Source organism: Anabrus simplex, chromosome 1 (genome assembly GCF_040414725.1).
Source record: "Anabrus simplex isolate iqAnaSimp1 chromosome 1, ASM4041472v1, whole genome shotgun sequence".
In the NCBI taxonomy this organism is placed as follows: Eukaryota; Metazoa; Arthropoda; class Insecta; order Orthoptera; family Tettigoniidae; genus Anabrus; species Anabrus simplex.
In genome coordinates, this window is record NC_090265.1 from 1,248,267,650 (window position 1) to 1,249,334,888 (window position 1,067,239).

The following is a 1,067,239-nucleotide window of genomic DNA, read 5'->3' on the forward strand; positions in this document are numbered from 1 at the left end:
TCACTAACAGTTCAGCAAAGATGAAGAAAATAATTTTCCTCTTTACGGAGTTTGTCAACAGACACAATTGTATGTACTGGGACAATAAAATCCCCTCATACTCAGTTCTCTGAGAACATCAATCCGTGTGACTTGGATTCTTGGAGATGATATCGTTGGACCGAATGTGAATGAAGGAAACCTTACTGGAGATTTGTATCTGAACATATTACGAGATTTAATTGATCCTTTACCTTCCTGGTGGATATTATCGTTAAGACGTCATATCTCTGTGGTCTGACACCGTGGTTGTCCGGTTCGAGTTCCGCTGGTTAAAAATTATTCACCATCAGAATGCTGGCCAGCAGGGTAGAAGAGATGGTGGTATACAACTCCTAACCCAGAGGTGCTCAGCTGGGCGCCCGTTGAGGCTAGCCCAGTGCGGCCCGGCTGGCCTGACGTAAATGCGGGCAGCTTAGGTAGCAAGCATACGTCACAGTGAAGCGAGCGTGTGAAGCGTCACAGGTAAGCATGATTGGTTTGTTGGTGAGTTTATCAGATGTACCGGGCGAGTTGACCGTGCGGTCTGGGGCGCGCAGCTGTTAGCTTGCATCCGGGAGATAGTGGGTTCGAACCTCACTATCGGCAGTCCTGAAAATGATTTCCGTGGTTTCCCATTTTCACACCAGGCAAATGCTGGGGCTGTACCTTAATTAACGTCACGGCCATTTCCTTCCAACTCCTAGGCCTTTCCTATCCCATCGTCGCCATAAGACATACCTGTGTCGATGCGACGTAAAGCCACCAGCAAAAAAAGAGTACGCCTATATCAGATCATTTAAAGCCAAACAACTACAAGCCACAGCGAATCCACCTAAACTCATTACTATATTAGAAATGTTTCTAAAGCACCTCTGTAATTCATTACGTATATTTTTAAAAAATATTTGCAGTTGTAGGCCTAACTCTTGAATCCGGTCAAAACACATAAATTGCAATGAAAGTACATTGAAAATGACGTGGATTTCTGCCCTCTTTCTTTCATTATTTTCTGCCTCCGTCTCAAACTCGGCTATCGCCTCAGTGATCGAGAGCGACTGGGAGAACTTCGCCCAGCATTCACGGCCTCCGACGTAGCCATGTCACTGTCGTTGAACAACGTACGCTGTGCTCGTCGCCTGCCGGTCCGCTCACTTTCTTAGGCCGCGTGCACACCGAGCGCGCTTCGCATAGTGTATCGCGTGTAGCGTGAAATGCTATGCATAGCGCAAGGCGTGCTTGCTGTTCACACCGAAAACTCGACGCCGTGCTCTCCGCTTAGTTTGGTGCGAGGCGTTTTAGCGTGGTCACAAACTAATGCCGTTATCCAAGTACACTAGAAACAGTTTACTGATGGATAACAGTTACCTACAATTGAAAATTAGGAAAAAGAATCGAAAGTGGGTTCATTAATTTAATGAAGAACGAATTACTTTCAGAGAATTCCATCGTTTGCACAGAGATGCAAGACTTTATCGTGATAAATTTTATGATTACTTAAGAATGACAAAAAATGCCTTTGACCTTCCAAACCCTGCAACTGAAATGTGGCGTCAAGTAGCAGAGAAGTTTTGGGAGAAATTCAATTTTCCGAATTATCTAGGAGCACCGTGCAGCAAACACGTGGAAATTAAATTTCCGGCTAAATCACCCTCTTTATATAATAATTATAAATAGTATTTTGCAATATTGTTACAATTAGCATACGCAATTAATCCTCGTAACAAAAGTGGGGTAAATGTGTGACAAATATAATTAATAAACAGAAATATATACTTCCAAGCCCACTACTAGCCTGCAGATTGATATTCTTCATGTTACCACTCTCCATTGGCAAAATTATAAACCGATATGACAGAGTCTGGGAGATTCTATGCACTTTTTCACAAAGTGTCCGGCTACAAGGCTAAAATGGTTACCATACTGGCCTTTGGTCACAGAGTCCCGGGTTCGATTCCCGGCAGAGTAGGGAATTGTAATCATAATTAGTAAATTGCATTGGCACGGGGGGTGGGTGTATATGTGTATTTATAATCATTTCATCCTCATCATGATGCAGGTCATCTACGGACGTCAATTCAAAAGACCTGCACCTGGCAAGCCGAACTTCTCCTCGGACACTTCCGACACTAAAATCCATACCCAATTTCATCCTGTCACAATGTTAAGCCCAGTAAAGTGTGACAGTAGAAGTAATATTAATGTATATGTTTACTGTAGGAATGAGATACAACTGTTGTAGATACTTAAGTCCACTTATTTTGCAAAACAGTTACATTTTTATAGTTTTCGTGTCTTGGGTTCCATATTTCTTCTCTTTGAAACACTGCATGAATAATTTCTTCTTCCATAGATTCAGAACCAGCTAGGTAACGCTAAGCAATTAACCAACACTGCGCGTTGTCTGGCGCTTCGCTTAGCTGTAAGATAGGCGTTCAGCGCAGCAGAGCGCGGACGGTGTGAACACCTGGATTACGAACAAAGCACTGGTTTTGCTTAGCGTGACGCTTAGCGTTGAGCAACACGCGACACACTATGCGAAGCGCGCTCGGTGTGCACGCGGCCTTACAGTGCTGGGCGCCCGCAGGACGGAATGCCCAGCTTGAGCACCTCTGTCCTGACAGCTATATTGCGTGACAAACGCCTGGTTTCAATTCCAAACTTCTCCGCAGCGCTCATATGGACTAAGAGCAGGTGACGCTGTTGATGCCGATCTCTCGCCCCCTCTTGTAACCTACTGAACCACACATCACACTATTACTAAAAAGCCAAATCAATGAAGAAGGGAATGTTGTCAGGATGAACAAAATGGCGCTTATCCATACTACGCACTACACGAGCGACATTATGTGGATACAAGATTTCCTGGAAAATTGATTGGTACAAGTGGGTGTTCTAGAATGGCCAGCAAGATCACCAGACCTAACACCTCTCGATCTCTTCTTATGGGGTCATTTGAAATCAATATTCAATAACTAAAAATGTTGGTGGATTAGTCAAACACTCCAAACCTCCCGAACATTGTCGTAATGGAATGTGTTACTGTCCAGCAAACAATGGAGCACACTTGGAATATTTAATTTAGTAAATTGAAATTATTACATGCAGGAAGTTTCCTAAAATAAAGCTTTTCATCCAAATGACTTACTCATTCTTTGTCAAAATTCAAACGGTCCCAGGTTGCTAAAAAAGAAGGAATACAAACTACGTGAGAAAAAAGAATGATACAGTTACTAATGAATGCTCTTTAAAAAGTATCGAAGTATAGGGGTGTAATTTGAAACTTTCTCGGAGAGGGTGGCTGGAGATGAGGGGGTGAAATATAAAATTCAATTAACCCTGCTTTTGAACTTTCACTTCAATATTTAATTCGACGTAGTTTTTAAAATGAAATTTAAGGTTATAGTTATTTAAACTGGAAAGTTTCAAATGAAAACTCTGTGTATATATTATCAAGATTTCGTTCTGTATAATATTTTAGCCGTCATTATAAACAATACGAAGTATTATTACTCTTATATTTTATATATATGTATATTCATATATTTTACGTGTTAGTAAAGTCGATATTTTTTTATAGTTAGCTCTAAGTCGCACCGACACAGATAGGTCTTATGGCGACGATGGGATGGGAAAGGGCTAGGAGTGGGAAGGAAGCAGCCGTGACATTAATTAAAGTATAATCCCAGCATTTAGCTGGTGTGAAAATAGGAAACGACGGAAAACAATCTTCAGAACTGCCGACAGTCGGGTTCGAACCCACTGTCTCCCGAATGCAAGTTTGTAGAGGATGTTCGTGTTGTCATATTTTCATTTTACGTATTACTGTAATTGTATTATGTCATTTTAAAGAGGTCTATCGGATATTTCTCTAGGGCATATATAAAGTCACTACGTCATCGTCACCTAACTGCTCTGAACCGCCCAGCAATTCTTCATCAATTAGTTATAACACTACTGTTGATTTTACGGCAAAATGATTACCGCCTTTAAAATTATGGCATGTTAATTGGTCATCCACCGGGCGAGTTAACCGTGTGGTTAGGGCCGCGCAGCTGTGAGCTTGCATCCAGGAGATAGTGGGTTCGAACCCCACTGTCGGCAGCCCTGTAGATGGTTTTCCGTGGTTTCCCATATTCACACCAGGCAAATGCTGGGGCTGTACCTTAATTAAGGCCACGGCCGCTTTATTCCAACTCCTAGGCCTTTCCTCTCCCATCGTCGCCATAAGACCTATCTGTGTCGGTGCGACGTAAAGCAACTAGCAAAAAAATGAAACATTGGTCATCCTACCAAATTTCAGTGACATACCTCTGTTGCAACCAGTTCACTTGTAAGTTGTGATTACGCAATTTGGAACTGGTACACTCATCATGCTCTATTGGCATGTATGTGTGTGCTTGGAAATGATGTCCCTTGTCGCCTGTGTATTTAAAGGTCACAATAGGTAGTAAGTAATACCTGTTTTCTTACCTTCCCTCGTAGGTAGCACTATAGGAAGCCAGAGTACGGGCCTGTTAAAGACTCTCCTCTCAACGACATAATGATCTCCAGTTATTCACTAGAAGCAAAGCAACTCCGGAGATAACATTCAATTAAATAAAGTGGAGTTTATAAATAATGAACGACGAGCGATAGCAGGCCAAGTGCTCCGTGGCGACCTCTAAGGCGTGGGCGAATCTGGCTCTGATCAAAAGGTCATTAGACAGACAGGGAGTGAAAAGCTGTGGGCAAAACAGTACCTTTTATGGGCTACCTTTGTTATTGTGAGCAGGTCAAAGCCCCACTCCGATAGGCCACCAGTGCGGCACCGACTTCCTGACCGTGGAACCACGACTAACCAATGGCGCACACGACACCGAGAGAAATCTGGCCTGATTACCACGATCTAGCTCACAGATACGTGTCGCTGTCCACTTTGTTACTACATGCAGCTTACTTTCGTGTGTATAGTAGTTATCCTTTTTTATTATCACAAAGTGAAACACGGGTGGGAGAGGTGCTTACTCAGCACGAACTATCAAGATCATTGGTTCCCTTCTAACAGAGCATGATAACCCGGTAACATTGTCATTAGCCTATCTTTAAGACGGCCAATGATCAATGTAAGTGCTTTTTATTTTTGTGGTAAGTTTTACCACGGTTGCTTTAATTTCACATAAAACTGAAGTCCTTGGCTTTGATCACGACATCAGCAATCAGAGAAAGCTACAATATTCCTTACTTATTTTGGGATACAGTGCTAGATATAATAAAATAATGATAGTGATCTTTTTCTTCTTATTTTCTTTATTTCTTAATCTGCTTACCCTTCAGGGTTGGTTTTTCCCTCGGACTCAGCGAGGGATCCCACCTCTACCGCCTCAAGGGCAGTGTCCTGGAGCTTGAGACATTGGGTCGGGGATACAACTGGGGAGAATGACCAGTACCTCGCCCAGGCGGCCTCACCTGCTATGTTGAACAGGGGCCTTGGTGGGGAGGGGCAAGATTGGAAGGGATAGATAAGGATGAGGGAAGGAAGCGGCCGTAGCCTTAAGTTAGGTACCATCCCGGCATTTGCCAGGAGGAGAAGTGGGGAAACCACGGAAAACTTCTTTTAGGATGGTTGAGGCGGGAATCGAACCCACCTCTACTCAGTTGACCTCCCGAGGTTGGGTGGACCCCGTTCCAGCACTCGTACTACTTTTCAAATTTCGTGGCAGAGCCGGGAATCGAACCCGGGCCTCCGATGGTGGCAGATAATCACATTGACCACTACATCACAGAGACGGACGACTCTTGTTATTTTATCGGCATTTATCCTCCAGGTTTGGCCCATCTTGACGAACTAAGTGAGGGATCTCACCTCAGAACCATTATTTGGCAGTTTCATGGAAATGGGCACACTCAGTTTTGCCTATCACATGGGACGGTGAAGTGACCATATACGCAGGCACTTGCGTCGTCGTCATATCGAGGAGAGGCCATTCAGGGATGGGAACTAGGAATGGGGCAAGAAGTTGGAAGCAGATGACAAAGACCCTGAAGTTGAAACTTATTTTCTTCTCCTTTTTCCATCGCTTTTTTAATGTACTGAATGGATCGCGGGTACAAACCGTCTCTCACATGTGGCCAGGATCGTATTCTACGGCCAGATGCCCTTCCTGACGCCAAACATATGAGAAAGAATATATTAACTACTGCATGTTTCTGTGGTGGTTGGTATTGTGGTTAGTTATGTGAATATGAAGAGGAGTGTACTGAGATACTCAGTCCTCAAGTAAGAGGGTTTAACCGGACGCAATTAAAGTACCTCGACCTGGCCGGGAATTGAACCCGGAATTCCCTGAGCCGAAGGCCTCAATCCTGTCCATGCAGCTACGGAGCCAGACTTTAAGTTGAATACCGTCCCAGGATTTGGCTGAAGCACCGAGCGAGCTGGCCGTGTGGTAAGAGTCGCGTAGCTGTAAGCCTGAATTCCGGAGGTAGTGGGTTCGAACCCCACTATCGGCTGCCCTAAAGATGGTTTTCCGTGGTTTACCATTTTTCATAGCAGGCAAATTCTAGGGCTGTACCTTAATTAAGGCCACGGTCGCTTTCTTCCCACACTCCTAACCCTTTCCTGCCCCATAGTCGGCATAAAACCTATCTCTGTCGGTGTGACGTAGAGAATCATTGCAAAAAAAACTGAATGCGGAAAACCAGGGAATACCACTTCGTTATAGGCTGAGAATTATGAATATTACCCATCTCTATTCATTTCCTCTCCTGACATTTAGTGCACGCCATCCTACCCTCGTAACAGCTTTACATTTCTCACAGAGCCAGTAATTGAACCTCGAACTCAGTAAGCTGCTAATATTGCCTTCTTCGACTCCTTAAAGGCATTTCTGATTTACACCTGCCTCACAACGTAAACACCGGATGATGACTAACGCTCACGAAGTGTACAGCGGGTATTCAATAAACTTGCTCTGCAAGGCCATAGTGGCGCTACTGTCACCACTCTTTGTCGACTAGCGTCCAAATCTAATTAGACGTCTTTTTTTCTTGCTAGTTGCTTTACGTCGTACCGACACAGATAGGTCTTACGGCGACGATGGGACAGGAAAGGCCTAGGAATGGGATGGAAGCGACCATGACCGTAATAAAGGTACAGCCCCAGCATTTGCCTGGTTTGAAAATGGGAAACCACGGAAAACCATTTTAGGTATGCCGACAGTAGGGTTCGAACCCACTATCTCCCGGATGCGAGCTCACAGCAGCGCGCTCCTAACCGCATGACCAACTCGCCCGATGACGTAATCTTTCAGATGTGTAAACATGTCTCCCGAATTTCGTTTATCTACCACAACCCCTTCCTGATGTTGGGATTTCATTTTCCGCCAGTGTATATCTGACAATGAATAATTTGTTTTGGGAGTACTCTCAGCCCTGAAATAAAGTTAATTTATCGTTTATATTGTGAATAAAGAAGATTTTTTTTTCTCATTCTCACTGTATATCTTCTTAGGAAATTATCAGAGCTTTATTTAACAAATGGATAATTTAAGTTTAGAAAGCTAATCACCCTCTGGACATGAGCTGCAGAATGCGTGAACCGATTCGGCTAGAACAATCCACGTCCGAAGAGGCACACTTTCAATTCCTTCTTGAGGAGCTCTCTGCTACTGTTTTCTGCTTGACAATGCCACCACATTCCGTCTGCCTAAGTCTGAAATTCGATTTAGTATTCTATTTAAAGAACCTTAATTATACAGTACTGCTAAGATCGTTATTATAAAAGATGTAAAATTAGAATCGATTTCGCCGGGCTGAGTGGCTCAGACGGTTGAGGCGCTGGCCTTCTGACCCCAACTTGGCAGGTTCGATCCTGGCTCAGTCCGGTGGTATTTGAAGGTGTTCAAATACGACAGCCTCGTGTCGGCAGATTTACTGGCACGTAAAAGAACTCCTGCGGGACCAAATTCCGGCACCTCGGCGTCTCCGAAAACCGTAAGAGTAGTTAGCGAGACGTAAAACAAATAACATTATTATTTATAGAATCGATTTGAATATATCGTGTTTATCGTTGTGTTCAGACCTGATAATGGAAATTTTTAAATTCTTACGTCTCAAGCCTCTCCTCCTTTGTCATCTCGTATGTTGGTTAACAGAAATGTTTTGAAAATACCTAGTTAGTGCTTGAGGCATTTACCCAGAGAATGACAGTTTTAGAATGTTGTAACACGGTTACCCAGGGAACCAATAAAAAATTCTTGTGGGCGTTTCTAGCCTGGTTTAGCCTTTGTAAGGCAGATCCTCCGACAAGGCTGGGTGGCATCTGCCGTGTATGGGATACTGCGTGTTGTTGTGGTGGAGTATGTTGTTGTATGTGGTGTGCGGGTTGCAGGGATGTTGGGGACAGTGAAAATACCCTCCACCTGGAATCGAACACGGGGCCCTGTGAACCTAAGAACCTGCGCTGAACGTTTAGCCACGAAGCCCGACATGGTAACCTATGACGTTAAATGACTCAAGCTTCTAGCACGACTGTACAACAGCTTAGTTCATTCAAACGTATAGTCGGTGTCTGGTAAATAAAGCGAGAGCTGTGATGGTGACGTATATTTGTGAGTGTCCCTGTAGCACACTATACTGCTAATAATAAGAGTTGGTATCTGACATTTCTTAGAGGGAGGTCCGTTAACTGCCTGCCGAGGCGGGATAAAGGGAGTGGCTGTGTGGTTGCCATGGAAACGAGGGTGGGGCGACTGCGGTTGCCATGGAGATAACACTTCAGGGCAGCTCGTCTTGCTGGGAGTTGCCAAACCTGTCACTGTCACTGATAAGAACCTGCTTGTTTGTATAAGAGTGATCGCAAATGGGACGACACCGCCTGGCCAGGTAGTCTACAAGAGATCACAGCGGTCAGAATGAAGGAGGGAACAAGTGAGCCGGAAGCGAGGGGTAAGAGTATGTAGAAAGGAATGATGGAATGTGGCAACATCGTGAAATGGCACGTGCTGTGCTCCTCCTTCCAACCTTACCTGTCAGACGCCAACTCTTATTATTAGCAGTATAGCTCCATTCTCCTATCAGCTGATGTAGTAACGGTGCAACTGCTACCTACTGTACATATGTTACTTGCCACAGACCTGACTCTTTATAGCCTGCTACAGGTTTTTTAAAAAAAGTAAAAGTATGAAATTTCCTGCAATTGTATGGAAATATACCCGGAGTTCGAAATTTGGTGTGGCACAACAGGAATCGTAATACGGGAGATGTCTACTGAGAACGCATGTCAAATTGGTTGTTTAGTAGTGTTGAGATTAGAGACAAGATTTTAATGAACCTTCACAGATCAAACTCTGCACAGAGGAATTAATTTTGAGGACAGATTGTACAATTGATTTTCACTAGAAGGTCAGCATCAGAACGCTTATTGGACCGGATGCGTGAAGAACTTGGCTGGGCCTTCCATACAGAAGGTTTGCCTATCGAATCCCGGCGCAGTCAACAAGCTTCAAGAGCGTTTAAATGTCAGAGATCCTTGCCAGAAGGTTTATGGCCTGTTAAAGTACCTCTTTTCAGGGTAAAATTACGGTACAATTAGAGCCTGTCTGTTAAAAGTCATCAGCCCGGAGCTTTAATACTCAAATAACACAACCGCAAAAGCCGATGTTTGTGCTGTAATAAGGTGTATTAGACTGAGGTAGTTTGCTGTATCGTTTCTCACTGCGATAGAAAGTGCTTCTGGAGCACAATTTACCCTAACATCTAGATGCACTAAATGCCATTATAAGTTATTATTCAATACCACCCATATATTAGCAGTTTTTATACTGAGAAATTACATTTTCCTTTCGATGATTCCAAGATAAGGCTGCAAAAACATTGCAGCCATCACGAAATAGCAATACCGTATTGCCGTAATTAAAATCTATAACAATGCAACGGGCGTTAAAAATATAGTATACCGAGCTCGATAGCTGCAGTCGCTTAATTGCGGCCAGTGTCCAGTATTCGGGCGATAGTAGGTTCGAACCCCACTATCGGCAGCCCTGAAAATGGTTTTCCGTGGTTTCCCATTTTCACACCAGGCAAATGCTGGGGCTGTACTTTAATTAATGCCACGGCCGATTCCTTCCCACTCCTAGCCATTTCCTGTCCCATCGTCGCCATAAGACCTATCTGAGTCGGTGCGACGTAAAGCAACTAGCAAAAAAAAATATATATATATATATATAGTATAGGAATTATTGGACAAAATTCTAGAGGGAAATTTATCGTAGTACATGTTGCTGTTGTTGTTGTCGTTTGCGTCATCAGTCCATAGACTGGATTGATACAGCTGTCCATAACACCCTATCCTGTGATAAACTTTTCATTTCTACGTAACTGCTGCATCCTACATCTGCTCTAACCTGCTTGTCATATTTATACCTTGGTCTACCCCTACCGTTCTTACTCACTACACTTCCCTCAAAAACCAGCTCTGCAAGTCCTGAGTGTCTCAAGATGTGTCCTATCATTCTATCTCTTCTTCTCGTCAAATTTAGCCGAATCGATCTCTTCTCACAAATTCGATTCAGTATCTCTTCATTCGTTATTCGATCTATCCATCTCACCTTCAGCATTCTTCTTTAACACCACATTTCAAAAGCTTCTATTCTCTTTCTTTCAGAGCTAATTACTTTCTATGTTTCACTTCCACACTCTAGACACAAGTTTTCAAAAACATCCTTCTAATTCCGATATCAATGTTCGAAGTTACCACATTTCTTTCTTTAAGAAAGACCTTCCTTGCTTGTGCTAGTCTGCATTTTATGTCCTCCTTACTTCTACCATCATTAGTTATATTACTACCCAAGACTCCATTTCCTAATCTAATATTTCCTGCGTCACCTCGAACCCCACTGTCGGCAGCCCTGAAAATGTTTTCCCGCGGTTTCCCATTTTCACACCAGGCAAATGCTGGGGCTGTGCCTTAATTAAGGCCACCGATGCTTCCTTCCCATTCCTAGTCCTTTCCTCTCCCATCGTCGCCATAAGACCTATCTGTGTCGGTGCGACGTAAAACAAATAGCAAAGAGATAAATTTTATACATAATAAAATAAATCTCTTTGCTAAACTAATGGTGCGCTAGATTTCACATTTGTCAGCACCGGATTTCTTGGGAATATGCATAACAACATTCTGCCTAAAATCGGACGGCACTTCCCCTACACATATGACACACTAAACGTCAAACCTCACCATGCTGGTTTCACGTAAGGCAGTCGGTAAGAGTATGTCATAATTTCCCGTTGCCTTTTTCCTACTTAGGTCTCTCAAAGCCCTGTCGAATTCTAACCTCAAAATTGGCTCTTCCATGTCATCATCATCGACAGTCTCTTCTTGTTCCAGAACGCTATCATCAACTTCCTTACCTTGAAACAACTGTTGGATATTTTTATGCCATCTTTCTGCCTTGTATTCTTTCCCTAGAAGTGATTTTCCATCTGAACTCTTAATATTCATACACCTAGTTTTCCTTTCTCCAAAGGTTTCTTTGATTTTCTGTATGCGGCATCTACCTTTCCTACGATCATACAACCTTCAACATCCTAGCACTTCTTTTTCAGTCATTCGTCCTTAGCTGTCTTGCACTTCCTATCTACTTTATTCACCTGTATTATTTTCTGCCCCCCTGTTTTTTTGTATTCTTGTACTTTCGTCGTTGGTAAGTCAGGTCTAGTATCCTCTGACTTATGCATTGATTTTCAGTTGATCTTTTCTTTCCTCCTAACTTTTCTTCAGTAGCCTTACTGATCTTATTCTACACAACTGCCCATCCTTCATCTACTGTGTTTTCTTCGGCCTTTTCATTTAGTCCATGTGACTCATGTTCCTTGAAACAATCCCTCACATTTTCTTTCAATTTGTCTACATCTCCTTGTATTCATTCTCTTCTTCAATTTTTTCAACTTCAGGGGGCATTTCATGAGCAACAGGTTGAGGTTAAGAATTCACGCCTGCTCCTGGGAAAGTCTTGCAATCCAACCCCTTGTTTCTGAATCTCTGCCTAAGCATAATGAAGTCTATTTGATACGGAGTGTCTCCAGGTCTCACCCATGTATACAGCCGTCATTTGTGGTGTTTGAACCAAGTATTAGCAAGGACTAAATCATGATCGATGCAGAATTCAACCAGTCGGCTTCCTCTTTCATTCTCCTTTGTCCCAATATGAATTCTACTGTATTACCATCTCTTCCTTGGCCTACCACTGCATTCCAGTCCCCCATCACAATTAGATTATCATCACCTTTCACAGATTGTATTAAATTGTCCACCTATTTTGTTGATTTCTTCATCATCCGCTGAACTAGTAGCCACATAGACCTGCACTATTGTGGTGAGCATTAGCTTGGTGTCTATCTTGGCAACAATACTCCTTTCACTATGCTGCTCGTAGTATCAATTGTATGCATAAGTCTTTTCCGGTTTCACTAAGATACGGCGGCAACGAACAGTACGCAGCGTATGAATTTGACACATACGTCAATTTGTTGGTGTTGAATCCGCCAAACTCTAGCGTCTGTGTAGTATCGTTCAGTGATCATGTCGCCGTTTGTGCCTGATAAAGAACATTTGCTGCACGCATTGCTTTTCTTATTTAATCAAAAGAAAATGACTGTATAAAGTCACAGTTTGCTGGTGCCGGGCTGAGTGGCTCAGACGGTTGAGGCAGGTTCGATCCTGGCTCAGTCCGGTGGTATTTGAAGGTGCTCAAATACGACAGCCTCGTGTCGGTAGATTTACAGGCACGTAAAAGATCTCCTGCGGGACTAAATTCCGGCACCTCGGCGTCTCCGAAAACCGTAAATGTAGTTAGAGGGACGTAAATCAAATAACATTAAGTTTGCTGGTAGAAACATATGGTGAACACGCTCCATTGGTTAGAACATGTGAGACATGGTTTCGACAATTTCAACGTGATGATTTCAATGGGAGAGGCAGTGCGCGCTCTTGTAGATCACAACAATGCGAAGACGAGCAATTGCACGCGTTACTGGACGATGACCCAACTCAAACTTAATGGCAATTAGCACAAGCATTAGATATGTCACAAGAAACAATCAGCAAACCTTAAGAGCAATGGGGAAGATCAATAAACTCGGTAAATGGGTCCCACACGATTTGAATGAACGGCAAATGGAAAATCGCAAAGTCACTTGTAAAACGCTGCTGAAATGCTACGAAAGAAAATAATTTCTGTACCGAATTTGAAGGGTGACGAAAAAATGTATTTATTTTGAAAATCCGAAAGGGAGAAAATCGTGGCTGTCATCTGGCGGAGCCTGTCCTTCAACACCAAGACCAAATCGCTTCGGCAAATAGACCATGCATTATATTTGGTGGGACCAGATCGGTATTGTGTATTATGAACTCTTGAAGCCTGGCGAAACCGTTAATGCACAACGCTATCGCCAACAGATGATTAATTTAAGTCACGCATTGATCGATAGACGACCGGAATGGGCCTGAAAACATGTTAAAGTGATTTTGTTACATGACAATGCGCCGTCTAACACAGCAAAACCAGTGAAAGACACCTTGAAATCCCTTAGATGGGACATCCTTCTGCACCCACCGTACTGCCCCGACCTGGCGCAATCTATCACCTCTTCGCATCAATGGGGCACGCACTCGCAGAACAGCACTTCAGCAATTTCGAGGAAGTTAGGAAATGGCTCGACGAATGGTTTGCTGCAAAGACAAGCAGTTTTCTGGCATGGTATTCGTAACTTACCTGAAAGATGGGCGAAGTGTTTAGAATCCGATGGACCGGGCGAGTTGGCCATGCGCGTAGACGCGCGCGGCTGTGAGCTTGCATCCGGGAGATAGTAGGTTCGAATCCCACTATCGGCAGCCCTGAAAATGGTTTTCCGTGGTTTCCCATTTTCACACCAGGCACATGCTGGGGCTGTACCTTAATTAAGGCCACGGCCGCTTCCTTCCAACTCCTAGGCCTTTCCTGCCCCATCGTCGCCATAAGACCTATCTGTGTCGGCGCGACGTAAAGCCCCTAGCAAAAAAAAAAAGAATCCGATGGCCAAAATACAATTTAAAAAAAATGAATTTCCCTTGAAAAATACGTGTTTCCTTTACGACAAAAACCGGCACAAACTTATGCATACATCTGGCAACTTACCCGCTGCCCTATTTTCTTATTCATTCTTAAACAATTTTCTACATTTCCCCTGTTTGATTTTGTGTTGATAATTCTGTAGTCGCCTGACCAAAAATCCTGCTCTTCGTGTCAACGTACTTCTCTTATACCAACTAAATCTAACATTAGTCTATCCATTTCCCTTTTCAGGTTCTCTAACCTATCACACCGATTCTAAAATTCCACTCTCCGACTCGTAGAATGCCTGTATCCATCTTCTTGATGATTTCCTCCTCTCGTGTACTCCCCACCGGGAAATCCGAACGAGGTACTAATTTACCTCCGAAATATTTTACCCGGGAGGTAGCCATCATCAGTTCAACATTCGTACAGAGAGAGCTGCATGTCCTTGGGAGTTAGTTACGGCTGTAGTTTCCCGTTGCTTTCAACCTTGTAGCAGCACCAACACAGCTAATTCACGCTACGTATTATTACAAGGCCAAATCAGTCAAACATCTAGATTGCCGCCCTTGCAACTTACGAAAGTCTGCTACCCCCCTTTCGATGAACCATTCGTTACTATCGTCGCTCAACAGATATTCGATATGGTTGCACCCAGGGCTCGGCTACCTGTTTCACTGAGACACGCAAGCCTCCCCACGATGACAAGATCACATGGTTCACAGGGAAAGTTATTTATTAACAAACATATCCCCTCGTCATCGACGTAAACCCTCAGTGAAAGATGCAGTGCGCCTTCTAGTCTTCATCTTCTTCTTTTCTTCTGATGCTATCTCCTCACAGAAGTTTCGCGAATATCTTGGGGTAAGTTTCCTTATTTTGCGCTTCCCCATCAGAGTTACGGAGTCGTGGATGTCGAACCTCTGTCGGAGATTCCGTGCCCAGCAAATCTTTCTCCATGTTTCCGTTCTGTCGTGCATTCTATGATGAGTTGTATCAGGCTCCATTTGTCACTTCGCACGATGTGATCCAAATAGGATGCTATCCTCAGTTATGCGAGGGATAAGACTCCACGTGATTTCCTGGCACGACGGGGTACTCCTTGTTGTGACGTGGTCTACCCATGGGACCTCAGCATCCTGGGACACATTGACATTTCAAAAGCCTGCAGTCGATTAAGTGATGAAAATGTCTCAACAGTGAACTTGGAGGCGCGGCAGGTGCGCTTAAATTGGCAACAACGGCCCAGGAAAACGTACCTCGTTTAGGTACGATCCTCGGACTGAATATCTTTCCAGCTAAGTGTGGAAATTGTGCTCTTAACAAGTGGCTGTGCTTTTGAAGTCAATAAGTTTACGATTGAAATGAGAGTGCTTTTAGAGTAGTACGTTTTCCGTTTTAGGAAAATGTAAAACTTACATTTCGTAAAAGTTTTCCATATTCGGTATATCCTAGCCGTGATCAGTGAGAAATGTAAATAAATTTCGTGAAACGGAATATGTATATTATGCTGCGAGAAGCAGTAGCCATAAAAACTGAACGGAATTGCTAATATTGTTACGTGCCAGCCCTATCGTAGGCCCCTCCGGTATTTCTTGGAAGAGATGTCTAAGCCAGGCCGGGGACAACCCCTGCCGGCCTGAGGACATGTCGCGGCCTCTCCTCGTCTAGTTTCCCCACGCACCATCTCGGAAGTGCGAAGAGAATGTTCCGTCTCTTGCCGAGCCCCGTATATTCTAGTACTCCACCGCCGGGATATGAAAAGGAGGCTAGCACGAACAATTGGACTAGTTGGACTGGGGCGGCAGTAGTGCTTGCTGTCGTCAGTGTCCAACTAGTCAGAGTATCATCGCTTACTGAGCGGAGTACTGTCTGTGTACTGTCATGGAGTACGGTTTGTGTACAACCGTAGACTGTACCCAATTTGGATTGTGATTGTGTGGAATTGTTGGTGTGAGTAGAGTGATGCAGTTACGTTTTTGTGAAGAATGTTTTAGTGCTGGTTAGCACTGCCCAACTGTTGTGTTTGGTTGTCGGTTTCAAGGAGTGAAGTGACGACGTGAATTGTCTGTGTTGTCTGTGAGGGGCGGATTTTATCTGGAGTCGAGCCAAGGACAGTCGTCGTGTGTTGTGGTGTCCAGAAGCCCTGCATTCTGTTCTGTGCGTAGCTACTGGCGGGATGGCTCTGGACTTGCGAGACTAAAGAGAAAATAAGGTGGGTTGTCAGTCAGGATTACCGCTTTCCAGATAATACCGGACTACCTACTGTGAAGAGGACAGAGACTTCCTGAATAGACAACAATTAAGGGAGTGTGGTCATTCATGGTTTGTATATAATTCTATATGTGTGTACTAATTGGGTCATTCTGAATTAGATTGATGAAACAGTGTTTTATTCCTTACGATATAATATTGAGGAGCCCCACCATATCAGTGTGGGAAATAGCAATATTTCTTATGCGGTCAACACGTACTTCCGTACGTAAAATTTAAATTGCATTTCCAGTATCCCCTTCATCTTCTTATTCTTTATCGCAGCCTTTTCCACGTCACGTAGGGTCACAGTTATTTTGGGGAATTCTTGTCTATATTAATGAAATCGTAACGACCATGTGTCTGCACGTTGACAATTTTGGCGAAATTTCCGTACAGTTATCCGTTTCAGGTGTAATAATGACCATCTGCATATTATTTAGCTTTGGTGTTTGTCTGTTTGTCTGTTTGTCTGTTTGTCTGTTTGTCTGTCTGAGTTCTTATAACGTGAAAACTACTGGACATATTTCTACCAAACTCCATGTTTAGAATCCACCTATCCTTGGGTAGGTTTTAGGGCGAATATTATTTCTGAACACCTAAATTTACCGGGAGTTTATCCGAAACCAAGACCATGATTTTTCACTCCCAGAAAATATTCACATCTAAAATTAATGGAAATCAATTTCTAAAACGTTTTTCTCATGTGCATCATTTCTATAGGAGGATTAATAAGAGAGATATCATTAACGGACGATTTTTAAACACAAGTGACATCGGACTTAACTCAAAAGCGGGTGCGTGTAAAGCGGACGTATATCTTTATAACTTGAAAACTACTGAAGATATTTCAACCAAACTTTATATTTAGCATCCATCTGTGCAAAGGTAGGTTTTAAGCTCCGTACTGTTTCAAATTCCCGGAAGAGACTGGGATTTTATAGGGAAAAGGAACAGTGATTTTACTCTCCCACAATATGTACAGGACCAACCTGCCTGAAAATCAACCAACCGTGATGGAAATCCGTTTCTAAAACTTTTTTTTTGCTAGTTGTTTTACGTCGCACCGACACAGATAGGTCTTACGGCGACGATGGGACAGGAAAGGGCTAGGAGTGGGAAGGAAGCGGCCCTGGCCTTAATTAAGGTACAGCCCCAGCATTTGCCTGGTGTGAAAATGGGAAACCACGGAAAACCATTTTCAGGTTTGCCGACAGTGGGGTTCGAACCTACTATCTCCCGAATACTGGATACTGGCCGCACTTAAGCGACTGCAGCTATCGAGCTCGGTAAAACTTTTTTCTCCTGTGTATCCTTTTTCACAGGGAGATTAATAAGGCAGGTATCATGAACGGTCTGTTTTGCAGGCTAAGTCCAACGGACGATGTTGTACGTGGAGCAAATTCCTTACCTATCTATATAAATAAAATCATAACGCCCGTGTGTCTGTACGATGACTACTTTTGCGAAATCTTCGTACAGGTATCCATCTGCATACTTTTCAGCTTTAGTTTCCTGAAAGTCCTAATTTTTACCCCCTCCCCCAAAATCAAGATGGCGGCAAAGCTAGAAAATTAAAATTTGGCAAAATTATACGTTTTACCCTGTATCCGACGGAGAACTTCCAAGATATTTAAATATCGAAATATGAAGGCAATTTTAATAACGGTTCAGACCTTCGTTTCGAGGTATTTCGTGGCTAAACGGTAAGTCCTATCACAAAACGGATGGCATAATATCTGTTCAGTTTGGAGTGATCTCGATTTGACTTGCAGAAAGCAAGGGAGCATGCAGTTTTGTTCAAAACTCCCCTAGCCGATTCTGTTTGGCTGCAGGCAAGGGTGCTCGCCATTATAAACAAATATATATATACAAATACAAATATATACAAATATATACAAATATATACATCTAAAATGTGACTGGCATTAGGCAGAGTGGCCTACTATTTTAATGGTAACTCTCCAAGTCGGTGTGACTGGCAGTAAGCTGGCTGGCAGTAGGTAAAGGGGCCTGTCATTATGATAACAGCACAACTCAATATTGACTTGCAGTAGGGAAGTTGCCTGCCAATATATTAAATGCTCCTCAACTGTAATCTGTCTGGAAGTAGGAAAGGGGGCCTGCCGTTGTAACGAAAACTCCCCAAATCGACTGTGACGTCGCAGTAGGCAATGGGGCCTGCCATAATGTAAACTTCCCAACTCGATAGTGAATGGCAGTAGACAAGTGAGGCTGCCGTTTCTCGGATAACGCTAAGAGACATGCAATTTAAAAATCTTATCCATTGCATGTACAGGAATTTACTTCGATATCCGTATACAATGTAGAATACCGTAGCGAAGCACAGGTACATTCGGTAATCTTTCATAAATGTCCATCCATTGCCTCTTCCCTCTCACAGCCTTTTCTCTTAGATCCCCTTCCTCCTAGTCTTTCCACCTCATTTTTTGTTCTTCCTCGCTTCCTTGTCTCTTCAATTTCCAGATTTCCAACTCTTTTCCCCCACATAGTCCTCACCTCTTCTCTGGACATGCCCATACCATCTTAGTCTACTTTCTTGAACCTTCTTTCCTATGGGTCCCACTTTCACTGTTCCTCTGATGTAATAATCCCTTATTCTATTCTTTCTTGTAATTCCACTCATCTATCTGAACGTTTTCATTTCTGTCACTTCCATCTTTCCTGCATCCTCCGTCACAATGGTAATTCCGCTCAGTTTAATTTAGTACTTCTTCATTTCCAATAATATAAATGTGGCTAAGTATATCGGGATTCATTGCCAAAGCAACCAAGTGAAACTGAGTGTGCTAACGTACTCATCTCGCTGCAGAGACAGATTTGCCGCGCACTGAACTGAACTGCTTACAGCAACTAATTCGGTTTTGATTTCTTCATCTGGATCGCATTCTTGTGTTAGCTAGCATCCTTCGTACCTGAAATGTTACTCCCTTTCAATGGTGTTGTCCACCAGGTGATCAGCTTGATGATTACCATGTATGTCATTTCCTGTTTATTTAAAGCCGAACTCCCTTATTACTTCGATGATGCCCTTCAAAAGGAATTGATGGTCTTCAAAATTGTCAGCAACCAACTAGCATTACATAATGAAATAATGTAACACCTTCGATTCTGGCCAGAACTGATCTTGTTTCCACACTCTGTACAGCCCTATTCGTGAAACTAGTCCTCATATTTTGTGCAGCCATAGTTGTGCGCTAGATTTCACGACGGCCTGTGGTGGCTCCAGTGAGATGGTAGACTAAATATTTAAATGTATGTACAAAGTAGGCGGAGCAGGTGGGTATTTATGGACTCATAGATGAGCCTTGTCTACTAGCTCCTTATATAATTTAATAAGCAATTAAGAACAGGTTACTGCTCAGCAGGTAGTAGATTTTTACAAGAAATTAATTCCCCTTCTCATCCGCTATGATGTTGTAGCTTAGTTCACCAAACGTGAACTTAGCTAAAAGGAAAATTAGTTCATTCCGAGAGAACTTAGCAAAATATACACTCCATAATTTAATCCAACTACCAGCTAATGATGGTGTTAATGTCCTTTTTACAATTCCACTTCATCCTCTATACGCTCCACAGGAAAAGAATAATTCAAACAATAACACGAGGTGCAGAACAGATTTACTCCTCCTTTGTTTATCAACTTCATTAATATTAATGTTATTTGTTTTGCGTCCCACTAACTACTCTTTTACGGTTTTCGGAGACGCCGAGGTGCCGGAATTTAGTCCCGCAGGAGTTCTTTTACGTGCCAGTAAATCTACCGACACGAGGCTGTCGTATTTGAGCACCTTCAAATACCACCGGACTGAGCCAGGATCGAACCTGCCAAGTTGGGGTTAGAAGGCCAGCGCCTTAACCGTCTGAGCCACTCATCAACTTCATTAGCAAATCAAAAGAGAGGTCCTAAAAGCCCCTGGAGGAGTGGAAAGAAAAACCATTTCCTTTCTAGTGGTTCAATGGCGCACCAACACAGGAGGTTTCCGACTCGGGGCTGGGTGTGTGTACCGCCTTCAGCGTTTATAGGTCTCCATCATAGACGCGTAGGTCGCCTATAAGGGGTCAGCTCGAAAGACCTGGACCAGGCCACATGCCATTATTATTATTATTATTATTATTATTATTATTATTATTATTATTATTATTATGAAACGCGTGTTAACTCAGCACTAAATGGTTAGCTTGCTGGCCTTTGGCCACAGGCGTCCCGGGTTCGATTCCCAGTCGGGTCGGGAATTTTAACCATCATTGGTTAATTTCGCTGGCACGAGGGCCGGGTGTATGTGTAGTCTTCATCATCATTTCATCTTCATCACGACGCGCAGGTCGCCTACGGGTGTCAAATCGAAAGACCTGCACCTGGCGAGCCGAACATGTCCTCGGACACTCCCGGCACTAAAAGCCGTACGCTATTTCATCACGTAAGTACATTTCATATCTTGGTCGCTATTAGTTGCCTAAGTTTGTGATTAGTGTTACTGAGGAAGCAAGTGTTCCACGCCAAAGAAAAAGAGAAAATACTGCGCAGAAACTGGACACAAAAAAGGGAAACAGAATTAGAATAAATTTCGTAAATTTCCAAGTATGCTACGGCTACATGAAACCGAAACTTGTCTTCCCGTCGAGTGTGAATTAATTTATTTATTAATTAATTTCACCGGATAAACTTGAAATGTACGAATGTATAGTATCCAGTATATCGTCAGACTCGTTGGCTGAATGTTCAGCGTACTGGCCTTCGCTTCAGAGGGTCCCGGGTTTGATTCCCGCCCGGGTCGGGGATTTTAATCGCTTCTGATTAATTCTTCTGAATCGGGGACTGGGTGTATATGTCCGTCCCAACACTCTCCTCATTATATTCGGACAACTTACCACACCACAGAAACACACAATAGTGATTACATCCTTCCATATAGGGTTGCCGTCAAGAAGAGCATCCACCCGTAAAACAGGGCCAAATCCACATGTGTGACGCAGTTCGCACCCGCGACGCCACAGGTGTGGGAAAAGCGGTGGGAAAAGAGGAAGTATCCAGTATATAATTAGAGATAACTTTAAAACAGTTGCTACAGCAGCATTGCCGACTAGTCAGTGATTTGTGATGCGCGCTGCCAGTAAACTATCATCCCCTGCTCCATTGTATTCTCACTACCAAAGAGATCCGATTTCATCGTGGAGCGTAAGTTGTGTTTATTCTTTTTTTTCTCGATTTTGCAAGTTCATTAGAATGATTACTTGCGTAGCACTATTTTATATAACCAGTAGCACTCTTTGTCTTTCAGAGTTGGCAGCACTGGTTGACGGGCCCTTGTGAGAAGAGAAAGAATGCTGTCGATGGTACATAACACCGTTGTTGTTGTTATTATTAAAGCTCTGTTGGTTTCTGACTTTCAAGTTGGAAATTACTGTGTTCAAGATTTCGAATTCATGTCACGGATTGTGAAGTATTGGCGCGGCGCCTCTAGAGAGGAGAAAGCAGGAAGTTCGCTGCTGTGGCGTCTAGACTAAACAGAAAATAACGCGAAATGGTCGCCTCACGTTATTGGAATTGTAGGAATGGTACTTGATGTTTACTAGCATTTTGACTGCACTCCGCGCACTACAGCAACAAACAGACTCATTTCAGAGCTGCCAAGTTATTACAATGGAACAAATAACTAGCCTGTACGTAGAGTTATAAATGTTCCTCAATGCTCCATAAATAAATAGCGTTTCCAAAGTTACGACTGTTTCACACAAAACAAGCCTGGGGAATGGTTGCCAATCCTGAAGCATATAACCTCAACAGGTACCGTAGCTTGCAACCAGACATGCAACATTCGTACAACTCCTTACTGAAACTGTTTTATAATTTATTGATGTCGATAATGATGATGATGATGATGATGATGATGATGATGATGATGATGATGATGATGACGTAAAAATCTAAACTCGTATCTCCGCCCGAAGGTGGTACAGTCATTTTAAGCACACCCCCTATGGAAGTTCCAACGGCCGTAGCCATGTTGAAACACCGGATCCCGTGAGATCTCCGAAGTTAAGCAACATTGGGCGTGTTCAATATTTGGATGGGTTACCACGCGCTGTTAGTGGGGGGAAGGGGAATGGAGGAGCGGAACGGAACTGGCCACCCTACCGTACGTAAACTCCGACTCAGGCACACCTTTGCGCAGTTTCGGACCTGCCTTCGGGCAGAATACACCCTTACCTTACCCTATGGAGCTTACACCAAAAATGAGTACCAGGTTAATTCCTGGGGGCAAAGGCGGCCGGGCGTAGAGCTAACCACCCTACTCCATCAAGTGCCGAGGTTACGGGTAGTGGAAGCCTTTACCTTCCACCCCTCCAAGGGCCTTCATGGCCTGTATGGAGATGACTTTGCTTTGCTTTGCTTTGCTTACCCTATGGAAGTGAGCTGCGTGTCCACCTCTTTAACCACATACTTGCCCTCGTACCAATTTTCAATTTCTGGCAATACCGGGAACCGAACTCAGGCATCCAAGGACGGAACTAATAGCGCTAACCGTTACACTACGGAGTTGGACATCATGTTGATGATGATTTTACCACAAGACGTCCGGCTCCATGGCTAAATGGTTAGCGTGCTGGCCTTTGGTCACAGGGATCCCGGGTTCTATTCCCGGTAGGGTCGGGAATTTTAATCATAATTGGTTAATTCCGCTGGCAGGGGGACTGGGTGTATGTGTCGTCTTCATCATTGTTTCACCCTCATCAAGACGCACAGGTCGCCTACGGGCGACAAATCAAAAGACCTGCACCTGGCGAGCCGAACATGTCCTCGGACACTCCCGGCACTACAAGCCACACGCCATTTCATTTACCACAAGACATACAGAGTGCGTACGAAGTCCGTATACCCCTACTCATTATATATTTATTTATATTGTCAGATACCATTGTTATCGACTTCGATTGTAGACAGCACTTAGTGCCAATATTGAAAGAATGGCTGATACAAGTGATTATACGATTGAGGAACGTTTGCTGGCCACTCTGTCGATTCATGAGCGTAAAATCTGTGGCAAATCAATTAATTGTGTGAGGGATGATTTCGTTGCGTGATTTGTGAAAGCAGCACCGACAAAAAAAATGAAAAGAAAAAGCCCTTGTAAAGGGGCAGTGTTGCCGACGCGCCGAGAACTGGAAGAACACCCACTAGACTTGAACTTCGTGCTGACGTGGAAAAATCTATCGAACAATCTCCATTCAAATCCGTATGGAAACGTGCGTCAAGGTTGGGGATAGCGGAATCAACCATGAGGAAACTGAACGTGTATCTGAAAATGAGGGGTTAACATCCACTGAGTGCCATTGAATTATCAGATGATGATTTGGAGAGACGTGTTGGTGCTTGTGGTCGGATGCTGCAACAATTCCAAACAATGGCTCAGAAGGCAGAAGTCATGTTCACTGCCGAATGTGCAATTTACCGCAACTCCCGTAGTCACAATGTTTACTTTTGGGGAAAAGATAATCCAATTTTTTTTTTCAACAAATCGGGGTTATTTAAAAGGAAATGTTTAATGTGGTACACAAATATGTAAAAAGTAGATTTTACTAACGTAAGAATTTAATAATTAGCTCTTAATTATCAATAAGGATACAAAATTATAGAGGTTAAGTAAATTAATTTTAGTGATTTTTAGAAATATATGTAAAAATGATTTTATGTACATGATTCTGTAAATTATATAAAGCTGTTGTATAATATGGTTTGGCATAATAGCAGGCTTCATAGCCTGAGCCCCGCCATATAAGAAAGGCAATAAACTGAACTAAACTAAACTAACGTCATGATCTGGGCCGGAATGACACAAATGCATCTGTCTGGCCGCTATTTTTCGATCGTTCTGTTAATCAGATGTAAGTAGAAATAAATAATGAATAATATACAGTACGTACTTTTATATCACGTCAGTTTGAGTTTAATTTACAGTAATATAGGGGTATACGGACTTTGTGCGCATTCTGTACAGTACCGGTCAGAGTTTTAAGATAAATGACTGAAATTCTTCATGGCCCTTTTAACATTTTATTTGGTCGGAACTTGATGTGAAATTGGCTCAGTTTTCCGGCCGTATGCCCTTTCTGACGCTGACCCTATATGGAGGGATGTAACCACTATTGCGTGGTTCTGTGGTACTTGGTAGCGTTGTGTGTACGAAAGGAAATGCATCCAAACGAACCCACTTTCCGAGCCGAAGGAAATGCGTTGTTAAAATCCTAGGCGTGCCTGGAAATCGAATCCGTGGCCCTATGTACCGAATGTCGCGTCAGTACGCTGACTATTCATCCAGGGAGCCGGACGAATGACAGAAATTATATTTACACATAACTTAATGCCAACATACCCTCATCAACTTATTTTTATAAATAAACTAACGTAAATAAATGGTGCTCTCATTAAAGATCACGACAATGGTACAAACTTAGAAACGAATAAGTTAGTTTGTAGCTTTTATAGGCAGGAAAAGCATAATCTATATATATAAAATAACTTGTCCTGACTGACTGACTGACTGACTGACTGACTGATTCATCATCGCCGAGCCAAAACTACTGGACATAAAGAGATGAAATTTTGGAGATATATTCATATTAAGACGTAGGGGCTCGCTAAGAGAGGATTTTTGGATATTCCTTCGCTAAGGGGGTGAAAACGGGGGTGAAATTTGAAAATGAGTTGCTCTATATCTCAAAACTTTAAAAGTTTACAGATGTAAAAATTGGTATTTAGAATCTTCTTTAAAAATAAGGAAACACGTATTTTTTTGTTTTCAGAAAATCCCAATAGGAGGGGTGAAAAAGGGTGAAAATGGGGAAAAATGGGTTGAATGCCTTTAATCAGGATACCGGTACCTATATCTCAGAAACTGAAGATATTACAGACCTGAAAATTGGTACTTTTGATCTCTTTTAAAAATAAAGAAACACGTATTTTTTTGATTTTGGAAAATCCAATTAATGGGAGGGTGAAAAGGGGGTGAATTTTTAAAATGAGTGAATCTATATCTCCAAACTTTTAAAGTTTGCAGATGTAAAAATTGGTATTTAGAACCTTCATTAAAAATAAAGGAACACGTATTTTTTTGTTTTCGGAAAATCGCAATAGGAGGAGTGAAAAGGGGCTAAAAAGTGGTTGAATGCCTTTAATGAGGCTACTTATATATCAGAAACTGAAGATATTACAGACCTGAAAATTGGTGTTTGGGATCTCCGTTCAAAATAAACACGTATTTTTTTGTTTCTGGAAAATCCAATTTAGGGGGGGGGGGTGAAAAGGAGTAATATTTTAAAATGAGTGTATCTATCTCAAAATTTTTAAAGGTTATAGATGTGAAAATTGGTATTTAGAATCTCCTTTAAAAATAAATAAACACACGTATTTTTTCGTTTTTGGAAAATCCAAATATTGGGGGGTAAAAAGGGGGGAGGGTAAATTTTTTAAAATGAGTGTGTATACATCTTAAAACTTTAAAATTTACAGATGTAAAAATTGGTAGTTAGAATCTCCTCTAAAAATAAAGGAAAACGTATTTTTTGTTTCCTGCAAATCCCAATAGGAGGGGTGTAAAAGGGTGAAAAATTGGTAGAACGCCTTTAATGAGGATACATATATCTCAGAAACGAAAGATATTACAGAACTGAAAATTTGTATATGGGATCCCCTTTAAAAATAAAGAAACACGTATTTTTTAGTTTAGGAAAATCCAATTAATGGCGGTTAAATAGGAGTGAAAAATTGGGTGAATTCTTGAAAGACTATATCTACAGAATATCTTGGAAACGTAAAATGTTACAGACATAAAAAGTGGGTGTTTGCAATCTCCTGCAAATCTAAAGAAACATAGGTGATTTGTGTTTGGAAACTCCACTTAAGGGGAACTCAAAAGGGATGAAATTTTAAAATGAGAATTTTTACAGTTTATCTCAAAAAACTTAACATGTTACAGAAGTGAAAAATGGTATTTTTTATCTCTATTAAACATAAAGAAACGTGTATTTTTAGCTTTCGGAAATACCACTTGGGTGGAGGGGGGGGGTAATAGTGACTGAAAATGGTGTTGAATTCTTTAAATTAGGCTACTGATATCTCAAAAATGAAGATGTTACAGACGTGAAATTTGATATTTGCAATCTGCTTTAAAAATAAAGAAACACGTATTCTCGGAAAATCCAATGAAGGGGGGGGGGGTGAAAGAATTGAAAAATTAATTGAATTAATTGAATGAGAATACATACATCTAATAAAAACTAAAGTTGTTACAGACGTGAAAATTCGTATTTGGATCTCCTTTAAAAACAAAGAAAAACGCGTTTTGGGGGGAAACCATCTTGGAGGGTGGGAGTGTAAAGGAGTTGAATTCCTTTCATGAGGACACATAAATCAAAAACTGAAGAAGTTAGAGTCGTGATAATTGGTATTTAGAAGATCTTTTACTATTAAAGAAACAAGTATTTTTGCGGGAAAATTCACTTAGGGGGGGGGGGAAGTAGTGTGAAATGAAGTGAAAAAAGTAAATTATTTTTATGGGGATACTTATATCTCAAAACTGAAGGTAATAGACGTGAACATTGGTGTTTGAAATCTTCTTTAAACATAAGAAACAAGCCTTCTTTTAATTTTTTTTTGGGGGGGGGGGGTGCCGGTAAATAAACTTAACGGCGGTGGGGTGTAGAAGGAGGTGAGACCAATTGATTTTACTGTTCTTAATGTACTTATAAGGATCCTAGGCAGCGCGCCGGCCTCTCACAGCTGGGTTCCGTAGTTCAAATCCCGTTCACTCCATGTGACATTCGTGCTGGACAAAACGGAGGCGGGACAGGTTTTTCTCCGGATACTCCGGTTTTCCTGTCATCATCCATTCCAGCAACACATAATAATAATAATAATAATAATAATAATAATAATAATAATAATAATAATAATAATAATAATAATAATAATAATAATAATAATAATAATAATGTTCCGGACCGTCGTCAAATGTGCGGACCGCGCTGGAAACGGCTCCTGGACGGGTAATGACTAAGAATGCAGTCCGGCCGCGGGTTCAGTGCCTTCCAGGCACCCAATATGACACCACGCCGGATCTCCTGAAGGATTTTATCCATATTAAAAATGATTATAGGAAAAGATGGCAAAGATTTACGGACCCAACTGACCGGGAGGAATACCTGAGCCTAGCCCGGGAAGTACGAAATCGATTGCTGGAAAAGAAGATTGGAAAATGGGAGGAAACATACCGTAATCTAATAGAAAACGAGTCAGACCGCGAATTTCGGCGGATTATATATCTAAAACAATAAACATTCAATTATAAATTTCAGTATAATACCGTAGCGAAGCACGGGTATCTTGCTAGTAAGCAAATAAAGGTCGAATTCAAGAGGACAAAATGAGGTAAATATTCATCTATAGAAGAGGAATTAGCGGGTGGGATAACTGATCAGATCTTCGAAATCATTTGAATCGGTTATTTGGAAAATCGCCTATTTCTACTAGTTTTGAGGAAAATGGAAAAAAGTCCTTACATGTTTGTAATGTTTGGAATTAGTGCCTGGTTTTATAAAACCAAACCAAACCCCATGGCACTACAGCCCTTGAAGGGCCTTGGCCTACCAAGCGACCGCTACTCAGCCCGAAGGACTGCAGATTACGAGGTGTCATGTGGTCAGCACGACGAATCCTCTCGGCCGTTATTCTTGGCTTTCTAGACCGGGGCCGCTATCTCACCGTCAGATAGCTCCTCAATTCTAATCACGTAGGCTGAGTGGACCTCGAACCAGCCCTCAGGTCCAGGTAAAAATCCCTGACCTGGCCGGGAACCGAACCCGGGGCCTCCGGGTAAGAGGCAGGCACGCTACCCCTACACCACGGGGGCCGGCGCCTGGTTTTATACCAATTAGTTATCAGATATTTTGTAATAATCCTGATCAATTTTTAAGAAGTTTTCAAAAGAGAGATATGGAGACTGAAAGTTACTGTACATGTGTGATTTCTCAAATATATAAAATCTTGAAAGTAAAAATGAGGAATTCCTAACACTTGATACAATCACATTTCACTACCGTGTTACCCCGCTGTGAGACTATTGCACTTCTTACTCCCAACAATGATTTGGCAACCTGATGGATTCTTTTCCCCTTGACAAACTTATGAGTTTCTTGTTGTCTTGCCATGTTGACATCCGACTAATCTAGAGACCAACACAATTGCTAGACCGGGCGAGTTGGCCGTGCGCGTAGAGGCACGCGGCTGTGAGCTTGCATCCGGGAGATAGTAGGTTCGAATCCCACTATCGGCAGCCCTGAAAATGGTTTTCCGTGGGTTCCTATTTTCACACCAGGCAAATGCTGGGGCTGTACCTTAATTAAGGCCACGGCCGCTTCCTTCCAACTCCTAGGCCTTTCCCATCCCATCGTCGCCATAAGACATATCTGTGTCGGTGCGACGTAAAGCCCCTAGCAAAAAAAAAAAAAAAAACAATTGCTAGAGATACAAGTTTTGTCCTACCTTCAGAGTAAAGTTTGACCTACACATACATAAGAAGCCGACTCCAACAACTTTCTCAGTGATCTCATGGTTAATGTTACAAAGACAAGGGGAAGTATTTCATTTCATCTAAACTTTGAAACTTTTAAAAGCACAAGGAAAATACTGTCCAACATTTTATTTTATTTTATTTTATTTTATTTTATTTTATTTTATTTTATTTTATTTTAATTTTATTTTATTTTAATTTGATATAATTTAATTTAATTTAATTTGATTTAATTTAATTTAATTTAATTTGATTTTAAATTAAATTAAATTTTATTTTATTTTTATTTTTGTTTTTGTTTTTGTTTTTGGTTTTGGTTTTGGTTTTGGTTTTGGTTTTGGTTTTGGTTTTGGTTTTGGTTTTGGTTTTGGTTTTGGTTTTGGTTTTGGTTTTGGTTTTGTTTTTGTTTTATTTTATTTTAGAGATAGGATCATTAATTCGAAATGTGTCTTGGAGGCAATTCTTACAACGGCTTGCTGCATGGAATATTAATTACTTCTCTAAAATAGGCGATAGTTTGTGAATGGTTTTCTGATATTTAAACACTGATAACTCCGTTAATACCTGACCAAATTCAATGGAATCCCGTGAAATATAGTTTATATAATTAGCGACCAGGGTTCACAGATAAAATTCACTTGGTTTCTATAGCAGATGTTTAGGTTCTAGGTAACATTTCATGGATATTGTATGTAATCTTAAACTTTTGACTGGTAATGTAAAAATAATACTTCTTCTAACCTTGATACTACGAGTTTTGGCTTGACTTTTAGGACGTTCTTCTCGTTCACACGCGTAGTGAACAAGCATGGAACTGTACTGTAACAAGCGCTGAAATATGGTCTTCTGTTTGCCTTTAATTTGAGTTACGATATCCATATACCTTCTAGCTACAAATTTATTTCCTGACTGAAAACCAAGTTTCATGTACCGAAGTCAACATGGATGAAAATCCCCCCCATTCTAGAATTTTTTTGTGTGTTTTCAGGTAATTATCTAGCACATTCCGAACTGTTCCTTTCAACCCCCTTTCCATAGTACAGCCTTGTTTCCGGACTTCGGAATTTACTTCCAGGTGATGTCAGAAGTTCCAAAACAACCTCAAAATTTAAGACTGCTGAATACCGCCCATTATTTCGTGTGACCGATGACGTATGGTAGGATGGGAATGTACGTTAGTAACATTGCTGGTTCATAATTAAAATGCGTTAAGAAAAAGAAGAAGAAAAAGTCTATAGCCTTGGCAATCTTGTGCAGGCGTTTCAAGAGTCCGTAAAAAATCTTAGGATTTTCATAAGTGACACATTAGACTGGAGTGAGCACATAAGAAGCGTCTGTAGGAAAATTCACTCATCGCTTCATCCTCTCAAATCTCTCAATTTCTTCTAACACACAGAATGAAAATTAAACTTATCCAGACTCTCATATTTCCCGAACTTAATTACTGGTATGTTTTAATGGTCGATGCCAAGATGGAACAAACACTGAAGTTACAGAAGGCAATGAACTGAAGACTCCACTTCCAACATTGCTTCCTTTCACTTAAAAAATGAAGTAATGGGATTTTCAGTCCCTCAGCATACTCTTTTAACAAGCCTGTTACCCATTTCATGGCTAAATTGCTCTCTCTCCCCCTGCGTAACTTAGCTTCAAAGATGATGTAATTTTTCAAAACTTTCTCCTTTCACCATGTATACTGCTCCAAAACTATTTCTTTCCCTATATTAATTACTTTCAGATCTTCTTCAAACCATAAGTAAGATTACTGCTATTTGATTTCTGGGTTCCAAAACTCCCTCTCCACCCTTCTTTCCATTTTTGCTACAAAGTAAGTTTAAGTTCATATTTTCAACAATTACTAACACTGCATAAGCTAAATTGCTATCACCTCCTGGTAGAGGACAAAAGAAACCGAATGATTCGTTAAAATGAAGGAAAAATCAAGAGAAATATTACAGGTGAGGGTACCTAGAATGTTTAATTCCGAGGATGCGATTCCTAATACTTTAAACAATTTCGTGTGAGTTGAATAGTTGGCATAAATAATACAAAATAAGATCAGTATTGATTTTTATTTTTTCTATTAAAGTACAGGCCTACTTCTCTCGCTAATCTTCCAGGATGTAATCAAAAACAGTGTGTTTATGGTTGTAATTTGGCAATGCAGGATATACGAACAATTTTTGCAGCCTTTTATGCCATCTATTCAAAAATAGACCATGATAAATTCGGGACCGATTGGGGAAATATGAATGATTTTTCATTGTATAAAGATGGTATGTAGGATAATTCAGACTCAAATGAAGACTACGAGGAATTACATCATCCCCCTGAAGAGGACGATGACCTGAGGATTTGAACTGTTAATTTTGATTTAATGTTCAAACATTTTCCATAGCAAAGGAAAAAAATGTGTATGATCTCACTAAGAAACGCGTGCTTAATATTATCAACATGGTTTGAGTTTCAGAAAGCTAGCCAGTGTAATATGTTTATGTTAATGGTAATAGTATTTCAAGTTTATGATTTCAGCTTGCTGAAATTTACATAATTATAATTTATTACTTTAATCTAAATGATAAAGTCATTTTTCAAAACTCTCTCATTCCAGTGTACAATTCCAAAACTTTCTGCATCCAACCAACCAACCAAAAATCTTTGATAACTTCGCAAATATCGAGCCTTGATTTTCATAAGTATGACTATAATAAATGTGTGTTCATCTAACGAGGGAACGGTACGAAGTCGGACGGCGAATTTCCATTTGATTTTTGCATATTCGTGAAGGTCTTTTTAAGCTGAAACAGGTAGTGGAAGTCTAATTTTTCGCTGGTCTTTTTTAAGGGAGCATTTGGGAGCTCAAAGCTGGCGGTGCGCGCCCTGAATTGTACAGTATATGCTGGCACGCGTCAGCGCTCACGGTCAGCGGCTGCCCTGCCTCAACTTCCCTCTCCACTCCTCCGGTTCTCCTCCACATACGGCTGCCAACAGTTGTGTATATGAGACGGCGTGTCCTATTCTATTCGGTCAAGTTCTCCACCACTGATGGCTATTCCATATACAGGAGATCGCATTGGATTCTTTACTTTGTAATGGCCGCTTGCAACATTATTGCAGCTCTTATTTTGCCTACGGTGTTAATATTCAGGAAGCTACAGAGCTTTCTGATGAAGAGCAAATCACGTATATGCAAATAAAGACAACGTTTGATGCAATTTTGGAGGGAAAATGCGAATTTATTCAGGAGGAGGAAGCCGTTTTCGTTGATTCAGAAGACGAAGATGGCGTTGAGGAGGGGACAACAACACCGAAAAAAAAAAAGCAAACACGGGGATGAGTTTTTTTTTTGCTAGTTGCTTTACGTTGCACCGACACAGATAGGTCTTATGGCGACGATGGGAGAGGAAAGGCCTAGGAATGGGAAGGAAGCGGCCGTGGCCTTAATTAAGGTACAGCCCCAGCATTTGCCTGGTGTGAAAATGGAAACCACGGAAAACCATCTTCAGGGCTGCTGACAGTGGGGTTCGAACCCACAATCTCCCGGATGCGAGCTCACAGCTGCGCGCTCCTAACCTCACGGCCAACTCGCCCGGTGGAGGTGAGTTTAACGAAGATAACAAGTCTTGTGATGGCCGAGGAAGACCCTGTAAAAGATTATGATTCCAAATCATTGTTGGACATGTATAAAAAAATAATGGAACAAGGACCTATGTACGCCGTACGGAAGTGTAAGAAGACTCGGAGACAAATTTATGGAATCGTCAACCACGTTGAACACAATGGAGAAATTAGGAAATGTTCAATGGTTCGAGCGTATGTGAAAGAAGAGTTCACCAAAGCAAGGATGCGTTATGTATATGCCACAAAATCTGACATTGAGCGTTGGGTTGGTGAGGGTAGAGAGTTGTATTGCCCCAAACACTCTCTCAAAAGCGAAACATACTTAACAAACCTTAAAAAGCGTTTGAAAATTCGGTTCCGAAAAGTAACCAAGCTAGTCATTAAAACGTTTAAAACAGACGAAGAAGTACGACACGAAGTGGCTAAAAAGTTTGTAACATCCATTAATGAATTACAAGAAAAGAAAGAGATCCCGGATGCCAATATCTGGAATTCGCACCAGTCCCGATTTGAGTACGAAAAGGCAACACAGAGAAGTTATGATTTTCGTGGTGTGAAAGACGTTCTTGCTACGCTTGTTTGCCAAAATCGTTTTACGCACTACCACACTGTGCAATATCACATTTCTAAAGCCGGAGAAATGGGACATTTGTTCTTCATCGTTTTCCAAGGATTAATGGAAAGTTTGGACCTAGAGTACAAGAAAGTATCAAAGCCTACATTGATACCTTTAAATATGTCGTAATTGATTGTTCATCTTCCGGGAAAATGGGGAAAGGGCATGTACGTGACTAGTTTCAAAACGTTTTCCATGCGCAATTACAGGAAGACGGAAGAAATCTTCTTCTCGTAGTTTCATTCAGTAGCCAGGGCAAAAATGCACAACTTGAATCCCTGACGAACAAACATTTACAAATTGAATACATACCGAAAGTAACTACGTATCTTTGCCAGCCGTGTGATCTTGGACTTTTCCGGCAACTAAAATGCTTAGTCCGTCGAATGGAAAACATTTGCCGGGTAAGAAATTTATATGGCCATTCAAAATTAAACCCAAAAAAAGACTTTTCATTATAAGTAGTCAAATACTAGCGCATAACCAATTACAAGCTGATTGTTTTGTACCAATGCTGAAATATGGTTGGAAAGCGGATGACAATATAACACAATTTCATACTGTCTCGCAAACGAATTTTCATGATTTGACTGATAAAAAGTGTGCTGGAATTGATTGTACCAATTTTTCATTTATAAGGTGCGCACATTGTTGTCTTGTGTTTTGTTATTCACATTTTGTGTTAGATTTTCACTATCACGCCATGAACAATCGACCAATGCCAGACTGTGTTTAAAGTCATTTCTTGAACACTTTGAATGTCATGATGATGCAGATGATATTCGATTATGTATTATTTGTATGTTAAGTAGTGATTTGTAAACCATTTTATTGTTTATTTCTTCCATAATGAATCCATCTTTGTAAATAAAATGTCCCAACTAACGTCAGTCTTCACCCGCAATCCCGTGTACTAGCCGTATGGGGACAGAGGAGAACCGAAGGAGTGGAGAGGGAAGGCGAGGCAAGACAGCGCTTGGCTGTGAGCGCTGACGTGTGCCGGCATGTACTGTACAATTCATTGCGCTCAGCGCCAACTTTGAGCTCCCAAATGGCCCTTAAAAAGGATCAGCGAAAAATTAGACTTCCACTACCTGTTTCAGCTTAAAAAGACCTTCACGAATATGTAAAAATGAAATCGAAATTCGCCGTCCGACTTCGTACCGTTCCCTCGTAAGTATAAAACTGAAAAAAGTTGGTCACTGTCAGCATACTGAAAGGAGTTATTAGTTTTCGGCGATGTTTACAAAATCGCTTATGAAGGATGTAGACAGTTTTTGAAGTGGAGTCTTCAACTCATGTATTAGGTTCATCTCTTCAATTACATTTTCAAATCCATTTTCCCTATGTTAAAATACATTTCCGGTTAAAAATCGACAAACTACGATATCTTCATATTGTCACTCACATATTTCGATCGTTTAATGAATTTAAACGAATTTAAACGCCAGTATCTCTCTTCAAAGTTTAGTTTCCACTCCTCTCATGAACATAACATAGGATTGACTTCTGCCTGTGCTGCGTTCATCAACATACAGTAGCCTATCACCGCTCCTTTCAGGGATCTGTTACAAGACTATGGAATTCCCTTCCAGTTAGGAATTGTATCTCTTTAGTCATTTTAACCGGTCTGGCCGAGATTACCTATTACATATAAAACCAGCTTGCGTGAATGTATGAATACGAGAACGAATACTGAACTTTCGGATACTTACTTATTATCATGTTTTCTGAAGGTTATAATCATTATTAACTTACGTGTTTACGTGTAAGAGTGGGCCGTGAGCCCTAACTTCCCCATTCACGAAAGCATGAAATAAATAAACAAACAAAGAAATAAGTAAAATAAATGCAATTCGTCCGCTTCTATGGTGTAGTGGTTTATGTGATTAGCTGCCATCCCGGAGGTCCGGGTTCGATTCCCGGCTCTGCCACGAAATTTCAAAATGGTACGAGGACTGGAACGGAGTCCACTCAGCCTCGGGAGATCACATGGGTAGAGGGGGCTCAATTAACACCTCATGTATTCTCGAAGTAGCTTTCCAAGGTTTCCAACTTCTTCGCTATGCAAATGCCGGTATGGTACCTAACTTAAGATCACGGCCGCTTCCTTCCCTTTTCCTTGTCTATTCCTTCCAATTTTCCAATACAATGCCTCTGTTTAGCATAGTAGGTGAGACCGCCTGGGCGAGGTACTTGTCCTCCTACGCAGTTTTATCCCCGACCAAATGTCTCACGTTCCGGGTCACTGCCCTTGAGGCGTCAGAGGTGGAATCGATCACTAAATCCCACGGAAAAATAAAGCCTGGATGGTAAACGGATTAAATAATAATAATAATAATAATAATAATAATAATAATAATAATAATAATAATAATAATAATAATAATAATAATAATAATAATAATAACCTTCCGCGGCTATTTAAACTATGCGCCTTCTCCGATATGGCCATCTCTGGCAGTGAGTGAGAACTTTTAAGACTTTCTCGCCGGGCTGAGTGGCTCAGACGGTTAAGGCGCTGGCCTTCTAACCCCAACTTGGCAGGTTCGATCCTGGCTCAGTCCGGTGGTATTTGAAGGTGCTCAAATACGACAACCCCGTGTCGGTAGATTTACTGGCACGTAAAAGAACTCCTGCGGGACTAAATTCCGGCACCTCGGCGTCTCCGAAGACCTTAAAAAGTAGTTAGTGGGACGTTAAACAAATACCATTATTATTATTATTATTATTATTATTATTATTATTATTATTATTATTATTATTATTATTATTATTATTATTATTATTATTATTATTATTATTATTAAAACTTTCTTCTCCGATGATTAGATGGCTCTGGCATCTATCTCCCACCGAGCTAAACCCAAATCAGTTTACGACGAAATTCAATTTGTCGTAGTTGGTAAACCTTTTTACCGTTTTTTATATGACGAAGTTGTCAGTACTTCACCTGGTTCCTCCTCTAATGTAATCTGCCTATCACATGCCTGTAACTATGTTCTTTAACAAATCAGAACTCAGGGGAGTGTATGGAAGTTTAGCCTATCAGAGCTCTGGATTCTAATATAGTCTACAACTTCATCCGGCGGAGCTAATTAACGTGAGCGCTTTAGGATGGTCTCGCCTGTTTCCTCCGATGACTGAGAGTGCGACTTGACGGAGGTTAGAGGAGGCAGGAGGCAGAGAGTGCCCGGCTTGAATAAGGTCCAGCGCTGATAGGTAATGGCAGAATTTACCTAAATATGTGATTGCGCTGGCGTGTGTTTCGAGGGGAAGATTTAAGCAGTTTTGCTTAAAATCTAACATGTAATCTTTTCACTTTTTGCTTAAACATGGACCTTTTCCGCAGTCTGCGGACTCGATTTACTGTATATTCCCTACTAGGAAGATATTTAGGGAAAATATTCATGTAAGTGAGCACAAGTGGTGACCCTCGGAACTCTCCCCTTCTACTTTTGAGCTCTTAATTTTGGAAATTAGTCTCGGCCTTTAAACGTTTACCTGTAGTCGCCCTTTTTTAGTATGGGCCTCTGTTTCTTTGGGCCTTGAGCCCACTTAGGTTCTTGTTGTTCCCGAATTTTCTCTTAAGAAGTGCTAGTGTTTCGTCTCCTTTCCTTTTGTTAATGGCATACTTTTGCAGTAACCGGTTTTTTTCTGTCTTTAGGCCACGTAGGATGGGCAATATACCCCCGTATACTCTTTATGGTTTTGCGGGTAACCGTGTCTACATTTAGGCTCCCTTGGGGAACACTACTTAACCAGGTTGTGAAATTTTTTAATTGATAAGCCCACCATGGCGCAACCTGTGCATGAACACTATGAAGTGGAATCACCCAGTTGTTTAATTGTGTAATTAAGAATAACACTTTGTTGAGGCTAGCCTCTATGTTTATGGAGCACTGACTCTATAATGTGTACCTGTTAAGAGCAACTAAGCTCTTTCATAATTTTGAACCTGTCAGGAGCAATTATGCTCCTTCATACGTAGGTTAACAACTGGGAGTTTCTCCCAATTAATCTTGTACCTGATTAAGGACTAAGTTCACTGTATTGTTTGAGTTGACGAGCTCGTTGTTAAGTGTTAATATTCTCAAGTAATTTTCATACTACTTCTTGTTAAATCAGATTACTCTATTAGGGTTTTAAGATAGGAAAGAAATAAAATTTCCAATTTCTGTTAAAGTAAATTTTTGCTCTAAATGATCCCCTCTCCAGCCATTTACCCCACGCAATTCCTTACTTCCACGACAAATCTCTGTAAATAATAATAATAATAATAATAATAATAATAATAATAATAATAATAATAATAATAATAATGAAAACCTACAACCTGTTTTCCAGTCATTGACCGGGACAGGGATGTAATGAATGAATCATATATAGGCTATTATTACGATGGGGTCGCCACTCCCAAAGTGATATATTAATGAATGATAGATGCTACGAAATGAGAATGGAGAGTGTTGCTGGAATGAAAGATGACAGGGAAAACCGGAGTACCCGGAGAAAAACCTGTCCCGCCTCCGCTTTGTCCAGCACAAATCTCACATGGAATGACCGGAATTTGAACCACGGTATCCAGCGGTGAGAGGCCGACGCGCTGCCGTCTGAGCCACGGAGGCTCAATAATAATATTAATATTAATAATAATAATAATAATAATAATAATAATAAACACATTTCAATTTAGTGCCATTCAGTCTGCCTGCACGTCATGTTCGACATTTCATTTTACTTTAGAACTCTCTTGGGCTGTCTATGAAAATGAAAATCAACAACCTGTTTCCAGTAATTCGACCGGATCAGGAATGGAATGAATGAAGCCCCATCTAGCGACGAGGATAGGAATCGTGCCGGCTGCCGAAGCCTGTCGCACTCTTCTGGGACAATGATTAAAGAATGACAGATGAAATGAAATGATACTGAATTGTGTTGCTGGAATGAAATGTGACAGAGAAAACCAGAGTACCCGGAGAAAAACCTGTCCCGCCTCTGCTTTGTCCAGCATAAATCTCACATGGAGTGACCGGGATTTGCATCACGGAACCCAGCGGTGAGAGGCCGGCGCGCTGCCGCCTGAGCCACGCAGGCTCCGGGCTATCTATGGCTGAGATTTAATTAATTTAGTCGTGTAAAGGCCACATATTTTTTATATGATAACACCGTACGATATGGTACGCCAAATTAACTTTATTTCATCCCTTGAAAACAAACTACCTCTGCCAGGTTTGAACCCCGCAGCCAACATTTTACCACTTACTTACAGAGGAAACTTATATACTGTGAACAGATTAAGCACTGGATTAGCCTTCAATAGTTTTTCTAGTTGTTTTCATTATATGTTGTTATTTCTTTTTAGTATTGTGCTTACCGAGCGAATGGCTGAGTGGTTTGGGGCACTTGGCTGTCAGCTTGCATCGGCAGATATTGGATTCGAACCTCACTGTAGGCAGCCCTGAAAATGGTTTTCCGTTGTTTCCCATTTTCACATCAGGCAAATTATTATTACTATTATTAATATTTATTTACCACAAATCATACAGATTATATGGATGGTCTAGCGAAAAGGAGCAAGCCCCATGTAGTAGCCGTAGTAACCGGATTGATAAGAGGTGGTGCGGGCAAATGGAGGGACAAGATTAACGCCTCTGCAGACAAAGCGAAAGGATACGGAAAGGCGGCGAAACGCGACAAGGTTAATGGAGCCGGCGAGGGATTTTCTTATGGAAGCGGTAAGTTATTAGCCTTTCCGCCCGATTCTGTATTTTCCGAAGTGTGTTTTGAATTGTGACTGGTGGGACTCCAGGCAGGAAAGCCATAAGTTAGTACGGGTCTTACCATACTGAGGTAGGCTGTTCGTATTCTAACGGTATCGATAATACATATAATTAATTAGCAATTGTTGAGGGAATGGGGACAATTTTCGAGCTTTTTTGTCTATGTGGAAGTCAGGTTGCATCTGATTGCACAACACATCCGACTTGGTGGCGCCGACTCAATTGTGTTATAACTTGAAAAATCTCCAGAGAGAGAGAGCGCTAGCTGAGAAAAGGACAAGGAGCGAAGGAACATTCTGATAACTCCGCCCAATAAAAATGGCCGAAAGACGGTAATGCCAACGTGCGAGTTTGATTTGATACATGATATTTATAGTTAAGCGCACTAATTTTTTACGAAAACCTCGGCATGTCATATGTTCACATAGTAGACCTCCACCAAAATTGTAAATGAATATAGAATTTCAACGTGTGTAAAATTGCGTCGCGAGAGGGTGAGGTAAGCGTCAGTAGCGTACTCGCGCTAGCTGGGAGCTCAGACTCCGGACGAGGAATCCATGAAGAAGCATCGTATTTCATTGTAAATATCAGATAAATCGCCGATCGATTTGTTTTCCGAGCAAGGCCAAATTACAAAGAATTCTCAGCTACAGGTTTGACCGCATCGCCGATGTCGCGGGAGTCGTAGAACGGGTCATATGCAAAATGTGGTGGGGACCGCTCGCCATCCGTTCTCCGAGTCGGGGTGAAATTATATAAGAGGCCACCCTGTTGAGGAAGGAATGACTTGCCGTGAATTATTAGAGGCAGACACACGGTCCGGTGTTGTCTCAGACATTTCTTTAAGCGGGAGTGCAAGTTTGTATTCTGTCGGTACACTGTAGTGAAGACTAATTTTCCCATGACATACAGACAGTCATATTTTGTTTATTGTTTATTTTTATGCTTTTCCAATGGAGTTTAGTAATGCGTGTATATTTTATTTTGTATGTTGTTCTTTGAGGATTATTTTATTTTGTATGTCAAATTCGAGTGCGGGTTCTGCCCCGTGGTTTTGGTCCTCGTTTTCATTACGATGTGGATTCGATTCCGGACCCTACATGTGTTTAATTTTGTTGTTTGTTGTGTCATGTCTACTAGGGCTGGTTTTATTTTTATTTGTCAATTAGAAGTGTAGTTAATTGATTAATGAGGCGACCACTCAAAGTTGTCTCCGATTTTGGGGAAGTATTGTATTTCCTCCGATAGTGAAGAAAGATAGTGATGAAAAATCATCGCATTTACAAAGATATTCCTGTATTAATGTATATTTCAAATTAGTGTGTTTTTAAAAGATATCGATGTACTTATCGTCGAGTCATGAAAGAAAAGAACGATCAAATCAGCATTAAAATGTTAAATGAACGGAGTGATATCTCCAAGAATATGTATTCAGTCCATCTGACTTTGTACAGTTTTGTTTTCATTTTATTGCTATTCAGGGTTAGAATTGTGTGTTTTACGAAGAGATATTAAATTGTGTTAAACATTTTTCTGCTTATCATTTGCCGTACTTAAATGCATCCTAGTTTCCTCCGTTCTTCTATGCCTCTAAGGTAGTTTTAGTATTTTATTTGATAATATGCCTGAGAGTCGGGATACCAGTTGCTATGGAATGGGAGTGGGCATCTCAGACATATTCTGAGTCGTGGCCCTCCTTGTGCTCAGGCGGCTAGGACTATACAATTCACCAGTGGTCCATAACCCGTTAGAGGAGAGATCCTCACTTGGACTATGTGCAAGTAGGGCAGCATCCTGCTTCATGAATTTACCGAGCTCAGAACACTTTAAGCAAGCCTCGGACCTATGGGAGTAATGGAGTCCCACTCCCATTTGACAGGCGAGGGACTCCTTGGAAACAACTTGGCGAACGAAATGGAATTCGATGGGGAGCTATCAATATTAATGGGGCTTATGGAAGAAAGAAGGTAGAACTGGCTGAGTCAGCAAAGAGGATGCATCTGCATGTGCTAAGAGTAAGTGATATTCGGGTAAGGGGAGATGATGAGGGAGAGATAGGAGATTATAAAGTGTACTTGCGGGTGTTAGAAAGGGAAGGGCAGAGTCAGGGGTAGGGCTCTTTATCAGGAATACCATTGCACGCAACAGTTTCTGTTAGGCACGTAAATGAGCGAATAATGTGGGTAGATTTGTTAGTTGGAGGAATTAGGACAAGAATTGTGTCCGTGTATTCACATTGTGAGGGTGCAGATGAGGATGAAGTTGACAAGTTTTATGAAGCATTGAGTGACATCGTGGTCAGGGTCAACAGCAAGGATAGAATAGTGCTAATGGGCGATTTCAATGCGAGAGTTGGGAATAGAACTGAAGGATACGAAAGGGTGATTGGTAAATGTGGGGAAGATATGGAAGCTAATGGGAATGGGAAGCGTTTGCTCGACTTCTGTGCTAGTATGGATTTAGCTGTTACGAATACATTCTTCAAGCATAAGGCTATTCACCGCTACACATGGGAGGTTAGGGGTACCAGATCCATAATAGACTATATCTTAACAGACTTTGAATTCAGGAAATCTGTTAAGAATGTACGAGTTTTTCGCGGATTTTTCGATGATACAGACCACTATCTGATCTGTAGTGAACTAAGTATCTCTAGGCCTAGGGTAGAGAAAGTTAAATCTGTCTGCAAACGAATAAGGGTAGAAAATCTCCAGGACGAGGAAATTAGACAGAAGTACATGGATATGATTAGTGAGAAGTTTCGAACAGTAGAGAGTAAGCAGGTTCAGGATATAGAAAGTGAATGGGTGGCATACAGGAATGCTGTAGTAGAAACAGCCAGGGAATGCCTAAGAAAAACTGTGTGTAAAGATGTGAAAAGGCGAACATCTTGGTGGAATGATGAAGTGAGAGCAGCCTGTAAACGTAAAAAGAAGGCTTATCAGAAATGGCTCCAAACAAGTGCCGAGGCAGACAAGGATTGGTACGTAGATAAAAGAAACAGAGCGAAACAAATAGTTGTTGAATCCAAAAAGAAGTCATGGGAAGATTTTGGTAATAACCTGGAAAGGCTAGGTCAAGCAGCAGGGAAACCTTTCTGGACAGTAATAAAGAATCTTAGGAAGGGAGGGAAAAAGGAAATGAACAGTGTTTTGAGTAATTCAGGTGAACTCATAATAGATCCCAGGGAATCACTGGAGAGGTGGAGGGAATATTTTGAACATCTTCTCAATGTAAAAGGAAATCATCGTGGTGGTGTTGCAAACAGCCAAGCCCATGGGGAGGAGGAAAACGATGTTGGTGAAATTATGCTTGAGGAAGTGGAAAGGATAGTAAATAAACTCCATTGTCATAAGGCAGCAGGAATAGATGAAATTAGACCTGAAATGGTAAAGTATAGTGGGAAGGCAGGGATGAAATGGCTTCATAGAGTAGTCAAATTAGCGTGGAGTGTTGGTAAGGTAACTTCAGATTGGACAAAAGCAGTAATTGCACCTATCTATAAGCAAGGGAACAGGAAGGATTGCAACAACTATCGAGGTATCTCATTGATTAGTATACCAGGCAAAGTATTCACTGGCATCTTGGAAGGGAGGGTGCGATCAATCGTTGAGAGGAAGTTGGATGAAACCAGTGTGGTTTCAGACCACAGAGAGGCTGTCAGGATCAGATTTTCAGTATGCGCCAGGTAATTGAAAAATGCTACGAGAGGAATAGGCAGTTGTGTTTATGTTTCGTAGATCTAGAGAAAGCATATGAAGGGTACCGAGGGAAAAGATGTTCGCCATACTGGGGGACTATGGAATTAAAGGTAGATTATTAAAATCAATCAAAGGCATTTATGTTGACAATTGGGCTTCAGTGAGAATTGATGGTAGAATGAGTTCTTGGTTCAGGGTACTTACAGTAGTTAGACAAGGCTGTAATCTTTCACCTTTGCTGTTCGTAGTTTACATGGATCATCGCTGAAAGGTATAAAATGTCAGGGAGGGATTCAGTTAGGTGGAAATGTAGTAAGCAGTTTGGCCTATGCTGACGACTTGGTCTTAATGGCAGACTGTGCCGAAAGCCTGCAGTCTAATATCTTGGAACTTGAAAATAGGTGCAATGAGTATGGTATGAAAATTAGCCTCTCGAAGACTAAATTGATGTCAGTAGGTAAGAAATTCAACAGAATTGAATGTCAGATTGGTGATACAAAGCTAGAACAGGTCGATAATTTCAAGTATTTAGGTTGTGTGTTCTCCCAGGATGGCAATATAGTAAGTGAGATTGAATCAAGGTGTAGTAAAGCTAATGCAGTGAGCTCGCAGCTGCGATCAGCAGTATTCTGTAACAAGGAAGTCAGCTCCCTGACGAAACTATCTTTACATCGGTCTGTTTTCAGACCAACTTTGCTTTACGGGAGCGAAAGCTGGGTGGACTCAGTATATCTTATTCATAAGTTAGAAGTAACAGACATGAAAGTAGCAAGAATGATTGTTGGTACAAACAGGTGGGAACAATGGCAGGAGGGTACTCGGAATGAGGAGATAACGGCTAATTTAGGAATGAACTCGATGGATGAAGTTGTACGCATAAACCGGCTTCGGTGGTGGGGTCATGTGAGGCGAATGGAGGAGGATAGGTTACCTAGGAGAATAATGGACTCTGTTATGGAGGGTAAGAGAAGTACAGGGAGACCAAGACGACGATGGTCAGACTCGGTTTCTAACGATTTAAAGATAAGAGGTATAGAACTAAATGAGGCCACAACACTAGTTGCAAATCGAGGATTATGGCGACGTTTAGTAAATTTTCAGAGGCTTGCAGACTGAACGCTGTAAGGCATAACAGTCTATAATGATAATGTATGTATGTATGTATGTATGTATGTATGTATGTATGTATGTATGTATGTATGTATGTATGTATGTATGTATGTATGTATGTATGTATGTATGTATGTATGTATGTAATATGCCGCGTACGTAGTACGGCTCTGGGAGGCCGGTTGTCGTGTTATCGGAACGGAGGGATGTGCGGTCGAACCTCGCACGGTCGGAAGAGCATTTGTTCACCCATCAGTATGGGTTATATTTTTAGGTGGCATTTAACTCTAGAGTGAAAAGGTCCCATACTATCATGTGCTTTGGCGTATGGTCCGAAATGACTATAGTCCAGTTTAGGACAATTTTGTTGTCGTATGGTTCCATGGGGCAATGGTGTTGATGGGATGTTTCTAGTATGACACCTGATTTGAAGCCTTTTAGATTCTTGCTGAGAAATCCCATGACTTTCATCGCTTTTCGCCCTGCCTCCTCCGTCTGCAGGTTCCATTTCAAATCTCTCGAAATAATTAATCCTAAAAGTTTGATATTTGCACACTGCGGTATTACCTTCTTATTTAATTCATATGTGTTCTCTATGCAGTTTCATGATCTACTTATCCTAATATATTTGCATTTATTTACATTTATGCTGGGACTGTAACTTGATCAAGGCCACGGTCGCTTCATTCCCACCATCACCATGAGACCTAACTTTGTCGGTGCGATTTAAAGCAAATTGTAACCAAAATAAGTTATGTTTCATATTTCTTCTTGTTTTCTTGCACATCGGTTTCTTTTCATATTCTGTATTCTACAATTTACTACGGAGTATAGTTACCTTTTATTTTGTAATTGCCTAGGTACCCTTTCAGTCGCTCACAAACCTGCATTTCATTTACTACTCTATACAGTATATCATCTGCAAATAGCTTTATCTGTCATTCCAGTCCTTTACTCATATCATTTTTATGTGTAAGGAAATGCAAAGGTCCAATAATACTGCACTGCTGGACACCCCTCTTTATCATTACAGGATCGGATAACACGTCACCTACTCTAATTCTCTGAGTCACCCAGTCAACCGATATTTTGTCTGGTCTAACAGCTCTTATTTTCGTCAGTAATCTTCCATGATGCACCCTATCAAAAGCCTTGGATAGGTCAATAGCGATTCAGTCCATTTGGCATTCTGAACCTAAAATATCCTATAAGTTGAGCTTCAGTGGAATAAACTTTCCTAACCCCGCACTGCCTTCTATCAAACCAGTAAGTAATTTCGCAAACGTCTCTCTTATCACCTGAAAGAATGCTTTCTCAGAGCTTACAAACAATACGGCAAACTGATTGACAGTTTTATGTTTAGCACCCTACCCTTGTTCATTGGGGCTACTATTGGAACTCTCCATTCATTTGGCATCGCTGCTTCCTGCGTACAGTAATCAAATAAGTACTTTAGACATGGCCTATATCCCATCACATAGTCTTTAATATATCCCTAGAAATTTTATCAATCCCAGCTACCTTTCTAGCTTTCAACTTATATTATCGTAGGTAAATTTCAGTAATTCGCAAGTGTTAGTCGCCTCCTCCATCGGGATATTATCCTTATATCCAACTACCTTTACATACAACTAACCGAATACTTCTGCCTCCTGTAAGTCCTCATATATACACTCCCCTTGTTCATTCTTTTGTTTTTAATTGCATATTAATATTCCTTTTTATTAGGTACCTTGTAATTTACGTGATTGTGTAATACAGGCCTACGAGCCCTAACTTCACCACTGGCAATGACATAAAATAAACGAGCAAATAATTACTTCTGATCCCTGGTTGTGGAGTTCAATCCCGATTCAGTACAGTGATGTCATAAGGAGCAGAAATACCTCAGCCCCGTGTCAGTAGACTTATTGGCACATAAGGGAACTCCTGCACCTCAGTCAACGAAAACTGTAGAAGCAACCAGTGAGATGTAAAAGCAAAAACATTATTATTAATCGGAGTTAGTATGCTCCAAAATAGGTTTTATTTTATTTTGATTTGATTTGATTTGATTTGATTTGATTTGAATTTAATTTAATTTAATTTAATTTAATTTAATTTAATTTAATTTAATTTAATTTAATTTAATTTAATAGTTCAAGTGTCGGAGTGAGGAGCAGCATGTTATCACTGGATGCCTGAAGTTAGGATCTGGAGGTCTTCCACAAAGTAAATTGCAAATGATATACCTTCAATCTCTATATACACTTAGCCAATACCACGAAAGCTATGTCTGCCATTCGTGTTATGATGTAATGTTCCTGTTAACAAGTTTATTAGCAAGCCAGTACCTGAACAGACGCTCTCTTATATTAACGTGAATTGCTTTATCACTGTTAATGATTTTCTAGTGAGTTGTTCTTATGATACTTTACGACAGCAAGCACAAAATATCTTAACAATTTTCTTCCATAACAAGGTAAAATAAATGGACATCCTGACTTTAGAGTTCCATCAAAACAATATAAATTTATTTCACAGTATATTTCATCATGTTCGTCGTATATTTTTATGGAAGATAAGTATATCTTTACTGCATCACTACCTCTAACTAAAGGTAATCTCATCATTTCCTTGTTAACTTTTTATATATTGTAGTAAATTTGTACCTACGTACAGTTTGCTTAGCGTACACTACACGTTTAAACGACGGTTTGTTTGGTATGTTGCTTGCTTGCTCGCTTGTAGCATTGGTGCACCTGTTATTAATGTTTCATGTTAAGAACACCGTAGTCTGGTAAATTTTCTGATAATAAACTGTGAAGCAGCGGCGTACGCAGCGGTGTGTACATTTGTAATTAATGGGACTAAGATTAGAAAGGAAGTTACCGTGGCTTACAACGGCATATTGCAGTTAATTTGATGTGGGGAATCCATGTCGTATCACTTCCAGAATTCCAGGGAAATTAACCCAATTCTCTTTCCTGTTCTATATTTGGAGCCAAATACGTCCCATTCAATCAAGTTCTAAAACTATGAGAGAACCGGGAATTTATCCCGAGGTACTAGGCCAAGAAATTTACCTTTCTCTTTAATACCCTGGAATTTCTTACAGGGTTTTAATTTCATAACGTACTAGTCTAAACAACTAATTTAATTTTAATTTAAGAAAAGCAAGTCAATTTATGTATTGATGAGGAAATTTAAAACCAGTTTTTATTTTTTTAAACCCTCTCACAGACTCTTTCATATTTCAAATGGCACACCTGTGTTTACTGCTGATACTTATTTTCTTATGATCATTCATTTATTACATTCAGTTAATATATTATTTCCTTCTTCTATCGTCTAGGCTACCTGGAACCATTTGTATTTGATCAGACAACGAGTAAATCAGCAGGATGAAAATATGGTTTAATTTGGGAAGTTTCCTGCATATAATTCATTGAATTTATTAAAATGAATGTTCAAAATATGCTCCGTTGTTTGTTGGACAGTAATACAGCCTATATTGGAAACTTTCGCATACCTTCTGGAATGTTTCTTGATTAATCCGCCGACATTACAGAGTTATTCTATTTTTCACTTCTTGAATATTTTCAGGTGGAAGAGAGTATAAACAACTTATTTCAAATGACCCGATAGGAGCAAGTCGAGAGGTGTCATGTCTGGTGTTCTTGTTGGCCTAGAAAACCTCTCCTATTAATCCATCTTTCAAGAAATCTTGCATCCAGCCACTGTCCACAGGTACTGCAATGCGAGGAGGGGTGGCATCTTCTTGAAAATGCGAGCTTACTTCTTCCAACCTACATTTCCTTCTTCACAGACTTGGTTTCCTAGTGATATTGTGATAAGTGGATCAATTATATATCGTAAGATGTTTATATATAATTCTGCAGCCGGGTTTACTTCAATAAAACTCGGTCTCACAATGGCATATCCTTAGTTCACACATTGATTTTTCAGGGAACCGAGAATAAGATGGGAATTTTTATTGACCCAATGCGTGCAATTGTGTCTGCTCACAAAGACATTTCACGAAACGAGTTGCTTCTTCACCGAAAAAATTAGTATTTTGTGTCAAATTGCTCATCTTTAATTTTCTAAGACACTAGCTCCCAAAATTCTATTCAATCAATATCATCTTCGCTGAACTGTTAGTGAGTTTGTATTTTGTAGGGTGGAATCATTTCTTCACTTTTAGCACTTTACGTATCGAACTACCTGAACTGTTCCAGCATATCTCTGAATCATACGAACTCCTTTGTTGATGTAGAATTATTGTTATGTGTTACTGCAGCTACTTTGTTTGTTTCATTACTTGGATGAGCTGTGTTCCATAGCGAAATATCCTATCTGTGTAGTTTCATCTACTTTTCTAGTTTTAATTTACATTTTGCAAACAGAGCCAGTTTCTTCAATTTTACGTACTAGATCTATCACATACTGGTGACCTACGCTTTTCTTAGGATGCCTCTCTTTGAAATCAGAATCAGTTTTACGAGCACAACTATTTTGAGCTCCATTCATAAATATTATATATTCTTTCTTGGGGAGTACAAACCATTTTCAAATAATTAACTACCCAAACACAAGTATTCTATTAACATTTGCTTAATAGACTATGGTTTCATTCTATTGGGCTCTGATCAACAGAAACAGTAATCTAGGTTGCCAATACGATAGAAACCAAAAGATATGAGGACATGTGAATGAGACGTACTAACAAATGAATGCTCATTACAAATATCATCATCTGTTTACCCTCCAGGTTCGGCTTTTCCCTCGGACTCAGCGAGGGATCCCACCTCTACCGCCCCAATGGCAGTGTCCTGGAGCTTCAGACTCTTGGTCGGGGATACAACTGGGGAGAATGACCAGTAACTCGCCCAAGCGGCCTCACCTGCTATGCTGAACAGGGGCCTTGTGGAGGGATGGGAAGAGTGGAAGGGATAGACAAGGAAGAGGAAAGGAAGCGGCCGTGGCCTTAAGTTAGGTACCATCCCGGCATTCGCTTGGAGGAGAAGTGGGAAACCACGGAAAACCACTTCCAGGATGGCTGAGGTGGGAATGGAACCCACCTCTACTCAGTTGACCTCCCGAGGCTGAGTGGACCCCGTTCCAGCCCTCGTACCACTTTTCAAATTTCGTGGCAGAGCCGGGAATCGAACCCAGACCTCCGGGGGTGGCAGCTAATCACGCTAACCACTACACCACAGAGGCGGACCATTAAAAATATAAGTTTTAAAATATAGGGGAGTCCTTTGAAATTTCAAATAAGGCGTGACTGGGGGTGAGGGGATAAATGATAAAATGTAATTAACCCTGGTTTTAAACTTAACCCTACAATATCTAAATTTACGTGTCTGCTGTTTAAATTAGATTCAAATTAAATACAGTTCTCTAGGCTGGCAAATGTTGAAATATCCGACTCGTTGGCTGAATAGTCAGCGTACTGGCCTTCGGTTTAGAGGATCCCGGGTTCGATTCCCGGCCGGGTCGGGGATTTTAACCTTCATTGGTTAATTCCAGTGACCCGGGGCTGGGTGTTTGTGCTGTCCCCAACATCCCTGCAACTCACACACCACACATAACATTATCCTTCACCACAATAACACGCAGTTACCTACTGTACTCATGGCAGATGCCGCCCAACCTCATCGGAGTGTTGCCTTACAAGGACTGCATTCGGCTAGAAATAGCCACACGAAATTATTATTATTAATGTTGAAATAAAGACTCTGTGAGAGTATTTATTTATTTTCTCGCTCTGCTCGGGTACCTTTCTGAATGTTTACTTTTAGGATATCTATTATCTGTTTGAAGTTATTTTCTTGTGACATTCATTGATATTTTGCGTTCTCTTTTATAAATTTATAGTTATTGTTGTGTCTTATAATAATTATAAGTTTTTTGTTTGAGATTAGCTTTGTCCTTGTGGCAGCCCAGATTGTCTGGGAAATTGTTGATCGTTTCAAATAAATAATAAAATAGAAATTAAATGTAATTTATAACTTTATGTATGTCTCAATGTGACTGTCATCAATTCCTAGCGACCCCCAAAACTATGGATTCGACAGTAATATCGGTCGTTTCCGATCACTTTTACATGTCACCTCTTTCCTAGTGGGGCTCGGAATGTCTTACCCCCACAGTTTTTTTTTTTTCAGAAAATAAGTCATATGTGTACCAATGCTGGAACATGCATACATAATCTCGGCCATTTTGGACATTCCTATTCATCTCTTCTCAGAACGTGGACTTTTTTTTTTTTTTTGCTACTTGCTTTACGTCGCACCGACACAGATAGGTTTTATGGCGACGATGGGACAGGAAAAGCCTAGGAGTGGGAAGGAAGCGGCCGTGGCCTTAATTAAGGTACAGCCCCAGCATTTGCCTGGTGTGAAAATGGGAAACCACGGAAAACCATTTTCAGGGCTGCCGACAGGGGGGTTCGAACCTACTATCTCCCGAATACTGGATACTGGCCGCACTTAAGCGACTGCAGCTCGGTGAACGTGGACTTAAACGGCATTCCGAATTTCACAATTCATCTCGGTAACCCAGATAAACAATGAATTCGTCACGAACATTGGAGATTCTCGATTATGTTTTATGTCACCCTCTCCTCTACCCCACCCCTGGGGGTGTTAGAGCCCCACAGCGCTCGTCTCCGAATAGTAAGTCATAGGTGTATCAAGTTTGATTGAAATTGCTTCAGTTGTTTCGGAGGAGACGTTGAATATACACACATACATCCATATTTATTTATTTATTTATTTATTTATTTATTTATTTATTTATTTATTTATTTATTTATTTATTTATTTATTTATTTCGAAACACGGATTCAAAGAGTATAGGTCATAGGAGTGCGTGACGTAGATAAAATAACGAAAATCAATCTTCAAGCTTCAGGTGAATATTAAATGATGTAGCCGTAATCGTTAGACATAGGTGTAGCCTTATAGGCTAACTGGTCAATCAGTATTGAAGATATTTTCTAAATATTTTGTCGGACATTTCCTCGGGAGGGACTAGTATAATTGTTGCTCTATGATTTATAATGTTAGGGCCTACTGGGTTTACGTCGCACTAAACATTTTTACAGTCTTCGGAGACACGGAGGTGCCGGAATTTTGTCTTGTAGAAGATCATTTACATACTAGTAAATCTACCGAAAAAAGGCTGACGTATTTCGGCACTTTCAGATACTACTGGACAGAGCCAAGATTCAACCTCAAGTTGGACTCAGAAAGCCAAGCTCTACCGTCTTAGCAACTCAGACCGGCTTGATGCAGATGTTTTCTGTCTGAGAGATAAATTTGGGGCCATACAAAAAAAAAATTACTTGCAAAATCTAGCTCACCTTATAAATTCAATTTAAGTTAAGTGTTTCTGACAACCTGCATGAGATCAGCGTGGCGCCTGCTCCAGAACTGACCATGACCTCACACGCCGACTGGCTGCAATGATTTACTGTACGCTCTTCTTGGCCACCAATTACCACACCACTACTAATTTATTAGACGTTCGGGACAAACTAGAATCATACCGTACTTCTCCGCATTAGTAACATTCACAGAAAATTTAATTCAGACATTCTTGTGCCTTCTTAAGAGTTATGTATAACCTAGTTACTAATAGATACTTACTGTATATTTAAAACAATTAAGAATTAAAAGTCTGTGAGCTTGCATTCGGGAGATAGTGGGTTCGAATCCCACTGTCCGCATCCCTGAAGATGGTTTTCCGTGGTTTCCCATTTCCACACCAAGCAAATGCTGGGGCTGTACCTTAATAAAGGCCACGGCCGCTTTCTTCCCGCTCTTGGCCCTTTCCCGTTCTATCGTCACCATGAAAATGCCTGTGTCGGTGCGACGTTAAGCAAAATGCAAAAGAAGAGAAAAAAAGAGTTTAAAGATAGGTGGATAAGAAGGAAATGTAGAGTATTTAAATCATAACATAGAGAAAAAGATAAGGTAAGATTAGAATAGAACAGGAAAGTGTGACTTTTTACGGACACTTTGGAAGAATGAATGAGAGTGACCATTAAGAATGTGGAATTGGAAACTACTCAACTGCTAGCTTCAAGTAATGAAATAGCGTATGGCTTTTAGTGCCGGGAGTGTCCGAGGACATGTTCGGCTCACCAGGTGCAGGTCTTTCGACTTGACTCCCGTAGGCGACCTGCGCGTCGTGATGAGGATGAAATGATGATGAAGATAACGCATACACCCATCCCCCGTGCCAGTGAAATTAACCAAATTTGGTTAAAATTCCCGACTCTACCGGGAATCGAACCCGGAACCCCTGTGACCAAAGCCAAAACGCTAACTATTTAGCCATGGAGCTTCAAGTAATTACAGGTGTACATACTATCACAAGCAATATCCACGAATAGTGACAACACTGTTGTCCGTTAACCGACGTCAACTATCCAAAGCATTAATGAAAAACACAAGTTTCAGCTTTATGTCTGTATACACGGCTTATATTTCATTAAATGTGTTAATGTGATCGCTTAATCAATAATCCAGTCCCGTCAGTTCATCAAGCAATATAGATAGATAAATGGGTAGTGAACAAAATTTTGTACTCTGGCGTTTCGAAAATCAGTATCGAAATAATTACAATAATTACACAGCTTAGAATCAATTTTAGAGGCAATATCCTCTTCAACAGAAAGTACTTCCACGAAACTTTCAGTGATACTTTGGCTTCCTAGTGCTGAATCGGTAGGACTCGGTTATCCTCCTGATACAGACTACCGGCAACTTCTAACAGTGATTGAAGTGGTGATTACTGTTTTCTGAGAACAACCTCTAACACCTAAATCAAATCGATTATGCATCGTGTACCGAGCGAGTTGGTCTTGCAGTTAGGGCCGCGTAGCTGTGAGCTTGCATTCGGAAGATAGTGGGTTCGAATTCCACCGTCGGCAGCCCTGAAGATCGTTTCTCATTTATTCCTATTTTCATACCGGGTAAATGCTGGTGGATGTACCTTTATTAAGGCAATGGTCGATATCTACATAATACTAGCCCTTTCCCCGTCTTTGCATCGCCAAAACCTTCGATGTGTTAGTGGGACGTTAAACCACTAGCAAATATACAGTAAATATCTATGTAACGTGTGACGGTTTATAGTTCTATTAAAACTACCTGCGTGTTCTGATGCTCTCAGCAGGTGACACCGAGGAAAGGTGCAGGAGCTCTGTGTTGCCTCATGTTCCGACTGGTGTTTCCACAGTCAACCCCTCTCGCTCTGCGCTAAGCGCTGTGGAAAGTAATATCTATGTACAGGAATCATGAAAGCGTTAGCGTAATACTAAATATTGTTCATATTGGTCCAAGGTGGCACAGTAGTAATATTATCGGTTCAAATATCCTAAGTCATATTCCTCATTCCTGTCCTTCCTAGGCTTTTATCAGTCTATCACCGGACGACCGGTTTCAATTCTTAGGCAGATTTCAGCAACCGAATGGCACATTTGAAAACAGTACCTGTATTTATATTATCGTGGAAATATCCGTTGACATCATCGCCAATAACAGACTGGCTTCTTCAATATTCTGGGTTCATATCCGGTGAGAATGGGAGAAATATCTAATAGTGTGCTTTTCTTTAGACAAAGAAATAAAATCACTCGGATGAAGCCCGAGGCAGAAAAAACACTAATGTATTTTAACCACAGGACGTGATCCTTAATTTCTAAAATCGCACATACGTTATCAAAAATCCAAAAATCGAAGCCCATCCGCCTTAATCAGTATTTCAGTAAATAACAACGATTAAGTTTAAAATAACGCTAACTACAAGATACCAAAATTGTATACACGGTCTTGATAACGATACACTTATTAACAAAAACACAATTGCACTGTAATTACTTCGCTGATTTCAAAAATACATAAAACAGCTCTTAGCCATGGCCATGTGCTATATTATATTAATTGGCAACATGGATCTCGCTCCACCCGCCTCAGGGAACTATAAGACAGAGAGTGAAGGGAAAGGGAATGCGCGCATCTGCCTGGGATTGGTTTAAACGAGAGGCGTGTACTGGTTGCCATAGTAACTGCCATCTGAAACTACGACGCTGCGAGCTGTCAGAACATGCAAGTTTTTATAAATAGAACTACAATAGCAAACTTTGAATGTTATTTATACTTCTTATTCTTTTTGGTCGTATGTGTGCCCACAATGGACATTCCCAAGTATTACTCAGGTTCGGTACTTCTGACCCGTAGAGAGTATTCCCTGCGGTTGGATGTCTCAGCCACTGAAATACCGTTCCCATTCAAGGCCTTTTTGCCTATACGCCATGTTGTCCTCAGACTCGCGTCCTCTCTTTGGTTGCATGAATGCAAGAGCTCTTTTAACGGGATGATCTTCATATCGACGTTGTACGTGTCCGTATCAGCGCAACTGCCGCTCTTCCAATTTCTCACTGACAGGGGCCGTACTAAATGATCCTCGTATATGCGCACTCGGTCCAAGAGAGTGAACCCGCTCAACATCCGCATTTCCCTTACATGTATTTGCTGATCATGCTTCTTTTGCCTTGTCCAACACTCGGAGCCGAAAGTGAGGGCAGGTCTAACAACAGTCTTTTATATCTTGCCTTTGAGCTTTATAGGCATCCGCCTGTCACACAAGACGCCCGTCAGCAAACGCTCTTTGGTCCATCCAATGTTGATGCGATGCTTCACGTCGTCATCAATCGTCGTATCGGTGGTAATAATTGAGGTCAGGTACTAGAAACTATTCACCCGCTAAGAAAATTGTATTGAGTGGACCTTGAACTATCAGTGGTAAAGTTACAGAACATATACTTCTTACGGCTTATTCTGAGTCCATTTGTCTCCAAAGCTTTTCTCCAGAGTCATAAGGTACCTCGACCTCTTCATGTGTTTCACCAACTAGGACGATGTCGTCTGCGTATAGAAGGGTCCATGGTAGTTGTGTCATCAGTTGTTCCTGTGAGATAGTTAATAACTATATTGAATAAGATTGGGCTCAAAGATGAACGTTGATGAACACCAACCTCAACTGGGAAACTCCCAGAGATACCAGAACTAGACTTCACTTTTGTAAAAGGATGGACGTACATGTCCTGGATCAGCCTCACATACTCCTCCGGAACATTTTAGTGTCGCAGTGAAAGCCAAACGATTTCTCTAAGTACGCGGTCAAACTTTTTTTTAATCTATGAAAACCATGTGGAGATCTTCGTGAAGTGCGCAATGTTTTTCCATCAGTATTCGAAGAGTCTGAATCGCGTCACTAGTTCAGACTCCATTTGTAAAGCCGCACTGCTTCTATGGATGTTTATAATTTTCTTGATGCGATTGATAATGACACGTTCCCAAACGTTTAGTGTGTGTGAGGCGAGTTTAATGCCTTTATAGCTCCTTAATTCTCTAAAATCTCCCTTCTGCTTGAAGATAGGCACAAGGTAGCTTTGAAGAAATTGCTCCTGTATGGATGCACCAGCGAGGATCTTATTGAACTTCTTAGAAAGCCAATCAATTCCTTAAATACCCAGAACCTTCCACAGCTCAGATGGAATGTCATTAGGTCCTACTGATTTGCCTTCTTCATTTTTGACACAGCTGTCTGAACATTGGCAGGGGTGAACATAGGCACACGACATTGAGGAACCGCTGTTTTTCATTTTGCAACACTCTGAAATATTCCTGCCAACGGTTTTTGACCTGTTTCTTTTGTGATAAGGTTGTATATTCTGTCTTTGATATATTTCGTATCAATGCTATCTCTGGAACGCTTTTCACGCTGGGCAGAAATCTTTCAGATTTGGCTCACGCCTTCTGGAGCATCTAGGCCTTCATAGAATCCTTGAGGAGCCTCTTGTTTAGCTTTGGCCACAATCAGTTTTGCAGATTTCTTAGTCGAATTATAAATCAACTTGAGCTGCAACTCTTCTAGGCTGTTCCTGGACCTTCACCACTCTTCGAAAACAACTTTCTTTCTCCTTTATTGCTTCCTGGACTTCTTCTTTCCACCGCCACGTCTCCTTGTTGATCTTCAGTCTCCCTTTTGAGACTCCCAGAAGTTGTCTAGCTGCCATCGTGCAGTGATTTTGAAATATTTCCCATTGTTAATTTGCACTGATGCCGTCTTCTCTATCTTGGGTAATGTAGGCCTTGATGTCATCAAGAAAACGTTGAGATGTTTCAGTCTCTTGTAGCTTGAACCATTTGGTCTTATGTAGACATAACTTTGGTACGAAGCGTAAATTTACGTCTGAGCTTTATCTCACGACAAGAAGCCTATGCTGTGATGCGAGAAGCTCTCCTGGGATGACTTTAGAGTCAACGCTTTGTTTCAGCAAGACATAGGTGCAAAGGACATGATGAATCTGTATGCCAACTCCTTTGTCAATGTGTTTGAGTTTTCTATATAATAAGTTCGTCGCTATTCTGGAAACAAGCATTGACTATTGCCAGATTATACGCCGAAAACAGCTGAATAATCGTCTCTCCTTGGTCGTTTTTTCCTCCTAGTCCAAAACCTGATGCCATTCAAGAAATTCTTTGGCAGTGTGTCCAACGTGGCCATTGAGGTCACCCGAAGCGATTATAAGCTCGTCTGGCGGCAGCTGTTGCATAATATGCTTATAGTTCTCCCAAAATTCCTGCTTGGAGTTCTTATCGCAACCAGCTTCAGGCGCGTAAGCAGAGATTATATTCAGACAGAAATCGTCATCCATCGCAAGTTTTATTGAGATCAGGCGATCGCTTACCCTGTTGAATGATATCAATCTGGTTGTTAGTTGTTGAGAAAAGGATTACGGCGACTCTATTTCGTATGTTATTCACACCATTAAACAGGAACTTGTATCCACGACCAATATTTCTATATTTACTTCCTCTTCACTTTGTCTCTTGCAGATATAAGATGTCCAATCAGCGTCGCTCCATAACATCAGTCAGCTCAGAAGTCTTGCTAGTAACTTTGCTGACATTTCATGAACCAATTCTCATTTTCGGTCATTCTCTCACCATCTTACCTGTTTTCGGGGCACCTGTCATGACTTTTACCTCACTTTTGCGGGGAGGTGACCTATCCTCAGCCTCACTTTTACGGGGCGGCAACCTATTATCGCCGTCACTTTTGCGGGGAGGTGACCTATCCGTTACCCTTATTTCCACAGAGCGCACTCTCATGATCAGTTGTAGTTTGGCAAATGTTTTACAGCCGGTTGCCCCCTGACGCCAAGCCAGATTGATCGCTGAATGAGACCCAGACGCTGCCGTTGACTCCTCTGTTAAGTTCATCCGCCACCTGTCCTACTGCTGATACTGGCAAGTCATCAGAGTTTCTGTAGAACTCTTCTCCTATAATTTTAAAGCAGCCCTGCTGAAACCATTCATAACCCTAGTATATTTGTGACCCCTGGAGAGAGGGTGTCCCAGCATTTTAAAGCCTGTTGGTCCACGGCTCGTATTGGATATTTCAATCAGCCCTACTGGATGTAAGGTCTCCCTATTCGCCACCAGGGGACGCGCCTTCTAGGGGTTATAGTTTCCCCCAAGTATTATAATGTTATGTATACATTAAGGTAAAAATGGAAGTGTTAAAAACATTTCTACGGGTGAATAAATTCCGGGTATATAACAGGTACAGCTTAGATACAATAACTGAGTGAGTTTCATAGAACATTGTAGTTTTCTTTCACCTGGTGTAAATAGGTTACACTACAGTACGCTTAACTACGATGATTCGTTGAAACAGGTGCCATTTCCAGACCTCGGATAAGCATACAGACTGGCCACTAAACATGGCATGAAGATGACGGCGAAAGTGGTGAAATAGGAGGAGAGCATGTCGAACATATCACCGCTTCAATACAGCTTTCAGTTCCATTTGCTTGGCAGTACTGGCGATTAAGGTCCCTCCTGGTCTCTAACCCCTGTAAAAAAATAGTGTCAATAAAATGTTCGCGGAAAGCAGTTACAGAATGAAAACCACAAAGCACCAACCTTCAATTTTTTACTATGAAGTACATACTCAAGAACTATAAGGAATAAGAATTACAGGTAAGAACTATATTTAAGTGTTACTCAGGAGTATATAACTCAGACAACAAATACCAGCACCAGCACAAAGCACCTTCTATTATATACGTATTATGTATGCAATCATATCTGCAAAGAATTAGAAATAAAAATCAGGAATTTAGTGGATGTCAGTAATGCAAAGAAAAATGAATGTAGAATATAGAGTGGAAGAGGTGGATTTAATTTTCTTAGCAGAATTTACGAAACATGTCACGCCAATTGTTTTCTTTCGCACGAATGTGGTATTTTGTCCGCCTCTGTGGTGCAGTGGTTAGTGTGATTAGCTGCCATCCCCAGAGGTCCGGGTTCGATTCCCGGCTCTGCCACGAAATTTGAAAAGTGGTACGAGGGCTGGAACGGGGTCCACTCAGCATCTGGAGGTCAACTGAGTAGAGGTGGGTTCGATTCCTACCTCAGCCATCCTGGAAGTGGTTTTCCGTAGTTTCCCACTTCTCCCCCAGGCAAATACAGGGATGGTACCTAACTTAAGGCCACGGCCGCTTCCTTCCCTCTTCCTCGTCTATACTTTGCAAATTTCCCATTACCCCACAAGGCCCCTGTTCAGCATAGCAGGTGAGGCCGCCTGGGCGAGGTACTGGTCATCCTCCCCAGTTGTATCCCCCGACCCAGAGTCTGAAGCTCCAGGACACTGCCCTTGAGGCGGTAGATGTGGGATCCCTCGCTGAGTCCGAGGGAGAAACCGACCCTGGAGGGAAAACAGATTACGAACGAACGAATGTGGCATTTACGAGACAAATGGAAATGTACCGATGGAAGTGGGGAGCGTAAGGGGCTGTGGAATCTACGAATAACGACAAGTACGTTTACCAAGTGTAGGGTAATAATAATTATTGCGAGTGCTAGGTAAAGAGGGTCTGCCTGGCCGAGGCGGTAAAGGCGTGCTCGGTTCGCCCGGAAGGACGTAGGTTCGAATCCCAGTCAGGAAGTCGTAAAATTTAAGAAACGAGATTTTCACTTCCGGAGGTGCACATGGCCCTGAGGTTCACTTAGCCTACACCAAAAATGAGTACCAGGTTAATGCCTGGGGGCAAAGGCGGCCGGACGTAGAGCTAACCACTCTACCCCCATCAAGTGCCGAGGTTAACAACGGTGGAAGCCTTTACATTCCACTCCTCCAAGGGCCTTCATGGCCTGTACGGAGGTGACTTTGCTTTTGCTAGGTAAAGACTTCCACTGCCGGTAAACTCGCCTTTGCCTCCAGGAATTAACCTGGTACCTATACCTCATGCAGGCAGAGCGAACCTTGGGGCAGGGTGCCATTCCAGAAGTGGTAGTCTTATTTGATTTCTTGACAAGAAATTGAACCCGCGTACTTCCGGGCGAAACGAACTCCTTCCCCGCCTCGGCGACTCACCTTCAAATTTGTATCTACAAGCTCAAAAAATGTATACTTTGTTAAAACCAAGTAAACTTCGTTTTAATATCCAAGTCACGCAAGGTAGTGGTGCAAGGAAATGTTAAAGATGGAGGCGATGTGCGTAATTCCTGAGTGTTCGCAGAAGTTGAGGAGAGTAAATAAATTATCGGGAATGTTGTGAATGCTTACTGTTGCAGAAGCTCAACGTCATCTACACTGAAATAGGAACGTAAACATTTTTTTCAATCACATGTACGAAATACTTGACCTCATGACCTAAAATTAAGCTTTGGCGTTTAAATTATTTCATAGAGACTGGAGACTGGCCTCGAGAGCAGACAGCATATTGCTGTCGCGCGTCCAGGCTCGGAGTTGCTGTTTCTATTTATTTTCGGATGTATGCCAAACGATGACGCATATCCGTCCATGGAAGCGCAAAATACGTTCCTATCTTATGTAATATCACTAATGATAAAGTAAACGAGAGTAAAGAAAGATATTTCCATGCTCCAAACCTGTGTTTATGTCATAAGCAAGCTGAGTTATTTTGAACAATGAACTATCATTTACCTCCGTCAGGGATTATCAAAATTGAAAAAAAAGCAAGAAAGGTTGCAGTTTTACTGGGTCGTTGTTATAGTGATCATAGTCGTGGAAACTCCGGTTTTACGTATAATCCAAACCTCAGGGACGTGACTGTTCAGTTTGAAAAATCCACATGCATTTTCTGGTATCCGTACCAGGGCAGTATTGGTGAGAAGACAATGACGATACCAGTCGACTATCACTTCCCCTGTATCAAAATTAATGATTAATGAATATCCTAATTAACAACAATATTAATGATTAATACACATCTCCATTATAGACGTGTGCCTTTCAGCGTTCAACCTACAGGCCTCCGTGACTTAACTAAGCTCCTCCACAATATTCTATGCCCTCTATGCCTCTATGCCTTAATCTACACTCCTTACCTTGAAATCATATAAAACTGAATCTATCAATCGTCACCTTGCTCTGCCTTTGTTTCTCTTACCTTCCATGACCCAGTCTATTATACTTCTCCGTTTATCTCACTTGAACTCACTACCAAAGCGGTTCACACACACACAGCTTGATCCATCGAGTTCATTCCTGACTTAGCCCGTATCTCCTCATTGTGAGAGCCCTCCTAGCATTGTTCCCACAAGTTTGTACCAGCATTTTCACCACTTTAATGTTTGTTACTCCCAGCTTACAGTCAGTGTAAAATGGAGTACTTCGTACTTTATCTGAGTAATACTAAATAAACAAAAGAAAACAGGACAGAGTCCATCCAGCTTCCACTGCCATACAGCAAATTCGGCATAAAAACAGAACCATGAAAGAATAATTGTCTATGTCTCACGTCTTTCTTGCAGAACTCTGAGTTCACTGTATTAGTTAGGTTCAATATCACTTGCTATACAGCATTCCTGAGGGGAATACACCTCTTAAGTACTTGAAGTGGTTCTTCCATTAATTACCATAACATAAATTAAATGAACCTACAGTATAACAGTTAATACTGTTACGTGCTCATGCGACTGCCAACTCTTTGGAAGACCCCTCTGGTAGTTCCTGGAAGGGGTGAGTGAGTCAGACTGGGGAGTTCCTGGCCTGTCTGAGGGCATGTAACGGCCTTTGCTTCTATTGTGCTTTTCGTCCGGTGTCTCCGAGGATTTTCTGGAAGGGGAAACTAGAACGTTCCTATTCTGGCCGCACCCGGAAGATATTAGAACATCACCAGCAATATAAAAGCAGGCTATCGCGAACAAGCACTACTGTAGTGCTGGTCGGGTTTTGAGTATATTGGTTGTCGTAGTACAGTTGTGTTGTTTTGTCGAGTGATGTGTGTTGAGTAGTCCTGTGTATGGAGCAGTCACGTGAGTTGATTGTGCTAGTTATCGGCCTTGTCTAGATTCGGGTGGAGTATACAGTAGTCGTGCGTTGTCATAGCCTTAGATCGTATGTTCGAATTTGACTGCATGGAGGTGCTGAGCAAAGTGACTGGTGTGTGCGAAGCAAAGTAGGAGACTTAGATAGCCACTAATTAGTGAAGTGATGTAATTGATTTTCAAGTATGATTATGTGTGTGTACTGACTGGGTCATCCTATATTAAATTAGTCCAATAAAAGAGTCCATGTTTATTCGTAATAATATTAATGCAGTTTTAATCAATATTAAGATTGTAGTTGTTAATATTTCGTTACACATTTATAAGTCCGTCCCCTTGGCTAAATAGTTAACGTATTGGCCTTCGGTTCACAGGGTCCCACGTTTCATTCCAGGCCACTCCAGGAATTTTAACCGTCTCTAGTTATTTCCTCTGCTTCGGGAGCTGGGTGTTCTTCTTCATCTTAATACTTATCTGTATTTACATACAACATACCACACTACAAATCTGTCCGACTCATTGGCTGAATGGTCAGCGCTGAGGCCTTCGGTTCTGAGGGTCCCGGGTTTGATTCCCGGCCTGATCGGGGAATTTAATCTCCTCAGATTAATTCTTCTGGCCCAGAGACTGGGTGTTTGTGTTTGTCCCAACACTTTTCTCTTCATATTAACAACACACTACACTACCAACCACCACAGAAACATGCAATAGTGATTACATCCCTCCATATAGGGTTGACGTCAGGAAGGGCATCCGGCCGTAAAACAGGGCCAAATCCACATGTGCGACACAGTTCGCACCCGCGACCCCACAGGTGTTGGAAAAGGCGGTAGAAAAAGAAGAAAAGACGAAGATACCACACTACAAACCACAACAGAAACACGTAACAGTGAATACCTCCCACAATCCCAGGGGTTGCGTCAGTAAAGGCATCCAGCCGTAAAACTGTGCTTAATCCATATCCCAGGTAAATGTGAGAAAGGACAGGAAGAATAAATTATACTTTCATAGGTTGCTGGTCGGTTGTTGGTCAGGTGCTCGCCATGCGTTCAAGGTAGTCGGTAGGTATTCCAAAGCATTTAAATGTAACAGTTCTGTATGCATGGATGTACTGACTTCGAGCGACGATGGAATGGGAAAGGATTGAGAGAGAAATCATAGAAAAACATTTTCAAGACTCCTGTCGGTAGGGTTCGATCCTATCACCTCTCGAATGCAAACTTACAGTAACACGACCCATACCGTACAGGCAATTCATTTGTTACTTGGGGTACTAAATGAACCCGTATTCAGAACATGATCCCTGTGCTCCATTATCTCCTAAAACTAAATAAATCAAACACGAAACAACAAACAAACCCATGGCATACGCAGTCCGTTAAAGGCATTGACCTATCAAGATGTCTGCTGTCCAGCCAGATAGCCTGCTGGTACTGGTGATGCGTGATAAGCATGACGACTTCCTGAACCAAATTGCTTGATCGGATCCACTGCTTCTCATATCAGACATCTCCTCAGTTCGTGTCGTCTCAAAACTCAAGAGTCCCGAAACTAGCGAATTCCAGGAAGAGGATTGGTAAGAGTAGGTTTCTTTACCTGGGCCAGTCTCAAAACTCACGAGAAGGGACAGTTCTTCTTTGAATGGATAAATGTCCCCCTAACTAGTGATGGGATAATGGAATACGTTTAATAATCGAATAACTTCCATCCGATTATTTAAATAATCGAACGAATATTCAAGTCAAATAATCGAATGAGTTTCAAATATCATTCAGTTATATCGCGCAGAATAATCGGACGCGTCATAAATACATTTTTCGGTTTAAGTGTGTCGGGTACATAATCGATTGAAATAATTGAATAGATGAACGCTTACGAAAAATAGAAATACGCTTTTTCCAAATGAATCTCCAAATGTTGAAACTAAACGAATGAATTGACTGTCTTGATCTCTAATATCTCTAAATAAAATTCCTTCTTCGAGTACAAAGAGCACTAGGAAAGTTTTGCAATACGCAAAAACGGTTGGCTGGACACCCCTGGTATGATGAGGGGTGAAAACAGGTCTAGAAGACAGCAAGGCGCGACCTTCACACCATTTGTTACCAAGCGGTGGGATAGAAAGCAAGTTAAGATGTCAGTGTGGTCCAAAGGTGAATGTTGCGCAATTATCCGCTACAATTTTTCTCGTGGATTAACTGTTGACCAGTGCCTGGAGGAAACGACTCCTGTGCTGGGGAAAGACTGTCCACATCGGACAACTATTTTCCACTGGTACAAAGAGTTCCAGAGGGGAAATTTCGGGGTTGAAGACGATCCTCGTTGTGGGCGAACGTCTGAACCAGTGACTGAGAATGAAGCTGTGAGGAAAATGTTGCAGCAAGAGAGGCGGTTGACATATCGGCAGGAAGAAGAGACCCTCCACATCCCTGCACCAGCTATTCATTCAATTCTACATGACCATCTCCATGTTAGAAAGGTATGTTCCCTTTGGGTGCCCCATTCACTTTCAGAGGAACAAAGGGCACATCGAGTGAAATGGTGCTGAAAAAAATGCTAAAACAGTTTGAAAATGGGACTTCGCGTAACGTCAATAGGTGACGAAACTTGGCTTCATTATTACGATGTCCCAACAAAACCCAGATCAAGGTGTGGCTGTTTGAAGATGAGGGTACTCCTGTGACTGAGAAAGTTGAGGTCAGTGAAGAAAAGGATGATTGCAGTATTCTTCACTAAACGAGGCATCCTGACTCGGGTAGTGCTAGAAACACAAAGGACAGTTACTGCGAAGTGGTACAGTGAGACTTGTCTGCCTCGGGTCATCCAGGCTCACATGCAGCTCCGTCCAAGGTCACGGCTCAACACTTGGGTCTTGCATCACGACAATGCTCCAGCACATCATGTTAATGTAACAATGGATTTTCTTGCCAGATCATCGTTGAATGTGCTTGATCACCCTCCATACAGTCCTGATCTTGCCCCATGTGACTTCGACTCCTCCCAGAAGTGAAGATGAAGCTGATAGGGCAGTGTTTTGCATCAGACGAGGAGCTTCTGGCAGCATGGGATCAAGAGTGTGAAAATGTAACCAAAGAAAAGTGGTAGAGTTGGTTCAGTGACTGGTTTCGACGTATGGAGAAGTGTATTGAGTATGGTGGAAATTATTTTGAAAAAGTCTAAAGCGTTCACTCGCATTGCAACACTTTCCTAGTGCCCTTTGTAAATGCCGCCTTCTGGCCGCATAATAACTAAGCCCCAGTACTAACAACTGACAGTTTCTTTTAACTAGCAGCGGGCAATATACCTACTTTAATTTGATGTCGTCCGGCTGCATGCATAAATGCTGGCCTTTGGTCCAAGGGGTCCAGGGGGTTCCGGGTTCGGTTTCCGGTCGGGTCGGAGATTATAATTTTCATGAGTTAATTCCTATGGCCCAGGGACTGGGCATTCGTGTCGTCTTCAGCATTAGACTTCATCTTAGGTAGGGCCTCGTCCTCACAGACGTTAATATACGGTCTCAACTGTAAAGACCTGCACCAGACCTCTTCGGAGGCCACACGCCATTACTACAAATTTATGCGAAAGGGAAAAAATACATTAGATTAGCTTTAAGAAAACAGCATAATATTTTTAAAATAATGAAAATAATACACCTCGGTCTCTTTCATTCACCAACCATTATTTTTCCCCTATGGGTTGGGTTGGCAGAATAACATTCACAGTATCCCCTGCCTGTCGTAAGAGGCGACTAAAAAGGGGTCCCAGGAGCTCCTAAATTATTTAACAAAAGACTAGATATACAACTGATAGGCAATCTGCTACGTGGGTGACTGCCGTAGGTCGGTTGAAAAACATGGGTTGAAGGGAAGCGCTCTGAGTCACGGTGCACCTCATCCCTCATGCAGTCCAGATTCGTGAATTTTGAGACTCATTAGAATGTTTACTTTAGGTAACAGTTTGTAGTCGTGAGTTTTGATACTATTTATTACTAATTATAGCCCATGAGTTACGAGACTCGTGAGTTTTGAGACGTAACCCCTCAGTTTACTTGACGAGGCTAAGTGAACTCTGTTCCAGTTCCCCCTAGTCCAAGATTAAAATCCTCGGATATGATGGGGATCTAACCTGGCCCACAAGTCAAGAGGTAGACATGTTACCCTTGCATCACAGGGATGAAACATGGCCCATTATTATTATTATTATTATTATTATTATTATTATTATTATTATTTTTATTTGCTTTACGTCTCACTAACTACTTTTTACGGTTTTCGGAGTCGCCGAGGTGCTGAAATTTAGTCCCGCAGGAGTTCTTTTACGTGCCAGTAAATTTATCGACACGAGGCTGGCATATTTGAGCACCTTCAGATACCACCGGACTGAGCCAGGATCGAACCTGCCAAGTTGGGGTCAGAAGGCTAGCGCCTCAACCGCCTGAGCTACTCAGCCCGGCATTATTATTATTATTATTATTATTATTATTATTATTATTATTATTATTATTATTATAAAAATGAGTGCAGCGGAGGCAATGTTGACTATCTACTTTTCTCTTTGAAACAACAATTAAAACCAGTGTATAGCGCGTCACGGTTGAAGGTCATGTGATATTTGAACACTTAAGGTAGGGCCTCTCAGGGTGCATGCACCAGTGCATTGCACGGTCCACGGTGCAAAGACGACTTCGCTTGGTTGACCAGAGAGCAGACCTCCACTCCTCGATTTAGAGCAATAGCGCTGTTTCTCTCTTTCTCCACACCTGTCTCGCTCGCTCTGCCTGTCTCCCGTTTCATCGCTTGCTCGGTAGCGCTCCAAATCCGAGCCGAGTTGAGCCGAGCTTAGCCGAGTAGCCCAGAGACGAAGCGTTGGTCCGAGCAGAGCCGAGTGGGACCGATGCACTGGGCACAGGAACTCTATGCCTCAGTTTGCACGCGTGAGATTTTGGGCGTTTGGGAGGCCCTGACTTAAGGTAAGGTAAGAGTTGTAGTACTGTATGAGCCATGTATCAGTGCTAACGGAGGGCATTTTAAACACTTAAGGTAAGGGAAGAGTTGTAGTACTGTATGAGCCATGTATCAATGCTAACGGAGGGGATTTTGAACACTCGAGGTAAGGGAAGTAGTACTGTATGAGCCATGTATCAATGCTAACGGAGGGCATTTTGAACACTCGAGGTAAGGGAAGTAGTACTGTATTGTGCCCTTTTCAAGGCAATAAATGCGGTGAACTTCTTCCTTCTTCTGTGCGCCGGCTGCTCCTGTAATAAATGACATTCAAATGATACTCACCGCTGCATGTAGACTCTTCTACCTCAGTCGGTAGAGCATGAGACTCTTAATCTCAGGGTCGTGAGTTCGTGCCCCACGTTGGGCGCCACGCTTTTCACTCCTCACCCCGGCCCCTGTGCCCTTTTCAAGGCAATAAATGCGGTGAACTTCTTCCTTCTTCTGTGCGCCGGCTGCTCCTGTAATAAATGACATTCAAATGATACTCACCGCTGCATGTAGACTCTTCTTCCTCAGTCGCGGACCGTCCGATGACATCCCCGAAGATAGGCCACACGTCGATCAGGGAGTGAGGAAATGAAAAGTTGGGGTAAACTAACTATAAATGACGGTACCCAAAGACTGAATTAAAATTCAATTAACGAACTGATTGATTGAATAAAGTGCAAAGTGCCAAAAATTGAAAATAAACTGGTGAAAAATGTAAACAAAGTGTAATGAAATAGAAATTTTAAAAAAAAGATTGAAGATCTGCCTTACAGTAACTCAAATATCTGCCTAATAAAACTGTCTGAAAGTCAATCAAATTAATAATATTCCAGATTATGTTGACACTGTCTTCAGGACGATGACGTGAATAAATACAAAACTCTGGTCAGAAATACCACCTCATTTGAAATACAGAATTGTACTACGTAGAAAAATATCTCTCAAAATAAATTAATGTAGTTGAATAATTAATTAATTAGTTACGTCATCAAATCAACACTGACTTAGAGGTGTTTATCAAATATTAACACATGTGGCTTAGTTGGGAAACACCCAACTTTAAAATAATCGTGGACTGCACTAACCATGTGTAACAAAACATAAAACAAAATTCAAGGAAACAGCCATGAACATCGTACTTCGTTTTACCACATAACCACTGTCACATTCAAACGACTGGTGATTAAACAAAAGAAATTATTGAAACATGAACCTGAGTGTTACAATCACTCATTTAATTGTTTAAACTTCACCTGCATGACTGTGATAGCCTGGACTTCTTTTAAATATAAAGTAATTAGGCCAAGTGCCTCATGTTTTCACTTCAAATGACAGCGATCCTTGTACATTAAAATTTTACTTAATTTGCCGCTGACTGTATTTCATTACGAACTCATAATTTGTGGTGCCACCACTAGATGGAGGCAGACCTCATCTTATTTACCTCATTCATTGCGGCTGTTATTATACAACTGGTTTATTAAAGATCGCTTCATTTCCTAATTAAAATGTAGTGGATTTTTAAAAGGTTTGGTAATTACTGAATGCCTGGTATGAGCATACCACTACTACTCTGAACTAATCGATGATCTCTAATCCTAACACATGAAATCATATTTACATAATTAAATCTGTTAATGGAGAAACACTGCTCCAACAAAAGAAAATACAGAAATCAAAACTAGCCTAACTACACCTATCTATTTACATCAAATCAAATGCAAATAATTCACGTGCGATCACATCCCACAAATCAACGGTAATAAAAGGTACACTCAGAAAGAATAACAAATAAACAAAACTAGATCCCAACATCGCTGCCTGCTGAAAATTAATAAGGATGAAATGCGCAAAATATCGGAGTCTACAGAAAAATTTACCCCGCTACGAGTAGCAAAATATTGTGAATTTGACGGCAATCTCTAACCTCAGACGACAAATGTCTGGCCATGACACTATTTAACCTTTATGGACAATAATTACTGCTATTCCATGTCATCCATGACTCTACATGACTATCGAAAATACACATTGATTCGTCGCTCTGCTCACATGTACTACGGCTAGCATAAACAGGCCTATTTGCCGAGCATCTACTTTCCCTGGAACTATTTGAAACAAAATACAGGCTTCTGCCTACAATCATAACCCATGTCGTAACATATTTAACACTCTTGGTTAAATTATTCATCTCTCAATTCTATTTACTCATCATTATTCTCGACGTTGTACCTCATAATACGGCCTCGCTCGTATCCGGCGGACGAAATATCTGTCGTGCACATCTCTATTTCTTACGACAGTTCATGACATGGTCCAAATATCACATTTCCATTATCAACGTAGATCGTCAGGGATATTATTCATTTAGCTCGATCTCTAGATCATTCTCTGCTTCACATATCACAAAATATCAGAGCTGACTCATCAATGGCTTCCTGTCACTAACTGTTTACTAAAAAAAATGACGAGATTGCCTCTCAAAACACAGCTATTGAAAAATGTGTAACCGCAACTCCACAGAAATAAATACTCGCGTCCACGAAACATCGTCGCAAAACACACGGTATAACGACTACCGGAAACGGTCATCTGAATGATGATTCCACAACATAAAACAAGCTGAATGCGCAAACCTCCAAATAAGCATTAAAATCAACAAGACGGCGTCTACAAGATCACAACTCCAACAGAAATATCGCTCAAAACTAAAGTTATAATAACATGAAGATTATTATTATTATTATTATTATTATTATTATTATTATTATTATTATTATTATTATTATTATTATTATTATTATTATAAATCGGCATTACACTCATATAATATAGCATCCTAAATTGTCAAAGTGACTTACTACAAATGATCCATAATAATACGCAAACACATCTACGTAAAGGAAATGCACAAATAACCCTAGCTGAAAGCGCAAAAATTATTATTATTATTATTATTATTATTATTATTATTATTATTATTATTATTATTATTATTATTGTTACCGTGTTTTTGTGGTAGTTAGAGGTGAAAGAAGGTGCGGGGTGGTGAACAGGTCTCAAGCTACGAAAGTAAAATTAATTTAAAATTTAACAAGGTTATATTTTCTTTTCAAACTCAGAAATAACAAGAATGGCAGGTACAGAGTAGCAAGGCAACAAAGAGCAACAATAGTATTTACAGGTTTTGGGCTTCGGGCCCCGAACTTCCAATTCTCGAGCAGTTAGCCCGAATTTACATGTACATATGGTTTAGCAAAGGGGCAGAAAACCCCAATCATGCCCAGGAGCACTTGCTCCGAATTACACAGTAATACCTCCTAGAGGCACGCAGAAACAAATTGCAAAAGAGCGATCCGCTCTCAAAGCCTATCACAAGGCCACACCTAACTCTACTTTCAAGCTGTCCTCTAAGGACGTAAGCACAGGGGTAAAATACCCAACCTACTGAGGTCTATTAAGCGATAAAAGGATAATTACATGACCTCTAAAATACCAAGTTGAGAGGAGGCGAACTGCACTCCTAATACATTTGCTTTTAAAACCTAATCTGGCTCTAGGCCACAAATGCAGGGGCTAATCCCATACTAAAGAGGTGACTTTAGAAAGAAACAAATTTACATAATGTTAAGGAAGAATAGGTTGAGAAAATAAGTTCACCTCAAAACAATATGAGTGGGTGCTCGAGAGGGTTAAGCACTCTCTATCCCAATATGTAGTTTAAAAGATAGAATAGATACAAGTTTCTTTACATTTTAAGGAAGGTTACATAATGGAAAATCTTCGGACCCGCCCCGAGAGTTAAACTGCTGAGCAAGCAAGAAAAGAAGTAATTAATCGGCCATTACCTGGTTGTTGACTGCCGCCGAAGAAAGAGGCGCTTCCCGCCCCCTGCAATGTACTTTACACACGGAAAGATGGAACAGAAGTGACGCAGAGACCCTAAAATCAGCAGTTTATATACTCTCGCGGAACGTTCGAGGCGTTTTAGGAAGGAAAACACCCGCCCACAATCTTTTTATTGGTGGTTAAAGAAAACCCCTACACAAGATGAAGAAGAAACACATCATTGGTGGAAAATTAATTTAAGAAATTCGGGATTGGCTAAATTCAAAACAAGGGGAAAGAAAGGGTTAATATTGCCAACTTAAACAATGACTGAAAGAAATTTAGCAAAGAACAAACTTTTGAAATTAAATTTTCTCCAAAGAAAACAGTTCTTTCACTCCGCACTAGGGTGCACTATAGTTGATCTTCAGTAGTGTCCTCTAGAAGAGAAAGTTCACACTTCTTACTACAAGCAAAACAAAAATACGTCGAAAATGACACAGTTCAAAAACTCCAAAATTTCCAGGTAGTGACATCTTCTGAGAAAGTAGAAAATTAATACCGTAGATAAAGTTCAGACTTCCTCCAGCAGAGGAGTTTCAACTGGCGCAAATTTTAAATAAGCGGCGTGCAGGTGTACCGCCCGGTACAATTATTATTATTATTATTATTATTATTATTATTATTATTATTATTATTAAAATGTGAATTATTTACAATCCTACCTAACAGTCTAAGCTACATTTGATCATCGATTAGCTCACAATCCTACATATTTATTTATACATTATTTTTTGATGCTCATACCTGGGGGCTGGAGGCATGTTGGATCACCCTCCGGGCTCCGTCATGGTGAATTAGAATTCCATCTTGAAGCTGATGTGGTATTCCGAATTTTCACACACGCAAACTTGATACATTTTTATCATGGCGTTACACACGCTTACATTAACATAAACACTCGCATTTTCTCGCACTCCAGTGAAGATTATACAATCGCACTGCATAGACTCCTGTCGTGAAGTCGAAAGTTTCCTCTCCGCTACCTGCCTGAAAAACACCTGCTGGTCTCAGTCTGTTTACCTAGTGGCTTACCGGTTGCTCACCTCTTCGGAACATAACAGTTTGCTCAAGGTCTTTAACATTGCAGCCTTTCATTATTGAAAAGACATTCTGCTCCCTGTCTGCTTTAACTAGTTTCTCCCCGAAAACATCTCGCTTGCCATAAAAGTTTATTGTAAGTGGTAAAAGCAAGCTAAAGTACAGTTTCCAATGACGTGGAGAAATTTATGCTGATCGTCCTCCAAAAATGAAGAATAAAATAGCTTTCCAACAAATGTCAAACTACACGTGGATTAGTAAGGTTTTATGCAGCTACGCTGAAACATGGACTTGTCCCTCTCGATTAGTAATGTGAGTTCATTTAAGGCAAGTGTTGAAAGTGTAGCTATTGCCTGTTACCTCTGCATAAATTCAAAGTGAAGTAAAAGTTTGTTATAATGTTCATTTCTCCTGAAATATTACTCTCCCAAGTAAAATTCATGGCTCACTCGGATGCCATCAAGTGTCTCTGATCGCTTTCTTACCAGACAAAAGTAAGCTGACTAACTGAATTAGCTGACACACTCTAAACACACTGAAGATTCACCTAACCCAAGAACACAGGATACACTGAAGAAACACACAGCCACTGAAGATTCACCACTCTGCTCGCTGGTTTTGTAATGAGTTCTCCCCCCACCTTGAAAATAGTTCTGTGGAAGGGATGTGGCGTAGTGATCTAGCACTTGGGAGCGCTTTATCATACATCCGTAGGTTAAAGTTTCAAAAATTATGTACAAAATCTTCCTAATTTCGGTCTGACTTACTTGTTATATTGCGCCGTGGGAAATGATCACAGGATAATCCACACGACGGCGCGCGTCACTGGCGTTATATTCTTCCAGCGAATGGCTTCTTCCCGCCATGACAGTTCAATTCCTGGGCGATACTACTCCTCCGTGTGAAGTTAAAATTTTATTAATTAGGCAATAATTAACCACACCTTCGCACCGATAAATTTTCAAATATTATTAGGAAGTCAGGACACTGTTTTACACAACTCTTCCGGGCTCCAAGTAGCGAAATACTGACTGCAAATTCCCGCTATGACAGGACATTCAAATTTGGAATTTTGTGATTGGCTGAGACTTTCGCGCTCTTAGCAGCGTGGATGCTTCCATTTTCTCCCAAGGGTTGGTGGGTGCTATCGTTGTCTCCGTTGTCCTGCTAAGTAGGTCAGGCCTCAACGCGTGATTTTCTCGTGAGAACCAAGTAGAAAGTTGCCACTCCTAGGCGGTACCATAAAATTTATTGGATGCAGTACTCAGGGCGGTTTACAAGTTGCTCGTGCTCTAAGAAGAGTTTCGACGATTTCCTTGCCGACTGACTGGTGCCAGAATGTTCCTTTGTGACTGCTAGATTCACAGCCTACTGTAGTATTCGATATGCGAAATATTCAACTTTTAATTCATAAATTAATTACGTAAATTCGCTTATGGGTGCAGTATGAGCCATGTATCAAGGCTAACGGAGGGCATTTTGAACACTTGAGGTAAGGGAAGTAGTACTGTATGAGCCATGTATCAAGGCTAACGGAGGGCATTTTGAACACTTGAGGTAAGGGAAGAGTTGTAGTACTGTATGAACCATGTATCAATGCTAACGGTGGACATTTTGAACACTTGAGGTAAGGGAAGAGTTGCAGTACTGTTTGAGCCATGTATCAATGCTAACGGAGGGAATTTTGAACACTTTAGGTAAGGAAAGATTTGTAGTACTGTATGAGCGATGTATCAATGCTAACGGAGGGCATTTTGAACACTTGAGGTAAGGGAAGTGTTGTAGAATATGAGCCATGTATCAATGCTAAAGGAGGGCATTTTGAACACTTTAGGTAAGGGAAGAGTTGTAGTACTGTATGAGCCATGTGTCAATGCTAATGGAGGGCATTTTGAACACATGAGATAAGGGAAGAGTTGTAGTACTGTATGAGCCATGTATCAGTGCTAACGGAGGGCATTTTCAACACTTGAAGTAAGGGAAGAGTTGTAGTACTGTATGAGCCATGTATCAGTGCTAACGGAGGGCATTTTGAACACTTGAAGTAAGGGAAGAGTTGTAGTACTGTATGAGCCATGTATCAGTGCTAACGGAGGGCATTTTGAACACTTGAAGTAAGGGAAGAGTTGTAGTACTGTATGAGCCATGTATCAATGCTAACGGAGGGAATTTTGAACACTTGAGGTAAGGGAAGAGTTGTAGTACTGTATGAGCCATGTATCAATGCTAACGGAGGGAATTTTGAACACTTGAGGTAAAGGAAGAGTTGTAGTACTGTATGAGCCATGTATCAATGCTAACGGAGGGAATTTTGAACACTTGAGGTAAGGGAAGAGTTGTAGTACCGTATGAGCCATGTATCAGTGCTAACGGAGGGCATTTTGAACACTTGTGGTAAGGGAAGAGTTGTAGTACTGTATGAGCCATGTATCAAAGCTAACGGAGGGCATTTTGAACATTTCATGTAACAAAGTGTTGCATATGTTTTGCTAGTACGTTCTGTTCCTCTGTGTGTCCCACGATTACCGTACTATGTAGAGTTGTAGACAATGAGTTGTAACATTTCCCTACCTATGTCTAGAAACATAATTTCTTCTCCTACGTGTGAAGAATGTTTGGCCGTGCCTTATTTTTACGCCTGGTAAATGTACCTGGGGTAAATTTTGAACGGAGCTGTGTTGGGGTCAAGGCCGCAAGTTTTAACGCAAAAGAGCACCACGTGATAGGTATTGTCGAATGAAAGGACCTAGTCAAAAGAGGTTTGAAGCTGCCTCTATGGATCATTGGCAGAGTGTCTGCCTCCGGATCCCAAGATAGCGGGTTCAAACCCGGCAGAGGTAGTCGGATGTTTGAAGGGCGGAGAAATGGTCAATTCGACACTCCATGTCGTACGATGTCGGCATATTAAAGATCTCTGGTGACACATTTGGTCTTTACCCGACAAAATTCATTAAATCTCAGCCATGGACGCCTAAGAGAGTTTCGGTTTGCTCGGTCTGCCATCTAGTGGGCCTAGAGGAAAACGGAACGTCGAAATTGACGAGCAAACAGCCAGATGTCGTCAAATTGAAATGTCTACAGACGGTAGCTAAGGCCATACGATTATGATTAGTAGTTTGTAGCAGTAGTAGAGGTTTGAATATTTTTGACACTATTTCCTAAATGTAAACACCGGACTGGATGGCCGTGCGGTTAGGGGCGCGCAGCTGTAAGCTTGCATCCGAGAGATAGTGGGCTGGAACCCCACTGCAGCCCTGAACATAGTTTTCCGTGGTTTTCCATTTTCACACCAGGCAAATGCTGGGGCTGTACCTTAATGAAGGCCACGATAGCTTCCTTCCCACTCCTATAGGTGGGCCGGCGTAAGGTTGCACATGACAGCTGCGCACAATATTGGTCACACTGCAATGGCGGACGAAGCGATGTTGCCGCTGTAACAACAGCTGATTGCACGACACATGTGTTTTTAAAAACATGGGAGAAATGTTTTTAATGTCATCGCGATGATACACAATACAAATGAAATCTGCCGACAAAAATTGAACTTTCAACTCGCCGATTATTCATCACACAAAATTATACGAGATAAATATACTACGAAGTTCTTATTGTCGCGATGTTAGAAAACACGGAAGAAATCGGCCGACAAGGATCTCACTTCATATACACCTTCACCAATAAATGTTAGAATAATATACACCGGTGCTAACACAAAATGTTTCAAGTAAATTCTATAAAATTTACGAAATTTCAGAAACCTTATTTTCATACCTGATTCACAAAGGCAGAGGCTCGATACCCTCCAGTTCACTGCCATCACTACCGTCGCCTTCGTTGTCACTGTCATCATCGTCTAGGCAGATCATCAACTCCTGAGAGTCACTGATGATGCCATGTATTGCCATTGCCGAATTAATGAATGCTGCGACATGGCTAAATTTCTTCTTGCACAAAGCCGCATCCATTGGAGCAATACTCTCCCGGAACAGTCCTTCCACTTCAGTAACTGTGAAGGACGTGTTATAAGTGCGTACGTAATGTTTTACTTCACCCCATACCGTACCAACTCAATGAGGTTGAAGTGACAGTGGTACGGCGGCAACCTAATAACCTCGTGACCTTGTTCCTTCGCTACCTCGTCGACTTTTTTTTTTTTGCTATTTGCTTTACATCGCACCGACACAGATAGGTTTTATAGCGACGATGGGACAGGAAAGGCCTAGGAATGGGAAGGAAGCGACCGTTGTCTTAATTAAGGTACACCCCCAGCATTCGCCTGGAGTGAAAATGGGAAACCACGGAAAACCATCTTCAGGGCTGTCGACAGTGGAATTCGAACCATCTATCTCCCGGATGCGAGCTCACAGCTGCGCGCCCCTAACCGCACGGCCAACTCGCCCGGTGTCGACTAATTTAGTCGTACACATATGCGCTGGGATATTTCTTTACTGCAGCCATTCCACTTACAGTTCTTTACGGGCGCTCGAAGAAGGGGTCTTGTCCATTATTACGGAGTGGTAACGTGCATTGTCCATAACAATGACAGATGGGACTTTGAGCTGTAAAAATCGTACTCGTGTCTTCGTATTGCATCAGCCTGGAAAGAATTAATTCCTATTACAGGAGATAGCTTAATTCGTTTCTTTCCCGGAGTGCTGTGAAACAAGTCCCTACTATCAGCCCCGTTTTCGCTATTGCTATGTACCCCAGTCACTTTTTCCTTCTGTTCTTGGAGGCGAACACCTGTTTGAATGACAGTACGCTTTGAAAACCCTAATGTTTTGAGATATGCGATCCACAACATGATCTACAGGAACGGAGAGACGGCTATACAAGCGTACGAATTTCGTCTCCCTCCCGTAAAACTCACGAGTTCTCCGCACTAATTCTAATGCCTGACTATTAAGGGACACTCCGCGGCTCAAAGGATTATCACTTCGCGCTTCATGACTATGTTGTCATTTCCGAGACATCGCACTGCATTCGTTAAAATAAAATTTCACAGTTATCTCAAAATGAAAACAAAACTTTCATAAACGCGCGAATCACACCCGACCACGTGCTAGCGGCGACAGACAAAACGGCAACACTTCAATACAGTAGTCAAGCTACTTATAGATGTCACCACTATACTACTTATATTACCAACAACAATCAACTGAAAATAGTTCGTATTTGTTTTGTAGCTCGTTTAAACCTTATAATATATTTTAAATGCTCATATTTGTGTAGGCAAATAAAATATTATGAACACTATACGGAATTAAATACGAATTAACATGAATAAAATGCGCAACTGTATCTGACATAAAAAGTTGTGGATTGGTGATTCTGACTGACGGGTGACGTTCTTCATTTCACTTTTGTAGTGGTGCCAACATGACTTACAACTGTCAAGTGCAACCTTATGCCGGCCCACCTATAGACCTATCCCATCGTCGCCATATGACCTGTTTGTGTTGGTGCGACGTAAAGCAGATAAAAATAATAATAAAATGTAAACAAATTTCAAATCTTAAAGACCATGAGTTCGAAATCGTTTTCCACCACTAAGACAGAATATGTGTTCTGCTGGGGCTCAAGCAGCACGAACCTCGTCTCACGACGTTCGGCTACCTTAATTTTGAGACGCTCTCGATAAGTCTGTTGACGCTTGACTCGTTTGTTATCATTTTATCATGTTATCGATCATTTTGAACCCATTTACTGTCTGTATTTTACGAAAGAACGGACTTTTCTCACTTTTCGCACCACAATGATTTGATTCTTTGATGTGAAACCCACTGATATGAATCTACCACCCACAACGTACTACAACGCCGGAGTGTAAATCTATTGGTAGACGCGCGGCACGGCGATTTTAGTATCTCAATATCAGCCGATGACGTCACATCAAGATCAGATTGTCCTTGCTAGATACATTGGTCCTTCATCTTTATAATGAGATACTGAACACTGTCGTCGCATATCTTATCTAGAATGGTCATTATTTTGATTTTAAAACTGTCGTGTTTGTTTTTTTTTTGTTTTTTTTTTCTACGGGCTTTACGTCGCACCGACACAGATAGGTCTTATGGCGACGATGGGATAGGAAGGGCATAGGAGTTGGAAGGAAGCGGCCGTGGCCTTAATTAAGGTACAGCCCCGGCATTTGCCTGGTGTGAAAATGGGAAACCACGGAAAACCATCTTCAGGGCTGCCGATAGTGGGATTCGAACCTACTATTTCCCGGATGCAAGCTCACAGCCGCGCGCCTCTACGCGCACGGCCAACTCGCCCGGTTGTCATGCTTTTGTAACACTCGCCAGCCCAAGGACGGTTCCGAAACCATAAACATATTCTATGTCAATAAATACGCTCTTTTTAACCCTTTGGTTCTCTGTTGGTGGTTTCAAATTAATTCTTGCGGCGAATTTTGTAATGGCATTAACATTGAAATTTGCTGGGTGAAGGGTTACTTCGTTACACAGGAAGTATTGGGGACTGTTGCGGGGAGTCAGCGAACACATTGCATTTTCTCATTGTGGATTTTATAAACTTGTTTCATTCGCATATTCTCGTTTTAACTTGACTGTATGACTCTTCCGTATCCATGATAAGTAATAACTACGCAAATTTCACCTTCCACCACAATCGTCCAAATACGGTGACGGGAGACTAACTGTGGGTGTGAGTAGAGGATGCAGTGTGGCAGGAGATCTGTGTGACTCCTGGAGCCACTCACAGCGTTCTGACTCTTTCTTGCCTTTGACGGGCTTTGCCCTACACTATCGTCACCAACAACTAATAATATCTCAAGGAGGTGAGGCTATAGAATACATTCACCGTATCCCTTAACTGTCGTGAGAGGTGACTAAACGGGGAAATCCAAGTGGTTATCAACTTGGGAGCTTGAGTTGGTGACCACCGGGTCTCTAGTGGAGTCTGGTATTGCCTTCAGTTACTTGTTTCAGGCTTCTCAATTTCATTTCTCCATACCAACCTCCCTTGGTCACACCTTATTATTCTCTTCCGACCGCGACGGTATTAGATATGTGAAGCCCAGAAAGTATTTCATCCGGGAGATAGTAGTTTCGAGCCCCACTGTCGGTAGCCCTGAAGATAGTTTTCCGTGGTTTCCCGTTCTCACACCAGGCAAAAGCTGGGGCTGTTCCTTAATTAAGGCCACGGCCTCTTCCTTCCCACTCCTAGGCCTTTCCTTCCCATTGCCGCCATAAGACCTATCTGTGTCGGTGCGACATAAAGCAAATTGTAAAAATAAAAAAATAAAAAAGATTCATTCCGAGCGAATTGGACGTGCGGTTAGCCCTGAAGATGGTTTTCCGTTGTTTCCCATGTTCATATCAGGCAAATTCTGGGGTTGTACATTAATTAAGGCCACGGCCGCTACCTTCCCAATCCTAGCCCTTTCCATCATTCCGTTGCTGGAAACCTTTGATGTGTTACTGCGACGTTAGACCAGTGGCAACAAAAAAGGAACTTTAATTTTCATCCCCTTCGTGACCTTTTCCTTTCTTTGACCCTTACCCTCATATTTCGAAACGTCGAAACTTCCATTTCCCCCCTGATTGGTGTTATTGGGAGATGGATGTACTCCGTCTTGAACAATATGCACCACCACCTACACTTCTCTTGATCAACACTCTCTTCCGATACCACTGAATTTGCTAAGCCCTGGGTGTCTTTGATTTTTTTTTTTGCAAGTTTCTTTACGTCGCACCGACACAGATAGGTCTTACGGCGACGATGGACAGGAAATGGCTAGGAGTGGGAAGGAAGCTGCCGTGGCCTTAACTAAGGTACAGCCCCAGCATTTTCCTGGTGTGAAATGGGAAACCACGGAAAACCATCTTCAGGGCTGCCGACAGTGGGATTTGTGGGATTTGAACCCACTATCTCCCTAATACTGGATACTGGCCGCAATTAAACGACTGCAGCTATCGAGCTCGGTATCTTTCATTTCCTCTGCCTTTGTGAGCATTCGCATATTTTTCGTATAACTTCATTCTTCGAAGAGTCAGACGTCTCTCAGTTTTTCTCAGATTAGTGGTAAATGAGGATGGTTGCTTAGTTGTACTTCCTCTTAACAATAGGCCTACTCATCACCACTACCACCTTAATTTTTAATTAATCTCGCAACCAGGTTAGCTAATTATTATTATTATTATTATTATTATTATTATTATTATTATTATTATTATTATTATTATTATTTTAAGGGCTAAGAAGGTCATCAGCCCCTGTTGAAAGGATACTGGCACAAAATGACGACAACACTACAACTATACTGCAGAATATAATTTACTTCCCCTATTCTAAGTGTTATATCACCTTTTTGATCCTCACTTTAGGTGAACTAGGATGACTAGTTCTACTGAATGTGGGTCCCGGTATTATCCATCGATCGACTCAACATCGGAGACCACCGCTTGAGTCACTCACCTGCCAGCCTTGACTCTCTCCAACCTACACTCTTTAACTTCGGTTTTAATTAATGTCTTGAGCTTCCTTTTACTCTCAGAGTGTTTACTGGTAAAGAACAGTAAAGATAAGTTACAGGAGACCTGCAATGTGAGGTCCTCTGAACTTGTGAACATTACTTAGAGTCTAAATGGTCGTCTAAATACAAAACTTGAAACCAATTGGAAACGATGAGAACAATTCTACGTTTAATATGTGCAGTTAAATGTAATACGAGGGGTATTCAATAAATAAGATAACAAGATATCCCACTCCCTATATTAACGGTAAATCATGACAACCATTTCGATATAGAAAAAATCAGGATCAAGTGCCTGAACTTCACCGTCGTTTTTTTAATCTTCTTCAAGTTAACTATTAAGGATTTCTATTTGCCTTGCCATAAGTACTGCGATTTTATGCGCTATCTTAAGTGACACTAGCATGCAATATTTACATAATTCTGTTAATTTAAATGATTACATTTCTACCAGCGATTACTGCACTTAGCCCCACTGTGCGCTGGTACACCGTTGTGACAGGACTGCAACCCTGTGATAGCACAATGCAATAGCAACGCCTGGCTCGATGAGGAAAGCAACGGGAAACTACTCACTCTTCAGTGTTGCCTAGGCTATCTGGTACACCGTTGTGACGGCACTGCAATCCTGTGATAGCACAATGCATAGCAACGCCTGGCTCGATGAGGAATGCAACGGGAAACTACTCACTCTTCAGTGATGCCTAGGCTATCTGGTAGGCCTACACCGTTGTGACAGCACTGCAATCCTCCTGTGGTAGCACAATGCAATGGCAATACTAATTGAAGCATGTTAGGTACGGACTCTTAGTTAACACATGTTTTAGTAGATTATCTGCCAACGGCTGCAGCCGTGTTGAAACACCGGATCCCGTGAGATCTCCGAAGCTAAGCAACATTGGGCGTGGTCAATATTTGAATGGGTTGCCACGCGCTGTTGGTGGGGGTAAGGGAATGGAGGAGCGGAAAAGAACGGGCCACCCTACCGTACATAAACTCCGGCTCAGGCACACCACTACTGAGCTCGATAGCTTCAGTCGCTTAAGTGCGGCCAGTATCCAGTAATCGGGAGATAGTGGGTTCGAGCCCCACTGTCGGCAGCCCTGAAGATGGTTTTCCGTGGTTTCCCATTTTCACACCAGGCAAATGTTGGGCTGTACCTTAATTAAGGCCACGGCCGCTTCCTTCCACTTCCTAGGCCTTTCCTTGCCCATCGTCGCCATAAGACCTATCTGTGTCGGTGCGACGTAAAACAAAATAGCAAAAAAAAAAAGGCACACCTCTGCGGAGGTTCGGACCTGCCTTCGGGCAGAATACACCCTTCCCTTACCTTAGCAGATTATCTAGTCACTTCAGTCTGATAAATTAAAGACCTTAAGGTCGCTGATTTTCTGGTATTCTTTGTCAATGACGAACACATCCAAGTAACAACATTTTTTTTAATTTGAACTGTTTGTATAACCAATAAAGGATGGCGAGATGTAGTATTTACAGTGCACTATGTCATCTGGTAAGGGACAGAATAAATTTGTTGAAAAATGAAATTTCGTATGGCGTTTAGTGCCGGGATATCCCAGGACGGGTTCGGATCGCCAGGTGCAGGTCTTTTTATTTGACACCCGTAGGTGACCTGCGCGTCGTGATGAGGATGAAATGATGATGAAGACAACACATACACCCAACCCCCGTGCCAGTGGAATTAACCAATTAAGGTTAAAATCCCCGACCCGGCCGGGAATCGAACCCGGGATCCTCTGAACCGAAGGCCAGTACGCTGACCGTTCAGCCAACGAGTCGGATAATAAATATGTTACTTTCATTTATCTATCTCAGTTAAATCCTTGGCTTTGACAATGTGAACGTGACGAGGGTATGAGGAGTGCTAGTATTGCCATTGCTTATGCAGCCAGTCCCTGCTATGAATGGTGTGAAAATGTCGCTCGTAGGGTCGATTGGTGCATGCATTCCAGTGGGTTTGGCAGAACGTCATGCAATAGCAACTCCTGGCTCGATGAGGAAAGCAACGGAAAACTACTCACTCTTCAGTGATGCCTAGGCCATCTATGACAGCTGTTGGAGGAACTGTTGAGGACCAAAACAGCCTTCGGGCTGAATACCCAAACAACATATAAAAGCTTGTTTAAAATTGCACAAAACTTACAGTAATACTATATTGTGCATGCCAAAGCAATGTGATATAAAGACGAATAGATAAACAAGATTCCCTTCATGAATGAAATACCAATGAGGCCACAGTTATCTCGCAACATAATACGAATGGTCATGCCCGTGGCCGGTAACATGAGCATGAGCCAGTCACGAATTCGGAGTGCATCAGCGAGTAGTGGAACAGACGGCTACGCGGACACTGCGCTGCGAGAGGCCGTGTTGGAGAGCGGAATGTAAAATTCAAACGTGACTGCATTTATAAATATATGTATAAATATATATGTATATAGTAGTATAGTAGTACACAATAGTTTAATCAATTAGTAGATAGTGAAAATAGGCTACCTCTCTGACAAGTGATTTTATAACCCCGATAATCCGCCATACCACTTTAGAATTATGGAATATGATATAAAACGTCCCATTAGAACAGTATGTTGACTGACAGCTTGGTTGGTCTTTCTATACTAGGTGGTCCCTTTTTTTGAGAGAGATGAAGTATAGACTCACCACTCGTAATTACTGAATACGTACAACTTGCAAATTAACAAAATTGTGCCTTTTAATACCAATACACAAATCAATAAACTAAAAATTGTCTTTAAATACACGTAATTTATAACTGCTACGTTCTTTGTATGTTCTGTCAGTCAGCGCTTCCGCTGGTGGGATCCTCAACAGCTCTGCCATCAGCTGTCATAGATGGCCTAGGCATCACTGAAGAGGGGTACTAGGGAAATGAGGAGTGAGGTAGTTTCCCGTTGCATTCCTCACCGAGTCAGAGTTGCTATTACATATCAGTCTGCCAAGCCCACTGAAATGCACCAACCGACCCTATGAGCAACATTCTCACACCATTCATAGCAGGGACTGGCTGCATAGGGAATGGCATTACTAGCATCGCTCATACCTCAGTCACTTTCACATAGTCAAAGCCGAGAATAAGACAGAGACAGATCTATGAAAGTAACAAAATTGCTCTAGCCTATACCAGAAGACATAGTGCACTGTAAACACTAGGTCCTGCCAGCAAAGGCATTCCTAGCGTATGAAAAAAAAATAGAAACTACCTGAAAAAGAAAATATGATAAATTAAATATAGGCCTACATGAAAAGGAACTACTTAATTGAAAACAGAATGACATGTTTCGTTCTTAAAGAACATCATCAGCTTCTATCAAATCCCACTCTAAAATATTTAGAAATATATAACCATTTACGTTTAACATCTATTTAAATCCTTAAATACTTGAAATTTAATTATCTTAATGAAATCGCCCTGCCTGCTGTCATTTCTTGATGGATACAGTACTTTTGCATCCATTTCTTGGCACAGGCCAGAGCAAAGTGTAGCTTCCACCGAAGTCCCAGTCTCATCCATGGCTGTGACAATATGGAAGCTGCTGGGATATGGGTGGTGCTGAGTAATGACACTCAGAGCACAACCAGTGTGTCTGAGTGTCATGAAAGGTGTTGCTCATAGAGTTAGTTGCGCTACAATAGCACTGTCTGGCCCAGTGAGGAAAGCAATGGCAAACTACCTCACTCCTCATCTTGCCTAGTACGCCTCATTTTGGTACTGCCGTTGGTTTTTGTGGTTTCCCTATAAATGCATAGCCTTTGGTGATGCTATTTGAGGATCCAACCAGCCTCTGGGCTGATGACCTAACAGACAGACACAGACAATGAAGTCGTCACTAACTTCTTTCCACTCTATGCCAGATTCTGATGATGTTCTTGCAAGAGAGAAACATGTTATTCTATTTTTAATTAATTAGTTTCGTTTTAAGGTATAATTCTGTTAACATATGTTTTCTTTTTCAGGTACCGGTAGTTTATAAATTTATTCATTCAAAATTAGTTCCGTCGCACTGAAGAACCTTTCTTTATTCCTTCGTTAATTCGTTTACCCTCCAGGCTTGATTTTTCCCACGGACTCAGCGAGGGATTCCACCTCTACCGCCTCAAGGGCAGTGTCGTGGAGCGTGAGATTTTGAGCATGAGATACAACTTGAGAGGAGGACCAGTACCTCGCCCAGGTGGTCTCACCTGCAATGCTGAACAAGTGCCTTGCGGAGGGGTGGAGGTGAGATTGGAAGGGATAGACAAGGAAGAAGGAAGAAAGCGGCCGTGGCCTTAAGTTAGGTACCATCCTGGCATTTTCCAGGTAAAGTGGGAAACCACGGAAAACCACTTAGAGGATGCCTGAGGTGGGAATCGAACCCCTTCAACTCAGTTGACCTCCCGAGGCTGAGTGGACACCGTTCCAGCAGTCGTACCACTTTTCAAATTTCGTGGCAGAGCCGGGAATCGAACCCGGACCTCCGGGGGTGGCAGCTAATCACACTAACCACTAAACCACAGAGGCGGACTCTGAAACACCTAACAGTTCTAAATTAACTGAGTCGAAACCGAAAAGAAATGGCTTCAGAATCACAACAAGAAATACTTCCACGTAGGTACTTCACACTAAAGATGCTCAAATACGTCATCCTCGTGACATTAGATTTACGGGCACATAAAAGAACTCCTGTGGTACAGAATCCTGGCACCTATGCGTCTTCGAAAGCCATCAGAAGTAGTTAGTGGGACGTGAAGCCAATAACATTATTATTAAATTAATATTTTATATCGAAATAATTTTTAGAGAGTATGTGTGACGACAGTGTTCAATACATCATCTTAAAGACGAAGGACCAGTGTATCTATTAACAAGAGCCTAACCCCAGTATGACGTCATCGGACGTTGCGGTAGTGCTGCCATCTTGAGCTACTAAAATCGCAGTGCTGCGCAGCTAACAATTAGTGTATCTGCGGACTCCGGCGTAGGGTTGAGGTTTCATTTGATTCGTGTCAGTAGATTCTGCATGTATGCAGCAAAAACAGTATTAATAGTGAACATCTGAAGAAATATTGGTGCGAAAAGATGAGATTTTTTTTAATGCCTTGGCTTATGGGCAATGCATGGCTTCGAAATTAATTAAAACGCATTCGAGAGAATAGAACAAATTGTCGAACTTTCAAAAAGTCAGAAGTAAACCAATGTCGAACGACAGAAGGCTTATTCGAAGGGTTTCAAAGTTAATGTGGCCAAACTTCATTAGGAGAGTTCCGCGCTGCTGGAGTTCCAGTCGAGCAAATTATTTAGAGCTCATGGCCTTGAAGTTACACTTCTTTGATTAGAATTATGAAATGAAATGTCAACAATAACATTTCAAACCTTCTTGTGCATTTTTTGTCATTTTGCTTTCCTTCCCACCGGTCACAGCTTAGTTTTAGGCTCGGCCTCTGTTAGTAGTTGAGCCCCAGTAGGATGTCTTCAAATTACTTGTGTTTGTGGGATTTCCTATAATTTTGAATCCTTGCTTCTAGTTACTTTTCGGCCTTATTTTTGAGGAAATTTTCTTGTTGGCCCGTTTTATATCGTGAGATTATCTCTTGTTTTCTTGGATGGATATATCCAACTACATTAGAAAGCTGATGGGAACAAGCAGGAAAAGAAAATATAGTAATAGGCTGTGTAATTATTGGATCTCACGGTGTACGGTTCGAAATAATTATACCACTGCGAAAAGGGTTGAAAATAACCTGCTTCATTTCCGAGCTGTTCTGTGAACTAGGAAAGATTGGCAACACTGTATTTGAACATGCAATTTGAGCAAGGGCTGGATTATAGACAACACGTTACTTAATTGTACCGTGGTCTAGAGTTACGTGCTTGACGAACTGTGCTAATACGTCTGGAACACGAATTCGCATAGCTCCTTGACCCATTGGCCCAGGTCAAATCAGCCAATGAACCTAATTTCGCTTACCTCTACACATGTGTGCACGATAGCAATTCGCACTCTAGATGGTAGCAGCAAAGAGAAAGTGCTGCAAGCGTGAAAATGTTTGTAGAACAGGACAACGACCGAAAAGGATCGCGTCACGATATTTAACGTTCTTCGAATGAAATTTCGAAATGACACGAGAATTTCCCTCTTGCCAAACCTTACAGATAGGAGAACGAGGGATCACTGAAGACCACGTTCGGTAAAAAGCTGGTCATTGAGCTGTTTCCAATGCCCTAAGCGCTATATCGGGTGGAAGTGAAAGAAATTCTACGCATTGAATAAACATCTACGAGGCTGATTTAATAAATATGGTAAGGAGATCCCTCACTGCGTAAATTTTCACCTCTTTTGTATTGTTGAGTCCTCAGTCCAAAGGCTCTGGTGAGAGTTTTTTTTTTCCTTACTTATTTAGTGTATTTAATTTAGTAAAATTAATAAAAATCCGCCTCTGTGGTGTAGTGGTTAGCGTGATTAGCTCCCACCCCCGGAGGCTCGGTTTCGATTCCCGGCTCTTCCACGAAATTTTAAAAGTGGTACCAGGGCTGAAACGGGTCCAACTCAGCGTTGAGAGGTCAACTGAGTAGAGGTGGGTTCGATTCCCACCTCAGGCATCCTCGAAGTGGTTTTCCGTGTTTCCCACCTCCTCCAGGCAAATGCCGGGATGGTACCTAACTTAAGGCCACGGCCGCTTCCTTCCCTCTTCCTTGCTATCCCTTCCAATCTTCCCATCCCTCCACAAGGCTCCCGTTCAGCATAGCAGGTGAGAACGCCTGGGATAGGTTCTGGTCATCCTCCCTAGTTGTATCCCCCGACCCAGAGTCTGAAGCTCCAGGACACTGCTCTTGAAGCGGTAGAGGTGGGATCCTTTGCTGGGTCTGAGGGGAAAAAAACCCGACCCTGGAGGGTAAACAGATAGGAGAAGAAGAAGAAAATTAATAGAATCCCAGCAACTCCACCAGTTTCTGTCACAGATAGTCTAAGCGTCATAGAAGAGGAACACAAGGGAAATTAGTCGTTGTAGTAGTATAATTAATATTAAAGGTGGACAATTACTAGCAAAGAAATAAAGGGACTTGGAGATTTAGAAATGTGGTATTACAGAAGAATGATGAAGGTGAGATGGGTAGATAGAATCACGAATAACGAGATTCTGAATCGAATCGGCGAGAGGAGAATGATTTGGCGAAAATTGGCTAGAAGAAGAAATAGAATGATAGGTCACATCTTAAGACACCGAGGTCTTGTTCAGTTGGTTTTTGAAGAGAGTGTCGGCAGTGAACGGTAGTAATAGACGAAGGTATGAACATGGCAAACAGATTAGAGTCCATGTAGGATTGAAAGTTATCTAGAAATAACAAAGTAGCACAATTTAGGGAGGCATGGAGGACTGCAGCAAACTTGTGCATACACTAATGCTACAAACAACATTATTATTACAATTGACTTTTGTCGCACCGACCCTGATAGGTCTTATGGGGAGGATGGGATAGGAGGACTAGGAGTTGGAAGAAAGCGACCATGGCCTTAATTACAGTACAGCCCCAGAATGTGTCTGGTGGGAAAATGGGAAACCACGGAAATCCATATTCAGGGATGCCGATAGTGGGGTTCGAACCCACTATCTCCCGAATGTAAACTCACAGCTGCACGCCCCCAACCGTACGGCCAACTCGCTCGGTGTTATTATTATTATTATTATTATTATTATTATTATTATTATTATTATTATTATTATTATTATTATTATTGCTGTTTTCACAGCATTATTATCTAGGTTACTGGATCACTAGGGAAGTGAATGAGGTACTTTCCCGCTGTTTTCCCCGCTGTAGTGTACATTTCTTCTGTCTGTCGACCCCACTGAAATCTTACCCCTACCGACCCCATAAGTGACACTTCTCGACTATGCCAATCTGTTCAGTGTCCCCAGCCAAATCATGTTGTTACAGATCTAATAGCTGGAATTCGCTTCCCTTAGGCTTGTTTCACACCTACCCGGCTGCCGGGTAACCGGTGCCGTGTACACGGTTTTCAGGGCGAGAAGTGTACGAGACGTTTCACACTTGCCCGGTAAAAGTCGTTGCCGTATAAACGGCACCCGGCTGCCGTGCTATTGTAGTAGGAAGCCGGCAGCTCCCACTGTACGGGCCGGCTGCCGGGCGAACAAAACAAGATTGGGAGCGTAATGGGGGCTGTGAGTCAGTGGAAGTTGACACAACTAGCCAGCACGGCAGCTGTCTACAGTCTTCTCGAGTGTTGTGTTTCCTTGTTTTTACGCTCTAGTGTATTATGTATTTGTTCTTATGGCGGAAATTGACACAGAAAGTTTCTACACTCATCCTAAAATAGTTGAAAAATTTGTCGCTGTCATTTCTTAAGTCTTCAAAAAGTATAAAGAATGCCCCAACCTCGTCTCTTCTCATATTGACTGGATGCACCCATAGCAGTCTATTTTTTTCTCCTTTTCTTCAAACGCCTATACAAGACTATAAACGCTAGTAATTTACTGCGATCCATTCCAACCCGCGATGTGTACACAACTGCTGCCGTGTTCTTGCCGGGTATATGTGAAAAGGATTCCCATTCTTGCCGGAGCCGGCTACTGGTTACCCGGCAGCCGGGAGGTGTGAAACAAGCCTTAGGGTTGGTATATCCTTTATCCGGCTCCTTGTCTGAATGATCAGCGTAGTGAGCTTCGGTTCTGAAGGCCACGGGTTGCTTGTATCTCGGTAACTTCCATATTGCCGTCTGACTCGTTGGCTGTGTGGTCAGCGTACTGGCCTTCGGTTCAGAGGGTCCCGGGTTCGATTCCCGGCCAGGTCGGGGATTTTAACCTTCATTGGTTAATTTCATTCGCCCCGGGGGCTGGGTGTTTGTGCCGTCTCCAACATCCCTGTAACTCACACACCACACATAACACTATCCTGTTCACTAGGGAAGTGAATGAGGTACTTTCCCGCTGTTTTCCCCGCTGGAGTGTACATTTCTTCTGTCTGTCTACCCCACTGAAATCTTACCCCTACCGACCCCATGAGTGACACTTGATTGATTATTGTTTGGTCGAGATAGAAAATCGTACACACTTATCAGACATAACGGCACTTCCAGGAGAAGCTTTCGATGGAGATCATTGAGTAGTAGTAGTGAGAATTAAAGTGGGGAAAATCTCTAAAGATAAGAAAAGTACAGGACATTTTTCAGGGTATCCTGAAATATAACATATTAGACACAAAACTGGGAAGTGTAGAAGAATGGAGTAGAAACTTTCAATGAGAGGGTTGAACAGAAAAGGCTAAGATTGTTTGGGCATAGGAAAATGAACACAACAAAAATTGTTCTGATGGGCTGCATATCAATATGTGGCTGGGAGGCGTGACCAGTCTTAAGGAAAATAATGGGTAGAAAGAACATTGCCAGATACGAGGTTTTAGAAGTAAGCCGTCGATATGCCGTTTCCCGCGACATTCTGCACATAAAATCCGGTGAAAAATCGAACCCGTGGCAAGCTCACAGCTCTTCTCCTTGTATGCGTATAGAAGCTGTTTGGATCCAATATAAGCTGCTGGTGATTCTCAAATCGGTATATCTCATATCGAATTCCCTCAGTATATTGATCAGCTTGTCATGTCTATATCAAATGCCTCCATGTAGCCAATAAAGCATACATAGATATCGTTGTTGACATGCCGGGGTCTTTGAAATAGAAACAAGGCTGCTCTTGTACATAGCACATTACGAAGGCGGATATACAGGCAGTTAAAATCGTCGCCTTGGACGGGAACCAAACTAGGGGCTACTAGAACTGAAGGCCAGAACGTTGACAATTCGGTCAAGAAACTGGACTCATTTTACCAGATAACGAAGATGTTAGATAGGCCTATTTGATTTACGTCGCACCAATTCAAACGGGTTGGGTTTTTTGTTTCTTCTTTTCTTATAATTTGCTTTACGTCGCACCGACACAGATAGGTCATACGGCGACGATGGGACAGGAAAGGTCTAGGAGTGGGAAGGAAGCGTCTGTGGCCTTAATTAAGGTACAGCCCCAACATTTGCTTGGTGTGAAAATGGGAAACCACGGAAAACCATCTTCAGGGCTGCCGACAGTGGGGTTCGAACCCACTATCCCCACGAATACTGGATACTGGCCGCACTTAAGCGACTGCAGCTATCGAGCTCGGTTTTCCTTAATTAAGGTAGAGCACCCTCCCCTACACCCGTTGTAACTAGTCAGGTGAGACAATATGAAACAATGGAAAAATATTTTCAGCGTTGCTAACGGTGGGGCTGGAGCGCACTATTCCCCGAATGTAGGTATATAGCTACGTGACCCGAGTCGCGTAGCCAAGTCACTCGGTTTTATGAAGATCTAATAGACTAATAATATAAAATATGCTGACCTCGCCAATAAAACTTCAAAATATGAAACTGTATTATCTCATATTATACGTTAACTTCTAATAGTAAAAATTGGAGCAGAGATTAATTAGATGGGGGCTTCTGTAAGGGCAGCTACTTCTGGGAAGAGCGTGTAATGTAATCTAGGACAGGGGTGCAGAAATTTTCTCTGAATTGAGGAGCCACCTCAAACGTTCAGGCGCCAGCATGAATTCCATCAACCTGATACCTTATAAATAATCGAGTTGCGCTGCTTAGCGTTGACCTCGGTATATAGTGTTACAAGTTGTAGGCTACTGCTAATACTCAAACGTTTTCATTCCTCCCCTGAAGGGGGAGGCGGGCCTCTTAGACGGCAACGCCGTCCCTTAGGCAGAGATTTGTTTCGGTGAAGGATATGCACGGAGAAGGCGAGGGATTTGGCGGCCGTGGCCTATACTGGGAACTATCCCGGCATTCGCCTTAGTGCAGGAGAATGGAAAAGCACGGAAAACCATTCTCAGGACAGCCAACGGGTGGGGCCAGCCGTGTCCTGTCTCCCGAATGCAGAGGCGTAGAGCCACGGTTGACCCGCGGCCACCCCTCCTCTGCTCGGTTGGCTGGTTGGTCGGAGTGCACAGCTATTGGACCACGGACGAGCCGTGGCCACTTAAGGTGCCCGTACACTTGAGCTCCTCTCCGAACTCCGAAGTATCACGATTCACTCATCCCGAACTTTTTTTCTCGGCCGGGTGGCCCTCATCTCTACTCGCAGTCTAGCCGAGCTCAATACAGCAAAAATAGGCAGACGCCTAGTTGGCAGTCGCCTCCCCACTACCACCAAATATGCCTTATGTACTCATCCCATAGCTAGATCTCGCTATCCCAGAGATAGAATTATACCAAGCACTGAAAATGCAAAATGCCCATGTTATGAATTCTTTCCGAGTAATAGATGGCCGTACGAAGAAACCCTCAGAACACCTACTAGTGGAAGTCATGACTGATGAAGATGTGAGCCAACTACTTAAGGACGGAGCCAACATAAGGAACTACAGCTACGTCGTGATACCGCCGCCGCAGTCCATCCTAGACCAACTTCAAGCTAAACCCGAGTATATTCCCTTCCTCCATGAGCCCCCAATAAAAACAAGACCACTCCCACTTTCTCCCCTTACCACAACTACCACCACAACCATCACAACTACAGCCAGCACCCATTTCACAACTATAACCACCACCAGTACAACCTGCCATTCCTCCCCGGTCATGACAGCAACCCTCCCCCCCCCCCTCCCATCTACCAACCTCCCAGCCCCCAGCAGGCAACGTCTGAAATAACCCTACAAGACTACACCGCTGACCACGCAACGCCGACCGAGCAAGATTACACTGCTGACCACGCAACGCCGACCGAGCAGCCACCATCTTCCACGTCCACTTACAGCTGTGTCCTACGAGGCATCACCCCGGACATCGCTATAAGGGAAATCATCCACGAACTCCGCACCGCAGGCGTCCCTGTGAAGAGGGCCATAAGGATACGTAACAACTATGGCCCTACATATATGGTCCGGCTCCAACTACCAACGGAACGAGACGTCCAACTGCTTATCACCACAGGAGCCCAAATCTTCGGAGAACATCACCGAGTGGAACCCTCCCATTCACCACCCCCATCCACCCGCCACCCATCAGTCACTACGCACCCTCGCCCCCGGCCACCCCCCACTCCAATCCCACCGTATCGACAAGCTCTCCCACCTCTCCCTCATTCCAACCCCTACCACCCGCCCACACCCACATTGGATCTCCTCCACCTCCTCATCACTTCCCTTCACAACTGTACAGCCACCTTACAACTCCTAACCTCACACCTACTCCCAACCATTGTCATCCCACCATACCCACAGCCCAGTCTTATTCAAAACCATGTGTATTAACAACTGTAACCCTAATGTAAGCACAAATAATTGTAACCCAAATGTAAAAACTGTAAGCATGTAACAACTATGTAATTAAACCAATAAAAAGCACAAGAACAGACACTGCACCCTTAGCCAAGAGGTCAAACACCCCCACATCACCAAATTCAAAGCTCCCTCCTTTTATCAACAAACCACACCAAATCCCCGAACCCCGCCAAATCTCCTGGCCAGAGAGAAGGCGTAACCTTCTAGGTGGCCCGCCCCTTCCCTAGAACCTCTCGATAGCAGTTACTCGCCAATGGACACAGTGCCGAGAGCAACTATCGGAAATTACCTCGCAACTCTCCGAGAGCTAACTTGTCTCAACGTGCTCGCTAGTCGACACGTACTCCCCGGCCCTCTCGGAGATTAGCTCTCCAGATACGAACTGTGTGCGAATTGTGGCGAAGCTATCGAGAGCTTGGTTCTATTTTCAATTGCAAGATGGCTAAAACTTGGTCACCGGAGGAAACAAAACTGTTAACTGAAATGTATGAAAGTCGAGAAATTTTGTGGAATGTGAAATGTACCGATTACCGTGACAGAGTGAGGAAACAGAAAACTTCGGAGGAAATAGGAGTGAAGTTTTCGTGTTCCGGACTGAAGTTCAAAGGAAACTTCACAACTTTAGGAATCAGGTAAGACTGTTTAATAAAGCTGAATTAAGAGTAAATGGTTAGTTTATATTTTATTATAATCATATCGATTTTCATGAAAATAAATATAATGTTTGTAGCCTGGTCATTATTATAATAACAAGTATATAATATATATAACATTTGAATTAATCAATAAAGTGATTTTCTCTATCGTATAAGGTATCTCAAGAATTGAAGAAAATGAAAAACAGAAAAAGCGGTAGCGGGACAGATGATAATTACCAAAGTAGTTGGCCTTATTTCAATGCTCTGAAGTTCGTCATCCCTGGATTTATTCCCTGTTCAACACAATCAAATTTGGTAAGTTCATATTTAAGTTCCCTGTTCAACACAAGTTTCTTATTCTCTGTTGTGGGTTGCGATGTGTCTATACTGCCAGTCCACTTCACCCTCAGTAGTCATAAAATAGTTTTAGAATTCATCTCTCACATCATTTTGTGAAGTTGTATAGTTATTTCTTTTGCCTCGTTCCAGCGGAAAAAGAGTATTTCCAGGGTTATCTTCATCACGCCGAAGTCCAGATATCACATCTCGACTTACCGCATCTTCTGAATCAATCATTCCATTTCCTAAATAGGCTGACTCATTTGCGTTCAGTAGGAAATTATGAAGGACACATATTGACGACACAACGTCTTTAACTGTATTCGGATTCAAGAGCATAGGTCTTCTTAGTACTCGAAATCTGTTTGCTAAAATCCCGAAACTGTTTTCCACAGTTCTACGAGCCCTTGACAGGCGATAATTAATAATTCGGTTGAGTGTTGGTTGGTAACGAAAAGTATAAGGTTTCGAAGGATATATTTTCATTGCAAATGCATCATCACCAACAAGAGAGTATGGCACTGGCATATTTCTTCCTGGAAGTGCTTCAGGACAGGGTAAAGGTAGTGCCTTTTGTTCCAGTTTATCGAACAAACTGCTGTTAGAAAGTACACCTCCATCAGAAATTCGGCCATTACAACCAATGTCTACGTAAATAAATTTATAATTAGCATCTGCGATTGCCAACAAAACAATACTGTGCGTTCCTTTGTAGTTGTAAAACAGGCTTCCACTGTTATTAGGAGCTTGTATAACTACATGCTTCCCGTCCAAGGCAGCCAGGCAATGAGGGAAATTCCATCGTCTTTCAAAATCTTCTGCTATTTTAAGCCATTCATACGTGTTTTGTGGAAACTGTAATGATAAAATAATAATCTGAATATATTACTGTTATAATATTATGATAAAAGTAAATAATAGTAATAAAACAACAATAAAAATAAACAATAATAGTTGATTTTATTGTTTTCTGATTGGATTTGTTTTTAATTTGGTAATTTGGTACTTAATTGTAGGCGGATAGTTCTTCAAATTCCGACAGAAACATACCAAAGGATGGAAAATTTTTTGAAACTTCGGAAAAGCCCTTCGAAAACGAGGAGACTACTCTAAATGTAGCAAAAACGAAAACAACTTCAAAGTCGTCTAAAAGGAAATGTGAGGAAGAAGATGACATTGCAATAAAAAACTGCATTAGACGTACTGGCGAAAGGAGCACCAGACGAATACGATAAATTCGGGGAATGTGTTGCTTTAGAACTACGCACTCTTCGAAATGAGTATGTTAGAAGGAAGTTGAAAAATGAAATAAGAAAAGCCATAGTTCGGGTGGCAGATGAGGACGAAGAAGCAACGTATTCATACTCTTCAGTGAGTGCCACCAACAGCACTTCACCAGGATACAATGATTTTCTCTCATCTCCTCCTGCATTACCACAGACTTCGGAGTCGAATTCGGCAAGAGATTATATTAATACTTTTAATTTGGCAGATCTGTAATGCAAAATTTTGTACACAATATTTCTTTCCTTCCTCTATGAAGTAAAAACTTATGTACAGTATGCCTAAAATTGTACTTTTCGGTTTCTTTACCTTGAATTATCAGTTGTTTTCACTAAAACTCGTGTTATTGCATTCACGAATAAATAAGATTACATAAGGATATTATTTCATAATTGATTTCTTTACCTGTTAGTATTTTCCTTTGAGGGCATTGTAGATAGAAGGAGCAACTTCTTTTACTATTCTTCCTATCGTACATACAGGGATACGGAAAAGATACTGAAGACTGCTAAACGAATCACCTGAAAAGAATTGCGTTGTATACAGTAAACAATTAGCATGAATAGAATGAACCTCACTATAAATTAAAATAATTCAAATAAACTTACCTGTGGCAATTTTTTTTTAGAGTAACATCACTCTATCACGCACTGATATAGCTTTTCTCATTTTAGTGTCCTTCTTGAGGATTACGGGTCCCACAGATTCTATAACAAACTCAACTTCAGAGCTCGTCAATCTACAAAAATTTCGAAACTGCTGTGCGTCTTCCTTTTGTAATTCCCGAATTAGCATATGACCGGCACCTAGAGCACTTCTCCTGTTAATCCATGGCTTAACCCAGCACCTGTTTCCTTTAGATTTTTTACATAGAATAATCACTTCTGCTGCGACTTGTCTGCAGTAGTGTGATGACATTTCGGCTACTCTCCACTCTCTACAGGTCGATAAGTGGACAGGGTGTGGCGAGAACTCGTGAAAGCTATCTTGGCGAGGGACTCGCCGGGTACTCTCGATAGTTATTCCGGCCGAAATTTACTCTCAAATGGACAATAACCTGAGAGCGGATATCGAGAGTTACTCTCCCAGTTAATCTCAAATGGAAACCCACCCTTATGGGCCGAGACCCACTCTGCATCTACTGACGACACGTAAACAAAGTATCACAGATTCATTGTACTTTTGACTGCAGGTGACTATGAAGTAAATCGTTCTCGATTCTTTCAACAAGGGCGCTGCTGCTGTAACAGGTAAGGGCCAACTGCATGATGCACTTGAAATATCTACTATCGGTAGTGCAAAGTCTCCGTTCTTGGATAGGCATCTAAGATCATGTGAGGAGAAAAATGCACTGTATATCTTATCTTTGGTCTCGCAGTAAGTTATTTTCGAGAAGATCTTGGCGTGATTTTAAGCATGTTCACTGACGTCACGTCGTATGTCACGGGGCTTTTGTTGAAAATTGATTGGTAGTAGAAGAAAGAAAGTATGAAAAAACGAAAAACAGACTTTTTCGGGGGAGGGGGGAAAGGCGAAACTTAGGCGCCAGTAGCAAAACACAAAGTCGCCCCGGTGACTTGGCGCCCGAGATTTATGCACCCCTACTGTAGGATTAGCCGGCCCCGTAGTGTAGGTGTAGCGTGCCTGCCTCTTACCCGGAGGCCCCGGGTTCGATTCCCGACCAGGTCACGGATATTTACCTGGACCTGAGGGTTGGTTCGAGATTCACTCAGCCTACGTGATTAGAATTGAGGAGCTATCTGACGGTGAGATAGCGGCCCCGGTCTAGAAAGCCAAGAATAACGGCCGAGAGGATTCGTTGTGCTGATTACATGATACTGCACCCTTGCAGAGCGTTGCAATACCTCGCAAGCTGCAGGCCTTCAGGCTGAACAGCGGTCGCTTGGTAGGCCAAGGCCCTTCTAAGGCTGTAGTGCTATGAGGGTTGGGGCGGGGGTACGGTAGGATTAAGTTATCAGAATTAAACTAAGCAGCAATAAAGTGAAATTGCTATTATTCTAACTCATACTCCGTAAGAAGTCACCGCATGGAGTTGGACCCGTATATAATTCCCTAAATTACAGGACACGTTCTAGTAAACAACCAGAGGGAAGGTGGTAGCCGATTGGCATTGTCACTCTCTTTACATCAAGACGGCCGTGGCTCGAATCCCGACCAATGCACCAATGCACATGAAATGTTTGAAATGAACAAGTCACGTCCCTCTGGTTAAGATTCCAGTGGCTATGATCACGATATTAATAATCAAGTAAAATTATAAGGTTCATTTTAGTATAGAGCCCATGTAGTTTCTACACTCGTAAGTACAGGAAGCCAATCATTAATGACTTCACAAGCGGACACATCTTATCAGTAAGCTATTCAAATGTTCAAATTTCCTATCAATTAAAGACTGTGAAGAGACAAGAAATTTCAGTGAAAGACTTGCAGGAAAGAAAGATTCGTGTGGAATTCAAAATAAATATAAATTATCCTTTTAAGTTATTGTCCAATAATTCTGTGGAATGTTCAGCATCACCACCTTCAGTTCAGAGCTTTCTGAGTTAGATTCTCAACCGGGTGAAAGATTTTTTTTTTTTTTTTTGCTAGGGGCTTTACGTCGCACCGACACAGATAGGTCTTATGGCGACGATGGGATAGGAAAGGCCTAGGAGTTGGAAGGAAGCGGCCGTGGCCTTAATTAAGGTACAGCCCCAGCATTTGCCTGGTGTGAAAATGGGAAACCACGGAAAACCATCTTCAGGGCTGCCGATAGTGGGATTCGAACCTACTATCTCCCGGATGCAAGCTCACAGCCGCGCGCCTCTACGCGCACGGCCAACTCGCCCGGTGTGAAAGATTTTTGGTGCGTCTGGTTCATTCCGGAACTGACTGACAGTGTTTGTTACAACACCACAGTACTACATAGGACAGAAACTCGTTATACTGACAACATCCTTTCATATAAAGTTGGCGTCAGAAAGGGCATCCGGCCCCAAAGAGGGTCAAGTTCACACACCCGCGACTCTACCAGGTTTGTAGGAAAAGCGGCAGAAGAATAAGAACTCTTCTTAAGTTAGTAAACACGAACAAACCGGGGTTAACTTATCGTTAGACGATTAGAGAAATGTGTGATGGAGGTGCGATTGCTCCAAAGGCTTAACTGCTACCTTTCCAACTAGATGACCGAGTTTCGAACACCAGTGAATCCTTGGGTGGCAATTTCACCTGAGAAATCACGTGACGTTAAGGAGGACATCCAGTCTTAACCACTCGACCAGAAATCGTAATGACCGGGCGAGTTGGCCGTGCGCGTAGAGGCGCGCGGCTGTGAGCTTGCATCCGGGAGATAGTAGGTTCGAATCCCACTATCGGCAGCCCTGAAGATGGTTTTCCGTGGTTTCCCATTTTCACGCCAGGCAAATGCTGGGGCTGTACCTTAATTAAGGCCACGGCCGCTTCCTTCCAACACCTAGGCCTTTCCTATCCCATCGTCGCCATAAGACCTATCTGTGTCGGTGCGGCGTAAAACCCGTAGCAAAAAAATCGTAATGAGCCAGTGTCACCCAGAAATAAGTAAGATAAAGTGTTTTGCATTTTATTTTCTTTTGAATGATCCCCAGAAAATAATAATGATAGAAGAAAGTTTAATCACAGTAATAAAGAAAAGGAAATGGAAGGAAAGTGAGAGATGCTTGTACTAAATAGTGAGGATAAGAATGAGAAGGTTTCATCGACTCTATAACTTGGATGAAATCAAGGAAATGTGTCTGTCTGTTAGGTCAACAGCCAGAGGCTGGTTGGATCCTCAAGGCTATTCAGTTATAGGAAAACCACAAAAACGAATGGCAGCACCAAAACGAGGCGTGCTAGGCAAGACGAGGAGTGAGACAGTTTGCCATTGCTTTCCTCACTGGGCCAGAATGTTCTATTGCAGCACGACTGACCCTATGAGAACACCTTTCATAACACTCAGACACACTAGTCGTGCTCTGATTGTCATTACTCAACACCATCCGTAGCCCCGCAGATTCTATATTGTCACAGCCATGGATGAGACTGGGACTTGTGTGGAAGCTATACTGTGCTCTGGCCTATGCCAAGAAATGGATACAAGAGTACTGTATCCATCAAGGAAATATTTCATAAAATATTTTATAAAATAATGGTTAATTTTAGGAAAGTTTTTTGGGATGTATGAACATGAATCACTGTTTGATTATGTAATTTTAACATTTATTGTTTTATTCGGAATAACTTTTCGTATTTAAAATGAAAAACTATAAATTGCAGGTATAAGTGAATACTCTCTCCGTAGTTACTGATCATCTGTGTTTAGTAGGGAGACCGAGCTGGACGGCACAGTCCAAGCTGGCGAGTTCGATACAGGCTCGTCTGTCGATATTGGAAGGTGTTCAGATACCACTGTCCAGTCTCAATAGATTTGTCGGCACGTATAATAACTTCTGTGCAAAAATGTTCCAGCACTTTGGCATCTCCGAAAACCGTAAAAGGCTCGTATGTTGATATTGGAAAGTGCTCAAGTACGCTAACCTCGCGTCGATAGATTTAGATTGTGAGCGACTCCAAAATGACCTCGACAATATTGTGAGATGGAGAGCAGACAATGATATGATGATAGACGGGATGAAAAGTTGGGTCGTTTCACGAAGAAGAAAAATCCTTCCAGTATTAATTACTGTGTTGATGCTTTGATAGCACCTCACGGGGATTACTTCAAGTACCGGAAGCTAGGTGTTAATATATGGAAAGATCATTGGGGTAATCACAAAAACTAGGTTGTAATTAACAAAGGTCTTTGTGGATCAGTGACAGAGTGTCGGCCTCCGAATCCCAAGATAGCAGGTTCCAAACCAGCAGAGGTAGTACCGGGCGAGTTGGTCGTGCGGGTAGGGGCACGCAGCTGTGATCTTGTATCCGGGAGGTCGTGGGTTCGAACTCCAATGTTGGCAGCCCTGAAAATGGTTTTCCGTGGTTTCCCATTTTCACGGCCACGGCCGCTTCCTTCCCATTCCTAGACTTCTCCTATCTCATCGTCGCCATAAGACCTATCTGTGTCGATGCGACGTAAAGCAAATGGCAGAGGTAGTCGGATTCTTGAAGAACGGAAAAAAGTCTATTCGACACTCCATGTCGTACGGTATCGGCATGTAAAAGATCTCTGGTGACACATTTGGTGTTCACCCGGCAGAATTCATTAAATCTCAGCACAAGAAAGAATCGATTTATTCTGCCTGCCATCCAGTAGGCCTAGAGTAAAACGAAATGTCAATATTGACGGTCAAGCAGACAGATGGCGTCAATTATTTAAATTTCTGCACACGGTAGCTGAGGCCATACGATTATTATTATTATTATTTTATTATTATTATTATTATTATTATTATTATTATTATTAAAATATATACCCGTGCTTCGCTACGGTATTCTACACTGTATACGGATATCGAAGTAAATTACTGTAGCCTACATGCAGTGATTAAGATTTTTTAAATTGCATTTCTCTTAACATTATCCGAGAAACAGCATGGGCTGGTCCCCAGACGTTGCTTCCAATGTAAAGTGTGAGTTGCGGAGTTGTGATGATAACGGCAGTTTACAATACAACGGCAGGCCCCATTGCCTACTGCGTGGTCGCAATCAATTTGTAGAGTTTTCATTAAAACTCTATTTTCTACTTTTGGACAGATTACAGGTGAGGAGATTTTATTATAATGGCAGGCATTTTCCTCTACTGCCAGTCAAAATTTAGTTGTGCTGGTATCATTATAATGACAGGCACTTTTCCTACTGCCAGCCAGCTTACTGCCAGTCACGCCGAGTTGGTGAGTTTCCACTAAAATAGCAGACCACTATGCTTAATGCCAGTCACATTTTAAATGAAAACATTTGTTTATAATGGGGGGCACCCTTGCCCTACAGCCAAAAATTATCGGCTAGGGGAGTTTTGAACAAAATGGCATGCTCCTTGCCTTCTCCAAATCAAATCGAGAAGGGAATTATTCATTAAAATGGTAGGCTCTCCTTACTAATGCCAGTTACAGAGAAATTGGAGATGGACCCCATTCCTACTGCCAATGAAAGTCGATGTGGGGAGTATTGATTACGATAGCAGACAAACCCTTTCTCGATCGCTACACATCGATATCAATGAATGCATATATAGATCGACATACGACGGTATATGCATGACAGTACTGCAGACCTTCATTTACATATTAACTGCTGCTAAACGGTACGTCATATCGACAAACGGATTGTATCATAAGACGCCGTATTTGAAGGTCTAATTGGTTTGTCCTTTTATATTTTTTCGTATCTCATCTATTCATGGGTCATATTGAGTTAGAAAGATTGAATAGGGTGAAATTTTAGGAAGATTGTCTCACAGTGCATTACATTTAGCATAATTATGTCACAGCTACAAACATAGCATTTGGCTCACATGTGGCTAGTGGATGGGCCAATGTTCGTGTAGAATTAATGATTCTGCCTTTCCTATAAGTGATTCAATGGATTATGCGTGTAAAAAGAGAAAATTTACTTAAAATCGAGAAATAGAGGCAACTCTAACGTATAAAGAATAGAGATACAAAAAAAGACATAGGGTCGGTCTGAGAGGCTCAGGCGGTTGAGGCGCTGGCCTTCTGACCCCAACTTGGCAGGTTCGATCCTGGCTCAGTCCGGTGGTATTTGAAGGTGCTCAAATACGTCAGCCTCGTGTCGGTAGTGTGCCCTTTTAAAGGCTTATGGGTGCAGTAGATTTACTGCCACGTAGACAACTCCTGCGGAACTAAATTCCGGCACCTCGGCGTCTCCAAAACCGTAAAAGTAGTTAGTAGAACGTACAGCAAATAGCATTATTATTACTAAAAGACATAGGACCAAAGTTGTAGATCACTTCAAACTGAACTAAAATAGTTCCATCCGTTCTGTGATAGGACTTACCGTTTACCCACGAAACACGTTGAAACGGAGATCTGTACCGTCATTAAAATTACCTCGATATTACGATATTCTTCGGGGATAAAAAGGGGAAAATTTTAAGATCTTGGAAGTTTTCCGTCGGTTACAGGCTAAAGCGTATAATTTTGCAAAATTTCAATTTTCTAGCTCGTCTGACTGATTGTGCCGCAAACTTGATTTCGGGGGAGGGGGGTTAAAAATTAGGACTTTCTGGAAACTAAAGCTAAAAAATATGCCGATGTTCATTGTTACCCCTTAAACGGATAGCTGTAACAAAATTTCGCAAATATAGTAATGTACGGACACACGGGCGTTACGATTTTATTTATAGAGACAGATAAGGAATATGCTCCACACCTTTTGGCTATGTCCGCTGGACTTAGCCTGCGAAACCGACCGTTCATGATGTCTCCCTTATTAATCTTCCTGTCGACAAAATGTACATGAGAAACAAGTTTTAGAAATGGATTTCCATTAGGGGTGGTATATTTCCATTAATTTTGGATGTGCATATTTTGTGGGAGTACAAATTCATAGTTTCGGTTTCGGAGAAACTCCCAGTAAATGTAGGTATTAAGAAATAATATTGGCCCTAAAAGCTTCCCAAGGACAGATGGATTCTAAATATCAAGTTGAAATATATCTAGTAGTTTTCAAGTTATAATAATTCAAACAGACAGACACCAAAGCTAAAAAATAACTTTTCGGAAATGATGCCAAAATTGTCAATGCATAGACACACGGTCGTTACGATTTTATTTACTTACATTATTATTAACAAGTATGACATATCTCTTCATATGGTTATACGAGTATTTAGGAATTTTAGTAACGATGTCAAGGAGAGGCCGTATAAGTCTCTGGTAAGACCCCAAATAGAGTAATATTCCAGTGTATTGGACCTACGCCAGGATTACTTAATACGAGAACTAAAAAAGATCCAAATGAAAGTAGCTCGACTTGTTCTGGGTGATTTCCGACAAAAGGATAGTGTTACAAAAATGTTACATACTTTCTGCTGGGATGACTTGGGTGTGTGGAGACGAGTTTCTAGGATATGGGGTATGCACCGAGCCGTCAGTGGAGAAATGGGGTGGAATGACACTGGTAAACAAATAAACTTGAGTGAGGCTTTTAAAATCAGTAAAGATCATAATATTAAGATATAGTTGGAATTCAAGAGATCGAATTCGTGCAAATATTAATTTAGGCCTGTAGGAAGAAGAATAAGTCCGCCTCTGTGGTGTAGTGGTTAGTGTGATTAGCTGCCACCCCCGGATGCTCGGGTTCGATTCCCGGCTCTGCCACGAAATTTGAAAAGTGGTACGAGGGCTAGAACGGGGTCCACTCAGCCTCGGGAGGTCAACTGAGTAGAGGGGTGTTCGATTCCCACCTTAGCCATCCTCGCAGTGGTTTTCCACTTCTCCTCCAGGCAAATGCCGGGATAGTACCTAAGGCCACAGCCGCTTCCTTCCCTCTTCCTTGTCCATCCCTTCCAGTCTTCCCATCCCCCGCAAGGCCCCTGTTCAGCATAGCAGGTGAGGCCGCCTGGGCGAGGCACTGGTCATCCTCCCCAGTTGTATCCACCTACCCAGAGTCTGAAGCTCCAAGACACTGCCCTTGAGGCGGTAGAGGTGGGGCCCCTCCCTGAGTCCGAGGGAAAAACCGACCCTGGAGGGTAAACAGATTAAGGAGGAGGAGGAAGAGGAGGAGGAGGAGGAGAAGAAGAAGAAGCAGAAGAATAGAGATTGGAATAATTATATCAAGGGCAATGTTTGATAAAATTCCAAGTTCTTTTAAATACTTGCGAAAAGACTAGGGACACAATTGACATGGAATCTACCACCTGGACGACAGCTCTAAACGCAGACCAGTGATGATTGATCATGATTTACTAGTACGTAAATGAACTCCTGTGAGACAAAATTCCAGCACTTCGGCGTCACCGAAAATCTTGAAAAGTGTTCGTTTGAATAAGGCCAATAAATCTATTGTATTATCATATTATATTTTTTAGTATATTCTATTTTCCCAGTACAACTGAAATATAGTGTACTGTAATATTGTTTCACATGGGGAACTTAAACAGCCGAATTAGAGCTCCACATTCACGTATGAAGAGTGTAAGAGTGTGTGTACTGAGGTAAGGTGAAGATGCGACTACCCTGCGTGGGGCCCCTGTCACTGGAACCCGTCCCCCGCCGTCTAGAGGCTCCCTGCACCCACTGACCCTCATCTTACCGTTAAAACACACAGCTTCCCACTCGCCTTGTCACCCTGCAAGCCGGAAGTCTGCATTACAGGTTCAACTACGATCAAGACTGACCTGGGGCTCACGTTGTCCAAGAAGAAAGCATATCGCAGTTTATAAAAATCTCTGTCTGGAACTACTCTTTGACTAAGAATGACAATAGATTTACAGGTAAAAGAACCCCTGTGGGACAAAATTCCAGTACTTTGACGTCTCCCGAAACCGTAAAACTGCTAGAGGGAACAGATGACCAAAGACATTACTGTATTATCATATCGACACTAGCCAGATGTCCCAACATTCCATTTCTGTAACTAATAATAATAATAATAATAATAATAATAATAATAATAATAATAATAATAGTAAAGGTGTGTGGCCTCCGTAGAGGCCTGGTGCACGTTTTTCAAGTTGACCCTTCATAGGCGACCTTCACGTCTGAGAGGATGGTGTCCTAGGTATGACGAATTCTAATGCTGAAGACGCCAAGACACTGAAATTAACGATTGAAGGTTGAAATCCCAGATCCGGCCAAGGATCGAACCCGGTAGCCCTTGGACCAAACGGCAACAGGCTTACCATTTAGCTATGGAACAGGACATTTCATTAAGTCATTTAATAGGATTGGAAAGTAAAACTGGGCTGAGTCATTTTCGGTAAACTGTAACAAACACATTGCAATATATAATTTTGGGGATGTTAGGTCGAGTGATGCTTATATTATGCTGACGTGTTTTGTACCTGCGACCAGGATCGTCTTCAGAACAATAACAAACTGTCTCTCCACATTAACCAGACTCAAGATAGAGAAATGCAGTTCATTCCAGGACCTCCAGAGTCAAAGAGAAAGATGTTAATGAGTTAACTATGGAGGGTACCCTTGATCGACCTTTGTTAAAATTATTCGGGCGTTTAGCGATTTCCTCCGCCTCACGAATGATTCTATGTATAAAATATTTCTCTTTACAAATGACAGAAGTTGCGTCAAAGATGATTTGATGGCAATATGTATGGCATGTTCTGCCACAGCAGACTTCTCCGGCTGGCAATGACATACTGTAAGTGCCTGCGATGTTCCTTAACCCTCGTTGCTACATGTTTGGTCAACATAAACCGATCCACAGGAGCAAGTAGTCATATATTCCAGCACAGTTTAAAACAATAGTGTTGTTAACAGATCTCAAGTATTTGCCTATGATGATTTAGGCTTACAGATGGTCTTGATATTGTGCCTTCTGAGAATATTGCGAATCCTATCCGTGACAGATTGTACGTATGGCACGAGGGCCAGAGTCAAAGGACGAGAATCGCGTGACAATCTGTCTTTCGGCTTAGGATGTAGCACTTCGTCCATCTGTTTCCTTGAGCAGCCTTTGCTCAGGAATGTTCTGGTTAGGAACTCAAGTTCACCGTTTAATTTATCCTTCTCACAAACCGCCCTTGCTCATTTGATAAGGGTGTTAAGCATAGCACGCTTTTGGTAAGAGTGGTGATGAGAGGACTCATGAAGATACCTATTAGTATGGGTAGGTTTACAGAAGTGCCGGCCCCGTGGTGTAGGGGTAGCGTGCCTGCCTCCGTAGTGCCATGGGGTTTGGTTTTTGGTTTAGGTTTACGGAAAATGACCTAAAGTTCCATCTGATATCCTAGAAAACCAAAACATTCAAAAATGGAAAACACAGTTTACCAAACTGTAGAAATTCTAATATACGGACATCTTCTAGCAGTGCATTTAAACACGAGCCAACGTCTAGGTTTAATCAGCTATATCACGAAGACTTGTGAATGCCTCTCTTGGGTCGATATAAGCCTATGGTCCTAATTATCATTTTGATACTGCTGGTCTTCGTAGCTCACTAGTCAGGAACTTGACCTTGGGTCATCTGGGTCCCAGGTTCTATTCTCATTCAGGTTGTAGGATTTTAGTCATGAACGGTTAATTTCCTTGGTTCGAGGACTGTTTGTGCTGTCCGTATTATTCCTACAACGGAAAAACACTACTCCCAGTTTCGTATACTGATACGGAGGGAGTACATGACATGTGCACCAACTGATATTAATAAATACATACATCTCCATTCTAGAATGTTATCCCTTACAGCTTCAATCTGCAAGCCTCTGTGAATTAATTGTCTCCACAATCCTTCACTTGAGCCCTTATTTTATGTCATTAGTGTTTGGAGTGGTTTCTTTGGCTGTATGGCCAACATGAGGCCTTCGACTCAGATGTTTCCGCGTTCGATTTCCGGCCGGGTCGTGTCTGATTATCTCTTCTGGCTCGGGGATTCTTGTGTTTGTGTTGTCCCAAAACTCTCCTCTTCATATTCAGACAACACACCACATTACCAACCACTATAGAAACACGCAACAGTGATTACATCCCTCCACATGTCCGGCTCAATGGCTAAATGGTTAGCGTGCTGGCCTTTGGTCACAGGGGTTCCAGGTTCGCTTCCCGGCAGGGTCGAGAATTTTAACCATAATTGGTAAATTTCACTGGCACAGGGGCTGGGTGTATTTGACGTCTTCATCATTTCATCCTCATCACGACGCGCGGGTCACCTACGGGTGTCAAATCAAAAGTTCTGTATTTGGCGAGCCGAACTTGTCCTCGGATACTCCCGGCACTAAAAGCCATATGCCATTTCATTTATCCCTCCACATAGAGTTGGCATCAGGAAGGACATCCGACCGTAAAACAGAGCCAAATCCATATTGTGTTATACAGTTCGCACCCGCGACCCCACAGGTGTGAGAAAAGTGGTAGAAGAGAAGTGTTTGGAGTGGTCTGATGCAGTTCTCCCATTCATCTCGCCTTACTATATCCCACCTCCTCTTAACCACCTCTGTACTGTAAGGCCATCTACACACGGAGCTACTCATTAGCAATTGATTGGTAACTGAAGTTTCCAGCCGATTACTTGAGTGTCACTTCCCATGTATTTCAATGGAAAGCCACACACGGCGCTACCAGTTAGTAATCGGTTAGTAACTAGTTTGTAATCAGTTCCAGGTGACTCGCGGAGCCAGTCACCAGCGAGTTTAGTTTCTCAGTTCCCAGTGATCGAGTGCCTTTTTACGATGGCGAGCGAACAAGTTTTCAACATAAAGTAAGTGGGAGAAATTGAAAAACACCCCGTATTGTACAGTTGTACGCTGAAGGATTACGCAAGAAAGGACATTACGGAGAAAGCTTGGAATTATTTTCTAAGCTTTTATTTATTATTATTTCTTTTTTTGTAAAAATAAAGTTCACTTTTCTTACCTGAAAGTTATTAGCACACTTTCCTCATCACTCACACATTCCCTCATATTTGTATTTCGCTGTCGAATGGCAGGCGCAATAAGCTGCACCACCGGGCGAGTTGGCCGTGCGGTTAGAGTCGCGCAACTGTGAGCTTGCATCCGGGAGATAGTGGGTTCGAATCCCACTGTCGGCAGTCCTGAAGATGGTTTTCCGTGGTATACCATTTTCACACCAGGCAAATGCTGCGGCTGTACCTTAATTAAGGCCATGGCCGCTTCCTTCGCACTCCTAGGCCTTCCCTATCCCGGCGTCGCCATAAGACCTATCTGTGTCGGTGCGACGTAAAGCACATAGCAAAAAAAAAGTAAGCTGCACCAAGCCAATATACGATAAAAAGAAATTTAGCACCCGTTTGTTCGAACTCCTTTGCTGCTCTGAATAATCTGCAGTGGATGTTCTTTTCAAGATACGAGTGAACCCAATACCTTCTTCTATTTTTTTTCTCCTGAAATAATGAAACACAGTCATGTCTTCTTCCTCACTTGAGTCAGTGGTTGACATTCTAGCTAAGTTAAGAAGCGATCTAGCAAGTCCGCACCCAACTTTACAAATGGCTAATCAGGAAGAATGTCTTTGCTGGCAGGACCTAGTGTTTACAGTGCACTATGTCTTCTGGTATAGGCTAGAGCAATTTTGTTACTTTCATAGATCTGTCTCTGTCTTATCCTTGGCTTTGACAATGTGAAAGTGACTGAGGTATGAGCGATGCTAGTAATGCCGATCCTTATGCAGCCAGTCCCTGTGAAAATGTTGCTCACAGGGTCGGTTGGTGTATACATTTCAGAGGGCTTGGCAGACTGATATGTAATAGCAACTCTGGCTTGGTGAGGAAAGCAACGGGAAACTACCTCACTCCTCATTTCCCTAGTACGCCTCTTCAGTGATGCCTAGGCCATCTATGACAGCTGATGGCAGAGCTGTTGAGGATCCCACCAGCGGCATCGCTGACGGACTGAACATACATACAATCAGGAAGAATCCGTCACCGTACAGTAGCTTCGTGTGTGGAGCCGAGGCACTATTCAGTTACTAACAAGTTTGTGACCCCGGTTACAAACCAGTCACGTTTCTAATGAGTAGCTCCGTGTTTAAAGGGCCTAACTATTTCCGTTATTAGCTGCCATCCTCGGAGGTACAGATTCAATTCCGGGTACTGCCATAAATTCAAGTTTGATGGGAGGCCTGGTATGTGGTTAGATATGTACTTGGGCAAGAATTTCCACCCTTATCGGAGGGTCTGCCTTATTATTATTATTATTATTATTATTATTATTATTATTATTATTATTATTATTATTATTATTATTATTACTATTTATTTATTTATTTATTTATTTATTTATTTATTTATTTATTTATTTATTTATTTATTTATTTATTTATTTATTTATTACATTTCTTTTCCGATTAATCTACTCACTCTCCTACTACAGACCACTCAGTCGTCCAGATTTGACAGTTTCTCCGTGCTCGCATAGGTCTTGACGCAATCACGCGTAGCTCCTCTGCATGACTTACATCGCTGCCGGCCTTCTGAGGAGATACTGTGAACGTGGCTGGCCTGGTTTGATATAGTTACCTTATATTGTTAAAAAGGATACACCCTGTATATTTATGTTTATACCGAGCTCGATAGCTGCAGTCGCTTAAGTGCGGCCAGTATCCAGTAATCGGGAGATCGTGGGTTCGAGCCCCACTGTCGGCAGCCCTGAAGATGGTTTTCCGTGGTTTCCCATTTTCACACCAGGCAAATGCCGGGGCTGTACCTTAATTAAGGCCACGGCCGCTTCCTTCCACTTCCTAGGCCTTTCCCATCCCATCGTCGCCATAAGACATATCTGTGTCGGCGCGACGTAAAACAAATAGCAAAAACAAAAAACAAAATTTATGTTTATGATGAGTAGATGTGCCTTTCTTATGAAGGTTTCCTTTGCCAATACCAACCTACACTTTAGGCCATCTTACTTCTTCCACAATTGGTTATTTTACTTCCTATGTAACACAATTCCTTACTTCCTTGATGATTTCATTTCCTAGCCTTATATCATAGAAAGGTATATGCTCAAATTTATAAGAAATGACAGAAAGCGGACTGATGTTATAAGAGCAGTCACAAAGGTTAGTGACATCATCAACAGAGTGCCCACCTTGAAATAATGGCTGTGGGCAGGGCATGTAGCCCGAAGAAAGGACGATGGATGGACCAAGGTTGTTCTTGAATGGAGCCCAAGAAACAGACAGTGACCAATAGGAAGGTCACCAGATCGTTGGAATAAGGACATTCGAAAGATCGCCGGAGAAAACTGGCAAAACACTGCTCAAGATCACTGTGTGTGGGAAAGACTGCTAAACACTATTATGAGCTGCAGACTTTGATAAGAGATCACATCATTCACTGGGAGAACTGGCTGAGTGTGATTATGATTGTGATTGTGATATGACGTGATTCGCCTGACTTTACTCTCATACTTTCCATCACTATTGTTTAGGATTTGTTTACTATAATATTTTACCTGTATCCATTCCATTTAACATTTCTCTTACAAGAAATTCTATTTAGGTTTACGCCCAACTTGCATTCCTTTTACGGATCTCGGAGGCTCCAAGATAACGAATTTTGTTCCCCTGGTGTTCTTTCATATACCAGTAAATCTACAGTCACGGGGCTGACGTATATGAACAGTTTCAAAGGTCACTGGAGTGAGGCGGAATCGAACCCGACAACTTGACCACTGGAAATGCGAGAGTTGCACAACCTGAGATACTCGTCCTGGCAATAAATTATATGTTCATAGAAGAAGACTTTAAAAAAATTATTTACTTTACACCCCACTAACTACTTTTACAGTTTTCGGAGACGCTAGGATGCCGGAACTTTGTCCCGCAGGAGTTCTTTTACATGCAGGAAGACTTGAACATCTTGATCATCCGCCCCGTTCAATAGTGTATTTAAAGTATTGTCTGATAACCTGTGTCTGATTTGGTATGTGTATATTGCGGGTAATTGAAATTAACTGGGGCAGGTGACGCCAGCCGCGTGATCTAGGGGTACTGAGGTTACTTCGTACCCGGAGACCCCGCGTTCGATTCTCGGTCTAGTGAGCGTTGTTTTTATCTGCATGTGAGGGCTATTTCGAGGTCCACTCAGCCTACGTGGGAACAATTGAAGAGCTATCTGACGGCGAGATGACAGCCCCGGTCAAGAAAGCCAAGAATAACGACCGAGAATATTCGTTGCGCTGACCAAGCGTCACCTCGTAATCTGCGGACCTTCGATCTTGGTGATTTGGTGATTATTGGTCTGGTTGCTTGGATGAATGGTCTGCGTTCGGGTTCGATTCCCGGCCGGGTCGGAGATTTTAATTGCGTGTGCGGTTAATTCCCCTAGTTCGGAGGCTGGATTGTCTTCATTTACCTACAACACACCACACTACAAACTACCACAGTGGATACATGTACTACCTTCACCTAGGTTTGGCGTCAAGAAGCGCATCGGTCGTTAAACTAGGCCAAATCCTCATTAGCGTCTACCTCAAATCATTGAGAAAATTCCAAGAAGAAGAAGAAGAAGAAGGTGATATCAATTATTACCCGGCTCCTTGGTTGAAAGGCTAGTGTCACGGCCGTCGTTTCACCAGTGGATTCTGGATTTGATTACCTGCCAGATTGGAGATGTTAGCCATGTCTGATCAATTCCTTTAACTCGAGGACTGGAACCTTTTGTTTTTATGAACACATTGTTTTCGTATACACTGCCAACCATCACAGACACATACAATAGGGAATACACAGGGTTTGAGCACCCGGCCACAAAGCAGAACCAAGTTCACAAATGGGATGCAGTTCACATTCGCTACCCCACAGGAGTGTAAGAAAAGTGGCCGAAGAAGAAGTGATGTTGATTACTGTTCGGAAATATAACGTGATAACCATCTTTCTCAAATATTATTAAGGGATTGGGGGTGGGGGAGAAAGATATTAGTGTCCTCGAAGAACGGAATTATCGGCGGAAAGAAAAGGGAGTGGCTATGAAGGGGTTGACAGTGAAAGACACCCATGGTTTCTTAAATCCAATATCGACGGGGTTGATACTGAACAAAAGTTGAGTAACGGAACTCGAATTAAAAAGATGAAAATAATGTGCCTAGTGCAAGTGAGCGTAAGCTATGTGAGATTCTCTGGGTAGGACTGGGAAGAAAGCGGTCGGCATTCGCCAGGAGTCACTCAGTGACAAGAAACTATGGTAAAACACTTCTAGGATGTCTCAGAATGACGGTAGGAATACTGTAATGACCAGATGTATGATATCGATCCTTAATGTGTAGTATTTTTATTGTCTAGTTGTATTCAATATCATTGGTATGTATAATTTAAGGGCATAAGGGCGTAAAAAGATGCCATGCAATTTCATCTTACCTAATCCTCGACCCCGTATCAGGGAAGGGGACTAGGGGGTAGACATACATACATTCGTATGTATAAGTTATTTGTAACATCCATGTTGTGTTTCTGTATTATGGTACTGCTACTGAGATTGATGTAATGTAGCTTGAAGTGCAGTAAGTAGGCAGGAAATGTTGTTGGAGCGTGTAACAGATACAGCCTGCCTTCGTGGAACTGTTTTGGTTTTATCTAAGCATGGCTTGGGCGGACTTCTTACAAAACTGTGTTGGCATGGCTTGGGTTGTGAAAGTAACCCCTAGCTTGTCCGGCCCCGCGATGTAGGGGGCAACGCGTCCACCTGTCACCCGACAGCCCTGGGTTCGATTCCCGGCCGGGTCAGGGGTTTTTAATTGTAAATGATTAGTGTCCCTGGTCCGGGGACTGGGTGTTTGTGTCGTCCTTAACGCTCCTTTCCTCACATTCAACACTATACACTGCCGCAATTCGACTTACACGCAGGTACATATCATATGGTGAAAGTAGTGGTAAAAGATCTACAGAGATCGACGCTATGAACAAATATCTTTTTTTTTTCTTTTTTTTTTTTTTTTTGCTACTTGCTTTACGTCGCACCGACACAGATAGGTCTTATGGCGACGATGGGACAGGAGAGGGCTAGGAGTGGGAAGGAAGCGGCCGTGGCCTTAATTAAGGTACAGCCCCAGCATTTGCCTGGTGTGAAAATGGGAAACCACGGAAAACCATTTTCAGGGCTGCCGACAGTGGGGTTCGAACCTACTATCTCCCGAATACTGGACACTGGCCGCACTTAAGCGACTGCAGCTATCGAGCTCGGTTCTTCTTTTTTAACCTAGCTTGCTTACATCCTGTAGTTCGCAAGTGACTTGAAGTCTTGTGTACGCTAGTCTTATCTAGTTCTCGTCCTCTCAAGGCTCGTCTTCTTGCCTGGCAACATACTTTGGGCAGTGACCAAATTCCTTATTACCTGGAAAACTCGGAGTAGGAATTATAAAACTTAGCGATTGTGGAAGATAAGTGGGGAGCTTATCTTCAAAATGATACGTATGCTACTATTTGCAAGTTGAAATTTCAATTCAACACTTTGAATAACGAAATCGTCGAATTACAGCAGATGTGAGTCAAGCTCCAGTTATGTTGGGTATCAATATATCGCTATTAAGAAAGTAAATGTGTATGAACTTATATAAAATATCAAAACTAACTTTATTGTAATATTATTTATTGTGAATAGGTTATATGATTTAGTTTCTAATGTCGTTTTATAAATGGTAGATTCCGCATATCACTGCCTCGATCTGCATAGTTAACAGTTTACCTATCCTCAAACTCACGTTCCTATATGTGGATGAGGTAAGGCCTGCCCTTGTAATTGAATTCCCGAAACTCTGGACACGATTAGGAGTCTCATTAGCTCATTAGTGATCCATCTATTTCTTATATTTATTTATATTTGAATGTATATCTTTGTAGAGCCCGACGCATATTTTATGTCATATTTTGAACGGTCACAATACATTCCACTTTAAACTTCTACTAAAAGCCTAAAACAAACCAAAGTAGCTCCAGCGAAATCCCCTTTTTTATATTTTCCCCCTTCCTTCCTTTCGTCTATTTCCTTCCTTTCTTCCTTCTCTTTATCTTACATTCTCCTTTTCCTTCCCTTCTTCTTCTCCGTCCACCCCTCCACCCTTCTTTTTCACACTTCCTGTCATCATTTCTTTTATATTTTCTTTTTTTAATTTACTCTTACCCTTTCCTTCTTGTTCATTTATTATCTTTCTTTGCTACTTTAATTTCTTCAGCTCCCATTCAGTTCCTTCTTCGTTACTAGCGCTTCATTTCTTCTCTTTTCCCCTTCATTCTCTTTTCATCCATTTTGCTAACCTTCTTCCTCCTTACCGTCCTTTTTCTTTCTTTCTTCCTTTTCCTTGATCCTTTCCTTCTTAATTTAGCTACTGCTTCCCTTTTCTTCATGTTCACTTCTTATGGTTCTTTTCTACGTCACTTTTTTATGTTTAGCCCTTGATCAGATTTAAAGTTTTTACACTCTTCCATTTTTCACTTATTCGCTTATTCTTTCTTTTTTTTTACGACGCATTGACTTAGACAGGTCTTATGGCGACGATGAGATAAGACAGGGCTAGGACTAAGAAGGAAGCGACTATAGCATTAGTTAATTCACTGCCCCATCAATTACCTGGTGTGAAATTGGGGAACTAAAGAAACCAAGATTGAAGTTCTGTCATAATGTGAACACCTTATTCAGTCTCAGAGAACCTAGACTAGTTATCGAAAATATTTTCTTCACATATCCTGTCATTGCTGAATGTGAGGTTGCAACCCACTACCTCCCGAATACAAGTAACACATACGTGACTCCCGAACCTCGCAGCCAACTCTCACTCGCTCTTCCCATTCTTCGTTCCATCCATCCAACCATCCATATATTCTTCCATCTGTCACTCATCCCACCTTTCCCTTCACTCGTGACGTAGGAGGTCATTATAAAATTCAATCATTTCTTCAATTCCGATACGATTCAGAAACAAAATACTCTATAAAACACATGGAATGCAATGACAGAATATGTGAAGAAAATATTCTCGAGCAATAATGCATGACTACTCTAGGTTGATTGAGACTGAATAAGGTGTTCACATTATGACGGAACTTCATTCTTGCTGGCACATGAACAAAGGAAGGTCAGAGGGTGTTATAGCAGGTAACGGTACGCCCTAACGGTGCACACACGACCTCAAGGTACAACCCCCACATGAAGAACCACTTACTATACCCTTCCTCTCGCATGTGGATTTTGCAACCTCTGTGCTTCTGCAGTCCAGAAAGAAATTAGACTCCGCTATTAAAAAACTACTATACAACTGTTTTTATACTATGAGACTTTAAACACTAATATAAATGTAGCATAAGTACATTTTCTTGCCGTAAATTAATGAATTGGTGAAAACTGTTTATTCCAAAAATAGCAACTAATGAGTTCTGGCTTCTTGGTCAAAGGTCAGAGGTCGCAGCTTTCGATTCAGACGGTCCTGACTTCACTTCCCAATTGGGTCGCTGATTTTATCCACGGCACAACGGGTTAATTCCTCTGGTTGTTGGGTAAAATATTTTTGTCTCAACATACAAATCTTCATGTACATACGACACACCACAATAAACACAGTAGATAGAAAGTGTTACCAGGAACCAACTTCAGAAGCTGAACCTTGGACGAGAATCATCCTGCAAAGTATCCTTCCTCATAGTAAAGAAAAATTCCTCACGGTACCAAACGCCCGACCCGAATTAATTAAATAAGTTGAAACTCTCTCTCTCTCTCTCTCTCTCTCTCTCTCTCTCTCTCTCTCTCTCTCTCTCTCTCTCTCTCTCTCTTTCTCTCCCTCTTATCTTTCCCTAAATTCTGAGGATCGTGATCTCCACGAGGCTAACTCGTGTGGTCCTCGGACAGACGTGCTGTACCAAAGATGTTCTACCCAGTTATACTCTTGATAATGTTCGACCATCGAGTGAGAACTCGTCCACGATCTCTCTAGCCGGGAACATTTCCAAGAATGATCAGTTTTTCTTTGCTATCATTCCCATGAAGCATAATGTGTCTGAAGAATGGTAAAACTCTTTGGTTATGGGATTGAGCTGGTTTATAATGGAATCATTGGTGCGAAATGCCGCCCAAGGTATGCGTAACATTCTCCGCCGGCACCACATTTCAAAAGAATCGATTTTCTTCAGGTCTGTAGCACGAAGAGTCCTTGTCTCGGCTCCATAGAGGAAAACTGAAAATACCAGACTGGATACTACTCTCATTTTCAGCGATCCTTCCATTAAGGGGACAAATTTGTCATTACATTTTTGGCAATAGCTGTACTTCTCTTAATCCCAGTTGAACGAAAAAAAGACAAGTCGCCTCCGTACAGGCCATGAAGGCCCTTGGAGAAGTAGAAGGTAAAGGCTTCCACCATTGTTAACCGCGGCACGTGATGGGGTAGAGTGGTTAGCTCTACGCCCGGCCGCCTTTGCCCCCAGGAATTAACTTGGTACTCATTTTTGTTTTAGGCTGAGTGAACTTCCGGGCCATATGCACCTCCGGAAGTGGAAATCTTGTTTCTTAAATTTTACGACTTCCTGACGGTGATTCGAACCCACGTCCTTCCGGGCGAACCGAGCTCGCCTTTACCGCCTCGGCCAGGCAGCCCCTCCAGTTGAACAGTAAGCCTTTATTAACTGGGTCAGTAGATATAAGAAGACAACCTCCAGTATGAATTTTGAATCCTTAGCACGAAGGCTGCTTGGAAATTCAACTGACCCTCTATTGGCTGTCACACTGGCGTACAAGGAAAACGAGAAGTGCGATAGGTTCCCATCGCTTTCCCCACCGAACTGCAAGGTGATGTTACAAATCAGTTTAGCAAGCCCACTGAAATCCGCATACATCAGCTGACCCTATTAGTATACCGTTCATCCCAGGAACTGGTTGCAGAAGGAATGGTGTCAATACAAGCAGCATTGCTCATGCATACTTCTGCTGCTTTCATGTTTCAAATTCCAGGATGTGTCTCGGAAAAATACAGTAAATTAAGTAACAAACTTGATGTAGACCATGCCAAAAGATACTGTACAGTGTACTCTATACATCTCACCGGAGATGCACCTGGGCAATTACTGTCTTCCGTAAACGAAAGATTTGAAATTACGATATTCTTAACGAGAAATAGAACTATACATAATTAAGTATAAATAGCACATCATCGCTCGGCTCCATGGCTCAATCGTCAGCGTAATTCCGTTCGGTTCAGAGGGCCCCGGTTTTGATTCCCGGTTGGGTCGGGGATTTTAATTTTAAACGGTTTGAACCCAGGACAGACATGCTCTCCGAGGATCGAACCTAAATAAAGGAATGCAGGATGAATAGTGTCACTGACTTCGAAAAGTGTGCATGGGGAAATAAGACAACTGAATACGTATTCTGTAGCTGAGAGCTGAACCAACGTTAGTCACGTTTTAGTCATTGTATGAAACTTGGAACCATATAAAGGTAAGTCCAATGTCATTTTATTTTATCATACTACTGTAGATATTATAAATAGTACACAATTAAATTGTATAGAGGAATAATCCATCTTCTTCCACGCGTAGATGGATCTTCCAGGCCAAGGATACGTCCCAAACCGTTCAGGAAGCCAACAATGTGAAGAGTTGTAAACAAGAGTCTTCGGTCCCTGTCTAGGTCTCGACAGATTAATTCCCTTCGCTCAGCTGGTGGCAAAATAACACGCAGTTTCCCCATCCACGGCACATGCCACCCACACTCGTCGGAGGATCTGCCTTACAAGGGCTGCAACAGGCTAGCAATAGCCACACAAAATTATTACTTGCATATTGTGTGTGTATGTACGTATGTTCAGTCTTCAGCCCTAAGGCTGGTTGGATCCTCAACAGCTCTGCCATCAGCTGTCATAGATAGCCTAGGCATCACTGAAGAGGCGTACTAGGGAAATGAGGAGTGAGGTAGTTTCCCGTTGCTTTCCTCACCGAGCCAGAAGTTGCTATTACATATCAGTCTGCCAAGCCCACTGAAATGCATGCACCAACTGACCCTATGAGCAACATTTTCACACCATTCATAGCAGGGACTGGCTGCAGAAGGAATGGCATTACTAGCATCGCTCATACCTCAGTCACTTTCATCTTGTCAAAGCCAAGGATAAGACAGAGACAGATCAATGAAAGTAACAAAATTGCTCTAGCCCATACCAGAAGACATAGTGCACTGTAAACACTAGGTCCTGTCAGCAAAGGCTTTATCTCACACATTGTCAGCATCAGACAATTCATAATCCACTTGTTCTAATATCGTGTTCCGTATCTGAACTTCAGCCCTCTTAAGTTTCTTCCGAAATTACATCACTTTAGTCTTCGAAATGTTAATTTTCTTATCGCACTCGCTGTAAGCCTATATTTTCTTAACGAGTTCCAAGATATAGACAGCATGTTTTTAGCGCAGTCTGCCATTAAGACCAAGTCACTGTAAAAGGCTAAATTGTGTTTTTTTTCTTTTTTTTTATGAATACTGTATTTGTTCTATGGGAGAATAATTCATCAGGAAAATGTAAGGAATGAAACTACAATCATTTATGCACTGAATCCTTTCCAGCCATTCAATAGATGTTTCATGCAAACTGTGAATTAATTGTTGAATCAGGTACAACAAACGCTGTTGACTCACTCCCCTTAGCATGTTTCCAAAAGTATGATTCAGTTTTCTTCTTAGGACTGAAAATCTGATATATAGAACCATTCCTCGAATATTTCCTCTTATTTCTTAATCACAGCATGTTCTCAGTTTGTCCCCACCGCGGAAACTGTACAGAGTAATACCCAGAATAACGTGGATAGAAACCTTAATCAAAGGCACGGAGAGAATACACCCTAATTAATAAGTTTGTCAGAATGAAAAGTACATTTCAAACAAGGATTACTTCAATATTTTTTCAATTGTTCCACTTTCTTTTTCAACACAAGATTTCTCTGAGGATTCGTATACTGATAACAGTACTCTGCTCTACCAGAAATGATGTGCTAAACATCCAGAGCTCTTCATTCAGTTATGGAAAGTAAATTACCGGTGGAGGAAAAAGAAATAAACTAACTTTATAATGACGGGTTGCATGAAATAAGACCTGTGAAATCTCAACTTCTCGCTCTCATTTCATCGTGGGCACTCATGATCCGCCCAGACTCTGGCGTGTCTGAATCGAACCCACTTTTATAACCTGGCCTGGTCGGCTAAATCACCACCTTAATGAATAATGTCTAGTTCACATTTCTTGTCAATCAAAGAGAAAGGTCAGCATTGTGTCATTTTCTATTCTCAAGGCGGGCAATTTCCCTTCAATACAGTATCTGCTCTGTGGGAGCAAAATGTAAGGAATAAAACTACAGTTATCGACCAAACTCATTTCGAAAAAAGCCAGGACGTTCAAACACTTGGGAATAAGTAAAAATGATAGATGTGCTTGTGATAAACTAAATGATTGTTCAATGAATTTTAATTCGAATATTCATCCGTTAGTTACCAAAGGGAACACTGTTGGATTCAAGAGTATGGATACTCGAGTTTAAAGGTTGATAAAATGAACGGATGGACAAATCTCAAATCCAATTACATCAAATTACAGTTGCATTCCTTCTAGGTTTTTCCTTGTCTTAGATATTTTACATGGAAGGAGAAAAGAGCCATTTTTACGGTTCTCTACCTCCAAATTTCCATATTAAAGTTCTGTAAAATGAAAACACACCATTCGATCATATAGCCGTAAGGGTTTTTAGCAGGTTTTCAAAATTTCAGATTTTTAGTCGTTATTGTGTAAAATATTATCATTTTAATGTGGAATAGGTTTTTTCAGTACTACAAAGTCGGGCGAAGTTATACTTAAGAACTTTACTAACGTCACAATGATTTCATAAGAAATATTTAAAAGTAAACTACCGAGGTTTCGTGGATATAAAAAGTCATCGAAAAACAGCTAGACTTAAGCCACATTCAGAGCGAGTGCACACCCAGATAATTCGGAAAAGCCCAGCATGATGATGAATTATACTGATGTAATTTATTTGGAAGTTCACTGACATACCCTTGGCTTGTGAAACATTCTATTACTATTGCTAGTAGTTTAACGTCGCACTAATACATTGAATGTTTTCGGCGACGCAAGGATGGGAAAGGGCTAGGATTGGAGAGGTACAGCCCAGCATTTGCATGGTATGAAAATGGGAAACCGGAAAATCATCTACAGGACTGCTGACGGTGGGATTCGACACCACCGTCTCCCGAACACAAGCTCACAGCATGGCTAACTCGCTCGGTATCTTTTCTTACTCTACCCTGTACGGAAACTTCGAAGTTCTTTGTTATAGTATCCAGATATGTTAGCATTGTAATGACACTATATTCCGTATTTGTAATTAACATGTATCTGATATCTACACAATTAATTCATAGTAATAATTAATATAATATATAGGTAGCATGTAGCCTATATGTAGTGACATGATAAGGATGTGTAGGCTGTGAAGGGCAAGGACCGAGAGCCTGCTAGTGTTGGAAGTAACGAGTGAAAGTAGTTGAAATGTGTATCATGTCATCTGAGGAAATGGAGTGTATTGACATTTCATGAAATTTTGTGTGGAACATGTGGTGCGTTGCTTTTCAATAAACTCTAGGAGGGTATGACGTCTTATTAAATACATTCATGTTTATAAAAAACAGAACAGCTTGAAAGACTAGAGATAGGAAGTTTATATTCACAGGGCATGCTCATTAGTATGTTCTGCAGAGACGATTCGCATTTCAGTCATCTAGGTTCGGCATGTGTCCTGTTGCCTAGTAGGCACTGAGTCCTCCATGGGCACTGATAACTTGTTCAATGCGTGATGGCATTGATGCGTATAAGGCGCGAATGGCGTCCTGGGGTATAGTCATCCATGCTGCATTCACCTGGTTCCACACTTCTTCTTTGGTGGTTTGGCATTAGGTCACAGCGCCGCACCCGTCGTTTCACTCTATCCCACACATTTTCTATTGGCGACAAGTCCGGTGATCGGGTGGACCAGGGCAACAGTCTGACATCCTGTGACAACAAGAAGGCACGTGTTCATGCAGCAACATGCGGTCATGTATTGTTCTGCTGAAATGTGACGTCTGGGGTGTCATGCAGAAAGGGTATGGCTACGGGTTGCAGTATGTCATTCACGTAAGTCGGACTGGTCACAGTGCCCTGGACACGCACCAACTATGATTTGTCGTTGTACCCAGCACCCCACATCACAAGGCCTTGAGTTGGCGCTGTATGTCTTGTGCGAATGTAGTCAATGTGATGCCTCTGCCCCTGTCTGCGGCGAACCAAAATGCGGTCATGATTTTCAAACAAACTGAACCCGGATTCGTCCGAAAAGACTACCTGCTGCCATTCCTGTCCCCAGTGATGTCGTTCCATACACCATTGCAGTGTAGCATATTTATGCACATTAGTGAAAGGTAGCCGGAGAAGTCGACGACGCGCCGGTAACCCAGACCGTAATAAACGGCGATGGACTGCCACTCCTGATAGTGTACGATGTGTCACACTGTTCCACTGCTGCGCCAGAGCCGAGGAGGACGTAGATCTGTCCTGTAATGCCATTCGGATGAGGTGTCGATTTTCTTGGGTGGGGGGGGGGGGGCGTGTAACCAGACCCATCTCGTCGTGATCTACGCCCTTCTGTGAACCATTCTGTACACACCCGTTGCACTGCCGATACACTTTGTCCCATACGAGCAACAATTTCACGTTTGCTCATGCCAAAAATGCACCCTCTTTCAAACTAACTCATGTGACGGTACGGTTCTCACATTCGTCTGCGAAGCATCCTGCACGTATGCTCAAGTCAGACTGATCCATTACCTTCCGTTTATAGTGACAACGAGAGTCGCAGGCACATTTTACCAGTCGGTGGTGGTGATCCGAGATATCGATGTGGACCTTGAACCCGAGGGCTGACATGGTTTAAATGCTATTCATTTCTTCAGAACATACTAGTGCACATGGCCTGTGAATATGACTTCCTATATCTAGTCTTTCAAGGTGTTGTGGTTTTTATGAACATGATTGTATTATAAGGAGTTATTGCGAGTAACGTCGTCCCTCCGGTTACACCGGCATCTTGTCCTCATGACGACATCTAGAAGAACATCGCCATAGTTACTTGACTGGAGTATAGTCCTGTAAATTAATTTATCTCTCCTGGGAAGATCCAAGTAAGTGATTAAACCAGTTCAGCTCTCATTTGAAGTACATGGTAATATTTCTATTCTACCCAAATTTTAGCTTGTTAACATTGTGTGTGTGCTGTGTTAAAAGGCACAAGGTTACGAATTAAGAGCCTGTACACATCCAATAATTGCATGTACTGAACGTAGCACTATTCCTCTATCGTCCAGTCGAGTCGGATCCTTACAGCCCTGTTGATTATGTGCTATTGAAAGTTTTCACTCCCCTCGTTCAGCGGTTGGGACGGACCACCTAAAGAGAAACACCCTCGCTCTGGCCAGGAAATTTGGGAGCGTTATCGATGTGGTGATGATAGAGAGAGATGGTTAAAATAAGGACAGAGAATGTAAAGTTGGAATACGGCGAAGGCGGGGAATCCCCTTGCACAGCGATGAAATTTCTCCATCGTTGTCTGTCTTCTGCAATCCATAAATCGTTGCTAAATGTTCGCCGCACATTTGTAGCATAATACTATCAATCAGCGAATAGTGTATTCTTATTTATTTCTTTTATAAACTGGATATCAGGTATTTCCGCTGTTTTTGTCTGGGATTTATTTTTTAGTTACCTGGTTACCTCTCCTCAAAAGCACGTTTCAGGTGTGTGTGTGTGTGTGTGTGTGTGTGTGTGTGTGTGTGTGTGTGTGTGTGTGTGTGTGTGTGTGTGTGTGTGTGTGTGTGTGGTAAGAAATTGGATTCCTGAATCATCGGACATGACCTGAAATCTATTAGCTTCAGTTGTAACGTATTTTGTTTTATTTTTGAATGTATATTTATTTGTCCTGGCGCCCAACAGTTATTTTTTCTTTTGCGCTGTTCCAGTATCGAAACTTATCCCTGCTGTCACATTCACAAGAAAACAAAGCGTAGGATAGAAACTAATTATGTCATTTAGTGTTCTTGATAAACGAACTAAAATTATCATGATATGCAAGTAATACAAGTGTCTCGATGTATGAAGATGACAAAATTCTCGCTAAGACAAGATGTAGACGATGTTAGATTGAAGTAGTCAATGGATAAACTATTATTTGTTGCCATTTTAAATTTTACATCATAATAATGATGTTAAGGAATGAATAAATAAATAATAGATAAGCTAATTAGGTCCCAAAAGATCGAAACTGTATATCGACTAACCCAAAATATCTACATGTATAACAAAAATGTGTCTCCAAGCACACAAAACTAAGACATTACAATACTATCATTAAACCAGAATGTCTTTATGGATCAGAAATGCTAATTTTGAACAAGAAAACAGACATTGAAAACACTGAGAAAAGGGAACGCACAATCATAAGAAAAATTTGAGGCCCAAACCTCACTGACGGACAATACCAACCAGAAATCAAACAATACAAAAATATTCACAGTGAAATTAGAAAACGCAGACTAAAATTCTATGGTCATATTAAAATACTGCATCTAGACAGATTTACCAAACAAATAGTCGAATTTTATGAAAACAGGAGTAAAGCTAAAATAGACACAATGAAATGGATTGGTGATATCAAAAAAAAATTGAAACAGGCAGGAATTACACCAGCAGATGTCCAAAACAGAGTAATCTTCAGATCCAAAGTTCACAAATGGCAAGCTGACCAAGAGGAAAGACCAATGATGAAGACTGGAACAATCTGGTCAGAAAGGAAGCCAATAGTAACAGAATGATAAAAAGTATGTGCGCAAAGGAAGGCAAATGCACGTCTCTAAGTACTTTGCGTACTCCTCATGGGCTTATTCGCATACATATATAGATAATCTAATAATAATCACGTAACTTTCCCAATCAAATTGCTAACTAATTGGCCCGTATGAGTAAACTTTGTTCTAGATCCCAAACTAGTAGGTCTATTCATTTAGTGGCTGAGTTGGGGATTGAACTTGTAACCTCATCGACAAAAGCTTTAAATTCCAACGTGTAAACTATTGATGCAGAAACTCCTCTAGTAAGTTATTACTTATTGGCTGTTATTCAAAACCAATATATACCAGTCATCGAAAGGATATAAAATTACTCTTGAGATACACCTAGATAGTTGATGCCTTCCTTCATTCGAAGGGAGTTCTACACAATAGTGTATCAAATGCGGATTGCCTGACCTAGTGATCTCCTAGCCTGGTAAACTCCATCTGTTATACCGTACACTGCATCTTTGAATAGAAGATGAAGAATCTCTGGGAAGCGGTGTGCTTGTTATTTAACTATAGTTAAAATTGAATTTTCTTCACTATCGATGAATCGTAATAATAATAATAATAATAATAATAATAATAATAATAATAATAATAATAATAATATCGAACGAGGTGGCCGTGCGGTTAAGGGGAGCTGTGAGCTTACATTCGGGAGGTAGTGGGTTCGAACCATACTGTCGGCAGCCCTGAAGATGGTTTTACACGGTTTCCTATTTTCACACTAGGCAAATGCTGGAACTGTACCTTAGTTAAGGCCAAGGCTGCTTCCTTCTCACTCCTAACCCTTTACTATCCCATCGTCGCCATAAGACCTATCTGTGTCTGTGTGACGTAAACCAACTTGTGATGATAATAATAATTATAATAATAAAAATTGTATTCGTCTCACGACGCATTGCCTACTTTTACGGTTTATAGATGCGCCAAAGTGTCGGAATTTTGTCGCGCAGGATTTCCTTTACGTGCCAGTAAACGTGCCAACACGAATCTGGCGTGTGTGAGCACCATCAAATACCATTGCAGAGAGCCGAGTTCAAATGTACCAACCTGGGCTCAGAAAGCCAACTTTCTACCGTCTGAGTCACTCATCCCGATCACCCTGTGCCTAAATAAAATATCTTCTAATTAACCTGTGAATTTCCGCTGATCTGTAAATGTCTTGAAATTAATTCACTTTATATTATATCGTGCTTTAAAAATGTATGTTTATTGAAGGTATTCAACAGTCGGAGATTTAATAACAGTATTCTGTCTGTCCTCAGATTCTTAATACTTCTCGCGTAAACATCGAAACATCTTTTGAATGTGCAACAAATGGATCACGGATCTAGCCAAAATATTCAACTCTTTCTCTCAAATAATTCTCGAACTTCCGTTGAATGACTCCTAATATTCTCTAATGCTGCAATGTTGCTGGGAATTTTTCTATCGTGGAATGGTCTTGAAATGTCTGATTCTACAATCATGTGTAATGTAGGTTAACCAGATCTCGATCTAACGTAAGCCTATTCCTAGATTCCGCTGTATCCTCCTATCATTTTCCGAACATTACGTTTCTCATATTTAAGAGAATGTCGCCTATAAAACAGTACTACGTTTCTAACTAATTTTCGTCATATCTTTCATTATTGGTGCTGAAACATAATATGCTGAACATGAAGTTAAACCGATCTGATTAATAATCGGTACTAAACTACTTCAAGTTGAAATCGATTGTGGGATTCTGATGAGAGACTTTACATTCGTCGTAAACTTGCTGATTAATCAGAAATTTGAAGTATCTTGGCCTAAAAAAACATAAAAATACATGGAATCTGAATGGTAAGGCCACTAAGGCCATTGCTACTTTAACTGAAAATCTCCCATGAGTAAATCGGGATTCGATCCATTACAGAAAGAATTAAGTGTAGAAATCAACTATCAATCGTCTGTTTAACAACAGTTCTAACTGTTTTGGCAGACGTAAAATGACACAATTTTGCTCCGCGGAAGTTCTTCCATATTCTCGAAGCAAACGACACATGGTTATTGCACGATTATTATTATTATTATTATTATTTTTATTATTATTTTCACTTCTGTAGTGTAACGGTTAGCATTATTAGCTGCCATCCTCCATGACTCGGGTTCGATTCCTGTTTACTGCTTAAATTGTTACGAGGACATGGATTTATATTATTGTTATATTATTATTATTATTATCGCGTGACGTCAGCTACGGTATATCAAACATTTTTATTTGATGCCTGTTGGCTCCTAGCACGCCAATTTCAACGTTCCATTTTACTCTACCAGATGGCAGAGGAATCGGAATTTTCATGGGCGATCTCTAAGTTTTAATAATATTTTTGTCGGGTTAACTCCGAATGCACCACGAGACATTTTTTTAAACACCGACATCGTACGACATTGAGTATCGTATGGACATTTTTTCACCCTTAAAAAATTCCACTACCACTGGTGGATTCAAACCCACGGTCTCGCGGACCAGAGCTGGATACTCATCCACTCATCCACAGATAGAGCTATAATCGAATTTAAACTTGTTAATAGTTTCTACCTCAGGTAAGGTAAAACTCACTCTAATGAGTAGAGGGTCAACGACTGCATCACTAAGCTCGGCACCAGTGGGAGATCTCCACATATCACTGAAACTAAGAGGCAGCAGTAGCCTCGAACGCAGTCCGATAAGGAACGAAACTTTTCACAGAACTTGCGATGTTAAATTTCCTCTCCGCCGTGATCAGTTACGGTTATTGACTACGCCACCGTGACTGTTGCTTCACCTTCTAACCTTAAAGTATCACAGCCACAATCTGAAGTCTTATGTTCGAGACCCTTGACGTGATTTTCTTCGCAAGTGTTCGGCCTGTAGGGGGCCGGCAATCTTCTACCTTATATAGGCACACAAAAATGAGAAGGACGCTGAGTTGAAGGAACTCGGCTGTGTGTGTACTGTGATAAGCTCGCATTACACTGACAATGATGAGCGGCTCGGGTCAATAGCTTCGCGGCCACATAGCAGTGGCGCCGGTCACATCACAAACACTACGAGGTCTGAGTTCTCTGCTTCCATTCTTGGCCTTCCCAGTCATCTTCACCTGGATATCTGAATCTAGCTGCCCCTTTATTTCAGTGGTAGTGTATCGGCCTCTGGACCTATAGATCGCAGATTCAAACTCGGTGGAGGAAGTTGAATGTAATGGTGTTAGAAATAAGTGAATACGCAGGTTTAGAATTCATTTTTTTTTCTTTGGGAATGATGTCAAATCACACTATTTCCGAACTTCATCGGTTCGATTACATCTTTTTGAGTGTCTTCGAGCATATCTACGTGCCGTAGGGATTCGCAACTTGGGAGCATAGGTTGACGACCATGTGGTTCTTACCTGAGTCCTAGCATTGCTTCCACACACTTGTGCCAGACTCTTCATTTTCATCTATCCTATCCAACTTCCCTTTATGATTTCCTTTTTTTCCGACTCCGAAGGTATTGCAGCATTCGAGGCCTAGGCAGTTTTTAATTCTCATGCCATCGTGGCCCTTGTGTTCATTTTTCGAAGTGCCGTATCCCTTCAATTTTTTCCCTCTTATTAAGAGAGGTTGGTTGCATACTTTGTAGGTCCCCTTAAAACTGCTGTGCATAGCAGAATTGAACCGAGCTCGATAGCTGCAGTCGCTCAAGTGCGGCCAGTATCCAGTATTCGGGAGATAGTGGGTTCGAACCCCACTGTCGGCAGCCCTGAAGATGGTTTTCCGTGGAATCCCATTTTCACACCAGGCAAATGCTGGGGCTGTACCTTAATAAAGGCCACGGCCGCTTCCTTCCCACTCCTAGCCCTTTCCTGTCCCGTCGTCGCCATAAGACCTGTCTGTGTCGATGCGACGTAAAGCAACTAGCAGCAGAATTGAAATTTCGGAGCAGAGAGCAGACTGCACGTAGCAGCATGCTAAAACGTATCAGAATTTCATATCTAAAATCCAACCGTAGAAAACCATATGTTAAATCTCGTATTTTCATTTATTTACATTCCGGAGCGTCGTATTTTTAATAAACCTTCCTCAAAAATTCACTTTTAAAGGAAAGCTTTACCCTACTTTTATTTACTTTCCATGCCTACTGTTAAACAGCACCCAACAGCACCCACCGCTCGTCTCGGGTCTTATTGCTCACTGAAGGGATTACAACGATCTATGAACAGTGTGCGCATATCTGGAGACTACGAGATGAGAATCCAAGGGGAGATCGTTCCGCAGATTTGGTGAGCGATTTTTTTATATTTTGTTGTTTTAAAATAACCAAACTGATCATTCTTCTGGCATAGTAAATACCAATAGACCTCACTAACCGCGAAAGTACATGAATGCAAAAATTAAGAAAGGCAGATAAGAACACAGAAGATTAAAGAATGAAGTAGATATTAAGTGCAAGATAGCTAAAGACGAATGGCTGAGAGAAAAGTGCTGGGATGTTGAAGGTTGTATGGTTGTGGGAAAGGTAGATGCTGCGTATAGGAAACTCAAAGATACCTTTGCAGAAAGGAAAACTGGGTGTTATGAATATTAAATCTCAGGTGGAAAACCACTTCTAGGGAAAGAAGACAAGGTAGAAGGCCGCAAAATTTTTGCTAGTTGCTTTACGTCGCATCGACACAGATAGGTCTTATGGCGACGATGGGACAAGGAAGGGCTAGGAGTTGGAAGGAAGCGGCCGTGGCCTTAATTAAGGTACAGCCCCAGCATTTGCCTGGTGTGAAAATGGGAAACCACGGAAAACCATTTTTAGGGCTGCTGACAGTGGGGTTCGAACCTACTATCTCCCGAATACTGGATACTGGCCGCACTTAAGCGACTGCAGCTATCGAGCTCGGTAAGGCCGCAAAATATCCAACAATTGTATCAAGAGAAAGAAGTAGATGGTTAAAATGAAATGGCGTATGGCTTTTAGTGCCGGGAGTGTCCGAGGACAAGTTCGGCTCGCCAAATTCAGGTCTTTGGATTTGACTCCCGCAGGCGACCTGCGCATTGTGATGAGGATGAACTGATGATGACGTCACATACACCCAGCCCCCGTGCCATCGAAATTACCCAATTATGGTTAAAATTCCCGACCCTGCCGGGAATCGAACCCGGGACTCGTGTGACCCAATGCCAGCACGCTAACCATTCAGTCATGGAGCCGGACAAGTAGATGGAACTGGAAGAGTCTGTTGACGCTGATGAAATGGGAGACCCAATTTTGAGGTGAGAAGTCGAGAGAGCTTTGAAAGATCTAAAATTGTAACAAGGCAACGGGACAGGGCGAGTTGGCCGTGCGGTTAGGGGCGTGGAGTTGTGAGCTTGCATCCGGAGGATAGTGGGTTCGATCACCGTTGTCGGCAGCCCTGAAGATGGTTTTGCATGTGGTTTCCCATTTTCACGCCAAGGAAATTCTGGGGCTGTACCTTAATTAAGGCCACGGCCACTCCTTGCCCTTTCCTATCCCATCGTCGCCATAAGACCTATCTGTGTCGGTGTGACGTAAAGCATTTTCTCAAAGGCAACTGGAAAGACATACCCGCAGAGTTACTGAGAGCATGGTGAGGTTATTCTATTTAGTGGGTAAGACATGTGATACAGAAGAAGTGTCATCCTATTTTAGACAGAATGTTGTTATTTTTATTCCCAAGAAAGCAAGTGCTGACAAAGTGTGACGACTACTGCACTCGTAGTTTAGTATCTCAGGCTTGTAAAATTTCAACACGCCTTATTTACAGGAAAGTGGACAGATAAATTGAAGCTTAGTTGGGAGAAGATCAGTTTGGCTTCGGAAGAAATGTGAGAACACGTTAAGCAATCCAGCCTTTAGCCTTTAGAGCCTTTGAACCACAAGCCCACGTATATAGTGAACCCATGACCTTTGTGCCCTAAGAACATTATGCATAAATTGACAATTTAATTAGAAGTTCGATTCTTGATAGCATGGATTTGACACGTGACGAGGGGGTGATTACCTTCGGTCCCACGCTCTGGGATACGTGACGTCGCACGTGTCAACGGCGGAAGAATCTTAAGTCATTTTTGTGAACTATTTCAAAGCGCGTGTATATGGCGTGCCCCAAGCCAAGTCAAAAATATAGTGCCTATCAAAGGAGGTCATTTATCCCACAAATCGAACACGTTTACATTTTAAATGTCCATGAACACTACTGCTGGAAATGTAGCGAATATGTAGTCACCTTCAAAATTTTTGTAATTACAGTTTAGTTAAGTCAGAAAATTTATAGATATTTTCTTGGTGGCAAAGGGAGATGCCCGAGGAGAGGGGGTAACTGCTATAAATATGAAGGGACGCCATGACGAAGTCTCCTTCTCCTGCATTTTGGGTTACGAAGCGGACGATAAAGTGTTGAGCTGCTCTGTGAAATCAAACAACAAAAGTAGACTAAGTTCCACAGCAGATTTTTAGCCATTGTGGCTGGGGTCTTGACTCCATGTGGAGATAGTTTTCTTGAGTGGAAATAATTGTACCAGATAGGACGGTCAAAGTACCGAATAAAATTTTAGGTGATAGAGAAAGTAATTCGTGTGCGGAAATAAATACAATCTACCGTATGCACTCAACAAAAACAAGTGAAGGGTATTTTCTTTTTTTTATGCTTTATTCCAGGAAACCTGAAAAATATATAATGATCTGTAAAGCCACGAATGTAAAAATGGCTAAATAAAAATGCCAGGGTCGCCGGTGAGCCCTATGACGAATACTGGCGTGACTACATAAGGTATGTGACTTTCCATCTTACTACCTATTATATCTTCTTTCATGATCTCTAAATGTGTATTTGAATGGGTATATACGACGCAGTGGTCACCCCTATGTGGTTTTGTAAATGTCAGAATGCGACTAAAAAAAGGAGTCATTTGTTTTATTTTCCACTTGGATAAAATTTTTGAAGTCTTGCAAGTGCCGTATGATGTAAAAAGTTATTGAATAGGGTTTCTAAGTGATATCACGTCCAATATAGGTCGTCATTTCCGTGTGTTTACTGCCTATATTTTGTGATGTCAAATTATGATGTTCATTCGACGTAATTTTTTTTCTGTCTGAAATTTTGACGTAAATAATATAAAAATCCATGGTTACTCATTTTCAATCGAGTGGAAGCGCGCTGTCGGGTGAGAGTATAGTGGGATGAATTTGGTCACGGAGTGAAACGTTTCTCTAGGCCCATTTTAAACTATGTCTGACTGACAATAAAAAAGATCTAGTAGAAAGTTTCAGTCATTTTTCGTAAAAATCAAGTTATTAAAAACACGATATCATGTTATGCGAAGTTGTTCATTATTAATGCATTGTGCGTATTAGACGTCATGAATTCTAGTAAGGATTTTATTCCAGTTCTTTGTCGGTGATAGTTGCGAGTTGGGAAACAGAGGATACTTGTCGTGTGAGTTGAGATGGGATTTGTGAATCAGGTTAGAGACCTGTCAAATGAAACCGGGACATGGAAGCACGAGGAATATTTTATAATGTTGGGAATGGAAAGCAATATATATAGGAATCCATGGCGGTATTAATTTGAGACGCGTATAATTACTGTGGGCATCTTGAAGCATAATCTGTGCATTTTGTTGGTTAGAATATCGTATTTGTTTAATTATGTCGGCAGAGTTTAAAAATTTAAAGAGAGAGGCCAGTTAGGTAGAACGACAGATGTTTCGTGTAACTGCCAAGCGAACTTGGGGGCGAGAGGCCGGCAGCTGATAGGGACTCACCGCAAGATAACGGGACACGCGTGGAATTGAGATTGTATTTCTCGGCCGGGGAGAACGTTAAATGTTGGATTTAGTTGAAATTTTCATCCGGTAATAACCTGAGTGTTATTAGATACTGTAAAATTTGTTTAATTGGGGACGTAATGTGCATTTGATACGGCGGACTTAGAGTATAATGAACAGCACAAGCCAAATTCAAGGTTGTCCAAAATATAGAGCGACGGTAGTGATGATTGATTGTCTGTGAGGGGTGCGCAGACTTTATAAAATGTTATGATGAGATATGACATCGTAATTATATGGCGAGTTGCTTTTGTTTTGTGCGTAGATTATTAGGGTATCCAAGTGTTAATAATGGCTAGGGTTAGATTAGATTTAAAGTGTGAGATATATAAACTGGACATGAATGATGTAGTTCTTTTCCAGACAATAGGAAGCAACAAATAAACATCGATAGGATTTAAAAATTATGAGAACACAATTGCGTAGGAATTTGTGAAGAAACCACAGTCCGCGGAGATAGAATTTGTTGTCCTTTAAGATTTCATTAAATCATTTTAACTTATTTAATTATTAAATTCAGTGAACCCGCATTTTGAAAAACTTTAAATCAAGCCAATAACTTGGAGATGCATTCTGGAAATCTTAGTTTGTTTTCTGGGGAATATGTAAATGGTAACGTAACGATTAAGGGGACATATCCGAAGGAAATGGATTTTAGTGCCACAAAGTTTGTGAGCATTGCTATTGTATTATTTAACTTTGATTGATTGAGCAGTGAATAAGCTGGGGATAGTAAAGTGGAAACTTTGGTCATCAACCCATGTAACTTAATTGTGTTTAGCCTTCAGCTTAGAAACTTGGATGGTCAGGGGGTCATCAACCTCAGTGACTTAGATTAGGGCCATATGCCACTGTAGCATAATTTTCCTTGCGGTCATCATCCACAATGACCTTAAAGTAACTTAGAAGTTTAGATGTCGGTCCATGACATAGACGCAGGTCACATCGATTCAATTAAGGGTCCATGCCGTAGAACCACTGTGTGGCACACACCGATTGGACTGCCTTAATTATACCCAGAGTCCAGAGTTCGTGTTACGAGGGCTGGACCATAACGAATCACTATGATGGTACATGTGGTCTCACATGGAAGCCGAATTTAAGGATTTCCAGACTTTCCTTTCTTTAATAAAAATGAGACAATGGTTTCTAGTAAGAATGCCCATCAGGCAGACACGTCAAAAGCTCACCAGTGTTCTAAACTTCTATGTAATAAAATGATTGTGGTGTCCAGAGGACACGATTGATTTCAGTGATACCCTTGACATATCAGAATGCTTCCTGAATAAATAGGAATCTTTTAAACAGACCTTTCATTCAAGTAGACAGATTAGAATTACTGAACCCTACCTTTACCTCAGCAAGTGGCGAAGAACCCGATACGACCCAAGAGATAGATCTCATGAACTTCGCTGATAGGTAAGAAAGGTAGGTATCCCTAAATATGGACCCAAAGGGTTCAATAGTATTTGTAGAATTAGAACAGACCATGTTGATTGGACTAAGCTATTTGAGATAGCGCATACAGCACATTTAAACGACCTCTGTTAAAACAATAAGGAAGTGTTATACACAAGGAGAAGCCTCCGTAGCTCAGACGGCAGCGCGTCGGCCTCTCACCGCTGGATACAGTTGTTCAAATCCCGGTCACTCCATGTGAGATTTGTGCTGGACAAGGCTGAGGCGGGACAGGTTTTTCTCCGGGTACTCCGATTTTCCCTGTCATGTTCATTCCAGCAACACTCTCCATTCTCATTTCATAGCATCTATCAGTCATTAATATATATCACTTTCGGAGTGGCGACCCGTTGTACGAGCAGCCTATAATTGCTTCATTCATTACATCCCTGACCCGGTCAATGACTGGAAAACAGGTTGTAGGTTTTCATTTTCATATACACAAGTTCAATCAATAAATCAATACTGATCTGCATTTAGGGCAGCCGCCCAGGTGGCAGATTCCCTATCTGTTGCTTTCCTAGCCTTTTCCTAAATGATTTCAAAGAAATTGGAAATTTATTGAACATCTCCCTTGGTAAGTTATTCCAATCCCTAACTCCCCTTCCTATAAATGAATATTTGCCCCAGTTTGTCCTCTTACTTTTATAGACGCCATTCAAACCTATTCGTCTACTAATGCCATTCCACGCCATCTCTCCGCTGACAGCTCGGAACATACCACTTAGTCGAGCAGGTCTTCTTCTTTCTCTCAATTCTTCCCAACCCAAACATTGCAACATTTTTGTAACGCTACTCTTTTGTCGGAAATCACCCAGAACGAATCGAGCTGCTTTTCTTTGGATTTTTTCCAGTTCTTGAATCAGGTAATCCTGGTGAGGGTCCCATACACTGGAACCATACTGTAGTTGGGGTCTTACCAGAGACTTATATGCACTTTACATCCTTACTACAACCCCTAAACACCCTCATAATCATGTGCAGAGATCGGTACCCTTTATTTACAATCCCATTTATGTGATTACCCCAATGAAGATCTTTCCTTATATTAACACCTAGATACTTACAAAGATCCCCAAAAGGAACTTTCACCCCATCAACGCAGTAATTAAAACTGAGAGGACTTTTCCTATTTGTGAAACTCGCAACCTGACTTTTAACCCCGTTTATGAACATACCATTGCCTGCTGTCCATCTCACAACATGTTCGAGGTCACATTGCAGTTGCTCACAATCTTGTAACTTATTTATCACTCTATAGAGAATAACAACATCCGCAAAAAGCCTTACCTCCGATTCCACTCCTTTACTCATATCATTTATATATATAAGAAAACATAAAGGTCCGATAACACTGCCCTGAGGAACTCCCCTCTCAACTATTACAGGGTCAGAGAAAGCTTCACCTACTCTAACTCTCTGAGATCTATTTTCTAGAAATATAGCAACCCATTCAGTCACTCTTTTGTCTAGTCTAATTGCACTCATTTTTGCCAGTAGTCGCCCATGATCCACCCTATCAAATGCTTTAGACAGGTCAATCGCGATACAAGGAATAATTCTGAAGTTTTAAATAATATTATCAAACCCATTGATCTATAACATCAGTGAAATTTAATTTTTCCTTGCTTTCCTTCCTTTTTAGACATTTTTTTTCGGTGTTGTATTCTCTGAAATTCGGCCTCTAGGATACCTTTATCGCAACTTCAAGTGTGGAACAGCGTTTAATTTCATCTCGGGATGAACTTAAGTGGGCCTTAGTCTGTCTTTACATTTCGATGATAATCTTCATCTCCGAACTGTTCGGAGCAAACCCTTGCAGTATTTGCTGGAAACGAATCACGTTTTTCACAAGTATTTTATTTAGGTCAGTGTCCTTAGGAAATCAATGAAATTACATGTTTCGTTCCTTTGCGAGTCTGCTATGAATTGTCCAGCCTACGATGGCGATTGAAAGCTGCACACTATTACTGCTTTCTACGTTTCATCACATGAAATGAACATAAGTTTTATTTTACACAACAGATATGCTACCGTCCTCTGCCATTAGCTGCTTCCACAACTTTTCTTACTCCAACTCCCTCTACCTGGTTCAGCGTGTGGGTCCCGCATGACGTCACCGCTTCGCTTTGCTACTGCACATCTTTCCCATGATACCTACCTCCTATTCTACGTACCTTGGGATGTACGTTGCGCTATTTAGTGAATGCAGGCTATTTTTCTGCTCCTTATTTGAATTTTAAGGCTATGAGTACGCATAAAATTAGACTGAATTCATTTATTATTACATATACATTGTTATTTACCACATGTTCAATCACTTTTTCTTCGGCAGGCAGTCAACACTGAATAGTGTCAACCTCCATAGGCTAGGAAAAGCAATAGATGTACTCGGTTGCGGCTTGTGGCGCTCGGCCGCCTTGTTTTCTTACCTTGTGCACAGCCTCAGATATTTGGGGCTTGTTTGATTCCTTTACTTTCTTCTTGTTTCCGTTTTAAGTAGTCTTGGGAAAAGTAAAGTCATCTCCGTACAGGGCATGGAAGCCTTGAGAGGCGTGGAAGGTAAAGGCTTCCACTATCCGTAACCTCGGCGCTTGGTGGGGTAGAGTGGTTAGCTCTACACCCGGCCGCAATTGCCCCCAGGAATTAACCTGGTAATCATTTTTGGTGTAGGCTGAGTTAACCTTAGGGCATGTACACCTCCAGAAGTGGAAATCGACTTCCTGACGGGCAATAGAACCCACGTTCTTCCCGGTGAACCAAGCACGCTTTTATCGCCTTAATCAGGAAGCCCCTGGAGACGCTGAAGTGTCTAGATTTTGTCTCGTAGGAGTTCTTTTACGTGCCAGTAAATCTACCACCGGACTCAGTCAGAATCGAACATGCCAAGATGGGCTCAGAAGGCCAGCGCTCTACCCTCTGAACTACACAGCCCATTTTTATTATTATTTATTATTATTGATTATTATTATTATTATTATTAACTTAGAGAATGAAAAGACATGCGGCGACTGTTATATGAAATTTAGTATTTTTCAAAACTAAAGTAATACCATACTATAAACTGGGAAGAAACCTACGTAGACGGAATGCCAGGTTCAGAATACGAAAATGAAAACGGTGGACATTTCAGGTATTTAGGATGTTTCTTGGTAGTGTAGCAAGTGATATAGAACAACTAATGCAGTGAAATCGCCGTAAATGGATGTGGCTGTGGACTAACATGTGCCAAGACATCACACAAATAATAATAATAATAATAATAATAATAATAATAATAATAATAATAATAATAATAATAATAATAATAATAATAATAATAATAATAATAATAATAATAGAATACTCTCCTTGGACGAGATAGCCGAGTGATATTGTCTCCAGCTTCTCACCAAGACGAGTGTAAAGTGTAGTTCGAACCCTGGATGATGCAAGTCGGATTTATAAAAAATGAAAAGCCATGTCTCTATTGCTCAGATATCATTTCATTGTTGAGGTGTCGTAGCTGTGATTTCTTACCCAAAAGTACAATAATATTCCTTCAGCAAAGGTTCAGTGACAACTAGAACTAAAGAACGAAACTATACGGCGCCACGAGTGAGAACGACCATTATCGGGACTCACTAATTACGTCTCCATCGGTGGGAAGGAGCAGTTGATGAATGACCCTTACAGTCTCATCGACTTGCTTTTTAAGGTTTCAGCCTAGTTCGTAAATCGCTTGACTTTCTCTGGCAGTTTAAAAAGTGGTCTATAACTTAAAATGACACGTCGCTTGCTCTGAAAACAACACAGAGAGTTGGTCGTGAGGTGCGATGAATACCTCCGCGCGCGAGCCGTTAGCTGTCGACGTCCACCATTATGCTTTCTCTTCTTCAGAACATGTAAACAAGCTGAGCAGATGTTATTGCTTCATCATAGCTTTATCTTAACTTTTATATTTTAGCAAGCAAGTGAATACCAATCATTTTCCAGACTTCAGCCTCTAATAGTTCATACTGTAGAATCTTTCTACTGCCCCCGTCCCCATCCGTGCTCAAATTATGTTTCTTCTGTCACGCTTATAGACAATTATCATGAACAAACCTCCATTGGGTTATTTACTTGTGTGATAAAAAGAAAAATAAGAAGACAATAAGACTCTAAGAACTGGCTAAAGAACAACGTCCAGATGTTTGAGGTATGCTTCAGATTCGGTATTTGAACCTCTGTGAAAACTCCTTGGACTGGTCTGATAGGACATTCATTGAACTAAGAGATGTCGGCTATTTAAAATTTAATTCTTTCTCTTTTGTAGCCAGTCCTAGAATGTTTAGTAACAGCTCTACAGGCTTCTTGATCCTCCGTATGTTCTTCTTCTGTATTTTGTACGTGTGGCATCCGGAATCTTTCAGGTGCTTTAATTGTGATCATTCTCTGGCGTTTTTTTTTTTCAATTCACCTACCAGAATTTTGTTAATAATCGTGTCGTGTATGATATGCCAGACTCAGACATTCCTCCTCTTCGTTATCGCATCCCTCAGTCATGACTTCTACTCCTCAGTATTCAGCAGTACTTCATCATTGAACATACAGTCCACCAACTGATTTTTCAACTTCCGGTGGTAGCACCACAATTCAAACGCCATTATCCTCTTCTTCTCTGCATCCCTGAGTATCCATATGCCGATTCCGTACAATAATACGGCTCCATAAGCATGTCTTAAGTAGACATTTCTTGAAGTGTTTGTCGATTGAAAGTGCTCCATTTTTTTTTAATTCAAGACGACTTTGCCTAATTGATAAGACAAAAAATTTCAGTTTTTGTCTTCCCTGTGCTGTACACTTGCTCCCCACTGTAATGAACCACTATTTCATGGTACGCTACTCCTTGTCCGGCCCCGCGGTATAGGGGGGCAACGCGTCCACCTGGCACCCGGCGGCCCCAGGTTCGATTCCCGACCGGGTCAGGGGCTTTTAATTGTAATTGTAACCGTGTTTTTGCGGTAGTTATGCGTGAAAGAAGGTGCGGGGTGGTGAATAGGTCTCAAGCTACGAAAGTAAAATTAATTTAAAATTTAACAAGGTTATATTTTTCTTTCAAAATAAAGAAATAACAAGCATGGCAGGTACAGAGTAGCAAGTCAAAAGGTAGTTACAATATTTACAGGATTTGGGCTTCGAGCCCCGAATTCACATTTCTAGGGCAATTAGCCCAACCTTACTCCAAAATAAGTTTTACCAGAGGGGCCGAAAACCCCATTCATGTCCCAGAGCACTTGCTCCAAATTACACAGAAAAGCCTCCTCGAGGCATACAACACTCAATTTTCGAAAAGAGCCACTCGCTCTCAACTTTAAGCCTCTCAAAGGCCACACCAAACTCCACCTTCAAGTTGTCCTCTCGGGACATAGACACAGGGGTAAAATACCCAACCTACTGAGGTCTATTAAATGAAAAAGGGTAATTACATGACCTCTAAAATAACAATTTGAGAGGAGGCGATCTTGCGCTCCTAATACGCTTTGTTTAAAACCTACTTGGCACTAGGCCGTTAATACAAGGGCTAATACCATACTAAAGAGGTGACTTAATAAGGAAATAATTTACATTAAGTCGAAGAAGAATAGGTTGAGAAAAATATAAGTTCACCTCAAAAAATATGAGTGGGAGCTCGAGAGGGTTATGCACACTCTATCCCAATATGTAGTTTAAAAGATAGAATAGATAGAAGTTTCTTTACATTTTAAGGAAGGTTACATAATGGAAAAACTTCGGACCCGCCCCGAGAGTTAAACTGCTGAGCAAGCAAGAAAAGAAGTAATTAGTCGGCCATTACCTGGTTGTTGACTGTCGCCGAAGAAAGAGGCGCTTCCCGCCCTCTGCTATGTACTTTACACACTGAAAGATGGAACAGAAGTGGCCCGGAGACCCAAAAATCAGCAGTTTATATCCTCTCGCGGAAGGTTCGAGGCGTTAGGGGAATGAGAACACCCTCCCACAAAAACTTTTATTGGGTAGGATACCGCAACATATTCCAGTTGGGGGAAGCTACATTCAATTGGTCAGAAATAAATTAAAGAAATTCGGGATAGGCTAAATACAAAACAAGGGGAAAGAGAGGAGTATACAGCCAACTTAAGCAATAACAGAAAGAAATTTAACAAGAAACAAACTTTTGAAATAAAAATTTCTCCAAAAAAAAAAAAGTTCTTTCACTCCGCACTAGGGTGCACTATTGTTGATCTTCAGTAGTGTCCTCTAGAAGAGAAAGTTCACACTTCTTACTACAAGCAAAACAAAAATACGTCGAAAATGACATAGTTCAAAAACTCCAAATTTTCCACGTAGTGACATCTTCTGAGAAACTTGAAAATTAATACCATCAATAAAGTTCAGACTTCCTCCAGCAGAGGAGTTTCAATTGGCGCACATTTTAAATTAGCGGCGTGGAGGTGTACCGCCCGGTACAGACCTCCCCCCCCCCCCAAAAAGTTCCTCCAGGGGTGACACATGAAATTTGTTTGCAAACAAGGTCCAAGTTTTGATGTAGATATGGAGATTAATTGCCGAAGAATTTATAAGATTTTCTTAATGTGGTTTGATTCAGTTTCAAAATTTTTGTTGTAACAGGAGAAGTAAAGTTTTTATGGTTGTAGAAGTTGAATTCAGAAGATAAACTTTTAATACTTGAAAGTGAAGAAAAATTTTGCAAGGTCCACCAAATATTGCTGTTGAATTCCCAAGTGCAGTAATTGCTGATAGTAATAGTTCATGTAGTTAATGTTGATTAAGTTAGATGGCCAGACCGGCCGTTGCAGCTTGCGTCCAGAGGAGGCCGCTCGGACCCCTCAAGTACCCTGAGATACCGCTCGCCCGCACTATGAGGGGAGCAGTGGTGTTGAAGCACGCCGCACCCGCGGTGAACATATACAGGCTGCGGTCCAGTAGCAGGTCGTGCGCCGCACATCAGCCTTAGCCGGGAGGAGAGCTCCGGCTCGCCGTGCCCATGTGGTCCTCGCTGGGGAAGAGGGGGCCCTTCCTCTGACCCAGTCGCAGCACGGCGCCGCGCGGCTGCGGGGGCACTGAAACATTAAAGCTAGGCGGCAGAATTGTTGGACCATCATCTTTTTTTGAGGGCACAGGCTTGGTGGAGAGGTTGAGGGGCCAGCGGCGTGCAGAAATCCATGGCCTTAATTAAGCCACTGTGTAGAGTGGAGCAGGAGGCGGGAGCGTGGTAATGGCCGTGGCAAGGACAGGATGGCAGTTTAACCGTGCGGGAGGAGTTTACAAAAACTTACATATGAAACAAAATATTATAGAAGGGGCAGAATGCCTTAAAAGTGAAAACTCAAAAAAAAATATAACCTTCATATTCCTTTCACGATTATAGGAAGCAAGTTAACCCAGAAATTACACCGGTTTCACCTGTGACAGGTGAACCCTAAATATCTTCTCGGTAGCTGGATTACTTAATAATAACGTAACCGGCGTCAGGAAATCGAGAATGACACATGGCCCATGAAATCTGGGGGCAAGCTTGCCCGCGGGAACAAAATTCTTGACCATCACTTGGTCGCCTACCTTCAAATTGGTGGGTCTCCGTCCACGATCATACCTTTCCCTAACCTTTTCATGAGACACTATAAGATTGGCTTTAGCCTTCTTCCAAAGATCATTAATGTTGTCCGGATCTATTGTCTCAGGTATAATGTCACTCAGAGACCAGAGGTTAGAGAGCGGGGTGTTGGGAACAAACTTGAACATCAAAGAGGCTGGAGTAAATTTATGTGATTCATGAACCGCCGAATTCAAAGCAAAAGCTAACCAATGCAGGGACGTGTCCCACCTGGAATGATCTTCATGGTGATAGGCAATAAGCGCGGACCTGAGATTACGGTTAACCCGTTCAGCCAGAGATGGTTGAGGGTAATAAGCAGAAGTTGTCACATGAGAGATAGACAGGTCAAAGCAGAACTTACGAAATAGATTAGATGTAAAAGCCTTAGCATTATCAGATACAATATATTGGCACGGACCGAAAGAAGCAAAAATAGAATTTAGGCAAGTAATGGTGGACTGAGCGGTAGCCAGCTTAGTCGGAAATAACCAGGAAAATCTAGTAAAGCCATCTACGCATACAAAGATGAACTTGTTGGCATTTCCCTTTGACTGGGGGAAGGGTCCTACATAATCGATATACAGGCGTTCCATGGGACGCGACGCTTGATGCGAAGACAAAAGGCCTACCTTGGTGGACATGGTGGGTTTACTGAGCAAACAAGATTTACAAGATTTTACTAGTTCACGGATTTCACCGTCCATACCCTTCCAGATGAACATTTCACGAATCTTCTCACGAGTTTTAAAGATTCCAAGATGCCCTCCTAATGGGGTCTCATGATAGTATTTGAAGATCATAGGCACAAGAACAGCTGGAACGACAACCTTCATCATCTTATCATGCCTCGAAGGGCAACATAGAACACCATTCCTCAGAACATAAGGGACAACATGTTCCCCAGAAGAAAGGGTTTCCATTATCGGAGCCAGCGTCGGATCTTCACGTTGGTATTTCTCGATATCCCTAAAGAGCATGGGAGCATCAGTTAAGATGGCATTGACACCAGATTGTATGGACTCGGGAGGTGATGAACTGTCGGCCGGTTTGTGGGTCTCGACGTCGTTGGAAAACATACGGCTGAGTCCATCAGCGACAACATTTTCGGTACCTCTGATATGCCGGTCATCGAATTGGAAGGCAGAAATACGGATGGCCCAACGGGCTATACGACCAGTACGACGCGGCCTACCTAAGACCCAGCTTAAGGCTTGATTATCTGTCTCCAGGTCGAATTTGACATGTTCCAGATAGAGACGGAACTTCTCTAAGGCAAATAAGACTGCCAACCCTTCGAGCTCATAGATAGAATACTTGGCTTCTTGAGCCGATAGAGTCCTAGATGCATAGGCGATGGGTCGCCTCCCTAGTTCAGTCTCTTGAAGAAGGACTGCAGCTACTGCTGACGACGACGCATCGGTTTGGACGATGAATTTCTTCGAGAAATCAGGCATAGCAAGGACAGGGGCATTACAGAGAGCTAATTTAAGATCTTCAAAAGCGGCTTGTTGAGAAGGTCCCCACTCGAATTTGATGCCTTTCCTACGAAGAAGGTTCAAGGGCGCCGCTCTATTAGCAAAGTTAGGAATGAACTTCCTGAAGAAATTCACCATACCAATAAACCTGGCGATACCTTTAATGTCATTGGGAGGTTTAAAATCACGGATGGCCTGTGTTCTAGAATGATCGACCGCTACACCATCAGGTGACACAATATGCCCTAGGAACGACATAGAGGGCTTAGCAAAGGCAACCTTGGACAACTTGACAGTTAACCCAGCCTTACGAAGGCGATCGAGAACTTCTCGCAGATGATCTAGATGTTCTTCAAAAGTCTCTGAAAATACGACGACATCATCCAAGTAATGATATAAGTACTCAAATTTGATGTCGGAGAAGACCCTATCTAGTAGCCTAGTGAGTACAGCTGCTCCCGTGGGGAGCCCGAAAGGCACGCGGTTGTATTCGTATAAGTTCCAGTCCGTGGCAAACGCTGTAAGATGTTTAGACTCTTCGGCAAGGGGAATCTGATTATAGGCCTGATTCAAGTCCAAGATAGTAAAGAACTTGGCCTTACGGAACCATGAAAAACAAGAATGAAGGTCGGGAAGGGGCACAGATTGTAACACCACCTTCCGATTGAGAGCCCTATAATCAATGACAGGCCTGAAGCCTCCTTGGGGTTTCGGGACTAGAAAAATAGGTGACGAATACGCCGACTTAGAGGGCCTAATAATACCATCCTTCAACATCTGATCAATGATTTCTTTCAGTGCCTTCATTTTAGGTGGAGATAGCCTATATGGTGGAAAACGGACAGGAATCGAATCCATGACCTCAATTTTGTATTCAATAAGGTCAGTAACACCAAGAGTATCAGAGAACACCTCTGGAAATGACTGACATAATTTACGAATACTATCAGCCTGCTCCTCAGGTAGATGTCTAAGGTCTAACAACATCTCATCCTGGGTAGGCGAAATAGATGAACATGATACAGAATTACACTTTAGCAAGGGAATTTTACAATTGGACGCAAATTTGAACGTGCACGACTTACTCTGAAGATCGAGCACAAGACCAGTGCGAGAAATGAAGTCCGCTCCCAGTATGATGGGGCAAGACAAGTGCTTAGCCACAAACAGTTTGGTTTTCCATGTGAATTTAAAAATACGAATTTTGACCTGTACAGAACCTAAAATTTCTAATGGAGATGAATTAGCCGAAACATATTGAACGGTAGATGAGCCATAGTCATGTAATTTACAAACAGACTTCAATTTTGAATACCATTGGTCCGAAATAATTGAGCAAACACTGCCTGAATCTAATAGAGCTGTTATAGGCTCGTTATTTAACTCAATCTTAAGAAAAGGAACAGGTGCGGGGGTATCCGCCGCAATCCTAAGACACTCTTTGGGGCATTCGAAAGATGGATTTGCAAATTGAACGTTCCCTGAATTCACGACCTTTTTGCCAGGGGCTGAGCCTTGAGAAGCCGATTGAGTCGACTCAGCCGAAGCCGCTAGTCACATTTTATTATTGGCATTGGTGGAATTTGCACCAGAAGTTGAGCAGGAGGGGGTGCTATTTGAGTTTGGGCTATTCTTGACGATATGTGAGAAAGCCCCACATTTAAAACAGCCTTGTGATGAACCAGCTCCATTATTTGCCCTACTAGACTTGATCAGTGGACACTTATTGCGAAGATGGTCAGGCGACCCGCAAGCATAACATTTACGAGGTGTGACTGATCGGCGAGGTGGAGGCCGAGTATTACTAAAAGAAGGCGGGGGTTCTTTCGCGACACGCAAGGAATCAGCGTATCTCACTCTTTCCGCTGAGACGGCCAACGCTTCAAGTTTGGAGAAAGTTTGCGGGCACGCCGCGAACCACAAATATGACCTATAGGGAGGTGAAATTCCTTCTGCAATAGCCTGTACAATTTGATCTTCAGGAAAATGAAGGGCAAACACCCTAGTATAGAATTTAATATCTTGGATAAAGTCAGCCAAGTTTTCATCCAAACGCTGTACACGATAATAGTACTTCTGAATAAGGGAGGACCTGGCCCTAGCCGGGATGAAGTTAGCTGGCAAGTGGGCGTGGAAATCCTCAATAGATGATTGCTCGGCAATGGCTCTTACTATTTTATCAGAGAGAATACCAATTGCATAGGGATAGATAATTTGCAAAATTTGACATGGAGAAAGAGAAAACACAAGGGCATGATCCTGAAATTCAACTAAAAATCTTAAAAAGGAAATTACTTCACTAGTGGTATTAACGGAAAACTTAGAAATACCTCTGAGCAACATTGCCAATGGATGAGGCAAACTGCTGAACCCGGGTGACATAGTAGGTAAAGGTTTCAATGGCAAGGAAGTTAATTCCGAACGTATATTATTCAACGATGCACGGCGTCCAGACTCGTTGTCCAATGGGGCAGAGATAGTTTGAGCAGCAACGGTTATCCTATTAACTTCTCCCTTAGGAGGCTCTTCCTCGGAACCTGCATTCATCGTGGTGGGTTGATCAATTTTTGGAGGAATTTCCCCAGGTAACAATTGAGTGACCTTGCTAGATAACTCAGAAATATTTTCAAGTAGCGTACTAGCTTCCTTCTTCTGAACGTCATTCAACTTCAGAGACAACAGATCGTTAACTCTATTTGAAAAATGAAACAGCCTGGCTTGCACACGCTTAATTTGATTAGGAGAAGGATCATTTTCATCAAAAAAAATTAACTACAGAGTCTAGCCCAGTAATATTCTCGACGATCGTGGAAAGAGCGTCGTCAATTTCTTTCTCTCCCAAGGTGGGGATGGAAATTGGTAATTCAAGGGACTCTCTAAGCTTGTTTGTGTCTACCGCAACCGTGCCTCCAGATTGCACATTTCTAATAGTCAATTCATAGATCAACTCCTCCTTGCGCAAGTAGTTAAGATGGAGAACATCGCGAGGGCCGGGCATGAAGACAGAACAATTTTGAAAAACTCAAAAAATTCCAGCAACTGAGAAAATGGTTAGAGTTCGGATCAAAACAATGTTTAGCCGTCAAAAGGGGCTAAAATGAGACCCATTCAACCACGCTCTGCTACCACTTGTTACCGTGTTTTTGCGGTAGTTATGCGTGAAAGAAGGTGCGGGGTGGTGAATAGGTCTCAAGCTACGAAAGTAAAATTAATTTAAAATTTAACAAGGTTATATTTTTCTTTCAAAATAAAGAAATAACAAGCATGGCAGGTACAGAGTAGCAAGTCAAAAGGTAGTTACAATATTTACAGGATTTGGGCTTCGAGCCCCGAATTCACATTTCTAGGGCAATTAGCCCAACCTTACTCCAAAATAAGTTTTACCAGAGGGGCCGAAAACCCCATTCATGTCCCAGAGCACTTGCTCCAAATTACACAGAAAAGCCTCCTCGAGGCATACAACACTCAATTTTCGAAAAGAGCCACTCGCTCTCAACTTTAAGCCTCTCAAAGGCCACACCAAACTCCACCTTCAAGTTGTCCTCTCGGGACATAGACACAGGGGTAAAATACCCAACCTACTGAGGTCTATTAACACGTTGAGTGCCAGACCGATTTTCATAGGATTGCCGTCTAGTGCCGTGAGCTAATAACATCGAGTTACTCCCTGGTGCCAAAACGTTCACAGGCTTAACCAAGCAAATGATCGCTGAAATGAGGATGTATTTATGATATATTAGGTTAAATTATTATGTATATTAGCTAAAATATTGCGACCCCATATGGGGTCGTATTGGTCATTACGAACTGTACACGTACACGCGCCCCCATATGGGGTCGTACTTATACAGTAGTTACTGACACGAACCTGGGTAATATTTACCTTTTCCTTTGCAGGGACGCATTAAGTGCTGTTGATGTGTTAGCTTGTTCATACTGGAGCCGTAAAAATGTACGATTCCCAATTTTAGGTGAGGAATTGTTTGTAAATGACGATCTTCCGATTTTAGGTTAGGAAATTTGCGTATAGAATATAGTTATATAAAGTAATGAAAATCATGTGAATTTGGTAAATTAGGATGTAACAGAATAATATTATAAGAAGAATTAGTAGTTAACTAATACAGAACAAGTATATAATTTAGTCTGTATAAATTTTGAGTAAGAGAACCTAGCAGTGATGATTGTGCAACATGGGAAACCAGTGACTATATTGTTGAAGACGATCATAATTTTTGCTACAGCTGGCTTAGAAACCCGGATTACAATGGGGATACGTATGCTGAAGACAGTAACATCAATGTGGATGAACGTGCGAGATCGCTATTTGCTCTGTACTGGGTTCAAAATCACTGTAACTATATACTTCGTCTACATCATCATTGTCCGACTTGTTCGATATATCGTCCAGACTATCTGCACTAAATCTTTTACTGTTCGATTTACTCGTAACGACTTAAAAAGAAAAGGAAACCCACAGCACTGCACACTTACATAAACAATCCGTGCGCGAGATAGACAATGACTTTGTCATCCTACAAAGCACTTTGAAGTACTCATATGGGGTCGCGCCAAAACAGGAATTGAGGAATGGAAGGTGGACTATGCACGCACTTAAATAGACGACCAGCAGATGGCAGGAAGAGACTTTACAGAGCTTCGAAACACATACTTACTGCGCACCCAAATGGGTTCGCACAGTTCTCGAGTTAGAACGAACGTACGACCCCATATGGGGACGTGAAGTTCAAAAACTTTACTACTCTCACGTACCCAAATGGGGTCGCATGGCACTCAACGTGTTAAATGAAAAAGGGTAATTACATGACCTCTAAAATAACAATTTGAGAGGAGGCGATCTTGCGCTCCTAATACGCTTTGTTTAAAACCTACTTGGCACTAGGCCGTTAATACAAGGGCTAATACCATACTAAAGAGGTGACTTAATAAGGAAATAATTTACATTAAGTCGAAGAAGAATAGGTTGAGAAAAATATAAGTTCACCTCAAAAAATATGAGTGGGAGCTCGAGAGGGTTATGCACTCTCTATCCCAATATGTAGTTTAAAAGATAGAATAGATAGAAGTTTCTTTACATTTTAAGGAAGGTTACATAATGGAAAAACTTCGGACCCGCCCCGAGAGTTAAACTGCTGAGCAAGCAAGAAAAGAAGTAATTAATCGGCCATTACCTGGTTGTTGGCTGTCGCCGAAGAAAGAGGCGCTTCCCGCCCTCTGCTATGTACTTTACACACTGAAAGATGGAACAGAAGTGGCCCGGAGACCCAAAAATCAGCAGTTTATATCCTCTCGCGGAAGGTTCGAGGCGTTAGGGGAATGAGAACACCCTCCCACAAAAACTTTTATTGGGTAGGATACCGCAACATATTCCAGTTGGGGGAAGCTACATTCAATTGGTCAGAAATAAATTAAAGAAATTCGGGATAGGCTAAATACAAAACAAGGGGAAAGAGAGGGGTATACAGCCAACTTAAGCAATAACAGAAAGAAATTTAACAAGAAACAAACTTTTGAAATAAAAATTTCTCCAAAAAAAAAAAAGTTCTTTCACTCCGCACTAGGGTGCACTATTGTTGATCTTCAGTAGTGTCCTCTAGAAGAGAAAGTTCACACTTCTTACTACAAGCAAAACAAAAATACGTCGAAAATGACATAGTTCAAAAACTCCAAATTTTCCACGTAGTGACATCTTCTGAGAAACTTGAAAATTAATACCATCAATAAAGTTCAGACTTCCTCCAGCAGAGGAGTTTCAATTGGCGCACATTTTAAATTAGCGGCGTGGAGGTGTACCGCCCGGTACAGTAATGATGAATATCCCTGGCCTGGGGACTGGGTGTTTGTGACGTCCTTAATCTTCCCTTCCTCACACACAACATTTCACACTACCGCCATTCCAATTACACGCAGGTTCATACAATATGGTGCTAGAAGGGGCAAAAGATCCACATGGGTCGACGCCCCGAACACATAGCATTTTTTTTAAGGCTACGCCTTAACATATATCATATGTATCTATATACTAATTAGGGTTGTGTTAATTCACACTAAACCAAGATGCGACCTTTATGTTGCATTCGAGAGACAATGGGGTTGAGTTCTGAAGGTGGCTTTCCAAGTTTCCCTACGGATGTTGAAGAATCGTTTCACTGGGTGAATTCGGCCCTGTTAAATCCGTTTCTAGTCCGTTTTGTCAGTGAAAAATAATATGATGTTCGATTCAGAATAGAAACTCTCCGAAGCCTTTGCACAAATCTGGCGGGACAAAACTATGCCAGGGGACGCTGGGAGGTATTTCTGCGGAGCTGCGAAGGACGCTCACCGTGCAACTTCAAATTCCACTCGCCATAGCTACTGTAAACTGAGGCCTCACGCACCTCTCGCTTCGCAAGTGTCGAGTATTAAAGAGAAACTAAGCCTTACGAAGAGCTGTCGTGAGTAAGTTCAACCCCAATCACGCCGGCACGCTAAGATGCGCTTGAGATTTTCATCACATCAAAAATGTTGAAAATGTTCTAGTTTTTAGGCCTTTTCAGTCGTGAAATTTTGCTCCTCTGTGGCAGTGGCTAGTGAGTTGGATTGCTACACCTTTCCAAGACGCTGGCGGCTAGTGCGTCGTTGAGACACCACCGCAAGCCTGCTTTGGATCTTTCTCGAGTTCTCAAATCAAGTAATACTAGTGAGAGTCCAACACACTGGAACCATTCTTTAATTGGGGTCTTACCAGTGATTTACACGCCCTCTCCTTTATATACTTACTACAATCCCTTCGTAACCATATGAAGAGACCGTTATTTACAATCCTGTTAATGTGATAACCCAATATAAGTTATTTCCTTATTTTAACACATACAGTGATCCCCAATAGTGTCCGACTCGTTGGCTGAACGGCCAGCGTACTGGCCTTCACTTCAGAGGGTCCCGGGTTCGATTCCCGTCCGGGTCGTTGATTTTAACCTTAATTGGTTAATTCCAACGGCACGGGAGCTGGGTGTATGTGTTGTCTTCATCATCATTTCATCCTCATCACGACGCGAAGGTCGCCTACGGGCGTCAAATAGAAAGACCTGCACCTGGCGAGCCGAACCCGTCCTGGGATATCCCGGCACTAAAAGCCATACGACATTTCATTTTCATCCCCAATAGTTACTTTCACTCTATCAACACAGTAATTAAAACTTTCGCCCTACTCGCTGACAATATTCATTATGTCATGCGATGCCATTCTGTTACTGATTTTTTTTATTATTACTCCCTTGCTAAGTCTTATTCGGGTAAAATGCATTAAGTGACTTAGTGAATTTAACTGAACGCAATTGCGATCTGAGTAGTATTAGTTAGAGTTTGTGTGCTTTTCCTGCTAACGTTCATTTGTCTTTGTGACTTATTCGCGTTATTGATTACTTTATTAGCATTCGAAATCTGAGTTGATTTCGTGCAGTGAGAAGCTTTCTTGTTTGAACTTACGTAAACATTTCTAGTAAATGCTGTTGTTGTCAATTGCTGTGCCTTTCGTATTATTATTTGCATTCATTTGTATAAATTGAATTTATATTTAAAAGTGTAGGCTAAATCACCTCCAGAATTAGCTAACAAGTTTTTTCGTAATTGCTGCATGCAGTGAATAATGTACTTAGTGTACATTTTACTTATGGGAGCAAAAATACATACAGTCTGTGGCAAGTTTGATAAATTACTGATTTAAACTTGGTTCGCTAAGAAAAGTCACAAGCTGGAATTTCATTCGGTCAGGTGCTGCATGGAGTAGTTCACCCGTGGTTTTCCATCTTGTCAAAACTTTTATATTTTTTAGCCAAGGCATTTCTTCCTGCACTTCTTATGCCAATTAACGTGCTTTGAATAATTAGTTGGAGTTTTATATTTGGGGTTTCTCATTATATGACCGAAATAATCTTTTTCTTTGCTTAATATGGAGGGAGTCCGCCTCTGTGGTGTAGTGGTTAGCGTGATTAGCTGCCACCCCCGGAGGCCCGGGTTCGATTCCCGGCTCTGCCACGAAATTTGAAAAGTGGTCTCGGGAGGTCAACTGAGTAGAGGTGGGTTCGATTCCCACCTCAGCCATCCTGGAAGTGGTTTTCCGTGGTTTCCCACTTCTCCTCCAGGCGAATGCCGGGATGGTACCTAACTTAAGGCCACGGCCGCTTCCTTCCCTCTTCCTTACCTATCCCTTCCAATCTTCCCATCCCTCCACAAGGCCCCTGTTCAGCATAGCAGGTGAGGCCGCCTGGGCGAGGTACTGGTCATACTCCCCAGTTGTATCCTCCGACCAAGAGTCTGAAGCTCCAGGACACTGCCCTTGAGGCGGTAGAGGTGGGATCCCTCGCTAAGTCCGGGGGAAAAACCGAACCTGGAGGATAAACAGATGATGATGATAATATGGAGGGATGTAATCACCATTGCATGTTTCTGTGGTGGTTGGTAGTGTAGTGTGTTGTCTGAATATGAAGTGGAGAGTGTTGGGGCAAACACAAACACCCAGTCCCCGTACCATAAGAATTAATCAGAGGCGATTAAAATCCCCGACCCGGCCTGGAATCGAACCTGGGACCCTCTGAACCCAAGGCCTCTACGCTGACCATTCAGCCAATGAGACGCACATCATTTCTTTTCATCTGTCAGTCATTAATCATTGCCCCAGGGGAGTACGATAGGCTTCGGCAGCCGGCACAACTCCTATCCTCGCCGCTAGATGGGACTTCATGCATTCCATTCCTGACCCGGTCGAATGACTGAAAACAGGCTGTGGATTTTCATTCTTCATGGAGGATAATCTCGGGAACTAAAACCAAATTGAAACCCCATGGTACAGCAGCCCCTAAGGCCCACGGCCAACCCAGTGACCGCTGCTCAGCCCGAACACCTGTAGAGCTATCGGAATTAACTAAAGAGCGTTAAAATCCCCTAACAGCCAGGAATCGAATGTTGTAAACAAGGTTGGGTTTACAAAAACACAACTTCTTTATTTACTTCACATGTAAAATTACAATATTTATACTAACAAAACTGAAAGTTATCTCGAAGCAAATTGAACTATGAATTTGGAAAAAGAGTCTGTCTTTGTACACTATATACATGTTGGAGTATTCACGTTCACTACTATTTCGGAAAGATAGTCCTTGTGACATGAAAAGTTCTTGATAGTCGAAAACTATCAGAAGCACTGACGTAAATATCTCAGAGAGTCCTTCCTTGTTGAAGTGTCTGAGTTCATTAACGTAAGTTCAATGACTGAAGAGTTCCTACTTAGCAAAACTAAGTTGATAATGGGGGCTTGCATTAGCTAGGGAATGATAGTGGCATATAATGGTAAGACTGGGCATGGACAGCGGAATAGACAAGAGGAGCGGTGACCCGAGGTGAGACCTCTTACTGCCAGAAATTCAGTCCACCTGGCCGAAGCACATTTTCAAGAGGAGTAGCCTCCGTGCTCGACGTAGGGTGTATTCTGGAGCTGGACACCGGGGTCAGTGGGCGTCCGGACAGACTAGGAGCTCATTTTTATAGCACACACGACGTTCCAGGCACGCGCACTGAGAGCTGCGCGTCGAGGCTCGAAGAATAACACAGTGGGACGCGTGTAGCTGGCTGGCGGATCGAGAAGGGAGCGACGGACATACAACACCCTCCCCTCCTAAATACGCCGGTACGGCGTGAAACGGCGGCGGCGCTGGCGGCGGCTGCGATGCTGGGCCGGAGCTGCTGATGTCTCTGTTGTATTGTCCGGAGCTGGGACTGGGCGGAGTGGCGCTGCCTCGTCCTGAAAGGAACCCATGGTTATTAAATGGTCTAAAGCTCGTTCAGCAATAGATTTATCTGGCTTAGCAATGGTATCAATAGCTGGACATGGGCGGTAGCGGAGACGTATCTGGTCTTGATGGCGACAGATACGTTTCTCCGTAGTCTGTATCTCGTAGAGACGATGACCCAACGATCTGCAGATGACTCCAGGTATCCAGAGTGGGGTGGACTTGAATGTCCTGGTGTAGACCTTGTCGTTGACGGAGAACTTCTGTGGTGAGGTCTGAGGCTGGGCCGGAAGAGGCTGCAACAGAGAAAGTAAAGTTCTGTGAGGTCGTCCGTGGAGCTTCTGTGCAGGAGTGATATTATCAGCGCCGGGCAGAGTTCTGTAGTTGCTTAAGAGTTGGAGCAATGCTTGGTCTTTAGTTAAGCCTGAAGAGATAGCTTTTTTCATACTTCTCTTAAATGTTTGTACAAAGCGTTCAGCTTCACCATTAGATTGAGGGTGAAAAGGCGGTGCTAGGATATGACGAATGCCATTATATGTACAAAAGTTCTTAAAAGCAGTAGCTGTAAATTGAGGTCCGTTGTCCGAAATGAGTACTTGAGGTAAACCTTCTGTAGTAAATATTTTCTGAAGAGCACGAATGGTAGCTTCTGTCGTAGTAGTTGAATGCATATCCACTACATATGGAAAGTGCGATAGTGAATCGATGACTATTAACCACATGGAACTGAGGAAAGGACCTGCGAAATCGATGTGAACTCGTTCCCATGGAGTAGTAGCAGGAGGCCATGAAGCTAGATCAGAAGACGGGGCGTTCTGATTCATTTGACATTGTTCACAATGACGGATGAGTTTTTCGATGGCGGCATCAATACCGGGCCAGTAGCAGTGTTGACGTGCTAGTTGCTTTGTTCTGGATATACCCCAATGGCTTTGGTGTAATAATTCGAGAACTTGTTTCTGTAGGCTAAGTGGGATAACCACTCGGAAGATGGTGCTTGTTTCTAGGAGTACGACTCCAGCACGAGTCGTGAGACGGTGCTGCAGACGATGATAAGGTGCAAGGTTGGCAGGAAGCTTGCTCTGAAGAGGCCAACCGTTGCGGATGTAAGTACGCACAGTAGCAAGTGTACTGTCCCTATCCGTAGCTTTAGCTATGCAGGTAGCATCAATAGGAAAACTGGATACAGTATCTTCAAGTTCTATGTCCAACTGAAGACATTCAGATTCTTGAGAATCGAAGGCGGTATCAGGACCAACTGGTAAGCGTGAGAGGGCATCAGCATTACAATGCTGGGATGTGGCTCGATAGACAATCTGATAGGAATAATCAGAAAGGAACATGGACCATCTTTGAAGCTTTCGGATGGAATTCTCAGGGATCTTATTACCAGGGTGGAATAAGTGTACGAGAGGCTTATGATCAGTAATGATCAGGAAATGGTTGCCATAGAGATATTCATTGAAACGGCGAATACCAAAGATGATGGCTAAAGCTTCTTTCTCTATCTGTGAGTATCGACGTTGATGGTCATTAAGTGTTTTCGAAGCGAAGGCGATGGGGCGTTCCTGTCCATGACGATCCTTCTGGGAGAGAACGGCACCGACACCGTAGTCTGAAGCGTCAGTAGCTAGCGTGATGAGCTTGTCGGGTTGAAAATGAGTGAGTTGTATAGCTTGAATTAAGGCGTTGTTGATGGTTTTCCATGCCTGTTGGCATTGCGGAGTCCACTGAAATTTAACACCTTTTTTACGTAGAGCGTTTAATGGAGCGGCCACTGTAGCGAAGCGGGGAATGAACTTATTATAGTAGTTCGCTTTGCCTATGAATGACTGGAGCTGCTGGAGGTTCTGAGGTGCCGGCATGTTTACGATAGCTGAGACATTCTGTGCACTAGGGCGAATTCCAGTCTTATCAAGTATATGTCCTAGGTAGTGAACTTGAGGCTGAAAGAATGTACATTTAGCGAGATTCGCTCGTAGGCCATTGTCTTTCAATTTCTGGAGAAGGAGGCGTAGATTGGTTAGATGTTCCTGATGATCTTTTCCAGTAACAATAATATCATCCAGGTAGTTAGCACAACCGGGAATGGAGGCGGTGAGTTGAGCTAAATAGCGCTGAAAAATAGCCGCTGACGATGAAACACCGAATGGGAGCCGCTGGAGCTGGAGCAGTCCGAGAGGAGTGTTGAGTGTTAGAAATTTCTTAGATTCTTCGTCTAAAAGTAGCTGAAGATATGCTTCTTTAAGATCAACACGAGAGAAGAATTGTCCACCAGAAAGACGACGGAATAAGTCTTCTGGACGTGGAATAGGAAAGATATCTGTGTCGATGTGTGCGTTGACGGTAGATCGAAAATCTCCACAAAGTCGAACATTACCATCAGGTTTCTTGATGACCACTAGTGGAGTAGCCCATTGACTAGAAGTAACTGGTACCACCATTCCAGTTTGTATCCATCTGTCTAATTCTTTCGTGACCTGGTCTTGAAGTGCTAGGGGTACTGGACGTGCTTTGAGGAAGCGAGGCTTAGCTCCGGATTTCAGCTGTATGTGAGCTGTATAGTCGTTTGCTGTTCCGAGCTGAGAGTCGAAGACTTCAGGAAACTGCTCTAGGAGAGCGGTAACGTCAGAAGTAGGATGCAATGTAGATACGACGTTAATGTTGTCATGTATCTGGAAACCAAATAAGTTAAATAGATCCATGCCCATAATGTTGGAGGCAGTGTAGTTGTTAACTACGAGAAGAGGAATGGCCTTCTGAATTCCTTTATAACTAGCCTGAAGCTTGATTTGACCTTTAATGTCAATTTTCCTTTTGTTAAATGTCACGAGCTGGATGTCAGCTGGAGAGCATGAAGGTGAACCTAAGTCGTGGTATGTAGCCAGGTTAATAATAGAGACAGGTGATCCAGTGTCTAATTGAAAATCGACAGATCGATCAGAGAATGAGAGAGGAACGATGATCTTGTGAGAATTCTTTGTGGGAAGAATAAGATTGATCTGATCAACTTCCATGTCTTGGCGGGGCTGTATATGCTTCCGGCGTGCTGCAGGAGTCTTAGCAGGGCGGAGCGAACTCTGACATACCGTCTTAATGTGTCCAAGTTTATTACATCGTTCACAAGTGGCTTTGAAAAAACGACAGTCACGACGTTCATGATGCTTGAAACAGCCTCGGCAGGAAGGCAGGAGTTTCGAGTTGTTTTTAGAATTGGGCTTCCTTGTAAAATTACGAGAGGGACCCGTGCGAGAATGTTTGGGAGAGAGCGCCTTGTCTGCGCGGTTCACTGTAGCAGAGGACTTGCGGGCCTGAGGCGAGACTTGAGCAACTTCGTGTGGAGAAGCGATGGCTGCGGCAGTCTTGGTAGTAAGCTCATAAACCGTAGCAATACGCTGGACGTCTTCTAAAGAAGGGTTACTCTTCTTGACAGCGTCAAAACGTATTTTGTCCTCAGGAGTATGTAAAATTACCATGTCCCGAATGAGAGAATCAGTGTAGGGTGAACCACAACCGTCCTTGGAGCATATGAACTGGCAGGGTTTAGCTAGACCACGCAATTCAGTTATCCATTCAGTATGTGTCTGATGGGGTTGCTTTCTGCTCTGAAAAAATTTATAGCGAGCAGCCACTATGTGAGGAGCTTTGGCATAGTGTTCAGTGAGACGGGCCAAGAGCAGTGCGAATGGGACCTCAGAGAGGTTTTCTTCTGGACTTAATTTACGTAGTAATTCACACGTAGCATTGCCAACCGAACTAAGAAATAGTGCTCGGCGGCGTTGATCATCTGTGACAGAATGGCAGATGAAATGCTGTTGTAAGCGGGCTAAATAAACTGACCATTCTTCCTTAGCCGGATCAAAAGCAGAGAACGGAGGAATAGCTGATGGCTGTGGAGAGACAGAAATAGCTTGAATAGCCTGAATTAATGCTGTCTGTTGTTGTTGCATAAACTGTTGTTGTTGCTGCTGTAAGGCCTGGAATACTGTAGCGAGTTGCTCAGCTGTAGCCATTGCGAGATGCGTGCAATAAAGAGCAAGTATAGCTTTATGTCAGAACTGGTTGTAGGCGAGACCTTGACCGGTATAGCGGGGAGTGAGAGAGAGAGAGCAAGCAAACACGCTGGAGCGGGCCACACAGGTGGAGCGTACGACAGAGAGCTGTGGAATGTCGCCTGACGTTCCGGAGTGTGAAGAAGTCGAATAGCTTCACTTGAGAAAAGCGAACTGTTGTGATAGGTCGTACGGGCGCCAATGTGGAATGATGATAGTTACGTAGTATAATGTCACTGTGCCCATGAGTGGACAATATCCCGCAAGAGTTTGTTGGTCTGTTGCAAATGAGTTGATAAGCGAATGGACACAGGCTTGCACTTTGTTTCGACCGAGTGGGCGACACACTGAGCACTGATTGACTTCGTCGCCAAGGTATAAGTGTCTGAGGGCACGGAGTTTGCTGTATCTCGGTGTGAATGAGTGGATGACGGGGCCTATAAAGTTCGTGCTGTGTCCCGTCACCACTGAGTGTCGATTGGGGCAGATGAATTGCAAGTTTGTTATCCCGTCGCCCCAGAGTTGGCGACTGGGGCCGATGAATTGTAGTTTTTTTTACCTCGTCGCCACAGAGTTGTGTTGTAAACAAGGTTGGGTTTACAAAAACACAACTTCTTTTTTTACTTCACATGTAAAATTACAATATTTATACTAACAAAACTGAAAGTTATCTCGAAGCAAATTGAACTATGAATTTGGAAAAAGAGTCTGTCTTTGTACACTATATACATGTTGGAGTATTCACGTTCACTACTATTTCAGAAAGATAGTCCTTGTGACATGAAAAGTTCTTGATAGTCGAAAACTATCAGAAGCACTGACGTAAATATCTCAGAGAGTCCTTCCTTGTTGAAGTGTCTGAGTTCATTAACGTAAGTTCAATGACTGAAGAGTTCCTACTTAGCAAAACTAAGTTGATAATGGGGGCTTGCATTAGCTAGGGAATGATAGTGGCATATAATGGTAAGACTGGGCATGGACAGCGGAATAGACAAGAGGAGCGGTGACCCGAGGTGAGACCTCTTACTGCCAGAAATTCAGTCCACCTGGCCGAAGCACATTTTCAAGAGGAGTAGCCTCCGTGCTCGACGTAGGGTGTATTCTGGAGCTGGACACCGGGGTCAGTGGGCGTCTGGACAGACTAGGAGCTCCTTTTTATAGCACACACGACGTTCCAGGCACGCGCACTGAGAGCTGCGCGTCGAGGCTCGAAGAATAACACACTGGCACGCGTGTAGCTGGCTGGCGGATCGAGAAAGGAGCGACGGACATACAACATCGAACGCGGGTCCTCTTCGATCAAAGGCCAGCACACTAACCATTTATCCATCGTGCGGGATGCCGAATTTTTTCATTCTTCCGCCATTTGAAGATTATATCTTACAGATGATCATATGAGCTTACATTCAGAAAGTGGTAATTTCGAATCTCACCGTTGGCAGGCCTGAAGATGGTTTTCCACGATTTCCCATTTCCATACCACGCCGCTATCGTCCCATCTCCCCGTCGCCGAAGCCTTTCGATGTTTTAGTGCGACTTTACGCCACTAGCAAGAAAAAGTAGGGAAAGTCTGAAAAAGTGTGCGTCCGGCACCCTAGAAACTCGTCTCACGATGCTCGGTTGTCTTAACTTTCAGACGCTCCCGATAAGTATTTTGACCTTCAACATTAGTGATTTTGGACCTTTGGAAATCCTGACCAACCGTTCCACTCTCTCGAATGCTTTTTTTAAAATAATTCTGAAACCACTGATTGTCCACATGTCATGACATTTTACGAAAGTAATATATTTTTCGCACTTCTTCGCAAAACAGCATTCTCAAATTTCCAGTATTTTACTTCGTTCTGACTGTATACATGGAGAAGCTACCGAGACAAATCAAATGCAATCTCACAAGATATGCTACCACGCCGGAGTCAGAGCTACACTAATTGTTAGCTGCACGGTACGACGATTTTAGCACCTCATGATGGCGACACCATCGCGTCGCTCAATGACGTCAATCAGAGGTTAGGCTCTTCTTACTAGGTTGATTTTGAAATGTTCATGTTTTTGTATCGTATCACCAGTTCACGGCCCAATTAGCATCGTTTCATATAACCAGTTTATTTAAATATAGCACCATGCAGAGACCGAAATCCGTACCCTAGCAGGAGGCGACTCCGTAGCGCAAGTTCTATTCCGTGCGATTTCTTGTGAAGACCGCGGACGGGAAGGAAGCTTTATTTAAATTTTATTGATAAAGACCGCGGAGAGAGAGAAAAGAGATCGCGCGAGGGTGACAGAGAGATTTGAATTTGTCACGTGGAGCGAATAGTGCCAACAACGCGTAGCCAAATATGAGCACTTCAGGCCTGACAGCAAGTTATTATATCAAGCTATTTCCACACGAGCGCCAATTATATCATTAATTAGACACTAGAAAGTGTTAATTTAATTTATGGAAGCCTACTTGCACCATTACGGTGAGAAGCTAGCCACTTTAGGGTTTCTTCGCTCAAATTCAAACGATCTTTGACGGCAAACGGCCAGTACACAAAGACAGGCTGTAGAGAGGATGGGAAAGTACCACCCGTAACGGAAACAGATCTTTTCTACAAAGGAGAGTCAGCAGAGGGGACCAGCCCTTGTGATAGACAGAGCAGTGCGAAGTGCGTATCGCTCGCGTGTAACCTCGAGACAACTTGCCTAAGTTACAGTGCCTTAAACAAAGTGACAGTAGATTTGTTAATAGGATGTAAACTAGCTCTCCCGAGCATGCACTGTGAATCGAGGATAGCTGAACTAGATCAACTTCGTCATTTTTTTGTGCGATTCGCTGAATGTTATCTGCCCAATGAACTCGTTGTGACCGGTTTCTTACCGTAATAGGTTCTACTTGTGGCAGGACTAACTCACAGGTTGGAGATTAGCCAAACGATCTTGCCTAGGACACAGCACTGTGCGCATATACGTGAAAGGCAGTAACGAAGAGTATTTACTTGCAGCAGCCAGTTTCCAGGACGTGCAGAGAAGAGAAGAAAGAAGCAGATGGCAACAGCGATGGCGTTCCCAGGAGTCGAGTGACAGGCTTCCATATTTAACGTCCGCAGCTCCAGGATGGCTTATTTCTACCATGAGGCCCGGACGGTGGCCAGAGGCAAATAGCGGAGGATATCAGATGAGTAAAACTGCATTTTTAAGCATGATGTACAATTGTTGACTTAATTCAAGCCCTTTTTCTTTATTAATCATGTAAATATTTAATTACGTAAGTTCAATGCCTTAAGCATAGTCATTTCAAGTTTACGTTAATTAATTTGACTTGGAGCGGCCGATACGCGCCAGCTATGTGTTTTATTAACTTTGTTTAAGAAGCTATGAGGGTAATGTTAGTTTGGCGGTTGTAATGTGTTTGATGTGCAGTTTATTTAAGCGACATTTTTGGGTGCTAGGTTTTTTATGTCATTGTCTTCAGTTATATTTGGAGTTAAGATCACCTGCAGCGTTCCGCACTGGAAACCCGGTAACGAATACCATGTAGTTAGTGTCAGGATGTGCAAGAGTTTCATGAAGCATGTTTTTCAGCTCGGAGCCAGTAAAATAATTTCCACCGTTGTTATGAGCGGGAATCTTTTAGATTTATATGCAACACACCGATCCGTAGCCGAGCGTGAGATACGAACCCAGAGGGGGTAGATGAGAGGCCGGAATGAGCCCAGATATTGATGTGTACTACCGCCACGAGACAATAGTGGAACTAGCCGCGTTAAGGCTTAGTTAACAGGCCGAGAGTGAGCCGAGATGTTAATGAGATTAGCCGAGAGAAGGCTTAGATAAAAGACCGAGAGAGAGCCAAGAGTAAAGCCTGTATTCGAGATGCGAGACGCCAGAAGTGCTAATGATGAGTATATGTGTGAATTACGGGTTACTGTGAGCTCTGACGTGGCGTTTATTGTGACGCATATGTTGGAATGCGAAAAGGGTTTATTTGTGTCGATTTTCTGCCGATGCGGTAGTTGAAGCTCATTTCTGTAAGCCACAAAGATAAATATTTGTGAGGAATTCAGATAGTTTCAATGTCAACGACTCGAGACGGGGTAAATGAATGAGTGTACACACGGTACAGTTATATTTCTGACCAAGGCCAAGGATTGTCCGTCTGCATTTAAACGTCCATTGCGTTGCTCGATCATATTCACTGCTCAGCTAGTCATGCTAGCATAATCGACCGAACCTGTCATCTGTGTGCAGGATACAGCTGGTGATATCTCGAGTTCGCTACTAGGATATCAGACGACGATATCAAGTGTATTTATGTGTTTTCTTTTTTCTGGATGTGTTTCATTGTGTATTTTATTTGTTTGTGTGGGCATTTCATTATGTTCTTTGTTATTTATGTGCAGCGTTGTATAATGGGATTCTAGCACGTGCTGGATTTGTGGTTCCGGGGTTCTGTTTTCTCCAGTTGTCCGGGCGGACCCCGTGATATTAAATTCAGTGCTCTTTTTGGGGGAATGTGTCAGTTCCAAGACAGTTCTTTTTTATATATGTATACCGACTGGATCGTATTTGTTAAACTGGGGCGAGATGAGCGAGTTTATAATTGTATGTTAGATGCAGTGTATAGTTAATTTGAGGCTTCGTGCCATCTGTGGATTAAACTCATCTGTACACTCCGCAAAAATGCAATGATACCACCGTAATTTCCACTCACGATGTTTTTGATTCGGGTTCGAGACCCGTGCTTCGACTCACACTTGTGACATCGAATTTTCGTGTATAATTTGTAAATTTGATATTGTTAGTTGTTTTTATCTTGCAAAGTAATCGTATTGTCTCAAGCGTTTTTCGATAATAAATTGGTCCACTATTTATTTCACGACTTCTCATTTACTAAAATACGTATTCCAGATCCTGTTCTATTGATTCGAGTTAATTTTAGATATATTTTCAGACCCACTTTACAACCGAACGCTCCACGCAGCTTCTCCGCTGAGCTAGGCCAAAACTTAGAATACAGGGTACGATACACTACCTAACTCCACAGTTTGGCAGAAAATTACACTTTGATATATTTTAGAAACATTCCCAGCATGATGACCAGGGTATTCACATGTTAGCGCAGCACAACTGCAAGATTTAGTGTGAAAGTCGCTATAATAGATTAGGAAATGGAGTTTTAAAAGAAGTAGGTAAATATTGTTATTTGGGTAGTAGAATAACTTTATTTATTTATTTCTTAATCTGCTTATCCTCCGGACTCAGAGAGGGATCCCACTTCTACCGCCTCCAGGGCAGTGTCCTGGAGATTCAGACTCTGGGTCGGGGGATACAAATGGGGAGGATGTCCAGTACCTCGCCCAGGCGGCCTCACCTGCTATGCTGAACAGGGGCCTTGTGGGGGGAAAGGATAGACAAGGAAGAGGGAAGGAAGCGGCCGTGGCCTTAAGTTAGATACCATCCCGGCATTTGCCTGGTGGAGAAGTGGGAAACCACGGGAAACCACTACACCACAGAGGCGGACTAGAATAACTAACGATGCCATAAGTAAAGTAAGGTAAGGATAAGGGTGTATTCTGCCGGAAGGCAGGTCAGAACCTCTACAGATGTGTGCCTGAGCCGGAGTTTGCGTACGGCAGGGTGACCAGTTCCTTTCTGCTCCTCCATTCCCTTACCCCCCACCAATAGCGCATGGCAACCCATCCAAGTCTTGACCACGCTCAATGTTGCTTAACTTCGGAGATCTCACGGGATCCGGACATCAAATGCAGACTAGCAGAAGCAGGGAAGGCCTTTCTTTAGAAAAGAAATGTGCTCATTTCGAACACTGATATAGGAATTAGAAAGACGCTTTTGAAGAATTTCTTCTGGAGCTTCGCGTTGCATGGAATTGAAACATGGACGATAAGTAGCTTAGAAAGTAAGACAATAGAAACTTTTGAAATGTGGTATTACAGAATAATGCTGAAAGGAGATGGTAGATCGAATCCCGAATCAAGAGGTAATGAACCTAATTGGTGAGAAGAGAACGATTTGGTGAAATTTGACCAGAACAAGAAACAGAGTTCGCCTCTGTGGTGTAGTGGTTAGCGTGATTAGCTGTCACCCGCGGAGATCCGGGTTCGATTGCCGGCTCTGCCACGAAATTTGGAAAGTGGTACGAGGGCTGGAACGGGGTCCACTCAGCCTTGGGAGGTCAACTGAGTAGAGGTGGCTTCGATTCCCATCTCAACCATCCTGAAAGTGGTTTTCCTTGGTTCCCCACTTCTCCTCTAAGCAAATGTCGGGATGGTACCTAACTTAAGGCCACGGCCGCTCCCTTCCCTCTCCCTTGCCTGTCCCATCCAATCTTCCCACCCCTCCACAAGGCTCCTGTTCCGCATAGCAGGTGAGGCCGCCTGGGCGAGATACTGGTCATTCTCTCCAGTTGTATCCCGCGGCCCAAAGTCTGAAGCTCCAGGACACTGCCCTTGAGGCGTTATAGGTGGGATCCCTCGCTGAGTCCGATGGAAAAACCGATCCTGGAGGTTAAACAGATTAAGGAGAAGAAGAAACAGAATGATAGTACACACCTTAAGACAAGCAGGTATTGTTAATTTGTTTTTTGAGGGACATGTAGGCGGTAAACACGGCAGGGGTATACCGAGGTATGAATATGAAAAACGGATTAGAGTGGATGTAGGACGTAGTAGTTACGTGGAAATGAAAATATCAGCACACGATAGGATGACAGGGAGTGCTGCATCAAACCATGGACTGATGATCCACGTCCAACCAATCGTTATACTTCTTCACTCTGTGAGAGTGATTCAGGAAGAAGGCTGGCATGGTGTGGGGTCAATGATAGAAGATGTGGACCAAGCCAACGGAAATGTAGGCCTACGTCGGGAATCTGGAATGTACGTCCCAAACTGTTAGAGGTATAAGTTTTGGAAAAAGTAACGACCCCTGGCTACGTTGTTGGACACTTCTTCTTTTACTTCGTCAGCCTGGGGACGTCCACTGCTGGAAATAGGTCCCATCCAGTCTTTTCCATGTCGTTCTTCCCTGGGCAGTCTGCAACCAGTGTGCTGGGGCATCGTACACTCCTTGAGTATGCTCTAGGACACCGGCATAGGAGGTGCTTGGTCCACTTCTCCTCTGAGTTTCTGGCCACATGCTCCATCACCTCCATTATCAGTGTTGCCACCCGCTTTACAACTCCCCACACACCTCTCTTTCATTGTTGCTGCCCGTTTTATTATGTCTGCCACTCTTATTCTGCTTCTCACTGCATCGTTTCTCAAACAATTCCTAAAGTTGAAACCTAACATTGCCCTTTCCAATGCTCTGACACGTAGTTTCTCAGTTTCTAGGCACTGTTTCGGGACAGCGTGACGTTTTCAAAACCGTAAGTCGCTACTGGCAGTAACAGTGTCTCGCAAATCTTACGCTTCGAGTTGACTGGAAATTTAGAGCTTTTCAGAATGTGGCTAGTTTACCACAGGCTGCCCAACTCAAACCAGTTTTGCGTTTGATTTCCACTGCTTGATTTTGTCGACCCAGCTTCGTAGTGTATCGCAAGTAAACGTATTCTTCCAGGTTACCGTTCGCAATAATACGGATATGGCCTGTGCCAATTACTTGTTTTTCGTAAGAATTACACACAGTCCAATAGATGTTGACACTGTGCTGCGTTCAGGAAGCATTCTTGATAGTTCTTTTGGATCACTGCTTGTCATCAACTAAACGTAAGGGATTTAGGTAATCTCCATCGAGTACTATTCCTTTCGACCGCCACGAAAGATTCTTGGAGGCTCATTCAGGGACTAGGGTGAACAGTTTAGGAGAAATTGTATCTCCATGCCCGACACCTCTTTTCATGTGCATCTTTTTCGTACTTCTCAGATTTAAAGAGTCGCATTTTCATACAGTTTTCTGGCGAGCTGTGTGTAAATGGAGTCGATTCCTGTCTGCCGTTAACACTGTTTATGTCTCAACTGAATAGAGTGCTTTGTGATGGTCGACATAAATTAGACACATAGTGGAATATTGTACACAGTGTCAGTAAGTGTATGGATGTTCTGGAGGTTGCCAGTGGTGTCAGATTCTTTTCTAACAGTCTCTTCTGCTGGTTGCTGGAAGTCAAATTTGTTCGTCGAGCATTTGGAGATAATTTTGGACAGCAGATTATAAATAATAGTGAGAAGACTGAGTTGACGGTAGTTCTCTATGCAGGCAAGATCACCTTTTCTACATTTCGGCATTTTGTCGAGTTTTTAGCAGCACACAGAGCGCATCCTCGTTTCAGCATTTTGGTATTCACCCGGTATTCTCCAAGACTCCTCCGGTTTTTCACTTCTTTTAGTGCCACTCTCAGCTCACATTGCATTATATCAGGGATGTCTTTTGAGTCATCATTTGTAATTGTTTTTAGTCCTTGTGCGTAGCTATCAAGGTGCACGTACTCACTCATTGTACACATCTTGATAGAATTTATGGATTATCGATATGTTTACTTCTTTCATCGAGCTCGATAGCTGCAGTCGCTTAAGTGCGGCCAGTGTCCAGTATTCGGGAGATAGTGGGTTCGAACCCCACTGTCGGCAGCCCTGAGAATGGTTTTCCGTGGTTTCCCATTTTCACACCAGGCAAATGCTGGGGCTTTACCTTAATTAAGGCCACGGCCGCTTACTTCCCACTCCTAGCCCTTTCCTATCCCATCGTCGCCATAAGACCTATCTGTGTCGGTGCGACGTAAAACAACTAGCAAGAAAAATACTTTTTTCTCGTATCCGGCCACACTCTTAACATCTTTCGTGCGGCTAATTCTATATCTTCCTTTGGCCAGACTAGAGCGTAATACTTTCATGTTCATAATCTCATCTATTGCTAACTGGATTTGCCTCCCATCTTCCAAACGGCCTTCTTAACTAATGTTGATCTCATTATAATGCGACGAGTATTCTTCCCCTGCTAAGTCAGTCTCTCCGTCCCAGCCGTGAGCTTGTGGTCTCTGTGAATGTTGAGAGCACACACTTTTTTTAATGGCATCGTAAACAATTGTGATCATTGAGACTCATTTGAATAAGTTCCTGTTTTTGATCAACATTATTTTTGATCTTACTTCGATAATTCTCTTCTTTCTCCAGAAGCTCATTTTTGCTTGTTCGCAAGGACACCCTAATTGATATAGCGACCGAAGGGAGAGATAAAACGTGACAGAGATGTTCAAGAGAGCTACGTCATGTATTATTGGACTGTTTGCTATTGTAACAAACAATGCACAAAACTAATATTGAATTCAACGCTGGTGGAGCCGTCAAGTCTTCCATGAAAGTTTAGTATATAAAATACTTTACAAAAGACCGTTGACGAATTTCTCCGATAGTGTGATACCAACCACAGATTAAATCATTTTTGTATCATTCGTTCGTTCGTAATCTGTTTTCCCTCCAGGGTCGGTTTTTTCCCTCGGACTCAGGGAGAGATCCCACCTCTACCGCCTCAAGGGCAGTGTCCTGGAGCTTCAGACTGTGGGTCTGGGGATACAACAGGGGAGAATGACCAGTACCTCGCCCAGGCGGCCTCACCGGCTATGCTGAACAGGGCCTTGTGGAGGGATGGGAAGTGTGGAAGGGATAGACAAGGATGAGGGAAGGAAGGGGCCGTGCCCTTAAGTTAGGTACCATCCCGGCATTTGCCTGGAGAAATGGCAAACCACGAAAAACCACTTTCAGTATGGCTGAGGAGGGAATTGAACCCCCCCCCCCCCACTCTACTCAGTTGACCTCCCGAGGCTGAGTTAACCCCGTTCCAGCCCTCGTACCACTTTTCAAATTTCGTGGCAGAGCCGGGAATCGAACCCGGGCCTCCGGGGGTGACAGCTAATCACACTAACTACTACACCACAGAGGCGGACATTTTTGTATCATACCGGTTGTAATTGCATGGACATGGAACTCGTTCATCGCCTGGATTCGAAGCGGGTGCTGCTCCGTTAAAAACATGACGAAAATGCTAGCTGGCTTGGACCTCGGGGCCACTCGTGAGGCGCCACCTTCAGCTCATAACCTTGTGATTCGCATTCAAATTAGTCTGGAACCATCACGGATGAGAATGGTTTACTGCCCTCACACATCAGATAAGGTAACCAGCCACTGGAAACAAATCTGTCACTTCTAAATTTATTGCCCAGAGATTCTTAAATGTTGCCAGCGAACCTCACAGATGTAAATCCACATTCTCTGAGACAGTGCCCTAGATGTTCTGTCCACTAGTCTGTGGATCAAACTTAGAGCCTGGATTTATATTTTATCTAGGTCCATTTACTAAAAGGTAGCTGCTCCAAGGGAGCAGAGATCAGATTTCTAGCACATGATCCTGATCCAACGGTCCTGTTAACAAATTTTAAGAGCTGTTAAAAAAAGTCTTGTCTCTCCATGCCATGATTCATTGTCAGCATGCTAAAGACCTCTCGAGATTCAACAAGTGGTTGCAAAGGCTGCCTTGTAGCACACAACCTGTTACCTAATTATAATTATTGTAAGTATTATTATAAATACCCGACTCTTTGGCTGAATGGTCAGCGTTGAGACCTTCTGTTCAGAGGGACGCGGGTTCGATTCCCGGCCGGCTCGGGGATTTTAATCGCTTCTGATTAATTCTTCTGGCTCGGGGACTAGGTGTTTGTGTTTGTCCCAACACTTTCATCTGCATATTCGACAATACACCACACTACTTACCACAACAGAAACAGGATATAGTGATTACATCCCTCCAAAGGGACGGCGTCAGGAAGCGCACCCGGCCGTAAAAAAGGACCAAGTCTACATGTGCTACACAGTTCACACCCGTGACACCACAGGTGTGGGAAGAAGCAATATAAGAAGAAGATGAGCATTATCACAAATATAATTCAAATTACACCATAATGAACAGAGATCGATTTAGACCAGTGGCGGTTTCTGGTATAGCGCAATGGAGCAATGAACCTCCAGTTTATATCAAATTGTACTCAACTACGTAACTCCCTTGTCAATTTCGAAGCTCTTGCTAAGTCCCTCTATCCGTAATATACTCGTACTGGCTTTCAATTCATGTGAACTGCCCAAGGTCTGTGGCTGGATACTTGTCTGGAATGAACCCCCTTGCAAAGGCGATCTCTTCGTCCGTACATAGGCGAAGGGAGTGGCGAGGTGCGGGGGGACGAAAGCCAGCACTAGGCAAGACCAGGATATCGCAGAAACGGATCTCTGTTCTTTACGCATGCGCAATAGGCCACTGTCTCAAGACTAGTTAGTCGTGTTGTTGGGGTTGGGGTATGTGCCTGCCATCTGTTGGCCTTACGGGAATTTGACTAGGCAACAGAGAATAGTGCACGTAACTAGCGCTAGTGTTGAAAAGCATCGTTACTACCAAAAGTCACATTAAACTGTCAAATTCCAATTAATATGTTGTCCCAAATATATCATTACTTACTAAACATCTATTCATTTGCCTTCTTTGGAATAATTACCTTTTGGAGAGAAACTTAACTCAAAAATCATTGAGGCAAAGAATAGCGGCAAGGTAATACCAATGAAAACTTTTAAATATAGTTGTTACTATTCCCATGACATCGGAAGCAGAAAGGTGTTTCTCTACCCTGAAGAAAATAAAGACTTTCTAGCGCAGCACAATGACCGAGGATAGACTTATTGCTCTTGCTATGTTGTCAATTGAAAGGAACTTTGTTCGAGACTCTGCGGACTTCAATGAAGCAGTTATTTCTTATTTTGCATGTGGTGAAACTCGGCATGTAGGCCTGCCGTATTTTCTGCTCCTCTCGTATTTGATCACATTTATAGAACTTATGTCATCTTAGTTTAGGAGGTTACGGCCCACGATGGAAGAGAAGCTGGCAGAGAGGGGGGGAGGAGAGGTTGGAAGGGGGAAGGCAATTTTTTCTTCTTTTGAACCCCCAGTGATGAAAGTCACGCGCCGCCACTGATTTAGACAACTCGCCAATAAGTTCCGCTGTCCTTAGAAGAAGAGGGAGACACTGGTGAAAGCAGGGAGATGCTATACAGACGAAAGAAGGGAGAAAAATGATAAAACGATACTAGCAGAGAGTGAAGGCAGAGAAGGCCAAAATTAATGCGAAGGTTGTTAGACGTCGTCTATGGATGGCCGAAACATTAGCAATATATATATATATAAGGTTTGCAGGCGACATTACACTTTTGGCCAACGATATCGATGAACTACAAACTCTAACACAAGATCTTGTCTCAGCCTATCAAAAAGTGTGACTGTCCATGAACCTTTCTAAAACCAAAGTAATTCTCAACAAATGGACCCCAGCAGGAAAGCTACACGTGAGAAACTCCACACTAGAACAGTTCAATGAGTATGTCTATCTTGGCCAACTTGTAAACATGAAAGGGGACTTAAGACAGGAAATCTTCCTACGTATCAAACTACGATGGCAAGTCTACGGAAGAAATTCTTCAATCTTCAAATCCAACATGCCAACTCACTTATATAAGATAGTCTTTGACTACAGTGTTCTCCCTGTACTGACTTACGGTTGTGAAACCTGGACATTCAGCGAGTTTGTTAAGCAAAAACTCAGAACAGCCCAATGAGATATGTAACGGTTTTTTCTGGCTTCACGAACAAATACAGGAAGATAGTAGATTACATCAGGTCAGGCACAAAGGTCAGTGACATTTTAGAAAGGGTGGCTATCCTAAAATGGCAGTGGGCAGGGCATGTTGCTCGGAGAACTGATGGTAGGTAGACAAAGCTTGTGCTTGAGTGGAATCCGAAAGATCATCTGAGACCAGGGAAGACCACCGGACAGATGGGATAAAGACATCCTGGAGATTACCGGGATCAATTGGCAGAACACCGCTCAAGACCATCCCAGATGGAGAGACCTCACGAAAACCTACCTTGCTTCGGACTTAAAAAGGCCACATCGCAAAAATGATTGAATATGGCTGATAGTGATATATATATATATAATGTATATGGGCCTTTTTCCGCATCAATTTATGAAATATTTGTGTGTAATTAGCATTTTATTCCCTGTCCGGGACGCTGAGCGAGTTCGGAGACAGGAGCCCTAATTACGTGTAAGGAGATTGATGAGAAGCTATAAGTACCACGTGACCTTGGTATTACCCTCTCTGTAGTGCAAGGGAGCTAGCGATATGACGCTAGACTTAAAATGCTGCCTGTGACAGAAGTCGTGGTTAATTTACACCGTTTCAAATTAAGAACTGTATATTACCATCACTTCCCTGCGTATTTCCTGGATACCAATCCACAAATTTCGCGGGCTCGCTAATAATAATAATAATAATAATAATAATAATAATAATAATAATAATAATAATAATAATAATAATAATAATAATAATAATAATTCGTCACAAGCCCAAGAAAACTACATAAAATGGATCAGTGAACTCCGCATATTTTGTAGTAGGCCCTATTTAATTATGTAAAAAATATTATTTACTTCTCGACCCTTTCTTAATGACGCCACTTGAGACAGCATCGCAGTGACGAAGATCAGATGGCCTTTAGGGGTTTTCTTAACGCAGAGCGGGGAGTCCCCATTACCCACACCCAGCGCTCCTAAAAATCCAAAGGACGCATGCGTAATTACCAATAAACCTGCGGTCCGATCTGAATGAACATAGTTCAGTAGATAGAGGGTGTAAAGTGCTACATTTAAGTATCCATTCGACTATGGAAGATGACTATTAGAGGAGCGAATATTGCAAAGTAGGAGGAGCGTTCCCTTTCCCTAGCGAAATTCACTAGTCGACTACATAAGGCGCTTCACCCTGCACATCTCATCTTGTTATATATCGTCCCTGTTTCGCCAAAACGGCGAATGTGACAATGCTCTTGCTATCCATTATTTCCCTTAAGACTGGTAACGCCTTCCAGCCATATACTGATATACAGTCCATCAGAACAATTTTCGTTGAGTTCATTTTCCTGTGCGGGTGTGTAAAGGAAAATGAACCTTAAATACATCACACTCAAGGAGTGGGTAATTGTCATGCAAACATACATTCCTTCGGTATGGTACAGTAAAGTTCATTTTCCTTTACACACGCGCGTAGGAAAATGAACTGATCGAAAATTGTTCTGATGGACCGAATATCAATATGTGCCTGGAAGGCGTGACCAGTCTTAAGGGAAATAATGGATGGGAAGAGCATTGTCACATTCGCCGTTTTGGCATAACAGGGACGATATCATTCTTCGTGTGGTTCACGTCACAGTGCCAACTAAATGTTTCTTTCTACAGTCATTGTGTGATAGGTGTATGATACATCAGTACTGTGATCAGTACTACTCTCGTGATAGAGTGAATAGAAGACATTATTGTGATATTCTATACAGGCTAAATAAATGTTTTCATTTAGAGACCGGGTCAAGCTATCTGTAATCGTCAGTGTACAGTAAGACAGCGAGTACGGAGAGATAAATATCAGTGTGCTATAGTTAGCCCGTGTGAAAATATCAGTTGTTATAAACGCTACCAAATTAATGTAGTCATATTAGCCAAGAATGAGTAATTGAAGAGTGACGCTCAGCTTGGAGGATAGGATAATTCTCAAATATTGCTATCTGTAATGAACGGGGCGCGAGTGGCGATCTTCAGGTACATTAATCGCTACTTGTGGTAGTCCATCTCGAGCCTAGGAGTGGTCACTACCATTATTGCACTTATCTCGAAGTCAGATAAACAGTACTACAAATAACTTGACTCACATCTGTGTTCGTTTGTATGTGAATAGCCCGTGAACCCAGTACTTACAGATACTAGATCGTGCGTATGTGCCAGCGGTATTCCTGAGTAGGACGACAGCGTGGGATTTCAACGGCTTGGAGGAAACAGTTTCCAGAACATCAGGAGTCAACGTGAGCCAGGTGAACCCAGAACCTTCTACCAGCGAGATAGATTACACACCGAAATGACAAGTACATTCCAATGATATCTTAGAATGAAAATCCGTCAAAGGTCGCATTGATATGATAATTTAACTTTGTAGATAAATTCAGCAGCATGCATTTTGATTTCATGTATAGTGTGTAGATAGCGAGATATACGATTATCAAAGTGGTACAGTTATTATTATCTTTATTTTTCTTGTCTGCTAGGTGATTAGTGGTTAATCACCGATGTTATCCCCGGGTATATACATGAATTAGTGTACTGCCCTACAAGTTTTTTTAATGTATGTTTAGCGAAGCACTCGTAGATGGGTGGATTTAAATTATTCAGGCTGACTTCTATGTATTTCCATTTTATTTTTTATTTTTTATTTTTTGCTAGTTGTTTTACGTCGCACCGACACAGATAGGTCTTACGGCGACGATGGGACAGGAAAGGGCTAGGAGTGGGAAGGAAGCGGCCGTGGCCTTAATTAAGGTACAGCCCCAGCATTTGCCTGGTGTGGAAACGGGAAACAACGGAAAACCATTTTCAGGGCTGCCGACAGAGTATTTCCATTTTAAATCAGCTGGTAGGATCTTCTTAAGTTCCGATTACTAACTACCCAGATGCTTCACAAATTAAAATCTTGCATGGTTATAGCCATCCTCCCTTAGTTTAAGGATGCTGGTAAGTGAAGAAGTAAAACGTCGACTCGAGGTGCAAACTAATGATTTAGAAAGATACGCGAGTGTGTGAAGTGTAATTCCCTGTCGGTAAAATATATTCTAGAAAGTATTTTAATAGTGTGGATATTAAGTACATGTGTTTGAAATTGAAGGTGATAGAGAAAATATGTGACCGAGCTCGATAGCTGCAGTCGCTTAAGTGCATCCGGTATCCAGTATTCGGGAGATAGTAGGTTCGAACCCCACTGTCGGCAGCCCTAAAGATGGTTTTCCGTGGTTTCTCATTTTCACACCAGGCAAATGCAGGGGGTGTACCTTAATTAATGCCACGGCCGCTTCTCTCCCACTCCTAGACCTTCCCTGTCCCATCGTCGCCATAAGACCTATCCGTGTCGGTGCGACGTAAAGCAAATAGCAAAAAAAAAAAGTGAAGATGTGCAGGACATGTGAAATAATGATAATAATGTAAGCCAGTAGCGCAATTCACTGAGGCATTGGAAGAAAGTGAATGATATGTGAATAATGCCTGTGGAGGTTAGTGTGCCTGGAAAACACGTGGCAGATGAATTAATAATTAATCGTTTATTTTGGATGGAATTGTGTATATCCACTCAGCTGTTTCTGGCCAGGGCGTGTTTTTATTAGGCGAGTAATTTATGGCCTCAGAGTAGAGGGGTGAAGAAAAGGAGATGAGGCTCCAGACCAGGGCTTTGTCCCTAAGCATGTGTTGCTTCTGATCTGCAGAGGTAGTCTCGCTCATTTTAAAACACAGTATTTAAATATTCGCTTGCGAATAATTGGTCTTTACTATCCGAAGGCTTTGTGTTTAATAAGCCGGTAGTAGATGCACTCCTCCAAGTAGGGTATTAAAATAAAGTCGTAGTTAGGGAATTTCAGGTAGCACCTCGGAATGAAGAAGGCGTGGTTCGATACCCGACTGCGATCGAAGTCCTTGGATCGATCCCAGATGACCTGTGTGGGATCACAGATTTTGGAAGCATTGGAGTGTATTTATTGTCTTGTTTACAGAGATAATGCTCCACCATATTATGCATTTTATTGTTTGTGCTTTGTGTAATTGCAAGATGATTCATATTTTCATTACAGGCTTACCAGCGTTGTAATGTTGTAAATATTAGTAATAAGTGTGTTACCCCTGAGAGACACGTACATTCAGTAGCGTGGTAATGTGCAATGTGATCTTATAGGAACCAATCATGATAGCCGACGGCTGGATTTTCATGACTAGGAAATTTGTTGATGCAATAAGGAATGTACTGATCTGATCACTCTCAAAATCCATGACTTAAGAAAAGAAAACATTTGATATGCCACCGTCTTCATGTAATTTATGTGTTCTCTCACAATACAAAGGATATCCAAATGATACCATTAAAATGAAAGGGAAAAGTCTCCAATAAGTGGTAGTGAATTTGTAATATGTGCAGTGTTAAGTGGCTTCGGCTTGGGAATGTCAGAATGCAATTTAAGAATGTATTGTACCCTATAGGGCACAAACAACACTGCATAATCGATCTTACCTTCTTACCTGTTATCTGATGAATGCGCCAGCTCAACTGCAGTCGGCAGGAAAGGTCGTTTACTGGGTTCTTGTGAACGAGAGTAGGGAGATAAAAAAATTGTTCTATACGTATGCTTACGAAATGAGGAACACAAACGCATTTACTAACATTTTGAGCCAAAGTTGTATATTCTTAAACCAATATTTACTTTTCTTTTATTTTACAATTGATTGCACTAATAGTGCTAAAATGGATGCCCCAAAGGCTCCCATCATAAATCCAAAGATAAACATAAAAAAATATACAATAGCTGGCTGATGTCGAGCGGGAGACGATAAGTGAACCAAAGAAATAAATGTGTCCTTGCACGGAACAGCATCGCTGTACCTACAAATAGAGTATATGATGCCAGGGTGAGAAATTGTCCTGCAGAAATAAAGCCACAAAAAGGTCCCCATACATAATTTTGGGAAATACACACAACAAAATAGTAAGTTTGAACCTACAACTACAGGCATATCTATTCCGTCTCGCATGAAATAATATTTTATGGATGTGAACCAAAGTCCATTAAACAAACGTTATATTTACAAAATGCACTGATTAAGCTAGTTTCCTTAGTGCCCAGTTCCTACCTATCTCAATTAACAAAAAAAAATAGAAAGAAAGAAAGAAAGAAAGAACGAAAGAAAAAGAAATAAAGAATGAATGAATGAAACTGCCGTGGCAGCTTGTCTCGCCTGCAAGAGAGAAATCCATACACGACCGTGAAACACCCTCACAACAAAAAGAAGATAAAACGTAGCCTAGTTTCCAAGCATGCAAAGACCTTTGCCCCTGCTCCTACCCTCTTCTACACATGACGAAAATAGCCATATAAATGAGTGAGGAATCATCTACATTTTTCTAACTGTCCAACACCCGTGACAGATCGCCCTGGGTCTCAATTATAACATATGAAGTATAACATTCCGTTATTCTCATCAACCTCGCCGTCAACACATGCGACGAGTTCCAGCTACCCTCAAGTCTAGGGTTCAGCCCCTTACTTGGAAGAATATGAGGGGTCGCAAATATTCGTGACATAGCCTACGGTGTAGTTTCATTACACTCACAGTTAATCAAACTCAATACAAACACGAAGTAAACAATTCAATCCAGGCCGCATGCGTGCTCTACATTATTCAGACAGATTCCCTTCCCAATATAAAGAAATGGTACACTCTCATTAATAACCCATAATTACAAGCAGATATCGTCTGATGCCAGGCACTAAGAAACATTGACCTAAGCTCGTAATTAAGCTCCCCTACGATTATGTACACAGCAACACTATCACCTAAGCTACCTTGATCCTTGCTTTCTATGAAATAGAATAACATGTATATGCCTTACCCTAAAATATATAAAGAAAATACCTCAATAAATGGCCTAATGGGCCGTAATCATATTCCCTACTATATTTACAAATTAATTACCGTATTTCTGCATAACAACCCCCCGACCCTACACATATATATTAATTATAGTTCACTTATCTATCATCTTGGAGACCTCTTCCTCACCGTCCGGGTTGACTGCGAATGCTTAAGCAGTCATGGCGGCAGCGTTGTCCCAGATCGATCCCTTAGGTCCAGTCTTCCAGTGTACCACGTTCATGATGTCTTCTTCCGCCTGGGTGGCCCGTTGGTCGTCTTCTTGGGGTCGTGGACGGCAGTTCGTAACACCAGTCTCCCGCACACCTCACCGCTCTTCACTAAAATGAAATACTCAGTTTATTCACAGCACACCACCTCCCGATCTATTTATTCCCTTTGACATGGGAAACAGTCCTGGATATCTGGAATCTCGAAACTGACTTTACTATTCCCGCTCCCCTAACCTAGTCTTCTACATCTGACCGGAATAATACCAACTATCCTAGCTTATTGTTATTCTTTCGCCCGTCGCCACTCCTCTCTCATCGCCTCATAATGAAAGTCTACACAGGTAGCACTCTTTGCGTCAAATACTTAAACACTCGCGGTCTCACTGCACACGTCTACATATTGTCATTTACTTAAATTGCTACCGGGAATTTTACAAATCTCGAAGCTACTGAATCAAATTATCGCCACAACACTTATTAGTCACAATCTTTGTCTTAGACAAAGGTTTCTGGCGCGAATATCAGCAGAGACGCGACGCGCACGGACAGCGATCTTATCATGGACTGAATACCTCCTTCCACCTTTCTCTGCTCTTATAGAATCCAGGAACCCACGCGACGCGTTGGGAAGTCCCGGGAAACAACTTGAGATTGGCATGTGGCCTCGAAATATTTTCTCATGGTAGTCGGCCTCCCACGTAGTTATTTATTCGATTATATATTAATAGACTTTGATGTACCTATGGCTTCGTAAAATTCTGGCACTGATTTCCATCCTTTTACTTTCCTGTAAAACCTTAAAATATAGGACTTACGACTCAATTTCCGTAATGTGGTGAGCCTGTCTGTTCCCGCTGAAAATCTCTGTTAAGATGGCAGGTCTCTCCCCCAGACAAAATCCCATCTCTCTTTCTTTCTTCCTCACATATTCTTTCTTCGTCACACATGACCACGCCTTGCCTCGGAAATCCCCTTCAGTTCCCGCGCTTGGTATAGCATCACGCCTTTGCAGGTAGCGTCCTGCTGCGCATTATTTTATCACCGTTAAATATCCATTCTTATAATTGACAGAATGGTACAGTATAATGAACCCGTAAAGACATTAAATGGTATTACCCATGCGATAAGTCAAGTGTAGTAGATCTTAAAAATTGCCATGTGTGTATAGAAGTTGTACCTCATGATCTCTCAGTGAATAACATTGTGTATTGTATTTGGTAAAATCCATTCCTATAATTTCTTATACCATTCTATTCTTCTTACTATAGTGCCATACTTTAAAGATATTTATGTTAGATGTCCACTTTAGTTTTACCCGACAGAACCATGACCCATATGCTCTCGAGCGTAGCCGCTGCTCTGAATTAAAGTAGTGAGGATGGGACTTCGATGCCCGGATTTGATTCTCCGAAGTTCCTCATCCATGATATCTCCATCCGTGACATATTTGTGAAGCAGGATTTTATACTTAGAACCTCGATGCCCGGGACAAGTATTATATATATTACTGCAGTCTGTAGACCTGAGGATGGGTTTCCGTGGTTTCCCAGTTTCACATCGGACAATTACTGAGGCTGTAGCCTAATTAAGGCCACAGCCGCTTCCTTTCCGATAAGTATGAATGAATTAATGGAATACTCTTCTCTTCCATTTACAGATTACCACCAGCTAGAGGGGAGAGGGCTTTTAGTTTCTGTAATCATAATTAATACAAAACATTAAGGACTCTACTAAAAAAATGTTACGCAAATAAAATGTAATATACTAGTATATTATGTGCATCGCATGAATACTTGTCTGTAAATTTAAGGGTTATATAAACTTATTTCCTAGACATTAACTAAGGCATAGACTCTAGGAGACCTCATCATTCACATAGGCTACTTACAACTAGTTACATGTATCTTCTCTGCTTTGCCTTCTATACATTTCTTTTCCTACATTTCTCAGTTAGTATTACACAGTTATGCTGTTTCCTCCATTCTCTGTTTAATAGCTTAACAAGAGGGTAAAGTTCAGGTTCATTTTTAATTTCACCTGTCTCCTTCCCATCTATCTTCTTTGATTATTATTGTTTCTTTATAGTATTTTAGTAGTTGTGCTACTTCCATACCTTGATTGCATAAAATGCATTGATTTCTGTTGCGTTCCCAAGAACTACGAAAGTTTCATTCTATCAATTGAATTCCAGCCGTCCAGCATTGTTAGAGCAGTCGCAGTCGTGGTCGGTCGAGTTTCCCTTTCTGGGGACGCGGAGCGGAGTTTTAGTGAAACGTCAAATTACCCTGTGGTTTACCTTTTCTTTTTACAATTGGATTTACGTCGCACCTACACAGATGTCTTATGGCGACGATGGGGCAGGGAAGGCCTAGGAATGGGAAGGAAGCGGCCGTGGCCTTAATTAAGGTACAGCCCCAGCATTTGCCTGGTGTGAAAATAGGAAACCACGGAAATCCATTTTATGGCTGCCGAGAGTGGGGTTCGAACCCACTATCTCCCGGATGCAAGCTCACAACTGCGTGGCCCTAACCGCACGGTCAACTAGCCCTGTGGTTTATCTTTTCTACACAACATAAACCCAAAATATACCATGTCTGTTAATCTCGGCTGTTAAATCCCCAGTCTAAACATTAATTTCGGTTACGTGAAAGTTAATGCATACTTCCATATGAATTCATTTAAAATAAATTTTACCGGGCGAGTTGGCCGTGCGCGTAGAGGCGCGCGGCTGTGAGCTTGCATCCGGGAGATAGGGGGTTCGAATCCCACTGTCGGCAGCCCTGAAGATGGTTTTCCGTGGTTTCCCATTTTCACACCAGGCAAATGCTGGGGCTGTACCTTAATTAAGGCCACGGCCGCTTCCTTCCAACTCCTAGGCCATTCCTATCCTATCGTCGCCATAAGACCTATCTGTGTCGGTGCGACGTAAAGCCCCTAGCAAAAAAAAAAAATTATATTAAAACATTGTACCGAGTGCTTCAAATACATTCTACCTCTGGTAGGCACATTCGTATGGAGGGGAAAGTGAAAGGTAACTAACAATTCATCACAACTGATGTTCAAATTAGCCCCTTCCCTGTTCTACAGCCAACGGCCGTAGCCGTGCTGAAACACCGGATCCAGTGAGATCTCCGAAGTTAAGCAACATTGGGCGTGGTCAAGATTTGGATGGATTGCCACGCGCTGTTGGTGGGGGGTAAGGGAATGAAGGAGCGGAAAGGAACTGGCCACCCTACCGTACGTAAACTCCGGCTCAGGCACAGCTCTGCGGAGGTTCGGACCTGCCATCGGGCAGATTACCCCTTACCTTACATGTTCCACATATGCACACACACACACAATAATGATCTTCTTGTAGCCTAGAGCAATGCACCGGGTCTTCACGAGGCGTTGCAGCAAATTGAGGTTTCAGTTAGTCCGTACCCCTGTAATATTCGGCAACTTTTCGACATTACCTTGTTGCAGGTAGCTCTTTCGGCCGGCCCCGTGGTGTAGGGGTAGCGTGCCTGCCTCTCGGCTTCGATTCCCGGCCAGGCCAGGGATTTTTCTCTCGACCTGAGGCCGAACCGAGGTCCACTCAGCCTACGTGATTAGAATTGAGGAGCTATCTGACGGTGAGATGGCGGCCCCGGTCTCGAAAGCCCAGAATAACAGCCGAGAGGATGCGTCGTGCTGACCACACGACCCCTCGCAATCTGCAGGCCTTCGGGCTGAGCAGCGGTCGCTGGACAGGCCAAGGCCCTTACAAGGGCGTTAAGTGCCGTGGGGTTTGGTTTTGGTTTGGTTTTTGGGTAGCCCTTTCATGCATCACGATTAAAGGCCCTAGAAAAGGCAACGCAGGCCACCCACTCTACTGCGGAGTAAGTATATGTAGCACCCAGTTCATGTACTACAAGCAATAAAAGTCGTTTGCATGGAATGGTTGAATGAGGTCTAGAGAATTTATTTAATTGAAAACCGGAATTGATCAAGCGGTTGCAGGTTTTCCTGATACGGTAGGGGGTGTAGATCCCCTTCAGAGCATATTTCCATTTCATTTTTCCAAAGTAATTTCTATTATTTTATGACTTTCTTATTATTATTTCTTAGTTCTTTAGCTCTTAGTCACCTAATATGTTATGTCGCACGCCCTGGCCTTCGTGATGCTCACTTCCACTACTAACTGCTAACAGAGGGAGCGCTTTAAATAGCTTTCTGCAAATCAGCCATTATCATTCAATATATTTTAGAAAAATATGCAGTAAATTTTACGGAATATACGTTCTGACAAATAGCAACTCTAGTTTTCTGTCGGCTGATCAACTGAAAAAAGCCCCATCTAGATATCTTTCCACCGGGCGAATTGGCCGTGCGGTTAGGGGCGCGCAGCTGTGAGCTTGCATCCAGGAGATAGTGGGTTCAAACCCCACTGTCAGCAACCCTGAAAATGGTTTTCCGTGGATTCCCATTTCCAGACAAGGCAAATGCTGGGGCTGTACCTTAATTGAGGCCAAGGCCGCTTCCTTTCCACTCCTAGCCCTTTCCTATCCCATCGTTGCCTAAGACGTGAAGCAAATTGTCAAAATAAAAAAATAACAAAAGAAATCTGTCCGGTTAAGGAGTTAAGAGATTTTTTCCCCCTGAGTTTTCAAATGACATTGAAGTTGTCCCTGAAGAACTCTGCAAATCGGCGTTACCGTACGTAGCCTTCGCCTTTTACATATATTGATGATGATGGTGATGATGATGACCACTATTCAATATTATTTATTAATACCTTAAAATAGTTATATTCATTCCTTTACTGTGGTTAAATGGAATAAACGATAGTCCCCTGTGTCTTGCGTACGTTAGCCGTCCTAGAGCTGGGCTAGCATCCATCCTGGTTCATAAAAATAGATTGCATTGTTTTGAAAATTATACCGCATTGCACGTAGGTACGATCAGCATCCTCACCAGAATATTTCCAACGCAAAAACTGGGACTTGGCGCTCCTGTGTGGGTGCATTTAATCAAAACTGAACGAACCATTGCGAGAAAACAGTCTTGGTCACAGCTTAATTAACCGAACGATTATTTCTCCGGCTTCCCTCACCTGCTTCTAAATGAGTCGCGAAGGTGCAAACTCCTTAGTAATTGTTCCACTTCGTTACCTCTCCGAAGTGGAGTCTAAACCAGTGTGGGTTGACTGATGTGTGCGGGACCGTAAATAACCAAACAGAAAAATCTTGACTCACCTTGTGTCTGGCATTCAGAGTCCGGTCTCGTATCCCCAAACCAAGTGGCGTCTACGATTCTCATGGAAGAAATGCATTACATTTTCAAAAAATTGCTACAACTTTAGTGTAATACCAATCTCTGAGTGCATCAAGCTGCGAGAAACTACATCAACAACCTCTTAAGACTTCTCAACCGAAAAATGTCTGCTCTAAGAGAATAGTCGATATTTATGTTTCTATTTTGATATTTGCCTTTATATTTTATTTTATCACTAATTGGACTTAATTTATATAGTTTTTTCAAGACCCTGGGAAAGGGAATTGCCTGGAATAAGAAGGAAGTGGCTATGGCCTTACTAAGGAACAGATCCGACGTTTATTTGATGTGAAAATCGGAAACGATTGAAAATTATCACCAGGGTTGCTAACAGTGAAGCTGGATCCTATAATCTAACGAAAACAAGCTTACACCCATTTGACCAGTACCGCTTAGCCAATTTACTGGGTCACTAAAAGGACACCATTCCCACCCGAAGAGTGGGCCATCTAGTGGCTTACGCGTCCTCTCTATTCAAGAATAGCAGTGCAGATAAAAGAAAAGCTGAAGATGGAAAGGTCGGCCCCGTGGTGTAGGGGTAGCGTGCCTGCCTCTCACCCGGAGGCCCCGGGTTCGATTCCCGGCCAGGCCAGGGATTTTTACCTGGACCTGAGGGCTGGTTCGAGGTCCACTCAGCCTACGTGATTAGAATTGAGGAGCTATCTGACGGTGAGATGGCGGTCCCGGTGTAGAGAGCCAAGAATAACGGCCGAGAGGATTCGTCGTGCTGACCACACGATATCTCGTAATCTGCAGGCCTTCGGCTGAGCAGCGGTCGCTTGGTAGTCCAAGGCCCTTCAAGGGCAGCAGCGCCGTTTGGTTTGGTTTGGAAGATGGAAAGAGATAAAAGGAAGATGTGGAGTACAGTGGTAGGTTGAGAATCAATCTCTCTTGGCTATGGACTGTTCCTTTTCTTTTCCCCTTCGTTTCTCTCTCTATCAACATACACAATCATATAATGTCTTTGTATTCAGGACATAATGGCCGAGGCGGTAAAGGCGTGCTCGGTTCGCCCGGAAGGACTTGGATTCGAATCCCCGTCAGGAAGTCGAAAAATTCAACAAGCGAGATTTCCACTTCCGGAGGTGCTAATGGCTCTGAGTTTCACTCAGCCTACACCAAAAATGAGTACCAGGTTAATTCCTGGGGGCAAAGGCGGCCGGGCATAGAGCTAACCACTCCACCCCATCAAGTGCCGAGGTTTCGGATAGTGGAAGCCTTTACCTTTCACCTCTCCAAGGCCTTCATGGCCTGTACGGGGATGACTTTGCTTTTTGCTTTTTATTCGGGAGATGAAGGTTTCGAACACAATCGTCGGCAGGCCTCAAGATGGAATTCCGTGGTTTTCCATTTTCCCACCATTGAAATACCGGGAGTGTACCTCCACTAAGACAACGAATGCTACCACCCCAATCCTCTCACTTCCCCTTCCTTGAGTCGCCGAAAATCTTCTATAAATTAGTGCGACGTTAAAAAAACTCAAAAGAGTTTTTAAAATAAGAATTCACCAGTATAGCGTACTCAAATATCTTCATAAATACAATCACGTTTCGGCGACACAAGGATGAGGAAGTGAGAGGATTGGAATGATAGCGTCCGTGGCCTTAGGTAGGTAAGGGTTATTCTGCAGGAAGGCAGGTCCGAACCTCCGCAGAGGTGTTCCTGAGCCAGAGTTTACGTCCGGTAGGGTGGCCAGTTCCTTTCCGCTCCTCCATTCCCTTACCCCCCACCAACATCGCGTTGCAACCCATCCAACTCCTGACCACGCCCAATGTTGCTTAACTTCGGAGATCTCACGGGATCCGGTGTTTCAACACGGCTACGGCCGTTGGCACAATAATCAGTAGTTGAATAGTTGAAGTTAGTACCATTCTTAGGCCGGGTTGATCACTGGAACTATGAACTAAACAGTCACCATAAATACAAACAAACAAACAAACCCCATGGCACTACAGCCCTTGAAGGGCCTTGGCCTACCAAGCGACCGCTGCTCAGCCCGAAGGCCTGCAGATTACGCCATAAATGCCTTTACAAAATATAATTCTCCACATTCACACTGTCACACATCCAAGCATTATAATATACCATATGTAATAGCCATAACACAGACAACACGCACGAATAAGAGAGGATAATAATTGGATATTCGCTTTGTCGTAGGTTTAGTGCGTCAGCCAGCCTGTAGCCTGGGCTACGGAACAGTAGCAATTAACGGGAAAGGCGATGTACAGGAGGGATTTGGATAGGATTTGGAAGAGCTCGGTAATGATTGGAATGTGGAGGGTTAGACACCGTTGAAGGGAGAGTTGATAGAAGATCAAGCTTGGGAAATGGGAAGTGACAATTAAGATCGGCGAAGGACGCTCTACACCATGCAAAGAATGAAGTGTGTAGATGGTCGGAAGGTACACATCCCTACAGCCCGTGTACTACGATTTACGTGAGAGGGTAGTCCTGTCAGAGAGAGTCACTTAATACGTATGGTACACATACAGGTCGATATTCCCGACACGGGACGGGATACAGCAGTAGCAAAACAGGGATAATTAAATCCTGCTGATCGTCAACCTTCGTGGAGGAGAAAAGAGAGAAAGAAGAAACACTTAGGTCTGCATTACGTCATGAGTAACAACAGGCTGTCTAGCAGAGACCGTTGAGGCAACTCGATTCAACTTCAAGGATATGAGTTCGAATCCATGTCAGGGAGTCGACAAAATTTTGAAATAAGCCAGGGAGTTGTACTGTACCTGCACTGTATACTTCACACCAGAAAAAGTGGATGACACGAGCAAAATGTACGCATTTAACACGCCTGATTTAGAAACCTCTATTTGATACAATAGGCACATCAGTGACTTCTTTTGTGAAATTTCTAACCTTATGGAAATGTCATGCACCAGTTGTTCCGTAAGGACACTACTGGTCTTCATCAATAAATTCAATTAGGTATGGAGAGTCTGAAACTGGACTGATGAAATCAGCTTGTCTCACTTCGTCCACGAGCCATAAATCAGTGCATTGAGAAAGGAATGATGCAGACTGACCGGTAATTTATATGCTTACGTGTGTTCTGACGTAACTTGACATTCCAAAGTAGAAAGCTTCATATTGTTATAAACGTGGGCCTGTCTGTTTTTCTAAACGGTATAAGAGAGCTTTAGAATTATTATTATTATTATTATTATTATTATTATTATTATTATTATTATTATTATTATTCAAATGGGCAAACTAAGGACCACGAGATTAAACTTTCCTGCTCGGAGAGGGACTTGGTATTTGTCCAATACTCGCGCATTCTCTGGCTATGCTTCTCTCTTCTTTCCTTTGTCCAATGGGCGCCTCTTCTTTTACATGATGGTCTGCCCTGAAAACTCTTTTGTTTAATTATTCTTCTGAGAGGTGCTCGGTTCCTGATGTCGTTTTCAGTTACTCCCGGTTCCTGCAAGTCTTTCTTCACTTCTGTTAGCCATGGTTGAGGAACCGGTAGGTCATCCTAGTTGGGTTCATCCTCGTGACATTTCCATAGGTCAGACGCCTTTTCCTGGCTACGTCTGTGTTTTTTTCAGTAGAACTGTATATCTGCTCCTGGTTTGGTCGCCTTCTGCACTCGCCAATTACTTTGATCGGTGCAGTATCTTTCTCAAGATCTTCCTCTCCTCGACCTCCAGTTTATCCAACAATCCTTTCCTGTACAGCATCCTGCAATAATATGTGGCATTTAGGGCTTCTGGGCGGAAAACTGTCTGGTAGTGCCTCAATTTGGTGTTACGAGAGAGACATTTCTTGTTATAAATATTCTTGGTCAGTCGATGTGCTAACTCTAGTTTGTTAATCCGAGTTGTTAGTGCTACCCCTTCTGATATATTGGGTTCCAGCCATTCTCCCAGGTACTTAAATCTGTTGACTTTCTCAATGTGGCCCTGTTCCAACTGTGGTTTGCTGGGAGTATCACTGATATTGATGAAGTATTTTGTCTTTTCTAGAGATACCTGTAATCCCACCTTGGCAGCCTGGTGTTTAAGTGCATTGAGTTGCTTCAATGCTACTTCTACAGAGTTCGCCAGAAGTGCCAGGTTATCTGTGAACGCCAGTCAACTAGTAGCCCTTTTCTGTTTGTGTCCCAGGTAAATACCAATTGGTATCTTTTGTTCTTCCAGTTCTTTCCGCCATTCTCTGGTGACCTTGTCCAATGAACAGTTGAAAAGAAGGGGGAAAGTCAGTCTCCCTGTCTAACTCCTGTTTTTATTTCAAAACTTTCCGAAGGTGTTCCTCTGAACTTCACTCGTGATCGCGTATTACTCAGGGTCTTTTGGATGAGGCTGTGGGTCTTCTGGTCCAGGCCATTTCCTGCAGAATTATCCTGAGGGTAGTCCTGTCTACTGAGTCGTATACTTTCTTTAAGTCAGCGAAGGTGACTACATACTTCTTGCCTGCTAGTTTAACTTGCGTTAGTACCCACTTCAAGTTGAGGATCTGTTCAGCACAAGAACGTCCTTTTCTGAAACCACCTTGGTATTCCCCCAATTGAGGTTCGGCTCTGTTCAATAAGGCCTTAGATAATATCTTGTAGGTAACTGGTATCTATGAGGTCCCTCTATAGACAGTCAAGTCACCCTTCTTGTGTAACGGGTGGATCAGAGCAGATGTCCAGTCATCTGGTAGCCTCTCAGTTTCCCAGATGTTCCACAGGATCTCTGTCAACTTGCTGATTGCTTTGTCCCCGGCCTGTTTCCATATTTCGGCAACTATTGCGTCTTCTCTCGGTGCTTTATTATTTTTCAGAGATTGGATGATGTTTGTTACTTCTTCTTCTGTTGGAGGAAGAGACTTTTGTTGTCTGGGTCTGTCTTGATAGACAAAGGAAGTCTTAGGGGCTCGCAGTTGAGATTCTCAAACTATAATAATAATAATAATGTTATTTGTTTTACGTCCCACTAACTACTTTTTAAGGTCTTCGGAGACGCCGAGGTGCCGGAATTTAGTCCCGCAGGAGTTCTTTTACGTGCCAGTAAATCTACCGACACGGGGCTGTCGTATTTGAGCACCTTCAAATACCACCGGACTGAGCCAGGATCGAACCTGCCAAATTGGGGTTAGAAGGCCAGCGCCTTAACCGTCTGAGCCACTCAGCCCGGCTCTCAAACTATTTAGCCAATAGGTGACACTTGTCTTTGTCATTATAGGCTAAGTACCCATCTAGTCCCATGAAGTGTAGGCTGAGTGGGGTATAGTGCCTGAGGTTTTGTTTGAAGGTCTTGTAGAAGTTTCTGGGCATAATTATTGTTAATTATTGTTCTTGGGTGTATTGACGCTTAACCTGTCTGATGATTCTGGCAGTTAGTCGACGTTGCTCTATGAACTCTATTTGCTTGAGACTTTTGTGAGTTCCATCATACCCAAGCTACCTGTCTCTGTGCGATCGCTTGGTCGCAGGTACTGGTCCACCAGGTGTGTTTCTTCTGTTTCATTGACGGGGCGACTTCTCTGGCAACTAAGACTAAGTTGTCCCGTAGACGGTCCCAGTTGTAACTCTCGTATTCTAGCGCTTGCATTTCCTCTGTAATCATGTTGCTTGATTTCAGTTTCTCCAGGTCAAACGTAGTGAGTTATCGTGTTTCTGGGTAAGAACCGAAATTTTATTTTGGAGAGGTAGTGATCTGAGTCCAGATTTGCCCCTCTTAGTACCGTACCCTGACGTTTTTTATTTCTCTGCAGAACTTCCTTGAAATTGCCACATAGTCTATCTGAAATTCTCCAAGGAGTATTATTATTATTATTATTATTATTATTATTATTATTATTATTATTATTATTATTATTATTATTATTATTATTATTATTATTATTATTATTATTTGGTAACTTGTATGAGTGTTGTCTCTTGGAAACATCGAAGCTCAAATAATTTTGTCAGATGATGTTTCATGTAAGGTATTGGGATATCGTAGTCTACAGCTCTGTGTCGCTGTCTAATAACGTGTCTTCTGTTGTGTCTATAATCTGTATGCCAATGGATGACTGGGTCTATATTTGAGCAGGAAGCGCCCTTTTTACATTTTACGCCTACCATTTCAACGTTCACCCGGAATTTACGTGAGAATCCAGTTCCGTTTTATTCCAGGGTTGTTGTTGTTGTTGTTTGAGTCATCAGTCCATAGACTGGTTTGATGCAGCTCTCCATGCCACCCTATCCTGTGCTAACCTTTTCATTTCGACGTAACTATTGCATCCTACATCTACTCTAATTTGCTTGTCATATTCATACCTTGGTCTACCCCTATCGTTCTTACCGCCTACACTTCCTTCAAAAACCTACTAAACAAGTCCTGGTGTGTGTTAAGATGTGTCCTATCATTCTACAGTATCCCTTCTTCTCGTCAAATTTAGCCAAATCGATCTCCTCTCACCGATTCGATTCAGTATCTCTTCATTCGTGATTCGATCTATCCATCTCATCTTCAGCATTCTTCTTTAACACCACATTTCAAAGGCTTCTATTCTCTTTCTTTCCGAGCTAGTTATCGTCCATGTTTCACTTCCATACAATGCCAAGCTCCAGATGAAAATCTTCAGAAACATCTTTCTAATCCCTATATCAATGTTTGAAGTGATCAAATTTCTTTTCTTAAGAAAAGTCTTCCTTACTTGTGCTAGTTTGCATTTCATGTCCTCCTTACTTCTGCCATCGTTAGTTATTTTACTACCCAAATAACAATATTCATCTACTTCCTTTAACACTTCATTTCCTAATCTAATATTTCCTGCATCACCTGCCTTCGTTCGACTGCAATCCATTACTTTTGTTTTGGACTTATTTATTTTAATCTTGTACTCCTTACCCAAGACTTCGTCCATACCATTCAGCAGCTTCTCGAGATCTTCCGCAGTCTGATATAAAATAACATTATCATCGGAAAATCTCAAGGTTTTGATTTCCTCTCCTTGTATTGTGATTTCCAAATTCCACTTTGACTTCCTTTACTGCCTGTTCTATGTAAACATTGAAAAGGACGGGGGGACAAACTGCAGCCTTGCCTCACTCCTTTCCGGATTGCTGCTTCTTTTTCAAAGCCCTCGATTCTTATGACGTCAGACTTATTTTAATACAGATTGTAGATAATTCTTCGTTCTCAGTATCTGATCCCAATCATCTTCAGAATCTTAAATAGCTTGGTCCAATCAACATTATCGAATGCCTTTTCTAGATCTGCGAATGCCATGTACGTGGGCTTGATCTTCTTAATTCGATCCTCTAGGATCAGACGTAAAGTCAGGATTGCTTCACGCGAACCTACATTTTTTCTGAAGCCAAATTGATCTTCTCCCAACTCAGTTCCAGCTTGTCTTTCCATTCTTCTGTAAATAATACGTGTTAAAATTTTGCAGGCATGAGATACTAAACTAATGGTGCAATAGTTTTCATACTTGTCAGCACCGGCTTTCTTGGGAATATATATAACAACATTCTGCCGAAAATCGGATGGCACTTCTCCTGTCTCATGCATCTTACACACTAATTGGAATAACCTTGCCATGCTGGTTCTCCTAAGGCAGTCAGTAATTCAGAGGGAATGTCATCAATTCCAGGTGCCTTGTTCCTATTTAGGTCTCTCACAGCTCTGTCAAACTTTGACCTCAAAATTGGGTCTCCCATTTCATCAGCATCAACGCCCTATTTTCGTTCCAGAACCAAATAACCAAATTATCTACATCTTTACCTTGATACAACTGTTGGATTGTACTGATCCTGTGTTCGATAATTTCACTAAATAAACAAATCTTTACTCCTACAGGCTGTAAATTCTTTGAACACATCAAAGGAGGAAATGGAACAATTTATAGGTGTCCATGCCTTATCTGGAATCGTTCGAATGCCGCGATACAAAATGTACGGTTCTGAAGGGACACGATACCCACCGATGCAATGAGAAAAAATCGGTTCTACAATCTAAGAACATATTTTCATACCAATAAAATATTCAAGGCATTAGCGCATGATAAACCTTAACATCCTGATGCTCAGTGTGATCCACTGGGCCAATGGCCCGAGCATGTGCAGATTCTTCGTACCCTTTGTCTGTTGAAGAGACAGACTTTCAGGCATGCATATTTTTCTGGGTGGTTTTCTTTTGCCTTCCGCGTAGCAGCATGATAGTCTTTATTGATCCAGCTCCACGAATCACCAGTCGAGCTGAGACCCAGCAAAAAGAGCTCATCTCTCAAAACCGTTGACGTTCATAGGCAGTCAGGTGCAAGGGACTGTTTGACCTTTACAAAATGAATACATTTTTGCTAAAGTATCCTATATTTTCTATTACAAAGTAATGAACTGCGTCTGTATTTTGTTTTATTTCGACAACTGGCGAAAATTACTGATATTGTTGATTATGTAGGGTGGAATATTTTCATAAGACAGAAACGCTTCAGCTTATATCAACATTGTTAAGTTTTCACGTATGCGAGACACTCTGGCACTGGAAACACCAATACTTTATAATATGAGATAATATCAGATGGATGTCGACAATCGGGAGGGTGCTTTGTTTGACCATTCGATGTGATGGCGTTTTGTCCATGACATTCTGAACAACAGCATGGATACGAGTCTGAAATAGGATTGTAAATAAAGGGCACAGATCTCTGCACATGGTTATGAGGGTGTTAGGGGTTGTAGTAAGGATGTAAAGGAGAGGGCATATAAGTCTCTGGTAGGACCCCAACTAGAGTATGGTTCCACTGTACGGGACCCTCACCAGGATTACTTGATTCAAGAACTGGAAAAATTCCAAAGAAAAGCAGCAGATTGATTGATTGATTGATTGATTGATTGATTGATTGGTTGATTTATTTATTTATTTATTTATTTATTTATTTATTTATTTATTTATTTATTTATTTATTTATTTATTTATTTATTTATTTATTTATTTATTTATTTTATTTATTTATTTATTTATTTATTTATTTATTTATTTATTTATTTATTTATTTAGGTTAGGCTAGGTCAAGCAGCAGGGAAACCTTTCTGGACAGTAATAAAAGATCTTAGGAAGGGTGGGAAAAAGGAAATGAACAGTGTTTTGAGTAATTCAGGTGAACTCTTTATAGACCCCAGGGAATCACTGGAGAGGTGGAGGGAATATTTTGAACATCTTCTCAATGTAAAAGGAAATCATCATGGTGGTGTTGCAAACAGCCAAGCTCATGGGGAGGAGGAAAATGATGTAGGTGAAATTATGCTTGAGGAAGTGGACAGGATAGTAAATAAACTCCATTGTCATAAGGCAGCAGGAATAGGTGAAATTAGACCTGAAATGGTGAAGTATAGTGGGAAGGCAGGGATGAAATGGCTTCATAGACTAGTAAAATTAGCGTGGAGTGTTGGTAATGTACCCGATGCATTTACTGGACTTATTAAAAATGGCGCCTACGGAAGGTAGAGGCCAGCCAAGGCAAAGAAATGTGTAATAATGTATCGATATTGATGTATGCTAGAAGGCCATGACTAACTTAAACCTACCACTATGAAGGCGGTGTACAATGGTGTAGAATCGATAGAATTGTTTTTAAAAAAATAAGAAGGATCAAACAGATTATTATAAAAACTGACTTAAAAAATTGACGTGGTAAGGACAAGATATCCCGAACATCGCTCTCAAAAATAAGCAAGATTTGCAATATCTAACGTGAAATTTTAAGCTGAGAGGACGGAAATATTGAACGAAACGAACAGATAAACGCTGAAATACCGTAAAGAGGGAATAAAATCCAGAAGCTTTGAAAAGTCCATCCAAATACTTAGACGCAAAGTCGTTTGGAAACAAGAAGTTGACTGAGACGTGAGAGCTCGAGGTTGAGCTATATTTAGTGGAAATAATTGCAAGGACAGCCTAAATAAAGAAGCAATCACTATAAAAATATATATATACTACGCAGAACCATGATGAATTCATATTTTCCAGAATCGACGCATATTGTCTACTGTGTTCCTGAACAGATGATGGCTTGCTAAATCGGCATAGACCAACCTGGAGGGAGATGTCATTCTGGCTGTTAAAACCACCCGACCCGTGTGGAGGAGGTCACTCTACCTGAGATACCAGTGGTGGAGATCCTTCCCAGTTCCCGATCCAAGGCTTGCGACCAGACCGAAGAGCAACTAAGGCCCGAGATATTGAATGGCGAGCTAAGTAATAGTATTAAGTAGTATAATTTCTTATGTAGAGTATTACCAGTATATGCAATAGATCTGAATAGCCTAAGCGTGAGATAATTAAGTGTGCTGTGAATATAAGAAAGTGCAGTGTGAAATATTTAAGACGATATCTCGTGACAGAATGGTAACGTGTTTACTACATTATTTTATCCAAGGATGAAGGAATACGATTTAAAAATGTGACATACTGTAACAGCTGTTTTCAAAGAATCCCGGTTAGTTAGAAAGATCCATGAGTGATATAATACCAGTCAAACCCAGTTACGTCACAGAGGGATGCATGTTTGAATTGGTTAAGTTAAATTATCATACTCTTTGCTGTGTGAATATATTGAAAGAATAGATACTGAATTTGGGGTATATGTTGGATTGTATGACAAAATGCGTTTTGAGGAACGAATTCTGCGCTATTGAAGAGATACGTATCGTTGTGTTTAATTAATATTGGAGGTTAAACGCGGTAATTATAGATGTTAAATGAATTAAATATGGGTTGAATTGAAGGTTAATAGTGAGATAATAGAAGTGTATATGGTATTTTAAATGATATATTGCGCAGATTAACAGGGAGTAAAACGTATGTGATATATCTAATGTGCGATGTAGGAGCACATGTAAAGCGACTACGGAATATAAGTATGCCCCAGGAAGGAACTATAGCAAGGTATGGACTATAAAATTACGCATATTTTAATGAAGTGTGAAAGTGGTTTGACAATAATAACAACCGGTGATGGGTAAATGAATACATGATTGTATCATATTCTGAATGAATGGTAATTGCGTGGAAGATCAAACTTGTATGCAACTAGTATGATAATGTAGTGTTGAAATATCTTTGTGTGGGTATTTGCACATCTATATATGAAAAATGCTTATTGGCTATGTGTATATTGAACTGGAATACGTTACATAAGAAATTATCTAGCTAGAGTAGGGAAATTATTTGAGATTTACGTAAGATATCATCGATGTTTTGTTAATCTGAAATATTATTAGAGCGAATATTTAGTTAGGAGCCGTAATTTAAGTGGCAATCGGACCGAGAAACTTAGTGCGTCATTCAATATTTCATTTTCTTCACTATAGTCTGCACCAACGAACTCAGATAATTTTCAATGTAACTTAGGTCACTGATATTTGTATTCAGGACACTTTATTCAAATTCAGTTCATTTCCGCGATAACTTGAACAATGTTATGGTTGTATTTTTTGATGAGGGTGTATAATTAACACCGTGAATGATGGAATAACTTATTGGTATACCAAATTTTGACCATGGTCTGAAGACTGCGATGTAATATACTTAAGTGACCAGATGTAAATTTTAATAGGAAGATGAAACAAAGCAACAATTCATTTCAGGAATACGCGACCCAAAATGTTAAGATATGTAAACTTAGTTTAGGAGTAAGGCAGCGCTGACCTAGAATATTTGATTCAGTAATGAAAATATTTATTTATTAGGTTGATAATTGGAAGATTATGAGCAATATTTGACATTAACCATTTCTTTCGCGAATCTTGATAGTTTAATAAATGTGTTTCTTGATTAATTTTTATAGAATGGAATGAGTTTTCATTTATAATGGTAGTCAGTAATTGTACTTAGTGAGTAAGGTTCTCGTTATGCGGATATGTTTTTTTTTTTTTTTGAAAGGTTGACTGAAGTTTACGTTCACAAAATCTACTACTGAGCGTTGAATTACGTAATTCTGAACCGCGTATGATACCGTTACTTTCTCTTTGAACACACGTTAAACCAAAACATAGAAAAATTAACCATTTTTCTGGAGGCATGAATACCCTGAGATATATAACTGACTAGTTGGGAAATACTGTGGTTACCCTGACCCGTAGGGTGCAGTAAGGTACCTTCAGATTGGACAAAAGCAGTAATTGCACCTATCTACAAGCAAGGAAACAGGAAGGATTGCAACAACTATCGAGGTATCTCATTGATTAGTATACCAGGCAAAGTATTCACTGGCATTTGGAAGGGAGGGTGCGATCAGTCGTTGAGAGGAAGTTGGATGAAAACCAGTGTGGTTTCAGACCACAAAGAAGCTGTCGGGATCAGATTTTCAGTATGCGCCAGGTAATTGAAAAATGCTACGAGAGGAATAGGCAGTTGTGTTTATGTTTCGTAGATCTAGAGAAAGCATATGACAGGGTACCGAGGGAAAAGATGTTCGCCATACTGGGGGACTATGGAATTAAAGGTAGATTATTAAAATCAATCAAAGGCATTTATGTTGACAATTGGGCTTCAGTGAGAATTGATGGTAGAATGAGTTCTTGGTTCAGGGTACTTACAGGAGTTAGACAAGGCTGTAATCTTTCACCTTTGCTGTTCGTAGTTTTCATGGATCATCTGCTGAAAGGAATAAAATGGCAGGGAGGGATTCAGTTAGGTGGAAATGTAGTAAGCAGTTTGGCCTATGCTGACGACTTGGTCTTAATGGCAGACTGTTCCGAAAGCCTGCAGTCTAATATCTTGGAACTTGAAAATAGGTGCAATGAGTATGGTATGAAAATTAGCCTCTCGAAGACTAAATTGATGTCAGTAGGTAAGAAATTCAACAGAATTGAATGTCAGATTGGTGATACAAAGCTAGAACAGGTCGATAATTTCAACTATTTAGGTTGTGTGTTCTCCCAGGATGGTAATATAGTAAGTGAGATTGAATCAAGGTGTAGTAAAGCTAATGCAGTGAGCTCGCAGTTGCAATCAACAGTATTCTGTAAGAAGGAAGTCAGCTCCCAGACGAAACTATCTTTACATCGGTCTGTTTTCAGACCAACTTTGCTTTATGAGAGCGAAAGCTGGGTGGACTCAAGATATCTTATTCATAAGTTAGAAGTAACAGACATGAAAGTAGCAAGAATGATTGCTGGTACAAACAGGTGGGAACAATGGCAGGAGGGCACTCGAAATGAGGAGATAAAGGCTAATTTAGGAATGAACTCGATGGATGAAACTGTACGCATAAACCGGCTTCGGTGGTGGGATCATGTGAGACGAATGGAGGAGGATAGGTTACTAGGATAATAATAGACTCTGTTATGGAGGGTAAGAGAAGTAGAGGGAGACCAAGACGACGATGGTTAGACTCGATTTCTAACGATTTAAAGATAAGAGGTATAGAACTAAGTGAGGCCACAACACTAGTTGCAAATCGAGGATTGTGGCGACGTTTAGTAAATTCCCAGAGGCTTGCAGACTGAACGCTGAAAGGCATAACAGTCTATAATGATAATGTATGTATGTATTTATTTATTTATTTATTTATTTATTTATTTATTTATTTATTTATTTATTTATTTATTTATTTATTTATAAAAGAGAACGTAGAGTAGGGTGGAAAAATCAGAGAATGAATGACAACCAATTCCTACCAAAACAAGAAGTATTGTGAGAGACCTTGTGATTTTGGAATTGGTTTCTTCAGCCGTCTAAGAATCCGTATTCAGCGACTACGATGCTCCTAAGGAACATGTTTTGTTAATGGTTTTTACGTCGCACGAACTCATGAAAGGTTTCGGGCAACGGAAGGATGGGAAAGGCCTAGGACTGGAACATTATTATACTCACGAGGGCGTGAATGTCCATGATGATGATGATGATGATGATGATGATGATGATGATGACGACGACGATGACTTTCTCCCTTCCCTTGGGCTAGTTATTACCTTAGTATCCAGTATTCGGCAGATAGTGGGTTCGAACTCCACTGTCGGCAACCCTGAAGATTGTTCTCCGTGATTTCGCATTTTCGCACCAGGCAAAATGCTTAATGAAGGCCATGGCAGCTTCCTTCCCACTCCTATTCCTCTCCTGCCCCATCGTCGCCATAAGACCTCTCTGTGTCGGTGCGACGTAAAACAACTTGTACCAAAGTTGTTACCTTTATAAATTACGCTCGTGCATGGAACATTAGCTAGGAAAAACTTTAACCATTTATAAAAAGAGGAAAAGTAAATGCTATTACAGAATACTTTGTCTCAGATGCACTTCTTAGAGAGCACTGAATGTAATACACTTGGGTTACATAGCAGGAAGGGGCACGTTACAGGTACTGTACATTCTCACAGAAAGAAAGTTGAACAACACTGAGAAAAAGGGACAAGTCCCTAACAAGGCAATAAAATAATAACGGACGGGGAAAGTGTTAGTAATCCTTGAGTTTGAAGGAAAAGCACGTACACAAACCACGCGGCATATCACAAACAGGCGGCATCTCATTTAAGTCGGTGGAGCGGGAAATACTAACATATAAAAACTGTAATTAGGAGTGAATAATTTACTATGCTTCTTTTTACGACAGGTGGGACACTGGATGCGGACCAATAATCTATTCAGAACTTAGGCATTGGTTACACGCGCTGTCAAGGCACACAGTCGAGATGAATATTGTACGATGAAGACTTCTTCTTCTTCTTCTTCTTCTTCTTCTTCTTCTTCGTCGTCGTCGTCGTCGTCGTCGTCGTCGTCGTGTCCTTTTCTCAGTTACTTGAAGTCAGCACTAGATGTGCATTAAGCCCAGTTTTACGGCTGAACGCCTACCGCGGTGCCACTACAACGTTATTCTGTGGTAACTGGCGGCATGGTGTAATATGGTGTGTAAATAAAGGTGTATTCAAACAAACTAACACACCTCGGCCCGAGCCAAAAGAATTAAGTAGACGTAGTAACTAAAATCTCCGGCCCGGGCAGAAATCGAGCCCGGAGCCCTCTGAACCGAAGATCAGTTCGTTGAACAGATAGCAAAGGAGCCGGATATTCTTCGACAAGGTATAGATCATAAAATTTGAAAAGAGACCATTCCATGGGTCAGTTAGTTGCCTCAAGTACGACATACATACATGGAATGCTTTCATTTATCATCCTGAAGGGGTGGGGTGGGCCTTCTTAAGAGTAACGCCCTCTCTCTGGCCATAGTCCGGCAACAAAATAATGTCAGCATAATTCTCCCTAAAGTCAGGTGGTGATACACAGTAATATTACTGTTTTTTTGTTGCACTGATATGGTGTGGGAGTAGCGTCGCTGCCTGTAAGTCAGAGGAGCTATGTTCGATCACTGGCCAGTCCAGGCTACACCCAGCTTCGTGAACCCAATTGAGGAGCTGTCTGACACCAGAGGTCAAGAAAGCCAAGCAAGACAGTCGAGTGTGTCTTTACGCTGGCCACGTAGCATTCCACTATCTGCAGGGTATCTGGATGGACAGCAGTCGTCTTGATAGGCCAATGGGTTGTTGCATCACGGGTATGGGGTTTAACACTGATAAACTCTCGACATCCCTGGTATGGAAGAGGGCTATATCTACTCTAGGAAGGTAGCAGCCTTAGCCTTCATTTAGGTACAGCCCCAGTATTTGTCAACTATGAAAATAAGAAATCACGGAAAATTACATCTTCAGTGTTTCTGGCTATGCAGTTCGAACCTACTATCTCCGTAACGCGTACCAAGTTCGCTCCGTGAAATGCTCACCACTCATTGGGCTAATATATTATGTAATCTCAATTTGACTATTGTGAGACAAGCTCTAAATCAGAGGTGCTCAGCTGGGCGCCCGTTGAGGCTAGTCCAGTGCGGCCAGGCTGGTGTGACGTAGACGCGGGCAGCTTACGTCACAAGCATACGTCACAGTGAAGCGAAAGAGCAAACACACTTTCCAGAGAAGGGAGGGAGCATTGACGCTCACTTGTGATTAAGATGATGATGATGATGATAATGTTTGTTGTTTAAAGGGGCCTAACAGCTAGGTCATCGGCCTAAAATGGTACGAAATGAAAACTAAAACTTCGAAATGTATCCACTGACTAGAATCTAAAACGAATGGTGATGAGAAAATGACCATGAGACAAAAACAATCACTGGATCCAATTCACAATGTCTTAATTACTGGAATGATGCTTATTATCTAAAGGGGTCCAAAATCCAGATCACCGGCTCCTCACAATGGTACAAATCACTAGTAAAACAGAACCATGGTGTTCCTCCTACAGAATCACAGGTAACGTAGACCCATGGTGTTTCTAGCATGGTGGTACTAATCACAGGTAATGTAAACCCACGGTATGTTACAATGGCACCACTCGCAGGTAGCACAAACCCATGACGTTTCGCACATAAGGGCACCACCAACAAGCAACGCAGACCCATGATGCTTCTCACCTATGTGTACTAATCGCGAGCGCCGGTATTCCCGTGGTGTTCCTCACTTGGTGGACCTAATCACAGGCCACACAATCCCATGGTGTTCCGCACATAATAATACTACTCTCGGGCAACGCATACCAATGGTTTTCCTCAATTAGTGGTACTAATCACGGGCGTGAGCCCTAAACCGTAGTGTTTCTCACATAGTAGTACTAAGCGCAGGCAACGTAGACCCATGGCGTTGTACATAAAGTGGTGCTAATCATAGGTAAGGCAGACCATACTGAACTCAATGGAATACACATGATGATCTCTTTCACAAGCAACACTCAGACCCATAATGTTCCGCACAGATACTGCTGCTAAATAACGTAGACGCTCGCAAGGTGGTACTAGTCGCATGGTGTTCCGCACGTAATGGTACTAAACACAAGTAATCTCATGGTTCTAATGCCATCATCCCTTGGTCACCCTTATGACAGGCAGGGGATGCCGTGGGTGTAGTCTACATATGCGTCCCCCACCCACAGGGGGTACTTGTGATTACGAAGCTCTCCTCGACTACTCAGCGAAATGCTGTGTGGGGTGCAGTATTTAAAACAAAGCGCTATAATAGCAAAAAACAAAACAAAAACCGACCTTTTCAAGATATTTCAGATTTATACTGCGCTCGATATAAATGAAAATGAAAACCTACAACCTGTTTTCCAGTCTTTGACCGGGTCAGGGAAGTAATGAATGAATCAGATATAGGCTGTTATTACGTTGGGGTCGCCACTCCCAAAGTGATTTATGTTAATGAGTGACAGATGCTATGAAATGAGAATGGAGAGTGTTGCTGGAATGAAAGAAGACAGGAAAAACCGGAGTACCCGGAGAAAAACCTGTCCCGCCTCCGCTTTGTCCAGCACAAATCTCACATAGAGTGACCGGGATTTGAACCACAGTATCCAGCGGTGAGAGGCCGACGCGCTGCCGTCTGAGCCAAGGAGGCCCCTCGATATAAATAATCAGTTTTATTTTCTTATATTTATTCATTCAAAGAAAACGTTAGATTTTTTTTACAATCCACAAGCTACGATTTACAATTCCTTGGATGGACATGACAGTATTTCAATTTTAAACAAAAGTAAAATTCATGTTATTCATTAAACAAAATATATATATTTGCATAATTCAACAAGTTTACTGCTTGATTTTTCACAGTGTTGTAGTGATGTGTGACTTTCTCTGTTCGCTGAATTTATGAAAATACTATTTAAAATTTAACAGGCGGGTAATGACAATAGCTAGCCTCTAAATGGGGAGAGGGAGTTTCACCACGCGTGAGGATATAGATATTTACCGAAAAATGAAAACCTACAACCTGTTTTCCAGTCATTGACCGGGTCAGGAATGAAATGAATGAATCATATATAAGTTATTAGTACGATGGGGTCGCCACTCCCAAAGTGATTTTATTAATGAGTGATAGATGCTATGAAATGAGAATGGAGAGTGTTGCTGGAATGAAAGATGACAGGGAAAACCGGAGTACCCGGAGAAAAACCTGTCCCGCCTCCGCTTTGTCCAGCACAAATCTCAAATGGAGTGACCGGGATTTGAACCACGGTATCCAGCGGTGAGAGGCCGACGCGCTGCCGTCTGAGCCACGGACGCTCCATAGATATTTACTATCCAAGATTAAAGTACAACAATGTAAATAAAGATAGATATACAGTACTTATCTTCTTCTTATCCTACCTCTTTTCCCACACCTGTGAGTTCGCGAGTGCGAACTGCATCGCACATGTGAATTTGGCCTTGTTTTACGGCCGGATGCCCTTCCTGACGCCAACCGTATATGGAAGAATGTAATCACTCTCGCGTGTTTCTGTGGTGGTTGGTAGTGTAGTGTATTGTGTGAATATGAAGAGGAGAATGTTGGGACGGACACAAACACCTCGTCCCCGAACCAGAGGAATTAATCAGAAGCGATTAAAATCCCCGACCCCGCCGGGAATCGAACTCGGGACACTCCGAACCGAAGGCCAGTACGCTGACCATTCAGCCAACGAGTCGGATATATTATACAGTACTGTATGCCTTCAAATAAATAACATGTTATTCCCGGTAAGCATGATTGGATTGTTGGTGAGTTTATCAAATAATTTAAACCCAAACCACCACTAGCCACAGCTTATCCACCTTAGCAAAGCAAAGTCACCTCCGTACAGGCTATGAAGGTCCTTGGAGGAGTAGAAGGTAAAGGCTTCCACCATTGTTAACTACAGGCACGTGATGGGGTAGAGTGGTTAGCTCTACGCCCGGCCGCCTTTGCCCCCAGGAATTAATCTGGTACTCATTGGTGTAGGCTGAGTGAACCTCAGGGCCATATGCACCCCCGGAAGTGGAAATCTCGTTTCTTAAAATTTACAACTTCCTGGCGGGGATTCGAACCCACGTCCTTTCGGGCGAACCGTGCACGCCTTTACCGCCTCGGCCAGGCAGCCCCTCTTATCCGCCTTAACTCAGTATTATATTAGAAATGTTTCTAAAGCACCTCTTAAAGTTTAATAGTGAAAATTATAATTCATTATGTACATTATAAAAATATTTGGGGTCGTAGGCCTAACTCTTTGTTGTATCCGGTCAAAATGCATAAACTGAAATGAATGTAAATAAGTTATTTCTTACAACCTAAATTGAAAATGACGTAGATTTCTGCCCTCTTTCTTTCATTGTTTTCTGCCTCCGTTTCAAACTCGGGTATCGCCGCAGTGATGAAGAGCGACTGGGAGAACTTCGCCCAGTATTCACGGCCTCTGACGTAGCCATGTCACTGTGGCTCAACAGCAAACGCTGCGCTCGTCGCCTGCCGGTCCGCCCACTTACAGTGCTGGGCGCCCGCGGCACGGAATGCCCAGCTTGAGCACCTCTGGTCTAAATCTAGGCATAATTCTTTCAAGTTTGACTAGAAGAGTATAACCACCGGCCACGCGGTCTGGGGGTAATATGCCTGCCTCTTACCTAGAGGCCTCTGTTTTAACTCCCGGTTATGTCAGCGATTATTACCTTGACCTGAGGGCTGGATGAAGGCCGATTCAGCTTACATGATTACTATTGGGGAGTTATTTGGCGGTGAGGTAGTGGTCGGGAGGATCCGTGAGGCTGAGCACGTAACACCTCCTAATCTGCAGGCCTTCAGACTGAGCAGCGTTAGGCCAACATCAATCAGGGCTGTTGTGACAAGGGGTTCTTTGGTTGGGAGAGTAATAATAATAATAATAATAATAATAATAATAATAATAATAATAATAATAATAATAATAATAAGTTCGTGTGGCTATTTCTAGCTAAGTGCAGCCCCTGTAAGGCAGACCCTCCGATAAAGGTGGGTTGCATCTGCCATGTGTAGGTAACTGCGTGTTATTGTAGTGGAGGATAGTGTTATGTATGGTGTGTAAGTTGCAGGGATGTTGGGGACAGTACAAACTCCCAGTCCTCGAGTCACTGGAATTAACCAATGAAGGGTAAAATCGCCGACCCGGCCGCGAATCAAATCCGGGACCCTCTGAGCCGAAGGCCATTACGCTGACCATTCAGCCAACGAGTCGGAGAGTAATAATAATAATAATAATAATAATAATAATAATAATAAGAATAATAATAATAATAATAATAATAATAATAATAATCATAATCATAATAATAATAATCAAGACAACGAGGAATATAGACGTCGGCATAACCATAAGCTGTAAATTTATGCCCGTAAGATCTCTGATCTCATGCGGAGAAAAAAATTGCATTTTATGGCCACTTGCTAAGAATGAAACCAACACGAATTTGGAACCAGATCTTTACCTATTTTAAAGGAAGATCCGGCCAACTAGGTTCGAGGAGGTGGGAAGGGACCTACAGGATATATGGGGACCATTTATGAAGATATACAAGAACGCAATCCACTGAGGAGGAAACTAAAAGACCACCAGGGTTTTCAAGAGAGGCCAAAGTTGACGGCGAAAAAGAAGTGGACGGAGGAAAGAAAGAGCAAAAACGGCAATGAATGAAGGAGCACCGGGCGAAGATCAAAGCCCAGAGAAGACAGCTGAAATAGCAGCGTGGTCATTAGTAGGTCGATACGAACATAATAATAATAATAATAATAATAATAATAATAATAATAATAATAATAATAATAATAATAATAATAATAATAATATACATTTTAAGTCTCACTAAGAAATATAACAGATTTAGGAGCCCCCAGAAGACATTTACGGTAACTCTACCAGCGCAGTATTTGACATATTTGAGCACCCTCAAGTACCACTGGACTAGCTGGGATCGAATCCGTCAACTTCGGCTCAGAAATCCTGCATGATACCCTCTAAAGCACTTAACCCTGATTACTGAAGAGTAACTAGTGAAGTACGTTTTAACGAGCCGTAGTTATCCAAATATGCAACGAGATAAAAATACGAGATTTTGGGCGTGGAAAGCAAAACCATCTCCATAGAAGGCACATGGAGGAGTGGAAAGTAAATTCTTCCACTATTCGTAACCTCGGCACTAAATGGGGTAGGGTGTCTAACTCCATGCCCGGCTGACTTTGCCCCACGCTCCTCCCCATCCCTGTCACAAGAGTGTTGTGAGACGGACAGCAGTGGTAAGACGGCAACAGGATGAAAAATCAGATAGTGAGTTTCACCAAGAGGGAGTCCGCCTCGTTGGCTGGATGGTCAGCTTTCGTTTCAGAGTGCTCCGCGTATGATTCCCGACCGGGTCGGAGATTTCAACCTTAAATGGATATCTCCCTTGGCTCGGGGACTGGGTGTTTCAGCTGTCCCCAACACCCCTCCGATTCATACGCTACAAATAACACTATTCTCCACTAAAATTACTCGCAGTCCCCTACACAAGGTAGACGTCGCCCACCCACCTGGTGGGTCTGCCTGACAAGGGCTGCACCCGGCTAGAAATAGCCACACGAAATTATTATTATTGTTATTATTATCATTGTTGTTATTATTGTTACGGTGATATCCGTGGTAGTTAGAGGTGAAAGAAGGTGCGGGCTGGAATAGGTCTCAACTATGAAATTAAAGTTAATTTAAAACTTTAACAAAGGTTATATTTTCTTTTCAAAATCAACAAATAACAGATAACAACATTCAACAATTTCCACTAGGTGAAATAACAATGAAAGGCAGGTACAAAATAAATTTTCCCGTTCAGGGGTTTTTTACCAGGTTTTGGGCTTCGAGCCCCACAATCACAATCCTTGAGCGATTAGCCCAACTTTACCAAGGTACAAAATTGAACAAAGGGGCAGAAAACCCCATCATGCCAAGGAGCACTTGCTCCTAATTACAATGTTAAGGAAAAGAGCAGACCCGGTCTCAATTTTACAAGCCCATCAAAGGCCACAACAAACTTCACTTCTATCTGCCCTCAAGGCACACAAGGAAACAGGGGTTATTAATACCCAACCTACGGGGCCTTCGCATGAAGAAAACAAAACATCAGGTTAAGTTACTGGCCCAAAGCAAAGGGGATGGAGGCGTAAATTTGCACTCCTAACTCTACATATTAAAACCTAGGTGGCTCTAGGCCGATATACAGGGGCTAGTCCAAAGCTAAGGAGGTGACTCGTCTGAAAGATTTAAACACTTTAAGGAAGAGTAAAAACGGTTAGAAAAGCGTAGTCACCTTAATTTCAAAATGAAGCGGAGTTCGAGAGGGTGAAGCACTCTCTATCCACGAATTACAGTTCAAGAAATAGTAGTTTTTACATAGATAGAAAAAGGGATTTACATTTTAAGGAGATGGATTACATATTAAAGGTTTCGAACCTTCTCCGAGAGTTAAACTGCTGAGCTAGCAAAAAAATTAAGTTAAAAGGCCATTACCTTGTAGAAGAGTCGCTGCCCGAAGAACGAGGCGCTTCCCGCCCCCTGCTACATATTCACACACACAGAGTAGATGTTATACTAGTGGCCCCGAGACAAGAGAATCAGCAGTTTTTATACCCTCGTGGAAAATTCGAGACCTTTCAAGAATGAGTACACACACCCACCCAACGTTATTGGTAGACTAAGCATTACACATGGAAATTTGAAGAAGAAAGCTATGATTGGTGGAAAATTATTTACAGAAATTCGGGATTGGCTGAGTTCAAAACTGGCGGAAAGAAAGGATTAATATTGGAAACCCACAAACCATAAAACAAAATTTAGTAGAGGCAAAACTTAAGCATACAAAATTTCTGCAAGGGAGTTCATTCCATTGCACCAGAGTGCGTTATCATAGTTTTTGGTAGAGACATCTGTTAGAGAATGTCCAAACTTCTTGATACGGAGCAAACAAACACAAATCGAAATAGACACAGTTCAGAACACTTCAAAATTACAAAATTTACAGTAGTGACATCTTCTGAATAACCGTTGAGTTAATACAGATTTTCAAGTTCAGAGTTTCTCCTGTAGAGGAGTTTCAATTGGCGCAAGATTTGAACTCGCGTCGCGGAGGTGTACCGCCCGGTACAATTATTATTATTATTATTATTATTATTATTATTATTATTATTATTATTATTATTATTATTATTATTATTATTATTATTATTTCGTCCGACTCGTTGACTGAATTGTTAATGTACTGGCCTTCGGTTCAGAGGGTCTCGGGTTCGATTCCCGGCCGGGTCAGAGATTTTAACCTTCAGTGGTTAATTCCAGTGGTTCGGGGGGCTGGGTGTTTGTGCTCCCCAACATCCCTGGAACTCACACACCACACATAACACTATCCTCCACCACAACAACACGCAATTACCTACACATGGCAGATGCCGCCTTACAAGGGCTGCATCCGGCTACAAATAGCCACACGAAATTAAATTTATTTCACAATTTGCTTTGCGTTTCACCGACACAAATAGGTCTTATGGCGACAATGGGATAGGAAAGGCCTAAGAGTGGGAAGGAAGCGGCCGTGGCCTTAAGTGAGGTACAGCATCTGCCTGGTGTGAAAGTGGGAAACTACGAAAAACCATCTTCAAGACTGCCGACAATTGAGTTCGAACCCACTATCTCCCGGATGCAAGCTCACAGCAGCGCGTCCCCTAACCGCATGACCAACTCACCCGGTGTTATTATACCAGGAGGAAGAATTCCTCTCAGTTTTAATTACTGCGTTGATGGCGTGGAAGTACCTCATGGGGATCGCTAAAGTGCTATTTCTGTGCCTGAATGAGAATCTACTCGTAATAACAGGATGCCTGCGAGGTGTGCCCCGAGTGACCGAAGTGGCGCCGGCTGATGGCTCTCCTTTCCGTCAATGTCCTACGCGCCACACTTGACCATTCCCACCTCGTGCAGGTTTCACTTTATGCCGGGATGAATATTGAACGCTGCATCCGGGAACAGGACAACAGTGAATTCAGAATAATAAAACTGTCGAACGAGATTCACTGCAGACACCTCACCGAGTACATCACTGTCACCAGGATGGATGGCTCACAGAAGTTACACTTTAAATAGCTCATGAAGACCTTGAGGCACTCTTCGTTCTCCATAACATTGCAGACACCCACGTGGATACTGGCTGACACTAGGATGTGATTGCACTGTCATTATTACCTTCACAGTTTGCCCCGGAAGACCTGTCCATGCCTCCGGGCCTTCACTTTCCCGCCCTTGACGACGTTGAATGCAATTAAAAATTACACTCCAAGCCATCGGAGTAAGATCATTTTTTCTCCGGAAGCTGTACCTTACTTCCACAATCCCCATTAATATAAAGGGCTATTCAGCAAGGATGTCCACTTCGAATCATCTTATGCAACCTCCTCTTTAAACAGAGTAAAATGTAAGACTCAAAATTTTGGAAATAGTCCGTTCATTTCCATACTTAGGTATTATTCCGGATACAACTTTATTCTGGAAAGGACACATTTCTCTTGTAGAACACATGATTACTGCTGTTATTTTTTTCTTTTTTACAATCTGCTTTATCTATGTCACACCGACAAGTATAGGTCGTATGGCAACGATGGGATACGAAAGGGTTAGAAGTGGGAAGGGCGCGTCCGTGGCCTTAATTAAGGTATATCCCCAAACTTTTCTTGGTGTTAAAAAAGGGGAAAACACTCAAAACCATCTTCAGGGGTTCGAACGCACTATCTCCCGAATTCAAGTTGATAGCTAGGTGACCCTAACCTCACAGCCTCTTGCTCGTTACTGCTGTTCTAGAAGTGCTGAAAAGGTTACAGGACAAGTATCAACTACACAGCACCTTAGAAGCATTTATACACTCGCATCTACTTTACTTGAACGTAATTTGGGCATCATGTAATAGAGAAGAAATAAAAGAACTTGAAATGTATGTAAATACAGTTTTAGGGGGTCCGCTGTCTGTAATTTCGTTTATTTTGCCAATTTTTCAGATGAAAAATGAAATGTCGTATGGCTGTTAGTGCCGGGATATCCCAGGACGGGTTCGACTCGCTAGGTGCAGGTCTTTCTATTTGACTCCTGTAGGCGACCTGCGCGTCGTGATGAGGATGAAATGATGATGAAGACAACACATAAACCCAGCCCCCGGGCCATTGGAATTAACCAATTAAGGTTAAAATCCCCGATCCGGCCGGGAATCGAACCCGGAACCCTCTGAACCGAAGGCCAGTACGCTGACCATTCAGCCAACGAGTCGGACATTTTTCAGATAATTATCCGTTTTAGATCAACTCAAGACAGTATCAGTGGTTTTTAGCTTTCACTTCTGTCTGTCTGTCTGTCTGTCTGTCTGTCTGTCTGTCTGTCTGTCTGTCTGTCTGTCTGTCTGTCTGTCTGTCTGTCTGTCTGTCTGTCTGTCTGTCTGTCTGTCTGTCTGTCTGTCTGTCTGTTCCACCATCACGGCGAAACGGCTGGGTAGACCTCGACCAAACATATTTTGTGTATACTCATCCAGGAGCAGGTTTAGATATGCGTATGATTCACTGAATAGACTGGAGGTTTATAGGAAAACCACAAGAGATTTTTGATTTTCTTTAAAATCCGTAGACTCTATATGAAACGTCCCTTCATTTTAAACGTTTTTATGTACATAATTTCGCTTACCCTTCAAATGACCGAGAAAATTACAATTTTGTGCAGGTTTCATGCTCTGCATTGAGTGATGGACACCCGCGTAGAGCGGCAACAAACCTAATGGTTACCATTGCAACTTATCTGCCTGCTTGCCAGCAGGCAAATACTGTAATGCCATTTTCGTCATCATTCTGTAAACTCGTGGTTGTTCGTCGGGTAGAAGGTGAGAGAGACGTCAAGCTGCCATTCCGCGTGGTATGTACGGAATACTGTTAGAGGTTACAATCGTCCTCGAATAGCACTGTGGGTAGCTGCTAATGTTTCAAAAGTACGGCGGAGTGTAGCCCATTGTGTCACACCTTAAGGTGTTTTATGGTAATTGCTACAATTTTTACTGTATTTCTCTTCTACTTCAGTTTTCTTCTTTAATTTCTTGCCTGTCTTGCCTCTTTAGACTTAAGTATTAACACCATAATTCATCGTCTTATCTGATTACCTAAGAATCCCTGCGCAAGAATTTCTCCTCTTTTACCGCTTTCTTAAATGCTTAACTCATATCATCACAATTTAGTGAGGGACATTTCATTTTTCCAATACATCCACTTGGTCTTTACATATTTGTCCTATCCGGATGTCCTCAGTTATTATCCTGTCTTCAATTTATGTCAACTTTCCTTAATTTCTCCGTGTGTATGCGAGTGCTAATCCCGAAAACCGGACTCTCCTTCCTTTGAGGAAAAATTCCAAGATGTTCAACTGTGTAACTTTGGGCCCCGAAAAATACAGAAATATGGAGACAATCTTAATGACGGTGCAGACCTTTGTTTCGGGGTAATTGGTGACTAAACGGTAAGTTGTATCACAAAACATATACACTACAATCGTCGCTCAATTTGGAGAGATCTACACCTTCGGTGCTATGACTTTCTGTCGTATCTCTATTCCTGATACGTTAGATAGATCTGCATTTCTCGATTATAATCAAATCTCCCCAACTCGATTGCGGCGGGCATTAGGAAGAGGGACCTCTCTTTATAATGAAATCTCTTTCTTCATTGTGAATAGCAGTAGGCAAGTGAACCTGCCGTTATAGTAGAAACTCCCGAACTCGATTGTGAATGGCAGTGAGAAACGTGGCCTACCGGTATCATCAAAACTCCCGAACGTCTACCTTACATCAGAACGTATGAGACGTGCAATTTAATATAATCTTACTCACTGCGTGTGCAGTAACTTACGTAGAAATCCGTACACAATGTAGAATACCGCAGCGAAGCACGGGTACATTTGCTAGTACTTCATAAAAAGGGTCTTAAGATTAATTTATAAATACAATTTTCCGAAACGTTCCGGTGAGATATACAGAGACGTGAATATTTTCACTTGTCAGAATCTCTACTCATGTACAAAAAATGGCATGATCTCTTTAAATACAGAAATTACTGTAAGTACAGGAAAGACATTCATGTCTCTCAAACTAGGTCAGTAGATCAAATATACACTTGTCATGTATCATCTTCTAGGTATGGAATAAAAAGGAACTACAGCATATTCTGCCTCAGCATCATACAACAAATTGCCGACTGAATTATGGAGTATTAAAAATCTCAGTATTTACGGTTTGTTTTTAGATATTTATTACAAAAAATGTATAGAAATATATTCATTATTACAATATTTAAATACAATTGTTGATTATCTCGAGTTTAAAACCAATATTGTTGTGATCAACATATTTCGTTGTAACTTCTTTTTCTTTCGTTTTATCGAACTATGGACCAAGAAAATTCGAATTCAGCTTCATCTGTTTCTGGGCTTTAATCCTCGGCCAGTAATACTTCATCCTTTCACTCTGCAATCTCCTTTCTCCTGTCTATGGCTACGGGATCTAACTCTTTCTTGCAATCTCTTCGTGGCCTTGACCCTCGATTTGTTAGCATTCCTGTTGCTGATTTCCGTTCCTTGTATTCCCCTTTCTTCCAGATCCTTCTTCACCTCCTAGTACCAGCGCACTGTAGTTTTCCTGGTCTCAAAAAATCTTATCTGAATGGTCAGTCTTCCCGGGTTCATTCTGTAGATATGTCCGAAGAACATGGCTCTCCTCCTTCGGATGGTATCTACGATCTTTTCCATCTTGAGATATAATTCCTGGTTTCCTTTATTTCTGTATGACCCATCATCTGTTCTTCGGGGTCCGAGGATCTTCCTCAGAAGGTTTCTCTCCACTAGTTCCAACTTCTTGACCAATTCTGTTTTTATCAGGTTCAAACTTGCAGCTTCATGTAAAGCCTCCGTTGTATAATATAATTGTAATGTCGTCACTGTTAAGGCAGTCCCTCCCTGGAGCTAATAGCTCATTTGGACAGTATTCAGAATAAATAAATAAATAAAAATAATATCCTCCTAAAATATTCAAGATATTGACATTCTGTTTTCCACTTTCAGTAATGGCACTGAGTGACTCATTATTGAACTCGCAGTACGTTTCCAGGGCGTCAATATCTGCTGAGACAGAGGTACTGATTTTAATGGAACTACATTAATTTTATACCTAGCCTTAAAATTATGGACATTGCGAATGGTATGTACCCAAACATGTTTCATTTCCAAGCCGGGATCGGTTCTGTCGATTCACACTGAACATGAAACAGAGTCCCCTCATCTTCTTTTTCTGACCCCCCCCCCCTTACACTGTTTTTCTTTTTAATGTTTATTCATGCCTCTTCTTTCTCTGCAACATTTTCCCACGTGCTGCTGATAACGCGGGTGCGATCTGTGTCACACATGTGAATTTCGCTCAGCTTTACGACTGGATGTCCTTCCTGACGTAAACCATATATGAATTTCTTATTTGCTAGTGTTATAATGTCGAGCTCTTTCGGATAGGATTTCGGCGACGATGGGATAGGAAAGGGCTGGGATTGAGAAGGTAGTGGCCGTAGTTTTAATTAACGTACAAATCCAGCATTTGGCTGCTTGAAAGAATAGGAAACCGCGGACAACCATCTTCAGGGCAGCTCGTACTTCACAGCCGACTTGCTCGGTCTTGAATAAACCTGGCTTAATGTCGCGTTAGGATAATAATTTTATCCCTTGAACAAGATGAACGGTGTTAAATCATACAATTTATCATGGTGTATTTATCGGCATAGGCCTTTGTTGGCAAGGTGTAGTGTTTACAGTGCACTATATCTTCTCGTATGGGCTACAATGAATTTGTTACTTTCATTGACCTGTCTCAGTCTTATCCTTGGCTTTGACAATATGAAAGTGACTGAGGTATAAGTGACGCTAGTAATGCCATTCCTTATGCAGCCAGTCCCTGCTATTAATGATGTGAAAATGTCGCTCATAGGGCCGGTTGGTGCACGCATTTCAGTGGGCTTGGCAGACTGATGTGCAACAGCAACTTCTGGCTCAGTGAGGAAATCAATGGGAAACTACCTCACTCATCATTTCCCTAGTACGCCTCTTCACTAACACCTAGACCATCTATGACAGCTAATGGTGAACCTATTGAGGATCCAACCAGCCTTCGGGCTGAATACCCAACATACATTTATCGGTATATTAGAGTGAATATCTATCACAAGAATATGAAGAAATTCTGTATGTCAACAGCTCATGTTTCATATGCAGCGCGAATCGAACAGGACAGCCCCCGGCTAACGAATAAATCACGTTTGAATCCACACCATTTTCTCGAGAAGTAGGACTATTTGATCGGCTTTCAAAATAATAATCACCGCTCTGAAAATGCAATGTCCGTCTGTTTACGCATAGGTATAGAAAACTGCGCAGTTCCAATAAAAATCAACGTTACTAACGATATATCAGCAGTACTTCAAGTTCTATTATGAATTCCCTTACTATCATTACTGAAAGTGAAAACAGAATATCGATAACTTGAACGGTGCACGAGTTATTTGAGGTGGACGTCTTAGATGAATAACCCTGTGAATATTATTTTAACGCCGCATTAACCGAAATAGGTTTTCTGTAACATTGGTATCTACTGTATAGGAAAAGGGATAGTACTGGGAAAGAAGTGACAGTAGCCTTAATAAAGGTGCAGCCCCGAAATTTTCCAGACGTGATACTGAAAACCACGAAAACCTTATCTCAGGGCTGCCAATGGTGAGGTTCGGTACTTGCCACCTCCCAAATGCAAGGTATACCGTGTACCACTCAATGGGCTCATTCCGTTATAAAAATTCCACGCCCAGTTCTTTGGCTGAATAATCACCGTAGCGGTTATTAGTTACGACGGTTCTAATGTTGGTTCCCGGCCGGGTTGGAGATTTTAACCGCGTCAACTTAATTACTCTGGCTCGGGAATTAGGTGTCTGTGTGTATCTCAACACACACCTTCACCCTTAGACTTGTACACAGTTTGTGTAACCTACGGAAATTGAGACACAAATTTTTGTAATGGCGCTCACTCTTTCTTCACCTTCCATCCTTGAATTATAAATTGGACTACAATTTTTAGGGGGGAAATGTTGATCAACATAGCAACGTTAATTTGAATTTAAAACGTTCGTCCTCATTAGTCGTGGTCTGTCGTGGTTAGCTCCTGAGGAAGCAGAGCAAAGTCTTCGTGTACGTTTCCCTGTAGTTCCCTTCTTACGCATGGCATGAATATAGAATGTATGGCTCTTTGTCTGGGCCGTGAAACCATCAATCTAAACACATGTATTAAGTTATCATTGTCTTTTCAGACAGTCTAAATGACGGAAAGAATTTCAAGCTGCCACTTTTCTCACCAAGCTCAGGTAGCCGGGGACTATTCCACTAACTAGATATTTAGTCACGGTAGTCGATAAGGTGTCCATTATTGAGTAATCCGCGGGCTACATCTTTTCAATTTCTCAGTTCATTTCTGAGACTCCAAACTCAGACTAAACGCCTGGCACCAGCTAAAAGAGCAAACAGCACGCAGAACTAGTTCTCAGCCTCAGGAAACTTTACGGTTTGTAACATATCCTGCCATTATGCACGCGTATCAGACGGTAATTACTGCTATCTGGATTCAACCAATTCGTTATACCGTGCGTAAAGGCTCACAGATTTGATCATGCTGAAAGGTAAGTATTTTGTATTCTACACTTAACAAGCCTATTCACCAACAATTCCAGTTGCTCTGGTTGCATCTTTTAAGGGGCTGTACTGGCACACAGCAACGCTGTCTACTTACGAATGTAGTAATGGATTGCCTCATATCCTGTGCACAATAATACAGTAACTTACTGGCGTACAGATTCGATTGTAGGTTGGTTTTCTTACGATACATGGGCCGAAATTGAAGCTGTATGCATGTGAGGCCGGTATTTTCAAACGAATACGTGAACATGTAACATACAGTATTACCGAGCTCGATAGCTGCAGTCACTTAAGTACGGCCAGATCCAGTAATCGGGAGATAGTGGGTTCGAGCCCTCGGGGCTGTACCTTAATTAAGGCCACGGCCGCTTCCTTCCACTTCCTAGGCCTTTCCTATTCCATCGTCGCCAAAAGACCTATCTGTGTCGGTGCGACGTAAAACAAATAGCAAAGAAAATATACAATATTTTATTTTATACTACTACATGATGAATTTCGTTACATTTATTTAAATAATATAAACACAAAATGCTCAGTTCAAGGCTCACTATTCAAGCAGTCGATATCATTCATGAAAAAATCGACTTACTTAGTTTTATTGTATGTTTAAATGAATCCTTGTATGCGATGTATCATTATAATATTTAAGTATTAATCTTAAATTATATGAAAGATTCATAGAAGGGAAAAAAAAGAAAATAATAATAGCAAACTTGTTTATATTCTTCATGTGTAAACATACGGTTGTTAATTTTAGTAAATATGTACATACTCACCTTCGTTTATGTACACTACTTTTATTTTGGAAGTTATTAGTGGTTTAACGAACTTTTGTTTGAAAATGTTAATCGTCCTTTAAACTTCCCTTTGTAAAAATACTAGGAAAACATCAATGAATTATATGTTAGTTGCCACCTAAAAATATATTCCCCTCCTTCCTGTTCCTCATTTCTCTTCATTCACCTCCACAATAACGTTGAAGGCGATAATTCAGTGTCTTCTAGAAATGTGATCTTAACGTTCATTTTCTTAGTAAATTATATTAGATTAGCCTCATTATTACCCTTTACGTAGTTACTTCAGTCAGGAGTGGGATTAGAACTCCACCCCCACCCCCATGGAATTATTTCAAAAGGAAGTAAACAACAACTGATAATAAACAGGTGAAAATGGATCCAAAGGGTTGGTTGTTTTGAACATTCACAGAGAGAAAATTTCAAAACCAACAGATATCTTGAACCTATTTTCTAAGAAGCCTCGGAAGTTGTATTTTAGATTGTAATCTGAACATACCATTCGCCATACAACTATTTACTTCGATCATATTGTTCTTGTTCTGTATTTTAATGTAAGATTTTGTAGTGTACCGGTACTGCAGTCTGAATATCAACGTAATTCACTTGTATCAGTGTCCTCATGACACTCATTCACGCGCGCACCACCCATGCACAAGCAACTTCATTATGTTTCCCATCATTTTGTAACCATAAACCCCCTTCTCCCCCCCCCCACTTGGTCGATCCTGCCTACGCTATTGACTTCAGTGTTTTTATATAACTTACACAGTGCGTTTTTATTACTAATTAACTTGTCAATATTATCCTATTATTATCATATGTATATTACCTACCATTATGATGAGCAAGTACAAAAGTGGAAGATGCGTCTTGAAGAATTTGGGATAAAATTAAATCTAAAGAAGACGGAGTACTTGGAATGCGGTGACCAAACTGATGGCACGATCACTGTGGATGGAGTTCAACCAACACCTCCTATATACAAGGCCTTTGCATGAATCTGAGAATGTTGAAGATTGCGGGTGCACGTAGGCAATAGCCCAAAATAACCTAGAAAATTATTTGTGTTGTATGGTTGTGTTCGTGTAAGGTATGGTGATCTTAATGTGTTTATAATATTCTGTAAGATATGGTTTACAAGAGCTGTGTACTCAATTGTAGGGTAAAGTACGATACAGGAATTAAAGTATATGATTTTAAGTTCCTGGAAGAAAACATACTGAAGATCCGGTGAATATGTGCAATAAAACGTGACAATTTCATCCCTACAAAATATTCGGTGGTAAATAGAGCTTGCTTCATCCCTCGATAAATTATACAATCCATAAACTGTATCTCTTTTGAAATGTTGGAACTGGATAAATCTGGAATCAGAAAACAGGATGGTCTAACCTTCAAACTGTCAGTTTTATCATGTGCATTGAATGGTATGCCTTGAAATTTACCAAAAATGCACGCTTTACTGGTGTTGTATAATTTAAGTGAGTACAATAAAATGTTCCAAATTTCAATCAGATTATAAGCTATATTTATGACAATGTGATGTAGGTTGTGTTGGGTTCAGTGTAGGTATTCTAATAGATTTCTTTCCATCTAGGCCCCTTCTTCAGTTTTGCGAAATATATTTTAACCCTGAGAGTATTAGATGGTGTACATCTCTCTACTGCGAGGATGGACAAGAAATACATCTACCTTTGAAGGTGCCAAGACTTCAACCTGGTGCTGCGCCCTCACTTCTACCCAATTGTCCAGGGTATTTGACCACTGTTAACGATGTAAGTGTACATAGTGACGATGATAGTGATATTGAAAATGAAAGTGTCTTGCCAGTGAAGCGTCAACGTACACGAGAAGACTGGAAATGGGACAAAGTGGATGATTCACACACCGCACAAGAAATTCCATTTACTGGAACATGTGGAGTTGTAAGCCAGGTACAGTGCGTTTCAGAAGCACTTACACTATTTTTCGATAATTAGATATTGCATAAAATTCAAATCGCTATGCCAATGACTTTTTGAATTCAAAGAATTATGACCTTACGCTGCTCTCCAGAGTTCGTGACTGGAAAAACGTGGATATTGATGAACTGTATGTTTATTCTGGATTACAGATGCTCATGGGAATTATTCAGAAGCCTTCCATAAAATCACATTTTAGTAAAAATCCTAGTCTGACACGCCTATATTCTACAATGCAATGACACAGGACAGGTTTGAACTGATAACTAGATTTTCACATTTTGTTAATAATTCACAACTTGAAAACTATGAAGGCAACACAAAGTTGTTTAAGGTATCACCTATCATTACACATCTAAACTAAAAATACTCTTCACTCTGTAACATGAATGAAAATATTTGCTTAGGTGAATCACTGATTTTATGGAAGGGCACCCTTGGGATGAAAACATGATGTCCCCGTGAAAATTGGCGATTTTACGAATATTTTAACAAGTGGAAAGCAAAGATTTTATTGTCTGCTTGAAGCCGCAACACATCACTTGGGAACTTGTGGCGAGCCGTGAACGAGTTTTTTTTGTCGTTCAGAGGGGTGCGATACGTCACCGGCAGGACTGTGTCAAGGTTATAGCTAACCACGTGACTACCTTCGCACGCGCGACTCAGCCTGTTTCTAGAATAGTCTGCGCAAATTAAAGGTGATCATCAGCCAATTACCGTACTTGCTGAAGAACACGCCTCCCTGGGCTAATTATAAAAGGCCTTGCTTCGGGTGAATCGCTCTCTTAATGCTTAATGCTCTGCTCTTTACGCTCTTCTTAATGCTTGTTTGCTCACCGGACCACGTGGAAGGAGAAATTTCAAGACAAGTCGACGCCCGTTCTACCAGAATTTAGTCTGATAATTAGTGAATTCTGTGAAATAAAAACGTCTAGGAGCCAAGTTAAGTGTGACAGTGTAGACGAGCTGTTTATATTCTGCGTGTGCTTGTGCAAAATACTAAATTTTGTCATCTCAGTTACAGCTTGTGACCAGCAATCGACGAAGACGTCTTGGAATTGAAGATCTCAAGATGAAGAATTCCGTAACTACCAACATCGTTTCATCGAGGGACATCCATCACAGAGCCTCCATGGAGCTGTAAAAATGTAAGGCGTCTCTGGTAATTGGAAGAAGACTGGCCGGAGTATGCTGAAATAACTGACTGTCGACGGGAATCGAACTCTACAAAAACTTGAGTACCTTTTTAATTTAATTTATCTGTCCTATCTTCTGTACAACTAGAGATCTTTCTTCTTAAGTCGTAGATCTATCAGTTTGCTGTAGTTAGAAATGTGTCATTTTCCTACTTCTTAAGGTGTCATGGTAGACTAGGTACGTGTGAATGAGATTTTGAAATCTATTAGAGTAGACGTAGGTTGTCTTTGACTGACTTCCCATGCTTAAGGAGCTTAAGTTTAATAATCACTGACCACACGATAAATCTACTTTATTTGTAATATTGAAAGTTACCGGACGGAAAATTTGCGTGTACATTTTGAGTGAATAGGGTCGAACCTAGTGTCTTTTAAAATCACTTGTTGTCTTTCATGATGAAGTCATCTAATTTTACGACATTCCAGGAGAATCAGTAGATGTAATAATCACTTAAATAATAATAATATTGATTAAAGATCGGGTAAAACAGAAGTAAACGCTCGTGAGCCATAAAACTACTGTAAAGTTCCTAAATGTGAGATAGAATGTGCTCTGTTCATGAAGGGTCTGGAATATGGCCTATCCTGAGGGATATTTGTTGCATAATTGAGTAAATGATGAATTAGTGGTGATATTGATTTATTCTTGTGTATTTGGAGCGCAAGATAGATTATAATTTGTGGAGCACGTGTTTGTGAGTGTATTTCACAGGTAGGAAGTAAAAATAATGCGAGTAAGGCTCACGCGTGCGGTAAATTCAACCTGTAGCCCACATGATGGTAGTGCTTATGGATTTTACTAAAATCTTCCATTATAATCTCATGAATTAGATGAACTTGCGCTGATATGTAAAATGTATTTCTACCAAGTGATACTCATGACTTCGATCACTAGCCACCATTAATGTAAGAGAATTCCTGTGCACGAATTATTTTTGTGAGACATTACGCGTCCCGACCATCGATAAAAATCATAACTAAAATTGCCAAGTCAGGATTCGTTGTAAATAGTGTACATAAAACGTGTTTCCCCAGTGTGAATGTGTGTGTAAATGTGTATATTTCTCTTGTGCCATGTTTATTTCATTTAATTCTGATCTGGTTGCGCACTCGCCGTGACGCGGATCACATTCATCGTTGTGTGTTGCCTTAAGAAATAATTTCATGCCCTTAAGGGAAAGTTTAATTAAATTAAGTCAAGGAAGACTAGGAAGGAATTTAATTTTTTTTCTTATTTGCGAGATTTAAAAGGAAAGATCATCTCGTTACTTTGTAAAGGCACTCGATTTGTAAGAAAATTTATTTAACTAGCTCACACGTTGGCAATGTAAATTTCTAAAAATCTGAAATACTTTAAGATTAATTTGAATAGAGATGAAATGCAAAGACTAAAGGTAGAAACTTTGTCAGCCGCATGATTGCTTTGAAACATTGTAAAAATAAGTCATTAATAATTAATCAAAAATCATTACTCTGAAATATTAATGATGAACATTAGATAAATGATGCGGTGGAGAATTGATAAGAACACGATCGTGTTACAATGAAACAGGTTAATTGAATAATAATAATAATAATAATCGAGATAATAATTAATTAATTTAAGAATTTTGGAAACAGTTTTTCTTTGCTACTGAAGTTCACGTTAGTGTCATTAACCATTATTAAATATTGTAAATGACTAATTCAGTTGTGTACATTGTAAAGACCACGTGTTGAGGCAACTTTAAATTGGTGAAACTTTGAACACATGTTTATTTAGTTCTTTCAGTCAAATGTTTGGTTTAAAAGGGCAAGTGGCCTAATTACTTCTTTGGTTTCATTTACAGCACTGTAGAGCTGGAGATATGAACACAAGTCACTCTAAATCGAGGAAGAAACCTGATATTATGAAAGCTCTGTTATGTAAAAAGGAAATATTAGCAAGAATATTTTGTTGTTTAATTGCTTATGTGAATAAATGTCAGAGTGTTGTTTTAATATTTCTTTTTATCCTGCTTGGTCATCAATCCTTACAACCCTTAAATGCCTCTAGAAAGTGATAGCCAACGATCGAACGGTCCACCTTGGGACTCATCGCTCGATGGCTGGGCTTAGCTCGGGAAAAATGGGGGCAATACATCCCACTAAAGGCTGCCAAATTTGGTATAAAGTCCTATGAGGTCTGTGAATCGTCCACGGGGTACTTGTGGCAATTCTTATTTTCTTCTTTCCTTCGATACAGCCAACTTTGGGCTACAAATACACCAGCTACCTGCCACGTTTCTTCCTAAAGGTAATACCCTTCTCTTTACATTCTCTCCAAAGGTCCTTTAACCTTTGTCTCCTCCTTTGCCGTTCTTCCACCGAGATGTTCCGTGGTTTAGCAGGTCGTTTCTCTGGATTATCCCTCTGTTCCGCAACTTTTTGCCTGAAGATATTTCTAGTTTGAATTTCTGTGGGCGTCATACCTCCTTCGTTGAATCTTTATGCACTTCGTTCAACCAACGGGGATGCGTTTTCCATTTTTCTTGAAGAATAATTAATTTATATGCCAGTATGGCTGGGCTCATTCTCTTCAAATGTCCATAAAATTCCAATCTCCTCCTCCTCATTTTGGTGGTTATCTTCTCAATCCTCTCATACACTTCCTTATTGGACCTCAGATGGAAGGCAAATCCTTCAGCAATTTTCTTTGGTCTTAAGATCTTCCTGAGGAACTTTCTTTCTTTTTTTCTCAGTTAAGGGAAATTCATTATATGGTACATACAACTTTTCAGACGATTATTCAACACATCAATTCACAATTCATTGTCATCTACAATGCATCCCGGAATGTGAAAAAGATCAGTCACCTCGATTACAGAATTCAGTTAGTGCAGGAACTCATTGAAATCCATGGAAAGACTGCAGATTTCTGTAAACCTGGTAGACCTTCCAAAACACCTCTTCCACAGAGACTTACTGCTCGACATTTCATTGAAAGGCTCCCTCCCACAGAGAAGAAAGCTAAACCTTACGAAAGGTGTGTGGTGTGTATTCAAAAAACTGGAAAACGGAAGGAAAAACCATTCTGGTGCAAGGAATGCAGCGTTGGGATCTGTGTATATGGATGTTTCAAAGTTTATCACACTGAAGCCACCTTTCAGGTGAGATTAAATTCTTCTTTTACCTTCTTGTAACAAAGTGTCTATTGTGGTGTGTATCTCCTCAAAATTTGGGTTATTTATATGCAAACGTTGTCGACATGTTTATTTGATGTACTGTAACACAGCTGCTGCTTGGCCATTTAAATTACCGCCAGTAGGCTCTGGCGAGAGAATTTTATTCCCGGCTTGAAGGGTTAAGTCTTACAGAGAAGTTCCTGAAGAAAATAAAAGGAGGCGAGAGAATGAAAATTTACATTCAGCAATCCAGGAAAGTGAAGCAGAATTTAACCTGCAAAAGGAAAAAAATATCCTTTTCTAACTTTGCGGAACTGAAAAACAAATTATCATTGATTAGTGTGGGTGGATCATGGGATGTACTTTGTAAAGGTCAGTGTGTAGTATTTCCTAAGATTATGTTCAGCCCAGCTCCCAAACTACATTGTTCGCTGGTGGTTCAAAAATCTCTGGAGATGAAGACACTAAATAAGACATTGTTGGTGACTTTGTTTTCGCATAGGCTACTCTGTTCAGAATACTGAAGAAATAGCTAGCATACTTGAAAAATTGAACTCATTAACCTGTACAAAGGCTCATAAAGGAAATTGTTCTGACATTGTTAGACATAGCCTCAAATCTCTCGAAACGTGCTAGTGTTATAGATCTTAAGTTACGTGGACGAGTTGATTATACGGTTGAGCAAATTGCACTTTGGTCACATCAGAACAAAACTTACAGACCTTCCTTTCTATTTTTTTTCTTCTATGTTGTATTCCATATCATCTCATAGCTATGCATATCTGAGACACCTTAACCTAATAATTCTGCTCATCCATGCACTATTAGGAGACTATATTCCTCACTTAAGTTAGACCCAGGATGATAATTTTTAAGTATATAATGGATCACTTTTAAGGCAAAGATAGTGATAAATACATAGTCCTCATGATGGATGAAATTTATGTGGCTGGGTCACGACTTTGGAATTCACTCCCAGCTGCAGTCAGGAACTCAGACTCAATATCGAAATTGAAGATTGCACGTAGAGATTACCTGTTGAATACCGCTGACTGTTTCGTGTGATTGTGATGATGATGATTATTATTATTATTATTATTATTATTATTATTATTATTATTTTAGTGTAATGTACATAATATTTAGCTTCTTACTCATGTACATAGATCACTTTTATTGCCATACGTATATTTCCATTTACTTTATTACTTATTGTGTTCTCTTTATGTATTGCTTATTTTTTCAGTTTGTATCTTACATTTTCATTGTGACTTTGTCTCTTTCTCATTATCTATACGCTCCGAATTTTATTCTATTTTATTTGTAGAACTCTGCTTTCTTTCTTCATTATATACTATGTTGTCCAAATCTGTAATTTTTAGCTTATCTTTGATTTTATGATAGAATAGTACATTTCTTTTATATATGTATTATCGGTAGATCAATTATGTGGTTAAGTGTAAGAGAGGGCCCCGAGCCCTAACTTCGCCACTGCTAAAGTCAATAAATAAATAAATAAATAAATAAATAAATAAATAAATAAATAAATAAATAATGGATTACAAGGGAGGTAATGTTGTTGGCAAAGCATTTCATAATGAACAGCTGGCATCAAGTGCTTATTGCTTTCTGGTTGCTAGCCTGTTGTCGCATTTTAAGGGTATTGCACATGTATTGCCTGTTAAATCAATATCAGGAGAACAGTTGTACTGTGTGTTAAGGAAAGTAATTGTAGGTTTAGAGGATGCTGGATTTCATGTTGTGTGTTATGAGTGACAATAGTATTGTTAATAGGAAATACATGCAATTCTTTTCACCAAACAGGGAACTGAAATGTGTTTATCCACATCCTGCTGATGAAGCCAGACCACTATTCATTGTCTTTGATAGCGTTCACTTACTATAGAGTATACGCAATTATTGGATTAATAAGAATGATGAGAACATGTGTATGAATTTTCCTCATATTTACTCAGCTGATAACAGTGTTCAAAGTGCCTCATTACTTACCACTAGAAGATTGTATGATCTGTAGCATGATAAGTCCATGAATAATATGGTTATGGTTTGTCTCTGAATGCTCTAAGTCCTAGCTTTACAAATTTTTAATGAGGATTTTGTCGAAGGTTTAAAAGTTCTAAGTGAGAAACCTAACATAGTCCACTGCAGAGAAACTGCATGTAATTCAATTAATATTAAAGTGGTGGACTGTTGTCAATATTAAAACACCAGATAAAGGAGCAAAGCTAAGAATTACTGTTTTGGAACTGGCATTCAAAGGGTTTTTAATGTTACAGGAGTATTGCTTGTCAGAATTTAAATTTCCGTATAACCTGCTAGGGAATTTCCATACAGACCAATTAGAGGACAGGTTTTTATCATATTTTTATTACAGTTAATTATTTTGCATGTCTCCTGTGACATTAACATTAATAAATCTGATCTTATTAGCAGTATTTCAGGTTTTATTTACCTTTATTATATTTTATTTTTGATAATTGCCAGAAAAATGTTATTAAAAATAAATTTTGCTTCTGTAACGGCGTTATGTGTTATTGTGTTTCCCATATCATAAGTTTCAGAATAATGTGTTGAGTATTCTGTATCCAGAAATGTTTGTTGTCAATATCATTTTGCATAATTATTTATTACTAACAAAATTATGTAGCAATTGGGAAGCAGAGTTTCTCGAAGTGGACATTCATAGGGAAGCTGTATGTAACATCACTATGAAAATTCTAAGGATTTTTTTGTGGAGGATAGATTCTTGCAAAAATGCACATACCCCAGAATATATTGTGTGTAGGGAATCAGTGTGAACTTCAATAAACATCATGCTGAACAATTGTTGTAAGAGAAAAAGTGCTTTGTCAAAGACTCGAGTCGACAAGAAAGCAGAGCATTTTTCAACAACACTGAAATTTCTCAACTCTGATCAATTAGGTGCATATAGATAGTGACATAGGCAGAATTTTGGGTGGGGGATAGTTTGAAAAATTGTTTCTATTATCGGTATTTCAAATGATTATTATTAATGTTACGTTTATTATTACGCTATTATTAATAAGACATTTACGTAAATAGCCTTCGAAATATAGTTCCTATTGAACCATATTAACTATTTAAATCTGTACCGGTATTTGGAATACTGCAGTATGCAGATAATGATAGAAATGTTCTGCTTCTCCTTTTGTGTCCCAGGAATAATTCAGATATTATTCTTGATTACATGTGTTGCTTGATTGAGGGGCTTGTGGACATCTAAGGTCATCAGCCCATAGTTTAGGTACATGTTGAAACGTGTCTGACAACCGGTGTTAATGTGGGGGACTGTAGAGGTATGTGTTATTGTACTTTTGGAGAAGGGGGTTTGAGAAGGTGCCTCAGGGCTTGAATAAGGTACTATCCCAGTATTTTCCTGAAGGGAATGTGAGGGGGGAAAACAGGGAATGACTGAACGGGAATCGAACCTACTTGTCTCCCGAATCCGCAATCACAACAAGCGCCCTTACGCCCTCGGCTAAACAGCTAGGTGTCATTATTTTTGTCGTAGACAATGTTACTTTCACTGTGAAACTTAAGACGGAGAAAATTATGAAGTATGTAAGTAATGCCCACATCCAAATATGTGCATTATAATTTTAAAATTTTCAATGAGTGGTTTATAAATTCAAAACGGGTATTTAAACACGGTAATCCTTCCCTCCCGCTTTTCGTATGCCACCATCCGTAGCTATAATTGTCTTACTTTATTACTACAGTTAGCATGTCTCAAATTAATAAATCTGGCCTTATCAGCAGTATTTCAGGTTTTATATACCTCAAGTATATTTTATTTTTTATAATTGCCAGAAAAAATGTAATTAAAAATCAATTTTGCTTCTGTAATTAGCTGAAAAATGAACACATCGCCTATTCATGTGTATTACTCATTGCATTTGTCAAGGTAAGGTGAGTATCGGCAATATTATTGATGGAAATAATTCTGAAGGTACTTACAGCTCGGCCTATTGCGGCCTTTTTGTCTTACTGCCCAAGCCTTGTCTCTACGAGGTGTTGGTTTAACTTAATAAAGTGACCCAGTTCAAATGCCTAGGGTCATGTATCACCTCGGACTGCGGTACAATCCCTGATGTCAAGACAAGAGTCAGCGCCTTATGGATGAAATGGCTCCAAGTTACTGGAGTCCTATGTGATAAGAAAATTCCATTGCAGCTGAAATCGAAAGCCTACCGCACAGTCATTAGACCGGTGGCTCTTTACGGTGCTGAGTACTGACCTACAACATCGAAGCATGAAGAGGCACTTCATGCAATGGAAATGAAGATGCCGCAGTGGTCCAATGGTTGAATCGACTAGAACATATCAGGAACGAGGCTGTGCGGAGCAAATTCAAGGTTGTCCCAGTCCAGGAGAAAATGAGTAAATCACGTCTGCGATGGTATGGACATGTACTCTGTAGCAGTGAAACGTCAGTTGCAAAGACTGCCCTTCAACTGAACATGGAGAGTCGCCGACCTCGAGGGCGACCTCAAACACGCTGGCTGGATAGCGTGAGAGGATGATATGCGGTTCACCAAATTCAGCCCTCGGAACGCGATGGATCGACTGAAGTGGGGGAAACACTGCAAGAAGGCAGATCCCAAATAAATGGGAAAATGCAAAGAAGATTATTATAATTATCATTATGATAGGTTTCTATTGTAAACGTCAATCGATTAGATTATTTTATAAATGTGATTACAATTAGGTCTATTCATGTTGTCCTATCCTTCTTGTTGACGTTTCGGCAAGCTATGGACCGTGTTAATCCAAGTGATTTCTTCCCTGAGCTTTAACATTCGCCCACTAACGTCTCATTCGTTCTGGATAATGTTGCATCTTATCTTCAGTCCACGTCTTCCCTGTTATTATTATTAATAACATGTAGGCCACTTGTATGTTAAATTTCGACTTTCTGCTTTACTCTATCAGATAACAGAAGAACTGAAACTTTATCGGGTGACCTATTGCTGAATTTTAATTAATTTTGGCACATAAACAGCGAATGATCCACCACAGATCATTTACTCTAGTTGTACGACATGGAGTGCCAAATGAAAATTTTCCCACCTTTCAGAAAACCACCTTCTTCTGCCAGTTTTGAACCTATAATCACCGGGCGAGTTGGCCGAGCCGCTAGAGGCGCGCGGCTGTGAGCTTGCATCCGGGAGACAGTGGGTTCGAATACCACTGTCGGCAGCCCTGGAGATGGTTTTCCGTGGTTTCCCATTTTCACACCAGGCAAATGCTGGGGCTATACCTTAATTAAATACACGCCCGCTTCCTTCCAGCTCCTAGGCCTTTCCTATCCCATCGTCCCCATTAATACCTATCTGTGTCGGTGCGTCGTAAAGCCACTAGCAAAAAAATCTATGATTTTGGGATCGTAACCACTCATCCACAAAATAATACAGTAGTTAACATATTAATTATCTTTAGTGTAAGTGTAATAACATTCAAAAAATTTACTGCTGGTTTTGTGACGCAATATTTTGTGGTATTTGGAGACTAAATTTTTATTCCGTAAGAGTTCGTATACTTGTCGGTAAATCTACTGATTCGACGCCAGTGAACACATTCAAATACCACCAGATTGAGCCGGAATCGAGCCACTAGCTATGGATCAGAAGGTTACCACTCTAATGTCTAATCCGGAGAGGTAGAGAATCGACGCAAAGTTATTAAATAATTCGTATGTCAAAATATATGAGAAACTTTTCCCATTGAGCAAATCTCTCCCAGATGTGTAACGAGCAACACCTCGGGCCTTCAAAATCCGTAAAACGATAGTTAGTGGGACGTAGAACCAATAATAATTTCGTGTGGCTATTTCTAGCCGGGTGCAGCCTTTGTAAAGCAGACCCTCCGATGAGGGTGGGCGGCATCTGCCATGTATAAGTAACTGCGTGTTATTGTGGTGGAGGATAGTGTTGTATGTAGTGTGTGAGTTGCAGGGATGTTGGGGACAGCACAAACACCCCGCGCCCGGGCCATTGGAATTAACCAATGAAGGCTAAATCCCCGACCCGGCCGGGAATCGAAACCGGGACCCTCTGAACCGAAGGCCAGTACGCTGGCCATTCAGCCAACGAGTCGGACGTAGAACCAGTAAAGTTATATTAATGAAGGTGCACATACGCAACAGAACTCCTGCGGGACAAAATTCTAGCACCTTCTCATCTGCGAAAAATTTTAGATGATAGTGCGACATACAATGTAAAACCAGTAACATTGTTACAGGAAATAAATACGTGAGAGGATTATTAGCAATATATTCTTGCAGAATTGGCCGTTAAATGAGGTTTTACACTTCTGCTGGACCCCATCTCATGGCACGCCGAGGTATTTACACAGCAAGCCATCCGGTATGGCTCGGAAATTCTCTCTTCACTAAGCACGTAATCTGTTATCCGACATACATGGAGTGTGATAAATCTTCTTTTCAACGTCCGTCACTGGCGAACCCTTGTAATCCCTTCAAGAAGCCTGAGAAGGTGTCCCAGCCATTCAGTTGGGTGCCACAGACACAGGGAGCGAACGACAATGGCGAGGGAGTTTATGATGAGTTCATACCTAGGAATGTCAAGAAAGTAGACAAAGATGGCCAAGTGCAGAAGGCATGTTATGCGTTTTGGGTGTGTCAATGGAAGACCTAACAGGCATATAGTTTGTATCCGGGAGATAGAGGATTCGAATCCCACTGTCGGCAGCCCTGAAGATGATTTTCCGTGGTTTCCCATCTTCACACCTCGCAAATGCTGGGGCTGTACTTTAATTTCTTTCCAACTCCTAGACCTTTCCTATCCCACCGTCGCCATGAGAACTACTGTATCTGCGTCGGTGCGATGAAGCCAATAGCAAAAAGAAAACACTATAGCTCAACCGGTAGAGCATTCGACGCGAAATAGGGCGGTTGTAGTTTGGGATCTCACTGGTATCCGGTTGGCCATTTCTGCTCTCTACTTAACATCTCTTACTATTTCCATTTTCTGCACAGACGATACACTTAGTAGCTATATTTCGTCCTCCTAGATAGCTTCTATGAGCGTAAAAATTGGGTGGAATTACGTTCGAATATATAAGAAACATCCACAACTATAGACGGACATTCAATTGCTGACATTGTGCGAGAGTAAAAGAGCCGAGCTAAATTGCAAGAACGAACCAGCTAACTTCAGAGCTGTTGTTATAGTATGCTGGTCCACAACTTAAGTATATTTTAATTGCAGTTGTTGTTGTTGCACCATCAATCCATTGAATGGTTTGATGCTACTGTCTACGTAACCCTATCATCATCCAACTTCTTCATCTCTTCGTAGACCTAACAATTTCATCCTGCATCTGCTCCGATTTGTTTGTTATTTCCTGTCTAGACCTCCTATCAAACAAACGAACAAGCGCTACAGCCTTTCAAGTGATCGCTGCTCAGCCTGAAGGCCTGCAGATTACGAGGTGACGCGTGGTCAGCACGACGAATTCTCTTGATCGTTACCCTTGCCTTTTTAGATCGGGCCACTATCTCACTGCCAGATAGCTTCTTAACTGCTCTCACGCAGGCTGAGTGAACCTCAAAAGCCAGCCCACAGGTCCAGGCAAAAATCACTGACATTTTCGGGAATCGAACCCCGGGCTTCTGAGTAAGAGGCACAGTCCCTACCCCCTAGACCACGACTTAGACCTCCTATGTTATTGATCGTACGGCCTACTAATCACATACTCGGTCCCTGTCATACCTTCTACTCTAACCTCCAAAACGAATCTTAAAAGTCCTTCCTTCTGCTGGTCAAACTTCATCAAAGTATTCTACTCTGAATACCATGGCTCTCTAATTGTAGTCATTCACACAGGATGAAATTATCTGTAGCAGCACAATGTCTCCACTTTCCAGACGCATCGCCATAGCGGAACGGACACCATGGAATGGGCTGTTACATCATGTTCGATCATTCAACGTGGCAGTTCTGCGGCGACTGTCTGGTCGACATCACGTCTACTGCTGGTCGGTGCAGATTTCTTCACGTGCAGTAGAGTATTGTGATTCAATTCCGTAGAAAGTATGGATATCGGAAAAGTTGTTCTCACGTTTCTAGAGAGTCTTGTAGTTTACATGGTTGATATCGTGTTTATAGCTACGGGTCCTCTAGGTTTACTGGAAATACAAACCACAGGAATGTGGTGTAGGAGACTATAACAATGGTCCTTGGCTATCATGCCCATGGCTTGAGAAAATGCCATCCATTTGAAACAATCGAAATGACATGATGTAGCTAGTTCCTTGTCTGTATGCTCTCTCTCCAAGACATCTTTCAGAATATGGCACAGTTCATCCAGCTATTCATTTTCCGTGGCTTCCACTTACTTGGGTCAGGTTCCTCACATTCATATTTCCTGTCTGACTTCCCTTGGTCACCACTTGTTCTCATCAGACCCCGGCAGTGTTAGCTTTGCAAGCTCCGTTCTTTTGCCGATACCTTCATTCTTCTACCGTTTGCCCCTCTGCTTAGTGTTAAGAGAGCATGGTTGCCTAGTCGCACTTCCTCCTTAAACAACAATAATCACCACAACTCTTCTGTCAGGGATATCGTACATTAGCCAATACGGTGCAGGTTTAAGCCACTTTCATTCATCCTCCAACGGTCAGACTACATAGCTCGGCGGTCAGTATATTGGCCTTCTCTCCTCGGCGCCTAGATTTGATTCCTAACTGGGTCGTGGGATTTTTACCGCATGGCTCGGGGATGGGTTGCTTATGTTGTCCCCAACATGAATGCACCTCATACATAACAGTGTTTTTTTATTATTATTATTATTAGGGTTGTTTATAGTCTCTTTAACTCCAAGGTCTTATCGCGACTCTTACATATGATTACAGAATAATAGTAATAATAATAATAATATTGTAATTATAAAATGTAAAGAAAAAAATAAGTATAATGTAATTACATTTTGGAGCGCAAGTCAGTGTCTTTGAGGAAGTTGATGACTTGATGACTCAGTGCTGGAGAAGACAGTGTCAGTTCCATTTCCTTAGGTATGTTGTGGTGTTGGCGCCAATGGTCATACAGTTGACATTCTGAGATGATATGCTTGACAGTGAGAGAGCAGTTACATTTGCTGCAGGTGGGAGGTTGTTTCTTTTCTAGGAGATAGTTGTGGGTGATCTTCGTATGTCCTATCCTTAGACGGGAGATTAACACTTGTTCATGTCTGGTGAGGTTTTGGAGAGGATATGTTCTCGTAGATATCATTTTAATTTTTTGGAAGTTGCTAGTGGAAGTTTTAAGCCAGTTCATTTTCCATTGTTCGTGTAGTTTGATTTTGATATAAGCGATGATATCAGAATGTGGCGTAGCAATTTGACGGTCGTTAATTGGAAGACTAGTAGCTTCTTTTGCTGCTTGATCAGCTGATTCGTTGCCTGGTATTCCTCTGTGAGATGGTATCCACATAAAAATAACATTTTTTCCTGCAATCTTGATCTTGTGGTACAGCATTTGAATTTCTTTAACAAGGAGGTGTGTTGTTGATGGATTTTGTATTGAAGTTAATGCACTTTTGGAATCAGAGAATATTATGAATGAGTTATTGTAGCTTGCTTTTGAAATATGAATCATGGCCTGTTTAAGAGCATACAGTTCACTTGTAAAAACTGTGAAAAGATCTGGTAATCTGTATAGCTTACTATAGTCTTTATATTTCATTGCACAACCATTTCTCTCATTGAATTTTGATCCATAAGTATAAATTGCACTATATGATGAGTATCTATTACAAATTTCATTAAATAACTGTTGGAATTTTGCTGTGTCAGTTTGAGCTTTAAGATTGTTGTTCAATTCCCAGTTGACTGGAGGCAAATGAGTTTTCCATGGAGGGGTATCTAGTGAGTTGTGTGGAAATAAAATGGGTGGAAGGCTGAGGTTTATTTCTTTGAGAAGATTGGATATTCTGATGTTAAAGGGTTGGGGTTGAGATCCAGTTAGTTTTCCTTTATGTCTCTTTGAAATTAGGTGTTTTTTCAAGTGTTGGTTACTTGTACCAGCTATCTTGAGTGCGTATGTCAAACTCAGCTGTTTACGTCTGATTTCAAGTGGTGGTTCGTTGGCTTCAATCTCTATACTAGCTATGGGGCTGGTGCGGTGGGCTCCTAGGGCAATTCGAAGAGCTGAAGACTGGATGGTATCAAGGATCTTAAGAGTAGATGGTCAGGCAGAACAATATACTATACTGTCATAATCCAGTTTGGCTCCGATTGTGGCACTGTATGTGTTCATTAGGACATGGTAGTCTGCTCCCCAGTTTTTTGCTGAGAGAATTTTCATGATATTCATTCTTATTTGACACTCGTCTTTAAGATTTTTAAGGTATGGGGTCCAGGTGAGCTTGTTATCAAATAGAAGTCCTAGGATTTTAATAGTTTTAAGTGATTCACTTTTATGGTCTTCCATATATAATTCAGGGTTAGCGATGGTACGTTTATTTTTGGAGAAGAGAATACATTTGGTTTTAGTTTTAGAAAATTTGAATCCTGTGGTTTTAGTCCAGTTTTGAATATTTACAATTGGTTCTTGTAATAGGAGTTGAGTCGTCGTAATGTTTTTCCCTGGACAGAAGATTATCAAATCGTCAGCAAAAAGGCAACACTTAACTGGTGAGTGGATGTTAGAGACTATACCATTAATTGCCACAAGAAACAGTGTTACACTGATAACTGATCCTTGTGGGACTCCATTGTTGATTACTACTTCCTTTGACAGCATTCCATTTACTCCTACTCGAATTCAGCGCATTTGGAGAAAATTATAAATGAAATATAGGATATTTCCAGATATATTATATGTCATTAGTACTTTGATTACATAGTCTTTCCATACCATGTCATATGCCTTATTAATATCTAAACTGACTGCTGTTAGGTGTTGGTTATTGAGGAACGCTTCCTGTATTTCAGATTCCAGACTTATCAAAGTGTCTGTTGTGGAGTGTGCTTTACGGAACCCGTTTTGCACATTACTGAAGAAATTTATGTGCTCGAGATACCAGCGTAATCTTTTGTTGACTATTTTCTCCATGAGTTTACACATCGCATTACTTAAAGCAATAGGGCGATAATTTTCTGCAATTGAGTTGTCTTTCCCTGGTTTGGGTATTGGAACTCCAATGGCATTTCGCCACTGGTCAGGAAATGTCTTAGAGCTCCAATGTGGTTGAAAATGGCCAGAAGATAATTCATTGCACTTAGTGGAAGCTGTTTTAGAAATTCATAAGGGACCGTATCTGGGCCAGGACTATATTTGCCACATTTGTCAAGTTCAGTAATTATTTCCTGTAGTTGAAAAGCATCGTTTAGATTATAGTTGGGTTCAGAGATGGATTTCCTTAGATCAACGGGTTCACTGGATTTCTTTGTATGGAGAAATTCGGGATCATAATTTTTGTCACTAGAGATCTCGGCAAATGTGTCAGCTAATTTATCAGCGATGTTTTGAGGTTTGTTTATGAAGGTTCCATCAACAGAGTTTCTGAGGGAAGTAATGTAGAAGTGATTATATTTGCCATTTATTCTTTGAAGTTTATTCCGCATTTCCTTTTGTGGGGTTTGGGAACTTAGCGAGGAGACAAAAGATAGCCATGAATTCTTTTTGCTGAGTTTAATTTATTTTCGAGCGATTGCTCTATATTTCTGAAATTGGGCTTTGTTTTCAGGTGTGGGTTTTCTTTTGTAGAGGTAGAAAGCATGATTCTTATTCTTAATAGCCTCCTTACAAGTGTCATTCCACCAAGGTACTGTTTTCTTAAAGGAATTTGAGATTACTTTTGCAACACTCATGTCCGCAGATTTAACAGGAACTTCTGTGAAATCTTGAACAATGGTACTTATGTGCTTAGAAGGGAAATCATTTGGAGGGGTTAAGTCTTTTAAGTGATTATTGACTCTCTGCCTAAATTTCGTCCAATCTGCCTTATTTCAGTTCCATTTAGAGTTGTTAATAAATGAGGAGTTGACAGAAGAATTTTCATTATTGATTAGTATCGGGAAGTGGTCACTATTTCCTTGGAGTTTTGAATAAACAGACCAGTTGAAAAGGGTTGCTACGTCCGGTGTGCAGATGGTTAGGTCTATACTACTACAGGTGCCGTGGGCTATGACAAAGCGAGTTGGAGCAGTAGAGTTCATTAGAATTAAATCAAATTCATCAAGTATCTTTTCTATCTCTTTTCCTCTTGCATCAGAACTATGGCTACCCCACAACGTGTTGTGGCTGTTGAAGTCTCCTACTAGGATGAATGGTTTAGGTAGTTGGTGGATAAGGTTTCGTAGATCGTCACCTTGAAACAAATAACTGTTTGGAATATAAACATTGCAGATACATAGAGAAGGTGGTAGATGGACTGAAATTGCTACAGCTTCCAAATTAGTGTTAACAGTAATTTCTTTGGCATAGATATTGTTTTTTATATAAGTAGCTACTCCTCCACTCGCATGATTCACATTAGTTCTATTTTTGTGGTAGACACTGTAGAGTCTTAGATTGGCAGCAAAGTCGTTCTGAAAGTTTGTTTCTTGGAGACAGATAACAGATGGTCGGTGTTTGTTTATTAGGAGTTGTAGATATTCTAACTGTGATCGATAACTGTTACGATTCCATTGGAGTAATGTTGCCATAATAATGATCAAAAGCAGAACGAGGTTTATCTCCATTGTTATACTGGGAAGGAATTGTCGTCACTGGAATAGTCTGGCGTTACATTGATATGCGTCGGGTCTTCACTTTCACTGGCGGATTTCAGTAGTTTTTTTTTTTTTTTTTTTTACTATTCGAGTGCTTTTGTTTTTTATGCTTTTATCGGTATAGTAAGGATAGAGTTTTTGAAGGGCTTTATCAAGACCTTCTATGTCTTGTGTGTAGTTTGAAGCAATTTCTGATATGTCCTTGGCACCAACTGTATTTTCAAAGAAGGACTGGTGCTGTAGGTAGCTGAGGGGGAATATTGATGGGTCGGCTTCCAGAACTTGTTTTACTGGCAGGAGCATATCACTTATTGATTTTTGCGTGTCTGTCTTGGGATTCTTGGAAGTGTGATTTGTCTTACGGTTTTCGATTTGTTCAGGAGAGACCAGTATGGACTTGTTGCTATCAGGAGGATTTGGATTAGTTGTTTCACTGCTAGCTAGTGAAATTGGCCTTTTACATCCAGGAAAATTCACTGTTGTAGGGGTGGCGTGTGTTTTCATAGGTGCTGCAATTTCTCTCTCAATTTGATGTCGACCACAATATCACGCATCTTCCTTACAGGAGCGGCATTCGGCTCTAATAGCTACGATTATTATTATTCAATAAGTACGACTCCTTGGCTGAATTAGTCAGCGTTCAGGCCTTCGGTTCAGAGAATACCGGGTTCGATTCCAGGACCGGGTCGGGGGTTTTAATCACGACCGATTAACACTTCTGACTCGGGGACTGGGTTTTCTTGTTAGTTTCAACGCTCTCCTCTTCATATGTAGACAACATACAACACTACCCACCAAAACAAAAACACGCAATAGTGATTACATTCATCCACATAGGGTTGGCGTCAGAAAGGGCATCCGGTCGTAAAACAGGCGAAAATTCACATGTTCGACACAGTTCGCAACCCACTGGTGTGGAAAAATTGGAAGAACAAGAAGATTACCTTTTAGTGGGGTAGGATTTGCTGATTACAATGACAGATGGACTGTCAACTAAAGCTTTTCTTAAGTTTTAACTATTGCACTTACTCGGTCTTAGTGCACCCCTGCCCCCTCAAGATTCAGTAACCAGCCGTTCGACTACTCCCTTATCCGGCCTTGAAACCGATACTAGGTTATTCGAGTCATTCCTAGAGGCGGAGAAAGAATAAAATTGTTTACACACACACACACACACACACACACACACACACACACACACACACACATACAAAAAGACAAGTTGGAGAGATTACGTTAAGAATTAAGAATAGGCCTAATACAATAACAAAGCTTGCCCTTGATCATCATCCTGTTGGAAAAGCCATTCTCGACCTATGGTTTGAATCTGAGGTCGGTATAACCTTAGTAGCTTATCCATAAGGAGGATGTCAGTGAATAAGTAACCGAGCTCGATAACTGCAGTCGCTTAAGTGCGGCCAGTATCCAGTATTCGGGAGATAGTAGGTTCGACCCCCACTGTCGGCAGCCCTGAAAATGGTTTTCCGTGGTTTCCCATTTTCGCACCAGGCAAATGCTGGGGCTGTACCTTAATTAAGGCCAAGGCTGCTTCCATGCCACTCCTAGCCCTTTCCTGTCCCATCGTCGCCGTAAGACCTATCTGTGTCGGTGCAACGTAAAACAACTAGCAAAAAAATAGTGAATAAGTAAGTAACATAGTTGATCAAATCTTGAAAACTACATTCTGAAGTAACAAAAATAACTATTGTTTTTATGGAGCTCTTTGAACAGCACATACCGGACGAGTTGGTCGTGCGATTAGGGGCGCGAAGCTGTGAGCTTGCATCCAGGAGATAGTGGGTTCGAGCCCCACTGTCGGCAGCCCTGAAGATGGTTTTCCGTGGTTTCCCATTTTCACACCAGTAAAATACTAGAGCTGTACCTTAATTAAGGCCACGGCCGCTTCCTTCCCACTCCTAGGTCTTTTCTATCCCATCGTCGCCATAAGACCTATCTGTGTCGGTGCGACGTAATGCAAGTTGTAAAAAAATATTAATAGCACGTAAAATGTTAAGCATGGAAGTTTCGCAGTTTTTATATGACTGTCGATAACATGACCTACAGTTTTTACCTGGAACTTGAATCACAATGACGTTGACTTTAATTTTAAAAATCCCAATGCTGTCGCCACGGTGAGATGTCGGTGATTATGCTACTCAGTTATCACGCTCCCTACAAAATGTACCTCGTAATAAACGATTACTCACTGTTCACCGTGTCCAGCTCCGTGGCTAACTGGTTAGCATGCTGGCCTTTGGTCCAAGGGGTCCTGGCTTCGATTCACGGCCGGATGGGGATCTTAACCCAGATTAGACTCTGCGTGTTTGTGCCGCCTTCAAAATTCGATTCCATCCAAGATACCTACGGCCCCATGTTCACAAACGCGCAGCTCGCCTATGAGCATCAACTCTAAAAATCTACACACGCTATCGCCATCATAATAATAATAATAATAATAATAATAATAATAATAATAATAATAATAATAATAATAATAATAATAATAATAATAATAATAATATTTATTCATATTTATTTTTTCTTAATTCGTTTACCCTCCAGGGTTGACTTTTCCCTCAGACTCAGCGAGGGATCCCAACTCTACCACCTCAAGGGCACTGTGCTGGAGCGTGAGACTTTGGGTTGGGGATACAACTGGAGAAGAGAACCAGTACCTCTCCCAGGCAGCCTCATCTGATATGCTGAGCAGGGGCCTTCTGGGGGATGGGAAGATTGGAAAGGATAGACACGGAAGAGGGAAGGAAGCGGGCATGGCCTTAAATTAGGTACAATCGCGACATTAGACTGGAGAAGTGTTAAACCACGGAAAACCACTTCGAAGATGGCTGAGGTGTGAATCGGACCCCTCTATACTCAGTTGACCTCCCGAGGCTGAGTGGACCCCGTTCCAGCCTTCGTAGCACTTTTCAAATTTCGTGGCAGCGCCGGGAATCGAACCCTGGCCTCCGGGGATGGCAGCTAATCACACTAACCATTACACCATGGAAATATTTATTTATTTATTTATTTATTTATTTATTTATTTATTTATTTATTTATTTATTTATTTATTTATTTATTTATTTATTTATTTATTTATTTATTTATTTATTTATTTATTTATTTATTTATTTATTTATTTATTATTCGCTAATCGGCCAACTAGGGACCATGATAAGACTCAATATATATTCTGGCGTTTATTCAATTTTCGATTGATCCAGTAGTTTTTAAATACCTAGGTCGCTGTGTCAAACATGGCGTTCATCCAACCACTTTGCACCAGTTGTCCATTTCTTATCCCGGTAAGTCCGAAAAGTCACGATATTCGTTTCATTTGTGCGCGTCATCTGGTCGTAGGCCCATTTCTTCGAGATATTATTATTATTATTATTATTATTATTATTATTATTATTATTATTATTATTATTATTATTATTATTATTATTATTATTATTATTATTCACCATTTACTTCCGTGCTTCCTTTCCAGTAAAATTCACTGAGAAAGCTGACATTTCAGTACGGGTCTTGTAGGTTAAGTCCCGTTGAAATTGCGGCGCTGCACCTTAACCAAGTTCACCGTCGCACCTTAGCCAAGTTCACGGTCACTGTCATCTGATTTCTTGTTATTTCTCACCCGGTTGTCGCTCAGACTTACAGAGAGTGATACTTATTTGATTATCCAATGGAAATTATGGGTGTGTCAGGGCTTCGCCCCAGAGAAATCAGGAACTTTTCTCTTTGCTATTAAAGCTGGGACCGTTTGAGCCATGTTGTCTTTCGATCTCGTCAGTCCAGCAGTAGAGTGTGTTAGTAGAGGAGGTAGCGGATGGCTTGTCTCGCCCATCTCCGGAAGGTCCACCAGCTCAAAGTAATGGCAGCCGCATTTTAATCATGTAATAGACTCAGAAAGTTAACTCGAGGGGAAGGTTTCAAATTATTTCTTAATGTAATCCGACAATGTAAATTCTACATCTGGTTTAAGATCTTAATTTAGCTTAGGGAATAAAGTGTGGGGACCCTCTTATATTTCCCCTTCAACTTGGTCTTGAGGTGACTATGATTTCGTAAACGTTAAATTTATCTTTTCCTTATAATTTAAACTTTCTCTCCATCTAGTCACCTCCGTAACTTACGGCCATGTGTCCAAATATGGTTTTAGGTATTTTTCAAGTGTATTTCAGAGGAGTGCATTTCTTCGCCTCCTAACACTTTGATTTTCGGACGATAACTTTAAACTTTTCTAACTAAGGCCACCTGGAATGGGTACTTGTTACCCCTGTTAAATTTAATTTTCACTACTCATGTCCAACTAAATGTACCCTAACTGTTGAGCTGACAAGACAGTGAATACTGTTTGGTTTTGGTCAAATGTAGATTGTGCCTTTAAGAGGCCTGAACTTGTAAAATTTGGAGAATTAGAGTATTGTGTGGAGCAAAGACGCTCTACTGTTGTAAATTTTGGAGCTCAATCTCCCTTCAGGGAGCAGGAGTGCTTTTGTTGAAGTTGTAACGGGGGAACTTCAGCCTCATGTTGTTAAGTTATGTTGTCTGTTCTAGACTTTTCTAGAGTTTATGAGCTAAACTTTTTTACCTGAATATTTGTTATTGCTTAGCAAAGTGTAAAAACTGAAAAGAAAAGGGAAAAATCTAGGAAAGAAATATACCCAGATTTTTAAAGTTTTAAATTACTATTTAATATTATCTATATCCACCCATCATGCCCACACCTTCTTTCACCTGTGCGTTCCACAGAATACCCGGAACAACAACAACAATAATAATAATAATTTTACCGGTTGGTACACCTACACGCCGCACATTTGAATTTTCCGCCGTAAAGTACTCCTCTACAGCTGAAACTCTGAACTTTAACACTGAATTAATTCAACCGTTTACCAGAAGATATCACTGTGTTAATTTCGAATTGTATTTGTTTACTAATTATCAAGAACTGTGGACATTCTCTCACAGATGTCTCTACCAAAAACTATGATCATGCACCCTGGTGCGAAGTGAAGAAACTTTTCTTGAAGATATTTTGTATTCATAAGTTTGTTCTTTACTAAATATTGTTCTTTCATTTGTGGGTTGGCAATATTAATCTTTCTTTCCGCCAGTTTTGGAATTAGCCAATCGTAAATTCCTGTCATTAATTTTCGGCCAATGGCGTCTTTCTTTCCCATTGTTGATGTGTAACTCTAAGCTACCCAATAAACGACTGTGGGTGTGTCTTAATCATTCATGAAAGGTCTCGAATCTTCCCCGAGAGTATAAAAACTGCTGATTTTCCTGGCTCTCAGCCACTCGTACAACATCTAGCTTCATCCGCCAGCAGCTCTTCTACAAGGTAATGGCCGTTTAACATCTTTACTTTTTGCTAGCTCAGCAGTTTAGCCCTCGGGGAAGGTCCGAATCCTTTTCAATGTAACTTACCTTTCGAAAAATGTAACTTAGTGCCGGCTTATATAAAACTGTCTTATTATCTAACTGTAAATCGGGGATAGAGAGTGCCTTACCCTCTCGAGCTCAACTTCATTTTGAGTTGAGGTGACTACGTTTTCATAACCGATTTTCTTCTCTTAATGTATTAAAATTTTCTTATACGAGTCACCTCCCTAGTTTGGGAATAGCCCCTGTATCATCGACCTACTGCCCCTTAGGTTTTATAAGGTTTCATGTAGGAGCGCAAGCAACGCCTCCATTCATATTGGTATTTTGGGCCATATAATTAACCTATTATTTTTCTTTTAAGGCCCTGTAGGCTGGGTACGAGATACCCCTGTTTAATTCTTGTAAGTTGCGCCTCGATGGCAAGTGATTGTAAAGCATCGCATTGCCTTTAATAGGCTTGAAAGATTGAGAGCGGGTCAGATCGTTATGGTGTTTTGAAAGGTGCCCCTAGGAGGCTTGACATTACTAGGCGGGAGCAAGTGGTCCATGTAATTAGGGGTTTTCTGCCCTTTGGTAATTTGTGGTTGTGAGCTGAGAGCTCAAGGATTGTGAAATTGGGGCTCGAAGCCCAGGATTTGTAAGGACCCCTTACCTTGGGCTTTCTTTTGTAAAGTTGTACCTGATTTTTTCATTGTTATTTCACCTAGTGAAAATTTGTTAAATCTTGTTGTCTATTGAAAATATAACCTTTATTTAAATTTTAATTCATCTTTCAGACTTGTAGTTAGACCCATTCCAGCCCGCACCTTCTTTCACCTCTGCCTTCCACGGATAACTCCGTAACAATAATAATTAATAGTAATACTAACAATAATAATTGTTACCGTGTTTTGGTGGATCAGCAGACGTGAAAGAAGGTGCGGGCTGGAATTGGTCTAACTACAAGTTCGAAAGATGAATTAAAATTTCAACAAAGGGTATATTTTCAAAACTTAACAATGGTAACATAGAATTTTGAGCGTACAACAAATAACACAGTTAAATCAGATACACAGCAACTTTACAATTCTGGGCTACAAGCCCCAAAGTCTGAGCTCCCAGCTCACACCCACAATTCAACAAAGGGCAGAAAACCCCTTCAGTACCTGGAGCTCTTGCTCCCGCTTAACAATGTCAGGCCTCCTAGAGGCATTTTCCAAAATACCAGAAAGAGCTGACCTGCTCTGGTTTTTTTTTTTTTTTGTTCTTTTACCAGCCTTATCAAAGGCCACAACAACCCTTACTCCTAACTGCCCTCAAGGCACACATACAGTGAAACAGGGGTATCTAATACCCAACCTACAGGGCCTTTGCATGAAAAAAAAAACATCAGGATGAGTTACTGGCCCAAAGTACAGAAGGAACTGGAGGCGTGAACTTGCACTCCAAAATACACCTTTAAAACCTACGTGGCTCTAGGCCGGTACATAGAGGCTAATCCCAAGCTAGGGAGGTGACCCGTATGAGAACTTTAATACACAAAGGAAGAGAAGAAACGGTTATGAAAACGTAGTCACCTCAGTTTCAAAATGAAGGGGAGTTCGAGAGGGAAAAGCACTCTCTATCCCCGCTTTACAGTGAAAGAAATTTGTAGATTTTACATAGACAGAAAAGGAATTTACATTTTAAAAGGTAGGTTACATACGAAAGGTTTCGAACCCTCCCGAGAGTTAAACTGTTGAGCTAGCAAGAAATGAAGATGTTAAAAGGCCATTACCTTGTAGAAGAACTGCTGCTAGAAGAAAGAGGCGCTTCCAGCCCCCTGCTACATATCCACACACTGAATTAGATGTTATACTAGTGGCACCGAGACAAGAAAATCAGCAGTTTTTATACCCTCGTGGAAAATTCGAGACCTTTCAGGAATGAGTAGACACACCCTTTCGCTTTTATTGGATAGCTTAGAGCAACATATGTATGCCAAAGAAGACATACATGATTGTTGGAAATAAATTAAAGAAATTTAGGATTGGCTAAATTCAAAACAGGCGGATAGAAAGGATTAATGTTGCCAACCCAAAGATAACAGAACAAAATTTAGTAAAAACAAAACTTATGAATACTAAATTTCTTCAGGAAAGTTCATTCCATTACATCAGAGTGTGTTACCATAGTTTTTTGTAGAGACATCTGTGAGAGAATGTCCACGCTTCTTGATCCATGAAAAACAATAGTAAATCACAAACACTCAGTGACATCTTCTGATAAACCGTAGAACTAGTTCAGTTGTATAGGTCAGAGCTTCTCCTGTAGAGGAGTTTCAATTGGCGCAAGATTTAAACTTGCGTCGTGGAGGTGTACCGCCCGGTACAATAATAATAATAATAATAATAATAATAATAATAATAATAATAATAATAATAATAATAATAATAATAATAATAATAATAATAATAATAATAATAATAATAATCTGGTGATTTGCTATCTAGATTTTTGTTTCTTTTGGTTTACCAGCTGCCATGTTATGTAGAGGTGATTGAAGTCAGGACTACTGGTGCGAAAGTTGAAAACCTTCCCGTGGGTTGCGAGAGCTCTATTGAATTGAGAAATAAGAAATGAAATGCGGACCACCTCATTGAATTGAGTGTTTTGATTATGTGATGTGAATGAAAGTCAGGGTCGACTAATTTGAGCGTTTGGAAAGTGATATTTAAAGGGACGAGATGATCTCCTCGTGACAGCAAAACGTTGTGTGTTCGCCACGCTTATCTGCGAGACGGGGTATGGATGAACAGCCTTCCCAGGGGAAGCTCTGTTATTTTCTCTCGTATCCCACACGACGAAAGAATTCACTTTTATCAGACACAAGTAACAGGTTTTCAGAATTGTTCCAGTGTGGAATGTTAACTGATTAATTTTCCCTCAGCTAACCTAATTAAAGACAGGAGTGACCCTTTCTTTCCCCTTTATTTGTGTTTAGTTTACTTGAAAGTATCTAGCAGGGTTTCCAGTCCATCTGCAAGCGTCTAAGGGTCTGTATTCGGATCTTGATAACACCGCATGTCGCGGGGGTTTTCCACTGAAACCAGTTGTTTTGTTTTGTATGCATATTTTTGTGTGTAAAGGTGTATTTTGTTTTTTGTTTTTTGCTTTTACATGGTAGTTGTACGCATTCAGGGGTGACGTTGGTTTTTACCCGACGGTGCAATTGTTGCCGCATATTTTTGGTCGTGGGATCAATCCGGACCTATTGCATTTATGACGGTGTTGGTTTATGTTATGGCCGATGACCTTCGATGTTAGGCCCCTTAAAACAACAAGCAACAACAACACAAGGTTTATGTTATGCAGTTTATTCCATCGGTAATAGGTTAGGTCTACGTTAGAATTCACTCAGACTTGTTTGTATTTGTGTGTAACGTCTTCCCAGACATTTGAAATAGTTTGAATGAGTTTATACGTCACTTTCCCATACACGCGAGGTCATGCTAAACACAATTATGGTTATATTCGGTCTTGTCCTCAATAAATCCGAAAAATTCTCAACGAAACAAATAATTAACATTGTAATTATTTATTTGTATTCACCATTGTTTATTCGCGCCATTTCCCATCTTTTTTTTGCTAGGGGCTTTACGTCGCGCCGACACAGATAGGTCTTATGGCGACGATGGGATAGGAAAGGCCTAGGAGTTGGAAGGAAGCGGCCGTGGCCTTAATTAAGGTTAATTGCCTGGTGTGAAAATGGGAAACCACGGAAAACCATATTCAGGGCTGCCGATAGTGGGATTCGAACCTACTATCTTCCGGATGCAAGCTCACAGCCGCGCGCCTCTACGCGCACGGCCAACTCACCCGGTCCCATTATCAGGAGTCTAATAAATCCCTTTTTTTTACACTCTTAAAATAACATTCTCATGCATTTTTAGTTAGATGACAGCCCTCAAGAGAGTTTTCCGTGGTTTCCTCTTTTCACTCCAGGCAAATGCTGGGTCTGTACCTTAATTAAGGCCACGGCCGCTTCCTTCCCACTCCTAGCCCTTTCCTGTCCCATCGTCGCCATAAGACATATCTGTGTCGGTGCGACGTAAAACATCTTTTAAATAATTATAATAATCTTTCGAGGGATCCCACCTCTACCGCCTCAAGGGCACTGTCATGGATCGTCAGAGTTTTGGGTCGGGGATACAACTGGGGAGGTGCCCAGTTGCTTTGCTGAACAGGGGCCTTGTGTGGGATGAGAAGGTCGGATGGAATAGATAAGGAAGAGGGAAGGAAGCGGCCGTGGCCTTTAGTTAGGTACCATCCCGGCATTTGCCTGGAGGAAAGGTCGGAAACCACTGAATATCACTTCGAGCATGGCTGAGGTGGAAATCGAACACCTCCACCTCTACTCAGTTGACCTTACGAGGCTGAGTGGACCCCGTTCCAGTCCTCGTAGCACTTTTCAAATATCATGGCAGAGCCGCGAATCGAACCCGGAACTTCTGGAGTGACAGCTAATCGTACTAACCACTTCACCACAGAGGCGGACAATTATAATTATAATGATAATCATCATCATCATCATCATCATCATCATCATCAAATGTCTGACTCCTTGACTGAAACTTTGAGCGCTGAGCGCTGAAGCGCTGAGGCCTTCGGTTTAGATAGTCGATTCGATTCCCGGCCGGTTCGATGATTTTAATCTCGTCTAACTAATTATTCTGGCTCGGGGACTGGTGTTTTTCCCAACACTCCCCTCTTCATATTCACACAACACACCACACAGCCAACCACCGCAGAAATACGAAATAGTGATTACATCCCTCCACATATGGTTGGCGTCAGGAATGACATCCGACCTAAAACAGGGCCAAATTTACATGACGTATTTGAGCACCTTCAAATACCACCGGGCTAAGCCTGGATCGAACCTGCGCCTCAACCATTTGAGATACTAGTAGCTAATGGGGCGTGGCAGTGAAATGTTTAAGGAACCTCTGCGGAGAAGCTTCATGACACGACCATGCGAGACATGGGGCTGTTCAAGCCAGCCTCTCCTTCTTCAGCTAATAGCACTATCGAGAACTCGTTGAGCAATCGTTGCCAATGATAGATGGTACCCTCACAAATCGTCGCGTCCTCTGAGTAACGACGTCCTCTCCCAACCACTTAGTATTAAAAGTGTTTCCATTATGTTTATATGGGTCATATGTTAATAATATTAATGGATGCAGTGAAGTGGTTTAGCCCTTCTAATCCTCTGGATTGACGTATAAATCATGAATTCCAATTACAAGACTTTTGTGTAACTTCCAAGGTGCCAGGTCCCATGCTGAGGTGCTCACAAAAACGAATTTGTAGAGTAGCGAAATTTGTCTACTTTGTGGGACCCATTTGTTATGCCTTGCCCACGTAGAGTAGGGTTATAAATAATGTGGAAGAGCTCACCAAACAAACCTTAAATAGGCTTGGCGTGGGCGGAGCGGTAACGTGAAGGTGTGGTACCAGCACTTAGCCTTAGGCTGGTCATTCTTGGCGCCATCTGAATACCGCGAGCTGATGTTCAATGGAGCACCAGGACACTCAATGGCCATACATAAACATGTGTAGATCTGGATAATACTGAGTACTGAGCCATAATAAGCCATGAAAAACTCCATTTTATGTCCGACTCTTTGGCTGAATAGTCAACGTAGTGCTCTTCGGTTCAGATAGCCCCTGTTCGATTCCCGGCCGGGTCGGAGGTTTTAACCTTAAAATAATTGATTCCATTGGGCCGGTAACTGGGTGTTTTTAGTGTCCCCAATATCCCTCAACTCGCACACCACACACAACACTATCCACCCTCCAGAAACATGCAGTATCCCATGCAAGGCAGATGCCGCCTACCATCGTCGGAGTGTCTGCCTTACAAGGGTTGCACCAGGCTAGAATTAGTCACGCGAAATAATAATAATAATAATAATAATAATAATAATAATAATAATAATAATAATAATAATAACAGAAAACCTACAACGTGTTTTTCAGTCAGTGACCGGGTCAGGGATGGAATGAATGAATGAATGAATGAATGAAGCCCCCATCTTGCGGCGAGGATACGAATGGACTGATAGATGAAATGAAATGAAATGATAGTGGAGAGTGTTGCTGAACGAAAGATGACAGGGAAAAGCGGAGTACCCGGAGGAAAACCTGTCCCTTCACCGCTTTGCCCAGCACAAATCTCACATGTAGTGACCGGGATTTGAACCACGGAACCCAGCGGTGAGAGGCCGACGCGCTGTCGCCTAAGCCACGGAGACTCCAAATAATAATAATAATAATAATAATAATAATAATAATAATAATAATAATAATAATAATAATAATAATAATAATAATAATAATTGTACCGGGTGGTACACCTCCACGCGGCTTATTTAAAATTTGCGCCAATTGAAACTCCTCTGCTGGAGGAAGTCTGAACTTTATCTACGGTATTAATTTTCAAGTTTCTCAGAAGATGTCACTACTTGGAAATTTTGGAGTTTTTGAACTGGGTCATTTTTTATGTACTTTTGTTTTACCTGTAGTAAGAAGTGTGAACTTTCTCTTCTAGAGGACACTACTGAAAAACTACAATGGTGCACCCTAGTGCGAAGTGAAAGAACTGTTTTTTTGGAGAAATTTTTATTTCAAAAGTTTGTTTCTTGTTAAATTTCTTTCTGTTATTGTTTAAGTTGGCTGTATACCCCTTTCTTTCCCCTTGTTTTGAATTTAGCCAATCCTGAATTTCTCGAATTAATTTTCCACCAATAATATGTTTCTTCTTTGTATTGTGTAGGGGTTTTCTTGGTGAACCAATAAAATCCTTGTGGGAGGGTGTACTCATTTCAAAAACGCCTCGAACTTTCCGCGAGAGTATATAAACTGCTGATTTTCGGGTCTCGGTGCCACTTCAGTACTATCTTTCAGTGTGTAAAGTACATAGCAGGGGGCGGGAAGCGCCTCTTTCTTCGGGCAACAGTTCAACAACCAGGTAATGGCCATTTAATAACTTCTTTTCTTGCTAGCTCAGCAGTTTAACTCTCGGGGCGTGTCCGAAGCGTGTCCACCATGTAACTTTCCCTAAAATGTAAAAACACTTTGTATTTATTCTATCTTTTAAGCTACATATTGGGATAGAGAGTTCTTAACCCTCTCGAGCTCCCACTCATATTGTTTTGAGGTGAACTTATTTCTCACAACCGATTCTTCCTTAATGTAATGTAAATTGTTATTTTCTAAAGTCACCTCTGTAGTATGGGATTAGCCCTTGCATTAGTGGCCTAGAGCCAGATTAGGTTTTAAAACAAATGCATTAGGAGTGCAGATCGCCTCCTCTCAAGTTGGTATTTTAGAGGCCATATAATTAACCTTTTCTCACTCAATAGGCCTCAGTAGGTTGGGTATTTTACCCCTGTGTTTATGTCCTTAGAGGACAGCTTGAAGGTGGAATTAGGTGTGGCCTTTGACAGGCTTAAAATTTGAGAGCAGGTTGCTCTTTCTTGAATATTTTGTTTTCTGCGCGCCTCAAGCAGGCTTTACTGTGTAATTTGGAGCAAGTGCTCCTGGGTATGAATGGGGTTTTCCGCCCCTCTGTTGAAACTTGTGTTGGGGTAAAACTGGGCTAATTGCTCAAGAATTGTGAGGTCGGGGCTCGAAGCCCAAATCCTGTAAATATTGTAATTGTACTTTTATTGCCTTACTACTCTGTACCTGTCTTTCGTGTTATTTCTGAATTTTGGAAAGAGAATATAACCTTCTTAAATTTTACATTAACTTTAATTTCGTAGTTTGAGACCCGTTCACACCCGCACCTTCTTTCACCTCTACCTACCACAAAAATACGGTAACAAGTGGTAGCAGAGCGTGGTTGAATGGTCTCAATTTAGCCCCTTTTGACGGCTAAACATTGTTTTGATTCGAACTTTAACAATTTTCTCAGTTGCTGGAATTTTTAAATTTTCCTTTTTCAAAATTGCTCTGTCATCATGCCCGGCCCTCGCGATGTTCTCCATCTTAACTATTTGCGCAAGGAGGAGTTGATCTATGAATTGACTATTAGAAATGTGCAATCTGGAGGCACGGTTGCGGTAGACACAAACAAGCTTAGAGAGTCCCTTGATTTGCCCATTTCCATCCCCACTTTGGGAGAGAAAGAAATTGACGACTCTCTTTCCACGATCATCGAGAATATTACTGGGCTAGCATCTGTAGTTAGTTTTTTTGATGAAAATGATCCTTCTCCTAATCAAATTAAGCGTGTGCAAGCCAGGCTATTTCATTTTTCAAATAGAGTTAACGATCTGTTGTCTCTAAAGTTGAATGACGTTCAGAGGAAGGAAGCTAGTACGGCGCTTGAAAATATTTCTGAATTATCTAGTAAGGTCACTCAATTGTTAACTGGGGAAGTTCCTCCCAAAACTGATCTACCCGCTACGGTGAATGTAGGTAGCGAGGAAGAGCCTCCTAAGGGAGAAGTCAATAGGAAATCCGTTGGAGCTCAAACTATCTCTACCCCATTGGACAACGAGTCTGAATGCCGTACGTCGTTGAATAATGTACGTTCTGAACTAACTTCTTTGCCACTGAAACCTTTACCTACTATGTCACCTGGGTTCAGCAGCCTGCCTCATCCATTAGCTATGTTGCTCAGAGGTATCTCTAAGTTTTCTGTTAATACCACCAGTGACGTTATTTCATTCTTAAGGTTTATAGTTGAATTTCAAGATCATGCCCTTGTTTTTTCTCTTTCTCCGTGTCAAATTTTACAGATAATTTATCCTTATGCAATTGGTATTCTCTCAGATAAAATAGTAAGAGCCATTGCCGAACAGTCATCTATTGAAGATTTTCATGCTCATCTGCTTGCAAATTTTATTCCTGCTCGCGCGAGGTCATCTCTGATTCAGAAGTACTATTATAGAGTACAGAGATTGGATGAAAATCTGGCTGATTTCATACAAGACATTAAATTCTATACTAGGGTGTTTGCTCTTCACTTCCCTGAGGATCAGATTGTACAAGCTATAGTGGAAGGTATTTCACCATCGTATAGGTCATATTTGTGTTTCGCGGCGTGCCCGCAAACTTTCTCTGAACTCGAAGCATTGGCCGTCTCAGCGGAAGGAGTTAGATACGCCGATTCCTTGCGTGTCGCGAAAGAACCCCCTCCTTCGTTTAGTAATACTCGGCCTCCACCTCGCCGACCAGTCACACCCCGTAAATGTTATGCTTGCGGGTCGCCTGACCACCTTCGCAATAAGTGTCCATCAATCAAGTCTAGTGGGACAAGGAATGGAGCCGGTTCATCACAAGGCTGTTTTAAATGTGGGGCTTTCTCACATATCGCCAAGAATTGCCCAAATTCAAATAGCACCCCCCTCCTGCTCAACTTCTGGTGCAAATTCCACCAATGCCAATAATAAAAAATGACTAGTGGTTTCGGCTGAGTCGACTAATCCATCTTTCCGAGGCTCAGCCCCTGGTAAACAGATCGAAACGTTCAATCTGCAAATCCATCTTTTGAATGCCCCAAAGAGTGTCTTAGGATTGCGGCGGATACCCCCGCACCGGTCCCCTTTCTCAAAATTGAGTTAAATAATGAGCCTATAACAGCCCTATTAGATTCAGGCAGTGTTTGTTCTATTATTTCGGCTGAATGGTATGCAAAATTGAAATCTGTTTGTAAACTTCCTGACTATTGTTCCTCTTCGATCCAATATGTTTCGGCTAATTCATCTCCCTTAGAAATTCTAGGTTCCTTACAGGTCAAAATTCGTATTTTTAAATTTACATGGAAAATCAAACTGTCTGTGGCTAAGCACCTGTCTTGCCCCATCATATTGGGAGCGGACTTCATTTCTCACACTGGTCTTGTGCTCGATCTTCAGAGTAAGTCGTGCACATTCAAATTTGCTTCCAATTGTAAAATCCCCTTGTTAAAATGTAATTCTGCATCATGTTCATCTATTTCGCCTACCCAGGATGAGATGTTGTTAGACCTTAGACATCTACCTGAGGAGCAGGCTGATAGTATTCGTAAGTTGTGTCAGTCGTTTCCAGAGGTGTTCTCTGATACTCTTGGTGTTACTGACCTTATTGAATACAAAATTGAGGTCACGGATTCGATTCCTGTCCGTTTTCCACCATATAGGCTATCTCCACCTAAAATGAAGGCTCTGAAAGAAATCATCGATCAGATGTTGAAGGATGGTATTATTAGGCCCTCTAAGTCGGCGTATTCTTCGCCTATTTTTCTAGTCCCGAAACCCCAAGGTGGCTTCAGGCCTGTCATTGATTATAGGGCTCTCAATCGGAAGGTGGTGTTACAATCTGTGTCCCTACCTGACCTTCATTCTTGTTTTTCATGGTTTCGTAAGGCCAAGTTCTTTACTATCTTGGACTTGATCAGGCCTATAATCAAATTCCCCTAGCGGAAGAGTCTAAACATCTTACAGCATTTGCCACGGATTGGAATTTGTATGAATACAACCGCGTGCCTTTCGTGCTCCCCACGGGAGCAGCTGTACTCACTAGGCTGCTAGATAGGGTCTTCTCCGACATCAAATCTGAGTACTTGTATCACTACTTGGATGATGTCGTCGTATTTTCGGAGACCTTTGAAGAACATCTAGATCATCTGCGAGAAGTTCTCAATCGCCTTCGTAAGGCGGGGTTAACTGTCAAGTTGTCCAAGGTTGCCTTTGCTAAGCCCTCTATGTCATTCCTAGGGCATATTGTGTCACCTGATGGTGTTGCCGTCGATCATTCTAGAACACAGGCCATCCGTGATTTTAAACCTCCCAAGGACATTAAAGGTATCGCCAGGTTCATTGGTATGGTGAATTTCTTCAGGAAGTTTATTCCTAACTTCGCTAATAGAGCGGCGCCCTTGAACCTTCTTCGTAGGAAAGGCATCAAATTTGAGTGGGGACCTTCTCAACAAGCCGCTTTTGAAGATCTTAAATTAGCTCTCTGTAATGCCCCTGTCCTTGCTATGCCTGATTTCTCAAAGAAATTCATCGTCCAAACTGACGCGTCGTCGTCAGCAGTAGCTGCAGTCCTTCCTCAAAAGACTGAACTAGGGAGGCGACCCATCGCCTATGCATCTAGGACTCTATCGGCTCAAGAAGCAAAATATTCCATATATGAGCTCGAAGGTTTGGCAGTCTTATTTGCCTTAGAAAAGTTCCGTCTCTATCTGGAACATGTCAAATTCGACCTGGAGACAGATAATCAAGCCTTAAGCTGGGTCTTAGGTAGGCCGCGTCGTACTGGTCGTATAGCCCGTTGGGCCATCCGAATCTCTGCCTTCCAATTCGATGTCAGGCATATCAGAGGTACCGAAAATGTTGTCGCTGATGGACTCAGCCGTATGTTTTCCAACGACGTTGAGAACCATGAACCGGTCGATAGTTCATCTCCTCCCGAGTCCATGCTATCTGATGTTAATGCCATCTTAACAGATGCTCCCATGCTCTTTAGGGATATCGAGAAATACCAACGTGAAGATCCGACACTGGCTCCGATAATGGAAACCCTTTCTTCTGGGGAACATGTCATCCCTTATGTTTTGAGGAATGGTGTTTTATGTTGCCCATCGAGGCATGATAAGATGATTAAAGTTGTCGTTCCAGCTGTTCTTGTACCTATGATCTTCAAGTATTATCATTAGACCCCATTAGGAGGGCATCTAGGCATCTTTAAAACTCGTGAGAAGATTCGTGAAATGTTCATCTGGAAGGGTATGGACGGTGAAATCCGTGAACTAGTAAAGGCTTGTAAATCCTGTTTGCTTAGTAAACCAACCATCTCCACCAAGGTAGGCCTTTTGTCTTCTCATCAAGCGTCGCGCCCCATGGAACGCCTGTATATTGATTATGTACGACCCTTCCCCCAGTCGAAGGGAAATGCCAACAAGTTCATCTTTGTATGCGTAGATGGTTTTACAAGATTTTCCTGGTTATTTCCGACTAAGCTGGCTACCGCTCAGTCCACCATTACTTGTCTAAATTCTATCTTTGCTTCTTTTGGTCCGTGTCAATAAATTGTATCTGATAATGCTAAGGCTTTCACATCTAATTTATTTCGTAAATTCTGCTTTGACCTGTCCATATCTCATGTGACAACTTCTGCTTATTACCCTCAACCATCTCTGGCTGAACGGGTTAATCGTAATCTCAGGTCCGCGCTTATTGCCTATCATCATGAAGATCATTCTAGGTGGGACACGTCCCTGCATTGGTTAGCTTTTGCTTTGAATTCGGCGGTTCATGAATCACATAAATTTACTCCAGCGTCTTTGATGTTCAAGTTTGTTCCCAACACGCCGCTCTCTAACCTCTGGTCACTGAGTGACATTCTACCCGAGACAATAGACCCGGACAATATTAAAGATCTTTGGAAGAAGGCTAAAGCCAATCTTAAAGTGTCTCATGAAAAGGTTAGGGAAAGATACGATCGTGGACGGAGACCCAGCAATTTGAAGGTAGGCGACCAAGTGATGGTCAAGAATTTTGTTCCCGCGGGCAAGCTTGCCCCCAGATTTCATGGGCCGTGCATAATTCTCGATTTCCTTACGCCGGTTACGTTGTTATTAAGTAATCCAGCCACCGAGAGGATATTTAGGGTTCACCTGTCCCAGGTGAAACCGATGTAAATTTTGTGTTAACTTGCTTCATATAATTTGAAAGGAATACGAAGGTTATATTTTTTTGAAGGTTTTCACTTTTAAGGCTTTCTGCCCCTTCTATAATATTTTGTTTTATATGTAAGCATTTTTGTAAAACCTGCCCCGAACCGTTAAACTGCCATCCTGTCGTTTCTACGGCCATTACCACGCTCCCGTCTCCTGCTCCACTACACCCAGTGGCTTGTACGTGAAATGAATTTCTCCACGCCGCTGGCCCCTCAACCTCACCACAATGAATGTACCTTATTATCATTCTGGTCCAACAAAAATTCTGCCGTCGAGCTTTAATGTTTCAGTGCCCCCGCAGCAGCACGGCGCCGTACCGCTCCTGAGGCAGGGTACGGGCCCGCCCTTCCCCAGTGAGGCCAACCTGTGTACGGCGAGCCGGAGTCCTCCTCCCGGCCAAGGCTGATGTGCGGCGCACAACCTGTAACTGGCCCGCAGCCTGTATATGTTCGCCGCGGGCGCGGCGTGCTTCAACACCACTACCCCTCTCATAGTGCGGGCAAGCGGTATCTCAGGGTACTTGAGGGGTCCGAGCGGCCTCCTCTGGACACAAGCCGCAGCGGCCGCTCTGGCCATCCAACTTAATCAACCTTGATAATATTTAATCATCTATATGGACCTTCCAGTTCAACATTACTACCTTTCCTTGGATTTACTGCAATACCTGGTGGACTTAGAAATTTTTTTCCACAACTTTAAAAACTAAAGATTTCCTTCTGAATTTAACTTCTACAAACATAAAGACATTACGTCAGCAGTTACTACGAGGATTTTTGAAACTGGATCAAATCAAATTTCAACAATTTTAATAAATGCTTCTGCAATTAATCTCCATATCAACATCATAACTTGGACCTGGTTTTCAAACAAAAGTTTATGTTCTTCTGTGTTACCCCCTTGGAGGAACTTTTTTTGGGGGGGAGGTCTGTACCGGGTGGTACACCTCCACGCCGCTTATTTAAAATTTGCGCCAATTGAAACTCCTCTGCTGGAGGAAGTCTGAACTTTATCTACGGTATTAATTTTCAAGTTTCTCAGAAATGGAAATTTTGGAGTTTTTGAACTGGGTCATTTTTTATGTACTTTTGTTTTACCTGTAGTAAGAAGTGTGAACTTTCTCTTCTAGAGGACACTACTGAAAAACTATAATGGTGCACCCTAGTGCGAAGTGAAAGAACTGTTTTTTTGGAGAAATTTTTATTTCAAAAGTTTGTTTCTTGTTAAATTTCTTTCTGTTATTGTTTAAGTTGGCTGTATACCCCTTTCTTTCCCCTTGTTTTGAATTTAGCCAATCCTGAATTTCTCGAATTAATTTTCCACCAATAATATGTTTCTTCTTTGTATTGTGTAGGGGTTTTCTTGGTGAACCAATAAAATCCTTGTGGGAGGGTGTACTCATTTCAAAAACGCCTCGAACTTTCCGCGAGAGTATATAAACTGCTGATTTTCGGGTCTCGGTGCCACTTCAGTACTATCTTTCAGTGTGTAAAGTACATAGCAGGGGGCGGGAAGCGCCTCTTTCTTCGGGCAGCAGTTCAACAACCAGGTAATGGCCATTTAATAACTTCTTTTCTTGCTAGCTCAGCAGTTTAACTCTCGGGGCGTGTCCGAAGCGTGTCCACCATGTAACTTTCCCTAAAATGTAAAAACACTTTGTATTTATTCTATCTTTTAAGCTACATATTGGGATAGAGAGTGCTTAACCTCTCGAGCTCCCACTCATATTGTTTTGAGGTGAACTTATTTCTCACAACCGATTCTTCCTTAATGTAATGTAAATTGTTCTTTTCTAAAGTCACCTCTGTAGTATGGGATTAGCCCTTGCATTAGTGGCCTAGAGCCAGATTAGGTTTTAAAACAAATGCATTAGGAGTGCAGATCGCCTCCTCTCAAGTTGGTATTTTAGAGGCCATATAATTAACCTTTTCTCACTCAATAGGCCTCAGTAGGTTGGGTATTTTACCCCTGTGTTTATGTCCTTAGAGGACAGCTTGAAGGTGGAATTAGGTGTGGCCTTTGACAGGCTTAAAATTTGAGAGCAGGTTGCTCTTTCTTGAATATTTTGTTTTCTGCGCGCCTCAAGCAGGCTTTACTGTGTAATTTGGAGCAAGTGCTCCTGGGTATGAATGGGGTTTTCCGCCCCTCTGTTGAAACTTGTGTTGGGGTAAAACTGGGCTAATTGCTCAAGAATTGTGAGGTCGGGGCTCGAAGCCCAAATCCTGTAAATATTGTAATTGTACTTTTATTGCCTTACTACTCTGTACCTGTCTTTCGTGTTATTTCTGAATTTTGGAAAGAGAATATAACCTTCTTAAATTTTACATTAACTTTAATTTCGTAGTTTGAGACCCGTTCACACCCGCACCTTCTTTCACCTCTACCTACCACAAAAATACGGTAACAAGTGGTAGCAGAGCGTGGTTGAATGGTCTCAATTTAGCCCCTTTTGACGGCTAAACATTGTTTTGATTCGAACTTTAACAATTTTCTCAGTTGCTGGAATTTTTAAATTTTCCTTTTTCAAAATTGCTCTGTCATCATGCCCGGCCCTCGCGATGTTCTCCATCTTAACTATTTGCGCAAGGAGGAGTTGATCTATGAATTGACTATTAGAAATGTGCAATCTGGAGGCACGGTTGCGGTAGACACAAACAAGCTTAGAGAGTCCCTTGATTTGCCCATTTCCATCCCCACTTTGGGAGAGAAAGAAATTGACGACTCTCTTTCCACGATCATCGAGAATATTACTGGGCTAGCATCTGTAGTTAGTTTTTTTGATGAAAATGATCCTTCTCCTAATCAAATTAAGCGTGTGCAAGCCAGGCTATTTCATTTTTCAAATAGAGTTAACGATCTGTTGTCTCTAAAGTTGAATGACGTTCAGAGGAAGGAAGCTAGTACGGCGCTTGAAAATATTTCTGAATTATCTAGTAAGGTCACTCAATTGTTAACTGGGGAAGTTCCTCCCAAAACTGATCTACCCGCTACGGTGAATGTAGGTAGCGAGGAAGAGCCTCCTAAGGGAGAAGTCAATAGGAAATCCGTTGGAGCTCAAACTATCTCTACCCCATTGGACAACGAGTCTGAATGCCGTACGTCGTTGAATAATGTACGTTCTGAACTAACTTCTTTGCCACTGAAACCTTTACCTACTATGTCACCTGGGTTCAGCAGCCTGCCTCATCCATTAGCTATGTTGCTCAGAGGTATCTCTAAGTTTTCTGTTAATACCACCAGTGACGTTATTTCATTCTTAAGGTTTATAGTTGAATTTCAAGATCATGCCCTTGTTTTTTCTCTTTCTCCGTGTCAAATTTTACAGATAATTTATCCTTATGCAATTGGTATTCTCTCAGATAAAATAGTAAGAGCCATTGCCGAACAGTCATCTATTGAAGATTTTCATGCTCATCTGCTTGCAAATTTTATTCCTGCTCGCGCGAGGTCATCTCTGATTCAGAAGTACTATTATAGAGTACAGAGATTGGATGAAAATCTGGCTGATTTCATACAAGACATTAAATTCTATACTAGGGTGTTTGCTCTTCACTTCCCTGAGGATCAGATTGTACAAGCTATAGTGGAAGGTATTTCACCATCGTATAGGTCATATTTGTGTTTCGCGGCGTGCCCGCAAACTTTCTCTGAACTCGAAGCATTGGCCGTCTCAGCGGAAGGAGTTAGATACGCCGATTCCTTGCGTGTCGCGAAAGAACCCCCTCCTTCGTTTAGTAATACTCGGCCTCCACCTCGCCGACCAGTCACACCCCGTAAATGTTATGCTTGCGGGTCGCCTGACCACCTTCGCAATAAGTGTCCATCAATCAAGTCTAGTGGGACAAGGAATGGAGCCGGTTCATCACAAGGCTGTTTTAAATGTGGGGCTTTCTCACATATCGCCAAGAATTGCCCAAATTCAAATAGCACCCCCCTCCTGCTCAACTTCTGGTGCAAATTCCACCAATGCCAATAATAAAAAATGACTAGTGGTTTCGGCTGAGTCGACTAATCCATCTTTCCGAGGCTCAGCCCCTGGTAAACAGATCGAAACGTTCAATCTGCAAATCCATCTTTTGAATGCCCCAAAGAGTGTCTTAGGATTGCGGCGGATACCCCCGCACCGGTCCCCTTTCTCAAAATTGAGTTAAATAATGAGCCTATAACAGCCCTATTAGATTCAGGCAGTGTTTGTTCTATTATTTCGGCTGAATGGTATGCAAAATTGAAATCTGTTTGTAAACTTCCTGACTATTGTTCCTCTTCGATCCAATATGTTTCGGCTAATTCATCTCCCTTAGAAATTCTAGGTTCCTTACAGGTCAAAATTCGTATTTTTAAATTTACATGGAAAATCAAACTGTCTGTGGCTAAGCACCTGTCTTGCCCCATCATATTGGGAGCGGACTTCATTTCTCACACTGGTCTTGTGCTCGATCTTCAGAGTAAGTCGTGCACATTCAAATTTGCTTCCAATTGTAAAATCCCCTTGTTAAAATGTAATTCTGCATCATGTTCATCTATTTCGCCTACCCAGGATGAGATGTTGTTAGACCTTAGACATCTACCTGAGGAGCAGGCTGATAGTATTCGTAAGTTGTGTCAGTCGTTTCCAGAGGTGTTCTCTGATACTCTTGGTGTTACTGACCTTATTGAATACAAAATTGAGGTCACGGATTCGATTCCTGTCCGTTTTCCACCATATAGGCTATCTCCACCTAAAATGAAGGCTCTGAAAGAAATCATCGATCAGATGTTGAAGGATGGTATTATTAGGCCCTCTAAGTCGGCGTATTCTTCGCCTATTTTTCTAGTCCCGAAACCCCAAGGTGGCTTCAGGCCTGTCATTGATTATAGGGCTCTCAATCGGAAGGTGGTGTTACAATCTGTGTCCCTACCTGACCTTCATTCTTGTTTTTCATGGTTTCGTAAGGCCAAGTTCTTTACTATCTTGGACTTGATCAGGCCTATAATCAAATTCCCCTAGCGGAAGAGTCTAAACATCTTACAGCATTTGCCACGGATTGGAATTTGTATGAATACAACCGCGTGCCTTTCGTGCTCCCCACGGGAGCAGCTGTACTCACTAGGCTGCTAGATAGGGTCTTCTCCGACATCAAATCTGAGTACTTGTATCACTACTTGGATGATGTCGTCGTATTTTCGGAGACCTTTGAAGAACATCTAGATCATCTGCGAGAAGTTCTCAATCGCCTTCGTAAGGCGGGGTTAACTGTCAAGTTGTCCAAGGTTGCCTTTGCTAAGCCCTCTATGTCATTCCTAGGGCATATTGTGTCACCTGATGGTGTTGCCGTCGATCATTCTAGAACACAGGCCATCCGTGATTTTAAACCTCCCAAGGACATTAAAGGTATCGCCAGGTTCATTGGTATGGTGAATTTCTTCAGGAAGTTTATTCCTAACTTCGCTAATAGAGCGGCGCCCTTGAACCTTCTTCGTAGGAAAGGCATCAAATTTGAGTGGGGACCTTCTCAACAAGCCGCTTTTGAAGATCTTAAATTAGCTCTCTGTAATGCCCCTGTCCTTGCTATGCCTGATTTCTCAAAGAAATTCATCGTCCAAACTGACGCGTCGTCGTCAGCAGTAGCTGCAGTCCTTCCTCAAAAGACTGAACTAGGGAGGCGACCCATCGCCTATGCATCTAGGACTCTATCGGCTCAAGAAGCAAAATATTCCATATATGAGCTCGAAGGTTTGGCAGTCTTATTTGCCTTAGAAAAGTTCCGTCTCTATCTGGAACATGTCAAATTCGACCTGGAGACAGATAATCAAGCCTTAAGCTGGGTCTTAGGTAGGCCGCGTCGTACTGGTCGTATAGCCCGTTGGGCCATCCGAATCTCTGCCTTCCAATTCGATGTCAGGCATATCAGAGGTACCGAAAATGTTGTCGCTGATGGACTCAGCCGTATGTTTTCCAACGACGTTGAGAACCATGAACCGGTCGATAGTTCATCTCCTCCCGAGTCCATGCTATCTGATGTTAATGCCATCTTAACAGATGCTCCCATGCTCTTTAGGGATATCGAGAAATACCAACGTGAAGATCTGACACTGGCTCCGATAATGGAAACCCTTTCTTCTGGGGAACATGTCATCCCTTATGTTTTGAGGAATGGTGTTTTATGTTGCCCATCGAGGCATGATAAGATGATTAAAGTTGTCGTTCCAGCTGTTCTTGTACCTATGATCTTCAAGTATTATCATTAGACCCCATTAGGAGGGCATCTAGGCATCTTTAAAACTCGTGAGAAGATTCGTGAAATGTTCATCTGGAAGGGTATGGACGGTGAAATCCGTGAACTAGTAAAGGCTTGTAAATCCTGTTTGCTTAGTAAACCAACCATCTCCACCAAGGTAGGCCTTTTGTCTTCTCATCAAGCGTCGCGCCCCATGGAACGCCTGTATATTGATTATGTACGACCCTTCCCCCAGTCGAAGGGAAATGCCAACAAGTTCATCTTTGTATGCGTAGATGGTTTTACAAGATTTTCCTGGTTATTTCCGACTAATCTGGCTACCGCTCAGTCCACCATTACTTGTCTAAATTCTATCTTTGCTTCTTTTGGTCCGTGTCAATAAATTGTATCTGATAATGCTAAGGCTTTCACATCTAATTTATTTCGTAAATTCTGCTTTGACCTGTCCATATCTCATGTGACAACTTCTGCTTATTACCCTCAACCATCTCTGGCTGAACGGGTTAATCGTAATCTCAGGTCCGCGCTTATTGCCTATCATCATGAAGATCATTCTAGGTGGGACACGTCCCTGCATTGGTTAGCTTTTGCTTTGAATTCGGCGGTTCATGAATCACATAAATTTACTCCAGCGTCTTTGATGTTCAAGTTTGTTCCCAACACGCCGCTCTCTAACCTCTGGTCACTGAGTGACATTCTACCCGAGACAATAGACCCGGACAATATTAAAGATCTTTGGAAGAAGGCTAAAGCCAATCTTAAAGTGTCTCATGAAAAGGTTAGGGAAAGATACGATCGTGGACGGAGACCCAGCAATTTGAAGGTAGGCGACCAAGTGATGGTCAAGAATTTTGTTCCCGCGGGCAAGCTTGCCCCCAGATTTCATGGGCCGTGCATAATTCTCGATTTCCTTACGCCGGTTACGTTGTTATTAAGTAATCCAGCCACCGAGAGGATATTTAGGGTTCACCTGTCCCAGGTGAAACCGATGTAAATTTTGTGTTAACTTGCTTCATATAATTTGAAAGGAATACGAAGGTTATATTTTTTTGAAGGTTTTCACTTTTAAGGCTTTCTGCCCCTTCTATAATATTTTGTTTTATATGTAAGCATTTTTGTAAAACCTGCCCCGAACCGTTAAACTGCCATCCTGTCGTTGCTACGGCCATTACCACGCTCCCGTCTCCTGCTCCACTACACCCAGTGGCTTGTACGTGAAATGAATTTCTCCACGCCGCTGGCCCCTCAACCTCACCACAATGAATGTACCCTATTATCATTCTGGTCCAACAAAAATTCTGCCGTCGAGCTTTAATGTTTCAGTGCCCCCGCAGCAGCACGGCGCCGTACCGCTCCTGAGGCAGGGTACGGGCCCGCCCTTCCCCAGTGAGGCCAACCTGTGTACGGCGAGCCGGAGTCCTCCTCCCGGCCAAGGCTGATGTGCGGCGCACAACCTGTAACTGGCCCGCAGCCTGTATATGTTCGCCGCGGGCGCGGCGTGCTTCAACACCACTACCCCTCTCATAGTGCGGGCAAGCGGTATCTCAGGGTACTTGAGGGGTCCGAGCGGCCTCCTCTGGACACAAGCCGCAGCGGCCGCTCTGGCCATCCAACTTAATCAACCTTGATAATATTTAATCATCTATATGGACCTTCCAGTTCAACATTACTACCTTTCCTTGGATTTACTGCAATACCTGGTGGACTTAGAAATTTTTTTCCACAACTTTAAAAACTAAAGATTTCCTTCTGAATTTAACTTCTACAAACATAAAGACATTACGTCAGCAGTTACTAAGAGGATTTTTGAAACTGGATCAAATCAAATTTCAACAATTTTAATAAATGCTTCTGCAATTAATCTCCATATCAACATCATAACTTGGACCTGGTTTTCAAACAAAAGTTTATGTTCTTCTGTGTTACCCCCTTGGAGGAACTTTTTTTGGGGGGGAGGTCTGTACCGGGTGGTACACCTCCACGCCGCTTATTTAAAATTTGCGCCAATTGAAACTCCTCTGCTGGAGGAAGTCTGAACTTTATCTACGGTATTAATTTTCAAGTTTCTCAGAAATGGAAATTTTGGAGTTTTTGAACTGGGTCATTTTTTATGTACTTTTGTTTTACCTGTAGTAAGAAGTGTGAACTTTCTCTTCTAGAGGACACTACTGAAAAACTATAATGGTGCACCCTAGTGCGAAGTGAAAGAACTGTTTTTTTGGAGAAATTTTTATTTCAAAAGTTTGTTTCTTGTTAAATTTCTTTCTGTTATTGTTTAAGTTGGCTGTATACCCCTTTCTTTCCCCTTGTTTTGAATTTAGCCAATCCTGAATTTCTCGAATTAATTTTCCACCAATAATATGTTTCTTCTTTGTATTGTGTAGGGGTTTTCTTGGTGAACCAATAAAATCCTTGTGGGAGGGTGTACTCATTTCAAAAACGCCTCGAACTTTCCGCGAGAGTATATAAACTGCTGATTTTCGGGTCTCGGTGCCACTTCAGTACTATCTTTCAGTGTGTAAAGTACATAGCAGGGGGCGGGAAGCGCCTCTTTCTTCGGGCAGCAGTTCAACAACCAGGTAATGGCCATTTAATAACTTCTTTTCTTGCTAGCTCAGCAGTTTAACTCTCGGGGCGTGTCCGAAGCGTGTCCACCATGTAACTTTCCCTAAAATGTAAAAACACTTTGTATTTATTCTATCTTTTAAGCTACATATTGGGATAGAGAGTGCTTAACCTCTCGAGCTCCCACTCATATTGTTTTGAGGTGAACTTATTTCTCACAACCGATTCTTCCTTAATGTAATGTAAATTGTTCTTTTCTAAAGTCACCTCTGTAGTATGGGATTAGCCCTTGCATTAGTGGCCTAGAGCCAGATTAGGTTTTAAAACAAATGCATTAGGAGTGCAGATCGCCTCCTCTCAAGTTGGTATTTTAGAGGCCATATAATTAACCTTTTCTCACTCAATAGGCCTCAGTAGGTTGGGTATTTTACCCCTGTGTTTATGTCCTTAGAGGACAGCTTGAAGGTGGAATTAGGTGTGGCCTTTGACAGGCTTAAAATTTGAGAGCAGGTTGCTCTTTCTTGAATATTTTGTTTTCTGCGCGCCTCAAGCAGGCTTTACTGTGTAATTTGGAGCAAGTGCTCCTGGGTATGAATGGGGTTTTCCGCCCCTCTGTTGAAACTTGTGTTGGGGTAAAACTGGGCTAATTGCTCAAGAATTGTGAGGTCGGGGCTCGAAGCCCAAATCCTGTAAATATTGTAATTGTACTTTTATTGCCTTACTACTCTGTACCTGTCTTTCGTGTTATTTCTGAATTTTGGAAAGAGAATATAACCTTCTTAAATTTTACATTAACTTTAATTTCGTAGTTTGAGACCCGTTCACACCCGCACCTTCTTTCACCTCTACCTACCACAAAAATACGGTAACAATAATAATAATAATAATAATAATAATAATAATAATAATAATAATAATAATAATAATAATAATAATAATAATAATTGTACCCGGCGGTACACCTCCACGCCGCTAATTCAAAAGGTGCGCCAGTTGAAACTCCTCTGCTGGAGGAAGTCTGAACTTGATTGACGGTATTAATTTTCTACTTTCTCAGAAGATGTCACTACCTGTAAATTTTGGAGTTTTAGAACTGTGTCATTTTTGATGTGTTTTTGTTTTGCTTGAAGTAAGAAGTGTGAACTTTCTCTTCTAGAGGACACTACTGAAGAACTACAATAGTACACCCTAGTGCGAAGAAAAAGAACTGTTCTTTGGAGAAAATTTTATTTCAAAAGTTTGTTCTTTGTTAAATTTCTTTCAGTCATTGGTTAAGTTGGCAATATTACCCCTTTCTTTCCCCTTGTTTTAAATCTAGCCAATCCCGAATTTCTGAAATTAATTTTCCACCAATAATGTGTTTCTTCTTCATCTTGTGTAGGGGTTTCTCTTTTTTCTCCAATAAAGTGATTGTGGGCGGGTGTTTTCATTCCCCTAACGCCTAGAACCTTCCGCGAGAGTATATAAACTGCTGATTTTAGGGTCTCTGGGCCACTTCTGTTCCATCTTTCAGTGTGTAAAGTACATAGCAGGGGGCGGGTAGCGCCTCTTTCTTCGGCGGCGGTCAACGACAAGGTAATGGCCGATTAATTACTTATTTTCTTGCTTGCTCAGCAGTTTAACTCTCGGGGCGGGTCCGAAGCTTTTTCCATTATGTAACCCTCCTTAAAATGTAAAGAAACTTGTATCTACTTCATCTTTTGAACTGCATATCGGGATAGAGAGTGCTTAAACCTCTCGAGCTCCCAATCATAATGTTTTGAGGTGAACTTATTTTTCTCAACCTGTTCTTCGTTAATATAATGTAAATTGTTCTTTTCTGAAGTCACCTCTGTAGTATGGGATTAGCCCTTGCATTAATGGCCTAGTGCCAAGTAGGTTTTAAAAACAAAGTGTATTAGGAGTGCAGATCGCCTCCTCTCAAATTGTTATTTTGGAGGTCATGTAATCAACCTTCTTTTCATTTAATAGACCTCAGTAGGTTGGGTATTTTACCCCTGTGTCTATGTCCAGTGAGGGCAACTTGAAGGTGGAGTTTGGTGTGGCATGGGAGAGGCTTAGAGTTGAGAGCGAGTGGCTTTTTTTTGAAAATTGAGTGTTGTATGCCTCGTGGAGGCTTTTCAGTGTAATTTGGAACAAGGGCTCCTAGGCATGAATGGGGTTTTCTGCCCCTCTGTTGAAACTTGTGTTTGGGGTAAAACTGAGCTGATTGCCCAAGCATTGTGAAGTCAGGGCGCGAAGCCCAAATCCTGTAAATATTGTAACTACCCTTTTGACTTGCTACTTTGTACCTGCCATGCTTGTTATCTCCTTATTTTGAAAAGAAAATATAACCTTGTTAAATTTTAAATTAATTTTAATTCCGTAGTTTGAGACCCATTCACGCCCGCACCTTCTTTCACCTCTACCTACCACGGAAAGCTCCGTAACAATAATAATAAGTGGATTGACGTATAAATCATGAATTCAAATTATAGACCTTTGTGTAACTTCCAAGGTGCCAGGTCCCATGCTGAGGTGCTCACAAAAGCGAATTTGTAGATTAGCGAAATTTGTCTACTTTGTGGGACCCATTTGTTATGCCTTGTCCACGTAGAGTAGGGTTATAAATAAATTATTATTATTATTATTAAAAGTATTATTATTAATATTATTATTAATAATGATGATGTTTGTTGTTGACAGGGGTCTAACAGCTTCGTCATCGACCCCTAGTGATACGAGGTGCAATGAAAAGAAACGATAATTAAAACTTCTAAACATATCCACTGACTAGAATCTAAAATGAATGATTTTTTATTTTTTATTTTTTTTATTTTACAAGTTGCTTTACGTTTCACCGACTCAGATAGGTCTTATGGCGACGATGTGACAGGAAAGGGCTAGGAGTGGGAAGGAAGGAAGCGACCGTGGCCTTAACTGAGGTACAGCCCCAGCATTTGCCTGGTGAGAAAAAGGGAAATCACGGAAACCATCTTCAGGGATGCCAACAATAGGGTTCGAACCCACTAATTTCCCGAATTATGATGAAAAAATGACCATGAATCCAAAACAGTTAGTGGATCCGAGATTCACAATGCCTTATTTTCTGGGATAATGCTTGTTGTCCAAAGGGGTCCTAAATCCAGGTCATCGGGCCTTCGTAATACTGTAGTACTAATCACTGGTAAAGCAGAACCATGATGTTTCTCCTATAGTAGCACTAATCACAGACAACGAAGAATCATGGTGTTCCTCGCAATTTGATACTAACCACAGTAATGTAAACCTACGGTGTGTCACACATTATGGCACTACCCACACGCAACAAGACCCATGGTATTCTTCATAAATAGTATTACTCCCACAGTAATCCTCCCCCGACGATACTAATCAGTAGCAGTACGAGTTCCTCGGGTAGCACAACCAGACAAATGTAGTAGAACCAATCGCAAATAAATTCGACTGTTCATCGCGTAATGGTACTAATCCCAGATTGTGTCATGGTTCCAAAAGTATCATCCTTTGGTCGCCCCTTTTATTCGCCTCTTACGACAGGCAGGGGATACCGTGGATGTATTCTTCATCCGCGTCCCCCCCCACCGGGCGTTTATTACTATGATAATGATAATAATGATGATGATGATTATTATTATTATTATTATTATTATTGTTGTTGTTCCGGGGTATTTGCGGAACGCAGAGATGGTAAAAGAAGGTACGGCCTCGAATGGGTCTAACTACAATATCGAGAATTGAATTAAAAATTTAACAAAGTTTATATTTCTTTAGAATTTCAAAAATTAACATTTTCTTTTTTTTTTTTTTTTTTTTTTTTTGCTATTGGCTTTACGTCGCACCGACATAGATAGGTCTTACGGCGACGATGGGACAGGAAAGAGCTAGGGCTGGGGACGAAGCGGCAGTGGCCTTAATTAAGGTACAGCCCCGGCATTTGCCTGGTTTGAAAATGGGAAACCACGGAAAACCATCTTCAGGGCTGCCGACAGTGGGGTTCGAACCCACTATCTCCCGAATACTGGATACTGGCCGTCTTGAAACAAGACTTGGAGAAATCCAAGATTCAGAACTTTAACGATTTTGGACTTCAAGCCCCTAGTTTTACAATTCCTGAACAAAGAGCTCAGCTTGACCAAATTTTAATTCAAAATGAGGAACAATATAGTCAAGGGCAGAATTCCCCTAATTCAAGAGCGCTTGCTCCCTAAATTACAATATTTAGCCTTCCAGAGGTACTCTTTACTGTTACAAAACTTTGAAAAAGAGCTAACAGGCTCTCAGTTCCTTTTGTGCCTACTCAAGGCAATATTACATCAAAATCTTACAATCTCTGGCCTTTTAAGGCACGAATTACAAATGGGAATAATCTTACACAGGGGTATCTAATACCCAACCTACTGGGCCTTTGCGAAAAAAGAATAGATAGAATAGATTAAATAAACGGCCCGAACACAAGCTGAATGGAGGCGAACACTGCGCTTCAGGAAATGAAAAATTAAAACCTACAGGGCTCTCAGCCAATGAAACAGGGGCTATTCCCAAACTACTGAGGTGGCTCGCGTGGAAATTACCTTAATACATTACAGAAAGGCAACGTAGTCACCTGAAACCAAAGTGAAGGGGAGCTCGAGAGGGTAACTCACTCTCTATCCCCGATTTACAGTTAAAGACTTTATGAAATCTTTACATTAGCCGAAAGAAGATTTACAGTTTAGAATAGTTTGTTACTTAATTAAAGATTCGGACCTTACCCTCGGATTACTTGGCGGATACGGCAAGAAAGATAGAAGTTATGTGGCCATTACCTTGTAGATGTTCTGCTGGCCGAAGAAAGAGGCGCCCCGCCTCCTGCTTTAACATACACACTCAGAAAGACGACGATCAGATCGCAAAGTAGCTCGAAAAGCCGCAATTTATATACCCTCAGGGAAGGTTCGAGAGAATTCAGGACTAATCAGGATTCAAATTGGTAGATTGAAAAATGAACATGAAATGCGGGATTGGTTGAAAATTAATTACAAAAATTTATGATTGGTCCTTTCAAAACTGGCGGGAAGAAAAAAGTGTTGCCAATCCAAAAATAAATGAACATAGATTAAGTTATAAAAACCTAGAAATACGAAACTTCTTTAAGTTGTAAGTTCTTTCACCGTGCACTAGAGTGCATGACCATAGTTTTCGTAATGTCATCTGTGGAAAAATGTCCAAACTTCTTGATGAATGTCGAACAAAACAAGGAGAAATTCAATCAGTTTAGGAAACTTCACAATAACACTATTCCTTAATTTTTCAGTGGTGACATCTTCCGGTTAAAGTTCCAAGTTCAGGTATTATCAGTTTCACCTTTTGATCGATAGGGGAGTTTATAAAGGCGCTTATTTTGAATGAGTGGAATCGAGGTGTAATTATTATTATTATTATTATTATTATTATTATTATTATTATTATTATTATTATTATTATTATTACCTCTGTTTGATCACACACAAATTTTAAATTAAATGATCAAGATTGAACCCGTAGAGCAACGACAACTAACATCTCACCAACGCAACGGTTTCATGAGGAGACGCAACAAAGCCACAATATCTCTGGAGGAAGAGATGATGTACATTGTGCGATGGAGGGTGATCCTGAACTTCGACAAATTTAATTACGCCTTCTTGTTAAACGTACATACATACATACATACATACATACATACATACATACATACATACATACATACATACATACATACATACATACAACGTTAACCGGGTATAGGAGCATAAGAGCTTTGGTCATACTGATAAAGAATTTTAAAAGAATAGGCTAATCTAATATCTAGCGCCGTCATCATTTTGTCAGCTACCGAAGTTAGCCAGTCAGATCTCTTCGCGGGTGAAGCAAGACGGTGTTGCTAATCTGCAGCAACTCATAAAATGACGACGGTGGTAGATTTCAGATTAATCTTTTGACATTATTTATCAGTTGTCCGCTTCTGTGATCTAGTGATTAGCCTGATTAACTGTCACCCCCGAAGTACCGGGTTTGATTCACGGCTCTGCCACGAAATTTGAAAAGTAGTACGAGGGCTATAACTGGGTCAACTCAGCTTCGGGAGCAACTGAATAGAGGTGGGTGCAATTCCCACCTCAGCCATCCTCAAAATGGTTTTCCGTGGTTTCCCCAGTTCTCCTCCAGGAAAATGCCGAGATGGTACCTAAGTTAAGGCCACGGTCACTTCCTTCCCTCTTCCTTGTCTATCCTTTTCAATCTTCCCATCCTCCCACAAGGCCCTTATTCAGCATAGCACGAGAGGGCGCCTGGGCGAGCTACTGGCCCTCCTCCCCAGTTATATCCCTCGACCCGAAAGTCTGACGCTCCAGAACACTGCCCTACAGGCGGGATCCCTCGACGAGTGCGATGAAAACACCAACCCTGGAATGTACACAGATTAAGAAAAATTATTATTACTACTATACTTTTATTATTATTATTATTATTATTATTATTATTCATGTCGTATCGGCCAACTTTAGACTACGTCATTTCAACTGGCTACTTCTGGCTTTGATATATTGTACCTGTCCGGGGCTTGGCAGAGTGCTGAGTCTAAAATTTAATTTCACAAATAAATATTTGGATGAAATATTCTGGATGAGGAACTTCAGAAATCAATCCCCGGCATCGAAGTCCCATCCTCCCTACTTTCACTGGCACAACGGCTACGCTCGAGAGCATACGGGTCAATGGTATGTTCGCACGTAAAGTGAGCACTTAATCTAAATATACTGAAAGTAGGCTGCTATATAATACGAGAGGAATACGCTATATCTGAATAAGAAGAATGGTTTGTTCCCAATTCAAAACATAATTGTAATAAACTTACATAAACAATTGATACACATGAGAAAATGCCATATTCTCAACACAAACAATCAAATATATGGGAAGTTTAATGTCCATATCAGTCTTTTTATCTTCTCTTTATCATTTTCGCATTCACAAATCAAAATATTAACACTGGACACATATATCTTGCACTTATCAATCAATAGGGATCTGTCCCTTCGTCTACATCGGTACCCGCAGGTATCCGCTATTAATACCTAACGACACATAAATTATACAAAAATAAAATATGGCATTCCCGTGAGAAAAACAATATTTTTTGACAAATCGTATTATCAAGTTATTTAATAAAATACATTTCCACGCATTTACCCAGTCATGAAAACCATGTCGTCACTTGTCGCTAATAAAACCTACTTCTTCATATTAATTGCACATCATATTACCACATATACGCATTTCTCCGGGGGGCACTATCCTGTTCTACTATATTACAAAGCGGACACACACAACGTGGGTTTTCTTTAAGTCACCATGTAAGTCACCGTAACATAACCTAACCCCATGGCACTACAGCCCTGAAGGGCTTTGGCATACCAAGCGACCACTGCTCAGCTCGAAGGCCTGCAGATTACCGGCTTTCTATACCGGGATAAATCACAATACAGTGATATAATACATAATATAAACGCATGAAGAATGAAGCAATCACTCGTAAATACATCAACACAAAATATAATTCATACACTTTAATCCTTCTAAAATTGTGACCCTTTACAGGTCTCGTGGTGTCGATCCTAGGACGTCGACACCAAGCGGGTATTGAACCATGTTGGACTGACTTAGAGGTGCACGCTGAAATACCTATTCTGATCTCCTATTAATATAAAACTGGGAGGATTACTTCACCTATCGGATCATGAAATATACAACGTTGATAGTACAAGTTATTGGCACGTGAATATTTAATGCAGTGCTAAAGTGAGGGAAACATCTGATGTGATTTTTTTTCGAGCATTGTGACACACATAACGGGCCAGCCTCAAAGGCTCGGTCGCTCTACCCTCTTGTCCTATATTCTGAAGGCCATAAACATCTCTCTATGAATCAATCAATCACTACTGATATGCATTTAGGGCAGTCGACCAGGTGGCAGACTCCCTATCCGTTGTTTTCCTAACCTTTTCTTAAATGATTGTAAAGAAATTGAAATTTTATCGAACATCTCCCTTGGGAAGTTATTTCAATCCCTAACTCCCCTTCCTATAAACGAATATGTGCCCCAATTTTTCCTCTTCAATTCCGACTTGATATTCACATTGTGATCTTTCCTACTTTTAAGGACACCACTCAAACGTATTCGTCTACCGATATCCTCCCACGCCATCTCTCCACTGACAGCTCGGAACATACCACTTAGTCGAGCAGCTCGTCTCCTTTCTCCCAACTTTTCCCAGCCCAAACTTTGCAACATTTTTGTAACGCTACTCTTTTGTCGGAAATCGCCCAGAACAAATCGAGCTGCTATTCTTTGGATTTTGTCCAGTTCTTGAATCAAGTGATCCTGTGTGGGTCACATACAATGGAACCATATTCTAGTTGTGTCTTACCAGATACTTATATGTCCTCTCCTTTACATCCTTACTACAACCCCTAAATGCCCTCATAACCATGTGCAGAGATCTGTACCCTTGACTTACAAGCATATTTATGTGATTACCCCAATGAAGATCTTTCCTTATATTAAGACCTAGGTACTTACAATGATCCCCAAAGGGAACTTTCACCCCATCAACGCAGTAATTGAAACTGAGAGGACTTTTCCTATTTGTGAAACTCACAACCTGACTTTTAACCTCGTTTATCATCGTACCATTGCCTGCTGTCCACCTCACAACATTATTGATGTCATTTTTCAGTTGCTCACAATCTTGTAACTTATTTATTACTCTGTAGAGACTAACATCATCTGCAAAAAGCCTTATATCTGATTCCACTTCTTTTTTTTTGCCAGTGGCTTTACGTCGCACGGACACAGATAGGTCTTATGGCGACGATGGGATAGAAAAGGCATAGGAGTTGGAAGGAAGCGGCCGTGGCCTTAATTAAGGTACAGCCCCAGCATTTGCCTGGTGTGAAAATGGGAAACCACCGAAAACCATCTTCAGGGCTGCCGACAGTGGAATTCTGGAATTAAACCCACAAGGGTAAACCGAGCACACCTTTAACGCCTCAGCCAGGCAGCCCCAACAATTAAAATGATGTGAAGTGGTTGAAAATGTAATATTGTTTTGTAATAGTAAATGGCAGTAAGTAACAGTAAATAACAATAAGTAAGAGTTGTTACAGTGTAAAAATATTTTTTTGAAGACCGTTCTCAAAATGCGTCATATTCCAACGTTTGATTAATACAGTACGGTACTTCGGATTTAGTAGAATCTCCCATACAAATTACATAGAAAAGGGGATTTTTTTGCAAGTTGATTTACGTCGCACCTGCACAGATAAGTCTTAGACCATAATAACCTGCTTAACGTCGCGCCAACACAGATAGGTCTTGTGGCGACGATGAGATAGGAAAGGCGTAGGAGTGGGAAAGAAGTGGCCGTGGCCTGAATCAAGGTACAGTCCCAGCATTTATCTGATGTAAAAAAGGGGAGCCACGGAAAACTATCTTGAAGGCTGCCGACTGTGAGGTTCGAACCCACTATTTTCCGAATGCAAGTTCACAGCTGGTAACAGCTAACCGCACGGCCAACTCGCTAATTGCAAAAGATGATACAAGACTGAAACTTAATTGAAAATTAAGGCATTACATTATACTATAAACCAGAAGAATGTAGGCCTACAAGGGAACGAGCAAGTGGCTGACACGGTTTGGGTCACGTAGCTACCGGCTTGCATTCAGGAGTTAGTGGGTTCGATCCCCACTATCCCCAGCCCTGAAGATAGTTTCCCATGGTTTCCCATTTTTCTGCCTTAAATAAGGCCATTTTTGCTTCCTTCCCATTCCTAGCCCTTTCCTATCCCATCGACGGCATAAGAACTATCTGTGTCGGTGCGACGTAAGGCAAACTGAAAAATAAGGGGGAAAAAAAGAAACAGGAGTATGAGATCAGCTGCGCTGTAACATCAGGAAACCTACTCTTCAACAGAGATCAGCTTTAAAGAACACACTTAAAGTTCACATTATAGTCCTAAGTAAATAAGAAAGTTATTTTAATGGAGCTATACGTATTCTTATATTCAAACACTTCATGATGTAATAGTACCGTAATGAATATTACTATTCCTGATTATCATTCAATATGTGTCATTATATACTAACTTCATTTACACTTGCCTGTAGTTTGTATAATTATGATGTATGTGTATTATAGTCTACGACTAAATGCAAACACTGTGGTACACTCGCAATTACGTGTAATTGTATGACGTTATGTAAAATTACCAGTGATGTGCGCCTCAGATATTGCGCAGACTTAAACAATTGGAATTGCTGGCTTGTCCCGTCACGAACTACAGACTTCCTGCATGTTAAATCATAGAGTGGCTCGTGTGAAGAAAATATAGAAAATACCTGTTTTAAGGTTAAATAAAGTGGAGAAACATACTGCATCATCGGTGCTAAATGTGCTTCGAGAAATTAGAATGAGCCAAACAAAAATAATCGACATATTTATTTACGTCTTCGTTGGTGTTAGGGCTCTTGGCTCTCTTACATGGAACTTCTAGTTTTAAATTAAATCCGAACCAGAGTGACGTGCCATTCAACTTCAAAAATCCCATATGAACTGGCCTAGATTCGAACCACGGCCTCCTTGGTGAGAAGCCACTGTCAATGTCACTCGGTTCGCACAGATCCAGGAATCAGTTACCCAAGCAACGTGATAGTTAAGCGGCATCCTTACTGACTTTTCACAGAGATGGTCGTGATTCGAATACGTCTAACGCATGTGGAACTTTAAATGCGATTACGGGGTGGTACATTACTGAAAGTACGCACCTTAAATTTAAACCTAATTTATAAGGTGTTCGGCTCCTTGGCTGAGTGATCAGTAGAGACGAGAATTATAGGCACTAAAAACAGTCAAAATCGGCAGGCATATAGGCTCTTAAATTAGCCAAAATAGGCATGTAAATAGGTACTAACGTGTAAAATAGGCAACAAAATAGGCATGAAAAATACTTATAATTTAATAACACACTCAATTATTATAAAAGGAATTTACAACAAGCAAGTTTTCAATGTTTTGCCGTAACAATCTTGTTCTCCTGTCGGGCAGAATGTTTTGTACTGAGAGAAAGATCACTCAACATTACAGGAAGTGACTGGACAAAACTTCAGTGAAGCCACTTCATCTGGTTTTAGTTCAACTGCTTCATCTACTTCACCTCATAGCACCCTGGCTAGGCCCTACTTTTACCGTCGTTTTTCATCATGGAACTTCTTGCTGACAGCGTCTACCTTCCCAGAGGTTCGGTCAAAACTTCTCCTGACTTCTTCCACAACCCTAAATGACTCCACCAGGGGAAAGCCACTCTTCTCCAACTCAGTGATTGTTCGCGGCAGCTTGTTGAAGTTTGAAGATGCTCCATTTTATGCAGGGGGATATTAGCTCCCACCATTGCAGTGCACAGATCTATAGAAAATTGTTGTTGGTCGCTTTTCACAGTGGACTGGTAGAAAAGTTGCGATGGCAACGCTTTCTGTACTTGTGTCAAATGTATCGCAGTATTTCTATGTTGATATATATGGTATCTTTTCACATTTGATCTGAAAAATAAAAAAACATTGATTTAAATTACGATGTTCCTATAACTTAAATTTCTACAGCTGGGCCATTGGCAATAATGCTTAGTATAAACATGCATTATTGTTTCATATAAAAGAGAAAGGCTATTAGAGGCGATGTTTCTAGAAGTACAAACTTTAAAGTAGGAACAAGAGAATTCGTAATTTACATGGAAATATGTAATAAAAATGTTCAGTTATAATCAGGCGGTTTCCTGTCGAGTTTACCGGATGAAAAAATAATAAAAAATGACATGAAACGATACCCGAGTAGCGTAGAGGAGAGATCCTTCCTATATGCTTGCCAGGGACTCGCCAAACTGCCCCTGGCAGTATTCTTACTTATATAGAAGAATTAAAACTTAGTCACTAGAATTCTCAGATTTGTGAACATTTTATATGTTGCTATTCGCCGGCTTTGGTCAGCCGAGCCAGCTGTCATGAAGATTTTTTTCTGTTGCATGCAACAGATCTTGCATCATGTGTGCCCACAAGGCTGCCACCCTCGTTGAAAATCAGGAAACCGCGTGATTTGAAAATGTCGCGGCATGTGCCAATAACCTTACTTCTTTTCACAATTTAGCAAAGACTCTAGATGGGATGCTAGAGCTTACGCACCCCATATTCTCTTCGCTTCCCCCCCCCCCTTTCAGCACAACGGTTACTAACCTGACCTCACCAATCCAGACCAACTGTCTTTTCACTGGCCTGGTCTTGTAAAGATAGTCTTTACAGCCTTGTAAAGATAGTCTCTATAGCCTTGTAAAACATGCTGTGACATCGTCCAAGCCATGCCATCTTGTATGTCTAGCCTCTGTGACATCGTCCTAGCTGCACCACATTCGATCTTCAATCTATGTTTCGCGAAGGCTTAGCGGAAGCGTAATAGAGTTTGCTAGAGCCGACACATAGCGCTGGTGAAAGTTACTCACGATTTTAAAAATTACATTTCAGTTGTAGTCCGTTTCTGTGGTGTAGTACTTAGCGTGATTAGCTGCCACCTACGGAGGCACGGGTTCGATTCCCATCTCTGCCACGAAATTTGAAAAGTGGCACGAGGGCTGGAACGGGTCCACTCAGCCTTGGGATGTCAACTAAGTAGAGGTGAATTCGATTCCCATCTCACCCATCCTCGAAGTGGTTTTCTGTGATTTCCCACTTCACCAGGAAAATATCGGGATGGTACCTAACTTAAGGACGCGGCCACTTCCTCCCCTCTTGTTTTCCTGTCCCTTCCAATCTTCCCATGCCTTCACAATGCCCCTATTTAGCATAGAAGGTGAGGCTGTCTGGGCGAGGTACTAGTCCTCCTTCCTAGTTGTATTCCCCGACTAAAAGTCTCACGTTCCAATACATTGCCCTTGAGACGGTAGAGGGGGGATCCTTCGCCGAGACGTAGGGAAAACTAACCTAGAGGATAAACCGATTAAGAAAGAAAGAAAGAAACAAACAAACAAACAAACAAACAAAGAAAAATATTTTCACAGGAAATGAATCGGAGTTCAAAATACCGCTTTTTAATTTTCATCCACCGGCGTTCCAAATCCTCGTGCAGTAATTAAATGGTTATTTACATTTTAGCAATATAAATTATTATTGAAATTTCACGACTAATACAACATTGCAACAAAACAACTTTCCACAATACGTAAATTAACAGGCCTATAAATGCTACAATGCAATGCGATCGTTGTTCAGTCACAAAAAAAAAAAAAAAAAAAAAAAAAAAAAGATAAAAGAAACAAACGAACTTACCTCCTTGCAGCAAGCTTGGCAGAAGTCTAACCCTCCATCCGTAGTGAAACTGGGATCCCCTGCGATCCACCGCTTCAGCCAGTAGGACGACTATTTTATTTGCAATTACAATTTTTTTACGTCACGCCGACAAAGATAGGTTTTATAGTGACGATGGGGTGGGAAATGCCTAACAGTGGGAAGAAAGCGACCGTGGCCGATTAAGAAAATGGGAAACCACGGAAAACCATCTTCAGGGCTGCCGACAGTGGGGCTCGAATCCACTATTTCCCGGATGCAAGCTCACAGCTACGCGCCCCTAAGCGCACAGCCAACTCGCCCGGTGATTTTTTTGGGGGGTGGGGGCATTGCCACAGACACACTTCTTCTTCACAATAAATCACAACACGCTCTGAAGATAAATCGCACGCGTACAACAGTTCACATTGAGAAGGAGGTATAAGGGATATGCGTTGTGCTTGATTGGCTCTCGCATATGTCTTAGAAGGTTGGAGGGGTTGAAGGTTTAGATGTCAAATTGTTCCTTGTTCTTTCTGACGGAAATTTCCCAAGAACTAACTATTTCTGGTGACTTCCGAGAATTCCCATTTTTGTTCGTGGGGTAAACAGATCTTGAGAAATGAGAAAATACTGTCGAGCACATCATTTACAATTTAACGCACTGGAAGAAAATCGGCTTCTTTAAAATAGATTCAAAATATATCAAATAGGCAATTATACTCCAAATAGGCACAAACCCCTGAAATAGGCATTTATAGGCACAATAAAACCAATGAAATCTAGCTTAAAGGACCCTAAAACGGATGTATATCTCAAAAGCCTACGTTTCTGAACACAGGAATAAAATAGGCAAATAGGCAAATTCCCGTCTCTAGTGATCAGCGTCGCTGCATTCGATTTGGAGGATCCTGGGTTCGATTCCTGGCCGGACCCTGGATTTCAATCCTGTCCGGTTTTCCTCGAACAGCTAGGACTGTGTATTCGTATTCTCAATACACTCCTCCTTACACATGCACACACAACACACCACACTACCAAGCACCAGAGGAATAAGCAATAGTGAACACTCCCTCCATATGGGGTTGGCCTGGAAATGTATTCGGCTCTAAAACAGAGCCAAGTCCACATCCATGGCACAGTTTACAGCCCCAACCCCACCAAAATACGGGAAAAGTGGTCGAATGAGGAAAAGGAGAAGAAGAATGCCAATATTAACTTATGGGTTTAAGATATGAACTTCATTTAAGGTGAAAATAGTCTTCGAATATTTTAGAGAAATCTGTTAAGAAAGATATTTGGACTAAATTTTTGTAAGGAAAGCTTTAGAATGTTATACAATCATAAAACAGAACCACTTTGTAGAATGCAAACCTGCCGCTGTTTCTTGATGGATGCAGTATTTTTCCGTGTCATTTGGCACAGGTCAGAACAAAACGTAGCTTCAACTTACTGTCTGCCTCATTTATGGCTGTAACTCTACGGAAGATGCTGAAGTACGGGTGATGCTGAGTAATCCATTTAGACCACGACCAGTGCGCATCGATAGTGTGAAAGTTGCTACTCATAGGGCCAGTCAAGCTGCAATAGCAATTTCTAGACCTGCGGGGAAAGCAATGCCAAACAATTTCACTTGTCATTATGCATCATACTCCTCATAATGACGTCACCATCGGATTTTGAAGTAAATATTATGTTTTAAGGTTGGGGTTCTTCTGAAAATTTGCGCTACGCATGTCAGCCGTGAGTAAGGCATGTGCAGTGATAGGAGACGTTCATTCTAACCAGTAAAAGTTCTTAGATTAGCCAGGAACTGCTACCTAAGTGAACAAGTGACGCTCACGTAGGAATAAGTACCAGTAATTGTGCCACTTTATAACAAAGGGGATTCGAGTAGTGATCTTTAGAGACTGCAACTGCTACTCGGGTAGTCCATTCAAGCCTATGAGTGGGTCTAGCCACATTATGTTATTTGAAGGATGACGTGCAGGCTATGACGTAAAGAATGGATGGATGACCAGAAAATGTTACCTTGCAACCGTGCAGGCTATGATGTAAAGTATGGATGGATGACCAGACAAAGTTACCTAGCAACCGTGCAGGTTACGATGTAAAGTATGGATGGATGACCAGACAACGTAAAGTTGCAACCGTGCAGGCTATGATATAAAGTATGGATGCATGACCAGACAATGTTACATTGCAACCGTGCAGGTTATGATGTAAAGTATGGATGGATGACCAGACAACGTTACCTAGCAACCGTGCAGGTTATGATGTAAAGTATGGATGGATGACCAGACAAAGTTACCTAGCAACAGTGCAGGCTGTGATATAAAGTATGTATGGATGACCAGACAACGTTAGCTAGCAACAGTGCAGGCTATGATGTAAAGTATAGATGGATAACCAGACAACTTTACCTTGCAACCGTGCAGGTTATGATGTAAAGTATGGATGGATGACCAGACAACGTTAATTTGCAACCGTGCAGGCTATGATATAAAGTATGGATGGATGACCACACAATGTTACATTGCAACCGTGCAGGCTATGATGTAAAGTATGTATGGATGACCAGACAACGTTACCTAGCAGCAGTGCAGGCTATGATACAAAGTATGTATGGATGACTAGACAATGTTACCTAGCAACAGTGCAGGCTATGATATAAAGTATGGATGCATGACCAGACAATGTTACATTGCAACCGTGCAGGTTATGATGTAAAGTATGTATGGATGACCAGACAACGTTACCTAGCAGCAGTGCAGGCTATGATATAAAGTATGTATGGATGACCTGACAATGTTACCTAGCAACCGTGCAGGTTATGATGTAAAGTATGGATGGATGACCAGACAATGTTACATTGCAACCGTGCAGGCTATGATATAAAGTATGGATGGATGACTAGACAACGTTACATTGCAACCGTGCAGGTTATGATGTAAAGTATGGATGGATGACCAGACAACGTTACATTGCAACCGTGCAGGTTATGATGTAAAGTATGGATGGATGACCAGACAACGTTACATTGCAACCGTGCAGGCTATGTCATCCCCTCCCATTCCCCACCCCGAGCGGGGGTTGGGGTGTTTCATCTCCATAGTATGCCTTTCCCAGAAGGTCATATGTGTACCAAGTTTCGTTGAGAGCTATTCTGGAACATACCCACAAGCATCCGTATTCTAGACTATTTTTACCATTATATTCACCCCTTCTTAACATCCATTCTGTTTGCGGCGAATGAATGACTTAACCATCCAGAGTGTCACAGTTCAACTCAGTTACCACGTAAACAATGTATTCGAAATTAATATAAGTAATTTTCGTTTATTTCTATATTTCACCACCTTCCCTAAGGGTGCTAAGGGTCTTTTACCCCAACAGTATTTTTTTCAGATAGTAAGTCATATGTGTACAAATTTTGTATGAGGACTACGCTGGAAGGAACACACACACATCCGTAATTTCGGTCATTTTGGACATTTTTTCACCCCTTCACATCTCAGTGCCGAGGAAGCTCCCCCTCCCCCCCCCCCCCCCACCATCAGGACACAAAGGGAGCTGAACTTAGACTCATAAAAATCTGGAGTGTCACTACTCATCTCAGTGACGCCGAAAGGTATGGATTCGATACTTTTTTCGATTTTTTATGTATCTTACTCTCTCTCGCCCCCACACCAAAGGTGGTTGAACTTTGACTTTAAAAATTCCAGTGTGTCACTATTCATCTCTGTGACCTTGAAATCTATGGAACCGACACTATTTTTTATTATTTCAATATCTCAGCCCCCCCCTCTCTTCTCCCTCCCCTAAGGGATAAAATTTCGGAGTGTCACTATCAATCAGTCAATCAATCACTACTGATCTGCATTTAGGGCATTCACCCATGTGACAGTCGCCCATGTGGCAAATTCCCTGTCTGTTGTTTTCCTAGCCTTTTCTTAAATGATTGCAAAGAAATTAGAAATTTATTGAACATCTCCCTTGGTAATTTATTCCAATGCCTAACTCCCCTTTCTACAAACGAATATTTGTCCCAACTTTTAAAGACACCACTCAAACTTATTCGTCTACTGATGTCATTCCACGCCATCTCTCCACTGACAGCTCGGAATATACCACTTACCGGTAGCCGAGCAGCTCGTCTCCTTTCTCCGAAGTCTTCCCAGCCCAAACTTTGCAACATTTTTGTAACGCTACTCTTTTGACTGAAATCACCCAGAACAAATGGAGCTGGTTTCCTTTGGATTTTTTCCTGTTCTTGAATCAAGTAATCCTGGTGAGGGTCTCATACACTGGAACCATACTCTAGTTGGGATCTTACCAGAGACGTATATGCCATCTCCTTTACATCCTTACTAAAACCCCTAAATACCCTCATAACCATGTGCAGAGATCTGTACCCTTTATTTACAATCATATTTATGTGATTACCCCAATGTACATCTTTCCTTATATTAATACCTAGGTACTTACAATTATCTCCAAAAGGAAGTTTCAACCCATCAACGCAGAAATTAAAACTAAGAGGACTTTTCTTATTTGTCAACCCGGGACCCCCGAACTGAAGGCCAGTACGCTGACCATTCAGCCAACGAGTCGGATACTCTTAGCACTAGCGGCTCCAGACAACAACCTTATTTGACAAATTAGAAATGTGTTCAGCTATAGAAGCATGATCGTCCTTCAGTGTCAGAGATAATAGGTCCCTAGCCCTATTGAAAAATGGAACAATCCACCTTGAACACGCTTGAGTTGATTTCCATAGGGTTCGCCTACTTCAAAAAAGCATAAAACACAGGCAAGCTCAACAGTATTTTCTGTGATGGTGGACAGAGCCTCATCAATTTCCTTGTCCCCATACACTGGAGTACAGATGGGAAACACTTAGCTGCGTCTATCGCAACCGTGCCACCAGACTGGACTTTTCTAATCAAACGTTCTAAAATAAGCTCTTCCTTGCGCAGATACCACGGTGCAAGGACTTCCCTATGACCAGGCATAGTGAAGGAAAAGTAACAAAATTTAGAAAATTCAGAAACGGAAAAAATTTTATGAGTTCAATTTCACATTCTTTGACCAGCCGACAAAAGAGGCTGTGTCCAAACTCATTCAACCACGCTTTTCTACCACTTATTCCGGGCATTCAGTGGAACTCAGAGGTGTAAGAAGGTGCGGGCATGAATGGGTGGACAGAGAAAAGAACAAATCTGAACTTAAAACTCTAAAATTTGAATTTTTATTTCTTTCCTTGTTTTTTCTTTCTAAATGAAACTTAGATTAAGGTTGAGCTCCTTAGATCTAGTAACAATGATTATTATTTGACAACCCTAAAATAAGCAGGTACATAATAAATTACAGAGTGAACTTGAAGCTCCAACGTTACAACTCTTCCGGAGAGCGTCTTCGCTCCACACCATTGACTTTCTAGGAGACTATTCTCCAAAACATATTCCATTCTAGCCTCTCCAAGGCACAATGTCAATTTTACATTACGTCAAATACAGACAGTTTTCACTGTCTTACTCACTCGACAGTCTAAGTTACATTTAAATATGAAGTTAAATAAGAAGAGTTAACTTTAATGGAGGCAGAGAGTGCCCATTCTACATGGCCTTACTGGAAAAAAAGGAACGGTTAAAAGTTATTGGCCGTAAATCAAAATGCTAGGAAGCGAATACTTACACTCCTTTGAAATTCACTTGAAAATCCTTAAAACCCTATTTGGGCTTAACGCCAGAAGTTAAGGAGGCTAAGCCTATACTACGGAGGTGACTAGATGGAGAGAAATTTTTAAATTACAAAAGGAAAAGACAAATTTTAACCTTTACGAAGTCCTGGTCACCCCAAGAACAAGTTGAATGGGAAGTGAAAGAGGGTTAACACTCTTTAAACGCTAAGTTAGATTAAAATCTTAGACTTGTTTGAAAGTTTACATTGAAAGATTGAGTTTTACATTAAGAAAGAACTTTGAAACCTTCCCCTCAAGTTAGTTTTCTGAGACTACTACATGATTACAAGATGTCTGCCATTACCTTGAGCTGGTAGCCCTTCCGGAGTTGGGCAAGTATTGCCCCCTGCCTCCTCTACGATCACACTCTAAACCTCTTGACTAAAGCGATCGAAGTACAACATGCCCCGAAAGGTCCCAGCTTTTATAGCGGAGAGGAAGGTTCCAGAACTCTCTGGCGCGAAACCCTGTACACATCCACATTTTCTAGTGGTTAATTATGTAAATATCAAAAATTCCTGATTGGCTGAAATTTTAAGAAGGCGGGAAGAGATCGAAGTGCTAGTAACCTTAGAACACCAAAAACAATCCACAAACAATTCAGTTTAGAATACTTATGAACACCAAAATTCTCTCGAAAATTGATTGTCCGTCCTCCCGTCAGAGGGGGCACATAGTCGACAGTAGAGACATCTGACGATAAACGTTCAAACTTCTTCCAAAACGCAGTTTGAGGTACACGATACAGATAGGCCTATCCTTCTAAAAAGGGCGCCCAGTTTAAATGCACGGAGAGTGTTTACCTCCGGTACAATTTTTATATCTCACTCCACCCTCGCTCCCCACCACAAAGGTAGCTGAACTTGGAGTTCAAAAATTCCGGAGTGTCACTGTTCATCTTACCGAACCCCGAAAACTATGGATTCGACACTATTTTCGAATTTTTTAGATCTCACTCCCTATCGCCCCCACAACAAAGTGGGCTGAACTTTGACTTATAAAAATCCGGAGTGTCGCTGTTCATTTCAGCGATCCCGAAAAGTATGGATTCGACACTACTTTCGATTATTTTATACCTCACCCCCCCGCCCCTAAGTGTGCTTGGCGTGTGGTTTAGGATATGTAGGATATGTAGTACAAACCCGCACACTACTCACATACATACAATGATTTGTATATATATAGTTTATTATATAGACTCGCCTTTGCTTATTGGGAATCCCCATTTGCTCTTCGTTAGGAGTGGTTAATAACTCGTGGCATTCCACTGTTAATATTCTATATTTTCACGGTGCCTTAAATATTTTATCACTTCTAATAGACAGATACATTTTTCAAACTGGGCAGACCTACCAAAGTTGGTCATCATCATCATCTGTTTACCCTCCAGGTTCGGTTTTTCCCTCGGACTTAGCGAGGGATCCCACCTCTACCGCCTCAAGGGCAGTGTCCTGGAGCTTCAGACTCTTGGTCGGGGGATACAACTGGGGAGTATGACCAGTACCTCGCCCAGGCGGCCTCACCTGCCATGCTGAACAGGGGCCTTGTGGAGGGATGGGAAGATTGGAAGGGATAGGGAAGGAAGCGGCCGTGGCCTTAAGTTAGGTACCATCCCGGCATTCGCCTGGAGGAGAAGTGGGAAACCACGGAAAACCACTTCCAGGATGGCTGAGGTGGGAATCGAACCCACCTCTACTCAGTTGACCTCCCGAGGCTGAGTGGACCCCGTTCCAGCCCTCGTACCACTTTTCAAATTTCGTGGCAGAGCCGGGAATCGAACCCGGGCCTCCGGGGGTGGCAGCTAATCACGCTAACCACTACACCACAGAGGCGGTCCAAAGTCCTATGACATAAAAGTACATCTCGTTCCCGGCATGTTGAATTGCTATTTCCAAATAACAGGCACGGTCATGAACCTCTTAGCAAGACGGCATGTTCCAAAAATGTATCTCACAAAAGTTCGTCCTGCGAGTATATCCGGCAGAAAAGGAACATTGAAGAGTGGCAATCTGGCAATACTGTAACCACATGTAGGGTAACTACCTCTGTCAGGACATACTAGGCGTACTGTACAGTTGGTGCAGTGGCTAAAGTATTGGGTTAGCATACAGGATCTCGAGGGTTCGATCCTGGGTTGAGGCGCACTTTCATATTTGCTAATTTCCATCGGACACTACATACTGTAATACTGTAAGACAACGTTTCATAGGTCACATGTATCCTACATTTACAAAATTTTGTAACGCTGAACACGTTGTAACGCATCTAGTAGATGAAGAGGTGCGAACAAATTCACGCCCACGACGTGGAAAGGGCGTCTTTCAGAGCTGACCAAAGAAAACAATTGTTCGTCCATTTCTAGGATCGTAGTATGTAAGTGCAAATGGTTTCTAGAGGACCCACTGCAATCGCTGTTGACGATTAAGATGCCAGATACCATACCACCTGGACTACATTTACGAAATAAAAAACATACACTTCAAACCAGCCGCGAACCCCTCGACCTCCTGCATGCTAATCCAGAATTCTATCCACTGCACCAACTGTACAGCGCGACTGTTGGGTGCTGACAGAGGTAGTTACCCTACATGTGGTTACACTGTTGCCAGATTGCCACTCTTCAACGTCCTTTTTCTCCCGGATATACTCACCGGACGAACTTTTGTGAGAGACATTTTTTTTTTTATTGCTGGCATGTGAGAAGTCGCGCCGCGACGCCCGAGTGCGCGAATTTCGCTTCACCCTGTATACAGCATTCCTTACCGGACTATGATGATATAACGTAAGCTGCTGTCGCCTAGAGACAATCGACCATCAAGTCGATCCAATCTCGGTGCGGCTTTGCAAATAAATTAATTATATAAAATAACTCATCATAAAAAACTACCGCCGCCTCTGTGGTGTAGTGGTTAGCGTGATTAGCTGCCACCCCCGGAGGTCCGGGTTCGATTCCCGGCTCTGCCACGACATTTGAAAAGTGGTACGAGGGCTGGAACGGGGTCCACTCAGCCTCGGCAGATCAACTGAGTAGAGGTGGGTTCGATTCCCACCTCAGCCATCCTCGAAGTGGTTTTCCGTGGTTTCCCACTTCACCTCCAGGCGAATGCCGGGATGGTACTTAACTTAAGGCCACGGCCGCTTCCTTTTCTCATCCTTGCCTATCCCTTCCAATCTTCCCATCCCCCTACAAGGCCCCTGTTCACCATAGCAGGTGAGGCAGCCTGGGCGAGGTACTGGTCATACACCCCAGTTGTATCCTCCGACCAAGAGTCTGAAGCTCCAGGACACTGCCCTTGAGGCGGTTGAGGTGGGATCCCTCGCTGAGTCCGAGGGAAAAGCCGAACCTGGAGGGTAAACAGATGATGATGATGACGATAAAAAACTACCCATCGAATTTCATCCAAACCACTTTCTAAACCGTCCCAGGAGTAATAAGAACAAATTGTGAAATTTTCTGCCTTATCGGTCCATTCGAGACATACAAACAAACATTTATATATATACTAGCTGTTGCACGGATAGTTTTTTTAATGTTTACCTTTAATACTTTTATTACCAGTTAGTTATGTGTGAAGTGTGTTTTTATAGAATTCCTTTTCGAGATGTTGATTGGTATTTTACGATCTATTATGTAGTTTTAGAGTTATTTAGATGTGTTTGATTTCAAGTTTTTAATTATTTAATTTTTGAGTAATACTTTGTCCTTGTGGAACCTTGAATTGACCGGGAAGTGTTTGATTCTTTCAAACAAGTAACACGTGATAACTCTATGCAGGCCTATTTACCCGCCACGCTTTTGATATGATGTTCACGATTTCAACTGTCATTGAGACTGTCACCACTCAGCCTTTCGACCCCAAAAGCAGTGGATTCAGCACTAATCTCGGTCATTTTAGACTACTGACTTTTAAGCCCCTCTCAGCCCCCCGTCTCAATGGAGGCTGAACGTGGACTTAAACGGTATCCAAAGCGTCACAGTTCGTCTCAGCGGCACTTGAACAATGCACTCGGCATTAATAAAGGTTATTTTCCATTGTTTTCACATGTCAGCCCATCCCGTTTCCCACCTCGAGCAGTGATTGGGATTCTTTTTCCAGATGGTAGGCCCTAAGTCACATGTGTACCGAGTTTCGTAGAGAGCTATTCTGAAACATACACACATACATCAATATTCTCGGTTATTTCTGCATTCATTTTCAATCCTAATGAACCTCCATACTGATTGCGGTTGAAGTGTGACTTAACCACCCAGAGTGTCACAGTTCAACTCAGTGACCTCATAAACAATGTTTCCGACATTAATATCAGTCATTTTCGTTTATTTTCATATTTCACCACTTTCCCTCGCCCTCCGCCACAAAAGGGGTTGAAGGTACACTTATAAAATCCTGGAGTGTCACTACCCATCCAAGTGACCACGAAGTCCGACTCGTTGGCTGAATGGTCAGCGTACTGGTCTTCGGTTCAGAGGGTCCCGGGTTCGATTTCCGGCCGGGTCGGGGATTTTAACCTTCATTGGTTAATTCCATTGACCCGGGGGCTGGGTGTTTGTGCTGTCCCCAACATCCCTGCAACTCAAACACCACACATAACACTATCCTCCACCACAATAACACGCAGTTTCCTGCACATGGCAGATGCCGCCCTCATCGGAGGGTCTGCTTACAAGGGCTGCACTCGGTTAGAAATAGTCACACGAAATTAAAAAATAAAAGTGAGCACGAAAAGTATGGATTCGGCACTATTTTCGATTAGTTTTATATCTCACTCCCCCCTCCCCCCCAACCCAAATGGGACTAAACTTTGACCTTGAAAATTCCAGAGTGTCACTATTCATCTCAGTGACGTCAAAAAACTATGGATTCGACACTTTTTACTATTTATTTTTTACTCCTCCTCCCCCCAACCACAAACGAGACTGAACTTGGACTTATAAAAATTCTGAAGTGTCACTATCCATTCTAGCCACCCAGAAAACTATAGATTCGACAATATTTTCGATTTTTTATATATCACACATCCCTCGCCTCCCACCGCAAAGGGGGCTGAAGCTGAACTTGGACTCTTAAATAATCCACAGCGTCACTATTCATCTCAGCGACCCCAAAAAGTATGGTTTCGACACTATTTTCGATTATTTTTATATCTTAACTCCCGCCCCCCACTCCTTATTGTGCTTGGCGTGTCTTACCACCACGCGGTTTGTCTCCTGATATTAAGTCAGATGTGTATCAAGTTTGGTTGAAATCGCTCCAGTAGTTTAAGAGGAGATATGGTACAAACTCTCATATAGCCTATATAGATTATTTTGGTATAGACTTGCCTTTGCTCGTTGGGAATCCCCAGTTGCTCTATGTTAGGAGTGGGTAATAATTTGTGTCATTTTACTGTTAATTTACATTTATTACACAGCTACATTCTCCAAACTGGGCAGACGTATCAAAGTTTGTCCTATGCCATAAAAGTACATCTAGATCACGGTATGTTGGATCGCCATTTCCAAATAACATGCACGGTCAGAAAGGTGCTTTATAAAACATGGCGGCGTGTTCCCATCCTCCTATATCCAGCACTTCTTACCGGACTATGTCGCCTAGCGACAATCTGTCCATCAAGTAGATGCAATTTTGGTGCGGCTTTGTAATTAAGTTAATTACATAAAGTTATTCATTATAAAATACCCATCAGACTTATTTTTGGTGTATACTAGATTGAGAAAATTCCAGGGCCACGTATGGAAAACTGTTTTATAATTTTCTGGTTTCCTAACGAAGAATTAACCCACGTCCTTTCGCGTGTACAAATCTTGCTTTTACTACCATGACTAGATGGATGACCTTCAGCAGCCTACTTAAAAGAAAGCAAAGCGAAAGGAAAACTCGTCCTCCTATATGCCATGACGGTTCCTGAAAGAGTGTAAGATCAAGGTTTCCATCTCCGTACACCTTTCCCATAACGAGCCTATTCAGAGGCGGAAATTCATATTTAATTGCTTCCTGACAAGGAAACGAACCAACATATTTCCGGGAATTTAATTACATTTTTTTACAATCAAATTATTGTCCACTCAGAAAGCTATTTACATTGTTTCAATTTTTAAATTCCATTTCAACCCTCATTTCGGTGCATCAATGGCTCGTCCGCTGGATCCTAAGTTCACGAGTTCAGCCCCGGCAGAAGTTATTGGATTTTTGAAGGGAGGGGAGAAAAGTCCATTCGGCATCCCAAGTCGTACGATCTCGGTATATAAGAGATCGCTTTGGTATCTACCCGTCAATATTAATTCTAGTTCTAGTTTCTCTGCCATTTCTTATAGAATTAAACGGACCGTAGGAAGTAGCATACAGGCAGCCAAGTGCCTATACACGGTAGCTAAGCCCATACGATTATTATTAATGCTAATTTTAACAGTAGAAACGAAATTCAACATGTATTTGAAATAAATAAAATACACAACCAAACAAGATGGCGGCGCGGTAAGGGGCGCGTAGCCCTGAGCTTGAATTCGGGAGATGGTGGGTTCGAATCCCACCATCCGCAGCTCTGAAGATGCTTTTCAGTGGTTTTCCATTTTCACACCAGACAAATGCTGGGACTGTACCTTAATTAAGACCATGGCCGCTACCTTCCCATCATTTCCTCGCCGAAAACCTTCGATGTGATAGTGTGACGTCAAATCGATAATAAAAAAAGAACAAGAAGAAAATACGCACACATGTCTTAGATCGAACTCAAACCAGTAGCCTCAGTTAAAAAGCCTTATCATGTGATCTACACTGACTGGCTCTTCCGCCCAATCTCATGTCGGCAGATTTACCGGTACGTAATGGAACTCCACGGGACAAAATGCCTGCACATCGGCGTCTGGGAAAAATCGTTAAGGTACTCCGTGGGACGTAAAATTATTATTGTTGTTATTAATAATAATATTATATAGGCAAAAGACTGGTGTCCATTTGCGAAAATCACAACCTGCAGGTCATGTCGACCCACATTCGCCATTTACCCAGAAAGCAAATGACTTGGCGTTCTCCCGTCCAAGCTCTCGGAGAGTTCCAAATTGATCATGTTGCAATATCCAGGAGAAACAGCCATGAGATTATGAATGTCAAAGTAAAGAAAGGCATCAATGTGGCCTCAGATCATTATATGTCTCTTATCAAATTCAAAACAATTCCCGCAAACACAAGGAAGACAACCAAACAGATCACACGCTTCGACAATGATAAACTTCGGCAAAGGGTCGAGGAGTTCCAGGAGAAGGCTAGACCAAATGACTGTGACTTTAACAACGCTAAAAGTCTCCTTGTTGAGGCCGTCAAAGACGTTGCAGAAATCAAGGGAAGCAAAAAGCATGCCTGGTGGAATAGTACCAGCGAATCAGTCCTCCAAGAAAGACTCAATGCGTGGAAACAGTACTACTCTACGAAATCAGAAAATGATTGGGAAACCTACAAAACCCAACGTGCCCAAGCAGCTAGGGTGTTCAGAACTGAGAAACGTAAATACGAAAAATCTCTCATTGAAAAGATAGAACAAAACTTTAGGAAGAATGAAAGCAGAGAGTAGTACAGAGCCTTCAAACACAAACTCACTGGCTATAAACCACTATCTCTATGCTTTGAGCGAAAGGACGGCACACTGGCGACGTCAAATGAAGAAAATTGCAGCATTCTGGCAGATTACTTCAAGAATTTACTTAATTGCTCTAAACCGCAAAGCGCCATTGAGACCAAGAAACCCTTACTCAGCTACCCAGATTCCAGACCACCCGACAGAGATGAAATCAAGCGCCACATAGCCCGTCTCAAAAATAACAAAGCGCCGGGGGAAGACTCAGTAGTAGCAGAACTATAGAAATATGCCCCAGAGGAATCACTTGATATATTGCAAAAGCAAACAGAAGAAATTTGGAACAAGGAGACCCTACCCGAAGATTGGAAAATAGCTTTGTTCCATCCATTACACAAAAAAGGCAGCATGAAGAACATCAACAACTACAGAGGAATATCTTTGTTACCCGTGACTTACAAAATTCTATCACTTGCCATCCTGGAGCGTTTGGAAGCACAAGTCGAACATCAAATAGGTGAATACCAAGGAGGGTTCAGAAAAGGTCGCTCAACAGCTGAACAGATCCAAAATCTCAAAACGATCATCAGATATTGTACACTAAGGTCCAAGCAGTATGTGTCTGTCTTTGTGGACTTTAAGAAAGCGTACGACTCCATTGACCGGGAAGTCCTGCTAAACATCTTAAATGAATTTGGAGTTGATTTGAAACTGCTGGCATTAATTAGAGCCACCCTGACCGATACAAAATCCAAGGTGAAGTTCCACGAATGTCTCTCGCATTCCTTTGACATCAAAACAGGAGTCCGACAAGGTGATGGGCTATCCCCGATACTCTTCAACTGTGTTCTTGAAAAGATCATCAGAACCTGGCGGGTGAGATTACAGGAAACCAACTACAGTCCATTGAGAATAGGAACCAAATCCAAGGGGATCGCAACAGACTGCTTAGCATTTGCCGATTATATTGCTGTCCTCTCAAACGACATAGAAACCGCTAGAGCTCAAGTTGAAATTTTAAAGGAAATTGCCGAACAAACTGGTTTGCAGATAACGTTTGAGAAAACAGAAGTAATGACTAACATCAAAGAGGCTCCACCAAAACTCCATACAAAATACGGGGACATCACCCGAGTAGACAAATTCAAATACCTGGGTGAGATCATCATGAAAAATGGACTGGACAAAGAAGCACTTCAGGAGCGAGTACGCAAACTGGAAATAGCCTATCAAACATCCCGCACAATCTACAACAAAAAATGCCTTTCCCAAAACACCAAGATACGTCACTATGAAACAGTTCTGAAGCCAGTAGTTCTATATGCAGCCGAAACCCTGTCTTTAAATGCCAACAAAGGACTCCTTGAAGAACTGGAGAAAAGAGAACGCAAAATTGTGAGAGGAATCTTGGGATCAAAGTACAGAAATGGAATCCATCAAAAGAGATCCAACAAGGAAGTCTACAGCAAAATAGAGAAAATTACCGACACAATCAGAAAAAGACGGGCACGATTTTACGGTCATCTGAAAAGAATGGACGGAAGAAAGTTAACTAAAGAAATCTTTCACTTTTTTGATTCAAACCCCAAAACCACAATTCCCTGGTTTAGAAATACCAAAGAAGACCTGCAAATTCTACATATCTCAGCTGAAGACGCCCTTAACAGAGATCTCTTCCACAAGAAAATATTGACGAACGGGCTAAACCGACAAGAGCAACCGAAGAGAAGACACGGTGCTCCTTGGACAGAGGAGCGTAAGCAGGCCCACTCACAAAGAATGAGGGAAATTTGGGCTCTAAAGAAGGCCAAGTTCAGTGTCAAATGCAACAAGACTTAACGTGGTCCTTGATGGCCCCAGCGAATTATATATATATACTAGCAAGATACCCGTGCTTCGCTACGGTATTATACTGAAATTTATGATTGAATACTTATTGTTTTATATATATAATCCTCCGAAATTCGCGATCTGACTCGTTTTCTGCGAGAATCCACCAAAATTCCCGATCTGACTCGTTTTCTATTATTTTACGGCACGTTTCCTCCCATTTTTCAATCTTCCTTTTCAGCAATCGATTTCGTACTTCCCGGGTTAGGCTCAGGTATTCCTCCCGGTCAGTTGGGTCCGTAAATCTGTGCCATCTTTTTCTATAATCATTTTTAATATGGATAAAATCCTTCAGGAGATCCGGCGTGGTGTCATACTGCGTACCTTGGCGGCACTGAACCCGCGGCCGGGCTGCATTCTTAGTCATTACCCGTCCAGGAGCCCTTTCCAGCGCGGTCCGCACATTTGACGACGGTCGGGAACATTATTATTATTATTATTATTATTATTATTATTATTATTATTATTATGTGTTGCTGGAATGGCTGATGACAGGGATAACCGGAGTATCCGGAGAAAAACCTGTCCCGCCTCCGTTTTGTCCAGCACGAATGACACATGGAGTGACCGGGATTTGAACCACGGAACCCAGCTGTGAGAGGCCGGCGCGCTGCCGCCTGAGCAACGGAGGATCCTTATAAGTACATTAATAACAGTAAAATCAATTGGTCTCACCTCCTTCTACACCCCACCGCCGTTAAGTTTATTTACCGCCACCCCCCCCCCCCCCCTCCAAGAGAAATTAAACGAAGGCTTGTTTCTTTATGTTTAAGGGAGATTCCAAACACCAATGTTCACGTCTGTTACCTTCAGCTTTGAGATATAAGTATCCCCATAAAAATAATTTACTTTTTGCACTTCATTTCACACTACTTCCCCCCTCCCCAAGTGAATTTTCCCGCAAAAAATACTTGTTTCTTTAATAGTAAAGGATCTTCTAAATATCAATTATCACGACTCAAAATTCTTCAGTTTTTGATTTATGTGTCCTCATGAAAGGAATTCAATTCCTTTACACCCCCGCCCTCCAAGATGGCTTCCCCCCCCCCCCCCCAAAGAACGCTTTTTTTTGTTTTTAAAGGAGATCCAAATACGAATTATCACGTATGTAACAACTTTAGTTTTATTAGATGTATGTATTCTCATACAATTATGTCAATTAATTTTTCAATTCTTTCACCCGCCCCTTTCATTGGATTTTCCGACAATATGTGTTTCTTTACTTTTAAAGCAAATTCCAAATATCAAATTTCACGTCTGTAACATATTCATTTTTGATATATCAGTAGCCTAATTAAAAGAATTCAACACCATTATCAGTCACTTTTACCCCCCCCCCCCCCCGGCTCCAGCCAAGTGGTATTTCCGAAAACTAAAAATACACGTTTCTTTATGTTAAATAGAGATAAAAAATACCATTTTTCACTTCTGTAACATGTTAAGTTTTTGAGATATACTGTAAAAATTCTCATTTTAAAATTTCACCCCTTTTGAGTTTCCCTTAAGTGGAGTTTCCCAAAACAAATCACCCATGTTTCTTTACATTTACAGGAGATTCCAAACACCCACTTTTTACGTCTGTAACACTTTACATTTCCAAGATATTCTGTATATATAGTCTTTCAAAAAATTCACCCCATTTTGTCACTCCTGTTTAACTGCCATTAATTGGATTTTCCAAAAAATTAAAAAAATACGTGTTTCTCTACTTTTAAAGGAGATCCCATATACAAATTTTCAGTTCTGTAATATCTTTCGTTTCTGAGATATATGCATCCTCATTAAAGGCATTCAACCCATTTTTCACCCTTTTAAACCCTTCCTGTTGGGATTTAAGGAAACCAAAAAATACGTGTTCCTTTATTTTTAGAGGAGATTCTAAGTACCAATTTTACATCTGTAAATTTTAAAGTTTTAAGATGTAGACACACTCATTTTAAAAAATTCACCCCCTTTCCACCCCCCAATATTTGGATTTTCCAAGAAACGAAAAAATACGTGTTTCTTTACTTTTAAAGTAGATTTCAAATACCAATTTTCAGGTCTGTTATATCTTCAGGTTCTGAAATATAAGTAGCCTCATTAAAGGCATTCAACCCATTACTCACCCTTTTACACCCTTTCTATTGGGATTTTCCGAAAACAAAAAATACGTGTTTCTTTATTTTTAAAGGAGATTCTAAATACCAATTTTTACGTCTTAAACTATAAAGTTTTGAGATAGAGATACACTCATTTTAAAAAATCACCCCTTTCCACCCCCCCATTAATTGGATTTTCCAAAAACAAAAAAATACGTGTTTCTTTATTTTTAAAAGAGATCCCATACACCAATTTTCAGGTCTGTAATATCTTTAGGTTTTGAAATATAAGTAGACTCATGAAAGGCATTCGACCCCCTTTTCAACCTTTTCCACCCTTCCTATTAGGATTTTCTGAAAACAAAATATATGTGTTTCTTTATTTTAAAGGATACTCTAAATACCAATTTTCACATCTATAACCTTTAAAAGTTTTGAGATATGGATACACTCATTTTAAAATGTTACCCACTTTTCACCCCCTCTTAATTGGATTTTCCAGAAACAAAAAATACGTGTTTCTTCACTTTTAAAGGTGATCCCAAACACCAATTTTCAGGTCTGTAATATCTTCATTTTCTGAGATATAAGTAGCCTCATTAAAGGCATTCAACCGCTTTTTCACCCCTTTTCACTCCTCCTATTGCGATTTTCCGAAAACAAAAAAATACGTGTTTCTTAATTTTTAATGAAGATTCTAAATACCAATTTTTACATCTGCAAACTTTAAAAGTTTGGAGATATAGATACACTCATTTTAAAAATTCACCCCCTTTTTACCGTCCGATTAATTGGATTTTCCAAAAACCAAAAATACGTGTTTCTTTATTTTTAAAGGACATTCTAAATACCAATGTTTACATCTATAAACTTTAAAAGTTTTGTGGTATAGATACACTCATATTAAGAAATTATCCCCCTTTTACTCCCACCATTAATTGGATTTTCTAAAAACAAAAAATACGCGTTTCTTTATTTTTAAAGGAGATCCCAAACACAAATTGTTAGGTCTGTAATATCATCAGTTTCTAAGATATAAGTATTCTCTTTAAAAGCATTCTACACATTTTTCACCCCTTTTCTCCCCTCTTATTGGGATTTTCCGAAAACAAAAAATTACGTGTTCCTTTATTATTAATGAAGATTCTAAATACCAATTTTTACATCTCTAAAGTTTAAAACTTTTGAGATATAGATGCACTCATTTTAAAAATTCAACCCCCTTTTCACCCTCGCATTAATTGGATTTTCCAAAAACAAAAAAAAAAATATGTGTTTCTTTATTTTTAAAATAGATCAAAAGTACCAATTTTGAGGTCTGTAATATCTTCAGTTTCTGAGATATAAGTACCGGTATCCTCATTAAAGGCATTTAACCACTTTTTCACCCTTTTTCACCCCTCCTATTGGGATTTTCTGAAAACAAAAAAATACGTGTTTCCTTATTTTTAAAGAAGATTCTAAATACCAATTTTCACATGTGTAAACTTTTAAAGTTTTGAGATATAGACACACTCATTTTAAAATTTCACCCCCCTTTTCACCCCCTTAGCGACGGAATATCCAAAAATCCTCTCTTAGCGAGCACCTACATCTTAGTATGAATATATCCCCAAAATGTCATTTCTTTATGTCCAGTAGTCTTGGCTCGGCGATGATGAATCAGTCAGTCAGTCAGTCAGTCAGTCAGGATGAGAGTTTTGTCTGTACGTTGCTCAGGATTTAAAAACTATGGTATTTCTTTATCGGACGTGTCAACAGTAACAAAAAATGCACTTTTTAATTTTCCGTCATGTCTGTCTGTCTGTCTGTCTGTCTGTCTGTCTGGCTGGCTGGCTGGCTGCCTGCCTGTCTGTCTGTCTGTCTGTCTGTCTGTCTGTCTGTCTGTCTGTCTGTCTGTCTGTCTTATGTATGCACGCGCATCACGAGAAAATGGCTGAAGATAATTAAAATCGGTATGTAAAGTCGGGGAACGATCCACTACAATCTAGGCTATAAATTGTTTTATTCACGCTGAGTGAAATGGTAGTTTAGGGGAAACCTAAAATTGATTTCTCAAATATTTATGTTATTAGTGGTCCTATCGATATACTACATAACGACACTTTATATAATTACATTTTCCTTCATTTTTTACTCTACCGGCTATGATAACAGAGATATTCATAAATTTCTATTTTTGTTGCTAAGTCCACATCAACGCCCGGCCACAAGAAAATCGGTAAACAGAATTTAATGGAAATCGGCGTGTAGAGGCGGGGAATAATTAACTACAGTCTACGCTAGGCATCCTGGATGAAATGGTAGTTAGGGGAAGGCGCCTAAAATTTAAGTTTTAAATACGTATGTTATTGATCCTATCGAGAAGTACTACATAATAAAAGTTATGGAGAATACAATTTCAAATCATTTATGTTTTATTCACTTCTACCGTACCAATTATGATAAGAGTGGTATTCAGAGCCGGAAGAAAACTAAATTTGAAGGTCTACAACATCGAAAGCTCATAAAATTGATTTTTTTTTTTTTTTTGCTACTTGCTTTACGTCGCACCGATACAGATAGGTCTTATGGCGACGATGGGACAGGAAAGGCCTAGGAGTGGGAAGGAAGCGGCCGTGGCCTTAATTAAGGTACAGCCCCAGCATTTGCCTGGTGTAAAAATGGGAAACCACGGAAAACCATATAAAATTGATCAACAATAACATTACATTGACCATTGTTTGTTGTGATGTTCTTTGTCTCTTATGCTGCCACTTATCTTCGATAGATGGGATTTCCGCTGTTTACCGAGTATAACAGCTTGTCTGATTATTAGTGGGAAATAGCTGCGGAGTTAAATAACTTTCTTCTTTAGCACACCATTCCTCTGGTTCATACAATTTCTGATACTGCGGGTACGTAATACAGTAGTTCATCATAGTATTCCAGCTATTCGATCCCTACTCTGAGACTGGAATGAGCAGTGTGCACACTTAACGCAGTAATGGCAGAGGTGTGTTCACGGCTCACGGCTGTCTCCGTCCTGGTCATTCCAGCTCTGGAAGTTTGGACTGTATGATACACTTGAGAAAATGTGTGGTTTTCCATTTGATCGAATATTTCAGATGATAGCATTTCTTTCAATTGCGACACTCCTACTGACGTCATTGTAATTACCTATGTTGATTTCAGTTGGGAAAACTACTAAGACAGTCTTTCGGAGGATGTAAAAAGGCAGGTGTAGAATGTGAGTCTGCTATTATAATGAAAACTCCCTAACTTGATTGTGACTGATCTTAGGCAAGAGTGCCTACCATTACAGTGAACATTTCCTAACCCAGTCTTCACATGAGAAAAGATGTATGGTGACTACCCTGTCGCGTTTCTGGGGTAACTTTAAGAGCTATGGAATTTAATACAATCTTACTCACAACGTGTACACTACTTAACCTAGAATTCCTTATACAATGTAGAATTCCCTAGCGAAGCGCGGGTATATCAGGTAGTTATTATTTATTTATTTATTTATTTATTTATTTTATTTATTTATTTATTTATTTATTTATTTATTTATTTATTTATTTATTTATTTATTTATTTATTTATTTATTTATTTATTTATTTATTTTGCTTTACGTCGCGCCGACACAGATGGCGACGATGTGATAGGGAAGGCCTAGGAATGGGAAAGAAGCGGCCGTGGCCTTAATTAAGGTACAGCCCCAGCATTTGCCTGGTGTGAAAATGGGAAAGCACGGAAAACCATCTTCAAGGCTGGCGACAGTGGAATTCGAACCCACTATCTCCCGATTACTGGATACTGGCCGCACTTAAGTGACTGCAGCTATCGAGCTCGGCATTACTACTACTATTATTAGTATTAGTATTAGTATTAGTATTAGTATTAGTATTAGTATTAGTATTATTAGTATTATTATTGAAAACTACAACCTGTTTTCTAGTCATTGACCGGAATGCATAAAGTCCCCCTCTTGCGGCGAGGATAGGAATTGTGCCAGCTGCCGAAGCCTGTCGCACTCCTCTGGGGCAATGATTAATGACTGACAGATGAAATGATATTGGAAAGTGTTGCTGGAATGAAAGATGACAGGGTAAACCGGACTACCCGGAGAAAAACCTGTCTCGCCTCCCTTTTGTCCAGCACAAATCTCACATGGAATGACCGGGATTTGAACCACGGAACCCAGCGGTGAGAGGCCGGTGCGCTGCCACCTGAGCCACGGAGGTTATTATTATTATTATTATTATTATTATTATTATTATTATTATTATTATTATTATTATTATTATTATTATTATTATTTCTGATTCCATGACTAAATGGTTAGCGTGCTGGCCTTTGGTGCATGGTGTTCAAGATTCACGGCCCGATCGGGGATGTTAACCTTCACTGGTTAATTCTGATATCTCGGGGGCTGGGCATGTGTGCTATCTTCATCATTAGAATTTGTCATAGGTAGGGTCCCATCCTCATAGACGCGCAGGAAGCCTGCACGGCGTTAATTCAAAGAACTTTACCGGGCGAGTTGGCCGTGCGGTTAGAGGCACGCTGCTGTAAGCTTGCATCCGGGAGCTAGTGGGTTCGAATCCCATTGTCGGCAGCCCTGAAGATGGTTTTCCGTGGTTTCCCATTTTCGCAGCAGGCAAATGCTGGGGCTGTACCTTAATTAGGCCACGTTCGCTTCCTGCCCATTCATAGTATTTCCTGTCCTATCGTCGCCATAAGACCTATCTGTGTCGGTGCGACGTAAAGCAAGTTAGCAAAATTCTGAGGACCTGCATAGGCCTCTTCGGTGGCCACACGCTATTTATTATTATTATTATTATTATTATTATTATTATTATTATTATTATTATTATTATTATTATCTTCCGGGTCAACTAAGCACGCCTTTACCACTTCGACAAGGCAGCCTCCTACTTCAAAGAAGGTTCGGGGAAATTTAAATTTTCAATCGCTTACAGTAACATACTTATGAATGAGGAAGAGGCAAAAATGATCTCACACTTAAGAGAGGATGACACGAGGTAGTCTGTAACGGCCAGAAATTAATTGGCTGCTAGAGAGGAGTAGTGAGGGTGACTGTCCTCTCTAAGCAGTAAAAGTAATAAATAACGGGGAAACGGGCAGTGGTAGTCAAACACGCCTGTCTTTGATCAGTTTATTCTAACGAGCCTCGATTAGCTGTTTTATTTGTCTGTGTTTGGTCGTGTCATCGGGTGGCGCCTGCCCGCACCATATTTAGCCTCCGACTTTCTACACACAGCAGTTTTACAATGTCTGTCATTAAGAAAGGTCAAATTCGCTCATTCATTTGTCTGCTAAGAGGATCCTTCTCTCACTCATTGCGCGGAAGTCGCTGAGGCAATTAGTATCACTCGGATGAACAACTTACTGTTAAGTCCTATATGAGAAGGAAACATAATAAATTGCAGTGCAAGAGTTCCTAATTGTCTTCCTTGTATGGCTCTTACGAAGAGAGATTTATTTTTTCCATACAGTTGGTAGTGTGTGTCGCTTTGAAAGTAAACTAACTGAACATACACTATGGCCGGAATTACACCTACCGAGTACTGGGCCGAGTCACTCACTTTGTTACTCGGCCGAGTAACTTATTGAGGAGTAGATGTGATTACACGAGGAAGAGACAGTGGCCGAGTCAGCGCACTGAAACGTTTGAAGGGTGCTGGTTATGCGAAGTAGGAAAATGAGGAAAATGAAGAGAGTTTTTAAACACTATTGCAACTTGGTCATGCCTGCCATAATAGAGGAAATCGAAGATGGCATTAGCAACAACAGAAAACGATTATAGACAAGACCCTGGCTATTAAGAAGAGATCAAGGAGGAACTGGAACCCTTTTAAGGGAATTTGAAACTGAAGATCTCAAAGAATATAGTTTTATGAGATTGGGGTTATATCGGTTTGTACTCTTGAACGAATTTTAACGTTGTTTCACTACTCCATTTAGCCATTATCATTGAAAAAATCAAATCACAGCGCGCCAGACAACACAAGAACACTCCACAATTGACTTGACTGGTTACACTGACCGAGTGGAGAGCGAGTGAAGCGCCATGGTGAGTGGGCGGGTGGTGGGGGTACTCATTCGGCCGAGCAGTTGGGCCACGTTTCTATCAAATACAGTAGAGACAATACGCGACACTTACGGATTTAGCCTTGTTAAAATGGGAGACAATTCGACGGTGGCGCTCCTAGTGACTTGACCTGAAAAGTCGCGCTAAATTCAAATATCAATGGAAATGCATATACGAAAATGGATAAATAAATTACGTCTAGAAAGAAAGTATTATTGAGATATTAACTTCGAAGTTGCTAAAGCAATTCTGGATAAATGAATGAAGAATTATTTAAAAGGTTATTATTTAAAGACTGAAATTAGACATACAAACAAGATATGAAATGGACTGCTGTGATATGGGTTGATCTTTCATTTATGCATTACTTTTTTTTTTTTTTTTTTTTTTGCTTTAGCATTCCTGCCTGAACTTTTACGGTTAGATTTGTCTTTTTTCTCATTTAAAAAACATTGTATCATCACATTAAGACACTTGTCAATAAAAATATCGGCACATTCCTTACACGCATGACGCAATGAATTAACGTTTAAAAGCTGGACAATTTTCCTCTTAACATGAAGCCTACTAACAGAAAGAAAATCTATAAAATCCCGGATTTAATCTGAGAAGAGGAATAAAAGAAAGAAAAGTATGAAAATGTTGTCGATAGTGATGCTTTGAGGAATACTTACGTACAATTAGAGTAAGAATGTAACATACCCTTGGCTTATAGTCGAGGATTTTTAAAGTAGCTGGCCTGGAAATGATCTGAACAGATCTTATAATTCTTATAAGCGTAACGTCCCTTCTTTCTTGTACACCTTATCCAAATCACTTCTGTGACATTTCAAAACCCACACATCCACCTACAACAACACATCAGTATTGAAGGTTAACTGCTGCACTATACAATAAAATATGCGTATTATATTTTAAGCCAGTTAAAATATGGGTCGATCAGGTCAGAAGATTATGAAGTACTATAAAAATCTCTTTGTCACTGGAAGAATATATACGCAAACACAATATTACTTACATTTTCTTGTCACGAGGATAGCGAAAGAAAGACTGCGCATTCTTCTCTACTTCACAGTTACTGCAGCCAAACACAGCACATACGTTTCCCCTCATGTTGAGAGGAGATATCAAGGAATGACACACGCTACTATTCAATTATGTCAACTCACTGAAAACGCATAAATAACACCAAAAACTTCACACACAAATTCACGTGCCATATTAGCTGTCACTGATGAATGAAGCCTTTGAGATGGGGATCATGTTTGCCAACAAATTTCTTCAGCTAGAAACGATTACGACTATTTTCTCTCAAAAATATAAAATAAATGTTATCATTAATTGTGGGCTGCATCATAAACGGTTCGCATATCCTCCACTCAGCTCCGACGAATAAGTTTTATAACATCCTAAATGGCTCTGTAGGGGGCTGCCTGGCCGATGCGGTAAAGGCGTGCTCGGTTCGCCCGGAAGGACGTAGGGTCGAATCCCCGTCAGGAAGTCGTAAAATTTAAGAAATGAGATTTCCACTTCCGGAGGTGCACATGGCCCTGAGGTTCACTCAGCCTACACCAAACGTGAGTACCAGGTTAATCCCCGGGGGCAGAGGCAGCTGTGCGTAGAGCTAACCACTCTAGCCCATCAAGTGCCGAGGTTAGGGGTAGTGGAAGCCTTTACCTTCCACCCCTCCAAAGGCCTCCATGGCCTGTACGGAGATGACTTTGCTTTTTCAAAGGGCTCTGTCCTTGACCACTTCCAATTTTGCAAATTTATGACAGCCTACTGGAAGTCGCTAGGAATGGTTAAAAATGGTGATGTTATGGTTCATCAGATGCATGAGTCATCATACGAGGGCTGTAAATAAAGTAGTGGCAATATTGATAGAACTCAATATTTAATGAACTAACAAATACAATTCCATTGCATTCCTTCAATGTAGTCATCCGCAAAGTCTATTACCTTTTGCCAAATGTCGGGAAGTCGTTGGGGACCGCTGGCAAGGCGGTTTTTGTTTATGACAGCGACGGAGCGCCCTACTGCGCGGAGTACAGATGCCACGCCACGAAAACTGCGACCTCGGAGTGGTTCCTTCAACTTCGGAAACAGGTCGCAGTCACAAGGACTCATGTCTGGTGAGTGAGGAGGGTGCAATAAGAGCTTGCCATTGTTTGCGACATGACAACGTGCGTTGTCATGCAACACGATAGAGCTATCGTCTCGCAATGAACGTGGATGTTTGCGCCGCTTAGCCGGATGCAGTTGTCTCTCCAGAAATTGGCAACAGTAGTAGTCACCTGTTGAAGGTTTGTGCCCCAGGCACAGTATGCGTACCGAGCTCGATAACTGCAGTCGCTTAAGTGCGGCCAGTATCCAGTATTCGGGAGATAGTAGGTTCGAACCCCACTGTCGGCAGCCCTGAAAATGGTTTTCCGTGGTTTCCCATTTTCACACCAGGCAAATGCTGGGGCTGTACCTTAATTAAGGCCCGGCCGCTTCCTTCCCACTCCTAGCCCTTTCCTGTCCCGTCGTCGCCATAAGACCTATCTGTGTCGGTGCGACGTAAACCAACTAGAAAAAAACAGTATGCGTAAGAATAACACACTTGTAGTCGTATGCCATAATCAGCGTAAGCTTCACCCGCTTGGGATCCTGTCGAATTTTCTGCTGACTTGGCGAACCTGGTTGACGCCATTCATTCGATTGACATTTTAATTCAAGCTCGTAGGCTCGTGCCTACGTCTCATCAATGGAGACAATACGCTGCAGAAATGCGTCTCCTTCGTTGCGGTATGTGTCCAAGTGGATGCCAGCGAGTGCATACCGGTACCATTTCAGTACATCGGTGAGTTAATGTGGAACCCAGTGAGACGCAATTTTCCTCATGTTAAGACATTTCGTCAGTATGTGCCAGACCGTTTGATGTCCGAGACCAACCAGCGGACAGTCCATCGATGGTCTAGGGAAACGAAACCACTCACGATGTCAATCTCATCTTGAAGAATGGACGGCCGACCCGTGCGGTGCAAACCAGCAGTCTCATTCCGACCCGCACGAAACGCTTTGACCGATCGTGAAACCGTCCTATACGGTAATGCATTCTCGCAACAGGCTTCACGTAATCCTCGATAACATACTGATGCATTTTTGCCACGGGCAACCGCGGGTTTAATCCACGAACGCTGATCACCTTCTGAAAACATGCTTTAGAGCACTTCAACGCCACACAGCAACAACACTCCCAACTGGATGCCCGTCAAGCGCACACTACACATTGACAACAGCGCCACCTGACCGCTCCCATATCGTATTTGCGCATGCTCGACCTGCTGCGAGTGTCTAGACTACGTTGCCATCACTTTATTTACAGCCCTCGTAAGGAAGCGGTCTCATACACCTTTCGTCATGAAACTGCTAAACAGGTATACAATTTTAGGCAAATACATTTTACGAAGTTGGGTCTCGTAATGCCACTAATATTCGACTGATTGGTAAGGTCCTCAACAAACTTCTGTACTTTTCATGGTTTCAATCTGTAGTCTTCCTCTGCCTGCGAGCTTTTATTTATATTTCCATTTGAATTTCTTTTAATGCATTCACAACGTGAAAAAAGTTGGAATGGGCAGTATTAAACTCTTTATTGAGCTTGCTATGAAACGCTTCACATTCTTTCCTGGTAAGAGAAGTGAAGAGGAACATTCGGCTTATATTTCGGAAGAGAAACGTCAATCATCTTCTACGTTATTTTCAAACACATAGATAAAAACTTTGTCATTGATGTCACTGATAGGTTTGATAGCCATTAAATCTTCATCCCTCCTTTACTCCAGCGTAAGTCCAGCTCCATGGCTAAATGGTTAGCGTGCTGGCCTTTGATCACAGGAGTCCCGGGTTCCATTCCCGCCAGGGTCGGGAATTGTGACCATAATTGGTTAATTCCGCTGACACGGGGGCTGGGTGTAGGCCTATGTGTCGTCTTCATCATCATTTCATCCTCATCACGACGCGCAGGTCGCCTACGGGTGTCAACTTAAAAACCTGCATCTGGCGAGCCGAACATGTCCTCGGACACTCCCGGCATAAAAGCCGTACGCCATTTATTTTCATCACTGCAGCGTATCTGACCTCTGGATATCCGTGAGGCGCACTTTCAGTTTAAAATCCAGTAAGTACCTTATCCAAATTTCAACGTTCGCGACCTAGTGTTTTTCCCCACCTAGTACGGGCCACTGATTAGGTTTCCTGAGATGGGATAAATATAAAGCAAATGAAATACATCGGTATTCTAGGTATTCATAATCAATGCGGAGAATAAACCTTTCAGCATAGAAATATGCTGTTTTATTTTTGCATTTAATCTCTTTGCCCTGCAGTCTACGAATATATCGGCTGTTGGCTTCATTAGAATAACAGTTATCGAAATTTATTACTGAAGCACGATACGATAGCAAAGAAAATAGACAAAAAGTTGTTTCAGTGCGCTATTCTGATGAATGTATATAAAAACAAATGTACGCAGGTGCGATGATACGAAAACGATTATACTTTGGCAAAAGACAGTCTGTTGTTGGTTGGTTAAGTTGCTGATAGTCTTAAAGTGAATTGGTCACTGGAGTCGTGAGCTAAAATACTTCTATAATCATCCAGTACTGTTTTCTTAAAACCATAATCCGAAATTGTGACCTATTTCACATATAATAATAATAATAATAATAATAATAATAATAATAATAATAATAATAATAATAATAATAATAATAATGATAAGAAGTGGGGGCGATTATTGTTTTAAGAGGAAATATAACTAGGTAACCATCCACCCTTAAAAGTAATTAGAGGAGAAAAAGGAAGATATCCGATATTGGATATCGGCAAAAGAAAGAGGAGGGACACAAAGGGCGTGCAAATTCAAAGTCTCCAAGGCCTCGTAAAAATTCATACCGTCGGGGTCGGAGGAGCACAAAAGACGAAAGTGAGGAGCCTGGCACAGGTAAGTGGAAGAAATGCCAGACTCGACTAGGACAGGACGCCGCCCCACACTCCCAGTTAGGAACCATCGGGGACCCCCTTTTAGTCGCATCTTACGACAGATGGGACATACCGTGGGTGTGTTCTATCGCCCCCTCCCGCAGGGGTAATAATAATAATAATAATAATAATAATAATAATAATAATAAATAATTAATAATAATAATTTCATGTGACCAGTAATCTGGATATATCCCTTCTTTAACAGACTCCGCCGAAGGTGGGTAGGGTTTATCATGTGAGGTATTGCCTGCAGTTGAAGTGGATAAATATGCTGTATATTAAGTGTAAGTTGCAGAGAAGTGTGGAGATGGCACAACAGCGTGTCCCTGGGTCTTTATAATTAAACCTAGACCCCCTGGGATCGAAGGTTAGCGCGCTTTTACTCAGCCATATATAAATAGGTTAAATATCAATAAATATATCTAATCCATAAAGACAGTAAAAACCTTTACAACCAGGAAATGTGTAAATTCCGAGAGCAACACCATATTTCAAATGGCCAGCGATTGTTCCAGAATTCGAACCCTAGTTTTTCAAACGCTGCTACTCGTCACTGAGTCATTCTAAGAGGTTACAGAACAAAAGTATTTAATAAGAGACAAGTCATATATTTAAACGAGTTTCGATGTAGGCCTATAGGCCTATATCATTCCGTTAAACCCACATTTCTTCTGCAATAAAAATACAGTATGTATTTACGTAATACCCTCAATTATCAAGACCATGGATATTTTAATAACTGCATCATTCACAGACCAGAAGAATGTGATACCGGAATACAAAGAAAGTAAGTAGATTGTCACAGCACTTGGTTGACGAAAGACAGCTGTTTCCTGGAACTTTGGAAGGTCACCATTCTAAAACCGTCCAGAAATTCCTGTGGGCCGCAGGGGTTCCTTAAGCTATAGATTATAGCTGATGTGCCAAGTTAATTCAGTGTGGTGCGGAGGTCTCTTTGAGCAGGTACTAACTGGACAAGAAAGAAGTACTTAAAGGCCTTTCACCTCACCAGTGTTCAGTTGTTGTTGCTTCATGAGAAGAATTTCGGACTCTTGGCAGGAACCTATAAAATGACACAAGAGTCCTCAAAAAAATGACATAAAATGAGAGAGACAATGAACCAAAAAATATGAAAGAAGTATATTTTCCCAAAATAATAAATATATGCACTGTCCAGATTGTCTTTAACTTGTAATGGAGTGAATACAGTTAGTGTCATCAAATAATGATAACAATAATTATTTACTGATTTATTTATTTATTTATTTATTTATTTATTTATTTATTTATTCATCATCATCATCATTATCTGTTTATCCTCCAGGTTCGGTTTTTCCCTCGGACTAAGCGAGGGATCCCACCTCTACCGCCTCAAGGGCAGTGTCCTGGAGCTTCAGACTCTTGGTCGGGGGATACAACTGGGGAGTATGACCAGTACCTCGCCCAGGCTGCCTCACCTGCTATGCTGAACAGGGGCCTTGTGGAGGGATGGAAAGATTGGAAGGGATAGGCAAGGAAGAGGGAAGGAAGCGGCCGTGGCCTTAGTTAGGTACCATCCCGGCATTCGCCTGGAGAAGAAGTGGGAAACCACGGAAAACCACCTCCAGGATGGCTGAGGTGGGAATCGAACCCACCTCTACTCACTTGACCTCCCGAGGCTGAGTGGACCCCGTTCCAGCCCTCGTACCACTTTTCAAATGTCGTGGCAGAGCCGGGAATCGAACCCGGGCCTCCGGGGGTGGCAGCTAATCACGCTAACCACTACACCACAGAGGCGGACTTATTTATTTATTTATTTATTTATTTATACTTCCTTCAATGACAGGTTGCCTATATGTGACAAAGTATGCTACATCATCATCATCATCATCATCTGTTTACCCTCCAGGGTCGGTTTTTCCCTCGGACTTAGCGAGGGATCCCACCTCTACCGCCTCAAGGGCAGTGTCCTGGAGCTTCAGACTCTTGGTCGGGGGATACAACTGGGGAGTATGACCAGTACCTCGCCCAGGCGGCCTCACCTGCTATGCTGAACAGGGGCCTTGTGGAGGGATGGGAAGATTGGAAGGGATAGCCAAGGAAGAGGGAAGGAAGCGGCCGTGGCCTTAAGTTAGGTACCATCCCGGCATTCGCCTGGAGGAGAAGTGGGAAACCACGGAAAACCACTTCCAGGATGGCTGAGGTGGGAATCGAACCCACCTCTACTCAGTTGACCTCCCGAGGCTGAGTGGACCCCGTTCCAGCCCTCGTACCACTTTTCAAATTTCGTGGCAGAGCCGGGAATCGAACCCGGGCCTCCGGGGGTGGCAGCTAATCACGCTAACCACTACACCACAGAGGCGGACAAGTATGCTACAACACGTAAATATTGAATGCATGTTTGACTATGGAGGGATTTCTGGAGTTAGTCCTTCCCTTATTCAGTACTATAAAGGTGAGTTCTAACAATGTGGACGGAGCCTTTAACGGCCAAGACGGCTAAATTACAATATAGAGTTTTGGGAGTGAAAACTCAACTTAGAAGTTTGATATGGTTCCTCTTGCACCGATGAAAAATCCTACAACCCTCATACTAGCGATGTATGATTCTATTAAATACTGAATTCATTTCTTGGAGAGCTGCCTCTGTGGATCCGTGGTAGAGTGTCGGCCTCCGGATCCCAATATAGCGGGTTCAAACCTGGCAGAGGTAGTCGGATTTTTGAAGGGCGGAAAAAAGTCCATTCGATACTTCATGTCGTACGATGTCGGCATGTAAAAGATCTCTGGTGACACAATTGGTGTTTACCCGACAAAATTCATTAAATCTCAGCCATAGACGCCCAAGAGAGATCCGGTTTACTCTGCCATCTAGTGGGCCTAGAGTAAAATGGAACGTCGAAATTGACGAGCAGATGGCGTTAAATCGAAATGTGTGCATACGGTAGCTGAGGCCATACGATTATTATTATTATTATTATTATTATTATTATTATTTCTTGGAGAACCAGATATCTTAAAAACCGACTAATAGTTGATTACAAATTTGTTATTCTTGATAATCATATTACATTAACCAACATAACAAATTAGCTCTTTTAAATTCGGGAAAAATAAATCTCTATGATGGTTAGTTCATAGAAGGCTCACTTCTGCGCGTCTTTGTACCTGTGCTAGTTGACTGGAGTCGACCTCACGTCTAATAATATTCTTCGGCTGATTCCGCCGTCAGCAACACCTGCCATTTCTTCATGAAATCATAAAGAATAAGGATCTTAGTGGTAAACAAATATATATTGCTGATGAGACAGGATTATTGTGGAAATGTCTTCGTGCAGCTCTCGTCTGTGAAAATGAAACATTACTTAAGGCAGGAGTATTCGAATTTATTTGCGGGTGGGCTGATGACGTATTTCTTAACGATTTTTTTTTCTATTTGTTTTACGTCGCACCGACACAGATAGGTCTTATTGCGACGATAGGATAGGAAAGGCCTAGGAATAAGAAGGAAGCGGCCGTGGCCTTAATTAAGGTACAGCCCCACCATTTTCCTGGTGTGAAAATGGAAAACCACGGAAAACCACCTTCAGAGCTGCTGAGAGTGGGGTTCGAACCCACTATCTCCTGGATGCAAGCTCATAGCAGCACGGCCCTAACCGCATGGCTAACTCGCCCGGGCTTAACGAATTGCGGGCCATATTATTCCTGATTTCACCTCTCCTTCCCACTAACATATAAAAACAGTACAGTACATTGACACGATCCAAGCATTGAGAACCAGTAAAACCTGGTCAGAAGATAGCAAGCAAAGCCACAGTGAGAAGATGACAGACTGACTAAAGGTGACAAGAGAGATTTTGGGAGAAAAAGGCGACATCAGCCAAATAAGGTCAATTGCGCTTTTTAGTCGGGCAAAACAAAAGAAAGGAATATTAATGATGATAATAATAATAATAATAATAATAATAATAATAATAATAATAATAATAATAGGTTTTGAACCACCTAAAGTAATAATATTTTAGAAAATGCAGTTCCTACTTGCAAAAAAAACTGAGAATCTATATATACTATCAGCATTTTAAGATTTTAAGCAATACACCGATATCAGTTGTTTGTTGCGACCCACATGTCGCTGAATGGTAAATCTTTTATCTGCTACCCCTTTCACTTCGCATAATTTTCGTAAGACCGGGCGAGTTGGCTGTGCGGTTAGGGGCGCGCAGCAGTGAGCTCGCATCCGGGAGATAGTCGTTTCCCATTTTCATACCAGGCAAATGCTGGGGCTGTACCTTAATTAAGGCCAGGGCCGCTTCCTTTCCATTCCTAGGCCTTCCCTATCCCATCGTCACCATACGATCTATCTGTGTCGGTGCGACGTAAAACAAATACCAATTTTTTTCTCGTAAGGATATCTGAGCATCTCCAGAAAAAATATCCTTGTCGAATTCATTTTCCTTCAATGCACAGCTTTAGACGGCTTTCATCTTTGGCATTCTAACACTTGAATTGAATCACACACTAATAAATAAACCTCGCACTGTGTAAAAAGAAACTAACAAGCACGTGTGTGTGTTAGTATTCAGGAACTTCAACACCTTACTGAAATGTGAATTTGTACCTACCAACAGTGATAATACCTCCCCGTCTCATCGCAAGTCTATCCAGGATAGGACCAATATCTCTTCGCACTTTAGGGATGTGGATTTCCAGAGAGTACGGATAACAGTTGTAGAAGGTTACTTTATTTCACAAGTCCGCACTGGACCTTTTGATGTTTCTGAGTGTTCTCGTTTATTGAAAGCTCGGATGATTATTGAGATAATATGTTCATTACCCAACGTAATCAATTGGTGTATACATTTCAGTAAGTTTGGTATGAAATGGCGTATGGCTTTTAGTGCCGGGAGTGTCCGAGGACATGTTCGGCTCGCCAGGTGCAGCTCTTTTGATTTGACACCCGTAGGCGACCTGCGCGTCGTGATGAGGATGAAATTATGATGAAGACGACACATACACCCAGTCCCCGTGCCGGCGAAATTAACCAATGATGGTTAAAATACCCGACCCTGCCTGGAATCGAACCCGGGACCCCTAAGACCAAAGGCCAGCTCGCTAACCATTCAGCCATGGAGCCGGACAATAAGTTTGGTAGATTTATATGGAGTATCTCAGGGAGGAAAGTGACGGGAAGTGATCTCACTCCCGAATCACCTAGTAGCCTACTCCCCTGGAGAAAGGTCTACGACAGTTAATGGCGGGCCATTTGTCGATCAAACCACTTTCTGACTAAGAAGTCAACAAAGAAAATAGCCCCCCGGGTTGAGTGGCTCAGATGGTAGAACACTGGTTTTCTGACCCCAAGGTGGCGGGTTCTATCTCGTATCAGTCCGGTGGTATTTGAAGATGCTCAAATATGATGGCCTCATGTCTGCAGATTTACTGGCAGGTGAGAAAACTCCTCGGCGTCTGCAGAAAAACCGTATAATTAATTAGTGGAACGTAAAATCAACAACACAGTTGTTAGTTTATTGAGAGTGATAGCCTATAAAGGAAATAGGAATGGATGAAATTATAATACACGTACAGTAACTCCCCAAATTGTATACTGTAGACTCTAGAACAGCTGGAAGATGTGTGACGCAACCCGCTTCTCACAATTATGCATTGCTGGATAACTGGATATTCTTGTTCGGTTATGAAAGGATATTTTTATATTTGAGTAAACAATGCGTAGGCTCCGCTGGCGTGTTTTACAAGGAAATAAACGACAAGGAATGGATAGGAAGATGGAGCCAAACTATGGAGGAGCTCACTAATGATAAGTATGAACATTCGCCACACGAATTATCATCATTATTATCGGCATAAGAGACATTTTAAACATTGTGATTATTGCAATCTGTATTAAATTTAATTTTAAATAGTAGGTGGCCAAACATTCTTACTGTGTGAACCACTTCAGACAGTGACAATCTTTTGCAGTAGACCATAGTTCTTGCATTAGTATCAATTTTTATCAATAAGAACAAATTTAATCCCAAATACGTACGCATGCATGTGTTAAAAGTAGAAATATTTGCAGATAAACAATTAAATATTGTAGTCCTCCTCTATGGTGTAGTGGTTAGTGTGATTAGCTGCCACCCCCCCGGAGGCCCGGGTTCGACTCCCGGCTCTGCCACGAAATTCGAAAAGTGGTACGAAGACTGGAAAGGGGTCAACTTAGCCTCTATAGGTCAACTCAGTAGAGAGGGTTTCGATTTCCACCTCAGCCATCCTCGAAGTAGTTTTCCGTGGTTTCCCTCTTCTCCAGGCAAATGCCAGGATGGTACCTAACTTAAGGCCATGGCCTCTTCCTTCCTCCTTCTTTGTCTATCCGTTCCGATTTCCCCATCCTCCCCCCTCCCCCCACACACACACAATGCCTCTGTTCCGCATAACAGGTGAGGCCACGTGGGTGAGATACTGGTCCTCCTCTCCACTTGTATTACCGAGCCAAAGTCTTACGCTCCAGTACACTGCCGTTGAGGCGGTAGAGGTGGGATACCTCGCTGAGTTCGAGGAAAAAAGCAGCCCTGGAGGGTAAACGGATTGAGAAAGAAAATAAATTATTCAAGTTATAAAATGTTATGAATACTTCTTATTTGCATGAATATTAAGAATTATATTTTGATTAATGTTTAATTTTTCACGAAATAAAGATTACGGACTACCCAAAAGGCAGTCGCGATCGACTCTTTGGCCGGTCTTGCTTTCACCTGCGCGTATAAAATGTAAAGTAGATATAGCCTACATAGGACGTAATAATAATATTATTATTATCCCGTAGTGTGGGAGTAGCGTGTCTGCCTGTTACTTAGACACACAAGTTTCAAATCTCGGCTCGGCGAAGTATTTTAATCCTGCAGTGAAGGCTGTAACGGGTTTCACTCAGCCTCCCGAGACCAACAGAGGAGCTATTTAATGTGAAAGTCTGCGAATTCTGTCAAGAAGAACTGATCGAAGCGGTCGGGAAAGTCTTCGGTACTGGCCACGTGACACTTCAATATCTGCAGGCTATTTGGCTTCTTGCAATATCTGCTAGGCAATTTCCTCGCGACTGGCTGGGAGTTACGCCTTACAGTTTAACTGGTAAAAGGTCTAGCTGTGGCTTGCATGTGTATTTAAAATGGATTACCTACGCGAGTAGTGAAAATGGATCAAATTGTTCGGTACACGATCGAAAGGTCACCTTGTAAATGACTCTACAATCGCATATTCAGCAGGCAGGGAGCTTCAGTCCGTTTTCTTATTCGTACCTTGAAATCTGTCCGCCTCTGTGGTGTAGTGATTAGTGTGATTAGCTGCCACCCCCAGAGGCCCGGATTCGATTCCTGGCTCTGCCACGAAATTTGAAAAGTGGTACGAGGGCTGGAACGGGCTCCACTCAGCCTCGGGAGGTCAACTGAGCAGAGGGGAGTTCGATTACCTCAACAGCCATCCTGGAAGTGGTTTTCCGTGGTTTCCCACTTCTCCTCCAGGCAAATGCCGGGATGGTACCTACTTAAGGCCACGACCGCTTCCTTCCCTCTCCCTTGTCTATCCCTTCCAAACTTCTCATCCCTCCACAAGGCCCCTGTTCAGCATAGCAGGTGAGGCCGCCTGGGCGAGGTACTGGTCATACTGCCCAGTTGTATCCCCCGACCCAGAGTCTGAAGCTCCAGGACACTGCCGTTGAGGCGGTAGAGGTGGAATCCCTCGCTGAGTCCGAAGGAAAAACCAACCCTGGAAGGTAAACAGATTACGAAGAACGAACCTTCAAATCTTCAAATACAGATACTGGTATTTCCCTCCTAGACTTGTATCTCTTTCTATACCCCCTAAACCATCATCACGTTAGTTTATGATCTGCTAATTCAAGCGCATTACATTTATTCCACCATATGATTCTGTTTTATCCACAAATTGTCAATCACTTTGTTGATTCCTAATTTTAAATATTGACCCATACTGACGTTTTCTTGCAGTCCGACTCCTTAGCTGAATGGTCAGCGTTGAGACCTTCGGTTCAGCGGATTCTGGGTTTGATTCCCAGCCGGGTCGGAGATTTTTATTGCGTTTTCATTTCGCCTTGGGGATGGGGAGTCTGTGTTTGTCCCAACACTTTCCTCTTCATATTCAGACAACACACCATACTACCAAGCAGCACAGAAACACGCAATACTGAACACAGCCCTCTATATAGTGTTGGCTTCAGGAAGGACATCCGTCCGTAAAACAGGGCCAAATCCACTTATAAGACTGAGTTCGCAACCGCGACCCCATAGGTGAGGGAAAAGCGGAAGAGGAGGAAGAAGAAGAAGACTGGCGTTTTCTTTCACCTATTCTATTCTTTTAAGCAGATATTGTTTCTACTTTGTGGTGTCAGCCTGCAACATATGAACAAAATGTTCTCATCCGTCCTTTTGTTTAGGGATTAACTCAATTGATGTTGGTTCAGTTCCTCTCTCTGTAACAATACAATGTGTTTTTACATCGCACCGACAAAGATAAGCCTAACGGCGGCGATAGGATAGGAAAGAGCAAGGAGTGGGAAGGAAGCAGCTGTGGCCTTAATTAAGGCACAGCTCCAACATTTGTATGATGTGAAAATGGGTAAACACGGAAAGTCATCTTCAGGGCTGCCGACAGAGGGGTTAGAACCCACTATCTCGCGAATGCAAGCTGACAGCTGCGCGCCCTTAACCGCACGGCTTCTTGCACGGTCTCTGTATAAAAATGTAATCCTTAATTGCACGGTGAACTATAGTTGATGAGTTTGTCCATGGAAGTAATTTTGTGAATCGCTGCGTGTTCTGCATGTGTTGCGTGATGTTCGTAGAATATCTTTGACATTGGCTGCCCAATGGTGAGCTGTGCTGCTGATTTGGCCTTTGGGTCAGAGAGCCTTGCGTTCGATTCTCGGCCGGCCGAGGATTTTAATCGCGACTGGTCAATTCCTCTACCTTGAGGGAAGGCTGGATATTTTTGTATTAAGACATACACATCTTCAAATACGTCACACTGAAAACCACCCCAGAAAAGCGCAATAGAAAATACTTCCCTACGTATCGGGTTGGTGTCAGGACAGCCATCCGGTCGTAAAACTAGTATAAATCCACTCAAAGAGCCCATTGCAGGTAACTGAGGAAAAGCTGGGAGGACGAGAACATAATCTCCTGTTGAGAAGACTAGGGCCATACCGTCTAGGAGTGAGTAGAAGATTTTAATCATTATGGCAAGCTAAGATAGGAAGAAAAATCCTTGCTCCACTTACATAGCCCATTTCCATAGTCGGTGGTAATGAAAGTACAATCTTCCAGAACACAGAGCGGTGATATAAAGGAACTACTTCTATACGTTTCGTCTCTAACAGTAGCAAACAGTTTCTATGAACACCGATCTTGTTATTAAATTAGACACAATTCTCCAATTTGTAGGGTCCTCGTGGCTCAGACGGCAGCGCGTCGGCCTCTCATCGCTGGATACCGTGGTTTAAATCCCGGTCACTCCATCTGAGATTTGTGCTGGACAAAGCGGATGTGGGATAGGTTTCTCTCCGGGTACTCCGGTTTTTCCTGTCTTCTTTCATTCCAGCAAGACTCTCCATTATCATTCCATAGCATTTCTCAGGCATTAATAATCACCTTGGGAGTGGCGACCCATTGTAAGAATAGTATAAATATGGTTCATTCATTACATCTCTGACCCGGTAAAAGACTGGAAAACAGGTTGTAGGTTTTCATTTTATCCAATTTGTTATCTTTATGGTACAAAATAATCTTCAGTAGAAACTAACATGGTATCAAATATATATGTTACGTTCCAGGTGAAACGTCTAGGAGGAGTTTCTATGAACCATAGTCTACAGCCAAGAAGGCCGTACGTTAATGAGGAGAAACACGATTGACTCTGGTTTTTTATTCACAACTAGCAAATGTACCCGTGCTTCGCTACGGTATTCTGCATTGTATACGAATATTGAAGTAAATACTGTACATGCAGTAAATAAGATTGTTTTAAAATAGCATGTCTCTTAGCGTTATCCGAGAAACAATATGCAGAGGTCCCCATACGTTGTTTCCAGTGTAAAGTGCTTGTTACGGATTTGTGATGATAACGACAGGCTCACTTCCCTACTGCGATTCACAATCGAGTTGGGAAGTTTACATTATAATTGCAGGCCCCATTGCCTACTGCGCGGTCACAATCTATTTGGGGAGTTTCCGTTACAATTGCAGGCCCCCTTTCCTACCTCCAGACATATTACAAATTGAAGAGTTTTTATTATAATGGCAGGAAACTTCCCTACAACCAGTCAAAATTGAGTTGTGCAGTTATCATTATAATGATAGGCCCCTTTTCCAACTGCCAGCCAGCTTCCTGCCAGTCACACCAAGTTGATGAGTTTCCATCAAAATAGCAGGCCAGTATGCCTAATGCCAGTCACATTTTAGATGGGTACATCTGTTTATAACTGCGGGAACGCTTGCCTACAGCCAAAGACTGTATGCTGCATGCTCCCTTGCCTTCTGAAAGTCAAATCGAGAAGTGAATTATTCATTACAATGGTAGGCCTGCCTCATTAATGCCAGTTACACAGGAATTGGAGAAGGACTCCATTCCTACTGCCAGTCATAGTCGGTGTGCGGAGTACTGATTACAATAGCAGACACACCCTTTCTCGATCGCTACAAAATCGACATCAGTGAATATATATAGTTCGACATACGAAAGTATGTGCTTGTTTACAATATTGCAGACCTTCATTTACAGATTAACTGCTTCTAAACGGTACATCATATCGAGAAAAGATTGTACCATAAGACGCCTGATTTAGCGGCCTAAATTGCTGGTCATATGATATCTCATCTATTCATGGGTCAGATTGAGTTAGAAACGTGGAATAAGGTAAAATTTGTGTAAGATTATCTCACATTGCATTGCTTTTCGGATAATTAAGTGACAGCTACATACATAGCATTTGGCTCACATATGGCTACTGGGTGGACCAATTTTCGTGTAGAGTATGATGATTCTATCTTTCCTCTAAGTGATGGAAGGTATGAATTATGTATGTGAAAAGTACTACTTTACTTAAGATCGAGAAATAGAGAAAAGTCAAACGTAAAATGGATATAAATACGACAAAAAGTCGTACGACCAAGGTTGTAGATCACTCCAAATTGAACGGGGATTGTGCCATCCGTTATGTGATGATACTTCCCGAAGGTCTGCACCATCATTAAAATTGCCTCCATATTTCGATATTCTTCGGGATAGAAAGGGAAAAATTTAAAGCTCTTGGAAGTTTTCCGCCCGTTACAGGCTAAGTCGTAAAATTTTGCCAAATTTCAGTTTTCTTTCTCGACTGGCAGATTATGCCGCAATCTGGGTTTTCAGTGAGAAGTGTAAAAAGTAGAACTTTCAAGATACTAAACCAAAAAATATGCAGATGATCATTATTACCCCTTAAGCGTGTAGCTGTACGAAAATTTCGACAAAATAGTCTATGTACAGGCACACAGTAGTTACGATTTTATTTACATAGATAAATAAGGAACCTGCTCCACGTACAACACCTTTTGGGCTATATCCGCTGGACTTAACCGGAAAAACGGACCGTTTATGATATCTCCCTTATTAATCCTCCTGTCGAAAAAATGCACATGAAAAAAAGTTTTAGAGATGGAATTCCATCATGTTTGGTCGATTTCCAGTCAGGTTGGTCTTGTACTGTATATATTCTGGAAGAGTAAAATCACCATTTCGGTTCCCTATAAACCGCCAGTCCATTCCGGGAACATGAAATGTTATTGACGATTAACACCTACCGTTGGACAGGTGGATGTTAATATAAAGTTTGACTCAAATATCTTCAGTAGTTTTCAAGTTGTAAAACATACGCTTTACACGCACCCGCTCTTGAGTTAAGTTCGGTGGGACTTGTACCGGAAAACGGTCCGTTAATGATATCTCCCTTATTAATCCTCGTATTGAAATGATGCACATGAGGAAAAAGGCCTAGAAATGAATTTCCATTACGGCAGCTAAATTTACATTAAGTTTGGTTGCAAAATGACGGTTTCGGTTTCGTATAATCCCCCAGTCAATTCAGGGATTCAGAAACAATACTTGCCCTAAAACCTACCAAAGGACAGATGGATTCTAAATATCAAGTTTGGTGGAAATATATCCAGTAGTTTCCAAGTGTTAGACAAACAGACAAACAAACAAACAGACAGACACCAAAACAGAATATATGCAGATGGTCATTATTACACCTGAAACGGATAACTGTACGGAAATTTCGCCAAAATTGTCAATGTACAGACATACTCTAGAAGTGTAGACCTTTATTTCGATAGTTACTGCTTTGCAACTGTACGACGTATCTACAAACGGACTTCACCATCAGACGCCCCTTTCAGTGCTCTACATGGTTGGTCCTGTGACATCTTCTCGTATCTCCTTTATTTATGGGTTAGATTGAGTTAGAGTCATTGAATGGGGTGAAATCTTGTACAGTTTTTGAATGCTACTTTATATTTTTGATTCTCATGTGACAGCTAGAATCATAAAATTTGGCTATAACATTGCCAATGGTCATGTCAATGTGCGTGCCGAATGTCATGATTCTACCTTTCCTATAAGTGCGCCAAATGATAACATATACGTGTAAAAGTACAAAATCAACTTGTGTTTAATGTATTAGGGATAGAAATACGACGAAAAGTCACAGGACAAAAGTTGTAGATCTCTCCAAAATGAAACGCAATTTGCTTTGTGACTTTTGATACGACTTACTGATTAGCCACCAATTACCCCGAAACGAAGGTCTGCACCGCCGTTAAAATTGCATCCATATTTCGGAATTTTCCTGGGCCAGAAGTTATACATTTGCATAGCTTAGAATATTTCCTCAAAGGAAAGAGTGTACAGCATTCGGGATTAGCACTCGCATACATACGTGGTAATTAAGGAAGAAAGTAATACAGTTTAGTAAGTTGAAATTAATAGAAAATAGATTATAACAGAGGACATCCGGATGACGACAAATATATAAATACCAAGTGAATGTATTGGAAAATCAAATGCTCCTCAATAAATTATGCCGGAGTGAGTTATGGATATAAGAAAGCGGTAATCGGAGAGAAATTTAGGCGCAGGGATTCTTAGGTAATCAGATAAGAAGATGAATATTTGTGTTATTACTTATGCTATTCGAGGACGGTTATAACCTCCAATGATATTCCGGCAATATCCCGCAGAATGGCCGATTGACGACTCTCTTGCTTTCTACCCAAGGAACAACCACGAATTTAAAGGAATGATGAGGAAAATGACAATACGTTACTTCCCTGCTGGCAAGCAGTCAGAGACGTTGCCATGGTAACCCATATATTCGTTATCGCTCTGTCGGTCCCTCAATGCCGAGCATGGTATCGGCAGAAAATAGTAAATTTCTCCGTCATTTGAAGAGTAAGGTAAATTATGAACACAACGAAAGTTGTTTGTGATGAAGAGACCTTTCACATACGGTCCACAGAGTTTGCAGAAAATCAATAGTATAAGAGAAAATGGAGGAAGACCGTTGTGGTTTTCCTATAGACCCCCGTCTTTTCAAAGATTTTAAAATGATATGCATATCGAAACCTTCCCCGGGGTGAGTATACTCTAAATATGAAGTTTGGTTGAGATCTATCCAGCCCTTTCGACGTGATGGTGGAACAAACAAACATTTTTATTCTTTTTATTTTGCTAGTTGCTTTACGTCGCACCGACACAGATAGGTCTTATGGCGACGATGGGACAGGGAAGGGATAGGAGTTGGAAGGAATCGGCCGTGGCCTTAATTAAGGTACAGCCCCAGCATTTGCCTGGTGTGAAAATGGGAAACCACGGAAAACCATTTTCAGAGCTGCCGACAGTGGGGTTCGAACCTACTATCTCCCGAATACTGGATATTGGCCGCACTTAAGCCAAACAAACAAACAAACAAACAAACAAACAAACAAACAAACAAACAAACAAACAAACAAACAAACAAACAGACAAACAGAAACGAACAACTTTATTTATAAGATTATTTTTATACCACTCCCCTCGCCCCCTGCCAAAAGGGTGCTAGGGGTGTCTTACCCTCACGCGGTTTGTCTCCTGATACTAATTGATAAGTGTACCACGTTTGGTGAAATTGCTCCAGTGGTTTAGGAGGAGATGTGTCATATACACACCCACACCCACACACCCACGCACACACATACATCAATTTTTATATATAGTAAGAAGAAGAAGATAATATTTTTATATGTAGTTTTTCGATTAATTTTATATCTCACCCCCTTCGCTCCCCACTTGGATTTGCAAAAAATCCGGAGTAATACTATTCATCTCAGAGACCCTGAAATCTATGGATTCGAAACTGTTTTTAATTATTTCTATATCTCACCCCACCCCCCCACCCTTTGCTCCCAACCTAAAAGGGGGCTGGATTTAAAAAAAATTCTAGAGTATCACTTTTCAACTCAGCGACCCCGAAAACTATGAATTCGACACTATTCTCGATTATTATTGTAACTACCACCCCCCTGACCCTCTCCCTTAAGGGCGCTAGGGATGGCTTACCCCCCACAGTGATCGTCTCCCGATAGTAAGTGATTCGTGTACCAAGTTTGGTTGAAATTGCTCCAGTGGTTTAGTTGGAGATGTGTCATTTACACACACACTTCCATTTCTATATATAGTAAGATTTTTACACTCGTTCTTCACCCCCTTTCCATCCCCGCCCAAAGGAGTCCTATGAGTGCCTTACACAACAGTATATTTTTTTCCCAGATATTAAGTCTTATTTGTACCTATTTTGGTTGACAGCTATGCCCAAACGTACATGCATAATCTCACTGCTCTAGAATCCTGGAGCTGACGTTGCCATGGTTACGGCAGTTCATTTCTTTATCCGATTCCTAGAGCAGGGGTAGTGTGGTGCCAATATCTCCGTAACGGTTGGTTTTAGGGCCTTAAAACATGGTTTTCGGGCCCGTAGGGCTTACCGAGTTTTGTTCTTTGCGTCAAGAGGATTAAATTGAGCTTTGTCTCGTCCTTATACGACAAATTCGATATTTTGCCTATAATAGTATAAGAGAAAATGGAGGAAAACCGTTTTTCCTATAAAACCCCCGTCTTTTCAAAGATTTTAAAATGATATGCATATCGAAACCTTCCCCGGGGTCAGTATACTCTAAATATGAAGTTTGGTTGAGATCTATCCAGCCGTTTCGACGTGATGGTGGAACAGACAAACAGACAGACAAACAGACAAACAGAAACAATTTTATTTATATAGATGCAGTAAATATGCTTCATACAATGTCACTTTTAAAATTTCCGACGTATTTATTTCTCACCCTTTCTTTTCATAATCCTTCCAGTGAACAATAAATTTAATTTAAATTCTATTATATTTTATTATTACAAATAAATAATCATTCTTTGCCTGGATTCAGAACAACTGGGACGTGAATTCTCATTTAAAATGTACAACATAAACTGGTCGGGAACTCGAACCGTGACTGTTTTGGCAAGAACGAAGTGACAATATCATTCGGCTATCACGAACAGACTTTCTTTGAGTTTTTCCTGATGATTTTATACCACATGCTCTTCCTGATACCGCATGACTTTAAAGTGAAAATATCAACCCAAGACACACCAGGAATAGAACTTCGGTTATCTGGGTGGAATTCCAGCAGTCATATTCGTGTGGAAACGCCGAATTACGAGAAATATCATCCCGCAATTCTTTTACGTGCTGTGAAATCTAAAAGACAAGGACGTTCTCCCTAGAAATCAATCAGTTACTTAAATGGAGGGATAAGTACTGTATATTCAACGGAGGTGCAGAAAATCTTCGAAGCCCAATCGACTTTGACTTTCCAGTCTTCTCTTAAATGTGCCCAGTACTTGTAATGAGAAGGCTGGTCATTCTTTCGAAATACTTCACTAGGAATCTCGATGTTTCTATATTGGTAGGTTCATTAAAGTGTCGGCTTGTGGAACAAGAGCTTGGAATTACCCAAAACATGCCGAAGACAATGTAATTAAGCTATACTGGTATGAAAACTATTAACTGATGATGTAGAGGCCTCGTGTGATCTATTCTTACAGATAAACTGGACCGAAGGGAGAAAGGAAAGCGGGTGTTGGGCAGAGATGTACTATAATTAGAAAGTAGGCCTACTCAAAGGGAGAGAACTTTTAACCCAGAAAGGGTAGCCAGTTAAATCTCAACTCATTTTAGGTGATTACAAGTTGTTCTATGTACCGAGCGGAGTGACCGCGCGTGTTTCATGCACTACGGCAATGAGGCCAAGCTCTACATTTGGGAGAGTCCTGGTTTCGAGCCCCACCGTCGGCTGTCCTGAAAATGGTTTTCTGTGATTTTCTATATTTACTTCCCGGCAAATGCCGGGAAAGTTCGTATTTATAGGCCACAGCCGACTCCGTCCACCCCCTTACTCAGTTTCATCCACACTATACCCCGCCTTTTATAAGAGGCGACTAAAAGGGGTCCCAGGGCCACTGAACTTGGAAGCGTGGGTTGGCAATCACGAGGCCCTCAGCTGAGTCCTGCTATTGATTCCAATTACTCGTACCGGGCTCCTCACTTTTATCTATCCTATCCGACCTCCCTTGGACAACTGTTGGTCTTTTCCGACCCCGACGATATTAGAGCATTCTATGCATTCTTTTATTTTCACGCCCTTCGCGGCCCTTGTCTTTCTTTGGCCGAGATCTTCATTTTTTGGAGTGTTGGACCCATTACATGTTTCCCCTTTGATTTGTGTTAATAGAGGATGGTTGCCCAGTTGTACTTCCTCTTAAAACAATCAATCTGCTCGGGCACTTTCTCTGAATGTTTAATTTTAGCATTTGAAGTTATTTTTTGTATATGTCTTTATTGTGACGTTGACTGATAGTTTACAAAATCTTTTGTGAATTTAAAGTTACTGTTTTTTAATTTTAAGTTTCAGTTGAGATTTTAATTTTGCGTTAAATTATTTCCCTGTTGCAGCCCAGATTGTCAGGGAAGTAGTTGATCGTTTCAAACAAATAACATAAGTTATAACTGTATGTATTTATGCCCCGCGCAATAGATATGATGTACACGATTCCAACTGATACTGGAATTGTCACCAATCAGGAAAGGAAAACAGGAAACTGTGAAGACAACACAAATATCGGTATTTTGTACAGTACATATTCTCTTTCACTCCTTCTCAATCCCAATGCAGACGGTGGATGAACTTTTAAAAGACATCGAGAGTGTCACTATTCATCTCAGCGACCCCGGAAACTATAGACTATGAAAATATCGGTAGCTTTCTATTATTTTTTAACGGCTGTAGACGTGTTGAAACACCGGATCCCGTGAGATCTCCGAAGTTAAGCAACATTGGGCGTGGTCAGGAGTTGGATGGGTTGCCACACGCTGTTGGTGGGGGGTAAGGGATGGAGGATTGGAAAGGAACTGGCCACCCAACCGCACGTAAACTCCGGCTCAGGAACACCTCTGCGCAGGTTCGGACCTGCCTTCGGGCAGAATAACCCTTACCTTACCTATTATTTTTATAATTTCACTCCTGACCACTCAAGTATTTATCTTCAGATAGTGAGTCGTCTGTGTACTAAGTTTGGTTGAGAACTATGCTGGAACATACATACATAATCTCGACCATTTTGACATACTTTTAAATCTCTTCTCAACCCTCCTGCCGAAAGGGACTAAACTTGGGCTTAAATGGCTTCCCAAGTGTCACTATATATCTCAGCAACCCATAAAAGTATGGATTCGATATTAACATTGGCCGTTGTCGATAATTTTTACATGTCACCCCTCCTCACCCCTCGCCCCAAGAGATTCTAGGGGTGTATCAACCCAAAACCATTTTGTTTCAGATAGTAAGTCATATTTGTATACCAAGTTCGTTTAAGAGGTAGCCTATACTGGAACATACACACATACGTACAACCATAATCTTGGTCATTTTGGACATTCTCTTTCAACACTTCTCAACCTCCATGTCGACTGTGGCTGAACTATGACTTAAAAGACATCCAGAGTGTCACAGTCCACCTAAGAGGCCCCGATAACTATGGATTCGACACTGATATCGGTCATTTTCGATTATTTTCATATTTTACTCCCTCCCCTAGGGATGCTGGGGGTGCCTTGACCCCCACAGTATATTTTTCTCCAGATAGTAGGTCATATTTGTACCAAGTTTTGTTGAGAGCTATACTGGAACATACACACATACGTCCATAATCTCGATCACTTTTGGACATGTTCTTCTCACCCCTATGCCGATGGGGGCTGAACTTTGGCTTAAACGGCATTCAGAATGTCACTGTTCATTTCAGTGACCCCGAAAACTACGGAATCTACACTATTTCCGATTATTCTTATATGTCAACCCCCTCCCAGTCCTACTCCTAGGGCCGCTAGGGATGGCTTACCCCCCACAGTAAGTGTCGGGCTGACTGGCTCAAACGGTTGAGGCGCCAACTTGTCAACTTGGCAGGTTTGATCCTGGTTCAGTCCGGTGGTATTTGAAGGTGCTCAAATACGTCAGCCTCGTGTCGGTAGATTTACCGGTATGTCAAAGAACTCCTGCGGGACTAAATTCCGGCAGCTCGGCGTCTCCGAAAACCGTAAAAGTAGTTGGTGGGACCTAAAGCAAATAGCATTATTATTATTATTATTATTATTATTATTATTATTATTATTATTATTATTATTATTATTATTATTATTATTAAGACAGAAGTCGTGAGTCTACCAAGTTTGGTTGAAATTGCTCCAGTGGTTTAGTAGAAGATGTGGAAAGGTACTTCATAAAACATGGCGGCGTGTTCCCATCCTCCTATATACAGCATTTCTTGCCGGGCTGTCCTGATACAGAGTAAGTCGTTGTCTGTGCATCAAGTCGATTCAATCTTACATAGTGTCCGACTCGTTGGCTGAATGGTTAGCGTACTGGCCTTTGGTTCAGAGGGTCCCGGGTTCGATTCCCGGCCGGGTCGGGGATTTTAACCTTCATTGGTTAATTCCAATGGCCCGGGGGCTGGGTGTTTGTGTTGTCCCCAACATCCCTGCAACTCACACACCACACATAACACTATCCTCCACCACAATAACACGCAGTTACCTACAAATGGCAGATGCCGCCTACCCTCATCGGAGGGTCTGCCTTACAAGGGCTGCACTCGGCTAGAAATAGCCACACGAAATTAAAATTAAAATCTTACATAGTGCGACTTTGCAATTAAATTGATAACGTAAAATTAATCATAGTAAAAATTACCCATCGGATTTCGTTCAAACCACCTCCTAAACCCTCTCAGAAGTAATAAGGAGAAATTGTGAAATTTTCAACGAAATCGGTCAAATAGTTTTTGAGTCCAGTCGAGACGAACAAACAAATATTCATTTTTATATATTAGAAGATATAACAAACAAGTGGCTGTCGGGCTACCAGAGGAAACTCTCTTTACATGGTTGTTTTCAGAGCGATGTTGCTGTATGGGAGTGAAAGCTGGGTGAACTCAGTAAATCATAAGTAGCAGACATGAAAGCAACGAGAATGATGGCTGGTACAAAGAGGTGGGAAAAATGGCAGGAGGGTACTCAAACTGAGGAGAAAATCGCTTAGGAATAAACTCGATGGATGAAGCTGTACGTATCAATCAGCTTCGGCGGAAGGGTCATCTGAGGCTAATAAGGGAGGATAGGTTACCTAAGAGGAAAATGGACTGGGCCTTGGATGGGCTAGAGAAGAAGAGGGATATTACTCTTCTTTTCTTTTTTTTTTTTTTTTGCTATTGCTTTACGTCGCACCGACACATATAGGTCTTATGGCGATGATGGGACAGGAAAGGCCTAGGAATGGGAAGGAAGTGGCCGTGGCCTTGATTAAGGTGCAGCTCCAGCATTTGCCTGGTGTGAAAATGGGAAACCACAGATCAGGACAGCCGACGGTAGGTTTCGAACCCACTCGTTCGTCTTCCGAATATAGAGTTGCAGCATAACGATCTGCTCAATGAGAAGTTCCTTCTGCGCCAGTTGATATGTTGTTCTTGAGATTTCGAATGGCTAGTTGAACTTCATGAACAAAAGGAAGTTGAAACAAAAAGAAGGCAATGTTCGTGAAGACCGCCGGAAGTGAACCCCACAGCTGCCGCATTAGTGACAAAATAATCGAATTAAATTGTTTCGGTGTTCAACTGATAAAACTATATCCTCATTCGTCACCAGGTGACTCACTATAGACGAATTAGTAGCTCGTATTGCAATATTTGCACGGAGCTGTCTTCAGTGAGTTAGGCAAAGAGGAACAAGTAAGGTCCTCAGCGTGATAAATAAGCTGAGTATTTCTTAAAATACAAAATCAAGGGCTTGTATCAGCTTGTGGAACAAGAGCTTTGAATTACCCACAACATGCCGAAGACGATGTAATTAAGCTAATTTTTTTATAAATGATATCTGTTCGTGGCGTAGACCTCTAGATATCTTTTGCCACTATTTGCACCATATGATATGAACCTGCGTGTAATTGGAATTGCAGAAGTGTAAAATGTTTAATGTGAGGAAAGGAGCGTTAACGACGACACAAACACCACCCAGTCCCCAGGCCAGGGATATTGATCATTTACAGTACAACTAAAAAAAACCCTGACCCAGCCGGGAATTGAACCCGGGGCCGCCGGGTGACAGGCTTGCCCCCTACACCGCGGGGACGGACGTAATTAAGCTCTAATAGTATTAACACTGCTAGCTGATGATGGAGAAGCCTCATGTGACAAATTCTAACAAATAAACCGGGCCGAAGAAAGAAAGGAAAACGGGTGTTCGGCAGAGATTTACAATAATTAGGCCAGGCTGAGTGGCTCAGAAGGTTGAGTCGCTGGCCTTCTGACCTCAGTTTGGCAGGTTCGATCCTAGCTCTGTCCGGTGGTATTTGAAGGTGCTCAAATACACTACTTGCTTTACGTCGCACCGATACAGATATGTCTTATGGCGACGATGGGATAGGAAAGGCCTAGGAAGTGGAAGGAAGCTGGCGTGGCCTTAATTAAGGTACAGTCCCGGCATTTGCCTGGTGTGAAAATGGGAAACCATGGAAAACCATCTTCAGGGCTGCCGACAGTGGGGCTCGAGCCCACTATCTCCCGATCACTGGATACTGGCCGCACTTAAGCGACTGCAGCTATCGAGCTCAGTGCTCAAATACGTCAGCCTCGTGTCAGCAAATTCACTGGCACGTAAAAGAACTCATGCGGAACAAAATTCCGGCACCTCAGTGTCTCCGAAAACCGACAAACGTAGTTAGTATGACCTAAAATATAAAAATATTTTTATTCGTTTTTATCATATATAACTCACTATTTTAAAATTGGGTTTGAGCTTCTTCGGTACAATGTACATGGATGTAGTACTATTTAGTACATACACACATATGCTTCATACATATCGGTATATACTTACATTGTTGACAGATAAATTTGACAGATATTTACTATACATAAATAGTCAAATTTATTAGTGGACGATTTTCATTAGTCCTCTGTATATGGTGGATGGTTCATGCCAATAAACTTCCTTACTATATGGCAAGTGGCCAGGATTGCTGCTTTTTGTAATTCTCTGATGAGAGGGTGGAGATTAAGAGCTTCAATGCTCCTGTGTAGTGTCTTTGGTATAATACCACTACATCCAATCACTACTGGAATGATAATAACATTGTTGAATTTCCACATGGCTTTTCTCTCTGTGGTCAGATCTGTGTATTTGGAAATCATCTCTGTATGTGTTTATTGGAGGTTGTGAGTATTAGGGCAGGCTATGTCAATTATGAAGCAGATTTTCTTGTTTTTTATTTACAAAAGTTATATCTGGTGTATTTCAGGTAATAGTTTTATCAGTGATGATACTTCTATCCCAGTAAAGTATGTAATTTTCACTTTCCAAGACTGATTGGGCTTTGTACTTCCAATATGCTCTGGTACAATGGATTAGGTTATTTTGTCGGGCTAATTTCTGGTGAACGATTTTTGCAGTTTGATCATGTCTCTACTTGTAGTCTGTGTTTGCCATTAATAGACAACCTGAGGTTATGTGCTGGATGGTTTCTGGAGATGTATTACATCGTCGGCACAGATCTGAATAGACAGACGGATCATGCAGTAGGCCCTATATGCTTTATGTACTTCCTTGTGGCAATGAGTTGATCTTATATTGCGAACATGAAACCCTCTGCTTCTGGGTATATATCCGAGTGTCACTTACTCATGCGACGCTTGTTTGTCGATATATCGCTGATTTAACTCATTTGTATACCGCCCATGAAGAGGTTGTTGTTTTTTTTTTTTTTTTTTTTTTTTTTTTACAGAGCGATCTTTTTCTCATTTGTGGAGAATGAAATTGTAAGTGAAGCCGGGGTGTTCAGATTGATGGGTGTAAAACTGTTATCTGCTACAACCATTGCATTATGTAGGGCAGAGGTTTCTGATTTATGTTTGAAGTAGCACGTTAGTGATGCAATTTGTTCATTGTGTAATTTCTCAAGGTCTATCAGTCCACGACCACCATCAGAACGAGGCAGAGTGAGTCTTTCTGGGGCTGATTTTGGATGATGCCTGTGGTGTTTTGTCAGTAACACATTCACTTTCGTTTGAAGATCTTCCAACTGAGTTGTAGTCCACTTTATGACTCCAAATGAGTATGTGAGAACAGGTATAGCAAACGTGTTGATGGCCTTAACGATGTTTTTTCCTGTGAGCTTTGAACGCACGATTCGTCTTACTCGTTCAATCTATGTCAGCCGCAATGCCTGTTTTGTATCCTTGTGTTGAATCCTTGCTGATTGGTTATATCCAAGATATCGATAGTTTCATTTGTTGTCAGTGGTGAGATATATGTTGCTTCAGAGTGGATGCCTTTTGCCGAGAAAGAGCCCCTCCTAATTGTCTGCGTACCACATTTATCCAGTCCAAATTTCATGCAGATGTCTGTGGAGAAATTGTGGATAATTGAAACACGGTGTTCAAGTTGTCTGTGTGATGCGGCATACAGTTTCAGATCATCCATATACAGTAGATGTGAAATGTTGTAGATTGTCCTTTGCTGGTTTTTGATAGTGAATCCATAAGTCTGAAAATGGGTTCAGTGAAAGACAAAACCATAGCGGACTGAGAAAATCCCCTTGAAAAATGCCTCTCTTAATCGGTATGAGGTAAGTTATCACACATTATTCTCCATTGTGGAGGTTAAAGGTAGTTTTCCAAGTCTGCATGGTAGTTGCTAGGAATGTCACTATTTTAGGATCAACTTTATATACTCTAAGGACCTCAACAAGCCAGGAATGTGGCACTGAGTCAAATGCCTTTCTGTAATCTATGAAACAAGTGTGAAAATTTCGATTATTAGATATGTTTGTTCAATGATTATAGGTACTATCAATTATTAATTGTCTTTACAGCCTTTCGTGAACCGTTTGCAGGTCTTTTGTTCCTGAGCGATGATGTCATTGACCTTGCAATGCTTCTGGATTATATTTACTACAAGTGATGTTATAATTTTGTATAGAGTTGGTAGGCATGAGATTGGCCGGTAGTTAGCAGGATTTGTCGTGTTGTTATTTTTAAATTTTAGGTACCTGATTCCTATAGTGAGAAAGTGTGGGAGGGCATCTGGTTTACTGATGAAAATTTGTATGTGGTAGGTGAGTAATCTGTGAACACTGGTAAATTTCTTATAGTAGTAATTGTGTATACGGTCTATTCCTGGGGTCTTCCAATTGTGTAAATTGTTAATAGCTGTTATAACCTCCTCTAATGTGAAATATGCTTGGGTCATGCTTTCAATATTCTCAGCGTTTTTCTTGATAGTTTTAAGCCACTGTGCCTTTACAATATGTTCTATGGATGTATCCCATATAGTTGACCAGTATTCTCTTATGTTCTTCGCAGTTGGTAACCCATTGCTATTCTGCATGTTAGTTGCCTCAGGTGTCCTAAGTTTGTTGTAAAATAGTTCCTCATTCCCATTAAAAAGAGAGTTTTGTGTCTTTCTTTCTGTTCCCGTAATATAGCGCTTGAGACGTTTAGCAACGACAATTATTATTATTATTATTATTATTATTATTATTATTATTATTATTATTATTATTATTATTATTATTATTATTATTATTAGAGCCTCCGTGGCTCAGGTGGCAGCGCGCCAGCCTCTCACCGCTGGGTTCCGTGGTTCAATCCCGGTCACTCCATGTGAGATTTATGCTGGGCAAAGCGGAGCCGGGACAGGTTGTTCTCCGGGTACTTCAGTTTTCCCTGTCATAATTAATTCCAGCAACACTCTCCAATATAACATCATTTCATCTGTCATTCATTAATCATTGCTCCAGAGGAGTGCGACAGGCTTCGGCAGCCGGCACAATTCTTATCCTAGCCGCTAGATGGGGGCTTCATACATTTCATTCCTGACCCTGTCGAATGACTGGAAACAGGCTGTGGATTTTCATTATTATTATTATTATTATTATTATTATTATTATTATTATTATTATTATTATTATTATTATTATCTATATAAATAAAATTGTAGGGGGTCCGCTGTCTGTAAATTCTTTTGTTTTGCCAATTTTTCAGATATTTATCAGTTTTAGGTCAACTCAAGACCGAATCGGTGGTTTTTACTTTTCGTGTCTGTTTGTCTGTTTGTCTGTTAAACCATCACGTCGAAACGGCTGGATAGATCTCAACCAAACTTCATATTTAGAATATACTCATCCCGGGGAAGGTTTCGATATGCATATCATTTTAAAATCTTTGAATAGACGGGGGGTTTATAGGAAAACAAGAATGGTTTTCCTCCATTTTCTCTTATACTATTGATTTTCTGTAAACTACATTTACCGTACGTGAACTGCCTCTTCATTATAAATAACTTTCGTTTTGTTCATAATTTACCTTACTCTTCACCTGACGGAGAAATTTACTATTTTCTGCTGGTATCATGCTCTGCATTGAGTGACCGACAGACCGACAACGAACCTACAGGTTACCATGGCAACGTCTCTGACTGTATGCCAGCAGAGAAGTAACGCATTGCCATTTTCCTCATCATGCTTTTAAATTCATAGTTGTTCCTTGGGTAGAAGGCAAGAGAGGCGTCAATCGGCCTATCTGCGGGATATTGGCGGAATAACCGCCCTCGAATAGATTAATAACACCATTAGTCATCTTCTCATTTGTTTACCTAAGAATCACTGGACCTAAATTTCTCCTCTGTTACCGCTTTATTACATCCATAACTCACACCAGCATAATTTATTGAGGAGCATTTGATTTTCCAATACATTCACTTGGCATTTACATATTTGTCGTTATCCGGCTGTCCTCAGTTATAATCCATTTTTTTATTAATTTCAACTTTCTTAACTGTATTATTTTCATCCTTAATTACGCCGTATGTACGCGAGTGCTAGAAACTACTGGATGTATTTCCATCAAGCTTCATACTTAGAATCCACCTGTCCATGATAGGTTTTAGGGCAAATCTTGTTTCTAAATCCCTGAACTGGCAGGGGGTTTATACGAAACCGAAATATTTATTTTGCACTTGCACAAAATATACACAACCAAACTTAATGGAAATCTACCTACCTTGATGGAAATTAACTTCTAAACCCTTTTTCTCATGTGCATCATTTCGATACGACGATTAATAAGGGAGATATCATTAACGGACCGTTTTTCGGTACAAGTCCCATCGGACTTAACTCACGAGCGGGTGCGTGTAAAGCTTATTCCTTACAACTTGAAAACTACTGAAGATATTTGAACCAAAATTTATATTTAGCATCCACCTGTCCAAAAGTAGGTTGTAAAGGTGAATAACATTTCATGTTCCGGAATGGACTGGTGGTTTATAGGGAACCGAAATGGTGATTTTACTCTTCCACAATATATACAAAACAAGACCAACCTGACTGGAAATCGACCAAACGTGATGGAATTCCACCTCTAAACCTTTTTTTTTCATGAGCATTTTTTCGTCAGGAGGATTAATAAGGGAGATATCATGAATGGTCACTTTTGCAGGTTAAGTCCAGCGGACAGAGCCCAAAAGGTGTTGTACAAGGAGCAGATTCCTTATCTATATAAATCAAATCGTAACGACTGTGTGCCTCTACACCGACTATTTTGGCGAAATTTTCGTACAGCTTTCCGTTTAAGGGGCAATAATGACCATCTCCATAATTTTTGGTTTAGTTTCCTGAAAGTCCTAATTTTTACCCGCCTTGCCCAAAATCCACATCGCGGTATAATCTGCCAGAAGAAAAAGAAGATAATTGAATTTGACAAAATTATACGTTTTAGCCTGTAACGGACTGAAAACTTGCACGATCATTTAATTTTTCACTTTTTATCCCCGAAGAATATCGAAAGATGCAGGCAATTTTAATGATGGTGCAGACCTTCGGAAAGTCCTATCACATAACGAATTGCACAATCTCCGTTCAATTTGGAATGATCTACAACCTTGGTCTTATGACTTTTTGCCTTATCTGTATCCCTTTCACGTTTGATTTTCCTCTATTAATCGATGTTAAGTAAATTTGGACTTTTCACATGCATAATTCCTACTTTCAATTATATGAAATACAGAATCATCAAACTCTTCACGAAAATTGGCCCACCCAGTAGCCATATGTGAGCCAAATACTATGTATGTAGCTGTCACATAATTATCCGAAAAGTAATGCAATGTGAGATAATCTTACAAAAACTTTACCCTGTTCCACGTTTCTAACTCAATCTGACCCAAGAATAGATGAGATATCATAGGACCAGCCATTTAGGCCACTAAATCCGGCGTCTTATGGTATAATCCTTTCTCGATATGACGTACGTTTAGCACCAGTTAATCTGTAAATGAAGGCCTGCAATATTGTAAACACGCATATACTTTCGTTTGTCGATCTATATATATTCACTGATGTCGATTTGTAGCGATCGAGAAAGGGGGTGTCTGCTATTGTAATCAGTTCTCCCCACACCGACTTTGACTGGCAGTAGGAAAGGGGTCCTTCTCCAACTCCTGTGTAACTGTCATTAGTAAGGAAGACCTACCATTGTAATAATTAGTTCACTTCTCTATTTGACATGCAGAAGGCAAGGGAGCATGCAGTTTTGTTTAAAACTCCCCTACCCGATTGTGTTTGGCTGTAGGCAAGGGTGCCCGCCATTATAAAGAAATGTCCTCATCTAAAATGTGACTGGCATTAGGCATAGTGGCCTGCTATTTTGATGGAAACTCATCAGCTTGGTGTGACTGGCAGTAAGCTGGTTGGCAGTAGGAAAATGGGCCTGACATTATAATGATAACTGCACAACTCAATTTCGAGTGATAGTCATTATAATAAAAACACCTCAACTGTAATCTGTCTGGAAGTAGGAAAGGGGGCTGCCATTTTAACGAAAAGTCTCCAAATCAATTACGTCCTCGCAGTAGGCAATGGGGCCTGCAATTATAGTTTAAACTTCCCAACTCGATTGTGAATGCCAGTAGGCAAGTGAGCCTGCCGTTATATCACAAATCCGTAACAAACACTTTACATTGGAAACAACGTACGGGGACCTCCCCATGCTCTTTCTCGGATAACGCTAAGAGACATGCAATTTTAAAACAATCTTATTTTCTGCATGTACACTATTTACTTCGATATTCGAATACAATGTAGAATACCGTAGCGAAGCACGGGTACATTCGCTAGTCTTATAAATAAAGTTGTAGGGGGTCCGCTGTCTGTAATTCCTTTTGTTTTGCCAAATTTTCAAATATCTATCCGTTTTTGGTTTACTCAGGACCGAATCGGTGGTTTTTACTTTTCGTGTCTGTTTGTCTGTCTGTCTGTTTGTCTGTTCCACCATCACGTCGAAACGGCTGGATAGATCTCAACCAAACTTCATATTTAGAGTATACTCATCCCGGGGAAGGTTCCGATATCCATATCATTTTAAAATCTTTGAAAAGACGGGGGTCTATAGGAAAACCTTTTCTCTTATACTATTGATTTTCCGTCAACTCTGTGGGCCGTATGTGAAAGGTCTCTTCATTATAAATAACTTTTGTTATGTTCATAATTTACCTTACTCTTCAAATGACGGAGAAATTTACTATTTTCTGCCGATACCATGCTCTGCATTGTGTGACCGACAGACCGACAACGAATATATGGGTTACCATGGCAACGTCTCTGACTGCTTGCCAGCAGGGAAGTAACGTATTGCCATATTCCTGATCATTCCTTTAAATTTGTGGTTGTTCCTTGGGTAGAAAGCAAGAGAGTCGTCAATCGGACATTCTGCGGGATATTGGCGGAATATCATTGGAGGTTATAACCGTCCTCGAATAGCTTAAGTAATAACACAAATATTCATCTTCTTATCTGATTATCTAAGAATCCCTGCGCCTACATTTCTCTCCGATTACCGCTTTCTTATATCCATAACTCACACCGGCATAATTTATTGAGGAGCATTTGATTTCCCAATACATTCACTTGGTATATACATATTTGTCGTCATCCGGATGTCCTCAGTTATAATCCTAATTTCAACTTACTAAACTGTATTATTTTCTTCCTTAATTACCACGTATGTATGCGAGTACTAATCCCGAAAGCTGGACACTCTTTTCTTTGAGGAAATATTCTAAGCTATGCAAATGTATAACTTTTGGCCCAGGAAATTTTCGAAATATGGATGCAATTTTAACGACGGTGCAGACCTTCATTTCGGGGTAATAGGTGGCTAATCAGTAAGTCGTATCACAAGTCAGAAAGCAAATGGCGTTTCATTTTGGAGAGATCTACAACTTTTGTCCTATGACTTTTCGTCGTATTTATATTCCTAATGCGTTAAATACAGCTGTATTTCTCGATTTCAAGTTGATTTTGTACTTTTACACGTATATGTTATCATTTGGCACACTTATAGGAAAGGTAGAATCATGTCATTCGGCAAGCACATTGACATGACCATTGGCCATGTTATAGCCAAATTTTATGATTCTAGCTGTCACATGAGTATCAAAAATATAAAGTAGTATTTGAAAACTGTACAAAATTTCACCCCATTCAATGACTCTAACTCAATCTAACACATAAATATAGGAGATACGAGAAGATGTCATAGGACCAACCATGTAGAGCACTGAAAGGGGCGTCTGATGGTGAAGTCCGTTTGTAGATACGTCGTACAGTTTCAAAGCAGTAACTATCGAAATAAAGGTCTGCACTTCTAGAGTGTGTCTGTACATTAACAATTTTGGCGAAATTTCCGTACAGTTATCCGTTTTAGGTGTAATAATGACCATCTGCATATATTCAGTTTTGGTGTCTGTCTGTTTGTTTGTCTGTTTGTCTATAACTTGGAAACTACTGGATATATTTCCACCAAACTTGATATTTAGAATCCGCCTGTCCTTTGGTAGGTTTTAGGGCAAATATTGTTTCTAAATCCCTGAATTGACTGGGGGATTATACGAAACCGAAACCGTGATTTAGCATTCCCACAAAATATATACAACCAAACTTAATTTAAATTTACCTGCCTTAATGGAAATTAATTTCTAAGCCTTTTTCCTCATGTGCATCATTTCAATACGAGGATTAATAAGGGATATATCATTAACGGACCGTTTTCCGGTACAAGTCCCACCGGACTTAACTCAAGAGCGGGTGCGTGTAAAGTGTATTTTTTACAACTTGAAAACTACTGAAGATATTTGAGTCAAACTTTACATTAACATCCACCTGTCCAACGGTAGGTGTTAATCGTCAATAACATTTCATGTTCCCGGAATGGACTGGCGGTTTGTATGGAACCGAAATGGTGATTTTACTCTTACACAATATATACAGTACAAGACCGACCTGACTGGAAATCGACCAAACGTGATGGAATTCCATCTCTAAAACTTTTTTCATGTGCATTTTTTCGACAGGAGGATTAATAAGGGAGATATCAGGTTAAGCCCAGCGGATATAGCCCAAAAGGTGTTGTACGTGGAGCAGGTTCCTTATCTATCTATGTAAATAAAATCGTAACGACTGTGTGCCTGTACATTGACTATTTTGGCGAAATGTTCGTACAGCTACACGTTTAAGGGGTAATAATGTCCATCTGCATATTTTTTGGTTTAGTTTTTTGAAAGTCCTAATTTTTTCACTCCTCACCGAAAACCCAGATTGGGGCATAATCTGCCAGTCGAAGAAAGATATTGAAATTTGGCAAAATTATACGTTTTAGCCTGTAACGGACGGAAAACTTCCAAGAACTTTAAATTTTTCCTTTTTATCCCGAAGAATACCGGTATCGAAATATGGAGGCAACTTTAATGATGGTGTAGACCTTCGGGAAGTATTATTACATAACGGATGGCACAATCCCCGTTCAATTTGGAGTGATGTACAACCTTGGTCTTACGACATTTCGTCGTATTTCTATCCCTTTTACGTTTGATTTTTCTCTATTTCTCGATGTTAAGTAAATTTGGACTTTTCACATACATATTCATACCTTCCATCACTTATAGGAAAGATAGAATCATCAAACTCTACACGAAAATTGGTCCACCCAGTAGCCATATATGAGCCAAATGCTATGTATGTAGCTGTCACTTAATTATCCGAAAAGCAATGCAATGTGAGATAATCTTACACAAATTTTACCCTATTCCACGTTTCTAACTCAATCTGACCCATGAATAGATGAGATATCATAAAACCAGCAATTAAGGCCGCTAAATCCGGCGTCTTATGGTACAATCTTTTCTCGATATGATGTACCGTTTAGCAGCAGTTAATCTGTAAATGAAGGTCTGCAATATTGTAAACAAGCACATACTTTCGTATGTCGAACTACATATATTCAATGATGTCGATTTTGTAGCGATCGAGAAAGGTTGTGTCTGCTATTGTAATCAGTACTCCCCACACCGACTTTGACTGGCAGTAGGAATGGGGTCCTTCTCCAATTCCTGTGTAACTGGCATTTGACTTGCAGGAGGCAATGGAGCATACAGTTTTGTTCAAAAATCCCCTTACCCGATTGTGTTTGGCTGTAGGCAAGCGTTCCCGCAGTTATAAACAGATGTACCCATTTAAATGTGACTGGCATTAGGCATACTGGCCTGCTATTTTGATGGAAACTCACCAACTTGGTGTGACTGGCAGTAAGCTGGCTGGGAGTTGGAAAAGTGGCCTGTCATTATAATGATAACTGCACAACTCAATTTTGACTGGTTGTAGGGAAGTTTCCTGCCATTATAATAAAAACTCCTCAATTTGTAATATGTCTGGAAGTAAGAAAGGAGGGCTGCCATTGTAAGGGAAACTCCCCAAATCGATTGTGACCGCGCAGTAGGCAATGGGGCCTGCAATTATAATGTAAACTTCCCAACTCGATTGTGAATGGCAGTAGGCAAGTGAGCCTGTCGTTATCATCACAAATCCGTAACAAGCACTTAACATTGGAAACAACGTACGGGGATCTCCCCATGCTCTTTCTCGGATAACGCTAAGAGACATGCTATTTTAAAACAATCTTATTTACTGCATGTACAGTATTTACTTCAATATTCGTATACAATGCAGAATACCGTAGCGAAGCACGGGTACATTTGCTAGTCTTCATTATTTCTTCAGTTGAGGTTCGTGTCAAGAAGGGCATCTGGTCGTGAAAACATGCTATATAAATTCCTCCGTATCAAGAGACGGGACTAAGGAGTAGACATACTTGTTGTTACTAAATTCTACACGGAAGTTCTTGATTTAGGATGGAACCGTTTCATTAATTTGTACATACAGGGATAGTCAAGTGTTTGTATTTACTATGTATAATTGAAGAATGGCAGCACTGATGTCTGGAATATGGAAATGCAAAATACAAATTCGAATAATTGCCGGCATAATTTATTATATAAACATGTCGATTTCTAAAGAAGCTGCCGGGTTGGACAGGCGGACAAGAATTTAACTAAAGCATAAGTTACACAATACATTTTGAAATTTTATGTATTTCCCTTTTTTAGCTTAAAATTGGACAGATACAAAATTTAGAAAAAATAACAAACCAAAAACTCCACGGCACGTAACGCCCTTGAAAGGGCCTTGGCCTGCCCAGCGACCGCTGCTCAGCCCGAAGGTCTGCAGATTACGAGGGGTCGTGTGGTCAGCACGACGCATCCTCTCGGCCGTTATTCTGGGCTTTCGAGATCGGGGCCGCCATCTCACCGTCTGATAGCTCCTCAATTCTAATCACGTAGGCTGAGTGGACTTCGAACCAGACCTCAGGTCGAGAGAAAAATCCCTAACCTGGCCGGGAATCGAACCCGGGGCCTCCAGGCAAGAGGCAGGCAGGCTACCCCTACACCACGGGGACGGCCCAGAAAAAATAACAGTTAAATAGAAAATAATGATCTCATCAGCTCCAACAACAATGACTTAAAGTCAAAAAATCAGGTACTACCGGTACTTGAGAAAATTACAAATACTAATTTCCACAGAAAAGAGCTGGATTGCTTTTGGCAGGTACAACATTTACAAGATCACTATTTGCTCCTATCCTTCACACTACAAGGGAGTCTGGCTCCATCTATATCATAGTTCAGCCTCGCAGAAGCATCATCTTTTAATAGCGCACTTACACTTGTTCTTAATTAGAGTATTTACAAATCGTTGCCCTGATGTGGGCTTATTTATCGCTCAACAGTTTGTTACACACTGGTCCATAAACAATTACCGAATAAACAAGGGCAATGAAGTCCCATACTAAATGGCCTTAATGAAAAAAGAAAAAATTTAACATGATTGGGCATGAACAAAATGCTAGAAGGCGAAACACTTTTAAAACACTATGTGGGCTTATTGTCCGAAGATACAGAGGCTAAGCCTATTCTACACCGGGGTGACTAAATGAGAAACATTAAATTCCGAAAGAGTGGTAATAATTTTAAATTATTAGAAACTTTAGTCACCCCATATCAAGTTGAATGGGAATCAACAGAGGGTAATCACTTTTTGTTTCCAAAGGGAAATGGAACAGAATCCTCAGAACGGCCGAAAATTCTACTTTTAAACCATCAAGTTTAGAAATTTACATAAAATAAAAGAGACTTGAAACCTTCCCCTTAAGATATCTGCCGGAGCTAGCACATGTTATGAAAATTCTGCCATTACCTTGAGTTGCTGGGCCTTTCGAACGCCGACCGCGGCCCCTACCCCCGAAGAACAAGCCACACTCACTACACTGGAGTGATGAAAATTACAATAATGCCCCAAAGTGCCCAGCTTTTACGGTATTTCAAGGGGAAGTTTCCATAACTCTTTACAGAGAGACCGGATTCCTGTACACACACCCAATTTTAATTGGCTAGTGAAAATATTTACAAATTTGTGATTGGTTGATCTATTGAAGAAGGAAGCAGCAGAAGTGTAGACAACATTGATACATGAACAAAACAATCTTCAAAACTTAAGGTTTGCCACCTGTGAAAATACACATTTCTTAATAAATTAATTACAGTTCGACCCACTAGGGGGAGCAATTAAACCGATGATAGAGACATCTAACGGTAGAAAACCAAACTGTCTTGTACTACATCAGTTCAAATTAGATTAAATAGATGGCCTTATAGAAGGCACGCAATTTAACTGGTCAGAGAAGGTTTACCTCTGGTACACTAATAATAAAAGTAACACGTTTTAAATGAATGATTTTGCGAATAGTTTATTTTATTTATAATAATTGGTATAAGCGCCTTTTGGGCGATACATCCCCAATATACCCCCTATCTACGCCACTGTCCTGCTATTCCCAAGATAGCAGATTCGATTCCGTCAGTTTTCGTTGGTTACTGACACATTAAGGAATTCAAGCGAGGCAAAATTCCGGCATCTGGCGTCTCTTACAACCTATAGTTAACTGAAAGTACATTAAAGAAATAACATTTTACTGTGGCTTGGTTCTAAAAGGGCCAATGCCATATTTTATCGAAATTGAGATATTAACTGATACAAACGCGTTTTATCCTGGCTTGCAACATGTTAAAAGGGCCAATGACTCTGTTAAGTACCAAACGAACAGTTAACGTTTAATTAAATAACCCCTTGCCAATAATGTTAGATTACCAATAAGGATTAGAGACCTGGCAATTTTTAAAGAATACGATAGAAAAAATTAGCGTTTAATAAGATGACTTCCACAAAGAAAGTATAAAGTTATTTAAAGTTAGTTGTTGAAAAAATAATTGGAAAACTATAAGGAAAACTTCAAATGCTCATAGCTCAAAAACAGGGTTTTTGACATTGGCCCTTTTAAAACCAAGCCACTGAATCATGATAAATTGTATATGCAGATTTTGTCACAAAACTTAAGTCTCTGAATTGTGGTAATTTGTGATAACATTACTTTTAAAACTTAGCATAATGAGTAAATATCACAACATCTCTGCCACGACCATTATTATCATCATCGTCATCACCATCTCCACATCACCCATAGATAAGTGGTAGACTACATATTACGACCGGTGTATGGTAATGATCGCAATGTTCTATATCGATGTATTTGTAATTTTCGATAAGTTTCGGTAGCTTATAGAAAAATCTAACAGAAGGTGAGCCTGTTATTGTTATGGGAAATAAAAGGTAATTGCCTCTGAAAGTTTTATTTAGCATTTAGTTTATCTTTAAAAAGGAGTTACGAAATCAACTGTGACTTGCTTGCTCAAGGAACGAACAGTAAATACTCTAGTGTTCCGAAGAATGAACAGTATTTCCAAACACAAGGCATCATTGTTTGTAGTAGCTTTGTCGTTACGGTCTGTAAAGTCTAGCTATGCGTCTTCAGTAAATTCGGAACGCACGTAAATACACTCCTCTTTTTGTGGCTTGGCTATTTTCTGGATCCACCACTTAGTACCTGATGTGCATGCGAGTGATCTGTATTAAAATACACAAGTCAAATTCGTTTTCTAAAGGTAAACAAAATGTTATCGCAATAATTAATGAACTCTTAGACAGATTACTCAGAATTTGCTTTACAGGTAGTGTTTTACATACATATGTACCGTGATGGGATATCAGAGTCTTTGAAAGTAAAATTGTTGCACAAAGAAGTAGCGTGTTTTACTACACGCTAAACTACTGTATACAGAAATTCACTACCGTTTCTGTTTCCCACACAACATAGATTTTACTCACGATCTCTTCGTACATAAAGTATAGCCCAGTAGTGCATCGAACTCCTGCTCTCCAACATGGGCCCTCCCAGCACATAATGGGTTCTAGAGCAGTTAACCTTACAACTAACAAGCAGCACTGAATTCCGCGTTGCCGTCCGACATTCTAACTTCACACTGAAATGACTCGTCACGGACTTTTGACCATCTCGCAGTTGCATGCTTTCTCTAGCGACTGACTCTCTGAGACTGACACACACTCGCCGAATTCGCGTTTTGTATCCCGATGTCAGAAGTGAACTATTGTAAGTGCAAAAACGACGATTTTCAGACTTTTATCTATGTGACTTGTTTTGGTCGTCGTGTATCTAATGGGTACACTATTGTATGCTTCACAGGAATGAAGATAACTATGTGATACTACCGTATGTGCAAGGAGAATTCAGCGATAAATAATGGAAAGTGATCACACAACATTTCTGCCTTACACCGTCCGCCGTTCTCCTTATCGTATTGGCTCTTACGATAGTTTACCACGATCAGAATTGTCGATTCGACATGCTTTAAAGGTTGAAAAATATACGCCTCAGCAGCTTCTTTCTGCTCTCGTGTAAAGTTAGTGAAATATCACTTACGATAGTTTACCTCTGACGTCCAGGTATAGTCCAGAGGGGGATTCTGGTAGTTTCCAATTCCAGATCATTCTGAGCGCCCTTGCAATTGTTAATCAGGTTCCAGCTTCTCAACAGTTCTTTGGTGCTATTGTTTTGTTCCGAGCTGCCCGCCCACTTTGTCGCTGTTCTACAGCATTGTCGCCTCTCAAGAACGTCACCCCCGTCGATATCTTGGTTTTCATTGCCACAATGTTCCTTTTTTTAAAGCTCACCCCCTTTAGTTTCACGATAAGGCGCCAATTGTTCTAAGTAGACGACTACAGTTTCCCCGCGGGAAGGCCGCTGGATCCTTTAGAGCGTAGACTACGTTCTTAATTCTCGTGATAATGGTGTGGGGATCCTTCCACGTCGACTGGTACTCCAACGACTTCCCTTCATCCGTACGAGTCGGTGTAGCCATGCTCGGTCACCTTACTGGAATCCTGCCAAGTACACCTGCTGGTCGTAACAGACCTTCATCCGAACGCTAGCCACCCTCAGGTGTAGTCGGGCATACTCATAAATGTTGCTGAGCGGGGCAAACAATTCCTAAACGTAGTCTGTCACCTATTGTTCTTGTTCCTGGGCCGTCCAGAACATTACGTTGCATGGCAAGGAAGCTACCTTCCGAAGACCATGTCATCTTGTGAGGGGATACGGGATAGATCTTGAAATAGGGCATCTTTTCGTGCCAGTCCCAGAGCCACGCCGACAATACCTTCCTCAGATGCTTCTCGGAGGTATTCAGGAATCACTCCACCAAGCCACTTGAGTGTGGGAGGAGAGATATCGTTCGCATCTCGCGTGCACCGAGATGCTACGGAACTTCCTTCAACGGTGTAGATTCGAAGTTCCTGCCCTGACCGCTGTGCAGCTTCCTTGGGACTAACAGAAGAAGTTCTTCATCAGAGCATCGACCACTGTTGAAGCAGCAGTACAACGTAGGAACGTTGATCCCAAGATGGCCTGCAGTGGTGTCTTCGTGTAGCTCACCCACCACCGACACCCATATATCATTTATCCTGGACAGGGAGACAGTATTTCGTACCTTAGCGGTGTTCGCCATTAGGGCCTACTGTTCTACCTCAAAGGAGAATTCCTCCAGCGATCCATCTGCGTGCTGCGTGCTGTGCCCCCTTCTTCAGTTGGATGCGGTAGTTTGCTGCCAGTAGATGGTCGCCGTAGTAGCCTATCCGTCGAGCGGCCCCACAATCTCTTCGCACGCTGTGTAGCACCTCCGTCCCTCTTCCCTGCAACACGGCGGTGAGTTGTACGATCTTCTCCACCAGCATCCACTCACTGTAGTTCTATGTGGTAAAACATATCCTTCCGCATATGTTAGTAGGCGATTGATTTCCCCACAAAACTAGGTGCGGAGGTTTATAGATGGAACTCTTGCATGAGTGAGCATCTTCAAGGATGTAATCTCAATGTCCAACAAGGTACTTCAGGAATTTGTCGTTCTTCAGAAGCTGTGGTTTAAAGAAAAATTGGGCCATTAATGGAATTATACAGGTGAAATGCATGAAATGCAGGAAGATTTTTCCGTGTGAAATATGTCTTAGATATCACATATTAGAATACTGAGATAAAGCGCAGTCATTGAGAGCTGGTGGTCTTCCCATGACATAAGAAGCACGCCACTAGGCAAGTTAAGTGGCATAGTGGAGGAAATTAGCCTGGGTAACGCCGAAGGCATTTCAGGCAATTAAAATAAATTGTAAATTATTCTGAAAGTAGAGACATGATGGCCTGAATTTTTGAATTATTTCGAGTATAAACTCAAACAGGCAGCATGGTTTACTGTCCACGAAATCTATTGAACTACTACAGTGCGAGTCCTGCTAGAGTTGCCGTCCTTCCTAAATGTCGCATGTCGGTAAACTAGAGAGCGGCCGCCGTCAAACCGTTCCCTTACGACCGTAGAAAACCCATCAACTTCCCTGAAGGGATAATAAGATAGAAACACAATAAAACTTGCCCCATTACAGGTGTTGACTCACGGTTAGTTAACCAAGTTCCAAATTCCTCTTCTTGGTCTTTTCCCAATTATTTGAGTTCGGCATTGATATTATTTTGGCCCAGTTTTACGGCTGGATGTCCTTCCTGGCACTAGCCCTCCGTGGAGGGATGCATTCAGCACTGGGTGTCTTTGCGGTGGTTGGATGGTGGTATTACGGCACTGTATGTTGTGTGTGCGTGTGAAGAGATGAGTATTATGACGAAGAAAAACACCTAGTTCTGCGAGCCATACGAATTAAACACAGACGACCAAAATCACCAGCCCAATCTGGAATCGAAGCTACGACTTCCTGAACTTAAAGCTACTACGCTGACTATTGATAAAAAAGTGTGGGACGAAATAACTGCAATAATGATTTGAAATGCATTATATCAGCGAAGAACTCCTCTTTTTCATCTCTGTTTGATAACAACACATATTATGCCCTTTTTCTACTAATTATCAGACCTTCCTAAGATACTTACAATAATAATTTAGTAGACACTCAGTTAACCGCTTTGTGGATAGAGCGCGGTAGTCTAGAATAAACGTAAGGGAAAAAAATCAAGGTAAGTTCTAAGAACTAAAGCTTATTGGAGTTGAATGAACATAACACTAAACCAGAGACTCTTACCCCTCAAACAGTTGAGAGTTTCTCACTAATATCAGCTTGATATTTTCAAATTCAGTTCAGTTCAATAACCTAGTTTCTACAGTACAAAGTACTATTCACTGGTTTCCGTTGTTACCGAGCAATGTCCAAAAAGTTTGAAGAAGGTAGTTCTACAGAACACCTTCTTTGAGTTACGGCATGGGTAAAACAATAATCCAGGATAACCAGAGAAACGAAGACGATAACATCTTTGCGAGCAGCTCTAACTTATCCAGAGGTTTGACAAAGCAGAATGCAATTAAAATTTATAATATGTAAAAATGGTCAAAGTAATGGTTTCAATATAAAGAAGCAGAAAGCACGTAAGTAGGGCCTATCTGGTAAAAGAAGTCCAACTTTTATTTCAAAGTCTTAGAGATTGAAAACACATTTAGTGTATCGTCTGGTAGAATAGGATTAGCCTCTGTGTCTTCGGGCCATAAGCCCACTTAGGGTTTTAAAATATTCTAGGAAGTGTGCAAGTGTTTCGTCTCCTAGCATTTTCTTCATGCCCAAACACGTTAAACCTTTTTCTTTTTACATTAAGGCCATTTAGTATGGGCACTCTTTGCCCTTGTTTATTCGGCAATTGTTTATGGACCAGTGTGTAACAAACTGTTGAGCGATAAATAAGCCCACATCCAGGGCAACGATGTGTAAATACTCTAATTAAGAACAAGTGTAAGTGCGCTAATAAGAGACGATACTTCTGCGAGGCTGGACTATGATATAGATGGAGCCAGACTCCCTTGTAGTGTGAAGGATTGGAGCAAATAGTAATTCTTGTACATTTTGTACCTGCCAAGAGCAATACAGCACTTTTCTGTGGAAGTTAGTATTTGTAATTCTCTCAAGTTATACGCGATAATGTTTTGGAATTTAATTCATTGCTGTTGGAGCTGATGAACTCATTGTTTTCCTATTTAACTGTAATTTTTCCTAAATTTCCTATCTGTCCAAATTTAAACTAAAAAAGAGAGATATAATATTTCAAAATTTATTGTGTTAATTTATGCTCTAGTTAATTCCTTGTCCGCCCATTCAACGCGTCAGCTTCTTTAGAAATGGACATGTCCATATAACAAATTATATCTGCTATTATTCGAATTTGTATTTTACATTTCCATATTCCAGACATCAGTGCTGCCATTCTTCAATTATACGTAGTATATACAAACTGTTGACTAGCCCTGTGTGTAGAAAGTAATGAAACGGTTCCGTCGTAAATCAAGAACTTCTATAACAACATGTATGTCTACTCCTTAGTCTTGATACGGAGGAATTTATATAGCATGTTTTTACGACCAGATGCCCTTCTTGACACGAACCTCAACTGAGGAAATAATGAAGATGGCAAGTGATATTGGGTAAGGAGGTGGAAGTATCGGCTGTGGCCTATGGATTGGAGATGTCCAGGCATTTGTTTGGAAGTGAAAATCGGAAACCATTCTCAGGACAACCGACGGTGGGGTTCGAAACCAGTCGTCTCCAGCATCCAGAACTTGCCTCCAGAGCCGTAGCGCGATAACACGCGCGGCCACTCCGCTCGATAGATAGAACATCTTGTAATCACCGAAAATGAGTTGAAATTTAACTGGCTACCACTTCTGGGTTGAAAGTCCTCTCCCTTTGAATAGGCATACTTCCTATGATGATGATGATGATGATGATTATTATTATTATTATTATTATTATTATTATTATTATTATTATTATTATTATTATTTTGTGGTGGAGGACAGTGTTATGTCTAGTGTGTGAGTTACAGGGAGGGGCAGCGTACTGGCCTTCGTTTCAGCGGGTCCCGGGTTCGATTCCCAGCCGGGTCGGGGATTGTAACCTTCATTGGTTAATTCTAATGGCTCGGAGGCTGGGTGTTTGTGCTGTCCCCAACCTCCCTGTAACTCACACACTAGATATAATACTGTCCTCCCCCACAAAAAATAATTATTATTAATAATAATTATTATTTTTATTATTATTATTATTATTATTATTATTATTATTATTATTATTATTATTATTATTATTATTATTATTATTATTATTATTATTATTATTATTATTATTATTATTATTATGACAATAACTAAGTGTTCTTGTTAAACGTCTCAAGCGCTATTCTACGGCAACAGAAAGAAAGGCACAAAACTCTCTTTTTAATGGGAAGGAGAAACTATTTTACAACAAACTTAGGACACCTAAAACAGCTAACATGCAGAATAGCAATGGGATACCAACTGCGAAAAGCATAAGAGAATACTGGTCAACTGTATGGGATGCGTCCATAGAACATATTGTAGAGGCACAGTGGCTTAAAACTATCAAGAGAAACGCTGAGAATATTGAGGCGTGATCCAAGCATATTTCACATTAGAGAAGGTTGTAACAGCTATTAACAATTTACACGTTTGGAAGACCCCAGGAATAGACCGTATACACAATTACTACTATAAGAAATCTACCAGTGTTCACAGATTAATCACCTAGCACATACAAATTTTCATCGGTAAACCAGATGCTCTCCCACACTTTCTCACTACATTAATCACGTACCTAAAATCTAAAAATAACAACACGACAAATCCTGCTAACTACTGGCCAATCACATGCCTACCAACTCTATACAAAATTAAAACATCACTTGTAGTAAATATAATCCAGAAGTATTGCAAGGTCAATGACTTCATCGCTCAGGAACAAAAGGGCTGCAAACGGTTCACAAAAGACTGTAAAGAACAATTAATAATTGATAGTATAATCATGGAACAAGCATATCATAAAAATCGAAATGTTCACACTTATTTCATAGATTACAGAAAGGCATTTGACTCAGTGCCACATTCCTGGCTTGTTGAGGTCCTTAGAGTATATAAAGAGTAGGCCTATATGAAGTTGATCCTAACTGTTATTCGGAACATAGTAGGCCCTACTTTTCCGGAACAGGAACAACCAGAACTGTTCCAGTAATGAACAACTTCACCCATCTCTGCTGTCCGACTCGTTGGCTGAAGGGGCAGCGTACTTGCCTTCGTTTCAGCGGGTCCCGGGTTCGACTCCCGGCCGGGTCGGGGATTGTAACCTTCATTGCTTAATTCCAGTGGCTCGGGGGCTGGGTGTTTGTGCTGTCCCCAACATCCCTGTAACTCACACACTATACATAACACTGACCTACACCACAAAAACACTCAGTTACCTAAAGATGGCAGATGCCGCCGACCCTCATCGGAGGGTCTACCTTAGAAGGGCTGCACCCGGCTAGAAATAGCCACACGAAATTAATTATTGCCTATCTCTCCTACTCACTGTCAATGCATGAAATTAACTACATATTAAAATGGAACAAAGAGAATTTACCTACAAATAAAATGTTAAGAATATGAATTACTGAAAATAATACAATGATGTGAGATTGAAAATAATGGCCTAAAAATAAAAAAGTGTTAAAGACTGACGAAATATGACTGAATAATTACATATTTCTATAGTCTGAGGAGCATGATCACGATTTACGTATCAGCTTGCAAAATATATGATGCACCATTTAAAAGTTGACGCGTCATCAAAATCCTAGCCCAGCCCGATAGCGAGGATAATAATAATAATAATAAGAAGAAGAATATAATATCAATAATAATATTAAAGGTACATTAATAGTGTGAGATTTTAAAAAAACGTATCAACAGCGACAGCAGATACGTTACTGAGACAGAATATACAACGAATCAATGTTGTATACCCCTTGTAAGATAATACCGACCCAGTTCTATTCTATAACTTCCCGCTTCTCAGTTAGAAAGCACTATAAAGGGCTCGGCCACCTTCGTGACGAGGGTAAGTGACAGGATAACAATATCTCCAACGACTAGCGGTAGATTCAGCTTCTGTGCCGCCATTTCACTCCAGTAACCGATTCCTTTATAAAGAGGCTCCCATTAAATAAGCAGATATCTTTCCTTCCCTTGATATAGATCAAAAGTATCGTGTTGTCTCAAAATCTCTGATCGTTTCTATAAGTTTAATAATAAAATGTCTTTCATCAAAATATTCAATATGTTTTTAATCTACTTTTCCGGTAATTTCGAAACCACGCCAAGTAAAACTGGATTAGTTAGGAGACGAACAAGGAGACCCTGTTCGGATCATCGATTTAATAGATATTTCGTGTGTTAATAGCAGATGTTAGGTATAACGAAATGTTGAATGAATAAAGCGTACCTGTCTATCATCCGCAAGAAACTAATAAACACAATTGGCGAAGAATATGGTCATCGTCAGTAGTTTAGTGGTAGCGTTCTTGCCTGCAAACTAGGAGTTTTGCTGCACTGTATCGCATCCTGGTTGTGAAATAAACGTTTGCTTACAATTCCGTCATTTTCTTGTACTTACACAGGTCATTACTGTTCTTTACTGCATTATATTGAAGCACATAGCTTCATGAAATAAACATAATATCCTAGATTTTCTAACGAAAATGTATTGTATTTATAGAGTTGTTTGAATTTGTATTCTTATATATTTCTTTCTTTCTTAATGTGTTTAATCTTCAGGGTTGGTTTTTCCCTTGGACTCACCAAGAGATCCCACCTCCGCCGCCTCAAGGGCAGTGTCTTGGAGCGTGAAACTTTGGGTCGGGGATACAACTGGGGAGGAGAACCAGTATATCGCCCAGGCTGTCTCACCTGCTGAACTGAACAGTGAACTTGTGGGGGAATGGGAAGATTCGAAGGGATAGACAAGGAAGATGGAAGGAAGCGGCCGTGGCCTTAAGTTAGGTACCATCCCAGCATTTGCCCGGAGGAGAAGTGGGAAACGATGGAAAACCCTACAGGATGGATGAGGTGGGAATCGAACCTCCAGAGGCTGAGTGAAACCCGTTCTATCCCTCGTACAACTTTTCAAATTTCGTGGGAGAGCCGGGAATCGAACCCGAACCTCCAGGGATGGCAGCTAATCATGCTAACCACTACACCACAAAGGCGGACAGTCTTACATATTAATAACACAATAAACCGCGCGGAGTGGCTGCGCTGCGGCTGTGGAGCCAAGCTCTGCATCCGGAAGATGAGTTGGTTCGATCCCCACCGTCGGCTGTCCTGAGAAAGGCTTTCTGGGGTTTCCCATTTTCACTTCCAGGAAAATGAAGATTCCTTCCACCTTCTCATTCACTTTCTTTCACCATCATTCATTTGATCTTCATTAGCTCGACTGTGGCTTTGTTTAGGAAGTGTATCCGGCCGTAAAAACATGCTATATAGTTTCGTCTCACCATATCCCAGACCCAGCAACAGGAAATGGGACTAAGGCGTAGACTTACAATAGCACAATAAAAATGTATTTACTGATACAAAACGTTAATCATGTAGAAATGTATAGACAAATCCGAGGCCAGGATTCAAACCAGTCACCCCAGCAAGAAATTCTAACGTTACGCCAGCGTGCATTTTGTGCGAGTACTATGAATAAATCATACAACAGGTATAGTATTATGTATATGTATTATTTGAATTAGAATAGCTATTTTCTCATGAACGGTTGAGAGGCACGCTTCATTTTTTAAGTGGTGTGTGTGTGTGATACTTCTTTCTCTATATAGGATGTTTTAAAAAGATCGGTGTTTCAAACGTACGAGGGTCTTGTTGTAGGAAGTTGACAATGTTCTTGATAGCATTGAAAGGACCAAACGTTTTCCATTCAAGTTAAAGTTGAATGGTACCATATTCGGCCAAGATGGTCCGGGAACACATCCCAGGCTCTCATTCAATCTCCTACCACTTTTGGTGGTGAGACAGCGGTGAAGTATTGGAAAAAAATTCAACCGTTGAAGAAAAATATTCCATATACTGTATATGAATAAGATTAAATAGCGTAAATTCCCGGCTCTATGACAGAAAAGTCAGTGTAGGAACCTTCCCTTCAGAAGGCCACAGGTTTGATTGTATAATTCCCGGCCGGGCTGGGGATTTTAGCCGCGACTCTAGCTCAAAGCCTGGTGTTTTAGTTCGTCTTAATATACAGCTCTTCATTCAAGCATTATAACACATAATAACAAAATACAGAAATATTGACAGCGGGAAGGACATTCGAACGTATAACATGGTCAACGACCACATGCCGAGCCGATCGTAAATAACTGGGAGAGCCTGAGTTAAAAGTGCATCAGTCTTGAGGTGCAGTGTTGGTGTCCCTGCCTCGTACCCGGAGGCCGTGGCTTGATTCCCAGGGATTCACTCAACCTCGTGAGACCTACTGAGGATCTGTATGACATAAGAGACAGCGGACCTGGTCTCGAAAGCCGTGCAATATGAACGATGATGTCTTTTTTTTTTTTTTTTTGCTTTACGTCGCACCGACACAGATATGTCTTACGGCGACGATGGGATAGGAAAGGCCTAGGAAATGGAAGGAAGCGGCCGTGGTCTTAATTAAGGTACAGCCCTGGCATTTGCCTGGTGTGAAAATGGGAAACCACGGAAAACCATCTTCAGGGCTGCCGACAGTGGGGCTCGAACCCACTATCTCCCGATTACTGGATACTGGCCGCACTTAAGCGACTGCAGCTATCGAGCTCGGTGAACGATGATGTCATCACGCTGACCATCACGCTTGCACTCTTGTATCTGCAGGCTATCTCACTGGGCAGCAGCCATCTTGGCAGACCAAATTCCTGAATGGGATTTGCAGATACTGTATTTTAACATTCTCAATAGTGTAGCGAATAATGTTCATTAACAATTAAGTTGAGGTTCGAAATCTCAATAATACATAGGCCAGATTGCCATGCATAACAACATTATCCATATTCTTTATATACAGGGTTATTCACCTAAGATGTTACCCGGAAATGACGTCTAAATCATTAAAAATCTGTATTCTGTATTAACCGAGATATTGGTGCTAACTCCATATTTTTCAATGGAATGGCACAAATACATACAGCTGGCCTAAAAGTTGAACTGCGTACAAGTTCAAATATGTAAGTATTTTCAAAATCGGACAGTTGCATTTTTGAGATATCAATAAAAACATCATTTGGGCTTTTACGTGCCGCATCAGACAGCTTGCGGTCGGCCAAGGACGTATTGGCACGCAAGCTGTTTACTGGCATTGATTCCAGCCACAGATCGGATACCAGGCATGAACTGTACTATCGAACACATAATGTGATGTACCGTAGCATACCCTGGGTGTGCAACGTTACTGCCGAACACACAACTGGGAAGAGAGGTTAAAGTTTTTTGGTTTTGTTTTGAAATCCATGTGTAACAGTTTGCGCTAGTTCGGCGGCTTCCCCCACGGATGACAATGGGAAGGATTTGGAAAGGACTATTACACTGACGAGACGTTGTTATGTTCCAGTGCCCACGCCCTTAGGATCATTTAATAAATAATATTGTTATTTGCGTTACGTCCCACTAACTACTTTTACGGTCTTCGGAGACGCCGAGGTGCCGGAATTTAGTCCCGCAAGAGTTCTTTTACGTGCCAGTAAATCTACCGACACGAGGCTGTCGTATTTGAGCACCTTCAAATACCACCGGACTGAGCCAGGATCGAACCTGCCAAGTTGGGGTTAGAAGACCAGCGCCTTAACCGTCTGAGCCACTCAGTCCGGCTTTGGATCATTTACAATTAAGTCTACCTCGGATATTATTTATGTTCTTTTTTAGAAGGAGCTCTTCAGGTGTCCTGTATTATGTTTATTTCTCGATTAATACAGTAGTATGTACTGTACACTCAAACCAGTGACAATTATAGCTTTCGTTATGTTCCTTCGAAGTCAAACTAGGCCTACTTATTTCATTCCTTTTAAAAACATCAACCCTCCCTGTCCTGTCATACACACTTTGCAAACCATGCTTACACGCCTCGTATCCATTCTGTGGCTGGAATCACACCCAGGAAACTGCTTGCGCGTTAATATATCCTTGCCCGACTGCACGCTGTCTGATGCGGCATGCAAAACCGCGCGTGCTGCTCTTATTGATATTTCAAAAAGTAACTGTGCGATTTTGAAAATACTTACATATTTGAACTTGTACGCAGTTGAACTTTTCGACCAGCTGTACGAATTTGTGCCATTCCATTTAAAAACATGGAGTTAGTACCATTATCTCGGTTATTTGTCACCCCATAAGAATACGTAGCACATAATTTTACAAGCCGCTGGATATCATTTACGATCAATACCGATATCGTTAATGGTTTAAATGTTATTTCCGTGTTACATCTTAGGTGAATAACCCTGAATAGCCTACTGTACTATGCACACACCACTACATTTTTGTAAGAGTAGGGAAATTATTATGCTGTATCCGACTCCTTGGCTGAATGGTCAGCGTTGAAGGTGCCGGGTTCGATTCCCGTCCGGCTCGGGTATTTTCATTGCGCCTTATTAAATTCTTCTGGCTGGGGGACGAGTTTTTGTGTTTATTCCAACACTTTCCTCTTCATGTTCAGACAACACACTAACTACCAAAAAAACCAAACCAAACCCCATGGTACAACAGCCCCGAAGGGCCATGGCCTACCAAGCAACCGCTGCTCAGCCTGGAGGCCTGCAGATTATGAGGTGGCACTAACTACCAACCAACTCAAAAACGCGCAGTAGTGATTACATCCCTCCATACAGAGTTGGCGTCACGAAGAGCATCCGGCCGTAAAAGAGGGCCAAATTCACGTGTGCGACACAGTTCGCACCCGCGTCCCCACAGGTGTGGAAAAAACTATAGAAGAAGAAGAAGAAGAAGAATTGTGCTGTACTTTTCTACTTTCTTTGTTAGGTGAGAAAATATTTTTAGGCTGACCTTTCTAATATTTTAAGATGGAAGACACTTCAATGTGTTTAATAAACATAAACGCCTGTAATATGGGGTTATACACTTATGTGTATTTTTTATTTATATAGATTAAAATTTTATTATAAAATAGTTAAAAACGTTTTTCTGTTGATATAAGGTCTGTTCAGTCTGATAGTTTTCTTTGTTTGTGGTTTTTCCTTCGAATTTCGTCGAAGCTGCACTGCAGAGCTGAAGTACCTCTCCATGCTAAAAGCTTTCACTGTTCCTGTAAATAACAGGACATAGACCCTGCATGTGGATAGAATTCCATTAGGCTATATGTATCATTTTGTTCATTATAACTTAACAATTAGCAACCTTGCGTTTGATTTTGGAGTTCTTGACACTTACAAGGGATCTGTTTTGGTTGGATCAGACCGCCTGGAATGAAACTTGATAACTTGATTAATTAGGACACCATAAACTTAATGTAACTTGTCAATCCACCATGACATAATATTTATACACCTGCTGTCCAGATTGTTTTAGTGTATTTATGTTTTTCCTTTTCCATCCTTTGCTCCCATCACAAGAAAGTAGTTTGAAACAATTCAACAAAAAAGTTTTCAGGTGAGAAAGGACTACAGTTTACAATGAGATGATCTTTAAGAATCGTGAAATATAACTTAACCCTGTCGGTCACAATTTATTTCCTGACATGGAAAAATTCTAAAATTTCCACATCGAAAAGAAATTTCAGAGAGTTTAGTATGATGTCCTCAATTGAGGACAAAGTGATCGAAAGGGTTTTAACGCAGATAAATTGGAATATCCCTTCAGAAAGATGAGTAACATTAAAAGAGGATTTCATTATCTTGTGTCATATTCACTTACTGTCGGCAGCATTTAATGTTTAAATGTAATACATAACGAACGAAGCCTGTGTCGAAGTCACATCCTCAAGTTTTGACACAGAATTTATTTATTTTTCTAGTATTTACAAGGGTCGAGTCATAAGTCATGGCAATTTTTTTTTTTCCTCGCAAACAGGAGACAACACGGAAAAGCGGTAGAAGAAGAAAATATTTCCAAATTGCTTACGCTTGTGTATTATCGGCACACTTTATCTTGGTGCATTTGTGTACGGGGGTGAGGAGTAAGGAGGGAGCTGTCTCGGTTCCGATAGTGCTGCCAACTGAATGAAAATGAAATCTAAATTGAATCGAGAATATGATCGATCGATATGAAGTTTCTAAATCGTTATTATCTTAAGCCAACAACTGTGTCACATACAAATTATATAGTATTTCTCGATGCGAATCTTGTTCCTAGCATGAATTCTATAGTTTGGCTTTGCTGTGTAAACAACAACAGTACTAGTACGTTAAGTGTACGCCAGATGTCGCATAACGATGCTTAAGCGATTCATAGTTTGTGTTTCATAAGTTGCCAGTACGAATCTCGAAGATTGCCGAGGTCGACCGATTCAGCACTAGGGTGTAAATGCACCAAGAAAAAGTGTGCCGATAATACTTATGCTGTTTTCCTTCTGCGCACCAATTTCAGTTCTCCGCAGCCACCTAGGGCAGTTTTCGGAATGTTTAAATTTTCTAGGGATCTTGGAGGTACCAAGTTCTTTAGTATCTCACCAATTCATGTCTACCTTTATTTTATACCTTCCTTTAGAGATCACTACTTTTCGAATTCATCTCATTAATACAGATTTCATTTATAGAATTTTTTTCTGCTGGTTTAACGCCGCACTAACACATTGAAGGTTTTCGGCGACGTAAGGATGGGAAAAGGATAGGATTGGGAAGGTAGCAGCAATGGCCTTAATTCAGGTACAGTCCCAATATTTACATGGAGTGAAAATGGGTCACGGATTTAAAAAATCTTCAAGGCTGCCGACGGTGGGACTCAAAGTCGCCATCTCTCGAATGTAAGCACAGAGCTACGCGTCCCTAACCGAGTGGCCAACTCCTTCTGTGGTAATGAAATAAGTCACTGTTCAGTGTCCCCGGCCATCATATCTTCCTTCAGCTTTGCAGTACTGAAGTGTATTATTTATCGCAGGAACAGTTCAACACCGCTGCATGGGTAGCGTAAAGAACAAGCTCCACACATGAATGGTAGCGAGAAGAAAAGAACTGGACGGGCAGGCGCCACACGGAACAATGTACTATATCTGAACAGTTGGTTCTCGCCAACCTCTGACAGCTGTCGTACCATTGGGTGCCCCAGGCTATCCCAATCTAGGGAGGTACGCTGCTAATGTTATGATTCTCCCGACCACAGCTTAGTTCTATGGTTACACCGCTCCCTTTGTCAAGACATATTCATACGCACGTTCAATCTTTGTCTATTGCTATTCCTTGAGGGCGGTGACATTCTGTTAACAAACCAGATTCTGTACTCAACTGACAGCGAGTCTAACCTCGTCCCAAATAGAACCATACGTGGTTTCCGTATACTGTAAGTTCTACGTCCTTCTTAACCTGCTACTTCCAGTGTTTTACCAGTTATATAATTATAATTTCGTGTGGCTATTTCTAGCCGAGTGCAGCCCTTGTAAGGCAGACCCTCCGATGAGGGTGGGCGGCATCTGCCATATGTAGGTAACTGCGTGTTATTGTGGTGGAGGATAGTGTTATGTGTGGTGTGTGAGTTGCAGGGATGTTGGGGACAGCACAAACATCCAGCCCCCGGGCCATTGGAATTAACCAATGAAGGTTAAAATCCCCGACCCGGCCGGGAATCGAACCCGGGACCCTCTGAACCGAAGGCCAGTACGCTGACCATTCAGCCAACGAGTCGGACGTTTTACCAGTTCATACAGTGGTAGACCTACGTAGAGCCATTAGCTTATTCACAATTGAAGAGCTTATTTCCAAAGTGACGTAAATCCAGAATTGATTATTTTTAATTTTTAGTGTACAGGTTTTCTCATCGTAAATCGAAGGTTTAAGTATCAATACGTCATATATTCCTTGTTAATAGAAATCTGAAAATTTCATGGATCATCTTTACCGGGAATTTCCATTGCAGGCGGTATCGTCACTGAACCGCTCTCAATTGCTAATCATCCAGCCAGTCATTTCGCGGATGTGCCTGGCTCCAGGAATTACCACCGTGATTTCCTCACTCTGAAGCGGGAAGCAAAATGTCATCATCTCAGTTTTGCTGCTCAAGCTTCAGAGGACTATAACGTGCCCTTTGGCGCTTTGCAAGGACACGTCTCCCTGACCAGACAATGTCCATAACCAGATCTTGAAACACCTTAGTGAGGATAGTCTGTTATATTTCCTTCGTGTATTCAACCGAATCTGGATAGAGGGTGAGTTTCCGTCTCAGTGGCGAGAGGGCATAGTATTTCATGTTCTCAAGTTTGACAAAAATCCTAAGTATGCAGGAAGTTACAGACCTATTTAACTTACTAACTGTTTGTGTAAGCTATTTGAGAGGACGGTAAATCGCCGACTTTTGTGGTGTCTGGAGAAGCAAGGACTTTTGTCCGAGTACCGATGTTGTTTTCGAGCCGAACGCTCGACAACTGACCACTTGGTACGCCTGGAGAGTTCTATCCAGGGCGCTTTTTTCCGAAAACAGCATTTGGTGGATGTTTTCTTTGACTTAAAAAAGTGCCCTATGACACCACATGGCGATATGGTATCCTTTCAGTCCTACATCGGTGGAGATTCCGAGGTAACTTGTCGGTATTTATTGCGAATGTTTTGTCTCTACATCTATTCCGTGTCCGAGTAGGGAGGACATATTCTCAATGCCACGTGCAGGAAAATGGAGTCCCATAGGGATCGGTTCTTAGTGTCACTCTGTTTTCGATTGCCATAAAAGGTATTGTCGCTGTTGCTGGTTCAACAGTAATACCGTCGCTACATGTTGACGATTTTGTTCTCCATTATAGTTCGCACACTATGGCAGTCGCAGAGCGACAATTACTGCAAGCTATTAGGATATTGGAACAGTTGACTTTAGAACATGGCTTTCGGTTTTCAACCGCAAAGACCTCTATTGTACACTTTTGCCGGAAGCGCACTCTCCAGTCCAATCCTGAGATTTTCTTAGGGAATGTTGCTCTTCCTGTAGTTGACACCGATTTCCTGGACTCCTTTTTGATAGCAAATTATCGTAAGAACCACACGTGCGGCAGTTAAAAGTGCAATGCACTAAGAAGTTGAATATTTTGAAGTTTCTTAGCGGCACTACTTGGGGGGGGGGGGGTGACCGCACGGTGCTCCTACGATTTTATATGGCACATATTTTATCCAGGTTAGACTACGGCACTGCAGCAAATGGATCAGCAAGGCAAAGCGTCCTTGCGAAACTGATAGCATCCACCACAGCGGGGTTAGGTTGGCAACGGGAGCTTTTCGTACAAACGCCATTGCTAGCCTGCTCGCTGAATCTGGTATGCCGCCTTTACACCTGAGGCGCCAGCAAATGCTTTTGTCCTATGCTGCAAATTTGCGACAGATGCCGCGTCACCCAAGCTATCCTTGCGTATTCCACAATGGAACCCATCGGCTGTAAGCTGCTTATCCTCGAGCGACGCGGCCGGTTGGAATACGCTTGGATAGCAGTCACAGATTATTTGATGTACGTTCGGTTCCCTACCTTGTCAGACAACCAAGTGAGGTACCTCCGTGGATAATACGACGACCTGAAATAATTCTGGATTTGCACACTGGCCCAAAAGAAAACACGGTCCCCTCGATTTATCGGAGGCTCTTTCTGTCCCTTGTTGGCCGGTGTCCAGATTCAGTCGACATTTACACGGATGGTTCGAGTGCAGAAACGGAAGTGGGCTGTGCGTTCGTTGTCAACAATGATAGGTTTATGCTTGCTCTCCCGAAAACCTGTAGTGTGTACATGGCAGAGCTCTGTGCTATCTGTGAAGCTCTGCGGTACGCGCTGTCCGATGAGCGCCGACACTTTCTGCTGTGTACCGACTCCTTGAGCTCGCTACAGTCTATTGATACATGTTTCCCTCGGCACCCTCTGGTGCAGCGGATCCAGGACCTGCTGGCTAGATGTTCGGATTCCGGCACCAAAATCACGTTTATGTGGCTCCCAAGCCACATGGGTGTAGAGGGAAACGAGTTAGCTGATAAGGCTGCCAAGGAGGCTGTTACATTGGCTCCGTTGCCTTACAAGGTTACAGCAAGTGGTTTTTTTTTTCTAGTTGCTTTACGTCGCACCGACACAGATAGGTCTTACGGCGACGATGGGACAGGGAAGGACTAGGAGTGGGAAGAAAGCGAGCGGCCGTAGCTTTAATTAAAGTACAGCCCCAGCATTTGACTGGTGTAAAAATGGGAAACCACGGAAAACCATTTTCAGGGCTGCCGACAGTGAGGTTCGAACCTACTATCACCCGAATACTTGATACTTGCCGCACTTAAGCGACTGCAGCTATCGAGCTCGGTGCATGTGATATTCGCTCTCAGCTGAGACATTCGGTTATGTTTCATTGGGAGATGGAGCGGCGCACTTCCAAATAAGCTGAAAGTGATAAAAGGAACAACGAAGGTATGGAGGACTTCCCTTCGGGATTCTCGAAGGGAAGCAGTGGTATTATGTCGTCTTCGGATCGGCCACGGTTTAGTAACGCACTCCTATTTACTAAAAGGAGAACCCCCTCCGGTGTGTACTTGCGGCGATCATCTTACCGTGGTACACATCATTACGGAGTGCGTGGACCTGGTCGATCTGCGCAGTAGTCTAAAACTCCCGAGTACCATCTGCCTCATACTGCGAGATGACGAGCAGTCAGCAGACCTCGTCATCCGTTTTGTGAGCGATAGTGGTTTGTTTTATCGCATATAAACGTAGTGTTTCGTATTAGTCTTTGTGTTATTGTTCACTGCGTTTTATTAATTTCACTGTTTTAGTTTGTGTTCGCGTTTTTTAAAATAGTAATTTGCATGATGTGTTATTGCATTTGAATGCAATGTATTATTCTAACATATTCTATCATCTATCATTTAACCGAAAATAAGGCATTGCGAATTGGATCCACTGATTATTTTAAACTCACAATCATTGTTCATCGTCATTTGTTTTAAATTCTAGTCAGTGGATACATTTTAAAATTTTAATTATCATAACATGTCGTCCATCTCGTACCATTAGGGGCCGATGATCTTAGATGTTAGGCTCTTTTAAACAACAAGCATCATCATTATCACAAATCTGAAAACTGCGTTTATTTGCAGAGTGACGTAACTCCAACGTGTATTTATTTCCAATGTGTCTCATGTCCGTTTTTACCAATTTGCTGGCTAAGAGTATAACTTTTATTTACGCCATTTCATTTCATTTTATTATCTCAAAGTTGAAATCTATTTAACTAAGAGCAAACCAAGTGTTCTGCAAATCTACATTTTCAGGGCTGTCAGGATGTTTTCACACATTGTTGAAGAGAGGTAAAAAAAAATGGTCGTCTATCAAGCCCACACAAGAACAGTTAGGCCACCCAATAAAACAGGAGCTGGGTTGAGTGGCACAGACAGTTAAGGCGCTGGTCTTCTGATCCCAGCTTGGCAGGTTCGATCCTGGCTCAGTCCGGTGGTATGTGAAGGTCAGCCTCGTGTCGGTAGATTTAATGGCACGTAAAAGAACTCCTGAGGGACTAAATTCCAGTACCTCGGCGTCTCCGAAAATCATACAAGTATTTAGTGGGACGTAAAAAACAAATAACATTACTATTAGTAGTAAAACAGGAGAAAATAAAAGACGTAAAATGCATCTAAATAAACCCGACATAACGGACGATCATGCTGCAATGCCATTTTATCAACATTTCTTTTCCTCTAGCTAGCAATATTCATAATGATAATGACAGTGATGGCTAAAGAACGTCACTCTACTAACCACCACAGAATGCATTCCTCCCCAACATTGGGTTTGCGTCATGAGGGCATCAGGCGTAAAACATGCCACACATGTGTCAACCCCAATAAATTGAAGAATGGCCAAGAAGAAGAAGAAGTCCATATTCCATAGGACATCGGTGACCTTTTTCAAGTTTTGTATGTTTCTTCTCTCAGTTTATAATTGGCACGTCTTTTTTTTTTTTTTTTTTTTTTGACAGGGTCTTTACGTCGCACCGACACAGATAGGTCTTTTGGCGACGATGGGATAGGAAAGGGCTAGGAGTGGGAAGGAAGCGTCCGTGGCCTTAATTAAGGTACAGCCCCAGCCTTTGCCTGGTGTGTAAATGAGAAACCACGGAAAACCATCTTCAGGGCTGCCAGCAGTGGGAGTCAAACCCACTATCTCCCGGATGCAAGCTCACAGCCACGCGCCTCTACCCGCACGGCCAACTCGCCCGGTAATTGACACGTTTATCGTTAGCCAATCTAGATACTATGTTGAAGTTGAACGACCCTAACTGTCCATCCGAGGTGGTAAATGAGTGGTTGGTTCACTTGGTAGAATGAAGGTTTGATTCCCCACCAGGAAGTTGAAAACAAGTAGAAATGGGACTTTTTCTTCTTCTTCTTCTTCTTCTTCTTCTTCAGGAGAGACATCCTTGGGTTAATTTAATCTATACCAGAAATGAATACTGGGTTAATTCTCAATGCAAAGGCAGTCGAGGTAATAAACAGTGCAAGCTTTTACCTTCCACTCCTATAGAGCTCTTGTGACTTTTATGGAAATAGTTTCTTCCTTTTTAACCCTAAGTGTACCAAATTCCACTTCTTCAACTTCAGCAGCAAGCTGGATGGTTCATCACTTTATCAATTGGTGGCATCTGCATATTATCCAACATCACGCCTGGCTCCTCAGCTCCGAGGATCTTGAAATCTTATCGTGGCTTATCTTTATCTCTCAACCCTCAAATTTGCTTCCCCTTTCTTCACGTCATGTTCCTCCTTTATTATTCTTATCCCGTAGAATATGCAAAAATCATTATCTCTCTTCTGATAGGTCCACTCAATACAAGTAGTCATCTTCAGACTCAAGAGAAAATGCTTGGCAATCGAAAAATATTGTCCTCCTTCCACCACCACCCCGACCCCAGCACTATCCCGTAATGGAGACAAGGTGCATAGAGGCTAAGCATTATTGCAGACGGTATTGATACACTAGGTAGGTACCGTACCTCTCTTCGACAGGTCGGCCATGTAGATGTTTCAGGTAAATGATGGAAAGCAATCTCATTGGCGGTTGGAGTGAAAATATGATCGAAAATCTTGTGGTTAAGAGCAATGCTAGCTAACATATCAAGTGCTCAATGGAAATGCACAGATTCTCACCTTTCACGAACAGCAGCCTACTACTGTCCGCTTGCGATGCTGGAATAACCTGACCACAGAGAACGCTTAAGACTGCTCTGCTGTGCTCCGTTCAGTAGGTATATAATATAAACTCTTTATACCTATCAGCGCCTCCATATCATGAACTAGATGGCTCTAATATTATGATGGATCAGTGTGTCAATTCTTACCCAAAAAAAACTAAACCACAAACAAATCCCCACGGTGCTACAAATCTGATGGGCCTTGGCCTACCAAGCGACAGCTGATCATAAAGAAGGCTTGCAGATAACGAGGTGCTGTGTGTTCGGACGTTATTCTTGGCTTTCTAGACCGGGGCCGCTATCTCAGCGTCAGACAACTCCTAGATCGTAAACACGTAGGCTGAGTGCACTTCGAACCTGGTTCAAATACATACCGGTAGTTATCAGAATACGTATGATCCAGACGAATCGCAAGATAGGAAAAGGGAATTTATCTAACTGCCCAGCTCCTCCCTACCAATATTCACAGAGGCTGTTCCGCACGGCGAAGTAACTCCTCTAAATAACTCCCGCTTTGGGACAGACATACATTCAAGTATAGTGACCGGTAACTTTTATGCTACAAAGGATCTTTCTGTAGGATTAATATTAACCATAGTAGGATCATCATCATCATCATCTGTTTACCCTCCAGGTTCGGCTTTTCTCTCGGACTCAGCGAGGGATCCCACCTCTACCGCCTCAAGGGCAGTGTCCTGGAGTTTCAAACTCTTGGTCGGGGATACAACTGGGGGAATGACCAGTACCTCGCCCAGGCTGCCTCACCTGCTATGCTGAACAGGGGCCTTATGGAGGGATGGGAAGATTGGAAGCGATAGACAAGGAAGAGGGAAGGAAGCGGCCGTGGCCTTAAGTTAGGTACCATCCCGGCATTCGCCTGGAGGAGAAGTGGAAAACCACGGAAAACCACTTCGAGGATGGCTGAGTTGGGAATCGAACCCACCTCTACTCAGTTGACCTCCCGAGGCTGAGTGGACCCCGTTCCAGCCCTCGTACCACTTTTCAAATTTTCGTGGCAGAGCCGGGAATCGAACCCGGACCTCCGGGGGTGGCAGCTAATCACGCTAACCACTACACCACAGAGGCGGACTCATAGTAGGATACTGAAAATAAATAACATTTAAGGAATGTAAACTATATCCTCATGCGGAGGTGGCGTAGCTCGTTTAAAACACACACACCAGCCCTCCTACCATTCCTAAATCTGTAGCAGTACCGACAGTCGAACCCGGACCCCGGAGGACGGCGGGTACTGTTAATTTACGGAGGCGGATAGTAAATAAATGAAACATATAATGTCGTAAACATTTCGATCATCATCCGTCGTAGGATGAATGTATAATAGTTTAAGACTGGAAGTTTTCTTTTTGTTCTTTTTTAAAATGTAATTAACGTCGCATGTGCCCGGTGTGAAAATGGTACACCACGGAAAACCATCTTCAGGTTTGCCAACAGTGGGGTTCGAACTCACTATCTCCCGAATGGAAGTTTTGTTTTCTTAAACTTTTGTTATTAACGTTTATCGATAGGACCAGTATTAATAGGGATATTTGAGAATTAGTGTTTATATTTCCCCTTCTGCTGTTCATCATGCCATCCGTACAGTATAAGTCCTCCCATGTGCATATCCAGAGGGGGTGAATTTAGACACGCAGATTACTTTATTCAGGTATGCCACTTTTTTTTCCTCCCGTGCTATTGAGTCACTTTCCCTCAAGTATTCCCATAACATATCGATTCCATATGTAATTATAGGAACGATCTTAGCGTTGAACAGTTTGTTGGCTACATCCAAGGACAGCGCGTTGAGCATTCCTATGTAATTCATAGCTTAGAAGATTGTAGCCCGTTCTGCTGGACTGTAACTGTATTCACAGATATTTGCAGGCGTTGACGAACTTACCCTCTGCGTAGTTTATGTGATCCTTGCTGATGCCCTTTCCTGGAGACCATCTTTACTTTTCTTGCTCTTATCTTTTGTCCATTGTGTGTGGTGAAAGGCCTCGTGGAAGTCTTCCTTGCTATTTCTCCTAATAGCCATCTCATCTGCGTGCATGTATTGCAGCCAGAACAGTAGATTATACAGCAACGCAAAATCATCTCCGTATAGGCCATGAAGGCCCTTACAGGTGTGGAACGTAAAGGCTTCTGCTATCCGTAACCTTTTGTGTAAGCTGAGTGAACTTCAGGATCACTTGCACCTCCGGAAGCGGAAATCTTGTTTCTTAAAATGTTGACTTCCTGACGTAAAATCGAACACGCGTTCTCCGGGCGAACTGAGCACGCCTTTATTGCTTATTCAAAACAGTGAAGTAGAGCGTGATTACTATCTGATGGCACTATACTTTAATTGCGCACTAAGTGAGTTTTGAATGCGGGCGAGTGTGCGTGGTGCAGCTTGAGTGACAGGGGAGGAACGTTCACTTCATTAGTTGCTACCGAAGTGTTCACAACAGCTCCTGGTAATTGAATGTCCTTGTCCGCGCTTCTCCTTCTGCTGTCAACAAGCCAGCTGGTGACTACTGTGAAAAGGCTTTATTTCGCTTCCAGTAGGACACCAGTACAGTAGTTACCACCTCCATTACCTCCCTTACCCTCCTTTCCTCTCTAAGCTAGTGACTTCGCGCAAGTTTGTGCCACCAGATATAACCATAATATTAAAAGAAGCATTTTGACAAATAGGTCTGGAGGGAGGAGCACTGCATGTTCCATTGCACGGTGTTGCCACATTCTTGCATTCCTTTCTCCATCCGCTCGCTTCCGGCTCACTTGTTCGTTCGTTCACGCCGTTGTGTTCTGTTGTACGTAACTCTGAAGTGAAAGGTTTGGCAATTCCAACTAACACGAGCCGGCCAGCAGGCTTATTTCCATGGCTACCGCAGTGGGTCCGCCCATGTTTCCATGGCAATTATTCCCCCTACTCCCTTCTCCCCACCAAGGCAGGCAGTAAACGGACCTCCCTCTAAGAACTGTTAGAACACATCTTTCAATATCACGACTCTAGTAATCCCACTCTACTAGATAATATTTCAATCTACTCTGCGGAACTTCAGTAAACAACAGGTGAGTGCAACGTTCCTCACTGTATATTAAGTTTACCTGTGCTCAAAAAAACCTGCTTGAAACGAAAAATAAATGTGGTGCCGAACGATGCCCTTGTGTACAGGTTTCACTTTATTTGTTTCTTATATTTAGAATATATCAAATTTTATTAAAACGATTATATTATATCTTTTCTGTTCATCAACTGAAGTTTTGCTAACCGTCAATAAAACTAACCCTACAAGACATCTGGTGTTGGCTAATGGAGTCCAGATGGACACGTCAAGAATATTATTCTTCACTGAGGTGTATTGTCCTTGGGGTACCTCCTGAAGTTTATGGTAGTCTGTAAACAACGGCTTTCTTCAGTTCTGGAACATTTCTGTGCCTGGAAATGAGTCAATGGCCTTGGTGTGGTATTTTGGAAACCCACCTAGTTTATTTCAAATTACTTTTATTTGAGATTTAGCACAAACGTGAATTTCTGTTCTATATAGTAACTTCTCAGTTACTCGGAATGACGAAGGGAAGGATATACACGAAAAACACGGACAATACAATTCAATGAAAAAGGTGTAGGTGACATAGTGGAGTATATTGGAATATAGCAAGGAAGAGTTTATTTTGCGCAATAGGCTACTCTGTAATATTTCATCACGACGCTACGTATCTTCTTTGCAGTCAAAATATAATAACAATTTCTTGTGGCTATTGATAGTCTGGTACAACCCTTGTAATACAAACCCTCCGACGAGAGTGGGCGCCATCTGCCATGTGGGGGAGGAAACACTGTGTTATTGTAGTGCAGGATAGTGTTTCTTATGGTGTACGAGTCGCAGGGATGCTAGGGGCAGTACAAATACCCAGACCACGAACAAAGTACGTTAACCATTTAAGATTAAGATCACCGACCGGCCGGGAATCGAACTCCGGGCCCTTTAAACCCACACTACGCTGACCATTCAGCCAAGGCATCGAACACCATAGCTTATTACACTGACTGACAGAGCAAATGCAACACCAAGAAGGAGTGGTCAGAACTTTATGCCAATTGCAGGGTAGACTGACGTCACTGAGGTATGCTCATGATGTGAAATGCGCCGCTGTGCTGCGCACGTAGCGAACGATAAATGGGACACGGCGTTGGCGAATGGCCCACTTCGTACCGTGATTTCTCAGCCGACAGTCATTGTAGAACGTGTTGTCGTGTGCCACAGGACACGTGTATAGCTAAGAATGCCAGGCCGCCGTCAACGGAGGCATTTCCAGCAGACAGACGACTTTACGAGGGGTATGGTGATCGGGCTGAGAAGGGCAGGTTGGTCGCTTCGTCAAATCGCAGCCGATACCCATAGGGATGTGTCCACGGTGCAGCGCCTGTGGCGAAGATGGTTGGCGCAGGGACATGTGGCACGTGCGAGGGGTCCAGGCGCAACCCGAGTGACGTCAGCACGCGAGGATCGGCGCATCCGCCGCCAAGCGGTGGCAGCCCCGCACGCCACGTCAACCGCCATTCTTCAGCATGTGCAAGACACCCTGGCTGTTCCAATATCGACCAGAACAATTTAACAATTTCCCGTCGATTGGTTGAAGGAGGCCTGCACTCCCGGCGTCCGCTCAGAAGACTACCATTGACTCCACAGCATAGACGTGCACGCCTGGCATGGTGCCGGGCTAGAGCGACTTGGATGAGGGAATGGCGGAACGTCGTGTTCTCCGATGAGTCACGCTTCTGTTCTGTCAGTGATAGTCACCTGCAGACGAGTGTGGCGTCGGCGTGGAGAAAGGTCAAATCCGGCAGTAACTGTGGAGCGCCCTACCGCTAGACAACGCGGCATCATGGTTTGGGGCGCTATTGCGTATGATTCCACGTCACCTCTAGTACGTATTCAAGGCACGTTAAATGCCCACCGCTACGTGCAGCATGTGCTGTGGCCGGTGGTACTCCCGTACCTTCAGGGGCTGCCCAATGCTCTGTTTCAGCAGGATAATGCCCGCCCGCACACTGCTCGCATCTCCCAACAGGCTCTACGAGGTGTACAGATGCTTCCGTGGCCAGCGTACTCTCCGGATCTCTCACCAATCAAACACGTGTGGGATCTCATTGGACGCCGTTTGCAAACTCTGCCCCAGCCTCGTACGGACGACCAACTGTGGCAAATGGTTGACAGAGAATGGAGAACCATCCCTCAGGACACCACCCGCACTCTTATTGACTCTGTACCTCGACGTGTTTCTGCGTGCATCGCCGCTCGCGGTGGTCCTACATCCTACTAAGTCGATGCCGTGCGCATTGTGTAACCTGCATATCGGTTTGAAATAAACATCAATTATTCGTCCGTGCCGTCTCTGTTTTTTCCCCAACTTTCATCCCTTTCGAACCACTCCTCCTTGGTGTTGCATTTGCTCTGTCATTCAGTGTATAATGAAAGTTTTCTTGACCTATATTCTTACGCAACGTATCGCAACACTACAAGGCGGTGCTATTGGTCACAGGCACAGTGCGGCCATTATTGACATAGAAATAATGTGGGACCAGCTGGAATATCAACTACGGCGATCCTAGAATCTGTCTCCAATAGAAATTGGAAATCCGTCAGATGAGATGCCTTCGTCAGATTCTCGCTTTTCTCTGCGTGATCACATCTGCAATGAAACTGCGTTGATGGCGTGAAAGTTCCTTTTGGGGATCATTGTAAGTATCTAGGTGTTAATATAAGGAAAGATCTTCATTGGGGTAATCACATAAATGGGATTGTAAATAAAGGGTACAGATCTCTGCACATGGCTATGAGGGTGTTTAGGGGTTGTAGTAAGGATGTAAAGGAGAGGGCATATAAGTCTCTGGTAAGACCCCAACTAGAGTATGGTTCCAGTGTATGGGACCCTCACCAGGATTACCTGATTCAAGAACTGGAAAAAATCCAAAGAAAAGCAGCTCGATTTGTTCTGGGTGATTTCCGACAAAAGAGTAGCGTTACAAAAATGTTGCAATGTTTGGGTTGGGAAGAACTGAGAGAAAGAAGAAGAGCTGCTCGACTCAGTGGTATGTTCCGAGCCGTCAGCGGAGAGATGGCATGGAATGACATTAGTAGACGAATAAGTTTGAATGGCGTTTATAAAAGTAGGAAAGATCACAATATTGCACCCGTCCCTACACATATTGGCTCCGGCATGATATCTACAGGGCGTTAACGGGTTGGAATAAAAACAAATAGGCGCTTAACTAGACTTAGCTTAAAGGCATACAGGGTAGGAGACGGATCATACCTAATTACAATGAGAACACATTCGGTTTAAAGTTTAGATTAATACAAGTGGTTTATTAGGCCTTAATGATGATGATGGTAATGACGCATTTATATACAAATGAATTACATGGATTATTATCAATTGTTGTTGTTTGTTATCGACTTTTAGTCGTATGTGATGGATCCGAGTATTATCTATCGCAGAGCGATCCATTATGACGAGATTCGAACGGAAAAACACTTATCATAGACACTGAGGCTATGTGATATCATTGACCAATAGGATTAACATGCATGCAACGAATCTGAGCAATCCCTATACTAAACACACAACCATTCCCCAACGAAGTACCAAGAAGGAACTCATAAAATGTGGAACAAACGCCCGGGTTTGAACCGACCCTCACTTGTAAAAAATTCACCACCCCGATGGTCAGCACCATCGGCAACACAATTATAATCACAACAAGATATATAAACACTCAGAGAACACAAATTATATACAGTAAACACGTGAGACATCCAGCCTTCGGTTGAGCATTGGGGTACCAATGCCGCTGTCGGGAACTGAACTGACACCCCTTGGGATGGAGGTGGGACTCTGAAAACCCTAAGCTACATTATACTCAAGTGTGTAATGACAGTAAACTAACAAGTACTATTAACAATCGCCGTGTCATTTATTAGCGACTACATCATCCTGGCGTGTTGAATATTCCATTATTAGGCGATTCTTCCGGCCCTCGTTCTCTTTAACTCAAGGCTCCCCCTTATACGAGCGGACGAGCATACAAAAAAAACCAACACTTCTCCTCACTAGGTCAACTGCCCCAGCCCCTGCACGGCGGGTGGTCAATGGCCTCGGCCTTCACAGGCATAACGCCCTTTCTTAACAAAACACCCCATCTCGGGGATCGTTCACTAATAAACTGAGCTTCATTGTTCATTAAACAAAATTACATCGGCTCTCAATACTTCACTTCAATTCAACACACACATTCGTTTACAATATCATGATCCCGCGACGCGACATCGGTTTCTATGATACCAATACTTGCATGATTACCATAACTACAATTTATTATTATTATTATTATTATTATTATTATTATTATTATTATTATTATTATTGGGTTCATCATTACACTATCTCCCTACACGACTTACCTGGAAATTAGACCATACTGCGTGATCATAATTAACTTCCTTGTAATAACGGTGTAATTAATCCATATCTAAATTGTGATTTCTGATAAAATCGTCACACGGTAATACAATTATGAATTAAATATTCCTCAATTTGCACTTAAATTGTGATAAGCCTGCCAATTAAAATCGTACACTTCCTATCTAAATATACGTCAGTGGAGGCCTATGGTGTCAGTTCCGAAGTCATATCTCGTAGTTCTGGGTGCTCACGGAATAAAATTACACTATTTACCAGCCATGCATTATCAACGCTGGACTAACTACAGCCTAACTTGAATTACTCTGAATTACTAAAAATTGGTTTCCTGACGCATCAATAATTACAAGTTTCCCCAAATAAAATGATTAAGTCAATCTACTACTGCATGCAAACTTATCGTATTACCCCTTTATTTACAATTGATTGCTCAGACGTGTTACTAATTAAATAAAGTAAATTGAAGCTACGTGTATCATGGTAGCACATCTACATCTAGAGTTACAATCTCTAACATTATAGCGTCAGGTAATGATAACTGTTCCCCGCCCAATCTGATTACGTCATATTAAATATGATTGATACTCATCTCCATCACTCGATGACCCGTTGTCAGCTCAGGAAGTCCATTGCTGGTTTAGTGCTGACCCATAGGCACCAAAGCAGTTACTGGAGGCACCATTCTTCTTTCCAACCGGGAGTCCATTGTTCTAGGTTGACGAAACCGCTGGCAGTATTCCTGAGGCACACAATACGTCACTATTTATTCCAAGATTTGTTTAGTTACATTCAGTGTGAACGTCCAGCCACGATATCGGACCTCACTCCGCAATCCGCGGTTCAGTATCGGATTCCGCGTACCTTTGTTACTACTCGACACAGTAGCGCCGTAGTAATAATAATAATAATATTATTACAAATTATATTTAATGTTCGCGACACGTCCCTGATCTTTAAAGTTTAGACACTAGCATCGCGTCTATCCAATCTCTGCAATATTTACGCACAGTACGCGATTTCACTTGTAAATTAAATTTAAATTCACTCAAACAAAAGATCGCTGGAAGCTCGAATGCACATAGCTTCGCCGTCTGTAAGCCACCAGTCCAGACTGACTCTTGTCCCTTCCTGCAGTAGTTTTTACTAGGGAGCGATACCCCTTCCACTAATTTGCGTAGCGCCTATTCCCGGCGTACTCGAGGTAAAACAGTGCGGGTGACCGGTGACCAGTATCTAGTTGTTGCGATTGAGACATAACCACTCAATTATCCTTCGGTGAATCTCTTTAAATTAATTAAAATATGTTCTGCTTCCCCTACCACACGGGGTGAAGTCCCTCCGTCGAGGACGTGTCATGACACTAACCAGATGGCCTCAGTACTTTTCCACGCAGAAACAACACAGTATTCTTTCTTCTGCTGAAAGTTATCACGGAAGAGGACATTAAACACTCTAAATAAATGTCCCAGTAACATTTATCCCTTTTAAATCGGGAGATGAGCCCCTAATTCGAGTTTTATTAATTTTCTACCTCGTAGGTAATTAAGTTGGCCAGTCCGATTCCAAGATGGCTTCTATATTCCGTTTCGAAAAAGTTAGTTTCCCCTCATTCTGTGAGTCTTGAGGAGGGATGTCTTCTCTCGAGTGATGTCACAGGGAATCCCCATTCGTAACCCCTCCCGGGTCTAAGTTGGCTTGGCTTCATCTGCAGGGCCCCCGCTACACAAAGGATAATACTGCGCAATAAGTCGCAGACAAAGAAATCTCGTAGAATAATTTTAAAATACACAATTTATCCATCTCAATGGTATGAATATTAATTAGTTTCGGTATGACCTCTATTAATGATATGAATATTAATCATTTTCTGCGTTCTTTCCCTTTAATAGCATTGCGTGCGTAATTACGGAGATCGATATCAACCTAAGGTCCTTGGATCATGCCCCTGTCGGGTTCAATATGAAGATAAAGTTGGAATTCAAGAGGACAAACTGGGGCAAATATTAATTTATAGGAAGGGGAGTTAGGGACTGGAATAACTTACCAAGGGAGATGTTCAATAAATTTCCAATTTCTTTGAAATCATTTAGGAAAAGGCTAGGAAAGCAACAGATAGGGAATCTGCCACCTGGGTGACTGCCCTAAATGCAGATCAGTATTGATTGTATTGTATTGTATTGTACCATCTGGTAACAACGTGTTAACTTAACCACCAACTTTCGGAGGGATCCAGGTGAGGAGACGGATGGTTTAGCCATATCTGCCGTATGGACGAAAACAGGATACCATACAGACTTCTTTGGAAGGACGGACCAGCACACTCTAAGGTTCAACCGACAGCGCACGCAAGATGATATGGGCTATAGAAGTAGAGCCAGACCTGAGGAAAGATTTTCATTTTTATTTATTTATTTATTTATTTATTTATTTATTTATTTATTTATTTATTTATTTATTTATTTATTTATTTATTTATTTATTTATTTATTCTTCTTTACCTGTTTACCCTCCAGGGTCGGTTTTTACCTCGGACTCAGCGAGGGACCCACCTCTACCGCCTCAAGGGCAGTGTCCTGGAGCCTCAGACTCTGGGTAGGGGATACAACTGGGGAGGATGACCAGTACCTCGACCAGGCGGCCTCACCTGCTATCCTGAACAGGGGCCTTGCGGGGGGATGTGCAGATTGAAAGGGATACATAAGGAAGAGGGAAGGAAGCAGCCGTGGCCTTAAGTTAGGTACCGTCCCAGCATTTGCATGGAGGAGAATTGGGGAAACCACGGAAAATCACTTCCAAGATGGCTGAGGTGGGAATGGAACCCACCTCTACTCAGTTGACATCCCGAGGCTGAGTGGACCCCGTTCCAGCCCTCGTACCACTTCAAAAATTTCGTGACAGAGCCAGGAATCGAACCCGGGCCTCTGGGGGTGGCAGCTAATCACACTAACCACTACACCACAGAGGCGGACACATTTATTTATTTATTTATTTATTTATTTATTTATTTATTTATTTATTTATTTATTTATTTATTTATTTATTTATTTTGATAGCGATTTAACGTCGCATCACCACATCGAAGGTTTTCTGTGACGCAACGGTGGAAAAGGGCGGCCGTGATCTTAATGAAGGTACAGACTCAGTATTTGCCTGTTGCGAAAGTGGAAAACCACGGAAAACCATATTCAGGGTACCAACGGTGGGATTCGAACCCACCGTCTCTTTATTGCTAGATATTTAGTTTTATTGAAGCTCTCGTCACTGCTAAAAACCGTAAAATATACAGAAACAAGTCCAAAAGAACTAATGACAGCCACAGCAGCGTGGCAGCTTCATAGCAGATCCCGATCTGTCACCTGCTAGGGAACAAGGAAGAAATCTCCAATAGAGACCATGTGGCACCAGCTGGGGCGTCAGGCATGCCCATAATCGAATATTTAGAATTAATGCGTGAAAAGAACTAACTGTGGCAGATTTGGCTCAAGAGCGGATATGAAACCTGATGAAGTTATTTCCAGACCAAACATACGAATGCCAACAAGGAAAATTGGTGCCTCTCTTATATCTCTGAACACTGGAGAGTCAACAGGCTGGAGGATATTCAAGTGATGGGTCTTACGATCAGTGCCAGGGGACGATAGGCCTAGGCAAAAAAGTGGTGGAAATCATGAGAGTCTTCGGAATCAGCACTGATGAACTCGTGGACTGGGAGCTAAAAGCTCTCAGGGAGTCTATCCTCATTTTGTGACATCACCTGTACTCATCGGATTAAGATTAACTGACCTCAACTCCGAATCGCACTTTTTTTTTTGTATGAATTATTTATCAAGTCGTTCTTTAAACTTTTCAAGCGTCTTAAATTTTTTGTAGCTTTAAATTTAATTTTTAATTAATTTTAATTTTAATGAATTTGTTTTTCAATATTGTTTAGATTTGTAGGCCTAACTTCACATTCATTTCTCATTTTAATAGTTATTTATAAACTATTTAATTTTTAATCAATATTCACTGTAGTGTTCTTTGTCTTCGGGCAGCCTCTAGGTGGAGGAAGAATGTAAAATAAAATATATTTGCACTGTCATTCCACTTTCAAATCTACCTCCACACATGGACAAAATTGAATTCCATGCGGCTTCGTGTAGTTATTAATGTGTTCTTTCACGCTACGAAAACAAATTGTGCCACACCATGTTGTTTTCCCAGTATAAATGAGACTTGAAAAGTGACCGTCGTTTTAAATTGTATGTTATTTTGTTCTCCGAAATGACTGGAGCCAACCGTGTTATGAACACCATATTTCTTCAACGTTGGGTACAATGGAAGTTCGTCGATTTCTTATGTTGTATATTTTGCATCCGGGAGATAGTGGGTTCGAACCCCACTGTCGGCACCGAGCTCGATAGCTGCAGTCGCTTAAGTGCGGCCAGTATCCAGTATTCGGGAGATAGTAGGTTCCAACCCCACTGTCGGCAGCCCTGAAGATGGTTTTCCATGGTTTCCCACTTTCACACCAGGCAAATGCTGGGACTGTACCTTAATTAAGGCCACGGCCACTTCCTTCCCACTCCTAAGCCTTTCCCATCCCATCGTGACCATAATTAAAGCGATTCAATGCAATTGTAAAAAAATCCTTTTACCACATCGTTCGTAACAAATTGCATTATTGACAAATTTGACCATTATTGGTCCTTAATTGGTCCGTATTGATTCAAAACAATAATGAACAACGGGTGATTGTTTAGTCCGTCCTGTCAATATAGTATCAATATTTGATTTTTACAATGTCCGTAAAACTGTTTCGTAAAACTCAATTCTTCATTTATTTTATTTATTTATTTATTTATTTATTTATTTATTTTTTCATTTTCCGTCTTTCCTGAGTGCATGATAACGTAGAACGACTAAACTTGTCTTCGTGGCTTCTTGCCTGGTTTGGTTATAATAAGCTTGTCTCTTGTAAAATTTCGTTCATTGCACAAACACGTCTACTAGTATGCACTGAACTATATAGTTCATCAGTTTACAAGAACATGAATCTTCATAGTGGCCTACAGCATTCAGGGAAAGCGATAGTTTTTAATTATTGACATGTTATCACGAACTGCTGTCCATTAGACCTACTAGCAACAGTACACAGACACCCACAAGTGCTGTCGCCCCAGGCTTGTTTTTATCTGGCAATGTTCTTTAACCCGAGGGATTTACACACAACATATGTCGAGTGAAGAGCAGTTGGCCAGCAGTCTGTATTTGTTATTGTTCCACATCCGCGTGGTCCAGCTTCTTGAGCGATTGTGCTTTACATCAATTTTCGAGGGCGAGGCAAGTAGACTGTAGTTCCCACACCGCGATCGTCTCAAGTGGGCAAGGTCGCTGAACTGCTGGGGCAGACCTCACAGCCGGAAACTGAAGGAATCAGAACTCACTGAGATGCACAGCAAGATATTCGTTGTACAGTATACTGTTTATTTCATATTTTGAAGTGGAGATTAAACTCGCCACTCTGCGAGAGATAACCACCAGAAACCGGGCAAGAGAGAGGCACCCTTCAGCTCACCATGGTAACAGCTGTATGTAGAGCATTTAGATATTATCGAGATATTGCCACTTGGTCGGCCAGTGTTGCCAGCATGGTTAACAGGGGACAAGTACTTACGTATTACACTATATTCATAGATCATTCACTGATTCACGGATGATATAATGAAAAGAAATCAGACGAAAGAGGTAATGTTTCTTCAAAAAAGGATTGCATTTCGGTGAGGCTACACTAGTGTTTTAATTGTGGTGAGTAGGGGACAGCGGGGCGAGCAGCGGGCAATCGGTGGACTAGAATAATGTGTGAGTGCTACAAATGCAAAAGAAATAGGAAGAATTCAGAATGGAACGTGGCTTGATCGTTCAGGGGCCAGCAATTAGACTGAATTAAGAATCAAGAAAGAAACCATTCCATCGTCAGTGACTGACCGACTCACTGTAGTCGTGGATTTAGCGCGCTTTGTACCTGTTAACAGAGCAGTAGTCCCTGGCATGGCCGAGTACAATTGTAATTTAAATAAATAAGTAAAAATTCATGTCCGCCTCTGTGGTGTAGTGGTTAGTGTGATTAGCTGCCACCCCCGGTGGTCCGGGTTCGATTCCCGGCTCTGCCACGAAATTTGAAAAGTGGTACGAAGGCTGGAACGGGGTCCACTCAGCCTCGGGAGGTCAACTGAGTAGAGGTGGGTTCGATTCCCACCTCAGCCATCCTGGAAGTGGTTTTCCGTGGTTTCCCACTTCTCCCCCAGGCAAATGCCGGGATGGTACCTAACTTAAGGCCACGACCGCTTCCTTCCCTCTTCCTTGCCTGCCCCATCCAATCTCCCCTTCCCTCCACAAGGCCCCTGTTCAGCATAGCAGGTGAGGCCGCCTGGGCGAGGTAATGGTCATTCTCCCCAGTTGTATCCCCGACCCAAAGTCTGAATCTCCAGGACACTGCTCTTGAGGCGGTAGAGGTGGGATCCCTCGCTGAGTCCGAGGGAAAAACCGACCCTGGAGGGTAAACAGATTACGAACGAACGAAGGAAAAATTCATGTGGTTCTCCCCAAATGCTCAGTGAATCACTTCTACACTGACATAGTAGTTTCCGTTCTGGCCTGAGGTCAATTTTCAGCTCTATCAGGAGTTAAGACATCTAATGTAGGTGTGGGTAAAACATGCATTCTAACTTGTTCTTTCTTTATAGAATGTAATCTCCTGCTAATTTAACACAATTATCTCCACTGTTTCAAAGGATATGTTTGAAAATGCCCATGTCCCATTCTGCCACATTGTGGGTTCACAATCAAAATTAAGTTTTTTTTTTTTTTTTTTTTTTTTTTTTTTTTTTTTTTTTTTTTACTTTATTACACTGTTCTATGTGAGTTTTTCGGGCTACTCGCTAGAGATATCCATTAATTCGTATGAGGTCATATTTCATTTCTTGCTGTCTCAAGAGATGAATAGGCTACATTAATACAGTTTCTGTTACACAGCACTATTCTAGATACTCTAATAAACCTATTATATAATTTTAAAATATTGTCATTGTGAAGCAGTACATGCAATGAAAGACTCAGAAATGACTTTTGACAACATGTTTTGCTATTAAACCCATGATATATTTGTTGCTCACTTTCATAATTTCCATGTTTACACTGTAGTGCTTTTCTAAAATGAAAACTTTCCTTCTTTATTTCTTTCTTTCTTAATCCGTCTACCCTCCAGGGTTGGTTTTTCCCTCGGACTCAGTGAGAGATTCCACCTCTGCTGCCTCAAAGGCTGTGTTCTGGAGCGCGAGACTTTGGGTCGGGGGATACAACTGGAGAGAAGGACCAGTACCTCGCCCAGGCTGCCTCGCCTGTAACGCTGAACAGGGGTCTTGTGAGGAGATGGGAAGATAGACCAAGAAAGAGGGAAGGAAGCGGCCGTGATCTTAAGTTAGGTACCATCCCGCCATTTAGAGAAGTGGTAAACCACGGAAAACCACTTCGAGGATGGCTGAGGTGGAAATCGAACCCATGCCTTCGGGGGTGGCACCTGATCGCACTAACCACTTCACCGCACAGGCGGACGCAATTGAAAAATAACTGAAGATATTTGCGTGACATTTTTCAGGTAGTTCATTTATGGAAACAGCATGCTCTAGGTTTCTTCCTTTCATACAGTAATTTAAACGGTCCGGCTCCATGGCTAAATGGTTAGCGTGCTGGCCTTTGGTCACAGGCGTCCCGGGTTCGATTCCCGGCAGGGCCTGGAATTTTAACCATAATAATTGGTTAATTCCCCTGGCACGGGGACTGGGTGTATGTGTCGTCTTCATCATCATTTCATCCTCATCACGACGCGCAGGTCGCCTACGGAGGTCAAATCAAAAGACCTGCACCTGGCAAGCCGAAGTCCTCGGACACATCCCGGCACTAAGAGCCATACGCCATTTCATAATTTAAACTGAGCAAGTGCCTGCGCGACTTCTGTCATGCTGCTATCTGCTTGCATTCGGGAGGTAGTGGATTCGAACCCCACTGTCGACAGGCCTAAAGATGGTTATCCGTGGCTTCTCATTTTCACACCAAGCAAATACAGCGGCTGTACCTTAATTAAGGCCACGGTCGCTTCCTTCCCACCCATAGCCCTTTCCAATCCCATCGTCGCCGTAAAACCTAACTGTGTCGGTGCGACATAAAGCAAATTGTAAAATACACAAAAATTTAGAAAATAGTAATAAAAACTTCGAACGGAGCTGTGTCGGGATCACGGCTGGAAGTTTTGACGTACGATGCGAAGGTTATGTTGAAATAAAGCGTGGGTTTGAAATGTTATTTTTGATATCTTTTTATTAATTCTTAATTAAATTACATATCTTCTAGGGAAACTACATGTGCAACGGATTTATTACACGAGAAACAGCATACGCATGGAAAGAGATCAACGTGAATATTATGGGCGAAAGTTAAATCTCTATTTGCACCACCAAAGTAGTGGGAGTCTTGATGGGCGCACCGGAGCCTTTTTATCATCATTCGGGTGATCTACATCTTCATCTATGTTTCATATAATTTTCCACCACCAACGCAGTGTCAACGGGCGTAGCCGTGTTGAAACACCGGATCCCGTGAGATCTCCGAAGTTAAGCAACATTGTGTGTGGTCAGGATTTGGATGGGTTGCCACGCGCTGTTGGTAGGGCTAACGGAATGGAGGACCGGACAGGAACTGGCCACCCTACCGTACGTAAACTCCGGCTCAGACACACCCCTGCGGAGGTTCGGACCTGCCTTCGGGCAGTATACACCCTTACCTTACCTTACTAAGGCAGTAGGTGTGAACGGCTGGAACTGGGACCACAGTCGTGCGGAACTCGTCTCACGATGCCCAGCCGCCTTAATTTTCAGACGCTCCCGATAAGACTTCTTTTGGAATTCCGACAAGCTTTAACTTCTCGAAGTTGACCCCACGGTGTAGGGATAGCGTGAGTGCATCTTACTCAGGTCTAGGTTCGATTCCTGGCCAGATCACTGATTTTTACCTAGATCTGAGGGCTGGTTCGAGGTCCACTCAGCCTGCGTGATTACAATTCAGGAAATATCTGACGGTGAGATGGCGGCCTCAGTCTTGAAACCCAAGAATAACGGCCGAAATTATTCGTCGTGCTAAGCACACGACACCTCGTAATCTACGGACTGAGCAGTGGATGCTTGGTACTCTACGGGCTTTCAGGGCTGTTTCGCCATGAGATTTTATCTTCTTGAATATTTATTCAATCATTTTGAAGCCATTTATTCTCCATAAGTTTCGACATTTTACGAAAAAGAATTTTTCCGCAACTCTTCACACCACAATGTTCTCAAGTGTTCACTGTTTAATTATTTTTTTTCGTATACGGTACTCTAGAACCACTGAGACAAACTGAACGACTCCTCACACGACTGCTACCACGCCGGAATCCATCCAGAGCTACACTAATTGTTAACAGCCTGGCATGGCGATTTTAGTACCTCAAGATGGCGTTATTATTTCATCACGTGGTGAGGTCAGATTCTTCTTGCTAGATTCATTGGTCCTCCTTTAAAAACCGAGCTCGATAGCTGCAGTCGCATAAGTGCGGCCAGTATCCAGTATTCGGGAGATAGTAGGTTCGAACCCCACTGTCGGCAGCCCTGAAGATGGTTTTCCGTGGTTTCCCATTTTCACACCAGGCAAATGCTGGAGCTGTACCGTAATTAAGGCCACGGCCGCTTCCTTCCCACTCCTAGCCCTTCCCTGTCCCATCGTCGCTATAAGACCTATCTGTGTCGGTGCGACGTAAAAGCAACTAGCAAAATAAAAAAATCCTTAAAAATGAGATTTTGAACACAGTCCCCGCACGTGTTTTCTAGAAAATATTTCGATTTTAGAACTTGCTTTTTTTTTTTTTTTTTTTTTTTTTTTTTTTTTTGTAACACTCATCGTTCCTAGTACAAGTCCGAAAATAACAGACGTATTGTACGCCAAAATAAGAAAAAATGCTTTGAACGTTTTCTGGAGGAATATCTTAAAGATTCTCGATTTGTTGCTGATATATCATATAACCATGAAACATATAAATATTCTATGAATTATAGTATCAACATGCAAAATCCTATTTAGCTACAGAAGACTGATATAGCCTACTTGCACATTTGGTTTCCTGGATGGCAATGTTTGTATGTTAAGTTTGCAAAATTTCATTTCACTGTCATTTGCAGTTGCTGAAAGGTAACTATCAGTTAGCTCATCGAAACCCACCTTGAAATTTTGCTAAAATTATCTACGTCCTATAGGAAGCTGACTTGCCAAAAAGTAGCTGCGAGTTTTAAGTGGAAGGTTCTGAAATCGAAAGTAGAATCCGAAAAACATAGTAGTACTGCATGAGACTTTGTGCAGTCCTTGATTACTGGCAGAACAAGTGCAAGCGCGCGCTCCGCTACTCACTCGAATGTTTGGAACTGTTCAGGAATGTCCAGCTGCTGCCTACTCAGTGCTTTCATACGAGAGGTATTCAAGTTCTGATTTCGGAACCATTCATGTGGATTTTACTCAGTTTTACGCATGAATGCCCTATATGGAGGTATGACTTCACTATTGTATGTTTCTCTGGCGGTTGATAGTTTGTTGTGTTGTATGTAAATGAAGAGAAGTTTATTAAGAACCCCACAAAATCCCAGTCCCCAGCTAGAGGAATTAACCATACGCAGTTAAATTTCCCAGCCCGGCCGAGAATCGAAATCGTGGCCTTCTGACCTAAGGTCATTATGCTGACCATTCAGCCAAGGAGATGGATTTATTAATTTCAATCGAAAAATTATAAAACCTTTAAGTTACCACACGTTTCATATGTGAATAAAGTTGTAGGGGGTCCGCAGTCTGTAATTTCGTTTATTTTGCAAATTTTTAAGATATTTATCCTTTTTTTGGTCAACTCAAGACCGTGTCAGTGGTTTTTAGCTTTCTTTTCTGTCTGTCTGTCTGTCTGTCTGTCTGTCTGTCTGTCTGTCTGTCTGTCTGTCTGTCTGTCTGTCTGTCTGTCTGTCTGTCTGTCTGTCTGTCTGTCTGTCTGTCTGTCTGTCTGTCTGTCTGTCTGTCTGTCTGTTCCACCATCACGGTGAAACGGCTGGATAGATCTCGACCAAACTTCATATTTAGAGTATACCCATCGAGGAGTAGGCTTAGATATGCATATGATTTAAGAATCATTGAATAGACTGAAGATCAAAACAGGGTTTTTCAACTTTCTCTTATACTATTGATTTTCTTTAAAATCCGTAGACTATTATGTGAAACGTCCCTTCATTTTAAACATCCTTAGTTATGTGCATAATTTCGCTTCTCTTCAAATGACGGATAAAATTACTACTTTCTGCGGGCTTCGTGCTCTCCATTGAGTGACGGATACCCGTGCAAACGAACCTGCCGGTTACCAGGGCAACGTCTCTGGATGCTTGCCAGCAAGGAAATAATGCAATGCCATCCTCGTCATTACTCCCATAACATCGTGGTTGTTCGTCAGGTATGAGGCGAGAGAGATGTCAAGTTGTCATTCTGCGGGATATTTGTGGAATACCGTTGGAGGTTACAATCGTCTTCGAATAGCAGTAAGGGTGGCTGTTAATATTTCAACAGTACGCGGAATGTAACCCATTAATTCACACCGTAAGATGTTTTATGGCATTTGCCACAATTTTTACTGTAACTTATTTCTCTTATACTTCCTTTCCTGTTTTAATTTTTTGCCTCTGCCTTGCCTATTTAGGCACCATAACACCATAAGTCATCTTCTTCAGACATTTCATTTTCCAGTACATCCACTTGGTATTTACATAACTGTCCTATGCGACTGTCCTCAGTTATTATCCTATCTTCAAGCAATGTCAACTTTCTTAACTGTATTATTTTCTTCCTTATTTTCTTCGTATGTATGCGAGTGCTGATCCCGAAAACTGGACTCTCCCCCTGCTCTGAGGAAACATTCCAAGATGTTCAATTGTGTAAATTTTTGGCCCAGAAAACTATCGAAATATGGAGGCAATTTTAATGACGGTGCAGACTTTCCTTTCGGGGTAATTGGTGGCTAAACGATAAGTCGTATCGGAAAACATAACACAATCTCTGCTCACTATGGAGAGATCTACAGCTTTGGTCCTATGACTTTTTGGCGTATATCGAAAACGTATACGTTAGATAGAGCTGTATTCTCGTTTGTAACCAAATCCCCCCAACTCGATTGTGATTGGCATTAGGAAAAGGGGCCTGTCCGTATAATGAAAACTAAACACCTCCATTGTAAATGCAAGTAGGCATGCGAGCCTGCCGTTATAGGAGAACCTCCCAAACTCGATTGTGAAGTGTGAATGACAGTAGGAAACGTGGCGTGCCATTGTCAATGCGCACCATACATCGGAAACAACGTATTGGGTTCTCCCCGTGATGTTTCTCGGATAATGCTAAGAGGCATGAAATTTAATATAATCTTACTCAATGCGTATACAGTAATTTACGTAAAAATCCGTATTCAATGTAGAATACCGTAGTGATGCAAGGGTACATTTGATAGTAGGCCCATATAATAGTGCAACCGTTCACTACTAACTACTATGCCAATAGGCATGTTATGAGGTACTACAAGTAATGTATGCCGTTTTCCGCTTCATTCTACGACATATATGGTCGTAATGAGCATTTTTCGCCCAGTCCGGGATACGAGTTGCGTTAACTCGGAGGGTGCAGGTCTAGTTACGCGTACAGAATGAGAGAGCTCATTGCAGCGGAACCTTGAAATGGTGCTATTTGCCGAGAGAGAAGGAAATAGCAAGCCAAGCGCAGAGAATATCTATGTCAAAGGGCGGAGTTTGTTTTGACACTGTCTTAACCTAAGGACTGGAGATTCTCAGCGATTTTCCTGTACATTCATAAGTGCCGACTCACAATTCAGGCGCGTAAATAATGATAATAACATTTTTGATACAAGCTTGTGAAATTTACGAGTAAGGACTAATTGGAGTCGGCGTAATTTATACTATTTAATGATGTCAGAAGATGTCCTACTTGATGAATGTATCAGTAATGACACACCTTAGATAGATGTGCCTAATGGAAAACAGATGTTGAACGCCCGTAGCCTGGCGGAGCGAGGGAGTTCCCACTTGATAGTGGCTAGCGCGCGAATTTATAGGAGAAATCTTGTAAGATTACAAGAGCTGCAGCGATGCGTTTACATGAAATTGGATCAGTTTAAGGTAGAATTCAAGAGCTACAAAATGACTATAACACGACTATGACATATCATTGCTAACGGAGTGATTTTTCGCTTGTGGGCGGGGCCTACCCTCTCTCCAGTCAGCATGCCGAATTCACTATTGAAGAAACACCGAATTAGCCCTTGTATCCATTCTGATCTATTCTACCGCAGTCTTTACACGTTCATTGTGAAACTTTGTCGGTCATTTTGTACCATTGTGCTCAGTTACTGTAATTCAGTGCTACTGAAGAATATTGTGTGTTATTCAGTGTTGAATAAATGTATCAGATCGATACACGTCTAACGTAATCAGACCTTACGGTGTGGAATAATTATTGTGGTGTTTGAATAGAAGTGTTTTAAATTCCCATATATATTTATTAAGGGAATGCATATTCGTGAAATCAGTGACGGCTCATAGGAATAATATTTAAGGAGTGGGTAAACTCCTGATAATCGCTCAGACGTAGTGAGACGCTGAATATATTATTATAATAATTAGTGGCCGAAATTAAGGCAGATGCAGTAGTGGGAGACGTAATTCAGCTAATAGAAAGGTGCTAGATTATCCAGGGAGTAATGTCTGATTGAACGAGTGTCACTCACATTAAAATATACGGCAATCATCAATTGTGTCGTGTGACAACAAAGGGAAATAAGTAGCGATCTCCAGAGACTTAACCGCTACTCGGGTAGTCCATTCGAGTTCATGAGTGGATCTAGCCACAGTATGTTATTTGAAGACGCATAGAAGTACTTCATTAACCATTTTCCCATTTGTCCATCTGTATGTGAGTGATCATCGAACCCAGGATTGGTATCGAGCAGAACGCGCCATTGTGCCAGCATTTGCAGAGAGGAATCGACCAGAAACGCGCCAGTATGACTGCAATCTTCTCTTCAGGGAATGTCCAGAACTTCCGATCACAGGAGACCACAGCTCTAGACACCATGTACGTGACCCAGAAGAAGATGAACCAAGGACTATCAACTAACGAGTCGCCCGTAATGGAGGCTTAAACATGTAGGTGTACCCCCGGATGACATCAAGACTACACGCAGTAACGTTAAGTGCACTCCATTTTCTATGCATGACAATCATGTAAAGGAGCCACAAATATTAAATTTGTATGTATAATTTTCCAGCATGTAATTTCCATAATGTGTAGGTAATGCAGTATGCGTGTTTCAGTTGGGTAAAGATTTTCTTGGTTTGATTTGTATGTGGGTTTTATCCGTAATTGTTTGTAATCACGACTTTATTCCGTGAGATTTTCTTGCATGAATTATTTTGTAAGGCCCCATAGTGCATGTGTGGGCGTGAAGCATTTTAAAAGTTGGAATTAAAACTTCATTAGACTTCACAGTTCAGTCCAATTTCCATGTAGCCGATATGGGTCTTCACAATATCTCAATATATATCTTATTCAAATGCTTCACGATTAATGCATGTGCCCGAGTATTTCCCTTTAATATTAAGGATGTGACCATTGGAAGAAGACGGAGATAATGACACGAGATGCAAACCATGATTTATATAGTTACGTGGGTGAAGCGGGGTTAATTAAATTACGTGTTGAATTAGAATATTCCTCATGCATAAATAATGTGGGTTTGAAATGCACGTGTGTAGGAGAGGAACGTGTGACTGTTTAAGATGACAAGAAATGAGAACGAGAATAATTATAATCAGAGCAATGTGATGAATAAGGCTGAATATGGCCGGAACATTGAGAAATGATATTTGGTAGTCATGAATAATTATGTGCTTGGATGAGGCGAGAGAGAATTGAAAAATGATTTTTGTACGTATGTTGGGAGGACGAAGTGAAAGTAATTGTTGCAGCTGGCGGATACAGGTTACTGTTCAGAGAAAGATTTTTTACTTAACGGGAAGAAGGCCAGGCCCTTGCGGTTGGTTCGCTCGTCTGTCAGTGCTTGTAACACTCATATAAGAAGTCCGCCTCGCCTGAACACTGTATCGATTATTCACATGCTAATAATGTATTACCGCCAGCGTTTATAGGTTCTATGATTCGATAGATGAAGTGACCCTCCCAATTTTATTATTCACATGAGGCCGAACTAGGGTTTTCAGCTCGCACCTCGAGGTCAAATAACACGGGTTCGATACCGTGCGCATCGACGTCCTTGGATCAACACCAGGAGACCTCAAAGGGTCACAGTCTTTGAAGTCATTTAGTATGTTTGAATGATATTTTATGTGTTTACAGGAGGGATTTCTTCTCCATGTGTTTATATTATTGTATCCTATTGTTGCATGGTGGTTTACAGAATACCAGTTTTGAATGGGTCCGCATTGTGATATAGTAGGGTAAGATATTACCCCGGAGTAACACAGATAAGCGATAATGTAATATATAATTAGTGTAATTAAGTAAACATTATGTGCGGTAAGCAGCGACATGATTTTCATAGTTAGGAATGTGTGCGAAACTGTAACGAACGTCTCAAAACCATGAGTGTTATTAATTAATAGTGTTCTTCACGAGATGCCATCCGTGTGTTTATAATTATGTGTTGTTGTGGAATAATTTAACGGATACCTGCGGGTGTGTCGATAGCAAGTAACTGGGCCATATCTCTGGTAATTACAAAGTGCGATATACAAGTATGCGTGTTATCAACTTGATGTGGGAGTACCAAAATGATAATTCAGAAGTAATAGGACTGAAATGGACATAGAGGCATTTCCCATATAATTGCTCTTCCTTTTCTGTATGCAATGACATGGTATTTCTCGTGTACATTGATCTCTTGTGACTCTATCAGTTTTATTAAAGTTATATTTTGAATTGGGAACAAGCATTCTTCTCATTCCAGTAGTATAGCGTATTCCTCTCAGAGTATAGAACACCCTACTTTCAACATAATTAATTTAAGTGCCCACTTAAATTTCGAACAGTCCATTGACCCGTATGCTCTTGAGCTTAGCCGTTATGACAATGAAATTAGGGAGGATGGGGCTTCGATGCCCGGGGGTAATTTCCGAAGTTCCTCATCCAGAAGGTCTCCATTGAGATCTTTATTTGTGAAACTCAGTTGTTTAAATTATGCCCTGCAGAGCCCGGGACAGGTGTAACAGGTACTTTGGAATACATAAGTAGAAATAATTCGGGAACGTTTAAAATACACGCACGTTTAAAATTACATCTTCAATTTGTATATTTTTTATTTTTTATTATGTTTTTTTTTTTTTTTTTTTTTTTTTTTGCTAGTTGCTTTACGTCGCACTGACACAGATAGGTCTTACGGCGACGATGGAACAGGAAAGTGCTAGGAGTGGGAAGGAAGCGGCCGTGGCCTTAATTAAGGTACAGCCCCAGCATTTGCCTGGTGTGAAAATGGGAAACCACGGAAAACCATCTTCAGGGCTGCCGACAGTGGGGTTCGAATCTACTGTCTCCCAAATACTGGATACTGGCCGCACTTAAGCGACTGCAGCTATCGAGCTCGGTAATTTATATTTATGAACAAATACAAGAGATATCTGCCTGCTGTCATTTCTTGATGGGTACAGTACTTTTGCATCCATCTCTTGGCACAGGCCAGAGTAAAGTGTAGCTTCCACCGAAGACCCAGTCAACATCCATGGCTGTGACAATATGGAAGTTGCTGGGGTTTGGGTAGTGCTGAATAATGACATTCAGAGCATGACTAGTGCATCTGAATGTTATGAAAGGTGCTGCTCATAGGGTCAGTCGTGCTGCAATAGTACTTTCTTACCCAGTGAGGAAAGCAATGGCAAATTACCTCACTCCTCATCTTGCCTAGTACGCCTCATTTTGGTGCTGCCATTGGTTTTTGGGGTTTCCTTATAACCGCATGACCTTTGGTGGTGCTATTTGAGGATCCAACCAGCCTCTGGGCTGATGACCTAACAGACAGACAGACAGACAGACAGACAGACAGACAGACAGACAAGAGATATATTGATAGGATACACCTTGAGACACTCAGGACTCGTCCACTTAGTTTGTGAGGGAAGTGTAGGAAATGATATCTATCAGAGTACATCAAAACACACATACAACAGATTAGAGTATTGTAGATGTTGGATGCAGTAAAAATTAAATGGTTAGCACAGAGTAGTGTGCCCTCATATTGAATTGAAATATGAGTGGTAACTGGTAAAGAGATGTAGTCTTTCTTTTTTCATTACTTTTCCCACGCGCTGCTGGGGTCGCAGGTGTTATCAGTACCGATCAAGTGGGCTTGGGCCAGTTTTACGATCAGATACCCTTTCTAACGAAACACTTACGTGGAGAGACTGTTGGATTGCTGTGCTGCGTGCAAGTGAAGAGGTGTGAATTAGGACCGAACCCAGGACCATCTGAACCGAACGCCATTTTACTGATCATCCAGCTAAGTTCTTAAAACTTTAAAATGTAGTAGTACAGAATAATATTGAAATTTCAAATTGGTAGTTGGTTCTCTAATGAAAGGAGGGTGAATGCAATTGGTGAGAAGAGACCAGATAAAAGGAAATTGACCAGAAAAAGGGAAATGGGATCATAAAATACTTCTTGGGGTATTTGGAGTGGCGGGAGGGAGTAAAATAACAGTAACAATGATACTTGCTTACCGTCTCACTAACTACCGTACTTTTACGGTTTTTCGGAGACGCTGAGGTGCCGGAATTTAGTCCCGCAGGAGTTGTTTTACGTGCCAGTAAATCTACCAACACGAGTCTGACGTATTTGAGCGCCTTCAAATACCAGCGGACTGAGCCAGGATGGAACCTGCGAAGCTGGGGTCAGAAGGCCAGCGCCACAACCGTCTGAGCCACTCAGCCTGAGAGGGAGGGGGTGTTACACGACATTAAGGAAAGGCCAATGCAGGAATATGGCAATTAGATTAAAATAGGTAGGTTTTGATTTTGTATAACCCTTCGGCAGAAGAGGATGGTTGCCCAGTTGTACTTCCTCTTAAAACAATAATCACCACAACCACCACCACCTTCGGCAGAAATGCATATCTCAATGGAGTACACAATTGTTGTACTGAATCCCTCCAACCCTCTAAACAGGGGTACTGGGTGGTATTGTATGTGCGGAAAGGAGACTGCCACTAGTTACGGTTCACTGACCAAGCTAGGAAGCTGTCGCACACTAAGTAGATTTGGATCTACTGGACTTAAAACCTGGGAGCGGAGGAATGCAGATGGTGTAGTTTGACTTTACATAACCGCACACTTGTTAAGGGAATTCCAAAGCTACGCGATTAGAGGAGGTATGCAGCCAAGAGCTACCGGTAGGTCAGGATCTTGGCCTAAAAATGTTCTGGTTGTTCCCAGAATTATGCTAGAAAAAGCCTGTCATGTCAGGGCCATGAACACAAGAGACTGCATAATAAATGTAAAGGGAAGAAATCAAACAACATATCTTATGTCACTCCAGGTGAAACCGGTGCACTCAGACCAGTCATTTGCTTCAAAGAATAAAGAAACCGGTAAAGGTGGTATTTGTAAAATATTGAATAAAGTTAATTTCTGTAAAATACTGCATTATAACATATTACAGTCGTCCTTTTCCTCTCTTTCCAACAATTTTTCCCTCGAAGATGCCGCAAAAGAAGGCATCGTGCAGTGGTGGCTCGTGAAGTTTCATATGGGAGGGTCACGTTATGGTTTAAAAACAGACATGGATAATACAAGTCTAAATTACACGCACGTGCAAGTATAAACTTTCAAGGTCAATAAGTCAGGACATACCGAGCTCGATAGCTGCAGTCGCTTAAGTGCGGCCAGTATCCAGTATTCGGGAGATAGTAGGTTCGAACCCCACTGCCGGCAGCCCTGAAAATGGTTTTCTGTGGTTTCCCATTTTCACACCAGGCAAATGCTGGGGCTGTACCTTAATTAAGGCCACGGCGGCTTCCTTCCCATTCCTAGTCCTTTCCTGTCCCATCGTCGCCGTAAGACCTATCTGTGTCGGTGCGACGTAAAACAACTAGCAAAAAAAAGTCAGGACATACCTGGGATTACCTTATCATTAATGCTTTTGCCTGTTTCTCCCTTCTTTCTTTAGCTGCAGCAAATATCTCAATCTCTTACCTGTTGAAATCTTGAATTCCATGGATCATCTTTTTTTATGGAAAATATAGCCAGCGCATTTTTACCTCGCAGTTGCCATTGAACTTTTCAGGAATGTTTTTGAACCACTTGAGGCAGAGAAACATCTTTCTCTTTATATAGTAGTGCTTTGTATGGTTATACAATTTGTTTCAACAATGGCACATTCGGAAATACAAGTCAGTAATGAACTGTGCACCTTTCTACCTGCTACCCTTCTCAGTCACAATTAGCAACATTTCGGGATTATGTACTTTCAACGTCTGCTGTGCGGCCACATTGGGTTTGTGACCGGGAGCTGACATAGGCGGAACCCAGCGGTGAGAGGCCGACGCGCTGCCGCCTGAGCCATGGAGGCTCTATATATGATGTATTAAGAAACTAAAATTAAAATGTTTATGTTTAGCGAGGGGACGTGACCCTGTGACCTAACGTACCGGCCGATACTGCCGTAGTGTCTAAAAATGTGTCCCAGAGTCTTTGCCTTCCTTCTTTCAATCCCTTTACGAGGCTCCTTTCTTCGCCTATTTCTCGGAGAAGCTGGGCGTTGCTTTTCTTCTGTGTCCATCTTGTACGAGTCATTCTTCTCCGCATCCACATGTCCGTCGCTTCCATTCGCGTTTCCCCAGTGTCCAGCTTTCACATCCAAACGTAAGTAAACTCAAGACAAAGCTCTTCACAAATGCCTTCCTTGTTTTTATGTGTATGTACTTACTGCTTAGCAGTGATGTTTATTGCATTGGAAGGGTTATTTTTTTCTTCTGTTATTTTTTTCACCTTATTAATAGTTCTGTTGTCACTGGGGACAGTGGTTGTGTACTTATTAAAAATGAAACCAGAACAGAAAGGAAGGCGTTTATGGGTTAAACCATGGATTGTAAGACGTGAGAGGAAAGTCATCCGCCAGAAGAGATCTACTAAAAGAACTTCAGTACAAAGACCTCAAAATTTACGTATAAATTACTTGACAACGGATTAAGATACATCACCGTCTATCGCTAAGCAAAATATTCTCATGGGCAATGATCTAGATGTTAGGCTCCGTAAAGCAATAATAATCATCAAAATACCTATGGAATTATATATGCTGAAGATCGCCTTTTCTAGCCATTTCTAGCAATCGGAGAAATTCAAGTCTGCAAAACAGTACTCGAATTCCTCAATGCACTCTCTCCCTAGCATTATTCCAGACATTTGTGGCTATTAATTGGTCAACGAAAGATGACATTTGAAAGATAATATTTGACAACGAAGGACGACAGTCCAGGGGGCGGGGGACTACAGTGGTGAAAATGTGTACGGGGAGAATCAAAACAATACGCCGGCGACTTGTTTTGGCTCATAGGAAGCTCCTTAGAAAAAGCTGGATTGTGGCCACTGTTAGCAGAAACTACGAGACCTTCCGCGAGAGTCTGGAGTCAGTCTTGAATCAGTCTCGAGGGATTTTCACTGACGAATCATTCGGGAGTGCGCGAGAAGAAAGTAAGACGGTCTTGATTATACGAAGTGCAGCGAGCCGTACTTCTCTGTGAATGCGACTGTGCTGTGAGAGGCCGTGTTGGAGAACATGAGTTCGATGCACCTGAGGCCTGTGTGTTCGTTTACGATTGTGGCTACAAATTACGTCGAGTGGAAAACTCAAACGCGAGTGAACTTGTAAACTTATTTATTTATTTATCGATAAAAAAAACAGAGATGTAGCGATTTTTAGTTTTAAGGGCCCTAATATTCAGCCACAATTTGTTCTCTCTTTCTTCTTTCTTAATCTGTTTACCCTCTAGAGTTGGTTTTTCCCTCGGACTAAGCGAAGGATCCCACCTCTACCGCCTCAAGGGCAGTGTCCTGGAGCGTGAGACTGTGGCTCAGGAAGGATACAGCTGGAGAGAATGACCAGTACCTCGCCCAGCGAGCTATGCTCTGCTGAACAGGGGCCTTGTGGGCTGATAGGAAGATTAAAAGGGATAGACATCGAAGAAGGAAGGAAGGAAGGAAGGAAGGAAGTGGCCGTGGCTTTAAGTTAGGTACCATCCCGGCATTCTCCTGGAGGAGAAGTAGGAAATCACGGAAAACCACTTCGGGGATGGCTGAGGTGGGAACCGAACCCCCTCTACTCAGTTGACCTCCCGAGGCTGAGTGGACCCCATTCCAGTCCTCGTACCAATTTTCAAATTTCGTGGCAAAGCCGAGAATCGAACCCGGGCCTCCGGGGGTGGCAGCTAATCACACTAACCACTACACCACAGAGACGGACCACAATTTATTTATTTATTTATTTATTTATTTATTTATTTATTTATTTATTTATTTATTTATTTATTTATTTATTTATTTATTTATTTGTCTTTTTTCCTTGAAGTGGTGCCGCCCTTTTCAGGCACATCCCGAATGGAGGTGAGTTACATGTGCCTTTTTGTCCACATATCTCTATAGTATCGGGAATTAAACCTGGCCCTCTGAGAATGACAGTTAATAGTACTTAAGTTGCCGAATAGCCGAGCGAGTTGGCCATGCGGTGATTGTCCCGCAGCTGTGAGCTTGCATTTGGGAGGTAGTGGATTCGAATCCTAACATCGGCAGCCCTGAAGATTGTTTTCCGTGTCTTCCTCTTTTCACACCAAGATAAAACCTTAATGAAGGCTACGGCCGATACCTTTCCAGTCCTAGTCGTTTCCCATCATTCCGTCGCCGAAAACCCTCGATGTGTTCATGCAACGTTAAACAAATGGCATCAAAAGAAACCTTCCATATATGATGTAAAATAATGCTGAGTAGCCTACAAGAAGTCCAAAGTTCTGCTGTAGAGAGGTGGTATGTCTTCCCTGCGTTCGATTCCTAGCTCATCGAAGGGTTTTAATTCTAGGCGTAGGACTGGAACCAGGCCCAGTCGGGTTCGTGATGAGCTGTTGATATGGGTGGCAGCAGAACGGGTCAGGAAAGTCAAGCAACATGAATCGAGAACGTCATCATGCCGACCACGTGACACTCCAATATCTTCAGGCCATCTGGTTGGGCAGCAGTCACCATGGCAGGTGAGGGACCTTAATTGCCTGTATGTACCACAGTTTTTATTTATTTATTTATTTATTTATTTATTTATTTATTTATTTATTTATTTATTTATTTATTTATTTATTTATTTATTTATTTATTTATTTATTTATTTATTTATTTATTTATTTATTTGGAAGTGACTAATTTATGTTTCTCACGCTTCACCAAATTACATTTGTTGCTTGCATCATCAATTCATGAACTGTATGATACAGTGTTTCATACCACCGGTACCTGCTCTTTTCATTTCTCATAACTAATGTATTCTGCATCCACTCTGAGCTTTCGTCTCTCTCTCACCTGGCGTCACGAAATGTATACACCAGGGGATTCTTTAAGACTCTTGGCACCACTCGAAAATAGGCTAGGTATTCAAGCACCGTGAAATTAAAAATCTTTTAAATATGTACATAAATGTATATATTTTTATTTGTTTATAAAACACCACAAGTTTAATGCAATTCTTAAGCTTACGTGTTAGTCAGAATTTCAGTGATGCTCAGTGAGAAGTCGGCTGTAGCAACACAGAAACAGTCTTGCAAACATGGATCGATTATTCGTACATCCGCGGTGCCTCTTAACCGCCGGCCCCGGGTTCGATTCCCGGCCACGTCAGCGATTTTTACCTGGATCTGAGGCTGGTTAGAGGTCCACTCAGCCTAAGTGATTACAATTGATTAGCTATCTGACGGTGAGATAGCGGCCCCGGTCTACCATGCAAACCACACGGCACCTCGAAATCTGCCGTTCTTCGGGCTGAGCAGCGGTCACTTGGTAGGCCAAGGCCCTTCGGGGCTGTTGCGCCATGGGGTTTGGTTTTCTTAATCGTAATCGTGCTTTGTTCTTGAGGTATTTCATAAGTGAAAATTTTCTCGCAAAGTTTTTTTTTTTTTTTTTTTTTTGAAGTTGCTTTAACGTCGCACCGACACAGATAGGTCTTATGGCTACAATGGGACAGGAAAGGGCTAGGAGTGGGAAGGAAGCGTGCATGGCCTTAATTAAGGTATAGCCCCAGTTGTATCCCCCCGATCCAAAGGATCACGCTCCAGGACACTGCCCTTGAGGCGGTAGAGGTGGGATCCCTAGCTGAGTCTGAGGGAAAACCAGCCCTGAAGGGTAAACAGATTAAGAAAGAAAGTATGATTTGGCAAAACTATTGCTTGAGAAGTACAATGCCTTTCTACCTAGATTTCTAGGGTTGTCTGAGTTTTGATTTTGATTATAATTCTACCAATTACTGTAGCATCAGCCAGAAATATCATTTTCGACTTTGAAGAGAATAAAAACTTTCCGCGGAGTTCCATGGGGGAGCTTAAATTATGAACATGCGTCCGCTTTGGATAAAGAGGGATTGATAAGTGAATTTGCAAGAATGCAATCAAGAAAGGCGTTTTAAGCAGAAATTATCGAATGGACTTGAAAAGGACTGTAGTTTCCCCTAGAAGATATATAGGCCTAATAATTGCTGTTTTTTGTTATTGTTGGTAGATATTTGTTAATGTTCTCTAATTTTTAAAGGAATCCTGAAGTAAGATTAAAATGTTAACATCACTGAATAATTAAGATCAAGCTTATTTTGTGTTTCCATTATTTGATATCAGAAAATTAATAATTATTATAATTATTAATTATGGCAGCAGGTCCCAAATATTCACTGATGAGAACGCCTTGTGTAGATCCTTAGCTAAGGAGAGAAGGCTGCTAAAATTAGGGAAGATAAACATGCTATCAAAAGGGAAATGCTCCCATGTGTGATGTATCCCCCAATGTGGTAATTTGCGAAGTGTGGCGGGAAGAGCGGGGCGGCCGGCGCGGTGTGGAAGGGGCAGAGGCGGAGCCTCAGTTGACAAGGCGGCCCGTACTACAACACGTAGTAAGTAGTAGTTGAGTTGCTGGCTTGACGGCCTGCTGCTCGTTCCATATAAATCGAGGAGCAACTATCGTGTGCCCAGTGTCAGCCCGGCTGCGAGACTGTGCGTTTTCCGTCGTGTTTTTAACTAACGACCCCCATCCGTAAAATCTTGTAGCCAAAGTGTACCACATGCAAGCTATTTATTTCCACGTTTTGAGAGTAGACAATTTCTCATAATTAGATTTCATTTGTAATCAACATTGATTTTCAGTTAAGCGTGAAAAAATAGACTTTATTAAAAAAAATTAAGTGTTTAATTGCTTTTTTTTCAGAATACAACTTTTAATCTGGTTAAAAGCGTGACTGAAGAACTGTTTCCATAAATATTTATTTAATGACACTTGCTTATAAGCGGTGTTCGAGAACATTACTAAAAAGGTCTATATTCTATTTCGTGTTCACATTTTCTCGGAAAAAGTCTTAAACATTGTTTAAAATGTTGTGACAGTGTTGAATAGTTTCCACCAGAGTGTAAATTACAGCATTCTGTCATTCAAAGGGCTGAGCTGTATAACATAAGTGAGCCGTGAGTTTATAAACAGATAAGAGGAGGGACGGACAGGTAGCAGTTTCTGTGTGTATGTGGAACAAACAACATGCAGTATCTTCATATGTTGCTTCTGCTTGTGTTCGTGCTGGAGACGTTCGCCCGCAGACAGGCACCCATCGTCGGCGAAGACGCTGGGAGACGTCCTTCAAGAAGTTCAGGTAGGACATGCCACATACTACCTTGCATAGACATGAATTGTCATTATATGAATAAGCTTCAATCCGTCCAATGTCGTTAAACGCTAATGAATAATAATAATAATAATAATAATAATAATAATAATAATAATTAATAATAATAATAATAACGTCATTTGCTTTACGTCCCACTAACTACTTTTCGGAGACACCGAGATGCCGGAATTTAGTCCCAAAGTTCTTTTACGTGCCAGTAAATGTACCGACACGAGGCTGACGTATTTGAGCACCTTCAAGTACCACCGGACTGAGCCAGGATCGAACCTGCCAAGTAGAGGTCAGAAGGCCAGCGCCTCAGCCGTCTGAGGCACTCAGCACGGCTTAAACACTAATTAAAGATATGGCCAATTTATTAGAATGAATTGGAACTCAACGTCGTAGGCATTATCCGTGAAAATCTTATAGGTAACATTTTACTCGTTTAATTTATTTGCTACAGGAGTATGAGGAATAATAAGAACAATCTAAGCAAAATACGATAAATGTAATCAATGACAATTTTTTTGCCAGCAGTAATCTATGTGTTATTGACACTTTTTCGCATCCTTCCTGGTCGTTGTTTTATAAGGTAACAACATTCTGAAAACATCCCCAGGTTCGGAGTCGAGACTCCGTGTGGAGTTAACATAATTGCAGCTAAGTTTGGTATTGACTCCATTTACTTCTGGTGTACTCCTCTCATTCACACTGAGCTCGATAGCTGCAGTCGTTTAAGTGCGGCCAGTATCCAGTAATCGGGAGATAGTGGGGTCGAGCCCCACTGTCGGCAGCCCTGAAGATGGTTTCCCGTAGTTTCCCATTTTCACACCAGGCAAATACCGGGGCTGTACCTTAATTAAGGCCACGGCCGCTTCCTTCCAATTCCTAGGCCTTTTCTTCCCATCGTCGCCGTAAGACATATCTATGTCGGAGCGACGTAAAGCAAATAGCAACCTCTCATTCACCTTTCATTTTCTTCCCGACCTCTCATGGTCTGGTCGTGTTTTCTTTCTACTCCGATGTTGTTAAGTTTGCGAGACCTATGTCTCCCTTCGTTCGCCGATGCTATCGTTGTTGAAAGGTTGCCGGCTGAGTGAGCTCTAGGCCCAAGTTGGCGGGTTCGATCCCAGCTCAGCCCTGTTGTATTTGAAGGTAATCAAATACGCCAACCTTGTGTAGTATATTTATCGGCACGTAAAGGAACTCCTGGGGAACAACATTTCCGGTATTAAGATGCCTCAGAAAATCGCAGAAGTAGCTAGCGAGACGTAGAAACCGATAACGTTATTATCTTCAAAGGTCATATCTGCTTCTCCTGTAACCAGTGTCAAAGGGGCTGATACTGTTACTGTTTTTAAAACAACCACTTTAGATAAGCCTCGACAATAGGTTGACATGGTGAAACCCTTCATTGAATGACGACAGTGTTTTAAACCGTGCAAATTGGCCGTGTGATTAGGGATGACCAGCTGTGAGCTTGCATTCGGGAGATAGTGTGTTCGAACCTCACTGTCGGCAGCCCTGAAGATGGTTTTTCGTGGTTTCCCATTTTCACAACAGGCAAAATTCCGGGGCTGTACCTTAATTAAGGCCACGGCAGCTTCCTTCCAACTCCTAGCCTCTCCCCATCCTATCGTCGCCATAAGACCTATTTGCGTCTATGCGACAAACGTCAAGTTGTAATTAAATACATTATTGACAACAAGGTAAAAATGTGAGTGCGATTTGCGTCACACATGTGACCTTGGTATTGTTTTACGATTGAACGTATTGATCTATGAGGAGGAATATATTCAACTATCACATGTTTTTGTCTTGAGTAAGAGAATCGCGTTAGCCTAATGAGAGGCGGCTAAAATTCCCGACTTGGCCGGCAATTGAACCCAGGACCCTCGGAATTGAAGGCCGCTACGCTGACCAAAAGCCAAGGTTTCAGATATAACATAAAATATCATCAAAACTGAAAATATCCTAGATATCTGTGAACAGAGGAAGACTTACAATAAACGCAACATGTTAGTACGGTAATTAATAAGTTGGACACGTCCGTTATATTTCATCTTTAGTTTGCACTGTTTAGAAATATTGTTTCAATATTAACTCATTTTACGTAAATATGTTTTAGTAATATCTTGGATACTACAATTTTACTACCTGTAATATGAACTTTAATATCTTCGATCTCGGTTGTGAATGTCTTAGCCCTTGTGGAGGTAAGTAATTCATTTTCTACTTTGCCCTACCTTGAATAAGAATGTCGACAGTTCTAAGCACTTATGATGTAATAATAATAGCGTGTTATTAATCAGAAGCAAATTTACATCGTCATATGGTTGTTAATATTTAAGAATAATGTCTGACCATAAAGTAGTAGGTAGAATAAACCCCACAAAATCTTAACTTGTGCTTTAGGATGATCAATTCCGAGAACTTTATTCAATTGAAACTTTTACTTTTTGGAAATTCCTTGTTTCAGAGATCGTTTAGAGAACTAATGGACTAACTGAATTAAATATTGAATGAAAGTTTAAATTTAACTCCTGTCTCCACTTATTTCTTTGTCAGCCACGTTTTGTATCGATGTTCTACATGCAAAGGTCATTGAGAAGGACTAGAAAATTGCGTTTGAAAAACTAGCGTTTTGGATACTTTATTCACTGTGGTAGTTACTTTGTCATTTGATATTCACCAGTAAATAGCATTTATTAATGCACTGCGTAGGGTACAGATGGAGATAATCCTGTAGTACTCAATACTAAACCGAAGAGAAGACGTTTCAAAAACTAAGTATGTTGTCACTTCAGGTAGGGAATATGAAAGTGGATAGGTAGGCTAGATCGTTTCAAGAATTTATGACATGTATTATCCCATGATGGTGGCACAGTAAGTGAAATCGAATCAAAGTGTTGCAAACTTAAAGTATTAAGCTTGGAGTTGTGATCAACGGCGTTCTGTAAGGACTTTGCGGTATGGGAGTGAAAGTTGAGTGTACTCACGGTATTTTATTCTTAATCTGGTAGTAACAGACATGAAAGTAGTGAGAGCGATTACCGGTACAAACAGATAGGAGCAACGACAGAAGGGCGTCCGTGATGAAGAGATAAAGGCTAAGGAATGAACTCTGTGGAAGAACGAACGCTTAGAACAAGGTTCAGTGATTGGATCATGTGAGGTGAATGGAGGAAGAAGATATGCTACCATGGAGAATAATGGACTCGGTTATGGGAGAAATAGAAGCAGAGGGAAACAAGGGACGATATTTATACTCGATTTGAAATATTCTAAGGATAGGAGGTGTGGAACTTAACAAGATCACAAACAGAGCGATATGAAGGCGTTCACTTCATTTAAATATAGTCTATAAGGAAGATGAATGGATTTATTTATTATTTTACTAAAATTCGGGCACTGTTCATGTATTTATATATAGTTGGTTCCTTTAGCAGTGTCGTAATTGTTCCTCTACTAAGGTTATAGCCTACACGAGAAACATTTCCTACGTTTACATGGGGAATGAGATCGATTTGAGTACACTTACCGTATTGAATACGATCCCCGTTTACATGTAGTACGGTATGTTATTTGAGTATCGTATTGAATCCGCCAGACAACATCGACGTATACGAACGATGAAGAATTGTAGTGAAATCGATATCACCTCTTAGAATTTAAAAACGCCAAATGCAGTAGAAGCCCAGGAGATAACTTTCAGTTTTAAAAGTATGTGTGGTATTCTAAATGTAACTGGTGCAATAGATGGAACGCACATTCCAATTTTACCCCCAACAGAATATTATCGTGATTTTGTTAATCGCAAGGGCTGGCCGTCTTATAACATGATTGCAGTTGCTGATCATTTATACAGATAAATATATTTACTGGCTTATTATATTTGTTATTTCGACAGAACTTTGATGATGATGATTTCACATGGAATGTGTGCACAGTCGTTTTCAATACGATCTCAGTACGATCCGCGTTTACATGGAACTCAATTCGGACCGAGTACGATACGATCCCAGATTTTACCGTATCGACCTTGAGACTCAATACGAACTGAGTCCCCGTTTACATGGCGTTTTCAATACGAGAAGTGTACTCAGATCGATCTGAATCCTGTATGTAACCCTACTCTATGATTCGTATCAGACTGAACTCGATAGCTGCAGTCGCTTAAGTGTGGCCAGTATCCAGTATTCAGGAGATAGTGGGTTCGAACCCCACTGTCGGCAAATGCTGGGGCTGTACCTTAATTAAGGCCACGGCTGCTTCCTTCCCACTCCTAGCCCTTTCCTGTCCCATCGTCGCCGTAAGACTTATCTGTGTCGGTGCGACGTAAAGCAACTTGTAAGAAAAATATATGTATCAACATGCATCAAGTAATTTTATTTTTGAATGCTTATAACCATCTTGCATTCTGTGCAAGGTGATCAATCTATTTTCTATTATCTTATCGATAATACGTTGTAATATGTATGGTCGATCCCCGCGAATTATCCCATCTCTTATCAACTTTCTTTGCTAAAAGCAGCTGCTGAATTGACCGACGTATCCTGCTACCGGTTCTTAATTAGTCATAAAGTTGATTTCAGTGACACACAATACCAACTTTCTTTCAGTGAACAGTGTGTGTTGCAGAATAATTCATTAGTTTCGTGAGCGTATGCGGGAAATACTTCTCCGTGGCAGGAATGAATTCTGATTTAGCAAGACGGTGGGAATCCCCTCTATCCTGGAGTCAGTTTCAAACATGTTAGGAACTACAAGCTTGGATAGACTGACAACCAAGACTGCATGCGTTTGAGAATATCATCGCTGCGTAATTCTCTCGTCACATTTACGTAATATTTATTCGTACTCATTTAACCTTGGTACTGTTGTAAGATCACTCCTCTTACAGTATTTTGATCGTTGCCGTGTCAACCTGCCAGAACATATTCGTTTTTCTTTCCTTTCTCTTCCAATTATTTTCCTAATAATTACTTTCCGTGAGTGCTTGCGGATGGGGACCAGCTCCTTGGATGAATAGTCAGCATAGTGACCTTCGGATCAGAGGACCCAGGGTTCGATTCCTGGTCGGGCTTGGGGTATTAATCACTTGCTTTAGCTCTACTTCCAGGTGTTTGTGTTTGTTTCAATGCACAGTACATGACACTAAGAAACACTCAATGGTCAATAAATCCCTCCACGTGCGGTTGGCGGGAATTCCTCAAGGCAGTGTTATTGGACCTTTATGTTTTCTTATATATATATCAATTATATGTGTAAAGAAGTGGAATCAGAGATAAGGCTGTTTGCAGATGATGTTATTCTGTACAGAGTAATAAATAAGTTATAAGACTGAGCAGCTGCAGGGTGATCTCGATAGTGTTGTGAGATGGACGGTGGGCAATGGTATCAGGTTGTGAGTTTCACAAATTGGAAATTGGAAAAGTCCTCTCAGTTTTAATCACTGCGTTGATGGGGAGAAAGTTCCTTTTGGGGATCGTTTTTTTTCTTTTTTTTTTTTTGCTAGTTGTTTTACGTCGCACCGACACAGATAGGTCTTACGGCGACGATGGGACAGGAAAGGGCTAGGAGTGGGAAGGAAGCGGCCGTGGCCTTAATTAAGGTACAGCCCCAGCATTTGCCTGGTGTGAAAATGGGAAACCAATTTCAGGGCTGCCGACAGTGGGGTTCGAACCTACTATCTCCCGAATACTGGATACTGGCCGCACTTAAGCGACTGCAGCTATCGAGCTCGGTTTGGGGATCATTGTAAGTGCCTAGGTGTTAATATAAGAAAAGACCTTCATTGGGGTAATCACATAAATATGATTGTAAATAAAGGGTACATATCTCTGCACATGGTTATGAGGGTATTTAGGGGTTGTAGTAAGGATGTAAAGGAGAGGGCATATAAGTCTCTCGTAAGATCTCAATTAGAGTATGATTCCAGTGTATGGGACCCTCACCAGGATTACTTGATTCAAGAACTGGAAAAATCCAAAGAAAAGCAGCTCGATTTGTTCTGGGTGATTTCCGATAAAAGAGTAGCGTTACAAAAATGTTGCAAAGTTTGGGCTGGGAAGACTTGGAAGAAAGGAGACGAGCTGCTCGATTAAGTGGTATGTTCTGAGCTGTCAGTGGAGAGATGGCGTGAGAGGACATCAGTAGACGAATACGTTTGAATGGTGTCTTTAAAAGTAGGAAAGAGCACAATATGAAGATAAAGTTGGAATTGAAGAGGACAAATTGGGGCAAATATTCGTTTATAGGAAAGGGAGTTAGGGATTGGAATAACTTACCAAGGGAAATGTTCAATAATTTTCCGATTTCTTTGCGATCATTTAAGAAAAGGCTAGGAAAACAACAGATAGGGAATCTGCCACCTGGGCGACTGCCCTGAATGCAGATCAGTAGTGATTGATTGATTGATTGATTGATTGATTGATTGATTGATTGATTGATTGATTGATTGATTGATTGATTGATTGATTGATTGATTGATTGATTGATTGATTGATTGATTGATGGTGGAAACGGTTTAGTTGAGAATGCTATGTGTTTTACGTCGCACCGACACAAACAGGTCTTATGACGACGACGGGATAGCACTGGGAGGGAAGCGAATGTACCCTTAATTAAGGTACAGTCTCAGTATTTGCCTGGTGTGAAAATGGGACACCACGGAAAACCATCTTCATCATTATCTCCCGAATGAAAGCTTGTAGATATGTGACCCAACTCGCTCGGTGAGTTTTAAAAGGAGCATTTATTGCTCATTGGCGATGCCCCTCCCTAATCCAGCGCGCTCTGTCAGCAAGTGTCCGAACCCCATTTAGGCTCGCCAGTCACCGTGATTCTATCCCTGACCACCAGGGTAGCTGACTCTGAGCTATCACCACATCTAAACTCTTGCCTAAATGGTTCACTTAGACCTAATACCGGAGTTAAACAGCTACTCGTATTATTCTTACCCATTATCCTATGTGAAGAGTACCTCTTGATCGTGCAATGTTATAATATCGTATATTTATCTAAGTATAATAATTTAGTACTTTTCTCTTTCAATAACTCTAATATTAATTATATTTATTATGTTGATTTTATATAAGGAATTTTGCCTACCAGGAGTTGTTTTACGTGCTGGCAAATCTACCGACATGAGGCAGGTGTATTTGAGTACTTCAAATATCACCGGACTGAGCTAGTTTTAAAACCGCATTGGGAAGGAAGCGAATGTGCCCTTAATTAAGGTACAGTCCCAGCATTTGCCTGGTGTGAGAATGGGACACCACGGAAAACCATCTTCATCATTATCTCCCGAATGAAAGCTTGTAGATATGTGACCCAACTCGCAATATAAGCTTTGTATTAGTGGAATTACTTCGGGCAACTAGACCCTCACTACCAAGAGCACTTTTCCATCAAATGGCCCAGGATTCCAACTTCCAGTATTCGCAGGAGGCTTGCTGCAGAACCCGATATGGTTCGTACTGTAAACCAGCTAGACAGAGGATGATATATATATATATTATTACTATTTATATATATATATATATATATATATATATATTTTTTTTTTTTTTGCAATTTGCTTTACGTCGCACCGACACAGATAGGTCTTATGGCGACGATGGGAGAGGAAAGGGCTAGGAGTGGGAAGGAAGCGGCCGTCATTTATTTGCCTGATAGGAAAGTAGGAAACCACAGAAAATCATCTTCAGGGGTGCCGACAGTGGGGTTCGAACCCACGATCTCCCGTATACTGGATACTGTCCGCACTTAAGCGACTGCAGCTATCGAGCTCGGTAAACGGTGGATGAGGAAAGCTCGATAAATTCAAGACTCTCTGATATCATAGCCTACCTCAGTTGGCTGCATAACTTACATCGAGGAGGAAGAAACTTCTAAATAGGAGAAAGGCACTGGCGCCATTTCCTTATCTCTTACTGTCCTTGGCTTCTGTATGCTGGAATACAGAGGCGCTTGATTTCGGAAGAAACTTGCGTTTTAATGGAAAATTCTCCCTAAGCGTATGTGATTTTTTCTAATCCATTAACTGTTATTATGCAGAATTAAAGGCACCGTCCAAATTGTTAGAAACATACGAGAAGGATTAACTCTGGAAAACTCTTCATGTTTAAACTTACATTGAGTATTTAAGTGTTAGTCCGCCTCTGTGGTGTAGTGGTTAGCGTGCTTAGCTGCCACCCCCCGGAGGCCCGGGTTCGATTCCCGGCTTTGCCACGAAATTTGAAAAGTGGTACGAGGGCTGGAACGGGGTCCATTCAGCCTCGGGAGGTCAACTGAGTAGAGGTGGGTTCGATTCCCACCTCAGCCATCCTGGAAGTGGTTTTCCGTGGTTTCCCACTTCTCCAGGCGAATGCCGGCCACGGCCGCTTCCTCCCCTCTTCCTTGCCTATCCCTTCCAATCTTCCCATCCCCCCCCCACAAGGCCCCTGTTCAGCATAGCAGGTGAGGCCGCCTGGGCGAGGTACTGGTCATTCTCCCCAGTTGTATCCCCCGACCCAGAGTCTGAAGCTCCAGGACACTGCCCTTGAGGCGGTAGAGGTGGGATCCCTCGCTGAGTCCGAGGGAAAAACCGAACCTGGAGGGTAAACAGATGATGATGATGATGATGATGATGATGATGATGATGATGATGATGATGATTTAAGTGTTAGGGTATACTTTGTCAGATATAGGCAGCCTGTCATTGTAGGAAGTACATATAAATAAATAATAGAAGACTGAAGCGTCCAACCTGCCTACGTAAACGCTGGTTTTCACATGAATCAGAAGGGCTGCATTAACCTCCTGAGGCCCAGAACATATCTCATAAAAATTGGAAAAGTAGAAAGAAGAATCATGTCGTCTTAATTTATTTTTAACGTCGCACCGGCAATGATAGGTCTTATGGCGACAATCGGATAGGACAGAGCTAGGATTAGGAAGGAGGTGACCATTGTCTCAATTAAGCTCCAGCACTTATTCTCTTAAAACTGAAAGCTCTGGAAATGCCCATCGAAAAATAGTCTGCAGAGTTTTAAATATGTCTGTATCTTGAATTGTTTTCCAGGAAGCTCATATTGAAAAAAAAATTAACCCTAATGTAAACCCGCGGCATGCAGTGAATTGTGATAATTTTCACCGAAACTTAACTTTGTAGCACCTTAAAGTAAACGAAACAGTTTTGTTATTCTGCGAACAGAAGTTTGCTTCCAGAGGCACAGCAAACTTTAGTGGATTTTTATTTATTTATTTATTTATTTATTTATTTATTTATTTATTTATTTATTTATTTATATATTTATTTATTTATTTATTTATTTAAGTCAACCTCATTGTTTGATAGAATGTAAATATCGTATTCGAAATGCTGCTCTAGAATGGCTGTACGATGTAGTGCTGTAGTTCATATACTGTATTTTATACTGTGGACTCCCTTATAGATCTGTTCTCCGCCAAGGCTGCGAAGAACGCACGCAAGAGGCATCAGTAGAACGGATTTTAAAGTTAGATTCCTCGTATTCGTGGGTCTAGACTGATTGGAAAACTAGAAAACCTTGTGCTGCCGGTCTTCGCCTTGTATTTAAACCGCCTGTGGGCATCTTTGTGTGAAATTCCCTTTAAAACGTTAAGCGTCTTTATAGCTTTTTATTACAAGCTTGCCAGACCAGGCAATTTAATTTCTAATAAGAGAGCCATCAGTTATGTTTGATATCCGTCGTGACAGAGGATTCAAAATATCTTGCTACGGCTGCTAGTTCTCACTCAGTGCAAATCAGGTACTGCCAGTTAAATTTATCACACTATCGACATAGAAGTTTGGCGTCACATCACGCTAATGACACGGATATGCAGTGGCAATGGAAATTATATCTGTCTCCCACTAGACCAGGAAACTGAAGTTGCGAATCGTCTCAAGGAGATTCCCATTATCAGTTTGCAAATCCAATTGAAAGAACCCTAGCTGATTGGTACAGAAATAGACAAGGACCGTATTGCTTTATTTAATAACAAGCTCCCTGTGTAGATTAGTGGTAGGGTGTTGACCGGGGATTCAAACCTCATAGAGGTAGCTAGAATTTTTGAAGGGCAGAAGTCTATTCCGCACTCCATGTGCTTGATAATAATAATAATAATAATAATAATAATAATAATAATAATAATAATAATAAGCCTCTGTTGTGTAGTGGTTAGTGTGATTAGCTACCACCCCCAGAAGCCCCGGTTCGATTCCCGGCTCTGCCACGAAATTTGAAAAGTGTTACGAGGGCTGGGACGGGTTCCACTCAGCCTCGGGAGGTCAACTGAGTAGAGGGGTGTTCGATTCCCTCCTCAGCCATCCTGGAAGTGGTTTTCTGTGGTTTCCCACTTCTCCTCCAGGCAAATGCCGGGATGGTACGTAATTTAAGGCCACGGCGCTTTCTTCCCTCTTCCTTGTCTATCCCTTCCAAACTTCCCCCCCTCCCACAAGGCCCCTGTTCAGCATAGCAGGTAGGGCCGCCTGGGCGAGGTACTGGTCATCCTCCCCTGTTGTATCCCCCGACCCAGAGTCTGAAGCTCCAGGATATAGCCCTTGAGGCGGTAGATGTGGGATCTCTCGCTGAGTCCGAGGGAAAAACGGACCCTGGAGATTATGAACAAATAATAATAATAATAATAATAATAATAATAATAATAATAATAATAATAATAATAATAATAATAATAATAATAATAATAATAATAATAATAATAATAATTTGTGGTCGGCATAATACACAAATTTTGCCTTCCGGAGTATTAAGCTGTGATCGTATTTTGAAGAGTGTCGTGTGTCACCTACTATAGAAACAGGAAACCTTATCAAGGTAGTCTAGTGGTCAGATGAAATTTATCTTACATCGGTAGAGACGTGAACGTTTACTGTATAGTTCGCAGTTCTGAGGAAATAATACTGTGACTGAGTTACTGTCTCTCTTTCTGAGTACTGGGGTAACCTCCCTGACGCCACCTGAATTTTCAAGTGAAACTTTCACCATAGGATTCACCGGGACTCAAACCGCGACTGTCAGGGTGGAAAGTCGTAAGACAATGCACTAAACACGTCGCCGAATTTCCAATCTGTGAGATAATGCTGACTGCTCCTTGTAATGATCTCGCGTAGCGCTCATTAACACTTCTATAGTTCTTATCTCCCAAACATAAACGTGTTGACCGAGCGAGTTTGTTACGTGGTTCAGGTCACGTAGTTGTGTGTATTAATTCCGAAGATGATGGGCTCGAATCCCACTGTCACTAGCCACTGTTTTCCGTTGTTTCCTATTTACACACCAGGCAAATGACCTTAATTAAGTCCACGATCCCTTCTTTCCCAGTCTTCCCCCTGTCCTATCCCATCGTCGCCGGAAAACCTGTTTGTGTCGATGCGACGTAAAGCTAATAGGAAAAATGAAAAATAAACAATACAAAATGGAAAATGAACGTGTATGTGTGTTTGTAGACCTACTGGATTTTAAGTGGAAGCCCTGAAAATGGCTTTCGGCGTCACGCAAATACCGGGGCAGTACTTTCCCAGACCTAAGCTATCCCTGTCTCGAAGTCGCCAACATCTTTCCAAGTTCCTGGTGTGACTGTAAACAACTAGAAATGATTTCGCAATGAAATATGGTAAAGGGAGGTATGTTTGTGATATAGGTAATCCCCTAACCCCATGGCACTAAAGCCTGAAGGGCCTTGGCCTACCAAGCGACCGCTGCTCAGTCCGAAGGCTTGCGGATTACGAGGCGTCGTGTGGTCAGCACGACGAATCCTCTCGGCCGTTATTCTTCGCTTTCTAGTACTATATATCCGCTAGAGGGATGAAGACCAATGAAAGTGTCTATTGATATCTCAGGAAACTAGTAGTAATGTTGAAATGCTTAGTCTGCAATAGGGAAGAGCATGATACGTATTCAAAGATTTATCACGAAATTACCTGTATCATGAATATGCCTCCCTTTACTCTGCTACTTTAGGGTGGCTGAGTTTGGGAGCCTGCTTCTCAGTTCCCCTACTCTGTTGAGAGCATATGGTCGAATTCGTATTTCTAAAAACCCGTGATGCATCAGCCCATGCCTGACAATACTACTATATCCTGCAGATACTGGAGTGCCACCTGATCAGTGTGACGACATCCTCGGCCGTATTGCTTGGCTTTCTTGACCGAGTCTCTCATATCATACAGCTCCGCGGTTGCTTCACGGAGCTGAGTATACCCTGTCACAGCTCTCAGTCCACTGGTCGCGCACGAAGAGACTGGCTAGACTGATACAATATTTCATTGCTAGAATCCCAATATTGAGCACTTGATCAATCGGGTGGAAAGCTAATACATTAGCTTCTAGAAAGCAGCGAGTGTGTTTGTACACACAAGTAAACTGAAAAGTCATATGACTCGTTGAATAGTATAGAATATAAAGATGACAATAATAATAATTTCGTGTGGCTGTTTCTAGCCAAGTGCAGCCCTTGTAAGGCAGACCCTCCGATGATCGTGGGCGGCGTCTGCCACGTATAGGTAACTGCGTGTTATTGTGGCGGAGGATAGTGTTACGTGTGGTGTGTGAGTTGCAGGGATGTTGGGGACAACACAAACGCCCAGCCCCCGAGCCATAGGAATTAACCAATGAGGGTTAAATTCCCTGACCCGGCCTGGAATCGAACCTGGGACCCTCTGAACCGAAGGCCAGCACGCTGACCGTTCAGCCAACGAGTCGGGCAAGATGAGAATGATGAACTCATATTGAAAATATGAAACTTATTATTAGGCCTAGTATAGTCTACAATTCCTCTACGTCGCACCAAGTCATATAGGTCTTCTGGCGACGATGGGATAGGAAAGAACTAAGAGGGGGAAGAAAGCGACTGTTGCCTTAATTAAGGTACAGCCCCAACATTTGCCTTGTGTGAAAATGGGAAACCAAAGAAAATCATCTTCAGGGCTAACGACAATGGTGTTCGAACCCACTATCTCCCGAATACTGGATACTGGCCGCACTTAAGCGACTGCAGCTGTCGAGCTCGGTCGCAGTCATACTTAACAAGTGATCACTTTTTTTAATGTTAGCCTACCTTGCGGAGCGGCTTTGGTGTTCTTGCCTTGTGCCCTATTCGTAGAATAGGGGGAAATATTATTTAACTCAAGCCGCGCCGTTGAGAGCCCTGCTGTATCCAACGGAAACCTGATAATGATAGATGACAATTTCTTGTCAACTCCGCGTGGAGTGACGCGCTGGGTTGCATATATCTTGTCGTCTTGTTTCGTATTGTGCTAGCTCGCTTGAGAACCTGGGTAGTGTTATTATTAGAAAAGAAAGCTTAAAAAATGGACAACTCCGCTTTACCTCTTCCCGTCTCACTCACTTCTAGGCAGTCCTTTGAGGTGCCGGTTGTTAACCCATAGAGAAGCACAATAATAACTTGTCACCGCACCGCTTCATGGTTAATCCCTTGAATGAACTCGGAGCAATCACTAGATCACTCACATTCAGAATCAGAAAAGTTAGTAACCTTTTAATATGAATCCTTTTGCATCCATTTAAAATCCTACACCTCTAACGCAAGCAAGCTTGTTATCACAACCACGGGACATACAGTTTTACATGGAATTCGAACAATAGGGTTGGGAGTTTTCATTTCAAAAATCTCACAAGAATTGGTTGAAGCGTGGCCAACGTGTTGAGAAACTAAAGACGATGTTACAAAGCGATCACGTCCCTCCCTACATCTCTACGAAAAGTAAGTAAGGTAAGGGTGTATTCTGCCCGAAGGCAGGTCCGAACCTCTGCAGAGGTGTGCCTGAGCCGGAGTTTACGCACGGTAGGGTGGCCAGTTCCTTTCCGCTTTCCTTAGCCCTACCAACAGCGCGTGGCAACCCATCCAAATCTTGACCACGTCCAATGTTGCTTAACTTCGGAGATCTTACGGGATCCGGTGTTTCAACACGGCTACGGCCGTTGGCTCTACGAAAAGTAATCAATACAAATACTTCCTTTTTAACTTCTTCTTTCCTGATTCCTTTTCCGGTTCCCTGGTGTCGTCACTAATGTTATTTCGTGTGGTTTTACAGCGGGATGCCCTTCCTGACCGTAACTCTATGTAGGGGAAGATATATTCACTATTGCGTGTTTTCTGTGGTGGTTTGTAGTGTCATATGTTTTGTGTAAGTAAAGACGTGTGTTAGGACAATCACACGCACTGTAATCCAGCCGCCAAGCTAGACAAATTAACCAAACGTGGTTAAAATCCCCCATCCAGCTGAAATTGAACCCGGAGCCCTATTAACCGACGGCCAGTATCCTGAACTTTTAGTCAAGAAATTGGACTCCTCACCCCTTCCCCACTACATACCAGTGCCTAACGGATCTTCCTTTAGGAGGCAAAGACTTAGATATTAGGCCCCTTAAGACAACAATCATCATCATCATTAGACCTTTCTTTCAACATTTTAGAAAATTTTTGGTCAGGTTAATGGTGGTAGACCTATCTTTGTAAACTATAATTAATGCAGCTAATTTGCAGATACAAAGTCACGAGATCAACCCTCAGAAGTTGCTAAAAGAGCATTGAAAATATCCCTATCTATCAAATATTTCAACGAGATGAGATTACCAGTACAGCATATCGACAAAAGACTTAAACATTCTGATTTCAAATTCCCTTCATCTTGTATCTTAATTCACCGTACCTCAAGGCAGCTGCAGAGTTGTCTGTAGTATCATAGTTCAAAGAATAGGCCTACTGTAATATTTTGTGCTGGATGTTGCCAACTTTGGAGGCAGGGAGGATCCAGACGCCTGTGTTTTAAATACTATCCTGAGATAAGTTTGCCATGATCACTCGTTTCAGACCGCTGTTTGTAATTCTAATTTATCAGCAGACGGAGTCGATGAGCCTTATAGATAGACTGTCATTAACGGGAGCACTTCGTCCCTGAACCTGGTACTCCACCCAGGATGTTCACACTTGGTAGATTGTCATTTGATAGGAGATGAGTACAGTGCTACACAGTGGCTCCGACTACTTCCAGTTCACTGGGCTTGAACCTGAGCAACAACACACAAAGCTGTTACAATAAAACATTGAACGTTTCACCCAGTCAGGTATTTTATTTCCAATGATGCACAGAACATAAGGTATAAGGGTAGCGAGCCTGCCTCTTGCCTGGAGGACACAGGCTCGATTCACGGTCAGGTCAGAGACTTAAAAAAAAAATGGATCTGAGGATTGGTTCGAGATCCATTCAGCCTGCATGAGAACATCTGAGGAGCCTTTTGACAGTAAGGTAGCGGCCCGTGTCTAGAAAGCCAAGAATAACGGCCGAGAGGTTTCATAACGCTGACCACTCGACACCTCGTAATCTGCAGGCCTTAACAGTAGGTCAGTGCCCATCAGGGCTGTGACGCCATGGGAGGAGCGGGATGCACAGATCACTGTAGTCTGAAGACTGCTCAGAGTTTAACTACTGTAAAGGCAAAAAGGGATCCTGTTATTACTGAGATTCTAGCATACAGTGGTTGATTTTCCTCCCATACAGCTTTGTGAGTGACTGTTACACATGCCCTTCGTTTGATAGAATTAGATTTGCGAGACGCCATTTTCATTTTCACTCCCAAGTGTCGGAACTCCTTCACTTTTTCGTCTGACTACTGTTAAGAGAGGATGGTTGCCCTATGGCACTTCCCCTTACAACAATAATTACGCCGGACTGAGTGGCTCAGACGGTTCAGGCACTGGCCTTTTGACCCTAACTTGGCCAACTGGCCCAGTTGAATGCGCTCAAATACGTCGGACTCGCGTCGGTTGATTTACTGGCACGAAAAATAACTTCTAGGAGACTAAATTCCGGCACCTCGGCGTCTCCCCAAACCGTGAAAGTGGTTAGTGGGACACGAAGCCAGTAACATTATTAAAATATGCTGCTTGATTCACCTAACCGTAAGCTTGCATTCGAGAGATAGTGGGTTCGAACCACTCTGTCGGCAGCCCTGAAGACGGATTTCCGCGCTTTGCCATCTTCACACTAGACAGTGATCACCACCATCGCCATTAGCCGTAGGACATATGTTCATAGAGACTTTTTGTGTTATTTTTGGGTGTACTATCCCCGCCCCAATGCTGTAATTCCAACACGTTTTGGGAACATCCTATGTATGTTCTCAGTACTGCAGCAATGCAAACATCACCGTGCAGCCTTCTCAGCCCTATTTGGATAGATCGCCGCTGTATAGGGACCTACTCTAAGTAGCATTCAAATATTAGGCAATTTCTCTATTGCGAATGATTCTTCTTTTTTTCCCTAAACTTCAGTGTCGTTGCTCAGATTATTTCACTCTAGCAGTTGATCTACCGAGCGAATTGCCTACGCGGTTTAGGTCATGAAGCTTTGAGCTTGCATTCGGGACAGAGTGGATTCGAACCCCATTGTCGACAGCACTGAAGACGAATTTCCGTAGTTTCCCACCTTCACACCAGATAAATGATGGGGCTGTACCTTATATAAGGCCACGGTACGCTTCCTTCACAGTACCAGCCCTGTCCGATTCCATCATCGGTGTAAATTCAGTCTGTGTCGTAGCGACGTAAAACAAATAATAGGCTGTAGACTTTATAAATGCTCACTTGTTAACAAGCATAGCTTATTAAATGCACGTCTTGAGATCTGTCGCATTCTACTTGATCACACTCCCTCCTTATCAGAACCTGTCTCTCTTAAATAAGAACTGTACGCACTAGTGATGCTCGCTCCTTACTCAACACTGGCTTATTACAGCGATCTTCTACACGTATGATGAACTGGCCACTATTTTTTATGGGTTCATTGCAGGATAACTAGTAGTACTACACTAAAATTTTATTTTTGTACTAATCAAATTAGTATCTTGTGCAACCTCATTAACATCCTTGGACTAAAAACAGCCACACCAAGTTACGGTTTATTACAGAATTCTGTTTGCAGTGAATATTTCTTTCGTAGTCCGACTCCATGGCTAATTAATAGTGTGCTGGCCTGTGGTCACAGGGATCTCGGGTTCGATTACCGGCAGGGTCGGGAATTTTAACCATCATTGGTTAATTTCCCTGGCACAGGGGCTGGGTGTATGTGCTGTCTTCATCATCATTTCATCCTCATCACGACGCGCAGGTCGCCTACGGGAGTCAAATAAAAAGACCTGCACGTGGCGAGCCGAACCCGTCCTGGGATCTCCCGGCACTAAAAGCCATACGATATTATATTTGATTTCATCTCTTTCGTAATCTTAAATGCCTTAGCTCATATATCTAAATTAATTAAACGATATTTAATTGCAGTTCATAGCGAATATCAGTAAATAAGTACAAATAAATAAATAAATAAATAAATAAATAAATAAATAAATAAATAAAATAATTGTTTGCTAGAGCACTTTTCTATAAATATGAGGAAACGGCTATTACGGATCACCGGTTAGTTGTAAGATAAGCAGCAGTGCGTTATTGGAACTTCCTCTTTCTTCTTTTTGGACTGTTCTTTCCAATTTCTTGTAGACGGCGCCTCGTGGAGACTTCGCCCAGTGTATGGACGTATCCCTTCCTGTCGGCTAACTTATGAAAAAGAATGTAATCAGTAATGCTTGTTTCTGTGGTGGTTGGAAGTGTGATGTGTTGTTTGTAGAGGAAGAGATTTTTATTGACACCAATGCTATCACCCAGCAGTGAGCCAGGGGATTTAACCATGCGCAGTTAAAATCGCCAGCCCGGCCGGGAGTCGAACTCGGGACTCTTTTAACCCAGGATTCCTATGCTCACTATTCAGCCAAGGAGACGGATATTGAAACATCCTCTTCACAGTAATCCAATTAGTATCTTGTAAACTACAACCTACTTCACCTTCTTGGATTAGTAGCATCAGTACGAAGATCATGTTTACACAGTCATGGACAAACGTGCGGTTGTTCTTGATTCTATTTAGATCGAAGGTTACCTTGGCTTATGATCTTTCACGTATGTCGCGGCTGTTCAGAGAAATTAGCAGCCACGCATGCAAACTTTGTTCTACAACCGTATAATCTAATCAAGTATTCCCTGAGTCATGTAGCATTAATGGTCCACGAACAACTGTTTGATGTTTATCATCATATCGTAAGATATTATCTGTTAGAATCTGTCAGATATGGAACACCTCGTATCGTGGAACAGGCCATACTGTATGTAACATTCTTCACATCCAGTATTCGTAATCTTCATCACTAAACGTGTAGCATGGAAGCATCGGTAAACGAAGTCAGCAGTACTGCGCGGTACCAGAGAGCGATGTAGCCGTAAATTTGCATTCAAGAGATGTTGAGTTCGAATACCACTGTTAGTAGTCTTGAAAATGGACTGTCGAACCTTCCTCCATGAACAGGTTAGAGGCGTCTGAAATGTGGTTACATAGAAGAATGCTCAGAATAGCCTGGACGGACTTTGTAACAAATGAAATGACATGGCTTATGACTTTTAGTGCCGGGAGTGTCCGAGGACAATCGGCTCTCCATATGCAGGTCTTTTGATTTGACTCCCGTAGACGACCTGCGCATCGTGATGAGGATGAAATGATAATGAAGACGACACATACACCCAGCCCCCGTGCCAGCGAAATTAACCAATTAAGGTTAAAATTCTCGACCCTACCGGGAAACGAACTCGGGACCCCTGTGACCAAAGGCCATCACGCTAACCATTTAGCCATGGAGCCGGACGTGTAACAAATAATGAAGTGTTAAAGGAGAGCTAGAGTTGAGCGTGAACTGGGAAACATCATCAGGGCCATGAAAACAGCTTATCTAGGCCATGTTCTACGAGGTAGAAAGCACGAGCTTCTACATCTCATATTACAAAGAAAGATATGAGGCAAACGAGGAGCTGGTAGACCACCGATGTCATGGTTCCAAAACATAAAAGACTGGAGTTGCATCAACAGCATCGAACAACTCTTCAAGTTGGGCAAAGAAAGGGGTGCTTTCTCCAGGGTGATCGCCACCGTCTGGGGGACCAGACATGGCACTTGAAAAATAAAATGACACAAGGAAAGTGAGGAAAACAACGGAAAACTAATTCACTCCTCATCTTGCATAGTACACCCCATTTTGGCGCCTCCATCGGTTTTTGCTGTTTCCCTATAACAAACAGACAGGCGACATACAGACAGAGACGAAGAATATGCCGTGGTTGTACCTTAATTAAAGTCAAAACCGCTTCCTTCCCACTCTTAACCATTTCCCACATCATCATAGCCGAAATGCTGTTGGATTAGTGTGGTGTTTAACCATTAGCTCAAGAAAGGTTTGGCGGGACGTTGTTATTATTATTATTAATAATAATAATAATAATAATAATAATAATAATTTACCTTCCCAGATATCGAAATGGAAGTCTTCTGATTCAACGCCAGCAAAGTGACTTGCTTATCCAACTCAATGTTGTGTTATCATGCGTTTATTTATTTATTTATTTATTTATTTATTTATTTATTTATTTATTTATTTACAATACGGCAGCGACATATAAACTGCGATTAACTTCCATCACTTTCTCAATTTACTTTCTCTTTCGTCAGTATACATTCAGTCTGGCTCACTCGTGCTTGTTCTTCCTAGAATACCATTTTTGATCCACATGGTTGCTCTTCGGACAGATCGTTCATCGCCTACAATTCTGCTTCCCGTATCTTCTGTCTAGTCCCTAATGCACTTCTTTTGCCCATGAGACTTGCGTCTTTCAATTCTCCTGGAAAGTGGACACCTTCATTGCGATTATTATTATTATTATTATTATTATTATTATTATTATTATTATTATTATTATTATTGGAGCCTCCGTGGCTCAGGCGGCAGCGCGCCGGCCTCTCACCGCTGGGTTCCGTGGTTCAAATCCCGGTCACTCCATATGAGATTTGTGCTGGACAAAGCGGAGGCGGGACAGGTTCTTCTCCGGATACTCCGGTTTTCCCTGTCATCTTTCGTTCCAGCAACACTCCCCAGTATCATTTCATTTCGTCTGTCATTCATTAATCATTGCCCCAGAGGAGTGCGACAGGCCTTGGCAGCCGGCACAATTCCTATCCTCGTCGCTAGATGGGGGCTTCATTCCTCCCAATCCATCCTGACCCGGTCATTGACTGGTAACAGGCTGTGGATTTTCATTATTGTTATTATTATTATTATTATTATTATTATTATTATTATTATTATTATTATTATTCCAGGATGGTAGTATAGTAAGTGAGACTAAATCGAGGCGTAGCAAATTTAATACAGTGAGCTCGCTGTTGCGATCAGGGATATTCTGTAAGAAAGAAGTCAGCTCCCGGGCGGAAGTATCTTTACACGGGCGGTTTTCGGACTGGGGAGTGAAAGCTGGGTGGATTCAGGATATCTTATTCATAAGTTAGAAGTAACAGACATGAAATTACAAATAGGTGAAAACAATGACAGGAGGGTACTCGAAATGCGGATATAAAGGCCACCGATGGATGAAGCAGTACGCATAAACCTGTATGAATTTATGTGTGTATGTATGTTATTTATTTTTACTCCTTCTTATATGCAGTTAGGTTCATCAACTATAAACCCGTAACTAATTGATCTGTAGGAGAATGAGATAAAAACATTAAATGAAAGATGGATAAAAGATATAATACAGTGATGGATTTATTTAGCTGTAACAATTTCTTGTCATTGAGTCGCAGACAGAAAGGAATAATTGATCCCGGAAACGACACTGGTACGCAGTTGAGAATAACTTGTATTTGCGTAACCTTCCAAGGTCGATCTCCTGGAATTAGCGACTTGATTTCTTGGAGGCTATACGTGGGAATAGTTTTTTTTTATCCCTAAGAAAATATAGTCACTTTATTGAGTATAACGTAATGGAATAACTCTTCTCTGCCAATCATGGATGATCAGCAACTGAGAGAGGGAATTTATTTTTCTGCTCTCCGCCTGACGTTAGCTATTTTAGATGAACACAAAGAATATTCAAATAAAACAAATTTTAGTTATAAAATATTATTTTTATATACTGCACTTGCATGCCGGCTCCTTGGATGAATGGACAGCGAAACTGCCTTCCGTTCAAAGCGCCCCGGGTTCGATTCCCGGCTAAATGATAAAGCTGAATGTCTAAGCTTTCGACCCAGTTCAGTGCATCCACGATTTGTGACAGGAAATAACCATCATCATCATCATCATCATCTGTTTACCCTCCAGGTTCGGTTTTTCCCTCGGACTTAGCGAGGGATCCCACCTCTACCGCCTCAAGGGCAGTGTCCTGGAGCTTCAGACTCTTGGTTGGGGGATACAACTGGGGAGTATGACCAGTACCTCGCCCAGGCGGCCTCACCTGCTATGCTGAACAGGGACCTTGTGGAGGGATGGGGAGATTGGAAGGGATAGGCAAGGAAGAGGGAAGGAAGCGGCCGTGGCCTTAAGTTAGGTACCATCCCGGCATTCGCCTGGAGGAGAAGTGGGAAACCACGGAAAACCACTTCCAGGATGGCTGAGGTGGGAATCGAACCCACCTCTACTCAGTTGACCTCCCGAGGCTGAGTGGACCCCGTTCCAGCCCTCGTACCACTTTTCAAATTTCGTGGCAGAGCCGGGAATCGAACCCGGGCCTCCGGGGGTGGCAGCTAATCACGCTAACCACTACACCACAGAGGCGGACACAGGAAATAACCACCCCAATAAATCCATAGTATGCAGCTTCTGACAATATAGGAAATGGCTTGACGCAGAGTTTTATAGTCATTTTCTTGTTATGTTCCACTTATAGAGTGGGTCTCTGAGACCCTACTGTAATTCTGTTTAGAAACCTCCACTGCCACAATTCTTTAAAGGTCGCTCTGTATTCACTTTTTACTGATTTTGTAGTCCGGCTCCAGGGATAAATGGTTAGCGTGCTGGCCTCTGGTCACAGGGGTCCGGGTTCGATTCCCGGCAGGGTCGGGAATTTTAAACTTAATTGGTTAATTTCGCTGGCACGGGGGCTGGGTGTATGCGTCGTCTTCAGCATCATTTCATCTTCATCATGATGCACAGGTCGCCTACGGGAGTCAAATCAAAAGACCTGCATCTAGCGAGCCGAACTTGTCCTCCGACACACATGGCACTAAAAGCCATACGCCATTTCATTTCACTGATTTTATACCTCCTCGCTTAGATCCCTGTAGACTTATTTCAGCTAGCAAGGATGAAGTTTCTATTTTTCCTGAAGAGTAAGTATTTTATGAGTCAGATTTTCCGGGTTCATTTTCTTCAGGACTAAAGCTCACTTCCTCCCCCCCCCCTCCCCTGGTGGTTAAACTTTTTTCATCATCATCATCGTTACTATTAGCGGTAGTAGTAATATTATCAAGTTTTCTTAAGCATATGGGCTTGGCCAATTTTATAGAGAGTTACCGAACATGAGGCCGCATGGTTTCGGTCACATAACCATCAGCTTGCATTCGGGAGATACTTGTTTCGAACCCCACTGTCGGCTCTCCTGAAGATGGATTTCCATGGTTTCCCATTTTCACACCAGGCAAATACCTGTACCTTAATTAAGGCCACGATCGCCTCCTTCCCATTCCTAGAACTTTCGTATCCCATCATCGACATAAGACCAATCTCTGACGGTGCAATGTAAAGAAAATTGTATTTTTTATAGAGGCCGACCTAATTTTGAAATTTCGAGTAGGCCTAAGTAGGCAACTAGCTATGAGCTTGCATTGGGGTCCACCGTCTGCAGAAATGCAGATAGTTTTCCGTGGTTACCAGTTTTCAGACCACGCAAATATTGGTGCTATGAACGTTGTCTTCCCACACTTAAGCCTTCCCCACCCCACCGTCGCGAAAAGCCTGAAAATGTTAATTCCATGTTAAAACCCTAGCAAAAAATGTAAAAAAAAATATACTAAACTTTGGCATTTAAATTATAATTAAATGCTCGGGTACACAATTGTCATATTTTACAGTTAAGTATACATCAGTACACTAGGTTTTAGTACTACCACCCTTTGCTTTCCCAGCAGTGCCCATACCTACTAAAATTGTTGACCTAATCAACACGTGTCAACGTAACAAAATTAGCTGAATCGTACTATGTGTCAGGTTTCTCAGACGACACACAATGCTGCAGTTTTCGGTCTAGTGCTGAAGCGTCAGCAGCCCGACCTCGTACGAGCTGTGCAGTAGTTTAGCTTACAAAGACGATATACGAGTCTTCCTGGCTCCACAGTGAATCGTCTGTCTGACGTCAAGCACGAGGAGCAAGTCACTCGTTAATGTAGGCCTATCCTTGATTTACATTTTTGACCTTTATCCAAGTTCGTTCTTTTGTCATTTGAGTATAGTACGCCGCCTTTGTGATGTAGTGGTTAGTATGATAAGCTGCCACCCCCGGAGGCCCGGGTTCGATTCTCGGCTCTGCACCGAAATTTGAAAAGTGGTACGACGGCTGGAAGGGGGTCCACTCAGCCTCGGGAGGTCAACTGAGTAGATGTGGGTTCGATTCGCACCTCAGCCATCCTGGAAGTGGTTTTCCGTGGTTTCTCACTTCTCCTCCAGGCAAATGCCGGGATGGTACCTAACTTAAGGCCACGGACGCTTCCTTCCCTCTTCCTTGTATATCCCTTCCAGTCTTCCCATCCCCCCACAAGGCCCCTGTTCATCACAGCAGGTGAGGCAACCTGGGCGAGGTACTGGTCATCCTCCCCAGTAGTATCCCCGACCCAAAGTCTGAAGCTCCAGTACACTGCCCTTGAGGCGGTAGAGGTGGGATCCCTCGCCGAGTCCGAGGGAAAAACCGACCCTGGAGGGTAAACAGATTAAGAAAGAAAGAAAGTATAGTACTACCTACTTCAGACAGAGAATAATGTGCCTGAAACCAAAACCAAAATCCAGAGAATTATCAGTCTGTTGATCGACAGATATCATCCTTGGATCAGGAGTGGGTAATGTGTGGTGGTGGTGGTGATGGTGGTGGTAGTGGTGGTGGTGGTGATTATTGCTTTAAGAGGAACTACAACTAGGCAACCATCCTCGGTAACGTGTGGTAAAAACGGTGGACGTCACCTCTGCTAAATGCCAGTTTGTAAGTTACGTGACTTCCCAATAGTCTTCAGCATATTTAATGTGCCAGTTCCACACCTTCGAAGAAGTCCTTAAATTCATAACACGGATAAAAAGCTAACCTAATCTTCCCGGATATGGTGGTGGTGGTGACGGTGATCGTTTTTTAAAAAGCAAGTATAACTCGGCATCCAACCTCTCGTAATGAGTTTCTTGTTCTTCTTCCTCTTCGCCGTATTCCCAGTTGATTGGAATATGGCCAGTTTTACGGCCGGATGCCCTTCCTGGCACGAACCCTACGTGGGGCTATATATTCACTATTGCGTGTTTGTGTGGTGGTTGGGGTGTGGTGTAACTGTGTGTTTGTATGTATTAAGATGGCCGCAAATATCCAGTCCCAGAACCACAGGAATTTACAATCTTTCTTTCTTTCTTTCTTTCTTTCTTTCTTTCTTTCTTTCTTTCTTAATCTGTTAACTCAGCGAGGGATCCCACCTCTATCGCCTCAAGGGCAGTGTCCAGGAGCGTTGACCTCCCGAGGCTGAGTGGACCCCCAGCCCTCATACCACTTTTCAATATTTTTTTTGGCAGAGCCTGGAATCGAACCCGGGACTCCGGGGTTAGCAGCTAATTACGTTAACCTCTACACCACAGAGGAGGAATTAACAATACGGAGCAAAAATCCTCGGCCCGGCCGGGAATCGACCCTCTGAACCGAAGACCATTACGCTGACAATTCAGCCTAGAAGCCGTACGATCCTTTATTAACCCTAATCAGAGGGGAAATGTAGGAGATCCGACCCTTCGAAGAATGAGGGTGTCGGTGAAGGAATGGAGAGGGTCATGAAGGGTCTGAAAGACACCCTCGGCCTCGAGGGAGGCTGGAAATGAGGATACTGACACGAGTAAGCGGAGCAACTTGCAATGCTAACCAGGGAGGTAGTACGACTAGTTCCACAGTAACTGAAATATAACGTTACCGCAGTGCAAGGAGAAAGTCTGATCAGTTTACTGCGTTCTCTAAACATCCTGTCATCCAATGGTTGTTCCGGCTCCATGGCTAAATGTTTAGCGTGCTGGCCTTTGGTCACAGGATTTCCGGGTTCGATTCCCGACAGGTTCTGGAATTTTCACCATCATTGGTTAATTTCGCTGGCACGGGGGCTGAGTGTACGTGTTGTCTTCATCATTTCATCCTTATCACGACGCGCAGGTCGCCTACGGGTGTCAAATCGAAAGACCTGCATCGACGAGCCGAACATGTCCTTGGACACTTCCGGCACAAAAAGCCATACCACTCCTGTGGTAAAGGTTATGTATTCTGCTGTGGGTCATTTTAATGGCAGCATCAGGAAACTTCAGTACTTATCTCGCTCTCTGTGTTAGGAGTATTTCTTCTGCTTCTTCTTCTTTATCTGTTTATCCTCAAGGGGCGGTTTTTCCCTCTGACTCAGCGAGGGATCCCACCTCTACCGCCTCAAGGGCAGTGTCCTGGAGCTTCAGACCCTGGATCGGAGATACAACCGGGTAGGATGACCAGTACCTCGCCCTGGCGGCCTCACCTGATATGTTGAATAGGGGGTTTGAAGGGGAATGGGAGATTGGAAGGATAAACAAGGAAGAGGGAAGGAAGCGGCCATGGCCTTAAGTTAGGTACCATCCCGATATTTACCTGGAGGAGAAGTGGGAAACCACGGAAAACCATTTCCAGGATGGCTGAGGTGGGAATCGAACCCACCTCTACTCAGTTGACCTCCCGAGGCTGAATGGACCCCGTTCCAGCTCTCGTACCACTTTTCTAATTTCGTGGCAAAGCCGGGAATCGAACCCGGGCCTCCGGGAGTGGCAGTTAATCACACTAACCACTACACCACAGAGGCGGGCCCGAAGAATTACAGTTGCAATTAAAGTCCAGCTCCTTCGCTCAATGGTCAGCGTCGCAGCCTTTGATTCAGAAGGTCCCAGATTCGGTTCCCAGCTTGATCGGAGATTCTTTCCGGGTCTAGTTAATTTCTCTGGCTCGAGGACTGAGTGTCTGTCTTTGTCTTAGTATATACATATACTGTATCTCCATGTTCACATAACACACCACACAACCGTCCAACTCGTTGGCTGAACGGTCAGCGTACTGGCCTTCGGTTCAGAGGGCCCCGGGTTCGATTCCCGGCCGGGTCGGGGATTTTAACCTTAATTGGTTAATTCCTACGGCACGAGGGTTGGGTGTATGTGTTGTCTTCATCATCATTTCATCCCCATCACGACACGCAGGTCGCCTACGGGAGTCACATAGAAAGACCTGCACCTGGCGAGCCGAACCCGTCCTGGGATATCCCGGCACTAAAAGCCATACGACTTTTTTACCACACAACCAATCACCAAAGAGGTACGCAATAGCGAATTCATCTCTCCACATAGTGTGTGCATCGCGAATGACATCAGACTGTAAAACATGACCTAGTCAATATGTGCGACCGGTAATCCCAGCAGGGTGTAGCAAATGCAGCAGCAGAATAAGAAGAAGCTGAAGAAGACTAGAGCATTGCCGATGTAGTACAGTATTTCAGCTCAGTGAGCAGAGCATCCACAAACCACCCTGTTTCTCATATTCTCTGCCTCAGTTCAGCATTTTACTGTGCTTCTGGGCGGTTTTTCTACAGCGGCTGTCTGCTCGTCAATTTCGACGTTCCGTTTTACTCTAAATGAAATGAAATGACGTATGGCTTTTAGTGCCGGGAGTGTCCGAGGACATTTTCGGCACGCCAGGTGCAGGTCTTTTGATTTGACCCCCGTAGGCGACCTGCGAGTCGTGATGGGGATGCAATGATGATGAAGACAACACACACACCCAGCCCCCGTGCCAGAAAAATTAACCAATGATAGTTAAAATTCCCGACCCTGTCGGGAATCGAACGCGGGACCCCTGTGACCAAAGGCCAGCACGCTAACCATTTAGCCATGGAGCCGGACTCCATTTTACTGTAGGCGTGCTAGATGGAAGAAAAGTAAACCAAATCTGTCTTGGATGTCAATGGCTGAGCTTTAATTAATTTTGTCAGATAAACATCAAATGTGTTACCAGATATCCTGTAGCCTACATGCAGACATCGTATAACATGAAGTACCGGACGAGATGGCCGTGCGGTTAGTGGCACACAGCTGTGAGCTTGCGTCCGGAAGATAGTGGGTTCGAACGCCACTGTCGGCAGCCCTGAAGATGGTTTTCCGTGCTTTCCCATTTTCACACCAGGCAAATGCTGGGGCTGTACCTTAATTAAGGCCACGGCCGCTTCCTTCCCACTCCTAGCCCCTTCCTATCCCATTATCGCCATAGGAACTATCTACGTCGGTGTGACGTAAAGCATATTGTTAAAAAAAAGACATGGAGTGCCAAATGGACCTTTACCACCCTTCAAGAATCTGACTACCTCTGCTGGGTTTGAACCCGCTATCGTGGGATCCGGAGGCAGACACTTTATCACTGACCCAGCTTAAAATGATAATTTCAGTTGCAGTCTTTTCTGCGAAACTAACCTAGTTGGTTCGGTGCTTGCCTCTAATGGCTGTGGCATCGATAACCAACACAGTCGAATGGCATTCAAGATCGCTTAAATGCAAAAGATCTTTGTCAATGGCTTTCCTGGCACGTCGAAAACCGCCCTTTCACTATATACAACGGCTATCTGATAGCTCGTAAAGCCTATATTACCTGTAACCCTGTATTTTAACGTACTTCTCGTATTGATGGGTCTTGGCGAACCACACGTGTATCGCACAGATACAGCACTAGTTGCCTGTCGTGCCGCACTTTTGAAGCAGAGCCTGAAGGTGTTTGAAGTGAGCTTTATGCATATTAACTCTAGCGTATCGCTTTGTGATAGCAAGTTTCACTTAGCAATAGACATTAAACCAGTTTATATTTTAGATTAGCATCGCAGTGAAAATTATAGTGGCTTTCGTTTGAAGTGTTATGCCGCATAGGGCGAGGGCATTGCCTGCCTACTCCCGTATGTCACCGGACCCTCAGGCAATCTCTCTGCTTCCCACCTCCATAACCGAGCAGTTAAGTCTGCTGTACGATAACACTGAGAAGCTCCACCGCACAGATATTAGAGATCCGTTACAAGAGCTGGTATCCCAAGGTGTGCGATTCCTCCTTTCTGTCCTTACACTCGTTCCAGAAAATCACAGTAGTAGTAGTAGTAGTAGTAGTAGTAGTAGTAGACCTACGTTACAAGGTCGTGGCCAGACAGCCCGTTCGTCTGTTCTTGTTGACACACTATCGATCCCACAGTGACACATGTAATCAGACTGTGTCAACACTTAGAGGTGTCTGTCTCCGTCGTTGAATCGTCAGCGTCCTGTTCTTTGGACCTCAGGATTCTGAAATTGATTTCCGGCTGCGCATGGGTTTATTCTGTCCCTAATATTAGTGCTAGTCGCATATTGCGCTGACCCATAATTCACTTACCATGATAGATGCTGCCCACCTTCACAGGGGAGGCTATAAATTAATATTGTTGCTGTCTGGCTCCGTAACCAACAGCTTAGCATACTGGCCCTTTGTCTAAGTGGACCCGGGTTCGATTCCCGGTCTATTTAGGGATTTTAACTTTCATTGGTTATTTACTATGGCTCGGGGACTGTGTAATTGTAACAAATTCAACATTACATTACTTTCTACGTAGGACCCTATCCTCCCAGACACGAATGTCATCAACTTCAAAGACCTGCACCAGGCCTCACCGGAAGCCACACGCTGTTGTTATTATTATTATTATTATTATTATTATTATTATTATTATTATTATTATTATTATTATTATTATTATTATTATTATTTCAGGTGCCTATTACAGCCGGATGCAGCCCTTGTAAAATAGACTCTTCGACGAGGGTGGGTGGCATTTGCCGTGTAACGGAAGCTAATGGTGTGTGCGTTGTAGGAGTGTTGGAGACAGCGTAAGCGCACAGCTCCAGAGCCAAAGGAAATAAACGCCTATGATTACAAATCCCACAGCTTAGACGGGAATCGAACCCGGTACATGGAGATACCAAGGGCAAGACACTGACCACTCAAACATGAAGTCGGATATTATTATTATTATGATTATTATTATTACTATTATTATGATTATTATTATTATTATTGTTGCACAACGTGGTGTTTCAATAAGCGTTCTTCAAGAGTGGTTACACATCTGTTCGTCTACTTTGCACTGAAAAATAGTTTACTTCGCACTGCAGACACCGTCTACCCTCTATCGCACACGTGGACTTCGTCCAGTTTTATGGCTGCATGCCCTTCCTGTTTTTTTTTTTTTTTTTTTTGCTTTACGTCGCACCGACACAGATAGGTCTTATGGCGACGATGCGATAGGAAAGGCCTAGGAATTGGAAGGAAGCGGCCCTGGCCTTAATTAAGGTACAGCCCCGGCATTTGCCTGGTCTGAAAATGGGAAACCACGGAAAACCATCTTCTGGGCTGCGGACAGTGGGGCTCGAACCCACTATCTCACGATTACTGGATACTGGCCGCACTTAAGCGACTGCAGCTATCTAGCTCGGTCATGCCCTTCCTGAGCCAAACGTATATGGAGAGATTTATTCACTATTGCGTGTTTATGTTGTGTTTGGTGGTATGGTCTTTTGTATGGATATATAGTGTGTGTGCTGAGACAGACACAAACACAGGTGGTGGTGGTGGTGGTGGTGGTGGTGGTGGTGGTGGTGGTGTTGACTGTTTTAAGAGAAAGTACAACTAGGCAACCATCCTCTATGTAACACTGATCAGTGAAAAGGAACGGAAAGGATCCGAGACTTCGAAAAATGAAGGTATCGGCAAAAGAAAGACGAGGGTCACGAAGGGCGTGAAAGTGAAACACTCCCTAGCGTTCGGAAACCTAATAGCGTCGGAATCGGAAAAGAACAAAAGCTGACCAAGGCAGGTCGGATAGGATAGATGAAAGTGAGGAGCCCGGCACAAGTAAGTGGAAGCAATGCCAGGACTCGGCTAAGAGACCCGTGGTCTCCGACCCACGTTCCCTAGTTGAGAGCCCATGGGGACGCTTTTAGACGCCTCATACAACAGGCAGGGAATAGCGTGGGTGTTATTCTGCCATCCCCACCCACAGGGGGGCACAAGCACAGAAACAAAGGAAATAAATAGATCCGGCAAAAGCTTCCAAGCCTGGCCAGAATCGAACACGGGACCCCCTGAACCGAAGATGGTTATGCTGACCACTCAACCAAGGAGCTGGGCCATTATTATTTAATAATAATAATAATAATAATAATAATAATAATAATAATAATAATAATAATAATAATAATAATAATAATAATAATAATAATAATAATAATAATAATAATATTGGCGAGCGTAGGTCAGTTGTAACTGAACTTGTACCTGGCTACAAGTTTCAGTTTACCCTAGGGCAGGGCCTCTCAGGGTGCATGCGCCTGGTGCATGCACTATGCACGGTGCAAAAGACGAGTTCGGTTGGTTGCCCAGAGTGCAGACCCCCACTCCCCACTCCTCGATTTGGAGCAATAGCGCTGTCTCTCTCTTTCATCACGCCTGTCTCGCTCGCGCCTCCTGTCTCCCTCTTCCTCTCTTGCGCCGTAGCGCTCCAAATCCGAGCTGAGTTTAGCCGATTAGCCCAGAGACGAAGCGTTGGTCCGAGCCGAGCGGGACCGATGCACTGTGCACAGGAACTCTGCGCCGCTGTCAGCACGCGTGAGATTTTGGGCGTTTGAGAGGCACTGCCCTAGGGCACGGATGCGTGTTTTGTTGTTACTCGTAGTTACATGTCAAATATGATGTATTGATAAAATCAGTTGTAGTGACAGTGATCCTCTTACATGCATACGAATCTCCTAATATGAGTTGCAATGGAAGATCAAATTTAGATAATTAACTGGCTAAGTGGGGCATCGACCTGACCACTGATATGATATGTGATGATATCGCACTGACAGAGTGAGGAGTGTGTAAGGCTCCCTGGCTAAATGCTCATCATGCTGGCCTTTGGTTCAAGGTATCCCGGGTTCAGTTCCCGGCCGGATCAGGGATTTTAACCTTAATTGTTTAATTCCTCTGCCTTGAGAAATGGGTTTGTGTGTGGCGTCTTCAACATCATCATTATACATCATCCATCCATCCATCCATCCATCCATCCATCCATCCATCCATCCATCCATCCATCCATCCATCCATCCATCCATCCATCCATCCATCCATCACACACAGGTGACCTATAGGCGTCAATTCGAAAGACCTGCACCAGCCCTGCCTGGAGGTCATACACCTTTATTATTATTATTATTATTATTATTATTATTATTATTATTATTATTATTATTATTATTATTACGCAGTTATCCATGGAAGGCAGAGGTGAAAGAAGATGCGGGCTGGAATGGGTCTAACTACAAGTTCGAAAGATAAATTAAAATTTCAACAAAGGTTATATTTTCAAAACTTAACAATGGTGACATAGAATTTGAAAACTTAACAAGTCAACAACAAGCCAAAATCAGATACAAAGAAATTACAAGTGTTAGGGGATTATTACAAGGTCTGGGCTTCGAGCCCCACAAACACAAACCTTGAGCTATTAGCCCAACTTTACCAAGGTACAAAATTGAACAAAGGGGCAGAAAACCCCATCATGCCAAGGAGCACTTGCTCCGAATTACAATGTTAAGCCTCCTAGAGGCACACGGAGATCAAATTTAGGAAAGAGCCGACCCGCTCTCAAAGTTCAAGCCTATCAGGAGGCCATAAGCAGACTTCACACTAACTGCCCTCAAGGCACACATATAATGGTACAGGGGTACCTCGTACCCAATCTACTGGGCCTTCTCAGGAAGGAAAACAAAACGAGTTAAATAAATGGCCCAAAATACAAAACTGAATGGAGGCGATTACTTGCACTCCTACACTAAAGTTTTTTTTTCCTTTCTTAAAACCTAGGTGGCGCTAGGCCGATAATACAGGGGCTAATCCCAAGCTAGGGAGGTGACTCGTATGAGAAAACTTTAACACATTAATGAAGAGAAGAAACGGTTACAAAAACTTAGTCACCTCAATTTCAAAATGAAGGGGAGGTCGAGAGGGAAAAGCACTCTCTATCCCCGCTTTACAATAAAAGAGATTTGTAGATTTTACATAGACAGAAGAGGAATTTACGTTTTAAAAGTGGTAGGTTACATATTAAAGGTTTCGAACCTTCCCCGAGAGTTAAACTGCTGAGCTAGCAAGAAATAAAGATGTTAAAAGGCCATTACCTTGTTGAAGATCTGCTGACTGAAGAACGAGGCGCTTCCCGCCCCCTGCTACATATTCACACACTGAGTTAGATGTTATACTAGTGGCACCGAGACAAGAAAATCAGCAGTTTTTATACTCTCGTGGAAAATTCGAGACCTTTCAGGAATGAGTAGACACACCCCCCAATTTTATTGGTAGACAAATAATTACACATGGAAATTCGAAGAAGAAAGCAATGATTGGAGGAAAATTAATTACAGAAATTAGTGATTGGTTAAATTCAAAACAGGCGGAAAGAAAGGATTAATGTTGCCAACCCACAAACCACAGAACAAAATTTAGTAAAAACAAAACTCAGGAATACAAAATTCCTTCAGGAGAGTACATTCCGTTACACCAGAGTGTATTACCATAGTTTTTGGAAGAGACATCTGTTAGAGAATGTCCACGCTTCTTGATCAATGATAAACAAAATCACATCAAAATTCACACAGAGCCATCTTCGGAGAAACTGTTGAGTTAATACAGTTTTTCAAGGTTCAGGCTTTCTCCTGTAGAGGAGTTTCAATTGGCGCAATATTTGAACAAGCGGCGTGGAGGTGTACCGCCCGGTACAATTATTATTTGGTGGCGATGAGAGAGGGAAAGGCTAGGATTGGGAATTAAGCTGTCATAGCTTTAAGGTATAGCTCCAGCCTTAGCATGCTGTAGAACTGGGAAACCACGGAAAACCATCTTCAAGGCTGCCGACCGTGGGGTTTGAACTCACCATCTACTGAAAGCAAGCTCATAGCTACGTGAATTGAACCACGCAGCCAATTTCCTCGGTCAATTTGAAAAGAAAAAAAAAGGAGTGGAGATGTCACTCTGCTATCTGATGTATAAAGGAATCATTTTTATTTTTTATAATCCTTGTTCTTCATGGGTACAGTTGTGGATTCACACAGTGCCTCGGTGTACAGTATGTTCACTGCTCTCTATAAAGTAAGTACAATTTCTAAACAGTTGTCCTGTTTCTTTCTTAATCTGTTTACCCTCCAAGGTTGGTTTCTTCCTCGGACTCGGCGAGGGATCCCACCACTACCGCCTCAAGGGCAGTGTTCTGGAGCATGAGACTTTGGGTCGGTGATACAACTGGGCGGCCTCACCTGCTATACCAAATAGGGGCCCTGTGGGGCTTTGAGAGGATTGGAAGGGATAGACAAGGAAGAGGGAAGGAAGCGGCCGTGGCCTTAAGTTAGGTACCATCTCGGCATTTGCCTGGAGGAGAAGTGGGAAACCACGGAAAACCACTTCGAGGATGGCTGAGATGGGAATCAAATCCCCCTTTGCTCAGTTGACCTGCCGCGACTGAATGGATCCCGTTCCCGTTCCAGTCCTCGTACCACTTTTCAATTTTCGTGGCAGAGCCGGGAATCGAACCCGGGTCTCCGGGGATTGCATCTAATCACACTAACCACTACACCACAGAGGCGGACAACAGTTGTCCTTGCCAGGATAAATGTTGATAATTTGCGATACTGAGACAATAGTTTTATTTTTTTTACAATGAAAGGGACAAGTGTTCACGGTTGTGTTGGAGAATAACACGAGTGCGAGCTACGGACAATGGCCATGATAAATGATGAGAATAAAAATGGAACACCGGTTGGATGACAATGCAGAGGAGGAAGCAGGAAACCTGTCTTGACCATTACAAGTTTCTTCTCATGTCAAAGCAATCATTCACGAGTTACTGAGTGGAGTGACAGCGATCACTAAATTATAACTACTAGCCAGACTTTGTCGACCTGCTGGTACTCTGTTCCTCCCATCTGAATGGCACAGCACCTTGTATGTAACAACTGAAGGTTTCTGTAGGCATGGGAAAGGATGGGACCAGGACTGGAAGATAGAAGCCTTGGGCTTAATTAACCTGAAACTTGAATATTTAAGGCCCATTTTCTAGGTTCATAACTGAAATGAAATGGCGTACGACTTTTAGTGCCGGGATATCCCAGGACGGGTTCGGCTCGCCAGGTGCAGGTCTTTTGATTTGACCCCCGTAGGCGACCTGCGCATCGTGATGATGATGATGATGATGATGATGATGAAGACAACACATACACCCAGCCCCCGTGCCAGGGAAATTAACCAATGATGGTTAAAATTCCCGACCCTGCCGGGAATCGAACCCGGGACCCCTGTGACCGAAGGCCAGCACGCTAACCATTTATCCATGGAAAACTACGAAACCATTAGCTTCAAGACTACCAAACTGAGCTCATCTTTTAATACCAATCAGTCCGGCTCCTTGGATGAGTAGTCAGCGTGCTGGCTTTGGGAGAAAAGGGCTCCAGATTCGAATCCCGGCAAGGCTGAGGAGTTTAACTTCGTATAAATAATTCTGCTGGTTCGGGGACTGCGTGTTATGATCGTCTTCATCATCTGGGTTCGGCTCTAATGTGGATTGAGCCTAGTTTTTTATGGCCCGATGCCCTTCCTAAAGGTTCCTGCTCTTCCTTTCTGTGGTGGTTGGTAGTATGATGACTCTGATTGTTCTAGTTCTGGCGGTTTCTGACAAGAAATGTGTACCTAGAACTTAAAAAAATATCCGTTTCGGAAATGGAATTGTAGCTGACAGCTTACGGCGACTGGCAGTGGTGCCACAGTAGATAAACAGCTATATTTTAAACACACTTCTGTTGCAGGAACATACACGTATTATATATTTTTTGTATTCAAGAAAGGAGAAACTAGAATGTCCAGGCATTTATCTCGTGTAAAAATAGTTAACCATGGAGAAGCATTTTCTGTGTTGCCGATGCTTGCGTAAAGCTGAAAGCAAGGTTACGGCTCGCACGATCCCTACCGCCAAACTATCACGCTCAGAAAATCGTAAACATTGAGCGCCAAGGAACTTGCCCATCAGACACAAGAGAGTAAAAAGGAGTAGATTTTTGCTATTTGCTTTACGTCGCACTGACATAGAAAGGTCTTATGGCGACGATGGGACAGGAAAGGCCTGGGAATGCGAAGGAAGTGTCCGTGGCCTTAATTAAGGTACAGCCCCAGCATTTTAAAAGGAGTAGAATCTACAGGAGGGAAAACGGTTATTATTTCTCGTTTTCTGCACGGATCCTTTGACTATGGAAATTTCAGTTTAAGGCCGACCATTGCTGTTTTCTTCCCAGTCCTAGACTAAATTACAAAAGCATTAATACACACACAACAAGGGTTCAACTAACTAACTAACTAACTAACTAACTAACTAACTAACTAAGCTTTCATTCCTCCCCTGACGGGGGAGGCGGGCCACCTAGTAGGGAACACCTACTCTCTGGCCAAGAGAGTTGCAAGGGTTCAAGTGTCAGACGTACTAAGTACTGTAAATGCAAGTAAATGGCTTTGTTTTTCAGTATTCCATTACTGTTCCGCTTTTGCGATACCCTAAACATATTTTCCAGGAACAGTACATAACTTTAAAGACCCGTTACAATTTTTGCTATTAATACTAATTTGTTCTTTGGCAAACAGAGTATTATTAAGATCATACATTGAGGAGTCACAAGAATCTTTTCTGTTAAAGTTAGACTTTCAGTGTCCGAGAGCGAGCCAGCTAACATGAACTTCTCACTATAAACCTCATTACGTCCCGACTATAGTACTTTCTCTGCATGATACTTTCTAAAGGGAAACACATTTTAACTTCCTCCGTATGAGTCATGCCAATAGACGCTGGAGCGGTTATCGGATCCACGGTTAGAAGAATATCAAAAAAGCGCTTTCATCAGGCCCAAAAAAGGAGTTGTGTGGTGAGGGGAGGACAATTAAATCCACTCAAATTGTCAAGACTACCACCCACAGTAAATACACCCAGCACTACTTAAATAAAGCGGAGCTGTATACAGGGAATGCGGTCAGTACTTCTAGTACTGTACATCACAAATTGCATGCATGTCTATGCTTGCAAATTTGGAATTCTTCAGATTATTGAAATAGTTAAAGAAAGCAAAACCATCTCGGTAAAGCCCTTAGAAGATTTTTCACCATTTGCTTTACGTCGCACCGATACAGATAGGTCTAATGGTGACGATGGGTGGGAAGGAAGCGACCGTGGCCTTAATGAACGTACAGCCCCATATTTGCCTGGTGGGGGAAATGGGAAACCACGGAAACCCATCTTCAGTGCTGGGTTCGAACCCAATATCTCCCGAATGCAAGGTGACAGCTACGTGCCCCAAACCACGCAGCCACTCGCTCAGTTTTCCACTAAGCGGAATACAGACTCTATGCCCGGTCACGTTTGCCCCCCAGGAATTAACGTGGTACTCATTTCTAGGATAGGCAGCGTGAAATTCAGGGCCATGTGCTTCCCCAGAAGTAAGTCTAGTTGCTATTTTCTCTACTTCATGAAATCGAACCCATGACCTTCAACAACCACTGAGAACGCCTTCACCGGTTTAAAAATCCTCTTCTTTTTCCTGGCCTTTGTCCTATTTTCTTGGAGTCAGCACGTGTCGATTGGCTTAGTTTGGCAGCAGAATGCCTTTCTCGGCGCCAATCCCATGTGTAGATATATAATCACTATTGCGTATTTGGTTAGTAGTGTCGTGCGTTGTGTGGAGATGAAGATGCGTATTGAGACGAACACAAATATCTAGTCTCCGAGTCAGATGAATTAACCGTACGCAGTTAAAATCACCGACCTGGCCGGATATCGAACCATAGCCCTTTGAACCTAAAGTCGCTACTTGACCATTCAGTCCAGGAGCTGGATGTACGTGTGATATATTATTCCTCCTAAATACCATGCAATGTAAAACTTAATGCAGAATATTGATATTATGTAAGGACATGGAATCAAAAAATTAAAAGCAAATGCATCAACCATCCCATTAAAGCGCATGGAGTAGCTGAATATAAAGTCACTCAACGTTATTAAACCTCGGTAAATAGTGCGATTGTCCGCCTCTGTGGTGTAGCGGTTAGTGTGATTAGCTGCCATCCCCGGAGGCCCGGGTTCCATTCCCGACTCTGCCATGAGATCTGAAGTGGTGCGAGGGCTGGAACGGGGTCCACTCCTCCTCAGGAGGTTAACTCAGTAAAGGGGGGTCAATTCCCACCTCAGCCATCATAGAAGTGGTTTTCCATGGTTTCCAATTCTTGCCTATTCTTACCTAAGGCCACGGCCGCTTCCCTCTTCCTCGCCTTTCCTCTTCAATCTTCCCCGCCCTCACAAGGCCCTGTTCAGCACAGCAGTTGAGGCTGCCTTGGCCAGGTACTGGTCCTCCTCCCCAGTTGTATCCCCGACCAAATGTCTCACGCTCCAGGACACTGCCCTTGAGGCGGTAGAGGTGAGATTCCTCGCTGAGTCCGAGGGAAAATCAACCCTAGACGCTAAACGGACTAAGAAAGAAAGAAAGAAAGGATCGAAGATAGTGCAGTTAACTCTATATTTGGCCAAATTTCGCTCCAGGAGTTAACCTAGAGCCTATTTCTGCAATATAATGAATGAATCTCAGGATCAAATACAAGGTATTCCGAAACATATGAACAGTGATCAGGGGATGGAAATTATACACCAAAAAATACGAAAGATTCATATACGCATATGCCCTACGGTCGATCGTTTACGAGCTAAGCTGTTTTATTTATTAGGTAGAATGGAGGGGAGGGATAGTTCGTATTTATGAGTACGTTTAGAGTTACGCATTACAGTACTTCGCCAGTGTGTGAAACAAGGTTGCCATCGAATATGTGCAATGCCTGGAGTGTTCGGAGGTGACGTGGTCAGGCGGATATTTTAAGTTGTTATTGTATTATAATGCAGTATCTCTGCCGGTACACCAGCATGGCGACAGCTACTGTACTGGACATGGCATGCGCCAGGTGAGACTATTTACCAATACTTCCCGTACAAAGATGGAAAGCCGAGCTGAGTGGCTCAGACGGTTGAGGCGCTGGCCCTCTTACCCCAACTTGGCGGGCTCGATCCTGGCTCAGTCCAGTGGTATTTGATGATACTCAGATACGTCAGCCTCGTGTCGATACATTTACTGGCACGTAAAAGAACTCCTGCGGGGCGAAATTTCGGCACCTCGACTTCTCCAAAATCCGTCAAAAAAGTAGTTAGTGGGACGTAAAATCAATAACATTAAAAATTAATTATTAAATTTGGAAAGTTTGTTACTCATAAACGATGTAAGTAGAGCATATGTTCATTGGGCATGTACTATCCACCCCACCCCACCCCACATTATTTCCCACACGTTTGGGAACACTCTGTATTTCTCCGGAAGTGCTACTCACGATTCTAAATTGTACAGCTAGGGAGCGGGCGGGATCCATGTCCTTTCGAGTGAAAAGAGCAAGCCTTTACCACTGCGGATCGGCGTAAGTAAAGTAAAATACATTGCGTCTATTTTCGGCTGTGTCCGACTAGTTGGCTGAATGGTCAGCGTACTGGTCTTCGGTTCAGAGGGTCCCGGGTTCGATTCCCGGCCCGGTCAGGGATTTTAATCTTCATTGATTAATTCCAATGGCTCGGGGGCTGGGTGTTTTTGCTGTCCCCAACATCCCTGCAAATCACACACCACACATAACAATATCCTCCACCACAATAACACGCAGTTACCTACACATGGCAGATGCCTCCCACCCTCATCGGAGGGTCTGCCCTACAAGGGCTGCACTCAGATAGAAACAGCCACACGAAATGATGATGATGATGATGATTATTATTATTATTATTATTATTATTATTATTATTATTATTATCATCATCATCATCGGTAGTGCAATAGACCTATGTCGGAACTAGCAGTAATCGTGTAATAACCAATAAGATTATTATTATTATTATTATTATTATTATTATTATTATTATTATTATTATTATTATTATTAGACCTATTATTAATAATCTGTTTACCCTCCAGGATTGCTTTTTCCCTTCGAACTCAGCGAGGGATCCCACCCCTACCAGTAAATCGACCGAAAAAATATAGACCACCCAGTAAAAGTGCGAGGCAACCATCATATTTGCATATTCATATAAGGCTACGTAAACACAACGTGACTACAAGTTCAGTATTTGTCTGTGGCTGTGGACATAAAACTGCGGAAACTCCTTCCACATGCATTAAAGAATCAAACCTATTGTTTTAGCAACCCGGATGGAAGGACGTCAACGAAGTTTGTGAGAAACAATGGGAAGCATTATTATTTTACGAAAGCGTTTTCCATTCACATAAAAGAAGCTGGCCACATTTTGGTACATCCCCTCATTCTTGCACAACAAAGCACGTATTGATAAGTTGAGTTTACCTTCCTTCTCTTCTGAAACCTATTGTTTCAAGAGGCTTGTCCGGTCAGGAGCACAGTACCTCTTCCCAAATTTGAAATCCGCGATATCTTTATAAAGGGACGTTAGGTTTACACAGAGAAAAATAAAAAAGCTGCGAGTACAGTTGTCCACTGTGGAGCCATGACTCCCGGGACACCACTCTTCTGAGAACTGCTTTTATGCGAACCAAAAATAGCGCAGCGCTGCTTTTCTGCCATGTAAGGCGTCCCTCCCTACCTGACAAGCGTCGCCAATGCGTTGCCCGCATTCTGCTTGAGCGAGGCTGACGATGTCGTTAGCAAGCTCATCGTTGTGAGATTTTTCTTTTCATAATACTCGTCATTCCAGAGTATATTTAATCATAATGAGATGGCTTTTAGTGTTTTCTGTTGAATAAACGAGAATTAATCACCAAGGAGGCTTGACTATTGCCCGGGTATCCGTGTTGCAGCCAACAACATGAATTTACTTTCATGGTCATTCATTCAAGTATTAATGCCACTCTTGCTTCTTATTTTCGGAGAACGAACCGAATACAGTGTTTCAAACCGGCTATGCCCTTCACAATCAGAAGGTGCAGAATGTTACTGTGTAACTTAACATACAGGACGACATTAAAAATTTGTGTGATGTCAAAGACAAGAATATTAAACAGAAATAAAATTAAGTTACCGTAAATAAATAGCTTATCTTCTTGGATTCGATTCAGACGGTCCCGGTTTCGATTCCCAGCCGGGTCGGAGATTTTATCGCGTCTGATTAATTCCTCTAGATCTGGGACTTGTCTTTATACATTCTTCTTCACTCACACATAACATAGCGTCACCATGGACACACGTAATAGGCAAGGGTATCCGGTCGTAAAACAGGGCCAAGCAGAGAAATTAAGAAAGTAAGAAAGAAAGAAAGAGGAAAGAAAAAGTGGCGTAGTTACGGCTGCGCGCACGACGAACGATGATTGATGATTTTCCATGGTAGTGGTGGTGGTGGTGGTAATTGTGCTAAGGAAGAAAATCGCACGATTACAACACCGAAGGTGATGATCCAGCTTTAACTTCATGAACGTCGAGCATATCATCAAGCAGGAGTTATTATTATTATTATTATTATCTATATATATAAAAGCAAGTCGGGCTGGAGCGATGTATATATAAATATTTAAAAATGAAAAAAGACGTGAATTAATGAGGCACTTCCAGAAATCTCAGAAATTTGAAACTTGGTACGAGGGAAACTGATGACCCCAGGATCCCTAGAAAAATCGGAAATTCTCAAAATTCCCTGAAGGGGGCACGCTGGGGGGGCTCAAATTTTGGGCTCAGTATAAGAACACAGTCGTATAGGATATCCAAAACGATAACCTATAGGTTTCGTGGGCTTAAAAATTTTCGGGAATTTCCTCATTTTTATCCCCATCCCCCCAAATCAAGATGGCGGCACAACCTGCGAGACGAGGTAGACAATTGAAATTTGGTGAAATTATAGCTTTTGGTCCCTAACCGACGGAAAAATTCCAAGATGTTCAAATTTTTCACTTTTTACCCCCAAAGATATCGAAATATGGAGGCAATTTTAATGACTGTGCAGACATTCCTTTTGAGCTATTTTTTTGGCTAAACGGTAAGTCGTATCACAAAACGGATGGCACAATATCCCTTCAATTCGGAGTGATCTACAACTTTGGTCCTGTGACATTTTGTCGTATCTCTCTCCCTTATACGTTAAATTTGGCCGTATTTCTGGATTGTTCGTAAATTTGGTGATTTTTACAAGTATATTTTATTGTTTGACACACTTATAAGAATGATAGGATCATCACGTTGTGTGCGCACATTGGCACGATTAAGGGACATATGTGTACCAAATTTTATGATTCTAGCTTATACATAAGTAGGCAAAATGTAATGTAAAATGTTAAAAATGCACCCAAATTTCACCCTATTCAAACTTTAAACTCAATTTACCCCCTTAATATGGGAGATACGAGGAAATGGTTTAGAAACAAACATGTAGAGCGATAAATGAGGCGTCTGCTGGCGCAAACCGTTTCTTAATATCATAAATCGTTTAGGAGATATGAATCTCGAAGTGGAAGTCTGCACTTTTCAACGTGCTCATGCTTATCCGTCATCTATATATATAAAAGCAAGTCGGGCTGGAGCGATGTATATATAAATATTTAAAAATGAAAAAAGACGTGAATTAATGAGGCACTTCCAGAAATCTCAGAAATTTGAAACTTGGTACGAGGGAAACTGATGACCCCAGGATCCCTAGAAAAATCGGAAATTCTCAAAATTCCCTGAAGGGGGCACGCTGGGGGGGCTCAAATTTTGGGCTCAGTATAAGAACACAGTCGTATAGGATATCCAAAACGATAACCTATAGGTTTCGTGGGCTTAAAAATTTTCGGGAATTTCCTCATTTTTATCCCCCATCCCCCCAAATCAAGATGGCGGCACAACCTGCGAGACGAGGTAGACAATTGAAATTTGGTGAAATTATAGCTTTTGGTCCCTAACCGACGGAAAAATTCCAAGATGTTCAAATTTTTCACTTTTTACCCCCAAAGATATCGAAATATGGAGGCAATTTTAATGACTGTGCAGACATTCCTTTTGAGCTATTTTTTTGGCTAAACGGTAAGTCGTATCACAAAACGGATGGCACAATATCCCTTCAATTCGGAGTGATCTACAACTTTGGTCCTGTGACATTTTGTCGTATCTCTCTCCCTTATACGTTAAATTTGGCCGTATTTCTGGATTGTTCGTAAATTTGGTGATTTTTACAAGTATATTTTATTGTTTGACACACTTATAAGAATGATAGGATCATCACGTTGTGTGCGCACATTGGCACGATTAAGGGACATATGTGTACCAAATTTTATGATTCTAGCTTATACATAAGTAGGCAAAATGTAATGTAAAATGTTAAAAATGCACCCAAATTTCACCCTATTCAAAATTTAAACTCAATTTACCCCCTTAATATGGGAGATACGAGGAAATGGTTTAGAAACAAACATGTAGAGCGATAAATGAGGCGTCTGCTGGCGCAAACCGTTTCTTAATATCATAAATCGTTTAGGAGATATGAATCTCGAAGTGGAAGTCTGCACTTTTCAACGTGCTCATGCTTATCCGTCATCTATATATATAAAAGCAAGTCGGGCTGGAGCGATGTATATATAAATATTTAAAAATGAAAAAAGACGTGAATTAATGAGGCACTTCCAGAAATCTCAGAAATTTGAAACTTGGTACGAGGGAAACTGATGACCCCAGGATCCCTAGAAAAATCGGAAATTCTCAAAATTCCCTGAAGGGGGCACGCTGGGGGGGCTCAAATTTTGGGCTCAGTATAAGAACACAGTCGTATAGGATATCCAAAACGATAACCTATAGGTTTCGTGGGCTTAAAATTTTTCGGGAATTTCCTCATTTTTATCCCCCATCCCCCCAAATCAAGATGGCGGCACAACCTGCGAGACGAGGTAGACAATTGAAATTTGGTGAAATTATAGCTTTTGGTCCCTAACCGACGGAAAAATTCCAAGATGTTCAAATTTTTCACTTTTTACCCCCAAAGATATCGAAATATGGAGGCAATTTTAATGACTGTGCAGACATTCCTTTTGAGCTATTTTTTTGGCTAAACGGTAAGTCGTATCACAAAACGGATGGCACAATATCTCTTCAATTCGGAGTGATCTACAACTTTGGTCCTGTGACATTTTGTCGTATCTCTCTCCCTTATACGTTAAATTTGGCCGTATTTCTGGATTGTTCGTAAATTTGGTGATTTTTACAAGTATATTTTATTGTTTGACACACTTATAAGAATGATAGGATCATCACGTTGTGTGCGCACATTGGCACGATTAAGGGACATATGTGTACCAAATTTTATGATTCTAGCTTATACATAAGTAGGCAAAATGTAATGTAAAATGTTAAAAATGCACCCAAATTTCACCCTATTCAAAATTTAAACTCAATTTACCCCCTTAATATGGGAGATACGAGGAAATGGTTTAGAAACAAACATGTAGAGCGATAAATGAGGCGTCTGCTGGCGCAAACCGTTTCTTAATATCATAAATCGTTTAGGAGATATGAATCTCGAAGTGGAAGTCTGCACTTTTCAACGTGCTCATGCTTATCCGTCATCTATATATATAAAAGCAAGTCGGGCTGGAGCGATGTATATATAAATATTTAAAAATGAAAAAAGACGTGAATGAATGAGGCACTTCCAGAAATCTCAGAAATTTGAAACTTGGTACGAGGGAAACTGATGACCCCAGGATCCCTAGAAAAATCGGAAATTCTCAAAATTCCCTGAAGGGGGCACGCTGGGGGGGCTCAAATTTTGGGCTCAGTATAAGAACACAGTCGTATAGGATATCCAAAACGATAACCTATAGGTTTCGTGGGCTTAAAATTTTTCGGGAATTTCCTCATTTTTATCCCCCATCCCCCCAAATCAAGATGGCGGCACAACCTGCGAGACGAGGTAGACAATTGAAATTTGGTGAAATTATAGCTTTTGGTCCCTAACCGACGGAAAAATTCCAAGATGTTCAAATTTTTCACTTTTTACCCCCAAAGATATCGAAATATGGAGGCAATTTTAATGACTGTGCAGACATTCCTTTTGAGCTATTTTTTTGGCTAAACGGTAAGTCGTATCACAAAACGGATGGCACAATGTCCCTTCAATTCGGAGTGATCTACAACTTTGGTCCTGTGACATTTTGTCGTATCTCTCTCCCTTATACGTTAAATTTGGCCGTATTTCTGGATTGTTCGTAAATTTGGTGATTTTTACAAGTATATTTTATTGTTTGACACACTTATAAGAATGATAGGATCATCACGTTGTGTGCGCACATTGGCACGATTAAGGGACATATGTGTACCAAATTTTATGATTCTAGCTTATACATAAGTAGGCAAAATGTAATGTAAAATGTTAAAAATGCACCCAAATTTCACCCTATTCAAAATTTAAACTCAATTTACCCCCTTAATATGGGAGATACGAGGAAATGGTTTAGAAACAAACATGTAGAGCGATAAATGAGGCGTCTGCTGGCGCAAACCGTTTCTTAATATCATAAATCGTTTAGGAGATATGAATCTCGAAGTGGAAGTCTGCACTTTTCAACGTGCTCATGCTTATCCGTCATCTATATATATAAAAGCAAGTCGGGCTGGAGCGATGTATATATAAATATTTAAAAATGAAAAAAGACGTGAATGAATGAGGCACTTCCAGAAATCTCAGAAATTTGAAACTTGGTACGAGGGAAACTGATGACCCCAGGATCCCTAGAAAAATCGGAAATTCTCAAAATTCCCTGAAGGGGGCACGCTGGGGGGGCTCAAATTTTGGGCTCAGTATAAGAACACAGTCGTATAGGATATCCAAAACGATAACCTATAGGTTTCGTGGGCTTAAAATTTTTCGGGAATTTCCTCATTTTTATCCCCCATCCCCCCAAATCAAGATGGCGGCACAACCTGCGAGACGAGGTAGACAATTGAAATTTGGTGAAATTATAGCTTTTGGTCCCTAACCGACGGAAAAATTCCAAGATGTTCAAATTTTTCACTTTTTACCCCCAAAGATATCGAAATATGGAGGCAATTTTAATGACTGTGCAGACATTCCTTTTGAGCTATTTTTTTGGCTAAACGGTAAGTCGTATCACAAAACGGATGGCACAATATCCCTTCAATTCGGAGTGATCTACAACTTTGGTCCTGTGACATTTTGTCGTATCTCTCTCCCTTATACGTTAAATTTGGCCGTATTTCTGGATTGTTCGTAAATTTGGTGATTTTTACAAGTATATTTTATTGTTTGACACACTTATAAGAATGATAGGATCATCACGTTGTGTGCGCACATTGGCACGATTAAGGGACATATGTGTACCAAATTTTATGATTCTAGCTTATACATAAGTAGGCAAAATGTAATGTAAAATGTTAAAAATGCACCCAAATTTCACCCTATTCAAAATTTAAACTCAATTTACCCCCTTAATATGGGAGATACGAGGAAATGGTTTAGAAACAAACATGTAGAGCGATAAATGAGGCGTCTGCTGGCGCAAACCGTTTCTTAATATCATAAATCGTTTAGGAGATATGAATCTCGAAGTGGAAGTCTGCACTTTTCAACGTGCTCATGCTTATCCGTCATCTATATATATAAAAGCAAGTCGGGCTGGAGCGATGTATATATAAATATTTAAAAATGAAAAAAGACGTGAATTAATGAGGCACTTCCAGAAATCTCAGAAATTTGAAACTTGGTACGAGGGAAACTGATGACCCCAGGATCCCTAGAAAAATCGGAAATTCTCAAAATTCCCTGAAGGGGGCACGCTGGGGGGGCTCAAATTTTGGGCTCAGTATAAGAACACAGTCGTATAGGATATCCAAAACGATAACCTATAGGTTTCGTGGGCTTAAAATTTTTCGGGAATTTCCTCATTTTTATCCCCCATCCCCCCAAATCAAGATGGCGGCACAACCTGCGAGACGAGGTAGACAATTGAAATTTGGTGAAATTATAGCTTTTGGTCCCTAACCGACGGAAAAATTCCAAGATGTTCAAATTTTTCACTTTTTACCCCCAAAGATATCGAAATATGGAGGCAATTTTAATGACTGTGCAGACATTCCTTTTGAGCTATTTTTTTGGCTAAACGGTAAGTCGTATCACAAAACGGATGGCACAATGTCCCTTCAATTCGGAGTGATCTACAACTTTGGTCCTGTGACATTTTGTCGTATCTCTCTCCCTTATACGTTAAATTTGGCCGTATTTCTGGATTGTTCGTAAATTTGGTGATTTTTACAAGTATATTTTATTGTTTGACACACTTATAAGAATGATAGGATCATCACGTTGTGTGCGCACATTGGCACGATTAAGGGACATATGTGTACCAAATTTTATGATTCTAGCTTATACATAAGTAGGCAAAATGTAATGTAAAATGTTAAAAATGCACCCAAATTTCACCCTATTCAAAATTTAAACTCAATTTACCCCCTTAATATGGGAGATACGAGGAAATGGTTTAGAAACAAACATGTAGAGCGATAAATGAGGCGTCTGCTGGCGCAAACCGTTTCTTAATATCATAAATCGTTTAGGAGATATGAATCTCGAAGTGGAAGTCTGCACTTTTCAACGTGCTCATGCTTATCCGTCATCTATATATATAAAAGCAAGTCGGGCTGGAGCGATGTATATATAAATATTTAAAAATGAAAAAAGACGTGAATTAATGAGGCACTTCCAGAAATCTCAGAAATTTGAAACTTGGTACGAGGGAAACTGATGACCCCAGGATCCCTAGAAAAATCGGAAATTCTCAAAATTCCCTGAAGGGGGCACGCTGGGGGGGGGGCTCAAATTTTGGGCTCAGTATAAGAACACAGTCGTATAGGATATCCAAAACGATAACCTATAGGTTTCGTGGGCTTAAAAATTTTCGGGAATTTCCTCATTTTTATCCCCCATCCCCCCAAATCAAGATGGCGGCACAACCTGCGAGACGAGGTAGACAATTGAAATTTGGTGAAATTATAGCTTTTGGTCCCTAACCGACGGAAAAATTCCAAGATGTTCAAATTTTTCACTTTTTACCCCCAAAGATATCGAAATATGGAGGCAATTTTAATGACTGTGCAGACATTCCTTTTGAGCTATTTTTTTGGCTAAACGGTAAGTCGTATCACAAAACGGATGGCACAATATCCCTTCAATTCGGAGTGATCTACAACTTTGGTCCTGTGACATTTTGTCGTATCTCTCTCCCTTATACGTTAAATTTGGCCGTATTTCTGGATTGTTCGTAAATTTGGTGATTTTTACAAGTATATTTTATTGTTTGACACACTTATAAGAATGATAGGATCATCACGTTGTGTGCGCACATTGGCACGATTAAGGGACATATGTGTACCAAATTTTATGATTCTAGCTTATACATAAGTAGGCAAAATGTAATGTAAAATGTTAAAAATGCACCCAAATTTCACCCTATTCAAAATTTAAACTCAATTTACCCCCTTAATATGGGAGATACGAGGAAATGGTTTAGAAACAAACATGTAGAGCGATAAATGAGGCGTCTGCTGGCGCAAACCGTTTCTTAATATCATAAATCGTTTAGGAGATATGAATCTCGAAGTGGAAGTCTGCACTTTTCAACGTGCTCATGCTTATCCGTCATCTATATATATAAAAGCAAGTCGGGCTGGAGCGATGTATATATAAATATTTAAAAATGAAAAAAGACGTGAATTAATGAGGCACTTCCAGAAATCTCAGAAATTTGAAACTTGGTACGAGGGAAACTGATGACCCCAGGATCCCTAGAAAAATCGGAAATTCTCAAAATTCCCTGAAGGGGGCACGCTGGGGGGGGGCTCAAATTTTGGGCTCAGTATAAGAACACAGTCGTATAGGATATCCAAAACGATAACCTATAGGTTTCGTGGGCTTAAAAATTTTCGGGAATTTCCTCATTTTTATCCCCCATCCCCCCAAATCAAGATGGCGGCACAACCTGCGAGACGAGGTAGACAATTGAAATTTGGTGAAATTATAGCTTTTGGTCCCTAACCGACGGAAAAATTCCAAGATGTTCAAATTTTTCACTTTTTACCCCCAAAGATATCGAAATATGGAGGCAATTTTAATGACTGTGCAGACATTCCTTTTGAGCTATTTTTTTGGCTAAACGGTAAGTCGTATCACAAAACGGATGGCACAATATCCCTTCAATTCGGAGTGATCTACAACTTTGGTCCTGTGACATTTTGTCGTATCTCTCTCCCTTATACGTTAAATTTGGCCGTATTTCTGGATTGTTCGTAAATTTGGTGATTTTTACAAGTATATTTTATTGTTTGACACACTTATAAGAATGATAGGATCATCACGTTGTGTGCGCACATTGGCACGATTAAGGGACATATGTGTACCAAATTTTATGATTCTAGCTTATACATAAGTAGGCAAAATGTAATGTAAAATGTTAAAAATGCACCCAAATTTCACCCTATTCAAAATTTAAACTCAATTTACCCCCTTAATATGGGAGATACGAGGAAATGGTTTAGAAACAAACATGTAGAGCGATAAATGAGGCGTCTGCTGGCGCAAACCGTTTCTTAATATCATAAATCGTTTAGGAGATATGAATCTCGAAGTGGAAGTCTGCACTTTTCAACGTGCTCATGCTTATCCGTCATCTATATATATAAAAGCAAGTCGGGCTGGAGCGATGTATATATAAATATTTAAAAATGAAAAAAGACGTGAATTAATGAGGCACTTCCAGAAATCTCAGAAATTTGAAACTTGGTACGAGGGAAACTGATGACCCCAGGATCCCTAGAAAAATCGGAAATTCTCAAAATTCCCTGAAGGGGGCACGCTGGGGGGGTTCAAATTTTGGGCTCAGTATAAGAACACAGTCGTATAGGATATCCAAAACGATAACCTATAGGTTTCGTGGGCTTAAAAATTTTCGGGAATTTCCTCATTTTTATCCCCCATCCCCCCAAATCAAGATGGCGGCACAACCTGCGAGACGAGGTAGACAATTGAAATTTGGTGAAATTATAGCTTTTGGTCCCTAACCGACGGAAAAATTCCAAGATGTTCAAATTTTTCACTTTTTACCCCCAAAGATATCGAAATATGGAGGCAATTTTAATGACTGTGCAGACATTCCTTTTGAGCTATTTTTTTGGCTAAACGGTAAGTCGTATCACAAAACGGATGGCACAATATCCCTTCAATTCGGAGTGATCTACAACTTTGGTCCTGTGACATTTTGTCGTATCTCTCTCCCTTATACGTTAAATTTGGCCGTATTTCTGGATTGTTCGTAAATTTGGTGATTTTTACAAGTATATTTTATTGTTTGACACACTTATAAGAATGATAGGATCATCACGTTGTGTGCGCACATTGGCACGATTAAGGGACATATGTGTACCAAATTTCATGATTCTAGCTTATACATAAGTAGGCAAAATGTAATGTAAAATATTAAAAATGCACCCAAATTTCACCCTATTCAAAATTTGAACTCAATCTACCCCCTTAATATGGGAGATACGAGGAAATGGTTTAGAAACAAACATGTAGAGCGATAAATGAGGCGTCTGATGGCGCAAACCGTTTCTTAATATCATAAACCGTTTAGGAGATATGAATCTCGAAGTGGAAGTCTGCACTTTTCAACGTGCTCATGCTTATCCGTCATCTATATAAATAAAATCGTAACGACCGTGTGTCTGTACATTGATTATTTTGGCGAAATTTCCGTACAGTTATCTGTTTCAGGTGTAATAATGACCATCTGCATCATTTTTAGCTTTGGTGTCTGTTTGTCTGTTTGTCTGTTTGTCTGTCCTTCTATAACTTGAAAACTACTGGATATATTTCCACCAAACTTCATATTTAGAATCCACCTCTCCTTGGGTAGGTTTTAGCGCAAAAAATAAAATCGTAACGACTGTGTGTCTGTACATTGATAATTTTGGCGAAATTTCCGTACAGTTATCCGTTTCAGGTGAAATAATGACCATCTGCATCATTTTTAGCTTTGGTGTCTGTTTGTCTGTTTGTTTGTCTGTTAGTCTCTTTGTCTGTTTATCTGTTTGTCTGTCCTTCTATAACTTGAAAACTACTAAATATATATTTCCACCAAACTTCACATTTAGAATCCACCTCTCCTTGGGTAGGTTTTAGCGCAAATATCGTTTCTAAATCCCTGAACTGAGTGGGGATTTTTATGAAACCGAAACCGTGATTTTGCACTCCCTCAAAGTGTACACAACCGAACTTAATGGAAATCAACCTGCCTTAATGAAAATTAATTTCTAAACCTTTTTTTCTCATGTGCATCATTTCGATAACAGGATTTAGTAAGGGAGATATCATTAACGGACCGTTTTTCGGTACAAACCCCAGCGGACTTAACGCAAGAGCGGGTGCGTGTAAAGCGTACTTCTTACAAACTTGAATACTAACAAGATATTTGAACCAAATTTTATATATAGCATCCATCTGTCCAAGGGTAGGTTTCCTTGGTGTCTGTTAGTTAGTTAGTTAGTTAGTTAGTTAGTTAGTTAGTTAGTTAGTTAGTTAGTTAGTTAGTTAGTTAGTTAGTTTGTTTGTTTGTTTCCTTCTTTGTTTGTTTGTTTGTTTGTTTGGTCTGTTTGTCTTTCTCTAACTTGAAAACTACTGGATATATTTCCACCAAACTTCATATTTAGAATCCACCTATCCTTTGGGGAGGTTTTAGGGCAAATATTGTTTCTAAATCCCTGAACGAATTGGGGGTTTATACGAAACCGAAACCGTGATTTTGCACTCCCTCAAAATACACACAACCAAACTTAATGCAAATCTACCTGCCTTAATGGAAATTAATTTCTAAACCTTTTCTTCTCATGTGCATCATTTCAATCACTTACAGGAAAGATAGTATGATCAAACTCTACACGAACATTGGCCCACCCAGTACCAATATGTGAGCCAAATGCTGTGTCACAGAATTATCCGAAAAGTAATGCAATGTAAGATAATCTTACACAAATTTCAACCTATTCAACATTTCTGATTCAATCTGACCCATGAATAGATTAGATGCGAGAAAATATCATAGGACCAGCCATTTAGATCGCTAAATACTGCGCCTTACGGTACAATCCTTTGTCGATATGACGTACCGTTTAGGAGCAGTTAATCTGTAAATGAAGGTCTGCAATATTGTAAACATTCATATACTTTCGTAAGTCCATCTGTATATATTCATTGATGTCGATTTGTAGCGATCGAGAAAGGATGTGTCTGTATTGTAATCAGTACTCCCTACACCGACTTTGACTGCTGGCAGTAGGAATGGGGTCCTTCTCCAACTCCTGTGTAACTGGCATTAGTAAGGAGGGCCTACCATTTTAATGAATAATTCACTTTTCGATTTGTCTTGCAGAAGGCAAGGGATCATGCAGTTTTGTTTGAAAGTCCCCTACTCTATTGTGTTTGGCTCTAGGCCAGGGTGCCCGTCATTATAAACAAATGTTCCAATCTAAAATTTGACTAGCATTAGGCATAGTGGCCTGCTATTTTCATGGAAACTCACTAATTCTGTGTGACTGGCAGTAAGCTGGCTAGCAGCAGTAAAAAGGGACTGTCATTATAATGATAACTGCACAACTCAATTTTGACTGGTGGTAGGGAAGTTGCCTGGTATTATAATAAAAACTCCTCAACTGTAACCTGTCTGAAAGTAGGAAATGAGTCTGCCATTGTAACTAAAACTCCCCAAATCGATTGTGACCGCGCAGTAGGCATTGGGGCCTGCAATTATAATGTAAACTTGCCAACTCGATTGTGAATGGCAGTAGGCAAGTGAGCCTGGCGTTATCATCACAACTCTGCAACCCTCACTTTACATTGGAAACAACGTATGTGGACCTCCCCATGCTATTTCTCGGATAAGGCTAAGAGACATGCAATTTTAAAACAATATCATTTGCTGCACGCACAGTATTTACGTCGATATCCGTATACAATGTAGAATACCGTAGCGAAGCACGGGTACATTTGCTAGTTATTATTATTATTATTATTATTATTATTATTATTATTATTATTATTATTATTATTATTATATATAAATAATTCGCTGGGGCCATCAAGGACGACGTTAAGTCTTGTTGCATTTGACACTGAACTTGGCCTTCTTTAGAGCCCAAATTCCCTCATTCTTATTATTTTTTTATTATTAACAAATACGTCGCAATTGGGAAATATCCCGGTGGCAATAATCACTTACCCAACAACAGCAAGAACAACAAGATTACAACAAGCAATTCCATGTAAAGAAAATATTACAAGAAATACCACTATTTGAACATTCTAAATCCAGCATCATTATATACAAATTCTCACACATCTCAAGCATTTACACTGTGTAACACTACAGCTTGCAATGTTATAGGTTAAGCTTACTACTAGCTTATAGAAGTGATAATAAAATGTTAAAACATAATTACCCAACAACAACAACAACAACAACAAAAACAACAAGCAATTCCATGGAAATAAAATATTACAAGAAATACTACTTGGTTAATATCAAGTGTGGTAGGTTTATCTGCTTATGATCACGGGTTCGACTCGACTGAGGTTGATGAATCTTTGAAGGCAGGAAAATCCATAGCAAGACATTTTCTTCAATTCGGATGTAATAGAACCCTGAACATGTCCGTTCGACTATATTATTTCAGCATTCGAATCGGCTCAAATATGTGTAAATTTCACTAGTAGGACTGGCGCAGAGTAACGGGAAGAAGACAATGTCGAAATTGACATGCGTCACCTCATCACAAAGATTTCTATTTAGGCAATTGAAAAATGAATATTATTATATTATTTCAATGAATATGGAAACCTTGAAACCGAACAAGTTCGCCATGCGGTTAGGGTTACGCAGCCGTGAGCTTGCACTCGGGAGATAGTGGGTTCGAACCCCACTGATGGCAACCCTGAAGATGGTTTTTCGTGGTTTCCCCATTTTCACACCAGCAAATGCTGGGGATGTGCCTTAATTAAGGCCACGGTCGCTTACTTCCCACTCCTAGTCCTTTCCAACCTGATCGTCTCCATAAGCCCTATCTGTGTCGGTGCGACGTAAAACACACTGTATTGGAGACCTTGAAAACGAATGTCACGACTTTTTTTGTTTTGGAGACTACGTAAAAATGTACTTGCCCTGACTTATTATAATTAAATCACCAGTTTATTTTATTTCCTTACCGGTTATTCAACGTTCACGGTTTTCGCAGTCACCTCTGTCTTGTTAATTCTAGTTCCTATGGTGTGTACGGCCAGGTAATTTTTTAGTGGTTGACTTTTCACTTGTCCTTCATAACAGCTACTGAGACTGGTCCAGGCAGATTTTTCTTCTTCCTTCCAGGCTTCTTTTTTTTTTTAATTATCTAATGTTGGTTACGCTTTTACAGCCGGATGTCTTTCCATACGCTAAACCTATATGCATGGGCTTAATCTCTGTTGCGTGTTTTCTTTTTACGTCCCACCGACACAGATAGGTCTTATGGTGACGATGGGACAGGAAGGATCTAGGAATAGGAAGAAAGCCTTTAGGGCTGCCGACAGTGGAATTCGAACCCACAATCTCCCAAATTCGTATTTCTGTGGTGGCTGATACTTTGATGAAGATTTCCATGAAAACTATCACAAACACCCAGTCCCGAGCTAGGGCAATTAACGGAACGTGGCCAAAATCACAGGTCCGGCCAGGAATCGAACGCGGGGCCCTGCGAACTGAAGCCCACTACACTGACTACTAAGCCGTGCAATAAGTCTTAAAGCTATTAACTGGTTACACACCGAGGAATTTCAAATTTGTGGATGACCCGTGGATGAAAGTCTCTTAGCATTCCTTGTTGATCACAGTAACGCTTGAACATATCCACTTGTGAGAACAACCCTGATTGTGATTTATGTTCATTATTAATTGAGTTACGACTCATTTGTGGCCAGTGATTGCCGACCGGTCTTGTCGTAAAGAGGCTACAAGGGTTAGCGGTTAATGTGCAGTCAAGGATAATATTTCCAGTCTATTCCGAACGTAACTGTCTTCAATTATTATCATTATTATTATTATTATTATTATTATTATTATTATTATTATTATTATTATACATTCATTATCATTATAGAATGTTATGCCTTTCAGCGTTCAGTCTGCAAGCCTCTGAGAATTTACTAAACGTCGCCACAATCCTCGATTTTCAACTAGTGTTGTGGCCTCATTATTTAGTTCTATACCGCTTATCTTTAAATCGTTAGAAACCGAGCCTAACCATCGTCGTCTTGGTCTCCCTCTACTTCTCTTACCCTCCATAACAGAGTCCATTATTCTCCTAGGTAACCTATCCTCCTCCATTCGCCTCGCATGACCCCACCACCGAAGCCGGTTTATGCGTACAGCTTCATCCATCGAGTTCATTCCTAAATTAGCCTTTATCTCCTCATTCCGAGTACCCTCCTGCCATTGTTCCCACCTGTTTGTACCAACAATCATTCTTGCTACTTTCATGTCTGTTACTTCTAACTTGTGAATAAGATATCCTGAGTCCACCCAGATTTCGCTCCCGTAAAGCAAAGTTGGTCTGAAAACAGACCGATGTAAAGATAGTTTCGTCTGGGAGCTGACTTCCTTCTTACAGAATTATTATTATTATTATTATTATTATTACATCCCACTAATTTGACGATTTTCGGAGACGTCGAGGTGTGGAATTTTGTCTCGTAGGAGTTCTTTTACCCCTAAATCTACCGACATAAGGTTGACGTATTTGAGGACGTTTACGTACCACCGAGCGATTTAGCCGTGCGGTTAGGGTCGTGTAACTGCATTCGGGAGATGGTGGGTTCAAATCGCCCAGAAGATGCTGTTCCATGGTTTCACATTTTCACACCAGGCTGTACCTTAATTAAGGCCATCTTCCAAATCCCAGCCCTTTCCCATCGTTGCGTCCCCGAAAACATTCGGTGTGTTAATGCGACGTTAAACCAGCACCACTTGAAGTACCACCGGACTGAACTAGGTTCGAACCAGCCAATCTGGGGTCAGAAAGCCAGCGCCCAACCATCAGAGCTACTCAGTCTTGTATTTAGTTTATTATTATTACGTGCTGTCTCTAATGTTTCAATGAAGTTCTTGCTTTGAATTATACCTGTTGTTAAATGTGTAGTTGATCTCAGCTGATAGAATTCAGGTTTACCTCACAGGAAGCAGAATAACAAGAACGAAGCTTCGTGGCCAATAGAAATATTGTTCCGTTTACAGCTCGTGACGGCTAATGTACAAGTCTCAAGCTACTTCCCAGCAGTAGGTTGTTTTAAAGCAGGCGCCACCTCGGAGAAACTGGTTCTTACTGTCTTTTAGGGGGCTGTGTGTGGAAGTCACTGTCTCTTACCAGGTGATCTAAACCAGGTACACAAATCTAAACAAGGAACCGGTAACTGAAATAGAACAACAGAATGAACGATCTGGAAACGGATGTTGCTGTTGAAGCAAGCTGACCGAGCTCGATAGCTGCTGTCTCTTAAAGTGGGGCCAGTATCCATTATTCGGAAGATAGAGTGTTCGAATACCACTGTCGGCAGCCCTGAAGATGGTTTTCCGTGGTTTCCCATGTTCACACCAGGCAAATGCTGGGGCTGTGCCTTAATTATTTTGCTATTCTGCTTTACGTCGCACCGACACAGATAGGTCATATGGCGACGATGGGACAGGAAAGGCCTAGAATTGGGAAGGAAGCGGCCGTAGCCTTAATTAATTAATTAATTTACCTAGTGTGAAAATGGGAAACCATGGAAAACCATTTTCAGGGCTGCCCACAGTGGGATTCGAGCCCACTACCTCCCTGATACGATCTCACAGCTGCGCGCTCCTAACCGCACGGCCAACTCGTCCGGTGTACCTTAATTAAGGCCACGGCCGCTTCCTTCCCATTCCTGTCCCATCGTCACCATAAGGCCTATTTTTGACGGTACGACGTAAAACAACTTGTAAAAAAAGGGGAGAAAGCAATTTGGTAGTTTTACTTGACTCTTAACATCGTGATCATGGCCACGAGACCTACAGTTTTACTTAGAATCCGAACTACAGGGATGTGACTTTCCATTTCAGAATTGCACATACATTGGTCGGGATTCAAACCGCGGCTGCCTTGTGACAAGCCAGTGACTATGTCACTCTGCTGTGATGTCCCAGAATGATTATTTTAAAAATAGATTTCAATAATATTTTAGTAAACCTTGCCGGGCTGAGTAGCTCAGACAGTTCAGGCGCTGGCCATCTGATCCCCCAAGTTGGCAGGTTCGATCCTGGCTCAATCCGGTGTTATTTGAAGGTGCTCAAATACGTCAGCCTCGTGTCGGAAGATTTACTGGCAAGTAAAATAGCTCCTTCGGGATACAATTCCGGCACTTCGGCGTCTCCGAAAATGGTCGAAGTAGTTAGTGGGACGTATAAACAATAACTTTAACATATAAACCTTTACCATTTTAATGACAATTTTTGAACCAAACGTATGCAATCTGTTCTGAAATACAGCGTGACTATAGAAAATTCCTCAGAGCTATTGCTTCCTCGTCTAGTTTTTTTTTTTTCTTTTTCTTTTTTTTTTCAGTTAGTGCACTGTAAACCTGATTCTTCTGCCGCTCTCTGGCATGTGCCATATGTCTCCTGGCTCAATCGACGCAGTGATTTCTTTGGCGACTTCAGTAAGCGTCCTCGAACATCATCAACACTGTCTTGACACGTTCCAGATCTGTGCTTTCCACTCTCGCTGAGAAGCGAGCCAGTTGTCTCCAGCTTTTTTACCCTTGACAACATTGATGGCCTGGCTAGAAAATCGCGCACATCGAATTCTCTTCGATATTCCCGTTGTTTCAGTCAAGATTCCAATACGTTTTCACAAGAAAACCACTCGGCCAAAGAGAGTGCTGCTTTTTATGTTATGACTGGAAAAACTAGAGACTGGGAAGTAATATCCTTTATTTAGGAAACTGACCCTCAAAGAGTTTTCCATAAAACACAGAACTGTACGATTTTTATGTTTTGGAATATAAATATTTCCTTAAAAGGAGCACGGGCCCGCCTCGGCAATCGTGCTAGGTAGCTTCCCTTGGGAGCAAACCTCTTCCACAACTCGGCCATCATTCCTCTTGTACCTACTAAAGTTCGTAAATGGTGACGGAGTTTACATGGTATTTCTCTATGATGTAATTATTGAATACTGGAACGTAGATTGCCTGCTTCTCAGAGTTCACATCGTGCGGCTCTTGTCCGCCTGATTCTAGACGTTATGTTAAGTCCAATATTACAGAACGATCGCTCTGTTTATCAATGGCTAGAATATCTACGCTTCTCGTCCTGTCGTGCCGGGCTGGATGCTGAAATACGTCAGTGTCGTGTCGGTAGTTTTAGTGGCACGTAAAAGAACACCTGCGGGACTAAATCCCGGCACCTCGAAGTCTACGAAACGGTAAAAGTACTTAGTGAGATGTAAAGCAATTAACATTGTTACGTCCTACCATTTTCAGCTAAGTAGTTAGCTTCTTCATGTACTTTCCACGTGTTGTCGCGAAAGGCTTTTACAATAATTCCGCGAATTGTGTGATGGCGAGTATTCGTAAGCAATGAGCCGAATGGACAGTAGCCGAGAACATGTCGCAAAGTTCCAATCTCACCATAGGCACGCCTGCAATGGTTGTTCTCCTGGCTTCTACCATGCCTGGAGCCACGTCTGCCATCAGTCCACTCTTCTCCTAGAGCCAGTGAAATAATTAAACTCAATTTCAGGTTTTAGTTTGCCGGCTCCATGGCTAAATGATTAGCGTGTTAGCCTTTGGTCACATGGGTCCCGGGTTCGATTCCCGGCAGGGACGGGGATTTAACCATAATTTGTTAATTCCCCTGGCACGTGGACTGGGTGTATGTGTCGTCTTCATCATTTCATCCTCATCACGGCGCACCTGGCGAGCCGAAGTCTTCGGACACATCCCGGCACTAAAAGCCATACACCATTTCATTTTACTAGTTTTCAGGGAGATATTATAACTCATTAAAATTGCAATGGTCTATATGGATCACCATGCAGAAGGACATACCGGTATGTGCTGTGGGATTTTCTTTTCCATTTGTTTAACCTCTCATTAACACATGAACACATTAAGGCAAGGTTTTTGGCCACGATACGATAGGTAGGAAACTGTGATAGCAGTCGTTCACCTTTATTAATGTATAGCTTCGGTTTTTTGTGATGCGAAAATGAATAACCACAGAAAACCATCTCTAGAACTGCCGATATTGGAGTAAGAATCCACGTCTCGTGAATACAGGCTCACAGCTTCTGCATAGCCAACTCGCTTAGTGTTGCAGGCTTAATAACGAGCATGTTCTTGTCAGTTTAGTTTAGTTTTGTAACGTATCATTAATAAATGAAGTTTTAGTGATATGTTTGCTCTTATGTGAGCACGAACTCGAGTCCCCTAAACAAGAATCAAAAAGTCCAGCCACCTACAGGCCTAGAAGATAGTGTGGGCTTAAACGATCCACGCCATTTCCCCGACAAGAAACTGAATAGAAGCGCTTAAGAAGGCATCTAATAGCGTTGGATGCGACAGTAGTTTCTGTAGGCAAGCTTGCGGGTTTGATGGTTGTTTAAGCTGTAATGGTCATAAATTAGACACACAGGATTATAGCCAGCTAAGTGGGCGCTGCCTGTTTGGCAGGAGTAAGTGTTCAAACAACAAAGGGAATTCAGCCGTAGCGCGCTATTTCAACAAGCGGTGATTCATTGTTACTTTATTGCATCTCGATCAGTAAAAGTGTGCCTGGCTATATAATTAGGATTTTGATAAGGCAGCAACCCAATATTTCACTGCTGTAATGCTTTTTATTCCTCTGGGCGATACGTAACTGAATAGCCCACTTCAGAGAATTGTAATTATTCTTTATGTACACTTCTGAATTACAGCTAAAGCTCACAAGGCGATGATAAAAAGAAGGTAAAATAACCTGTTTCAAAATCTTGAACACGTTATGTATGAGAGATCGATGGCAATAATAATAATAATAATAATAATAATAATAATAATAATAATAATAATAATAATAATAATAATAATAATAATAATAATAATCTAATGAAAAGTTGTCAGAGTGTAGAGAAAAGCAGGTGCACCATGTCACTGACTAGGACCAAAAATTAAGAGTATTGATGATGATGATGATGCTTGTTGTTTATTGTTATTTGCTTTACGTCGCACCGACACAGTTAGGTCTAATGGCGACGATGGGACAGGAATGACCTAGAAGTGGGAAGGAAGCGGCCCCAGCATTTGCCTGGTGTGAAAATTGGAAACCACGGAAAACCATCTTCAGGGCTGCCGACAGTGGTATTCGAACCCACTATCTCCCGGATGCGAGCTCACAGCAGCGCGCCCCTAACCACACGGCCAACTCACCCGGTAACTTGTTGTTTAAAGGCGGCCTAACATCTAAGATCATCGGCCCCTATTGGGGGTTTTTACATAGACTGTCTAGCGTTTGCTGATGATATGACACTTAATTGCCAAAGACATTTTTGATGCACAGAAACAGATTGATATACAGGAAAAGCAAGCAGCAAAAATAGGACTTAAAATTTCGTATGAAAAATCTAAATTTACGACATATCAGAAGTGCTCCATCTGAACTTACCATTGATATGAAACGCTCAATTTACATCATACAAATTTAAGGGAACAGTTAGAGATTAAAGAGAGAAAAATCATGAGAAAAACCTTACGGCCAGAATTAAAAATGGAATACATTATGAATGAAATGAAATGGCGTATGGCTTTTAGTGCCGGGAGTGTCCGAGGACAAGTTTGGCTCGCCAGGTGCAAGTCTTTTGATTTGGCACCTGTAGGCGACCTGCGCGTCGTGATGAGGATGAAATAAGAATGAAGACGACACGTACATTCCCGACCCTGCCGGGAATCGAACCCGGGACCCCTGAGACCAAAGTCCATTACGCGAACCATTTAGCCATGGAGCCGACAATTGATATGAATAAAATTGCAAGAGTAAAGGAATTAAAGTACTTAGGTGAAAGGATCACTGAAAATGCCAATGAAAATAAATAAGCAGGTTCAAGAATTCAGGAAATGGAAATTGCTTTTCAACACACAAAGAATGTTTATAACTAAAAATGCTTGTCCTGGAACAGTAAAATGCGTAATTACTTAACAATGATCAAACCTGAAGCTCTGTATGCTTCAGAAACGCTCAATTTACATCATACAAATTTAAAGGAACAGTTAGAGATTAAAGAATGGAAAAACACGAGAAAAAACCTTAGGACCAGATAAAAAATGGAATGCATTACCCCAAAGGTGGTGGTGGTGTATTGTTTTAAGAGGAAGTACAACTAGGCAACCATCCTCTATATAACACTAATCAGAGGGAAAAAACGGAAGGGATTCAACACTTCGAAAAATGAAGATATCGGCCAAAGGAAGATAAGGGCCACGAAGGGCGTGAAAATGAAAGACTCCCTAGCCCTCGCAAACCTAATAGCGTCGGGGTCGGAAAAGAACAAGAGCTGACCAAGGGAGGTCGGATAGGATAGATGAAAGTTAGGAGCCAGGCACAAGTAAGTGGAAGCAATGTCAGGACTCAGCTGAGAACCCCGTGGTTGCCAACCCACGCTCCAAAGTTCAGAGCCCTTGGGGCCCCTTTTAGTCGCCTCTTACGACAGGCAGGCGATACCGTGGGTGTTATTCTACCGCCCCCAGCCACAGGGGGACATTACCCCAAAACAACCTCGGAAATACAATTTTAAAACATCTAAACACTGATACAATGAGGCTACGACAAATTCAATTTTTAAGCCATTTGGAAAGAACGAATAACAACAGACTTAGCGAATGCACAAATTTCTGCAAATCAAACGCACAGGATCAAAATGGTATAAGCAAGTAGAGAAAGGCCTCACTGAGTTAGGATCACCAAATCTGCAGGATAGTAAATAATGTAATCAGGAAAATTCTTCACACAAAGGGATTTAAGGAAGATGAGAAGAAAACAACACGACGTACTTAGTCGGAGCAGCAGAAATTACAACAATCGATGAAAATGAACTATTAGGCAAGGAAGAAAGCTCAACAAATGCCCTAAGTGACCAATTCGCGCATAATAATTGTACCGGGCGGTACACCTCTACACCGTTTATTTAAAAGTTGCGCCAGTTGAAACTCCTCTTCTGGAGGAAGGTTGAACTTTATCTACTCTATTAATTCTCTACTTTCTCAGAAGATGTCACCACGTGGAAAATTTTGAGTTTTTGAACTGTGTCACCTTTGATGTGTTTTTGTTTCGCTTGAAGTAAGAAGTGTGAACTTTCTCTTCTAGAGGACACTACTGAAGATCAACAATAGTGCACCCTAGTGCGGAGTCAAAGAACTATTTTGTTGGAGAAATTTTTATTTCAAAAGTTTGTTTCTTGTTAAATTTCTTTCTGTTATGGTTTAAGTTGGCTGTTTACCCCTCTTTTTCCCCTTGTTTTAGATTTATCCAATCCCGAATTTCTTTTAGTAATTTCTGACCAATCTGGTGTATTTTCCCCCAACTTGTATCTGTTGCGGGGTCCTATCCAATAAAAACATTGTGGGCGGGTGTTTTCTTTCCCCTAACGCCTAGAAACTTCCGCGAGAGTATTTAAACTGCTGATTTTTGGGTCTCTGGGCCACTTCTGTTCCATCTTTCAGTGTGTTAAGTACCTAGCAGGAGGCGGGAGGCGCCTCTTTCTTCGGCAGCGGTCAACAATAAGGTAATGGCCGATTAATAAATTCTTTCTTTTCTTGCTCAGCAGTTTAACTCTCGGGGCGGGTGCGAAGCGTTCCACCATGTAACCTTTTCCTAAAATGTAACTACTCTTTTCTTCGATTCTCTTGTAAAGCTACATTCTGGGATAGAGAGTGCTAACCCTCTCGAGCTCCCACTCATATTGTTTTGAGGTGAACTTATTTTTCTCAACCTATTCTTCGATAATGTAAAACAAATTGTTCTCTTCTTAAGTCACCTCTTTAGTATGGGATTAGCCCTTGTATTAACGGCCTAGCGCCAAGTAGGTCTTAATCAAAGTGTATTAGGAGTGCAAGTTCGCCTCCTCTCAAATTGTTTTAGAGGTCATTTAATTAACCTGCTTTTCATTTAATAGACCTCAGTAGATTGGGTATTTTACCCCTGGGTTTGTGTCCGTTGTGGACAACTTGAAGGTGGAGTTTGGTGTGGCCTGGGAGAGGCTTAAATTAAAGAGCGGGTGGCTCTTTTGGAAACGGAGTGTTGTGTGCCTCGAGGAGGCTTAACTGTGTAATTTGGAGCAAGTGCTCCAGGGTTTGATTGGGGTCTTCTGCCCCTTTGTTAAAATTTGTATATCGGAAAGTTGGGCTAGTTGCTCAAGAATTGTGAACTCTGGGCTCGAAGCCCAAACTCTGTAACCCCTGTAATTGTACATTTCAAATTGTGTTTTGGCTACTAAGTACCTGTTCTTTGTTATTACTTAATATTGAAAAGAAAATATAACCTCGTTAAATTTTACATTAACTTTGATTCCGTAGTTTGAAAACCCATTCACGCCCGCACCTTCTTACACCTCTACCTACCGCTAAAACACGGTAACAAGTGGTAGCAGAGCGTGGTTGAATGGGTCTCAATTTAGCCCCTTTTGACGGCTAAACATTGTTTGTTCCGAACTCTAACTATTTTCCCAGTTGCTGGAATTTTTTGAGTTTTTCAAAATTGTTCTGTCACCATGCCCGGCCCTCGCGATGTTCTCCTTCTTAACTATTTGCGCAAGGAGGAGTTGATCTATGAATTAACTATCAGAAATGTGCAATCTGGAGGCACGGTTGCAATAGACACTAACAAGCTTAGAGAGTCTCTTGATTTGCCCATCTCCATCCCCAATTTGGGAGAGAAAGAAATTGACGACTCTCTTTCCACGATCACGGAGAATATTACTGGGCTAGCTTCTGTAGTTAGTTTTTTTGATGAAAATGATCCGTCTCCTAATCAAATTAAGCGTGTGCAAGGCAGGCTATATCATTTTTCGAATAGGGTTAACGATCTGTTGTCTCTAAAACTGAATGACGTTCAGTGGAAGGAAGCTAGTACGCTCCTGGAAAATATTTCTGAATTATCTAGTAAGGTCACTCAATTGTTAACTGGGGAAGTTCCTCCCAAATCTGATCAACCCACCATAGTGAATGCAGGTAGTGAGGAAGCGCCTCCCAAGGGAGAAGTTAATAGGATAACCGTTGCTGCTCAAACTATCCCTGCCCCATTGGACAACGAATCTGAACGTCGTGCATCATTGAGTAACATCCGTTCTGAATTGACTTCCTTGCCATTGAAACCTTTACCTACTATGTCACCCGGATTTAGTAGCTTGCCTCATCCATTGGCAATGTTGCTCAGAGGTATATCCAAGTTTTCTGTTAATACCACCAGTGACGTAATTTCATTTTTAAGATTTCTAGTGGAATTTCAGGATCATGCCCTTGTTTTTTCTCTGTCTCCGTGTCAAATCTTGCAAATTATCTATCCGTATGCTATTGGTATTCTCTCCGACAAAATAGTAAGAGCCATAGCTGAACAGTCATCCATCGAAGATTTTCATGCACATCTGCTTGCTAATTTTATTCCTGCCCGCGCAAGGTCATCTCTGATTCAGAAATACTATTATCGAGTACAGAGGTTGGATGAAAACTTGGCTGATTTCATACAAGACATTAAGTTTTATACCAGGGTGTTTGCTCTTCACTTCCCTGAGGACCAAATTGTACAAGCTATTGTGGAAGGCATTTCACCATCTTATAGGTCATACTTGTGTTTTGCGGCGTGCCCGCAAACTTTTTCTGAACTTGAAGCGTTGGCCGTCTCAGCGGAAGGAGTTAGATACGCCGATTCTTTGCGTGTAGCGAAAGAACCCCCGCCTTCCTTTAGTAACACTCGGCCTCCACCTCGCCGACCAGTCACACCCCGTAAATGTTATGCTTGCGGGTCGCCTGACCATCTTCGCAATAAATGTCCATTGGTCAAAAGTAGTAGGGCAAATAATGGAGCTGGTTCAGCACAAGGCTGTTTTAAATGTGGGGCCTTCTCACATATCGCCAAGAATTGTCCGAACTCAAATAGCACCCCCTCCTGCTCAACTTCTGGTGCAAATTCCACCTATGCCAATAATAAAAAGTGACTAGTGGCTTCGGTTGAGTCGACTAATCCATCTTCCCGAGACTCAGCCCCTAGTAAACAGATTGTAAAGGCAGAGAACGATCAGCCTTCAAATTCATCTTTTGAATGCCCTAAAGAATGTCTTAGGATTGCGGCGGATACCCCCGCACCTGTTCCTTTTCTTAAGATTGAGTTAAATAACGAGCCTATAACAGCTCTCTTAGATTCAGGTAGTGTTTGTTCGATTATTGCGGCTGAATGGTATTCTAAATTGAAATCGGTTTGTAAACTTCCTGACTATGTCTCTTCTCCTGTTCAATACGTTTCGGCTAATTCATCTCCATTAGAAATTCTAGGTTCCTTACTGGTCAAAATTCGTGTTTTTAAGTTTACATGGAAAATTAAATTGTTTGTGGCCAAGCAATTGTCTTGCCCCATTATATTGGGAGCTGACTTTATCTCTCACACTGGTCTTGTGCTCGATCTCAAGTCTAGGTCGTGCACATTCAAATTTGCTTCTAGTTGTAAAATACCACTATTAAAGTGTAATTCTGTGTCATGTTCTTCTATTTCGCCTACCCAGGATGAGATGTTGTTAGACCTTAGACATCTACCTGAGGAGCAGGCTGATAGTATTCGCAAACTGTGTCAGTCGTTTCCAGAGGTGTTCTCTGATACTCTTGGTGTTACTGACCTTATTGAATACAAAATTGAGGTTACGGATTCGATTCCTGTCCGTTTTCCACCGTATAGGCTATCTCCACCTAAAATGAAGGCTCTGAAGGAAATCATCGATCAGATGTTGAAGGACGGTATTATTAGGCCCTCTAAGTCAGCGTATTCTTCGCCTATTTTTCTAGTACCGAAACCCCAAGGAGGCTTCAGGCCTGTCATTGATTACAGGGCTCTCAATCGGAAGGTGGTGTTACAATCTGTGCCCCTTCCCGACCTTCATTCTTGTTTTTCATGGTTTCGTAAGGCCAAGTTCTTCACCATCTTGGACTTAAATCAGGCCTATAATCAAATTCCCCTTGCCGAAGAGTCTAAACACCTTACAGCGTTCGCCACGGACTGGAATTTATATGAATACAACCGCGTGCCTTTCGGACTCCCCACGGGAGCAGCTGTGCTCACTAGGCTGCTAGATAGGGTCTTCTCCGACATCAAATTCGAGTACTTATATCACTACTTAGATGATGTCGTAGTATTTTCAGAGACTTTTGAAGAACATCTAGATCATCTGCGAGAAGTTCTTGATCGCCTTCGTAAGGCTGGGTTAACTGTTAAGTTGTCCAAGGTTGCCTTTGCTAAGCCCTCTATGTCATTCCTAGGGCATATTGTGTCACCCGATGGTGTAGCAGTCGATCATTCTAGAACACAGGCCATCCGTGATTTTAAACCTCCCAAGGACATTAAAGGTATCGCCAGGTTCATTGGTATGGTGAATTTCTTCAGAAAGTTCATTCCTAACTTTGCTAATAGAGCGGCGCCCTTAAACCTTCTTCGTAGGAAAGGCATCAAATTCGAGTGGGGACCTTCTCAACAAGCCGCTTTTGAAGATCTTAAATTAGCACTTTGTAATGCCCCTGTACTTGCTATGCCTGATTTCTCGAAGAAATTCATCGTCCAAACCGACGCATCGTCGTCAGCAGTAGCGGCAGTCCTTCTTCAAGAGACTGAACTAGGGAGGCGACCCATCGCCTATGCGTCTAGGACATTGTCGGCTCAAGAAGCCAAGTATTCCATCTATGAGCTCGAAGGTTTGGCAGTCTTATTTGCCTTAGAAAAGTTCCGTCTCTATCTGGAACATGTCAAATTCGACCTGGAGACAGATAATCAAGCCTTAAGCTGGGTCTTAGGTAGGCCGCGTCGTACTGGTCGTATAGCCCGCTGGGCTATTCGTATTTCCGCCTTCCAGTTTGATGTTAGACATATCAGAGGTACCGAAAATGTTGTTGCTGATGGACTCAGCCGTATGTTTCATAACGACGTCGAGACCCACGAACCGGTCGACAGTTCATCACCTTCCGAGTCCATGCTATCTGAGGTTAATGCCATCCTAACAGATGCTCCCATGCTTTTTAGGGATATCGAGAAATACCAACGTGAAGATCCGACGCTGGCTCCGATAATGGAAACCCTTTCTTCTGGGGAACATGTTGTCCCTTATGTTCTGAGGAATGGTGTTTTATGTTGCCCTTCGAGGCATGATAAGATGATGAAAGTTGTTGTTCCAGCAGTTCTTGTACCAATGATCTTCAAGTATTATCATGAGACCCCATTAGGAGGGCATCTGGGTATCTTTAAAACTCGTGAAAAGATTCGTGAAATGTTCATATGGAAAGGTATGGACGGTGAAATTCGGGAACTTGTAAAAGCTTGTAAATCTTGTTTGATCAGTAAACCCACCATGTCCACTAAAGTAGGCCTTTTGTCTTCTCATCAAGCGTCGCGCCCCATGGAACGCCTGTATATTGATTATGTAGGACCCTTCCCCCAGTCGAAGGGAAATGCCAACAAATTCATCTTTGTATGTGTAGATGGTTTTACCAGATTTTCTTGGTTATCTCCGACTAAGCTGGCTACCGCTCAGTCCACCATTACCTGTCTAAATTCTATTTTTGCTTCTTTTGGTCCGTGCCAATATATTGTATCTGATAATGCTAAGGCGTTCACATCAAATCTTTTTCGTAAATTCTGTTTTGACTTGTCCATCTCTCATGTAACCACTTCTGCTTATTACCCTCAACCATCTCTGGCTGAACGGGTTAACCGTAATCTCAGGTCCGCACTTATTGCTTATCATCATGAAGATCATTCTAGGTGGGACACGTCCCTGCATTGGTTAGCTTTTGCTTTGAATTCGGCGGTTCATGAATCACACAAGTTTACTCCAGCTTCCTTGATGTTTAAGTTTGTTCCCAACACGCCGCTCTCTAACCTCTGGTCTCTGAGTGACATTCTGCCCGAGACAATAGATCCGGATAATATTAAAGATCTTTGGAAGAAGGCTAAAGCCAATCTTAAGGTATCTCATGAAAAGGTTAGGGAAAGGTATGATCGTGGACGGAGACCCACCCCTTTAAAGGTAGGTGACCAAGTAATGGTCAAAAATTTTGTTCCCGCGGGCAAGCTTGCCCCCAGATTTCAGGGGCCTTGTATCATTCTCGATTTTCTTACGCCGGTTACCTTATTGTTAAGTAATCCAGCCACCGAGAGGATATTTAGAGTTCACCTGTCCCAGGTGAAGCCGGTGTAATTTCTGTGTTAACTTGCTTTATATTAATTTGATAGGAATATGAAGGTTATATTTTTTTTTGAGTTCCACTCTTAAGGCATTCTGCTCCTTCTATTTTATTTTATAGGTAAGCATTTCTTGTAAACCTCCCCGATTGTTAAACTGCCTTCCTGTCCTTACCTCGGCCATTACCACGCTCCCGTCTCCTGCGTCAATACACACAGTGGCTTGACTTATGCCATGGATATTTGCACGCCGCTGGCCCCTCAATCTCTTTACATGCCTGTGCCCTTAAAAGAAACATGATGGTCCAACACAATTCTGCCGCCTAGCTTTAATGTTTCAGTGCCCCCGCAGCCGCGCGGCGCCGTGCAGTAACTGGGGAGGGGGATGGGCCCCCTCCTCTCCAGCGAGGACGACATGTGCACGGCGAGCCGGAGCTCTCCTTCCGGCCAAGGCTGATGTGCGGCGCACGACCTGCTACTTGCCCGCAGCCTGTATATGTTCACCGCGGGCGCGGCGTGCTTCAACACCTCTGCTCCCCTCATAGTGCGGGCGAGCGGTATCTCAGGGTACTTAAGGGGTCCGAGCGGCCTCCTTTTGGACGCAAGCTGCAACGGCCGGTCCGGCCATCCAACTTCATCAACATCAACTACATGGACAGTTACTATAAGAGATAACTACACTTGGGAATTCAACAGCAATATTTGGTGGACATTGCAAATTTTTCCTTCACTTTTAAGTATTAAAAGCTTATCTTCAGAAATTCAACTTCTATAAACATAAAGACTTTACTTCACCTGCAACAACAAAATGTTGGAACCGACTTAAGAAATTTCTCAAATACTTCTGCAAGTTATCTTAATCTCAACATCAAAACTTGGAACTTATTTTCAAACAAAAGTTTATGTTCTTCTGTGTTACCCCTTGGAGGAACTTTTGGGGGGGGAGGTCTGTACCGGGCGGTACACCTCTACACCGTTTATTTAAAAGTTGCGCCAGTTGAAACTCCTCTTCTGGAGGAAGGTTGAACTTTATCTACTCTATTAATTCTCTACTTTCTCAGAAGATGTCACCACGTGGAAAATTTTGAGTTTTTGAACTGTGTCACCTTTGATGTGTTTTTGTTTCGCTTGAAGTAAGAAGTGTGAACTTTCTCTTCTAGAGGACACTACTGAAGATCAACAATAGTGCACCCTAGTGCGGAGTCAAAGAACTATTTTGTTGGAGAAATTTTTATTTCAAAAGTTTGTTTCTTGTTAAATTTCTTTCTGTTATGGTTTAAGTTGGCTGTTTACCCCTCTTTTTCCCCTTGTTTTAGATTTATCCAATCCCGAATTTCTTTTAGTAATTTCTGACCAATCTGGTGTATTTTCCCCCAACTTGTATCTGTTGCGGGGTCCTATCCAATAAAAACATTGTGGGCGGGTGTTTTCTTTCCCCTAACGCCTAGAAACTTCCGCGAGAGTATTTAAACTGCTGATTTTTGGGTCTCTGGGCCACTTCTGTTCCATCTTTCAGTGTGTTAAGTACCTAGCAGGAGGCGGGAGGCGCCTCTTTCTTCGGCAGCGGTCAACAATAAGGTAATGGCCGATTAATAAATTCTTTCTTTTCTTGCTCAGCAGTTTAACTCTCGGGGCGGGTGCGAAGCGTTCCACCATGTAACCTTTTCCTAAAATGTAACTACTCTTTTCTTCGATTCTCTTGTAAAGCTACATTCTGGGATAGAGAGTGCTAACCCTCTCGAGCTCCCACTCATATTGTTTTGAGGTGAACTTATTTTTCTCAACCTATTCTTCGATAATGTAAAACAAATTGTTCTCTTCTTAAGTCACCTCTTTAGTATGGGATTAGCCCTTGTATTAACGGCCTAGCGCCAAGTAGGTCTTAATCAAAGTGTATTAGGAGTGCAAGTTCGCCTCCTCTCAAATTGTTTTAGAGGTCATTTAATTAACCTGCTTTTCATTTAATAGACCTCAGTAGATTGGGTATTTTACCCCTGGGTTTGTGTCCGTTGTGGACAACTTGAAGGTGGAGTTTGGTGTGGCCTGGGAGAGGCTTAAATTAAAGAGCGGGTGGCTCTTTTGGAAACGGAGTGTTGTGTGCCTCGAGGAGGCTTAACTGTGTAATTTGGAGCAAGTGCTCCAGGGTTTGATTGGGGTCTTCTGCCCCTTTGTTAAAATTTGTATATCGGAAAGTTGGGCTAGTTGCTCAAGAATTGTGAACTCTGGGCTCGAAGCCCAAACTCTGTAACCCCTGTAATTGTACATTTCAAATTGTGTTTTGGCTACTAAGTACCTGTTCTTTGTTATTACTTAATATTGAAAAGAAAATATAACCTCGTTAAATTTTACATTAACTTTGATTCCGTAGTTTGAAAACCCATTCACGCCCGCACCTTCTTACACCTCTACCTACCGCTAAAACACGGTAACAATAATAATAATAATAATAATAATAATAATAATAATAATAATAATAATAATAATAATAATAATAATAAATTGTTCTGGCCATCAGCCATTGATTGATTTGATACAGACCTCCATGCCACCTCTCCTTTACTAATATATTCATTCCTACGTAACTAGTGCCTCCTACACCTACTCTAATATATCTTCTTGATGATTGCCCCTCTCTTGGTGTCCCCACTCGAAGATCCAAATGCAAAGTAGGTCCATCTCCGTATGTCATGAAGGTCCTTGAAGCGGTGGAGGATAAAGATTTCCACTATCCGTAACCTCGACATTAAAGGGGATAGAGCGGACAGCCCTATGTCTGGCCGCCTTTACCATCAGGAATTAACCTGGCACTCATTTTATGTAGGCTGAGTGCATCTCAAGGCCACGTGCCTCTCGAGAAGTGAACATCTCTTTTCTTTTTTTGACATCACAACGTGGAATCGAACCGACGTTCTCAGACTAAACTGAACACGTACTTACTGCGTGGGCTACGCAGCCCCTGGAGATCCGAATGGGTGACTGTTTTACCCCCGAATTATTTTTCCCATCACCAATACATCATTCATTCACACATACAGTCAGACCTGCCTGTCATCGGGAGTTACGACTCTACAGTAGTTTCCCGTTGCTGCTATTCCCTTTCGGTGAACTACAGTATTTGTTAGTCTGCTCTCTCGACCAGTTACGGCTTGGCTACCTGCTTCATCAAGAATGAAAAGTCACATCGCTGTTGTTCGGATTGCACGAAAAACCCGGAGATCCCGTAGCTATGGTCATGATATTAACAGTCAAAGAAAACCGCAAGCTTGCCTGCTTCCGGACTTGAGGACCAAAGTGTGCAATGTCAGTTTCTAGTATCCCACTTTCGGGAGTTTGGAGTGGCGACTACGGAACCCCTAGCTGAGTCTGCTTATATGTATTCTTCCTATCTGGCCTCCATTGTTCTTGTTGCTGTTGCCTCCGACTTCACCGTTATTAGGTTTGCGAATTCTATGAGAGTCTTTTACTTTGTCTTCCGTTTGTTATTAGAATGAAAGTGTGAATATATCACGGTATTAACATAATGACAACTAGTTTATAATGCAAATAGACAAGTATTTTGATTATGTTTCTTCTTTACTTCCAGGTATGTTTTCTGCAGAGCACTAGACTCATCAGCGTGCGGCATGTAAGTAGACTTTCTTACTTGCTGTAACAAGAAGTAATTTTTCATCTCTTCGTATTTGCTATATTACGGCAATTATTGCGCTGGAAACAATAGAAATTACCCTTCATAGGCTGTACTTGCCGTGCTCTGTGCCGCGCACCGAACTCTCGACCGATGACATAATGTGGGGGTCATTGGCCACTCGCGCAGCCTTGGGAATGTCTGCTGCTTCCTTATGGGAATGTGGTCAATTGAAATACCTGCAAGAAATGAATGAAGTACATCATGTGACAGCCTTTCAATATATCACTGAGGATCAGATCGTTTGACATCTGCGATTCGATTCGGGAGATGTCAATCATTACTCTTATTTCCATCTAATAAATAGTTGATAGGGGTTGTCTAGCCGCGGCGGTAAAGGCACGGGTTCGTTTTACTTTCGAAGAACTTAGAAAGGAGACTTCCACTTGTGGAGAGAGACACATTGTCCTGGAGCTCTTTCCTTCTACTTCAGAAATAAGTACTACCGTAGGTTAATAATAATAATAGTAATAATAATAATAATATGGCTTCAGATACAATGCAGAGATATTTTGATTTGACGCTATTTAGATTACCAGCGTGAAAATTTCTGCGTTCCATTTTCCACCAACCAACGGCCGTAGCCGTGTTGAAACACCGGATCCCGTGCGATCTCCAAAGTTAAGCAACATTGGTCGTGGGCAAGATTTGGATGGGTTGCCACGCGCTGTTGGTGGGGGTGAGGCAATGGAGGAGCGGAAAGGAACTGGCCACTCTACCGTACGTAAACTCCGGCTCAGGCACACCTCTGCGGAGGTTCGGGCCTGCCTTCGGGCAGAATACACCCTTACATTACTTAATTTCCACTACCAGATGGCGGAGAAACCATGACTGTTTTCGGACAACCTATTGCTGAGTTCGGCGGGGGTGTGTTCTATCACCACTATTATTCAGTTTATTTCTTTCTTTCTTTCTTTCTTTCTTTTTTTCTTTCTTTCTTTCTTTCTTTCTTTCTTAATCTGCTTACCCTCCAGGGTCGGTTTTTCCCTCGGACTCAGCTAGGGATCCCACCTCTACCGCCTCAAGGACGGTGTCCTGGAGCGTGATGCATTGGGTCGGGAGATACAACTAGGGAGGATGACCAGTAACTCGCCCAGGCGGCCTCACCTGCTATGCTGAACAGGGGCCTTGGTGGGGGATGGGAAGATGGGAAGGGATAGATAATGAAGCGGGAAGGAAGCGGCCGTTAGGTACCATCCTGGCATTTTGCCTGGAGGAGAAGTGGGAAACCACGGAAAAACCACTTCCAGGATGGCTGAGGTGGGAATCTAACCCACCTCTACTCAGCTGACCTCCCGATTCTGAGTGGACCCCGTTCCAGCCCTCGTACCACTTTTCAAATTTCGTGGCGGAGCCGGGAATCGAACCCGGGCCTCCGGGGGTGGCAGCTAATCACCCTAACCACTACAGCACAGAGGCGGACTATTCAGTATCTATTCAGGGAAAATTTTCCAGGAGACAATGGAGGAGATCTGCACAGGCATTATTATTATTATTATTATTATTATTATTATTATTATTATTATTATTATTATTATTATTATGATTAGTCTATTATTATTATTATTGTTGTTGTTGTTGTTGTTGTTGTTGTTGTTGTTGTTAATAGAGAATGTCTCAACAGTATTCAATGTGCGGATGATACAGTAGTGTTTGTGGGTAGTATTTGGGGGAATGTCGAGACTAGTCAGTATATTGCTTCCAAAAATGAATATCGTCATCCTGTGCAGCTGGTGGTTAATAATCGCCCAATAAAAACGTGCAGAAATGTACCTGGGGACATAACGAAGATTGGAATCAGTAATCAGATGTTAATTGCCGAATAGAAAAGTCTAGGGTGGCGTTTCTGAAAATGCTGAAGCGGTGTGGATGTCACAGCCTATCCCTCCAATGAAAACTAAGTCTATAGAGTTGTATGTCTTCTGAGTACTGTTGTGTGGAGTTGGGTCTTGGACCTTGACGCAAACATTATCAGAAATTGGAAGCCTATGAAATGTGGTTGCATCGTAGCATAGTCAGAATTTCTTGGACAGTCCATATAAGCAGTGCCACTGTTCTGGAAAGAATAGGAAAGCAGAAACAGACATTTTAAACGGTAAAATCTCGTAAACTAGAGTATTTAGAGCACATCATGAGAAACAGGCAAATATATACTTTACTAGAATTGATTCTCCAGCGGAAGTTAGGAGGAAATAGTAAGTAAGTAGGTAATGTTTTATTTTACCTGGCAAGATTAAAGCCTTCAGGCCTTCTTTTCCATCTAACCAGCCAATGAACCAGGACCTGGAAGAAGAACTCCTTGGCTGACTTGAAAACATGGTTCAGTTCAGTTAGCAGGGAATTTTCAGATCAGATTCATATAAAAGATGTGTTGCCATGCTGATCGCCGGCGTCAGAAACTACTTAGTAGTAGTAGGTAAGGGTTATTCTGCCCGAAGACAGGTCCGAACCTCTGCAGAGGTGTTCGTGAGCCGGAGTTTACGTGCGGTAGGGTGGCCAGTTCCTTTCCGCTCCTCCATTCCCTTACCCCCCACCAACAGCGCGTGGCAACCCATCCAACTCCTGACCACGCCCAATGTTGCTTAACTTCTGAGATCTCATGGGATCCGGTGTTTCAACACGGCTACGGCCGTTGGATTAGTAGTAGTAGAGAAGAAGAATTGATGTGTTTGAATTATGTTGGTTAAACACCAAATGATTCACCAGATACGTTTTACTTGCCGACATCGTACGACATGGAGGGTCGAATGGAATTCTTTCCTCCCTTACCGGGCGAGTTGGCCGTCCTGTTAGGAGCGTGCCGCTGTGAGCTTGCATCCGGGAGATAGTGGGTTTGAACCCCACTGTCGGCTGCCCTGAAGACGGTTTGCCGTGGTTTCCCATTTTCACACTGGGCAAATGCTGGGGCTGTACCGTAATTAAGGCCACGCCGGCTTCCTTCCCACTCCTAGGTCTCTCCTATCCCATTGTCGCCATAAGACCTATCTATCTATCTCGGTGCGACGTAAAACAACTAGAAAAAAATTAGTTTACCTCCGGCGGGTGTGAACCCGCAATTTTGTGATCGGGAGGCCGACACACTACCACTGGTCCACTGAGGAGGCTAGGTTAGGTCTTGAGAGTAAAGGCAGTCAGGCGTAGGGCTAACCACTTTATCTCACTTAGCGCCTATAAGAACATGACCTTTAATTTTATGCATTTCAAGATTGTGGATTGTTGAATGTGTTGACACGTTTAGTCCATTACTTGATTATTGGCTTGTTGTCGAATATAAAACGTACAGTATAAATAGGTCGTCAGTTCTTCATGCGAGGATTGTATCTTAAATAACGCCATATATAGGTCTTCAGTTCTTTCATGCTAGGATTGTGTCTTAAATAACGCCATGGCCGCTTCCTACCTGGTCCTAGCCCTGGAGTGATGATGGGAAGTCAAGGAAAACCATTTTCAGTGCCGATGATGGGATTCGAACTCATTATTTCGCAAATTCATACAGCTACACGCCTCGCATCGCGCAGCGAATTCGGTCAGTACAACCGTACATTTACTGAAACCTTTATCCCTAATTCCAAACTGCATTTGTGAATGCCAGTTGCTTTCTTAAAAATATATATGTTTACGTTGAGGTTAGTGGACTTGAGTGACAAAGACTTGAGCAGTGCAGAGTGCGGAGCCTTCCCTCCCTCCCTCCCACACAGCTGGAGCGATAAGGCCCTCAATTGGTGAGGTCAGCGCGGCATGTTTCCCGTTTTGCGTGTGTCACACTCATTACACTGATTGCTTATGTAACGGAGATATTTGACACCGTTTAACCTGCTCTTAACCAACAAAGAATCTTGATAGTCATTCAGAACGTAGAGGTCAATAGAAAGCAGTTAAACAGCCGTCACTTTGCTTTCATTTAGTACGCCAATCAGAGAAGGAGAAACGCTTTTTAAAACGGTAAAACACGAGATGAAATGTTTGAAGTACATTTTGAAATCCTTACGCGAAAGCAGTGTTGATGATGATAACGATGATGATGATGATGAAGTTGTTAGTCGTAAGGATTTATATGCAGTAATCACCACCAGAAAACATCGATCTTTTGAGATGTGGTGCTATCGACGCCTGCTCAGAATATCATGGATTAAGATTAAAAATTTCGTGTGGCTATTTCTAGCCGAGTGCAGCCCTTGTAGGCAGACCCTCCGATGAGGGTGGGCGGCATCTGCCTTGTGTAGGTAACTGCGTGTTATTGTGGTGGAGGATAGTGTAATGTGTGGTGTGTGAGTTGCAGGGATGTTGAGGACAGCACAAACACCCAGCCCCCTGGCCATTGGAATTAACCAATGAAGGTTAAAATCCCCGACCCGGCCGGGAATCGAACTCGGGACCCTCTGAACCGAAGGCCAGTACGCTGACCATTCAGCCAACGAGTCGGACAATATCATGGATTGACAGAATACGTAACACTGAAGTACTCCAACGCCTGAACTAAGAGCTAGAGGTCATGCACAACAGAAAGAAGAAACTTGACTAATTTGGCCATATCATTCGAAAAGATAAATATAGACTCCTTCAACTTATCTTACAAGGTAAAAGTGAAGGAAAGAAAAGCAGGGAAAGAAGGAGAATATACTCGTTTTACACGGTAGAAAGGGAAAGAGAAGAAAGCAGACAGAAGAGAATACTTCTCGTTCATGACAACGCGTCTCATATTCTTGAATAATGTGATATCTTAATCCCGCTGGCATGAGGCGGAACAGCTGATGACCCTGAGGCAGCTGATAGACATTACCGAAAGCAGTCTTCAAAGACACGCCGCGACGTGAAGACTACGCAGTGGAACTCATTAATAGATATAGATTTCGCAAAGAAGTACAACACTGCTGCATAATCTAGCATTTCCCTAGTGAGTTTACCAAGAAACTCAAATCACGCCATTGATAACATTTCATGAATAATGAAAACAATTAATTTTCCTAAATACTTATGAGATAACTTAATCATACCTACCATATTAGGAGCATTCTTAAATGATAATTGATGTGATGGCAATATTTATTTGGATAAAAAGCAGCAATTAAGTCATCATGATTTATTGATATATTTATTAAAGCGAATAACGTTCTTTTTCTCGGTATTAATTAACACTTTGAACCAGATGGCCTGTTTCAATAAAAACTAGCGCATCTGGTAACAGGATTTGCCTAATGGCTTCTTACGATTTACTTATGTTAAAATACATTATTGCATAACAGTGAGTACATCCCAACACGTTGCATGCTTACGAGGCGACTTTACAACGTCCAAATACGAGGCCCGTTCAGCAAATAGTCGAACTTAGAAAATAACGGTTAAGGGGGCTTGCCTGCAGCCAAATTAGCTTTGTCTCTTTCGAAGAGCTCCCCTTCTCTATTAATCCTTTAAGGACTAATTTTCAAACAACTGGAACTGGTCCCTCTCCTGATATTTGCCACGTGTTGTGAAACTCATCTGCAGTGCATTTGTTGCAAAAGAAACAAAATTACTTTTCCTATGCCACTATCCGAAATTTCACTTCTGACAGTCATTCTCTAACATACTGTTGTAATTTTCACCAATATCTGATTCGACCCTAATAATAACTCGTAATATTTTTTCTTCATTCAGCGAAAATCTTGACCCCCTCCATTATTGTTTAAAAAACCACGATATTTGAGATAGTCACAGATGCAGTCTTAGAAATACAAACATATTGTTTAGTCTGTGTCGATGAATAATATCAACTCGGGGCATCGTTCTAAATCAGAAAGACAGATGTTTCGTAGAAGGGATCGTAGATGTACGTACGTGATAACCCAGACAAAAATCTCCGAAACGCAGTAGTGGGGGTTGACGTTCATAGACCATATATTGTAGGGCTATTTTGTTATTGGCTTTACGTCACACCGACACAGATAGGTTTTATGGTGACGATGGGACAGGAAAGGGCTAGGACTAGGAAGGAAGCGGCCGTGGCCTTAATTAAGGTACAGCCCCAGCTATGTTGTAGGGAACGTATACAAGTGGTTGGCGGTTGCAGAGTAGGCTTCGGTCTACAAGTGATCACGAATGGTCCGTGGTCCGACAGCTTTGCCCTCCGACCGACCAACCAAGCAGAGGAGGGGTGGCCACGGCTCTACCGTTGCTCTACGCCTCTGTATTCGGAAGACGGAGAGGGGCCGGCCTCCACCGTTGCCTGACTGGTTTTCCGTGGTTTTTAATCTTCTGCATTAAGGCGAATGCCGGGACAGTTCATATTATAGGCCACGCCGCCAACCCCTTCTCCGAGCATCTCCTTCACAGTAACAAATCTCCTGGCCTGAGAGACGGCGTCACCGTCTAGGAGGCCCGCCTCCCTCTTCAGGGGAGAAATTAGAACAATTTAGTAGTAGTACAAATGCCGGTCCTGTGGTGTAGGGGTAGCGTGCCTGCCTCTTACCCGGAGGCCCCGAGTTCGATTCCCGGCCAGGTCAGAGATTTTTACCTGGATCTGAGGGTTGGTTCGAGGTCCACTCAGCCTACGTGAATAGAATTGAGGAGCTATCTGACGGTGACATAGCGGCCCCGGTCTAGAAAGCCAAGATTAACAGCCAAGAGGATTTGTGTGCTGACCTCACGACACCTTGTAATCTGCAGATCTTCGGGCTGAACAGCGGTCGCTTGGTAGCCCAAGGCTCTTCAGGGCTGTAGTGCCATGGGGTTAGTTAGTTTAGTAGTACAAATACGTGCCTAGTAATTAAGAGGTTAATGTTTTTAAAGATAAAGCTGCTAAAAGCTAAAGTGTGATAAAGTATAGCAACAGAAACCCTGTTATTCCGGTTTGCACAACAGCGTTTGAACTGAAAAAAAGAACTTCAAGAATGTTCGTGTTATCGAGCACTTTTAACTTGCACGACCAGAGTGGCAAAAATGTAACTAAAAAGCGCCTTGTTGAGGATGCCTGTACTATTGCATAGAATGAGGTCCATCTACTCCTGATGTTCAGAGAGAGTGAATCCTTGAATATGCCCACACGGTGTCCGGTGAAATGTTGGGAGTTAAAAGTCCAGTTGGTTCTTCTCATTGTGATGGCGGCCGTAAAAGCCTAAGCTGCTACTACGATCGCGCTTATTAGTGTGTTGATGTTGTGACAACTACAATCAGAAATTGTCAGTACATTGAGAACACGTGCTTAAGATAGTGACTTCAAGAAGATCGGACGTCCACGAACATTCATGAAGCAAACGAGTTGTTTGTTTGCAGTCTTCAAAGTACTCTTTCAGCGTGCCATTTGTATGTTGCTAGTACAATCAAGATGGCTTAATGGATTCTAGGAAGTATCTCAGATGTACTAAGACGAGATACAGAGGGCATGGCCGCAATGAATCATTCTACCTTGTATACACCACGTGCAAGGCTTCATAAGTTTCTCATTTCTTACTTCCTGTCATGTTCATAAATTAAGAGCAAAAATCACTTTGAAATTAAAGTTGAATTACGAAGGTACTTCCTTATTTCACCAGTTTAAAACTTTTCAGTATCGTTTTATAAACAATTGGATATGTGTTGAAGTACATTACCACAGGTTTCTTTTATACCCTGTATGAATGCGGTCTTAATGCTCCTCTTCGTATACACATTTACATTGGTGGTAAAGATTTCATAATTAAACTGTCGGGATGAGTAGCATAGATCAGTGGTCCTCAAAGTGTGGTACGCGTACCACTAGAGCAGGGTTTCCAATTAGTAAGAACTCGACGGCCACTTTGGAAACCCGAAGCATGATCTCGGGCCGCACTTTAATAATAGGCCAATTTTCGTCAAATTCCGCAAATAGGACAGAGGTACAGTACCAGTATACAAAATAATATGAAACTGAAAGGAAAGTTTAATAACTTTAATTACTTAAAACACTATTTTACAATTGCATAAAAGAGTGAAATTATAGTTCCGTTTTTATGAGTTTCGATTTGGCAGTTAACCGGAAGTCAGACGGTGGTGCCATACTGCTACGAATAGAAACAGCTTATTTACGCTACACAACACGAACGGAAATGTATATACTGGAATATGTCCATAATCATTTTGTTTTTTGTTAGTTGCTTTACGTCGCACCGACGATGGGACAAGGAAGGGCTAGGAGTGGGAAGGAAGCGGCCGTGGCCTTAATTAAGGTACAGCCCCTGCATTTGCCTGGTGTGAAAATGGGAAACCACGGAAAACCATTTTCAGGGCTGCCGATAGTGGGGTTCGAACCTACTATCTCCCGAATACTGGATACTGGCCGCACTTAAGCGACTGCAGCTATCGAGCTCGGTATGTCCATAATCAATTATTCTTTGTAGCAACATACACAATTCACATAAGATGAACAACAATACACAATAGATTTAAGATAAGGCTACAAGATAAAAATATGTCACTGCTCGAACAGATAAAATGTGAGAAAATAAAATGAAATTTCTACTCACCATGTAGAAGAGGTCGCGTTGCTGTTAGATTCAATTTCCCCTGAAGAAGGAATGATCCTACAAAGGGAACACACCACTCATTTCTGAGTCACTATCGGCATTGTCATCGTATTTTGAGGTTTCAATCTCGCCTGACCCTAGAAAGATAATAAAGTCTTCAACATAATCGTCTGTGAGACTTTCTTTCTCCCAAGCTTTAATCATCTCGGATTTCATGTTTCTCACAACGTTGCTCCAGTCCTCCGCACTTATACGGCGTACGGCTTCGAAAATAAGTCTTTCAACTTGTACCTTGTTACACACTATTCACTACAATATAACGCGCTATACTATTAAAAATACTAAACAATAAATCTATAAACTCTACACTACGAAACATAGACGAACAACCTAGCACAAAGACCGCTACTTTTAGCACAATACAACACACGGCTGATAGCACGTGGTTACAGTAAACAACAGATCGACAACTCTGCTAACCGGAACTGGAATCTAACGCGCTCTATCAGAGCGATCGGTTGCCTATGATTGGCTGTTAATTAATTCACTTACACTCCGCCAAAAGGCAGCGCTCAAACGTCAAGTCGAAACTCATCACTATTACACCCAGGACGATTGAATTTGGAAGAAGAGCAACCAGCAATGTCAGTTCATTTGAATTAATATTTGACAAATGCAAAAAGTAAAACGAAAGACAAACTAAAATGAATAATGTAGTTAAAACAAAAAGGACAGTTTAGTGGGAGTAGTGTGAAGGGCACAGTGCTATACATTTGTAAGAGCCTAAAATCCCAACAATGTACTTCCAGGAGTACATCCCTGAAAATTTTCACTGTGTACCAGCCAGTACTGCCAATAAGAGAAGAAAGAAGAATGAAACCGCGTCTTACACCAATAGCTTTTAAAGTATTTGTTGGTATTCATTGCATGGTACGTTGAATAAAAAGAACACAGTGAGATTGGCATGTAGTTCAAGAATTGGTATGGATCCCATAGCCATTTTTATAATAGTTAAGACCTAGAACTGGTATTTGTGAGGGCTCATTTTCCGGCGAAGCTTGAATTTTTATTTTACTAAATCAATCTATTTAGCACAAGTGAATACTAAAAAACAGGAGATAATATTAAAGAATATTAAATATTAAAGAATGAATTAGTTCTGACTGGTTTATACAGGATATAAATACATTTTGAACGAACTATCAAATATTTTTCGTAAATCTTCCTCACATTTCTTAAAATACATTATTTAAAGTCATCGCGGGACGCAAGAAATAGCTTCCCGGGCCGCCATTTGGAAACCCCTACCTAGAGACACACGGGGTCGTCTCAAGGGCGTAGCTTCTATTTGTTTTCAGTGAGCAGTTCAGAAAAGAGTTAAGTCTGCTCAGATTCAATAAAATCTTGTTTCGATTTGGTGTTTTTGTCTACCACTGCACAGAGTTGAGGGGCTGCCTGCCGAGGCGGTAAAGTCGTGCTCGGTTCACCCGTAAGGACGTGGATTCGAATCGCCGTCAGGAAGTCGTAAAATTTAAGAAACGAGATTTCCACTTCCGGATGTGCACATGGCCCTGAGGTTCACTTAGCCTGCACCAAAAATGAGTACCAGGTTAATTCCTGGGGGCAAAGGCGGCCTGGCATATAGCTAACCACTCTACCCCATTAAGTGCCGAGGTTACGGATAGTGGAAGCCTTTACCTTCCACCCCTTCAAGGGCCTTCATGGCCTGTACGGAGATGACTTCTTTTGCTTTTTTTCTAAACAGAGTTGATTCTAAAATATTGTGTCAGTTTGTTCCTCTTATTGACTAGGTATGTAAAAATAGCTACTTATGCTGCATTCCTCTTTTTAAAATTTTTGTTTCGGAACCCACTCATTCACTTCGGTTTTTTACGTAGCAGTAATTGTCGCATTAATAATACTCGTCTGTCTTATATATATATCGCTGTTAGGCAATGAAAACCTCGTAATTCCACTCACGACAAAACCACGTTCCTCCATCTGTCTTGTGAAGGCTTGCCGCTTTGCCTGGGCAGAAGACTACAATCGTCGAATAATTAGGCTATCATTAAGCAATGAGAATGCCAGGAACAGTTCTTCGGTCATTGCTGATCGCTTAGTTTTTTGTTTTTTTTTTCATTTTTTTTTTTTTTTTCATAAACTTTACTCCGGAAGTTATGAGGCCTCTTTTGCCCAGCAACGATCATATACAACACATTATTGTTATTATTGGGGAACAGGGTGGTGTAGTGGCTTAGCTGCTTGCCTACATCCCGGCGATTGTGGTTTGATTCCTGGTGTTGCTGGGGTGGGATTTTCATCCGGTGGTATCAAGTAGGGCGGCTCCGGTAAAGAAGTAGGAGACTGGAAATAATAATAATAATAATAATAATATTGCATTGAAAATTACTCACGTGTGTACAGCACTCCATTTTGATTATTTTCAGGTCCCGAAATGTAGGATTTTTAGTGATTTTATGGGTAATATTGGTAATAATTACTTATAATGAAGTAGGAGGATGTATTTATCATAGACATCTTTATTTCCAGAGATGTTATGGGACAGACTGGTCACTTTGACTTTGCAATAAAGCATGGAACTTACAAAGCATGGAAGTTACAACGCAAATAATGGAAGGTACAAGTTTTGTTTATTTTATTGATATAAGAAAATATATTTTCATAGGTTATGGTATGTTGTTGAGAAGAGCAATGATTTGGGGACAAGCAAACGGGATCTGGGGGCCTCTAGATTCCATTGCAAACGCCATTTGTCTGGACTGGTTAGGGTAGGGGCTGGACTAGACCATTGGTCTGGACTGGTTAGGGTAGGGGCTGGACTAGACCATTGGTCTGGACTGGTTAGGATAGGGGCTGGACTAGACCATTGGTCTGGACTGGTTAGAGTAGGGCCTGGACTAGACCATTGGTCTGGACTGGTTAGGATAGGGGCTGGACTAGACCATTGGTCTGGACTGGTTAGAGTAGGGCCTGGACTAGACCATTGTTCTGGACTGGTTAGGATAGGGGCTGGACTAGACCATTGGTCTGGACTGGTTAGAGTAGGGGCTGGACTAGACCATTGGTCTGGACTGGTTAGGATAGGGGCTGGACTAGACCATTGGTCTGGACTGGTTAGAGTAGGGCCTGGACTAGACCATTGGTCTGGACTGGTTAGGATAGGGGCTGGACTAGACCATTGGTCTGGACTGGTTAGAGTAGGGGCTGGACTAGACCATTGGTCTGGACTGGTTAGGATAGGGGCTGGACTAGACCATTGGTCTGGACTGGTTAGAGTAGGGCCTGGACTAGACCATTGGTCTGGACTGGTTAGGATAGGGGCTGGACTAGACCATTGGTCTGGACTGGTTAGAGTAGGGGCTGGACTAGACCATTGGTCTGGACTGGTTAGGATAGGGGCTGGACTAGACCATTGGTCTAGACTGGTTAGGATAGGGGCTGGACTAGACCATTGGTCTGGACTGGTTAGGATAGGGGCTGGACTAGACCATTTGTCTGGACTGGTTAGAGTAGGGGCTGGACTAGACCATTGGTCTGGAATGGTTAGGATAGGGGCTGGACTAGACCATTGGTCTGGACTGGTTAGAGTAGGGGCTGGACTAGACCATTGGTCTGGACTGGTTAGGATAGGGGCTGGACTAGACCATTGGTCTGGACTGGTTAGAGTAGGGCCTGGACTAGACCATTGGTCTGGACTGGTTAGAGTAGGACCTGGACTAGACCATTGGTCTGGACTGGTTAGGATAGGGGCTGGACTAGACCATTGGTCTGGACTGGTTAGAGTAGGGCCTGGACTAGACCATTGGTCTGGACTGGTTAGGATAGGGGCTGGACTAGACCATTGGTCTGGACTGGTTAGAGTAGGGCCTGGACTAGACCATTGGTCTGGACTGGTTAGAGTAGGGCCTGGACTAGACCATTGGTCTGGACTGGTTAGGATAGGGGCTGGACTAGACCATTGGTCTGGACTGGTTAGTGTAGGGCCTGGACTAGACCATTTGTCTGGACTGGTTAGGGTAGGGCCTGGACTAGACCATTGGTCTGGACTGGTTAGGATAGGGGCTGGACTAGACCATTTGTCTGGACTGGTTAGGATAGGGGCTGGACTAGACCATTGGTCTGGACTGGTTAGTGTAGGGCCTGGACTAGACCATTTGTCTGGACTGGTTAGGGTAGGGCCTGGACTAGACCATTGGTCTGGACTGGTTAGGATAGGGGCTGGACTAGACCATTGGTCTGGACTGGTTAGGATAGGGGCTGGACAAGAGCATTGGTCTGGATAGACCAGTCATATGGGGACAAGCAAAGCTTACGCCCCCAGGTTAGAGCCGCGAAACGGCCTTAGGCCTCTAGATTGCACTGCAAACACCGTTGGTCTGGACTGGTTAGAGTAGGGCCTGGACTAGACCATTGGTCTGGGCTGCTTAGGGTAGGGGCTAGATAAGAGCATTGGTCTGGATAGACCAGTCATATGAGGACAAGCAGTCGAAACTAGAGACCTGAGGCCTCTTCTCGGCTCTAACTTGGGGGCTTACGCCCCAGACCCCTAGGCCACGGCCGCCAACCGTCTCACCTTCTCAACATATCTCCTTCACCGTAACAAATCTAGGAGACCCGCCTCCCCCTTCAGGGGAGGAATGAAAACATTTTAGTAGTAGTAAATATGAAACGTTTGGAATACCTTTTACCGAGTTTTTAAATAAATTTCTTTCAGTAAACATTGAACCAGAATTATTTTACATCCTGGCATTGTACAGCATGCCGGAATAGACTTTTCATGGCCCTTCAAAGATCTATCGGGCTAGGACCAGTGATCTTCGGATCCGGACGCCAACACTGACTTTGCTATTTATACTGAAATATATTGTTGTTGTTTGGATCGTCAGTCCGTTCACTGATATTAAAGGCCGTAGATTGTTTCATAGCTCTTGTTTTATTACTTTACTTGGTAAAAGAACTTGCAACATCACAATTACAATAAGAGAATCCATTGAAGTATGGGGCCCGCGTTAGGTTCCAAGCGCGTGCTGACTATTATTGTAAAGGATTATTATAAATAAAGTTTAAACAGAAGTTATCAGTGATGTGGAGATCAATTGCGTAGTAGTAAACCTTCTCCATCTCAACAAAGTCTTCATTTTCATAGCACAAGTAGCATATATTCAGCAAGACTCCATCTGACATCAGGGCTATTTAATCTTACGGTGTTTTAGTTGTTTTGATGCCGTGCTGAGTGGCTCAGACGGTTGAGGCGCTGGCCTTCTGACCCCAACTAGGCAGGTTCGATCCTGGCTCAGTCCGGTGATATTTGAAGGTGCTCAAATACGTCAGCCACGTGACGGTAAATTTACTGACACGTAAAAGAACTCCTGTGGGACTAAATTCCAGCATCTCGGCGTCTGCGAAAACCGTAAAGGAGTATTTAATGGGACGTTAAGCCAATAACATTATTGTTATTAGTTGTTTTGGTAACCATTAGATCAGCTCAGTAAGATAACATTCCCTTACTCTTCTCTGAATTTTAGAACCTACTAAGACGGAAGAATAAATTCACTTATAATTTTATGATTCATAGTATATTATACAGTATTGTTGTGTTGCATATGACCCTAAGATTCACTCAGCCTATACCAAAACCGAGTACAAGGTTAATTCATGAGGGCAACGGCGCCCTTGCGTAGAGCATACCACTGCCCCCAAGTGCCGAGGTTACGGATAGTGGAAAATTTTACCTTCCACCCTCTCCATGGGCATTCACGGTCTGTACGGAGATAACTTTGTTTTTTATATTGTAATATGTGCAGATCTCGTTCTTCTGTAACACAGCATTTCAAAAGCAACTCGTCTCTTTCTTTCTGCACCACTTATTACCCCTTGTTTCACTTCCATACCATGACGCGCTCCTCACTTAAGCATTCAAAAAAATCATTCATGCATGTCTATAGTTGATGAGAGCAAAATTTATGTTCTTAACCTCTTTGACACATATGTGGCTATTAAATGTTAATAAATCCGCCTTGAATTGGTTTACAACGACACAAGCTACATAAGAGTGTAAATTAGGTGTGTAATCCTAAATTTAAAAATTATATGCCAAACTGTTATTTTTTAAGTTTCCTACCATGAAAAAAAGTTTTCAGCAAGGTAACTAAATATCGGTTATTCTGAATTCACCCTTCAGGAAGACGGAGAAGAGAAACAACGATTGCCATGATCGTCAACCTTCAAAAAAGATCGCACATGAAGAAGAGGAGGTTAAAAACAAACAATTTCTTGGAGTTTTGGAGAGAGTAACACATATAGCTAGGAAATATTCAACTCGATTGCAGACTCTGACCAACACCTCACTTTCATCTTTTCTCTCTGACTTCGCTTTACTAACTCTTTTTGTCTTCCGATCCCAATGGTATTAGGTTCACGAGGCATAAGAAGTCCTTCATTTTCTTTTCCCGGTATCCTCATTCTTCAATTTTGTCCTGTAATTAGTGTTAAGAAGGGATGCCTATCTAAATGTCTTCTTATCTTAATCTGTTTACCCTCCAGGGTTGGCTTTTCCCTCGGACTCAGCGAGGGATCCCACCTCTACCGCCTCAAGGGCAGTGTTCTGGAGCTTCAGACTTTTGGGTCGGGGGATACAACTGGGGAGAATGACCAGTACCTCGTCCAGGTGGCCTCACCTGCTATGCTGAACAGGGGCCTTGTAGATGGATGGGGAGACTGGATGCGACAGGCAAGGAAGAGGAAGGAAGCGGCCGTGGCCTTAAGTGAGGTACCATCCCGGCATTTTCCTGGAGGAGAAGTGGGAAACCACGGAAAACCACTTCCAGGATGGCTGAGGTGGGAATCGAACCCACCTCTACTCAGTTGACCTCCCGAGGCTGAGTGGACCCCGTTCCAGCCCTCGTACCACTTTTCAAATTTCGTGGCAGAGCAGGGAATCGAACCTGGACCTCCGGGAGTGGCAGCTAATCACGCTAACCACTACACCACAGAGGCGACCTATCTAGATGTACTTCAGCATAAAATAATGACCACCACCACCATACGTTTGCTTTTTGTAATAAGAACAATTCCGTTCAAAATTGTGCTTCAAATAGTAAGGATAGTTCCTCTATATTCTATACAATTTTGAAAAAAAATTGTCGTTCAGTATTTCTCTTTTTTAATTTACAATATGATTTACGTCGCACCGACACAGATATGTCTTATGGCGACGATGAGATAGGAAAGGTCTAGGAGTGGGAAGGAAGCGGCCGTGACCTTTAAAAAAAATAAAAAAAAAGCTATTTATTCGGGGCGTCAACCTAAGAAGATCTTTTGCCACCTACTTTGCACCACATGTTATGAACCTGCGTGTATTTGAAAATGGCGGAAGTGTAAAGTGTTGAATGTGAGGAAAGGAGCATTAAGGACGACACAAACACCCAGTCCCCAGGCCAGGGATACAATTATTTACAATTAAAAACCCCTGACCCGGCCGGGAATCGAACCCGGGGCCGCAGGGTGACAGACGGACGCGTTGGCCACTACACCGCGGGGTCGGACGGCCATGGCCTTAATTTAGGCACAGCCCCAGCATTTGCCTGGTACGAAAATGGGAAACCACGGAAAACCATCTTCAGGGCTGCCGACAATGGGGTGGGGATACAAGCTCACAGCCTCGCCCCCCTAACCGCACGGCCAATACATATTACATGCCACCAATGTGTGAAAATCAGTTTTCTGCTATTGTCTGGTACGACGTTACTTTGTATCATAAGGTCAAATGGTAAACTACCTCATGTCTTGGAATATGAAGGAGAAATAAATTCGTCAAAGTACATGACGTAAACTCCAGTTCAGGATAATTATTCAGTGACTGATCCTTTGGATGAGGCTATTCTTCAAGGTCACGGGACTGGAAATTGCAGAAATATGAAGTAGGCCGATCACAGCGACCAATTGCATTCCTACGTTCGTAATGCGCACTCTGTTTGGATTCTTCAGAATACTTGTAGAAGAGTTCACGAAACAAGTACAGACAGTATCTGCTACTCATCCGCAGATGCTGCGCTGTAGGGTCACAGCGGTAGAAAGTCACAGAGGTGCAGTTTGTGACCGTGACGACCCAGTGCTAGACAGCATCACGCCACCAAGACACGTCATAAGGCAAGGCACCTGCATCGTATCGCCCGCCAATCCGAATAGCTGGGGGGCCTCGTCTGGCCCAGTTGCTTGTCGCGAAATTAAAGTCCTATATTTCATTCATTAAGCGTAGGAGACTTGACATTTTCTTATTCGACTCCCATGCAGGAAATGTTGTAGGAGCGCAACGCCATTGCTAGTGACCTAATTTAAGAGTAGACACCAAGCCTGTAAGTGAAACTGCCTAGAGTGTCATTTTTCGCATGGAAGATGGATTCTCGTAAGTTACAAATTGAATAAATTGACGAATATCTTAAATTCAGAAGACGTGTAACTCGACTTTAACTTCTAATGATATGGTTTTACTAATAAAACAATATTACATTTCCTGGAAGAAGTACTATTAGTGTGAAATGAACATGCGTGTGTAAAATTCAAAACACAGTCATTCTCAGGTTTTCTGAAATAATAAAATACTATTGGTTAAAATTTACTCACCGGGCGAGTTGGCCGACGGGTTAAAGGCGCGCGGCTGTGAGCTTGCATCCGGGAGATAGTGGGTTCGAATCCCACTGTCGGCAGCCCTGAAGATGGTTTTCCGTGGTTTCCCATTTTCACACCAGGCAAATAGAGTACTTTACTCACCGAGCAAGTTGGCCGTGTGGTTTGGGTCGCTTAGCTATGTGCTTGCATGCCGGGGCTGTACCTAAATGAAGGCCACGGCCACTACCTTCCCAATCCTATCAATTTCCCATCTTTGCGTCGCCAAAAACCTTCGATGTGTTAGTGCGAAGTTAAACCACTACAAAATGTAGCCTACTTCATTCTCTAGACATCGCCAGATTCATCTGGTTTAAAGAGGTGGGATATGGCGCTTTACAGTTCTTCACTTTTCTCCTGTAATTAGTAGGTCTATTAAGAAGGAATGTTTATCTAGAAACAAAGTGTGCCATGATAATCGCCAACTTTCGACGAGATCGCACATGATGAAGAATAGGTTAAAGAACAAACAATTTCTCGGAGTTCTGGAGAGAGTAACACATACAGTAGTTGGTTAGGAAATATTCAGTTCAATTCCAGACTCTGACCAGCAGCTCACTTTCATCTTGGGAGTCATGGTTACTGCACCCTGCCCTTCATACTGTCAGCATGTTTCTCATTCGATATTTAATGGATTACATTTTTAAGAACTTGGCAAAATGTCTTCTTACTCTCCTACCTTCAGAAGATAGGCTGCACTACTTCACTCTCCAGATTATTTTGGTTTAAGCACATGGTATTTAGTACTTTACTCTCCAATATTTCTGTTTGTACATTTTAAATATGAACCTGATACTGTACTTGGCTTTTACATTAGACAAGGCAAGATCAGTGTCAGATTTGGTTTAACTTTTACCTTAATATCTGTTACAGCATCTTGGGAAAGCTGCTAGGTAATACGTTGAAAGATTATTTCGTGTACAATACGGCAATGAAAATTAAATATTCATCAGCTAGGTATATTTTCATGAAACTTCGCATTTATGTCCGGATCACTGTGGACTCATCTGGTTCTTTCACCGTATCTTAAAGTAAGGTACTACTTTCCATAACTCAGCGAATATCAAACGAACATGAAATCAAATTAAAGGTCGATTTCTCTCTCTCTCTCTCTCTCTCTCTATGAAGTACATTAAAAAGTAAGTCAACATAAATGGACTTACATGGTTTTTACGCCTATACCTTCATAACTCAGAATCAAAAGAGAGCAAACTTACAGGGAAAGAAATACTACATTATCTTCCTTCTCCGATTTTTGGTCATATTTAAAAACATGGATTACAAGCTACAAGCTGTTTTCCTAGTTGGTGACGGGAAAATCGATTCTTATGTGTGTGCACACTTCTGTCGACCATTTATTAAGCATTTTACACAGAACTGGCACTCTATAGTCTATCTTCAACAGGAAGAACTGTAAACAGATAGAGGTAAACCTCCTGTTTGAATCAATCAGTCTTTTTTTTTTTTTTTTTTGGCAAGTTGCTTTACGTCGCGCCGACACAGATAGGTTAGAAAAGGGCTAGGAGTGGGAAGGAAAGAGAGAGAATTAAACACTTAATTTGATGTAAGGACAGTATAAATGTTCGTTTGATATGGAAAATACTTACCTTACTTTAAGATATCGTGAAGAACCAGATGAGTCCACAGTGATCCGGGCACACCTGTATGATGACTATCGGTTGCAAGTACCAACACCAAATTGTAAGCATACTCCGTTATTATAGGCCTAATCAGCTGCGCCAAGGAGTTACTCAGCTATATATTTTTACTGACAACTACAGTGCAGTGCTTTGTAATCTGATCAATTAGGAGCCAGAAAAGTAATTTAATGGCTCTGGGAGTGTTTTCATTTCACTTCATTAAAGTATTTTTCTCTAATACACTTCTATTTATTCACTATTTTCTGTTACGAAAACTAGGTAAGTCCACCCCAGTTGTTTCTCGTACTGGAGCGAAAATAATAATTCTTCTTTCTTATCTTGTCTTCAAGCAATAGGTTAGGTGCATTTATCTCCAGTAACATTGGTAATTGTATTTTAATGTGATTCACGAATTTTCAGGTCACTCCTTTTGCTATTGTGGAAGCTTAACATTTTAGACTTGCGTGGTTCTTGTGGCCACCCATTTAATTCTTCTGAACTTATATTCACCTCCCTAATGTTAAGGAACTTAGTTGTCAACACAACCACTTCTAGGTCTTGCGTCATGTTGGTGACATTACGACTCTTATCGCCGAGAGTTGAATCTCAGTTCTTTTTCCGTGGATGATTTGTGAGCTATATTTATGGTGACATAAATTACGTTTATATTAAACTAGTCCAAAAGTCAGTAGATGTACTTTAAGTGACATCAATAAAATATCTGCAAGTACCGTCATGTTATGTGACCATTGACATCAATAAAATGAATGGCCAAGGGCAAGATTCGAACCAGTGACGTCAGTCTGAAATGCTGATGAACTTAATCATGGGGTATGTGTCAACTGCATTCCTTTGTTACTCCTTGCTCCAAGTACACAATGTACCCAGTTACATATGTACATCCTGACTTTTGTTTGAATACATGGTATTATACTGAGGGACTAGAAAACATTTGTTCGTAAATACTATAGATAACTACAATATTGTAAACATCGATACATACTAATAGTTGACTACGTATACTACAACCTTCATCAATAGGCCTATGTCTTTTCGTATGGTATGTTTACTTTCTGCTTGTTACTTCTTAGAATGACCTACTTTATTATTAGAACTCTTCAAAGTACTTCTAATGATCATACTTTTAAGTTACATGGAATCGGGCACTTCTTTAATAATAATAATAATAATAATAATAATAATAATAATAATAATAATAATAATAATAATAATAATAATAATAATAATAATAATAATAATAATACGATCAAGTCATTTCCAAAGTTTCCACCGTTAATAACATGGGCACGATTCGGTAGAGTGGTTGGCCCAGGAATTAATCCAGTACTCATTTCTGTTGTCGGCTGAATGAGCCCTGGGACCATACAGCTCTCCAGAAGATGAAGTAAAGAAGAATTGGGGGTGAAATTCTCATCAAGGTGGCCACATTTTGATTTCTGGCCAACGTATGCCGGATTTCTGAATTGAAAAGTCTCGTCACTATGGTTCGGATTCCATGTAAAACTGGAGGTCTTGTGGCTATAAACACGATATCAACAGTCACGTAAAACGTCAGATCTCCGACATTTTCTATTCCTGATTGCTCCTCCACCCCGTGCCAATTAAAAGTCAATGTCCTAAAATAAATTCTTTCTGTATTTGTTTGTAAAAACTGTCATGATATCTCTGGTTCTCCAGCATTTTCATTCTTCTTCCAGAAAATATTCGTGTAAAAAAAATCTGAATTTATTTCTCGTAAAACTGCTAGCTTGCTAGAAGAGATTATACACTCCTGAATTCCCCCATTTCCTGATGGGGAGCAGAATCCACGCCTCTACTGTCTCGTTTAGGCAGTTGCCTGGTGAATATTACTATCATTATTATTATTATTATTATTATTAATAATAATATTTATCCGGGCTGAGTGGCTCGAACCCCACTGTCGGCAGCCCTAAAGATGGTTCTCCGTGGTTTCCCATTTTCACACCAGGCAAATGCGGTGGCTGAACCTTAATTAAGGCCACGGCCACTTCCTTCCCACTCCTAGCCCTTTCCTATCCCATCGTCGCCATCAGACCTATCTCAGTCGATGCGACGCAAAAACAATTGTTAAAAAAACTGAGAACCATTTAGCAACTCTTCATTGCATTATGCATCAACAATGCAACATTGAATTCTATTAAACAAACGACGTCCTGAATTCGTAACGCAACATTTCACCACGAAAATTTCAGCACTGTTTGTTTTGGCGCATACCGTAGATGAAATGGCGCGATACTTAGTTGGCCAAAACGTGAGAAGGAAAGAAGAAGAAAATCTTCGTAGTCTGCACCCTTTATTGCATCTTCTATTTCTTCTATTTCTCCTGACTTACAAAATATTTTGGGCATCCCTGTTGACGCAGTGCCGCTATATAACAACGATGAAGTGTGGAATAAATCTCCTACTCACTGTCAAGCCAGAGAGAAATACCATGAATACAGCAAAGTTTCGACACAGTGACTGAATTAGCAGAGATTTGCCAACTGTTAAATGTGGTGTTAGTCACCGACCAGCAAGTACCAATGATCCAAATACATGCATCTCTCCTTGTTTTGTTTTTATTCTGCTCTTATGCACCTGAAACCTCGTTCCAGCTGTGAATGTGTTTTACATATTCAAATACGCTCTCTTGGTGGCTTTATTTCACTAGGCTATTTAAAAACAGCGTACCGAAATACTCAATCGTTTTTCTCTCTCTTCCCACCCTTTCATTCAACAAACCTGAATGCAGCATAGACAGATTTTATTTGCATTAAAAATAGAACGATCAAAATAGCTTCAGGATGTTATTAATCCTTGGCTTCTTCGTTCGAATTGTAAATCAGTTTGGTTGTATTCTAATCCTGATTTTACAGAAGTAAACGCATCTCAACCCAAATATCCTTCCTAGTTCGTTCACACGGTTGATATAGAAGGTCCAATTATCGGCATACAGTAGCACCACAACAATAAAGCGTCAGTGTGGCTTCCGTGGCTCAGGCGGCAGCGCGCCGGCCGCTCACCGCTGGGTTCAGTGGTTCAAATTCCGGTCACTCCACGTGAGTTTTGTGCTGGATAAAGCGGAGACGGGACAGATTTTTCTCCGGGTACTCCGGGTTTCCCTGTCATAATTCATTCAAACAATCAATCTATCACTACTGTCGCCCAGGTGGCAGATTCCCTATCTGTTGTTTTCCTAGCCTTTTTCTTAAATGATTGCAAAGAACACACTCTCCAATATCATTTCATTTCATCTGTCATTTTTTTTTTTTTTTTTTTTTGCTAGTTGCTTTACGTCGCACCGACACAGACAGGTCTTATGGCGACGATGGGACAGGGAAGGGCTAGGAGTGGGAAGGAAGCGGCCGTGGCCTTAATTAAGGTACAGCCCCAGCATTTGCCTGGTGTGAAAATGGGAAACCATTTTCAGGGCTGCCGACAGTGGGGTTCGAACCCACTATCTTCCGAATACTGGATACTGGCCGCACTTAAGCGACTGCAGCTATCGAGCTCGGTCATCTGTCATTCATTAATGATTGCCCCAGAGGAGTGCTACAGGCTTCGGCAGCCGGCACAATTCCTGTCCTCGCCGCTAGATGGGGGTTTCATTCATTCCATTCCTGGCCCGGTCGAATGACCGGAAACAGGCTGTGGATTTTTATTTCATTAATATCAGTATCGCACTCTTGTAAATCTGTAGATTCTTCTTCTTCTTCTTCTTCTCCTTCTTCTTCTTTGTCTGTTTACCCTCCATGATCGGTTTTTCCCTCGGACTCAACGAGGGATCCCACCTCTACCGCCTCAAGGGCAGTGTCTTGGAGCTTCAGACTGGGTCGGGCATACAACTGGCGAGGATGAACAGTACCTCGCCCAGGCGGCCTCACCTGCTATGCTGAACAGGGGCCTTGCAGGGGTATGGGAAGATTGGATGGGATGTACAAGGAAGAGGGAAGGAAGCAGTCGTGGCCTTAAGTTAGATACCACCCCGGCATTTGCCTGGAGGAGAAGTGGGAAACCACGGCAAACCACTTCCAGGATGGCTGAGGTGGGAATCGAACCTACCTCTACTCAGTTGACCTCTCGAGGCTGAGTGGACGCCGTTCCAGCCCTCATACCACTTTTCAAATTTCGTGGCAGAGCCGCGAATCGAACCCGGGCCTCCGGGGGTGGCAGCTACTGTGTCTGTGAGGATGGGGCCCTTCCTATGATGAATTATTTTGCTGAAGACGGCACACACACACACACACACACACACACCCAGCCCTCGAGCCAATCGATTTAAGCAATTGAGGTTAAAATCCCCGACTCAGCCGGGAATCGAACCCGGGGCCCTCTGCACCAAACGCCAGCACGCTAACCATTTAGCCGTGGAGCCGGACAGCTTACCCCAGTTATTTCTGGAGTCAGTGAAGTCACCCAGGCTCATTTTGGTTTTGGAGATCCGATGCTCTTCCTGACATCACGTGGTTCTTGAAATGAAAACGTCGACCCAGGATTGACCGGGATTCAAACCTCAGCCTTACAGGTGGGAAGCCAGCAGCAAAGCTACTGAGCTAATCACGCCCCCCAAAACTGTCCATGCGCACAATTACTGAATTATTGATTAAACCTTAAACTTTAAACTATAAGTAATAGCCATAGCAGCAACTGCTACTTTCACGTAATAATAATAATAATAATAATAATAATAATAATAATAATAATAATAATAATAATAATAATAGACTAATAATTAACGTTCCTTCAATTACTACAGATTTTAAGTCACGATGGGATGTCAACATTTTGTCCGGGAGGAGTTCTTTAACGTGTTGGAAGCCATCGACTTGCATTTGTTACATTTGAACACCCTTAAATGCCAATGACTTCAACCGGGTGAAAGAAAATAACGATGACTTATTACGTCCCTGAAGTCAACAAATACTCCTCCTCTCTAGAAATGTAATTTAAACAACAACAATAATAATAACAAGAAGAAGTTACATTTTTTACTTTTCTTGCACTTGAGATTAGCTGGACTAAAAGGGATTTGTAGGTGGTCGAAGGGCATAATCAACTTGTTATCTAACTTTATTGAATGAACCTCCATCGTGCTGTCCCGCTGGAAAGCTCGCCCTCTGTCAAAGCTAATACTAACATAAATAGCGTGAGAATACAAGGCACAGCTGCCGATGGTATGATTCGATCCCACAATCTCCCGAATGCAAGCTTACAACATCGACATATAATACCAACGAGGGGAGTAATTGTATTGGAACACTCCGAATGCATGAAAATTGGTACGGAAACTCAAATAAGGTCGTTGGTCTCCGTGTAACCACAACAAAATACCGTAATAAAATAATGTTTCAGAAACATTGCAGAGACGAGGTTTTCATTTGATATCTGATCTGAAATATTTTGAATTTTATAATTTGCCCATGAAAGTGTTAACGAGCACCATGGTGCTCACGAACGTCAGGTTGAGAACGTATGCCGTAAGGAATTGCTGCCGTGCAGTATTTGCACTTTAATGTGACTGTACTTACAAGTACATAGATCCAGACTTTTGGCGCCTAAAAACAGGTCTTTTATTGGAGTACAAGTCTCTTACTCTGTTTCTGACGTGCTCTGTCTCTCTCTTAGTGAAGTAGTTTCGTACGTGCATAGAAAAAATAACAAGTGAAAATGAGCGTACATAAAGCTAGCTAGTGTTCCCCGAGGGGCTTGCGGCGTGAGTTGTCGCGTGCGGGGGGTCTGGGGTCCAGGGGCCCGGCAAGGGGACCAATGTCCTCTACCGCTACTGACGTCTGGCCAGCCGTGCCATGTTTCATTTCCCACGGCCGATGTTCCCAATGATTGACGCCCATTGCTCTGCTGCAAGAGACTTGTGATCACTCCTCATGACGACTATTAGTGACTTGAGTGCTTCTCTGATCAGTTTGCTTTTCTGGGGTATTTTGTCATCCTAGAGTGCATTTCTCACTTGAAAATGAAATTGAGAAATGTTCCGAGTCCTATTAAGCATTTCTTGGTTTACTGTGTTATTTTTAAAAATTATACTTCCAAGTTATCAAGTTAACTTGAACTTGTATCAATTGCAATAATAATATTTGAGTACCAGCGACACAACTTTCTGCTTATTCCAATGTGCGTTACAGTTCTTGTAGTCATTGCAATAATAATATTTGAGTTCCAGCGACACAACTTTCTGCTTATTCCAATGTGTGTTACAGTTCCTGTAGTCATTGCAATAGTAATATTTGAGTTCCAGCGACACAACTTTCTGCTTATTCCAATGTGTGTTACAGTTCCTGTAGTCATTGCAATAGTAATATTTGAGTTCCAGCGACACAACTTTCTGCTTATTCCAATGTGTGTTACAGTTCCTGTAGTCATTGCAATAGTAATATTTGAGTTCCAGCGACACAACTTTCTGCTTATTCCAATGTGTGTTACAGTTCCTGTAGTCATTGCAATAGTAATATTTGAGTTCCAGCGACACAACTTTCTGCTTATTCCAATGTGTGTTACAGTTCCTGTAGTCATTGCAATAGTAATATTTGAGTTCCAGCGACACAACTTTCTGCTTATTCCAATGTGTGTTACAGTTCCTGTAGTCATTGCAATAGTAATATTTGAGTACCGGTACCAGCGACACAACTTTCTGCTTATTCCAATGTGTGTTACAGTTCCTGTAGTCATTGCAATAGTAATATTTGAGTACCGGTACCAGCGACACAACTTTCTGCTTATTCCAATGTGTGTTACAGTTCCTGTAGTCATTGCAATAGTAATATTTGAGTACCGGTACCAGCGACACAACTTTCTGCTTATTCGAATGTTTGTTACAGTTCCCGTAGTCATTGCAATAGTAATATTTGAGTACCGGTACCAGCCGCACAACTTTCTGCTTATTCCAATGTGTGTTACAGTTCCTGTAGTCATTGCAATAGTAATATTTGAGTACCGGTACCAGCGACACAACTTTCTGCTTATTCGAATGTTTGTTACAGTTCCCGTAGTCATTGCAATAGTAATATTTGAGTACCGGTACCAGCCGCACAACTTTCTGCTTATTCCAATGTGTGTTACAGTTCCTGTAGTAATTGCAATATTAATATTTGAGTACCAGCGACACAACTTTCTGCTTATTCCAATGTGTGTTACAGTTCCTGTACTAATTGCAATAGTAATATTTGAGTTCCAGCGACACAACTTTCTGCTTATTCCAATGTATCTTACAGTTCCTGTAGTAATTGCAATATTAATATTTGAGTACCAGCGACACAACTTTCTGCTTATTCCAATGTGTGTTACAGTTCCTGTAGTAATTGCAATATTAATATTTGAGTACCAGCGACACAACTTTCTGCTTATTCCAATGTGTGTTACAGTTCCTGTAGTAATTGCAATATTAATATTTGAGTACCAGCGACACAACTTTCTGCTTATTCCAATGTTTGTTACAGTTCCTGTAGTCATTGCAATATTAATATTTGAGTACCAGCGACACAACTTTCTGCTTATTCCAATGTATCTTACAGTTAAGTACGAGTGCTCAATGCTTTCTGGCAAAATACCAGTTCTCTCAGACTGCAAACTGTTTCAAGAACATCTCAAAATATGGATATTATTATTTTTACACAACTAAGATGAAACATAATTAGTTATAAGCAATATGAGCGCAGGAAATTTCCTACGTAGTGTCTTTCAGCGCTTCTGGCAGCTCTACACTTTCGTCATGTTCCGCTCACTTCCTGGCGATTGTTACGCGAATAAAACGTTCACAATTCCTCCCCTTATTATCATACCCTTGAGTTTAATTTTTATACTTTCGTGAACCATTCTAGTTGTCTATAGTTATAGTTATAACGATAATAATAATAATAATAATGATAATAATAATATTTGCTTTACGTCCCACTAACTACTCTTTTACGGTTTTCGGAGACGCCGAGGTGCCGGAATTTAGTCCCACGGGAGTTCTTTTACGTGCCAGTAAATCTACCGACACGAGGCTGACGTATGTGAGCACCTTCAAATACCACCGGACTAACCCAGGATCGAACCTGCCAAGTTGGAGTCAGAGGGCCCGCGCCTCAACCGTCTGAGCCACTCAGTCCGGCGCAGAATAATATTAATGTGTAGCCTCAGGAGAGGCCTGGTGCAGGTCTTTCGAGTTGACGCCGTATAGGCGACCTGCGCGACTGTGAGGATCGACCTATGATCAATTGAGCCGATGAATTATAACGATGTACAGTATGAATCCGTGGAAAAATGTAACTCTCTAAACCGATCGTTTTCCACATGATTCACGGGGTTTATGAATTGTATGAATAACTTTCCTCCTCCATGTTATATCGTGTCTTCGTCATTGCATTTATTTATTTATTTATTTATTTATTTATTTATTTATTTATTCATTCATTCATTCATTTATTTATTTATTTATTAGCAAGAAAGAGAGTTGTACTCCAATTAAGGCAGACATTCTTCTTCTTGAAGTGCCATCTTCTATCGAAGATTGACGGTCATTCTGGCATTTTGAACTATAGATTTAGCAACTTCTAGGAGTGAATTCGTACTTTAGCCGTATCAGTCCTGTAGAATTGAAGCCATGATATTTAAAGTATAGAAGGTTTACCATGAAGTATCAACTGCAGAAGTTTATATTTTCCTCCTCATATTCTAAGACAGTTTATGCTTTTACGAGCTAACGCTACACGAGACAGTAAATACAGTTGCAGCAAGCAGCGAAATCTGTACTACGGCAATTGCTGCCGCTGGATGCCACATGGCGGCAGCAAATGCAGTTGTAGCACAGTTGATGCAGAGCAATGATCATCTGTTGTTTCTGAAGATCTAGTTCAGTTATGAATCTTGCAGCAAATGTTGCTATATCCGTGTTGCTTGTACGACTGAGGCGGCGTTGAAAAGGAAGGAAAATGGTCGATTCATCCTATTATCTGTGAAAGGTCAACGAAGGGTAAATTTGTCCTTATTCATGAGAACCTGAAGCTTTACCCAGACATTTTTTAAAAATAATACCGAATGCCACTGAACTCTTTTCACGAAATGTCGTCGTCGTTCCTGTTCATTGTAATGATATACAATCTTGTACTACGAAATAAACATGTAACTTTCCTCATCAGGAAGTGAGGGGTTCATTTCCAATTATTGCGAGGGGCCCCCAAGCTTCTTAGCACCGCTACTGCGCGTATTGTACAAACATGGGTACTTCTCCACATCCAGAATGACACGTTCACTGTACACATACTCCACATTTCGTAAATGTACTAGTGTTATATACGTGTCTGTCTGTTAGGTCATCAGCCCAGAGGCTGGTTGGATCCTCAAATAGCACCACCAAAGGTTATGCGGTTATAAGGAAACCCCAAAAACCAATGACAGCACCAACATGAGGCGTACTAGGCAAGATGAGGAGTGAGGTAGTTTGCCATTGCTTCCCTCACTGGGTCAGAAAGTACTATTGCAGCACGGCTGACACTATGAGCAGCACCTTTCATAACACTCAGACGCACTAGCCATGCTCTGAATGTCATTACTCAGCACTACCCATACCCCAGCAACTTCCATATTGTCACAGCCATGGATGTTGACTGGGACTTCGGTGGAAGCTACACTTTACTCTGGCCTGTGCCAAGAGATGGATGCAAAAGTACTGTATCCATCAAGAAATGACAGGAGGCAGGTTATATACGTAATGAACGAAAATGAAATACGCAGTAAATACCGTATCTTGTGGCTGCTGTCCAACAGCTTATGCAGTGAAAGAAATGGGCTCTGGCCTATCCCTCCAACAGTAAGACCTTGAACTGCTTCCGGCGAACTGCATTTACTAGCAAGTGTGGCCCATCACACTGCAACACAAGGTGCACATTTTTTCTCCTGTATTTGCTGATGACTTCCAACACCATTAACTGTTCGTGTGGCCGTAGCCTTACTGGAAGGTATAATCTTAGTTGCTTTATTTATATTTTCCATCACCACATATTCTTGATTTTGTCGGTCGACAAGATGCGAAGCATACGCCTGTAACACCACATTTCAAAATACTGTAGCATTTCACTGCCACTCTTATAGTCCATCCTTCCATTTCATTCATACATAACAGATATTACATGTTATATTTTTATTTTATAATACCGGTACTTTCAGAGCCTCCGTGGCTCAGACGGCAGCGCGTCCGTCTCTCACCGCTGGATACCGTGGTTCAAATCCCGGTCACTCCATGTGAGATTTGTGCTGCACAAAGCGGAGGCGGGACAGGTTTTTCTCCGGGTACTCCGGTTTTCGCTGTCATTGTTCATTCCAGCAACATTCTCCATTCTCATTTCATAGCATCTATCAATCATTAATAAATCACTTTGGGAGTGGCAACCCCATCGTACTAATAGACTATATCTGCTTCATTCATTACATCCCTGACTGGTCAATGACTGGAAAACAGGTTGTAGGTTTACATTTTCAATACCGGTACATTCTTAACCCGTTTTCCCTCCAGGGTTGGTGTTTCCTTCGGACTCAACGTGGAATCCCACCTCTACCACCTCAAGGGCAGTGTCCTGGAGCGTGAGACTTTGGGTCGGGGTGATATAACTGGACTCTCCCAGGCGGCCTCACCTGCTATGCTGAACAGGAGCCTTGTTGGAAAGATTGGAAGGGATAGACAAGGCAGAGGGAAGGAAGCGGCCTTGGCCTTAAGTTAGGTACCATCCCGGCTTTTGCCTGGAGGATAAGTGGGTAATCACGGAAAACCACTTCGAGGATGGCTGAGGAGGGAATCGAACCCCCCTCCCCTTCTACTCACTTGACTTCCAGAGGCTGAGTGGACCCCGTTCCAGCCCTCGTACCACTTTTCAAATTTCGTGGCAGAGCCGGAAATCGAACCAGGGCCTCCGGGGATGGCAGCTAATCACACTAACCACTATACCACAGAGGCAGACTATTTGATAGTACAATATTAGAAAAAATAAGTCAAAGTTACAGTAGTTCAAAGAAATAAAATTTCCGCATATCAGAAATTATTTCTATCTAAGTTTATATTTACTGCCTTATAATTTTGTGGCTGAGAGATATCTGGCAGATAAGGATTTACGGAATGCAATTAACTACAAAAGTTTACAAACACCTGAAGTAATTTTTCACTAAGCAAAGCGAGGCTCATTTATGGACTCCATCTCCTTTTTTACAAAATTGCCTTTAATATGTTGTTTCACTAAAGTTATTTAGTAGGTAAATTTTGAAGTCTGATAGGGACATTGAGAAATGTATATTGTGGTTCATAAACAGCAATAGAAGCAATTTCGTGAATGATATATGAGATCAGGTATTGTAAAAGTACGTCATACACTATGTATAGTTTCCTAACATTTCAGTACACTGAAGTTCGGAGTACAGTTCCTTGAAACTCCTCTGCTGAAAAAAAAAAAAAAAACCAACCAGACTGCTGATATCGTGATCATAGACACGGGATATCCAATTATAAGAGAAATAGGACCATTGAGACATGATTTTTTAAAAAAAAGAATACCACTGCCTTGGCAGGGACTCGGTGAATGGCAACCTTGTTAAGAAGCCAGCAACTGTGTCACTCGACCATCTCGCCCTCATACCTCTGCTCGATCCGAGGTGATCATTTTCCCTAGACAGTAGAATATCTACAAAACCAGGATACAAGCTTTAGTTATGAAAAATAATAAGTGAGTTGGCTGTGCAGTTAGTTAGGGTCGGTAGCTAGTCGGTAGATGGTGGGTTCGAATCAAGCCAAGCAAGTGCTTGGGCCGCTTCCTTCCCTTCCTCGCGTCGTCGAAAACCTTCAATGTGTTTGTGCGACGTTAAACCACTAGCAAAATAAATAAATAAATAAATAAATAAATAAATAAATACAAAAGCCAAGCGTGGCTTCCAAAGAACACTCAAGACCTCAGTGGTATTCATAGACTTGACAGCAGCCTATGACACAGTCTGGAAAGATGGCTCCATGTAGGATAACTGCAAGACTCCTGAACAACATGTTGAGTCAAAGACAATTTCGTGTGTACAATGGGACAGCTGTAAGCAGCCAAAGATCGCTGAACAACGGTCTGCCACAGGGGTCAGTTCTCGCCCCTTTGCTGTTTAGTTTATATATTGCAGACATGCCGAAGACACTTTCAAGGAAATTCGGATACGCCGATGACTGGGCACTTACTATCAGGGACAAAAGAGTTGAGAAAGCAGAAGAGATCCTGACCGAAGACCTCAAGACACTGGCACACTACTTTAAAATATGAGGACTCCAACCAAACATCAGCAAAACAAGCTTGTTGCTTCCACCTAAACAATAAAATGGCTAACAGGGAGTTAAATGTGTACATGGACAACCAGAAATTGAGTCATAACAGGTACCCTAAATATCTAGGAGTCACAATGGATAGAACACTGTCTTATAAACAACATCTCCTGAACGTCTCTGCCAAAGTAAGAACTCGCAACAATATAATTCATAAGCTGTGTGGAACAACTTGGGGATCTACAGCTGCAACTCTGAGATGTTCAGCTTTAGGGTTGGTGTACTCGACTGCTGAATATTGCGCTGCTGTTTGGCTGAATAGTGCCCACACAAATATCATAGATACCCAGCTGAACACTACAATGCGTCTCATCACTGGCACAATCAAATCTACTCCCACCCAGTGGCTACCAGTGTTGTCATATCCCTCCTCCAGATCTCCAGCTCTCCTAAGAGAACTCAGTAAAATAGTGAATAACCCAGAACTCCCGATACATAACATCGGCGATGCGAATATTAATCGTCTGCGTTCGAGAAAACCACCAACTAGAGATGCCATGAACTTGTGGAACAGCAACTACCAAACTTCAGCTGAATGGCAGAAGAGACTCAACGACAAATACTGCCCGACAATGCCTTCTCGCCACCTGGTTTCAACCTCCCTCGCAGACTATGGTCCGCACTGAACAGTATCCGAACAAACCACGGGAACTGTGCAGCCTTCCACTACAAGTGGAACAGAATCCCAACGCCTGAGTGTGACTGTGGCGCTACACAACAGACAGTGAAGCACATAATCGAAGAATCCAGGACTAGAAAATACAATGGCAGTGCTAGTGACTTGGCTTTTGCGACTCCAGAGGCTATAGACTATGTAAACAATTTGGACATACGTATATACTGTAGATTTTATAACAATAGATGCTGTATATCTAGCCATACGCTAAATACATTTTGGTAATATAGTTATTACAGCCATTAGACCTCCAGTTGTACGCAGAATCCGAACTATAAGGAATATTTCATTCAAAAAATTCCACAATTCATTGGCTGGGGATTTTTTTTTTTGCTAAGGGCTTTACGTCGCACCGACACAGATAGGTCTTATGGCGACGATGGGATGGGAAAGGCCTAGGAGTTGGAAGGAAGCGGCCGTGGCCTTAATTAAGGTACAGCCCCAGCATTTGCCTGGTGTGAAAATGGGAAACCACGGAAAACCATCTTCAGGGCTGCCGATAGTGGGATTCGAACCTACTATCTCCCGGATGCAAGCTCACAGCCGCGCGCCCCTAACCGCACGGCCAACTCGCCCGGTTGGGGGGGATTTTAGTTACAGTTCTTGGAGAAGGAAATTGCCATTTCTCAAGGCAGCTATGTCATAAAACTGCTCTGTACAGAAATGTATGCCAGTCCCGCGGTCCAGAGGTACCGAACCTGCCTCTTATCGGTGGGTCGGGGTTCGATTCTCAGCCAGGACGAGAAATTTTGTTTGTAACGTCATCACGGATACACCCCGTATACTGTATATCTGCACATGACCATCGATGCATATCCAAGAACGAGAGACTTTGCACTATCGATAGTAGATATTCCACGTGCATAAAGCAGTTGGCCCTTATCTGTTACAGCAGCAGAGTCCTTGGTGGAAGTATTGAGAACGAATTACTTCGTACTCACATATAGTCGAAAGTTCAATGAATCCGTGGTACTGTGTTTACTTGTTAGCTGTTGTACGCGTGTCCTTTGTTTCCACTCGAGTTTTAATAAATGCAGGTCTTTGGCCTGTAAATCATAAATCGTGTGTTTGTGCGGATGTTTAATACTGTGCTAGCCTTCGAACATGAGACGCAATAAGAAACCCGAGTGTGATGACCAATCACACCAGGCTAATTTGACACAATTCTTCACACCCCGTAACAATATACACCGAGGTCAAAGCCAAGCAGCGCAACTCGATTATTTATAAGGTATCAGGTTGGTGGGATTCATGCTGGCGCCTAAACGTTTGAGGTGGCTCCTCGATTCAGAGAAAATTTCTGCACCCTGGCCTAAGCCTCTGACGCGGTTTATGGGTTAACATAGTTGTTTCCGGCCCACCTAGTCTGAGTTCCTATCCCGACCCTGCCACGAATTTGTCACTGGTTTGAGGGACTGAAACCCGAGTTCGATAGCTGCAGTCGTTTAAGTACGGCAAGTATCCAGCATTCGGGAGATCGTGGGTTCGAGCCCCACTGTTGGCAGCCCTGAAAATGGTTTTCAGTGGTTTCCCATTTTCACACCAGTCAAATGCTAGGGCTGTACCTTAATTAAGGCCACGGCCGCTTCCTAACCACTCCTAGCCCTTTCCTGTCCCATCGTCGCCATAAGACCTATCTGTGTCGGTGCGACGTAAAACAACTTGCAAAAAAAAAAAGGGACTGTAACGTTGTGCACTCATCTCCAGGTAAAGTAATCGAATATAAGTGCTGCGGCAAAGAAACTATGGTACCTCGGCGTCTCCGGAAAGCGTAAAGTAGTTAATGGGACGTAAAAACCAATAACACTAACAATAGAAGTGATTTCCCGTGGTTCAAGTACAGAAATATGCTAAGACGACACCTAATGTATAGACCATGACTGCTTCCTCCCTAATCCTAGCCGCGGTTAATTGTGGCTACGCACGTCATATTGAAACTACGCATGACCACACAAAACCATCTCTGGGATTGCCGAAGTTGAAGTTCGAACCTACCAACAGTATTAGTTTGAACTATATCTGGTAAATGGACACTCTTGAAATACCTCCTTCTCTGGACCATGACATCCACATAGTAACGCCCTCCAATGTAGCCACGGAAATGAATACTGCCGTTCTAGGCTTTGAAACGCCCCGTTCTGATTGAAATAATGTACTTTCATCTGTGTGTGCCGGAAAAGAGCTCTTATGAGTCTGAAAGAATTCAATCTACGTATCTAGACTTGTTGAAGCTCATGATGGTAACTGACTGTACTGGTAGGTAATGTACTGGCATTACTAGAACATTATCAATTATCACCGTGACACATTTCTCTGGGATTAATATGATTTTTTGCCATGTTGTTGTTGTTTGCCAAGCTCCTTGGCTGAATTTTCAGCGTACTTACCATTGGTTCACAGGGCCCTGGGCTCGATACCTTGATTCCATATCTGTTCATTTGTGATCCCATTAACCCATCCCATTTCACCCTCAGTATTCTTCTCCAGTACCTCATATCAAATCCTTATTTTCTATTTCTGCTTCAATAATTATTTCTGAGTTTGAAACAATATCAAGCATAATAATGTGAAGATAAAGTTGGAATTCAAGAGGAAAAATTGGGGTAAATTTTCGTTTATAGGTTGCAATAATTTATCGAGAGAAATGTTCGATGAATTTCCAACTTCTTCGAAATCCCTTATTTTTAAATCTAGGTAAACAACTGAAAGGGAATATGCCACCTGGGCGACAGCCTAGGTCCAGATCAGTGGCTATTGATTGATTGATTGATTGATTGATTGATTGATTGATTGATCGATTGATTGATTGATTGATTGATTGATTGATTGATTGATTGATTGATTGATTGATTGATTGATTGATTGAGCACCCTCGGTGTGATTTCCGAGTGACTTCGTCGCTGCTCCTTATCGAGGCGGCCAAGGTTCGAATCCCGACTAATGCATTTAGGATTTTTGAAGTGAACAGTCACGCCCCTGTGGTGCGGGTTCCACGTAAAACTGGAGGTTCCGTGGCTATGATCACGATATCAACAGCCACGTTAAACAACAGGCTTGCTTATTTTGCCTGCACCCTGTTTTAAAAATTAGTCTATTCTTGCTGACCATGCAGCTGAGAAAAGTTCGTGTTCCTCGGTTCTGAGTCGCACTTGCAAGGACGGAAGTCGTGACTTGTGAGTAAAGAGGTTCGAATAACGTAACTGAGCTTCGAGTTCTGCCTTGGGTGTATTGTTGTTGTTGTCGTCGTCTCTGACGTCTTGAAAGAGAAGGATATTTACGAGTGTGAAGAATGGGGCCAAGCAGCCCCTGAATGTCGGCACGTTATTGCCCAGAACAATAAGCAATAGCCTGTAACAAGCACCGGTGCTACAAAGGAATGCTGTCGAGCTCTGCTGGATGTTCTCTCATTACAGTCGCATGTAAATCCCCTGCTTCGCTCTAACAAAGCGAATACAGGGTGTAACATGGTTGGGTGGATAATTGAAATAAGGAATTCTTGAGCTTGTTGATAGTGGTGATAGCTGTTTTAAAAGTAGGAAGGAAAATAGTCAGTAGATTTTTTGTTACATTTGGCTCTAAGTCGCACTGACACAGATAGGTCTTAAGGTGACGATGGGATAGGAAAGGGCTAGGAGTCGGAAGAAAGCGGCCGTTGCTTTAATTAAGGTACAACTCCAGAATTTGCCTCGTGTGAAAATGGGAAACCACAGAAAACCTTTTTCAGGCCTATCGACAGTGAGATTTGAACCCACTATCTACCGAATGCAAGCTCACAGCTGCGCACCCCTAACCGCACGGCCAACTCGCTCGGTAATAGACAGTAGGGTTTATATCAAAGCTGTGGTGATTGTGATTACAACTGGGCAACCATCCTCTATTAGCAGTAATGAGAGGGGAGAAATGGAAGGGGCCCAACATTTCGAACTCATCTAAGGACCCCGTGGTCGTCACCCCACTCTCCCAAATTAAGAGCCCCTGGGACTGTTTATATCGAAAGGAGACTTGCCGTTGTAGAGGGAGACCGAGGCCACGATGGTTAGACTTAATGTTTAATTATTTAATGATAACTGGTGCTGAACTAAACAAGGTCAAAGAACTAGTTGGAAATAGAGCTTTGTGGAGACGCGTAGTTAATTCACAGAGGCTTACAGACTGAACGCCGAAAGGCATAACTATCTGTAATAATTAGCATTCATAGAGAGTCCTAAGTCTCAAAAATGGGAAGGAAAATGTAGGAATAATCACCACATGCAGTTGGCGTATTCCCAAAACTGACCGCCGCACGTAGTCGAGCGCTTTAAAACATGTAAAAATTATATGCGCTCAGTCCGGATCCTCCGAGCTGTGTCACCTTCCAAAGCTGCTACCTAAGAGTAGGTAGGAATTTCTATACGAGTCACTTCACCAGAACGTTTCGACTTTCACTTATTAGTATACAGGGTGTATCCGTGATGATGTACAAACTTTCAGGGATGATGGAGGACGACTAATTTGAGATAAGGAACCGTAGTCCGGAAACGTTCGAGTCGAAATTTATTAATAATCCAACTTGTTTAACGTCCGTCCGTTCTTAACAGGCGCCGGTGTGCCGGAATTTCGTTCCGCAGTAGTTCTTTAACGTGCCGGAAGCCAACGACATGTGGTTGTCACCTTTTAACACCCTTCAAAGCCACCGACCTCAGTCGAGTTTGAACCCGTTAACTTGGGATTAGTAGAGCAACGCCGTATTCACTACACCACTGCGACCGACAGTCAAAAGTTAAAGCAAAAATCGGTCTGATACCTCCGACATGTGCTAAGAGACAACCCTGACGAGCAGAATAGTATAACTTAACTTTGACTCGATCTTTTATATATGTTTGTCTCAATACATATCATAATTTACACAGAACGTTTCACTCTACTAATCACCACAAAATTACACAAGAGTGAATACATTCTCCCGTATGGGGTTGGCGTCAAGAAGGGTATCTATTCATAAAACTGGGCTTAATCTCCATAATCATCATATAGTACCAACCTCAAGTAATTGAGAAAAGGCCAGGAAGAAGAAGAGAATGACAGGCTTACAATCATGCAATATTCAACCTCATGTAGAGGAGACAGAACACTATTTTTTTTTTTTAACTAAAAGGAATTTTTATGTGTAACTTCTTGTTGTGTTGACGTATACAATGACCATTTGATATCGTGCGGGAGTGCGTGGAGTTTCCCGTCAGCTGACGTAATGTGCAGTATGCTAGCCAGACATAGATTAGGGAATGTAAACAGTCATCCTAGCCACTGGCAAAAACAAGGAAACGTATTCCGTCCGCGTTGCACAACAAAGATTCGCCGCTGGCCGACCTCCAGTTATTGTCTGTGATCATGTTCCTAATTAGTTATCTCACCCTATACACACCCTGTCTGTGACCGTAAGCATGTAGTGATGATGCATTGCTGAAGAACTCCTTGTGCTAGCGAAATATTTCAAAAAGAAAGATATAGCTCTGTTGGAAATTTACGAATATGCTCAAATCTCTATTACTCAAACTTTCTATAACTCGCGGTAATTTGTTTCTCCAATAAACTTCCTGTAATTTAAGTGTATTTTTTTGGATATTGACCACCAGAATAATTTTTGTAAACTTTGTAATTTGTAATGTTCTTTTGGTTGAATTTGTCGCTTTAGATTAATCAGATTCAGAAACAACTGTTCCTTTTTACAAAATTTATCGAAGACTAGTGTGCAAGCCTGTCTTCCACAGCCAAAATTGCTATGTGAAAAGCAATTGCAATGTAATGAACATTTAAAGGAACTTGTTTGTGTACCCCTAAGTCCTGCTTCTTGATACGGGGTCTGGGATGAGGTAAGATGAATTTATATGGCATGTTTTACGGCCGGATGCCCTTTCTCACGCCAACCTCATTTGAGGAGGTAATGATGATGAAATGAATGATAGTGGTCGGTTGTGGCTATGAATAGGAACTGTCCCGGCATTTCTGTGGAAGTGAAAATGGGAAACCACAGAAAGCCATTCTCAGGACAGCCGACGGTGGGATCGAACCCACGCATCTTTCGAATGCTTGGCTCCATAGCTATAGCGCGTTAACACGCGCGGCCACTCCACTCCGTAACAAGGTTATGTATCTTATGAATCAAACTTATACAGGGTTGACATTATTATTATTATTATTATTATTATTATTATTATTATTATTATTATTATTATTATTATTCAGATTATCTTAAAATTGAAGGACAGAACATCTACGGAATCTACGAGAATGGTATGGACTCAGCACCCCTACTCTTTTCCGAGTTGCTGAGAACAAGAACCAGCTCGTCCTGATGACAACCGACATCCAATGAGGATATGGTACAAAAAGATGATGATGATGATGATGATGATGATGATGATGATGATGATGCTTGTTGTTTTAAGGGGCCTAACATCGAAGGTCATCAGCCCGGTACAAAAAGAAGAAGAAGAAGAAGATATTACTGCTTGCACCAACATTACTATCTCACCTCGCTGAATGAACATTTTATTGAGAAAGAATGGAATATGCGGTATTCCACCTCACCCGAATCTACCCACATCATTCGCTCATTTACGTGCCTAACTGAAACTACTGTATGTTGCGTGCAATAGCATTCCTGATATACAGCCCTACTCCATACTCTGCCCTTCCCTTTTTAACATCCATCAAGATCAGTTTATAATCTTCTATCTCTCCCTCGTTATCTTCCCTTACCCGAATATCACTTACTCCTAGGATCGAATTCCATTTCGTTCGCCAAGTTGTTTCCAAGGAGTCCCTAGCCTGTCAAATGGGAGTGGGACTCCGTTACTCCCATAGGTCCGAGGCTTGCTTAAAATGTTCTGAGCTCGGTAAATTCATGAAGCAGGATGCTACCCTACTTACACATAGTCCACGTGAGGATCCCTCCTCTAACAGTTAGGGACCGCCGGTGGATTGTACAGTCCTAGCCGCCTGAGCACAAGGAGGGCCATGACTCAGAATATGTCCGAGATGCCCACTCCCATTCCATAGTAACTGGTATCCCGACTCTCAGGACCACTTACTAGGCCACTCAGCCGTAGCCTATGGATCACGAAATAGGACGTGACTACAGTAACCCACACCATAAACCATTATATTATTATTATTATTATTATTATTATTATTATTATTATTATTAGTAGTAGTAGTAATAGTACTATTAAGTAAAAACGCCAACATTAAAAAACAAATAAATCATTACATTAAACAAATTCACATTTATTAACAATCTCAAATTTAAAGTCCCATACAAACTAGGCCTACTGTATAACAGCATTAATCTATTAATGACCGAGAATGAATTATCCCCATTTGAATGTGGATTATAACATTTCTAAGTTTGCTTTATCTTATAATTGCGTACCTTTAAATATATTTATGTTGATGACATTTTTGTGAGCACTAAAGCAGTTGATGTTAAGTTAAGTTCTCGACTCCTCCATGCGGTGCATCACGTATTGCAGCTGGCAAGCTATCAATTATTTCCAGAGCGGAAAGAGACGATCGGATGACATTGCTGGGTAGATGTAAGAAAAAGACACGGGTTATGCAAAGGAAAGGGAATGATAATTACAATTACTGTGGTTGGGAGTTAGGCAATGCCTACTGCTGGCAGGGCGCCCCCGTCCTAGGTCAAAAATATATTGGCACCCCTCATGCTGGCACCGGTCGCTCTCTCCAACATGTTTACAGCATATTCGCAACGATATCCATACGGTGTGCTTTGACAGACTTAGACAAATCACCACATCTCAACCACAAAAGCTCTTCCTATGTTACTCAGCTAACTCATATGATAGAACTAATAATAACTTGTACTGTTTTTAACCCTGTGTACTATAGTATTGAAAATAATGTTACTTTTCACAAATAAAAACACGTGTCAGCCCGGGAGGACATGAACACAAAGCCTTGTTTACGCCTTACTCTGATGGGTACGCATTTTTCTGTTTCGTTGAAAGACCCAGCCGATGAAGTATCTTGACAAGCGCGACTTGGATGGACATAAACAAATCGAGTGAGCCTTAAGAGTTATTGTACTCACCCCAGTAAATAAACTGTGTCCTTCCATGATGTCTTACAGTTCTTAAAGCTTTCTCGGTGAAATACCATCTCTTTTTCTCGGCCATTCGCTGCAGTGAAGCCCAGTAACTTTGTCTGAAATAAAGACAGGTTCTCCGAAATGTGATTATTGTTGTTGTTGTTGTTTTTGTTTGAATTTGATGGTATCATATAGCTCTCTATTTTTGTCATTCTGTTTTGTGCTAACTTTTCATTTCAGTATAATTACTACGTCCTGCAACTCTACTCTAATCTGTTGGTCGTATTCATGCCTTGTCCTACACTGAGCGTTCTTACCTTCTACACTTCCCTCAAAAACTGGAAAGTCGTCTTCCTCTGGCTAAATTTCGCAGAGCCTTGGGTGCAACTAAATCGGGTGGGTGCCTGTTGAGAGAACAGACTAACGAATGGTTCGTCAAAGGTGGGTAGCAACCTTTCGGACGTTGAAAGGACGGCAGTCTGGATAGTTGACTGACATGACCTTGCAAAATATTTAATATGGCTTAGCTATTTTGATATCGCTACACGTCTGAAAGCAACGGGAAACTCCCAGGGACATGAATATTCCTCTGTGTGATTGAATAACGTGGCCAGATCCCATGTTTTGTATACATCTCTGTTATACTGGCATCTGTGCCCATGTTGACACGTTCGATTTTTACAATTGTAGCAGAAATTTCATCTAGTGGAAGCGAGTGGTAGCAGAAGAGACACAGCAGGCACGTCAAATCAGGGAGGTTTGAGCCAACACCCGAACGGATTTTTGTTTTTCAAAACAGCAACCTGCAGCAAGCATTCATGAAGTGCACCTATTACGATCAGCAATTCTGTTTTCGGTATTCTATTCTTCTTGGGCACGTGCAGCCTCATAATCTCTTACCAAGAGCAACCGACCCTTACTTTTGAAAACAACTGAACACACAGATACGTTTGTTGTAACCGGGCGAGTTGGCCGTGCGGTTAAGAGCGCGCAGCTGTGAGCTCGCATCCGGGAGATAGTGGCTTCGAACCCCACTGTCGGTAGCCCTGAAAATGGTTTTCCGTGGTTTCCCATTTTCACACCAGGCGAATGCTGGGGCTGGACCTTAATTAGGCCTTTCCTGTCCCATCGTCGCCATAAGACCTGTCAGTGTCGGTGCGACGTAAAACAAATAACAAAAAAGTTTGTTGTACCTACACGGGATGTGAATTAGGCTACAGTTTGATAATCATAATAATGGTATTGTTTTACGTCCCACTAATTGCACTTTAATGGTTTTTGGAGACACCGAGGTGCCGGAATTTACTGTAGTTCCGCAGGAGTTATTCTACGTGCCATTAAATCTATCGACACAAGGCTGACGTATTTGAGTGTCTTCAAATACCATCGGACTGAGTCAGGATCGAACCTGCGAAGTTAGACTCAAAAGGCCAGCGCTCTACTACCTGAGCTACTCAACACGGCCTGATAATAAATAAAATTAAGTCTGGTAAAATATTAAATGTAAGGAACATACAATACTATGCGCCCAATCTTTTTTTAATCGACACTGTGCATGCTCGTAAAGTAAAATATACTGGACGATGGCACATAATGCGTGCATATTAGCCATCCACATGTCAGTGTCGCCCATGTAAATCCTAACTCAACAGCAATTACGATCGCAACTAGAGCTAACACTCCTGGGAACTGCAGTACACAGCCAGGTGCGCTTCCGTGTTAAACTCTACCATAATCACATTATCTTTCGGAATCTTGCCAACGGCCGTAGCCATGTTGAAACACCGGATCCCGTGAGATCTCCGAAGTTAAGCGACATTGGGCGTGGTCAGGAGTTGGATGGGTTGCCACGCGCTGTTGCTGGGGGGTAAGGGAATGGAGGAGCGGAAAGGAACTGGCCACACTACCGTACGTAAACTCCGGCTCAGGAACACCTCTGCGGAGGTTCGGACCTGCCTTCGGGCAGAATAACCCTTACCTTACCTTCGGAATCTTAGCTCCATCATCAGTGGATCATTAAAATTAAAATACTAAAAATCACATAACTGTGTCGTCTTGATTTTTAAAATCTAGAGGACAGCAAAGTTGTGTTGTAATAAAGATAAAAAAGGGAATGAGATAAGCTAACGTAGCAGAGATTTGTAAACCTTCTTTCTTAATCCGTTTACCCTCCAGGATAGGATTTTCCCTCGGACTCAGTGAGGGATCCCACCTCTACCGCCTGGCGTGCATTGTTCTGGAGTGGGAGACTTTGGGTCAGGGGGATACAACTGGGGAGGAGGACCAGTACCTCAACCAGGCACCCTTCACTGCTATGCTGAACAGGGGCGCTGTGGAGGATGAGAAGTTCGGAAGGGATAGACAAGGAAAGGGAAGGAAGCGGCCGTGGCTTTAAGTTAGGTACCATCCTGTCATTTACCTGAAGGAGAAGTGGGAAACCATGGAAAACCACTTCGAGGATGGCTGAGGTGGGAATAGAAACCCCTCTACTCAGTTGAACTTACGAGGCTAAGTGGATCCCGTTCCCGCCCTCGTACCACTTTTCAAATTTCGTGCTAGAGCCGGGAATAGAATCCAGGTCTCCGGGGGTGGCAGTTATAAAACTAACTACTACATCACAGAGGCGGACTATTGTAAATCTAATGAATATAATTGAAAACGTATCTTAATAATGACAGGAATGACCAAACATGCCGTCTCTACTGTTACACGAATACTGAGCAACCTTCACGGCGCTTACGAGTGAGTTGCATGTCACTATACCAGCACTATATTTCTGAAGTACGAACTCGTCTTTCTGTCATAAATCAACCCTTTCCAACACACTTTGAGTAGTAGACCTCGAACATTGAGCGCCACTTTAGATTATGAAACATCGGGCGCAGATGCATGAGAGCAAACAAGGAAGCTCTGTAGAGCTTGACAACACTGAATTATCTGGTCACATACACTTTCTGAACAGAGGAGCAGGATATTACAAATTTTTGGCCTGGATTTCCTTGTTGCTGGTCATCCTGTAGAATTATTTAGCCTTAAATCTTATATTCTTCATGGTATGTTGATTTAGTCAGCGTATGACGTATAAAAAGCATATAGATGAAGTAAAGATTGAATGAAAAAGACCATGTGGTACCTCTGGATACGTGCCTGGACTGGATTTTCCACTACAACTGATTGTCAGCATTCATCTGCCAGATCGTCAAATATGATCTGGCAAATAAGCAAAATACATAGACATTGTGATGGTATAGAGGTTAACTGGAACATATATTGTATGTTGGACAAGGAGCAGAGTTGACAACTGCTCCTTCTCAAAATACAGTCTAATTGTTACAATACAGAGGAAGCCACGGCGAGAAATACGAAATCTTTCAAGCGGGATAACAATCAACCGTAATGACATTCAGAGCATGACTAGTGCATCTGAGTGTTGTGAAAGGTGCTGCTCATAGGGTCAGTCGTGCTGCAATAGTACTTTCTGACCCAGTGAGGAAAGCAATGGCAAACTACCTCACTCCTTATCTTGCCTAGTACGCCTCATTTTGATGCTGCCATTGGTTTTTGGGGTTTCCTTATAACCGCATAACCTTTGGTGGTGCTATTTGAGGATCCAACCAGCCTCTGGGCTGAGGACCTAACAGACAGACAACAATCAACCATCTTAGCAGCCGGCAACTTGTCGTTCCAAATCATTGCCCATTTTCGTTTTTTCTCCCCGTTAGGAATTGAGATTTTCCAAAAAGGGATTGTTAATTGTTATGTATTATCTAAGAGGATCTTCTCTGCCTAAGTTCATTCTCATCAGTTCGGTGGTTCATTAGATATTGTGATGAGTGTGTGGTATTTCGCATACAGTGTTTAGGCTATATATATACCTATCCCTTTGATGGATGGTGCAGCATATCTGCAATACAGATTAACTCTTTCCGGACCACGCTCACGGAATCCAACACGTCTCTCATTGTACCAACCACGAGTTAACTCGGATTTGAATGTCGCACTCCCGCCCAGTTCCGAGTTTAGTCTGACACTGCAGTTTTGTTGTTTAACACAAAGTGATAAAATCTGACAGTGTCCTGTGAAGACGACGTAGCCTACTATTCGAACTCTCCCTGTACCGTATTTTTACATAAGTCTTTCGCTTTTTTTTTTTTTTTTGTGTGTCGGCAGCTATTTTCTGTCTTCCAACATGGCTGTATCCAGGTAGGAAATGTGAATGAAGGATGATGTTATTTTAGCTCCTTTAGGGAATGAGGATAAGTCCGACTTCATTTAGGATAGGGAAAATGAGTTTGCACGATGATTCTATGGAAAATTATCTCACAGTTGTTAAATCCCGGTAGAAGGGAAGAAAAGAACTATTATTAATGAATTATTTCCACTATTGTCTAATAACATTGTAAAGCCTATTTCTGCCATTTTCAAAACAACCAGAAACGCCTGAAATGGGATTTGTTCAAGGTTCAATAAAAGTGAAAAGTTGGAATGATCTGAAGAGAATTTTGCGAACCAATGCATGTTTCCAAGCAAAGCTAAGGTAGCGAGTTCACAATTGCGATCAGTAGGCTCTATTTTGTAAGAAGTAACAGGATGATGATGATGATGATGATGATGTTATTGGTTTTACGTCCCACTAAACCGAGCTCGATAGCTGCAGTCGCTTAAGTGCGGCCACTATCCAGTAATCGGGAGATGGTTCAAATCCCACTGTCGGCAGCCCTGAAGATGGTTTTCCGTGGTTTACCATTTTCACACCAGGTAAATGCTGGGCTGTACGTTAATTAAGGCCATGGCCGCTTCCATCCCATTCCTAGGCCTTTCCTATACCATCGTCGCCATAAGACCTATCTGTGTCGGTGCGACGTAAAGCAAATAGCAAAAAACGTCCCACTAACTACTTTTGCGGTTTACGAAGGCGCCGAAGTGCCGAAATTTAGTCCCACAGGAGTTTATTTACATGCCGGTAAATCTACCGACACGAGGCTGGTCCTTTTGAGCACCTTCGAATACAACCGGGTGATAGGATAGGAAAGTTCTAGGGATGAGAAGGAAGCGGCCGTGGCCTTAATTAAGGTACAACCCCAGCATTTGCATCGTGTGAAAATGAGAAACCACAGAAAACCATCTTCAGGACCGCCGACAGTCGGGTTCGAACCCATTATCTCCCGAATGAAGCTTACGGCTACGTGACCCAAACTGCCCAACAATTCTTTCGGCAATTTAGTGTATCTCACATGTTGATCGCCCTAGTGGAATGTTTAATGCACCTGTCTGGAGAGCGGAGGACACTGGTTTGAGTCCCAATGAACTCGCCAACATTTTTCAGCTCTTTCATCTTAGAATTAGTTGTGTAACTATTTTAGACTATTGGTATTGGATTTGTACGTAGATGTAAGAAACAATGTGAAACAAATAGTTGCTGAACCCAAAAAGAAGTCGTGGGAAGATTTTGGTAATAACCTGGAAAGGCTAGGTCAAGCAGCAGGGAAACCTTTCTGGACAGTAGTAAAGAATCTTAGGAAGGGAGGGGAAAAGGAAATGAACAGTGTTTTGAGTAATTCAGGTGAACTCATAATAGATCCCAGGGAATCACTGGTGAGGTGGAGGGAATATTTTGAACATCTTCTCAATGTAAAAGGAAATCATCCTGGTGGTGTTGCGAACAGCCATGCTCACGGGGAGGAGGAAAATGTTGGTGAAATTACGCTTGAGGAAGTGGAAAGGATGGTAAATAAACTCCATTTTCATAAAGCAGCAGGAATAGATGAAATTAGACCTGAAATGGTGAAGTATAGTGGTAAGACAGGGATGAAATGGCTTCATAGAGTAGTAAGATTACCATGGAGTGTTGGTAAGGTACCTTCAGATTCGACAAAAGCAGTAATTACATCTATCTATAAGCAATGGAACAGGAAGGATTGCAACAACTATCTAGGTATCTTGTTGATAAGTGTACCAGGCAAAGTATTCACTGGCATCTTGGAAGGGAGGGTGCGATCAGTCGTTGAGAGGAAGTTGGATGAAAACCAGTGTGGTTTCAGACCACAGAGAGGCTGTCAGGATCAGACTTTCAGTATGCGCCAGGTAATTGAAAAATGCTACGAGAGGAATAGGCAGTTGTGTTTATGTTTCGTAGATCTAGAGAAAGCATATAACAGGGTACCGAGGAAAAAGATGTTCGCCATACTGGGGGACTATGGAATTAAAGGTAAATTATTAACATCAATCAATGGCATTTATGTTGACAATTGGGCTTCAGTGAGAATTGATGGTAGAATGAGTTCTTGGTTCAGGGTACTTACAGGAGTTAGACAAGGCTGTAATCTTTCACCTTTGCTGTTCGTAGTTTACATGGATCATCTGCTGAAAGTTATAAACTGGCAGGGAGGGATTCAGTTAGGTGGAAATGTAGTAAGCAGTCTGGCCTATGCTGACGACTTGGTCTTAATGGCAGATTGTGCCGAAAGCCTGCAGTCTAATATCTTTGAACTTGAAAATAGGTGCAATGAGTATGGTATGAAAATTAGCCTCTCGAAGACAAAATTGATGTCAGTAGGTATGAAATTCAACACAATTGAATGTCAGATGGGTGATACAAAGCTAGAACAGGTCGATAATTTCAAGTATTTAGGTTGTGTGTTTTCCCACGGTGGTAATATAGTAAGTGAGATTAAATCAAGGTGTCGTAAAGCTAATGCAGTGAGCTCGCAGTTGCGATCAACAGTATTCTGTAACAAGGAATTCAGCTCCCAGACGAAACTCTTTACATCGGTTTGTTTTCAGACTAACTTTGCTTTACGGGAGTGAAAGCTGAGTGGACTCAGGATATCTTATTCATAAGTTAGAAGTAACAGACATGAAAGTAGCAAGAATGATTGCTGGTACAAACAGGTGGGAACAATGGCAGTAGGGTACCGGTACTCGGAATGAGGAGATAAAGGCTAATTTAGGAATGAACTCGATGGATGAAGCTGTACGCATAAACCGGCTTCGGTGGTGGGGTCATGTGAGGCGAATGGAGGAGGATAGGTTACCTAGGAGAATAATGGACTCTGTTATGGAAGGTAAGAGAAGTAGAGGGAGACCAAGACGACGATGGTTAGACTCGGTTTCTAACGATTTAAAGATAAGAGGTATAGAACTAAATGAGGCCACTACACTAGTTGCAAATCGAGGTTTGTTGCGACGTTTAGTAAATTCACAGAGGCTTGCAGACTGAACGCTGAAAGGCATAACAGTCTATAATGATAATGTATGTATGTATGTATGTATGTATGTATGTATGTATGTATGTATGTATGTATGTATGTATGTATGTATGTATGCATGTATGTATGATATTGTGTTTCCCCGATCCCTAAAAGCACCAAAAAATGACAATAATTTCCACAGGATTTTGCTGTAAATTATGAAGTGACTGAGTCTGGTATTTACGTGGAGTACTTCCAAAACGCCTTAGGAGACAATATATTGTTGACCCGCTCCTCATTGGCACTTGGATGAGGGCGGAGAGCAAACTCTTTAATTGCCCCTTCGAAGAGAACAGGCCACGTCTTTACGGTAGTTATTTTCAGAGCACGATACATTTGTAGTTTCTATAACACGTCGTTAATGACGAGGGAGACAAATTCCTTGGTAATTGTTATTTAAGTGAAGCACGTGGCTTTATGCGATCATTAACCTCACAGCTAGCCTCAAAGAACTCGGCCAGTTCAGGATGTAACACACTTTCGACTCACCTCTCGTAACACAAATCTCAGATTCACTTTTCTGTCCATTCTCCTAAGGACTCGTACGTTTTGAACGTGAAGTGGCAACCATGGGGCCTTAGCTAATTTTTTCCAAGGTTCCTGTCTTTCATCCAGACGGATTTCGACGTGGTGTCAATAGAGAGAAGGAGACAATTTAGAAAAGACCATTCTGCAAGGCAAATTTGAAGGCACCAGACCAAGAGGCAGAACAACAAATAGATGGTTAGACCAAGCAAAGATGACCGGTCTACCTCTTCACAATATCGTAAGAAGAGCTGAAGACCGCTCAGGATGAAAAAATCTCTTTAAGGATGCAGTTACTAATGAAGTGAAGAAATGAGGTCACGACGCTCAGCAATGAGTAAACCGACTGATGATGATGATTGTTTGTTTGCTATCTGTCTGTGATTTTTATTAGTGAAATATTCCTTTTTTCTTATCACAAATTACATTTCCCTGTGCGTCTTCAATCACCCATGTTCGTGGTTTGAACTCTCGGGTGATGCTGTTTATCTTGTTGTAAAGGACACGTGTTTCATTTAGCTTGTGATGGTGGTCTATTTCATCACAGATATTGGTAAGACACTGTGTCTCGTCAATTCTACAATTACGCTGTATTTTGCGGCAATTTATATCTTTCCTCATCTTCCGCAGTTTGTATACCACGTTTCTTCAAGATGCTCTCTTCTTCAATCAATAGTAGTGTAGATTTTAAAATCCAGGGATGTTTTTCTTCAGGGGTCTTAGGAACTTGATGATTTCCTTCATCTTGTCCCATGTTTGAGAAGAAGCTCTTTCCTTCTGAAATTTTGTTCTTATTCTTTCACCAAACTCATGGAGAATATGCTTGTCAGTCGATGTCCAAAGAATATCATTATTTTCTTGCGTGTATTATTTTCTTTTCTTTTTCTGTACAGTACATGGAGTGTGAATTTTGGCTTAGGCTGGAAAAATGTTTTTTTTTCTCTTTTAAAGGATCAAATGGGTATTGTTACTGCAGATCTGGAGAAAATAATAATAATAATAATAATAATAATAATAATAATAATAATAATAATAATAATAATAATAATAATATGCTTGTCAGTAATCCGTACCTGTTTTACTCTCACCTTCTTCGATGATTTCATTTCTATCCGCATTTTCATAGATAACAGTATATGATCACTACCACAGTCTGCTCCAGGGTAGGACTTACAATTCAGGATTGAAGACTGCCAACGTTGCCTCGCCAAAATGAAATCAGTTTGATTCCTAACCTTATCCCCAGGAGAAATCCGTGTGTAGCGACGCCTTGGACGATGCTGCAAGAGGGTTTTACAGATAGATAAGTTGTTATTCACACAAAATTCTAATAAACGCTCTCCGCGTTCATTTCTCAACCCCCAGACCGTACAGTCCAACCATAGGTCTCATGTGTCTAGTCTATCATCTATCACCTATCTTCGCGTTAAAATCTCCTTGGATGAATAATATTTCCTGTTTAAGTAAGTATCCTACCGATGGTATATTCCAGATGGTCATTTAATTCCTTTATTTCTTCTTCTAATGAAACTGAATTGGGGGCGTAAACCTGAATGATGTTGGTATTACAAGGAGAAGCTTTCATCTTAATACAGATGATTCTATCACAGATGGGCTCATAATCCATAACAGCATTGTTAAGATTCTTTGGAATTATTACAGCAACACCATAGGCTTACAGATGGTTACATGTTATAAACCTCATGATTAATCCGTATTGAAAGTTGTTATGACTTAAAAACCAATGAAGGTATTTATAAATCCACCTATTAAATACTTTTTGTCCACTTATTTGTGGTTACAAGTACATACTAACACTTAACACTTTCGGAACATGTTTCGCCCTGAAGATGCTGAAGATGCTGACGTTTCGAATGCATTGCAGTATTCTTTGTCAAGGTGACTGAAATGAGGTAATCAGTCTCCCAGACAGCAATCAAATTTATTATTATTATTATTATTATTATTATTATTATTATTATTATTATTATTATTATTATTATTATTATTATTATTATTATTATTATTATTATTATTATTATTATAAGGGACCACAACATCTCGAATATTTTACATCAAACAATTACAATATCTTGATAGAACTCTTAGTAGCTGGGGATATTCTGTTCAGTATACACGAGCCAGGACGTGACGTCGGAATGACATCATCTCTGTCTTCTTCCCTAAGGCGGCCGCCATTCAAATCCCAGTCAATGCGTGCCAAAGTTTTGAAATGAAAAGTGGTTCGAATTCCTGAGAAAACTGGAAGCCCCGTTATTAAGATTACGGTACTAACAACCACGTACTTAAACTACAAGCTTGTTTGGTTTTGCTTCAGTCCAGTGATGGGGCTGACAATCTCGATGTTTGATTCGTTGAAACAGCTATCGTCATCATCATCATCATAATCATCATCCGTAGTGTAACGGTTAGCATAATTGGCTACCGTCCTCGGGGGCCCGAATTCGATTCCCGGTACTGCCAGAGGTTTAAGAATGGCAGGAGGGCTCTTATGTGGTTATAAATGATACATGCAGCTCACCTCCATTGAGGGTGTGCGTGAAAAAAGCTGCACCAACTCCAGACAAGGACACGAATTTACTTACCTTATTATTATCATCATCATCATCATCATCATCATCATCATCATCATTCCACGTGATAGAGTTCCCATAAGTGACATGATGAGTACTGCAGTCTTCTGCCATGTCCTATATTCAGCAACTTGTGTGTTTGCTGGCTGATGTATGGTTGTCTTTAAAGAAAGCCATTAATCTGCGCTTTAATGCACTGTTATTGAAGTCTACACAAAGTTTAAACAAACCTGACCTAACTCAACAAGCTTTCACTTCCTGTACAATAATAGTCTTCCCCACTTCGCCCTCTCTACACTCGAACTCGTTTAAAATCTAAAGAGGAGCTCAGTGAAACGTAATTCTCTATCGTCTTTTTAATTGCTGTTCCACTCTGTCTTCATATTGCAGTCCGGCTCCAAGGCTAAATGGTTAGCGTGCTGGCCTTTGGGTTCGATTCCCGGCAGAGTCGGGAATTTTAACCATAATTGGTTAATTCCCCTGGTACGGGGACTGGGCGTATTGTCGTCTTCATCATCATTTCATCCTCATCACGACGCGCAGGTCGCCTAGGGCGTCATATCAAAAGACCTGCACCTGTTTTTTAATTTTGTTTATTGCAAGGCTCCACACTTCCATCCTTACTATCCAATCTCTCTTGGTCAGCTTTCGTACCCGATAAAATTACATTTGCGAGGAGTAAGGTGCTCTTCATTTTCACGCCCCTTGATACCTTTTCATTTTTCTTTCCGTTGCAGTTTCCCTTCCCGTTGCTATTGTCTTAGCAGGACAAGCCCTAACGGGCTGTCTCACCACATTCTCTTTGAAGCGTTGAACAACTAGGTCTTGCTGCTGTAGATAAAGCCGGGTTGAGTGACTCAGACGGTTGAGGCACTAGTCTTCTGGCCTCAACTTGGCAGGTTCGATCCTGACTCAGTCCGGGGGTATTTGAAGGTGCTCAAATACGTCAGCCTCATGTCGGTAGAAGAACTTCTGCGGGACTAAATTCAGGTACCTCAGCGTCTCCGAAAAGCATAAAAAAGTAGTTAGTGGGACGTAAAAACAAATACGATTATCATTATTCCCCTTAAAACAATAACCATCACCAAAAGTGGAAAATAATCGCCTATACAATGACCTTTACTATCAGGTTACTTATTAAAACATTGAACCATTGATAATGATGAGATTAAAGTTGTTGATCCAGTGTTTGAGACCAGTTCTCATGCTCCTGCTGCTAGAGAAATGAGACGGAAGTCGAAAGCATAATATAATGTTCCACTTTCGGTTAGATCTACTTAGGATCATTTATTTTCGGAATGAAATCTTCCACTTTGATTAATCATCTTGAAAGATCTAATTGCCCATTACAGAGCTGATTAACTGTTGGACGTAAAGCGATAAATAATTATTATAGAGGTTATGTAGGAATTTCTGCACCCCAAGGAATGTAGAAACACTATATGTTCCAGTTAAAACCTCCTGCCTAGCACATTGTTGACCTGTGCACTGCTGCATGTGACGTGGTCGTTCTGGTGACAGATATGTATGCGAGTTGTCGTTCGTTTCTGATTTGTTTGATGCGTGACCTCATTTGCCGATAACTGTTTCATAACTTGATTTTATTTATCTTCACATGGCGTTTCCTGGAAGGAAAAAATGGCATCCGCAATTAGGCTCGTTCCGATGAGGCTGAAACTGGAACGTTGAAGTGGAATTCTCCGACGGTGTCCTTGATTAAACTCCTTGTTTGCTTGTTCCTACAGAGGAACGTCTGTAATCTTGTAAAACAGATTCCATAACTAACTGACTGTTATGTTCCATCACACGGGATCATACTCAAAAACAAAACAAAAATAAAAAACACCTCCTTCTTGTATTACATGTGGAGTCTGTCTGTTATCTGACAGTTCACTTTATTGTGTTCTCTGTACTGACATGAGAAGGAAACGAACGAGACGTGTATAATAATAATAATAATAATAATAATAATAATAATAATAATAATAATAATAATCGTTAGTCTTTTATTACCAAGATAGTTGGTTCACTCTCGGCCGAAGTTATATCATATGTCATTAGGGGGTGTTTATAAGCGACAATTCTGTGTAATGGTTAGTTCACACCAAAGTTAATAAACAATGTTAGGCGTCTCCGAAAACCGTAAGAGTAGTTAGTGCGACGTAAAACAAATAACATTATTATTATTATTATTATTATTATTATTATTATTATTATTATTATTATTATTATTATTATTATTATTATTATTATTATTATTATTATTATTATTATTAAACAATGTTAACGAAACAAAGTTAATAAACTTTTGTTAACGAAATTCTTTAACAATGTGTCCACATGAAAATATCTGTTTGTGAGGTTGCAGTGGATAGGGTCAGGAAGAAGAAAATACTTACAGCTGCAGCTTTAATTATTTTAATGAGTGCAATTAGAGAAAAGCGCAGACGCAAAGTGTGCAAAGAAAAATATTGGAAAACCGTTTAGAATTAAGTTTGGAGAGGACACTTAGGCCTACAGTATGTCAGAACTTTTAATTCATGATGCAGCAGGCTTTCAAAACTTTCCGAGAATGTCCCCACAAGACTTTCATTTCTTGTTGACAGTAATTGGGCCTGAAAATGCAAGAAATGAAACAAATTATCGGAATGTCATCTCCATTAATGTTAGGCTAAGTACAACTCGAAGATTCCTAGCGACTGGTGAGTCCCACCAAGGATCATGTAAGAGAAATACTCCTACACTTCACTTATGTTTTTGTATGTGTATACGAGTTGCTTGCGATTCGACAGTCGATTTCGAAAAATTAAAAAAAAGTATTGGATTCCGCGCTACGAATTTGCGTGTTCTAATTGCGTCTTTGCGCATGTGCGAACCAAAATGTTGATGAAAAGTTTCATTCACAAAAGTTAAAGAAATTTTGTTTATCAACATGCTCGAAAATTTACTGAACACGCTATTTTGTTTATGTTTATAAACAATGTTTATTAATAAAGTTAACGAAAACATCTTGGTGTGGACGCACCTTAATTGGCTTCCAGTACGTAAAGAAAACCTGTAGAACATAATTGCGACACATCAAGGTCTCTTAAAAATTATAGTAACTAAGTAATTAAGGGGCGTTAAAAATAAAATTTTTGGTAGGACCTACAGTATTTTCACTCTTCTTCTTATTATTATATTGCTGATATGTATTTCAGGTCCCTCGAACTACTATCCTCATAGGTCAACCAAGAATATTGGAATTTTCCCCGGAAATTCAGTTCGTAGTCAGCCTCTGTGGTGTAGTGGTTAGCGTGATTAGCTGCCACCCCCGGAGGCCCGGGTTCGATTCCCGGCTCTGCCACGAAATTTGAAGAGTGGTACGAGGGCTGGAACGGGGTCCACTCAGCCTCGGGAGGTCAACTGAGTAGAGGTGGGTTCGATTCCCACCTCAGCCATCCTGGAAGTGGTTTTCCGTGGTTTGCCGGGATGGTACCTAACTTAAGGCCACGGCCACTTCCTTCCCTCTTCCTTGCCTATCCCTTCCAATCTTCCCATCCCTCCACAAGGCCCCTGTTCAGCATAGCAGGTGAGGCCGCCTGGGCGAGGTACTGGTCATACTCCCCAGTTGTATCCCACGACCAAGAGTCTGAAACTCCAGGACACTGCCTTTGAGGCGGTAGAGGTGGGATCCCTCGCTAAGTCCGAGGGAAAAACCGAACCTGGAGGGTAAACAGATGATGATGATGATGAATTCAGTTCGTAAACGTAGTAAGACATCTGCTAATATTGCTCATTCTGAATTAGTTTTGATGCGTTTTCCGTACACGTTTTGCCATATATGATTATTCGGATTGTCTTATCAACCTACAGTACACGAAGCACGTAAACATGTGTTCTTATTAGTCAAGGATTTATAAGCAATGCAGTGTTAGTTTCGCACACAGAATGCAGAAACACATAACAGTATGGGCATTAAATAACCTATCTACATTAGTGAACTCCTCACCAGGCCACTTCGTGAGTATTGCTCACTCTCTGAAGATCGGCATATTAAAATTATGAAATGACCCTGTTTTAAATTAGGTCTATGTTGATTATAATTTACGTTTTGTTCAAAACAAAGTCACAGCTCGTTGAAAATAGGCAATTACATGTTATAGTGCATATTGTGCTTAAACGTGGATGCACTATAAGTGTTAATAGAGAAAATGAATTACTTTCTTCCCCGTAGTGTAAGGGTAGCGTGCCTGCCTCTTACACGGAGGCCCTGGGTTCGATTCCCGGCCAGGTCAGGGATTTGTACCTGCATCTGAGGGCTGGTACGAGGTCCACTCAGCCTACGTGATTAACATTGAGGGGCTGTCTGACGGTGAGATGGCGGCCCTGGTCTTGAAAGCCAAGAATAACTGCCGACAGGATCCATCGTGCTGACCACACGACTCCTCGTAATCTGCAGGCCTTCGGGCTGAGCAGCGGTCGCTTGGTAGGCCATGGCCCTTCGGGGCTGTTGCGCCATGGGGTTTGGGTTTGGTTTGGGGTTTTAAGAATTATGATCACTTTTTGTTCTTCCTACCGGGCGAGTTGGTCGTGCGGTTAGAGGCGCGCGGCTGAGAGCTTGAATCCGGGAGATAGTGGTTTCGAGCCCCACTATCGGCAGCCCTGGAGATGGCTTTCCGTGGTTTCCCATTTTCACACCAGGCAAATAATAATTATTATAATTTCGTGTGGCTATTTCTAACCGAGTGCAGCCCTTGTAAGGCAGATCCTTCAATGAGGGTGGGCGGCATCTGCCATTTTAGGTAACTGCGTGTTATTGCGGTGGAGGATGATGTTATGTGTGGTGTGTGAGTTGCAGGGATGTTGGGGACAGTATAAACACCCAGCCCCCGGGCCATTGGAATTAACCAATGAAGGTTAAAATCCCCGACCCAGACGGGAATCGAACCCGGGACCCTCTGAACTGAAGGCCAGTACGCTGACCATTCAGCCAACGAGTCGGACACCAGGCAAATGCTGGGGCTGTACATTCATTAAGGCTTCCTCCCACTCCTAGGCCTTTCCTATCCCAACGTCGCCAAAAGACCTATCTGTGTAGGTGCGACGTAAAGCCAATTCTAAAAAAAAATATTTCATAAGGTTGATTTTCATAACATGTCATCCTTGTCTTCTTCTTCTTCCTCTTCATCTGTTTACCCTCTAGGGTCGGTATTTCCCTCGGACTCGGCGAGGGATCCCACCTCTACCGCCTTACCTGCTATGCTGAACAGGGGCCTTGTGGAGGGATGGTAAGTTTGGAAGGGATAGACAAAGAAGAGGGAAGGAAGCGGCCGTGGCCTTAAGTTAGGTACCATCCCGGCAAACCACGGAAAACCACTTCCAGGATGGCTGAGGTGGGAATCGAACCCACCTCTACTCAGTTGACCTCCCGAGGCTGAGTGGACCCCGTTCCAGCCCTCTTGGCACTTTTCAAATTTCGTGGCAGAGCCGGGAATCGAACCCGGGCCTCCGGGGGTGGCAGCTAATCACACTAACCACTACACTACAGAGGTAGACTATGTAATCCTTTTACCCGGGGAATATAATTTACGTCAGAAAAATTTTACTTGCTGGGAGCCAAGACACGCAGTAGCCTTATTTAAACACCGTAAATACCAACGATCTCGACCGAATTAGAATCTGCAATCTTGGGAACAGATAGACAATGACTAGACGACTACACCACTGAGGTGTATGAAGTACTTCAGACGGAATCACTTAGTTCCATCATCAACGACGACAAAGCTAAATGTGCTCGATGTTTGCTAAGGAGTTCTAGTGCCCGGAGACTGGACTCTGTCCCCATGACAAGACTGCAACTTTTCTACTTGTCAATGTCATGGTTAGCATGCCGACCTCAGAACGTGGAGCACACTTCCTGTTTCTTTGATGTGAACCAATACAGAAGAGGTAGTTCGTTCATCCTCACAGGATGGGATGGATTGACACCGTCATGGTATGCTTTCTTCGCCTTAGAACATGATGATATTGTCATCTGTGTCGTTGTTTTGTGCGTCAGTTCTGTTCAGCTCTGCACGCCACTTTTCTGACGCCGACATCTCTTCTGTTTGTCATTATCCTTGTCTCCGTCTACGGTTCTTATCCTGAACATTTCCTTTCAAATTAAAAGAGAAGACTTGTATATATTGAATATGTCTTTACCTCTTCTCATTTTCGTCAAATTTTACCATCTCGATTCAGAAACTCACCATGCATTAGGCTACGGTCACTGTATGTCTACCTCCGTAGTGTAACAATTAATGATATTAATTATCGTCCTCGGAGATTCCCCTACCCACAGCTTGTTTCCAGTCATTCGACGCTTCAACCCCCGATCTAGCGGTGAGGGTAGGAAAACCTGTCCCGCCTCCGCTTTGTCCAGCACAAATCTCACATGGAGTGACCGGGATTTGAACCACGGAACCCAGCGGTGAGAGGCCGGCGCGCTGCCGCATGATCCACGGAAGCTCTCGATTCCCCATGCTGCCAGGCGAGCTGATATGTGATTACAAAGTACATGCAGCTCACGTTCATTGGAAGTTAGCTTGAAAAGAGCTGCCCCACCTCTTTTTTTTTTTTTTTTTTGCTAGGGGCTTTACGTCGCACCGACACAGATAGGTCTTATGGCGACGATGGGATAGGAAAGGCCTAGGAGTTGGAAGGAAGCGGCCGTGGCCTTAATTAAGGTAGGCCTACAGCCCCAGCATTTGCCTGGTGTGAAAATGGCAAAACCACGGAAAACCATCTTCAGGGCTGCCGATAGTGGGATTCGAACCTACTATCTCCCGGATGCAAGCTCACAGCCGCGCGCCTCTACGCGCACGGCCAACTCGCCCGGTCTGCCCCACCTCGGGCCGAGGGTATGAATTTAATACTTACTTTACGGCAGACCTTGTCAAAGCAATTTGGATGGCGGTCGGATGAAATTTCATTAAATCGTCGACTAAATAGTGAGTCAACACTATACCAGACGTCATTTTTAATGTTGTTGGTTTTACCTCTCACGAACTACTGTACGTCGAGGCCACAGGATTATCTTTACATGTTAGTAAATCAAGCGACATGAAGCTGATCTATTTTCTTTCTTTCTTTCTTTCTTTCTTTCTTTCTTTCTTTCTTTCTTTTTCACCACTTTTCCCATATGGGCACAGATGCGCACTGTGTAGCACATGTAGACTTCGTCCGGTTTTACACCCAGTTCCCCATTCTGACAACAACAGCTATTGCATATCTCTGTGGTGACTTGTATAGAGAGGTAGGCTATGTTGTATGTGTATGAGGAGATGTGTGTTGATCGAGAGGAACTCGCTGCGGAGGCAGAACACCTTTAAATACCACAGGACTGATGCTGAGTCAGAATAGGACTCAGTAAGTCTGCACTGTACTCTGAGCTACCTTCAGTCCCAAGAAAGAATGCAGTGCTTAAAGGCTAACACCGAGCATTTACAGCTTAAAAGAGAGCTTAGCGTTGGGCTGATTCCATCGTCGGCTGTCCTGAAAATGGTTTTCCGTAGTTTCCCATTCTCCTCATAAAGGAAAATGCCGGAGCAGCTATTTTTATAGGCCACGGCGGGTCCCCTCTCCCCTTCGCCACACCTCAAATCACCGCCACACATCTCCTGGCCTGAGGGAGGGCGTCATCCTCTAAGAGGCCCGCCCTACCCCTTCAATGTTCGTTCGTAATTTGTTTACCCTCCAGAGTCGGTTTCTCCCTCGGACTCGGCGAGGGATCCCACCTCTACCGCCTCAAGGGCAGTGTCCTGGAGATTCAGTCCTTGGGTCAAGGATACAACTGGGGAGAATGACCAGTACCTCGCCCAGGCTGCCTCACCTGCTATGCTGAACAGAGGCCTTGTGGAGGGATGGGACAGGCAAGGAAGAGGGAAGAAAGCGGCCGTGGCCTTAAGTTAGGTACCATCCCGGCATTTGCCTGGAGGAGAAGTGGGAAACCACGGAAAACCACTTCCAGGATGGCTGACCTCCCGAGGCTGAGTCGACCCCGTTCCAGCCCTCGTACCACTTTTCAAATTTCGTGCCAGAGCCTGGAATCGAACTCGGACCTCCGGGGTGGCAGCTAATCACGTTAACCACTACACCACAGAGGCGGACCCCTTCAATGTACGAAACTAAAGTGTTTTGTTGTTTAAAGAAAAGGATGGCTAAATCATGGCCGCCTGCTTGAACTCACTGAGTTGACTCGAGCAAGATTTGAGATGTCGCTTAAGTGCGGCCAGTATCCAGTATTCGGGAGATAGTAGGTTCGAACCCCACTGTCGGCAGTCCTGAAGATGTTTTTCCGTGTTTCCCATTTTCACACCAGGCAAATGCTGGGGCTGTACCTTAATTAAGGCCACGCACGCTTCCTTCCCAGTCCTAGCCCTTTCCTGTCCGATCGTCGCCATAAGACATATCTGTGTCCGTGCGACGTAAAGCCAATAGCAAAATAAATATTGGTACAATAAAATATACAAAATTAACCCATATCAATGAATCAGAGACACTGTCGAAGAATATCAATGAACATACCTGATCATTCTGTTCTGTCATTCGTGTTCTCCTCTTACTTGAATTTAATTGCATTTACTGAAATATCTACATTGGTAGGGACCCAAATATATTACATAGCTACTTAGGCAAACTCTGGGTATCTGAGTTTAACAGGCAACAACATTTGCAGGCAGCTCAAGGTGGCAGGAATTCCTCGGTTTAACTTTCAGAATAATTTTTTTTAACATGAAATTTTATATGAAAAGAATCCGCATCCCTTTACATCGCATTTTAGTGTATGTACATTTCACATTTTATCGCATTTTCAGAACAATTTAATAAGTGGTTTACAGGCCATGAAAACTGGAAGTTCAAAAGTACAGTACTGTAATTTCGCGTAATATCGCTACTGCCAGAAATCACCACCCTTACTTCACTGACCGTCAAAATTAATGGATTACTTGAATTTTCAGGGGGAAACGCATGTTAAATTGTGAAACATTTATTTTATAATTTACATTGATTATTTTCATGAAAAAATGTCTACACCACCGATTTCACTCAAATTTATAGAACATGCAGGGCTTGGCTAGAAGTGAAATTACCCGAAGTGGGAACTCCAGATGGCCAAGCGTACAGAAAATAAAAATAAAAATGAGTGCGCACGCCGAACAGTTGTTGGCCTAGCGGTAAGAGCTCGGCATGGTAATTCGATGGTCGTGGGTTCGACTCCCCGTGTTGAAACTGGTTTTTCTGTCAACTTTTAAATTATTCATTTTCCAATTAAGCAAAGAGGTTAATAATTCATTTTATTTATTTATACGCAAAATCAATGAAAAAGTAAAAAATTGCGATTTCATTGTCAGACTTTCTTCTACCTGCGCCAAGAATCTATTGTTTGTGTACAGCCGCAAGGAGAAACCTTCACTTGTCAGCTGGAAACGAATCCTACAGCGAAACGACTATTCACGTTTATGGCACATTCCCCAAGGAGGAGAGATAGCCAATAAAGGAGAAAAAAAATAAGAATTTCTGTTTGAACACGTCGGGAAAGTTCGCAACTCCAAATTTTCTACAATTATTGTGCGCTCATTAAAAAATGACGTCCTATATGCCTTTTGCATATAAATAAACACAATAAATTAAAAGAAATGAATAATATAAAAATTGAGAAAATCTCCACACGGGGAGTCGAACCCACGACCATCTAATTACTAATTACTAATTGGAATTACCGCTTCGCCAACAACCTCTCTGTGTGTGTACTAACGTAAGTGGCTTATACGGTGCGAGAGCCGCGTCAACATTTTCATTTTTATTTTTATTTTCTATACGCTTGGGTACTTTCATTTCTAGCCAAGCCCTGCATGTTCTATAAATTTGTGCGAAATCGGTGGTGACGAGTAGGGAATGCCCCCTTGTTAGATAGACTTATCCTTGATTAGACTTCTCTGAATCTCTCTTTTAATTCGATCTTAATCTCCACAAAGTAAAGGACGTCTCTTCACCATTTTGTTAGCTTTTCCGTTAATGTTGCAAGAGAAAGCTGGATATGGACCATATAATTCCCGTACTTTGCTACGCTAACTGCAGAAAAGTGAACCGGCTCATTGCCCGCTTCTCTTCGTCGCAAAAAAAAAAAAAAAAAAAAAAAAAAAGACGTAAGGCTTTCAGTGCCGGGATATCCCAGGACGGGCTCGGCTCGCCAGGTGCAGGTCTTTCTATTTGACTCCCGTAGGCGATATGCGCGTCGTGAAGAGTATGAAATGATGATGAAGACAACACATACACCCATCCCCCGTGCCATTGGAATTAACCAATTAAGGTTAAAATGCCCGACATCGCCAGGAATCGAACCAGCGACCCTCTGAACCGAAGGCCAGTGCGCTGACCGTTCAGCCAACGAGTCGGACTCTTCCTCGCTAACCTCCCGACATAGTTCCATGCCTGTCACCACATTACGTGTCTGTGTTCCCTTTTTTTGTTTACAACAACAAACACGACGTGATGACATATTTTCAATAGCTAAGGCCTTGGTGTTATCAGTGACGGGCGACTTGATGACAACGTCTGTCGAGAGACCCTAATGAACTACAAGGTTAGAGGTTCTGCTTCATTGTCCGCTAATCTAATAGGTTATCGGTGTGCAACTAACTGATTGATAAAACATCCATGTTGGTATACGATATTTGAAAAGGTCTCTTGCCTGGCTGAATCAACTACAAACTTGTGTATATGTGGTGCATAATGGAAATGGAGGTGGGCTCCGTCGCCGGGCTGTTTAACTCTCACCTCCTGAGCTTAAAAGTTGTTGGACCAAATCTGACCACAGTTCACCGGTGTTAATAAGAGAGCCACGAACAGTAGAACCTCGTTTGTTTTGCCCCTTCCGTCCGGTAGCATAATAATAATAATAATAATAATAATAATAATAATAATAATAATAATAACAATAATAATGCCTTTGCTGGCAGGATGTAGTGTTTACAGTGCTCTATGTCTTCTGGTATGGGCTAGAATAAATGAGTTACTTTCATTGACCTGTCTCAGTCTCTTCCTTGATTTTTACAATATGAAAGTGACCGAGGTAGGAGCGATGCCAGTAATACCGTTCTTTATGCAGCCAGTCCCTGTTATGAATGGTGTGAAAATATCGCTCATAGGGTCGGTTGGTGCATGCATTTCAGTGGGCTTGGCAGACTGATATGTAATAGCAACTTCTGGCTCATTGGGAAAGCAACGGAAAACTACCTCACTCCTCATTTCACTAGTACGCCTCTTCAGTGACACCTGGGCTATCTATGACAGCTGTTGGTAGAGGATCAAACCAGCCTTTGGGCTGAATACCCAACATACATACAATAATAATAATGATGATGATGATGATGATGATGATGATGATGATGATGATGATGATGACAGATTGAACGCTGAAAGGCATAACGGTCTATAATGATAATGTATGTAATAATAATAATAATAATAATAATAATAATAATAATAATAATAATAATAATAATAATAATAATATGGGTAGTCGCTGGCCTCTCACCAAGGTGGCCAAGGTTCGAGTTCTCGTCAGTAAGTGTGGAATTCTTGTTTAGATAACATGTAAAATGGGAGTTACGGTGACTATGACCACGATATTGTCACGTAAAAATACAAGCTTCCTTGTAATAATAGTCTAATAATAATATTAATAAACATCCGACTCGTTGGCTGAATGATCAGTGTACTGGCCTTCGGTTCAGAGGGTCCCGGGTTCGATTCCTGGCAGGTTCGGGGATTTTAAGCGCTTATGATTAATTCTTCTGGCTCGGGGACTGGGTGTATGTGTCCGTCGCCACTCTCTTCATCATATTAAGGCAACATACCACACTACCAACCACCACAGAAACACGCAATTGTGATTAGAACCCTCCATACATAGGGTTGGCATCAGGAAGGGGATCCTGTCGGAAAACAGGGCCAAATCCACATGTGCGACACAGTTCGCACCCGCAACCCCGCAAATGTGGGAAAAAACGGTAGCAAAAGAAGAAAAAGAATAATAACAAAAAACGACGTGAAACACTACATTGGTCATTCGCCCGGAATGCACACTAATCTGGTTCTCACCCTCAGTATAGGCTTAATGAAACGCAGTAAACCACTTGGCTCTTCAGAAGTAGAAATTCATTTTCTAAAGTTTCGTGTTTTCTGAAGGGGAAACGAATCACCGTCAGGAAATCGTATAATTTGTAAAGGTTGCCAAGGTGACAGTAGACGACAACTACAATAATTATTTGTTCATAGCATCACCAATTCACAATCGTTGACAAGTTTACGCTACGTAAACAATATTGTGCATTCATATGCGCAAGATTTAAAGTGATTTGATAGAATCTGAAGATGTTCTTGTAGAACGAAACCTGATATTCTTTGTTTAATAGTGTGTATTTTTACAGGTATGTTAGAGTGTTATTTTTAGTCTTTTCGACACACTGGAAAGCTTTAAAGTTGCAATAATATTAAGAAATGAAGATTAACGATCAACAAGTGGACGTTCTGAAATAAACATATTAAATAAAAATATTAAATTTGGTTCTACCAAAAGTTTGGTTTTAAAAGACAATCTTGCCTCCAGATTTTAAGAGCGTTCTTGGTTGTCTGCAGCCAAGACTAGCCGTCTGGAGGCCAGCACATCAGCTGCGCGAACTCCCAGCGTGCCATACATGAGCATTTCAAATGAGGCATGATTTTTCTGTATAACTGCCTTTGTTTAGCGCTATCTCTGATCTTCCAGTGACAGTTAGTGACAGTGTGTGTTATTAGTTTATATTCTACACATTGGTGGACTAGTAAATTGATAACTGAGCACAACATATGTAAAAGTACTGCAAGGAACGATTTTCCTAATCTGTTCATCTCTAGCGTGTATCTTATTTCCTTGAGGCAGTTAGGGTATAGGACAAGGTCAAGAGAAACATTTCTCACTCCCCGCGTGATCCTCTTGAGGGAGGAGGTGATTAAAAGGGCAGGGTGGTTTAAAACCTAGCTCTTGATCTGTAACGCTAGGTGGTCTACACCCTCAGGGGTCACCGTAGACGAATTCGCCAAGCTTGGGTCTTGGCCCTTACATTTTCAATTTAATGTTTTGACGTTCCTCATTTAAATTGGAAATTAATATTTCTTATTATTTCTTAAATCTCCCTAAAATCAGAACGATATGCCCATCCATGTAACATCATGGGTCGTTTATCAGGGTTCACGGTAGCTCAAAGACGTCGTTTCTAATGTCTCATCAAACAGCCGCGGTTCGAATTTTGGTAAGTACTCGCAAATATCCTAACTCTATCTTCTTGGCTGAATGGTCATCGTCGCAGCCTTAGGTTCAGAGGCTATCGGGTTAGATTCTTAACCGTATCGGGGATTTTAAACTCGTCTGGTTCATTTATCTGACTTAAGGACTGGTGTTTTCGCTTGTGTCAACAATGAACACGCCGCGCTACCCACCACTACAGAAACGTGTAACAATGAATATATCTCCCCACATTAGGTTGGTGTCAGGAAGGGCATCCGACCCTAAAACAGGACCGAGTCTATATGCGTGACACGGTTCCCACCCGTGATTCCGCCAAAGGATGGGAAAAGCAGTTATCCCTTTCGTTTGGTGTCTCCGTGAACTTTCGAACGTACCACGAAGATTCTGGGACTTCATCACCAGGTATATAAAAGCAGGATTGTTTTGAAGAGAGGTTGCATTATTTTGTTGTTGTTGTTGTTGTTGTTGTTGTTGAGTATAGTGTTCGACAGTGTGTGGAGCGGTCTTGTGAGTTAATTGTGTGAGTTATCGGCCATGTCTGGAGACGAGCCAAGTATACAGTTGTCTTGCGTCGTAAAAGCCAACGTTTGGGTATTCGAACCTGACTACATGGAACTGCTCTACGAGTGCAGAGAAGTGAAAGAGAAAGGTGAAATCTGTCAGTCTAGATTACAGAATATCGCCCGTTCCAGGTAAAGATTGTCAGTCGAAGACACGCTGTGAGGACAAACATTTTCATAAATAGCAAGTAGTTATTGAAGTGTTATCATTCATTGTGGAGTATAATTGTGTGTGTGTGCATTTGGGTGTGTGTACGCTTACTGATTGGATATTCCTAGATTAAATTAGCTCAATAAAACAGTCAGTGTTAAAAGTGCTAGCTTATTTTGCAACAACATCAAAAATGTAAAAACTTTACAAAATGGAATATTACTATTAGCAACACGCGCAGAGGTTGAAAGATATGCTTTGGTCATATTCCCTATTTGTCACTAATGCCAAAACCCACAATATCAAATCATTGCTGGAATCCATTCATTCTTTCCATCTATATTCGGCAGATGTTGAGACGAGCGGTCCCATTAGGCCATGTCGCCACGCCTATGCACTCTATCTCTTCACTGGCATAGCTCTCACGGACAGTGCGTGACACGACGTTCTAACAGCCACATCTAATTTTACTTTCTTCTCTTGGAAGGAGCTTCAAGAGAACCAACTCATCGTCTTCATTTTCTTCATATTTGATCAGTATCTTTCACAATTCTGAACCTTGGTTCCTATTTTGGTAACGTTAAGAATGACTAAACTTCTAAGAAGCAACTTTTGTTGATTATTTCAGCATATTGTAAGGCATTATGATAAAGGTTAACATCGTAAAAACCGAGCTCGATAGCTGCAGTCGCTTAAGTGCGGCCAGTATCCAGTAATCGGGAGATAGTGGGTTCGAGCCCCACTGTCGGCAGCCCTGAAGATGGTTTTCCGTGGTTTCCCATTTTCACACCAGGCAAATGCCGGGGCTGTACCTTAATTAAGGCCACGACCGCTTCTTTCCAACTCCTAAGCCTTTCCTATCCCATCGTCGCCATAAGACATACCTGTGTCGGTGCGACGTAAAGCAAAAATAGCAACAATAGCAACAAAAAAAACCATACGTAAAAGACAGTGTGCTTTTCTTAATAGGAATGAGTTGAAAATAGCTAAAGCTATACTACAAGTTTCTAGTCTAGATGATTGCGATAATCGTATCAGCACAAGGACAAGCCTACAAGAACGTGAAATCTTCGGTGTCCGGACATTTCGTACCACGGACATTCCGCACCACTTGATTTTTGAGGACATTTCGTACCACCTAGATCGTTATCTACCTACCAACGGTTTTCCCGTACTCTCCAAATATTTACGCCAGGACAATCCGCACCACTTGATGTCAAATTGGAATTCCATTTCCACGCCAGCGGGCGTAATGTGCCTGACAGACACGTTTTAGAAATCAGAAAGAAAATAATTTACAACATTTGCTGAAGAAAACATCTATATTATTTTAATAACTGCATTTTAAACTATACTTATCACTTACGTTTACGTAAATATTATCATAAGAAAGTCGATTTTTTGAAGAAATCCTCAACAAAATAATACATAGAAATATACATCGTGTTCGGGCGCAATGTGCCTGGTGAGCATAAGGGTGGATAATATTACTATTATTGTGAATATTTATAAACTAGTGCATTTTTTCAGTATCTTCCGGCTCCATGGCTAAATGGTTAGCGTGCTGGCCTTTGGTCACAGGGGTTCCGGGTTCGATTCCCGGCAGGGTCAGGAATTTTAACCTTAATTGGTTAATTTCGCTGGCACTGGGGCAGGTCGCCTACGGGAGTCAAATCAAAAGAACTGCATCCGGCGAGCCAAACTTGTCCTCGGACACTCCCGGCACTAAAAGCCATACGCCATTTCATTTTTCAGTATCAAGTAAGTACAATAAAATATTCTGATGAACTGGCCGATATGGGCTTGAAGGTCACGTGGAAACAGGACATTACTGAAAAGTGGAAGTAGTTCTCTTCTCGCGAATGACGAATACGAGATGAGAATTCACACGTGTGCCAGTGAGATCAGTTGCGCCCGACGGAAGGTTAACATTAGCAGTGGTCACACCGTGCGCCACTAGTGGACAATGGATATACAAATTAATACATTCATTAGGATACCGTTTTTACTTCGCAATACTTCTCACTCTCTCAAGTGGTACGGAATGTCCTCTCCTAAATATTTTAAAGTCATTAGCTGACACTCCGCAGGTAATCAGACGGTCAAGTGGTACGAGATGTCCTAGAACCGAAATCTTCTACTCAGAAGGATCAACAAACATGCTCTGAACATCAAGATACGTCATTATAACACACAAGGTCCATAACTGTCCATAAAGCTCCTGTAGACTGTCGAACATGCTGATGAACACAAGTTGCCGCAAGGACACCGAACATTACTGTACATGCTCCCGTTATTCGGGGCATACAGAAATAATCCGTTTTCCGGTTAGATGACTCGCCTAAAAAAATGTTCCCGAATTACGAGAGAAGATACAGTCATATGCCATTTCTTGATTTCTGAGCATTTTGTAAGTTCATTATTGTGTTGTTAATAATAATAATAATAATAATAATAATAATAATAATAATAATAATAATAATAATAATAATAATAATAATAATAATAATAATAATAATAATAATAAGCCTCCGTGGCTCAGGCGGCAGCTTGCCGGCCTCTCGCCGCTCGGTTCCGTGGTTCAAATCCCGGTCACTCCATGTGAGATTTGTGCTGGACAAAGCGGAGGCGGGAGAAGTTTGTTTCGGGTACTACGGTTTTCACTGTCATCTTTCATTTCAGCAACACTCACCAATATTATTTCATTTCATATGTCATTCATTAATCATTGCCCCAGAGGAGTGCGACAGGCTTTGACAGACGGTAAATTTCCTATGCTCGCCGCTAGATGACGGCTTCATTCCATTCCTGACCCGGTCGAATGACTGGAAACAGGCTGTGGATTTTCATTTCAATAATAATAATAATAATAATAATAATAATAATAATAATAATAATAATAATAATAATAATAATAATAATAATAATAATAATACTAAAAATTACCTCTGTAATTTTCGAAGGTGTGATATCCCAGAATAATTTTGCCTCACAGGAGTTCAGGTTGTTCCCAAACACGTCGGATAGAACTCTCCAAAAAAAGATGTACGGAAAATATTGGTAATATTGTTTCCTAGCGCAACCCACATCGAATAGTTGTCGCCCTGTTGGTGCACCAACGGGGATACTGCATTATAATACAAGAAGTCCTCAAAGTGTCTACCACGACATTGAACATGCCGCCCCGTTGATTGTCGGAAGCGTTCGAAGGGTCCAGGCATTGCACGTTTCGTATTATATGGTAACTTTGTTCCACACTCTGGCGAAGTACTGCAATGTCCGTAACGGCATGTTTGATACCAAACTTGCCATAAGACCTATCTGTGTCGGTGCGACGTAAAGCAACTAGCAAAAAAATACCAAACTTGATCCTAAATACGAATTCTTCCCCCATTCCAGCTAATAACTAAAACATCCTTAGCTCTGTTTCCGACACGACGCAGAACTGGAGTTTCCGTGGCTATGATCACGCTATCAGCAGTTATGCAAGACTGCAAACTTGTCTGGAATATTCTCCAGCAGTTTTTAGGATAAAATTCCTGCACTGTGGCATTCTTTAAAACTGTTAGTAGTTGGAAGTTTTGGTAGCGCCAACTGGTCCGCCTCTGTGGTGTAGTATTTAGTGTGATTAGCTGCTACCCCTCGAGGCCCGGGTTCGATTCCCGGCTCTGCCACGAAATTTGAAAAGTGCTACGAGGGCTGGAACGGGGTCCACTCAGCCTCGCGATTCAACTGAGTAGAGTTGGGTTCGATTCCCACGTCAGCCATTCTGGAAGTGGTTTTCCGTAGTTACCCACTTCTCCTCCATGCAAATGCCGGGATGGTACCTAACTTAAGGCCACGGCCACTTTCTTCCCTCTTCCTTGTCTATCCCTTCCCAATCCCTGTTCAGCATAGCAAGTCTGGCCGTCTGGGCTAGGTACTGGTCATCTTCCCCAGTTGTATACCCCGACCTAGACACTGCCCTTGAGGCGGTAGAGGTGGGATCCTTCGTTGAATCCGAGGGTAAAACCTACTCTGGAGGATAAACAGATACAGAAGATAAGAAGGTAGCTCCAACTGATGTAATACGCATGCGTCTGAGTGCCAGTACCCTTCTCAGTCGATCAATCATCACTGATCTGGATTCAGAGCTGTCACCCCGTCGGCAGATTCCCTAGCAATTGTTTACCTAGTCTTTTCTTAGTCTTAATTGTTTCAAAGAAGTTGGAAATTTACTGAACATCTCCCTCGGTAAATTATTCCAGTTCCTAATTCATCGTACTAAAAACGAGTATTTCCCCCTACTTGTCCCCTTACATTCCAACTGCATCTTCACGTTGTGATCTTTCCTACTTTCAAATACTCCATTTAAGCTTATTCGTCTACTAAATTTCTGTTCCCATTCCGAGGAGGTGCAGCTCTTCGCAAGCACGCCCCCACTGGAGGTGAGCTGCATGCATTAGTTGAACGACGTACCAGCTTTGCTGCAATTCTTAAATTTTTGGCAGTAACGGGAATCGAACCCGGACCCCCGAGGATGGCAGCCAATAACACTGACCGTTACGCTACGGATACTAATGTTACTCCACGCCATCGCTCCACTGACAGCTCGGGACATACTGCTTAGTCGAGCAGCTCGTTTCATCTCCTTACTCCGGCTCAGGTCTACCAGTCCAAAGTTTGCAGCATTTTCATAACACTGTCCTTTGTTGGAAATCACCCAGTACAAATGGTGCAGCTTTCCATTCGATCTTTCCCAGTTCTTGATCAAGTAATCCTGGTGAGGGTCCGCTACACTCGAACCATAGCCTACTCTAAATTTTATTCTCAAGAACTTGTTTACGTAACATATTTGAAGATCTGCCTTCTACGTTTGATTTTATTACTTCTATTTTCAACTGGAAGCTGCAGTTGGTTGAATCTCAAAATAGTAACAATTCTCAACGGCTCTCGTTTGTGTACAGAGATTCGTTCGTTTTTGCTACGAGCGCTCGCTGGACGTTCCGCTTGAAGTGCAGACACGGCAATTAGCCGGTGCCGCCACACGTTGGCTTCCTTTTAAGGCCATTGATGCACAGAACGCGCTTCATAAGTAGTGTCTTGGAACAATTGTGAAGGAATTGTTGAGAAAAATTAGAATCAACAATGGACTTGGGCAAAAAGCAAGGGCAGAAGGGGTATGTATTGCAGAGACTAAATGAGAAACACTTGCCAAAGAGAAACGTGCAAGGAGCTGACAGACAAGCCCAAAATACTTCGCTAAACATATAACACATAGGTGACTGCGAATATAAAGTTTATTTGTACAAAGCACAGTGTAGCACTATCACTGTTGTTTACAAAACTGATAAAAATGAGAACTCCACTTCCTACAAGGGTGTTTGTTTTACTTCATTAAGTAGCAATATTCACACAATTTCAGCTAAATTTCTCAAATAAAGTAACAAAAAACGAATTTCTCTTGCTTCTGTGTCTTAATTATTTATTGTAATTCAAATTTATATTGTGCCGAATATTCGATACGAGGTGATCCCAAACAATGAACTGTGAACACTATAACATCCAGTATATAACAAGAAGAAGGAAAAGAAGAAGAAGAATAAATAAGAATTGTGTATGGGTATTGCAGTAAAATGCAGTCCTTGTAAGGCAAACCCTCCACTATGGGTGGGCAACGTTTGCCGTGTATGGGAAGTTGCGTATTATTGTGGTGAAATACAGTGTTATGTGTAGCGTGTGAATTGAAGAATGTCGGGATAGCACAAACACCCCGTTATTCAACCAGGTGGGAATCGAGCCTCGGGCACGGAGGCCCGAAAACCAAGACAACTCAGCCATGGAGTCAGACAGAACATCTAGTGAAGGAATTCGTTTTAATAAAAAGTTTTCTGCAGATGTCCTCTTTTGTTAACTCATTTCTTCTTTCCGTCCTCTTCCTCTGCCACTTTTCCCAGCTCTATCTTTTGTCGGAAATCAGCCATAACAAATAGTGCAGCTTTCCTTTGGATCTTTTCCAGTTTTTGAATCAAGTAATCCTGGCGAAGGTCCGATACACTCGAGCCATACTCTAATACGAACTGTGTTACACATGGCGGACTTGATCGTGTTTTATGGTGGGATGCCCTTCTTGATGCCAACCTAATGCACTGTTTCGTGTTTTTGTGATAGTTGTTAGAGTGCTGTGTTGTGTGTATAAGGAAAAGAGTACACTGAGACAAAAACACAAACCCCCAGCCTCCAAGCCAGAGGAATTAATTAGATGCGGCTTAAATTCCCGACCCGGCCAGGAAACGGGCCCGGGAACCTTGAGCCGAAGCCCATGGCGTTGACCGTTCAGCCAAGTAGCCGTACTGTTGACTTACATTTCTCAACAGTTAATATACTGTCCTCTCAGTCGCTCATAGAAATGAGCGCATTGTAATGTGTAAGTTACTCAGAAACAACTGAGCAGGTTTGTTGTGGGTTTCCACAGAGTTTGAATCTACATGGTGAATTATATTTTGATAATAATTCAAATTAAATCTGATATAATATGAAATTCGAGGAACATTCAACACCATTCGCTCATTTTTTATTAACTTAGATTGACAAGCCAACGGCCGTAGCCGTGTTGAAACACTATATCCCGTGAGATCTCCGAAGTTAAGTAACATTGGGCGTGGTCAGGAGTTGGATGGGTTGCCAGGCGCTGTTGGTGGGGGGTAAGGGAAAGGAGGAGCGGAAAGGAACTGGCCACCCTACCGCACGTAAACTCCGGCTCAGGTACACCTCTGCGGAGGTTCGGACCTGCCTTCGGGCAGAACAACCCTTACCTTACCTAGATTGACAAAACAGTATTTAGTATTTTGCTGGCCTATGGCTAATTTGGCCGAAAACCAAATAATATTCTAGTAAAAAGTGGCGTGGATTAGCACGACTGAAGTAAAGTTTTTAATTTTAATTTAAAGTTTAATCTCACTATCGTTTTCTCTTGAGATATACTACTGTATGTAAACTTTGGCCAGCCTCGTACTTAAGTTTCTCGAGTTTCTGACGGGGAGTGGAACTCATGTCCTTCCGGTTGAACCGAGCACCCCTCAACGGCCGCAGGTGGCAAATTTAACTTGTATTTAAAATATCAAAGGAGTGCACCGGGATACGATCCAACAACCTTGAGCATAGCAGGCGAGCACCTATCCAACTATGTCATATGGCCACTCGCCGGTTGAGATTACATAAAGTGCATGACCAACCAAGACCCATACATTAAGTACAACAATAGCTCCTACATCTTGTAATTCCAAGGCGGCACTTATAGCACCCTACATACCGCCATTGTGCAGTCAATCTGGAAACAGTTATGGGGAATCTGTTGAACATTTGAACCAGTACCGTTTCCCACGTCGGAAGACCGTTTCTAATTAACGCCACAGTGTCACGTTTGACACAAGTGAACCTTGACAAATTTCGATGAATGGCTTGCATACAGCTCGTCTCGATCGCTGGCCGACGCCTATTTTTAAACGCGGTGCTCGGCGCCTCCAGTGCTGACACAGGCGCCGACAAGACCGCACCAAGAATTCGCCAAAATGCCAGTTTACAGTAGCTGACTCGCTATTGCCTAAGTTAGCTGCGAGAAGTTGGGCGCCAGGGAACTGAGTGCAATGGTCCATAAAGAAAACAAATATACTACATGATTCATGACGATCACTTCGATAATCAAAAGCGACTTCCACACTCCCAAAATACTTCCATAGTAACAAAAACATACACCTCCGAAAACATAACATACTTGATCACTGCAGTCAATGAAGGCAGTGAACTCATAAACTGTCAACAAACTGCTATAAATATAAATATTGCTATGAAGTTATGGAAGTGAGTGAGTGAAAAGTGTGCTACAACCTATCACAGGCCTTCTCTTGTTTTCCCCGCAGTGGTGACAAGCAAGTTGTGTTTGAGTCCTTATTTAGCACTAGTAAAAAGGCTACCATAGTCCAATTCCGTGGCTTTCGGTTCAGAAGGCCCTGCGTCCCATTCCTGGCCGGGCCGAAGATTTTAGTCACGTCTGGTTAACTTCTTCAGTTCGGGGTTGGGTGTCTGTGGTTGTCTTAATACATATCTTCATTTACATGCAACACTTCACATCAACAACCCCCCACAGAAACACACAATATTGGATACAACCTTCCACATAGAGTTAGCACTAGGAAAGTCATCCAACAGTAAAACAGGGCTTAATCCATGTACAGTGCCGACCTTGAGTATTCCGGAACAGAGAAGAAGAAGAAGAAGAAGACGAAGAAGAAGAAGAAGAAGAAGAAGAAGAAGAAGAAATGGATCACCATGCTATGGAAACATCGATCTGGTTCTTTTTTACCCAGCAAGCTGCCATGGGTTTAGGGTTCAGACCCCTCTGTCGGCAGCATTGAAGGTGGTTTTCCGTGGTTTTCCATTTTTCAGGCAAATGCATAGAGATAGGCACTATCAACTGAAAACCACTATCGACTAATCGGGCGATAGTCTCTTCGAACTATCGACTGAATAGTTCAATGTTTTCAGTCGAAAAAAAGTATTCGTTACTTTCTGTCGAGAAGACTGAACAGTCGAATGAAAGTATTCATACAACGCAAGTAGTCAGTCCATGAAAAACATTCGAATGTTTCCAGTCGAAACTCTCCGTATCAAAAGTGGAGAGTCGTACTTTTACGAATTCGACTAATTTTAACGCAATTTACCAATAATTAGAAATCACTTGTATAGCCACCCATTAGAACAAAATTAATGCTATATTGGATGACTTACAAATTTATTCAAAGGGATCCACGTTCGCAGCCAAGAAGTCCACTCCGCTCCACGTTAGGAATATGAAGCTACACCACCTGGATATCCCAGGTTCGTATTCCATTCATCGACAGCGGATACCATATCCTTAATGTATTTTCCATGGGGTTTTCTACATTCATTCCTGCAAATGCCACAATAGTAAACTTACTGTACCTTGTGCGCACACCCCAATCCCAGATTATATAATCACACTATCGAGGAACTCACAGCTGCGCAGGTTAAAATCCGATTTACGCACACGTCCGTACACGGAGCTAATAAATAGAGAGATGCCCTTAATACGAACCAACATCATACGAATGGCCTTTCTTAGTGCTAAATGGACAGTGAAACGACAACGAGGTTCTATTTCCGAACAATGCTAACAATTATAATATGTAAAACTTGTTGCTGTAGTACACAATCAAGATATTTATGAGAATAGCCAAAGACACTACTACGCTACTACTGTATTTTCTAGATCATTATTATAGTTATGCCTTATTTATGAATAACGTCATTAATAGAAACAAATGTGCAAGGAAATGAAGAGCACGTAAACGACAAGAGAAAATCGCCATATTAAGTAGGTACCTATAAAGTTAACATATATTATATCGCATATCCGAAGTGACTATAAACCGATAGTTCCATTCGCTTCCGCGTCGCTGTGACGGGAGTGCGACTGAATTCACTCGACTTGTTTTTTAAAGTAGTCGACTGTTACGATAGTTTAAACTATCGAATAGTTCGATAGTTATCAGTCGATAGTGCCCATCTCTAGTACTGCAATATTAAGGCCACGGCCGCTTCCTTCCCACCCTTAGCCAATCCCTATCCCATCGCCGCCATTAAGACCTGTCTGTATCGGTCCGACGTTAATTGTTTGGTTCATGTTTATTATCCGCCTCGCTAGAGCAGTGGTAGTATTCGGCACATAATCTTAAATTCGCGCGTTCGAATCTGGATTGAGCTGGCTAATTTCTGTAGGAAGGGAAAATATCTCTGTACACCATCTCATTACTGACCGGGCAAGTTGGCCGTGTGGTTAGGGGCGGCAGCTGTGAGCTTGCATCCGGGAGATAGTGGGTTCAAACCGCACTGCCGGCAGCCCTGAAAGATGGTTTTCCGTGGTTTCCCATTCTCATGCCAAGCAAATCTTGTGGGTGTACCTTGATTAAGGCCACGGCCGCTTCCTTCCCATTCCTAGGCCTTTCCTATACCTACATGTGTCGGTGTGACGTAAAGCAAATAGTAACAAAATATTTTTTATTGCTGCTGAGATGGCGAACGACTTCCGATGGCACACTCAGCATCACCCAACAAAAATAACTCGAACGTACACTCCGTCCAGAGAAGTTCCACCTTCACCGCTAGCCTGTAGCACAGCCGGAACGCCAATACAGTATAGTTTCCACATAGGGTTGGCGTCAGGAAGGGCATCCGGTCGAAAACAGGGCCAAAACCCCAACAGTTCGCACACGCGACCCCACATGTGAGATCGCAATAAACTAATACTCTGTCCTAAGTTTCTGGTGATCCAAAACTAGGAACTAAGGTATTAGTCTATGCCTGTCTGTCTGAGCAAGTGGGGCGGGCCACCTAGAATGTTACGTCTTCTCTAGTCTATATTACTTTCCACTCTATTCTACATACGTCGATTGCAAACCATGTGAGAGCGGAATAGAACTACAATCCGTTATAACACTTAAATGACGTTGACTCATTAAAAAAATGGTATGTCTGTATTATTCTCTTTTAGTCTGGACACTAGGATACAACTGAGATTCATAGAGCTTGTACATTGCTCAGATAAGGTCGTGCAAAGAATCTACGCAAATTAGTATCTTTTCCTTTTAATTGTATTGGAGCGAGTTTGACGTCACACCAGCTGTTTGATATTCCTCGCAGCGAAAGAGCGGCCTGCAATTTTATTACAGCGTCTGCTCCACTAATTGGGAGGAGGGGTCTTCAGACTCCAGAGGGGTCTCAAAAAGTCCATGATAGCTGTTCCCCAGGACTACCTGGTATTGAAGTTCATTTTTTCAGTGAAGTCTCGCCTTGAAATATGTGAAACACATTTGGTAAGCTTTAATAGCTGTTCACATTGGTCAGATTATCACTCTCAGATTATTTCCTTTGTAATATTATTTCAATTCAACTAGTGTAGACTGATTTCAAAGATAACGTTTCTTTCCGTAAAGACCATCATGTTCGAACGCGAATACATCTATTTTAAATTCAAAACAAGTGCTACAGTTTCTGCTTTGTAGCGTGTTTGAGGGATCAGTGGCCTTACAGTTGCGTAAATACATGAGGACGAGCAATTTGAATCAGTTTGTCTACAAACATCTGTGTGTGTAGAGTAATTCAAAACAAATGTTCACTATTAAATATATACTTCCCAACAGATTATGTCTGTAGTTCTCAAATCAAGTTCCGTAATGCTTGATAATAATAATAATAATAATAATAATAATAATAATAATAATAATAATAATAATAATAATAATTGTTACGGAGTTATCCGTGGTAGTTAGAGGTGAAAGAAGGTGCGGGCGGGAATAGGTCTCAACTTACGAAATTAAAGTTAATTTAAAACTTTAACAAAGATTATATTTTCTTTTCAAAATCAACAAATGACGACAAATAACAAAGATGTAACAGGTACCAAGTAGCAGATTAACAATTTAAGAATTTACAGAGCCCCAAGATTAATTTATGAGCTCTCAGCTCACCACCACAATAGTTACAGGGCAGAAAACCCCTAAGTACAAGGAGCACTTGCTCCTAATTACAATGTTAAGATGAAAAGAGCAGACCCGCTCTCAATTTTACCAGCCTGTCAAAGGCTACAACAACCTTTATTCCTAACTGCCCTTAAGGCACACATACCGTGAAACAGGGGTATCTTGTACCCAACCTACAGGGCCTTCACATGAAGAAAACAAACACTGGGTTAATTAAATGGCCCAAAAAACAAATTGACTGGAGGCGTAGCTTGCACTCCTACATGAAACTTCTTAAAACCTAGGTGGCACTCGGCCAGTTATACAGGGGCTAATCACATACTAGGGAGGTGACTAGTTGGCAAATAAGTTTAAGACTTTAAGAAGGAAGAGAAAAATGGTTACGTAAACATAGTCACCTCAAATTCAAAATGAAGGGGAGTTCGAGAGGGTTAAGCACTCTCTATCCCAACTTGCGGCTAACTTACATGAATACAGTAAGGTTTACAATAAAAAGGATTCGAACCTTCCCCCGCAGGTTAAAACTGCTGAGCTAGCAAGACATAAAGATGTTAACAGGCCATTACCTTGTAGATGAACCGCTGCTTGGAGAAAGAGGCGCTTCCCGCCCCCTGCTATATATGTTCACACACTGCGAAAGATGTTACTGAAGTGGCCCCGAGACCAAAAAATCAGCAGTTTTTATACCCTCGTGGAAAATTCGAGACCTTTCAAGAATGAAAAAGACACACCCCTTCAACTTTATTGGTAGACAAGGAATTACACATGGAAACCTGAGGAAGAAAGCTATGATTGGAGGAAAATTAATTACAGAAATTACCCATTATTCAAATTCAAAACTGGCGGAAAGAGAAGGGTTATACTGCCAACCCAAAAAATGACAAAGAAATTTAACAAAGAACAAACTTATGAATACCTAATTTCTTAAAAAAAAAAGTTCCTTCACTTCGCACTAGGGTGCACAATTGTTGTTCTTAAGTAGTGCCATCTAGAAGAGAATGTTCACACTTCTTACTACAGAGCAAACAAATACAAATCGAAACAGACATAGTTCAGAACACTTCAAAATTTACAGTAGAGACATCTTCCGAGAAACTTTTGATTTAATACAGATTGTTAAAGTTCAGGCTTCCTCCTGTAGAGGGATTTCAACTGGCGTAATATTTGAATTCGCGGCGTGGAGGTGTACCGCCCGGTACAATAATAATAATAATAATAATAATAATAATAATAATAATAATAATAATAATAATAATAACACCGGGCGAGTTGGCCGTGCGGGTAGAGGCGCGCGGCTGTGAGCTTGCATCCGGGAGACAGTAGGTTCGAATCCCACTGTCGGCAGCCCTGAAGATGGTTTTCCGTGGTTTCCCCATTTTCACACCAGGCAAATGCTGGGGCTGTACCTTAATTAAGGCCACGACCGCTTCCTTCCAACTCCTAGCCCTTTCTTGTCCCATCGTCGCCATAAGACCTATCTGTGTCGGTGCGACGTAAAACCACTAGCAATAATAATAATAATAATAATAATAATAATAATAATAATAATAATAATAATAATAATAATAATAATAATAATAATAACTCGAGTGAGTGGCCAAGACGGTGGAAGCACTGGTCTTCTGAAACCAATTCTGTGGGTTCGATCCCGGATTAGTCCGATGTTATTTGAAGTGGTGCTCCACCTCTTGTCATTAGATTTACCGTCAGGTAAAACTCCTCCCGGAGACGTAAAACCAGAATAACAATAATAGCAATAATAATAAAAATGATCTACCGTTACGAGGCTGACGTATTTGAGTACTTCCATATTCACCAGACTGAGCCGAGATCGAACCCACCAACTCAGGGTTAGAGGCCAGTGGTCTACTGTCTGATCCACTCAAACTGGCTATTATTATTATTATTATTATTATTATTATTATTATTATTATTATTATTATTATTATTGGGTCTCGGATGTTTAAGACCTAAATATAGCCCAAATAAGCAAGCAAATATGACCCCAAAAGTGACGAAATGTGACGTAAAAATTACAAAATATGACGCGAAAATGATTACTCTAAATATGGCCATTTTAAAATAAGTTATAAATAAAAACGGAAATTCCTTTGATACATATTTGACCGAGCTCGATAGCTGCAGTCGCTTAAGTGCGGCCAGTATCCAGTATTCGGGAGATAGTAGGTTCGAACCCCACTGTCGCCAGCCCTGAAGATGGTTTTCCGTGGTTTCCCATTTTCACACCAGGCAAATGCTGGGGCTGTACCTTAATTAAGGCCACGGCCGCTTCCTTCCCACTCCTAGTCCTTCCCTGTCCCATCGTCGCCGTAAGACCCATGTGTGTCGGTGCGACGTAAAGCAACTAGCAAAAAAAAAAAAAAAAAAAAAAAAGAGATACATATTTGTTAACTAAATTTTTTATTCTTATTTTCATATTAATTTTCTGAATATACATGTTTAGCAGTTATTCACAATGTATTGTCCTCGATTCATTTATCAAACATTTATGAATACATACCAATAAAATACCAAGTTCACTAAGATGATCAGATCACAACATTTTAAAAGTCAAAACATGTTTGCACCCTTCATTGGTGATTTGAAATACGAGAAAACTAGAAATCAATTTATTTAAAAAAATATATATATTTTGGAACGTTTAAGCCCAGATTACATTAATGTTATTCAAATGCGTTATTTAAATTGAGCACCACGAAACGAATTAAGTAGATGTCTTTCGATACATTATGGTAGGGTGGCAGGGCAAATAGTGCAAACTCACATAACTTTTTCATTCTTCTCCGCGGGTGATGTTGAAGTGTATGACAGGATTCATCTTTAAAGCATCAGGCGCGAAAGACCTCCGATATCACTTAACACATTCTTTCAAGAAGAGAAGCTCCTTTCTACGTCACAAGACGTTATTGGTGTATATTTAAATAATATTAAATCACTGCTGTGGAGTATGCACTCATCTTAAAATGTACTGCTACCTTCTCTTCTAAGAACATCATTTATCTCGCACACACAGTGAAAACCGTCACTTCGATTAAGCACGTTTTGAAGTTTCCGTTTTACACTGACGCCAACTATTCCATGTGATTGTTGTGCTGCAAGTTCAACACTTCTCACAATTTCAATACTTGCATGAATTTCTAAGCTAGCAGCTTCTAAACGAGTAATTGAACATGATATAAGTTAATTCCAAAGTTCGACTTAATACTGTATATGTCAGACTTCCTGACAAACTAGTGAAAAACAATTCCTGCGGAATCTTGATAGAAGAGGCAGAGTATTCCACTTGTACCACACGACACCTCGTAATCTGCAGGCCTTCGGGCTGAGCAGCGGTCGCTTGGTAGGCCAAGGCCCTTCAAGGGCTGTAGTGCCATGGGGTTTTGGTTTATTCCACTTGTATTAACCATATATAGTTGTGATACGGAAAACCAGTTTTGTGAATACTAGTTCTTATTCGGAAAGTTGGCGATGATTTTGCACAGCTACAGCTATCGCCAAACCGCCGAAATATGACTGAAATATGACTTTTTCTACTAAAATAGCTCAAAATATGACCTCATGAAAAAATAGCCAAAATATGCATTTATATGACAAATAAAAATCACTTAATTTTGACGATAATAACCTGATTTGCACCAAAATCCAATCAGGACAGAAAATAAGAGACAAAGAAAAATATGAATTTTCCTAAACATCCGCGTCTTAATTATTATTATTATTATTATTATTATTATTATTATTATTATTATTATTATTATTATTAAGAAATGACTCTGGAACAGCCTTGGGATAGTGTATAAGCAGTGAATAAACAAGCCAGTGCGAAAACTATTTGAGTTATTCTAATTATTTAACAACATTTTCACTATCAGGGATCGAACATCGGCCATTCAAGTTGAGAAACTAACTAATTCGCGTTCAGCCACGCAGCTATATTGTTCTCCTCTTGGCGCCCTGGAGAGTGATCTGTACCGTCGTGACCTTCGCTTTAGACTTGTTTTTTCTACCTTATCAAATGATTTGGGCTTCGTGAGACATAAATAAGATGTAGATCTCAGACTTTGGCAGATTTATTCGCAGGGAATGTGTGAAAACATTGTACATTATTGCTCATTTTCTCTCCCCGTAGTCGATTTATCTCCTGTAATCCGGCTCCGAGTTCGTTTTCTTCTCTGGTAATCATGAGTAGCAGGTCAACGGTTATTGCCGGGTCGTGACGGTTCTTGATCGGGTGGGAGGGAAGGTGAGTGGTTGGAAGTTGCTCAGCGTTTCCCTGGTTTTTATATCATGTCTTGTCACTTCCATCAGACAAGAATTTGCAAGTCAACAAAATGAGCCGACGTTACCAATCTGATGTTGACACAGCTCAGTAGTTTAAAAGTTAGCTGCTATTGTTCCATTGTCCGGCTCTATGGCTAAATGGTTAGCATGTTGGCCTTTGGTCACAGGGATCCAGAGTTCCGAGTCCAGGCAGGGTTGGGAATTTTAACCACCATTGGTGGCACGTGGGTTGGATGTACGAATGTGTCGTCTGCATCATCATTTCATCCCTGGCGAGCCGAACATGTCCTCGGACACTCCCAGCACTAAAAGCCATATGTCATTTTATTGTTCTATTTCCATTTGTCTTCTTCTTCCTCTTCTTATTCTACTTTAATTCTGGTGGAGAAGCAAACAGGGTATGTATTTATCTTTTGGTCAAGAGAAGTTCTTATACAGTAATGTTTAAGGGCAAAGGAAGCAGGAAAAGCCCTTCGAGTTAATGGTTAGCCACAGTGATTATTAATTTTAAACTATAGGCTCAGTGATTGTAGGTTCTAAACTATCGACAGAGTAATTGTTAATATTTAATTAAGGGATGTAGAAGAAGGAGGAGCCTCGGTGTTATCTGCAATATATCATGGAAATGAATTATCTATGTGAGGCTGCCTAACTGAGGCGCAAAGGCGTGCTGGTCCCTAGAAGGACATGGATTCAATTTCCTGTTAAAAAGTCGACAAATGTACAAACGGGGTTCTTACTTCTGGAGACGCACGTGGCCCTGCGGTTCACTCAGCCTATATAAGAAATGAGTACCAGGTTCATTCCCTGGGACAAAGGCAGCCAGGCACATGGCTAACCAACGTATCCCACTGTGGTGGAAGGCTCTACCTTCCACTCCTCCAAGGGACTTCATGGGCTATACGGAGATGGTTTGGCTATGTACAGTATGTGCAGAATGGTTCCCAGCTCTTGTCTCTCTGGCACTAGAATAGCAGTCTCCTCACCCCACAAGCATTCTTCCACCCCCTACTTTCCCCAGCGACCAGAGTCGCAGCGCTTAGAACCGCACTTTACGTATACTCTCCCTGTGGATGACGGCATAGAATATATACATAGTAACCCCGACCTGTCGTAAAAGAAGACCAACATCGGCGAAACTCCAGGGATTCCCAACTTAGAAGCGGGACTGGTGATCACGGGGTCCCTTGCTGAACCTGACCACTGTTAGATTTCTCTCTTCCGACCCCGACGATGTTAGCTTTGTGAGGCATAGGGTGTATTTTTCCTCTTCTTTTTTCCTAAATCCTTGTTTAAATAATATAATTGTTTTAAACGTCCCACTAACTACTTTTACGGTTTCCGGAGGCGCCGAGATGCCGGATTTTAATCCCGCAGGAGTTCTTTAACGTGCCAGTAAATCTACCGACACGAGGCTGAGGTAATCGAGCACCTTCAAATACCACCGGACTGAGCCAGGATCGAACCTGCTCTACCGTCTGAGCCGGCTAAATCCTTCCTTGCCCTTCTTTTGGATTTGCTGATACCTCCATGTTTCGACGGGCTGGACTTCCTCCTTTTTCACTTTTGTAGTGTTAAGAGAGGATGATTGCCTGGCTGTACTTCCGCACAAAGCAATACCTACCGGGCGAGTTGGCCATGCGGTTAGGAGCGGGCGCCTGTGAGCTTCCATCCGGGAGGTAGTGGGTTCGAATCCCTCTGTTGGCAGCCCTGAAGATGGTTTTCCATGGTTTCCCATTTTCATACCAGGCAAATGCTGGGACTGTAGTTTAATTAAGGCCACAGCCTATTCCTTTCAACTCCTATACCCCTTTCCTATCTCATCGTCGCCGTAAAACCTATCTGTGTCGGTGCGACGTAAAGCCACTAGCACAAAAAAAAAAACACTGCCACTATCATCTCTACGCAATACGTATTGCCAGTACAAGTTATTTTTATAATAAAGCGATATATAGTCAAAATTAAAGCCAAATCAAATATTACATTAAACAAATTAACATCTTGCATTGTATAAGCGTATAGGTTTGTTGAATTACGATGTAATTGTGGGCAAGTACAGTGCTTTGGAATAATGTGATGCAAGCAGTGCCGTTCTCTTTTCTGTCATCAGCCGGGCATGCAGATTGTTCATAGACAGAATTTCTTGTCAGTCAGAGATAAGCATCACTCATCGTAAAGTTTATTCTGCCGTACGATTAGCGAAGCGAAGTACAACACCCATATTTAAGTTTTACGATGCTGCCAGAGCTGTCATGCCAAATATGATCAATGAATATCTTCTTTATTATTTGTAATTTCCAATGCGATGCAAGAAGAGCACTTGTTCTCCGCCTTTATTTGCATCTCATGAGTAAGAGAAGTTATTTGCACCTTATTAACACCGCTTTGTCTGTGTCTTGTCGATTCGCTATTTGATCAAAGATCAGTTTTTCTACTAAGGGTATATTACTTCTTTGTTTACTCTTTGAAATGCAATACGTCTCACCAGAATGACATTACAATGATTAATGTTTTTTGAATTTATACAAAAATGAGAATGTGATCAAATCGAAACAGACTTTCAACCTATTAGGTCGTGGTACGCACATTTAGTACGTGTTGAAAAGATGTTAAGTACAGAACAAAAATGGCCAAACGGACACCTGCGACATCCGAACCCACAACCTCCCGATTTCGCGTCGTTGCTCTACCAATTGAGCTATGGTGGCCTAGGCCAACTTTGTTCATAGAATGTGATCAGTTTCTCTACTCAGTCGAACACAATGTATATTCTAATAAAACAGAACATTGAGACGTAAAAGCTGACAACCGAGAAAGTTATTAAACACATAATAAGATATTTCGTACGAATAAATTTTCAGTTTCGTGAAATCTCTACAAGTAGCCTACTACTATTATATATATTTTGTACAATTTGCTTTACGTCGCACCGACACAGATAGCTCTTACGGTGACGGTGGGAGAAGAAAGGACTTGGAGTAGGAAGGAAGCGGTCGTGGCCTTAATTAAGGTACAGCCCCAGCATTTGCCTGGTGTGAAAACGGGGAAACCACGAAAAGCCATCTTCAGGGCTGCCGACAGCAGGGTTCGAACCCACTATCTCCCGAATGCGAGCTCACACCCTCGCGATCCTAACTACACAGCCAACTCACTGTGAAATAATATTAAGTATTAATGATGTTGTCCGCCTCTGTGGTGTGGTGGTTAGTGTGATTAGCTGCCACCACCGGAGGTCCGGGTTCGATTCCCGGCTCTGCCACGAAATTTGAAAAGTGGTACGAGGGCTGGAACGGGGTCCACTCAGCCTCGGGAGGTAAAATGAGTAGAGGTGGATTCGATTCCCATCTCAGCCATCCTGGAAGTGGTTTTCCGTGGTTTCCCACTCCTCCTCCAGGCAAATGCCGGGATGGTACCTAACTTAAGGCCACGGCCGCTTCCTTCCATCTTCCTTGTCTATCCCTTCCAATCTCCCCATGCCCCCGCAAGGCCCCTGTTCAGCGTAGCAGGTGAGGCCGCCTAGGCGAGGTACTGGTCATCCTCCCCAGTTGTATCCCCGACCTAGAGTCTGAAGCTCCAGGACACTGCCCTTGAGGCGGTAGAAGTGGGATCCCTCGCTGAGTCCGAGGGAAAAGCCAATCCTGGGGGGGTAAGCAGATTAAGAAGAAGATTAATGATGTTATTGGTTTAACGGTCCACTAACTACATTTTTACGGTTTTCGGAGACGTCGAGGTGCCGGAATTTTGTCCTGTAGTTGTTTTGTAGAAGCTTCTGCTTGACCTTAATTTTTTTTTTTTTGCTATTGGCTTTACGTCGCACCGACACAGATAGGTCTTATGACGACGATGGGAGAGGTAAGGGAAGGAAGCGGCCGTGGCCTTAATTAAGGTACAGCCCCAGCATTTGCCTGGTGTGAAAATGGGAAAACACGGGAAACCATCTTCAGGGCTGCCGACAATGGGGTTCGAACCCACCATCTCCCGAATACTGGTTATTGGCCGCACTTAAGCGACTGCAGCTATCGAGCTCGGTGGACCTTAATTTAGGGGTACCTGGTACATAACCATATTGTTTAGTTCTCTCCGTATTGGCAGCTCCTTCATGAGACCTCAAACAACCTGTAATAAGCCTACTGTACATGTTTCATTGAGCGCCTTGTCAACTTTGCGTGCTTAAATTTGCACCAAACTGGGCATAATGCTCTCGTTCTTAGGGCTATTCGTCGAGAACCCCACGCCCTACCAGTGATCTTAAAAAGAATGCTATTCCTAGCTATAATAATAATAATAATAATAATAATAATAATAATAATAATAATAATAATAATAATAATAATAATAATAATAATAATAATAATAATAATAATAATAATAATAATAATAATATCCAGTCAAATACACGAAAACTTGTTTCGGCTAATACAGTTCCTGGTATTCATTAAGGCTTCCTCAAGGCACTATCCGGGTTCATCGCTCATAGACTTTTACACGATTTATTAGAGCTTGAGGACATCGAGTAAGCCTATGACTTTAGCGTAGGATACGTGTTTAGCTGGGTCACCTTTTGTTGAATGTTTGCGGACACTTGTCAAACATCGGCAGCACATCTGGTGGCATTAACAAATGAGGTGTGAATTGCGTGAGGTGATATTATTGTCGGGCTGTGCCAACTAGTGCAAAAGCGACTGCCAAGTAGAAGCAGGAGCCTGGTACTTGCTTAGCATCCGCACACACAAACTGTTCCGGTATCGACCAGCATCGTGAAGTAACTGTGAACTCGGCAGACTGTGTTGCAAGGTCTGACTTTCGAAGCCCATCCTTCAATAAGCAGTTCCCTAGCATCCCGTCGTGAAATCCTTTAAGGCGCAGAACTGATTCGTCCCCCAAATTTATAGCTATCCCTACTATTTCAAATTTAATACGAAATAAGGAACTGGACCATGGATATCTTCTTTCTCTTCTACTTCTTATATTTATTAATATTATTATTATTATTATTATTATTATTATTTTCAGATTATTAAGAGATTAGATAATGCTTCCCCTTTTGTCACTTTGTGGTGATGTCGCGAGTGTGATGTACGTCGCACATGTATATCTAGGCTATTTTTACGGCCGGATGCCCTTGCTGACGCTAAACGAATACAATATAATCTAATATATTTAACACGGCCACAAATAATTGGAACCGGCTATAGTATGTAGTGGATTCGTGGGAAATATACTGTATACAATCTTATTTACAAATAACAGATATATTAATAATAACATTAACAATAAAACTTTTAGTTTTGCGTCCGACTAACTACTTTTACAATTTTTAGAGACGCTGAGGTACTGGAAATGTTGTCCTGCAGGAGTGCTCTTATGTGCCGGTAAACTACTGACAAAAGGCTAGCATATTTTAAAACCTTACAATATCACTGGGCTGAGCCGGGATTGAACCCACTAACTTGAGCTTAGAAAGCCAGTGTTTATTCACCTTGGCAATAACTCTATTATTATTATTATTATTATTATTATTATTATTATTATTATTATTATTATTATTATTATAAAACACAAAGGATTTTGATGAGGCATACAGAAACAAACTCTGGTCGAAATTCTGGAAGATCTGTAGGATATTGTACATACGTATTTCTCTTGGCCGAGAGGACGAGTGAACAGAAATTTCAAGCATATAAACCAATGTCTTGGGAGAACAGGTAACACTGCAGCAGGAGAGTGAAATATTTCCGGAGTATGTAAAGATTTCTAGTTCTGTATTTTTACTTCCTGATAAGCATAGATGAGATATGTCTGTTCATCACCTAGCTCGTATTTCCCCCACCAAACCCAAACATCTCCAGAGAAATGCGATATCGCACTTCCGCTGTCTTTAGATCAGCGATTCTTAGCAAACTGTTTGTGTTCAGATGAGGTTTGCATTTCAGTAAGAATGGAACATGAATGCATTATTTTACTACTGTGTATGCAAGTTCTTGCGTGTGTAAACAAACATAGACCAGTTGCGCCGCGCCGCGACGCTCTGCTGCACCAGAAATAACTCGCTGACACCCACACTGACGTGGGAGGGGTTTGAATAATTAACCTATTTGTTATTCTCATTTTGCACAGCTTCTTCGAAATACCCGTACTCAGCCAGCTAAAGGTATGCATGTTGGACTGGGTGACTGTCAGCCCGGAATAGCCGGCCACTAGCATATAGAGGTGAAGAAACTCGAACTCAAGTTCAGAATTTAGGTTTTCCACATCTCTTCTTTACTTCTTGGGTGTATTTTGTAATGTTCTAAAATGTATCCTACTGTTCTTCCTCTGCACATGCCCTATCCATCTCAGTCTAGTCATTTTAATTGATGTCACAATGCCTGGCATTCCTTAATGGGAATTATCGAAGTCCGGACATATCATACTGTACTTTCACACAAAACCTCATTTTTAAAAAAATCTATTTATTCGGGGCGTCGACCTAAGAAGATATTTTGCCCCTACTTTGTACCATATGTTATGAACCTGCGTGTATGTGGAAATTGCGGGAGTGTAAAATGTTGAATGTGAGGAAAGGAACATTAAGGACGACACAAACACCCAGTCCCCAGGCCAGAGATATTAATTGTTTAAAATTAAAAACCCCTGACCCGGCCGGAAATCAAACCCGGGCCGCCGGATGACAGGCGGGCGCGTTGCCCAATACACCGCGGAGCCGGACTCAAAACCTCAATCATTTTATAACATCTTCGATTACATATGTCACTTGGTCTTCTGGTTGAGAGAGTTTATATCTTTGGTCTATTACGACGTTTTGCAAACGTTGTTTTATGTCAACCACTTTCATTACGGCTTGATCCTTTTCACAATTTAGCCTGGTGGATAAGAGAATATTCTTGTAATGAGTTACTAAATAATAGACTCAAAGAGTCCACTCCTCTAACTGCTGCAAATTGTAGTCTATTTCGATTTGTCCAGAAAGTTCTCAGCCATCTTTGACAGGTGCGTGCTTGTGCGCCCGTGTACCATCTGTTTGAATAGATGCAGGTTACAGTCGCTTGTAAGGTAACTGTTGACCATATCTTTTTGTAAATTCTGTGTTTCATGTTTCACCATGACAGTGAGAGACCTCACATGTTTATTTTGGTTCCTCAAAGAAGCTAGACCGGCGTGAGGAAGGGCATCCGGCCGTAAAACAGGGTGAAATCAACATGTGCCCCACAGTTCGCACCCGCTATGTCGGAAAAGAAGAAGAAGAAGAAGAAGAAGAAGAAGAAGAAGAAGGTTGTATGAGATACACTGGGATATTTTATCACAATCTTTATTAATTACCATATTCATAGTGCCACATAACAATACAGCATAGGATATCTTTCTCATTTAAACAAATCAGAATAAGAGTATTTAGCTTTTAGAACCTCCAAATTCCCAGGTCTGATAATAACAGCTCTTTGAATGAAGCTTCTTAAGGTTCTCAATAATACACTAATTTAATTATAAATGCAGAATAAACGTGAATTGTCATTTAAATATAGTAGGTGCTGGAACTTTTATTTCGTTTTACTTAAGAATAGTTGTTTTAATTCGATGAAAATGAAATGTTTTCTGGTAAAACAAATAATCGATATAATCCACGATCCGCCTCTGTGGTGTAGTGGTTAGCGTGATTAGCTGCCACCCCCGGAGGCCCGGGTTCGATTCCCGGCTCTGCCACGAAATTTGAAAAGTGGTACGAGGGCTGGAACGGGGTCCACTCAGCCTCGGGAGGTCAACTGAGTAGAGGTGGGTTCGATTCCCACCTCAGCCATCCTGGAAGTGGTTTCCCGTGGTTTCCCACTTCTCCTCCAGGCAAATGCCGGGATGGTACCTAACTTAAGGCCACGGCCGCTTCCTTCCCTCTTCCTTGTCTATCCCTTCCAATCTTCCCCATCCCCCGCAAGGCCCCTGTTCAGCATAGCAGGTGAGGCCGCCTGGACGAGGTACTGGTCATTCTTCCCAGTTGTATCCCCCGACCAAGAGTCTGAAGCTCCAGGACACTGCCCTTGAGGCGGTAGAGGTGGGATCCCTCGCTGAGTCCGAGGGAAAAACCGAACCTGGAGGGTAAACAGATGATGATGATGATAACCCACGATAGAAGGACGAAACTACTTGTTAAGAATTGCACTTCGTAGAGTGCAGTAGTGTCAAAATGGTACACAGGCACAGTACCATCCTCTGGGGTTCAGGAGGAAATCGTCCTGTATGACATCAGTAAGGAAAGTTGGGTCACAAATATTTGATTTTTCAGGGCCGATGATCTAGATATTAGGCCCCTTAAAACAGCGATACTTGTCAGTCAATATTTAATTTGCTTGAGAACAATGAGGTACTTATATCTTTATTACCTCATTTCTAGGTTTAGATCTATAAATCAGGCAGTAGTGAGTAGGGTGGGACAACCGGATAATGCAGGCCAGTTCGGTGAATGCGCATTTGAATTCAAGTGTTTGTAACCAACACATCATGAAAGAAATAAAGCAGAAGATAATCAAAGTGGCTATTGAGAGCTTTTTACTGTACCGCACAGAAGGCTACATTTTACCTCGACGTTAGGAAAGTGAAATAAAGGTCTGCGCATCTCTCACACTGAAGTCATGAATGGAACTATTCTGGAAAAGAATGTTTAACAGACGGTAACAGACCGCTTGGAAGTATAGCCGAGTTCAGAGAATGGCACAAGAAGAGGATTAATTTGTCCCTACTTGGGTGTAGGAAGAAGAAGAAGCATTCGTTTCTTATGCAGGAAGAAAACACAGCGAGATGCAGAGAACTACATACTATGTGCGCGTCACAAGAAGTCACTACTGTAAATTATATCTAGGCGACATTACTTCAGCGGGCTCTTGCGCATGCACCCTCCGCCTGCTGTGGTTAATTCCTGAGTGGCAAACACAATGTAATAATAATAATAATAATAATAATAATAATAATAATAATGATGATGAAATGTGTGGAAATTTACTAACGGTATATTCCTTACTGTTTCTCTTTGCCTTGCTCAGTCAGAGAAGAGTATTAGAGTAGTAGGAATCCAGAACTTGGGACTGAAAACATTGATATGCATTCCAATACTCTAAATATCTTTTGGTGACGATGGGATAGAAAAGTTGTAGGGCTGGGAAGGAAACCATGAAAAGTCATCTTCAGGACTGGCGATGGTGGAGTTCGAACCCATCATCTCCCGAATGCAAACTAACAGCTACATGACCATACCATGGAGCCATCTCGCTTCGTCATCTGATTTTTATTACAGCCTCAGTGAAATTTCGTTCTTGCTAATTCGATTTGTTCATCGTAAGCGGCTAATAAGCTACAAACCCACGAGTATCAAGGCGTTTCAAGGACTAGCAATGCTACTAAAGTTTGTCCTGTTGTAACCCGTGAGAGGTCTCGTGTAATTAGTCATAGAACAGTCACTGTATTCCAGTGTTTTTTGAAGGACTTATTAAGTGGCCCATGTCTAGAAATTTCAGGCTTCATTACATAAAGATAAGGTTCATTTTGGCCATGGCATACTTCCACGAATTGTAAATTATTTTTGTTTATTATAACCTTAAGTTGAACTTGTCAAATTACAAGACATTTGTCGAGTTCCGATAATATTTATAGCCACTTATCTGAGCGTCTTTGGCAAATAACATTTTTATCTCTTAACCTCCCTTCAAAAGAGCTCATTATCGTGATCTGCTACGGAAAAGAATACTCAAACTCAATACCGCATACCAAATATAGGAAAACTCAAAAGAATTCCCCTCAGTCTTGTCATACAGGCTGGTCGGAAACAAGGTGAACCGGGTATGTGATTAGAGAGTTGGTCATACTAATAAATACTTTAAAAAACAGAATTCGATATCTCGCGCTGTTGTTACTTTATCAGCTGCTGATTTTAGCCAATCAGATTCGTTCGCGGGCAAATTGAAATGTGTTTTGCGAGGTGGTGTTACTAAATCAGCTTGAGAACACCAATCGAAGAAGACTTACGTTGCAAAGCGACGCATACCATATGGCTGCTTAACGAACATTGTCGTAAATGACCGATCGGCTAGCAGCTACCCCCTCCCCTGGTTCTCAAGTCGATCTCACGGAGATTTAGCAACACCGCCTCGTAAATCCCATTTGAATTCGCCCACGAAGCGATCTGATTGGCTAACCTAAGCCGCTGATAAAATGACGACGGCGCGATATATCGAATTTAATTTTTTTAAATCAGAATAACCAACTTTCTAACATTCATATAACCGATTCACGATGTTTTAGACCACCCTGTGTTGAACAACCTGGTATTATACGTTACATACTATAGACTAGTAGAGGCTGCCTGGCCGAGGAGGTAAATGCGTGCTCGTGGTTTCGCTCGGAAGGACGTGCGTTCGAATCCCAGTCAGGAATTCGTAAAATTTAAGAAACGAGATTTCTACTTCCGGAGGTGCATATGGACCTAAGGTTCACTCAGCCTACACCGGCAAAGGCGGCCGGGCGTAGAGCTAACCACTCTACCCCATCAGGTGCCGAGGTTATGGATAGTTGGGAGCCTTTACCTTCCACCCCTCCAAGGGCCTTCATGGCCTGTACGGAGATGACTGCTTTGCTTTTACTATAGACTAGTGGCATGAAATAGCAAGAGCTGCTTGCCTATTGGATGGCTGCCCTTGGGAGAAATAGTCGTTCTTCAAATCCACGCCCGCCACTAACGAAGACAGAGACTGCCCCTGGGTCTTATACAGAGTGGAACGCAGATGTTGACAGGGATCTGGAATCTTTTAAACTGAAATACATGGTATTAAAACTTCTTGTTTTGTTGCTGTAGCTAACCCCTAAACCTTTGGGGTGGAAATGTTTGAGGATATCTCTATACCTAAGATATAGAAGGGCAAACATTATGTAAAATTTCAACATTGAATAACTGACGGTTTCGAAAGAGTGAATATTTTACATTTTGGGAGGGTTTAACCTCCATTTACCGGGCGAGTTGGCTGTGCGGTTAGTAGCGCACGGCTGTGAGCTTGCATCCGGGAGATAGTGGGTTCGAACCCCACTAGCCCTGAAGCTAGTTTTCCGTGGTTTCCCATTCTCACACCAGGCAAATGCTGGGTCTGTACTTTAATTAAGGCCACGGCCGCTTCCTTCCCAATCCTAGGCCTTTCCTATCCCTTCGTCGCCATAAGACCTATTTGTGTTCGTGCGACATAAAGCCAATTGCAAAAACAAAAAAGTAAATAACCTCCGTTTCACTCTCTTATGGTAGATTTTCAAATCCATTCATTGTGAGCACGTGAGATATAAGGGCAACCACCGTCTGAAATTTGAACTTCCCACATTAATGGATGTTGGAGATACGGTGTTTAGTCAGCTAGTTCTCTTGACTCAACATTCTAATTTCTTAGATTTTTAAATTTATAAAGAAACATTTCGAATTTTTAACATTTTTGCACACTTCTAGAGTAAATAACGAAACGATTGAGACTTTTCCGTCAGCCTAGGTGCTGTATTTTGTCTTCATTTTCCGTAAGCAACGGAATTAGGTATAGTCGTTGCGCCTACAAAACACACTATGTGAAATATTTCAGCTTAGAACTTTTGCCAGTAAGGTTTTGTCATCTATGGTTCAATATTGTGCGAATATCATTGAGGAATTCTCGCTCTTCATACAGTAATATATGTGCTGCGGGTCAGTATGTCTAAAACAAAATTACATAGCGTTTTTCGCTGCGGCATCGACGATAATATATTCGACCTACGTGGCTTTTAAACGTTCGCTGTAGAAGTGAACAAAATTTTTTTTTTACGTCGCACCGACACAGATAGGTCTTATGGCGACAGTGGGATAGGAAAGGCCTAGGAATGGAAAGGAAGCGGCCGTGGCGTTAAATAAGGTACAGCCCCAGCATTTGCCTGGTGTGTAAATTGGAATCCACGGAAAACCATCTTCAGGGCTCGAAACCACTATCTCCCGGATGCAAGCTCACGGAAGAGAACAGTAAGCGAGGAACGACGTAATCGACTGTTTTTTTCTTTTCAAAATGCTGTACATTTCTGAACAATTCAGAACTAACAATCAGTGAAATGACAGTCAGTTGTGCATTGAGTGAAGTTGGACGTTGTTTACGAAAACTGTTCGAACTGTCGAACATTCCCAGCCTTGCCCTAACGCAGGGTTACGTCCTGGACTACAAGTTTCTATTCAGTAGTTGTGGTAATTCGACCCTTCTAAAAGCGGACTCAGTTTTCATGAGATGTTTTGATTTATCCTGTATAAACAACGAGTAAGAAATTCCCTACAATTTGGACTGACGAAACGAACCTTCCTCGGTCTCTAATGTCCATGTACTGTACACCTGTCAACTCAGACTACGCAGCCTACTCCAACTTACTTTCAACTAGCTTCAGAACGAGACCAGAATATACAGTACAGTACCCAGTGACTCAGCTTAGGTAAACGGACGTAAATATCCACTCGATCTTTTATTTCCGCTTCCTCTTGCGAAGGTGTGCATAACCCACATCATATCAGAGGAGCGAGCGCTAAAAGCGGGCCATTAGCTATGACGTCACCTCAAGTGTCGCATCCAGGTCAGCGTGTTGACATACTAAACCTCTTTATCAGCACGGCGCCAGGCGCCTGCGACCCCGACACATCATGACCTTACGTTTCTCAAAGGAAGCTGAGCCTATTATTGGACCTTCCTTTACATGTACTTCCTTCTCTCAACCCTGTCAGCTCATTGTACTTCCCGCAGCTCTATATTCGAAAGCCTGACAAGATTTTGAGTCCCGACCACCTGTGCAGCACAAATAGTTACTTGCTGTCCTTATTTACCCAAGATAGTGGGTACGATTCTGGCAGAGTTTGGTGCTATTTGAAGGTCTTGACATGCGCCTTTCAGCTGTTGGATTCTGACACATTCAGGAATTCACCTGGGAGAAAATTCTAACACCCAGTGCCTGTTGAAATCGATAGCAATTAATTAGGCGTTAAATTTCAGCGTTTTGTCTGCAGGCGTCTGTGAATTTGCTAAGTGCATCCAATGCTCTATTTACAACTAGCTCTGTGACTGCGTTTATTTCTACACCTCTTATTATAAAATCATTAAAACTGAGTCTAACCATCATTTCCTTGGTTTTCCTCTACTTCTCTTACCTTCCATGGTAGCTTCCATTATTCTCCTAGGTATCTTGACTTCCTTCATTCTCCTCACACGGTCCCACCGAATAATAATAATAATAATAATAATAATAATAATAATAATAATAATAATAATAATAATAATAATTGAAATGTGGTACGAGGGCTGGAACGGGATCCACTCAGCCTCTGGATGTAAACTGAGCAGAGGAGGGTTCTATTCCATCCTCAGCCATCCTCGAAATGGGTTTCCATGGTTTCCCACTTCTCCACCAGACAAATGCCGGGGTGGTACCTAACTTAAGGCCAGGCCACTTCCTTCCCTCTTCCTTGTCCATCCCTTCCAATCTTCCCATCCCTCCACAAGGGCCCTGTTCAGTATAGCAGGTGAGGCAGCTTTGCGAGGTACTGGTCGTCCTTCCCAGCTGTATCCCCCAATCCAAAGTCTCACGCTCCAGGACACTGAGCCGGTAGAGGTGGGATCCCTCGCCGAGTCCGAGGGAAAACCCAACCCTGGAGGTTAAACGGATTAAGAAAGAAAGAAAGAAAGAAAGAAAGAAAGAAAGAAAGAAAGAAAGAAAGAAAGAAAGAAAGAAATAATAATAATAATAATAATAATAATAATAATAATGCACCTAACCTGTTGCTATGTTTTCTTGATGGATATAATATTCTTGCATCTGTTTCTTTGTAGAGGGCAGAGAAAAAGTAGCTTCCAGTGAAGTCTCAACGGCTGTGGAAGTATGGAAACTGCTGAAGTGTGGGTGATGTTGAAAAGTGCCGTTCGGAGCACAAGTGCTTCTGGTTGTTAGGGAAGATGCTACTCACAGGTCTGGTCGTGTTGCGATAACACTCTCTGGCCCAGTGAGGAAATCAGTGGTGAACTACCTCACTCCTAATCATGCCTCATACGGCTTAATATTATGGCACCATCACCAGTCTTTGTGGTCCCCTATATCATTATAACTTTTGGGAGAGCTGATTTTCACTCCAGGCACATGCTGAGCTGTACCTTAGTTAACGCCATGGCCACTTCCTTCCTACTCCTAACCCTTTCCTGTCCAATCGTCGCCATAAAACCTATCTGTTGAACCCATAATTGTACCTTGCTAGAAAAATTGCAACCATTTTCTGGGTTGAAAACTTAATAAGCAAAAAAAAAAAAAACAAAAACAGACAATATCATGCAAAATTGCTTTATAGTTGACATAATAGAAATGATGTTTATTATCATCATCAGCCTTATTATCATATGTTTGAAGGGGAGTGTTTTTGTATTCCTCAGAACAGTGCAATATTTGAATTCGTTTAGGGGTTTTGGATGTGGGAATTTTATGATTATGTTTTTCAGACGTATTCCTTGTTATCTTGTATTTCCAGTAAGTGATGAGATCATGTTCGTTAACGATAGTAAGAGGAAATTACAGTCAATGATCCGAGATTACATCAAAGTATGTCCTCTTCTTTGTCTTGGTCTGAATGGGTGTTGAGGGTGCAGTTCTGATAGCCTTTTGTGTAACTACTGTGGCATTTCAACACACCGGATGACTAGTGAGATCAGCCCGGTATATTGATTTTTCATCCGTACCAATTCCTGGAACATCGAGACCTAAAGGCTAGGACTCCGAGTTGGTCCACAGTGATCTAACATCTCGTGTTTTCAAGTAACTTCCGATGTAGTTTATTTGGAAGAACTGTTGTGATTAATATTGATGAGTTTGCATTTGAGGCAAACTAACTTACTAGCTATCAGGAATTGCAATTAGGACTAAAACGTACTCACAAATTGCTTTAACCTCTAGTAACCGAACGAGTTAGCCGTGAGGTTAGGGGCGTGTAGTTATGAGCTTGCATTTGGGAGATAGTGGGTTCGAAGCCCACTGTCGGCAGCCCTGAAGATGGTTTTCCGTTGTTTCCCATTTTCACTCCAGGCACATGCTGGGCTGTACCTTAGTTAACACCATGGCCACTTCCTTCCTACTCCTAACCCTTTCCTGTCCCATCGTCGCCATAAAACCTATCTGTTGAACCCATACTTCTACCTTGCTAGAAAAATTGCAACTGCAAGATGGAGTGCAACCATATTTTTATTGCAAGCTCATCTTGCGTTTTGTGGCGTGACAACTCACAGTGGGGAGTGAGCCACCAAATATTCGAATGAGGTCGGAACATTTCGGAATACCACGGGTAATTAATAATGAAATTCTGGATAATAACCCTCATTGCGAGAGATTTCGGCACTGTCATTAACAAAGAAATAAGTGATTAAGAATTTTGGGAAATATCTGATGAAGCTAAAGTCCACAGGGTGGAAATGTATTAAATTAGGCCTGGAGAGATGTTGGCAGCCATACTGCTGAGTAGTGACACGTGTCAAGGACATGCAGCCAAAATGCGCGGGAAGTCTTCTGCACGAAATTAATTAATTACGCCCGTTAAAGAAACAGGAAAAATCAGCATACAACACCATCACGACTGGAAAAATAGATGGAATCTCTAGAGTGAGTTTCGAAGAAATCGGTCCAGTGGTCATCAATTGGAATAACTGCACTACAGTAGATAACGCGTCCTTAAAAAGGTTTAAATGCCCCGTCCTCGACCAGGAGCGTCAGTCGTCATTCTATGTTCCGAGAGGGTGAACCTACGTCAGGCAACATTAAGAAGAAGACTTAAAGTAGGCGAAATAGACTTGTAGTATCTCTAAAGCCAGTCGGCTTGAGGGATGAATATTTTACCAAGTGGTAAATGGTGAACGAATACAAAATTAGCTATTGAAACATTGTAGTTACGACATCTATCACGGTCGAAAGAGAATCATAAGTTTAATCATTATAGGATTTCTGATCTTCTCAAAGGGAGACAACAGATTCATAGATAGCTTTTGTGAATTACTGCGGACAATATTTTTTTTTTGTAATCGGTAAGGGAGGATGATTGTCTGGTGGAGATAAGCTTTGTGTCTCACGGTCATTCACACCTGTGAAACATCTGGATGGGAAGAAGTTGGGAAGATTCCGCAAACTGCATCAGTTGAGTTCTCGACACGAAGCAAAGCGGTTTAACTCTTATATGTGTATAAAATATATTTATAGTAACGTGTGTTGCTTCAAGACAAGTGTAAAGTCTGTGTATGTATAAGGTTATGTTTAAGAGAAGAATGTATCCTGCAGTTATGAAGATCGAAATTGGAGGTGGCGGGCACAAGATGATGCCATGCCAAACGACTACAATTACAGGTCCTAACGTAAAGAAATAATTTAAATATTATGTTTTGTAGTTAGAGATGTAAATGCTTGTCCGTTTAAATTACTTAATAAATCACAACATCGCGTTGTATATGGGGCATGTGTAATCAAGTATATTGCGATGATGAGGAAGTGACTTGTCGTCATTCTAGTGTGGAGGCGAATGGTCTATTATTTATGTCAGTGCGCGAGACTTTAAAAAGTGTTTAAATTTCTTTAGAAATTTGAAAGTGAAGTTAAATATTGCAATGGAAATCAATGTAATAATGTTCGTATCGGTAAAAGTTACAATAATGATAACGATGAAATAACCGTTATGAGTGCGTTAAAGTCAAATAACGATGTATGCAAAAATAAATACTACTACTACTACTACTACTACTACTACTACTACTACTACTAATAATAATAATAATAATAATAATAATAATAATAATAATAATAATATTTACGTCAGGATGAAATTTAAGATGATGATAATTATGCGTTTAGCAGTTATAAGCGGGATTTGTGGTTTATAGCGAAATCCAGTGAAGTATGATACAGTTGGCATTTTTGGAAAACTTAAATTTTGTGACACAGTGTATTTGTGATACAGAAAATCACGTATGCTATTTTGCTCCTGAGGTCAGGAAAATTTCGAGAAGCTAATTGTGAGATCATTATAAAGTTGTTTGATCATGGGATCACATGCTTAAAAAGATTCAAGTATACAGGAAATGGATTGTAATGGAAATCAAATGTTATGAGAATAAGTTAGGAAGCTGTTAAAGGAAGAGTTTGCCTGTATTTCATGAGTTATGCAGAATAAGCAGGATGCCGAGGATAAGAGTCCCTGTATTTCGACGGAAAGGAATTTTTGTGACATGGTGTATAGGTTGAGATGTACTATTTCTGAGACAGGCTGTATAAGATGCACGATGTCCTGTAGCAATACAGAACGGCTGATGAATTTAACGGTTGTCAAATACAAGTGAGCGCGTTGTAACGCCTATTTTAAGTACAAGTTGTTTCTCCCATGATTATCACTTATGTAAGACCGTAGGTAACGGCAATTAAGTCTAAGTGACGGTTCTATTTGATACCAGCGAAGTGCATTTTGTAATAGCCGACCTCATGAACAAAATACATTCTGAAACACGGGCAAGATAATAATTGTTGTAAATTAAATTCTATTCTGTATCTTTACGAGATGAAAATATCGCTGACTAGAAACATTGCGGGTGTGAAATATAAATTTTATTAGGATCATAGTTCAGCTTGAGTAGATTGATGAAAAGTTACTTCAGTGGACAGTTCACAGTGATACCTGTTTGGAGTGTTAACATGGAAGGCCAGTTGGAGCCTCACACTCGAGTTGTGCCGTGAATATTCTGATGGTAGTGATTATTGTTTTCAGTGTTATTACGTAATATCAAACGAGATATGAGTTTATTTATTTACCGAACTTCAAACATGTGCTGAGATTGTATTGAGGAATAGATTAATTGTTTTAATTGTTTAATTTCGATTTCACGCTTTATTGTAGAAAATAGGCACAGTATATTTCCATGTTCGAGTTCATTTTTGTAGCGAATTTTACTTCATGTGTTAGAGTTTCAACGAGGATCAGATTTAAATCTCCGGACATTGTGTTAAAAGTTTCGATTTCGCCTGGCAGTATGAATGATGTGTAGATACCATGACGTTGGCTCAACGATAGATTTAGGATGCTGCGTGTATTGCATAACTTAAGGATGAGTAGACACTGTAACGTAGGCTCAACGACAGGATTAGGATGTGTTCTGTACATAGTCATTAGATTAGGCATTTTTACGAATCGACTTGAACGATGTTAGTGTTTGCAGTAGTGGATACGAATATGGAAGATATTAGCAGGTACTATTCAGGCCATGTATCGGCATAATTCTTACTAGTCAGAAGACGCTCCCGTGATAGCGTTGCATCAGTAGTGGCCTACGTGAAAACTGGGCTAATGGAGACTGATCCTTACTGCTTAGCCGCGCGTGTTGAAGTTCTATTCATGTGATTGTAAGATCTGCGGCCGTGAAAGCCATTTTTTATATTTTAAGATTGTTCGTGTGTCCGATATATTATGATAGTGCCGTGTGTTGACACTTAGTTGATTTTTGTAGGATTTACACTACGGATGCGGTTTCTACTCGTCAGCTGTTAATATATTTTATTTTCATTTTTCGTTATTCACATTATTTATGTAAGACGTTAATCTACCGATCACTTGTAGTTTGGTTTAATGGTACAACTGTAGATAGACAGATTTATAATTGTACTTGTAGTTATAGAAATTTGGGAATATTTCCTTTTATTTGTGTTATATCGTGGATTTATGTTAACAAATTTAACGACGTAATTATTTCATAACCTGAAAGTTGGTTTAGTAAGAACATTTTCAAGTGACATCACTTTTCTTTAACTTCAGTGTTTGGCATTTCTTCTAAATACATAATGAATTAATGTATTCCTGCATTTCACAGTTTTGTTCCTTCAGGAAGACGTAACGTAAGACCCCCTCGGATCAAGTGTTGTTGGTTCCTTCTGAACATCTGTTTGGGGTGATGAAAGTTTCAGCATCGGGATTCCTCTGTAACTTAAGGGTGTCACAAGATGACAATACATGGTGGAGTTTTATTTTTGATTGTGACAATTGCTGATAACTTGTAATGAACACCATGCTTTCAAGTAACATTTCGCAACCTATCCAATGCAACTGATAGTCGATTCGGTTCGATTAAGGATCCATTCCGGGGGTGTTCCAATATCCGATAGGATAGTAGACTGGTGGAAAACCTTAATTAAATATAAATCTGGAATTATACTTGTTGAATGTCAGATTTTCCACGGATCATGTAGATTAACTCTCATTTATTGTTTGGATCAATGGTGTCCGATTTTCAGGATTTATTCTCGTTTTCTGCTTTTGCTGTCCACGAAATTTACACTACATTTTCATTCTTTGAAAGACAATAAAAAACCATGTCAACAAAAATTTACCATTCACATTATGATGGTGACTGCGTTAAAACATGTTTGAAAATTTTAAGTGACTTTTCTTGCCAATATAATTAATAAATTATTGTGATTTACATTGAATAATTATTTTAGTAAGCACATTTTCGCTCTTCATTTAAGTAGTTATACTCTCCTCTGAATCCTATCGTTTGGTCGATGAAGTGACAGAAAAAAAAAAAAGCCTCGCAACGACCCCAAGATCCAAGAGTACGATATTGCTCTACTGTAGCAGCCGAGGCAGACGACCAACGATGGAACGGTAAGTTCAAGGGTTCACTATGTCGGTGCGACGTAAAGCCAATAATTGTTGTTTCCTTCCCACTCCTAGCCCTACCTGTCCCATCGTCGCCATAACCATAAGACATATCTGTGTCGGTGTGACGTCAAGCCAATCGTAAAAATAGTAGTAGTAGTAGTAGTAGTAGTAGTAGTAGTAGTAGTAGTAGTAGTAGTGTCCGGGTCCGCGGTGTAGAGAGCAACGTGTTTGCCTGTAACCCGTCGGCCCCGGGTTCGTTTCCCGGCCGGGTCAGGGATTTTTAATTGTAAACGATTCATATCCCTGACCTGGGGACTGGGGGCCTTCCTTTTCTCACATTCAATACTCTACACTTCCGCAATTCCAATTACATGCAGGTTCATATCATATGATGCAAGTAGGAGCAAAGGATCTCTATACTGTAGGTCGACGCCCCGAACAAATAGCATTTAGTAGTAGTTGTTGTTGTAAGGGACATAAGCACATAGACTAGTTTGTAGCTCTTCTTGCCTCCCTACCCTGTGCTATCTTTCCATTTCTGCGTAACTACTACGTCCTACCTCTCCTCCAATCTATTTGTTATAGATTATGTTATACCGTTTTAACATCTTACACTTGCCTTAAAAAGTAACTGATCAAGTCTTGGGTGTCTTAAGATGTGTCCTATCAACCTGTCTCGTATTCTGTTCTAATTTCGTCCAATCGTTCTCCCACCATCTCGATAAAGGCCTAATCGTTTCATTCGTGATCCATTCTTCTATGAGCTTGCATCCGGGAGATAGTAGGTTCGAATCCCACTATCGACAGCCCTGAAAATGGTTTTCCGTGGTTTCCCATTTTCACACCAGGCAAATGCTGGGGCTGTACCTTAATTAAGGCCACGGCCGCTTCCTTCCAACACCTAGGCCTTTCCTATCCCATCGTCGCCATAAGACCTATCTGTGTCGGCGCGACGTAAAGCCCCTAGCAAAAAAAAAGCATTCTTCTGTAACGCAACATTTCAAAAGTTTCTGTTCTTTATTTTTCTGAGCTAGTTATTGCTATGTTTCACTCCCATGCAATGCCATGCTCTATACACAACTTTAAATAACGTATTTCTAATATGCATAACTTATACTACCTATACAAGGACGGGCTCGGTTCTCCCGGAAAGACGTGGGTCCGAATCCCCGTCAGGAAGTCGAAAAATTTAAGAAAACGCGATTTCCTCTTCCAGAGGTGCGCGTAACTCTGAGGTTCACTCAGCCTACTCGAAAAGTACAAAAGTGAGTACCAGGTTAATTAATGGGGGCGAAAGCGCCCGGGCGAAGAACTAACCACTCCACCCTGTCAAGTGCCGAATTTGCGGATAGTGGGAGCCTTTACGTTCCGCTCCTCCAAGGGCCTTCATGGCCTGTACAGAGATGACTTTGCTTTGTTTTATATCTACGATTAAGAAATCAGTTTTTTCTTAAGAATGGCTTCCTTTGCTTGCGCTACCCTTCATTTTATGTTCTCCTTACTTCTGCCATCGTAAGTTGTTCTTCTAACCCAATAACAAAATTGATCTACTTCCTTTAATATTTAATTTCCTAATAGAACACTTTCTGCATCTCCTGACTTCATTCGACTGTATTCCACTACTGTACTTTTATTTTGAATGTATTTATGTTTTAAACCACTTCAGTCCTGCAGACTCTGATAAACTAACGACATCCGGGACAATTCTAAGAGTTCTAATGATACAATCTTTTGAATTTTTGTGTCTGGGGACATGTTCGGCTCGCCAGATGCAGGTTTTTGATTTGACACCCGTAGGCGACCTGCGCGAAGTGATGAGGATGAAATGATGATGAAGACAACACATACACCCAGCCCACGTGCCAGCGAAATTAACCAATGATGGTTAAAATTCCCGACCCTGCCGGGAATCGAACCCGGGACCCCTGTGACCAAAGGCCAGCACGCTAACCATTTAGCCATGGAGCCGGACTCTGACACCGTTGAAGAACTGGTACACAGATTTTACGACGCTTGTCAGTAACCAGGCATGTTCGAAAAAATTCGGAACTCATTTCGGCGAGATTTTGAGCACCACCTGTAAGTATTGTATTGTACCAAGTAAGATCGTTCAAAGCTGTAGACCAGACTTTGTGTTTATTAAAAGCTATTGAGCAACCTCCGCGCCTAGTGAAGGTGAGCAACATGTAGCCTACCTTTCTAACCAGATAGTCTACCAGTCCTAATGCCAATCTTCAATTCACGGCAGTGCCGGGAGTCGAACCCGGGCCACCGACTATAGCAGCTATTAGCGCTAGCCGTTACACTACGGAGGCGGTTAATAACGAGGTGTTCGATGTGTATCGATTATTTGGTATAAACCAGGAAGAGTTCACCATGTGTACAAACGCATAAAGCACACAACGCACATGTGAGCAGGCAATCACGTCAGTGGCGTAGGGTCAACATAGTCTACGTCTGTTATATGTTCGAACGGACCTATAGCGGCCTCCTATCATGTATTTCGGCGTGTGCCATCACTTCTGATACTCTTGTACTGTATCAACCAAAACCAAACCCCATGGCCCAACAACCATGGCCTACCAAGCGACCGCTGCTCAGCCCGAAGGCCTGCAGATTACGAGGTGTGTGTGGTCAGCACGACGAATCCCCTCGGCCGTTTATTCTTGGCTTTCTAGGCCGGGACCGCCATCTCACCGTCAGATAGCTCCTCAACTGTAATCACGTAGGCTGAGTGGACCTCGAACCAGCCCCCAAATTCAGGTAAAATCCCTGACCTGGCCGGAAATCGAACCCGGGGCCTCCGAGTAAGAGGCAGGCACGTTACCCCTACACCACGGAGCCGGCGTAGCGTATAACACTTGTACATATTTTCCTATTTTATTTTACGTTTTTTTTTTACGTGATTTAAAGTCTGAGGAAATCTACTTGATTGGACGAAACACGTAATTTTGCTTTTTAATAACATTTCTGGACCGAGTGAGTTGGTTGCGCAATGTGAGTCACGCAGCTGTGAGCTTACATTCGGGAGATAGTAGGTTTGAACCCCACTGTCAGCAGCCCTTGAGATAGTTTCCCGTGTTTTGCCATTTTCACACCAGGTGAATGCTGGGATTGTATGTTAATTAAGACGACGGTCCCTTCCTTACCACTCTCTGCCCTACCTTATCCCATCGTCGCCGGAAGACAGGCAGTGCGACGTGAAACCAATAGCAAAATCAAACAAATTGTCGTCAGTTATTATATCCAAGCTCTTCAGTAATATAAGGAAAACGAGTTCGAGGAAACTGGGAGCTCTTGATATTCTCAGTGTGTCCGTGGGATCATCTGAATGTGTCCTATGAGGAAGTTAGCTAGTAGCCGGCCGAGCGGCGTGGTAGGCTGCTAGATTTCCTTGTGCTGGATGGGTCGAGCCGCGTCACGGAAGCTTGCAGCCGGCGATGAGAGAATTCCTTAGAAATTTTCTACAATTCAGTCCAACAGTATGCGCCATTCAGTGTAGCTGGTTTCGTCATCGCTTCTCGCCGTGTGTGGCAGCTGCTGACAGCTTCATCTGAACAGCACTCACTACTTTGGAGGTCGCATCGGCTCTCCACCTTGACTCCCTTAAAGGTCCTAAGAAAAAACTTCTCTAATTCTCGTGTGCTCAGTGTCCGCAGTATGCCTTCGTTTTCACGCACAATTGTCATATACTCAATTTCAATTAAGATTTTTTCCCATGTGTCACCGTGGTTAGGGGAAGGCAATACCACCCTACTCGGTGGCCTTAGGGGTTCGACTCTTGGTACTCTGAACCTAATCCTATCTGGGGCACAACCATGGTCGAGTTTGAGACCTCCTGACATTCAGTTTTTCGCAATAACAGCTTAACAAACAAACAAATCAACAAACCTGTTTGTGCTATAGCCTTGAGGAGCCTTAGCCTCCCACGCGACCGCTGTTCAGCCCGAAGGCCTGCTGATTATGAGGTTGTAGGTGGTCATAACAACAACGAATCATCTTGGTCGTTATTCTTGGCTTTCTAGACCGGCACTGTTATCTCATCGTCACTCACAGTAGCGTAGCCAGGATCGACCAATGGGGGGAGGGGGGGGGGTATGGTTACAAAATGTTGACAGTACATAATGAAGGTGTTTGTGCGTGTGTGGTGCGCACGTGCATTCACGAGGTCTTAAGGACACTGACATTCAGATTTACCGAGCTCGATAGATGCAGTCGCTTAAGTACGACCAGTATCCAGTATTCGGGAGATAGTAGGTTCGAACCTCACTGTCGGCAGCCCTGAAGATGCTTTTCCATGGTTTCCCATTTTCACACCAGGCAAATGCTGGGGCTGTACCTTAATTAAGGCCACGGCCGCTTCCTTCCCAGTCCTAGCCCATTCCTGTCCCATCGTTGCCATAAGGCATATCTGTGTCGGTGCGACGTAAAGCCAACAGAAAAAAAAGACATTCAGATTACAGTATCGGTACATTACAAAATCTTACATTCAAATACAGAGCAAGAACAATATGATCAAATTAAATAGTTTTACGGCGAATGGTATGTTCAGATTACAATCTAAATACAACTTTCGAGGCTTCTTATAAAATAGATTCAAGAGATCTGTTTGGTTTCACATTTTGTCTCTATAATATGAATGAGTTGACTTTAACTTATGTATTGTCAGTTTCTATTTATTTTCTTTTATAAAAATTCCACGGGGTGGGGATTCTACGCCCCCCCACAGTAACGCCCCCTTGGCACACAACTTCTCAGCTGTCCTCACGTAGGGTAAGTTGATCTCAAACCCCCAAATCCAGATTAAAATCTCTGAAATTACACTTCCTAGGTTTTGTGATTGTTTCATTTACTACATCGTGATATTATTGTCAATTTTTGCACGTCCCATTTATTTATCATTTGGCTTTTGGTGCCGGGAATGTTCGAGGACACGTTCGCCTCGCCTGGTGGAGCCCTAGTAAGGCAGACCCTCCAAGGAGGGTGGGCGGCAACTGCCGTGTATGGGAACTGCGTGTATTTTTTGTAGTGGAGGATAGTGTTCTGTGTGGTGTGTGAGTTGCAGGAATTCTAGGGACTGTCCCCGAGTCAGCGGAAGTAACTATTTAAGGTTAAAATCTCCGACCCGGCTGACCATTCAGCCAAGGAGCCGGACGACGTCTCATTAACTACCTTTTATGATTTTCGGAGACGCCGAGGTGCCAGAATTTTGTCCTGAAGAAGTTCTTTTATGTGCCGGTAAATCTACCGACATGAGGCTGGCCTATTTGAAAACCTTCAAATACCAAGTTCTAACCAGTCATCTTGGGCTCTACCGTCTGATTCAAGCAGCCAAGCGCTAGTGAGTACATGTTTGCTGATACTCTGTTATTATATTATCTGTTTTGGTCCACGTGTTCATTCATGTGAAAAGAAGGAGTCGTGTGTGCGGGAAAGAATCTCTCAGTATTTTCTTTGAGTTGAAATTAAAAACCACTGGATTGCCATTTGTGGGACCACTAAAGCTGGAATTCGAATGTTTAAAAAAATAAAAAGCTTGGAATTCTGTACGATTTCTTTAATAGTAAGGGTGGGTTATCGAATATTATCTACTGTCGATCTGGCTGGAGATGCTGCCCAGCCAAGGCGGTAACGTGCTCAGTTCATCCGGAAGGATGTGTGGGTGTGATTCACCGTCAGGAAGTTATACAAAAATAGAAAACAGACTTCCATTTTTGGAGAGGCTCATTACCAGGGCTAGGACTTTGATGACATGTCCTCTTTTAATTGATTCACAACAGACATTGCTAATTTGTACAGAAATACTGATCATAGTTCCCACATTGTAGAAATGCTAATTTATTAGGTCATTTTTGTAATTTTTTCCATTTTGTTCTTTTAGGTCATTTTCTAAAATTATACGTCATCATTTGGACATTATATGGAATTTATTAGACTATTTTCTTACATGCTCGAGGATTTTTGAAGCATTCACGCCTGTGGTATTGGATATTATCGCAACATCAAGTGAGGATGAATGCGGAGACGAATCTGCGGACTAAAGGAACTTTGTTCACCGCTTACTCCTTGGAAAGTCGGGCTGAGTGGCTCAGACGGTTGAGGCGCTGGCCTTCTGACCCCAACTTGGCAGGTTCGACTGGTTCAGTCCGGTGGTATTTGAAGGTGCTCAAATACGTCAGCCTTGTGTCGGTAGATTTACTGGCACGTAAAAGAACTCCTGCGGGACTAAATTCCGGCACCTCGGCGTCTCCGAAAACCATGAAAATAGTTAGTAGGACGTAAAGGCAACAAGATCATCATATCATCACTCCTTGGAAATGTCCATAATTCCAGGAGTGACACCTCCAGTTGGAGGAGTCTTCCTCGTGAATAGTAGAGATTTTCTTCTGAAGACGACGAGACGTAAAGAACTTCATCTTGTTTTCTTGATATGGTAGAAGCCTAAAAGTTTATTATAATGTCTATAATATAAATATAGGCTATACCAACTCGATGAGTAAATCGATTTTAAAATGTCATTTAAAATGCACGTTTCCTTTTAGTTTCCGGATCATTTTACTGGATTTTTTCCGTCATGTTATAGATCATTCCTTAAACATTTTTAGTTCACCAAAATCCTGGCCCTGCTTATGACCCTGAGGTTCACTCAGTCAACACCAAAGTTGAGTGCCAGATTAATTTCTGGGGACAAAGGCGGCCGGGCAGAGAACTATCCACTGTATCCCACTTAGTACCAAGCTAGGCTTCCACTCCTCCAAGGACGTTCACGGTCTGCACGCAGATGGCTTTGCTTTGTTTCTTATCGGGCTGGACAGCAGTATTCTTGACAGACCCAGTTTCTCTAATGGGCTGTATGGACCGCAGGTTTAGTTTCATTTTCGTGTAGCTAGCTGTAGGATAATCTATCTGGCTGAATTGACTCCATCAATACAGCCTAGAATCTCTCCTATTGGGAACACGCATAGTTTGATGTTCATGACAAATAGCAGTATAAAGAGCGCAATATGTTACTGCGTAGCTTGTTTATCTTGCACATTCTGCTCATCTGTTACAAGACTAGCTGAGTTAGTTATCCAAGTTATTTGCAGTAGGCGACTGTACGTGATAACCTTAGACTGCTTGTGCATCTAAACTTATTTTTAACCCACATTCCAATCATATATTTGAAGTCTCGAAGTGTGCACTGTTGCGAAGAGTCATTTATATCCATAGATATTGCTAGATGGACCATGATCAAAACCACAGCTTCTTCGTTTCATTGAACTTCTGGTTTATAGGGTCTATCACTCATGTTAGTTGGGTGAGAACATGTACCATTTGGAACAATATCTAGGTAAGGAAGGAAGGACGGGTGGAAGGAGGGAGGAAAGAGTCTCCGTGACTCAGACGGCAGCACGCCGGCCTCTGACCGCTGGGTTCCGTGGTTCAAATCCCGGTCACTCCATGTGAGATTTGTGTTGGACAAAGCGGTGGCGGGACAGGTTTATTTTTCCGGCTACTCCAGTTTTCCCTGTCATCTTTCATTCCAGAAACACTCTCCAATACCATTTCATCTGTCAGCCATTAATCATTGCCCCAGAGGAATGCGACAAGCTTCGGCAGCCGGCACAATTCCCATCCTCGCCGCTAGATGGGGCTTCATTCATTCCACTCCTAACCCGGTCGAATGACTGGAAACATGCTGTGGAATTTCATTTTCATCTAGCTAAGGAAAGCGCAGTGATCTAGCCAGTGGACTTCCAACCAAGTTCCTAGGTTCGAACCTCAGCGACTTCGGGTAGGATTTGTTTAAAGACAAGGGCACCTGTACTATAATACCGAGCTAAGTCCTGGAAAACTGGTATCCGAAAAAGAAAGTCAATATAATAATTTATTTATCTATCGTCTGGATTTTAGTACCAGGAGTGTCCAAGAACATGTTAGGCTTGCTTGGTGCAGGAAATATTTGACTCTCATGGGCGACCTGCGTGAGTCGATGTGGGGGGGAATGATGATGATATAGCAGGGAGACGGTGAAACCCGGTGTCGGCACGTAGCCTACTCCTGTCGAATAACACCAAGGGCTCTGCTTTAAAGCTTTTCACCGAGCTCGATAGCTGCAGTCGCTTAAGTGCGGCGAGTGTCCAGTAATCGGGAGATAGTGGGCTCGAGCCCCACTGTCGGCAGCCCTGAAGATGGTTTTTCGTGGTTTCCCATTTTCACACCAGGTAAATGCCGGGGCTGTACCATAATTAAGGCTACGGCCACTTCCTTCCACTTCCTGGGCCTTTCCTATCCCATTGTCGCCATAAGACCTACCTGTGTCGGTGCGACGTAAAACAAAAAAAACAAAAAAGCTTTTCGTCCCCATCCGGCGGACGAATCACCATCAACTGCGGAGAGGTTTTGAATTGAATCCAGGCTTTTGGCACGCAATCTGTTGATTAGAAATTGTATACCATCACCTCTCCTACCCTACCGGCCAGCATTCTGATGGTGAACATTCTTTTCGACCAACCGGACTCCAACCGGCTAACCAAGGTGTCAGACCGTATAGACTCGACAGCTTAACGACCACGGCCACCGTAATAACGGCGTATAGCCTCCGCCGAGGCCTGATGCAGGTCTTTCGAAATGAAGCCCATCAGTGACCTCCACATCTGTGAGGACGGGTTTTTTCCTAGGATGCTATCTAATATGGAAGACACACACACAGTGTTCGAGCCAGAAGAGTTAACCAATTAAGGTTAAAATCCCAGACCCGGCCATGAATCGAACCCGGGATCCCGTGGACCACAGGCCAGGATGCTGACTACTTCGCCACGGAGAAAGGCAAATAGCTGAGTAAGATGGAGCCTCATGATACGTTGTGCACAAACAATGAAACATCAATGAAGAAGTGGAAGGTAAGGCTTCCACTTCCCGTAACCTCGGCACGAAGTTGGATATAGTGATCGGCTCGGCGCCCGATCGCCTTTGCCCCAGGAATTAACCTGGTACACACTTGGCGTAGGATTTCTATGAAGCGTCATATTTTTATCCTGGCCTCTTTCTATACACTTAAGTAAATTGAGCACATTTCTGTTAACACGATGATACGATTTTATTACTACATTTTATAAGGCATATTTGGCCCCACAATAACGTAGAAGCATATTTTTGCTGATATTATAAAAGTTTTAGTGATTCTCCAAGTATCATTCACATGTTTTGTGCCCATAATGTTCAGTGATTTTGTTAGTATTTGATTATAGTTTGCCTGGGAAATATTTCATGGTTAAGTGAATATGAAGGTTTCCCCTTAGGGTCGCAACTGCAACGTGTCCCCTTTTTGACTCTGGAAAATCTTGTTCCTTATTGACCCTATAAGAGACGGCAAAATTGCTGTATTGATGGACGAGTCAAAACGAACATGGTAGGCTGGGCTAGCTAGCCCTTACAGTTATCTACGTAAAATGTCTATCGTGTATTGCAATTAGAAATAATAAAGTTGAACTTTTCAGATCGTTGTATTTATACATTTAAATTTTCATTTGCATAATTTTTAGCAATATTCAATATTTTATTTAACAATGATAAATTATAGAGAAGTAAGAGATACTTGCCACCACCCTATCATTTAGAGTTATCACCCTGACCGAGTGAGTTGGCCGCGTGGTTAGGGTCGCTCAGGTGTGAGCTTGTATTCGGGAGGCAGTGGGTTCGAATTACACCAACGGTAGCCCTGAAGATGGTTTTCCGTGGTTTCCTATTTTCACATCAGGCAACTGTAGGGACTGTACATTAATTAAGACCACGGCCGCTACCTTCCCAGTCCTAGCCCTTTCCCATCCTTCCGTCGCCCAAAACCTTCGGTGTATTAGTGCGACGTTAAACAAATAGTAAAAGTTACCATTCTGCGCACAAACGGATGTGGGCAAGTTTTCCTTCGTAAACAGAACCATAAGGAATTGGAATAAATAACCTGAAGCAGTCTTTGATAGATTCCCTTCTGGCATCAAAATATTTAAGAAGTTTATTAGTGCTAGTGAAAAGTGAAATTTTGTAAATGACGGACACCGAATTTGTGATTACGCCTTTTTCAATGTGTCACTGTTTTTCACCTGTTCCTGTTTCACAAAGGCCGTGATATAAAGTGATATTACAGAATATTTTAATTGTGTGACCACGGAGTTGTATGCCTTGATACTCCAGACAGACCACTGACATATTCAATCGAATACTTATTGTACCGGGCGGTACACCTCCACGCAGCTTATTTAAACTTTGCGCCAGTTGAAACTCCCCTTCTGGAAGAAGTCTGAACTTTGTCTTATGTGTTAATTTTCAAGTTACCCTGAAGATGCCACTACTTGGAAATTTTGAAGTTTCTGAACTGTGTTGTTTTCGATGTATTTTGTTTTGCTTGTAGTAAGAAGTGTGAACATTCTCTTCTAGAGGACACTACTGAAGAACTACAACGGTGCACCCTAGTGCGAAGTAAAAGAACTGTTTTTTTGGAGAAAATTTAATTTCAAAAGTTTGTTCTTTGCTAAATTTCTTTCAGTCATTGTTTAAGTTGGCAATATTAACCCTTTCTTTCCCCTTGTTTTGAATTTAGCCAATCCCGAATTTCTCGAATTAATTTTCCACCAATAATATGTTTCTTCTTCGTATTGTGTAGGGGGTTTCTTGGTGAACCAATAAAATCCTTGTGGGAGGGTGTTCTCATTCCAAAAACGCCTCGAACTTTCCGCGAGAGTATATAAACTGCTGATTTTCGGGTCTCGGTGCCACTTCAGTACCATCTTTCTGTGTGCAAAGTACATAGCAGGGGGCGGGAAGCGCCTCTTTCTTCGGGGAGCAGTTCAACACCAAGGTAATGGCCTTTTAATAACTTCTTTTCTTGCTAGCTCAGCAGTTTAACTCTCGGGGCGGGTCCGAAGCGTTTCTACCATGTAACTTTCCCTAAAATGTAAAGACTCTTAGCATCTATTCTCTTTTAAAGCTTCATATTGGGATAGAGAGTGCTTAACCCTCTCGAGCTCCCACTCATATTGTTTTGAGGTGAACTTATTTCTCACAACCGATTCTTCCTGAATGTAATGTAAATTGTTCTTTTCTAAAGTCACCTCCGTAGTATGGGATTAGTCCTTGCATTAGCGGCCTAGAGCCAGATTAGGTTTTAAACAAATGTATTAGGAGTGCAGATCGCCTCCTCTCAAATTGTTATTTTAGAGGTCATGTACTTAACCTTTTTCTCACTTAATAGACCTCAGTAGGTTGGGTATGTTACCCCTGTGTATATGTCCCTAGAGGACAACTTGAAGGTGGAGTTTGGTGTGCCCTTTGATAGGCTTAATCTTTGAGAGCAGATCGCTCTTTTGAAATTTGTTTCTGCGCGCCTCGAGGAGGCTTTATGATGTAATTGGGAGCAAGAGCTCCTGGGCATGATTGGGGTCTTCTGCCCCTTTGTTGAATTCTGTATATCGTAAAGTTGGGCTAATTGCTCAAGAATTGTGTGTCTGGCTCTCGGAGCCCAAATCCTGTAATTGTACATTCTCGATTAGTGGTTTTGCTACTCTGTACCTGCCATTATTGTTATTTCTTGTTTTTTGCTAAGAAAATATAACCTTGTTAAATTTTAAATTCACTTTAATTTCGTAGCCTGAGACCTGTTCACCCCCCGCACCTTCCTTCACCTTTAACTACCACGGAAAACTCCGTAACACTTATAGTTGATGTTAATATAATAAATGATTTTTCTTTTACTCACTTCTGTGAGCATTCTTTCTTTTAACTTAACTTATGTAGGTTTTGGAAATAAATGTCATTTGTACCCGAACCGGTAAATAGACATTTCCTTAATATTAGATGAGTGTTGTATATACAAATACCTACTGAATAAAGCTGAAACAATCTTCATTTAAAATATAATAAAAGCAAAACATGTTTTTTGTTCCTTTGTAAATTAACTAAAATTTACAAGTAGAGTTTGTAAAAACGCCCCTTAAATATAGCAGAACCAATCTCAGCATGCAATGGCTTCAAGTCATTGAAACTTGGAAATTAAATTTAATTCCTGTACTGTAATACTGATTTACACCCTGTTCATTTGTCGTAGTGTTTGTGAACATACGGAGGCGAAATGAGTCTTCCCTAAGTATAATAGAAAACACGGAATGTCTCTGTGTGTTTCTATAAAGGTAGGAAAATATGTTCTTGGCTTGCATCTTTCTTTCTTTCTTTCTTTCTTTCTTTCCTTCTTTCTTAATCCGATTACCCGGACTCAGCGAGGGATCTCACCTCTACTGAACAGGGGGCCTGGTGTGGAGGATGGGAAGATTGGAAGGGATAGACAGAGAAGAGGGAAGGAAGCGGCCGTGGCCTTAAATTAGGTACCATCCGGGCATTTGCCTGGAGTAGAAGTGGGAAACCACGGAAAACCACTTCGGGGATGGCTGAGGTGGGAATCGAACCCTCCCTCCCCCCACACACACACTCTACTCAGTTGACCTCCCGAGGCTGAGTGGACCCCGTTCCAGCCCTCGTACCACTTTTCAAATTTCGTGGCAGAGCCGGGAATCGAACCCAGGCCTCCGGGGGTGGCAGGTAATCACGCTTAGCACCACACCAAAGAGGCGGACTGGCTTGCTTCTGCGGGTGAAAATTTCTGCGAGTCCAAAAGTACCATATGTAAGGGGAAATATTACTATACTGTATATTGCTTACGGAGGAGGGACGTATAGGTTCGGTAACGTGACGTTAAGATGGAGGGGGTAATCAAACATTTCCCGTATCCCGTAGTGTCATTTTAAACAACTGACACACGTAGTTCCTCTGAATACTGCAGAGGCCGCATTAAGCACAAGATAACTTGACAATAAAGGCTACTCGCGCAAGTATACGAAGGCTCGTAAGCTACCATTAACAACAAACAACAGTTTTAGTCTCGGGACAACACTTGTGTGTTGCAGTGGAGGTCTTATCGTTCTCACACTATCGGCTCCACTTATCTAACCAAAAGAGGAGATACTCTAATTGCTAAAACACGTGTTTCCTCTATCTCAGATTGTTTGCTCATTGACTTATCAGTTTTCCCTTCTCCCCTCTCGTTTCTTCTTCATTCTGCGCTATGATTAACGCCTGGCAGTCATGAACTTATATGTAGAGCCCCTGATGACGTCCAAGTTAATTCCCAGAACACTTGCGTAAAACAGAAAATATTAGTACAGTATAATGGTTTTACGTCGCACAAACAGAGACAAGGGATAGGAGAGGGTGAAGGACTGGGAACGAGGCGGCCGTAGCCTTATTTAATGTACACCGAGTGAGTTGGCTGTGCAGTTAGAGGCGCTCAGCTGTGAGCTTGCATCCGGGATATAGTGGGTTCGATCTCCACTGTCGGCAGCCTGAATATGGTTTTCCGTGGTTTTCCATATTCACACCAGGCAAATGTACCTTAATTAAGGCGACGGCCGCTCCCTTCCCATTCCCAGGTCTTTTCTATCCCATCGTCCCCATGAGACCTGTCTGTGTCGGTGTGACGTAAAACAAAATTGTAACCAAAAGAAAGTATTTCATGTACAGTCCCAATATTTGCCTGGTGTGAAAATGGCAAACCACGAAATATTATCTTCAGGACTGCCGATAGAAAGGTTCGAACCCACCAAATGCCAAACTCAAGCTAACGGCTACCCAGTCCAAATCGCCCAGCCAACTTTCTCGGTGGAAAATATCTATTTTTCGGTGTCTAGCATAAGTATGGTTAATTCCTTCTTGGTTAGTTCGGGTTAGATTACCGGCTCTATCAATAATTTATGTCCGGTTATCGATTCTGCAACTAGATACTCTTAGCCTAAAGAACGCAACTGAGAGAAGAAATGGCTGAGACCCTCTTTCGGCTATTCTTTTTTTTTTTTTTTTTTTTGCTAGTTGCTTTACGTCGCACCGACACAGATAGGCCTTACGGCGACGATGGGACAGGAAAGGGCTAAGAGTAGGAAGGAAGCGGCCGTGGCCTTAATTAAGGTACAGCCCCAGCATTTGCCTGGTGTGAAAATGGGAAACCACGGAAAACCATTTTCAGGGCTGCCGACAGTGGGGTTCGAACCTACTATCTCCCGAATACTGGATACTGGCCGCACTTAAGCGACTGCAGCTATCGGCTATTCTAGAAGTAGTTGTCCATGCTGTCCCCATTTCATTGTCGGGATGATACATGATGGCCACTTCTTTCCCTACCCGAGGACCATACATTACGCACGCTAGTACATACACTGGTCATCAGACAGACTTCACACACAGTCTACATGGAAAACGGATCCGTTGTTCAAAATAGTCCCAAGTTTCTTACATAAAACTTCAAGGATATTATTATTATTATTATTATTATTATTATTATTATTATTATTATTATTATTATTATTATTATTATTATTATTATTATTATTATTATTATTTCGTTATGCCCATTCAAAGAGCACGTTTGAACTTATTCGTTGGCCTCATGGTTTTCGCCTACTTATCCTCCCAGAATCTCTCCATGAATGCACTGTATTGCATCTTGCGTTGGACCACTTCATACCAGTTTTCTTTTTGGACTTCTCCACGAATTTGTGCTTGGCTACTATTGTGCTAAAAGCCCCACGTTCTTCTATGATGTCGCCCGTGATGTTCATTTCATGGAGGTATGCCTTAGTTTCTTCTAGCCAGTTTATTTTAACCTTCTTTGAGTTGATTATTTTAAATAATCTTTTGGTGAGTATTTTGCTATCCATTCTGTAGATATGGTCATAGAATTATTATTATTATTATTATTATTATTATTATTATTATTATTATTATTATTATTATTATTATTATTATTATTATTATTCTTTATCTGTTTACCGTCCAGGGTTGGTTTTATCCCGGAATCAGCGAGAGATCCCACCTCTACCGCCTCAAGGAGCTTCAGACTCTGGGTCGGGGGATACAACTGGGGAGAATGACTAGTACCTCGCCCAGGCGGCCTCACCTGCTATGCTGATAGGAGCCTTGCGGGGTGTTGGGAAGATTGGAAGGGATGGACAAGGAAGAGGGAAGGAAGCGGCCGTGGCCTTAAGTTAGGTACCATCCCGGCATTTGCCTGGATGAGAAGTGGGAAACCACGGAAAACCACTTCTAGGATGGCTGAGGTGGGAATCGAACCCACCTCTACTCATTTGACCTCCCAAGGCTGAGTGGACCCCGTTCCAGCCCTCGTACCACTTTTCAGATTTCGTGGCAGAGCCGGGAATCGAACCCGGGCCTCCGGGGGTGGGAGCTAATCACACTAACCACTACACCACAGAGGCGGACATCATCATTATTATTATTATTATTATTATTATTATTATTATTATTATTATTATTATTATTATTATTATTATTATTATTCTCTATGGCAAGATCAGTGATTCCTTCTGCATCAGATCACAAGTTCACATTCTAGTCTACATATCTACTGTAGTCTAGACAACAATCAAACCTCATTGCACTACAGCCGACAGGCTTTGGCCTACCAACCTACCGTTGCTCAGCCAGAAGGCCTGCAGATTATCTAGTCCAGAGAGATCTAATGGCAAGAGTCCGCTGAGTGTGTGAGAAACCTACAGCTTAAAACATTAATATCTTCCTTTTTCTTTTTCTTTTTTGCTATTGGCTTTACGTCGCATCGACACAGATAGGTCTAATGGCGACGATAGGACAGTAAAGGGCTAGAACTGGGAAGGCAGCGGCCGTGGCCTTAATTAAGGTACAGCCCCAGCATTTTCCTGGTGTGAAAATGGGAAACCACGGAAAACCATATTCAGGGCTGCTGACAGTGGGGTTCGAACCTACTATCTCCCGAATACTGGATGCTGGATACTGGCCGCACTTAAGCGACTGTAGCTATCGAGCTCGGTTTAATATCTTCTAGCAAAAATGTTAATCCTTTGTTGTTTCCAATAAGGCACTGACATTTTTTCAGACATATCCATCCAGCACAGCGTTATTAATCATACCGATTCACAGCTACTCTCTGTATGACAGTCTATTCTGGTGAGGCTGCGTTAGTTCCTGTGTCACCCCTTTTCTATGGCAGGCAGTCCATATCATCAGTTTTTCCCCTCAGAAGTCAAGTTAGTACTATTCTTCTCCATCTAAAGCTACTCTTTTTATGACTCCCTCTTTTAACGTTTAATACATTTTGTAATTCTTATGCACAGCTGTGTCGAAACCATATTTTCAATGGCAGCGACTTTAGTATCAACCCTCTTTACCATTGTATTCTTTAAGACAAAATTATTGCTCCCTTTCAACATCATCTTCTCTTTTCTTTTCAGGTAAGCTCCTAAGACGACTGCGGACATTCGACTGAAGGATTCAGCTGTATAAATGCGTTTCAGAGGTAAGGAGTTAACATTGGCCCATTCACAGTTCTTCAGTCTCAAACCTGTCACTATACAGTGTGCCCAAATATTTGCGTATACAGCATGACGATGAGATCCTTGGATAAAAAGTCGAGAAGAGTATGTTCATAAGAAAACCTTGCCTAGCGAATACTTAGTAATTGAATACGGTAACACCATACTACCAGTATTTCCTTACATCACCGAGCTCGATAGTTGCAGTCGCTTAAGTGCGGCCAGTGTCCAGTATTCGGGAGATAGTAGGTTCGAATCCCACTGTCGGCAGCCCTGAAAATGGTTTTCCGTGGTTTCCCATTTTCACACCAGGCAAATGCTGGGGCTGTACCTTAATTAAGGCCACGGCCGCTTCCTTCCAACTCCTAGACCTTCCCTGTCCCATCGTCGTCATAAGACCTATCTGTGTCGGTGCGACGTAAAGCAATTAGCAAAAAAATATATATATTTCCTTACATCTTATACTGAAGGTTAGGCCGTACATCAACAAGGAAACTCGTCCCAATGCCAATCACTGACATACTGTGCGGCTGCGTGGCTAAATGGTTAGCGTCCTGGCCTTTGGTCACAGGGGTCTCAGGTTCGAATCCTGACAGGGTCGGGAATTTTAACCATCATTGATTAATTTCGCCGAGACGGTGGCTGCGTGTATGTGTCGTCTTCATCATTATTTCATCCTCATCACGACGCGCAGGTTGTCTGCGGGTGTCACATCCAAAGACCTGCACCTGGCGAGCTGGACATGTCCTCGGACACTCCCCACTCTAAAAGCCACATGCCTTTTTCATATTTTTACTACCATTCTTTCTTGTCGTGATAAGCATTTTAATAAGCTTCGTCCTTTAGTATTATATTATTACTTTCTTCTTGGAGAAATAATAATACATTACTTACTTTCCGATGTACCTACGTTTGTTGACCTCAAGCATAGATAACGCTATCTATGAGTGGTATATCAGTTATGTTATTGATCTATTCCGTGTATTCGGGATATAGTGGGTTCGAACCCCACTGTCGGCAGCCCTGAATATGGTTTTCCGTGGTTTCCCATTTTCACACCAAGCAAATGCTGGGACTGTACCTTAATTAAGGCCACGACCGCTTCCTTTCCACTCCTAGCCCTTTCCTGTCCCATCGTCGCCATAAGACCTATCTGCATCGGTACGACGTAAAGCAACTTGCAAAAAAAAAAAAAAAAATTCTAGAACGTTCTAGAAGGGCATATTGCCTACCTCAACCCTGTGCTATGTAATATCAATTATTTTTGTAATTTACTATAAACATTTTCAGATCCAGTTAATGGGTATGTAAGGTCAGTTCAATGTTTTTGTGGTTCTACTGTAATATACTGTATACTGTAATATCGAAATACTTCATACAGCTTATAACACACAACAGGCACGAGTCATTTCGAGGATGTTCTGAACATAGATATCTATTTTAAAAATATTTTATATTATATTGTCTAGATCTCTGATTATTATTATTATTATTATTATTATTATTATTATTATTATTATTATTATTATTATTATTATTATTACACTTTTCCCAAACTGTGGTGTATTTAGACCACTGCCTGCTCGATATGCACCCGATGGCTGCTTATACAGCCTGCTCATTTCATACTCAAACGTGTAACACGACTTGCGAAGATTCCGCCGCTAGATGACAGCACCAAACAGCCCTTGTTTTCGCGAGAATACAGGTAGATAAGCACATAAGCGAAGTTGAAACTCTGAAAATAAAGTAGAAAAAGGAAAGAGTTTTACTTACAGTATAAGGTAGTGCTCTACAGATTTATAGCTTCAGGACTTCTCGAGGAGGTTTCGACGGACAAGAAAACCGGGAAACTTCGCCTGTATTATACTTCCCCACATTACTAAGCGAAGGTTTCATAATTTTTGCCACCACAGTTTGTGACGCGAATTCCTGGTGTATTGTCACTAACACACTTTAAATGACTCGAAGAGTTCTTGCAGTACGGTAGAGCAACCTCAACACATAGTGAATGACTGCCCGACGTATTCCTATAGTGGCAACTTCAGTGACTTTGTGGAAGCAGGTCCAGTTGTAATAGACTTTATCAACAACTTGAAAGTCAAACTGTAAATAATGTAAATACGTATTTTATTTTATTTTGACTAATATTGATATGTACAGCCAAATGCTAAATAAATAAAACCTCAACAAATTCATATAGTCCCATAAATTAGGTCAGCAAATCGCGGCTGGGGATACCGCAGGCGAATCCGAGTGACTGAACAAGTTAATCAATAGGGATGCATTAAATGAGGTGTGAACATTATTCAGGCACGTATTACATTTAGTTTCATAATGGATTACACGCACCAAATAACCACACAGCAAGTCAAATACCACTAATATTCAGTTTAGTCAATTCTTGAAGAAGATATTGAGGCAGAAAACTGTGAATTTAGTTTATGCTCAACGCTAGCACCATCGGTGGACGTTAAAATACCGGATCTCAGAATTATTTTTATGGAATTCTGAGCAGCCCTTGAGTCAGTCATGTCACTGCTCCCTCCTCCATTCTTATAGCCCTAAACATGGCTTCAAATGGATCTCCTGAAAGGCCTATGTCAGCACATTAAAAATTTCATTCTGTAGAAGATGAACAATGAAAGAGCAAGTAGATAATCTTCTTCCACCGCTTTTCCCACACCTGTGGGATCGCAGGTGCGAATTGTGTCGCTCATATCCACACATCGCAACCCTATGTGGAGGGATGTAGGCTAATTACTAATGCTGTTTCTGTGGTGGTTGGTAGTGTGGCGTATTGTCGGTATTTGAAGAGAATGTTGAGGCAGACACAAATACCCAGTCCCCGAACCAGGAGAATTTATCAGACGCAATTAAAATCCCCGAACCCGGGACCCTATGAACCAAAGACCTCAACGCCGACCATTCAGCCAAGAAGTCGGACAGTGATAATAATAGCCTGATGTGTTTTACTGGCAAGTCTTAGGCCTATTTTTATTGCGAGCTTTGGACGCTTCTTGTATTTCTTCAACATATTGGCAGAAACTGTCGCATGGAGTTGCATGGACACATGACTTAAGTCTCCGTCATCAATTTTTTAAACATGGGAGTATTTGTTCTATGCTTGTCCGTCACAAGATGAATAACATAGAATTCAGCCTTCAAAACCTGCTGAACCAGGAGAAAAATGCATTTCCTTGTAGTGCTTTCACCATGAAGTAGATAGGCGGAATCGTAAATTTCTTCGCCATTGCATGAATTACAAAGCACAGCAATCTGTTCGCGAGTTGAGGGTTTATTCTAACGTCTTTAAAGATTCTCTCTGCTTTGGCAAGTCCATAAAATCTGTCCTCTTCTGTATTATAGAGCAGCCGCTCTTTAACTGCCATTTCGTCGCAAATAAGAGAGCAAACTTTCTTCAGGTCATTCAAATTAGTGGCTTCTGTTTGCAATGTTTCCCTTATTAGTGGTGAAATACCTGCTCCAAACTTCATCGCTCCTGGATACCTATCTAATATACTACGTGAAGGTGACTATATTCATTTTGATCACCGCCCATAGTGTCCGGCTCCGTGGCTAAATGGTTAGCATGCTGGTCTTTGATCAGAGGGGTCCCGGGCTCGATTCCCGGCAGGGTCGGGAATTTTACCAATTATTGATTAATTTCGCTGGCACGGGGCTGGGTGTATTGTGTCGTCTTCATCATCATTTCACCCTCATCACGACGCGAAGGTCGCCTACGGGAGTCAAATCAAAGGACCTGTACCTGGCGAGCCGAACATGACCTCGAACACTCCCGGCACGCCATTTCATTTCATTACCGCCCATACTCGTAATCTTTCAGAGAAGCAATCCGCCACCAAATGCAGTATCGCATAATTCACCATTTACACTGAAAAGAAGTACAGTGTCTGCCTCTGTGGTGTAGTGGTTAGTGTGATTACCTGCCAGAGGTCCGGGTTCGATTCCCGGCTCTGCCACGAATTTTGAAAAGTGGTAAGAGGGCTGGAACGGGGTCAATTCAGCCTCGAGAGATCAACTGAGTAGAAGTGGGTTCGATTCCCAACTCAACCATCCTGGAAGTGGTTTTCCGTGGTTTCCTACTTCTCCTGTAGGCAAATGCCGGGATGGTACCTAACTTAAGGCCACGGCCGCTTCCATCTCCCATCCCCCACCAAGGCCCCTGTTCAGCATAGCAGGTAACGCCGCATGGGCGTGGTACTGGCCATCCTCCCCAGTTGTATCCCCAACCCAATGTCTCACGCTCCAGGACACTGGCCTTGAGGCGGTAGAGGTGGGATCCCTCGCTGAGTCCGAGGGAAAAACCAATCCTGGAGGGTAAGCAGATTAAGAAAGAAAGAAAGAAAGAAAGAAAGAAAGAAAGAACTGGCCTACTAGCCTATTTTCCCTTGCTGCCACCTACTGCGGGTATTTCATTTAGTGCCATGTTAAAATGTTGTAATGAGCAGGCAGTGATTTAGACAAATACAGGCACCCAGTCCCGAGCTAGAAGAATTAACGAGACGAGGCTCAATACTGCCTTGGCCGGGAATCTAACTCGAATCTAACACTGACCATTCAGCAAAGGAGCTGGATCTAGTAGTAAAGTTTATCTTTCTTAAGCTGCATGGCTAAATGGTTAGCGTACTGGCCTTTGGTCATTGGGGTCCCGGGTTCGATTCCCGGCAGGGTCGGGAATTTTAACCATAATTCTTTAATTCCACTGGCACCGGGGCTGGGTGTGTGTGACGTATTCATAATCATTTCATCCTCAGCACGACGCACAGGTCGTCTACGGGCGTCAAATCTGAAGACCTGCACTTGGCGAACCGAACATGTCCTCGCACACTCCGGGACTGAAAGCCATACACTATTTCATTTTTATCCTTTTGAAATATTAGCCCAGAGAGTTTGAAGAGAGCTTAGAACCCAGGACATTTGCATATGTAGAGTTTGGAATACGCCCTGAAGGAAAGTGGACCAAAGTCTGCCTTCTTCCTGCAAGCGGGGTCGCCATGTTATCAGACCGGTTTCAATTTTCCTCACAAGAGATATCATCTTGGATCAGCTAGCCACTTGCTTGTTGTATTTCAATTACATCAGTGATTGGCAGCTTATCTCTTAGCACAAAAAAATCAACTTTGGCCTTTGCCATCACTATAAGGATTTCAGAAATAATATTTGAAAACAAGCAGCCATAGTGTTTCTTCCGCTGCTTCTTTACTTCGCACGATCTAATCTTTTGTTTATCTGTTTTTCAGCCCACCGAATGCAGTTTTCATATTAATTCGTTATAAATGTTGGGTATCTTTGAACACCACGCATATACACTCAAGTACGGGGAAGTACTTCAATAACCTGTTTTTCTGTGGTATTTGGCAGCATATAGTGTAGGGTTGTCCAATTAAAAATGGAAATAAGAAACACAGTTCAACGATAATTGTTCACTGCAAATTAAGTAGTGATCTGCTTCACCTGGGAATCCTTACAGATTTCCTGAAGGAATTTACGGTACGATGAAGGTCAACGTGACTACGTAGCAATACAGTATCTGCATCCATCAGGCTGGGTAGCACTTGTCTTTGCAAGCTTTTAAGGCTGTGTTCATTCATAATGAAGACCAAAGGCTGGCTTGGACCGAAGTCGATTTTAACTATCAGGACAGACTTATTCCTGTCGGCCGAGTAGGGGTACATATAGGGAACTGTCGGTAACCTATACATGATTTACAGTACAAAGACATGAAGCAGTCCAACCCACACGAATAACAGGGAATGCAGAGTACTAGGGATGGGCCACTCGATCGCCTGCTCGAGCAGGCTCGAGTGCTGACGTCACGAACTGGTGTGTCGAGCGTGGTCGAGCCAGATCGAGCAACACGGAATTCCCTCATGACGTAAGCTTGCATGTGCGCTAAGCAGGAGTGTGTGTTAGGGCTCGAGCCACAATTCCGTCTGCACTCATTCTCGTTGATATTCACCTTCCGGCACTACGCGTAGAGTAGAAGTAGAGTCATTAGCGATAGCATCCATTCTACAGAAATGCATACGTACCGTAAGTCATAGTGGACGCATCAGTTTATTAAATCCATATATGCCCAGAATTACTTTTTTTTAATCAAATGGAAGTGACTGCTCGACATGGCGATGAGCTCTGCATAGTGATGGTATTTGTGTGGTTTTCCTTTCGTTACTTGGTCGCTATTTCCATTTTTGGTTCTTCTGAACATTGTATGTATCATTTTAATAATATATTCTGTTCAGTTTTATTATAATGCTATATTTACTATTTCTCCTACATAATAAAAAATGTGAACAGACCTGAAGTCCTGCGTCCGATATAATATAACTGGGTTTTTTGCTATTGGTTTTACGTCGCACCGACACAGATAGGTGTTATGTCGACGATGGGATAGGAAAGGTGTTAGGAGTGGGAAGGAAGCGGCCGTAGCCTTAATTAAGCTACAGCCCCAGCATTTGCCTGGTGTGAAAATGGGAAACCACGGAAAACCACTTCGAGGATGGCTGAGGTGGGAATCGAACCCACCTCTACTCAGTTGACCTCCAGAGGCTGAGTGCACCCCGTTCCAGCCCTCGTGCCAGTTTTCAAATTGCGTGGCAGAGCCGGGAATCGAACCCGGACCTCCGGGGGTGGCGGCTAATCACGCTAACCACTACACCACAGAGGCGGACTTACTTACATATTACGCCGTATCATTTCTCAGGCGATAATATTACTCTAGGATAACAACCATATAATCCATATACTCCTATGTTGTGTAAGGGATTCAATGTATTCCGTTAATAATGTTAAGGCGTTATCATTATAAATATTATTTTCATGGTACGAAATGTAACAAGCTATTTCTGAAATTGCCGGGTGAGGATATAGTTTGTTCAGTTGTGTTCCTGTACACACACTGGTTTCATTTCATTAGTATTAAAAGAGCAAAGAAGATTGCCACTCATCTGATTTAGTACAAGGTAATCACTCATAGATGGCAGGCCATACTCCTGCTCGAGTACTGCTCGACCTAGATCGAGCAGTGACGTCATCAGCTCGAGCCGCTCGAGCTGCGCTCATGCCCATCCCTACAGAGTACGTTTCGGCTTAGAAAATGCCCACGGTTGGTCCGTGGGTTGTTGTCGAATTGGTCCGATGGTTATAGGCACTTGGATATCAACCAATTAGTAGGGTCGAACCGGTCCGACGGTTAGCACAGGGGGTGGGGTCGAACTGGTCCGACGCTAAAATATCAAAGCCAAGGATCGAAAACCCTTATCGTCCGCTCATATATTATACCTTTTGAGGGGACGGGAAGATCGGAAGGGATAGGCAAGGAAGAGGGAAGGAAACCCTATACTGGCAATGTTAAATTGGCAAACTTTGACTGCAGTTATTTCAGAAACTAATAAACCTATGAGATTGACATTACGAGCAGTGTTGGATACATGCTTCGCTAATACAGTTACGTTTTTGTTTTAATTTCGAGTGAAAAGTTTAATTTCCATATATTTTTTAAAGTACACTGAATTTTCCGCATATTTTACAAAAAAATGTTGGATAACTTCCATGATTAAATTAGGAACAAAACAATAGAAAGTCAGTAACACCATAGCTAAATATAGAATAACTACACAAAATTTCACACATCTGGGTAAAGAACTTCCTGAAAAAAATGCAATAATATGTTACCATGGTAAGATTTTGAGAAAAATTGATTTAAAGTTGACAGTACCTTCAGTGCATGCCAAAGCCTTATTCTGGACTTTCACTGTTGTCATCATCTCTGTCTCTCTTCCTAGACCTCTGCAGCCGCCTGGCCCTATTTGCCAGCTTTTCTGCACCTAAATCAGAATTAGTAACCCGCATCCTGTCGAGATCTTGAAAAATTTTCAGTGCATTCATTGTTGGTTGAACACCTACCTGCTGCAGCACTTGAAGTCGCCCCACATTTCCCTCATTAAATGCCAATACTTCATCATTAACTCATAGAATCAGTGTCTGATACCCCACAAATACTCGTTTCGGAACCCTAGCCCACATAACACTATTAAAACTTTCATTAGGGTTCTGGGTTTTCCCATGTAAGCACTTTTTCAGAAGGTCAGGATGTGCTAGACTTCTGAATATTGGCTTGATTACATCAGCCTCAGATAGGAAATGAACTTTTATGTGAATAGTTTTCTTCTGTAACTTGGGACCTATTATATTTACACCTTTGGGACAAAGACAGTGCTGGGGAACTTCATCTGTAGAACTTTTGTGTAAGAAAATTGCCCAGACAGCTTTCCTCATTCCCTCCACACTACTGGTGTTTCTTCTTATAGCCATTCCATAATAGTTTTGTAATGTATCTATTTCTTTGTCAAAAAGCCTATCCTTTCCTGATAGTAAATTACGATCTTCCAATTTTTTCCCTTTGTATTCGCTGCGCAGTCTCCGGGGACGGGACCCCATTCGTTTCTGTATATGACCTATACATTCCAGTTTCTCAATAATTATTTCCCCATAAGGCTTCTTTTGGATAACACTTGCAAAAGTCTTGCTGTCCCCATCCCCTAGATATTTAAAAGGAACTAATCTGGAGGAGAAACGGGAAACCACGGAAAACCACTTCGATGATGGCTGAAGTGGGAATCGAACCCACCTCTACTCAGTTGACCTGCCGAGGCTGAGTTGACCCCGTTCCAACCCTCGTACCACTTTTCAAATTTCGTGGCAGAGCCGGGAATCGAACCCGGGCCTCCGGGGGTGGCAGCTAATCATACTAACCACTACACCACAGAGGTGGGCCGTAACACGACCTAATAGGTTGAAAGTCGGTTTCGATTACAATGCGGCCGTGAAAATTCAATATTCATAGTACGAATAACATAATAATAGTTTAATAGAGCGTGGAAGCTTTGCGTTATTTTGAAGTAATTTGAAAATCTGAGTAAAAACGTACCATTTTTACCTCATAATACTTGAACAACTACAATGCCAGCTTGACATCAGCGTAGAAGATTCTTACACGTTCTTTCAAAGATTTCTGATGTTTCCCGAGTCTCGTGACAGGCGAGCTACATATTCCATATCCATAATCACCGTGGTCTCGCAAACAAGGTCTTTTGGAGATCACCATCTAACAGACGCCATGTTCCCTCCATTACAGTATTCAGTAAAGCATCCCCCTTATGGTGTTTGACTTTTGCATGGTTTTACTGCTCCTTCTACCGATTGAAATTTCTTCTACAGGTGATCTACTAGCGAGAATGTCGTAGTGTTCACTTAGGAATGGGGTGCATGATAGGTGGGACTTACCATAAGGACTCGTTGAAACGCGAAATATCTGTGAACCTCTTAATCATCTTCCTCCACTTAATACTTCCAAGAATATTAGAATGCTTTATAGTGCAGCGTAGTGGCTTTCGCTTCATAGGGCTTCGGGCTCGATTTCCGTGCTGGCCGCGTTTGGTTAATTCCCCTAGGGCGTTTGTGATCGCCTCAATGCATGTCTTGCCGGTCCCGCGGTCTAGCAGTAACGTACCTTGTCTCTTATCTGGAAGCCCCGGGGTCGATTCTCGACCAGGTAGTGGTTTTTTACCTGCAACTGGGGGCTGATTCGAGGTCTACTCAGCCTATTGATTACTAAGGTTCTTTCCTGAGGTCATTTTACCCAAAATATAACTGTGCTTGATGGGTCCCCAACCACGTTTAAAGCAATTTTATGTTGCATATAAATGCATATTTCGGCCATTTTATTGCTTTGGTTATATTTTGCTCATTATAGTGATATAACGTCATATTTGGTTATATTTTGCTCATTATAGTGATATAACGTCATATTTGGTTATATTTTGCGCATTTTAGTGATATATCGTCATATTTGGTTATATTTTGCTCATTATAGTGATATAACGTCATATTTGGTTATATTTTGCGCATTTTAGTGATATAACGTCATATTTGGTTATATTTTGCTCATTATAGTGATATAACGTCATAGTTTGTCATACTTTGCGCATTTTAGTGATATATCGTCATATTTGGTTATATTTTGCTAATTTTAGTGATATAACGTCATATTTGTTCATTTTGCTCGTTTTAGTGATATAACGTCATATTTGTTCATTTTGCTCATTTAGTGATATGACGTCATATTTTGTCATATTTTGCTCATTTTAGTGATATAACGTCATAGTTTGTCATACTTTGCTCATTTTAGTGATATGACGTCATATTTTGTCATATTTTGCTCATTTTAGTGATATAACGTCATATTTTGTCATAGTTTGCTCATTTTAGTGATATGACGTCATATTTTGTCTATTTTGCTCATTTTAGTGATATAACGTCATATTTGGTCATATTTTGCTCATTTTAGTGATATAACGTCATATTTGGTCATATTTTGCTCATATTAGTGATATAACGTCATATTTGGTCATATTTTGCTCATTTTAGTGATATAACATATTTTGTCATATTTTGCTCATTTTAGTGATATAATGTCATATTTGGTTATATTTTGCGCATTTTAGTGATATAACATCATATTTTGCTCATTTTAGTGATATAACGTCATATTTGGTTATATTTTGCGCATTTTTATTTCAATTGAGGCGGCATTTTTAACAAGGTAGGCACATGTTTTCTGCACCGAGTTTAGAACAAAGGATTTCTAACACAGGATTTAGAAATACTGTAGTAGATCATATTTTTTTCCCCGAAACAGAGAGGCACCAGGCTAAAAAAACATGATACCGAAAAAGGACGTGCTGTACAAACGTACGCCGACAGATACGAAAAAAGCATGCTAATACTTCGATCCTTTTTTTTTTTTTTTTTTTTTTTTAAGGAAAACATAGTGAGAACTGCGCCTCACGACTGAAACTGAATAAGTGTATAGGCCTACAGTTTTAACATACCTACAGTAGCTCTGTCAGTTTGTGTGATTAAATGTGTCTGCTGTATTATCGCTAATGTTAGGAATACTCTAACACTTGCTACCTATCCCTATTCCTAAAATGCGCATTGGCTGAATGGTTAGCGTGCTGGCCTTTAGTCTAAGAGGTCGTGCGATCGATTCCCGGCCGGGTCGGTGATGGTTACCTTAATTGGCTAATTCCGATGGCTCGGAGGCTGGGAGTGTGTGCCTTCTTCATTCCTAGAATTCATCATAGGAAGGGTCCCATCCTCACAGACGCGCAAGTCGCCTATATGGCGTCAACTTGACAGATGCATAAAACCCTATTTGGGCTTGTGGCCCGACGTTGCAGAAGCTAAGCCTATATTACGTAGGTGTCTAGATGGAGAAAAATATTTAAGTTGCAGAAATTACAAGCTACAAAATGTTACAAAGTCATAGTCACCTCAAAATCAAGTTGAGAAGGAATACGAGAGGGTACCTAACTCTCTATTCCCTGATTTCGGATAAGTTCTTTCGACTAGTTTGAAATTACATTTAGAGTTTGAAATTTACATTCTTGAAAATAAAGTTTCATCACCAAAGATTTGAAACCTTCCTCTCGAGCTAGCTTTGAAAGACTATCAGATTTTAATCAGGATCTGCCATTACCTTGAGCTGGTGGACCTCTCGAAGATGGACGAGGCGCCCCCGCCTGCTTTATAAACACACTCTAGACTGGAGCGATCACTAAGACAACTTGGTGCAAAAAGTGCCAGCTTTTATAGTAGAGGGGGAAAGTTCTAGAAAACTCTGGGCTAAGGCCCGACACACCCCCAATTCTTATTGGATAATCAAATAAACATCAATATTTTCTCATTGGTCAATAAATAACTGTACAAAATTTGTCATTGGCCAACATCTTACGTTGGCGGGAAGAGACAGAAGTGTTGATAACTTTTGAACATCAACAAACAAAAACGACACATTCCAGTTTAGAAAACCATTACATACAAAATTACTCTTGGATTTGAATAGTTCCTCTTCACCCCACAGGGCATGACATAAGTTTATAGTAGCGACATCTTTTGAGAAATGTCCAAACTTTTGTACTAGTCGTTTCACAGTTTACTTTATAGAGGGCCTTATCCAAGACGCTTAATTTAAAAGTACGGGGCGGGTGTCCCTCCGTTACACTTATTATTATTATTATTATTATTATTATTATTATTATTATTATTATTATTATTATTATTATTATTATTATTATTATTATTATTATTATTATGCTATCCTTAAAGTGCTTAAGTCATATTTTACCTTTTTGGGTCATATTTAGCTAATGTTTAAGTCATAATTGATTGCATATTTCGTACTTCTTTAGGTCATAAACTTCCGAAACCTAGTGATTACAGGAGGTATTTGATGGCGGCCCCGGTCTAGAAAGCCAAGAAAAACGACTGAGAAGATTCGTCGTCCTGACCATGCGACGCATCGTAATCTGCATGCCTTCCGGGCTTAGCAGCGGTCATTTGGTAGGCCAAGGCCCATCATGGGAGGGGCTGTGGTGGTTAATACCTTAGTTTACGTAGAGTGCACCACAGTACTAACGCCATAGAAACACGCAATAGTGAATAGATCCCTCCACATGAGGGTGGCACCAGGAAGGTAATTCGACGGTAAAACTAGGCTTAACCCATATTAATGTCAATCCCAGATAATTGTGAAAAGGTACAAGGAAAGAAAAGTAATATGATAATGCTTTAAAAGGGGATACGGGGCGGCCTATCTTAACAATGTTAAATTTGTTTAATTCATGTTCCTTTTTCTCAGGATCTAATAAAGTTATGAAAATGAAATTTATGTCACATCTTATTCAAATTTTACTTGATATACTGACGGAGCGTTTTTGTAATTGGACTTAAGAGGACTCAGATACATATTTTTCTTAAACAGTCAATAAATAGAATTACTTTTTCCTTAAAAAACAGCCAAATCTCAAAGAGTTTTATTTAAATCAGGAAATCCCTCTGTTAAAATGTTAATCAATATGAGACAAATTCATGATGAAAATTACACATCTCTGTGATAAATAGTCACCTAGATAAAGGAACATACATTTGAAAAATTGGAAACTGAGAAAACTGCAGTTAAAACTTTCCACACATATGATTTTCTCATTGTTAGCGCAAGTTTAAATTAAAATTGTGGCAACTTTTAATTGTTAAACTATAATGTATTATACATCATTTTAAAGAGCAGACTTCGGGGATTCATAAAATATAAAAATATAAAAAAATGATATTTTTGACCATTTTAACCGTTCCGTATCCCCTTAAAATGAGGAGTAAATACAATAAATACAATAAAATACAATTAATAGAAATAACAGACTGGGATGTTAAACTGAACCTATTAAAAATAAAGATAGAAACCTATGGCAAAGTATTCTTCGCGTGGTTTATATTTTGTGACGTTAAGTAATTGCCGAGAATACGACAGACAAAACACGTGGCTTGGGACCTGTGCCCTCACAAATGAGCTATGTTTAAAACGCCATTACCACAGTCTGACGTTGTTGTTTTTTTGGACCGGCTGCTGATGTCATCCCGTGAGAAGGGTTGAGTCACCTGACAGGAGGGCCCCAATTACAAGGTTACTGAATCTCAAACGACCTTGGCAGTTCCCGGTCATGCACCAGTGGTTGACCAAAATTACTCTCCCAACATTTCTTTCACCAGGAGATCCTCACGACGTTCATTGTGTCCGTTACATAAAGGTGATGCTGCAGGCGGAGTGTTCTGAGAGCCCGAAGCTCCAGAATAATGATGACTATTAAGCTGAGATCTCCTAAGGCAGTTATGATAAGCTCAAATGTCACCAGAACGCATACAGTGCAAGAGAAGAAGTTCAGGGCAGAGCAGGTTCAGGGAGGACCACATAATTATAAAACTTGACTCTCTTCCAAATGTTTTGACATAGAATACGTCTGTAGTTTCCTTCCAGCTCTGGGTCCCTCGGTAAAAACCCGCGCTTCCCAAAAGTGTACACAGACCTCATTCAGTTTTCAAAACAATAAGAACTATCAACTATAGAGGAGAGGATACAAAAGATGGAAAGAGCTTAAGGCATAACTAAGAATACTTACAACAAAAAGTGCTTATCAACAGAACTTAAAATAAAGCACTGCAACACAGTAGTGAAACCAGAATGCCTGCATGCCAGCGAATGTCTAGCACTAAACTAATAGCTTGATAAATTAGATATATTAGAAAGGAGAATTATAAGGAAAATATTAGGTCCTCTAAGAATTGCAGAGTTTTGGAAATTAAGAAACAATGAAATTTACCAGAACATAGAAAAAACAATAAGAAAAGGAAATTGGTATTTCTTGGACACAATAGACTAACTAAATGAATCTTCGAGTACATTTGGGAAAAGAAATCAACCACCACTTGGATTCAAGAAGTCAAGAAAGACCTAGAAAGGAACAACATACGAGAAGAAGAAGAATTGGAAAGAAAGATTTTTAGGAAGAAAGTCTTACAAATGGAAGGATTCCAAGGGAGGAAGGAAAAGAAAACAGGCACAAAGTGGACTGAAGACAGGAAAAAGAAGCATAGTGAAACAATGAAAGAATACTGGAAGAAAAGGAAAGAACAACTAAGGAGGAAGAATTGAAATTGTAACATGGTCCTTAGAAGGCCGGGACGCAAGAAGAAGAATAAAAACTATCAAAAATAGAATAACTGGCATGAAAAGAAGAAGGCTCAAACAGTCTGCCTAAATAGCATTCAATGTCAGATGTCACAACTATGAATGGTGTGCGCACCCGCCATTTTGTGGTGAAATCGAAGCTCGGTCATGCAGTATAACTCGGGACCGTGAAGTGATGGTACGTAGTGCAAGTGTCACTTGTTTCATCTACGTGAAATCTATCGATAGATGTAATAATATTTTTCGAGAAAATTATGACTTTCAGAAGACGATATCGCTCTCCTCTCATGATATGGCCCAAGTATTTTAACTATGTAAACTGTCTCTTTATATTTCTATGCATTATCTCAAGGTTCGTGATTCTTTCCACCCAACTTACTCGCAGAATCCTTCGGCAAGTCCCCATCTCAAATTGTTATATTCTGTTGACCTTATCTTGTTTTAGTGTACACAGACTAGTACCAAAAACATACAGCGTCGTAGCAGTCTGATTCTTAAAGCCAAACTTAGGTCTCTGCTGCTTAATACATTTCTCATTTTATTAAATGTACTTCAGGACTGTTATTCCTATCATTGACAATGGTTCCTAAATATCTATATTTTTTGACTCTTTGTACAATTTCACTATTTATCATCAAATTTCCTTGACAATTGGCTTTTGAAATAATAATTGTGCAGCAAGTTTTCTTCATTTTTAGGGCTAAAACACTTTCCTCGCTGGCGGCTGCCACCTTATCAGTCAGCCGTTGTATGTCTTCAAGACATCCCGCTAGTAGAAGAGTGTCGTCAGTAAATCTCATGTTGTTTACAAGCCTGCCATTCACCTTTATTCTCTCTACGTACTCAGACAGAGCTGCTTTAATGACTTCTTTAGAATAAATATTGAACAGTAATGGGAATAATACACAAACTTGTCTCACACCCCTTTTCATTCCTATTTCTCCTGAAATCATATAGCCTTCCTACTACAGACAAACTCAGGTGGGAACATTGAGTCAAGGGGGAATCGAACAAGCTCAAAAAGGCTGAACGTAAGTGAAACTGTCTGTAGATAATATCTCGAGGTGGCCGAGCGCCGCGAGACGTAACCAGCACGTCTACTGTTGCTATTTTTCTGCCATTTGTTTTACGTAACAGACACAGACAGGTCTTACGGCAACGACAGGGTAGGACTGGGTTAGGATTACGAACGAAGCGACTGTGGACTTAATTAAAGTACAACCCAGAACTTGCCTGGTTTTATAATTTCGTGTGGCTATTTCTAGCCGAGTGCAGCCCTTGTAAGGCAGTCCCTCCGATGAGGGTGGGCGGCATCTGCCATGTGTAGGTAACTGCGTGTTATTGTGGTGGAGGATAGTGTTGTGTGTGGTGTGTGAGTTGCAGGGATGTTGGGGACAGCACAAACACCCAACCCCCTGGCCACTGGAATTAACCAATGAAGGTTAACATCCCCGACCCGGCCCGGAATCGAACCCGAGACCCTCTGAACCGAAGGCCAGTACGCTGACCATTCAGACAACGAGTCGGACATTTACCTGGTGTCAGAATGGGAAAACTACGAAAAACACTTTCAGGACTGCCTACAGTGATGTAAGAATGGGAAAACTACGAAAAACACTTTCAGGGCTGCCTACAGCGGGATTCGAACCCCATTATCTCCCGAATGCAAGCTAATAGTTACGTGACCCAAAACCGCGCATGTCCACTGCTTCCGTCTGGCCTGTTAAGATACAATGGATCCAACCTAAATAACTAAAGAAAATGTCTCCGACTCGATGGAGATTGGAAATAGTGTGATTTCACAACATTCGCAAGAGGAGAGTCTAGCCAATGAAGAAACTCTCTCTAGTTCTAAACGCTATGCATTCACTTCACTGCATGCGTCATAAGTTATTCTACGCCCAAAAGACCTGCGGTCGTGGCTTCGACACACCCTCCACCTATTTTATATTCCGTACATACAGTCACTGGATTACCTACGATATAACTCTTTGGCTGAATGGTCAGCGTTGAGGCCTTCTGTTCGGAGGGTCCAGGGTTCATTTCCTGGCTGGATCTGGGATATTAATCGTGTTTGTTTAATTCTTATCGCTCGGGGACTGGGTGCTTGTGTTTGTCTCAACACTCTCTTCTTCATATTGAGAGAGCACACCACACTACCAACACCACAGAAACATGCAACAGTAATAACTTTTCCCCACATAGGGTTGGTGTTAGGAAGGGTATCCAGCCGTAAAACAGAGCCAATCCATATATGTGTTCGCACCAGTGATCCCGCAGGTGTGGGAAAATCGGTAGTAGAAGAAGAAGAAGTAGCTTGAACTACGAGTTATATATAAAATAAACCACATTCTCTTTAGCATAACTATAGCTAACTGCTTATAATAATAATAATAATAATAATAATAATAATAATAATAATAATAATAATAATAATGTTATTGGCTCTACGTCCCATTAACTACTTTTACGATCATCGGAGACGCCGAGGTGCCGGAATCTAGTTCCTCAGGAGTTCTTTAACGTGCCAGTAAATCTACCGACACGAGGCTGACGTATCTGAGCACTTTCAAATACCACCGGACTGAGCCAGACTCGAACCTGCCAAGTTGGGGTCAGAAGGCCAGCGCCTCAACCGACTGAGCCACTCAGCCCGGCCACCTCAGGTTTATAAGCAATAATAAAAGCAAACAGTGTGTTTATGCCATTATTCATGGTGTCATCATCCACTCATTGCCATCTTACAACTAGTGAGGCGAGAGAACTGACCTTCGGGGCACGAAGAGCCATGGGCACAGGCTTGTGGCATAAAACGGGAGCGAAAGTCACCAGTGGCCGTTCCCGACAACGCTAACCTAGGGGACACGAACCTTAGACTTTTCGTTTCTAGGTTCATATGAGTCCTACAGCTGATCGTCAGGGTTCTGGCATCCATTATAAAACAGCACCAAATTTTCTTCATTCGTACACTCGATGTTTTGGTTGATTGATTCGTTAATCGACTGATTGTTCGATGGAGTGATCGATCTAGGGATCCATTATATTTTACTAAAGACAGTTAAGTTATGCCTGTCAGTGTTCAGGGTGCTCCCAACTCTAAATCCTCCTTTTGACTGGTAAGAGGTTCACTAAATGAAAGATGCGACGTAGCACGCTCGGCTTCGTGCTTCGTTCTACCTCTCATAAAGTTGGCTCAATCTCAATGCCATTTCTTTTCTCTAAGCAACATATTTTTCTGCTTGTCTGAGCATAATCCTCTCGCCTAGCCTGTGCTAAGTGGGGTAACCAATCACCAGCGCTCCTGGACAAGACAAACGACAGTCATAAGTGAAGTGTACAACAGCCGTAAATCTCACCAATACATGGTTTTGTTACATATACAGGGTGGAAGATTCTTTGCGGGATATTCCTTGAGCGGCTGAGGTAAAAAATTTAAGCAGTATATGTGGACAACATCAAATATTCTTGGTCTGTCTATGTTTGTGTGGGCTGATCTCAAGAACTACTGAAAGGATTTTGATGCAGTTTCCATCGTTGCATAGAGCACCCTAAAGAACAATCCCGACCTGAAACAAAACATCTAAATTGCTATAAAATCTCTAACACTTTCCCATCACAAACTACGCTCGTAAAACCTGAAGTAAAAAGGAATCGCAATCGAGATTACTGTACAAGCTCTGTAAAGAACCATTCTATATTTGGGAGCTAATACTCCGTCTACCGCTGCCATTCACTAGGCAGAGTGCTCAATTACTTGAATAAAGAAGTATAGAACGGGATCACATGGCTTCAAATCTACGCTACAGACAGTATGATAGAGCGTAAATGGGCTGAAGGAAACTATGAACCACGACATGTAGTCACATGCATGGCAGTCCATGGATTCCAACATAAATCGTGTATGATACAGCGATTTCACGAGGCGAATGGCCACTGTGTGTGCTCTCTGTGTAAGGAAAAGTGCAATTGCTATGACATCGTGAAACACGAATTTGAATTTCAAAGAAATTATGATTGAGAATTGAGAATTGGCTGTTGATATCGTGATCAAAGCCACAAGGTCTCCACAGGGAGACGATTTTTATTTCAAAAGTCATAAATTAAAAATGTAAGATGTAAGTGCGAAACACATAATTGTGAGAAACCTATAAATAGGTTTTTATTTTGTAAAAGTTGAATTTTATCAAGACCTGCTGGAATTATATTGAACCTCGAACTATCGGAGTAAATTCCCCTCTCATTAACCCATTAATGGTAACTGCATGCATTTGGGTGCATGTCTAATATTCATTTTCATCTCTACATCATTTTGGTTCTTTATCGATTATAATTTTTTGGTAAATATGAACAATGAATAATAATTTCGTGTGGCTATTTCTAGCCAAGTAAAGCCCTTGTAAGGCAGACCCTCCGATGAGTGTGGGCGGCATCTGCCATGTGTAGGTAACTGCGTGTTGTTGTGGTGGAGGATAGTGTTATGTGTGGTGCGTGAGTTGCAGGGATGTTGGGGATAGCACAAATACCCAGCCCCCGGGCCATTGGAATTAACCAATGAAGGTTAAAATCCCCGAACCGGTGGAGAATCGAACCCGGGACCCTCTGAGAACCGAAGTCCAGTACGCTGACCATTCAGCCAACGAGTCGGACACAACAATGAATGAGAACTGGTTTACGAAAATAAAAGTTTTTGGAAACTCGTTTTATGAGCAATGTATGAAAGAGAACCAAATATAATACGGAATTAATAGTATAAAAGCCGGTAAACACAGCTTTTAACGATCAACTACTGTAAAGTGAAAACATAAGTAAATCTTATTAATTTCAAAATATTATTAAAATTCTTTTTCATTCCGAACGTCGACTTGTTTCTTACACGCTTTTAATAAATTTATAGAAATATAAAATATATGAGACATGTATGAATGAGGAATAAATAAATATATAGCAATGACTGGAGCCTGTAAAAAGAGCCTTGAATTTTTAAAAAATTACACTTTACAAATTATTGTGAAAATGAAAATATACAACCCGTTTCCAGTCATTTGACGGAGTCAGGGATGAAATGTATGAAGCTCTCATCTAGCGGCAGGGATGGGAATTGCGCCGGCTGCCAAAGCCTGTCGCACTCCTCGCACTCCTCTGGGGTAATGATTAATGACTGATAGATGAAATTGAATGATATTGGAGAGTGTTGTTGGAATGAAAGATGACAGGGAAAATCGGAAAATCCTGAGAAAAACCTGTCCCACCTCCGCTTTGTCCAGCACAAATCCCACAAATTATTGTAAGGCATCTTCTCCTTTTACTCTTCTTTTTCTAGCGCTTTTCCCACGCGTGTGGGGTCTCGGGCGCGAACTGCGTCGCACATGTGGATTTGGTCCTGTTTTGTAGCCGAATGCCCTTCCTGACGCCAACCGTATATGTAGGTATGCAATCACCATTGCGTGCTTCTGTGGTGATTGGTAGTATGGTGTGTTGTGTGAATATTAAGAGGAGAGTGTTGAGACATACACAAACACCCAGTCCCCGAGCCGGAAGAATTAATCAGAAGCTATTAAAATCCCCGACCCGACCGTGAATCGAACTCGGGGCCCTCTGAAGGGCAGTACACTGACCATTCAGCCAACGAGTCGGACATTGTAAGGTATCTAAATAACTAAAAGTTCTTGTAAACACATGTTTTCAACTGTCTCGTTCCACACCAGTGGTTATAGAAACAGTTATGTTTGGCATTCTTTCATGCTACATAGTGTACATACGACGTTATATGAGCCCATTCAGCTCTGGGCTCTGGTCATAATACTAGGACTTCACTTTGCGATCACGCTGTATATAAAGCTAACAGAGCGTGTTATAGAAATAGCTCCCATTGAAGTATGGCCTAGTACCTCAGTGCTCTTGTTAGCTTCACAGTTGAGACGTAATATTCTTCACTCGTATTCCGTTACTAAAGAACGCCGAGAGTTCAAGTTGATGATGCATTTTACGGGGCTGATATTATGTCGTAAGGCAGAATCTATAGTTTTGCATACAACGTATATCTATATCATACTGAATAACAAATGGACGGCATATGCCACTTATGTTGAAGAGAAAAGAAACAGCAATCTTGACTGTACATCAAAGTGGAACTGAGGCTTGCCAGCTATGTTTCTTCGTATATGCAACATCGTGGCGTTCCAAGAAGCTCATCATTTACGTCTACTTTTCTCCCATCCACCAGCAGGTGCCACATTGGATCAAACAGTACATACATTTAGCAATCTAGTAATTTATGGTCTCTCAAGGAAGTACTGCCTTCAAATTTTTCATCAGTATGGCAGGCGGATGGTTTTCTATGTTTTGATCTCAATCTAATGGCAGATAATAGCTAATAAAACTACCTTCTTTCTTTCTTCCTTTCTTTCTTTCTTTCTTTCTTTCTTTATTCGGCTTAACCCAGATATCTCTAGGGTCACTGGAGTAAACCAGGCTCATTTCATTTTTGGTCGGAGGTTTAAGACTTGAAGGCCTTCCAGACGCTATGTGATTTATCGAATGAAAATTTCAACCCGGGATCAAATGGGATTCAAACCTTAGTCGTCCGGATGGTATGTCGGCAGCTAAGCCACTACGATAATCAATTCTTCTGAAAATAATAATAATCATAATAAAAATAATACCAAAGCCATCTCCGTACAGGCTATAAAAGTCCCTTTGAGAATGGAAGGTAAAGAATTCGAATCTTCATCATAACCAATTCCCTATGCCCGACCGACATTTGCCCCCAAGAATTAACACAGTATTCACATCTGAGAAAGACGGAGTGGTCCTCCAAAAGTGGATATCGGGTTTCAAAATTCCACGTTCTGACGGGTAACAAATCCATGACCGTCCTTTCCGGTTAACCAAACACACTTTTATAATTTCATACATTGCATACATTATCATTATAGACCGTTATGCCTTTCAGCGTCCAGTCTGCAAGCCTCTGTGAATTTATTAAACGTCGCTACAATCCTCTATTTGCAACTAGTGCTGTGGCCACATTTATTTCTATACCTCTTGTCTTTAAATCATTAGAAACTGAGTCTAACCATCGTCGTCTTAGTCTCCCTCTACTTCTCTGACCCTCCTTAACAGAGTCCATTATTCTCCTAGGCAACCTATCCCCCTCCATTCGCCTCACATGACCCTACTACCGAAGGAGGTTTACGCGTACAGCTTCATCCATCCAGTTCATTCCTATCTTAGCCTGTATCTCCTCATTTCGAGTATCCTCCTGCCTTTGTTCCCACCTGTTTGTACCAAAAATCATTCTCGCTACTTTCATGTCTATTACTTCTGACTTACGAAGAAGATATCTTGAGTCACCCAGCTTTCGCTCCCGTAAAGCAGGGTTGGTCTGAAAACAGACCGATGTAAAGGTAGTTTCACCTGGGAGCTGACTTCCTTCTTACAGAACACTGTTGATCGCAACTGCGAGCTCACGGCATTAGCTTTACTACATCTTGATTCAATCTCACTTACTATATTAGCATCCAGGGAGAACACACAACCTAAATACTTAACATTATCTACCTGTTACAGCTTTGTACCACCAATCTGACATTCAGTTCTGTTCAGTTTCTTACCTACTGATATCAATTTAGTCTTCGAAGGCTAATTTTCATACCATACTCATTGCACCTATTTTCATGTTCCAAGATATTAGACTACAGGCTTTAGGCGCAATCTGCCATTAAGACCAAGTCGTCAGCATAGGCCAGACTGCGTACTGCATAACCACCTAACAGAATCCCTCCCTGCCACTTTATACTTTTCAGCAGATGATCCATGTAAACTACGAACAACAAAAGTGAAAGATTACAGCCTTGTCTAACCCCTGTAAGTACCCTGAACCAAGAACTCATTATACCATCAATTCTCACTGCAGCCCAATTGTAAAAATAAATGCCTTTGATTGATTTTAATAATCTACCCTTAATTCCATAGTCCCCCAGTATGGCGAACATCTTTTGCCTCGGTACCCTGTCATATGCTTTCTCTAGATCTACGAAACATAAACACAACTCTCTATTTCACTTGTAACATTTTTCAATTACCTGGCGCATACTAAAAATCTGATACTGACAGCCCCTCTGTGGTCTGAAATCACACTGGTTTTCATCCAACTTCCTCTCAACCACTGATCGCACCCTCCGTTCCAAGATGCCAGTGAATACTTTGCCTGGTATACTAAACAAAGAGATACCTCGATAGTTGTTGCAATCCTTCCTGTTCCCTTGCTTATAGATAGGTGTAATTACTGATTTGTCCAAGGTACCTTACCAACACTCTATGCTAATCTTACTACCCTATAAAGCCATTTCATCCCTGCCTTGTCCGACTCGTTGGCTGAACGGTCAGCGTACTGGCCTTTGGTTCAGAGGGTCCCGGGTTCGATTCCTGGCCGGGTCGGGGATTTTAACCTTAATTGGTTAATTGCAATGGCACGGGGGCTGGGTGTATGTGTTGTCTTCATCATCATTTCATCCTCATCACGACGCGCAGGTCACCTACGGGTGTCAAATAGAAAGACCTGCACCTGGCGAGCCGAACCCGTCCTGGGATATCCCAGCACTAAAAGCCATACGACATTAAATCCCCGCCTTCCCACTATACCTCACCATTTCAGGTCAAATTTCATCTATTCTTGCTGCTTTACGACAATGGAATTTATTTACCATCCTTTCCACTTCCTCAAGCGTAATTTCACCAACATCATTTTCCTCCTCCCCATGAGCTTGGTTGTTCGCGACATCACCAGAAGGATTCCTTTTACGTTGAGAAGATTTAAAAAATATTTCCTCCACTTGCCCAGTGATTCCCTGGGATATATTATGAGTTCACCTGAATTACCCAAAACACTGTTCATTTCCTTTTTTCTTCCCTCTCTAAGATTCTTTCTTACTGTCCAGAAAGATTTCCCTGCTGCTTGACCTAGATTTTCCAGGTTACTACAAAAATCTCCCCAAGACTTCTTTTTGGATTCAACAACTATTTGTTTCGCTCTGTTTCCGACATCAACGTACAGTTCCCTGTCTGCATCGGCCCTTGTATGGAGCCATTTCTAATAAGCCTTCTTTTTACGTTCACATGCTGCTCTCACTTCATCATTTCATCAAGATGTTCGCGTTTTCCCATCTTTACACATAGTCGTTCCTAGGCATTCCCTAGCTGTTTCTACTACAGCATCCCTGTATGCCACCCATTCTCTTTCTATATCCTGAACCTGCTTGCTTTCCACTGTCGAAACTTCTCACTAATCATATCCATGTACTTCTGTCTAATTTCTTCGTCCTGGGGATTTTCTATCCTTATTTGTTTGCAGACAGATTTCACTTTCTCTATCCTATGCCTAGATACACTTAGTTCGCCACAGAACAGAAAGTGGTCTGTATCTTCGAAAAATTCCCGAAAAACTCGCACATTCCTAACAAATTCGCTGAATTCGAAGTCGGTTAAGATATAGTCTAGGTCTATTATAGATCTGGACCCCCTGGCGTCCCATGCGTAGCTGTGAATAACCTTATGCTTGAAGAATGTTTTCGTAACTGCTAAGCACATACTGGCACAGAGATCCAGAAATCGCTTCCCATTCCCATTAGCTTCCAGATCTTCACCACATTTACCAATCACCCTTTCGTATACTTCAGTTCTATTTCCAACTCTCGCACTGAAATCGACCATTTGCGCTATCCTATCCTTGCTTTTGACCCTGACTGCGATGTCACTCAATGCTTAATAAAACTTGTCAACTTCATCTTCATCTGCATCCTCACATGGTGAATACGCTGAAACTATTCTCGCCCTACTTCCCCAACTGGCAAATCTACCCCACATTATTCGCTCATTTACGTGTCTAATAGAAACTGCGTTACGATAAAGTGTATTCCTGATAAAAGGCCCTACCCCACACTCTTTCCTTTGTTAATACCCGTCAAGTACACTTCATAATCTCCTGTCTCTTCCTCGTTATCTCCCCTTACCCGAATATCACTTACTCCTAGCACATCCAGGTGCACCCTCTTTGCTGGCTCAGCCAGTTCTACTTTCTTTCTTCCATAAGCCCCTTTAATATTGATAGCTCCCGATCGAATTCTTTTTCGTTCGCTAAGTTGTCTCCATTGAGTCCCTCGCCTGTCAAATGGGAGTGGGACTCCGTTACTCCCATAGGTCCGAGGCTTGCTTAAAATATTCTGAGCTCGGTAAATTCATGAAGCAGGATGCTACCCTACTTACACATAGTCCACGTGAGGATCTCTCCTCTAACGGTTAGGGTCCGCCGATGGATTGTATAGTCCTAGCCGCCTGAGGTCAAGGAGGGTCATGACTCAGAATTTGTCCGAGATGCCGACTCCCATTCCGTAGCAACTGGTATCCCGACTCTCAGGATCACTTACTAGGCCACTCTGCCGTTGCCCATGGTTCACGAACTAGGACGTGACTACAAGTATCCCACACCATGTAACCAATAATAATAATAATAATAATAATAATAATAATAATAATAATAATAATAATAATAATAATAATAATAATAATAATAATAATAATAATAATGGCTTAATGATGCAAAACTCAGTAAATTAATTCACTTGTCCAAGTCGTCATCGTATGCCCGGAGTTTGTGGTTAACAGATTAGTAGAATTCAACTGAAATAAATTTCCTGAATATTTATAGACTACTGAACTCAACAGTAGGAATGTTTTCTTTTTTTTCCCCTTTTTGTTGTGTGGCCCCCGGAGAGGCCTGGCGCAGGTCTTTTGAGTTGATGCCCTATAGGCGACCTACACGTTTGTGAGGATGAAGCCCTACCGAAAATGAATTCTACTGCCTAAAACAATACAAAGGGTGCAAACACCGAGCCCCAGATCCAGGAGATGTAACCACATACATCTTCATCATAGACTGTTATGCCTTTCAGCGTGAAAGTTACAACCCTCGACCCGAATCGGAATCGAACCCGGGACCGCATGGACCAAATGCTAGAATGCTATCATTTAGCAATGGGGCGGAACGAGGAAATGGATGAGACTATATTTTAAACACTAAGACATATTAAATTACGGTATGTTCGGTGTTACACTATGTAAAATAATATAAATTAATAACCCGTACTTAAAGTTATACGTCCAGCAACATGGCTACTGCCTGCATCAAGCATCTCGTCTTCCGAAACACTGAGTGGGGTATCCTGCTTGTATTGAGACCTTTGGGCAAATGATACATTTTTCTTACTCTGGAGAACGTGGCACGCCGCTGGTGTGGTCAGGAAGCCTTCCACATTCCTACGTTGAGGCCGCCAGTTCGATTCAGGGCCGACGGTTCTCTTTAAGGTCACCTCGTCTTACGTGCCACACATACTATTGTGCGACCTCTGTGCTATGGTGTTTCAAACATGAATACGTCCTAGAGACCACTTTCCTCAACTTGGTATAATTTACCATCACTGTAGTGCTTATGATGCCTGCAATATACTGTATAGGTTCAATATACGACGGAGTTTGTACAGTTACGATATAGAACGATAACATTGGAGCGACAGGAAGCTGTGATTGGTTGAAATTCCTGACCAGACTGGTTACTGATTTATAATGATATGTTGAATCATATTTATCTTCGTAGAAAACGATTTACATTTCAGCTAGTAATAGCCTAAGTGTCTGACTTTGTGGTATAGTGGTTAGTGTGATTAGCTGCCACCGCATGGAGGCTCGGGTTCAATTCCCGGCTCTGCCACGAAATTTGAAAAGTGGTACGAGGGCTGGAACGGGATCCACTCAACCTCGGGAAGTCAACAGCGTAGAGGGGTGGGGGTGGGGTTCTGTTCCCACCTTAGCCATCCTCGAAGTGGTTTTCCGCTGTTTCCCACTTCTCCTCCAGGTAAATGCCGCGATGGTACCTAACTTGAGGCCACGGCCGCTTCCTCCCCTCTTTCTTGTCTATCCCTTCCGATCTTACCCCCCCCCAAACAAGGCCTCTGTTCAGCATAGCAGGTGAGGCCGCCTGGGCGATGTACTGGTCCTCCAACCAGTTATATCCCCGACCCAAAGTCTCGCGCTTCGGGACACTGCCCTTAAGGTGGTAGAGGTGAGATCCCTCGTTGTGTCCAAGGGAAAACTCTACCCTGGAGGATAAATGGATTAAGAAAGAAAGGAAAAAAAGCCTAAGTTGCACTAAGAAAAACAGAGAAAATTTGTTTGTATGAAACTACATAGAAAATGTTTCTAAAATGAGCTATTTTCAGTAAATAATGTAGCAGCAATGTAGTCGAGTCACTGGCAGGAGATCAGGAATGCGCAGATAGGATATGGGACCGACCGGGTGGCGCTGTTGTCGATGTGTAGTGGACGAGCATCCAGTTGGGAGTGCTGTTTCTGTGCGGCGTTGAAGTGAATGGTGTCGATTTCACCGCTCTAAAGCATGTTTTCAAAAGGCGATCGGCGTTCCTGGATTAAAATTGAGGTCGTCCGTGGCAAAAATGGATCAGAATGTTATCGAGGATTGCGTGAAGCCTGTTGCTAGATTGCATTGCCGTATAGAACGGTAGCACGATAGGTCAAGGCGTTTCGTTCGACTCGGAATGAGACTGCGAATTTGCATCGCACAGGTCGGCCGTCCATTCCTCAAGATGAGATTTACGTCGTGAGTGGTCTCGTTTCCGTAGACCATCCGGGAATTATCCCTAGAGTTTAGTCAAACGGTGTGGCACACACTGACGAAATGTCTTAACATGACAATTGCGTCCCGTTGGGTTCAATATCAACTCACTAATATACAGAAATGGCACCGATATGCACTGGCTGGCATCCACCTGGACAGATACCGCAACGAAGGAGACGCATTTCAGCAGCGTATTGTCGCCATTGATAAGACGTGGGCACGAGCCTACGAATCTCAATTAAAGCGTCAATCGAATGAATGGAGTCACCCAGGTTCGTGGGTCCACAGAAATTTTGACAGGAACCCAGTCGGGTGATGTTTACGCTGATTATGGCATACGACTACGAGGGCGTTATTCTTACGCATGCTCTGCCTGAGGAGCAAATCGTCAGCAGTGACTACTGTGTCCAGATTTGCCGATCAAACGTCAGCATTTATTGCGAAACGATTGCCATGTCGCAAACACTGCTACGGTGGCATTGGAACGCCCTCCGCAGTCACCGGACATGAGTCCTTGTGACTTCGATAGGTTTCCGAAGTTGAAGGAATCACTCCGAGACCGCCGATTTCCTGGCGTGGCATTTGTACTCCGCGCAGTACGGAATCTGTCGCTGTCATCATTAGAGAACACCTTACCAACGGTCCCTAATGACTTCCCGACATATAGACTTTGCACGTGACTGTACATTGAAGGAATGTATTGCCACTATTTTATTTACAACCCCTGTATTGGTAAGTCTACCAACACAGGAATTTGCATTTAAGCGTTCTTAAATTTCGACCAAACGTAGTGGGGTTCGATTCCGCAGTTCAAGTAGATGATGTGAGTTCAAGCGCCAATGCTGCACATAGATGACTACAATTATTATTAAATAATAAATGTTATTGTCTTTACGTCCCACCAACTAACGTTTTACGATTTTCGGAGACGCTGAGATGCCGAAATTTTGTCCGGAAGGGTATTTTTCCGTGCCTGTAAATCTACCGATACGTGGTAGGTACATTTGAGCATCTCCAAACACCACTGGACTGAGCCGGGATCGAACCCGGAGTCACTAAACTAGGCTTTTATTATTATTATTATTATTATTATTATTATTATTATTATTACTATTATTATTATTATTATTATTATTATTATTATTATTATTATTATTATTATTATTATTATTTCTATACCCTGTTTGACTCATTGCCTGAATGGTCAGCGTTCAGGACTTTGGTTCAAAGGGTCCCGGGTTCGAATCCCGGCCGTGTCGGGGATTTTAATCGCGTCTGATTCATTCTTCTGGCTCGGGGCTGGGTGTTTATGTTTATACCAACAGTTTCACCACCACACAAATATCCAATAGTGATTATATCCCTCCATATAAGGTTGGCGTTAGGTAGGGCATCCGGCCGTAAAACGAAGCCAGATCCACATATGAGACATAGTTCGCACCGGAGAAGTCATAGATGTAGGAAAAGTGGTAGAAGAAGAAGATTATCTACCCAGTAGTGCGTATTTTTAAATTGGAATATGTTTGGTATTTTTAACATAAGTATTTTTAATATTTAACATTTTTATTACTAACAAAACTAGCTGCATGTAATTGCGATGATTGCTGTGGGCGAAGGTACTAAACCCAAGTTGGTGATCATCCGTGCCTGGGAGGGAAGAGTATTCTATTCATTCATTCATTCATTCATTCATTCATTCATTCATTCATTCATTCATAGTGCGTATTTTTCAGACATTTATTTCATGCATTGTATGAACCGAAATTTTCAAAAGAAATGTACCTGAATTCACGGTGACTGATGGCTCTACTTGTGTATCGCAGTGCATTTCAGCCACATGACGTCATGGGAGGAGAGCGTGTTTCATTGAGTCACCTTAAACCAGAACCACCTGTTTATAGACATCCCACTTTATGACACTCTCAGCGACCAGTTTTACAACGAGTGGACCAGGCCGATGTTCCTCTTCTTCATTCACCGTTCACTAACCGCTACCAACGGAAGGTGAGCCATGAAGCACAAACAAAAAACGCTCACTCATCGTTCTAAAAAAAGGTTTCAAGACAACGATTTCTTAAATTTCGGGGTGTTAACTGTATAGGGCATTCATCTGTCTCGCTCCTTCTGTGTGTCTGTCTGTGTGTGTGAGAGAGAGAGAGAGAGTCGCCACTCGTTCATTGGCTGTTGACCTCTTACTACCAACAGCGCACCAGAGTTTTAATTTGCACGGCAATCTACAGTGTGCGTGCCATGGCATGGATCCGAATGGTACGACTAAAACATTCATCGTCCGTAAGGAAAGCGATGTATTTTCATAATAATAATAATAATAATAATAATAATAATAATAATAATAATAATAATAATAATAATGAAATGAAATGACGTATGGCTTTTAGTGCCGGGAGTGTTCGAGGACATGTTCGGCTCGCCAGATGCAGGTCTTTTGATTTGACTCCCGTAGGCGACCTGCGCGTCGTGATGAAGATGAAAGGATGATGAAGACGACACATACACCCAGCCCTTGTGCCAGTGAAATTAACCAATGATGGTTAAAATTCCCGACCCTACCGGGAATCGAACCCGGGACCCCTGTGGCCAAAGGCCAGCACGTTAACAATTTAGCCATGGAGCCGGACATAATAATAATAATCGCATGGAATCAGCTACAATGACTGTAAAATATATTTTCGGGGCTTGTAGGCCGTGTGATCCAGTTGAGTTCCTGACATTTAGCCAGAGACTGCGTCCTGCATTTTCAAGTCAATTTCCGACGTTCCATTCTTCTCTACCACACGGTAGAGAAACCGGAACTATTGGAAGATATATTGCTGGAAATTAATTTTGTCCGACACCGTACGACAAAGCCGGACGTGCTTCGAATCCCGGTCAATGCACGTAGAATTTTTGAAATAAAATATCATGTCCCGCTGGTCTGAATTCCACTTAAAACTGGAGATCACCTGACTATGATCAATATATTAACTTCCGTGTAAAACTACGGGCTTGGTTTTTCTTTTTTGGACTTTTTCCGCCCTTGCCATGCTTAAACCCTTGATCTTGGGATACAGATACTAACGTTATGTTTTATTCTATCTTAGAATGTTTTTATTAATCTTTTTGAGACTGATCGCCAGTCAGACATTAACAGTCAAATTTATTACGTTTGAACGATTGAAAACCTCAAGTCATTTATATAAATTTTATTACGAACATGCGGACATGTATGATCTGCATTGTTACATTAGATAGGCTATACAGAAGATCTTTAGGGCAATTGTTTGTACAAAATAGTGATTGGAAACGAATGAATAGCGTGGAGATAGGCGAGGAGGTACAATCATTTCTGTGTGTGTATAAAATGCTTGCAGACACCTCGAATAGAGAAAGCAACAGGAGACTATAAATTAAAGAGATCTGCTTTTCATATAAAAAGTAGGCTATGATTCGTCGGATGAAACATCACAACATAACAGACAGGATGTTGGTTAGAAAAAAGAACTCAAATCTTTGATCATTATACAAACGTGCGTATATCATCAACGAACAGATTTAGTATAAACATTAATGTTACAACAAGAGGCTGGCCGGTTGGAGGATACATGAGTGAAAGTAGAAAATGAGGACACTATGTGTACTGCCATCAAATGTTAGAGCTTAAGCCTTCATGATTAGCACATATGATGGAAAAATACTAGAATTACAGATTAAATCATCTCCTTTTTCTTTGAGTAATGGCTACTTGAGATGTAGGACGTGTTGGTTGAAGATGGTATCGCAGAAACCATGTAATGTTAGATGCTTTCGGAATATTGACTCATATGGGTTAAGTTAGCTCGAACAATAAACACACAGCTATGAAGACATTTGTGAATTGAATGAGATTCTTGGGTAATGATATTGCTCAGTTCGATACTAGCAAACCGAGTGAGTTGGCCGTGTGGTTAGGGTCGCGCAGCTGTGAGCTTGTATTCTGGAGATAGTCGGCTGTCCTGAAGATGGATTTCCTATGTTTCACATTTTCATACCAGGCAAACGCTGGGGTTGTACTTTAAGTAAGGCCATAGTCCTTTCCTATCCCATCATCGGCATAAAATCTGTCAGTGTCGGTGCGACGTAAAGCAAACTGCAAAAGGAGGTACTACCAAGAATGCCATGCGTTTTAAACTTAGGCAGCATCCAACAAGGAAGCATCAGAATAATATAGATTCGCCGCTGTAGGATTTCGCATGACGACTCTGTACACATTACACCTTTTAAACCAACCACAATATATCAGCTGCGCCTGTGCGATACTCCAAAATTGATCAGAAATTCTCTTAAATATAATGTATTGTGTTCTTTATTCCTTCAAAAGTTATTGGTCTAAAGAGAGGTTGAAGTGCCAGAATTTTTCCTTGAAAAAGATTTCTTGAGCGTGCCGATAAATTACAGCGAAAGGCTATCGCAATAATTTGGCCTCGTAAATACCAAAGTTTTGTATTGAGATTCTATCCCACAACTCTGATTTAGGAGGCAAGTATCTAATTTTGTTATTATTATTATTATTATTATTATTATTATTATTATTATTATTATTATTATTATTATAGACAACATGAGCGTCAGCCAAAAAAACTGTGGATCAGGGTAGGCTACTTACATTACTTACTGGCTTCGGTGGTGGATACATGTGAGGCGAATGAAGGAGCATTAAGTTACCTAAGTACGAAATGGACTTGATCCTAGAGAAGCAGAGAGAGACGAAGGCGATAGGCGGCAATGGGAAGAGGTATCGGGTTATACGAGGCCACAGATTAATTGCAAGTAGAGAATTGTGGGGGCACTTAGTTCATTCACAGAAACTTGCAGACTAAGCATTTTATTACTATTATTATTATTATTATTATTATTATTATTATTATTATTATTATTATTATTATTATTATTATTATTATTATTATTATTATTATTTGTATCCGATGAAAAAGTTGGTTAGGGACTCACTTTCTTTGTCCAAGGTTGCGAGACCGAAACTTTTCACTGTGAATTAAGAGTATTCCGTTAAGTAAACTTGTATTAAACGACACTTCACAGGACAAAATTACCATAATCCGTTGTCTCTTAAGACAATTATCTGTTAACCCTTTCAGACCGAGTACGCACAATTGTGCGGGTTCGTATTTTAGTTATCCCTGACCGTATTTGATGTTTTTTCGGCGCTACACCGGACTGCAGTGATTGTGCAGGACACGTGGCGTGTATTTCAATTGATTTTAGTATGCGCTTGACCGCCAGGGCGAAGGAAGAAGAGTTTAAAAAGCACAGTTGATCGGCGAGATGGCAGGAAGCAGTCGTGCCGAAAGTAAGTATTTATTTACTGCGTTTATATTAATCTAGAAGCTTTACTGAATACCGGAATATATTCAATGAAGTGTGTACATTGGTTAGTGAACGTAAATTTTGAAGCTACACCATCGTACGTGATACAACGAGGTTTTGAATTTTGATACGCACAATTGTGTGGGTCCTGTTTTTCGGATGTTCGTTTTTATTTTGTCAGTTTTAGTCAGTTCTTGACGTACAAACAAAAATTCACACCTCCAGTTTTCTTTCAGGTCTGAAAGGGTTAAAATGTTAAACGTATAGCATTACAGCTTTAATCTAGTAGCTCATATTTTGAATTTGCCTGCTTGAGAGTTTTTGGGACAGTCAGTAGAGAAGTACGCTCCCCATATTCCGTCTATCTCTGTCTCCTTGTTTAACTTGTCGCGTCGATTACGTGCTAACGAAGTTTTTTATAGCTCGTGGCCGGAAATCTCTGAACAAGGACACCCGGGACTAGTTCACCCACGCAAACTCCAAAAGCATTTTGAAAATTAGCCGGACTAAATGTATACGTAGTTGATTTGATATGCAGTACTAAAATTCGTTACTATCTTCTTGGCGGCTCTGTGTTTAGAAATAGCCAAGGTCAACTGGAAGAGGTGAATCATGATATTGTAAATTGGCCTCAAACCGTACCTCTCCCAATACTTGCTATCAGGTACTTTACCTCATTAACAAATATCTGGTGGATATACTCTGAAAATTGAAGTGGTCTTGGGTCCAGCTTGTGACGTCTTGTTCATTAGGGTTATAGATGGATAGAAGAGTCGTACAGTGCCTTGTACCAACGTTGATATCCTAGTCAATGCCCGAGCTAAGTCCGGGGACTACTAAGCAGGCAACCTGTGGTAGGATGGCCTGTTCATTTCCGTTCCTCCTCCAACCAACAGCACATCTGCCCATCCAATACCAAGTCTGATGTTGCTTAATTTCGAAAATATCTCGAGATCCGATGTTGAACATGAATACGTTGGCCATGTTGTGAGTGAACAGAATTGATAAACGTTATTTTTGGATACGTTGGCCATGTTGTGTGTGTGTAATCAAATTTGATGAACATTATTTATGGCCGTGCGGTTAGGAGTGTGCGGCTGTGAGCTTGCATTCGGGAAATAGTAGGTTCGAATTCCACTGTCGGCAGCCCAGAAGATGGTTTTCCGTGATTTCCCTTTTTCACACCATGCAAATGCTGGGGCTGTACCTTAATTAAGGCCACGACCACTTTCTTCCAACTCCTAGGCCTTTCCTATCCCATCGTCGCCATAAGACCTATCTGTGTCGGTGCGACGTAAAGCCACTAGCAAGAAAAACTTTATTTATTTATTTATTTATTTATTTATTTATTTATTTATTTATTTATTTATTTATTTATTTATTTATTTATTTGTAATATGAAAGTGTACAGGCATAACTGCCCTTCGAAATTCGTTCTTATAAAAAAAATTACAGTCGCTCAAAGAAGAAAACGAGAGCCTGATATTGCTCACATGTACAGTTTTCTCAGAAGCAGGTTCGAATCTACGAGGGTGGTGAGTTATATTTTGATAACTATTAATATTAATTGCGGGGAACTTACAATAACATACGATCGGTGATTAATATACACTGTACTGTATCTTCCTGCCCCACTGACAGGTGTTATATAACACTGTTCGCCATAATAGGGAGTTTGAACTGTGCCTATATTTAGGCTATGTATAGCATTTTAAGGTGACATGGCCGCATGTGGTTATGGTTATGTGATGACAGTATGAAGTCGGCTGTGGTAAGAGTGAGGCTAAGTAATGGTATTAATTTGAGAATCAAACCAGCTTCCTGGTTGATAGACAGGTGTTCGATTTCCAATAGTGATTGGTACTTATTTAAGAAGACCGCGGTGGGCTCAGCCAGTTGTCAGAGGAGTTCGAGAAGGTTTTCCCCCATCAGGAGTATTCAATTTGGTAGAGGCACACAAAACCTCATTTTATCTCACTTCCATTTTCATTAGTCATTTCGGCTCCTTGGCTGAGCGGTCAGCGTACTGGCTTTCTGTTCACAAAGGCCCCGGGTTCAATTCCCGGCCGGATCGGGCATTATTACTTTGTCTGCTTAATTTCTCTAGCTCGGTGGCTGGTTGTTTATGTTCGTCTTAGTAATCATTCATTTACATACAACGCATGAGAGTACAAACCACCACAGAAAGAAAGAATAGTGAATACATCCTCCCATACAGAGTTGGCGTCAGGAGGGGCATCCGGCTAAACCTGTACAATGTGCCGACCCCAGGTAGTTGGGAAAAGGTCAAAAAGAAGGAGAATATCTCAGTCGATAAATGCTGTGTTCCATTCCTCAACTTAGGGTAAGCTGAAAGTCGCGAACGGTGTGGGTCTACTGCAACACCTTGGTGGCAGGTGTATGAGTGGGCGGACCACACGGTTTATAGCTATCTTACATTTTATAAATTAACCGCGTGTAGAGTATAAATTCGGGCGATACACATCTTATGTGGGCGAGCGAGTCCAGCTCAGGTGGGGCAGGTCGTCTCATGCCTACCATACACGCGAGGGAACGTTTTACGTCCTACAGTTTCCATATCAAGGATTTAACATCTTATGGACACGAATTGTTACAATCTATCAATTAATCTGCATTTATGGCTGTCGTCAAGGTGGCACATTCCCCAAACAGTTCTTTATCTGGTCTGCTCTTAAATTATTTCAAAGGAGTTGGAAAGTGATCAAACATCTCTCTTGGTAAATTATTCCAATCCCTCCTCTTTCTATAAACGAATATTTGCCCCCATTTTTCCTCTTGAATTCTATCTTCATTTTATGATCGCTTTTACTCATAAAAACTACTTATTCGTCTACTAATGTCATTCCACTGACAGCTCGAAACATTCCACTAAGTCGAGCAGCTCGTCTCCTTACTTCAAAGTTTTTCCAGCCCAAAGTTTGCGACATTTTCGTAACACTACTACTCTTTTGTCGGAAATCACCCAGAACAAATCGTACTGCTTTCCTTTTTATCTCTTCCAGTCCTCGTATCAAGTAATTAGCCTTTGAAATGTAGATGTCTCAAGAACCCATTGGTAGACCACGTCACGAGGAAGTACTTCGTGAGCCAGGAAATCGTGTGTGAAGTCTTAACGTTGGACAGCGGCCTGTTTCGGTCACGTTTTCCGACATGACAAGTATAGCCTGATACAACTGATCGTAGAAGGTAAGAAGGTGTGGGCGGCGAAGATTATCCTGGACACGGAACCCCCGACAGTGGTTCGATATCCACGACACAGCTCTGATACTGCGAGCTCAATAAGTAGGAAAAATTATTCAATGATGGTCGCCAAGCTTCTCTTATGACAAGACACCAGAAGAAGAAGAAGAGTGCATATTTAATACTTATGATATTTTAAAGTCTGATTGATTGAAAGCTGTGGTTTTCATTGTCGACTTGATAAGTGTGAGAAATAATAATTTCGGTAGTGTTTATCACAGGGGATTATGAATGATAATAGTAATAATAACAACGTTATTTGTTTTAATACCTTCTTACGATTTTCAAAGTCGTCAAGGTGTCGGAATTTCGTCCCGCGGGAGTTCTTTTACATGTCAGTAAATCTACCGACACGAAGCTCAAGTATTTGAGTATTTTCGAATACCACCGGCCTGAATCAGGATCGAACCTGCGAAGTCGGACTCAGAAGGCGAGCACCATGTCGGCTAAGCTACTCATTTCGGCGAATAAGAATGAGAATATCGAAATATTTCAGTAGGTGGAACACACTGTTTAACACGTACTGTGTTGGGACATAATTTGTTTTAATTTTTTAAAGTTTGCTTTACGTTGCGCCTCCACAAGTAGGTCTTACGGTGACGATGGTATATGAAAGGGCTAGGAGTTGGAAGAAAGTGACCGTGGCCCTAATTAATATACAGCCCCAAAGTTTGCAGGTGTGAAAATAGGAAACTACGGAAAACCATCTTCAGAGCTTCCGACAGTGGGGTTCTAACCCACTATCATCCGAATGCAAGCCGACAGTTACATAACCCAAACCAGTTATCCACTTGTTCGGTAGTTAGGACATACAAAGAGCTGAAAGAACATATAATAATAACATCATTGATTTACGTCCCCCCCCCGGGCGAGTTGGCCGTGCGGTTACGTGCGCGCAGCTGTGAGCTCCTTGCTCTTTCCTATCCCATCGTCGCCATAAGACCTATCTGTGTCGGTGCGACGTAAAGCAACTAGCAAACAAAACAATTACGTCCCATTACTATTTACGGTTCTCGGAGGCGCTGATATGCTGGAATTTTCTTTCTGGCAGGAGTTATTTTATGAGCCGGTCTATCTCACGAGGCAGACGAAGTAGAAGACGTTATTTGAACAGCGAATGACACGTTTCAACCAATCAAGCAGACAGACATCCCTCAGACTCTCGTAACACGGATCAGAAGAGGAAGCTCATTGGGGAAGGGCCACTATTTTTTCTTATACTTATTGTGCGACACTAGCACTTGGAGTGGCCAGCAAAACGCGGAAGAGTTCAAATATTCGAAGAATGGCGTTGTTGGGTGACGAGAGCAACTTAGGGCGCTGCCCTTTTGAACTCAAGTTCGTGATTCGATCCCGACTCAATGTGGTCGAATTTGAAGGTGTTCAGCCTCATGTCAGTACATTTGGGCCTACCAGTGCGTAAATGAAATTCTAAAATTCTGGCACCTTGGCTCAAAGGACGTAAAACCAGTTATTAATGAAGAGGATGGCCATAGAAGGAGGAATATGACATCCTGCTGCATATGACTGTCTTGTTGCCTCCATTGTACCTGGGGAGGTCAAGGTTAGGGTCAGTCTGGATATTCAGAATGCAACGTGAGGTTAATTAGACCTAATGCTAGGCTATGTAATGAAGAACTTTCACAATGGGAATTTTCCAATCAGTAAAATATCTTTCAGAATATTTATCGACCTTGGCTGGCTGTTTTATTTTCATTAATTAAGCTACGTGACTGATAGTAATACTAAAGCAAACACGAGAAAGAACGTACTTGCTAATGTTTTCGTCTTAGAGTGATACTTCAGTGTCGGAAGAAAGAGTTGGGTTGCATATTTTTTTATTTTTTTAAATTTTGCTAGGGGCTTTACGTCGCACCGACACATATAGGTCTTATGGCGACGATGGGATAGGATAGGCCTAGGAGTTGGAAGGAAGCGGCCGTCGCCTTAATTAGGTACAGCCCCAGCATTTGCCTGGTGTGAAAATGGGAAACCACGGAAAACCATTTTCAGGGCTGCCGACAGTGTGATTCGAACCTACTAGCCTATCTCCCGGATGCAAGCTCGCAGCCGCGCGCCTCTACGAGCACGGCCAACTCGCCCGGTGGTTGAATAATTATCAGCCCTGAACATTTGTATCTTTGCTGGTGCTAGTCTCACTCAGTCCGGCTCCATGGCTAAATGGTTAGCTGCTGGCCTTTGGTCACAGGGGTGCCGGGTTTGATTCCCGGTAGGGTCGGGAATTTTAACCATGATTAGTTAATTTGGCTGACACGGGGACTGGGTGTATGTGTCGTCTTCATCATCATTTCATTCTCATCACGACGTGCAGGTCGCCCACGGGAGTCAAATCAAAAGGCCTGCATCTGGCGAGCCGAACTTGTCCTCGGACACTCCCGGCACTAAAAGCCATACGCCATTTCATTTCAGTTTCACTCAGAGTTTTCATCGCCAAACTGTCCAACATCGCTGTACCTCACCCACAACACCATCCTTCAGCACAACAACAACAACAACCATCATTACCACCACCACCACCACATCTCGGTAACCGTAAGGATATTGAAAACTATACATGGCGGATGCCGCCCATCCTGCTCGACGGGTCTGCCCAACAAGGGTTTCACCAGACTAACAAAAGCCATACACAAATTAATCGCCAAAATTTGAACTTTTGTGCTTCAATATCCTACTTCTCCACCTGACTTAAGCTTTAGCAATGTTGGCAAATGCGGTTGTGCACTGATGTTTCAAAGAATTCACGATAAGGATTTTAACTCCAAGTCTCCGCGTAATTTGTGACCTACTTCTCATATCTAGACACTAATGCTTCTACTACTAATATGATATCAGTGCTTCATTGCGAAGTCCTATTCTACAGTTTCTTCTTATTATTCTTCTTCTTATTATTATTATTATTCGTCAATATACCGTATGTTTTACTTAGCCTGCGTATGTCTCTCTTGTCAGAGGGGAGCAATTTGTGATATCTGCTTGAGTTCATACTAGTGATGGGTAGTTCGCGAACGAACTAGTTCTCGGGAACTACTTCACTCCCACGAACTGTGAAGTGTTTACTCCTCTCTCGAGAACTACTTCGCGAACTGTAGAACTTCACGAGTGTGAAGGAAATGGGAAGGAACTTGTTGGCGGACGAACTACTTCAGCGGTTGCAGAGTGCTCTGGCGGGAAAATTACACATTTTAAAGTAGTTCGCGAAGTAGTTCGTAAAGTAGTTCTTTCTTGGGAGCGAGAGTGTTGGAGTCTGACGTTTAGCGGCACCGGCGAGAAAAAGTTGACCAACGCTCAGATGTTCTAAATTTGTTTGTCAGGGGATGAAATCACCACCAAGAAAAGGGTGCTCTTGTGATAACAGATCAGCGTTTAAAACATGTCATTTTCAAGTCGACAAAATTTCACAGACATTTTTATTATCTTTGAAAAGAAATAGATTTTTTCTATACATTCCTGAGGGTTTGGGGGCGGGGGAAGAGAGTGTGAACTGACATTACCGGTAATAGGAACGTTCATTTCTGTAGCATCTACGAATGTTATAGAGAAGTGCACCTGCGTGCTACCTGTTGTCCACTTTGTGTACTTCCTCGTTCTGGAAAGCTCGCGAAGTGATGAAGCCTTGTATGAAGGGAATGAGAAGGAACTTGTTCGCGGACGAACTACTTCAGCGGTTGCAGAGTGCTCTAGCGGGAAAGTTAAACATTTTGAAGTAGTTCGCGAAGTAGTTCGTGAAGTAGTTCTTTCTTGGGAGCGAGAGCGAATGAACTAGTTCCCACAGGTGAACTGCTTCTTCCCATTACTAGTTCATACTTTCTACGTTACATGATCTTTGCATATTCTTCTTCGTGTTGAACTATTTGCTCAAGTATTGATTTCAACTACAGTTCTAGGAAGATATCGTCATTCTCGTCCGGCTCTATGGCTAAATGGTTAGCGTGCTAGCCTTTCGCCACAGGGGTCCCGGGTTCCATTTCTGGCAGGGGCGGGAATTTTAACCATCATTGGTTAATTTCGTTGGCACGGGGGCTGGGTGTGTATGTGTTGTCTTCATCATCATTTCATCCTCATCACGACGCGCAGGTCGCTTACGGTCGTCAAATCGAAAGATCTGCACCTCGCGAGTCGAACATGTCCTCGGATACTGCCGGCACTAAAAGCCATACGCCATTTCATCGTCATTTTCAAACGCGAGCACCCCTTAACTTCTAGTACAGATCGCATTTCCGATGCCTGGATGTTGCTCTTATAATTGCTTTTCAGCATCCAAGTTTCACCTCTATTGAGCAAAAACGGTACAGCCACGGCCATATGAAACTTGAGCCGAGTTCGAAAGTGTTCTGATAGTTCCGCACATTGCTTGACGTCGGTGCAAGTTTATGTGGCTACCATTGTCTCTGTCATAAATCCCATATAGTTAAATGTTTTACCAGTTCAATAAGTAGAACTATATTGTCAAGGAAAGAATTTCCTTGCACTTTAAACGAGAAACCAAGAAAAGTCATATCAAGAATGGCCTACGGTGGGATTTCGAGCCTTCGAGTACTCACTCCACTGACTTTTCATTTTACCTTGTGTTTAACATCGCAGTAACACATAGGCCTACATATTTTCGGTGATGGTGCAATAGTTAAGATAACGGCTGTGGCCTTAATTAAATTTTGAGCTTGTATCCGGGAGATAGTGGGTTCGAACTCCACTGTCGACAGCCCTGAAGATGGTTTCCCGTGGTTTCCCGTTTTCACACCAGGCAAATGCTGGCCGTTTCGGCCGCTTCCTTCCGACTTGTAGCCATTTCCTATCCCATCGTTGCCATAAGGCCTATCTGTGTCGGTGCGACGTGAAGCAAATTCTAAAAAGGAAAAAAAAATCATCCCCGACATTTCTCTCGTACGAAAATGGAAAACTACAGAAATTCATCTTTAGAGCTACCATCATTTTCCAAATGCAAATTTATAACTACACAATATGAACTGCATTGCCGATACTCCAGAAAACATGCTGAGCTATCGCCAAATATAGAATAAAACTGCATCGAGAAAATTGTGAAAAAGTTTTTCTGTTCGATTCCTTCACTGAATGGTCAGTGTAATGGCCTTAGGTTCTGAGGATCCTGGTTTCTATTCCCGGTTGGGCCGGAGATTTCAGTAGCGTATTATTAATCCTCTGGCTGGGAGACGGTTGTTGCGTTCACCTTAATGCACACAGCACATCACACTGCCATAAACCACAGAGACACATGATAGGGAATCTATAGCTCCATATTGTTTTAATAAAAAGTACAATTGGGCAACCATCCTCTATTAACACTAATCAGAGGGGAAAATGGAAGGGGTCCGACACTTCGAAAAATGAAAGTATCGGTCAAAGAAAGGAAAGGTCCACGAAGGGCGTGAAAATGAAAGACTCTCTTGGCCTCGAATGCTCTAACACTGTACGAGTCGGAAAAGAATAAGAGTTGACCAAGGGAGGTCGGATAGTGTAGATGAAAGTGAGGAGCCTGCACAAGTAAGTAGAAGCAATCCCAGGACTCAGCTAAGGGTCCCGTGGGCACCAAACCACGCTCCGAAGTTAAAAGTCCATGGGACCAGGGTTGGCGTCAGGAAGGTTCATAAAACTGGGGCAAATCGATATGCTGTGCCGATCCCAAATAATATATAAGAGCCCAGGAAGAAGGAGAAGAATATATTTAGTTGCGTTTTCGAAACAGGTTGAATCATACATATTCTAGTCTTTGCAAATGAACAAGGAGAGCAACAGTAATTATACATAATCTAATGGAACTCTAGACACCATCAATCATACTCTATCTCCCGTTATGTTCTCGTAATCGGCTTTCATTTGTTGGTTAAATTGATCAACGCATTCTAAGGAAAACGACAAAAAAGAAATTAACCACAAAGATACCCGAACAAGTTTCGCTCATAAATATTTAATACAGACTGGCAGTCCATAAACTACGGAGAAAAATGATTGACACAGTCAGAGTAGCAAAAGGAATGAGAAAGATCGGGAATATAGAAGTCCTTGTTCATGGCAGTAAACAAGCTACCAAGCGATGCATATAAGAAGAATCTAAAAGATAAGGTTGAGTTCGTATTTCTGGAGTCAAGGATAACCTAATCTACACTGAATGCATAGGATGCTGCAAATGAAGAGCTTTATCAGTTTTGTGTGGTTTATTGCTCCCTGTTGCTGCTGGTTCAATTCCTCAAGCAGAAATTATTGGTTTTAGACGAAATGCAACTGGCCACACTCAAACGCGTACGCTATTGGTAGTGGTGGTTATTGTTTCAAGACAAAGTACAACTCGGTAACCTAATACGCTATTTTATATACTTTGAGAGACCTGCGGTGCTAAGGATTAGTGGTTCGATTCCGTGTCTGGGCTAGTGATCTGGACATAGTTACCCCTACATTTTTTTGAACATGCACACTCCATGGAGATAATATTATGTGTCTCCCGGAGCTCATTAACGCCCTTGGCTCCTGCTCAGTCAGATGACCTACAGATACTGGACAGCTCCATGGTCAGTGTCATAACATTCTCAGCCGTTCTGCTAGTTTCAAGAGCAGGTCCGCTGCTTGTCGCATTAGACAGCGCCTCAGCTGTTCTCAAGTGGCTGATCAACTCCGTCCCAGGAATACAATCCTTGGACAAGCCTGTACTGCTGGCTCACAACTTGAGATGTTTGTTTTTAAAAAGAAAGAAGCCATTATTTTTCTACGAGAACATCCTCACATTCTAGCAAATCACTTTTAACCATGCTGATGTACTGTATGTCCAATACTGACTTGTCAATAAATATGAATTGGTGATATTATGAACATGTGTGGCGAGCCATGTAAGTGCTGAAATCCGTCATTGACACTTTAAGTAGATTTTAGAAAGATTTCTGTACTTAACTTAAAACTCGCTCTTGGTTCAGTCCGTTATCTCCAGCGCCCGAAAAATATCAGTCATCCCCTGGAGAAATCGTTCTAATACCGTGGATCACCTCCTCCGGCTTTGATAACCGCCTTGATTCGACGAGAAAGGGAGTCCACAAGTTTCTGCAGGTATGCCATAACCAGTTGTAGCCACTCGCTGATGATGAGATCCTGTAGAGCCACCAAATTGCAAGGATGCTGCTGATATCTGCGATTAAGATCGGGAGATTTAGTGGACCAGTCGAAGTGTGACAGGTTGTCAGAATATTCGTCAAACCAGTCACGTACTGTATGGGTGCAGCCCTGTGAACACGGCTATTGTCATCTTGGAAAATGGGAGTATCCTAAACTTACTCATCATGGAGAATGAAGGGTAACACGTGGTCACCAAGAATGTTGAAATAAATACCTTGGTTAATGTTCACCGTGACCTGAATTTGAGAGTCCAAATCATAGTACGAAACACATCACCAAAACATAACAGAACCACTTTCGGTCTGAACTACAGTACACCCTCCACCTACTGTGGGTGAAACGCCTCATTGGGTCGTCAGTGCACTTGATGCCTTGCGTCATTTGAAAACAGGCAAAATTGCGACTCATCGAACCACACTACACGCCTCCAGCAAGCTGCTGTCCACGTTCGGTGTTGTTTGACTCATCGAAGACGTTCAATTTTATGTCCAGCTGTGAGCAATGGCCTCCTAGGAGATGCTCGACTCCAAATGTCCATTGCAGTTCCGCTCGTGATGTTCGCCCAGTAACTGGTTGGTATGGACCTTCATTCATTGACAGCAGCAATTGCTGTCGGGTTTAAAACCGATTTTCATTGAAAAGGCTTGACAGCCGTTTCCGGTCCCTATCAGTTAGGTTCCCTTTACGAATAAGGTCGTGTTTCATGATCGCGAGTGGTACACCATTTCTGGTCGACATGTAGGACAGTCGGCATTGATACGTCAACAAATTGGGCAACTTAATTCACTGCGAAGACATGGACACGTCCAAACACGATAGCCCCCTTTTGCCAATTTGTCACGTCTTTGCTTCGACCCATCCTAAAGTGCTGTTTCCATACAACCAACTGGAACACACACACACACACACACACACACACACACACACACACACACACACACACACACCACTTCACTACCATGGTCATATATATTAGCGATGAAGAATCACATGACCTCCTGATTACAGTGACTCTATATGTACAGTATGCCCAAGTCTAGTTCAACCACCATGTTTTAGCCAAGTACTCTATCAGCTGATAGATTAAAGAGAGTGATATTTTTATTGCTTCAATAAAGAATAGACTTGTTGACTGTTTTAAGATGTTATTTATTTTACTTATACTGTGTTTATGTAGTCCTATCCGTATTATTTTGTTATATTCAGAGTCTGACTACCTGACGTAAGACTTCTAAATTTCGATTTATACGTGGTATACATGTACAAGTCACAATTATTTAAGAGGTTAGAAATTCTGTGTGACCGGGCTCGATAGCTGCAGTCGCTTAAGTACGGCCAGTATCCAGTATTCGGGACATAGTAGGTTCGAACCCCACTGTCGGCAGCCCTGAAAATGGTTTTCCGTGGTTTCCCATTTTCACACCAGGCAAATTCTGCGGCTGTACCTTGATTAAGGCCACAGCCGCTTCCTTCCCACTCTTAGCCCTTTCCTATCGCATCGTCACCATAAGACCTATCTGTGTTGGTGCAAAATAAAGGGAATTGTTAAAGAATAGTCGGCCTAGACCTGCTAAAAATGAATCCGGTCTGCTGTTTAAAAGGAAAGGACGTATGAGAGATGAATTATAAGCTCTGAAGAATAAAGGTATGTGGTTAGAAGCTGCCTCCGTGGATCAGCGCCGGAGTGTCCTGCTTATGATCTCAAATTCACCCGTTCGGTTTTGAGATGGAGGTTTTTCGAAACGCGGATACAAATCCCAACAATACACCTCATCATTGTTGGCATTGTAAAAGGCTCTGATGGGCCCTCCAACGTACACCCAGTTAACTAACTGCCCAGTAGAGTTCCACTTCACCAGTTTCAAAGTTGGAACTTGTACGCAACCCGCCGAAATGGTACTATTTCAGGAGATCTGTAATTCGCTAGATGAGGCCATACTATTCTTGTTATTATCAGGTAAGAGTCGAGCAGAGTCATGAAAGGAACGCTAGCATAAAATTCAGAACGTGAAATTGCCCTGCATTAAGAGAGAATGCCCCCATGTCTTTTCGATCGCTGTACCTCAATGAAATGGTTATAGCTGGCTATAAATCACAGCAGGTGAGGTAGAGCGCTGAGATGGAAGTCGGGATAAGAACACGCTCGCGATGACTACACCGTGAAATGTTTCTCTGTTCGATTCCCTTGAATTCCTCCCCGGTATAAGCATGACGTCAATTGACATGCATGCCCGGATCCGGATCTGAACGAAGCCCGGGCGATACGGATGACCGCACAGTAGACGAAGAATTTTTGCTCAAGCCCGTTGAATTGTGTATTCTCACCTTCTGATACTACCACTTGTTTCTCTACTTGTTTTTTTTTTTTTTTTTGCTTTACGTCGCACGGACACAGATAGGTCTTATGACGACGATGGGACAGGAAAGGGCTAGGAGTGGGAAGGAAGCGGCCGTGGCCTTAATTAAGGTACAGCCCCAGCATTTGCCCGGTGTGAAAATGGGAAACCACGGAAAAACATTTTCAGGGCTGCCGACAGTGGGGTTCGAACCTACTATCTCCCGAATACTGGATACTGACCGCACTTAAGCGACTGCAGCTATTGAGCTCGGTCTACTTGTTTTATGAACACTGTCAGTCGCATTTCGTATTCCATGGCCTAATAATTATAATCATTAATCAATATAAGCTGACAACACTGACACAATGCTGTGAGAGTTGAATCATCTTAAAATGCTATTTTATTACTAGTAGTTTAACGTCGCACTAATACATCAAACGATTTCGGCGACGGAAGGGCGGGAAAGAGCTAGGATTGGGAAAGTAGAGACCGTGGCCTTAATTAAGGTACAGCCCCAGCATTGGCCTGGTGCGAAAACGGGAAGCTATTTTCTGGGTTGCCGACAGTGAGATTCAAATTCACCATCTTCCGAATGCAAGCTCACAGCTACGCGACCATAACCGCATGGCCACCTCGTTCGGTGATATTAGTTTTACGTATCACTAGATACGTCTGTGGTTTTCAGAGACGTGCTCTATCGTCCACCGTCTGAGCGACTCAGCACTGCTATAACATTATTTTTTTGCTATTTGCTTTACGTCGCACTGACACAGATAGGTCTTATGGCGACGATGGCACAGGAAAGGCCTAGGAATTGGAAGAAAGCGGCCGTGGCCTTAATTAAGATACAGCCCTGGCCTGGTATGAAAATGGGAAACCACGGAAAACCATCTTCAGGGCTGCCGACAGTGGGGCTCGAACCCACTATCTCCCGATTACTGGATACTGACCGCACTTAAGCGACTGCAGCTATCGAGCTCGGTACCTTATTATTTAACAAATCTATCCTTGTAAACATCACTAATGAAAATCCACAGCCTGTTTCCACTCATTCAACTGGGTCAGGAATTATTATTATTATTATTATTATTATTAATATTATTATCATCATCATCATCATCTGTTTACCCTCCAGGTTCGGTTTTTCCCTCGGACTTAGCGAGGGATCCCACCTCTACCGCCTCAAGGGCAGTGTCCTGGAGCTTCAGACTCTTGGTCGGGGGATACAACTGGGGAGTATGACCAGTACCTCGCCCAGGCGGCCTCACCTGCTATGCTGAACAGGGGCCTTGTGGAGGGATGGGAAGATTGGAAGGGATAGGCAAGGAAGAGGGAAGGAAGCGGCCGTGGCCTTAAGTTAGGTACCATCCCGGCATTCGCCTGGAGGAGAAGTGGGAAACCACGGAAAACCACTTCCAGGATGGCTGAGGTGGGAATCGAACCCACCTCTACTCAGTTGACCTCCCGAGGCTGAGTGGACCCCGTTCCAGCCCTCGTACCACTTTTCAAATTTCGTGGCAGAGCCGGGAATCGAACCCGGGCCTCCGGGGGTGGCAGCTAATCACGCTAACCACTACACCACAGAGGCGGACTAATATTATTATTATTATTATTATTATTATTATTATTATTATTATTATTATTGCAATTTTGCATTACATCGAATCGACACAGATAACACAAATAGGTCTCATGGTGACGATGGGATAGGAAATGACTAGGAGTGGGAAGGAAGCGACCGTGGCCTCGATTAAGGTACGGCATTTGCCTAGTATGAACATAGGCAACCACGGAAAACCTCTTCAGGGCTGCCGACGGTGGAATTCGAACCCATCCTATGCCGAATGCAAGTTCACAACTATGTGATCATAACCGTACGGCCAACTCGTCTTAACTTAATTCAGGCTACGGCTGCTACCTTCCCAGTCCTAGTCCTTTCTCATCCTTGCGTCGCCGGAAACCTTCGGTGTGCTAGCGCAACGTTAAATCATTAGAAGAATTGTTTGCCTAGTCTTCCCTTGAATTATTTCAAAGAACTTGGAAATTTATCAAACATTTCCCTTGATGCAGTATTTCATTCTCTAATTTCTTTTCCTATTCATGAATATTTGCCCCAATTTGTCCAACTTTATCTACAGTACATATTATGATCTTTCCTCTCTTTAGAAGCTCTACTCAAGTTTATTCGTCTACCAATGTCATCCCACGCGATATCTCTACTGACAGCGTCCGGCTCCATGGCTAAATGGTTAGCGTGCTGGTCTTAGGTCGCAGCGGTCCCGGGTTCGAATCCCGGCAGGGTCGGTAATTTTAGCCATAATTGGTTAATTCCGCTGGCACTGGCTGTCTGTGCCGTCTTCATCATCATTTCATCCTCATCACGACGCGCAGGTCGCCTAAAGGTCTCAAATCAAAAAGACCTGCACCTGGCGAGCCGAAGTCCTCGGACACATCCCTGCACTAAAAGTCATACGCCATTTCGTTTTTTCCACTGACAGCTCGGAACAACCCGATTGGTCAAGCAGCTCGTCTCCTTACTCCCAAGTCTTCCAAGCCCTAAGATTGCAACATATTCGCAACGCTACTTTTTTGTCGGAATTCATCCAGAACAAATCATGCTGCATTCCTTTGTATCTTTTCCCGTTCTAATTGCCGTTGGGTTGACTACACATAATATAGAGAAATAAGCTCTTTAGTGGAATCCACAGGGGACAGGAAAAGAGGAAGACCAAGGATGAAATGGAGAGGAAAGGTAGAAAAAGGAATGAGATCAATAAAGACGATTTAGGCGCAAGCAAAAGTCCTGGCGCAGGTTAGGTCCAGATGGAAAATGCTTGTGGAGGCCCTATGCTCAACTTACGAGCGAACGTAGATGAGTCAAAATAAGTCGTTGAGATACTGTTTGTTTTAGGAATGTTCGGTGACTTTCTCAAGTGACAATTCAAGTTTCGGCAGCGATGGGCCTTCCTCAGGTCAACCATATTTGAATTTTAGAGACCTATTTCAGTTGTGATACCGAGAAGCAGTTGTGTGGTGAACACTAGTTCCCATTCGATAAGTTGAAAATGATTTTGAATAGCTACAGCTGTCGTCAAACCGCCTAAATATGACCGAAATATGACGTTTATACGAAAATAGCTCAAAATATGATCTCATGATAAAAATAGTCAAAATATGCATTTATATGACGAATAAAGATCATTTATTGTGACGATAATCGCCTGATTTGCACCAAAATCCAGTCAGGCAAGAAAGCAGAGACCTAAACATCCGAGCCCTACTTATTACTGTGACGTTATGGAAGCTCCTGAAGTATGAGTGGTGCTGAGTACTGGCACATCGGAGTGTTATAAGAGCTATTACTCCTAGGGTGTCCGACTCCGTGGCTGAATGGCCAGCGAACTGGCCTTCGGTTCAGAGGGTCCCGGGTTCGATTCCCGGCCGGGTCGGCGATTTTAACCTCCATTGGTTAATTCCATTGGCCCGGGGGCTGGGTGTTTGTGCTGTCCCCAACATCCCTGCAACTCACACACCACACATAACACTATCCTCCACCACAATAACACGCAGTTACCTACACATGGCAGGTGACGCCCACCCTCGTCGGAGGGTCTGCCTTACAAGGGCCGCACTCGGCTAGAAATAGCCACACGAAATTATATTATACTCCTAGGTTGAATGGTGCTGCAATAGCACTTTTTAGCCTAGTGAGGAAAGGAATGGCAACCAATCTCATTCCTCTTTTTGCTTAGTACGCCTCATTTTGATGCCACCATCGGCTTTTGCGGTAAAACAAGAACATAACCTTTGGTGCTGTTATTTGAGGATCCAGCCAGTCTCCAGGCCAATGACCTAACAGACAGGTTTACAGGTACGGTAAAGAAATCCCTTTCCAAGGCAAAATTGCTGCACTCTAATGTCTATTAGATGTTAAACACACAACACTACGTATTTAAATACTCTAACTTCCTGAAACATCAGCGGTCTGCCTCAAGTATTTGTTACAAAGCAGAGCAGCCTTACTGGATGAGCGCGTGCTCACGGTGGGCGAGCAGGCCATTGTATATACACATGTATGTTGAGGCAGGGCAGGCAGTCTTCACGCCTGTCTTCATGTGTAAACATACAGTCGGTAGGTTAGGTAGGTCGTTGATTCGAGCCCCAAGACCGGTTCTCCAGCCAGACTTTTTTCTGAATTGTGATTCCTTCACTTCCTCTCTCTCCTCCCGTCAGTACCGATAACAACCTGCTCCATCCAGAGTTTGGCTCTTGCCTCCGCAGTTCCATGAGCCCATCTTCATTCTTTTACTTTCCCTGATGTAACAATTATTGTTCACTCACCAGTTAGTTGGTCCACACTGATAATATTAGTAACCCAATTAACTCAGAATGATGAACTCTTTCTGTATTGTAATAGAAATTTGAAGTAGGTGTCGCTCTATTTGTACGAAATTGAATCTGAGAATAGCTAATAACAGCTACAATTATTAATTTATTTCATTCGTTACGGTCATCTAAGGACCACGTTTACACAATTTACCAGAACTTCTATCTCTCAAACTTATTCCCTTTTCTTTGTACAACAGCAACAATATTAATAGTACTAAAAATAATATGAATTTCTAGCTATTATCACGCCGGCCCCGTGGTATAGGGGTAGCGTGCCTGCCTCTTACCCGGAGGCCCCCGGTTCGATTCCCGGCCAGGTCAGGGATTTTTACCTGGACCTGAGGGCTGGTTCGAGGTCCACTCAGCCTACGTGATTAGAATTGAGGAGCTATCTGACGGTGAGATAGCGGCCCCGGTCCAGAAAGCCAAGAATAACGGCCGAGAGGATTCGTCGTGCTGACTACACGACACCTCGTAATCTGCAGGCCTTCCGGCTGAGCAGCGGTCGCTTGGTAGGCCAAGGCCCTTCAAGGGCTGTAGTGCCATGAGGTTTGGTTTGGTTTTTAGCTATTATGACAAACTGAGTGTCTTAAACGATATAGAGTTGACTTTCTGGTACAAAGTATGCCGGGTTTGATCCCGATTTTACACGGTGTTATTTAAAAGCACGCACAAACGCCAGCATCCTATCGTCGGTAGATACACCAGCACGTAAAGGAATTCCTATGGTAAAAATTTCTGACATTGCACCACACAGGCCGACCTTGAATGAATGAATGAAGGTAAGTCTACCAATGTATTTTTTATTTATTTATCTATTTATGTATTTATTATTTCTGGCCTTTTCCCCGATTGCCCGATTGGTCCTTTTTGTGGATTTGTCCAAGTTTTACAGCTGGATGCCCTCCTGACGCCAACCCTTTGCTGGTTAGTAGTGTCCTTTGTTAGATGCGGATGAAAATAAGACGAACACAAATACCCAGTCCCCGAGCCAGAGGAATTAATTAGACGCAGTTGAAAAACCCGACCCGGTCGAGACTTAAACCCAGAGCATTCTGAATATTATGGCAGCACGCTGGATTTTCAGCCATGTAGTGGATTGTGCATTTATTTATTTATTTATTATACGAGAGCTAATATCGTGTAATAATAAAATGACGTTTCCGTACTACAATGACATGAAGTGTGGTGGATAGAATGTATATTGGAACACGGTGCTTAACGGAGGACACGCAGTGGAACTGTACGGAAATACAAACTGTAGTGATAGCGGGTCACAGGTACCTAAACCATGATATTTATGTTTGCAGCCGTTAACTACCTTGTACGGGAATAATCCGACAAACACCGGGCGAGTTGGCCGTGCGTGTAGAGGCGCGCGGCTGTGAGCTTGCATCCGGGGGATAGTAGGTTCGAATCCCACTATCGGCAGCCCTGAAGATGGTTTTCCGTGGTTTCCCCTTTTCACACCAGGCAAATTAAGGCCACGGCCGCTTCCTTCCAACTCCTAGGCCTTTCCTATCCCATCGTCGCCATAAGACCTATCTGTGTCGGTGCGACGTAAAGCCCGTAGCAAAAAAAAAAATAAATAAAAAAAAATCCGACAAACAAATTTATTCCCCTTAAGAAATGACATCATCTCTTTCTCTCTCAACTCCCTTTACGTGGAAACCTGTCTTGGTGTAATAGCACTCCCTACCTCTACCTAGAGGACGTCCATTCATTATGAATCTCTCGTGGCCTAATTATTGTTAGTCAAAATATTTGACTAGCTGTTCGGTTACAGCAAAAGGAGGCGACCGAAGTAACGTACAGTGAATTACCAATAAGATTTGCCTTCCTATTACCCTGTCTTATGCTTCGTAATGCCTACTATATATGCAACAACAACAACAACAACAATAATAATAATAATAATAATAATAATAATAATAATAATAATAATGATAATAATAATAATAATAATAATAATAATAATAATAATAATAATAATAATAATTTGCCGGTCCCGTGGTGTAGGAGTAGCGTGCCAGCCTCACACCCGGGTCAGGAATTTTTACCTGGATGTGAGGGCTGGCTCGAGGTCCACTCAGCCTGCGTGATTACAACTGAGGAGCTATCTGGCGGTAAGGTAGCAGCAAGAATGACGGCCGAGAGGATTCGTCTTGGCGGTAACACGATACTTCGTAATCTGAGAGTCTTCGAGCTGAGCAGAAGTCACTTGGTAGGCCCAGGCACTTGGGGACTGTTGCACCATGAGGTAATAATAATAATAATAATAATAATAATAATAATAATAATAATAATAATAATAATATAGCGGGTTATCAGGGTCCTTAGAACTAAAGCAGACCTGAAAAATATCGATTCTTTTGAAATGTGGTGCTGAAGAAGAATGTTACGCATATTTTGGACAGCATTTCGCACCAATGATTCCATTATAAACCAGCTCAACCTCAGAATCAGATTATCATCGATATGTAAGTACAGAGTTTTACAATTCTTTGGACACACTATGTGACATGGTAATGACATCATAGAAAAACTTATCATTTTTGAAATGTTCCCGGCACGAAAGATTGTGGGCGAGTTCCCAGTCGATGGTGAATATTATGAAGAGTTAAACGTCTGGCCGAGGACCGGAGGAGATGTGACAACTGAGCAATATACTTGTCGGAGATCACGATCCTCTGAATTGAGGGAACGATGAGAGAGTAAGAGAACTAAAATTACAACACAGAGAGGTAGAGAGTTTTACAGACCACTAGACTTATTGAACTACTATTTATTATTGTTATTAACAAGTTCGTTCACGTTTGAGTTCTCCGCTCGCCAAAGTTCATCAGGTTTACTACTAATAAAAGTCGTTGAACTCCGGCGCAGACGTCTGACGGACTCACTCCCTATAAATGACTCGTCAGGGACTTGCGAACGTCTCGTAACTGCTTACGTTCACCCGCGACTGACGCACACGAGACTGACTGACGTGCGCCAGTTGAGCTCTCTATACAGGGTGTATCAAAACTCAACGGCAAAATTTCAGGAATTGATTCCTTACATAGAAAGAAGAGAAGTAATTGTCTATTTTCTGTTGTCCGACCTTTTAGTTGGTTCATAATGAACAGCAATCGAATACACGGCAGACTTTTCGTGTCCCCAAAGAGTGCAGGGGGTTTAAGAGGAGTCCGGACATTTGCGGTCACGGACATTTGCTGTCATTAAGATTGTGTTTGTACCCGGGTTGATCGGTCGAGGCGGGAGAGATATGCGGTTACCACAAATAACGGACATTTGCGGTCACTGAGATGTGTTTTGCCCCGGTTGTGTCGCCGAGGTGCGAGAGGTATCTGCCTTCGGAGAACTGCGATCATCATTCTAGTCTACCAAAATAGTGTGTGTATTCGAGTTTGCTGGTTGTTCACGAAATAAGCAATAGGCTCACAGAAAATTCAGTATCATCATTTTCCTCGTTTCATTTTAAAAAACTGCTTAATCTCTTGTCATTATCTATAAAACTGTTCAGTTCCGTAACTAATGATTAGCGCTATGATCTGCCGTCCTCGGAGGCCCGGGCTTGATTAAAAGTACTGCTAGCAACTTAAGATTGGCAGGAAGGCTTGTATCTGTTACAGACAGTACACTTCTATTTCGGATGTGCTCAAAAATTAGCTGCACCACCTCGGACGAGGACACAAATTTACATATTTTATTTTTCTATAACACTGCTTATTATTAGCTGGCTTTTTCTGGGGTCTCCGAAGCCACACTGATTCACTGTTAGCAACATCAGTTTCTAAGAATTTGGACAGTAAATAGTACAATGCACAGCGAATTATATGAGTGTTAAGTAAAGCAAAATATCACAGAACCACTTCATGTAATTCCATTTTCTGTAATTACACACAAAAGAGAAATTAATTGAGTCTATTGACTATCATATAATATAAAATCATTACTGAGGTAATTGAAAGAAAATGTAACTTGTGTTCTATATTTGGCTTTAAGTAACATGTAAAAGAGCTCAACTACAGCGCAATAACATTTTTATGGGGTGGTAAGTAAGTTAATAGGTAATGTAACAGCTGAAACGTTAAAAAATTGGTGTTGAGTCTAATAATGTTCACACCTCTCTAATTGTACTTTGAACACATTGAGTGTTATTACGACGTATTCCTTTGAATTGGTATCAGCTGTAGGTATCTCAAGCCTAATTTGGTGATGTATCCTTTTAGTTTCACAAATGAGATATAGTATGGCATGAAATTATATTCACACTTCACAATAACTTTACAAATAATTCACTGATAACTCTTAGTCTGCATTACGACGACTCAATATTCGGCTGTCACGGAACTGACACAAGAACTCGACCGAACAGATGCACGAAGCACATATAATCCATTTGGTCACTGTCGATTACGTATCCATATCACTCTCCCCATTCCTCCCCTTCCAACGACTTCAACTGACTTCATGGCAAGTCTCTCCATTCATCTCCTTCCAACCAACTGAACTATCCAACTGACTGCCACTATAGGATACAGCCCCTATACTGTATATAGCCATTAGTTGACACATGGTATAACACCCATGTCAGAGCTCAGTATAGATATGTCACTCGCATCCAGCTACAAATGTTACATATTGTGTTGAAATAGCCTCAGGCGAATTTGGAACTCCCTAAATATGATTTCATCGCTAAATGCATACAATGACAGAGCGATGACTCAACAGTTGCTGTAACGGTATTACACCATACAGTATGTTGCAATGTTTTAAAAGGTAGACTAGTATCACAAATAATATCCGATATTAGGCATTAAGTCTCACACTACATAATTTTGATGCTAATATACACACACACACATATATATATATATACAATAAATTAACTACAATGAAGCAAGCGATAATTAATACGTAGCGAAATCAGATTATAGAATTGAATCCAATAATAATAATAATAATAATAATAATAATAATAATAATAATAACGATAATAGTAATACAAATAAAATACTACTACTACTACTACTACTACTGAGTGGCTCAGACGGTTGAGGCGCTGGCCTTCTGACCCCAACTTGGCAGGTTCAATCCTGGCTCAGTCCGGTGGTATTTGAAGGTGCTCAAATACGCCAGCCTCGTGTCGGTAGATTTACTGGCACGTAAAAGAACTCCTGCGGGACTAAATTCCGGCACCTCGGCGTCTCGGAAAACCGTAAAAGAGTAGTTAGTGGGACGTAAAACAAATAACATTATTATTATTTACTAATAATAATAATAATACATAAGAATGCTTGAAACGGGATTTGAACCGTTACAAGTGATGATGACAATCATAATGAAATGTGAAAATGGAGTATGGCTTTTAGTGCCGGGAGTGTCCGAACACAAGTTCGGCTTGTCAGGTGCAGGTCTTTTGAATTGACACCTGTAGGCGGCGTGCGCGTCATAATGAGGATGAAATGATCATGAAGACGGCACATACACCCAGTTCCCGTGCCAGCAGAATTAAACTATCTATATATTAAAAGAGTTTACTCAAAACAACTTTGGCAAATCCGTCCGACCGTTCTACTGGACTGATTTGCTTCATTTCTTTTTCATTCTCTCCGGAACTACCTGCCGGTGAATCATGAGATATTGATAGGTCAGCCAACTTTGAGTCATCATAAAATCAAATCACTAAATGATCACTCCAATAATAGCAGGCGCAGGCTTACCCTAACCCGCAATACATTCTCTACTTAGCAGGTTGCTAAGCGACAAACACTTTCATTAATATTCTGATATATGTGATTTTCAACCTTAGTAATGTCATTGCATGCATTGCGAAGGACCATGGAGAGCGTGAAAACGGAGGACTCCCTAGGCCTCGCAAATCCAATACCGTCGGGGTTGGAAAAGAACAAGGGAGGTAAGACAGGAAAGGTAAGAGCGAGGAACCTGACACAAATAAGTGGAAGTAACGCCAGACTCAGCTAGGGGAGCCACACTCCCACACTGATAGGCTCTGGTCCCCCTTCTCCTCTTACGACAAACAGGTGATACCGTTGACCACTGGCGTATGCTTAGTCCAAGACGTGGGCTACCATTAGACTTAGGTTACCCATTTTCGATAGTTGATTTACCGAGCTCGATAGCTGCAGTCGCTTAAGTGCGGCCAGTGTCCAGTAATCGGGAGATAGTATGTTCGAGCCCCACTGTCGGCAGCCCTGAAGATGGTTTTCCGTGGTTTCCCATTTTTACACCAGGCAAATGCCGGGGCTGTACCTTAATTAAGGCCACGGCCGCTTCCTTCCACTTCCTAGACCTTTCCTATATCATCGTCGCCATAAGACCTATCTGCGTCGGTGCGACGTTAAGCAAAATAGCAAAAAAAAAAAAAAAAAAAAAGTTGGTTTAGTGAATGTCAAGCCTGTTAAGAGTTTTGAGCTGCAGCCAGTAGTCAACGGAGAAGCCTGCTGTGTTGTCAAGGCTGCTTCACAAGCTACTGCCCTGGCCTCTGCCACAGCCAATACTCAACACCTGATCAGTGGAGATGGTAGCCTTAAGTTTAGCGGATTAAAGTGCGGCTTTGTGGCTAAATGGAGAGAATGCTTGCCTTTGGTCCGATGGCCCCGGATCAATTCTCAGAATCAACCCTCTCATACTCTTAATTCTTCTGGCTTGGGGACTGGGTGTGTTTCATTTAATCCTCATCACGTCACCACCAAACTTATACAGATGCCATGCACCATTATTATTATTATTATTATTATTATTATTATTATTATTATTATTATTATTATTATTATTATTATTATTATTATTATTATTATTATTGAGCACAAATGTTGAATTTCACACAATTACCGGAGGTCATACGCATCGTTCACTGGTTTATTAGCGTCTTCAGGAGATAAATGGTGGTGTCCGTCCCATGGTCACGGGTTCGATTCCAATCAACAAAAGAGAACACTAAGACTGAAAGATTGCATTTCATGTTAGCAGATCTCAGATCTACCTATAAAAAGAACCAACCATATCACTCCTATAACAGCAGCGCTGAAGTGTCTTCCTACAAGGATGTAGAAGTAACGGGAGTGAAATGTCAGCACTCTATGAGTATGAGGTGAGGAGGTATATACGATGAGGAACGCATGGCTGTTAGGTAAGCAGTGGCGATCTGATGGACCGAAGCCTAGCACACCTATCCCCTCCGGTCCCCGCACCTATCCGTCATACATCAGCAAGCCGCGCGAGAGGGGAGAGGGGCTCTAAGTCTGGGCTGTAAAATCTGTCTCCGAAGCCTTGCCCTCAGAAATACGTGCGACGTTTTTTCTCATTGCTTTCAAGTTTTGTAAATGGAACAATGTGCCATATGCTTGCATTACTGTATAATGTGCTTTAGATTTCCATCTTTCTCATTTGAGGTTTGGGTTTCACCGATAGCCTTGGTACCCCTCACTATATGCCACTGCCGTTGACGTTATTCTATAATCCCCGCCCACAGGGGGATCTAAGATTAAGTACTAAAATCTGATGCAGATGTGCGTTACGTAGCTTACATTAAAACATCTTTATTATTTTTGTGCTCATTTTTGTCATTTTAATTGTCTAACTCAGGGCCTCTCAGGGTGCATGCGCGTGGTGCATGCACTGTGCACAGTGCAAAAGACGACTTGGCTTGGTTGACCAGAGTGTAGACCCCCCACTCCTCGATTTGGAGCAATAGCGCTTACTCTCTCTTTCCTCACGCCTCTCTCTCGCTCGCTCCGCCTGTCTCCCTCTGCCCCACTTGCGCAGTAGCGCTCCAAATCAAGGCTGAGTTGAACCGAGTATAGCCGAATAGAGCCGAGCTTAGCCGAGTAGCCCAGAGACGAAGCGTTGATCCGAGCCATGCCGAGCGGCAGCGATGCACAGTGCACGGAGCTCTTGCGCCTCTATCTGCACGCGTGAGATTTTGGGCGTTTGAGAGGCCCTGGTCTAACTTAATTATTTTACCACATATTTCCTAAATGTCAAGTGCTTATTTGCCTGCCTATTTTAGCAAAACAATTCCTGATCTTCCGGCCTCTAGTGATTATTATTTTGATGGAAAACACACCGATATAGTGTTTAATCAAAGTAAAGACGATAACAATGAGGGTATCGGGTAAAGAAAAGGGAGGACCATGAAAGGTGTGAAGTCCGTAGGCAGTGGCTTAGCCAGGAATTGAAAATGGACCGGTTTAAGTCACGTAACCTGTCAACTTGCATGCATAAGATACTAGGTTCGAAACCTACTGTCGACAGCCCTGAAGATAGCTTTCCGTGGTTTCCCATTTTCACACCAGGCAAATGCTGGGGCTGTACCGTAATCAAGGCCACGGTCGTTTTCTTCCCACTCCTGGCCCTTCCATGTTCCATCGTCGCCATAAGACCTATCTGCGTCGGTGCGACGTAAAGAAAATTGTAAAATTGAAAGTGGTCAGGGATCGCTCGTGAATTTTGTACAAGAAATTTGTGACAAGGTTGGGTTGGCACCATCTCAAGATTTAAAAATGACGGGAGAGACGCCTAGTTCAGATTCCGATTCCTGTCTTCGTATTTGCTGATAATTTGTGGGGTTTCTTTTTGCGAACGCCAACGGCCGTAGCCGTGTTGAAACACCGGATCCCGTGATATCTCCGAAGTTAATCAACATTGGGCGTGGTCAGGAGTTGGATGGGTTGCCACGCGCTGTTGGTGGGGGGTAAGAGAATGGAGGAGCGGAAAGGAACTGGCAACCCTACCGTACATAAACTCCGGCTCAGGAACACCTCTGCGGAGGTTCGGATCTGCCTTCGGGCAGAATAACCCTTACCTTACCTGTTTGCAAACAAATAAATACGATTTTTGTACTCATTTTGAGACAATACAACCTGTAGACAGTTCCAGACTCCAGTTCCGCTTTCTGAAGTTGAAGGGGTAAGGTGAGAGTCCTTTCTCGGAGAGGTGTAAGTAGGCTATGTATCTTTCAGCTTCTTTGGACCACTCACTTATGCTAAACAGAGTGCACTCCAGAGCTTGCTGCACCTGTTCAGCTATTCTAATGGAAGATACATCTCGCATTTATTAGTTTGATTTATACGTTTGGTAAGACACATACGTCTTCGCTATATTTGGCTGACTGCTGAAAGTCCTTCGGGCTTGTCTCGTGCAGGGAGGGGTGTCCACTTAATACACAGTGTTTCATTCAGTCGGTGTTTTACATCGAACAGAGTATTCAATAACATATTGGATTAATTCGTTAACTTAATGAATGTAGTCATCGCGTACTAATCGGTCATATAAGAACTTCAGGTGTCTGCATTGCTCCAAAAAGGTGTTACTGTATGAGATTATTCATAATTTCCTTGATCAAATTTGTCATATTTAGAAATATGGAAGTGTTATGTCAGAACGGAGAATAGGGAGTAAGTTTAATAGTAGGAAATACTTCAAAATGGATTATGCAAAATTTACTAGCTATGGTATTTCAAACGGCCTGTTATGATACTGCCATCGAATTTATCATAATTCCATTTCCGCCGTAGACTGAAATGAATGTATAACCACCTGATGTAAAATTGAACTCAGAGTAACAGCGGAATGTCATTGTGATTGTGGATCATCGAACCATTCAGCTTCGGTTGCTAAATCTTCCAGTGGTAAGTCGTACAAATTGCACCGATATATAGGTGGACGAAATATTGTAAAATTTAACTGAATGCTCTGTGGAAGGTCAGAGTATTCATTCTGATGTGTATGGGCTAACTGATATGTACACTGGTTTCCAGTCCCCCTAATGCTGTGGAGAGTGGAGGTTCAGAAACCATACTTTTAAAATATTTACACTTTCGTATGTAAGAATCATATCTGACAAACATGTAAAGTGATGTAAACAGAGCATGACTTCAGTCTGTTCATAGTAGTTGTTCACTATGTGGTGCGATAGCGCATCACATCGCCTCTGGCTTCGCACCAAGGCAGCCGTGGTTCGAATTCCGATCATTACAAGTGTGATGTGTCACATCACTTGGGTTCGAATTCCGTGGTAAACTGGAGGCGTCGTGGTTATGACGAGGACATCAAGTCACATAAAATTGTAAGTTTACTTGTTTTTTTTTTGTTGTTGTTGTTTGAAAATTCACTATATAATCGAACTAGTTGTTGACCCTGTCGTTGATGGGTTAATTTTTATAGAGTTGCAGAGATACTTTTTTTACAAGCTGCTTTACGTCGCACCGACACAGATAGGTTTTATGGCGACGATGATACAGAAAATGGCTAGGAGTGGGAAGGAAGCGGCCGTGGCCTTCATTTTTTTTGCTATGGGCTTTACGTCGCACTGACACAGATAGGTCTTATGGCGACGATGGGATAGGAAAGGCCTAGGAGTTGGAAGGAAGCGGCCGTGGCCTTAATTAAGGTACAGCCCCAGCATTTGCCTGGTGTGAAAATGGGAAACCACGGAAAACCATTTTCAGGGCTGCCGATAGTGGGATTCGAACCTACTATCTCCCGGATGCAAGCTCACAGCCGCGCGCCTCTACGCGTACGGCGTGGCCTTAATTAAGGTACCTGGTGTGAAAATAGGAAACCACGGAAAACTATCTTCAGGGCTGCTGACAGTGGCGTTTGAACCCACTATCTCTCGAATACTGGATACTGGCCGTACTTAAGCGACTGCAGCTATCGAGCTCGGTTAATGTCATCTAGCGAAGATGAGCGGTATCTAAAGAGAGAGCGCACATTTTAATTAACAACAGTCAATGTAATGCTGGTCAGGCTTTGACCACTGAATGCTACCACAGTTAGTTTTCTTCAGACTATCCGATATTTGGGCATCCGGCGTCAAGGCAGTCATTTCCACCCACTTTTATGTCTCCCCTTTTCCGTATTATTTTGTCAGCGATGTTTGGCATTGATGGATTTAGCACTAAGATCGACATTGGGGAATATCGCTGTAATAGCGCATGCGGAAAATTACATCAACCTAGAATAAAATGAGCTACCGAGCTCGATAGCTGCAGTCGCTTAAGTGCGGCCAGTATCCAGTGTTCGGGAGGTAGTAGGTTCGAATCCCACTGTCGGCAGCCCTGAAGATGGTTTTCGGTGGTTTCCCATTTTCACACCAGGCAAATGCTGGGGCTGTACCTTAATTCAGGCCACGGCCGCTTCCTTCCCACTTCTAGCCCTTCCCTGTCCCATCGTCGCCACCTATCTGTGTCGGTGCGACGTAAAGCAATTAGCAAAATAAAATGAGCCGGCCCAGTGGTGTAGGGGTAGCGTGCCTGCCTCTTAACTGGAGGCCACGTGTTCGATTTTCGGCCAGGTCAGGGATTTTTACCTGGATCTGAGAGCTGGTTCGACGTCCACTCAGCCTATGTGATTAGAATTGTGGAGCTATCTGACGGTGAGATGGCGGCCTCGGTCTAGAAAGCCAAGAATAACGGCCGAGAGGATTCGTCATGCTACCAGACGACACCTCGAAATCTGCAGGCCTTCGGGCTGAGCAGCGGTCGCTTGGTAGGACAGGGCTGTAATTCCATGGGGGTGGGGGGGGAATGGCTGTTGGAAGAAAATGAAAAATGCACTCTTATGGAAAATATTACTTAAAATGCATACGGTGTTTTACTGACGTTACAATTTCAGACTCAGATCCTTTCTTCTCAACGATTATTTTCTCCTAGTGGTTTAACGTCGCACTAACACGAGAATTTCGCCGAGGTAAGGATGGGAATGGACTAGGTTTGGCTGGAAACGGTGCGTTGATTACGGTACAGTCCCAGCACTACTTGCCTAGTGTGAAAATGGGAAGCCACGGAAAGCCATCTTCAGGGCTGCCGACGGTGGAATTCGAATCCACCATCTTCGAATGCAAGCTCACATATTTTTAAAAGGTCATTTATTCACTGTTTTAATCACTGAGGAGTTCGTCAGTGAAGACTGCGCAACCGCTCATATCTCCCTTACCTGAAATCCGTAAATGCACCGAGATTCACTTTATCTTGTCGCGTTCGAAATGCCTGATTGCCCTTCCTTTGTGCAGGCAGGCAGTCCCGCCCTTCTCCGTGACGTCACCGACCTTGCCGCTCACCTTCACCTTACCAAGGGGCTAAACGGTTCGTTCAGCGATGAAGGTTGGCTGCACCTCGTAAACAGTCCAATAATAACGTCTGGTTAACAATAAAAATAAAAAAAATCATCTTCATTTTATAGCTCAACGTGCGTGCCGTTTGAAAGTGGAATGCAGTTCAGTGCAGTCTGCTTGCTGGAATAATATGTCGAGCAAGAAGGCAATGCAGCTCCACTTTGGTTGGCGTCTAAGCCTCCGTGTGAAAGACGGAAAGGTACCAATTTCTCTAGGCCGCCTGGTGGGCATGCCCGTTAAGGTGCCAAATCTATATAGTGTGACTCTGTGGTTAGCCGGTTCGAGTCCCGTCAGTGGATAAAATGTTCACCATCAGAATATTGGCCGCAGGGTAGAAGAGGTGGTGGTATACAAACTTCATATGGAGTGAGGGCATATAGCGATGATGATGATGATGATTCGTCCATGGGGTGGGGAAGTTACGCCTTGGAACAGATTCCTTTGTGTAATTCGATAGAAGTAGACTATGTTCCGACACCGTGTTTCACTCACTGCCTACCTCATTATCATCATCATGATCACCACCACACATCCAGGCGCGCAGGTCGCTCATGGGAGTCAAATAATAAAGACCTGCACCAGGCGAGCCGAACATGTCCTCGGACATTCCCAGCTCTAATAGCCACATGATAAATAATAAACAAATGTTCCTAATGTAATGGCATTTAACAAAATCCCTTTTTTTATTTCTTCATTGTAGTGTCCACCCTTCCCCCCGGGTTCAATCGATCCCTCTTAACGCAGCGTGGCTCGGCTCCATGGCTAAATGGTTAGCGTGCTGGTCGTTGGTCACAGGAGTCCCGGGTTCGATTCCCGGCAGGGTCGGGTATTTTAACCTTAATTGGTTCATTTTTCTGGCACGGGGGCTGGGTGTATGTGTTGTCTTCATCATCATTTCATCCTCATCACAACGCGCAGGTCGCCTACGGGAGTCAAATCAAAAGACCTGCATTTGGCGAGCCGACCTTGTCCCCCGACACTAAAAAAAGCCATACGCCATTTCATTTCATTTTATTTTCACCAAGCTCGATAGCTGCAGTCGCTTAAGTGCGGCCAGTATCCAGTATTCGGGAGATAGTAGGTTCGAACCCCACTGTCGGCAGCCCTGAAGATGGTTTTCCGTGGTTTCCCATTTTCACACCAGGCAAATACTGGGGCTGTACCTTAATTAAGGCCACGACCGCTTCCTTCGCAGTCCTAGCCCTTTCCTGTCCCATCGTCGCCATAAGACATATCTGTGTCGATGCGACGTAAAGCCAATAGCAAAAAAAGAATTAATTTTCAACGCAGCGTGAAATCTTTCCTCAATACTGTCGACAGGCCTCCTGGAGCACTGTATACGCTGAACCTGGCTGCAATTGGGCACGAGAATTGGCCCTTTTTCCAGGTGGTTGTGCCCGCTATATCAAAATAGAGGTAGGCCTACTTTTCAAAGAGTTTTTGAAAAACTGCTGTCTTCTTCATGAAAACTTCTTCCAGGCGGCTACATCCACTAGATCGGAAAGGGGACTTTATCAAGTATAGAAATAAGTAGAAATTGCTAGGATTTAATTCCATCATTCCAGCGTTATCTTGAGTCCCACAGCAGTGAAAGCAGCATTGCATACATTTTATTATATATTATTAACTTACCACTATAAATAACTAGGGCTTGTTACTGGGACAGAATTAACTTCGTACCTTCCACCTGAGCGCGTTGGCATTAATGTTGTTACGCATTACGAATAACTGAGGATCCATGGGGTAGGAAATCGAATAATAATGTTACTAGTTTATATGCCTCATTAAGTAATTTTTTTAAGGTTTTGAGAGAAGCTGAGTTTGCCAAAATTTTATCCGGGAGGAGTTCTTTTACTTGCCTGTAAATCTACCCCCTCAAGACTAGCATATTTGAGCTAGCATATTGGTTCGAACCGGCCAACTTGGGCTCTGAAGGCCAGCGCTCCACCGTCTCATTTACTCAATTCAGAGTTTTTGAAAAATAAAATTGTAAGAAAGAAGAATTTGTAGCAGCTTTTCAGTGCTAATTTTGAATTTCTAATGTTGAAATTGTTCTCGGCATATGTCTGACGTAAATATGGAAACATCCTGGACAAAATCATAGTTACGACTTGCTCTGGCTGAAAACCGAACCAAAATCATTCACTTTTGCACGTATAGTTTCTGGACTCGCTCGTATGAATTCTCGATAGATTCCTTTGAATGCCCAGTGATTTTTATTGCAAGTCTACAGTTCCGCAGCGAGACAGGCTGTAGGCAGTTTCACTTGTCAGACCTCGCTCCTGAACATATCGTGTTGTGTACTTCAAGGATGAAGCCCTGCCATGTGTAATTTCATTAAGTAGGTCTATGTCAAACATGCCTTATTCTACCATCTGCCATACCGTGACGTCAGTCGAACTCACTGCGCAGGACCGGAAGTGTTCCACTCGATTTCTTTTAACATCGACTCGACCGACACTTGTTTTATTTTGCAGTGCATCTAGTGAATGGTTGCTGTTGTAGTGCAAGACATGTGGTATCTTACCACTGGGCCACCGTCAACTTCACCAAAACATAAGACTGTGGAAGCTGTGTTGTGTTGATCATAGAAACTCTGCTCTAACGATTCTACCACTGATGTAGAGGTGTAATCAGAGGGCTTGGAATCTTTGGAATGAAGTCCACAATATTTATTTTTATCACATTCGCTCCCCTGCAGGCAGTGTCCTTTTTTCTTCTTCCTGAAGAAATACGAGATTAAGTTGTTCCTCGACTTATAGAGAGTCAAAATCTCCTGAGAAGGTGAAAATGTCATTTTCATACCATTTCTCTCCTGTAATATCCGGCGTTCCCCGATGTTTATTTCCAGAAAGAAGCTCTACTTACAACTATAGTATGAAATAAGTCTCCAACAGGGGGTTTGGAAAGCGCCGTACGATTGTGTCCAAACAGTTCCTAATTGAGAATATTTCGCAAGAAGTAGATACAGCGTGTGGGATGTATGCCAGAATGAACACACACAGCTTGCGGAAACTACAACAATAAGCAATATGTAAAGTTTTTTAAAAAGGTACGTGGATATCAGTTGTTTTATAGACCACTGAACGTGATTCAGAAACTGTAAAGCACCGATTTAGTTTCAAGAGGACACTTCCAGAAAGTTCCCGGGGCTTCTCTCTCTCTCTCATCTTTCGAGCTACTTGGTCTCTCTAGCGAACTTCAGTCTATCCAAATGACTTTTTTTCCCACCGAGCGAGTTGGCCGTACGATTAGGGGTGCGCAGCTGTGAGCTTGCATTCGGGATGTGAGTTTGAACCCCACTGAAGATAGTTTTCCGTGGTTTGATAATTTTCACACCAGAAAAATAATGGGACTGTACCTTAATCAAGGCCACGGACGCTTCCTTCCCACTTCTAGCCCTTTCCTATCCCATCGTCGCCATAAGACCTATCTGCGTCGGTGCGACGTAAAACAAGTAAAGACAACTTTTTCCATTCGGTTGTCCTTTTAGAGTTTAATGTTGTAAGCCCTCTTTCAAAAACAATATGGCTAAACTATTTCAAACGTCTATTTTGAATTACATCATTGATTTCTGGTTTAGTTTACAAAGTACTTATCTCATCGTTAGGCCTGCTGTGATTTCTCCTAATGCTGACCTTAACGAGACCCAAGATCTCTCACAGAACTTTCATTTCCAAAATAATTTGAGCTCAGTATTTTTCTTCTTGCTTATTACTCTTTTTTTTTGTTTTGCAATATACAGTGGAATTTTAAAAATACTTATGTAGTAAATCCTTAATTTCACGTCCCTTGGCAGTAATTTTGAGCTTTGACAGTAAAATAACGCATAGGCCTATTTACGTTGTTCTGGATTTCATTTCATCTAAAACGTATTACCGTGTTTAAACAGTCCTCAATTTCGCCGACCATATCTTGAATTAACCCATATCTAGAGGATAGAGGCCAATAGCTAATAGAACGCGCCCTGGACGTCGATGGTTGAAATAAAAATGGATAGGATCGGTTATCCATAGGTTACCTGGCTAAAACTCACTGGTAAAATGTCATATTTTCTGCTCATGTGTCGGGAGTAATTTGGTGCTTTGAGCATTGGTGGTTTGTATTTATTTCTGAAAGCTAATTGTACTTCAGGAATAATCTTGAAAGGGGACTGATAGTGTCCTTTGCATTCCAGAGTGTATGAGGATAATATACCGAAACTTTCCAAGTGGTTCATGATCCTTCCCGGAAGGCGTCAGGTATAAAGTATTGTGTGCAATATCAAGAGGAACTGATTTGCATTTCAATTTCCTAGAACTACTCTTCGTAATAAGTCACTATAAACTGTGTGACTTGAGAATTAATCTTGTCTCTGGGACGTCACATTCATTTAAAACATGAGATTGCCTGCGGTGATGATGTACCTTCCATTGCAAGGGTTGTTCCTGGATATGACCTAATTTGTTTTTACGTATTTTTATTCGTAAACAATGTTAGTTTTCTCAAGCTCGGTAGACCGCTATTTAAACAAAGAAAAAACTACTATAATCAGAAGAAGGAACATGATCAATACCTCGGGTATTGGCAAAATAAATGAGAATAAACCGAGATGAGTGGCTCAGATGGTAGATCGCTGGCCTTCTGAGCCCAGATTGGCGGGTTCGATTCCGGCTCAGTCTGCTGGTATTTGAAAATGTTCAAATATGCCAACCTTGTATGGGTATATTTAGAAGTACCTTAAGGAACACATGCGGGATGACATTCGGGCTCCTCATTGTCTCCAAAAACCGTAGAAGTAGTCAGTCGGACGTATTATTATACATATATATTATTTATATATATATAATTCGCTGGGGCCATCAAGGACCACGTTGTCTTGTTGCATTTGACACTGAACTTGGCCTTCTTTAGAGCCCAAATTTCCCTCATTCTTTGTGAGTGGGCCTGCTTACGCTCCTCTGTCCAAGGGGCACCGTGTCTTCTCTTCGGTTGCTCGTCTCGGTTTAGCCCGTTCGTCAATATTTTATTTCGGAAGAGATCTCTGTTAAGGGTGTCTTCAGCTGAGATATGTAGCATTTGCAGGTCTTCTTTGGTATTTCTAAACCAGGGAATTGTGGTTTTGGGGTTTGAATCAAAAAAGTGAAAGATTTCTTTAGTTAACTTTCTTCCGTCCATTCTTTTCAGATGACCATAAAATCGTGCCCGTCTTTTTCTGATTGTGTCGTAATTTTCTCTATTTTGCTGTAGACTTCCTTGTTGGATCTCTTTTGATGGATTCCATTTCTGTACTTTGATCCCAAGATTCCTCTCACAATTTTGCGTTCTTTTTTCTCCAGCTCTTCAAGGAGTCCTTTGTTGGCATTTAGAGACAAGGTTTCGGCTGCATATAGAACTACTAGCTTCAGAACTGTTTCATAGTGGCGTATCTTGGTGTTCTGGGAAAGGCATTTTTTGTTGTAGATTGTGCGGGATGTTTGGTAGGCTATTTCCAGTTTGCGTACTCGCTCCTGAAGTGCTTCTTTGTCCAGTCCATTTTTCATGATGATCTCACCCAGGTATTTGAATTTGTCTACTCGGGTGATGTCCCCGTACTTTGTATGGAGTTTTGGTGGAGCCTCTTTGATGTTAGTCATTACTTCTGTTTTCTCAAACGATATCTGAAAACCAGTTTGTTCGGCAATTTCCTTTAAAATTTCAACTTGAGCTCTAGCAGTTTCTATGTCGTTTGAGAGAACAGCAATATCATCGGCATATGCTATTATTATTATTATTATTATTATTATTATTATTATTATTATTATTATTATTATTATTATTATTATTATTATTATTATTATTATTAAAGGGGGAGACCAGGAAGGGTGTGAAAATAAATACCTTGTAGGCCTTGTAGGCGTAATTTAGTGCACGTGACAGTTGATATCTTGAGCATAGCGACTCCAGTTTCACTGGAATCCGAACCACAACGATGTAACGTTTCATTTCAAAAATTATAGACCTACATGGATTGGCTGGGATTTTGACCTCGTCCGCCTTGGTGAGAATACAGTGGTAATTATTTTCGGTCATCACGTCCCCTACTGTATTTATATTTTAGGGGTGTGGGGTGTGTGCGGCCTCCGAAGAGGCCAGCTGCAGGTCTTTCGAGTTGACGCCGTTTAGTCTACCTGAGTGTCTATGAAGATGGCGCCTTACCTGTGATTAATTCTGATGATAAAGACGGTACACACCCAGCCCCCGAGCCATCGGAGTTAACCAATTAAAGTTACAATCCCCGACCTGACCGGGAATCAAACACGGGACCCCGTGGACCCAAGGCCAGCACGCTAACTATTTAGCCATGGAGCCGGACATATTTAGGGGTAGTATTTAAAGATATCTTCCTAGAAGATGTCGTAACTTATTTGTAATCCTGTAGTCCATTTCAATAGCCCAGTTGAATAAAACTAATAGCATAACAAGAGCAAGGATTTTCTATTTGATTTAGTCTCCGCTTTGAGATTTTTATGTTATTGATTTTACGTAGTATCGACTCAGAGAGGTCTTAAAGCGATGATGAGATAGGACAGGGCTAGGACTGAGAGGGAAGCGACCGTCACTTTAACTACGCTGCCGACAGTGGGGTTCGAACTCATAATTTCCGGAATTGAAGCTTACAGCTACTTGACCCATATTGCACAGCCAATGGTAATTTGATTTTGAAGATCATTGTGTAGTATTATAGTAGCCGACAGATGACTTTTGTTCAAGTGATTCATTGATTGGCTCTTTAGTTTCGTATGGAGATCGATACTGACGAGCGTGGCAATGACAAGGTCGACATATTTCACGTCGAACTGAAGAATGCTCTGCACATACACACCTGACGGAGAGAGAGAGAGGTGTGGTGCGGCATTCCTCACCGCCGGCCCAGCCCCAGTAATAACAACAAACAGCCAGCCGTCCATCGAGAAGGCGGTGAGTTACTGCGACAAGTAGCAACATTTTCACGTTTCCACTGGCACCTTTCGCCCATTAAGTGTATTTCACATAGTTGAAGGTGGTAAAATCAGCAACAAGATTAGTGGAGCTCTGTGCTGTCAAGAATATCAGAATTCGCTGTGCCGTAGACCCTACGTGTTCAAGTAATAGATTAAGTAATCAATCAAACATAAAAGACAAAGACACCTCCATACAGGCCATGAAGGCCCTTGGAGGAGTGGAAGGTAAAGGCTTCCACCATTGTTAACCGCGGCACGTGATGGGGTAGAGTGGGTAGCTCTACTCCCGGCCGCCTTTGCCCCCAGGAATTAACCTGGTACTCATTTTTGGTGTAGGCTGAGTGAACCTTAGGGCCATGTGCACCTCCGGAAGTGGAAATCTCGTTTCTTAAATTTTACGACTTCCTGACGGGGATTCGAACCCAGCACGCCTTTACCGCCTCGGCCAGGCAGCCACTAATCAATCAAACAGAAATTGAATTTGTTTCTCCTTGAACAATGGCGTTCTGTATATACTGTTTAACATTTCTAATGCCGAAATCCGCAAAAGGATACGCTGTGTAAATGAGTGCTTTTATGACTTAGGGAAAGATCTCAAATATATATTACTAACGAGGAGAACTAAAATACCGGGCGAGTTGGCCGTGCGTGTAGAGGCGCGTGGCTGTGAGCTTGCATCCGGGAGATAGTAGGTTCGAATCCCACTATCGGAAGCCCTGAAAATGATTTTCCGTGGTTTCCCATTTTCACACCAGGCAAATGCTGGGGCTGTACCTTACTTAAGGCCACGGCCGCTTCCTTCCAACTCCTAGGCCTTTCCTATCCCATCGTCGCCATAAGACCTATCTGTGTCGATGCGACGTAAAGCCCCTAGCAAAAAAAAAAGAAAACTAAAATAATGTTTTACAAGATTTTGCTAAGATCAGTGCTAATTTATGTGTTCATAACGTGGCCTCTTTTAAGACCTGATGAAAGGCAAATTGGTATATATGAGGGAAGAATTTTGAGGTGCATTTTTACGCCAGTAGAAGAAAATGGAATTTGAAGAGAAAGATAGCCTACACCATGAGCTTAATAGGCTATTTAATGAACCAGATATTTATATCAAGAGGCTAGAGTGGATTAGGCATGTACTGTAAGTTAGGGGCCCCATATTTCGCCCTTTAGCAGATTTGGACTTGTAGAAATTCAGGAATATTATGAACAAGGCTAGAAATTGGTGTAGGCTATATATATATTTCTGAATATATTCTCCACTTACGGACAAGTTACAGTGAAACTGTTATAACGTAAGGCAGTCAATATTTGACATAATTTTTTTTTTTTTTTTTTTTTTTTGCAAGTTGCTTTACGTCGCACCGACACAGATGGGTTTATGGCGACGACGGTACAGAAAAGGGCTAGGAATAGGAAGGAACCGGCCGTGGCCTTAATTAAGGTACAGCCCCCAGCATTTGCCTGGTGTGAAAATGGGAAACCACGGAAAACCATCTTCAGGGCTGCCGACAGTGGGGTTCGAACGCACTATCTCCCGAATACTGGATATTGGCCACATTTAAGCGACTGCAGCTATCGAGCTCGGTACATAAACATAAACACTGCAAAAACTAAACTACCAAAAATGTGTTCATAATTTCGTCCCCCACCAAATTCATGAACAGTAAATTAATTTTTATATATTTTTCCTTTCTAACCATACCAACACTTTCACTATAATGAATGACTTGAAGGCCATTCTTGGAACATATTTTCTTGGTATTCCTTTTAGCATAGTCTTTCAGCGTTGCTCGTAGGATGTTAAACGCTTTACTTGCATGTGTAACCCATTATCTTTCCCCTTACTGCCTTAATAACATTTTTCATAGCCTCCTTATTCCACTGCTTGCGTTTTCCCATCTGAAAATAATAATAATAATAATAATAATAATAATAATAATAATAATAATGGTAATAATAATAATCTTCATAAATAACAAATAAAATGAAGGGGAACGGAATTACGAACATTCCCTGATTTATTACAATGGCCGCTACAGTAACTCACGCCAACCACCTCGCTGAAGCGATTACACGCCAGGAACTACACTAAAAGACTGAAATGCAGTCCAGTCACAGGGGTCCCGGGTTCGATTCCCGGCAGGGTCGGGAATTGTAACCATCATTGGTTAATTTTGCTGGCACTGGGGCTGGGTGTATGTGTCGTCTTCATCATTATTTCATCCTCATCACGACGCGCAGGTCACCTACGAGCGTCAAATCAAAATATCTGCACCTGGCGACCCGAACATGTTCTCGGACACATCCGGCACTAAAAGCCATACGCCATTTCATTTTTCAACTGCAATGAACATAAATACGTAACTTATTCCTTACAACGCAAATTGAAAATGATGTGGATTTCTGCCCTCTTTCTTTTATTATTTTCTGCTTCCATTTCAAGCTCGGCTATCGCAGGAGTGATGTGATCCAGAGTGACTGGGAGAACTTCGCCGAACCTTCAACATACGCTGCGCTCGTCGCCTGTCAGCCCGCCCACTTACAGTGCTGGGCGCCCGCAGGACGGAATGCCCAGCGTGAGCACCTCTGTTGTAGAAGATAAAAATCTATCATTCAATCTATCATTCAATGTTACAAAGCCATTTAGTGCATTTTTAAAGATATTTCTTTCTCACTCGAAAATTTATCATTGGCCACCTGTGTAACATAACAGGTCTCCCCTCAGTAGATGACACAGAACAATTGTGAATGTTTCAATATTTATGTCTCGATATTCGTATTTCTGATCGTATGGAATACTCAGCCCTGCGCTTCCCATAGTTAGGACCTGTTCACATTCTCACTCTCACATGTCTGACATGTTCCAGTCGATTTCTTGCTTGGGCTGTTGTGGTATGTGTTTCGAGCCGTGGACTGGCCAGCACGCAGTCCTGAACATGTATGGGATACGCTAGAAAGGAACGTCAGAAAACGTGACAACACCACCTTGGCACAATTGAGAACATATTGCTGGAAGAGTGAGATCGCATCCCGGCAGAAGCCATCCAACAACTTGTGAACAGTATGCCTGAGTTTACAAGCCGTCATAGACGCTAGAGGGTGTAAAACACCCGATTTTAGTAACCAGTGTCCTTATGAAGTGCAGTACAACAATTAACATAGTTTTGTTTGGCCATACATTTAATAACAATTGATATAATGCACCCGCCCCTACCTAACTGGCACCGGCATGAGATCTACAGGGTCGCTAACAGGTCAAGAAGTAAGAAATAAATAGGCGCTGAACTAAAGTAAGCTTAGAGGCGTACAAGGGAGGAGAAGCGGGGCATATAACTAAAAATGAGAACACCTTCGAATTAAAATATTTGACTCACAAACCGGTTTATTGAACCTTAATGATAATGGGAAATGATGCATTAAATTACCCTAATGAATTACATTAACATTTACAAATGCTTGTTGTAGGTTGTTTGTGGACCTCAGTCCGTTATACGTGATAGAAACGAGTACGTTATCGCGAAGCGATGTATCGTGACATATAGCGAATGGAAATTTTATCATAACACTGAGGCTATATTATCACTAACACATAAAACTAACATGCGTCCGACCACACGTCTGAGCAATCCCTATTATAATAAAGACCTAGATTTCCCAATGAAATGGCAAAAAAATGAAAATACACACATATGATACAACACCTGGGATCGAACCGACCCTCGCTATTCTAGGCATCGTCGAGCTGATGGACAGAACCACCACTGACCTTATGTACAACAACACATGACACAAAAAAACACATACATGGTACATGATATGCAAGTAAAACACGTAAAAGGCACTGGATCTTCCTTCTGACACTGTAGGCCTCCAATGCCTACGTTGAGCATCGAACTGACAACCTCTTGTGATGAAGGCAGGGTCCTGTAATCCCTATCTAATTATACTCGTACAATTAACAACGATTCATTGGCAAACATTACCATCATCTGCCGGGTCGCGTGTTAATTATTTCACAGCTCTGCCGTGTTAGGTAGATCACATTATTTCGCCGTTCAAAGAAAACAACTTCCCTTTTAACAGCCCCGTCCTTCCTTCCTCCGCTTACGGGACATTCAGACAAAAAATACACGCTGGGCCAAGGCCAGGCGGTGATTCTCCCTCCCCTAGGGGTCAACACTCACATTAACAGGCGTAACATTCCCTTTTAAAAGGAAACTGTAACACATCACTCGGACGCACTTCCACAATAAACTGCGGTCTTAAAATGACTCGCGCAAATCACCTTAAAATAAACACACATCTACCCAGCAGTATCATATCATTCTTGCAACGCGACTCCCGCCCCATAATGGTAATCTTTGCCCGATTGTTATTATTATTATTATTATTATTATTATTATTATTATTATCGTCGTTCTACATAGCTTACCCGCTACCTTACTTATACGTGGCCATTGCGCGGAATCTATACAGCAATTACAACACAATTAAGCACTCGCGCGGCAATTAACATCTGATTACTGACTGCTAATTAATCGATGGCCGGCACACGGCTACACTATCGTCACACGGCAATACATGCATTAATTAATTACTTTTCACACGAATCGATGTTTAATACACTTATTATGATCACTTCCTGGCATATTTAATCACAGAATCAATTTAAACCTATCACTCCTTATCTAAGTATTTCAAAGGGTGGAAATTTTGAGGTTGTCACGTTGGCCGCTGGGTCTCGTAGTGACGTGCCTTTGCATACCGCAGTACTTACCGTTTTATATACCATGCACTTATCAAATTAATGAATGCTCTAATAACTACTCTCATTGCACTCCCATAAACTAATTATTACTGGTCTTCTGACGCAAATAAACAACAGAATCTCCCAAGAAAGAAAATAATTGAATGAATCACTATCCTAAGCAAAGCTAAAGTATTATATTCCCTTAATTATTTACACTCGATTACTCAGACCTGTAGTCGGTTTCCTAAGCTAAGAATTAATTACTACGCGCCCATTCCGGCGCTCTATTTCCACAGGACTACATCTTTAAATCCCTTATAGCGTCAGTTTACAACAAATATTCCCATCCCTTCTATGCATGCCAGATATTAGAACTTTGTACTCATCTCTATCACATGGTGGTGATGCCTTCGTCAACTCGGGAAGTCCATCCTGAGTTTACTCCTCCTCCATGGGCACCACGGTGATGATTTCCATTAATATTCCATCTTGAAGTTGCTGAGCCATTGTTTGATGATGTTGGAGCCGCTAACACTTAATCCTGCACAGACACAACGACACTGTTTAAATCACACTCCGGTTAACAGCGTTCAATGTGAACGTCCGGTCACGATCTCCTATGCGACTATGTAAGATTCTTATATTATAGTAATCATAATAAGATGATTTTCCACGTCACGGTTTTCCAAAAAGTTAACACTGGCGTCACTGAGATCAAACTAAACACTGTTTATGCAAATTGGATTATTTCACCTTAAATAGGAATTAATTTCTATTGAACAAAGACCTAACGAGGGCTTAAAAGAGCGTAGCTGCGCCGTCAATGAACCGCAAACCCGGACTGACGCTTGTCCCGTCCGGCAGTAGTTTTTACTAGGGAGCGGTACCCCTTCCCCTAATTTGCGTAGCGCCTATTCCCGGCGTACTCGAGGTAAAATAGTGCGGGCGACCGGTGGCCAATATCTAGTTGGTGCGATTTAGACATAACCACTCAATTATCCTTCGGTGAATCTCTTTAAATTAATTAAAATCTGTTCTGCTTCCCCCGCCACACGGGGTGAAGTCCCGATCTCGAGGAGCTGTCGTGAGACTAAACAGATGGCCCCAGTACTTTTCCACGCAGAAACAACACAGTATTCTTTCTTCGGCTGAAAGTTATCACGGAAGAGGACATTAAACACTCTAAATAAATGTCCCAATGACATTTATCCCTTTTAAATCGGGAGATGAGCCCCTAATTAGAGTTTTATTAATTTTCTATCTCGTAGGTAATTAAGTTGGCCAGTCCGATTCCAAGATGGCTCCTATATTCCGTTTCGAAAAAGTTAGTTTCCCCTCATTCTGTGAGTCTTGAGGAGGGATGTCTTCTCTCGAGTGATGTCACAGGGAATCCCCATTCATAACCCCTCCCGGGTCTAAGTTGGCTTGGCTTCATCTACGGGGCCCCCGCTACACAAAGGATAATACTGCGCAATAAGTCGCAGACAAAGAAATCTCGTAGAATAATTTTAAAATACACAATTTATCTATCTCAATGGTATGAATATTAATTAGTTTCGGTATGACCTCTATTAATGATATGTATATTAATCATTCTCAGCGTTCTTTCATTTTAATAGCATTGCGTGTGTAATTATGGAGATCGATATCAACCAAAGGTCCTTGGATCATGCCCCTATCGGGTTCATATTCCCCTCTCCCCGAGAAGAAATGGGTACAGGCACTGGACACATTTCGTCGCTAAATATTCAATTGTCAATATCGATTCACAACTGTTTCCAAACCTTTGCTTTCTGGCGAAGTTCCTGGTTCTCTCTTTCTAAATAATATGCTATCTGACGCAATGCTTCTCTGTAGTTCTCCAGGTACTGACATTCTGGACATTCTTCATCCCCAAGATCTCTCTGTGAAAACAAATTCTCCAAATAATTGACTTCTTCGGCTTCCTCATTTGGTCCCGACTCTTCATCTGACACGTCACGTCGATCTTCTTCTCCGTCTTCCTCATCGTCTTCTTCTTCCGTTGCTCCAAGTTCTTCGGCGTTGTCCACGTCTTCTAAGTTGCCTCCGGACGTATGGTACAACTTGAGATTTGCTGTCACGTTCGGGTAATTAATGTAATTCATCCGTTGTGCCTGGGTGATAATATTTACAAATATTTACATACATAAGATGACCGTCGATAAGTTAGGTCTACCTTCGTTAAGCCACAGAACATCCTCCTGGATCCTCTGTAATCTCGCCGATTACCTTCAGGTTCTTCCGGCTTGAGTCCCCACGTGCTACGAACTCAAGACTTCCACTTCTTCTTGTTACTTGCAATATTGCCAAGGGCTGGCCCTTCTTGCTTCCTCGCTTACGTTTCAATTGCTCTACGTAGCGTTTGGGTTTCATAACTCGTTCATCTCTCACCCCGTCTCTCCAGTTCACATGCTGTAGCTTCGAACCTCTGGTATCCCGACGTCTTCTTCTTAAACATGTCCCTCTTTCACTGGTAAGCCATCCATACTTAATTCGGCGCTGCTTGTTGCGTTGTCGTCTCTTGTATCGACCTGATGATCTCTTCCTTTCTGCTCCGTCCTCGGCTTTCGTCTCGTCTTGCATATTCTCCATTTTCTTTATTCCAGCTGTTTCCATTTTGAAATGTGGTTCCTCCTGAATGTCTAATTTCTTCATTCCCTCTATCTCTTCACGAAGTGCGTTAATTTGTTCTTCGTGGATCTCCAATTTCACCATCATTTTCGAGCCTTTCTCTTCGCTCCATTCGTGGATCTGTTTAGCAGTCTCTCCTACTATTTGTCCTGACACTTCCTTCCGTATCCTGGCAAAAGTTAGTTTCGTATCGGACTGCGCTGCTTGCGATACCGAAGTAATCTTCTCGTCCAGGGCCTCGATTACCGCCAATGCTTTTTCGGTCCTTTCTTCAACGATCCGGATATTTGTCTGATTGTCCTCGACCTGCTCCCTCATCTCTTCGATCTTCGTGTCGCGGTCATTCGCTCTGGACCTGACCTGTTCCATTTCACCATTCAGCTGATCGATTTTCCCTTTGACATCCACGATTTCGCCATTCACGCGAGTTATGTCTCTCTCGATACTGGTCTCAACCTGATCAAGCCGCTCAACTATTCCCTCGACCTTTATTTCAACAACGGCATTGAGCTGAGAAACCGCGTCTATTTTGTCGCTTAGTTCCTTAGCCCCCTTTTCGCATTGTTGTTGAACCTCCTGAATTTTGTTCATTAAACTACTGCATTTCTCCTCGATCATCTTACTGGTCTCTGTTCGGTTTTCTTCCAATTTAACTTCAAAATGCGTTAATTTGCCGTCAAAGTTCTCTAATTGATTTCTGACCTCTGCACGCCCCTGTTTGCATTCATTTTCAAGCGTCTTAATATCGTCCTTCACGCTGTCCCTGATCTGCGCAATATTCTCCTCCATCTTATTTTCAAGCGTCTTAATATCGTCCTTCACGCTGTCCCTGATCTGCGCACTATTCTCCTCCATTTTATTTTCAAGCGTCTTAATATCGTCCTTCACACTACCCCTAATCTGCGCACTATTCTCCTCCATTTTATTTTCAAGCGCACTCCGGGTCTCCTCACTACTTTTCTTTAAATCGTCCTTCACACTACCCCTAACCTGCGCACAATTCTCTTCCATCGCCTTCCTGCTCTCCCTAATCTGCGCACTATTCTCCTCCATCTTATTTTCAAGTGCCTTAAAGGCGTCCATCAAAGCCCGCATGGCTTCACTATCCATGTCGCTATCCTTTGAGATGACAGGACCCCCCTCGCTAACGTCGGCATCAACAATCCACAACAATATATATTTATTATTTATTTTAAAAGAAAGGATTCCTCTATCCAAACTTTACGTTTTTCCAGCTTCAAATAATTTTTACTTTAATCATCATTGCAAATTAAGCCTCAAAACGGCTATCATTGAAGCTGCCTAACTGCCTAACATCATTAAGGTTCATGAAATTTATATAAGAAGGCAACGGGAAATTTCCGAAAATGATCACAATAGTAGCCCTAAAATTCAGTTAATAAAGTTTCCGGTTGACCTGTAATTCTAAAATTGGGCTCGATTTTAAATACCAACACCTGTGGTATAGTGCCAGTAAATCAACCCATGCCCTCAGCCTTGAGGTCCTTCAAACTCACAAAGTCATCAGAATCTCAAACTGAACCCATGAAATCAACCTACTGCCACTTGAAAAAGAAAAGTAGGCGTGAGGTTGCCTCTTCTCATCCACGGTTATACTAACGTAAAATATATTTCCTAATAGCAGGTTGTTTGGTGAAGAAACACACCTCTGGCTCATATCCGTGAATAGATATGCACTAAGAAAGAGCCACTATTCACTTCGAACCTCACTTATGGGAAATTCATTTTATTGTTTCCCGGGATTCAAACTAATCCCCTTGAATTTTGGATACGCCCCTGCTGACGCGAATGTCATGGCTCTGCCCATATCATTGGACCATGACTGTGTTCTCATTCATAAACGATTTAAGATTGACATCAAGGTGTCACTTATTCAACTATAATGAACTGGGCCTCGCGTGGAAATGTCAGAAGCAGACACGGGTTACCAAAATAATCGTGCCCACTCCTGGAAGCCGCACAAGTATGCCTTGCCTAATACACGACACGCCCCTATCTTCGCATTAATATTATGCGATATGTGGGATAATTATGCGCCTATTGAACATGAAAATTCGTCCATTAAACCGTAAAACATGTCCCACCTGGAGCGTCATTTTATATAGCCACACATTAGATGTCATTTTATATGGCGCTACATTTCCTACATCTGGGTAGCCCTTATTTACGGACATATCGAGCCCCCACAGTTCACTTACGCCCTTTTATCTCGCATCACGTTGGACGTGCCATTTTGTATATGTGCGCGTCACGTGGAAATGTCAGATAATATAAATATACGCGCCTATTTATATACGCACCACGATGGAAGCGCCATTTTGTATATGGCGCAACGTGTACAATTCATGTAGAATAAATATACGCGCCTATTTAACAGTAAAACACGTCCCACATTGGGCCGCATTTTGTATATGGCGGAACGTGTACAATTATCCTCCCCGCTATCGTGACTTAGGCCCCACTTTGGACGCGCCATTTTGTATATGCACCCGCCCCTACCTAACTGGCACCGGCATGAGATCTACAGGGTCGCTAACAGGTCAAGAAGTAAGAAATAAATAGGCGCTGAACTAAAGTAAGCTTAGAGGCGTACAAGGGAGGAGAAGCGGGGCATATAACTAAAAATGAGAACACCTTCGAATTAAAATATTTGACTCACAAACCGGTTTATTGAACCTTAATGATAATGGGAAATGATGCATTAAATTACCCTAATGAATTACATTAACATTTACAAATGCTTGTTGTAGGTTGTTTGTGGACCTCAGTCCGTTATACGTGATAGAAACGAGTACGTTATCGCGAAGCGATGTATCGTGACATATAGCGAATGGAAATTTTATCATAACACTGAGGCTATATTATCACTAACACATAAAACTAACATGCGTCCGACCACACGTCTGAGCAATCCCTATTATAATAAAGACCTAGATTTCCCAATGAAATGGCAAAAAAATGAAAATACACACATATGATACAACACCTGGGATCGAACCGACCCTCGCTATTCTAGGCATCGTCGAGCTGATGGACAGAACCACCACTGACCTTATGTACAACAACACATGACACAAAAAAACACATACATGGTACATGATATGCAAGTAAAACACGTAAAAGGCACTGGATCTTCCTTCTGACACTGTAGGCCTCCAATGCCTACGTTGAGCATCGAACTGACAACCTCTTGTGATGAAGGCAGGGTCCTGTAATCCCTATCTAATTATACTCGTACAATTAACAACGATTCATTGGCAAACATTACCATCATCTGCCGGGTCGCGTGTTAATTATTTCACAGCTCTGCCGTGTTAGGTAGATCACATTATTTCGCCGTTCAAAGAAAACAACTTCCCTTTTAACAGCCCCGTCCTTCCTTCCTCCGCTTACGGGACATTCAGACAAAAAATACACGCTGGGCCAAGGCCAGGCGGTGATTCTCCCTCCCCTAGGGGTCAACACTCACATTAACAGGCGTAACATTCCCTTTTAAAAGGAAACTGTAACACATCACTCGGACGCACTTCCACAATAAACTGCGGTCTTAAAATGACTCGCGCAAATCACCTTAAAATAAACACACATCTACCCAGCAGTATCATATCATTCTTGCAACGCGACTCCCGCCCCATAATGGTAATCTTTGCCCGATTGTTATTATTATTATTATTATTATTATTATTATTATTATTATCGTCGTTCTACATAGCTTACCCGCTACCTTACTTATACGTGGCCATTGCGCGGAATCTATACAGCAATTACAACACAATTAAGCACTCGCGCGGCAATTAACATCTGATTACTGACTGCTAATTAATCGATGGCCGGCACACGGCTACACTATCGTCACACGGCAATACATGCATTAATTAATTACTTTTCACACGAATCGATGTTTAATACACTTATTATGATCACTTCCTGGCATATTTAATCACAGAATCAATTTAAACCTATCACTCCTTATCTAAGTATTTCAAAGGGTGGAAATTTTGAGGTTGTCACGTTGGCCGCTGGGTCTCGTAGTGACGTGCCTTTGCATACCGCAGTACTTACCGTTTTATATACCATGCACTTATCAAATTAATGAATGCTCTAATAACTACTCTCATTGCACTCCCATAAACTAATTATTACTGGTCTTCTGACGCAAATAAACAACAGAATCTCCCAAGAAAGAAAATAATTGAATGAATCACTATCCTAAGCAAAGCTAAAGTATTATATTCCCTTAATTATTTACACTCGATTACTCAGACCTGTAGTCGGTTTCCTAAGCTAAGAATTAATTACTACGCGCCCATTCCGGCGCTCTATTTCCACAGGACTACATCTTTAAATCCCTTATAGCGTCAGTTTACAACAAATATTCCCATCCCTTCTATGCATGCCAGATATTAGAACTTTGTACTCATCTCTATCACATGGTGGTGATGCCTTCGTCAACTCGGGAAGTCCATCCTGAGTTTACTCCTCCTCCATGGGCACCACGGTGATGATTTCCATTAATATTCCATCTTGAAGTTGCTGAGCCATTGTTTGATGATGTTGGAGCCGCTAACACTTAATCCTGCACAGACACAACGACACTGTTTAAATCACACTCCGGTTAACAGCGTTCAATGTGAACGTCCGGTCACGATCTCCTATGCGACTATGTAAGATTCTTATATTATAGTAATCATAATAAGATGATTTTCCACGTCACGGTTTTCCAAAAAGTTAACACTGGCGTCACTGAGATCAAACTAAACACTGTTTATGCAAATTGGATTATTTCACCTTAAATAGGAATTAATTTCTATTGAACAAAGACCTAACGAGGGCTTAAAAGAGCGTAGCTGCGCCGTCAATGAACCGCAAACCCGGACTGACGCTTGTCCCGTCCGGCAGTAGTTTTTACTAGGGAGCGGTACCCCTTCCCCTAATTTGCGTAGCGCCTATTCCCGGCGTACTCGAGGTAAAATAGTGCGGGCGACCGGTGGCCAATATCTAGTTGGTGCGATTTAGACATAACCACTCAATTATCCTTCGGTGAATCTCTTTAAATTAATTAAAATCTGTTCTGCTTCCCCCGCCACACGGGGTGAAGTCCCGATCTCGAGGAGCTGTCGTGAGACTAAACAGATGGCCCCAGTACTTTTCCACGCAGAAACAACACAGTATTCTTTCTTCGGCTGAAAGTTATCACGGAAGAGGACATTAAACACTCTAAATAAATGTCCCAATGACATTTATCCCTTTTAAATCGGGAGATGAGCCCCTAATTAGAGTTTTATTAATTTTCTATCTCGTAGGTAATTAAGTTGGCCAGTCCGATTCCAAGATGGCTCCTATATTCCGTTTCGAAAAAGTTAGTTTCCCCTCATTCTGTGAGTCTTGAGGAGGGATGTCTTCTCTCGAGTGATGTCACAGGGAATCCCCATTCATAACCCCTCCCGGGTCTAAGTTGGCTTGGCTTCATCTACGGGGCCCCCGCTACACAAAGGATAATACTGCGCAATAAGTCGCAGACAAAGAAATCTCGTAGAATAATTTTAAAATACACAATTTATCTATCTCAATGGTATGAATATTAATTAGTTTCGGTATGACCTCTATTAATGATATGTATATTAATCATTCTCAGCGTTCTTTCATTTTAATAGCATTGCGTGTGTAATTATGGAGATCGATATCAACCAAAGGTCCTTGGATCATGCCCCTATCGGGTTCAATAAATCAACCGAAAAGATAACTTAAAATGAAACATGAAAAATTCGAAGAAGTACAAAATGTTAGGAAAATTATGAGCTAATGCTTGCTGTAAAACATGTTTTGCTATTCTCAATAACCAAATATTTAGCTTTCGTGAAATTTAAGTGCATATTGTAAAACTGATACATTTTATGGAATTAATTAAGATTTCACATAAGAAATTAAAGTGGTCCACTTTTTTCCCGGTCAGTGCATTTTAAAATGTTTTTGGAATATTCCTTATTTGTTGCCAACGGCCGTAGCCGTGTTGAAACACCGGATCCCGTGAGATCTCCGAAGTTAAGCAACATTGGGCGTGGTCAGGAGTTGGATGGGTTGCCACGCGCTGTTGGTGGGGCTAAGGGAATGGAGGAGCGGAAAGGAACTGGCCACCCTACCACACGTAAACTCCGGCTCAGAAACACCTCTGCGGAGGTTCGGACCTGCCTTCGGGCAGAATAACCCTTACCTACCTTATTTGTTGAAGTTGAGATGCAACTTGGTTACGCTAATATTGATCAGAGCAGTCTAATGTCCATTGGTCGCCACGTCCCAGTGTTGACCGCTACTTTACAGACCGCCCGGCAAGCTCAGCTCCCCCTGATGCCACGCCCAGTTGCACCCTTTTATCTGCCTTAGACACCCCTCTGACACTGCCCTGTGACACCCCTTACACACACACTGATCCCTCCTCCGTCACACCCGCTGTCCGCCTTAGTATGCACCTGGAACTGCCCTTTGCTGCACTTTCACTCCCCCACTAACTGGAAGATCCTCCCCCACAAATAACCTCTGGGAGTTTCCGTTACGCCTTCCTCCACTATAAATCACTCCTCCAGCCAGGCGCGGCGATTGCCTCGTATTGACGAGCAGTCATTACTTAACAGCGCTTCCTTGTGCAATGACACGATTACAGCCTATTCCATATCCATATTTATGAGAATGTCATGCTTTACAAAAATAATAATGTATTCACTTTCTTTTGGGGCGAGGTAGCCGATTGGTACCGCCTCTTGCTTGCCAACAAGCCGCCTGTCCGGCTCCGTGGCTAAATGGTTAGAGTGCTGGCCTTTGGTCACAAGGGTACCGGTTTGCATTCCCGGCCGGGTCGGGGTTTTTAACCTTTATTGGTTAATTCCCATGGTTCGGGAACTGGGTGTGAGTGCCGTCTTCAGCATTAGAATTTACCCTAGGTAGGGCCCCATTTTCACAGACTCGCAGGTCGCCTATAAGGCGTCACTTCGAAAGACCTGCACCAGGCCTCTCCGGAGGCCATATGCCGTTAATATTATTCCCAAGCAGTTACGATTAATAATAATAATAATAATAATAATAATAATAATAATAATAATAATAATAATAATAATAATAATAATAATAATAATGTTATTTGCTTTACGTCCCACTAACTACTTTTACGGTCTTCGGAGACGCCGAGGTGCCGGAATTTAGTCCCGCAGGAGTTCTTTTACGTGCCAGTAAATCTACCGACACGACGCTGACGTATTTGAGCACCTTCAAATACCACCGGACTGAGCCAGGATCGAACCTGCCAAGTTGGGGTCGGAGGCGAGAGCCTCAACCGTCCGAGCCACTCAGCCCGGCAGTTACGATTAAAGTTTCGGACATTGTAAGCCTACTGTACTGTATGTGGGATTTTCAATGTGATAAGTCCTACTTAAAGCTGGACGTCACTATTTTTTTTTTCTATTTGCTTTACGTCGCACCGACACAGATACGTCTTATGGCGACGATGGGACAGGAAAGACCTAGGAGTGGGAAGGAAGCGGCCGTGGCCTCAATAAAGGTTCAGCCCCAGCATTTGGCTGGTGTGAAAATGGGAAATCAAGGATAACCATCTTCAGGGCTGCCGACAGTAGGATTCGAACCCACTATCTCCCAAATGCAAGCTCACAGCTGCGCGCTCCTAACCGCACGGTCAACTCGCCCGGTAGCAAGAAATGAGATACAGAGGTATACGTGAATATTTTTATCCTATTATTTAATGAATTTCCGTCAAATTTTCAGAAGATCTTTTTCATTATTTTTAAACAGCACTACGGTCTAGAGCAGGGGTTTCCAATTTGTAAGGGCTCGAGGGCCATTTTGGAAACCTTAGTCATGTTCGCGGGCCGCACTTGAATAGGCCAGGTTTCGTAAAATTGTGCAAATAGTACAGAGGCACCATTGTGAAATAATATGCATAGTTCAATTGAAAGGAGGGTTTGATCATTTTAATTGCTTAAAACATTATTTTAAAATTGCATAAAAGAGTGAAATTTGGAGCCGGGCTGAGTGTCTGAGACGGTTGAGGCGCTGGCCTTTTCTGACCCCAGCTTGGCAGGTTCGATTCTGGCTCAATCCGGTGGTATTTGGAGGTGCTCAAATACGTCAGCCTCGTGTCGGTAGATTTAATGGCACGTAAAAGAACTCCTGTGGGACAAAATTTTGACACCTCGGCGTCTCCCAAAACCATCAAACGTAGTCAGTGTGACGCAAAAATAATAACATATTACTTGAAATTTGGATTTTAAATGTTCTAAAATCAAAAATAATCTGTTGAGAAGAAGTGAATACTTGAAAAGAGGATCTAGTATTAAAGAATAATTAGTTCTGACTTGGGTCTATAAGGTGTATAAAAATCCATACGTTTTTGAAGGAGCTAATAAATATTTTTGTGACTTTCCTTCACATTATTTCTTACAGTGCTCTCCGGGCCGCAAAAATAGCTTCGCGGGCCACATGCGGTCCGCGGGCCGCCATTTGGAAACCCCTGGTCTAGAGGGAATAACACATGCAAAGTTTGAACCTCTCAGCTCACCGGGAAGTTGGTAGAAATCCTCGGACAGACCTGCAGCTGGACCAAAAGCGTAAAGGTTTTCATACATATTCGTCCATATACGAACACCTCTGAGAGTCCGGCTCCATGGTTAAATGGTTAGCGTGCTGGCCTTTGGCCACATGGGTCACGGGTTCGATTCCCGACAGGGTCGTGAATTTTAACCTTAATTGGTTAATTTCGCTGGCACGGGGGCTGGGTGTATGTGTCGTCTTCATTATCATTTCATCCTTATCACGACGCGCAGGTCGCCTGCGGGAGTCAATTCAAATGACCTGCATCTGGCGAGCCGAACTTGTCCTCGGACACTCCCGGCACTAAAAGCCATACGCCATTTCATTTCACCTCTAGGAGCTTCCTCTCTGTTCCAGTTAAACGGTTACGAAATGGAGAAACTTCCTAATCTGCATATGAACAAGAAACCACCGAGCAAGTGGCTGCGTGGTTTGGGACACGTAGCTATCAGTTTGTATTCGGGAGATGGTTCAAACCCCTGAAGTTCGTTCTCCGTAATTCCCCATTTTCGCACCAAGCAAATACCTTAATAAATGGTACGGTCGCCTCCTTCCTAGTTCCAGCCCTTTCCTGTCAGCGGAGAGATAGCTTGGAATGACATTAGTTGACGAATAAACTTGAATGCATTTTAAAAGTAGGAAAGATCAAAATATGAAGAAAAACTTGGAATTCGGAGCAAATGTTCGTTTATAAGAAGAGGAATCAGGGATTGGAATAATTTACCTCGGGAGATCTTCGATAAATTAATTTGAATTCACTTAAGAAAAGACTAGGTAAACAACTTATAGGAAATCTACAACCTGGGCGACAGCCCTAAATGCAGATCAATGGTGATTGAAGATTGATTGGTAATAACGACTCTGCCCCACTTAGAGGCGAAGATAGGGATAGTTAGTTCAGTATGTTTATATCAAATGGATTTAAAGGCTTTAATTGCTTATTCTTCGGTTTCTACGCCGGTCTGAACTCAGATCATGTAAGGATTTAAAAGTCGAACAGACTTATTAATTAAACTTCTACACCTAATCATATTCCTTAATCCAACGATTGTGGAAGCCTTTACCTTTCATCCTCCAAGAGCTCTCATGTAGGCCTGCCGCTTCGCCATAATGACTAAAGAAAGTCCATCTCTTTACACGAAGGCCCTTGGAGGAGTGAGGTTTACACTTTTCGTAACGTCGTCACTCAGTGGGATAGAGTGGCTAGCCCTATGCTCGTCCTCCTTTGCCCCGAGGAATTAACTTGGTCCTCATTTTCGGACGTTTGATATAGGCTGAGTGAACCTCAGCGTCATGTGCCTCTTCAGAAGTGAATGTTTTCGACTTTCTGACGAGAATCGAACCCACTTCCTTCCGGGTGACCCGAGCACGCTTTTACCACCTCCGCTAGGCAGCTCCTACATTACTACTAGAAGGTTCAAATAACATCTTAAATCCATTATGGAATATTTTAATAATTACATATCAAGTAATGGAATTAGTAAGGGATCCCATTGACTAAAAGTTATGTTTTAATGTACATTTTTCAAAATAATGTGATATATAACCGCTATAAGTAGCAGCGTTACAAAACACACTCCTTCCTGTACTGGCAAGATAAAACGTATCTAGAGAGGTCAGTTCATCATTCCATTTTCCACTACCAACGTATTACTTTGAGACGTAGGCCCCCCGCTAAATAGTCCAGTCACCAGCTGCTTCGAAGGACGACGTGCTGCAGAACACAATGTGTTAATCCTTGAAATTGTTTTAGATGAAGCTCGAACCCGGATCTTTTTCTTTTAGTCATTCTGTCGCCACTCGCTTGTAGAACAAGAATTACAATACAAGGTTTCAAGACGGCAATACTTTGTCGGCGAGTGCAGCTGCTGTCTTTTTATTCTTTGATCTTTAGCTATTCCTTGCGTTTCGCACTTCCCAAAACCATTGCAGTAGACCTCACACTTTTTATACTCCGGTTCCCTCTCATAGAGAATTCGCACCAGACACAACCGCTACTTACTATACAATACCTTCCGGCGCATTCTAATAGGGATGTACTGAAACACTACCGATAGATGTCTCACGTGTAGTACCCGGTATGCGCTTGTCGATCGTCATTTGTTTATATGTGTTTTTAATGGAAGTTACCTAGTTAAATGCTGAAGTTAAAGATTTAATATATCGTTACGACAGCAAAGATGACAAGAAAATTGTGATGCCTGACTATTGCTGTGTTCCAATGACCCAAAATATCAAGTAATGGAATTACCATCATACCATCATACCATCAATTTCCTAAGCAAGATGTTTTCCGTAAAAAGTGGTTGCATGCGATTCGTAGGCAAGACCTACGAAATAAAAATATGACTCCTAATATCAAAGTCTGCTCGAAACATTTTACAGTTGAAGATTATGTCATTACTGAAACTGGTAAGTAAGCTAAGTAGTACTAATTAAGAAATAATTTTATAATAAGGTAGTACATCCTGAAAAGTTAATATGACCTATTTCAATAATTTTAGGCGAAAGACGAAGACTTAAGGAGAACGCTGTACCTTCGATATTGTCATGGTATTGCACCGGTACCTTGGAAATAACTCTGAGAGCAAGAAGATATAGAAGTATAAAAACAGCCATAACACCGTGTGCGGTACGGTACCCTGAATCACACAGTGACCTATAATTTGACACTGGAGTACCATCAATTTCAGACTTCCTGAACATTACTTCCAAATTTGAAATTTTTATACCGGTATTTGTCTTATGGTCCGAAACAAGATCCTGAAACTCGTGCGCTACACGGAAATGAAGTTCAGTCGTACTGGATGTAGCCCCAGGCACTGCTGTCACACAAATGTCGTGCCTTATGTACGCCTATAACCGGCAAAGAAAAGAAAAAATACCGTATTACGAATGTTTTCAAAATGCTATTTGAACTTTAAGAATTCAATCTTAACAAAAAAAGAACGCTAAAAGAAGGAATTGCTGCATTTATTCCTTACTGGTACCTGTCAATCAACTCTTGCATTTTTCCGGATATTTTTTCGCCTCTTTTCTTCAATTATGCTTCCAAATCCACAATCGTCATTGCACCTATACCATTTCCCGTCTTGTTGAAAACATTAGTAGAATATGGTAACTCAATGTTAATGCATTTAAAGCAAAAGTTTCGTTTCGATGATCGCAAATGTAGTAATACTCCATATAAGTCTCATGTAAAACAATCGAGCAGCGGAAAGCGCATACCGGGTGCTACCATTACGCTGCCTAGCGGACAAGTTTTGCGTGATACATCCCTATAGAGGAAGAGCATGACAGCCGAGTGACATCATCGCACCCGACCACGGTTCAATCTCGACTAAAACACGACTTTGAAATAAATAGTCAGTTCGATATTGTTTGGATTCCTCGAAAGAATAAATGTTGCGTGGTATGGTTACGAAAGCAACAATCAATAATAATGTTATTTATTTTACGTCCCACTAACTACTCTTTTACGGTTTTCGGAGACGCCGAGGTGCCGGAATTTAGTCCAGCAGGAGTTCTTTAACGTGCCAGTAAATCTACCGACACGAGGCTGACGTATTTGAGCACCTTCAAATACCACCGGACTGAGCCAGGATCGAACCTGCCAAGTTGGGGTCAGAAGGCCAGCGCCTTAACCGTTTGAGCCACTCAGCCCGGCATAAAGCAACGATCACCTTAAATTTTAAGCTTTATTATACGGTAAGAAAAGTAGAGAGAGATGAGGACGACGATGGTTAGACTTCGGTTTTTTTTTAATTATTTGAAGTAAAATTTTGCTGTTTTACGTCGCACCGAAACAGACAGGTCTTATGGTGACGATGATATAGTACATTGCAAGGATTAGGAAAGAAGCGATTGTGATCTTAATTAAGGTACAAAAACCGAGCTCGATAGCTGCAGTCGCTTAAGTGCGGCCAGTATCCAGTATTCGGGAGATAGTAGGTTCGAACCCCACTGTCGGCAGCCCTGAAAATGGTTTTCCGTGGTTTCCCATTTTCACACCAGGCAAATGCTGGGGCTGTACCTTAATTAAGGCCACGGCCGCTTCCTTCACACTCCTAGCCCTTCCCTGTCCCATCGTCGCCATAAGACCTATCTGTGTCGGTGCGACGTAAAGCAACTAGCAAAAAAAAAAAAAGTACAAAAACAACATGGCGCAACAGCCCCGAAGGTCCATGGCATACAAAGCGACTGCTGCTAGGCACGACGAATGCTCTCAGCTGTTATTCTTGGCTTTCTAGACCGGGGCCGCTATCTCATCGTCAAATAGCTCGTCAATTGTAACCACGTAGGCTAAGTGGACCTCGAACAAGCTCTCAGATTCAGGTAAAGATCTCTGAACTTGCCGGGAATCGAAGCTGGGGCCCTTCCGGGTAAGAGGTAGGCACGCAACCGCTACACCGCAGGGCCGGCTTAATTAGGATCCAGCCTGGTGTATAAATGCGAAACGACGGTAAGCCATCTTCAGGCCTGCCGACAGTGAGGCACGAACCCAACATCTGCCGAATGCAAGCTAATAGCTTCCAGCACAAACCGCGTGTCCAAGTCGCTCGGTATGATTTAAAGCTACCGTGGCGCGAAAATAGGAAACCACGAAAAACCACTTTCAGGGCTTCCAACAGTGGGGTTCGAACCATTGATTGTGTTCGTCTTAATACAGCTATGTACAACACACTATACTATGGTAACAAGCGAACACAACCATCCACATACGGTTGGCGTTAGACTAGGCATCTGGCCCTAAAACTGCATGAAATTCAGTTGTGACTCCAATAAATTGGGAAAAAGACCCCTGTGGGCTTGTCTTCTCTCTCATGTGTCCAAGCATTTTTGAGTTTCCAATTTAAGGCTGTTGGGTTCTTGGATGCGAACTTACGTGAATTGTTTTTCTGTCTGAATGTGGTCCGTGTAGTTGCTAGTGGGTCAATATTAATTTCTGCAACTTCACTTTGAGTGTCGACCAACCATCGTAGGCCTATTTGGTTTGTCGGGTTCCGTTAATGATGAAAATATGTTTTTGGTCAGTCGAGAATCGTCCATTCGTGCTATGTCTGTAAAATTTCATACGCCTCAGTCATAGAGCTCTTATACATCCAGATGCCGTCTTGAATCTTGGGTCCAAATGCCGGGGCTGTATCTTAATTAAGGTCACGGCCGCTTCCTTCCACTTCCTAGGCCTTTCCTCTCCCATCGTCGCCATAAGACATATCTCTGTCGGTGCGACGTAAAGCAAATAGCAAAAAAGAATCTTGGGTCCAGATATCTTCCCGAGTATGCGCCGTTCTATTTTCTCTGTGTCCATTATTATTATTATTATTATTATTATTATTATTATTATTATTATTATTATTATTATTATTATTATTATTATTATTATTATTATTATTATTATTTCTTCCTTTTTTAATCCGTTTACCCTCCAGGGTTGGTTTCTCCCTCTGACTTAGTGAGGGATCCCACCTCTACCGCTTCAATGGCAGTGTCCTGGAGCGTGCGACTTTGGGTCGGGGATACAACTGGGGTGAAATAGGACCTCGCCCAGGTGGCCTCACCTGCTATGCTGAACGGGAGCCTTGTGAGGGGATGGGAGGATTGGAAGAGATAGGCAAGGAAGAGGGAAGTAAGCGGCCGTGGCCTTAAGTTAGGTACCATCCCGGCATTTGCCTGAAGGAGAAATGGGAAACCATGGAAAACCATTTCGAGGATGGCTGAAGTGGGAATAGAACCCCCACATTCTCAGTTGATCTCCCGAGGCTGAGTGGACCCCTTTTCAGCCCTCGTACCACTTTTCAAATTTCGTTGCAGAGCCGGGAAACGAACCCGGGCCTCCGAGGGGTGGCAGCTAATTACGCTCACCACTGCACCACAGAGGCGGACATTATTATTATTATTATTATTATTATTATTATTATTATTATTATTATTATTATTATTATTATTATTATTATTAGGGGATTGTGGGGGCGTTCAGTTAATTAACAGAAGCTTGCAGACTGGGCGAAGAAAACCATAACACTTTATAATGAAGATGTTCCATTATTAATAATAATTTAGTTTATTCTGTTACAAAACATTCTCTCATTTGAACCAAACAAATGTACGTTATAATTTATCAAAATATACGCTGCAATCAAATTAATTTTTTAAGAGATGCTACTTTTTGTCTGATATCATGACAGTCGTACTGAATTTTGGTCAAATGCTTCCTTAACATTTTTGTCAGCCTTTCCCAGTTACCCGTGTTTCCTGGCGGCATGTGATTTTTCATACGGAAGTAGGTTACTATTCGTACTTTAGGATCTAGCAGTCATCGAACCTTAACTGTTTGGTGGTAAACCAGGAATTTAGCCGCTGAACTAATCATGCCCGTCCCCTACCCTGCGAATTTAATGAACACTACGTTAAGAATATAAATTAGATTGAAATATTATAAAAGTACCCGGGGAAGGTTTTGATATACATATGATTTAAAAACCTCTGAATAGGCGGGGAGTTTATAGGAAAACCAGAACACTTTTCTTCCATTTTCTCTTAAACTACTGATTTTTTGTAAAATCCGTGGACTTTATGTGAGACGTGCCTTCATTATAAATAACTTTTGTTATGTACTTAATTCCACTTACTCTTCAAATGACGGAGAAAATGACTATTTTCCGCGTGTCTCATGCTCTGCATTGAGTGATCGACAGGCTGACAACGAACCTACAGGTTACCGTGGCAACGTCTCTGACTGCTTGCCATCAGGGAAGTAGCGTATTGCTATTTTCGTCATCATTCCTGTAAACTGGTGGTTGTTCCTTGGGTAGAAAGCAAGAGAGGCATCAATCGGCCATTCAAAGGGATATTGGCGGAATACCGTTGGAGGTTACAATCGTCCTCGAATAGCACTAAGGGGCGTTGTTAATATCTGAACAGTGCCGCGGTGTGTAGCCCATTATTTCACACCGTAAGGTCTTTTCTGGCATTTGCTATAATTTTTACTGTATTTCTATTCTACTTACGTTTCCCGCTTTAATTTCTTGCCTCTGACTTGTCTCTTTAGGCTTAAGTAATAATAAGTCATCTTCTTATATATTTACCTAGGTATCACTGCACCTAAATTTCTCCTCTGTTACCGCCTTCTTATATCCGTAACTCATACAATCACAATTTATGGAGGGTTATTTTATTTTCAAATACATCCACTTGGTATTTTCATATTTGTCCTATACGGCTGTCCTCAGATGTAATCGTATTTTCTATTAATTTCAACTTCCTTAACTGTATTAATTTCTTCCTCAATTATTCCGTATGGATGCGAGAGCTAATCCTGAAACCTTGACATACTTGTTTTTTGAAAGGTTCAAAACTGTTCAAATGTATAACTTTTGACCCCGGAAAGTATCGAAAGATGGATCCAGTTTTAATAAAGGTGCAGACCTTCGTTTCGGGACAATTGGTGGCTAAACGGTAAGTCGTATTACAAAACAGATAGCACAACCGCCGTTCAATTGGGATAGATCTACAACTTTGGTCCTATGACTTATTGCCGGGTCTCGATTGTTGATACGTTAGATAGCTCTGCATTTTTCTATTACAATTAAATCTTTCCAGCTCGGTCGTGACCGGTCGTAGGAAGAGGGGCCTGTCTTTATTATGAAAACTCTCAATCTCTACTGTGAATGGCAGTTGCCAAGTGAGTCTGCCGTTATAGTAGGAACTACGAAACTCGATTGGGATTGGCAGTAGGAAATGTGGCTTGCCATTTTCAACAAAACTTCCCCAATGCCTACCTCACATCAGAAACACTGAAATGGTGTCCTCCCTGTTTTGTTTCTCGGATAGCACTAAGAGACATGCAATTTAATATAATCTTACTCACTGCCATTACAGTAATTTACGCAGATATTTACTAGTTGGAAATAAATATGTAGTCATTTTGCTTGCGTGCGTCTCGCGATAATTCTTCCACATTAGTAAGGCAGACACGTAAAGAGTACAATACAGTGAAGTGCTGCGTAACAGCCTCATCCTCACTTGCCTGTCACCGGAAATTGCGCAGAAAACAAGTATTTGTTCCTGTATCTTCTCCAGAGGCGGCCTCGACATTCCGCTCCCTTCGCTGCCTTTCTCTCGACGCCGCCACATGGGCCAAAATGCAACGCAGTTCCTATTCAGCGGGACCTTGTGTCTGGAAAGTTGCATTCCATTTGGTATTGTATGTTCTTGTTGTATTGTCAGCTGTTACAAAGGACGGAGTGGGGACTGAAACCACTGTATCAAATTACCTTCAGTAAGAACAGTATTTACGATGCTGGAGATGTAGTTAGCGAAGTGCTCGACAGTAGATATAAGGGTTAATGTTTTTCTATTGTCTTCACTTGAAAGTTAATACATTATAATTTCATATTTCATTAATTATATCTAATATACAGCACTTTCAGTAACAAGGTGCAATAATTACATGGGAAATAATTTTTACATTATTCGCAATTACAGTATATTTTATTTACAGCTAAGTTTGACTTGTATTTACTTCACATGTTACTATTACACAGTAATAACTGTAAATAATGTAAAAATTTAAATACATACATGTAAAAAATAGCCGTAAATTATCCAGAAAAGTCATAGTGATAGATACAGCAGGTTTAAGTCCATGTCTACTTTATCTGGCTTCTCAGACCATAGGTTCCCTACTTCGAAATGCTTGCTAGTACAACCTCTTTCCTTGCTTAATTTTTGCGCGCTTTTGCTGAATCACCCTGTGTAAGAGCTTAGGCTTTCCCGACCGGTGTGGCGTTACGATGTATATAGAGGATATTTTCTAGGCCATGGCCCTATTGGGTTCCTAACTCCTTGGGATCCTACAAGCCTGGAAAAATCTATATTCATACTAATAACAAATTCGACCCACCCCCCACCCTCCTAGCATAGAAGCGAAAAAGACAAACTAGCGAATCTGCAGTTCTGCATTTAAGTTATAAATTTTCCTACAGTATTTATGTAAGATCTACCGCGGGGAGCATGATTATCGTAGTGGCTTAGCTGCTGGGTTTTCACCCGGATAATCCTGGTCGATCCCGTGTTGAAGATTTCATTTGAAACATCATGTGGTTTCTGAAAAGGTATCTGGTCTTAAATTCCCAATCAAAATCCAAAATTCGCCAGGTTGCTCCAGGGACTCCAGAAAGTTGTTCCGGCTCCCTGGCTGAATTGTCAGTATAGTCGCCTTCTGTTCAGATGGCATTGAGTTCGATTCTCGTCCTGGTCGGGGATTTTAATTGCGTTTGGTTAATTCCTGTAGGCCGGAAGCTGGGTATTTGTGTTCATCTTCAAACACGTAGCCTACGCGTACTGTAGGTACAAACAGCACATAATCATCAACAGAAATACACAATAGTGAATACATCATTTGTACAGGGTTGGCGTGAGGAAATACTGTAAAACATGGCGTAATCCACGCATAGTGATGACCCCAAGTATCTGTAAATAAGGCCAGGAAGAAGAAGAGGAAGAAGAACTACCCTCTGGCAAACTTTCGCATCTGCAGCTCGTTCTTCATAAAACCAACCGTAAAACATAAAAATGAATTTTACATGAGAAATCACAACCTGTTTGAGCTCTCCTGATTTGCTGACAATTTCCACTTTCATTAGTCCGTCAGAAGGTGGACGACTTGTGAATTCGCCGGGATGAAAGTTAGATGTATGGGAAGTACCTGTTGCGCAGTCATCAGCATAGACATTGACTCGTTAGTGAATATAATGATGTCTTCTGAGTGCATCAAGGTCGCCAATAGTTACGGTTTCCTAAATGGCTAACGTTCTAAAACCACAAGCTGTGGTCCAATGTTGACAGATAAAATGATGTAAAAGTTCCTTGTCGTTGTAGAATCTTGCGGCCTTGTTCTCTTCATTACAATATTATTTTCTATGATCTCTTTCAACAGACTCGTGTTTTGGTTGCTGCTGTTCAAAATGTTTTGGGCCCTCATGGACGATACGACACCAGGTCACCTGATTAGACACCACATCCTCCTAGTTATGTATGTGTATGATAATATTGAAGAAACAAAAAACGTTTGAACAACTGAAATTGGCATAAAAAATACTATAAACATACCACAACCACAATTTCTGTATATTTTTAAGGAAAAATACGTTCCTTTCAATGAAATGATAGTGTCATATTCGCCATGCTGTCTCCTATCTATGTGAATTCGAACTACACCTTCCCTGAGTTATGTTGTCTTCCGCAGCGATCCTGAGAAAACGAGAACATTTTGAATATTGAAATCTCACGTATAGGTTACAATACAATGATGGAATTCATATTTGAATTGTTAGTGAAAAATACGTCCCGTACGGTGAATGAATTTACTTCACCATTCCGGCTAATGCAACATTACCGTTATATGTAACAACAAGATGGAACTATTACTGCTGGTTTTTTGGAGGGTGATTTAACAAATTTTGATCGTTAAATGGCTTCGTTATAGATATTTGCACGTAAGAGAGATGATTCGCGCTAGGTTCTTTCATGATAAAATGCCTTTCACTCACCTATACGAGATCGTCCTTTTCTTGTACGTATCAGCATCATCTACTGGACTGCTTGCTTTGTTTTCGCCTTTAGAGAGCAATATCTAACTTAACCTATATACATTAACATGTTCATTTCGAATTTCCAATCAATTTTCGACCGTCGAAGACAAAAAGTCCTTTTATTGCTTTTTCGGTATCAATGCTAACAAGAATACATTTTTTTTTTTTTGCTAGTTGCTTTACGTCGCACAGACACAGATAGGTCTTATGGCGACGATGGGACGGGAAAGGGCTAGGAGTGGGAAGGAAGCGGCCGTGGCCTTAATTAAGGTACAGCCCCAGCACTTGCCTGGTGTGAAAATGGGAAACCATGGAAAACCATTTTCAGGGCTACCGACAGTGGGATTCGAACCTACTATCTCCCGAATACTGGATACTGGCCGCACTTAAGCGACTGCAGCTATCGAGCTCGGTGATACATTTCTTAAATGGAATGTTAATTCATATTTAATTTTATCTTATGATTTACAATTCTCAAAAAGGTAATTTTTGTCACTTCAAGATATGAAGAAAATTATGTATACAGTAGGTTCATATCTATTGTAAATTATTATTATTATTATTATTATTATTATTATTATTATTATTATTATTATTATTATTATTATTATTATTATTATTATTATTATTGGCATCACATCAAAAATGGATCCACTAAGCCAGTGGCTGTGTGTTTGCGTCATCTAGCTGTCACCTTACATTTGGGAGATAGTGGGTTCGATACCCACTGTCGGCAGCTCTGAAGATGGTTTTCTATGATTTCCCATTTTCGCACTTGGGAAATGCTGGGACTGTACCTTAATTAAGACTACAGCCACGTCCTTCCCACTCCTAGCCTTTTCCTATCCCATCATCGCCATAAGACCTATCTGCGTCGGTGCGACGTAAAACAAATTGTAAAAGGAGATGGATCCGGGCTAAGGACACGGTTATGCGATTTAAAAGAAACTTCACACACACACGGCTAACGATCAGGATATCCTTAGATCCTTATATGAACTCGAAGAAGAAACAACAGTATTAGAACTATGCCTGAGTCATCCGATGGCGCACTCTTTGAAAATTTTTGCGTCATTTCAACCATAGCAACACTAGAGCAGCTGTGTAGAATGACATTGCACTGCGCCGACTTTCTTCTTCCCTTGAGATGCTTTGGCACAAAAAGTTTACGAAAGCTACAGCACCGTGAAGGATACCATCTCCTCTAGACTTGGCTCTCAGACTGACGTCTTGCGTCCCTGCTCTGCTGAGTGAAAACCTGTCCACAGGTTGACAGCTGACAAGGGGACCTGTGTTCTGCCTGCCACCTGTACGTTCTTGACTTCATCGCCGAATTTAACATGGCCAGGATATTGAACAGAATGCCATAGTGGTACGTTCTGCTTCATGCAAGTCATCGTGGGACTGTAGATCTGTGTATTTACAGCGTGTGAACTCTACTTCAGTACGAGCTAGCAGTGAACTTAATTAGATGAAAAACTGGAAATATATCTGAGACTTAAAATTTAGAGTTCACAAGCAGCTGAACTGGATAAACTACGGAAAACATCGGAAAAGATATATATTTTCTCAGCTTGTTCTTGAGCAAGGTGTAAGCACAACACACCATAGCTGGCGTGTGTGGCTAGACATAATAAATTGACAGTATTATTTTAAATTGACCCAAGGCATATTTCTATTTCCGTAAACCGTCCGCAAATTCGTGGCAGAGTCGGAAATCAAATTCAGACTGCTCGGATGCAAAGAGTTTTGTGTGCCCCTAGATCAGCATTGGATACAATTCTGCATGCCATGATTGCACTTCTGGTATGCAACCCGCATGGCAATTCAGAAAAGGGTCGCTATTGTGGAGAGGGGTATAACAGTTATTGCCAGTGACAGTTTGTTAGTAACTTACATCAGACTATGTATACATGCATTTCTTAATCATAGACTCAGTTGATTAAATGGTCACACTATCACAGACCCAACTTTAAGCAAATTTATGAGACATATTTTACAAAAAAGAAAGTATGAAAGGACGCACTTGTAATATACTGTATGTTACGCTGTTCTCTGTAAATATCGTATGTATCCCTAATCGATTACTTGTAATTATTGTGACGCTGCTCTTTAACAGATTTTAAATACCATGTGTTATTTCTTGTTTTCATGACGTATTTTGTTATTCTTGTAATACTTCGTTTTCGTGTAGGCCTACTTGTTTGTTGTTGTTATGTAGTTTTCCTTTTCCTGGCCTTTTCCCAATTATCTTGGGGTCGGCGCTAATGTGGATAAACCGGACGAGTTGGCCGTGCGGTTAGGGACGCGCAGCTGTGAACTTGCATCCGGGAGATAGTGGGTTCGAATCCCACTGTCGGCAGCCCTGAAGTTCGTTTTCCGTGGTTTCCTAGGTTTCCTAAACTGAATTGTTTATAGTTTGTTTTTGGTGTTCTAAAGTTATGAACATCTCTGTCACTTCCCGCCAACTTAATATGTGAACCAATAAGAATATTTGTACATTTATTTAAGTAACCAATCACTGTTTTTGATAGTTATTTGATTTTCCAATGAAAATTGGGGGTGTACCAGGGCTTCGGCCCATAGAAATCTCGAACATTTCTCTCCGCTATAAAAGCTGGGACATTTCGGGCCATGTTGTCTTTGTGATCGCTCCAGTCAAGAAGTTTGGAGTATGTTCGTAGCGGAGGCAGGGGGAAGGGCTCCCTCGTCCATCCTCGGGAGGTCCGCCAGTTCAAGTTAATGTAGATTCTGTTTAACATTGCAATAGTCTCAGAAAGCTAGCTCGAGGGGAAGGTTTCAAATGTTTAGTAAGGTAACTTTTTTCTCAATGTAAGTTTCAAGCTTTAAATGTAAATTTCAAACAAGTCCAAAGAACTTAACCGAACTTAGGGAATAAAGAGTGAGGAAACCTCTTGTGTTCCCTCTCAACTTGATATTGAGGTGACTATGATTTTGTAACCTTTAACTCTATCTCTTAATTTTGTAAACTTCCTCTCCATCTAGTCACCTCCGTAGTATAGGCTTAGTCTTTGTAACGTCGGGACATAAAACTACATAGGGTTTTAGGTATTTTTTATGTGAATTTCAAGGAGTGCAAGTGTTCACCTGCTATCATTTTGATTTTCAGCCAGTAACGTTAACCTTTCGTTTTTACCAAAGGCCACGTATTATGGGTACTTGTTACCCGTGTTGAAGAATTTTTTTTGTTTTAAAGGTAAATCAGACTGTTGAGCATATAAGACAGTGTTTACTGTTTGGTTTTGTTAAATGTAAGGTAAGCTAAGGTAAGGGCGTATTCTGCCCGAAGGCAGCTCCGAACCTCTGCAGAGTTGTGCCTGAGCCGGAGTTTACGTACGGTAGGTTGGCCAGTTCCTTTCCGCTCCTCCATTCCCTAACCCCCCACCAACAGCGCGTGGCAACCCACCCAAATCTTGACCACGCCCAATGTTGCTTAACTTCGGAGATCTCACGGGATCCGGCGTTTCAACACGGCTACGGCCGTTGGCTGTTAGATGTAGGTAGGTACCATAATAAGCCTAGAACTTGTAATTTTGGAGAATAGTCTCCTAGGAAGTAACTGGGTAAAGACGCTCGTACTGCTACGTGTAGAATTTGGAGCTCAGTCTCCTAGATTGAAGGGAGCAATGGTGCTCTTGTTAAACTGGTAACCGGTAACAACTAAATTGTTGTTAACTCATTATTCTTGTATTGTTACTCAAGCTCACGAGCTCGACTTTGTGCCTGATTTTGTCATTTGCTTAGCAAAGTGTAAAGTTTGAAAATAGGGAAAAAACGGAAAGAAATAGAACACCACTTTTAAAATTTTAAATCAATCTTCCATCTTTTCTCTATCCACCCATTCATTCTCGTACCTTCTTTCACCTCTGCCCACCACGGTATCCCCGGGACAATAATAATAAAAGGAAAAAAAGCAAAATAAGTTGCTGAAATCAAAACAAGCAAGAAACATGTCTGGTGGAATGATACCTGGGTTTCAGATCACAAGAAGAAGCTCGAAGCATGGGAATATTATTATTCAAGTATAAACTTTGATGATGCTATTTGAGCCTCCGGACTGAAACATCATTTCGAGAAGATATCATGCTCAGTAAAGTGAATTGTTTCTTCCTCTGTGTTCATGAATTGTATTATTTTGAAGTAAACAAGTGACGTAAAGACGAAGACGGGATTTCTAGAGGTTGAAAGGTTAAAAGGTAAGAGCAGCCTCAGCCTCACGGCACGTGATCAACGTTATTTTACTTTTTTAAAGAAAACTGCAGACGGAACAACAGAAATGTTCTTAGAAAGTGAAAATAAACTTACCACTTCTATTGAGTTTCGTTGCTGGCAGTTTAATAATCTGACTTCGTGTTTACTATGTTATTTGAAAATCATTGTTTCTTATCTCGAAGAGTTGAGCAGCACAACTGAAGTGTCTTATCTTGCCTACTTGATGAAGAATATACAAAATCTTCGTGGAGAACGAAGCGTTCTTGTTTGGATTGTGGTGCCTCTGTGGTGTAGTGGTTAGTGTGGTTAGTTGCCAACCCTGGAGGCCCGGATTCGATTCCCGGCTCTGCCACGACATTTGAAAAGTGGTGTGAGGGCTGGAACGGGGTCCACTCATTCTGGGGAGGTCAACTGAGTAGAGGGGGGTTCGATTCCCTCCTCATGCATCCTCGAAGTGGTTTCCCACTTCTCCTCCAGGCAAATGCCAACATGGTACCAAACTTAAGGCCACGGCCGCTTACTTCCCTCTTCCTTGTCTATCCCTTTCGATCTTCCCATCCCCGAACAAGGCCCCTGTTCAAAATAGCAGGTGAGGCAGCCTGAGTGAGATACAGGTCCTCCTTCCCAGTTGTATGTCCCCGACCCAAAGTCTCACGCTCCAGAACACTGCACTTGAGGCGGTAGAATTGGGATCCCTCACTGAGTCCGAGGGAAAATCCAACCCTGGAGGGTAAACGGATTTAGAAGGAAAGAAAAAGAAAAGAAGTAATAATAATAATAATAATAATAATAATAATAATAATAATAATAATAATAATGGTCTTACGTTTCACTGACAATTTTTTACAGTTTTCGGAGACGCCGAGGTGCCGGAAGATTGTCCCCAATGGAGTTCTATTAACGTGTTGGCAAATCTACGGACAGGAAGCTAGCGTATTTCAGTACCTTCAAATAGGCTACTGAGCCAGGATAGAGCCTGCCAGCTTGAGCTCAGAAGGTCAGTGCTCTATCGCTGAATAGCCCGGCAAAAAAAAAAAAAAATAGTTCTGAGCCGAACCACTGGTATTTACCATACCACGTTAAGCACTTGAGAAGATGTGACAAGAGCTCTGAACGAAAGAGGATGGACAAATCAACGAAAAATTGCAAAATTAGGAAGACAAAATCTGCTTCATTACTGTTATCTTCGTGATCAAACAGAATTATAAAATAATACAAGAGCAGTATATATTTTAAAATATGATTTATATACATTGCTTTCTTTCTGAGGTTCTGTTAATGAGGCCCCTGTTAACGTACCCTCTCCATTTCATCTGCTGGGCCTCTTACACAACGTCATTTATCTTCGTTTGACTCTCAGATCTACTTTTTCTTATTCTATCATGAAGTGACTCTTTGAGAATGCATATAATATGTTTTAATGTCTGATGCGAAGAATTGTGTAGTCAGAATATGTACTGTGTAACGTCGTTGCGCCTAGAGATACCGCTGTGATAATATTTCAGCTTAGAACTCTGACCAGAAAGGTTCTGTCATTTAAGGTTCAGTATTGCATGAAGTACATCAAACAATTTTCGTTCACCGGGCGAGTTGGCCGTGTGGTTAGGGACGCGCAGCTGTGAGCTCGCATCCGGGAAATAGTGGGTTCGAATCCCACTGTCGGCAGCCCTGAAGTTCGTTTTCCATGGTTTCCCGTTTTCACACCAGGCAAATGCTGGAACTGTACCTTAATTAAGGCTACGGCCGCATCCTTCCCATTCTTAGCCCTTTCCTGTCCTATCGTCGCCATAAGACTTCTCTGTGTCGGTGCGACGTAAAGCAAATAGCAAAAAAAAAAAAAAAAAAAAAAAAAGAAAGAAAAAATTCGTTCTATGTGATACATGTGCTGCGGGTCAGTATTTCTCCCCTTAACATTGTCGCATAGCGGTATTTCGAGGCCCGACGGCGATAATATTTATTGCTACTGGTTTAACGTCGTACTAACACATTGAGGGTTTTGGCGACGAAAGGATGGAGAAGTCCCTGGTATGGAAAAGTGAAACGACGTAAAACCGTATTCAGGGCTGCGGACGGTGGGATTCGAACCCGCCATCTACCGAATGCAAGCTAACAGCTACGTGACCCCAACCTTATGGGCAACGTGCTCGGTTTACAATATGCTCCTGTCTAATATATCATTGGAATGATATTTAGAATGCCAGCTACTGCAGTGAAGGGTTTGCTGTGTAATGTGTATTCTTCATTAATAAAATGAACAATTCATAAAGTAAAATTCCGACTTGTAGGGTCTGCATTGAACCAACTCCTGTGTCATAATATGTCCCTTCACTGTTCTTAAATGTCCAATTACTGACATATTTTTTGTACATCTGTTGGATATTAGCAATATCCTCAGAATACAGGCCATTGTAATATCGCTGTAAATTCTCTATTGTCCTAAATGACGGTAATCAATCATAAACCAAGGCTAGCAAATGAAGGAATATTAAATAAGGTAGAAAACTATTATTAATGCAATAATTTATTTCAATAACAGTCTCACAGGAGGGTCATTTCCCAATTATTGCCTGTAAAAATATAACTCAAGGCCATCTCGGGTAGAAAAATAGCTCAGGTTAAGTGGACGATGTATAACTCATATGTTTATATTATAACGAATGGCGAAATTTACGAGTATAACCTCAGGTTCAACAGATGACACGACTGATTTTGTGTATAATTATACGAAAATAATCTCATAAATGGGACTTGTTGGTTATCTTGGTACATCTTACGACACACCGCTTACAAATATTGTATTAAATGGGAATCAGAATAATTTTTGTTTTCGGAAATTAAAGGTCGTCGAGAAGATGTCGAATGTTTCAATAGATTATGTCGTTAAAATTCTTGATGTTCCAGATGTTCTTCATGTTCTTGATGTTCCGTCTAATTTTGGTTAATTTTTCTTCTTTGCGCATTTAGAATGCAGAGGTAAAATGAAATGGCGTATGGGTTTTAGTGCCAGAAGATCCCAGGACGGATTCGGCTCGCCAGGTGCAGGTCATTTTATTTGAGTCCCGTAGGCGACCTGCACGTCGTGATGAGGATGAAAACAGCACATACAACCAGCCCCCGTGCCAGGGAAATTAACCAATGATGGTTAAAATTCCCGACCCTGCCGGGAATCGAACCAGGGACCCCTGTGACTAAAGGCCAGCACGCTAACCATTTAGCCATGAAGACGGGCAACGCAGTGGTCATTCTAAACGTGGGCAGATTTTTTCCTCTATTAGAATTGATCATGGGAGAATTTTTTGGAAGGATTGTGCCGGACACTTACTGTAGGTAAAGAAAAAGAACAAATAGAATTTCACTTACAGTACATACATTCCCACTGTAGGTAAGGGTGGTATAATACATTCACGGTATCTCCTGTCTGCTGTTAGAGGAGATCGAAAGGGGGCCTCAGGGCATCTCAACTTGAGAGCTTGGATTGTCCACCACGAAACTCCTAGCTGAGTCTGGCATCGATTCCTCTTACTCGTGTCAGACTCATCTCCTGTACAAATTCCCTTGGTCAGCTCTTGTTAGGGTCCGCGATGGTCGAGTGGCATGGTTACTGACTTTGTATCCAGACGGTTGTGGTTCAAATCACGGCCCGTGCATGTAAGATTTTTGAAATGAAGAGTCAAATCGTGGGGTTCCGATTCCACCTAAAACGGGAGTCACGTGGCAAATTAACATATCAACAGTCACGTAAAGCTTCAAACTTGTGTGCAACTCTTGTTAACTTACAATCATTTCGTGCCCCTATCTCTAGACTGGTGCGGCTCCATGTAAGGCAAACGACGGTGGGTGGCATCTGTTGTGTGTAGGAAACTGCGTGTTATTATGGTGGAGGATAGTGTTGTGTGTGAGCTGCAGGGATTCTGGGGACAGAACAAGAACCCAGCCCCCGAGCGAAGGGAAAGAACCATTTAAGTTTAAAATCTCACGCCCAGCCTGGAATCGAATCCGGGGCCCTCTGAACCTAAGAACACCTGATCTGACGGTATTAGGTTTGCGAGGCCTAGAGAGTCCCATTTCCATAAGTTAAGTACCATCCCGGCATTTACCTGGAGGAGAAGTGGGAAACCACACGGAAAACCGCTTCCAGGATTGCTGAGGTTGGAATCGAGCCCACCTCTACTGAGTTGATCTCCCGAGGCTGAGTTGACCCCCTTCCAGCCCTCGAACCACTTTTCAAATTTCGTGCCAGAGTCGGGAATCGAACCCGAGCCTCCGGGGGTGGCAGCTAATCACTCTAACCACTACACCACAGAGGCGGCAGTTTTGATATTCACTTCGTAAAACTTCAAAATATTACGCTAAAAATGTCGCATACTAACATGCTTGTGCATGTAGAAGTATTACATTGTGAAATCAAAACAGGGCAAAGAACAACACAAGAAACTAAAGGGCTACATATTTACAGGGAAACTGTTAAATATACTAAGTAGACAATATATTAACAGGAACAATATCTAACGGGTCTCGGTAAGACTATACATCTACTGATTTATAGGAAGATGGCTTAGCCAATTACTTACAGTAACATATTGCTTCCGACTTGGGTGGGGAGGGCACTCTTTAATGACGTGGTTCACAGTTTGTTCGCCAACTCCTCAGTCACACTCTGGAGAGTCTCAGATTCCTCATGTTTGAAATTCACATTTACATCTCCAAACACCGGTTCTAATACGATTTAATTGGCATCAATAATTTCATTGGATCTTGAATTCTAGATAAAGTAGGGATGGAGTCATTGGGAACCACTTTCCTGGTGGTAGGATATGACCATTTCTCTTTCCGTGATATATGGAGAGCAATGTACAGTATGTCACGACCCTTTGCTCCCCGATAGGGTGCCTTAATTTGAGATGTCGTGGTGGCAGACTATTATGATGTAGATTAATAGTATTGAATACGTATTACATATCATATCGTTTAATGTACAAGTCTCTCCAATCGATTTGAGTGCTTATTATGGTCCTCACTTAGAGCTCCTTCACATGAAGCTATTTGCTTTACGTCGCACCGACACAGATATGTCATATGGCGACGATGGGATAGGAAAGGCCAAGAAAGTGGAAGGAAGCGGTACAGCCCCGGCATTTGCCTGGTGTGAAAATGGAAAAGCACGGAAAACCATCTTTAGAGCTGCCAACAGTGTGGCTCGAACCCACTATCTCCCGATTACTGGATACTGGCCGCACTTAAGCGACTTCAGCTATCGAGCTCGGTTCACATGAAGCCACCACTAGTGACCTTTCAGACGTGGTGATGGTCACGTCCCTGGTAGCTGACCAATATAACAGGTGGCAAACAAAGCGATTTTTCAGTCCGCCAAGTTGGCGGTGCGATTGTGTGTTTACGCTGACTCAAACGGAACTCTTCAGACGAGACGCGGCTTTTGGTGCGTCGAGACTTGAATCGCGCATTGTTATGAATCTTAAAATCGAACACAGAACCATATACTTCCACTTTTAATGTGGATACAGTAATGCACGAAGTCCAGTTGACGCCTGGGATATGAATGCCGACGAATATTCAAATAGCGATTTGAAGAGGATAGTCTGGGAGGAGCTGGAGACCAATTGTTTTTAAACAAAGAGGATGTCACACACAACTGCAGAGAAAATTGTATTCAGAAAGTTCACTTGTTCTTAAAGTGGTATTATTTAGAAACGTATTTATTTATTTAGCGTATGCCATTAAAAATAAAAACACACAATCGCAAATTAAATATACAATACACTATGTAGGTCACAATTTCACCTTCACGCTCTGCAAATAGTCTATACAAGAAGGATTTGGGTCAAGAAAGTCTTTTGGGTTACCCTGATAAGTACTCAGGGGACACTGTTCCACTATAATATGACGAACTGTTTGCTTAGGGGCACCGCAGCTACATTCCGGGGAGGGAAGTTTGTCCCATTTATAGAGGAAGTCAGCGCACTTTCCATGGTCTGTCCTGATACGATTGAGGGTTGTCCAGGTTTTACGAGGTAGGCCAAATCCTGATTCCTGCCCGTGGTGCCTCTGCTAAGGTAGTTGGAAAATACTTTCCATTACCGAACTGAACGTCAGCATTCGACAGCCAGATAATCCTAGTGATCTCCTGGCTTAAAACTCATCACAATGACAAATTTAGAAACTTAATCATACAAAAATATAAATGAAACAAAGAAAAGATTGTTTATTATTCCCCAGCTCAATTTTGGGACTCCATATGGTCACGCTGCCAAGAGAAGCGTCACCAAAAGCACTGGGGACTTCGTGTGAAGGAGCTCCTGTTGTTTATACCCAAGTCTTTTAAGAATCGACGGCCTATAACTTTCACTTGGATCTGCTATGGATATTTCTTCTATGAAAGCATCCACACCTTCCATTTACTGTAATAAGTTGTCTGTATTCTATATAACAACAGGAGCTCATCTCTCGTCTCTGCAGCCTCATTTCTCTATTGAGGACCAGAAAGTGCTTGCAAGACACAAATAACCTATGTAAAAGCTGGTGTTAATAGACATTTTCCAGTTTTACCGTGATGGAGGTCGTCAGTTCAATGCTTTTTTTCCTTCAATGGCTACCTTCGGACAATCAAATTGAAAAACAGGATTTTACTAAAAATACTTTCATTACAAATGAATTAACCTACACCTTGTTAATAACCATAGATCGACCGACAGCTTTCAGGGAGAAATTCACAGACTGAAATGTTTGATATGCTCTAATAGACAATTGCACGTTTGTTGGCTTGGTGACAGTCGTGGACAACCTTTCCGCAACGTTCTTGGTGTAGTTTAGCCTTTCGTCTTCCACTACAAGGCACCTGTTTTGTAATACCTGTCTCTTTGTGTTATCTTATCAAGCTATTCACTGATGATTGACGGACGTGACTTCAATGCTTCTAAACCATCCCACTTTGAACGGATCACAAAGTTGTCATAAGGGAATTTGTAGAAGTATTTGAAAATGTCACTCAAGGAGAATAAGACGAAGGCGATAAATCTTCTTAGTCAATAGCCCACATGTTTTGATTGTATGACGCTATAGAACCACATTTTCCAGTTTTACCGTGATGGAGGTCGTCAGTTCAATGCTTTTTTTCCTTCAATGGCTACCTTCGGACAATCAAATTGAAAAACAGGATTTTACTAAAAATACTTTCATTACAAATGAATTAACCTACACCTTGTTAATAACCATAGATCGACCGACAGCTTTCAGGGAGAAATTCACAGACTGAAATGTTTGATATGCTCTAATAGTTCCCATATTTTCTCTTCAGTAGAAATCTTACTTCGAGTGCTTCTGTCTGTTTGGTGATCAGCCCAGAGGCTGGTTGGATCCTGAAACAGCACCATCAAAGGTCATGCGTTTGCGGGGAACCGAAACAACCGATGGCGACATCGAAATGAGGCGTACTAGGTAAGAGGAGGAGTGAGGTAGTTTGCCATTGGTTTATTCTTCGTGTGCACATGAAGGGGTTTTCCATTCACAGTAACAAAACTTCTGAAATATTCCTTCTTATTGTGTAATGAGCATGAGAAATGAGAAGATTCACCAAGCTCGCAAACACGTCCCAGCAAGACAAAGAGGAAGTAGTGAAGCAAGAGGGATAGCGGCTAATTCTCTTTATTACTTGTGTGTCGGGCATGCAGAACACACTGTCAACAAAACCCAGCGAATTTTCCAGCTCTCCCATATTGTTTTCCAAAATTGTTTTAGATGCATATTCGTACTCATCTAAAACTATTTTGACAAATGTGGGATAGGCCACTCTGGTTCCAAACGACTCAATTGTACTTGAAGAATGGTATTGCACATGTAAAGCCGACAAATGAAATTTATGAATTCACCTAAATTACGAAATACCATTACTTTCAACTAATTACCTTTCTCGGACGAGATTTCTCCTGTATCAGTATGACTTCGTGCTCCAAATACAGATTTCTCTGTCATCTGCTCTTCGTTTCTCGCCAAGGTCTAAGATAACAGATGTATGTATGTTCAGCCCTAAGGCTGGTTGGATCCTCAACAACTCCGCCATCAGCTGTCATAGATGGCGTAGGCATCACTGAAGAGGCGTACTAGGGAAACGAGGAGTGAGGTAGTTTCCCGTTGCTTTCCTCACCGAGCCAGAAGTTGCTATTACATATCAGTCTGCCAACCTTCCATAATTATTATAGGCTACATTCTGAAAAGAAAATCTTCACCACATTTGAGTTGTTACTTGGATCACAGGAACCACCATGGCTAAATATTAGTTTCAACAAAACAGATCCAAAAATCTCACATTTGAGACAAAGTGGTTTCAAAGTTGTCATAGACATTTACTGTCAATATCTGCTCCTAGAATAACATTTCTCTTTTAAATTATTCAGTCCGAAGACCGTAAAAAAGTAGTTAGTGGGACGTAACGCAAATAGTATTATTATTAAAATCATGCAATGGGTTTGTGAGAATTTACCCGAAAGCTCCGGGTTCTATTCTCGGCCAGGTCAGATTCGAGGGTTGGTTCGAGGTCCACTCAGACTACGTGACTACAATTAAGGAGCTATCTGACGATGAGGTAGCAGTCCTGGTCTAGAAAGTCAAGAATAACGGCAGAGAGGATTCGTCGTGCCTGCCACACAAAACGTAATCTGCAGGGCTGAGTGGCTCAGACGGCTAAGGCGCTGTCCTTCTAACCCCAACTTGGCAGGTTCGATCCTGGCTCAGTCCGGTTGTACTTGAAGGTGCTCAAATACGAGAGCCTGGCACGTAAAAGAACTCCTGCGGGACGAAATTCCGGCACCTTGGCATCTCCGAAGACCGTAAAAGTAGTTAGTGGGGCGTAAAGCAAATAACATTATTATTATTATTATTATTATTATTATTATTATTATTATTATTATTATTATTATTATTATTAAAACGTAATCTGCAAGTCTTCGGGCTGAACAGAGATGGCTTGATAGGCCGTGGCTATTCGGGGCTGTTGCACCACGGGGTTTGGATTATTATTTTATTTTATTTTATTTTATTTTATTTTATTTTATTTTATTTTATTGTTTTGGTGACATACCCGTGAAACACAGTTTCTTTCGAATTATCTTCGCTCCACGTTCCCTCATATCAGCTACGTGGTACTATTGTGTAAGTTATTAAAAAACAATGAAGATTCATTAGATACCTTCTGATTGGATGTCGTAATAACGCCACGCTGACAGATCAGTGATTTGTTTCGGAATAGGTGGGAGTTGGTAGTTCATTCAACCTTCAGGTGGCGCTATCACTGCCTGAGATAAGCGTAGTGGGTTAAAGTTAATATTTATAATCTTCTCAGTACACAGTAGCACGAGCCCGGAGTGCTTATCTCACTGGCGCTTCATGGCTCTCTTGAGTTCACTGGGATTCGACCCTGCGTATGAAATTAACACTCATCATCATCATTAATTCCCATTCTCCGGCTACAGCCGAGTAGGGGCAAATATGTTTCGTCTCCATTGTTCTCCTATCATTCCACCACTCCTTATCCAACATTGTATTCCAATCCAGGATCCGCTTTCTTATGATGTTTTGTAATAAGTCCATCAATCTCATTCTTGGTTTTCCTCGGCCTATCTTCTCCTTCATTTTCCTTTTCATAGACTGTTTTGGAATTCTTTTATCACCCATCTTTTAAAATGTCCAAACCAACTAAGCCTGCTCTTCTCTGTTTTATCACTTAACTTTTCCACTTTAATTTCTTTCTGTATTTCCTCATTCCTCTCTTTGTCTCTTCTTGTTTTGTGCAACACACTTCTCAAGAATATCAATTTCTTCTTCCTGTATTCGGTTCTCATCTCCTCTTGTCGTCGAACAGGTTTCTGCTCCATAAGCAGTTATGGGTAGCCTATGTAGGCAATACATCTTATACATAATTTATTTTTCTCTCATTGGCACTTTATTATCCCATAATGAGTTTCAAACAGTGTAATAGAAACTCTCTCCAGCCTGCTTGCTCACTTCAGCATTCATTCTTGCATTCTGCGTTAGTACATTTCCTAACTAACTTACGTGAAAATCTCCACCAAATCCATTTCCCTCCCCCCTCGCTATACCTTTCTCTCCTCGTGACATCTCTAGTGTCTGGTTTGTCTCCACAGAGATCTTCATTCCGAATTCTTTATTATTTCTATCCCCCCTACCATGGCGCAACAGCCCCGAAGGGCCTTGGCCTACCAAGCGACCGCTGCTCAGCTCGAAGGGGGTGGTTATTATAGTTTTAAAGGGAAGTGAAACTAGGAAACCATCCTCTATATAACACTAATCCGAGAGAAAAAATGCAAGAGATGCGACATTTCGAAAAATTAAGGTATCGGCCATAGAAAGACAAGGGCCACGAAGGGCGTGAAAATGAAAGACTCCCTAGGCCTCGAGTGCTCTAATACCGTCGAGGTCAGAAAAGAACAAGAGTTGACCAAGGGAGGTCGAATAGGATAGATGAGAGTGAGGAGCCTGCCACAAGTAAGTGGAAGTAGTGTCAGGACTCAGCTTGGGGCCACATGGTGGCCAGTCCACACTCCCAAGTTGAGAGTCCCCTGCGCCCCTTTTAGTCGCCCATTACGACAGGCAGGGGGTACCATGGGTGTTACTCTACCGCTCCCACCCACAGGGGGTTCGGCCCGAAGGCCTGCAGATTATGAGGTGTCCTGTGGTCAGCACGACGAATCCTCTCGGCCGTTATTCTTGGTTTTCTAGACTGGAACAGTCATATCACCGTCAGATAGCTCCTCAATTCTAATCAGGCTGATTCGACTTCGAACCAGCCCTCACATCCAGGTACCGGGTGAGTTGGCCGCGCGGTTAGGGGCGCACAGCAGTGAGCTTGCTTCGGGAGGTTCTGGGTTCGAACCCCACTGTCAGAAGCCCTGAAAATGGGTTTCCGTGGTTTCCTATTTTCACACCAGGCAAATACTGGGAATGTGCCTTCATTAAGCCCGCGGCCGCTTTCTTCCCACTCCTAGCCCCTTCTTATCCCATGGTCGCCGTAAGACCAATCACTGTCGGTGCGACGTAAAGTCAATTATAAAAAGAAACTCAAATCCGCCTAAAAAGAACAAGTAAATTTACTGTTTTCCCTTGCTCTAAATCTGTTTGGGAACAAATGATCGTGGCCGGTACGGTGGGTGCGTTCCCAGAATTTTCTGGTGCTGAAGTGAAAATGCTATTTCTAGGATAACTAAAATGAGATTCGAGCCCAAGACAACTGCCACTCTCTTCCAAACTTAGTTCTAAATACAGATGTGCATGTACATGTCGGAACATAAACGATAAAAATACAGGTCATCATCATCATCATCATCATCATCATCATCATCATCATCATCATCAGGTGTTCTGCCTATTGGTAGGTTCATAACACCATAGCTGTTTCCATCTGATCCTGTCCTAGGCGAACTGTTTGGTAGTCTGGTATCTTCCCTGTTTCACTTCGTTCAACGTTGTTATTCTTCTCCTTCCTAATTTATGTTCCTTATACTGTACCTTCAAAAACTGTCGTTAGAAGTCCTTTTCCTCTTCATATATGTCCCATCCAGTTCACCTTCCTCGTTTTAATGAGATTTAGGAGAGTTGTTTGTTCCTTGATTTTTTCCAGCAGTGTACTGTTCTTCACTTTATCCACCCATTTTATTTTCTCCATACAAATACAGGTAATCCGACAAAATTTATTGATATTGTTTCTCGCACATAAAACGTTGCAAATCCCATATGACTCCTTGTTGACCAACAATCCTTGTCCAGTTAACAATAGCAGTCCCAGTAAGAAACTGTAATTTAATTACACCGATTGAGAACTTCAAAACAAAAACAAAAAAATTGAAACTATTCAGTATTTGCAATCATCACATAACCAGCGTTTCAGCTCAGTTTGTCAGCGGACTCATCAGTTGGAATGCCACACTGATGAGGCTTGCATTGATGTCTCAACAGGTACTAGCCAACATCTTGGAGAGATGTGATATTCCAACTGATGAACCAAATGCCACACTATGGCGAAACGCTGGTTGTTTTACGATTGAAAAATCCTGAATATTTTTAGTGTTTGTTAATCTCTTCCCATTTACTATAAACTCATTCCCTTCCCTCTTTTTACTATTTACTATTCGCTGACGTTAGGATTCCTCCCACATTTTCTCTCCTTCCGAGATGTCGGAATTGTCTTTACAGACCATGTGTTGATAACTAGTTTCGACACTTTTATTTTCTGTAATCAGCCAATCACTCCATCTGCGCAGATAAACCTTAAGTTCAGGAGTGCAAATATGCTCACAAATGATAACAGGGCGATAACAGTTTGCAACACTTCTTCCCTCGAGCTGGAAAGAATGACATCTGTCGAAATTTTATATAGCGTTTTGCTACCAAAAGAACGGAAGAAAGGGATTCTCTTTTCTTTTAAGGGATAAAACATATAAATTATCAATTTCCTCACAATATGAAAATAGTTCCGCTCCCTCAAACGGTAGGGTATCACGTAAAGGAGGAAAGAGTCATGGAAGGCGTAGAAATGGAAGACGCTACAGGTCAATCAATTACCGATCAGTAGAGCCCGGATTTTTATGCATTAATAGGTTAGAATGCAAACTTACTGAAGCGAGGAGTTGCAAGTATAGTCTACTTTCACAACCGTTGTGCTACGGGGATTGCATAGACATTAGGGATAAGATCCATCAAAACCCCTGTAATTTATGTTGCTCTTACTACGCTACGGAAGAGCGGGTGGCCGACACTTCCTTCTAACCAAATTAGTTTGCAATCTAACCTATTACTGCATAAAAATCCGGAGTTTACCGATCAGTAAGAAAAGAGCTACAGTAAGGCGAAATAGATTTGAGAAGAATGACACACATGTTAAGGGAAGCAATTTCAGCAGCTGTACTATCATAATCACGATACATACGTCTTATCGATGGTGCCTTTGATGAAAGAGTTGCTCTGATTTATTTTAAGCTGTTAATATTTAGGTGATCATGATTTTTAATGTTTTTGTTTTTGAGTCCTGTAACATCCTCTCTACAAATATGAATGTTTCCTGCATTCCTACATTCTGCCACCGCTTCTCTTTTCGACTGTTCTGCTGCTGCCTTCGCTACGTACTGCCTTGCTCGCCTGGTGCTACGTACACATATGGACATATGACCATGACGTCATTCTTCTGGAAAACGCCCTCTCTCTCTCTCTCTCTCTCTCTCTCTCTCTCTCTCTCTCTCTCTCATCTATACTTCCAGATTTTTCCATCGTGGTATATAACCCGGGCTCCACCCCTCACAGATCAGTCTCGCATCGTTACGGAGTGGTCGAGCACCGAAGACTCGTGTGCCATCTAATTATTTGGCTATTACCATTTTGGCCTATTTACATCAGACAGCTTGGTGAGCAAGAAAAATCATATGTTAATTGGATTTTAGACTTTTCCTTGGCCCATCTGGCCCTATTTCCTTTCTTACTATTTCTAAAAGTTTTCATTCTTCCCCTGAAGGAGATGTTCGGAGAAGGTGAGGGGGTTGGCGGCCGTGGCCTATACTAGGAACTGTCCCGGCATTCGCCTTTGTGCAAGAGAATGGAAAACCACGGAAAACCATTCTCAGGACAACCGAGGGTTGGGGCCAGCCGTGAGGTCCAGCTCTGTCCCGTCTCCCGAATGCAGAGGCGTAGAGCCACAGTAGAGCCGTGGCCGCCCCATCCTCTGCTCGGTTGGCCGGTCAGAGTGCAGAGCTGTTGGACCACGGACCAGCCGTGGCCACTTGTGGGCGGAGACATACTCTGCATATACCGACCTTCCTTTTTTGTTTTATGTTTTTTCTTTTTTTAAGTTTTCATTCCCCGCCCGAAGGGCGGGGCGGGCCTCCTAGAGAGTTGCGCTCTCTTTCGCGCCAGGAGAAGTGAAGAGAACTTGTGGTGCAAAGAATGAAGATGGTGGATAGATCGATGTGTAGAATTAGATGAAGGGGGAAGATTGGGCCTCTTAGCGGCGGTGATGGGAAGGAAAGGCGGTATGCACTAGGGGAGAAGTTTTTAGAGAAGTGTACAAGGGTGGAAATGGAGGTTTAAGGAGGTGCAGAGACGTAGTGATATTGTGGATGGAAGATGTTAAGTATCGTATGATTTCAAGCGTCTGAGGTGTGTAAGGGAAGAAACTACGTGGGGAGAGGGGTGGACTGATGCATGGACAAGGTTGATAAGAAGTGGCTGGCCGGGTGCGACGATGAGGATTTTTGAGGGATGTCGAACAGGTTGGGGTGGCGAGATGGATGGCTCCACTTTATGGCGATGGCGATAGACTAAAACTTCGTTGTTAATTAGGTGTTGGACATCTTCGGCGTTCGGGACGTAGATACGAACCACATATGTTGGGCTGGATGCGTTCTTAATTCGGAAGACGCGACGAACTAGGTCGCCTTCAGCTTGGAGTTGAAGAATGGTCCGTTCGGAGAGAGCAGGATCCACACCGCGGATCACACAGTTGGACATGGTGGGAGTTGAAGATGGCTGCGATGTCGATGGTGGTGCGGAGGCTGCTAATTCATTGGGAGGTGAAGATGACGAAGGCGTTGCTGCGTTGGTAGACTCTGATGATCCGGTTGGTAGGTATTGGCGTTGAGGTTGTTCAGGGAGGGAAGAAGTAATGAGTAGTGAAGGATGGCATGTGACAACAATTGTGACCGGAACATGGGAAAAGAGAGGGGTGGATGTCGTGGTGGTCATTGTAACGATGGTGATGGTGGCGGTGGTGGTGACGTGAATTGGGGAGAAATAGGACGACGACGGGTGTGGAGGTGTCTGTTGTGGTGGTGCTGTTGCTGCGTCATCAAAATACGGAGGACTAGGGTCTACTCGGTGGTGCTGGCCGTTGAGGTAGACTCCGTTGGTGATGATTTGTTGAAGGTGACCTGGCCTGAAGATCTGAAGAAGGGCACGACGTGTAGGAGCGTAGTCTCGCAGTATTATGGATACGCTGTCAGCGTTGGAGATGTGTCATGGTCTTGGAGAGCGGGATCAAGGTCAAGCATCACACAGCTATTCGTAGTGTTGGGGAGGCTAACTACCTACTAGGTGTCAGCCTATGTGCTTTGTTAAAGTCGGCAGGTAGCTGAATTATAGTTGGTAAGCCACCCGGCCGAGAAAAAACGTCTGCAGACGAAAAGCAGTGGCGTGTGGACGTGTGCAGAGAACTTTTGCAACGTCATGATCAAAATCCTGCCGACCTCATGACTAGGCTTGAGAGTGGCGATGGGACATGGCTCCATTACCATGAGCCACAAACGAAACAACAGTCGATGCAATGGAAGCATCGGGGCAGTCCACCGCCAAAGAAATGTCGAACAGTGCCATCAGTTGGCAAGCGAATGGCGACAGTCTTCTGGGACAAAAAGGACATCATCCTCATTGATTGGCAGGAAGTTGGGGCCACGATTAACAGTGCAGCATATGTGACAACCCTTAAGCGCTTACGTCGTGCCATTCAAACTAAGCGGCCAGGAAAATGGGCTAAAGGTGTGCTTCTGCAACATTACAATGCCCGGCCTCCCACTTGCCAAGAGACCACGGCTGTCATTGATCAAACGGGATTTACGGTGCTGCCACACCCACCATACTTCCCCGACTTGGCACCAAGTGATTATCACCTGTTCGGGAACATGAAGAAACCTTTGTATGTTCGCAGTTTTGCGGATTTTGCAGAACTGGACACAGCTGCCAAGGCATGAGTACGCAGCACTCCGAAGGAATGGTTTCAGGAAGGTCTGGAGAGCCTGACACATCGATGGCAAAAGTGCATACAGGAGATTATGTTGAGAAGGGGGACGTAACAACTGATGTGTAATGTACTTCATTTAGGTATAAAAATAAAGTGTAAAACAATATAGTACGCCCTTTGCACTATAGTTGCTGTCAACATATCAACAATGGCTGGTGTGCTCACTAACGACGAATACACAGACATAATATATTGTAATCTACAGAGAATCTGGTCGGAATGCAGCCGATGCCCCGCAGACGCCGAACACGTTGCTATTAAAAGATAATGGATCATTCAAGGCACATACAGACAACTTTTTCGTAGAGTAGAATGTCTGTACGTATATAAATTAATGAGTTATTGAACTTTAATTTCTGCACCATTGACGTGTTTAGAAATACACCCTTTTACCGATCATGTGTAAGAAAATGACTGCTACTTGTTCCACATCCGAAATACAGCATGTTGTAGCGCTCCTTTGTGACGCAGCGATAAGGCATCCCATTCATCATCAGTGCATACGGGGCACTTCTAAGTAGAAAGTATGGGGCTAGAGGACCACTTGGTGTTGAGAAGGCCGCAAATATTGCCTACACGAGCGTATTTTAAGACATACATATACTTGTAGGCCACATTAATTTAACCATTTTAAACCTTACTCACAAATCCATACGAATAGCAGATACGTATATACAGATTGATGCTTTCACGGCCCGTAATTATAGACATGATAATAAGCTTTTGGGATTTTGCCGTGTCGACAAAACTAGGCGAAATTCTTTATGTTTCGCAGGAAACTTTGCTCCGCTGCTTCAGAAAAAAATCTCGACTGTTCACGACGAAGACTTCTCCAATGATGAATTCCAATAGGACGACTTCTCCAATAACGAAGTCTTGCAGACGTTTTCCTCGAGAACAGTCGAAATTTTCTTCTGAAGACGAGGAGCAAAGTTTCTGCGAAACGTAAAAATGTTCACCTTGTTTTCTTGACACGAGGACAAAAGCCCAAAATTTCGTAGAGGTTACCTTATTCCGGATAGAAGTCTCGATGTATTCATGCAAAGTGAACGCGAGTCGATCTCAGTGACACAGTCTTATGCTCCCAAGATTACCGGTTCGATCCGGGATGAGATCGGGGCACTTGAAGGTGTTCCTTGTCGTTAGCTGCTGACACGTTAAGGAATGTTGTAGTGGCTTGTCTCGCCATTACATATTTATGTCTTTGGATGCCTGAACTTTCTGCTGCTACAACGTTTAGAACTTCTTAGAGATGCATTAAACATTTGTTGTACGTTAACTGAGCTAAAATGATTAATAATGTTTAAAGCGGATTACATTACGTACGTGTATCTAATCCAAGAACTAACTAAAAGTACATTTCTTCAAAGATTTTGGTTCACTTGTCAGTCGGAATCTTTAGGTGAAAGGTCAGGGTAGCAGTCTTCGTTTCATAGGACCCCGGTCTCGATTCCCGATTGGGAGAGGGGTTTAAACCGCGTCTTATTTACTCCTCTGGCTCTGAGATTGGGCCCTTGTGTTCATTTTAATACACACCGCGTCACACATCCAGAAGGTTCGTACTATTAACCACGACAGAGTCCTATTTATGTTTGTACTTTTGTACCTGTAAACGAAACTTTAATTTTTTAAAGACGACAAAATGCGAAATTTGTACTAAAATGCTGTCCGGGTTCATGGCTAAATGATTAACATGCTGGCCTTTGGTCCAAGGGTTCCGGATTCAATTCCAGTCTGGTCGAGGATTTTAACCTTCATTGGCTAATTTATCTGGCTCGAGTTCAGAAGTCTTCATCATTGGAATTCATCGAGAGGATTTATTTTTCAATCTGCTTTACATCGAAGCGATACATTGTCCCATCCTCACAGACGTGCAGGTCATCTATAGGCTGTCAGCTCGAAAGACATTATTATTATGATTATTATTATTATTATTATTATTATTATTATTATTATTATACAATACCAACGACTTTTCAACTTTATTTATTTATTTATTTATTTATTTATTTATTTATTTATTTATTTATTTATTTATTTATTTAAGAGGTCGCGAAAATGAAAATACAGAAGTTCAAACCATTAAAAGCATTTCGTGTAATATCGCTGTTGTGAAAAATCACTACCCCTAACTATCGTACTGTATGCCTCTATGGCGGTTAATAGTACCATTGCAACTTATTTGTTCCTCTTTCTCTTCTTCTCCTTCCTCTTGTTCTTCTGTTTCCTTTTCTGTTGACTGGTAAGCTTAACTACACTGAGTTTTGCTCAGGCAGCTGTGCAATGTTTTTGGGGTCCTAACAAGATTGGAGATGCTGAAAGATATTTTCGTATATACAATTCAGTTGTAAGTAACAGGAGAACACCAATGATGGAACAAATTTTTCAGGTATGTATTATGATTTCTTTCAACAGTCTCTGAAAGTTAATTTTGTGTTTTTTAATATTCTGATTTTTCACCAATATAAATTTGTTCTTACTATTATTACTCAGCTTAGAACAACTTAAATGTAGTATCTTATTATGCTTTATGGATATTTTGCTGTTAGCTTTATGCAAAAGCAATTTGAGTTTCATACCAAACTAATACTATCAAAATACATTATCTACTTATTTATAATAATTTACTCAATTTCTGTTTTTGTTCAAATTACTGTAAAATGTAAAGTTACAAACATATAAACGCTGAAAAATACTAAATAGGCAAATCAAACCGCTAAATATCTGATTTCAACGTGCTAAAAATCACCACCCCTCAACAGTAAATTCGCCCCTTCCATTTTCACACCGGGCAAATGCTGGGGCTGTGCCTTAATTAAGGCCATGGCCATTTCCTTTCCGATTCCTGCATCACCATACACCTTCACATGGGGCTGGCATCAGGAATGGCATTCAGTCGTAAAACTGGGCCAAAACACATGTATTGCCAGTCCCAAATAACTGGGAAAAGGCGACGAAGAAGATTTTTTGTTTTAATTGCACTCTTAATTACTTTAGAATATCTCTGAAAATCTTAACATTGTCGGCTTAGAAGTTTGTGGAGCACGGGGACCCATCAAATGCTACAAGGGGCGATCAAAAAGTTTCCGTTCGACGGCCGTACGGGATGCCGTTCAGGCATAAGCTCCGTGAGCAGTGAGGCACACATCCCACCAGGTTGAAGATCCCCGTGTGGTAAAACACCGTCTCTTGCTGCGTGAAGAAGTCCGTAACCGCCTGTTGCACATCTTCCAACAGGATGCGTCGACCCTTCGAGGCCTTTTCGAGGGAACAGAAGGTGTGGTAATAACATGGGGAGAGATCAGAACTATAGGCCACATCGACCGCTTGTTGTTGTCCGTAATGGATGAGGCTGGCCTCTCACATCGGCTGGTGTCGTGTGTCGAAACGCGACCCGCAAGGAAGTTGGTGCACCATTTCACACCAGTGGTTTTCGACAGACATGCTGCCCCATACACAGTATTCATTCTCCGATGGATGTCCACTGCTGTTTGTACCTTGGCAGCCAAGAACAGAATAACAACACGTTGGTCCTGTTTGGACGCATTTGGTAATAATCTCGCCATATTTCACGGGGCCACATTTAACGCACGCACCTCGGCACGACAAGACTGCCACACAAGTCCGTGCTTATATACCCGCATCGGAGTCGCGCCACGTTGCATGTCCGCTGCAGCAACACCCTCAAACGGAAACTTTTTGATGACGCCTTCTAGATCAAAGTACACTATAAAAACTCACGCAATCAAACCTTGAATTACGAAACAAATTCTAAATTCTCGTCAACTGCTGTATAGACTGTGTGTTGTGTCAATATCATCTACGTATAGAAAGAATACAGATTAACCTACACATTTTTATTTCGAAGTCCGAGCGACGGACATTAAATAAAACTTGCAGTAAAGTGTGAATGGTCACCCACTTGTTGCCTCGTGTTTTTTCGAGCCAGATTTCACCACAGCTCGTAAAAGTGTGTGTGTGTGAGACAGAGAGAGCGGGTGGGGGGGGGAGGGAGAGCGAGAAAACTGGTCTTCAATCAGAGAGAGGGGATAGCGGCACACCTCGTGTCATCTCTAAGGCAATGTCCTGGGTCGTTGCTTGTGCCCTCTGACCTCCACTGAACTCTCGCTGGCTGCCCTGCTTGTCACTCTTTTCCTCCACTACACGCACATTCCTGGTAAACAGCCAACTAATAGGTATACAGCTGACGCGACGTAGATCTCAGGCGCCTATCGCTAGCTTACGGTACCAAGCTTGTGTACACATCGTCCTGATGATATCTGACAGCGCGATGTGCTGGCTGCACGAGTGCGACAGCTCCAAACATGCGGAAGGTTTGTAATCAGCAAGTGTGTGACTGTGTCAACCTTCAAATGGTTGCTCAGTAGTCAACACCGCGTGAAACCATTCGCGTCCTCTATTTGATGAAATACGTAGTGTAAGAGTAGTGTGTCTGCCTCTTACCCAGAGACCCGGGGTTCGATGCTCACCTTATCTAGCGGGACTAAATTCCGGCACATCGGATGTAAAATCAATAACATTATTATCAACTTATCCAAGGATTGTAATACTGGCTTGAACGAGGTTCACTCATCTCGTGAGCATTGCGGCTGAGAATATCTGTACGCTGAACACGTGGCGCAGGCTATTTGGCTGGGTAGCAGTCTCCTTGGTAGGCCAAGTACTTTAATTGGCTGTGTGTACCACGGGTTTATTCGTTAATTTGTGGTTGGAGTCGCTCAGCTGTGAGCTAGCATTCGGGGAAGTAAGTTCGAACCCCACTGTCGGCAGCCCCGAGTATGGTTTTTTGGTTTCCCATTTCCACACCAAGCAAGTGTGTACATTTATTAAGTGCACGGCCGCTTCCTTTCCTATCCTATCGTCACCATAAGACCTATCTGTGTAGGTGCGACGTAAAGCAAATTTCGTTGTTGTTAAACTTGTGATTTTATTTTAATGTGCCAGGCCTCGGTTGAAGGGTCAGAATAGTGGCCTTCGGTTCAGGTGTGGGACTTTATAGACCTCATTTGGTTAGTGTATCTCGCTCGAAGACTGGGTGTTCGTGTTTGTCTCATCACATACAACACATCACAATACCAACGCCACAGGGCATACAATATTGAATACATTCCTCCACAAAGGTTGGCGTCAGTAGGGGTATCCGGTCGTAAAAATGGGCTTTATCCACATTAGTGCCGCTCCCAAACAGTTGGGCACTGCCAGCAGGCCTGAAGATGGTTTTCCGTGGTTTCCCATTTTTACACCAGACATATGTTAATTGTACCTTAATTAAGGCCATGGCCGCTTCCTTCCCACTCCTAGCCCTTTCCTGTCCGCTCGTCGCCATAAGACCTATCTCTGTCAGTGCGACGTAAAGCAACTTGCAAACCGTTGGGAAAAAGACCTAGAAATAATTTTAATCAGGTCTGTAGTGTAGGAATAGCTTCTGTATCCCTTACCCGGCGGTCCTGGGTTCAATTCCCAGCTAGTTCATCTAACGATGGAAACAGTATTCATTTGTCCTCGTGAGGTCAAACAAAGGAGCTATCTGATAAGAGAGGAAACGATCCTGTGATGGAGTCGTCTAGACCAAGGGAAAAGGAAAGGCAAGATTTTACTTTCAAGTGATAACTGATTTTATTATAATCATCGCTGCGCGAATCCAAACCATAGTGATGAGAACATTTATTTCGAAAATTGTAACTTAAAGTAGTGAGGATTCGAACTGTGCCTGTCTTTGCAACAATCCGGTAACGATGTTACTGATTTCTGACTGGGATTAACCCGCCGTCTTGGAAACAAAAATATATTATAGTGCTTAATCAATTATGCCACAGAGGTCGGATAGTTTCGATGAATCTTCACAACTATGACATGGGCCAATACGTCCTGTACCAGCAGCATCAAAAGTGGAAAAGAATTGTGAAGAGGAAAAATGTTGGATCTCGTTCCGAGGTAATAATAATAATAATAATAATAATAATAATAATAATAATAATAATAATAATAATAATATGGCCTCAGCTACCGTATGCAGACATTTTAATTTGACGTCAATTTCGACGTCTTCACAAACACCTTACAATTTTTAAATCAATGTTTATAGTGGGCATTTTTTTCTATTAAGAAAAGACTTCCTTGTTTGTGTGCATTGCCTACTAGATGGCACAATAAATCGAATCTCTCTTGGGCGTCTCTTGGCTGAGTTTTAGTAAAATTTGTCGGGTGAATACCAAATATGTCACCAGAGATCATTTTACATGCCGACATCGTACGACACGCAGTGTCTCATGGACTTACTTCTGCCCTTCAAAAATCCGACTACCTCTGCCGGGTTTGAACCCGCTATCTTGGGATCCGCATGCCGACACTCTACCACTAATCCGTAGAGGCGTAAACGCATAATACAAATGCAATGCATTTCTTGCACAAATCTTTAAATGTTAATTAGGAAGAGAAGGAGAGAGGTGGAAGGTTGAGCGAGGGTGTGAACCACTGCTGGTTCTGAGAAGTTCCTTCTTCCACTAATGTGATGTCATCCCCGGGATCAGAGGAATGCCATGTGACAGATATCGGTGTGCGGAATGCGTATTACGCAGCACAACGCTGTTTATGAAGAGGCCACTCACTTCATCACATTCTCAAATTACTAACTTAGTGCATGTGCACTTAACTTCTCTCATCTTCCGTTTGACTTGTTTAGTAAACTGAGAGGTTGATTAAGCATCAGTGCTCATCAGAGTGTAGTGATATAAACGTTCCTGAATTCTACTCGTACAAATTGTCACTTCAAGATGCGCCATAACTATTATATTTCAATATTTCAATTCATTTTTAAAAATTAGTTGCCTCGAAAATTTTATTATTATTATTATTATTATTATTATTATTATTATTATTATTATTATTATTATTATTATTTTCCGTTCCTTCCTTCTTCCTTTCTCAATCCGTTTACCCACCAGGTTGGTTTTTCCCTCGGACTCACCGAGCGATCCCACCTCTACCACCTCAAGGACAGTGTCCTGCAACGAGAGACTTTGGGTCGGGTTATACGACTGGGGAGGAGGACCAGTACCGCGACCGGGTGGCCTCACCTGCTATGCTGAACAGGAGTCTTGTGGTGGGATGGGAAGATCGGAAGGAATAGACAAGGAAGAAGGAAGGAAGCGGCCGTGGCCTTAAGTTAGGTACCATACCGGCATTTGCCTGGAGGAGAAGTGGGAAACCACGGAAAATCACTTTGAGGTTGGCTGAAGAGAAAATCGAACCTCCCGTCCTCTACTCAATTGACCTACGGAGGCTGAGTGGACCCCTTTCCAGCCCTCGTACCACTTTTCAAATTTCGTGACAGAGCCCGAAATCGAACCCGGGCCTCCAGGGGTGACAGCCAGTCACGCTAACCACTACACCACACAATTATTATTATTATTATTATTATTATTATTATTATTATTATTATTATTATTCTGTCCGACTCGTTGGCTGACTGGTCAGCGTACTGGCCTTCGGTTCAGAGGGTCCCGGGTTCGATTCCCGGCCGGGTCGGGGATTTTAACCTTCATTGGTTAATTCCAATGGCCCGGGGGCTGGGTGTTTGTGCTGTCCCTAACTTCCCTGCGACTCACACACCACACATAACACTATCCTCCACCACAATAATACGCAGTTACCTACACATGGCAGATGCCGCCCACTCTCATCGGGGGTCTGCCTACAAGGGCTGCACCCAGCTAGAAATAGCCACACGAAATTATTATTATTATTATTATTATTATTATTATTATTATTATTATTATTATTATTATTATTATTATTATTATTATTATTATTATTATTATTATTATTATTATTATTATTATTATTTCTTACGGCCTCAGCTACTGCGTGCAGACAATTTGATTTGACACCCATTTCGGCTGCCTGCTTGTCAGTTTAAAACTTTCGTTTGCTCTGCAGGTGGTAGAGAAATGGAAACTGTATGTCTTCCATTAATTCCTCCAAATCCTTGTTAGTAAAAATGCATCAACTTCATAGTTTCCAAATCCTTTCAGTGCACCTTTACGACAATGTCGCCTGCCATCCTCTTTATATCCAAAATGTATCTCATCCTGTCAAGTCGCTGCGCGGTACGGGCCTTGTAGCCGTAAGCTTGCATTCACGGTATGGTGAATTTGAACCCCACCATCGATAACGCTGAAGAAGAAGATTTTCCGTGGTTTCCAATGTTCACACCTGGCAGATACTGTACTTTAATAGTCCATACCTATTTCCTGCCCTATCCTAGCCCTTTTTTATCCCATTGTTATCGAATATATATCTGTGATGCTGTGATGTTAAATACTATTAGAAAGAAAGTCCAATTATTAAGAACAATGTATTTCCAATTATTTAGACTATTATTAGTCAAAATGTGTCAGCTTCAGAACTTCCGGATCCTTTCAGTACATCCTTACGATATATCTAGAGTGCTTCCGCTTGTCACTAAGTTAACTCTCATCGTTTTCAGTTTGCCATCCAGCATACACAAAAAACACGAAAAATTGGCAGCATTTCATAAACACTCGGAAGGATCTCTTGAGGAGTGAAGAAGATCACCAACAACATCTCGAGAGTTTATGTTTTGAATGTTAATAGATCTCTTTAAGACATGTATCACAGATATTTATAACGCCTTGTTAGTTTTAATAGTAGTTTTGTGTACATTAGCCACCAGTTAGCATTGACATCACCTAATTGGCAGCACAATAACACATGTTAAGTTGGACGTAAACACTGCAATGTATCATAAGCTAGAAGTAAAATTTAAGATGGCCAGCAGGAGGGAAGGGAGTGCCCAATTTATGAATGTCAACAAACAACTGCATAATTTAATTGGATAAATTAAAAATAACCTGTGATCGATGTTGAAGTCTACCGGATAAATCAATACCTCATATCTGTCACCTTCTAAACTTTGACTGAGACATCTGGTTGGTTATTTTACGCTATGAGAATTAGCAATGTCTCACAGCCTGCTATTGGACGATCCTAGGCTATAACTATGCTACAGAAGGAAGATTCAACATATATAGGCTGAACTACCAAACGACGCAGCTAAAGTTGCTCACGATATGCCAATTTGGAGTAGTTAAGTCCTTTAACATTACAGTACACAAATTACGGCTTAACTTTAAATTAATAGAGATATCATAGTTGAACGACTCTGTTGCTAGCCTCCCATCGAGGCAGATAGGCCTGTTACTATTTTATTTTTTTCATTTTACATTGCAATTGGGAGATATTCAAGTAGCAATGACTGCTTACAGTAGTATACAGTAGCAACGAAATTAAATGAAAGCATAACTTCTTCTTCTTCTTCTACTACTACTATCGATTTTCCCACATCTGTCTGGACGCGGATGCGAACGGTTTCGCATATGTTTTGCCCTTGTTTTACGGCCTGATGCCTTTCCCGACGCCATTTCTCTACGGAGGGATGTAACCACTGTTGCGTGTTTGTCCGCTGGTTGGTTGTGCGGTGTGTTGTCTGAATGTGAAGGCCCCAATGCTAGCCATTCCCACTAGCCTAACATTGTAAATACAACACTATCAGACACAGATACTGGATTCTTTTACTGAAATACCAGTCATTGCAAGCGAAATTTACGATATGGAAATGAACAAACCAATGGTTCGAATTACACGTTAGACTTTACATCCTGTTTTTTTTTTACGTCGAAGATACCACAAGATGGCTTTGGAGTTTTTTCTTTTTTCGATTTGTTTTACGTCGCTCAGACACAGATAGGTCTTATGATGACAATGGGCTACAAAAGGCCTAGCAGTGGGAAGGAAGCGGCCGTGTTCTTAACTAAGGTACAGCCCCATCATTTGCCTGGTGTGAAAATGAGAAACCACGGAAAATCATCTTCAGGGCTGCTGACAGTGGGGTTCGAACCCATTATCTCTCGGATACAAGCTCATAGCTGCGCATCCCTAAACACACAGCCAACACACCTGGTGATCATAACTCAGGTAACATGTCGAGCTTATTTACATTTTTCATGGAGACCGCATAGCCGAGACAGTAAAGGTGTACTGGATTACTGTGGTAAATTTTAATCTGAGTTAACGTTATTCCGCTTTCTTCATAATTAAAGGTTGCCCAGACTAACAAAGCTTACAATAAAATGCATTTAAGATATGAAATTATATTTTAGAAATAACACGGTGAAATTATAGACCAGTTACAGCTAAGATGAACAAGATTAAAACAGCAGAAATATAGATGAAACAGTATTACCGAAATTGTAGTAAAACTATTATAAATTATATTAAATTTATTTTGTAGAAAATAACGCACATGTATTCTACAGGAACTGTATAAATGATTCCGAAGGATTCTTGGTTCACAGTGCATAGAAGCACTTCGTTAATTAAAGTGTGTCTCGAGCCGAACGTTCTACTGAACAAAATGTCGTTGATAATCTTATGGAATAATAGTTACTCTAGAGTGATAGCATGCAACTAATTTACGTATGTGGCTTGGTCCACTCCGTTGGTGGGCGGACATTTACCATTCAGTCACCTCTTGAAAGGTGCCGACCAGACCGGAAGTAGCTTTCTGCGTCATTAAGTGAGATCCGTAGCGGGATAGGACACAACAGCCGCGCTGTTAGTTGGGTGGCCTCAAGTATCTGACCGTGATCTGGAAACGGTCCTCCAAGTAGGTGCACAGTTCTTCAACTCCACCTGCTTCGTCACCTACAGTGTGTTAACAAATGAAACTTCATACTTGAATAACAATCGTAATAATTTATTTTCCCGTGCATCGTTTTGTTTCCCTTCAGGGACCGAGGAAATTTTAGAAATCGTCTCTTTGTAGTTCTGAACATCAATTTGAAATCAGTTGGGTGGAGGTGAGCAGGTCTATCTCAGACTGCAGATCTCTGTGCTAAGGATCTCAAATTGACAGGTTCGATTCCGGTATAGTCCAAACTGATACACTGAAGAACTTCTGCGAGAAAAAATTCTGGCACCTCGATGTCTCCGAAAACCATATAAGTAGTTAGTGGGACAAAAAACTAATAACATTATTAACATATTAATGTAGAAAACTTTTCTTAGTAGACAAAGTCTCAGTACTAAGAAAAACGTAAAATTAAGTAATTTCCTCAATCGTGCCGAACGCTGAGGGGATATACCGGTATATGGCCCGGAAAGGTTTACAATAAAATTGTGTGCCTTGGACAGCTCTATCAAACTAAAAAACAAATTCCTGAAAATCTCTTCCGGCCTAAATGCAGTTCCGGAAAAACAGCCTAGAATAGCTTGTTTCTTTATTCGCTTCCTTTTTTTTATTAAATTCTAGCCAAATTAACTTATTTAAGTAATTTCTTTCTGTAATGCCTTCCTTGGTTCAATATCCTCAGGTTTTTTTTTTCAAAATGCCCACAAATATAATGTAGTTATAAGGGCTTAAGTGAAACAATGCATTGACTTGCATTAGCGCTCGTAGTGGCCGAAAAAGGCAAATTGCTAATCTACTCGACCGGATAACGATGATTAAGAAAAGGATTGTAATTTTAGGAATAAATAAAGAATATATTCTCAAACTTCATTATATTTTATTTACTTACAATTCGTATCTCATCTCCCTAGGATGTTTTTCAACAGTAAGTTGCTTGTCTGAACGGCTAGAACTGTGGATCTTTGAAGTATGTTTTTACCTCGTTAAATCTAGCAATGAATAATCACATTTTCTACGCGATTTAAAGATGATTTCGCGGGCTGAGTGGCTCGGACGGTTGAGGCGCTGGCCTTCTGACCTTAACTTGGCGGGTTCGATACTGGCTCAGTCCGGTGGTATTTGAAGGTGCTCAAATACGTCAGTGTCGTGCCGATAGATTTACTGGCACGTAAAAGAACTCCTGCGGAACAATATTCCGGCATCTCAGTGTCTCCGAAAACCTAAAAAGTAGTTAGTGGGACGTAAAGCCAGTAATAGTTATTAAGAATGATTTCGTACCACTTGGCATTTCACTTGAAGAAACATTGATAAATATTTTCTTATCTTGTTCGTTTGGCGGTGACCTTTCCTTAAGTGTTTAATGACTCCTTTCCTTCATTTCCTTACAGCTGTATGATTCGTACCATGTAGCCAACTCGCTTGGTACTTTATTATTATTATTATTATTAATTATCATCATCATCATCATTATCATGCCTCCTTCTGTATAATAGTGATAGATTGTCGATCCCCAAATTCCATGTTCGCGGGATCATACCCGACAGTCGTTTCTGATGGGCGGATAAAAGTTCACTCGGTACTCCATGTCTCACAATGTAAATGGTTTCTGTTGACACATTTGCTTTTTGCTCGTCGAAATAAATTTTAAAAGTTCTGTAGTAGGTCCCACATGTCTGAATTTTCCGCCATGCGGTAGAGTAAAATGGAACGTTGTAATTGACACGCGGGCAGCCTAAATGCCTTCATGTCAGAATTTCTGCTTCACGCTATCTGAGGCTATATTATTATTATTATCCTCACCATCTTCATCTTGACCATTCCTTTTCAGAGATTGTTGTAGACTCTCACCCGGCAACGAGTTGAGTGTGACCTAATATATGTTCCGCAATAGTAATAAATGTATTAATTAATTAAATAATTAAATATTTTTTGTTGCAGAATGTTACTTCGGCAAGCAGCCCAAGGAGATGGGATCCACTTGGTTCGCTGACCTTGGACCACCATTTGGAGTGATGTATTGCATCAAATGTGAATGTATACCGGTAAGTCATCCTCACTTTGTTATATATTATATTTTTGTATAACAGCTTCAGTAATATTGATTCATTTCTAGCTGAAGTCGTCAAGTTTTGTCCAAGTGTTCTTCTTTGCTATACAAGTAGAACCTCTTGCAGAATGAAAATCAATAGAACGATGAACCCGCATTAATAGGATCCGCGCAAATTTTTTATCTCAATATCGGAAGTTTATTACGTAAAGAAGTACGAAATATGCAAGCAAATATGCTCTAAAACTAGCTAAATATGACGAAAAAAGGTAAATTGACTTAAGGATCTTAAGGAGAGGTAGCAAGCATTAGAGTATTACTGTCGCTCATGTAGGGGGCCAACAAATTAATTTTAGGAATATAGGGTTAACTTAGATGTAGGGGGTGCCCTAACATGTGGACTGGTCTTCCGGCCATGTTAGTGGCAGCTTAGTAGATTTAGTTTAGGAGTTGCACGCAGACTCGTATCCGCCCGTGTCATGGGGGGGGGGGCACCAATTTAGCGGTAAGATTATAGGGTTGTAGGGTTATCCATTACATGTGGACTGGTCATCCGCCCAGGTAAGAGGTCGCTTAGTAGATATAGTTGGTGTGTTTTTAGTTTCGTATTATAATTGTTCAGTTTCATTGGTTTCAATGGTTCTTTCTGTTTTATGTAATCTGGCATTGTGAACATGTATCGGGGCGTAAAGTCTTTAATGTTCAATAAATTAGTAGTACTATTAGAGTATTACTAACATTAAATGTACCAAATAGTAATTAGCGATAATACAGCAGACAAATTTAATCACACAAACTGACAGAGCTACTGTAGGTACAGTAGAGTCTCGATTATCCGACCCAAACGGGACCTGGAGTATGTCGGATCAGCGAAAATGTCGGATAATACAGAATTACTTTGAAAATTAACTAAACTAAACAGGAAGGCCGTACTGTGTTACTAAAACAATAACGTGTTTTACAGCACTCTATTGAATTATCAGTTCAATTGCACAGTACATGCAGTATTGAACGAAAACATTCCAAGTATTTTACGAAAAGAAACTTGCCAACAATCAAGGATGAAAGGAGTTTCCGCCGATATTTCCTCTTCAGTGTTTCCAGTACACCTCGGTCCACTGGCTGGCATAATGACGTCACGTTAGGAGGGAGGAACGTGAATTTGATAGCACCACTTCTAAGTTGCTGTTCATTTGGGTGTGATGGAGCGTTGTCTAGTTGAAGAAGAGGTTTTCTAGGGAGAGTGTTTGAAGCTAGAAATTTTTCTACATCTGGAACAAACTGTGTAACAAAACAGTCTTTACAGATGTCAGCAGACATCCAGGCAGCCTTCAGATTCGTGTAATGGACTAGAAGAGCATTAACAGAAATATTTTTATAAATTCCCTAGGCTTCTTTGCTTTACCAATCATAAGCAATTTTCATTTTAAGTACCCAGTAACATTACTACAGGCAAGAACAGTAAATCTTTCCTTACTACGCTTGTAGCCAGGTGCAGACGTCTCGGCTTGGGCTGCGAGAGTTTTTGATGGCAGCATCTTGAAATTTCGCCTAGTCTCATCACAATTAAAAATCTGTTAACCTGTTAATCCTTCAGCAAGTATTATTACTTGACATTCCTTTTTAAATTTCACAACCTCATCGGATTTAGCTGACAGTTTTTCTCCACAGATATTAAGCTGCCTAATTCCGTGCCGTTTTTTCCACCGATGAAGCCACCCAGCACTGGCAGTAAATTTAGGGTCTCCTTCATTAAACCTCCTTCTGGAAATACATTGCCTTTTCTTGCAGAAGGGGGCCAGATATTGGCAGGTCCTTTAGTCTCCACCAAAAGTTGAAAATTATGTCTACCAGTGTCGGATAACACGGAATGTCGGATAAGCGAAGGTCGGTTGAGCGAGACTCTACTGTATGTTAAAACTTTACACACTCATTTAGCATCAGTCTTGAGGCGCAGTTCTCACCTTGTTTTCCTAAAAAAAGATACAAAAGACCGGAGTATTAGCATGCTTTTTACTATCTGTCGGCGTATGTTCGTACAGCAGCTCCTACTTTTCGGAATCATGTCTTTTAAACCTCTCTGTTTCGGGAAAAGAAATATCTAACATAGTAATTTGAAATCCTGTGTTCGAAATCCTTTGTTTGAAACTCGGTGCAGATAACATGTACCTACCTTGTTAGAAACGATGCCTAACTTTAAATAAAAATGCTGAAATATAACCAGATATCCCTTTCAGACCTGAAAGAAAACTGGAGGTGTGAATTTTTGTTTGTACGTCAAGAACTGACTAAAATGCTCCTCAATACACATATTAATAGTTTATTTTACAAAATAAAAACTAACATCCGAAAAACAGGACCCACACAATTGTGCGTATCAAAATTCAAAACCTCGTTGAATCACGTACGATGGTGTAGCTTCAAAATTTACGTTCACTAACCAATGTACACACTTCATTGAATATATTCCGGTATTCAGTAAAGCTTCTAGATTAATATAAACGCAGTAAATAAATACTTACTTTCGGCACTACTGCTTCCTGCCGTCTCGCCGATCAACTGTGCTTTTTAAACTCTTCTTCCTTCGCCCTGGCGGTCAAGCGCATACTAAAATCAATTGAAATACACGCCACGTGTCCTGCACAATCACTGCAGTCCGGTGTAGAACATCAAATACGGTCAGGGATAACTAAAATACGAACCCGCACAATTGTGCGTACTCGGTCTGAAAGGGATATGACTTTATATCACTAAAATGAGCAAATTATAAACAAAGCAATAAAATGGCCGAAATATGCATTTATATGCAACATAAAATTGCTTTAAACGTGGTCGGAGATCCATCAAGCACAGTTATTTTTCATATTTCGGGTAAAATTACCTCAGGAACCTCATTAATAACGTTAATTGTTATTCATTATAGCGATAAAACAATTTTAGAAACACACTGTTGTAACGATATGTATCTTGTCCTTAAATGGTTCTTAGAAAGCGACAAGCTGGTCCCTGTGGACGGTAGCAGGCGTGGTTAATGACCTGAAGATGGTAATTTCTGTGAATCGATGGAAGCGCGTACGTAGTACACAAACTTTCAAAGTAGCAAAAAATTCCACACCCCGCGAAAGGGATCGAAGACAACACTTTCAGGCGATATGGATAGTGATACAATAAAATGGTTTAAGAAAATAAGAAAATCACTACAGTATGGAAGCAGAAAATAAATAAAAGTTACGATTTCAGAGACAATATTTATTTTAGCAGTACATGTACTTAAACTGGATGAAAGCTACAGTAAATACCTCTGTTTTGTTTTTGTTTTTCTCTGTTCATAATACCTTGAATAAACCTTCAGGTCAAAGAGTATTCTGCATGCCATTTCCTATTCACTCAAATATAGCAATAACACTGGTAGAACAATACGTTCTGCAAGTTATATTCACTGTACCTTCTATTCAATTGGCTCGGACCATTCACAGTGTTCTTAGACGTTCCATGACCCTTTTTTACCCTGTGTTTTGTGGAGGTTCTATTGTATTACGCCGACAAAATTACCTCGCCCGTGATTTTATTATAAACAGCTTCACTTCACATCCACTTTTACCTGCGATTTACACGGTCTGGTTTGTACAGTATATCATGTGAGTTTTTGGGCACTCTGTATTCAGTCAACAACCATGATGGTTCATTGGGCAGGTAACACTTGAATGAATTCAATGAATGAAGGAGTTAATGTTTAACGGGAAGGTAAGAGTGTGGCAGTGCGCGCCGTGTGTCTACCTTGTTTGCTATGGCCTGGTCGACCGGTATGTGACCTTTCGATCTTACGGAGTGTTGCACCTTCCCGCTTCGCTCATGTTGTCGGACAAGGAGGAGGCTTTGTCTGTTTAAAATAGCCTGTCCTAAACCAACATAGGAGTGTTTTGCGTAGGCTTTGCCACTTCGCGGCCAGCCAGCGAACTGTCCGATACAGTGTCAAGGCCCTAGAACCCACTGCATAGGAAACACTTGCCGCCTGCTGTCTGAGAAACGAAGGGCGGGTCTTGGCTGGCCTTGGTTCATTCTCGCGGGCATGATAGTCTATAAACCTTCAAGCATTGTAACATTGATGAACTCTTTCATCATACTCAGCTTGTAATTTGCCCCATACACTGTCTGTATGGCTCCTCAGTCGTCACTTAACACTGATATTTGGCCTCCCACGTAAGGCTACAACAAATCCACTCTCCAGTCTAGTAAGATCTGCAATTTATATTTCCAGTTCCTTCTATTCGTTGGCTTGGACCATTCACAGTGTTCTTAGACGTTGTACGGACTTTTTTACCCTATGTTTTACAAGCATACAGGCGCCACTTAATGCCGTGTTTGTCGGGCATGGGAGAATAGGCAATTTGGTACAATTACTTATACATTCAGTCGAACGAATCGCTATGCAGACAGAAGTGCAGTCGTGTGTGTTTGGTTGCCTCTGTCTTAGGAGTTCACACTGTCGTGCAATATACTGCAGGCCTACAGATTGCTGAAGGATAAAAATATTGTGACCACCATTTATGGTCAAGTGTTACCGATTCCAATTGAGACATGTTAATAATTCCTTCATTTGCCTATTTAAATTGGTATTTAACGTATTTGCTTTCATTTAACAATTTACCATTCTATAGGCCTACGGCACGAGTTAAGTACCTGTAAACTTGGATTCTGGAAACAGTGGGTTTGAACTCCATCGTTAGCGGTCCTAGAGATGGTTTTCCCTGGTTTCTCAATTAAATCGGTAGCCAAAAGCAGAGATTGAACCGTAATTAAGGCCACGGCGCTATGATCTCATTCCTATCCTACTCCTGTAGCAGCGTCGCCGACACCCTATTAGTCTCGAGTTCGTATTTAGTTTATTTTTATTAAACATCGTGTCATTTGTCTGATTGTTCAATATATTTGCATATGCATGGCTTCAGTGTAAATGTTGTATGAGTGTAGTTGAGTTACCGATTTCAAAGGACTGATTAGAATTTAACTGACAATGTTTATACTTGGAAGACGCTCGTTTTATCATGAGACAACGACTCATTCGCTTTACTCCTTTCTTTCTCTTTTCTGTTTCTCCCCTTTTTTTTTCGCCAATTTATGTTATATTTTTACAATACATACTACCTTTCCTAATTGGAGCCAATCTCTGTAAAAGGCAACGATGAAATATATTTCAATAAATAAACAAACAAATAAATAAATAAATAAATAAATAAATAAATAAATAAATAAATAAATAAATAAATAAATAAATAAATAAATAAATAAATAAATAAATAAAATTAATTAATTAATTAATTAATTAATTAAATTTCCGCAGTGTCGGGGTTAGGAAGGTAGCGGTCATGGCCTTAAGTAACATACAATCCAAGCATTTGCCTGATGTGAAAATAGAAAAACATGGAATACCATCTTCAGGGTTGCCGACAGTGGAATTCAAATCTATCACCTCACGAATGCAAGATCACAGCTATGTGACTCAAACCGCGCAACTATCTCATTAGACCGCATTGTTTACTAGGGGTGAGGGACGATGATGAACTTGCTAAATGAAGGCGCTGCATTTCATTTCGATGAATTTCTGAACGAAACTATTTTTATCACATGAAAATGATAGATCTTACTGATCACTAATATAACACAATTATATTAGTCTATATTAGCCTATGTAAATGAAAATATATAGCTTGTTTCCAGTCATTCGATGGAGTCAGGAATGGAATGAATGAAGCGGCGAGAATAGGAATTGTGCCGGCTGCCGAAGCCTGTTGCACTCCTCTGGGGCAATGATTAGTAACTTGACAGATGAAATGAAATTATATTGGAGAGTGTTATCGGAATGAAAGATGACAGGGAAAACCAGAGTACCCGAAGAGAAACTGGTTCCGCCTCCGCTTTGTCCAGCACAAATCTCACTTGGAGTGACCGGGATTCGAACCACGGAACCCAGCGGTGAGAGGCCGGCGTGCTGCCGCCTGAGCCACAGAGGCTCATTATATTATATTATATTATATTATATTATATTATATTATATTATATTATATTATATTATATTATATTTAAAACACAATGCCAATTCTTCAGACGCCTGGACCAATTTACGTAATTTTATTTTTAAGTTTTCCTCCTACAGACTCATTATCAACATTTTTAGACTATTGATTTTATGTACGATAAATTGCCGTATTTACTTAGTTCGCCGATTGGTAGAGAGGTTAAGCTATGTCGGTAAGGTGAAGTAATGAATTCCAGAATTTCCCATTCATACCTGTTGTGTTTGGGTGATCAGACTATACACTGGTTTGATGCAGCTGTCCACGTCACTCTATCCTGTTTTAACCTTTTCATTTCTTCGTAAATACCGCACTAGGCTACATCCTACATCTATTCTAATTTGTTTGTCATATTCTTGCCTTTGTCTACCCCTACCGTTCTTACTGGCTACACTTCCTTAAAAACTCACTGAACAAGTCTTGGGCGTTCATTCTCTCTTCCACAAACGCGAATGTCTAATTGTAATTCAAAGAGAAGATAGTGGGTTACGTTCCCTTCATAATACTTCTCATTAAGTGGACGGCCGCCATATATCCTCACATTAAAATCTGGTGCTATTGCGGTGGATACATAGTGGGTCTCGGCCTACAAGTGGCCACGGCTGGTCCGTGGTCGAACAGCTCTGCACTCCGACCGGCCAACTGAGCAGAGGAGGGCTGGCCTCGGCTCTACCGTGGCTCTACGCCTCTGCATTCAGGAGACCAGGGCTGTACCTCCCGCCTGGCCCCAATTGCCGGCTGTCCTGAGAATGGTTTTGTGTGGTTTTCCATTCTCCTGCACTAAGGCGAATGCCAGGACAGTTCCTAGTATAGGCCACGGCCGCCAACCACCTCACCTTCTCTGTGCACCTCCTTCACCGTAACAAATCTCCAGGCCTGAGAGACGGCGTTACCATGTACTATAAGAGGCCCGCCTCCCCCTTCAGGGGAGGAATGAAAACGTTTTAGTAGTAGTAGTGGTGGTGGTGTTATTGTGATTTTATTAAGAAATGCAAATGCATCTGAAGGCCTTTTAAAATAATGGGACACGATCAATTGTACGAATATGACAACTGTTTTGACTTGAAATCATTAGTGGTAAAAGGGCAGAACAAAGAACTCCGATTCGAAGAGTCGATCTAACATTTCTTTTTTATTCAAAAGACGATTATTTCTTATACGTCACGCTTTTTGTGCGATGTTTAACAAAGCGCAAGGGCAAGCTTTAGATTGTGTTCTTACGGCAACCATAGCCGGTATATATTCTGGCTAGTTTGTTCAGTTATATGTTTCATTATCTCCAGTCAATAAGTTGAAAGTGCAAAGAGTAGCAAAAGGTAATACGTGTATATAAGGAAATTATTTAAATAGAGCGCTGAATGCAATGAATACAAGATTTTTAGTAATCATTTACAGAAAACTAACTGTCTGTAAATAAGTTCAGTCATTACAAATATTGTTTATTTCTACAAATAATTTCAAAAAAAGTAAAAGGTGTCAGTCCAGTATTGTATCGATTTGATCGGCTTCAGTGGTCCTCTATAAGCTTCGTTTTCAGACACTGAGCTCGATAGCTGCAGTCGCTTAAATGCGGCCAGTATCCAGTATTCGGGAGATAGTAGGTTCGAACCCCACTGTCGGCAGCCCTGAAAATGGTTTTTCGTGGTTTCCCATTTTCACACCAGGCAAATGCTGGGGCTGTACCTTAATGAAGGCCACGGCCGCTTCCTTCCCACTCCTAGCCCTTTCCTGTCCCATCGTCGCCATAAGACCTATCTGTGTCGATGCGACGTAAAGCAATTAGCGTTTTCAGACACTGTCCACTAACGCATGAAAAATGCTTCCTTCATAGTTGTTAAAATATGAATCCTTTTCTAAGGTCTAAAGGATGTTACAGTTAAGCACGCTGTTTCTTGTAAGTATCGTTTGGTTATAAATTCGCCTTACACCGTGTACTGTCATATGGACCAGTTAAATATTGCAGTAAATAGTGTCTTGTCGATACGGAATACCACTACATGATTTAAGGTAAGGTAAGGGTTATTCTGCCCGAAGGCAGGTCCGAACGTCCGCAGAGGTGTTCCTGAGCCGGAGTTTACGTGCGGTAGGGTGGCCAATTCCTTTCCGCTCCTCCATTCCCTTACCCCGCACCAACAGCGCGTGGCAACCCATCCAACTCCTGACCACGCCCAATGTTGCTTAACTTCGGAGATCTCACGGGATCCGGTGTTTCAACACGGCTACGGCCGTTGACACATGATTTAAGGAACTATAATTTTATGGCATGCATGTTACTCAAAGGTAACCCAAGTATTTCCATATGGAGCTACAGTAGTATGTCTGCGCCACCACAGCCAGGTATTTCTGTATTCATATATAAACATTTTGTAAAGGAAATGGCATTTGGAGACAGGGAGAGGCCTACATTAACAAACTGATTACCAGTGATCAAGGAAAACATGTATTTGCTTTTGGATCATCCTATGTGTGACGTAAAATTAAGAAGAACAAAGTTGTCTTAATGGTCTCTATAAAATTGTAATGACTGAATACAATGAGTGTAGTCGTTCATAATTGCTTTGCTCGTATAACAATGGTGACGAAACTATGAGTACGTTGGTCAGAAGATGAACTAGCCCATAAAACGAGAAAATGGAGTTTCAGTGGGTTTATATTATCGTTTAAGTTATTCAAGTTTTTGCTGCATATAACTGACAATATATGTATAATAATAATTCAGTCGTATTGAGATACCAACTCGTGAGTGAACCTAGGCTCCGAAGCAGCGCAGTTCCGGTCACGTAGCTGTGAGCTTGCATTCGGAAGATGGTGGGTTCTAAGTCACCGTCGACAGCCCTGGAGATGGTTTCCCTTTGTTTCCCATTTTCACAGTGGGAAAATGCTGGTAATATGCTTTAATTAAGGTCACGGTCGCTTTTTCCGCAATCCTAGCCCTTTCCCATCCTTGAGTCGTCGAAAACCTTCAATGTGTTAGTACGACGTTAAACCACTAGCAAAGAAAAATGTGGGATGTATCTTGGATAAGTAAGATGTGAAAATAAACTGACAAGTGGAAGGTAACTTCGACAGGTAAGATGTAGAAATAAACTGGGTAGTGGAAGGTAACTTGAATAGGTAAGATGTGAACATTTTATATCAAGGTGGTTGCTGCTTAATGGAAGCAACATTGTGCTGTTAACATTTTCATTGGAATGAAAGGCAATAATTTAATAATGATCTCCAATACATTGTTACATCAGAGAGGGTTTGATTTCGTGGAATTTTACCCTGAGATTTTTTACCGACACAGATAGGTCTTATGGCGACGATGGGATAGAAAGGAGCTAGGAGTGGGAAGAAAAAACGGCCGTGGCCTTAATTAAGGTACAGCCCCAGCATTTGCCTTGTGTGAAAATGGGAAACCACGGAAATTCATCTTTATGGCTGCCGACAGCGGGGTTCCAAACCACTATCTCTCAAATGCAATCTCACAGCTGAGCATCCCTAACCACACGGCCAACGCGCTCAGTTTTTACCCTGTTGATATTCTGCGAATTTATCATCATGGGATGAATCGGCCGTGCTGTCATTGCCTTCTCGTAAACTGGTAATGATTTCATGAATGTCCTCCATCAGAGGTTGACTCGGATAGGCCTAGGTAAATAAGTCAGCAAAGAGGTAAGGTAAGGGTGTATTCTGCACGAAGGCAGGTCCGAACCTCCTTAGAGGTGTGCCTGAGCCGGAGTTTACGTACGGTAGGATGGCAAGTTCCTTTCCGCTCCTCCATTCCCTTACCCCCACCCCCCACCAACAGCGCGTAGCAACCCATTCACTTCTTGACCACGCCCAATGTTGCTTAACTTCGGAAATCATACGGGATCCGGTGTTTCAACACGTTGGCAGTCAGCAAAGAAGAGAAACAAATGTTAGTGATGTCAGATAACAGATACTGTAAATGTGTGTTGTGTTTACAATCCGCCCTCTAAAAATCATAAAAATGACAAGCATCCTCCTATACTCACCAAAGTATTGTAAACTCTACTACCTGACTTCCCCTTTCCCCTCTTGCCTGACCGAGGCGACCGTCAACGAAGTTAATTAATATGGAAAGCCCTATAATTAAGCACCGTATGATCTTCTCCTATCTATGTCAAAAAGAAGTAATAGCACTGAAATAGAATATGGTTTTTCTTCACTTTTTGGACACTTTGTGTAAGATAGCGAATCATTAACTAACCAGCTACTTACTGTAATTGGCCTCATTGTTTTTGTGTGGTCTCTGCTAACACATGGCTTGCATACTAATCTTATTTAGACAGGGTTTCATTAGCCGAGGTAGTTGATCAGCCTGCTTTGCCCATATGTTGCACGTAAATTATGTTCGCTCAATATACTGTAAATATACAGAGTGGTCACACTGGACCGAGCAAACTAAGCTGTCGGGAGGGGCATCTGCCCTGTAACTCCTGGCCAACACCAAAATTATTCAAGGCACTTCCAGTGACCGAAGAAATCACGATTATTATTATTATTATTATTATTATTATTATTATTATTATTATTATTATTATTATTATTGTTATTATTATTATTATTATCCAGGAACGCGGAAGTGACCCCTAGAACTATTCCAGACAAGCTATAGGATAAAACAAAGTAGTTAATATAAAGAAAACCAGCTTTCTGTTTTACGTTACTGTTGATATCGCCATGAAATATTCAGTTTGACGTGACTGTTTATATCATGATCATAGCCACGGGATATTCAGTTTGACGTGACTGTCTACATCATGATCATAGCCACGGGATATTCAGTTTGACGTGACTGTCTACATCATGATCATAGCCACGGGATATTCAGTTTGACGTGACTTTATATCATGATCATAGCCACGGGATATTCAGTTTGACGTGACTGTTTATATCATGATCATAGCCACGGGATATTCAGTTTGACGTGACTGTCTACATCATGATCATAGCCACGGGATATTCAGTTTGACGTGACTGTCTACATCATGATCATAGCCACGGGATATTCAGTTTGACGTGACTGTTTACATCATGATCATAGCCACGGGATATTCAGTTTGACGTGACTGTCTACATCATGATCATAGCCACGGGATATTCAGTTTGACGTGATTGTCTACATCATGATCATAGCCACGGGATATTCAGTTTGACGTGACTGTTTATATCATGATCATAGCCACGGGATATTCAGTTTGACGTGACTGTTTATATCATGATCATAGCCACGGGATATTCAATTTTACGTGACTGTTTATATCATGATCATAGCCGCGGGATATTCAGTTTGACGTGACTGTCTACATCATGATCATAGCCACGGGATATTCAGTTTGACGTGACTGTTTATAGGTATATCATGATCATAGCCACGGGATATTCAGTTTGACGTGACTGTTTATAGCTATATCATGATCATAGCCACGGGATATTCAGTTTGACGTGACTGTTTATATCATGAACATAGCCACGGGATATTCAGTTTGACGTGACTGTTTATATCATGATCATAGCCACGGGATATTCAGTTTTACGTGACTGTTTATAGGTATATCATGATCATAGCCACGGGATATTCAGTTTGACGTGACTGTCTACATCATGATCATAGCCACGGGATATTCAGTTTGACGTGACTGTTTACATCATGATCATAGCCACGGGATATTCAGTTTGACGTGACTGTTTACATCATGATCATAGCCACGGGATATTCAGTTTTACGTGACTGTTTATAGGTATATCATGATCATAGCCACGGGATATTCAGTTTGACGTGACTGTCTACATCATGATCATAGCCACGGGATATTCAGTTTGACGTGACTGTTTACATCATGATCATAGCCACGGGATATTCAGTTTGACGTGGCTGTTTACATCATGATCATAGCCACGAGATATTCAGTTTGACGTGGCTGTTTACATCATGATCATAGCCACGGGATATTCAGTTTGACGTGGCTGTTTACATCATGATCATAGCCACGGGATATTCAGTTTGACGTGGCTGTTTACATCATGATCATAGCCACGGGATATTCAGTTTGACGTGACTGTTTACATCATGATCATAGCAATTCAGTTTTACATGATTGTTGATATCCCGATCATTGTCACGAAACATTTTTACGTGATGATTGGCATCGTGATCACACTCTCGGGTCATCCGTTTTGCGTGATGGACATTGTTATCGTGGCTACTGTACATCCATTTTACTTGACTGTTTATGTCATGACATACTGACGTGACATTTCGTCCAACTCCTTGGCTGAATAGTCAGCCTTGAGGCCTTCGGTTCAGAGGGTTCCGGGTTCGATTCCCGTCCGGGTCGGGGATTTTAATCGCGTCTGATTAATTCTTCTGGCTCGGAGACTGGGTGTATGTGCTTGTCCCAACGTTGTCCTCTTCGTATTCAAGCAAAACACCACACCAACAACCACCATAGAAACAAGCAGTTAGTGATTACATCCCTCCACATAGGATTGGCGTCAGGAAAGGCATCCGTACGTAAAACAGGGCCAGGTCCGCATGTGCGACACAGTTCGCGACCCGCGACCTCACAGGTGTGGGAAAAGCGATAGAAGAAGACACTGACGTGACATTTCAAAAGTTGCTCTTGTTTTCCGGTTACGAACCATTGTCGCTTTGATGGACACATACGTCCTTAGCAGTTCATAACAATTCTGAGAAACGTGAGCTGTTAAACTGTATTCTTTCTCTGTCATGCCGTTGCTCCATATCGTACCGTAAAGTTCCTTGCCCTGTAACGTATGGCTCGCCATGGCACACTGACCCGTCAACGTAAGGCTTGGCTACGGAACGGGTTTCTGTTTTGACTGAGCCGTTGGTCGGTCCGTGTGGTCATTCCAGGGGTCAAGCCTCGCTAACGAACACTCTTAATGCCATGTGCATTGTTCCGTGAGATAAAGAATGGCGAGAAATAACACATAACAAAACTTGCTCATTCATTCTCGTGGAATGGCTCGCGGCCACTCCAACTGGTCGTCACGATACAACGTTGCGCTAACGTCTCCCTAGCTAGGAAGGATGCCTGTTTTAAATAATGATTCCTGGTTTCATTTCTAAGTTCTGTTAACCGTGGAAAGTACTAATTATTATATCTGTGCACCTGGGATAAGGGTACCATACCCGTTTTTCACAAAATTGAGTATTTGAACTTGCATTCGGGAGGTAGTGAGTTCGAAGCCCACTGTCGGCAGCCCTGAAGATGGTTTTCTGTTTCCCATTCTCACACCAGGCCACGGCCGCTTCCTTCCCACTCCTACCCATTTCCTATCCCACCGTCGCCACAAGACCTATCTGTGTCGCTGCAAAATAAAGCCAATTGTCAAAAATAAGTTAAAAATGAGTTTTTGGCATTGCCAATTTGCATTTTTCGCTCTCATTTCCGGGGCGAAAATCACTATCTCCAACACGTAACGTCTCCGAAAACCGTAAAAGTAGTTAGTGGGACGTAAAGCAATTAGCATTATTATTATCGCATAACGATAAGCGATGTAGTCAGTACGAAACGGCACTATGAGCCATCATGTTATCGAGGTAAACAGCATTAATTTCGAGTAATGCGTCAAATAATTAAGAAGTAATCAAATGACAAAGGTGTTAAAATTTCTTTATCGATCATTATTGGATTCTATTATTCACTGATAACGAACTTTTTCAATTGCTTAAACTAGTAATAATAATAATAATAATAATAATAATAATAATAATAATACATGATTATTACTATACTTCAAGGATTGTATTTTATATCGTATGCATCTGATATTAAATTTGTAATGATTTCTTTGGTTTCTTTAATTGTCCACATATTTGTTACCTTTCGGTGTAAATAATATCACGATGTATAGACTTCCTCTTTTTCAGTAATAGGCCTAATAACAATAGACTAATAATAATAATAATAATAATAATAATAATAATAATAATAATAATAATAATAATAATAATAATAATAATAATGCCAAGCGAGTTTACCATGCGAGAGCAGTATTCTCATTTTAAAGAGGAAGAACAAATGTATCTGGCAATAAGAAAATGAGCTCGGAATAATATCACTGGGTGATGCAATTGTGCTGCCATCTTGAGATACTAAAATGTCGTGCCGTGCGGCTACCAATTAGTTTTACCACGGACTCCGTCGTTTGATTCCCCTCAGCGAGCTCACGAGGACAAGAAATCAAGTAGTGTATATATATATATACGAGTATATATTGGACCGAGCGAGTTGGCCGTGCGATTAGGGTCGCATACCTGTCAGCTTGCGTACAGGAGATAGTGGGTTCGAACCCAACTGTCGGCAGCCCCGAAGATGGTTACCACACCAGGCAAATGCTGGAGCTGTAGGCCCTACCTGTGGCGCGAAGAGTGCGATTTCTCTTCTTGCAAAATATTGCAACATGCGTACAATAAATGGCTTCAGAATAATCGAAAATGCTTTCGAGAGAATAGAGCGTGTTATCAGAATGCCAAAATGTCCAAAATGTTGAGCATCAAATGGTCTAAGAAGAAAGTCTCAAAGTAAGGAGAGTTCCGCATTGCTGCAGCCCCAGCCGAGCTCATCCACTGGCCCACTGGGCGAACATCACTTGGAACCCTTTGACTTTGAAACATATGTTTATGAAATCTATCTTCTATCTTAATCTTTTTACCCTCCAGGGTCGGTTTTTCCTTCGGACTCAGCGAGGGATCCCACCTCTACCGCCTCAAGGGCAGTGTCCTCGAGCTTCAGACTTTGGGTCGGGGTATACAACTGAGGAGGATAACCACTACCTCGCCCAGGCGGCCTCACCTGCTATGCTTAACAGGGGCCTTGTGGGGGGTTGGGAAAATTGAAAGGGATAGATAAGGAAGAGGGAAGGAAGCGGCCGTGGCCTTAAGTTAGGTACCATCCTGGCATTTGCCTGGAGGAGAAGTGGGAAACCACGGAAAACCACTTAGAGGATGGCTGAGGTGGGAATCGAACCCCCTCTACTCAGTTGACCTCCCGAGGCTGAGTGGACCCCGTTCCAGCCCTCGTACCACTTTTCAAATTTCGTGGCAGAGCCGGGAATCGAACCCGGGCCTCCAGGGGTGGCAGCTAATCACACTAACCACTACACCACAGAGGCGGACATGTTTATGAAATAAAATGTCAAAATTCCAAGCCCATACTGACTAAATAATTTATTTCGATAATATCTATCATATGGTACATGTTTTACGCCAATACTCGCGGCCCCGTTAGATTTCTTTCACACTTGACCAAATGCTGGGACCGTACCTTAATTAATTCCGCGGTCGCTTCCTTCTCACTCACATCCCTTTCGTAAATCTTCGTCGAAATAAGACTTATCTGTGTCGGAGTGACGTAAAGCCAAATTGTAAAAAATGGTGCAAAGAAGTGCGATTTTTTTTTTGTGTGTAAAATATTGCAATATGTCGCTTTAAAACCTGTGTGAGGAGTCGCTGCGACCTAAAAATCAATAACAAAAAGTAGCAGGGATACTTTAATCAAACAGTAAATCAACCAATCAATCCATCGATTGATCGATCGTTCGAATCGAACAGTGTTATCAGTGATCTGCATTTAGGGCTGTCACCCAGGTGGCACACTCCCCATCCATTGTTTACCCAGTCTTTCTTAAATGATTTCAAACAGTTTTGAATTTATCGAACATTTCCCTTGATAAATTATTCCAATCCGTTAATCCTCTTGCTATAAATGAATATCGGCCCCAATTTGTCCTCTTGAATTCCACATTTATCTTCATATTATGACTTTTTCTACTTTCAAAAGCTCCACACAACCTTAATCGTCTACTAATGCCATTCCACGCCATCTCTCCACTGACAGCTTCCTTACTCCCAAGTCTTCCCAGCCTAAAGTTGGATTTATTTTTTCGCAGTTTGCTTTACGTCGCACCGACACAGATAGATCTTACGCCTACGATGGGATAGGAAAGGCCTAGGAGTGGGAAGGAAGTGGCCGTAGCCTTAATTAAGGTACATCCCCAGCATTTGCCTTGTCTGAAAATTGGAAACCACGGAAAATAATCTTCAGGGGCTTCCGACAGTGGGGTTCGAACCCACTATCATCTCATCCGGATGCAAGCTCATAGCTGCGCGGTCTTAACCGCACGGCCAAAGTTGGCAACATTTTTGTAACACTACTCTTTTGTCGGAAATTACTCAGAACAAGTCATGCTGCCTTCCTTTCGTTCTTTTCCAGTTCTCATATCAAGTAATCCTGGTGTGGGTCCCATACACTAGAACCATACCAGGGACTTACGCGAACTCTCCTTTACATCCTTACTGCAATCCGTAAATACCCCCATAACCGTGTGAAGAGATCTGCATCCTTTCTTCACAACCTCGTTAACGTGATTACTCCAATTATTTTTTTTTCTATTTGCTTTACGTCGCACCGACACAGATACGTCTTATGGCGACGATGGGATGGGAAAAGCCTAGGAATGGGAAGGAAGCGGCCGTGGCCTTAATTAAGGTACAGCCCCAGCATTTGCCTGGTGTGAAAATGGGGAAATTACGGTAAACCATCTTCAGGGCTGCCGACAGTGGGGTTCGAACCCACTATCTCCCGATTACTGGATACAGGCCGCACTTAAGCGACTGCAATTCCTTATATTAACGCCTAGGTACTGACAGTGAGTGATCCCCATGAGGTACAATCGGCCCCCCACCAACACAGTAAATGAAACTGCACAAATAAATTAGCCTAATGCAACGAACCTTTTCTTAGAGAGAGATAAAGGCATGTAGTCTTGCGGTTCACTCCGTCTACAACACGAAATTAGTATCAGATTAATGCCATATCCCTTCAGACTCCTGACATGATCTATAATCGTTAGTTTTCAAAACACAACAAGGCTAATTCCCGTATCGTCGTTATTATCATCATCACGACCGTTCCTTGAGAGTCAACAGTGCGTCGTCAAAGCTATTAACATATTTTCGTTAAAACTACAGTGTATCGTTTGCAAAGGATATCAATTATTTGAAACTGAGCAACATGTTGAGACTTTTCAGAGTGGTTCCGACAAAATTACCGCAGAATATTAGCACAATTATGTAAATCACGTGAATGACTTTACGAAACCGCACGAAAAGCAGGTGACCTAGAAAAAAGATGGATGGACGGGCTCCATCGTTAATTTTCACTGCGTGTTACTCCTCCACTGACTGCCAAAGGGCTTCGAATTATAACTTGGTACAAAATAATGTTCCAAAGAGATCGTGAACTTGGAACTATACAGGTGGGTGGGTGGGTGGATGTGGTGTAACGTCACGCCAACATGGACATGTTTTTGGCGATGCCGCGGTACGAATGAGGTATGAATCGGAAGGAAGAGAACATTGCCTTATATACTTTGATTATTGCAAGCCGTCATGAATCTATAAAACATCAGTAACGTATCAAAAGTAAATGTTTACCATAATATCTTGTGTGTGTGCGTTTCTTTTCTTCCTATAGGTTTTACGTCGCATTGACATAGACAATTCTTTTCGGCGACGATGAGATAATACAAGCTTAGGACTGGAAAAGAAGCGACCTTGGCCTTAATTGAGGTATAAGCCCCTACACCTTCCCGATGTGAAAATGGGATAACGCGGAAAATAATCTTGAGGTCTACCGACAGCGGGGTTCGAAGCTCATACCTTCGTGACTCAAACCGCGTCACAAAATTCATTGTACATATATTGTAAGTTCCCATGCCTGATTAGTTATGATCTTGGTTTTCGGACCTCAGCGTCCTGAGTTAGATTCCTGACAGGGTCGAAGATTTTAATAATGAACGGTTGGCTCGAAAATCGGGCCCCGAATGTTTCGCTGTTCTTAACATTTCTGCAAGTCACAAATGACACTACCGTCCACCACACTAACACACAGTTTCTTATACACGACAGACGTCACCCGCCTTCATCAGAGGGTTTACATTAAAAAGGCTGTATCAGGCTAATAACAGCCACAGGAATATTTTTAAAATTATGTATGCATATATTTTTCTGTGTGTGCACGAATCTGTAACTATTTGTAGCTAAACTACCAAACTTGAACACAACCTTTCAGCCATTTTAGGAATTTATACCTTCGTTGAGTCAATAACACTCGCCTACTATTCTCGTTGTGCTCAAATTTGTAAAGCCATCCTTGAAATTCTTCCACTGTTTCTCAATAAGCACAGTCGTATTGCTGACGATCACTAAAAGAAATCTCTCTTGCAGGTGTCATTCGTGAAAACAGTTCTAAAAACACGACGACAGTCAACTGTTAGAATAATCTCTTACGTTCAAAAAATATAGTTTACTTCTGAGAAATCTCAATCACTAGATATCACCGTCTGGAGATATACTGATAGTCAACATGCCTTCATAAACAGTCCATGTGACAGGAAACCAAACACTTGAACACATAAGTACACGGCTTATATCGTGCGATGAGTTGGTAATACGGAAAATATCGCAGGTTGACGCCCCAGCAAGTTATTGCATCGCACTTGTTATCACACATCGCGTCCTTGCCCAAGGACATCAAACCACTTATCACATTATGTTGAGTGTGCTCTTTCTCCTTGCCTGTCGCGCGGATACTAATTTTGTGAAGTCCTCTTCTCATCGGTGACGTTGCTATCAATCAATCAATCAATTAATTGCAGTGTTGTCAAGTCCCTGGAAGGTGAAAAGTAGAGGCATGATTTTTTCGCATTATTTACTTTTTATCTGAAAACTGTCTCCCATTGGACTCAGTATACTCTTAAAAGTATTTCTTTACAATATACAAATTTTGATTTATTTATCAGGTGTATGCATAAGTTTTGCCGGCTTTTGTGGTAAAGGAAACATAATTTTCAAGGGAAATTCATTTTTTGTTCATTCAAAATATTGGCCATTGGCTTCAACACACTTCGCCATCTTTCAGGTAAGTTATGAATACCAAGCCAGAAAAACTGCTTGTCTTTTGCGGCAAACCATTCGTCGAGCCATTTTTCCAACTTCCTCTAAATTTCCAGGTAGGGACAGTACGGCGCGTGCGGAAAGATGTCACATCCAAGCGATTTCAAGGTGTCCTTCACTGGTTTTGCTGTGTGAGACGGCGCATTGTCGTGTAACAAAATCACTTTGCCATGTCTTCTGGCCCATTCCGGTCGTCTCTCGATCAATGCGTGATTTCAACTAATCATTTGTTGGCAATAGCGTTGAGTTTGAGTTGGGTCATCATCCAGTAACGCCTGCAGTTTCTCTTCTTCGCACGTTTGTGGTCTACCAGAGCGCACTCTCTTTCACATTGAAATCACCACGTTTAAGTAGTCGAAACACTGTCTCACATGTTCTAATCGATGGAGCATGTTCAGCATATGTTTCTACCAGAAAACGATGACATTCCATAGCCTTATTCTTTTGATTAAATAAAAATAGCAATGCGTGCCGCAAATGTTCTTTCTTTCAGGCACAAATGTCGACATGATCACTGAGCGATACAACACAGACGCTAGTGTTTAGCGGACTCAGCTTGTGTGTGTTGGTAGGTTAATGTTAGGCGAACAAACTGACGTATATATCCACTTCATACGCTGCGTACTGTTCGCTGGCGCCGGAAAAAGAATTATGCATACACCTGGTAGGTGATGGGCTAAAATTTGACACGGTTTCTTCAGCATCACTGTGACAATTTCGTCTCGTAAAGATTGTGGTAATCCAAATTTCTTCCTAAACGATTTGAAAATTGGAATAACACCGCGAGATCCTATTGGAAGTCTTATGACTTCTAGATGTTTCAGATGGTATGATATATGTACGATTTCACTAAAGGAAAATGATGTTTCGCGTAATGTCGTGAAATACAGTAGATCTTAAACCACCGCTTGAATTTCGCTGTAATCATTTTCTCAAATTGTGCGATTTGCGAATTATTTACTGTATGTGAAAGATATACAAATAGAAACAATACTGATGTAATCTTGATTAGGGCCCTTAGCTTTCGCCCTATATGGCCATACTATTAAGGGAATTTCTAGAATATTAAAACGAACAGATATTTCTGTCGAATTGAGAAATCCTTATTATGTCTTCATTTTCCCTTCACACACATGATATGGGAATACAATTTCAAACTTGTTATTTTCCAGCGAATTCGCTGCATTTTCGCACTTATCGCAAAACAAGAAGGAAATTTCGCTTATCGCTTTAATTCGTCGTAATTAGCAAAATCAAATGATTCCTTACGATATCTCAAAATGGCTTCAAAATACTTTTTGTCGCTTTTATCGTTAATGCGAAAAATCATGCCTCCAGTAAAATGTAAATTCCGAGCTATGAAGAATCCTTTCTGCAGGCTAATATTATTCCTATGCTAGCGTACTAAACTTCGAGAAAGCTATCTTGTACTTTCACGTTATTATTGTTATCGGATTACTGCAGTGGCGTATCCGTGTATTGAAGACGGGGAAAGGACCCCCCCCCCCCACTAACTTACATGCAACATATTTGTGACATACAAGCTTGGGTTGGTAGCATCTGAATAACGGGACAGGCGCCTAGTTCAGTTTGCTGTCTTTGTATTTTCTGCTCATTTTGAGGGGTTTTTCGTTTTGCAACAAAAAACCAGGACTTTTGTTGTTGTTTTTTTTAACTAATTTTTGAGTTCACTACCGAACTGAATTGATCAGCACTAGCTGAGTGAGCTCTCAATGAACATTATTCTAAGGTACATTGGCTTTTTGAAGGTGACTACAATACCGCTACTGGGCTGCAATACAGTAGTGACACAACTTAAAAAATACGAAATCGGAGTTACTGCAGATTCTAGCATTGTCCACAAATTTGTTTCATTATTATAAGCTGCAGACTCCCAGGATACTGCACTGCAGCAACAGTGACACGTGTCAAAACGTCTAGGTCATAGTTTCGGCAAGGGGAATCAAGGAGCAAATTAAGTAATATTTTTAAAACTGAAGTCCTCTCAAGCCATATAGTACACCTTATGCTTTATTCCATAAATTAATCGTAATATTTCTTCATTTCACTACCAAGGAAACGTTGTACTCATTCATCTCAGATCCTTGTTTGATTTGTGCCACTATTGCAGACCATGAGGGATAAATCCTTTTAAGAGCGGCTGGAAATCTTTGATTTGGGATGCCGCGTCTAATTAACAGTATTCGTGTTGCAGTAATACATTCGCCGAATGGCACACAGGGAAAAACTAATATGTTTTTATATGTCACCTCTAAGTTCAGTTTCAGATTAAGATAACATAGCTACAAGAATGTAAATAGACACTTCTCGTCGATAGAAACATAAACTTTTTCAGTGTTGTGCTCGTAACACTAGAAATGGATTGTTTCTTCATGCACGTCGCCTACAGACCATCAACTCCAAAAGAATGTAAGAAAGCAAAGATTATACAAACATGGATCGGAATTTGTTTGCCGTAAAACACTTTGTTTGCATTTCCTGTAACCATTTATTGTGCTGGTGATTTAACGTCGCACTAACACATCGAAGATTTTCGGCAACGCAAGGATGGGAAAGGACTAGGATTGGGAAAGTAGCGGCCATGGCCTTAATTAAGGTACAGCCCCAGCATTTTCCTGGTGTGAAAACAGAAAAGTACGGGGAAAAATTTTTAAGGCCTGCGGACGGTGGGTTTCGAACCTATCATCTCCCGAATGCAAGCTCACAGCTACGCGACCCTAACCGCACGGCCAACTCGCTGGGTCGCTCTCTGTTGATTCACTATCACTATCACTATCACTATCAGCCATATTCAATCGTTTTTACGATGTGGCCTCTTTAAGTCCGAAGCAAGGTAGGTTTTCATGAGGTCTCTCCATCTGGGACGGTCTTGAGCGATGTTCTGCCAATTGATCCCAGTAATCTTCCGGATGTCTTTATCCCATCTGTCCGGTGGTCTTCCTCTTGGTCTGAGATGATCTTTCGGACACCACTCAAGCACAAGCTTTGTCCACCTACCATCAGTTCTCCGAGCAACATGGCCTGCCCACTGCCATTTTAGGGTAAATACTCTTTCTAAAATGTCACTGACCTTTGTGACTGACCTGATGTAATCAGCTCTCTTCCTGTCTTTCTTCGTCAAGCCTAGCATGAACCGTTCCATAGCTCTTTGGGTTGTTCTGAGTTTTTGCTTAACAAACTCGCTCAATGTCCAGGTTTCACAACCGTAAGTCAGTACGGGGAGAACACTCTGGTCAAAGACTATCTTTAGGTGGGGTGGCATGTTGGATTTGAAGACTGAAGAATTTCTTCCGTAGGCTTGCCATCCTAGTTTGATACGTCGGAAGATTTCTGGTCTTAAGTCCCCTTTCATGTTCGAAATGCTACTCCCGCCCATCGTTGTCTCCCTGACTTTCGAAGACACTCAGAAATACTTGGCGTTGTACGTATTGACAGGTCTTCACAATTCTCTTACTCAAACCGTTTTTGTTTCCTTTCAGTTTAACCACAATTAGTTACACATTCCTACTGTACCTATGCTTAGTGTCACACCTTTAAATTTCAGCAAATAACATTCCAACCTACGATACTCCAGAGTCTGATAAATAGACATTTCAGAACCCATGTTTTTATCTTCTTGCCTACGTGTTTTGAATCTAACCCTGAAATTTTGTCGTGTAGTTTTGTTACATTCTGTATTACTTAATGCGACAACGCTAGCAAGAAGTTTGGGACTTTACGTAACACAGCGTGTCATTACATAAACAAGATAATATGTAAATCCCGTCACGGAGATATCAGCAAAGATAATCTTTTCTAAAGAATGGGTGGATCACATCTCAAATAAATTTCCCATTAGCTGATAAGTATCTCCTAGTATGGAATAGAAACCCACCAAAGAGGGCGTTGTGCCAGATATAACTGCTCGATATAGAAACTTAGAAGTGCTTAGGGCGGATAAAAAAAATAGATTTTATCAAAGTAACGCCTCTTCTCTCTCGATGATCTGCTCTAAGGATCAGCATGAAGTAGTGAGTAAGTATTGCCATTACTTTACTTTTGCATACTGTGCAGCCTTAGATATGTGTACATGACCGAGTAGATTTAAATCTATCTCCATTAATTTCCTCATTTATTTAAATTATATTTATCTTATAATTTAATTGGAACTTGACTCGTTATTGGAGAGTTATATGTAATTAGTTATATGTAATTACTAGCGTTCTCGTAGTGGGAGGTAAACTCAGTTTATCATTAGCAGTATTATAATAAGGTGCTAATGGTAGGTGTTGCACCTCCCAGACTTCACGTAATGATAGTTCTAGGAGGGAAATATAATGGGATAACTGAGTTCAGAACTAGAACATGCTACATCGTTGAACGAACTTGCACTTTGGTTTCAGGAATGAGTGGTGTATTATACTCGAGTCTTCAGTGTCTAGGGCTAGCTATACGTTCATGCAGTCGTTGTACAGTAGAACTTGGTTAATTGAAACCTGAAAGATCCGTAAACAATCAAATTAACAACGAATTCCAAATAAATAGTATCACACAAATTTCGAATTTAAAACGATCCCTATTTTTTCAGAAATTCTATATACGAAGGCCCTTCTAAAATTAGAGTATTTTTCTAATAAAATCAAAGCAAAGTCATCTCCGTACAGGCGATGAAGGCCCTTGGAGGGGTGGAAGGCAAATGATTCTACTATCCGTACCCTTGGCACTTGGTGGGGTAGAGTGGTTCTACGCCTGGCCGCTTTTTCCCCCAGGAATTGACCTGGTATTCATTTGGTGTAGGCTGAGTGAACCTTAGGACCGTATGCACATCCGTAAGTGGAAATCTCATTTCTTAATTTTTTCGACTTCCTAACGGGGAATCGAACCCACGTCCTTCCGGGTGAACCAAGCACGCCTTTACCGCCTCGGCCAGGCATCCCCTGTGTTGTTCAGTAGAACGAGGTGATTATTCCCCTTAACTCCGATTTAGGGGAGGAAAAGGGGTTGCCTATTCGAGGGGCTAAAGACGTGTTCGGTTCACCCTGAATGACGTGGGTTCGATTCCACGTCAGAAAGTAAAAATATTTAAAAGAGACTTCCACTTCTGGAGAGATACCTGGCCCTGGGGTTCACTTATCCTTCAGTAGAAATTAGTATACACTTCTCCAGGCATAGCCTGTACGGAGATGACTTTACCTTGTTGTCCTTAAGTGCAATTATAATAGAAAGAAAAAAGAAGCCAGTAGCTGAAGAAAAAAAAAGACAATGGAAGATTCCATAGCCCTCGAAAACCTTACACAGAGTGACTCGAAAGAGAACAAGTGATACACCAAAGAAGATTCAGTAGGAAGTGGGGAGCCTGATGCAATAAAATAAATGAATGCCAGACTCGTCTGAAGCCCGAAAACGAGACAGTTCTACATTTTTACTAAGTGTCCCATTGTCCCGGAAATATTTGTTGGGACACTAAAAAGTCCCGTATTTCTAGATTTAATTTTAATGGATGAGTTGGCAATCATGAACCCAAAGAATTCTGCGAGTTTGTTGATGTGGACTATAAAAAGTTGCTTGCTTACAGTCGTACGAGGTGTTTATGCTTGCAACAGAAAGAGTACTCAAACTTTTTGAGCAAGTGAAGGTTTTTTTCTAAGTCAGAACGATCCTGAAGTCCATCTTAGAGAAATCTTATCCAGAAGTTGCTATTATGTTCTTACACAACCAAGCGTTCACATTCTGTTGACCAACTGAAACAAATGTTATGTTACTGTGTTAAATTATTTTTCGATGCTGAAAGAAAGTAAGAGACCACTAAATAAAATTAATTCCTCATAAAAATAGCGTATGTCAGTTAAAGTAACGTATACATTACATGTATATGGGAAAGTGTTCCAGAAATCTGGTCATTTTACTCATAAAGGAACTCGAGTTTCATAGCACACCATGTTATTCCATCTCTCAAAACTTTATTTTATACGTTTCTGGAGTAGTTTACATTCCACAACAGAATTTGAGAGCTTTGTGATAATCCATTGTACAGTACATGGGTTCTATCGAGCATGAGGTCACCCACGGTTTGGTTGCCATCGTATTTGGTGCCTTATGATCTCACTTAGTGTAACGGCATTAACAAATTAGTGGTTCGCCTAGCACTTACTAGCGTTTATAAATATGTTAATTATTCTATATCAGCATATGGAATGACATAATTATGACGTGCGTAACATAGAAACAATGGTATTATAAGGAAGGCTACGAGCTTGAGCTATTAAGTTCACTTCAGTCATTGTGTAGTAATAATAACAGAGCTTTGTGTGTACAGACCACCTGGCAACTAAACCTTCTTTGGTTCCTCATATGCGATGCTATATTTATAAATGATAACGTGGTAATGACAGAAAACATGTTCGTTTAAGTCATGCTTCCTCTACCGAAATAGAGGGATGCACAGTTTTCTCTGAATTGTTAAACATCTCGTCTTGGTTCCACAAGAAGTAATGTCTCTGATTGATGGTCTGATTGATAAAGGATACAATAGTCTTCGATTCGAACCGCGACCGCTTCGGTCTATCGCCAGTGTCTACACCACTCGGCTATCACGTTCCCTAAAATTAAAATAATGTATATCAAGAAATTCCAGAAAAGAATGCTTTGAACTAAATTTGTTCCCGAAATTTCTAGATGGTTTTCTTCTTCTTCTTCTTCTTATTATTATTATATTAATTTTCCCGTAATTTTTTGCTTGTTTATTGGGTCAGCACCGGATGTGAATTTGGCCCATTTTTACGGCTGGATGCCCTCCCTGACGCATATCCAATGCGGAGTATACAATTCTGGGTGATTTATTCTAAACGTATTACATACGTATTTATAATTTGAGTTGTGTGGTTATATAATATACAGGTAAAGATATTTGTAGTTAGCAAATATTATGTTGTTCCTTTTACAGCATAACCAGAATGGAAAAGACTGCATTTTATTTTCCGCTTCCTTCTGAGATCAATTGTTATTTTCTTGTTGTTGTTAAAATCTGTTTCCAATACTATTCTTGCTAGGTATTGCAGTAAACAGATCCGATCATCTGCTGATTACGTGTAAGTAATGATGCCGAATAGCTGTAAACCTCTGTTTGCATCATGGAATGAACGCACAATTACAGTGTCGGTTAATACCGATAGTTCGTAAATTCAGGGATGTTAAACACAAATCATTGTTACATTAATTCGAATATTAGGTTCAAATAATTAGAGTTAGACACAGTAGCACAAATTACTTTCAGCATAGATTATACTAGACTCTATATTAAACAGTACACGGTGAGCAAGGCCAAGCTCCTAACAAAAATTTAGATTAACATAGACGGGTCATCCATTCTCTCATAGTCACTGGTTGGCTTTCGGCTGAAGTCATTAATATTTGAGAGTATTTGAATAACACGACTCCTTGTTGTATGTTCCTAGCACGTTGAGACAAATATCTGACACCTCGGCTTCTCTTAAATCTTGTTTTTAAAATTTACAAAAGTGCCTCCTAATGGAGATAGTTCCAAAGGACTCAGTATACCCACAAGTCAGTAGAAATAAACATAGAAATTAACTTATAATTACAATATTAAAAATATAAGAATATGATATAAATTTTGAAACAGCACCTAGAGGCGTGGACTAAGATGGTGATTCAGAATTTGACAACTCTTCTTTAAGACCATGCTATCTCATCTCGTACGAAGGTTGGGTCGTTGAACACATAAACATTTTTATTATTATTTTGTACAAAGTTCGGAATATTGAAACTGATGCTGAGTAGGCCTACCTCTTCGGTGCCAGATACAAGGAAGAAGGATTATATATACATATCCACGCATAAACTATTTACGAATAACTTCCACTAACGATTCAAACGTTGAAGTCCTGCGGTAGATGTTCCACCTCCAAGAACTTTCTGGCAATGTAGCAGATAGTTAAGGCGATTGCTTTTCGTAGTTCTATGTAGCTGAAGGGTGCATATTATTATTATTATTATTATTATTATTTTATTATTATTATTATTATTATTATTATTATTATTATTATTATTATTCGTGTCTTCATCCTGAGGTAGTGCAGTGCAGCTCTTTTCAGACATCTAATGGAGGTGAGATGCGTGTACCATTTTAACCACATACCAGCCCTCCTGCCATTCTTAAATTTCTGACAATACCGGGAATCGAACCCGGGCCTCCAAGGACGGCAGCTAATAACACTAACCGTTACCGTTATTATTATAACACATATTTCTGTTTACTCTATCTTTAATGAGCCTGCTGTATCATAGCAACATTCTTATCAGGAACTGTGCATCATTGTCAGAAAGGCTTCTGCAATATTTATCTCAAGCAACGTTGATTTTTTTATACGAGACATGTCATAGGTTATTAATTAATTCAATCAGTTGATCAATCGATCGATCAATCAGTCATTAATTTTAACTAATCAATTCGACAATTCAGCTATTAATTCCTTTATTCATTCAGTTATTCAATCATTCATTCAGTCTCAAAGAAATCTCTCACCTGTTGTAACATTTCTTTGGCCATGCCTTCCTTAAAGCTAGTACTTTCTGGAAAGGGAACATCTCTCGTTTACAAAGGTTTTCACTTATTGCATAACTTGACACATTAATTCTGAGTCTTCTACACAGGTAGGGTGGAAAGTGGTTTGGTTCTTAGAGTTTCATTTCTAGAAAGTCTGTGATGTAATGTTATTTAAACAAACTTATTTACAAGAAAAAAACACTGAGTTAATCTTTGATCATATGACACGGAACCTACAGTATTACACAGAATCCGAATAGAATGGCATTTCATTCCAAAACTTCTACACCCATTGACCAGGATTTGAACTGCGGCCGCCTGAGTAAGAAGTTAGTAATTATAATAATAAATAGCGCGTGGCACAACAGTCCAGAGTCCGACCCGTTGGCTGAACGGTCAGCGTACTGGCCTTTGGTTCAGAAGGTCCCGGGTTCGATTCCCGGCCGGGTCGGGGATTTTAACCTTAATTGGTTAATTCCAATGGCACGGGGGCAGGGTGTATGTGTTGTCTTCATCCTCATCACGACGCGCAGGTCGCCTACAGGAGTCAATTAGAAAGACCTGCACCTGGCGAGCCGAACCCGTCCTGGGATATCCCGGCACTAAAAGCCATACGACATTTCATTTTTACAACAGTCCAGTCAAGACATTGGCTGGCCAAGATGGCCGCTGCCCAGCCAATTGGCCTGGATATTTTGTAGCGCCACGTGGTCAGCGTAACGTCATCCTCCATCGTATTACTTATCAGACAGGTCCTCAGTTAGTCCTCGAGGCTGAATGAACTCCAATCCAGCCCTCAGTCAAGAACTGGCATTCATGGACTGGCCAGGGATCGAATCCAGGGCCTTTGGATTGACAAAGAAAATCTTCTATTACGGAACATCACCAAAATAAAGGCGACCACAGAATGGATTGAGAAAAAAAATAAACGATACAGAGGAAGGTGGAATCAATTCAAAAGAGATCTAGAATAAGGAGTTGTTTTGAATGAAGGTTGACAAATTCGAGGGGTTCGAGCGCTATTATCGTCTGTTCAGAGGAAAGGAGGAGGAATGAAGACATTCTGGGAGGAGAACAGACTAACTAGCAAACCAATTGTTTGTCGTGATCCTCAGTAAGATAAATTAGAAGAAGAATGGCGTTCTGCAAGGCCATATTATTGAACCGTTTTAAAGGGTATGAGTGAAGAATTAGAATCTCAGATAATGCTTTTTGCGGACGATGTTATACGGCATACACTTATGAGCAACTGAATGAAGAGACACCCGGACAGTAGTTAGCAGCGCCGACTTTTGACCGGATGATGGTGATGATTCAGCGTTAGACTGCAGAACACACCTGGTCCATGATCATTGCACAGCCTCCCATAATCCACGCGGATTGGTTCGAAGAGTGTCCAGGGCGCGCATATTCTTCTCGATAGCATCCCAGTCGTGTTCAGTAGTATTGAGGCTGGATGACCCTGCGAGTTAAGCCAGTGTCGTCCTGTCCGCGGAGTTTTCATCTAGCGGACTGGCCACAGTTCGGGAGCGATGGGACGGTGCATTGTCTTGCTGTATGAACAGGTCTTCTTCAGGATACTAGAGGTGAACTAATGGGTGGTCATGATTTGGCAGCAGGTTCCTGTATCGATCGCCAAGGAGGGATGTTGGCAGATGTGCCAGGGGCTTCATTTCATCCCACGTGAACAGTACCCATACAAGGATAGGATCACCACCGTCGTGAACTCTATCTGCTGGCAAGAGAGATTCTTTGCCTCACGTGCTTGGCGACGCCTTTGCACCCTGCCAAAGGCGTGTACCAACTGGTACCCCGACTCAAGCGATCTTTTACAATCCTTCGAGTGCCCAATGGCGTTTTTTGTTGTTGTTGCCTATGCCATTGCCTGTGGCTTGTGACGTGCAGTGAGCAGAGGTACACTAGTGGAACGGCGGCTCCTGGGTGATTCTGGATGGTATGGTTGCTAACACTTCGTCATTGAATTCGCGAGTGTTCTGATGGACTGTGACCCGTGTATCTCCTCTTGCTATCCCAGCTAGCCGGCTGAGAGGTCGCTAATACATTGCACACCGTGGTATTTCACCCTGGCGTTGGTGGTTTTGCCTGAATCCACGTACTCAGGGTACAGTCTTGACACTGTGACGTTGGAAACCCTATGCCTGCACGGCTTCAGAGATCGATTGACCCATCCTTAAAGCACCTAAAATCTGGCTGCGATCAATTGTGCCGAGCTCTCATCTTACCTATCTGGTACTCTACTGTTACTCTTAAGGCCAATACTAGGCCTGACAGCATCGTAGTCACGTTCCACGCAGTACTATTACATTCGCCGGGCTGACCTCAGCGTCTTTACTCTGAAACAGCAGCTATCTCTTATTCAATTTCTCATCGGTGTAGGGTAATAAATACGATACAGGACTGTAAGCGACTGCAAACGGACCTCAGCAAAGTTGCGATGTGGACAGCATACAGTCACTGTATTGATGGAGTGAAAGTATCTCCCGGGAACCACAGTAAGTATCTAGGTATTAATTTAAGGACAGGGGTAATCGCATTATCGTGGTTGTAAAGATTACAGATCCCTTCATACGATTATGAGGCTATTTAAGGATTGTGGTAAGGATGTTAAGGAGAAGGCGTATAAGTCACTGGTACGATCGTGATGTAAAGGAGAATGCGTATAAGTCACTGGTACGATCGTTATTAAAGTATGGTTCCAATGTACGGGACCCTCACCAGGATTACTTCATTCGAAAACTGGAAAAGGTCCAAAGAAAAGCAGCACTTTTTGTTCTGAGCGATTTCCGACAAAAGAGTAAAGCAAAGCAAAGCAAAGTCACCTCCGTACAGGCCCTGAAGGCCCTTGGAGGAGTGGAAGGTAAAGGCTTCCACCATTGTTAACCTCGGCACGTATTTTTCTAATAAAAGCAAAGCAAAGTCATCTCCGTACAGGTGATGAAGGCCCTTGGAGGGGTGGAAGGTAAAGGATTCCACTATCCGCAACCCTGGCACTTGGTGGGGTACAGTGGTTCTACGCCTTTGCCCCCAGGAATTAACCTGGTACCCATTTTTGGTGTGGGCTGAGTGAACCTCAGGGCCATATGCACCTCCGGAAGTGGAAATCTCGTTTCTTAAATTTTACGACTTCCTGACGGGAATTCGAACCCACGTCCTTCTGGGCGAACCGAGCAGGTCTTTACCGCCTCGGCCAGGCAACCCTTCGACAAAAGAGTAGTGTTACAAAAATGTTGCAAACTTCGGGCTGGGAGAACTTGCGAGTAAGGAGAGAGCGGCATGTTCCAAGCTGTCAGTAGAGAGATAGAGTAGAATGGCATTAGTAAACGAAGAAACTTGCAAGTTGCTTTACGTCACACCGACACAGATAGGTCTTATGGCGACGATGGGGGAGGAAAGGGATAGGAATGGGAAGGAAGCGGCTGTGGTCTTAATTAAGGTACAGCCCCAGCATTTGCCTGGTGTGAAAATGGGAAACCACGGAAAATCATCTTCAGGACTACCGACAGTGGGGTTCGAAGCCACTATCTCCCGAATACTGGATACTGGCCGCACTTAAGCGACTGCAGCTATCCAGCTCGGTGAAGAAACTTGAAATAAGTTTTTTAAAAGTAGAAAGACCTTAATATGAACATAATGTTGGAATTCGAGAGGACAAATTAGGGGAAATACTCCGTTTATATAAAGAGGAATTAGGAATTAAGGATTCGAATAATTGGAATAATTTACCAAAGGAGGTGTTCGATAAATTTCCAAGAAATTATTTAAGAAAAGATTAAATAACTGATAGGGAATCTGCGATCTGGGCAACAACCCTAAATGCAGACCAGTAGTGACTGATGACGATAAATTAATTAATTATGCTTTTGGCCAAGTTCGCAGCCACGATTCTACTAGTCTGTGGGAAAACAGCGGTAGAAGAAGAAGTTTTCTTAGAGTGGATGTGGAATTGTGAACGAGTTGGCGGGCAAGTGTAAAGTGGTTTTTGTTACATTTCGTTCCGGTGTGGTAAGGTAGGCCAGGTTGTTCTGTGTGAAGGGCGGAGATGAGGTCGGTCTGGGTTAAACACGTGACATCACGCTCAAGGGTACTGTACCTTGACAGTTTAGCGCAAAAATGTCGGGCTAATCTCCTGGGTGTCCATTGTTTCAGTCTCGTGTTAATGGCTAGTTCGAGACAGAACCAATTGGTTACGCTCGGACGGTTCGCTCTTGCTGTGGCGCCTTTGTTCACGTTTACAGCGACTGTGAATGAATCTGAAGCAGTCTGATACAACTTTCTCCAGATTGTCAGGTGGATTAAACGATTTTGTCTCTCTTTCAGACAGTCATTTTGTCACCCAGGAAAAAGTTGACCACCCGAAATCTTAGTAAGTAGAGTTCAGAATATTGATACTTCTACCACTTTTCCCACTCCCACACCCTGGTCGGCTCGTGAGTGCGAACCATTAAATTCTAGACTGAAGGGGTAATGATGGAATATGAACTCGTCCATGAGTGTAGCAAAAACGAGTTACAGCGTTACTATTCTGTAGCCTAGCTTCTGCCAAGACTCGTGTGCTGAGAAAGTACAAATACTGATCCTACGTCTGCCTAACGCGGCTGTTAAGGGGAGCAACTAACGATAGACCCAAACAAGGAAATGCCTTTCTCAGGGGAGCCATCTGTTTTGAGGTCAGTTATGTAGAGCAAGATATTCGCAAATGACGTCTACATTGGGACTAATTAATTAGACGAGAGTTACATTTACCCTCATCTTTAATGACCTTCGCTCCATCTTATCTTGCGTCGTGTGTTATTGATATTTTCTGATGCTTTGACTTCATTCTGTTTTAATCCGTTCCTTCAGTCCAGTGGCCTAAATATCGTATTTGTAACTTTGAGCTAAATAATTACTTGTGTTCTACAATGGTTTCTAGTTGACATTATTGTAACTAGAGTATGGTTCCAGCGTTCTGTGTGATTTCCGACAAAAGAGAAGCGTTACAAAAATGTTGCAAAGTTTGGGGTGGGAAGACTTGGGAGAAAGAAGACGAGCTGTTCGACTAAGTGGTATGTTCCGAGCTGTCAGTGGAATGACATCAGCAGACGAATAAGTTTGAATGGTGTCTTTAAAAGTAGGAAAGATCACAATATCAAGATAATGCTGGAATACAAGAGGACAATTTGGGGTAAATATTCGTTTATTGGAAGATGAGTTAGGAATTGGAATAACTTACTAAGGGAAATGTTCAATAAATTTCCAATTTCTTTGCAATCATTTAAGAAAAGGATAGGAAAACAGATACGGAATCCGCCACTTGGGTGACTGCCCTAAATGAAGATCAGTATTTATTGATTGATTCATACTTAACCGTGGGATTTTTTATATTTCACATTGTTTTCTCCCACCGACTTTTATCCATGTTTTCACGTTTCTTTTTGGAAACCACTAACAAATATTTGTTAACAAATTGTGACATAACTTAAGCCACAAGTCGCGAGACCTGTAGTTGTTTATGATGATGATGATGATTATTATTATTATTATTATTATTATTATTATTATTATTATTATTATTATTATTATTATTATTATTATTATTGCTACTTGTTTAATGTCGCAGTAACACACCTGCGGTTTTTTGGCGACGGAAGGATGGGAAATGTATCCGCCGTTGCCTTAAGGTACCTAGTGTGAAAATGGAAAACCACGGAAAACCATCTTCAGGATTGCCGATAGTGGGATTCGAACCGACTATCTCCCGAATGCAAGTTCACAGCTGCGTCACCCTAACTGCACGGCATTCAGAACTACTGGAAGTGACCTTCCATTTTGAAAATAAAATTGTGCGTTGAATGGGATTCTTAACCAACGCTGCCTTGGTGGGAAGCTTATTACGAAGTCAACCATCGATTACATCCACTTGACTAATAAACACGTTTCAGAAAGAGTTCCCCTTATCCCAGACACATTGATCTCGAGCACTTAGTCTCCTGAAAATCCAAAGGTATTAGACTTTTACTAATGCGTAGTCCAGTAACTCCTTGAGCTATGGTATACTGTCTTAAAAATCATTTAGATCGCTACTGGTTGTCTGGAGCTAAATCTTCTGGGTAATCTAATAAAATCTTCCTGCTAGAATATCCTGTAAGTAGGCTCATTCTGGATGGGCATGTGTAATCTTCCGGTTAGTCTTAACTCATGCAGATGAGTCCCTCGTCTGTGCTGTCGGAGAGTTGTTTTCTTCAGGTTAGTCTAATCCCTCTAGCTGTATGAAGGACCGTCTTTGATGTTGTGACCTGTTGTCTTTAGGTTAGTCTAACTCCTCTACCTGTAAGAAGAAACAGCCTTCAGAATTGAAAACTGTTATCTTCAAATTAGTCGATTCTTCTGTTTAGAATTGTTGTCTTCAGGTCTGTCTACCTCATCCAGCCAGGATGTTCTGTAAGAAGGCCAAATTTTCGAACATAAGAAATGTTATCTTCAGGATCTTGTAGATTGTCCTGGAAGCAAACCCTCCTGTCTTCGATGCTGAGAGTTGTTGTCTTAAGATCTTAGTCCAACTTCTCCATCTAGGATGTGCTTTAAGAAAGTCCCTGTCTTCGGTGCTGGGAGTAGTTGTCTCCCGATTTCTTTAACTCCTCCATCTAGGATGTGCTTTAACAAGATCCATATCTTCAATGCTGAGAGTAGTTATCTCCAGGTTAGTTTAACACTTTCATGTAGTACGTGTTTTAAGAAGGTCAGTTATCTTCGATGCTGAGAATAATTATCTCCAGGTTAGTACAACATCTCCATGTGGGAGTTTCCATGCTATTATGGGTAGTTGTTTTCTTTACGTTAGTCTAAATTCGCTTGGTGTGCTTTAAGAAGTCTCATATTTTATTCCTGAGAATTATCTCTAGGTTAGTCTAACTCTTCTCTCTAGGATGTGCTTTAAGAAGGCCCCATCCTCGACCCTGGCGGCTGGCTGGTAGGTCTAATCTTGGGCGGCGCCATTGCGCTGACCTTGCTCCTTGCGGCACTCCCAGGTCAGGATGGATTTCAAAAGCGTTGTGCCAACTTTGCACCTTACAGGAGCATATTAACGATTCATAACTCTGTTATTATGTTAATTATTATTATTTTGTTGGTATACGTTCGCTAAATATAATTAGTGCTCACAACAGTGGCAAGAATTTCATGGTACATAGAAGGTATTTTATCAGGCTTCTTGCTGGCGCCATTAAGCCAACAAATAAACCACAATTATAAATTATAGTATATAAATATACGTTCTTTATTACGTAGTTAATTCAGGTCTTCAGAAGCACAAGAAGCTGTTAGCCTAGAACGGAAGTTGTCCTCTGGACCCTACCATTAGCGAATTCCTTTCAAAGAAAGAACCTTCTGCGGTTAACTGGTGGAACAGATCGAAGCGATGTGGGAAAGCAGTAAGAGTAAATTATAATTGAGTGAGGTCTTCTATTTTTGAAGGATCCTGCCCAGTGTGATTGATGCGAAAATTATTAACACGTTAGTGACCCCAACGTCTTATTTCTTTGCATTTCTGATATTAGGCGCTGACAGCCACTTACTCAAAATTATCTTATCACTATAGGGTGGCTCCGGCCCTGTTTAACTCTAATTAGTCATGAAGCGCACTCACTCACGAGAAAATTTGGTTCACACTATATTTTTAGGAGCATTAACCTTTTCTCTCCTTCTTACTCTTTTCTTCCTTTTCTTGTCCTGCCTCTCACTTTTTATCTGTGTCTTAGCTTTTGCCCTATCCTTTTAGCCCCTTTTGCAGTATTCTCTCGTCTCAATATATTTTCCTTTGTTCGCCTTTCTTATTCTGTCACTTGTTTCTCTCATTATTTTTCCTCAGGGTTCTTCTTCTTATCATTATCCCTATTACTTTTCCCTCGCTTCTCATCGCCTTCCTTCTTCCCTCAACCCTTCTCTGCTCATTGATATTTCTTCTCCTCCTCATTTTCTTGCACCGCCCACCCCTCTATTTAAATCCCTTCCTTCTCCACCATTTCTTCTCTCAATTCCTTTCCTTATCCTTCTCTCTCCTTCTCTCCTGTCTGCTGCGTGGTACTGGCCGTGCAGCTGCAAGCTTATATTCAGGAGAAAGTGGGTTCGAACCCCACCATCGGCAGCACTAAAATTTGTTTTTTTCCTGGTTTCGCATTTTCATACTAGACAAATCCTGAGGCTGTGCCTTAATTAAAATCACGGCCGCTTTCTTCCCACTCCTAGACCTTTCCTATCCCATCGTCGTCATAAGAACTAACTGTGTCGGTGCGACGCAAAGAATTGTTAAACAATTCTATTTTGATATCGTGAATATGTAAGACACCTTAATGAAAGTCTTGGACCTTCAAAGGCCAAAGTTTACTAATGATCAGTATAGGTCAGTCCATCCAGCACACTGTTCTCCATAGCAGAGTAGTTGGACCTTCGAGGTCTGTAAATTGCGGTGCGGACTCACACAGGTAGTGTGAACAAGGAAAGTGGGTGTAGCGTTTAGGGGTTTGGCCCGACAAGAGGCACGTGCCTAAGTTTTGTTTTATTTCTACCTCTCCGTCTCTCTCTTACTCCCTCACGTTTCTTGGCGTCCACAAAGCAGCCAGCAACCATTTTTGGTGTTCTCTGCTGAAGCCCCTCCACGAGCAGAAACCTCGATGTTTCCTTTATTTTTCCATTCACTACTTCCCTAATTGCCTCTGTTGCCAGCTCCCCTGGACAACATCTCTCTCTCTCTCTCTCTCTCTCTCTCTCTCTCTCTCTCTCCTTATATACTGGGAGTGATCTGTGTATGTTTAGTCCTCAGCCCGAAGGCTGGTTGGATCCTCAACAGTTCCGCCATCAGCTGTCATAGATGGCCTAGTCATCACTGAAGAGACGTACTAGGGAAATGAGGAGTGAGGTAGTTTCCCGTTGCTTTCCTCGCCGAGCCAGAAGTTGCTATTACACATCAGTCTGCCAAGCCCACTGAAATGCATGCACCAACTGACCCTATGAGCAATATTTTCACACCATTCATAGCAGGGACTGGCTGCAGAAGGAATGGCATTACTAGCATCACTCATACCTCAGTCACTTTCATTTTGTCAAAGCCAAGGATAAAGCTGAGACAGATCAATTAAAGTAACACAGTTGCTCTAGCCCATACCAGAAGACATAGTGCACTGTAAACACTAGGTCCGGCCAGCAAAGGCACAGGGGGGCCTACAAATGAATAAATTTGCAAATTCCTTGGTAGTTAATTCTTCTTTGAATTTATTCCTTAATTTCGAGAGTGATCGGAATCAAAGTACTTCCACCTTGTCCATCTGCACCAGTCATCATCAGTATGTGTCAGAGTTCCTTGGTTGCAAACTACTTCCTTTATTTTACACTTCTCATTGATTTTAACTGCTGTAATACTGGAAAATGGCCGCCCCTGTGGTGTAGTGGTTAGTGTGATTAACTGCCACCCCAGGAGGTCCGGGTTCGATTCCCGGCCCTGCCACGAAATTTGAAATGTGGTACGAGGGCTGGAACGGGGTCCACTCAGCCTCGGGAGGTCAACTGAGTAGGGGTGGGTTCGATTCCCACCTCAGTCATCCTCGAAGTGGTTTTCCGTGGTTTTTAACTTCTCCTCCAGTCAAATGGCGGGATGGTACCTAACTTAAGGCCATGGCCGCTTCCTTCCCTCTTCATGTCTCTCCCTACCAATTAATATCTTGTCGTTCTCCTCGAAATATTTATATGCTCGTATTTGGATTCTTGCAGGAGGAATGAACATCGTGTGATTTTGTATTACGTCAGTTTATAACTTTTTAGTACCTCATTCCGGCTCCTTGAATGAATGGGTAACGTACTGATCTTCGGTTCAGAGGGCACTGAGTTCGACTCCCAGCTGGGCCGGGGAGTTTAACTGCGTATGGTTAATTCCTCTAGTTTGAGGACTGGGTGTTTGTGTTCGTCCCACACTTCTCTTCATCTACACCACATCATCAACCACCACAGAAACACGCAATAGTGATTGCATCCCTCCACATAGGGTTGGCGTCAGGAAGGACATCTGGATATAAAACTGGGCTGAATTAACACACTACCCAACCCCAAGAAGGAAATAAGGGCAGGAAGAATAAAAAGTATCTCATTCAGTTTGTTTTTAAATCTTTGTGTATTAGGCCTATATTCAATCCAGATTCTGCATTGGCCTCAGGAGCAAATTGTGATTAATAAATCCAAATTCAACCACAGAAAATCCATCAAAGCAATTCTCCCCTTAGAGAAGTAGGGAACTGTCGCGGTAAATCCTCACTTGATGAATGTGTGCCAAAATAACACGTCCATCTATTTTATACATCTTTGCTGTTTCGTTTCAAAACTACCATCGTTTTGTTTGGTAAGGGTACTCTTAACGGGGTTCACTCGGCCTCGGGAGGTTGACTGAGTAGAGGGGTGATATGATTCCCACCTCAGCCATCCTCGAAGTGGTTTTCCGTGGTTTCCCACTTCTCCTCCAGGCAAATGCCGGGATGGTACCTAACTTAAGGCCACGACCGCTTCCTTCCCTCTTCCTTGTATATCCCTTCCCATCTTCCCATCCCCCACCACAGCCCCTGTTCAGCACAGCAGGTGAGGCTACCTGGGCGAGGTACTGGGCATCCTCCCCGGTTGTATCCCACTACCCAATGTTTCACGCTCCAGGACACTGCCCTTGTGACGGTAGAGGCGGAATCCCTCACTGAGTCCGAGGGAAAAACCAACCCTGGAGGATAAACAGATTAAGAAAGAAAGAGGGGACTCCTTATCGATCTAGAACGTTACTGAGGGAAATGATGAGTCAAATGCAGACAAGAAGAAGAAGAAGAAAAAGAAGAAGAAACAATGTATGGCCCCAACTGATGGCTGGAGGTCTGTATAATTTTCTCCTCGCTAGGTACTTACCCGTCAGTCGGTTTCGGAGTTCCGTTCTCCTCACCAAACTGCAATGCTGCTGTCAAGTCAACAGTCTCAACAGCAAAAATGAGAACCCAATGTACTGTAGACTGATTATAACGCCAAGCGATATAATTTTGCCACGTAAACACACGCCTTTCATCGAAGTATCTTTCAGCACCGATACCAACAACATGTCAAATTGTCCTTTAGCGTCGCTTCTGACCATTTTGATTATCGCTGAGCTGAGTGGCTCAGATGCCTAAGGCGCTGGCTTTCTGAGCCCAGGTTGGCAGGTTCGATCCTGGCTCCATCTGGTGGTATTTCGAGGTGCCTCGTGTTAGTGGATTTACCGGCACGTAAAATAACTTAAAAGGTATGGTCAAATTTTCCACCTTTACAATACTATATTTCATTATTTAAATAACTTTAAAAAATAACGAAACATGTTTCATCTATCTTGTAGCCATCATCAGCCGAAAAGTTTTGAGATTAAGAACAAAGGACAATGAAATTCATTTTATGCAACGTAAAAGAACTCCGGCGGGACAAAATTCCGGCAGATCGGCGTCTCCGAAAACAGTAAAAGTAGTTAGTGCGACGTAAAATCAGTGATATTAAATTGTTATCTTAACTGTTTATTTTATAAAGTTCTAGCTGTTGTACTCCTCGTTGATGGGAAAGACTGCTCATGTGTATGATTGGCCAACGAGAAGGCACGTCTACCAACTCCCATTCCTCCTTCCCTTTCCCAGCATGTCTCACCTAGCGCATAAGCACGTCGTTCCCTTTTTGTCATATGAAATAAATTAATACAGGATAGATGTAGAGAAATGACGTTTACCTTAATAATATACATGATTTCATTCAGACTAATATTAGATATTCGTGATTATTTTTGTTCTTTCTGTATTCGGGCCTTCCTCTTAATCCCAAATCGCAAAATGAGTAGAAAAGATTCTAAACACCCTGAAGTACAAGTTTTCATGAAACTCCACCCAGTAGTTTTCCCGTGATAGTTTTGAAAAATATAAACTGAAACTGATATTGGCCATTTGCTTGCCCTATCCTATATAAAAACCACGTATCAGGTTAATGTTCAGAAAGTACCGAGTTTCGGCTCCTTGTCTAAATATTCAGTATCGTAGCTTTCGATTCAGAGGGTTCTGTGTTCGATTCCCGCCCGAGCCAGTGATTTTAACCATGTTTGGTTAATTTCATGAGCTCGGAGACTGAGTGAGTTTGTCTCAAAACACATCTCCTCTTCTACATCCAGCACACTACACAATCAACCACCATACACACACGCAGTACATCCCTCTGCATAGAGTTGGTGTCAGGAAGGGTAGCCAACCGTAAAACAAGGTCAAGTCCACATTGCGGACGGAAGACTCCATAAGGGTGTGAGAAAAGTGGCGGAAGAAGAAGAAGATTCAAAAATATAGATAGAAAGGAGATTTCACATATAGATGTTCGACCGACTGGAAATTCTTTTCACATTCAACCAATGTAGCCTGGTTTACGGAGAACAGAGCAGCGTGCCTGGATAACTTTCTCTGAAAGACGATATCGTGACATTCTGTCTTATTAGAACCCAAGGTGGTGGAGAATGTAGATGTGTAGGCAGACAGACATTGCGTGGCGTGGTTGATTGACAGGTGTCGCCCACGGAGGTCGCTGCCCTCGACCTTCCCCTTCTTCGTCGCATATCTTCACATCTGGGAAGAGACCGTCGCCAAAACAAGACACCATCTTCACGGCATCATTTTTGTCGTGTGTTTATCCACCGCACAATACTTGTCATTGACTGCTGATTCTTCTTCTTCACCCACCAAGTGGGGTCACTGCTGTGGATTAACTTCCTACAATTGTTCCTGGTGGGCTTTATACAGTCCAGCCATTTTCTTTTCCATCTTCCCTTTCTCCTCTTACCCGGCATAGTCATCTCCATTACACTTTTTCCTACATAACCCTCCACCCTCCTCTTGACACAGCTGAATTACCTCAGGCTTGCTTCTCTTTTTACCTTACTTCCCCACAGCTAACGTTCCTCTTATTTTCTCATTCCCCTTATTCTATCTCTCCTTGTCAGTCTATAGTCTACACGAATATCTCAGCTACTTTATCTCAACACGTATACTTTGCAGTAGCCCTTTTGTGACAGATCACGTTTCAGTTCCATGTCCGACTCGTTGGCTGAACGGTCAGCGTACTGGCCTTCGGTTCAGAGGGTCCCGGGTTCGATTCCCGGCCGGGTCGGGGATTTTAACCTTAATTGGTTAATTCCAATGGCACGGGGACTGGGTGTATGTGTCGTCTTCATCATCATTTCATCCTCATCACGACGAGCAGGTCACCTACGGGTGTCAAATAGAAAGACCTGCACCTGGCGAGCCGAACCCGTCCTGGGATATCCCGGCACTAAAAGCCATACGACATTTCATTTTCATTTCAGTTCCATGTATGAGCGCTGGCCTCACAACTACTCACTTGATACTGTCTACTCCCTTCAGACCTCGTGAATCGAACGCCCTTTTGAATTTGTTGGATAAATATGTGATGATCTTCGTCTGACTCTAATATCTCTTCGTTCGTGTCATTATAGTAAAGTTAGCAAGATCCGCCCATGCCTCAGTAGTCTGTATGTTCTACTAGGCTGCCTCTTCGTCCTCGTTGGCCAATGTTTCTCCACAGGCTCCATTCTTCCCAGACGCATTTTGCTTGTAACACTATTGAATGTGCTGGTGCTAAATTACATCATTCGGAGCACTACTGTAAAAAACAGGCAAATTAATTTCCGACCGATCGCCTTTGTTCACAGGAATTAACCTGATACTCATTTTTGGTGCACGCTGAGTGAACCTCAGGACAATGTACACCTCCGGAAGTGGAAATCTCGTTTCTTAATTTTTTCGACTTCCTGGTGGGGAATCGAATCCACGTTCTTCCGAGTAAACGTAGCACTCCTTTACCGCCTCGGTCAAACAGTCTGGTACATTTGAATATTATGAAAGTGATACTCATAGGGAAGGCCGTGCTGTTATAGCACATTCTTGCCCAGTGAAGAAAGCAATGGCCACCTACGCCTCATTATGGCACCACCATTGGTTTTTGCGGTATTTCTAGAATAGCACAACCGCTTCTTGAGGATCGAAGCAGCCTCCACAGACAGACCGACGTATGATAGGTGATTTAGGCTTGGCAACTCCGGCAATGTCGAAACTTCAACGGTGAAACGGTTTAATAAGTGCGCATACCAGTACACTGTTATGGGTTGGTATTCTGGCTCCATGCTCAGCTCACCGTGATGTTAATTTTCTGGTCGTGAACCTACAAAGGCTACGGAGTTTTAAAGCTTACTGCGCAGTCGACCCGATTCCGTTCTAGTACATTCAGCACAAATTGAGCAGAACCTCAACAGCCGTGCCCTTGTGCACGAGAATGTGTCTATCTCGTGAAATACCTGCAACACCTCTCCATTTCCGCTGTCATGGACCCGGGATTAACCCGCTCAATTGAATCGCCTCCAATTCAATTGCTCATTATATTGTTGAGGTAATGGCCCCCTTGCCTGCGGTAGGTCTTTCAGCAAAATCCGTTCGCAAATTATTTGCGTTCCGAATAGGGCCTGAAAATTTAACTGAGATTGGGCTAAAATGCAAAATACTGTAACAATTTGAATGTTTTTTTTATTCACATCTAACAGCAGGCTCTTAATGCTATGCAATCCGCATTTTTACTTTGATAGTCACAGAAACAACTTGTTTAAGCTTCATAAGACCAGACGTCCGTAGGGCTGAATTAAATTACTCTCTAAGAGGAGGTAATTAATTATCATGCAATAGAGAGGTGGGTAATCACCAGAGAATACATTAGCCGGTAATTGACCAATTCGACACACCGACTTCGAAGTTAATGCTTGGAAACGTCCGATATTAGAGCACAGAAACAAGACTCGAGTACTCAACGTAGTCATTATTTTTTAGTTTCTAATAAATATTTGAATAAAATAAAGCCAGGATAGAATTTCTGAAGCACTGCTCTGACGTTTTTGACAATCATCTGGGAAGATATTACACCATGGGAATTAAAACTTTTAACAAAAGACACTCACCGGGAAGTGAAGCGCAGTTTCCCAAGTGAAAGGCAGGTACAACATTCTTCCTTTCACTTCGTGCATGCTTCGTTTACAATGGGCCACTTAAATGTGTGAATTAAGGGCACACGGGTAGTTCATTGGACGCATTCAAAGCGAGCTATGTAGGATGATGAGTTTGAGTAAGACTGTCTTCATGCATTCGGGAGATAGTGGGTTCGAGCCCCACTGTTGGCAGTCCTGAAAATGGTTTTTCGTGGTTTCTCATTTTCACACCAGGCAAATGCTGGGGCTGTACCTTAATTAAGGCCCAGGCCCTTTCCTATCCCATCGTCACCATAAGGCCTAATTGTGTCGGTGCGACTTATAGCCAATTGTAAGATATCGAATTATTTTTTCAACTCATTTATCAGTATGGCCAACTCTCTTAATACTCATACACCTGGTTCACGCTGTTTCCGACCACCCTGTATTTCTGCTTTTTGTGTACATATTTTTGTACATAACGTTAGTATAGTCTCTATATATAATAAGTACTAGGCCTATATAAAAACTCCGGACTCCGGGGATAAATATAACCAATCAATTACATTTACACACCAACACACCTCAGTCCACAGGACTGCATATATTTTACTGAGCCCCTAGAACAATACAGTAGACGAACAAATTTTCTCCTTGGCAATAACTTTCACTTGGCATTCAGGTGTCAGAAGCTCTGAGATCTGATCGTCTGAGTCTATTAGAAGCTATCCATGACTTTGTGACCCATTGTCATTGATGTCATGTCATCTATTTGCCACTGACAGCAAATATACGGGATCAAAGGCTGTGTCATAACATGATGTTCATGCTGCAGTCTCTTGCATAATAATCAAAACATGTATTCCGTTCTTATTGAAGCTGATTGCTCATGCTAAACTTAGTTCGTGTACTGAGCGGAGTGGGGAATCTGAGAGCAAGTTGCTTCGATAGTACTGTACATGCCAGATACCTATGTAAAGTTGGTGGAACTAATAAGTTCAATCAATACCACGTACCGTATCTCAAATTTCCAAACTTTCACTGTCCCTTCAGCACGTCCACATTCTCTTTTTCTGTACACTGAGCACTGCGTTCATCCATATTTTGCCCGCTTTTAAAAAGAACTCTCACCATGAAAGTATTAGGATACTGAACACTTGCCCATATAGGTACATAATACTATCAGCTGTATTCAAACTTAAAGAAATGGTGTGTGTCCTCCAGAGAGGCCCTGATGTAGGTCTTTTGAGTTGACTCTCATGGGCAACCTGAGTATGTCATTATTATTATTATTATTATTATTATTATTATTATTATTATTATTATTATTATTATTATTATTATTATTATTATTATTATTATTATTAGTGGACTCAGGATATCTTATTCATAAGTTAGAAGTAATAGACATGAAAGTAGCAAGAATGATTGCTGGTACAAACAGGTGGGAACAATGGCAGGATGGTACTCGGAATGAGGAGATAAAGACTAATTTAGGAATGAACTCGATGGATGAAGCTGTACGCATAAACCGGCTTCGGTGGTGGGGTCATGTGAGGCGAATGGAGGAGGATAGGTTACCTAGGAGAATAATGGACTCTATTATGGAGGGTAAGAGAAGTAGAGGGAGACCAAGACGACGATGGTTAGACTCGGTTTCTAACGATTTAAAAATAAGAGGTATAGAACTAAATGAGGCCACAACACTAGTTGCAAATCGAGGATTGTGGCGACGTTTAGTAAATTCTCAGAAGTTTGCAGACTGAACGCTGAAAGGCATTACAGTCTATAACAGGGCCATCCAAACAGCGCTCAGGCTGCGCTCCAAACCAGTGCTCCGAGCGCTTTGGGGAAGGTAGTGGTGGGAGAAGCTTGGCTGGCTGAGCGAGCGGTCTGCCCGCCCCGCCGAAGGGAGCAGTCGATCCATCAGTCGTAGTCTAGTCTACAGCGACTATACATATAGTGTCACTGTACAGTAGTCTAGTCCAATGCGCTTTGTTGACAGCGTGTAACTAAATAACTAAATCAGTTTCGCAGTTGTCATGACTGAACATCATACCAAAAAAAGGAGTGGTGAAGCAGCAGCCTTTAAAGCAGAATGGGAAATTTAATTTTTCTGTACAGCTTATAAAGGGCATGCCAAATTTTTAGTGTGCCACCGAAATTTAATGTGTTAAAAAAAGCACAATTCGGAACGGCAATACAGTGCCAACCATAGGGATGATTACGCTGATTTGACAGACGCCAGACGCCAATCGAAGTTGGAAGAATCGAAAGAAAATTTCAAGCAGCACTGTTCTGTAAATATTATTGTTTTAATTTTTAAATGCTTGTTTACAAACGGGAATGAAGAAATGATTGAATTATCTGAAGAATACTAAAATTGTGACTTGCCGTATTTTTGTCTGACAGGTGATTGAGGAGAGTGAGTTGGTGGACCCATTTTACGAACAAGCTACAACTGTTCGCCGCGAACTGCCAAAGCTGGGAAACCCTTCACAGAAGGGAATGTAATCAACGAGTGCCTAATGGATGCGGCGGCATGTATTTGTCCTATGGAGCTAGTTGAGAAATTTGATAAAATCTCTCATTCTCCTCAAACTGTGGCTCACAGAATAGACGATATGGCCGTTGATATGGAACAATATTTAATGGAGAAGGCAGTAAATTTTGTATCCTTTTCCATCGCCCTCGACGAATCAACCGACATTGCGGACAAAGCTCAGCTCGTTATTTTCATTCGAGGGGTGGATGACGATCTTCGGGTCACCGAGGATTTCCTAGACTTGGTAGCTCTCAAAGACACCACTACCGGTTTCGATATTTTCCAAGCAGTGGAGGGTGTTTTTGAGTCAATGGGATTAAAATGGGAGCGGTTGACTAGTGTAACGACGGATGGAGCTCCTGCTTTACGTGGTCTACGCACGGGTTCCTCAGCTATGTAAAATTAAACATGGCTGAGAGCGGTAGTACCCTAATGGCGGCAATCCAGTGCTTTATACACCAGGAGGCAATCTGTGCAAAAGTCGTCAAGCTTAAAGACGTAATGGGAACAGTTGTGCGAATGGTAAATTTTCTTCACTCCCATGGACTCACGCACCGTCAATTCAAAGAGTATCGGGCGAGTTGGCCGTGCGGTTAGGGCGCGCAGCTGTGAGCTTAATTAAGGCCACGACCGCTTCCTTATCATTCCTGGGCCTTTCTTGTCCCATCGTCGCCATATGACCTATCTGTGTCGGTGCGACGTAAAGCAAGTAGGAAAAGAAAAAAAACAGAGTTCTTGGATGACATCGAAGTGGAGTATCCGGATATCCCGTACCATGCAGAAGTAAGATGGCTGAGCAACGCGAAGTGCTTCATCGATTTTTTTGCTTGCGGAATGCAATAGATACCTTTTATGACATGAAAGGGTGGCCCGAGTTTCTTTTGCGTGATACTAAGTGGGTGGCGGACTTGGCCCCTTTAAGTGACTTTACTGCCCATCTGAATACTTTGAACACTTCGCTTCAGGGCGAAAAGCACATTAGCTCCGATTTGGTGGAAAAAATTCAAGCGTTCAAAAGAAAATTAATTTTGTGGGAAAACGAGCTGCGTGCAAGGAACCCAGGACATTTTCCATTGCTTGAAACAGTGAAATAAGGTGTCGACTTTGATGAGTATTTGCAGGTAATTCTCCAATTACAAGAAGAGTTTGAAAAGAGATTTTCAGATTACAGAACTCCAAGCGGTGTTAGATGTATTTGTTCGACCATTTTCTCTTAGTGCAGACAGTGCTCCACAGCTATTTCAATTAGAGTTGCTTGAACTGCAGTGCAATGTTCGTCTTAAAGACCGCTTTCTAATGTCACGAAGTTTAGAAGAATTTTACAGCGGTTTTCCGCAAGAAGAATATCCCCTTTTGTATAAACATGCATGTAAAGTTCTGTCAATGTTCGGCTCAACGTACATTTGTAAGCGTTTCTTTTCGGTTCTTAAGCTTAACAAAAGTAAACATCGTGCAACGATAAGCGATAGAAACTTGCGCAGTTGTTTAAGAATAGCTGTGTCCAGAAATATTGTAGGCCTACTCAGTTTGGAGATGATTGTTTGCTCCAAAAGTAAAAGGTCGTAAAAACGACTGACCAAAAGTCACTCAATGTCTGTACTATCTGTTCATATCGGTAAAACGTTGTTGAATTTTCCTCGCAGATATGTTCAATTTCAGTTTTGAATAAATCGCATTACTGTATTCTTTACTTAGCACTTGATTTCGTTCCCTGCATATTCCATACGTCGGAGTACCTTTCGATTTGTAGATGCGGTATATTTTTATGGCAAAACAGCCCTATCAATATTATGTTAACAAACCCACAAAAGCCGACGGACGCACGACTGTACCTACGTATCTAGTCAGCGCGGTCCGAACATCGTCTTTCTCAGGTCTCCTCGCTGCCACACTGTAGTGGTGGTAGGGGAAGGAGCGCTAGTCTGACTGCCCAGTGCTCCCCGAGCGCGGGCGCGCTCTCGGAGCGCAATGGCTGGATGGCCCTGGTCTATAATGATAATGTATGTATGTATATTATTATTATTATTATTATTATTATTATTATTATTATTATTATTATTATGTTGATGATGATGATGTCCTATCTAGAATCAGTAGTCTCAAAAGTCAACGAGTCAAAGAAATTAATCAATGCAAGTTAATATTCTAGACCCGGCAGTGATTCCTTGAACCAGAGCCTAGCAAGCTAACCCGTTGACTAAGAGCCTGACGTTTTCATAAATAATATTACCACTCTTTGGAGGAAATTATTATAATTGGCAATATTATTTCCTTACCCATCCTTTCATTGTTGAGGTGTATTCTTATAGGAATGAAAAACAATGACAACAGTAGTCATGTGTGTCTACCCTTCTTTGGTCTCAATTCGTGTTTCTTTTTTTTGTTGTTTTTTTCCACTCTAACTTTTGTAGTGTAAGTGACGGACACGGAGAGCGTTTCCATCAGAAAAAAATATTTCTTTCTTTCTTTCTTTCTTTCTTTCTTTCTTTCTTTCTTTCTTTCTTTCTTTCTTTCTTAATCCGTTTACTCTCCCGGGTTGGTTTTTCTCTCGGTCTCAGTCAGGGATCCTACCCCTACCGCCTCAAGGGCGGTGTCCTTGAGCGTGAGACTTTAGGCTGAATGGACCCGGTCCCAGCCCTTGTACCTCGTATCACTGTTACACTATACAAATTACGTTACTAAAATGCTCATAAAACAGTGCGCTCAGCAGCTTGGCCATAACAAGCGTCACGATTCCTGTAACACTGAATAGAGTATACTGCGTCCATCGATATCACGAGTAATTGCAGACTGGTCTACAACACTGCTAAGTTGGTTAGACGCTCGCCTACGTCGGTCATGGTTGCGGGATCGAATCCCAAGTCAGCTGATTGGCCGGTATATTTTTTAATGAATTGTTATGCAATTGCTTTGCTTATAATTATTATTTTCCACTAGACATAAGTATCTTTAATTGCCTTGAAGATTTTGTTTCCGTTTTAACGTATTTCTTTTTATTCAGTCGTTATCATGACATTTCTTGTATTCATATAATTACTTGTAATACTTTTTTTCGTGCAATTATTTACTGTCATATTTATGTTGTTATTTAATATATGTTTTCATTTAATTTCGCTGCTATGCTAGTGTAACCAGGCATTAGCGCCTAATTGCAATGTATTTGTTAATAATAATAATAATAATAATAATAATAATAATAATAATAATAATAATAATAATAATAATAATAATAATTTACAAGTCGTTATACGTCGCACCGACTCAGATAGGTCTTATGGCGACAATAGGATAGGAAAGGGCTAGGGATGGGAAGGAAGCGGCCGTGACCTTAATTAAGCTGTGAAAATAGGAAAATTGGAAACCACGGAAAACCATCTTCAGGGCTGCCGACACTGGTGTTCGAACGAACTCGCTATCTCCCGAATGCAAGTTCACAGCTGCGTGACCCTAATCGCACGGCCAATTCACTCGGTGATAATAGTAATAATAATAATAATAATAATAATAATACTAATAATAATAATAATAATAATAATAATAATGTGTTGGTTATTCAGCCCGAAGGCTGGTTTGATCTTCTACAGCTTCACCAACAGCTGGCATAGATAGACTAGGTGTCACTGAAGAGGCATAGTAGGGAAATGAGGAGTGAGGTAGTTTCCCGTTGCTTTCCTCACTGAGCCAGAAATTGCTCTTACATATCAGTCTGCCAAGCCCACTTAAATGCATGCACCAACCGACCCTATGAGCGATATTTTCACCCATTCATAACAGCGACTGGCTGCATAAGGAACGGTATTACTAGAATCGCTCATACCTCGGTCACTTTCATATTGTCAAAGTCAAGGATGAGACTGAGACAGGTCAATGAAAGTAACAAATCTATTCTAGTCCATACCAGAAGACATAGCGCACTGTAAACACTACATCCCACCAGAAAAGGAAATAATAATAATAATAATAATAATAATAATAATAATAATAATAATAATAATAATAATAATAATATGATGGCGATTACTGCTTGAAGTGGAACTACAACTGAACAACACTTAATACTAATAAAGAGAGATAAAAAAGAAAAGATCCGATCCTTCAAAGAATAAGGTAGGGTCTATAGGGAAAAGAAAGGGGTGGACCAGGAAGGGCGTGAACATGAAAGACTCTCTAAGGCCTCGGGGCCAGAAGATAACAAGAGTCGACCAAGGGAGGCCTGATAGGAAAGATGAAAGGGAGGAGTCTAAGTATGTACCGAGCGGTAAGGGCCATGGAATATACTGTAGCTGTATGCTTGCGTGCGGGGGATGGTGGGTTCGAACCCTACGATCAGCATCCCTGAAGGTGTGTTTTGCCGTAGTTTTCTGTTTTCAAACCAGGTAAGTGCTGAGGCTGAGCCTTGATTAAGGCCGTGGTCGCTCTCTACCCAATCCTTGCGTCGGCGAAAACCTTCGCTGTGTTAGAGCGACTTTAATACTGGCATACGGACTTCAGATACGCTGGTGCACATTTTACGAACTGGCGTCTTTAGACGGCCTGGGTATCTGTGAGGATGGAGCCACCTATGATGAATTCTAGTGTTAAGGATGGTGCACATACTTAGACTCCGAGCCAGAGGAATTAACCAATTGAAGTTAAAATCCTCGAGCCGGCTGCAAATCGAAGCCAGGACCACTTGAACCAAAGGCCATGGATCCGAACATTGCGACGTTAAGCCACCAGCAAAGAAAAATTGCAAATGATGAAATGAAAAATGGCGTACCGGTATGGCTTTTAGTGCCGGGATGTGTCCGAGGACTTCGGCTCGCCAGGTGCAGGTCTATTGATTTGACGCCCGTAGGCCACCTGCGCGTCGTGATGAGGACCGAGTCCCCGTGCCAGGAGAATTAACCAATTATGGTTAAAATTCCTGACCCTGACCTGCCGGGATTCGAACCCGGGACCCCTGTGACCAAAGGCCAGCACGCTGACCATTTAGCCATGGAGCCGGACATTGCAAATGATAATAATTTGAAGTAAAACTGGCATGCCGGGCTGATACCTCGGACTGTAGAGCGCTGGTATTCTGAGCCCAATTTGGCAGGTTCGATACTGGCTCAGTCCGGTGCTATTTGAAGGTGCTTAAATACGTCAGCCTCGTTTCGGTAGATTTACTGGCACGTGAAAGACCTCCTGCGGAACAAAATTCCGGCACCTCGGCGTCTCCGAAAACCGTAAAAGTAGTTAGTGGGATGTAAAATTAATAACATTAATTAAAACTGGCATGGACATTCTTAAATGCGAGCAGATTGCTCAGGGATTCGTTCCAATAGCCTGTAGCTATTTTTGAAAAGAAGCTAAACGTACAATTATTTTAATGTTAACTCCTGGACTATCCAGGACAGTTGAGTTTACATTCTACATTCTAACATATTGATGAACCACTGCGATTATGGAGCTGGATTACTAGTTAGAATGATGTGCAATTTTTCATTCCTTGCAAATGAAGCGGTTAGAAATATCTTTCTCCTATGGAGAGCTTTGCCCGTGAGGGTCGTCGCAGCTCGTAGCAAGGTCGTCGGAACGATTACTGGACGAGTTAATTGGTCACGGGAGTGAGTGGAGAGGAGAAGAGAACAGAGGAGAGGGGGTCACAAATCTTTCAAGCGGCTTTCAACAGAGAGAGCAGCGCTTTAAAGTCGGGCTGGGGGGATGATAGCAAGATAACACATCGGGTAAACTATTATTAGCATTAATGTGTGAAAATGTGCACATTGTGGAGATACAGGTGTTTTGTATGGAGCAAGGACATACTGTATATTACACTGCAGACTCGTGTATTTTATTAATTTTTATTTTTACGATTTGCTTTACGTCCCACCGAGACACATAGGTCTTATGGCGACGATGGGAGAGAAAAGGGCTAGGAGTGCGAAGGAAGTGACCGTGTCCTTAATTAAGGTGCATCCCGGGATTTCCCTGGTGTGAAAATGGGAAACCACGGAAACCCATCTTCAGGGCTGCCGATAGTGGGTTTCGAACCCACTATCTCCCGAATTAAAGATGCCAGCTACATGACCCAAACCACGCAGCCACTCGCGCAGCATACGCGTTTAATAATATAATAATAACAACGGACGAGTTGGCCGTGCAGTTAGGCACGCGCAGCTGTGAGCTTGAATCCGGGACATAGTGGGTTCGAATTCTACCGTCAGCAGCTCTGAAGATGGTTTTCCATTTAGACACCAAGAAAACGCTGGGGCTGTTTCTTAATTGAGACCACGACCGCTACCTTCCCAGTCCTAAACTTTTCCCATCCTTCTGTCGGCGAAAAGCTTCGATGTGTTAGTGCGACCTTAAAAAAGTAGCAAAAATTAACCCTGTTTGTCTTATCGATCTAATTTAATGCAGGATGATCCAGTTAGTACTCTCTCTCTCACACTCACACACACACAATTATATTTGAGAATGGATGACAATTCCATAATACGTCGTATTATTAATTAGTTACAAAATCTCTGGTCCTCCTCAGAGCAGGTCGCCAGCTCTGGTATCAAGCTAGAACGACGACCCCTTCCGTAGGCTTAATTGACAGCTCGCCTCTCACTTCACTTCACACTCATAGTTACTTCACTCAGCAGCTTCCCGCACGTAAGCTCGAACACACAGCCTGTTAGCAATCACGACGCACAACGACTGTTCCTTGGCTCGACTCCAGACAAGTTCGTCACTTACACAGTCATTTCACGTGGCCGCTCCACACAGTGAACTACTCAGCACATATTACTCGGCAAGAAAATAACACATCGCCAGTAAACAACAGCGACCACACCTTAACATTACTCCTATGTACTATATACACTGAATACGACCAACTACATTAAAAGTATATTTCGAGTACAATGCACTCGGGAAAATTAAAATTCATTGAAATGCCCCACGCGGGCGACTTGCACGCACTCTACATGTGTGATGGCAATAGTGCTAGTCCCGCAGCTTAGATTCTTTCAAACAGAGTAAATACGCGGTGCAAAATCAGAAAGCTCTGGGTTCGGTTCCCACAGGTGTCCGGTGAGCTATTTTTGTTCTGTACATAACATCCCTTCGATATGTACTATAATGCCTATTAAGTTGAAAGTTTTTTCGAGTAGATGAATCGCCCTCAGCTGATAAGATAAACTTTCTTTCTTTCTTTCTTTCTTTCTTTCTTTCTTTCTTTCTTAATCCGTTTACCCTCTAGAGTTGGTTCTTCCCTCGGACTCAGTGAGGGATCCCACTTCTACCACCTCAAGGACAGTGTCCTGGAGTGTGAGACTTTGGGTCGGGGTATACAACTGGGGTAGAGGACCAGTACCGCACCAAGGCGCCCTCACCTGCTATGCTGAACAGGGGCCTTATGGAGGATGGGAAGATCGGAAGGGATAGACAAGGTAGAGGGGAGGAAGCGGCTGTGGCCGTAATTTAGGTACCGTCCCACCATTTGCCTGGAATAGTGGGAGACCACGAAAACGCACTTTGAGGATGGCTGAGGTGAGGATCGATCCCCCTCGCCCTCTAATCAGTTGACCTCCCGAGGCTGAGCGTACCCCTGTTCCAGACCTCGTAGCCTACCACTTTTCAAATTTCGTGGGAGAGCCGGAATTTGAACCCGAGCCTCTGGGGGTGGCAGCTAATCACATTAAGCACTACACCAGAGAGGCGGACTATAAGAAATACAGACGAGACATATTTTAAGAATGTAGGTCTACAGTTCATTATCTGTTCGATCCACCTAATGTTATTCAGTTATAGGAAAACCGAATGAATCGGCGTTTGCATTAGGCAAGATGATGAGGAAGATAGTTTGTCGTTACTCTCTTTACTGAGTCACAGTTGACCAAACAATGTGAGAATTAAAATGAAAACCACAGCCTGTTTCGAGTAATTCAACCGAGTCAAGAATGGAATGAATCAAGCCCCATCTAGAGGCAAGGATAGGAATTGTTCCGACTGCCGCACTGTTATAGGGCATTGATTAATGGCTCACAAATGAAATAAAATTATGTTGGAGAGTATTGCTGGAATGGAAGATGACAGGGAAAACCGGAGTACCCGAAGGAAAACCTGTCCCGCCTTCGCTTTGTCCAGCACAAATCTCACATGGAGTGACCGCGATTTGAACCACGAAAACTAGCGGTACCGAGCTCCATAGATGCAGTCGCTCAAGTGTGGCCAGTATCCAGTATTCTGGAGATAATGGGTTCGAACCCCACTGTCGGCAGCCCTGAAGATGGTTTTCCGTGGTTTCCCATTTTCACACCAGGCAAATGGTTGGGCTGTACTTTAATTAAGGCCACGGCCGCTTCCTTCCAACTCCTAGGCCTTTCCTATCCCATCGTCGCCATAAGATCTATCTGTGTCAGTGCGCCGTAAAGCTACTAGCAAGAAAGCTTTTTATAACTCAGCATCACCCATACCTCAGTTTATTCCACACTGTCACAGCTATAAGTGAGACTGAGACCGGTTGAAGCTACATTTCACACTGGCCTGTGTGAAATGGATGCAAAAGTACTGTATCCATCTTGGAACAGCAACAGGCTAAGCATTTACAGATACGAAGATATACATCATACTCAGGTAGGGCCTATGGAGTTAACGCGTGCACTAAAAACCAATATTAAGATTATCTTCTAAAACTCAGAGGAAAGAAAAATTCTTTTCACTAATCCCCAAAATTAATATTTTATACTTAAACTACCCTCTGAATCTTAAATTTAAGAATTCTTGTCTTCAATCTTCTTAATAGTATAATTTTATACAAGCTAATCATCCCCTTGCTATGACCCTTATTATTATTGTACAAACATGCATTATCTCCATAACTGTCGGATTAATATCCTCCTCCTTTTGATTTTCCTACATCTTATTCTTGATTTTCCTAGGAGGCATATTAGTTCTTTTTATCTACATCACTAGTTTAGAGGAAGTTACACGCTTATAATCGCTCATGGATTATGTTCTTTTGGTCTATTTGCATTAGCTAATATTACGTATGAGCGTCTTGGAAGACGAAGAATGTTAGTAAGTAAGGGTTTAATGAATTTTATGCCTTCAATGGCTATGTGGTGATCAGTACCCTCGATTACAATTTATGAAGAACGTACAGTACATGGAATTGTCTTTGTCTCACTGACCTGTGTAGGCTGCAACATTGAACAAGGCAATAAAATGAATATCTTCTTTGAACGTGGCTACTTCACTTTAAAAGGGATCTGAAAGGTAGCCAGCCTTTTGTACATGAAAAAACAGGAAAGCCGAACCACTTCGACAAATGTGGAAGAGCGAAAGGAATACATAAGTGGCCATGGGCAAAAGAAGAGAACGCATTAAAAAATCGAAGATTTTATTACCAAAACTATCATTGTGCTAGTTAATTGGTGAGCGAGTGGGAGAGTGTAATCTGCAACCTCTACTTCTAGGTGGTCCTGCAAACCAAATAAGGCGATAAGAACGAACCTTCGTGTACGTCCGCTGTCTCTAGACTATCAAATCAAAGACTGCTTTCAAGTCAACAGCATAAAAATAAATTCCTTTTAACGGGTTTGTCAATTATTGCGGGGCCCTGAATCCCTGGCTAAGTCCTAAATTGAGACTGGGTGCTTTGTCGAAACAGGCACAGGAAGAGGAAACACATATCGTTTCATAGTTTCTTAAAATACCGCCTGAGTAAAGCAGTTTGGTGAAGATTGCTGGCTCAAAATTCAGGGCACTCACATAGCATTTTAGATTGCTTAAATATGGGAGACCCGTGTCAGTAGATTTAGTGATAGGCCAAGGAACACTTTTTCGTAGAGAAATTGCAGCTCACCGGTTTCTCCTTAACAGTATAGAACTTGAAGTGTCATCAGTTTTAAATGTCAGTATAAATAGCGGTATTTGCCTGGAGCAGAAGTAGGAAACCACGGAAAACCACTTTGAGGATGGCTGAGGAGGGAATCAAACATCCCCTCTAATCAGTTAACCTTCCGAGGTTGAGTGTACCCCGTTCCAGCCCTCGTACCACTTTTCAAATTTCGTGGCAGAGCCGGGAATCGAAGCTGTTCCTCCGAGGGTGGCAGCTAATCACACTAACCACTATATAACCACTAATGCGCATGACATTATCGCAATATGGCCGCCCAGTTCTGGCTGTGGGAAGTCAGTTACCGCGCGGCGTACCTAGCTTGGTGTGTAGAAGATGTTCTGCAGAGACAAGTGAGGTGATTTCATTTATATCGACAATATCAGTCATAAAACACCATAAAAATCAAATGTGACTCTATTGTAAATTTAAAAAGATGTAGCCTATTGAAGGTACAGTAACTGTACAAACTCATGACCGACTACTATTCCGTCAAGCCATCCGACACGGAGTTTTCCCAACGTCCCTTACAAGTAAGAAGACTACAGGAACTAAGTGGACAGAGGAGAGAAAGCTGGCCCATAGTCAGCAAATGAAGGAGTATTGAAAGAAGAAGAAAGCAACAACTTTACTGAAGAGTAGATACGAGCCCCGTGGTCCTCAGTAGACCTAAACGACACAGAAGAAGAAATGGCTGAAAATTGACAAATTTTGGCATACTTTACAAAAATGACCAAATATATGAATAAGGCGGTAAACTTCTATAAACAACGCAAGCAGGAGTAAACTAAACTAAATAAGGAATTGAATGAGACGATAACTGGAGCGTCGCAAATTAGCCTGCAGTGCTGCCCTCTTGTAAAAACAAACTGCAAGACAGCCGACTTCTCACACCATTCATCAAGTTCCTTCAGCTTATCCCAGTTATTTCTGGGGTCGCTGGATCCCCCCGGGCTCAATTTGGTTCTAGCTGGATATCATTCCTGACGCCATGTGATTTTTTTATATGACGGTCTCAACCTAGAATCGACCAGGATTCGAATCTCAGTCTTCCGAGTGGGAAGTCAGCAGCAACCAAACCACTGACCTAATTACGTTCTCCTCTTCTTACATCATTGATCATTGCTCAATGACATTTTTTTATTGCTAAAAATTTTAATTTTAAAATTTAAACGAATAAATACAATGATGCGAGAATTTCAACTTGTCACTTCTAATTACGATGCACGATAGGGGGTTTCACGTACAGTACCTCCAGCGGCTATACCTAGTACATGATTTTTTTAACTTACGGTACTGATGTTAGAATTATGGTGGATGCAGTAAGTGGTGACGGACTTCCTCTGGTGAAGGAGGAGTTAAAAAGGGAGAGAAAAAAAGAAATAAAAACTGTGACGGAGTTTAGATTCCGCTCTGGTCTAATGGATTATCTTCTTCCTCCCAGCACTGTGCGTGGTGCTCGGGCGTAGTCCTCTTCGCTTCGGCTGAAGGACAGGGTGGTCCCTTTCTTGGTATCGTCCCCATTCTAATAAAATGCTGAATATCTCTCATCTCTTCTTTGAGACGCTTACACTAGCACAATCAAATTGATCGCCAATAAGTGACTTATTTTCGAACGACTGTTTCACTGTTTGTTCCACTTCCGCGTTCTTTATCTACGTACAAATAATCCACCAACATGTTACTATGTGCCATTCGGCTCTACCTTACAAAACACCGCGGAACAACGTTCAAGGACATTTACACATTAAAGACGTCTCAGACGACAAGAGAAACATAACGCGCGCGTGGGAACTAGTTCCTGCGCAGTAAGTGATTCGAGAAGCTTTAGTAAATCACTGACGTGCAGGTGGTAGTCCAGCCGTGAGCGATCCTGTCACTGGGTGCACAAGGTAGTACAGGAACAGTCAGCAGTGCTTGAACATTAGTATTGATGGTGACAGTGGCGGCGTGATTATTTATTTTAAGAGGAAGTACGACGAATCATCAACGAAGAAGAAGACGGGCCAAGAAAGGCATGTAAACGAAATAGTTCTCAGATCTCGCACTCTTTATACCATCGAGACAGGAATAGGAAATATATCACGAAGGAAGGTCAGACATAAAAGAGAAAAGTGAAGGATCAGGCAAGAGTTGTTGCTTTCTGAGTCATCAGTCCATTAGGGTTTGGTGCAACGCTCATTTGTCACCCTACGTCGTGCTAGCCTTTTCCTTTTCACGTTACTACTTCATTCCATATCTACTTTGCTTAATAAATTTCTGTCGCTACAGTTCTTACCCCATTACACTTCCCGCACAAAGTACTGTAAATGAGGTATCTTAAGATGTGTCCTATCATTTTATTTCGTTAAATCGTTCCCCTCTCGGGCCGATGACCTAGATGTTAGGCGCCTTTAAACAACAAGCAAGCATTATCCTCTCATCAACTCGATTCTTTATATCTTCATCTGTGAGCCGATCTCCCCTCCCCTACTCCTCAGAGCCTCAAACCGCCATCACACTTTCGGCATTCTTCTTCTGTGTCGAGCCAGTTGGTGGCATGATATTGGCCGCGTAGCCGTTAGCTTGCATTCGGGAGATGGGTGTTCGAATCCTGTCATCGGCAGTCCTGATCCCTCCATCGGTGTAAGTAACCATCCCCCTCCGGTAGATCGACGTCCTCCTACTAGGGAGGGAATTCCAGACCCAGCTAAGCGACCCGTGGTCAACACTTTCCACTTCGAAGTTAAGAGCTCAGGTGGAGGGAAGATGTAAGATCACAGTCAATGTCAAAAATGAGCCTTACAGAGCGGTTCGAACTTTTAATTTAATGATTCACTTAAAAGTTCAATACTACATAACTTTTTTTTCTAGGGGCTTTACGTCGCACCGACGCAGATAGGTCTTATGGCGACGATGGGATAGGAAAGGCCTAGGAGTTGGAAGGAAGCGGCCGTGGCCTTAATTAAGGTACAGCCCCAGCATTTGCCTGGTGTGAAAATGGGAAACCACGGAAAACCATTTTCAGGGCTGCCGATAGTGGGATTCGAACCTACTATCTCCCGGATGCAAGCTCACAGCCGCGCGCCTCTACGCGCACGGCCAACTCGCCCGGTGCATAACTGTTCAAGCTAGTGAAACGTTCAAAGGTAGAACCAATAAATGATATATTCCGTATCACGCTGGTTAATTCCTTTATTGTACGAAATGAGGATAAAAATTCGCGTGGAAGGTCAATGTCCTTTCTCAGAAAATAAGAGACGGTTTATATGTTATTCAGACCTCATCAGCTACCCCACACGGTACCTCACAATGTATCGCATTCAGTGATGCAATTCGCGAGTGAGGGATAATTACAATCGTTAATGTTTCATATCATTCCACTGTCAGATCTATGTCCTTGTTGTGTAATTTACTTAATATATAATGTTCCAAGTGCCTTACGTGGAACTAAGTCATGGCAAACTGAGGGGTGAATAACTGTTTCCCATCCGAGACTAGATTGGAAATGAAGCGTTAATTTGCATCATCACTGACATGGAAGTTTTGACCCAATGACGTTGAACTAGGGGGTTTGTCTACTAGCATTATCAGATAATATCATTCGTCATGAGTATTTAGAAAACTGGATGGTAGACGTAAGCAAGGGTAAGAACCTCACCGCAAATGATCAACATTTACATCCAAATTTTGTAATGATTATGATGATACATTTTAAAAAAATATAATAATGATAATAATAATAATAATAATAATAATAACTAGCAAATATACCCGTGCTTCGCTACGGTATTCTACATTGTATACGGATATCGAAGTAAATTACTGTACATGCAGTGAATTACATTTTTTTAAATTGCATCTCTCTTAGCTTTATTTCAAAAACTGCATGGGCAGGTCCCCATACTTTGTTTCCAATGTAAAGTGTGAGTTGCAGAGTTGTGATGATAACGGCAGGCTCACTTGAGTACTGCCATTCACAATAGAGTTGGGAATTTTACACTATAATGCCAGGCCCGATTGCCTACTGCGCGGTCACAATCGATTTGGGGAGTTTTCGTTACAATGGCAGGCCCCCTCTTCTACTTCCAGACAGATTACAGTTGAGGAGCTTTTGTTGTTATTGCAGGCAACTTCCCTACTGCCAGTCAAAATTGAGTTGTGCTGTTATCATTATAATGAAAGGGCCCTTTTCATACTGCCAGCAGGATTACTATACGTTAAACCGAGTTGGTGAGTTTTCCATTAAAATAGCAGGCCACTATGCCTAATGGCAGTCACATTTTAGATGGGTACATTTGTTTATAATGGAGGGCAACGTTGCCTACAAATAAACACAATCGGGTAGGGGAGTTTTGAACAAAATGGCATGCTCCCTTATTTTCTGCAAAACAAATCGAGAAGGGAATTATTCACAATCGATATTTATATAGAAAATAATAATAATAATAATAATAATAATAATAATAATAATAATAATAATAATAATAATAATAATAGGGTGGCTCCTTGACTGGTGGTAGGGGTGATAAGGGTTGTTATAAGAGGAAGTAGGAGTACAGCTGGGAAACCATCTCCTACTAACACTAATCAGAAGGAAAATGAATGAGGTGTGACGCTTCGAAAAATGAAGGTATCGGCAAAGGAAGACCCACCACGGTTGGTTTTCCCCCCAGACTCAGCGAGGGATCCCATCTCTACCGCCTCACGAGCAGTATACTGGAGCGTGAGAAATTTGGTCGGAGGATAAAACTGGGGAGGGGGATCATTACCTCGCCCAGGTGGTCTTACCTGCTATTCTGAACAGGGGCCTTATGGGGGATGGGAAGATTAGAAGGAATGGGTAAGGAACGGAGAAGAACGCGTCCTTGGCCATAAGTTAGGTACCATCCCGGCATTTCCCTCGAGAAGAAGTGGGAAACCACGGAAGATCACTTCGAGGATGGCTGAGGAAGGAATCAAATCCCACTCTACAAAGTTGACCACCCGAAGCTGAGTGGACCCCGTTCCAGCCCTCGTAACACTTTTCAAATTTCGTGCCAGAGCCGGAAATCGAACGCGGGCCTTCGGGGGTGGCAGTTAATCACACTAACCACTGCATCACAGAGGCGGACAATTTCTTGCACTGTTACTACAAATTGTTTCACCCTATTTTCACAGCGGATTGAATGACGACGCCAAAGAGCAAGAAACGAAACAAAGTGCATAGAGCAGAATTTGCTTTTCATATTTAATAGAAATGAAATAATTCAGCTTTGAAATTATTTCTTGACAAGAACAACTTTGAAACCATGAAATATGGAAATTTTAAAAAGGTTAAATGTGAGTTTGCGTCAAATATGTAAAAATACATACTATAATATCCTAATTCTTAATAATATGACAAAATTTTAGTCGTAGCTAATGAGGAAACAGTGGAGCCTCCGTGCCCAGGCGACAGCACGCCGCCCACTCAGCGCTGGGTTCCGTGGTTCAAATCCCGCCCTGGTCACTCCATGTGAGATTTGTGCTGGACAAAGCAGAGTTGGGGCAGGATTTTCTCCGGGTACTCCGGTTTCTCCTGTCATCTTTCATTCAAGCAACACTCTCCCATATAATTTAATTTCATTTATCAAGTGGTGGTGGTGATTATTGTTTAGTCGTTACCTATCCTCGCCACTAGGAGGGGTCTTCATTAATTATATTCCTGACTCGGTCGAATGACTGGCAATAGGCTGTGGATTTTAATTTTTAATTTTACTTCATGACCTGGAGATTCAAAGAAACAAATATAAAGATCTTAGAAGCATTGGATTCCAGTGATATGAAAACTATTCTTCTAGTCGTGGTGTCTGTTGTTCTAAGAAACCCCTGTTATTCTACAATCATTTTACGTCACGTCATTTCGAAATAAACAATGTGTCTTGTGTAAGGCGCCTCAGTGACACAGTGAGAGTAGAGCAGACGACATTGACAAGGTTGGAGTTGGGGTCCTTGACAGAACAACCGGGCCGTTAATCCCATTCATCACGCCGACCACAGGGCGTGGGTTTGAGACCCGCCTTTCCCCTTTATCCTCAACGCCCTTCGCTAAGCAATTATATGAAAGTAAGTATTGGGAGTCATCGCGTTCCCCTCTGTCCTGGCTCTGCCTGTAAAGACTATACAGTCTCTTTCGCGGACAAGCGAAAAGGAATGCGAGATTCAGACGGCGACTGGTAGCAAGTGAAAGTGGCGAACGTAGAGGCCATATTCGAGGTAAGAGATCACTACACAGGCTTTGTTTCATGGTGGGAGAATTCGGTAATTTGATGTTCAGTCGAGGCTATATAACGGTCAAACTTAATGTCAGAGATCATCGTAGAAGAAGTGTGCTCTTATTTGGTTGTTCCGCGTATGTTTAATGCCCCACCTGTGATCTAAATCGTGATATCTCACCTTTTAACTCTTATATGTACGATGTAGGATAATTCCAACACACAAATAGGTCTTATGGCGTCGATGGGACGGGAATGGCCTAGGAATGGGAAGGAAGCGGCCATGGCCTTAATTGAGGTACATGCCCAACATTTGCCTGGTGTGAAAATGGTAAACCACGGAAAACCATCTTCAGGGTTGCAGACAGTGGGATTCGAACCCACTATCTTGCGGATGAGAGCTAACAGCTGCGCGCTCCTAACCGCACGGCCAACTCGCCCGGTTCGTGTATTTCAAGGGTAAGAAGAAGCAGCATAACAATCACTTACAGAGCTGGGCAATGATAATAATATGTGAAGAGAAAGTGATTATGATGATACCGAGCTCGATAGCTGGAGTGGCTTAAGTGCGGCTAGGAGATAGTGGGTTCGAACCTCCCGACTGTCGACAGCCTTGAAGATGATTTTATGTGGTTTCCCATTTTCACACCACCAGGCAAATGCTGGGGCTGTACCTTTTTAAGGTCACGGCTGCTTCCTTTCCATTCCTAGCTCTTTCCTGTCCCATTGTCGCCATAAAACCTACCTGTGTCTGCACGACGAAAAACAACTTGCAAAAAAAGATAATAATAATAATAATAATAATAATAATAATAATAATAATAATTTTGTGTGGCTGCTTCTAGCCTGGTGCAACCCTTGTAAAGCAGACACTCCAATGAGGGTGGGTGGTACTGTATCTGCCGTGTATAGGAAACTGCGTGTTATTGTGGTGGAGGATAGTTCTGTGTGGGGCATGTGCGCTACAGGGATGTTGGTAACATCACAGACACACAGTCCCCGAACCAAGCGAATTAACCATTTAAGGTTAAAATCACCGACCCGACCAGGAATCAAACCCGGGACCCTCTGAATCGAAGAACACTATGCTGACCGTTCAGCCAAGGAGTCGGGCATGATGATTATAATGATGATGATAAGTACACACTTTTTGTGCTGATTGCTGGTGACCTTGCACATAATTTCACTACCCAACATTCCAGTCTGTTTTCTGATATGTGACCCTTCCTATGTGACTGGGATCGTATTTTCCTTTGCACTGAATTATTCTCACTTCATATTCTTCCGGCAACTTGGCTTAATGGTTAGCGTCATGTCCTTCGGTTCAGACGGTGTCGGGTTCGATTCTTGACTGGGTCGGGGATTTTATCCACGTTTGGTTAATTCCTCTAGTTCAGAGCCTGGGTGTTAATTTGTGTTTCAATACATAATATACCTTACGTACATACTGCCAGCGTTCAGAATCATGCAATAGTAAAGACATTCCTCCACACATAGGGTAGACGTCAGGAAGGGCATCCAGACGTACAACAGAGCCAAGTCCATATGTACGACAATATTCCCATTTGTGACCCCACCGGGGCGTAGGAAAAGCTGTGGAAAAATTCTCACCTTATATTTCAATTTTAATATTGTAGCATTTTTCTTCTTTCTTAATCTATTTACCCTCCAGGGTTGGTTTTCCCCTTGGACTCAGCGAGGGATCCCACCTCTACGGCCTCAAGGGCAGTGTCCTGGAGCGTGAGACATTGGATCAGGGGATACAATTGGGGAGGATGAACAGTACCTCGCCCAGGTGGCATAGGTGGCTATGCTGAACAGAGGCCTAGGTAGGGGATGCGAAGATTGGAAGGGATAGACAAGGAAGAGGGAAGGAAACGGCCGTGGCGTAAGTTAGGTACCGTCCCGGCATTTGCCTGGAGGAGAAGTGGGAAACCGCGGAAAACCACTTCCAGGATGGTTGAGGTGGGAATCGAACCACCCACCTCTACTCAGTTGGCCTCCCGAGGCTGAGTGGACCCCGTTCCAGCCCTCGTACCACTTTTTCAAATTTCGTGGCAGAGCGTGGAATCGAACCCAGGCAGCTAATCATACTAACCACTAGGCCTACACCACAGACGCGGACGTAGCATTTTTTGAATTTTTAAAAAAGAATCAGCAAAGAAAGCTGTTAGTTACGGCCGTTACTTTAATTTACTGCGGTGTCTGTCTCGTAAGGCTATGAAATGAACCGAGTTATAATGCTCCCTATTACCTCACACAATATCTGGATCCTTTCTGGGAATTGTAAAGTGCTTTAGCCTGACTTATTAATTCATGGACAGTTATTAACATATACAATCACTTACGAGTTGCTACAAGTGAGATGTCTTCTCAACCACAACTCTTTGCTTGTGCCAACGCTACGTCACAATTCATGTCCCTGTTGATCCGCTACGGACCGAATCGCGCGCAGGTATCTCAAGCTAAAAGGTCAACCGGTAGAGACAATTGCCAAATTGGAGTCGGCATCTCACACAGAGACAGGCATACGTCAAACCCGGATATACTTGTTCTCGGGACCAGGGGGGGGGGGGAGGGGGAGGAGGGAGAGACTGGACACATCATAATTATAACTTACTGACCAGAACGCCGAAACAGTTGGCCCATGTTAAACAAGTGTGCCGCTGGCCGGGCCTCACATTATCATGTATTCAAATATACTTGTAAGTTGTGACGGAATCTTCGCTAGCATCTGACAGTTGACCCACGGAGAATGAAGCACGTCTGTGTTAGGCCTATATTTTTATTAATGTAGGTATATTAATACTTGTCGAGAGCAAGTTAGGTCTGTTTAACGGGCATGCTGTACAGCTGAGGAGCTTATCATGTTTCAAGCACACCCACGAAGTAGCTAGACGTGTTAGGGACATGATTCTAACAATTAATTACTGGCGAGTGCTTTAGGTTGATCATTACCAGAGATTAAGTGAGTTTCACTCGACGTTCATAACAGTTAAATCTCCTAGTAAACATCTCATTACTGAAACACCAATGAAAGGACATAAACTTATCAGCCGTATATTGTGATCATCATTATTCAGTATTCTTAACAATGCTGGCTTGTCTTAAAGTCTGAAGACAAGGAACCTTGTGTTACATGACTTATTGCAAATCTGGTACGTTTCTCATTGAGTCGGATTTAAATATCATGTCAGCCTTGGCAAAATGCTTTATCGTTGGTACTAATATGTCACTCGGATCGTAAAGGTGGTGGTGATGATTGTTTTAATAGGAAATATAATTGGGTAACCATCCTCTATTAACACTTATTAGAAGGAAAATCGAAGGTACCACACCTCAAAGAATGAAGATAAGGTCAAAAGAAAGAAGAGGTCTGCGAAGGGCGTGGAAAAGAAAGATTCCTTAGGCCTCACCATCCTAACACCCTCGGGGTCGGAAGAGAACAATAGTTAAACAGGTAAGATCGTAGAGGAAAGATGAAACTGGGGATCCTGGTACAAGTAGGCTAAATGGAAGCTGACTCAGCTAGGTGAACCGCGGTAGGCAACCCACGCTCCCAAGTTCAGAGCCGCCTTTTATGAAATGTACGTAGTGTTGCATCCGTTATTTACAGTATCAGATGGCTTTTCCGCTTGGTCTTAGGTCTATTTTAAATTACATACAGAAGTTTTCGTAATTCTTCTTCCACTCTAACTTCCTGTCCTCTGTCCACGAATTGTTATTCCAAATATATTAATATTCCTCCAGGTCGTCCACTAGAATTTATGGTCCATTTTTCATTACGTTCAAAACAGCAGTCAATAACGAAAATGATTTACAAGGACTTTGTTCTTTTTAATACCTACGAATTCTCTGATTATCACATCTGGAAGCTCATTTGAGCGATGCTCTGCTCGACACTTGATTCTCGCGACAACCATACCAGCCTGAACGTCAGCTCGATTACCAGTCCTGCCATTTTTTTAATATTTCAGTATTTTGGTGATGGTTAGTATTTGTTATGCAACGTGCGTTACAAATATCTGCTTTCACATCCCCAATACATTCGTAAAATTTCTACTCCGGGAATGAAAATTATATATAGCCTATTTTTATTATATGAAAATGAAAATCCACATCCTGTTTCCAGTCATTCGACCGGGCCAGGAATGGAATGAATGAATGAAGCCCCCATTTAGCGGCGAGGATATGTATTGTGCCGGCTGCCGAAGCCTGTCGCACTCCTCTGGGGCAATGATAAATGACTGACGGATGAAATGAAATATTAATGGAGAGTGTTGCTGGAATGAAAGATGACAGGGAAAACCGGAGTACCCGGAGAAAAACCTGCCCTGCCTCCGCTTTGTCCAGCTCAAATCTCACATGGAGTGACTGGCATTTGAACCACGGTATCCAGCGGTGAGAGGCCGGCGCGCTGCCACCTGAGCCGCGGAGGATGTTATATTTATTATAGGCGAGTTCAGTTATTCAATAATTCAGAACGTAATTATCATGGCAATGATTTTTTTATTGCATATGCAGCGTGTAACAATAACAAACTTCCAGGCCACATTCCTCACACATAGAAGAAGAAAATATGTTATATGGACATGGGTATGGAAAAGCTTTATTTTATCGTTAGAACTCATTTTCTACAACTCAACATAGTACGTTAATTATGGGAAACACACAGGAACAGAACGTACCAGCACACCACATGAAACTCCTTCTACCGGGTGGGTTGGCCGTGCGGTTAGGGGCGCGCGGCTGTGTGCTAGCATCCGGGAGATAGCGGGTTCGAATCCCTTTATTGGCAGCCCTGTAGATGGTTTTCCGTGGTTTCTCATTTTCACACCAGGCAAATGCCGGGGCTGTACCTTAATTTAGGCCATGGCCGCTTCCTTCCCACTCCTAGGCCTTTCCTGTCCCGTCGTCGCCATAAGACCTATCTGTGTCGGTGCGACGTAAAGCCATTAGCAAAAAAGAAAATCCTTATTACATGAAATGTTCAAAATGCCCTTCGGTAGCACTGGTACATACATCAACCCAAAGTCGTCCACCACCGTAGCGTATTGGTTAGTGTTATAAGCTACCGTCCTCGGGAGCCCGGGTCTGATTCTCGGTGTTCCCAAAATTTTAAGAATAGCAGGAGGGCTGGTGTGTGGTTTTTTTGTGCTATTGGCTTTACGTCGCACCGACACAGATATGTCTTATGGCGACGATGGGACAGGAAAGGTCTAGGACTGGGAAGGAAGTGGCCGTGGCCTTAATTAAGGTACAGCCACAGCATTTGCCTGGTGTGAAAATGGGGAAACCATGGTAAACCATTTTCAGGGCTGTCGACAATGGGATTCGAACCCACTATCTCCCGAATACTGGACACTGGCCGCACTTAAGAGACTGCAGCTATCGAGCTCTGTGGTGTGTGGTTCAAATAGTACATGCAGCTCACCTCCATTGTGCCCGAAAAGAGCTGCATGACACAAGTTTACATTTGTGTCTGGCTCCATGGCTAATTGGTTAGCGTACTGGCCTTTGGTCCACATGTGCTACGCAGTTAGCACCCGCGACCCCACAGGTGTGGAAAAAGCGGCAGCAAAAACTAAGAAGAATAATAATATATTTTTGGGCTGGTGGTCGATCTGGAATTTGCGTCATCAACTTTCCGACACCATTTCAACCATGGCAAACAGTGTTCGTCTCTGTATTGTACCAGGAACGCACGGTACATGCCATATTTATTAAGAGCAATATCGTATAATTATCACGCGCGCCGAGAACTCCAAGCTCGCTGTGTTTACATCTGCCAGGACGAGGCAGCGAGCGAGCGAACAGCTGTGCGTGACGTAGATACAGGAGCAAGGCAGACTAGCCCGCCTAACTCGTCAACCTACCTCTTGGCGAGAACTGGATGCATCTGGAATCCATGAGCCATGCATTCGAGAATTTAGGATTCATAAATTTACAAAACTTTTAAAAACAATAATGGTCGTATCGTCTTGGGAGCTACGCCATTCTGTAGCCAATCACAAGAACGTCTCTGTTGTCAAATCTCAAGAAAATCCATCGAGGGATTTTCGAGTAAATCCGCTTTGAAATAAGCACGTTATCATATGACGTTTAGGCCTTGACAGACACGTCTTTCATCGACCTCGCTAAAGCAGACATCCTCGATTTTTCTTTTGATCGGCCGGGTGGCTCCACATCTTTAATACCAGCGCCCGCCGACTCCTCGTTGGATGCCAGCCTCCCTACGATCAACCACCATGACGACCACCACCATCACCACTACCTGTGCGACCCCCGCTCACACCTTCTCCTCCTTTCCCATCACAACTGTTACGTCGTCCCATCCATCGCCGATTCTATCGACCTCCCTTCCCCCGCTACTTCCTGTTGATCCACGTCGACTATTACGTACTCCTCCCCGCTACTTCACTCGCCCGTCTACACCATCTACGTATGTCCCGCCAACCACTACGTCACCACCGCCGTCCAGCAGCACCCGCTAGACATCACTCATCACCGTCAGCAACATCCGACACACCTGAAGTCTTCAAATGCGTCGTCCGCGGCGTAAGCCCACTCATCCTAGCAACCACCGTTCAAGAACAACTCCGCCTTCAAGCCATACCCGTCAAGACGGCGTTCCGCATGTACAACTCCACCGGTCCGACATACTTAATCCGACTTCAGCTTCCCAGTGCAGCAGCCGTCGCCCACCTGATCCCCAATGGTGCACTTCTCTACGGCCGTCATCATACCGTCGAACCTTCTCGCTCATCTCCCTGCCTTAGCCATCCCCCCTCCACATCTCGTTGCCATACCCGGCCTGACAATCCCCGCTTTCCGCGTTCTTTCCATGACCGTCTACCTCCGTCCTCTGCTCATCTCTCCATCACACCACCGCCTACCCTTGCACATCTCCAACACCTCATGACTGTCCTTGACCAAAACGCTTCAACACTTCACCACCTTACCCTTCCACGCAACTTCCTTCTCGATACTCTGGTGTAAACCTCCCTCTTCAGTCATTTCCCCCAGCCAAGAGGCCCCAACATAACATCCTCCATAACCTTCACATCGCTTACCCATCTCCTACATCTACATGCATCACACTGTTCTCTTCACCGCTCCTGGCCCGAGAGATCGCGGTACGATCTAGGGGGACCGCCCCGCCCTTCGAGTGGAGAATGAATACTTCTCCACCACCAGCGAGAGACAGACCTTCTTCGGCAAGGGCTCTGCCTGGTCAGACCCTGTGTTATTCTGTCCAAGTGACGACGTGGTGATTGTAAAACGCGACTTGTAAATTCTCACGCCGAGAATTGAACTTAGTGTAATTCTCGAACTGTGGAACGGAATGTTTCTTCGATGAAAAAACAAGTGAAGTGTTTAACTTATTTCGTTGCTGTGCAAGTGTCAGAACATTACTTAATATTTCAGTAGCTGTGATATTTGAAACTGTTTGAGATATCTCATCGTTATAACACAAATGTTTGCATATTTTTTGCCATTCAACACTTAAGTGCTCTTTAACTAGTGATGAACTTTGAGTACGATAGACTGTGCCACCGTACTATTTAAATGTAAGCGACTTAAACTGATAATCCATTACGGTGTTAATCCTAAAGGGATTCGAACTGATTTCTGCACATAATTGTATATAATTGCTTCTAAATATTCTTCAGTGACTTTGTTATTTTATGAGACTCACTGTGCTAAGAGTGATTGACTAGTTATTATTTATTTCATCACTATTAGCTGTGTCGTACAGATAAACTCTTTAATAGCTATTTTTTGTGTGTCAAATGCGACAGTATTATTTTTACGTTGTGGCAAGTAACCACAAACAGTGTATAGCAAGTGAACTGTGATTAGTTTCATCGTTTTTCAGTGGTAAATAACCATAAACTGTGTTCCATCATTATTTCATTTTTTGGTTACATTTTCGTTTTTAAATCAATGCTATCCGCATTTTTAACTTCAACATTTTGAAGTGGTTCATTTCTATCTGTAAGTGTCAAGTGAAACTTATTGGCATATTCCAAACAACGTGTTGTTTGCCTATATAACTTAAAGCCAGTACTTTGCAAATTTTGGTGACAAGTGATTGTGAACGTGCCGGGGGACTGCCCGACTGTGGACACTCGTATAAAGCTAATCTACGAGTGATTGCCCAGCGTCTAGGTCACCGTAGACCTCCGAGAAATTCGAGACTTTCATGTACGAGGTACGGGTTCGATTACACGGTGGCGAGTGGAGCACGAGTCCAGGAGGACCCTGTACCAAAGTGATATGAATTTCAAAGTTGCCAAAATTTTGAATAAACCAAGAGTTCAAAGTACATCTTCATTATTGTCGATAGAACATATCCTCCTCTACCAAGCTCTAGCTATTTTTGCCTAGGAAGCGCCTTGAAAACTTTAATTCATGCTCTTTTTTCAAATAACAAGTTAGTACGGGCTATATTTTACTGGTACAGTATACTAGGTCCGTAGCGTCATCTTCTCACTGTGCGGTTTCTTCCTGTGACTAAGAGCTTGAGAAAATCTCGTATCAAGTGAACTCAGTTCTGCTCCTTAGTCCAGCATTAAAACTCTTGAAGTGGCCGGAAAACGAAGCCAGAGGCTTGGAATAAGAGACAGGCACGCTACCTTTACACCACAGGGCTGGTTATTAATAATGATAATTAGATTAGTTTGATATTTACGAAAGTAGCCTTCGTGGCTCAGGAGGCAGCGCGCCGGCGTCTCACCACTGGGTTCCGCGATTCAAATCCCGGTCACTCCATGTGAGATTCGTGCTGGACAAAGCGGAGGCGGGACAGGTTTTCTCCGGGTACTCAGGTTTTCCCTGTTATATTTCATTCCGGTAACACTCTCCAATATCATTTCATTTCATTTGTCATTCATTAATCATTGCCCCAGAGGAGTGCGACAGGCTTCGGCAGCCAGCACAATTCCTGTCCTCGCCGCTAGATAGGGGCTTCATTCATTCTATTCCGGACCCTGTCGAATGACTGGAAACAGGCTGTGAATTTTCATGATAATTACGAGGCCTGTGATATCTTTCATTTCCTCACGATTCATCTACCTTTTTTTTAAAATAAATAATATTTGTTCGTGGCGTCGACCTCTTACAGATCCTTCGCCACTACCTTCACCATTTGAGAGGAACCTGAGTGTAAATGTAATTGCGGAAGTGTAGGGTGTTGAATGTGAGGAGAGGAACGTTAAGGATATTAATCATTTACAATTAAAAACCACTGGCCCGGCCGGGAATCGAACCCGGGGCCGCCGGGTGACAGGCGGACGCGTTGCCCCCTACACCGCAGAGCCGGACATGTCTACACCTTAGTCCCGTTTCCTCATACGGAGTTGGGTGTAAGGTGAGATGAATTTATATGGCATGTCCTTACGGCTGGATGTCCGACCTCATTGAGGAGTCAATGGAGAAGAAATGAAAGATGGTGAATGAAATAGGTAAGGAGGTGAAAGGAACCGGCAGTGGCCTATTAATAGGAACTCTCCCGGTATTTGCCTGGACGTGAAAATGGGAAACCACGGAAAACTGTTCTCAGGACAGCCGACGGTGGGATTCGAACCACGTGTCTCCAGAATAGAGATTGGTTCAATGGCCGTAACCGGCCTTTCCGCTCGAAGGTACCATAGACATTATTGTCTGTAAAGCATCCCAGATCTTCTCATCTTATTCACCAATCCTGGTATCCCCTTCCTGGTCTTTTGCTTTCATGAAGTATTGATTAGTAGAATTTCAAAGGAATGTAGTATTTGGTTGTGGAGCACTTTTCTGTACCTTCAGACGTACGGCAGTCTCAAGGCCGAAGCAACGGGCGCCGTACCACAAGAAATAGTTCATGGACAGGCTGTTTATAGGTGGCGTGGCAGGGACAAGGTCCTGCCGTACTCATGCACAAGGCCATCGAAAATTCGATACGGAATTACACAAGTGGGAAAGACAAGTGAATTCCGCACACTTTTTTTTTGATAGTTGCTTTACGTCGCACCGACACAGATAGGTCTTATAGCGACGATGGGACAAGGAAGGGCTAGGAGTGGGAAGGAAGCGGCCGTGGCCTTAATTAAGGTACAGCCCCAGCATTTGCCTGGTGTGAAAACGGGAAACCACGGAAAACCATTTTCAGGGCTGCCGACAGTGGGGTTCGAACCTACTATCTCCCGAATACTGGATACTGGCTGCACTTAAGCGACTGCAGCTATCGAGCTCGGTCCGCACACTTTTAACCGAACGTGATATGTGTAGTTTGTTATCTTTAGATCGGTATTGTAAACGCAATTTCTATTAAAATTCGCCAATTGATCAATATGCAATTTATATAGAAAAGGCGTACAATCGCTACAGCATGCCGTAACACTTTGAAATCTGAAATATTTCTCACGGATAGAATTCTTCAAACTTGACATCCTGGAAGAGCACAAGATGAGCACCCTTCAAACAGATTTTTACTTTAATTTTATTATCAGTGAAAATACGTCTGTGTTCATAAACAAGTTGGAAAGGTTCATTATCTGGTTTGAAGCATTTTCTTTCATTCATCATTATTCATTCTATAATTTATTCATTCACCGGTCATGCATTCATCTACATAGAATGCTCCCACCATATCTGCTGGAGCTCCGTAGATGTAAGCGGAGAGCATTCGACTTATTAATTCATTCATTCATTCAATCATGTAGTGTACTAATAAAACCCAATCGGGAAAATCATCCATTTAGTTATTCATTCGCCATCCCATTCATTTATTCATTCAGTTAATTCATAATGTCTATTGTAAGCTAAGGATAACGTTGTTCAGATTAGTGACACAATTAAATACTTGCAATTCATAATGTCTATTGTAAGCTAAGGATAACGTTGTTCAGATTAGTGACACAATTAAATACTTGCAATTCATAATGTCTATTGTAAGTTAAGGATAACGTTGTTCAGATTAGTGACAGAATTAAATACTTGCAATTCATAATGTCTATTGTAAGCTAAGGATAACGTTGTTCAGATTAGTGACAATTAAATACTTGCAATTCATAATGTCTATTGTAAGTTAAGGATAACGTTGTTCAGATTAGTGACACAATTAAATACTTGCAATTCATAATGTCTATTGTAAGTTAAGGATAACGTTGTTCAGATTAGTGACACAATTAAATACTTGCAATTCATAATGTCTATTGTAAGTTAAGGATAACGTTGTTCAGATTAGTGACACAATTAAATACTTGCAATTCATAATGTCTATTGTAAGTTAAGGATAACGTTGTTCAGATTAGTGACACAATTAAATACTTGCAATTCATAATGTCTATTGTAAGCTAAGGATAACGTTGTTCAGATTAGTGACACAATTAAATACTTGCAATTCATAATGTCTATTGTAAGCTAAGGATAACGTTGTTCAGATTAGTGACACAATTAAATACTTGCAATTCATAATGTCTATTGTAAGCTAAGGATAACGTTGTTCAGATTAGTGACACAATTAAATACTTGCAATTCATAATGTCTATTGTAAGTTAAGGATAACGTTGTTCAGATTAGTGACACAATTATATACTTGCAATTCATAATGTCTATTGTAAGCTAAGGATAACGTTGTTCAGATTAGTGACACAATTAAATACTTGCAATTCATAATGTCTATTGTAAGCTAAGGATAACGTTGTTCAGATTAGTAACACAATTAAATATTTGCAATTCATAATGTCTGTTGTAAGTTAAGGATAACGTTGTTCAGATTAGTGACACAATTAAATACTTGCAATTCATAATGTCTATTGTAAGTTAAGGATAACGTTGTTCAGATTAGTGACACAATTAAATACTTGCAATTCATAATGTCTATTGTAAGTTAAGGATAACGTTGTTCAGATTAGTGACACAATTAAATACTTGCAATTCATAATGTCTATTGTAAGTTAAGGATAACGTTGTTCAGATTAGTGACACAATTAAATACTTGCAATTCATAATGTCTATTGTAAGCTAAGGATAACGTTGTTCAGATTAGTGACACAATTAAATACTTGCAATTCATAATGTCTATTGTAAGCTAAGGATAACGTTGTTCAGATTAGTGACACAATTAAATACTTGCAATTCATAATGTCTATTGTAAGCTAAGGATAACGTTGTTCAGATTAGTGACACAATTAAATACTTGCAATTCATAATGTCTATTGTAAGTTAAGGATAACGTTGTTCAGATTAGTGACACAATTAAATACTTGCAATTCATAATGTCTATTGTAAGTTAAGGATAACGTTGTTCAGATTAGTGACACAATTAAATACTTGCAATTCATAATGTCTATTGTAAGCTAAGGATAACGTTGTTCAGATTAGTGACACAATTAAATACTTGCAATTCATAATGTCTATTGTAAGCTAAGGATAACGTTGTTCAGATTAGTGACACAATTAAATACTTGCAATTCATAATGTCTATTGTAAGCTAAGGATAACGTTGTTCAGATTAGTGACACAATTAAATACTTACAATTCATAATGTCTATTGTAAGTTAAGGATAACGTTGTTCAGATTAGTGACACAATTAAATACTTGCAATTCATAATGTCTATTGTAAGCTAAGGATAACGTTGTTCAGATTAGTGACACAATTAAATACTTGCAATTCATAATGTCTATTGTAAGCTAAGGATAACGTTGTTCAGATTGGTGACACAATTAAATACTTGCAATTCATAATGTCTATTGTAAGCTAAGGATAACGTTGTTCAGATTAGTGACACAATTAAATACTTGCAATTCATAATGTCTATTGTAAGCTAAGGATAACGTTGTTCAGATTAGTGACACAATTAAATACTTGCAATTCATAATGTCTATTGTAAGCTAAGGATAACGTTGTTCAGATTAGTGACACAATTAAATACTTGCAATTCATAATGTCTATTGTAAGCTAAGGATAACGTTGTTCAGATTAGTGACACAATTAAATACTTGCAATTCATAATGTCTATTGTAAGCTAAGGATAACGTTGTTCAGATTAGTGACACAATTAAATACTTGCACTAACACAAATTAATAGGGGTAAGATACATGTTGTCCTAGACTATATAACAATGTCAACTTCTAGGACAAAAATAAGAAATAAAAATCTTAGAAATTGCAGTTTAGTGATCGGGTGTAATTAGTGAGTAGGCGTAAATGTAATATTTTTTTTTTGCTAATTGCTTTACGTCGCACCGACACAGATAGGTGTTATGGCGACGATGGGATAGGAAAGGCCTAGGAGTTGGAAGGAAGCGGCTGTGGCCTTAATTAAGGTGCAGCCCCAGCATTTGCCTGGTGTGAAAATGGGAAACCACGGAAAACCATCTTCAGGGCTGCCGACAGTGGGGCTCGAACCCACGATCTCCCAGATGCAAGCTCACAGCCGCGCGCCTCCACGCGCACGGCCAACTCGCCTGGTAATTGTAATATTTAAAATAGTAATGGATAAACTAAATGTAATAAAATTATGCATGTGTTAAATAATTTGGATTGCAATAAATGATTAATCTCTCTCTCCGGTTCCTAGCGATCCGAAACTAGGGGATAGGAGTATTCTATTCTAATAACAAAAATATGGCTTTTAGTGCCGGGAGTGTCCGAAGACATGTTCGGCTCGCCAGGTGCAGGTCTTTCGAGTTGACTCCCGTAGGCGACCTGCGCGTCGTGATGAGGATGAAATGATGATGAAGACAACACATACACCCAGGCCCCGTGCCATTGGAATTAACCAAATAAGGTTAAAATCCCCGACCCGGCCGGGAATCGAACCCGGGACCCTCTGAACCGAAAGCCAGTACGCTGACCGTTCAGCCAACGAGTCGGACATTCTATTCTAATTACAAAAAGATATGAACAACATCTCCATGTAATGGAAATGAAGATTCTTCGATGGACATTGGGCCTCACTACTGAACTGCACCACGTAAGAAACCAGTAGTGGATCCAGTTACTGATAAAATGAGGGAGACACACCTGAGATAGTATGGTCATGGACTGCGCAGCAGTTGCGAAGACGGCGCTGGATTTGAAGACTGAGGAGCGTTGACTACGAGGACGGCCGAGGAAGCGATGGAGCAATGCTACTGGAGTACATGCACTTGGTCGATGACACACCAGTTGACTTCAGAGATCGGAAGCGAAGGAAAACAAAGTTTATTTTACTGTATTGTGCGCCAAAAGCATGGGTTCAATTCCTAACCTCTCCGCAATTGTTCATATGGACATCTGACATAGTTGACGGCAATTTGTATGTCGGATGGCGACATTAAGTCTTGAGTAGAACTCTTGGTGTCATTCGAGTGTCGTAGGCTATACGTTATCACAGGGTTTCACCCTCTTTCTCTTTTTCTTCTTCAGCATCATCACCACCGCTATCACCACCACCATCACCACACACACACACACCTCCAGACGCTCAGGTCACCCATGGGAGTCAGCTAGAAAGACCTGCACCAGGCCTCTACGGAGGCCATATGACATCACATCATCGGATACTGAAGTTGGAGTGATCTTCTTTCCTTTGTTTCTGAGCATTGGAACAAGGAAATTTACTTTACCTTGCCGTCTATATATTTCAAGTCCGTAGACGCCTTTCAAAATTACAGCTTCAATTGATTACGTAATCGTAAGTACAATCTTACTGGATTATGTATAGTACTCTGTCTGTATTCGCTCAGAGAGAGACACTGAAGTAAAGGAGCGGGATAGAAGTTGCATTCGTTGGTAGAAGAAACTAACTTTTTCAGGTTTAATTTTGCTTAAAGCCTTGTCAGGCCAACCTTGTTGCACGGAATCGAAAGTTCCAAAGCTGATTGGAACTTGGATGTATTACTTAAAGGCTAGCGGTGATAGACATGAAAACAGTGAAGATGTTTCGCAGAGGGAACAAAATGATAGACGGTATTCCTAACTAATAAAAGGACGAAGAGTATAATTAAATTGCAGTACATACTGGCTTTAAGAGTCTACGCTTGAATATCTTATCCAGACTAATGAAGAAAAGAATAAATTGATTGATGTAATTTCTAAATGTCTAAGCATAATACTAAAAATCACTTTTAAATATTAAGCCTACATTGTTTCTTCCATTCCCTCTGAAATTATTTGGCGCACTTAAAACCATCTATCGCGCCTAACGCGATGCCTCGTCGGTTCGCCTGTCAGTTGACTTGCTGCAACCCTCCACGCAAAGCTGCACTGCGGTTAGTGCGCCCCTGTCACTCTGATAAAGGTGGTGAAACTAACCCAATTCATCAGAGGAGTGAAAAATGTGTCTCTCTTTCCAACCTCAAGTTAAGGTAAAATTTACAGTATTCTCTCTATTCATTGTATTACACTTGCAGTAAAGATGATGGATTTTATAGAATAGGCCTTCATATACCTCGGTAATGATTAGACAGACACACACGGGCATGCGCTTCAACATGAAGTTTGATTATGTTTCCGAGATATTGCAGCTCGAAATGGACGGAATGTGGTCGTAGTAGTGTGAATTGGATTATGAAGGGATGAACTCACTGGCATAAACGATCTCATCACTGAGCGAGAAGGAAGGTATTTTGGGTGCAGGCTACTGCGGTTTTTTTTTTTTTTTTTTTTTTTTTTTGCTAGTTGTTTTACGTCGCACCGACACAGATAGGTCTTACGGCGACGATTGAACAGGAACGGGCAAGGAGTGGGAAGGAAGCGGCCGTGGCCTTAAGTAAGGCACAGCCCCAGCATTTGCCTGGTGTGAAAATGGGAAACCACGGAAAACCATTTTCAGGGCTGCCGACAGTGGGGTTCGAACCTACTATCTCCCAAATACCGGATACTGGCCGCACTTAAGCGACTGCAGCTATCGAGCTCGGTACTGCGGTTCTTACAACACTCGCTCTAGAATTTAGGTGTGTTGCACAGCAACCCCACTCACCACACGAAGTCATGTCCACAGCATTATTTCCAAGACACCCATTGCTTTCGTTATCTCTGACTGCACACCAAAGGCGCATGTGTTTAAAGTTGTGTCTAAACCGTAAAGCAGGGCCTCTCAAACGCCCAAACTCTCACGCGTGCAGAGCGAGGTGCATAGGCTCTGTGCACTGTGCATCGGTACGCTTCGCCTCAACTCGGCTTGACTCGGATGGTGTAGTGTGCTGAGAGCGACGAAGCGTTTGGTGGTAGACGACGTGTTTATCAGTGAAATAGACAAGCGCACGACAACAACATAATAATGGAGCAGCCTGTTTCGAAGAAAGCAAAGACTTCCGAAAGTCCATTTCAATCGAACTGGGAACTTTCGTATTTTTTTTGTTTGTTTGTCGTGACGATAACGCCAAATGCTTAATCTGTGGGACGATAATTACGTGCGTAAGAAAATCATCTATTGAAAGCCACTACAACAGACTACATTCGGAAAATTATTGTGAAATCATAGGAGACGTCAGAGAGAAAGAATTAAGGAAGTTGAAACAGCTTGAAGAAGAGCATTCTATATCCACAAATGAGTTTTGTTCCAGTACTGTAGCATTTTCATTTTGGTTACGGGTTCTGCATTTTTTAAAAATTATGTTTACATTCCTCTCAAACATGTATGTGTATTTCTAATTCACTATTTTAATTTTTTTAATAACACTGGTAACCTTGTCCCATACAACTGTGCGTCTCCGCTCACCACACGTAAACATTTCGCAGTGGGGGAGAAACAGCAGTGAAGGTGAGGAACGCGGAGACAGGCCGAACGGGGAGACAGGTGTAGGGAGAGAGGAGTGGGGGGTCTGCACTCTGGTCAACCAAGCGAAGTCGTCTTTTGCACCGTGCACAGTGCATGCACCACGCGCATGCACCCTGAGAGGCCCTGCCGTAAAGCATCGAAGGATGAATGGTACGATACCGTCCTTTGCAACGAATCTCTCTTGTTTGCTGCGTAACGATGGACATTCACGTCGAGCTCTGGTTCGGAGAAAGCATATTCAATTCTGTGTGAAGTAAGGGGTATTTACAGGTATTTCAAATTAAATTATGCATATCACCGGGAGAGTTGGCCGTGCGGTTAGGGGCGCGCTGCTGTGAGCTCGCATCCGGGAGATAGTGGGTTCGAACCCCACTGTCGGCAGCCCTGAAGATGGTTTTCCGTGGTTTCCCATTCACGCACCAGGCAAATGCTGGAACTATACCTTAATTAAGGCCACGGCCACTTCCTTCCCATCCCTAGGCCTTTCCTGTCCCATCGTCGCCATAAGACCTATCTGTGTTGGTGCGTCGAAAAGCAAATAGCAAAAAAAGAAAAAACATATGCATGTCATTGACTTACGATTTCGACATCGTGACGTCTGCTATGACTGTGCAGGCAATTAGAATGAACGTTTAATAATAATAATAATAATAATAATAATAATAATAATAATAATAGCCCTGTGATCAATTTTAGCAGTAAGATATTGCAAGTTTTGACTCTCAGCATCCCAGCTGTATTTTGTCGCAAATTCACCAAACACAAGATCCTCATACTCTGGTAAAAACCGAGCGAGTGGCTGTGTGGTTCGAGTCACGTAGCTGTCAGCTTGCATTCTGGAGATAGTGGGTTGGAACCACACTGTCTGCAGCCCTGAAGATGGTTTCCCGTGGTTACCCATACCAGGCAAATAAGGCCACGGTCGCTTCCTTCATACTCTTAGCCCTTTCCTATCCCATCGTCGCCATACGACCTGTCTATATCAGTAGGACGTAAAGCAACTTGTGAAATAACTCTGGTAAATTAACGCAGTTCATAATAGAGATGCAATGATTCTAGGTTCAATTACTGATTCAGTATAAAGAAGGTTCCTTGGACATAATGCCTGCAATAGCTTCAGCTCAAATTTGTAGTAATAATAATAATAATAATGATAATAATAATAATAATAATAATAATAATAATAAAAATATATTTAAGCGCTACCAAATACGATGGGTTTGAGCCGAGATCGAACCGTCAAGTTAGGATTAGGTGAATTACATATTTATCTAATAATCTAAAATATGAAATGAAATGGACATTTTACTTATTTCAACTGTTTCAACTAAATTTAGGAAAGGGGTGAACGCTAACGCTTATACGCAGAAGTAAGAAACGGAAGATATCCTTTCAGTTCCTGTAGCAGTTTCCTGGCCGTCAGGGTTTAGCAGTTCGAGGGTCGCGTTATTAAGAAACGACTTTAGCATGAGTAACAATGTCACTCTTCCTCTATTGAGAGTGTGGCGAGATTACAGATGACCTTGGATGGCACGCTTGCAAATGGTTCAAACATATTTCAAGAAAGGATTATTTTTAAAATAGAAAACTAGAAAACTATCTGTAATCAGTATCAGAAGATACTTATTGGACAGTTTATTTTTACAGAAGTTATTCTAAGAACTACAGCAACCAATTTAAAATTTCCGTTTTCTTTTTACTACAAATACAGATTTATGCAGAAACCTGCGATAGTTAACGGCTTAGCGGTTTGTATGCCATATTCCCGAATTAATCAGTATACAGAAAAAACTATTGGGCGTTATGATCAAATATTTCTTCGTATTTTTTTTCTTCTTCTTCTCTTCTGCTTTTATTCTTATTCTTTCTTCTTCTTATTATTATTATTATTAATCCTTCTCGAAAACTTGCTGCCATCAGTCCATAGACTAGTTTGATACACCCCTCCCTGCCACACCTAACGTGACCACTGCATTCTACATCTACTATAATCGGTTTATCATATTTACCTCTTCGCCTATCTCTATAGTTGTTACCCTTACACTTCCCTCAAAAACTAACCAAATAAATCTTGGGTGTCTCAATATGTGTCCCATCAACCTAATTGTCAAATTTCCCGATTCAACATGTCTTCATTTTTAATCGGATCTACCCACCTCAATTTTTTTAAACATACCATTTCAAAAGCTTACATGCCCTTTCCATCTGTCCTGGTTATTGTCCATTTATCTCTTCTACACAATACTACACCCCGAACAGAAGACTTCGAAAATATCTTTCTGATATGCTTGTCTATGTTTGAAGTGGACACATTCCTTTCCTTAAGAAAGGCTTTTCTTGCTTGCGCCAAGACTGTGTTTTATGTCTTCTTTACTGATGTCGTCGCCGATAATATTTCTATTACCTCTTTAGGACTTCGTTTTATAATCTAATATTCGCTGCATTAACCCTCATCGTTCGACTGCATTCCACTACTTTTATCTCGACATTTCTATTATTGCTCTTATTCTCCAGGACTGTTTTCGTACCATTCAGCAACATCTCCAAATCTTCTTCAGACTTAGATAAGATACAGTAACATTATCATTGGCCAGTCAGACTTTGATTACCTTCTTTGAACTGTGATTCCTTTCCTAAATTCCTCTTTAATTTCCTTTCCTGCTTATCCTACGTAAACGTCAAAAAGGAGGGAGGGACAAATCGCAGCCCTGCCTCAAACCTTTCTTGGGAGCTGTTTACTTTTATCACAGCAAACTGATGTATTAGGGGTAATGCCCCATCGTACCACCTGTTACTAATTCTTGATGGATGCAGTTATTCTTCTTCTTCTTCTTCTTCTTCTTCTTATGATGCTTCTTCGTCTTCTTCCTCTACTACTACTACTACTACTAGTACCGCTTTTCCCACACCTCTGGGGTCGAGGGTGTGAGATACGTAGCACTTGTGGATTTGACCCTGTTGTACGGCCCTTATGTCCTTCCTGACGCCAACCCTATATGGACGGATGTAATCACTATTGCATGTTTCTGTGATGGTTGGCAGTATTTCTTCATCTAGTTCATAACATAACACAGGCCATAATGAAATGTAGCTTCCACCGAAGTCCCAGTCCCGTTTGGTATGGAAGCTGCCTAGATATGGGTGGTGTTAACTAATGACATTTAGAGCACGACTTCTTATTCTTATTATTCTTTCCTCAATTACTTGGTTTGGGCACTAGATTAGGATTAAGACCAGTTTAACGGCCAGATGTCTTTCCCCGACGCCAACCCAATGTAGAGGTAAGTATTCACTATTGAGTGTTTCTATGGAGGTTGGTAGAGTGAAGTTTTAAATGTAAACTAGAGGACCCACGCTTCTCCGCAGCTAGGTCAGGTAACTCGTGCTGATACGCCTGCCCCAGTCATATTGTTGTGCCTGTCCATTTCATTACTTTTATCAACATTTATAACACGTCTTTCCGTGCAATATTCTCTGTGCTTTGACCATTCAACCGTATCTGGATCTTAACATTTTCAAACGATCTTGCCCGAGGTAGTGTAACATACAATTGACCGTGGCCGAATACTGCTTCAGGTAAGTAGACTACCCTTTTTCATGAGTTTGTCCCTGCGCTTTATTAATAGTCATATAAAAGGCTGGTCGACTTGATACTTTCCCGCCTGTATCCTGCGTAAATAGACTGTTTTCTCTTAGTAACCTATAAATAATTAGGAACGTTCTGCCACCTGAAAGTATATTCAGAAGTTGGGGAAGGTCAGAGAATCGAAGGTATCTAGCAGAGAATAGTATTCTTCCATCAGAGGAAGTGTATACTCTCTGGCTTCACAGGTATAATCAAACATGGCTGCATGCATTGACATTAACAAGGATGACAATCACATGATATATCAGAATATTAATGGAAGTGTTAGTCGCTTAGCAGCCTGCTAAATACAGAATGTATTGCGGGTTAGGGTAAGCCTTCGCCTGCAGTTATTGGAGTGATCATTTAATGATTTGATTTTATGATTACTCAAAGTTGGCTGAACTTAGGGACGTACCAATGTCTCATGATTTACAGGCGGGTAATTCCGGAGATAATAAAACGAAAATGAAGGTAATCGGTAAAGTAGAATGGACGGACGGATTTGCGAAAGCTGTTTTTAGTAAACTCTTTTGCTGTTTTTAGTAAACTCTTTTAATATGTAGATTATAAAGTTTATAAAGATCAACACAAGCACCCGGCCACGAGCCAAAAAAAATTGACCAGACGTGGCTAAAATAGTCATCCTGGCCGAGTATCGAACCTGGAGCCTTCAGAGCCGAAGATGAATACGCCGACAATTTAGCCAAGGAGCCAGACTGCGACTGGCTGGTGCGTCTGGATGGTACGAAGGGTCAGTCGTGCTGTAATAGTACTTTCTGGAAAGCGGCGGAAAACTACGTCACTCATCGTTCCTTGTACGACTCTTTATACCGCTGCCATCGATTTTTGCGGTTTTCCTACAACCGCATAACCTATAGTGGTTATTTGAAGATCCAATTAACCTTCGGTCTGAAGACTTAACAGACAGATGGTATTGTATGTACAACATAGCTGAAAGTACTGGTGAATAACGAGAATAAACTGAGTAAATGTCATGTTTTTCTATGCGTGTCTTGACCTGCTTGCATCAACCTTGCTGATACCTCAGGGTACTCAGTGAGGTCGTGTACTTTACAAGTCGTTCCTCTAACGAGAACTATTGAAGTAACACTGAATTACTTTACAAGACGTTCCTTCGAGCCAGACAAAATTGACATGCATGTTGGATTCCTAATTTAGAACTACATGAGCAAAACAATGAGAAGTCTGTGCTTGTCCAGAAAAGTGCATGTACTCCATATATAGAGATCACGCATAAGAACAATGCGGCTTATAAGGTAGAAATTACAAGACAAGGGCCATTTGACAAGGTCGGAAGATTCCTGGAAGCCTAGTGTTCCACGGTTTCTTCGAACGTGTTATTTCCTTGGTCCTAGATCGAAGAAATATTGAAAGATAGCTTAATTTCTCGCGAGGAAATGTTTAATTACCAAGGTTTTTCTGCGTAATACTGCAGCCATGATTACCTGCTTCTAAGAAGGATTCGCTCTCCGACAAGCATGACTTTTTTAAATGTTACTGAGTTGTATAAGCCCGGACTTATCCTTGGAGATACGCTGTTTTCAGTATCATATATCTTACATGGACTAGTAAAAACCAAACCCCATGGCACTACAGCCCTTGAAGGGCCATGGCCTACCAAGTGACCGCTGCTCAGCCCGAAGGCCTGCAGATTACGATGTGTGGTGTAGTCAGCACGACGAATCCTCTCGGCCGTTATTCTTGGCTTTCTAGGCCGGGGCCGCTATCTTACAGTCAGATAGCTCCTCATTTCTAATCAGTAGACTGAGTTGACCTCGCACCAGTCCTCACGTCCAGGTAAAAAATCCCTGACCTGGCCTGGAATCGAACCCAGGGCCTCCGGGTAAGAGGCAGGCACGCTACCCCTACACCAATTTCATTGATGTTTCCCGGCTGTCATCTTTGACTTTGGCAATATCTCAGTGGCTGAGGTATGAGCAATTCTACTAACGCCATTCCTTACGCAATCAGTCCTTGTGATGAACTGTTTAAAAACAAATAACATACCCCCCTCCCCAACCCATCGCTTAACGTAAGGTCGCAGTGTGTCCCTTAATACAATAAAATCCCGGTTATTCAGGCTGTAAAATCGAAAAACCCGGATTAACTTGACTTTCTCCGTACACATTTTCCTAGTAATGATACTGTTGTCCGCCTCTGTGGTGTAGTGGTTAGCGTGATTAGCTGCCACCCCCGGAGGTCCGGGTTCGATTCCCGGCTCTGCCACGAAATTTGAAAATTGGTACGAGGGCTGGAACGGGGTCCACTCAGCCTCGGGAGGTCAACTGAGTAGAGGTGGGTTCGATTCCCACCTCAGCCATCCTGGAAGTGGTTTTCCGTGGTTTCCCACTTCTCCTCCAGGCGAATGCCGGGATGGTACCTAGCTTAAGGCCACGGCCGCTTTCTTCCCTCTTCCTTGCCTATCCCTTCCAATCTTCCCATCCCTCCACAAGGCCCCTGTTCAGCATAGCAGGTGAGGCCGCCTGGGTGAGGTACTGGTCACACTCCCCAGTTGTATCCCCCGACCAAGAGTCTGAAGCTCCAGGACACTGCCCTTGAGGCGGTAGAGGTGGGATCCCTCGCTAAGTCCGAGGGAAAAACCGAACCTGGAGGGTAAACAGATGATGATGATGAATGATACTGTTTTCACCCCTTTATTTCATTCAAGCACTTTACAAGTGCGAAATCTCTCTCTTCATAGGCGGATTTTTTAAGACCTTTTTGACCGGGCGAGTTGGCCGTGCGGTTAGGGGCGCGCAGATGTGAGCTTGCATCCGGAAGACAGTGAGTTCAAACCCCACTTTCAGCAGCCCTGAAGATAGTTTGCCGTGGTTTCCCATTTTCATACCAGGTAAATGCTGGGGCTGTACCTTAATTAAGGCCACGGCCACTTCCTTCTCACTCCTAGGCCTTTCCGATCCCATGGTACCTATCTGTGTCGGTGCGACTTAAATCAACTTCTAAAAAAAATAGAACATATATGTATTGAAGATCCACCTTTATCACTGTTCCGCACAAACTAACCCAGCTTTTCTGTTCTTAAGATTGTTGACAGTTTGCACTCCCAATCCATAATACCACAACCTTAGCAACCGACTCGCCCTTCTCTTTTTTTCTTTTATATCCTCAATTTTGGTTTATTGCTCATTATTTATATTTTTCCGCCATGACGAGTTAAAATTTAAGACCATACATAATGATCAGAGCAGAAATTCTCTGTTTTTAACCGATATGCTTCACCGATAATAATGATCATCATCATCATCTGTTTACCCTCCAGGTTCGATTTTTCCCTCGAACTTAGCGAGGGATCCCACCTCTACCGCCTCAAGGGCAGTGTCCTGGAGCTTCAGACTCTTGGTCGGGGGATACAACTGGGGAGTATGACCAGTACCTCGCCCAGGCGGCCTCACCTGCAATGTTGAACAGGGGCCTTGTGGAGGGATGGGAAGATTGTAAGGGATAGGCAAGGAAGAGGGAAGGAAGCGGCCGTGGCCTTAAGTTAGGTACCATCCCGGCATTCGCCTGGAGGAGAAGTGGGAAACCACGGAAAACCACTTCCAGGATGGCTGAGGTGGGAATCGAACCCACCTCTACTCAGTTGACCTCCCGAGGCTGAGTGGACCTCGTTCCAGCCCTCGTACCACTTTTCAAATTTCGTGGCAGAGCCGGGAATCGAACCCGGACCTCCGGGGGTGGCAGCTAATCACGCTAACCACTACACCACAGAGGCGGACAATAATAATGATACGCTACTTTATTGTCACGCGGCATGGAACTACATTGCAGTACATTTATTTATTTTATGTTACTTTGCTTTTAATTTTTGTTAAGTTGAATGAATAATCGACAAACCGCATAACGCGAATAATTGGGAATTCACGGTATGTTCATTTCCTTTCTTCAGGCACTAACAATTTGTGAGATAATTCAGTCTTCACAGTTGCTCGCATGTCATCATTTAATTAGAATATTATTGGATTTAAGTCTCACTAAATAATGATACGCTTTTAAAAAAAAACAGAGTGTCTCAGATGTAGAGAACTGGCTTTTCGAGCTCAAAGATGCGGATTCGAATCTATCTCAGTTCAGTTGTACTGTATTTGAAAGTGCTAAAATACTCCGGTCTCGTATTAATATATTTACCGACACGTAAAAACAAGTCCTGTCCGGCAAAATTCCGGAAACCCGGCGCCTCTAAAGACCGTAATAGAAGTTATAGGGATGTAAAGCTATTATTATTATTATTATTATTATTATTATTATTATTATTATTATTATTTATATCGATCCCGTCCTAAAGTAAATGTGTAAATTTATCTCAAGCTGGCCGTCTGATAAACCGGAACGTATCATAGGGTATTCCAACTCTGAACTGAATGTGGAAAGGGATTCACTCAGCCTCACGAGGTCAACGAGAAGCAACGGATTCGGTCGAAGAAGTTAAAGAATTTGGCTCAGGAAATCATCACACAGACCACGTGACTATAGGTCTTCAATAGAGCTGTATGAACCACGGCGTTTTCTAACAATAAATCTCTTGAAGGACTTTGGATACGGAGAATACCGCGATCTTCTCGATTCTCAGTAGTTAGCCTGTGGACTTCTAAAAGAAGAGGTTTTGGTGAAACAATATTACGTCACTTGACGGACGGAGAATTTAGAGGACAATGAACTGCCATGACGTCATTATTTCGTTACTTATCCTTAGCTGCGGAACTCCAGCATCTCTCCACTTCTTGGCAGTTCCCACGCTGTTGTTGTTTGAGTTGTATTATGTAAGTTACAGACTGTCGCTCAAGTGGTTTCAGTTTTGATCGGATCCACGAAATACTTTCCCTTGAACCTGCTTCTTGAGAAGAAGAAAACTAGACTAGCGGACATTCTTAAAAGAGCTGTTATAATCTTTATTATTATGATGCCTCAGGTGCTTTGTGCTTTTTAATCGGAGAATGAAGCTTGTCAAGGTGATATGCCTTCAACTTAATATGATTTTATAATGACTTAATAATGAATCTTTCCGCCAGATGGTTGCGTGTTATTTGCATAGTGCGTGAGTAAAGCATTGCGCTCCCGGTGCTAAAGTTTGCAATAACCGAACACTGGCGTTAGTGACGTAAGCAGAAACTTGAATTGGAGATTGCTGGCAGTTTTCGAACATTTGTATACAAATACTGAATTTTGATACACGGTAGTGGTAAGAATTTTTGACACGCCTCCCATATGCCATACAGGAGAATGCTGGGTTTTTTTTTTTAGTTGTCTGTGTAAATGAATCCTAGAGGTATTATTTTCACCACTGGTCTAAAGATAGGCCCACGTGCTGAACTGATCAACCTGTTTTTGTAGAATCTGCGAGGAGCCTTTACCTACAAATTCTCCGTTGAACATCAAGTTGCATGTACCAGTCACGGAATCTAACTTGGGGCCCTCTGAACCGAAGTTCAGTACGCTGATCATTCAGCCAAGGGGTTGGACATCCAAAATTAGAAATTTAATAGAAAAATAATTTCGTTTTTTATTAACTAAGATATGGATCGCCATCTATCTAAGGTCTTAGTGGACATGGTTTACCGGGATTTTCCTCAATAACAAAATGTGCTACTAGCCTTGAATGTACTGAAAAAAAATCCAAGCAATCTGCGTACAGGCCATGGAGGCCCTTGGGGGAGTGGAAGATAAAAGCTTCGATTGTCCGTTACGTGTGATTAGAGTGTTTATCTTTATGCCCGGGTTCCTCTGGCACCACAAATTAACCTCATCCTCATTTTTGGTGCACGCTGAGTGCACCTCAAGGCCATGTGTCTCTCCAGAAGTGTAAAACTCACAACTACACTTCACACTTCCTGACGGCGAATGGAACCAGAACCCTTCCGGCTGAACCGAACACGCATTTACCCCTTCTGCTAGGCAGCCCCTGAAATCTGCTGACACTAGTATAGATATTTTGGCACAATTACTGGTCGACTGTGGCGAATTTCAATTTAGAATATATCGTCGATGAAGTGGAGATTTCGTCATCTTCCTGACAGCTCACAACAGCAATGACTGAGATGTGGTGTGTGTGTTGCCAATTCTCCATTCATCTTCATTGTGAGACGACTGGTCGCTGTGTCATGGCAAGCAGACGCCGGCAGTGTCGCGCAGAGAAAGGCACTAGTCATGGCAGATGTGATTAGTCTGCAAGTATTTTAATTAGACATAGGATGACTCCTGACCGCAATGTACTCACGGCTGCGTAGCTCATTCATTTCACACTGCAATTCCTGCTTCTAGTCATGGTGATATTAATATCAGCGTTACACCACTAGTCATTCACTGGTAAAGAATGTACTTGGGGAATATTTTATCTCTAACCTCAGCACTATGTGGTTTAGAATGGTTGGTTCAATGTTCGGCCGCCTCTGTGCTCAGCAAAGCGAATCTCATGTCTATGTGTCTCCCCAGAAGGGAAATTCCTTTTAAAAACTCGCCAACTTCCTGTATAAATTCGAATTTAACGTTCTCCTGGATGGCCAGTCCTGTTGTGTTGTTGTAGCGTGCCTATTTGTTACCTAGAAGCATCGAGTTCGATTCCCGATCAGTGCAGGTATGCAGGTACGTTAATCCTGGACCGAGGGCGGGAATAGGGTTCACTCACACCAACTGAGGAGTAGTCTGAAGTGAGAGGCACCGGAACCGGCCCCAAAAGTCAAACAGTGGGCTAAGGATGTCACTGCTGTATGAAGTAAGTGCACTTCCAGCTTCCGAGTTTAATTTTGTTTGTATTCAATTACAAAATGAACTGCATAGCCGCGACGGTAAAGCCGTGTTCACTCAACCTGGAAAGAGATGGGTTCGTTTCCCGGTCAGAAAGTTGAAAAATTTAGAAATGAATATTCTACGTTTACACCAGAAAAGAGTATGCCTACCAGGGTAATTCTTGGGGCAAAGACGGCCGGGCATACCGCTAACAACTCTATCTCACTTGGTGCCGAGGTGTCCTGGTCCGTAGCTGGATGGTCAGCGTCTTAAACTAGCGTGTAAGCTAGACTTTGGAGCGATAGGCTATTAATGCAGCTGAGGTCTTTCCCGATAAATACGAAACAAGTGGTAATTAAAAATGCAGAATAATTAAGGATTTCTTAAATATTTATCCCGTTAGGTGAGAAGTTTGTCTTCACATATTTTCGGCAGGAGTTTCACAATTTGATGAAGACTCAGTGAGAGCCATTCTCGCACACTGTCAGTAAATATGGGCTTGTACTAAACTTTCAAAATATCCCTAGTAAAAAAAAAAGAATGATGCACTGTTAGGTGTTTTGATTCCTCATCCCGAATGCTAGTTGGATCGCCAACAGATATCATTGATAACCTGGGCGCCGGGCTGCGTTGCTCAGACGGTTGAGGCGCTGGCCTTCTGAATCCATCTTGGCAGGTTCGATCCTGGCTCAGTCCGATGGTATTTGGAGGTGTTCAGATACGTCAGCCTCGTGTCGACAGATTTACTGGCACGTAAAGGAACTCCTGCGGGAGTAAATTCCGGCACCTCAGCATCCCCGAAAACCGTAAAAGTAGTTAGTGGGACGTAAAGGAAATAACATTATTATTATTATTATTATTATTATTATTATTATTATTATTATTATTATTATTATTATTATTATTATTATTATTGTCCCTTTGCTGGCGGGACCTAGTGTTTACAGTGCGCTATGTATTCTGGTATGGGCTAGAGCAATTTTTTTACTTTCATTGATCTGTCTCAGCTGTATCCTTGGCTTTGACAAAATAAGTGACTGAGGTATGAGTGATGCTAGTAATGCCATTCCTGCTGCAGCCAGTCCCTGCAATGAATGGTGTGAAACTGTTGCTCATAGGGTCGGTTGGTGCATGCATTTCAGTGGGCTTGGCAGACTGATATGTAATAGCAAGTTCTGGCTCGGTGAGGAAAGCAACGGGAAACTACCTCACTCCTTATTTCCCTAGTACACCTCTTCAGTGATACCTAGACCATCTATGACAGCTGATGGCAGAGCTGTTGAGGATCCAACCAGCCTTCGGGCTGAGGACTAAACATCCATTATTATTATTATTATTATTATTATTATTATTATTATTATTATTATTATTATTATTATTATTATTATTATTATTGTTGTTATTGTTGTTGTTGTTGTTGTTGTTGTTGTTGTTGTTATAACCTAGGCGTCACTGAAGAATCTTGTTATGTAAATGAGGATTGATGCAGTTTCCCATTGCTTTCCTCGCTGAGGTAGATGGTGCTATTACATATCAGTCCACAAAGACCACTGAAATGTATACACCAACCAATACTATCAGTGGCACTTATCATTCATCCCAGGACTGAATGCAAAAGGAAAGACGTTACTGGCACCGTTCAAAAAGTACCTCAGTCACTTTCATATTGTCAAGGCCAAGGAGAGACTGAGACAGGTCAATAAAAGTAACCAATTTATTCTAGCCCATACCAGAAGACGCAATACAGTGTAAGCACTATGTCTCACCTGAAATAGGTCTAAGCGGAACAAAATAAGTAGAGCCAAGTTCGGAAAATTCTGTATATTTTGAGGTTTGTTTGAGTTTGATTTAGGTTGTGTGTTTTCCCAGGATGGTAATATAGTAAGTGAGATTGAATCAAGGTGTCGTAAAGCTAATGCAGTGAGCTCGCAGTTGTTATCAGCAGTATTCTGTAAGAAGGAAGTCAGCTCCCAGACGAAACTATCTTTACATCGGTCTGTTTTCAGACCAACTTTGCTTTACGGGAGTGAAAGCTGGGTGGACTCAGGATATCTTATTCATAAGTTAGAAGTAACAGACATGAAAGTAGCGAGAATGATTGCTGGTACAAACAGGTGGGAACAGTGGCAGGAGGGAACTCGGAATGAGGAGATAAAGGCTAATTTAGGAATGAACTCGATGGATGAAGCTGTACGCATAAACCGGCTTCGGTGGTGGGGTCATGTGAGGCGAATGGAGGAGGATAGATTACCTAGGAGAATAATGGACTCTGTTATGGAGGGTAAGAGAAGTAGAGGGAGACCAAGACGACGATGGTTAGACTCTGTTTCTAACGATTTAAAGATAAAAGGTATACAACTAAATGAGGCCACAACACCGGTTGCAAATCGAGGATTGTGGCGACGTTTAATAAATTCTCAGAGGCTTGCAGACTGAACGCTGAAAGGCATAACAGTCTATAATGATAATGTATGTAATGTATGTAATGTTGATTTCGAATGAAGATCAACTGAAGATTTTTCTGTAATAGAAAGGTTTTGCTGTAGAACAAGCACCATAAACACGTCGGTTTATTAAAGAATAACTGAATGCAAGAATAACTTTACAGAACTGATGGCTACAGTGCCTAAAGCCCCTAAGATCAAGCAGTAGCAACCTCTTCTAGATGTGACACAGGTTCTAGCTATTGTTATTGGAATTTGTGTTAAGTGAAAGGGCAGGGAAAGTTGAAAGATGCCCAGTTGAGACACAGTTCAGGTCTAAGAATACCTTGGCAGCATAGATTTGCAGTTGTAAGTACAATCATTCCGTTATAAACGCCACAACAATGAACGTGTGTGGTTTGTTTTGATCCCAGACTTGGACACTTGTTAAGAGTGCAGTATATTTATAGTATAAGGACATGCATTACATAATGAAGACTTTAGCTAAAACTTGTTTGAAAGTGGCTGGTGTGAATTTCCTCGAACAGACTTGAGAACCGGCAGAAGTACCTGAGGCGGTAGTCTGTGTTTGCAAGTTGCCTATAATGATAATAACTTGTCGATATAATTACCAGGAGGCACTGCAGTGGCGGCTTGTTTAAGAATTCACAGAGAAGCTTTGCCTGCGGTATTCGCCGACTAGCCACTTTATACAGGGTGTACGGAAATAACCATCGAATGATCAAATGGGCCGTTACGAAGAGGAGCGAGACATAATGGAAATGGGTAATGACTCTGTGGCTTGCCTTAAACTACATTAAGCTATTATCCTATTATGAGTTACAGAATCAGCTTTTTTCCTAATGCTAATTAATTTTAACTTTAAGTTCAGTGCAATGGAATGATTCGCCCGGAAGGACGTCGGTTCGATTCCCGGTCAGGAAGTCATAACATTTAAGAAACGAGATTTCTATATCTGGAGGTGCGTTTTATCCTGAAATTCACTCAGCCTACACCAAAAATGAGTACCAGGTCAATCGCTGGGAGCAAAGGAGACCACTCGACCCCATCAAGTGCCGAGGTTACGGATAGTGGAAGCCTTTACCTTCCATCCGTCCAAAGATTTTCATGGCCTGTACGGAGATGACTTTGATTTCCTTTTTTGTAACGGAATACAAAGGGCACTAGGAAAGTTTTGCAATACGCAAAAACTGTTGGCTGGACACCCCTGTTATGATGAGGGATGAAAATAGGGGTGAAAAACGGTCTAGAAGACAGCAAGGTGTGACCTTCACACCAGTTGTTACCAAACAGTGGGACTGAAAGCAAGTTAAGGTGTCACTGTGGTCTAAAGGTGAATATCGCGCAATTATCCGCTACAATTTTGCTCGTGAATAAACTGTTGACCAGTGCCTGGAGGAAATGACTCCAGTTACTGCGAAGTGATACAGTGAGACTTGTCTGCCTCAGGTCATCCAGGATCTCAAGCAGCTCCGTCCAAAGTCACGGCTCAACATGTGGCTCTTGCATCACGACAATGCTCCAGCACATCGTGCTAATGTAACAGTCGATTTTCTTGCCAGATCAGGGCTGACTGTGCTTGATCACTCTCCATACAGTCCTGATCTTGCCCCATGTGACTTCGCACTCTTACGGGAAGTGAGGATGAAGCTGAAAGGGCGGCCTTTTGCATCCGACGAGGAGCTTCTGGCAGCATGGGATCAAGAGTGTGGAAATGTAACCGAAGAAAAGTGGCAGAGTTGGTTCAGTGACTGGTTTCGACGTATGGAGAAGTGTATTGAGTGTGGTGGAAATTATTTTGAAGGAAGTCTAAAGCGTTCACTCACATTGCAAAACTTTCGTAGTGTCCTTTGTATTGCTCTGGCACCTAACACGACTGCTTCCTTTCGGAAGCTGACCATTGTATAATACAAACACACGCGCTAAAACAGCCAGGATCTATTGTGTTGAACAGACTAAGTACTTAATTCAGCCGTTGACCATGATGTTTCAAGTCTCTAATCTAATCATATTCTTCTTCTTATTATTATTATTCTTAGTGAAGGTTGGCAGCCACTGAGGAGTAACTGTTCCTATTTTGCACAACGCGTATCAATATTGTGGTAGACGCAATTCTTCTAGTGTCGCTTACATTTAAAATATGTGCGCGCAAAGTTTTTCTGAGTGTGAGGGGCGGTTGAACGGAGGAGATTTAACAGGCATTGGGGGACTATTATTTTTAGTAAGTAATCTCCGTACAGGCCGTGAAGGCCTTTGGAGGAGTGGAAGTTAATAGGCCCCCACTATCCGCAACCTTGGCACTAAGTGCGAGAGAGAGATTAGCTCTATGAATACACCCCTGTCCAATCTCATCGTCACCATAAGACCGCGAGTTAGTGAAACGTAAAACCAATATGAACATTTATTAGAAAGTCGTGGTGATCACTAAAGATACATTCAATGGACTGTTATAGTTTCCCGTTGCTTTGTTCGCCGAATCATGAGGTGTTATTACATATCAGTCTGCTACTCACATAACTGGTCCTATGATCTAGTAGCTCAGACGGTAGAGTGCTGCCTTTCTGAGCCCGAGTTGGCAGGTATTTAATTTCGTCGTAAGCTAAATTAACAGCTCTAGCAATACCTTCATACTTTATGTAATGTTATATTTCAGCTCTCTACAACACAAGAAGACTTATGTTTTCCTCTTGTGTGTTTCATTCCCGGTGCTACGGCAGGCTTTTCTTCGGGCTCCGTCCAGATCTACCCCGCCTGCAGGTTCCTTGTCATCACTCAGGTTCACACACATCTTCTTGTTCTGAGAACTATCTCTCCTTATGTTTCAGAGCCAGAAGAAACGGCGAGTAGTGGCCCACGTGCAGTGCCGGAACATAAAGGACGAGTGTCCTATACCCAGCTGCCCGGAACCCGTGCTCCACCCTGGTCGCTGCTGCAAAACATGTCCAGGAGACGAGCCAAGTAAGTGATACAGTAACTTCAGAGAGCTTTGACTCTCGCGATATCCTTGGCAAACATTATTGTTACACCATCAGTGGTTTCTTTTTACATGTAACTGATGTTTGTACGATATACGAACATGGTTAAGTAAGGTAATAAGGACTCCCACATGTGAATTGTTCTCAATTTCATTCCAAAATGAAACAGGCATATCACTGTTTGATCTCAAGGCCATAAGGCTGCATGTGATGTCAACTGCTATTGAAAGTGAAATGACATGATTATTTGTACATGCTTACATACTTCATCATAGACTGTTATGCCTTTCAGCGTTCAGTATGTAAGCTTCTGCGAGTCTACTAAGCGCCTACACAATATTTCCTGCGAGTCTAACCATCGTTACCCTGATCTCCCTTTACTTTTCTTACCCTCCATGGTCGAGTCCATTATTTTCCTCCATTCACCTCAAATGACCGCATCACAGAATCCGGCTTATACTTATCGAATTTATTTCTGCCCGCCTCTGTGGTGTACTGGTTAGTGTGATTAGCTGCCACCCCCGGAGGCCCGGGTTGGATTCCCGGCTCTGCCACGAAATTTGAAAAGTGGTACGAGGGATGGAACGGGGTCCACTCAGCCTCGGGAGGTCAACTGAGCAGAGGTGGGTTCGATTCCCACTTCAACCATCCTGGAAGTGGTTTTCCGTGGTTTCCCACTTCTCCAGGTAAATGCCGATATGCTACCTAACTTAAGGCCACGGCCGCTTCCTTCCCTCTTCCTTGTCTATCCCGTCCAATCTTCCCATTCCCCGCAAGGCCCCTGTTCGGCATAGCAAGTGAGGCCCCCTGGGTGAGGTACTGGTCATCCTCCCCAATTGTATCCCCGACCCGATGTCTGAAACTCCAGGACACTGCTCTTGAGGCGGTAGAGGTGGTATCTCTCGCTGAGTCCGACGGAAAAACCGACCCTGGAGAGTAAGCAGATTCAGAAAGAAAGAAAGAAAGAAAGAAAGAAAGAAAGAAAGAAAGAAAGAAAGAAAGAATTTATTCCTATCAGCCTGTATCTCCTGATTCCCAGTACCCTCCTGCCGTTGTTCCCACCTGTTTGTGCCAGAAATCATTCTCGCTACTTTCATGTTTGTTACTTCCAACTTATGAATAAGATATCCTGAGGCCGCCTAGCTGTCACTCGTGTACGGCAAAGTCGGTATGAAAATAGACCGATGTAAAGATAGTTTCGTCCCAGAACTCACTTCGTTGCTATAGAATACCATTCATTGATCGCAACTGCAAGCTCACTGAACTAACTTTGTTGCATCTTGATTACACATCCTAAATAACAATAATAATAATTTATTCACTTACGAATTTTAGAAAAGTGGTATCATTGTAATATTCTCCTAAAATAATCTCCACTGTCATTTTCGTTAGCGTAAAAGATCTTGTTAAATTTTAGCTAGTTACGTGAAAGTAACAGGCACTGTGTGTATATAACTATCATATTCCACTAAGTACGAGAAAATAATTCGTTGCTGGAGGGTTCATCACGCACATAGAGTAATATGAAGCTATGAAAATAAACTTGCCCAAGGGCTGTTCGTCTTGAGGTTGTTATCCCTCCTTCGAGAGAGCGCACTACTTCACTTGATATTAGTATTTATAGAAGGCCTTGCCATCTCCTCGGATTATGAGAGGCATGGCCATCATTACGCAAATAAAACTGTTTGATATTAGTTGCCAGAGATCTGGTACATGCTCAGAAATGGCTCTGACTCATCATCACTAAATCTTGTTGTCGCGTTCACCTTTTGAGTGCTGTAAAACGTAAAGTGACCGTATTCCCTCCTCCTGTCTGCCATCAAGTGCGGCACTTGAGGTTTCGACCGGCGCTCCTTGGATGGTGATTTATTAAAATGATTTGTCAATCTTCGCTGTCTGGTCAGGAAATACTTCAAGTTTCCGTTACAAAATAAAATAAAATGGATCAAAAATAGAGTACATTAGCTTCCGCGTACAGGCATTTTGTTTTTGACGCCATTTAGGCGGCATGCGTGTCAATTTCGACGTTCTGTTTTACGTTACCAGATGGTAGATAAACGGATCTTTGGTTTAGTTTTATTTAGTTTTGTCGTATAAACATTCAACTGTGTCAGCGGAGATCTTTAACATGCTGTCATAGTACGAATGGAGTGCCGAATAGACTTTTCTCTGCCCTTACAAAATACAACAAATTCTGCCTAGTATGAACCCGACATTCTACCGCTGATCAACAGAGGGAGTTTTTAGCTGTGGTGGTGGTGATTATTGCTGTTAAGAGGAAGTACAACTAGGCAACTATCCTCTATATAACACTAACCAGAGAGAGAAATGGAAGGGATCTGACTCTTTGAAAAATGAAGGTATCAGCGAAAGAATAAACAAGGGTCATGAATGGTGTGAAAATGAAAGACTCCCTAGGCCTCACAACCTAATACCGTCTGGGTCGGAAAAGAATAATAGTCGACCAAGGGAGGTTGGATAGGATAGATGAAAGGGAGGAGCCTGGCACAAGTAAGGGGTAGCAATTCAAGGACTCAGCTCAGGCCCCCGTGGTCGCCAACCCACGCTCCCAAGTTGAGAGCCCCTGGTGTCCTTTTTAATTGCCTCGTACGACAGGCAGGGGATACGTGGGTGTTATTCTACCGCCACCACCCACAGGGCGAGAAGTTTTTAACGTGCCAGAAGCCAGGGTCCTGTAGTTGTACAACACCTTCAAATATTATTGAACTCAACTGGAATCGAACCCGCTATCTTAAAAGTACAGTGAATAACCGACTGCGACACTGAGGTCAGCATGCTGTGGCTTTTTATATCGTACTTGATGGAGGTGCGTATTTTGCGGTCAGGGGCCCATGAGCCCACGACGCTCCGCAAAACAAGCTCCTTAAAGGTTGAATACTGTCAGGGCGAGTGAAATACCATAAAATTTACACGCACTGACACTGTACAACAGATAATACTGCAAATCAATACTCCTCACTCATATGCTTTAGATGTGTGATGCGGGAAGTTTCTAATCATTAACAAATCCTTCTCCTAGGATTTTTGAAAAGTATTTTCTTCCCTGGGAAACGGGGAGGTTATTGATGTCACACATAATGTAGCCTACAAGTAACTTTCTCGCATTTTTAATAATTCCTTCACTATAATTCATTTCCCTTGGCATACTTTGTAAAAAAAGCCTCCACTACTCGGTTTAAAAGCGTACTACTGCGCCACATTTGTAACCATATCAGTTGGCACCACTCACTACTACCAATAGCTGATAAATCTTTGAGTCCACCGTTGAGGTCAAGGCGATAGTCTAACAACTTCACACCCATTTGCACCGGGTTCCACTAATTTGAGATTGGTTTAAAGGATACCTGAGGGGGAGAAGGGGATTAAAATTCTAGTCTCAGCTTCGTAGATATGCTTTCCATGGTTACTTACTTCATCTCCACGTAAATGCCGAAAGAGTATTTAAACCACGGCTGAATCGTTTCGGAAGGGCGTCGTAGCTTACTGCAACGTGATCAAAAATGGTCACTGGTGTTTTATGCACTCGTTTTACCACAGGCCTATGCCCATAGCTCTTCATGCTCCGAGTTGAAAGGTCAGTCCTCTCGCGCGCTAGTTGTAAGGCGGCAATGTGTGTGAATAATGGCATAAATGCACTCGAGAGAATATTATTTTATTTTTCTCGACATCGTTATGCCCAACTGTGGAGCACGCTTGAACTTATTTAGATGATGATTTTGCTTTCTTCTCTTCTCAAAATCTCGTCATCCTCTCACTGAATTCAGTATCCAGTATTCGGGAGATAGTAGGTTTGAACCCCGCTGTCGGCAGCCCTGAAGATGGTTTTCCGTGGTTTCCCATTTTCACACCAGGCAAATGCTGGGGCTGTACCTTGATTAAGGCCACGGCCGCTTCCTTCCCACTCCTAGCCCTTCCCTGCCCCATCGTCGCCATAAGACCTAACTGTGTCGGTGCGACGTAAAGCAACTAGCAAAAAAAACCTCTCACTGAAATTCTTCTTACGTTCTTCTGTCCAGGTTTTATTAGTTCTAGCTTTTGGCTTCGCGAAACAATGATTACTAATCAGTCTTCTGAAAGCAGATCGGTTCTTCACAGTTTCCTGGTTGATGTTGATTTACTGAAGATCTGATTCTATTTCATTTAGCCAGTTGTTCTTGACTTTCAGTGTGAGGGCAAGATTTAAAATTCTTTTGGTCAGTCTATCACTGTTCATTCTGAGAATGTGACCATAGAATTTCAACCTCTTTTTTCTGATAGTGTCTAAGATTTTTTCAGTATAGCAAAAGAATTCATGAGATTTCCTTTTCATCCATACTCCCTCTATGCAGACTGGGCCGAAAATTGTCCGTATTTTTTTTCTTTCTTGCTTTTCTATATCTTTTATGAGTGATCTACCGTCGTCAATGATTAAAGTTTCCGATGCGTATCATGTTTCATGTTTTGTTACTGTATTATAATGTCTTAGTTTTGTTTTCCGAGATAATGATTTTTTTGTTATGTGTGTTCCGAGTGATTCGATATGCTTTCTGTAATTTAGTAATTCTCTCCTTATTTGCTTCTCGATTTAATCCAGAAGGTTGAATGATTTCTCCAAGGCATTTGAATTTATTTACTCGGAAAATTTGTCCATATTTAGTCACCATAGCTTGCCCAAATAGAAACCGAGAAGCTCCTTCCATGTACTGGTTTTTTCATATGATACTTGAAGTTCTGTTTAGGTTGCAGTTTCATTTAGGTTTCCGAGGGAGTGGGTTGCTTCTTGCCTTAGAAAGAATTTCCAGGTCGTCTGCAAACGCTAGATACCACACGTGAATTCTGTTTTTCTGTTGCTTTTTATCATTGTTATTTTTTAAGTACGGCATATGGGGGCGTGATTAGCTGCTGCCCCCCCTACCCCCCAAAAAAGACTGACGCACGAATCCTGGTCGATCCTAGGTTGAAGATTTAATCTCAAAAATCGCGTTTCGTCAGGAAGGGCCTTAAACCCAGGACAACAACTAAAATGAGCTTGCGGGGCAGAGTGGCTCAGAAGATTGAGGCCTGGCCCTCTGACCCCAACTTGGTAGGTTCGATCCTGGCTCAGTCCGGTAGTATTTGAAGGTGCTCAAGTACGTCAGCCTCGTGTCGGTAGATTTACTGGCACGTAAAATAACTTCTGTGGGACTAAATTCCGACACCTCTGCGTCTCTGAAGACCGTAAAAGTAGTTTGTGGCACGTAAAGCAAATAACATTAATTAAAATGAGTCTGGGTGGCTCCAGTGACCCCAGAAATAACTGGGATAAGCTGAAGAGAGTTAAGTACAGCATTTTCTTAGATATAACCCGATGGCACTACAGCTCTTGAAGGTCTTTGCCCTACCAAGCGACCGCTGCTCAGCCTGAAGGGCTGCAGATTACGAGGGTCGTGTGGTCAGCACGACGAAACTTCTCGGCCGTTATTCTTGGCTTTCTAGACCGGGATTTTCTTAAATGTAGTAGTATATAAAATTTTCTTTTGTCCTTTATCTCGTTTCGCTATAATTGCGTTTTGAAGAGAGCAACGTTTTACATTCAGACGTAGCCATTCGCACTGCTGTGCCTTGTCTGTACTCACTGAACCTGCTGTTGTTGCGTCATCTGCCCTGAACTTTCACGCGTGCTCGTTCTGGTGGTATTTCAGCTTGCCATAACTAGCCTGCTGGTTTCTCACCAAGGCGGCTGCAGTTCGTTTCCCAGCCAATGCATGGGAAATTTTGAAATGAAGTATCACGTCGCTGTGACTCGGACTTCACGTAAAACTGTAAGTCCCATGGCTATAACCACAATACAGCCACGCAAAACTATAAGCTTGTTTTCAATATTCTAAGTCGCTTCAATGAAATAACAACGCAAAATGTTCGACACTAGAAAATATCCACGGCCTGTTTCCAGTCATTCGCCCGGGTCAGGAATGGAATGAATGAGTCCCCCTTCTAGCGGCGAGGATAGGAATTGTGCCAGCTGACGAAGCCTGTCACACTCCTCTGGGCCGATGATTAATGACTTACAAATGAAATGAAATGAAATTGGAGAGTGTCGCTGGAATGAAAGATGGCAGGGAAAACTGGAGTACCCGGAGAAAAACCAGTCCCACCTCCGCTTTGTCCATCACAAATCTCACATCGAGTGACCGGGATTTGAACGACGGAGCCCAGCGGTGAGAGTCAGGCACTCAGAGAATTTTTTTAACAAGGCTGTATCGGGGTCACGGCCGCAAATGTTGATGTAAAATACTTATCATGTTATAAGTATTGTAGAAATAAAGTATCTAGCCGGTATGGGTTTGACACTTGTACTCAAATTGATGCATCTACAAGACTCAAAGGTGCAAATTATTTTCTACCACGGACTCAGAGCTGGGGCTCCAGCAGCGTGGAATTCGCCTCACAACGCTTGACCGCTTGAACTTTGAGGCAGGGGTGTAATGGAAGGGGAACGGTTCCTCCATGAGTTTTGAGCAAAAATACCGATTTTTGTATTTTAAAAGTCTGAATAAACTGAAAATTACTTTTTAAATACAATAAATGATGAACTGTTTTATTTTGTGAACTGGAATAACGTAAGTATTTATGGGATTTATAAAGGTTAAACAATAGCAATAAAATAACGCCGCTGTCACATAGTATTTTGTAAGTGAAATCACATGCAAAGGGCTCAAAACTCGCCATTTTGTTCTCAATTGTCAAAAGATTTTCGGGGAAGGAACCTCAGATACCCCGCTATACTATACCCCTCACCCCCCCCCCCCTCATACATACTGTACCCTCACGCCTAAATTTACCAGAATACTGCTGCTTTGAAAGGCTACACATACATCTTTTGACGCTCGACATTGGTGATATTGTACTTTTTGGAATCCTGATAAACCTTCGAATGCGTTTTCGATCATTTTGAAGCCATTTATTGTCGCGATATTTTGCGAAAGAAAGACAGCTTTCAAACTTCTTCGCACCATCATTTTTTCGAATGTTCACTGTTTGTAGTTCTGCTGAATACTTGTAGAACTTACAATACCTCACTCGACGTCCTACCACACTAATTGTTGTCCGCGCGGCACGGCGAATTTAGTACCTTAAGATGGCAGCACTATCGCATCACCCGATGACGTCATAGCTAGGTCAGACTGTTGTTGCTAGATAAATTCATCCTTTACAATGAGGTATTGGACACTATCGTCGCAGGTGTTGTCTAAATATGATATCACCGAGCTCGATAGCTGCAGTCGCTTAAGTGCGGCCAGTGTCCAGTAATCGGGAGATAGTGGATTTGAGCCCCACTGTCGGGAGCCCGGAAGATGGTTTTCCGTGGTTTCTCATTTTCACACCAGGCAAATGCCAGGGCTGTACCTTAATTAAGGCCACGGCCGCTTCCTTCCAATTCCTAGGCCTTTCCTATCTCATCGTCGCCATAAGACCTAGCTGTATCGCTGCGACGTAAAAAGCAAATTTCGATTTGAATACTAATATTTTCACGTTTTTACCAAGAACGGTTCCGAAACTATGGACTATTTTACGTCAAAAATTCAAAAGTGATAAAACTTCTGAATATCATATCCATTCTAGTTATCTTACAATGTGAATATGGCCCCTTGTAATGAGCTACTGCTCGTGCAGCGACGGTGCTGTGTTACAAGGCGGAAGTATAACCTCATGAAATTTTATGCCATCGAGAAAAGATCTTACAGAATGTGTTCCGTTAGAACTGGTGAGGAGAAACCTGTTCCTATTTCCTCACGTATTGAACATTTTCTTCCATTTAACGAGCTTCTATGAATGTTCTTGACAGAAAAGGTAAAAGGTTTACGAATATCTGGGACATCTTCACTTATTTATATTTCTGAACCGTGTCTCAAGGCGGCTGATGTTTGTTGCTATGTTGAAATAGTCCGGCTGGAACGAAGACATCTATTAAAAGTTGTCAAGAAAGCGATGAGCAGATACAAGGCATTCTTATTCAAAAGGCCATGCTCTGGACTTTGGAAACGTGTGCTGCGGAGGTTCGTGAACCCTGTGCCAGCAAGGCTGTGTGCTAATAAGCCTTGTCCACCCGTCGCGCGGAGGTGTGGCGGGTCGTGTTCAGGAGGCAGCCAAGCATAGCCTACGTGATTCAGCACGCGTGCCGCTCTTCACATGCTGTCTCTTTCATATTCATTCTTTTTCTTTTTATAGAACTTTTTATATATTATATCCACGTGGCCTCTTAGGTGTGGTATACTGCTCATCTCGGAAAGCGAGTATTTCTCGTTCTGAGTACCGTAGCCCTGTTTATCTCTCTGCACCTTCCTGTATCCGGCACGTGAGTGTCTCAACGTTACGGTTTACAGCTCCACCACAATAAGATTAAGTATGGTAGGACGTAGAAAGAGAGTGGCCGCTTCCGTCACCCCTTTCGTACAGACCAAAGTGTGCTACAGTTCTCATCTTGAAGCCACACATAGGCTATGTTGGCAGTGGTTGAAAACGGATTCAAGGAGGGCATGCAATTCGTGTTAAGAGACTTCCTACAATTATAATAACATCACCACAACATGAAAAATAAACTTAGTATCACCCGTATTCTTAAAATAGTTCATTCTCCTACTCCCACCCCCCAACCACATCCAATCAACCCTTAATATTTCCGGCTTTAAACTGTAGTTTACTGCATACAGCGCGTAATAACTATATTCCATCAAATAAATTCCCAGAAGGGAACCATATTTTAACGTCACCGATTGCGAATTTTTTAAAAAATATAAAAGCCAAAGGCATGCATTTATACTAGTGGAAGTAAATATCTCCCCTAGTCCTAAAAAATCTTGTAGTGGTGTCTCAAACGTTCATTAGCCGCCCAAGTCTTGTAAACGTGTGAAAAGTAAAGATGCAAGTGAAGAGTGAAAAGAAGCAACTCGTTGACCGTCTGAACTGACAGATATCCGGGAGGCTATTAAACAATCTAGAATTTAAACCTAACTTCGTTCATAAACGTAAATGTTTTTTTAAAATTTCCTTACAGCACTAATCTTAAAAGATATGTAACTTCAGTCAAACAATCAGTCAACACTGATCTGCATTCAGGGCTGCCTTCAGATGGTAGATTCCTTATCAATTGTTTGTCTAGTCTTTTCTTAAATGATTTCAAAGAAATCGGAAACGGTAATTCCCTTAATGTTATTAGGTGCAATTATTCTCTCTCCGAAGCCTCCGTGGTTCAGGCGGCAGCGCGGAGGCCTCTCACCGCTAGGTTCCGTGGTTCAAATCCCGGTCACTCAATGTGAGATTTGTGCTGGGCAAGGTGGAGGCGGGACAGGGTTTTCTCCGGGTACTCGGGTTTTCCCTGTCATCTTTCATTGCAGCAATACTTTCCAATATCATTTCATTTCATCCGTCAGTCATTAATCATTGCCCCAGAGGAGTGCGACAGGCTTGGGCAGCCGGCACAGTTCCTATCCTCGCCTCTAGATGGGGGCTTATTTATTCCATTCCTGGCCCGGTCAAATGACTGGAAACAGGCTGTGGATTTTCATTCTCTCTCCGATAACTTACTATGGGAAAATTCCAACTATTGCTTTGAGAACAATAATATAGGCCTACATATAAAATAGTGGCAGTTGCATTCTGCAAAAGCTCACGGTGTAAAATTGTGATCCTGTGATGAGTGTTTCGGTCAGTGTAAGTTATATTAATTGGGACTTTTTAAGAAAGTTGCTAATATTTTACTAAAATGAAAGTTGAACAGGAGATAAAACCACAAAAATTCACTTATAGTTGTACGTGACTGTTGCTATAGTGATCATAGCTTCGAAAATATTAACCAAAGGGGCGTGAATTTTAATTTCAAAAAGCCCACATACATTGACCGGAAGTCGAACTGCGGCCGCCATGGTGAAAAACCAGTGGCTATGCTCCTCGGCTCTCATGCCCTACTATGTCGCCAATAAAAAAAATTCCATTCCGTAACCTGAAGGGGTAAGGCGGGCCTCTTAAAGGGTAACGCCCCCTCTCAGGCCAAGGAGATTTGGAGCGGTAATAATAATAATAATAATAATAATAATAATAATAATAATAATAATAATAATAATAATAATAATCCCGTGTGGGGATTAACCGGTTACCTCCATCGGGCGCGTCCCATTGGAATTGGGGAAGCTCGCTGACTCTGCCGCCAGCAGAGTCAGAGGGTAGTAGGGAAATAAAATACCACCGTGAAAAAAAACTGGTCCCTTGCCAGGGTTACGGCCAAGAATGGTAAATGACCAGAAGCCAGAAAACATCTTGAGGCAACCTCTAGGGCTAACAACCCTAGTTGTAAAAGGATGGGTACCCGTCCAAAGCAAAGTCAAGTCAAAAAGCATGATGGCACAACATTTCAAGAAACATACCCCAGGGGGTAAATCTTCGGATAAATCCCTCGTCGTGAACGCCACGGCGCAGGAGTCTCGTTCGGATTCTGGGGGAGACTCGACATCACGCAAGAGACGAGTCGGAGCGTCTCGGTGTACCCCGAAGAGTCAAAAACTCAGGCCAAAATCTAAAACCTTTCTAGCAACTTTCAACATAAATTCACTTACACAAACTGGCAAGCTGAAAACCCTCACCAAAGCTCTTCACGAAAATCAGATATCCATAATGGCCCTACAGGAAACTAGGTACCCAAATGAAGAGATTTTTGAATCTGAAGGCTACCGATTTTTCAAGAGCAAAGCGCAAAGAGGAATCCTCAATGGAGCTGTGATGCTTGGAACCGCGTTTGCTGTTAGAACCAAGATCCTTAAATCGGTTGCAAATTTCGAACCTGTGAATGACAGATTGTCTATACTCACAATTAAATGCGCGAACAAAAGGTACGCCCTAGTTAACGCACATGCTCCTACAAACGATAAGAACAAGTCTGATCCAGACGAAGTTGATAATTTCTGGGACCTACTGGATGAAAAATTGAACAAAATCCCCAAACACCATGTCAAGCTTCTTTTGGGTGACTTCAATGCCCAACTAGGTCGTGAACAGAAGTACAAGAAAGTTATAGGAAATTACCCTGCTCACAAAAGAACCAATCCCAACGGCAAAAGGCTGGTGACCATTTGCGAAAATCACAACCTGCAGGTCATGTCGACCCACTTTCGCCATCTACCCAGAAAGCAAATGACTTGGCGTTCTCCCGTCCAAGCTCTCGGAGAGTTCCAAATCGATCATGTTGCGATCTCCAGGAGAAACAGCCCTGAGATTATGAATGTCAAGGTAAAGAAAGGCATCAATGTGGCCTCAGATCATTATATGTCTCTTGTCAAATTCAAACCATTTCCCGCAAACACAAGGAAGACAGCCAGACAGATCACACGCTTCGACAATGATAAACTTCGGCAAAGGGTCGAGGAGTTCCAGGAGAAGGCTAGACCAAATGACTGTGACTTTAACAACGCCAAAAGTCTCCTTGTTGAGGCCGCCAAAGACGTTGCAGAAATCAAGAGAAGCAAAAAGCATGCCTGGTGGAATAGTACCTGCGAATCAGTCCTCCAAGAAAGACTCAATGCGTGGAAACAGTACAACTCTACGAAATCAGAAAATGATTGGGAAACCTACAAAACCCAACGTGCCCAAGCAGCTAGGGTGTTCAGAACTGAGAAACGTAAATACGAAAAACTCTCATTGAAAAGATAGAACAAAACTTTAGGAAGATTGAAAGCAGAGAGTACTACAGAGCCTTCAAACGCAAACTCACTGGCTATAAACCACCATCTCTATGCTTTGAGCGAAAGGACGGCACATTGGCGACGTCAAATGAAGAAAATTGCAGCATTCTGGCAGATTACTTCAAGAATTTACTTAATTGCTCTAAACCGCAAAGCGCCATTGAGACTAAGGAACCCTTACTCAGGTACCCAGATTCCAGACCACCCGACAGAGATGAAATCAAGCGCCACATTGCCCGTCTCAAAAATAACAAAGCGCCGGGGGAAGACTCAGTAGTAGCAGAACTATGGAAATATGCCCCAGAAGAATCACTTTTTATCTTGCAAAAGCAAATGGAAGAAATTTGGAACAAGGAGACCCTACCCGAAGATTGGAAAATAGCTTTGATCCATCCATTACACAAAAAAGGCAGCATGAAGAACATCAACAACTACAGAGGAATATCTTTGCTACCCGTGACTTACAAAATTCTATCACTTGCCATCCTGGAGCGTTTGGAAGCACAAGTCGAACATCAAATAGGTGAATACCAAGGAGGGTTCAGAAAAGTTCGCTCAACAACTAAACAGATCCAAAATCTCAAAACGATCATCAGATATTGTACACTAAGGTCCAAGCAGTATGTGTCTGTCTTTGTGGACTTTAAGAAAGCGTACGACTCCATTGACCGGGAAGTCCTGCTAAGCATCTTAAATGAATTTGGAGTCGATTTGAAACTGCTGGCATTAATTAGAGCCACCCTGACCGATACAAAATCCAAGGTGAAGTTCCACGGATGTCTCTCGCATTCCTTTGACATCAAAACAGGAGTCCGACAAGGTGATGGGCTATCCCCGATACTCTTCAACTGTGTTCTTGAAAAGATCATCAGAACCTGGCGGGTGAGATTACAGGAAACCAACTACAGTCCATTGAGAATAGGAACCAAATCCAAGGGGATCGCAACAGACTGCTTAGCATTTGCCGATGATATTGCTGTTCTCTCAACCGACATAGAAACCGCTAGAGCTCAAGTTGAAATTTTAAAGGAAATTGCCGAACAAACTGGTTTGCAGATATCGTTTGAGAAAACAGAAGTAATGACTAACATCAAAGAGGCTCCACCAAAACTCCATACAAAATACGGGGACATCACCCGAGTAGACAAATTCAAATACCTGGGTGAGATCATCATGAAAAATGGACTGGACAAAGAAGCACTTCAGGAGCGAGTACGCAAACTGGAAATAGCCTACCAAACATCCCGCACAATCCACAACCAAAAATGCCTTTCCCAAAACACCAAGATACGTCACTATGAAACAGTTCTGAAGCCAGTAGTTCTATATGCAGCCGAAACCCTGTCTCTAAATGCCAACAAAGGACTCCTTGAAGAACTGGAGAAAAGCGAACGCAAAATTGTGAGAGGAATCTTGGGATCAAAGTACAGAAATGGAATCCATCAAAAGAGATCCAACAAGGAAGTCTACAACAAAATAGAAAAAATTACCGACACAATCAGAAAAAGATGGGCACGATTTTACGGTCATCTGAAAAGAATGGACAGAAGAAGTAAATAAATCTTTCACTTTTTTTATTCAAACCCCAAAACCACAATTCCCTGGTTTAGAAATACCAAAGAAGACCTGCAAATGCTACATATCTCAGCTGAAGACGCCTTTAACAGAGATCTCTTCCGCAAGAAAATATTGACGAACGGGCTAAACCGAGACGAGCAACCGAAGAGAAGACACGGTGCCCCTTGGACAGAGGAGCGTAAGCAGGCCCACTCACAAAGAATGAGGGAAATTTGGGCTCTAAAGAAGGCGAAGTTCAGTGTCAAATGCAACAAGACTTAACGTGGTCCTTGATGGCCCCAGCGAATTATATATATATATAATAATTGGTGGGTTCGATCCGCGCTTAGTCTGATGGTTGTATTTAAAGGTGCTCAATTATGACAGCCTCATGTCGGTAGCATATAAAACAACGCTTTCAGGACAAAACACCGGCACTTCGTTCTCACCGAAAACCGCGGAAGTGGTTAGTGGTACGCAAAACCAATAACATTACTTTTTTATACAATTTGTTTACATCGCACCGACACAGATAGGTCTTATTGCAACGGCTGGATAGGAAAGGCCTAGGAGTAGAAAGGAAGCGGCCATGGCCTTGATTAAGGTACAATTCCCAGCATTTTCCTGGTGTGAAAATGGGAAAACACGGAAAACTATCTTCAGGGCTGCCGATAGTGGGGCTTGAACCCACTATCACCCAAACGTAAAATGATAGCTACGTTGCCCAAATCGCGCGGCCACTTGCTCGGTCGGGGATTTTAATCACGTATGGTTAATGCCACTGCCTCGATGACAGGATGCTTTTGTTTGTCTATACATACAACACAACACACTACCCATTATCACGGATACACTCAAGAGTGAATACATCGCTCCGTAAAATTAATAATAATAATAATAATAATAATAATAATAATAATAATAATAATAATAATAATAATAATAATAATAATAATAATAATGTCCGCCTCTGTGGTGTAGTGGTTAGCGTGATTAGCTGCCACCCCTGGAGGTCCGGGTTCGATTCCCGGCTCTGCCACGAAATTTGAAATGTGGTACGAGGGCTGGAACGGGGTCCACTCAGCCTCGGGAGGTCAACTGAGTAGAGGTGGGTTCGATTCCAACCGCAGCCATCCTGGAAGTGGTTTTCCGTGGTTTCCCACTTCTCCTCCAGGCAAATGCCGGGATGGTACCTAACTTAAGGCCACGGCCGCTTCCTTCCCTCTTCCTTGTCTATCCCTTCCAATCTTCCCCATCCTCCGCAAGGCCCCTGTTCAGCATAGCAAGTGAGGCCGCCTGGGCGATGTACTGGTCATTCTCCCCAGTTGTATCCTCCGACCAAGAGTCTGAAGCTCCAGGACACTGCCCTTGAGGCGGTAGAGGTGGGATCCCTCGCTGTGTCCGAGGGAAAAACCGAACCTGCAGGGTAAACAGATGATGATGATGATGATGATGATGATGATGATGATGATGATGATGATAATAATAATACCGAGCTCGATAGCTGCAGTCGCTTAATTGCCCAGTATCCAGTATTCGGGAGATAGTGCGTTCGAACCCCGCTCTCGGCAGCCCTGAAGATGGTTTTCCGTGGTTTCCCATTTTCACACCAGGCACATGCCTGTACCTAATTAAGGCTACGGCCGCTTCCTTCTCACTCCTAGCCCGTTCCTGTCCCATCGTCGCCATAAGACCTGTCTGTGTCGGTGCGACGTAAAGCAAGTTGCAAAATAATAATAATAATAATAATAATAAAAATGTTATTTGCTTTACGTCCCACTAACTACTTTTACGGTCTTCGGAGACGCCGAGATGCCGGAAATTACCCCCGCAGGAGTTCTTTTACGTGCCAGTAAATCTACCGACACGAGGCTGTCGTATTTGAGCACCTTCAAATACCACCGGACTGAGCCAGGATCGAACCTGCCAAGTTGGGGTTAGAAGGCCAGCGCCTTAACCGTCTGAGCCACTCAGCCCGGTGCTCCGTAAAATTGGGTCATACCCACATAAGGTGCAGTTTTCAAACGATTGGGAAAAGGCCCGGCAGAATAAGAAGAGGTCCACCTCTGTGATGTAGCGGGTAGTGTGATTAGCTGCCACCCTCGGAGGCTCGGGTTCGATTCCCGGCTCAGCCACGAAATTTGTAAAGTGGTACGAGGGCTGGAACGTGATCCACTCAGCCTCGGGAGATCAACTGAGTAGAGGGGAGGGGGTCGATTCCCACCTCAACCATCCTCGAAGTGGTTTTCCGTGGTTTCTCACTTCTCCTCCACGCAAATGCCGGGATGGTACCTAACTTGGCCACGGCCGCTTCCTTCCCTTTTCCTTACCTATCCCTTTCGATCTTCCCATTCCCCCCGCAAGGCCCGTGTTCAGCATAGCAGGTGAGGCACTGGTCATCCTTCCCAGTTGTATACCCCGATCCAAAGTCGCACGTTTCAGCCCTTGGGGCTGTAAATGTGGGATCCTTCGCTGAGTCCGAGGGAAAATCTAACCCTGGAGGGTAAACGGATTAAGAAAGGAAGAAATAAAGAAGGATAAGAAGATGATAATGGAGCTATTGCCAATAGAAGGGCAGACAGGCAACTTTTTGTTATTAATCAAGTTGTGGAGAACAATATTTAAGGCATATGTTTGCAAACGTTCTTGATTTTACCTTGAAAATGAGGGTAGAACGGAAACAACCAATTGTTTTTTTAATGCGGCTCTATGTGCGAACAACTCTACAGCACCGTCCTCTCAGTTGGCTACAGAGAAAAATGTTATTATCACGGATAGATGTCTTAGAATATTAGGAAGGACATTATGAAACGTTGCAGTTTTTTTTGGGGGGGGGGGTTCTTAATGGGAATAAATGTATCCTTCTTTCTCTTCCACAAAAACAAGAGCAGTAAAAGACACTCCACTGCCTGAGAGGAAGGTGGCTACAGTAAGTAGCGCGGCCGGCGACACGGAATTCCCCTGAGCTACTCTGTAGCCGATTCTGGTCGCCGATTCCTGTCGACTAGTGTGAAGCGGCCCTGGCGACAATGTAATAGGAAATGACTATAAGACTGGAAAGGAAGCGACCGTGGCCTTACTTAAGGTACAGTTCCAACATTTGCCTGGTGTGAAAATGGGGCAACCATGCAAAACTATCTTTAGTGCTACTGACAGTGGGGCTCGAATGCACCACTTCACGAATGCAAGCGAACGGCTACGTTACCCAAAGTGCGTGGTCAACTCGCTCGGTTTTTGTTCTTATTTCTGGATTAATATTTGTGTATTCCGTCGAGAACTGTTACAAGTACTTAACATCTCCTAGGCTCCAAATGAAACGAGAACTGGCATAAACACATTATGAATAGTATTTCATGAGTGGTTTCAGTTCCGATTTATGTGTTGCAAAAAACTAGAGTGAGCCAAGTATCATTCTGCAAATAGCATGTGCTAGAAAGTGTACAGGAGAACTTGTTCTCGTTAGAATCAGCATCAATGGACCGAGGGATGATGCGTGCGAACGCACCTTGCACTACACAGGCTGTCATGTCAACAAACAAGCAAGGTAGCAAGTGTCCTTGATGTGTTCCCCGTGGCCGTGTTATGTGCTCCGCTACCCAGCACAGGTGGCACTGCTTGGCGTGCGGCACGGAGGAGCAAAACAAACGACACAACCAGAAACGTTTAAAAATAGCCTCGTTTGGTAGTGTATGACACTAATAAAAGAAAAGTATACTTATAGTCTTAACAGTCTATTTCTATCGTTCTCGAAAAACGTTTTCTTAATGGTCTGGGCCGCTATGTAGATCGCATCTTGCGGAAGTTAGAGAACTTATAAAAAACAAACTGCTACGAGACAACATATGGTTATGACCCAACTAAAAGTAGAAACAGAGTAACATTATAGGAGGCTAATAAATTAGAGGTACACTCCTGAAGTAACGATTTCGTAACCGAGTCGTATTCGACACGGCCTTCTGAAGTAGTATGACGCAACGAACAGTACGACCCGTCTAGCTCTTGTATAAATAGATCTGCATACGTGCAACAGTACACTGAAGAATTAAAGGTGCACTCTCAATGCGACCACGCACTGGCACCTTCTTTGACTGAAGTATGTCATCTTCATTATAGGAATGTAGGTGACTAGTACTACTACTACAAAATGTTTTCATTCCTTACTCTGAAAGGATATGGCGGGCCTCCAGGAGGGTTACGGTCCATCTCAGACCAAGGTGATTTGAGGTACAAAGAGGATGAGGGGGTGGCGGCGTGCCCTATAAAAGAATCTGTCCTGGCATTTGCTTTAGTGCAGGAGAATGGAAAACCACGGACAACCATTGTTATAGGACAGCCGACAGCGGGGACCAGAACGCGGAGCTGCAAGGCTAGTAAAACTACCGCTGTTGAGCCAAAGACCGCTCTGCTCGGTTATAGCGAACAGTGGGGATTGCGAATTAGAAGTGGGTGATATAGCGGGCGGGGGTTATACATCAGAACTGGGGAGGGGTGGAGGTGAGAAGAAGCTACAAAATGGTAAGGTTTTTTATGCTCTTTGAGCGAATTTCGATAGAGAGATAACTTAAGTGTGGTAATGAAATGAAATGTCGTATGGCCTTTTTTTTTTTTTGTTAGTGCCGGGATATCCCAGGAAGGGTTCGGCTCGCCAGGTGCAGGTCTTTCTATTTGACACCCGTAGGTGACCTGCGCGTCGTGATGAGGATGAAATGGTGATGAAGACAACACATACACCCAGCCCCCGTGCCATTGGAATTAACCAATTAAGGTTAAAATCCCCGACCCGGCCGGGAATCGAACCCGGGACCCTCTGAACCGAAGGCCAGTACGCTGACCGTTCAGCCAACGAGTCGGACAGTGTGGTAATAATAGTTTATGAGATTTCTATTCAATACTATACAATGAAACTTTCACCAAAGGAACAATATTAAACACGTATTACAATCAAATAGAAGTACGGCGTGATGAACCCATAATTCTACCGTGAGAAAAATTTTTATTTTTCCCAAATATTTATTTGGTATTCAGAAACTACTGTATGTTTGAGGGCAGCCATTTTGCGCTCCCAAGAGCCCGATGTTGCGTGGGAAGGTTCCCGCAAGGCGAGCTCGTGGATTGCCGGGACACCTCGGTGGAACTCGAGTGCCCGACAATTTTCTAAATTAATGAATTCTGCACAACGAGGGATTTTGACAAGATAGTAAAGGAAGAAATAAATAAGCAAAATTATTCATACACCCTCTGTGAAGGTAGTGACACCAGGGACAATTTTAGATGCAGTTAAGCCTAAGTGTGTGTTAGCGTGAGAACAGCGAGCTAGTTACACGTGCCAAGGTCGTGGGCAGAAGAAAGCGCGCGAAACGCACGGGCAGAAACAATTTATTTCTCCTGTTGTGGGTGTAGGAAAATTAAAAAATTAACACCTAACATAAGTGCAAGTCTGTCCGGAGTTCTGGGACAAATCTTATCAAAATTGGTCTATTAGAAGCAAATTTGGCAGATTTCACAACCAAGCCTCATAGAGGGGATAGCGTCCTTCTGGAAATTATAAAAGAAACCCCCCACCGTAGATTTTTCAGTGTCGATCTGGAACTTGAAGCCGCGGGAGCTCGTGCCCGTCGTCATTAGAAATTCGCGCCAGATTGACCGACAATAATTCAATACATGTTCGTGGCTAAAGTCCCTACATTAGTTAAGAAGAAAAGTGATTGGAGAAGCTGTGAACGTTTGCAGACGAACTGGGAAGGTGTAGGCTGGTTGAAAAATACACAGCAGAATTTATTTTTATCATTTCCTGTACTCTTGTAAGTGAAGAAGGTCTGGGGGAAGCGATTCAAAATAGTTCTACTCCCTTATCGGCCGAACACCTGTTCTTGTTGAAACAACGGGGAGAGAAACCACTCTGGGAGGCGCATCAGACAGTTAGAGTCGACTGCAGAACGAGGGAAGTTCGTGGTGCAAGTTACAAAGAAAGTGCATTATTTATGGTAATTTTAATCTCGTGTGTGTGAAGGGTAGTGTTTGGATGAGTGAAATTTTAAAAATGAAAATGTTATCTGTGAAAATGAGTGGCTAAGTGCGAGGTTGCTGGAGATGATGTAATCAGAATGCTGAGAATGTCACCAATGTGCAGGTCTGTCTATTTTACATTATGTTGTAGTTAGTTAGTTAATTACTGTCTGTCCTAACAAAATTCCCAGATGATTGTCGGGTGATATTCGAAAATTATCAGGCGAAAGGCGTTGTGAATTTTGGTCAGCGTGTGAAATTTTCAGTGTGTAAAGTTCATGTCAAGAACGGTAAAATGCGACGCTTAAAATTTTGTGTTGAGATGAGATATCATTCAAAGTGCGGATTTGTGAACGTTATAAGTGTAAATTTGTCGTGGCGAATATTGTAATTTCAGGTGTCAGTTGCATTTAGAAACGCTGGTTAATAATAATAATAATAATAATAATAATAATAATAATAATAATAATAATAATAATAATAATAATGTTTACCGCGGGATAAGGAAATTCTCCTATGTCAAATTGCATTAACCAATTATTTTTACAAGGATCGTAAGCATATTTAGATAATGTCAATAAAATTTGTTAGAGTCACAGTCGTTAATGGGAAGAAACTTTTGAGACATCGTGTATACTTGAATTGCGAAAGGTCGAGGTGTGCTCTTGGATTCTTGAGGTCTGAAAGTCTTAATAATAGTAAGGTAAGAGATGTGTTTAATGATGGTTATCGTTTTCACCAGGGGATCGAAGTATGAAAAAGGGTCGTGAAGGAAAAGGGATTGAAAGCGATGGATTTATACGTACGTGGAGATGAGATGGAAGTAATGCCGCTGGGATAAAGCGAGGAGAAAGTGTGTTGAGACAAGTTGTATTTTTGTAGAGGAAGTATTTAGAAACAGGCTGTGTGAGGCAGGCTGTATTGTTTTCCGCAATCAATCCGAATTTGAGATGACTATGATGTGAAGCATTGTGAAATTTATAGAACGATTCCAAGTGAAAACGACTCTAGTAAAATGTAAAGGTCTGGGTAGTAAACATCCAGTGATTTTTGTTAAGATAATGAACGATCTTCAGGATCAGAGAGCACTTTGGACACACGGTTGGGTTATATTTAATTTGTTCATTGGAGAGGTCATGGATAAGATGGTTGGAGTTGATGATAGGCGATTTGAGAATTTCGAATGCGATGGTGATGATTATTATTTTGAAAGCGTCCACTAAAAGGGTACCCGTGTGTTGGGAATTTTCATTTGCTTCCCTAACACGTCAGTGCACAGGCTGAGATTGCGTTCGAGGTGGAGAACCGTTCGTCACGTCTATTTATTTTTTGAGTTCACATATTATAATGATGTAGACACTTACTGTATTTTTCGAGAGGTAGACACTTGCTGTATTTCGACTTGCATTCAGTTGATAATAGAGACGTTGGTTCCGTCGTGCGTATTCTGTCTGACCAGATTCAGTGATATTGTTGGAGTTGTTTGAGAATTGCATTTCGCCTGATATGTTAAGGGAGACGTAGTACGACCCACTTTGACGCCCGACGATAGATTTAGGACGTCACGTGTTTATTCTTGGAGTCATTGATGATGAGACGTCCTAGGTCACGCCCGACGATAGGACTTGGAAGGCATCATGTATATACTGATTAGGTTTAGGGTGTACAGATTTCAAGTGAGCCCGACGATAGGTCTGGGATGGTAGCTGTACACACTCAAGTCTCAATTTAGATTTTTTTTTTTGTTTCTTTTGTGAAGTGGCCTGGTTGAAGGTAGCCATTACAGTGCGATATGATTTATTGTAGAGGGTCTATGCGAAGCTCTCATTGAGATAACGGGACTGCTGTTGACAAACGAGGGCTGTCCAAGTGTGGGACATCGACCCGATCTAGATTATATTTTTACTGTGTTTCTTCGTGGGTGTTAAGCTGTATGACTTCGAGATGTTAATTTATTTTTTTACGGACTTTATTGTTTCCTCGTCTTGACGTCCGTTTTCATTGATAGTGTGCATTATTGACACTCAGTGTTTTAGAATGAGACTTGAGTTGCGAATGCGGTTTCGATTCGTCAGCCAGTAATTTTATTTTATATTTTAATCTTGTCGTATTTTCATTCGTATTCATAGTTAGAATAAGTAAGTAATCACTTTACCAGTAGTGTGTTGGGACAGACAGTAAATAGAGAGATCTGTACTGGTAGCATTGTTGTCAAGGGAAAGAATTCCTTAAATTTGTAGTAAATTTTAGCGTGGACTGGTAAATTTATTAAGCATAATAAACCCATTTCTAACCTGAAAATCGGTTTAATAATAATATTTTCAAGTGACTTTTCACTTTTTGATCAACTTCAGTGTTTGGCATTTCTTCCAAATGCATGATTAGTAAGTGTTTCCTGCATTTCGCAGTTTTGTTCCTTTAGAACGACTTAACGTAAGATCCTCCCGGATCATGTTGTTGTTGGTTCCTTCCGAACAGCCGTTTGGGGTGATGCACGTTTAGCATCGGGACTACCTTATCACTTAAGGGTGTCATAAATGACAAATACATGGTGGAATTTTATTTCAATTGTGAATGATGCCATTAATGTGTAGTGAACACCATGCTTTCCTATAATATTTCGCAACCTATCCAAAGCAACTGATAGTCAGTTTGGTTCGATTAAGGGTCCATTCGGCGGATGTTCCGTATCCGTGAAGGGTATTTGACTGGTGGATAACCTTAATTAAGAGAAAATCAGGCGTTCTACTTGTTGAAAGTCAGATTTTCCACGGATCGTGTGGATTAACTCTCAGTTCTCGTTTGGAATGATAGGTGCCCGGTTTTCAGGTCTTCCCTTTTTCAGTTTTTCAGTTTCGCTGTCCACTAACATATTAGCTTCTCTGAAGCAACTCTTCGACATTGGAAGAAACGAAGTGACGTTATGTAATGTGACTGTGTTTGGAATTTTTCAAAAATCAATAGTTAAATTTTTTTATATTTTTGTGGCAAGAATGCATATTAAATTAACGATGTTATCGTGCTCTTTCAGTTTAATAAAAGTTAGTAAGCACATTTTTGCTCCTCATTTCAAGTAGTTAGGCTCTCTTCTGAACCCCATCGTTTGGTTAAGATCGTGACCGAATTTATTCCCGCAACGACCCAAGATTTAAGAGTTCTAAATTGTTCTACTATAGCAGCCGTGGCCGACCAACGATGGAATGGTAAGTTCAAGGGTTCAGTGATATAGGCCTACAATTAAACATAATTTAGGTCCGCCTCTGTGGTGTAGTGGTTAGTGTGATTAGCTGCCACCCCCGGCGGCCCAGGTTGGATTCCCGGCTCTGCCACGAAATTTGAAAAGTGGTACGAGGGCTGGAACGGGGTCCACTCAGCCTCGTGAGGTCAACTGAGTAGAGGTGGGCTCGATTCCCACCTCAGCCATCCTGGAAATGGTTTTCCGTGGTTTCCCATGTCTCCTCCAGGCAAATGTCGGGATGGTACCTAACTTAAGGCCACGGCCGCTTCCTTCCCTCTTCCTTGTCTATCCCTTCCAATCTTCCCATCTCCCACCAAGGCCCCTGTTCAGCATAGCAGGCGAGGCCGCCTGGGCGAGGTACTGGTCATCGTCCCCAGTTGTATCCCCCGACCCAATGTCTCACGCTCCAGGACACTGCCCTTGAGGCGGTAGAGGTGATATCCCCCGCTGAGTCCGAGGAAAAAACCAACCCTGGAGGGTAAGCAGGTTAAGAAAGAAAAATAATTTAGTATTCGTCAACAGTTCCAGCTTCTCCGTAATCTGATAAAATAAAATAAAATAAAATGGAACGTTGAAAATAATTCACCCGCAGTCACCTCTTCTTTTTCCACAGCTTCTCCCACGCTCTGGTAGGTTGACGGGTGCGAATTGTGTCGCACATGTGTACTTGGCTCTGTTTTACGGCCAGATGCCCTTCTTGTCGTAAACCTGTGTGGAGGAAGGTATTCACTATTGTACGTTTCTGTAGCGTTTAGTAGTGTGGTGTGTTGTGTGTAGCCTATACGAAGAGGAGTTTGGGACAAATATAAACGTCCCGTCTCTGAATCAGAGGAATTAACCAGTCGCGGCTAAAATCCCCGACCCGGCCGGGAATCGATCACGTTCCAACCTCAGTCAACTGGGAAAAAGACCCAGAAAAGCATTATTATTATTATTATTATTATTATTATTATTATTATTATTATTATTATTATACAGGTAATCACTCTCGCTGACATAAGAGAAGACTAGCGTTGTCAGCATTTGCCTGGTGTGAATGGGAAAGTACGGAAAATCATCTTTAGGGCTCCCAACGATAGAGTTCGTATACACTGTCTCCTGGATGTAATCTTTACAACTGTTCATTTGATATATGACTGATGATATCGAGATCATAGTCACAAGACCTCCAGTTTTGCTTGGAATTCCAACCACAGAGGTGTGAATTTTCATTTCTAAAATTCAACTTGCTTTGGCCGCAATTCAAGCCATGGCCGCTTTGATGAAAAACCAATGACGATGTCGCTCGGATACAATTCCCTTTACAGCTACACGACCAGTGATTTATGTCCCGATGATACTTCGAAGTTCCATTTCAAATTTAGCCCTATATCAAATCACAGAATGTTGGAACAGTAACATTGAGTCTTGATGGTACTCTGCAGTACCTAATGAAGACTTTCTAGCATCTGAGCTACTCAGTCCGACTAACGCGACTCTAAAATAGGGACTGACTTCTCATGTGCTACCCAAACACGTAACTGTTTTCTAGGCATTTACATTTTATTTCATTTTCCTAGAAAATAGCCACAAAATCATAACTGCCTTCGATACTGGTGTCTGAAACACGGTGAGATTTATAGAGTATTAAGATGTTAACCCATTGCCAGATATTGCCTATTTTCTTTTATTCCTTGAAATGTAACTAGTACTTCTAACTACCTAAAATATTATGAGTGCTCTATGCCTTATGTTCTTTTGTTTCTGTTGGTTTGTTTCTGTCAGTCAGGCGTGATCATTAAACGTTGTGTTTTGGATTGCGTTCTCTTCCAGTGATGATATTTACATATGCCTGATGGTACTTCAAAGTACCATATGAAAATTGGGTACTGTACTCGTTTTGTTGATTAACAAGATGTCTTACTTCGAGCGTATTTAAAAGCTAATTCTCCCTCTGGAAGAAGCTATCATCGACGAAGGACTAACAGCAGAACAAACAGATCGCGGAAATGTTCTATGCTACACCAGACGTTCGGGTCAAGCTTTTCTATCACGCTGTGCCAATTTATTCAAGAACGGGTTCTGCGAAGACCTCTCGAGAAGAGAAGATCTCCATCAATATTTGGCTCTCCCGTGTAGACAAAGGCGATCTACATACGCCATTATACACCTCTATTTACATGCACTTTTGGTAAGAGCATTAGCATACGCCCTCTCGAGTTGGCCAGATAAAGTTTTGAACCCAAATAGCGCTAGTCAGTGACACGATAGACACCTGTTTACAAGACAACAAAGTGCTGAGACGCGGATCCAGATTTTACGACGAGAGGAAGAAGGATTCAACCCATAAATATAATACAACATGTATTTACAGTATCCTGAGTCAGAGTGAATATTTAATCTCACATTGAAATAGAAGCGATCCAATATCGATTAAGAACCATGCAGATTACTTCGATAATAACAGCAAAAATGTCGAAATATACTGTAAGCCAGTAAGCATTTCTTTAATCATCATTGGCAATATTTTAATAAAATCAGACATTTTAAATAATAACAAAATTATTTAAACTATTGACCTTTGACCCAACCTACATTACCTTGTCGGCGTCCCCGGCCTGCCCCTCCTCCCTCTCCACTTACTCCCAATAGCCCTAAGCTGTTTCATCCACCCCCACCCGATTACTTTTTCCCACCTCCGCCTACTGCTCACATCCCTAATAAACTTCTCCTCCTTCTATCACAACTTTGCACTTCACCTTTTCAATACTCACCCTCCTACTCTCCTCTGAATTTTCAATCCTTGCACATCTCCCCTTAATATCCACGCACACACCTCCTCATTCCTTACTTCGAATTACCCTCCTCCTCACACTATCGCTCCTTCCCCAACCAGCCGAAACTCCTGGCCAAGGCGTAACCTTCAAGGTGGCCCGCTACTCCCCTTCAGGGAGGGGAATGAAGACATAGGAGGAAAAAACTGGCGGTGTTTGTGATCGATAGTGCACAGCACCGTTGAATAACGTTCCTTTCGCGAGACGGATCCTTTCTTATTTCATTTTTTGCTAAGCTGCAAGGGTCCGCCTCTGTGGTGTAGTTGTAGTGTGATTAGCTGCCAAACCCTCTGCCTTCCAATCCCTTCCAATCTTCCCATCTCCCACCAATGCCCCTGTTCAGCATAGGAGGTGAAGCCGCCTGGGCGAGGTACTGGTCATCCTCCCCAGTTGTATCGCCCGACCCAGTGTCTCACGCCCCAGGACACTGCCCTTGAGGCAGTAGAGGTGGGATCCCTCGCTGAGTCCGAGGGAAAACCAACCCTGGAGGGTACGCAGATTAAAAAAGAAAGACTAAGCTGCAAGGTAATGTCATTGGAAGATGATATCCTGCACTGATAGAATACAACACTGTGAAGGGAAGCCGTGTTTCACAGTGTTGTCCAGGTATAGAATTCGGAAAGTTGTTGGCCACCATTTTTCAATTCAATAAACCATTCTCTTGGAAAGTAATTAATATACAAATCTAACGCTCTTGTACGAACAACAGACAATAATCAAAACAGGAAAAGATGTCATTTAATCTGAAAAATAGTTACAATGGAAATATAATTAACACATGTTAGTCGCTACATATTTGAGTACCGGGCGAGTTGGCCGTGCGGTTAAGGGCCCGCAGCTGTGAGCTTGCATCCGGGAGATAGTGGGTTCGCACCCCACTGTCGGCAGCCCTGAAGATGGTTTTCCGTGGTTTTCCATTTTCACACCAGGCACGGCCGCTTCCTTCCCACTCCTAGCCCTTTCCTAGCCCATCGTCGCCATGAGACCTATCTGTGTTGGTGCGACGTAAAACCAATGGCAAGAAAATACATTTGAGTTAATGAAGAAGGGAGTCTCGTAATTCGTTCAACTCTGAATGTCTTCAAACCTTCGTGAATGTAATAGTCGCTTTGAAGCACCTCTTCAAGTATGTTGTGTGCAGGTTCATGAACATTTCAGTAACAATTTGGACAGACGATTGAGTGAACTGCCTGGAATGAATGGGGAAGAAGAAAGGGTGTAATTTTGAATTCATACCACTGTCAATGTCGGAGACGGTCTGAATTTCCTAAACCTGAGTGGATTGGACGACAATAAAACGCCCCATATCTTGGGAACGTAACAGCATCAGATCAGGAGCAGAGGAAATTTTCTCAAAAATCGATCGAGTAGACCGAATCCACCCTAGATTATGTGCTTTCTGGCAGTTATTGCAGTGCGTTAAGAAACGCAATCCATTGAGCTGCTACATCATTTCAAACTTTGGAGTATCTATAATTCGAGTTCTAAATACATTATATGAGAACAAAATTAGTTCACGTACAGTCCGTGAAGCTTCCAGTAGCCCTAACCTTGGCAGTAAGAGTGGTCTGGCCGTCGTCACCCCTTAAATTAACATGTTGCTCATTTCTCTAGCAGGCTAAATGAACCCTAGGCCAACATTCTTTTCCAAGAGAACTGTTTCTAAATTTTTAGGCGTTCTGACGTGGAAACGATCTGTCGTCCTTCCAGGTGAACCACGAGCGTCTCGGCTGGGCAGGTGCACTCCTATATAAATCACAATAAGAATGGTTTTCAAAGAGTCTACATGCGTTAATACACGCGTCTGATGCTACGAGGTCCCTAGCTCCTAATACATTGCAGCGACTGAGAGTTGCTACGGAGGATGCTTCGGTTTGAAATTATCAATTTCTGCTGTGTGTATAATTTGGAAAGATAAAAAAAGGTTGAGGGTGAGGTGGGTGGGAGAATGGGGAACAGAAAAGGGAAAAGCGGTGTGTAAATCTAACGCTAACTGGTGGCTAAGCAGAAAACCAAGTGCAACTAATTTTTTTTTTTTTTAAAGCATCTTTTAATTCCTTACTCTGAAGGGGTATAGCGGGCCTCCTCTATACTACGGGCCACCTTTTGAGCAGACTAAAGCAGAAGAGAGGGTGAAGGCCAGGGGAAGACGCGAGTGAGAGGGACAGCGCCTAACGGTGTTGTCACATTGAAGGAGAGGGGAAAGGGGGCGCGCGTTTCATGCCTCCTGGTAGCACGAGTTATGGCAATGCTGTCGCCAGTGCTGAGCTGCCATACTTATTCAGTACATGTCTTGACCACGTGGGTGCAGTTACTGTCATTATTACGTTTAAAACAGCAGTGGCAGTGGGACTCTACTAATACGAATACGTTAATGCATTAATTCTTTCAAATGTGCTCAAGTTATAATCGGCGAGTTGTGCTGTGTCATAGTGCTGGAGTATCACTTTCAATCGCGCGCAGGTTCATTAGGCAACCAAGTTAATGTGATGAGGTAGTGGCGTTATTTCCGTTTTAGTCTGTTCAAAAGGTGGCCTGGAGTCTCTCTCAGTCCAAGGAGATTTGTAGAGGTGATTCGAGGTGCGGATGGCCTATAAAAGGATTTGTTCCGGCGTTTGCCTTAATGCAGCAGAATGGGAAACTATTCTCGGAACAGCCGACGATGGAGACCAGCCTCTCCTCCTCCCGAATGTAGAGCTGCAAGGACAGCCAAAACTAGCCGCTGTTAAGCCTGTACTCGGTGCTTCAACATTTAATATATAGCAGCTCCTATCACAAAAGAGTTACCGTCTAAGACCGCTAACCGATATGTGCACCCTCTAGCTCTGGATCTAAACATATATTCCTAGACTCGCAACACGGGCTCTTAGATATCACACCTGGCTATGAAATCTTGTTAGCCAGGAGTTTGACTCTACTACTGAAACGTTTTCATTTCGTCCCTGAAGGAGACGGCGGCCCTCCTAGACGGTAACGCCGTCTCTCAGATGTTCCTATTGCACCCGTCCCTACGCCTAATTGCTCCGGCATGATATCTACAGGGCGTTAACGGGTTGGAATAAAACAAATAGGCGCTTAACTAGACTAAACTTAAAGGCCTACAGGGTAGGAGACGGATCATACCTAATTACAATGAGAACACATTCGGGTTGAAGTTTAGGTTAATACAAGTGGTTTATTAGACCTTAATGATGATGATGGTAATGACGCATTTATATACAAATGAATTACATGGATTATTATCAATTGTTGTTGTTTGTTATCGACTTTTAGTCGTATGTGATGGATCCGAGTATTATCTATCGCAGAGCGATCCATTATGACGAGATTCGAACGGGAAAACACTTATCATAGACACTGAGGCTATGTGACATCATTGATCAATAGGATTAACATGCATGCAACGAATCTGAGCAATCCCTATACTAAACACACAACTATTCCCCAACGAAATGCCAAGAACGAACTCATAAAAATGTGGAACAAACGCCCGGGTTTGAACCGACCCTCACTTGTATACAATTCACCACCCCGATGGTCAACACCATCGGCAACTCAATTATAATCACAACAAGATACATAAACCCTTAAAGAACACAAATTATATACAGTAAACACGTGAGACATCCAGCCTTCGGTTGAGCATTGGGGTACCAATGCCGCTGTCGGGAACTGAACTAACACCCCTTGGGATGGAAGTGGGACTCTGAAAACCCTAAGCTAGATTATACTCAAGTGTGTAATGACAGTAAGCTGACAAGTACTGGTAACAATCGCCGTGTCATTTATTAGCGACTACATCATTCTGGCGTGTTGAATATTTCATTATTGGGCGATTCTTCCGCCCTCATTCTCTTCAACTCAAGGCTCCCCCTTACACGAGCGAAAGAGCATACAAAAAAAACAACACTTCTCCTCACTAGGTCAACTGCCCCAGCCCCTTTGCACGGCGGGTGGTCAGTGGCCTCGGCCTTCACAGGCATAACGCCCTTTCTTAACAAAACACCCCATCTCGGGGATCGTTCACTAATAAACTGAACTTCATTGTTCATTAAACAAAATTACATCGGCTCTCAATACTTCACTTCAATTCAACACACACATTCGTTTACAATATCATGATCCCGCGACGCGACACCGGTGTCTATGATACCAATACTTGCATGATTACCATAACTACAATTTATTATTATTATTATTATTATTATTATTATTATTATTATTATTATTATTATTATTATTATTGGGTTCATCATTACACCATCTCCCTACACGACTTACCTGGAAATTAGACCATACTGCATGATCATAATTAACTTCCTCGTAATAACGGTGTAATTAATCCATATCTAAATCGTGGTTTCTGATAAATCATCACGCGGTAATACAATTATGAATTAAATATTCCTCAATTTGCACTTAAATTGTGATAAGCCTGCCAATTAAAATCGTACACTTCCTATCTAAATATATGTCAGTGGAGGCCTGGGTGTCAGTTCCGAAGTCACATCTCGTAGTTCTGGGTGCTCACGGAATAAAATTACACTATTTACCAGCCATGCATTATCATCACTGGACTAACTACAACCTAACTTGAATTACTCTGAATTACTAACAATTAGTCTCCTGACGCATCAATAATTACAAGTTTCCCCAAATAAAATGATTAAGTCAATCTACTACTGCATGCAAACTCATCGTATTACCCCTTTATTTACAATTGATTGCTCAGACGTGTTACTAACTAAATAAAGTAAATAGAAGCTACGTGTATCATGGTAGCACATCTACATTACTGAAGTTACAATCTTTAACATTATAGCGTCAGGTAATGATAACTGTTCCCCGCCCAATCTGATTTCGTCATATTAATTATGATTTATACTCATCTCCATCTCGATGACCCGTTGTCAGCTCAGGGAGTCCATGGCTGGTTTAGTGCTGATCCATAGGCACCAAAGCAGTTACTGGAGGCACCATTCTTCTTTCCAACCGGGAGTCCATTGTTCTAAGTTGACGAAACCGCTGGCAGTATTCCTGAGGCACACAACACGTCACTATTTATTCCAAGATTTGTGTAGTTACATTCAGTGTGAACGTCCAGCCACGATATCGGACCTCACTCCGCAATCCACGATTCAGTATCGGATTCCGCGTACCTTTGTTACTACTCGACACAGTAGCGCCGTAGTAATAATAATAATAATATTATTATAAATTATATTTAATGTTCGCGACACGTCCCTGATCTTTAAAGTTTAGACATTAGCATCACGTCTATCCAATCTCTGCAATATTTACGCACAGTACGCGATTTCACTTGTAAATTAAATTGAAATTCACTCAAACAAAAGATCGCTGGAAGCTCGACGGCACGAAGCTTCGCCGTCCGTAAGCCACAAATCCCGACTGACTCTTCTCCCTTTCTGCAGTAGTTTTTACTAGGGAGCGATACCCCTTCCACTAATTTGTGTAGCGCCTATTCCCGGCGTACTCGAGGTAAAATAGTGCGGATGGTCGGTGACCAGTATCTAGTTGGTGCGATTGAGACATAACCACTCAATTATCCTTCGGTGAATCTCTTTAAATTAATTAAAATATGTTCTGCTTCCCCTACCACACGGGGTGAATTCCCTCCGTCGAGGACGTATCATGAGACTAACCAGATGGCCCCAGTACTTTTCCACGCAGAAACAACACAGTATTCTTTCTTCTGCTGAAAGTTATCACGGAAGAGGACATTAAACACTCTAAATAAATGTCCCAGTAACATTTATCCCTTTTAAATCGGGAGATGAGCCCTTAATTCGAGTTTTATTAATTTTCTATCTCGTAGGTAATTCAGTTGGCCAGTCCGATTCCAAGATGGCTCCTATATTCCGTTTCGAAAAAGTTAGTTTCCCCTCATTCTGTGAGCCTTGAGGAGGGATGTCTTCTCTCGAGTGATGTCACAGGGAATCCCCATTCGTAACCCCTCCCGGGTCTAAGTTGGCTTGGCTTCATCTGCGGGGCCCCCGCTGCACAAAGGACAATACTGCGCAATAAGTCGCAGACAAAGAAATCTCGTAAAATAATTTTAAAATACACAATTTATCTATCTCAATGGTATGAATATTAATTAGTTCCGGTATAACCTCTATTAATGATATGAATATTAATCATTTTCAGCGTTCTTTCCCTTTAATAGCATTGCGTGCGTAATTACGGATATCGATATCAACCTAAGGTCCTTGGATCATGCCCCTGTCGGGTTCACTATACAGTACTAGAAAATGTCCCGGCATTCGCCTTAGTACAGGACAATGGAAAACCACGGAAAGACATTCTCAGGACAGTCGACGGTGGGGACCAGTCCCTCTCCGGCTCCCGAATGCAGAGACGTAGAGCCACGGCAGAGCCGCGGCCACCCCTCCTTTGCTCGGTTGGCCGGTCGGAGTGCAGAGCTGTCGAACCACGGACGATCCGTGGCCACCTGTAGGCCGGAGCCCACTCTGCAACCGCCGACCCCAGGAGTTTGAATCACCGAAATCCAAAATTGAATATATGTTTACTACTTAGATTATTTAAGTTCTAATCACCTAAGGTTCTGATTTGATTGCCTGTTGAGCTTAACAGTGAGAATATTCCATCCTATTTTAGTTACCGAATACTTCATCCACTGTGAAGAGAACAAGAACATGTATCCAGTTACGTCTAGTTCTTTTTTTTTTTTTTTAGCAAACTCTGCCATCTGTCGGCGGCAATGCGCACTACATGTTGACCTTGTGACATGCGCTTAGTACAGACCTGCCCAGGTGCTCTCGCTTGTCTCCCCAGGCTTTCTTCCCTTGCATTGCTTCTTCTCGCCAGTTTAATTGACTTTCCCACTCTCACTTTCCGCGGTAGCATCGTTCATTTTACTCTTGTTACCCTGGTGATGTTAGGTTAGGGTGGACGTACCTGTTTCGCTGCGTGCGACCACTCGCCCTCGGGTCGAGTGACTCAAGGTTAGTGGCTTGCCCCAGGCCAGAAGTGACATGATACTAGAGTACCGGAAAACAGAACAACCTGTCAAACGAGACTTCAAACTCTTAATCAGGGAGGGCATTTTTTAGTAGGTACAGTAACTGCACAAATTGAGGACAGTTCGCATATCCCCAGGAATGACGATTCTGAATACTTTGCGGGAAAGTTATGGTTATTATAAACTTTTAAGTACATTATTCACGTGCATCTCACATAATGAATTTTGTCTTCTATGATAAAGCTGTGATGACATCCGTCTCCTTGGCTGAATGGTCAGCGTTGAAGGTTCCAGGTTCGATTCGAGGAATTCCTCTAACTAGGGGACTAAGTGTTTATGTTTGCCTCAATACACTCCCCTTTATAAGCGCGCAATACATTACGCTACCAACCATCAGAGAAAACACGCAATATTGAACAACATAGGGTTGGTGTCAGGAAGGGCATCCGTCCGTAAAACCAGGACCAAGTTCACATACTCGACACAGTGACCTCACCAAGATGTAGGAAAAACGGTATAATAATAATAATAATAATAATAATAATAATAATAATAATAATAATAATAATAATAATAATAATAATAATAATAATAATAATAATAATAATAATAATAATAATAATAATAATTATATGATGATGATGATGATGATGATATGATGACATGGTTGTCTTCACCCGGCTCCTTGGATGAATGGTCAGTGTCGAGGGCTGTGGTTCTGAGTGTTCCGGACTCGATTCCCGGAGGGGTCGGGGATTTTAATCATGTGTGCTTAATTCCTCTGACTAGGAGCCTAAGTGTTTGTGTTTCCCTCAGTACACTCTCCTTTACACACACACACACACACACACACACACACACACACACACACACAAAACGACCACGGAAACATGCCATACTGAATACATCCCTCCATAGGGTTGTCGTCAAGAAGGGCACCCGACCGTAAAACTGGAAGAAAGCCACCTGTTCTATGCAGTTCACTCCGCGACCCCACCAGGTTATGGGGAAAGTAGTAGAAGAAGAAATAAACAATACTATTAATTTTAGAACTGTCATCTTTCTCCGTGGTTACCTTAATTGCTAAACAGAAGGTGTTTGGTTTATACTGTATACCGCATGAATAATAATTTTCAAGAACACATGATAATCTTTATCACTTTGTAAGCAAGCACTTTCCTTCAACTTGTTACCCACCCTCCCACAATTTACTTCCCTGAATACGGAAATGCCGTCTAAATGGTTCTTTCTAAAGTTCAGTTCATTACTCTCACGTTAATATAAAAGGTTGGTCATTTTACTAATAAGCAGTCCCGGATTAAAAACATAAATAAAGCTGTTAACTACCTATTCTGAAACTGGCGGCACTTGAGGCTTATATGGCTCTGCCGCCATATCTCTACCCACTCGGTAAGCCGCATCACACCAGTTATTTTTCACTTACAGCAATTCTGTTTCTCCTGATTTCTGCCACTTAAAAACACGCGATACCGGCAGTTAGCGGAGGCGAGGCTCTGAGCTCACACTATTAGACGGAATTCCGACTTGTTTCAAGTACTTCTGCTTCCCTCGCCGCTTGTACGAGCGTTATTCACACGAAGAGAATGCAGAAATGGTGTGCAGAAACAAGTCTAATATGAAAACTTGTAGAAAATATCGCAGATTACTCTCTGTTTTCGTTTGCCTGGTTCCTTGACTGAATGGTCCACATAGTGGCCTTCAGTTCAAAGGGCCCCGGATTCGATTCCTGCCAGGGTCAGGGATTTTTGACTGTGTATCGTTAATCCTATGGCTCTGAGACTAAACACCCAGCCTGAATAATCGTCCTCATCTGCACACAACACATCACACTACCAACCAGTACAGAGACACCCATAGGATTGACGTCAATATGATCACCCGGATGTAAAACAAGGCCAGGAAGAAGAATTCTCTGTTTTCGTTTGCCTGGTTCCTTGACTGAATGGTCCACATACTGGCCTTCAGTTCAAAGGGCCCCGGGTTCGATTCCTGCCCGGGTCAGGGATTTTTGACTGTGTATCGTTAATCCTATGGCTCTGAGACTAAACACCCAGCCTGAATAATCGTCCTCATCTGCACACAACACATCACACTACCAACCACTACAGAGACACGCATAGGATTGACGTCAGGAAGCCGACGTAATACTAGGCCAGGAAGAAGAATTCCCTGTTTTCGTTTATCTGAGGCCATGCTATCTCTAAATACTGCACGAAATAATTACCGTGACAACTTCGGCCACAAGGATTGTTGTGACACTTCCAGGCTCTTACCTTTATAATAATAACTAGTCCGGCCCGCGGTGTAGGGGGGAACGCGTCCACCCGTCACCCGGCGACCCCGGATTCGATTCCCGGCCGAGTCAGGGGTTTTTAATTGTAATGATTAATATCCCTGGCATGAGGACTGGGTGATTGTGACGTCCTTAATTTTCCTTTTCTCACACACTAGATTCCACACTACCGCCATTCCAATTACACGCACAATATGGTGCCAGTAGGTGCAAAAGATACACATGGGTCGACGCCCCGAACAAACAGCATTTAAAAATAATAATAATAATAATAATAATAATAATAATAATAATAATAATAATAATAATAATAATAATCGTGCACCCGCAGCTTCACCTGCGTTTATTAATTCAACCGTTAGATGTTTTTAAACTATTTATGTAAAAGCAAAAGAATTACATTATATTTAATTATATTGTTACTTTCAATGGTGGATGGTACAAATAATATTAAAACAATATAAAGAAACAAACTATTTTTACCTTATAGAGCTTAGGGATGAACCCTATTAAGTGTCCTTCCATTTGGAGCTGAGATGTGTAGTGTGCTTGCCTTTCCAACTCTTGAACAACCCACGTATAGTTGACCATGAGAGAAGCCCCGTTTCCGAAGACTGAGTCCTACAACTTAAGTATTGTCCTTGAGCTTTGTTGATGTACATAGCGAAATTAAAAGAAGCAGTGAAGTGCAGACGCCTAAACTGACACGGCATATCCGAAGTGGTGATCTGAATTTCAGGAATTAATACTACATTGTCCACGGCATGTCCGGTCATGATGGTGTCTTCAGTAATAGTCTACCCTTTCTTGACTAAGAGTCGTGTTCCGTTGCAGAGGAAAGGAGGATTCACTTTCCTGAGAAGAATAGTCGGTGCCACAAAATTCAGATCCAAGATGTTTGCGGTACTCCAGGTGACTCCAAGTTGTTCAGAAGCTCTGTCGTGTAGTTGGCAGCCTCATTTGTATTGCATGCCGTGTCGATAGACTCGTACATTTGCAGAACACAGAGTTATTCTTGTAAACGTTGCTTGTTGATGACGTTCACAACTTCATTTCTCGGAGCAAGAATTGATCTTTGACACAGTCATGCATGAACATTTTAAGTGAATGAAGCGAATATCGGCTAAATGTTGAGCTTTGCCCATAAAATAAAAAATAGAAAGGATAATAAGTAATGGCTTCCTATGTAAAATGGCTCCCTGAGTTGAATCGTCTATCTTATGTACGTTGCCTAGTGTCAATGAATCTATGCGTGGAGGCCATGTCACGTTCGTGACTCTCCCAAGCTCAATGTTTTCTGTACCATCTCGAAATTTAAAGTTTACGGTCCCTTCTTCTTCATTGAAAACTCCATTACAGGACTTACAGGGCACATCTACCTGGATATGCTGGAGAATTGGCTCATGCCACAGTTGGAAACCTATTAGCATGAACTTCATCTACCAACAGGATGGTGCTTCACCTCATTTCCATGTTGATGCTCGTGACTTTCTGAACTGCAGACTTCCTGAAAGATGGACTGGCCGTATCGGGAATGAAGATCACGCCCTCATGGCATGGCCTCCACGCTCTCCTGACCTCACCCCTTGCGACTTCTTCGTATGGGGTTATGTGAAAGACGCAGTTTTTACGCCACCATTACCGGCTGATCTAACAGAACTGCGGGCTCGCATTATCAACACCTTTGGTCAAATTGACAGCGACATGCTACGTCGGGTGTGGGACGAACTTGACTGTAGAGTTGATGTGTGTAGAGTCACTCATGGAGCACATATCGAGCACTTGCAGGCTCATAAAAACTTTGTGAGTTTTTCTATCTGTATATATAATTTTGTAATGTTACAACAAATAATAAACAAACAGGATATCTTGAAACCGCTCCAATCATTTGTGCGCACCCTGTACTTCTACCAGCTTCACCACATTCATCATTCTATCAGACCTCACTTAGTCAACCCTTGTAGTCTTCCGATCAGGCTGTATTCAGCTTGCGAGACCTAGCCAAACTTTTAATTTTCATAGCGTCCTAAACACAGTATATATGCCCATTTCTTACTCTGATCCGACCCGAACGTTGTTAGGTTTGTGAGACTTAGGGAGTGGACTTGGCCCGGTTTTACGACCGAATGTCCTTCACGACACCAACCCTGTGTAGAAAGATATATTGAATAATTACGTGTTTCTGCAGTGGTTGGCAGTGTGCTGTGTGCGTGATTTGAAGATCTGAAACAGAACCCCATTAATTAAATAATACTATTATTGATTTTATGTCCCAATAACTACTTCTAAAGTTTTCGGAGACGCCCAGGTGGCGTAATTTTGTCCCGCAGTAGTTTTTTTTTTTTAGGTGCCAGTAAATCTACCGCCTTGAGACTTCGTACCTGAGCACATTGAAATATCGCTTTTACTGTTTGGGCTAATCAGCTCGACACACAGCTGAAGGCCGTTACGCTGGTTACTCAGTCATAAACTGCTCATCGCAACATTATTATTATTATTATTATTATTATTATTATTATTATTATTATTATTATTATTATTATTATTATTATTATTATCGTTTTGCACGGCTCATATCAAGCTCTTTCTATTGCCATCCCTTAACACGTCCTTTTAATGCACCGTATCACGAATCGCCTTATTTATTTATTTATTTATTTATTTATTTATTTATTTATTTATTTATTTATTTATTTATTTATTTATTTATTTATTTATTCATTTATTTATTTATTTATTTATTTATTTATTTATTTATTTATTTACCATAGCGTTATTTATGCATTTATTTATGCGCTTTCTCAAAGACCATATTCCAGAACAAAGCAACTTCTTCAGATTCTGTCTACGGTAGTTTCACAGATAATAAGCGTTTCTTTACCTATATTTTTCATGTCGTTTATAGATCCCTCCGTTCCATGCATTTGGCCGTGCATCGCACATATACAGACAAACACTTCTGGATATCACGGACTGACTGAATATGGCTCCTCGTGTCTGGGACAGAAAATGGTTTCCTACACCATGGACTTAAAATGGCTCCTTGACTTGTATTACCTATCTTACGTACGTTGCCTAACGTCAGTGAATCTATGCATTAAATCTTGGTAACAGCACGTGGGATTGTCATATCCCAACACACGTTTCCGATGGTTTTTTCGTTCATAACTCACCAATGAAAGCGAAAATGAAAAATCCGGCTTCGAGGTGTATTCGGACCCCGTTCCATCTACCTTGGTTCAAAATTTCAGATCTCTGCGTGTTGTAGATTTTGCTGGGCATCACACACACACACACACACACACACACACACACACACACACACACACTTCCTTTTATTATTATAGATTATAAATACATTTCGTTGACATTTCAAGAAATGCAAGATTTTTCCTGTACTGTTGAGACGATTTGGAAGATTTTGGGACAAACCGCACCTTTTAACTCCCTCTGGTTCAAGACCTTGAGTTTTGTGAAACATATACGTTAGCGTTTTATATCTATACATAGAATAATAATAATAATAATAATAATAATAATAATAATAATAATAATAATAATAATAATAGAGTCTAATAATATAATTTCGTGTGGCTTTTGTAGCCGGGTGTCGTCCTTCGTAGGCAGATTCTCAATGGAGGATGGGTGGCGTCTGTCCTGTGAGAAACTGCGTGAAGTTGTGGTGGAGAAACGTGTTATCGGCAAAAGAAAGGCAAGAGCCACGAAGAGCTTGAAAATGAAGGACTCCATAAGTCTCGCGCAAACCTAATCACATCGAGATGGGAAAAGAACAGGAGTTGACCAAAGAAGGTTGAAGGTCAAGAGCCTCTCATAAATAAGTAGGAAGAGTGCCAAACTCTGCTAGGACTTCCGTGGTCACCGACCACGCTCATCACCTAAGAGCGCTGGGGTCCCCTTTCAGTCGCCTTTTACGATAGACAGGGGATACTGTAGATGTATTCCACCCCCACAAGGGGATAGCATTCAACAATGGAGACGAGCTACCGGCGGGGGATAGCGATGAGCTACGGAAAACCATTTCAAGGATGACGGCTGTGTGATATGAACGAATCCACCTGTTTTCCGAGTTCAAGGGAATTTATCACCTTGACTGGTGCCTCAGAGCGCTGAACTATCTTGTTCAGTGACCGCAGTGCTCTGTCCATCACTATCCAGAAGAGGTTCACAGCGTGGCGCTAGGGTGACAAAATATTGGATAGCCGTCGTATTCACATCAGCTGTCACGGGTGGCTGTGCGGAGAGGAGTGGAGGTTGAGTGGAAGGGGGATGGAGGGGGAGAGAGGAGATGAACTATTATTAGTGCGGCAACATCCGCAGCTCGGAGGGGCCGCCCTTGAATGTCTGGCTACGTCACGTTCCACACGCTAAAATAAATAAAAATAGACCATAAAACTATACTGCAATTTGTTTTGCATGCTTCATCGCGCCAAGCGCCAGGCGCCAGTCGCCAGTTCGAGTCCAGCTTCAACACAGTTTATATCAATGTCGTGCTTCGCCTGTCACAGGACTGTCCAAACTGGAACTGCTACTATTTCGCAGGGGTGTTCGGAGCCTCACAAACCATGCATACTTTCTTTCTTGGCTTGATGTAGTCAGTAAAAACCAAGCAGTGGTTTGACGTAAGAGATGTCGTAAAGAAGCTCGAGTGTTTATATCAATGTAGAGAATCCTTTTCTACAGGGATGTCCAAATAGTCTTTTTTGGCACTGTATATCTTTGAAAGAATCATATAACAACAGGTGCTTCATCGGTTACTACCTTGCAGATCAAAACATTTGATATAAAAGGACATTTCTGGTCATATAATTGGTTTAGCCGTTCTCCAAGCATTACTCATATATTCTGTGGCAATAGTGCCGAGTGAATTTGTTTGTGTTTGGTTATTTCGGATGTCTTTCCCATAGAAATATTGTGTGGTTAAGTAAAACTTGAGTAGTAAGCTTTCAAAATAGAAATGATGAGTGTTAGGAATGCGACCGTTTTTCTGTTGGTTTTTTTCAGCAAATTTTGGATAATATTTAATTTTTTTGCGTTGTATTGTATGTCATGCTTCGGTATTTTTAGGGCATAAGTGCAAGCTTGCCGGCCCCGTGGTGTAGGGGTAGCGTGCCTGCCTCTCACCCGGAGGCCCCGGGTTCGATTCCCGGCCAGGTCAGGGATTTTTACCTGGACCTGAGGGCTGGTTCGAGGTCCACTCAGCCTACGTGATTAGAATTGAGGAGCTATCTGACGGTGAGATAGCGGCCCCGGTCTAGAAAACCAAGAATAACGGCCGAGAGGATTCGTCGTGCTGACCCCACGACACCTCGTAATCTGCAGGCCTTCGGGCTGAGCAGCGGTCGCTTGGTAGGCCATGGCCCTTCAAGGGCTGTAGTGCCATGGGGTTTGGTTTGGTTTTAAGTGCAAGCTTATTTTCAGAGTTTTTAGGTTATAGAAATCTGAGCCCTGCCGATAACCGGTGCTGGCTGTGGTATATGTACTAGCATACGTATTTGTAATTATTTCGAACTATGGTTACATAAGCAGCTGCAGCCGAGTCGGTAAAGGCGTGCTCGGTTCTGCTGGAAGGACGTGGGTTCTATTCGCCGTCAGGAAGTCGAAAAATGTAATGAACGTTTCACTTCTGGAGCAGCACATTGTCCTCTGGGTCACTCAGCCTACACCAAGACTGAGTGCCATGTTAATTCCTGGGGGCAAAGGCGGCCGGGCATAGAAACCAAACCCCACGGTGCAACAGCTCCGAAGGCCCATGTCCTACCAAGCGACCGCTGCTCTGCCCAAAGGCCTGCAGATTACGAGGTGTTGTGTGGTCAGCACGACGAATCCTCGGCCGTTGGCCGAGCATAGAGCTCACAAATAAGTATCGAGCTTACGAATAGTATATAACAATTTAATTATAATTTCGTGTGGCTATTTCTAGCCTAGTGCGGCCCTTGTAAGGCAGACACTCCGATGAGGGTGGGCGGCATCTGCCATGTGTAGGTAACTGCGTGTTATTGTGGTGGAAGATATTGTTATGTGTGGTGTGTGAGTTGCAGGGATGTTGTGGACAACACAAACACTCAGCCGCCGAGCCATTGGAATTAACCAATGAAGGTTAAAATCCCCGATCCGGCCGGGAATCGAACCCGAGATACTGAACGGAAAGCTACTATACTAAACCTTAGACGTGTAAACTTTGCGCAATATAGAAAACACTCTTAAATTGTGCGGCTCCACGGCTAAATGGTTAGCATGATGGCCTTAGGTTGAAAGGGTCCTGGGTTCGATTCCCGGCCAGGTCGGTCAATTTAACCTTCATTGGTTTAATCCGACGCTTGGGGGCTGGGTGTGTGTGTGTGTGTGTGTGTGCCGTCTTCATCATTATTAGTTATCATAGGCAGGGCCCCATCCTCATAGAAGCGCAAGTCGCCTATACGACGTCATCTCGAAAGACCTGCAGCAGTCTTCTTTGAAGCCTGCAAGCCATTATTATTATTATTATTATTATTATTATTATTATTATTATTATTATTATTATTATTATTATTATTAGGCCTACTACTATTATTATCACTCTTAAATTTGTAGCAACGACAACGAGGCGTCTTTAGCTGAGACAGCATATTTGGTAACTTCTTCCTTCCGACCGATTTAGCTCAACGCTCTGGCCACGGACTCACGCTTTCCTGACTATGCCGGAACGGTAGATTTCTGAAAAGTGAAGGAAGATTCAATACTACCTGCTTCTCTATCCTATCTTTGTAGTGGATACACAGAAGAAACAGTTGTTGTTCGCCTTGACGATAGTTTCATCCACAGTTCTTTTGCTAGTGGCTTTACGTCGCACCGACACAGATAGGTCCTATGGCGACGATGGGATAGGAAATGTCTAGGAGTTGGAAAGAAAGCGGCCGTGGCCTTAATTAAGGTACAGCCCCAGTATTTGCCTGGTGTGAAAATGGGAAACCACGGAAAACCATCTTCAGGGCTGCTGATAGTGGGATTAGAACCCACTAACTCCCGGATGCAAGCTCACAGCCGCGCGCCCCTAACCGCATGTCCAACTCGCCCGGTCATCCACAGTTCAATGCCGAATTCAACATTTTCACTAGCTCTCGCTAAGAGAATGATTTGTCATTCGGGATGAAAGATGAAATAAATAAAATAAGTAAGTAAATAAATAAAATATTTCAATGCATATACCTAATTTTAAGCCTCAGAATGGGTGGCACAGACGGTTAAGGCGTTGGTTTTCTGAGCCCAAGCTGGCAGGGTCGATCCTGACTCAGTCCGGTGGTATTTGAAGGTGGTCAAATACTTAAGCCCCGTATCGGTAGATTTGCTCACACGTTAAAGAACTCCTGCGGGACTAAATTCCGGCACTTTTGCGTCCAGGAAATCCATAAAGGGGTTAGTGGGACGTAAGACTATTATTATTATTATTATTATTATTATTATTATTATTATTGTTGTTGTTGTTGTTGTTGTTGTTGTTGTTGTTGTACCAGGGGTACACCTTCTCCGTTCAGTTAAACTGCGCGCCTTCTATAATGTCATCTATGAAATTGAACTTGAACTAATGTAATACAAGATACTTGGGTTTGCACCTGATAGGCCTAGATGTCTCTATCATCGCCCTAAGTGCCCCCTCTGGCGGGATTAAGGACAATGAATTCTTAAGGGAAAGTTGATTTTCAAGAAGAATGCTTTCTTCTTGTGTCAAGGTTGTCAACACTTCTGGCTCCTCCAACTCCTATACCTGTCAACCAATCAAAAATATTGTGAATATTTTCCTTGGCCAATTAAAATTAGGGGTGTGTACCGGCATCCAGCCTGTCTGTAGAGAGTTCTGGAAATTTCCCCTCGAAATACTATAACAGCTGGGCACTTTAGGGCTGTATCGTCTTTGTCATCGGTCCAGTTTATTGTGTGCGCCATGTACTAAGGGGACAGGGACCGCCTTCGGCGTTTGGAAGGCCCAGCAACTCAAGGTAATGGCAGAATTTTCTTAACATGTGAGAGCTCCAGGTAGATAGCTTGAGGGGAAGGTTTCAAAAATTCTTTTATTCATTTAAAATTCTGATTTCATTGTTTAAATCTAGATTTTCGGCACGTCTGAGGACTCTGTTCAAATCCCAACTGGGAAACATGTAAACTAAGTGATTACCCTCTGCTGATTCCCATTCAACTTGGCATGGGGTGACTAATGTTACTAATTATCTAAAATTCGTAACACTCTTTTGAAATTTAATGTTTCTCATTTATTCACCCCGGCGTAGAATAGGCTTAGCCTCTGTATCTATTGGCCATAAGCCGACTTAGTGTTTTAAAATATTCTAGAAGGAGTCCAAGTGTTTCGCCTCCTGGCCTTTTATTCATGGCCAATCACGTTAATTTTTTTTCTTTTTACATTAAGGCCATTTAGAATAGGCGCTCATTGCCCTTGTTTATTTTTTAATTGTTTATAGACCAATGTGTAACAAACTGTTGAGCGACAAATAAGCCCACATTAGGGCAACGATGTGTAAATACTTTAGTTAAGAAGGACCTACAGGTTGTAAGTGCGCTATTAAAAGCTTATGCTTCTGAGAGGCTGGACTATATTAACTTTTGGAGCTTAGACTCCTAGGCTATGTAAATTAGTGGAGCAAACATGCTGTCATAAAATAGTGTACCTGTTTCAGAGCTATAATGATCATCCCTTCGTATATTACCAAGTTGATAATTCTCTCCAGTTTTGTACCTGATTTTGGTTTTTAAGTCATTGTTGTTGGAACTCACGAGCTCATTATTATATTGTTATTGTTTATTCATATCTTCTATCCATTATTATTATTATTATTATTATTATTATTATTATTATTATTATTATTATTATTATTATTATTATTATTATTATTATTATTATTATTATTATGGAATAGTACACCTTCCAACATCCACAGACCTCGAGCTCGGGGTCTTGAACACAAGAAATTAACTTACTAGCCCTGGGTAATCGGCACCAGGCATTACCGGTAGTCAAATGTAATTCGTTCTGGGTTAAGTAAAAGCTTCATCGAGAAGTGGTTATTGCTTGATTGAAAAGCTCCATACAAACTACGAAACTATCTACATGCATCTGGTATCTTACGCCTTGCAGGGTTCAGTCTTCAAGCGTCTGCTAATGAACTGATCTCCTCCATCTCGTCCACAATCCTCGATTTACAATTAGCTCTGTGGCCTCTTCTGCCTCTACGCTTCTTACCTTATAATTGCATCAGATAAAAATGCCTGGAACGGTATACGATTATTATTATTATTATTATTATTATTATTATTATTATTATTATTATTATTATTATTATTATTATTATACATTATTAATAATATATTATAATTAATAATAATAATTTATACTAGATGTGAATTTATACCACAAGGATTCAGGTAATATTAAGTACATGTATAATACCACTGTTCCGTCCGACTCGTTGGCTGAACGGTCAGCGTACTGGCCTTCGGTTCAGAGGGTCCCGGGTTCGATTCCCGGCCAGGTCGGGGGTTTTAACTTTAATTGGTTAATTCCAATGGCACGGGGGCTGGGTGTATATGTTGTCTGCATCATCATTTCATCCTCATCACGACGTCAAATAGAAAAACCTGCACCTGGCGAGCCGAACCCGTCCTGGGATATCCCGGCACTAAAAGCCATACGACATTTCATTTACCACTGTTCCATAGTCTAATTAAGTAATAGGCGTATTGTAGCTAAAGAAAATTAGGCGAGAGTTATTCTCATCGGAAAGCAAAAGTACTTGTTTGGTTGTCATCTTTCAGTTCGTCATTATAACTCGAAAAGAATAAGTCGAAACATTCCTCTATCGGTAATAAAGCAGCAGTTCTTGTGTAGTGCCCTTGTGCGCCGGCGTAGTACAGTAGTCGTGAAGGGATGAAAAAGGGAATGTAGGATCATTCCTTTGTATGCAGAGCATCTGACATACAAAACAGCTGGTGTGCTCGAACAATGCGTATAAATACATATTTCAAGCAGACTTAGCATGATATATTTCCTCCATGCAGTTCCTAGCGGTAGGTATTCTTGCTCAGAAAGTGTTATGCATATTACACTCTGTATGCTTTTCATCGCGTTCTCGAGACATGTAAACTTTTGGACAAACTCGCATAGTCATCGTCATCATCATGTTCCTTCATTCCAAAAACCTGATCAGTTGCCAGGAATATTTCCAGCAGTCACTGTCATAGTAGTTTGATGAACTTCTGTTCTCAGATTTCAGGGGTAATTCAAAAAGCACTGCTGAGCCGAGTGGCTCAGACGGTAAACCGGTAGCCTTCAAGTAGGCAGATTCAATCCCGACTCAGTCCGGCGATCTTGTAATATGCTCAAGCACAGGTCGGCGATTGCAGAGTAGACTTCGGCCTGCAAGTGGCCACGGCTGGTCCGTGGTCCGACTATTCTGCACTCCGACCGACCGAGCAGAGGAGCGGTGGCCACGGCGCTACACCTCTGTATTCGGGATACGTAGAGGGGCTGGTCCCCACCGTCGGCTGTTCTGACAATGGTTTTCCGTGGTTTACCATTCTCCTGCACTAAGGCGAATGCCGGAAAAGTTCCTATTATAGGCCACGGCCGCCAACCCCTCACCTTCACCAAGCATCTTCCTCACCGTAAAACATCTCCTGGCCTGAGAGACGGCGTCACCGTCTAAGAGGCCCGCTTCCCCCTTCAGGGGAGGAATGAAAACAATTCAGTAGCAGTCAAACACACCAACCTCGTGTCGGTACATTTACCGACATGTTAGCGGGTCTTCGGTTGGCAGTATTTACCTAGAACGAGCGATCCTCTCTCATCTTCACTAGTAGGTCTCACCTTCTACATCGTCGTGCACGCGCCACATTCACTTCACACATCAGTTCCATGCAGTCAGGCTTGGATGTACGTCTGTTATCTACCACAACGCACGACTGCTTACTTGGCTCGACTCCAGACAAGACCGATAACTCGCACAGTCAACTCAACGTGACCGTTCCATACACACGGAACTCGCAGCTCATAACTCGTAACTAACTACTCAGCATTCATTACAATACAACAACGCTCCCTTCGAGGCGAGCCTGCTTTTATATACCTGGGGATGACGTTACAGTATCTTCGGGATACGGCCAGAATACAAGTGTTTTTCAGAAAATTCACGGGTTTACCATACCAAAGAGGAAACAGAAACAGAGGTTGTCTCGTGCCCGCAGGTCGGCCGGCAGCTTAGGAACTGCGGAGGTTGGGGGGGGGGGTGAAGAGCTTCAAGAGAGTTGAACGTCGCATTATCACGTATTAGTACCTTAGCCATTTTGCAACTGTCGTTCTGCTAAGGTTCTGGGTTACCGACTTCTGCACCTGTGTGCAATCTAGGCTATAGATGCGACTACAAATTACCGGATACAGAAGTTGGAACGAGCTACGTTCCTTTGTTTTTAAGCAATACAATAAATAAACGGTCCCTTTTTATGTAATAACAGTAATACTGTTGAACAAATCGAGTTTAAGAAAATATTGAGAAAAGAGAGATCAGATGAAACCTAACAACAACAATGAAGCCAAAGAATGAAAGAGGAGTGTCGGACACCTTCCAATATTTTCCCTCTGATTAGTACTAATAGAGGATTGTTGCCCAGTTATACTTTCTCTTAAAACGGTGATCACCTTCCCCACATCACCATTAGCTCATTAGTATAAGCTAGTTGCAAATAATATGGAACACACACCTTTCCTCGTGGTAAAATAATAAGCTATCTCTCCATTTTTGCGACAATATTTGTTTTCATTTGTTTACATTAGAGAAAGAAAATTTGGCACTTACTACAAACCCCTTTACTGTTTGTCTTTCCTTTTTATTCTATTTTATTCAGTAATTGGTAATGAAATTGTAGAATATTTTGAATATTTATCCATACTCTCGTGACATTGTCCTAAAATGACTTTCTGAAATAAATCTGTTAGTAAAACAAGCGGTTTGGTGTGACAGGCCTGTAATAGATCCTGTTTGGAGCTGTGAAGGTGAACACCATTCTTAAATGATTTGCACTTTATAATTGACTGTTGGATACTCTGGAAAATGTCGAATATAAAAGCAAGTGAGCTAATATTTGATGGCCCGCCAAGCTAAGTGATCATCCAATAATAATATTAGCACACAGGCTAGACCGTGCCTTTTCCTTTCCTTTTTCTCAGTTGAGTCACGTTCTAGACCAGTGCATAAGCGATGTGACGCTCAGTTGGCATACTAAATGGCTGCTTAGACCATCCACTACCACCTTCTCCCAGTATACTCTCCTTATTTCAGCAAAGAACCAGTTCGATTAGAGGATAACACTCTGTTGAAGACATTTAATCAATTCCATTTACCAAAACTTTCTCCGAAACAATGGTGTGAAGTTATAAACGAAGACTTCACTTAAAAAGAATGATTTTTTTCCTTTTCAAAATTCTGTTTAGGGAAACTGTGTTACAATGCTGATAGATTTGATTCTGCCCTTCCGTGTCCAAGGTTTCAGAATGGATACCCACCGCAGGTGGTTGTCAGTTAAGGGTGCTTGGTGAGGAGGGACTCGTAGACAGTTTTATTGACACATTAGAAAGGAGTGTATTAATTTGGCAAAAATAATGAACCTGCGTTTCTTTCTTTCAATCATAGGTCATTGAAGGAGTAAAAATTAGGAGTTCTGGCTCCTGTTTATTTTACTGTATGTGTGTTCATGGAATTCTTGTCAACTCTTGAGTCTTCCGCTCATATATAGACTGAAATATTTATGTACGAATCGTATCTCAGTTTTGAGTGATTAAAAGAAAACACTCGATGAAGTAGGTCTTCCTAAATTCCACCTCCATAGCCTACAGGAAAGAGAACGGAACGGAGATGAGCCTAATTTATTTATTTATTTATTTATTTATTTATTTATTTATTTATTTATTTATTTATTTATTTATTTAATCAATTTACCGTCCAGGGTTGGCTTTTCGCCCGGACTCAGCGAGGGGTCCCACCTCTACCATCTCAAGGACAGTGTCCTTATACCCCGTCGTAGATTTCGAACATAATCCGTCACTCTCTGTTCGCCTGTCTGTCGTGAATGCGGCATTCTTGAAGTGGATACCTCTTACGAAGAGTCGTTATAAACCGATTTATATGAATAATTTAGCAAAAAACACAAATTGACTTCCATGGCTAGCAGTGGTTCGCGAGTAATGTCAAGGTTACACTCACTACAGTAATTGCATATCGTGAGAAGTTGCAGGCCTCTATCAGCCACGGAAACTAAACTTTGTTCCGGTTGAGTTTCCTTGTCTTATCGTATAAAACACGCCACAATGTCAGACTGTTAGATTAAATATTTTTGTGTTAATATATGGATTACTAGATAAACAGAGTTTCGGGCAGATGTAGTTGAAGACTTAGATTTGGAACTGAACCCAGGCATTTGGCACACAATCTAGTAATTAGAAATTGTATGCAACCACCTTTTCTACCCTGTCGGCAAACATTCTGATGATTTTTCCCCACCATCGGGACTTTAACCAGCCAACCACGGTGTTCAGCCTTGATGCCTCGAAATTTCTTCAAAAAATTTAACTTTCGCTGCTATGCATATTCTAATTTGGTTGATCAATTCCCTTGTTTTTCTGTCGACTTGAAATTCCTCAAGTACGTTGAATAGAGTCTGTCGGAGTATTTATATCAGGCTGAATTTCGCTCATTAGCAGCCTTAGGTCGATGTCTACGCGCAGTCTGTTGCAATATTTGTCTCTGATGAATACAAGCCAGGAAAACCCTCACATAAATACATCGTTGAAAACGGCACCAAGAACGTGATTGGCCTGATGAGCTCGATGTAGTCACATTGTACTAATGTAGAAAGAGGATACTTAGAAACATTTTTAGTGCAATATCACATGAAAGTTCCAAGATCTGTCAATAATACAGGCAAAGTGTCTCGATCAGGAAGATCCCTGATCCAGTGTCAAAAGAGTCAGTATTTTCAATCAAGTTCTTAACCAGATTCTGACAATGGTTTCTTGGATCAAGCTGGAGTTCATTCACTTATATGAAAAGAACCCTTTCTGACATAATTCTAGATTGTATTCATGTTTTAAAATTTTACCCAGCCACCCCGTTACGTACAGCGGACAACACCTCCAATACCACTGGCGGTACGCTGTAAAAAGCTGATCTATTTCAGACCAGATGACAAAGCATCCTGAACGCTGGATCTGGGCAAAATCATTCTCGGAATACAACAGCATCCTTGTCATCTGAATAAGTGTTTATTTTGAATTTAGCCTTTTGATGTTCTAGTTTGGCAATTGAAATATAATTGATTTTGGCTCATTTATAAAATGTTATTTGTATTGCTTGATAACAATACAAGCTTTCCGCATTCACAGATTGTCAGAAAAACAAAGGCTAGTGAACAAGCTGATGATACAATTAGAAATAAGAGTGTTTGGAAGATATAAAAAATACAACTGTAATTCTAAATCCGTTGAAGTGATTTACGTAAGATTATAATTATTGAGCCATTTAGAGCCGTAATTGCAATTCTTAGAAGAAAGTCATTATCCAGTTTGAAAACTTCGCAGAACTTAGCTAAAAAAACACACACAGGGATTGAGGGATTGTACCTTTTGCACCATCAAACCCACGACCTGAAGTTGACAAGTTGGTACTTTGACTTGTAATAAAGAATGGTTGGATTATACACGGAGAATTTATAGGTGTGCGTAGGCCTATTATATTGTTGTACGAGGTATGACCTGTCCTTACAGTTGGATCTATAAATAATAGTTCCTATTCTCGACTAAGGGTTGTTGGCTGTCATGTCGATACGCCTTATTCTGCCTGTTGAAAATATAAAAAGTCCTTAAATTTTCCCTTGAATAAGAAATAAACCTAATTTAATGCCGCTATTACTAGTTACTCGGTTGCATTCGAAATTTATCTTTTCCTGTCTTTTCTTTCGAAGAATAAGAGCATTGTATTATACGCTGTGAGCATTCTTTCCATAGTCTCAATTCCTTCCAAATGTTCAATGGAATCTACCATACGAGCTCATTAGCAGTTGTTAATGGTGTAGGCGTACCCGTCAGTGTGCATACATGTTATGATTGCAAGTTGTGAATCTCATTGTAGAGTCGTATTGGAATTCAGAATAAAAAATTGATACATTAATAAAAACCACCTTTTCAATACATAGTAATCCTTTATACTTAGGATAAAACCATTAACAGATATTAAAATTAGGGCATATTTCGCTCATACTTTGTGAACATCATCAGCCAAAATAACCTAATTCAAGGTAGGTCAGGGCCCTGATCCCAGTACATATAACGTAAAAAACGTCTAATAATGCAATGATAAAACTAATTACAACATTTTAAAAATGATCAGTAAACATATAATGTGTCTATTAAAATATTTAGTGACCATTAAAATAGTTTGAAGCGTAGATGAATGATAAGAAATGTTATTGGTGCGTTGCTGTGAATTATTATTATTATTACGGAACGATGAGCGTAATCCTCACACGATGGCATTGAATTGTTTATAGTTGTGAACACTTTTACACCATAAGAGTGAACTATTGTGGACTGCTATCTTGTTACAGACGTCTTAAAATCACATGTGTTGGTTGAAAATCGAATTGTATGGATGGATAAAATATCGCCTGGTTAGCGTAATATGGCTTTAAGAGACTCCCTTGTGATGTATTTCATCGTAGTGTTATTCAATATATTCTGTCATCTTCGAACAGGGGACTAAAAGATTTCATAGATAGAAAACATGAAACAGGTGAGTCCCTTGTGTTTGTTGAGGATTAATGACACTACGATTGTGTCAAAGTCGAGTGTCAAATCATTGTTGGAACCAAGTGCAATTGTCTCATAGAGGGATAACATAAAAGCCATGTGTTAAAAACACAACAAGAAACGAAAATGCTATTAATAACAAGGCCCGTACAGGTCTCCCAACAGCTACAAGGCCACACCAAGATTGAATTATTGTTATTTCTTAGCGAGATCACCTGTTCTTTTAAAATTTATTTATTTATGACCGAGCTCGATAGCTGCAGTCGCTTAAGTGCGGCCAGTATCCAGTATTCGGGAGATAGTGGGTTCGAACCCCACTGTCGGCAGCCCTGAATATGGTTTTCCGTGGTTTCCCATTTTCACACCAGGCAAATGCTGGGGCTGTACCCTAAATTAAGGCCACGGTCGCTTCCTTCCCACTCCTAGCCCTTTCCTGTCCCATCGTCGCCACGAGACCTATCTGTGTCGGCGCAACGTAAAGCAACTTGCAAAAAAAATATTTATGTATTTATTTATAGACATAAGTTGTTGGAAAATTGTAGTATTGGTATTAAGTTCTTCTTGTTCTTCTTCTTCTTAACCTTTCCTCAGTTACCTGAGGTCGGCACTTGATTCAGCCTAGTTTTACGGCCGGATTCCTTTCCTAACGCCAGTCCTACGTGGAGAAAGCCTTGGGTTCTATTCCCGACCAGATCGGGGATTCTAACTGCGTAAATATTTTGCTTTACGTCGCACCGCCACAGACAGATCTGATGGCGACGATGAAATAGGAATGGATTTGGAGTGGGAAGGAAGCGATCGTGGCCTTAATTAAGGTACAGCCCCAGCATTTGCCTGGTGTGAAAATGGGAAACCACGGAAAACCATCTTCAGGGCTGCCGACGGTGGGATTCGAAGTCACCATCTCCCGAATGCGAGCTCATAGCTACACGACCTTAACCAAGCGGCCATCTCACTCGGTCAGTATGGTATTACGTAGTCCTACTGTATTCTGTAAATAGAAATTCTGTCATTTTTATAGCGTGCAATTATTCCGACCGGTACTGTATAGTCTTCAATGGAACACCGAGAAATGAGTTCTGATAATAGAATTCTTAGCCAAGATGTTGTACATTACTGATGTCCACGTTCCCTTAAACTCAAACGACTGTCGTCCTTACTATCACAGCTATGTTAACATAACAATTATCATTTAATTCATTCCGAGAATGTAACTCAATTACCCCTTACAACTCGCACAATTGTGTTTCTCTTATCCTGTCTCTAGATCTATCAGATAACATGTTTGTTGCAAACAACTTGAAATACCGGTGTACGCACACAGGCGTTAGTTTACGTAACGGCATTCTCTGGGTGGTTATCATGGAGATGTTACGGAAATAGCTCGTCAGAAAATGTACGCAAACTAAATTGCATTTATTTTATGATTTTAATTTAAAATTAAAGTCTATATGGTCTGATACCGTAGTTAGCCGGTCCGAGTCCCGTTGGTCGAAAAAGAATTCACCAATAGAATGTTGGCCGGCAGGGTAGAGAGGTGGTAGTACACAATTTCTTATCACTAGATTGCGTGCCAAAATCGTGAATTCAATTCCGAATCTCTCCGCAGTAATAATAATAATAGACCTAGTGCAGATCTTTGGAGTTTACGCCGTATGGGCGACCTGTGAGTCTCTGAGGATAGGGCATTCACTACCCACGATGCTAATGCTGAAGGCGACACACACACTCACCCAGCCCCCCAGCCATTGGAATTAACCAATGATGGTTAAAGTCGAATCGAACTCAGAACCCCCTGGACCAAAGGCTATCGAGCTGGACTTCATATGGAGTGAGGGCATATGATAGTGTTGATGGTAATTCGTCCGCTGGAGGGGGAGAAGGCCCCTTGGTGCTATTCGACAGGGCTAGGCTATGTGCCGTCACCGGGTTTCACCCTCTCCTACTACAGCATCATGCATAAATTCATTCATATTTTCTTTTTTCCGGCTACGCGGTTTCGGTCATTTAGCTGTCAGCTTGCATTCGGGTGGTGGGTTCGAATCAACTGCCGGCAGCCCTGAATTGGGTTTTCCATGGTTTCCCATTGTCACACTAAGTGAATGCTGGTACCTTTTACGACCATGCTCGCTTTCTTCCCAGTTCTAGCCCCTTACTATCCCATTTTCGCAATAACACCCATCTGTGTCGATGTGGCGTAAAAAAAAAAATAAGAAGAAGAAAGGGAAATCAGAAATATTTATTGAGGAATATCACGCAATTCATGTCACTACAAAATGAAAGATATCTAGACATTTCTTTCCGAAGTAATTTCTTGCTTTCAGGAAATTAAGACGTCTTTTAGAACATGGATGGAGTCGAAAATAGAGATAAAGGGTTATGTTCAATCTTATTTAATCTACTCTTTACTATAATCTGCATTTAATAGCAGGGACTGATAAAGAATATTGTTTCGCTCAATCAAACAGCAATCACTAGCGCCACCACGACTATTACAACCAAAATGACTAAACACAAGTAGATCTGGGCATGTGAAGGGACAGTCTATGAAGATTTTATTTCTTGTCGAACTGGAGCTTATGAGCAATAAATATGGAACACAGGCCACTTTCTTTTTTTCGATGAACTTTCACCGAAGCTTTTTTTTTTTGATCATAGTCTCGTTGTTAAGAGTGACAATTTCTTCACACCAGAATGCGAATGAAAAAAACCCACATATACGCCACTGTATAACGGGCATAGTATACCAGTTTGTGTATCTGTCCGTTATCAGTAATTACCTCTCCTTTATGAATATAAAGTGCTTGTTAAGAAGTTGACTCCGATCTTCAACTATTGCGGTATAATTTTGGATACTTGTCAAAGATTTTTAAAAAGAAGAATAAGCAGAAAAAGGAAGCAAATCGAAGCTGGCCTGCGGTGTGGTCATTTTCTAACACGTTTGTGAACCGGAGCGTGTTCGAAGACTTGGCAACTCTGTTGTCCGTGCTGGCGCCAAGCTGCACGGCGCTTCTATATCATCTCGCGCTGAAGGCAGCCGCAGTGCAACTACCTGACGATCTAGCGCGCCGCAAACTCTTCTTCTTTTTGAATTGGCAGCATGAGCGGGGAAGGTTGAGTCATCTTACAGAAACAAGATGAACAGCCTGATAGAGCCACAGTTACTGGTTCGAGTCCGGTCTTGGGCGTGGAACCTGTCACTCGAGGACTGGACTGGTCTTTTGACCTCAAGTTGCGCATGACCTCCGGCGAGAAGCAAATATCCGCCGAAGAGCAGGATACTAATTCAGTGAAATGAATGAATGAATGAATGAATGAATGAATCAGCATTGTTTTTATTCAACTCTTTCCAGGCCAATGACGCCATGTAACATCACGATCTTCCGTAATTCTCACAGTGGATTGAAGTGTAGTACTGTAGGTGCCATCGTGGAAATTCGCGTTTCTTTTTATGTTAGCGTTTCGTTTGTAGCATTGGAGAACTGCAAGTGAACAATTCTTCTTCTTCTTTCGATTTTTCCATGCACTAGTGGGGTCGCTGGTGCAGTCTGTGTCGAACATATGAGCATGTCCCTGTTTTACGGACAGATGCCCTTCCTGATGCCAACTCTGTGTGGAGGTCTGTATTCATTACCACGTGTTTCCGTAGTGGTTGGCAGTGCAATGTGTCGTGTGTATATGCAGAGTATATTGGGGAAATACAAACACCCAGTTCCCGAGTCAGAGGAATGGTTAAAATCCTCAACTTAACATTGGAATCGAACCCAGGACTCTCTGAATGGAAGACTTCGACACAAACATTCAGCGAACAAACTGGACACATTTATAGAACATATTCAAGATGAGAGAGAAGTAGTATAACTCCGTGTTTTACTGTATGACTGTGTGAGTTAGCCTCGCGGTTCGGGTCGCGTAACCGTGAGCTTGCATTTGGGAGATGGTGGATTTGATTCCCACTATCGGCAGCCTGAAGATGGTTTTCTGCGGTTTCGTATTCCACACTTGACAAATGATGGGGCTATATCTTAATTAAGGCCACAGCCGATGCTCGAGCATGGGGCCGCAATCAGCGCACAACGCTATGAAGACACGTTGCAGAAACTGAGGCACGCTGTAAAATTAAAACACCTGGGCATGTTATCGAACGGTATTATCCTTCTTCATGACAATGCCCGCACCCACACTGCCAACTATGTGAGGAATACGCTTCAGAGTTTTGGGAGCTGAAGAAATACATTCATGGACATTGGTTTGCATTGGACGACGATGCGTGAAACTGGGTACAGACGTGGTTACGTCGACAGCTCGCCAGCTTTTTCAAGAATGGGCGTGACCATCACATCACTCAGTGGAATAAATGTCTCAACAGTTCTGCTGACTGCTTTTGAGGTACGAAATGTTCTACTATACTTTTTGGCAGGTGATCCGTTTTCATTTGACTCCCTCGTATACAACGAGAATCAAAACTCAGTGGTAACATTTCAGGAATGGATTCCTCATTTTAAAGGGGGGGGGGGGGGCGGTGGAGGTGGAGGGTATGAACGCATGGGACCGGAAATGCATAATCGCAGAGTTATACAACCTTTTAATTGGTTCATAATCAACAGCAGTCGAATAAACAACAAACCTAAAGTGTCCCAAAAATAAAAGTACAGGAGGTTTAAGTCAGGAGAGTGTGGTGACCGAGCAATTATTCCACCTCCACCCCTCCAACGCCCAGGATAAAACTCATTAAGGTGCCTGAGGGAAACAGTGTGCGGGAGCACCATCATGCATGAAGTACAGCTGTCGACGGGATGCTAGTGGTATATCTTCCAAGTAATAAGGCATTGTAGTGCGCAAGAAACTTGAGTAGTTCTGTCTAGTAAACCTGCCCGGAAGAACGCAGGGTCTCAACAACCACTCACCAAGAAGTGGAGAGGACAGGCGGGGGCCTAGAGGTAGCCCACACCAAATGTATTCGCAACGTGACTACTTGTATAACAATTAATTGGGGTGCGCTGGAGTAGTGGTTCAATCACTCGCCTCCCAACTTGGGGAATTTTCAGGTAAACATTCCAACCCATTATTCACCGGGATTCAGGGTGGAATGTCAGTTACTAAGCTGCTGCACTAATCAGGTCTTTCATTCAATGTATTTATTTATATGTCTTCAAAAACTCTCACAAACAGTTTTATCACTAATAATCTTAATATTTCGGTCAATGTATCATAAAGGTGTTGTTAGCGCAACAATATGTTGGCGCCTCAGTGACCTAGTAGGCTGCAAGAAGTCTGGAGCCTCTTACCCGGAGTATCAGTGTGTCAAGGGCGGACACCCCAAGGTTAGCAACATAACCTGTGAAATACATGTGTTTACTGCGGACATGAATGTGCATCCCATACATACGAGCTAAATCGTCATATATCTTTTTTTTTTATGGAGTTGTTTCCGAGCGATGCATTTAACTGTTACGAAATGGGCAGTGTTGTCTGTTTGTGTGTTGAGTGAATTTTCCTTTCAGAATGATGAAATTCCCCCTTTTCTTGCCCAGTTTCGTGCTCAGTTACTTAAGTAAATTGTGCCTTTAAAAAAGAACATACATTTATGAGACTTCTAAGCTCTATATTTTAATTCTAAAGACTTGATGATGCAACAACACTGCGCATAGCGTTTGTGCAGGGGAATCCCCCAGTTATCACCTCTCTTCTTAAATCTCGGCGTTTAACAGTAGTGTAAAACAGAACTGCTTAATACAAGTACCTATACAGAATAAACTTATAATGGATAGTCCACCTATTATATTTCATCGGCTATGATTGCAGTGGCTTCAGTTTACTGAACAATTAAGAAACTACGTAAGTTAAGACAATACTCCGTTTCCATGAATAATATTCACAGAACTTTGAAATTTTATTCACAAAATACATACTCATGAGAAATCATCAAGTTTGAGAGTATTGGTATAACGATCAGTTTTAATTGTTTTTACCATGCAGCGTGAAAATGTTCCTTGTGTTATATTTTTTTAAATTTTTGAGCTGAAATTTGGACAGCTGATCCTTAACACTCATATAATTCACGGTTAGTCTGTGCCGTTTGACTTCAAGAAAGAAATGTAGAAGGTACATACACATTTTCAAATTTATTTAACTTACAAAATTTGTAGAAATTGATTTCACTGCAATTTTAGAGCCAAAAAGAAAGGTGGTATTATTCACTTGAAATGAAAATGCATGTATGTATGTTTAGTCCTCAGCCCGAAGGCTGGTTGGATCGTCAACAGTTCCGCCATCAGCTGTCATAGATGGCCTAGGCATCACTGAAGAGGCGTACTAGGGAAATGAGGAGTGAGGTAGTTTCCCGTTGCTTTCCTCACCGAGCCAGAAGTTGCTATTACATATCAGTCTGCCAAGCCCACTGAAATGAATGCACCAACTGACCCTATGAGCAATATTTTCACACCATTCATAACAGGGACTGGCTGCAGAAGGAATGGCATTACTAGCATCACTCATACCTCAGTCACTTTCATTTTGTCAAAGCCAATGATAAAACTGAGACAGATCAATGAAGTAACAAAATTGCTCTAGCCCATACCAGAAGACATAGTGCACTGTAAACACTAGGTCCCGCCAGCAAAGTGGTAAATGAAAATGTATAGTAACTTTTAATTTCTATACTTACTAGAAGATTTCCTAGAAGTTTCACCAGAATATCAAAGAAAATGTTATGCTAGGGGCATTTTGTAACCGCGCAAGTGGCGCTCGACTTGAGTCACGTACCTATCAGCTTGCATTCGGGACATAGTGGGTTCAAATCCCACTGCCAGCAGCCCTGAACATGGTTTTCCGTAGTTTCCCATTTTCACACCGGGCAAATGCTTGGGATGTACCTTAATTAAGGCCACGGTCCCTTCCTTCCCACTCCTAAACCTTTCCTATACCATTGTAGCCATAAGACCTACCTGCGTCGATGCGACGTGAAGTAAGTTGTAAAGAAAAATGCATTTTGTAAACGACTAAATGCTAAAAAATATAAAAGTGAGAAAACAGGAACTGAAGGCGTGAATTTTTCCTCTAAACATATGACATCTTCCTTTTCAAACTGACGCTTAGGGCTTCAAAAATGGTGGTAGGGTGAAAATAATCACACCGAGCTCGATAGCTGCAGTCGCTTAAGTGCGGCCAGTGTCCAGTATTCGGGAGATAGTAGGTTCGAACCCCACTGTCGGCAGCCCTGATATTGGTTTTTCGTGGTTTCCCATTTTCACACCAGGCAAATGCTGGGGCTGTACCTTAATTAAGGCCACGGACGCTTCCTTCCCACTCCTAGCCCTCTCCTGTCCCATCGTCGCCATAAGACCTATCTGTGTCGGTGCGACGTAAAGCAACTAGCAAAAAAAAAAAAAAAAAAAATAGTAATCACACATTTTGAAAGGAAAAGTAGTTGCCGGGCTGAGTGGCTCAGACGGTTGAGGCGCTAGCCTTCTGACCCCAACGTGGCAGGTTCGATCCTCGCTCAGTCCGCTGGTATTTGAAGGTGCTCATTACGTCAGCCTCGTGTCGGTACATTTACCGGCACGAAAGGAACTCCTGCGATACTAAATTTCGGCCTCGGCGTCTCCGAAAATCGTTAAAAATGTAGTTAGAGGGACGTAAAGCAAATGGCATTATTAGGAAAAGAAGTGAAGTATTTTCCAAAACAAAAAGTGGAAATTCGATATCTTGGACCGCAATGTCATCCATTACTCCTCGTAAGCACTTCCCCCCTGTGGCTGGGGGCGGTAGAATAACACCCACGGTATCCCCTGCCTGTCGTAAGAGGCAACTAGAAGGGACCCCAGGGCCTCTGAACTTTGGAGCGTGGGTTGGCGACCACAGGGCCCTTAGATGAGTCCTGGCATTGCTTCCACTTACTTGTGCCAGGCTCCTCACTTTCATCTATCCTATCCGACCTCCCTTGGTCAACTCTTGTTCTTTTCAGTCCCCAATGGTATTACGTATGGAGGCCTAGGGAGTCTTTCATTTTCACGCCCTTCGTGGCCCTTGTCTTTCTTTGGCCGATACCTTCCTTTTTCGAAGTGTCGGACCTCTTCCATTTTTCCGCTCTGATTATTATTATATAGAGGATGGTTGCCTAGTTGTACTTCCTCTTTAAACAATAATCACCACCACTACTCGTAAGCACGTAAATGTACCTACAACGTCGGTACAATTGTCTCTGATGTAATAGAATTTACCAAGGGATTCATTTGACTTGATTAACACAGTATCCATATTCACAAGTCCACGTTCGTTGATTGCTAATCAACATTTGTTGATACTACCGATACGAGATCTCCAGGTCTTGGTTGATGGAGCATGTCTCCTAAGGCGATTACTGGTAAATGTTGCCAGTTTCAATATCTCTTTGCTACATCAGCAAAGATCTATAAATCCAGTACCTCGAAATATTTCAATCACGAATTGTTACTTTCTCTACGGTGCTATACAACACATGCACTGAGCAGCACTGTCACGACTAGCGATCGGCCGTTGGCATCTCCGTGGATGTACTTCACTTGACAGCTATTAATCTTCCCGAGGCTAGTTGTTTTGTCTAGTCTAGGCTATTCTCTCCTCAAGACTAGGTCAGTATGGCGCCACTGCTGCTGTACTGTATTGCATGCAGATCCTTTCTACGCACATGAAAGAATGTCTCGTGATTCGGTATTGTTACGCAGAATTTGCCAAGAGATTCATTTGGCTTGATTAACACAGCATCCATATTCACAAGTCAACGTCCGTTGTTTGTTAATGACTTGTAACCATATTATCTACTGCTTTATCTCCTTCAGGATAAATTACTCTATCATGCAGGGTTATTGGCTTTACGTCCCACTAACTACTTTTACGGTTTTCGGAGACGCCGAGGTGCCGGAATTTAGACCCGCAGGAGTTCTTGTACGTGCCGGTAAATCTACCGACACGAGGCTGACGTATCTGAGTACCTTCAGGATCTAATGTTATTTGCTTTACGTCCCACTAACTACTTTTACGGTTTCCGGAGACGCCGAGGTGCCGGAATTTAGACCCGCAGGAGTTCTTGTACGTGCCGGTAAATCTACCGACACGAGGCTGACGTATTTGAGCACCTTCAGATACCACCGGACTGAGCCAGGATTGAACCTGCCAAGTTGGGGTCGGAAGGCCAGCGTCTCAACTGACTGAACCACTCATCCCGGTGCACTTTTCCTGAAAACAACTAAATTATTCTTTGCTTGTTATAACACTCATAACCAGGCATTTTGTTTTGAGTCATATTCTGTGTACATGTAGGCTCAGAACAGCTCAGGTATGTCATCGGATTAACGGTGTCCTTGACTAGGCCTATACTCGTGAAATTCTCTACTGTACTGCACTCCACAACATATGCCCTGTTCAATCAATCATTACTGATCTGCATTTTGGGCAGTCGCCCAGGTGGCAGATTCCCTATCTGTTGTTTTCCTAGCCTTTTCTTAAATGATTGCAAAGAAATTGGAAATTTATTGAACATCTCCCTTGGTAAGTTATTCTAATCCCTAACTCCCCTTCCTATAAACGAATATTTGCCCCAGTTTGTCCTCTTGAATTCCAACTTTATCTTCATATTGTGATCTTTCCTACTTTTATAAACGCCACTCAAACTTATTCGTCTACTAATGTCATTCCACGCCATCTCTCCGCTAACAGCTCGGAACATACCACTTAGTCGAGCAGCTCGTTACCTTTCTCCCGAGTCTTTCCAGCCCAAACTTTGCAATATTTTTGTAACGCTACTATTTTGTCGGAAATCTCCCAGAACAAGTCGAGCTGCTTTTCTTTGGATTTTTCCAGTTCCTGAATCAAGTAATCCTGGTAAGGGTCCCATACATTGGAACCATACTCTAGTTGGGGTCTCACCAGAGACAAATATGCTCTCTCCTTTACATCCTTACTACAACCCCTAAATACCCTCATAACCATGTGCAGAGATATGTACCATTTATTTACAATCATATTTATGTTGTGAGAACGAAGGGGGTAGTTAACAAATCCATGCTTTGAGACATATATCTGAAACGATAGAAGCTGAAGAAACAAAGAAGATCAAGATAGTGTGAACATCGGCTCGGGTAGCATCAGAATTTTGTATATTCCAAACCTTGATAAGGCACATGGAGTTCCGTTCTCTGTGACGCTGTCGCATCACCGAGTGATCTGACCAGTAACGATCTGTAAGTTACGTTCAGAGTCCCCGTGACCTCTATTAATGTGTCCCGGAAGACGCCGGCCGTACTCTTTTACCGATGTTTAATGCAGCACGATGCGTCAGCAGTAAAGATGTCATCTGGAGAGACCGATCTCGTGCCAGCTTCGTGCTGGCTACTCACGGGCAGGTACTTCGCGACAACTGACAACGCTTATCTGCAAGTGTCAGGAAGTGGCAACAAAACATTGTTGCGGCGAATTTAACATAAAGGTCACATGCGGGAGCAGTTTCATTGTTGTTTAGTTACAGATCACGGTTACATGTCTTGCCCCTGTTGCCACTGTTTCGTACAAGGAACATTGAAGATGTTGGTCAGCAGTCAGTGCGATTGTGCTAGTAAAGTCGGCTGCAGGTGAGTAAAACGTAGGGGTACGCAGCCCTTCGTAACTCCTCGGGTAACAAATCTGAGAAGAGAAGGAGAAAGAGTATCATTGACCAGGATAAATAAATAAATAAATAAATAAATAAATAAATAAATAAATAAATAAATAAATAAATAAATAAATAAATACATTAACGAATGAATGAATAAATAATAATAATAATAATAATAATAATAATAATAATAATAATAATAATAATAATAATAATAATAATAATAATATTGAAGAAGAAGAAAATCACTTCGCACTGACAAAAAAAAATCCAATTTGCCGACCATTTACTGGCAACACCAATGACAAATCCTTGGAAGAAGCTACTTCACTAAGCTTTATTTACAGTAAAATTTTAACAATAAGTAAAAGTAAACTGTGAATAGCTGGCAGCAAATGTCCAGCTCTACTCAACAAAACAGCATTCAGGAACAGTATTAACCAAGAGGAAAAGGCCAGTAAATCCTCTGGATCAATTTAACAAGCAATAACTGTCAGTAGCGCATTCATAAAATCTTCAGCGCCTTTGTTCAGCTAGATGCGGCCGCACTGCACAAACTCGAAGATCAGAATGTCCCAGGCAAGTACTGTAGTTTGACCAACAAGAAACAACATCTGCCGACCCCCAACCCTCCCTCTTCACAGTACGTATCGTCCACGTAGTTGCGTTATTTAGCAGAGATAGATGATGGGAAATATTGTGGGGCCGATTATCTTACATGTTAGGCCAGTTTAAACAACAAGCATCATCATCATCATCACCGGGAACTAACGTTTAATATAGTCTTAGTAATACAGTCTTTTACTTCGATTAGACTAGTATTAACACTGTATAGACCACTGGCAGAATAATATACTACCTATGTAACACATTTTCATCATCATCATCATCATCTGTTTACCCTCCAGGTTCGGTTTTTCCCTCGGACTTAGCGAGGGATCCCACCTCTACCGCCTCAAGGGCAGTGTCCTGGAGCTTCAGACTCTTGGTCGGGGGATACAACTGGGGAGTATGACCAGTACCTCGCCCAGGCGGCCTCACCTGCTATGCTGAACAGGGGCCTTGTGGAGGGATGGGAAGAATGGAAGGGATAGGCAAGGAAGAGGGAAGGAAGCGGCCGTGGCCTTAAGTTAGGTACCATCCCGGCATTCGCCTGGAGGAGAAGTGGGAAACCACGGAAAACCACTTCCAGGATGGCTGAGGTGGGAATCGAACCCACCTCTACTCAGTTGACCTCCCGAGGCTGAGTGGACCCCGTTCCAGCCCTCGTACCACTTTTCAAATTTCGTGGCAGAGCCGGGAATCGAACCCGGACCTCCGGGGGTGGCAGCTAATCATGCTAACCACTACACCACAGAGGCGGCTTGTAACACATTTTAAAGTTTGAAAATAATTTACGAACTCTTTTATCACTCATGCGAATTTAACCAAAAACAGGAGCACCCTAAATCAGAATATCGTGAGGTTCAGTGACGTTGATTTTGACAGCAGTATGAACGATTCTTAGTTTATAGAAGGTGTTTTAGTATGTTAAGGTGGAATATATTCCACAATATTAGTTGTGGTACACTGGGTGTTTTTATTTGTCTAAATAAACACCTCTTCGTTTGGACACTACACTACCAAGCACCACAGAAACACGCAGTAAGGAATACATCCTTCCACACAGGAGTCCGGCGTCAGGAAGAGCACTTGGACGTAAAACTGGGCGTAATCCAGATTTTCGGGCCGCAGATAATCGGAAATAAAGGCCAGAAAATAAGAATTTTCTCTTTGTGTTCAGACGTTCTCCTTAAACCACACCTCTTTATCTTTAATAGTAATAATGAAGATCCTTAGTTGTCCTTAACTTTAACATAAACACAGCCACTTTTTCATGATTCTGTAACAAACAAACGATATTGGCTATTTCCCGCCCTATCTGATATAAAAACCAGGCATCGGATTAATATTAGAAAACACGGACAGAAAGACGATTTTACAGTCTGATATCTTGTTTGTAAGCTTGGCATTTTAGGCTCATAGTTTATCTTATCTTAGAATACATAAATAATGGTCGAAATAGATGCAGTTAAATTTTGGTTGTCTGTTGACGACTAAAGAACTATTCATAAAAATGTACGGATATGATATCATATTCTCTTCATACTCAGCTTGCTTGTTAGACCCCAGATAAGTTCTTACTAGCAACCAGAACGGTTCATCCTTCACATTGTTTCTGCTGTTTAACTCGTATCTAATGTTAGAAGCGGATAATTTAGATGTAAGACGGAATCTTGAAGTTGGAACGTTCACCACTTTGCCATTTGCCAAACCGAATCGAGTTTGATGCTATCTCTCCCGGCAGCGGCTAGGCCCGTCGACGCCACTGTGGTTGCAGATTCAACCGGCATTCGAATTCCTCGAAGTTCAAGGTTCCTTTGCAGACAAGGTTGTCCTATGCCAGAGGAACCGTGACATCACTATATGACATATCAATCATTATTCATCAATAACCTTTCTCCATCTAATAATTAACTTCAAGGTGTAAAGTCATTATCTTAGCTGCCTCTGTGGATCAGTGGTAGAGTGTCGGCCTCAGGATCCCAAGATAGCGGGTTCAAACCCAGCAGAGGTAGTCGGATTTTTGAAGGGCGGAAAAAAGTCCATTCGGCACTCCATGTCGTAAGATGTCGGCATGTAAAAGATCTCTGGTGACACATTTGCTGTTTACCGGACAAAATTCATTAAATCTCAGCCATAGACACCCAAGAGAGTTTCGGTTTACTCGGTCTGCCATCTAGTGAACCTAGAGTAAAACGGAACGTCGAAATTGACGAGCAGACAGCCAGATGACGTAAAATTGAAACGCCTGCACACGGTAGCTGAGGCCATACGATTATTATTATTATTAGTCATTATCTTCACAGGCGGTACTTCAGTAAATAAACCATATCTTCGTCTTTCCTGTGCTTGACATTGTCTACAAACAAGCGTTGTTTAGAAGCCATATTTTCCACTGCTTTTCCGTTAATTATAATGACTATTTATCGTGGGTGGGTAATGTAATAATTGGTTTAACATGGATATGATATATTTTTGGTTTATGCCATATCATAGATGCACGGAAATGTTACGTTTCACGAAGACTTTGCTATGCTTCCTCAGAAATTAACCATGATTCTTCTAGTAACATGTGAAACGCTAAGTTTCCCCGAAAGATAACTTCATGTCTTTACTTAACCTCTCATTTCTTTATTCTGCTTCGTGGTCTTCTTCTTAAATCGTTTTTTTCTCACTCGCTGGTGGGGTCGCGGGTGTAAACTTTGTCACGCATGTGACCTTTGTTCTGCTTTATGGTCAGAAGCCCTTTCTGACGCCAAGACTGTGTGGAAAGATGCATTCACTGTTGCGTGTTTTTGTATTGCTTGTTGTCTTGTGTCTTGTGTTTATACGAAAAGGCGTGTATTGAGAGAGGAATTTATCAGACACGGTTAAAATCCCCGGCCTGGCCGCAAATTGAACTCCGGACCTTCAACGTTGAACATTTGGCCAAAGAGCCGGACTCCGACTTCTCCTTTCACATTTCCTGAAAATGTTCAAAATTAAATATTAAGTAACTTTTGTTTGATTATTGTCTACATGAAGTTGGACCGTTTACAAATTACGATTTTCCATGCCTTGTACATAACCTCTTAATTCTTTATTCTGGTACGAGGTCCTAAGGTTCTTACTATTGGCGAATTATTCGTATAATGTTCTGAGAACGACTGTTTTCTAGGCATCTCTTTGAACCAAAGGTAAAGAGCAGCGAGGGATGGTCGCCTGCAGTGACTCTGCACTCTCCTGTCAGCGAAGGTAAAATATTGATTAATAAATTATGTTTTACTAGGCGTGTGACCTTACATAAATAGTAAGCGAGGAACTATCCTGTGTGGAGCACATTCTTCAGCTACACAGTTCAGTCTCAGACGTACATGTACGTGCTTCAGTAAAGTGTATATGTCTACTCAGTCCCCATTGCTGTACACTTTACGCCGAAGTGGTGTTATATTGTAAATTGAATGAACCTGAATCAGATTTTCCTTCCGCAAGAAAATGTCTACTTGTCCTGTAAAAGTAACAAATTACTTTAATGGATAACTGTAACAGCAAAGCAAAGTCATCTCCGTACAGGCTATGAAGGCGTTTGGCGTGGTGGAAGGTAAAGGCCTCCACAATTCATAACCTCGTCACTTGATGGGATAGAGTGGTTAGCTCTACGCCCGGTCGCCTTTGCCCCCAGGAATTAACTTGGTACTCATTTTTGGTGTAGGCCGAGTGAAACTCAAGGCCATGTGCACCTCCGGAAGTGGAAATATTTCTTAAATTTTCGACTTTCTGACGGGGAATTGAACCCATGAATGGATAACTGTGTGCTGTTTTATTCTCATAAATTTGACTTCCGGAAACCATAGCTACGTATACTGTTAGCAACACGTTGAACATTTTACACACAAAAAAAGCGATATTTCTGACAAAAAATGAGATATGTGGAATCTTGCAGGATGCATTTGAAAACATGAGAAGAGCGTTTGCAAACGAATAGATGTTTAAATTCTCAGAGAGCCATTCAGCACTTACGGCTTGACTGAGTCCACAGGTGACTTCTAAACCGGTAGAGGAATGCTTCAGTGCACTGTGAAACCTTGGCGAATACAATGGTGTAAATCTGTTGTGGGTAATACATCTTTAGCTGGATAAGGTGCAAAGAACGTAATTCCCGATTCCTATCAAAACTGTCGTCCGGTTCCATGGCTAAATGGTTAGCGTGCTGGAATTTGGTCGCAGGGGTCCCGGGTTCGATTCCCGGCAGGGTCGAAATTTTAACCATAATTGTTCAATTCCCCTGACATGTGGACTGGGTGTATGTGTTGTCTTCTTCATCATTTCATCCTCATTACGACGCGCAGGTCACCTACAGGTGTCAAATCAAAAAAGACGTGCACCTGACGAGCCGAAGTCCTCGGACACCTTCCGGCACTTAAAGCCATTCGCCATTATGGAAACTGCCAGTAGGTTTCTGTTACATGCAAGCAAGAACGACGTTAGAAAGTCGTGAATTTCCCTGCCCAACAAAAACGTACAACTAGAGCCAGCCAGGATCGAAACCTCTTTGGAACATGAAGAATGCCTGTGACTACCGAAAACCGAAGAAAACACCGGCAAGTGTTCAGGAACGAAGGAAGATAAAGAAGGAAGGAAGGAAGGAAGGAAGGAAGGAAGGAAGGAAGGAAGGAAGGAAGGAAGGAAGGGTATGACTATGACCTAAACTTCGTGATAACTGGGCTATTCTTTTTTTCTGGTGGCTTTTCGTCGCACCGACACTGATAGGTCTTACGGCGACGATGGGATTTGCCTGGTGTAAAAATGGGAAACCACGGAAGACCATCTTCAGGGCTGCCGACGGTGGGATTCGAACCCACTCTCCCGGATGCAAGCTCACAGCCGCGCGCTGCTAACCGCACGGCCAACTCGCCCGGTGGGCCTATTATTATTATTATTATTATTATTATTATTATTATTATTATTATTATTATTATTATAAAGGCCGTTTGGTAGCCATGATAGTTACGGCGTGAAGCCTATTTGGTCTGACACCGTGGTTGGCCGGTTCGAGTCCCGTTGGAGGAAAAATGTTCACTATCAGAATGTTGGCCGGCAAAGTGGGAGAGGCGGTGTTATACAATTTCTAATCACTAGATTGCGTGCCAAAAGCCTGGATTCTGTTCCTAACCTCTGCGCAGTGTTCTTATGGAGTAAGGGCACATGATGTTGTTGATGGTGATTCGTCCGTCGGATAAACCTTGAGAAGACCGTTTGGTGTTATTCGACAGGAGTAGGCTATGGGCCGACACCAGGTTTCACCCTCTCCCTACCTCATTATTATCATATTCTCACATACAGACGCGCAGGTCACCCATGAGGGCCAAATAGAAAGACATCAAGCGAGCCGAACATGTTCTCGGACACTTCTGGTACTAAAAGCTACACGCTAAATTTATTAATGAATGAACGGACGTATTTATTATTATTATTATTATTATTATTATTATTATTATTATTATTATTATTATTAAATTGGTTTTACGTCCCATTAATTACGGTTATAGTTTGTGGAGACGCCGAGGTACCAGAATTCTGCGCCACGAGATTTATTTTACATGGTGGTAAATGCACCGACACGAGGTTCGCTTATCTGAGCACTTTCAAATACCACCGGATTGGGTTCGAACCCGCCAACTTAGGCTCAGAAGGTCAGTGTTTCGACCGTCTGAGCCACTCGGCCCGGCTCTATACTGTATATTTACTGGCACATCTGACTTTGTTCCGGAGAAAATTCCGACATTCCGGTTTCTTTTGCGACCCATAGCAGTTGACGGGACTGTTTTCACCAACCTTGTTGAGTATCTAAGGAGAAATAAAGCATATAGCTGGCCGCGCTGTTGGACAACCCTTGCCTCAGCGCTTCACCGCCTCCCTCTCAATCTGTATTGTATACACTGCTCTTGCTTGTATGGCACACCAATTTTCTAAGACCCAACCTACAGTACAATACATTGTATTGTGTACCTTCTGCGGTGCTTCTACATTCGCTGGCTATGTCAAGTTCATGGCACCCGCCCAGTCATCAGTGTACAACTTCCGGTAGCTGGTCCAGATTGCCGCATCCGGATTAATTTCATTTAAGTGAATCATCATAGGCCGGAGGAATGTTGTTCCAGTTTCAAGGTCAGATTTTCATTATTTGCCATAACATATCAGAGCTCATTCAACCTGTGTTAGAAATATAAACGATCTAGCAAGATTTCATGTAGGTCCTGTGGTCCGTATCAGCGATCCGCAAACTTTACTTCATAGTGTGTCCCTCTTCCGAAACATTGTATTTCCTCCGTGAATTATTATTATTATTATTATTAATAATAATAGCGGTAATAATAATAATAATAATAATAATAATAATAATAATAATAATAATAATAATAATAATAATAATAATATAGACATAACGGAATAAAGTACTCAACAACACAACATGGACACATTCAAAGAGCTGAAATATTTCAATATCTGGGAGAATGGTTCCAGTCAAATGGACCCTATATAACACAACCTGCAAAGAGAGATCGAAGAAGATGGACATGGCTTATAAACTCATTCAACTCGTTACAACAAACGGTACAGGTTTCTTATAGAATGCTGGAGATGAACAAATGGATGGATATGATCTGATAGCAAACTTAATCTATCGTTCATCGCTGAGGAATGTTGGCAGGTGTACCAGAGGTTCCATTTCATCCCAAGTGAGTAGTCCACATACGACCAACCTGAACTGTACCCTGGTGGCAAGGGGGATTTATTACCTCGTGTGTTTGATGACACATTCGAACCCTGTCATTGGCGTGTACCAGGCAACCTTCGAGGGTCGGGGACCAGGTGGCATGTTCTTACGGCCGCCGGACAGCCTTCTTGACACCAACCCCAGTTGCAGAGTTAACGGTGAATGAAATTCGGTAAGTAAGTTGAAGGGATCGGCTGTAACATCTGAATTGGAACTGTCCCAGCATTTGCCTGAAAAATGGGAAACCATAGAAAATCCAGAACAGCCGACTGCGGGATTCGAATCCATGAGTCTCCCGAATGCAGAGTTTGGCTACATATTTGTAGGGTGTTAACAAGCACGGCCACTCCGCTCGATTCTACTACTCCCACAACTGTATTGAGCCAAGGTTCTTAAACACTACTAAAGGTTGGGCCCAACGCGAGACGACCTGCTATTGGTTAACGAAATGACGTCACAGTAGGAGCAAAGCAGCCGAGCCCAGAGAGCGCAAATCAGTAGGAATCTCATAATACCAGCAAGCATTACAATTTTTCAGAACTAATTGCAGACAAGACATAAAGATTACTGCTGTTATAAGATTGAATGAGAGTACAGCATAGTACCGGCAAGTTTTCATTATTTCTATTACGAATAAGGCGTAAATGTAACGTGACGGCACACTGACCAACGCTTGAAATTTATTAACATTTGCAAGGTTCTCTATTTAGTTTGAGGAAGTTTACGCGCTCTCAAATCTGTAATCATAAATATTTAGAGGTATGAAATGTTTGTAATATTAAATCTTGACAGCAGAACTTCCGTAATGGAACTACCGTATGTTGACATACGATACACTGACTCACTTCCGCAGGTACCGGTATCGAGTTTAAAGCTTAACACATATTATAACAGCAGCAGAAGTAAGTTCATATTCGAAACCATGCAAAGATATCCCTACTTTTTAAAGTTAAAGAATAAGAAAGAACAGGAAAAACACTTTAATTAGAACACAGTCCTACCTGTGAGATCAGATGTCGTGAAGTGGTTGCTTTTGAAGAGGAAATCCATTGTCGTGCCTTTCGCCGATGAGCTGCTATGGATTTTTCCGTCTTTTTTTTTTTTTTTTACGTCGCACCGACACAGATACGTCTTATGGCGACGATGGGATAGGAAAGGCCTAGGAAGTGGAAGGAACCATCAGATGGTTTTCCGTGGTTTCCCATTTTCACACCAGGCAAATGCCCGGGCTGTACCTTAATTAAGGCCACGGCAGCTTCCTTCCACTTCCTAGGCCTTTCCTATCCCATCGTCGCCATAAGACGTATCTGTGTCGGTGCGACGTAAAGCAAATAGAAAAAAAAAATTAAAGCGACCTAGACGTCACTAGATGTAAAGAGTGCTTGGCAGCCTGCAATAATATCTGAAACGGGTTATAGCTTTTATAGCAACAACACTTTACCGAGGAGAGGATGTTGTGTGGCGCTCAGTTACATTTTCATTCTACTTGGCATTCCGTAACATTTCTTCAGTAACCCTGCAATGTTTCATCCCGTAGCAGAGCAGAAAAAATAAAGCAGAGAATTATGGAAGTCGTGGATAACTCATGAGCATGTGTGTGTTCGTGTTGTATGATACATACACGCTTTTACATATGAATGCACGTAGTAATTGGCGGATATTACTGAAGTCACGTTACATTTTAAATCTTCCTCCAACACATAAACATGATCCTGTCCATGTGTCAGCTTTAAGTCATTGAAATGGAAATATCTCTCATAGCATGTTACTGACTCCGAAATGTGACTTGAAAATTTATTGTGAGCTCTGCAGTACCGCAGTCTCCTTGACACTGTAAATTAATTTCCGTAGTACGAAGGAAAGATGTATTTTCCTTCACTGACATTTGTGATAAGCTCGACAGCGGTGATGGACACGAAAGGATTGTTTGACATAGGGATTTACTCGTATGTTTAACGATTTAAACACATAAAGAAGTATTTTTAAGTGGACTACATATTTAATCCTGCAAGTAATCTGCACGAATTATGGCTAGATTATTTCCAGTTCTGAGGATGCAAATGGGAAGGAAAATGTGTTTCAATTGGCAATTTTGTAAACGAGAAACACGTTCGCTCTCTCACGTAAAGAGAAGACACTTTACGTACTGGTACCATAACTCATGTTAGCAGCAGACAATTTTTTCCATTCTTTTTTTAATCCGGGAGGGGAGTTTACCGTCTCCGTGCTATCCCCTATGCTAGAATGTGCTTTCCCTAAGGAGCTCAAAATATATCTTGAAATACTGAAGGATGTTACGAGTTCAACAGAGGGAGCAAAGTGATAAATAGTTTTATGTTTCGTGTTGCAGGTCCTGATCTAGTGCAGGATGTTCCTATGAATCAAACAGCCGAGGAAGAAGAGAAGAATATGAAACGTAAGTAAATCAGTTTTTTTCTTTTTCAGGTTGTAATTGCTGTCATTACTGTGACTCCATTTTTTATTCTTTCTTTGACTGCATATTTTATCTTTCAACTTTACAACTAGGTCTAGCACGACTAGAACGTTCCAAGGGTGCTACTGGCATGAAAGATGAGTGTTGAACTGGGTGCCTATAATCTGTGTCAAATGGGAAGCTGTTTCCCAACCAGATATATTTTAAACTTATTTCATACATACTTTTCAACATCTACGTTATTGGACATAGAAAAATCCACGCGAATTCATACCTCCGAGTAAGCTTGAAGGTTTCGCACACTTATTGTCGATGTCAGAAATTAATAAGAGTTGGACCAAGGGAGGTTGAACAAAGAACTTACAGGAGGAATTTGATGCAAGCAAAGAGAAGCATTGTCCGACAACTACGACTCTACCATTGTTGATCAAATTTTACAAAGCGCAAGCCCCTCGAGGACGTCTCAGTAGCTCAGACGTGAAGAATTAAGCATGCTAAGCAAGCATTTCAGTGGGCTGGGCAGGCTGATCTGTAATAGCTACTTCTGGTCCGGCGAGGAAAGCAACGGGAAACTACCTCACTCCTCGTTTCCCTAGTATGCCTCTTCAGTGATACCTAGCCTATCTATCGCAGCTGTTAATGGAGCTGTAGAGGTTCAAATCAGCCTTCGGGCTGAATACCTAACATACATACATACATACATCCATACATACATACATACACACACACGCATTCCAATTGGATACATTAATACTGATCTGCATTTAGGGCAACCGCCCAGGTGGCAGATTCCCTATCTGTTGTTTTCCTAGCCTTTTCCTAAATGATTTCAAAGAAATTTGAAATTAATTGAACATCTCCCTTGGTAAGTTATTCCAATCCCTAACTCCCCTTCCTATAAATGAATATTTGCCCCAGTTTGTCCTCTTGAATTCTAACTTTATCTTCATATTGTGCTCTTTCCTACTTTTATAAACGCCACTCAAACTTATTCGTCTACTAATGTCATTCCACGCCATCTCTCCGCTGACAGCTCGAAACATACCACTTAGTCGAGCAGCTCGTCTTCTTTCTCCCAATTCTTCCCAGCTCGAACTTTGCAACATTTTTGTTACGCTACTCTTTTGTCCGAAATCACCCAGAACAAATCGGGCTGCTTTTCTTTGAATTTTTTCCAGTTCTTGAATCAGGTAATCCTGGTGAGAGTCCCATACACTGGAACCATACTCTAGTTGAGGTCTTACCAGAGACTTATATGCCCTCGCCTTTACATCCTTACTACAACCCCTAAATACCCTCATAACCATGTGCAGAGATCTGTACGCTTTATTTACAATCCCATTTATGTGATTACCCCAATGAAGACCTTTCCTTATATTAACAACTAGCTACTTACAATGATCCCCAAAAGAAACATTCACCCCATCAATGCAGTAATTAAAACTGAGAGGTCTTTTCCTATTTGTGAAACTCACAACCTGACTTTTAACCCCGTTTATCATCATACCATTGCCTGCTGTCCATCTCACAACATTACCGAGGTCACCCTGCAGCCGCTCACAATCTTGTAAGTTATTTATTACTCTACACAGAATAACATCATCCGCAAAAAGCCTTAGCTCTGATTCCACTCCTTTACCCACATCATTTATATATATATATATATATATATAAGAAAACATAAAGGTCCAATAATACTGCCTTGAGGAATTCCCCTCTTCATTATTACAGGGTCAGATAAAGCTTCGCCTACTCTAATTCTCTGAGATCTATTTTCTAGAAATATAGCAACCCATTCAGTCACTCTTTTTTCTAGTCCAATTGCACTCATTTTTGCCAGTAGTCTCCCATGATCGACCCTATCAAATGCGTTAGACAGGTCAATCGTAATACAGTCCATTTGACCTCCTGGAATCCTACAAGTTGAGCTTCAGTGGAATAACCTTTCCTACGGGCAGTTATAAACTATATCGAGCCAATTGATTCCTTTATTGAATAATAATATACTGCCACTTTTCATTTCCAGACTTTGCTGCATTACTTACTGGTCGTACCTCCATGTTTCTTCATCGCGATGATACATCATTGCTGACGCATTCAGCGTCGCAGAACCCTCAGGACATGGTGGCTACTGGCCGATTCATCTTCCACCGCAAGAACCTTCATTACTCCTTCTACACGTCTGACAAGCGCCCTCGCCCAACAGCCATCCAGTTCGTTAATTACGAGGGCGACATTCTTCAGGAACAGACGCTAGGTCCTGTGTCCAGCGTGTATCAGAACAGCACGGGCAAGGTGTGTGGTGTGTGGCGGCGGGTCCCTCGGGAGTACCGGCGCTTGTTACGGGAGAAGAAGTTGTATGTCTCCCTGCTGTGGGGTAGTAATCAATCTCTCAGCGGTCAAGTTTCGTGGTGAGTAGATCCTTCACTTGTTGATGTAATGAAGTAACATGAGTGATAGCCTGATGTTCACTTGATTTTTGTAAGGGGCTCCCTATGTGAGGCGGTGAAAGTATGCTCGGTTCGCAAATAATAATAATAATAATAATAATAATAATAATAATAATAATAATAATAATAATAATAATAATAATAATAATGGCTTTATATCCCACTAACTACTTTACGGTTTTCGGAGACGCCGAGGTGCCGGAATTTGGTTCCGCAGGAGTTCTATTACGTGCCAGTAAATCTACCGACATGAGGCTGACGTATTTAAGCACCTTCAAATATCACCGGACTGAGCCAGGATCAGAAGGCCAGCCCCTCAACCATCTGAGCCCCTCATCCCGGCTGGCCGGAAGGACGCGGAATTTATTCCACATCAGGAGGTCAAAAAATTTAGAAACGAGATTTCCATTTCTGAAAAGGAAATGAGTAGGCTACCAAATTAATTATTGGGGACAAAAGTGGCCGGGCTTGAGCTAGTGCCGAAATTACGAATAATGCAAGCCTGTACCTTCCACTCGTCCAAGTGTCTTCAGGACCTGTACGGAGATTTTTTTTTGCAGACAATATTATTATTTTTACGCCACATTATTTACTGTTTTCGGAGACGCCGAGATGCCAGAATTTGGACCCGCAGATGATCTATTACGTGCCAGTAAATCTACCGACACGAGTCGGACGTATTTAAGCGCCTTTAAATACCACCGGACTGAGCCAGGATCGAAAGTGCGAAGTTGGGGTCAGAAGGCCAGCCCCTCAACCGTCTGAGCCCCTCAGCCCGGCTGCCCAGGAGGACGCGGATTGTGAATATACCGCCACGAAGCTGACATACATTTGAACATCTTCAAATGCCACCGAACTGAACCGGGATCGAACCGACACCGTGGACTAAGAAAGCCAATTATTATTATTATTATTATTATTCTCAGTTTTACGGCTGGATGCCTTTCCTTTTTTTTTTTGCTAGGGGCTTTACGTCGCACCGACACAGATAGGTCTTATGGCGACGATGGGATAGGAAAGGCCTAGGAGTTGGAAGGAAGCGGCCGTGGCCTTAATTAAGGGACAGTCCCAGCATTTGCCTGGTGTGAAAATGGGAAACCACGGAAAACCATCTTCAGGGCTGCCGATAGTGGGATTCGAACCTACTATCTCCCGGATGCAAGCTCACAGCCGCGCGCCTCTACGCGCACGGCCAACTCGCCCGGTAATGATGCCTTTCCTGATGCCAAACCTATGTGTAGGGATGTATTCACCACTGTATATTTTTGTGGTGGTTTGTAGTGTGATGTGTTGTATGGAGATGAAGATGTGTAATAAGATGAACACAAACACCCAGCCTCCAAACTAGAAAAAATTACCAAACACGGTTAAAAGCCATAACCCGCCTGGTAGAAGAGAAATCTTCCCCAAGTAAATTTACAATTGACTGCCGAATATCTCAGCCGGCCAGATTATTATTATTATTATTACAATTTACTTTATGTCGCACTGACACCGATAGGTCTTATGGCAATAAAAGGGCTAGGAGTGGGAAGGAAGCAGCCGAAGCCTTAATTAAGGTACAGTCCTGGTGAGAAAATAGGAAACCACAGAAAACCACCTTCAGGGCTGCTGACAGTGGGATTCGAACCCACTATCTCCAGGAAGCAAGCTGACAGATGCACATCCCTAACTGCATGGCCAACTTGCCCGGTCCAGATGATGATGATGATGATGATGATGATGATTATTATTATTATTATTATTATTATTATTATTATTATTATTATTATTATTATTATTATTATTTGAGTCAGTCAAGAGTTATATAGAATTTTGTTATGCACTTCAGTATTCTTCTGTACTTAATGATCTCGCTAGCTAGTTTGACTATATTCTTCCAGCATGTTTGTGGAGAAAATATTACTGACAAACAAGGAATCCAAGAAATTTCAATAAATACATCACATATGAATTCAGTTATTCAATTTTGAACACTTGTAAAACACCCCACGAAGAGTCAAATACTGACGCACATACATCTTATTAAGGATCTTGGCCTGTCCAAGTAGATGGCCTGTAGATGTTGAAATGTTATGTGGTCAGTGTGAGAACTTCCTCAGCTGTAACCTTTGGTTTTCTTGATCGTATTTGCTGTCTCTCATATCACACAGCTCAGTTAAACTCAGATGGCTGAATGAAGCGGTGAACCCTGTGCCAGCCTTCAGTCCAAGATTAAAATCCATGAACTATCCAGGAATTAAACCCTGGACCTCCTGGTAAAAGGCCATAACACTATCTCAGCACCTTGGGGACGATACTCGTTAGTAACCATTTGAGAAGCAAGTTTAATTAAACACTTGTATTACACAGTCTTGTTACTTTGCGTTTCCTCCTCCAAAATCCGTAGATAGAGAAATTACAAAAGAATTAAATACTCTGACTTTAACGTGAAAGTGAAAAATTGCTGCATATCGATTTGGTTTATTTTTAAAAAAAGAAATGTGTTAATAATATTGGTGTTTTACTTTTTATTAGATTCACATCTACAAATAAATATTTCCTAATTCTCACATCTTGCTTTTATCATTACAGTAATACAAGAAATTGTGCTTTTTGGACCAAAAAAATAAAAAATTCTTCCTGTGACCCACTTGTATGTTCAGTTTGATGTAACAATAGGTGCATATCACCAGTAATACTTGTAATACAAGAAACTGTGCTTTTTGGACCAAAAAATAAAAAATTCTTCCTCTGACCCACTTGTATGTTCAGTTTGATGTAACAATAGGTGCATATCACCAGTAATACTTCATCACCAATGAGCATAAATTCAAATTCGGGATCAAATCCATCATATTATGCATTCCTTTAATTCAGCTGCAAGGTATCACATTTTTGACAAGATTCATCAGTTGAGACATTTTTCATACAACTACTAGACCAGATTAAACTCATGCTATAGTTCCAGACATAGCATTCTTTTCATGCAATAGTTGTAGACATAGCATTCTTTTCATGTAATATGAACTCTGTACACTATAAGCTGAGGAATATGTATTCTCTTAACTTTTCGTCTCGAATGCTAGACTTCAGACCCTTCCTTTAGTGACATTGCAATTTCTATAAATAACCAATAGCAGCAATTAGGTGGGTGAAGGGGGTGAGTTACCCCCCCCCCCCCCATCCCCGCACTTTGTGGAGAAAACGTTATATTTTTATTCAGTTTTAACTGGCTGAAACTAGGGATTATTTTAAAAGAAGCAATTTGTACAAGCCCTGTTGTCTTATCAGATAATTCTTCCCTTTATTTTCTTTAATTGTTAGCAAAATTATTAGCAGAAATACACACAAAATGTCAATCATCACGGCTAACCAAATTTTATAGCACAGCAGGAAGTAGTGGAGACTTTGCATGTAATGTGAGGAAGGTAGCAGGGGTGTATTTTTTTGTCAAGGTCGTGGACACTGAGGTACGATTCACATGCTTATCACGCGCATTCATCAGTCTGGCAGTCTCTTTAGTGTCTGATAGTTTCTGAGTGACCGGGCGAATTGGCCGTGCGGTTAGGGGCGCGTGGCTGTGAGCTTGCATCCGGCAGTGAGTGAGTTCGAGCCGCACCATCGGCAGCTTTGAAGATGATTTTCTGTGGTTTCCCATTTCCACACCAGGCAAATGCTGGGTCTGTACCTTAATTGAGGCCAAGGCTGCTTCCTTCCCAATCCTAAGTCTTTTCTATCCCATCATCGTCACAAGACCTATCTGTGTCGGTGCGATGTAAAATAAATTGTAAAAAAAATTCTTAGAGCGTAGTCTAATACTAAATGATTTTTAATTGTATAATCACACCGTACTTCTATTTAATTTAGTACATGTGTAATATTGTTCCTTTGGTGAAAGTTTTATTGTATAGTATAGAATCAAAATCTCAAAAAAAAAAACTATTATTACCACACTTAAGTTGGTAGACTGTCAATCTTTACCTCTGTCAAAACTCACTCAGAGAGCATAAAAAACTTACTACTTTGCACCATCTTTCATTTTTCAGTTTCGATGTATACACCCCCCTCCCTACCTGCACCATTATATCCCATAAACATGGGTACTTTTTGTTACCTGTACAATTTTTTACCTCCCACCCACTTCTAATTCCCAGTCACCACAACTGTAAATAACTTAGTATAATACTAATATTAGAATAACATGTAATGAACTGAATAGTAATAGATATCAGTGAAATATAAAATGGGACCACAGTTTTGAGTTACTAGTCAATTTAAAATAAAATGTAATTTGAATCTGATATACCGATTTGGTATTCATATTTAAGAGATTTTTTTTTTTAATTTCTAGGTACCATACTTTGAACACGGAACTGTTCTCAGCTCTACTGGAAGCTGAATCTGACAGTATGAAAGGAACTGGCGGCACTGCTATCGTATCTGTACATTCATCCCTTCATTCCATTCACATCAGTCTGATATTCAATGGTGTCTTCCTACCGGATGAAGTTTCTAATGTACCTTTAATAGTACGCTTGGAATCAGTTCAATATCATGAACTTGTGATGGAGGAGGTAAAGTACCCTTGGAATAATATGTTAGTTGTATGTCTCAGTGAAAGGACCTAGCATGGTTCAGTTTTGATCTCTCTTAAGTGTTTCTCATAGACATTTATTCAGTTTACCTTCCTAAGAGCAGTAAGATGATTTCCTATAAGAAATCCTTTCCTATTAGGGCAATATTAAGTTGACTGGTCATCTGGTTGACCCATCAAACAAGAGATGAATGTTGCAAAATTTTATCATCAACCCAGCTACAAAATAGAAGCTCTACCATTAAGAAATGTTTGTTGTAATGTTTAATGATATGAGACATCTTAGTTGTTGGTAGTGAGTGGAAAGAACATTAACTAGACAAAAGATAAGAGATGTCATTAACAACATAGGGAAATAGGGGTGGCATTAAAACCCTTCTAAAGCACCTAAATTTCCTTAGCCAACTAACCTAACCAGATGAAGAGAGAGCCAGGCTCAAATTTTCTCTCAGATAACTGCTATCCCAGGAGAGTTTACTACCTACTCTCACACAGGTCATTTAATCCTTTCTGTTGTTTAATGTTTCAGTAAACCTATAGAACAGCAGCAAGTGACAGACTGCATTTCATACTTTCTCTTTGTTTGGCAACACATAATGCATTAACCTATTAAAATAATAGTCAGAGAGACGGAAGAGGAAATAAAGTTTCCAGAAACGTAGAGCACACCCACTTGTGACAAATTGTCTGCGTGATGAAAAAGTCTGCTGCAGAACCTAGTCACCAGCTGTAATCAGTGCGGATGTTGGCAAAGAAGCATTATCTTGCTGGATTTCTTCTACAGTGCCAGCTCTACAGTCTGAGGACAGCAAGCCTACATTCTACTAGAGGTCTCAGGTTAGAATCCCGGCTAGGCCAGCAGTTTTTACCTGGACCAGAAATCTGGTCTGAGGTCCACTCAGCGTACATGAAAGCAATTGAGGAGCTATCTGTCTGTGAGATAGCGGCCCTAGGCTAGAAAGCCGAGAATAATGGCTAGGAGGATTCATTGCACTTGACCACATGTCACCTCGTAATCTGCAGGCCTTCAGGCTGAATAGAGGTTGCTTAGTAGGCAAGTCCCATCAAGACTATAGCGCCATGAGTTTCTTTTTGTTTGTTTATGCTTCTGCTGTAGGAGCAGGGTGACCAAATGTCCTGCTTTTACAGGATACTCCTTCTTTTTTTGCCCCGTATCCTGCAGTATGCATAAACAATCTAATATCTTTAAAATACTCTGCTTTACTTCTAAAAGTCTCGTGAAATATAATTCTTAATTTACTCTTGTCCGTTTTCATTGAAATTAAATAAAGATTGTATCAACATGCAGCCTGAGTTCTAACTAGTTTTATTTTTTATTTTCCATGGTGAAGGTGAAATATTTCCAGTTTCTATTACGATCACCAATTAGCAAGCCAGACAAGAGATAAGTATAAATCTGATGTGATTTTAGAGCAATCATGACCACAGGTATGCTAAAAATTAATCATTTCTGATTATGTTGATCACGAAGTGTAATCTAAATTACAAATGTTCTGAATTCTACGACTTCCTTCTCTGGCAGTGACAGTTTATGAAAACAATATCTTCAAGTCAGAAATTTGAATAATTGGTTCACTGATTGTTGAAGAATAATAATTCTTTCTTAATCTGCTTACCCTCCAGGGTTGGTTTTTCCCTTGGACTCAGTGAGGGATCCCACCTCTACCACCTCAAGGGCAGTGTCCTGGAGCATGAGACATTGGGTCGGGGGATACAACTAGGGAGGATGACCTGTACCTCGCTATGGTGAATAGGGGCCTTGGTGAGGGATGGGAAGATTGGAAGGTATAGACAAGGAAGAGGGAAGGAAGCAGCTATGGCCTTAATTACCATCCCGGCATTTACCACTTCCAGGATGGGTATCAAACCCACCTCTACTCAGTTGACCTCCCGAGGCTGAGTGAACCCCATTCCAGCCCTTTCATGGCAGAGCCGGGAATCGAACCCGGGCCTCCGGGGGTGGCAGCTAATCACACTAACCACTGCACCACAGAGGCGGACGAAGAATAATCATGCTGTATTTTATTTTTGTAGTGTCACTGAATGAGAATTAGGGGTAAGGGTGTTTTCTGACCAAAGGCAGGTCCGAACCTCCACAGAGGTGTGCCTGAGCCGGAGTTTATGTACGGTAGGGTGGCCAGTTCCTTTCCGCTCCTCCATTCCCTTACTCTCCACCAACAGCGTGTGGCAACCCATCCAAATCTTGACCACGCCCAATGTTGCTTAACTTCGGCGATCTCACGGGAACCGGTGTTTCAACACGGCTACGGCCGTTGGAAACGAAAATTATGAACATTTATAATATATATACCAATTTTTGAATTTATATATTAAAAAATTATGCCGTTTATTATTATTAATAGTAGTTAGGCTTACATTACTTTTTTTTTACATACTGCATTTCTAAATTTACCTTGTGTTAATGTTGATTATTACATTACATAACATTTAATGTACATATTACAAAATGGTACATAATACATTTCACTTAACCACTTTCAGGTAGGCCTATAGATAGATCCTGCTTTCTGTGTCTGAAACTCTAGTCGTCCTAAGTACGAGGCCTGGCAAGATGTACTGTAAATTTCTGATGTATTTGATGTAGCTTCTGCTTGTATTTAAATGGTTGTTTTCCATGATACACTTGTAAAGCAAATTAGTAATGATGAGAATATGCTTTTCTAATGATATGTTCAAATTCTTAATTATTTCTATTGGTTTATTTGTTTAAAATGCTGTGTTTATTGCAAATCAAACTACAATATGCCTCTGTTTCATTGCACATCACTGGTTGCTGGCATCATTTGAAGCTCTTAAATAAATTTGATATTTTTTAATTTTCAAAATTGCCTTCCAGCAAAGAAATCAGTACATACATTGGCAGAAATCTTATATAACAGCTACTGTATAACAAATCATAATCAAATATTGGGATTGAGATGGTGGTTTATAATTTGGTAAAATTTCTTCAACATCATCACTATAATATCAACTCTAAGACAGAATGGTACAGTGTACTGCATATTAGATCAAATATTTCAAATTTATTATTATTATTATTATTATTATTATTATTATTATTATTATTATTAACAAATACATCACAATTGGGAAATATCCTAGTGGCAATGGTCACTTAGAATAGTGTGATAATAAGGTAAAGTTAAAACATAATTACCCAACAACAACAACAAAAGTACAACAAGCAAATCCAATTTATGAAAATATTACAAGAAATATTACTAGTTTAACATTCTTAAGTATATTATCCAGTGCTTAACATTATAGCTTACAATACTATAGGTTGAGCTTAACATTACAAGTGATAATAAAGTAGACTAAAGTTAAAACCTAACTACCCAAACACCACTACAACAACTAGAGTGCAACAAGCAATTCCATGGAAAGAAAATACGACAAGAATACTACTAGTTTAACATTCTAAATCCAGCACCATCATATACAATTTCACACACAACTTAAGTATTTCCAATGCTTAACACAACGGCTTACAATATTATAGGTTCAGCTTACTACTAGCTTAGCATTACAAGTGTTTAGTTGAAACATAACTACACAATAACAACAACAACAACAACAATAACAAAAACTGTTCATGATTGCTATTTATTCCACATACTGGCTTTGTTACGAAGTTCTGAATAGAACCTGGGTTTTTAACTACTAATAGGTTGGCAAGTAGCAAGTGGAATCCAGTCCACTCTACAGTTTCATAGGTGATTTGCATGAATTTTAGAAGTTCTGATAGGCTATATCCATAATGCTTATACAAATCTGACTGCAGAACTGTTCTCCGGACTAAGGAACACTTGCTACTCACTTAAATAAGTTCCTTCTAACCTACTGGGGCATAAAAATCCAGTCTCTCCTCGTGAAGTATTCCCGTATTCCCATTTTACAGCCCTTCATGTTTCTGGAATGTTTGTAATGTATAAAGCATTTATTTATCAATAAGAAGTAGTCCTTATTCATGTTAGAGGTCATAACAAAAGCTGTTTCCATGTGTTACAGTTGGTACATGTCACCAAACCATCACACGAGTTGAACGTGGTTGAAGTGCGCAGTGTGGTTTCTGCTAGCCATCTGGAGTTGATGACCCGTGGTAAACTCATCTTGTCCCTTAAGAGCAAGAGCAATCCAGAAACCCTCCATCTCAAGGGCCGCATTATTACAAGAGTACAGTGTGAATTGTTCCAGGTGAGTGCAGCTATATTGTTATAATGAATGAAAGTTACATATTTCAACAGAATGGCATCTGTCGTCTGGTTATGCACAGAAATTGAATAATACATGAGGTTCATTTTCTGTAAAAATTTTAGTATATTTATTACTGAATTTGACATGATCATGAAGAATATTCAGTGCAGATGTAGCAATTACTTTCTTAATCATCTGCCCTTCAATTTATACCATCCTCTGTTCAAATGTTTAGGAAAAGTATATAGTTTTGTTTCTGTTTTTCCTTTAACTGCAAAATAGACTGAGCCCTCTGAGAGTTTTCTTTTTGAGTAGGTGCAATAATTTTGTTTCATAATCTTCATAGTGTGCTTCCCTCCCAATCCTCCTCTTAGCCCTATACATGCATAATTTAAAACACAGTAGATAGTTGAAAAACTCCTTTTATTCTTTCTACAGTACTGACAAGAATTTTTTGAAGTATGATACAAAGTTTGCTCACAGTCACTGCGATAGGATCCTAGAAAATACCCAGCTCATCTTCTAAATTGCTGATTATTTTCATGATGGTTTACCTATACAGGCATACTTTTCACCTGCAAGGGACCTTTTCTGTTGTCAATATCCAGTTTTTTTTCTTTTTCATTCCCCTTTGCCTTCTCCCAACTAACAGCACGCTGTCACTTATCAATGTACTGATTACATCCAATGTCGCTCTACTTTGACTGGGATCTAGTGTTTAAATGTAGCAACACCATTGGCCTATTTAACATGCCATACAGTATTGTATTTATTTTTTGTTTAGTATAGATTTTCTCAATTTCCCTTCCTTATAGGTTGTTTAGTATTAGAATAATACATGAACATCACCATCTATTTTCTGTCACTGTACTCTTCAAAATATATTTTGAACAATTTAATTTTTGAAAGCAAATAATATTATTTCTACAAATGATTTTTTCTCTTATTTTCAGACAATATTGTCTCCTTCAGTACCAGATAATCAGGATGATTCTCGTGAAATTGCGCTGCACACAACAACTGCATCAGGGATGGCCTGGATGTTTTTAAATCACGAAGGCTCTCTGGTGTATAACGTACAAGTAGATGAACTTGAGAAGCAGGCAGTGTCCATGCTGACTCTGGAATCAGGTCGTGGTCGACGTAGAGTTGAATATGAAGATTTCACTCCTAGCCTCCATGCTGGAAAAGCAAGTGGAATTGTTGATATGCTAAGTCCACAAGAATTAGAACAGTTATATGATGGGGAACTAGCTCTAAATGTAGCCACTTTAAATGCATCCAGTCTCATTAGAGGAAAACTGGTGTCAAAATTGGTAGCTGAGCCCAGAGATTCACCAGCCCCAGTGTTACTGAAGAGGCAAAACATCAAAAAGCCAGCATCTCTTGTCGGTTTGGGTTGGCTTGCAGTTGATCTTGAATGCATCTTGCACTATGAGGTATGTAAGTCATTATGTTAGTAGTTAAATCATACACTGTCAGCTTACAACCATTATTATACTCAGTTATAATATTAACATTTTTACAAAAGTTTTATGAAGTTTATGAATTTTACACATGTTAGTTTTATAAACATGCCTCATCAAGAACCCAGTTTCACTAGGTGATGATCCAGAATGATATTAATATTTAATCTATTTCAATATTATTTTTATTTTACACATTGCTTTTTTTATGGCTGGTAAATTTGTTCTCCCTTTGAGAATATAAATATGAAAACTCTTCTTTATGGGCTCATTTTAATCCAGGAATAGGACATACTGGGAATTATTGATGAACAAGGGAAATGCAAGTGTTTTAATGACTATTACATATGATTTGCAATCGTTTTATAATCCCGACAGCTCAAGAATTAGTGAACACAAAGTGTTTTTGTCATAAATAAATGAAATAGAAAGAAATGTTCTAAAAATAGGAATATTAGGCAGTACCGTATGGATGAGAAGACAGGCCTGGAGGAGATTTTAAAATGGAAAATGGTAAATAAAAAATGAAAACAGTCTGAGGGATGGATTTAAAGCAATTATTGAGGAACATGAAAGCAGGTATATACCTTTGAAGATGGTAAGGAATGGTGAAGACACACTACAGTATAAAAGAGAAATAATTTTTTTTTTTTGCTATTTGTTTAATGTCGCATTGACACAGATAGGTCTTATGGCGACGAAGGGATAGGAAAGGCCTAGGAGTGGGAAGGAAGCGGCCGTTGTCTTAATTAAGGTACAGCCTCAACATTTGCCTGGTGTGAAAATGGGAAACCACGGAAAACCATTTTCAGGGCTGCCGACAGCGAGGTTCGAACCCACTAACTCCCGGATGCAAGCTCACAGCCGCGCGCCGCTAACCACATGACCAACTCGCCCAATCAGAGAAATACTGAGGCTAAGAAAGAGGTGCAGGTTGGAAATGAATAGAGTTAGGAATGGTTGTGGAAGTAAGGAGAAATTGACAGAACTGTTAGAAAATTGAATCTAGCAAAGAAGTCAGCTAAGGATACAATGATGGCAAGCATAATACAGTAGGTAGTCATACAAATTTTAGTGAAAAATAGAGGATATAAATAAATACTTTAAGGCAGAAACAAGTTCTAAGAAGGACATTTGAGGAGTCATTAACGAACAAGGGGAATGTGTATGGGAGAATTTATACAAGGCAGAAATGTTCAGTCACCGGTACGGTACGTTAAAATTTGTTGGATATAAGGATAATGTCTAAGTGGAGCAGGTAGTACTGAAATTTACCTATGTTAAAAAGATATTTACAATAAGATACAAAAGTTGAAAATTTGAAAAGCAACTGGAATTGGTAAGATTTCTGGGGATATGCTGAAGGCAGTGGATTGGGATATACTGTAGTGGTGTATCTGAAATCTTTATTTGCTTATTGCTTGCATAAAGAAGCTATACCAAATGAATGGAGAGTTGTTCTAGTAGGTCCAGTGTACAAGAGAAAGACTGATAAACATAAAGCCGGCCAGTCAGTTTGACATGTGTTGCGTGTAAGCTCTGGGAAGGCATTATTTCTAATTACATTAGGCACATTTGCAAAACTACTAACTGGTTTGATAAAAGGCAGTTCAGGTTTAGGAAAAGTTATTCCACTGAGGCTCAACTTGTGGCATTCGAGCAAGTTATAGCAGATATTTTAGGTTCAGGAGGCGGCATGGATTGTATCACTATAAACCCTCTCCAACATTTTTGATAGGGTAGATCGTGAAGGTAGTAAGGTAGTGTAAGGTAGTGTTTTTAATGTCTACTGCATGATTTGCAATTGTTTGACAATCATGTCATCTCAAGAATTTTAGTCATTTTTACCATTTTTTCATGAATTCTTACGTATTGCTCCATTTTTGCAAAGTTCTATATAATTCACCATTTGTTTTGCAATCTTGGACAAATTTTGAGTTTTCCTACAAAAACCGCAATACATCACAGGATATCATACTCCAGTCAACTGGGTAGAAACAATTGATACTCCAGTTTCCCAGATATGGTGTACAAACGTTTGCCATCTCCTCTTGTCTTCATACATCTTCTGTTCCAGGACATCGCCAGATGCAAACTTGACTTTGGCCATAACGATGTCCATGACTGAACTGTGGCGTGAAAGCTCTTCATTCGGACCGACCAATAGAGTAGCCTTCAGCTTACCAGTGGCCACTTGTTTTTCCACAGATGTCCTCTACTTCCTTTACAAGGGTTTCCTTAAAAATGGACCATTCTTCTTAACCCCCTCCAAACTCATTTTTGGGTAATTTTGTTGTTATTACTGCTCAATAATTCATTTTCTTCTCTGAGTTTGTCAACAAACAGGAGTTGATTTTTGGCATTTTCTTGCACTTGGCTTTGGGAACATAGACATGTTTTGGTCAGTTACTAATAGCCGACTGTTGCTATCTACACACTCATTGGGTGTGACTTTAATATCACCAGTGTACCGGTGATATAGTCTATTACAATCTTGAGCTTTCCATTCCAACTGTATTTCATTATTTTATGACTATCCCTCTTCTGGTACCACGCGTTCTGTATGCTTAAGTTGTTTTGCTTGCAGGAATCAATCAAGTATCTCCTTCAGAGTTTCTGTTCCCAAATAACCTAATTCTCAGATACTTTATCATGTGAAACAATTGTATGCCTATAGATTAATGATGTGACTGTTCATTAATATTCAAAGTTGGCTTCAGGTAGTGCTGTCTGGTCTGAACCATGAAGATCGCAGCCTGCAACTTAACTTGGAGATTGTTCCTATCCTCGCTGAAGGAGCACCAAAAACAGTAAAAATTCTGGAGAGATTTCGAGGTAGCAGTCTGGAAGGCTATGTGATGGGTGTATCACAAAATGATTTGTCCATGATTGAGTCTGGAGTGGTCTCTCTTGATGTGAGAGATACTATCACTGGGCAAAGCCTGCTCAAGGGAAGAGTAAAACAGGTCAGTTTATTTCTTTTCTTTTTTGGCAAGTAAATTTACTTCTTCTTTTCCCTGTCATTTTTTAAAGAACCTTCTTTGCTTAGGCTTGTCTACATTTTGTATCTTCATTACTTCTGCCATCATAACAAATATTCATCTACATTTTAGCCATGTACATCATATATAAGTACCATTATGGAAAGAAATGTGCTATTTATGATGAGATTGTTGTTTTAATATCTTCAAATTATAATCAAAGAATTACAAAAAACAGTGGAAGGGTGATACCCAGACAAGAATGTAAAAGATACACAACTGATAGATTAGAATATGATAGACTAAATGAGTTGGCTGTGCTGTATGGGCTGTGTATCTGTGAACTAGCTTTTGAGAGATGGCGAGTTTGGTCCCTGAAGGTGGTATTTCATGATTTCCCATTTTCACACCTGGTAATTGCTGGCAAAACCTTAATTGAGGATACTATAATTTCCTTCATAATCCTATCCCCTTCCTGCCCCATTACTGCCAAACACAGCCTGAGGTATGTTAAATTACTAGAAGAAACAAGTATGACAGAATAGACCTACTGGAAACATTCACATTGTTCATAAGTTGATACTTAAAAGCATGGTTTCTAACCAGTCATAGTATAGAAATGTTTTTACATTAAATTTTCAACAGCTGGAGAAGAAGAAAACCCTGTGTGAGGTAATACTGTAGACTAGCATAGTTTATGGAAGGAATGGGTAGAATATTGTAAGCAGAGGAGGTAGAGTTTTGAAATATGTAAGGATGAATGATGAGTGAGTATGTAGCATTTCTTGTCAGCTCTCTTCATCTCATACCACCCAAGTCCTTGCACAGGGTATTTTCACCGATATTAATGTCTGGTAGACATGTCAGCCACGTCATCAGCATAGGCCAACTTGGGATATGAGGAGTTGAGTGAACTTCCAAAACTTCCCGAACTGAAGATCACAACCAAGCATGAGCAAGACAGAATCAGCACACTTCCAGCTCAACAGCAAGATGGCACAGGTACAGCTAAGAGTGCATCCAAATTATCTTGGTGTGACCGTTGATCGAACACTTTCCTATTAAAACACCTGGAATGCTTTGACTTCAAGTTAAAAACATGTAACAGTATTCTCCATAAATTGTGTGGTACTTCACGAGCTGCCTCAACACCTACCTTATGATGGTCAGCCTTTGGACTCGTATACTCTTCAGTATGGTTGAACAGCACGTATACAAAGAAAGTGGACACTCAGCTCAATAACTCCGTGTGGACAATATAGTGATTTTCTCTCATCGGTTGGATGGCAGGTGCACCCAGCTTATCTGTCTCCCATTGTCTCATCACCCTCCCGCTCCATGACATATCAACAAGGACAGCACTTCGCTCACTTTATCCATGCATGACATGAGATAACAGTTTAAATTAAGAAAATAAGAATTAAGAAAATAAGCTTGTACCTTTTGACAGGAGATGTTGGAAATGTTCTCATCCTGTATCCACACATTTCTGGCATCGTTTTAGGAACTTTGATTCACACGCATAAGTGAGTCTTCCATAATTGAGGCTATTTCTTTCCAGATATGTTCTTTCATTTTGTCCAGCGTGTGAGAGTTTCTTGCATACACTTTGTTTTTTAAGCTTCTCCATAAATACAAGTCACAAACAGTTAAATCTGGGAACCATGATGGCCATAAGTCCATTCTAATAGCACGGTTTTCAAAAATTTCCCTAATTAAATTTAAATATGTCAATAGCTGTATGTGCAGTGGCAGAGTCTTGCTGAAAATATCCATTTTGACAGTCAGTTCAACAAAGAATGGTTTGAGTATTTTATCCCTGTATCTTTGTACATTAATTGTGTCCTGAAAATAGATAGGTCCTGTAGTTCTGTATCCGTTCACTGCACACCATATTCCGATCCGTTCGTGATGTAGAGGAAATTCGTATATATGATGGGGATTTTCTGTAGTCCATTATCTGTTATTCTGCATAAAAACGTACCTGTGTAAATGGAACCATGCTTCATCAGAGAAAACTATTTAGCGTGGAACAATTATTTCATCATGAACATTTCGCAACATCCAATTACAAAAGCGTACCCGCTTATCATCATCACATGGATGCAGTTCGTGTACTATAGTTACCTTGTATGGTTTCAATTTTAACATTTTCATAGCCCGTCATGCTGAGCTCTTCGAAACACCGGTTTCTTGTCCAAGTCATCTTAGGGATTTTGTAGGCATATGTTCTAATCTTTCTGAGATTTCATTTACTTTTTCCTCGTTAAGGACACGTTTTTTTAACACTTTGCTGCTTATCGAGCATAGAACCAGTTCCTCTCAATTTGTTTACGAGTTTTCGCACGGTCTCTCTATGTGGAGGACGTACACCTGGAAATTGTGCTACAAATCGCCTAACGACTTCCCTGCAAGACTGTGTTTTCACATAATTATCGTACATAAATTTCCTTTCCGCTACCGTGTACACGTGTGGAGACATTATGAGAACACTTCACAACTTGAGAACAGTTGGAGCGACAGATCAACACTTTGGACATCAGTACATGATCCCTGTTTAATGTGCAATTGTCACCATGGACAAGGACACTGTGATTATTAAAGAGTTCATGATCATAAGTGTACCAGGCGGTACACCTCCACGCCGTTAATTTAAAATGTGCGCCAATTGAAACTCCTCTGCTGGAGGAAGTCTGAACTTTATTGACGGTATTAATTTTCTACTTTCTCAGAAGATGTCACCACGTGGAAAAGTTTGAGTTTTTGAACTGTGTCATTTTTGATGTGTTTTTGTTTCACTTGTAGTTAGAAGTGTGAACTTTCTCTTCTAGAGGACACTACTGAAGATCAACAACGGTGCACTCTAGTGTGAAGTGAAAGAACTGTTTTTGGGAGAAAATTTAATTTCAAGAGTTTGTTCTTTGTTAAATTTCTTTCAGTCATTGTTTAAGTTGGCAATATTCACCCCTTCTTTCCCCTTGTGTTGAACCTAACCAATCCCGAATTTCTTAAATTAATTTCTATCCAATCAGATGTATCTTCCCCCAACTTGAATCTGTTGCGGGGTCCTACCCAATAAAGAGTTTGTGGGAGGGTGTTTTCTTTCCCCTAACGCCTAGAACCTTCCACGAGAGGATATAAACTGCTAAATTTTGGGTCTCTGCGCCACTTCTGTTCCATCTTTCAGTGTATTAAGTACTTAGCAGGAGGCGGGAAGCGCCTCTTTCCTCGGCAGCGGTCAGCAACAAGGTAATGGCCGATTAATAAATTCTTTCTTTGCTAGCTCAGCAGTTTAACTTTCGGGGCGGGTTCTAAGCGTTCCACTATGTAACCTTTTCCTAAAATGTAACTTCTCTTTTCATCTATTCTCTTGTAAAGCTACATACTGGGATAGAGAGTGCTAACCCTCTCGAGCTCCCACTCACATTGTCTTGAGGTGAACTTATTTTCTCAACCAATTCTTCCGTAATGTAATGTAAATTGTTATTTTCTTAAGTCACCTCTGTAGTATGGGATTAGCCCTTGCACTAACGGCCTAAGGCCAAGTAGGTCTTAAACAAAGTGTATTAGGAGTGCAAGTTCGCCTCCCCTCAAATTGTATTTTAGAGGTCATGTATTAACCTTCTTGTTATTTAATAGACCTCAGTAGGTTGGGTATTTTACCCCTGTGTATATATCCTTTGAGGACAGCTTAAAGGTGGAGTTTGGTGTGGCCTGGGAGAGGCTTAAATTTGAGAGCGAGTGGCTCTTTTGAAAATTGTATGTTGTATGCCTCGAGGAGGCTTTTCAGTGTAATGTGGAGCAAGGGCTCCTAGGTATGAATGGGGTTTTCTGCCCCTCTGTTAAAATTGTGTTTGGGGTAAAACTGAGCTGATTGCCCAAGAATTATGTTTCTGACTTTTGAAGCCCCAAATGGGGTACCTATGTAAATGTATTTTTTTTTAATCGTGTTTCGGCTACTAAGTACCTGTTCTATTTGTTGTTACCTAATTTTGCAAAGAAAATATAACCTTGTTAAATTTTAAAATTAATTTCACTTTAGTAGCTTGAGACCTATTCACCACCCAGCACCTTCTTTCATGCATAACTACCACCAAAACACGGTAACAATAAGCATCATCACCATCATCATCATCATCAGTGTCCTATTCCAGTCGCCCAGGTGTGGTTAACAAGCCTCCTCCACTCCTTTCTGTCCTTCCACTTTTCCTGCTCCGTTACTTCCGCCACATCCAATCCAGCTTGTCTAATGTCCTTCCAAATCTGATCCATCCACCTTCTTCTCAGTCTTCCAACTGGTCTCTTTCCCTTAACTTCTATTTCCAATTCCCTTCGTGCTACCCGTTCCTTTCCCATTATTTTTACATGTCCAAACCATCTCAATCTTGCTTTCTGTATGTTCTGTACTAAGGGTTCTATATTTAGCTCTTCTCTGATTTTGAATTCTACCTCTTCTTGTCCTTTTAACTGATGTTCTTAAAATTTTCATTTCTAGTGCTTGGATCTTACTATCTTGTCTCTTATTAGTTACCAGCGTTTCTAGTCCGTATGTTACAATTGGTACAAAATACTGTTTATATAATGTTAATGTGGTACTTTGTCATCCCATAAAAGCTCTCTGAGTTGATGATAGGCATCCCTGTCTTTATCTATCCAAATTGTCTATGAATGTAGTTAGTGATTTAATGCTTGTGTCTACTGTGAGTTGCTATGGTATCAGATTTATTTAGTGTATGGCATACGACACAGACCACGGACATTCGTGTGCTGTCGCTGCGCTGTGTAACAGGAAGTTTTTTTTTTTTTTGCTAGGGGCTTTACGTCGCACCGACACAGATAGGTCTTATGGCGACGATGGGATGGGAAAGGCCTAGGAGTTGGAAGGAAGCGGCCGTGGCCTTAATTAAGGTACAGCCCCAGCATTTGCCTGGTGTGAAAATGGGAAACCACGGAAAACCATCTTCAGGGCTGCCGATAGTGGGATTCGAACCTACTATCTCCCGGATGCAAGCCCACAGCCGCGCGCCTCTACGCGCACGGCCAACTCGCCCGGTGTAACAGGAAGTGATGAGGCAGATAAGCTGGGTCCGCCTGCCGGCGAACTGAGGAGAGAAACTCGCTGTATCTGGGACTCTCTGGTCTACTGCAACATACTGGTTTCCATTTCTTTTCCACTTTGCTACACCAGACATGCGCTGATTGAAAGCTTTGCTTCAAGAGTGCAACAAGATTTCATCCAATGTTTCCCTGCCAATTCATAGGGAATTTCTGCAACACAAGACTGAAATACTGCAACCCATCAATTAAAACAGTTTAAGATTTGACACTTAACAGAGGAATGGAAACATCAGTGGTCACAAACAGGTAAATGAAATGAAATGTTGTATGGCTTTTAGTGCCGGAATATCCCAGGACGGGTTCGGCTCGCCAGTTGCAGGTCTTTCTATTTGACACCCGTAGGCGACCTGCGCGTCGTGATGAGGATGAAATGATGATGAAGACAACACATACACCCAGCCCCCGTGCTGTAGGAAATAACCAATTAAGGTTAAAATCCCCGACCCAGCCGGGAATCGAACCCGGGACCCTCTGAACCGAAGGCCAGTACACTGACCATTCAGCCAACGAGTCAGACGTCACAAACAGGTACAGAATGTTTAATCCCAATTGCATACAATGAGGTCTTGACCTTCTCTGTAGAACTTGGATATTGCTGAAGGGCATGCGAAGATGTGCATACTTGTTCCATAAATGGCGCTTTTATAACTCGCCCTGTGACTGTAGTGTATTGTATCAAACTGTCAACCATATTATGCAGGAATGTCTTCTCTGCTCGCACAAAGAATCACAGGAAGATTTAGTAGATGTTGCAGCATATTTGATCCAGTGGCTGAATCAGCTAGATAAGCAGTTGTAAACTAGTCTCTTTTTAACCATGAGTCAATCCCCTCCTGGTTGCTTATCGTTCAATGGATTCTTTTGTATTTAGAATGTAATCTTATATTTGTTGTCTATGTCGTATGCCATACACTAAATAAATCTGGTACCATAACAATTCACAGTAGACACAAGCATTAAGTCACTAACTACATTCATAGACAATTTGGATAGAAAAAAAAACAGTGATGCCTATGATCATGAACTCTTTAATAATCTTGCTGTCTATAGTTTTCTCTTAAAATGTTTAGTATAGTGATCGTGAAATTGAATTCACAGGTGAGCTTCCCTGCATCTTGCCGCCCTCAAGTAACAGACAATGATGTGCCATCTCAGCATCTTGGAAGTTCTGATGGTGAAGGTCCCAATGAGCTGACATCATGTTATTATGAAAGACGCTTCTACGATAATGGCATGCAGTGGACATCAGTACATGATCCCTGCTTAATGTGCAATTGTCACCATGGACAAGTTCACTGTGATGCAGTTGTATGCCCACCTTTGACCTGCAGCAATGCTGTGAGAAGTAAACCTTTGCCTGGAGAATGCTGTCCTACCTGTTCTAGTGAGTACTTATTGATTTCTTCTAATTTTCCATACCTACTTAATGTTAATTTGAGTTCAATATTAGGTTATGTACGGAACAATCAAAATATTCAAAACATTTCTGTTGTTTTCTGGAAGAATTTAGTCTAAAATGTCTCAAGACGATGATATTCTTTTCATACATACACATATATGTTCTCTTACTAACTTCTTGTATTTACTAATCTTCTCAAGTACCTACACCCAATATCAAAACTGAAGCTTTGTGAAGAATGACCCCATCAATGATAAGTGATTGCCTGCCCCTTGATGAAGATGCAAAGCAGAAACAAGCTGAAAAAGTGGGATTAATGAGAAGAGAACTTAATATGAAGATAATAATAATAATAATAATAATAATAATAATAATAATAATAATAATAATAATAATAATAATAATAATAATAATAATAATAATAATAATAATAATAATAATAATAATGACATTCTTTCAGACAGTATCAGAAGGAGGATTATATTTCATGGTCATTTGATCTGAATGAATTCAGACATAATAAAGTCTATATTATGGTCTGACACCATAGTTAGAGTGTGGAAAGAAATTTCACCATCAGAATGTTGGCCAGTAGCATAGGAAAGATGTACACAATTTCTAATCACTAGATTGCATGCCAAAAGCCTGAAGTGTTCACATGGAGTGATGGTTGTGATTCGTCCATTGGATGGGGACGTTAAGCCTTGAGCAGAACCCTTGGCGTTATTCAACAGGAGTAGGCTATATACTGACACTGGGTTTTACCCTCGCCGTACATTATTATTATTATTATTATTATTATTATTATTATTATTATTATTATTATTATTATCATCATTATCATCATCATCATCCCACACTCAGATGCGTAGGTCACCCATGGACATCAAATAGAAAGACCTGTACTGGATGAACCGAACATGTCCTTGGACACTCCCAACACTACATTTTTTATGATAAATAAATAGTAGTAGTAGTAGTAGTTGTAGTAGCAGTAGTAATGAACCATTTTAAAATTAAAAATTAATGGTTGTATATTTCAGATTCAACATCATCTCAAGAGAGTAATACCAGTGCTATACCTGGCTGTTTCTTAGCTAACCAGTTCCATAAATCTGGAAGCAGTTGGCATCCATATGTGCCTCCAAATGGTTTTGACACCTGTGTCGTTTGCACTTGTGATGTAAGTAATAATTAAATTACCATTACACAAGCAACAGGGAAACATGTTACTTCTCTTTCTCTATCTACTGCTTATTTACTAGTATGCCTTCATAGATTAACTTAATATCAGTTATTTTATTAACGTCATCTCAAGAACTATTTTATGAAAATCTAATATTATAGAAAGTACCTTAGCCAGTGACACCAACTTTGTTGGGAGCAAGGTGTTTTCTGCCCCTACCAAATGATCTTAGAGGGTTGAGTGCCATTTTGCCCCCCCCCCCCCTCCCCCCCACCGGAAAAGAACCCATGGAGTTTGATAGTCTTCGGAGGCTGCTAAGACGTTAGATCTGGAGAAGGTGGTAGATGGTTTTATATCAAGAAATGAGATTAGAAAGCGGGCATTCCTTCAGAGAACTACATTTACCCATGCAGAATGTTCAGGTAGTACATCTGGTGGTAGAGCTTCACAGATTTTGTATCATGAAATGAACAATATACAGTAATAGGACATTTATTCAGAAAATGTATTTATGAAGCAAGTTCTACTTTTTTAACTTGTGATTATTTTTTATAGCTTCATACACAAAACATTTCTTCAAAATAATTATTTCTGAATCAAGTTCTATTTTTCTGTTTACTTGTGAATATTATTGAAAGCTCCGTACATAAGACACATTCAAAAATGTGTATGAGAAACAAGCTCCATTATTGTTCTGCATTTTTTCTGTTTGTGAATATTTTTATTATATAAGAATGTTTGCATTAATAGTTGTTCCTAGGGGCCGATGACCTTGATGTTAGGCCCCTTTAAACAACAAGCATCTTCATCATCATCAATAGTTGTTCCTCATTTCACATGTCTGTGTTCATGTTAATCATGCCCCCATAATAATTACCCAAGCAAAATGTATCTAATCTTATCTCATTGAAACATCTGTTTTATGCCCCATGTACTGTAATTGTATCAATCGAGAGCTATCTATACATATGGGCACCCAGAAGTAGGAGGGAGGGTAGGGCCATTGCCCCTCCCCTTGAAAATTTCTTGATACAGAAATCTCTGTACCACCATCACAAAGAGAGGTCTAAGTTTGCATCTACTGTAGGTAGTGTTGTTTGGGAAGTAACAGTAAATGGGTTTCAGTCTTTCAGCCTCCTCCTTGATACTTTCTACCTGCCACCCTTTGAGCTATTCCAAGTTCAAAGAGAATTTAAAGGTGATAAAACCATAGCATGGTGAAGAATATTGTGCCAGGTTATCAGGATCTTTAAAACCAAAAGCTTGTTCATTTGCCCCACCCCCACCCCTCACCCTGAGAGAATTCCTGCAGATGCCCATGTCTATATACACATATAAAATAATATTTCTGTCTGTATTTTTAAAATAGTAACCTAATGCACTGGTTTTTGGATAAGGGAAGAAATTACCAATATTGGGTTCAGTTCAGTTTTTATCTGTCTCTTAGAGCAACATTAGAACATTGCTGGGTGGAATGTCTTGAAAATTGATATTTAAGTTAAAGATGATTAGGATCCTAGCTACTCAGTTTGTGATTCATATTAAACCAGAGGGGATACTGACAGTAGTGGCTACTGGGATTTAGAAACAGGGGCGCAAAAAACTTAAAGACGGGAAAAGTTAGTAATGAAATAAAATAAAGGAACGAATTAGCTGATCACCCCCTCACCCCCACCCCCACCCCCACCCCCCTTGCTTCGAATCAACACCACTGGATATTGAGAGGTAGACCTGAACACTAGAACAAAAAATTGCTAGATCATCCTTAATAATATGTATTAGGTATTAACATTTCCCATCTATGTCCTGTACATTTTTTGTATGACAAATAACAAAATGACATGCCTTATTGTTGGGCAGGCATTTTCAGAAGGGGAAGGAAGAGTGGGGGGAAGCAGATATTTCTTCATGTAGGACTGACTTTCTGCCTGGGTCATTTCTGTATTTGTCACATACGATCGCATCCAGTTGATCAACCCTTTTGAAAGAATTAGTTTTACGTTGTTGGGAGCCAGAGTGTTTACTGACCTGCTTTTGTCTAATCCATCTCCTAACAACTGGAAAGATGGCAATATCCTTTCTTTCTCCATTGTTAACATTGATTAATAATAGCATATACTAACTACTGTAGTACAAATCAACCCTTTTGAAAGAATTAGTTTTACGTTGTTGGGAGCCAGAGTGTTTACTGACCTGCTTTTGTCTAATCCATCTCCTAACAACTGAAAAGATGGCAATATCCTTTCTTTCTCCATTGTTAACATTGATTAATAATAGCATATACTAACTACTGTAGTACAAAATGACAAATTGAAAAGAGGAGGATTGTAGTAACATGTCATCTAAGAATGTGACAAGTTTTTTTTTTTTTTGCTATTTGCTTTACGTCGCACCGACACAGACAGGTCTTAAGGCGACTATGGGACAGGGAAGGCCTAGGAATGGGAAGGAAGCGGCCTTCACCTTAATTAAGGTATAGCCCCAGCATTTGCCTGGTGTGAAAATAGGAAACCACGGAAAACCATCTTCAGGGCTGCCGACAATGGGATTCAAACCCACTATCTCCCGGATGCAAGCTCACAGCTTCACGGCCCTAACCACACGGCCAACTCGCCCGGTGACAAGTAGCAGATATATTTCTAGTAGAAGTACATCATATTTGTATGAAACTAGCTGTCACCCCATCATTAACAGTTTAGTGTTTGTACAATTGTAACAGTAATTCCATATAGTGGAAATGTGTGGCAGTTCGCCTCTGTTAACAACAGTATTATGTCAGGATAATGTTCTTGTTGATAAGTTTTAGGGACTTGTAACATTGAACTTAAAAACTGACTTTCAAGAAATTCCCATGATATTCAGATAACATGACCATTACACTGTTTTCTTTGGGCTTGGTGATATTAGAGCAATTCAATGCCTAAGGCTTGTAAATCCCTCTTTTATGTTTCCCTTTTCCTTCATTCTTTGAGTGATCATTCCAGTTTTTCTTCCCATCTTCATTTTCATTATCTTCCTGATGACTAATGGCTAATATACATTTTGTAGGTATTTGAACTTCAGTGAAACATGTAATAATTGCAAATATTTCCATTAAGTATGAAACATAACAGACTGAATATTATGGTTTGTTCAACTTTTATTATTTAGTTTTTCGATGCAGCTAATATTAACAGAGGAATTTGATATTTCCTGTTTTGGTCCCTGCAATATTGCTATTAATCAAATACATACATTCCTGAACTTAAATACCAATTTTCAGGAAATTTGGTCTGACTGTTCTCCCACAATATTCAGATAACATCCAGAAAGACAGAAGAAAACCAAACTAACTTAATACCACTTTTGACCTTTGTATACCTAATCTATCTATATATACTGTATATAATAATATAATATAATAATATAATAACCAGACATAAAGAAATAAAATTTTGAGGATATATTTATATTACAATGTAGGTGCAGACTAAGGGAGGATTTTGTGATATTCCATCGCTAAGGGGATGAATTTTTAAAATGGGGGTATCTATATCTCAAAAACAGTTTAAAGATGTGAAAATTTGTATTTGGAATCTCCTTTAACATAAGGAAACACATATTTATTTGTTTTTGAAAAATCCTCTTAAGGGGTGAGAAAAGGTGGAAAAGGCGATGAATACATTTTATAAGGATACTTAAATCTCAAGAACTGAAGATGTTATAGTAATGAAAATTGGTATTTGGAATCTCCTTTAAAAAGAAACACATTTTATTTTTTTATTTTTTGAAAATCTACTTAAGAGGGTGAATTTGAGTATATCTACAATATATTTCAAAAATGTAACATGTTACAGACACAAAAATTGGTATTTGGAAAAAGTAAAGGAATACACATGGGAAAGCATCATTTTCTAAAAATCCACTTAAGTGGAAGTGTTAAAGGGGGTGAATTTTTAAAATGGGCATATCTACATTATATCTCAAAAACTTAACATATTAGAGATGTGAAAATTGATATTTTTAATCTTTTAAAAATAAAGTAACACATCCATTTTTGTCTCTGGAAAAAACAATTAAGAGGGGTAAAAATGACTGAGAAAGGGGGTTGAAATATTTTTATTAGGTTACTGGTATCTCCAAACCTGAAGTTATTACATGCATGAAAATTGGTATTTGGAATCTCTTTTAAAAATAAAGAAACATGTATTTTTGTTTTTGGATAATTCACTTCAGGAGGATGAAAGAATTGAAACAATAGTTGAATTATTTTGTGGATACATTCATATTAGAGTGTAGGTGCTCACTAAGGGAGAATTTTTTAATATTTCATCACTACGGGGGTGAAAAGGGAGGTGAATTGTTTAAATATGTATATCTGTATCTCAAAAGCTTAAAAGTTTACAGACGTAAAAATTGGTGCTTGGAATCTCCTTTAAAAATAAAGAAACATATAATTTTTTTGTTTTCAGAAAATACCATTAAGGGGGGTGAAAAAAATGTGAAAAAGGGGTTGAATACCTTGATATTTATATCTCAAAAACTGAATACGTTACAGACATGATAATTATTGATTGGAATCTCCTTTAAAATTAAAGGTACATGTAGTTTTTGTTTTGTTTTTTGGAGATTCCAATTTAAGGGTGTGAATTAAAAAAATACTATATCCACAGTATATCTCAGAAATATAACATGTTACAGGCATGAAAACTGGTATTTAGAATCTCCTGTAAAAGTAAAGAAACATAGATATTTTTTGGAAAATCCATTTCAGGGTAGGTAACTGAAAATTGGGGTTGAATTTTAAAAATGAGAATATCTACAGTATATCTCAAAAACCTAACATGTTACAGGTTTGAAAATGGGTCTTTTAATCATTTTTTTAAAATTAAGGGAACATGTATCTTTGTTTTTTTTAAAAAAACACTTGAGGGGGGTTGTAAAAAGGACTGGAAATGAGGGTGAAATTATTTTATTAAGGTACTGATATTTCAAAAACTGAAGATGTTACAGATGTGAGAATTCTATTTGGAGTCTCCTTTAAAAGTAAAGAAATACATATTTTTGGTTTTGGAAAATCCACTTGGGGGTGTTAAAGAATTTAAAAATTAGTTGAATTATTTGTATGATGGATACTTATATTTCGAAAACTAAAGACATTCAGATGTGAAAAATTGGTATTTAGAATCTCCTTTAAAAGTAAAGAAATATGTATTCTTTTGTTTTTGTAAAATCCACTTAAGGGGGATGAACGAATTGAAACAATAGTTGAATTGTTTGTATGAGGATACTTATATCTAAACAAACTAAAAATGTTACAGATGTGAAAATTGGTGTTTGGAATCCCCTTTAAAAATAAAGAGACATGTATTTTTTGGGTTTTGTAAAATCCACTTAGGTGGGGGTGTGGGAAGGACTGATAAAGGGGTTGAATTATTTTTATGGAGATACTTATATCTCAGAAACTGAAGATGTTACAGACATGGAAATAGGTATTTGGAATCTCCTTCAAACATAAAGAAACATACATTTTTTGTTTTTGATTTGAGAGAAGACTGTTTCTCACATGTACAGTTCTATGTTGCATGGTCATCTTAGCCCCAAAATGCAATACCACAAATGTGGTCTACAAAGAGTTTCTGGGGTAAATGAAACTCAATTTTTTGGCGAGTTTTTATACTTTAGGGATTTTCAGATAGTCTTAGTACGGTACCAAATAACGATTACTTTAATCAATTACGAAATCCATGTGAGCAAAGCCGCGGATAACTGCTAGTCTGAGGTAAAAATTTGAAGTGTACAGACAGATGTAGGTCTTCTACTGTTATAAGTCTTAAGATATTGTGAAATGTAAGTAAAACATACGGTATGAAAATAGTTGATTGCCTTCCATAAATCAGATTCTAATATTGGTTATAATATGGTTACAGGCTACTACTCTGGAAGTGCACTGCCCGAGAGTTCAGTGCCCACCTCTGGATTGCAATGAGCGTGATGCAGTTCGACCTGACAGGAAAGCATGCTGTAAACAATGTCCAGCTGCGACAACTGAAGGTACTGAAAATTCTGGTCCTCAAATACTTCAAGACCAGCAGTCAGCAGGCAGCACTCTCACACAGAGAAGTGCCGAGGAGATCCTTGCTGATGGTGGTTGTAAGAATCCGAAAGGACCTCCATTCGAGAATGGACAAGAATGGCACCCAAGACTCCATTCTTATGGGGAATATAAGTGTGTAAAATGCAGATGCAAAGTGAGTATTTTCAAATGGTAATTTCATATTCAATCGTTACCAAAATTCATGTTCAATACATATTAAAATGATGTGATTGTGACAATCAATCAATCAATCAATCAATCAATCAATCAATCAATCAATGATCTGCATTTAGCATTGTCACCCAGGTGGCAGATTCACTATTAATTGCTTACCTAGCCTTTTCTTAAACATACTCAAAGAACTTGAAAATGATTCAAGCATTTTCCTTGATAAATTATTTCAAGTCCTAACTCCTCTTCCTATAAATGAATATTTGCCCCAATTTTTCATCTTGAATTCCAACTTTATCTTCATATTATGAACTTTGAAAAAGCTCTACTCATGCTTATTCGTCTACTAATGTCATCCCACACCACCACTCCAAAAAGCTCGAAACATACAATTTATATCACTAAGTTTACACAAGGAGTAATTTATAATACCACCTATTCAATTTGTAACATACAATTTAGTTGAGCATCTCGTCTCCTTACTCTCAAGTCTTCCCAGCCTGAAGTTTGCAAAATTTTCATAGCACTACTTTTTTGTCAAAAATCACCCACGACAAATCATGCTGCTTATCTTTGGATCTTTTCCCGTTCTCGTATCAAGTACCTAGTCCTGATGTGGGTCCCGTACTCAGGAACCATACTTTAACAGGGGTTTTATCAGAGACTTATATGTCCTCTCATTTACATCCTTACTAAAACCCCTAATTACCCTCCTAAGAGTGTGAAGAACAACCTCGTTATTATGGTTACTCCAGTGGAGATCATTCCTTATAATAACACCTAGGTACTTACAGTGTTCCCCCATGAGGTACCGTCAGACGGGGCAATTTCGGACACAGATGTGGTTTTGGACAGTATGGTAGATTTGCCGTATTTTGTTGCATAGCAACGATGAGATGCCACTGCTTTGGACTTCCATGCGCATTTTAGTTTGACCTTGAGGTTATGTTTCCCGTATTCTGCGCTTTTTATTACGAGTCGACTTCATGCTTTGGAAAATTTCCCATGTGCACTGGCATTGTTGAAAGTTCATGCACTATCATTAAGTGGATACTTTCGATTGCCACGACTGGAAATGCATTATAACTATGGTTCTTGGTGAGATCAACTGACTGAAGTGTTTATAAATTATTGCTGTGGAGTTTTGGTGTGATTTAGTGAAAAATAGTGTTTTACGCACTTTTTACTGAAAATTGAAAGCAGTCTGGGTGATTTTGGAAATGTCTAGAAATTATCAGAGGCAGAAAGGAGCTGCTTCAAGGTGTAAATACGAAGCAAAATTAGAAAAAACCATATATGATATTAAAAGTGGCAAGTTGTCTTATAGGAAAGCATTTGATTTGTATGGTATGTCTTGGTACACCCTACAATATAAGTGCAGAAAGTGCATCCAAAAAATAAAAAAAAAATTAAAAAAAGGGGAAGACAACCAGTGCTAAATAAGGAAGAAGGAAATGCTCAAGGAAGCTCGTTACCCCCCAACGCGACCTGCTACTTCCTGCCGCCACTAATAAAATCTTCTTCCTGGGAAGCGGATTTTGGCTGTGACTTCTGCGGAGATGAAAGCAGTGCAGAAACAAGTGATGGTGCTGGCACTACTAGTGAATATGAATGCGATGAAACACACAATGAAGGTAATGACGTTCTGGTGTTGCAAGAAGAGGCTTTCCTTTTGCAGGTTATAAATACAAGTTGAGGAACAAAGAACATACAAGGCAGTATTTTGACCTGGCCTGAAATATTCGTTCAAGGGATGTGGATGTCAAATACTTGTGCCCACATAAAAACAGCAGAAAAATGTTTGTGTTCCCTAACATCCCTGATGTGGATACAATAGCTAAAGAACTAATTTTGGAAATACTTCCAGCCCAAGTTGAGAAGGGAGGAATGTTTATTTTCAGAGAAAGTGTATTTTAGATTTATAGGCCTTGGCAGCTACATGTTCATTGTATCGACCTTTTTTTTTTTTTTTTTTTTTTGCATTAAGATTTGTATTGTTTATGAGAAAAATTATTAAGATCTTCAGTAGGATTTCTGTGCAGTTTATAACTATAAATATCTCAATTTAGACCGGAAAATCTTACATTTACCTTCTCAGAAAATAAAGATTGATCAGTAACACATTAAATTTATCATGCAATGATTTTAACTAGCTAGTCATATTTTGGATACACTCAGAACACTTTAAATATCACAACACTAAAGCAAAAAGAATAAAGAATTAAAATAGAGGACCATTTGTGTTTGAAATAACCTAATACGCTTTGAAACTTCAGACAGCATTTTAAAAAGCATGTGCGTCCAAAATCACCCCGATGTACGGGGTAAATTTGGACACTCCTTTGTGTTTTCCCAGCGAAACATGTGTTGGCGTATATCTTCCATTTGTGGGGTATTGTATTAATTCGATTATTCTTCATTATTAGGATGATAAACAAGACTATTTTTAGATTTTCTTCGTGAGTTAAGATGAAAATAACCTCAAAACCGTCCAAAATCACCCCGTTTGACAGTACTATCACCCCATCAATACAATAATTAAACCTAAAGAGGACCATATGTCATGTTGCTCCTTAATGTATATTTTATAAACATTTATTTAAGAATGAATGTTTTAATCTCATAGATCACAAATATTATCAGCATTCTCCTACACTCCCTACTTCAGCTACTTCAGTATTTTCATTTACATACAATTTGTTGTTCATAATTTGATTTGTTTACTAATATTAATTATGATAACTTAGAGATATGGTGTTCTTCATCCTGAAACTAATTCCTTCCTTTTATGAAAGCAAGTAAAGGAGGGGATCCACAATTACAACAACAACAACAACAACAACAACAACAACAACAACAACAACAATAATAATAATAATAATAATAATAATAATAATAATAATAATAATAATAATAATAATAATAATAATAATAATATCCACCTCTGTGGTGTAGTGATTAGTGTGATTAACTGCCAACCCCAGAGGCCTGACTTCGATTCCCGGCTCTGCCACGAAGTTTGAAAAGTGGTACGAGGGCTGGAATGGGGTCCACTCAGCTTCATGAGGTCAAATGAGTAGAGGTGGGCTTGATTTTCATCTCAGCCATCCTGGAAGTGGTTTCCTGTGGTTTCCCACTTCTCCTCCAAGCAAATGCAGGATGGTACCTAACTTAAGGCCACAGCCGCTTCCTTCTCTCTTCCTTGTCTATCCCTTCCAATGTTCCCATCCCCCCACTATGCCCCTGTTCAACATAGCAGGTGAGACCGCCTGGGCGAGGTACTGGTCATTCTCCCCAGTTGTATCCCCTGACCCAATGCCTCACGCTCCAGGACACTGCCCTTGAGGCGCTAGAGGTGGGATCCCTCGCTGAGTCCGGGGGAAAAACCAACCCTGGAGGGGGAGGTTAAGAAATAATAATAATAATAATAATAATAATAATAATAATAATAATAATAATAATAATAATAATAATAATAATAAAAAAAGGATACACTATTTAGTGTTTGACTGCTGTCCAGGAGGTCATAGGCTTGAATCCTGAATCTGATAAACATTTTTCTTGGTATAGAATCTACAATGAGATTCTCTCACGCTCATAAAGATAACTGAGAAGCTGTCTGGTACTAGGGGTAGTGACATGGATCTCAACCCAAGAAAGTTGAACAGTTAGTCAAGCCCCTAGAGAATTGTAATGCTATAAGAGTTCTGTTTTATATCAACACCCTAATTTTCTTAACATCTTCAAATACCGTTACTTTTATATTTAAAATGATCTTGTTAATATTTACTGTAATTATTGCATGTATGGTGATATTTTATGTAATAATTTCCTTTCAGGATGGTAAGCATCACTGTGAACGTAAACGTTGCAGTCGTTCGGTGTGCCTTAATTTGAGACGTGGTCTGCAGCCTCCAGATGAGTGTTGTGCACATTGCAGACGTAATAGAAGACACCACAAGCAACCTGGGAACAGCTGAATATCTTCACTTCAATCTAAAAGTGTTGGCTGAATGGTTAATAGAAGATGGCGACACACCATGCAGAATTATAAATTTTGATCAAAATATTTGTCAAGGAAGAGAATAATATTAGTCTGTATGTGTGTGTGTGTGTCTGGGGATGTCAGAATCTTAGAGGCTTGTTTTCAGTATTGCTCATTTTCTTAGATCATAATAAAATTGTTTGTAAATCTATGAACATAATTTAATAGCATATTTAAACTAACCAAAGTTTTTATAAGGCTGTTTAAAATGGTTACAAGTATTCTCTTTAACAAGCAAAGACTTATTATTAAATGTGTTGGACATATTAGTGCTCAACAGAGTTTTCATATATTAAGTACCTAAGGATTTACGGCTAACCTTTTAACTGTAGACTGATTATAACAATACCATATATTTCATGCAGAATATGCTTTATTTTTGCCAGTTGAAGGTGGCATGTATAAAAATATGTGGACAGGAAATGGGTGTTTATTAAAGTGAACTAAATAAAAAGAACTGTGCTTTTAAACAGGACCATAAATTTAAATATGATCATGAAGCTGGCTGATTGTCACAGATGACTCCCCTGAACACATCTGGTGTAACTGAAAATCTCTTGTCTTGTCCTGCTTGGTTATCATCAGCATTGTCGTCATTATTGTTACCAAGAACCAAAGAAGACTGATGTGCAGATGAGCTGTTTTGGAAACCAGTTGTACTGCCTCCCCTGTTTTTCTTTCCTTCTCCCACCATATTTATTATTAGATAGTAATTAGTTACAACATAATAATGCGTGTGAGCAATTATGTCGCTAGCAAATTGATAAGTTAATCCAGGTCATAACCTTCAGTGAAATTAATAACAGAAACATGTCTTTCTTTATCAACAATTTTATAGTGGAAAGAAACAATGTGGTAATGAAAGAAAATTCTTCTAGATTTCAAATGATACTGTTTTAGGATTAAGTAAAGTGAACACCCATGAATGAAAACAGATTGTCAGGAAATATCAGAGATAATATTTATGATCCACTTAAATAAAACCACATTCTTCTTTGAGAAACTTGTTGGAACATGGCATTGGAAATGAAATACTTTTAAGTCAAGGAATTCTTGAGAACAGACAGCACACAAATACAGATATAGGTAATTAGAAATAGAACCTTAGTTGCTTAATCTTAGGATCAAAAGTACTTAAATTTTGTTGAAAAAACAAATGAAAATTGGCTACTTATTCCCATATTAAGATATTGTGAAGATTATGTTTACACCATACATGATGGTATTTTAGTTTATACTGTTTGTTTAATCAACTTGAGAAATCAAATAATTTCAGATATATGCTTCTGATAACTTTCAGTTTTTGTTGGAGTCCAAAAGTGTCTTCTATAGGGTGTATCAAACTTCAGTATTGGAACTCCAACTACTAGGGATGATATATGAGACGGAAATAAATGTGCTTTGGTGAAGAACCATGGGTCTGGAACAAATTATTGACTGACAAAATCAGAAACTGTACTGTAAGGGTATAAATTATTAATGGCTCTCATTCCTCGAAACATCTATATTGCATGCATTTTGTTTTGTGACAACATGCAGTACATTTTCAATTCATTTAGAACAGAGCAAGAGAGTGTATGAGACTGCAATTGAATCCAAGGATGATTTTTTTTTTTTTTTTTGTAAAGAATGAAGCCATTCTTTTTCAGTGTCAACTCAATTAAAGAAACGTATAAGCTTTTCAGTCTCTTGAACTCAAATATAACAATTAAAATGCTATAAAATACCTGCAAAAATGACAATTCTAAGTTATAAAACATAATTAAAAGTCATGTTTTGATTGTCATTTTTTACAGGTATCTTAGTGTTCTAAGTAATTATTGATGTTGGACAGACTGGAAAGCTTATTAGTTTCTTTCTTCCAAGGAAGAGCTCGTTGCTCGGGTACCTGCAGCTTGCTTGAACGTGTATGACAAGTAATAATATGTTGTTATAGAGCTTATATTGAAGCAGGAGGAACAATTGAACAATTTTTGTAAAAGATCACAATTAAATTGACATGTAAGAGTTTTATTCTCAACCACCTCAATATGTACTTCAACTATTAGTTTCTGACCTATGGTTGTACTTCAACTACCGTATTCATTTCTGATCTATGGTTGTTAAACAATTTTTTTTTTCTCTCTTCTATCATCCCCAGAAGTTTGAGTACTGTCTTTTGATACATGCTATATATACCTAAAAACTGTATTTCTGCAATAATAAAATAATACAGTCAGGTGGTTCTCAACATCAAATGTTCTCTGTGAAAATAACATTAAATCACTGACTCAAAAAATAAAAGCAATCTGTGACTTACTTTAAATACTGAAGAAATAAATTGATATATTTTAAGTGATTATACAACCAGTATGAATAACTGAACAAACAGATCTTTGTACACCTCTACCATTAGTTTGGATCTAATGCAAAGGTACTCTTAACATTTGCTCGCATAGATTTTAAATGCAGCAAAGAGTCTTGAGTAAAAGTTTCTGTGGGAAAGGTAATTGGAAAGGACTATGTAATCCTCTTTAAAGGGAGTTTCTCACTGTAGTTTTCAATCACTGTATGTTCATAGATTGATGGAATTAACAAAACTTACTGGAGTGTCCAATCTCATGCTCTTCTAGGAATTGTTAGTAAGAAAGGATAAACATTTCAAAAAGTGAATCAGGATGATTTCAAAACAGCAAACAATACCTACATAGGCACCAAATTTTCAATGGACTGTTCTATGTTAGTTACCATATTGAAACATACCATACCAAAGAACAAAGTACAGCACATCTCAGCAAAGTTTAATTGTTGGCTTTTAATTAGATGTTTATACTTTTTATTGGTATGAAAACCTTCCAAACCATAACATACACATACTAGAGAACCACTTTTGTAGTCTTCAGATATGAGACTAAGGAAAGTTTTCTAATGCCTTCCTGAGGTTGAAGCCACCAGCCACCATTGGAATAAGAAAATATTTTTTTAATAGAGATTTTCTAGGTCTGTGCTTACAGCTGTTCAATATGTATAAATGATATTTGTGTGTCATGTTCATCCCTGTATAATAACAGGTGAATAATTTTCATTTTTAATCTTCTTAAACTATTTACATGATACCATACCCCTTTTACTATGGTATATGAAAACTACTACCGTACATTATTAATTGTCAAACAAAGACAAAAAATTGGCAGCTAAAATAGTAATTTGTTTTGCACAAAATTGTGCCATTCTATACCTGGATATAACTATCAACTTGAGAGCAAGAAATATGCATAGTAAATTAAATCTTTTTTTGTACACTGTCATATCACTTATCTTTCTTTTGTGTTATAGATGCTTCTTGTGTGTAATGTTGTATCATATTTAGTTTATTTTAATGGTTAAAGATAAGGAATGTGCGAAAGTGCCATAAACTTTGTTGAAGTTGGTTTTGATGTAGTGACTGTCCAAAACAGAGACACTTTATAGTGTCTGTCAGTGATGTTGAACCTCAGAGAAGGAAAGTCATCTTGTTATCGAACTTCAGTGAAGTGATAACTCATCAAAGAGAGTAACTATCATTCTAGTGGACTTTCACTTGTTCCCCACCTACTATTTACTGCAGAAGATTGTAACAGTAAAATCATTATTGTGTACTGATTTCCAAATTTGTATAAACCTGCCAAGAATAGTATGTCTTGTGGGAGTTTTCTTTCTTTTATGATTGATTTAACATTGTTATAGATTTCTATAAGTCTCTGTTTTATATTATAATCCTTCATCCTTCAATGAAACATTTACATGAAGATCTTATATTTATCTGGTGTATTCAAAATTCAATTTAAAATATTGGACTCTGTAAGATTTATAGCTATTTCCCACACAGATTTATTCCCTGGAAGTGAACTAATAGTATTATACATGTTTTATAGTTATTCTTGTTCTAAATATGCAAACAATATTTAATGCTCCTGCATACCTCATTGGAATAAAAGGAATTAAGCAAACCACAGAACCTGTAGTGGGAGGAGAAAGATAAGAAAATCAAATTGAATTGTTCTTTCTTTGTGCCTTGGTGGCAAGAAGACAATGATTTCAATTCTAATTAAATTTTGATCCTGCCTTTCAAAAAGTAATACTGTGGGTTTCTTTATTGGAAAAACTGGTTGGTACAAATTTATAGGAAAGTAAATATTACAATGAATTTATACCAGTATTCAGTATTACTCTACATACTAATTTACGATCTAAATCAATAACAAATGATCATAACTTACTTATATTTTTGATTGCTATAAATTTTGCAATACTTTTAGACTGGAAGTAATGACTTTAGTATAAACCTAATGTTAATTTTGAAGATTTTTGGAATGAAGAAGATAATTACACCATATAATAATATGCTCATGTAAATGTAATTCAGTTCAGTAATCTATTAACATATCATCTACCTATATATTGTTTCTGCATTTGATATGAGATGTTGAAGAATCTCACCACAATTACTTTCAGTATTTATAGCTATTTACTTTTGTCATCCCTATTGCACTTTTCATTTCCCTATTGCGCTTTTCATTTTAATTCTTCAATTTCTATTGTCATCTTGTTATTGTCCAAACTTAAATATAGTCAGTGAATAAAGATCAGAAGCAGATATGTATCATTGGTCTCTGCTAAGCTGTAAACAAATGTTTCCTTCTTGTAGCCTATATTAAAACCATTCATGCAAATTAATTGAACTGAGCATAGTAAGAAACTTATTGTAGCTATCCAGAATTAGTCAAATTTCTTTTTCAGTGAATGTTTTAGAGTATGATATTATTTAAAGACTCTTTCTTTTCAGTATCAGTAATAGCAACTTATCTATGTGGCTTACAGCAGCATACCTTGTGTTGTTTGAGTTGAAAACAACACAGTATGTATTTGCCTGTTTGTATAATAGAAAACTCTCTCTGAAAAGTATTTTCAGTTATAGGCCTACTTTATTGCCTCATAATCAACTTGATGGTATAAGGGTAGCAGATCTGCCCTGGGTCTGATTCCTATTTTATCCAAGGATTTTAATTCTAGTCTGAGGATTGGAATGAGATTTTCTGAGCCTCGTAAAGTCCACTGAGGAACTGTCTTATATGAGTGCCAGCAAACTTGGTCTTGAAAGCCAAGCAATACGACTGAGGAGCCATCCTGAACATGTGACGCTCTAATATCCACAGGCCGTTTAGCTGCACAGTCAACTTTGTGCCGGTCTTGAGGCCGTTAATAGGTTGTACAAGCCAAGGAATTTTTGTTTTTATTTTGTATATTTTCTCTAAAGCGTTTTAGAGTATGCAATCTTACAAAGAAATGAAATCAGACTAAAGTTGCTACCAGTATATAAATCTAAAGTTTTTCATTTGTTAAGAATCTGGTTTTCCAATAGGATTCCTATGTACTTGTGCTGTGTGTAGCAATAGATCCTGAAATATCACCTGAAATATCACCTGTTGTATTATAGAGAGCCTCTGAGGGGTTCCTTTACAGCAGATACTGCATGTGCCATTATAGTGGTGATAGTATGCAAAGACTATCTTGAACAAAACTTTTCTTTTTTTTTTGCTGGTGGTTTAATGTCACACCAACTCAGACAGTTTTTTTTTTTTTTTTGGCAATGATAGGATAGGAAACAGCTAGGAATGGGAAGGAAGAAGGAAGTAACCATGGCTTTAATTAATTTCCCTGGTGTGAAAATGGAAAACTCAAGCTTGCTAATAGTGAGATTTAAACCCACCATATCCTGAATGCAAGTCAACAACTTCACAGTCCAAACCGTGCAGCCAACTTATTCAGTATCTTGAAGAAAACGACTGTATTTCATTTTCTACTCATATTGTTAGACTTTCCTTGAAGATCCAGGATTTTTGAATAATGAGAGTATGATAAAAGTGGCATTAGTCACTACTATAAGTCATTTATATGAGAATATCAGAAACACCTAAACACTGGCACAATATCCAAGTGTTAAAATAACATTTCTTATGATCTGCTATGATGGAAAAACATAAAGAATAATCCCACCTTTCTTTAATTGATTACCACTGATCTGCCTTTAGTTCTGTCACCTGGGTGGCAGATTACCTATCAGTTGTTATCTAGTCTCTTCTTAAGTGATTTCAAAGAAGTTGGAAATTTATCAAGCATTTCTCTTGGTAAATTATTCCAATCCCTAATTCCTCTTTCAATAAACAAATATTTGCTCCAATTTGTTCTCTTGAATTCTAACTTTATCTTCATATTATGATCTTTCCTACTTTGAAAAACTCTGCTCAAGCTTATTTCTCTACTAATGTCATTCCAAGCCATCTCTCCATTGACAGCTCAGAACATTCCACTTAGTTGAGCTGTTCGTCTTCCCAGCCCAAAGTTTACAACCTTTTCGTAACACTGCTCTTCTACATTAAGGAGTGAGAGTAATTGTTTCCACCTATTCAATACTAATGAATATAGTGAGGGTAATTGTTTCTACCTTAATGTAAATCTGGATTCAATACGGACCAAAATGAAGTTTTTGACAATAAGCACTGCTCTTCTGTCGGAAATTACCCAGAACAAATCGTGCTGCTTGCCTTAGGATCTTTTCCAGTTCTCATATAAAGTAATTCTGCACTGGAACCATACTCTTATTAGGGTCTAAGAAACTCTGCATCCAAGTTTGGAATTCATTATTATACAAATTAACCCAAATAGAACGGGTAAATTTGTGAAGAAGATAATATTTTTGTATAGGCCTATTGTTAAAGACTGAGGGATTAGTGCTTGGAGTTTTGCAGTTCATATATTTGAAAATGGCTAACAAAACTCACATTGACATTCACATGTTCCTGAAAATCTGTGAACTTAGCCTTTCATCTATCTGATAAACTTTGTTATCATCACTAGAGGAATTATCCTAAGAAACTCTCAGTATCTTTATGTTCGGTCTCTCTGGTTATCAGTATGATTTACGAACATTCAACATATACTATGCAGTAGTTACAAATCAACTATTTTTTATTTACTCCTCTGCTGTGGAAAAACATCTGTAAACACTTTAAGTAGGTACATTTTTAGGAACTTTGAAAAATATAAATTAACAACTTACTTTGCCATTGTCTGTCATTCATCATCTAAATTAAAGCTCAGATAGATTCCTTGAAATCCATTTGTACTTCTGAAAATATTTACTGTACTGTAAACTTTAAGAAGGCTATTGTATGACTTGTGAGGAATAGAAGGTTTGTTCCTTGGGAGCACATGCAATTTATGAAGATATTTGAATATTAACAATGTCTCCTCTATAATGGGCAGTCATGTTATCTATGAATACATATGATGAATGACTCACTTTAATCACAAATGAACTGAACTAATTTCTGCTGTGAGATGAACTCATTTGAACAAAACAAAATCAGGATTAATCACTACACACAGCACATGGCAATTTCACTCAGAAACCCATAATCCCATTAACAGTTTCAACTATGAACATTTTGATTATCATTTATTATACTGGATTAATTATTATAATGATGTGTTTTACAGTTCCCTTAATGAAATTAAATCGTGAGCATTACTCATATTTTATTGCAAAATGGATGTTTGTAATGAAGACCGTTATTGCATGTCTGTTTTAGAATAGTCGATAAGAAAGAGAAGCCATGCATTTTATAGGTTGTGCCATTAATTTTCTCACTGTCTAAAAGTGAGTCCAATAAATTTGGAGAATGTATATTTTTAGTAATAGTTCATGTGGCATGTGACTGAACAGATTTAGTCTCTTGTATATTGATAAGCAGCACATCTGTATTTTCAGCTCCTCCTTTGTTGTACATAGTCATGTAAGTTGGAAGGTTTTCAGTGGAGCAATTGAAAATATTATTTTCATCTTGTGGCTTCACCAGTGAATTGCTAATGAGACTTAAATTAAGAACAAGAAGTGATATTAAATTAAATAAGAGAAGTAACATATAATCTTGTTTTAGATAGATATATACTGTACATGAGTAAAGAGGATTTTCCAAACCCTTGATTTCTCTTCTCAATAATTATAAAAAGTACATTTCTAAAAATTAACTAAAACAAGTCCATAATATTGTTTCCTTCTATTCTTAGTTATTAGAACTGGACTTGCAACTTCCCAGAGTTATTTTTCCAATAATATTTTGCTTGACATATAATACCAAATTAAAATGAATACCTGTCCACTGCCCACACTTTGGTCTGGTGTTTCAAGTGTCTGTTATTAACTGGTCTCAGATGGAGTTGATTCAGCCTTGAGAAGGCATATAAAAAGTTATTGGATACGAAAGGCATTACCAGTATCTTTCTCTGCCTTCATGTCTTGGCAGACGTTTTCACTTGGCAGACATTTTTTCTGATGCATACTGTGGAATTTTTAACATATCAACCATTAAAGTAATTCCCTATATATTTCTTAACTTTTCACGCAGCTGCAAACTTCAACTGTCAACTACAATATTTCTCCATAACAACAAATGAATATTCAGTTCATTCAAAGGGGGAAAATGGGAGATCTTAAGAGAGATAATCCACCTGATAGCTGTCCCTATTAGGGAATCAAAAGATTGGGCTCCTGATCAGTTCACATGAATAATATTTATTTTATATGATGTTTGGATTGAGCAGGGCTTGAGTCATAACTCAAGATTACAATTGCCACCATCAGGCAGATTTTATTTGAAAAAGGAAATCTAATAATGGTTCTTCAAGTTATCGCAAATTAATTTTTCAACGCTGAGTCCGCTATGGTCTGGATAATAGTGTCTGGGATTTTGTTTATTCTTAAGAAGTTCACTGTCTCTTTAGGAATTGTCTTCTAGCACCAATCATAAGACCAATGACTTCCCATTTTTTAATTTCATACTTCTTTTCGAGATCCTCAAGACATAGTTCCTATATGACCACTTTCTCCTCAGCCACTAATCGAGGCTGCTGTTCATTTTCCTCGAATAATTAGGAAAAAAGAAAACCTAGATCAAATCTCTTTGCTTTGAACTGAATAGTTTATTTAGCTATCACTTTACACTCACTCTTTTATAAAAACCAAATCATTTCGACAACAACATTAGAAAAAAATGTTTCAAGAATACTAATGTCTAAGCAAGAATGTTCCTCTCTTAATTTTTTTAAACATTCATCCTTTTATTCAAAATATCTACTGAGGATGCAGATTATAGCTTTCCTGTGAAACTTTAATAATTTAGCATTTTGTGCTATTTGCATGGTATAAACCCAAAGCTACTGCACACCCATTTCCATCATCTACAACTTTTGTTCTTTTATGTTTCCTTTGATTTTACCATGAAGGAGAAACTGAAGATAATTATTAGCAATGGTATTTTATTCTTTCTTGAGCTTAAGAATATTAATACAACAAGAAGTAGGAGTGTTATATATTCTCATATTTCATATTACATTATATAGAATGGTAATTTTCAACCATGATAAATGTAAATTTTAATTTAGACTCTAATTTCATCATTTCTGTGATTTACTGCCAAATTATTCTTGAAAAACATATGTTTATGTAAATTTTAACTACTCCTATTTTTAAAAAAAGAAAAAAGAAAAATGGCATCATGTTAGAAAGCTATTATAATTCATCATTTCAATAATTTATATAATTCTCATGGCTATCCAGGGAGAAACCACAAGGTGGATTTTGGAGAAAGTAAGGGTGTTCATGGGCTAATGATGTATTGGCTGAAATCATTTTATCACATGCCACATTGCCTGCGGCTGAAATCTAACCTAATGTGGTTAGATTCACTTTGTACCTGCTAGTGTTATATTGTAAGTACTTTAGTGAATGTTTATTTTTGTGTGTTATATCCAGTTGGAATAGAGTTTAACTACTAAATATGTCAACACAGTTTGGATCATTGTATCTGCATTAAGATCCAGAAATACTATAAAAAGTATCAATAACCATATTGAACAGGTATTTTATAGAGAAATATATTAAATGGTGAAATTGTCTGGTTTACTGTTGGCAGTGTATGATCCCGTTCTGTAAACCCACAATTTCATATTAAATGTTTTGTCTATATTTAAGAGAGATATTTTGTAAATAATTATCACTATTGATATGTATTCTGTAATAAAGCCTTAAGTATTTTATTATGTTGAAGGCTATGTATCCAGAATGCACTTACAATATCCCACACTTCCCTACTAGTGACAATTGATATTGAATAGTTCAGGGCTCTATTCTGTGGAATTTGTTGTAAAGTCTATTTCCTCTTGTTATACCGTATGTCTAATACCATTGATGTTTATAGCCAATATAGGTTTATTTTTAATATATTTCTTCATGAATTTATGAATCATCATTTTTAATACATTACTAAATCCCTGATGTAAGATTTTCAATATACAGTAGTCTAATATAGAGGTATTAAAACTACAATGAACTATAACACATACACACAGAATTCTTGAGGTGAATCTCCTGAGCTTTTACCGTGTACTCTGACTCCTTTCTGTTATAGACTATTTAATTCCACTACAAGGGGGGTAACTTCTGCTTGTACTGCCTGTAATTAGATAGACCTTTAATTTCTCACAGTGACAGTCACTGAGGCATGCTATTGGTGGTGTCAATATAAACAAATGGAGGTTTCAGTAATTCTTTATTTATTCCATGAATTTAAGAATTGTCATTTTAATACATTACTAAATCCCTGTTATGAGATTTTCAATATACATTAGTCTAATGTAGAGGTATTAAAGCTATAATGATATATAACACATACACACAGAAATACTATATAACATAGGAATTTTTGAGGTGAATCTCCTTAGCATTTTACTTACACTCTGACTCCTATTCTGAATGAGGATTTCTCACGTAAACTACCGTACTTAATTCTGCTACAAAGGGGTAATCTCTGCTTACTGCCTGTAATTAGACATCATTACTAAGAATCCTGTAGTGATATTCAAATGTTACTATGAAATTTAAAAAATAGAAAATGATCCTTCATAATTTTGACAAATATAAATACAGTAATAAGAATAATTTTAATTGTAATATTTCTATATTTGATATAATAAGTCTTTAACACATTGAGGTTGAAGGCCGTACACTGTACGGGGTGTGTCATTTATTGTGGAGAATGAAGCCCGCACGGCGCATGTTTTCTGGTTTTCATCGTTGTTGCTATGAAACAAATGTGCTATGTGTGTTGTTCAGCACTGAAATATAAGATTTGGTTCATATAGTTCTTAAAAAAACATAGATGGCAGAAAAATACAGCTCTACACATATTTTCCTTTCAAATCCTGTCAGAGCTGTGTTGACTCAACAGCAGTGTGCATGTAATGGTGGCCACGTTCAAACATAGACTGAATGACAGTGATTTATTGGAAGTGTTATATGGCGATTCAGGATCAGATATTGATTTTATGTACTAATTATTACGTAGATGTATCTCTTGTACAAGCAGCTTAAAAACCAAATAAACTCATTATCACCTGTATTCTGTTAGTTAGGGGTATACATTGAACTTAAAAAAAGTGAAAACCTACTAATTTCAATCCACTATTTCCATGGTAAAGGATCTATCAATTGTATTACAGTTTTTACATATATGAAGTAGAAAGTATGATCTAAAATATAATGAATAAAAAATTACCTAATTTCAAAACTAGTATTTAATTTAAAATTCCAGAAGTAGTGAAAAATGGCCAGTCCAGAGGATTAAAATGTATGAAAGTAAGCAAGACCTCAATGTGTTAAGTTACTTATTCAAATTCACTTCACTTGCATTGAAAGTTTATGCACAAAAGTAATGTTTACCGCTGTGTTCCCTTATGTGCATTACTGCGCTCTAGCGGTTGGAATCTCGGCTACTGAGTCTGAACATTTTTTACTCTACTTTGACCATAAGAATCATGTCTAAACAAACACTGTAGTTATATGTACAGTAACATGAGTGGAGACAGTGCCAACCTGAGTTGGCACAAAGTTTCACAAAAATACTGCCAGAGTGTGCACCAATTAGTGTGCCCGTTCAAATGAAAGAACAAGGGTAGACGTGCTGAAACAATATAGAGATGTCTTATACAGTACATTATTCTTAAGAACTTCTCTTTCTTTTTTTTACTTAGTTGATGGTTCCATGGCATAATGGCTCTACCCCATAAGCTGCCATTGATTCTTTAACATTTGTAATCTCTTCAAAATTTTATGTTGATTGAGTACCTGAAGTTTATTGAGACTAGTAAAATTGTTCCTCAGTAGGCAGTCAGACAGATGAATGACCCTCTGTAGAAAGCATTTTAATAGATAGAATGAGTTTGCATAATTTTGAAGAAGCAGGGTAACTTTAACAGTGAATATAGAACATATTATTTTTCAAACTTCCAAGCCATGATTGAATTGCATTAGAAGCTCTCAACAGTTGACTGGAAACTGCAGTGGTATTTTCAAGAGCCAACTTCAGAGAGAGCAAAAGCTGGGTGCAATTTCCAGTGAAACATTGGGAGCTAGTGATTCAATTTGACCACGGCTTTTAAGCTTGGAAAATATCTTCTATATTTGTTGAGACACCAGCTGTGAAAGCTTAAGCTGTTAAACATTAATAGAGTTCACTATAAATATTATTTTGCTTATATTTTTAGTGCATTTCTTCATTCCTTTAAATAAAATGAAACAACATAAATATGTTCAAATATTCATAACTTTCTGATATTTATAGTATGATCATGAGCTCAGATTTGAAATTTAGATCATATTTTGTAATTGTTTGTAAGACCAAACCTATTCAGCCAGTCAACGAGGTATCCCAGGCAGTATTACTAAGGCACATGATTGTTATATATTGATGGGTCTTTCTGTCATCACTGTTTTCATATACAAGAATTTTTGAAAATGTACATCCAAGTATGGTGTAAGAGGCAGTTATACTGGATGATAGTGAGTTTCCAATACCTTAATTCTTTAAATAATTGAATTTGAAAGTGTTCAGAATTGAGACAAAGCACAAGATATGCGAATTATGCATTTTTACAGATGAATTATCAAACAGTATTTCACAGTGAAGAAGGGGACACTAATAATAATCTTTACAATAGTTTATGACTGCATCACATTGTCATCATTATATCAAGGAGCAATAACTGTGAACCTTATTCATTATTCTGCATGTTACCATGATATCCCTCAAATTTATTAACTTAACATTTGGCAAGCCTTCCAATGCTCTTTTCTTAGTGTATATTAAATGTTCTTCTAATAGATAGGCAAAGGAGAGGGATGAAATCAATAATCTACCACCTTTACTGGAAAAATGAAGGAAAGAGAGGATTTTTCAAATGATAATACAAATAGTACATTAATAACTATAATACCGTGTATAGCATAATAATGACAATTCTTTGAACTAGGGGGAATTAATATCAATTACATAGCAATGAATAAATTACATAGCAACAAAGTGGTAAATATTAATTGAACAATCTTCTTCCCTCATATTCCTATGTACCAGTATCCATAGTTTTGTATTTTAACCCTACTATCAGAGAAATTTGGCACTTCAGTTGAATGGTTTAGATATGGACTACATTGAATTTCAGACACAATGTCACACTCATCTTGGAGAAGTGTAAAATCTGGGGTTACATTTTCCAATTCTACCTATAACAGGGTGTCTGAAAATAAGTTACAGAAATTGTAAGGAGACATTTTGGAACCAACAGGTAATAAATATGTGATATTTTAATAATTTCTCTATTTTTGTATTAAACAGGTGGAAACGTTTATCCTTATCTATAACTGTAAATTTTGATTCAATATGGACCAAAAATGAAATTCTTGACAATAAATACAGACCCCTTGGTGCTATTCAACAGGAGTAGGCTATGTGCCGGCACCAGCTTTCATCCTCTCCCTTCCTTCTATCATATATCACGTTATTTATTTCATCCCATTAACTCATCTGATGAGGTTGACGTCAGGAAGGGCATCCGGTCATTTAAAAAAATACGCCACGATAGATTCATCTCACCTCATACCCGACCCCATAGAGAAACGGGACAAGGGTTGGACAAACAAACATTGTAACTAATGATGCAAGGCCCTCTATTGAAATCACTAACAGAGTCCAAAGAGGAGCACAATTTATCACCAAGTTTGGTCTCTTTTATGGGATAACCAAATACCTTTAAGTATAAAAAGAACCCTTTTTTTCAGGTATATTTTGTTCCAATAACTACATATGCCCTTGAAACCTGTACAATCAACAGTAGAGATAGTAGCAGACTTCAAGCTGCAGAAATGAAGTTCCTGAGGTCAATGCTACAGAAAACAAGAAGAGATAAGATATGGAATGAAGAGATCTGTCATATTACACAAGTAAACCAGTCACTAAGTGAAAATGGAAGAACATCAAGACTCAAATGCTATGGCCATGTAATGAGAATAGCAAGAAAATGGCTAGAAAAGAAACTGGACGGCAAAAGACCTAGAAGCAGACAAAGGAAACGGTGGATGAATCAAGTAAAGCAGGACCTGGAAGAAAGAGGAGTGGAATGGCACCAAGCTGAGGTGGAAGAATTGTACCTGGATAGACAAAGATGGAGAGCTCTCTTGTACCGCACTCGGGCGACAGGAGATGGTTATAGGATGACGATGATGATGATGATGATGATGATGATGATGATGATGATGATGATGATGATGATGATGATTGGTAAACACAGTACATTTCGTGCATGTTAGAGTTTACCACACTGCAAAAATAATTACTGAAATGACATTCCCACATAACATAAGATATGTAAAAAATGTAACATTGCAAGGACAATCATGTGGTTTTGATAAGCATTAAAGGCTAAGTTTAGAACAGAGTATCCTAGGATATAGGCTACTAACGTAGTTCTATACATTATCATTGTGTTTTGATAAGGGTTAATCAGAAACGTACACCACTATTAATGTCAAACATCATCTTTACGTTATTTAGATTTCCTGACGTAACAGGCCAGGTCTTTACAGTTCGACTTAGAATCCTTAGGCCAATGAAGAAATATGTTTAGTGATAATTGATTTTTCTTAAATGTTTAGTCTACAGTGTACATGACTTTTTTTTTTTTTTTTTTAGTGTGTTTCACACAGCGCAGGGCATCAGCAGAAAACTTACAGGAAATGATGCTTTAAATTTCTCTTCCCAGTGCCCCTCTTGTCCACTCACAATGCACTCAACTGTATTGCTTGCCAACTGCACAGCACATGTAAACAGCTGATATCATGCGGTCCTCAGTCACACGTTCATGACTGTACTCTGCTCACTAGTAAAATTTCTGATAATTTCTGTGTACCCCATGCATTTTCCTTGGAAATTTTGAATTCCAACATTAATATTCACCGCTAACAATCTGTTGTGAATTCAGTGCACTATGTCACAGAACATAAGAGATATGAACCAGTTACCCCTGGTGATAAACCAACAGGTTCAGGAAAAAAATGGATGATGGATCCTCTCTTACATTATTGGGTTTATTATGCCCATAAATTTTCTGTAACTTATTTTTAGATATCATGTATAAATCATATACTTAATGAGTATTTAAGGAAAGTACATATTAATGTATTACACCTATCAAAAAATGTTGCCTATTACAAGCTAGTGCATTTCTGAGATAAACTACAAAAAGCTACACACTATATGTAATGCATTTTGTACAGATGAACCAAGATAAAGAAACATCAATTCTTATAAATCTACCAAAACACACTGATTTATCCAACACACAAAAAGTTACCTTCCAGACCATTCAGTTATGTGTAGGACCTCCACATAGAGTGGTGGCTAGTCCAAATAGCATAGGGAGGGCTTGTCGCAGGTGTTTACAATTCTGCAGCACTGATGATGCACATCAACAGTCTTACTAATATACACCAGTATTTAGTTTGAATGATCAGTGTACTGGCCATTGGTTCAGAGAGTCAAGGGTTCATTTCATGGCCGGGTCAAGTATTTTTTGTAGTTAATTCTTCTAGCTCATGAGTTAGGTGTTTGTGTTTGTCGTAAAACACATTTTAATTTTGTCAGTGGTGGCAGCTGCTGCTGCTTGTTTGCAAGTATAGAAATTCTCCTGCCTACAATCCATTAGCATTCAATGCTGTTTGTGCTTGTACTTCTGATGACTGAACAAGCCAAGTCTAGTGTGAAACATGCATCCTCACAAATTGCAGTCGATGGATGGGGAGGATGAGGCTGCAAGGCTGCACCTGTAGAGTATGCGTAACTGTGATTTAACCACTTAATGCCTGCAATGATTTTGCTCAAACAGTTCAACAGCAGTAGAGGTGGTTTGGAGCCAAAGCGAGTGATCTTTGGCAAGTGTGTCCCAGGTTTGAGGGTTGATTTTTGTGACCTTCATGGTTTATTTAAACTGGTCTTTTTAACACTTCAAAGGGGCACCATGGATTCCTGTGCCCGAGGAAAGTTCACCATAAAGGAATTGTCAAGGAATTCTGGTGTCGCTCATATGGCACACATGCCCAGTCCACTGAAGCCGATGGCCAATGATACAAAGGCTTCTACACTATTTCTAGAACTGCAGGATTGGAGGCATAGTTCTCCCATTTGATATTTAAGACTTTCAAAGTATCTGCTGATGAAAACATTCAAGTTTCTTGATGTGACAGTGATACAGGGTCCAGGTTTTACATCTACAGAGTAATGTTGCGATGATGACTGCTTTATACACCATGAGTTTGGTGTGAACTCCTAAAGACCCTTTTGGATAGCTGACTAAATGCCAAATGAGCAGCATGGCATTTGTTTTCCAAATCTTTTTGTGAGGTGCATTGTTTAGACAAGATGCTCCCAAGGTATGAGAAGTGATCTACCTGTTCCAGAATGATGTCTGAGACATTGAACACTACAATGCTAGTCCCTGGGGCAGGTTGGGTATGGATCTTGGTTTTTTTTGCATTGACAGTAAGGCAAAAACTCACATGTGTTCTTGAAACTGTTGACTGACTGCTGCAATTTTTGGGGGGTAAGAGCAGGTGATGTGGCATCATAAGCATATTGCAGTTTAGTTATTCTGATCACATGAGTTAAGCAACATCAAGTTAAAGAGACTTCCAGCAAGACTAGGGTTACCATACGTCCTGGTTTAGCTGGACCAAGCGAGTTGGCCATGCGGTTAGGGGCGCGCAGCTGTGAGCTTGCATCCGGAAGATAGTGGGTTCGAGCCCCACTGTCGGCAGCCCTGAAGATGGTTTACCGTGATTTCCCATTTTCACACCAGGCGAATGCCGGGGCTGTACCTTAATTAAGGCCACAGTTGCTTCCTTCCCACTCCTAGGCATTTCCTATCTCATCGTTGCCACAAGACCTATCTGTGTCGGTGTGACGTAAAAAACAAATTGTTGGTTTAGCTGGGACCATACCGGTTTGGAAGCTCTGTCCCAATGTCCTGCCCGGTTCATAGTTTTGTCCTACTTTTTATGGAAACTGCTGCTCGAAAATAATCCACACTGTTTCATTCTTTGTATGTGATCTTGTGGTGGTGACGTATTTTCATAACATGTGCACGTTTAATACAGCTAACTAAAATCTATATGATTATGTGTTGTTCCGTGTGCACTGCTAATGATCAAGAAGGCAGTGATTCTTTATACCATATATCAATAATCAATGTAATGATGCAAGTAACCCACCACTTGGTTATTATTTTCTCTCTTTGTCGAATGTTGTCTTTCTCTTGTGCTAGCGTTTCTTAATTCTTTCCAAAATGCCAAAACAGAGTTGTTAATTAAACATCCAACTAGGGCTTTGGAATTGAGGATCTGCGAAAAAGTTAATGTCAATGAAAGTAAACAAATTGTCATCAGTTTTAAAATACCCAAGAACCACAACTTGGTTACGAAGTTTGTTTATCTTCCCGAAACCAGCACTAGGTTTTCGTTGAATTAGAGAATTAATTTTAATATTACAACTGATGATAATGTAATGATGGTGATTAATACAATTTGTCCTTACATTTTAGATTTCAAAGTGTCCCAGTTTGTGGGAAACAAAATTGGTAGTCCTAATCAAGACAATATCTTAAATCAGTGTCATAAGTGTTGGTACATGATGAATCACGAAGCATTGAAGCTACATACAGAGTAAAGAGTGTTGGGACAACTGCACACCCTTGCTTCAATCCATGTGTCATAGGAAAAGCATCAGAGATGTTTTTCTGATGGACAAACTGATCAGACAGGACTGGACTTTTCTAGATCCAAAAACATTTTTTTTTACTAGTTGCTTTATGTTGCACTGACACAGATAGGTCCTATGGCAGCGATGGGGTAGAAAAGGGCTAGGAATGGGAAGGAAGTGGCCATGTCCTTAATTAAGGTACAGTCCCAGCATTTTCCTGATGTGAAAATGGGAAACCACAACAAACCATCTTTAGGGCTGCCGACAGTGGGGTTCGAACCCACTACCACTCGAATGCAAGCTCACAGCTGCATGCCCCTAACCACATGGGCAACTCACTCAGTGATCCTAAAACACTAAGTAGAGAGGTTGCTATTATTCTCTGTATTTTTCTTTGAGTTGCCATGCACAGAAGATCATGTCAGTTGTGCCTCTTGAGACACAGAAACCACACTGAGACTCAGAGACAACCTGGAAATGGCCAAGTAGAATCCTCGCAAGAAGTTTGTCAGCTAGTGACAACAGGGATATATTGCAATAGTTGCCATATACAGGGTCTGCCAGAAAAATGTATACACTCTTTATGGAACAAAAACTATTTATTGTGTGTTTTTTTTACATTTAAATTTTGATTACACATGTAGTACTGTCTTCAGTTAAACACATCGTTACATGAGATGTTCAAAATGTTCACCGTTGGCTGCCAGACACATAGCAGAATGACGAGTGGTTGCTGCAACTATGTCCATCAATGTTTGAATGGGGATCTCTGCACATGCCGCAGTAATCTCCTGGCGAAGGTCCTATAGCGTGCGTGGCTTACGTCGATAGACTTGATTTTTCACAGTTCCCCACAAGTAAAAGTCCATGGGGGCAAGATCTGGCGACCGTGGGGGAAACTCAATGGGCCCTCGTCGTCCAATCCAATGTCCCATCAGATTGACATCCAGGAACGCTTGTACTGCTACATGGTAGTGTGTTGGTAGAAGACTTCATCATCGGCTCCATAAAGTGCACGTACAGCTGGTAAAATTAATGTGCATTACATTTCCAAGTACACTGCTCCAGTGACAGTACCATCAAAGGAAAAGGGTCCTAGTAAGCCCCTCGATGACAGTTCACACCAAACATTAACCCCTGGTAGATTGACCACCTCGTCCACATGAACATGCAGATTTTCCGGAGCCCAGTAGACACAGTTATGTCGATTCACTGTTCCATTAAGTTTAAACTGGGCTTCATCAGACCATACTAACTTCATCAGAAATTGTTCATCTTGGGTTACCATTTGCTGATACCATTAGCAATATTGCATTCAACGATCGGGATCATCCTCATTAAGTGCATGCAGTAATCGTGGAATTTAAACTTTCCACTTAACTGTTTTCAAAATTCATGGTGCACTTGTACTGCTAATCTCCACTTCCCATGCACATTGCATAGCAGACTTCAGTGGAGAATTAGCAAAACTTACCAATACGTGAGCCGACGAAGCAGGACTGGTAGCTGTGCACGTTCTTCCCGATCTTCCTTTGTAAATATCACAAATCGGTCCATGCGTCTCAGACTTCCCAGTAATGTGTTTAATTGTTAGGCGTGTTGGGGGTTCTGTTTTTAACTCCCTCCTCCACCGACGTTGCACTTCAACAGCATTATCAAACCTGATAAACCACTTCAGAAAGTACTTTCGTTGCTTGAACGTCAAGCGTGCTCCAGCCATTTTGTTTTCCCACTATCGTGATGCAAGTACCAACATCTGTTGAGTGAAAGACACCATACTACAACATTTAAAATTAATGATAACAGTTGACAATGTCCATATCCCGATATCATCTAACAAAGAGTGTATACATGTTGCTAGTGGACTCTGTATACTGTGATCACTTTTCTTGAATATGGTGATGATAGTAACATTCTTGAGGTCACCAGGCACTTGCTGATTTTCCCAAATCAAAAGGATTGGTGTGAAGAGTCTTGTCTTTAAGGATAAGCTTCCCCCTGAATCGACTCCATTGGAATGTTGTCAGGTTCAGGTGCCTTTCTGGGTTTCAATTTGTTAAGATCTTCACTGAATTCATGGTATAATGGTGTCATTGCCATCCATGGCTCCAGGGGCTGTTGTGCACATCTTGGAGGAAGTCCTCAGCTGTAGTAGATTTACGATTTAAAAGTGAAGAGAAGTGTTTCCAGCTCTTCAAGATGTCCTTGCTAACAGTATAGGTGATAGCACTGTTGGCTGATTTCAGAGTTCCTATCAAAAAACAAATTGGTCCATATAGTTCTTTAATTCCTGTATAGAAGTTTTGCAGGTTTCTGGTATCAGATACTTTTTGAAGGTCTTGAGATTTTTGTTGCCACCACTTGCTCTTCATTTCCCTGATTTGACTCTTGCATTTCCATTTCTTGAAAATGGGCTTTCTTCAAGCTGGAGGATTGATCTTGCTGAAGGGATATAAGACTTTGTCATTTGGCAATGGTGATTCTCATCATTGGCCGGCCCTGCAGTGTAAGAGTAGCATGCCTGCCTCCCCGGGTTCAATTCCTGGCCAAGTCAGAGATTTTTACCTGAATCTGAGGGCTGGTTCGAGGTCCACTCAGCCTACGTGATTACAATTGAGGAGCTATCTGACAGTGAGATGGCGGCCCCAGTCTAGAAAGCCAAGAATAACGGCCAAGAGGATCCGTCGTGCTGACCACACGACACCTCGTAATCTGCAAGCCTTCGGGCTGAGGAGCGGTCGCTTGGTAGGCCACGGCCCTCCGGGGGCTGTTGCGCCATGGGGTTTGGTTTGGTTTGAGTATCATAATTTTTGCATTGTTGTCCTCAAATAAGTTTGGAACTGTGTAACAATGGATCAGTCTGAAAGTTTATGGATGTCAAACTTCTTTCTGAATGTGCTTGAGTAATGCACAGTGGAAAGAGTTTCAGAGTTGTGCAACACCCCGTAACAATTATGGTAAATGATGTTAGGCTAGTTAACGTCACAGGGTAGTGTGCACACAAGGAAAAAGGAAAAAATAAACCAAAGAGAACATAACATCAGACAATAAGTCATCAAGCATACATGGAAACTTGGAAGAGTGCTGAAACCCACCCATATAAAAAAAGAAGAGGCAAGGATCCCAAGGAATGTTGAGGCATCACCAAAAACAACACCAAGTTTTCAAAAAATTATAATAAAACTATAATTAAGTAAATAATATTTACATAGAATGAAAATAAAAAAGGAATCTTTAAAACCTTGGTCTATAACAAAGGGAAAATTAAAAAAGGAAAGAATAATGAATAGTATACTTAAAATTTTGTAAATAAATAATTTAATTGTAAATAAACATAGTTATATTGTAAATGGTACCATTTCATCAAATTAAAAAAAAAAAAAAAGGCCTGGTGCACCAGACCACCCCAAACATCACAAGTTGTCCTGACTGACTGATTCATCATCGCTGAGCCGAAACTACTGGACATAGAGAAATGAAATTTTGGGGATACATTCTTATTAACATGTAGGTGCTCGCTAAGGGAGGATTTTTGGATATTCTGTCGCTAAGGGGGTGAATTTTTAAAATGAGAATATCTATATCTCAAAAACTTAAAGGTTTAGAGTAATAAAAATTGGTATTTGGTATTTCCATTAAAAAGAAACATGTATTTTTTTGTTTTTGGAAAATCCCAATATGAGGGGTGAAAAGGGGTGAAAAATTGTTGAATGCCTTTAATAAGGATCCTTATATCTCAGAAACTGAAGATGGTACATACCTGAAAATTGGTATTTAGGATCTCCTTTTAAAATAAAGAAATGTGTACTTTTTGTTTTTTGGAAAATTCAAATAGTGGAGGGTTGAAAGGGGGGTGAATTTTTAAAATGAGTGTATCTATATCTCAAATCTTTAAAAGTTTACAGATGTAAAAATTGGTACTTAGAATCTCCTTTCAAAATAAAGAAACATGTATTTTTTTGTTTTCGGAAAATCCCAATAGGAGGGGTGAAAAGGAGTGAAAAATGGGTTGAATGCCTTTAATGAGGATACTTATATCTTAGAAACTGAAGATATTACAGACCAGACAGTTACTATATGGAATCTCCTTTAAAAATACAGAAACATTAATTTTTTTGGAAAATCTAATTAATATAATTAATATAAAATAATTAATATAATCCTCATTAAACAGGAGTGACAAATTGGGGGGAATTTTTAGAAAGACTATATCTACAGTATATCTCAGAAGCGTAAAATGTTACAGACGTAAAAACTGGTATTTGGAATCTCCTGTGAAAGTAAAGAAACGGGTATTCTCGGAAAATCCAATGAAGGGAGGGGGGTTGAAAAATTGAAAAATTAATTGAATTAATTGTATGAGGATACTTACATCTAATAGGCTAGTAGGCTAGCTAGGTGCACCTTGTTTCGAATTTAGGTTTAGGTAATACTTTAGGTAACAATATTAACTTTAAAAATATTTGTAAATATCTGTAGATTCGTTGGTTGTACTTACAAAGGCAGATTATCATAAGGAATAGTACCGTAACTTCTGCAGCAACTTCTCCGGTATTCGTATAGATATACGTTCAAACTATCGCGAAGGTAATAATTTACTACATTAAAAAACACGATACGCCTGTAAACTTCCATTTAAAAAGAAGTTAAAGAGATTACACGGTAATAGTTAACAGTCGTATTGTTATTGATTATTGTCGCTCCTCATATTCAAATATTGCATTGTTGGCTACAGTCGTGAACAAAGGGTGTAGTGTAGTCAAGTAAATATAAATAAAAATCAGCTGACCTTGTATTCCATTCATTTGTACTTCTGAGTAAGTAGTTAGTATCCGTAATTTATATTTCGCTCCCTCGATCTTTCAGTATTTATGAGCGGTTAGCTAATAATAATAAAGTTCATATATCCCAGTAATTGCAGTTCAAGTCCCTGGAGTAGTAGTAGTAGTAGTTTTGATAGAAATATTTGAGAAATTATTGTAGACAACCTCGTATTTTTCAGTAGGCCTAATTAAGGACACTTTTTTTTTCTCCGTCCCGTGGAGTAGGGAAAATAATAGTAATCCACCAGCTGTAATAATCACATAACCACATTTCAGTAGAATTGTAGTGAAGATAAGGTATAATATATTAGATAGTATCTTGCCAGTTATATTCGTGTTTTCCTTCGTGTACGGCAATCCTTTTGATACTTAAGCATTTAACCAAACGCAGTGTAGTGTAGTGTAGATACATTGTAGTATAGATACAGTACATTTAGATAGTGCCGTATCTTGCGTGCTATATTCGTGTGTTATCTTTCGTGTATATCTATTAGACCGTAATACTAATAATAATTTGTCTAAGCATTTAGCTTCGTTGGTAATCTTTGAGTACAGTAGTTCTTGCAAATTTCATTTCTGTTGTGCTTAGTAGTGACATACGGTACGGTACCGGTATCGTAATTAGGATACGTCTGAAAGTAGTTTAAAAATTACTGTAGTGTACTGTACAGTAGTATACGAGTAATATCCTATTAGAATTTAGTGTGCTTATTTTATTATTGTAAAATATTTGTGTAGTACTGGTGTGGTAGAGGTATCCGTAGAAACTCTTACTAAAATATTGTTGAAATTAGGATAGGCTTAATTGCAGTTTGGAATTGTGTAGTTCTTGTGTATTACTTTCGATATTCAGTAATTAACAGCAGCTTTTATCCTGTTAGGGGTTGTAGGATAAAAAAAAAAAAAAAAAAAAAAAAATAGAGCACGACTAAGTAGTATTGTAGTGTAGTCGTATATTAATTACCTTATTGTTGTGTACTATCCCAGACAATATATCCCTCCGTTCATTTATTTCTTTTGCAAATAAGTTATTTTATTTTTTAATTTAAAATTTTCCCCCCGTAAAGAATGGCTAAGGAGCGCGAGTGTACTTATTGTGGGTGTGGTGAGGCATTGAGGGGTATGAGGGAGGAGTTGGAAAGTTTGAGGGAGATAATTAGGATTCTCACAGAAGACGGGAAGGAAGATAGGACTCTCTCAAACAATGTACAGGATACAGTACGTGTACAAGAGGGAGGGGAAGGAAAGGGAGGAGTTGTAGAAGACAGGTGGTCTAATGTTCTAAGGGAAGGAGATTGCAGGCCAAGGGCTCTATTCAGGATCAGAATTCAGGACAGGTGTCTGTGCAAAATCGGTACGAGTCACTCCAGGTAGAACAACAGAGGGAAGATGAGGGTCAGGGAACTGTTGCTGAGATGCGTGGAAGTAGGAGGAAGGGAAAAGGTAGGAAAGGGAAATCTAGAGTAGAGGATAGGAAAAGACAGGTGGAACAGGGTCATGGGAAGGAGAAAAGGGAGGAGGAAGTAGCTTCTGCAGCTATCAGGAAAGATAGGGCTGACCAGGAGGGGAGGGGATCAAATGAGGTGGGTAGGGTTGAGGCTCTGGTCATGGGGGATTCCATCGTTAGACACGTGGGGAAAGTGTGTGGAGGAAAGGGAACCAGGGTAGAATGTTATCCAGGAATTAGGTTGAGGCAGATGTTGAGGAAAGTAGAAGAGAGGGAGGAGGGGAAGGAGAAGGTGATAGTGTTTCACGTTGGTACCAACAACGTAAGGCAAGCTGATATAAGTACCAACATAGTTGGAGATGTGTGGGATCTGGTAAATGCAGCACGGGTGAAGTTTAAGAAAGCGGAGATTGTTATTAGTGGAATACTGTGTAGGAGGGATACTGACTGGAGGGTGATTGGGGATTTAAATGTGACTATGGAGTGGGTATGTGGGAAACTGGGAGTGAAATTTCTAGATCCTAATGGGTGGGTAGGAGAAAGGGATCTGCGCTCGGATGGCCTTCATTTAAACCGCAGTGGTACGTATAAGTTAGGAAATTTGTTTGGAAGGGTAATAGGGAGGTACATTCAGGGAAACAGGATGGCCTAGGAAGCGGTGATAAGGGAACAGGGAACTGGAAATCAAGTAGGGATGACATAAAATTGTTAGTGTTGAACTGTAGAAGTATTGTAAAGAAAGGAATAGAATTAAGTAATTTAATAGATATATATTTAACAGATATTGTAATAGGAGTTGAATCATGGCTGAGAAATGATATAATGGATGCAGAAATTTTCTCACGGCACTGGAGTGTGTATCGTAGAGATAGGATAGGAAAGGTGGGAGGGGGAGTTTTCATTCTGGTGAAAGAAGAATTTGTAAGCTACGAAAAAGTTAAAGATGAGACACATGAAATTCTAGGTGTAAGGCTCATTTCTAAAGATAATAGGCAACTTGATATATTTGGAGTGTACAGATCGGGAAAGGGTAGCACTGATGCGGATTCGGAATTATTTGATAGGATAGTCAGCTATGTGGGAAACGAGATGGAAAGAAATGTGATTGTAGCGGGAGATCTGAATTTGCCAGATGTCAATTGGGAAGGAAATGCGAACGACAGGAAGCATGACCAACAAATGGCAAATAAGTTAATATGGGAAGGACAGCTGATTGAGAAAGTGATGGAACCAACCAGAGGGAAAAATATTTTGGATGTGGTGCTGATAAAACCAGATGAGCTCTATAGGGAAACTGAAGTAATAGATGGTATTAGTGATCATGAAGCTGTTTTTGTGGTAGTTAAAAATAAATGTGATAGAAAGGAAGGTCTTAAAAGTAGGACTGTTAGGCAGTACCATATGGCTGATAAAGCAGGTATGAGGCAGTTTCTAAAAAGTAACTATGATCGGTGGAAAACGGTAAATAAAAATGTAAACAGACTCTGGGATGGGTTTAAAGAAATTGTTGAGGAATGCGAAAACAGGTTTGTACCTTTAAGGGTGGTAAGGAATGGTAAAGACCCACCTTATTATAATAGAGAAATAAAGAGACTAAGAAGGAGGTCCAGACTGGAAAGAAATAGAGTTAGAAATGGCTGTGGAAGTAAGGAGAAATTGAAGGAACTTACTAGAAAATTGAATCTAGCAAAGAAAGCAGCTAAGGATAACATGATGGCAAGCATAAGTGGCAGTTATACAAATTTTAGTGAAAAATGGAAGGGTATGTATAGGTATTTTAAGGCAGAAACAGGTTCCAAGAAGGACATTCCAGGAATAATTAATGAACAAGGGGAGTGTGTATGTGAGGATCTTCAAAAGGCAGAAGTATTCAGTCAGCAGTATGTAAAGATTGTTGGTTACAAGGATAATGTCGAGATAGAGGAAGAGACTAAGGCCAAAGAAGTAATAAAATTTACGTATGATAAAAATGACATTTACAATAAGATACAAAAGTTGAAAACTAGAAAAGCGGCTGGAATTGATCAGATTTCTGGGGATATACTAAAGACAATGGGTTGGGATATAGTACCATATCTGAAGTACTTATTTGATTATTGTTTGGCCGAAGGAGCTATACCAGATGAATGGAGAGTTGCTATAGTAGCCCCTGTGTATAAAGGAAAGGGTGATAGACATAAAGCTGAAAATTACAGGCCAGTAAGTTTGACATGCATTGTATGTAAGCTTTGGGAAGGCATTCTTTCTGATTATATTAGACATGTTTGTGAAATTAATAACTGGTTCGATAGAAGGCAATTCGGTTTTAGGAAAGGTTATTCCACTGAAGCTCAACTTGTAGGATTCCAGCAAGATATAGCAGATATCTTGGATTCTGGAGGTCAAATGGACTGTATCGCGATTGACATGTCTAAAGCATTTGATAGGGTGGATCATGGGAGACTACTGGCAAAAATGAGTGCAATTGGACTAGACAAAAGAGTGACTGAATGGGTTGCTATATTTCTAGAAAATAGATCTCAGAGAGTTAGAGTAGGTGAAGCTTTGTCTGACCCTGTAATAGTTGAGAGGGGAGTTCCTCAGGGCAGTGTTATCGGACCTTTATGTTTTCTTATATATATAAATGATATGAGTAAAGGAGTGGAATCGGAGGTAAGGCTTTTTGCGGATGATGTTATTCTCTATAGAGTGATAAATAAGTTACAAGATTGTGAGCAACTGCAACGTGACCTCGAAAATATTGTGAGATGGACAGCAGGCAATGGTATGTTGATAAACGGGGTTAAAAGTCAGGTTGTGAGTTTCACAAATAGGAAAAGTCCTCTCAGTTTTAATTACTGCGTTGATGGGGTGAATGTTCCTTTTGGGGCTCATTGTAAGTATCTAGGTGTTAATATAATGAAAGATATTCACTGGGGTAATCACATAAATGGGATTGTAAAAAAAGGGTACCGATCTCTGCACATGGTTATGAGGGTGTTTAGGGGTTGTAGTAAGGATGTAAAGGAGAGTGCATATAAGTCTCTGGTAAGACCCCAACTAGAGTATGGTTCCAGTGTATGGGACCCTCACCAGGATTACCTGATTCAAGAACTGGAAAAAATCCAAAGAAAAGCAGCTCGATTTGTTCTGGGTGATTTCCGACAAAAGAGTAGCGTTACAAAAATGTTGCAATGTTTGGGTTGGGAAGAATTGAGAGAAAGAAGAAGAGCTGCTCGACTAAGTGGTATGTGATACAGATGTTGATTCCCATAGGGAACTTAAAATATTTGTCCTGAATGAGTAAATTTATAATATCAATAAAATGGTCCGTTATTGGACATTATAAATTTTCCGGCTAACTCATTCCTTGTTGCCTGCGTTTCGCCCTCGTGCTAAGTCCCAACTGACGAGCCTAACTTAGCACACGAGGGCGAAACGCAGGCAACAAGGAATGAGTTAGCCGGAAAATTTATAATGTCCAATAACGGACCATTATATTGGTATTATAAGTGGTATGTTCCGAGCTGTCAGCGGAGAGATGGCGTGGAATGACATTAGTAGACGAATAGGTTTGAATGGCGTCTATAAAAGTAGGAAAGATCACAATATGAAGATAAAGTTGGAATTCAAGAGGACAAACTGGGGCAAATATTCATTTATAGGAAGGGGAGTTAGGGATTGGAATAACTTACCAAGGGAGATGTTCAATAAATTTCCAATTTCTTTGAAATCATTTCGGAAAAGGCAAGGACAGCAACAGATAGGGAATCTGCCACCTGGGCGACTGCCCTAAATGCAGATCAGTATTGATTGATTGATAATAAAAACTAAAGTTGTTACAGACGTGAAAATTAGTATTTAGATCTTCTTTAAAAATAAAACGACGTGTTTGCGGGGGGAATCATCTTTGGGGGCAGGTGTGAACAGGAGTTGAATTCGTTTTATGAGGACACATATCTCAAAAACTGAAGATAATCGGTATTTAGAAGAACCTTTACTATTAAAGAAACAAATACTTTTTGCCGGAAAATTCACTTAAGGGGGTGGGTGGTAAAATAAGTGAAAAAAAGTTAATTATTTTTATGGGAATACTTATATCTCAAAACTGAAGGTAACACACGTGAACATTGGTATTTGGAATCTCCTTTAAACATAAAGAAACACGCCTTCTCTTTTTGCGGGGTGGGGGTAAATCAACTTAACCGCGGTGGGGTCAAAACGGAGGTGAGACCAATTGATTTTACTGTTCCTAATGTACTTATAAGGAGCCTCCATGGCTCAGGCGGCAGCGCGCTGGCCTCTCACCGCTGGGTCTCGTGGTTCATATCCCGGTCACTCCATGTGAGATTTGTGCTGGACAAAGCGGAGGCGGGACAGGTTTTTCTCCGGATACTCCGGTTTTCCCCGTCATCATTCATTCCAGCAACACTCTCCAATATCATTTCATTTCATTTGTCATTCATTAATCATTGCCCCAGAGGAGTGCGACAGGCTTTGGTAGCAGGCACAATTCCTATCCTCACTGCTAGCTGGGGGCTTATTCATTCCATTCCTGACCTGGTTGAATGACTGGAAACAGGCTGTGGATTTTCAATGTACTTATTCTGATCATAAACCGATCATTTTTAATCTTTCCTGGGTTCGATAGGGGCCGATGACCTTCATTGTTAGGCCCCTTACAACAACAAGCATCATCATCATCATCCTGGGTTCATTTTCAAGAACCATCTTTTCCTTTGGAGAACCTTCTTAGATTACAGTAGATTCTTCTGGCATATAAATAAGAAATTAAACATATTTGAAATAAACGATAGGTATAAGATTGACCGTGCAATTGTTCACCTCTATAATAAGGTCAATAATGCACGGAAGTATGTCATTGGTATCGCCAGAAGTCCTGCGCACTTGCCTACGGGCGACAATGATGCTGGTCATACTATCATCAATGACAATGGCAGCAGATGTAATTTACCGCCAAGTAGAGGTCTTGCATCTTGCTGTGGGGTCCAGAACATCAATAATAATAATAATAATAATAATAATAATAATAATAATAATAATAATAATAATAATAATAATAATAATAATAATAATAATAATAATATTTTACCGTCGTCAAAATGTGCGGACCGTGCTGGAAACGCGTTCTGGACAGGTAATGACTATGATTGCAGTCCGACCGCCGGTTCAGTACCGCCAAGGCACCCAAGACAACACCACGCCGGATCTCCTCAAGGATTTGATTCACATTAAAAATGGTTATACGAAAAGATGGCAAAGATTTAGGGACCCAACTGATCGGGTGGAATACCTGGACCTAGCCCGGGAAGTACGATATCGATTGCTGGAAAAAAGTTTGAAAAATGGGAGGAACGTTGCCGTAATCTCTCAGAAAGCGAGTTAGATCGCGAATTTTGGCGGAATCTCTCAGAAAACGAGTCAGATCGTGAATATCGGCGGGTTATATATAAAACGATAAGCATTCAGTTATAAATTTCAGTATAATACCGTAGCGAAGCACGGGTATCTTGCTAGTCTATATATATAAAATAACTTGTCCTGACTGACTGACTGATTCATCATCGCCGACCCAAAACTACTGGACATAAAGGAATGAAATTTTGGGAATACATTCATATTACAGTGTAGGTGCCCGCTAAGAGAGGATTTTTGGATATTCCGTCGGTAAGGGGGCGAAAAAGGGGGTGAATTTTTAAAATGAGTGTATCTCGGAAAATGAACAGTTTAAAGACATGAAATTTAGTATTCGGAATCTCCTTTAAAAATAAAGAAACACGTATTTTTTTGTTTTCGGAAAATCCCATTAACGGGGGTGACAAAGGGGGAAAATGTGTTGAACACATTTTATGAGGAGCCTTATATCTCAAAAACTGAATATGTTACGGGCATGAAAATTCGTATTTGGAATCTCTTTTTAAAATAAAGATACACGTATTTTTTTGTTTTTGGAAAATCCAATTAATGGGGGTTAAACAGGAGTGACAAATGGGGTGAATTTTTCAGAAATTTTTAAAATTAATGTATCCATATCTCGCAACTTTAAAAGTTTACAGATGTAAAAATTAGTATTTAAAATCTCCTTTAAAAGTAAAGAAACAAGTATTTTTTGTTGCTAAGGGGTGAAAAGGGAGGGGTGACATTTTTAAATGAGGTTATCTATATCTCAAAAACTTAAATGTTTACTGACGAAAAACTTGGTATTTGGAATCTCCTTTAAAAATAAGGAAACACGTATTTTTTTGTTTTCGCAAAATCCCATTAAGAGGGGCGAAGGGGGGAAAATTGGTCGAATACCTTTCATGACGATACTTATATCTCATAAACTGAAGATGTTACAGACATGAAAATTGGTATTTGGAATCTCCTTTAAAAATAAAGAAACGCATATTTTCGTTTTGAAAAATCCAATGAAGAGGGGGTGAATGGGAGTGACAAACGGGGTGAAAATTAAAAAAAATATATATAGGCCTACAATATATCTCAGACATTTAACATGTTACAGACTTAAAAACTGGTACATGGAATCTTGTGTAAAAGTAAAGAGACAGATATTTTTTTCAGAATGTGACACGTAAGGGAAACAAAAAAGGGGATGAATTTTTAGAATGAGCATATCTACAGTATATCTCAAAAACTTAACATGTTACACAAGTGAAAATTGGTACTTTTAATCCCTTTCAAAAATAAGAAACACATATTTTTTGTTTTAGGAAAAACCAATGAGGGGAGGGGGAGGGGCGTGTAGAAAGGACTGAAAAGTGGGTTGAATTCTTTGTATTAGGATGCTGATATCTCAAAAACTGAAGACGTTACAGACGTAAACATTGGTGATTGGCATCTCATAAAGAAATGCATATTTTTTGTTTTGGAAACTCCACTTAGGCGGAGGTGAAAAAAATTGAAAAATTAGTTAAATTATTTGTATGAATCTACCTATATCTCAAAAACTGTAGATGTTGCAGACATGAAAATTGGTGTTTGGAATCCCCTTTAAAGGTAAAGTAACATATATGTTTTTGATTTCGGAAAATACAATTAAAGGGGAGGTGGTGAAGGAACTGAAAAAAAATATTGAATTAATTGTATGAGGACACTTATATCGTATAAAAACCAAAGTTGATACAGACGTGAAAATTGGTATTTGGAATCTCCTTGAAAATAAAGAAACGCGCATTTTAGGGGGAAAGTAAACTTGGGGGCGAGGGGGTGAAAAGGAATTTAATTCCTTTTATGAGGACACATATCTCGAAAACTGAAGATGTTACAGTCGTGATAATAGGTATTTAGAAGCTCCTTTATAAATAAACACGTATTTCTCTTTTGTTTTCGGAAAATTCACTTAAGGAGGGAGGGTGAAAGGAAGTGAAAAATTTAATTCTTTTTATGTGGATATTTATATCTCAAAAACTGATAGTTACAGACGTGAAAATTGGTATTTGGAATCTTCTTTAAAAATAAATAAACACGTGTTATTTTGTTTTTGGAAATCCACTTACAGGAGAAATAATTGAAATATTCGTTGAATTATTTGTATGAGGATTCTTACATCTCTAAAAGATAAAGATGTTACAGACATGAAACTTGGTATTTGGGATCTCCTTTAAAATAAACACGCATTTTTTTCTTTCGGAAAATAGACTTGGGGGGGGGGGGGTTGAAAATAAGTAAAGGAGTAGAATTCTGTTTAAGAGGATACTTATATCTCAGAAACACATTTTTGTTTTTGTTTTCGGAAAATACACTTAAAGGGAGAGGGGGTGGAAAAAAGGGAAAAAGAAGTTGAATTCATTTTATGAGGATACTTATATCTCAAAAACTGAAGTTGTTACAGACGTGAAATTTGGTACTGTATTTTAAATCTTCTTTGAAAATAAAGCAGCACGTACTTTTTTGTTTTCGGAAAATCCACTGAAGGAATTGAAAAGAATTGAAAAAGTGGGTGAATTTTGAAAATGAGTATCGGTATATCTACAGTTTATGTCAAAAAACTTAACATGTTACAGACATGAAATTTGGTATTTTCGGGCGAGTTGGCCGTGCGGTTCGGAGCGCGCAGCTGTGAGCTTGCATCCGGGAGATAGTGAGTTCGAATCCCACTATCGGCAGCCCCGAAGATGTTCTTCCGTGGTTTCCCATTTTCAAACCAGGCTGTACCTTAATTAAGGCCACGGCCACTTCCTTCTGATTTCAAGGCCTTTCCTATCCCATCGTCGCCATAAGACCTATCTGTGTCGGTGCGACCTAAAAGCAAAGTACAAAAAAAAAACCTTGGTATTTGGAAAGTCCTTTAAAAATACAGGAACACCTACTTTTTGTTTTCAGAAAAGGCACTTAACAGGGGGTGAAAAGAAGTGAAAAGGAGGTGAATAATTTTTAATGAGGATGCTTATATCTCACAAACTGATATTGTTACAGATGCGAAAATTAGCATTTGGAATCTCCTTTTAAAGTAAAGGAACATGTATTTCTTTTTGTTTTCTGAAAATGGGAAGGACTGATGAAGGGGTTAAATTATTTTTATAGAGATTCTTATAACCTATCTCAAAAACTGAAAATATTACGATGTAGAGATAGATATTTGGAATCTACTTTAAAAATGAACATTTTTTTTTTCAATTTGAGAGAAATCTGTTTCATATACAATATGTACAGTTCTATGTTACATGGTCATCTTAGTCCCAAAAGGCAATAACACAAACGTGGTTCACAAAGTTTTTCCGGGGTAAATGAAACTCAATTTGTCGGTGAATGTTTATACATTAGGGATTTGCAGACAATGTCTTAGTACAGTACCGAGAAATGAATACGTTTATTATTTTACAAAATCCACGCAAGTGAAGCTGCGGGTAACTGCTAGTATATATATAAAATAAAATTTAATAATTTATCAATCAATCACTACTGATCTGCATTTAGGGCAGTCGCCCAGGTGGCATATTCCCTTATCTGTTGTTTTCCTAGCCTTTTCTTAAATGATCGCAAAGAAATTGGAAAATGATTGAACATCTCCCTTGGTAAGTTAATTAAATCCCTAATTCCCCTTCCTATAAAAGAATATTTGCCCCAATTTGTCCTCTTGAATTCCAACTTTATCTTCATATTGTGATCTTTCCTACTTTTAAAGACACCACTCAAACTTATTCGTCTACTGATGTCCTCCCATGCCACCTCTCCACTGACAGCTCAGAACATACCAATTAATCGAACAGTTCGTCTCCTTTCTCCCAAGTCTTCCCAGCCCAAACTTTGCAACATTTTTGTAACGCTACTCTTTTGTCGGAAATCACCCAGAACAAATCGAGCTGCTTTTCTTTGGATTTTTTCCAGTTCTTGAATCAAGTAATCCTGGTGAGGATCCCATACACTGGAACCATACTCTGGTTGGGGTCTTACCAGAGACTTATACGCCCTCTCCTTTACATCCTTACTACAACCCCTAAATACCCTCATAACCATGTGCAGAGATCTGTACCCTTTATTAACAATCATATTTATGTGATTACCCCAATGAAGTTATTTTCTTATATTAACACCTACAGTAGTTAGTTACAATGATCCCCATCAATGGAGTAATTAAAACTGAGAGGACTTTTCCTATTTGTGAAACTCACAACCTGACTTTTAACCTCGTTTATCATCATACCATTGCCCACCGTCCATCTCACAACACTATCGAGGTTACCATCAATCAATCAATCAATCAATCAATCAATCAATCAATCAATCAATCAATCAATCAATACTGATCTGCATTTAGGGCAGTCGCCCAGGTGGCAGATTCTCTATCTGTTGTTTTTCTAGCCTTTTCCTAAATGATTTCAAAGAAATTGGAAATTTATTGAACGTCTCCCTCGGTAAGTTATTCCAATCCCTAACTCCCCTTCCTATAAATGAATATTTGCCCCAGTTTGTCCTCTTGAATTCCAACTTTATCTTCATATTGTGATCTTTCCTACTTTTATACATGCCAGTCAAACTTATTCGTCTACTAATGTCATTCCACACCATCTCTCCGCTGACAGCTCGGAACATACCACTTAATCAAGCAGCTCTTCTTCTTTCTCTCAATTCTTCCCAACCCAAACTTTGCAACATTCTTGTAACACTACCCTTTTGTCAGATATCACCCAGAACAAATCGACCCTGCAGCCGCTCACAATCTTGTAATTTATTACTCTGTACAGAATAACATCATCTGCAAACAGCCTTATCTCTAATTCTACTTCTTTACATATATCATTGATATATATAAGAAAACATACAGGTCCAATAATACTGCCTTGAGGAATTCCCCTCTTAATTATTAATTAAAATGAAAAAAAATGAATAGCTTAATAGAGGGCTTTTGACAGAACCCAGTGGGAGATAATTCCCCGCAATACCCACATTAACGTTGGTCCCACAACTCATAACATAAAATTTAAAACAGACACATATGCAGACCAACATGTATAACACAAGCCCGCACTGAAATCGAAAATATTAACTCAACAAATAATAATTTAAATCACAAAATCCATAGTATGCTAGGTAATCAATAAAACACCCAATATTAATAAGTAATAGAATGGGGCAAAACTGTTAACACAACCAAGTAAAACACACAAACTCGCTTCAAGATGAAAACAATACTTATATATGCGATGCCACTCGAGATCTTGACTTAATCCCAGACAAGATAATAATGACAATTCAGTTGCGCAACTGCCAAGCCACGATAAGATAAGCAACAATAATAGGAAGAAGATATAAGACCCGAACTTCAGATTGCTCACACTAGGGCTGTCCAAACCCTCAATTAAAACCCATAATGTTACAAGTTACATTATTAAATTGCTACCATATTAAAATTAATGCGGGTATACCAATTTAATTAGGACAATAATCTCATAAAATACTTGCAGTAATGATGAAAACAAACAATCCTATCCCTAAATATTATGACCCAAAGAAATATTTAAGTTTATGGAATATTATCATATTAATAATAATAATAATAATAATAATAATAATAATAATAATAATAATAATAATAATAATAATAATAATCTTTTTAAAAAAATATGTGATAATTAGTGCAAGCATAGTACTAGGTCAAAACACAGTCATGAGAAGGCCGAAACAAATGTAAGGATGCACGAATTAATTAGATGAGAGTCACAACAAAAATTAACACAGCTACGTTTACCAAACACACCAACGCCAGCGATATAAATTTTAAAATAGTAACCACACATGCATCTAGCAAACTGTACAGAAAAACACATGCAAAAATGCAGGAAAATGAAATAAATCCAAGAGAAAAACAAATTTAACCAGGCAAGGAAAGTTTCAAGGTTACCTAAACAGCAATGGCCTTCACCGTTACACACAGCACTCACTTAAAGCTTGAACACAATACTATGAATACAATTCAGATCACAATAAATCCACTAACTAAAGTGTAAATGACACATACCCGTGTAATAATATTAACAGAAGTAAATCATAAAAGGAGAACTTACATGGATGCCATATATGCCTACGTAACACCGTGCATTTCACCTAAACACACAAACTCGCTTCAAGATGAAAACAATACTTATATATGCGATGCCACTCGAGATCTTGACTTAATCCCAGACAAGTAAGAATTTTTTAAAAAATCCTACCAATTTAACACTAATGTAAACATATAATACTTTAAAATACATTCATCCTCATCCCTAGGCAAGGTATACCTTCCCAATTACCCAATGCCGACCAAGTCGGCCATTATATTAGGAGCTGGACAGCAGTTATTCACGGCTACAGTAAGCGTCCACTTTCGAGCAATTCCAACAGTCGAGAGCCACATTTAGGTCTAGGCCACTAGTTGCGTCAGTTCCTTGTCAAAACTGCAGAGTTTAATTATTAATTATGTAACTGTGGATGTAGCAAAAATGAAAAAAAAAAAATATATATATATATATGATTATGGCAGTAAAGGAAATCAAAGAGAAATTTGGAAAGGGAATCACAGTCCAAGGAGAGGAAATCAAAACCTTGAGATTTGCCAATGATATTATTATTTTATCTGAGACTGCAGAACATCTCGAGAAGTTGCTGAATGGTATGGATGAAGTCTTGGGTAAGGAGTACAAGATGAAAATAAATAAGTCCAAAACAAAAGTAATGGAGTGCAGTCGAACGAAGGCAGGTGATGTAGGAAATATTAGATTAGGAAATGAAGTCTTAAAGGAAGTAGATGAATATTGTTACTTGGGTAGTAAAATAACTAACGATGGCAGAAGTAAGGAGGACATAAAATGCAGACTAGCACAAGCAAGGAAGAGCTTTCTTAAGAAAAGAAATTTGCTCACTTCAAACATTGATATTAGAATTAGAAAGATGTTTTTGAAGACTTTCGTGTGGAGCGTGGCATTGTATGGAAGTGAAACATGGATGATAACTAGCTCAGAAAGAAAGAGAATAGAAGCTTTTGAAATGTGGTGTTACAGAAGAATGCTGAAGGTGAGACGGATAGATCGAATCACGAATGAAGAGATACTGAATCGAATTGGTGAGAGGAGATCGATTTGGCTAAATTTGACGAGAAGAAGAGAGAGATTGATAGGACACATCTTGAGACACCCAAGACTTGTGCAGTTGGTTTTTGAAGGAAGTGTAGGTGGTAAGAACGGTTGGGGTAGACCAAGGTATGAATATGACAAGCAGATTAGAGCAGATGTAGGATGCAATAGTTACATAGAAATGAAAAGGTTAGCACATGATAGGGTGGCATGGAGAGCTGCATCAAACCAGTCTATGGACTGATGACTCAAACACACATGTATAAAACAACCACTACCATATTGTAACTAACAAAATAAATAAAACTATACAATGGTTAGCCAAAAGGCTAGAAATCACCTCCCATCTCCAACTTCTTCACATCCTTTACCCACCTCCTTCTTTCCTCACATCTCCCCAACCCGCCCGCATCTGTTGGACAGAGAGAAAACGTAACTCTCTAGGTGGCCCGTCCCACCCCTTCAGCGTGGGGAATGAAAGCTTTTGATAAATAAAATAAAAAACATAAGGTGTCAATTTTTATCGGGACTTTGAGGAGGTCTCCTTCAGGAGCCGGTTGCAGAGGGTGTGGATGGCATAAGGTAAAGCAGAACTATCATCTAATTATGTGAATTTTATTTACATGTGACAAAGGAAAAATTCCAGTGTTTCCCTTAGCATGTAACGGTTAGGTTGATCTGTGTTTCCTCTGAATTTTATATAGGATTTTCTTCTTTTGTTAGGACTTAAAATGTAGGTTTTCTAGGCAGTCTACGGACTTAATGTAAGGATGCATGAGTGTGTACTCTTGTTTCTCTTATTCACTTTGTTTACTAGTGACTTAAGTTTTCTATTTCTAAATTTTTTATCCTGGTTTCAAACTTAAATGTTCTTCCTTAGTCACTAAGTAGCATGGCTTATCCTCTGTGTCATCGGGCCTGAAGCCATACTAGGTTTTATCATTAGTCTTGTTCTCGGAGTGCTTGAGTGGGTTCAGCCTCCATTTCATGTTTGTTTTCGGCCTTCCCATTAATCTTTGTTTCCTCCTTTCTTGGCCGTGTATTTTCAGCTCCTGTATTTTCTGAATCTTTCAATCCATTTTTCTGGTGTGGCTCCACTGCAAAATAAGGGTAACGGGTGTGAAAGCTGTTTTAGCTCTCTTTAAGAGCAGAAAATAGTATTCTGCTAGACGTATTTTGACATGAAGTCATTTATATAATTCGTTATTGGAAGTGTTATCTTTGATACTGGTTCTATAGACAAGGAAATTTCCCACAGAATTCAGACAGGTAGCAACTTCTACAAAACAGTAAAGACATGTGGAACAAGAAAATACCAACAAAATGTAAGAGAGTCATATATGAAACCTATTACATACCAACCCTGACCTATGGTTGTGAAACATGGACCATGAGAGGTACAGATGTCAGTAGAATCCAGGCAGCAAAAATGAGACTTGATCGGAGCATGATCGGCAAAATACGGAGGGACAGAGTCCATAATGAGGAGATCCGCAAGAAGGCTCAAGTTGTAAGACTGCAGGACAGAATAACATCTCAGAGACCGAGATGGTATGGACACATGCGACACATGGAAGATAACAGATTACCGAAACAAATGTCTGATCTAAAAATTGAAGACAAAAGATCAAGAGGGAGACCAAGACTCAGGTACAAGGACATGGTGAGGACTGACAGTGAAGAGCGAGGACATACTTTGGAAAGCATTGAAGGAGAGAAGTTCAGTGACCAGAACTGGTGGGGAAGCCTTGTTCGCTGACCCACTGCTTAAAATGGAACAACGTGAGATATGTATGTATGTATGTATGTATGTATGTATGTATGTATGTATGTATGTATGTATGTATGTATGTATGTATGTATGTATGTATGTATGTATGTATGTATGTATGTATGTATGTATGTATGTATGTATGTATGTATGTATGTATGTATGTATGTATGTATTATTAAACTAATGTGAGTTCGAGGCTTATTAGGGCATTGGGAAGTATAAAATGTTCAGGAGTTGAGACCCTTCTTATGTTACTCTAAAGATGAGGGTTCTATTCCCCTCATGGTAATTTGTTCTGGAAGCTTTTGCTTCTTTCCATTAGGAAATAGTACTATTCGGTATTCCTTCTGCTGAGGAACTTTTGTGCAAAGGCTATTGCCCCTCCTATCTATGCAAAAGATTTGTAAATTTATAAGACCTATTGGTCTAGTTTTGCCTCTAAGTCTTGCATGAATATGGGAGTGATTTCTCCCTTGGTTATGCATTAAATAAGATTCAAAGCTTGTCAGTTTGTTATATATGGTAAATTTTCTATCAATGTTGTTGTTTTCTCTTAACATTTTCCTTCAAAAGAAAAGAAAATAGTTATTCAAAAATGTTGTCAAAACTTTGGTTCATGCTTTGTCCAGCCATTTACCCCTCATGCTTCTTTCCTTCTGTGATCCACTGAAAAAGAAAATTACAATAATGAAAAGCAGTTTCTTTATTTTTAACCTCAAAAAGTACAGCATTATCACTGACATCACTTTTTCTGCTTAGCATATTCAAGAGCATCCTTCAGAGTCTTCAGAATGTGGTCTACAATGTAAGGTTCAGTGGTATAGCCAAGGAGTCCTATACGTAATACTTTTCCTTTTGTAGGACCAGTTCCTAAGGACATCTCAGTGTTGTGCCTGTTTAAAAAAACAATGTTGGATAATTAAACAAATAAACATAAATTAAATATATTATTACAAAGTCATTTTAAAACCCTGTACATACAACAAATATAGACACTCTAACATTTTCATAATGTTTGAAACATTTAATCACTTGGTCCTTGTCCCAGAAAGCTACTGAGGAATGTTTGGCCAGTGTAAAGCCATAGTGAACTAAGCTCCAATTGAAAAATAATGAAAGGGTGCCATAATGCCTTAGAAGTTGTATTGCACAAAATGTCCTATGAAGTGGAGTAGAATTTTTATCCATCTGTTTGTTTGTTTGTTTGTTTGTTTGTTATGGCATCATCTTCCCCTTTTGCAGCTGACACCAGATGGGGGCAAATATGGTTCCTCTCCACTAAGTGCTGTCTCTTCACCATTCCTCATCCGACACCATGTTCTAGTCCAGGTTCTGCTGTGCTATGCTGGTCCACAGAGTCCATCCATCGAAATCTTGGCCTTCCTTATACTCTCTTCCCTGTAATCTGTATTTCCAGTGCTTATTTGCACATTTAGCTCTTTTTGTATGTTTTCATTTCTCACTCTATCCCTCCTTCTCTTCTGTACCGTTTTCCACAGAAATTTCATTTCAGCTGCCTGTACTCTACTCTTATCACTCAATCAATGTCCAGGTTTCTGCTGCCTATGTCATTATAGCTAAGTGTAGCCTCCGTGGCTCAGGCGACAGCACGCTGGCCTCTCATTCCCAGATTCTGTGGTTCACATCCCAGTCACTCCATGTGAGATTTGTGCTGGACAAAGCAGAGGTGGGACAGGTTTTTCTCTGGGTACTCTGGTTTTCCCTGTCATTTTTCATACCAGCAACACTCTTCAATATCATTTCATTTCATCTGTCAGTCGTTAATCATTGCTCTAGAGGAGCGCGGCAGGCTTTGGCAGCCACCACAATTCCTATCCTTGCTGCTAGATGGGGCTTCATTCATTCCATTGAATTACTAGAATTACTAGAACCAGGCTATGGATTTTTCATGTCATTATAGATAAGTAATATCTCCTGTACATTACTTCTTTAGCTTTTATTGGTACTTCTTTATTCCATATTATTCTCTGTACCTTGTTGTAAAAGGTACACTCCCTAGTTATATCCTGTTACTAATTTCCATATCCAGTCTTCCATTTTCTACAAATTCACTTCCCAAGTATTTGAAGTGTTCTACAATTTTCAGTTCCTTGTCTCCAATTTTGATAGCTCTTGTTCCTACTTTATTTCCTCTACTGATCACCATTCTTGCTCTTCTCCACACCGATTCTCAATCCCCATTGTTCAATCCTTCTGAAAAATGAAAACCTACAACCTGTTGTCCAGTCATTGACCGGGTCAGGGGTGGAATGAATGAAGCATATATAGGCTGTTAGTACGATGGGGTCGCCACTCCCAAAGTGATATATTAATGACTGATAGATGCTATGAAATGAGAATGGAGAGTGTTGCTGGAATGAAAGATGACAGGGAAAACCGGAGTATCCGGAGAAAAACCTGTCCCGCCTCCGCTTTGTCCAGCACAAATCTCACATGGAGTGACCAGGGTTTGAACCACGGTATCCAGCGGTGAGAGGCCGACACGCTGCCGTTTGAGCCACGGAGGCTCCGTTCAATCCTTCTATTTAGTACATTCATTTGTTGTTGTATCTCCTCCCAATCTTCTCGCCATATCAAAACAACATCCTCAAATATCATTACATTCATTTTTTCCCTCTTCCCTTGCTGCCTTTACAATGTCATCCATCACCATTATGAACAGTAAAGATGACAACACAGTTGTTTTAGACCATTGTCAATTCCAAACCATTCTGTTCTACCCACCATTGTCTCCACAAGGCTGCAACAGTTATCATATATTGCCAATGCCTTGTGTATCAGGTTTCCCCACACTTTTGTTCTGGCGATACTGTCATATGCCTTTTCGAAGCCTATAAAAAGCATTACTATATTCTTCCCATATCCCCAGCTCTTCTCTGTGATCTGTCTCAGAATGGAAATGGGATGTACTATTGACCTTCCACTTCCGAATCCAAATTGTTCCTCTTGTAACTGAATTTCCACCTTAATTCTTCTTTCCGATATCCTGTCCATTATCTTGGCAACATAGGAGATGATGGTGAATCCTCAGCAGTTACTGCACATCTTCTTATCTCCTTTCTTGAATATTGGTATTATAACCCCTTTTTTAAATCCTTTGGACACCTTTTTCTCCATACACTCTTGAGTATTCTATTAATCCACTGAAGTCCTGCTGGTCCTGCAGCCTTGATCATTTCTATGGCTACTTCATCTGTTCCCATAATTTTTCCCATCTTCCTCTTTTTAACTGCCCATTCCACCTCTGCCATTGTAATGTCTGATTTATTATCTATTACTTCTTCTATTCCTGCTGCCTGGATAACTTCTCCACATGTCTGGTTTCTCATGTTCAGCAATTCACTGAAATATTATTTCCAACTCTTCATTATATACACTGGTTTTGTCAGTATTATTCATTCTTTATCCTTCACAAATCCTGTGTTCACAGTTTCACTCCTACAGTTTCTTATAATTTCTAACTTTTTCCCCACAGTTCAAGTTTTCCTTTACTACCTGGCTGAATATTTCCCAACTTTTCCTCACCGACTACATTTTTGCAAACTCTTTTCACTTCTAAATATCTTCCTCTACTCTCTTCAGTTTTTTTGTGTTTTCCATTCCTTCTAAGTTTTCTTCTTTTCCTTTACCTTTCACTCTATCATACCACCATGCTGTCTCTTTCTTTCTTACCCCTCTTTCTCTGCCACATGCTTTCTCTGTACACCTTACAAATGCACTCTTAAAATGATTCCATTCCTGTTCAACATAGCTAATATCTGCACCCTTGGTATCACTTTGTGTAATTCTCCCCTAAACTCTTAACCTCCTTTTTCATTCTCCAAACCCTAATCTTTTTCTCTTTTTTATGGCAGTTCTGTGACCTTGCCTACTTTCAACTTTGCTCTATGGTCACCCCCGAAGACTTCCTCAGGCATAGCTCAATAAGATCTTTCTGATGTCCTTTTTCCACTAATATACACTGACTGACAGAGCAAATGCAACACCAAGAAGGAGTGGTTCGAAAGGGATGAAAGTTGGGGAAAAAACAGAGACGGCACGGACGAATAATTGATGTTTATTTCAAACCGATATGCAGGTTACACAATGCGCACGGCATCGACTCAGTAGGATGTAGGACCACCGCGAGCGGCGATGCACGCAGAAACACGTCGAGGTACAGAGTCAATAAGAGTGCGGATGGTGTCCTGAGGGATGGTTCTCCATTCTCTGTCAACCATTTGCCACAGTTGGTCGTCCGTACGAGGCTGGGGCAGAGTTTGCAAACGGCGTCCAATGAGATCCCACACGTGTTCGATTGGTGAGAGATCCGGAGAGTACGCTGGCCACGGAAGCATCTGTACACCTCGTAGAGCCTGTTGGGAGATGCGAGCAGTGTGTGGGCGGGCATTATCCTGCTGAAACAGAGCATTAGGCAGCCCCTGAAGGTACGGGAGTGCCACCGTCCGCAGCACATGCTGCACGTAGCGGTGGGCATTTAACGTGCCTTGAATACGCACTAGAGGTGACGTGGAATCATACGCAATAGCGCCCCAAACCATGATGCCGCGTTGTCTAGCGGTAGGGCGCTCCACAGTTACTGCCGGATTTGACCTTTCTCCACGCCGACGCCACACTCGTCTGCGGTGACTATCACTGACAGAACAGAAGCGTGACTCATCGGAGAACACGACGTTCCGCCATTCCCTCATCCAAGTCGCTCTAGCCCAGCACCATGCCAGGCGTGCACGTCTATGCTGTGGAGTTAATGGTAGTCTTCTGAGCGGACGCCGGGAGTGCAGGCCTCCTTCAACCAATCGACGGGAAATTGTTCTGGTCGATATTGGAACAGCCAGGGTGTCTTGCACATGCTGAAGAATGGCGGTTGACGTGGCGTGCGGGGCTGCCACCGCTTGGCGGCGGATGCGCCGATCCTCGCGTGCTGACGTCACTCGGGCTGCGCCTGGACCCCTCGCACGTGCCACATGTCCCTGCGCCAACCATCTTCGCCACAGGCGCTGCACCGTGGACACATCCCTATGGGTATGGGCTGCGATTTGACGAAGCGACCAACCTGCCCTTCTCAGCCCGATCACCATACCCCTCGTAAAGTCGTCTGTCTGATGGAAATGCCTCCGTTGACGGCGGCCTGGCATTCTTAGCTATACACATGTCCTGTGGCACATGACAACACGTTCTACAATGACTGTCGGCTGAGAAATCACGGTACGAAGTGGGCCATTCGCCAACGCCGTGTCCCATTTATCGTTCGCTACGTGCGCAGCACAGCGGCGCATTTCACATCATGAGCATACCTCAGTGATGTCAGTCTACCCTGCAATTGGCATAAAGTTCTGATCACTCCTTCTTGGTGTTGCATTTGCTCTGTCAGTCAGTGTATAATTAATCAAAGTTTTCATTCTTCTGTCTTCCTATCCATACCTGGCAATTTTATGGCTATATTTCTTCCTGAACCATATGTTTCCTATTACAGTAAAAGTCCGTTATAGGAAGAATTCTCAACGGCGGAAGATTTACTCGCTATAGCGGATTGTCGTTATATCCGATTTTTGTATAAAAGTCGGAAAAATCCCCATACACATGAAAAAGGCAATCACTTTGTTCAAAACTTGTGTTTCCATGGTGATATCCAGACTATGACTTACTTGTTTATTATTTTTTGAAATGCGATACTACTTGAAAGTGTATATTTAATTTCATTCTGAAAAAAATTACAGTTCCGTATTTCTCCGAATCCAAGACGACCCCCACTTTTTCCTTCAGAATATTTAAATCAGGCTCCAAAAGTGCTTTGTAAAATCATATGAATGCCTTTGTTGTACAGTACACATTTTAATGCTATTTTAGACGCCGAACATTGGCTTTCGTTATGCCGCATTTTTTTGCGGCTGCACAATTATTCTTTATTTCCGCGGGTTTAATGACCATTATCTTAAAATTGGCATCATAATACCGAAGAGAACCCGTTGAAAATTTGCCGGCAATACCTATCCCATGCGTCTCTACAATGCGGCGATCTGTCAGGAAAATATTCTTGCTGTCTATAAAACTGTTACGGTACTTTTACTCAGCATCAGATATAACCGGCTACTGCTACACGCATGTCTCGCTTGCCAGGTTTGGCCAACTTCAGTGGCTAGCGGTGTATAGGCCTAATCGCGGACGTTGAAGGTCAACGAACGAGTTTATTGCGTCACGGTATGGCCTTTCCGCCCTTGCGTTTTTCGTGCACATACTAGTATCTCACAATTTCATTTTTGACTTCTTTAAAGCGTCCTTGTTGCGGACCAATGATTGCATTTTTTGTATCTTTGTCTTCATGTTGACGCCAAATATTGGCTTTAGTTAGGCCTATGCCATATTTTCTTGCGGCTGCATAATTATTCTACATTTCCGAGTGTTTAATAACCATTAACTTAAAACTAGCATCATAATATCGACGAGAACCCGTTGAAAATTCGCCGGCAATACCTGTTCCACGCATCTTTACAACTATCCATCACGAAAATATTCTTGCTGGCTGTAAAAGTTTTACTAAGAGTCACGTACAGTAGACGCGTTATAACTCTGCCACTCAGTAGCCGTGGCCTTTCTAAGAATTCGAAAGCTCGTACGTTTTGATATCATTCTGCAGATTTGAGAAATGTTTTTGTAGAGGCTAATAGAATGCCATTCTCTCTTCACTATTTCCCGAGATCCAGTGATGTTACACACAGGCACTGTACAACCGGTTGTCACGGCTAGCGATGTATAATCACTGTCGGGTATAATAAAGAGTCGGTCGTTTGTCAACGAATTTTGTGTGTGCGTGTGCGTGTGCGTGTGCGTGTGCGTGTGCGTGTGCGTACGGTACGCGTGCGAAAATAAACAGCGTGGTTACCGCGAGAGTTGCCAGTGGTATTCATTACTGTTAGGCCGCGAATGCAAGACGACCCTAGATATTTCGCATGAGATTCTGAGGGGGAAAAAAAATCGTTGTCTTGGATTCGGAGAAATACGGTATCACTCCAGAGTTTTCTTCTTCAAGTGGCGTCACCTAACCTAACTGTATATGTGTCATGTAAACATAATTGAAACGCATGTAGAGAAATGAGTTATCCTCGCTAAAATTTATATGTGAATAGCCTTTCTGAAATTTAACTAGACGCGAGAAAATATGAACTATCCCCTGAAATCAGTGATGTATTCTGCCATATCCTGAGGTGTATGGCATTCTTACTTAATTTCAGAATATAACATTAAAATTAAGAGATCGTTTACTTCAGCCGTTATTTTGAACCAGTTAACAACAGCTATCGGCCACTTTATTCACGCATTATTTCGAATTTTCTTTAGGGAATAGGAGTTGTTGGGTATTACTAATCGACTCCAACATCGCCTTCGAATGTCGACGACCGGACGAGTTGGCCGTGCGCGTAAAGGCACACAGCTGTGAGCTTGCATCCGGGAGATAGTAGGTTCGAATCCCACTATCGGCAGCCCTGAAGATGGTTTTCCGTGGTTTCCCATTTTCACACCAGGCAAATGCTGGGGCTGTACCTTAATTAAGGCCATGGCCACTTCCTTCCAACTCCTAGGCCTTTCCTATCCCATCGTCGCCATAAGACCTATCTGTGTTGGTGCGACGTAAAGCCCCTAGCGAATGTCGACGAGAGAACTCGTTAGTGAACATAGTGAGGAAACGATAGTGAAATAATCGATTACATGCAACACAATCGCTGGGGTGTATAAATATCGAAAACAGAAAAAATTGCGTGCCTAATCCCTCATAATAACGGATGCGTCAGTGATAGGGCTCTCGCTACAACAGAAGGACAATACACAGTTTAATATATGAATTTTGAAGGGGCGGCAAATATTGTCGCTACAACGGTATTCTTGTTATATGCCGTACTCGCTATAGCGGACTTCTACTGTAGTTGGTTCCTCTTGAAAGTCCATTACCATACCCCCTTCTTGATTCTTGTTGCCATATCCATAGGGCCCCAGAATCTTTTCTCTTCCCACTTCTGTGTTCAGATCTCCCATTATCATTACTTCTTTGTCTTCTATGTATTTTAATATTTCTTCATGGAATTGTTCTATGTTCTCTTCTTTATCATTATTTTCATTTTATGGAGCATATACTTGGAACAGATTTTGTGTTCCTGTCTCAAACTACATATATTCTTGTTGTGATCATTCTGTCATTTATCTTCACCTCCTCCACATATTCCAAGTCATCCTTTCTCATGATCATTACTACTCTGTTTATTGCATTCTGTCCTCCACTGTAAGACAGCCTGTGCCCTTCCTTCAGTTTTCTTTCTACTCTTCCTCTCCATTTCGTTGCACTAAGACCAAGGATAGCTATGTCCTTCTCTTTCTGGAACCCTATCAGCTCTTTGATCTTGTCTGTCAGGGTTAAGATGCTTACTGTCCTGATTCAGATATATTGTGATACTGGCTGCCTACTTCTTACAGCTCCCCCAATAACTGAAGAAATGCGCATCGCCTGCAGGGAACGCCTTTGTCCCTGAGGATTCACCATATCTGCACTCATTTTATTACAATGGGTTCACTACTCCCAGACATTTTAGACCTGTTGCCAGCAGGTGATTAGGCTGCTCCTAACATCAGTACAGATGTCTTCTGCACTAATCCCCTAACCTGGGAACAGACGCTGCTTGATGGGTTCCAGTGTCATTTCCTACACTGAGAGGACCATCACCATACCTAAGAGAACTCATCCAAGACTGCAAAAGCTCTTACCTAGGGCAAACAGGACACAGTTTTAAAATCAGATATGCAGAACATGTCAATGCCATAAAACACAATCGTTTTTGCGCGGTCGGCCTACATATAAAAGAATTTAAGCACAACTTTACTGAAATAGATCAAGATCTTGAGGTATTAGAAATTCTAAACAAAGGTTCTTTACTAGACGTCACTGAAAACCTCTATATTCATTTAGACCAATATTTCAATCCAAACCTAAACTTAAATGATATCTCAGAGAAACCAAAGATCCTATTCGACTTTCTCATTGAATTTTTCAAAAATATTAATATTCCAAAAAAACAGATCTGTCTTTCACATTATGCATAATACTTTGTCACGCCACACACTTTCACCGCATCACCCTCCATATTCCCCCTTCTTCCACTCCTCCTCCCCTACCGCTCCTTCCCTCTCCTCTCCTAATCCAACAATGGCCGCTCCCCAGACCTAAACTATCCACCGTGCTCTGTTCCTCTTCATCTTGTGCCACAGCTTTACCACCTTAGGTCCCGCAATAAACATCATAGAAACTGCCCCCACCCTACATGTAACGTTGCAACAATAGACCACAAATATTAGCACAGTCACCTTCTAAGCTCTCAGAGGAACATCTCCCTTAATTCGAATTTTGTATTCTTGTCGAGCTGAATATGTTTACTACACCCTCAACAAAGAGATTCTTTAACTACCATGTTCATCTCACACTTGGATTTAGATATGTTACATGCATTTGTACAAGTTTGGACATGTTGAGGCCTGTCTCATACTTACGCTGCGCTTGACCTATATGGCATCTGACGAAGAAATGTCTACAAATTTTAATTCTTTAACTGCCAATTTTACCTTGTACTACGAAAAATTTGAATATGTTATTTGTATTTGAAAGTAGTATTTAATGAGTCCTAACTCATATGAATTATAGCTTTTGTTTCACCCTTCATGGACTGTTTTGAAGTGGCATTACTGAATATCTACAAATTCGAACCTTTACTGCCAAGTTCATCTCGCACCATGAGTTCAGATGTCACGTGCAATTCTAAGAGGCTTGACTCTGTTAAATCCTAACTCGCATTTGAACTACACTCGCACCAGTGCCATTCAATGAATGATTGAACGCAGACCTTTTTGTGCCGAATCCATCGCGAACCTACAGTTTTGAGTGTGTTGCATGTGTTTCAGTTTTTTGCATTTATCGAGTCCAAACTCACGCTTGTGCAATTTTGACTCACCCTTCACAGCTGTTTTTGAATTGAATAAGTGATTTCAATCCCTAACTGGCAAATTTCATCTCAACCCAAATATTTTTAAAATGTTATGTGCATATTTGAGTCGATTGTGTTTATTGAAATCTAACCTATGTTTTGTACTACACTCGCAGCAGGCAACATTCAATGGAAGAGTGTCTGAAATAATTTTAATCTCCAATGCCAATCATCTCGAACTTCCACATGGTTTTGTTACAGTTTATATGTTTATATGTTTTTTGTTTAAGTGATTATGCTATCTCATGTTTATACAATTTTGACTCACCCTTCATGACCATTTTGAAACTGACATTGTACTTCACGTTTTCATGTGTCTCATTTAATCACACTGATGTAACACCTTGTATAATATAAATGTCTGCATGCTTGCGCCTATGCCTATTTCCCACATTTTGGCTGAAGATGACACCAAGCAGCGTCGAAACTAGTTCCAAGTGTAAATATATGTTGTAAATAAACTATAACATTTATTTGTATTGAAAAGGTGGACCCTTTCAAGTTTTCCTATCTTGTATGTATGTATGTATGTATGTATGTATGTATGTATGTATGTATGTATGTATGTATGTATGTATGTATGTATGTATGTATGTATGTATGTATTATGAGTTATAACCTTTCATGCTCGAGGATTGGGCCAAAAAGGTAAACTGTAACTGTTCTACTCAAATTTACAACAATGGGATTCGAAGAAATGTTGTATATATGCCTTGGCATTACTCAACGAAGATACATGAGAATCCATATGTAGGTGTGAAGGTTCTATTAGGCACCAGTTACAGTCCATAATAATTACCAGCATGTTAATATTATCATTATGGAATTTCATGAATCCTAGAAATCCTAGTTTATAAATGAAAACACTTAAAATCTATTTCAATTGGAAGAATGTTCTGATTTAATGATATCAAGTTACTGGAAGAAATATAATTAACAATAATAAAAGGAAATTTTACAGCATAGGTGGATAAATAGTAAGTATTGAATCCGATAAATGGTGTAGGTTTTATTATACTTTGAAATTCTCTTGTTGGTCATTATTTTTTTCTTCTCATGTGGCGCTACAATGTGACTCTGCCATTAACAATGATGGTAGGCCGATCTAATATTAAAGATAAATACATGCAAATCCAGCAAGACCTTAATGAAGGTAAGTCAATGAACTATCATTGTTAACACAAAAGTTGCTGAAGGCTGAAATATGAAATGAACGGTGCAGTTATCTCAAATAATTTGTTTCATCTGCCACAAAAAAAAAAAAAAAAAAAAAAAAAAATATTCCTTCGTTCATTTTCATGTCCATTCTGGGCAAAACCTTGTCCTTTAGTATTCCATTAACATAAACGTTTACAACTGTCACATAAAACAACGGCTTCCAATTAACAACTTGAGTGGTCACTAAAATAAATACATGCAATGCCATGGGGCCTGAAAAGAAACAAGGGTCACAGCACACTCAAAACCAGACTCTGCAACTAACCACGGATAATAAATCGAAAGAATTGTTAAAGCAGAAGAACAAAATAATCATGGTGTCATCAAGCTGCTGCACCTAACAAAACAAAAATAGATATTCAAATCTACACACTACCGTAATGAAAATCGTGGATTGAAGTCATCAAGATACCATAACATTTAAATTCGTCCACGGTCTCTCCTCCGGATTGCTGAAAATTCTGCCAACATCTACACAACACATTCACTAATACTACTGCTACTCTAAGGGAAACAAATAGATTGTACATTGGGTAGTACGACCCTAACTTTACCCTTACTCATAGTGCAACCCGAATGTCTCATTGGGGTAACATTATGTTCGAAGAGCTTCATACCATTTGTATCTGTCATCATTAATATAATACCCATCTCATATTCATGTATCATATTAATATCATGGATAACCATTAACATATTCATGTTTGAAGACATTAGTCAGAAACCAATACCCTCACTGTACAACTGTAAGCCATAAGTGCCTGTCCATTTCACAATATCTCATTGAGATTCGCATGATGATCATCTCTTCCACCGTATTCAAGTATCAACATTTTTGGGATTTCTTGAAGATAATATTACATTATCCTCCCGCAGGTACTGGCACCTTGATGAAGGCAATATGGCATTGCCGGGTGTTTTTGGAGGCTTACGTGCTCAAATGTCCCTTAGAGCTATGTCAGCGGGAGCTACGGCTCTTGATAGGGCCACCCAAGCTGGACAGGCCTAAGGTGATGGGCCAGACTAAGAGCAGTACCCTGGTCCTTCAGGTTGGCGGTTGGGCGTGGGGTCAACAATCCTACCCCGGAAAGGTACTCTTGTTACGGAACAAAGGACAAAGGAAACCGGACGGATGTAATGGATAAACGACCCTGGCAACGGAAACGGAGAATGAATTGGTATTTCGCGACATGGAATGTGAATAACATATGAATAGTAACACAGTAAAGGTTTCCACCTATTCAGTACTAATATGTATTTACAATATTATAAATTACATGGAACTAGTTTCGACCCACCTAGGGGTCATCATCAGCCATATTAAAGCATACATAAGTTTTGTCGAATCCTAAAACATATTTTTTTAACTGTAATAATCTTATGGATTTATAATTTATAAAGTGAAGTGTGGTAATGAGATGAGAAATGTTAGTATGGTACAGGTGAGTAGTAATTAATAATATATACAAAGAAGTTTGGAACAAAGTACAAGTGGGGTGCTTAGAGTTGTGAAAATATAAACTCGTGGATATCAGTAGTCCTCGTACTAAAGAAACAATGTAAAATGACACATATAAACATATATACAAGTATGTACAAAGTCTGGAGAGTAAAAAGTGATACTCTTTTAATGTCGAGTCGGCTTGACACTGATCACTTAAGCGGAAAAGTTAGGCATTTGGTGTATTAAAGCTGTATTGACCGGTTGCGTTGTTGATTGTTGGACGTGAAGTTATTTTTAAATTTCTGGTTGAGAAGAAGGTGGAAACTGCGCATGGATATATTTATTCTCAGTTCTTAGCGGAAACCAAATTGGACCTGTTTAAATGGAGAAAGTCGGTAAAAACAAAAAATGGAGATAGGAAAAGGTTAACATAAAGTGAAAGGACGCTTAACTCGCGCTGCGGTGTGTGTAGTATAGCTGATGGTGTGCGACTGGTGGCGGGGAGAGAAGTGTGGGCAGAGAGGAGGGCAGGCGCGTGCGGGTTAGGAGGGGGTTAGGAAGAGTGGGGGTGGGAGGGGGGGAGCTTTAAGGCGGGGCTGAAGGGTGCGGGAGAAAGGGTAATTGTCTTGGAAAAGATTCAGTGCATCCCCAGTCCCACAAACAAGCCACATACAACAACCTAGTTCACCGAGCCTTCAGCATACCTATGTCCAAGAAAGATCTAAAGAACGAACTTAACACAATTCGCGGAATTGCAAAATTCAACGGCTTCAGCAATCATTTTATAGAAAGGATAATCAATAAACACAAACATCGCCCTAAAACTACCCTCAAAAAAGAAGCAACTTAACCTCTAACATTTTCCACCTTCACGTTCAACAATGATATCTACAAGTTAACCCATATCTTCAAGAAACAAGGCATTAAAATAGCCTTCAAAACCAACAATAAGAACACGAACGTTTTACACAATACTTCACACATCAACAAGACCAGCAGTTTTATAAAATCAGGAGTTTACAGGATCAAATGCAACACCTGTGAAAAATCCTACATCCGACAAACCGGTAGGAACTTCAATACCAGATACCACGAACACACTAGCGCAATAAAATACAACAGGTTTTCAGCCATCGGCCAACACATGCATGGTTACAACCATAATTTCACCAGTATCGAACAGGACATGGACATCCTTGAATTAGCAAACAAGGGCCCTTTACTCAAATAATGGAAAATTACTACATACACCTAGACCAATACTTCAACGCCAGTCACAACCTCAATGAAATCTCAGAGATCTTCGATCTTTTCATCACTTTCCTCAGAAACAGTAATGCAGCCAACCAAAACTCAATCCTAAGTCTAATCAAAGGTACTTTTCCAAGACAATTACTCTTTCTCCCGCACCCTTCAGCCCCGCCTTAAAGCTCCCCCCCCCTCCCACCCCCACTCTTCCTAACCCCCTCCTAACCCGCACGCGCCTGCCCTCCTCTCTGCCCACACTTCTCTCCCCACCACCAGTCGCACACCATCAGCTATACTACACACACCGCAGCGCGAGTTAAGCGTCCTTTCACTTTATGTTAACCTTTTCCTATCTCCATTTTTTGTTTTTACCGACTTTCTCCATTTAAACAGGTCCAATTTGGTTTCCGCTAAGAACTGAGAATCAATATATCCATGCGCAGTTTCCACCTTCTTCTCAACCAGAAATTCAAAAATAACTTCATGTCCAACAATCAACAACGCAACCGGTCAACACAGCTTTAATACACCAAATGCCTAACTTCTCCGCTTAAGTGATCAGTGTCAAGCCGACTCGACATTAAAAGAGTATCACTTTTTACTCTCCAGACTTTGTACATACTTGTATATATGTTTATATGTGTCATTTTACATTGTTTCTTTAGTACGAGGACTACTGATATCCACGAGTTTATATTTTCACAACTCTAAGCACCCCACTTGTACTTTGTTCCAAACTTCTTTGTATATATTATTAATTACTACTCACCTGTACCATACTAACATTTCTCATCTCATTACCACACTTCACTTTATAAATTATAAATCCATAAGATTATTACAGTTAAAAAAATATGTTTTAGGATTCGACAAAACTTATGTATTATAAGTTAAAAACTTCATTTTCCCGTATTGAACTGAGATTCACAATTGAAATATCAAAGAAGGTTCAACCTTTTCAATACAAAACGTGTTGTATAAGAAGTTCACAACATAATATTTATTGAATAATTAGGACCGGTTTCGACGCTCACTGCGTCATCATCAGCTACAAAGATCAACAAATAGGCAAAGTACATGTCATGAATGATTTACATTAATAACTCTTGTATGGCTGAATACAAATGGTAAACTGCTTTGTCATAAAAGCTAGGAGAAACTTGAGTAAAATATGATAATGTGATGTGACACATAAAACATAGTGGTTTGATGGGTAAAAATTATGCATAAAATTGAACTGATGCTATGAACATGAGAGTCTGAATATGGTGATAAAACTATGTGGTAAAAATAAAATGGTAAAATTGTCCACTCTTCTGTTGTTCACTTCAGGCACATAAGTCCAGGTCCGATGTTATATAGTCAAACCAATAAAAAGATTTTTGTCGAGGCCGGGACACCTGATGTTGGGCGATTGAATAAGGTTGCTCTTCGAATTAGTCTCAGCTCAACAGGGTAGTGAATCTTTAAGAGAGGAAAGAAAAACTAAGTTAGTGAAATGGAAGTCTAAATCGAGTCGCGGTCAAGGGTGATAGAATATGAGACTCACCTTGTTTGGCGTGCTGAGTGTGTGGTGTAAGAAGAGTTCTGGACTAGTGAGAAGGTGTGACTGAGTAGCGAAGTTAGAGTGAGAGGGGGGGGGGGGGAGGGGAAGTGGAGAGGAGAGGGGTAGGGAGGCGGAGTTTAAGGTGGGTCAGGAGGGCGGAGTGGCAGTGGTGTGGGACGTAAAAGAGTACTGTGGAGAGCGTGAAAGATCGATTTTTCTCTCGTGGTTTTTATACCTCTAAAGACTTCTATTAGGTAGTCGAAAAGAATGCTGGATTTTTCTGAGATTTCGTTAAGATTTAAGTTAGGGTTAAAAAATTGGTCTAGGTGAATAAAACAGTTCTCCGTAACGTCGAGTAAAGGGCCTTTATTTATGTTTTTGAGAATTTCTAGGTCTTGTTCTATGGTGGTAAAATTATGCTTTAAGTCATGTATATGTTGGCCTATTGCGGAAAATCTATTATATCTGATGGCATTAACGTGTTCTAAGTATCTAACTTTGAAGCTGCGCCCGGTCTGTCCGACATATGAGGAAAGACAGTTATTGCATTGAAAACGGTAAACACCTGACATTGCATAAGTGTCAGACCTGTTAACTGATTTGGAATTGTGAACTATATCTATGTTTCTATTGCTGGTTCTGTAAGAAATTTTAATATTATGTTTCTTGAAAATATTCGTTACACTGTGTATATTTTCATTAAAGGTGAAGGTGGCGAATAGGGCAGGGTTATATCTTTCTTTGGTTAATGTTGACTTCAGTCTATGTTTACATTTGTTAATGATGCGTTCTATGAATGAGGCATTATAACCGTTAAATTTAGCAATGGCCCGAATGGTGTTCAATTCCTTCTTTAGGTTTTCCTTGGATAAGGGTATTTTTAGTGCACGGTCTACCATGCTATAGTAAGTGGCACATTTATGTGCATGCGGATGTGTAGAGTCGTTTCTGATAGTGGTCGCTGTTTGGGTTGGTTTTCTGTAGATATTGTATTCTAAAGAAGAAGGATGTCGTTTAATTGTAAGGTCTAAAAAATTGATCGAGTAATTGGACTCAGATTCTAATGTGAATTTTATATTAGGATCAATCTTGTTTAAGTTATTAAGAGTAGTGGCTGCATTAACCGTTCTATCATCTAGAATAACTAGAGTATCATCAACATACCTAGACCAGAAGTGTATATTTGAAAAAGTGTTACTGGTGTTAATTGCAGTGTCTTCTAGGAAATCTATGTAAATTTCAGCCAAAATTCCTGAGGCCGGCGACCCCATAGCCAGTCCATCTTGTTGGTAAATGCATTTATCAAATGCGAAATAGTTGTTATGTATTACGAGTTTTAGGACCTGCATAAAGTCTTGGATCTCTAGTTTACTTAGCCCACTATATGTTTTTAGGTTTTTTAGTATTATGGGAAGGAGTTTTTTGGTGTTGATACTGGGATACATATTATTGATATCGAATGAGTGAAGGGTATGAAATGGCAGTATTTCAAATTTATTCAGTTTTTCGATTAGTTCGATGGTGTTTTTTACGGATTTTTTCGACTGAAATTTATAGTTTCTACTAAGAAATTTTTGTATGAATTGGGCCAGTTTATATAATGGGCTAGGTCTGTAGTTAATGATGGGGCGTATGGGGACGTCGGTCTTATGGATTTTGGGGAGAGCTTTAGCGGTAGGCAGGCCGGGATTCATATTAATTAATCTCGTTTTTTCATGTTCTGTAAAAAGGAATGATGTATTTTTTAAAGTTTGTTTTAGGAGACGTTGGATTTGCTGTGTCGGATCTTTTTTGACTAAGGAGAAAGAACCAGTATTGAAAAAACTTTTTGTTTTTTCGATATAATCGTTTTTATCCATGATGACCGTTGTATTACCCTTGTCAGCTTTTGTGATGATAAGGTTATGAACTTTAATTTTATCCGCGAGTTTTTTAATGTGTTCTCGTTCTGCAAAGATTTTTTTATGTGAAATAATATTAGTAGCAGTTGTTCTGTTTTTTAGGTTATTGATTTTGTTTAAAGTTCGTTTGACCTCGAATCTAACCTCATCTTGTGCATCTAAAGGTATTTTATTTATGGCTGTTTCGGATTCTATGACTAGTGTGGTAGCGATGTTAACTTTATTTGAATTGGGCCAATTGTGTTTTGGTCCTTTTTCGAGGATCTCGTTATCCTTGTCCGAAAGTGTTATTTCTGTTAAGTTAACTACTGGGGGATGGAAATGTTCTATTAAAGACTCTAGGTTACGGGTACTCGATTCGTTAGGAAATGCTGTAGTTGGACTATTCAGCCTTGCGTTATTTTTAAGGTTGTTGAGTTTCTTCTCATGTGTTACTTGTTTTTGTTCAAGTATGTAGAACAGTTTGTCCGCAATTTTACTTTGGAAAATATTCCATTGGGCTTTAGAAAGTAAATGTGCTGTCTCAAGGTGCGTCTCATATAGTTTGTTATTTAAAACAGATTTTTTCTTGTATAAAAATCTTATTTCATTCTTAAGCCAGATTTTATTTACCTTGGCTTGGGTTTTCGAGTGTTGAGGAGATTTTCGTTGCGTTTTTTTCGAGTTATTTTTAAGAAAGTTCGGAGTTAAATTGTATAATAAACATTGTTTTAAGAAACGAATGTCCTTGCCCAGTTTTGCGATCTTTATTCTAAGGCCCATGTATTGATGGGCTTTAAATTTTGCTTGGTTAGCTTTGTCATTATAAGTTAAAAACTTCATTTTCCCGTATTGAACTGAGATTCACAATTGAAATATCAAAGAAGGTTCAACCTTTTCAATACAAAACGTGTTGTATAAGAAGTTCACAACATAATATTTATTGAATAATTAGGACCGGTTTCGACGCTCACTGCGTCATCATCAGCTACAAAGATCAACAAATAGGCAAAGTATATTAAAATTTCTTACAGAACCAGCAATAGAAACATAGATATAGTTCACAATTCCAAATCAGTTAACAGGTCTGACACTTATGCAATGTCAGGTGTTTACCGTTTTCAATGCAATAACTGTCTTTCCTCATATGTCGGACAGACCGGGCGCAGCTTCAAAGTTAGATACTTAGAACACGTTAATGCCATCAGATATAATAGATTTTCCGCAATAGGCCAACATATACATGACTTAAAGCATAATTTTACCACCATAGAACAAGACCTAGAAATTCTCAAAAACATAAATAAAGGCCCTTTACTCGACGTTACGGAGAACTGTTTTATTCACCTAGACCAATTTTTTAACCCTAACTTAAATCTTAACGAAATCTCAGAAAAATCCAGCATTCTTTTCGACTACCTAATAGAAGTCTTTAGAGGTATAAAAACCACGAGAGAAAAATCGATCTTTCACGCTCTCCACAGTACTCTTTTACGTCCCACACCACTGCCACTCCGCCCTCCTGACCCACCTTAAACTCCGCCTCCCTACCCCTCTCCTCTCCACTTCCCCTCCCCCCCCCCCCCTCTCACTCTAACTTCGCTACTCAGTCACACCTTCTCACTAGTCCAGAACTCTTCTTACACCACACACTCAGCACGCCAAACAAGGTGAGTCTCATATTCTATCACCCTTGACCGCGACTCGATTTAGACTTCCATTTCACTAACTTAGTTTTTCTTTCCTCTCTTAAAGATTCACTACCCTGTTGAGCTGAGACTAATTCGAAGAGCAACCTTATTCAATCGCCCAACATCAGGTGTCCCGGCCTCGACAAAAATCTTTTTATTGGTTTGACTATATAACATCGGACCTGGACTTATGTGCCTGAAGTGAACAACAGAAGAGTGGACAATTTTACCATTTTATTTTTACCACATAGTTTTATCACCATATTCAGACTCTCATGTTCATAGCATCAGTTCAATTTTATGCATAATTTTTACCCATCAAACCACTATGTTTTATGTGTCACATCACATTATCATATTTTACTCAAGTTTCTCCTAGCTTTTATGACAAAGCAGTTTACCATTTGTATTCAGCCATACAAGAGTTATTAATGTAAATCATTCATGACATGTACTTTGCCTATTTGTTGATCTTTGTAGCTGATGATGACGCAGTGAGCGTCGAAACCGGTCCTAATTATTCAATAAATATTATGTTGTGAACTTCTTATACAACACGTTTTGTATTGAAAAGGTTGAACCTTCTTTGATATTTCAATTGTGAAAACTTATGTATGCTTTAATATGGCTGATGATGACCCCTAGGTGGGTCGAAACTAGTTCCATGTAATTTATAATATTGTAAATACATATTAGTACTGAATAGGTGGAAACCTTTACTGTGTTACTATTCATATGTTATTCTCAGTTCAGTACGGACCAACAACATGAAATTCATAACCCTTGATGGAATGTGAGAAAACTGATTATTGAACCTGAAGAACAAAATGAAATACAATGTGATGGTGGTAGCAATACAAGAGGTAAAATGGAATGGAAGTGGAGAACTTGCTATTGGGACACACACCTTGTTCTATAGCTGTGGAAACAGAGGATACAGAGGTACAGGCTTCCTTGTTGATAATGCATATAAGAGTGTAATATTTAACTTTAAGCCCGTTAATGACAGAATTTGATGGCCAGGCAGGCATCTATTTTTGTAAACGAGACTTAGCTCTCACAGTGCATTGGCACTGCTGGTGGCTTCAAATAGCCTATGCAGTGGCCTCCACAGTATGCACTAGCCTTGCGTCTTGGGTGGTGTGCTAAGTCCCAACTGACGAGCCTAACTTAGCACACGAGGGCGAAACGCAGGTAACCAAGAATGAGTTAGCTGGAAAATTTATAATGTCCAATAACGGACCATTATATTGGTATTATAAATTTACTCATTCAGGACAAATATTTTAGGTTCCCTATGGGAATCAACATCTGCATCATTTGATGGCCAGGCAGGCATCTATTTTTGTAAACGAGACTTAGCTCTCACAGTGCATTGGCATTGCTGGTGGCTTCAAATAGCCTATGCAGTGGCCTCCACAGGGGACCGGGATCTCCAAGAGGCTTTTAACATTCAAGAGCTCTGGTTGGGGACACGACGACTGCTCTCCTCTGCTTCAACGCAACGCATATTTTTTCTTCGGCCGGGTGACTGCTCAACTTTACTTATCACCCTGCCGAGACAACAAAGCATATAGGCTGGCACCACGTAGGAGGTCGGCCTTCCCACAATGCTCTACACCTGCCTTGCCCGCAACGTTCCTCTCGTCTTCTCAGACCAAGATGTCCTCGCTGCTCTTCGTCCGGCGGGTGCCTATGGTGCCTGCCGGGTAGTCGACGACGAAGCTCAACCACTATCCGATGTACTTCTCTATTTATCCACTCCAGCCGACGTCTCTACCATCATCAAGAATGGCGCACGCATCCACAACCATCTCTATACAGTTGAACCTACTCCAGAGGATCTTTTGGCTGAGCTACCGGACACCGACGACCCTCCGCCTGGAACCATCGATCCGCCCGCTACGACCACACCACCTCCCTACTGCTCACCCCCGCCCCCTTTGTCCTTCCCTCCTGTTACCTCTGCCACTACTCTAACCACTGCTACCTCCACCATTACCACCTCAGTTCACACCTCCTCTTCCCTTCCTATCACTACTACTGTTACCACTCATCCTTCCCCTCTCATGACATTTCCTTTCCCCTTACCTCCCTCCACTGACCCCACACACCCCCAGCGCTCATCACTTCCGTCATCTGAAGAGGGATATTCCCATCAAGATACTCCTGGCAACTTGGCACAGCCACCATTGGTCCCACCGCCTTCCACCAGCACTACCACCTTTAGCTGTGTCGTCTGTGGTGTGGAGCCCAGTCTTCCATCAGCATCTATCATCCAAACACTCCGCCAGACAGGGATACCAGTGCGCCGAGCCTTTCGGATCTATAACTCCGCTGGACCCACCTATCTCGTCCGCCTTCATCTGCCGACTGCTGAAGACGTTGAACGCCTCATCGCCACCGGGATCCACCTCAACGGCCGTCATCATCGCATAGAACCATCTCGCTCACCTCCACCACCTTCATCTCATCCCTCCACACCTCGAAGTAGTCCCCGGCCGGCCCCACCTCCCCAACCACCTCCTCCATCATTTCATCCTTATCTCTTCCCGCCCCCACCTCCTTACTTTCCCCCACCTCCCTCTTTTGATATCCTTCGCCTTCTTCTAACTTCGCTTGTTAGCTTCTCCTCCTTTTATAACACCCTTGCCCTTCATTTATTTTCCTCTCACCTTGTATAACCCCTCTCCTCTTTGTTCACAGCTCATTTTGACATAATCACAACTGTATTCTCACTTCAATAAAGAATAAATACTTAGGAATAGACGCAATTCCCCTCCCATCTCCTAACTTTCCACATCCTTTACCCACCTCCTTCTTCCATCACATCTCCCCAACCCGCCCGCATCTCTTGGCCAGAGAGAGGGCGACACCCTCTAGGTGGCCCGCCCCACCCCTTCAGGGTGGGGAATGAAAGCATTTAAGCAGCAGCAGCCTCCACAGTATGCACTAGCCTTGCGTCTTGGGTGGTGTGCTAAGTCCCAACTGACGAGCCTAACTTAGCACACGAGGGCGAAACGCAGGCAACCAAGAATGAGTTAGCTGGAAAATTTATAATGTCCAATAACGGACCATTATATTGGTAGAATTTGTATTCTACGAGTAAAAGCCCGCTTCTTCAATATCTTTCATATGTATATATGCACCAACAGAAGGCGCAGAGTCAGCAGAGAAGGATATCTTTTATGAACAATTGGAACAAGAATTAGCACTAGTGGCAAAGCATGATGTTAAAGTGGTTATAGGGAACTTTAATGCCCAAGTGGGAAGAGAAATTGCTTACAGGAAAACAGCTGGTAAGGAGAGTTTGCATGAGGTTTCAAACGATAATGGTATAAGGTTGATTGATTTTGCTATGGGTAATAACATGCTTATTAAAAGCACATGGATGCAAAGGAAGAATATAAGGGAAGTAACAGGGTGCTCCCCTGATGGGATCACAAACAGCCAAATTGATCTTGTGCTTATAGATAGATGGCATGCTTCAGATATCTTGGAAGTGGATAGCTGTCGAGGTGCAGATGGAGATAGTGATCATTATCTGGTAAGAGTCAAATACAGACAAAGGATAGCCAACTACAGAGATGATGATGATGATGCTTGTTGTTTAAAGGGGCCTAACATCTAGGTCATCGGCCCCCAACTACAGAGAGATTAAGAGAGTTGTTATACCCATGTTTGATGATGCTAAGTTAAGAAAGGATGAAAATATAGCACACCAATATGCAATGGTTTTGACAAATAGCCTTAATGAAATGGAAGATAGGACAGGAGAGAGTATTGAAGTAAGATGGCAAATGGTTAAAGGTATAATATACAAAATGGCCAAAACTGTTTCAGGCAGAAAGAAACAATTGAGGGTTCAGCACTGGTTTGATGAAGCTTGTAGGAAGAAGATTGAAGAAAGGAATGAGGCAAGAAGGAGAATGTTACAGAGAAGAACAAGAACTACTGTAGAAGAATACAGAGAGAAGAGAAGGGATGCGGACAAGGAATGTAGGAAGAAAAAGAGAGAATTTGAGAAACAGTGGATTGAAGAATTAGAAGAGAGAAAGACTGTTTGGGAAACTAGACAGTTGAATATAAGGGTAAGAGATATAAAGAAAGGATTTCAACCCAGAGCAGTTTACTGTAAAGATCAGGAGGGAAATCTGATTGGAGGTAAAGATCAGATGTTAGACAGATGGGTGGAATATTTTAGTGACCTCCTGAATAAGGAGTCAGGATTTGAAGGTGACGTCGAAGATCTGCAGACAGAAGAGAGTGGGCAGGAACAAAGTAGAGAAGAGGTGGACCTGGAATCAATCAAGGAACCTACATTGCAAGAAGTTAAAGATGGAATCAATGCTCTTAAAGGCACCATTATGGTAGAGATATAGCAAAAGGAGAAAATGCCAGAGCAATGGAATATAGCAATACTCTGCCCTATACATAAGAAACATGATAAAGCAGACTGTAGGAATTATAGAGGAATAGCACTGCTATGTACTGCTTATGAAATCTTAGCAATAATCATACCTGGAAGGCTGAGACCATACGTTGAAGAATATCTAGGAGATTACCAGTGCGACTTCAGAATGAACAGATCTACTACGGACCAGATTTTTACTATCAGACAGATCCTTGAAAAATGTTACGAGTATAACATTGATGTTCATCAGCTGTTTATTGATTTTAAACAAGCGTACTATGATATCAGAAGGGATCAGTTATGGAAGGCAATGAAAGAGGCAGGAATACCTAACAAACTGACAAGATTGGTCCAAATGACTCTAGCGACAACAGTATGTAAAGTAAAGGTTGAGGGTACTTTATCTAAAGCTTTTGAAGTTAAGCAAGGATTATGACAGGGTGATGTACTCTCCACCCTTCTGTTTAACATTGCTTTGGAGAGGGTAATGCGAATAATATAATATAAGGTGGAACATTGTTTAATTGACACAAGACCTTGCATATGCAGATGATATTGATTTGCTATCCAGGAGGAAACTGGAAAACTGGATCTGGAAGAGAAATTGAGAAAATTAGAAAAATATGGGGCTGAGATGGGACTGATGATTAATCAATCAAAAACTAAGCACATGCTAATGTCTAGGAAAAAGTATAATGAAGCAGAAAAATATGTGAATTTAAATGGGAAAGAATATGAACGCTGCAAAAGCTTTAAATATCTAGGGTCAATGGTAGCTGAAAACAATTATATGAAGAAAGAAATACATGCTAGGATAGCAGCTGGTAATAGGAGTTACTTTGCCTTAGGCGAGGTATTTAAAGCAAGGAGTCTTAGCAGGAATCTGAAGCTGACTGTTTATCGCACGGTAGTGAGACCTGTGGTGATGTATGGTGCAGAGACTTGGACTATGACACAAGGTGATTAGGAGTTGCTACGGAGATGGGAAAGGAAGATACTTAGGAAAGTCTATGGACCAATAAAGGATGGTGGACTCTGGCAAATCAGAAATAATAAGGAAATCAGAGAGCTGTATAATAAACCAGATATAGTAGCAGAAATAAAGAATAGTAGACTGCGATGGTTGGGACATGTAGCAAGAATGACAGAGAACAGGACAGTAAAGAAAGTCTTTGATGGGAAACCAGAAGGATGTCGTATGAGGGGAAGACCAAGGATTAGATGGTTGGACAGCGTGGAGGAGAATTTGAGACAGATGGGTGTTAGAAGATGGAGAATCAGAGCAGTCAACAGAGAAGAGTGGGTGGAGATTGTCCAGGAGACCAAGGCCCTACAGGGGCTGTAGCACCAAGGAGTAAGTAAGTAATATTACCGGTACATCATACGTAATACCTATTTCCCAAAAAACAATCTAACATTACAGTCATGCACGACATCATCATCAATTATACCAACGATCCTAACATTCAACAAAACTGTATAACCTCATATGCGCAACATGCATATTAAACCTTTCATTCAAATATACAGGCTCATAACTACCGAAGAAAATGTTCCCAATTCCAAACAAACGTGAATTGTACTATCTGCATCCGTGCTATTTAATGAAATATTTCTTTCATGAAGACTCGGCCAGGCCATATGAAATATCTGATTCATAAAGGAAAACTTCCTAACATTCACAACATAATAAATACGTTCTGAGTATTACCAATAAGACTTATTCATGAAGAAATTAGCCAATTAAATTCATCGGGAAAACCATATCAATGAGACGATAGGCTAGATCATAATGAAATTCCCGTATTACAACCTATAGGTGTGCATTTGAAATTTAGATGAAATCGGCACATTGTTAATTTAAATTCCAATCATGCCATCATTTAAGAGGATTAGTGCGCATGACGACATTGTAAAATGTATATAGATGATTCTGGAGTATCACTCAAGTTGCATTTATGTATAACACATTATGCTCATAAACATAAGAGGAAATATATAGCTACACAATGTACAATATAATAGAATAGGTAAAGGACAAGTTTTTTTGTACTCATCTTAACTGGTGAGTTCTTGAAGATGTGATCCATACATCGTGGTCCTCGGGATATTGTGACATTCCCTCATCCAGGTGTTACTATATTATTATTGCATTTTCCAGGCCCGGCGGGACTCCATCCCAACTTAGGCCAGCATATTGATATCGGCAAGTCTTTCAATATATGACAATTCCTTCTCTGATCAGTCGTAGAGTAACCTGCAACTTATACAGTCCAATTAGTACAATTTTATTCGGGAGATAGTAGGTTCGAACCCCACTGTCGGCAGCTCTGAAGATGATTTTACGTGGTTTCCCATTTTCACACCAGGCAAATGCTGGGGCTCTATCTTAATTAAGGCTAAGGCTGATTCCTTTCAACTCCTAGCCCATTCCTGTCCCATCGTGCCATAAGACCCATCTGTGTCGGTGCGATGTAAAGCAACTTGCAAAAAAAAAAAGTACAATTTTATACACTTAAGTATAACAATATTCAGTTACGACACTCGCCTTGTTTTCTTTCTTTAAAGAAGTAAGGTTTTTACGCTTAATGTTTTCTTTACTTATTGGCATACAATCATAAGATAGATTCAACCGAAGTACAACTAGATTTTTTTCATTAATGGAAAACGATGCTCATTTCTTTCTTTATTGTTCTCTTTTAACAAATCCCATTTCATTAATAACAACAATGTGGCTGTGGGTGTTTTTGATTGAGAATAAATCGTTACAACTTAATCTCTTTTTATAGCGCTTCTGAGAATCGAGTACGGTAATATTCTCTTTGATATAAATGACCTCAGAGCGGGAATGCTCGATTAACAATGGAATGTGCCCAATAATTAATTCATATCCTGTTGTCTCTTCAATTCTGTTTGGATCGATAGTTTCCTAAAAGAACTCTCAATTATTTGTAGATTTTCATAGTAAACAGATAATGCATAACTAATGCAAGTGAAGGTAAAGCTGACATGTGTAATTCATAATATTCAATCCAGTCCATGGACTGCATCATAGAAACTGTCATTGAGATGAAACAATGCGCATTAGCAATCAATTTACTCTCCTGTCAAATGTGGTCCTCTTCACTCAACAGTAGTTGACATTACTTCAAAATTGAAATTCCGGACACAAATTTATTGGACACCATGGGATTCTGAGCATGTGAATTTTCACAAATTGAATATTTACTTAAACTTAACACTCAGTTGAGCGAGTAGCTTCGAATTTTTGCTATATCTTAACATAAATTGACTGGATATATGCTTTTCTCATCATTTCAACTGACTTCAATGTTATCATGAACTTCAATGAGTCCTTTATGTTTGGCTCAGAATACACGTGTGTGTGCGCGCGCGTGTGTGTGTGTGTGTGTGTGTGTGTGTGTGTGTGTGCAAGGTGGTCATTCATCACAAGGTACTTACTTTTTGAGAAGATATTCATTTACAAGTTCCCAATTCACTCCAGGATAGGTGATCACTGTTACACAAGGTAACATAATACTTTCATCTTTCACAAAAAAACCAACTCCCAATTCTTTCAGACCTTTTACCAGTTGTTTGTGACAAGCTGCAGTCCTTGCCCATATATTCTGTATACCTTGCTCTGCAATTAAAGCAAGTCCTTCCCTCAAGGCAAAGAATAAATTGGTTGGATTTGTGTGATGATACCTGAAAAATAGAGCATAAAGAAAAATAACTGGATAAATTGTCCAATAATAAAGGAACTTTTATAAATCAATTGAAAAAATTAGGGGTTTCTGTACTATCTTGTAAATTTAAACTTTTTGTTAAAAATAGAATATAATAAACACTCCATTACAACCATGACATCCTCAAAAACAATGTGGTATATATACTCCATGCGATACCATAGTATCCAGATTTCTTTGCAGAAGATTTTAGTAAAATAATAATAATAATAATAATAATAATAATAATAATAATAATAATAATAATAATAATAATAATGCCTTCTTCGAAGCTGAATGTGTGTCTCTCATCCCACCGGAACTGACAAACATGTCCATCATGCCCTGGAAAGCAGCGGATTCAGATTCAAGTCCCAAAGGTAGTCAACTTTCTGGCTCTTGAAAAAAAAAAAAAAATCTTTTAAAGTTACTTCTACTGCAAGTTTTAAACAAACCAGTTTCTGGCATTGGTCAACAGAGAGTACTCTGGATTTTGGCCAGTGCTTTCATAGTAATCCAGTCATTTCCCAGCAAATGTCTCTGAAGACAAAGATGAGTAATTCCACCATATACGCTAAAGGCAATACTCTGGAGATAAAAATTGAAATTTTGGTCATTTTGGTGAAATTTTTTAATGACTGAAATTGAAAGGATTGAGTTCCTTTTTTCTTGTCACGAAGTTATTCTGCTGAATTCAAACAATTTATCACTGTAATAATGCTCTGTTTGCCAACTGTAATTTTACATTTTAATCCCATTTTTCTCCCATAATATTCTGCCAAATATAACAAAATTTGTATGGTATATGTACCACAGCTATATTAAGAATCCTGTGTATGGAATTTTTGATTGCAGAATTTTTTCAAGTAGTAGGGATTTTTAAGTCCAAAATTTTAGAACTTAAAAATTACACAAACTTTAGTATGATATATCTCCTTATAAAAATTATGTACTGTACAGATAAAATGATACGTGGTGCTTTTAAAAGAAGTATTATCTACCTAATTACGTATTTACATTAACATATTAATTAAATTCCATTAAAAAATGGATTTAAAAATTTCAAAAGAAAAAATTTATTTTGGAAAAACTATTAATTGTATATGAAAGAAATGTTCATAATATCTCTACTTTTATGTAGGTGACATTCCCACAAAGTTTCGTGAAAATCCATGCATTAGGTAAAAATATCTTTTTATCTCTGTAGTGTCGCCTTAATATAGGATAATAAAGGTAAGCATAAACTAAAGGGAGTAGCTGAACAATTTCATTCCTTGCCTCTGAAAGCAAACCTTGGAATTGTTGTGGCTAAAATAACCATTATCCACTATTTTGCTAAACTTAACACTCAAATTATTCTACTGTAGTTTCAACTGAATAGTGTAAGTCAACTGGCTTCAAATTCACATTCAAGAAAGATTGCTTACGTTCTAATTTTATTTCCAAAACAGCTCCAGAAATCTCCCAAGGTGAGAGCGTCAAAATATCTTGCTGGCACTGGAGTTTTTCGAGATTTGATTTTCTCTCTGGAAAAGAAAATTCTGATTAGTATGCATCTTCAGAAACTTACAGCACTGTGACCTTTTTGTTTAATGGACAATAGATGGTGAACTCTTGCTTTTTACGGATGTAAAATGGCAAACTACAGTATGAGATGTTTTATTAATGCGAAGCAGAAAGGAGTGGAAGATCTATGAAAGGAACAATTTGGGCCACAGCTGACACTGAATTGTTTATCCGCAAATAATGTCTGCATGAGTATATTTGTGTTATGTCTTTACAATTTTCATGTGAGTGTAAAGATCCTCTGCATTATGCGTATCCAGTGTTGTTAATCGAAATACGTACTTTGGCCATTTCAGTCACTTCACCATTGTCAAATTTTATATACTGTCATAATATAATATTGAAAAACTAAAGTACAGAAAATCAATAAACCACATTCAGCAGCCCTGAAAATGGCTGGTCATGGTCAACCACTGTCAATCACTTGTTTTTCTTTTCACTAGAAGAAAGTGATGAAAAACTAGTGTTTAATAATTGTATTATTATGCTTTCACTACCCGTATTAAAACATTTAAATGTCCAACTTGATTGTGAAAGCAATAACACACTCGTGAGGAATTCAAAAACAAACATCAACCCAAAGCGTTGGTAACTGAAACAATGCCTTGGTCAGGTTTAGCAACCATGAGGCAAGTGTACTGAGAGTGTGTGTGTGTATGCATGCATGCGTGATACCAGAGAGTGAAACTGCCGAGTCGTTGGAAACAGAACCAACGCCTTGGTGGCGTGACAGATGGTTCCGGACAGTGCTGCAGTATATGGAGCAGAACAACAAGCGATAATGAAAGAAAAACACGCAATAATGTAACATTACATTTAAACAAATTAAATAAAATTATTTACAGTATTATTTTTCTTTCGATTTTATTTGGACGTTGACACACAACTTACACACCCTGAGAAAACGCCACTGTCTGATATATGAACGCAATGTTCCAGCAGGCATTACAGACATATTCAGTGTAACAGTGCAACGGTGTTGGGTGTGTCAGATTGTACCAACATTTCTAAAGGTTGGATTACTCTATAATAATGTATTTCTGGACCCATGTTGTCATACTCTATTTTTCTTTTCTCCATATTATAAAAAGTCCACTCCTGAAGTTTTGCTATAGAGTTTTGATACTCCCTGCATATACTGGTTCTCATGGATCAATTACCATAAGAACACATCCAAACAACACCAAGTAGCACTAGTTATAAATTGATGCATTGAGAATTATATTCTCACTCCACACTAAACCACAGGAGTGTGCATAATGTTTGGGGAGAGTATTCTTAGTCCTCCATTGTAAATTACAGTACAAGAACATGCCAGACACTTTTACTACCATAGAAAAATATTTTGATACCTTCTCATATCATATTTTAATTGTAGCCAGACTGAGAGGCTCAGATGGTAGAGTGCTGGCTTTCTGAACTCAAGTTGGTGGGTTCAAACCCAGCTCAGTTTGATGATATCCGAAAAAGCTCAGATATGCTGGCCTAATATTAATGGATTTACTGGCAAATAAAAGACCTCCTGTGGAACAAAATACCCTCACCTTGGCATCTCCAGAAACCATAATAGTAATTAGAGGGATGTAGATCAATAAAATTCATTATTCATATTAGTTTAGTTAGACTTTATTTACAAGGCGAGTGTTGTCATGGACAAAATACCACGAACCTGGTACCATGAGTTGCTACCCAGAATTTCCAAAAATTTGAATATCCTCTGTGAACAAGTAGAGATAGAAAGTTCCGATGCTATAGTCTGTGTCAAATGTGAAGTGGTTTGACCTCAAGAGGTTACCCAGAATTGTGCAACCAATTGGCTGATATGTTATCATTATCCCACCCCTCAATGTGCTACGCTCTGGGGAAAATTTCACAGCGTTAAATACAACAATAAAGATGAACAATGCATGACAGTGACCTTAATGCCCTTCGAAATAGTCACCTCCCATAACTATGCACTGCTTAGATCGGCGATACATGACCTGGAAACTTTGCAAGAAGGCTTCCTTTGGGATGGTGTTCAAATGCCTCATCATATTTCATTGGATGTCAGGAATATCGTCAAATCTCTTTCCTTTCAAAGCGAGTTTGAGTCATGAGAAAAGGAAAAAGTCTGGAGGGTTGAGATCTGGCGAGTATGGGGGATGTTCAAGTTGCACCACCCCCTTTTTTGCCATGAACTGTTTGACAATATTGGCTGTGTGTGGGCGAGCATTGTCATGGACAAAAAATATGAACCTTGTTGTGCGTACTGGGGTTGTACCCTGCGTTGATGTTTCACGAAACAGGTCAAAATTTCAATGTACCGTGCAGCATTCAGCGTCGTTCCCTAAGGTAGAAATTTGTTGTGGATAATGTCTTGACTATCGAAAAAGGTGATGAACCTCATTTTGATGCGTGACTTTTCGGCTCTGACCTTTTTCTGACGAGGGATCCCAGAGAACGCCATTCCTTGCTTTGTCGTTTCATTTCAGGGTCGTACCTCAGATATCAGGTTTCATCCTCAGTGACAATACAGTTCAAGAAATTAGTGTCACATCTGCCATTTCAACAAAATCCTGTGAAGCCTCTAAAAGTGCCTGCTTCTGATCGTCAGTCAAGTGATGTGGCACAAGACGAGAATATGTTTTCCTCTTCTCTAACTTCTGGGTAATGATTTGTCACACGGATTCACGGTTAATCTGCAGTTCATCCGCTATCAAGCGCACAGTTTATCGCCGATCGTTCGTGATTAATGTCCTCACCTTTTCAATGTTTTCGCCACTGACGGCGGTCGTTGGTCTTTTACTACGGGGGTTGTCAGAAACACTTTCCTGGCCTCCTCAAAAACATGCTAACCACCCTTACACAGACTTCAAGGACAGTGCTTGATCTTCATAAACATGTACCAGCATCGCATGCATTTCTTTCGGTGTCTTGCCAAGCTTAAAACAAAACTGTACATTGATCTTTTGGTCGTTTATGTTCCTGTTCGCAGTTCAGAACCAACACACTAAACACACACTGTGTCAAACAGGTCTTACACGGCACACACACGATACTCAACTGAACAACGTTGGGAGCAGGTGGTCAAAACCTGCTGTTACTCAGGTGCAGCGTTGTGTGTCACCAGTGTTGCCGGATCGACCGTTCTGGCTTCATTCACTGAACTTTATTGTCACAGGTTGTATCACTTGTGCCGGGCATAAAAACGATTGCAATGGAAAGAGTTTATCATTTGACATAGATCATAGGTGCATTTTGGTGTATGTTTCAACTATTAGTCTATCAACTGAGGTCCTCATGAGTGTACATATTTCTGAGTTTTTGAGCTTTTCCTTACACCTCTTTCTTGTTCTTCTGTGCATTTTGAAATAGTTCATGTTAGAGCAAAAAATCAGCATTAAATTTTGCTTTGGGGTCAAAACCTGCAGCTGAAACCTGCTGAGTGCTAAAGGAGGATTTTGGTGACCAAGTTTTAAAAGCCTAACAAGAATGTTTGGGTGGTTTAAGCGTTTCAAAGAAGGCCAGGAATTTGTGGAAGATGACAAAAATTTGGGGTTGACTGTCATCATACATAATTGTGAAAGTGATCAGAGGTTTTACAAAGATGTTTTGAGATGACTGAAGGGAAGATGTGAGGTACAAATGGCTTGGCATGTTGAAGAACGGTGACTGCATCATGACACTGTGCATATACACATGCACCTTGCTTTTTGTGCAGGACTTCCTGGTGAAAAACAACATGTCCTCCATTCCACAACACCCTGCTCACTACTGCAACTACCTCTTCCCTACATTGAAACTCTGGTTGAAAGAGTGATGTTTTGACTCCACTGCAGAGATCCAAGTAGAAATGCAGGAGGTGCTGAACATTCTGGAACTGGAAGACTTCTGTAAGTGCTACCAAAAATGGGAAAATTGATGGAGTCACTGTATTCAAGATTAGGGTTACTACTTTGAATATGTTGGTGGAAATTAGATTTTCACATATGTATTCATGATTATATGAGCAGATCTCAGAAATTCTGGGTAGCACCTCATATAACATGCAGGTGTGTCCATTATCATCATCATCATCATCATCATGCAGATATTCTTTAAGTCATGGAAATATACTGCTCTTTCATCCATTCAGCTCTGTATAGTGTAGAGAGTTAGCCTGCAGCCAAGGAAGTAGAACACTGACTTGCCATCATGGGAACAAAAATATTGTTGTTGTAACCTATGGCTTTATTAACAAGTAACTCCAATACAAAACTGATATCTCTAGACAACAGTAATATACAAATAACATGAATAAAATACAGATGTATTAGGGAACAGTCTTGTTTCTGGCTGTCCAGTATAGGGCTGATAAATTGCCTTGTTTTTGTTGAGTTGGGTTGAGTCCTGTGCACTGAAGTAGGTGTTTCGAGTCCATCGCTCATTCAGTAATTTTGCAGATAGTACACTTTTCCGTTGGGTATGTTTTGATTCTAACTAGATGTGCAGCTAAACAGTCATGTCCTGTTTCCAATCGGAAGATCACCACTGCTTCTTTTCTTGGCTTGCTTTTAATTTTTTCCTGTAGGTCATTAATTTTTTTCTATTTCTTCAATGTAGTAAGTTGGTATCTTTCTATTTTTCAAGTGTTTTATTTGTGATTATCTTCTTGATTGCGTTGGCTGCCAGAGGTTTGGTTCTCATGTAGGTACTAGAGCCTCCTTTTGCTAGTTTATCTGCTAGTTCGTTGCTTTCTACTCCTACATGCGTGGGGATCCATTGTAAAGTGATGTTTCTCTTTAAAGTTTTTAATTTTTTTAGTAGATGTTTTATGTCATGAATTCTTGACTAATGTATTAGTGAACATCTGGCCTAGCACTTTGTGATCATGTCACCAATATGAAGTATACAGATAAGGTAAGGGAAAGCCAGCTATAGTCCTACAGACAGATACTTCAAACTGACAAAACATCTCTCGCAGGAAGAGGTTTGAACATGGAAGTGGATGGAGAGCGCCTAAAAGGAGACTAATATAGAGCTAGTTTGATACTCTACACAATGGCCTGAAGATTGCAGATCTTCACCGTGACCAGGTACACAGTAATGTCAAGTGGCAACAGAGAGCTAAAAAAGAAGACTCGTTGCCACATTATTGAGGGACAAACTCTGAAGAAGAAGAGAGTAGGTAAGCAATCTGTATTTCACCCTGGTAAAATAGATGTGTCTTTTGAAGAATGTTCTATTATTTCCTACTTTAAAAGTAGAAAGTTCAAGTGAATTTTCATAAACTGAATTGAAAATTTATAATTGATGACAGTGAATCATAATTTAGAATCAGTCGTAAGACTCTCATATTTTATAAATACATCTGAAGATAGGAATCTAGGAAAGAGGATAAGAATTAAGATAAGGATAAACATAATGACAGATAAATGTAGGTAGAGCAACTGAAATAAGAGACCAGGTAAAATATAAACAAGAAGGAAAACTAGAACAAATTTTGCATATTCATACAACGCCTCCAGTCTCTGTAGAGTAGATGAGCATCACATCCTCCTTCCCAGCTTCCTGTACTCAGGTGTATGATCATAATGCCCCTTAAGAAACAATACCGCATATCTGACAGTGCTGTTCATGTCCAATATTTTCCTTAAGTCTGGTCATGCCCCCGGGCCACATATTGATATGCAGTCCAACAGAACAATTTTTGTTGAGTTCATTTTCCTATGCACTTGTGTAAAGAATAATGAGCTTTAAATACATTATACTATAGGAGGGGGTTATGTTATGCAAACATACATTCCTACATTACCGTACAGTAAGGTTTATTTTCCTTTACACACGTGGATAGGAAAATGAGCTCAACGAAAATTGTTCTGATGGACTGCATACTCGTATGTGGCTGAGAGGCCATAAGGTACTGCAACTGCCGTACTTCTACAGGTATCTGGTATTTCTCCTGTCTTCTTGGTGCAGTGCAGAAAACATGCACACACGCTCTCCTGTTACTCCTCCCTGATAGTGATTCCCAGTGATGAAGCAGGAACATAATGGATAGGAAGAGCATTATCAGATATGTGTTGTTGTTTCTTAAGGGACGATATGCTCTTATATTTCCTTTGTCTATTTTCTCTAGATTTTATGTATATATACTTACAGAGCCCTTTGGCTGTATGATATAGGAGCAAGACCAGCAGGACATCCTAGACCTTTCTGAGATGATGAAAATATTACATCAATCTTCCACTTGTCTGTGAGTACTGGAACATTTCCTACAGATACCACAGCATCTACAACCAGCAAACAGTTGTATCTGAAAACAAAAATATTACAGTGCAATTCATTCTGCATTTAACCTCAGTGGACAAAAAAAAAAAAAAGTTTATGGATTTCAGTACTCTTAAAATGTTAATAGACTGCACCAAGATTTTGTCCTCCAACCTTGACCACAGACCATGAGTACCTAACCAACTACACTACTCAAGTGACTGTAAATATTGGGTGGAAGATTGATATGCTTCATTTAAATCCAAACCATCCATTTTCCTTTCTCTAATGCTCTTTAAAGTATTTTCCTAAACTGAAACAGGAGTTGCATGCTTTCATCTCTCTAATGAATTAGCAGATACATTCCTCAATTTTAATTTCTAGGAAAGTAGAATCTGTCATAACACACACCTAAAATACCAGGACATCTCCTTAGATGGGACACTTTCCTACAAGGAATATCTAATAAAGACAATAATTACTATCAAATTGTGGCACTGAAGATAACAAATGTGAAGCCAGAACTGGTTTTAAGGTGAGTACAGAAAACTTTCTCAAATTTACTAAAGTGTCAAAATCATATGCAGCAGAAACCAAGACAGAGATGAGAGTGGAGCACAGGCAGCTGAAATGAAATTCCTGAGGAGTATGGTACTGAAGAAAGGAGGGATAGAGTGAGAAATAAAGACATACAAAAAGAGATAAATGTGCAAAAACTAAATGACAAACTGGAATAGAATAGATTGAGATCATTTGGACATGTCAAGCAGAAGAAAGAAGAAAGGCTGCCAAGGCAAGAAGTGGAAAGACAGATGACAGGAAAGAGAGTACGAAGAAGACCAAGATTATGATGGATGGACTCTGCAAAGAACAGCATAAGAGAATGGAACCTGGACTGGAACACAGTGTTGGATGAGAAATGGAGAAGAGACAGGATGAAGTGGAGAGGAACCATATTTTCCCCCACCTGGTGTCAGCTGGAAAAGGGGAAATGATGATGATGATGATGATGATGATGATGATGATGATGATGATGATGACGATGATGATGACGACAATGACAACTAAATACTTTGGGATGAAACATTTCTGTTAGTTTTCAAGATCAGCTTGTACAAAGTTTATCTGGTACCTATATTGACGTATGGTTTGGAAGCAGCAACACTTAGTGGAAAAGAGTCGTCTTCAGGCATCAGAAATGAACTTCCTCATTCTTTTCTACAAAAAACAAAAATGGATAAAATAAGGAATGTGGATATCCAACAGCACGAATTGAAAAAAAGCTTGCTGGAGACCCTGGAGTGCAATGTAATTGTCACATGAAAAGGTAGGCCTCTTCAAGCATACTCTGACCATGGCATTCATGAGAAGAGACCAAGAGGAAGATGTGATGTTTGGGAAAAGTAGATTTTCAAGGACCTTGAAATTAGAGACGTAAACTGGCGTTGCATATATGAACAATTCTCCTAACAATTTTAAATCTGTGGATCAACAGGTTAAACTGGAGGAGGCTTGTACACAACTGTACCCAGCTTGTTGAAGCAAAAAAATCATGATGAGGATGATGATGAATTATTTATGAACTTTGTTCCTTGAATTGATTAGGTATGTGAAGTCCCCAAAAGAAGGGATGGGTCACTGTAAAGGTACAGTAACTACATGTGTCTACCCAGTTTCTTTTCCCACTCTATGCCACTGCATATATTTCTTCTCTATATAAAGAATGAAAGTAAAGAAAATTGAATATGTCATGAAGAATAACATTACAATTGACTTTTAGCAATCTTTTTTTGTTTCTGCCTTCAGTATTTTCTTACTGTTCTTCCAGTAGTTCAAAATAGTAGTTCAACCTATACAGATATCTTACTTGTGACACAGGTCTCCAAGACCCTCCATTGGCTGCATCACTCCTGTGGAAGATTCACCATGGACTACGAAGAAGAGAACTGGATGATACTTCTTTAGAGCTTCCTCCACTTCAGCTAGAGTGAACACGTCACCAAGATCCTTTTCTAATTTTTTAACTTGTGTTCCTGAAAGAAGATGAACTCTCTTTTTTACATGCTTAAAATAATTCCATTTAGTAAATATCAGTCCATGTATTAACTAATGATTATATAATCAACAATAAGAGAAAATCTGAATAATTCAGTATTCTATGAGTGAAGATAAGTACTCTATGGGAAAGAAAGAAAGAAAGAAAGAAAGAAAGAGAGTAAGAGAGATATGAATGAACAGATTCTGAATTAATTCAGTGTATATTCTCAGGCCAAAATTTTAACAGTTGAGAGGTCTTAGATCTCCTACAATTCCTACATCAAGAGTGAAAATTTGTCAAGATGGTCCCTCAATGAGAGTTGAAGCATGCCCTCCTGATGAAACTTGGAAGCAGAAATAAACTCATTGGGGGCTGATAAGAAATGGAAGTAGAACTGGAATTGATGAAGATAGAGCCAGGGTCATTTTTTAATTTTATTTTTTAGCTTTGGCAGCAGTACTACCTAGAGCACAGCTCAGCTGACACAATGACACTCAGTCGCAAGCCGGTATAACGCGGGTCTTTCCTCCCCACTACATCGTGGCAATTCACATTTGTAGAAAGCTACTTCTAATGAGACTATTAGTCTAAAACCATCCGACTTATTGGCTGAACGGTCAGCGTACTGGCCTTCGGTTCAGAGAGTCCCGGGTTCGATTCCCGGCTGGGTCGGGGATTTTAACCTTAATTGGTTAATTCCAATGGCACGGGGGCTGGGTGTATGTGTTGTCTTCTACATCATTTCATCCTCATCAAGACGCGCAGGTCTCCTACGGGCGTCAAATAGAAAGACCTGCACCTGGCGAGCCGAACCCGTCCTGGGATATCCTGGCACTAAAAACCATACAACATTTCATTTCAGTCTAAAACTTATCTGGCATTACATTTGATGTTCAAAATGACATCCCTCAGCTGTCAACATGTTTGACACCTCATAAACAACTTTGCAGACACTCAATGAATATCAGCCCACGTGATGTTCGAAATAACTTGTGCCATGTTCTCTTGTGTAAGGGTGGTTCACATACACGTTTTCCTTCAGCATCCCCCAGAGGTAATAATTACAGGGATTTAAATCAGGATATCTAGCAGGATAGTTCCCCGCACAGTCTTCCAAAGCTTCCCGTATTATCTTCATAGACCAATTAGCAGTGTGTGCCATCACATTATGTTGCATGAAGTAACCAGTATTCCTTTCTTTCTTCTTCCATCAGCTCTTCAAAGAATGGTCTGAGAATGAGGTCTATATATTGGTAAGCATTCATTGCAAGAGATAAATTTCATCTTTAAGCCCGTAGTGTCACCTTAACAGCATGATGATATTTTCAGGTAAAAATTCCACTTTTACACTACACTTGCTTTTATTCTTTTCAGAATATTTAAAATAAGAACATTTCTCCTTAGTAATAATATCATATTCAGAAAATTGTATGGGCCTGAAAACCTCCAAACTCTGTGATATATTTAAATCATACCAATTCAAATTATATGGAGAAATAACAAATTATAATTTATATTAAAGATGGACAACAGACAATGGTATGGTAAATGGGGTGAAAAGTCCAGTTGTAAGTCTCACCAAGAAAAGAAGTCCTCTCAGTTTTAATTACCCTGTTAGTGGAGAGAAAGTATCTCATTGGAATCATTGTAAGTAAGGCTTACCTATGTGTTAATAAAAAGAAAGATCTTCTTTTGGTTAAATACAGTAATGATGATGTAAATAGAAGTTATAGATTTATTCATATGGTTATGAGGGTATTTAGGGGTTGTAAAATGAATATAAAAGAGATGGTGTATAAATCACTGGTACAAACACAATTAAAGTATGGTTCCAGTATATGGGACCCTCACTGGGATTACTTAATTCTAGAACTGGAAAAGATCCAAAGGAAAGCAATATGATTTGTTCTCGGTGATTTTCAACAAAAGAGGAGTGTTATGAAAATGTTGCAAATTTTTGACTGGGAAGACTTCTGAGTAAGGAGAGGGGCAGTATGTTCCGAGCTGCCAGTGGAAAGATAGCGTGTAATGACATTAGTAGTCAACTAAGCTTAAATAATTCTTTTTTTAAATGTAGGAAAGATCATAATATGAAGATAAAGTTGGAATTCTAGAGGACCAATTGTGGCAAATATTTTATGGATTGGAATAATTTGCCAAGGGAGATGTTTGATATATTTTCAACTTTTCATTTAAGAAAAGACTAGGTAAACAACTGATAGGGAATCTGCCACCTGGCTGACAGCCCTATATGCAGATCCTCAAATATGAGATTATCAGGCATCTTGGTCCTGACACTGTGTAGTATAATTCATTAGATGTAATTCAAATCCATATGAATATTTCTTCCACGGAAATCAAATGCAATTATGGTACAATACTATTATAAATTCCATCAAAATCTACTAGCGGACACAAAAGGAAGATAATATGTGTAGTAAACAATATTTGTATTTAAATAGAGTGATGGCATTGTATGTCAAACACTTGAGGTTGTATAAATGAATATTCGAAGAGTTATTTTTATCAGACCTGAATACAACACCACATAAAACAAATCCATAAAGGATGGTCCTCTGCGTCCATATAACCTGAATTCATCATTATATAAGTCATTTTGTAGAAAATAGATGTACTTGAGTTGCACAGGTCAATTATTTCGTATTTCGAACAGAGTGTTTCATATACCAAACTGCAAAGGTTTAATTATCAGATGGGATTTGTAGTATACCATACAGCAGCCTTTTATTTAACGAGCATACTTATTATTAGATTTATTAATGTTTTCAATATCCATGCTTTTAAAAACATTGGAACCAGGCGAGTTGACCGTGCGGTTAGGGGCATGCAGCTGTGAACTCACATCCAGGAGATAGTGGGTTCGAACCCCACTGTCAGCAGCTCTGAAGATGGTTTCCCGTGGTTTCCGATTTTCACACCAGGCAAATTCGGGGGCTGTACCTTAATTAAGGCCATGGGCACTTCCTTATAATTCCTAGGCCTTTTCTGTCCCATCACCACCATAAGACCTATCTGTGTCAGTGCGATGTAAAGCAAATAGCAAAAAAAAAAAAAAAAAAGAAACATTGATAGGAAATGAAATGACCTATTTTGAACTACAAATTATTAAGGCACTAGCAAATGTGTCCATGCTTCGCTACGGTTTTCTACATCGTATACAGATTTCTACATAAATTACTTTACACGTGGTGATTGAGATTTTATTAAATTTCATGCCACTTAGCGTCATCTAAGAAATGCCATGGGGAGGTTCCCATACTTCCTTCTCCATGTAAGATGTGATTTGTACAGCTGTGATGATAATGGCAGGCCTGCCATTATAACGAAACTTCCCAAATTGATTGTGAACTTCAGTCGGCAAGTGAGCCTGCCTTGTCTACTGCCGGTCAAAATCAATTTGGGTAGTTTTCCTTAAAATGGCAGGCCACCTTTCCTACTTCCAGACACATTTCAGTTGAGGAGCTATCATTATAATGGCAGGCACCTTCATAACTGCCAGTTAAAATTGAGTTATGCTGTTGTCATTATAATGACAGGCCCTTTATCCTAATGCCAGTCAACTTACTGCCAGTCAATCTCGAGTTAGTGAGTTTCAATTACAACAGCAGGCCACCTTGCCTAATGCCAGTCACATTTTAAATGGTTAAACTTGTTTATAATAGCGTTCACCCTTGCCTACTGCCAGACAGAATCGGGTAGGGGAGATTTGAACAAAATTGCATGTTCAATTGCCTTCTACTAGTCAAACCGAGAAGGAAATTCTTCATTAAAATGGTAGGCCCTCCTTACTAATGTCAGTTACACAGGAGTTGGAGAAGGACCACATTCCTAGTGCCAGTCAAAGTAGACGTGGGGAGAACTAATTACAACAGGAGACGCCCTCCTGTTGACAGTCAGTATCGATTTGTAATATATTAATAAAATGACAGAAACACTCTTTCTAGATCGCTACAAATCAACTGTAATGAACATAGATCGATATACGAAGGTATATGCACACTTACAATATAGCAGACATTCATTTACAGATTAATTGCTTCTAAAGATTACTTTTTTTTTTTTAAATTTATTATTATTATTAATTATATACAGTCGTATCAGCACACACTTTATTAAAACATAACCGGTTTTCTGACACTTTGGAAGCTATTTCCAAAATACAATCAACAGAAATAAACGAAGAAACTATAATGGTATCATATGATGTAACCAACATGTATTCCAACATTCTTATCAAAGAGGCTATAGGCTTAATAGAAGAAAATTTAAAGAACCAAGACAGACTAAGTCACATAGAAATTAACGAAATGATAAACTTATTAACTCTAATAGTAGAAAATAATTACTTTACATTCAACGGGAAGTACTACCAGCAAAACACAGGTTTACCAATGGGGGGTCCACTATCAGGTTTCTTAGCCAATATTTATTTAAATAATCTTGAGAAAACCATCTTGGAAACATATCAGAAAGAAATAAAATTATGGGTCCGTTTTGTTGACAGCACGGTAGTATTTTTAAATGGAGACCTCATTACTCCCGAAACATTTCTGGGTTGTTTGAATTTGCTTGACAGCAACATTAAATTCACTATGGAGAAAGAAATCGATAAAAAGTTAAATTTCTTGGACCTCAAATTAACAAAAACCAACAATAGGATAGATTTCAATATCTTTAGGAAACCCACACAGCCCATCACCACCATCAATAAAAACTCCAACCACCCTCGAACTCACAAGCAAGCAGCTTACAACAGCTATATTAATAGATTATTAAAACTTCCCCTGAGTAATGAAAACAAACTGAAATAAATTAGAATAATAAAACAAATTGCTAAAGCAAATGGCTACAACCCAGAAATGATAGACAATATTATACGTAAGAAGGAAAATGGAGAAAAAAAAAGAAAAACCATGAGAAAAGGAAGAAAAATCCGTGAACGTAATCAATTTGTAACATTTACATATTTTGGAAGTCAAGTTTTTAAAATCGTGAATATATTTAAGAAATTTCAACTTAAAACAGCTTTTCGAACCAGAAATAAAATATCAGAACATATATATAATGCACATAGTGTCAATAAAAATGATATATATACCAATTCGGGAGTATACAGGCTCACTTGTGACGACTGTAAAATGTTTTATATAGGAAGAACTGGGCAAACCTTAAATCAAAGATATCAAGAACATTTTAAGGCAATAAAGTACAACAGATATTCACCTTTTGCAGAACACATTTACAACAATAACTACAACTTTTTAGGGATCGAAAAGGACATGAAATTAATTTTTAAGGGTAATTATGGATTTGAATTAAATACACGTGAAAAAATTGAGATATTTTTGACACAAACAAGGGATCCAGATAAAATTTTAAATGAAACAGTCGCAAGCAATATTTTGTTTACAATCTTGAGTTGACGTAACATCAGGTGCATCCAACGGAACCTTGAGGTGACGTAACATCACGTGCCTGCAGCGCGGTTCCGGTCTTAAAGCTGAACATTTGTCAGTACTCGACCAACAGCCTGAGCACGAGGAAAAACCAGCCCTTCCTATAGTATGTCCATACCTTTTACAACAACATTGTAAGTTTATATGTATTATTTTCATACTTTTACACTTGTTTTTATCTTTTTCTTATTTTTACAGTTGATGTCAACAGGGCTACATTTTAAACTCATTTTAACCAATTTTGACGACACACTCATGTGAAATTAAATTTAAATTTTAACACTGATGATGGACCTTAGTGTCCAAAAACCGGTTATGTTTTAATAAAGTGTGTGCTGATACGACTGTATATAATTAATAATAATAATAAAAAATAACTACATCAGCACTGTTAACAAGAAATGGCTTTGATATTTTATAATGATTATAATTCTAAAGGATACATCATATCGACAGAAGGTTTGCATCATTTGTTCTACAGGTTTGGTTCTAAAAATGTTATCGTATCTCCCATATTAACAGGTTAGAATGAGTTAGAAAGTTTGAATAGGGTGGAATTTGGGTACATTGTGAACACTTTACATTATTTTACGCATACTTATATGCAAGCCAGAATCATGAAATTTGGCTCGCATATGGCAATTGGTCTTCCCAATGTACGCGCCAAACATGATGACTCTATCTTCACCACAAGTGTGTCAAATGATGAAATATACGTGCAAAAATCAACAAATTTATGAACAATCCAGAAATACAGCCAAATCTAACGTATAAGGGAGAGACATACGACAAAAAGTCATAGGACCAAAGTTGTAGATCACTCCATATTGAACAGAGGTTTTGTCATCCGTTTTGTGATACAACTTACCGTTTAGCCAACAAATACCTCAAAAGGAATGTCTGCCCAGTCATTAAAATTGCCTCCATATTTCCATATTTTTCAGGGATAAAAAGTGAAAAATTTGAACATCTTGTCATTCTTGCATCGGTTACAGGCTAAAATTTCACCAAATTTCAATTTTTCTAGCTCGTCTGGCAGATTGTGCCACCATCTTGATTTGGGGGGAAAGGGGATAAAAATTAGAAATACCTGAAACTTTCAATTTCAACTCCTATCACTCATAGTTCTAAGTAGAATCAACAATCTTCTTCTTCTTCTTCTTCTTCTTCTTCTTCTTCTTCTTCTTCTTCTTCTTCTTCTTCTTCTTCTTCTTTGTCTTCTTCCAAACATTCTGTCAATGTTTCATTTTGTGTAGAATATGAATCTTGAGTTGCATTAATGGATTTTCACACTTTTCCAGTACTCGTACAAATCTGGATCACTGTCTTTCCTCTGATCTTCTTCACTTCTCATTTTATCAATAAAGCTTTTAAAAATATGATGAGGCAGGAAGTTTTCATTGTAGTCAAGCACAATTTTCAACTTTTGATGGAGAGGGAGGACACTTTTTTCAGAGAAAAAGAAATGTTTTGGTTACATTCTTGCAGATGTCTTCCCAGCATGATCTTCAAACTATTTGCAACAGATTTGCTGTATCTACTTACATTAGAATATGGGGTGTAGAGGTCACCCTTGTGGAAACTACTTTTCACAATATCTGGTTTTAAAGATTCATCCCGAACTTTCTTTATTAATGGTCCAAACTTTACCTTGGTGACTGGTGCCTCCAGAATATGAATTTTCTCATCCACCAAAGCATTTTCCTAGGCACACTTCAAGGATGCAAACACACTCACATCTGCTGGTTGGAGAAGATAAGTTGCATTAGAGTAAAGAGAGTGTGACTGTATAGCATTGTCATCTTTCTTTCAAAGGTGACTCCCATGTCCATCAAGAAAAAGATGGACAGGAACTTGAAATTTCATTCTCTCAAGCTGATAGCTCAAAAATGTTTCTGACCTTCACTCATCCACTTTGCGTTTTTTTATAGATCCAAGTCTCAGGCACACTGTTCTTGACAGGTTGCTGTGGTCTGACATTGCTGGGTACAATCATAGTTGGGGTGCAATGCGCATCAGCATACAAGTTGCCCAGCAGAGTCATGTCTTCCTTTCCTTTAGATACTGCCATTATTTGAAGTTGTTCCCCTCTGTCACCAAGGTACTTCCTTGACATTTTGTGGAAAAGGAAGTTCATCTCATTGCAGATCCTCCCAGAGTCATCAATGATAGGTTTTATACTATTGGCTTCAAGATAGTCTGACAGTCTGGCAAACCAACCCTGTAGCCTCTCTTCTGAAATAGCAGCCCCACCCTTGCTAATAACTTCAGCTTTCTTCTGCTATAGACAAGGATGGCAGCTCATAAAACACCGGAACCAGGTTTGCCATGGACTGCTTTGTTTGAAAGGTGTACTTCCTCTTGTACTTAGTACAATCTTCTGAAGAGTATTGAGTAAATTTTTCCTCTTCTGTCATAAACCTTTCTTTGCCATGTTCATCACTCACTCACAAATGCCATCTTCTTCTTGAGGACTCAGGAATGGCTACCAGCTGAGAGTAGTTCCTATTTTCTGATGTCTAGAGGGTTTGTACAGTAGCATGTTAAGTTCTATGGGACATCTTGCAGGATTTTACTTGCTGAACAGCTTCAGTCAAAGAAGATGTTAAATACTGGTATTGTTTCTTTATTTGGAGAATTTTCTGTGCTTTCTTTCTTGCTAGTGGTTTTACGTCGCACCAACACAGACAGGTCTTATGGCGACGATGAGATAAGAAAGGCCTAGGAGTTGGAAGGAAGCATCCATGGCCTTAATTAAGGTACAGACCCAGCATTTGCCTGTGTGAAAATGAGAAACCATGGGAAACCATCTTCAGGGCTGTGGACAGTGGGATTCGGACCCACTATCTCCCGGATGCAAGCTCACAGCCACGCGCCTCTAACTGCACGGCCACTCGCCCGGTCTGTGTTTTCTTTTCATTAGGCATCTTTTTCTTCCCCTGAAAACCATATGACCTTGCTGTGGTGGGGTGGCTTATAAGTCCAAGTGAAGCAGATAGCCAAGCAGTAGGTGCAACCATATCGGATGGGTATCTGTCAAGAGACCACGCTAATGAATGGTTCATCGAAAGGAGGTAGTAATTTCTCAGAAGTTGCAAGGGTAGCAGTCTAGATAATTGATTTTATATGGCTGATTAATATATCTAACATGGCTAATCTATGTTGATACTGATACACAGTTAAAAGCAACGGGAAACTACAGCCGAAAAAATAGCTCCGGAGGACATGCAGGTTTCTCTATATGAATGATGTACTGATGATGGCTTCATCCTGGGTAAAATATTCCAGAGGCAAAATAGTCCCCCATTTGGATCCCGGGGTGAGGACTACATGAGAGTAAGCAATCATCAGGAAGATGGATACTGACATTCTGTGAGTCAGAGCATGGAATGTTAAAAGTTTGAATCATTGTGGTAGGTTAGAGAATCTGACAAGGGGAATGGATAGATTAAAGTTAGATGCAGTTGGTATAATGAAGCATGTTGGCAGGAAGAGCAGGATTTTTGGTCAAGTGACTACAGAATGATCAACACAAGATCAAACAGAGGAAATGCAGGAATTGGTTTAATAATGAATGAGAAAATAGGGCAGCGAGTAAACTACTGCAACAGCATAGTGAAAGGATTATTGTTCTCATGATAGACACCAAGTCAGTGCCCACCACATTAGAGCAGGTAATTTATTCCTCCCTAGTACTTGGTTCAAACACCACAAATGGCAGCTATATACATGAACTCTGACCACAATTTGTTGGTCATGAAATGCCATCTGAAGTTAAAAGGAAGGAATGCAAGGAGATGGGATCTAGACAAGTTGAAAGAAAAGAGTGTGAGGGATTATTTCAAGAATCGTGTTGAACAGGGACTAAATGAAAAGGCTGAATGACACACAATAAATGAAAAGTGAACAGTCATAAAGAACAGTAAGGCTGCTGAAAAAAGGTTAAGAAGAAATATAATCATCATCATCATCATCATCATCATCATCCTAAACCATCTCCAGTTTCCTGGGTGTGGTATATGAGCCTCCTCCATCTCATCCTGTCCTTGTACCATTCTTCCTCCACCAACTTGTCCCAATCATGACCTCTCAGCAGTACATCGCTCTTAACTAAATCTATCCATTTCCTTCATGGCCTTCCCATGGGTCGTCTTCCTTCTACCTTTCTGTCAAATTCCTTCCTTGCAATTCTGTCTACTGGCATCCTCTTCATGTGACCAAACCACTTCAGTCTTGATATCTGAATCTTATTGAGGAGAGAATCATCTATTCCTACTTCTTCTCTAATTTTCTCATTCCTAATCTTGTCTTTCCTGGTTTTCTGGATCATAGTGCATAGGAATTTCATTTCAGCTGCCTGAAGTTTGGAATTATCTCTATTGGTCAGTGTTGTGGTTTCGAGACTGTATGTAAGAATTGGTGTATAATAGGACTTGTACAATGTCATTTTTGTTTTCATGGGTATTTGCTCATCCCACAGCAGGTGTCTTTCCTGGTGGTAAAATTGTGTTGCCTTATTGATTCGATTGTTCACCTCATGTTTTGCTAGGTTGTCATTTGATATAACGCTACCCAAGTATTTGAAAACTGGAACTCTGCAAATAACCTTACTCCTTGTGGGTGGGGTTAACTTCCAATAAGTAACCAGGGGAACCTGACCCCTACAGAGCGCGTCCCCAGGTGGCGGATAGGGGGCCCCTACAGTATGTAGGGCTGGTTGAAATAACCAATACAACCCGCGGACCAACAGGTAGCCCAATTCCTGGGGGTTTTAAAATACTGGGACACCCTCTCTCCAGGGGTCATAAATATGGAGGGCCCTTGCCCTGGGATAAGGGTGAAGACCTCAACGGCATCTACGGCAGAGAAGATGGACTTCGGTACGGCGGAGATGGCGGAAGAGGCAACCCATCCTTCTGGGGTGTACAGATGGAACCTACTGCCTTGTAGGACGAGGAAGGCATCCTCAAAGGCTAAGGGAGTAAACCCTGAAAGAAAATCCTCTTATGCGTTAGGCCTAGCAAGTTAGCAGGAGAGTATTGAGTACAGTTGCTTTCAATAATAAAAAGAGCCTCGGAAAGAATATTATAGACCGGACTGACACGTCCTCTCAGACAATTGTAAAGTATGATGACCGTAAGGCTGATGATATACAATGTTCTGAAAGGAAACCCCAAATAAAACAGAGACCCAAATACCAAATTGGAACTATGAACATTCTATCATTAACTGGAAAGTTAGAAGAACTCCTAGACATGATGGATAGAAGAAAAATATCAATATTGGGATTAAGTGAGACCAAATGGAAAGGGATTGGAAGTAAGGCACTTCGTGGAGGTTATAAATTATACTGGAGTGGACAGGAGAAGGTAACGAAAAATGGTGTTGGATTCTTAATTAACGAAAGGACTGATGCTACAGCTGAAGTTATCTGCAAAAGTGATAGAATCATTAAAATGTTCATGAAACTGGAGAACACTAAGTACACCATCATACAAGTGTATGCCCCACAGACAGGCTGCAGTGAGGAAGACAAAAGGAAATTTCGGCAAGACCTGGAAGATACAGTTAATGAGGAAAGTGTCATTATTATTGGAGATCTAAATGCGCAAGTTGGGGTAGACAGACTTGGGTACGAGAACATCATTGGTCCACATGGATTTGGACAAAGGAACCCAGAAGGAGAACAACTATTAGATCTATGCAGAAGAAATGATCTTACAATCAAAAATACATTCTTCAAAAAAAGAGACAGTCACAGAATAACAACGTACAGTTGGGATGGCCAGTATAGAACATTGATTGACTACGTAATCACAAATAAAGATGGTGGCAGGTACATCACAGATGTAAAGCTCATCCCTAGTGAAAGCACGGACAGTGACCACAGATTGTTGGTAGTAGACTTCAAACATAAGGCAAATGAAACGCAGAAACTTATTACGAAAAAACCAAGGGTTAAAACTTGGAAGTTGCAAGAAGTCCAAATAAAGGAAGAATACAAACTAAGGATTCAACAGAGTTTGCCGAAGTGTGAAGTAACCAGCGTTAATGAAGAATGGAAGGCCTTCAAAGACACCTTTGTGGGTGAAGCCAAAAACCTATGTGGAGTTACAAGTTCTATCAAAAGAAAAAAGGAGACACCATGGTGGAATGATAGAGTGAAAACAGCGGTGAAAGAAAGAAACCAAATAAAGAAGACACTGGACAAGGAAAAACAAAAACAGGGACAAGAACGAAATGAACAAGAAATACAAAGACTTCAAGGAGTATACAGGAACAAGAAACTTGCTGTAAAGAACATTGTAAGGGAAAAAAAAGAGAAGAAATGGAATGAGTTTGCAGACAAACTGAAAGAGGACAGTAGAGGAAATATGAAATTGCTATACAGAGTAGTGGAAAACAAGCGAAGGGATCAAGAGACCATAAAAGCAATAGAAAGTGATGATGGAACTCTGGCACAAGAAGAGGGAGAAATTAAACAAGAACTCAAGATCTATTTCGAAAAGCTGCTGAATGGAGATACAGAAAACATAACAATGGATAGAGGAGAGCCAAGTCAAGGAACCACAACTGAACCACCAATTACATGGCTTGAGGTTGAAAATGCGCTCAAGAGCATGAAGAAAGGAAAGGCAGTGGGCATAGATGAACTAAGTGCAGATATGCTGAAAGCAGCGGGAGTTCCAGGAATCCAATGGCTCTATAGACTGCTCAACAAGATATGGGAGGAAAATACTATTCCTGAGGACTGGAAGATGGGCATCATTGTACCTCTGTTCAAGAAAGGAAGCCGACGAAAATATACTAATTACCGTGGTATCACACTACTGTCTCATGTCCTGAAAATATTGGAAAAAATAATAGAGACCAGAATCAGAGATATTGTTGAACCAATTTTGGAAGAAGAGCAGTATGGTTTCAGACCAGGAAGGTCAACTACAGACCTTATATTTGCAATTAGAATGCTAATGGAAAAATACTGGGAGAAGAACAAGCCTTTATTTCTAATATTTTTGGACATTGAGAAAGCATACGATAGTGTACCAAGGGAAAGAATTTGGCAATGCATAAAAGAACTTCAAGTGCGAGACAGCCTCATAGACAAAGTGAAAATGTTGTATAGTGGGAACAGAAGCTGTATTCAAGTAGGATGTGGTTTGTCAGACTGGTTTGAAACAAAGAGAGGAGTGCAGCAGTGCACCTCATTGTCACCACTTCTATTTATTATTATAATGGATGTAATAATGAAATCTATTAAAAGGAAAGAACATGGAGATATCAAAACCTTTACATTTGCAGATGATGTTGCGATCTGGAGTGACTCAGAAGAGGAATTGGGAGGGAGAATACAAAGCTGGAATGAGGAGTTTAAGAAATATGGTTTAAACATCAGCAAGACCAAGACGGTGGTGATGAAAGTGTATGGGGAAGGAGCAGAACCAATAGTCATGTTAAATGAAGCTCAACTGGAAGAAATATAATATCAGGTAATAATCATTGGATAACTCAAGAGATATTAGACCTGACGTATGAATGTTGGAAGTATAAGAATTCAAAAATTGAGGAGGGCAGAAAAGAACACAGAAGATTAAAGAATGAAGTAGATAGAAAGAGCAGGATAGCTAAGAAAGAATAGCTGAAAGAGAAGTGTACGGATATTGAAGGTTGTTTGGTCTTAGGAAAGGTACATGCTGCACACAGGAAAATCAAGGAAACATATGGAGAAAGGAAAACCAAGTGTATGAATATTAAGACCTCAGATGGGAAACCACTTCTGGGTAAAGCAGATAAAGCAGAAAGATATCAAGAACATATTCAACAGTTTTATCAAGGGAAAGAAGTAGATGATTAGGTTCTGGAAGAAGAAGAGGCTGTTAATGCTAATGAAATGGGAGACCCAATTCTGAAGTCAGACCTTGACTTAGCTTTGAGAGACCTAATTAGGTACAAGACATCTGGAATTAATGGCATACCCTCAGAATTACTGACTGCCTTTTGAGAAACCAGCATGGTGAGGTTATTCCATTTAGTGTGCAATATGTATGATACAGGAAAATAAGTACAAGAAAACAGGTGCTGACAGCACCATTAGTTTAGTATCTAACGCCTGCAATAATTTTAACATGTATTATTTAGAGAAGAATCGAAAGACTAGTTGAAGTTGCGTTGGGAGAAGATCAGTTTGGTTTCAGAAGAAATGCAGGAACATGTGAAGCAATGCTGAATTTACATCTGATCTTAGAGGATCAAATGAAGGACAAGCCCTCATACATGTTGTTTGATAATGTTGATTGGATGAAGCTATTTGATATTCTGAAGGTGATCGGGATCAGGTCCCAAGAAAGAAGAATTACTAAAATCAGTCTAGAGTGATAAGAATTGAGGGCTTTGAAAATGAAGTAGCAATCCAGAAAGGAGTGAGGCAATGCTGCCATTTGTCCCCTCTCATTTCAGTGTTTGTATAGGTTAGAAGAGACAGTAAAAGAATTTGAAGCAGAATCTGGGAAGAGCATCTCAATCCAAGGAGAGGAAAACAAAACTCTGTGATTTGGCAATGAACTTGTCATTTTATCTAAGTCTGCAGAAGATCTGGAGAAATTGCTGAATGGTATGGACAAAACAAAACAAAAGTAATGGAGTTCAGTCAAACAAAGTCAGGTGATGCAGAAAATATTAGATTAAGAAAGTCTTAAAGGAAGTACTGTGGATGAATATTGTTACACCCCCTATGGACTGGGCACACAGACAAAGCATACACCAATGGTATCCCCTGCCTGTTGTAAGAGGCAACTAAAAGGGGCTACCAAAGGATGATGACTAGGGCCCGGATTTTTAGGTTTTAAACTATTTTATTCCTTACTAGCTAACTGCAGTATTTTAACTTACTTATCCATTTCATTACCATTGGAGTAAATTACTCGAATCTTATAAAACCTAAAAATAACTAAGATGTTAAAACCTTAAAACTGAGCTCGATAGCTGCAGTCGCTTAAATGCGGCCAGTATCCAGTATTCGGGAGATAGTAGGTTTGAACCCCACTGTCGGCAGCCCTGAAGATGGTTTTCCGAGGTTTCCCATTTTCACACCAGGCAAATGCTGGGGCTGTACCTTAATTAAGGCCATGGCCACATCCTTCCTACTCCTAGCCCTTTCCTATTCCATCATCGCCATAAGACCTACCTGTGTCGGTGTGACATAAAAGCAACTAGCAAAAAAAACAACTAAATGGGCTATTCAAGACAGTATTACGTTATTTTAAAATAGAAGTACGAAATATTAGTTAAATTGAATGATTTTTTAAGAAATTAATATTATGCACGACTTTTTGAAATTACTTCATGGTTTGGAACTGGAAGTGGTTTGTAAGTATAACTAGTGCGAGCGAAACAATGTGATATGATACTATTCCTCTAGGGTACAGCACAAATCAAGAGACAATCCCCTGGCGTTCACTGACCTGTATCTAGCAGGTACAAGCCCGCCTAACTTGCCAGCTGCAGTGCATCTCTCATTGTGAACAGTCGACTACTGCCAGCTACGGCACTGTTCACTGTTTAGCCCTATACACATTATTATGCGACAGACTAAAATTAATTTTCCCTATAAATCAAGTTATTATTAAAGGCAGTTTAAGAAGCTTACGCATCTGAGAAGTAATGATGCCTAAAGGCAAGTCATCTCGAAGTTGGTTGATTCGCCAGCGGATTGGTAACGATCCGGACTTTACTACAGATGGCAAAATTATATTTTGTCAAGTCTGCCAAAAGCAGGTAAGGAATTATTTAGCATACCTCCAATAAAAAAAATCCCCATTACTGTAATGAAAAGTAAGTTTTATAGAAAATTATAAATGAGTTAACATAAATATTATGGGCACTCATAAGGCGAATGCTGCAAAGCAAACCTCGGATGAGTAATAGTACAGTAAGTGCAATTTTTAGTGATTCCTGGTTTTACGGGGGTGAGGAGTAAGGAGGGAGCTCTCCCAGTTCCGGTAATACTGCCAAATTCAATGGAAATTAAATCTGAAGTGAATCGATAGTATGATGGATGGATGTGAATTTTCTAAAACTTTATTATCTTAGCATGAATTCTCTGAAATATCACTTCTACAATTGCCACTGCTACCTGCAGTACTATTAATTCTCAGACATATCACTTCCACAATCGTCACTGCTATCTGGAGTACTATAAATTACAATCTCGTCCATGGCTATTTCCATGACACCGTCGTGCCTCCAATATTCCCCTTCCAGTTCTTTCACTTTTCTGCAATACCCCTCCCAATCTGTGGCAGATACTAAATGGAATGCCCCGATGGTCATTCACCGTAAGTTAAACTGCTGACATGTCTCCTGTAATATTGTGTTGTTTGAATTCGCGTTTTATTATTGCCCATGTCAATTCAATGGCATTCACATCACAGCTGTATGGGGGAAGATGAAGGACGACGTGACCTGTTTCACCAGCCATGACAAAGAACAGTCTGCAATACTTCAGGGAGAAGAAATTACTGACGAGGTACCATGGGGACCGAGAGCTATTGCTTCAACGAAGCTTGCTCCAATGATTTCTTGTTGTGTGGAGTGTACATTTTCCTGCTATAAGAATATTTTGAGAGATAACAGAAAAAGTTTTACTCTGAAAAATCTGGAAAGGATTTAGTTGTACAATGTAACAGCAAGTGAAAACTGTGTTCTGTGCTGAAAATGTTTCTTGATGCATTGGAAGTGACAAAAATTTAACCTACATGAACCATTTATTGTATTTGCACATAAATATTCTTTGTTATTTTTAATTTCAGTTGGTATGATGTATTTGAAAAGCTTTCATTAAGCCACTCTGTCCCATATTTAGAGAATATTTTGAAATGAGTGGTATAGTTTTGTACTAGAGAGGTGTGAAGTTTACAATAAAGTACAAAAAAGTTTGAATGAATAGTATAACTTTAGTAATGATTGAAATGATCATTAGAAACTATTTCAGGAGGATAAAAAACTAAAAAAAACTAGTTTGAGCTATTAAAAAACTAAAACGTGGTTTTTAAGAACCTAAATATCCGGGCCCTGATGATGACATTAGAACCACGAGATTACTTGTGATTAGTACAATTATGTGCAGAACACCATGGGTCAACGTTACTTGTGACTAGTTCCACCTTGCAAGGAAAACCTTCGGTCTACATTACATAGGAACAGTACCATTATGTGAGGAACACTACGGATCTGGGCGTTGCTTGTGATAAATATAATCATGTACATTCCACTGGTCAGTTCCACTGTGTTCAGAATGGGTCTGCATTACAAATGAGCAGTAGCATTTTATGAAAAACACTGTGTCACTTCTGATTAGTATATATATATATATATATATAATCGTATGGCCTCAGCTACCGTGTGCAGACATTTCAATTTGACGCCATCTGGCTGTCTGCTCGTCAATTTCGACGTTCCGTTTTACTCTAGGCCCCCATTGGCAGACCGAGTAAACCGAAACTCTCTTGGGCGTCTATGGCTGAGATTTAATGAATTTTGTCGGGTAAACACCAAATGTGTCACCAGAGATCTTTTACATGCCGACATTGTACGACATGGAGTGTCGAATGGACTTTTTTCCGCCCTTCAAAAATCCGACTACCTCTGCCGGGTTTGACCCGCTATCTTGGGATCCGGAGGCCGACACTCTACCGCTGATCCACAGAGGCAGCTTTCTGATTAGTAACACTATGTGAGAAAAACCACGGGTTTGGCTGGCGCCTGTCATTAGTAACACTATATGATGAAAACTATGGGTCTGCATTGCCTGAGAGTAGTACCATTATGTGAGGAACACCATGGGTTTGTGTTGCCTATGGGCATTGCCATAATGTGTGATACACCGTGGGTCTACATTGCCTATGATCAGTACCACTATGTGAGCAACACCATGATATATGGCCTGTGATTAGTTCCACTAAGGGAGGAACCCCATGGAAATACTGGCACCCGTGATTAGTCCCACTATGTGAGAAACACCGTGAGTCCACATTATCTGTGATTAGTAGCACCATAGGTGGAACACCATGGTTCTGCTTTACCAGTGATTAGTACCATTATGAGGGGCCGGTGACCTGGATTTTGGACCCATTTAGATAAGTATCATTCCAGTAATTAAGGCATCGTGAATTGGATCCACTGATTGTTTTTGTTTCACAGTCATTTTTCATCACCATTCATTTGAGATTCTAGTCAGTGGATACATTTTCAAGATTTAATTTTAATTTTGTTCACCTCGAACCATTAGAGGCCAATGACCTAGCTGTTAGGCTCCTTTAAACAACAAACATCATCATCATTGAATATTGTTACTTGGGTGGTAACATCATTACCAATTGCAGAAGAAAGGAGTACATAAAATGCAGACCAGCACAAGCTAAGAAGGCCCTCCTTAAGAAAAGCCACTTTGAACATTGATATAGGAATTAGAAATACATTTTTTAAGACTTTCATTTGGAACATGGCATTGCATTGAAGTGAAATATGGATGAAAACTAGCTCAGAGAGAAAGAAAAAAGAAGCTTTTGAAATGTAGTGTTACAGAAAAATGTTGAAGGTGAGATGGGTATGATGGGTATGATCTCTGAGAGGAGATCAATTTAGCTAAATTTAACCAGAAGAAGAGATAGAATAATAGGATACATCTTAAGACACCCAGAACTTATTCAGTTAGTTTTTAAGGGAAGCGTGGGTGATAAGGACAGTAGGGGTAGATCAAAGTATGAATACAACAAGCAGACTAGAATGTGGTAGTTACAGTGAAATTTAATGTTAGCAGAGTATAGGGTGGCATGGAGAGCTGCATCAAACCAGCCTATGACTGATGGCTCAAAAACAACAACAACAACAACTTAATTTTAACCATGCTTAAACTCTGAACAATCATTAACGAAAATCAGATAAATGGGATTGTGTATAAAGGTCACAAATCTCTTCATATGGTTATGAGGGAATTACAGGTTGTGGTAAGGATGTAAAAGTGAGGGCATATAAATCTCTGGTAAGACCCCAATTGAAATGCGATTCCAGTGTATTGGATCCTCACAAGGATTGCTTGATTTGAGAGCTGGAGAAAACTAAAGGAAGGCAGCTTGATTTGTTCTGGGTGATTTCTGACAAACGAACAGTGCTACAAAAATGTTTCAAAGTTTGAGCTGGGAAGGCTTGGGAGAAAGGAGATGAGCTGCTTGACTAAAACAGTATGTTCTGAGCTGCCAATGGAGATATGGCATTAGTGGACAAATAACTCTGAGTAGGAGAGATCACAATATGAAGATAAAGTTGGAATTCAAGAGGACTAACTGGAGCAAGTATTTGTTTATAGGAAGAGGAGTTAGAGATTGGAATAATTTATCAAGGGTGAATTGTCAATAAATTTCCAAATTCTTTACAATTATTTAACACTAGATAAACAACTGATAGGGAATCTGCCACCTGGGTGACTGCTCTAAATGCATTGATTGATTGATTGATTGATTGATTGATTGGTTGGTTGGTTGATTGATTGATTGATTGATTGATTGATTCATTCATTCATTCATTCATTCATTCATTCATTCATTCATTCATTCATTCATTCATTCATTCATTCATTCATTCATTCTTTCATTCATACCTTGGTAAACCAGGGAAATAAGGATGTATCTGGATCTCCGTGACTTGCTAATAATGCAACAATCTCTCTATATTTCAGTTGACTGTGAAAGAAGTGTTTTGCCCTGCGTTTTCAAATTTCCTACAGAATCAACCTGTGGTTCATCTTTGAATGATGTATGAAATATATATGTAAAGTTTTTAATATCCTTAGTGTAGAAAGAAAAGTGTGTTGGATATTTAGAGGGGATTTGATATTACAGTGCCAACACCCTACTAAGAGAAAGAGGTTTTTAAACATTTATATCATAAATTTCATTTCATTTCCAGTGTAATTTGAAATAAAAAATCAATATAATTAAATTTTTAAAAGAACAAGAAACAAAAATATTCCCATGAATATGTTTGTAGTTTATGTGTTTTGATTTGGATGACAGCACTATTAATGACTTAAAATTCTACTTTTCTAGCTGTTTAACATTACTCTAAGAGAGTAATACTGGGATATGTAAAGGATAGAAATTAGTAGACAGTGGTCATGACCTTAATTAATTAGGGTACAGCCCCAGCATTTTCCTGATTTGAAAATGAGTAGTCATTCAAGACATCTTCGGGACTGCCAACAGTGAAGTTAAAACTCACCAACTTCTAAAGTGTGAGGTTATAGCTATATGGCTCATTCTTCACAGGCAGCTCTTCACAGCAGGACTATGATGGCACTAACCCCCTGTGAGTGGGGGCGATAGAATAACACCCATGGTAATCCCTACTTGTCGTAAGAGGTGACTAAACGGGCCTCAAGGGCTCTTAACTTTGGAGCGTGGGTTGGTGAGCACGGGGCCTTTAGATGAGTCCTGGCATTGTTTCCACTTACTTTCGCCAGGCTTCACTTCCATTTTTTTCCTCTGATTATTGTTATATAGAGGATGGTTGCCTAGTAGTACTTCATCTTAAATTAATAGTCATGACTACTGACTGCACTGTATGGATGTTAACTTCTAGAATCAGAACTATTATCTGAGTACTGTACCATATCGTTCAGCAATGTCTGCTGCTCTGAGAGACCACATTCCATTAATTCCAATGAGAACTACCTCCCCTTGCTCTGCAGTGTTGCATATGGCTGCCTCTGCTCCTCCATTGCCAGAGGCACTAATGACCATGGTGAGAGGATTTTTAGTCTGGAATACATACTGAATTCCTTCTTTTACTTCATCCATAATCTGTAAGAAATAACATAATAGATTAAACATGTATGTTTCTAAGTGGTTATAGATTCATAATTCTTTCCATTAACATATATATTTATTATTGTTTCATAATGAGACTCAATAAACAAAATCTAAAAGAATGGTAATTGGTTGAATGTAAAACAGACATTTTATAAGAGTGAAAGGGCATTTACATGGCAAGAAGTATGTTTCTGAAATTACAAGTAAAACACCTTGAGTGCAATTGTGACCTTTGATTCACAACATGTTGGCATTTCTCCAAGTGTAATGTGTTACTGGTACTGTTTCACAGTATCCAAGCTTTGTCAGTGGAGACTGAAGGCCTTTGAAATGTGGTTGTATTGCAGAATGCTGAAGATCCCATGGGTGGACAATGTCTCCACCGGGGAGGTATCCCGTCATGCTGAGAATTCATGTGAAGTCTTAACCCTCACACTATCCAGGAAAGCAACATATTTTCTTCACATCTTCCAAAATGACAAATACATCCTGATGCAACTGATCACAGAAGACAAGATAGAAAGGGAATGTGGACATGGATGGAGAAGATCGTCCTGGATGTGGAAACTCTGACAATGGTTTGACATCTACAATATGGCAACTTGATGAGGAATGTGAAAATAGGTTTGTACCTTTAAAGGTGGTAAGGAATGGTAGAGACCCACCTTATTATAAAAGAGAAATAAAGAGACTAAGAAGGAGGTGCAGATTGGAAAGAAATAGAGTTAGAAATGGCTGTGGAAGTAAGGAGAAATTGAAGGAACTTACTAGGAAATTGAATCTAGCAAAGAAGTCAGCTAAGGATAACATGCGGGCCGATGACCTTCGATGTTAGGCTCATTTAAACAACAAGCATCATCATCAGCAAGGATAACATGATGGCAATCATAATTGGCAGTCATACAAATTTTAGTAAAAAATGGAAGAGTATGTATAGGTACTTTAAGACAAAAACAGGTTCCAAGAAGGACATTCCAGGAATCATTAATGAGCAAGGGGTTTGTGTATATGAATATCTTCAAAAGGCAGAAGTTCTCAGCCAGCAGTGTGTAAAGATTATTGGTTGCAAGGATAATGTCCAGATAGAGGAGGAGACTAATAGTAAAGAAGTATTAAAATTTACATATGATAACAATGATATTTACAATAAGATATAAAAGTTGAAAACTAGGAAATAGGCTGGAATTGATAAGATTTCTGGGGATATACTAGAGACAATGGGTTGGGATATAGTACCATATCTGAAGTACTTATTTGATTATTATTTGCATGAAGGAGCTATACCAAATGAATGGAGAGTTGCTATAGTAGCCCCTGTGTATAAAGGAAAGGGTAGACATAAAGCTGAAAATTACAGGCTAGTAAGTTTGACGTGAGTTGCATGTAAGCTTTGGGAAGGCATTCTTTCTGATTATATTAGACATGTTTGCGAAATTAATAACTGGTTCAATAGAAGACAGTTTGGGTTTAGGCCACTGAAGCTCAACTTGTAGGATTCCAGCAAGATATAGCAGATATATTGGATTCAGGAGGTCAAATAGACTGTATCGCGATTGACCTCTCTAAAGCATTTGATAGGGTGGAAAAATGAGTGCAATTGGACTTGAAAAAAGAGTGACTGAATGGGTTGCTATATTTCTAGAAAATAGATCTCAGAGAATTAGAGTAGGCGAGGCTTTATCTGACCCTGTAATAATTAAGAGGGGGATTCCTCAAGGCAGTATTATTGGACCTTTATGTTTTCTTATACCGTATATATAAATGATATGAGTATAGAAGTGGAATCAGAGATAAGGCTTCTTGCAGATGATATTATTCTGTATAGGGTAATAAATAAGTTACAAGATTGTGAGCAACTGCAAAATGACCTCGATAATATTATGAGATGGACAGCAGGCAATGGAATGATGATAAATGGGCTTAAAAGTCAGGTTGTGAGTTTCACAAATAAGAAAAATCCTCTCTGTTTTAATTATTGCATTGATGGGGTGAAAGTTCCTTTTGGGGATCATTGTAAGTATCTAGGTGTTAATATAAGGAAAGATCTTCATTGGGGTAATCACATAAATGGGATTGTAAATAAAAGGTACAGATCTCTGCACATGGTTATGAGGGAGTTTAGGGGTTGTAGGAGAGGTCATATAAGTCTCTGTTAAGACCCCAACTAGCGTATGGTTCCAGTGTATGGGACCCTCACCAGAATTACTTGATTCATGAACTGGAAAAAATCCAAAGAAAAGCAGCTTGATTTGTTCTTAGTGATTTCCAATAAAAGAGTAGTGTTACATAAATGTTGCAAAGTTTGGGCTTGAAAGACTTGGGAGAAAGAAGACGAGCTGCTCGACTAAGTGGTATGTAATACCAATAAAAATGGTCCATTATTGGACATTATAAATTTTCCAGCCAACTCATTTCGCCCCAGTGTGCTGAGTTGGGCTCATCAGTTGGCAAATAGCACAGCGTCATATACCCTCACTCCATATATTGTAACCGAAATGCCCGTACTTAATTTCAGCGGAGAGCATGGGTTGACACCAGGGTGTGTACGGTCCATGCTAGGAAAACCAGAGAGAGAAGGGTAGTAATATAAGTTCCCAATAAGTTGAACCATGTGTTTATTCAAGTTAGACAAATGATATCACCTTTTACAGACGAGCAGTAGGGGTTCAGAAAGTCTAGGCAGAGGTAAGGAGAGATGCTGTCCCTTGGCGTTGGTGTTGTCCCACATTGTCGTACTCCTTCCCCCTCATCATAGATCTCCTCTCAGCACAATGGCACCACATTATCCCACGGCGGTTTATGATCCTTGAAGTTCTGTTGAGACTCGAAACCAGGAGTCTGACGTCTGGTGATGTCAGCGTGCAGCATGGGACAATTAATTTAGACTTTATTCCACTGAGGTCCCATAAAGAGAGTAAAGAAGTGTGTAGACTTCGCACAGAATATCAATAGGATTTGATACGACACTTCTCTACCGCACTGCATTGAGTATTATTACATGACACTGTTCATATAATCTACAAGTTCCACAGTTAATAAGGCTCAACACAAATAATATGTTAGTCATTCTATGCACTTATTGAAAAAATTTAAATTAATTCAGTATCACAGTTTTATGATGAAAACAAAGATTAGAACAGTTCAAATTTATGAAATAATTGTCGTCCGACACACTCGGCGATGAAATTTAAGTTAATGGGGTAACACAATTTACAAAGTCTGGAACCTTTTCTGACACTAAGGCTGACCGTTACTTTGGCACGAAAAGAAGCAAATTATGTCGTTGAGACACAGTCTTACATAATACTCATAAACACGGTAAATGCTGTAACAAAGGCATAGTCTCTTAAATACAAGTTAAAGCATAGTTTGTGAAATGAATACTGTTGTGAAGTTAAGTCAAAGTCTTATGAAAACTAATTAAGTTCTTTCACTGAGGGACAGTCTTGTGAAAATTCAAAAGCGCAGTCTTACAAAAGGGAATTAAGTTTTTCACTGAGGCACAGTCTTATTAAATATTCTAAAGCACAGTCTTTACAAATTGAAATGAATTATGCAAGTCACTTCGCAATTGTTTACTTATAGAATGAATGTCAATTATTTAAGCCCTTTCAGTTCAACATTTTATTAAACGAATTCTATTACTCATGTGTCACAGTTTATACAAGTCAGTCACTATTAACAACTTGAGGTAATTATCACCTCCAATCTCACATGAAGTTAGAGTCCTAGATTCGCACCTCTGACAGAAATTTAAACTGGAACACTCGTACTTTGCAGTACGTCTGTCATCAGCACTCAGCCAGACAGGGTAACGACCTCGAATATAACATTATGCAGCTGGCTCGCACACGTGGCAGCTGGGAATACATGAAGACACTGACTTCTACTAGCCCAGCGGGTTCCTTTTTATATGCGTAGGCCGGACCATGTGGTTTCTAATTCAAGATTGTTCTACCTTTAATAACTCGGCTATCCTTCCGAGTATTTTTATGAAACTTGGTACATTATAATTTTTGATAAAGGGCTACATGATGACGTGTTTAGAATTTTGGTTGCGCATTCCATTCTTAAGATATTGAAATAGAAGAAATGGAAAGTTCGATAGTGACGTCACCTCTCCTTGGCTGGCTCTCTGCAGCGAGCGGTTGCATGCCTCATTACTTCCACTGCCTGCATGCACAGCAGTCTTTTCAAACTCTTTCAGATGGGTGTTGGCACAAGTTACATTGGAAATACTTTGACGGAGAATGCCATCATAGCATTCCTGTTTCAATATATAATGATCAAAAAAGTGTGGACGGTTAAAATGAAATAATTACATATACAGTAGCTTAAAGCCTAAAACAACATTATTACAATAAGTATTACAGCCAGCAATTTAGGCTTCAATCCTAGTACCGTAACAGGAAAACATGCAAATAGTAGAGAACTGCGATAAATTATGATAAAGTCTCACCCCCGTAGCATAATGGTTAGTGTTATTAGCTTCCGCCCTCAATGCCCAAGCTCGATTCTTGGCACTGTCAGAAATTTAAGAATGGCAAGAGGGCTGTGTGTAGTTGAAATAGTACGTGCAGCTCACCTTCATTGGGGGTGTGCCTGATTTTTTTTTGCTTTATGTCGCACCGATACAGATAGGTCTTATGGCGACGATGGTATAGGGAAGGCTGGAAGTGGGAAGGAAGCAGCCCTGGCCTTAATTAAGGTACAGCCCCAACATTTGCCTGGTATGAAAATGGGAAACCATGGAAAACCATCTTCAGGGCTGCCGGCAGTGGGATTCGAACCCACTGTCTCCCCGATGCAAGCTCACAGCTGCGCGACTCGAACAGCGCGGCCAACTCGCCCCGTGGGTGTGCCTGAAAAAGGAGCTGCTCCACCTTGGGACGACACAAGTTTACTATTATATACATATGATCAGTGGCGTAACCTGGGATCAAGATGTGGGCTACAACTAGACTTGGGTTACCCCTTTTTGATGGTTGGTTTAGCGAACGTCAAGCCTTTTAAGCATTTTGAGCTGCAGTCAATAGCCACCGGAGTAGCTTGCTGTATTGTCAAGGCTGCTTCACAAGCTACTGCCCTGGCCTCTGTCACTGCCAATAGTCAACGCCTGATCAGTGAAGATGGTAGCCTAAGGTTTAACAAATTAAAGTCCTTAGCAAAAGTCCGGTTTTGTGGCTAAATGGATAGAATGCTTGCCTTTGGTCCGATGGCTATGGTTCAGTTCTCAGAATCAATCCCCTCACACTGTTAATTCCCCTGACTTAGGGACTAGGTTTTTATGATGTCTTCACTATTCGTTTCATCTCATTAGGTCACCAGCCAACCTATACAGATGCCATGCACCATTATTATTATTATTATTATTATTATTATTATTATTATTATTATTATTATTATTATTATTATTATTGTTGTTGTTGTTGTTTTTTTTTTTGTATAGGCCAGCTAAGGATCACGACATTCAACTATTGCATTTTGGAATGGGCTTTGATGTTTGCCCAGTAGTTGCGCATCCTCAGGCTGTGTTGCTCCTCCTCTCCTTTGTCCAAAGGGCGCCAGTCTTCTTTGTTGGTAGTCTGTCCTGGAACTTCTTATGTTTAAGCATCTTCCTGAGTGCTGTCCGATCCTTTAAGATTCCTTCTGTTATTCCCAGTTCCTGTAGATCTTTATCCACTTCGATCAACCATGGTGACTTGGTCTTCCTATTTTGCCAGTAGCTGAGAATCCGGTTGGTCAACCTGGTAGGATTATTATTATTATTATTATTATTATTATTATTATTATTATTATTATTATTATTATTATTATTATTATTATTATTGGCCGGCTCCATGGCTAAATGGTTAGCGTGCTGGCCTTTGGTCACAGGGTTCCCGGGTTCGATTCCCGAGAGGGTCGGGAATTTTTACCATAATTGGTTAATTTCGCTGGCATGGGGGCTGGGTGTAGGCTATGTGTCATCTTGATCATCATCCTCATCACGACGCGCAGGTCGCCTGCGGGAGTCAATTCAAAAGACCTGCACCTGGCGAGCCGAACTTGTCCTCGGACACTCCCGACACTAAAAGCCATACGCCATTTCATTATTATTATTATTATTATTATTATTATTATTATTATTATTATTATTATTATTATTATTATTATTATTATTATTATTAAAAACAAATTTTGTCTTTTACAGCATTATCATTATCAGCGGTCGTACCCATAGTTAACTGGATAGCTTTCTCGGGAGATCAGTGATGATGTCCGACCTATGATCTTGGGTTCAATTCCAGCCAACAAAAGAGAACACTAAACCTGAAATATTGCATTTCATTTTAGCAGATCAATATATATAAAATAACATGTCCTGACTGACTGACTCATCATCGCCGAGCCAAAACTACTGGACATAAAGAAATTAAATTTGGGGGATACATTTATATTAGAGTGTAGGTGCTCACTACGGGAGGAATTTTGGAAATTCGTGAAAGGGGGGGGGGTGAATTATTTAAATGGCATATATATCTCAAAAACTAAAAAGTGTACAGACATAAATATTGGTATTTGCAATCTCCTTTAAATATAAAGAAACGCGTAATTTTTGTATTTGGAAAATCCCTATTAGAGGGGTGAAAAAAAGGTGAAAAAGTGGTTGAATACCTTTTATGAAGATGCCGATATCTCAAAAACTGAAGGTGATACAGACTTGAAAATTGGTATTTGGAATCTCCTTTAAAAATAAAGAAACGCGTATTTTTTGCTTTTGGAAATTTAATTAATTAACGGGGAGGGGGGTAAACAGGGCAACAAAGTGGGGGGATTTTTAGAAAGACTGTATACAGTATATCTCAGAAACATAATATGTTACAGACGTAAACAAATTGGTATTTGGAATCTCCTGTAAAAGTAAAGAAACACAGGTGATTTGCTTTCGGAAAATCCACTAAAGGGGAAATAAAAACGGGGTGAATTTTTAAATGAGCATATCTACAGTGTATCTCAAAATCCTATCATGTTGCAGACGTCAAAATTGGTATTTTTAATATTTTTAAAGTAAAATAATCATGTTTTTTTAGAAAAACCACTTAACAGGGAGGGGCACAAAGAACTGAAAAGGGGATTGAATTATTTTTATTAGGATACTTATATCTCAAAAATGGAAAATGTTATAGACGTTAAAATTGGTATTTGAAAATATTTTTTTTTAATCCACAAGGAGGAGGAGAAGGCTGAAAGAATTGAAAAACTAGTTGAATTATTTGTGTGAGGATACTTATATCTCAAAAACTAAAGATGTTGCAGACATGAAAGTTGGTATTTGGAATCTTCTTTAAAAATAAAGAAACACTTATTTCTTTGATTTCAGAAAATCCAATTGGGAGGGGATGAAAGAATTGAAAAAAATTATGTAATTATTTGAATGAGGATACTTATATCTAATAAGAACTAAAGTTGATACAGACTTGAAAATTGGTATTTGGAATCTCCTATTGGGGGGGGGGGGTGCTAGTTGCTTTACGTCGCACCGACACAGATAGGTCTTATTGCAACGATAGGACAGGAAAGGGCTAGGAGTGGAAAGGAAACGGCCGTGGCCTTAATTAAGGTACAGACCCAGCATTTGCCTGGTGTGAAAGTGGGAAACCACGGAAAACCATCTTCAGGGCTGCCGACAGTGGGGTTCGAACCCACTATCTCCCGAATACTGGATACTGGCCGCACTTAAGCGACTGCAGGGTGGAGGTGAAAAGGAGTTGAATTCCTTTTACGAGGACACATATATCTCAAAAACTAAAGATGTTACAGTCGTAATAATTGGTATTTTGAAGCTCCTTTAAAATAAAGAAGCACGTATTTTTTTTCTCGGAGATTCAGTTACGAGGGGGAGAGGGTGAAAGGAAGTGTAAAAAAGAATTATTTTTATGGGAACACGTATATCTACAGTAAAAAACGAAGGTTACAGACGTACACATTTGTATTTGCAATTCCCTTTAAAAATTAAAAAAATGCATTTTTGGGGCGGGGGAAACTAACTTAAGGGGGTGTCGTGAAAAAGGAGTTATCTTACTTGTATCTCAAAAACTGAAGATGTTACAGATATGAAAATTTGTATTTGGAATCTTCTTTCAAAGTAAAGAAACACCCATTCTTTCGCTTTCGGAAAATCCACTTAGGGGGGTGAATGATTGAAAAATTAGTTGAATTCTTTGTAAGAAGATACTTATATCTCAAAACGTAAAGATTTTGCAGACTGAAAATTGGTATTTTGAATCTCCTTTAAAAATAACGAAACACGTATTTTTTTCTTTCGGAAATACGATTTAAAGAGGGGGGGGGGAGTGAAAATATGTAAAGAAGAAGATGAATTGTGTTTATGAGGATACTTACAGAAATGAACGTTGGTATTTTGAATCTCCTTGAAAAAATAAATAAATACGTATTTTTTGTTTTCGGAAAGTACGTGCAAGGGGGGACGGGGATGGAAAGAAGTGAAGAAGTTGAATTATTTTTATGAGGATACTTATATCTCAAAAACTGAAGATGTTACAGACATGAAAATTGGTATGTGGAATCTCCTTTGAAAATAAAGAAACATGTACTTTTTGTTTTCGGAAAATCCACTTTGGTGGGTGTGGAGGAAGGGCTGATAAAGGGATTGAATTATTTTTATGGGGATACATATATCTCAAAAACTGAAGATGTTACAGACGTAGAAATAAGTATTTGGAATCTTCTTTAAAAATAAGGAAACACTTCTTGTTGTATTTTTGTGTTCGACTGGAGAGAAGACTGTTTCTCACATATATAGTTCTATATCGCATGGTTATCTTAGCCCCAAAAGGCAATAACCAGCACCAGCATGTGGGTTACAAAGAGTTTCTTGGGTAAATGAAACTCAGTTTTGCGGTGAGTTTTTATACTTTAGGTATTTTTAAATAATGTCTTAGTACAGTACCAAAGAACGATTACTGGTATCAAATTACGAAATCCACGCGAGCAAAGCCGCGGGTAACTGCTAGCACGTTATATATTATTGTTACAGGAATTGGGAGGTTGCTCACTTAATGGACAGCGGCTGTTTGTGGCTGGGTCATTCCAGCTGTGGAACTTCGCACGGTTTTAACGGCAACCTAGTACCGTCCAGTTCGTGAAAAGTTAGAAACCGTACCGTACTGTTTTGAATTAGATCGAGCATTTCGTATGAGAGCATTAATTTTAACCGCGACATTCCAGTCTGTCCATATTGTATTCTAACAAGAATTATTGTTTTATTTTAGTTGGAATTAGCCTTGGTGTATTGTCTTCTTTTGTTCTCTTCTTCGATTCTGTTGGATCTCTAATAATTATTATCTTTATTCCATCATAATGAAAAACGCCCAACTCAGTTGTGACTGTCTATAGGCAAGAGGGCCTGCCAATACAATGAAAATTCCCTAAAATGGTCTTCACATGAGAAACGACGTATGGCGTCCTTCCCATCGTGTTTCTTCAGAAACACTAACAGCTGTGTGATTTTATAAAATCTTATTCACAACGTGTACACTTCTTCATTTAGAAATCTGTATGCAATGTAGAATTCCGTAGCGAAGCACGGGTACATCAGCTATTACGTAGGCTATTGCGAGGACTTGCTATTGCTCCCCTTTCATAATGTGTTATGTTGCAGTGTGAGGTCAAAGAATATCAGCAACTGTTACCGATATTATCCTAACCCAAGTTTGTAAGACCTCTATTAACTGATATTGCGTTGGCAAGAACACAAAATATTACCCGCCCGGTGTGTACCACTCCAAGCTTTAATCCAGGAAAATCTTCGAATTGTGACATGAAGAGGCTAACTACTATTTCATACAGGTAACATTACTGATATTTAATATTAATAATTTACGGGCTTCAGTGAACATACGACTATACTGCATAGTGTTTTTTAGGCTGTCGTCATAATAATACGCTTAGAACATTGTGCGTCTGTGCCTGCCTTCTAGCGGAGAATTTTTGTCGCAGCATATTCGCAAAAAGCCTCGCATAGAGCAGTCAGTAGGCCTATAGGAGCTTAGCCTACAAGTAATAAAAGGCCTGCCCAATAGCCGCTCATAGCTGTCGATCCTTAACACCGGGGCAAGGCTACTCTCCTGCTCTTCCTAAAACTTAACAAACTCCCGTCAGATATCCCCTCCTGCCGACCTATATCTCTACTCGTAATCCTCTAAAATATTTGAAGGCATTCTTACTAGAAGAATGTCTCATTAAAGTATTTACATTCCTTAAATATTCCCTCCTCCCAAGCTGGTTTTAGATCGCACTTTTCTAGCCAAGACCATCTCTTTCATAACACTTCCTCTCTCAGTACCTACGGTCAACCCACAAACCTGCTACCTACTTTAATATGCCTGGATGCCGACAAGGCTTTTGATGGCGTGTGGCATCCAGGCTTTTTCTATAAACTCAGTCATTTACCGCTTCCCAACACAACCCTACATTTTCTTTACAACTATATCAACTCTCGTTGTGCTGACATAGTCATTCATGGAACCCACTCCTTCACTTTCCCTATCACCTCGGGACTTGCTCAATGCTCACCACTCCTCCTCTCCTTTACTCCCTGTTTATGCATGATATCCCGTATCCACAAGTTCCCTTACGCTTACATCAATATGCCGATAACCTTGCAGTTTTAGCTCTTTGCCGTACCCATGTTTCCCTTCAATCTAAGATCCAAAAATACCTCACTACTGTTGAAATTTGGCTAAATTTCTGGCACTTATCTGTCAACCCCAGTAAAACTCGATTTATTGTATTCCGCTCTAAATCCCGTACCTGTCGTCCAACTTATAAAGTCCAACTAACCATGTATAATTTATATCCTTTGGCGAAACTAACCAACTAACCTACGTATGAATTAAATTTCAAAATAACCTCAAATGGAAACTCCACCTCTCCTCAATTCACCGCAAAGCCTTAAGTCGATTCCGTGCCCTCCGTTCCCTTACAGGACATTCATGGGATTAAAACCCCCAACAAATTCTGAACATATGCAGATCCTTCATCCGCCCTGTAATTACCTAGCCTTCTTTGACCTGGATACTCATCCAATGGACTATACTAAACTACTTAAATACGACGGGCATGCGCTTCGTATTGCATACCGACTGAAACTTGACACTCCTTCTGCCGAACTTTAAACCTCTATATACCTTCCCTAATATCCTTGCATTTCTCCATTCCCTCCGCTATAACTACCTCACAACCGGCATTCGTCATAATAATCGCATTATTAAAGAAGCTCTACCCCTTTCTCCCGTTGCCACAGCTATTCTCAATGACACTCGAACCCCTCCACATTCTTATCTCTTTCCTGAAATGAAAAACCACAGACACCTTCCTAATTCCCAACCATCCCTCTTCCCACCGCACCATATCGCCTATATTTACTTATATCATGCAATAATTTCTGTATGCACCTGACTGCGGTGGAACATTCCTCTCCACCGACAATATGACAACAGCACCACCAGTGTAATCTGTGCAACGTGTGCTAACAGTGTAGTAATAGTGCTCAGGCTATCTTTCTCCATACTATACTGCTAATAATAAGAGTTGGTGTCTGACATTTCTTAGAGGGAGGTCCGTTTACTGCCTGCCGAGGCAGGATAAAGGGAGTGGCTGTGTGGTTGCCATGGAAACGAGGGTGGGGCGACTGCGGTTGCCATGGATGTAACACTTCAGGGCAGCTCGCCTTGCTGGGAGTTGCCAAACCTGTCACTGTCACTGATAAGAACCTGATTGTTTGTATAAGAGTGATCGCAAATGGGACGACACCGCCTGGTTAGGTAGTCTACAACAGATCACAGCGGTCAGAATGAAGGAGGGAACAAGTGAGCCGGAAGCGAGGGGTAAGAGCATGTAGAAAGGAATGCTGGAATGTGGCAACATCGTGAAATGGCACGTGCAGTGCTCCTCCCTCCAACCTTACCTGTCAGACACCTACTCTTATTATTAGCAGTATAATTTTCGTTGTGACTACACTTCTATACTTTTTATTATTCTCTTAGGGTTAACTCTACCTGTTTATAGTTTATGTATTCCTGTATTCTTATCGTTATCTCTCATACTAGCTAAAATATGAATGTATTGGCACCGATATTACCACTATGTTACAAGTTATTTATGTTTTTCTTATTATAATATTATTAATCATGGCAACAGTTACACTGCCCTCTAGCTCAATATCATTCATTCCTTTCTCTGTATATTTTCATATGATATGTACTATTTTATTTACTATGTTGTTATTTCACTTCAAATCAGTATATTTCTGTCCTTCAGGAAGAATACCGTACCTTAAACACGTTACTCCTCGACGTATGTTATACTACTGGTGTAGCGTACGATATGTTGTGTAACTGTTTGAAGTTTTGTTTGGTATCGAGTTAATATTCTGTTTATTTTTTGGTGTAAAATATTTAGTGCCACAGAAAAGGCACGAGAGACTTTATTTTCAGTGTGTTTAATGACATTTATGTTACTGTATCCGATTGCTAAGAAGATGCACAAAGACTTTCCATAGATGCCACAGAAGAGGCACTAATACTTTTTCCCAGTCTTGTATCTACAGTATATCCTGTATATTATGTATTCTTTATTTGCTCAATAAACGGATATCGCAGGGGGAAGTTACGGCGGGTGGGGTGTGGACCAGTGGCGTATGCTGGGATCAAGACGTGGGCTACCACTAGACTTAGGTTACCCCTTTACGATGGTTGGTTTAGTGAAAGTCAGGTCTTCAGGGTTTTGAGTTGCAGCCAGTAACCACCGCAAGTTGCCTGCTGTGTTGTCAAGGCTGCTTCACAAGCTACTGCCCAGGCCTCTGCTACTGACAATGCTCAACCCCTGATCAGTGGAAATCGTAGCCTAAGGTTTAGCAATTTCAAGTCCGGCTTTGTGGCTAAATGAGTAGAATGCTTGCCTTTGGTCCGATGGCCCCGGTTCAATTTTTAGGATCCACCCCCTCATAAGTCAGGTTGTGAGTTTCACAAATAGGAAAAGTCCTCTCAGTTTTAATTACTGCGTTGATGGGGTGAAAGTTCCTTTTGGGGATCATTGTAAGTATCTAGGTGTTACTATAAGGAAAGATCTTCACTGGGGTAATCACATAAATGGGATTGTAAATAAAGGGTACCGATCTCTGCACATGATTATGAGGGTGTTTAGGGGTTGTAGTAAGGATGTAAAGGAGAGTGCATATAAGTCTCTGGTAAGACCCCAACTAGAGTATGGTTCCAGTGTATGGGACCCTCACCAGGATTACCTGATTCAAGAACTGGAAAAAATCCAAAGAAAAGCAGCTCGATTTGTTCTGGGTGATTTCCGACAAAAGAGTAGCGTTACAAAAATGTTGCAATGTTTGGGTTGGGAAGAATTGAGAGATAGAAGAAGAGCTGCTCGACTAAGTGGTATGTTCCGAGCTGTCAGCGGAGAGATGGCGTGGAATGACATTAGTAGACGAATAGGTTTGAATGGCGTCTATAAAAGTAGGAAAGATCACAATATGAAGATAAAGTTGGAATTCAAGAGGACAAACTGGGGCAAATATTCATTTATAGGAAGGGGAGTTAGGGATTGGAATAACTTACCAAGGGAGATGTTCAATAAATTTCCAATTTCTTTGAAATCATTTCGGAAAAGGCTAGGAAAGCAACAGATAGGGAATCTTCCACCTGGGCGACTGCCCTAAATGCAGATCAGTATTGATTGATTGATTGAATGTTAATTCCCCTGGCTTGGGGACTGGGTATTTATGACGTATTCGCCATTCATTTTATCCTCATTAGGTCACCACCAAGCCTATACAGATGCCATTCACCATTATTATTATTATTATTATTATTATTATTATTATTATTATTATTAAATAAAAATGTTGTAGTTTACAGCGGTCGAGCCCATCGTTCACTGGGTAATTAGCTTCATCGGGAGATCAGTGGTGGTGTCCGATCCATGATCACGGGTTCGATTCCAACCAACGAAAGAGAACACTAAACCTGAAAGATTGCATTTCATTTTAGCAGATCTACGAATAAACATAAAACTATATTACTCTTATAACAGCAGCCCTGTAGTGTCTTCCTACAAGGATGTAGAAGTAAACGGAAGTGAAATACCAGCACTCTGTTATCTATATAATTAAGCCAGAAGTATGAGGTGAGGAAGTATATACCATGAGCAACGCATGGTTGATAGTTAACAGTGGCGATCTGACGGACCGAAGCCTAGCACACCCTATCCGCCCTGCCCTTGCCCCTTCTCATAACAATACGACACGGTCCTCACAAAAGACCCGTTATTTAAAAATAATTACAACAATGAAAATTGATACCAAAATATGATATTTTCGTTGGGAAAGTGATACTTTTTTGATATGTAGTGCATCTGAGATCGTATTATGCAGACATTTTGAGGAACATTTAACTTTTTTCATACAAATGTATACTGCCAATAAAAGGTAGGTATAGTAGCCTAACACTCAGTCATTTCAGTTTCGAAGGTAATAATAGGCTTATCAGTTGTGCTGTTTGATATTTTTCAAACTTTATTTCAACAGTTTTTGATTTAAATTTGTTCGTATATTTTTCTGAGTTGTAATCGTAATAAATGATTATAAACGAGACTTTTGTCATCGGTTACAGAGTATGGTTCCGTAGTTACTGAGAAATTAAACAAATTTTAAGTACGATTGGCAGTTGAGCAGCTTAGCCGTTAAATTGCGGAGGCAGTCAACTAAAACCTGTTACATATTACTTTTTAATAATCTTACAATAATGAATAATCCCCCTTTTTGTATATTTTTACAATAAATTGCATAATATCTACCTGCTGTAATTAAATTTATGCGTTATAACTTATATAGATTCTGCATTTTATTTGATGAACCCGAATTTTTATTTTGGCAGGTGGGCCCCAATCACGTTTGTTACGCCCCTGGATCTAACCAACGTGCCTCAGTGCTCTCGGTGCTGTCCAGATCTTCGAATTATTATTATTATTATTATTATTATTATTATTATTATTATTATTATTATTATTATTATTATTATTATTATTATTATTATTATTATTATTATTATTATTATTATTAGATCTTGGCGCCACAGGTATAGAACAAAACACTTCCTTGGTATATCTTACCTGGTGAAATTCTGTGTGTAGAGGACTTAAAACGGGCAAACTCATTGCATGTAAGACTCTTGGATGACAAGTTGTTGGGCCTGGACCAAGTAATGTGAAGTTAGGCACCTTCAGCGGAAGTTGCAGACATGACGGAGGTTCAACTACAAGATCCATGGCGTCTTCTCCTGTTAGTGCTCTGGAACTAACTGAAGATGAACGACTTGGCACATTAGATTGTCTCAATTATATAACCATGAATGGTAATGTACGTCGTGATGTAATTTATCTCTGGGCCATAGACCTTCAGTTATGACGAACCCCTCGTCCTTTTACTTAGATACGGGACAAGTATATAGGCCTATTATTTGGTGAACAACTGCTAATCTAATGCCAGTAACCTTCGCTGATAATACAAGCACAAAAATGCAAAGTCATTCCTAGCAACAGACTGTGTTGTTGATTAGGGCAATTAACGAATAATTACTGTCATATAAACAAATAAAAATAATGATCGAATCCGGGCCCCTCTGAGGAGCCGGACAATACCGTTAATGATGCCATGAATGAAGCTATGCTTCTTTCCTGGTTATACTGTGCAATGTTCGTTTTAAAGATAAATACTGTAAGTATGAATTGTGGCAACTTCAACTCAATATCTCCACCTCTATTAAACGAAACATCACATTCAAAATAACTGAAGTGGAGCACTTATTCTATTATTTTATTATCTACCACAATTTTGGTTCATTTAGAGCGTGTAAGTGGCCGTGTATGTCAACACGCTCTGGTTATGGAAGCAAACTCTGCATTCGGGAGACACGTGCGTTGAAATCCCACCGTCGGCTATCCTGAGAAGGTTTGCTGCGGTTTTCAATGCTCACAGCCAGGCAAATGCTCGGACAGTTCCTATCCATAGGCCACAGCCGATTCCTTCCACCTCCTTACCCAGTTTCGTTCACAATAATTAATTTTATCTCTTTTTAGCTCCTCGACTGAGGTTGGCGTTAGGAAATCATGCCATATCATTTCACCTCGCCTCATCCCCGACTAATGGAACTAAGGGTCAGCATACGCACATATAATTTTGTTCAAACGGGCCTTGGCCTATCAAGCGACCGCTGCTCAGCCCGAAGGCCTGCAGATTACGAGATGACGCACGGTCTTTGCGACGAATCCTCTCGGCCGTTGTTCTAGACCGGGGTCGCCTCTCACCGTCAGATAGCTCATCAACTGTAATCACGTCGGGTGAGTGGACTTCGAACCAATCCTCAGCACTAGGTAAAAGTCCCTGACCTGGCCGGGAATCGAACCCCGGTCCTCTGGGTAATAGATATGCACGCTACCCGTAAACCGAGGGGCCGACATAATCTATACATTTAAAAAATTGTTGAAAACCAAAGTCAGTCAGTACGGTCATTCTATCCGGTCGATTTCCTTCATTCTTTTTTTAACTGAAAGGTATTCATGCACAGGTTTGTCATCAGGCACTATAAATCACTTAACTTCCGCCTTCCTCAAATTATTTGATTTTTTACAATTTTTTGTCTCTTTGAAGCTATCATATTTTTGGCTCTAATTGAGGTACGGAGTTCGTTTTGACCTAAGAACACTCAGTGGATCAAGATATTTCATTTCTCCTCTTAACTATTCAAATTGGTTGATTCTGAGGAAAGTTATGAGTGCACATTCAATTTGACATCTCATTTCTTCAACATTTTTTCTCACTGAAGCAATCATATCTTTCATTCTAATTGAGGTACGCGGTTCGTTTTGGTCTAAAAACACTCAGTGGATCAAGCTCTTTCTTTTGAGGTAATAACTACTTAAAATGGTAGATTCTGAGAAAATTTATGAGTACATTTGTCTCCATGACGAAGATCTTTGAAGGACTTTTTAACAGTTCGGCGCGTAGTGTTGTTCCAAGGAACGTTTAATTCGATTTCTTTGTGTGATGTATTTCCAAGTGTTTTGTTGACATGATATTACATTATATTACCACAGCAGATCATGTGCTTTATTTCATTAACTCGAAACTTTCCAAATACATACTCTGTACATTGCGGGCGGAGCCAGCGGAAAACTGCTAGTTTTAGTTAATTTGGGATAATTGGCTTTGAAGGGCATTGTTTTTGTTTTTGAGGAAGTTACCTTCAGATTGCTTATTTTTGCATTAAGCATAATTTTATAAACTGGAGCCTGATGTTGATCTTCGGATTCCTCGAGAACACTCTGGTCATCAGCAAATAATATTGTGTTTATATATAGGGTTTATCGAAATTACGCCGACAAAAATATCAGGGATGCTCTTCGTGTTATATAAAGAACGACGATGCAATCGGGTCGATGGAGACAAATTTTCTTTTCGAAAAAATGAGGATACATTGTTACTTCCGGCGCGCGATTCAAATTGACGAACTCGCCGTATTAGCTGTCAGAGCGCAAGCCGCAGCCCGGTGCTGTGCTGTGCTTTGGGGTAGGGAGTGGAGTGGGGTGTATAAAACGTACCCTAAAGGCTGATGACACACGGAGCGGTTTTCGCCGAGTCGGCAGCCGAGTCGGCCGCCGCGTCGGGGCATGTTTCTATTGTATCAGATGGGATGAAACAGACACAGCGGTGCTCGCCGACAGGCGGCAGATTTGCCGACTCGGCCTGTCGTGTAGCTGGCGGTGCAGCGAGCGGTTTGAAGACTTTGTGCGCGCTCTAGCGCCATAGATTTATTACATTCAGCTGAATCACGGCTGACTTGATGCTTCGCTCTAGTCGGGCGTGGCTGAATTTACGCGGCGATTGCATCATTGGTAGGTATTCTTGTATTAGATATCATGAAGTATCTTTGAAATTCAATAATATACACGTAAAAGGACATATAGAGTAAGTAGTCTTTCGGAATAAGAATAAGAACAATCCTTTATTTTTCGGTAATTTTAGCTAGCTTCCTCACCTAACGTCACGCTCACTAATGTGTTTTGTCCACTGCCTGCTCGATACGCACCCGATGACTGCTTATAAGCAGTCATTTTAGATGCAGTTCGAGCAGGCAGTGGTTTCGTCACAGTCGGCAAAAACCGCTTTGTGTATCAATCACAGTCGGCGGCCGACGCGGCTGCCGACTCGGCAAAAACCGCTCCGTGTGTCATCAGCCTAATACACAAGAATGCTCCGGGCGAATACACAAGTTTCGACTTGCGCAGAATTGTTTTCGTCTCTTGCAGGCAATATCCACTGTTTGTTTATTAAGCAACCGTAATTGCACACACAATACAAGAACACAGAGTAATAGACACGCTTGTCACTTAAGGAATGCACCCGATCGTCTCTCTGCTCATCTGTTGATCTCGGTAACATTATTATTTAACATGCGCGAAGACGCATCGCTGCCGCTACACAATCGTGCATTCCCTTACTCACAACATTGTAAAAGGAATGAAATATTGAAAGAAAGAAAATACGCCCAATGGGAAACGTGCAAGTGACCACTAGCGCTAAAAGTGGCGAAACAGTGAGGTAGGGTGCAGGTCATGCTGATTTAACTAACTCACGACTGTGGTGTTGATTCACGAAAAGATTAGTTATTTTTATTTTCATTTTTTATGTATTACAGTCTATTAGGGGCTCCCTAGCCGAGGCGGTAAAGGTGTGTTCGGTTCGCCCGGAAGGAGTGGATTCTGACCCATTTCTACCGAAAACTTAGTAGCCAGTGTGTGAAGAACAAACAGAACAAACTACACTACCTACTGTGTCTGGGAAGCGACTGCGCGAAACGAACAAGAAACTTATGCATTCGAGGGGAGCATTATCTCTGTCGCCGTCTATCATACACCCCACTTCTAAGCATGGCACCTGACAGCGGCTTACGCACTGCACAGTCGGTTGACATTTCTTAAATGCCAGAGACCTGTCACTCATTAAATTTACCATCAGTTTTACCTTTTAAGGGCAAAATTATGTTGCTGTTGAGGAGACATTAAACATGTATAATTATTATTTTATTAATAAATAACATTATTGTGTTTTATCTTCCACTAACTACTATATTTACGGTTTTCCGAGACGCCGAGATACCGGAATTTGCTCCCACAGGCGTTATTTTATGGTAAATGTGCCGATAGGAGGCTGGCGTATTTGAGCACATTCAAATACCACCGGACCTGCCAACTTGGTCGCTGAAGCCCAACGTTTCTACCTTCTGAGGCGCTCAGCCTGGCTATTATTAATCTATGGGCCAAAAGAGAAAGAAAGTAACACGTTTACCAAGCAGCAGCCATATAATTATTTAATTGCGAAAAACAAGTTCTGGTGGGTGATGCAAGACCTTCCTCCTCTTGCCAAGAGCCATGAAAGGGACGCGTACCTTCATGCTTGTTTAACCATTTAGTCTAGGCGTACCGGTACACCGGAAGAGACGAAACTGTCAAGAGACAAAACGTCGGAGACTAAATATCTTGCTTCATAAAGTCTCAGAGAGTCTCTGATTCCATTTTATTCTGAATCATTACGAAAAAGTGGATATTATTTTATATTATTACTAGCTGATGTAGCCTGGTGGCCATGATCGTTAAGGCGCTGAAGTCTAAAACGGTCTAACACCGAGGTTAGCCGGTTCGAGTCCCGTTGGTCGAAAAAATTTTCACCATCAGAATGTTGGCCGGCAGGGTAGGGGAGGTATACAATTTCTAATCACTAGATTGCGTGCCAAAAGCCTGGATTAAATTCCAAACCTCTCCGCAGTGCTCATATGGAGTGAGGGCATATGACGCGGTTGATGTTGATTCGTCCGTCGGATGGGGACGTTAAGCCTTGAGCAGACCCCTTGGTGCTATTCGACAGGAGTAGGCTATGTGCCGGCACCGGGTTTCACCCTCTCCCTACTATCATATATCACGTCATTCATTTCATCTCTCATTAACTCCTCTGATGAGGTTGACGTCAGGAAGGGCATCCGGTCATAAAAAACCGCCACGACAAATTCATCTCACCTCATACCCGACCCCGTAGGGAAACGGGACAAGGGTTGGACAAAAAAACTAGCTGATGTAGCCTTGCTTCGCTACAGAATTCTATTATTGTATGCAGAATTTTAGATGAAGTAGTGTAAACGTTGTGAGTAAGATTTTAAAAAATTGCATAACTTGTAGCGTTACCCCAGAAACACGACGGAGAAGACGCCATACGTCATGCCTCATGTGAAGACTGGGTTAGGGAAGTTTCATTGTAATGGCAGGCCCTCTTGCCTACTGCCAATCACAATAGAATTGGGCAGTTTTAATTATAATGGCAAACGCACACTCTCCACCTGCCTTTTTTGCATCCTCAGAAATACTGTTCTGTGGTTTTCCCAAAGTCTTAAAGGATCCACCAATGGACAGAAAACCAACATGACAGCAATATTAACGCAATAAAACATTAATACGTGTCTGCGTAAGGACAAATTCAAAGGAAAATGATTAGTGATAAATATTAATATTTTATTTTTGGAATATACTGTATATAGGATTTATTGGCCTGCATATAGATATCGTGCAAAACGGTTCCCTAAAGAACTGTGTTTCTAAGCCAAATCGCTAAAATTAGTCATGACAACCTGGAGAATGTTAAGAATCAAGAAGGTTGCGACTGAGCAAGAGTTGAAACGATCTTCGTTATATTATATTATATTATATTATATTATATTATATTATATTATATTATATTATATTATATTATATTATATTATATTATATTATATTATATTATATTATATTATATTATATTATATTATATTATATTATATTATATTATATTATATTATACTAACAAATGTACCCGTGCTTCGCTACGGTATTCAACACTGTATTCGAATATCGAAGTAAATAAAGTACATGCAGTAAATAAGATTGTTTTAAAATTTCATGTCTCTTCGCGTTATCCGAGAAAGAGCATGGGGATGTCCCCATACGTTGTTTCCAATGTAAAGTGTTTGTTACGGATTTGTGATATAACGGCAGGCTCACTTGCCTACTGCCATTCACAATCGAGTTGGGAAGTTCACATTATAATTGCAGGCCCCATTGCCTACTGCGCGGTCACAATCAATTTGGGAGTGTTCGTTACAATGGCAGGCCCCATTTCCTACTTCCAAACAGATTACAGTCGAGGAGATTTTATTATAATGGCAAGCAACTTCCCTACCACCAGTGAAAATTGAGTTGTGCCGTTATCATTATAATGTCAGGCCCATTTCCCTACTGCCAGCCAGCTTACTGCCAGTCACACCAAGTTGGTGAGTTTCCATCAAAATAGCAGGCCACCATGCCTAATGCCAGTCACATTTTAGATGAGGACATTTGTTTATAATGGCGGGCACCCTTGCCTGCTGCCAAACACAATCGGGTAGGGGAGTTTTAAACAAAACTGCATGCTCCCTTGCCTTCTGCAAGTCAATTCGAGAAGTGAACTATTCATTAAAATGGTAGGCCTCCCTTACTAATGACAGTTACACAGGAGTTGGAGAAGGACCCCTTTCCTACTGCCAGTCAAAGTCGGTGTGGGGAGTACTGATTACAATAGCAGACACACCCTTTCTCGATCGCTACAAATCGACATCAGTGAATACATATAGATCGACATACGAAAGTATATGCGTGTTTACAATATTGCAGACCTTCATTTACAGATTAACTGCTGCTAAACGTACGTCATATCGACAAAGGATTATACCATAAGACACGCCGGATTTAGTGGCCTAAGTGGCTGGTCCTATGATATGTCATCTATTCTTGGGTCAGATTGAGTTAGAAACGCGGAACAGGGTAACGTTCTTGTAAGATTATCGCACATTACATTAATTTTCGGTTAATTATGTGACAGCTACATACATAGCATTTGGCTCATATATGGCTGCTGGGTGGGCCAATTTTCGCGAAGAGTTTGATGATTCTGTATTTCATATAAGTAATCGAAGGTATGAATTATGCATGTGAAAATTCCAAATTGACTTAACATCCATTAATAGAGAAAAATCAAACGTAAAAGGGATACAGATACGGCAAAAAGTCATAAGACCAAAGTTGTAGATCATTCCAAATTGAACGGAGATTGTGCAATCCGTTATGTGATAGGACTTTCCGAAGGTCTGCACCATCATAAAAAATTGCCTGCATATTTCGATATTCTTCGGTGATAAAAAGTGAAAAATTTAATGATCTTGGATGTTTTCCGTCCGTTACAGGCTAAAACGTATAATTTTGTCAAATTTCAATTATCTCTTTTCTTCTGGCAGATTATACCGCAATCTGGATTTTGGGCGAGGCGGATAAAAATTAGGACTTTTAGGAAACTAAACCAAAAATTATGCAGATGGTCATTATTACCCCTTAAACGGAAAGCTGTACGAAAATATCCCCAAAATAGTCAGTGTAGAGGTACACAGTCGTTACGATTTGATTTATATAGATAAGGAATCTGCTCCATGGAAAACACCTTTTGGGCTATGTCCGCTGGACATAACCTGCAAAACTGACCATTTATGATATTTCCCTTATTAATCCTCCTGACGAAAAAATGCACATGAAAAAAGTTTTAGAGGTGGAATTCCATCACGTTTGGTCGATTTCCAGTCAGGTTGGTCTTGTTCTGTATATATTGTGGAAGAGTAAAATCACCATTTCGGTTCCCTATAAACCGCCCGTCCATTCCGGAACATGAAATGTTATTGACCTTCAAAACCTACCTTTGGACAGGTGGATGCTAAATATAAAGTTTGGTTCGAATATCTTCAGTAGTTTTCAAGTTGTAAGGAATACGCTTTACACGCACCCGCTCGTGAGTTAAGTCCGATGGGACTTGTACCGAAAAACGGTCCGTTAACGATATCTCCCTTATTAATCCTCGTATCGAAATGATGCACATGAGAAAAAAAGGTTTAGAAATTAATTTCCATCAAGGTAGGTAGATTTCCATTAAGTTTGGTTGTGTATATTTTGTGGAAGTGCAAAATCACTGTTTCGGTTTCGTATAAACCCCCAGTCAGATCAGCGATTTAGAAACAATATTTGCCCTAAAACCTATCAAGGACAGGTGTATTCTAAATATGAATCATGGTGGAAATACATCCAGTAGTTTCTAGCACTCGCGTACATACGGCGTAATTAAGGAAGAAAATAATACAATTAAGAAAATTGAAAATTAATAGAAAAGGGATTATAACTGAGGACAGCCGGATAACGACAAATATGTAAATGCCAAGTGAATGTATTGGAAAATCAAATGCCCCTCAATAAATCATGCTGGTGTGAGTTATGGATATAATAAAGCAGTAACAGAGGAGAAATTTAGGTGCAGTGATTCTTAGGTAAACAAATAATAAGATGACTAATGGTGTCATTACTTAATCTATTCGAGGGCGGTTATAACCTCCAACGATATTCCACCAATATCGCGCAGATAGGCCGATTGACGCCTCTCTTGCCTTCTACCCAAGGAACAACCACGAATTTAAAAGCATGATGAGGAAAATGGCAATACGTTACTTCCCTGCTGGCATGCAGTCAGAGACGTTGCCATGGTAACCTGTAGGTTCGTTGTCGGTCTGTCGGTCACTCAATGCAGAGCATGATACCAGCAGAAAATTGTAAATTTCTCCGTCATGTGAAGAGTAAGGTAAATTATGAACATAACGAAAGTTGTTTATAATGAAGAGACGTTTCACGTACGGTAAACGGAGTTTACAGAAAATCAATAGTATAAGAGAAAATGGAGGTGGTTTTCCTATAAAACCCCCGTCTATTCAATAATTTTAAAATGATATGCACATCAAAACCTTCTCCGGGATGAGTATACTGTAAATATGAAGTTTGGTTGAGATCTATCCAGCCGTTTCGACGTGATGGTGGAACAGACAAACAGACAAACACACGAAAAGTAAAAACCACCGATTCGGTCTTGAGTTGACCTAAAATGGATAAATATCTGAAAAATTGGCAAAACAAAAGAAATTACAGACAGCGGACCCCCTACAATTTTATTTATATTATATTATATTATATTATATTATATTATATTATATTATATTATATTATATTATATTATATTATATTATATTATATTATATTATATTATATTATATTATATTATATTATATTATATTATATTATAGTAGCGAATGTACCCGTGCTTCGCTACGGTATTCTACATTGTATTCGAATATCGACGTAAATAGTGTACATGCAGTAAATAAGATTGTTTTAAAATTGCATGTCTCTTAGCGTTATCCGAGAAAGAGCATGGGGAGGTCCCCGTACGTTGTTTCCAATGTAAAAAGTTTGTTATGTATTTGTGATATAACGGCAGGCTCACTTGTCCACTGCCATTCACAATCGAGTTGGGAAGTTTACATTATAATTGCAGGCCCCATTGCCTACTACGCGGACAGAATCGATTTGGGGAGTATCGTTAAAATGGCAGCCCCCTTTCCTACTTCCAGACAGATTACAGTTGAGGAGTTTTTATTATAATGGCAGGCACTTACCCTACTATCACTCGAAGTTGAGTTGTGCAGTTATCAGTATAATGCCAGGTCCATTTTCCTACTTCCAGCTACCTCACTGCCAGTCACACCAAGTTGGTGAGTTTCCATCAAAATAGCGGGCCACTATGCCTAATGCCAGTCACATTTTAGATGAGGACATTTCTTTATAATGGCGGGCACACTTGCCTGCTGCCAAACACAATCGGGTAGGGGAGTTATAAACAAAACTGCATGCTCACTTGCCTTCTGCAAGTCAAATCGAGAAGGGAACTATTCATTACTATTGTAGGCCTTCCTTACTAATGACAGTTACACAGGAGTTGGAGAAGGAACCCTTTCATACTGCCAGTCAAAGTGCGTGTGGGGAGTACTGATTACAATAGCAGACCCACCCTTTCTCGATCGCTACAAATCGACATCAGTGAATATATATAGATCGACATACGAAAGTATATGCGTGTTTACAATATTGAAGACCTTCATTTACAGATTAACTGCTACTAAACGTACGTCATATCGACAAAGGATTATACCATAAGTACGCCGGATTTAGTGGCCTAAATGGCTGGTCCTATGATATGTCATCTATTCTTGGGTCAGATTGAGTTAGAAACGTGGAACAGGGTAACGTTTTTGTAAGATTATCTCACATTACATTACTTTTCGGATTATTATGTGACAGCTACATACATAGCATCTAAATCACATATGGCTACTGGATGGGCCAATTTTCGTGAAGAGTTTGATGATTCTGTATTTCATATGAGTAATCGAAAGTATGAATTATGCTGTGAAAATTCCAAATTGACTTAACATCGATTAATAGAGAAAAATCAAACGTAAAATATATACAGATACGACAAAAAGTCATAAGACCAAGGTCGTAGATCATTCCAAATTGAACGGAGATTGTGCAATCTGTTATGTGATAGGAATTTCCGAAGGTCTGCACCATCATAAAAATTGCCTGCATATTTCGATATTCTTCGGTGATAAAAAGTGAAAAATTTAATGATCTTGGATGTTTTCCGTTCGTTACAGGCTAAAACGTATAATTTTGTCAAATTTCAATTATCTTCTTTTTCTTCTGGCAAATTATGCCGCAATCTGGATTTTGGGCGAGGCGGGTAAAAATTAGGACTTTCAGGAAACTAAACCAAAAATTATGCAGATGGTCATTATTACCCCTTAAACGGAAAGCTGTACGAAAATATCCCCAAAATAGTCAGTGTAGAGGTACACAGTCGTTACGATTTGATTTATATTGATAAGGAATCTGCTCCATGTAAAACACCTTTTGGGCTATGTCCGCTGGACTTAACCTGCAAAACTGACCATTCATGACATCTCCCTTATTAATCCTCCTGACGAAAAAATGCACATGAAAAAAGGTTTAAAGGTGGAATTCCATCACGTTTGGTCGATTTCCAGTCAGGTTGGTCTTGTTCTGTATATATTGTGGAAGAGTAAAATCACCATTTCGGTTCCCTATAGACCGCCAGACCATCCCGGAACATAAAATCTTATTTACGTTTAAAACCTACCTTTGGACAGGTGGATGCTAAATATAAATTTTGGTTTGAATGTCTTCAGTAGTTTTCAAGTTGTAAGGAATACGCTTTACACGCACCCGCTCGTGAGTTAAGTCCGATGGGACTTGTAGGCCTACAGAAAAACGGTCCGTTAATGATATCTCCGTTATTAATCCTCGTATCGAAATGATGCACATGAGAAAAAAGGTTTAGAAATTAATTTCTACCAAAGCAGGTTGATTTAAATTAACTTTGGTTGTGTATATTTTGTGGAAGTGCAAAATCACTGTTTCGGTTTCGTATAAACCTCCAGTCAGTTCAGGGATTTAGAAACAATATTTGCCCTAAAACCTATCAAGGACAGGTGTATATTCTAAATATGAGTCTTGGTGGAAATACATCCAATTGTTTGTAGCACTCGCGTACATACGGCGTAATTAAGGAAGAAAATAATACAGTTATGAAAGTTGAAAGTAATAGAAAATGGATTGTAACTGAGGACAGCCGGATAACGACAAATATGTAAATGCCAAGTGAATGTATTGGAAAATCAAATGCCTCTCAATAAATTATGCTAGTGTGAGTTATGGATATAATAAAGCGGTAACAGAGGAGAAATTTAGGTCCACTGATTCCTAGGTAAACAAATAATAAGATGACTGATGGTGTTATTACTTAATCTATTCGAGGGCGGTTATAACATCCAACGATATTCCGCCAATATCCCTCGGATAGGCCGATTGACGCCTCTCTTGCCTTCTACCCAAGGAACAACCACGAATGTAAAAGCATAATGAGGAAAATGTCAATACGTTACTTCCCTGCTGGCATGCAGTCAGAGACGTTGCCATGGTAACCTGTAGGTTCGTTGTCGGTCTGTCGGTCACTCAATGCAGAGCATGATACCAGCGGAAAACTGTAAATTTCTCCGTCATGTGAAGAGTAAGGTAAATCATGAACATAACGAAAGTTGTTTATAACGAAGAGACGTTTCACGTACGGTAAACGAAGTTTACAGAAAATCAATAGTATAAGAGAAAATGGAGGAAAACCATTCCGGTTTTCCTATAAACCCCCGTCTATTCAAAGATTTTAAAATAATATGCATATTGAAACCTTCCCCAGTATGAGCATACGCTAAATATGAAGTTTGGTTGAGATCTATCCAGCCGTTTCGAAGTGATGGTGGAAAAACCATTCTGGTTTTCCTATAAACCCCCCGTGTATTCAAATATTTTAAAATGATATGCATGTAGAAACCTTCCCCGGGATAAGTATACTCTAAATATTAAGTTTGGTTGAGATCTCTCCAGCCGTTTCGACGTGATGGTGGAACAGACAAACAGACAGACAAACAGACAAACAGCGGACCCCCTACAATTTTATTTATATAGATTATATTATATTATATTATATTATATTATATTATATTATATTATATTATATTATATTATATTATATTATATTATATTATATTATATTATATTATATTATATTATATTATATTATATTATATATCTTCTATATAAATAAAGTTGTAGGGGGTCCGCTGTCTGTAATTCCTTTTGTTTTGCCAAATTTTCAAATATTTATCCGTTTTAGGTCAACTCAAGACTGAATCGGTGGTTTTTACTTTTCGTGTCTGTTTGTCTGTTTGTCTGTTCCACCATCACGTCGAAACGGCTGGATAGATCTCAACTAAACTTCATATTTAGAGTATACTCATCCCGGGGAAGGTTTCGATATGCGTATAATTTCAAAATCTTTGAATAGACGGGGGTTATAGGAAAACCACAACGATTTTCCTCCATTTTCTCTTATACTATTGATTTTCTGTAAATTCTGTGGACCGCATGTGAAAGGTCTCTTCATTATAAACAACTTTCGTTATGTTCATAATTTACCTTACTCTTCAAATGACGGAGAAATTTACTATTTTCTGCCGATACCATGCTCTGCATTGAGTAACCGACAGGCCGACAACGAATATATGGGTTAGCATGGCAACGTCTCTGACTGCTTCCTAGCAGGGAAGTAACGTATTGCCATTTTCCTCATCATTCCTTTAAATTCGTGGTTGTTCCTTGGGTAGAAAGCATGAGAGTCGTCAATCGGCCATTCTGCGGGATATTGCCGGAATATCATTGGAGGTTATAACCGTCCTCGAATAGCTTAAGTAATAACACAAATATTCATCTTCTTATCTGATTACCTAAGAATCCCTGCGCCTAAATTTCTCTCCGATTACCGTTTTCTTATATCCATAACTCACACCGGCATAATTTATTGAGGAACATTTGATTTTCCAATACATTCACTTGGTACTTACATATTTGTCGTCATCCGGATGTCCTCAGTTATAACCCATTTTCTATTAATTTCAACTTACTAAACTGTATTATTTTCTTCCTTAATTACCACGTATGTATGCGAGTGCTAATTCCGAAAGCTGAACACACTTTTCTTTGAGGAAATATTCTAAGCTATGCAAATTTATAACTTTTGGTCCAGGAAATTTCCGAAATATGGATGCAATTTTAACGACGGTGCAGACCTTCGTTTCGGGGTAATTGCTGGCTAATCAGTAAGTCGTATCACAAGTCAGAAAGCAAATGGCATTTCATTTTGGAGAGATCTACAACTTTTGTCCTATGACTTTTCGTCGTATTTCTATCCCTTATACGTTAAATAGAGCTCTATTTTTTGATTTCAAGTTGATTTTGTACTTTTACACGTATATGTTATCATTTGGCACACTTATAGGAAAGGTACAATCGTGACATTCGGCACGCATATTGACATGACCAGTGGCCATGTTATAGCCAAAATTTATGATTCTAGCTGTCATATGAGTATCAAAAATATAAAGTAGTATGTGAAAACTGTACAAAATTTCACCCCATTCAATATTCAATAACTCGATTTAACCCATAAATATAGGAGATACGAGAAGATGTCATAGGACCAACCATGTAGAGCACTGAAAAAGGCGTCTGATGGTGAAGTCCGTTTGTAGATACGTCGTATAGTTTCAAAGCAGTAACTATCAAAATAAAGGTCTGCACTTCTAGAGTGTGTCTGTACATTGACTATTTTGGAAAAATTTCCGCACAGTTATCCGTTTCAGGTGTAATGATGACCATCTGCATATATTCAGTTTTGGTGTCTGTCTGTCTGTTTGTTTGTTTGTTTTTTGTTTGTTTGTTTGTTTGTTTGTTTGTCTATAACTTGGAAACTACTGGATATATTTCCACCAAACTTTATATTTAGAATTCACCTGTCCTTGGGTAGGTTTTAGGGGAAATATTGTTTATAAATCCCTGAATTGACTGGGGGATTATACGAAACCGAAATCATGTTTTTGCATTCCCACAAAATATACACAACCAAACTGCCTGCCTTAATGGAAATTTCTAAGCCTTTTTCCTCATGTGCATCATTTCAATACGAGGATTAATAAGGGAGATATCATTAACGGGCCGTTTTCCCGTACAAGTCCCACCGGACTTTCCTCAAGAGCGGGTGCGTGTAAAGCGTATCTTTTACAACTTGAAAACTACTGAAGATACTTGAGTCAAACTTTACATTAACATCCACCTGTCCAACGGTAGGTGTTAATGGTCAATAACATGTCATGTTCCCGGAATGGACTGGCGGTTTATAGGTAACCGAATGGTGATTTTACTCTTCCACAATATATACAGTGCAAGACCAACCTGACTGGAAACCGACCAAACTTGATGGAAATCCATTTCTAAAACTTTTCTTCATGTGCATTTCTTCGACAGGAGGATTAATAAGGGAGATATCATAAACGGTCCGTTTTTCAGGTTAAGTCCAGCGGATATAGCCCAAAAGGTGTTGTACGTGGAGCAGATTCCTTATCTATCTATGTAAATAAATTCGAAACGACTGTGTGCCTGTACATTGACTATTTTGGCGAAATTTTCGTACAGCTACACGTTTAAGGGGTAATAATAACTGTTACCATGGTTTGTGGATCAGCAGAGGTGAAAGAAGGTGCCGGGGTGATTGGGTCTACCTACTTTGTCAAGAAAGAATTTAAACTGAAATGGAAGGTTATATTTTCGAAAAGCAACAAGTTAACAAATTCTCACTTCGTGAGATAACAATTACATAGCAAATTAAAAACAAGATTTAGGAACAAAATTATTTTAAATCTTTAACACACTTCGGCTACAAGCCCTCAGTTTTACAATTTTTGAGTTTCTAGCTCCAAATCCAAATTTGTTTCAAGGGCAGAAATCCCCTAATAACATGGAGCACTTGCTCCCAGTTTGCAATGTCAAGCCTCCCAGAGGCATCCAAACAACACTAGAAAAGAGCAGACGCTCTCAGTTTTTCAAGCCTATTCAAGGCAATACCATACTTTACAATAAATTACCATCAAGGCCAAACTTACAAAAATGAAACAGGGGTATCTCGTACCCAGCCTACAGGGCCTTCGTGTACAAGAAATAACAGGAAATAAATGGCCCGAAAATGAAAGGAGGCGAACACTTGCACTCCTCTATGTAGCTTCTTAAAACCTAAAAGGCACTAGGCCGATGAAACAGGGGCTATTCCCAAACTATGGAGGTGACTCATATAAGAAAAATTTAAGACATTACAGAAAGGAAGTAGACCAGTTGCAAACGTAGTCACCTCAAACCAATATGAAGGCGAGCTCGAGAGGGTAAATCATTCTCTAACCCCGAATTACAGTTACAGATTTTTGAAGTTTTTACATAAGCCGGCAGAAAATTACATTTTTAGAAAGGTAGGTTACATTGTAAAAGTTTCGGACCTTTCCCACGGGTTAAACTGCCGAGCTAGCAAGAAATAAATATGTTAAACGGCCATTACCTTGCTGAAGACCTGCTGCCTGATGAAAAAGGCGCTTCCTGCCTCCTGGTTTACGTCCACACACTTAGGTAGATGTTGATCGAGTGGCCGAGAGACGAGAAAATTCGCAGTTTATAAACCCTCGGGGAAAGTTCGAGACCTTTCATGAATAATCAAGTTACACACCCAGGTTTTTATTGGCTACATTAAACAGTTACACACAAAATCGAAGAAGAAATACGGGATTGGCTGAAAATTAATTACAGAAATTATTGATTGGCTAACTTCAAAACTGGCGGAAGGAAAAGCTAAATATTGCCAACCCACGAAAGAATGAACGAAATTTAGTAAAGAAAAAAAAACTTTACAAAATTTCTTCAAAAGGTTCCTTCACTTCGCACCAGGGTGCATGATCATAGTTTTTCGGCAGTGACATCAATGAGAGAATGTCCAAACTTCTTGATAAATAGTAAACAAAAACAAGTCGCAAGGTCTGTCTAGGGAGGTCAAGTCACGAATGCTTCTTACGGAGCCGCCATATTGGGTCTTTAAGCGAGCGTAACCGATGGCAAGTGTATTTGAATTTAGAGGATTTCGGTGCCGTACATTGAAATAAAAACAGAACATCAACTAATTTTCGTAAAGAATTTAATTGGGAATGTACTGTTCATGTAATATAACTTTATAACACTTAAATGATATTAATACATTCACACCTATTTGAATAGGAAGATAATTAGCAGAGCCTGAATTTTTTTTTTTTTTTTTTTTTTTTTTTTTTTTTTTTTTTTTTTTTTTTGTAACAAGAATCAACAGGAAAGCTCATGTCCTACTCTTATACTTCCTTACAACTTGGTTTTACTGTGTTTCGTATTAATATCATCTATCAAATACGTAATCTTATTGACAGAAACATAGAAATCTGTACAGTACCTGTGTCATATTATGATTACCGGTACTTGAAATACTGAACTTGAAGTACTATACTTAAAGTACCAAGAGACAGTTGTAATAAATTACCTTCAGCGTTTTCTTTATTAAGAAACTGATAACCGATACTGCGTTTCTAAGGGGTTACCCCAGTGTGTTGACGAACACTGAATGCCTCTTGAGTTGAGTGCATTAAATGATGTATGGTAACTGTTGTTATCCATTCATGTGGTATTTCTTTGGGTTCTAAGGCAAAATACTCTGCACATGTGCAACAAGAGTGATGTTCTTAGCTACTCCTAACTAGTTTATTGATAACCCATGCAGCTTATATAGTACCAAGTGGTGGTGGTGACTGTTGTGTTAAGAGGAAGTACAACTGGGCAACAATCGTCTATAAACACTAATCAGAAGAAAACAAATGGAAGGGGTCCAACACTTCGGAAAATGAAGGTATTGGAAAAAGAAAGATGAAGGCCACAAAGTGCGTGGAAATGAAAACCTTCCTTGGCCTCGAATGCGCTAATGCCGTCGCGGTCGGAAAAGAACAAGTGTTGACCAGGGGAAGTCGGATGGGATAGAATAGGTGAGAGCCTAACACAAGTGAAAGCAATGTTAAGACTCAGCTAAGGGCCTCGTAGTCACAACCCAAATTGATTTTACCCTGTGGGCGGGGGAAATAGAATAACACACACGGTATCCCCTGCCCGTCATAAGAGGTGACTGAAAGGGGCGTCAGGAGCTTCTAACTAGGGAGCGTGGGTTGGCGACCACGGGGCTTTCAACTGAGTCCTAACGTTCATGCATATAATAATAATAATAATAATAATAATAATAATAATAATAATACTAATAATAATCATAATCATAATAATAATAATAATAATAATAATAATAATAATAATAATGGTTAAGAAAATTACAGCCATTGGTAGACACGATTCCTTAAGAAATAGAAATTCAGTCACTATTAAGTTGAGTTAACCTAGGTTAGGCTATTTTAGGGATTACATTAGGATATTATGTTAGGCTACGGTACATTAAATTACAGTAGTTGGTTAGTGCGAGTGTTGTGATCTTTAAGTATTTGTCCAGCCAGATAATGTACTCCATAGAGCATTTAAGGTGAATGAAATATAGCTGTAAATAGTAACTACAGTACCGTAAAAGACTGCTATTAACAATTATTGTTGTAATGATGACAAGCTGGACACAAATTGTTGGTTTGAAGAGATAGGTCAGCGAAATTAACCAATTACGGTTAAAATTCCTGACTTTGCCGGGAATCGAACCCGGGACCGCTATGACCAAAAGGCATGCACGCTAATCAATTAGCCATGGAGCCGGACGCATGAAGAGGAAATTTTCATAAACTACAATACTACTATTAAACATTTCCTGTTACTTTCCTTGTTTGTTTTGAAAGACAGTTCCCTTTCTTTGGGAGGTTTCCTATCATATGTCAAAAACTTCGGTGGATTAGGGACGTTGAAAATTGTTGAGATGGAATTCCACTTGAGTAATTTCCGTCCATCTGCCCTCTTTAGTTCAAATAGCGATTCTTCAAAATTATGCTAGAAGAAAATACATAATAAGACCTATAAATATAAAACATCGTTCATACAAACATATAGCTGTATTATTCAGGAGTAATACGAGTGTATAAGTTCACAAAACCGCGCACAAGACGGAATTATCTGTAGATTACCATTTGTCATGCCTACAGTTTTGTACCCACTGAGCTCTCCTTTGCTCAACTTTCGGGAAGCGAAACACTCTAATTCCGTCAGTTGTCTTATTTTGACAATTTGGAGCGGCACAGTATCTCATTTTCTTTCAAAATACAAGTAATAACTCACATCATTACATCGTGCACGCCCACATAACAACGATATTTGAGACCCAATATGGCCGCCACCGCAAAGGATAGTGGTAGCGTGACCAGACCTCCCTAGAGAGACCTTGACAAGTCGAAATTCACACAGTGACATCTTCAGAGGAAAGGTTTAAGTAGGTCCAGTTTCAAGTTCACTGTTTCTCCTGCAGAGGAGTACTTTAAGGCGGAAGATATAAATATGCGGCGTAGAGGTGTACCACCCGGTACAATGACCATCTGCATATTTTTTTGGTTTAGTTTCTTGAAAGTCCTAATTTTTACACTCCTCACCGAAAATCCAGATTGCGGCATAATCTGCCAGTCGAAGAAGGATACTTAATTTGGCAAAATTATACGTTTTAAAGTGATAGATTTTTATACTCGGCGAGGAGTAAGAAGGAAGCACTGCCGGTTCCGGTAAATACTGCCAACTGAATGGAAATGAAATGTGAATTGAATCGATAATATGATCGATCGATATGAATTTTCTAAACCTTTATTATCTTAACGCCAACAACTGTGTCACACACACAATATATAATACTATATAATATTTCCCGATGCGAATCTTGTTCCTAGCACAAATTCTATAGTTTGGCTTTGCTGTGTAAACAACAACAGTACGAGTACTTAAAGTGTACGCCAGATGTCGCGCAGCGATGATAAGCGATTCTTAGTTTGTGTTTCAAAAGTTGCCAATACGAATCTCGAAGATAACCGAAGTCGATCGATTCAGCACTAGGGTGTAAATCTATCGCTAAAAAGTGCGCAGATAGTAGGCAGTGTGTTCACTTTTAAAGAGTCCTAGGCGTACATTTTCTATGACTTGCTTTACATTTTATTTCCCTGCAGGGCCCCCTTAATATAAACTGTAATAGTAGGTAGTCTATATGTTAACCAAAAAATCCAGTTGTATGCTTGCCAAATTTGAGCACGATCTGTCAAGTATTCTTTTATATGAAAGAAACTAAGACCAAGGAAAAGCATGCGTCAAAACACAGCAAGGCACGTTTTCTTCGAAAACTATTAGAGATACGAAGAAAATCTATACAAACTTTTTTTTCTGGGAAATCGAATTTCAGGCACACTTGGTGTGCTCTATTATTCAATGGGACTAAGCGTTTGGACAGTGTATTAAATTTTAAGGGTCCCAAGCATAAGATTTCCTCTGACTTGCTTCACATTTTCTTTCGATAAATAATAGGCCTATTAATAGCGAGACAATAAGTAGCCTGTGTGTTAACCAAGGGTATCAACCATAAGCTTGCCAAATTTGACCTTCATCAGTCAAGTAAACACAGACAGGCATATATACAAACTTCGAGATTTATTATTGCTGCCAATTTTTTGCTTAAATCACGGTTCTTAGGGAACCCTTTCGTATTCCGGGATGACAAGTAGTCTGTTACGCCTCCTTCGGTTCGGAGGGCTCTGGTTTCGATTCTTGACCGGGTCGGGGATTTTAACCTTAAATGGTTAATTCCCTTGGCTTAGAGACTGGGTATTTGTGCTGTCCCCAACATCCTTGCCACTCATACACCACATACAACACTACTCCCGTCCACAATAGCACGCAGTTTTCCATATTATGGCAGAAGCCACCCCCCCCCCTCGTTGGAGGGTCTGCCTTAGAAGGGCTGTACCAGACTAGCAATAGCCACACGAAATTATTATTATTATTATTATTATTATTATTATTATTATTATTATTATTATTATTAGCTATGTTTGGATAAAATACAGTTCACAGGTCTAAAAAAACATCCTTTTAATTACAAAAGCTATTTGCTTTACGTCGCACTGACACAGATAGGTCTTATGGCGACGATAGGATAGGATAGGCCTAGGAATGGGAAGGAAGCGGCCGTGGCCTTAATTAAGGTATAGCCCCAGCAGTTTCCTGGTGAAAATGGGAAACCACGGAAAATCATCTTCAGGGCTGCCGACAGGGGGATTCGAACTCACTATCTCCCGATTACTGGATACTGGCCGTACTTAAGCGTCTTCAGCTATCGAGCTCGGTAAATTACAAAAGGTAGCCTAACTGATGTTTTTGGATTAACTACGAGAGGCTGATAGGAAATTCTTTAATTTTACATGAATAAGAGTACACACTAAACAGCATTCTGTTTAGCATTATCTTTCAGCAGATAATTATACCAGGTGTCCCACTTAACACTGCAACCTCAAATATTTTGGAAATTAGACAAAATGAGAAAAATCTAGTTGCGGAGGTATCCGTAGCGTAGCCAGGATCGACCGATGGCGGGATTATAGTTACAAAATTATGGTAGAACATAATGAAGGTGCTTGTGCACGTATGCATGGGTGTCACTATAAGGACACTGATACAAGTGAATTAGGTACATTGATATTCAGATTACCGGGCAAGTTGGCTGTGCGCGTAGAGGCGCGCGGCTGTGAGCTTGCATCCGGGAGATAGTAGGTTCGAATCCCACTATCGGCAGCCCTGAAGATGGTTTTTCGTGGTTTCCCATTTTCACACCAGGCAAATGCTGGGGCTGTACCTTAATTAAGGCCACAGCCACTTCCTTCCAACTCCTAGGCCTTTCCTATCTCATCGTCGCCATAAGACCTATCTGTGTCGGTGCGACGTAAAGCCCCTAGCAAAAAAAAAAGATATTCAGATTGCAGTACCGGTACACTACAAAATCTTACATTAAAATACGAACAAGAACAATATGATCTGGGCCAACAGTTTTACGGCGATTGGTTTGTTCAGATTACAATCTAAAGTCCAACTTTCAAGGCTTCTTGGGAAATAGATTCAAGAGATCTCTTGGTTTTACAATTATTTCTCTGTGAATGTTCAAAAGAGCCAACCCATTGAGCCGACTTTCACTTGTTCATTGTCAATTTCTGTTTATTCTCTTTTGCAAAATTTCCATGGGGCGGGGTGTCTAATCCCAGTACACCCCCCCCGGCGCTACGCCCCTGGCAGTAACGTAACCAGGGGCACCGACTCCGAGGATGCAACGGTACTCGAGCAAACCCCAAACATTTTGTTGGATTATCAAACGCCCCCACGAAGAGGGAGAGTAAAAATAAAAATACATAATAACAGGAGAAAAGAAAGAAGGAAAGAAAGAAAAAGGGGGGAACATTTTTCGTCTATTCCTTAAATGACAGTACGGCCCGAATTTTTTATAGAGCCGACAGGAAGGATGTAAAGTTTGGTTTTGTCAGAGACATTACCAGGGATGAAAACACGTAAACTTCCGGAATTGTGGCGCTGAAAATCAAAGGTGGCAAAATTCTATGTTATTTCTTTCTCAGCGGAGCAACGATTTCTGTTGAGTCGGCCCATGAAAGCATGGCCTGGATACTCGTCTACAAACTTCCGTCATCTGTGCTCAGTGCTACTCTCTAGCCCAAGGCCTCTCAAACGACCAAAATCTCGCGCGTGCAAATTGAGGCGCAGAGTTCCTGTGCACAGTGCATCGGTCCCACTCGGCTCGGCTCGGACCAACGCTTCGTCTCTGGGCTAATCGGCGAAGCTCGGCTCGGATTTGGAGTGCTAGGGAGCAAGTGAGGAAGAGGGTGACAGGCGGAGCGAGCGAGACAGGCGTGGGGAAAGAGAGAGACAGCGTTATTACTCCAAATCGAGGAATGGGGGTCTGCACTCTGGTCAACCAAGCGAAGTCGTCTTTTGCACCGTGCACAGCGCAATGCACTAGTGCATGCACCCTGAGAGGCCCTGCGTCTAGCCGAACTCTCGCGAAAGCAGGTGCGGCAGGATCTTCAGAAACATTCACTTAGTAGGATTTCTTTGTGTTACGGCTACCTGCTACCGCTTCTCTATTGATTAATTTCTCCGTGAAGTGTAGGTAAGTTAGTTTAATTTTTTGTTTCCATTTGTGATAACATCATTGAATAACTTTTCTATAAATTTTGCATTTTCGTAACATTTTGTGTAGAAAGTTTCTACACAATGGATACATTCATTGTTCCCCCGCCAATGAAAAAAGTAGTTTGGTTACTACAGCATCAGGTGGCCCGGATTCAATTACTGCAGCTAAAGGAACAAAGGAACTCAGTTCTGGAGGGCATTCTTTACAAAAGCAGTGGGAGACAAAATAATATATTGTAAGTGGATCTTTTATGTTGAGAAGCGTGTTAAAGCCTATTTGTTTTGTGTGTGTGCAGAAATAATTTACTCCAGTGAATCTTTTGCGAAACAAACTAAACAAGACAAAGATATGTTAAAAGCATTTGTGGAAGTGGGGTAGTTTTGGAACATAGCCACAAACATTTGATTCTCAAGCAAAATAGGATTTTCGTATGTCCTGCTGTACTAGTATAGGCGTACGTGGTAAAGCTGTGAACATGCAGTCTTTGGTCTCTAAACGTATGGACAGAGAAATGTGCAAGAGTAGGGTTAGTGATCTGTGTTCACACAGATGAAAATTCTAATTATCATATGCCCCAATTATTGCCTGGCTAAGCCCAGCCAGTGAGCGAGAGATCCCGAGGTGGACCGTTTGTTCCTGGCTTTCTGTTTTCTAGAGGCATTTAAGGGTAAAGGGGTTGATGACCAAACAAAGTAAAATAAAATTTCAAAACAACACTCTTACATTTATTAACATAAGCATTTCACAACAAGAATATCCTTGCTGGATTGTTTTTACAACGAACTTTCATAATATCTCCTTCTTCAGTAGCATTTTAGAACCAAATGTATTTCTCGTCCTCCAGCATTACTGTTCTGGAATGAAAATTAACAAAGAAAATTAGGCCTTTGTTGCCTTTAAAAATTTAAGTATTTAACTGAAAGAGTCCAAAGACTTCAATAAAGGTTTGTACAAAATTAATAGACAGCTGTCTCGCTTATTATTCCACAGGAAAAGTTGCTAAAGGTTCTATGAATTTACAGTAATCTCAACACGTGGTCAAAGTTGAATTCTGATGAATCTCAGTATTTAAAGTGCATAATATTCGCCAATAACACCAGTAGAAGCTTTAGTGAAAATCCAAATTATTTTCAAATTTTTATAATTAATTTTTATTATCATTATTATTATTATAACTATTAGTAATAATCTCTAACCTTGTCTGTGTAATACTTGACTTTATCACCACACGATCGTGTTTCTAACTAGTGTATCTCACTGAATAATCCACATGACAATTGTAATTCACATTTTCAAATAATTATTCTTCAATTAATTATCATTACTCATTATCACTAGAATTCAAGTTAACTATGCTATTTGTGAACATTTAATTCTGACATTTGCATAGCATTCAAATTTTCTAATTAATTTAAAATGTTTCAGAATTTGAATATAAATGTATTGGAAATTTTCTTATCCACGTGTGAGTTTATTAAAATATTAACTTACAAATCCCTTGCCTTTGCGGAAAAATAACGAGACGATCTTTCCCTTAAATCTTAATAATCATCAAATAAAATCCTATTCTAGTCTTCATTGACATACTCATTAAATTTTCCTTAAGGTGCAAATTAAATTCTCATGGTGGCACACGACGTTGAACACAATCTGTGTCGCCATAAATGCACGACCAGATTAAATCAAATTGAACAATCAAAAGACATGGAGAATATTCATATTTACAACACACACACACACCACATTCACACTAGGTAACACGTACTTTTTATATGCATTATTTACAGCGAATCCTACCCTTATAAGTTTATTCTTTATTTTTAAGCATGGTCACGTCAACAGATTGCAGAGGATAAATCCGTGTAAGAAAATACTCTTCCTTCGATAGTGGCTAGTGATCGAAATTCGTGATATCACTTGGGTTGAAATGTTCCTTACACAACGATGGAGATTCATCTAAGTTTCTGAAATTTATTTGAAGATTCCAATAAGATTCCATAATCATCACCATCACATGGGTTACAAGTCGCAAACATCGCGTTCGTGAGCCTCAATCACATTATTATTATTCCTTATCCGTGAAATACATACACAACACGTGCTCCACTTACAATAAATTCCATTGTGCTCCCAAAGACACAACAAGTCATTCGCCAATAATAAATTCTCCAATTAATAAATTACATAATTAACATCCCGCAGGATTGCCGTATTCCAGGCACACCTTGAATTGAGCACATTAAATCTCACATATAAGGAATCTAAGATAATTTATAGCTCACGACCGTTTAATTCAATTTTTAACCCGATTTTACTTGATTTTATTTTTATTCAAGTGATTATTATGGGTGGTATGAATAAAACGTGAGTACTTACTCAAACTACATACTCATGAGCATGAGCATTTAGTAGGAGTATATTCTCAGTCCAAGTAGTATGTACTCCATTTGGTAAGAATAAAAAGATTCTCCTGTGATGGAGTAGATACTCAAGCGCACCGCCATGTGGATCGTTTGAAACTGAGTAGATACTCATGTTGTGTACGATCGTCAACTGTTATCTTGTTTGGTTCCGATCGCAACATAACCTCAACTGGATCCGGTTTGGTTTGTAACTTTGTAGTTTGCACTGATTGTTCGTTCGTGAAGTCCGTCGATATGGAAAGTATTCATCCGGTAACATTTTCGAATATATTGCGGGAACATGCGGTACTTTTTAGTAAGTCCCAACTGCCGGCGGTTCGGAAAGAAAAATCCGAATCGTTGGAGGCAATTCAAACGAAATTGATAGCTATGTGCGGCAAGAAAGTTGAGATCGGCACCATTACGAAAAGGATAAACAACATGAAAGTGAGGGTGAAACAAAAGTGCGACCTAAACCAAACGGGGAATAAAAGGATAGTGCTGAAGGACTGGGAGAATATTATCCACGAGCTGTTGGATGGGGATACCAATCCAACATTGACACGAATTCCAGGTATGTTCCTAAAGTATATTCACGATTATTTTCTTGAACAGGTTTATATAGGTTGTAGAAAGTTCAGTATTTTGTGTGCCAACACTACAAACTTTAAGGTTAAGATATTTATATTTATTGCTTTATAAGAACCAAATAGCACCTAGGCATTTGGTTCAGAGTACCGGGTTTGAATCCCGGGCCTGGGATTTTAGCTCCGTTTAATTCACTTGTCCGTAGAAAACTGAATTAGTGAATTAAAACGTTTTTCGTTTTTTTTTTCGTAGGAGCAACTGCGGTTGGAGTAGGGCTTACTGAAGTTCAGCCACAACATATTCCTCCACCTGTAGTGGAATTTGTAGTATTGGAAGAGGGAGGAGAAGGAGGGAGTCCTGTAGAAATCGTCAACTCTCCAAATGTAGCCACCCCTAAACGAAAAAGAAGTGTTTTGGATGACTATGAAAATGACGAAACCAGAACTCTAAATAACACAGACCTGCAGCGCTTGGTGCTGTTAAAGCAGATAAGAGTGTTGGAACTCACAGAAAAAAAGTTAAAATCAGAGATGAAAGAATGAGAGTCGAGTATATATATATTTAAAAATAAATTGTTTTGCATACATTTTTGATTTTTTTTAGTGAACAATAAACAGAGTGACACTGGTACTTGCTGCAACTCAAACACCTTGATATATTATCTCTGGCAATTCATTTCGCCTAGCTTCACCATTCCACCTGATATTTGCAGCAGCTGCCATGTCATCCTCATTTCCATCTTCTAACCTTACATTGCCACCTAATGGTTGTAGTTCAGGGTCCTCATCCTGTAAGTACTTGGCAATATTGTGCAACACACAGCAACAAATGATCAGTTTTGGCACTTTATTTAAAGATAGGCGTACTTCGTGCTGAAGAATTGGGAAACGTTGTTTTAGTTGCCCAAAACATCGTTCGATCACAACTCTTTCTTTGGTAATGCACCTGTTATAAGCAATTTCTTGAGGTGTTTGTGGATTTCTGAACGGTGTCATAAGCCAAGGTGCAATACCATAGCCACTATCCGCTAACAGTAAAGCATTTACCCTATTCAGACTTACTGTTGTCTGGACAGCTGAATTTCTCCAGACTCGAGAATCATGCACAGATCCAGGCCATGATGCATCGACACTGGTAAAAACTTCCTTGGCATTGCACGTTGCCTGTACAGTAATACTTGTATAACCTTTCCTGTTTACATATTCATCACCATAATGTGTAGGCTTATTAATTCCAACATGAGTGCAGTCAAGAGCACCTACCGCTGCTGGAAAGTAGTACTTTTCCTGCCACTCTTGTTTCGCAACTTCAAATTCCATATCTGTTTGAGGAAATTTTATCCACACTGCAGCTTTAGCCATGATGCGGTCCATAACCTCAACAAGATTTTTAGACACAGTTGTTTGGTGGATTCCAAGATCTTCTCCTATGCCACACTGGAATCCTGGGTCACCTACCAATCTTAAAAATGCTTTTAATTTTACTATGTTTTTAACAGCACCACCTCTTGTTTCCAGTTTCTCCGGTCCAAATAAGTATAGGTTTAACCAGTCCACATTAACTTTGGAAAAACGATATAGACTTTTAAAATTATTAGAGTCCACATGTTCACTTCTCTCCTTGTAAATTTTTCCACGAGGCACCACATTATTAATAAACTCATCCATGTTATTTCTCCTCAGAAGCTAAAAATTGGCATATACTCAAGCTTGAGACAACTATCAGCCATACTCAAAACAAAGTGAGTATATACTCATCAATCTGAGAAGGTACTCCCTTTTATTCATAGCACATATGAGAAACTACTCTCAGACTCTTAGGAAGGTGAGTATATACTACACCATCTCCATAACATGAGTATATACTCAGCTAGTGAGTACATTCTCAAGAACTTTATTCTTATGAAGTGGAGTATATACTCAGAAAAGTTGAGTACATACTATATTCTCATTTTTATTCATACCACTCAATATCTATCAATCCTCATGAAATATCGTAAAATTAGATGACTCGATCCTAAAGAATACAAGTGATCTTAAAATGACACTAGGTTCGAATCTATCTCACAAATTGTACACGTAAGTCCAGATCAGATTCATTCCAATATCACAAGCAAATAAATAAAGTTTATCGCGTGGTCAGTGATCTTTAGATATATCTAACTCATATGCATGGGAATTCACTCAAAGACAGACTACACATCTAATCTAATAGGTTCCAAAAAATGAAATGCATGTTCTACAACAAAAACTAATAGATCTACGATTTAAAGAAGAAAGATCCTCTAGTTTTACAAAGATGAGAAAGAAAATAAACTTTTAAATGGTACTCAAGTTTTAGATGAGGTTCGATCCCAGGTGGCAGTCAGTCATTACGACATTTCCCCGGTCAGTCACCTTCTCCAACCAGATATGCCTCACATACTTAGAAGCTCATGGAGACACGGCAGTAAACGTCCCACGATGAAGTCAAGATGCACGTTGTCAAGGAATAATCCTCTTGATGTACACAGCGATCATTGGGATGACTTCTGTCGTGTTCCAGAAGTACAGGCTGTAACTGAGACGACAAATATTAAGATATGCACACACACACGCGCGCGCGCGCGCAGAATCACTGAATGTTCTCCTGGATAAATACACTTAACTTGGATCTCCTGAGTTGGAATTTACTCCATAAGAGTTAAAAACAATTTCACTAAATTCGGCAGAACGGACGTCTGCTCGAACGGCAAAGTTCTCTCCCACGTGGTCACGATGACCAGCAGAGTGACAGCAAAGTAGACCAGAATAACGTAGATCAGAGTAGAGAGTGATTTACTTAGAACATGGCTTTTTATATCCTTGGCTTGGGAGGCATGTACCTTTTGAAGACGATCATTGGTTCCCGGGGTCTCTTATAATTGGCTATGATCGACAGTCGTCTTTGAGACAGCAAGGAGTGCGGATGTGCTGAGTAGAGCGCGGAGCTGCGGAGCAATGGGTAATACGCTGACACAGTACAGGATAGCGATTGGTAGATAGAACGGTATAAAGGGAAGCAAAATGGAGACAAGAATGGAGCTGAAAGGTGAAAAAAGGAGTATGGTGGCTACTCTACTGGTGGCGGCGGTGGTGATGGTGCTATTGATAATAGGAGGAGTGGAAGTTAATCCTGGCCCAGGTCCAGTGGGTTCCATTGGATGGGAGGAGTTTGAAACGATAAGAGAGATGATAAGAGAGGCTTGTCAGGCGGAGCAAATAAAGGAAATGTTTCGAGAGCTATCCAATGACTTTATGGACCTAAAGTTGAGTATTAAGGAAGACGTAAAGAAGATATTAGAAGAGGAAGGTTGTAATAAAGATGAGTTGGACGTGTTGAAACAGAAAGTAAGAAGTTTGGAGCGGGACCTGAGGGAAACTAAGAGACTAATAGAGAGGGGTGTGCAAGATAGTGTGAGTAAGAATATTTTTATATATGGTGTCCAAGAAGAAGAAAAAGAGACAAAAGTGGAACTAGTATACAAAGTGGTGGAAGTGGTACAGAACAGGATGAAGATCAATTTTAGTGAAGTCGATATAGACGATGTGCATTGTGTGGGGAAAGTTAAGGGAAAAAGGCCCATCAGAGTGAAATTATTATCCACGCTGATGGCTGACATTGTTATAAGAAATTCGAGCAATTTAAAAGGAGAGAAAGTGTGGATAAGAAGGGAGATGAACAGGGAAGCCATCGGGACGAACAGGATCCTGAACAGGCACTTAAATTCCGCAAAAAACAAGGCCTTAAAGCATATACTAGAGGACAACAATTGGTGGTTGGAGACGGAAGATGGAATCGTATATGGGGGGTAAGCCGGTTAAAAAACGTGATGAGGAACACCAACAACAGCAGAAGGAGTCCTTGACGGCAGAGGAAGTAGCAAGGAAGGGCACAAGGAGAAGTGGCAGTGACGTAGAGGAGAGTGATATAACTAGATATGACGATAGGGTTGTGGAATATTGAGGGGTTGATGGGGAAGCTAGGGAATAAAGAAATAGTGAAATTAGTTAAAGAGTTTGAGATCATTGCCCTAGTAGAGACTTGGTTAGGGAAAGGGATAGAAATTGAATGGGGTGGGTATAGAGTAGTCAACGTCACAAAGAAAAAATTAGGGAGGATAGGAAGGAACCCTGGAGGGATAACAGTTTTAATAAAAAATGAGATACTAGGGAGAGTAGAGAGAATACAGAATGAGGTAGAAGGGGTGGTGTGGTATAGAGTTAAAATGGGAAGTGAAGAAAAGGAGGCAATTTGTCTAGCTCTTTTGTACAATCATCCTAAGGATTCAGTTTATGCGAATACAATTTCTTTGAAGAACATTGAAGAAATAAATGAAATTAAAGGTACATATGTGGAAGATGGAATGATATTAATAGGAGATTGCAATGCAAGAGTGAGTAATAGGGTACCAAACTATGGGAGGGAGGATACCGAAGTGAGAGGGTACAGAAGAAGCAGTAAAGACAAAGAGGTAAATAGTAATGGTGTGAAGTTGCTAGAGCTATGTGCTATAGAAAATTTATATATTTTAAATGGATGGATGAAGGGAGACAGTACGGGAGAATTGACATTCATCACATCGAAGGGAGGGAGTGTGGTAGATATAGGAGTAAGCTCGGAAACAGCTTTAAAGAAAATAATTTTTGAGGCGGTAGAATGTGGGACAACAGATCACATGCCCATTAGGATAAAATTAAGAGAGGATAATGGTGAAGTAAAGAGAGGGTTAGGAAAAAGGGTGAGGCATAAAGAGGGATGGAAGTATATTTGGAATGAAACTACGATTGAGAAATTGAGATTGGGGCTAAGTGAGAGGGGAGATAGTATAAGGGTAGAAGCTGAAAGGGTGCTGGAAGAAGAGGACATAGATAAAGCTTTAAAAATAATAGAACGCCCTGTATGGGAGGTGGGAAAGAAAGTGAAGATAAGAGACGAGGGAGACAAAAACAGAGCCACGGGGTGGTTTGATGAAAATTGTAAGAGGGAACGTGATGTAGTTATGTCAGCATTGGCAGAGTTTAAGAAAGGAGGGAAACAAGAAAAAAGAGAGGAATATTGTAAATTAAGAAGAGAATACAAGAAGTTACTGAACGAGAAAAAGAAATGCTGGAAAGAGACGGAAGCGGAAAGAGTGAACAGATATTGCAAAGAGAAAAGATTTGAGAGGTTATGGGAAACCATAAATAAACTAGAGAACTAGGCCTACGGGGAAGGGAACAAGCATAGAGGAAAATGAGTGGGTAGGATATTTTACAGGTCTTTTGAGTGGGAGAGGAGACTGGCATGGGGAAATAAGTATGAGATATATCCCAAGAGATTTACAAGTAGGAGTACAGTTACTAGATGGGGAAATAACAATACAGGAAGTAATTAGTGTGTGAAGTAAAATAAAAACGAATAATAATAATGTTATTTGCTTTACGTCCCACTAACTACTTTTTACGGTCTCCGGAGACGCCGAGGTGCCGGAATATAGTCCCGCAGGAGTTCTTTTTACGTGCCAGTAAATCTACCGACACGGGGCTGTCGTATTTGAGCACCTTCAAATCCCACCGGACTGAGCCAGGATCGAACCTGCCAAGTTGGGGTTAGAAGGCCAGCGCCTTAACCGTCTGAGCCACTCAGCCCGGCAAAATAAAAACGAAGGCAGCGGGTGGGGCGAATGGTATTACTAACAGAGTACGGAAGGAAGTAGGGACAAATGAATCGATGTTGAAGGTGATGGTAAATTTTTTTAACAAGATATGGGAATCGGCGAAATTTCCTAGCGAATGGAGAAAAGGAGTATTATGTCCTATATACAAGAATAAAGGGAGTCCAAGTGATCCTAATAACTACAGAGGAATAACACTCCTTGACTCGCTGTCGAAGGTGTATACAGGAATTTTAGCCAATAGGATTATAAATTGGGCAGAGAAGTATTGAGCCCTTATTGAAGTGCTCATTTAATTAATCAGTCATTTATTCAAATGTACAGAGAATATTTTATTAAGTGCTAATACTGGGAGGAAACATCTATATTCAGCAGCCCATGTCGCAATTTCTGCAGTGAGCTTGGAGCTCGGATTTGTTTGCTCACCAGCTAAGTTTGGAAGGCGGAATTTCGACATGATGCACACAAAGCCGAACAAGGGAACACTAGAATTCCAACGGACAACATTTCGGATGCCCGGGCGAGAGGCTAGGGTCGCTTATAAGAAATGTTTGAAGTAAGCGTCAGGTACGCGATGCGTCGACCCAATGAAACGATAGAGCCACCGGCGATACGACGAGGCATTGGTCTAGAAGAGATGTGGCACCAATCGAGGATACGACGGCGTCTTCGAGGACGAGTTAATAAAAACGATGACCGCATCAGTTAGTTACCCTATTATTCGGCGAGATTCTGTGCAGGTAACATCGTAAGAAGAAGCTTTTATTTACGCAAGTGATCGTGTGGGGACTCGTAAGGTTTTGTTGGAAGACGCTCAGTCTACATTTGATATACTCAACTTTTCTTATACTGGGAGAATGGCTTTTAACTTACGACTACAAAGGGAGAAACAGTTCCATTTAATCATTTCAAAAGTGCATAGTAGCCTGCCTGTGTGAATCGTTTTCCGAGGGCATAAACTTTACCATTTTCAGTTCAGCCGTGTAAAATATGGGAAATATTTGACCTAGTTACGAGTGTAGGTAAGAGAAGCGTTTCCGCGACTGAATGGGAACTGGTATCACGGTCGGTGGAATTTACCCCCCGGCTGTAGTATTCCAGTAACTGGCCGGTTGATCTTGACCTAGTTTCTACGTCGTGAACGAGGGGATGTTTTAGACGACATCTAGAAGCAGAAGCAGCAACGGAAAATTCGACATCACCTTACTACCCGCTCGATGGAGACAAAAGGACTGATCCAAGTCTTTTCTGAAGGCAGCATTATCATCGAAATGGCGGGCTAAGAAGCAAGATGGGGTAGGCTGTCTCCCGAGGACCAGCGGCCATTAGTCAACATTGCAGATGAGTACAGTATTTTAATGTAATTATGTGAGTGTGAACGTGTGTAATGTTGCAAAAGTGGATAGGTTAGTTTGGTATTTAACTTCTGTAGATGTAGCTTTGTTTGGAAGGACTACGTCCTATTTAAAGTAAATGATAGGAAGCTTGTTAATGTAAATATAAATTCTAACATAAATGTGGACCGTTTGCATGAGGTCGCAGCTTGCTTTCTTACATTTTATTCTGATTTATTTAGCTGAGTGGTTAGCGTCATTTATTTACGAGTAAGTTTTGCTTTGATATTTGAGACGCAGTGTACGTCTCGGGGCTTAATTGTAAATGTAGATTGGGATTCAAATTAAAGACAAGAAGGACTAGATTAAAGTATTATTAATGGGAGCTCAAAGTGTACGGAAACATGCCGTCACGTTTTCTGGGATTTATTGCATGATGAGTGAATGAGAGTGTGTAAGACGGTGGAGTGTGGATCCACGAAGTTGTTAGCGCATCTTCACGACTATTTTGTATATCTAGGTGGTAAATTAATTATTAATCCACGAGTTCCACGAGCGCAGTATCGTATTTCGAGTTCCGAATATTAGAATAAATTTTCTGTATAACGTATTATTATTATTATTATTATTATTATTATTATTATTATTATTATTATTATTATTATTATTATTTAATGAGTTTCTTGCGATGTAGTGTTAAGATATTTCAGTAACTTTCCGATGTTCAGACATGACCGATTGCCAATGTGGCAAGTTCTTAGTTTCAGTTCATCATATTTATTACAGAGTTGGCCACTTTATTATTCATGTTTATTTTGTGCGCGAGTGCTTTATTTGTGACCAGCGCGGTCATTTATTGTTTTACGCGACATTAGGACATGAGATATTATTTGTGTGATTTTGAGTAAGAGGACGCGTTCCTCATCTGAAAGGCCTGTATTTTCTTGATTGTGTGACTTGCCTCGGGTAGACTGTTGAGCAGCGTGTGTAAAGGGTTGGACCTTGTGGTTTAGGTATTGCTGCTTTATTTTGGGAGACGTGGATCTCCACTTTGAATCATACCGCCGTGTGTTGGCGAGGGTGATACGTTTGTCTACCGAGGAGAGTTTTATTTGAGCAACCTATACTTCGTGATTTTATAGTTCTGTCCATGTTTCTACGGTCGTGTCAGTTCATGAGAGTTTTATATCGTGATGTTTGTTCGGATTTTCGTTTACGATAGAACCGCGCTGAGGAATATTTTGTGTCATGTCATCTCTTCCAGGATACAACGTCGAATAAGGCATTGAAAGGTAAAGCCTACTGTATCATTTTTTATTGTCTTTGTGTCCTGTAATTATTTTCAGGAACCTGTGTTGTATAGGAGGTGTTGCTTAACGTCTAAGTATGTTTCCTTTCATTTTCGCTGTGGCTTGAAGTGGATGCGAGTTGCGTGAATGCCGCATGTTTTCCTTGGTGAACCCTGGAAAATATATCATGTTTTTGTTTCTTTGAATGTATATATTGCCCTTTATATGATTTTGATTTGTGTGGTTCCAATCCACATTGTTTGTTATGCTCATGAGATTGTTCATGGCTCAAGATACATATATTGTGTGCGTAGGATGTTTTACCACTCAGCGTGTTGTATATTGTACAGTTAGGTTAGTTTTGTCCCCCCTTTTGCGCATTAGATCACGTCTTTTCTTAAGGTTAGGGACCCCACTGCAATGTCAAGTGTGCAGAAATGGGGAACGTACTCATCTACAGTTAAAAGTGTCAACAAAAATAAAGCCAGGAGCGTGGTGCATGCACGCAACCCCGTATGTTAAAATTAATTTCAAAACACTTAAAAATTTGATTTGTTAAGTATGTGTGTCGGCATACTTGTGAACTTGTAAAATATTCTGACTCTCAAGATGGACTTTATCCAGCTGAAAAGGAAGACAACAATCTGAGTCATGTAAATCTGATTATTTGGTACTTTGCTATTTTTTTAAAATATTTAACTTGTTTATTTTAATAAAAAGATTTTCCTCCAAAACTGACGTCATGCTTCGCCTTGCTTTATTGGTAGTTTTAATTGACCTCACCGTGTCCGTATTTAGTTATATGTTCCCCAACATGATCCAGGGTGTATGTACCTTAGGGCATTATTTTTATCATATTTCGGACTGAGCACGCCTGGGATCGACTGACTAGTCTGGGGCAAGTTACCTTGATGGTATAAACGGGTACATATAAGTGGCGCAACCAACGTCGGGCTTTTGTTTTTGCTTCTCACACATTTTTCTCGGTATTTTGGACACTTATCGTTTTTTGTATTTTGTTGAAGTCGAAGTATCCACTTTTACCGGATGCGAACGACGTGAGGGTCGTGGAAGTTAAGTAAAATAAAGTTAGGTTTGAAAATAGAATCCACGTTACCTATAAGATGGACAAGCAGAAGGTGAAAGTCAAATGTAAATTCATATTAATCGTAGTTAGATACTATTTCACCTTTTACCATACGGAAGGCTATGCCTAGTATGGGTGTTTTCAAGTATTATTAGAGCGAGGTTACGAGGTCAAAATTTGGCGATAGGATGGGCAACATGACACGGTAAAGTCAGACAGGTTATAAGTCACAACGCATGTTGAACCATATAAGGTACGCGAGCTAACCGTATAGCAGAGTAGAGATTTTATATTTTCACCCACCGGGGTATGTTTTAGTTTGCTCCAGGTAAATTGTAACGTAATGAAACCTGTCGGGAGGTATTTCTTTCAATTTTGTTCAAGTTAGGCTATAAAATTAAGGGCATGACGCAGAATGGAGGTGACGCTCGAGATAAAAGTGACCATATTATTATTATTATTATTATTATTATTATTATTATTATTATTATTATTATTATTATTATTATTATTATTATTGTGACGTCGAGGTTTAAGGAAAATTCTGTTTATAACAGCGAGATAGAGTTCATCGTTTTCTTTTTTCAGCTCTGATAAAACCTAACCTTGGCGGACAGGTTACTTTCATTTTCCAAATTGTATGCAATTCTCTCGTGAGATAATCGTTGGCATTAACAGTAATATTCAAGTGAGCTGAATATTTTTTCTTTTTACGTGAGAGCACTGGCTATTTGTTGACTCTTTCGACTGAATGACTAGGTCGCTATGTCTGAAGGACAGCCATTCCCATATGTCTCTTTAATAAGTGTTTAATAATGGCTACGTTAGAGGAGATTAGCAAGTTGCTGCAGGAGAACAATAGGAAGTTAAGCGAAGACATTAGGCAGCCACAGGAGAGGAGTGATGAAAACATTAAGCGGGTACAAGATAACATTAGTCAGGCCCAGGAAAAGACTGATGAAAACATTAGGCAGGCGCAGGAAAGAATTAAAGAGGAGAATATGCAGTCACAAGAGAAACTGTTAGAACAGATAAGGACCTTGAAACTAGAGTGCAACGCGGTAGGGACGAGCTGTCCCAACAGCTTGCGCAAGGTCAAGAGCAGGTGGCCCAACTGAAGGGAGAGATAACGGATACTAGGGCTGACTTAATGGTCATCGTAAAAAGCTTAAATGGGGTACGAAACGAGGTAGGCACACTCAAATACGGTATGACGCAATTCAAGGAGGAGGTCAACGTTTCGATCGCCGAAGTCTCCAACAATTTTAAATTTAGAATATCAAGTTTTAAGACGGAGATGTTGTCGGTCGTAGAGGCTATCCAAGAGAAGACCGAAGGTCAGATAAACAGGGTAAAAGAAGAGATGACAGCTGAGATCAAGAAGGAAGTCCAGGAGGTGAGACAGTTCGAGGAGGAAGAAGACGGCCGTGTGAAGACAGAAATCAGGGGCGAAATGTCTGGTCTCTGGAAGGAAGTTAACAGCAGGATCGCTCAAAACTAGGAAGATAGTAACCAGAACGGCATAGAGCTAGGAGAAAGGATCACGTCATGGGGTGAACGACAGCAGAAGGCCGAGATCAGAATAGACAGCAACGCCGGCCAGATAACGGACCTTAAGCGTGTATAATACTAGACCTCTAGAGGGAGATGACACAGTTAAGATTGCAGGATGACAGGTCCATGACTAATATAAAATGTATGTCATACCAGCAATGTTACCTGGGACCAGAACCATTAAATGAAGCCAGTAAGCAAGGACAACCGCCAGATGACACAGCGCACGATAGTCAAAGTATACCCAGTAACATAGAGGGAGTGCACATGAGCAGAAATGCACAGATGTCAACGCCAATAATTAATATTATTCGGACAGGGGACGATATGCCCCGGAAATTTGAAGGATTAGGAACAGTGACGCCAAAGTGTTTCTTGCGTCAGCTAGAAGACTACATGCACGACCACAGAGTACCTCGCGAAAAACAGCTCAGGACCGTGGAGAAGCTACTGGACGGACACAGCGTTTCGTTACTCGTTCAGTAACTACGAAGAATTTAAGCAAGCGTTCCTGCGGAAGTAATGGAACCCACAAACGCAGCAGGCTATAAGATTGGAGCTATATTCCAGAAAATACCCGGCAAATTCTCCATCTAAGTACTGTGAGTTCTTTGCGGAACAGCTACACCAACTCAAAGAAGTAGATAATGCACCCACGGAGGAGGAATTGATTAGCGCGATAGAGAAGCAGATGCCAGTCGAATTTTCATGATCGCTTCGAATATCAAGACGCTAGTGGACCCTGAGGCCGTTCTGAGACAGTTAGATCAGACGACTCACGCATACCACCACAGGAATGTTAGACATCACGACCATAGGGTGAACTTAATTAACGCCACTGTGGAAGAGGAAAAACCACGCGGAGGAGACCAGGCGACCAACACGTTCGTTAGGCAGGAAGGGACGTGGCAGCCAAGGCCGGAATACCGCTACAACGAAGGGAACAATACAGTAGGCAACCCGCTAGATTCGAGCGATGGAACTCAGGAAATCGGCGCTGGCAGGATAGGAGACCGGCGAGAAGGGAAGAAAATTCCAGCCACCCCTACAGAAATGGCAGAGTATTCACAAACCGTACAGGGACTGGAGGCCGAGAATGGAACCAACCGCGCCGGAACTTCAGAGACGAAATCGAGGATAGACGAAGAGAATCCGAGAAATACTTAGATGAATTGGCCAGGAAGGAACGAGAAAAGGAACAATGGAAGGAGGCAATTTTGGAGAGAGCGGCGCAAGAAGGATGTGAAGGAATCGAGAGTGATGCACTTCAGCACGAGGAACAAAGGAACAAGAGGAGCAATTTAAATCCGCTAGCTCAGGGATTTGAGTCTGCTCAGGGAAAAACGCCAATTTTCTTAGGGCAGCAGGAGACGGAACCGCAACAGCAGCAGAAGAATGAAGTATGGGTCATCGCGCAGATTGATGCGTGAGTGGTCGATCCAGAAGAATTGGTTGCCGATATACAGAGGAAAGACGAGATAGCCACGAGAACATTGTCAATTATAAAAATTGCCAATATTGTTGTTAAAACATTGACTGATACGGGGGCGTCAACCAGCGTGATCTCCTTAGACTTAATAAAGCGCATAAGAACGGAAATACATGTGCCTACCATACCGCTTTCAAGTGTGAAAATAAGAGGGATTATACCAGATAAGATTGCTGTCTGTAAGGAACAGATGTTCCTAGAACTAGAAATGGAAACTGCTGTTTTAACCATACATTCATCGTAATGCCGAAGATACACTACCACCTAATTATTGGGGCAGATATTTTGACGACACATCAGGCGGTCATAGATATGTCGCAGCACGTTATCAATTTTAAAGGGACGGAGAGCTCAGAACAGGTTGAGGTCGACTCAAGCGGAGATAAACCCACCGAGGGAGAGGAAGTCTGGACATTAGACCTCATTGAGGACGAGGCCGGATCCCAACGTTTACCTAGAGACGTGGAACAGGTCATGAGTCAGTTCGAGCAGGTAGTAGCTGTGTTGGAAGAAGAGAAGGAACCGGATTACATCACGATGATTCACAAGAAGGTTAGCAAAGTGAAACTCAGCCCGCCTGAAAAGGATAAGTTGAAAGCCATGTTATTAGGTCATATGGATGTCTTTGATTCGAAGCCCGGAATGGTGAAGAATTATAAATACTCTCTGAACGTTAACGACTGTAGTCCGTGGAAGAAGAAGTCTTATCCAATACCTGAGAAGCACTACGCGGCAGTAAAAAAGACGATCAGCGAGATGGAGGAGAATGGCCAGCCCGTTTCTAAACCCACTCGTGGTGGTACCTAAGTCTGACGGCACTGTGCGGGTGTGTTTGGACGCTAGAGCTATAAATCAGCGCATAGTTCCGGAATATGACAAGACTCCGGTTATAAGAGAAGTCCTACGAAAATTCAGAAACAAGAAACTTTTTATTACCATTGATCTGACTGCATCTTTCCACCACATCTTGCTTGAAGGGAAATCACAACTGTTGACTGGTTTCTTGTTTGACCAACAGACCTATATTTTATCCGGCTTCCATTCGGTATTAAGACAGCTTCTTCTGCACTAATCGGAGCGCTCGATAGGAACCTAACACTGGAAGTGAGGGAGTTCACCATCAGATATATAGACGATATCATCTTGGCAGATGAGACCGTAGAAGGCCTCCTAGACCAGCTGGATAAGTTGCTGCGAAATCTGAATGAGGCCAACTTCAAGATTAACCTGAAAAAGTCACAATTTTGTCAGGAAGAGGTCTTGTTTTTGGGACACATTGTGGACGGATGTGGAGTGAGACCGAACCCACTAAAGATCGAGGCGATCCAGAATTTTCCCACACCAGTCAGGGTAAAACATGTTCGCCAGTTTCTGGGAATGACTCAGTTTTTCGCGAACCACTGTCCAGGATACTCCGAGACTGTAGCACCACTTCAAGAGCTGTTAAGTAAGAATTCAAGATGGGCGTGGAATGAAGACTGCACTAAGGCTTTCAACAGCACGAAGGAAATGCTAGCAAGCAGCGTGAAGCTAGGGTATCCAGACTACAGGAAATTCATAATCCAGACAGACGCTTCAGGGGTAGGAATAGGAGGGATGCTGTATCAGGAAGAGGAAGGAGTGGAGCGGACACGGAGTTACCTAGGGTTCATGAGTAGAAAGTTACGTAGCCATGAAATGAAATACACGGTGACAGAACTGGAGATGCTAACCATTGTTACGGCACTTCAGTACTGGAAGAAAGTTGTTTATGGTTTTCCCGTAACTATCCGCACCGACCATAAAGCTCTCACTTTCATTTTGAAAGCTGAATTGGCCTCCGATAGAGTACAGAGTTGGGCGCTGTTCGCGCAGCAATTCGATTTAACCCTAGAACATTGTGCAGGCAAGGAGAACGTGTTAGCTGACGCTTTGACCAGGAACCCCAGCCCAGGGGAGCTTATTATCCATCACATTGGGCTAACGGACGAGGATAAGGAAATCTTGGACAAGCTCGGTAATATGAGTGAAGAACAACATAGGGACGAGTTTACAGGCGCGCTGATTAAGTTTCTTACCAAGCAGCTAAATTCAGATGCACCAGAATTCTTGCTAGTGAAAAGGATAGCGCCACAGTACCATTATTATAACAATATGCTCCACAAATTTATCGACCCGGATCACACTAAGTTCCGTATTGTAGTACCCAAGGATTTACAGAGAGAATTAACGGCGCACGTGCACAGAATAACCGGTCACGCAGGTATTGACAAGGTGATGAATGTAGTGAAGGAGACATTCTTTTGGAGCAAGCTCAGGGACACAATTCGGAGCGTAATTAAGACGTGCGACACTTGCCAGCGAGTGAAGCCTAAAACCTTTCTACTATCACAACCACCTAAGCCTCTTCTACCTACCAAGCCACTAGAACTATTCGCAGCAGACCTGTACGGCCCGTTGCCGGCCAGTAGGAGAAATTGCAAGCATATTCTAGTAGTAATGGATGTATTTTCGAAGATGGTTGTACTTAATCCTATACAGCGAGCCAACAGCAAGCAAGTTATTAGCCGTCTCAAGAACAACGTGATACCGAAGCTAGGCAAGCCCGAGTACCTGCTAACGGATCACGGGTCGCAGTTCACGTCAGCAGTGTTCCGAGATACTATGCAGAAGCTAGGAATTAAGCATGTTTTGTCTTCTATTCGACACCCCCAGGGAAATCCTAGCGAACGTATTATCGCTGAGATAGGAAAGTTCTGCAGGATTTATGTATCCGAAACCCACTTCCGTTGGATTGACATATTACCCTTTATTACAGAGTGCATTAATAACACGGTGCACGAATCTACCGGTGAAATCCCGGTCGTTGTACATTTCAACCGGTACCCAGAAAGACCCTGGCATAAGAAACTTCCATGTCCGCAAGACCCTAGACCATCACACGAGCTGTGTATCCAAGCGACCGCTGAGCACTTAAAGAAACAGGCCGAGAAAAGACTACTAAGATTACGTCATAAGCGTTTCCATTGACCACTTCGAGTCGGAGAGTTGGTATTAATCAGGAGGCCTACGGGATCCGTATTTAGTTATATGTTCCCTAACATGATCCAGGGTGTATGTATTTTAGGGCATTATTTTTATCATATTTCGGACTGAACACGCCTGGTATCAAGTTACCTTGATGGCAGAAACGGGGACAGTATGGAAGGATATCAGAGTATCACAATGGGTTTAGAAAAGACAGAAATACTGTGGATAATATATGGATTTTGATACCTTAATTACGAAATATGTCAAGATAGCAGGGATGAGATTATATGTAGCAGCAATAGATTTGGAGAAAGCCTTCGATGTAGTGAATAGGGAGGCGTTGTTTACGAGATTAAGGGATATTGGGTTATCGAAGAAAATGAGGATGGCTATAGAAGGAATATATGAGGAAGTAATGGTGATTATTAAATTACAAGGGGCTGAATTGAGTAAGTCTATTGAATCGAAGAGGGGTGTGAGACAAGGCTGTGAGCTGTCACCGATATTATTTTTATTGTTTATAAACAATATATTAGATAGACATGGAGGCGAGGGCTGGCAATGTCCTTGGATAAGGAAACGGGAGATACCGGGACTGCTATTTGCGGACGATTTATTGATTTTGGCACTAACAGCAAGGGGTTGAAGAAAGGGCTAGAAGAGGTGGTGAAATATACTAGAAGATGGGCACTTAGAATAAATGTACAGAAGACACAGATAATAGTATGTAGGAAAAGGAAAGACAAGAAAGAAAAGAAATTTTGGATAGTAGAACAGGAAGAAATCAGACCAGAAAAAATTGAGTATTTAGGACTAATAATTAGTAGCAACGGAACATGGAAGGAACAGACCAAAAGAGCGAAACTAAAAGGGAGAGGAGCACTTGCAGTAGTGGGGGTATTAGAGAATAAATTCCCGGATATTAAATACAAAATTCAGAGAATGGTGTTCCAATCAATGGTTAAAGGAAAAATGTTATATGGGGTAGAAGTGTGGGGATTGAAGGAGAATAGAAATGAATTAAATCGGGTGGTGGCAAAATTTAGTAAGATTATGATGGGGGTTCCTAACTGTACTGCTAATGTGGGGACTAGATTAGTATGTAAAGAATCGATAGATATTACTATAGCAAAGAGCGTAATGAAGTATTGGATGAGATTGGAAGAAGGAAAGGGAGGGGATTTATTATAAGAGGTGTATAGGTTCCATAAAAGTATGGAGAACGAAGAGTATTGGGTGAATAAGTGCAAAAATAAACTACGAAAGATAGGGTTAGGAGAATGGTGTGAAAGATGGGGAGAGAGGAAAGAATGGGTATTGAGAAAGGTGGAAAAGAGAGTGGCTGATATAGAAAGACAGAGTTTAATAATGGAATGTAGGGAAAGAGACTCACTATCAGTATTAAACAAATTAGTAGAAACTACGAACCTGAGAACCGAATTTGAGGGTAGGAGGGGTAAAAGAGGATTATACTGGTGGGTTATGGGAATTCCAAAAAATATAGGATGGATAGGTCGAGAAAATAAGTTTTTTTGCTAGGGGCTTTACGTCGCACCGACACAGATAGGTCTTATGGCGACGATGGGATAGGAAAGGCCTAGGAGTTGGAAGGAAGCGGCCGTGGCTTAATTAAGGTACAGCCCCAGCATTTGCCTGGTGTGAAAATGGGAAACCACGGAAAACCATCTTCAGGGCTGCCGATAGTGGGATTCGAACCTACTATCTCCCGGATGCAAGCTCACAGCCGCGCGCCTCTACGCGCACGGCCAACTCGCCCGGTGAGAAAATAAGGATAGATGTATTTTATGTGGAGAGGGATGGTCGGATATGCATATATTTTCTAAATGTAGTGAATTAGAAGAGATGAAAAAGAAAGTGTTGAATAAGAAAGAGAGAGAAAAAGTTGAAAAGGGTCATAAGATGACGGCATGGCTATGCAGAGAATGGGAAAGAGGAACAAATATAACAAAATATTGAAATTTAGTTAGAGCTAGGTTTTTAAAGAAATTAAGTGAATAATAGGAAGGGGTTATGTTCCAGATAATTAGTGACAGAATGAAAGGATTGTAGAATAGAGTTGGAAATGTAAAGAATGTACAATTAGTGAGTGATATTTAGACTAAGAGACGCAGATAAGAATGGAAGAATTGTGACTAATAATTCTAGGACATAGGGTTGAAAATAAGTAAGAAGTGTGTTAACTATAATGAATAAGTTACTATAAGGTAGATAAACAGGTGTAAGTGAGAAGAGAGATGAGTAGATTTGGAAAAGGGGGGAGGAGATATAAGAGATAGAAGGAGGGGCCGAGACAGACCCGTCTCTAGGTGAAGATAATAAGGGAATTAGTAATGTAAAGAAATGTGCAATAGTGAGTGGTTTTTTAGACTAAGAGATGTAAATTAGAGGAAAGAACTGTGATGAGTAAGAAAACTGTTGAACTGTTGGCAAATTCGGTGTTGAAAAAATGTGTAGCAAATTAACACTAGGACATAGTGGATGGAATAAACAAGCAGGGTGTAAACGATAATGGATAAATTACAAAAAGGTAGATAAGAAGGTGTATTGAAATTGGTAATGTAAAGAAATGTGCAATTAATTAGTGTTTTTTAAGACTAAGAGATGTAAATAAGATGAAGGATCGGTGAGGAATAAGGAAACTGTAGAAATGTTGACAAGTTCAGTGTTGTTAAATGGTGTATAAAATATTAACTCTAAGACATAGTGTTGACAATATAGTGGATAAGTTACTATAAGGTAGATGAATAGGTGTAAGTGAGGAAGAGAGATGGAAAGATTTGGAAAAGGGAGGGAGGGGGATATAAGGTGGAAGGATGGGGTGCGAAAGACCCATCCTAAGATGAGAAAAACAAGCATGTCCGCACATAGAGATAATGGAGAGTCAAGATGGGAGCAGGCAATGTGTATTAAGACGACTCAGGTTAGGAGGCGGGACAATAGATAAGAGCGTGATGAATCGCATGACGGAAGCACATTGCCATCGAGGTTTAGGTGGGGATGACATCTGACCCACGGGTGTGGCTGATAGTGGTATCATGGGTGGAAGGGGTTCCCTCATTACCAGGGGATACCGCGAACAGCCAGTTTTCTCTTTTTCCCTTTTGTTAGTTAGTTGTAGCTAGAATATTAGATTTAGTGAAGGGTGGTGCAGCTTATGGTCTGGAACTCTGCCTCTGCAGCGCCACCAAATTAGTTAGAGTATGGAGTAAATCGTTTTATGGAGTTAAGTAGTTTTAAGAGATATATGGTAGATACTGTTTGTTTAGTGTAGGGTGGCGCAGCCCATGGTCTGGTGATCCGCCTGGGCGACGCCACCAAATTAGCATGGGTATGTAGTTAAGTAGTTTTAAGAGACATATATTAGATATTGTTTGTTTAAATTTCTGTTTTTGTTTCTGTGTGTTCCGTTGTCTTTATTGCCTGTAAGCCGATGGTGTATACTAGGGTGGGCAATAAAGAGATGTTTTACTTATTATCCGCACACTTTATCTTGGTGCATTTGTGTATGGCGGTGAGGAGTAAGGAGGGAGCTGTTCTGGTATCGATAGTGCTGCCTGGTGCTGCCAACTGAATAAAAATGAAATCTAAATTGAATCGAGAATATGATCGATCGATATGAAATTTCTAAACCGTTATCATCTTAAGACAAACAACTATGTCCCATACACATTATATAACATTATAAACCATTTCTCGATGTGAATCTTGTTCCTAGCATGAATTATATACTTTGGCTTTGTTGTGTAAACAACAGTACTAGTACGTAAAGTGTACGCCAGATGTCGCACAACGATGCTTAAGCGATTCATAGTTTGTGTATCAAAGGTTGCCAGTACGAATCTCGAAGATCGCCGAGGACGACCGATTCAGCACTAGGGTGTAAATGCACCAAAATAAAGTGTGCGGATAATACTTACTTACTTATAATTAGCTATGACTGTTCGAGAAGCTTGCTGGCAGTCAGGTCGTCCGCGCGTGGCAGGCTAGAGACACAGGCTCGTCACGTGATTTACCTTGCCCTTGGTCGAACGTGGATCAATACATCGCCCCTCTGAATGACGAAAAAACTGGTTTGGAGCTTGCTAACTGCTTCCCAAATGACAAATACAGCTCCCGACGAACAATAAAACTTTGTCGTAGGTACGACATCGTAACTGACGTAAAACCTTCAATTATTATGTTTAATATATTTTAATCATAGTTTATTTAATGTTAAATTATCTTTTATTGAGTGTTAAACATGACTAGTATATGGTTTCTCTGTATATATATAGTATAAAATTGTATCACCTCAAATACGTATTGTATAACCTAAAAATCTATAGAATCGAAAGCTGTAGAATATTCCATAATGTTCGTATATTAGACTCATTGTACTATATTTGGTATATCTGAAAGGTTCTGGTAACTTACGACAAGGTTTTATTATCCAGATACATGTAGAGACATTAGGAATGTTGTGGATATTTCCATGTACATTTTTAAATATCGAAAGAACATTCGAGTACCCATTCGACTATCTGGTCGATCGATGTTTCGAGTGTGTTTCATTAGAGTGTTGTAACAAGACCAACTACAATATCTCAGACCTTAACCGACCTCAGTTCCCTCTTAGCAGTGCTAGTGTGCAGTTGAGTGGACAGTCGCTGTGAAGAGGTAGCGTGGACGGTATTGAGTAGTGATTCTACGAGTGTAATTCGTACGTTATGGGGGAGCAAAGTGGTGGTGAGGAGTCTCCTGATCCTTCAACCCTCACAGTTGCTCGGGAAGAAACAGTTCAATTGGACCAGGATGAGGATGATAGTCCAAGTGAGAATAGTGGTACAGTGAGTAAATCGAATACACCAAATGCGGTGGTGAATAAAGAGGCTGGTGCTTCGATTTCGAAGACTGAGTCGCAGGAACTTTATCCTAGTACTCATTATGGACCTTTCATTATTTTTGTGGAGTCCACAGAAACAGGCAATGTCGGTAACATGCATCCTATGACCCTGGGTAGAATTTTCTATGAGAAAAATATTCCAGGCATAAAATCAGTGGCCCGCAAGGGACGAAATAGGGTACAAATAGAATTTGTATATGCCGTACAGGCAAATTCATTTCTGAAGCACCCTTTATTAGTTGAGCTTAAGTTACGGGCATACATACCTAGCTCTAATGTATTGCGGGTAGGAGTTATCAGGGAAGTAGAGAAGACCTTGAAAGAAGATGCTATATTAAAGCACTTAAAGTCTCCTGCTGTTGTAAAATCTGTAAAGCGTTTGAACCGTAGAATTGTTAACGAAGAAGGAACACAGTATGTCCCTACTGGATCTATAAAAGTGGTTTTTCGTGCGCAGAAACTTCCACAGTATGTGTCATTATATCAGGTGCATTTAGAGGTGGAGCCATATGTTTTTGCTCCCATCATCTGTAAAAAATGCCAGCGGTACGGTCATGTTGATAAGCATTGCAGAGCGACAAGTCCCAGGTGTGGGAAATGTGCATTGCACCATACTACTGCGAACTGTACGGAAACTTTCCTGCAATGCGTGCATTGTCGCGGCACCCATTCAACTGGAGATGTTGACTGTCCAACTCACCAACAGCATGTCCACATTAAAAAGATCATGAGCCATCAGAACTTATCGTTCAAGGACGCTGTACAAAAAGTCCAACCTAGTGAATATAATGTAGTAGACAATTCCCAAAATTTTCCCCCTTTAACTGGGGAGGAGCAGACTCCTACACAGTCGAATCCCCGTAAGAGAAAATTCACACAAGTAATTTTAAAATCACCGAGACCGGTACCAGCCCCAGGATATGATAAGGAAGGTTATCAAAATTTGGTTCGAGAGATTCCCCGCATGGAGATGGCAGCTTCCAGAGTTACACCTTTTTCCAATGGCGCAAGCCGGCGGATGGAGGCACCTTTGGACGAACCTGTTGCCACGAGTAGCGCCTCAATGGCGCAACCGCTTTCGTCATTTCATAGGCAAAGAGAATATCTTCAAAGTGGTCTTTATCAATCTATTCAGCAATTGGTACAATTATTGGGTGATCACCCCGCGTTAGCTCATAATGTATTCCAGCTAAGGGACAGGATTTGCAGTTTTATTCAATGCTATGATCAGAATCACTCAATGGAACGCTAGAAGTCTCATGAACAAACGTCATGAGCTATTTCAATTAATTCAGGAAACAGTACCTCACTTTTTAGCTATACAAGAAACTTGGTTTAATCTTGAGACTCGCATTAAGTATCCTAATTACAAAGTTTTACGTAATGATGGACCCGGTTACGGTGGGGTTGCCTTTTTTGTCCACTCGTCCGTGATATATCGCATTCATTCGAATATTCAGGCTATACCCCATACATATGTTATAGGATTATATTATATGCATATTTTACTTGTGAATATATACTGTCCTCCTGAATTTTCCATTACTGAGCAACAATGGAACCAATTTTTTCAACAATTTACTACCGAACCATATGTTTTCATCTTTGGGGACTTTAATCTTCATCACACACTGTGGGGAGGAAATTTGGATACACTTCAAGGTACACAGTTCCTTAATGCAGTTAATAACCATGCTCTTGCTAGTTTGAACGATGGCTCTCCTACGCGTTTGACTGCGCCTTCTGCCCCTCCTAGCGCAGTAGATTTAACATTGTGTAAGCGAAATATGGTGTCTATCACTACATGGCATACTTTGAGTGATACTTATTCCAGTGATCATTTCCCTATTGTTACTTCTTATGGTGTAGGCAGACCCTTTTCTCCACCGCCGCACACATCTCAAAATAACATGCTTCGATCTTTGAGGAGATTTAAACCGCAAATATATACCGCTTACATTGAGGATGCGTTACAAAAAATACCGGAAAATAATTTTTCATATCAAACTTTACTGCAGATTTTAACAGATTATATTAATCTTCACCACCCCATCATCGTTTCACCCCCTTTATCTTCTAGGAAACCTGCGCATGTTAAGTGGTGGGACGAGGAATGTCATTTGCTGATTCAAACCCGCAAAGTACTTTTTCGACAATATAGGCAGCACGCAACACCTGAAAATTACTTCCGGCTCAAACGACACATAGCACAAACTCGCCGAATTTTCCATCAAAAACGTCGTGTCGCTTGGAGGGAGTTTATATCGTCCTTCACGCGTCAGGTTCCAATTGCAGACTTGTGGAATGCCATCAGGGCAATCACACGAGTTACGCAGCACTCCCCTGCCAAGACCATCCCAGGTCAGGTATTATCTGATTTTCTTGTTAGAGAGACGCCAGATTTTGTTGTACCACAGTATGTTCATTCCCAAGACCCACTAGACGCACGTTTTTCCGTATTGCTACAACCCTGCGATTATCAGGAATTAGAGGCAGTACTCCAATCGTGCTCAAATTCCTCCCCAGGTCCAGATAATGTATCATATCAAATGCTCAAATTATTACCTATTAGAGCAAAGAAGGCATTATTAAACAGGTATAATGATATTTTTCGCAATCATAGTACACCTGTTAGTTGGAATGACTTTTTTCTAATTCCCATCCTTAAAAATAAGCAATTACCCACTGAGGTTAGTAATTATCGCGGTATAGTACTCGGTTCGTGCCTCCGTAAAGTCTTTCTAAAGATCTTACTTCGAAGAATCATATGGGTATTAGAATACTATAACTTGACGCCTCGATATCAATATGCCTTTTTTTAAGGGACGCAGTAGGTACATCTGATGCATTTAATAGTTTTGTTATCGATTTACTATTAGCTCGTCATAGAAAACATAGTACCATAGCGGTTTTCCTTGATATTCAACGGGCTTATGACTCCGTACCTTTGAACATATTATGGGAATAACTTGCAACTCTTAAGATTCCTGAAGGATTTATTATCATTCTCAGACAACTTCTGACTTATCGAACACTCAGATTTAAATCGACACCTTATACAATCCAGCCCCGGCAGGTAAGTAATGGGTTGCCACAGGGCGATATTCTGAGTGGTATTCTTTTCGCTCTTTTCATGAAAGATTTCGAAACGGTCATTTTACGTCATGCTCGACTACAGGCGTATGCTGACGATTTTTTGCTTTATTATACACATGAAGATTTACAGCTCTGTATACAACATATTAGTTTCACGCTTCATGAAGCTAGAACATGGTTAGAGGCCCATGGGTTAAATCTTTCCATAGCGAAATGTCGAGCGATGGTATTTACACATCACCGAACCTATGACCGATCGCCACTTGCTTTTGATCAGTATGAAATACCAGTGGTTAGTCACCATAAATATCTTGGGTTATTTATCGATCAAAAACTTACATGGAAACATCATTTTTTATATTTGCGTTCGAAGAGTGAACGGTATATTCAGGTCATACAAGCTGTAACCCGTAGGCAATGGGGGGCAGATCCCGTTGTGGTGCTATCTTTGTACAAAACCACTATTAGATCGATATTGGACTAAGGATCACATATTTTTGACTTGGCATCGTATACTAACTTGAATATTCTTAACACTTGTCAATATAAAGCAATACGCTCCTGTATTGGAGCTTTAAAGTCCACACCTACCAATGCACTTTTAGTCGAATCCTGTGAAGCTCCCTTACAAGTACGTAGAAAAATACTTGCGACGAAATATTTACTTAAAAAGTTTTCTTTAACAAGTCATCCTTTAATTCCGAAGTTACAGTTACTCTCGGAGTATTATTCCGTACGGCGTCAGGGTTTACGCAGATTGCCAGTACTGTTTCATGCTTTTACTACATTGAAGTCGAAACAGTATACCTTATTACACAGTGTTAATTTAATACCCTATACTTTACCCTATCAGGTTTCTTATTATAAGCCTCAAATAATATGGCCTATACGTAATGGCTCTACTAACGTTACTTGTCTGCAGGGGACCGAGATTTGTCCTGCTAAACGAGTGAAATTTTCTAATATTCCACGAAGCATCATCATTTTTACAGATGGGGCAAAGAACATTAATGGAGTTGGGTCCGCTTATTATATACCTTCTCTAAATGTTAAAGAACAATATGGTTTGCCTAGTGACTGTTCGATTTTTACGGCGGAGTTATTCGCCATACAGCAAGCTTTACTTTTTGTTCAGCGACAGGGATATACGCGAGTTACAATCTATACGGATTCGCTGAGTGCATTACAATCTTTGGTTTCGTATGAGTTATCCTATAATTGGTATGTATACAATGTCAAGAGTCTCCTTTATATGCTTGACAACGTCGGTATTTACATAACTTTAGTATGGGTACCAGGTCATGTGGGTATCGAGGGCAATGAAACAGTAGATTGTCTTGCCAAACAAGCTTCTCGTCTTCCAGTTCCGAATACTAACAATATTGTTCCTGCTTCTGATTATGTAGTTGTTATACGACAGGACGCGCGTCAAGAATGGCAGAACTACTGGAGACAGACTGCACAAGTCAAAGGTAACTTCTATTATCATTTACAACCAACACTTTTGGTTAAACCTTGGTTTGTACGAGGATCATATTCTAGACGACATATTATTAACATCATTCGGTTACGGTTTAATCATGCCCTTACTCCACAATATAGATCACGTTTCCATTTAACGCAGGATACAAACTGTTTGTGTGGTACAAATATTCGTAATGGCGACTCCAACCACATTTTATTTGAATGTTCTTTATATGCTAACCCCCGTAAACAAATTCTGACTAATCTCAAGCGACTCAAGCAGGTTTTTCCAACCAGTGTTTCTTGTTTACTCTGTAATCCTACGGACGAGATTATTAGAGTGCTAAATTTGTTTCTAGATGAAGCCCATATCGTGTTATAATTCTGTCTGTAATATAGGGTGAGAATTGCTCATGCTTTTGAAGGTTCCATTTGAGTGATTCCTCATATCATTAGTGTATTACTTGAGAGTGCTATTTTGGATTATTCGTGTGGGTGAAGCTTTAGAAGAAGTGTGATTGCAAGATTGGAAGTTTCCCGTATGAGAACAGTCTGCTCTAGCAAATTAGGGTTATTATGTGATATAGTGAAGACCAGTGTTTTGTGTTTTCTACTTGCAAGCTCAAGCATCAATTATTGAACTGAAGTTTTTCATTTATGCTAGTGGGTTTACACGAGTAAGCGAGTATTGACTGGGTGAAATGTCGTAGACACAGCCCATAAGCATCAGCAAGCAAGCAAGCAAGCTTAACCGACCTATCGAAACTGTCCATAATGGCGGCAGCTGGAGTGCTAGCATGCGTTTGTTTTGTATTGTGTAAGCCGTGTTGTTACCAAATATTTACGGAAATTTGAATATTATTAATCGTACATTATATTAATTTATTGTCTTAAGAAGGTTACAGATCATCTTTCAGTGCCGTAAGAAGCTATTTGTTCTCAAAAAGCTTATTTATTCCAACAATAGGCCTGTCGGTGGTGATAAGGTTAATGTTGATTCTCGTGTTCTTCTCTGAAAGTTGTTTTCTTCATTTTTAGTTACCTATGCAATATGTTTATAGTTTAGTGTGCTGTGTGTCTGGATGTAAGTAAAGGCCGGTCTCCACTGTTTAACATTTAACACCAACATGTTAAATTTAACATGTTACAGTTGACATGTATATTGTGATTGTGTCTTCCAATTGACTTTGCATGTTAACTCAGAATGTTGAGTTAACACTTTTAACATGTTGGCGTGTTTTCCGTTCCAAGTGGAAAACATGTCAAGTCAATTCGTTGTTCGTGCGTTGTCGGCACAGCTTCGGTAACTTCCATGATGTTTCCATGCCAACACATAACCTAAACGACGCAAACGACGTACTCCTCATGAAGTAGGATTATAATTACAACACTCCGCAACACTCCTTCTCTTTGTTATAAGCTACAAATACAGTACACGCACGTGTGTCGTTCTCTCTGCACTATACTAAAATGGTCAGAAATGGAGTAGAGCAAGGAGATTACTATGGACTTAATGATATAATAGAATGGCGTTATTTGCGGGATGTCTCATCAGAGGAATACAGATATAAAGCGAAGAAAGCCGACAGTTTCTAGGAACTCGAAAATATATATAATTGTTCCCGCGAGTAAATCAAAGAAAAAACTAGCGTCCCTCCGCTCCCAGTACAGTCGAGAATTGCAGAAAGTTCAGAAAATTCGGTAGTCGGGAGCGGACGAAGTTTATACTTCAAAGTGGTTTGCTTTTGAAGCAATGAGCAGAGTGAGGGGAGGAAATGTGCCTAATAAAACTGCATTTCTAAATCATAACAAGAAGCAGCAGTGGCAATAACAAAGTCCAATTCCTCTTCATCTGAGTCCATTGTCCTTAATTAAAAATACTAGACACCATCTAAATGTGTTACCATAAATTGATATGATGAATTACCTGTATATAAACAAAGGATGTCAAGTTTAACATGTTTATTAAGTGTGGACACAATGTTAAATGAAACAGCTTTTGACATTTAACATTTAACATGCTGATGGTGTCACCAGTTAACATTTAACACTTTTAACATTTAACATGTTGTTGTTAAATGTTAATCAGTGGAGACCGGCCTTAAGAGCTTCAATGTTCCCGTTTCCAAAAGACCTAGTATTAAGACAAAATTGGGTTAAGATCATTCGTAAACTTCGAACCGAATCATAGGACTAATAACGTTGTGTGGATTAATCATTTTATAATTTTTGAAATCAAATGTATTGTCAGGAAAGATATTGTATACCCATAGAAGGCGGTGATCTAGTTCGCGTGCCGCGCAAACTTCCGAAGTTTAAACTAATGATGCTTATCCTAGCATTTGCCTTATCAGCCAACGTACCTTACTAGAAAGAACATTAAATCAGTCCCAGAAATCATGACTAAAATTTATGATTTAGAGACTTAATTATTCTTAAACGGTGGTGCAAGAATGATGTAATTAATTTTCAACGTTTTACAATGAACATGCGTAAACTAAACCTAACCCCATTTCCCGTGGAGTGAACATGAGGATTAGGTTCTTTTATATATAAAATGCAATTATGTCATAAATTCTGGTGAGCTTTAAGCTGACGAGTGCTTTAGATGGTCAAGTGGATCATACAAATATCGCTTGTACCTACTCAACAATACAGGTGGATTTTGGAGGTTGAAATTTTGTTGGAGAAATTTGTTTGCATGTTTTACATAATGAGCTGTGGTTAATGGTGTTACATAGTATTTCATGTAAGGTTAATAATGTTCTTTGTTGACATATATATATCGTATTTGCTAACCGGAGATTCACATGTGAAATAATTTTATACTCTGTGTCTGTTTCAACCTGACGTTGATACAATAATTCTCCCTTTGTTATTTTCCCCTCTGAAATTTCATTTAGACTTACAATACGCTATAGCGCTACTTTTGGTGTTTAATTATTCATATTTTGAGTTAGTGAGTTGCATTTCATGACTTCGACTTGTGATATTTTCTTTAGATGACTCGAAATAAACATGCATAACCTCTCCCTCAACCTCTCACTTCGCACACCGATGTCCGCCATGTTTATTCTGGATTACGGTCTGATGTAATTGTAGTTGGTCTTGGTTGTAAGAACTCTTCCAGAAGTCGATCATTCTAGATGGTTGATCGAGGAGTATAAATATCGAGCTGCCAGTCAGTGAAGGCAGTTCTCAGTTCTAAGTTCGCAGATCTTGGTTCTTGGGACTCAGGCAAGTGATGGACTGGGAGTGACTGTTTGGCTCCGTTGTGGAGTCAGATCATTGGACTCGAGTGTGTGAGTGAGTGAGGCGGGGAATTCAAGAGAGAGTATGTTATAGTGCGCGCGTCAGTGTTGTTGATATCTGTACTTGTCAGAATCAACCTCAGGGTACTCCACTATTGAGTGTTGCATATAGTGGCATTTGCTACTGTGTATAGTTGTGTGTTGTGACATACAGTGTAAATATAGTAAGTTATATAAGGAAGTGAACGTGTTCTCGTGTGATATTTATTTATGTCAAATAAAATCGCAACGTAGAACGATAACTTTTAATGTTAATTTGTCGTAAATATTCTCAAGATTACCAAATTTGAAGGGGACACATAGATAGAGTTACCAGTCTTTGCTGAAGATAACTCCGATTTGTCCTCATGGCTTAAACATACACAGTACAGATAGTTTTCACACAGCATAAGAAATGAAGTAGGTTCTATTATAGTTAACAAAATCTTACAGAATTTGATGAAATTTATAAAAGACTCAGAGTGCTATTCATTCATTCATTAGAAGCGACCCATCTCAAAACGAGGAAGTTTCAATATGTTTCAATTTGTAAGTGGAGAGGATTTTCGAATTAATAAATTACCATAATTTTTGGTTTCTATAAAACCAGACCTACTACAGCTGAAGTCTTGTTGAACATTTTAATGGATGTTCTAACTAGTTTTCTCTGGATATCAAATCATGCAGAGTTATTGCTACTGACGGAGTGACAAATATGGCAGGCATTTTTTTCAGGGTTGCAAGCAAAACTCAGAGTAACTGAGCTACGAGTTACGAATGTTCACTGCTTGGCACATTCTTTGAACCTTGTGACACAAGAGACACGGCAAGTTGAGATTACGGTGAGAGACTATCTTGCAAACATCAAATAAGTTAGGTACCAGTTTTGTGCTCGGATCCCCCAAGCGGCTAGCCTTGTCTTGGTCTCTGCAAGCTGCCTATCATGGTAGCTCTAGCCACCCTGCAGCCCCTCGGCCATTTCTGCCCTACGAGGTGGTGTTGCAGAATAAGTTCGTTGAAAACTTTTCTTGCAGAATTACAAAGAGTTAATATCATTATTCGAGGAAATCGAGCTTGAAAAGTCTGATGGCGATGTTAAAGCTAAAGGTTTCTTGAAATGTCTGTGTTCTTTTGATTGTATATTCCTTACTACAATTTTTACGCAAATTTTAGAGGCAGTTGAAATTTTGAATGTCTTTCTGCAAAATTCCTCCTGACAGTTGCAAAAAGCCATAGACAATATTCATTGTGACCGGGAGTTTTTGAAGTTATCTCGAATTGTTGGACGTTTCAATACAGTTTGAAGTTCTTGCTTGAATTTGACAAAAAGATTGTAGTCGAAGAGCCGAGTTTGAAAAAATCCTCGAAGACTTTATGATGGCTCTGATGATCTTTTGCTTGTGCCAACCCCCATG

The 1,067,239-nt window shown here is 41.2% G+C and overlaps 2 protein-coding genes across 2 annotated transcripts; one reads left to right on the forward strand and one right to left on the reverse strand.

Annotated features, from left to right (window-relative positions):
• The first annotated feature begins 385,575 nt into the window (after positions 1–385,575).
• sog (short gastrulation) lies at positions 385,576–901,334 on the forward strand. The gene is made up of 13 exons (XM_067137646.2): positions 385,576–386,257; positions 702,178–702,281; positions 795,988–796,120; positions 866,982–867,047; positions 869,092–869,476; positions 873,849–874,071; positions 878,145–878,330; positions 879,284–879,769; positions 882,517–882,762; positions 888,994–889,279; positions 890,338–890,477; positions 896,390–896,710; positions 900,567–901,334. Exons 1-13 carry the CDS (start codon positions 386,146–386,148, stop codon positions 900,705–900,707), a joined length of 2,829 nt encoding a protein of 942 aa, XP_066993747.1. The 5' UTR covers positions 385,576–386,145; the 3' UTR covers positions 900,708–901,334.
• Positions 901,335–940,231: 38,897 nt separating this feature from the next.
• On the reverse strand, positions 940,232–1,012,378 carry LOC136877977 (alanine--glyoxylate aminotransferase). The gene is made up of 7 exons (XM_067152048.2): positions 1,012,103–1,012,378; positions 996,718–996,910; positions 976,408–976,573; positions 974,431–974,586; positions 968,171–968,269; positions 966,478–966,723; positions 940,232–940,424 (listed from the first exon to the last, which is right to left on the reverse strand). The coding sequence occupies exons 1-7, from the start codon at positions 1,012,256–1,012,258 to the stop codon at positions 940,274–940,276; spliced, it is 1,167 nt and encodes a 388-aa protein (XP_067008149.2). The 5' UTR covers positions 1,012,259–1,012,378; the 3' UTR covers positions 940,232–940,273.
• Positions 1,012,379–1,067,239: the final 54,861 nt, after the last annotated feature.

Excerpts from the sequence above, each read along its gene's own strand:
- sog (XM_067137646.2), top strand. The coding sequence starts at position 386,146 with ATGCAGTATCTTCATATGTTGCTTCTGCTTGTGTTCGTGCTGGAGACG. Across the intron at positions 869,477-873,848 it reads CTCAGCGGTCAAGTTTCGTG|GTACCATACTTTGAACACGG; the intron begins GTGAGTAGATCC and ends TTTAATTTCTAG. Across the intron at positions 874,072-878,144 it reads ATGAACTTGTGATGGAGGAG|TTGGTACATGTCACCAAACC; the intron begins GTAAAGTACCCT and ends CATGTGTTACAG.
- LOC136877977 (XM_067152048.2), bottom strand. The coding sequence starts at position 1,012,258 with ATGGATCTTGTAGTTGAACCTCCGTCATGTCTGCAACTTCCGCTGAAG. Across the intron at positions 974,587-976,407 it reads CTTGGAGACCTGTGTCACAA|ATACAACTGTTTGCTGGTTG; the intron begins GTAAGATATCTG and ends TTTTGTTTTCAG. Across the intron at positions 968,270-974,430 it reads TCATACAGCCAAAGGGCTCT|AGAGAAAATCAAATCTCGAA; the intron begins GTAAGTATATAT and ends TTTCTTTTCCAG.